Consider the following 1153433-nt stretch of genomic DNA (forward strand, 5'->3'; position numbering starts at 1 on the left):
TGTACTGCGGTGTGTATGACATTCATTACGCCAGAGATTGCATTTGTGTGCAGCAAATGATGGCCACCACATTGAACATCTATTGGCCTGACATGTCGGGACACACTCTATTCCACTCCGTAATTGAAAACGGAAACCACTTGTGGACGTGTACCTCACCCCTCAAGGTAATGTACATGTGCGTCAGTGAAAAAGACCAATAAAAAGGTGTTAGCATGTGGACGTAATGTGCTGTTGCAGTCTCTTCTTTACCTAAGGTCCATCACCGTTCCCTTTGGATCCCTACGTAATTCGGTGCTCTCCGATACACACGATCGAACAGCGGAGGAGTGGTACTCAAGCGTCAACTTTAGGTTACAATATCTCCGGATGTAATTAACATTTTACAATGCAACAAACGGTACTGATTACGTGTTTGTTTATGTGTTCAGATGCGCTAGCAAAACTAACGGGGTTCCATTTAAAAAACGTAGGTCTGTGTTAAAAAACATACTTCCGTGCATTTTTGTATGGTTTGTATTAACCAATTACACTAGCCCCTCTCCTCATGTTCGGTCTGTGGAATCGATTCGTCAGTATTTGACGTGGTTTACGAAATATATCCAGCGGTAATGTTAGGTGACTCACCCTGTATATAAGACAACTAGTGTCTTGCGCAGTTGTTAGATCTGTTACTGCTGCTACAATGGCATGTTATTGAGATTTAAATGTGTTTGAACGTGGTATTATAGACGGCGCACGAGCGATGGGACACAGCGTTTCCAAGGTAGCGATGAAATGGGGATTTTCCCGTACGACCATTACACGAATGTACCGTGAACATCTGGCATCCGGTAAATCATCAAATCTCCGCTACGGCTGGAAAATCATCCTGCAAGAAATGGACCAACGGTGACAGAGGAGACTCATTCAACGTGACAGAAGTGCAACCCTTCCGAAAATTGCTGTAGATTTCAGTGCTGGGCCATCAGCAAGTGTCAGCGTGCGAACCATTCAACGAAACATCCACGATATGGGCTTTTGGAGCCGAAGGCCCACTCGTGCACCTTATGACTGCACGACGCAAAGATTTACGCCTCGCCTGGTCCCGTCAACACCGACACTGGGCGAACGAGTCTCGCTTCAAATTGTTGCGAGCGGATGGACGTGTACGGGTATGGAGAGAACCTCATCGATCCATGGAGCCTGCATGTCACCAGGGGACTGTTCAAGCTGGTGGAGGCTCTGTAATGGTGTGCAGCGTGTGCAATTGGACTGATAGCGGACCACTGTTATGTCTAGATACGACTCTGACAGGTGACACGTCGTAAGCATACTGTCTGATCACTTGCATCCATTCATGTCCATTGAGCATTCCGGCGGACTTGGGCAATTCCAGCAGGACCATGCGACACCTCACAGATCCAGAATTGCTATAGAGTGGCTCTAGGAACACTCTTCTTTGAGTTTGAACTCTTCCGCTGACCACCAATCTCCCGAGACATGAACATATTGAGCAAATCTGAGATGTCTTGCAACTCCACCCTCTTACGGATTGATGGACAGCCCTCTAGGATTCATAGTGTCAGTTCCCTCCAGCAGTACTTCAGACATTAGTCGAGTTGTATTGCCGCCTTTCCATGAAAAGTTTTGTATTTTCTTACTCGTCGAAGCATTTCTTCTTCGGAGTTACCTTTTGTACCTGCTCAACATCTGTGATTGCCCCTTTTAGGGCACTCCTCTTTAACTGAATTGCCTCCTAATGCACTCCTTACCGCAGTATTCACATCCATAGCGAACTTCAAGCTTGTCTCATCATTCATCGTTACTTCAGTATCTCGCTTCCTTAAATATTGATTCTTCCGTGTGATTCTCTTAAATTTCAGTCGACTTGTCATTACCAAATTATGTGCTTAAGGAAACGTATAGAGCTACAATTGTGAAATGGATTGGCCTCCTCAGAGTGCCTTCCTGTCCCCAATTGAACACTTCTGGGAAGTGTTACAATGTCCGCACCACACCCAAGCGTCCAATATCATTAAGTTCTCTGGTTCTGGCTCTTGAGAAAGAATGGGCTGCCAGTCCTCCACAGGTATTGGAACACCTCACTGAAAGTGCTGGCAGCAGAGTTCACGCAGTCACAGAGGCGAAGGCTGGACACACCCCATATTAATGTCCAGTAATAGTTAAGTAAAATAAATGTCGTGTGACTTGGCCCTCCCGTCGGGTAGACCGTTCGACGGGTGCTAGTCTTTCGATCTGACGCCACTTCGGCGACTTGGGCGTCGATAGGGATGATATGATGATTGGGACAACACCCAGACCCCGAGCGGAGAAAATCTCCGACCAAATCCAAATCTAAATCGCTCTGAGCACTATGAGACTTAACTTCTGAGGTCATCAGTCCCCTAGAACTTAGAACTAATTAAACCTAACCAACCTAAGGACATCACACACGTCCATGCCCGAGGCAGGATTCGAACCTGCGACCGTAGCGGTCGCGCTGGTCCAGACTGAAGGGCCTAGAACCGCTCGGCCACAGGGGCCGGCAAAATCTGCGACGCAGCCGGGAATCGTGCCCAGGCCCTTAGGACTGACATTCTGTCGCGCTGACCACTCAGCTACCGGGGGTGGACCCAGTAATAGTTGTCCAGATACTTTTGATGAGTCACCATATCATTTCCGGTTTCGCTGCCTGTCTGTCGGTACATGAGCCACCAACAGTGGACTTGAGAGTTTCTGACCGGTTGAATGTCCCTAATGGATTTGTTGTTGTGGTCTTCAGTCCTCAGACTGGTTTGATGCACCTCTCCATGCTACTCTATCCTGTGCAAACTGCTTCATCTCCCAGTACTTACTGCAGCCTACATCCTTCTGTATCTGCTTAGTGTATTCATCTCTTGATCTCCCTCTACGATTTTTACCCACCACACTGCCCTCCAATGCTAAATTTGTGTTCCATTGATGCCTCAGAACATGTCCTACCAACCGATCCCTTCTTCTTGTCAAGTTGTGCCACAAACTCCTTTTCTCCCCCAATTCTATTCAATACCTGCTCTTAGTGGTCCTTTGCTGTCTCTGACAGAATTACAATGTCATCGGCGAACCTCAAAGTTTTTATTTCTTCTCCATGGATTTTACTACCTACTCCGAATTTTTCTTTTGTTTCCTTTACTGCTTGCTCAATATACGGATTGAATAACATCGCGGAGAGGCTACAAGCTTATCTCACTCCCTTCCCAACCACTGCTTCCCTTTCACGTCCCTCGACTCTTATAACTGCCATCTGGTTTCTGTACAAATTGTAACTAGCCTTTCGCTCCCTGTATTTTACGCCTGCCACCTTCAGAATTTGAAAGAGAGTATTCCAGTCAACATTGTCAAAAGCTTGTCTAAGTCTACAAATGCTAGAAACGTAGGTTTGCCTTTCCTTAATTTTCCTTCTAAGATAAGTCGTAAGATCAGTATTGCCTCACGTGTTCCAACATTTCTACGGAATCCAAACTGATCTTCCCCGAGGTCGGCTTCTACCAGTTTTTCCATTCGTCTGTAAAGAATTCGTGTTAGTATTTAGCAGCCGTGGCTTATTAGACTGATAGTTCGGTAATTTTCACATCTGTCGACACCTGCTTTCTTTGGGATTGGAATTATTATATTCCTCTTGAAGTCTGAGGGTATTTCGCCTGCCTTATACATCTTGCTCACCAGATGGTAGAGTTTTGTCAGGACTGGCTCTCCCAAGGCCTTCAGTAGTTCTACATTTGTTACGTAACTTTAAATGACACGTCCACGTTCGAAGTCACTGAGCTTTCCTGATCGATCCATTCTGCTGTTAGTGTTCCTATACTGACAAACCAAGACTTTTATATTGGTGGGTCTGAAAGGTGGCTTTCATTTGTGACATTTATTTCGCAGATTATTCTGTATATTTGGAGTAAATAAACCCATATAATGGTTAATTAGTCTTATTAGGTGGATTAGAAAGAGAGATACGTGATGATTAGACACATGTCTGAAATAATATGGGCTTTGGTAATGATAATATTTAGTTGCATGCTGTAGGTGTAAGCAAAGTGGATTTGCCAGTGGAGGCGGGGAGGCGAAGGCCGGTGAGCGCCGGAAGAGCATTGTGCAGGTGCCGGGGGTCCCAGAGGATGGGGCCACTGACCTGCAAGCATCAAAAGGAACGCCGCCGGGTGCCAGGTGAGAGAGAGAGAGAGAGAGAGAGGGGAAATGTCGAGCAGACAGAGAGTGTCTAAAGTACGCACTGGCGCCGTCCGGTGGCGCGCTGTTTTAGCGGCAAATGGGCTGAGCTCTGGTTGGGCAGTTCATAAGAAAGTGCGGGAAACTCTGAGGGTCAACGCTCGCTGTTTGGACAGAGAAATGTTTGGATAGGTGGAGAAACTGTATCACTCCGCGAGGGAGATGTGGGAGGCCTTTGCAGCGTCGGTATTGGCTGATTTAGAGTTTGGCGGCAAGATTGTTGCAAGAGCATCGTGCAGAGAGCGACTGGTTAGGGCGTCTTGTGCCGTGAAAGCAGACAGTCGCAAAGTTCGGTAGCTCTGAGATAGGGACTTAGATTATGAATACTGTGTTGTGTATGATCTAGAGTCTGCAGCTACAGTAGGACATCAGCGTCCACGATAGGCATTGCATTGACAACTAGTATAATTGCAGTTAATTCCGCCTTATAGGCTGTCAGTCACTATTGAACGTAGTCAACCAGTGCACAGAGCTATCATACTGGTATTGCACGTTAGTACAAGACACACAGAGCTGCACCTTGAAGGTTGTTGAGCCAGTCTTGAAAATGTTGTATACCATTTAGAGAAAATATAGGGATTGTGGTATTAACAGTTTCTGAGTAATTTATTCTGCTCAAGATATTTGAGAGACTTATCTTAATTCAGCGACTTCGCAGCTGCAGTCGTCGCCCCATCAGTATCGATGGAGCCAGCACGGTGGTAGACGGTATTGTAAAACTTGCAGCAGCGGCAGTAAAGTTCAGAAATAGTTATTGGATCGTGTTCTTGCCATCCACTGAGCATCCGTGCAGTTTTGCTTACGATTCGTTATTGGTTATTTGTCTTCTTGCATGTTGTTTGGTTTGTTTCTTGGTGGTGGTGTCCGAAGTACGTATTATTTCAGACATAAAAGAGATTATAGGACGCAGTCAGATCGCATTTACCATTTGCTTATCCAGGGGCATAATTATATCTAACTTCGCATCAACTTAACATTACACTTACCAGTGTAGTATATCTAAGAACAGTGTACAATTTGTTTAATTTGTTTTCATTCATGATTTGTTCAATATGTTCTAATTTCTATCGTGAGATGATTTACAGTAAATACAAGTTATTTACAATATCGCTTTTGATTCAGTCGTAGGTGGTAGTTAGCCGCCACTGTCACATAATATATTTTATTCTTGTTTAATAACGGCAACTACCCCAAGGGCAAGTCCTACAGGTCTGCTTCTCGTGACATGTAGTGGTCAATTCAGCATTACATACCAGAATACTATTGATCAGACAGCAGAAATATCGATGATTTAAAAAACTGTTTTTACTTTCGGACTCCCTCTCACAAAAACCACGGCTATGAAAGAAACGTTTCTTTCAGCCACCAGCTTTATCATTTTCACCAGCGAATACCGTGGCCGATGTGTCACCGGGAACCTTGCGGGGACTGAGCTCACCTTCCGCAAAGGCTGCAAATTCTCGTCATACGCGCGGCTGGAGGTTTCCCCGTCGCTCGGCGCTGTCGGCGCCCGCCGTACGCGTCCTGGTTGCGGTTCCCCAGGGCCGCCTGTGTCGGAAGGAGGCGCGTTGCGACAGGTGGCCCAGGAGGGGTGAGGCGAGGTGCCAGGCTGTCTGCGGCGGCTCGGCTCGTAAAACGCAGGTCGGCTGGCTGATGCCGTGCGTGCCTGACCGCACGCACTTCTGTCGCAAGCGGTCGGGTGCGTACCGCCGCGGCGGTGCGTAGGCGGCCCGACGCGTCGCTGAGAGAAAGTTGTGTTCCGCTGGCCGCATTTCCTGGAAGGTCCTGTCACAACAAATGCACTCGGGAACGCCTCCGCTACACTGCCTGGCAAAATACGCAATACAGCCAGAAGGGGAAGAAGCAACAAAATGAAATTTCACAGGTTGAGAGGGTACGCGATGGCCTTTCAGTGATTACAAAACCGAGAAAAATTTAGAAAGAATTTTGCAATATGAGCCCACTTATCAGTATGACGTGGCACCCCTGCCAGGCTAGGTGCATACACCGGTTCGGTTAGAAATGAAGTCGTAAAGTCCTATCATAGATACTGCCACTAGCTCAGATACGACACTTGTCCTGGTGACAGACACGGGGATCTGAGGACTGATGCGACAACCTTGAGCCGTGTGTTTGTTTATTCAATGTGTAAGACGTCCTGGTCTCCTGACCTCCATTGCTTACACATTTCGCCCTCACAATCATATTCTGCACATCAAGACGCTTCATTCGAACCCAAACTCGATAAGATAAAGTCAGTGTTGTATGAATTCATGTGAACGATATGCAAATAACTAATAAATCACAAGTGCGCACCGTGGTTGAAATACTCGAGGCTGGCGTACACACATACATTCCAGACACGACGGTCACAGGAGCTATTAGTTCGAATGAGGCAACCGCACGCCAGGAGGCCAGTCCCAACCCATCTAAGTCGGCCGGTGGCCGCCCGTGGAGCGGACAGTGTTCGCCCGAGGGAAAGGAGGAACGATCCCGTGTTTGGCTTAAGAGCAAATTCCGCTACATTGTGTGGGAGTGGCCAGCCTACGCATTCTTTACACATAGCACGCAGTTTCAGAGATTTTCACAGGGAGATAGGAAACGCCAAACGCCTGTGCTACAGGTTTCCGGATTGGTCGCCTTAAACGAAACTCCCGTTTTAGAAGAGCAATGCTAATTGGCAGACAATATTTCTGACGCCTTGAGCTGAAGGAGTAATGGAAGAGACTGAAAGATATACCCCTTCACATCTGGCGTGAAGAGGCGCCATTCCGTTGTCGCTCTTGGAGCGAGGAACAAGTCTCTCCTCAGTACTTCACTCGGAGAGCACCTCTGTCGAGAGCGAATCGAAGTGCGACTCTCTATATTGAATCCTCGCGATTAAGCGTTGTTCACTGTGTTGGCTGACATGCTTATTGTGCGGTGTGAACGGACAGAGTTATAGTTAAACGCCTGCGAGCGAATTTTTGAGTGGCATCACGGTGGACTGGTTATCTGACCGGTGTACCACTTCTGTAGTAGTGTGGGGTGGAAATTGCATCTACCAGGAGCCACAGGGTAAAGGGTAAAGGGTAACTAGGGGCGAATAGGAATCCTTGACATCATCAAGGCATAGGGAGAGTTTGATTGGCAAAGGTCAATCCAGATAGAACGAGAGTTATCTTATTTGTCAGTAGTGAGCGGTGCAGACGGCAGTCGTCGCATCTTACAGTATTGTGCGCTACAGCTATTGCGAGCCCCATATTTCCTCCACAACACTACACTTCATTGCATTCACACGCGATAGCCTCGACCGTACCTAGCAACATTCTAACAGATAATTATTCAAGTTGAGTAGGCGCGGCTCTCAGCCATCCTGCCAAGTCAATAACAATCTTAAACTTTGTATAGAAATTTCATTAGCGAATCCTATCCTTAAGAGGTAACTTCACATTCTGAAAAGAACCCGGAAACAACTTGTTCACTTCATAACTAAAAGTGCCATTGTGATTTCTCAGAATTTTCGCAAAATAAATAATAACTTTCGTTAATTTCATGTTTTTCTTACACAAACTAGCACTCCTCCAGTACCCAAGTATCCCACTAGTTACGTAAGAAATTTTGTTAATTTTTCTGTCATTTCCTTACAGTGGACGACTCCAGAAGATATTTATTGCTGAAAGTTTTTCAGGCATTTCTCTTTAGAACGTTAGGAGCGCCTGTCTGACTTCTGTAGTAGTGTGGGGTGGAAATTGCATCTACCAGGAGCCACAGGGTAAAGGGTACATCTCAGATTAATCCGTTGCGGAGAATAACAGAATCTTAGATCAACCCACACTCACAAATGCGATCTGGGGATCTTACAGGCCATGGGAGTACAGACAGTTCAAAGTCATATTTTCAGTGGGTGGACAGGCATTGTCCCTCGAAAACTGTCCCCACAATACCATCACATCGGAGGTAGCACATAAGGACGCATCATGACAGAGACCTATGGTTGTGGCGTCAGAGTTCCCTCAATCACTGCCAGCCATAATCTGAATTGATACAGTGCAGCTCATCACACCGTGATTCAAGGAGTAAGAGCGTTGTCCCTCTCCAAAGTAGTGCAAGATTGGGACCTCTCACCAGGTTGGGCCATACTCGCTGACGATCGTCACCCGGCCTTGTGCAGAACCACGATTCATTGCTGCACAGAATGTGACATCATTCCCTAGTCGTCCATGCTGCTCGGTCCAGGTGCCACTCCAAATATACCCATTTGCATTGCGTTGTTAGCGGCTGCCTGGGACAGAAATGGCACAGTCTGGCTCCAGCTAGTCTCTGATCAATGGCTTCAAATGTATCCATTTGCACTGCGATGTTAGCGGCTGCCTATGCATGGGACAGAAATGGCACAATCTGGCTCCAGCTAGTCTCCAACCAATGGATTCAAATATAGCCATTTTCATTGCGATGTTAGCGTCTGCCTATGCATGGGACAGAAATGGCACAGTCTGGTTCTAGCTAGTCTCTGACCAGTGGCTCCAAATATAGCCATTTGCATTGCGATGTTAGTGGCTGCCTATGCATGGGACAGAAATGGCACAATCTGACTCCAGCTAGTCTCTGACCAATGGCTTCAAATATAGCCATTTGCATTTCGAAATTAATGGCTGCCTATGCATGGGACAGAAATGGCACAGTCTGGCTCCAGCTAGTCTCCGACCAATGGATTCAAATATAGCCATTTGCATTTCGATGTTAGCGGCTGCCTATGGATGGGACAGAAATGGCACAGTCTGGTTCTAGCTAGTCTCCGACCAGTGGCTCCAAATATAGCCATTTGCATTTCGATGTTAGCGGCTGCCAATGCATGGGACAGAAATGGCACAATCTGGCACCAGCTAATCTCCGACCAATGGCTCCAAATATGGCCATTTGCATTGCGATGTTAGCGGCTGCCTATGCATGGGACAGAAATGGCACAATCTGGCTCCAGCTAGTCTCCGACCAATGGCTTCAAATATAGCCATTTGCATTTCGATGTTAGCATCTGCCTATGCATGGGACAGAAATGGCACAGTCTGGTTCTAGCTAGTCTCTGACCAGTGGCTCCAAATATAGCCATTTGCATTGCGATGTTAGTGGCTGCCAATGCATGGGACAGAAATGGCACAATCTGACTCCAGCTAGTCTCTGACCAATGGCTTCAAATATAGCCATTTGCATTTCGAAATTAATGGCTGCCTATGCATGGGACAGAAATGGCACAGTCTGGCTCCAGCTAGTCTCCGACCAATGGATTCAAATATAGCCATTTGCATTTCGATGTTAGCGGCTGCCTATGGATGGGACAGAAATGGCACAGTCTGGTTCTAGCTAGTCTCCGACCAGTGGCTCCAAATATAGCCATTTGCATTGCAATGTTAGCGGCTGCCAATGCATGGGACAGAAATGGCACAATCTGGCACCAGCTAATCTCCGACCGATGGCTCCAAATATGGCCATTTGCATTGCGATGTTAGCGGCTGCCTATGCATGGGACAGAAATGGCACAATCTGGCTCCAGCTAGTCTCCGACCAATGGCTTAAAATATAGCCATTTGCATTGCGATGTTAGCGGCTGCCTATGCATGGGACAGAAATGGCACAGTCTGGCTCCAGCTAGTCACCGACAAATGGTATGGGACGACAGAGGCCGCTGCAGGGACTACGTTAAGTGGTCTCAGATGGCAAGTGGAGATGTGAGTGGGTTTCAATGTAGTTAGTGCACAATACGGCAGTCCACCTTTCTGATGGTCAGACATGGTTGACCATAACCATGACGATCTTATCTCACACGAGTCTGCGGATTCTCCATGTCCACAGTGATTACACTACATCTGCCGCTGTTCACACCCTTATATGCCCCACTAGGTGGCGTAATGATACTACTCACGAACAACACTAACGTCGTTCTATCTGCCACATAGAGTTGTAGCTCAATTATTTGCTGACATTGTGTGACATCCGGTCATGTCTTCTAGTTATCTGTTTTTTGTCAGGAAAACTGAGATTATAGCAGCAGAAAGGAGAATAAATTGTTGTTTGACATCCAAACTGGAATAAGGCATTAGTGGCAGTGAGCAATATATGTATCTAGAAAGGAAGATCGTAGAGGTTGGTCTAAGCAAGGAAGTTATCAGAAATAGAAGTGCGCAGGACTAGAAAGCATTCTTTAGTAAAACAGCTCTGTTGATATCAGATATTGACATGTAACTGAGAAAGAAGCTCCAGAAAGTTCGGAGGCCAGCACTGAATGAGGCTGTAAATAAAGTAAGGGCAGTGTTGGTAGAATGCAATACTTAACGAATTAAATGAACCGTGGCGACGGCTCCTTATCGATGCTTCTCTGCCTTCCGTAGTCGTATGTTTCTAGGGCGCCACATTTGCCTCTGTGTATCGATTCTCCTTGTGAAGCAACGTCTCTGGGGGTGCATCTAGGAGGCGGGGGAACGCGGAGGGAGGCGGTACGACGGGACGTAATTTTCCTCATTTTGAGATATTTCGTCAGTATGTACCACACCGTTCGATGACTGAGACCGGCCTCTACTAGTCAACAAAGTCGCTGGTCAAAAGAGCCAAACATCAGTAGTACAAGGAATTAAATTTCTTTTCAGAGACAACATTTTTAAATAAGAACAACATATGAAGGCTGTTATTAGCCTAATTAGATTGCTCCTAAACTGACCTTTGCCAAAAACGTCCTATTGACATACGTTTTCTTAGATCGACCCCTTCCATCTCGTCTTGTATACCAGTTTTTTCGTAATGTTTATAAGTTCCAGGAATACATAATTAATGTATACATTTTTATTAGCCACAAAAATGTGGGTTGTATGGCATATTTTATTTTCCCAGATAATACGCTGTTGCTGTAAGGAATACATAGACAAACCAAGGCTTTATTTACTTTAATTAATTTCCTCTCGTTCATCCTTTTGATAGGTCCAAACGATATCAATATATCTTGGTCAACAGGCAACATTTAGATCTTCATTCACTCCAAAATGTTCCCCAAAATTAACTTAATAACCCTTAAGTAAAGTTTTAAATCTTAGTTAAACTATAGGCATGTTGAATCAAACTTGATACCATACTTAATAACGGTATATATTATAGATAAAGTTAAACTGTAAGGCATCCATGAAATTTAATCATGACAATGACTAACAAACACGTCAATAATGGCGTTGCATCTCCCTGGAAAGTCTGGTTAAGTCAAGTACCTATGTAGCTATTTTTAATTCCAAGTTCTCATCAATGAGGAGACTTCTCAATTTGTTCTTCATAAGGTTCATACTTGTACACGATTGTTCGCATGATTATGTAGACCTGCATAATGAAAGAACAGCAGAAGCTAGTTTTTTCAGCAGATTACGAATATCAAAAATACTATTCCAGGTGTTTAAATAAACATGTCTTCCTTCTTCAGGTTCACAAAGCAGACCACTTGAGATTGGACTACGTTGATACTTGTTTTTTCCATTGTTTCTATATAAACACAAAGACGTATGAATTTCAAGCTCCACAATTATTTGCTTTTAAATCCAACAATTGCATTTTAAAGTTGCCAGTGTCAATATTAAAATGAGAAAATTTTGATTCTGTTACAGTGGCAATAAGAGGTATATTCAACAAAAGTTAACGTTGCTTTGCTGTTTATGAATTATTGAGACATATTGTCCTTCACATTTAAAAGTGTTGCTATGAAACAGAAGTTCTTCTAATATCGCCGAAATTGTTTCCTTTCCTTTGCAGTTTCACTATTAAGCTGATTTAGATAAGATGCAATGCCAGTAGTGAAATTAAAATTTGGCTCCACCGATCGTTCGTTACTTCTGGAAAACGAACACCTGTCTCAAGGAGACATGATTTAATTTGTGTTAAGAAAGAAGTGAAACGTTTAAAAACTTTTCCTCTTCATTATTAACGTACCTTGTCATGCAGCGGAAGATCTGTATACTCACTTTCCCTTTCAATTAAAAATTTGCTTAAATTGGCGATGATTAAGAGCTTCGGATATAATAGAATTGATAATCTTAATCACGAATTCCGTAACTTTGCAAATTTCTTCTGGAAATTTCAGGGACAGAATGCTTTTCGATGAATGATCCAATGGTAAATAAGTATCTAGGGGTTAATTTTTGTTTCAAAACAACAAAAAAACGGTTATTGAAATTGGGACATTTTTGTCAGGTGGGCTATGATGTTTTTCAGTGCACTCAGTTGCAGAATTTGCTATGTCCTCTACATATGTTTGACCTTTTAGTGACAATAACCCTAAAAGTTCCTCTTAATGACCCGAGGTAAAACAAATCACACAAAAACCGAAACTTGCACTCCATCATTTATGCCACAAGACTAGTCAAATGCTACCAGTAGAGATGAAACTATTTTAAGTTCTCGACTTAGCAACATTTTTCCTATTCCACCTTTTACTGTTGTCTCAGTCAATGGTAACCTTTAATATTTTTTAGAATATCTGTTTTGTTGTTAAAGTACCAAAATACCTTGATAGTTGTTTGTTTTAGAAAAAACTTTTATATTGTTTGTAGTTATTATTTGTTCTGGTGAAAGACGTATGGAAATGTGTGAAGTTCCATCTCCGACAATAATAGTACTCTAATCGAGAACAAAAAACAGGAACTAATTACTCTTCCTACAAGTCATAAAAAATCAAGTCCAAAGTATCTGACTGCGAATTTTAAAATACTCTGTCTCCTAACAACAATACTGCAATGGTCTTGTATGGAACAGACAACTTACCTCGTCTTGCCGATGCAACCACGTAATCAGCAACATGTGAAAAATAATTCAAAAACAATGCTGTGTTTCATGCAGAGTGCGATACGTACTCACAACTACTGAAGCAACTACTATCATATTTTTTAAATAAACTGAATGATCAGGAGGAGTTTTGTCAACAAGCCTTAAGCGGTGTAAAATATGAAAGAAACAAACAAAATCTTTTAATTACTATATTCACAAAATTGATGATATAAACACTGACAAACTTTACACAGACCTTTCCTTTTGTTCGACCATATGATTAGCAACAACTTTAATCATTGCACAATGTCTATAATCAACAATCACGTCTCTGACCACAACAAAGATACGTATATTACTCTCACTGTATGCACATAAAAATCTGACACAATCCCTCCAGTGTGCAAGCAAGCAACAACTAAGTGCAGCAGCAATGGCAAATTACCAAAAATTATCAATTAATACCAAAGTCTTCTCCGGCGTTGCTAACACTGTCGCAGCAGGCAGCAACCTCTTACGTCGCGCAGGTTCGCTCCACTGCACGCTGCGTCCGACGATTTCCGACTCCTCTCAACCACTGTGTGCTCGCTACTACTCGCGATAATAATATCTCAGACTCAGAGATTACGTATGCACACCAGAGCAGAATCAATGGACATATTTCCAAAGAATAATTAACGTCCAACTTTCATAACTGCCACCCTCACTTTTAAGAATGTTGTGGGGTGATTCTTGCCTAATATGTTGGTTAAGGAGCATACCCAAAACTCTTACATAATAAAATTGAAAAAAAAAGCATCAGATGTCTTAAAAAGTGGTAAAATATATAAACATAAGATTACATATGTTGTGTACATAATAGGAAATTAATAAGCTGTACAATGTAGTCAAGAAAAACACTCTTACCCACTTGACATTGAGTATACTTCATGTGACAGGATAACAAAATGTTATTTATCGTTCTCCAAGACTGTAAAACAAAGTCTTTCAATTGTGTAGATACAAATATTAAAAACAGAACTGCAAACAGTGCAAATGAGAGAAAATATATATACAAGTATCATTGTGCAGGTAAGCACTCATATCTACATTACATTGGCGGTATTTTATTTGAATGGATGACAAAATGTTATTTACAGTTCTACAAACAGTAAAAAATCATCTGGCAGTAGAAAACCAGTTAAAGAAACACATGTTTTAGGTGCAGCAGACTCAGGGACAAATCACACTATGTCCACTGACAACCTCATCGAAATGTTAATATGTTCATTTGACGACACACAATTTTGAAGTATAAGCAGACTAAGGGGCACACTGCATACATAATGTCCACTGACAATCACACAAAAATGTTAATATATTCATTTGACAACACACAAATTTGCGGTGTAAGTAGATTCAGAGACTAGTTAAATATGCTGTGTCCATTGACAATCACATCAAAATGCTTTAGTGTGTCGTTCGTCTTCATATGCAGAGAAACGTACTGTATAGAATCAGTACTGATAGTATAAGGCACAAGTGTACCTTGCTGAGTACAGAAGAATTCACGAAGATCATAAAAGCATTGAAGTTGTATTCCTTTTGAGAAAACAGGTTCTCGCAATTGACATAGATCAACAGTCTCATATACGACACAGTAATAGAAACGAATGATGGTGAATAAATGAATAATACTAAGTTATATACACTTGAATATAAAACCTACATCATGTGGATAAGCTTAATGCTCAGTAAATGACTCTAAATATGTATGACTACAGATAATTACATAAGTGTGACAAGTTTCTCGGAATACAGCTGTAAATACGAAGTCCAGGCCAAACACATAGCGGCAAACTTATTCTATACAAATTCATATTCTGATGGTACAGCACACAGTCTACCGTGAAGTACATGTTTTGATCCAGAACATGCAAAATATGTGACTTACAAAAATCATTGAATGACGTACAGATGTTTCCAAAGATATTATTAGTGAAATATTAAAAACATCGTAAAGTTAATCGTAGATCCCAGAGTTGATATAGACATATTAATAACATTTGATTTAAATTAAGATTTTTTTTTTGGTTCATCTGCCTTCTGATTGGTTTGATGCGGCCCGCCACTAATTCCTTTCTTGTGCAACTTATGTCCTCAATTATTTGCTGGATGTATTCCAATCTCTGTCTTCCTCCACAGTACCATGGAAGTCATTCCCTGATGTCTTAACACATGTCCTACCATCCTGTCCGTTCTCCTTATCAGTGTTTTCCACAGATTCTTTTCGTCTCTAATTCTGTGCAGAACCTCCTCATTCTTTACCTTATCAGTCCTAATTTTCAACATTTTTCTGTAGCACGAAATCTCGAATTTTTCGATTCTCTTCTGTTCCGCTTTTAACCACAGTCGCCGGCCGGGGTGATCTGGCGGTTCTATCCGCTCAGTCCGGAACCGCGCGACTGCTACGGTCGCAGGTTCGAATCCTGCCTCGGACATGGATGTGTGTGATGTCCTTAGGTTGGTTAGGTTTAAGTAGTTCTAAGTTCCAGGGGACTGATGACCACAGATGTTAAGTCCCATAGTGCTCAGAGCCATTTTTTTTTTTTTTACCACAGTCCATGTTTCACTACTGTACAATTCTGTACTCCAGACGTACATTCTGAGCAATTTATTCCTCAAATTAAGGCCTATGTTTGATACCAGTAGCCTTCTCTGGCAAGGAATGCCCTTTTTGCCATTGCTAGTCTGCATTTGATGTCCTCCTTGTTTCTTCCGTCATTGTTTATTTTACTGCCTAGGTAGCAGAATTACGTAACTTCATCTTTATTTCCATCATTGCTTTTTCGATGTACAAACTGAACAGTAGGAGCGAAAGACTACATCCCTGTCTTATGCCCTTTTTAATTAGAGCACTTCGTTCTTGGTGGTCCACTCGTTTTATTCCGTCTTGGTTCTTGTATATATTGTATATTACCTGTCTCTCCCTGTAGCTTCCCGCATTACCATACAAATAGAAAATTAGCATTGCTCGAAGATACATTCACATACACAGTAAAATTAACGGTAAACAATCAAAATATGAAGTTCATATAATTCAACCCCTGTGGTGGTTTCTTAGAAATGTACAGGGTGAGTCACCTAACATTACCGCTGGATATATTTCGTAAACCACATCAAATACTGACGAATCGATTCCACAGACCGAACGTGAGGAGAGGGGCTAGTGTAATTGGTTAATACAAACCATACAAAAATGCACGGAAGTATGTTTTTTAACACAAATCTACGTTTTTTTAAATGGAACCCCGTTAGTTTTGTTAGCACATCTGAACATATAAACAAATACGTAATCAGTGCCGCTTGTTGCATTGTAAAATGTTAATTACATCCGGAGATATTGTAACCTAAAGTGGACGCTTGAGTACCACTCCTCTGCTGTTCGATCGTGTGTATCGGAAACCACCGAATTACGTAGGGATCTAAAGGGAACGGTGATGGACCTTAGGTACAGATGAGACTGGAACAGCACATTACGTCCACATGCTAACACCTTTTTATTGGTCTTTTTCACTGACGCACATGTACAGTCTTAGACATAAAAACTGGCCGCCGGCCGGCCGCCACAGAGACTAAGTCCGAGTAGTTCACTTAAGGTGGCCAATAAAACTGGCCGCCCCTGACAACTCTAAGTCCGGCCATCTGCACAATCTGGCAACACCGTAAGATGCGGAAGTGTTAGGAGGAAGTGTTGTCTACTTCCGATGAGTGCTTGCACTGTGTGAGCCCGTGGTCTAGCGGTAATAGTCGCGCATTCTAAACTAATAGTCGCCTGTTCGCGTCCACGTATATGTATTTTTTTTTCTACATTTCGGCCCTCGTATAAAGTTATGAGTCTGATTGAACATCGAAGATAATTCGCTTGACATTCTACCCACCAGCAATAACAAGTATTCCAGAAACAATTCCGCAGGACAGCTCGTGGCTGCGTCGCGATCATAACAGCTTACACTCGAGCGTTTCCTCGCGCTGCAGCGGCTACCGGCCACCGGCCAGACGCCACCCGCCGCCTGAAATCCGACACCGCCCATGTGAACGCGGCGCGACGCTGTCAGTATATGTTTTAATTGTCATTTTCGAATTTGAAGTTCTAGTTATCATCTTGCAGTTAAGCATTGCATTTTGCATACTTGAAAATCATGAACTACGGTTAAGCATTGTAAAATTGAGTCGCAAGTGGAAGAAGGTGTAACATCTGCAACACTAACGTTTACTTTTGGTATAACAGAGGGGTGAATGCAGAGGAGGCAACTAGAAAGATTTGAACTGTGTGTGGAGCGAGTGCTTTTGGGAAAAATACGCCAGAAAAAGATATTCTTGTTTCAACAAAGATCGTTCTGGCATGAATGATTTTCCACATTAAGGAAGTCTCGACTACTGATACATGATAGATTACCATTTCACCATCATGCGGCATTTGCAATCAACAGGCAAAGTTCAGAAGTCTGGCGTAGGAGTACTGCATGCTCTAATTCGAAACAACAAAAATCATGGAGTGACTGTTGTTGAACGTCATCTGGTCGCTCATTGAGCATTCGTATGCAGTACTGTTGTTGGTGACGTGTTATGATGCCTTTATCGTTAACTTCCTAAGAAGAAATGAAAGGCTGAGCCCCACCAAAAGACGTAAACTCGAGCAAAGAGCAGTGTGAACATAATATTTTACATCTGATAGCTCCAAAAGTGTGTTTTGGGCTACGAATTCTGCCCCACGGGGTGTGTGCAACACAGCTGGAATTTGTTGCCAACAACTAAGACACATTTGGTGGCAGTGTAAGGAAATCGAGCAACAAAACTACATCACCTGTGCTACTGCATGATGACGCACTCTGTTGATTTGAGAAACAAAACTGTCCAGGAGATTGATAGTAAAGTTGTCTCTCAGGCATTTGTATTGATACGGAAGTCCTCTCTCAAGCACAAGTCCCTCTCGTCATATATTCGTAAAAATTTACCTTTCCCGCTCTTGATCGATCAACCGTCAAGGCAATTCATTTCTAGACGAAAATACTCTTAAAACTACACTGGTTTAATGACATCGTTAGAACTAGTGGGTTTCTACGGGCGTAGAATTTGTAAACAACATTAGCATTGTCAGATTGTTTTAGATATCGTGAAAGAAAATTGTGCTCCTGATTAATTTCTCTTTGGCGGTTACTGATACGTTTAGTAAACTAACGGAAAATTTAATTAAAATATTCACTGTACTAATACAAATTAAATTCAGCTTACTACAGTAACAACACGACGGCAGTCTATCTTAATAAAACATTAAGTGTCTATAAGACGATTGATCCTATTTTAACGCGAATTAGTAGGATATTACCGACTTTTGACATCGAAAAGATCTGTATTTACTTCGTGTATCATTCGCAAGTATTATGAAAATGTGTCATTTCATAGATAAAATTATGTATTCACAACAACAAAAAATATGTAGGTAGAAAACAAAAGTGGCATTATGAATTTGGCAGTATCGTAAGGTTTTCGTTCTGAAACTAACAAGGGGAGGCCGCCAATTGTGAAATTCAGATTCGATTCATACTGCGCATAATAAAAGCTCATGGCCAGAGGTGTAATGTGGCAAAGCACCAAGATGCACTTCTCAGCCGTTGTCGAGAAAATCGACAGTTAAAAGAAACCGTTGCGGTGAAATACTCTCTACGATGTATGATTTCCTATAGCGTCGTGGCGCAGCGGTAAGTGCTTGGGTTCGTGAGTCGAAGGTCGCTGGATCGAATATCGCGCCGTGCAATTTTATTTTATTATTTGTTTTTTGTAATTCAAATATATATATATATATATATATATATATATATATATATATATATATATAATGGGGTCTCTAATTCGAACGTTTGACTTACACTATACGTATTCGTTTCGGAATATCGATTCTACGTCTTCCGTTAACTAAACGTGTAAACATTAGGAAGACAATTAATAACATTTGTGAAATACAACTTTGTTTGCAGAAAACATAATCATGTTCGAAGTCGCCAGTTTTTCCACGACAAACGACTTTCAACAACTTATTATATGCATATTTGTTGAAACTGATTGCCGGGAATTTTATATATATATATATATATATATATATATATATATATTACAAATAACAAATACTAAAAAAAAAGATGCATGGCGCGAGATTCTATCCGGCGACCTTCGGATTACTAACCCGAGCGCTTACCGCTGCGCCACGACGCTGTAGGAAGTTACAAATCGTGTAGAGTATTTCACCTCAACGGTTTCTTTTAACTGTCGATTTTCTCGACAACGGCTGAGAAGTGCATCTTAGTGCTTTGCCACATTACACCTCTGGCTATGAGCTTTTATTATGCGCAATATGAATCGAATCTGAATTTCACAATTGGCGGCCTCCCCTTGTAAGGGTTCCTGAAAGTAGCAAGACCAATTTTACTCGAGCGTTGTCTTACGATTCCCTTATTGAGTTTGTATCTGCCTGCTTGTAGCTCTGCTACAAAAGAATTAAAAATCTGGCTTTCAGAGAGTCTCGAAAGGCGAACGAAAGCAGCTTGCACCTGGTAGCCAAGCATGTTACCTCAGAACTGGTTTTTTCCTAAAGTGGGAAGACATCCTTTTGAGGTTCAATTGTTGGCAAATGTCAGTCAGACATGTGCCGTTGGTCTAAACGTTTCGGTGTGTTGAATTTGTACCAATGATTTTTCTACAGGTTTTTTCTGTCCCAAATAGAGAGTTGAAGTCTTCCATTAGTATTTTCACGTCATCTTGGTGAATTTTGATCATAGTATTTGAGAGTGTTCCAGAATTTTTCGACATTTTCGGTGTTTTTCTTATTTTCGATGTGGGTGGGGACATGTGCATTGATGAGTTTATATTTTTTACTGGGGCTCTTAATGGGCATAGTCATAAGTCGGTTGTTGATGGACAGGCCGCGGTGGCCGAGCGGTTCTAGGCGCTTCAGTCCGGAACCGCACGACGGCTACGGTCGCAGGTTCGAATCCTGCTTCGGGCATGGATGTGTGTGATGTCCTTAGGTTAGTTAGGTTTAAGTTCTAGGGGACTGATGACCTCCACTGTTAAGTCCCATAGTGCTCAGAGCCATTTGAACCATTTCATTGTTGATGGGTGTGATTTCTTTGACAGAGTTGATGATAGATCTGTGTTCGAGAAATTCAATGCCAAAGATTGGTACGCCTTTCGCTACCTTTTGTTGTATTTTGCTCTTGAAGATTCAATGGTTTCCGTAATGCAAGGATTCATTGTCAGTTAGTCGTGGTTCTTGAAGAGCAAGGGTGAGAACTTTTTGTCGGTCGATTTCTTATGTGAGATTATTTAGTTTTCGTGATTTGATCAATGTGTCGATGTTTAGTTTTCAAGTGCATGTTTTCTGCTAGTAGGGAAATTTACCAGAGATCTTCGATATTCTCTGCCGTGCTTACCTGGACTCCCCAGAATCCGAAAATCCGACTGCCGCCTGTCGACAGGCGGGTTGTGTACCACCTGGGGTAATGTTGACTTTGCTTGCATAGTTCATGTTTGTTTGTGTCTCATTGGATTGGCCTGGGTGATTCCAGGACCGGGCAGGACCATAGGGTGTTGAAGCCTTTGCAACCAAATATTTTCAGCTGAGCTCATTGAGCTGACAGACGGTGACCAGAGTAGCGGTGATTTTCACTCAGACGTGTCTGGATTTTGGGTTCAACGGATTGAGCAGCCGTTCAGGATTGTGTTAGTATTTGGTTCACCCCAAGTATTTGATTTCCTCGGTACCACCCATATGGGGGAGGGTTGCCCCTATCCGCCGCACTGGATTATTATTATTATTATTATTATTATTATTATTATTATTATTGTCATTATGTAATCAGCAAATCCGATATGGTGTATCTTCGAACCACTGAAATAGATGTGTATTGTTCGATTCAGTATTTCCATCACATAAATATGGGTTATAATTACGTTACATTGGTGCTAGTAGACATATTTCTCACTTTATCTTAGACAGTTGCTACCTGTTACTCCATCATAGGAATTTATGTGCGCAGCATTGTTGCAATACAGTCGTTCAAATTATACGATTTATGTAGTTTCATTTCGATACCAGATCGTTCTAATCGGATTCAGTCAGTCAGTCTTAATGTGGATATTCGACTACGACCCTCATCATATGATAGGCTGGGTAAACCACATTCTTAATCGGACTGTTGAATCTAGATCACTTATCTATGACAGGGTCTGAATTCTTAAACATTGTGGAAAATAATAATCCAATGTGCTTATTACAAACACGTTATTTAAATATAAATATATGAACTAACGAGATAGTTTATTTACAGGAGCAGAGCCCCATCCATCATAGCAGAGCAGTGCGAGATTGGTTTCAGGGCCAAGAGACGATAAAGCTGTTGCCGTTTGTTGCACGATCGCCGAACATCAGCCAGATAGAGAATATGCGGGTAGAAGTAACAAGGTCATTGCCATGTGGACCTACAAATGCAAGCGACCTTTGGACGAATATAGAAATCATATGGTGGGAAGTAAACCATCACGCTACACTGTCGACAACTTAATGAAATCAATGCCCCTACGCCTGCGAGAAATCTTGCGTAATGGCCGTTGGTCGGTTGGTTACTAAAAGTATAGTCCACAAAACCCATGTGGACAATTTTCTGATAATCAGTCAAGCTTTGCTTCGTCGCAGCTCTTTAGCATAAAAGTCCATTTACTTTCAGTCTCCTCCTTACAATTCTTGCAATGCAAGGTAATTGAAAAATCTCATCCACTCGACGCCAACTGAGGAAGTGACTGGTGCATGTGTTGTTCAACACACAGTAGTTGTCACCCTCACTGGAATCAATGACTGTTTGTGCATGTGTGTGTGTGTGTGTGTGTTTTCGTGTTCACGCACAATCTGAATCAATACTACTAACATTAGAGAGACAACCAACAATAAATATTGCATCAAATATGACTGTAAAGTATTTTAATGCGATGAAACTGAATTTTTACCCAACCCACGTCCTGCGTATTACGTTAAGTAAGATGTATTAACTCCATAGTATCGTTAGCAGAGACAGTGCGCTCTTGTTGTCGAGGCTCGCGACAAGTACAGCGATTAGCAGTGCCCAATGCCGCCGCGCTTTGTTTATGCTGGCTGAGCGTGGACACTGCAGCAGACGCTTCGCCATAAACACAAGGAAATCACCTTGGCTCTGACAGCAGTGAGCGGATATCACTGCCTGCGTGTTCTTATAGTAAGCAACGTGAGACTCTACTCACAGGTGCCATGGAGCAATTGCAACGGGTATCATGTCATTAGTCATCAGAATATCAACCAGTGATGAAATGTCCACTCTATTTGAATCCCACGAAAACAGGAACCTTATCAGAAAGGAATGTGAGGTGGTATTAAAATTTATCCAACATACAAAAATTAACTGCAGGGTTTTCATGTATGCAGTAGTAGCACACAAGGAAATATTATGTCTTGGAAGCGTATATTTCATTTCCTCTTCTCATATTAACGCCCTTGTTTTAATATGAAGTGAGAAAATAAACACGAAAAACTAAAGTTCCTGAGAAGTATTTAAGTCATTATCTCTTCTCATATCACAACGTTTGTTTTAGTATGAAGTAAAAAAATAAATAGTTTAGGGTTCTGAAGCATAGTATGACACCAGATTCTTATCGTAGGCGCTATCGGAAACGCAAAAACAGGGAGCTGTCCATCCTTTTGTCCAACAGGCTGTTTCCTTTCATGCCTTACTCTCGCTAGGAGATTCTTATTTAAGGACTTGTGGGCATCAAGTTCTTCAACAGAATAAGCCTTATCTTATTGTGCTAATTACGGTACGGAAAAAAATGCAACAAAGACGAGTTCCCCTGAAGCAGTGAGGATATTTGCACATGTCTGTATTCAGCAATGACTGCCAGCTGCCACAACACTTCACAGAAACCATGCGGCAGGCAACACAACTGTGCGTGCGCTTCAGACTTCATTCAGTAAGCCGTCAGGAGATGGATGGAAACGTCAAATTAACGTCGCTTTCCGAGTCGTACTCAATCCAGAATGAGGTGTTATTAAGGTAGTTGAGCGTTCTAGCAATTACACTTTCAAATTTCCAATATGAGTATCCCGACAGCCAAAAGAACCCGTTAGTGTGAAACCATCGGGAACTGCATTAATAGCAAACTGCAAGAACTTGAGGCAATACGTCGACTCTTTTCTTCGCTGGGTGACCTATTACTGTTATTTAGGATTCTCTGTGTCCTAGTCGTAATGCAAATGGAACTTCAGAGGCGCTTTCCGCTATTCTTGACAAACATCAGCAACTTGTAATCACTGCGAGTTACAACTGCGTGATGATAATGGTTCAGGTTGTCAGTAGTTGTGGTGGTGTTATGCTGTCAAACTGCTTACAGTAACGTTAATGTTGGCGCACATAACTTAGCGCTGACTACCTACTTAAGTAAAGATAGTGTTGTGGCGTCGTCGCTTCTCTTTATTTATCCTCAGCTTGAGTAATACAATTTTACGAACATACTACACCATTCGCGAGCTGCTAATGATACAGTATGACTACAGAGGTCATCGTGCGGGTATTACATTAATTCTGCAATGAATTGCTTAGCAAATATTACCCTCAGCTATGCAGCTGGAATGACTCATTACACAGGTACTCTATGTTGCATTTGGTTAAGTGACCAGTTCGCTGCAATCCTGCTTCTACTGTTCGTAAATACTACTATATACTTAAAAAATGGTTCAAATGGGTCTGAGCACTATGGGACTTAACCTCTGAGGTTATCAGTCCGCTAGAACTTAGAACTACTTAAACCTAACTAACCTAAGGACATCAGACACACCCATGCCCGAGACAGGATTCGAACCTGCGACCGTAGCGGTCACGCGGTTCCAGACTGTAGCGCCTAGAAACACTCGGCCACCCCGGCCGGCATACTTGTATGCTGACCATCCGTTATTTGACTAAATATGAACTACAATCTGATTCGCATATATATGACATGGGTTATCGCCGGCACAAAGTAATGACTAAGGGTTGGATGCCGTTGAAGTCCCGTTACATTGATGGCAAGACAAATGTTCGCAAATCTCCTGTGCTGCCTCAAAAAGCAATTGCATCTTAAGTATCGAAGGACCGACGTCCACACTGTCACAGCGCGTTGAAATACAGCAACGATGGCAGATGAAAATTTGTGACCGACTGGGCTTCGAACCTGGACCTCCTAGTAACTAGACAGACGTGCTGATCACTGCACTAATATTAATTTTTTTTTATAGTTTGGGAAGACTTTCAGCACCAGGTAGGCGGAGGCAAAGAAGGCAGGTGTCGCAGATCCGAGGCCTCGCCACAATGCTTGCCCCATACCTGTCACTGAGCAGCTGCATTAATCCCATGTATTCCATGTTTGCGCCCATATATTCCTTTGAATTGAAGTAGTACTTAAGGTAAAATAAATTACAGTTGCCGCCTCCAATGGCGTGCATTCCTTGTAGAAAATAACTTATAACAGTGAAAAAGGTAATGGAAAAATACATGACAAACATTCATTCTGAAATATATTCAATTTTTAGGTTATTATGCACTGGATGCATATGAAGTCTGTAATGAAGACATATATTTATCAACAAATGAAAAACGTTTCGGAGCCGGATGGGTTTTCCCAAATTAGAACAGTTCTAATTTTAGGACCAACGTAAAAGAATATTCCGCGAATAAAAAAGTGAAAGAATAGTATTCTGCTTCTAATAGAAAACTGTCCCCCTTTTTGTAGCTCACATAAAGCAATAGATAAAAAAATTGATAGCATTCCTTATATTTATTATTCTTCTTCAGCTTAAAATGTTCTTCTGCAATATAAAGCATGTACTCTTCTTAGTTCTAAGTTTTGCTTGTTACGACATAAAACCCAAACGATCCAAGATGTCACGAACAACTGTTATTCTTTGCGGACGGGCAACATTTCCAGTCGGATTGAAAGCTTCAGTTATCGGTATCTGACTTCTTGCTGTTCTGTGCTAATTTCTTCTCAGTCCAGTTCCAAATTCTGATTCTATTTTCACATAAGAACATGAGCGCTACAGTTTCTACCAGCCGACATTTGTGGCAGTATGGAGATGGTCTCAATTTGATTTTCCATAATCGTTCCGCTGTGGGTATGGTTTCGTTTACAACGTCGCATCATACGGCATTGACTCTAGTTGGTAGAATTTTATTGTTGATATTTTTCCTGACGTTCCTCCAGTCTTTTGTAGGTTAATTTACCGTAATTAGTTTGTGAAGACGATGTCTGGTAATATAATAATCATAGACGGTTCCAGTGCTGGTTTGTGCTGGTGAAAGTCTTATACAGCTCCAATCGCCATAGTACTTTCGGACGTAATCTAGGCTGGCATGCTACATTAACAGGAGCGTTCCTATCCCCAGGATCTAACGAGAGGAACATAAGTTTCGTGATGCCTGTCTTAGTGGGATGTATTAGTTTAAAAGTACGTCTTCAATTCCAAGTCCTCCGGTTTGCCTCTGCAATGTCGCCGTGTGGAAGGATACTTTGAAGATATTTTGTTTCCACACATACCAAGAGGCTACAGCTAATATTTTATGTGCAGTGAGCTGCGGTATCGGTAAGACAGCTGCGACATGATACATTTTGCTAAGAATGTATGTATTTATTAACTGAACTTTCTGCAGTCGGTCTAACGATCGCATGTCGCTTTCCTTCAACAAGGTTCCGATGACATTTAGTTTCCGCTCCCAATTGTTCGTGGCCATGCGCTTGGGAATCGCCTTTAAGCACAATCCGAGTTGGAGTCTCTCTTCAGTTACATCTATCCAGGGCGCACCTAATGCAATATTGTAAGAACCGAGATGCAGTATTTTGGATTTACAGTTTTGCAAATTTTTGGTAAGAACTTATGAGACCAAGCTGCTTTAATTCACCGGTCCCTAAGCTTACTCACTACTTAATCTAACTTAAACTATCTTACTCTATGGACAACACACACACCCATGCCAGAGGGAGGACTCGAACCCCCGACGGTGGACACTGTCGGGACACAGCAGCCAACCTCACTGCAGCACCTATCTACACGCGCTCCGCGTCAGACGCAAATTCCCCCGGTCCATTATTCCCCTCTCTCGAGGACACACTGTATTCCCACGAGGTTTCGGAGATGACGGGTGGTTAGCACTGAAAACTTTTGATGACCCGTCGAGACATGAGTAATTATACAGGATGTTTCAGGAAGAATAGATAATCTTGTAGGAGATGGTAGTATAGACAAATTGCAGAAAAATACCATATAGCACGTGTCCAATTTTTATTGCGTACATGTAGCTGGGTTCACTGCATTTTCGTTTCGTATGTTGGTCCTTACAGGACCCAGTTGTCTACACTTCCTTGAAAATGAGCTTTCAGCGTTATTGGAAGTGTTTCATTTGGCTACGAGGATGCGTATGTTCCTCCAGCATGACGGGACTCCTGCACATTCTAGTCGTCAGGTGACACAGTATCCAAACCTAACATTTCCCGGAAGATGGATCAGTAGATATGGGCACTTTTCTTGGCCTTCAAGGTCCCCGGACCTTATCTCTTTGGATTTTTGCTTGCGGGGATGGTTAAAGGCGAAGTCTACAAAGAAAAAGTAAACCCAAGAGCCGATTTCATCGTTCGGATGATGAATAGTGCAGCCCTCATAAAAGAACGCAAAGACGACCTCAGAAGAGCTACGCGTGGTGTTATCAAGAGAACTCAAATGTGCATTGAAGTTGGTGTGGGAATTTTTGAAAATCATCTTTGAACGTCCTCATTTGCCTTTGCTTTGAGTTTGTTAGGGTTACATACTAACAACTGTATCTCTGTACTCAATAAAAAAATGGTTCAAAAGGCTCTGAGCACTATGGGACTCAGCTGCTGTGGTCATTAGTCCCCTAGAACTTAGAACTACTTAAACCTAACTAAGCTAAGGACAGCACACACATCCATGCCCGAGGCAGGATTCCAACCTGCGACCGTAGCAGTCGCACGGTTCCGGACTGCGCGCCTAGAACCGCGAGACCACCGCGGCCAGCTTACTCAATAAAAAGTGGATGCATTTATATGGAATTTTTTATGCAATTCGTCTGCACTACCACCTGCTAAAATATCTACTGTTCCTCCTGAAACACCCTGTATATGGATATATACACTCCTGGAAATGGAAAAAAGAACACATTGACACCGGTGTGTCAGACCCACCATACTTGCTCCGGACACTGCGAGAGGGCTGTACAAGCAATGATCACACGCACGGCACAGCGGACACACCAGGAACCGCGGTGTTGGCCGTCGAATGGCGCTAGCTGCGCAGCATTTGTGCACCGCCGCCGTCAGTGTCAGCCAGTTTGCCGTGGCATACGGAGCTCCATCGCAGTCTTTAACACACGCGACAGCGTGGACGTGAACCGTATGTGCAGTTGACGGACTTTGAGCGAGGGCGTATAGTGGGCATGCGGGAGGCCGGGTGGACGTACCGCCGAATTGCTCAACACGTGGGGCGTGAGGTCTCCACAGTACATCGATGTTGTCGCCAGTGGTCGGCGGGAGGTGCACGTGCCCGTCGACCTGGGACCGGACCGCAGCGACGCACGGATGCACGCCAAGACCGTAGGATCCTACGCAGTGCCGTAGGGGACCGCACCGCCACTTCCCAGCAAATTAGGGACACTGTTGCTCCTGGGGTATCGGCGAGGTCCATTCGCAACCGTCTCCATGAAGCTGGGCTACGGTCCCGCACACCGTTAGGCCGTCTTCCGCTCACGCACCAACATCGTGCAGCCCGCCTCCAGTGGTGTCGCGACAGGCGTGAATGGAGGGACGAATGGAGACGTGTCGTCTTCAGCGATGAGAGTCGCTTCTGCCTTGGTGCCAATGATGGTCGTATGCGTGTTTGGCGCCGTGCAGGTGAGCGCCACAATCAGGACTGCATACGACCGAGGCACACAGGGCCAACACCCGGCATCATGGTGTGGGGAGCGATCTCCTACACTGGCCGTACACCACTGGTGATCGTCGAGGGGACACTGAATCGTGCACGGTACATCCAAACCGTCATCGAACCCATCGTTCTACCATTCCTAGACCGGCAAGGGAACTTGCTGTTCCAACAGGACAATGCACGTCCGCATGTATCCCGTGCCACCCAACGTGCTCTAGAAGGTGTAAGTCAACTACCCTGGCCAGCAAGATCTCCGGATCTGTCCCCCATTGAGCATGTTTGGGACTGGATGAAGCGTCGTCTCACGCGGTCTGCACGTCCAGCACGAACGCTGGTCCAACTGAGGCGCCAGGTGGAAATGGCATGGCAAGCCGTTCCACAGGACTACATCCAGCATCTCTACGATCGTCTCCATGGGAGAATAGCAGCCTGCATTGCTGCGAAAGGTGGATATACACTGTACTAGTGCCGACATTGTGCATGGTCTGTGCCTGTGTCTATGTGCCTGTGGTTCTGTCAGTGTGATCATGTGATGTATCTGACCCCAGGAATGTGTCAATAAAGTTTCCCCTTCCTGGGACAATGAATTCACGGTGTTCTTATTTCAATTTCCAGGAGTGTATATATATGTGTGGTGTCTGTTCTTTCGGACATGTCCGAAAGAAAATGCTTCATGGCATTCTGCCACGACCTTCGATCTAGTTGTAGGGGCTGATAGATATTTCAGAGCTTCTTGGCTGCCTGAATAAAAGTAGATGTTATGATTTTTGTAGGGTCTACTCTAATTCTCCTCCGTGCACATGTTGATAGAAGATACCGTGTAGTACTGTGGCCATATTCCCTAAAGAGATTCTAGGCAGTACACCAGACCTGGTACTTTCATCTGTTTTCGACCTGTCAGTAAACCGCTATATTATGTCTCCTGCACGGTGTTGTGGTTCATTCTTCCACTGCTCCCTGCTTCCAACTATTACACTCCTGGAAATTGAAATAAGAACACCGTGAATTCATTGTCCCAGGAAGGGGAAACTTTATTGACACATTCCTGGGGTCAGATACATCACATGATCACACTGACAGAATCACAGGCACATAGACACAGGCAACAGAGCATGCACAATGTCGGCACTAGTACAGTGTATATCCACCTTTCGCAGCAATGCAGGCTGCTATTCTCCCATGGAGACGATCGTAGAGATGCTGGATGTAGTCCTGTGGAACGGCTTGCCATGCCATTTCCACCTGGCGCCTCAGTTGGACCAGCGTTCGTGCTGGACGTGCAGACCGCGTGAGACGACGCTTCATCCAGTCCCAAACATGCTCAATGGGGGACAGATCCGGAGATCTTGCTGGCCAGGGTAGTTGACTTACACCTTCTAGAGCACGTTGGGTGGCACGGGATACATGCGGACGTGCATTGTCCTGTTGGAACAGCAAGTTCCCTTGCCGGTCTAGGAATGGTAGAACGATGGGTTCGATGACGGTTTGGATGTACCGTGCACGATTCAGTGTCCCCTCGACGATCACCAGTGGTGTACGGCCAGTGTAGGAGATCGCTCCCCACACCATGATGCCGGGTGTTGGCCCTGTGTGCCTCGGTCGTATGCAGTCCTGATTGTGGCGCTCACCTGCACGGCGCCAAACACGCATACGACCATCATTGGCACCAAGGCAGAAGCGACTCTCATCGCTGAAGACGACACGTCTCCATTCGTCTCTCCATTCACGCCTGTCGCGACACCACTGGAGGCGGGCTGCACGATGTTGGTGCGTGAGCGGAAGACGGCCTAACGGTGTGCGGGACCGTAGCCCAGCTTCATGGAGACGGTTGCGAATGGACCTCGCCGATACCCCAGGAGCAACAGTGTCCCTAATTTGCTGGGAAGTGGCGGTGCGGTCCCCTACGGCACTGCGTAGGATCCTACGGTCTTGGCGTGCATCCGTGCGTCGCTGCGGTCCGGTCCCAGGTCGACGGGCACGTGCACCTCCCGCCGACCACTGGCGACAACATCGATGTACTGTGGAGACCTCACGCCCCACGTGTTGAGCAATTCGGCGGTACGTCCACCCGGCCTCCCGCATGCCCACTATACGCCCTCGCTCAAAGTCCGTCAACTGCACATACGGTTCACGTCCACGCTGTCGCGTGTGTTAAAGACTGCGATGGAGCTCCGTATGCCACGGCAAACTGGCTGACACTGACGGCGGCGGTGCACAAATGCTGCGCAGCTAGCGCCATTCGACGGCCAACACCGCGGTTCCTGGTGTGTCCGCTGTGCCGTGCGTGTGATCATTGCTTGTACAGCGCTCTCGCAGTGTCCGGTGCAAGTATGGTGGGTCTGACACACCGGTGTCAATGTGTTCTTTTTTCAATTTCCAGGAGTGTACATGGCAAGATTTATTGAAACAGCTATAAGCTATTGTATACTTAGTCGGCATTTCCCCAGCCATAGCAATACTGATTTGGGATTCCGTATATTCTAACTATATCCAGTTATTTCCAATTTTTAGCCTTTATGTCCCTGCCGCTGCCTCCATTTTAAGCCACAGGTGTATTGGAGGCACGTCTAGCATAATATCCATTTTAAAAGGGCTGCTAATCCCATCTGTTTGTGAAAGCACGGCAGTCTCTGTAGTTTTTCAGACTCCCTAGCAGCCACCTTCTGTTCAACTTTGTTCTTATTGTAGGCCAACAAATTATCATTGGTCTTTTTGCAGAGGTGTATATCCAGTACGTACTGGGTTTAGACCCCAGTTTACCCTACAGCATCTTCTAGTGCTTATACGGTTATCTTTCGCAGTGGAACATATTCTATATGTGAGGTTTCATAATAGTTTTCCATCCAGGGCTACCGCTACATGCACTACAAGTCTCTCTACAGTTTCATCGAGAAACATAATTTCTCAGTATGTGTGCTTGACATGCATCTCCATAAATAATACTACACCAATTTTCGTGGGGCTCGTCTTTAAATACTTTTCCATAATCTTTAGTGCACATAGGTTTAACAGTACTAGCAAATTTTCTGAGTCTTACTGTGAATAAATCGTCTGCTTATTCTTTTCAAGAGTAGTCTCTCGCATTCAGCTCATCTATGAGTTCATTCACCAGTAGCTTCTGCATCTCTAACCACTTACTCGAAGATCGTATTACTAGAACCCCCTCGACATCCACGAAGATACAGAGAGCATCCAGAAAGGGTAGTGCTTTTTCCACCTTCCCAACAAGTTGGTGAAGTGTTACTTCACATGATTTGCTTCGCAAGTATTGTGAAAATGTGGCAGTTCATAGATAAAATTACGTATTCACAACAACAAAAAATATGTCGGCAGAAAACAAGAGTGGCATTATGAGTTTGGCAGTACCGTAAGGTTTTTGCTTTGACACTAAGGTTTACTAAACGTAGCAAGGCGAATTTTGCTAGAGCGTTGTCTTACGATTCCCACACTGAATTTGTATCTGTCTGCTTGTAGTTCTGCTACAAAAGAACTAAAAAATCTGGTTTTCAGCGAAAGGCGAACAAAGGCAGCGTGCACCTGACAGGCAAGCACTTTACCAAGGAGCTAGCGAACAGGTGCGGGCCTTTGCTGTACTTACTGGCTCAGTAGCCGCTATGGCAGATAAATCGCAACATAAGATACGAGAGTAGTTGTATTTCCCGTGTGGAACCACTTTCGTTGACTCAAAAGCATTAACTGATCTCCTTATGTCACATCTCAAGAGAAAATCGCTCACAGTATTCAATTGAAATGACACGATAGTATCAAGTGAATTTAGCAGGATAGTTCTATGCCACCAAGGAAGTAACTCGTCGGTCACAGAGTTGCCAAACATATTCTGCGCTGTTGCCAAGTATCAATTATACTGCCAGGAAGGATACCAGCTGACGTGTTCTGTGAGTGACATCAGAAGTGACTGTAGCTTCGTTTAAAAGTTGCGGGTGGCTAGGGCCGCAAGACCCTCATTATATGTCAATGAGTCTTATTCACATTCTGTAACTAGGTTTTGGAGCTAGAATGCAATTACTTATAATACATCGATGTACTGAATGCAAACTAAATGTCATAAATTAATACTGCGACAATTATTTGTGTTTTGCTGTCTTCATCGGACCGAAACCTTGAAAGCGTATTCACCAGAAGCGATTCACAATTTTGGAGCTTCTCCAGTGGTTGAGTTGGCAATGCCTCTTTGCTGTACAATATTGTTATTGAGATCACTGTCATTGGCACATCCACCAGAAGACAGGCATGGCCTTGTTTATTGTTGTCAGCTTTCCTGGCGGATATTCTGCCTTTGCTCGAAACGTGAAGACTTAAGGTGAATTCGACCATTCCATATGGCGAAAATTTGATGTTTCTATTCTTCCAGTTCTAACATTCAAATAACAGTTACAATTAGCGGCAGAAAAGCGCCTATGAACTAACAGTTAATAATGCAATCATAATTAGTGGAATCTGGCAAATTCCATCTGTCATCTGATAATTGTGAAAAACTACTTTTTCCATCTTCACAGCACCGCAATATGAACTCAAGGGTTTCATAGGATACCTATACTTAATTTCGTTGTGATCGTTTTCAGTGACAAAGGGGAGGAGCAAAACCATCTGACTTGAAACATACTTATCCAGCAGGATTTGAATCTTTGGCTACAGTTGCAGTAGCACGTCCAGTGAGGTATCAAGAATGTGAGCAATCACTCATTGCTATAGTATAGGCTAGGGCAGAAAGAAGCAGGTTTCCGACAAAGTAAACGATGACAGGCACTGTCGCTGTCATTTTTTAAACAGGAATTGTTCAGAAAATTACAACTATATCTAGTGAAATGAGTAGGCTGATGCAGCTCCAGTCCGGCACTATCACTGAATTGCCGAACATTTCGCGAATAGCACTTAAGATAAAAAAGAACAGACACTACGAATCGAAATAGACAGCCTTGTTAAACAATTAAAGATTGAAAGACAGACGTCCAGGCTGTCATGGGCATTAAAATAGAACAACGGCGTCAGATGAAAATTTGTCTCTGACCAGGTTCGAACCCGGATTTGTAGTGTCTTTTCTTTCGGACATGTCCGAAAGAACAGACAACACACATATATCCATATACAGGGTGTTTCAGGAGGAACAATAGATATTTTAGCAGGTGGTAATACAGACGAATTGCATAAAAAATTCCAAATAAATGCGTCCACTTTTTATTGAGTACAGAGATACAGTTGTTAGTACGTAACCCTAACAAACTCAAAGCAAAGGCAAACGAGGACGTTCAGAGTTGATTTTCAAAACTTCCCCCACCAACTTCAATGCACATTTGAGTTCTCTTGATAACACCACGTGTAGTTCATCTGAGGTCGTCTTTGCGTTCTTTTATGAGGACTGCACTATTCTTATCCGAACGATCAAATCGGCTCTTGGGTTTACTTTTTCTTTGTAGACTTCGCATTTAACCATTCCCGCAGGCAAAAATCCAAAGCGATAAGGCCCAGCGACCTTGAAGGCCAAGAAAAGTGCCCATATCTACTGATCCATCTTACAGGAAATATTAGGTTTGGATACTGTGTCACCTGACGACTAGAATGTGCAGGAGCCCCGCCATGTTCAAGGAACATACGCATCCTTGTAGCCAAATTAAACTCTTCCAATAACGAAACGAAACGAAAATGCGTTGAACCCAGCTATATGTACGCAATAAAAATTGGACACATGTTATATGGCTTTTTTCTGCAATTTGTCTATACTACCACCTCCTACAATATTTACTACTCCTCCTGAAACATCCTGTATGATTATTTGGGTCTCGACGGGTAATCGAAAGTTTTCAGTGCTAGACGCCCGTCATCGTCCGAACCATCGCGGGAATACAATGTATCCGCGAGCGAGTGGAGACTCGAACTCGGATTGTGATTAAGGGCGAATCCCAAGCGCATGGCTACGAACAATTGGAAGCGCAAACTTAATGTCATCGGAACCTTGTTGAAGGACAACGACATGCGATCGTTAGACCGACTGCAGAAAGTTCAGTTTATAAATACATACATACTTAGCAAAATATATCATGTCGCAGCAGTCTTACCGATACCGCAGGTCACTGCACATAAATTATTAGCTGTAGCCTCTTGGTATGTGTGGAAACAAAATATCTTCAAAGTATCCTTCCACACGGCGACATTGCAGAGGCAAACCGGAGGACTTGGAACTGAAGACGTGCTTTTAAACTAATACATCCCACTAAGACAGGCATCACGAAACTTATGTTCCTCTCGTTGGATCCTGGGAGTAGGAATGCTCCTGTTAATGTAGCATGCCAGCCTAGATTACGTCCGAAAGTACTATGGCGATTGGAGCTGTATAAGACTTCCACCAGCACAAACCAGCACTGGAACCGTCTATGATTATTATATTACCAGACATCGTCTTCACAAAACCAATTCCGGTATAATAACCTACAACAAACTGGAGGAACGTCAGGAAAAATATCAACAGTAAAATTCTGCCAACTAGTCAGTGCGGTATGGTGCGACGTTGTAAACGAAACCATACCCACAGCGGAACGATTATCGAAAATCAAATTAGACTATCTCCATACTGCCACAAATGTCGGCTTGTAGAAACTGTAGCGCACATCTTCTTATGCTAAAATAGAATCAGAATTTGGAACTGGACTAGGATGAAATTAGCACTATCAACAGAACCGCAGAATGTCATATACCGGTAACGGAAGCTTTACAACCCGACTAGAAATGTTACGAATAGCAGTTATTCGTGGTATCTGGGATCGTTTGGGTTTTACGTCGTAACAACCAAAACTTAGAACTTAGAAGAGTACATGTTTTATGTCGAAGAATAACATTATGAGCTGAAGAAGTAAAGCAAATATAAGGAATGGTATCAAATTTTTTTATCTATTGCTTTATGTGTGCTACAAAAAGAGGGACAGTTTTTTTATTAGAAGCAGAATACTATTCTTTCACTTTTTTATTCCCGGAATATTCTTTTACGTTGGTCCTAAAATTAGAACTGTTCTAATTTGGGAAAACCCATCCGGCTAAGAAATTTCTTTTATTTGTTGAAAATTGTATGGCTTCCTTACAGACCTCATATGCATACAGTGCATAATAACCTAAATTGTGAATATATTGCTGAATGACACATTTGTTAAGTGTTTTTCCGTCACCCTTTTCACTGTGATAGTTATGTTCTACAAGGAATGCACGCCATTGGAGGCGGCAACTGTAATTTATTTTACCTTAAGTACTACTTCAATTTAAAGGAATAAATGGGCGCAAACATGGAATACATGGGATTAATGCAGCTGCTCAGTGACAGGTATGGGGCAAGCATTGTGGCGAGGCCTCGGATCTGCGACACCTGCCTTCTTTGCCTCCGCCTACCTGGTGCTGAAAGTCTTCCCAAACTATAAAAAAAATTAATATTAGTGCAGTGATCAGCACGTCTGTCTAGTTACTAGGAGGTCCAGGTTCGAAGCCCAGTCGGTCACAAAAATTCATCTGCCATCGTTGCTGTATTTCAACGCGCTGTGACAGTGTGGACGTCGGTCCTTCGATACTTAAGATGCAATTGCTTTTTGAGGCAGCACAGGAGATTTGCGAACATTTGTCTTGCCATCAATGTAACGGGACTTCAACGGCATCCAACCCTTAGTCATTACTTTGTGCCGGCGATAACCCATGTCATATATATGCGAATCAGATTGTAGTTCATATTTAGTCAAATAACGGATGGTCAGCATACAAGTATGCCGGCCGGGGTGGCCGAGTGTTTCTAGGCGCTACAGTCTGGAACCGCGTGACCGCTACGGTCGCAGGTTCGAATCCTGTCTCGGGCATGGGTGTGTCTGATGTCCTTAGGTTAGTTAGGTTTAAGTAGTTCTAAGTTCTAGCGCACTGATAACCCCAGAAGTTAAGTCCCATAGTCCTCAGAGCCATTTGAACCATTTTTTAAGTATATACCCTCATGGAAATTGAAATAAGAACACCGTGAATTCATTGTCCCAGGAAGGGGAAACTTTATTGACACATTCCTGGGGTCAGATACATCACATGATCACACTGACAGAACCACAGGCACATAGACACAGGCAACAGAGCATGCACAATGTCGGCACTAGTACAGTGTATATCCACCTTTCGCAGCAATGCAGGCTGCTATTCTCCCATGGAGACGATCGTAGAGATGCTGGATGTAGTCCTGTGGAACGGCTTGCCATGCCATTTCCACCTGGCGCCTCAGTTGGACCAGCGTTCGTGCTGGACGTGCAGACCGCGTGAGACGACGCTTCATCCAGTCCCAAACATGCTCAATGGGGGACAGATCCGGAGATCTTGCTGGCCAGGGTAGTTGACTTACACCTTCTAGAGCACGTTGGGTGGCACGGGATACATGCGGACGTGCATTGTCCTGTTGGAACAGCAAGTTCCCTTGCCGGTCTAGGAATGGTAGAACGATGGGTTCGATGACGGTTTGGATGTACCGTGCACTATTCAGTGTCCCCTCGACGATCACCAGTGGTGTACGGCCAGTGTAGGAGATCGCTCCCCACACCATGATGCCGGGTGTTGGCCCTGTGTGCCTCGGTCGTATGCAGTCCTGATTGTGGCGCTCACCTGCACGGCGCCAAACACGCATACGACCATCATTGGCACCAAGGCAGAAGCGACTCTCATCGCTGAAGACGACACGTCTCCATTCGTCTCTCCATTCACGCCTGTCGCGACACCACTGGAGGCGGGCTGCACGATGTTGGGGCGTGAGCGGAAGACGGCCTAACGGTGTGCGGGACCGTAGCCCAGCTTCATGGAGACGGTTGCGAATGGTCCTCGCCGATACCCCAGGAGCAACAGTGTCCCTAATTAGCTGAGAAGTGGCGGTGCGGTCCCCTACGGCACTGCGTAGGACCCTACGGCACTGCGTAGGATCCTACGGTCTTGGCGTGCATCCGTGCGTCGCTGCGGTCCGGTGCCAGGTCGACGGGCACGTGCACCTTCCGCCGACCACTGGCGACAACATCGATGTACTGTGGAGACCTCACGCCCCACGTGTTGAGCAATTCGGCGGTACTTCCACCCGGCCTCCCGCATGCCCACTATACGCCCTCGCTCAAAGTCCGTCAACTGCACATACGGTTCACGTCCACGCTGTCGCGGCATGCTACCAGTGTTAAAGACTGCGATGGATCTCCGTATGCCACGGCAAACTGGCTGACACTGACGGCGGCGGTGCACAAATGCTGCGCGGCTAGCGCCATTTCGACGGCTAACACCGCGGTTCCTGGTGTGTCCGCTGTGCCGTGCGTGTGATCATTGCTTGTACAGCCCTCTCGCAGTGTCCGGAGCTAGTATGGTGGGTCTGACACACCGGTGTCAATGTGTTCTTTTTTCCATTTCCAGGAGTGTAGTAGTATTTACGAACAGTAGAAGCAGGATTGCAGCGAACTGGTCACTTAACCAAATGCAACATAGAGTACATGTGTAATGAGTCATTCCAGCTGCATAGCTGAGGGTAATATTTGCTAAGCAATTCATTGCAGAATTAATGTAATACCCGCACGATGACCTCTGTAGTCATACTGTATCATTAGCAGCTCGCGAATGGTGTAGTATGTTCGTAAAATTGTATTACTCAAGCTGAGGATAAATAAAGAGAAGCGACGACGCCACAACACTATCTTTACTTAAGTAGGTAGTCAGCGCTAAGTTATGTGCGCCAACATTAACGTTACTGTAAGCAGTTTGACAGCATAACACCACCACAACTACTGACAACCTGAACCATTATCATCACGCAGTTGTAACTCGCAGTGATTACAAGTTGCTGATGTTTGTCAAGAATAGCGGAAAGCGCCTCTGAAGTTCCATTTGCATTACGACTAGGACACAGAGAATCCTAAATAACAGTAATAGGTCACCCAGCGAAGAAAAGAGTCGACGTATTGCCTCAAGTTCTTGCAGTTTGCTATTAATGCAGTTCCCGATGGTTTCACACTAACGGGTTCTTTTGGCTGTCGGGATACTCATATTGGAAATTTGAAAGTGTAATTGCTAGAACGCTCAACTACCTTAATAACACCTCATTCTGGATTGAGTACGACTCGGAAAGCGACGTTAATTTGACGTTTCCATCCATCTCCTGACGGCTTACTGAATGAAGTCTGAAGCGCACGCACAGTTGTGTTGCCTGCCGCATGGTTTCTGTGAAGTGTTGTGGCAGCTGGCAGTCATTGCTGAATACAGACATGTGCAAATATCCTCACTGCTTCAGGGGAACTCGTCTTTGTTGCATTTTTTTCCGTACCGTAATTAGCACAATAAGATAAGGCTTATTCTGTTGAAGAACTTGATGCCCACAAGTCCTTAAATAAGAATCTCCTAGCGAGAGTAAGGCATGAAAGGAAACAGCCTGTTGGACAAAAGGATGGACAGCTCCCTGTTTTTGCGTTTCCGATAGCGCCTACGATAAGAATCTGGTGTCATACTATGCTTCAGAACCCTAAACTATTTATTTTTTTACTTCATACTAAAACAAACGTTGTGATATGAGAAGAGATAATGACTTAAATACTTCTCAGGAACTTTAGTTTTTCGTGTTTATTTTCTCACTTCATATTAAAACAAGGGCGTTAATATGAGAAGAGGAAATGAAATATACGCTTCCAAGACATAATATTTCCTTGTGTGCTACTACTGCATACATGAAAACCCTGCAGTTAATTTTTGTATGTTGGATAAATTTTAATACCACCTCACATTCCTTTCTGATAAGGTTCCTGTTTTCGTGGGATTCAAATAGAGTGGACATTTCATCACTGGTTGATATTCTGATGACTAATGACATGATACCCGTTGCAATTGCTCCATGGCACCTGTGAGTAGAGTCTCACGTTGCTTACTATAAGAACACGCAGGCAGTGATATCCGCTCACTGCTGTCAGAGCCAAGGTGATTTCCTTGTGTTTATGGCGAAGCGTCTGCTGCAGTGTCCACGCTCAGCCAGCATAAACAAAGCGCGGCGGCATTGGGCACTGCTAATCGCTGTACTTGTCGCGAGCCTCGACAACAAGAGCGCACTGTCTCTGCTAACGATACTATGGAGTTAATACATCTTACTTAACGTAATACGCAGGACGTGGGTTGGGTAAAAATTCAGTTTCATCGCATTAAAATACTTTACAGTCATATTTGATGCAATATTTATTGTTGGTTGTCTCTCTAATGTTAGTAGTATTGATTCAGATTGTGCGTGAACACGAAAACACACACACACACACACACATGCACAAACAGTCATTGATTCCAGTGAGGGTGACAACTACTGTGTGTTGAACAACACATGCACCAGTCACTTCCTCAGTTGGCGTCGAGTGGATGAGATTTTTCAATTACCTTGCATTGCAAGAATTGTAAGGAGGAGACTGAAAGTAAATGGACTTTTATGCTAAAGAGCTGCGACGAAGCAAAGCTTGACTGATTATCAGAAAATTGTCCACATGGGTTTTGTGGACTATACTTTTAGTAACCAACCGACCAACGGCCATTACGCAAGATTTCTCGCAGGCGTAGGGGCATTGATTTCATTAAGGTGTCGACAGTGTAGCGTGATGGTTTACTTCCCACCATATGATTTCTATATTCGTCCAAAGGTCGCTTGCATTTGTAGGTCCACATGGCAATGACCTTGTTACTTCTACCCGCATATTCTCTATCTGGCTGATGTTCGGCGATCGTGCAACAAACGGCAACAGCTTTATCGTCTCTTGGCCCTGAAACCAATCTCGCACTGCTCTGCTATGATGGATGGGGCTCTGCTCCTGTAAATAAACTATCTCGTTAGTTCATATATTTATATTTAAATAACGTGTTTGTAATAAGCACATTGGATTATTATTTTCCACAATGTTTAAGAATTCAGACCCCGTCATAGATAAGTGATCTAGATTCAACAGTCCGATTAAGAATGTGGTTTACCCAGCCTATCATATGATGAGGGTCGTAGTCGAATATCCACATTAAGACTGACTGACTGAATCCGATTAGAACGATCTGGTATCGAAATGAAACTACATAAATCGTATAATTTGAACGACTGTATTGCAACAATGCTGCGCACATAAATTCCTATGATGGAGTAACAGGTAGCAACTGTCTAAGATAAAGTGAGAAATATGTCTACTAGCACCAATGTAACGTAATTATAACCCATATTTATGTGATGGAAATACTGAATCGAACAATACACATCTATTTCAGTGGTTCGAAGATACACCATATCGGATTTGCTGATTACATAATGACAATAATAATAATAATAATAATAATAATAATAATAATAATAATAATAATCCAGTGCGGCGGATAGGGGCAACCCTCCCCCATATGGGTGGTACCGAGGAAATCAAATACTTGGGGTGAACCAAATACTAACACAATCCTGAACGGCTGCTCAATCCGTTGAACCCAAAATCCAGACACGTCTGAGTGAAAATCACCGCTACTCTGGTCACCGTCTGTCAGCTCAATGAGCTCAGCTGAAAATATTTGGTTGCAAAGGCTTCAACACCCTATGGTCCTGTCCGGTCCTGGAATCACCCAGGCCAAACCAATGAGACACAAACAAACATGAACTATGCAAGCAAAGTCAACATTACCCCAGGTGGTACACAACCCGCCTGTCGACAGGCGGCAGTCGGATTTTCGGATTCTGGGGAGTCCAGGTTAGCACGGCAGAGAATATCGAAGATCTCTGGTAAATTTCCCTACTAGCAGAAAACATGCACTTGAAAACTAAACATCGACACATTGATCAAATCACGAAAACTAAATAATCTCACATAAGAAATCGACCGACAAAAAGTTCTCACCCTTGCTCTTCAAGAACCACGACTAACTGACAATGAATCCTTGCATTACGGAAACCATTGAATCTTCAAGAGCAAAATACAACAAAAGGTAGCGAAAGGCGTACCAATCTTTGGCATTGAATTTCTCGAACACAGATCTATCATCAACTCTGTCAAAGAAATCACACCCATCAACAATGAAATGGTTCAAATGGCTCTGAGCACTATGGGACTTAACAGTGGAGGTCATCAGTCCCCTAGAACTTAAACCTAACTAACCTAAGGACATCACACACATCCATGCCCGAAGCAGGATTCGAACCTGCGACCGTAGCCGTCGTGCGGTTCCGGACTGAAGCGCCTAGAACCGCTCGGCCACCACGGCCTGTCCATCAACAACCGACTTATGACTATGCCCATTAAGAGCCCCAGTAAAAAATATAAACTCATCAATGCACATGTCCCCACCCACATCGAAAATAAGAAAAACACCGAAAATGTCGAAAAATTCTGGAACACTCTCAAATACTATGATCAAAATTCACCAAGATGACGTGAAAATACTAATGGAAGACTTCAACTCTCTATTTGGGACAGAAAAAACCTGTAGAAAAATCATTGGTACAAATTCAACACACCGAAACGTTTAGACCAACGGCACATGTCTGACTGACATTTGCCAACAATTGAACCTCAAAAGGATGTCTTCCCACTTTAGGAAAAAACCAGTTCTGAGGTAACATGCTTGGCTACCAGGTGCAAGCTGCTTTCGTTCGCCTTTCGAGACTCTCTGAAAGCCAGATTTTTAATTCTTTTGTAGCAGAGCTACAAGCAGGCAGATACAAACTCAATAAGGGAATCGTAAGACAACGCTCGAGTAAAATTGGTCTTGCTACTTTCAGGAACCCTTACAAGGGGAGGCCGCCAATTGTGAAATTCAGATTCGATTCATATTGCGCATAATAAAAGCTCATGGCCAGAGGTGTAATGTGGCAAAGCACTAAGATGCACTTCTCAGCCGTTGTCGAGAAAATCGACAGTTAAAAGAAACCGTTGAGGTGAAATACTCTACACGATTTGTAACTTCCTACAGCGTCGTGGCGCAGCGGTAAGCGCTCGGGTTAGTAATCCGAAGGTCGCCGGATAGAATCTCGCGCCATGCATCTTTTTTTTTAGTATTTGTTATTTGTAATATATATATATATAATTCCCGGCAATCAGTTTCAACAAATATGCATATAATAAGTTGTTGAAAGTCGTTTGTCGTGGAAAAACTGGCGACTTCGAACATGATTATGTTTTCTGCAAACAAAGTTGTATTTCACAAATGTTATTAATTGTCTTCCTAATGTTTACACGTGTTGTTAACGGAAGACGTAGAAACGATATTTCGAAACGAATACGTATAGTGTAAGTCAAACGTTCGAATTAGAGACCCCATTATATATATATATATATATATATATATATATATATATATTTGAATTACAAAAAACAAATAATAAAATAAAATTGCATGGCGCGATATTCGATCCAGCGACCTTCGACTCACGAACCCAAGCACTTACCGCTGCGCCACGACGCTATAGGAAATCATACATCGTAGAGAGTATTTCACCGCAACGGTTTCTATTAACTGTCGATTTTCTCGACAACGGCTGAGAAGTGCATCTTGGTGCTTTGCCACATTACACCTCTGGCCATGAGCTTTTATTATGCGCAGTATGAATCGAATCTGAATTTCACAATTGGCGGCCTCCCCTTGTTAGTGTCAGAACGAAAACCTTACGGTACAGCCAAATTCATAATGCCACTTTTGTTTTCTACCTACATATTTTTTGTTGTTGTGAATACATAATTTTATCTATGAAATGACACATTTTCATAATACTTGCGAATGATACACGAAATGAAGTAAATACAGATCTTTTCGATGTCAAAAGTCGGTAATATCCTACTAATTCGCGTTAAAATAGGATCAATCGTCTTATAGACACTTAATGTTTTATTAAGATAGACTGCCGTCGTGTTGTTACTGTAGTAAGCTGAATTTAATTTGTATTAGTACAGTGAATATTTTAATTAAATTTTCCATTAGTTTACTAAACGCATCAGTAACCGCCAAAGAGAAATTAATCAGGAGCACAATTTTCTTTCACGATATCTAAAACAATCTGACAATGCTAATGTTGTTTACAAATTCTACGCCCGTAGAAACCCACTAGTTCTAACGATGTCATTAAACCAGTGTAGTTTTAAGAGTATTTTCGTTTAGAAATGAATTGCCTTGACGGTTGATCGATCAAGAGCGGGAAAGGTAAATTTTTACGAATATATGACGAGAGGGACTTGTGCTTGAGAGAGGACTTCCCTACCAATACACATGCCTGAGAGACGACTTTACTATCAATCTCCTGGACAGTTTTGTTTCTCAAATCAACAGAGTGCGTCATCATGCAGTAGCACAGGTGATGTAGTTTTGTTGCTCGATTTCCTTACACTGCCACCAAATGTGTCTTAGTTGTTGGCAACAAATTCCAGCTGTGTTGCACACACCCCGTGGGGCAGAATTCGTAGCCCAAAACACACTTTTGGAGTTATCAGATGTAAAATATTATGTTCACACTACTCTTTGCTCAAGTTTACGTCTTTTGGTGGGGCTCAGCCTTTCATTTCTTCTTAGGAAGTTAACGATAAAGGCATCATAACACGTCACCAACAACAGTACTGCATACGAATGCTCAATGAGCGACCAGATGACGTTCAACAACAGTCACTCCATGATTTTTGTTGTTTCGAATTAGAGCATGCAGTACTCCTACGCCAGACTTCTGAACTTTGCCTGTTGATTGCAAATGCCGCATGATGGTGAAATGGTAATCTATCATGTATCAGTAGTCGAGACTTCCTTAATGTGGAAAATCATTCATGCCAGAACGATCTTTGTTGAAACAAGAATATCTTTTTCTGGCGTATTTTTCCCAAAAGCACTCGCTCCACACACAGTTCAAATCTTTCTAGTTGCCTCCTCTGCATTCACCCCTCTGTTATACCAAAAGTAAACGTTAGTGTTGCAGATGTTACACCTTCTTCCACTTGCGACTCAATTTTACAATGCTTAACCGTAGTTCATGATTTTCAAGTATGCAAAATGCAATGCTTAACTGCAAGATGATAACTAGAACTTCAAATTCGAAAATGACAGTTAAAACATATACTGACAGCGTCGCGCCGCGTTCACATGGGCGGTGCCGGATTTCAGGCGGCGGGTGGCGTCTGGCCGGTGGCCGGTAGCCGCTGCAGCGCGAGGAAACGCTCGAGTGTAAGCTGTTATGATCGCGACGCAGCCACGAGCTGTCCTGCGGAATTGTTTCTGGAATACTTGTTATTGCTGGTGGGTAGAATGTCAAGCGAATTATCTTCGATGTTCAATCAGACTCATAACTTTATACGAGGGCCGAAATGTAGAAAAAAAAAAATATATATATATACATATAGGTGGACGCGAACAGGCGACTATCAGTTTAGAATGCGCGACTATTACCGCTAGACCACGGGCTCACACAGTGCGAGCACACATCGGAAGTAGACAACAAATACTTCCTCCTAACACTTCCGCATCTTACGGTGTTGCCAGATTGTGCAGATGGCCGGACTTAGAGTTGTCAGGGGCGGCCAGTTTTATTGGCCACCTTAAGTGAACGACTCGGACTTAGTCTCTGTGGCGGCCGGCCGGCGGCCAGTTTTTATGACTAAGACTGTACATTACCATGAGGGGTGAGGTACACGTTCGACGGGCGTTTCATAGGCCGTGGAGGACGCATAAATTGGCCAGCCCGTTCTCCTGATCTTACACCTCTGGACTTCTTTCTGTGGTGTACGTTAAAGGAGAATGTGTACCGTGATGTGCCTACAACCCCAGAGGATATGAAACAACGTACTGTAGCAGCCTGGGGTGACATTACACCAGATGTACTGCGGCGTGTACGACATTCATTACGCCAGAAATTGCAATTGTGTGCAGCAAATGATGGCCACCACATGGAACATCTATTGGCCTGACATGTCCGGACACACTCTATTCCACTCCGTAATTGAAAACGGAAACCACGTGTGTACGCGTACCTCACCCCTCATTGTAATGTACATGTGCGTCAGTGAAAAAGACCAATAAAAAGGTGTTAGCATGTGGACGTAATGTGCTGTTCCAGTCTCTTCTGTACCTAAGGTCCATCACCGTTCCCTTTGGATCCCTACGTAATTCGGTGGTCTCCGATACACACGATCGAACAGCGGAGGAGTGGTACTCAAGCGTCAACTTTAAGTTACAATATCTCCGGATGTAATTAACATTTTACCATGCAACAAACGGGACTGATTACGTATTTGTTTATATATTCAGATGTGCTAACAAAACTAACGGGGTTCCATTTAAAAAACGTAGATTTGTGTTAAAAAACATACTTCCGTGCATTTTTTTATGGTTTGTATTAACCAATTACACTAGCCCCTCTCCCCAAGTTCGGTCTGTGGAATCGATTCGTCAGTATTTGATGTGGTTTACGAAATATATCCAGCGGTAACGTTAGGTGACTCGCCGTGTATATTTGAGTATACATGCAATTCCTTCTTATACAGTATAAGGGACTTAAGCTCCAGTCAACATAAGATAGTAAAGAATGTCATTTCTTATTACTGTACAGTCAGTTCAGTTCTCATAACTTATCCAGTCATTGAGTATTGGGTCAGTGATTATCACAAGTACTTCCTATTTATTACAACATAATTATTTCAGTTTTTAAAATCATAGTAATATTTACATGATGGTCATCGAATAGAAAATTGCAAGTAGCATCACAAGGTCAATATAGTCGGATGTCAAATGTCAGGCGCAGCAGTCTGGAACCGCAAGACCGCTACGGTAGCAGGTTCGAATCCTGCCTCGGGCATGGATGTGTGTGATGTCCTTAGGTTAGTTAGGTTTAAGTAGTTCTAAGTTTGGGGGACTGATGACCTCAGAAGTTAAGTCCCATAGTGCTCAGAGCCATTTGAACCATTTGTCTAATGTCAACTTATCTATGTGTGGAGTCAGAACTGTATGGCAATATGTAGTTAATCACAACAGCAAAATAAGTACAACATTCAAAAGACATAGCGTATAAAGCAACTAATAATGACATTAATTACTGTACGACGCAACACAAAAAAGTTTTGTCCTCGAACTGTTCAGTATTAGCTGAAAGAAATGATTTATTTACCGAAAATAAAGCAAATAATTTCTTTTGAGCTTCAGTATTGCTTAATGACAAGAAAAATCATCATTTTATAGTCATTGACTTAACATGAGAGAACTGTCACTTCATCACTGCTGTAGCAGAACAATAAGAGAAATTCTGAAAAAATGTATAAATAGAAAGACACTAAAGTACTGAAGTAACTTATTTTGCGCAATTATTTACAACATGTATAAAAATGTAGCAGATCACCTTGCCTCAAGGAGTAAAAAATACTGCAAACTGAAAAGAAAAAAGTTGGCAAAATGCATAACATATTTACAATAAAGTCTTTAACACGACGAGGTACCTCTGGAACGTCTAGTTCTCCGTAGCATACCACTGCTCGCTACGTACGTTACACTTCGATCTGAAAGTATTATTTAGTTCATACAAATGCGTATAGTTTTATGTTCTTTTTAATACTTCTGCAGCAGGGAAAAGTTCAATTATGAACATGTCGCACGCAAAAAAGTACAGCAAATGTAAACAGTAATAAGTGCAGAAACAAAATTTTTCACTGAGGCAGTTTCATTCCTCAACTTCGCGAAGCTACAAAATTCATTTCACACATGCGTCACATAACTCAGCAGTAGAGCAAAAATCTTTGAAAAACCATTCATGTCCCTTACTCGACAGATACATTTACATTTGCACTCTTATCTCCAAATAGGTGAAAAGAAAATGTGTCATCTGCAAGTACTGGTGTTTGTTACGGGTAAAAGTTCAGTGTTTTCCGGAGTTTTCAATGTACATAGCAGAAATGATTGGAATCTCAAACTGTAATTCGGGTTCTTTACATCATCGATAGCTCTTACACGTCATAATACATCTCGTCAGTAGCAACAAAACGTCAGTAGTACTGCCCTCTCAGAAATCTTTCCATGACAAAATAAATCTCTTTTGAAAATATCACTATGAATCTATCTTCGAACAAAGTGTAAACAAACAGAACCTCCTTCCATCTAGTACAGCTGTGAGTTGCTTCGTTTAATGAGTGTACATTCCTTATCTTGTCTTGTTCCATAAATAGCTGCAAAAAAATAATGCTCCCTTCATAAACTGTATTAATGCCTCATGTCTTCCGCAGGAAACATCTTTCATGAACCTTCAACATACTGTCCTATAAATCATAAACAATTTCACATAATGTACAATAATTGCACCATAATGTACCATAGATGCACTAAAGTAAACCACAATAACATCAGAAATCTCACATGGGAATGCTTAAGCAAATTCCTCATCGTATTCCATATCTGTATCGCACAATTCCCTAGCTTCATCATGTGTATGCATACAACTCTGAAATTATCACTCTTGAAGATACTTCCTAAACAGCAGAACAAGCATCAATCAGAAATTTTCCTAGTTAAACTACTGCCCATCAGAAATATCTTTCTCAGTTCAGAGCCACCTATACACAGCCTCATATTAAAAATAAAGTCAGCAGTTATCTATACCTCTAGGATTCATGACCTACATCACAAAATATGTACCTACAGAAAATGCCACTTCACGCAGTATTCTGTCCGGTAAAGGTAAAGCAAAGTGCATTGCTCGAGATACCACAAGACACAAGAAACTTCATTATACGTGTAAACTATCTTCCTGAAGAAAGAAAAAGATTATCTTAGGATTTCAAAACCAAGGCTACTCTGCTACATCTCACAAGAAAAGTTCCAATTTCAGAAAATAAGACAACATGCAACACCATAGCTCTGATACTGTGCTGATTTATTTTGCCTTTTGTTTATTCAAGATTATGTCGTTGAGATTTTCTGATTATTGTTAATTCAATACTGTATGAAACATGTATAATCTTTTCTCAGTTGAAAACTTTGATGTCTTTTAGATTGTAGGAAGTGTAATCTCTGTAATATGCACAATATGAGCAAATGATATGTTTTGTCTTTCTCACATAATCTCATTGGTTATCTTTGAGGTTGAATAATCTTGTTTAAATAATTTTTTTGTAGAAATGTCAGTATGTGCAAATGTTCTGTTTTATTTAATATGTTTGGTTACTGTTATGTAAACTGCTGACCTTCAATTAGGGCCCTTAGTTATTTTGTATGTAAAAGGTGGTGTAGTTCCCCTCGGGAACGGAACTGTGTAGCGCGCCAAATGTGGTTGGCATGGATAGAAAGGTGGAACAAACAGTCAGTCGGGGATGAGCTACTGAATCACCAACAGCTCACGAAAAGGTTGTGAATTGTGCTGGTGCCGAGAGGGGCTTTTTGTACCGTTTTCCAATGTGCTAAAGCCTCGGATGGATGCAGTAACTAGCTGGAATTATGTTGGATTAGATATTTATCATCGCCACCAAGAAATGACAGTCCAGCAATTCTACCTGCAAATCCACCTACCAACATGCACTCGCCACCACATTGCGCAATCACTGTAATGGAACAGAAGAACTGTAGTAATGTACAGTGAAGGATCGGCTTATTGGATGTTACAGTGTGCTCAAATATAAGGTAAACTATACCTGAACTCTTGTACCTACCGTGATTTATCCTCAGTCACATATCCACTTAGGATCCCACCCATACTAAAGTGTTTACCGAGTGTCCTTTTACTGAAAGCATATTAATGTTAAGGCGGCAAAAGAGTGTGCTAAAATGAATATTGTTTGTTGAAAGTAATCTTGCAATCAGAACTGCTTTCCTAAGACTAAAATAAATAATTGAATATAAAGCAATAGAATAGTTCAAACAGGCATTAAAACAATTTAATGTTACTCTTAAAAATTAAAAGTTCTTAAAACTGAGGCTTATAAAGTTTTGCTTAATTAATAACCATGCACTGCCTGTTGTAAATTGCAAAGGGTGAGTCAGTATCTTACAAATACATCAATTTTGTGTCTCACTGCAGTAAAAGTTGAGAAGTGCAATTGTGGAAAGTTTTATAGGCCCTACTCATGTTTGTTAAGTGGTTGTCTCTCTTGTGCTTTGGAAGTGCATATCAATAGTGTAACAGGATCCACAGCTTGTCCATTGTGCTCATGATAGGTAACAGTTAACAGAAAGACCACCATCTACGAAAAGAGTAACTTCTGTTATTCAGGGGACAGTGGGAAATATTTTTCTACCGAATTTTTTCCCATGTCAGTTAGAAAAGTAATTGGTAAAAGAAAGATTAAACCTATGCCAAATTTATAATTTTGCAGTGAACTTTATTGACATATCATGTCAGATAGGAAAGTGTATGAAAAGTGAGACTAAATCTATGCTTAATTGTATATTCCTAAAGCGCACTTTAATAGTAATATTATTGAAACCATTCAGTTTGACCAAGCCTTGAAGGTAAAAGTGTATGTCATTTTCTGTTGTCCTTATGCAAATAGTCTTGTTCCCCTATAACTGTTAGCACTTTCTTTAACGTCAACATCTGCTAGTGACAGAGTTCACTGCACTGTGTCTGTCCATTAAAGTTACACATATCTATTTTCTTGAATAAGAATGTTACTCATTCTTATGCCTAATTAGGCTGGCGACCGTTTTTATTATCATTTGGACACTGTGGATAGGTAAAATTGAAAGGGTACAGTACCGCCCAACATTGAAAATAGGTACGAAATTCTTGTCAGAACAACACATTTTTGTGTAAAAGTAACTCAATTTCAATTAATACAGCGAAGCCGGATACCAGTGTGGGAAAGAATGACAATTTATTTATTTAATTGATCACATGTGCACTCCCTCAAAATAAATCCCTACATCCAGTTTGGTGAGATCTGTGAAATGAATGAATGTATGGTCGTCTGCTAACCACAGATAGTGAATGGGAATATATGATCATCTTTGAGTCGATCCTTTGGCTACCTTTGGTGAGATCAAAGAGATGGAAGTTACCAGAGCTTTGGAGCGTCTGAAATGTGGCTGACCAATAAGGTAGCAAGGTGCTTCTCCCACTTCGACAGAGGTGCGAGAGAACCGGAATACGGCCATGTTTCGGCACTCTGGCGCTGAACCTTCTGCTGTAAAGACCTGTTTTTTTGTTGTGCTCCGTAATGAAAGTGTGGAGGCATGGTATGCATGTGGAATATTTAAGAGTAGTTAGAACTAATCATTTCTCTTTCCCAGGAACTTTTGTGGGGAAAATTACAAAGTGAGGCAGGTAATTTTAAGGGGATTGTAGTAAACCAACGGTCACAATGAGCCCACGTGTAGTTATAAGTTGAGATACTAGCGTGTGTACAATAAGCTGAAATATTTAAGAATTAATAGCGTGTGTACAATAAGCTGAAATATTTAAGAAATATCATTCCGTGTGACGCTAAATTTAAACTCTGAGAGAGAATCAAGGTGAGTCGGCCGTTTTTCCAGCAACGCCACTTGGCTTGCATTGCACAGGAAGACGTGCGTTTATCTCCAGAGTTCACAGTAGGAAAGTAGAATTACAAAGTGGGGCAGTGTCGTGTGAAACTGGGATAGATATTGATTGAAGTGGGAAAGCGGAAAGTGATGATGTTGTAACAGTTCTTTGTGTTGTATCTCATATTGTTGTGTTGTATATGTCATGTAATTTGGGTATGTGTGTTTTGCATGGGGGTAGCAAGGTAGTTTCGAAAGATTTGTGGGTATGCCTGTTCCTTCTGTATCGCTCGATCTGGAGGAAAGTTTCGTGAGGATGATTGTGAGAGACGAAGTGTGAGGTATAATAAAAGATCCACCATCCGATCCAGGGAGTGCACTGTTGCGGTAAATAGATTACGAGACCATAGTATAGAGATTCACTAACGTAAAGCCATGCCCACTGGGCGGAATTTCTCATGTGATTTTGTTGTAGGTTGTAGAATTTGTGTGTTTAGGAATAAATCAGATAGTGAATAGAAAGAGATTGGTGGCCTTTTTCATTAAATTGTATGTTGTCATAATGTCCCGAATTTATATAAAAGCCGTTAAATCAAAGACAAAAAGTAAATGTGGTATTGCCAGTGCGTAGTGTGCAGTCAGAGTTCTATAAATCACTGATAGTCAGATGCGTGTTTCCGTTGCGTATTATTCATGCAGGAGGATAATTTGTAACTAAATAGTAAGATACGAGAATTCATGTTGCTCGATAAATTAAGGAAGAATCCACTCGCTTGGCAAACCACTCATCTTGCAGGCCTGACTGCTTGATGCCACAGTATGAGAAAGGCAAGTGGGTGCCTCTCATAATTTCGACCCTGGCAGGATCATTTTTGTTAGGATATTTTGTTGTTAGGGTTTGCTGTTAAATTTTTTTTATGGAATGTATTGTGATAGCGCTAAGAAGTAAAATTTTTTTCTGTTTGCAATTTCTTTCTGGATTGGTGAGGATCTTTTATTTGTTTTATGTAATTAATTGCGGTATCGCACAAGGCTAGAAGATCGTTTTATAATTTTTTTTTGCGTAATGTCCGTAGTAACTAGGTCGCAGGCTAAAAGTATAGTCACCATGGAGAATAACGATTCTGGCGTGAACGTAGCAGTGCAGCAGGAAGTAGCTGTGGACCATGGGTTAATGAGGGAGAAAGACAAACACTCCGAAGAGGCCGTATTGTTCAGTGGACCGCTGCAAGGGGATCCTTTATGCGGCGGGCTTTGTCCACAAACGCGGGCTTTTCCTGACGACGCGGGCGAGCAGGGACTCGGTCAGGTAGAGAGTGAAAGTGCAGCTACCCTTAGCGAAGCTACGGTCTCTCAGGTGCACGAGGTGAGCGCGTCGAAAGTTGCAAATGACGATATGATGCTACAGTTGTTACAGAGTTTGGTGAGAGATAATAAGGAGAGAGATAGGGAGGCTAAGGAGAGAGATAGGGAGGCTAAGGAAAGAGATAGGGAGGCTAAGGAGAGACATAGGGAGTTGATGGAAATGATGGACGCGATGTGTAAAGATAGTGAGGAAAGTATGGAGGCATTGGATAAGGGAAATAAAGAGGCAATGAGGAAGGTACACTCTGTTACCGATGAGCGTCTGCCCGCAGTTAATAATCGGTTAGATGAGGGGGAGAAGAATCTGGGTGCGTTGAAGCAAGTAGGTGAAGCAGTGAAAGAAAAAGATAATAATTTGGAGGTACAGGTATTTGCAATAGAGAGTGATACTACTGAGCGTAGGGACGTGTTGCCAGGTGAGCGAATCAAAGAGGTAGTGGTCAGAATGAATACGATTAGTGCAGATGCAGAAAAGATCAGTAAAAGAGGCGAGACAGGTTCTGACAGTACGCAGCGAGAGGTTTATGCCGATCAGGAGGAGATACAATCACCATTACAGTTTAAAGAGGCACAATTAGAAATAAGTAGGAAACATAGTGAACTAGCACAGTTGCAATTAGCGTGCAGTAGCGAAGGTGACACACCACCAGGTAGATTGCAGAGGGAGAGTGAGATAAACTCAGAAAGCGAAAATAGGCAGAAAGAGAAAGGCGAATTCACAGAGTCAGAAGAACGGTTGTGTCGGATAAAACAGGTGGCAGACTCAACTGGGTATAGTCCAAGGCTGTCTCAATTTCACGATTCGTTACCTTCATCGTGGGGACTGCTCCGCAAAACGAAGTTTGTGTATAACTATTTGAGGGACGAGGCTAGAGCGAAAATGCAGGAAGACCTTAAAGACTGTAGTAGCTATTTAAATGAATTCAGGCCGAAAAGTAAGCAGGACCAGGTTACGCTAAGCATATTGATGATGCAAAATCGTAACGAAGGTGGCATAAGGGATTCAGTGTCGTGCTGTCAGGAAATGTTCAGACGAAACAGGTATTTGAATGTGACATACGAACCTGGGGAGCTCTTTAGGATCTGTATAACGAAGTTGCCAGTGAAATTGAGCAGAGGTATAGCGATGGCAGGCAGAGGCTTAGACGATTCCGCGTCATTTCAGCACTTGTTACAAGGATTGGGTAATGAGAGCAATATCGTGAACGGAGACACGACTCATAGGTCAGTTAGTGTCGAGGATAGGAACGGCAGAAACTATCATAATGACAGGAGAGCGTGGAATCCAGGCATTTCATTCTTGTCATAATGGATTCAAGACTAGGAGAAACTAATCCAACATATCAGCCCTTAATATCTTGCTCTTAAAACACATGCAGCTGGCACTGGAAATTGTCTATGTAGCAGACAAACTCAACTAATATGTAGGAATGCAAATACCATACTTCTGATCAGAGAATAAAACGCCAGTAATGGAATCTATTAGGCTGGTATCTCAGTAAAATTTGCAAATTTTATTTCGAACAGTAAAGTAAAAGAATTGTTATGTAATAATGCCAATGAGTCCAGTTGAATTAGTGTGATTCGACTATTGTAGATACTAAACAAGGAATGTAAGAGGTAAACATTGTGATCGAAGTTTTTAAATTAGATGCCATCTGATCTATAGTATGTCATTGTCGTGGTGACAGCTATAATGAAGTGCTGTGTATGGTTGTTCGGAATCTGGTGTTAGTGAAAGAGGCCACTAGCACCAAAGTTACTAACACTTGGGCTGCCCAATTCTCCCAGCTTGTATATTCTCTGCACACATTTAATTTTCGTGTAAGCACATATTCCTAACTAGCGAATTCTTTACTGTGTATAGTGGACCATTCAGAGTGAGGCGGATTGTCCATGAAAATGCTGTACTGATTGAGACGATCAAGGGAAAACAATCTCGTGGGTTTCATCACATTTCTAACATCAAATTATGGAAAAGTTAAGGATAGATCTAAGGTAGGCAATTTATGGTAGATACTCAGTGTATTTAATTGTGATGTGTAACGTTGTGCAGGGTCAAATCGAACATAAGAATTTTCAGGCGGGATGTCAGGAAGTGTGACGGAATAGACTGGTCGAATGAGTCATGAACAGGAGTCGACAGAGTGGTGTATGTACGTATTTTTTGTCGTATGAATAAGGATCAAGCAGAAACGACGTGATGATTAATGAGTGAATAAAGATGGTAGATAGAGAAGCGACGTGATAAATAGTAGTGGATAAAGGTGGTATATGAGGAGAAGCGACGTGAAGCAAGGTGATTAATAAAGAGAGATTCGACGTGATGATACAGTGGTAAATAAAGGTGAGTAGAATTAGTAATGTGGAGATGTCTTAGATGTATGTTACAGAGAGGCCTGTGTATGCTGCGATAAAGATTGATGCCAATGGCGAAGGAAGACCAGGAAATGATGGAGTAATGGACGGACGGAGAGCCGAAATACGAATGAAGAGATGAGGACAACTGCACAATGTGAAAGGACGTAAAGGGAGTATGAGACCCAGATGGTGAACGTTGTGGAACACTGACGTAAGATGTAATATAAGTGTAGATCTAGTTCTTAGCATAAAATTTGCGATTTGGGAAAAATAATATTTTTTGTTGTTGTTGAAGCCTGGTACCAGTATAACCAATCAAAACGGTACCAAGAATGTGTGCAGTTATTTTTGCAAGTTGATTAATTTGTGTATTTTTGTTCTTAGATGAAATGTCGCGATTCTAAGTTGATATTTAGCATAAAGTGAATGCCGAGGTAAGCCGATGGAGAGAGGTGCCAGAGTGAAAGGACGAATTCGGAGACTGGAATGCTATCTCCGAAACAGCTTCATGTGTTATGTGGTTGAGTATAAGGGAGCAAAGGTATGGTATGTTGTCGTGAGTGTGGTGGTGTTAAGGTTAGCTGACTTCTAGACCTATTCTGTTAGTGTATTAATGGATTGAATGAGAGGGAAAATGTGATGTCTGGTGAGTGAGAGTCGTAGAGTAGTGTGATCAATGCGCACACTCCTGTAAAGGGGATGCTACCGATTCGTAACCAAAACATTATTATGTATTGTTTGATTTGGATGAACCTCGATGGCAGGTCAGGATCTGACATCATGTGGATGGTTCATACGTGTCCTAGAAATGTTGTTATATATAATAAAATGTAAAATATGTAAAGAGATACTGATTTCAGTCTGTCACAAGCACAAAGGTGCATTGTATGTTGTAGATTTAGAGTCATCAGTTTCTAAAATGTTTGTTGTGTTAGGATGTTAAAGTAGTTTACTATTTAATAACATGGGGTAGGTAATTGTGAGCTTTGTGGATTATTCTTATTTTTTGTTAGAGCACTTTCAAGGGGTATTAATTTCAGTCTGTCACAAGCACAAAAGTTCATTGTATATTGTAGTTTTAGAATAAACAGTTTCGAACACTTTCACTGTGATAGGATGATAGAGTAGCCTACTATTTGATATTGTAATTATGAGCAGTATAGATTGTTTATTATTCCTTTTGTTTTTTTTTTTACACTTTCATGTTTTGTATGAGGGACGACAGGTACAATGAATAGCACGAGTGTGGTCTGTCTATAGAAAAGAGATAAATGTTGATGTTGTATGTGTAGAAAACTAGGGTGTATAATTTTAATGTAAGAATTTCCTTTTGTCTGTAATGTTGCGAGATGCGCGGAAGATCTGGCTAATTGGGTGTCGTAACACCCATACCGCTAACGGGCCGAGCTGACGTCGCCATGGCGACAGGCGACACAGCCGCGGCACTCCCCACTCCACTGTCGGACGAGGTACACTCCACGCGCCCGCTACAGCAGGTCAACGGCCTGGGGCGACACGCACGTATCACAGGCCATTCATGAGTTCCGCCACCCTTACGACTGGGGAAGGTATCCCGCGGAGGCAACAGCGGGTGGTTTCTTCTGCTCAACGGCGCGCGCAGCGGCGCTACTGCAGAATGGACGAGGCGCGGCAGAGCCCGGCGAGCATTTTTTACCAGCAGCTATTAACTTGTACTGGACTGTGGAGCAGTGAAACAAAATGACTGCGACTTTCCATAATGTGGAAAGTGAAGGACTGGTGTTTCCACGTTGTGAGTGGTGGAAAAGATTTTGCCTTTAGCAGACAGGACGATTGTTTTGTTTTGTCTTGACCACTGAACGGTGGGATCCATAAACTTTTGACAGTGACTTGTTAAGTGTGCTTTGTGAATTGCATGTGGGACACTTGGTATACTTAGAGGACAGTTGTCGTTTGGTGAACAATTATTGTATGAAGGCAAGAAACTAGAGTGGGACACTGACATTTGCGTCTGTAGTAGGAGACATTTCTTGAATTGTCGCGGGAATAAGTGCTGTTTGTTGAAACTTACGACTTTTAATTACACCATGAACTGAAAGGACAGAACCGTGGGTAATAGTAGTTGTAGGGCCATTTTTTGGACGAACAGATTCGTGTGGATGGTACTCTGAGAGTGACTATGACATTTGTGTTTAATGAGAGATACAGTTTACTGTTCAGTGCGTGTTCAAAATGCCGAATTGAGTGACTCAAAGACTTTCGTCCGGGTAACCATGGGAGAGCTTTGACACCGAGACAGTGGTTCTAGGAAAACTATCAGCAACCTTTTGACCCCAAGAAAATCACAGAATGAAATGTTTCCGTGTGACTCGCAAGATAGGGAATAACGTATTTGTAATTGTGTAAATGTTTTTTTTTATATGTTTCATTCCTGAAGGGACAGCAAGCGTAATTGTATTTTATTAATATTTGTGTTTAGAATAGTTAGTGTTTTTTTTGTTTGTTCTGGGTTATCAAGTTCACGTAGCATGTTTATTAGAATATTTGGTACAATGATGCTTTAATTATAAGCCAGTGGCGTAATACTAACGTAGCGGTTCATGTAGCATTGATCAGTAAGATTGTCACAGGGGACAAGAGTTTGCATTGCACAACAAATATCGGAATTAACTGATGTATTTTGATGTCGTGCATAGTAATAATCTTGTTGGTGTTTTGACTGAAGCCACTTATTTTTATTATCACAGTGGTGATACTTCACATTAAAGTGTAACGAAGGCTAGTCGAAATGCAAGTTCTTGTCGTCTATATGTGTGACAACAGAGAAATGAACAGTAGAGTAAGATAAGAGAGCTACTGGTAGATTCAAGCACTTATTGCTAACTATTTATTGCGAGTATTGATCAAAGTTGATGGACTGACTAGCTCAGTAGCAGGTATTTGTACTGATGGATATAGGATAAGGTTAAACTCACTGTCGAGTAGCTGTGGCAATTGTTTAGGTGATGATAGTTAATGAGGTATGACATGATGTCTTAGACGAACTATATTACGTAACCAGTATGTAACTTGTGGTATATTTCGTTGTTTTTCTTCTCAGTTTTTATTTCTCTGTAGGTCTGAGGTATATTTTAGAGTAATGGTATGGAGCCTGACATTTTACGTGTAACTAGTGTACGAATTTTTTTTCTTTTGTTGATTTTGTTTTGTATTTAGACTTTGCTGTGTAAGGGTTTTTACAGCGCAATTTATGAATGTCAGATTACTTGCTCTGTGTTTGGACGGTGAGCTACTTAAAATTTCATGAGTACAATTAGTATTTTTTTTATTTTGTTTTAGAATTATTGAAATTTGGATTACCCATAAAAATAACGAAGATCCCAGTAACTAAAGCAAATTTTTATCTCAATATTATTTTTTCATTTCTATGATGTGATGTTTTATTTGTCATGTGGATTGTTATATATTTGTATGTGTACGTTACTCCGGATTGTGGAGAGTACAATAATGCAACAACTGTCAATAATTTGGTCGTCTATTTGAGGTCACCAGGGGCTAAGGTCTCCTCCTGGTTATTTTGATGAATTGCTACGTTTGTTTTAATACAGTTTTCTTAAAAAAATGTTCGGAACTACCCTCGCATTGCAAGGATAGTACCGTGCCATTTTTTTCTGCATGGGTAGCCGGTGGTGAAAGGGTACAGTACCGCCCAACATTGAAAATAGGTACGAAATTCTTGTCAGAACAACACATTTTTGTGTAAAAGTAACTCAATTTCAATTAATACAGCGAAGCCGGATACCAATGTGGGAAAGAATGACAATTTATTTATTTAATTGATCACATGTGCACTCCCTCAAAATAAATCCCTACATCCAGTTTGGTGAGATCTGTGAAATGAATGAATGTATGGTCGTCTGCTAACCACAGATAGTGAATGGGAATATATGATCATCTTTGAGTCGATCCTTTGGCTACCTTTGGTGAGATCAAAGAGATGGAAGTTACCAGAGCTTTGGAGCGTCTGAAATGTGGCTGACCAATAAGGTAGCAAGGTGCTTCTCCCACTTCGACAGAGGTGCGAGAGAACTGGAATACGGCCATGTTTCGGCACTCTGGCGCTGAACCTTCTGCTGTAACGACCTGTTTTTTTGTTGTGCTCCGTAATGAAAGTGTGGAGGTATGGTATGCATGTGGAATATTTAAGAGTAGTTAGAACTAATCATTTCTCTTTCCCAGGAACTTTTGTGGGGAAAATTACAAAGTGAGGCAGGTAATTTTAAGGGGATTGTAGTAAACCAACGGTCACAATGAGCCCACGTGTAGTTATAAGTTGAGATACTAGCGTGTGTACAATAAGCTGAAATATTTAAGAATTAATAGCGTGTGTACAATAAGCTGAAATATTTAAGAAATATCATTCCGTGTGACGCTAAATTTAAACTCTGAGAGAGAATCAAGGTGAGTCGGCCGTTTTTCCAGCAACGCCACTTGGCTTGCATTGCACAGGAAGACGTGCGTTTATCTCCAGAGTTCACAGTAGGAAAGTAGAATTACAAAGTGGGGCAGTGTCGTGTGAAACTGGGATAGATATTGATTGAAGTGGGAAAGCGGAAAGTGATGATGTTGTAACAGTTCTTTGTGTTGTATCTCATATTGTTGTGTTGTATATGTCATGTAATTTGGGTATGTGTGTTTTGCATGGGGGTAGCAAGGTAGTTTCGAAAGATTTGTGGGTATGCCTGTTCCTTCTGTATCGCTCGATCTGGAGGAAAGTTTCGTGAGGATGATTGTGAGAGACGAAGTGTGAGGTGTAATAAAAGATCCACCATCCGATCCAGGGAGTGCACTGTTGCGGTAAATAGATTACGAGACCATAGTATAGAGATTCACTAACGTAAAGCCATGCCCACTGGGCGGAATTTCTCATGTGATTTTGTTGTAGGTTGTAGAATTTGTGTGTTTAGGAATAAATCAGATAGTGAATAGAAAGAGATTGGTGGCCTTTTTCATTAAATTGTATGTTGTCATAATGTCCCGAATTTATATAAAAGCCGTTAAATCAAAGACAAAAAGTAAATGTGGTATTGCCAGTGCGTAGTGTGCAGTCAGAGTTCTATAAATCACTGATAGTCAGATGCGTGTTTCCGTTGCGTATTATTCATGCAGGAGGATAATTTGTAACTAAATAGTAAGATACGAGAATTCATGTTGCTCGATAAATTAAGGAAGAATCCACTCGCTTGGCAAACCACTCATCTTGCAGGCCTGACTGCTTGATGCCACAGTATGAGAAAGGCAAGTGGGTGCCTCTCAAAATATTGTTTGTTAGTGTTTAAATATTTACGTAATTCTGACTTTCATTTCCGATAAACCACTTCCGTTAGGTACATCATGACCAACACAACTAAATTTCTGTCAGAGGGTAACACTGCTCCGTTGCTTTATACCATAATTGCTTTAACAAGATAGTTTTATTTCACGACCTGCCTCCAACTTTAAGGTTATGGTATAGCAGTAGCAGTCGCTAGTGTTATAAACAGTATTATATTTCAATCAGATGCTTCGCCAGCAAACTCAGAATAATGCCAGATGAATACAAATTGTTCGCAGATGGCTTACCGTCCCAGTTGTCATAGTGCAAATATAGATGCAAAAAAAGCCTATTTCTACTGTATTATCCGACTATGTTTAGCAAATTCAAAGTACTTTTACTCACACAACACAAATCATAGATAATCACTATTCATTAAAATTCACTATTAAGTAGATTGACAGTAAGAGATATTTTAACAGATTAGCTGAAGAGTATGAAACAATGCTGAAGGCTAAAGTAAGAAAAGGCACTGCAACAGCTGGGGCACCTACGCTCGCCACTCCATGTGTTTAACAAAGAACAGTAATTATTCTTTGTACACTTTGATGTTCGATACATGATGAAGTCCTCGTGATTTATCTGTGCGTACGGTTTCAAGTTCCACAGCATTTGCATATACAATTCGCCGTATGCGAAAAGAACGTTCATACACCAAGAAAAACTTGCTGTTTAAAGACTTCCCTTTATGTGATAAACGATGCGATTTAGGCAACCTACTCGTGGATTCTGTAGCTCATTCCTTTTCTCTGCAGCTTTCTGTTTTCCAATGCTACTTTCTGTTTTCCAATGCTAAATTAATTATTTCAGGGAAGGCTTCTAATTGCTTTATACGATCTCGCAGTGGATTATTCTTTCAGAAAATTCCTTACGAATTGTTGAAGCAACATGGACCCCGTAATTTGACTGAGAGAAAATGTTAGTAATCAAAACCACGGTTTTTCTAAAAGGATGACTTTTCTCCCACATGTCCTGTAAACATATCACATTCACGAGAGAAGTGAACATTTCCAAAATTAGTGCGTTCATTGGGATTTCCAACGTGATAGTTATTGAAGCTACTGGTATCGTTATCGCGACCAATCCTTTCTCGATATAGGCAACATGTTCCATTATCATTCTCGTCATATTTATTTTGCTAAATAATCGTAATATGTCCCTCTTTAAAACGCTGCAGAGACTGAAATTCTTCGGTATCAGCGAATAGAACTGGCTGAGAGTCATGTGATCTTTTATCTGAATCATCGTTCGTTTGCGTCTTTCTCGGATAATTCTTCCACACGTTTTGCAAGTCATGAACTGATTTAGTGTCTTTGAAATTTCAATGTTAGTCTGTAGCTGTAAGGACTCGAACTTTTGTGCCAGTTCCTCTATTTGTAATTCTTCTTGTGACGTCCGTTGTCTCAACAGTACCAACGTGGTCAAGTCTGGACTCAAGATTATTAGTTTCCGATTTGAATTCCTCACGTATTAATTTCCGATTCGAGTTCCTGACGAGCCTGAATTTTCAACGGTTTTGACATTTCCTCAAATTTACGATTTAAATTGTTCTTAATCTCTTCTCTAGCTTCTTCGATCTCTCCTCAGAGTTCGTCATTGGATTTTCTAGTTTCATTATTGGATTCTGTGATCTCATCAAGTTGAGTTAGTATTTGCCTTCCGAAATACGTGTAAGTTCCCTGCAGTTCATCACGCATGATTGGAAAATAATAGCTTGCACTCAGGTTATTCACAGTGTTGTTCGACAATCCCTGTCTTCATCATCCTGAGAACAAGTTTCTACACTACGTCTCAAATTTTCCGAAACGTAGTTTGGAGCCACCTCTACAGTGTTGTCCGTTCCTGCCTGTGCTCTAGTTTTAATTGACGTTGGAGTAATAAAGCCAATGAGATAAAATGCAAAACTTATATCTTAACACATAACTATTAACTTCACTGTTACAAAATAAATTCTAAATTAGAAAATTGCTGAAATATAAATTTTGAATTAATGCAATGCAGCGCGCAAGCAATAAAATGCTACACAGCAACTACTGACCAACTACTATTGCATACAATTTTGCAAATGCAGTAGCAAGATGAAGCATCTCGAACTGCCAAGTCGTCCAACGGCACGAAATCCTGACAGACAGGTCGATAGGTGAACTTTGTTTCTTTTAGAAAAAAATCTTTATTTTTTGTAAAGAAAAAATCTTTATTTTTTGTAATTATTATCTGTTCTGGTGAAAGACGTATGGAAATATGTGAAGTTCCATCTCTGACAGTAATAGTATTCTGACTGAGAACAAAAAGCAGAAATTAATTACTCTTCCTACGAATCACGAAAAATGAGCTCTCTAGTATCTGACTGCAAGTTTTAAAATATTGTTTAACGTCTCCTAACAACTATACTGCAATGCTGCTGTATGCAACAGACAACTTACCTCGTCTTGCTACTGCAACTGCGTGATCAGTAACATGCTAAAAATAATTCAAAAGCAACACTGCGATCCATGCAGGGTGCATTGTATGGTCACAACTACTGAAACAGCTACTGCCATGTTCTTATTTATGTAAATCAATGATCAGGAGGAGTCTGGTCAACAAGCCTTAAGCGTTGGAAAGCTTTTAATTTACTATATTCATAAAATTGATAATTTAAACACTGATATACTTCAAACAGACCCTTCCTTTTGTTTGACTGTATGATCAGTAACACCTTTAGTTATTTCACAATGTTTGTAATAAATAATCATGTCTCACGCTACAACAAAGGTACCGATATTACTCCCAATGTATGCTTATGTTATAGCGGAAGTGGAAGTTTCAGGGAAAATATACCATCATTTGTGATCGTGCACCTTCACTGGGCCATTTAGTGAAAGTGGATTACTGATTCCAGTTCAGTCAAACAATACACGCTGACTAGCGATAGTGCACTATCGCTAGTGAATGTATACCTTCATAGCCAAGAGGTAAGGAATGTGAACGATGACTGTAATAACAAAACAGCCGTACTTCGAAAGTTGCATTTATCGCCCGTAGTTTGAAAACATAATCATATTATGTAAAATTCATTTATTGCAGCAAGGACGTGCACCCTGGCACTTTGAGTTGCACAACACTTTTTTTTTTTTTTCAAAAGCATCTCCGAGTCTGACATTTTTGCTCGCAGTTGCATTTGAAGAATCCCTGCCCGCTTCCCTCCGACTGAGACGTCGCAACTGTCCTCAGAACAACAGTTTTCTCTGCTGGATCTTCCTCCTATCTGATTATTCTTAGAGGGCAAGTACTGAACTGGGACCTGAAAGAAAATCTTGTAGCAGTAGCCACAGTGGCATATCGTATCGTCCTTTCCATAATTATTTAAAAACAAACAATTTATTACCGTGCGTATTGTTGGCTCAGCACACCATCTCTCATCCCGATTCGGTAGAAGCCGTTGGCCGTTGTCTCGAGGACGACACCCAAGATCGACCTAGCTTCCTCTATCGAAGTCGGGAGCTGGAAATCTCACAGTACAGCCCTTTTCCACTATTGTCAAGCAGCGACGTGAACACTGCCGAATTCTTTGCGCTTGTTCTTCTAAGCACTTGCACGCTTCAGTTCTGTGTTGTTATTAGCCTGAGCTGACTCGTCTAAATCAGTCAGGCAGTAGTGAATATTGTTAGGAATACTTCATTTTTCTCTGTTCCCAACCTCTGTCCCTGTTTGTATGTTAGCCTCCTGTGAAAGAGATTTGCTATGATCCTTATCCTGCAACGTTTCACTCCCTGTCTCAGTGCTAACACTCACTTGACTACTTCTATTTTCAAGGTCATCCTCAGAGTGACGTTCATCAATGGTTCTGGAGGTAAACTTGCTGAAGACGAACCATATTTAGGAGAGCAACCAAACATCGCTTCGTACGGAGATCTTTTAATTCCAAAATGTACAGCACAAGCACAAATCTTGATGCACGTCTCCACTCCGCGGTGTTATGCTCCTACATCCATGTAGTTAGCATATTTTCTATGTCTTGATTTGCTCGCTCTACGCTGCCTTGGCTCTGACAGTGTCCAGGTTTCCCGTGGACAATCTAAAAATTGGGACGTAGTTCAGTTAAGCTGCTCATTATTTTGTTAACGAACTCTTTACCATTGTCAGACTGCAATACTGTGGGAGCGCCTAACAACGTAAAAAAGTCAATAATGTTATCGCATACTCCTTCAACTGTTTTGGACTTTAGTGGCTTCACTACTATTCCTTTTTTCTGACCTTTTTGCTTTTGTAAGCAAGGCTCACACAAACTAAGATAAATTTCGACATCTCTGTATGTAATGTTACAGAACTTTAGCTTCAAGCATTTCATTATTCGCTCGCGCCCACCGTAGCCAATCATTATATGAACATCATGCAGAATATCATACAGTTATTCATCATAAACGTAGTATTTAATCTTACCTTCTTCAGGTACAGGTTGTATTAATTTGGTTACTCCATTCACTTCCAGAACATTATGTTTCTTCAAAAAACTTGTAGTCGTTGTTGTCCATCTTTCGTCCAGATTTTAGTGATTTAGCCTTGCTGGTATTTGATTATAACTTAATTTTTGTAGTTCATGTGTAGCGTCTACACCACCAAAGAATATTGGTAGAAACTTTTAATGAATTGCAAATGTAGTTTGTGTGGACTACCGAACAGTTCTAAATTTCAATGACAGTTTCCATGATGATTTACACCGTTTGTTCTCTTTTGTGTTTGATGTGCATCCGTGTGTTGAACCGGAAATATCATTTTCTTATGTAAGTCGAGTATTTTAAAATGTAGTCGTAGTTATTTAATACCGATTATAAGATATTATATACTGTTTAGTAAGTCTCAACATTTTGTACAATGCAGCCTTGACGGAGTTAAACTACTCGCCTAGCTTGACCCCCCGCCCCCCCCCCCCCCCCCCGTTAAAAGTCGTCATATGGTAGCCCATGTTTTGTTAGCAGTACATGCCGCATGACGAGAGGAAGGGCTGAGGTCACGTATTCAATCTCAGAGTTGCACGAGGCGGAGATAAATGGTAGCCTCTTGCTGTCTTAGCAGTTCATCTTCTTTGCAAGGCAGATAAAATCTACGATAAATGTCTTCCTTGACTTGGTTAGCTCACTCCATTCAAACTTACGAGCATATCTCAAAGGTGTTCAGTACCATGTGTGAAGGCTGCTAGGTCAAAGAGGCACTTACTTCTGCCACAGTGTTGCGCTGGAAGTCCGCGAGGAGCTAACGGTTTCGCTGGGAAGCATGCTGCCAAGGGTATCGTCAGGAGTGCCCCAGAGGACTGTGACAGGACCGCTCTACTTGTCTAAATACATACAGGGTGTTTCAAAAATGACCGGTATATTTGAAACGGCAATAAAAACTAAACGAGCAGCGATAGAAATACACCGTTTGTTGCAATATGCTTGGGACAACAGTACATTTTCAGGCAGAAAAACTTTCGAAATTACAGTAGTTACAATTTTCAACAACAGATGGCGCTGCGGTCTGGGAAACTCTATAGTACGATATTTTCCACATATCCACCCTGCGTAGCAATAATATGGCGTAGTCTCTGAATGAAATTACCCGAAACCTTTGACAACGTGTCTGGCGGAATGGCTTCACATGCAGATGAGATGTACTGCTTCAGCTGTTCAATTGTTTCTGGATTCTGGCGGTACACCTGGTCTTTCAAGTGTCCCCACAGAAAGACGTCACAGGGGTTCATGTCTGGCGAATAGGGAGGCCAATCCACGCCGCCTCCTGTATGTTTCGGATAGCCCAAAGCAATCACACGATCATCGAAATATTCATTCAGGAAATTAAAGACGTCGGCCGTGCGATGTGGCCGGGCACCATCTTGCATAAACCACGAGGTGTTCGCAGTGTCGTCTAAGGCAGTTTGTACCGCCACAAATTCACGAAGAATGTCCAGATAGCGTGATGCAGTAATCGTTTCGGATCTGAAAAATGGGCCAATGATTCCTTTGGAAGACATGGCGGCCCAGACCAGTACTTTTTGAGGATGCAGGGACGATGGGACTGCAACATGGGGCTTTTCGGTTCCCCATATGCGCCAGTTCTGTTTATTGACGAAGCCGTCCAGGTAAAAATAAGCTTCGTCAGTAAACCAAATGCTGCCCAGATGCATATCGCCGTCATCAATCCTGTGCACTATATCGTTAGCGAATGTCTCTCGTGCAGCAATGGTAGCGGCGCTGAGGGGTTGCCGCGTTTGAATTTTGTATGGCGCATGAGACGATACGTGGACGTTGGCGTCATTTGGACCGCAGCTGCAACACGGCGAACGGAAACCCGAGGCCGCTGTTGGATCACCTGCTGCACTAGCTGCGCGTTGCCCTCTGTGGTTGCCGTACGCGGTCGCCCTACCTTTCCAGCACGTTCATCCGTCACGTTCCCAGTCCGTCGAAATTTTTCAAACAGATCCTTTATTGTATCGCTTTTCGGTCCTTTGGTTACATTAAACCTCCGTTGAAAACTTCGTCTTGTTGCAACAACACTGTGTTCTAGGCGGTGTAATTCCAACACCAGAAAAATCCTCTGTTCTAAGGAATAAACCATGTTGTCTACAGCACACTTGCACGTTGTGAACAGCACACGCTTACAGCAGAAAGACGACGTACAGAATGGCGCACCCACAGACTGCGTTGTCTTCTATATCTTTCACATCACTTGCAGCGCCATCTGTTGTTGAAAATTGTAACTACTGTAATTTCGAAAGTTTGTCCGCCTGAAAATGTACTGTTGTCCCAAGCATATTGCAACAAACGGTGTATTTCTATCGCTGCTCGTTTAGTTTTTATTGCCGTTTCAAATATACCGGTCATTTTTGAAACACCCTGTAAAAGAACTGTCTGGCAGGGTGAGCATCAAACTGAGACTGTTTGCTGATGACGTTCTGAAGTATGAGATAGTGTCATAGTTGAGTGGCTGTGGAAGCATACAGAATGACCCGGATAAGATATCTGGTTGATATCGTGAATAGCAGCCTCCTCTAGACGTGGAAGAATGTTAGCTAATGCTGATGAGAAAGAAAGATAGTCCAGTAATATTGGAATACAGTGTTAATGGTGTGCTGCCTGACACAGTCACTTCGATTAAATATCTAAGCATTACGTTACAAAGCGACGTGAAATGGAAGGAGCACGTGAAGGCGGATTTAGGGGGCGCGAGATGTCGACGTCGGTTAACTGGGAGAATTATAGGTAAGTGTAGCTCATCTATAAAGGAGATCGCGCACAGAACACTCGTGAGACGCATTCTTGGGAGCTACTCGAGTGTTTGGGACCCTTACCACGTTGGGTTAAAGAAAAACAACGAAGAAATTCAGAGGCGTACTGCCAGATTTGATACCGGTACGTTCCTTCAGCAAGCGAGTATTGCTGCAACGTTTCTTGAGTATAAATGGGAATCTCTGGAAGGAAAAATATGTTCTTTTCGTGAAACATTATTGATAAAGTTTAGAGAACCGGTATTTGTGAAAAAATTCAGGACGATTCTGCCACCACCAACGTACACCTCGCTGAAGGGCTGCGAAGGCAAGATAAAAGAAATCCGGGCTCGTATGGGAGCTTACGGCAGTAATTTTTCCCTCGCTCCATGGGCGAATGGCTCAGGAAAATGAGTGGCTAGCAGCAGTATAAGGCACCCACCACCATGCGCTGTAAGGTGGCTGTAAGGTAGACGTAGAAGCAATCACACAGACATCCACAAATCATGGCAAAGTAGCCTTCAAAACACCAGAAGCAATATCCAAACATAAGTGTCCTGTGTGTTATAACGAATCTCAAAAGACGAAAACGATGAGTGATGTCATGGTAGTATCGCTTCGCGTGTTGCTAACAGCCTCAAAATGGCATTAAATGATGTTTATATAGTTCCTCGTTAGCTTATGTACATGTAAATCATAGCCTTCAATGTGTGCTGTAGATGTTTACACACAGACACAGAAATTAGCTTTTTAGGAAGTATTGACTAGGTTGGGACCGAAACCTATAATGAAGACATTAAAGCCAAAACGTTTAAATCCATCTTGTCTTTTTTTCTTTTGTTTTAGGCCTCTCTTCCGCAGTCCCTGTTACACAAGCTGTACAGGATGTATACCGCCTCTTACGACTTTAATAAAAGTCTTCTTTGCATTAGACACCCTCAATTTTATTTTAAAGAATCCTCGGTGAACGCTCTAATAATATGATTTTCGTGCAAATGTGTCAAGATCATAAACATTTCTCATGTTTTAAATTATTACTATGAAAAAGTTTTAAATTACTAATATTACTCACATCTTCTTTTGTTTCCTGCCTCATTTCTAACGTTTTTCTACACATGGGGGTTCGATTTTTGTACACCGCAATTCACTGACACGGAATAAATTCGTTTTCGTATTGTAGGGATCCACTCATCCTTGGTGCAGTTCGTTTTAATGTTGCGGAATGTGGTCGCCTCTAGTTGTGTTTTTGTGGATATGGCTGCGTCTGCTCTTCCTGTGTGTATGTGTGTATATTTCTCAATTGGCGTGCGCATTAGGATGACCGCTACATGAATATTCACGGTTTCAGTGGCTATGTGATGTTGTATTTTATTGTATTGTATTTTAACCGGGCGCCTAGAAACGATCGAGAGGCTCTGTCCCCGCCGCAGCCGCAGTGGTCCATAACCCCACGACGATTACCACAGTCCATTTCACCCCTCTGCCGCCTCACATCGAACCCAGGGTTATTGTGCGGTTCGGCCCCTGGTAGACCCCCCAAGGTAACGTCTCACACCAGACAAGTGTAGCCGCTATGTTTGCATGGTAGAGTAATGGTGGTGTACATGTACATGGTGTAGTGTCACGGAATAGTAAAGATTTGGAAACGTGGAATATTGTCAAAGTTTTGTTGCCTATGCCAAGAGCCAGAGGCAGTAGGTTAGCCAAGAGTAAAGAGGATTGCACATGTATCGGAATGTGTCGTCACGCAGGGGCAATGGCCTGGTTACACACAACAGGTGAGAGAGAATTGCTTAGCACGCGGGTTTGTGTTACACGGAGACTTTCGTAGAGTGTAAGACAGAGATATAGCGTCAGCTGTACTGCATTTCACATCTTCACGTAAGCCTGGCGTAACAACATGTAACTCTGTCACAAGAACACCTAAGGGGCAAGTACGACAAATAAATCAGCGGTATAAGTGGAACGAATGCGTTCATTACAAACTAGCATGATGTCAGGACGTCGCTCGTGCTTCCTTTAAATACGCCAGATTTGATAGCAACAAGACACTCGCAGTTAGACTTGCAGTTAGATGTGTACTGGGACGCTGCGTAGCGCTCAGCTCGGTGATCGACATGTTAATCTCTATTAAGGAGATGTTGCAGTAAGGGCGGCCCATCCAGCAGCAGACGTGAGGGAAGAGTACCAGCTCTGGTCCTCCCTGCTGCCGCTGTCAATCATCGACCCAGGATTAGCAGACATCGCGGCAGACTCGCTCGCCGCCAATGCTGACCACATCAGTGAGCCGTCGTCGAGATCGTGCGGGGCCTAGGCCCTGTGCATCCGCAGTCACAACCGGCTGAGCCGACGACGCTGGGGGACTGCAGCCAGTTCCGCCCGTCCACTGCAGACGAGCCACCAGGAGGAGCAGGGAAGAAGACGGGGTGGGATAGGGTACACTCTGCACTACGAGAGCGCCTCTAGTGCCGACAGCGCCAGGACTCCAACCCGGAGCCTCCTAGACGCAGCGGCCTGCTGTCTGCCGCCCAGCCGGCCGGCCAGCCGGGCGCAGCCAACCACACGCGGCCGAAGTAATAAAGGGCATTCCAGCGCTACGTCACAGCACGCGGCGCTGCGCTAGCAAGACTGGTGCGGTACGGAGCTGGTGTCATCGCTCCGAGTCAGCGAGGACTCAGGGAAGGTCGTTGATATCACCAATCTCAGACAGCCTGTGTTACGCGGCCACATTGTACTCACCAGGAATAAAGGTGTCATGAATTAATGATGTTTCTTTGGCGTTTCTGACACCTCCACAGTCATTTCCTAGCATCCTGTCAACTGGAGAGGTCACCGCTCGGCTTCCAGTCCACCATAGGCGACCGGTACCACCGGGGCGCCTACAATGGAGAACTTGTTTGCGCAGCAATCGTCGACATGGTTCAGCTGAGACAGAATAAGGGTAACCAGCCCGCATTCGCCGTGGCAGATGGAAAACCGCCTAAAAACCATCCACAGACTGGCCAGCTCACCGGACCTCGACTCAAGTCTGTCGAGCGGATTCGTGACGGGGACTAGGTGCTCCTTTCCGCCCGGAAAGCCGAGCGTGAGACTGCTCAGCTAACCGGGTGGGCTAAAAGGATGTGATGTCACTTCAGTGATTACAAAATCAAGTCAATTTTGTAAGGAATATGGCAGTGTAAGACCATTCTCAACATGACGTTGCACCGCTTCTGGCCTGGGTGCAGGCACTGATTAAGTTGGGAAGAGTGTCATAAAGCCTTTGTATCCTCTCCTGAGGCAAACTGGCCCACAACTGTTGTATGTGGTCTTTGAAGTCCTGAATACTGGCACTAGGGCGGAGTTGATGTCCAAGTGGTCCCACGTGTATTGTGTTGGAGAGAGATCTAGCAGTCTTGCTGGCCATGAGTACAGCATACCGCATCATCAGGCAGAATGTTCATAGACACACATTCCATGTGCGTGCGAGGAATGACCTATTGAAAAATGGCACTATGATACTATCGTATGAGAGATAACACACGAGGACGAAGCATGTGAGTGTCGTACCATTGTGCCGGCAGACTCACCTAAGCCGACACCAGCCGCGACCTGAAGTTGTACCTGATGCTCCCCTCCACCCTCCCCCCCCCCCCCCCATAGCATGAGGCCAGGAGTATCACTGCCCTGCCTCGCCAAAACAATGGAAGAATGTGACCTCTCACTAGATCGCCGCCAAGTGGGTATTACACGACGATCGGCCGCTAACGGTACTGGTCTATCGCGACTACCATCTAGCGGTAGAACGGGCGAAACTACGAACATTAGGAGACACATTATCCGCACGCTCGAATAGATAGGAATTCTAAACTGGCGTCAATCCACACATGCGAACAAGGCAGCGATAACTCGCGCATGAGCAGAAGGGGGTACCGCAGTGGTTTCGGCCTGGTATATGCTTATTGTTAGGTGCCTAGTGGCTAATCTTAGATTTTTGTGTTGAGGGTTTTCCGCATTTTTTTTCCAGCAAGTATGTTTCATAAATGCAGAAAAAAAACTTTTTTGCCAGTAGACTCTCTTTTATACTAGCTGTTTGTGAAAGAACTTTTTCTAATGATTGCCTCGTATTCTAGAAATGAAATGGACCAAACGGCCTTAAGCGTGTTAATTCAAACATACAGCGAGAAAAGCTGTGTGTATGACCCGCTGTATCATAGTAAAGTATGTCGGCAATCGTTTCTTTCTTTTTAAGTATTGGTTCTTTAAAGTGTTGCAGATTGCAGAGCATATATCCACAATAACTTTTGAAATGCTGGGCTGTGCTATTCTGTGGCTAAAAGCCAGACTTTTGCTTTCCCAGGCGCCAGGAAACGTAATGTTGCAACCAGCTTGCAACGTAACAAGGCATTTACCGGTTAGTACGATCTCAAAACATATAAACATATGATTTCATTCTTACTTTCGAGAGTGTGAGACAGCCTCCCTCATGACTGTGTCATACTTGCTAATTCCACCTTCTATCATGGACAGCAGCTTCTCGAAACAGGCCATGTCCATCCTCACGAAATTCCGAAATTTTGTGGATCTTCAAGCCTCATTTCTTCTATAAGCAGTGACTATAATTCCCTTTCCTTCGTCCCTTCTTTTCAGCCAGGGTCGAAATCAACAACGTCTGGCTTTTTGTTTTCGTCGTCGTTCCACCCTAATCCGAAGATTTACTGTCATTGCCAGGGCGATAGCTCCAAAAACAAGTGGGTCCTCCATGTGCAAAATGCTGCATAAATACATATAACTGGGCAACGAAGTGTCGTAATATAAAACTAACTGTTGAATCTGTAATTAAGGACAGTAGTAACCTATATCTGAGAATAACAATTACTTAATAAATAATGATAAAAAAAATCTCATTGAATAGGAACCTTGAGCTCTCATAAATAATTTGAACGAATGACGTTCCAATACGTCACACGGTCTCCCTTGTGTTTTGCGCGGTAGAACGAACGACTTTACAAGAGATCAGACAGTTCCCTTTGCGCTTCGCGCGCTACCACTGTCTCTACTGCGCATGTGCGCCAGGTATATCCGCGTGAATGGTGTAATAGGTCTACGTGAACCAGCCTGTAGTTACAGATATGCACGCTTGGGGCGCTGGTGCATAGGTGTACGATTTGCGCGTGTCGTGTAACAGAGGCTTTACTTTTCCAACGATGGTCATCCCGGCTTGTGCAGAACCACGGTTCATCGCTGAACACAGTGCGACGCCACGTCGCAGCAGTCCATGCTTGTTGGCCACGGGTCCACTCCAACAGCCTGAGCATGGGACGCAAATTCCCTAGCCCGTCTGATACTAGTCTCAGACCAATGGTGCGGGATGACACAGGAAGTTGCAGCCAGTCCGTTATTTGTTCTCATAACGCAGATGCAGACGTGAATGGGTTAAAACATAGTGACAGTGCATCAGCTCCACCATCGCCATAATTTGCCTTAACTCACTAGACCGGAGAACATTTAAAAAGGGGCACAGGTGCAAAGTGAGCCACCCATTTCTGTAGCAGAATTCAACCAATAGTCTCAAATTCTAACTTAATTACCTATCTGGAACAGAAAGAGTGCCTTGGGAACAAGCACTGATTTCAGAAACGTGGATCATGTGAAATAACACACCGTCTTCGCACACTATTTGCTATTATTGTTTGAGATAACCACATGAATTTGGTGTTTTTAGACCTTCGAAAGTGTTTTCATCCAATACTGCGTAGTGAAAAGGTGAAAGAGCGTTCTCAGCCGCGTGTCTTGCGAACGGGCATTCACTACTCTGCCTCTTGCCCTGACGATGCCTAAGGCAGCGAATTCAACTCGTATTACAGGTGAGATACCACCTTGTCTCCATAATCACAGTGGATAGATTAACCCTAAAAGTGTACACCAGCATCACTCTGACCCTGGAGTTTTTTGTTGCTGTACATGCGCCACTGCACATACAGGGTGTTTCAAAAATGACCGGTATATTTGAAATGGCAATAAAAACTAAACGAGCAGCGATAGAAATACACCGTTTGTTGCAATATGCTTGGGACAAAAGTACATTTTCAGGCGGACAAACTTTCGAAATTACAGTAGTTACAATTTTCAACAACAGATGGCGCTGCTAGTGATGTGAAAGATATAGAAGACAACGCAGTCTGTGGGTGCGCCATTCTGTACGTCGTCTTTCTGCTGTAAGCGTGTGCTGTTCACAACGTGCAAGTGTGCTGTAGACAACATGGTTTATTCCTTAGAACAGAGGATTTTTCTGGTGCTGGAATTACACCGCCTAGAACACAGTGTTGTTGCAACAAGACGAAGTTTTCAACGGAGGTTTAATGTAACCAAAGGACCGAAAAGCGATACAATAAAGGATCTGTTTGAAAAATTTCAACGGACTGGGAACGTGACGGATGAACGTGCTGGAAAGGTAGGGCGACTGCGTACGGCAACCACAGAGGGCAACGCACAGCTAGTGCAGCAGGTGATCCAACAGCGGCCTCGGGTTTCCGTTCGCCGTGTTGCAGCTGCGGTCCAAATGACGCCAACGTCCACGTATCGTCTCATGCGCCAGAGTTTACACCTCTATCCATACAAAATTCAAACGCGGCAACCCCTCAGCGCCGCTACCATTGCTGCACGAGAGACATTCGCTAACGATATAGTGCACAGGATTGATGACGGCGATATGCATGTGGGCAGCATTTGGTTTACTGACGAAGCTTGTTTTTACCTGGACGGCTTCGTCAATAAACAGAACTGGCGCATATGGGGAACCGAAAAGCCCCATGTTGCAGTCCCATCGTCCCTGCATCCTCAAAAAGTACTGGTCTGGGCCGCCATGTCTTCCAAAGGAATCATTGGCCCATTTTTCAGATCCGAAACGAATACTGCATCACGCTATCTGGACATTCGTCGTGAATTTGTGGCGGTACAAACTGCCTTAGACGACACTGCGAACACCTCGTGGTTTATGCAAGATGGTGCCCGGCCACATCGCACGGCTGACGTCTTTAATTTCCTGAATGAATATTTCGTTGATCGTGCCATTGCTTTGGGCTATCCGAAACATACAGGAGGCGGCGTGGATTGGCCTCCCTATTCGCCAGACATGAACCCCTGTGACTTCTTTCTGTGGGGACACTTGAAAGACCAGGTGTACCGCCAGAATCCAGAAACAATTGAACAGCTGAAGCAGTACATCGCATCTGCATGTGAAGCCATTCCGCCAGACACGTTGTCAAAGGTTTCGGGTAATTTCATTCAGAGACTACGCCATATTATTGCTACGCATGGTGGATATGTGGAAAATATCGTACTATAGAGTTTCCCAGACCGCAGCGCCATCTGTTGTTGAAAATTGTAACTACTGTAATTTCGAAAGTTTGTCTGCCTGAAAATGTACTGTTGTCCCAAGCATATTGCAACAAACAGTGTATTTCTATCGCTGCTCGTTTAGTTTTTATTGCCGTTTCAAATATACCGGTCATTTTTGAAACACCCTGTACATAGCCCGCTGCTCCCAGTCTAAACTCAGAATTGAGTGAGACCTAGTAGAGGACGGACGTTCGAAGTTATGAGAAATTGCTGTTTAATTAATTTGACAGAAATATTTCTTGAAGGGTCACTAAGGCCCTGGTGTACTCATTGTGTAACTGTTCCGTAGCTGAGTGTGAAGTTCATTTATGTGGAAATGGCATGCAGGAATGACATTTTACTAACAGAAGATGCAGTATGGGTAACATTGTTAGAAGAACGCAGTCGTGAAAGTGACGTAAGTGACTTTCGTGATGACTGTGAGTCTGAAGCTGTTGCTCCTGCAGCAGTTATGGACAGTGGCGAAACTCATCAGTCTGCTGCATCTTCAGCGATGAAGAAAGTACAGCCGTTCAAGGTAGGAATGGTTACGCTTGGAACACAACTGTCCCTAATAAAAGGGGCCTGCCATTGCCGATAACATTGCGGTTCATATTCTGAGAATGTGAAAATAACGAGTGAACGGATCTATGAGCAATTCAGAACATCTCAGAATATTCGTGTAATATGTACATTCCATTAAATGAATAGTATCTTCATCGAATTAAACTGTAAATAAAGTGTTGAGATCCGGATCATTTTCATCTTTCGTCACTGAAAAATTTCCATCCAAGGTTTTATTTAGCCTAAATTAAGGGTGCATTAATACTAAGATTGACTGAAGAAGTACATGAAAAAGATAAAACAAAATGGGTTTAGTACATGAGAGTCCAATATTATTATAAAATATTCTATTCTCAGGCTATTTCCCCAGAAAATAATTGAGGGTCACTGCGACCTGGTGTGCAATTCGTGAAATAGTCTCAGAGGTGTACGCTATTAGGGTTAAAGGGGGAAGAGGACAGCACAATTGTACTTGGCAACACTACAAAACACAAGCCACAACACATACTCAGAAGTACAAAAACAGACGCAAAACAGCGGTGTGCGTAAAAATGTGCTATGAAAAACATAAGAAATGCATAGTGCTGCAGAATAACTAAAAATTAGACCAAAATTGTCAGAGTCCAATGCAGATAAACAACGATGTCCTAGCAGAGGGCATTTCCCGATGTAAGCGAGAAATCAAGCGAAAACCACCACTAATGATGCTGTACCTCAATAAAGCGAAACGCGTCTGATGAAAAAAAAAAAAGTAGTTGCAACGACGGAACGAAAATACCCTCAAGGCTTGAATAAGAGTCGACCACAGACTCATATAAAAATATGTAGATTTTCGAAAATACCCGTAAATATATTAACAGTTAAGCTCACAGGCTGACGAACGTGAAAAGGAACTGAAATAGGTGGCAAATGTGACTGGATGACAGAAAGGACCTGCAGACAACAGTCACCCAGTCAGAAAAGCAACAAACATAAACACAAAATGAAGAAGTAAACACATGATCGAGGGCGAGCGAAGGAGATACTAATTGTGACACACGCCAGTAATATGCGACATATCATTTCATCAGTAGTGTGGAGGCGTCGATGATTGGGATGCAAACTGAATTACAAGTTACCATCGTAATTCCGCACGATCTGATTGTCGCAACTAGCGAGCAGCTAGATTATTAATTGGACTCTTCAACACAATTAAACATAATTACTCAAGATGCGACGTAGTCGCGAATATAAATAGTGATCCAGGTACTGTTAAATGTTTTTTATTCCAGTCTTTGATCACAATATTAAGTCCTTCAACGATGACCGATTTCAGTCAGTAATGACCATCTTCAGATCTGTTATACTCCTTACCCTAATATGATAAAGCCGTAATGGCATCGTCAAAACATAGGCTGAGTGTATTTCTAAGTATATGAAACTGTTGTGATGATATAACAGACGGCTTCAAACAAGAAACAGGTGGTTTTTTATGTATAATGTAGCTCCAGACAGATGGAGTTTGCAGCATTTTACGTAAATCAACTGCTTTATCAATTCTAAAGTGTTGTTCTAGTGTTTGGGGCATTACCAAGAAGGTAATGGTAAGGGAGAACATAAACACATGCACTCCTAAGCCTACAAGAATATGCATTTAAAACACACTTTTACGTTAGATCATTGCAGTTTCCGACCTATTAGTCATATGGAATGCAACGCTATTACTATCCCAATGTAAGAAATATACATACATTCTCCTTGCAGGTTTCTCTACGATAATCTATGGTGACAAACTGTAACAAGAAAAAGTACTTCCTTAAGACATCGATTACTTGTGATGCATGTACAATATAGCATTCAAAAGGTGTATAGCACCCACTGTTCTCTTCTGATCATGGTTCAGAAATTATACTATGCTCACATCAGTCCTATATAAAATGGTAGTAACAGAGAATGCCTCTTACAAAGAAAGAGACAAATGTACAGCAGCAGTGTTTGTCATGTGAAATTACATATCATAAACAGGACATCAGTCAAGCAGATGTATACATGCGTATTGTAGTACCTCACAAAGGCCTGTCTCTAACTTAGAATCACTGTAGTTATGTAACTGAAGAAAACTGTCAGATGAGCTGCAGCAACATGCCCCTCTCACTCGAGAATGCATCATCAGTCTACCATTAAATCCTACTTCATTACAACTCTACCTCAACCGATCATTCCATTCACTCTCTGTCATCCTTTAACGCATATGCAAGTAAGTTTAGAGGCAGATGGTTCTCTTTTTTCCAGGAAAGCATCAAAGACAGCAGTCAACTCGTGCATATCACTATTACCTCAATAGACATACAGCAGAATGTTGCCTTGATAAAAAATAAAAGACTGTTTCTCCGGTTCCTGGTGCTTCCATCTCAATGTTTTCTCATATTCCTCTTGCTGTTGTATACTCGTTCCCATCTATAACAATTGTTCTGCACGAATCAGAAGACATGCAAGTACTCCCTCAATTTCCCCACTTTGCGCGTTTTTCCCTCAATTTATACATATTTTCCGTCATTTTTCGTAATTTTATCGACTTCATGTCACTTCTATCTATGCAGTCACTACAGCACTTCTCGATCCGTGTTCTAAAATTGTTTGCAAATGTAGTACAGCTGCCAACACCTAGCGCAAATGCACTATTTTTCTGGTTTGTCAGCGTGGTATAGCACTGTAATCGAATGCATCCAGCGACCTCCAACCGCATATTCTACTGTTGCAGCAGGGTTTGCTTTGTTTTCTGTATGTCTGTGTTTGTGCATATGTTACAGAAGGCTTCCATGACATGCTCTTCCCAATGGTGGATCCAACTTCGAACATAGCACTCAAGTCTGGACGTAACGCGTGGTTGGTCCACCTTCGATCCCTATCCCAGATGTGGCATGTTGTGGATCAACATCCCAACATCACTCTGGATATAAGGCTCGGTGGATACACACTCGAACGCTAACTCAGGTCTACTGTGGGTCCTGGGAGTCATCCGCAATACATGCACCAAGAGAGACATACAGAAAACAGAGTAAACATGCTGTAACTGTTGGGAACGTGCCTTATCTGTGGGTGGTCGCCCCTGACCAGGGAGACGGCGTGTGGAGGCAGTGTCGCTATATTTTGGATGAACAAGTTGCACTTGGGGCGGCTGTCCTTTTATCTCCGAGGCGGCCAGCATCCGCAGGGGTATGGCGGAAGGCCGAGTGTGGCCAGCGACTATGAAGGGATGGCTGTTGGTCGCAGAAAAACTACAAGGCTCAAAATGGTTCAAATGGCTCTGAGCACTATGGGACTCAACTTCTGAGGTCATTAGTCCCCTAGAACTTAGAACTAGTTAAACCTAACTAACCTAAGGACATCACAAACATCCATGCCCGAGGCAGGATTCGAACCTGCGACCGTAGCGGTCTTGCGGTTCCAGACTGCAGCTACAAGGCCCTCGGTGGTACAGCTGGCCGTTTGAAAAAGCCTGTGTCCCCCTGCAGGTGGATAGAAGGAGGGAGGGAGTGAGTAAGGGAGGGGAGGCATGAGGGGAGGTGAGAGGGCCTCGATTTTTGGCAGTTTGTGGACGCCTGTCGATGAGAACACACGTTCAAATACCGCCCCCTCTGCAATCTTTTGGGACGACAATTTTCCCCAGTACATGTGTTGCATTATGACTAATTCATTACAAGTGCTGGTTCTTTCATGACAATTTTGAAGTGTAATTAGAAGAGTGATGCATTTTTTTGCGTCTGTTGTGATAGTGTGTGTTGGCTTCGGTTACCTGGGCTACCGGGTGGTTTTTGAGCAGGCGTCTGTAGCGAACTCTGACGTCAAACAACGATAGATACTGTCCCCAGCTGTAGGCTTACAGGTAATACACATTTTAAGATCCTCTCTGTCCAGCACGAGCACCTCGTGAGTTGAGCATATTTGCTGCAAAAAAAGAATAAAGATCGTACCTTACACCACTGTCTTTCTCCCACCAACTTGTTGGCGAAGAATAGAGTTTGAGTGAGTCTATCACTAGTTTCGAGTGGTGTTGCGAAATGTTTTCCCATCAGGAAAAAACCAGTTGTATGGTATCGTCAATTTTTGAGCTGTTATGCTATTTTAGGCATCCTTGTGTAGCGCTAAGCATATAGGTTTGTAATTAGGTCGGATGTTTATGATTAATTACGTAATTAGGACCTATCTTTACTTCATTTTCCCGATCAAAATAAACGAAGTACACTAATCTAACCTATATCTCCTGCATTTAGACAGTTTCCCTGTGATGGTGGGAGCACTTGCGCTTTCCATCCAGTGGAACCAGGTTTTGAGTCTCAGAAAGGGCAACACCACTTTTAATTTCCCACCAAATACTGAGTGGGGGGGGGGGGGGGGGGGTGAGTTGTCAGAATAGGTCTGGGACAAAGAAATTCCCACTAAAATTCGAAATTCCCGCCAATAAAGTAGGCTGTGGGAGGGGGGGGTGGGGGAGGGTGGAGAGGGTGGAGGGGGCTGGGACACACGTGCAGGCTGAGAAAAACACATGACATCATCTGGGGGTGGTGGTGGGTGTGGTTGGCAGTGGCGATGCTCGTGGTCAGGGAAATTAATTGATCAATTTAATGTATCTACATATCAATTTAATATCAAAAGTGTCCTGATGCCGCCACTACCCTACTACTATCGATGTCTTTGTTGGTGTCAATATTGCATAAGTTTTTTGACGTTGGTGGAGCTATAGCCGATGTCAAATTGGAGCTGCAGCAGGTATTTCTGAAGTTGTCGAATTATGAAAGTTTATTTCATAATGGCGTTACTTAACAACTGTTTTGACAATTGAGTCAGCGATGTTACATGGTTACAGCCTGTTCGTTTCTATGGTATTCTGTAGGTCGTATCTTTGTTTGTACCAGCTGTATTATATAGCTTATATTATTCATGTTTATGTGGTTCTACAGTCATATGTAATTTAACCCTACTGCTTTTTGGAATTCGCTACAAACTTAGTATTATATTGGCCCTTATAAAGTGTTATATACACGAATCATATAAACAGTATAACATAGCTGGTAAGAATAGGGATATGACTTACAGAATACTTTAGAAACAAACAGCCTGTAACCATTTGACATTGCTGCCTCAGTTGTCAATACAGTTGTCTAGTAACGTCATTGTGAAAGAAACTTTTATATTTCGACTACCTGAGAAATAACTGCTCAAGCTGAAGTTATCTACTATAGCTCCACCAACATCAAAGGAGCAAACATATGTTGTAGTGACAGCAATAGCGATATCAATGTCAGATGGTTATCAAGACCACCTGATGTACAGTCGTGCTCAAAAGTATCCGAACGACCTGAATTGCATTTTGCCTGATTCGCATGCAACCAGAATAACGCAGCTGCCAAGCAGGTCCTCTAATCGCTCCTTGGTACAGTCGTTTGACTATTGAAAATGGTTCCAACAAGTCACCAGTAGAAAACACTGCTCTGTATCGCAATAACTCAAGATGTAAAGTTATGCCACGATACTACAAATATCAGGGAACACCTTATCATAGATAAGACTGTCCTTAAGACTTGTAAGCTCACATTTATTGCAATAAATGACATACCTGAAATGTTACAGCTCTAATTACGTCAGATAGGTAACGCACGTAGTAAGTTCGTCGTATTCATGATTTCCTCTTCAAAGTAACACATCGTACTTGTTATTTAACACAAAATTACATTAAAAATTTAAGTTATTCACGATCAGTTAGTTGAGAATATGTATGAACTTCAAATGACACGACGAAGCGTCTCGTTCTGCATATGGATTCAAACCCAGGTCATGCAGACTAAGATTTCGCGACTGACGAAAATAACAATCATTCCTGATTAGGCATACAGAGAGTGATATACCTCGATTTTAGAGAGTAGCACTTAGCAAATATCAACTTTAAATTACATAACGTAATCATTTTTAATGGACGCCAACTCCTACCCAGCATGTACTGTCCCTGTTAACGAAGTACAAGAGATGTCAAATATTGCTCATTTACAAGTAACTTACTTGAAAAGCCGTGAGGTAAAGTTTTGTGTTGGACAGGGATTCGAACCCAGAACCTAATCGAATTGTTATCGAAGCACAATCAACTGTGACATATCCGACTTCCTTGGCAGGAGCTAGATTTTTTAACTGAAATAACGAAGGGAAACATTAATTTTCTCCTTCCCAGAACACCAACCCGTCACCTATCGCTGTTATATTCTAGAGAAAACGAACGTTAAATATGGGTTTGTTACACCAGCGGCGATATTTGAGCATGTTTGAACTAGGAATAATATGACGAAGAGTTCAGTGCTGTCTGAAAATCGAACCACACACATATCGTTGTTGACCACACACAAAGAGACATCAGCTACCGAATTTTTCTCCACCAGCAGCTCGAAATAATATCCTTGAACTTACAGTGATCTCTCAAATAGTTCTGTGTCCCACTGGGAGTAAAAAACGTCAGATTTCGTTAGTGTTGACAGCTAATGAAAATGCATTAAACATCAAAATTATTATCTGTGGTGTCACCGCCAGACACCACACTTGCTAGGTGGTAGCTTTAAATCGGCCGCGGTCCATTAGTACATGTCGGACCCGCGTGTCGCCACTGTCAGTGATCGCAGACCGAGCGCCACCACACGGCAGGTCTCGAGATACTTACTAGCACTCGCCCCAGTTGTACGGACGACTTCGCTAGCGATGCACACTGACGAAGCCCCGCTCATTTGCAGAGCAGATAGAATAGCCTTCAGCTAAGTCAATGGCTCCGACCTAGCAAGGCGCCATTATTATTAAATAGCATGTATCTAAAGAGTCTCACTTGTATCGTCAAGAGCGATGTACAACAAGGATGGATTAAAGTATTCCAGAAGCTACGTACTTTTCTTTATAGCATTCATTACGTATCCTATTTCAGACCTCACGCCATCCTTCTTGAGCTTATAGCGTGCATTTCGGTCTCCTCAAACCACACTGTGTCGGCACTTCTGTCGACACATCATTATCCACCAGCAGATTGGTGTTCTCATGCTAGAGCTTGATAATACTAATGAAAACTTTAGTGCCGGGCCAGGATTCGAACGCATTCACGCGCAATATGTAGAGATGTTGAGGAATCTGCAGTTTTGAACAAATAACAAATAGTAGCCGAGCTGTATTGTTACGAACGGATCAAATTCCGCGTTAAGGGCGGTCTGAGTTGCATTCCATGTTGAGAACGAATTTCATCGACATACAAAAGCTCCAATAAAAGATGGAATAAGTGTCCCGTGACCCTACATAGGGTTTGTTTCGTCACTAGAAATAAATAACTAGTATAAGAAAGGTTGCTGGTGATAGAGTTCTCACATTTCGCCACTCCTGACTTTATTGTGGTTCAACCTAACGTCTACTTGGTCGAGAAGGAATATTATGTTTAATGTGAATTTCAGACCGCCATTATATCTTCTTCACTTGGCGTAGCCAGAAGAGTATAGAATCTGTCTCTCCCTATTAAAAATCATAGGCAGAAGTTGGAATCGTAACCAGACCATCAGCATAGCAACCTACCATCAATCTAACAGACGACCAAATCCTCGTCTTTGAGACACACTCGTTGCGGCACACTCGATGAGAATTGTGACACACAGGCTCCCTGTAGTGGTTTGCAGCATGCTCAGTACATTCATTTACTTGGTTAACCGAATCGCCATGAACTAGCTGCCTCGGTTACCCAGTGCATACATTCGACTCTATTTTGTAATCGCCGGAATAAAATTACGTAACTGCCACCTACACAGAACTGCCAACAGTGTAGGATGCAGAAATTTACATATGAAGTGTTCCTTTCCATTTGAGCTACTTTATTGCACTATCTGTTTGTCGAATACGTCATGCAGTGCAAAAAAAAAATGCTGTAACTGTAAGACTCTCAGAAGTATAGATCCGGCCATACGCATGATCTCACAGCACTGTGGAATGCGGAAGTTCTGGAGGAACTGTTGTTAACTTCTGGAGCGACTGTAGCTACATGATAAGTAGTAGTGTAACGGTAAGCGTCACGAGTTCTGTTACATTCGCTGCCACATTTTTTAAAACGCAATTCTGCTGTCTGCTGAAGTTACCAATTTAATGGAACTTTGAACATTATTCCCTTCATTTCTCAACCCAAAATAACCGCATGTGGAAAAAGGGCTAACTTCTGCGACATTTTGTTTTTTCCAGGTTTAATAGACGGCCAGGCAGCAGATGCATCTCGAAGCTTTTGTATTATGTATGGGGAGAGCTCATCGTGCCAAAATAGAAAAGTGTTTTCTACATTAGCTGTCGTCTGGTAGTGGCATCTTATTCTTCTTCAAACCTTGTTTGACAGCTTTAACTCAGAACAAGTTTTCTACATGAATGTAATCAATAAACTGCATGTGCATTGTGAGACTGTTATAGATAACATCAGAGAATTAGCATATATCGTTGATGATTAATTTCTCTCTCATGTTTAGTATTGATTGAACAACACTAAAAGAAACCTTATGAAACTTCTGCACTGTATGATAAGAAATGATATAAAACTACCCACGATAACCTTACGACGAAAGCCGTTTTAATAAAATTGAGTATCTGCACACAAGCGTGCCTCTATCGGCACGAATTCGTAAAATACTACAGACTTAGATTAATTGGTATGCTGTGTCATACTCAATAGGTATGCAAATGTGACATTTCATAAATAAAGTTATGTATTCCTAGAAACCTATTTTTGGATGTCAGCAGCAGAAAGAGGCGTCACCTGTTGTGCAGCATTGTAAGTTTTTCACCATTGCACTATGAGCTTGTAACGTTCCCTGGCAAACTCACGATATTAATAAAATAAAATTTATTTGTACCATATACGCCGCTCTGAGCAATCTGTATATACTGTAATTATTTAACAAAAATATTACTGAATTTTGTGTAAAAGACATTTGTTATTATCGTAATATTTTTTGTAGTAATATTCTTTCTGTATTTAGGATAGTAATTTTTCTATATTTATTATGTGATTGTAAAATGTGTCAGTATCTGCGATAACAGAGATGTGAAATTTAGCCCGAGGAGGATAATATTGTCAAATTACAAAGAAATGTTAATAGTCAGCAGTCGTATAAAAGAACCATGTACAGCGTATTCTTTGGTCTTCCCTGTGTAGATGCGAATGCGATAAGAAGCTGTGTTGAAGCGATTCATGAAAGGGTAGATGTCTTTTGTCTCTGTCTAGACTTAGCCGCCATTAGAGGAGGCGTTACGAATTAATGTGAGTTCAATTATTGTTTGATCTAAATATATCAGAATTTATCAAAAGTGTGTATTATTAATGTAAATTAGCTTGCCCATGTCATCTATATTATTTCTTTAAAGAATTTTCAGCATTTTTAGCGGTGTTGCTGGGCTGTGCCGCGACCGATCGATTTGCAGCGGCGGCACATTTAAAAAATTGTTCCGCTAAAGAAAAAATCAACCAAACCCGTAAATCGGGAACAGATAGATAAAAATTAACAGTGGATTAAGAAATTGTTCTTCTTTTACAGTGATCCTGAGACTGAAGAATTTTTAACCTAATAATACATTTGTGCATTCGTAGACGGAGGATTAACATTGAAATTTAACAATTTAACAATTTTGGCTCTTTCAAATAGCTTAAATGTATAGCGAAGTAGGTTTGATCAGTGATAATTAAATGTCGGCTTGGCAATAATTAACCATTTTCTGCTAATAGAGATAATCTTGTGTTCTATAGTTAACGCCGGGATAGAATTCAGTAATTATTTAACAAAAAATCCACTGCATTTAGAAAATGTGTGCCAAGGCCGAATGATGTAAAGGATTTAATTCTCAGATAAATATTCTTAATCAGTGAACATGAGTTCACGTAATCTTTAAATGTACGTAATTCTTTTGAAAGTGAATTTTTTATTACCACACGTAAATAAGAGAGAGGTTCTACAACAAAGTTCGCACGCAAAGAAAGTAAGGTAAAGGTAAAGAAAATTAACTTAAAAGCAAAATTTATTATTCTTTAACGAAATTTCATTCAGCATCGATTTCGTTAAATTGGCGCCCAGCGTGGGGCCCGATATGCAGTGGCCACTAAATACCCATGAGATAACTAGGGAATTATTATAGTCGAACTTTGTTGGAGAACATTTAATAATTTTTCCATGTATTGTATGTATTGCATAACCAATATTGTGTGGTAATACCTGTATATGATTTTTTGCATGAGAACACTATATACCCAGAGGCAAGCTGAAGAAGAGAGCTCATTATTTCGAAAAATTAATTACCTACCACAATATCAGGGGGCAGCTGCACCCAAGATAGATCACCAAAAGGTAAAGCTACAGTGTAGTTGTCCTGTGGGTAGTAAAGTAGCCTCAGTGCAGTGTTCTCGGATCATTAGTGATGTGCTTGTTGTTAGTGCTTTGTTTTAAAATAACAGGACATTTGAGTAGTTAGTCACTGTAGTATATAATAAGTGTGATTTAACAAATGACCATTTTTTGTGTGATTATGTCAGTGAAACCTGAGTGTTAGGATATTTAGTTCAGATTTTATTTCTTTTGTTTACTATGGTTAGATTGCGTAGTCAGAAGGATATCAACATGGATAATGAACAACAGTTAGTAAGTAGTGATACCGAGTTAGAAAGTGGGACACGAAGTAATGTTAGTGACGTAGTTCAGGAAGTACAATGTGAGAATCTGGGGGCAGAAGGGCAAGAAATGTTGCCACTGCCACCCAGTGATTCAGTTGATAGCAGAAATACTGTGCCACCCGCAAGCACTGGACACGGACCAGAGAGTGGTGAGGTGTCAGAAGTGCAATCATTAAGAGTTATGTTCGAGCGCATGCTCAATTTCCAAGCTGAATTTGTACGTATGCAAGCCGAGCGTGAAAGAGAACGCGATGCTGAACAGGCAGAGCGTGACCAGAGATTGGTAGCTGAATTTGCATGCATGCAAGCAGAGCGTGATAGAGAACGTGATGCTGAACAAGCAAAGCATGACCAGAGATTGGTAGCTGAATTTGCATATATGCAAGCAGAACGCGATAGTGAACGTGATGCTAAACAAGCAGAGCGTGATCGACGCATACATGAGAGAGACTTGCAGTTAATGCAATCTTTAGAAGCTATGCAAAGTGAGATTGTTAGTATGAAGCAAAACTATGAAATCATACCCAAAACGGTGAAAGAACTAAGCGAAAGAGTAGATAGTATCCAAGTGGCTAACGCCAGTATTGTAGAGGAAATCAGTGTACTGACCAACAGGGTGGAACAACTAGAGATTGACACAAAGCAAGTAATTGAGCACAAAGTGTCCGAACAAGTGCACGCCGCGATTGAAGCCAAAGACGCGGGCTCCAACGCGGAAATAAAGGACCTTAAAAAGGCGGTGCACACTGACATTCCGCTATGGCAGCGGAATGTCAACCGTCGTCTTGCCGAGCTAGAAAACAGCTTGCTGCACGGCGACGCGCAGGCGTGTCACGCCAGCCAGGTCCAACAATGATAGGCATATAAATACAGCAGTAAAAAATTGCGACTGCGAGACAGAACAGGCAACCAATGTAAGCGAAACAAATAAATGTCATTCCAAAGTAGTGATTGAAGAAAGTCTGATTAGAAACCGACAGTTTCAGATCTTTACAACGGAGAAGAAATCTGTTCACCCTGTAGTGTTTATCAAGGGATTTAGAAACATTTTGCCTAGCGTTTGGAGTCATACACAGAAAATACAGTTCGTTATGTCTTACATACAAGGAGATGCTGCATTATGGGCAACCGAAGCAGCTGACAGTTGCGATACATATGAGCAATTTGAAAAGGCATTCTTGGCCAAATATTGGTCAACATGCATTCAGGAGAGATTACGGAAGGAGGTATATAATCCAGAGCCGTATTCTCCACGATTAGGCAATTTGCGAAAATATTTTGAGAAGTACATTAATAAGACCCGTTATTGGGACGAGCAGATTTCATCCCGGGATTTGATCAGACTTTTGAAATCACACTTGCCGATACACGTAAAGAAAAAACTTATACACGTGCCCGAAAACGATATGGAACATTTCTTGTCTGTTCTGGACTCAATTGACCTGATTCAGGAGGATGTTAAGGCAGCCTCTGAACAGGCTAGAAGTAACGGAAACGGTTACAGAAATGGACGAAATAACACGCCTCCACCAAGTAATGGAAACGGCGGAGGCAACAATAGGAGACAAGATTATGTACAAAACGGGAATAGAGGTAGAGACCGGAACGGCAATAGTCCGCCGGTGAATAATGACCGGAAAAGGAGGTTCGATGATCGATATGAAACAGGCCCACCAAGAAATAATAGATGGAAAAATGCCAGGGGGCCGTGCAACACTAATACTTATAATGATGCAAACCGAACTTGGCCACAGAACCAGAGGCCCAGTCCGGACCGGCAAAACAGTGAAAGATATGACACCACAAAATGCGCCAATTGCGCAACCGTGGCGGCCGACGCAACACAACTTACACATAGTGGAGGTCAGTGACACAGAGCAGCCACACCCATCCACCAGCAATAATCCAACAAACTAGATTCAGCCGAAATACGCTCTCCATCGTCGGCTGAGGTTTGGAGTGAGAGCAGCCCGACACAAAACAAAACATCGGGAATCTGTATCCTTAGGTATAATGACGGGGTACAGATGGGACATGAATTAATAACTGAACCATCCACGTGCATAAAGGAGCACAAAGACAAAGTACAAGCGATAATAGAGATCAAAATTAACAATATTGACGTGCAAGCAATCGTAGATACAGGTGCTACTGTCAGTGTCATGAGTATGGACTTATTCAGAGTACTGGGGAAAGAAAAGCGTATGCTGACTTTTCCCGTGAATAATTGTAAGGTCTCTGGAGCCATAAGTGCACAGCGACAAATAATTAAACTCCAAGTGCGGGTAGAGATGTATTTAGGGGAAGAAGCCATAGCGTGCTCATTCCTGGTAGTAAAGGGTTTAAAGGTAGCCTGCATTTTGGGGGTAGATTTTTTGAGAGAAAGGGACGCAATAATCGACCTTTCTCGGGGAAAATTAAGTTTGATGAACGCTGGTAGGAGGACAGAATTGTCCATGCTCAGATCTGAAGAGGTACCTGTGCCTAATTGTAATACTATTAACGTAAAATGTAGGAATCAGTGGATACTACATTTAGACAATCATTCTATAGGACAAAATCTCTATTATCCAGATGTACAAAGTGATCAATTAAAAGCAAATGTGGACGCACCTGTGAACAAACTATCACAGTCCGAAAATTTGAATTCAATGCAACAGCAGGATTTGGTACAGTTATTATCTAATTATGCAGATGTGTTTTCAGAACGACCAGGAATTGTTAAGGGATATCAGTACAATATCGAGGTGAAACCTCACAAAACCTACTGTCGAGCCTCATACTCCATCCCTTGGTCCAAGAAGGAAGTAGTAGCTAAAGAAATAAGAAAACTGATCGAGTGGGGAATAATAGAACCGTCTTTGTCCCCTTATAGTAGTTCTTTGGTGCCGGTAGCAAAAGCAGACGGACAGGTACGGTTAGTATTAGATGCGAGAGACATAAACGAAATTATTGTACCTGTCAGGACTCATCCGGAAAACTTAGATGAGCAAATTCAAAAATTCCATGGAGTGCAATATTTGACATCTATTGATATGAAAAGTTCTTTCTGGCAAATCCTGCTCACACCCGAGTCGAGGAAATATACTGCATTTATATTTGGGGGAAGGAGCTACCAATTTAGGGTACTACCTTTCGGCTTAAATGTAAGTGCAGGAGTTTTCATAACAGCCCTCGACGCGGTTTTAGGTCCGGATTTGCTGCAAAGGGTAACAGTGTATGTAGACGATCTGGTGATTGCCACTGCCACCTGGGAGGAGCACGTAGAACTACTGAGTAGAGTCTTAGAAAGGTTTAAGCAAGCGGTAATAACAGAGAATCTTGAGAAATCCAAATTTGGACGTAATCAGATTAAATTTCTAGGTCACATAATAACACCACAAGGCATCAAACCTGACAGCAAAAAACTTGACGCAATTCGTGGGTTTCCTAGTCCGAGAACTAAGAGACAACTCAAAGAGTTTATAGGTCTTGCATCCTTTTTTAGACGGTTTGTTCCAAACCAGTTCATGAATAACGAATCTTTATTGAGCCTGTAGCGTAAAAATGCGCACTGGGTGTGGACAGAAGAATATCAACGCGCATTTGACGCTATAAAAAACGCCTTGGTGAATGCAAACATACTGCGACACCCAGACATGACAAAAGATTTTTGCATAGCGACAGATTCGTGTTCATACGGTCTGGGCGCTTGTTTATTTCAGGGGGACAGGAGCAACGACCCCACAACAATCAATGTAATCGGATTTGCCAGCCGCACACTAAACAGCTGTGAGAGAGCATATTCCGCTACCGAATTAGAGGCTCTTGCAGTGGTTTGGGCGGTAAAAAAATTTAACTATTACATCTATGGTAAAGAAGTCAAAGTATTCAGTGACCACCAGGCTCTGAGCTATTTAATGTCTTGCAAATTATACCATACCCGCTTGCTAAGATGGAGGTTAGCATTGCAGGAATATAAAATTAAGATTATGTACCTAAAAGGACAAGATAATGTTGTAGCTGACGCCTTGTCGAGGCTTCCACTAGGGCAATCCTCAATGTCAGAGATTTTGGAACAATCCGAGGAATATCGAATACTCTTAGTACAAGATAAAGTACATAGGAGGGACTTTTTACATATGTGTAAGAATATGTCTATATTGCAGGAAACTGATCCGATTTGGCGAGATATCATTAGCAAAATTAAAGAAGGAACCAATCTTAAAAGTGTTCAGAATTTCAAAATAGTAGATAATATTCTGTATTATAAAACGGGTGTGTCAAATGACCACGGAGTCGTGTGTATACCGCAACAGGCTATCCCAGCTGTAGTGTGGCACACGCATTTAGCATGGGGTCACGCTGGGATAGGCAAAACAATAAGGATTTTATCCAGATTCTGTTACTTTAAGGGAATAAGCCAGCAGACTCGCACCATTATCAGGACTTGTCCTCTGTGCCAAAAAGCTAAGTTTCAAAATAAGTCTACAAGGTTTGAACTGCATCCTATAGTGCCTCATCGGCCCTTCAGTTAGTATCTATAGACATAGCAGGACCCTACCCACGAGCCAGGGGGGGATTAAAGTACATTTTAGCGGTGTATGACCTTTTCTCTAAATACTTAAAAATATACTGCCTTAAATCAGCCACTGCTCGTGGAATAATTAAATGGTTAGGGAAAGAATATTTTAAACAAGTGGGTAAGCCTGAAGCGATAATATCGGATAATGCTTCCTATTTTACAGGCCATACCTGGAAAAACTATTTACATGAACAAGATATAAAGCACATACTAATATCCCGTTTTCACCCACAAGCAAGTTTAGTAGAGAGAACATTTGGAGAGTTAAATAAATTTTTCAGGTTATACATTGCATATAAGCACACAAGATGGCCAGATCTGATACCTAAGTTTTTGGAAGTTCACAACGCAACCCCGCATGCTTCTACGGGGTATCCACCAAACGAGATTATAATGAATAATAATAGAGTTCTGAATGAGTGGCTGGCACCTTTGCCTAAGGTCCCAGTCATTCCCGAGCCTAAGGAAGAGAAGATAAGAAAAGCAGGGTGCAACCTTACCAGGTGCGCTCAGAAAAATATAATCGACATGTGACGAATAACCAAAAATTTAGTGTTGGGGACTTGGTACTCTTACGCAATCATCCTAAGTCCTCGGCATCCTTGAAACAGAATAGCAAGTGGCAATTGGTGTACAATGGACCTTTTAGAGTAGTAAGTGTGCCACATGAGTGTAGCTATCTCTTAGCAGATTCCCACTCAGGGAGAGTACGGGGACTGTATCCGCGTAAGGATGTAAAAATATTCTTACAGTAAAAGACTAATAGTCCTATGTGGACACCATTCTTTTGTAAATAATGAACATTAATGATGTGTCATCTGTAGAGACAATGTACTAGTGTAGAAGTGTTTAGTTATAAGAATATGATTGACCTTCTCATGTGTTTATGAATATTTGTGTTATGTCTTCTTTTAATTTGTGTTATCTAAAACATGCTCTAAATGTCTGCACAGATAATCTGATTAGTGCAATTATTTGTAGTGTTAAGCTGTGACAGAGTTCAATCAAGAGAAACATTTTAGTAATGATTAGTTAGTGTACTGCATAATTTTCTATATGTGTGTCAAAATTGAAATATTTCTTCGCACAATCCTTTCTATTATGTGTATGTATGTATATATGTGTAGCTGTCAGATTGACAGATTCGAACCCAGAATAATATCAGTAATATGAGACCCTGAGAACTTTATTATCTAACCAATGTTATCAGAGAGAATAATGCACCCAGTAGTGACCCGAGGGCACCATGGGAGGCAAACTTATTGCAAATTTATGTAACGCAAAGTTACGCACAGTGAAGCTTCAATTGAAGCATGTGCAGATTCAATCAGTAAAAAAAAAAAGAGCTAGCCAGATACAGTCCAAGTCAATTTTACCCTACAGAGACTACACTGTAGTTACGTAGGACCTTGCAAGTGAAGTAAGACATAATTTCAAAGGAGTTATTGAACAATATGCCTGAATCCGGCTGGAATGCACAAATAAAATCTACGCGAACACGAATATAGATGATTTTTGGGCAAACTAATACGAAATTTTAATATTTGTTACCATGTACGCAAATATCACACACCTTGGTAAAGAGTTAACGAATGTGCTGTTACAAAAATCGCACAGCGAACATTGTAAATAAAAATAAAGGAACCTAAACAAAAAGTGCAGTATTGTGTGGCAGAGACAGACAGTGACTGTTAAACCTGCAGCAATACGTCACGAAGTTGTTGTGTATAAGCAATAAGAAACTGTATCATCCCCGTGTGTGCAAGTGGACAAGCAACTAGCACGACACGAACAGTGAGCCGATAACGGACGGTGGATCAAGTTAGTGTCAAACTTTAGTTCTTTGTGTGTCAAGGGACGCTAGGAAAGCGCATTGACTACAGAGATACAATTTGTCCTAAAGTGAAAACTTGCGTGTGACTAATGACGAGTCATGACATGGTGAAAAAGATATTGTGTGCCCATAAAACGTGTTACTGTGACAACGAAACATTGTGCAAACCAGACTAGTGAAGGCCTACTGAATAATAACTGCCAATAACTGTGTGCGTTTTTTCCCACAGCAGAAAAAAAATGCCCATAAGGATAGTACACTGTTTGTGAACTTGTTGCATGTTTGCTGGAGCACTGCAAGAAGATGTCACACGGGCGAGCTGATATCCAACGCGCATCCGGCTACATCAGCCATGCAGCGGCCGCAGCAGCCCGTAGCAGACCAGACAGCCACGCCCCTCCGCGCCGTAGCTGTCAACACCGGGGGCGGTGACCTACACGGAGCCGACGCGCCGCGCCGAGTGCCGCTCAACAATCACTCCGCACCGCTCACCAACAGCATTATTGACTTTTTCCAAAATATTTACATAAACTGCATAACATGTCAATGACTCCATCTTTGATAAACATTAAACATTTATTATGTATGTCCGTAAACTGATAAGAGAAAATGAACACTAACAAGTGCAAGAGATGAATTTGTAACACGTAGGTAGTGGAAACATTACGAAAAGTGATCCTGTGACTGTGATATTATGTAACCGTTGGTGACAAACTGCTAAATTAATTCAAATGAATAACTGTTAAAGAGACAATATTAATCATGAACCAACTGGGATGGCTGGGCTCCGGCACAGTTTTGCCCAGGTTTCCTGTCTGCCTTCGCCCAAATGGGGGAGCCATGAACATATATAACCCTGGGACTAATTAAAAGAGCCATTCCATAAAAAAATACAGAATTGTAAAGAACGTTACTGGCACCATTGTGTCAAAGTATAGAAACTCTTTGCCAAATGCTGCCAGGGGGCAATGTAACGTTCCCTGGCAAACTCACGATATTAATAAAATAAAATTTATTTGTACCATATACGCCGCTCTGAGCAATCTGTATATACTGTAATTATTTAACAAAAATATTACTGAATTTTGTGTAAAAGACATTTGTTATTATCGTAATATTTTTTTGTAGTAATATTCTTTCTGTATTTAGGATAGTAATTTTTCTATATTTATTATGTGATTGTAAAATGTGTCAGTATCTGCGATAACAGAGATGTGAAATTTAGCCAGAGGAGGATAATATTATCAAATTACAAAGAAATGTTAATAGTCAGCAGTCGTATAAAAGAACCATGTACAGCGTATTCTTTGGTCTTCCCTGTGTAGATGCGAATGCGATAAGAAGCTGTGTTGAAGCGATTCATGAAAGGGTAGATGTCTTTTGTCTCTGTCTAGACTTAGCCGCCATTAGAGGAGGCGTTACGAATTAATGTGAGTTCAATTATTGTTTGATCTAAATATATCAGAATTTATCAAAAGTGTGTATTATTAATGTAAATTAGCTTGCCCATGTCATCTATATTATTTCTTTAAAGAATTTTCAGCATTTTTAGCGGTGTTGCTGGGCTGTGCCGCGACCGATCGATTTGCAGCGGCGGCACATTTAAAAAATTGTTCCGCTAAAGAAAAAATCAACCAAACCCGTAAATCGGGAACAGATAGATAAAAATTAACAGTGGATTAAGAAATTGTTCTTCTTTTACAGTGATCCTGAGACTGAAGAATTTTTAACCTAATAATACATTTGTGCATTCGTAGACGGATAGTTAATGTTAGTTAACATTGAAAATTTAACAATTTTGGCTCTTTCAAATAGCTTAAATGTATAGCGAAGTAGGTTTGATCAGTGATGATTAAATGTCGGCTTGGCAATAATTAACCATTTTCTGCTAATAGAGATAATCTTGTGTTCTATAGTTAACGCGGGGACAGAATTCAGTAATTATTTAACAAAAAATCCACTGCATTTAGAAAATGTGTGCCAAGGCCGAATGATGTAAAGGATTTAATTCTCAGATAAATATTCTTAATCAGTGAACATGAGTTCACGTAATCTTTAAATGTACGTAATTCTTTTGAAAGTGAATTTTTTATTACCACACGTAAATAAGAGAGAGGTTCTACAACAAAGTTCGCACGCAAAGAAAGTAAGGTAAAGGTAAAGAAAATTAACTTAAAAGCAAAATTTATTATTCTTTAACGAAATTTCATTCAGCATCGATTTCGTTAAAAGCTGAAAGTATTTTCTTGCGATTTCCTTATCGATGTTTGATCTGACTGCTTGTAGCTCTTTCACAGAAGGGATAAAAACGTTACAGTCAGCGAGACAGGAACCCCGAACCATAACAGACGCTTATTCACAGCTCAACACGTCTCCACACAGCTAGCGAAGAGGTATATGTTGTGCCTTCCTCTTACGACGCTAAATGGGACTAGAACTCGTTAACCGCTATTTAAAGGACGAGATTAGTTGCGATTTCCACGTGCCATGGCTTTCCTGGGTTGAAAACCGTAAGTTTACTATCTTTTATTACACCTCAAGCGATAATAAGTCAGATTATTCAATGGAAATGACAGGAAATATCAAGTGAATTTTGAGGCTTAATTCCGTGTACACCAGGAAGTAACTCGTCGATCACAGAGTTGCCAAATATACCTTGCCTTGTTGCCAAATCTCAGTTACAGTACCAGCAGGAAGAAGACGAACCGATGTGATCCTACAGCGGGCTGAGAAGTGACCATAGCTGGAGTCTCAAAGACGTGGTTGCTACGGCCTGGAATACGTAATTCGTCTGATTCGCATTTCTGTAACTAGGTTTAGGGACTGGACCGTAGTTACTAATAATACTCAGAACTGACTGCAAACTAACCACATAAGTCAGTACCTCTCATAGTTGTTTTTTTTATTTTTTTCGTAACTGTACTCAAAACTAAGAAACTCATTCACAGACGATTTCGTGCCTCGCCGATAGTCGATCACACCAAACAAATAAAAAAAAAATGTGTGTGAGAGAGAGGGACAGAGAGATAGAGATAGAGAGAGAGAGAGATAAAAGTAAAAAAGAATGAGAGAGATGGTAAAAAATTGTAAAGTAATTCAATATCTGTGAACGTTGCTGCATAAGACGATTTAAGAAGAAACTAAATTCCTTCAGCTACGCCAATGTTTAAAGAAATCATATCAATATCATATCAATATCTGAAATATAGTGTCAAGAAATGTACTTTCCACAGGTAACCTGAAGACGCATCGTAATAAAAAATGTAGGTTGACAATTATTGATCTCTATGAAAAAACGCTAATTAGTTACAAACTACATCATGTACACACTTCATTCAACATGTAAACGTCACTACAGATCTTCGTATTCAGGATATGACACGTATGCCTGCCATGATTGGCGATGATGTGGTGCAGACGAATAGTAAAATTCTACATCACCCGATGAAGTGTTAGATGCTGTTGATGACCTCCTGAATGGCTGTTTTCAGTTCAGCAATTGTTTTGGGGTTATTGCTGTTCACCTTGTCTTTAATATAGGCCCACATAAAGACGTCACGTGTGTTCAGATCCGGAGAACATGGCTGCCAATCAAGTTCCACGCCAGTGGCCTTTGGGTACCCAAAGCCAGAATGCGGTCCCCAAAGTGCTCCTCCCGGATATCAAACACTCTCCTGCTTCGATGAAGTCCAACTCCGTTTTACACGAACCACATATTGCTGAAATCAATGTCATATTGGATAATGGGGATGAGAGCATCTTCCAAAATCTTAACGTACAGTTTGGTAGTCACCGTGCCATCAAGGAATATCGCACCGATTGTTCCGTGACTGGACATTGCACACCACACAGTCACCTGTTGAGGGTGAAGAGACTTCTCGATCGCGAAAAATGATTCAAATGGCTCTGAGCACTATGAGACACAACAGCTATGGTCATCAGTCCCCTAGAACTTAGAACTACTTAAACCTAACTAACCTAACGACATCACACAACACCCAGTCATCACGAGGCAGAGAAAATCACTGACCCCGCCGGAAATCGAACCCGTGAACCCGGGCGCGGGAAGCGAGAACGCTACCGCACGACCACGAGCTGTGGAGTCGATCGCGAAATGCGGATTCTCAGTCTTTCAAATGCGCCAATTTTGCTTATTGACAAACCCATCCAAATGAAAGTAGGCTTCGTCGCTAAACCAAAACATATTCACATCAAAGTCCTGTTTATCAGTTCTGTGAACAAGAGTGTTGGCGAAACACAATCGCTGTTCCATGGCCATGGGACTTAATGGCTGACGGATTTGAATTTTGTATGGGAAGAGATGTAGGTCTTCAACAACAATCTGCCACAATGTCTCCTGGTTGATTCCAACCTGTTGTGCAGCTCGTCTGATCGACTTCCTGGGGCTGGTTTGAAACACAGCATGTGTCCTCTGGATGTTTTCAGGCGTTTCCATCCTTTTAGGACGACCGTCATTGCCAACACTGTCATCACGAACATTACCCGTTCTCTCAAACTTGGGAATCAAGTTCTTGCTTGTTAGCACACTTGGACCGGTTGTCTTCAGTTTGAACTCGGTCGCAAACTTCCTTTGACCCGCCGTTGTGCTGTTATTGCTCGCGTAGTAGGCCTTGACAAGCGCTATATGCCAGGCGCACTATACCATTTTCACGTGCAAATGGCCAACAGCCACAAGGCGAGTGTGCTTGTACATACTAATTCCTATCATGCCCTGCCGCTACTCATGCAATTTGAACGTTCTAACGCAAACTGTTCAGAAGTTATGATGATTTTCTTTCACATAGTTCAATAATTGTCACTGTTGTAACGTCACCTTAGAAAAATTTATGATTGACTGTGCTGATAAAACTCTTACGCTATTTAGATTTTCAAACAGCTGAGCAAAACTGAACGTACTCACACATTCACTAAAGTGACACACAATATTTTTAGCGCAACGCAATCTGACTTTCAGTAACCCCTACAAAAGAATGGTCCTGACTAACAATAAACTATACCTTTCATGAATTCTTACCTCACAAAAATCTTCGTTACTCGAACTACTGCAATACAGCGAGCGCCACTACTGCCAGCTAAATAAAAGATTCTAACTACTGAAGGCACTAACTACTGATAGGCATAGTTAGCAAATGAAAGATTTTGATAGAGAACAAACAATGTATTTACCTTAATAGTGTTCAAAAGTCATAATATATATATATATATATATATATATATATATATATATATATATATATATATATATATATATATATCAGTTCATGACATCCACTCTTACAAATTTACTGTCTCTGTCCAGATCATCCGCTCTCAAAACTCCGCCATCTCACTCCCCACATCCACCACTGCTGGTGGCTCACCTCCAACCGCGCAACGCTACGCGCTGTTAACAGCCAACTGCCCAACACTACAATAGCATAAACTCCAACAATGCAAACCAACCACAGCCTTCACACAGTACAGTCAGTTATTTTCATATAGAGCGCTACGTGGCGCTACCAACATAAAAACCTAAACAGCCTACTTAACCGTGTATAATCGAACACAGCAGCGTCTTGGTCTCATAGCATAGTATATAATGTCCTTATATGGCGTTGTTGTTGTTGTTGTGGTCTTCAGTCCTGAGACTGGTTTAATGCAGCTCTCCATGCTAACCTATCCTGTGCAAGCTTCTTCATCTCCCAGTACTTACTGCAACCTACATCCTTCTGAATCTGCTTAGTGTATTCAACTCTTGGTCTCCCTCTACGATTTTTACCCTCCACGCTGCCCTCCAATACTAAATTGGTGATCCCTTGATGCCTCAGAACATGTCCTACCAACCGACCCCTTCTTCTAGTCAAGATGTGCCACAAACGTCTCTTCTCCCCAATCTTATTCAATACCTCCTCACTAGTTATATGATCAACCCATCTAATCTTCAACATTCTTCTGTAGCATCACATTTCGAAAGCTTCTATTCTCTTCTTGTCCAAACTAGTTATCGTCCATGTTTCACTTCCATACATGGCTACACTCCACACAAATACTTTCAGAAACGACTTCCTGACACTTAAATCTATACTCGATGTTAACAAATTTCTCTTCTTCACAAACGATTTCCTTGCCATTGCCAGTCAACATTTTATATCCTCTCTACTTCGACCATCATCAGTTATTTTGCTCCCCAAATAGCAAAATTCCTTTACTACTTTAAGTGTCTCATTTCCTAATCTAATCCCCTCAGCATCACCCGATTTAATTTGACTACATTCCATTATCCTCGTTTTGCTTTTGTTGATGTTCATCTTATATCCTCCTTTCAAGACACTATCCATTCCGTTCAACTGCTCTTCCAAGTCCTTTGCTGTCTCTGACAGAATTACAATGTCATCGGCGAACCTCAAAGTTGTTATTTCTTCTCCATGGATTTTAATACCTACTCCGAATTTTTCTTTTGTTTCCTTCACTGCTCGCTCAGTATACAGATTGAATAACATCCCTTCCAAACCACTGCTTCCCTTTCATGTCCCTCGTCTCTCATAACTGCCATCTGGTTTCTGTACAAATTGTAAATAGCCTTTCGCTCCCTGTATTTTACCCCTGCCACCTTGAGAATTTGGAAGAGAGTATTCCAGTCAACATTGTCAAAAGCTTTCTCTAAGTCTACAAATGATAGAAACGTAGGTTTGCCTTTCCTTAATCTACCTTCTAAGATAAGTCGTAGGGTCAGTAGTGCCTCACGTGTTCCTATATTTCTACGGAACCCAAACTGATCTTCCCCGAGATTGGCTTCTACCAGTTTTTCCATTCGTCTGTAAAGAATTCCTGTTAGTATTTTGCACCCGTGACTGATTGTTCGGTAATTTTCACGTCTGTCAGCTCCTGCTTTCTTTGGGATTGGAATAATTATATTCTTCTTGAAGTCTGAGGGTATTTCGCCTGTCTCATACATCTTGCTCACCAGATGGTAGAGTTTTGACAGGACTGGCTCTCCCAAGGTCGTCAGTAGTTCTAATGGAATGTTGTCTACTCCCGGGGCCTTGTTTCGACTTAGGTCTTTCAGTGCTCTGTCAAACTCTTCACGCAGTATCGTATCTCCCATTTCATCTTCTTCTACATCATCTTCCATTTCTATAATATTGTCCTCAAGATCATCGCCTTTGTATAGACCCTCTATATACTCCTTCCACCTTTCTGCTTTCCCTTCTTTGCTTAGAACTGGGTTTCCATCTGAGCTCTTGATATTCGTACAAGTGGTTCTCTTTTCTCCAAAGGTCTCTTTAATTTTCCTGTTGGCAGTATCTATCTTACCACTAGTGAGATAAGACTCTACATTCTTACATTTGTCCTCTAGCCATCCCTGCTTAGTCATTTTGCACTTCCTGTCGGTCTCATTTTTGAGACGTTTGTATTCCTTTTTGCCTGCTTCATTTACTGCATTTTTATATTTTCTCATTTCATCAATTAAATTCAATATTTCTTCTGTTACCCAAGGATTTCTACTAGCCCTCGTCTTTTTACCTACTTGATCCTCTGCTGCCTTCACTACTTCATCTCTCAAAGCTACCCATTCTTCTTCTACTGTATTTCTTTCCCCCATTCCTGTCAATTGTTCCCTTATGCTCTCCCTGAAACTCTGAACAACCTCTGGTTTAGTCAGTTTATCCAGGTCCCATCTCCTTAAATTCCCACCTTTTTGCAGTTTCTTCAGTTTTAATCTACAGTTCATAACCAATAGATTGCGGTCAGAGTCCACATCTGCCCCTGGAAATGTCTTACAATTTAAAACCCGGTTCCTAAATCTCTGTCTTACCATTATATAATCTATCTGAAACCTGTCAGTATTTCCAGGCTTCTTCCATGTATACAACCTTCTTTTATGATTCTTCAAGCAAGTGTTAGCTATGATTAAGTTGTGCTCTGTGCAAAATTCTACCAGGCGGCTTCCTCTTTCATTTCTTAGCCCCAATCCATATTCACCTACTACGTTTCCTTCTCTCCCTTTTCCTACTACCGAATTCCAGTCACCCATGACTATTAAATTTTCGTCTCCCTTCACTATCTGAATAATTTCTTTTCTTTCATCATACATTTCTTCAATTTCTTCGTCATCTGCAGAGCTGGTTGGCATATAAACTTGTACTACTGTAGTAGGCGTGGGCTTCGTGTCTATCTTGGCCACAATAATGCGTTCACTATGCTGTTTGTAGTAGCTTACCCGCACTCCTATTTTTTATTCATTATTAAACCGACTCCTGCATTACCCCTTTTTGATTTTGTATTTATAACCCTGTATTCGCCTGGCCAAAAGTCTTGTTCCTCCTGCCAGCGAACTTCACTAATTCCTACTATATCTAACTTTAACCTATCCATTTCCCTCCTTAAATTTTCTAACCTACCTGCTCGATTAAGGGATCTGACATTCCACGCTCCGATCCATAGAACGCCAGTTTTCTTTCTCCTGATAACGACGTCCTCCTGAGTAGTCCCTGCCCGGAGATCCGAATGGGGGACTATTTTACCTCCGGAATATATTACCCAAGAGGACGCCATCATCATTAAACCATACAGTAAAGCTGCATGCCCTCGGGAAAAATTACGGCTGTAGTTTCCCCTTGCTTTCAGCCGTTCGCAATACCAGCACAGCAAGGCCGTTTTGGTTAGTGTTACAAGGCCAGATCAGTCAATCATCCAGACTGTTGTCCCTGCAACTACTGAAAAGGCTGCTGCCCCTCTTCAGGAACCACACGTTTGTCTGGCCTCTCAACAGATATCCCTCCATTGTGGTTGCACCTACGGTACGGTTATCTGTATCGCTGAGGCACGCAAGCCTCCCCACCAACGGCAAGGTCCATGGGTCTTGGGGGGAATATGGCACTGTAAGTTGGCTATAATTTCGCACTTTACAAGGTCTCATCTATACTTTGCCGTGATTTACAATCGGAATTAGGTATCATTTGATAGGTTGTACATCGTACATATGAATATTTAAAGAATACTGACATTGTCAAGTACACCTTGTAAATTGTTGTTAACACTTCTTGCATGAAAGATGATGGATTGTCTTTATCATCAAAGCGCCTTAATGAATGATTGCCTATACTGGCAGAGGTTGGAATGCCAGTGGAAACGAAATGTGCAGGCGTAACTCAGACCCTGGGTGGAAAAGCCCACACTGGTGTATTGGTCCTGCTTAACACAGGAAGTATCCCAAGACAGACGTTGGGGCAGCTGAGTGCTGAAGCACAATAGAGTGGTGGCCGGCCAATTGTATAGCGGGGCCAGAAAGAAAAACACATAATACTTCGGAAACTCTGAAAATCTTGAACGTGACAGAGAGGAATAGTAAGCGTTACCTCGGAAATCACCCAGGCTCGGTTATTTCCGAGGATTTTTACTCTTAGAAGCCTACCATTGTATGAATTCATAATTACACGGGAATAGGTATTTCCTCGCAAACTTTCCGCGATGGACGACAAAAGACTAAAATATGGTTGGTCGGCGTTCGGAGGAGTGTGTAGAGAGGGAGAATATTCCGTAGTTTCGATAACATGATTCACCTTCTGCTATTATGAGGGAGGGAAGCCGGGCTTTTCTGGGAAGCAAGTGGTGGAGAGAAAGAGGTCTTCCGTTTTGAGCGCCCGTGTCTGACGGTTGCTCAGTATCAACTTTTTTTGGTACAGATGGACTTGCTGTCTTTGCTCTCAGGAGATTTTATAGTTAGTGAACGGTTAGGCACTGTAGTGTTGCGAACTTATACGATTCTGGACTTCTCCTCCAGGTAGGGTGTTATCGTTAAGTAGACAGCGTTCAGTGATTGAGAGCATTTCTTGATGTAGAGACGTTATCTGAATTCCATCCGTGTGGCGTGGAGTTCACGTTTCTCGTCTGTGGAACACAGAGAGCAGAAGACAGTGTTTGATTATACTAGTAAGAGGACCGCCTAGTGTCTGAATGAGGTTTTTTTTTTTTGTGGCTGGAGTTCTTCCATCATCACAGACGTGTACAAGAACCATCACTCCGACGACCGGGCACAGTACATACGGTGATATTGCTAACCGCTTCGGCTTATTAGGGCTACAAAGCTAAACAGCTGTGATCAGGTAACTTTATTTCCACTGAGGTTACACACCACTGTAGATCATCTCTGAAAGTAGTGTTTTCTGGTATTTGGTACCTAGATGATGTCAGTCATCTCGCGTTATTTATATTGGATCGTGTAGCCATGAAAGGGCAGATTTGGGCAATTGATCAGCAATATTAGTAAGGAAATTAATTTGTATTTCTGTATGTCCATTGGAGATAGATATATAAACATCTGGGATATATAAAGGGGTTTTAATCGACAAGAAATGTATAAGCACACGGGGTGGCCGAGCGGTTCTAGGCGCCACAGTCTGGAGCCGCGCGATCGCTACGGTCGCAGGTTCGAATCCTGCCTCGGGCATGAATGTGTGTGATGTCCTTAGGTTAGTTAGGTTTAAGTAGTTCTAAGTTGTAGGGGACTGATGACCTCAGAAGTTAAGTCCAATAGTACTCAGAGCCATTTGAACCATTTGTATAAGCGCAAAAAACATTTATCATTTTGTAGTTACTAGTTCCCTTAGTCATTCATTTATGTTTTATGTTGTAATTTATATGTTAAAGAGTAAGAAGGAGGAAATAATATCACCATTAAGAGATCCTAAGATCTGCTTCAGGGGGTAGTCAGACAGGGCCAAATGTTCAATTTGGCGTTCAGTATTTTCCATTACGCACATTCATTTTTAAACCCACTTGGAGTAGCATCTTGGAGCATATTAGACGCAGCGGGCGCACATAAGTATTAATTTGTCAGGAAGTGTTTTATACAACTATCAGTCTGGAGTGTAGCGTTACACCAAAGTTAAACGTTGACGATAAGGGCAACAAGAGAATAGCAGCTTTTGACACGTGGTGCTGCAGAGGAAAGCTGAAGATTTAATGTGTAGATAGAGTTACCAGTGAGGAGCTACTGAATCAAGTAGGGAAGAAAATAAGTTGTGGCAGAACTTGACTAAAAGAAGGGATCGGTTATAGGACTTATCCTGAAGCAAGGCATGGGGCTAAAAATTGTAGAAAGAGGAAAAGGCAAGAATGCAGGTTCAAATGAATGTAGGTTACACTAGGTGCATCAAGCCAGTCTTCCGATTCAAGACAACAGACCAACCATAAGGAAAAGAAAAGCAAGAAAAAGAAAGAGAAATTTTTCGTACCCAGAGAAAGACGGAATATTCGTTTCTGGTAACTTAGTGCCTTTGTTTTGTTCCTTTCTTCCTTGTTCCATTAGAAACTAAAGAGAGATCGTGCATTCCTCGTCAGAGTTAACCCCAGTTACAGTTGAATCACAAGTGGGATGGCGCCATGACTTCGTCCCAGTGACACACAGGTTAACGAAGTGCAACATATAAGAATAAATCCGACAGGTCCAGCAGGACAGACTGCGCCCTCTGCTCTGCTGTGGCCTAAAATAATGCCTGTGCGCTGCAGAGCTCATCTGTGTCCTCAATGGGGCAGCTGTCTCGTCTAATCTGACCCAAATGTCCCAGTAACACTGCGGTCGTTCTCACAGAGCAAGGTGAATGATCTCTTATCTCCCATTCGCACACGATATTTTACTTTTAATGTTGCTTTTATTGCGATACCTCAGATATATGGCTTCAAATGGTTCAAATGGCTCTGAGCACTATGGGACTTAACATCTGAGGTCATCAGTCCCCTAGAACTTAGAACTACTTAAACCTAACTAACCTAAGGACATCACACACATCCATGCCCGAGGCAGGATTCGAACCTGCGACCGTAGCAGTCGCGCGGTACCAAACTGAAGCGCCTAGAACCGCTCGGCCACCACGGCAGGCATACCTCAGACATACAGGGTGGTCCATTGATAGTGACCGGGCCAATTATCTCACGAAATAAGCATCAAACAAGAAAACTACAAAGAACGAAACTTGTCTAGCTTGAAAGGGGGAAACCAGATGGCGCTATGGTTGGCCCGCTAGATGGCGCTGCGATAGGTCAACGGATATCAACTGCGTTTTTTTAAAAAATATGAACCCCCATTTTTATTAAATATTCATGTAGTAAAGAAATATAAATGTTCTAGTTGGACAACTTTTTTCGCTTTGTGATAGATGGCACTGTAACAGTTACTTACGTAGGCTATAAGTAAGTGGTATCACGTAACATTCCGCCAGTGTGGACGGTATTTGCTTCGTAATACACTCCTGGAAATTGAAATAAGAACACCGTGAATTCATTGTCCCAGGAAGGGGAAACTTTATTGACACATTCCTGGGGTCAGATACATCACATGATCACACTGACAGAACCACAGGCACATAGACACAGGCAACAGAGCATGCACAATGTCGGCACTAGTACAGTGTATATCCACCTTTCGCAGCAATGCAGGCTGCTATTCTCCCATGGAGACGATCGTAGAGATGCTGGATGTAGTCCTGTGGAACGGCTTGCCATGCCATTTCCACCTGGCGCCTCAGTTGGACCAGCGTTCGTGCTGGACGTGCAGACCGCGTGAGACGACGCTTCATCCAGTCCCAAACATGCTCAATGGGGGACAGATCCGGAGATCTTGCTGGCCAGGGTAGTTGACTTACACCTTCTAGAGCACGTTGGGTGGCACGGGATACATGCGGACGTGCATTGTCCTGTTGGAACAGCAAGTTCCCTTGCCGGTCTAGGAATGGTAGAACGATGGGTTCGATGACGGTTTGGATGTACGGTGCACTATTCAGTGTCCCCTCGACGATCACCAGTGGTGTACGGCCAGTGTAGGAGATCGCTCCCCACACCATGATGCCGGGTGTTGGCCCTGTGTGCCTCGGTCGTATGCAGTCCTGATTGTGGCGCTCACCTGCACGGCGCCAAACACGCATACGACCATCATTGGCACCAAGGCAGAAGCGACTCTCATCGCTGAAGACGACACGTCTCCATTCGTCCCTCCATTCACGCCTGTCGCGACACCACTGGAGGCGGGCTGCACGATGTTGGGGCGTGAGCGGAAGACGGCCTAACGGTGTGCGGGACCGTAGCCCAGCTTCATGGAGACGGTTGCGAATGGTCCTCGCCGATACCCCAGGAGCAACAGTGTCCCTAATTTGCTGGGAAGTGGCGGTGCGGTCCCCTACGGCACTGCGTAGGATCCTACGGTCTTGGCGTGCATCCGTGCGTCGCTGCGGTCCGGTCCCAGGTCGACGGGCACGTGCACCTTCCGCCGACCACTGGCGACAACATCGATGTACTGTGGAGACCTCACGCCCCACGTGTTGAGCAATTCGGCGGTACGTCCACCCGGCCTCCCGCATGCCCACTATACGCCCTCGCTCAAAGTCCGTCAACTGCACATACGGTTCACGTCCACGCTGTCGCGGCATGCTACCAGTGTTAAAGACTGCGATGGAGCTCCGTATGCCACGGCAAACTGGCTGACACTGACGGCGGCGGTGCACAAATGCTGCGCAGCTAGCGCCATTCGACGGCCAACACCGCGGTTCCTGGTGTGTCCGCTGTGCCGTGCGTGTGATCATTGCTTGTACAGCCCTCTCGCAGTGTCCGGAGCAAGTATGGTGGGTCTGACACACCGGTGTCAATGTGTTCTTTTTTCCATTTCCAGGAGTGTACATTACCCGTGTATTATGGACCGTTTACCAATTGCGGAAAAGGTCGATGTCGTGTTGATGTATTACTATTGTGGTCAAAATGCCCAGCGGACGTGTGCTATGTATGCTGCTCGGTATCCTGGACGACATCATCCAAGTGTCCGGACCGTTCGCCGGACAGTTACGTTATTTAAGGAAACAGGAAGTGTTCAGCCACGTATGAAGCGTCAACCACGACCTGCAACAAATGATGATGCCCAAGTAGGTGTTTTAGCTGCTGTCGCGGCTAATCCGCACATCAGTAGCAGACAAATTGGGCGTGATTCGGGAATGTCAAAAACGTCGGTGTTGAGAATGCTATATCAAATTCGATTGCACCCTTACCATATTTCTGTGCACCAGGAATTGCATGGCGACGACTTTGAACGTCGTTTACAGTTCTGCCACCGGGCACAAGAGAAATTACGGGACGATGACACATTTTTTTTTGCACGCGTTCTATTTAGCGACGAAGCGTCATTCACCAACAGCGGTACCGTAAAGCGGCATAATATGCGCTATTGGGCAATGGAAAATCCACGATGGCTTCAACAAGTGGAACTTGTTGAAGCCATACATTAACCTTGGCAGGTTAATGTATGGTGCGGCATTATGCGAGGAATGATAATTTGCCCCCTTTTTATCGATGGCAATCTAAATGGTGCAATGTATGCTGATTTCCTACGTAGTGTTCTACCGATGTTACTACAAGATGTTTCACTGCATGACAGTATGGTGATGTACTTCCAACATGATGGATGTCCGGCACATAGCTCGCGTTCGGTTGAAGCGGTACTGAATAGCATATTTTATGACAGGTAGATTGGTCGTCGAAGCACTATACCATGGCTCGCACGTTCACCGGATCTGACGTCCCGGGATTTCTTTCTGTGGGGAAAGTTGAAGGATATTTGCTACCGTGATCCACCGACAACGCCTGACAACATGCGTCAGCGCATTCTCAATGCATGTGCGAACATTACGGAAGGCGAACTACTCGCTGTTGAGAATGTCGTTACACATATTGCCAAATGCATTGAGGTCGACGGACATCATTTTGAGCATTTATTGCATTAATGTGGTATTTACAGGTAATCTCGCTGTAACAGCATGCGTTCTCAGAAATGATAAGTTGACAAAGGTACATGTGTCACATTGGAACAACACCGAGCGAGGTGGCGCAGTGGTTAGCACACTGGACTCGCATTCGGGAGGACGACGGTTCAATCCCGTCTCCAGCCATCCTGATTTAGGTTTTCCGTGATTTCCCTAAAATCGTTTCAGGCAAATGCCGGGATGGTTCCTTTGAAAGGGCACGGCCGATTTCCTTCCCAATCCTTCCCTAACCCGAGCTTGCGCTCCGTCTCTAATGACCTCGTTGTCGACGGGACGTTAAACACTAACCACCACCACCACATTGGAACAACGAAAATAAAATGTTCAAACGTGTCTACGTTCTGTATCCTAATTTAAAAAAACTACCTGTTACTAACTGGTCGTCTAAAATTGTGAGCTATATGTTTGTGACTATTACAGCGCCATCTATCACAAAGCGAAAAAGTGGTCCAACTAAAACATTCATATTTCTTTACGCACTACACGAATATGTAATAAAAATGGAGGTTGCTATTAAAAAAAAAACGCTGTTGATATCCGTTTGACCTATGGTGGCGCCACCTATGGTGGCGCCATCTAGTGGGCCAACCATAGCGCCATCTGGTTTCCCCCTTCATGCTAGGCAAGTTTCGTTATTTGTAGTTTTTCGTTTGACGCTTATTTCGTGAAATATTTGACCCGGTCACTATCGATGGACCACCCTGTATATCTTCAGACATTTCGAAGATACCTGTTCCCTCCATTCTTCTTTAACGTGCAACGGACGCGTAGTTTTGTGATGACTCTGATACAATTCGAAGTACTCCTTATTGCCTTATCTGACAATATATTTATCACGGCTGCTGTTGCGCACAGTCCCGTTCCACCTATAAATGAAGTGTTAAAAAGAGTTCCGATATACTGCAATATCCATCCTGCAAAATAACTCTGCTCTATCGAAATTTGGGGCCCAGTGAGGAAATGTTTGGAATTTGTGAGTGATGCTAATAGTACCTAACTGAAGTGCCGCGACAATGGCCCCATTCCGAAGTTTGCCCGAGTGACACATTTTATCAAGACCAACCTTACTAAGTTCATCATGCCTAGTACAGACGAAGGAAAGGATTCGCTTTACTCATAGCGAAATGGCGCAACTCCGAAACAGCTGTTTTGTCTGCATTTGAGGTGGCATCCGGTCCCCTGCCCATCTCCTGGGAATGGGTCACGGTGAAACCTGGCCCAGGTCGAGGTGAGCCCATAAGATGTCTGCAAGAAAATCATCTGAGTTCGCTCGCTTGCCAGCAATGTCACTGAGGAAGTTACTCTTCCACCCTCGGTGGTCAATTTCACGCATAAACATTTCGACAAAGTGACACTGTCGGTGTTTGGGGAAGGACTAAACTTCGCAACTACACCTAGACTCTTGCCTTTAATTAATTTTACTAGTGTCATTGAAGTAGCTGTTAGACCCCTTCCCAGTGATGTAGGAGAAAAATTAAGGTGTGAAAAGTGTCTCTCGCTTACTGGAGTTCCTCCTCAGAAGGGTGATATTTCCTCCGCGCTATGCAAGCTACACTACTGGCCATTAAAATTGCTACACCGAGAAGAAATGCCCATAATAAACGGGTATTCATTGAACAAATATATTATACTAGAACTGACATGTGATTACATTTTCACGCAATTTGGGTGCATAGAGCCAGGAAAATCAATACCCAGAACAACCACCTCTGCCCGTAATAACGGCCTTGATACGCCTGGGCATTGAGTCAAACAGAGCTTGGATGACGTGTACAGGTACAGCTGCCCATGCAGCTTCAACACGATACCACCGTTCATCAAGAGTAGTGACTGGCGTATTGTGACGAGCCAGTACTCGGCACCATTGACCAGACGTTTTCAATTGGTGAGAGATCTGCAGAATGTGCTGGCCAGGGCAGCAGTCGAACATTTTCTGTATCCAGAAAGGCCCGTACAGGACCTGCAACATGCAGTCGTGCCTTATCCTGCTGAAATGTATGGTTTCGGAGGGATCGAATGATGGGTAGTGTCACGGGTCGGCCGGCCGGGTGGCCCAGCAGTTCTAGGTGCTTCAGTCTGGAACCGCGCGACCGCTACGGTCGCAGTTTCGAATCCTGCCTCGGGCATGGATGTGTGTGATGTCCTTAGGATAGTTAGGTTTAAGTACTTCTAAGTTCCAGGGGACTGATGACCTCAGAAGTTAAGTCCCATAGTGCTCAGAGCCATTTTTTGAACAACGGGTCGTAACACATCTGAAATGAAACGTCCACTGTTCAAACTGCCGCCAATGCGAACAAGAGGTGACCGAGACGTGAAACCAATTGCATCCCATACCATTACGCCGGGTGATTCGCCAGTGTGGCGATGACGAATACACGTTTCCAATGTTCGTTCACCGCGATGTCGCCAAACACGGATGCGACCATCATGATGCTGTAAAAAGAACCTGGATTCATCCTAAAAAATGACGTTTTGCCCATTCGTGCACCCAGGTTCGTCGTTGGGTACACCATCGTAGGCGCTCGTGTCTGTGATGCAGCGTCAAGGGTAACCGCGGCCATAGTCTCCGAGCTGATAGTCCGTGCTGCTGCAAACGTCGTCGAACTGTTCGTGCAGATGGTTGTGTAAGTAGGCTGTTTAGGTTCTTATATTGGTAACGCCACGTAGCGCTCTGTATGAAAATCACTGGGTGTACTGTGTTCAGTCTGTGGCTAGTTTGCATTGTTGTCTGCCATTGTAGTGTTGGGCAGCGGCAGCTGGATGTGAACAGCGCGTAGCGTTGCGCAGTTGGAGGTGAGCCGCCAGCAGTGGTGGATGTGGGGAGAGAAATGGCGGAGTTTTGATATTTGTAAGAATGGATGTTATGAACTCCTATATATATTATTACTTTTGAACACAATTAAGGTAAATACATTGTTTGTCTTCTATCAAAATCTTTCATTTGCTAACTATGCCTATCAGTAGTTAGTGCCTTCGGTAGTTTGAATCTTTTATTTAGCTGGCAGTAGTGGCGCTCGCTGTATTGCAGTAGTTCGAGTAACGAAGATTTTTGTGAGGTAAGTGATTTGTGAAAGGCATAGGTTAATGTTAGTCAGGGCCATTCTTTTGTAGGGATTATTAAAAGTCAGATTGCGTTGCGCTAAAAATATTGTGTATCAGTTTAAGCACAGTCTTGTACAATTGTTCAAAGGGGGACGTTTCATATGTCGACCCTTAGCCGAGGATACCTCACTGGAATCTTCTGATTTTTTTTCTTGTAGTTTGTGTAATTAGTGTACATTTTGTTTATTGCTAGCGCGTAATTGTAGAGAGAATCTCCTTTGTAGTTGCAGTCTTTCATTGTTGTACATTAAAACAGGTGTGGCACGCATGTAAATTTGCGCCAAGTATTTCGCAGCTGCGCTTGCAATTAACTAGATATTATTTTCAGTGCTATGTTAATGTGTTCTCTTATTTTTGCTCTTCAAATTGTATTTTTATGTGTTGTTGTATGAAATATTGTGACAATAATGGCGTCTGAAAAACGTAATACTAGGCTCCAAAGTAAACTGAGAAATGACAGTGAAGACGAAAGCAGTGTGTTAGCGCCACCGTGTAATGAATTAACTAATGTTCAAAGTAGTAATTTGGTAATAGTGCATAGGGAAATGGAGCGGGCGGCAAATAATGGTGTAGACAGTGAAACAAGTAGTGAACAGGGAAGCATTATCGATCGATCGTTCGGCAACAGCTCGCCTCAGGAATCCGAAATGACAGAACACAATATTGCAAATACTGTAGACTCAGGTTTTGGGTCCTCACCGTTTCCTCAAATAAGTCAAGACACATTTTCTGCTTCTCAAAATGTGAATGTTGCCGGTGCAACTTCACTGCCGAAAAGCAATGAGGAACATGTTTCAGACACCAGTGCACTGTTATTACAGTTAATGCAACAAATGGGACAAAGGCTACAAAAGTTAGACACAACGCTTGAACAAAATCAGAAACAAATGGGACAAAATCTTCAAAAGTTAGACACAATGGAACAACACCAGAGACAAACACAGCAACAGTTAGACACGATGGAACAAAATCAGAGACAAACACAGCAACAGCTTCATAAGTTAGACTCATTGGAACAAACTCTTGAACAAACACGTGAAGGTTTAACTACTGAGTTACATAACATTGAATCGAAATGTCAAAAAGCCTGTAATGACGTAAAAACACAAATTTGTGAGCATTTTCAACCTATTTTTTCGCGGCATGAAAATGCATTACAGAATTACGAAGCAGCCATAAAAGAACTGCAAATTATTGTTCATGAAAATCATGAGACCTTGCAAGCTAAAATTGACTCAGTTGCATCTACCGATACGGTTACGCAACTTGCAAAAACACAGGAAAACTTAAAGGACACAGTAGATACGATTTCAACACAAATGGACACTCTGAAACTTGGTTCAGAAAAACACACAGAGGAAATAATTTCACTATCGGATAAAGTAGCCGAACTTTCAGATCAGTTCACTAACTTATCTACAAAGGTAGATGATGATCTGAATGACGCAAGACCTGTAGCCTTCACTGACACTGAAGAGTATGAACAAATTAGAAAATTCAAACAAAATCAAAATCAAATCAATACACAGTACAAAAGAGAAATCCGGGAAGTACAAGATCAGTTGGCACAAGTAATACAAGAATTACATATTTCAGAGGACACTCGCGCTCCAGTATGGGGAGAGGGACATAGAAATACGGAGCAACCATAAAATAATAACACAGGAAACTTCGGAAATTATGAAAGAAATTGGCAAGGCGCATTGAATTTTGAAATGGAACCGCCGAAACGAAGTAACAATGAGCGATGTGCGACTCGCCGACACGGTGATTTTGACTATAAGCTGTTCATTACTACACGTAAATTCAAAACATTTAAGAATTCTGACAACGACATTCATCCACAAGCATGGCTCCATCAATTCTCTCATTGTTTTCCTCCCAACTGGTCGTTAGAACACAGATTAGAATTTATGTGTGGCTACTTAGTGAATGAACCAGCTGTAAGAATGCGATCGGTCATTCACGATTGCCACAGTGAAGGAGAATTTTATCATGCCTTCCTCTCAGCATATTGGTCTCAAGCTACACAAGACCGAGTAAAACATAGCATCATAATGATGAAACATTTCGAACGATCTGAATTCTCCAGTCTTGTGAAATATTTTGAAGACATGTTGCACAAGAATCAGTACCTGTCAAACCCATACAGCCCCTCAGAACTCATCCGCATTTGCTTAATCAAATTACCTGAACATTTACGACACATTATTTTGGAAGGACGTTGCAAAGACGACATTGAAGCTTTTCAGGGACTCTTACAAGAATTAGAAATTGACACTGACAATCGCGGAACGCGAAAACACGAACACAACAATTACAGGTCACATCCGTCGCAATTCCGCGATGAAAGAAATAATAACTGGACACGACAAGGCTATTCTCACAACACGAATCGTGACCAAAACAGACACCACCCGTATGACAACCGTTGGCAGAGTAGTAATAATTACAGGTAAAGATCACCTCTCCGCGGTAGTGACTATCACAGAGACAATCAGAGAAACAGACAATATGGGAACCAAAATAAATATTATCAAGGGAGACAGAATAACTTTAGACGCAACGGATCAGCGTGCAGTTACGATTCAGGGAGAAGTTCTCCACCACGTGACCGACAAGAAAGTAATTATGGAATCTACCGACATGACGACAGACGATATGATCGTAACGACAGACCTGAATTGCATCAGAACTGGCGGGATTCAAACAGAGCAGGGCCTTCTCGAGGAGGTGAATTTGTAGAAGTTAGGTCTCCAAATCCCGATAACGACGCGCGCCAACAAAGGAACAGACAATGACCCGCACCGCAGGCAGCCGCGTGCGCCGGCTGGCTCAGAGAAAAATAACAGACGCTAACCTTGAGAAAAATTCCGGTATTCTTTACCGACGTATACCACATGATAATTGCGTTAAAGTTGAAACTCTGCGTACTAGGAAGAGCAAAGGGTTACACCACATTTCACATGTAAAACCGTTTATTGAAAGATAATCTGCTTTTTAACTTTGTCTTTGCCATATAACTTTTCACTTTACATCACTAGTATGCTTTGTCAGACTTAGAATCTTTTAACATGCAACAATGTTTGAAGTTAAATGTCCAGTCAAGAACCAAGAGAACTTTTTAAACAGAAATTACGAATGCATTGTTATTGTGAACAGACGACACAGTGTTATTGTGTGTGTACATTCTTGCTTGTTAGTTGCACGACTACGTAACGACTATAAGGCTCACATACTTAGAACATATACTGGTACTGCTAATGAGATTTTAATGCAACATTTTGATTTACTTGAAAATACATTCTGGATTTAAAGTACTTTCTGAGAGATACCAGATGACACAGTGGTTAGTTTATGTGACAGCTACACGATTTTATCACGGCGCTAGTAATGAGTGACAATTTACAATGTTGCTTTTGCGGTGTATCTGTTTTATATCTGCACAGTTTTTCTGAATTCTTCTGTAAAGTAAAACATGTTTTAGTAGTAACTTTTGTGCTCTAGCTACAAAGAGACAGCCTTTTCCGTAGGACAACAATACGTTACTGTACAGTACTTTCTTCACCACGCCAATAAGCATAATAACTACGATATCTATACGCAAAGCATTTCACTTTTGTTTATCATGAGGTAAGTACATTGACGTCTGCAGGACTTAGCTTTCGGAGGACGATAACTACGAGACTTCCACAGAGATTATCTTACAACATGACGCACAGTTTAGCGCTACAGTACACGTATTTGAGTGATTAATTTTGTACTTAAAACATTTATTTTTAAAGATATTTGAAGTACAATGATACAAAGGTTTTCTGTGATACATTTCATTCCATTGCTGTAATCTGTAACACCTGAGGGTATAATTACATTAATCCTCAGGGGGTACACGTGTACTTTGTGTACCATGTGTTTGGCAAGCACAAGGAGCCCTAGCTAATATGGTATTTGCTTATACAACTTTACACATCGGTACCATATTTCTCTAACACATAATTACACAGCTAACTGATCATTTAAATAAGAGAGACAAACATTTCTTTTTACTACATCAGTGACATGTTTACGTAATTACACCGTTGTATAACTTCAAACTTACAAAATTGTATTTTGTATGTACTTTGTGAACTGTTCATATTTTTTCAGACCCATTGTGATATTATGAGAGCTTTGAATGATATATTTGGTATGTGATCACGATTTTTAAAGTACGTTTGAGGCAGATGACACTTTTGACATGAGCAGAGAATTTTTTTAATTTTTGGAGGAAGCTACGACGATTTTGAGAGTTGACTGAGGTGTTATGATGTTATTATTACGATGAGTATGTGTATTATGCTGTTGCGGTATGTTTATGATCAATAAGCTGATGCTATATGAGTTATTTGATTATGCTACGTAGCTGCTATGATGAAATATTGAAGAAGTGTCGACGAATAAGGTAAGGAATAATGAGTAGTGTTTAGGGACTCTGGATTGTGAAAAAGGTTGTTGGAAACCAAGAATCGTACTTTAAGAGTTATGAAATGTATGTAAATGCGTGAATGTATTACAGTGCCGACGAAAATTTTTTGGACATTGTTATATCAATAGCATTTTGTTTCTACAGATTTGTAACACAAATTCTTGACCTGTGAAATATTTTTTATATGAGACTGCCACTGTAGCGGAAACTGCTGTCGTAAATATTTCAGTAAGAAAGGTAAGTGACCTTGACGTAATGCGTTTTGGGCGCCCAGCTGAGAGGTAGTCGTCTGACAAAAGAAAGCCATTAGGTGGAGAGAAAAAAAAATAGGGCCATTATCCTCGCTATTGACATTCCTTTGTAGAAAGCATCGCAAATACGACACGCTCATTACTTGGAAAGCTACTTACATCTGCACACCTGATTATGACAAGCGTCTTTCTACGAGAGTTGAGAGAATTTCTACTAACTTATGAAATGTCACATGACTATTGAATGCTATTTTCATGCTTTGGTTTGCGTAATTGCTTATTTCATTTGATATCTGGTTTCCAGCTATGTTGCAGCATTGGTTTTATAAAATAAAATTAAATGCATTTGCTAATGTGAACACTTTCTGTCAACAGATCTATTAAATAATTATTTTATGACCCACATTCTTCGAAAAAGGAGCTCTTGGAATGGAAAGAACAATAAGAAGGGACTAATAACAATAACTGCATATATAATTTTCTTTTCAAGTACTTGGTAATTTTTATGGTAGAGTAAGTTGTGGTGCACCACTTTAATTACATAGATATTAAGATGTGAACAGACATTTCCCTTATCTGCATTGTTGTCTTTAATGTAATATTTTTTCTGCTTGAGCTATGTCATGTTTAGATATACGTTATTTCATTTGCTGCTGCTGTTTGCCAGGCATAATGTTACTGAATTTGACTTTGTATTACGCTGTTAAGCCAGTTTTACTACGCATTTATTTTTCTTGTTTGCTGCACAGTGCCTTATATTAGTTGTAATATTGCAATTGCTTTGCCAATTTGATTTTTTTGTCATTGATGTTTGTGTTAATTGTTTTGTGCTGCTGCATTGCCTCGTCCCTTAGTTTAGCATCTGAACTCAGTAGATTTAAGTTAGCTTAAGATGGGGTAGGCCATATAAGAGAACAAGTTGTGATGAATTGGAAGAAATACATTGAGAAGCTCTAAGAAAATGGTTTGGCCAAAACAGTATTTTGAAAGAGAATATGAACCAAAAAATGTAGCGTTTAGGGACAACAGGTTTAGGTAGGATTTTCTTGGAAATAAATGATGAAGTAAGATAATGGAAAATAAATAATGAGGTAAGAAATATGTGAACATATATATACAGAAAGCATGCTTGAATAGGATTTTTTTGGTGGAAACAAATGTGGAAATAAGACGAAAGATCTATGGAATGAAGTTTTGGGTTGGACTGCAGTACCAAATGTTACACTGAAAACAAACCCTGTCCTTTCCCTTTCTGTTATTCCGCTATGTGTTTGGGTACTCTTGTATATTTGTGTTCTTCCTGTCTTTATGTGTTTATCTGATGAGACTTACATTGTAGAATTTTTCTGATAATATGTTATTTACTTTGTAAAGATGTTTAGACGTTATTTATTCTGTTTTATTGCTCATATGTGAAGGTGATGTTTCAAAAGTTATTCTGATCTTTATGTATGTACTTATGTCATTATTCTTGTAACACTGATGTATATGTTTATTTCTATTCTTTTGTAAAACCTGTGTTACTACAAATGTTATCTGTATTGTTATGTTCTTTAATGATGTATTTTGTACCTTTGTTATTGTATTCTTATGTTATAAAATTGTAATTGACACCAGTTCATCATATTATTAACTTGTAAGTTACATTTCACTGCACACGTTTCTGTTGGTCATAGTATATGGACAATATGTGAGAAGTAGGGACTGTTAGTGTTTGCACGTGTGTTAATAATTCAGCAAGGGACTGGATAACAGCATTGCTGATTCTAAGGACAATTCCAAACACTTTGTTAGTGCACAAGTGGTGCTTATGGACTTGCTCTATTATCCGCAAGACTCTTCAACGGTGATTGTTCACCTGCACAGTCACAACAGATGGCTGCTGGCCATCTCTATAAGGACTACAGTGGGTCTGCATCTTTGATGACCCACCAATACCATTATTTCTACAAGGACTACAGTGGGTCTACACCTTTGCTGACTCACCAGTACCATTATTTCTACAAGGACTACAGTGGGTCTACACCTTTGCTGACTCACCAGTACCATTATTTCTACAAGGACTGCAGTGGGTCTGCACCTCTGGTGGCTCACCAATACCACAATCTCCACCAGGACTACAGTGGGTCTGCACCTCTGGTGGCCCACCAGTACCGTAATCTCTACCAGGACTACAGTGGGTCTGCTCTGTGATGACCTACCTACCAATATTCTTCAACTTCGACTGACTCTGCTGTGGGTTTGCTCTGTTGTGGCCCATTACCTATCTGCATGTCAAGAGTCAGCACTGTCTTTCCGTTAGAAGGACAACACTACTTCTTCAAGACTGCATGGAAATCCACTACTTCCGTGTGCCTTTTCTTTTACTGCTCAGACTTTGAGAAAAACACTGCTATTTTACTGTGATGAACGATCAGGACTGTCTTTATGGACTGTGAGAAAATTTTAGCTTTTGATCAACATTGTATCAATAAGTGTGTGCATTTGATATCTTTGTTATTGTAATTATGAAAATTTTTTCTGTATTGGCCACTGCCCAAAACAATTTGTAAAATTTTTTGTGGGGAGCATGGGGGCTATGTAAGTAGGCTGTTTAGGTTCTTATATTGGTAACGCCACGTAGCGCTCTGTATGAAAATCACTGGGTGTGCTGTGTTCAGTCTGTGGCTAGTTTGCATTGTTGTCTGCCATTGTAGTGTTGGGCAGCGGCAGCTGGATGTGAACAGCGCGTAGCGTTGCGCAGTTGGAGGTGAGCCGCCAGCAGTGGTGGATGTGGGGAGAGAAATGGCGGAGTTTTGATATTTGTAAGAATGGATGTTATGGACTCCTATATATATTATTACTTTTGAACACAATTAAGGTAAATACATTGTTTGTCTGCTATCAAAATCTTTCATTTGCTAACTATGCCTATCAGTAGTTAGTGCCTTCGGTAGTTTGAATCTTTTATTTAGCTGGCAGTAGTGGCGCTCGCTGTATTGCAGTAGTTCGAGTAACGAAGATTTTTGTGAGGTAAGTGATTTGTGAAAGGCATAGGTTAATGTTAGTCAGGGCCATTCTTTTGTAGGGATTATTAAAAGTCAGATTGCGTTGCGCTAAAAATATTGTGTATCAGTTTAAGCACAGTCTTGTATAATTGTTCAAAGGTGGACGTTTCAGTTGTTGTCTTGCAAACGTCCCCCTCTGTTGACTCAGGAATCGAGACGTGGCTGCACGATCCGGTACAGCCATGCGGATAAGATGCCTGTCATCTCGACTGCTAGTGATACGAGGCCGTTGGGATCCAGCATGGCGTTCCGTTCTACCCTCCTGAACCCACCGATTCCATATTCTGCTAACAGTCATTGGATCTCGACTAAGGCGAGCAGCAATGTCGCGATGCGATAAACCGCAATCGCGGTACGCTACAATCCGACCTTTATCAAAGTCGGAAACGTGATGGTACGCATTTCTCCTCCTTACACGAGGCATCACAACAACGTTTCACCAGGCAAGGCTGGTCAACTGCTGTTTATGTATGAGAAATCGGTTGGAAACTTTCCTCATGTCAGCACGTTGTAGGTGTCGCCACCGGCGCCAACCTTGTGTGAATGCTCTGAAAAGCTATTCATTTGCATATCACAGCATCTTCTTCCTGTCGGTTAAATTTCGCGTCTGTAGCACATCATATTCGTGATGTAACAATTTTAATGGCCAGTAGTGTATGAGAAGATCCTCTCCCCGTGGTCCTTCCGGTGGATAAGGGAAACGTCACTGTTTTCTTGCCACATGTTGTCCGTGACCAGAAGACTTACAGCCCGTTCAGTGAACCATCCTGCCGGAAGATTAATAATGAGCATACAGGCAGAATGGAAAAAAAAAAACGCTACCGTTGTCCCATTCATCTTGTTTTCTGTAAGAAGTTGTGAAATGATGAAGACCTCGCAACTCTGTTCCAGTCAGGTTGTGTATTCTTTCAAAAATTCACAAAGAAGTTTTACCATTATGTTCCGTTGTGTACAATATTGACAAACTGACATATGATTTAGCTAGACATCTTGCTTCGTTACTGATACTTCTTGCGTAAAAATTCTTGCATCATTTTTGCAATTCTGCTTCTCTTATTACTAGACTGAGGTCACTGCGACTCACTGAATCGAACTTATTTGAGGATTTGATGACATTTCTCTCTTCACTAGGGTCTGCCTCATGGATTCATTGTCACTCATCGTTAGTAAGTTCAAAACCGATGTCATCACCGCTGTCCCAGCATGTCCTTTCCTCAATTTACACTTCATTCACCAGTGAATATTTTGAACAAATTGACGGTACTGCTGTGGATGTCTTCCCTCGCCTCTGCTAGACACCTTTTTTTACGTAAGACTTTGAGAATGGTGTACTCGATGAGAACGGAACTTAAATTACATGTCTTCTGGCGATAAGTAAATTATACTTTTGTAGTGTGGCCCCACGGTGAAGAAGAGCTGGTACGATTTCTGAATTCACTCCTTTACAATATTAAACTTACAATGCAAGTGGAGAAAGGCGAGTACCAGCCATATCTAGACGTCTCAGTCGTAAAGTGGATGGATCATTGGGGCATTCCGTTTACTGCAAGCGCACACATACTGACCTCCATATCTATGCTGGCATAGTTGCCAACACCCTCCTCAAACTATGTTCTTTGAAGATTAGTACTCTGGGTATATGTCGTGTCTAACAGATAGTTTAGCAAAAGAGTTACAACACTTCAATTTGTGTTCCACCAAGATCCATATTCTGCGCGTCAGGTATGCACAGCTTTTGACGAGGAAGAAATATGACCACTCGTAAGATCGAGAGGAGAAGGAAATTTTCAAGTCTAGGGCATTCCTCCCATATGTCGGCAATATTTCGTCGTACTTGGACAGAACCCTAAAGAAATATTGTGTTAAAATGGTCTTCCCAGTTCTATAAAATATGACCTAGGTTTGTGGAAGGTTCGAGACGACAGAATACAATGCCAGTGTGGCAAAGCCTACATGAGTTAGACCATACGCATAGTACGTGGAAAGTGAGTGGAACATGATGGCCACATTCGCCTTTCGCAGCCCAGTAAGTCAGCCGTACCCGAGTATCATATTTTCAGAGGACATTCAGTGGATTATTCTGGCACGAAACTCTTGGACACGATGCGACTCTTCTGGGATTTAGTTATTAACGAATCTTCGGAACTTTGTTTGGCGTTGGCGATAGATATTATTAATTGTGATGGCGGCTTTGAACTTGATAATGCTTTGCGAAAGAAGCGGTCTGTTTGTCGAATCTCTGGAACAGTTCTGAAGCGAATGCCACGAAGTGGTTCCTTCGTATTCAGAATAAAATCAAAGCCACAAGGACTTAAGTCCGGGGAGTATGGTGGATGGTACAGTACTTCCTATTCCCATCGACCGAACAGAGCAGCCATAACTTGCGCTGTATGCGCCCGCGCAGGTGATGCTCCAAAAACGACCGGCTTTGCGAAAGAAGCGGCGACACTTTCTGCGCAACCGACCCACCATTTTGCACGACAATGCACGGGCGCATACAGCGCATGCTGTGGCTGCTCTGTTCGGTCGATGGGACTGAGAAGTACTGTACTATCTACCATACTCACCGGAGTTAAGTCCCTGTGACTTTGATTTGATTCCGAAGATGAAGGAACCACTTCGTGACATTCGCTTCAGAACTGTTCCAGAGATTCGACAGGCAGTAGACTGCTCCATTCGCACCAACAACAGAACAGGCTCTGCTAACGGTATACTAGGCCTTCCAAATTGCTGGCAACGGGTTCTACACAACGCTGGTGACTACTCTGAAGGACAGTAACAGGTGTAAACATGTAAGACATGTAAGTCTTTTATATCGGGTGTGAAATAATAGTTGCCACTATTTACGTTCCAACCTACGTATTACGGACATAACGCATGTGTCTGCGGGCCTCAGAGCAACATTCTTGATAGGACGCTTAACTCGGAAAAGGGCGGTCACACTGCGGCAGTCTAAATGCGTGCACCTGCAAGCCAATTTTTAACAATAACTTAGCGACGTGCGTCAGCAGCCTCCAGCGGTTAACACTTACCTGATTATGGCTGAATGGTTGCCAGCCGAAATATCGTGACAAAATCTCGACGTCATCCGGTTACAATCCAGAAACCTCGCGGAAAGGAACAACGCATCGTAAAAGTGCATCCACGTACAGAAACTACATATACAAAGAATGGTTATGTGAACGAACATTATACACACATCAATAGAAGTTTTGCATCACCTCGGTTCCGAGACTTCCGGAAACTGTACAGAAAATTGGCAAAGAGATCAACGTAAACATCATTTCCGCCCTTTTTATTGGCGATCCAGATTTCTGTACACACCCGTACCTCTAATACCCTGTAGCACGTCCTCTTACATTGATGCATGCCTGTATTCGTCGTGGCATACTATCCACAAGTTCATCAAGACACTGTTGGTCCAGATTGTTCGGCGTAGATCCCTCAGTGTGGTTGGTGGGTCACTTCGTCCATAAACAGCCCTTTCCAATCTATCCCAGGCATGTTCGATAGAGTTCATGTCTGGAGAACACGCTGGCCACTCTAGTCGAGTGATGTCGTTATCCTGAAGGAAGTCATTCACAAGATGTGCACGATGAGGGCGCGAATTGTCGTCCATGAAGACGAATGCCTCGCCAATATGCTGACGATATGGTTGCACTATCGGTCGGTGGATGGCATTCTCGGATCGTACAGCCGTTACGGCACCTTCCATGACCAGCAGCGGCGTATATCGGCCCCACATAATGCCACCCAAAAACAGCAAGGAACCTCCACCTTGCTGCACTCGCTGGACAATAAAGCGTTCAGCCTGACTGGGTTGCCTCCAAACACGTCACCGACGATTGTCTGGTTGCAGGCATATGCGACACTCATCGGTGAAGCGAACGTGATGCCAATCCTGAGCGGTCCATTCTGCACGTCGTTGGGCCCATCTGTACCGCGCTGCATAGTGTCGTGGTTGCAAAGATGGACATCGCCATGGACGTCGGGAGTGAAGCAGCGCATCATGCAGTCTATTGCACATAGTTTGGTAATAGGACGTCCTGTGGCTGCACGAAAAGCATTATTCAACATGGCGGCGTTGCTGTCAGGGTTCCTCCGGGCCACAGTCCGTAGGTAGCGGTCATCCACTGCAGTAGTAGACCTTGGGCGGCCTTAGCGAGGCATTCATCTACAGTTCCTGGCTCCCTGTATCTCCTCCATGTCAGAACAACATCACTTTGATTCACTCCGAGACGCCTGGACACTTGCGTTGTTGAGAACCCTTCCTGGCACAAAGTAACAATGCGGACACGATCGAACCGCGGTATTGACCGCCTAGCCATGGCTGAATTACAGACAACAAGATTCGTTTACCTCCTTCCCGGTGGAATGACTGGAACTGATCGGCTGTCGGACCCCCTCCGTCTAATAGGCGCTGCTCATGCATGGTTGTTTACGTCTTTGGGCGGGTTTAGTGAGATCCCTGAACAGTCAAAGGGACTGTGTATGTGATACTATATCCACAGTCAACGTCTGTCTTCAGGAGTTCTGGGAACCGTGGTGATGCAAAACTTTTTACGATGTGCGTATTAAAAAAAACTAAGATAGGTCAATAAACAAATCGGCGAGTACAGAATATGATACCACAGGTAGCCAAAATATTTAAATCCACTGATACAGTTATGAACCAAAACGCACGCAGAAGCTTTCCAGCAGAAAAAATTGGTCAGTTTTCTGGTATGGTTCAAATGGCTCTGAGCATTATGGGACTTAACATCTGAGGTCATCAGTCCCTAGAACGTAGAACTACTTAAACCTAACTAATCTAAGGACGTCACACACATCCACGCCCAAGGCGGGATTCGAACCTGCAACCGTAGCAGTCGCACGGTTCCAGACTGAAGCGCATAGAACCGCTCGGCCACCGCGGCCGGCCATCTTCCTTTCTTTTTACGTTTTTATTGGCTGTTTTCTTGACTGTTTGTTGTGTACAAATTTTGTAATTGATTTTAAAGTAAGTTTTCGGTGAACTAGAGGCTTGAAATTTTAAACTTAGCTCAGAACTGGATGACTATGCAATATTCACTCGCTTTCTAGCCGGTCTATTCAGTAGAGGTAGGGCTGGGGGTGAAAATTTGGTAACACCTGACATCTCAGCTGCCCTGGAGGACTAGTGTGTTGTGCAGGTGGCATTGGAATCCGTTCCAGGTTGCATGCGTGTGGCCAGGCACGCCTGAGCAGCTAGAGAGAGTGGATGAGGGGAAGAGCAGATGGACACAGAGAAGAGGAGGAGTTGAGGTGTGTAATATATGTGACATACACTTACATGTACAAAGCCAGGGGGTGAGAAGTGCTATATACATATGTATATGATGTAATCTCGTTAAAATGTTTAAAAATCATTTAAGATACAACAGTTTTAAGTTATGCAAAGTGCAAAATTTTATCTTTATGAACACTTATCAATAGTTGCATCATATCTGGTGAATGAATATTTACTCAACCTTTTACAGAGAGAACTTCATTTTAGGTCCACCACCACATCTGAGTGGTTAATGGTTCAAATGGCTCTGAGCACCATGCGACTTAACTTCTGAGGTCATCAGTCGCCTAGAACTTAGAACTAATTAAACCTAACTAAGCTAAGGACATCACACACATCCATGCCCGAGGCAGGATTCGAACCTGCGACCGTAGCGGTCGCTCGGCTCCAGACTGTAGCGCCTAGAACCGCACGGCCATTCCGGCCGGCCTGAGTGGTTAGCCCATCTGATTCGGGTTCAGTTCCCAGTACTCTCATGGCATTATGTTGGGGGATGGGGGAGGGAGGACTGGTATGAGGTGCAATAAACCTCACATCCTGATTGAGGAGATACCTGAATGAGAAGTAGCGGCTCCAACGTCTTCTAAATTGACAATAATCAGGAGGGCGTTTTGGTGACTTCATTCCTTTCTATGTTGCATCTGCATGAAGTCATTTGAAAAGGATGATACATCGGCTAGTCCCCATCACATGGCTTTTAAGGCCGGCGGGTATGTGGAATTGGAGTTTTTGTTTCACTATAGATAACTGCATCATCTGCAAAAAGTCTGAATCTACAATTAATTTTGTCCTTACCAATGGGCATCTAAGGGCACTCTTTACCAGCTATCATACACAAATATCATCCCCTCCTTTTGATGAGACACCAGTTCAAGTAAAGTTAAACGAATAATGTTTCAACAGAGAACACAGTGAATCGCATACAAGACAGGTGTAAATGCTTCATTTTAACTAAGCACCACCAATAGAGCACAACTGACGGAACCCGTGGGTGGCTTTAAAATTAATGGAATAAAAAAGAATGTTGAATGAGGTCCCAGTCAGCAAGTAATACTGTCAAAAATGGTTTATTTAGTTTCTGTAACTGATCTCGGTCCACTATGTCGATCTTAAGGTTTCTACATTCGTTTTAGTCTGTATCGCAACAGCATGTAGTCGGCTACGGAATTTGGTTTCAGTGAAAAATGGCAGGGGCTGATGACCTCAGATGTTAAGTCCCATAGTGCTCAGAGCCATTTGAACCATTTGAAAAATGGCTCTAAGCACTATGGGACTTAACATTTGAGGTCCTCAGTCCCTTAGACTTAGAACTACTTAAACCTGACCAAACTAAGGACATCACACACATCCATACCCGAGGCAGGATTCGAACCTGCGACCGTAGCAGCAGCGCGGTTCCGGACTGAAGCGCCTAGAACCGCTCGGCCACAGGTTTTAGTGAACGGTACGACAAATTACAGGAAGAGGCGACATGCTACTGGCGATACTACAATTGTTCTTAAACAAGTGTAGCCACCTGAAGATGGGCATAATGACATGAAACCAGTGATGGCATGAAATAAAATTTAGATAGTATTTCTCACTGGTTGTTGTCTCCTTCCAATTTCTTTAATTAAGTGGAAACCATGACATTTAACAAGATCCAGGACGGGTAAAATAAAACGGACAAAATACCGGGTGATCAAAAAGTCAGTATAGATTTGAAAACTTAATAAACCACGGAATAATGTAGATAGAGAGGTAAAAATTGACACACATGCTTGGAATGACATGGGGTTTTATTAGAACAAAAAATAAATAAATAAAGCATTGCTAGACGCGTGAAAGATCTCTTGCGTGCGTCGTTTGGTGATGATCGTGTGCTCAGCCGCCACTTTCGTCATGCTTGGCCTCCCAGGTCCGCAGACCTCAGTCCGTGCGGTTATTGGCTTTGGGTTTACCTGAAGTCGCAAGTGTATCGTGATCGCCCGACATCTCTAGGGATGCTGAAAGACAACATCTGACGTCAATGCCTCACCATAACTCCGGAGATGCTTTACAGTGCTATTCACAACATTATTCCTCAACTACAGCTATTGTTGAGGAATGATGGTAGACATATTGAGAGTTTCCTGTAAAGAACATCATCTTTGCTTTGTTTTACTTTGTTATGCTTTGTTATTGCTATTCTGATCAGATGAAGCGCCATCTGTGGGACATTTTTTGAACGTTTGTATTTTTTTGGTTCTAATAAAACCCCATGTCATTCCAAGCATGTGTGTCAATTTGTACCTCTCTATCTACATTATTGCGTGATTTATTCAGTTTTCAAATTTATACTGAGTTTTTGATCACCCGGTATGTCGGAGTGTTTGCTTCATTCTATTTCTCTCGTTGCTGTATTGTCGTTTCCACTTACGGGTGGCAGCCAGTGCGTTTATTAGAGATCGTGAGGAGTAGGAGTGTACCATTTATTCCACTCTGCAGTGAACGTCAGGTTGCACCTTATTCTGGCGAGTAAAATACCTGCCCCCATCGTGTGGCAGAGCCGCTACTTTGACGAGAAACACGCCGGAGCCGCGGTTGGCTGGATAGAGACGCGCGACCACGCCGTACATCAGGCTTGCCCAAGTACGGGCGCGATATCAATTAGGGGCCGGCAGGTCCTCAGCTACCGCCTCTGAGTGGCGGCGCGGCAGGGCGGGACGTGCGATGAGCGATGAGGCCCTCGCTGGCGGCTTTCGGCTTTCTCCGGCGCCGCGTCGGCTCGCGCTGCGCCACAGCCGAGTTACGACGCCGCTGCTGGCCGACAGTTCAAAGCAGCCGCCGGCACGCCCACCTCCGCTTCGCGTGGGCTGGGGAAACGACGGGGACAACTCGATGCGGGTAAGCAGATGGCTGTAGCCAGCGTACATACTCGCAATGTATTCGCTCCCACTACGGACGGTGCCACGTACTCGGAGAACGCAATAAGTACTGCTCGCCCAAAATAACGAGGCACCTGCAGAAGATTTTGTTCTGAGTTCAAAATGGCTCTGAGCACTATGGGAGTTAACATCTGAGGACATCAGTCCCCTAGAACTTAGAACTACTTAAACCTAACTAACCTAAGGACACCATACACAACCATGCCCGAGGCAGGATTCGAACCTGCGACCGTAGCAGTCGTGCGGTTCCCGACTGTAGCGCCTAGAACTGCTCGGCCACTCCAGCCGGCTTTGTTCTGAGTGCTGGGTCAGTCCACTCCATGGTTGTGAAGGGTCAGCCCGGCAACCAGCGCACATCGTGCGTTGGCGCTGCTGTATCTTTGTTGTGTACATAGTTCCGCGTAGTCAGCGCGTACACAACTTCCCCACTAGAGCGCGCCCTGCTAAGCGCAACAGCGCAGGCGCAGCGCTCGTCTGTCTCCGCACTACGAGATGGCGCTGCCTTAGAGACGGACCAAATTCTGCTTCCGCCGATCCGTGTATTAATATGTAACGCAGCCAGTAAGATTGCTGCCAACGTAGAACCTTTTCTCCTCGCAAATCACACTCGCGCAGTGATACCTAAACGCGCGAGGTATTATAACGAGTGTACAGACCTCCGATTAGTCAGTGTGCATTTGTCTGCACCAGTCTATACCAGTCTGCATTAGTCTGTACCAGTCTATAGTCAAGTTTCAGTCTGCACCTAATAAGATTATAATATTCCTGTAGATAGCCATGAAGATAAATGTGTAGACACTTTGTCAAGTATCAGAGATATGTGAGAATAAGATTAACGTACCAAGACCAAAGGAACTTCAGATTGTCAATTGTAAATAGCATCCAGAACCAAGTTAAGTTATTTTTATGCTGTTTATTATTCTAATAAATGTGTGTGAAAATTAATCAAGTTCTGTTTAAAGTTGGTCACCGCCAATCTGCTACTCTAAACGTGCAAGTGGCATTTCTATCGTCTGACCTAACGGCAGAAGATAAACACGCCACAATAAGACCACGAGACATATTGCTGACACTCGCTTACTTCGTTAGAGCGACAAGTCAAATAATCTGATGGTGTGTGTACCGAAGGTCTTACAGTACGCACACCACAATCTTCAATACATAACACGGCGCCATAGTCACCACACAAATTAGGTGAAGGATGGTGCTTCATAAATAAGCACATGTCATTCTATGCAATCACGTTATACATTGAAGAGCAAAAGAAACTCGTGCACCTGCCTCATATCGTGTAGGGCCCCCACGAGCACGCAGAAGTGCCGCAACGGGACGTGGTATGGACTCGACTAATGTCTGAAGTGGTGCTGGAAGGAACTGCCACCATGAATCCTGCAGGGCTCTCTATAAATCCGTAAGAATATGGGAGGGTGAATATCTCTTCTGAACAGCACGTTGCAAGGCAATCCCAGATATGCTCGATGATGTTCATGCCTTCTGAGTGTTTCTGGAGCCACTCTCTAGCAGTTCTGGACGTGTGAGGTGTCGCATTGTCATGCTGGAACTGCCCAAGTCCATCGGAATGCACAACGGACATGTGTGGATGTAGGTGACGAGACACGATGCTCGCGTACGTGTCACCTATCAGAGTCGTATCTAGACGTATCAGGGGTTCCATATCACTCCAACTGCATACGCCTCACATCATTACAGAGCCTCACCAGGTTGAACAATCCCCTGCTGACATGCAGGGTCCATGGATTCATGAGGTTGTCTGTATACCTGCACAATTCCGTCCCCTCGATACAATTTGAAACGAGACTATGGCAACATGTTTCCAGTCATAATCAGTCGATTGTCGGTGTTGACGGGCCCAAGCAAGGCGTAAAGCTTTGTGTCGTGCAGTTGTCAAAGGTATAACAGAGGGCCTTTGGTTCCACAAGCCAATATCGATGATGTTTCGTTGAATGGTTCGTATGCTGACACTTGCTGATGGTCCATCACTTAAATATGCAGCAATATGCGGAAGTGTTGCACTTTTATCGCGTTCAGTGATTCTCTTCAGTCGTCGTTGGTCCCGTACTTCCAGGCTTTTTCCGGCCTCAGTGATGGAAATCTGATGTTTTTTACCGGATCCCCGGTATTCACGGTAGACTCTCGAAATGGTCGTATGGGAAAATCCACGCTTCATCGCTATCTCCGAGATGCTGTGTCCCATTGCTGGTGCGCCGACTATAGCACAACTTTCAAACTCACTTAAATCTTGATAACTCGCCATTGTAGCAGCATTAACCGGTCTAAAAACTGCGCTAGACACTTGTTGTCTTACGTAGGCATTGCCGATCGCAGCCCCGTGTTCTGCCTGTTTACATATCTCTTTATTTGAATACGCATGCCGATACGAGTTTCTTTGGCGCTTCAGTGTAGTTATGTCAGAAGAGGCAAACGAGGAAGCAAAGATCTCGTTAAAAAGTGTCCTTGGGACGATGATTGCAGGAACCCCTTGTTATTCCTAGTGGCTCAAAAAAGAGAATAGAGAAAGAACAGGAGAACACAGTGCGGTACCTCCCAAAGCATCACTCTCCCGAAAAATATCAACCAAGAGAAGAAAATTTTAATTTTTATAATGTTGCCAAACAGGTTTTCGAGGACCAGACACATGATTTCTATGTTCTTTATTTTACTCTAGAGGCTGCACTGTTTGTACAGATATTTTTTCTTTAATCGAATGTGTATGTTGCTCAAAAACTGCAACATCTTCTAAACTTTTCACACTAGTTAAGATAGTAGAAGTTGGTACTTTCCGAATGCATCTCTGACGAAAACGCAATTTTGATGGCTGGAGTCGGAGGTGTTTGTTAATTCTGTCATTTGAGTTATTCTGGTGATATTTCCCTAGAAATTTCCATCCCCTAACACATACTTCATTAGAAGTCAAATACCAGTTTTCATAGACATGGCTTTAACAATGTTTCAATGTAGAGAAATATTTTCGTAAAGAATGTCACTCCCTATTCCTCCCCTTCAGGGATTAAATGCATTGAGCGAAAATAATAGTGCACTGAGAATGCTTCTAGCCGAACTCTAGATCTGCACAGTAAAATATACAAAGGACGAGTGATCGCTGCAGTATTGGAACACTCTGAATTGTTGCCAGATGCATCCAAGATGGCGGTGATGACGTCATCCAAGATGGCGTCATGTAGACTTGACAACAGCACATGACATCATCCAGCATTGCGGCCATGACGTCAGCTGCTGACTCAAGTACCGTTATCCAAGATGGCGGATATTGGGGGGAATGTGCCACTCTCCCCTACCCCAGAAAACTGGCGGGAAGTTCAAATTCCAACAGCACAATGCATCACACCATGGTTATCTCTACTAAGCAAAGAAAATCGCGGGAAGATAGGCCACTTGGGCAACATCCACTAACATAAGTCTCCCGACTGCCACCTCCACCTACGAACTGGCGCCAAGTTTGAATTTTGGCAGTAAACAAAGGTCACTTGGGCTTCCGCTACCACCCTAAGAAAATTGTGCGAAACAGAGCTCACCTCCACTAACCTAAGTCACTCAGCCGCCACCTCTTCCTAGGGATTGGTGGGAAAAGGACTGGGCTGGTGGAGAGAGGAAAGAATGTACTGTATTTACTTTGGATCAATTTGTTTAGTGATGGAGTATATTTATCACAGTGATACAGAACACACGCTCTGACATGTCCCACAGCATAGAGACCTACAAACTACTCCTAAATAACTCATGTATAATGCTCTACACACACGCCAGCTAATTGTAAACCGTGCCGGCTGGAGTAGTTGAGCGGCTCTAGGCGCTACAGTATGGAGCCGCGCGACCGCTACGCTCGCAGGTTCGAATCCTGCCTCGGGCATAGATATGTGTGATGTCCTTAGGTTAGTTAGGTTTAAGTAGTCCTAAGTTCTAGGGGACTGATGACCTCAGAAGTTAAGACCCATAGTGCTCAGAGCCTTTTTTGAGCCATTGTAAACTGCCTAAACAACGCATTGCACGACCCACAGACATGCAAACCAGTAGTAAATAATGCAATACATTATGTCCAGAGAGCCAAATAATTCCTAAATTCTCAAAATAATAATCCATCTAAAACACTCTGCAAACATGCTTGGTAATCGTCAGCTGTCAAAATAATGCACCAGTCTTTACTTGAACAATTAGAAGCAGCACCACCATCCAGTGTGCTCACCACGAGGTCCACACTCCAACTGACCTAGTACACAGTACAGGCACCAGAGGGCACTATCGTCCAAGATGGTGGCCATGACACCAGGTGATGACGCAAGCATCCATGATGGCAGCAAATTGTGTGTTCACCACAAGGTCTAGTACTGAGTACCACCAGCATATGGCGCTGTCATCCGTGTCGTGATGTAATCGAAGATGTTGGGTGGGGGGTAATGGCGGGAAAACGACCCTGGACACAAGTTTTTATTTTGCAGGAAGTGTCTCCACCACAAGATCTAGTCTCCAACTGACCTAGTGCATAATACTGCCACCAGATGGTGCTGTCATCCCTCATGTGACATAATTCAAGATGGTGGTCTGTAGGGGTGAAATGGCACGAAAATGACTCGGCCTGCTCTGGGCTGCTGGGGAGAGTACGGAAGGAGTGCAGTATATTTATTTTGGAAAATTTTTTTAGGGATGGAGTATATTTATCACAATGATACAAAACACATGATCTGACATGCTTGGGGCAATCTCACACAGCCCACAGACCTGTAAACTATTCTAGATAATGCTCTCCAGATATGCAAACAACTCCTAAATTAACGAAATAATTTCCGTACACACTTGCAGACTCCTCCTAAATAATGCAGCACAGTGATGTGTAGACACACTCAGTACTCGTAAACTGTCCAAGTAACACATAGCACATCCTACAAATGTGTTCGTAAAATAATGCAATCAACATGTGCAAGCACCCTCGCTACCCCCTATCCAGTGGAGCACACAAGAGGTAGCGGCAGCCACTGTGAAGTGACGTGACTGTCCACTGTCAAACCATACACAGGCCCCCACTCGGGTCCCGCAAGCATGAGGAAGTGACATCCCATTCATACTTGGTACCTGAGAAATTCCTATTTAAATGCGTGTTCACATAGTCACCGCGGCCAACGTGAATGGGTGTCAGCACAACGCTCCAGGGGGTGTGAACAGCCACGAGCCACCACTAGACACATCTAAAAGTTGACTCTATTTCCTAGTATACAGTCACAGTTATCCTGATGTCACGGAATTCCAAGGCATGATCACGCCGGTCTCATACGCAGACAACTCTGAGCAGCACTTGTCTTTACCGTTGATGACAGAATCACACAGCTTGCTTTCACCCTAACGGAACATACTAGCTGCATCACTGACACCTCACTGCAAAACGCCTGCGTGGCGACTCGCCATCTAAAATGTTCTCAATGTTATTCTTATGTCATATGCCTTTGTAAAAAGTAACAGCCAACTCAACCTCTCGGGAATTGTATAGTGTCCCAGAAATAGTTAACGCTCGCTTTCTTGATCTATGAGGCTTGTCTGCGCGAAAATTCTTATTATAGCAGAACCTGTTTACGAAAGTAACACCGAATAGCCGAGTCCATCACGTGTTACCCTTCCTGCTCTCATCATACGCAAACGTTCCCTCCGCTATGTAGAGGCTCCTATATCCCAGCACAAAGAATCTGAATGAATCGAGCATTATGATTGGCTCTTATCGAATTTACGCATTGAATTACTGCTACCACCGATGTCGAAGCACTGTCCATTTTTTTTTTTCCTTCTGAAGACGAGATTTTACACAGATCGCCATATTCCACAGACAATTAAATCATACAGACTACCATACATATGGCCAAATATGCAAAGACTCTTACGGTAGGACACACAGTCATTCTCTCTAGTCAGGCCATAACATAAATCACAGTAACTTTACAATGCAATATATGCACATTTTACACAACATAAGTGTTGTGTACATAGTTCCGCGTAGTCAGCGCGTACATAACTTTCCCACTAGACCGCGCCCCGCTAAGCACAACAGCGCAGGCGCAGCGCTCGTCCGTCTCCGCTCTACGAGATGGCGCTGCCATAAAGACAGACCAAATTCTGCTTCCGCCGATCCGCGTATTAATATGTAATGCGGCGAATGAGATTGCTGCTAACATAGACCCTTTTCTCCTCGCGGATCGCACTCGCGCAGTGATACCTGAACGCTCGAGGTATTATAACTAGTGTACAGACTTCCGATTAGTCAGTCTGCATTAGTCTGTAGTCAAGTTTCAGTCTACGCCTAATAAGATTATCATATTCCTGTACATCGCCATGAAGAGAAATGTATAGACACTTTGTCAAGTATCAGAGATATGTGAGAATAAGATTAACATACCAAGACCAAAGGAACTTCAGATTGTCGATTGTAAATAGCATCCAGAACCAAGTTAAGTTATTTTTATGCTTTTTATTATTCTAATAAATGTGTGTGAAAATTAATCAAGTTCTGTTTAAAGTTGGTCACCGCCAATCTGCTACTCTAAACGTGCAAGTGGCGTTTCTATCGTCTGACCTAACGGCAGAAGATAAACACGCCACGATAAGACCACGAGACATATTGCTGACACTCGCCTACTTCGTTAGAGCGACAAGTCAAATAATCTGATGGTGTGTGCACCAAAGGTCTTACAGTACGCACACCACAGTAAGCCACAGTAAAACTACAATACAATATATACACATTTTACACAAACAGTGCAGTTATCTTTATATCAGTACAGCACCCGAAAAAATTATGATACGCCTACACTCACACTGGCTATATGTCACGATGCTCCCCAGTCCTAGGGAACACTGTCTGCACTGACAACTAAACCTCCTAAAGTGCCATACATGTCGTCAGATATGGAAAGATCCTTACTCATTTACACTGCTCTTCCACCGAGGACAGGAGCTTGAATATTAATCCGTGAAACTGATCTCCAACACAGCAATATATCACTGTGAACCGTGTCGATGTAGTAAAGATACAATTCATAGCCTCTGCCATACAAAATCATCCCTTTTACATCAGAGCACCCTCAGCCGACCCAAGTCGCTCTCAGACCTGTTCTACAAATTCGACATCGTCTCCCCTTGCCACAAACACATTACTGTCTCTGATCAGAACCTGTTCTCTTTTCTACAGACATCTCCAGACTCAGAGATTACAAGAACACACATATGTTCGCCATAATATTATACCAGTTTCGCGGTACTTCTCGATATCAAGAACCAGGCAGTACCCTACCGATCGTTAGCACAACATTACTCCCATGATATAGACTGTAAATTATTTCTCTACAAACCCCAAACTTTAGTGAGGTGTAGCATGCTGTAAACCACTGAGTAATTAGAAACAAATAGAGAAGAGTGATATTTCCACTCTCGAAAAAAATGGTTCAAATGGCTCTGAGCACTATGGGACTCAACTGCTGAGGTCATAAGTCCCCTAGAACTTAGAACTACTTAAACCTAACCAACCTAAGGACAACACACACATCCATGCCCGAGGCAGGATTCGAACCTGCGACCGTAGCGGTCGCGCGGTTCCAGACTGTAGCGCCAGAACCGCTCGGTCACCAGTGGCCGGCTCCACTCTCGAATACCGATGTCAATGGTGTAACAGATTCCAATTCATCCCTATAATTTACAAGGGAACTAAAGTCTTCCCCATGTCTAGAGAACAGGCAAATGTGTCTTCCACATGCTAGATGTACACACCACAATCTATCTTCTCTCAACCAAATAATGGAGCCAAATCTGCTGAAGCAGTCAACCGAACAATTTACATGGTAGGCAATAACAGTCCAAACGCACCTCCATACACAACCTTCTCTAATTTCTACTTGATCACGAAAGCCATCCAACCCATTCTATTAGTTCGCTATTCGGTCGTCTAGAGGATGGTTAAGTTAACTCAGATACACTCCTGCACTCGAAAAGGCCTTTGCATTCAGACAGCTGCTGCCGTTAATGGGAAACGTGATTCATTCCCGCCACAGACCATGCATAAACGAAATTATTCCAGAAAACCGGTCACATATATGTTTTATCATTATACTTACAATTAAATGTTACGATCGCCGTCTCAATTGAACGGCATTCATCAATGAGAAAAGTATTGGAAATAGACCCTCTTGACGCCTGTGGAACTGACAATGGACATATCTGTACCATTCTCACGACTGGACATAGTCATTTCCTTTACCCAAACACAAACATTACAAACCTGATGCTCAAATGCGAACATATCACGCACCCACCACTACTACTAAGTATAATACTTCGTCAATAACTGATTGCCTACAATACAAATTAATACTGACCGAAAATCAACGATGGATGTGCATGTCTCTTAGGTTTTTCTTGGAAGTGCTACCACTGTGTCTTAGAAAGAGAGACGTAATCGGCCAGAAGTTAAAGAAAAACCTGATCCCAACAACTACTGCATATTACTGCCACAAGTGTTCTTGGTTCTACAGGTGCACACAAGTATCCAGGTGAAAAGCTATACCTGCTTTACAAATCGCGGTACAACATTACCTCTCAATAAGGTGTTTTTTTTTTCAGACAAATATAGTGATGGTGGTCATAGAAACGTGTATTATCAGCCCATGATGCAACCTCGGGATAAAATTACCTCATTTTGAAAGTGATTCAGTTAAGGAACGTAGTATGTAAGAGGTATTTGCGACTCCCTCACACCGCCCCCAACTAGATAATTCTATAGTTTTTGTAGCGCATTCTATCTCGATACCATATCAGAGGTGCTGCGATATATCCACTGGGCTATAGCCGATGACTGATTGAGAAGGAACACAAACAGTAGTAGCAGATGATGTGCTGATTGAGGTCATAAAAAGAAAAATGTACACTAGCTTCTCAGATCTCTAGCGTTAAACTATCAGCTAGAAATGATGTTCATGATTTGGAATCAGGTGTTTCCATTCCAGCACATACCTGCATACCCACAAGTGAATAACATTTCTGGAAATCTCATATCTCGAAACCAGTCACCTTCCTCGAACCTGTCTGCTACAGTAAAATTACAACCTGGTTTTAGCCACTCCCTATGCATCTTGCAGCCGTGCCCATTTCTGTAGCTTCACACATGTGATCGTCCCATTTTAAGTCAGAACGGAGCAGAAGGTGGAGAAGGACACATCCACCACCTTCTGCAACCTGTGAAGAAACAGAACGATCTGAGTTACTGCAGCAGGAGCATGTTTTGACCATTCGATGGAAATGCGCACATTGTGGTACGTCTTCAGCCTAGATACAGATACTACAGATCCGTGTCCATTCATATCTATCACCCCAACATCCTATCATCGTTATTCTCTACCCCCAACCAGAGAAAAATTACGAACTATAAAAGCTCATCTGATATCGAACTGACCTAGGCACCATTGCTCGAGCGATGCCACAAAGCTGAGGTTTGGTCCAGCGCGGAGAAAGAGATTTCGCAATGTTTCCCCAGAATAGCGCAGTGTGCAGCCCTCCAAGCATTCCTAACCGTATACACCATCCTCCACCGAATTCACACCTCAAACTGCTGCAGCTACTGCTGCCTGTATGGGCAAGATCCTATTAAATATACAGGCAATGCAGAGGCCACTTTAAAGTTTTTATCACCTATACTCTAAGCGAATGATCATATCCCACAGACTATACTAACTCGCAAAAGACATTCCCTCTGGTCGTTAGTTGTTTCAAACACTGTTTTCTAACACGCTTTTTTACAATGCCAAACATTTCCTTCTATGTGACACGACTTCAAGACCTGTGTCAGTTTCTAAACTGAGATTAAGAAGTTCCGATCCACGGCCTTTCGCAGGAAACTGGACGTTGCATGGCATAAATCATTTTCTTACGGGAGATAGCACAACACACAACACATCTGCTGATTTTAAATAAAACACAGTTACAACATATGCAAACTGTAAGAGTTTTACGGCGTTGGTTCTAGGCGCTTCAGTCCGGAACCGCACGACTGCTATGATCGCAGGTTCGAATCCTGCCTCGGGCATCGTTGTGTGTGATGTCCTTAGGTTAGTTAGGTTTAAGTACACTCCTGGAAATTGAAATAAGAACACCGTGAATTCATTGTCCCAGGAAGGGGAAACTTTATTGACACATTCCTGGGGTCAGATAATCACATGATCACACTGACAGAACCACAGGCACATAGACACAGGCAACAGAGCATGCACAATGTCGGCACTAGTACAGTGTATATCCACCTTTCGCAGCAATGCAGGCTGCTATTCTCCCATGGAGACGATCGTAGAGATGCTGGATGTAGTCCTGTGGAACGGCTTGCCATGCCATTTCCACCTGGCGCCTCAGTTGGACCAGCGTTCGTGCTGACGTGCAGACCGCGTGAGACGACGCTTCATCCAGTCCCAAACATGCTCAATGGGGGACAGATCCGGAGATCTTGCTGGCCAGGGTAGTTGACTTACACCTTCTAGAGCACGTTGGGTGGCACGTGGTACATGCGGACGTGCATTGTCCTGTTGGAACAGCAAGTTCCCTTGCCGGTCTAGGAATGGTAGAACGATGGGTTCGATGACGGTTTGGATGTACCGTGTACTATTCAGTGTCCCCTCGACGATCACCAGTGGTGTACGGCCAATGTAGGAGATCGCTCCCCACACCATGATGCCGGGTGTTGGCCCTGTGTGCCTCGGTCGTATGCAGTCCTGATTGTGGCGCTCACCTGCACGGCGCCAAACACGCATACGACCATCATTGGCACCAAGGCAGAAGCGACTCTCATCGCTGAAGACGACACGTCTCCATTCGTCCCTCCATTGACGCCTGTCGCGACACCACTGGAGGCGGGCTGCACGATGTTGGGGCGTGAGCGGAAGACGGCCTAACGGTGTGCGGGACCGTAGCCCAGCTTCATGGAGACGGTTGCGAATGGTCCTCGCCGATACCCCAGGAGCAACAGTGTCCCTAATTTGCTGGGAAGTGGCGGTGCGGTCCCCTACGGCACTGCGTAGGATCCTACGGTCTTGGCGTGCATCCGTGCGTCGCTGCGGTCCGGTCCCAGGTCGACGGGCACGTGCACCTTCCGCCGACCACTGGCGACAACATCGATGTACTGTGGAGACCTCACGCCCCACGTGTTGGGCAATTCGGCGGTACGTCCAGCCGGCCTCCCGCATGCCCACTATACGCCCTCGCTCAAAGTCCGTCAACTGCACATACGGTTCACGTCCACGCTGTCGCGGCATGCTACCAGTGTTAAAGACTGCGATGGAGCTCCGTATGCCACGGCAAACTGGCTGACACTGACGGCGGCGGTGCACAAATGCTGCGCAGCTAGCGCCATTCGACGGCCAACACCACGGTTCCTGGTGTGTCCGCTGTGCCGTGCGTGTGATCATTGCTTGTACAGCCCTCTCGCAGTGTCCGGAGCAAGTATGGTGGGTCTGACACACGGGTGTCAATGTGTTCTTTTTTCCATTTCCAGGAGTGTATAAAAGCTCATCTGATATCAAACTCACCTAGGCACCATTGCTCGAGCGATGCCACAAAGCTGAGGTGTGGTCCAGCGCGGAGAAAGAGATTTCGCAATGTTTCCCCAGAATAGCGCAGTGTGCAGCCCTCCAAGCATTCCTAACCGTATACACCATCCTCCACCGAATTCACACCTCAAACTGCTGCAGCTACTGCTGCCTGTATGGGCAAGATCCTATTAAATATACAGGCAATGCAGAGGCCACTTTAAAGTTTTTATCACCTATACTCTAAGCGAATGATCATATCCCACAGACTATACTAACTCGCAAAAGACATTCCCTCTGGTCGTTAGTTGTTTCAAACACTGTTTTCTAACACGCTTTTTTACAATGCCAAACATTTCCTTCTATGTGACACGACTTCAAGACCTGTGTCAGTTTCTAAACTGAGATTAAGAAGTTCCGATCCACGGCCTTTCGCAGGAAACTGGACGTTGCATGGCATAAATCATTTTCTTACGGGAGATAGCACAACACACAACACATCTGCTGATTTTAAATAAAACACAGTTACAACATATGCAAACTGTAAGAGTTTTACGGCGTTGGTTCTAGGCGCTTCAGTCCGGAACCGCACGACTGCTATGATCGCAGGTTCGAATCCTGCCTCGGGCATGGTTGTGTGTGATGTCCTTTAAGTTCTAGGGGACTGATGACCTCAGATGTTAAGTCCCATAGTGCTCAGAGCCATTTGAACCATTTTTTTACGGCGTTGGCATAGGTTCCAAACTATAGTCTGAAGGTGATTCACGAGCTCCACATTTAGACTCCTCTCTCACACTGACGGAACAGCTGATGGCTCGGCATTCCCTTTCGACTGATTCCTCATATTACACTCATGTACGCGATCACTGTTTCGCTGCTAGAAACCCCGAGAAGTTGTCACCCATAAAGAAAACTCATTTCCCAACTCAAACAAGCGTTGCCAGTCAATCATTATGTGGTAACCAAAAGCACACCAATGCACGGATGGGGTGGAAAAGACACCGCTGATGTACTGTAATAATAAGCAACACAGTTGATAGTGCAAAGAATTTTAGCAGTTTTACAGTAACTCCAAGACCGGCCAATGATATGACAGCACGTCTCCCCCCAGTTTCAGTCTCATAGCTAAATCACCCCTTCTCTACTTTGCGAGTGTCATTGTGAATGTAGATGGACGCCCATTCAGTGTTAATTCTTGAACACATAAATCATCAGAGTATACCAGACAGCGCCCTACATATTTCTAACACCTCGAGCATAATGCTTAATTTACGATCTACCTCTCTGCATATGAGAGTCACAGAGCATTCTCGCTATCTTAGGGTAAAATTAGAGAGTGAAGGACCCTCCTCACACTGTCATTGATCAACCCGCACTGCAGCACCATTACCAAATAAATCTGCAATCGATCGGAAGAAGACCACTACACTCCCCATCCAAGTGCACAAGATTTCTTGAGATGCGACCATGTCGAGGAGATTAGCACTTCTTATCGATGTATAGTAACAGATTTCAAAGTGCCGTGATGTAATTGAAGACAGTTAAGAAGAACAAGAAACGATTGATTTTTATATGCAATTGAGCTCCAGATGGATGGAGGTCGACGCATTTTTATGTAAATCAACCAAGCTATCAACTCTAAAGTGTTGTTCTAGACCTACCTGGAAGGTATTGGTAAGAGAGAACATAAACACATGCACTCCTACAGCTACAACGTTCTGCACTTACACCAGGCCTACAATGTTACGTCGCATGTGTTTCTGAACTATCAGACATATGGAATGTAGCGTTGTTAATATTCCATTGTGAGAAATACATTTCAAGCGCATGACATACACCCTTCTTCCCAGTTTCTTTACGATAAACTTCGTTATCGAACCGTAAAACGAAAAACTAACTGCTTCTGTAAAACACTTGCTCTGCATGATACAAGCACAATATACACTCCTGGAAATGGAAAAAAGAACACATTGACACCGGTGTGTCAGACCCACCATACTTGCTCCGGACACTGCGAGAGGGCTGTACAAGCAATGATCACACGCACGGCACAGCGGACACACCAGGAACCGCGGTGTTGGCCGTCGAATGGCGCTAGCTGCGCAGCATTTGTGCACCGCCGCCGTCAGTGTCAGCCAGTTTGCCGTGGCATACGGAGCTCCATCGCAGTCTTTAACACTGGTAGCATGCCGCGACAGCGTGGACGTGAACCGTATGTGCAGTTGACGGACTTTGAGCGAGGGCGTATAGTGGGCATGCGGGAGGCCGGCTGGACGTACCGCCGAATTGCTCAACACGTGGGGCGTGAGGTCTCCACAGTACATCGATGTTGTCGCCAGTGGTCGGCGGAAGGTGCACGTGCCCGTCGACCTGGGACCGGACCGCAGCGACGCACGGATGCACGCCAAGACCGTAGGATCCTACGCAGTGCCGTAGGGGACCGCACCGCCACTTCCCAGCAAATTAGGGACACTGTTGCTCCTGGGGTATCGGCGAGGACCATTCGCAACCGTCTCCATGAAGCTGGGCTACGGTCCCGCACACCGTTAGGCCGTCTTCCGCTCACGCCCCAACATCGTGCAGCCCGCCTCCAGTGGTGTCGCGACAGGCGTGAATGGAGGGACGAATGGAGACGTGTCGTCTTCAGCGATGAGAGTCGCTTCTGCCTTGGTGCCAATGATAGTCGTATGCGTGTTTGGCGCCGTGCAGGTGAGCGCCACAATCAGGACTGCATACGACCGAGGCACACAGGGCCAACACCCGGCATCATGGTGTGGGGAGCGATCTCCTACATTGGCTGTACACCACTGGTGATCGTCGAGGGGACACTGAATAGTGCACGGTACATCCAAACCGTCATCGAACCCATCGTTCTACCATTCCTAGACCGGCAAGGGAATTTGCTGTTCCAACAGGACAATGCACGTCCGCATGTATCCCGTGCCACCCAACGTGCTCTAGAAGGTGTAAGTCAACTACCCTGGCCAGCAAGATCTCCGGATCTGTCCCCCATTGAGCATGTTTGGGACTGGATGAAGCGTCGTCTCACGCGGTCTGCACGTCCAGCACGAACGCTGGTCCAACTGAGGCGCCAGGTGGAAATGGCATGGCAAGCCGTTCCACAGGACTACATCCAGCATCTCTACGATCGTCTCCATGGGAGAATAGCAGTCTGCATTGCTGCGAAAGGTGGATATACACTGTACTAGTGCCGACATTGTGCATGCTCTGTTGCCTGTGTCTATGTGCCTGTGGTTCTGTCAGTGTGATCATGTGATGTATCTGACCCCAGGAATGTGTCAATAAAGTTTTCCCTTCATGGGACAATGAATTCACGGTGTTCTTATTTCAATTTCCAGGAGTGTAGCTTTCTGGAGACGTATAGTATCCACTGTTCACATCCGATCACGGTTCAGAAATTATACGATGCCTGCATCAGGCCTATCTAAAATGATCGTTGGTAACGGGGGATACATCCCACAAGGAAACAGATAAACGCGTAGGAGCAGCGTCCGACATGTGAAAATTGCAAGTCATTCCGTCACTAACTCTGTAAACAGCACATCCGTTGGGCAAATGTGTACTCGGGTATTGCAGAGCCTCACAAGCTCCTATCACTAACTTAGTTATGACGCTGAAGTCTCGACTTTACACACAAGATGCGATAGAGGGGATCGCATAAATCAAAGTTCATTTAGAGGAATGCGTCAAGTTTCATAATTTCTCAGGTACCAAGTATGAATGGGGTGTTGCCGCCTCATGCTTGCGGGACCCAAGCAGGGGCTGTGTATGGTTTGACAGCTGACGGCCAAATCACTTCACAGGGGCTGCCGCTACCTCCTGTGCATTCTACTGGACTGGGGGTGGCGGAGGGCGCTTGCACGCATTGATGGCATTATTCTGCGAGCACGTCTGTAGGCTGCGCTATGTGTTATTTGGACATTTTACAAGTACTGAGCGTGTCTACACATCACTGTGCTGCATTGTTTAAGAGAAGTCTGCAAGTGTGTACTGAAATTATTTCATTAATTTAGGGGTTGTTTGTATGTCTGGAGAGCATTATTTAGAAGTAGTTTACTGGTCAGTGGGCTGTGTGAGATGGCCCTGAGTATGTCAGATCATGTGTTTTGTATTGGTGTGATAAATATATTCCATCCCTAAATAAATTGTTCCAAATAAATATAGTGTGCTCCTTCCATACTCTCCCCATCAGCCCAGAGCAGGCTGAGTCGTTTTCGCGCCATTTTTCCCCTACAGACCACCATCTTGGATTATGTCACATGAGGGATGACAGCACCATATGATGGCAGTACTGTGTACTAGGTCAGTTGGACTCTAAATCCCATGGTGGAGAGACTGCCTGCAAAATAAAGACTCGTGTCCAGAGTCGTTTTCCCGCCATTTCCCCTGCACCATCTTGGATAACATCACAGGAGGGATGATGGCACTCTCTGGTGGCAGTATTGTGCACTAGGTCAGTTGGAGTCTAGATCTCATGGTGGAGACACTACCTGCAAAATAAAATTTGTGTCCAGGGTCGTTTTCCCGCCATTTCCTCTCGCCCCCCCCCCCTTTACAATCTTGGATCATGACACAAAACGGATCACAGTGCCTCCTGCTGGTGGAACTGAGTACAACACCTCGTGAACACATTGTTTGCTGCCATCATGGATAACTGTACTTGCATCATCACCTGACATCATGGCCATCATCTTGGACGACAGCTCCCTCTGGTGCCTGTACTGTGTACTAGGTCAGTTACAGTGTACACCTCATGGCGAGTACACTGGATGATGGTGTTGCCTCTAATTGTTTAAATAAAGAATGTTGCATTATTTTGACAGCTGACGATTAGCATGTATGTTTGCAGAGTGTTTTAGATGGATTATTATTTTGACAATTCAGGAGCTGTTTGGCTCTCTGGACGTAAATGTATTGCATTATTTACGAGTGGTTTGCATGCCTGTAGGCTGTGCAATGCGTCATTTTGACGGTTTACAATTAGCAGGTGTGTGTGTAGAGCATTATACCTGAGTTATTTAGGAGTAGTTGCAGATCAGTATGCTGTGGGACATGTCAGAGCGTGTGTTCTGTATCACTGTGATAAATATACTCCATCACTAAATATATTTCTCCAAAGTAAATAAAGTAGACTCCTTCCTCTCTCCACCAGCCCAGTGCAGGCTGAGTCCTTTTCCCAGCAATCCCTAGAAAGAGATAGCAGCTAGGTGACTTAGGTTAGTGGGGGTGAGCTCTGTTTCGCACAATTTTCTTACGTTTGTAGCGAAAGCCCAAGTGACTTTTCTTTATTGCCAAAATTCAAACTTGGCGCCAGTTCGTAGGAGGAGGTGGCGATCGGTTGACTGAGGTTAGTATAAGTGTCCTTTCCAGCAGACAGGAAACGTGTCCAGGTGCTACAGTACGGGATGTCCACAATGTGCAACACCATAAGAAGACCGATATCTCACCATCAATGACCGCAGACGTCCAGGGAGTACCACAGGTAGCCTTGCTCTGGACCTTACCGCAGTCACTGGAACGGTTCTCTCCAGACACACAGTCTACCGAGGACTAAACAGACATTGTTTATTCGCCTGGAGACCTACAAGGTGACCCCTGGTCACAGGAGAGCCCGTAAAGCCTGGTGACAAGAACACAGTACATGCTCATTGGAACAGTGCTCCCAGGTTATGTTCACGGACGAATCCAGGTATAGTCTGAACAGTGATTCTCGCCGGGTTTTCATTTGGCGTGAACCAGGAACCAGATACCAACTCCTTAATGTATGGAGGTCGTGGTTCGATGGTGTGGGGTGGGATTATGATTGGTGCACGTACACCCCTATATGTCTTTGACAGAGGAACTGTAACAGATCAGGTGTATTGGGACGTCATTTTGCACCAGTATGTCCGCCTTTCCAGGGTGCAGTGATGCCCACCGTCCTCCTGATGGATGATACCGCACAGCCCCACCGAGCTGCCATCGTGGAGGAGTTCCTTGAAACACAAGGTGTCGGGCGAATGGAGTGGCCCGCGTGTTCTCCAGACCTAAACCCCATCGAGCACGTCTGAGATGCTCTCGGTCGACGTATCGCTGGACGTCTTCAAACCCCTAGGACACTTCAGGAGCTCCGACAGGCAATGATGCAAGAATGGGAGGCTATATCCCAGCATCCGCTCGACCACATGATCCAGAGAATGCCAACCCGTTGTGCGGCTTGTGTATGTGTGCATGGTGATCATATTCCATATTGATGTCGGGGTACATGCATAGGAAACAGTGGCATTTTGTAGCGCATATGTTTCGGGACGGTTTTCTCAATTTATTACCAAAACCGTGGACTTACTGATCTGTGACGTGTGTATTCCCTATGTGCCTATGCTATTAGCGCCAGTTTTGTGTAGTGCCACGTTGTGTGGCACCACATTCTGCAATTATCCTTAATTTATGAGCATGAGTATAATTCAAGAGATAGGGGATAGTTCAAGAGATAGGGGATCCAGTATTAGAAGGGAGCTTTGGAGGACTTAGGATCAAATATGGCAGAAGGAATAGACAACATTCCATCAGAACTTCTAAAGTCATTGGGGAAGTGGGAACAAAACGACTATTCACGTTCATGTGCAGAAGGTGTGATTCTGGCGACGTTCCAACTGACTTTCGGAAAAATATTATCCACACAATTCTGAAGACTGCAAGAGCTGACAAGTGCGAGAATTATCGCACAATCACCTTAGCAGCTCATGCACCCAAGTAGCTGACAAGAATAATATACAGAAGAATGGAAAAGAAAATTGAGGATGTGTTAGAGGACGATCAGTTTGGCTTTAGGAAAGGTAAAGACAACAGAGGCAATTCTGACGTTGCGGCTGATAATGGAAGCACGAAGAAAGAAAAATCAAGACACGTTCATAGGATTTGTCGACTCGGAAAAAGCATTCGACAATGTAAAATGGTGCAAGATGTTCGAAATTTTGAGAAAAATAGGGGTAATATACAATATGTACCAGAGTCAAGAGGGAATAATAATACTGGTCGACCAAGACGAAGTGCTCGGATTAAAAAGGGTGTAAGACTGGATGTTGTTTTTTGCCCCCTACAATTCAATCTGTACATCGAGGAAGCAATGATGGAAATAAAGGAAAGGTTCAGAAGCGGAGCCGGCCGGAGTGGCCGAGCGGTTCTAGGAGCTACAGTTTGGAACCGCGCGACCGCTACGGTCGCAGGTTCGAATCCTGCCTCGGGCATGGATGTGTGTGATGTCCTTAGGTTACTTAGGTTTAAGTAGTTCTAAGTTCTAGGGGACTGATGACCTCAGCAGTTAAGTCCCATAGTGCTCAGTGCCATTTGAACCATTTTGAATCAGAAGCGGAATTAAAATTCAGTGATACGATCCGCAGATGACATTTCTATCCTGAGTGAGAGTGAAGAAGAATTACCTAATCTGCTGAATGAAATGAACAGTCTAATGAGTAAGGAATATGGATTGAGAGTAAATCGAAGAAAAACGAAAGTAATGAGAAGCAGCAGAAATGAGAAAAGTAGAGCGAGTTAAGGAATTCTGCTAGCTAGATAGCAAAATAACTAGTGACGGACAAAGCAAGGAGGACATCAAAAGCGATTAGCACTGGTGAAAAAGGCATTCCTGGCCAAGAGAAGTCTACAAGTATCAAACATAGGCCTTAATTGAAGAAAGAAATATCTGAGAATGTGCGTTTGGAGGACAGCATTGAATGGTAGTGAAACACGGACTGTGGGAAAACTAGAACAGAAGAGAATCGAATCATTTGAGGTTTAGTGCTACAGGCCAATGTTGAGAATTGGGTGGACTGATACGGTAAGGAATGAGGAGGTTCTGCGGAGAATTGGAGAGGAAAAGAGTGTGTGAAAATACTTGCAAGAAGAAGAGAAAGGATGACAGGACATCTGTTAAGACCTCATGGGTCCTACAAGAGGGAGCTGTTGATAGCAGTAACTGTAGACGAAGACAGAGAGTGAATTACATCCAGCAAGTAATTGAGGATGTGGGTTGCAAGTGTGAGTTGAAGAGGTTGGCACAGGACGGGAATTCGTGGCGGGTCCCATCAAACCAGTCAGAAACAAATGACGCCAAAAAAAATTTTTTTAATAATTGTCACCTGGTCCATGTTTCATCGAGTTACGTTACTTGTCCGTGACACATATTGCGAAAGTTACTTTAGTCGTTAGATTTCGCGCGCGCGCAAACAGACGCGTGTGCGCGCGCGCGCACACACACACACACACACACACACACACACACACACACACACACACACACCGGTGTACGAGGTGCGTTACGAAAGTTATCTGGTGAGTACACTACTGGCCATTAAAATTGCTACACCACGAAGATGACGTGCTACAGACGCGAAATTTAACCGGCAGGAAGAAGTTGCTGTAATACGCAAATGATTAGCTTTTCAGAGCATTCACACGAGGTTGGCGCCGGTGGCGACACCTACAACGTGCTAACATGAGGAAATATTCCAACCGATTTCTCATACACAAACAGCAGTTGACCGCCGTTGCCAGGTGAAACGTTGTTGTGATGCCTCGTGTAAGGAGGAGAATTGCGTACCATCACGTTTCCGACTTTGATAAAGGTCGGATTGTTGCCTATCGCTGTTGCGGTTTATCGTATCGCAACATTTCTGCTCGTGTTCGTTGAGATCCAATGACTGTTAGCAGAATATGGAATCGGTGGGTTGAGGAGGGTAATACGGAACGCCGTGTTGCATCCCCAACGGCCTCGTATCACTAGCAGTCGAGATGACAGGCATCTTATCCGCATGGCTGTAAAGGATCGTGCAGCCACGTCTCGACCCCTGAGCCAACAGGTGGGGACATTTCCAAGACAACAACCATCTGCACGAACAGTTCGACGACGTTTGCAGCAGCACGGACTATCAGCTCATAGACCGTGCCTGTGGTTACCCTTGACGCTGCGTCACAGACAGGAGAGCCTGCGATGGTGTTCTCAACGACGAACCTGGGTGCACGAATGGCAAAACGTCATTTTTTCGGATGAATCCAGGTTCTGTTTACAGCGTCATGATGGTCGCATCCGTGTGCCATTGGTTACACGTCTCGGACACCTCTTGTTCGCATTGACGGAACTTTGAACAGTGGGCGTTACATTTCAGATGTGTTACGACCCGTGGCTCTACCCTTCATTCCAACCCTGCCAAACCCTACATTTCAGCAGGATAACTAAAAGGTATCAGATAGATTATATAATGGTAAGACAGAGACTTAGGAACTATGTTTTAAATTGTAAGACATTTCCAGGGGCAGATGTGGACCCTGACCACAATGTATTGGTTATGAACTGTAGATTAAAACTGAAGAAACGGCAGAAAGGTGGGAATTTAAGGAGATGGGACCTGGATAAACTGAAGGAACCAGAGGTTGTACAGAGTTTCAGGGAGAGCATAAGGGAACAATTGACAGGAATGGGGGAAGGAAATACAGTAGAAGAAGAATGGGTAGCTATGAGGAATGAAATAGTGAAGGCAGCAGAGGATCAAGTAGGTAAAAAGACGAGGGCTAATAGAAATCCTTGGGTAACAGAAGAGATACTGAATTTAATTGATGAAAGGAGAAAATACAAAAATGCAGTAAGTGAAGCAGGCAAAAAGGAATACAAACGTCTCAAAAATGAGATCGACGGGTGGTGCAAAATGGCTAAGCAGGGATGGCTAGAGGACAAATGTAAGGATGTAGAGTTATGATACTGTGTGAAGAGTTTGACAGAGCACTGAAAGACCTAAGTCGAAACAAGGCCCCGGGAGTAGACAACATTCCATTAGAACTACTGACGGCCTTGGGAGAGCCAGGCCTAACAAAACTCTACCATCTGGTGAGCAAGATGTATGAGACAAGCGAAATTCCCTCAGACTTCAAGAAGAATATAGTAATTCCAATCCCAAGGAAATCAGGTGTTGACAGATGTGAAAATTACCGAACTATTAGTTTAATAAGTCACAGCTGCAAAATACTAACGCGAATTCTTTACAGACGAATGGAAAAACTGGTAGAAGGCAACCTCGGGGAAGATCAGTTTGGATTCCTTAGAAATTTTGGAACACGTTAGGCAATACTGACCTTACGACTTATCTTGGAAGAAAGATTAAGGAAAGGCAAACCTACGTTTCTAGCATTTGTAGACTTAGAGAAAGCTTTTGACAATGTTGTCTGGAATACTCTCTTTCAAATTCTGAAGGTGGCAGGGGCAAAATACAGGGGGCGAAAGGCTATTTACAATTTGTACAGAAACCAGATGGCAGTTATAAGAGTCGAGGGACATGAAAGGGAAGGAGTGGTTGGGAAGGGAGTGAGACAGGGTTGTAGCCTCTCCCCGATGTTATTCAATCTGTATATTGAGCAAGCAGTAAAGGAAACAAAAGAAAAGTTCGGAGTAGGTATTAAAATCCACGGAGAAGAAATAAAAACTTTGAGGTTCGCCGATGACATTGTAATTCTGTCAGAGACAACAAAGGACTTGGAAGAGCAGTTGAACGGAATGGACAGTGTCTTGAAAGGAGGGTATAAGATGGGCATCAACAAAAGCAAAACGAGGATAATGGAATGTAGTCGAATTAAATCGGGTGATGCTGAGGGAATTAGATTAGGAAATGAGACACTTAAAGTAGTAAAGGAGTTTTGCTATTTGGGGAGCAAAATAACAGATGATTGTTGAAGTAGAGAGGATACAAAATGTAGACTGGCAATGGCAAGGAAAGCGTTTCTGAAGAAGAGAAATTTTTTAACATCGAGTATTTATTTAAGTTCCAGGAAGTCGTTTCTGAAAGTATTTGTATGGAGTGTTGCCATGTATGGAAGTGAAACATGGACGATAAATAGTTGAGACAAGAAGAGAATAGAAGCTTTCGAAATGTGGTGCTACAGAAGAATGCTGAAGATTAGATGGGTAGATCACATAACTAATGAGGAGGTATTGAATAGAATTGGGGAGAAGAGAAGTTTGTGGCACAACTTGACTAGATGAAGGGATCGGTTGGTAGGACATGTTCTGAGTCATCAAGGGCTCACCAATTTGGTACTGGAGGGCAGCGTGGAGGGTAAAAATCGTAGAGGGAAAGCACAAGATGAATACACTAAGCAGATTCAGTAGGATGTAGGCTGCAGTAGGTACTGGGAGATGAAGAAGCTTGCGTAGGATAGAATAGCATGGAGAGCTGCATCAAACCAGTCTCTGGACTGAAGACCACAACAACAAAACAATGCACGACCGCATGTTGCAGGTCCTGTGCGGGCCTTTCTGGATACAGAAAACGTTCGACTGCTGCCCTGGCCAGCACATTCTCCCAACTCTCACCAATTGAAAACGTCTGGTCAATGGTGGCAGAGCAACTGGCTCGTCACAATACGCCAGTCACTACTCTTGATGAACTGTGGTATCGTGTTGAAGCTGCACGGGCATCTGTACCTGTACACGCCATCCAAGCTCTGTTTGACTCAATGCCCAGGCGTATCGAGGCCGTTACTACGGCCAGAGGTGGTTGTTCTGGGTACTGATTTCTCAGAATCTATGCTCCCAAACATGTCAGTTCTAGTATAATATATTTGTCCAATGAATACCCATTTATCGTCTGCATTTCTTCTTGGTGTAGCAATTTTGATGGCCAGTAGTGTAGTTCCGCACATTCAGGCAACACGGCCAGGTCTCACACACACAGCACCGCCTGCTATCGCCGGCAGGGCGCCAGAGCTGAAGGCACGGGCTTCCACAGCGGTCGTCCCCGGCTGGCACCGCGCTGTCTGCGTCGCCGCGTTCCGGCTGGCCTCCTCCCGCATTCCTGCGCCTCCTCCAGGCTGTTGCCGTTCCCAGAAGCTGGGGGACCAGCAGAGCGCGGCGCACACCTCCGTCTCCGTACACGGACTGGACGGCGGTCGCTCGGGCGGTCGGGGTCACGACTCTCGAGAGCCGCGCCTGCGCAAACTTGCCCTTATACAGCGCGGCCGGCGTTTTTTCGCTCCGGGCAGAGTGCAGCCGCCGTGGGTCATTTTCTGGAATGGCCAGATTCCCAAAACGGGCGGACCCCTGCTTTATTAACTGTTTTTCGGCTGCGGCCTCAACCGGGCCGCCGCTACTCGTTTTTCAAATTTCCATATAAAGGAGGCACATATCGCAAATATTGCCGATCAGAATGTATAATTACGGGGCTATTCTTTTTTGTTGTAGGGCTAAAGATCAGGGGTACATTGCAGTACAGTCAAACGTTATAGAGGACACCGATCGAGAATCATTGGGAAAATGACGATATTGATCGAAGCGGCAGCTGAAAGAGCTGCCGAAGGCAGGTAAGCTGCAGAGACAAACACCCGCCTGTGTGATGTGAAAGGAAGCTTTATCAAGATTAAAATTCTTGTCTACGTTACAGTCATTAGAGCAGAAGCGTGTCTGAAAGGGGGGGGGGGAGGGATGAGGTGTTTTCAAGCGATTGTCCCAGTATTCGCTTTAAGCACTGTATGAAAGCTGGAGCTATATTAGTCGGAGGCGACTTCAACCTACCTAGTATAGACTGGGATGTCGTGTGAATTACTTTCGAACACATTATCCGAAAACTGTCTTGAGCAGCTAAATCGACAGCCAACGCGTAATGGCAGTATTTTAGATCTGGTAGCCACGAACAGACCAGACCTCATCGACGGTGTCAGTGTTGAGACAGGGATTAGTGATTATGATGTTGTCACTACGACTATGGTTACGAAAGTTAAAAAGTCGGTCAAGAAGGCTAGCATTCTCACTAGAAAGAGCAGATAAGCAGTTGTTAGCATCACTAAATGAATCGACTTCATTTACTTCCGGTACGATGGACGTGGAAGAATTACGGGCAAATTTTAAACACATTGTAAATCACGCATTGGAGAAGAATGTGCCGAAAAAGTGGGTTAGGGACGGAAAAGACCCACCGTGGTTTAACAGCGCAATTCGGAGAATGCTCAGGAAGCAAAGGCAGTTGCACTCGCGGTACAAGAAAGATCGGGAGAATGAGGACAGACAAAAGTTAGTAGAGATTCGTGCTGCTGTAAAAAGAGCGATGCGCGAAGCATTCACCCACTACCACCGTCATACCTTAGCAAAAGATCTTGCTGAAAACCCAAGGAAATTCTGGTCTTACGTAAAATCGGTAAGCGGGTCGATGGCTTCTATCCAATCACTCACTGGTCTGGCCTGGCAACATAAGACAGCAAAACGAAAGCTGAAATTTTAAACTTAGCATTTGAGAAATCTTTCACGCGGGAGGATCGTACAAACATACCGCCGTTTGAGTTTCGTACAGATTCCCGTGTGGAGGACATAGTGATAGACATCCCTGGGGTTGTGAAGCAGCTGAATGGGTTGAAAATAAATAAATCGCCAGGTCCTGATGTGATTCCAATTCGGTTTTACAGAGAGTACTCTACTGCATTGGCTCCTTACTTAGCTCGCATTTACCGCGAATCTTGTAAGTAGGCTGTTTAGGTTTTCTTATTGGTAACGCCACGTAGCGCTCTGTATGAAAATCACTGGCTGTGCTGTGTGCAGTCTGTGGCTAGTTTTCATTGTTGTCTGCCATTGTAGTGCTGGGCAGCTGGATGTGAACAGCGCGTAGCATTGCGCAGTTGGAGGTGAGCTGCCAGCAGTGGTGGATGTTGGGAAGTGAGATGGCGGATTTTTGAGAGCGGTTGATCTGGACGTGTGTCCATCAGAAACAGTACATTTGTAAGAATGGATGTCATGAACTGCTATATATACTGTATTATCACTTGTGAACACTATTAAGGTAAATACATTGTTTGTTCTCTATCAAAATCTTTCATTTGCTAACTATGCCTATCAGTAGTTAGTGCCTTCAGTAGTTAGAATCTTTTATTTAGCTGGCAGTAGTGGCGCTCGCTGTATTGCAGTAGTTCGAGTAACGAAGATTTTTGTGAGGTAAGTGATTTGTGAAAGGTATAGGTTAATGTTAGTCAGGGCCATTCTTTTGTAGGGATTATTGAAAGTCAGATTGCGTTGCGCTAAAAAATATCGTGTGTCAGTTTAAGCACTGTCATGTACAATTTTCCTAAGGGGACGTTTCATATGTCGACCCTTAGCTGAGGATACCTCACTGGAATCTTCTGATTTTTTCTTGTAGTTTGTGTGATTAGTGTAGCTATTGTTTATTGCTAGCGCGTAATTATAGAGAGAATTTCCTTTGTAGTTCTAGTTTTTCATTGTTGTACAGTAAAACAGTTGTGGCATGCATGTAGATTTGCACCAAGTATTTCGCAGCTGCGCTTGCAATTAAGGAGATATTATTTTCAATGCTATGTTAATGTGTTTTCTTATTTTGCTCTTCAAATTGTGCTTTTCTGTGTTGTCGTGTGAAATATTGTGACAATAATGGTGTGTGAAAAACGTAATACTAGGCTCCAAAGTAAACTGAGAGATGACAGTGAAGACGAAAACAGTGTGTTAGCGCCACCGTGTAATGAATTAACTAATGTTAAAACTAGTAATTTGGTAATTGTGCATATGGAAATGGAGCGGGCTGCAAATAATGGTGTAGACAGTGAAACAATTAGTGAACAGGAAGCATTATCGATCGTTCGGTCGGCAACAGTTCGCCTCAGGAATCCGAAATGACAGGACACAATCTTGCAAATACTGGAGATTCAGGTTTTGCGTCTTCACCGTTTCCTCAAATAAGTCAAGACACATTTTCTGCTCGTCAAAATGCGAATGTTGCCGGTGCAAATGCACTGCCGAAAAGGATAGAGGAACATATTCCAGACACTAATACATTATTATTGCAATTAATGCAACAAATGAAACAAAATCAGAGACAAACACAGCAGCAGTTAGACACAATGGAACAAAATCTTCAACAGTTAGACACAATGGAACAACACCAGAGACAAACACAGCAACAGTTAGACGCAATGAAACAAAATCTTCAAAAGTTAGACACCACGCTTGAACAAACACGTGAAGATTTAACTACTGAGTTACATAAAATCGAATCGAAATGTCAAAAAGTCTGTAATGACGTAAAAACACAAATTTGTGAGCATTTCCAACCTATTATTTCGCGCCATGAAAGTACATTACAGAATCACGAAGCAGCCATAAAGGAACTGCAAACTATTGTTCATGAAAATCACGACATCTTGCAAGCTAAAATTGACTCAGCTGCATCTACCGATTCGGTTATGCAACTTGCAAAAACTCAGGAAAACTTAAAGGACACAGTAGATACGATTTCAACACAAATGGACACTCTGAAACTTGGTTCAGAAAAACACACTGAGGAAATAAGTTCACTATCGGAGAAAGTAGCCAAACTTTCGGATCAGGTCACTAACTTATCTACAAAGGTGGATGATGATCTGAGTGACACAAGACCTGTAGCCTTCACTGACACAGAAGAGTATGAACAAATTAAGAAATTCAAACAAAATCAGAATCAAATTAATACGCAACACAAAAGAGAAATCCGGGAAGTACAAAATCAGCTGACACAGGTAATACAAGAATTACGTATTTCAGAGGACACTCGCGCCCCAATACGGGAAGAGGGACATAGAAATACGGAAAAGTCACAAAATAATAACACAGCGCATTTCGGAAATTATGAAAGAACTTGGCAAGGTGCACCGAATTTTGAAATGGAACCGCCGCAACGACGTAACAATGACCGACATGCGACTCGCCGACACGATGATTTTGACTATAAGCTGTTCATTACTACACGTAAATTCAAAACATTTAAGAATTCCAGCAACGACATTCATCCACAAGCGTGGCTTCATCAATTCTCTGATTGTTTTCGTCCCAACTGGTCATTAGAGCACAGATTAGAATTTATGTGTGGCTATTTAGAGAATGAACCAACTGTAAGAATGTGATCGGTCATTCACGATTGCCACAGTGAAGGAGAATTTTATCATGCCTTCCTCTCAGCATAGTGGTCTCAAGCTACACAAGACCGAGTAAAATATAGCATCATAATGATGAAACATTTCGAACAATCTGAATTTTCCAGTCTTGTGAAATATTTTGAAGACATGTTGCACAAGAATCAGTACCTGTCAAACCCATACAGCCCCTCAGAACTCATCCGCATTTGCTTAATCAAACTACCTGAACATTTACGACATATTATTTTGGCAGGACGTTGCAAAGACGACATTGAAGCTTTTCAGGGACTCTTACAAGAATTAGAAATTGACACTGACAATCGCGGAACGCGAAAACAGGAACACAACAATTACAGGTCACATCCGTCACAATTCCGCGGTGAAAGAAATAATAACTGGACACGACAAGGCTATTCTCACAACACAAATCGTGACCAAAACAGACACCATCCGTATGACAACCGTTGGCAGAGTAGTAATAATTACAGGGAAAGATCGCCTCTCCGCGGTAATGACTATCACAGAGACAATCAGAGAAACAGATAATATGGGAACCAAAATAATTATTATCAAGGAAGATAGAATAACTTCAGACGCAACGGTCCAGCGCGCAGTTACGATTCAGGGAGAAACTCTCCACCACGTGACTGACAAGAAAGAAACTATGGAATCTACCGACATGACGACAGATGATATGATCGTAACGACAGACCTGAATTGCATCAGAACTGGCGGGTTTCAAACAGGGCAGGGCCCTCTCGACAAGGTGAATTTGTAGAAGTTAGGTCTCCAAATTCCAATAACGACATGCGCCAACAAAGAGACAATAGGCAATGACTCATACCGCTGGCAGCCACAAAACGTACTTATGAAACTGACGACGCAGCTGCCGTAGCTAGTAACTACGTAAAAATGGAAGACATTAGGGACATCTTACTCCAGGAACACGACGTAAAACATAACAACATTGTATATCCTGTGATTCACATTACAGTAAATGACGTAAAATTTACGGCAGTACTTGACTCTGGCAGTCCCATTTCAGTAATTAGTGAAACAGCCTTTAGCAAATGCAACAAATCGAACGATTGCCCCATACTTCCGTTACGTAAGATTAAATTACAAGGTGCAATCGTTGGAAAAAGTGTAGATGTACGCCAACAAACAACTTAGAATTCTTTTGTCAACTTTCTTATTGTTCCATTATTGTCGACGGAAATTATATTGGGAGTAGACTTTTTGAATGAATACAAAGCAATCTTAAACTTTCACGATGCTGAAATAAGTTTAGAGAAAGAAGGTAAGTCAATTGCTTTGAAATCTGAAGATTGGCTCTCAAACCATGACGAGGAAATTAATCAGCTTTACCTTCTGTTAGACAACAGTTCGGGATCTTCGACGAAACTTGACACTAACATTCACTCTGCAAGTACTGACAGGGATGATATCGACGGCGTATTTGATACCGATGAGTTAATTCAGAATAAAATTTAATCAATTGAGAACTGTAATGACATTGATAGGCAGGACCTTTTTGAGATTTTACAAGCACATTCCACAGTTTTTACTCACAAAACAGGAACAATCAAGGGATTTCAATACCAATTTCGTGTTCGTGAGCATATTAAATTTTGTGTTAGACCATACGTAATTCCGGCGCATTATAGGGACAGTGTGAGAACAGAAATACAATCAATGCTTGACGAGGGCATTATTGAGCCTGCAGTAAGCTCATAAAACAATCTTTTACATGTTGTTCAGAAGAAAAAAGGATCGATCAGGCTTGTCTTAGATTCGAGACAAATCAATACTATCATCATTCCTGAAACAGACAGGCCGCAAACGTTGGAAGAACTTCTTCAAAATTTTAATGATGTAAAAGTGTTGTCTTCTATTGATCTCAGATCCAGATTTTATCAGATCGAACTCCATCCAGAATGTAGAAAATACACAGCTTTTCTTTGTTTCGGCGTTTGTTATCAATTTCGGAAACTTCCTTTTGGTTTGAACATTCCTTCGGCAGCATTCATTCGCGGACTAAATTCCATATTACCTGATTTCTTAAAACGTCACATCACCATATATGTGGATGATATTCTAATAGCAGAAGCCTCATGGGAACAACATAATCGCATCCTCAACAGTTTGTTACGTATTTTTGCAGAATCTGGAATTACAGTTAACTTGGAAAATTCTGAATTCGGTAGGTCAAAGGTGAGGTTTTTGGGACATATTATTTCTTCTGAAGGCATTCAGCCGGATCCTGAAAAGTTAGAAGCAATCAGAGCCATTCCAGTTCCATCCACAAAAAGACAAGTCCGCAGTTTTCTAGGTCTCGTAAATTTTTACCGTCGTTTTCTGAATATGCAAACTCTAGTTACACCAAAACTTTGTTCTCTCACTGGGAAAAATACTATTTGGAACTGGGACGAACAAGCACAGTTGGAATTCAATTCTTTGAAAGAATCGCTACTTAATGCGCCAATACTAGCTCATCCAGATCTGTCACAAGATTTCTGCCTTAGCACGGATTCTTCTAAAGTCGGTCTTGGTGCCCATTTATTTCAAGAAGCCATAGAAAATGACACTACTGTTCAGAGAACCATTGCTTTTGCTAGCCGAGTGCTAACAAAATCTGAAAAAAATTAGTCCGTTACTGAATTAGAAGCTTTAGCTTTCGTTTGGGCATTTAACAAATTCCGTTTCTTTCTTTCTGGCAAGCACGTAAAAGTATACAGTGATCATCGTGCATTACAATTTCTTATGTCTTCAAAATTAAATCATGACAAGTTAAAACGTTGGGCATTGTTTCTGCAAGAATTCCATTTCACAATAGTCTACATTCCCGGCAAAGATAACATTGTTGCGGACGCACTGTCACGCGCACCGGCTGGGCTTGAGAAAAGTCACACAGAAGGCAACCTCGAGAAAAATTTCAGTATTCTTTACATTCAGAAAGTCGCCTTTGAAAACTTCATTACCACATCTTGAAAGGACATTGCTCATGAACAAGATAAAGATCCGATTTGGAAAGACATCAAAAGCAAATGGCATGAAAAGACACACACACAGATTCGGCATTATTATCTGGTTAGAAACAACATACTCTTCAAACGCTGCACTGTTGATGACAAGCTATGGGTACTTTGCATTCCAGATGATTTTGTTAATAAGCTCATTTGGTACATTCATTTCAGCTATGCACATGTTGGCCCACGAAAATGTTATTATATTCTTCGAACGACTTGTTATTTTAACAATATGGAAAAGAGAATTCGAAGAGTCTTGTCTATTTGTAAACTTTGTCAAAAGGCGAAACCATCTACTATCTCACATCGTGCTCCGTTGTTTCCTATCATTCCTTCTAAATTGAAAGAATTTGCTGCTGTTGATCTCTTGGGACCCCTTGTCGGAACATGGAATGGATTTTCGTACGTTCTAGTCGCTGTTGAAGTTACTTCAAAATTTGTTTCTTTCACTCCATTACGTAAAGCCACTGGACGGTCTGTATCCAAGGCCTTTGTTAATAATTTCTTACGTGAAGTTGGACACGTTAGTAAAGTCATTTCAGATAACGGACCGCAATTCAGATCTGCTGTTTGGTCACGTATGCTCCGGAATCATAAAATCAAACCTGTTTTTATTTCATTGTACTCACCACATTGTAACCCGTCTGAACGGATTATGAAAGAAATCAATAAGCTTTGCAGACTTTATTGTCACAGAAAGCATCAGCATTGGGACAGATATTTACACTTATTTCAAAACGTGCTGAATGAAATGTCTCATGACTCCACTGCTTTACCACCTATTCTTGTACTGAAGAATGAAGAACCACCGAACAGAATCAGAGAGCTTGTACCTTTCCCGAATACACGTAAACTTCGACACAAAGACATAATTGATTTGGCTATTAAAAATATAAATTCTGCAGCAGACAAAAGGAGAAAACTACACGGTAAACCAAATGCAAAGAAATTATATATTGGCCAGAAAGTTCTCATTAAAGCTCATTCATTGTCACATAGAAGAAACACTTGAGTCACAAATTCTTTCTGATTTACAATGGACCTTACAGAATCCGACGTATACCACATGATAATTGCGTTGAAGTCGAAACTCTGCGTACTAGGAAGAGTAAAGGATTGCACCACATTTCGCATGTAAAACCGTTTATTGCGAGATAATCTGCTTTTTAACTTTGTCTTTGCTATACAACTTATCAAAATGGCTCTGAGCACTATGGGACTCAACTGCTGTGGTCATTAGTCCCCTAGAACTTAGAACTACTTAAACCTAACTAACCTAAGGACATCACACACATCCATGCCCGAGGCAGGATTCGAACCTGCGACCGTAGCAGTCGCACGGTTCCGGACTGCGCGCCTAGAACCACGAGACCACCGCGGCCGGCTATAGAACTTATCACTTCACTTTACTAGTATGCTTTGTCAGACTTAGAAACTGTTAACATGCAACAATGTTTGAAATTAAATATCCAATCAAGAACCAAGAGAACTTATTTAAACAAAAATTACGAATGCATTGTTATAGTGAACAGACGACACAGTGTTATTGTGTGTGTACATTCTTGCTTGTTAGTTGCATGATTACGTAACGACCATAAGGCTCACATACTTAGAACATGTACCGGTACTGCTAATGAGATTTTAATGCAACATTTTGGTTCACTTGAAAATACATTCTGGATTTAAAGTACTTTCTGAGAGATATCAGATGACACAGTATTTGGTTTCTTTGACACCTACACGATTATATCACGACACTACTAATGAGTGACACAATTTATATTATTGCTTTTGCGCTGTATCTGTTTTATATCTGCACGGTTTTTCTGAATTCTTCTGGAAAGGAAAACATGTTTTAGTAGTAACTTTTGTGGTATAGCTAAAATGAGACAGCCTTTTCTGTAACACAACAATACGTTACAGTACAGTACTTACTTCATCACGGCAATAAGCGTAACAACTACGATATCTATACGCATAGCAATTTACTTCGTTTATTACAAGGTAAGTACATTGACTTCTACAGAACTTTGCTTACGGACGTCGATAATTATGACACTTGGCACATTTTTTTACCCCCAAGTAATGACAGAGATTATGTTACAACAAGATGGACAATTTAGCGCTGGAGTACACGTATTTGAGTGATTAATTTTGTACTTAAAACATTTATTTTTAAAGATTTTTGAATTACAAAGAAAGTTTTCCGTGATACATTTCATTCCATTGCTGTAATCTGTAACACATGAGGGTATAATTACATTAATCCTCAGGGGGGTACACACCTACTTTGTGTACCATGTGTTTGGCAAACACAAGGAGCCCTAGCTAATATGGTATTTGCTTATACAACTTCACACATCGGTACCATATTTCTCCAACACATAAATTACACAGCTATCTGATCATTTAACTGAGAGAGACAAACTTTTTTTCTTTTACTACATCAGTGACAGATGTTTACGCAATTACACAGTTGGATAACTTCACACTTACGAAGTTGTATTTTGTCTGTACTTTGTGAGCTGTTCATATTTTTTCGGAACCATTGTGATACTATGAGAGCTTTGAATGATGTATTTGGTAAGGGATCATTATTTTTGAAGTACGTTTGAGGTAGATGACTTTATTGAAGGTCTTGAAATTACTAAAAGAAGCTGCAACGATTCTGAGATGTGATTGATCTGTTATGATGTTATTATTACGATGATGATGTGTATTATGCTGTTGAGGTATGTTTATGATCAATAAGCTGAGAATCGTACTTTAAGAGTTATGAAATGTGTGTAAATGCGTGAATGTATCACAATGCAGGCGAAAATTTTTTGTGCACTGTTATATTCATAGGATTTTGTTTCTACACATTTGCAACAAAAATTCTCGACCTGTGAAATTTTTTATATGAGATTGTCACTGTGGTGCAAACTGGTGCCGTAAATATTTCGGTAAGAAAGTTAAGTGACCTTCACGTAATGCGTCGTGGGCACCCAACTGCGCGACAGTCACCTGGAAAAAAAGTCATTAGTGTGTGCCTTTCAGAGGCACAGGTGGAGAAAAAAGGAGACCATTAACCTCTCGCTATTGACATTCAATTGTAGAAAGCATCGTAAATACGACACGCTCATTACTTGGAAACATATCGTACTTTGTGCTACTTACTGAAATGCTTATGAATTGATGGGAAATATTCTTACATCTGCAAACCTGATTATGACAAGTGTCTTTCTACGAGAGTTGAGAGCTACTGACTTACGAAATGCCACATAGCTATTGAATGATGTTTTTATGTTTTGGTTTGCGTAATTGCTTATTTCATTTGATGTCTGTTTTCCAGCCGTGTTGCAGCATTGGTTTTATAAAATAAACTTAAATGCATTTGCTAATGTGAACACTTTCTGTCAACAGACCTATTAAATAATTATTTTATGATCACCATTCTTCGAAAAAGGAGCTCTTGGAATGGAAAGAACAATAAGAAGGGACTAATAGCAGTTACTGCATATATAATTTTCTTTTCAAGTACTTGGTAATTTTTTGTAGAATTAGTTTTTGTGGTGCACCACTTTAATTACGTAAACATTAAGATGTGAATATACATTTCCCTTATCTGCATTGTTGTCTTTAGTCTACTATTTTTTCTGCATGTGGATTTGTCATGTTTAGATATAAGTTAATGCATTTGCTGCTGCTGTTTGCCAGGCATTGTGCTACTGAATTTCGCTTTGTATTACTCTGTTAAGCCAGTTTTACTACTGATTTATTTTTCTTGTTGCTGCACATTGGCTCATATTAGTTGTAATGTTGCATTTGCTCTGTTAATTTAGATTTACTGCTGCTTGCTTTGCCAATTTGCATTTTCTTGTCATTGCTGTTTGCGTTAACTGTTTTGTGCTGCTGCATTGCCTCGTCCCTTAGTTTAGCATCTGAGCTCAGTAGATTTAAGTTAGCTTAAGAGGGGGTGGACTATATAAGAGAATGAGTTGCGATGAATTGGAAGAAATGCATTGAGAAGTTATACGAAAAAAGTACAGAAAGCAGGTATAGACAGGACTTTTTGGAAATAATGAAGAACGAAGGGAGATCTCCGAGAAGTAAAGAAAGTTTTGTTTGCAAAATACTGTAGTAAAACAAACCCTGTCCTTTCCTTGTGTTATCCCACTATGTGTTTGTGTACCCTTGGGTATTTGTGTTCTTCCTGTCATTATGTGTTTATCTGATGAGAGTTACATTGTAGAATTCTTCTGATAATATGTTATTTACTTTGTGAAGATGTTTAAACATTATTTATTCTGTTTTGTTTTAATGCTCATGTGTGAAGGTGATGTTTCTAATTTTATTCTGATCTTTTATGTATTTACTTATGTCATAATTCCTGTAACACTGATGTATACGTTTATTTCTATTCTTTTGTAAAGCCTGTGTTACTACAAATGTTATCTGTGCTGTTATGTTCTTTAATGATGTATTTTGTACCTTTGTAATTGTATTCTTATATTGCAAATTTATAATTGTATTGACACCAGTTCTTCAAATTAAGTATCATTTCACTGCACACGTTTCTGTTGGTCATAATATATGCACAGTATGTGAGAAGTTGGGACTGTTAGTGCTTGCACGTGTGTTGATAATTCAGCAAGGGACTGGATAACAGCATTGCTGGTTCTAAGGACATTTCAAAAAAATTTTTTGTGAGTGCACAATTGTTGGTTTATGGACTTGCTATATTGTCCAAAGACTCTTCGATGGTGATTGTGCACCTGCACACGCGCAACAGATGGTTGCTGGTCGTCTCTACAAGGACTACAGTGGGTCTGCATCTTTGAAGGCCCACCAATACCATAATCTCTACCAGGACTGCAGTGGGTCTGTTCTATGATGACCTACCTACCAATATTCTTCAACACTTCGACTGACTCTGCTGTGGGTTTGCTCTGTTGTGGCCCATTACCTGCCAGCATGTCAAGAGTCAGCACTGTCTTTCCGTTGGAAGGACAACACTACTTCTTCAAGACTGCATGGAAATCCATTACTTCCGTGTGTATTTTCCTTTACTGCTCAGACTTTGAGAAAAAAAAAACACTGCAATTTTACTGTGATGAATGATCAGGACTGTCTTTATGGACTGTGAGAAAATCTTATCTTTTGACCAACATTGTATCAATAAGTGTGTGTATTTGATTTCTTTGTTATTGTAATTATGAAAAATTTTTTCAAATCTGTATTGGCCACTGCATGTGGGGAGCATGGGGGCTATGTAAGTAGGCTGTTTAAGTTTTCTTATTGGTAACGCCACGTAGCGCTCTGTATGAAAATCACTGGCTGTGCTGTGTGCAGTCTGTGGCTAGTTTGCATTGTTGTCTGCCATTGTAGTGTTGGGCAGCTGGATGTGAACAGCACGTAGCGTTGCGCAGTTGGAGGTGAGCTGCCAGCAGTGGTGGATGTGGGGAAGTGAGATGGCGGATTTTTGAGAGCGGTTGATCTGGACGTGTGTCCATCAGAAACAGTACATTTGTAAGAATGGATATCATGAACTGCTATATATATTATGACTTGTGAACACTATTAAGGTAAATACATTGTTTGTTCTCTATCAAAATCTTTCATTTGCTAACTATGCCTATCAGTAGTTAGTGCCTTCAGTAGTTAGAATCTTTTATTTAGCTGGCAGTAGTGGCGCTCTCTGTGTTGCAGTAGTTCGAGTAACCAAGATTTTTGTGAGGTAAGTGATTTGTGAAAGGTATAGGTTAATGTTAGTCAGGGCCATTCTTTTGTAGGGATTATTGAAAGTCAGATTGCGTTGCGCTAAAAAATATTGTGTGTCAGTTTAAGCACAGTCATGTCCAATTTTTCTAAGGGGACGTTTCAATCTGGTGTCCAACGTAAAGTGCCGAGCGACTGGAAAAAAGCGCAGGTGACGCCTGTATATAAGAAGGGTAGAAGATCCTCAAAATTACAGACCAATATCCTTAACATCGGTTTGTTGCAGGATTCTCGAACATATTCTCAGTTCGAATATAATGAATTTCCTTGAGACAGAGAAGTTGCTGTCCATGCATCAGCACGGCTTTAGAAAGCATCGCTCCTGCCAAACGCAACTCGCCCTTTTTTCACATGATATCTTGCGAACCATGGATGAAGGGTATCAGACGGATGCCATATTCCTTGACTTCCGGAAAGCGTTTGACTCGGTGCCCCACTGCAGACTCCTAACTAAGGTACGAGCATATGGGATTGGTTCCGAAGTATGTGAGTGGCTCGAAGACTTCTTCAGTAATAGAACCCAGTACGTTGTCCTCGATGGTGAGTGTTCATCGGAGGTGAGGGTATCATCTGGAGTGCTCCAGGGAAGTGTGGTAGGTCCGCTGTTGTTTTCTATCTACATAAATGATCTTTTGGATAGGGTGGATAGCAACGTGCGGCTGTTTGCTGATGATGCTGTGGTGTACGGGAAGGTGTCATCGTTCAGTGACTGTAGGAGGATACAAGATGACTTCGACAGAATTTGTGATTGGTGTAAAGAATGACAGCTAACTCTAAATATAGATAAATGTAAATTAATGCAGATGAACAGGAAAAAGAATCCCGTAATGTTTGAATACTCCATTAGTAGTGTAGCGCTTGACACAGTCATGTCGATTAAATATTTGGTCGTAACATTGCAGAGCGATATGAAGTGGGACAGGCATGTAATGACAGTTGTCGGAAAGGCGGATAGTCGTCCTCGGTTCATTGGTAGAATTTTGGGAAGATGTGGTTCATCTGTAAAGGAGACCGCTTATAAAACGCTAATACGACCTATTCTTGAGTACTGCTCGAGCGTTTGGGATCCCTATCAGGTCGTATTGAGGGAGGACATGGAAGCAATTCAGAGGCGGGCTGCTAGATTTGTTACTGGTAGGTTTGATCATCACGCGAGTGTTACAGAAATGCTTCAGGAACTCGGGTGGGAGTCCCTGGAGGAATGGAAGCGTTCTTTTCGTGAATCGCTTCTGAGGAAATTGGGAGAACCAGCATTTGAAGCTGACTGCAGTACACTTTTGCTGCCGCCAACTTACGTTTCGCGGAAAGACCACAAAGATAAGATAAGAGGGATTAGGGCTCGTACAGAGGCATATAGGCAGTCATTTTTCCCTGGTTCTGTTTGGGAGTGGAACACGGAGAGAAGATGCTATTTGAGGTACGAGGTACCCTCCGCCACGCACCGTATGGTGCATTGCGGAGTATGTATGTAGATGTAGATGTAGAGAGGAGCCCATGAATGGATGGACTGAACACTTCTTCTGATTGAGAGATATCAGGGGCCGATTTGCTTAATCCCTGTTTCAGAGTAAAGAAAAAAATGGTTCAAATGGATGTAAGCACTATGGGACTTAACATCTGAGGCCATCAGTCCCCTAGACTTAGTATTACAAGGATGAGTCAAATGAAAACCTTAAATTTGTAATAACAAATCGAAATTTCGCCCTTTTATCCTGTAAGTTGGTAAGCGTGCTACAAACAGCGTGCAGAATGGCCTGTAGGTGGCAGCATTTTGCAGATGCACACATACCGTCGCAGTGTCAGTATAAAGATGGCCGCCCCACTTGCGACTTGTACCAGTGAAGAAAAGCGTTCTGTTATTCGGTTTTAGCGTAGTGAAGGTGTGAAACCTATTGAAATTCATCGACGAATGAAGGTTCAGTGCGGTGATGCATGTTTGTCACAGCAGCAGGTCTACGAATGAAGTAGGAAGTTCGCAAATGGTGTGACTTCAGTGGAAGATGCTCCTCGTCCAGGTCAGGCACAACGAGTTGTGACTCCACAGAACATTGCAGCCGTTGAAGCACTAGTGAAGGAAAACCGCCGAGTGACACTGAATGACATTGCAGCATGTTTACAGATTAGTCATGGGTAAGGACACCACATTGTGCATGATGTGCTGCAGTTTTCACAAAGTGTCTGCAAGATGGGTGCCACGGCAGCTGACGCCTGAAATGAGAGAACGACGTGTTGATGCTTGTGAAGAACTTCTTTAGCGCTTTGAACGAGAAGGTGATGGCTTCCTTGCAAGAATCGTTACTGGGAACGAAACCTGAGTTCACTTCCACCAACCGGAGACGAATAGAGCGAGCAAGGAATGGCGCCATTCCTCATCACCAAGTGATTTCCGTATGTTTGGACAACTCAAAGACGCAATGTGAGGAAAGATGTTCCGTTCTGATGACGAGTTACGCCACGCGGAGTATGAGTGGTTGCGCGGACTACCAAATGAAATTCTTTCTAAAGGAATTTATGCACTTTGTATGCGCTGGAGGACTTGCGTTGAGCGTGGGGGAGATTATGTTGAAAATTGATACAGCTTTGTACCACTTCTGCACAACAAATAATATTTTAAAAAATATTTAAGGTTCTCATTTGACTCACGCTCGTACTTAAACCTAACTAACCTAAGGACATCACACACATCCATGCCCGAGGCAGGATTCGAACCTGCGACCATAGCAGCAGCGCGGTTCCGGACTGAAGCGCTTAGAACCGCTCAGCCACAGCGGCCGGCCCTAGTAAAGAAAAAGAATCGTATGGCTCTGTTGCTGGGAGACCCTGAGGGATTGTTCAGCCGGCCAATGCGAAAGTGGTTTCTTCCTCCGTGCACAATGGACTTTGTCATAGGCGCCACTGTCCCCTCCTGGAATCTGAGGTACAGACTTTTTATTCACTGCAGAACTGTAATACATTTCTCCAAATTACTGTACGTGATGGTAGTAATCCGCAGATTTTGCGAGTGACAAGAACAATTTTTAGGTTTCGCGACTGCTACGTAACTTAGGTCTTCCACGCTGACGGGAAATTATGTTGTTTCCTTGGTGCAGTTTCGAATTTGACACTGACTTACAGTCAGAGCCGATGCGAATCTTAACAGAACAGTGTAGAAACAAAATACCCACTTCTTTTCCGCTGTCGTTTCCTTGGAGAGCCCTTAACGAGCGACAGCAAAGGTACCGATCCAACATACTGGCACGGAATGCGTGATCAATTCTCAGTAAGCTTTTCTTTAGAAGAGAAGAAAACAAAGTATGACGGAATGAGAGGCACGCAGGAATCAGTTGCCACCCCATTTGTTTTTATTTCTCTTGCGTATCTAGATTTCGACGGTAATAGTTATCTTCAGTGCATTTGAGTTAACATCCGACAAACTTGCGGCAGCATGTCTCATCATACATTGTGAATGTATTTTTTTCGTGAGATTCACCCCAAAATTACAAGTTTATATTTCATTAAATCCATAACAGCATCCAGTTTTACCGAGTAGTTTTTTTAATCATCCAAATGAGTTGCCGCGAGAAATACACTTTTAAAGTTTGGAGATCGATTTTTGTGTATATAACTTTAAAAGCTTTTGACGAGGTTGACTGGAATACCCTCTTCTAAATTATGAATGTAGCAGGGTTAAAATACAGGGAGGAAAAGGCTATTTACAAAAATGGTTCAAATGGCTCTGAGCACTATGGGACTCAACTGCTGAGGTCATTAGTCCCCTAGAACTTAGAACTAGTTAAACCTAACTAACCTAAGGACACCACAAACATCCATGCCCGAGGCAGGATTCGAACCTGCGACCGTAGCGGTCGTGCGGTTCCAGACTGCAGCGCCTTTAACCGCACGGCCACTTCGGCCGGCAAAAGGCTATTTACAACTTGAACAGAAACTAAGAGTAGATGGCAATTACAACGGAGTCGAGGGGGATGAACGGAAGGCAGTGGTTAAGAAGGGAGGAGGCTATAAGATGAAAACAAGCATAATCGAATGTTGTCGAATTAAATCAGGTAATGCAGAGGGAATTAGGAAACGAAACACTTAAATTAGAAGATGAGTTCTGATATTTGGAAAGCAAAATAACTGATGATGGACAGAGTACAGAGGATTTAAAATGTAGACTGGCAATGACAACAAGTTCCTGAAGAAGAGAAATTTGTTAACATCGAGTATACATTTAAGTGTCAGGAAGTCTTTTCTGAAAGTATTGGTACGGAATGTAGCCATGTATTGAAGTGAGGGTTGGGTTGTTTGGGGGAAGAGACCAAACAGCGAGGTCATCGGTCTCATCGGACTAGGGAAGGACGGGGAAGGAGGTCGGCCGTGGCCTTTTAAAGGAACCATCCCGGCATTTGCCTGGAGCGATTTAGGGAAATCACGGTAAACCTAAATCAGGATGGCCGGACGCGGGATTGAACCGTCGTCCTCCCGAATGCGAGTCCAGTGTGCTAACCACTGCGACACCTCGCACGGTATGGAAGTGAAACATGGTCGATTAACAGCTTAGACAGAAGGAGGGCTCTATGGGACTTAACATCTATGGTCATCAGTCCCCTAGAACTTACAACTACTTAAACCTAACTAATCTAACGACATCACACAACACCCAGTCATCACGAGGCAGAGAAAATCCCTGACCCCGCCGGGAATCGAACCCGGGCGTGGGAAGCGAGAACGCTACCGCACGACCACGAGCTGCGGACACAGAAGGAGAATAGAAGCTTTTGAAATGTGGTGCTACAGAAAAATGCTAAAGATTAGGGGGGTAGTTTGTTTAAGTAATGAAGAGGTACTGAACGGAACTGTGGAGACAAGAATGTTTGTGGCATAAACTGACTAGAAGGGATCGGTTGATAGGACATGTTCTGGGACATCAAGGGATCACCAGGTTAATGCTGGAGGGAAGCGTGGGGGTAAAAATTGTAGAGGGAGACCAAGAGATGAATATGTAAGAAGATTCAGAAGGATGTAGGCTGCAGTAGTTATTCGAAGATGAAGAGGCTAGCACGAGATAGAGTGGCATAGAAAGCTGCAGCATACCAGTCTTAGGACTGAAGACCACAACAACAAAGTTAAAATTCTACAACTTACCGCTAATCTGCTATTGCTGAGCCGTATAATAAACTTTCCACTTCCTCGAAGATCTTATTTTCTAAAACGCGAGTCTCTCTGGCCGCAGTTCAAGCCTCGACGTTGCTGTACAACGTGCGGCCCTCCGTAAGCCTGAGGAGTTTCTCGTCCCTTTTCGTGGCGAATGAGCAAGTCGCGGTGCCGATAACTCCCATGGCTTTCTCCTTATGGATAGTCTTAATTCTATCGTTAAAATGATGCACACCAGATTATTAGCAATTTGGACGAGTTAGACGCTTAAAACACCTCTTTAGGGGCGTAAGATCATATTAATGAGTTCAATGTTTCATTGTGTTTTGCGGATGGGCAAGCAGTCAGATAACTGTACACATCAACAATAGCATCACTAACCCGAATCCTCAGTGATGGCGTACGATCAAAAGCATCCACGCTTACTTTCATCTCAGATCGCTTCAATCTACAGCGACTTTCACAACAGTAATAGTGCTGCGGACTATCACTCCTTTGATATAGTTGTTGTACTTGCCCACAAAGTGCTTTAAGTATATGCTTTTGGCAAAAGTGCGGTGAAAAAGTCGGTTATGGTGTCATTTTATCACCGGAGTTTAACGAATGATATTTTTCTTCTTTTTATTTTAAATAAAATGTGTCAGTCGTTGAACTGTGATGAAATGTCAACATAAGCTGTTTTTTTTTTTCGTTGTAATTGTGTCGAAAGCATATACCTAACGCACCTGCTGGGCAGATAAGACACCTATATCAATATTTTCATTGACCCAGAATGTACACTACCTTTACAGAGAAAGAGGAACCGTTCGGTGACGCAAACGGCCCAAGTGCCTAGAGAGGCTAAGTAGATGCCAGTTTCCTTGACTTCCGGAAGGCGTTCGATGCAATTCCGCACTGTCGCCTGATAAACAAAGTAAGAGCCTACGGAATATCAGACCAGCTGTGTGACTGGATTGAAGAGTTTTTAGCAAACAGAACACAGCATGTTGTTTTCAGTGGAGACGTCTACAGATGTTAAAGTAACCTCTGGCGTACCACAAGGGAGTGTTATGGGACCATTGCTTTTCACAATATATATAAATGACGTATAAGATAGTGTCGGAAGTTCCATGTGGCTTTTCGTGGATGATGCTGTAGTATACAGAGAAGTTGCAGAATTAGAAAACTGCAGCGAAATGAAGGAAGATCTGCAGCGGAGAGGCACTTGGTGCAGGGAGTGGCAACTGATCCTTAACATAGACAAATGTAATGTATTGCGAATACATAGAAAGAAGGATCCTTTATTGTATGATTATATGATAGCAGAAGAAACACTGGTAGCAGTTACTTGTTTAAAATATCTGGGAGTATGCGTACGGAACGATTTGAACTGGAATGATCATATAAAATTAATTGTTGGTAAGGCGGCTGCCAGGTTGAGATTCATTGGGAGTGTCCTTAGAAAATGTAGTCCATCAACAAAGGAGGTGGCTTACAAAACACTCGTTCGACCTATCCTTGAGTATTGCTCGTCGGTGTGGGATCCGTACCAGGTCGGGTTGATAGAGGTAATAGAGAAGGTCCAAGGAAGAGCGGCGTGTTTCGTACAGGGTTAGTTGGTAATCGTGAGAGCGTTACGGAGATGTTTAGCAAACTCAAGTGGCAGACTCTGCAAGAGAGGCGCTCTGCATCGCGGTGTAGCTCGCTGTCCAGGTTTAGAGAGGGTGCGTTTCTGGTTGAGGTATCGAATATATTGCTTCCCCCTACTTATAGCTCCCGAGGAGATCACGAATGTAAAATTAGAGAGATTCGAGGGCGCACGGAGGCTTTCCGGCAGTCGTTCTTCCCGCGAACCATATGCGACTGGAACAGGAAAGGGAGGTTATGACAGTGGCACGTAAAGTGCCCTCCGCCACACACCGTTGGGTGGCTTGCAGAGTATAAATGTAGATGTAGAGTGGACGTACGCGCACTACCACTGAAACGTGGTTTTCAGACGTGACGAATAGCTTCCCAACAAAATAATTTTGATCACATATCCTTAAGACTAAAAGGAGTCAAAATGTGAAGAAAAGAGTTTTTGAAACCTCGACACGGGGAAACTCCCTTCAGATCTTCATCCGGTGTACAGATCACCATTGCCGTTGTCACGTGCCCTCGCTTCATGAGAGACTGCGGAGAACATCGGTACAGGAACCGATCGAGGTGGTGCAGTGGTTAGCACACTGGTCTCCCATGATGGAGGAAGAAGGATGCGGTTGCAGCCATCCAGATTTAGGTTTTCCGTGATTTCCCTAAATCGCTCGAGGCAAATGCCCAATTGCTTCCTTTCAAAGTGTACGGCCGATTTCTTTCCCCATCCTTGACACAATCCGAGCTTCTTCTCCGTCTCTTAACGACCTCGTTGACGCTGGCCGCTTAATAGTAATCTTCCTTCCTTCCTTCCTTCGTTAGCCCAGGATGTTGGTGCGAGCTCTGGTGATCAGGAACTGTACGTCAACACGTCTGCTATGGCGGCCAAATACTGTATATGAAGATTTCATCCACACACCCCGTGTCGAGCGCCACACGCGTGTTAACGACGCAGACTGCGGAAGAAGGTTGTTTTCAAATAAACCACGAGACTGGGAGACGCACTGAATCTGATTGGATAACAAATTTAGTATTTTTGTATTTGAAACATCCCCTCAGAAGAATTATATATTACTGTGCTGGTAAACTTCTATGTTATTTGGTACAGAGAAAGATGAGTAAAACTGAACGTATTCAGACGTTTCTCTCTTTACTTATTCTGATCATCAGTAAAATGACACACAATATTTTTAGCGCAACGCAATCTGACTTTCAATAATCCCTACAAAAGAATGGCCCTAACTAACAACAGCCTATACCTTTCATGACTCACTCACCTCACAAAAATCTTCATTACTCGAACTACTGCAATACAGCGAGCGCCAGTACTGCGAGCTAAATAAAATATTCTAACTACAGAAGGCACTAACTACTGATATGCATATAGTTAGCAAATGAAAGATTTTGATAAAGAACAAACAATGTATTTACCTTAATAATGTTCAAAAGTCATAAAATACACTCCTGGAAATGGAAAGAAGAACACATTGACACCTGTACGGGCCTTTTTGGATACCGAAAATGTTCGACTGCTGCCCTGGCCAGCACATTCTCCAGGTCTCTCACCAATTGAAAACGTCTGGTCAATGGTGGCCGAGCATCTGGCTCGTCACAATACGCCAGTCACTACTCTTGATGAACTGTGGTATCGTGTTGAAGCTGCATGGACAGCTGTACGTGTACACGTCATCCAAACTCTGTTTGACTCAATTCCCAGGCGTATGAAGGCCGTTATTACGGCCAGAGGTGGTTGTTCTGGGTACTGATTTCTCAGGATTTATGCACCCAAATTGCTTGAAAATGTAACCACATGTCAGTTCTAGTATAGTATATCTGTCCAATCAATACCCGTTTATCATCTGCGTTTCTTCTTGGTGTAGCAATTTTAATGGCCAGTAGTGTACAACTGATACGGAGATACAGATACGGCTGTAGATGTTAACCGTCCACCATCAGGCAGCGGTCGGACATCGACTGAAGGTAGTCGCGCATTGTCACCCCCGCCGCCTTACAGCGCATGAGGCGACCGCAGGATTGCACCGCTGGTCGACCTTGGCAGATGGCCGCGTGCAGGTAGAGGCAGGCACGCAGCTATTCAGCGTGGAGCCCCGGGGGCGAAGCCGGCGCCAGTCGAACGCTTCTGCTTCTAGGGGCTGCCTGCTCCCCACACGCGGAGGGGGCAGAGCTGGTATACGCACTTACAGAGGCGTCTAGCGCACTTCAAAAATACGGAAGCACTCAGGACGTAAAACACTCTAGATGTGACGTAAAACAAAAATTAATAGAACCGAGAGTAAAAGTCGTCGCAAAGTAGTGACTTTATTGAATACCCACGTTACATTTCGTAGCAGTATCTTCGTAGTGTGCACTGTGTACTTCGGAACCCCTCACTTTTTTTAGCCTTATTGGAACGTAAACTTTTAGGTTATGTTGAAATTCGAAAGAATACAATCAAGGTAGTGTTGTGTCGGTGCCCTAAGGTCTCGACACAATGAGTGGCTAGGTGCACGCGAAACTAACGCAGACGGGCGTAAATTCTGAAACAGGAGACTGGATGAAAAACTATAAAGAAAAGAAGAGAGATTTTAATATACTTAACTTTAATGTAGTCTTGTTCTTGTTGAAATACATCTCTTGCATAGTAGTAAGCAATTAGCAATGATACACATGGCGCCTTGCTAGGTAGTAGCGATGGACTAGCTGAAGGCTATTTAATCTGTCTCTCGGCAAATGAGAGGAATACTTGGTAGGTCTAGTCGCAAGCTATGTCGTCCGTACAACTGGGGCGAGGTCATGTCCGTGTCTTGTGACCTGCCCTGTGGTGGCGCTACGTTTGCGAATACACAGTGGCGACACGCGGGTCCGACATGTACTACAGGACCGCGGCCGATTTAAGTTACCACCTAGCAAGTGTGGTGTCTAGCGGTGACACCACAGGTAGGATTTAATTTCTTTATTTGTGTGGCCATATTGTCCGTAGTTGCTTTACAATTCTCGACGGTATTTTTGTTCTGTCGTTGCAACTACAATAAATGCCAGACATGTTACGCTTTATTGAGGTAGAGCATCATCAGTGGTGTGTAATTTAAGTTATTAACCTTGTGATTTGATTTAAGATCAAAAACAGTTCGTTAAAAATTTGTTGGTTTGTACGTTAGCGGGGGGGGGGGGGGGGGGAGGACGTCAAATGGGCCGACTTGGAGCAGGAGAGGCACCACAGTACATTTTATTTTCTACTGTCTACACTTTTACAAATAAATTCGTAAAACTTTGTCAGCATGACCAGGAAGGATTCAGGATTCACACTCATAGCAGTGGAAGCGCAAAATAATTTTTTTTTTAGATATGAAATTTCATCATTTTTCCACTTACTGTTGGCTGCATTTGTTGCTACAGGTACATTTTTCTTCACAAGTAAGAGAGATTCTTTGATGAATTTTGTACAGCATACAAACCATACTTACAGGTGTATGAAACTCTAGAACTTTCCAAATGTATTAAAACAGTGGTAAAAATGGAGATAATTAACTACAAAATTTGATTTTTTTTCTAAACATAAAGTTTAAATGTAACAGCTCATTCATTTTTTCATAAATTAAATGGATTCTAGAGTTCCAGACACCTGTAAGTATGGTTCGTATGCTGTGCAAAATTCATCAAACAGTCTCTCTTACTTATGAAGGAAAGTGTACCTATACCAACAAGTGCAGCCAATAGTAAGTGAAAAAATGATGAAATTTCACATGTGAAAAAAATTATTTTGTTATGTTTTTGAACTTCCGCACCTACGAGTGTGAATCCTGAATCCTTCCTGGTCATGCACACAAAGTTTTATGAATTTACTTGTAAAAGTATAGACAGTGGAAATTAAAATGTCCTGTGGAGCCTCTCCTGCTCCAAGTTGATCACCATTAAGGTGATTTGCACTTGATTTCTCACCTACATCGAGAAATGCTGTCTGCTAGCACATCGTTGATATTTTGCTTCTTTAGACACTGATAACTGTAGATTAATTTTTAATTGCTCTACAAAACTATCCATTACACCGCACCGTAATTAAATGGAATTACACACATACAATAAACTAAAGTAGTGGCAATGTTATGTTGGCAACACTACAAAACAAAACCAAAATACACTCCTGGAAATGGAAAAAAGAACACATTGACACCGGTGTGTCAGACCCACCATACTTGCTCCGGACACTGCGAGAGGGCTGTACAAGCAATGATCACACGCACGGCACAGCGGACACACCAGGACCCGCGGTGTTGGCCGTCGAATGGCGCTAGCTGCGCAGCATTTGTGCACCGCCGCCGTCAGTGTCAGCCAGTTTGCCGTGGCATACGGTGCTCCATCGCAGTCTTTAACACTGGTAGCATGCCGCGACAGCGTGGACGTGAACCGTATGTGCAGTTGACGGACTTTGAGCGAGGGCGTATAGTGGGCATGCGGGAGGCCGGGTGGACGTACCGCCGAATTGCTCAACACGTGGGGCGTGAGGTCTCCACAGTACATCGATGTTGTCGCCAGTGGTCGGCGGAAGGTGCACGTGCCCGTCGACCTGGGACCGGACCGCAGCGACGCACGGATGCACGCCAAGACCGTAGGATCCTACGCAGTGCCGTAGGGGACCGCACCGCCACTTCCCAGCAAATTAGGGACACTGTTGCTCCTGGGGTATCGGCGAGGACCATTCGCAACCGTCTCCATGAAGCTGGGCTACGGTCCCGCGCACCGTTAGGCCGTCTTCCGCTCACGCCCCATCGTGCAGCCCGCCTCCAGTGGTGTCGCGACAGGCGTGAATGGAGGGACGAATGGAGACGTGTCGTCTTCAGCGATGAGAGTCGCTTCTGCCTTGGTGCCAATGATGGTCGTATGCGTGTTTGGCGCCGTGCAGGTGAGCGCCACAATCAGGACTGCATACGACCGAGGCACACAGGGCCAACACCCGGCATCATGGTGTGGGGAGCGATCTCCTACACTGGCCGTACACCACTGGTGATCGTCGAGGGGACACTGAATAGTGCACGGTACATCCAAACCGTCATCGAACCCATCGTTCTACCATTCCTAGACCGGCAAGGGAACTTGCTGTTCCAACAGGACAATGCACGTCCGCATGTATCCCGTGCCACCCAACGTGCTCTAGAAGGTGTAAGTCAACTACCCTGGCCAGCAAGATCTCCGGATCTGTCCCCCATTGAGCATGTTTGGGACTGGATGAAGCGTCGTCTCACGCGGTCTGGACGTGCAGCACGAACGCTGGTCCAACTGAGGCGCCAGGTGGAAATGGCATGGCAAGCCGTTCCACAGGACTACATCCAGCATCTCTACGATCGTCTCCATGGGAGAATAGCAGCCTGCATTGCTGCGAAAGGTGGATATACACTGTACTAGTGCCGACATTGTGCATGCTCTGTTGCCTGTGTCTATGTGCCTGTGGTTCTGTCAGTGTGATCATGTGATGTATCTGACCCCAGGAATGTGTCAATAAAGTTTCCCCTTCCTGGGACAATGAATTCACGGTGTTCTTATTTCAATTTCCAGGAGTGTATATATATATATATATATATATATATATATATATATATATATATATCAGTTCATGATATCCAGTCTTACAAATTTCCTCTTTCTGACGGACACACGTCCATATCGTACGCTCTCAAAACTCTGGCATCTCTCTCTCCACATCCACCACTGCTGACAGCTCACCTCCAACTGCCCAACGCTACGCGCTGATCACATCCAACTGCCCAACACTACACAAGCGAATATTCCAACAATGAGTTCAACCAGCCACAGACTGCACACAGCACAGTCAGAGATTTTCATACAGAGCGCTACGTGGCGTTACCAACATAAAAACCTAAACAGCCTACTTACATATTCATCGCCAGACAGTCTTCATAATTAATGTCATGTTTATGATTTCTTTAAACTGTGAACCACTCGCTGTATAAAGTCATTTTCCCATTCCTTCGCTGTAATTAATCAAACTAAGGTCTATGCGTGCAGCACAGCAGCTGTTTTCGTCCTCTACAGCGATTTTGAAGTGAATCCTAGGTAAACATACTACGTCGTTATATGGACATTGCCTCACTGAAATATTGTGTGTGTGTGTGTAATTGATTCAGTACGGAAATGAACTGTTTATTGCTAAATCAGTTTTGGAACAGAACGGGTTGATACATATGTGTTCAAAAGTAAACGTAATTTGGACTTTAAGCACATTTTATGAGGTATTTCCTGAATATATAGTGCTTTCATAAAGACAAAAGCAACGGAAACCATCAATTTTTAAATATGAAGTTCGTGTACTTTTACAATGATACTGTAAACAATGTAATGTAATCAGTCTGTTGCGTCAATATTGTTATTATTACTTTTGTGTACTAATTACAGTAAAGGAAAAACATCACATCATAATAACTATATTGATGATTCTGAGATTGTGTGTGTGTGTGTGTGTGTGTGTGCAACTTTTTTTACATGAGTGTTTCGTCTCAGTTTATTTGAAGATTTCTCAGTGGACTGAAATATATAAACATGTTTACATAATTGCTGATTCACGTGAAAATGTGTGCATATTTCAAGTCACTGATGATGGCTGTAATAAACTGAGGCATCCGCGTCCTCCAATACATGAATTGCATTTCCTTAGTTGCGCTCAGCCGCAAAATCAAAGTAACGTAACAACACTTATGTTCTTGATATAGACAAGATCACATACCCTCTCCTTTCTAAAATAACACAATTGCTGTGTACATGAGCGTATAACTTGTGGTAAGAACACCATCCATAACGCCCGGATAGAAATCTAATAAATCTAAATTAGTAGCGCAGAAACATCTGCTCATTAACAAACAAGTAAACATACAAACCGAGTGAGATGTGGAAATGGTTCAGAGACTGAGCTCAGGGTCGGAAAAAACGAAGTTCAAGGCCCCCTCTCCCTCCCCTCTACAAATCACCATTTAAATTTCTTCCGTTTCCGTGAAACACGTGAGGAGAATCGTTGGATGGTACCTTCAACACGACAGTATTCCTGCGTTCCTCTCAAAGTAATATGATGCTTCGTGTCAACGGGAAAGCAAACTACAGCATTTGTCCGTTTTCATTTGATTGTATTGTGATCAACATGCAGAATGGAAAAACGTTGTAGCAACGCATACCACGAGTCGATTCAATTGACTTTGCTAACTGGATGAACTAGCCGCGTTCCAGAATAAATATCGCTTTCGTAAAGACGAAACCGACCGCAACTGTCCATCTTTAACTACGAAATTTGTGTGTATCAAACTGTTTTGTTAGTGTTATTATAATATTTGATTTCTATTTTTTTTAAGGTTGTATTCTGATTATGAAGCCTTTCATAGTTTTGGCAAATTGTTGCTCGGTACCAGTGTTTAATTCATTCAGATGCGTTTCACACGCCGGTCGGAGTGGCCGTGCGGTTCCAGGCGCTACAGTCCGGAACCGGGTGACCGCTACAGTCGCAGGTTCGAATCCTGCCTCGGGCATGGATGTGTGTGATGTCCTTAGGTTAGTTAGGTTTGATTAGTTCTGTTCTAGGCGACTGATGACCTCAGAAGTTAAGTCGCATAGTGCTCAGAGCCATTTTGCGTTTCACAATTTTAATGACATCTAAGCAAAATTTAAATAAATGTAAGTAACGACTGCTGTCAGTCACATTTCAACTCTTTCCAGTTCGGTTTTGCTGTACTATACACAGAATCACAAAAGGCTTCTGTAGTTCGAACAGGGATAATAGGTTTCCATCAAGCAATCCACTTCAGCTTTCAGATTTTGAGAAAACACAGGCAACACAAAGATAGACGGATGGATAGCAGGAGGTGAAGTCGGCCGTAGTAGAACATTACAGAAAGAACTTCGAGCAGAATCGGATCGGATATGCATGCGCTGTATATTCTAGTCTGAAAAAGGCCCATGTCCAACACGAACGGTATCTGTATATAAGATGCGTTATAAATATGTAATACAGGAATTACTGAAAATACGATGAAACTTGACTTCAAGCACTCCACCAGCAATGATAGTGTTGAATCGCTAGAGCTGTGTCCTCGATGCTGTCTCCAGACACTGTGTTATTATTATTATTTTTTTTAACGAGGGATACTTGTTTACTTCTTGTTCACAGTGGCTTGTATTCAGTACATAAGACACAGTGGCAAACGGGCAATTATTGTGAGCTGCATGTATCTGATAGATGTGAGATGCACTTGGAGTGAAGTTACATCGGTTTAGCATAAATAAAGATGCGCTGCTGGCAATCACCATTTCTGTTTATTTAATTTACCCTAATCCTGAAAATAATTTCCATCGTAAATCATGTTTTTGTTACATTTTGGCGTCTAAAACGTGGTGTGTGTGAATGTCAGTGAAGGCTTAATCTGTAAACATGCTGCAATGTCATTCAGTGTCAATCCGCGGTTTTCCTTCACTATGGCTTCAAATGCTGCAATGTTCTGTGGAGTCACAACTCGTTGTGCCTGACCTGGACGAGGAGCAGCTTCCACTGAAGTCACACTATTTGCGAACTTTCAACTCCATTCGTAGACTTGCTGCTGTGACAAACATGCATCAACATACTGAACCTTCATTCGTCGATGAATTTCAATAAGTTTCACACCTTCACTAGGCAAAAACCGAATAACAAAACGCTGATCTTCCCTGATGCAAGTCGCAAGTGGGGCGGCCAACTTTATACTGTTACTGCGACGGTATGTGTGCATCTGCACTATGCTGCCATCTACATGCCATTCTGCACGCTGTTTGTAGCACGCTTACCGATAACGGCGCGAAATTTCGATTTGTTAATACAAATTTAAGGTTTTCATTTGACTTACCCTCGTACTTGCTACCCTGCAATTAAGTATGAGCTGCGCTGCATAGCGTAAAAGTACACTGCGTGAAGTGTGACGAGTAAGTTCAGTAAATGCTGGGGAATGGTCATATTATAACGAAATGGAATTAACAGAAGACGCGTGCCAGCATTTCAGTAGAATCTGTATTTCAGTGCAGTCTTGGAAGTTCTTCGTCCACCTGGGTCGAAATATTAACTCCTCGCGCTGCTGCTAGTGGCCACAGAGGGAGGAAAACTAGCAATTTACAGCCTGAAGTACTGGTGCTCCTCCTGAATTAAGCCTGGCTCGCACCAGCCAAGCGGCATTCCCAGAATTCGGAGCGCCGCTTTGTTGGCGGCGGAAGAGGAATCCGGGTCGCCCGCTGACAGCTTAATGGTCGTGGCCGTGCAGGTCGGCACTCCATGTAGAGTCGCGGCTGCTGCTGCGTCTCTCACAACCAATTCTGTCCAGGGCGCGCTCCAGCACCTGTTCATCCTGGTCCATATCTCGGCCCTCTTATCTCAGGGTGAAGAGGGAAGCGGACATGGTTTGTAGTGGCTTGGCTGTCTTGCCAAGTCACAACAGTTTGGCGACGAGAATTTTGCGTTCGTATTGATATTGCCCTGATTTACTTGTGTCATGGCTTCGCCACAATCTCCAGATCGCTTACAGAATCAGCAGACGCAGGCCTTATTGGATGCCCTTGGACAGCTCGTCCAGGGTCACCGTGCAATGCAAAACCATGCGGCAGCCGCCGCTCCACCGCTCACGCAGCCACAACACGCAGTTGCACCACCTTTTCGTCCTTTTGATGCAGCACTGGAAAGCTGGACGGAGTGGTCACGCCAATTTGGATTCCATCTCGCCGCCTACAGAATTCAAGGTAATGAGCGGCAGCCTTTTCTCCTTTCCGCCGTAGGCGTCCAAATGTACCGTGTGATAGTGAAATTATTTCCCCGATGCGAAATAGCAACTCTGTCCTACGAAGAAATTTTGTCTGCATTAGATGCATATTTCTAAGAATTAGTCAATGTAGTTGCCGAACGGTATACGTTCTTTTGTACAAAATGTACGGCGGGTCAGACTAATAGAGAGTGGGTTGCAACCTTGCAAGGCCTTACTAGGGATTGTGCTTTTGAGTGTCAATGTGGACTCCCTTATTCAGATACTATGGTACGTGATGCAATTGCACAGAACGTTTCTGATGTTCGTATAAGGGAACAGATTTTGAAACTAGTCAGTCCCTCCCTTCAACAAGTGATAGACATATTGGATCGACAGGACACACTTGACTTTGCTCAGGAATCATTTGAACCTTCGCCAGCCGTGTGTCATGTTAACCGGCCCACTGGGCGAGCTGCACGGAGCCGCAAACAGTCCTCGCGCCCGGCTGCGCCAAAGCCGCCAAGCTCTCAGCCACGTGTGCCGCGCAAGCAAGCAAATGCAGTGAAATCATGCCCGCAGTGTGCTACTAGACATTCGCGTGAGAATTGCCCGTCACGCCAGGCTATTTGCTTTTTCTGTAATAAAAAAGGCCATGTTCAAAGTGTTTGCCAGAAAAAGCTCAGATCGGACACTCACACCCATTCCCGGCTCTTTGCTTCACGCCGGAATCGGAATCGAACCAAGGATACTCAGGCTCGTGAAACTTCTCCTATGGAACTTCATGTAGTTCATTCCACTCCGCCCAGTGCCACTTTCTCTCTCAGTAACTGTGTTCGTCCCACAAAAAGTGTGCGTCGACATCGCCGGAAATCCCATCAAGTCGCATGTGATTCTCTACCAGTGTCGGTTCACGATGCACGAGACAGTCGCTCTTGTCGTCAGCAAGACAATAAACTTTTTGTAGACTTGGACATTAATGGCACAGTGATACCATTCCAGCTCGATACCGGAGCTGCAGTTTCACTGATCAATCAAGACACGTACAAACAGCTGGGCACACCTCTGTTGCGTGCCACAAATGTTAAGCTCAGTAGCTATTCCGGTCAGCATATCCCTGTGTTAGGACAGTGCAGCCTTCTTGCAACATACAAGGGACAAACAAAACTTGTGTCATTGTATGTCCTTCGTTCTTCTTCTGCAGTGAACTTGTTTTGTTTGGATTTATTTCAGTTGTTTAACTTGTCTATAGTCAATCAGGTCCTATTAGTGAACCAGACTGTGCCTTCAGCCAGTGTTTCTCGTCTATGTGACGAATTTGCGGACATTTTTGCACCGGGCCTTGGTTGCGCTAAGAACTATAAAGCACATTTGGAACTGAAAGTAAACGCGCAACCGAAATTTTTCAGAGCGCGCAATGTTCCCCACGCGTTGCGTGATGAGGTCGCAAGAACATTAAACGATTTGGAATCACAAGGTGTAATTGAACGTGTGCAGGCTTCTCTCTGGGCATCACCCTTAGTAATTTTGCAAAAACCTTCCGGAAAATTGAGACTTTGTGTGGACTTCAAGGCAACAGTGAATCCACAACTAGTGATTGCAACTTTTCCTTTACCCTGCCCGGAAGATCTTTTTGACAAACTGTGCCCGGGTAAATATTTTTCGAAGTTGGACCTAGCAGATGCGTACTTGCAAATACCGGTGGACGAAGAATCCCAGCGCGTTTTGGTGGTTAACATGCATCTTGGTTTGTACCGATTTAAAAGACCGCCATTCGGGTGTGCATCCGCTCCTGCATTGTTTCAGCAATATCTGCAAACTGTTTGTGCCTCGGTCCCTACTGAAGCAAACTATCTGGACGATATTGTGATCTCCGGAAAGACGGAGGAAGAACATTTAGCCAATCTCAGAACATTATTTCAGGTCTTGCGACAAAATGGTCTTCGCGTACGGAAGGACAAATGTGTGTTTTTTGGTCGTAACTTACCCTATCTGGGACATGTACTCAATGCCCAAGGCATACATCCTAGTCCCGAGCACCTCCGTGCCATACAAGACTTGCCTTCGCCGCAGAATTTGAAGCAGCTACAGAGTGTGCTGGGAAAAATCAATTATTATCATCGCTATGTGCGTCACGCCTCTTCCCTTTCAGCTCCGCTTCATCGCTTACGCCGTAAAGGTGTTCCGTTCGTCTGGACGACGGAATGCGAACGCGCCTTTCGCCAGCTGAAATCGGCGTTGCTTTCCAATACTTGCCTTACGCCATTCGATCCCCAGAAACCCCTTTTGTTGATTTGTTGATGGTAGATGCATCGGATTTCGGGATCGGTGCTGTGTTTGCGCACAAAGATGGTTCGCACGATCGCCCTATTGCCTATTGCCTTTGCTCTCGTCTGCGCAAAGAAATTATTCACAGATCGAGAAAGAAGCATTGGCTCTCGTATTTGGTGTTACTAAGTTTCATGATTTCTTGTATGGTCGTCACTTTACCATCATCACAGACCACAAACCTTTGACATCGCTTTTTCATCCGAACACGCCTGTACCTGCACGTACAGCGCAGAAATTCATTCGCTGGTCAATTTTCCTCTCGCAGTACCGCTACGATATCTTGTATCGGTCCACTGCTAAGCACGGAAACGTCGATGCGTTGTCCCGTTTGCCTGTTGCTGAGGATAGAGCATTCGATTCTTCCGAACTTGCTTGCATGTTCATTGATTCGGAAACCGATGACGTGGTCGAATCGTTTCAGATTGATTTTCGTCATGTAGCTACAGCCACAGCTGCCGACCCTGTCCTTGCTACCGTTCTGCGTTTTGTTGCTACGCAATGGCCCTTGTCAAAGTCACGGATCGAGGATCCGTTGGTTCGCCGATTTTTTGCTCACAAGGAGAGACTTTCTGTACGACGTGGTGTTTTGCTGTTGCGTTCTGATAATGATCAGTCCAGGGTCGTAGTCCCACGTTCGTTACAGTCCTCTGTCTTAAAGCTTCTCCACCAAGGACATTGGGGTATAGTCAGAACGAAACAACTTGCTCGTCAGCACTGTACTTGGTTCGGAACCGATGCCGCGATTACGAATATGTGCTCTTCTTGCATGGCGTGTGCCCAACAACAATCAGCACCACCGCGGAAATTCTTTGCATGGCCAAAAGCCGTTTCCCCTTGGCAACGCTTACACATCGAGTTTGCTGGTCCATTCTGGAATGCTCGATGGTTGGTTCTGGTCGATTCATTCAGTAATTTTCATTTTGTTGTCCGGATGTCTTCCACGACGTCATCTGAAGTGTTGGCAGAAGAGCCAACACCGTGTTGCTAGAGGAGGCCGAAATGCACGCGTTTAATTACACGCTGACTGGCGTGAGGTCTGGAACAGGCCAATGTCTTGAGAATTGCAAATAAAGTACGTAGATGATGTAATACTTAACTTTAATCCATGATTGGTGTACATTGCTCTTGACGGTACAGGTTTTATAATAAGCTCAATATAACTGGTAATGGCGCCTTGCTAGGTCGTAGCAAATGACGTAGCTGAAGGCTATGCTAGCTATCGTCTCGGCAAATGAGAGCGTAATTGTCAGTGAACCATTCCTATGAACGTCGGCTGTACAACTGGGGCGAGTGCTAGTAAGTCTCTCTAGACCTGCCGTGTGGCGACGCTCAGTCTGCAATCACTGACAGTTGCGACACGCGGGTCCGACGTATACTAACGGACCGCGGCCGATTTAAAGGCTACCACCTAGCAAGTGTGGTGTCTGGCGGTGACACCACATCATCTGCCACCATCAAAGCGTTATCTGCTATCTTTTGCATTGAAGGTCTTCCGCAGACTATTGTTTCCGACAATGGCCCACAATTCATGTCCGCAGAATTTCAGTCATTCTGCAAGGCCAATGGTATTCAACATCTGACGTCCCCGCCGTTTCCGCCACAGTCAAACGGTGCCGCTGAACGATTGGTCAGGACTTTCAAGTCACAGATGTTGAAGTTGAAAGAGTCGCATTCTAGGGAGGACGTGTTATTGCTCTTTTTGTCCTCGTATCGCTCTCAGCCCCTTCGCTTGCGGAAGGACAAATGTGTGTTTTTTGGTCGTAACTTACCCTATCTGGGACATGTACTCAATGCCCAAGGCATACATCCTAGTCCCGAGCACCTCCGTGCCATACAAGACTTGCCTTCGCCGCAGAATTTGAAGCAGCTACAGAGTGTGCTGGGAAAAATCAATTATTATCATCGCTATGTGCGTCACGCCTCTTCCCTTTCAGCTCCGCTTCATCGCTTACGCCGTAAAGGTGTTCCGTTCGTCTGGACGACGGAATGCGAACGCGCCTTTCGCCAGCTGAAATCGGCGTTGCTTTCCAATACTTGCCTTACGCCATTCGATCCCCAGAAACCCCTTTTGTTGATTTGTTGATGGTAGATGCATCGGATTTCGGGATCGGTGCTGTGTTTGCGCACAAAGATGGTTCGCACGATCGCCCTATTGCCTATTGCCTTTGCTCTCGTCTGCGCAAAGAAATTATTCACAGATCGAGAAAGAAGCATTGGCTCTCGTATTTGGTGTTACTAAGTTTCATGATTTCTTGTATGGTCGTCACTTTACCATCATCACAGACCACAAACCTTTGACATCGCTTTTTCATCCGAACACGCCTGTACCTGCACGTACAGCGCAGAAATTCATTCGCTGGTCAATTTTCCTCTCGCAGTACCGCTACGATATCTTGTATCGGTCCACTGCTAAGCACGGAAACGTCGATGCGTTGTCCCGTTTGCCTGTTGCTGAGGATAGAGCATTCGATTCTTCCGAACTTGCTTGCATGTTCATTGATTCGGAAACCGATGACGTGGTCGAATCGTTTCAGATTGATTTTCGTCATGTAGCTACAGCCACAGCTGCCGACCCTGTCCTTGCTACCGTTCTACGCTTTGTTGCTACGCAATGGCCCTTGTCAAAGTCACGGATCGAGGATCCGTTGGTTCGCCGATTTTTTGCTCACAAGGAGAGACTTTCTGTACGACGTGGTGTTTTGCTGTTGCGTTCTGATAATGATCAGTCCAGGGTCGTAGTCCCACGTTCGTTACAGTCCTCTGTCTTAAAGCTTCTCCACCAAGGACATTGGGGTATAGTCAGAACGAAACAACTTGCTCGTCAGCACTGTACTTGGTTCGGAACCGATGCCGCGATTACGAATATGTGCTCTTCTTGCATGGCGTGTGCCCAACAACAATCAGCACCACCGCGGAAATTCTTTGCATGGCCAAAAGCCGTTTCCCCTTGGCAACGCTTACACATCGAGTTTGCTGGTCCATTCTGGAATGCTCGATGGTTGGTTCTGGTCGATTCATTCAGTAATTTTCATTTTGTTGTCCGGATGTCTTCCACGACGTCATCTGAAGTGTTGGCAGAAGAGCCAACACCGTGTTGCTAGAGGAGGCCGAAATGCACGCGTTTAATTACACGCTGACTGGCGTGAGGTCTGGAACAGGCCAATGTCTTGAGAATTGCAAATAAAGTACGTAGATGATGTAATACTTAACTTTAATCCATGATTGGTGTACATTGCTCTTGACGGTACAGGTTTTATAATAAGCTCAATATAACTGGTAATGGCGCCTTGCTAGGTCGTAGCAAATGACGTAGCTGAAGGCTATGCTAGCTATCGTCTCGGCAAATGAGAGCGTAATTGTCAGTGAACCATTCCTATGAACGTCGGCTGTACAACTGGGGCGAGTGCTAGTAAGTCTCTCTAGACCTGCCGTGTGGCGACGCTCAGTCTGCAATCACTGACAGTTGCGACACGCGGGTCCGACGTATACTAACGGACCGCGGCCGATTTAAAGGCTACCACCTAGCAAGTGTGGTGTCTGGCGGTGACACCACATCATCTGCCACCATCAAAGCGTTATCTGCTATCTTTTGCATTGAAGGTCTTCCGCAGACTATTGTTTCCGACAATGGCCCACAATTCATGTCCGCAGAATTTCAGTCATTCTGCAAGGCCAATGGTATTCAACATCTGACGTCCCCGCCGTTTCCGCCACAGTCAAACGGTGCCGCTGAACGATTGGTCAGGACTTTCAAGTCACAGATGTTGAAGTTGAAAGAGTCGCATTCTAGGGAGGACGTGTTATTGCTCTTTTTGTCCTCGTATCGCTCTCAGCCCCTTCGCTTGCGGAAGGACAAATGTGTGTTTTTTGGTCGTAACTTACCCTATCTGGGACATGTACTCAATGCCCAAGGCATACATCCTAGTCCCGAGCACCTCCGTGCCATACAAGACTTGCCTTCGCCGCAGAATTTGAAGCAACTACAGAGTGTGCTGGGAAAAATCAATTATTATCATCGCTATGTGCGTCACGCCTCTTCCCTTTCAGCTCCGCTTCATCGCTTACGCCGTAAAGGTGTTCCGTTCGTCTGGACGACGGAATGCGAACGCGCCTTTCGCCAGCTGAAATCGGCGTTGCTTTCCAATACTTGCCTTACGCCATTCGATCCCCAGAAACCCCTTTTGTTGATTTGTTGATGGTAGATGCATCGGATTTCGGGATCGGTGCTGTGTTTGCGCACAAAGATGGTTCGCACGATCGCCCTATTGCCTATTGCCTTTGCTCTCGTCTGCGCAAAGAAATTATTCACAGATCGAGAAAGAAGCATTGGCTCTCGTATTTGGTGTTACTAAGTTTCATGATTTCTTGTATGGTCGTCACTTTACCATCATCACAGACCACAAACCTTTGACATCGCTTTTTCATCCGAACACGCCTGTACCTGCACGTACAGCGCAGAAATTCATTCGCTGGTCAATTTTCCTCTCGCAGTACCGCTACGATATCTTGTATCGGTCCACTGCTAAGCACGGAAACGTCGATGCGTTGTCCCGTTTGCCTGTTGCTGAGGATAGAGCATTCGATTCTTCCGAACTTGCTTGCATGTTCATTGATTCGGAAACCGATGACGTGGTCGAATCGTTTCAGATTGATTTTCGTCATGTAGCTACAGCCACAGCTGCCGACCCTGTCCTTGCTACCGTTCTGCGCTTTGTTGCTACGCAATGGCCCTTGTCAAAGTCACGGATCGAGGATCCGTTGGTTCGCCGATTTTTTGCTCACAAGGAGAGACTTTCTGTACGACGTGGTGTTTTGCTGTTGCGTTCTGATAATGATCAGTCCAGGGTCGTAGTCCCACGTTCGTTACAGTCCTCTGTCTTATAGCTTCTCCACCAAGGACATTGGGGTATAGTGAGAACGAAACAACTTGCTCGTCAGCACTGTACTTGGTTCGGAACCGATGCCGCGATTACGAATATGTGCTCTTCTTGCATGGCGTGTGCCCAACAACAATCAGCACCACCGCGGAAATTCTTTGCATGGCCAAAAGCCGTTTCCCCTTGGCAACGCTTACACATCGAGTTTGCTGGTCCATTCTGGAATGCTCGATGGTTGGTTCTGGTCGATTCATTCAGTAATTTTCATTTTGTTGTCCGGATGTCTTCCACGACGTCATCTGAAGTGTTGGCAGAAGAGCCAACACCGTGTTGCTAGAGGAGGCCGAAATGCACGCGTTTAATTACACGCTGACTGGCGTGAGGTCTGGAACAGGCCAATGTCTTGAGAATTGCAAATAAAGTACGTAGATGATGTAATACTTAACTTTAATCCATGATTGGTGTACATTGCTCTTGACGGTACAGGTTTTATAATAAGCTCAATATAACTGGTAATGGCGCCTTGCTAGGTCGTAGCAAATGACGTAGCTGAAGGCTATGCTAGCTATCGTCTCGGCAAATGAGAGCGTAATTGTCAGTGAACCATTCCTATGAACGTCGGCTGTACAACTGGGGCGAGTGCTAGTAAGTCTCTCTAGACCTGCCGTGTGGCGACGCTCAGTCTGCAATCACTGACAGTTGCGACACGCGGGTCCGACGTATACTAACGGACCGCGGCCGATTTAAAGGCTACCACCTAGCAAGTGTGGTGTCTGGCGGTGACACCACATCATCTGCCACCATCAAAGCGTTATCTGCTATCTTTTGCATTGAAGGTCTTCCGCAGACTATTGTTTCCGACAATGGCCCACAATTCATGTCCGCAGAATTTCAGTCATTCTGCAAGGCCAATGGTATTCAACATCTGACGTCCCCGCCGTTTCCGCCACAGTCAAACGGTGCCGCTGAACGATTGGTCAGGACTTTCAAGTCACAGATGTTGAAGTTGAAAGAGTCGCATTCTAGGGAGGACGTGTTATTGCTCTTTTTGTCCTCGTATCGCTCTCAGCCCCGAGATGTTCGCTCGCCGGCTGAGTTGCTCCACGGTCGTCCTCATCGAACCTTGATGTCTTTGCTACATCCGCCGCATCAGGTTCCTGTGCAGCGGCAGACACCTGCTTTTGCTCCAGGCGACGTTGTATACTATCGCAACTATCGAGGCTCGCGGGGCGCATTCTTCGCTGCCTCGGCCGCGCTATGTATCTGGTTTTGGGGGCCTCTGGTGAGGTGCGTCGGCATCTCAATCAGCTGCGCCTCTGTCGTCGCACGGGTTCTGCCGCTCCCTGTCTGCTTTCAGCGACGGTGTCGTCCGGTCAGCGCCCTGGGGACCCATCTACTGGCTCGCCTCAGCCCCAGGTGTTACCGACGATGCCTTCCATTTTGCCCCATGGCGACGCGCCGCCGCTGCCGCCGCCTGTTCTCCCGCCGGCGACGCCCGCAGTGGACGCGTCGCTGCAGCCGCCGGGCGCCTCCCTGGGTCACGCGCCGCCGATCGCTTACCGTGACCCGTTGTCCTCCGCCATGGACCTCTTGCCCGCTCCGGACCACATGGCGTCTTCGCCCGTCGGGTGCCCCGACCCGATGGAGGTCGACCCTTCGGCCCCTCCTGTCTCTATACGGGCGCATACACCGCATGTTGGCGTGCACCCTGGAGTAGGTTTTCAGGCGTTTCCTAGCTCCCCTCGGACCGTATGGCAGGGTGCGGGTGGCACAGCCTCGCCTGTTGTTAGGCTCCCCACCTCGTCGCATACGTCAACATGGGGTCCTCCCCACGGCGGGCCGAAGCCTTAATACACAACCGTTCGCCGATTTGCGGGGGAGGAATGTGGTGTCACCGCCAGACACCACACTTGCTAGGTGGTAGCCTTTAAATCGGCCGCGGTCCGCTAGTATACGTCAGACCCGCGTGTCGCCACTATCAGTGATTGCAGACCGAGCGCCGCCACACGGCAAGTCTAGAGAGACTTCCTAGCACTCGCCCCAGTTGTACAGCCGACTTTGCTAGCGATGGTTCACTGACAAATTACGCTCTCATTTGCCGAGACGATAGTTAGCATAGCCTTCAGCTACGTCATTTGCTACGACCTAGCAAGGCGCCTTTATCATTTGCTATTTATCTTGTGATGCATGTACCGTCAAGAGCGATGTTCACCAATTATGGATTAAAGTTAAGTATTCCAGAAGCTACGTACCTTTTTTACTAGTCTCATTTCCGTGTCCTGTTCCAGACCTCACGCCAGCCTGCGTGAGCTGAACGCGTCTCTTTCGGCTATCGGTCATAGTGGATTGGCTGTCTGGCCAGTCCACAAGAGTTTGGATGTCCACCGCATTTGCCAGAGTTGTAACTATAAGTAAGTGAGCACAAACACACTCTTTTGTAGAATGAGTGCCTGAGTTTGTATAAGGATTATTTCTTTATTAAATGGCGACGCGGCGGGCTGCCACAAGCTCTACTACTACCTTGTTACCTTACATTCATGGATATACATGGATATAAACGTTTTGGAGCCTCACTTTTCTGAGGAAAGTTGGGATACGAATCGCAGCCCGAGGGCTAAGTTCGAGTTTTTAAACAATTTCTCTCGGTTGAATATTAAGGGTCTAAAGTAACATTAATTCGCCAGCATAAAATTCGTGACTAGTGACTTAGAATACGCATTTGACTATTGCGCTGTCCCTTCTCTCCTCATCACCGTTGCTATTCACAATATATATAAATGACCTTGTGAATAACTTCGGAAGTTCACTGAGGTTTTTTGCGGATGAAGCTGTAGTATATCGAGAGGTTGTAACAATGGAAAATTGTACTAAAATGCAGGAGGATCTGCAACGAATTGACGCATGGTGCAGGGAATGGCAACTGAATCTCAATGTAGACAAGTGTAATGTGCTGCGAATACATAGAAAGAAAGATCCTTTATCATTTAGGTACAATATAGCAGGTCAGCAACTGGAAGCAGTTAATTCCATAAATTATCTGGGAGTATGCATTAGGAGTGATTTAAAATGGAATGATCATATAAAATTAATCGTCGCTAAAGCAGATACCACACTGAGATTCATTGGAAGAATCCTAAAGAAATGCAGTCCGAAAACAAAGGAAGTAGGTTACAGTACACTTGTTCGCCCACTGCTTGAATACTGCTCAGCAGTGTGGGTTCCGTACCAGATAGGGTTGATAGAAGAGAGAGAGAAGATCCAACGGAGAGCAGCGCGCTTCATTACAAGATCATTTAGTAATCGCGAAAGCGTTACGGAGATGATGGATAAACTCCAGTGGAAGACTGCAAGAGAGACGCTCAGTAGCTCGGTACAGGTTTTTGTTGAAGTTTCGAGAACATATCTTCACCGAGGAGTCAAGCAGTATATTGCTCCCTCCTACGTATATCTCGCGAACAGACCATGAGGATAAAATCAGAGAGATTAGAGCCCACACAGAGGCATACCGAGAATCTTTCTTTCCACGAACAATACGAGACTGGAACAGAAGGGAGAACCGCTAAAGGTACTCAAGGTACCCTCCGCCACACGCCATCAGGTGGCTTGCGGAGTGTGGATGTAGATCAACTACAGGCTCCTGCGACGAATTAATTAGTGGATAAGGACTTTTATTTCTCATGTAGTTGCTGGTGTGACCATGTGTCACCACGCCACAGATGCAAATCGTAGTGTAACCAGGACTGAGAAGAACCGACAGTAACATTCATAACAGTCAAATCTTCTTCTATTTAAATACGATTCTTCTATAGCAGATCCTTCTCACCAACAAGGAGTAGACTCATGGACAATCTGGACGCATAATGTTGAATTACGTTCGTGGGAAAAGTCTGCGATATTGTTAAACAGGGGAAGACTCTATATATCGATGATCCAACAACACGTTCATCTCTGATGTCAGTGTCCTCTTTCATCCTATTTTATAATGACAGTATTTAACAATATGCCTTTTCTTGAGTACATAAGCTTTTAAATAACTCACTTCAGATGGTAGCATTAACTGCAACTCGTCAATACAGTTTAAATATCACTGTTCATGTCAGCTATCAATCGCAGTCAAAGATAATTCCTATTATCAACAAAAGTAAAACAAAGGTAATGGAACGTAGATGAATTAAATCAGTTGATGCTGAGAGAATTACATTAGGAAATGATGCATCAAAAATGCACGATCTGAATGGGTGTTAGTACCTGGGCAGCAGAATGCTGAAAAGACGGAGGTACTGACGATATAAAATGCAGTCTAGCAACGCAGAGAAAAGCTCATATAATAAATTATTATGCCAAGATCGCCACTAATTTCTACAAAAATTAAAATTATTGGGATTAGCACATTAAATGCCTTCTTCAGATGTGACAATAATCCGCAAATACTTCAGTCATTATAAAAATGAATTACAACCATACTGAACATCATGAAAAGTATTGTAAGATATGTCGATTATTTGCACTTGTAAAAATGGCAGTTAATGTGCTTACATCGCTATTGTAAATGTTTCTAGTAATTAGTGACAATCTTGGGCATAACAAGTTACTGTATGAGCATTCATAACGTCGCTTACTTCGAGCTGACAGTATGTTAGTTATTAAAACTGGAGAACAGTATTTCTGAAAAAAACGGATTTGTTAACATCGAGCATAAATTAAAGTGATAAAAAATTGTATTGTGAAGGTATTAGTCTGAAATGTAGCATTGTACGGAAGTGAAAAGTGAACAAAAAACAGTTAAGACAGGAAGGGAACAGAAACTTTTGAAATATGGTGCTACAGAAAAATGATGAAGATTATATTGAAACATCCCCTTAGAAAATTTTATGAATTACTGTGCTGGTAAACCCCTTACGTTATTTGATTTTCAAACAGCTGAGCAAAACTGAACGTAGTCAGACATTTCTCTCTTTACTTATTCTGATCATCACTAAACTGACACACAATATTTTTAGCCCAACGCAATCTGACTTTCAATAATCCCTACAAAAGAATGGCCCTGACTAACAATAACCTATACCTTTCGTGAATCACTTACCTCACAAAAATCTTCGGTACTCGAACTACTGCAATACAGCGAGCGCCAATACTGCCAGCTAAATAAAGGATTCTAACTACTGAAGGCACTATCTACTGATAGGCATAGTTAGCAAATGGGAGATTTTGATATAGAACAAACAATGTATTTACCTTAATAATGTTCAAAAGCCATCATATATATATCAGTTTATGATATGCAGTATTACAAATTTACTCCACTCTCAAAACTCCGCCATCTCTCTCCCCACATCCACCACTGCTGGCGGCTCACCTCCAACTGCGCAACGCTACGCGCTGTTATCCAACTGCCCAACACTACAATAGCGAGCCGGCCGGTGTGGCCGAGCGGTTCTACGCGCTTCAGTCTGGAACCACGCGACCGCTACCGTCGCAGGTTCGAATCCGGTCTCGGGCATGGAAGTGTGTGATGTCCTTAGGTTAGTTAGGTTTAAGTAGTTCAGGGGACTGATGACCTCAGATGTTAAGTCCCATAGAGCTCAGAGCCATTTGAACTACAATAGCGAATATTCCAACAATGCCAACCAGCCACAGACTGCACACAGCGCAGTCAGCGATTTTCATACAGAGTACTACGTGGCGTTACCAACATAAAAACCTAAACAGCCTACTTACAATATTAGTAGATGGGTAGAGCGAATAACTGAGGAGGAGCTGCTGAATCGAATGGGGGGAAAAAGAAATTCATGGCGTAACTTCCGCTCCAGTAAAGGATCGGTGTAGAGCATCAAGGAATCAAGGCCCCAGGCAGAGAAAATCCCCATTCCGGCCAGGAATCGAACCCGGAGGCAGCAACGATAGGCACTAGAGCACGAGATACGGACTTTGGTAATGGAGGGACGTGTGTTGGGGTGGGGGGTGGAGCGGGGATAAAATTTGTAGAGAAACACCAAGAGATGAAACGGCTTTCACAGACTACGGAACTGCTTCAAACTGGAGAGCCTGTATAGGGAGAGCGTGGCCAACCGGACGATACGGCGGCCATTTTTATGCCAAACTGCGGGCGCGACTTTTGAATGGCCAGAGTGGAGTAGTGGAGTACACACTCACCGAATCAAAAGCACAAGACAATATGGCGAAATCATTCGTTAAATACCTTTGTTTATAAGAATAATGTGTTATAATAATTTTCACACAGCCAATTTACAGGTCTGTTTTCAAATTTAACTATGTATATAGCAAGTTGTTTTATATGTAGTAAAAAGCAAAAACGACTTACTGCGCGTAGATAAGAGTACTTGGTTGGTTTCCACAAGGCTCCTGTTTGATTTATGTCAGCCCTGTTGACTGCGACTGCCCACTGCTTTCGTCTTTCGTCATTGCGTGGAAATGCTAACATGCGAAACCCACCTTCGCCTCTATTGGAACAACCAAATGCAGCACAACCTGGCATCGTTTACGAACGTCAGCAGAACTAATTACAGATGCCAAAAACAATACTGTACAATTACTAACGTGTTTACTTCAAACATGTAGGTCTACCGACTTCATCACAAAACGCTTCATTATTTCAACTCGTATTTAAGATCGCAAACGCTAATTACGTACTAAAAACCATATACAACTAAATCGAGCATGCGTGCACAACGCATAACAAGTCTCTCAATAATTCAAATACCTTTTAATCGTTTCCAAAAGTCCTCTGAACTTCAATTCAACTCAATAGCACGGCGAACATAGGACGTTTTGCGCCATTTTTCTGCCAAAGCTAATCAGCCAATCACGGGCAACATCACCTATGGCCACTCTCTCCCTATACCGGCTCTCTAATTCAAACCAGCGTTCGGGCTTGAGATAATAACAACAACAGCGCTTCACACCCGCTACTTGGTGGCGCTTTACCGTCCCGTGACGTAACATTTCGTCAGAGTCCGGTGAAAGGCGGCATTAAATGGGGAAAACAAAAATATGTCTACGCTGGCTGACGTATAATTTGTCAGAAGTCGTCTTTAGGAAAACGGAACCGAGAAGCAAAAAGAAAGTAGCGGAGGACTGGTAGCGGGAAGGGAGGTGTGTGAGAGAGAGACGAGAGATTAATGCGATCAGGCGGCAGCGTGAGGTGGCGGCCCTCGGCTGGTCACCAGCCGGGGGCAGCGGCGGCGGCGGCGGCGGCGGCGGGAGCAGAGTGTCCCCGCGGCAGCCAATGGGAGGCGGTGGCGGGTGGCGCGAGCTGCCGCGGGCCGGCTCTGCACACGCAGCCCCGCAGTCTGGTCCGCGCGCTGCTCCACCGCGCACCTTCTCCCGCCACCTGCAGCTGCGCTGGCGCCGCGACCACCGCTGCTGCTGCACCTGCAGGCACGCGTCACGCCGCCAGCTGTGCTGTCTGCACCTGACGAGTCCGCTAGCGCTCTGCAACTGACGTGTCACGCCTCGGAAACGTCGCTTGAGGACTTTTGACAGGGGTACCGGTTTATTTTATTCAGTCCAAATTCGCACATCGCGTTTCTTCGAATCCGCGTAGAACCAGTAGGTTACCGTGATAGATACGACATTCTCGTACAACTTTTGATAGTTCGGACATTTAGTAATTCGTCCCTTTTTTACAATTTTGCAGAGGTCTGTGCACTCCTTTCAGTCGAAGTAATGACGTAAAATGTGGCGATTTAGTTGAGGTAATTGCTCTATAAGACCAACTAACAGTGAAGTGCTTTGGTTGTAAATATCTGTACCTGAAAGGAAACAACGGATAAGGACTGTCATAGTGGAAGTTTCTGGGTAATTGAGAGTGAGGAAAGAGATCATATCGGTAGTGTTATATAAACTGGCTTCAGTGAGGATTATCTATACATCGTATATATTTAGTCTTACGTCGAACCTTTTCAGCATCTTGTCACAAGCCGACGTAAGTGGAAAAGACTGTGCTTACAGATACTAGGTCGTTTAACACTCTTGTGTCTGTGCTTCATATACCAAGCTGGTGCATTTGTTAGATAGAATAACGCTGAGCGGATGAAAATCAGCGTCGCAATTTTATTATTGCCAATTATGTGTGGACACTTGCTGAAGACGTAGTGGAAGCTGCACCTGATCAGTGTGTAGCTAACAACTCAGGTCTCAGTATCAGTCCCTGAGGAACACCATATTTACATTCTAAGCCCGCTGCTGGATACCTACCGTCATACGACAAGAATTCCCAATCGACTGGGGACACTGCAGAAGTAGCGCAACCACAACATTTATTTAATAACTGAGGCCCCGGCATCAGTCCTGTGGAACACTATATTTGCTCTTTCTCAGCCTGTCATTACAAACTTGTTGTCATGTATTGGCTGTTTTCAGTCGGTTGTGGACACTGACTGCAAAATTGGTGACATTATTGTAATAATAATCTTCACTCAACAGCTCTGGCCGTAGCGTCCATCCCGACAGGACATCGCAATTGCCCTCCCACGCAGCCAGTATAAAATTGGTGTCGTGCTATCGATTGTTGTCAGTCCACTGTCGACAGTAACTACACGACTGGTGATACTGCCCTATTACTAATCTTCAGTCAACAACTGAGGGCCCAACATTGATCCCCGTGGAACACCACAGTTATTCGGTCACTTGACGGCACCCGGCGTGGTCCGCCAGCGTCGACGTACAGACCAAGTGATAACCGTGTGATGCTCGTGTCCAGCACCGCCTGAGGCCATGGCGCAGAGAGCATCACTGCTGGTGTTGACACCGCTGCTGGTGGTGATGGTGGCGCTGTCCCTCGTGGTGCGACTGCCCGCCGCCCACGCACGCCAGCCGTCGCCCCTGGAGCGCTTCATGCACGCGCGCTTCCCGTCCACGACGGAGTCGCCGCTGCAGCGCGACTGGGCCGGTGACGATTACGACTCGGACAGCTTCGACGACGACGACCTCGACGACTACCAGGACAGCACCAGCAGCACGGCGCCGCCGCCGCCGCCGCCGTCGCCCCCCAGACAGCACGCTCCCTCGGTGAGTACAGCCGCTAAACACTGTAATTAACGCCTCGTTCCGGGAGCGCCCGCTCCGGTATTTATTGGACACAGAGACGGTAAATCGCTTCTCCGTCTCTCCGTAAACACAGGGCGTGCCTCCACGACGAGAGGCGTCACGTAAAAACAGTTTACTTTGTGGCTACTGCCTGGGTGCGATGGATTACGCATTGTCCTGTAAAGGGACCGACGACGTATTTCAGACAATCCTGACTGAAGGCACATGCCGGCTGTCTCGTCTTACAGTGATAAAATGACAGAAGTGGTGATTCTCTCACATTAAAGACAGAAATCTAATGACATACGCATTGTCAATTTTGCTCGAATAATCATCAAATCGATCCTAAAACACAGTCTTGAGTTAACGACACAGATCTCAGCACGAGTCCCCATGGAACGCCATAGATGCTGTCTCAGGCCACTGCTTGAAAACCCTTCTCGTATCACAATTGCCTGTCGATTGTGGACGCTGCACAACTAGTGGAAGAAGCGTAACTGCAACAGCGAATTAATAAATTAGGGCTCAGCATTAGTCCCTGTGGAACACTGCATTTTTCTCTTTCTCAGACTGTCGCAATAAAATTAGTAACATATAAATTGTTGCCTATCGAAATCCGACTTTGGGTACTTTACAATCGATACTAATTTGTAAATATTACTGTATGTCTCAAAAATGTAACTTTCAGTCTGCAGCGGAATGTGCACTGTTTTGAAACCCCCAGACGGATTAAAACTGTATTTCGGATTATGCCTAAAACCGGGAAAGCTGTATTTCGTGGATAATGGTTTTAATGACAATAGCTACCTGGACATGACTTGCGACTTGCCTTCATAGCTTCACTTCTGCAACTACTTCTCTACGAGTTTTCTAACTTTACAGAAGCTCTCTTGCATACCCTGCCGGCCAAACACTTCTACATGTCATTTTTACGTGACGTCATATTAATCATCTAATAGTCATTATTAATTATCACGCCTTTCGGTCTCCTGTCGTCGTCCATTTGCGCACATGCAAGCATACACTCCAAACGAACATTAACAATGATTAAGAACTTCCAGTACGCTAGAATAATCGTAGGTCAGCAAGTTTTGTTTATTAGTACAAGGGAAAACCAGCCAGAGTGGCAAATTTCACTTTTTTTTTTAAGTTTACGTGATGTCTAGTCTCGAGCTGGGATCCATTTTCAAATCATCCAGATAGTCAAAATGGTATACCCAAAAACAGAAGAACCATGTCAAAAATATGTACGTATTATGAAGTGCATATATCGCTCTAATTTTTCATTTGCACTTTGTATTTCGTATATATTTTTGACGTGGTTCTTACAGTTTTGGATATACCATGTTGACTATCTGGATGATTCGAAAATGGATCCCAACCGAAAACTAGTTATCAGGTAAGTAAAAAAATAACATTTGCAACTTTGGCTGGTCTACTGTTGTACTCATTACCAATAATTACATTACATTTGCTTGGAACTACACGGTCCTGTTGCTGACAGATATCATAACCCTACACATGGAAGATCGCTGCAGAATCACCAGAATAATGCACTGTAGGTTTAAAAGTCCATCAGAAACTTTCTGTTTCCACTTATATAACTAACAAATCCACATGGCTAGAAAATGAGCTGCGTAGTTAACTTCTAGATAACAAAGACAGTGAACTTACCATGCTTATAGATGACAAATAACATCGACTAACTATGGAAAAAAACATATATATTTAAAAGACATAGGGATTGAAGACTAGCATACGACGTCCTGTTGGAGACAAGGTCGCCAGAGAAGAACCAAAGCTCGAATTGAAGAGAGAAGGGGAATGAAATCGGTCGCGTCTTTTACAAAGGTACTATGCTAGTATTTGGCTTAATCGATTGCCCCACAATGTGGGTCTACACTGAGGTGACAAAAGTCATTGTATATCTGCTTAATATCGTGTTGGAACTGGCCGCTGTGGCCGAGCGGTTCTAGGCTCTTCAGTCTGGAACCACGCGACCGCTACAGTCGCAGGTTCCAATCCTGCCTGGGGCATGGATGTGTGTGATGTCCTCAGGTTAGTTAGGTTTAAGTAGTTCTAAGTTCTAGGGGACTGATGACCTCAGATGTTAAGTCCCATAGAGCTCACAAGGGGAGGCCGCCAATTGTGAAATTCAGATTCGATTCATGCTGCGCATAATAAAAGCTCATGGCCAGAGGTGTAATGTGGCAAAGCACCAAGATGCACTTCTCAGCCGTTGTCGAGAAAATCGACAGTTAAAAGAAACCGTTACGGTGAAATACTCTCTACGATTAACAGTTTTCTACAGCGTCGTGGCGCAGCGGTAAGCGCTCGGGTTCGTAATCCGAAGGTCGCCGGATCGAATCTCGCGCCATGCAATTTTTTTTTATTATTAATTTTATATATATATATATATATATATATATATATATATATATATATATATATATATATATTAATGAATTGCTTATGCATGTTGGTGAAGGCGGATCGCTCTCCAATTGTACCGCCTCCATTTTTCCGTTTGTTTAACAGGGTGTACCAAAGCTCTCACGTCCGCACTGATTTTCGACGATGTTATAAGTTGCGCTAGGGACCGCATCTACCTTCTTTCGAAGTTAGCAGGTTACTACGCTGTTATGCAGCAGCTCGTTTCGGCCCATTCAACATCTTTCCTTCAAGTGTAACGAGCGAGTAACGGAGTTTATATTTCATACCTGCCACAGCAAATTTGTGTTCGTGGGGTCTCTATTCCAATTCGAACGTTTGACATACGCTATACGTATTCGTTTCGGAATATCTTTTCTACCTCTTCCGTTAACTATACGCGTTTAACATTATGAAGACAATTAGTAACATTTGTGAAATACAACTTTGTTTGCGGAAAACATAATGATGTTCGAAGTCGCCAGCTTTTCCACGACAAACGACGTTCAACAACTTATATGCATAATCGTTGCAACTGATTGCCGGGAAATATATATATATATATGTGTGTGTGTGTGTGTGTGTGTGTGTGTGTGTGTGTGTGTGTGTGTGTGTGTATACACATTTGAATTACAAAAAACAAATACTAAAAAAAGGTTGCATGGCGTGAGATTCGATCCGGCGACCTGCGAATAACGAACCCGAGCGCTTACCGCTGCGCCACGACGCTGTAGAAGACTACTAATCGTAGAGAGTATTTCACCGGAACGGTTTCTTTTAACTATCGATTTTCTCGACAACGGCTGAGAAGTGCATCTTGGTGCTTTGCCACATTACACCTCTGGCCATGACCTTTTATTATGCACAGTATGAATCGAATCTGAATTTCACAATTGGCGGCCTCCCCTTGTCAGAGCCATTTGAACCATATCGTGTTGGGCCTTCTTTTTGCTGCCGTTGGAAGTCCCCTGCAGAAACATTGAGCTATGCTCCCAATATAGCCATCCATCACTGCGAAAGTGTCGCCGGTGCATGATTTTGTGCTCGAACCAACCTAACGATTATGTACCATAAATGTTGAATGGGAATCAAGTCGGGCGATCTGGGTGGCTAAATCATTCGCTCGAAATGTCCAGAACGTTCTTCAAAACCAATCGCGAACAATTGTGGCTCGGTGACAGGGCACATTTTCATGCAGAAAAGTTCCATCGTTCGTTGGGAACATGAATCCATGAATGGCTGCTAATAATCTACAAGTAACCGACATAACTATTTCCAGTAAATAGTAGGTTTAGTTGGACCAGAGGACCAAATCCATCCCGTGTAAGGACTGCCCAGACCATTATGGAGGCACCACCAGCTTGCACAGTGCCTTGTTGGCAAGCTGAGTCATTGCTTCGTGGGGTCTGCGCCACGCTCGAACACTACCATTACCCCTAACCAAGTAAAATCGAGACTCATCTGAACAGGCCACGGTTTTCCAGTCGTGTAGAGTCCAACCGATATAGTCACGAGCCCAGTAGAGGAGCTGCAGGCAATGTCGCGCTCTTAGCAAAGACACTCGCGTCGGTCGACTGCTTCCGTATCCCATTAACGCCAAATTTCCCAGCACTGTGCTAATGAATACATTCGTCGTACGTCCCACATTAATTTATGCGGTTATTCCAAGCAGTGTTGCCGGTCTGTTAGCACTGACGACTCTACGCGAATGCCGCTGCTCTAGATCGTTAAGCGAAGGCCTGAAATTTGGTATTCTCGGGCAACTGTTGACGCTGTGGATCTGGGAATAATGGATTCGCTAACGATTTCCTTAATGGAATGTCCCATACGTTCAGCTCCAACGATCATTCTCCGTTCAAAGTCTGTTCACACACGTCATGAGGCCATTATCACGTTAGAAATTTTTTCACATGAATCACTAGAGCACAAACGACAGCTCCGCGAATGCACTGCCGTTTTATAGCTTGTGTACGCGGTCCTACTGCCATCGGTATATGTGCATATGACTTTCCCATGACTTTTGTCACCTCATAGAATACAAGTGTCTCAATCACTGTGCTCTCTTGCTTGGTAAATTAGTTGACAAGGTAAACTTTAATGTTACTGTAAAAGTATTCGGTATATGAATACATGGCTGTGTGTGTGTGTGTGTGTGTGTGTGTGTGTGTGTGTGTGTGTGTGTGTGTGTGTGTGTGTGTGTTTGTACGTGTATGGGAAGGAGGGTGCTCCCCGGAAGACGTAGCATAATATTATAAGCATAGTGATACGAGTTCAGTATACTGCATGCTGTCGTCATGTTGGCATTAATTGTTGAGAACTGCAGCTCAGAATAGCACATGCCTTCACCTGCAGTTTACTCTACGAATCCTGTTGGTTGCTTCACGTTTTACTTGGCTCAAATGGCTCTGAGCACTATGGGACTCAACTGCTGAGGTCATCAGTCCCCTAGAACTTAGAACTAGTGAAACCTAACTAACCTAAGGACATCACAAACATCCATGCCCCAGGCAGGATTCGAACCTGCGACCGTAGCGGTCCTGCGGTTCCAGACTGCAGCGCCTTTAACCGCACGGCCACTTAGGCCGGCCGTTTTACTTGACATTGACCTATAAGGGCGAAAATCGACAGTCGTTGTGAGGAAATAAATTCTAATGTTTGCTCCGTCGAAACCGTGGGTTCAACCCGTAACGAGTTGATAGTTGCTCTGGACTTACATCACTGCTACACTCCAGAATACCTGGACAGATCTCTTACTTTCAAGAGACACTGCTTGAATTGTAAGTTGAAAGCTTCCGCCAGGAACAACCTGTTAAGAAAACTGACCGGATCATAGTGGTGCTGTCAACCTGAAACCATCCGAAACTCTGCACTTGCATTAGCCTATACTGGAGCGGAGTACGCTTGCCCTGTTTGCTATAGTTGATCGCATGCCAAACAGGTAGATGTAGCTCTCAACGACACCTGCTGAATTACACTCCTGGAAATGGAAAAAAGAACACATTGACACCGGTGTGTCAGACCCAACATACTTGCTCCGGACACTGCGAGAGGGCTGTACAAGCAATGATCACACGCACGGCACAGCGGACACACCAGGAACCGCGGTGTTGGCCGTCGAATGGCGCTAGCTGCGCAGCATTTGTGCACCGCCGTCGTCAGTGTCAGCCAGTTTGCCGTGGCATACGGAGCTCCATCGCAGTCTTTAACACTGGTAGCATGCCGCGACAGCGTGGACGTGAACCGTATGTGCAGTTGACGGACTTTGAGCGAGGGCGTATAGTGGGCATGCGGGAGGCCGGGTGGACGTACCGCCGAATTGCTCAACACGTGGGGCGTGAGGTCTCCACAGTACATCGATGTTGTCGCCAGTGGTCGGCGGAAGGTGCACGTGCCCGTCGACCTGGGACCGGACCGCAGCGACGCACGGATGCACGCCAAGACCGTAGGATCCTACGCAGTGCCGTAGGGGACCGCACCGCCACTTCCCAGCAAATTAGGGACACTGTTGCTCCTGGGGTATCGGCGAGGACCATTCGCAACCGTCTCCATGAACCTGGGCTACGGTCCCGCACACCGTTAGGCCGTCTTCCGCTCACGCCCCAACATCGTGCAGCCCGCCTCCAGTGGTGTCGCGACAGGCGTGAATGGAGGGACGAATGGAGACGTGTCGTCTTCAGCGATGAGAGTCGCTTCTGCCTTGGTGCCAATGATGGTCGTATGCGTGTTTGGCGCCGTGCAGGTGAGCGCCACAATCAGGACTGCATACGACCGAGGCACACAGGGCCAACACCCGGCATCATGGTGTGGGGAGCGATCTCCTACACTGGCCGTACACCACTGGTGATCGTCGAGGGGACACTGAATAGTGCACGGTACATCCAAACCGTCATCGAACCCATCGTTCTACCATTCCTAGACCGGCAAGGGAACTTGCTGTTCCAACAGGACAATGCACGTCCGCATGTATCCCGTGCCACCCAACGTGCTCTAGAAGGTGTAAGTCAACTACCCTGGCCAGCAAGGTCTCCGGATCTGTCCCCCATTGAGCATGTTTGGGACTCGATGAAGCGTCGTCTCACGCAGTCTGCACGTCCAGCACGAACGCTGGTCCAACTGAGGCGCCAGGTGGAAATGGCATGGCAAGCCGTTCCACAGGACTACATCCAGCATCTCTACGATCGTCTCCATGGGAGAATAGCAGCCTGCATTGCTGCGAAAGGTGGATATACACTGTACTAGTGCCGACTTTGTGCATGCTCTGTTGCCTGTGTCTATGTGCCTGTGGTTCTGTCAGTGTGATCATGTGATGTATCTGACCCCAGGAATGTGTCAATAAAGTTTCCCCTTCCTGGGACAATGAATTCACGGTGTTCTTATTTCAATTTCCAGGAGTGTATAATAGGTTGTTTGAAATCTACTCCTATCGAATGGTTCAAATGGCTCTGAGCACTATGGGACTTAACATCTGAGGTCATCAGTCCCCTAGAACTTAGAACTACTTAAACCTAACTAACCTAAGGACATCACACAACACCCAGTCAACACGAGGCAGAGAAAATCCCTGACCCCGTGCGGTTTATCGTATCGCGATATTGCTGCTCGCGTTGGTCGAGATCCAATGACTGTTGGCAGAATATGGAATCGGTGGGTTCAGGAGGGTAATACGGATCGCCGTGCTGGATCCCAACGGCCTCGTATAACCAGCAGACGAGATGACAGGCGTCTTATCTACATGGCTGTAACGGATCGTGCAGCCACGTCTCGATACCTGAGTCAAGAGGTGGGGACGTTTGCAAGACAACAACCATCTTCACGAACAGTTCGACGACGTTTGCAGCAGCATGGACTATCAGCTCAGAGACCATGGCTTCGGTTACCCTTGACACTGCATCACAGGCAGGAGCGCCTGCGATGGTGTCCTCAACGACGAACCTGGGTGCACGAATGGCAAAAAGTCATTTTTTCGGATGAATCCAGATTCTGTTTACACTATCATGATGGTCGCATCCGTGTTTGGTGGCATCGCGGTGAACGCACGTTGGAAGCGTGTATTCGTCATCGCCATACTGGCGTATCAACTGGCGTGATTGTATGGGGTGGCATGGGTTACACGTCTCGGTCACCGCTTTGACAGCACCTTGAACAGTGGACGTTACATTTCAGATGTGTTACAACCCGTGGCTCCACCCTTCATTCGATCCCTGCGAAATCCTACATTTCAGCAGGATAATGCGCGACCGCATGTTGCAGTTCCTTTACGGGCCTTTCTGGATACAGAAAATATTCGACTGCTGCCCTGGCTAGCACATTCTCCAGATCTCTCACCATTTGAAAACGTCTGGTCAATGGTGTCCGAGCAACTGGCTCGTCACAATACGCTAGTCACTACTCTTGATGAACTGTGGTATCGTGTTGAAGCTGCATGGGCGTCTGTACCTGTACACGCCATCCAAGCTCTGTTTGATGCAATGCCCAGGCGTATCAAGGCCGTTATTACGGCCAGAGGTGGTTGTTCTGTGTACTGATTTCTCAGGATCTATGCACCCAAATTGCGAGAAAATGAATTCATATGTCAGTTCTAGTATAATATATTTGTCCAATGAATACGCATTTATCATCTGCATTTCTTCTTGGTGTAGCAATTTTAATGGCCAGTAGTGTAAATCACAACAGCCCAGCTAAATAGAACAATATTTCAGCTAAGGACTGTCATTTTTCCACATATTCACCACCAAGCGTTATGCACTTTCGCCAACGATGAACCAGAGCCCGCATGCCGCGTTTGTAAAAATCTGAACCAGTTGCGGCTAACCACTTCCTTATAGGTTTGACGACAGCAACCGAGTCTTGAAAATGTTCGCTCAAATAGACGGAAGTCTGAAAGCGCTAAATCGGGACTGTACAGTGGTTTGGCGAGACAGTCCAGTCGAATTTTGCAATGAGTTGCGTGGTCGCAAAACTGGTATTGGGCCTGGAGTTATCATGTTGCAGGTGAAAGTCGGTCTTCTTCTTTGGCCTTACTCTGGAAATTCACGCTTTCCGCTCAATCAGTGTCGTCTTGTAGCGTGCTGAATTGACAGTTTCCCCAGGCTCCAGAACATCCGAACGAACCACACCCTGGCTATCCCAGAAGACTGTGCACATCACTTTGCCTGCAAACGACTGTGTCTTGAATTTCTTCTTTGACGGAGAATTCGCATGTCGCCATTCCAGGGATTGTCTTTTGGATTCCGGTTCATACTGGTGACGCCAGCTCTCATCCGCAGTGACGATGTTCATTTCATGAGGTTTTTGTTCTTCTGTAAGCATCTGTGGGACCCATCTCGCATATACTTCGCGAATGCCAAGACGTTCCAACATTGCCTCCAAGGCATTACAGCCGACATTCAGCTTTTCACACAATTCGCTGGTCATCATCCGCCGATCAGCACGGATGAGTTGATCAAGATGCTCTTCATTGCGAGGGATGACAGCTGTGCAGGATTGACCCAGCCATGGCTTGTCATGCACACCCTTTTCACCACCTTGAAAATGCCATATCCATCGCCTCACTTTGCTAACGTCTATTGTAACGTCTCTGTACACCTTTAGAAAGCGTCGATGGATTTCAATCGACGCAGTTTCTCCAGCAGTGAGGAACTCAGTCACAATTGCTATTATATAAGGGCGTCCGTATCAGACTCCATTTTCGAATACTCCTCTGCTGGCGCCAACCACCGTAGAACAGCGGAACCACCTGTAAACGAAAGAGGAAGTTTTAGGCATTGGCAATACAAGACCAACATCTGGCGCCACAAAAAAAAAGAGGCGTTACTTTCGGAACGACCCTCGTACTATTCAGTGATCTTCGACTGATAGACATTACTAGAAAAGACAGATCTACAAAGTTATGCATATTTCATTTAATGCATAAATAAAAGTGATGATGTTTTATTCAGCAGGAGAGAGGATGGCAAACCGGCGCTGGCGGGCAATGTGGCCGTTGGAGTTCTCGGGCCAAGAAGATGCTGACATAATGCGGGAAATGCTTTGAGTTATTCTCACTGGAGGGCCTAGTCACCCCTCGAAGTCTAACCTGTTTACTGTGCCTACTCAGAGTTAAGTAATTTTTGTGGATTTTAGTTATAAATGGTTCAAATGGCTCTGAGCACTACGGGACTTAACATCTGAGGTCATCAGTCCCCTAGAACTTAGAACTACTTAAGCCTAACTAACCTATGGACATCACACACACCCATTCCCGAGGCAGGATTCGAACCTGCGACCGTAGCAGCAGCGCGGCTCCGGACTGGAGCGCCTAGGGGACCGATGACCGTCGCAGTCTGGTCCCTTTAATCCCCCAAACCAACCAACCAACCAACCAAAATGGAGCGCCTAGAACCGCACGGCCACCGCGGCCGGCGAAAAATTTTCAAATTTAAGGCCAGAAGAGCAGTGGATTTACTGCTAATTGTGCTTCTTCTGGGCCCACGAACTCTGTACAGGAGTTGAGGAACACAGCTTGACTTTTGTTTGTGAAAAGTGAAAATAATTTAATTAGAATCATGTTTTACAATAAAATATACTTAGCTGTTTGTTAACACAATCATTTGGTCTTTATTTTTTCAGTTTAAAACTAGTGACCACTTTGCCCGTCCTTCTCATTATTCGTTGGCCTAACGCTTTTTCGTTGTGTGTGTGTGTGTGTGTGTGTAATTGTTGGTTGTGTTAGATTTGTGGCGTATATGAATATCTGAGTCATTCACTATGGCGATTCGGTGTTTTATTATTCTATACTACTTTCAGTTCCAAAAAAAGAGAAGCTTACAGTTGTTAAATTTACATTCTATCTTGACAAAAGAATTTACACCTACTCGATGAGAGGTTCTCAGCGAAACTTTAAAGTACGCTGAAACATTTTTTGGATTGTGTTTCACCCGGGCAGGAAAATAAGTCTGGTCTGGTCGAGCACAGCTTAACGGAAAAGCACAATGTGTCGTTTCGAACAGACGTCAGTTATCTCCTCAGCCAGTTGTTTCTCGGACATCTTATTAAGGAAACAATCGAAATACGGGTGTGGACAAAATTTTGTTAATCGAGGTAAGGGTTTTTCCCTTAGCGTAGCCCCGCAAACAGTCCTAGAAGCAATGAGACTGGGGAGGCAGCGATCTGCATCGCGTAGGGCAGCGATGGACGGTAGATTACAGTCGCGTTACAGGTCGCGCGGACACTGTTGAAACTGTTGTGGAACGGCCTTTGCGAGATAATGACTCAGTGATTAAATTCTGTTTTTCGTTCGCTCTTCATTTCCATATAAACGGAGGGTTCTTCTGTCACCACTATCATCCCTCCCACCGCTCCCCCCTCCACCCACCCACCACCTCTGACCCATTCGCGAATGGTGCGCGGGATGAAGTACAGTCGGTAAGCCCACACATGAACTCCAATTTCTGCGGTATTTTCGTTGTGATTTTCGTCATGGTCATTTCGCGAGATGTGCATGAGAAGAAGTGCTAGAATCTGTTAGTCTACTGTTCTTGGTAAGTTCGCTCTCGGAATGTCAACGGTAAACCTCTTCGTAAGGCTCAGTGCCTCTCTCGTAAAAGAGTGCTAACAAGGGAACCTCCCCATCGCACCCCCCTCAGATTTAGTTATAAGTTGGCACAGTGGATAGGCCTTGAAAAACCGAACACAGATCAATCGAGAAAACAGGAAGAAGTTATGTGGAACCGTGAAAAAAAATAGTAAAATATACAAACTGAGTAGTCCATACGCAAGATATGCAACATCAAGGAAAAAGTAAACCCAGCAGCGCCGTGGTCCCGTGGTTAGCGTGAGTAGCTGCAGAACGAAAGGTCCTTGGTTCAAGTCTTCCCTCGACTGAAAATTTTACTTACTTTATTTTCGCAAAGTTATGATCTGTCCGTTCGTTCATTGACGTTTCTGTTCACTGCAATAAGTTTAGTGTCTGTGTTTTGCGACCGCACCGCAAAACCGTGCGATTAGTAAACGAAAGGACGTGCCTCTCCAATGGCAACCGAAAACATTTGATCGCAAGGTCATAGGTTAACCGATTCCTCCACGGGAAAACACGTCTGATACATGCTACACGACACTGGTAACGGCATGTGCGTCACATGACAGGAATATGTTGTCGACCCACGTAACTTGTACACTTAGCGAATGGGTAAAAAGATTCTTCTACCTTGCCCGATTTAGGTTTTCTTATAGATGTGATAATCACTCCCAAAATAGTGATGAAAACGTAAGAGATTGTCACATAAACTGAAAATAAATAATTAAAATTTTCACTCGAAGGAAGACTTGAACCCAGGACCTCCCGTTCCGTAGCTGCTCTCGCTACCCACGGGACCACGGAGTAGTTAGCCTTCCAGTGTCCCTGATGTTGCCTATCTTCGCATGGACTACTCAGTTTGTATATTTTACTAATTTTTTTCATAGTTCCACACAACTTCTTCCTGTTTTCTCGATTGATCTGTGTTCAGTTTTTCAAGGTCTATCCACTGTGCCAACTTATAACTAAATCTTAGGGGGGTGCGATGGGGAGGTTCCCTTGTAAGCAGCACCCAGGCGCCAGTTGAACGAGTGGTTTGTTCCGTCACTTCTCGTAGGAATTATCGCAGTGTCGTCCATTTAACCAGGCGACCCAGAGCGGATGTGTTTCGGTCAGTGATCTCTATACAACCTGCATGTAGAAGTCTGGTCTCTGAGTATAGAACCACAGCATGTCTCCAGATTCATGTGCTATGCATCGTCCGCCATGTTGTAATATCAAATTTCCATCGTCCTGTACGTGACAAAAGAATGCAGACTGATTTGTTGTTTTGAACTTTATGACAACATGTGATATAATATGCTGACGTGGAAGCGGAATCTAAAAGTATTTCCTTTTCGTATTCTAGTGGCATTTCCTAGCAGCGTTCTTGTAGTTTGGCAAGAAACGAAATGTCAGCACCTGTGGTTGCCACGATCAGATAGCTGAAGTTCAACATCCAGGTGGTATAGAGATTACTGGTTTCGGCACATACAGCGCTCAGCGCTTCGTTCCTTGACCGAACAAACGAAAGTCAACTAATGTTGTGATCCGCTTCGCACGCATACCCTCTCGGGGTTTCTCTTGTGAACAAACAGCTTAAGGTTCGAGAAGCCCTCTCTCGTGACGGGACAACACTAAGCTGACGCATTCCGCATTCCATGAAAGCGGCCACTGTGTTGCCTAATGGAGGCCGCTACTCCAGAGGCCGCTGGAAGCCCGCTGAAGTTCTCGTTGGCCTAGATCTGGAGAGCCGCACTTCGGGAAGTAGCACTTGGCGTCCTAGCCGTCGCTAGCGTCTCGTTGCCAACACTTTCATATACGTAATTCGTTTGGGTCCCACTGGACCACACTATGTACACCATATGCTTTTTCAGACTGTTGTTTTAGCTTTCCTTTGAGGCCATTTACTGTCACTCTCTTAGAATCGGCACTTTTCCGCTTATGTGGTTCTGGTCTACTTGTGTTTTCCTGCCAGGCCAACTGTACACTCGTGAATTTTCTGCTCGAAATTTTTTTCTGTGTGGTATAAGATGTGTAATAAATGGTGTCGTAGAAGGAGTTATGAATATTCTGGGCTACGACAGGAACGTCAACATGAAAGAAAAAGCTTCAAAATGGTTCAAATGGCTTTGAGCATAATGGGACTTAACATCTGAGGTCATCAGTCCCCTAGAACTTAAAACTACTTAAACCTAACTAACCTAAGGACATCACACACATCCATGCCCGAGGCAGGATTCGAACCTGCGACCGTAGCGGTCGGCCGATAAAGCTTCCTATGCACGTATGCTCTATTCCGAATAGTATCCAAGATGGAACACATTTTGTGATAAGGTATAGGAGTAGACATGAACTTTAAATCTCCCCCCCCCACCCCCCCACCCCCACCCCTCTGTGATTTCTCCCCAGTACAATCGACCGGCCACCAACGTCGCCAGACTTTACGCCGTTAGATTTTTGTTTATGGGATTGGATGAAGTCTGATGCGTAGGAACGAAAGCATATGCGAGGTTGTCTGTCTTGTCACGCCGGCCGGAGTGGCCGAGCGGTTCTAGGCGCTACAGTCTGGTTCGAATCCTGCCTCGGGCATGGATGTGTGTGATGTCCTTAGGATAGTTAGGTTTAAGTAGTTCTAAGTTCTAGGGGACTGATGACCTCAGATGTTAAGTCCCATAGTGCTGAGAGCAATTTGAACCATTTTTTTGTCTTGTCACGTCGTGGCCGCTGCTGCCCTCAGTAAGGAACACAAAGAGTGCACAAATGCACTGACTTAGATGGTGGTATATTCGAACATCTATTGTGAACTTTTTACAACAGCTGTAACGTGACGTGTGCGGTAATGCTTAGAGATTAATATCTTACGAATATCTGTTTTTCAACTGACAATTTATAAAACCAAAGTTGTAATGTTTACTAACTGTTGTACATGGGTGCATGTGTAAACCTAGCAACGTATTGAATAGTACAGGAAGTAAATAACAATGTAAATTAAATGTGTTCTATCTCGGAAACGATTCGGAATAGGGCATATGTCCATAAGAAGACTTCTTTGATTCAAATGAGCGTTTGTATCATTGACCATCCCTTCTCGTCACCCTGTATGTATGTAGTGGCCTACATTGATTCTGCCTGTGCCCTTTGGTGTTTCTGTCTTAAAAGAGGTATCCACTTTCTTCTGTCCTGTGTTTCTTTCTTAACCTAGTGACAATGTCAATCTTTTAAATGTCATTTAGCGTCCCAGGTCTTCTTCGACGTCTCTCTTTCCTTCAGTTACTTTTAGTTACAGACAATTTCTTTGCAACACGAAACGTCCTTGGGCGTTAAAGCTGTGTGCAAGATTGGCAGTCGAACCCCGGACCTCTGCCTCCCGTGAGCAGGTGGTCTACCAACTAAACTACCCAAGCACGGCTTACGTCCAAGTTTGGGTGTGGCGATCGTCTACCGGATCCTTCGTGGGCCTCAACATTTCTCGGATCCTGTTACCTACCAATCACATGCGAGAGTATTACAAGCAATTGCCTACAGTGCAGCCATCCATCCATAGCAATTTCTTGCTAGAAATCGTCCAATAGCGTCTCAGAATGTGACCTCCCTAGGCACTTAACAAACCAAATAGGCAGTATACAAGGAGAAGCCGTAACGAGAGTCCGTTAGTTCATCACCCTAAAGAGGACGGCTGCAACGTCCGTGAAAACATCGGAATTTTAAACGTTTTAGTGTTTTATAATGACGCTACCTAATACCCACAATGATTTTATTCAAACCGACACAAGACTACGAACTTACATAAGTTAAAAGTGATTAATTTCCGTGACATCTTCAGAATGATATAGCTTTGGTTGGCCGGTTTTGGTCGTTAGAGGGTATCTTCAGACCTGCACTGATCTACTTGAGTACAACACGACGTAAATGTAGCCTTAACCGGCTTCCTTAACCATTAAAACAGAGAGATATGCCTTGTTTACTTAACTTTTGATTAATGTCAGAAGTACATACCTGTCTATTGAGCTTATAAGAAATGGGCCACCTATTATTATGAGCAAGGATGCTGTTATAATTCGTTATCTACATAATTCGTCCAGGAACAAAATCGTTTCCACGATCGCTGCGCTAGCTTGTTCCATTTCTGCTGAGGTTCTGCCTCGTAGTAATTAGTTTCGGGAGCACAACCTTGTAGAAAATGGTTCCTTCGTCGATATACCTTGTCAGTCAATAAAGGCCGAGAGAGCAGTAAACGTCAGAATTATGGCTACCTTTAGGTCTCTGCGTGACAGCTAGCTATTGTTCCGAAAGCTAATATGCTACAAATCTTTCGCGACTGTCACTGACGTTCGCTGCGTAAGATGTCACTCCTTACCTTCTGCTGACACCTTTGCATAGGAAATGTCTATATCTCGCTCGGCAAGAATCTAAGATAACAACAAAAAATTACTGCAGTCGGGAGTGAAAGTCGCGGGTCGTGTTTCCCGACTGAGCTTGAAGGCAAAGGTTCTTCCGCATCAGAGGGCAAATCATTCATTATACGAGGAAGGAGACCCCTGTAGCGGCGGATAGATCGTGCGACTTAGGTTCGTGACCGGTTTGTCCGTTCCAAGCGCGCGGACGTCGACTAATTACACATCTGTGTCTTGGGAAGAATTCAGTGCTCGTATCGGAAAGAGCAAATACTGTAAATTGTAGATACGTTTCTGCAGAGATAACAGTAATACGAGGTGACGTCATTAAGTTTTAATTATCACCTCGACAGAGTCAAGCTGTGACCATATCACTTTGTTCATTCTTCAGTGCGACGTATTTTTTCCAACTATGGGTTACTTAGCGGGTACCTTGTTCTAGACGTCTAGATTTTCATAGTTCAAGAAACGTTCCAGTTCCAAAACCACTTCAACTCGTTCTGAAAGTGTCTCCGACGCAATGTATATTCGTGCTATGGAGGATTTGCTATGTCAGAAGAATACGTGGAGAGGAGGGGGGGGGGGCAAGTAGCATGTGCCACTGTGTCCTATGCAGAATCATGTGGAGGATTAGGGGTTGTTGTGGAGCAATAACGCCTCCGTCTAAGTCTACATCTATACGCCGCAAGTCATTTTACGGTGTGTGTTTGAGGATACTTTGTGTAGCTGTGTCATTTCTCCATTTTCCTGATCCAGTCGCGAATGGTTCGCGGGAAAAACTGTTGCTGGCAAAGCCGCGCGGGGTAGCCGTGCGGTCTTAGGCGTCTTGTCACGGTTGCGTGGCTGCCCCCGTCGGAGGTTCGAGTCCTCCCTCGGGCACGGGTGTGTGTGTTGTCCTTAGCATAAGTTAGTTTAAGTTAGATTAAGTAGTGCGTAAGCCTAGGGACCGATGACCTCAGCAGTTTTGTCCCATAGTTCTTACCACAAATTTCCAAAAAAATTTGTTGCCAGTGAGCACCTGTGTGGGCTCGAATCTCACTAATATTATCTTCCTGCTTTTTTTTCTCGTGATGTACGTAGGATGATGCATTGTACTGGCTGACTTTTCCAGGGACGTACGCAGAACGCCTCTCCTCCAGCGTCCCCCCTGGAGCCTGAACATCTCCGTGTTGGATCTTCTCTGTTTACTCTATCGATTCATTCTGGTACAGATCCCAGACTGACGAGCAATATTCAAGTATTGGTCGAACGATTGTATGCTACTTCCTTTGTTAATGGACTACCTCCGCCTCTGCGGTAACAGGTGACTAAAATCACTTGCCACAGCGAAGTGGAATTCGTCGGAGAACATCACTCTGGACCTACTGTTGCTGACCACCACCCAACATGCTACCTACACCAGCTAATTCTTTTTCGACGATGGCGGTTTTGAAGTGGGACGCATTTAACAGTCTTCTGATCACAGAAAACCAACGTGATTTAATGGCCGCGAAATGCTTCTGGCAGAGACACTTGTATTGGTATCGATTACAAGGCTTGCAGCGATCTGCCCAGGAGTGAGATGTCGGTTCTTTTTCTCCACTATGGCTTACGTATCGATCCTCTCAGGGTGTGTTGTTCAGTCTACGACCACCAGCAAGCTTCCGCATAGCGTTTCCAATTTTAACGGCCTTTTTTTGATCGCGAGATGACACTTTTTTACACACCAGTTATGTGGCCACAATAGTGACATTTTGACCATCTTCGAGCCGAGTGCTCGTCCACGATCGTAATCACTCAAACGATGTCTTGCCGACTTGTTGCCGTCCCACACGCAATGTCACACTAATCTGTTCCACAACAACCTGCATCAAACACCGTACTGCACGAACCGCCGAATACGTACAAAAGACCGACTTCCTCTCCCATCCTTCCCTAATCCGATAGGACCGATGACGTAGCTGTTTGGTCCCCTCCTCCAACCAACCAACCAATAAATGTTGTAAAAGTCTTCCAGTCGAATTTACACAGACAAATTTCAAAAAATCGTATCAAATGAGGAGTTACTGACAAATGCTTGTAAAAGTAACCTTTCTCAAACCGTTTGGAGTATTTTCCTCTAATTTTAATATAATGTTCCATGTTTCATAGGCTGACAAGGTTTCGGATAAGTAAAAGATATTCCTTTCGTAAAATCGATTTATTATTCGCTGCCAGTATGAATAATCTCTTCGTCATCGCCACTGTCTAAATGAAACGATCGTATGGAATTATTCACCAGGAGACCCCCTCTGGAACTGCACGCCCACCTGGTGTAGACCGTTCTGTTTGACGCCACCTTGACGAATTTCGCGTCTTCGTGGTGAAGACGAGATGAAATGTCTAGGATAATGCGAACACCCAGTCTCAGAGTGAAGAAAATTTTGAACCCGACCCTGAATCGAACGTCGGACCCGACAATCCACAGACCACTAGACCGCGAGTTTAGGTCACTTCCGAAATTAGTAATTGCTTCATCATTTATGCTGGCTTTATGCCGGTAGCTACACAGAAATAGTATTCACTCCAGTCATTTCGAAATGTAGTTTCAAAATTTGAAACAATTCGGAAGAGTGAGGATATATATTTTTTTGTTTGTTACCGTAAAATTTAATTTCCAGTTAGATAGGTTCATGGCATTATAATATCCGATGCAGGCTAACACAAAGGTCTAGAACAGTAATCGCACTAAAATAAATAATGCAACCCATATGTAAAATTAAAAATCGCCATTCCAGGAAACGCCTGCTTCCTGTCAAATTTCAAGCCAGACGCTCCGTCTGCTACAAGCCAGACTATGCCTTGTTTGTGTAAGATGCAAATCAGACTCTGTATTCTACATTATTTTGTTTATGTTTCTTTCCTTCTGTCAGTGATGTATCTGACGAATGAGGGGAACCAGCGCATCGGGTGCCTCTGCCTTATCACCGGCAGCTGATTGGAGGAAAGGGGAGAAAATGCCGTATGAAAATAGGGGGAGAGGAAATAGAGCAAGTGAATAACTTCAATTACTTGGGAAGTGTAACAAAGGATGATATGTATTGCTCAACAGAATTTAGGAAAAGAATTGCAATGGCAAAAGAAGGATTCAAGAGGAAACAGAAATTACTTTGTGGACCACTAAACAAATATCTGAGGAAAAGACTTGCCAGACGTTATATCTGGTGCGTTGACTATATGGTGCGGAGACCTGGACATTGAGGAAGGGAGATGGAAGAAGCTTGGAGGCACTAGAGATGTGGATATGGAGAAGCATGGAAAAAGTGAAATGGGAAGACCAAGGAATGAAGAAGTATTAAGAAGAGTTGGAGAGGAAAGAAACATGCTGAAAGTCGTCAGAAAGAGAGAACGGAACCAGACTGGACATTGTTTGAGGAGGGACTGTTTATTGAAGGAAAGAATAGAAGAAATGGTGGAGGGAAAAAGGGGAAGAGGAAAAAGAAGATATCGAATGCTGGACAATATAAAAGGAGACAAATATTCAGAAATGAAAAGACTGGCTATGGACAGACAAAAGTCGAAGAGTCTTAACCCATGACAAGACCTGCCATAAGGCATAATACCATACTACTACTACTGATGTCAAAATTCTCATGTGGACAAATTGCAGAGTTTCTTGCTATGGTTCAAATGGCTCTGAGCACTATGGGACTTAACTTCTAAGGTCATCAGTCCCCTAGAACTTAGAACTACTTAAACCTAACTAACCTAAGGACTTCACACACATCCATGCCCGAGGCAGGATTCGAACCTGCGACCGTAGCGGTCACACGGTTCCAGACTGTAGCGCCTTTAACCGCTTTTTTTTTAAAAAAAAAAAGAAAACAAAGATTCCAATTATACTGGTTTCTCCTTCCTGTAAACAAAAATGAGTCTCCTTCGTCTTGTTGGCGAAGAAGCAATCTTTTGGAACAAAAAAAGTTGTTCAAAGCCAAAATCAAATTTCTTTTTCCTTTAGGAGCAAATTATGAGGAATAAATAAGGAAAAGCTTTTTTTTTTCGTGCGACTTGTAGTTAAAGTCCAGTTCTTACAGGAGCTCCTGAAGTGTATCCGCCTACAGCATGCCACCTCGTCCAAACGTGTCTTCTCATGGCGTAGACGTGGGTTCTGGGTAGCAGATCTATTCAGTTCGGTTCGGTTTATATAGTTTTCAGCTTCTCAGGACTTGGACGCTCCAGCTAGTAGGTGGGTCATCGAAAGTGCTCCATAAGAAATTGGAAAAATATTGTTTATAGCGTGGGTTGCGTATCAGGACGCAGTGTCGTTCGTTGAGATAAGTCCAATATCCTAGCGTAGACTTGTCGCCAGAAGTAAAAAGATAGCGGATCGTGTGGCCACAGATCCAATTCACAGAGTTAGTTTTGGCGGAGGGGTAGAAAGTCTTATCGGGGTACAAAAGCATGTGGACGTCGATCTGAGCCGGTGTCTGGCGAGTAAGAAACGCCCAAATTCGCCGCGCAAGTGTCCAGACGTCTAGCGCTGTGCCACAGTGGAACCGGTGGACATCCGTGTCATCCACTCCACAGTGGGTGCAGAGGGATGAATCGGCGAGATGGATGCGGTGCAGACGATCTCGGTTAACTTGTTTGCCATTCACGGTGATGTACCACGCTGATTGAACGTCTGATTCGAGAAAACGCGCATGGATCGCCTTCCATATGTGTCGCCACACGTACTGTGGATACTTACATTCGATGGGGTTGGACGGGCGGCACTGTTGTAACAATTCGGAGACTGTTTTCGTGAGGTACAAACGTGTAAGTGGTAAGGACCGGTAGATATAACTGAACTCCAGGAAAAATCGTTGGATGTAATAAAAGGGGGTTGGAATGGTCGATACCAGTACTGGGGCGGACAAGGAGGCCGGTGCAAAGTTGTGAAGCAGGAGGCTAGTAAGGCTCTGCGGGCAACGATGCCAGAGTTTCAGTTGGGAGCTGACGTATAGTGTCTTGACACGAGTCGGCACGTGGATGAGTCCCACCCCGCCACGATCTCGTGGCAGTGCAAGGGATTCATACTGCACCTTGAATAACATCCCCGAGCTGACGAAGGAGCCGAAAGCCATCAACAGTCGTCGCGCCAGGAGATTTGGGACTGGTAGTGCTTGAGCCACGAGTGGTATACGGGAAGCATGATACATGTTCACGTATTGCGCGCCTTGGATAACGTCGAGAGCTCGTAGCCGGTGATCTGCGAGATTTGCTCTGATTGTCTGTAGCAAGCGTCTACCATTGATAGTTGCTGAGCGGCGCAGGTCTGCTGTGAAATCAAGTCCAAGACACCGTATGGTGGCGGCGACACTAAGGGAGGCAGCGCATCTCTCCGGCAAGCCCTCACCAATGAGCAGGACCTTGGGTTTTGACACGTTGAGGCAGCTCCCCGACGCTTCGCCGTAAGTCGCCACCCATGTCAGTGCTGCTCGTACTTCATCTTCACTGCGCAGATATAGTACTATGTCGTCTGCGTAGGCTGTACAACAAAAAACGGTGGCCTTGCACAGCCATACCTTCCAAACGTTGGCGCATGCCCTGGAGCAGGGGTTCCAAGGCGAAAGCATACAAAATCGTGGAAAGAGGGCATCCTTGTCGTACAGATCGTCGATGACCAGGGACGGTGTAAGACGACCATTGTACATGATTTTAGGGTTGCACTACTCAACAGGCGCATAACCACTGTGACAATACCGCCAGGAAAACCCGTATGCTGAAGAACTGTCCGTAAATAGAAGTGGTCAACACGGTCGAAAGCCTGGCTAAAGTCCAGTGAAGCCAAGGCGCCAGGGAGACGCTGATGATGCGCTAATGCTATCATGTCTCTGTAACGGCAAAGGGCCGTACGGATGTTGTTGTCGCCTCTTAGGGAAGTCTGGTCGCAGGATGTGATGTAACGTGCGACCTTCTTGAGTCGCGATGCCAGTAGCCGTGTGAATATTTTCATGTCGCTGTTGAGCAAAGTAATTGGTCGATAGTCCTGGACCCTCGATAACCCGCGCGGTTTATGTACGGGGATAATAATTCCTTCTAGAAAGGCGCTCGGGACCACTGTCATCGGTGACATCAGCTCTTGTGCGATAGCCGTCCACGTGGAAGCCAACAAATAGTGAAAACTTTTATAAAATTCGATGGGTATACCGTCAGGTCCAGGAGATCTGTTATCGGAACCCGACTTGATAGCGTGTACCACTTCATCTGTGGTTACGTCGTCTTGGAGGTCATGCACTGCATCCTCCGGAAGAGTGTTCGTAGTAAGCTGAGCGACTTCTGTGATCAATGCTGCAGAATGCGGTACGGAGAGCACGACCGATGCTTTGTTGGGTGTCGTGCGGCGCCCTTCCACATCAGTGAGTACTTGGATCAGAGCTCGTCGTCGTCGTTGTCTTTCCTGAAAGAGGTGGAACATCGACGGACGTACTTGAGGAATTCGGTTGGAAGCTCGAGAACGGACTACAGTGCCTTCCAAGTTACGCCGCATGATTAAGGAGATCTGCGCCTTCGTGCGATGAACCATCGACTGCCGGGCTGGCGAGAAAGGCATCGTCGTACAGTCACGTAGAATGGTGTAGTAGAAGTGCAGGGTATGAGTTTGCCACGCCTTTAATTCCTTCCCATAACTCATCAGAGTCTTCCTGAGGGTCGGCTTTGCACAGGAGAGCCACCATGATAAAGTGGAGTCATAGGCTTCTCGACGATGGTGGCAGCGGGCCCACGCTTCTTCGACCATACGGCGACAGTCTGAGGAGGTTAGGTGAGCGACATTGAGTTTCCACAGACCACGACTATGCCACACTTGCTGTCGGGCGAGAGTGACGTCACAGAGGTACGCATCATGGTCTGAAAAGGCCAAGGGCCAGACTTCCGCATGACGTGAGCCATCAGCAAGGGAGCGGGTAACGTAGATGCGATCTATGCGGCTTGACGAGTGAGAGGTGGAGAATTTATAGCCTGGTTGAATTCCGTGGAGCTCCTTCCATGTGTCAACAAGTCGTAGACGGTCGATGACCACTGAGAGAGATGCACAAGGGGAATGTCGCGGGAGTTGGTCGGCGGGCTCTTGCGTCGAGTTAAAATCCCCACCGAGTACCACATCGTCCTGCGGACCGGTGAAGAGGGGTGTGACGCTTTCGGCAAAAAAAGTTTGTCGGTCATGACGGCGGCCAGCGCCGGACGGAGCGTAGATATTAATAATCGCACGCCGAACAATGTGAGGGCCATACCTCGCGCAGTGGGGAGGTAGACGACGTTCTCTGCAGGGAGTCCGTCGCGTAGCAGGATGGCGACGCCGCTACCGGTATCGGATGCGGGGGAAACATGGGCGTTGTATCCGGTGGGAACTAGGAAGTCAGCCACAAACACCTCTTGTAAGAGTGCTATATCCACATCCGCAGAGTAAATAGTGTCTCTGAACATGGCCAGTTCATGGGGGGCACGAATGGTGGCAAGATTCATCGTGGCGATACGATATTGCTGTGTACGGCCATCCTCAGTATTTGCAGAACGTGCGGTAGAAGCAGCCGGCAGGTGGAGACCCGCCGGTGGTCCCGCAGTGGTGATAATTACTGGCGGGGCGCCAGCCCCAGTGTCGCCGAGGTGGACTCCTGCGCAGACACGCTGGCAGTCTATTCCACTTCTTCTTCAACGTCATCGGCCCAGGAAGCTGACGACGTGGACATGTGACGGTCACGTACTTCCGGAACGGGTGTTGTGGATTCCGCAACATGAGTGGCAGGGGGACAGCCGTCATCATTCGTTGACAACGGCGAGGACACGTCCCTGGCTGGGAGAGTAGGCGTCACAGGAGGGGCGCCTGTTGCTGCCACATCGCGGGACTGGACGCAATGTGGGAGATCACCGTCAGACATCAGGTCGACATCTCGCGGGGCCGTCTGAGAAAGGGCGTCATCGGAAGGCGTTCGTCGTCGTTTCCTGTGTTTGCGTGGCGACCGCTGTTTTCTGATGTGGCCTTCTGAATCAGAATGTGGTCGCCCGTCGTCTGACGCCGAACCCGTCTGGACAAAGGCAGACGTCGGCACGACACCGAGGTCGACGTCCATGGTTCCAACAGGAACATCGGTTCCGGTCTGCAAACCGGACGGTCCTGAAGCGAGCACTGGAGGCGACGCCGTGCTTGTGTCCTCGGCGCGTTGTGCTACGGCGGGTGGCGTTGACGATGCTGCTGGCGCAATCGAGATTGGTACGACGGGGTCCTGTGCAACCTCGGCGTAGGTGATGGGTAAGGACGTGACCTTCGAAGCCTGGGTCTCTTCACGTAACGGCGTCTGTATTAAACGGCGGTGTAAGCATTCGGAACGTACATGTCCCTCCTGGCCACACCCTGTGCACGTTCGTACTGTCCATCGTACATGACGATGGCCATCACACCGCCAATCAGTAGGTACGATGGGACATGTTTCGTCAGTTCAATTTTTATTTGCCGGACGCCATTTAATACGGGGTAGGTCGTAAATGTCTGCCACTTTTCCGCGACGTGACCCAAGACGGTGCCATATGGTTGGAAAGCGGCAATGACCACATCCCGAGGCACCTCGAACGGGAGCTCAAACACCCGCAATGTCCGGAGACCGAATCCAGCATGGGCGACTGTCACAGCACCCATATGTCCATCAGAGTGTTTAAATTTCAGTCCGGTGGCATGACGGTGAATTATGTCATTGCAAATTTCCTCCGTCGACATCTTGATGTAGACAACACTTCCAGTGATGGAAAAATGTATGCCGATTACGTCCTGGGGGTTCAAACGTAGATCCTCACGTATGAACTGTTCGACTTCGAAAGCTCTGGGTCGTGGATGTTCGGCCTGAAACTTTACTTTGATCGTTGCACGGCGGTACGAGTGCGCCATGGTGTACGTTAGTACTGGACTCGATAGACACAAACACCGCGACGCGGAAGTAAACACCGCCGAGAGCGGAGCGTCGGACGGCTCGCGGCGCAGCTCCGCACGCTAGCACGGCTGCGAGCCGACTGAGGCACGCTTGGCCACACCGGCCGGCAGTTTCTTGCTATAACGAAAGGACTCATGTCCCTTTTTTTTATGGGACTCAACTGCTGTGGTTATCAGTCCCCTAGAACTTAGAACTACTTAAACCTAACTAACCTAAGGACATCACACACATCCATGCCCGAGGCAGGATTCGAACCTGCGACCGTAGCAGTCCCACGGTTCCGGACTGCGCGCCTAGAACCGCGAGACCACCGCGGCCGGCACTCATGTCCCTGGCGGGAGCTGTGTAATATTCATTTTTGGAAAATTTTTAGCGCTGTACAGAATTTTTGAAGTCTGGAGGAAAGGAAGGATCAGAAAGTGTATGAAACTATGTAACAAGTAACCATTATGAGGAAAACAAAGACTAGACGACATCGGTGGACAGTATAAATGGCTCCCATTGAAGAACGCCCTAGAGTCAAACCAATACTTGTGGGAAGTCCGGAAGGAATACAGCCGCTTGGTAGAACCAGGAAATGACGGTAGGACGAAACGCTTAAGTTGGGAGCTGAATGAAGCTGGCTGGGAACAGCTCGAGAGCGCAATCACTGGAGGCACATTGTGAGGTTTACCACGATCTTCAAGGTGGAGAAACGCCAGATTAGTAGAATATTTTATCATAAGTATCCGGACATCTGTTAGTGGACAGTAACATTGAGTGTGCCCACTCTTCGTTTTTATGACGGCTTGAACTCCATTGGCGATACTTTCAACAAAGTGTCTGAATGTATGTGTAGGAATGGCGGAGCCGAAATCAGAGTAGTAACGTAGGGCGCTAAGGTCTGGAGTGAAGTCAACGTTCTAACTGATGCCACAGGTGTTTCAAATGGTTCAAATGGCTCTGAGCACTATGGGACTTAACTTCTGAGGTCATCAGTCCCCTAGAACTTAGAACTACTTAAACCTAACTAACCTAAGGACATCACACACATCCAGGCCCGAGGCAGGATTCGAACCTGCGACCGTAGCGGTCGCGCAGTTCCAGACTGTAGCGCCTAGAACCGCTCGGCCACTCCGGCCGACCAAAGGTGTTTCATTGGGTTCACGTCGCAACTCTGGCCCTGGGAATGACAACGGTTGTTGCCAAGTTTGTTCCTCCGGTTCCGACCGACAATCAAAAGGAACGTCGAGTTGAAACATGTCGTGCTTTGAAGCAACAGCGTGAAACTGGTCTACATCTGCATCCATACTCCGCAAGCCACCTGACGGTGTGTGGCGGAGGGTACTTTGAGTACCTCTATCGGTTCTCCTACCTCTATCGGTTCTCCCTTCTATTCCAGTCTCGTATTGTTCTTGGAAAGAAAGATTGTCGGTATGCCTCTGTGTGGGCTCTGATCTCTCTGATTTATCCTCATGGTCTCTTAGCGAGATATACGTAGGTGGGAGCAATATACTGCTTGACTCCTCGGTGAAGGTATGTTCTCGAAACTTCAACAAAACCCCGTACCGAGCTACTAAGCGTCTCTCTTGCAAAGTCTTCCACTGGAGTATATCTATCATCTCCGTAACGCTTTCGCGATTACTAAATGATCCTGTAACGAAGCGCGCTGCTGTCCGTTGGATCTTCTCTATCTCTTCTATCAACCCTATCTGGTACGGATCCCACACCGGTGAGCAGTATTCAAGCAGTGGGCGAACAAGTGTACACTGTAACCTACTTCTTTTGTTTTCGGATTGCATTTCCTTAGGATTCTTCCAATGAATCTCAGTCTGGCATCTGCTTTACCGACGATTAATTGTATATGATGCGTTTTCTATCTAAAGTCATTACAGGTGATGAGTCATGGTGCTTTGGTTACGACACAGAAACAAAGCAACAGTCAAGTCAATGGAAGACGTCACCGTCACGTCGTCCCAAAAAACGTTGTCAAGTGAAATCAAACATCAAAACAATGCTGACTTTTTCCTTTTTTTATGACAAAGGCGTAGCGCATTCATTGTTTCTTCCCCCAGGTAAGACCATCAATCAAACCTCTTATTTGGAAGTTTTAAGGAGATTGCACAACAGTGTTCGTCCAAAAAGACGCGATTTGTGGCGGACAGGATAATGGATCTTCCAGCATGACAACGCACCCAACACGCAGCCATCTCTGTTGGATATATCTTGGCTAAAAATGGAGTGGTTCCACTGCCCCACGTATCGTACTCGCCTAACCTGACTTCGTGCGACTTCCTGTTATTTCCACGAATGAAAAGGGGCATGAGAGGACACCAGTTTGACAACATCGAAGAAGTCAAGGAAAAAAAGGGGGGAGGTGTCAGCCATTACTAAAGGCGACTACAAAAAAATATTCCAAACAGTGGAAGCGTCTGTGGGACAAATACAGGGTGGCGCACGAAATGTGTTACCGTTTTGTTTGTAAATATAAACTTTATTGTCAATACAATCTGAAAGGAACATATACTACAATGAAGAGCCGTCCATGGAGATTTGTTCTAACTTAGCACATGCTCAATATGTCCACCATTTCGTTTCCTAACTTCCTTCAAACGAACACTGAAGTTAGTGATTACCCTACGGCACATGCCTTCCGTAATTTCACTGCAAGCTTGAAGAATAAGTCTTCTGAACTCCATTAAATCACGTGGACGTTTCGGGAAATTTTTTTCCTTTAGTAGGTACCCGCAAAGAAAAACGTCACATGGACTGAGGTCTGGACTATTGGGGGGCCCATTTTGTCCGTCATTGAAGCGACCTGGAAACCTGAGTGAAATGATCCGCATGTCGAAATGCTCGTGTAAAAACTCCAACACAGTGTTTGCAGTATGTGGCCTTGCTCCATCTTGCATGAACCACTGCGTGTTGAAGGGCAAGGCAGTAGCAAGAAGCTGTGGAATGAAGCTATTGCGAAGCATGCTCAAATAACGCTCGCTGTTCACAGTTTCTTCAAAGAAGAAGGGTCCAATAAGTCTGTGACAGGAAATTTCTCCCCACGCTTTAATCCTCGGAGCATAATGTTGTCGTCCATGAAGCACTTGTGGGTTTTCAGTGGCCCAAAAGCGTACATTTTGTTTGTTAACCACACCGTCTAAATGAAAATGCGCCTCGTCTGAAAACCAAACGTTGTTGATAGTTTCTGCCCCATCCTCCGCCCACTGAGCAAACAGTAGTGTCTGCTGCTTGTGTTCTTCAGTGAGCTTCTGTGCACAGGTCATCTTGTATGGGTACATAAGGACGTCAAATTTAAGAATGCGTTGAACGGAGCGTCTGGATATTCCCAGTTGCACTGCTGCCTTTCTATGCGATTTCTCGGGACTTCTCTGTACAGCAACTCGTACCGCTTCAATATTCTCCGGCGAACAAATAGGCTTAGGCCGAGGTGGCTTCGCTTCCAATACTGTTCCTTCCTGTACAAATTTATCGTACACCCTGTGTATGGTCTTCTTGCAAGGGACCCATCGTGTGTTAAACTGTTGTCGAAAACGCCTCTGAGTCACAACAAGGCTTTTCGTTTTATGAAAAAGTAACACAATTGCCGATCGTTGCTGTGTCGTCAGTCTTCCATTGTCGGCCATTGCTGCTTACTAGTGTCCTAGCGGCAGTATCGTGAATTACACGTCATTTCGTAACTCCTTTGTTTTTCCAAGCTCTGCTGGTCCTGCTGTAGAGATCCCAGCGGGATATCTAGTGTGCGTCGTAAATTGAGAAACAAACAATTGGTAACACATTTAATGTGCCATCCTATATATTAGTTGTAAAGGAGAGTGTTTTGAAGGCGATGAGGTTGTTTTGTAAACAATTTGTAAATATACAGCTTGTATGCCAATTTTTTGGCGGGTACCCCGTCGTATAGGTCATTCAGAGCGAGAACGGAGTGTCCCGCTTTCGCAGGCTGCAGCGTCTGGTGGTCAGTGAGCGTGGCGGCGGCGGCGGCGGCGGCGGCGGCGAGTACTTGACAGAAGCACAGTGTTCGCCGTCCTTTGTGTGGCGCTCCGCTTAGTCAGGGTGCTATTCGTGGCCGGCGAGCGCCGACACAGGCGCGACGGATTCCGCCGGCGGCCAGAATAAACGCCGCACCGAGAGACTAGACTGCCAGACTGCCCGTCTCCTGTCCTGCGAACGAATGCCAGCCACTGTGAGCTGGCAGGTCCCAGCGGCTACGTCTGCTCGCCTTGCCCCTGGCTCGCTCATTGAGGAGCCTTTATTCTTGCCGTCCAGTGTCAGCCGACCCTAGTCAAGTCGTTTGGTCATAAATTTTGAGGGAGACAGGCCATTCCACGAAAATTCAGTTTTACTCGATAACTTTAAGTAAGGCTGGGACGTGTTTCTGTAACAGCTACAAGCCAGTAAATCAATTACATACACTGCTGACAAAGAACCCAGAAGACGTGGTCTGATGTCGATGTACACTACTGGCCGTTAAAACTGCTACGCCAAGAAGACATGCAGATGATAAAGGTGTTTGTATTGGACAAATCTCTTATACTAGAACTGATATATGATTACATTTTCACGCAATTTGGGTGTATAGATCCAGAGGAATCAGTACCCAGAACAACCACCTCTGGCCGTAATAACGGCCTTCATACGCCTGGACATTGAGTCAGACAGAGCTTGGATGCCGTGTACAGGTACAGCTGCCCCATGCAGCTTCAACACGATACCACAGTTCATCAAGAGTAGTGACTGGCGTATTCTGACGAACACGTTTCTGGGCCACCATTGACCAGACGTTTTGAATTGGTGAGAGATCTGGTGAATGTGCTGGCCAGGGCAGCGGTCGAACATTTTCTGTTTCCAGAAAGGCCCGTACAGGACCTGCAAACATGCGGTCGCGCATTATCCTGCTGAAATGTAGCGTTTCGCAGGGATCGAATGAAGGGTAGAGCCACGGGCCGTAACACATCTGAAATGTAACGTCCACTGTTCAATGTGGCGTCAATGCGAACAAGAGGTGACCGAGACGTGTAACCAATGGCACCGGATGATGCGCCAATATGGCGATGACGAATACACGCATCCAATATGCGTTCACCGCGATGTCGCCAAAGACGGATGCGACCATCACGATAGTGTAAACAGAACCTGGATTCATCCGAAAAAATGACGTTTGGCCATTTATGCAACCAGGTTCGTCGTTGAGTACACCATCGCAGGCGCTCCTGTCTGTGATGCAGCGTCAATGATAAGCGCAGCCATGGTCTCCGAGCTGATAGTCCATGCTGCTGCAAACGTCGTCGAACTGTTCGTGCAGATGGTTGTTGTATTGAAATGTCCCAGGGATCTAGACGTGGCTGCACGATCCGGTACAGCCACGTGGATAAGATGCCTGTCATCTCAACTGCCCGCTACGGTCGCAGGTTCGAATCCTGCCTCGGGCATGGATGTGTGTGATGTCCTTAGTTTAGTTAGGTTTAATTAGTTCTAGCCGACGGATGACGTCAGAAGTTAAGTCGCATAGTGCTCAGAGTCATTTGAACCATATGAACCATCTCGACTGCCAGTGATACGAGACCGTTGGGATCCAGCACGGTGTTCCGTATTACCCTCCAGAACCCACCGATTCCATATTCTGCTAACAGTTATTGGATGTCGACCAACGCGAGGAGCAATGTCGCGATACGGTAAACCGCAATCGCGATAGGCTACAATTCGACCTTTATCAATGTCGGAAACGTGATGGTACACATTTCTGCTCCTTACACGAGGCATAACAACAACGTTTCACCAGGCAACGCCGGTCAACTGCTGTTTGTGTATGAGAAATCGGTTGGAAACTTCCCTCATGTCAGCATATTGTATGTGTCGCCACCGGCGCTAACCTTGTGTGAATGCTCTGAAAAGCTAATCATTTACATATCACAGCATCTTCTTCCTGTCGGTCAAATTTCGCGTCTGTAGGACGTCAGGTGTAGCAATTTTAATGGCCAGTAGTGTAACTTGTAAACGTACACAACATCTGCGGTATATACACGATTAGAGTTGCAATTCTCTGTGACAGGTGGCATCATCAACAGAATGCATTAATGTTCGACGTGAACAACAGGGTGCATTACTGTTGTTCACAGTTAATAAGAACATCCAGGCTTTTACACCGTGGCCGAATGGATTTCACATCAACACCCACCGTTTCGTCCCCATCTGCAGAGGACATTTTCAAGGGGGATCGTAGCTTCTTTGAGTGTCCGACTCAGCCACTTGCTCGTTACTGACTGCAGCAAAATTCCGTTTACGCGTGCATCCGCATAGTGGCGTGATTTCACTGGTGTCCAAAAAAATGTCGCTATTTCTCCGTCCCATGTCTTCACGATAGAGTCATAAAAACTGTCAACAGATGTTCGTACGATCGTCTTCTGAACAGGAGATGGCATTCCGTTCAAAGGACAACCGCGCCTACAATGACGTTCGGGCGCCTAGAACAAGTTTTTTGCTCGCGTATCATGTCGTTTCTGGAAACCCAGAATCTACTCTGTAGGAAACAACATGGATTCCGGAAACAGCGATCGTGTGAGACCCAACTCGCTTTATTTGTTCATGAGACCCAGAAAATATTAGGTACAGGCTCCCAGGTAGATGCCGTTTTCCTTGACTTCCGGAAGGCGTTCGATACACTTCCGCACTGTCGCCTGATAAACAAAGTAAGAGCCTACGGAATATCAGACCAGCTGTGTGGCTGGATTGAAGAATTTTTAGCAAACAGAAGACAGCATGTTGTTCCGAATGTAGAGACGTCAACAGACGTTAAAGTAACCTCTGCCGTGCCACAGGGGAGTGTTGTGGGACCAATGCTTTTCATAATATACAGGGTGTTACAAAAAGGTACGGCCAAACTTTCAGGAAACATTCCTCACACACAAATAAAGAAAGGATGTTACGTGGACATGTGTCCGGAAACGCTTAATTTCCATGTTAGAGCTCATATTAGTTTCGTCAGTATGTACTGTACTTCCTCGATTCACCGCCATGATTTCATACGGGATGCTCTACCTGTGCTGCTAGAATACGAGCCTTTACAACTACGACACAACATGTGGTTCATGCACGATGGAGCCCCTGCACATTTCAGTCCAAGTGTTCGTACGCTTCTCAACAACAGATTCGGTGACCGATGGATTGGTAGAGGCGGACCAGTTTCATGGCCTCCACGCTCTCCTGACTTCAACCCTTTTGACTTTCATTTATGGGGGCATTTGAAAGCTCTTGACTACGCAACCCCGGTACCAAATGTAGAGACTCTTCGTGCTCGTATTGTGGACGGCTGTGATACAATACGCCATTCTCCAGGGCTGTATCAGCGCATCAGGGATTCCATGCGACGGAGGACATTTTGAACATTTCCTGTAACAAAGTGTTTGAAGTCACGCTGGTACGTTCTGTTGCTGTGTGTTTCCATTCCATGATTAATGTGATTTGAAGAGAAGTAATAAAATGAGCTCTAACATGGAAAGTAAGCTTTTCCGGACACATGTCCACATAACATATTTTCTTTCTTTGTGTGCGAGGAATGTTTCCTGAAAGTTTGGCCGTACCTTTTTGTAACACCCTGTATATAAATGACATAGTAGATAGTGTCGGAAGTTCCATGCGGCTTTTCGCGGATGATGCTGTAGTATACAGAGAAGTTGCATCATTAGAAAATTGCAGCGAAATGCAGGCAGATCTGCAGCGGATAGGCACTTGGTGCAGGGAGTGGCAACTGACCCTTAACATAGACAGATGTAATGTATTGCGAATACATAGAAAGAAGAATCATTTATTGTGTGATTATATGATAGCGGAACAAACACTGGTAGCAAAAATGGCTCTGAGCACTATGGGACTTAACATCTATGGTCATCAGTCCCCTAGAACTTAGAACTACTTAAACCTAACTAACCTAAGGACATCACACAACACCCAGCCATCACGAGGCAGAGAAAATCCCTGACCCCGCCGGGAATCGAACCCGGGAACCCGGGCGTGGGAAGCGAGAACGCTACCGCACGACCACGAGATGCGGGCCACTGGTAGCAGTTACTTCTGTAAAATATCTGGGAGTATGGGTAAGGAACGATTTGAAGTGGAATGATCATATAAAATTAATTGTTGGTAAGACGGGTGCCAGGTTGAGATTCATTGGGAGAGTCCTTAGAAAATGTAGTCCATCAACAAAGGAGGTGGCTTACAAAACACTCGTTCCACCTATACTTGAGTATTGCTCGTCAGTGTGGGATACGCACCAGGTCGGGTTGACAGAGGAGATAGAGAAGATCCTAATAAGAGCGGCGCGTTTCGTCACAGGGTTATTTGGTAAGCGTGACAGCGTTACGGAGATGTTTAGCAAAGTGGCAGACGCTGCAAGAGAGGCGCTCTGCATCGCGGTGTAGATTGCTGTCCAGGTTTCGCGAGGGTGCGTTTCTGGATGAGGTATCGAATATATTGCTTCCCCCTCCTTATAACGCCCGAGGAGATCACGAATGTAAAATTAGAGAGATTCGAGCGCGCACGGAGGCTTTCCGGCAGTCGTTCTTCTCGCGACTGGAACAGAAAAGGGAGGTAATGACAGTGGCACGTAAAGTGCCCTCTGCCACACACTGTTGGGAGGCTTGCGGAGTATAAATGTAGATGTAGATCAAACAGGGTAGTCTTTGGCCAGGTAGTTCGACGTCCACAATCGGTGTGTACACAATCACAGACGGTGCAGTATGTCACAGAGAGAATGCCTACCAGACTCCCTGCCGTGGAGTGCCACAGAAAGAATGGAAGCAGGATGGTCGCAAACTGATGCGGCTCGATGGCTTAATGTGATCCTTTCTGCTGTTTCTTGGATGTGGCGATAGGTTGCAGAGACCGAAACTGTGTCTCACGGACCAGGGCGGGTCCGACCACCTGTGGCATCAGAAAGAGATGACCGTTATCTGGCTGCAAGGGCACGACGGCACCTCCTTAGTATTGCACGGCAACTGGCATCTGACCCCGTAGCACCCACTGGATGTGTTGTATCGAGACAAACGGTGTTCAAATGGTTCAAGCGGCTCTGAGCACTATGGGACGTAACATCTGAGGCCATCAGTCCCCTAGAACGTAGAACTACTTAAACCTAACTAACCTAAGGACATCACACACATCCATGACAGAGGCAGGATTCGAACCTGCGACCGCTGCAGCAGCGCGGTTCCGGACTCAAGCGCTTAGAACCACAGCGGACAAACGGTGTACAGAAAGCAACGGTAGAATGGCCCTTATTCTCGGAGAACTGCTGTATGTGTACCCGTGACACGTCTTCACAGAAGAGAACGCCTAGGGTGTATTATATCTCTTAAAAAAATAATGTAACTATTTATTTAGAGGAAAAACTCTACTAGTAAATTTGTTTGTCCTTTGATTTATCGTGATCTGTTACTGATTTTTAATGAAGTTAGCTCTTACGTTTAGCTTTAAAAAAAAAAGAGATATAATAAGCAAAATAATGAATTTCGTAGGTTGCCAATTACGTATTGTATCTGGTTTTACCGAGCGCCAGGCTCCCTACAAATTACTGTAAATGCAATAGCGTAGTATTACTCAGCTCTGAAATTATTACTATCACAGAAAATAGACAAGTTTTAATAAAATTATTTCGCTGGATTCCTTCGATTAATCTCACTGAATATTTTAACATAATTTCTTCCGCTCCGGCTATCAGATATTGTGCTGTGAAAAAATATTTTTAAATGTACCGCGTAATGGCGGCTAATTGTTAACAGTCAGAGATCACTGTTACTCGCACCGCGGCAGCTGGAAACATGCTAAATAATTTTCATTAAATATTCTTTTCATAAGATAAATGTGGCGTAGGTTCTTGAAATAACACACGGAGATCACTTTATACTAATATATTCTTACTAGGACACAGTTTACACCATTAAATATTTGCGATTACGTTACGACAGAAACAAATGCTAGCGCAGCACAATAGCTTGCGTACCTTATTCCAGCTAACACCAGAACGAACAGAACAAAACAGAGTAGACAGAAGAATGAACATTGCATTGTGTTTTATACTCTTACAAAGATGATAATACTTCTTTTAATTACCTACACATTATACTCTCATACAATAAAAATAATGTCTTTTCTGCATCTATCGATCTATATTGTATATTTTTACAGTTAGTGTTATTACCTTTCGCATATAAATCGATGTTTGCAATTCATTTTGAGTCACATACAGTCATTTTTATTTATGTTTCACCTCGATAATGGTGAATATTGCAAAAGGGACACTACAAGTGGAGTCGTCAACATGCCACCTGGATGGCAGAATAGTGGGCCAGTTCCTTTCACAGAGGAGCGCCCATATGGTCTGGAGAGTGATTCTCGACGGATTCCCATCTGGAGGTGACGTGGAACACGATTTCAGGACCCAAACACTAGGAAGGAGACTGATATCGAGGAGGATCCCTAATAGTGTGGGCAGTGGTCATGTTGACCACTCGAACACCTCTTTATGAAACTGCTCGGGTGTATCCGCAAGGTTCAACTGCTGTCAGGCATCGTGACGAGATCTTGGGATCTCATATGCGCTGTTGCGCGGTGCTGTGGACCCAGACTTCGTATTGATGGACGATAAAGCTCGACCTCATAGAGCACAGGTGGTTCGTGTTTTCTTGAAAACGGAAGATATTACATGCATTGTATGACCTGCTCACTCTCCCGATCTGAATCTAGTAGGGCATTTCTGAGATGCACCAGAGAGACAAATTGCATTACGTCAGCAGCCACCAATCACTCTCTAAGAGTTGCAAGCTGCTCTGCAGGACGAGTGGGCGCTGTTGCCTCAGAATGAGGTTCATTACATCATTCACAGCATGTCGCATCATCGTCAGGCCTGCATTGCTGGCAGAGGTGGTCACATCCCAAACTGAGCGCATTAATCAGTTGTCGGAATGTTTGTACAAACCCATTAAGTTGGATAAAGGAACAGTATTTTTGTCTACCGTTATGCATGTTGCAGTTGCTTACGTTCTGTATTCTTTACATTGTTTATACTTTACTAAAAAAAAAATGGTTCAAATGGCTCTGAGCACTATGGGACTTAACAGCTACGGTCATCAGTCCCCTAGAACTTAGAACTACTTAAACCTAACTAACCTAAGGACAGCACACAACACCCAGCCATCACGAGGCAGAGAAAATCCCTGACCCCGCCGGGAATCGAACCCGGGAACCCGGGCGTGGGAAGCGAGAACGCTACCGCACGACCACGAGATGCGGGCTTATACTTTACTATTAACTGTTTACGCTGTTTTGTGGCAAAATGAGCGTAACCTTGCAAAATTTCCGTATGTTGCTTTAATTTTGGACACCAGCGTAGTTTGAATACCCGAGCACAATTGATATTGTCGACTGCCGTCTTCCGTGGCTCTTATCACCACAGGGTGGAAGACTGGTACACATCTTCTTCAGCACCGGAATCCAGATGTTATTCAATTTCACACCCTCCTCCTTCCTACTGAAACTCCTGGGGTGTATTACATCTCTATGGCGTCCGCAGCTCGTGGTCGTGCAGTAGCGTTCTCGCTTCCCGCTCCCGGGTTCCCGGGTTCGATTCCCGGCGGGGTCAGGGATTTTCTCTGCCTCGTGATGACTGGGTGTTGTGTGATGTCCTTAAGTTAGTTAGGTTTAAGTAGTTCTAAGTTCTAGGGGACTGATGACCATAGATGTTAAGTCCCATAGTGCTCAGAGCCATTTGAACATATCTATGGCCCCTATTCGGACCACAACGCGCAACGAAAGCAAGGCATCATAAAAACGTTGACGGATAGGGCAAGGAACATCTGCGAACCAGAGCTGCTTGCTGCAGGATTAAAACGTCTCACCAATGCATTGCTCAAGAATGGTTATTCATCCGCCGTAGTAAAAAGAACGTACAGACCAACACGCAGAAATCATAGCGACGCAAAAGTGCCTTTCATTCAAGACGTTATCGATAGCATAGGAAAAATATTTTTATAAGAGCAGAACATTGCGGTAATCTACATACCCAACCGGAAGATACCAGATCACCTAAAATTGGGCAAGGATTCTCGCCAACAGCTGGTAAAAGCAAGAATATATAGGTTTCTGTGTAGTTGTGGGGAGATGTACATGGGAACCACAAAAAGTACGGTCAAGAGATGACTAGAAGAGCACAAGGTCAGCTGCAGAAGAGGGGAGATAGACAGAACATCTGTTGCGGAACATGCTTTGCGGTCATGAGACCACCACATTAATTTTGATAGAACTCTAGTACTGTCAGATGCAAGTGGATACCATGAAAGGCTGTACAGAGAGACCAAAGACATTGTAAAACACCCCAGGAATTTCAATAGGAAGGAAGAGGACGTGAAATTGAGTATCTGGATTCCGGTGCTGGAGGACATCTCCTTCAGTCTTCCAATAGCAACAATTGACCAAGGGCTAACTGTACTCGGGTGTTCAAAACATGTGACGTCACGCCACGGCACGAAACCATGCTTAAACGGAATTTTTCTGCAGTCGGTAGCGAGCCAGGATGTGAAACAGACTGTCAAAGAAGCTACGACCCCCCTTGTAAATGTCCTCTGCGGATGGGCGAAACGTTGGTTTGTGATGTGAGGTCCATTCGACCATGGCATAATAGTCCGGAACGTTTAATTAACTGTTAATTTCTGTTCACGGAAGTTTACGTTTTTAATTAGTGTTTTTCCTGTTTCGTGCACTACTGGATAAGTTTGTTAGTTTTTCTACGTGTCTTGCACGGTTTATTCATGTTACGGCAAGTTGAAAAATAGAGAGTGAGGGAGAGAAGTGATATATACGTGCAAATGATAAAGCCCTTCCTTCAAAAATATTTCTCTCCTGAATACCTCGTCTGTGTTACCACACATGACGTGTCATTGATCTCATTTGTACTAAGTGGCATCCCGTATAGACAAACTGATTTAAAATTTAATCATTTCTAAAATAACAGTTGCTGGCATAGAGTTTGTTACAGCCTCAGAATTACGGATTCACGACCTACGTGCTGTTTTCTGCGCAGGGGACAACAACTGTAGAAGACTGCAGGTTGCTGAACTTGCCGGCCGAAGTGCCGAGCGGTTCTAGGCGCTATAGTCTAGAACCGCGCGACCGCTACGGTCGCAGGTTTGAATCCCGCGTCGGGCATGGATGTGTGTGATGTCCTTAGGTTAGTTAGGTTTAAGTAGTTCTAAGTTCTAGGGGACTGATGGCCTCAAGTTAAGTCCCATAGTGCTCAGAGCCACTTGAACATTTTTTTTTTCTAAACTTGTTATTAGAACTTACGCATTCCACTCAGCGCTGTGGAAGCAAATAGGCACCTCGCTTGTACTTCCGAATGCAGCAGCCAATCGCGGAGAAGGACCACAATTTAGGCGGTCTTTCTCACGGTGCCCGTACCGAACGAAACCATCTGTCATCGGTACCTCACACCACATTTCGTCGTCTAGCAACTGCTACCTTCTCAACTGCTCTAAGAAGAGCTTCTTATACCCGAATATGATGGCTGCAAAGCCAGAAATATTACAGCGTGCAGTTACGCAGCACATGAACATAGCATTAGTGGATCAAATGGTTCTGAGGACTATGAGACTTAACATCTAAGGTCATCAGTCCCCTAGAACTTAGAACTACTTAAACATAACTAACCTAAGGACATCACACACATCCATGCCTGAGCCAGGATTCGAACTTGCGAACATAGCAGTCGCACGGTTCCAGACTGAGGCGCCTAAAACCGCTCGGCCACAACGGCTGGCGGTAGGATTAGTGTCTTGATTCCTTGGCAGTACACATGAGTGACTTTATCCAAATAAAAGAACTTTGAAACTGCAACTAGAGGTGATTTTATTCATCGAAATAATCTTGTAGACGTAACTGACCCACTCGGGATGTGGTTTGCGGCTCAGTGAACTGATGACTGGTGACACCACCCCACACGTGACGTGGTAGGCGGCCTATTTACACGCTGGCATGTGACGAGTAACCGACTTTGACCAGGAAGTCGCTCGGGCTTTTAGGTAGCCCAGCCACCAGGGCGGGATTTTTTGTTCCTTGAGCGACTTAGGAAGTGCTTTCTACGGCCGCTTCTCGTGAGTAATGCTTGAGTCGTTGCGCTTGTAGCGGAGCCGACAGCAGGCGGTGCCCGGGGCGTTAACACGCTACGCTGCCGGCGCTTCGCTGCGCCCCGCTCCCAGACGTTAGTTCCGAGCCGCTAGGCAGCGCGCAGGTTCAAGGCCGATCAGCTGACGGCCCGGACTCGGCGGGTGGGGATTAGAATTCAGCGCCTGCTAAACGAGGCGCAGAGGAGCGGACCCCAGCTGTCTGACGGTTACCCAGCGCCTTCAGCACGAGCGTCTTTCGGGTCGGAATCAACTACTGGTTGCTGCGAGTCACGTGATAGCGTGTAAAGGCCAATTCACACGATTCTTTTTCCCGATTCGCTTCCTACGATTCAATCTCACATTGCGAATCGATTCCTACGATTCGTTCACGATTCATTCTAGTCTGCGATGGCACGATTCTTACGGAATGCAAAAAGTGCTACATCTTACTCACAGATGGCAGGACATGTCTGAAATTGTCAATGGGGTTAGAATCGAACTGTGTCATGATATGCCAGAAATAGTTTATTTATGGGTAAACATGCATATGACGTTACAAGTGTGATTCTCGATTTATACGTGTAATGCCTTAATTGATGAAAGGTCACGTTTGATTTGATTGCATCTATTGTTTTATTTCAGTATGCCAGGACAGAGGAGTCGATTTGTGCGAAAGGTGGTGCAAAATTACGTGGTATGCCAGTTTCGTTGTGTGGCTTGAACGTATTTAACTACAGACGTCTGTTTTATGGTAACAAAATCTAGCAGTGAGGCAGACGTGGTTTGGCTCATATCATGCTATGTTTTTCTGTGCTAAGATGTCTTTCCAAGTCCACATCACCCTTGTAATTCATAACGCAGCTGACAGCCCTCCCACACAGCAAATTTAGCTTATCTTTCATTTCTTCTAAATACAAAGCATAGGTATTTTGCTTTTAATTTGTGTGAGAACTTGCCGCTGTCACTATTATTTGCGCGAGAAGATGTACTTCTAAACAGTAGGATTCAATCGTATACAGCGACATTACTTCAGTAAAATTTAATGTGAATCTGAACACGATAACATTCGAAAACTCGAACTTGAAATTATTAATTAAAAAGCTTTTGTTTAAAGACGGTATTACTTCGTTTGTTCGCTCCGAGCTTCCTTTGTTCACACGCATCCTCCACCTGACTGCCATCTGGCGGTCGTAATCATTCGGCACGACTCGGCATGATTCGGAAGTTGCCTTCGAAGCATAGCGTACTAAGAATCGATGAATCGTTGGACTTGGAATCGTCACGACTCGGAAACACGCAATCGTTCTTACGATTCTTTTGAACGACGATTCGTCCGTATCACGATTCGATTCTTACGATTCTTTATTTAGAGTCGTTCAAATGAACGACTCATTCACGAATCGCCACAACTCTAATTCACACTAGACGTCAACGGAGCGTCATGTCACGTCAACGTCAACGTCGGGCAGTATTTATACTGGACGTCGAGTCACGTCACATCACGTCAATTCACCCAGTAGCGAACAGTGAAACTGAGTTTAAGAGATACCATTCGTGAAACAAAAAATAGGAGAACAGTATTGGAATTGAGGAACTAACAACGATAAAGTTTATTAATGGGTAAAGTAAACTTCATATTGAAACGTCTCTGTGAAGTTTCATAAGACGCCTGTCGAATTCGGTACAACTTATTCACTTTACTACCTGATTTTAGCTCAATTCATGATCTCTTCCAGAAAGACTGAGCACTCAAATAAGGCCTGTTGAATATTATATGTGTGTTTAATGCGGGGTTTCGGTTTTGTTTTGTGGGAAACGCTGAGCTGGTCATCGTCTGCTGGGAGCAGACGATGTTGCTTCTCGTTCGAAGGAGAGCACAGGATGACCGACTTAGGTTTCCAATACCTGGACAGAGATGATTACCCATCTTAGTCGAAGGCTGTTGTGTGTGAGGTTGGTAGCTTCCGCTGCACGGGGAGCTAGGTAAGAGAAAGCGGTACTCTTCGCTGAACGCTTGGTGAGTAAGGATCGTAGCTCTTAAGAGGGCTTTCAGGTGATAGGAAGCAGGTTGAGTTAGGACTTCGTTACGTTTAACTGTTGAAATACTTAAGAACTTCAGCTTAACTGAAGCGTGTGAAGCGAGTTATTTTTCCGAATGTGCCATAATTATATTACTTTAAATAGGCGATTTTTGGGTGTTTGAGTTAAATGTATGGAATTTACTTTGTTCATTTTGAATAACGATGAAGTAGAATTTCAAACGGTAAATCTGATTAGGTAAAGCTGGTTAGGTTCACTTCTACCGTGCTTGAGTGTAATACTGTGTCGAAGCGAGTATGATTTTTAATGATCTTTAACCTTATATTCTGTGTAAGTTGCTTTTGTTTTTGTGTGTCGATTTTGTGCCACGTGTTTGGTAATCAATGACCCTTCTGGTCCACCAAGGCACCGCAGTAGGCTTTATTTTCACAGTTTGCTTGTTTAATGAGCTATAATGTCTGCAAGAATATCTGTTCTTTCGTACGCTTTCCACAAAGCGGCACAACAGTTTGATTCGGGATGCACCACGTGCTCTAGTTCGGCCGTTTGCAAGCAGCAGACGCAGTTAGTATGTTGAATAATAATCGCACAACCTCGTGCATTGGTCAAACCTCTGTCCAGAATAGTGCATGCGTAGAATCGTAATGCGAATCCCACTGAAATATTTTTATGGTATGAATGCAAAGGAGATGATAGTATCATTGTCTCCCACCCCCGTTTTCTGTGTTTCTTCTTACTGTAGTTAAATTGTGCTCTGTTACATTCTCACGTAATTCTTACTTAAATATTTCTAGTCAGGCACCAGTTATATGTAGTTAGGATGTGCAACCAAATACTTAGACACAGTAAATAATCTACGTGAAAGATAAATTCTGTGGTGTCGATCTTACCCCCTTACTCCGATTTCCAGTCCTGAATTAATCAAGTTGCTTCATGCACAACATGAAGTGCTATTTATCTGGTTACTTAAAGAAATTTGCATACTTTTAATTAAATTATTAATGTAATTAAACTAATAATTTTCCAGCTCCGTTTTCTTCTAAATGGTTAGGAAAGGCTTGGGCTGGTGGCGGCCCTGAATTTCTGAATTTTTATCATTATTTGTGTGAGAGAAGCAGCTAGAAATGCGAGATAACGTATATGGCTCGATGAGAAACGTCGTAATGATAGTAATACGTTACAATATTAAATATTTTTCACCAATATTTATGGTAAATTGCTGAGAAGTGAAACAAGATTTCAAAACATCGACATTTATTTGCTAAAGAAAATATATACGTACAAACCCATCGAACAATATTTACAAGGAAATACATACGGCCTATTTACCTTATCCATTATGTTCTTGTTTCCTGCGTAACAAATAACGTCGTGAACAACTGTACTTTTCTGCTTCAGTACAGCTGTCATTTTCACTCAATAAAAGGCTTTTTAATGAAATTTGTTTTATAAATTTGAGTTCTGATTTACACGAAGTATAGGTGTCAGCTCTGTTCTGTTAATGTGAAAAATAAATCATTTTTCGCTTTCAGATATCTGGCCTGGCTTACAGAAGAACACTCGATGGAAGAAATAACCAAACCGTCACGGAAAATTTCCAATTTGTAACGAAAACAAAGGAAAATAACGAAATAGAGATCAAGAAGTCACGAAGCACGAAACAGACTACTATAACACATGTGAACTTGTCGAAAATAGGTTAACTTCTGATCCACATCCACATCTACATGGATACTCTGCAAATCACATTTAAGTGCCTGGCAGAGGGTTCATCGAACCACCTTCAGAGTTCTCTATTATTCCCATCTCGTATAGTGCGCGGAAAGAATGAACACCTATATCTTTCCGTACGAGCTCTGATTTCCCTTATTTTATCGTGGTGATCGTTCCTCCCTATGTAGATCGATGCCAACAAAATATTTTCGCATTAGGAGGAGAAAGTTGGTGACTGGAATTTCGTGAGAAGATTCCGTCGCAACGAAGAACGACTTTCTTTTAAAGATTTCCAGCCCAAATCCTGTATCATTTCTGTGACACTCTCGCCCATATTTCGCGATAATACAAAACGTGCTGCCTTTCTTTGAACTTTTTTGATGTACTTCGTCAGTCCTCTCTGGTAAGGATCCCACACCGCGCAGCAGTAGTCTACGAGGTGCATTCAAGTTCTAAGGCCTCCGATTTTTTTCTCCGGCCTGGAAAGAGATAGAAACACGCGCATTGTTTTAAAATGAGGCCGCGTTCATTGTCAATACGTCCCAGAGATGACAGCACCGTACGGCAGATGGAATTTTACCGCCAGCGGCGAGAATGAGAACTGTTTTAAATACTTAAAATGGCGACGTTTTCCTTACTTGAACAGCGTGCAATCATTCGTTTTCTGAATTTGCGTGGTGTGAAACCAATTGAGATTCATCGACAGTTGAAGGAGAGATGTGGTGCTGGAGTTATGGATGTGTCGAAAGTGCATTCGTGGGTGCGACAGTTTAATGAAGGCAGAACATCGTGTGACAACAAACCGAAACAACCTCGAGCTCGCACAAGTCGGTCTGACGACATGATCGAGAAAGTGGAGAGAATTGTTTTGGGGGATCGCCAAATGATTGTTGAACAGATCGCCTCCAGAGTTGGCATTTCTATGGGTTCTGTGCACACAATCCTACATGACGACCTGAAAATGCGAAAAGTGTCATCCAGGTGGGTGCCACGAATGCTGACGGACGACCACACGGCTGCCTGTGTGGCATGTTGCCAAGCAATGTTGACGCGCAACGACAGCACGAATGGGACTTTCTTTTCGTCGGTTGTGACAATGGATGAGACGTGGATGCCATTTTTCAATCCAGAAACAAAGCGCCAGTCAGCTCAATGGAAGCACACAGATTCACCGCCACCAAAAAAAATTCGGGTAACCGCCAGTGCTGAAAAAATGATGGTGTCCATGTTCTGGGGCAGCGAGGGCGTAATCCTTACCCATTGCGTTCCAAAAGGCACTACGGTAACAGGTGCATCCTACGAAAACGTTTTGAAGAACAAATTCCTTCCTGCACTGCAACAAAAACGTCCGGGAAGGGCTGCGCGTGTGCTGTTTCACCAAGACGACGCACCCGCACATCGAGCTAACGTTACGCAACGGTTTCTTCGTGATAACAACTTTGATGTGATTCCTCATGCTCCCTACTCACCTGACCTGGCTCCTAGTGACTTTTGGCTTTTTCCAACAATGAAAGACACTCTCCGTGGCCGCACATTCACCAGCCGTGATGCTATTGCCTCAGCGATTTTCCAGTGGTCAAAACAGACTCCTAAAGAAGCCTTCGCCGCTGCCATGGAATCATGGCGTCAGCGTTGTGAAAAATGTGTACGTCTGCAGGGCGATTACGTCGAGAAGTAACGCCAGTTTCATCGATTTCGGGTGAGTAGTTAATTAGAAAAAAAAATCGGAGGCCTTAGAACTTGAATGCACCTCGTAAAAGAGGACGGACAAGCGTAGTGTAAGCTGTTTCCTTAGTAGAGCTGTTACATTTTCTAAGTGCCCTGCCAATAAAACGCAGTCTTTGATTAGCCTTCCCACAACATTTTCTGTGTTCCTTCCAATTTAAGTTGTTTGTACTTGTGATTCCTAGGTATTTAGTTGAATTTGCGGGCTTTAGATTAGACTGATTTATTACCGTGTAACCGAAGTTTAACGGATTCCTTTTAGCACTCATGTCAATGACCTCACACTTCATTTAGAGTGAATTGTCATTTTTCGCACCATTCAGATATTTTCCTAAATCGTTTTGCAGTTTGTTTTGATCTTCTGATGACTTTATTAGTCGATAAACGACAGCGTCATCTGCAAACAACCGAAGACGGCTGCTCAGGTTGTCTCCCAAATCGTTTATATAGTTAAGGAACAGCAAAGGGCCGATAACACTACCTTGGGGAACGCCTGAAATCACTTCAGTTTTACTCGATGACTTTGCGTAAATTACTACGAACTGTGACCTCTCTGACAGGAAATCGCAAATTCAGTCACATAACTGAGACGATATTCCACAAGCACGCAATTTCACTACGAGCCGCTTGTGTGGTACAGTGTCGTCGAAACTTTCTGAACGCCGACGCGTCGTGACGTGACGTTGATGGCCTGTGTGAATGCCGACATTTGAAATACCCTGTGAAATGTCTTGACGTGACGTGATGTTGGTTGTGATGGCCTTAAGCTAGCCGCCAGTCACATCTGGATGTATCAAAACGGCGTCCACTGAAATTTGCGTCCATGCAAAAATCTGTTGAATTTGCGCCCATTGTTCCCGGAAGTTACCTTCTCACGAACTCACGGCCTGCCTGTACAACGAGAGCCTTTTCCTCCACCGCAAACACTCCCCTTGAATCTCGGTTTGCCTGCACCCCAGTGGGTGGTCGTTTGAACAATCACCATGCGTACAACTTTTAACTCTCTAGTATTCAGTTCGTGCACCTTGTGCATTTGTATGCTTACAGGCTCAAAATGGTTCAAATGGTTCTGAGCACTATGGGACTTAACTTCTGAGGTCATCAGTCCACTAGAACTTAGAACTACTTAAAGCTAACTAACCTAGGGACAGCACACACATTCATGCCCGAGGCAGGATTCGAACCTGCGACCGTAGCGTTCGCGCGGTTCCAGACTGTAGCGCCTAGAACCGCTCGGCCACCACGGCCGGCCTTACAGGTTCGATATGGAAGTTTCAACGATCATCCGCAATAAGCCACGTTGAAACGTTCCCTTAGAAAAATTTTTGAATTACTGTGCTGGTAAACCCCCTTACGTTATTTGATTTTCAAACAGCTGAGCAGAACTGAACGTACTCAGACATTTCGCTCTTTATTTATTCTGATCAACACTAAACTGACACACAATATTTTTAGCGCAACATAGTCTGACTTTCAATAATCCCTACAAAAAATGGCCCTGACTAAACTATATGGCCCTGACTAAACTATACCTTTCATGAATTACTTACCTCACAAAAATCTTCGTTACTCGAACTACTGCAATACAGCGAGCGCCAATACTGCCAGCTAAATAAAAGATTCTAACTACTGAAGGGACTAACTACTGAAAGATTTTGATAAAGAACAAACAACGTATTTACCTTAATAGTGTTCAAAAGTCATTATATATATATATATATATATATATATATATATATATATATATATATATATCAGTTCATGACATCCAGTCTTACAAATTTACTCTTTCTAATGGACACACGTCCAGATCATCCGCTCTCAAAACTCTCCCCACATCCACCACTGCTGGCGGCTCACCTCCAACTGCGCAACGCTACGCGCAGTTCACATCCAACTGCCCAACACAACAATAGCGAATATTCTAACAATGCTAACCAGCCACAGTCTGCACACCGCACATTCAGTGATTTTCATACAGAGCGCTACTTGGCGTTACCAACATAAAAACCTAAACAGCCTAGTTATAATGTAACCACTACGAAGGTTTCTGCTATGTCATAAACGCAACCAAAGTAGGGCTGTAATTTGGCGATGTTCAAAAAAGAAATAAGTGCTCTCTGAGGACTGCTTAAGATCAAAGATTGTACGGTGTCTAGCTCAAACGAACATTAGCGTGAACCTCCGGACTACCCTTGCTTAGAAGAAAGTGACAAAAATTGTTCATTAAACTACGAAAAACTGTCCGAGAGCTTACCGAAGAACTTAGCCTCTCGTGCTGGGCCGCACAAAGCATTTTAACTGATAATTTGCAAATGAGACGAGTGAGCGCAAAAATAGTTCCCATACTTTTGAGTGATGAACAGAAGGAAAATGGCGCGTGAGTTTGTACGGAATGTCCAAAGTTGTAATTGGAGACGAAACTCGGGTCTGTGGGTATGAGACGAAAATTCAGAGTTCTCAACAGAAAACCGGTGAATCTCCTGGCCCTTAAAAGGCACGTCAGTCAAAATCGAATATCAAAGTCATGCTCATTGTTTTTTCGATATTGAAGACATGATGAGATCGGAGTTAGGTACAAACAACTGTAAACGCCGGATTTTACCAGGGCGTTCTGTAACGTTTGCGAAACGATGCACGAAGAAGAGAGCAGAAAAATGGGCCTATGGCTTCCTCCTTCACCACGACAACACACCGTGCCACACCTAGATTTTTATTGATTGTGTTCCTCTCTGTACAACCCCTCCTTACTCGCCAGATTTAGCACCATGCGAGTCCCAGCTGTTCCCAAAAATTAAAACCGTGTTTAAGTGAAAACGTTTTGACGCTGTTCCTGACACCGAGGTAGCCACGGCAGAGCAGTTGAATGCCCTGCCAAAGGAAGTTTTCCAGAAGTGTTTCCAGTCATCGATATAACGTTGGCATAACTGCATTGCCAGCTAAGGACAATACTTTGAACAGGATTAAATCAAAGTCCATGTAAGCTTATTCCTTTGTTTCAATGAAATTATTCACCGTATTTTTTGATCACGCCTCGCACATGGATTCAAAATAATCATCTTGAACCTACACACAACGTTTACATCGATCGTACAAGTTGTTGAAAGAACGCTGGAAGACTGTGTCGGTCACACCACGTTAGATGTCCTCATTGTCCCTGTAAAGTTTAGATTAGATTAGTACTTGTTCCATAGATCATGAATACGACACTTCGTAATGATGTGGAACGTGTCAGGTTAATAAAAGATGTCTATACGAGATATTACATTACACATAATATCACATGGCACTCAATATTTTCAATTTTTTTTGTGGGGGTTGGGGAAATTACCTACCCACTTACTATATCGAAATATTCATCTAATGAGTAGAAGGAGTTGCCATTAAGAAATTCTTTTAATTTCCTTTTAAATGCTATATGGGTATCTGTCAGACTTTTGATGCTATTAGGTAAGTGACCAAAGATTTTGTGGCAGCATTATTTACCCCCTTCTGAGCCAAAGTTAGATTTAACCTTGAGTAGTGAAGATCATCCTTCCTCCTAGTGTTGTAGACATGTACACTGCTATTACTTTTGAATTCGTTCGGATTTTTAATAACAAATTTGGCTACAGTGAAGATCTCTAGCTCTTTAAATAAGTGTCTGCAGGGTGATCTTGGATGAGCTCCAGCAATTATTCTGATTACACGCTTTTCTGTAATGGACACTCTTTTACCCAATGATGAGTTACCACAGGATATGATGCCATACGAAAGCAGAGAATGAAAATAGGCGTGGTAAGCTAATTTACTCAGATGTATACCGCCAAAATTTGCAATGACCCTAATAGCATAAGTAGCTGAACTCAAACGTTTCAGCAGAACCTCAGTGTGTTTTTTCCAGTTCGACCCCTTGTCAATGCATACACCTAGAAATTTTGAATATTCTACCTTAGCTACCGATTTCTGATCGAAGTCTATATTTATTAATGGTGTCATTCCATTTACTGTGTGGAACTGTATATACTGTGTTTTGTCAAAGTTTAACGAGAGCCCATTTGCAGAGAACCACTTAATGATTTTCTGAAAAACATCGTTTACAATTTGACCAGTTAATTCTTGTCTGCTATACTTGTATCATCGGCAAAACCTACCAGCTTTGCATCTTCGTGAATAGAGAATGGCAAGTCATTAATATATATTAAGAACAGCAGAGGACCCAAGACCGAACCTTGCGGCACCCCATTCTTGATTGTTCACCAGTTTGAGAAATCACCAGTTTTTTGCATATTATGTGAACTGTTTATTTCAACTTTCTGCTCTCTTCCAGTTAGGTATGATTTGAACCATTTGAGCATTGTCTCATTCATACCACAGTACTTGAGCTCATGTAGAAGTATTCCATGATTTACACAATCAAAAGCCTTTGATAGATCACAAAAAATCCCAACGGGTGACTTCCGGTTACTCAGAGCATTTAATATTTCATTAGTGAAAGTATATATAGCATTTTCCGTTGAAAAACCCTTCTGGAAACCAAACTGACATTTTGTTAAAACTATTTTTACAAAGGTGTGAATCTACTCTGCAATACATTACTTTTTCAAGAATTTTGGATAAGGCAGTCAGAAGAGAGATTGGGCGGTAGTTGTTGACATCAGACGTATCCCCTTTTTTATGCAGTGGTTTAACAATGGCATACTTCAGTCTATCTGTAAAAATACCCTGCTTCAGAGGGCTATTACGTATGTGGCTAAGAATCCCACTTATTTCTTGGGAACAAGCTTTTTTTATCCTGCTAGAAATGCCATCATTTCCATGTGAGCTTTAATTCTTGAGAGAGTTTATCATCTTCCTAATTTCAGAAGGAGAGGTGGGTGGAATTTCAATTGTATCAAATGGTGTGGGTAAGGCCTTTTCCATTAACTGCCTTGCTTTCGTTCCCCTTTTAAAGTACATTTAATTTTCGTAAATAGAAAAATATCTGCAGTTGCCAAATCAGGCGAATGGAGAGCGTCTTCGAGCGACCGTTCCAGGGGCAGGGCGCAGTGAGTCGGTGCGTTGTCATGCGGAAGAACGTAGCTCTTGCCATGGAACAGATGCGTCTTGGCACAACGCATGCGAATAAAGAGGCGTTGCTTGACTTCTAAGTAGTACTCTTCGGTCACTCCAGAAGCATCGAAAGAAAAACTATTCCCATTGTCTTGATGCGTTATTTCCGCAACGTTTCTTCGACGTCGTTGACAGTCCACATTTACATCCATATACATACTCTGCAAGCCACCTCACGGTGCCTGGCGGAGGGTACCCTGTACCACTACTGGTCATTTCCTTTCTATATCTACATCTATACAGAAACTCCGCAAACCACCGTACAGTGCGTGCCGTAGGGTACCCAATACCACTACCTCGTCTCCTGTTCCATTCGCAAATAGAGCGAGGGAAAAACGACTGTCTGTGTCTCCGTATCTTATTTTCATGGCCCTTACGCGCGATGTATGTTGGCGCCAATAGAATTGTTCGGTAGTCGTCTTCAGATTCCGATTCTCGAATTTTTCTCGAAAACAACGTAGCGTTTCCTCCAGGGATTGTACGCAAGAATAGGTCATACCAGCGTCTTGTATGCGGTCTCCTTTATAGGTGAACCACTCTTCCCTAAAAGTCTCCAAATAAACCTAAGTCGGCCATTTGCCTCCCCTACCACAGTTTTCGCATGCTCGTTCCACCTCATATCGCTTTGCAAAGTTACACCCCCAGATATTGAAACGATTTGACTGTGACAAGCAGGACACTAGTAATACTGTATTCGAACTTTGCAAGTTGGTTCTTCAAACTCATCCGCATTAACTTACATTCTTCGACATTTAGGGCTACCTGCCATTTATCACACCACCTGAAAATTTTGTCTAAGTCGTTTTGAATCTTCCCACAGTCATTCAACTTCGACACCTTACTGTAGACCACAGCATCGTAAGAAAACAACCACAGATTGCTGCCCACCCTGTCCATGAAATAATAATAATGAGCGTATGAGCATTGGTGGCCGGGAGACTTGGGAGTGCATGAGGATGAAAGACACAACACCCAGTCATCTCGAGGCAGAGAAAATCCCTGACCCCGCCGGGAATCAAACCCGGGACCCCGTGCGTGGGAAGCGAGAACGCTACCGCAAGACCACGAGCCGCGGACTCCGTGAAATCATTTGTGTATATAGAGAACAATAGCGGTCCTATCACACTTCCCTGCGGCACTCTTGACGATTCCCTTGTCTCTCATGAACACTCGCCGTCGAGGACAACATAATAGGTTCTATAACTTAAGAAGTCTTCGAGTCTCTCAAACATCTGTGAACTTATTCCATTGCTCGTGCCTTCATTCACTGTGTCAAATGCTTTCCGGAAATCTAGAAATATGGAATCTGCCTGTTGCTCCATAGTTCGCAGTATATCATGTGAGAAAAGGGCAAGATGGGTTTTCTCATGAGCGATGTTTTCTAAAACCGTGCTGATTCGTACACATAAGCTTCTAATTCTCAAGAAAGTTTGCTATATTCGAACTGAGAATATGTTCAAGGATTCTGTAGCAAACAGAAGTTCGGGATATTGGTCTGTAATTTTATGGGTCTGCTCTTCTACCTTTCTTATACACTGGAGCCAACTACGCTTTTTTCCAGTCGCTTGAGACTTTGGGCTGGCGAGAGATTCACGATCAATGCACTTTAAGTAAGGGGCCAATGCCGTAGACTAATCTTTGTAAAACCGAATTGGGTCTACACCCGGACGTGGTGATTTATTTCCTTAAATCTTTAAGATTCTTCTCTACGCCAGGAATGCTTATTTCTGTGTCACGCATACGGGAGTGTATCCAATGGTCGAATGACGGTATGTTCTCCTGTGTGAACAATTCCTTGCACATGAAATTTAAAACTTCGGCTTTAGTTTTACTATATTCAACTGCCACGCCAGACTGGTCAATAAGGGGCTAAGTGGAAGCCTTGGATCCGCTTAGCGTTCTTAGGTAAGACCAGGATTTTCCCGGGTTCGCTGTCAGATATTTGCTAAGGTGTGGCGGTGGTAGTTGTACGCTTCACGCATAGTTCTTTTCACAGACGCACGAATCTCTACTAACCTTTGCTTGTCGTCATTGGAGCATTCTCTTTTGAACCTAGAGCGCAAAAGCTTTTGCTTTCTCAGCTTCCTCCGAATTTCGTTATTAAACCATTGCGGATGTTTTCCATCATTTGTCCACTTGCTGGGCACGTAGCTCTCCAGACCACGACTTACAACCTGCGTAAGCTTTGCCCATAATTCTTTCACTTCCATCTTATTGGAACTAAGTGATGTCAGTTCACAATCTCAATGAGATGCTAACAACTGCTTATTAGCTCTGTCTAGCAGAAACACTCTCCTAGCCTTCTTGACTGATCTATTAACTTTCGTAGCCGTAGTTGCTATAATGACGTCATGATCGTTAATTCCCGTTTCTATACGGACATTGTCGATAAAGCCCGGCCTATTTGTGGCTACAAGGTCTAAGATATTGACGTTGCGTGTGGGCTGCGAGCTAGCTGCTCAAGCGAGTTTTCAGAAAACGTGTTCAAAAGTATTTCTTATGACTGTCCGACTGTGCCCCCCTGCGATGAATCATTAGACCTCCCAGTCTACATTCGGCATGTTAAAGTCGTGTCCACCGAGTATTGCATGATCTTGGCATTTCCGCGACTTTCCATGCCACTTCACACTGAGACGGTTTACCTCTGGGTCGGACTGAAAACACCAGCTATTATCCCCAGTTATAGATCTTTTCAACACATCAGGGTCCCCATCAACTATGGCAGTGAATTTGGTCAACATGCAGCTTGACGGTTTTCTGTCAGTGAATATGGCACTAACCGTGGACAAACCTTTGTCTTGCGCAAATCTTTCTCTGAAGTGGATCTGGTCGTTTCCTTATTGACACCAAGTTCCTCTTCGAACATTCTGAGGTCATCAGTCCCCTAGACTTAGAAATACTTAAACCTAACCTAAAGACATTACACACATCCATGCCCGAGGCAGGATTCGAACCTGCGACCGTAGCAGCATCGCGGCACCCGACTGAAGTGCCTAGAACCGCTCGGTCACAGCTTCCGGCTGCGAATAAAGAATGATGTACGTTTTACAATACCTCCACAGAGAGAAAACCCTACTTTTGCATGGATAAGAATTTAATTAGATGATTTTTTTAATAAAATTATTTCAACAGTGAGGAGGTCAGCTTTATAGAAGGCGAAATTAGTTTTAGCTGTTAATTTTGGCTTACAAATGTTTTCTCGACCCAAAGATTTTCGATGTCTTGAAATGTTGCAGTGACAGTTATCCTCTTCTGCCACTACTCGGGAGTGTGGGGAATTAACGATGCAACCTTCACCAACGATATCTACTAAAAATTTTGGTTTGGATGTTAAAAAACGTTTGGTTCAGTGGTAACGTGTCTACTGATCTAGAGGTCTGATTCTCTATCCCAAGCAGTCCTCCTGGTCTCTCTTTCCACTTATTTAACCTCTGGCTATGTTTGTTGGTGCGAAAAATGCCCAGTCTGACCGTCGTTCGGAATCCACCTGAAACTCTTGGTCCCTCTATAACTGGCTGGATAACCTTTCTCTTGTGCAAATCTTTTTCTGAATTGGATTTGGCCGTTTCCTTATTGACACCAAGTTCCTCTTCCAACCCTCTGGTGGAAATTCGTCCATCACTGGTATCAATTTCGTTGGCTTTTTCCACATTTTCTTCCTCCCGAACAGACACAGAACATCCAAAAGGTAATTGTCTAATGTTTCTCTTCTATTCTCAAACGCTTGTGCACGAGTGATTCACTCACCCCCGTAAACAAACTGCATGTCTCTGATAGTTTCTGATGTATTTCCTAATTTGCAATAAAATTTTATGACATCTCTTTGATTCATGACGCTCAGTTTGACCGCCGCTACTTGCTCAACACTACTTTCATGACAGCTGCGCATGTATTGGCTAAATCACCAACACAATAGAACTATCTACATGTGCAGCACAATCTAGTGGGTGAAATGGTAACCACATTTAGCGTCTTCCTTGATAGAGTTTCTGAAAAAAAAAAGAAAACAGTTTCATTACTTATTTGGCACACCGTGTATCTGCATCTCAAAGAAAAGCAACGGCAGACTACCTCTAGTAGAACGATGCCAAGTACAACACTGTGTTGTTCAAATAAACCACTTGCATCTCTACTTACGTTCATAAACTGTATTATCATTGCTAGTTTCTTAATGCTGTTACTACGTTCCGACTTTTTATACGAAAAACAGTTCCACACAACCCGACTTCCACGTTCAGGTACTAAAGTGCATAGCAGACAGCTCTCACAACACTGAACACACGCAACTTTGGCGCTGACTTATAAACACAAACTGCCATTCTTATCAGGCGAGACTCGGTACAGGAATGATACGTCATGGACACTGCAGAAGACTCCCTTTAGACCAGGGCTTAACAACTGGCCGGTTTTGAGCACGAGTACTCGCGTCTGCTCAGGCATCTGCTCGCGAGCAGCTGCAAGGTCGCGGAGTGGGGGGGAGGGGAGGGAGGGGAAATGCGCGCGCACGTTTGAATAGGGCCGCAGCGTGCCTATTGAATTCGCGCCGACTGTGTAACGTTTAAAGTACTACGATCAGCTCGTAACAGTCACTACGCTGGTTAAGAACCATGTGAAGTCGCCGTTGTGTAACCCCAACCATGCTTTCGCAGTTCAACCCCCATTGGGAGGAATTGTATCTGTTTACTGAAAAAGATGGTGTTGCAAAATGATTAGTATGTCACAAAACGCTGAATTCTTTTACGATATTTAATTTGCAGCGACATTATATGTCGTACCACGCGAAAGACTACGGACGTGGAAAATGTGATTGACCAGATCGTGCACAGGAAGTTATTAAACTTAAAAGGAAGCTATCCGAAGAAGATCTGGACGACGAAGAAAAATCAAATGAGGCAGCTCTCAGAGTGGGTTACAAAATTGCTTTGCTTTTAGCAAAATCCCTGCGCCCCTTAACTGATGGCGATTTAATAAAAGAATGTTTGGTAGCTGCAGCGGAACATTTGTGTCCATCTCAAGTTGAACAGTTTCTGATTGTGCCATTATCTAACATGATCATTATGCGTCGCATACAGGACATTGCAGACGACGTCCAGAGCCAGTTTGCTAATATCTGTAAAGATTTTATGGCGTATTCTCTAGCTCTGGACGAAAGTGTTGATATCACTGGAACAGCGCAGCTTGCCATATTTATTAGAGGTGTTAATAGAGATCTTCAGGTGAGGGAGGAGCTCCTCGATGTAGTAGCCATGAAGAACACTACAACCGGAGGTGATATTTTAAGTAGTGTTGAAGAAAGTGTTGAAAATATAGGATTGTCGTGGAATTCTTTAGTTTCAGTGTCTACAAATGGTAGAGGCATACACTAAGCTAATAAAATTATGAGGCACCTGTACATTCTCCTTTATTTGTTTCATTTGTCGCAGTAATAATTCGTGAGTGATATCCCTGCAGGTGGCCGCGGATTTACATCGACTGGCGGCAGCTGTTGTGTACCCCATGTGACTCTCCCCACCCTCCGCTCTGGTCCGGTAGTGGGGGTAGCGTGCTCGCGCTGCTCCGTGCTCGCGCCTTGCTGCTCACAGCTTGCTCCGCGAGCACGTATGTTGTGGAGCCCTGCTTTAGGCGATTGAGCCGAGAAAATCGGTTGAGTAAAGGGGGCTTTGGGACTGCTGGGTCTATTCGGAATGAGTCGAGCGGTACCACATGCTTCTAGGACACAGTGATAAATCGCCTGTTGTAGTAGCAAGTTCCTTTGGGACCAAACTGCTGAGGTCATCGGACCTTAGGCTTACACACTACTTAATCCAACTTAAGCTAACTTACGCTAATGACGACACATGCAACCAAGCCCGTGGGAGGACTCGAACCTCCGACGGGGGGAGCCGCGCGGACCGTGACAAGGCGCCCTAGACCGCGCGGCAAAAGCGCCTGGGTATTACAAGTATCCGATAAACAGCCCTATCGTTTTATGAAACCCCAAAGAGCGTAATCAAAAAACTTGAGGTCAGGAGAACGTGTAGATCATGGACCTCGTGCTTTCCTACTTACCCATGAGTTATGAGAGGTATATCATCCAGTCTGTCTACTGACGTTACGAACGAATATTTATAAAATGATGGTATAATATGTTTGCAAATTCCAAGCATACTGTTTTGGCATGGTAGGTCTGCAATTGTATGGTATTGAGGAACATTTTGTTTTTATTTTTTATTTTTTTTTAGTTACATGAATCTTCCATGTTCGCTGCAGTGGTTGCCGGTTTCGGACTGAAATGCCCATTCGAAAACTACACACCTTGTTGTTAACCGTAACTAGTCATGCAATATTGTGCTAAAAGGCACGAATAGGCATGTTAGCCCGAAATCAGTTACCACTGCAGCAAAAAGTGTTCATTTACGCAACGGAGATGGACAAAATAAAAAAATAAAAAAACATTGTGTCGAAGTAAGACATGATATGGAGATGGTGAAACAGGCCATGAAAAGTGAAAAATAAAGGAAATTAATTTTTTGGTGACCGAGACAAGTGTAATTGTATCACAGAGAGGTTAACTGTTGGAATTTCGATTGCATATGTTCCAAGAGGAGTCGGGCAACACATTACTTGCAACCACACACAGGGTGACGATTATTGAAGTACAGGTAAACAACGCAAATCAGTTACAAGCTACGGCGTGCACACACTTTATTCAACATGTAAATGTCACTATAGATATTCGGATTTAGGTTATGGCATGTTCGATGGTATTGACGACGACGTGGCGCAGACGAGTAGCGAAATTCTGCATGACCCGCTGAAGTTTCGGAACATCGATGCTGTCGATGACCTCCTCAGTGGCTGTTTTCAGCTCAGCAATGGTTTCGGGGTTATTGCTGTACACCTTGTCTGTAAAATAGCCCCAGAAAGAGGAGTCGCACGTGTTCAGATCCGGAGAATATGGCGGCCAATCGAAGCCCATGCCAGTGGCCTCTGAGTACCCCAGAACCAGGCTGCGGCCCCTAAAGTGCTCTTCCAGGACATCAAACAATCTCCTGCTTCGATGGCGTCGAGCTCCATCTTGCATGAACCACACCATTTCGAAATTAGGGTCACTTTGGATAAGGGAAATGAAAGTCTTCCATAACCTTCATGTACGGTTCGGTAGTCATTCTGCTATCAAGGAATATCACACCGATTATTCCGTGGCTGGACACTGCACACCACACAGTCACCCGTTGAGGGTGAAGAGATTTGTCGGTCGCGAAATGCGGATTCTCGGTCCCCCAAATGTGCCCATTTTGCTTATTGATGGTTCAAATGGCTCTGAGCACTATGGGATTTAACATCTGAGGTCTCGGTCCCCTAGAACTTAGAACTACTTAAACCTAACTAACCTAAGGACATCGCACACATCCATGCCCGAGGCAGGATTCGAACCTGCGACCGTAGCGGTCGCGGGGTCCAGACTGAAGCGCCTAGAACCACTCGGCCACCCCGGCCGGCTTGCTTACTGATGAACCCATCCAAACGAAAGTGGGCTTCTTCGCTAAATCAAACCATGCACGCGCATACTAATGCTTCGCGACCAACCGTGCCCAAGTTAGGACGACTTTATTTCCTACAGTTCAGTAACTGTCACCCTGTACCATTCTCGAAACAAGCTCGACGAGGAATCAAAGATATTACACTACTGGCCATTAAAATTGCTACACCACCAAGGTGACGTGCTACAGACGCGAAATTTAACCGACAGGAAGAAGATGCTGTGATATGCAAATGATTAGCTTTTCAGAGCATTCACACAAGGTTGGCGCCGGTGGGGACACCTGCAACGTACTGACATGAGGAAAGTGTCCAACCGATTTCTCATACACAAACAGCAGTTGACCGGCGTTGCCTGGTGAAACGTCGTTTTGATGCCTCGAGTAAGGAGGAGAAATGCGTACCATTACTTTTCCGTCTTTGATAAAGGTCGGATTGTAGCCTATCGCGATTGCGGTTTATCGTATCGCGACATTGCTGCTCGCGATAGTCAAGATCCAATGACTGTTAGCAGAATATGGAATCAGTGGATTCTGGAGGATAATACGGAACGCCGTGCTGGATCCCAACGGCCTCGTGTCACTAGCAGTCGAGATGACAGGCATCTTATCCGCATGGCTGTAACGGATCGTGCAGTCACGTCTCGATCCCTGAGTCAACAGATGGGGACGTTTGCAAGACAACAACCGTCTGCACGAACAGTTCGACGACGTTTGCAGCAGCATGGAGTATCAGCTCGCAGACCATGGCGCCGGTTACCCTTGACGCTGCATCACAGACAGGAGCGCTTGCGATGTTGTACTCAACGACGAACCTGGGTGCACGAATGGCAAAACGTCATTTTTTCGGATGAATCCAGGTGCTGTTTACAGCATCATGATGGTCGCATCCGTGTTTGGCGACATCGCGGTGAACGCACATTGGAAGCGTGTATTTGTCTTCGCCATACTGGCGTATCACGCGGCGTGATGGTATGGGGTGCCATTGGTTATACGTCTCGGTCACCTCTTGTTCGCATTGACGGAACTTTGAACAGTGGACGTTACATTTAAGATGTGTTACGACCCGTAGCTCTACCCTTCATTCGATCCCTGCGAAAACCTACATTGTAGCAGGATAATGAACGACCGCATGTTGCAGGTCCTGTACGGGCCTTTTTGGATACAGAAAATGTTCGACTGCTTCCCTGGCCAGCATATTCTCCAGATCTCTCACCAATTGAAAACGTCTGGTCAATGGTAGCCGAGCATCTGGCTCGTCACAATACGCCAGTCACTACTCTTGATGAACTGTGGTATCGTGTTGAAGCTGCATGGGCAGCTGTACGTGTACACGTCATCCAAACTCTGTTTGACTCAATTCCCAGACATATTGAAGGCCGTTATTACGGCCAGGGGTGGTTGTTCTGGGTACTGATTTCTCAGGATTTATGCACCCAAATTGCTTGAAAATGCAACCACATGTCAGTTCTAGTATAGTATATCTGTCCAATGAATACCCGTTTATCATCTGCGTTTCTTCTTGGTGTAGCAATTTTAATGGCCAGTAGTGTACACCTGATACGGAGATGCAGATACACATGTAGATGTTAAGCGTCCACCATCAGGTAGCGGTCGGATATCGACTGAAGGCAGTCGCGCATTGTCACCCCCGCCGCCTTACAGCGCATGAGGCGACCGCAGGATTGCACCGCTGGTCGACCTTGGCAGACGGCCGCGTGCAGGTAGAGGCAGGCACGCAGCTATTCAGCGTGGAGCCCCGGGGGCGAAGCCGGCGCCAGTCGAACGCTTCTGCTTCTAGGGGCTGCCTCCTCCTCACACGCGGAGGGGCAGAGCTGGTATACGCACTTACAGAGGCGTCTAGCGCACTTCAAAAATACGGAAGTAGGAAGCACTCAGGACGTAAAACACTCTAGATGTGACGTAAAACAAAAAGTAATAGAACCGAGAGTAAAAGTCGTCGCAAAGTGGTGACTTTATTGAAGACCCACGTTACATTTCGTAGCACTATCTTCGTAGTGTGCACTGTGTACTTCGGAACCCCTCACTTTTTTTTAGCCTTATTGGAACGTAAACTTTTAGGTTATGTTGAAATTCGAAAGAATACAATCAAGGTAGGATTTAATTTCTTTATTTGTGTGGCCATATTGTCCGTAGTTGCTTTACAATTCTCGACGGTATTTTTGTTCTGTCGTTGCAACTACAATAAATGCCAGACATGTTACGCTTTATTGAGGTAGAGCATCATCAGTGGTGTGTAATTAAGTTATTAACCTTGTGATTTGGGGACGTCAAACGGGCCGACTTGGAGCAGGAGAGGCACCACAGTACATTTTATTTTCTACTGTCTACACTTTTACAAATAAATTCGTAAAACTTTGTCAGCATGACCAGGAAGGATTCAGGATTCACACTCATAACAGTGGAAGCGCAAAAACATAACAAAATAAATTTTTTTAGATATGAAATTTCATCATTTTTCCACTTACTGTTGGCTGCATTTGTTGCTACAGGTACATTTTTCTTCACAAGTAAGAGAGATTCTTTGATGAATTTTGCACAGCATACAAACCATACTTACAGGTGTATGAAACTAGAATTTTCCAAATGTATTAAAACAGTGGTAAAAATGGAGATAATTAACTACAAAATTTGATTTTTTTTCTAAACATAAAGTTTAAATGTAACAGCTCATTCATTTTTCCATAAATTAAATAGATTCTAGAGTTTCAGACACCTGTAAGTATGGTTTGTATGCTGTGCAAAATTCATCAAACAGTCTCTCTTACTTATGAAGAAAAGTGTACCTATACCAACAACTTCCGCAGCTACGAGTGTGAATCCTGAATCCTTCCTGGTCATGCACACAAAGTTTTATGAATTTACTTGTAAAAGTATAGACAGTGGAAATTAAAATGTCCTGTGGAGCCTCTCCTGCTCCAAGTCGGCCCGTTGATCACCATTAAGGTGATTTGCACTTGATTTCTCACCTACATCAAGAAATGCTGTCTGCTAGCACATCGTTGATATTTTGCTTCTTTAGACACTGATAACTGTAGACTAATTTTTAATTGCTCTACAAAACTATCCATTACACCGCACCGTAATTAAATGTAATTACACACATACAATAAACTAAAAAAAATGAGTATAGGTCAAAGATAAACTAGTGGCAATGTTATGTTGGCAACACTACAAAACAAAACCAAAATACATACTTAGAAGTATAAAAACAAACAGAAAACATTGGTGTGCGAAAACGTGTGCTGTGTAAAATATAAAAAATGCTTAGTTCTGCAGAAAAACTAAAAATTAGACTACATCTGTCAGTGTCTAAAGAATAAAAACTTCAGCTATGTGGTAGCAGACGGCATTTCCCGATGTAGGCGAGAAACCAATCGGAAATCACCGTAAGTGGAACCCAACATATTGTTAATGAACTGTTTTTCCATCTTAAAGCAAATCAGAATGTAAATAATTTAATTACAGGCGACTGATGATGCTTTATTTCAATAAAGGGAACGCGTCTCGTGAAACAAATCATGCATTTTGTAGTTGCAACGTCAGAACGAAAATGGCCTCATGAAAGATATGGTTTGCTGGTATTCGTCAGCCTTTTACATCTGCCATCTGAGAACACGCCTGGATTCCCTGCAATATTCTGTGTCATCCCGCACCATTGGTTGAAGATAAACAGCAGCCAGACAACAGAATTAGCGACCCTGTGTAGGCTGCCGGTAACACTACCACACTGATGGCTGCATCTGAGTGGTACTATGACTGGAATCTGAGACTGCTGATGAATTGCGTCACATTGCGTTCAGCGACGAATCACTGTTCTGCACTACCCCGAACGACCATCGTGAGCGAATATGACGGCGACGAAAGGAAAGTGTGATACTATATGAATGTGTGGACATGTCCGAAGGAACAGACATGAGGCATTCATGTAATGATATGCCTAGATGGGCAATGTACTCACCTCTTTCAGTGCGGATGCACAAATACACTCCTGGAAATGGAAAAAAGAACACATTGACACCGATGTGTCAGACCCACCATACTTGCTCCGGACACTGCGAGAGGGCTGTACAAGCAATGATCACACGCACGGCACAGCGGACACACCAGGAACCGCGGTGTTGGCCGTCGAATGGCGCTAGCTGCGCAGCATTTGTGCACCGCCGCCGTCAGTGTCAGCCAGTTTGCCGTGGCATACGGAGCTCCATCGCAGTCTTTAACACTGGTAGCATGCCGCGACAGCGTGGACGTGAACCGTATGTGCAGTTGACGGACTTTGAGCGAGGGCGTATAGTGGGCATGCGGGAGGCCGGGTGGACGTACCGCCCAATTGCTCAACACGTGGGGCGTGAGGTCTCCACAGTACATCGATGTTGTCGCCAGTGGTCGGCGGAAGGTGCACGTGCCCGTCGACCTGGGACCGGACCGCAGCGACGCACGGATGCACGCCAAGACCGTAGGATCCTACGCAGTGCCATAGGGGACCGCACCGCCACTTCCCAGCAACTTAGGGACACTGTTGCTCCTGGGGTATCGGCGAGGACCATTCGCAACCGTCTCCATGAAGCTGGGCTACGGTCCCGCACACCGTTAGGCCGTCTTCCGCTCACGCCCCAACATCGTGCAGCCCGCCTCCAGTGGTGTCGCGACAGGCGTGAATGGAGGGACGAATGGAGACGTGTCGTCTTCAGCGATGAGAGTCGCTTCTGCCTTGGTGCCAATGATGGTCGTATGCGTGTTTGGCGCCGTGCAGGTGAGCGCCACAATCAGGACTGCATACGACCGAGGCACACAGGGCCAACACCCGGCATCATGGTGTGGGGAGCGATCTCCTACACTGGCCGTACACCACTGGTGATCGTCGAGGGGACACTGAATAGTGCACGGTACATCCAAACCGTCATCGAACCCATCGTTCTACCATTCCTAGACCGGCAAGGGAACTTGCTGTTCCAACAGGACAATGCACGTCCGCATGTATCCCGTGCCACCCAAAGTGCTCTAGAAGGTGTAAGTCAACTACCCTGGCCAGCAAGATCTCCGGATGTGTCCCCCATTGAGCATGTTTGGGACTGGATGAAGCGTCGTCTCACGCGGTCTGCACGTCCAGCACGAACGCTGGTCCAACTGAGGCGCCAGGTGGAAATGGCATGGCAAGCCGTTCCACAGGACTACATCCAGCATCTCTACGATCGTCTCCATGGGAGAATAGCAGCCTGCATTGCTGCGAAAGGTGGATATACACTGTACTAGTGCCGACATTGTGCATGCTCTGTTGCCTGTGTCTATGTGCCTGTGGTTCTGTCGGTGTGATCATGTGATGTATCTGATCCCAGGAATGTGTCAATAAAGTTTCCCCTTCCTGGGACAATGAATTCACGGTGTTCTTATTTCAATTTCCAGGAGTGTACGTCCGACCTCCTGTGGGAATCTCAGAGCAGCGAAAGGGAGTGAAATGGACAGTGACTGCGGACAGGTAGCGGTCGGTGGGAATCTGGATCGGCTGTGAGGCGTGCCGAGATAATCTGTGCACTTACGATAACGCTGTGTCACGGATGGTGCAGTGGTTACCGCACCTGCTAGTGAGCAGGAGATCCCGTTTTCGAATCCTGGTCTTGTACACGTTTTCACTCGTCGCTGCTCATGCCATATAATGTCCCACTGCAGCTGATAGCAGCATTATGCATATGACGCAATCAGTCGTCATGTGAGGTACAAGTAGCATATGGTACTTTACTCGTTGGAAAGGCCACCAGAAATGCAGAGTACCGGCTGATGCTTTCGGAGGCTGTGCGCCAAAATGCTTATTTTCTTTCATTAATGAACCAGATGGCAGTTATAAGAGTCGAGGGGCAAGAGAGGGAAGCAGTGGTTGGGAAGGGAGTGAGACAGGGTTGTAGCCTCTCCCCGATGTTATTCAATCTGTATATTGAGCAAGCAGTAAAGGAAACAAAAGAAAAATTCGGAGTAGGAATTAAAATCCATGGAGAAGAAATAAAAACTTTGAGGTTCGCCGATGACATTGTAATTCTGTCACAGACAGCAAAGGACCTGGGAGAGCAGCGGAACGGAATGGACAGTGTCTTGAAAGGAGGATATAAGATGAACATCAACAAAAGCAAAACGAGGATAATGGAATGTAGTCGAATTAAATCAGGTGATGCTCAGTGTAGTGGACTGACAAGGCAGCCAGTCCACAGTGACGGGTAACCGAAAGGCACGCGTACACACACGCCGACTGGCGTTAAGTATTTCTCTTGATAATACAAGTGAGACTCTCTCCAGATATGGTTAATGCGCCTTGCTAGGTCGTAGCCATGGACTTAGCTGAAGGCTGTTCTAACTGTCTCTCGGCAATTGAGAGAAAGGCTTCGTACGTGTAGTCGCTAGCAATGTCGTCCATACAACTGGGGCGAGTGCTAGTACGTCTCTCGAGACCTGCCTTGTGGTGGCGCTCGGTCTGCGATCCTGACAGTGGCGACACGCGGGTCCGACATGTACTAATGGACCGCGGCCGATTTAAGCTACCACCTAGCAAGTGTGGTGTCTGGCGGTGACACCACACTCAGGATATTAGATTAGGAAATGAGACGCTTAAAGTAGTAAATGAGTTTTGCTTTTTGGGGAGCAAACTGATGATGATCGAAGTAGACAGGATATAAAATGTAGACTGGCAATGGCAAGGAAAGCGTTTCTGAAGAAGAGAAATTTGTTAACATCGAGTACAGATTTAAGTGTCAGGAATCCGTTTCTGAAAGTATTTGTATGGAGTGTAGCCATGTATGGAAGTGAACCATGGACGATAAATAGTTTGGACAAGAAGAGAATAGAAGCTTTCGAAATGTGGTGCTACGGAAGAATGCTGTCAGCTATCAGCTGACGGTTGATGGCTGGAGAAACAACATTGCAGTTACAGGTAGTCTGCGAGAACCAGTTATAGATGTTGGCCACTGATGATCACGTATATGGTGGGTGTTAGCCCCATACCATCTGCCAAGGCCTGAAGATGATGCACTGAAGCACCGAAACTGATAGCCAATAAATGACGTCATGAGGACAGCTGTAGGTGGTTCATTTTCTTACATAGGTTACAGCAGTAGTGGGCCAGCTTGGCTCATAAGAGGACACGACGACTTTATGACACCCTTCTCAACCAAATTAGTGCGTGCATCCAGGCCAAAGGGGCTGCAACGTCATACTGATACGTGGCCTCATACTGCTAAGTTCTTTGTAAATTTGACTAGATTTTGTAATCACCGGAATAACGCCAGTTACCATCTCAACCCATGAAGTTTCATGTTGTGTGCTTCTCCCCTTCTGGGTGCTTCAGTTCCTTTGTTGGGCAGTGTATCTTGACAGAGGTTCAAAACGGTTCAAGTGGCTCTGAGCACTATGGAACTTAACCTCTGAGGTCATCAGTCCGCTAGAACGTAGAACTACGTAAACCTAACTAACCTAAGGACATTGCACACATCCATGCCCGAGGCAGGATTCAAACCTGCGGCCGTAGCGGCCGCCCGGTTCCAGACTGTAGCGCCTAGAACCGCTCAGCCACCCCGGCCGGCTCTTGACAGAGGCCGCCATCGTACTCTGGGCAACTGTTGTTCCTGTTAAGTGTAAACAGTTGGGTGTAATTATCACCAAAGTTAAACTGAAGATAGACATTTTGCGGTTCTGCCCTCTTTGGCTGTGTGAATAATTTCTGGCATTTATCCTTTGTTTCGAGGTCTGCTGCTTTCATAATCGAGTGATTTTTATGTTTCTTTAACTTTTCGTTGGAAGCCTTTCGTATCGTCGCACACTTGTGAATTCTCCATCTGTGAATAGTGGAAAGTTTGTTCTGTGTGCTATCGAATTTTAACTGTTTCTGCATCGTATTTTCTGAGGAAGAGATAAAGGAGCAGCCCAAAATTTGCGTAAACGAATGGGTAAAATCGACTAAAAACCAGTTTCAAGCTGGCCGCTGTACCAGATTAGCAGCTCACGACGGCTGTTTTAAACATGGTATAAAACAGACTGTAACTCATATTTGCCATCTTAGCTAAAATTATGTATAATATCAGGAAGCACAGATTTCTGGAACGTCCATTAGCAAGATCAGGAGTTTTGCATAATCATGCCAGTGTTTTTAGCACACTTTTTGTGTTCATCGGTTTTATGTGGTAGTTAGGGAATAGTAGTATAGTTGAAACTTCCTGGCAGATTAAAACTGTGTGCCGGACCGAGACACGAATTCGGGACCTTTGCCTTTCGCGGGCAAGTGCTCTACCATCAGCACACACTCCGCTGCAGAGTGAAAATCTCATTCTGGAAACATCCTCCAGGCTGTGGCTAAGTCATGTCTACGCAATATCCATTCTTTCAGGAGTGCTAGTTCTGCAAGGTCGCAGGAGAGCTTCAGTAAAGTCTGGAAGGTAGGAGACGAGGTACTGGCAGAAGTAAAGCTGAGAGGACGGGGCGTGAGTCGTGCTTGGGTAGCTCAGATGGTAGAGCACTTTCCCGCGAAAGGCAAAGGTCCCGAGTTCGAGACTCGGTCCGGCACACATAATCTGCCAGGAAGTTTCATATCAGCACACACTCCGCTGCAGAGTGAAAATCTTATTCTGGAGTATTATAGTTTAACATTTTTGCATATCACAGCGTGGGTAGCTGAGCAAATCCATCTACTGGGAATTACAAATGTACCGTGCGCTAGTCCTAAAAAAATTAAAAATTGAAATGTAAGTTCTTACGTCACTACCAGGACGGTATAAGAAACGTAATGGCGTTGATCCTCCTTGGAGATAATTATGCAGATTGAGTGCCGAGGCACTCGTGCTACAAGGAATGGCGCTGGATGCGCTACGCAGAGGTCTTCAGCATTCAGAATGAAAGTATGGACCGCAGCTTGCAACGAGGGCACAGCGTGTGATAAACAACGCGGACGGTAAACCACATCCCTCAGCCACTGGAGGGCCTGCTGTTTGTCCTCACATTCCAGAGGGGCCGGGAATGAGCACATGTGGCGCTCAAAGCCAGGGTCTGGAGCAGCTCTCAGCTCAAGACTGCACCGCGGAGATGACCAGATGAACGAACAGCTTGCAGACTTCAACCAACATCCGTCACGGAATGTAGAGGATAGCTGGTTGGTAAGGACAGACGTACTGCCTTCGAGAGATGCAACAACAGTCAAAAAGTTGTCTCTCGTTTTTTATCCAGTAGCAGTAGTAGCTGCCAATACTTAGATCTACAAAACTGTTAATGTTTGGAAGAAATAACTGTTAGTTGTTAGGCCAGTATTTTTCAATCCTGAAGCTGTTTTTTTTTTCCTTTTCTAAGTTCTTTTCAATCCAGTTTCTGGACGCACTTTTACTGCTGTTAGTGACTGGAAAGAATTTGATAAGAATTGTTTTATTTTGTCGTAAAGTTTTGTGTGGTCAATTTATAGGTAACAACTCTTGAGACAGTACTGAAAATTCTTGACGTAAGTATCTAGTTCACATATCAGACAAAACCGCCGTAAATAATTCTTGTTGTCGATGTATAGCACTGTAGATGTTGGTCGCGCTCTTTGTGTCTGATTCTGCGCACACTATCTTCTTTGATGGGCCCATGATGATTCTCAGAATGTTCCTTTAGTTCTACATTCCCGAGTTGCCCCTAGTTTTTTTTTTTTTTTCCTTATGGGGCTTAAATGCTAAGGTCATCAGTCCCTAAGCTTACACACTACTTAACCTAAATAATCCTAAGGACAAACACACACACCCTTGCCCAGGGAGGACTCGAGCCTCCGCCGGTATCAGCCGCACAGTCCATGACTGCAGCGCCTTAGACCGCCCCGCTAATCCCCTTGTTGAACACGATGAGGCATACTGGTGCATACGGTATTGAAGGTGTCGCTGTAATCGGGTAGTGTGGAAGTTTTAGGCGAGGGAAAAGTATTTAGATCTCTAAATATTCTTACAAACCTCTTTTTGTAATTTGATGCACTTATTGTTCGTGGCCAACTGTTCGTTGATTATTGGGGATATCTATTGCCCGAGGTATTTCAAGGTCTTAATTTTCTGTATAGTGTAGCGGAACCGTGTCGTGTGCATCTCTGATATTTGTGATATACCCTGTCTTGTTGCAGGCGATTTGAAATCCAGCTTGAGTCCCTTAAACGACTGAGGGGGTGGGGGGGTGCGGGGGGGGGGGGTGTTGGCAGAAGTAAAATCTTTTACACTAGATGCTGAAAGCGCGATATCGTTTGTAAAGATTAAGCAGTTGTCTACTAACTTGTCGGATTTGTAAACAATTTTCAGCTCGCAGTATTCTTCAATTCACGAACAACACGCTGTATGAGGCAGTTAATTAGTGCTGGGGTTCGGGCGCTCCTAGTTTCAGTTCTCCTCTCATTTTTACTTTCGGCGTCGCTTTCACAGACTTCTAGTGACGTGGTCTACTGTAACCAACCAACAGAGGAACAAATTACTGTTGTATGTGTTTATGTTCATTTTTACGTAACTGTCAAAACCGGTCGCAATCCCGATAATCACCTATATCTACTCTCAGATGACTGAAATGAATTACAAATTAAGGTTTTTTCAGTGCAATCTGACAGGAACATCTATTTAAGAATATAATGCCGCCCCTAAATACGTCACAGCTTTGAAACGGATTGATGTAATTTTCTGAAAAAGAGTGTCAAAGGGGATCTTTGTAAGAAAGACGACATACTTCTCGCGAAACTGAGTTGGAAAAATTTAGAAAAACTGTAACATTTCTCACGTAAATATCACGAGCAAAACATAAAAAAGAGTAGTGTCCGTATAGAGGCGTATAGACATTTTTCCCTTGCTCAGCAGGCGAATCAAACAGGAAAGAAAATTTTTACTCTACCAAGGTACCGTAGACCTTGATATTAGACATAAATTTCAATTTGGTACCTCTACCCATTTCTGAAAACAAGGGGTCGTAACAAATGGACAACAAAATGATCCTATAGTAGTTCCGTTAACTGATTGAGATACGGAACCATAATTAAACGCTGTATTAAACATCCTAAAGGCGGTAGTTATTAATACACTCAGTGATTCGATGAAAACGCAGACCAGCATGATGGACCATCAGCTTCGACTGCCAAAATGGCTAAGTAAGAGCGTGCACTTGACGCTTTGTCGTCAGTCTGATCAGATCATCAAGACCAGTGACCGTTCCTACCGTTCGACAAACTTCTTTTCCATCTCCCAACACATCTCCCCACACACACCAAGCTATCTATTCTTCTTTTCTGAACCATTGTTTTTTTCATTAATAAATCGAGATGTTGTTGTTGTGGTCTTCAGTCCTGAGACTGGTTTGATGCAGCTCTCCATGATACTCTATCCTGTGGAAGCTTCTTCATCTCCCAGTACCTACTGCAGCATACATCCTTCTGAATCTGCTTAGTGTATTCATCTCTTGGTCTCCCTCTACGATTTTTACCCTCCACGCAGCCCTCCAATGCTAAATTTGTGATCCCTTGATGCCTCAAAACATGTCCTACCAACCGATCCCTTCTTCAAGTCAAGTTGTGCCACAAACTTCTCTTCTCCCCAATCCTATTCAATACCTCCTCGTTAGTTACGTGATCTACCCACCTTATCTTCAGCATTCTTCTGTAGCACCACATTTCAAAAGCATCTATTCTCTTCTTGTCCAAACTGGTTATCGTCCATGTTTCACTTCCATACATGGCTACACTCCATACAAATACTTTCAGAAACGACTTCCTGACACTTAAATCTATACTCGATGTTAACAAATTTCTCTTCTTCAGAAACGATTTCCTTGCCATTGCCAGTCTACATTTTATATCCTCTCTACTTCGACCATCATCAGTTATTTTGCTCCCTAAATAGCAAAATTCCTTTACTACTTTAAGTGTCTCATTTCCTAATCTAATCCCCTCAGCATCACCCGATTTAATTTGACTACATTCCATCATCCTCGTTTTGCTTTTGTTGATGTTCATCTTATATCCTCCTTTCAAGACACTGTCCATTCCGTTCAACTGCTCTTCCAAGTCCTTTGCTGTCTCTGACAGAATTACAATGTCATCGGCGAACCTCAAAGTTTTTACTTCTTCTCCATGAATTTTAATACCTACTCCGAATTTTTCTTTTGTTTCCTTTACTGCTTGCTCAATATACAGATTGAATAACATCGGGGAGAGGCTACAACCCTGTCTCACTCCTTTCCCAACCACTGCTTCCCTTTCATGCCCCTCGACTCTTATAACTGCCATCTGGTTTCTGTACAAATTGTAAATAGCCTTTCGCTCCCTGTATTTTACCCCTGCCACCTTCAGAATTTGAAGGAGAGTATTCCAGTTAACGTTGTCAAAAGCTTTCCTCTAAGTCTACAAATGCTAGAAACGTAGGTTTGCCCGAGATACTTGCGATAATTTCCGAGATCAGCATGCGAGAACCGTACTGAACCCTTCGTCCACCGTCGTCTCTACGATCTCGGAAGTTATCGCATGTACTTAAACATTTATTGACGATTAAATTACATTTTCGATCGTAGTCTTATATCCAAAGACGGGTCCTGGAGGCCAGTGGCGTCCCTCGTGTTCCATCCTGGTTGGCATTGCACGGGGGTTGTGAAGCTCACGTGCTCTACAGTACCTGCTGTTGTAAACCTGAAAGCAGCCTCCACACCCTGGAATAAACAGCTATTGCTCCCACTGAAGAGCTCACCGAGTCATGCCCACAGTGACAGAACGCCATCTACCGTTTTCTGAAAAAGTTCCCTCACAATCAGTTAATTTTTGACACCTCACACTATCCAGATACTGAATAGTTATTTTGCTGTAAGGTTAAGTGTATTGTTTCAAACATCATAATGTAAAAGCTATACAGGAAAAACCAGTGTTTCGGCGACTGTAACCGTGGCCGAAACGTTGGTTTCCCCGGATTAGTTCTTTGCATTTTGAGCCGGTACGGTACATTGTTTCAGTTTTCAGTGCCTCACTCGAACATCACCGTAATGTTGCTGCAAACTGACGTAGTAAACTACCGGTCTGTCTTGTGTTACTATACAAGTAACTGCTGCGAGCGGCTGTCTTAAAATTGCACATTTCGCATTTTCCTAGTCGATTCTGAGTATATGCACTGACATTCACTGAAATATTCTCTTACTGTTGGCCTTCTTGTCCTTCACACGTTCGTAATTTGAAGTACTTCTACTTTTGCATAGACTATGTGGCAAATTGTGTTATTATTGCACAGTGTAGCAATTATACTGAACGCGACGTCGTGTTGTTGAAGTAGTGGCTCATCAGTTCATAATTCATGAACGAGGCAGTACACAGGAAGATGTGCTTAGCAACATTTTAAACTTCATCAAAATAGTTGAGACATTTTATTTTATCTTGTGTGTATTGAGTTTCCAGATCTATGGAGAAGCATTGAGAGCTAATTGAATTCTAGATCTCTGCCTCACCAACGTAGCGGCCAAGTGACTGAAACATTCCTTGTAAATTTCCTACTTGGAGATGAGGAACACTGCACATACGCCACTGATGCTAACTCGGGATAATCGCAACTTGTTTTCCAAAATGAGGAACGTTATGGTTCCTGTACGACGAGTCCATAGTAAATTATAAGCGCACATCTCTAATGCTGATGTAGCAATGCGTGGAATTCTTTATAGCTCTGTTCATGTGCTTTGACGTTGACTTTTTCATTATACGGGATCTCCTAGATTTATGCGTCCATTGTTTCAGTATTCACTGCAGAAATAAACTTTTTGTTTATAGTCGACTGTCTTTCGAATGCTTTGATGCTGCCGTATAATGTTTTTCTTTTTCTCTCGTGCTGATCTCTTTATCTGCGCACGACTGCAACGTCCACGCTAAATGTTCAGCCTTTGTCATCGCCCTGCCTCCATACACAAATGCTCTAGAATGTCTCAATACACCTTATATCAGTTCCCATCTGTTTCTTATAAACAGCTTCTTTAGACTTCCATTTTATCTTGTGTGATAGCTTCGGCACTAATAACATCGTATCCACAAACACTGCCCGCTTCCTGTAGCGGCATGCTTTTTGTGACTAGCTTCATTTGAGACTTAAACATTTCACGTGAGTGCAGAATTTTGTTGCAAGGAACTTCCGTCAACCAACTCACTTTCCTTCATGTCTCATGTGCCCATTTGCACGTTTCTTTTAGAAAGTTACGTGACTGACGCTTCTTAGAGAAGTGATGGTGGCAGTGAGGATATATATCTATCGACAGAGCAGTTCTTTGAGAGACTTCGTGGCATGGAATCATAGATTAACCGATAACTTCTCGAAAGGAGTAAATGCTTTTCTCATCAGAGTGTCCTGCTACGTTAATTTCTGATTCGCAAGCTGCGGTAGGAATCGATAATTATCCTCGCTCACCCTCAATTATTTCGAAATGAGTATTCATTCTCTAGAAGTTATTTTTCTCCCGCCTTGACGCATACATGATTGATGCATGAATAGTTCACCTCCTATTACATTACTTAGGTCTACTAATTGATGCCTCCTTACCATTCCTTATTGGATACGCTCCACGTTTTCCGTTTTAAATTTTGTAAGTATTTTAATAGCTATCGAAAATTCACAATCACACGTTTTCAGGACTATATGTATAATATTAGGGATCTGTATGGGACTAGGAGAAATTATTTTATTCTTTTCAGTTCGATTAAAAGTCGTGGTATGCTAAAAATTCATTGTTATTTAAATAATTATTGTTCTTGGTATTATACAGGGTGATTCAAAAAGAATACCACAACTTTAGGAATTTAAAACTCTGCAACGACAAAAGGCAGAGCTAAGCACTATCTGTCGGCGAATTAAGGGAGCTATAAAGTTTCATTTAGTTGTACATTTGTTCGCTTGAGGCGCTGTTGACTAGGCGTCAGCGTCAGTTGATGCTAAGATGGCGACCGCTCAACAGAAAGCTTTTTGTGTTATTGAGTACGGCGGAAGTGAATCGACGACAGTTGTTCAGCGTGCATTTCGAACGAAGTATGGTGTTAAACCTCCTGATAGGTGGTGTATTAAACGTTGGTATAAACAGTTTACAGAGAATGGGTGTTTGTGCAAAGGGAAAAGTTCTGGACGGCCGAGAGCGAGTGATGAAAATGTAGCACGCATCCAGCAAGCATTTGTTCGCAGCCCAGGAAAATCGACTCGCAGAGCTAGCAGAGATCTGCAAATTCCACAATCAACTGTATGGAGAGTCCTACGAAAAAGGTTAGTTATGAAACCTTATCGTCTGAAATTGGTTCAAGCACTGTCTGCAGCTGATAAGATTAAAAGAATCGATTTCTGTGATTTTATCCTTGCTCAAATGGAAACAGATGAATCTTTCGTTTCAAAGATTGTGTTTAGTGATGAAGCAACTTTCCACACTAACGGGAAAGTCAACCGTCACAATGTCTATATGGGGCACTGAGAATCCGCGGGAAACAACTCAGTATGAACGTGACTCGCCTAAGGTGAACGTTTTCTGTGCCATTTCAGCCAATAGAGTTTTTGGTCCCTTTTTCTTCGAAGGTGCTACTGTAACTGGACTACAGTATCTGGAGATGTTAGAGAATTGGCTGTTCCCTCAGCTCGAACAAGAAGCACAACAATTCATATTTCAGCAGGATGGAGCGCCACCACATTGGCACTTATCTGTCCGTAACTACCTGAACGTCAACTACCCGAGGCGATGGATGGGCCGCCAGGCAGCCCGTGACAGAGCACTTCATCACTGGCCTCCAAGAAGCCCTGATCTTACCCCCTGCGATTTTTTCTTATGGGGGTATGTTAAGGATATGGTGTTCCGGCCACCTCTCCCAGCCACCATTGATGATTTGAAACGAGAAATAACAGCAGCTATCCAAACTGTTACGCCTGATATGCTACAGAGAGTGTGGAACGAGTTGGAGTATCGGGTTGATATTGCTCGTGTGTCTGGAGGGGGCCACATTGAACATCTCTGAACTTGTTTTTGAGTGAAAAAAAAACTTTTTAAATACTCTTTGTAATGATGTATAACAGAAGGTTATATTATGTTTCTTTCATTAAATACACATTTTTAAAGTTGTGGTATTCTTTTTGAATCACCCTGTATTTCAGAACTCTACCGTTCTTTTCAATTCCTGATCGCTTCATAAGGGGCTAAATGCCCAGTGAAACTGTTATTATGTCTTGCTGTTTAAACAGCTGTCTGAAGTAGACTTGAAGATGTAGGCCTCACGAGCAAACTGAATCGGATGGACCTCTCTAGTAGTGTGTAGCACTCACTTTTGCCCTGATGTCATGGCATGGAATCATCCTGATTCATGAGAGTTCAACCTACATCTCAGGTCAATCTGTGGGAACAGGACCCAAATGAAGAAAGTTGTCCTCTCGGATGCGAGTACAGATACTTACCGCCTCGCATCTCGCTCAACCTGATACAAGGCTCGAAAATCTCGCAGAAGAGCGCCCCAGATGTATTCATAATGAGAAGCAGCTATGCGTCCAGACACGTTTAACGATTATGATATAATTCGAAAATTATACGGAGTTGCATTGTCTTCCTGATGCTTCTAATCGCCTGTGGGACGTTGGCGAACAAACCGACGCACATAATGGGCCAATAAGATTCAGTACTGTTAATCGCAGAGAGACGATGACAGACGTGCGAGGGACTTCATTTTAATTCGTGTAGACCACCATCGCAAGAGAACACCTCCACATTCTGTGGTTGTTTTTTTATGTAATGGTATTTATATGTTATGGAAAGTTGGAGTTAGTGTTATTCTTGCTGCTTCACAACTGGAAAATTATTTTCGTCAGTGACTCAGTTTGAGTACTTCTCGCAGTTGGTTTGCCCAACATTATGTTTTTATATTATAAGACACTTCCAAATGATATACAACGTTGGGGGTGGTAAAATATTCAGTGAAGTTATTGTATTCAAATATGATTCGATATTGGATAAACTGATTACTCCTACTGTTTCAAACGGAAGAATTCTCTTGTATTAATATTTATTTTTATTTGTCAAAATTAGCAAATATTAGATATGTACTACGACTCTGGGCCTGGATATTAATATTTATTTTTATTTGTCAAAATTAGCAAATATTAAGATATGTACTACGACTCTGGGCCGTTATCATTTAGAACAATGGCGCTGACCTCTACACCAATGTTACCCTATGACATTTGCATAAAAACATTGATTTTGCCGCTTCACGAATATAGGAGCTGGTACATATAATATTTTACAACACTTTTAAGTAATATTTGATTATATTTAGGCTTAATATTACATGAAACTTACACGATTTCGTGCCTCGTCACAAAATGGCTTCTTACACTACGAAGAAACAAAAGTGAAGAAACTGATTCTTTTGCAAAATAACAGCGATTGCAGTTACGTTCGCAGATCATATTAATTGATTAAAGAGTCTTTGTGATTTTTCTGTGATAATCTTTACTTCTTTATGACGTCAGTTTTGGCATATTTGCGAAGTCGTTCTATATCATTTTTATCACGTTATGTGGCGTACCGGCACAATGATTCAGCGCTGCCCTGTTCGTAAGTGCATCACCTCATGCGATCATTTCGTATGCTTGGCAGTCCACATCTTCAATATACTCTACCAACGATATGTTCCAAAATAACACTTTTAAACTCTGCGAATATTATGTTTTATTCCTCTGGTGTTTTAGTAGCATTTATAGCATCCCATTTGGTGTCAGTTACAATGCCTGGCACTTGTCCTAACCCCATACAGACAGACCTAAAAACTTGTGTTTGTGCATTTTTAATGGCTATGACGGTACTTGTAAGATTTATAACGAAAAACATGGGAAGCATGCAATACATAATCAGTTCGTGGTGGGTTTACCTATTATCTATGGCGTCTGTTCTACGTTTTTCGTTAAAAACCTTACAAGTTTTATAATAATAGTTTAAAAATTCACAAGCACAAATTTTCAGGGCTATCTGTATCAGGAAAGGAGAAAACATTTTACACTTTTTATTTCGATTTAAAAACGCGTTACATTAAAAATTTACTTTTTTAGAATAATTATTTTCTCCTTTTTTTACTCTCGTGTGTGTGAAATTTCTCAATAAATTTTAAACATTTGGAAGGGGTCTGTTTACTGATTATAAATGCCGGCCGTTGTGACCGAACGGTTCTAGGCGCTTCAGTCTGAAGCCGCGCGACCGCTACGGTCGCAGGTTCGAATCCTGCCTCGGGCATGAATGTGTCTGATGTCCTTAGGTTAGTTAGGTTTAAGTAGTTCTAAGTTCTAGGGAACTGGTGACTTCAGATGTTAAGTCCCATAGTGCTCAGAGCCATTTGAACTGATTGTAACTACTTAAAGGAAACAATAAGTACATCAGATTATTTAATATTTCTTTAACTATCACAACAGCAGTAAGGACGCCTGAATATTAATTACCATCTTCAGAGAACATTAGAAATGGACATGGTACGTTGGTGATTGTGCCGCAAGGAAGACTAGCAAGTCGGAACGAAAGATGTCATTTGTAATGAATTCAGTCAAAATCTACGCGAGCTGACGGAACATAAAAAAACGTTTTCATCACATTGTTACACAAGATAGCATGAGGTGAAATAACATTTCGTCGTCCGCTCATGTATCAAAGAGAAGTGGGCTAGGTGATTTAATGGAATGAAGCTAACTGAAACTCGCGCTTCCATAATTTCCGTCAGGCTTGACAAACTCGGCTCGGGCCTGGCGCGTAATTTAGCGATGCCACGCTTACCTGAGAACAAGAGCCCCGTTCCCTACTTTTCGGATTAGCGCATGACCAAGCGAGCACGTCGCGCCAGCTGTATTACGAAAACAGCTTCTAGTTTTGTAACCGACTTGTTCCCAGGCAGAGAAAACGGGAAGCCGGGTCTCGACGTAGCGTCTCTCACCATCGTGGCGTTGAATCGCCACGTACGCTGCGAAAAGTCGCTGTATTTCTTGAAGGTCAACCCCTCCGGCCTTGCAGGCGTACCCTGCCTTTTGTGAACAAGTGTCAAAAGGGGGCGCCCCGACTGTTTTCAGCTTGGCTGAAAAGACGGAGAGCATCTCCGTAGAGTCGGGACGCGCCCATACGAAAATCCTTCAAGAGGGTGAGAATTATTTACTTTATGAACGTTAACGTGAAAATGAAGAAGAATTACATGATCTGCTGAATTGAACGAACAGTCTAATGAGTACAGAATATGGATTGAGACTAAATCGAAGGAAGGCGGATGTAATGAGACGTAGCAGAAATGAGTACCGCGAGAAACTTATCAGGATTGATGGTCACGAAATAGATGAAGTTAAGGAATTCTACTACCTAGGCAGCAAATGTTTGTCTCGAACATATACTTTGTTAGGTTAGCAGCAAATAGGTAAACGTACCAAAGAAGATGAAACACGTAATGGAGTCGCAATATTTACGTTGTGAAAAACAGTGTACGACGAAATAGTTGTATCGAGTGACAAAAGAACTATAGCCCACTACAAAAAAGAGTGAGAAACATGGTGAACAGTGTGTGGAAGGCGAGAACATAAAGATGTGATTATATGGCAGTGATAAAAGTGATAGTGCGACCTCCAGATCAGATGTGAGGAAACGCAAATCAGCAAATCGTAAGTAATTACTTTTTTTTACAATAAATCGCGAAGTGAACTGTTTAATAATCCAAAATTAACAAACCTGTGTCGTTATAGATCCCACTGATTATGACTTAGAACAGGAGAAGGCGAAGCGCGTATGGGATACAATAAATAAAGTAACTAGCAGCAGGAAAATGCAGTATATATATGCTTGTTGCGGAATATGGCCACACAAACAAACTTGTTGTTGGAAAATCATCTTTTCAAATGTAAAAATATGCCGGCCGGAGTGGCCGAGCGGTTTTAGGCGCTACAGTCTGGAACCGCGCGACCGCTACGGTCGCAGGTTCGAATCCTGCCTCGGGCATGGGATGTGTGTGATGTCCTTAGGTTAGTTAGGTTTAAGTAGTTCTAAGTTCTGGGGGACTGATGACCTCAGAAGTTAAGTCCCATAGTGCTCAGAGCCATTTGAACCATTTTTTGGAAAAATACGCTCTTGCAATTAGTTTTCTACTACTTTAGAAAGAACTTTATTACGGCCAAAAATTTTTATATCCCTGTTTTAGATATGGTTTTTATTTCAAGATGCCTTGCTAACGGTGAAGCACCGCTTTCTCGAAGCTTCTGCGTAATTGTGGAGAAAAGATTATGCGATGGAGTCAGACGTCGTGGATAACGATCCCGATAAAAGCGACGAACAGCTCGGCTTTGACGTACAGAAGGATCATGCATTCTGAAAATGTGTACTAAATGATGTTGCTGTGACGCTCACACACACGTGACGGGCGCAACCAAGTTAGACAGGTAGGACAGACGTTAAAGGACATCAGCCAATCCGACGTAAGCACCTCACACCATGACTACCCTGTTGCGAACCTACCTAGCAAATACGTTTTCAAAAGGCTGTAGTACGGAAACGGTTCGTTTCCTGACATGGGTTCCAATTCAAAATATTGTCTACTCAGTCCCGTTTACGAGTCCTAGAATTTTGTAATTGCAATTTTGGAGTATATTGAATGTGCCCACGTGTATGTAATCCATGATCCCCATTTAGATATATTATTACAGCTGAATGCTATTCATCTGCGCCCCGCTTCCCGTAACGCCCTTCCGTTGCCCTTGAAATACAAAATAGTTGTTTAATTAATTACTTAGTGTAAGGAATGCATTACAAAATTCACCTCATCACTTTCAACCATTATGCTGCATTAATAAACCAAAAGCATATTTTACAGGTTCTAAATTGTACCGGTATATATCGTAAACTTACAGGGATTCATTACAGGCAGCGTCATGGCCGTCTGAAAACATTGTGTTCAAAATGGTTCAAATGGCTCTGAGCACTATGGGACTCAACTGCTGAGGTCATTAGTCCCCTAGAACTTAGAACTAGTTAAACCTAACTAACCTAAAGACATCACAAACATCCATGCCCGAGGCAGGATTCGAACCTGCGACCGTAGCGGTCTTGCGGTTCCAGGCTGCAGCGCCTTTAACCGCACGGCCACTTCGGCCGGCGAAAACATTGTGTTGCCACTTACCTAATTCTCTTCGCCGTGTACACAAAAAGTGAGATAAAAACTGATGTGTCGACCGAAGTGCCGACACAGTGTGGTTTGAGGAGACCGATATGCACGCTATAAGCTCACGCAGGATGGCGTGAGGTCTGAAACAGGATACGTAATGAATGCTATAAAGAAAAGTACGTAGCTTCTGGAATACTTAACTTTGATCCATCATTTGTATACATCGTTCTTGATGAGACATGCTTCATACGATAACTATCAGTTGCTATGGCGCCTTGCTAGGTCGTAGCCATTGACTTAGCTGAAGGCTATTCTAACTATCTGCTCTGCAAATGAGCGAGGCTTCGTCAGTGTGCATCGCTAGCTAAGTCGTCCGTACAACTGGGGCGAGTGCTAGTCCGTCTCTCGAGACCTGCCGTGTGGTGGCGCTCGGTCTGCGATCACTGACAGTGGCGAGACGCGGGTCCGACATGTACTAATGGACCGCGGCCGATTTAAAGCTACCACCTAGCAAATGTGGTGTCTGGCGGTGACACCACAAAAACAACAGCGAAATCAATGTTGTGTTCAGACGATCTTTCCGTCAATATACAGAGCTCGTTGCTCACAATATCGCTCCAAGAAGCTCGTAGTTGAGTCTGACCTCGGTAAATGTTGAACTGTACACGAGGTACAAAATTTATAGTCGTGGTACAACTTTTGAACCGGTACAATATAGCCAGCTCTTTCCTAATCAAGTTTTTATATGTCCGTCCTTTTGACTGGAGGTCTTGGGGACCACGGCCATTCACTATTGTAAGAAAACGAAATACCTACAGCCGTCCTTATGATCTTATTCATTGTGTAGCTACTGGTTTCGTCATTTCAATGCACCATCTTCAAGCCTTAATTGATGCTGAAGGGGTTATCACGATCTATATATACACTGCATCAGTGGCCAACATAACTGGTTTATACAGACTACCTACAGAACTGTAACAGTCATGTCAGCACTCGAACCATCAACTGACAAATCAGTTTGTTCGAGTGCTGACATGACTGTTACAGTTCTGTAGGTAGTGTGCGTCGAACAGTTATGTTGGCCACTGATGCAGTGTATATATGGATCGTGATAAACCCTTCACCATCAATTAAAACCTGAAGATGGTGCATTGAAATGACGAAACCAGTAGCTACACAATGAATAAGATCATAAGGACGGCTGTAGGCATTTCGTTTTCTTACTCTCCTAATCAAGCGTTACAGGGAATGTTTCGAAGCATTTTATCGTCGAATTTGTATTCATAGAACGAGCACAGTTCAATGACGTAGGACTTCTAATGCAACGAAAATATGCAACGCTACATTATGCGCATGGTCGAAAACTTGTAGAATCTTTCTTCTCACACTTGCCTACGAAATGCTATCTTGATTATTACCACAATGAAAGATTGCAATACCTTGCCTTCTTCTTCCGATCTTGGTACGAATTCATCGAGTGTAACGGGTACTGGATACCGCAGTGCACCTTGGCATTTTTTTTTTCATAAAGAAAAAAATACTGTGATCACAGCTGGATGGAACACAGGACAACTAATATTGTACGAGTAGAAGCAGCAGTACCGACCTCTGTTTTAGGACCACCATCATCCCCCACAGCTCCTCCTTATGCTCCCAGTTTTGCCTTTTTCTGCGTCGGACTCTTCTACTACGATAATAAATCTCGTCTTACTAGTACTGTCCCAGAACTTTCCTTCGGGGAGGTCAATTGTTCCAGCCTTAAAGAACACCACAGAAGCTGGAGATTGAGGAAACCTGATTCAGCCTTTGCAGAACATTGCCCTAACAATAACTACAAATACGCAATAGATGTACAAGTACTACACATAGAGGAAAAGGGGGCCAAACTAAACCAATTAGAAATTTTAGAAATTAAAAAACAGATGGGTACATCCCCACACCTGTTATTAATCGAGCAAACCCAATTCAATTATTCACCTCTTTCAGGTGAGATCACAATCCCAGGATAGAACCAAAACTTTGGGCCCCAGTCCATCGTAGTTAAAAATATCTTGGCTGATGTGTTACATTAGTCCGGCCATTGTAGTATAAATGGTGAACGTGAAATAATATATGTAATTTGTTCAAAAATGGTCATTGACGTAATTGTACATTAAGCTATGGATCGATGCCTCAAGAAATTGAAATGATTATCTTTGCCTGAAGTTTATCTGTGCATTACCACCTTTAGAAACCAGTAATGTACTTGAAATGGGCTTATAAGTCGAAAACTAGGTTGTGGAATAACATTATTAATAGATTGTGAATAAGGCTAAAAACAGTGTTTGTTTAGTTAATTTACAATGTTTGACCAAGAACCCACAGTTGATTCAATTAAAATGATTTACTTCTTTCCTTATAATCGCTAGTTTCTGTTATTGACATACCATTATAATTTAAAATTCCACTTATACGTATAAGATGAGGTGGTGTCGACGGAACCACAGTATCATAACAAAGCTCGCCACTAATTTCCACTGAGGGAGCTTACTGTTAAGTAGTTTTCGTAAATTTGGCACATTCTCACTTTAAAGGAAAGAAAGGGCATCAGTAGGTTCCAGCATTGCAATGAATGTACGAATTGAAGATATAATGAGCTCCTCCTTTAAATTCTCTGCTAGAATGGCTACCGCAGTTTAGCGTCTCGAACGATCAGATACACGGCGCCTGTCGCGTTCGATACTGCGCGTACACGTATTAGTCGTGTCACATTCGCCTCACTTCGTGTGAAATGAAGGCGCCCCTCAACGGTGGATAGTTTTCTCAAGCCGTCCTCTCATGGGACGCTGGTATCGTCACAGTGTGGAATTCCTCGTTCCACTACATTTCGAAGCGTGAAATGGACAATCTGGCGTGTCAGATTTTTCCTCGTTGAGAGGAACGTGGCTAATGAGATGCGGCATTGGTTTTACATCAGAGGCAGAACTTAGGGGCTTCCATATTATATGGAGTTCTTACTTGGTGTTTTTTTTTTGTTATTTTTATAGAGTACCTGGTAAGAATAAAAGCTGTTTAAAAGGGACAGCGCATTGAGGACCTGTCGACAACACGTTGGTTTAGGTACAGTTTGCCACAATAAAATGACACGAAATTACATATCGGTAGTTAAAGGCTTTCTGTGGTTGAAGCTTTTAGTACCATAACTTGTTTGCTATGAAAGTACACCGTTTCAATGGAATGGCACAATGGTCATGTATCAAAAGCGCGTCGTTTCTAGTGCAATTTGTCGTAGTCAAATATTAAAAAATGACGTTTCTTAATACATCCGTTAAGCAGTGTATACGGAATAACTGAGGCGCTGTTGCCATGTCGAGTCGGTAGCGTAGTTCATATTGTCATTAATTATAAAAAAAGCTATCAGTTTTGTGTAGAGCTACTTCCAAATTTTTTTGTCTTTTGTTTTGCAAAAGATTCTGGGTCTTTCTCGTTAATTTAATAGGAGTATTATCTGCAACAGTCAATGTTTGTTGCTATAAATAATGCGTTTGTTGCAATTCTTGTTGCATAGGCCAACAATTAGAAGGTTTCCCCATTGTTTAAAATCTTAATGTGACTGCCAGTTTATGTCAAAAACTAAATAATTGTTACATATTGGAAGTTTATGCAGCTATCAGATTGTGTAAAAATACAGGTGTATATCTTGGTTCAGTACATCTACATCTACATGGATACTCTGCAAATCAAATTTAAGTGTTTGGCAGAGGGTTCATCGAGTTTTCTATTATTCCTATCTTGAACAGCGCGCAGCAAGAACGAACACCTATATCTTTCCGTACGAGCTCTGATTTCCCTTGTTTTATCATAGTGATCGTTTCTCCATTTGTCGGTCGGCGTCAACAAAATATTTTCACATTCGGAGGAGAAACTTGGCGATTGGAATTTCGTGAGAAGATTGCTCGGCAACAACAAACGTCTTTGTTTTAATGATGTCCATCCCAAATCCTGTATCATTTCAGTGACACTCTCTCCCCTTTTTTGCGATGATACAAAACGTGCTGCTCTTCTTCGAACTTTTTCGATGTACTCTGTCAATCCTATCTGGTAAGGATCCCACACCGCGCAGCAGTATTCTAAAAGAGGACGCACAAGCGTAATAGATCTGTTACATTTTCTTAGTGCCCTATCAATAAAACGCTGTCTTTGGTTTGACTTCCCCACAACATTTTCTATGTGTTCCTTCCAATTTAAGTTGTTCGTAATTGTAATTCCTAGATTTTAGTTGAATTTACGGCCTTTAGATTTGGTGATTTATCGTGTAACCGAAGTTTAACGGATTCCTTTTAGCACTCATATGGATGACCTCACACTTTTCGTTACTTAGGGTTAATTGCCAGATCTCGCACCATACAGATATCTTTTCTAAATCGTTTCGCAATTTGTTTTGATCTTCTGATGGCTTCACTAGTCGATAAACGACAGCGTTTTCTGCAAACAACCTAAGACGGCTGCTCAGATTGCCTTCCAAATCGTTTATATAGATACGAAACAGCAAAGGGCCTTTGGGAACGCCAGAAATCACTTCTGTCTTACTCGATGACTTTCCGTCAATTACTACGATCTGTTACCTCTCTGACAGGAAATTGCGAAATGGCTCAAATGGCTCTGAGCACTATGGGACTTAACATCGGAGGTCATCAGTCCCCTATAACTTAGGACTACTTAAACCTAACTAACCTAAGGACATCACACACATCCATGGCCGGGGCAGGATTCGAACCTGCGACCGTAGCGGTCGCGCGGTTCCAGACTGTAGCGCCTAGAACCGCTCGGTCACACCAGCGGGCAGGAAATTACGAACCCAGTCACATGGCTGAGACGATATTCCATAAGCACGCAATTTCATTACAAGCTGCTTATGTGGTACAGTGCCGGCCTGTGTGGCCGTGCGGTTCTAGGCGCTTCAGTCTGGAGCCGCGTGACCGCTACGGTCGCAGTTTCGAATCCTGCGTCGGACATGGTTGTGTGTGATGTCCTTAGGTTAGTTAGGTTTAAGTAGTTCTAAGTTCTAGGGGACTGAAGACCACAGATGTTAAGTCCCATAGTGCTCAGAGCCACTTGAACCATTTTTTGTGGTACAGTGTAAAAAGCCTTTCGGAAATCTAGTAATACGGAATCAATCTGAAATCCCTTGTCAATAGCATTCAACACTTCATGCGAGTGAAGAGCTAGTTATGTTTTTATCTTGCAGAATGCAAATTCTTCAGTGATGGTCATCAGCTTAGAAAAAATCTCGTCCTCCATTCGAATGAAATTATTAAATGAATCCCGATCTTGAAGACTATGTGATGAAATTCGTTACTTTATAGTGATGACAGTCAATGGGACATCAAGGATATGAATATTATGTATGCGCAAATTGAAGTTAGACACTGTATTTTATCTTCATTCAGTTTAAAACCGAAAGTGAGGTGAGGATTCAGTTGCGTTAACTAACTTACACTAGTATGTATCACAATCGTCGTACAGCATTACGTAGTGTTCCTTTACCAGCAATTCGTTGTTCAAGTCATCCAAGAGTTCAGAACCTTCTTCGACAATCGTTATCATAGTTAACGTAGCCATATTACGCGTGTTCATTTTCGTAAAGAAATTGCGTGATTTGTGTACCAGATGCAGCAGTGAACTGCCGCTAGAAAGCGCTGCTGTCGCAAATCACGATGAGGAGCTCGTTACTATACGAGCAAACTACAGGGGATAGGCAAAATAATGTGAACCAGTGTACTTACTTGGGAATGGTTTATTAATAAGAGTTCGGACACCCATTTGTCCGTAATACAGCCGCGATTCTCCTTGGAATACTCCATATAACGATTGCATAGTCTCTAGTGGAATGTTATGCGACTCTTCGATCGGTACCTTTTCCAACTCCTGTTGTGACGAGGGAGGCGGAAATCTACTCCTGAGTCTGCACTCCAATACCGTCCACAAAGGTTCGATAATGTTCAAGTCCGGGGACTGTGCTGGCCAGGGAAGACGCGGCAGTTCAGTTGCATGCTCCTTATACCACGATTGTACTGTCCTGGCTGTGTGAATGGGTGCATTATCGTCCTGAAATGTGGCATCATTGTTGGGGATAACATCTGAATCATGGAGTGCATCTGATCACCTAAAATGTTCACATAATTGTTGGTCGTAACACGGTCTTTGAGAGTAATGTGGGACCAGCAGAATACCATGACATGGCTTCCCACACCATCACACTTCCACCTCCATGCTTAACCGTTCGAATCAAGCAATCAGGTTTGTAGGCTTCTTTTGGCGTTCTACAGACGTAAATCCAGTCCGATGTTGGAAATGACGAAAACGTTGACTCGTCAGACCATATCGCGTGGTTCCACTGATCAGCCGTCCAGGATTTATGCTCCTGACGCCATGTTTTACGCTTCTTTGCGTTGGTTGTCGTCACTAATGGTTTCGGTATAGCAGCTCGTCCATGAATATTCGCTTTATGGAGTCGATTGATACGCGGTCTCAAAGATGGTTATTGAGCTCAGCAGTTTTAGCCGCCGTTGTTTTGTGTTCTTTTCACACAATTCATGTTAGCGTACGACGACTTTTGTCATTTAGTTTTGATTTGCGGCCACTATTACGTTTACACGATGATGTCTTTCCGTGTGTGTAGGCTGTCATGACTATTGAAGCAGCTGCTCTTGAAACAGTCAGTAAGTTGGCTGTCTTGGTTACTGATGCTCCAACCAATCGGACACCCATAATCTGCCCTCTTTAAGAACTCTGTTAGGCCTTTCATTGCATGTCGACCTCGGCTTCAGAATGCGAATACGAAATGTGCACTACTCGTAGACAACCTGCACTAATGCCTAGTCCGTTCTGAACACTCACAGTTCAGCGCGAGACCTGCCTTACCTGCGTTGTTGAACATCAGACACAACAATCCCATTACTACCACTGTGCACATTATTTTGCCTACCTCCTGTACGTTGAGACTCGGTGCGATAGTCGCTGGTAGCACTTGTAAATGCATTTCCCATATGCAGTCGCTCCCGTCGACCACCGCGCCGAGTGTCAATTTTGTTTGCGCGAATAATACCGGGTGATCAAAAAGCCAGTATAAATTTGAAAACGTAATAACCCACGGAATAATGTAGATAGAGAGGTAAAAATTGACACACATGCTTGGAATGACATGGGGTTTTATTAGAACATAAAAAAAACAAAGTATTGCTTGACGTGTGAAAGATCTCCTGCGCGCGTCGTTTGGTGATGATCGTGTGCTCAGCCGCCACTTTCGTCATGCTTGGCCTCCCAGGTCCTCAGACGTCAGTCCGTGCGATTATTGGCTTTGGGGTTACCTGAAGTCGCAAGTGTATCGTGATCGACCGACTTCTCTATTGATGCTGAAAGACAACATCCGACGCCAATGCCTCACCATAACTCCGGACATGCTTTACAGTGCTGTTCTCAACATTATTCCTCGGCTACAGCTATTGTTGAGGAATGATGGTGGACATATTGAGCATTTCCTGTAAAGAACATCATCTTTGCTTCGTCTTACTTTGTTATGCTAATTATTGCTATTCTTATGAGATGAAGCGCCATCTGTCGTACATTTTTTGAACGTTTGTATTTTTTTGGTTCTAATAAAACCCCATGTCATTCCAAGCATGTGTATCAGTTTGTACCTCTCTATCTACATTATTCCGTGATTTATTCAGTTTTCAAATTTATTCTGACTTTTTGATCATTCGGTACGTTCCGTGAGATGTAGCAGGTTGTTTCAGAGAGTTCTACGACCACGGGGGACACCAAGTCTGTCGTGAGAAACACGTCCCTCATGAGGAGGGCTTAACTTGCAGGACGTTTGAGGCTGCCGACTGCTGCTGCTGCTGCCTCTAGAAGGGAAGAAAAGCATTCTGTTGCGCCTGACAAATAACGCACCTGCCCCTCCTGCGCCTGTTTACCTTTTTCGCCTTTTTCCGGGCGCCGACGTGGCCCCCAGCAAGTAGCAGAACCCCGGGCGGCCGCTTTTGTCGGCAGGCGGGCTAAACGCCCTCTTAACGGCCGGAAATTTGTGAAACAAGTGGGCCGGCCGTGGCGCCCCCTCATTTGGGGCAGTAAACTCCCGGAACGTATTGGCCACATCACAATGAGCGGCTTACATTAACGCTGAGCCGCCCCGCCGGAGGCTATAAATTTATTCCTTTACGAGGCTTACATTTCCTTTCATTTCGCCCGCCTGGCGTCGGTCAGGTGTTGCCATAAACTGCGATCTTCTGAGGCGGTGTGTGCGACCCCGCCGTTCCGCCGAGCAAAGCTTAAAGCCGTCGGCACACGGAGCGTGCATCCGAACGTTGAGCGTTGAGCGTGCCGAGTTTCTGACGTCATAGCGTGGAATAGCACGTTCGGGAGTCTTTCCGAAAGTGCAGAGCAATATCTGGCATGTCAGATATTCTGAGCGTGCGTCTGAGCGTTGACCAATGAGATGGCACAACGCCACCTACGTCACACGCACGCCGTCTCCCTTCAGTACAGAGTTGTGTGGCGCCATATTGGAATTCATTTCAAGCCTATATGTATATATGCCGTTTCTGAGCACCAGCAAATTGAGAATCACTGGAAAACCCGTTGTTAGTTGTGTGATTCGTTCCAATAAAATAACGAGAAACATCATATTCATGGCAAAAGAATTATTGTAACGAGCTATTATGAGAGTAGGCTATTTGAAGGCAGCGACACACTCAAGATCCACCCAAAACGCTTTGTTCTTCGTACAATTGCTTATAATTAAATTTCAATTAATAACATAACTATCTACGATTACCGTTTTTAGCAATGGGTAACACAATATTTTTATAAATCGACCTGTTGTTGGTTTGGCGTAATAAGTAGCGTATCTGTCCGGTGATGAGTACTTGATGGGGCGGTGGTTCGCGTCCCAACACACCAGCCGGCACGCTAGCTCAGCGTGTTCGGTCAGAGGGTTACGTGCCCTCTGCAAAAAAAAAAAAAAAAAAAAAAAAAAAAAAAAAAAAAAAAAAAAACTGAGTTAATCGATCATCAACGAACTTAAAGGGATGTCTCACGACGTCCGCCCCGAGCAGACAAAACGGACAAAAGCGAACAAAACGAGATTTTAAAAAAAAAAAACACCCAAGTTTTTTTCCCTAACATTCGCGTTCTTATTTAGTTCTGATACTTTGTTATTAGTTTAATATAAGCATATGCTATAATATTTGATGTTATGTAAATATAAGTTCACCTTTTTTTGAGGGGTGACTGTTCGACTGGCTTAATTACAGGACAGCTTGCGCTACTTATATAAAGATATTTTGCTCCTTTTTCTTTTACGATTCGTAATTCACATGTTGCAAAGATTCTGCTACTGGGTAGGAACAGTGATCAAGTAAGACTGACCTTGGGGTTTTACTAAATGTGGGAATGATGAAATAATGTTTATCTTATGCCGAGAATTATTCCAAATTTGTACCGCACTGTTTGTAATGGAACTTTTGTAAGCCTGTGTCCTTATTGATTGGACTTGGTACTTTCCTTTTCGTGGACGATGGAGCAAATGTGTGTTTTAATAGAGCTAACGTGGGAATTTTACGCGCGCCTTTTGAGTAAACAGTGTGATTTACGAACTAGAAACATCCCTCAAACTGCCGTTGGAATGCGTTGCGATCGCGTATATCACGTTGGGGCCCACGTACCGTATGCACAAGTCGCTTCGTTCCTGAGCGTTCAGCAGCACGTTGAACTTGGCACGTTCAACGTTAACGTTCGACAGCACGGTCCGTGTGCCGACGGCTTTATTCTGTTGCTCTTTGTCAACGTCATGAGATCAACACCGTTCCTTCGTCCGTAAAGCGCGTGGTAAATACGCTCTGGAACAAAGCCACGCGCAGATATATTGCACATCAACAGGCTTTCAGTATCACGAAATACTCCTTAAAATGTTTTGGATCATTAAGAAATGTACGAGGGGCATACACATATAATGCAACATCGTTTTTTTCGGTCGATTTGTTATGGGACATTGTGGAATATCGCTGCTTCAGCCCCTATAGTTTCATGAAGTTCATAAAGGCGGCGGTGATTCTGTCTCGAAATGTGGCAGAAAGCCCAAAGAGATTCTGGTCATACATAAAGCACAATGGTTCAAATGGCTCTGAGCACTATGGGACTTAAGTTCTGAGGTCATCAGTCCCCTAGAACTTAGAACTACTTAAACCTAACTAACCTAAGGACATCACACACATCCAGCCTGAGGCAGGAATCGAACCTGCGACCGTAGCGGTCGCGCGGTTCCAGACTGTAGCGCCTAGAACCGCTCGGCTACTCCGGCCGGCCATAAAGCACACCAGTGGCAAGACGCAATCAATACCTTCACTGCGCGATAACAACGGTGGAGTCACTGATGACAGTGCCACTAAAGCTCAGTTATTAAACACGGTTTTCCGAAACTCCTTCACCAAAGAAGACGAAGTAAATATTCGTGAATTCCAATCAAGAACAACTGCCAAGATGAGAAACATAGAAGCAGATATCCTCGGTGTAACAAAGCAGCTTAGATCACTTAATAAAGGCAAGGCCTCCGGTCCAGATTGTATACCAGTCAGGTTCCTCACAGAGTATTCTGATAAAATAGCTCCATATTTAGCAATTATATACAACCGCTAGCTCACAGAAAGATCCGTACCTAAAGACTGGAAAATTGCTCAAGTCACACCAATACCCAAAAAGGGAATTAGGAGTAATCCGCTGAATACTGGCCTATGTCATTAACGTCGATTTGCAGTAGGGTTTTGGAACATATACAGCATTCGAACATTATGAAGTACTTAGAAGAAAACGATTTATTGGCACATATTCAGCACGGGTTCAGAAAATATCGTTCTTGTGAAACACAACTAGCTCTTTATACTCATGAAGTAATAAGTGCTATCAACTGGGGATGTCAAACTGATTCCATATTTTTAGATTTCCAGAAGGCTTTCGACACCGTTCCTCACAAGCGTCTTCTCATCAAACTGCGTGCCTACGGAATATCGCCTCAGTTGTGCGACTAGATTCGTGATTTCCTGTCAGAACGGTGACAGTTCGTAGTAATAGACGGAAAGTCATCGAGTAAAACAGAAGTAATATCCGGCGTTCCCCAAGGAAGTGTTATAGGCCCTCTATTGTTCCTGATCTATATTAACGACATAGGACACAATCTGAGTAGCCGTCTTAGATTGTTTGCAGATGATGCTGTCATTTACCGTCTTGTAAAGTCATCAGATGATCGAAACGACTTGCAAATCGATTTAGATAAGATATCTGTATGGTGCGAAAAGTGGCTATTCAACCTGAATAAGGAAAAGTGTGAAGTTATTCACATGAGTACTAAAAGAAATCAGCTAACTTTCGATTACGCGATAAGTCACACAAATCTAAAGGCTGTAAATTCAACTAAATACTTAGGAATTACGATTACAAATAAGCTAAATTGGAACGATCACATAGATAATATTGTGGGTAGAGCAAACCAAAGAGTGCGATTCATTGGCAGAATACTTAGAAGGTGCAACAGATCTACTAAAGAGACTGCTTACACCACGCTTGTCCGCCCTATTCTGGAGTACTGCTGTGCGGTGTCGGATCCGCATCAGGTGGGACTCACGGATGACATCGAAAAAGTACAGAGAAGGGCAGCTCGTTTTGTATTATCGCGAAATAGGGGAGATAGTGTCACAGACATGATATGAGAATTGGAGTGGCAATCATTAAAACAAAGGCGTTTTTCGTTGCGACGGCATCTTCTCACGAAATTTCAATCACCAGTTTTCTCCTCATATTGCGAAAACATTCTGTTGGCACCCACCTACATAGGGAGAAATGATCATCACGATAAAATAAATCAGGGCTCGCACAGAAAAACTGAAGTGCTCGTTTTTCCCGCGTGCCGTTCGAGAGTGGAACGGTAGAGAGACAGCTTGAAGGTGGTTCATTGAACCCTCTGCCAGGCACTTTATTGTCAATAGCAGAGTAATCACGTAGATGTAGAAAATAGCGTCTGTAACGGACGTGCGTCCCAGGCGGAGAGCTGCCATTGAGTTTTTGTTTGGCGTAAAACCAGAACATCGCAGATACTCACAGCCGCTTGCAGGATGTCTACGGAAACCTGGCAGTGGACAAAAGCACGGTGAGTCGTTGGGCGAGGCGTCTGTCATCATCCAGTGACATATGCAGTTGGATGGAAAGTTTTCTAACAGACAGGGAGCAGTATGTCGTCCTGAACGAGGTAACCTCAACAGAAACAAAAGTAACTTCAGGCGTGCCCCAGGGCAGCGTTATAGGTCCTCTGCTTTTTACGATTTACATAAGCGGTCTGGTTGATGGTATTGACAGCGGCCTTAGACTGTTTGCCGATGATGCTGTAGTCTACAGGAAAGTAGTGTCACACGAAAGTTGTGAACAAATCAATGAGGATTTACAGAAAATAAATGCGCGGTGTAATGACTGGCAATTATGCAATTATCTCTCAATATTAGTAAGTGTAACCTACTGCGTATAACAAGGCGAAAATCCCCACTAATGTAATGTATGAGAGAGAAAAAAAAAAAAAAAAAAAAAAAAAGATCAACAAGCGGTAACATCAGTCAAGCATCTGGGTGTGACTAATCGAAATGATCCTAAACGGAATGATCAGATTACACAAGTAACGAGTAAGGCGAACTGTAGATTGTGGTTTATTGGTAGAATCCTGAAGCGGTGCAGTCCTTAAACAAAGGAAATAGCTTACAATACGTTAGTTCGTTCAGTTTTAGAGTATTGTTCGTCTGTATGGGACCCTTACCAGTTGGGTCTGATTCAATAAATTGAGAAGGTCCAAAGAAAAGCGGCAAGATTCGTGACGTACATTTAGCCATCGCGAGAGCGTGACATATCTGATAGAAAGTTTGAAGTGGGACACACTTGCAGATAGGCGACGCGCTGAACAGAAGGGGCTGCTCTCTAAATTCCGAAATCCAATCTTCACCGAGGATGTAGAGCATATATTAATACCACCACCTTTCAAATCGCGTAATGATCAAAGATGAGGGAAATAAGAGCTCGTACTGAGGCGTTCAGACAGTCGTTTCTCCCTCGTGCGATCCGCGAGTGGAACAGAGGGGGCGCGGATATGACTTTGGCGCGAATTGTGCCCTCTGCCACACACCGCTTGCTGGCTAGCAGAGTATACAGGGTGTTTCAAAAATGACCGGTATATTTGAAACGGCAATAAAAACTAAACGAGCAGCGATAGAAATACACCGTTTGTTGCAATATGCTTGGGACAACAGTACATTTTCGGGCAGACAAACTTTCGAAATTACAGTAGTTACAATTTTCAACAAAGGATGGCGCTGCGGTCTGGGAAACTCTATAGTACGATATTTTCCACATCTCCACCATGCGTAGCAATAATATGGCGTAGTCTCTGAACGAAATTACCCGAAACCTTTGACAGCGTATCTGGTGGAATGGCTTCACATGCAGATGAGGTGTACTGCTTCAGCTGTTCAATTGTTTCTGGATTCTGGCAGTACACCTGGTCTTTCAGGTGTCCCCACAGAAAGAAGTCACAGGGGTTCACGGTTGCACGGTTCCAGACTGTAGCGCCTAGAACCACTCGGCCACCCCGGCCGCTATGCCTCCAAGGTGGCGATTGTCCGTGAGTTGACCTGACTTCATGATGATGTCCTTACAGTCGGGTGGGACGGTGTCTTCTGGACGCATGTGCGACTTATTGGTCGCGAAGCAGGTGGGGCCGTCGGGTTGTGTTAAGTCGTTGCACCCGGTGACCCAGTGCTCGGAGGAGCGGATTTGTGGACTGAGCGGACTTCTTATAGAAAAGCCGTGCAGCCTGGCGGAACCTATCACGGACAGTATGTATGTTGGAGACCTGGTTGAGGTCGGCGGACGGGAAGTCCCGAGGCAGGTGAAGCGCCAGCCGCAGGATCCGTTTCTGGAGCCGTTGTACTCGTCCGACGTGGGTCGCTGCAGCATTGCCCCAAACCACAGCGTCGTAGTCGATGAGAGGGCTTATAAGAGTGAGGTAAAGCGCAACACCCAAGTCAGGTGGTAGCACAGTCGACGGATTTAGGAAGGGGTACAGTTGTTTCATTCTACCCCTGACCTTTCTGACTTCGTCAACATGCTGTCGCCACGTTAGTCCTCTGTCCAGCGTCACACCCAGGTACTTCGCTGTAGGGCCTCAAGGTACAGCAGTTCCCCTGATGGTGATTTGCGGGAGGTCGGCTGGGACATGGTTCTTTCTGATGAGTATAGCTTGCCTCTTAGCCCCATTGAAGCTAAGGCGCCACCTTCCCGCCCGCTGACTAAGTGTATCAGCTGCGGCCTGCTTGCGTCGCTGGAGCAGAGCAGCATTCATACTTCTTGCGTACAGCGCCGTATCATCTGCATGGAGTGCGAGGTGGACCCTGTCCATCCATGGCATGTCCGCAGTGTAGAGGATGTAGAGTACGGGGCCAAGGACGGAGCCTTGGGGAACTCCGGCCCTGACCAGACGGCGCGCCGACAGGTCGTCCGTGCGTACATGGAAGCTTCTGTCGGCGAGGTAGGATTTCAAGAGACGGACATGCGGCAGGGGCACGCCGAGGTCCAGGAGTTTGTAAAGAAGCCCCTCACGCCATACAGAATCGAAAGCGCGCGGTACATCCAGGAGCGGACGAGGCTAGCAGGAGCGACACTTACATTCACTTCTTCCAGGTGTCGCTCTCGGCGCGGCGCGGTCCAATTCCGCCCATCATTGGCCGACGTCTCCTCACCGCCTTCTGTGCTCTTGAGTTCCGCATCTTCGTTCCGGCTCTTGTGGTTACGCCAGAACGCTAAATCTCTTACTTTACTCTACTTACCCACAACCTGAATATGCTGTGGTGGCCACACAATTTTCGGAGAGTCTTCCTCGACAATTGTTTCTGAAAACGTACTGAACCGATCTTCGCAAGGACAACGGCGCCTTTCATCTGAAAACCCTTTTTAAGTGATCTGGTATCACCTTTACACTTCCGTATGTGGTACAGCAAACGTTTCTGAATTCCTTCAAAGAAATGGTGATTAGGTTTTCACGTTCCTTCGACAATGAAGTCGTTATAGAACGAGCACAAACTACGGTGGGGAAAGGGTGCAGGAGAGAAGCAGCCGTAGCAATCTCGACTTTCGCCTAAGCTATTTAGGAAAGTTACTTGGGACTTAATCCGTTTGGCCCAAACTCGTGTTCAGTTTCTTACCATTACGCCAACTCGTTCGGTGATTTCGTTCGATGTCGTGGCTACTTAAGGGGAGATTTACTATCTTTTGATTCAAAAAATCGATTTTTTTAAAAAATTGCATTTTTGGATCCATAAAAGTGTTTAGAATCCACCCCTGAAACAGTTTTTCCGAATGTTGTTGTTGTTGTTGTGGTCTTCAGTCCTGAGAGTGGTTTGATGCAGCTCTCCATGCTACTCTATCCTGTGCAAGCTTTTTCATCTCCCAGTACCTACTGCAACCTACATCCTTCTGAATCTGCTTAGTGTATTCATCTCTTGGCCTCCCTCTACGATTTTTACCCTCCACGCTGCCCTCCAATACTAAATTGGTGATCCCTTGATGCCTCAGAACATGCCCTACCAACCGATCCCTTCTTCTGGTCAAGTTGTGCCACAAACTTCTCTTCTCCCCAATCCTATTCAATACTTCCTCATTAGTTATGTGATCTACCCATCTAATCTTCAGCATTCTCCTGTAACACCACATTTCGAAAGCTTCTATTCTCTTCTTGTCCAAACTGTTTATCGTCCATGTTTCACTTCCATACATGGCTACACTCCATACAAATACTTTCAGAAATGACTTCCTGACACTTAAATCTATAGTCGATGTTAACAAATTTCTTTTCTTCAGAAACGCTTTCCTTGCCATTGCCAGTCTACATTTTATACCCTCTCTACTTCGACCATCATCAGTTATTTTGCTCCCCAAATAGCAAAACTCCTTTACTACTTTAAGTGTCTCATTTCCTAATCTAATTCCCTCAGCATCACCCGACTTCATTAGTCTACATTCCATTATCCTTGTTTTGCTTTTGTTGATGTTCATCTTATATCCTCCTTTCAAGACACTGTCCATTCCATTCAAGTGCTCTTCCAAGTCCTTTGCTGTCTCTGACAGAATTACAATGTCATCGGCGAACCTCAAAGTTTTTATTTCTTCTCCATGGATTTTAATACCTACTCCGAATTTTTCTTTTGTTTCCTTTACTGCTTGCTCAATATACAGATTGAACAACATCGGGGAGAGGCTACAACCCTGTTTTACTCCCTTCCCAACCACTGCTTCCCTTTCATGTCTCTCGACTCTTATAACTGCCATCTGGTTTCTGTACAAATTGTAAGTAGCCTGTGACGTATTAAACTGATAGTTCGGTAATTTTCACATCTGTCAACACCTGCTTTCTTTGGGATTGGAATTATCATATTCTTCTTGAAGTCTGAGGGTATTTCGCCTGTTTCATACATCTTGCTCACCAGATGGTAGAGTTTTGTCAGGACTGGCTCTCCCAAGGCCATCAGTAGTTCCAATGGAATGTTGTCTACTCCGGGGGCCTTGTTTCGACTCAGGTCTTTCAGTGCTCTGTCAAACTCTTCACGCAGTATCATATCTCCCATTTCATCTTCATCTACATCCTCTTCCATTTCCATAATATTGTCCTCAAGTACATCGCCCTTGTATAGACCCTCTATATACTCCTTCCACCTTTCTGCTTTCCCTTCTTTGCTTAGAACTGGGTTGCCATCTGAGCTCTTGATATTCATACAAGTCATTCTCTTATCTCCAAAGGTCTCTTTAATTTTCCTGTAGGCAGTATCTATCTTACCCCTAATGAGATAGGCCTCTACATCCTTACATTTGTCCTCTAGCCATCCCTGCTTAGCCATTTTGCACTTCCTGTCGATCTCATTTTTGAGACGTTTGTATTCCTTTTTGCCTGCTTCATTTACTGCATTTTTATATTTTCTCCTTTCATCAATTAAATTCAATATTTCTTCTGTTACCCAAGGATTTCTACTAGCCCTCGTCTTTTTACCTACTTGATCCTCTGTTGCCTTCGCTACTTCATCCCTGAAAGCTACCCATTCATCTTCTACTGTATTTCTTTCCCCCATTCCTGTCAATTGTTCCCTTATGCTCTCCCTGAAACTCTGTACAACCTCTGGTTCTTTCAGTTTATCCAGGTCCCATCTCCTTAAATTCCCACCTTTTTGCAGTTTCTTCAGTTTCAATCTGCAGTTCATAACCAATAGATTGTGGTCAGAATCCACATCTGCCCCTGGAAATGTCTTACAATTTAAAACCTGGTTCCTAAATCTCTGTCTTACCATTATATAATATATCTGATACCTATTAGTATCTTCAGGATTCTTCCATGTATACAACCTTCTTTTATGATTCTTGAACCAAGTGTTAGCTATGATTAAGTTATGCTCTGTGCAGAATTCTACAAGGCGGCTTCCTATTTCATTTCTTCCCCCCAATCCATATTCACCTACTATGTTTCCTTCTCTCCCTTTTCCTACTGACGAATTCCAGTCACCCATGACTATTAAATTTTCGTCTCCCTTCACAATCTGAATAATTTCTTTTATTTCATCATACATTTCTTCAATTTCTTCGTCATCTGCAGAGCTAGTTGGCATATAAATTTGTAATACTGTAGTAGGTGTGGGCTTCGTATCTATCTTGGCCACAATAATGCGTTCACTATGCTGTTTGTAGTAGCTTACCCGCATTCCTATTTTCCTATTCATTATTAAACCTACTCCTGCATTACCCCTATTTGATTTTGTGTTTATAACCCTGTAGTCACCTGACCACAAGTCTTGTTCCTCCTGCCACCGAACTTCACTAATTCCCACTATATCTAACTTCAACCTATCCATTTCCCTTTTTAAATTTTCTAACCTACCTGCCCGATTAAGGGATCTGACATTCCACGCTCCGATCCGTAGAACACCAGTTTTCTTTCTCCTGATAGTGACATCCTCTTGAGTAGTCCCCGCCCGGAGATCCGAATGGGGGACTATTTTACCTCCGGAATATTTTACCCAAGAGGACGCCATCATCATTTAATCATACAGTAAAGCCGCATGCCCTCGGGAAAAATTACGGCTGTAGTTTCCCCTTGCTTTCAGCCGTTCGCAGTACCAGCACAGCATGGCCGTTTTGGTTAATGTTACAAGGCCAGATCAGTCAATCATCCAGACTGTTGCCCTTGCAACTACTGAAAAGGCTGCTGCCCCTCTTCAGGAACCACACGTTTGTCTGGTCTCTCAACAGATACCCCTCCGTTGTGGTTGCACCTACGGTACGGCTATCTGTATCGCTGAGGCACGCAAGCCTCACCACCAACGGCAAGGTCCATGGTTCATGGTTCCGAATACGGAACGGAAATGTTTGTTAATCACGGTTGTACAAAAAAATGCACCTGCCTGTAATCGGCCTTTTTCACGCACCGTTTCTTTTTCTTTTGGAGGACGAGTTATTGTACCGGTGCTTGGGAGGAAACACACAAAATTCAAATGAAAGTCTGAACGCGGGTGTTTGGAAGTTAGCTTCCAATCATTTGCATTCTGGTGCGAAGACTGTGGAGATTGCGACTTTCCTGGCAGTGAGCAGTTTCAGCGAAGGGTAATCAGCAATTCCGGAGACCATGACAACGATGGACGTCACCCTGGAACTCTATTCGACGCAGTTCGCCAAGCATTCGGACGACCACCGGATTCAAGCGGCCGAAAACCGCTTGTCACCGGCCGTATGAGAGGCTCCGTAGCAGCGCAGGATGGCCTAGATCGAGCCGAACGCCCTCTGTGAGGAAAAAGACTAGTTTATGGACCCGGAATAGCAGATGGAACGTACGTTGCATAATATTGCATTTATATGTAGTCAAAAATTCAAACGCGTTATTCTCGAAATGACTTTTTTTTTATCGCCCGGTAACTTCAAATCTACTGAACTGATTGGCATGATTCTTTGTTTCCGACGAAGCTAACTTAATTGTCTAGGAGTTGTACCACTTTTATTTATACTTTTATTTATTCCGATCCATCAACTATAAATATTTTTACTTGGCCGACGAAGTCGAAAAATCGATGAAAAAGAAACCATTTTTTTTTTCAAATGGCCGCCATTTTGTTTCCTGTGGTCCAAATAACTTAAGCGAGGTACAACTCATAAAGAATCTTATATACTTCGCTAACGCCAACTCCATTTTGATTTCAGACTAGCCGGCTGACCTGTGACATACCGCGCGTGGAGGTCTACAGCGAAGTTTTGTTTCGTTCCGACGGCGTTTCCGCCTTTGCTCTTCGACATTTCCGGTCGAAAAAAATTCTAGTTTGTAGAAGAAATATCAATAACCAGTTTGAGCAAATTTGGCATTGATATCTATAGCACATCCCGAGAAAAAATTCTCAAAGAACATGCTTTTTTCGGGCCAAAAATAGTAAACATCCCCTTAATAAAGACTGTAATGCTGGAAAAGAACTCTGGAATTGTTCACACTAGTGTCCCGTATGCACTTCGCTTTTACTGTGACCGAGATTCGGCGTAATGTAGGGAGCGACCAAAGAACCAGCTAGGAGTCATCAACTGCGGTTCCCCGAGTATGAACAGGAGCACAACAACAAAACTAAAATGGACAAAGGAATCGGCGTGGCAGAATGACGCAGTCCTCTGAGTAATCCATGACCGTAAACCTTACACATAGCACAATCTAAGACCAAACTACCAGTGTGTAATGAGAACAATACGAGAGCTCAGCGAATACACGAGTGAAGGCAGAGCCGCGGCACGAAGATCAGATGGGCCGCCAGCATTAATTGGTCAGCAGGGTGGGCGTGGTCATGCGGCACTGTGCGGTCGGTGCTGCAGAGGAGATACTGGCGCTCACAGGTGTAGCGGTGTCGTCTAGCAGCCGTCATAAGAGTTCCATGACCTCCGGCAGCTTTCAAATCGCCTGGCCAGGATACTTCCCCAGACCTCTCACAACAAATCTGTTTACCATTCCACTTGCCTCCGTCTCATGTACATACTAGACCCACAAATACGAAGCCCATGTGATAGGCCCCAGAAGTCCGTCACTAATGTTTTAATCTGCATCTACATCCATACTCCGCAAGCCACCTGTCGGTGTGTGGCGGAGGGTACCTTGAGTACCTCTGTCGGTTCTCCCTTATATTCGAGTCTCGCATTGTTCGTGGGAAGAAAGATTGTCGGTATGCCTCTGTGTGGCCTCTAATCTCTCTGATTTTATCCTCATGGTCTCTTCGCGAGATATACGTAGGATGGAGCAAAATACTACTTGACTCCTCGGTGAAGTTATGTTCTCAAAACTTCAACAAAAGCCATTACCGAGATACTGAGCGTCTCTCTTACAGAGTCTTCCACTGGAGTTTATCTATCACCTCCGTAACGCTTTCGCGATTACTAAATGATCCTGGAACGAAGCACACTGCTCTCCGTTGTATCTTCTCTACCTCTTCTATCAACCCTATCTGGCACGGATCCCACACCGTTGAGCAGTATTGAAGCAGTGGGCGAACAAGTGTACTGTTACATACTTCCTTTGTTTTCGGACTGCATTTCCTTAGGATTCTTCCAATGAATCTCAGTCTGGCATCTGCTTTACCGACAATTAATTTTAAATGGTCATCCATTTTAAATCACTCCTAATGCCTACTCCCAGGTAATTTATGGAATTAACTGCTTCCAGTTGCTGATCTGCTACATTGTAGCTAAACGATAAAGGATCATTCCTTGTATGTATTCGCAGCACATGACACTTGCCTACATTGAGATTCAATTGCCGGCCGCGGTGGTCTAGCGGTTCTGGCGCTGCAGTCCGGAACCGCGGGACTGCTACGGTCGCAGGTTCGAATCCTGCCTCGGGCATGGGTGTGTGTGATGTCCTTAGGTTAGTTAGGTTTAAGTAGTTCTAAGTTCTAGGGGACTTATGACCTAAGATGTTGAGTCCCATAGTGCTCAGAGCCATTTGAACCATTTTTTTGAGATTCAATTGCCATTCCCTGCACCATGCGTCAATTCGTTGCAGATCCTCCTGTTCAGCACAATTTTCCATTGTTACAACCTCTCGATATACTACAGCATCATCCCCAAAAAGCCTCAGTGAACTTCTGATGTTATCCACAAGGTCATTTATATATACTGTGAATAGCAACGGTCCTACGACACTCCCCTGCGGCACACCTGAAATCACTCTTACTTCGGAAGACTTCTCTCCATTGAGAACGACATGATGCTTTCTGTTATTTAGGATCTCTTCAATCCAATCACACAATTGGTGTGATAGTCCATATGCTCTTACTTTGTTCATTTAACGACTGTGGGGAACTGTATCAAACGGCTTGCGGAAGTCAAGAAACACGACATCTACGTGGTAACCCGTGTCTATGGCCCTCTGAGTCTCGTGGACGAATAGCGCGAACTGGGTTTCACACGATCGTATTTTTCGAAACCCTGTCCCATCCCTCCTGAGTAGATTTCTAGTCTCCAGAAAAGTCATTATACTCGAACATAATACGTGTTCCAAAATTCTACAACTGCACATCTGTTCGACGTCCCTTCTTGAAAACGGGGATGACCTATGCCCTTTTCCAATCTTTTCCAACGCTACGCTCTTCTAGAGACCTGCGGTACACCGCTGCAAGAAGGGGGGCAAGTTCCTTCGCTTACAATAGTACATTGTTACGGATGTTGTTTCGCATTTAACGAGATTTAAAGGTATCTGCCACACATTATATCATGTGGACGTATTGTCCAAGTATTTCTGCATTTTCTTAAGCCTGTCCAACGGACGATACTTTCGAGCAGACATCAGCATCATCATCGGACAATGTTATTGCGCTGTTGATAGTATCGGTTCAATCGTTCCTGTATACTGGAAACATTGCATCACACAGCACGCTCCTTGAGGCACATCGAACGTTCCTTTCGTTTCTGTTGAACATCCGCTAGTCAATGTAATGTACTGCATTCTGTTATTAAACATTCATCGATCTTATCCCACATATGTGGAAGATAGTTAATATTTAAGACTCGAAGAGGTGGTACTGTGTCAAAGGCTTTTCGGAAATGAAAGAAGACATAATCCATCTGTTCGCCTGCCTCCACAATCGCGTGTGAATTAAGTAATCTATGTTTCACGCATGTTAATTTCGTGAACCTGTGCTGAATCTATGAGAGAAATGACAACATGGTCTATTATAAGTTGTATATTAATGTTCTTTATTTAATTTGTGCGGTTCACTAATTTCGAATACGCGACATTTTCAAACACATGGGTGGCATCGTACATCACGTTTTACGTTGTGTAAATATTGGATTCAGCTTACACATACAGGGTAATTCAAACTACCGCTACCGGTTACAGCTGGCCTTCAGTAACTACGCGTGAGATTTTTACATTCTTTCGCTCACTACGCGTAAGCTGTTGGTCCTACGGTAAAAATGAACGGTACCTTTTTAGAGAAAATTTAATGTAGTTAATTTTGATACAGGGATACGTTTTTGCTGGACGCCTCGGTTTTCGAGTTATTCGAGAAAAACGGGGTGGAACTGTTTTTGAAGATTACTTTTGTACGTTTTACTTGAATAACTAGGAAACCACGACCTCTAGCGAAAACGCATCCCAGTGCAAAATTTAACTACATTAAATATCCTACGAAAAATGTCCAGTTCATTTTTTTTCTGAAGGACTAACAGTTTGCACGTAGCGGGCGAGAGAATGTGGAAATCTCGCGCGTGATTACTGAGGGCCAGATGTAACATTGCGGGTTGCATAAAACTACAGCGGTAGGGGCAGCTGAATCACCTCTTATATGGCCACTCACCATAACCCATGAACACATGGGTATATCGTAAAGTAGAGAATCACATGGAAAATAATAGCAGCTGTAACTGCGAGTGAACCATCATGATCTGGAGTCTGCCCACATGTATTTATGTTTTATGGTATGTGCCCATATATATGCGTAAGATTAATCCGACACTTACACAGTATAAAAAATTTACTTACACACTGCACACAAGTTGATGTAGTGCATGTGCTTGAAAATAATATGAAGCTGAAATTAGGTTATCGCCAAAATTAAAACGTGAACGTTGGTATACAGCCAACAAATGACCATGTTATCATCGGTAAAATATTTAGAGGGTGGACTTCAAACGTAACTGTCAATTCAGCTACTCGCTGCAAAATGCACGCCACGTAATATTCGGAAAAGACACCACTTCTCTGTACTCTTTGAAGACTCTCTCTTGCCAGTAATTCGTCAAGTCATTTCTGCACCGCTGAAGATACAGATGACACAAAGAAGCCGAAACCGGCGTGCTCTGATCTAACAAAAAAAAAAAAAAAAAAAAAAGTACTGGATCATATATTTATTGTTCTAATGCACTGCTTCGAGAAAATTACGCTCAGAGAATTTTGCTCAGAGAATAATGCTCAGAGAATGGAAGGTATCGTCATCATTAAGTGGTGCGCGTCGTTTGTAAATACATGTGTGGGTGTTTGTGTGTATGTGTGTGTGTTTATGTGTTGTAACCTCCCCACAAAAATTATTTAAATTAAAATATGAACCAAGTGTAAACTGCCCACGGAAATAATAATTAAATGAATTTTTAAATATTGTTACTTCTGAACAAAATTGGCTCCCATTTATTATCTCCGTGCAGAAATGCATTCACATTTAATGTAACCACAAAATTCTTTTCTCATTTAATGTTAAGTTCGAAACAGAAAAATTCCTAAACACCAAAATAATAAAAAAAATTCAGTAACCTGGTAAATTTTATGACGACAGCAGCGCTGCGCCTCGGCCCTGCATTCTGAATAAAAAAGCAAAAATTCTTACCTCAATAAAAACTGCGAATATATCTGCTCTTATATAAAAAATTTTCGGCACAGCTCCGTGCAATGCTGGCCTATGCTTTGTAATTCATGAAAGGAAAGATAATCCATTGAATAAAATCTTTAAATTGAAATGAATGCTTTTTTTTTAAAAAAAATACTTTATATTATGAAAATTATTATTGGGGCATTTTTTAAAAGAAATTAAATGACAGTTAACATACATTATTAGATATGCGCAAGGCTGCTTCTTTACCTTCTACAATAATACTCATCCTCCAGAGTCCCGACCAGAGCAGCCTGCCGACACGCGCAGACACGCGCCGACAACTGCCGACTCACGCACACTACTCAAGACTACTGCACACTACTGCAGACTACTGTCGACTCACGCAGACTACTGAAGACTACTGCCGACTAGCGACAAGCAACAACTAACTACATACTGCTCTCTGGTCAGAGACTCTCCTAAGTCTTGCCTGTTGCAGGCAGCGCATACATCGCATACCTCTTACATAACCCTCCACTGGGGGGGGGGGAGGCAAAAGTTTGGCAGCGATGGTGTGTCAATTGGACTTGCCATGAGCAACAAATTTTTCCTAATTAACTAAGTTTTCAATCATGGTTCAAATGGCTCTGAGCACTATGGTCATCTATGGTCATCAGTCCACTAGAACTTAGAACTACTTAAACCTAACTAACCTAAGGACAGCACACAACACCCAGCCATCACGAGGCAGAGAAAATCCCTGACCCCGCCGGGAATCGAACCCGGGAACCCGGGCGTGGGAAGCGAGAACGCTAACGCACGACCACGAGATGCGGGCTCAATCACAGAATATGTACATATATATAAGTGCAAAACATGAAATAAAATATAGTGCACATGCACTGAGTACAGAACATATCAAGCAATGATAAAATGTATACACAATGAGTACAAAACATATTAACAAATAGCAAAAGTGCACACGCACTGTAGTACAGAACATATCAGGAAATCACAAAATGTATAGGCAATGAGTACAAATCATATTAACAAATGACATAAATGCACACGCACTGTAGTTCAGAATATATCAGCAAATCACAAAATGTATACGCAATGGATACAAATCATATTAACAAATGACATAAGTGCACACGCACTGTAGTTCAGAATATATCAGCAAATCACAAAATGTATACGCAATGAATACAAATCAAAAGTGCACACGCACTGTAGTACTTTTTTTCCTTTTTTTTACTATTTTACAAGAACTAGGATAGGAAAGGGAAGGATTGCATCATGGTTGTAGCACATTAGGTTGCACGCAGCTGCACTGAAAGTCCATATCTTTCTGCAGAAGCACAACACCAAGTGAGACAACCTGAAGTTCTTTTCCCTGAAGTATTAATCAGTGTAGCCAAGACACTGAAATGTCGTAGTAATATTCCATGTTATCATTTTGGTAGTTCATTAGATACACCAAACAGTGGGACCATAACAACATCTCCATCGCTCAAGGTGGTGAACAGCATGTCGTGTCAACACCACGTTCTTGTAAGGTACACCAACGTAGAATTAGTGCAAAAACCAAATATAGTGCTCCATGAGCATGAGGATAGACAGGACAAACGGATATTGCAGTAATTTTTGGTAATTAGGTCAGAAGGTGAAGGACATTAAGTCTTGTGCCAGTCATCATTGATAATTATACTAGTCTATCAACTGATTTGACTAATTCGTGGCATTCATCGCCCAGTTACTGAACATTTCTGTACCATGTATGAAGTATTTCAGAATAATGTTCATAAGTTAACTGTTTACAGAGAACATTGGCACTCATTGACCAGTTACAAACCATCAGAAGTCATCATTCAAAACAGTAGTTAATGAGTGTAGCACCAAGCTACTGGTATTCATATATATAGCTTGTAAGTGACATAATATAAATTTAAAATATAAGACACAGTGACATTCATTGGTCAGCAAGTATTGAATATTACAACACATTTTTCATAATTCAAGTGACATATGACATATTTAAAAATAATTATTGGCAGTCATTGGTCAGTTACAAATCATCAGAAGACATCAGTCAAAACAGGAGTTAATGAGTGTAGAGCATGCATGCATTATTACAAAATATCATTCACTATTACTCAGAACTCATCATTTAAGTGACATAAGACATAATTAAAATGTAACACTCTGTAACCGTTACTCAAAGTCTGTGACTGGAAAACATCATTCAGTATTGCTCATAACTCTTTTAAACTGGTAGTATTATTTGGGACTGGTAAAACTTTTTTTTGTGCTAGCAATGCATTGCGTTGGGATCAATAATTAATTGCTGGGGCATAATAATATTTGCATTTGACTTATTGCTGCAAATGAAGATGTGTAACGTCATTCGTCATGAGTCAGCTGTAGCAAGGTTATGAAACAAATAGAGTATATGTGATCACATTCATGAATGACATAGGTTTAATTATCAACTGCCTATAGCACATTAATTTCAAGAATAATTTCTCCTGCAAAAAATAAAAAAAATGGATTATTAAGCTGAAAGAAGAAACGCATATTATGCTGAAAAGTAGTGAACTTCGAATTAACAGGTAATGAAATGTGTATTAAATATATATGTTCTCCAGCTGTCCTTTCCAAAACCTTCAGTCATCAAACCATGCGACATAAGACATACTGTCAAAACGAACTGCAACAAATACTTAAATAACTACATAGCATTTCTTAACTAACAGTAAATATATAGACTTCATCATTATTTTCATCTGCAAAGAAAAACTTCATTATCATTACTATCATCAGCTGCAAAGAAAAACTTCATTATCCATATTAGCATATTCTGCATCACTATTCATCACCATTCATTATCATCTGCAAAAAAGTCACTTCATTAACCATTATACAACTATTCATAGTATAGAGTTCCTTATTTATAGCATATTTCATCACTAAAACTAAGATGTGTAGTTCTGTCTGACAGTCTGCATCAAGCGCCTCGTATTCTGAAAGAAAAAATTAATTAAGACTGCTATCATACGATGTGTGTAGTATATTCTTGTTAATGCCTGTTAATTGTGATCCATTTACTCTTCGTGACGAGGTACTGTATCTTCTTTCGTTAATTGCGAAGGTGAAATTCCCATAATTTATTTCTTTTACACGTTATTTCTTTCCGAAAATGATGAACAATAATTAATGTCTTGCATTTAAATCATATACCCATTAAATAAAAGCTGGTTTCTAGTGATATAATTAAGCATACAGCATAGCATGACAGAAAACGTAATATGTCAAAAACATAGACAGTGTACAGGTGCAAAAATGTACACAGAGTATCACAATGTAACAGCAAAAAAAAAAAAAAATAATGTAAAATAGTCACGATGTTGAGATATCATAAGGCAAAATGTCAAAGTCAACTAGTGTTTGTTACATGTTAAATATTTCATAGTGCATACAAACAAAACAGTAAAACAATCATATATACATAAAAAATGGAAAATGTGCACGGTCTGATGTGTAACGACAAGAAGAGCGACCTGCTAACCTTACCTTACCGGGTACTTGCCAAGAAAAAATATGATAATCATCAGTATGTGTCCATGTGAATATAATTGCATAAGTGGTCATAAAAATTAGGAAATGGCATTACAGTGTGATAAATCATAAAGTATGTTCATTCAATAAAGGGTTTGATGTTGGAGATATGGTGATTTCCTTTGGTTTTTCTGGTTCTCAGAGTTTCGACGTGTACTACATTGGGGTGAAGAATGCTGCGAATTCGATATGGATCTGCATATAGAAGCTCAAATTTACTACATCTACTTTTTCCTCTATTAGATAAATAATGTGTGCGTATTAATATCTTCTGTCCAATGTGAAAGTCACGGCGTATACAAACCTGTTTTTGTTGTCTTCTCCGGCGCTCTGCGGCACGTTTGATGTTGTTCAGCGCAATGTCAATTATTTCATGGTGTCGTAGTTGACGAGATGTAGGGAAGGTTACTAATTCTTTAGCTTTGTTAGGTGGTTCAACATTTTTCAGTATAACAGACGGAGATAGCATAGTAGATTCATTTGGTATGGAATTAATTACATCCTGGAATGAGAGTATGTGTGTGTCCCAATCAATATGGTTTTTATGGCAGTATATTCTACACAGTTTACCAATTTCTTTCATTAATCGTTCACAAGGGTTCGAAGAAGCATGATACCTGGATATATAGATCGGAGAAATGTTTCTAGCTCGTAACATACGTGTCCATATAGCAGATCGAAACTGTGATCCATTGTCGGAAATTACTTTCAATACATGCCCTACATGAAATAGAAAATGTTTTACAAATGCTTTCGAAACAGTTTTAGCAGTAGCTTTGCGTAACGGAGTGAAGGTAACAAATTTTGAAGTGAGTTCAACAGCGACAAAGATGTAGCAAAAACCTCATTAGTTCTGGGAATCGGACCAAAAATGTCTACAGCGGCCATGTGTCTCAATTTTACAGGTACAATGGGATGTAATGGAGGAATATGTGAAGTCGTATCTGACTTAGCTTTCTGGCAGATTTTACATGACGCTAAAACTCGTCGAATACGTTTCTCCATGTTGGTAAAATAACAGTTCTGTCTCAGTATAAGAAAACATTTTCTGGCTCCGTAATGTGCTTAACTTAAATGAGTATACCAGATTAATTTGTTAACAAGCTCGTCAGGAACGCATAATAACCAATTGTTGCTGTCAGGGTGAGAGCGGCGAAACAGAATGTCATTGCGTACAGTGTAATGGTTTCTAAAGGTAACATTATTCCTGTCTTGCCAAAGGTGTTTAATTTCTTTCCATACGTTGTCTTTACTCTGCTCTTGTGCTATGCCTTGTAATGACGACGAAATGAAATTCTCAAATGCAACTTGTTGAATGTACATGACGCTGAAATTTGCTTTGCAGAAGTTGGTTGCGATGTCTTGCTGATTGTTGCTGAGAGAACGGGATAGTGCGCCTGCTACAATATTTTGTGTACCGGGAATGTGAGCAATTGTAAAATTAAATTCCTGCAAATAAAGTTTCCATCTACTTAATCTATCGTGTGTAAATTTAGCGGAAAGTAAAAACTGTATCGCTCTATGATCTGTGTAAACGGTCGTACAATATTTTGTGTACCGGGAATGTGAACAATTGTAAAATTAAATTCCTGCAAATAAAGTTTCCATCTACTTAATCTATCGTGTGTAAATTTAGCGGAAAGTAAAAACTGTATCGCTATATGATCTGTGTAAACGGTCGTATGCCTTCCATAAAGAAAATGCCGAAATCTGGTAAATGCCCATACAACACATAATGTTTCAAGTTCTGTAACAGAATAATTGCGTTCAGCAGGTGACAGAATGCGACTCGCAAAGGCTATGTTTTTAATTACTGTAGTGCCATCTTCTTCAACTTCCTGAAAAATATGTACGCCTAAAGCGGTGTTAGAACTATCGGTGGCAATGGAAAAATTTCTAGTAAGATCTGGGTGTGATAAAAGTGGTGCATTCAACAGAGCTTCTTTCAGGTTCATAAATTCAGAATGTGCTTGCTTATCCCAGGACCAAATAGTGTTTTTACCTGTCAATTGACACAATCTAGGTGTGTCTAAAGCAGAGTAATGAATAAATTTACGAAAAATGTTAATTAAACCCAAAATTCTGCGTAGTTGTTTCTTCGTCGTAGGAACAGTAATGTCACGTAAAGCTTGAAGTTTTTCCGGGTCAGGCGTAATGCCTTCTGCTGAAATTACATGTCCAAGAAATTTTATAGAAGTTCTGCCAAAGTGCGATTAACTGAGATTAACTGTGAGTCCTTGTGCACGAAAAGTTCGTAACAGTTGTTCAAGAATTAGATTGTGTTCAGACCAGTTAGCATCTGCAATAACAATGTCGTCTATATACGTTGTGATTCTGTCTTTCATGCAAAAGTGTGTGTCGGATGTCGTCAAAAGTAATAACATTTTCGTGAACAAGATTCTGAGTGTCAAAAGTATTGCTTACGTTACTGGAAGATGCAACCTGTACTGTATCTAGTCAAATTCTATCTGACGTGCTATTATTTTCGGGAGGATGCTGTGGCATTTCAACCATTTGTACTGTTCTGTTATTTCTTCCTGACGTATTACGTTCGGGATGATATCTACTGTCTGGTTCTTTCATGATAATATGTTGTTGCGGATGATTTTGCTGCTGATAAGACCGACTGTTATTAAACGTAAGCTGAAAATTGTGCTCATTACTTTTACGTCTGTCATGATAGTCATTTCTATACAGTGCATTGCGATAGGAATTGAAATAGCATGTCTTCTGTACGTACTGATTCCCTTGTTGCTGTGCGTTACTATTTGTTGGAGCTGATGCTATGCGTGCACGCGGCAAAACATTAAAGCTTGGTTGACCTTGTACATTACATTGTTGGTTAGGTATGCTAACCGGTTGGCTTTGTTGCTGTTGCGGAGAAAAACCTCTATTGTTACCAAAATGCGTTCGCTGTTGCTGATAATTTTACACATACTGATGATTAAATTTTTGTCTGGTATTAAAGTTCTCGTGGTTGTCTTTTCTGGAGCGTCTAATGGTAAATATCACTTTCAGATAAAACTTGTCGTATCAGGTTTTCTTTACTCATTCTTAATTATTGATAGATCGATAGTTGAAGAGCTGTTTTGATAGATATAAAGGATAGTAGAAGAGAAGGCAGCAGTGCAGAAAACTAAAGATGAAACAGCATTACTACGGCTCGGGGCCCTGTGCACGCTACGGCACATATTCATCGAAGCGTAATGAATCCCCTGAGGTTTATTACGCGCTGCAAATAAATTTCAGTTTCTGCGTTACAGGCAATGGCAGTAAAAATTCAAAAGCAAGTTGTTGTATCCAGTCCAATGGTAGGTTCTGCATAACACGAAATGCCAGTGAAAATTCAAAAGCAAATTGTCGTATCCAGTTGAAAGCGTGTACCTGTGCTCTGTCATTTTCAAACACCTTAGATTTTCTTACGAATAAAAATTGCTTATAATTAACGTTATCGTCACTGAATTTGTGAACAGGTTTAGGATTGCATAAGAATCTGTTTGTCTGTGTCACTTGGATTCTAAGTCGCGTGGTCTCTGTAAATTATCTAAGTTACATTGGCTTTGTGAGTGTGTCAAATGTTCGGAATGTGCCGTATGCTGTGACGAGTTATTGACTGAAATATTTTTTATCTCTGTCACCTCTTGCTGTAAAGTCGACAATTTTCTACGTAATGTATTATTGGACGAATCTATCTCACTGATCGTCTGCTGTAAATTTTGGAATTCAGGTGTTTGATTAAACGAAACTGTTGACGTACATCTGATTTGCTGTCATTATTACTTTCAATAACGTCAATACGACTGGCCAATTCATCATATTTTTCAGTCAGTATTTTTACCTGATCATCGTTTTTCGTGTCACAAGCATTAATTTGTTTTTGTATTTTACGTGTGGTTTCGTTCAATTTTTTAACGTCTGCTTTGATGGCATCGGGATCCTGTATTAGTTCTAATTGTTCGAGTCTGTCGGTCACTGTCTGAAAGTCTACTGTGTGTGTATCTGTTTTTGATTTAAGATCGGAAATTTCATCACGCAATTCGGTGTTCAACTGTTTGATAGTATTAATTTAGTCTGATACTGTAGCAATATTGTTGTCTACGTATGTTTTTGCTTTCGTAAACAATTTACGTTTATCTTCCTGTCTCTGTGCGGTAATTGTTTCCATGACTTGTCGTTTTACTTTATTTTGTTCCTGTATGAATTTACGGTAACGCGTTTCACTGTTTTGCAGGTGGTGATTAAAACGTTCGTCAATTTGACTGTTCTGTTGTTCAAATTTCGCGTCTACCTTTGCATCCAGTGTGCGCGAAAGTTCTGCTGACATTAATTTAAACTCGTCGCGTAACTGTGTTGCGTTTTCAGAGCATTGTTTAGCGACTGCACTAATTTCGTCTCTAAGTGATTCTGTTGCAGCTGCTTGCGTATTCCTTAATTCTTGAGCAACGGATCTAATTTCTTCACTACTTTTCCTAGCACAAGGCTTAATTTCCTCGCGTAATTGTTCTTTGGTATCATGACATTGCGCGGCAACGGCTGTATTCTGTTCACTAAGCGGTCTAGAATTGTTGTCTAGTTTTTCATTAAGGTTGTCTTGTTTTTCATTAATTTCATTAATTTGTTGTTTGAGACTTTTACTAAGTTGTTTGTGATTGCTGTCTTGCTTATGATTCGACTGTTTGGAATTGCTGTCAATCTTTTCATTCATTTGTCGCAATAATGCCATAACTTGATCCCAGCCAAAATTATCGGCTCTATTCACTGTGCTATTTGATGGCGTACCTGCAATTGTCACGTTTTGTGTAACCATTTGGTCATTCTGTGATTCTCGAAAAGGTTTGCCCATCGGATGTGCACTATTGGTCGCTAAATCGGAATCAAATAAATCTGACGTACTTTGAGTACATTGTTCATTTTCGTTAGAAACAATTATCTGTTCATTACGTAAATTTTGCAAACCGGGTGTGTCAAGCTGTGCAGCGTTCATTGTAACAGAACGTGCCGCGTCATCAGTTGTCGTTCAATTAACAGACGACACAATTGAATTTGTTTGCACATCACTAGGATCAAAATCAATATTAGTGGTCTGTACGCACTGATTGTCTGTAAATGCAGGATTGTCATCATTACACTGAGTGTCGCAAATATTATCGGTCAAATTATTAGAGTCGGCTATTTCGCTCATTGCACATCACGATGTACTGTTAACAGTTTTTCGCGGCATTTTTCACAAATCAAAATTAAGCACAAATGAAACAAGGACAATGCAAAATGCAACAAACACAATTACAACAAAGAGCAACAAACTGCCGATGATCTGTGAAAGAAAGAGTGACAAATTAGTAAATGCGTTGCGCCAGATGCAAACTACATTTAAGTAAATAAGAGCAGATATATGACTACTTATCAGAAGATTCACAAAGAAATACGATCCTGGCCGGATGTCGCCAAGTGTAACCTCCCCACAAAAATATTTAAAATTAAAATATGAACCAGGTGTAAACTCCCCACGGAAATAATAATTAAATGAATTTTTAAATATTGTTACTTCTGAACAAAATTGGCTCCCATTTATTATCTCCGTGCAGAAATGCATTCACATTTAATGTAACCACAAAATTCTTTTCTCATTTAATTTTAAGTTCGAAACAGAAAAATTCCTAAACACCAAAATAACAAAAAAAAAATTCAGTAACCTGGTAAATTTTATGACGACAGCAGCGCTGCGCCTCGGCCCTGTATTCTGAATAAAAAAAGCAAAAATTCTTACCTCAATAAAAACTGCGAATATATCTGCTCTTATATAAAAAAAATTCGGCACAGCTCCGTGCAATGCTGGCCTATGCTTTGTAATTCATGAAAGGAAAGATAATCCATTGAATAAAATCTTTAAATTGAAATGAATGCTTTTTTTTTAAAAAAAATACTTTATTTTATAAAAATTATTATTGGGGCATTTTTTAAAAGAAATTAAATGACAGTTAACATACATTATTAGATATGCGCAAGGCTGCTTCTTTACCTTCTACAATAATACTCATCCTCCAGAGTCCCAACCAGAGCAGACTGCCGACATGCGCAGACACGCGCAGACTCCTGCTGACTACTGCCGACTCACGCAGACTACTGCGGACTACTACAGACTACCCAAGACTAATGCCGACTAGCGACAAGTAACAACTAACTACATACTGCTCTCTGGTCAGAGACTCTCCTAAGTCTTGCCTGTTGCAGGCAGCGCATACATCGCATACCTCTTACAGTGCGTGTGTGCATGTATGAGCCTTTATATGTACTTTGAGGTATTCTAAGAGGTCTTAAAAGTGTGCGCCGTGCACATCTCGTTAATTTATTTCAGGAAAAGTTGGTCACTTCACTATCCCTGCCTTGTGCATCTTACGAAACGTTTTACACCAGTTATATAAGTTGTATTTATTAAACAACTACGCTATACTTGAGTGTTTGGGCATACCGACGGTTTTCAGCGTAGTCACCCCAGAGTAGCAAGAAACTGAACATCCTCCGTTGTATGGAGTATGACTTCATTGTTTTTGGTCAGCCCAGTCTCTCTCAGTTTCTGTTAAATTAATACTATTTAGAGTATATCTGTGTATGTGAACTATAAACGCAGTTTTTGTTTTGCCAGAAGCGGTTCGCCATAATTTATTGAGATATCGTCAGTGTCCTGAAATACGCATGCATTCTGACTAAAATACAGCAGTTTTATTTTCACTTTTTTAATTATTTGGTGTAGGGATTGAAAAGCAGAAGAGAAAGAGTGCCTAACGAGTGTTTCAATCCAAATACGTCTCTGTCGGCTCCCATTCTTTTTATTGTTTCCTCTTCCCTCTTGGACATGTCTATGAACTGTTTCCCACAGCGTATACCTATTTTACTGAGAATGTCAAATATGCTGCAGCGTTTCACGTTATCGAACGATTTTTCTTCAAGAAATCCGCACAAAGCGTTTTGCCTGTTCGTAACTTGCTTCTCTTGCCTAGCATTGTCCCATAACGCCTTTCTGCTTACCTCAGGTCAGACTCAAATTTACCAAAGTTATTTGGTCCAAGCTACCTTTTTAACCTACTAAATCCCTGACTGAACTGTCACGTGCGTTACGTGTATAAGAATGTGATGCTGCCTACGTTCGGCGGTGCGTAAAAAAGCGGTGCTTGATGAATTACTGTAGTCCAGTGGTTCCCGACCTGGCTGTAAATCCCCCCTGAGGGGTAAAATGAAATTTTCTGAAGGATAAGAACCAAACGATTCGATTCTGTTTCAGTCATAAAACTAAATTATTTTCAGAAGAGCAACACTATTATCACAATTTTGTAAGAGTCTAATATTATATAAATTTTCCATAATTTTTTTTTCTCGATTAGTAGCATTAACGTGATGGAGGTTACAGGTTCCTCACGTAGCCCATCCACTACACACATATGTTGTGCTTTGGTCCGCACATAGCTGGTGATAAAAGTGAGACATATACGGAACAAATGCTAAATATGTCTTTTCCAGTTGTAAATAGTACCTGCAGCAGTCCAGAAATTGTTTCATTACTCGTTTCGCAACAGATAAACTAAGTAATTGACAGCACGACACAACAGTAACTATGTAAGGGGTACTATAGTACTGCACACAGTTTTATTACTGTTATTATTATTAGTATCCAAGGAATAGAAAAGCAACTGAAATCACTCAACAGAGGAAAGTCCACTGGTCCTGACGGGATACCAGTTCGATTCTACACAGAGTACGCGAAAGAACTTGCCCCCTTCTAACAGCCGCGTACCGCAAATTTCTAGAGGAATGGAACGTTCCAAACGATTGGAAAAGACCACAGGTAGTTCCAGTTTCCAAGAAGGGTCGTCGAGCAGATGCGCAAAACTATAAGCCTATATCTCTGACATCGATCTGTTGTAGAATTTTAGAATATGTTTTTTGCTCGCTTATCATGTCATTTCTGGAGCCGGCCGAAGTGGCCGTGCGGTTAAAGGCGCTGCAGTCTGGAACCGCAGGACCGCTACGGTCGCAGGTTCGAATCCTGCCTCGGGCATGGATGTTTGTGATGTCCTTAGGTTAGTTAGGTTTAACTAGTTCTAAGTTCTAGGGGACTAATGACCTCAGCAGTTGAGTCCCATAGTGCTCAGAGCCATTTGAACCATTTTGTCATTTCTGGAAACCCAGAATCTACTCTGTAGGAATCAACATGGATTCCGCGAACAGCGATCGTGTGAGACCCAACTCGCTTTATTTGTTCATGAGACCCAGAAAATATTAGATACAATCTCCCGGGTAGATTCCATTTTCCTTGACTTCCGCCGGCCGAAGTGGCCGTGCGGTTAAAGGCGCTGCAGTCTGGAACCGCAAGACCGCTACGGTCGCAGGTTCGAATCCTGCCTCGGGCATGGATGTTTGTGATGTCCTTAGGTTAGTTAGTTTTAACTAGTTCTAAGTTCTAGGGGACTAATGACCTCAGCAGTTGAGTCCCATCGTGCTCAGAGCCATTTGAACCATTTTTGAACCTTGACTTCCGGAAGGCGTTCGATACAGTTCCGCACTGTCGCCTGAAAAAAAAAAGTAAGAGCCTACGGAATATCAGACCAGCTGTGTGGCTGGATTGAAGAGTTTTTGGCAAACAGAACACAGTATGTTGTTCTCAATGGAGAGACGTCTGCAGACGTTAAAGTAACCTCTGGCGTGTCACAGGGGAGTGTTATGGGACCATTGCTTTTCACAATATATATAAGTGACCTAGTAGATAGTGTCGGAAGTTCCACGCGGCTTTTCGCGGATGATGCTGTTCTATACAGAGAAGTTGCAGCATTATAAAATTTCAGCGAAATGCAGGAAGATCTGCAGCGGATAGGCACTTGGTGCGCTCTGCGTCGCGGTTTAGCTTGCTTTCCAGGTTTCGAGAGGGTGCGTTTCTGGATGAGGTATCGAATATATTGCTTCCCCCTACTTACACCTCCCGAGGAGATCACGAATGTAAAATTAGAGAGATTCGAGCGCGCACGGAGGCTTTCCGGCAGTCGTTCTTCCCGCGAACCATACGCGACTGGAACAGGAAAGGCAGATAATGACAGTGGAACGTGGCGTGCCCTCCGCCACTCACCGTTGGGTGGCTTGCGGAGTATGATTGTAGATGTGGATGTAGATGTAGATGTAGAGTGGTTAGTAACAAAGCATCAACAGCCGGAAGTCGTCCAATTTCTGCCAGTTCAGAAATAGGAAGTCCAGCAATGAAATGATTTACAAACAGAAAGTAAGGGCACGCAACTGAACTTGCTTGATTTTAAATGGTGTTGCAGTGTGCACGTCAAGCAAGTGACGCAGTGGTGAGAGACAATGCAGAGGAAGTATTCTTTGTAACAAGTGTGTACCGTCCCTGTGGATAATTAGCTTTCTCTTCTGAGGAGGAGTTGTGGGCAACACTTCCGATGCACCACGAATTCCTTCGTCATTCATTCTAACACACACAAACCCTCACACACCCACCCACAGATACAAACGCATACACAAACTAAATATCGTTCATCTTTCATCATTTTGAAAATGAAAGTGTTCCAAGAAAAGTCTTTCGATCTACAGTTTAGTTAGGTATTAAAATTGGTGCTAATGTGTGGCAGAGGGGGGGGGGGCAACTGATGACAGCAGGAGGGGGGGGGGAGGGGGTATTAGCTAATGTCCGATTGAACTCATTACGGTCGAAGAAAGGTTGGGAAGCACGGCTGTAGCCAGCCCTAGCTACGCTCTGTCGACACCTGAGTGCAGGGGGCTGGCTAGCTCTGTGGTAACAGCGTGGTGCAGCCGTTTGAGGAAACAGGGCAGCGTGCGGCGTGCGTGCGAGGCGTGGGTGCGCAGACAGCGCGGTCTGGCGTGGGTGAGGTTGGAAACCGGGACACGGCTGTTAGTGCGTCGGTGCCGAAGGCGGACACGGCGGCGCGAAAGCGGCAGCAGCAGCGGCCACTACACTACACTGTGCAGTCGCTCTCTGTCTGTCTGCGCCTCTTCCCCACTCACTCAGCAGGGCGCAAATGCCCGTCTGACAAACACCCTGTCAGGAGACGCCGATGTCCAGATACGTTCTCAGCCAGAGCGCTCCCAAAACGGAGTCCAAGGAAACCTGCGTAGAAAGTGTCGAGGCCACGTCACGAGGAGAGCATTTGTGAAATACTTCAGCTAGCGATCAGCTGGGTGCGATCAGTGGGCAGGCCACAACAACATAGCACTTCAACCGTAAAAAAGATAACTTATTATCAATTTTCTGCAAAGTTCCTATGAATTTCTTTTTGAGGCGTGAAATGGGACATATTCAAGTAAATGCAAGAAAACTGCCGTTGACTCATTAATTTTTGAAAGTTAAATAATTTGCAGTTGAAGTTTGAAAGCACTGAGTTGCGTCATACTACTGCCGAAGTTATTAATGCAAGGCAAAGTGCGAAAATTCAACGATTACTAGAATATGCAGAACATTTTCAGGTAACGCATGTGGCAAAGAAACCTACTTCAGTAGCCAATACAGCTGAGACCTGTAAGACCAGCAGTTCAAACAATCAGAGGGTTACCAAAATGTACGGGCATTATACAGGGTGATTCAAAAAGAATACCACAAATTTAGGAATTTAAAACTCTGCAACGACAAAAGGCAGAGTTAAGCACTATCTGTCGGCGAATTAAGGGAGCTATAAAGTTTCATTTAGTTGTACGTTTGTTCGCTTGAGGCGCTGTTGACTAGGCGTCAGCGTCAGTTGATGCTAAGATGGCGACCGCTCAACAGAAAGCTTTTTGTGTTATTGAGTACGGCAGAAGTGAATCGACGACAGTTGTTCAGCGTGCATTTCGAACGAAGTATGGTGTTAAACCTCCTGATAGGTGGTGTATTAAACGTTGGTATAAACAGTTTACAGAGAATGGGTGTTTGTGCAAAGGGAAAAGTTCTGGACGGCCGAGAACGAGTGATGAAAATGTAGCACGCATTCAGCAAGCATTTGTTCGCAGCCCAGGAAAATCGACTTGCAGAGCTAGCAGAGAGCTGCAAATTCCACAATCAACTGTATGGAGAGTCCTACTAAAAAGGTTAGTTATGAAACCTTATCGTCAACTACCCGAGGCGATGGATCGGCCGCCAGGCAGCCCGTGACAGAGCACTTCATCACTGGCCTCCAAGAAGCCCTGATCTTACCCCCTGCGATTTTTTCTTGTGGGGGTATGTTAAGGATATGGTGTTTCGGCCACCTCTCCCAGCCACCATTGATGATTTGAAACGAGAAATAACAGCAGCTATCCAAACTGTTACGCCTGATATGCTAGAGAGAGTGTGGAACGAGTTGGAGTATCGGGTTGATATTGCTCGAGTGTCTGGAGGGGGCCATATTGAACATCTCTGAACTTGTTTTTGAGTGAAAAAAAACCGTTTTAAATACTCTTTGTAATGATGTATAACAGAAGGTTATATTATGTTTCTTTCATTAAATACACATTTTTAAAGTTGTGGTATTCTTTTTGAATCACCCTGTACTTTCTTTCTTTCTTTCACGCTTGCCTTTGTCCTGCAGGTACGCAGGGTCAGCATGTTTAATCGGATTTGGCAATGTTAGAGTAAGGGGTGGCCAGATGCCCTTCCTGCCGCCACCCCGTAGCCCCCCAGGACGGAATTAGTGTACCCCAACTGTCTGCGACTAGTGTAATCCATGGAATAATGCGAAAGTGGTCAGATGTCTGCGAGCCATTTAACTGAGGCTGGACGTGGGGACCAACCCATTATTCACCTAGGGGATGTGGAAAACCGCCTAAAAACCACATCCACGCTGGCCGGCACACCGAACGTCGTCGTTAATCCGCCGGGCGGATTCGATCCGGGGCCGGTGCGCCTACCCGAGTCCACCAAGCAGCGCATTAGCGCTTTTTTTTTGCCAGGAGTGAGGTTTTTTTAAATTATTATTTTTTTTCTATTAAGGAAGGTAGGAGAAACAGAAACCTTTATTATTCACAAAATATAGTACGTCGTGACAGATGATAACTATCCTGGAAGGAACCTCGCTACTGTCCTACCATGCAGCATGAAATAACAACAAAATTAAAGTGGGGCCACCTCCGGCACCCTAAAGAAAAGTATTTATAGATATGAAAACAAATTTTGAAGTACATCCATTTGTTAACTGTGCAAGCGTTAGTTTTTCCTGGGTCGCATACTCGCATAGTGTCCTTAGCTGATCACTTTACTTGGTCGGTTTCACAACGACAGCACCGCCGCTCATCTTTGCGCACCCGGCACACCCCAAGTATATGGCGGGTCCGCAAAAACCGTTACTAGGAAATTGGTATACAAATCCTTGTACTTTTGTAGCCGAAATAGTTTTGTGTATCCATCTTGCAAGTATTGCCAGTAATCCAGGACGTTCAGTAAGTTCTGACGTGTGTCTCTATAGATGTAATGGACGGTCATACCTGTGATCCACGCCACTGCGTTCGTCTTATAACGCGGAAAAAACGTTTCCTCTGGAAAAAATACTATGTCAGAACAGACTGCTGTATAGATAATGCGCCGCATGAACGCTATTATCTTTCTTGCGAGAGTCCAGACAGCCAGTGCCTCGCCGCAGACCAGCCGATGGTCGTCTGTATCCAGCACGCCGCATTGCTGACACAAGGGCGAATCCGCCAAATTTATTGCGTACTTTTTATCATTCGTAGGGTATTTTCGGTTCACGACAATGTACCATGTTGATCTGACTGATGTAGGTAGGTGGGGGTGGTGGGCCGTGCGCCACACCACGTGCCGATTAACAGGTGGATGTTTCCGTTCCACCCTATTCCGGGCGATCTGTCGAAGAAGCAGATGGTACACGTCCTTCGAGACGTGGAGACCAGCCAGGTATTCACCTAGGGGGATGTGGAAAACCGCCTAAAAACCACATCCAGGCTGGCCGGCATACCGACCGTCGTTGTTAATCCGCCGAGGGGATTCGATCCGGGGCCGGCGCGCCTATCCGAGACCACGAAGCAGCGCATTATCGCTCTCGGCTAACGTGGCGGGTACGTACGGGCATTATACTGTATACGTATATGTGCGCTTCATTGGTTGGTTGGTCTGTTGGTTGATTTGGGAGAGGGGACCAAACAGCGAGGTCATTGGTCCCATTGGGTTAGGGAAAGATGGGGAAGGAAGTCGGCCGTACCCTTTCACAGACATCATCACGGCATTTAACTGTAACGATTTAGGGAAGTCACGGAAAACCTAAATCAGGATGGCTGGTCACGGGTTTGAACCGTCGTCCTCCCGAATGCGAGTCCACTGTGCTGACCACTTCACCGCGCTCGGTCACATATGTGTGCTGTGTGCTCTGTCTGATATACACTGATAAGCCAAAACATTAGGACCACTGCCCACCGCGACTTTGGACGCCGTTTGGTGGCGTTGCGGTCACGTGACACGGTAACAAAACTGTGTAACCGGAGCAGACACGGATGGGGAATCACCCTAGCGGAGAAAGCCATTGAGATAGGCAACTTTGACAAAGGTCAGTTTATTATTACGCAGAACGAGTATCTCTAAAACAGGGAATTTGGTTGAATTTTCAGTGTCGAGAGCGTCTGAGGGAAGAGGCAGGACAGTGAAACTACCACTAGGCGCTAAGTGGTCGGACGCCCACGACTCTTCAGAAAACGTGGGGTTCGGAGGCTTGTCTGATCCGTAAAGTAGCATAAATGGTGATCTATGGCATCTCTGGAGAACGAGCACAATGCTGGTGCACTCACAAGTGTTTTGGAGCCCACTGTTCATCGAACGGGAGCTCTGTAGCAGACTACCTCTATGTTCACATGTTGACCGAACTACGATTGCAGTGGGCATCGGACCATCGGAGTATGACCGTCGATCAATGGAAACGTGCGGGCTCTTCGGGTGAATCACGTTTTTGCTACACTAGGTCGTTGGTCGTCTCCACAAACGCCGTCATCGAGGAGAATGGCGGCTCGAAACGCGCAGAGCATAACGGACGTAGGCTGGTGGGAGCAGTATTATGCTATGGGAGACATTCTCCTGCGCTTGCATGGGACCTGTGGTAGTAATCGAAGACACTGACAGCTGGGAACCACCTGCATCCCTTCATGCATGTGTCTTCCCGACGGTGACGCCATCTTTCAGCAGTGTCTCGGGGCCAGAACCGTGCTACAGTGATTTGGGGAGCATCATATTGAACTCACGTTGATGTCTCGGCGACCAAATTTGCCTTATGTAAATCTTATGGAACTCACCTGGGTCACTGTCAGGTGCCATCAGTGCCCAAATCAGCGGATCGCTGTTTAAGCGAATTACATGACCCGTGCGTAGACATCCAATGCCACAAACCTACCAAAAAAACTGTCGGATTCTTGATACGGCAGGCACTACTGGTGTCACAAAGCCAGTCCATCGGGCGCCAATAAATGCACTTTGCCCGTGCATTCCGTAGCCATAAAAAAAAGAAAGAATTAAGTTCCGGTACCGTCACCCATCAAATCTGAGCTCCACGCTTCTCTGGCGGATACGTTGATAGAATAGCGCCACCCGCTCGCTCGAAACATACCTGTTGCTCACAGCGTCCATGTCCCACATAACTGCCGGCAGTTGCCATTGGACTGCCATCCTCCAGCTGTCGGTGATAAACGACTGATGGCGACCTGATTCTGGGCGCCATTAAGTGAGCATGGCAGAGAGAGCACTTGCTCCCTGACGAGATGCGAAGCAGGTGGTTGCTTAGCTACATGCGGATAAGTTACATCGCGCTTTTGATTACACATCGAAACAGCCATTGGTCAATTTCGTCCTCAAGCCCGAGCCACACTGCATAATATTTTTTGTAAGTTAACTCTGTCTTAGATGAAATTAATTATACACATATTCCGAAAATAAATTGTCAAAATCTGTTTCCGTTGATGGTCAATTTGTCCCATGAACCTAATTTGGTTAGTGTTCTCTTTGGAAACTAGGACTTCCAAAGTTAAGTTTTTGTCTGGAGGGAGACCTTATCAGGTTCGTAAATATGAGAAAAGTTTAACAATAAGTACCAAAACCTATTTATTCCCGTGCCAATGAATAAACGTGAAATATCACATAGAAACGTCCAACATAAAACTTGAAGGTTGGCTGGCTCTGAGCACTATGGGACTCAACTGCTATGGTTATCAGTCCCCTAGAACTTAGAACTACTTAAACCTAACTAACCTAAGGACATCACACACATCCATGCCCGAGGCAGGATTCGAACCTGCGACCGTAGCAGTCCCACGGTTCCGGACTGCGCGCCTAGAACCGCGAGACCACCGCGGCCGGCAAATTTGAAGGGGGCTTTGACGTATGACATATCAATGATTTTCTTTTTTACGTTTCACGCTTGGACATCTATATCCCATTACCTACAAATGCATGAAGCAGCGGAGCCACATCTACATCTACGTTAGTACCCCGCAAGCAATCTGACAGTGTGTGGTGCAGGATACTTTCCATTGCCGAATTTCGTGGCATCTAAAACTTGTCTGTTTTATTGCTGGCGATTTACAGTTTTCTTCCTTGCATTCCGGTAAGAAGTTAATTAACATAATTAATGATTAAATAATGAAGTAAGTGCTCGTAACTAAGCACATACTTCCTGGATTAGTCTCCATTAAAAAAATCGGTGTGATTTCGGTGAACAAAAATATTTCATCTGAACGACGTGGTACTTTTCTAGCCCGGTTACCTCCGCGAGCGGCTAACAAATAAATACCACATTGGATCAACCTTCGGTAGAAACAGTTGGCCGTTTCTGAGACCGGGATTCAGCATACGCAGAGGTCTGCGCGGATAAGAGAAATGCTATCCGCTTCCGTAAACCTCTTATACGCATCCGCAAGTCATTTTTCGGCATCCAAACTTTGATCCGTTCTGTACGCTAGACCTCTGACAGGTCGCTTACGCCTAGCCTGAGTTTTCGTCTGCTGAAGTCGGACCTCGCAATTTACACCACTGCCGTCATTTTCGTTACTAGAGCTTTCGCCCCCAAATGTAAATTTAGACTTTATTTCACCGTTTAAGTTGAACGCAGGGTGCCATAATTAAAGTTCCAGTTTGAAAATGCTGCGGAAAGAGAACTAGTAATGACGTCAAATTTGAACAACATATTATCGACGCAGGGGAAACGTCACAGGAAAAAAATTAACGAAAATTTTGCCAATAGATAGCGCTATAAGCGTCTTAATGTGAATGGAGTCGGCTACAAATGATACGTGCGTCGCAATGCGACGGCTATGGTTTGAGTTGCACATCATACCAGCCGTACTGTTCAATGTGCATAAATGCACAAGATCGGCTGTCAACAGTTGTGACAATGTTAGTTAGATAAGCCATTCCCCACTGCAAGGTGGAACCACATCGAACGGGAAAAATAGATTTTTAACTGTCAAAAACCGTATACAAATAAAAATCACATCGGTTTTTAATTTTCTTGGGGCAAAATACCGCATAAAAAGCAAAATGACATCGGTTTCTAACTGTCATGAGACTGACGCAAGACATGTTCAACACGCTGTCCACCGTTTTCTGCCATAAGGTGAAATCGAGGAACAGCATGTTCGACAACAGATAGGAGTGTCTCGGTGGCCACACTCACAAGGGAACCTCCCCATCGCACCCCCCTCAGATTTAGTTATGTTGGCACAGTGGATAGGCCTTGAAAAACTGAACACAGATCAATCGAGAAAACAGGAAGAAGTTGTGTGGAAATGCGAAAAAATAAGCAAAATATACAAACTGAGTAGTCCATGCGCAAGATAGGTAACATCAAGGCTGATCTCAGTTCAGGATCACCGTGGTCCTGTGGTTAGCGGGAGCAGCTGCGGAACGAGAGGTCCTTGGTTCAAGTCTTCCCTCCAATGAAAAGTTTAATTTTTTATTTTCAGTTTATGTGACAAACTCTTATGTTTTCATCACTTTTTTGGGAGTGATTATCACATCCACAAGAAAAACGAAATCGAGTGAGGTAGAAGAATCTTTTTACCCATTCGCCAAGTGTACAAGTTAGGTGGGTCGACAACATATTCCTGTCATATGACGCACATGCCGTCACCAGTGTCGTACAGAATATATCAGACGCGTTTTCCTGTGGAGGAATCGGTTGACCTATGACCTTGCGATCAAATGTTTTCGGTTCCCATTGGAGAGGCAGGTCCTTTCGTCTACTAATCGCTCTGTTTACCGGTGCGGTCACAAAACACAGACACTAAACTTATTACAGTGAACAGAGACGTCAATGAACTAACGGACAGATCATAACTTTGCGAAAATAAAGATATTAAAGTTTTCACTGGAGGGAAGACTTGAACCAAGGACCTCTCGTACCGCAGCTGCTCACGCTAACCACGGGACCACGGCGCTCCTGAACTCACGTTAGCCTTGATGTTGCCTATCTTACGCATGGACTACTCAGTTTGTATATTTTTGCTTATTTTTTCATAGTTCCACACAACTTCTTCCTGTTTTCTCGATTGATCTGTGTTCAGTTTTTCAAGGCCTATCCAGTGTGCCAACTTATATCTAAATCTGAGGGGGGTGCGATGGGGAGGTTCCCTTGTCAGAATGCGTTGCCCAATGCGTGCCTTCAATTCAGCCACGTTCTTAATTGGAGCACTGCACACATCTTCCAGGTAACCACACAGCCATAAATCACACCGAAACTTTGTGTTTATTTTTATAATAACTATTTTTGATAAATTTATAATCATCTTCAAATCTAAAAATAAAACAAAGTAAAAAGTTAAGAATCTACTTTCAATTACTTCACAGTAGATAGTATATACGAGTGTTGTTCGGAAATGGAAACCACAGTGAAAATCAGAACTGTTTTCTTTGCACATTTAGCTACACCTTCCCGGTACTTCTCTACATAGTCGCCGCTCCGACTTAGACATTTGTTGGAGTATTATACCAAATTTCCAACACCATCCTTATAGAAGGCAGCTGCCCGTGTTTTTTGATAATTCTCTACGCTGGTTTATAACGCGTAGCCTGCGCCCAAGTGTTGTCTTGGTATCCAGCGTGTCACGTGAACAGAGATGAGACTCAGGACGAGCCAATTGGGGCTGTGTCGTGGGTGATCGAACACTTCCCATCGAAAAGGCTGCGTCTTCACTGCCCCTTCAGAGTGCGGCTGAGAATTGCCATGAAGAAGGAAGTGCGTGGCAGTTGTGTTAGGTGGGCTGCATCCATTAAGGCGAAGCCTCTCAGCGGGCCCTCCTACTCGTCGGAAGACATCGTTGTTCTAGGCACCTCTACTCGCTCACAGTGCGCTCACAACTGAAAAGAGCGTCTTGATGCGATTGACAGGTATACTAGAGACACTGGCCAAAACATCTGTGAAAAGCCTCGTCGTATTTTCACAGTGGTATCCATGTCGTCTTCCCCCCATGAACCATGGACCTTGCTGTTGGTGGTGAGGCTTGCGTGCCTCAGCGATAAAGATAGCCGTACCGTAGGTACAACCACAAAGGAGGCGTATCTGTTGAGAGGCCAGACAAACGTGTGGTTCCTGAAGAGGGGCAGCAGCCTTTTCAGTAGTTGCAAGGGCAACAGTCTGGATCATTGACTGATCTGGCCCTGTAACAATAACCAAAACGGCCTTGCTGTGCTGGTACTGCGAACGGCTGAAAGCAAGGGGAAACTACGGCCGTAATTTTTCCCGAGGGCATGCAGCTTTACTGTATGATTAAATGATGATGGCGTCCTCTTGGGTAAAATATTCCAGAGGTAAAATAGTCCCCCATTCGGATCTCCGGGCGGGGACTACTCAAGAGGATGTCGTTATCAGGAGAAAGAAAACTGGCGTTCTACGGATCGGAGCGTGGAATGTCAGATCCCTTAATCAGGCAGGTAGGTTAGAAAATTTAAAAAGGGAAATGGATAGATTATAGTTAGATATAGTGGGAATTAGTGAAGTTCGGTGGCAGGAGGAACAAGACTTCTGGTCAGGTGACTACAGGGTTATCAACACAAAGTCAAATAGGCGTAATGCAGGAGTAGGCTTAATAATGAATAGGAAAATAGGAATGCGGGTAAGCTACTACAAACAGCATAGTGAACGCATTATTGTGGCCAAGATAGATACGAAGCCCACACCTACTACAGTAGTACAAGTTTATATGCCAACTAGCTCTGCAGATGACGAAGAAATTGAAGAAATGTATGATGAAATAAAAGAAATTATTCAGATAGTGAAGGGAGACGAAAATTTAATAGTCATGGGTGACTGGAATTCGAGTGTAGGAAAAGGGAGAGAAGGAAACGTAGTAGGTGAATATGGATTGGGGCTAAGAAATGAAAGAGGAAGCCGCCTGGTAGAATTTTGCACAGAGCACAACTTAATCATAGCTAACACTTGGTTTAAGAATCATGATAGAAGGTTGTATACATGGAAGAACCCTGGAGATACTAAAAGGTATCAGATAGATTATATAATGGTAAGACAGAGATTTAGGAACCTGGTTTTAAATTGTAAGACATTTCCAGGGGCAGATGTGGACTCTGACCACAATCTATTGGTTATGACCTGTAGATTAAAACTGAAGAAACTGCAAAAAGTTGGGAATTTAAGGAGATGGGACCTGGATAAACTGAAAGAACCAGAGGTTGTACAGAGTTTCAGGGAGAGCATAAGGGAACAATTGACAGGAATGGGGGAAAGAAATACAGTAGAAGAGGAATGGGTAGCTTTGAGGGATGAAGTAGTGAAGGCAGCAGAGGATCAAATAGGTAAAAAGACGAGGGCTAGTAGAAATCCTTGGGTAACAGAAGAAATATTGAATTTAATTGATGAAAGGAGAAAATATAAAAATGCAGTAAATGAAGCAGGCAAAAAGGAATACAAACGTCTCAAAAATGAGATCGACAGGAAGTGCAAAATGGCTAAGCAGGGATGGCTAGAGGACAAATGTAAGGATGTAGAGGCTTTTCTCACTAGGGGTAAGATAGATACTGCCCACAGGAAAATTAAAGAGACCTTTGGAGAAAAGAGAACCACTTGTATGAATATCAAGAGCTCAGGTGGAGACCCAGTTCTAAGCAAAGAAGGGAAAGCAGAAAGCTGAAAGTAGTATATAGAGGGTCTATACAAGGGTGATGTACTTGAGGGCAATATTATGGAAATGGAAGAGGATGTAGATGAAGATGAAATGGGAGATACGATAATGCGTAAAGAGTTTGACAGAGCACTGAAAGACCTGAGTCGAAACAAGGCCCCCGGAGTAGACAACATTCCATTGGAACTACTGACGGCCTTGGGAGAGCCAGTCCTGACAAAACTCTACCATCTAGTGAGCAAGATGTATGAAACAGGTGAAATACCCTCAGACTTCAAGAAGAATATAATAATTCCAATCCCAAAGAAAGCAGGTGTTGACAGATGTGAAAATTACCGGACAATCAGTATAATAAGCCACAGCTGCAAAATACTAACACGAATTCTTTACAGACGAATGGAAAAACTAGTAGAAGCCGGCCTCGGGGAAGATCAGTTTGGATTCCGTAGAAATACTGGAACACGTGAGGCAATACTGACCTTACGACTTATCTTAGAAGAAAGATTAAGGAAAGGCAAACCTACGTTTCTAGCATTTGTAGACTTAGAGGAAGCTTTTGACAATGTTGACTGGAATACTGTCTTTCAAATTCTAAAGGTGGCAGGGGTAAAATACAGGGAGCGAAAGGCTATTTACAATTTGTACAGAAACCAGATGGCAGTTGTAAGAGTCGAGGGGCATGAAAGGGAAGCAGTGGTTGGGAAGGGAGTAAGACAGGGTTGTAGCCTCTCCCCGATGTTATTCAATCTGTATATTGAGCAAGCAGTAAAGGAAACAAAAGAAAAATTCGGAGTAGGTTTTAAAATCCATGGAGAAGAAATAAAAACGCTGAGGTTCGCCGATGACATTGTAATTCTGTCAGAGACAGTAAAGGACTTGGAAGAGCAGTTGAACGGAATGGATGGTGTCTTGAAGGGAGGATATAAGATGAACATCAACAAAAGAAAAACGAAGATAATGGAATGTAGTCGAATTAAGTCGGGTGATGTTGAGGGTATTAGATTAGGAAATGAGACACTTAAAGTAGTAAAGGAGTTTTGCTATTTGGGGAGCAAAATAACTGATGATGGTCGAAGTAGAGAGGATATAAAATGTAGACTGGCAATGGCAAGGAAATCGTTTCTGAAGAAGAGAAATTTGTTAACATCGAGTATAGATTTAAGTGTCAGGAAGTCATTTCTGAAAGTATTTGTATGGAGTGTAGCCATGTATGGAAGTGAAACATGGACGGTAAATAGTTTGGACAAGAAGAGAATAGAAGCTTTCGAAATGTGGTGCTACAGAAGAATGCTGAAGATTAGATGGGTAGATCACATAACTGATGAGGAAGTATTGAATAGGATTGGGGAGAAGAGAAGTTTGTGGCAAAACTTGACCAGAAGAAGGGATCGGTTGGTAGGACATGTTCTGAGGCATCAAGGGATCACCAATTTAGTATTGGAGGGCATCGTGGAGGGTAAAAATCGTAGGGGGAGACCAAGAGATGAATACACTAAGCATATTCAGAAGGATGTAGGTTGCAGTAGGTACTGGGAGATGAAGAAGCTTGCACAGGATAGAGTAGCATGGAGAGCTGCATCAAACCAGTCTCAGGACTGAAGACCACAACAACAACAACATACATGTTTCGACACCAATGTGCCATCTTCTGTGGGTTAAATTTTTATTTTCTGTGAAGTACAATATCACATTTGTAATAATTTAACTACTGTAGGTCTAAGAACATCAAGGGATCACAAATTTAGCATTGGACTGCAGCGTGGAGGGTAAAAGTCGTAGAGGGAGACCAAGTGATGAATACACTAAGCAGATTCAGAAAGATGTAGGTTGCAGGAGGTACTGGAAGATGAAGAAGCGTGCACAGTAGCATGGAGAGCTGCATCAAACCAGTCTCAGGACTGAAGACAACAACAACGACAACAACATCCATGTCGTGACCGATCGTTCCACATTTTCTGAACAGTCGTCGTAGTACATACTTACATACACAGCCAGCAGTCGAAATAAAGTTAACGCAAATGCCTGCTGTAATAACTTATAGTTTTCACAGAATATACACATGACTCCTGCCTGCATGCATCAATGCAAGTAATGATGCTCTCTTTACTGCACTGTGCAGCCAAATGCGGTAAACTTTGTGCGGAGTATAAAGACTAAACCATTGTAAAATGCTCTTGAACTTCGTCCATTGATATTTTATTTATTTTTTATTTGCTGTTTTCTTTTAGTCTGTCATCTACATAAAACAATTGACCAAATGTTGCACATGAATTGGCATGAATAAGGCACATAATATTTTAAACTAATTTCTAATGGATAGTAATAACTAAGCATTATGCTATTTAAGAGGGAAAATGTACATACAATAACTACATTAAAACAATAATAATAATAACTATAAAAAGTTTGCATACTGCCATTTGGCCACCTGAATCCAGAATGCACAAGCTACTGATGTATTACACTACGCGACATTGGTAGCTCACAAATTTTGTAATTTATAATTCTGGACTGCACTACTACAGCACTATACTACGCAGCACTACACTTTCTACTACTACACTTGGTATCGGAACGAAGCTGGACCTCTCATTTATCTGAATGGTTAACCCCCGGTGCGCTGAGGTGCAACTTAGTATTCACAGGGGCTGTACTGCTGTGTCGCGCAAGGTGTGGAGAATATTCAACGTTGTTGGTGAGGGAGACGAAATTTTGGTGCTCTTGCTAAAAAGAATGGGCTTCCTGTGTTTCTTTGTATTCATGTTTACAGCCGTATACAGTGATGTTGTGAGGACCTTATCTGCTTACCTGCTTTTGCTATCTTTTGGGACTGTGTGGATAATACTTTTGCGAAGGTCTTAGAGGACCACCCCAAAACGTGCGAAGAGCCTTCCTCGCAACAAAGAGCCTAACAGTTGACGGAGCCTATCTGGAGGAGAGCCGTCGACTAAACGTATTTACAGTAAATCTTGCTTTGATTCTCACGGGCTTCAGAGAGGGAGTGGTCTCTTCCGTGACCAAGTGGTGCACTAACAGTTTCAACCAGATGGACTTAGTTCTTTCTCCGTCTAGTCAGTGTGCTGCGGTACGCGACAGATTGTGCCGCGAATTTGTAAGTCCATTCTTTGTACGTTTGTTGATGGAGTCGAAAACTGTGACGAGCATTGCAACCAGCTCGTAGACGATTCTCTGCGTAATTTGAAAAAAGGGGCATGGAAGTTTAAACGTCCGGTTGACGGCTATATCGTCTAGAGACAGAGCAAAGACGAAACAAAGCTAAGAGGAAAAAGTTGTTTATTATAAAGTCTGCAGGAGAAATAAGACTTCTGCCCAGGTAGCAGGATTACTCCAGATGATTGTTGCCGGGAGGGTATAGGGAAGTGAATGGCACAGGTGGAGCAGGCTCCATCATTATAAATAAAATACTATTACCTTTTATATTGACGTCTAATTGAGGAATAAGTTCCAGAAAAGGTATGTCTCAAGCACCACGTCTGAAAGTAAAATGAAACATTCCTACATTCGCCTGAAGTGATGGTGGAACTATGGAAACCCAAGTCTGGGCATAGGACAGCTATATCAAGTTCAATTCTCCAAAAAGGGGCTCCATTGGCTTGACCACTACCTCATGCAGCTCAACGGCTGCCTCCTTAGACCTCGTCCACTACCTATAGGTCTCACGCAGTCCAGTGACGGACTGCGCGCGTTTACTCGAGAGAATGCATACTGAAGCTCTCCCTCTGTACAGCGAAAATACGGTCACCCTGTTCTCCAACACCTACAGCCATCTTCAATCTGTGGTTGGGTGAAGTCACGTCACATGACATTTCTATCCATACTGGGCTGGGTGTCGTATAGGACGTGTTAGATGTTTTGGAATGTTCCCAGTGAAATAACGCAACAGTGCTGTGTTTTCGGCTATACTTTTCAAAGTACAAGGGTACGAAATTTTAAAAGTGTTCTTGGTGAAGGAAGAGATGCGACAAGGAGAGTTTTTATGCATTAATGAAATCATTTTAAGATTTAAGATTCGTCAGTGGATACTTTATGTAATAAAGGTCTGCAGTGTTTTAACTTGAACGAATTTCTATGTTAATATGAAGTTAAATCCTGGACGTATCGATCCTATTTATTTGTCTGCAGATGGACGAAACCCTCAAGTAAAGATGTAATATGACTGAATCAGAACATCTGACTGTGTTTCATTTACTTTCGTAGTTAAAGTTACAGTCTTCGAGCCTGATGTATTCCCTACTCATTTACTCAGTTGCGTTTAAGCTATCATTACGTCAAACAAAGAAATAAAAGAAGATACGAAGAACAAAAACGACATGCATTTCTATGTTAGATTAACGAATCTCAAACGCAAATACTAGTTACAATAAGTTTACCAATGTTTGTTGCATACTACTGCAGTAAGTTCAACATGGGAAAGAAACACCTTATAAAGAAGAAAGAGATACGGTTCAAAAAATGGTTCAGAAAATGAGTGGTTCGATTGTTTCCAAAATCTGTGAACAGGTGATAAAGAGAAGGTGAAAACTGCAGTTAGTGACTAGCATGTTTTAAAACATCTAAAAACAGAAAATCGTAAGAGGAAGACACCCTAAATGTGGAATTTTTTGAATGTGCTTCCGAATCACTACTCACAAAACTATACTTGTTGCAAATATAGCAACATGCTAGAGGACGGGCAAACAGCAGTTGTTATTGCATTATTTACAAAATGAGATCGCAGAAAATGTGCCAATGATCAACGTATTACTCTTCTGAACTCTGGGTACAAGATATATGCCAAACTAATAACAAATAGACTTAAGATACTTTCGGAAACGTTTCTTACTGAAGAACGGAATCAATTTCGGATGGGACAATCTTGCTTACGCAGTGTTTTCCGGTCTGCCAAATTACTGGAAAACGTAGAGTATACTATCATCTCACGTACATAGGCTATATTGACTATGAGAAAGCTTTTGATAAAGTTATAGGAAATTTTAGGAAAGAATGATATAGCCCAGCATCTAATAAGTGTAATTCAAAGTATGTATACACACAATAAAATCAACGTACAAAAAGGATCTCCGTTTGCGAGAAACATCCGTTAAGGAGTGCGACAAGGGTGACCTTTATCTTCCACATATTTATAACAGACGACGTCGTAAAGATATGGCAGAATAAATTTGTACAACATTATAAGCTTAATAATAAAGTTATTAATACATTGTTCGCAAGTGATCAAATAATCTTAGTGGACTCAGAAGATAAATTACAGAGAGCAGTTTAGTTCTGGCACACGGTAGCAAATGATTATAATATGAATTATAGTATGACAATATCTAAAAGTAAAACTAAGATAAAGGGATTCCATGGTAGGGAGCATTTACGAGCAAAAATAATAATTGGTGATACGCTACTGGAACAAATAAATACTTTTAAATACCTGGGTGTGAGGTCTATATATCACACACAATGGTTAAGGATACAAACTGCAAAAATTACAGCAGTTGGTAGGTACTATAAATCGCAGTCTCCTCAAAAGGGTTAGAAAAAAGACAGTACTAAAATCTTGTAAAGTGATGGCCGTACAGTTCTAATTTATGAATCAGAGACTTCGGCTCTAACCGCCAGTCAAAGAAGGAGCACTGAGGCAGCAAAGATGAGACTCCTAAGACCTCTAGCTGGTTACAAACTCATGGATCGTGAAATAAGGAATGAACAGGGTGACAAAAGCATACCTCAGGAAGTAGAGGAGTACAGAAAGAAATGAGATGAACACATTCAAAAAAGGATGCCAGAAGAACGAATAGCTAAAATAATACACCTCAGGGGGTAAAGGAATGTAGGGCGTTCTAAGAAAAGATGGAAAGATCAGCTGCAATCTGCTTGAAATTGGAAGAGGCAAGGATGCCTAAGCCAAAACTAGTCGAGAACATACCTTCACTGAGAAATCAAGCAGTATATTGCTCCCTCCTAAGTATATCTCGCGAAGAGACCATGAGGATAAAATCAGAGAGATTAGAGCCCACACAGAGGCATACCGACAATCCTTCTTTCCACGAACAATACGAGACTGGAATAGAAGGGAGAACCGATAGAGGTACAAAAGGTACCCCCCGCCACACACCGTCAGGTGGCTTGCGGAGTATGGATGTAGATGTAGATGTAGGTACAAGTTCACGGCTACCGCGCTGGAGGTACCGTGTTCGAATCCTGGTCGTGTACTTCCTCCTTTTTTTTTCAAAATCGACCGAATTTTTCAATTTTATTTCAAAGAATATCAACAGTGTAAGGTGTGCTAAATTATAAAGCTATATTCAGTCATTAATTTTTTCTGTCATACAATACTACGACATCTTATTTCTCATCGTCCACATTGCTTGATGTGCCAGAACAATATTGTGAGTTACACTTATCATGGAAACAACCGAAGCACAAATTTTCGCAGCACCACGGACGTTTTATGAAAGCAACCGTCTTGCAGGCGCACTGTTTCTTCATGAGCGATACCGGGAAACACAATTCTTTTGCATTCAAAAAGATTGCTCTTTCATCCACTAATATCTATGAGAACCATGCGTATCTAATCGTGCTTTCAAAATTAGGTGCGCTGAATTGATGTAGGATTAGCGAATGTAATTTTATCGAGTCGTCCCTAGAAGCGATCTCTCTATTGTCTTTCATCAAGTTGGGAGCATTCGGAATAATTTTCGTGAACATTTTCACCTGTCGGTAAAAATAAACATGGCAGTGCTGACAATAAGGAGTGCACTTTGGTGGGACCCTTTTAGGGCGCAGGTGCTCGCTTTCCTTTCATCAGTGAACAGACGATCGTATAAAGTGAAATCGGTTTGTCCTCCCCATGAATCGATAATGCAGAAAAAAAATTTCTGTCCCACTTGCGAAAGAATTACAGAATCCAAAAATTCTTCGTTCACCAGTTTCGTGAACTTCCAGGATTTCGTGCAGAACACGACTTCATTTCTGTATTTCCCATTTAATTCGTCTACTCGCTTTTGAACTTTAGGACCAAATTTTCCGGACGGTTCTTGCATACATAAAAAAATATGGAGGAGCAGGGTTCGAACACGGTACTTCCCACGCGGTAGCAGTGAACCTTTACCGCTGCGCTACGCTGACTTGGTCGGACTAAACATAATGTTACAGGTATACAAAGTATACACTGTTGATATTCTTTGAAATAAAATTGAAAAATTCGGTCGATTTTGAAAAAAAAGAAAAAAAAGGAGGAAGTACACGAGCAGGATTCGAACACGGTACCTCCTGCACGGTAGCCGTGAACTTGTACCTACATCTACATCTACATCCATACTGCGCAAGCCACCTGACGGTGTGTGGCGGAGGGTACCTTGTGTACCTCTTTTGGTTCTCCCTTCTATTCCAGTCTCGATTGTTCGAGGAAAAAAAGATTGTCGGTATGCCTCTGTGTGGGCTCTAATCTCTCTGATTTTATCCTCATGGTCTCTTCGCGAGATATACGTAGGAGGGAGCAATATACTGCTTGACTCCTCAGTGAAGGTATGTTCTCGAAACTTCAACAAAGCCCGCACCGAGCTACTGAGCGTCTCTCCTGCAGAGTCTTCCACTGGAGTTTATCTATCATCTCCGTAACGCTTTCGCGATTATTAAATGATCCTGTAACGAAGCGCGCTGCTCTCCGTTGGGTCTTCTGTATCTCTTCTATGAACCCTATCTGGTACGGATCCCGCACTGCTGAGCAGTATTCAAGCAGTGGGCGAACAAGCGTACTGTAACCTACTTCCAATGAATCTCAGTCTGGCATCTGCTTTACCGACGATCAACTTTATATGATCATTCCATTTTAAGTCACTCCTAATGCGTACTCCCAGATAATTTATGGAATTAACTGCTTCCAGTTGCTGACCTGCTATATTGTAGCTAAATGATAAGGGATCTTTCTATGTACTCGCAGCATATTACACTTGTCTACATTGAGATTGAGTTGCCATTCCCTGTACCATGCGTCAATTCGCTGCAGATCCTCCTGCATTTCAGCACAATTTTCCATTGTTACAACCTCTCGATATACCACAGCATCATCTGCAAAGTAAGTGCCCCTACAACATATTTGAAGCCCATCAAAATCCGTGATTTACAGTATGGAGGGTCCCCTGGTGAGATGAAAAGGCTGGTAAAGGAGAGGAATTCGTGTTGGGCCGCATCAAACCAGTCAGAAGACTGATGACTGTGTCGCCATCACTTTTAATAAATGATAGCAACGTGCAAACTAGTGTTTATCTTCGACACAAACACATACTTTATGGCATATGTTTCTATCTCGTGTTCTTTAACTACCTTTAGGATACAGGCATTACTTTTGAAGCTACTGCTCTTCCTAAGCAGTGCGCGAGGCCGTGGAGCACATTCCTTCAATAGAAACGACTAAATCCGTTGAAACGCGATGGGTGGAGAATGGCAGGCGCCGGCGAACTGGCCACGCTTTCGCTGTGCAGGGTTACAGTGCGGACCACCCCGTGTCGCGGACCACTTGTCCTGCGTGCTGCGTCGCGCCGCCCACGCTATCACAAGTGCCGCCCACACTCTCTGGCGCCGGCCTATCTCAAGTAGCTTTCCATGGCGGGCGGTCCCCTCTGGTTATGGAAGCATGTCGAGTGGAGGCAGGCGGAGGCGTACGTGCGTGCCTCCACCAAAGAGGTAGCTGCATGTCTTATATCTCTGAAGAGATCACAGGGGAACATTCAGAACCTAAGCGACGCAGGCAGGATCAAGTAAAACGCGCATTTTAAGACTTTTGGCTGGTTTGATGTGGCCCGCCACGATTTCCTCCCTCTGCTGTGTCACTCTCTTCCCTTCACTGTAGCACCTACATCCAATGTTCTCAATTATTTGTTGTGTATATTCTTGTGAGTGATCTTTTGCATTCAAAAAGATTGCTCCTTCATCCACTAATATCTATGCGAACCGTGCGTATCTAGTCGTGCTTTCAAAATTGGGTGCGCAGAACTGATGTAGGATTAGCGAATGTAATTTTATAGAGTCTTCCCTAGAAGCGATCTCTCTATTGTCTTTCATCAAGAAGGGAGCATTCGGAATAATTTTCGTGAACATTTTCACCTATCCTTAAAAATAAACATCGCTGGGCTGGTGAAAGGTGGCTATACTGAGCCACAGCGCCAGAGATCGCGCTAGAGAGTATTGTTCCGCCGCCTCCACTGGCAGTGATTATTGAGAACTCGTAGTGGGCAGTGCTTTGGGAGAACTCGTTGTAGTCAGTGCTGAGATGTCGTAGTGAGGAGTGTTTGTTGAGATGAGCTAGTAGGCAGTGCTTGCTGAGATGTGATACTGAAAAGTTCTTGTTGAGATGTGATAGTAGCGAGTCGGTGTGGAGAGATTGTAATGTCTAGAGTGCTTCTCATCAATATAAATTAAGGTAACAAACTATTTTTCTTTTCTTTCTCATTATTTCAATGTCCTGAATAATGCGTCATTACAGGTTCAGTCAACAAAGCATCTGGCTTGTGTTCTTGTATTAGAGTGTAATTCTGGTTTTCTTGAGTAATTATGGTATTTCTATTTTCTTTAATTAATTCAGTATAAATGATATTTAAAATTTCTTGTGTTGTTGAAGAAGAACCGTGCCAGATGCGTACGTTGAGTCATACTTCCACACACAGAACAGTTACACTTGTGCTTTGGTTGTGTAGGTTTTATAGTTGCTGGGGACTTAATTAATTAATTGTGTTAATGAAAATTTCCATTTCATTCTTTGTTGTTGTTCTATGCAGTCAGATTGCGTAATAATACTAGTCAGGTCCAAGCGTTACGAGACTTCGTAATCGGACAGACAGCCACTAAATAAAAAAAAATTAAAATTATTTGCATTTTATTATTTTAATTAAGCCTCCATGCACGTGGCGACCGCTGCTTCGGATCGTCCCTTGGAATTCTTCTGATTGTAAAAAATAGTAGACAGTAGTTTTGTTGTAGTAATTTGTAATTTAGTAATTGTAGTCTATATTGCATGTGTAGATTTGGTAATTGGCATTTTTCTAATGGTATTTTTTAAAAATTTAATTTTTGTTGTCTTGTCTATGGGTTTGACAATTTAGTGCAATTATTTCAATTGTTCGATGATCGTGATTGAGGGAAGCATTTCGTGTGAATGATATTGTTGGAGATATAGTGTCATTGTGTGTAATTTTTTTATAGTGACGAGTTTTGTATATTTTGTAAATGATCACGCGATCAATGAAAAAGGCAAAAATAATGGATAGTGAGAATGACGAAATTGTTAACATGGCGAACTCGCCAACAGAGGAAAACAGTGTGATGAATAATGAAGTGGAAAACAATGTAATAAGTCGGGAAAATAGTCCGAAACCATTTCAAAATTTTTCTCGATCAGAAAATTTACAGAATACGAGATTAACGATAGAAGATTCTGAAATAGTATCGAACACAGATAGCTTTACAGCTATGACAAAAGAAGTTGGTTTCGCGGGAAATGTTAGGGGCGAAAAGAATTTCGAACCGGCTATTATGGAGCAGTTGATGAGTGCTATATTAAATTTGGGAGCACGAATGGAAACACGGTTAGACTCACAACGATCTGAATTTAAAACAGAGATGGGAACTTTGGCAACACGGTTAGACTCACAAATGGAAACACGGATGGGAACAATGGAAACACGGTTAGGATCTGATTTAAAAACAGAGATGGGAACTTTGGAAACACGGTTAGATTCACGAATAGGGACATGTTTCAAAAATATGAAAGATGAATTGAAGAAAGAAATCAGAGAAGAAGTACAACCGATTTTGAATTCTCACAATAATAGATTAATTGCAGTAGAGATTAGACAAAGGGAACAAGATAGAGAACAGGAAGAAAGAGATCGCGTGATAGTACAAAAATTTTCAGAGTTAAATTTACAACGTGCACACGATAAGGAAGAAATATTTGAGAGAATCGAGGAATCCGTACCAAATGACAGATTAAATAACCTAACACAACAATATGAACAGTTAACTACCAAATGTGTCAACACTGAAACCCGAGTCGCGACACTTACGGAAGACGTAGGTACACAGAAAGAAAAAATAGGTGACTTATCGGAAAGAGTTGAGGAGATTTCAGATAAATTGACAAGTCTTAGTTTACATGGGGGCAGAGATTCGGATGATACAGCTCCATTACCATTTGCAGAAACCGAAGAGTACCAGAACATAAATAAGCATGTTGAAAATCAGGGAAAATTTAATGAACATGTTAAAAGGGAAGTTGAGGCATTACGAAAGCAAGTCAAACAAATTGAAGGGGAAACTGTAGGAAAAGACAGCAAAAGAAATTTGGAATCACAGATAGCAGAAGGGTTTGAAGAAAATAATTTGTTTCATTTACGGGATGCAACAAGGGAGCGCCAGGCGCGCGAACTTCACAATAATCAACATTGGGACTGGGACAGACGCGGTAGGTCTTTGTCGCCACGAGGCGAAAACTTTGACTATAAACACTTTTTGACTGTTCGGAAATTTAAGATCTTCCGCAATTCTAAGAATGACATACATCCATGTGCATGGTTAGATCAATTTATGTACGCACTCCCACCAAATTTGCCATTAAGTCACAAACTGAAATTTATGTGCAGCTATTAAAGTCCTCAGGGGATTCACTATACTAAGTGAATATGTGCCGTAGCGCTCACAGGGCCCCGAGCTGTAGTGGTGCTATTTCCCTTTTTAGTTTTCTGCACCGCTGCCTACTCTTTCACTATTCTTTGCATCTATAAAAAACAATTCTACTATCCATCTATCTAGACAATAGGTAAAGAATAACCGAATTTGACTGCTTTACCCAAAAGTGACTTTGGAAATTACCGTTTGGACTTATTATATTTCCTGCAGCATTCATTCGTAGTTTAAACGAAATTTTACCTGTTTATCTTCGTGACGATATTACTTCATATGTTGACGATATTCGTATTGCTAAACATTCTTGGAGTGAGCACAACAAAATTTGGATTCATTATTACGTATTTTTGCAAGGGTTGGCATTACAGTGAACTTGGAAAAATCTGAATTTGGTCGTTCTCAGGTGAAATTTCTCGGTCACATTATTTCTACAGACGGTATTCTTCCTGATCCAGAGAAACTAGACGCTATTCGTAATTATGCTGTTCCTTCCACAAAACGTGCTGTTCGTAGTTTCCTTGGTGTCTGTAATTTTCTTAGACGCTTTGTTAGATTGGATGATTTGGCCACACCTCGTTTACGCATTTCAGTTATGCACACTTTGGTCCCAGAAAATGCTTTCATAAATTGCGAGAAAATTGCTACTTCAGTAATATGAAAAAACGTATTCGATATGTTCTTGCCAAATGCAAATTATGTCAAAAGGCTAAGCCGCCAACTGTTTCTCACAGAGCACCGTTGTTTCCTATCATTCCAGCGAAATTAAAGGAGATGGCTGCAGTCGATTTGTTCGGTCCAGTGGTTCGTTCTACTAATGGTTTTGCGTACATTTTCGTAGCAGTAGAATTGACATCAAAATATGTGTGTTTTACACCTTTACGCAAAGCAACAGCTCGTTCAGTATCCAACGCTTTCATCAAACATTTTCTTAAAGAAGTGGGTCATGTTGATAAGGTTATATCAGATAATGGATCACAGCTTCGCTCTAAAATTTGGCTTCGTACTCTACGGCGTCGTAAGATTAAACCAATTTTTATTTCACTTTTTCACCTTCAATCTAATGCTTCAGAGAGATGGATGAAGGAAATCAATAAATTGTGCCGTCTTTATTGTCATCAGAATCACAGAACTTGGGATCAGTATCTTCATATTTTTCAAAACATTCTGAATGAACTTCCTAATGACTCAACTTCTTTAGCGCCTCTATTGATATTAAAAAATAAAGTACCAACAAATCGCATTTCTGAAATCGTTCCTTTTCCGCCTTCACGGAAACTGCGGCATTCTGAAGTTGTCAACCTGGCTCTACGAAATATTGCGTCTGCGGCTGCAAGAAGAGAGAAATCAGCTAAACGTCCTGGTCGTTTAAAAATTTTGTCAGTTGGTCAAAAGGTGTTAATTAAGTCTCATCATTTGTCTCATAAAGGAAAAGGCTTGTGTCGCAAATTTTTTCTGCTTTATAACGGTCCATATAGAATTCGCAAAATTATCCATGATAACACTGTTGAAGTAGAAACTCTTAAATCTCGACGCTCTAAGGGAATACATCACATATCTAATGTTAAAATTTTTGTGGAATGACATACTTTTGAGAAACCAACAGTTATACGTAAACACGCAGAGAATGCAAGGATACCGCGCCGTGTTCCGGCGGCGGCACATACTCAAAGCAACAGTCAAGTCTGCGCGGCGCACAAGGCTGTCGTTGACCGCAAACAATCACTTCCTACGTCACGCGCCTACAGCTGATCGAGCGGTCAGTGCGAATGCACTGACAGACGTAAACAAATACACAGTCTAATTTCTCCGACTAAATTCTGTATAAAGCTATGGTGACTTTATAAATTATGTTATTAACGTTCAGTATTTTTCAGGATACGGTTGTATAAAATATTTAAGACCTTCAGGTAAATTCTGTGTGTGTCCGACGTTAAGAGGACTTGCTATGGAGAAAATTTCAGGAAGAATGTAATTTCAAAAAAAAAAAAAAGAAGTAAAAAACCAAAAAGGTAACGATTAATTGAGTTTATTTTTCAGGTAACATATTTCCACTTAGGTACGTACTTAGGACGTAATTTGCTGCTCGCGATTACGTGATTTATACTTTGTGCTAAATTTTATGTTCTATGAATTTACTAGTGAAGCGACGTGCTTGCGTACATTTGCTGATTTTGACAATTATTGATTAATGAACAGTGTTATTACTTATGTATATATTATGCATCGCTTGGCTGCACTGCTTTTTCACTGATGTCATATTTTTCTATTATGTGCCTGCTGTGCTTATTTATTTAAATTATAATTGTCACCTGATTAATTGTGCTGACTGTAGTTAGGTATGTAGGTTACACTTTGTGATTTATCTGCTTGCGCCTTCATGTTTACTTATTAAGATTACATATGAACATTTATTTGCTTATGCTGAATGATGCTAATGACTTGTTTATTACGTAAGATATATGTTTGCTGCTGTGCGTATGGATTGCATATTTACACACTTCTGTTTTGTTGTCATAACTACTCTTCAATTTAGAATATAGAAATGCTGATATACTGTGTACGAACATAGAGTTTAGGTTACACTGTGGTATTAATTATAGATTGTTTGCTTGGCAGAGCCTCGTTGTAGGGATTGTGCTGCATCCACTTGTTGACATTCTGTTCTCTACTGGTATATTTACTCGCTATTGCATGTTTTGCTTACGCTCAGTGCCTGATATTTTTAAGATAAGAAAATGAACTGCTATAATTCGACGAACGACATTAGTACGAGAAACTTCATAGAAGTCACATGAGCTGGAGGTTTTATGGAAGCTGTATAAAATTATGCTAATAGGAAGGAAGCTAACGACATGACATACCAACACTAGGTTTAGACCATTGACAGTTATTACGCTGCATTCTTCGTGAGCAATTGAAATGGGAAGTGACACGTGACACAAGAAATACTCCACATGTTTGCTTCTGTTTGCCATAATTTTTGAAGTGGTGTACACACTGAAATATCACGATCATTAACACTTCGTAATCGTACTTAATTACTGAGAGTTATTCGAACTAAGTCTGTTAGAGGTCATGTATGCATTTCTTTTATTTAATGATGGACAAGGAACCAAAATGTATCTTATAATTTATAATGAGTAGAAAATTTGGGTCAGATGGATTACACAGAGGTTGTGTGTGGACACTGTGTCTTCGGATTGTATGGGATGATGAACTGAAGTTTGCACTAGGATTTTGTCTGTACTTGTTCGAGGAGACTGACTAGAGGGAAGAGTTGTTATGGAAGTGAAATGATATTGGTGCTGAGGTTTATATGTATCAACGTATTGAAGAGGTATTATAGAGGTATTGAGATTATGTGAAGTTGATGATTATTGGAGTTTTCGTGGACAAGAGGTAAGGTAAATGATATTGATGATAAGGTTTATATGTATCGACGTATTGAAGATGTATTATTGAAGTATTGAGATTATGTGATACTGATGATTATTGGAGTTTTGGTGGATAAGAGGTAAAGTAAGTGAGGAGCATATTTTTTTTGTTGGTCTATATGGAACAAGGAGGATGAAGATGGCAGACTAGAACACTCAAGTAGAAAGAAAATTGTCTACACACACACTTTGTTAAATCACTAAGCAGTATATACTTTTTTTTGAAGAGAGGAAGCATTTGCATATCTTGGCACACTGACAGTTGTTCAGCAACCGTACATTTGATTTGGCTTGGTAAACATTGGTCTTGACATGATGACTATGACGTTGACTAACTATTATTGACTGTTATACATTGCTGCCACTACTACTTGATACACATGATGAACATAAAATTTTGACAGAATTGCATTTACACAGTTAACACTATTCAATTACACAGTAGCACTAATGTGGATGAAAGATGAGTGAGTGTGTTTTGTGTGTTTTCCTTTTATAATCCCAGAGAAGTGATCCCAACCTATCTCCTAAATATTATTTTACTTGTTGTTGTGGCTTGCACTGACACCCATAAAAATTATAGGTTTACTGATATTTGTGTATTTGTAATATTTAATATGACAATTATCTGATATCATTTGTGTGTTTATTATGATTTGTATGTTTAGTGTAAAAGCATTGTATGTGTATTCAAACTATTGTTCATGCCTGAACTGTCTGATTAGTGATGGTGCTGCACTTTTCAACATGATGTGTGACATTTGGTCATGTTTAATTTCTGCTGATGAACAGTGTGATTAGTGAAAGTGAATATTATGGACTGCGGTCTGCACCTGCTCAACATTGCTGGGTGCCACTGATGGACTGCTTCTACTGAAATGATGTCACTTGTTGGTGTCTGCACCTGCTCAACATTGCTGGTGCCACTAATGGAACTGCTTATACTGAAATGGTGTTACTTGTTGATGTCTGCACCTGCTCAACATTGCTGGGTGCCACTGATGGACTGCTTCTACTGAAAAGATGTCACCTGTTGATATCTGCACCTATTCAACATTGCTGGTGCCACTAATGGAACTGCTTATACTGAAATGGTGTTACTTGTTGGTGTCTGCACCTGCTCAACATTGCTGGGTGCCACTGATGGACTGCTTCTACTGAAAAGATGTCACCTGTTGATGTCTGCACCTGCTCAACATTGCTGGTGCCACTAATGGAACTGCTTATACTGAAATGGTGTTACTTGTTGATGTCTGCACCTGCTCAACATTGCTGGGTGCCACTGATGGACTGCTTCTACTGAAAAGATGTCACCTGTTGATATCTGCACCTGCTCAACATTGCTGGTGCCACTAATGGAACTGCTTATACTGAAATGGTGTTACTTGTTGGTGTCTGCACCTGCTCAACATTGCTGGGTGCCACTGATGGACTGCTTCTACTGAAAAGATGTCACCTGTTGATGTCTGCACCTGCTCAACATTGCTGGTGCCACTAATGGAACTGCTTATACTGAAATGGTGTTACTTGTTGATGTCTGCACCTGCTCAACATTGCTGGGTGCCACTGATGGACTGCTTCTACTGAAAAGATGTCACCTGTTGATGTCTGCACCTGCTCAACATTGCTGGGCGCCACTGATGGACTGCTTCTACTGAAATGGTGTTACTTGTTGGTGTCTGCACCTATTCAACATTGCTGGGTGCCACTGATGGACTGCTTCTACTGAAAAGATGTCACCTGTTGGTGTCTGCACCTGCTCAACATTGCTGGGTGCCACTGATGGACTGCTTCTACCGAAATGATGTCACTTGTTGGTGTCGGCACCTGCTCAACATTGCTGGGTGCCACTGATGGACTGCTTCTACTGAAAAGATGTCACCTGTTGCTGTGTGCACCTGCTCAACATTGCTGGTGCCACTAATGGAACTGCTTATACTGAAATGGTGTTACTTGTTGGTGTCTGCGCCTATTCAACATTAGTGGGTGCCACTGATGGACTGTTTCTACTGAAAAAATGTCACTTGTTGGTATTTGCACCTGTTGACCATTGCTGGGTGCTACTGCTGGAACTGTCAACTACTTGTTTCTTGGGCTATGGAAAGCGTTTATGTGAATATTTGTATAAACTGATTTTTTGTGTATTACTGTTTGTGAAAAGTTATGAGACTCTTACCTGCACATATTCGTCATTGCTGACGCTATTGATTGAACTGTTTAACCACATAATACTTGTGTAAACTATTATGTAAAGGCACATGTATGAAAGAATTTGTATTGCTTACTGTATTTTATATATTAGGTTATTGAAAGGTCAGTGCAAAGCCAAAATTTTATCTAGTTATATGATATTTACGCATTAATATTATCTTTTATTTTTGTCTGTATTTTTTTTGACGAATTTGGTGGTATTTTCACCACCAATGCTGGCAAAAATACCATCAAATTCTAGACCGTGGAGGAAGGGCATATGAAAGGTGGCTACACTGAGCCACAGCGCCAGAGATCGCGCTAGAGAGTATTGTTCCGCCGCCTCCACTGGCAGTGATTATTGAGATCTCGTAGTGGGCAGTGCTTTGGGAGAACTCGTTGTAGTCAGTGCTGAGATGTCGTAGTGAGGAGTGTTTGTTGAGATGAGCTAGTAGGCAGTGCTTGCTGAGATGTGATACTGAAAAGTTCTTGTTGAGATGTGATAGTAGCGAGTCGGTGTGGAGAGATTGTAATGTCTAGAGTGCTTTTCATCAATATAAATTAAGGTAACAAACTACTTTTCTTTTCTTTCTCATTATTTCAATGTCCTGAATAATGCGTCATTACAGGTTCAGTCAACAAAGCATCTGGCTTGTGTTCTTGTATTAGAGTGTAATTCTGGTTTTCTTGAGTAATTATGGTATTTCTATTTTCTTTAATTAATTCAGTATAAATGATATTTAAAATTTCTTGTGTTGTTGAAGAAGAACCGTGCCAGATGCGTACGTTGAGTCATACTTCCACACACAGAACAGTTACACTTGTGCTATGGTTTCGTAGGTTTTATAGTTGCTGGGGACTTAATTAATTAATTGTGTTAATGAAAATTTCCATTTCATTCTTTGTTGTTGTTCTATGCAGTCAGATTGCGTAATAATACTAGTCAGGGCCAACCGTTACGAGACTTCGTAATCGGACAGACAGCTACTAAATAAAAAAAAATTAAAATTATTTGCATTTTATTTTAATTAAGCCACCATGCACTGGCAATAAGGAGTGCACTTTGGTGGGACCACTTTTAGGGTGCAGGCGGTCGCTTTACTTTCATCAGTGAGCAGACGATCGTATAAAGTGGAATCGGTTTGCCCTCCCCATGAATCGATAATGCAGAAAAAAAATTTCTGTCCCATGCGCGAAAGAATTACAGAATGCAAAAATTCTTCGTACACCAGTTTCGTGAACTTCCAGGATTTCGTGCAGAACACGACTTCATTTCTGTATTTCCAAGTTAATTCGTCTATTCGTTTTTGAACGTTAGGACCAAATTTTCCGGACGGTTCTTGCATACATAGAAAAATATGGAGGAGCAGGGTTCGAACACGGTACCTCCTACGCGGTAGCAGTGAACCTATACCGCTGCGCTACGCTGACTTGCTCGGAATAAACATAATGTTACAGGTATACAAAGCGCGCAATGAACTTCAGAATCGATTTCCTCAAAAACCAAGGCCCGTCGCTAAAAAACCGGATAGCCAGGTACTCAGAGTAAGTGCCTCTACAACATATTTGAAGCGCATCAAAATCCGTGATTTACAGTATGGAGGGTCCCCTTGTCAGAGTAGCACATGCAACCTACGTCCTCTTCCTGGGTGAGTTCCGATCTCTGTCTTCCTCTACAGTTTTTACCTTTTACTACTCCCTCTAGTACCATGGAAGTTATTCCCTGATGTTTTAACAGTTGTCCTACCATCCTGTCACTTCTTCTTGTCAGTATTTTCCATACATTCTTTTCCTCGCCGCTTCTGCGGAGAACCTCCTCATTCCTTATCCTATCAGTCCACCTAATTTTCAACATTCGTCTGTAGCACCACATCTCAAATGGTTCAAAAATGGCTCTGAGCACTATGGGACTCAACTGCTGTGGTCATAAGCCCCCTAGAACTTAGAACTACTTAAACCTAACTAACCTAAGGACATCACACACATCCATGCCCGAGGCAGGATTCGAACCTGCGACCGTAGCGGTCGCGCGGTTCCATACTGTAGCGCCTTTAACCGCACGGCCACTCCGGCCGGCACATCTCAAATGCTTGGATTCTCTTCTGTCCCGGTTTTCCGAGAGACCATGTGCTCTAAACGCACAGTCTCAGAAATTTTTTCCTCAAATTAAGGCCTATGTTTGATGGTAGTAGACTTCTCTTGGCCAGGAATGCCCTTTTTGCCAGGGCTAGTCTATTTTTATGTCCTCCTGGATGTTCTTCACTACTTTCCCTGCTGGATAGAGACTAAAGGGCACTCAGGGAGTCGAAACCTACGAAGATATTAGCAGGAGCGACACATCTCATCTGCTCCAGCCCGTCGAGATTGCGTATGATTCGGCACCGAACACAGAGAAGTCTTGAGGCCAGCGAATCTTGAGCAAACGACAGGAACATTACATTCTAAATTTCCTTTCTTCCTTCCAAGACTAATTTGGCCTGTAGAAGAGTGTGATGTCGCGTGTCTTCCGGACAGATCTAGCATTCACTGGAGCGCAGCTGCGCCTCTAGCTAAGGGCCCTTTTAAACTCGTGTTGTTACGGCCCCCCCACTCGGCTGACAGATCGCTGGTGTGTGCAGATGGAAGCGACGCCAGGAGTGGCTTTACCGGACGCAATGCGCGTGCAGTCGTCCAGATGCTATCTGCCACAAAAGAAAAGGGGCCGACACGGCGTCCGGACAAGTCCGCAGGGACACTGGCCGTGTACCTCTTGACGTCCCTGATGGCATCCAAGGTCTCCGCGTGGGCAACCTCGACCCGTCAGGCTGCACAACGCAGATTCGTCTTGGATGTGGTGCCTCTGACGGAGGCCCCTGTGTCTGAACAGAGCAGACGTTACAGTCGAATAAGGGATTTGTATCTCCACCACAAAGAAGATATCTGGTGCTTCTCGTCGCTGATGCTTGTTCAGACAGTAGGTAAGCTCATGAGACAAAAGTATGCCACCAGGCCAGTAATAACTTCGGAAGGATGTACCATAACTGTTATTAATACTGACAAGGGTAAAATCATACAGTAATAGAAGAGGAAACATTTTAGTAATCATGGAGACGCAAACGAGTCGTGCAAATGTGTGGTTACGAGCTGGCTGTGACTTCTATATTAGTTGGTGTCCTAATTAGTACAAATTGTTTTGGATGTAAGCTTTTCAATTTATTCCCCACCTTGCGAGGTGCCGGGGTGGAGAAGAGTTTGTACCTCTTTAATTCTGACGAATTTTGCATGAGAACGAGACATTCACTCGAACCCCTCCTTACCTACCACCTAATTAATTATGCGCACAACGGTGAGGAGGGGAAATGATGGTGGACCCTGCTAGTTGGTAGAATAAGGAGTGCACACTCACAATAATTTAGTAAACTTCGTAATCTACTCACAGAGAGAAAAAAAAGGAGAACTTCATCATAGTAAACAACAAGAAATGGGATACTGCATATATCTACGAAATGATATGCGCCTTAAATATTACAATGAGATTTATTATACATCAGAACATAAAGGCACATGATTATCGACACAAACAGTAGGTTAAAGGATAGGATATTCTGAACTATTATGCGAATAAGAGTTGGCTTGAGAACAAGGGCTCCTACTTTCTGTGATGCAATAGCTTGACGAAAATGACCGGAGGTCCTAATCAATCAAATATTACTCCCTCGACTATATTGCAGTGTCGCGATTAGTAGTGAGAGCTCACCTGGGATCACATGGAGAAACAAGCAAGGTGGACTTGTGGCTAAACGAGCACGCGTGCTGCTGAGGACTTCAGTATAAAATTGATAGGTCCTACAATTCCGAGCCGCAAAATACTTTACCAATCCTGAAATTTGTAGCAGGTCGTCGGTAGACAGGTTTCTGATGATGTAGGCGCCGACTTCTGGTGTGCAGCAACTGTGTTTCAACCCCTGGCCTCGAAGGCTCTCCGAGAATTCTAACTTCTGCCGAAAAAAGTGCGACTAAGTCACAAGACCGTCCTACTCCGACGAAGATCAGATCCTGAAAACTCCAGCGCCGGAGCAACGCAAGAGCGAAGACAACATTGCTCAACTCCCTACTCTCCTCGAAAACCGCGAATCAGCATTCAGTGCTGATTCCAAAATTCCCCCAGAAATGCAGTGTGCCGCGTCCTCCGACGCTTGCCTTGAACAGGCCACTCAGGGAAGTAACCCAACATGCAAAGTAATCAAGGGAAAAGTATTTTTGAGCTCTCAGTACAAATACTCTCATTACAATAAACTTGTTCGGTCTGTTACCGCCGTGCAATCACATAGAACATTAGAGGCAACATGCAAAAGAGGGCATGGAACCTCACAAACTGTTCAATGAAATTTCAGGATTGCAGCCGGATTACGTGCACTTCAGACATCTTCAGGTGAGTGTTTTGCGCTGAAGAGTGTGTGGTGTCTAGGAATCCTGCGTACTCGGTTCGCTAGACAAACAATCAAATAGTCGTTTTATTAAAAAATGAAATTTGTAATACACTCCTGGAAATTGAAATAAGAACACCGTGAATTCATTTTCCCAGGAAGGGGAAACTTTATTGACACATTCCTGGGGTCAGATACATCACATGATCACACCGACAGAACCACAGGCACATAGACACAGGCAACAGAGCATGCACAATGTCGGCACTAGTACAGTGTATATCCACCTTTCGCAGCAATGCAGGCTGCTATTCTCCCATGGAGACGATCGTAGAGATGCTGGATGTAGTCCTGTGGAACGGCTTGCCATGCCATTTACACCTGGCGCCTCAGTTGGACCAGCGTTCGTGCTGGACATGCAGACCGCGTGAGACGACGCTTCATCCAGTCCCAAACATGCTCAATGGGGGACAGATCCGGAGATCTTGCTGGCCAGGGTAGTTGACTTACACCTTCTAGAGCACGTTGGGTGGCACGGGATACATGCGGACGTGCATTGTCCTGTTGGAACAGCAAGTTCCCTTGCCGGTCTAGGAATGGTAGAACGATGGGTTCGATGACGGTTTGGATGTACCGTGCACTATTCAGTGTCCCCTCGACGATCACCAGTGGTGTACGGCCAGTGTAGGAGATCGCTCCCCACACCATGATGCCGGGTGTTGGCCCTGTGTGCCTCGGTCGTATGCAGTCCTGATTGTGGCGCTCACCTGCACGGCGCCAAACACGCATACGACCATCATTGGCACCATGGCAGAAGCGACTCTCATCGCTGAAGACGACACGTCTCCATTCGTCCCTCCATTCACGCCTGTCGCGACACCACTGGAGGCGGGCTGCACGATGTTGGGGCGTGAGCGGAAGACGGCCTAACGGTGTGCGGGACCGTAGCCCAGCTTCATGGAGACGGTTGCGAATGGTCCTCGCCGATACCCCAGGAGCAACAGTGTCCCTAATTTGCTGGGAAGTGGCGGTGCGGTCCCCTACGGCACTGCGTAGGATCCTACGGTCTTGGCGTGCATCCGTGCGTCGCTGCGGTCCGGTCCCAGGTCGACGGGCACGTGCACCTTCCGCCGACCACTGGCGACAACATCGATGTACTGTGGAGACCGCACGCCCCACGTGTTGAGCAATTCGGCGGTACGTCCACCCGGCCTCCCGCATGCCCACTATACGCCCTCGCTCAAAGTCCGTCAACTGCACATACGGTTCACGTCCACGCTGTCGCGGCATGCTACCAGTGTTAAAGACTGCGATGGAGCTCCGTATCCCACGGCAAACTGGCTGACACTGACGGCGGCGGTGCACAAATGCTGCGCAGCTAGCGCCATTCGACGGCCAACACCGCGGTTCCTGGTGTGTCCGCTGTGCCGTGCGTGTGATCATTGCTTGTACAGCCCTCTCGCAGTGTCCGGAGCAAGTATGGTGGGTCTGACACACCGGTGTCAATGTGTTCTTTTTTCCATTTCCAGGAGTGTACTTTTGCAATTACACAGATCTGTTGCAAGCAAAGGGCGACGTACGAAATAAGAAATCTTCTTCAGTATAAACAATCATAAGTCTGTGCTACATAGACAGCACAAGCGAACTAACTAGTGTTCACGCTGCTACACAAGTGCCTAATCTCGGAGCTGCTATTCAACTGGACGTCGCCAGTCAGTCGCGGCGCTTATGTCCCCTTCACATAGAGGCCGCTGATGTCGCGTTGTCGTCCTGGAGAGAGGTCCGATCAGCGTGCGATTGGCTGACGTCTTCTCACAGCCATCTCTGGTCTATCGTTCCCGACTGGAGCGCCAGCACTTGACTTTACGCCGCCACGCAGAGTAGCCGCGAGGTCTAAGGCACCTTGTACGGTTCGCAGTGCTCCCTCTCCCCTGCCCCCCCTTCCCCGTCGGAGGTTCGAGTCCTCTCTCAGGAATGGGTGTGTGCGTTGTCCTCAGCGTAAATTAGTTTAAGTTGGATTAAGTAGTGTGCAGGCCTAGAGACCGATGACCTCAGCAGTTTGGTCCCATAGGAACTTACCACCACCATCACTTTATGCTGTAACAGATTGCCAGTTCACATAGCTAACTTTTCAACAAAAATTGGCGCGGTGAGGCATGCGTCAAACCAGCTGCTACATCAGAGAGATCTGTCGAGTTTGGCCCCTCTTACAACATTCCCCATCTAAGATGGTTTCCGAGGGCATTCGACGTCTCGTGGAGTACATGATAAGATGTGTCGTCACCGATAACGGGTGGTAAGTAGGTGCTACCCGTTACTATGCAGGTGTATTCAACTTACCGTATCGTAAGTGCGAGATTTTCCAAACTGATCTTCACAACTTTGCTCAGGTATATTTTAGAAATACGGATAAGTACAAAGGTTTGGTTTCCGGCATAATGTTTACACGCACCTAAAGTTTTATTAGTCGGTTAACAGAGGTCAGTGTGTGCGCCATCTGTTGCACGCAGGATATCTAAGCGACACTGCGGTTCTTCCCATGTCCGACCTAGTACATCCTCACTGATGTGTGTAATTGCTGCTCTGGAGCCAACCAGCAGTTCCTTCAGGTCCACATCGGCGTCTGGTAGGCAGCATCCTTCACAAAGCCCCAAAGTAAACAACGGGATTAAGTCTGAAGCCCTCAGGGACGAGGAAATGGGTTCTCCTATGCCAAACCAGCGACCTGGAAATGTGTTCAAATGGTTCAAATGGCTCTGAGCACTATGGGACTTAACATCTATGGTCATCAGTCCCCTAGAACTTAGAACTACTTAAACCTAACTAACCTAAGGACATCACACAACACCCAGTCATCACGAGGCAGAGAAAATCCCTGACCCCGCCGGGAATCGAACCCGGGGACCCGGGCGTGGGAAGCGAGAACGCTACAGCACGACCACGAGCTGCGGACATGAAATGTGTCGTCGGAAGCCTTCCTAACGATCGAGGTGCAGTGAGGATGGGACCAGACTGCTGTAGCATGTCAGGTTACAGTTCTTGGACGTGTCGAAACGAAGACTTTTCCAGCATGTCCAGATAAACGCCTCTGTAAAGAAAAACTCTCCAACTACATGGTCGTGAGGCAGACAACACCATAATTTTACTTCTGGAAATGTCGCAGCTAGTTTCCAGGCTAAAGTGGGGGTTCTCAGAGCCCCAGATCCTTAAATTGTGCCGGTTGAAAGCAAACTTCGTCCTTGAAAAATCACCTTTCTCAGGTAGTCTAGGCCATCGTCTTAAATGCAAACGCTTTGCGCTTTAGAGTGTCATCAGGCTGTAGATCTTGTGTCTGCTGCATCTTGCAGGCCTGAAGCTTCAGTTTCTTGTGCGACACCCCGTGCACTGTTGTTGGTCGTTGGTAGTAACTGCAACTGTCAAGATGCTTGGTGGATTTATTCAGTTGGGCTTCAGATAATTGCCTGTTGCACCCGTTCTATATCTGCTTCCCTCGTGCACCATCACCCGGAACTCGTCCTCTTCACAATACTTGCGGATTCTTTGAACATCGACAGGACGTTATGGTGGTGTGCTTCTGTAACTTATGTGGGAGTTCCGTTGTACCTGTGTGACAGATTTTCTCTCTATCATCTCAACCATTCTAAAATCTGCTAGGGTGGGATTCGGGGAGAGGGGGGCGGGCGCGGCAGAGAGGAGATCGTAAAGATCGTTTTGGAACACTCTGTATATATACCTTACTGCCCAGTCACTATAGAAGAGACACCGTATGAAATTTTTCTGGCTTTACATCTTGAAATCTGAATAAACACTAAAGCCACCAAACGAACTGGTATAGGCATCCGTATTCAAATACAGAGATGTGTAAACAGACAGAATATGGCGCTGCGATCAGCAACGCGTATATATGACAACAAGTGTCTGGCGCAGTTGTTAGATTGATTACTGCTACTACAATGGCATGTTATCAAGGTTTAAGTGAGTTTGGGCGTGGTGTTATAGTCGGCGTACGAGCGATAGGACACAGCATCTGCGAGGTAGCGATGAAATGAGGATTTTTCCGGACGACCATTTGAAGAGTGTGCCGTGAATATCAGGAATCCGGGAAAACATCAGAACTCCGACATCGCTGCGGCCGGTAAAAGATGCTGCAAGAAGGGGACGAAAGACGACTGAAGAGAATCGTTCAACGTGACAGAAGTGCAACCCTTCCGCAGATTGCTGCAGATTTCAATGCTGGGGCATCAACAAGTGTCAGCGTGCCAATCATTTAACGAAACATCATCGATATTGGCTTTCGAAGCCGAAGGCCCACTCGTGTGCCCTTCATGACTGCACGACACAAAGGTTTACGCCGCCTGGGCCTGTCAATACCGTCATTGGACTGTTGATGACTGGAAACATGTTGTCTGGTCGGACGAGTCTCGTTTCAAATTGTATCGAGTGGATGGACGTGTACGGGTATGAATCCATGGACCCTGCATGTCAGCAGGGGACTTTTCAAGCTGATGGAGGCTCTGTAATGGTGTGGGGTGTGTACAGTTGGAGTGATACGGGCGCCCTGGTACGTCTAAATACGACTCTGACAGGTGACACGTACGTAAGCATCCTGTCTGATCACCTGCGTCCATTCATGTCCATTGTGCATTCCGACGGGCTTGGGCAATTCCAGCAGGACAATGCGACACCCCACACGTCCAGAACTGCTACAGAGCGGCTCCAGGAACACTCTTCTGAGTTTAGACACTTCCGCTGTCCACCAGACTGCCCAGACGTGAACATTATTGAGCATATCTGGAATACCCTCCAGCACTACTTCAGACATTAGTCGAGTCCATACAGAGTCGAAATGCGGTACTTCTGCGTGCTCGTGGGGCCCTACACGATATGAGGCAGGTATACCAGCGTCTTTGGTTCTTCAGTGTGAAACGCCCGCTAAACCCGCTGAGCAGAACAGGTGATCAGGATTGTGGAAAGGGCCAAATAAAGTGGCGCTGAGTTTCACTTCAAAATTGTAATTTAATGACACAATTAAGCCAAAACGACACGTAGCCGAACCTTTACAGCTACGAGTTTCAAAATCCAATTCTTTCACGGCTGAAGGCCCTCGAAACTTTAACATTCACTTAGATGAGGCAGGTGGTGGGCCCAACTACACTTGATCCGTCGGTAACCCAACTAAGAGACAGTCAAGGACCGACAGACCAAACGACTTGCTAGCCACCAATCGGTACATGAACTCAATGACCAAATTTACGGACGTGATTATCCACAATGAAATATGTATTAAGCTGTCAAAACTACACACCATGTTGGACAGCGACAACAGGTGAGGAAAAGACACTGCCTGAAATTACGTTAGTGGCCAGGGCAGGTAACCGGAACACTAACAGCCACAAGGCAGATAATTCCGCTGGTTCTCTTGAATTTGAAATAAGGTAATATAGTTAACTCCACCAAAAAAGAACACTGTCTGAATTTACGTCAGTGGCCATAGCGGGTAACCAGAACACTAAGGCAAGGCAGAAAATTCCGCTGGTGCACTTGAATTGCAGTCAACCAATATAGTTAATTTCACCGCACAGCGGCTCGATTTCACCACTACAACCACTCGGTGTTGCTCACAGAAAAAGCTCGCCAACAGCGAACCACCGAAACGAACGACACAACATGAACGGACGTGGCTTGAGTACTTAAGACACCACTCAACTTTGCCGTCCTGGGTCGGTGAGCCACGAAGCTCGTAGCAATCGGACAGCTCCACACACACTCCGACACTGCTCAGGGACCGGCAGCGGACCCAGTGGATCGCGCCGCACGGAGATATCCTCCCTGCTCCGCACCAACCGACCGACTCCCCTCAGAATGCCGAAAACAGTGGAAATAACGCCAACTACACAGACAACCTGACAAACACTTGAACGAATACCTCAACAATACCCAACAGTAACTAAGCACGCACACACACACAGCCACTCATGGACTATAAGCGAGCCAGAACTCGTCGCCCGGTAGGACGACCGACCGACGATCCACCAAGACCGTGGCCCGGCTCAAGTGATGCATGACGGCAATGGTCGGGCGAGACATGTCGACGCAGACCTCACTGCTCCAACCCGACTGTACTAGTGCCGCATTTCAACTCCCCGACTGGCAGGTCCGTACTGCGCTCCAGACGCGTTCCAACTGATTGGCAGCCCGAACTCTCGACCCGAACTAGCTTACGACAGACAACGACCGGGAAGTAATAGGAGTCGAGATACTACGAGAGGGGATCTATTGATACGCGCTCCTAGCGCAGCTCACGGTCAGGCAAAGTAGCAACTCAGTGACACCATTAATTTAAATTAACGTAGTGAGGTGGTTCAAATGGCTCTGAGCACTATGGGACTTAACTTCTGAGGTCATCAGTCCCCTAGAACTTAGAACTACTTAAACCTAACTAACCTAAGGACATCACACGCATCCATGCCCAAGACAGGATTCGAATGTGCGACCGTAGCGGTCGCGCGGTTCCAGACTGTAGTGAGGTGGAAGTACGTTAAAAACCGGGTGTAAAATACATGATGGTGGGAACATGAGCCACGCGCGTAGCGGTCGCGCGGTTCCAGACTGTAGTGAGGTGGAAGTACGTTAAAAACCGGGTGTAAAATACATGATGGTGGGAACATGAGCCACGCGCGGTTCACAATGTCTGTTGTCAGTCCGTCCATGTTCATTTCAAGTCAATAATGTAACTACGTAAGCCTCTAGTTTTTATCTGAACCAGGATTATGATGACCGCTAACGCCGAAACACGTAAAAAAGGGCTAATAAATGAAGAAATACTGCTTTTTAACTTTATCTGCATTATAATTCCTTCATCTGCGACCAATTCAGCAAACTGCAAAATACGGTAATTACTCACCACGGTCGCCTCCCTCCTGGGTGCCTTTATGACACACCTCTGTTATTTGCATGTTTGTTTATTGTGTTTTGCACTGAAGCCCGTGGCCTTGGTGCTACCTGTTCAGCGACTGCGGGGGCCGCAGCCTTTCTCATTCTACGCACTACGGAGACAATGGAATGCGAACAACTTAACGACCTTCAGGCACTGTGTGGGCATCTGTGCTTTGTGCTGTTCCCGTGCCCTGAGTGAATATCTCGCTGACGTCAGTTAACCAGGTGCAGCCGTTACCGTATCGAGCAGGATTAACCCTCAGAACCGGGTGGAGTGGTGGGTCTTAAGGGTAAGGTGCGGATGCGTTGTTAGGAGCGGAGTAATGTCTTCCTTGTCGATATCGTACATCCACCAGGAGCCACTTTTTGTCCGCGGACGAAACCACCGTAACTGATGCCGAGGCTGGATCTACCGGCCATGTATTAAAATCTCTACTTCACTGAAATTTCTTCCTGTGAGATGTGACCTTCACAAGTTCCTGGGTAATTCTTTGGACGCCAAAATATCTGAACGAATTCGGAATGAAGTGTGCCAATGTAATTTTCGTTCCGATCACTATCTTCTTAGATTTATATTCACTATTCTTTGCTTGAGCTTAACTTTCCGTTGTGTCTGCTCTATGGATGTAAGAAAATTTATCTGATGTGCAACGCTTGGGTGTTTATTCTAAATTACCAGTTCTTAACTTAATGACTGTGACTGTTTAAGAAGATTATGAAAGAGTTATCTTTACTTACTTATTGTTTAAAAGAAGTTTTGTTAGAATTTCTTTTCATTTGTTTCTGGCACAGATTGCTTGGGGTAGCACGAACTGAAAGTTTAGTTCTGTCAATCTGTGGTTAAAACTTAAAAGGGCTTATTTTCATTTAACAACCCCTTATGTTCAGAGATATTTGGTTATTATTGTGTTTTATTTTGTGCCATCACGTGTGTTGCAAATAAATGTAAACATTTTTTAGTGTGGCTGAGCAACAGTCATACAATAAGTTTTAAATGAACAAACCGTCATTTGGCTGTATTGCTGTTTATTGAATTACGATCCAGGTTTCAACCTTTTGTGCCATTTTCAAGTAATTGAATTTATGTCATATACAGGGTGGTCCGTTGATAGTGACCGGGCCAAATACAGGGTGATTCAAAAAGAATACCACAACTTTAAAAATGTGTATTTAATGAAAGAAACATAATATAACCTTCTGTTATACATCATTACAAAGAGTATTTAAAAAGTTTTTTTTTCACTCAAAAACAAGTTCAGAGATGTTCAATATGGCCCCCTCCAGACACTCGAGCAATATCAACCCGATACTCCAACTCGTTCCACACTCTCTGTAGCATATCAGGCGTAACAGTTTGGATAGCTGCTGTTATTTCTCGTTTCAAATCATCAATGGTGGCTGGGAGAGGTGGCCGAAACACCATATCCTTAACATACCCCCATAAGAAAAAATCGCAGGGGTAAGATCAGGGCTTCTTGGAGGCCAGTGATGAAGTGCTCTGTCACGGGCTGCCTGGCGGCCGATCCATCGCCTCGGGTAGTTGACGTTCAGGTAGTTACGGACAGATAAGCTGAGGGAACAGCCAATTCTCTAACATCTCCAGATACTGTAGTCCAGTTACAGTAGCACCTTCGAAGAAAAAGGGACCAAAAACTTTATTGGCTGAAATGGCACAGAAAACGTTCACCTTAGGCGAGTCACGTTCATACTGAGTTGTTTCCCGCGGATTCTCAGTGCCCCATATACAGACATTGTGACGGTTGACTTTCCCGTTAGCGTGGAAAGTTGCTTCATCACTAAACACAATCTTTGAAACGAAAGATTCATCTATTTCCATTTGAGCAAGGATAAAATCACAGAAATCGATTCTTTTAATCTTATCAGCTGCAGACAGTGCTTGAACCAATTTCAGACGATAAGGTTTCATAACTAACCTTTTTCGTAGGACTCTCCATACAGTTGATTGTGGAATTTGCAGCTCTCTGCTAGCTCTGCGAGTCGATTTTCCTGGGCTGCGAACAAATGCTTGCTGGATGCGTGCTGCATTTTCATCACTCGTTCTCGGCCGTCCAGAACTTTTCCCTTTGCACAAACACCCATTCTCTGTAAACTGTTTATACCAACGTTTAATACACCACCTATCAGGAGGTTTAACACCATACTTCGTTCGAAATGCACGCTGAACAACTGTCGTCGATTCACTTCTGCCGTACTCAAGAACACAAAAAGCTTTCTGATGAGCGGTCGCCATCTTAGCATCAACTGACGCTGACGCCTAGTCAACAGCGCCTCAAGCGAACAAATGTACAACTAAATGAAACTTTATAGCTCCCTTAATTCGCCGACAGATAGTGCTTAGCTCTGCCTTTTGTCGTTGCAGAGTTTTAAATTCCTAAAGTTGTGGTATTCTTTTTGAATCACCCTGTATATCACGAAATAAGCGTCAAACGAAAAAACTACAAAGATCGAAACTTGTCTAGCTTGAAGGGGGAAACCAGATGGCGCTATGGTTGGCCCGATAGATGGCGCTGCCATAGGTCAAACGGATATCAACTGCGTTTTTTTAAAAATAGGAATCCCCATTTTTTATTACATATTCGTGTAGTACGTAAAGAAATATGAATGTTTTAGTTGGACCACTTTTTTCGCTTCGTGATAGATGGCGCTGTAATAGTCACAAACGTGCAAGTACGTGGTATCACGTAACATTCCACCAGTGCGGACCGTATTTGCTTCGTGATACATTATCCGTGTTAAAATGGACCGTTTATCAATTGTGAAAAAGGTCGATATCGTGCTGATGTATGGCTATTGTGATCAAAATGCACAACGGGCGTGTGCTATGTATGTTGCTCGGTATTCTGGACGACATCATCCAAGTGTCCGGACCGTTCGCCGGATAGTTAACGTTATTTAAGGAAACAGGAAGTTTTAACCACATGTGAAACGTCAACCACGACCTGTAACAAATGATGATGCCCAGGTAGGTGTTTTAGCTTCTGTCGCGGCTATCCGCACATCAGTAGCAGACAAATTGCGCGAGCATCGGGAATCTCAAAAACGTCGGTGCTGAGAATGATACATCATCATCAACTGCACCCGTACCATATTTCTGTGCACCACGAATTGCATGGCGACGACTTTGAACGTCGTGTACAGTTCTGCCACTGGGCACAAGAGAAATTACGGTACGATGACAGATTTTTTGCACACGTTCTATTTAGGGACGAAGCATCATTCACGAACAGCAGTAATGTAAACCGGCATAATATGCGCTATTGTGCCACGAAAAATCCACGATGGCTGCGACAAGAGGAATATCAGCGACCTTGGCAGGTTAATGTATGGTGCGGTATTACGGGAGGAAGGATAATTGGCCCCCATTTTATCGATGGCAATCTAAATGGTGAAATGTATGCTGATTTCCTACGTTATGTTCTACCGATGTTACTACAAGATATTTCACTGCATGACAGAATGGCGATGTACTTCCAACATGCTGGCGGTGCGGCACATAGCTGGCATGCGGTTGAAGCGGTATTGAATAGCATATTTCATGACAGGTGGATTGGTCGTCGAAGCACCATACTATGGCCCGCACGTTCACCGGATCTGACGTCCCCAGATTTCTTTCTGTGGGGAAAGTTGAAGGATATTTGCTATCGTGATCCACTGACAACGCCTGACAACATGCGTCAGCGCATTGTCAATGCATGTGCGAACATTACGGAAGGCGAACTACTCGCTGTTCAGAGGAATGTCGTTACACGTATTGCCAAATGCATTGAGGGTGACGGACATCATTTTGAGCATTTATTGCATTAATGTGGTATTTACAGGTAATCACGCTGTAACAGCATGCGTTCTCAGAAATGATAATTTCAAAAAGGTACATGTATCACATTTGAACAACCGAAATAAAATGTTCAATCGTACCTACGTTCCGTATTTTAATTTAAAAAAACCTACCTGTTACCAACTGTTCGCCTAAAATTGTGAGCCATATGTTTGTGACTATTACAGCGCCATCTATCACAAAGCGATGAAAGTGGTCCAACTAAAACATTCATATTTCCTTACGTACTACACGAATACGTAATAAAAATGGGGGTTCCTATTTAAAAAAAACGCAGTTGATATCCGTTTGACCTATGGCAGCGCCATCTATCGGGCCAACCACAGCGCCATCTGGTTTTCCCCTTCAACTTAGACAAATTTCGTTCTTTGTAGTTTTTTCGTTTGACTCTTATTTCGTGAGATATTTGGCCCGGTCACTATCAATGGACCACCCTGTATATGCAATGTCATACATAAGCATTATATGTTAATGACATAAAATCAGTTACTTGAAAATGCCATAAAAGACCGAAACCTGTGTTGTAATTAAGTAGAAAAAACAATACAGTCTAATGGCGGTGTGTTCATTTTAAAAAATAGTAAATAAATGTGATCGTTCAAAAGATAAATGATGCAAGAATTGCGGACTCACCCTTGCATGTGATTCTTTTCCTATCCCAGCCTGTATCTAGAGGTTTCAGTATCCAACATCAGTTGTCCGTCAAAGTAAAACGCCGCTAAGAGACAGTAATTCATTGACTAACACAGCCGGATGCAAGGATTCCTGGTGGGTGGGAGGCAGCTAAACAAATTATACTACAGTGATCCACTGGCAAGGTGAAAATACCTGAAAAATTCTTAAGGTACTCCCCTGTCCTTCCTTCTCACCACGCCACTTCCTACTCCATCTTACCTCCTATTGTCTTAGGTTTCTTGTACAGCTTCCTTTCAAGTTTGGCTCTAAAAAATTTCTTAAGTTTTAACTATATTTAAGAAAGTATCAAAATTCACCACAAACTTTTTTATTATATGAAGTTTTTAAATACAAATTTTGGAAGAAATAATTTTCGAATTTTAAAGTTTTTGAGATTTATTTAGGGGTCACTGTCGGCAAATCTGTTTCTTTGCCGTAATATAACCATCCGGTGGTCGTCTTTTACGTTATCAAACGCCCTTGGTTCGTGAGTTTCTTTTAGGTTACCGTAACTTACAGGCAATATTAATGAAAATGAATGTGAACTTTTTGAACTTGGGTATCCCAATATTCCTTATTCTCATTAACCATTCATCCGCCCCCGGTAGCTGAGTGGTCAGCACTACAGAATGTCAATCCAAAGGGCCCGGATTCGATTCCCGGCTGGGTCGGAGATTTTCTCCGCTCAGGGACTGGATGTTGTGTTGTGCTAATCATCATCATTTCATCCCCCTCGACGCCGAAGTCGCCGAAGTGGCGTCAAATCGAAAGACTTGTACCCGGCCAACGGTCTACCCGACGGGAGGCCCTAGTCACACGACATTTTTTTTTATTAACCATTCGCGCGTTCTCCCAAAGAATCACCGATCATTAGGTTGTGTCCGCGCGGCATCAGCGCATGCGCAAGCTGTTTACTGGTAATCTGTTAACTTTCATACCGTCAGTAGTACGAGGGCTATTCCGAAAGTAAGGTCCGATCGGTCACGAAATGGAAACGACTATGAAAATCCGATAAAGCTTTGCAGAGATGTGTTGGGTAGTGTCTCTAGTATAACCCCAGTTAGCATCACGTCGCTCTTCTCATTTCTGAGCTCGCAGTGAGTGCGTAAAGATGTCTAGAAAATAGTGTCTGCCGCCAAGTACGAGGGCCTGGTGAGAAATTTCCCCTGAAGCTATGCAGCTAACATTACATAACTGTCGTGCTGTTTCGTCTTCAAGACAATTCTCAGCCGCATTCTGCAGGGGCAAGAAGATGCTCCTGCATCGTTTGCAAATGGAAATGTGAGATTACCCACAATACAGCCCGTAATTGTCTCCCTCTGAGTTTCAGCTCTGGTCACATGAACCGCTGTCTTTGAAGACAACATTTCGGCACAACACAACGAGCCGTAGGCGAGCGTAGAGAATTGGCGGAGAGCACTGGCGGCTGCCTTCTATAGCGAGGGTATTGGAAAGTAGGTACAACGCTACGATACACGTCTAAGTCGGGTCGGCGACTATGGCGATAAGTAGCTGCAAGGTGTATCTAACTGTTGCAAATAAAACATTTTTGATTTCTACCGTGGTTTCCATTTCGCGACCTATCGGACCTTACTTTCGGAATAGCCCTCGTAGAAAGAACTTTGTCGCATCCCCTGTTTCGGGATTGCGTACTATTTACTTTACGGATTTTGTCCACATTACTTAGAATATCCCTCCATTTTCCTGCAACCACCCCTTGATATTCTAAGCTAGCCGCGTATTAGGTCTTAACAGTTTTTCATATATTTTCCGCTTACAAATGAATCACTATGGTATAATTTGTTTAGGCCCCATCCACTGTAATGGATTAGAAGGCATATATTCGGTTGATTTATTCAAAATTGTTCAAACGGCTCTGAACACTATGGGACTTAACATCTGAGGTCATCAGAACTTAGAACTGCTTAAACCTAACTAACCTAAGGACATCACACACATCCATGCCCAAGGCAGGATTTGAACCTGCGACCGTAGCGGTTTTGCCAATCAAATTCCGAGCTTCTTACTTCTAATGTTTTAGTTATGTGAGTAAAAGGCTTTCTGTCGAATTGTCTCTTAAATTGTTTGTATCGACTAGAAACAGAAGTAGCAGAAATCAGAAAAGCCAGAAATTTAGCATCAGGATCGATAGTCACGAAGTAGATGAAGTTAAGGAACGCTACTACCTAGGCAGCAAAATAACCAATAACGGATGGAGCAACGAGGACCTAATAAGCAGACTAGCACTGGCTAAAACGGCATTTCTTACCACATAATTGTATGGCAGTGAAACATGGACTGTGGGAAAACCGGAACAGAAGAGAATCCAAGCATTTCAGATCTGGAGCAACAGTAAAAAGTTGAAAAGTGAGTGGACTGATAAGGGAAGGAATGATGAGGTTCTGCCCAGAATTGGAGAGGAAAGAAATATATGGAAAACACTGACAAGGAGAGGGAAATAATGACACGACATCTGTTAGTACATCAGGGAATGACTCCATGGTACTAATGGGGGTCGCAGACGGAAAAAGCTGCAGAGGAAGAGTATGGGATACATCCAGAAGATAATTCAGAAAACGTAGGTTGTAAGTGCTTCTGAAGACTGATGACTAAAACATAAAAAAATTTAAAAACAGATGAGGAACTGCAAGACGGTTGGGGAAACCCAGACATACTTTGCCGTCACTAGAATTCTGAAATATTTACTGAATGTTCTGTGCTCTGTGGTGAAGGAGTTTCGCAAGACTGGGTTTAGTAGCTCTGCTTTAATAGCGATGTCATCGGTAACATTACCATCGCTATCGCACAGCGAAAAGATTGATTGGACCTTGCCGCTGATATGCTTCACATATTACCAGATTCTATTCGAATTTTCTGCCAGATTTCGAGACAGAGCTTCTTTTACCCAATCGTGGAGGTTTAGCGTTCTTCTAAATCTGGCGTGCTGTTTTTGTTCCTACTGTAACTTGTTTGGTGTACCACTGGGGGATATGTTCCGTCAACCAGTTTCACCGTTACACTACGCCGTCTTCAGCTATTCTGAGTGGCTTTTAGGAAGAATCCCACCTCCTGTACAGTCGAAATAGACGCCAGCATACACTCACTGAGATCCGTAGACCCTTTAAAAACGCGAGAGTTTCGATCATCACTTGCAGACTGTTCAAAACTGCAAAAATAAAATAAAATTGGAAATATGGACGTCTAAAGTGTTTTGATTTCACATTTTATATTGTACAGCCGAGGTCCCCCGCTATAAACCTTACTTTAAACATTACAGAAAATTCTCAATTGCCGCCAATGCGATTTCTTGCATTCAAGCGACGTAATAAAAACTTATGTAGTAACAACTTTTGACGTGGCAATGCTTAACAATTTGTCATATTAGGACGGAGTATAAAAGGAAATAGGAGTATAAAGCCAAAATTTTTGGTATCGGAATTTATCTTCTGTCGGTGTCAATCACAAAATTTTTACTTGTGGCTAGATATTCAAAAATTACAATGGAAAACAAATAAATAAAATTACTTCTACTTGGAGAAGCTTATCTTCAAATAACATGAGGTCTATATTAGTGGATCAGCATGCAGTTCACGTAATTTACGTGGTACATTGTCATCCTACCTAAAAGGCCAGGATGTTGCTCGTACTATACAGATGACATAAGCTGTACACATCTTCTCCTCACGCAGATAGTGCTTCACGCGCACTTCCTCTGCGTCTGACTTCAAAACACAAAAACAATTTTCTTTATAAATACACTGAAGAGCCAAAGAAACTGGTACACCTGCCAAATATCGTGTAGGCTGCCCGGGAGCACGCACAAGTGCCGCAGTACGACGTGGCATGGAGTCGACTAATGTCTGAAGTGGTGCTGGAGGGAACTGACACCATGAATCCTGCAGGGCTGTCTATAAATCCGTAAGAGTGCGAGGGGATGGAGATCTCATCTGAGCAGCACGTCCCAAGGCAACCCATATACGCTCAGTAATGTCCATGTCTGGGGAGTTTGGAGGCCAGCGGAAGTGTTTAAACTCAGAGGTGTGTTCCTGGAGCCACTCTGTAGCAATTCTGGATGTGTGGGTTGTCGCATTGTCCTGCTGGAATTGCCCAAGTCCGTCGGAATGCGCAACGGATATGAATGGCTGCAGGTGATCAGAAAGGATGTTTACGTACGTGTCACCTGTCAGAGTCGTATCTAGATGTATCGGGGGTCCCGTACAACTCCAACTGCACACGCCACGCACCATTACAGAGCCACCATTAACTTGAACAGTCCCCTGCTGACATGCAGGGTCCAATGATTCATGAGGTTGTCACCATACCCGTACACGTCCATCCACTCGATATCATTTGAAACGAGACTCGTCCGACCAGGGAACATGTTTCCAGTTATCAACTGTCCAATGTCGGTGTTGACGGCCCCAGACAACGAGTAAGGCTTTGTGTCGTGCAGTCATCAAGGGTACATGAGTGGGTTTTTGGCTCCGAAAGCCCATATCGATGACGTATCGTTGAATGGTTTGCACTTCATGGCGCAGCACTGAAATCTGCAGCAATTTGCGGAAGGCATGCACTTCCGTCGCAATGAGGGGATTCTCTTCAGTCGTCGTTGGTCCCATTCTTGCAGGATCTTTTTCCGGCCGCAGCAATGCCGGAGATTTGATGTTTCACCGGATTATTGTTATTCACGGTACACTGGAGAAATTGTCTTACGGGCAAATCCCCACTTCCTCGCTACCTCGGAATGCTGTGTCCCATCGCTCGTGCACCGACAATAACACCACGTTCAGACTCACGTAAATGTTGATAACCTGCCATTGTAGCAGCAGTAAGCGATCCAACAACTGCGCCAGACACTTGTTGTCTTATATAGGCGTTGCCGACCGCAGCTCTGTATTCTGCCTCTTTACATATCTCTGTATTTGAACATGCATTCCTACACCAGTTTCTTTCGCCCTTCAGTGTATGATTCTGTACGTCATTGTCATTACTGCTAAGTGGAAGATGTGTTGTTGTCATGGTCTTCAGTCCAGAGACTGGTTTGATGCAGCTCTCCATGCTACTCTTTCCTGTGCAAGCTTCTTCATCTCCCAGTACCTACTGCAGCCTACGTCCTTCTGAATCTGTTTAGTTTACTCATCTGTTGGTCTCCCTCTACGATTTTTACCCTCCATACAGCCCTCCAATACTAAATTGGTGATCCCTTGATGCCTCAGAATATGCCCTACCAACGATCCCTTCTTCGAATCAAGTTCTGCCACAAATTTCTCTTCTCTCCAATTCTATTCAATACCTCCTCATCAGTTATGTGATCTACCCATCTAATCTTCAGCATTCTTCTGTAGCACCACATTTCGAAAGCTTCTATTTTCTTCTTGTCTAAACTATTTGTCCTCCACGTTTCACTTCCATACATGGCTACACTCCATACAAATACTTTCAGAAACGACTTCCTGACGCTTAAATCTATACTCGATGTTAACAAATTTCTCTTCTTCAGAAACGCTTTCCTTGCCATTGCCAATCTACATTTTATATCGTCTCTACTTCGACCATCATCAGTTATTTTGCTCCCCAAATAGCAAAACTCATTTACTACTTTAAGCGTCTCATTTCCTAATCTAATTCCCGCAGCATCACCCGATTTAATTCGACTATATTCCATTATCCTCGTTTTGCTTTTGTTGATGTTCAACTTATACCCTCCTTTCAAGACACTGTTCATTCCGTTCGACTGCTCTGCCAGGTCCTTTGCTGTCTCTGACAGAATTACAGTGTCATCGGCGAACCTCAAAGTCTTTATTTCTCCTCCTACTCTGAATTTTTCTTTTGTTTCCTTTACTGCTTGCTCAGTATAGAGATTGAATAACATCGGGGATAGGCTTCAACCCCGTGTCACTCTCTTGCCAACCACTGCTTCCCTTTCATGCCCCTCGACTCTTATAACTGCCATCTGGTTTCTGCACAAATTGTAAATAGCCTTTCGCTCCCTGTAGAAGATATATGAGCGTTATAAAATTGTACATTACATGAACCATACTGTAGAAGGACAAAATTTACTTCATGTAAACTGACTACCGTTTCTGAAACATAGTTGGCTTGGTGGGTACGTCCTATTTTCAAAAAATTTTCGGCTAATATGTGTGGAGTGACGTAATCACAGGGGGGGGGGGGAGATGTTCTTAGACTGTCTATCTCTAATGTTCAGTCGAAGAGAAGCAGCCATTTTGCTGACAAAATCAGGAACAGGAACCGACGCCATTTGCGTAAAACAACTGCCGATCAGAAAACCGATGTTTTATCGCTCTAGCGAAACTGTTACCCACCCTAATATGCAAACACGACAGCGAGAAACAGTTTCTAAAATTCGGTTTTGGTCTTCCAGAAGTTATATCACACGTGAACGTATTGCTGGCGCGGTAAAGTGGACTGCTGTCGGAATGACGGGCAGGCAGTAGCCGCGGGAACACGGCTGGGTCCCATGGGAGCGGTCCTCCGCTTATGCCGTCCGCCGATGAGCGATGCGCCACGCACCAGTGGATAATGTCGCCCCTCTAGGCAGCGACCATCCGTCACCAGCCGTCCCTCATCCTTCTTTCGTTCTTGCACCAACAGCTACAGCGCGAGAGTCACTCACCACCGACATCACTTGGGAAGGAACACCGTGTTATTTTCCGATTTTCCGATCGCGTCCGTCAGTTTACTGAGGAAGGAATCATCGCTACGCGAATCTTCTTCGTAAATACGGAGGGATCCTCCTCTTACTTGCGCCAAGTCCAAAAAGCACGTCGCTGTCGTGGTTCGCACGCTCCAAGCCTCTGAGAAACATCAGCGAAGAGACTTCTACATCTTCATCTAGACCCACGTCTACTTCTACACAGATACTCCGCAACCCAATGTACGGTGCCTGGCGGAGGGTACCCTGTACACTACTTGTCATTCCCCCTCCGTTTCACGCGCAAATAGAGCGAGGGGAAAACGACGGTCTGTATGCCTCTGTGTGAGCCCTAATTTCTCGTATCTTATCTTCGTGGTCATTACGCGCAATATACATTACTGGCCATTAAAATTGCTACAACAAGACAAAATCTAGATGATAAACCAGTATTCATTGGACAAATATATTATACTAGAACTGACATGTGATTAAATTTTCACGCAATTTGGGTGCATAGATCCTGAGAAATCAGTACTCAGAACAACCACCTCTGGCCGTAATAACGGCCTTGATACGCCTCGGCACCGAGTCAAACAGAGCTTGGATGGCGTGTACAGGTACAGCTGCCCGTGCAGGTTCAACACGATACCACGGTTCATCAAGAGTAGTGACTAGCGTATTGTGACGAGCCAGTTGCTCGGCCACTATTGACCAGACGTTTTCAGTTGGTAAGAGATCTGGAGAATGTGCTGGCCAGGGCAGCAGTCGAACATTGTCTGTAGCCAGAAAGGCCCGTACAGGACCTGTAACATGCGGTCGTGCATTATCCTACTGAAATGTAGGGTTTCGCAGGGATCGAATGAAGGGTAGAGCCACGGGTCGTAACACATCTGAAATGTAACGTCCACTGTTGAAAGTGCCGTCAGTGCAAACAAGAGATGACCGAGACGTGTAACCAATGTCACCCCATACCACGCTGGGTGGTACGCCAGTATGGCGATGACGAATACACGCTTACAATGTGCGTTCACCGCGATGTCGCCAAACACGGATGTGACCATCATGATGCTGTAAACAGTACCTGGATTCATGGGAAAAAGGACGTTTAGCCATTCGTGCCTCCAGGTTCGTCGTTGAGTACACCATCGCAGGCGCTCCTGTCTGTGATGCAGCTTCAAGGGTAACCGCAGCCATGGTCTCCGACCTCATAGTCCATGCTGCTGCAAACGTCGTCAAACTGTTCGTGCAGTTGGTTGTTGTCTTGCAAACGTCCCCATCTGTTGAGTCATGGATCGAGACGTGGCTGCACGATCCGTTACAGCCATGTGAATAAGATGCCTCTCATCTCGACTACTAGTGATACGAAGCCGTTGGGATCCAGCACGGCGTTTCGTATTACCCTCCTGACCCACCTATTCCATATTCTGATAACAGTCATTGGATCTCGACCAACTCGAGCAGCAATGTCGCGATACGATAAACCGCAATCGTGATAGGCTACAATCCTACCTTTATCAAAGTCGGAAACGTGTTGGTACGCATTTCTCCTCCCTACACGAGGCATCACAACAACGTTTCACCATGCAACGCCGGTCAACTGCTGTTTGTGTATGAGAAATGGGTTGGAAACTTTCCTCATGTTAGCATGTTGTAGGTGTCGCCACCGGCGCCAATCTTGTATGAATGCTTTGATAAGCTAATCATTTTCATATCACAGCATCTTCTTTCTGTCGGTTAAATTTCGCGTCTGCAGCACGTCATCTTCGTGGTGTAGCAATTTTAATGGCCAGTAGTTTATGAGGTATCACATCGGTGTGCAGTATACTTCGCTACCACTTAAAGGGTTGGTTCTACCAATCCCAAAGAAGAAACTTCTAAGGCCATACCCTAAATGTTATGTTTCATTATCAATGAGTGACAAATTTGAGGAGTAACTTAAGCTAAACATTTATGGAAATATCTTTACTAATTGATGAGTTCGAAAATTTGTATCTTCTCCTTCATTTCCCCGGTATTATGTCGTATCTTCACGGTATCGGCATGTTATCCCGGATTTGGCAATGTTAGTGGTAGAGGGTGAACAGATGCAGTGCTGTCACCACTGTTTGAAACACTGACAACGTAATCGAAATGTTTCCGAACTGAAGGGGGACGTGGGCGCCAGCCTTGAATTCACCTAGCCGGAAATGCCACCTCCAGGCTCGTCGCTACTCTGCCGGGTGGATTCTATTCGAGGCCGGTTTGTCTCCCTGAATTCCGGGGGCAGTTTAGGAGCCATGTCTGTAAAAGTTTATTTGAATGCTGCAGTCTCATGAACTTATGGTTTTCAACGAGAAATCGGGCTAATCACCTTACTACTCGCCACTTGCTATAACTCGTTAGCTGAATTAACGATGATAGCTAGAAAGTTCTACCATAACTGAGCGACGATGCCATCTGTACCACCCCCAAGGTAACGCTAACTTTCTTCTGCCATTATGTCGTTACTTGATGATATTTCTCCCGCTCGCCTAGTTATATAGTGTCTTTATTTCTTGTGTTTTGTATCCTCCAATTAACCGGACAATGACCGCTAAATTATGTTCATGCGGAATAACTTAAGACACTCCTTGCTACCTACTTCAGTGTCCTTATATTTGTGAAACTACGAGCTTCTTTGTGTTAGTAATAAGAGATTTCTATACACCTGTTTTTTTAAATCTGTATACGACTCTTACATGTGTAGTGCTGCAAGCTCCATACATGTCTATTTCTAATAGTAGCTTTAACCATGCTAACTGTGATTAAGCAAAAAATGGTTTCAGTTGCGTCTGCTAACAGAAATCGAAAGCTGATGCCCAGGTCGCTGTAATGTCAGCACATCTGTTAGTCTGGTTCTCAATTTAGCAGCGGAGAGAATACTGGCCTTTAGTGACCGGCTGATTAACATTGATTCTCTGAACATTTTTGTTTATTAATGTTCTCGACATGTTACTTTGGTGGCATTTTATACTGCTATAGTTTTTGACAACTTGTATCTTCTTAACTACAAAATATGCATTTGATCCACGGATACCAATTCTATGCAAATGTCCAGCAAGGCAATCCTGAGATGTAATTAGTAATGTGGTTGTGATTGTTTTGTTTCGTGGATATTCTGGAAAGCTGTGTGATCGCTATCCAGCTCCATAATCGTTAATGAACATATCACTACTTTGTAGGAAGATAGTATAAGACTCCCTTGAAGACTATACAGGACCTTATCTTATCCATTCCGAAATGATCGTAAGATGATTTGAATACCAATAGTTTTCCCACACTGCATTAGGAAATGGTAAAGCGTTCTGTTTTTGGTGTTTTCTTATTTTTGTCCTCGCCGTGTATACAGGGTGGTCCATTGATAGTGATCGGAACAAATATCTCACGAAATAAGCATCAAACAAAAAAACTACAAAGAACGAAACCCGTCTAGCTTGAAGGGGGAAACCAGATGGCGCTATGGTTGGCCCGCTAGATGGCGCTGCCATAGGTCAAACGGATATCAACTGCGTTTTTTTTTAAATAGGAACCCCCATTTTTTATTACATATTCGTGTAGTACGTAAAGAAATATGAATGTTTTAGTTGGACCACTTTTTTCGCTTTGTGATATATGGCGCTGTAATAGGCACAAACATTTGGGTAATAATTTTAGACGAACAGTTGGTATTAGGTAGGTTTTTTAAATTAAAATACAGAACGTCGGTACGTTTGCACATTTTATTTCGTTTGTTCCAATGTGATACATGTACCTTTGTGAACTTATCATCTCTGAGAACGCATGCTGTTACAGCGTGATTACCTGTAAATACCACATAAATGCAGTAAGTGCTCAAAATGATGTCCATCAACCTCAATGCATTTGGCAATACGTGTAACGACATTCCTCTCAACAGCGAGTAGTTCGCCTTCCGTAATGTTCGCACATGCATTGACAATGCGCTGACGCATGTTGTCAGGCGTTGTCAGTGGATCACGATAACAAATATCCTTCAACTTTCCCCACAGAAAGAAATCTGGGGACGTCAGATCCGGTGAACGTGCGGGCCATGGTATGGTGCTTCGACGACCAATCCACCTGTCATGAAATATGCTATTCAATACTGCTTCAACCGCGTGCCAGCTATGTGCCGCACAGCCGGCATGTTGGAAGTACATCGCCATTCTGTCATGCAGTGAAACATCTTGTAGTAAATCGGTAGAACATTACGTAGGAAATAAGCATACATTGCATCATTTAGATTGCCATCGATAAAATGGGGGCCAATTATCCTTCGTCCCATAATGCCGCACCATACATTAACCTGCCGAGGTCGCTGATATTCCTCTTGTCGCAGCCATCGTGGATTTTTCGTTGCACAATAGTGCATATTACGCCGGTTTACATTACTGCTGTTGGTGAATGACTCTTCGTCCCTAAATAGAACGTGTGCAAAAAATCTGTCATCGTACCGTAATTTCTCTTGTGCCCAGTGGCAGAACTGTACACGACGTTCAAAGTCGTCGCCATGCTATTCCTGGTGCATAGAAATATGGTACGGGTGCAATCGATGATGATGTAGCATTCTCAGCACCGACGTTTTTGAGATTTCCGATTCTCGCGCAATTTGTCTCCTACTGATGTGCGGATAGCTGCGACAGAAGCTAAAACATCTACTTGGGCATCATCATTTGTTGCAGGCCGTGGTTGACGTTTCCATGTGGCTGAACACTTCTTGTTTCCTTAAATAACGTAACTATTCGGCGAACGGTTCGGACACTTGGATGATGTCGTCCAGGATACCGAGCAGCATACATAGCACACGCCCGTTGGGCATTTTGATCACAATAGCCATACATCAACACGATATCGACCTTTTCCGCAACTGGTAAACGGTCCATTTTAACACGGTTAATGTATCACGAAGCAAATACCGTCCGCACTGGTGGAATGTTACGTGATACCACGTACTTATACGTTTGTGACTATTACAGTGCCATCTATCACAAAGCAAAAAAAGTGGTCTAACTAAAACATTCATATTTCTTTACGTACTACACGAAATGGGGGTTCCTATTTCAAAAAAACGCAGTTGATATCCGTTTGACCTATGACAGCGCCATCTAGCGGGCCAGCCATAGCCCCTTCAAGCTAGACGAGTTTCGTACTTTGTAGGTTTTTCGTTTGATGCTTATTTCGTTAGATATTTGGCCCGGTCACTATCAATGGACCACCGTGTTTATTGCCACCGATAATGATAATGGTAGTTTGAAACCGGTACGGTGTTGTTGACCTAAATAAATGATAAAGCGGTGACAAGTTGCTGCTCATTTCGTAAATTTCGGAAAAATATAGTGGTAGTGAACTTAGTTCTAGCGCACATATCGTGTCACAATCGTCGCCGTGCGTTCGAAGTTTTCGTATTGTTATAAAGAGATATGTGCAGTCGAGCCACGGAGCCATGCGGTCACGGGTGCATATTGCCAGCTCATTAGCTGGACTACTCGACATTTTTTTTCAGTTCCAGGCAACAGCGGAGTTTGCCGTGCGAGTTAGAAGGCCCACTGGGGCAGAAGTAGAGGACCGGTTCCGCGCTACTGCTGTCCTTATGACGGAGGTGGCTGGCAGTGCCTACTTTCGCCCAACACGGCCCGATCGCAAAGTCGCGTGACAAACGAACTGGAATACCGGCCTTTGTGATTTCACAGCTGATACCAACGAAGTTTAATGAAAAGCTCCGTCAAAATATCTTTAAAGAGAAAAACATAAATGCCAAATTTCCCCTAATAACGTGTAATTCCTTCACGAGCCTGTTTGGAAGCTGCGATTCGCTCTGGCAGGAACTGCACAAATTTCTGGATGTAAAAGGTGTCAGTTGTCTGCAATACCTGGAACAACTACCAGGGAGTTACGGCTGGCTCTGCATCTGCCTCTGTACCCTGCACCGCTCTTTTGGGGTGTATGTCGGAGGGTACTCGGTGTACCACTACCAGGTGCATCAAAAAATCAAACTTAATATATTATTACACTACTGGCCATTAAAATTGCTACAACAAGAGGAAATGCAGATGATAAACGGATATTCATTGGACAAATATATTATAGTAGAACTGACATGTGATTACAACTTCACGCAATTTGGGTGCATAGATCCTGAGAAATCAGTACCTAGAACAACCACCTATGGCCGTAATAACGGCCTTGATACACCTGGGCATTGAGTCAAACAGAGCTTGGATGGCGTGTACAGGTACAGTTGCCCATGCAGCTTCAACACGATACCACATTTCATCAAGAGTAGTGAGTGACTGGCGTATTGTGACGAGCCAGTTGCTCGGCCACCGTTGACCAGACGTTTTCAATTGGTGAGAAATCGGTTGGAAACTTTCCTGATTTCAGTACGTTGTAGGTGTCGCCACCGGCACCAACTTTGTGTGGATACCCTGAAAAGCTAATCATTTTCATATCACAGCATCTGCTTCCTGTCGGTTAAATCTCGCGTCTGTAGCACCTCAGCCTCGTGGTGTAGCAATTTTAATGGCCAGTAGTGTATTAATTTGGTATTTAGAATTAGCGTACCTTCTTCGTTTAACACAACGATATTGTTTTAAATATATCTGGAAAGTGAGATTAAGTGCCTAATGCATAGATAAATCTTTAGAGGAACTGCTGTCACTGTAGCAGCTTTCTAGAAAACAATCGAGTAGCTCTGTTTACATACAAAAAACACTATAGTGGGTTTAATTCATTTTCTTTGCGCTACTGGATTTCGATGTTTCTTTCATTTGTTAATTGCTTCTGAGAGTAGTATTTAATAAAGTCATTTTTTTCTTTACAGGTAAGAGGTCACACCTAATGGCGAAACTTTCGCTTGATTTCTTCCTCTGCCTTCGTACGTAAGTAGATCTGAATTGTTTTATAAAGTCGAAGTACAGAGAGGGTGAAGAAAACAAACAAAAATAATTTACTGTTTCCGAAGATCTGTGCCGTCCCAAATAATGTACGGAGTGACTGCCAGGAAGACCCCTTCCGAGCGCGAATTCATCCTATTTCATCGTCATGTTTTTTTTTTTTTTCCTATGTAACAAAAAGCAATGCGTTCTTCTTTCCATACTGGACCTTACGCTGTCGAAATTTTAACCTTAAATCTACATCTATACTCTGCAAACTACCTTGAAAACCATGGCAAAGGGTACTTCCCACTATACCCGCTATAAGGATTCTTTTCCCTTTCCATTCACGTACGGAGTGTAGGGAAAAGGACCATTTAACTGCTTGTGTGAGTGCTGTAATTAATCTAATCTTGTCCTCACGATCTCTATGGGAACGATATGTATGTTCCTTGAATCATAACTTAAAACTTGTTCTCGAAACTTTGTAAGTAGGCTTTCTCGGGATAGTTTATATCTATATTCAGCTGTCTGGCAGATCAGTCTGTTCAAAAGCTCTGTGACATTTTCCCACGGGTCAGAGTAATCTGTGGTAATTCGTGCTGCTCATCTCTGTATACTTTCAATATCTCCTGGTAGTCCTATTTCGTACGTCCTCGAGATATAGTCTAGGATGGATCCACGAACGATTTGTAAGCTATCTCCTTCGTAGACTGGGCCGGGCGGTGTGGCCGAGCGGTTCTAGACGCTTCAGTCTGGAACCGCGCGACCGCTACGGTCGCAGGTTCGAATCCTGCCTCGGACATGGATGTGTGTGACGTCCTTAGGTTAGTTAGGTTTAAGTAGTTCTAAGTTCTAGGGGACTGATGACCTCAGATGTTAAGTCCCATAGTGCTCAGAGCCATTTGAACCATTCGTAGACTGGTTGCATTTCCCTAACATTCTACCAATAAACCAAAGTCTACCGCCCGCTTTATCCACAACTGAGACTATGTAATCGTTCCAACTCATGTCCTTGCAAAGTGTTACACATGGGCATTACCGATTCCAGTTGTGACTCGTCGATACTACAGTCATACTACGTTTTTCCGTTTCGCGAAGGGAACAATTTTAGCTTTTGAGCATTCAAAGGATTTGCCAATCATAGCACCACTTTGATATATCATCAAGATCCGACTAAATATTTGTGCAGATCCTTTCAGATTTTACTTCATCGTAGATAACTCCATCATCTGAAGGATTCTGAGGGTAATATTAATGTTGTTCGTAAGATTATTACTCTAGAACGTGAACAGCAAGGGACCTAATACACTGCCCTAGGGTACACCCGAAGTTATGTCTAAGTATCGCGATGTCTCTTCATCCAAGATAACTCGCAGCGTCCTCCCTACCAAGAAATGCTAAATGCAGTCGCAAATTTCGCTTGGTGCCCCATAGGATTTTACTTTTGATAGTAAGTGTGGTGCTAAATCAAGCGCTTTTTTCGGAAATCGAGGAATACTGCACCTACCTACCTGCCTTGGTCCATGGCTTTCAGGACATCAAGTGGATTGTGTTTTACATGACCGATGTTTTCGAAATTCGTTTTGATTGGCATGGAGGAGATCATTCTGTTCGAAAGACTTCGTTACGTTTCAGCTTAGACTATGTTCTACGATTCTACAACAAACTGATGTCACGGGTATTGGACTGTAGTTTTGTGGATCACTTGGGTCCTTACAGACGGGTGTGACCTGTGCTTCTTCCCAACTGCTAGCCAAGGTTAAATTGGTTCAAATGGCTCTGAGCACTATGGGACTTAACATCTGAGGTCATCAGTCCCCTAGATTTAGAACTGCCTAAACCTAACTAACCTAAGGACATCACACACATCCATGCCGGAGGCAGGATTCGAACCTGCGACCGTAGCAGCAGTGCGGTTCCTGACTGAAGCGCCTAGAATCGCTCGGCCACAGCGGCCGGCTAGCCAAGGTTAATTTACGATAGATTATAATTAACAGAGGGGTATAAAATCCGATAAGGATTCTATTGGGCCCTGGGGCTTTGTTCAGTTTTATTGCACAATGCTTCTCATAGCCTTTGCCACTGGTGTTTGTTGAACATTTCCGTTACTCTTGCACTTACTAAAGGACTGTGAGATGAAATGAACTGCACTTAATTGCATCTCTTCTATTAATCCTGCCTGAACAATTTCAGACTAGCTCAGGAATAGATCAAACGATGGGTTTTGTAAATTACATCCGTCGTGAGTGAATTACGTTGCCTTACGATTCTTCCGTGAACCTCAGGCTGACGCCTAGCATTCGTATAATTAGTTTTATACGGTGTTTCCAATTTAAATTACTTTTAGTAAAGCGACTTATAGCACTCTGGTTATCCTAATTCATGATCATTATACTTAAGCCTAAATTTCAGATCTGATCTGCTTGTAGGCCAGGACTGGTAGTATCCCGCGATTCGGCTATGAATTTCACCACTTGCTTTACAGAATGACCTATGTTACTTCCGATGCGAATCGCTACTTTCTGCTATTAGCGGTCGATATAGAGCAGTGGAACACATTGGACTCATATTAGGATGGACGAAGCCTCAAATCCCAACCCGACAATCCAAATGTAATTTAAGTTTGCTGTTTCTTTCTTTCCAAATTGCTTAAGGTATATGTCGGGATGGGTCCCTCGGAAAAGGCACGGCCGACATCCTTTTCCAATCTTCACCAATACGACTTTATGCTCCGTCTCTAATGAGCTCCTCGCCGACGATAAATTCAGCTCATACTGTTCCGCCAGTGATCCGTACCAATGTCGTGGATGCTCTTGCAAGCGCCCTTTAAGTGCTAAGAAACCCTTGTGGTTAACTGTTCCGTGTCCTAGACATTCCCGTGTATTCTGAAAGAGCTTCACCCAGATTAGTCACTTATACGCATTTTCAACTTTTCGCGGTGTAACGAATAGTCCATTACTTTTCGGTCATGCAGCCGCGTAAATAAAATTTCCTCCACTGACATTTCAGAGTAAGTCTTGCGACATATTCTGAAGATGGCCAGACAATACGCGGAAGAAATATCAGCTGATGCATACACGAAATATAATGGACTGGTCACTTATACTTTACAGTTCTGTGCACATTGATTTACTAGCGACGGGGGCAGAGTGTTGACAGACCATTATTGGAGTTACATGACCCACGGCGGTTACGCTAGGTTCCATTTATGATTGCCAGAATTGGACAGTCTGTGATTCAGTCTTGAACTGGCTGAATAATTTTTTTTTTCAAAATAATTACACTATGAAAATATTTTAGAGTTTGTGCCATTTTTGACATGGCATTGTTACATGAGTGCGTATGTATTTTTCCTATAATCAGTCACTTTGTATTCACCTGAACGTATTAGAGCTATTTGTGTTAAATTGCCAACAGTACCTTTACTTTTTTTTTAACGTTGCATTTCTGGTGTGTGTGAATACTGACATGTATGTTAATCTAAATTCACACAAACAACTCTACGATTATTTATACTGTCCTGGTGATGGAGTAAAAAAAAAATGGTTCAAATAGCTCTGAGCACTATGGGACTTAACTACTGTGGTCATGAGTCCCCTAGAACTTAGAACTACTTAAACCTAACTAACCTAATGACATCACACACATCCATGCCCGAGGCAGGATTCGAACCTGCGACCGTAGGGGTCACGCGGCTCCGGACTGTAGCGCCTAGAACCGCACGGCCACTCCGGCCGGCGGTGATGGAGTCCCTATTGGAGAATACGGGGATTGGGATATAAATCGACTTCCAGTTGCATCTGCTGGTTGTTTAGCTGTGAGTTGTGCAGCTCAGCTAGATGTATCTCGTTGTGTGTTGAGCTGGACAACATAGCCTGTGTGAGACGCGTGCAGGCAGATTTGCATCAGTTGTAATGGCTCACTAGTGGTGTGATACACTTTTAAGCTCTGATGTTAGGTCCCATAGTTCTCAGAGCCATTTGAACCATTTGAACAGCATTCCAGGGGGTGTTTTCCAGTAGGATAATGCTTCAAATAGCTCAGAGCCATTTGAACAGCATTCCAGGGACTGTTTTCCAACAGGATAATGGTTTAAATGGTTCAAATGGCTTTGAGCACTATGGGACGTAACTTCTGAGGTCATCAGTCGCCTAGAACTTAGAACTAATTGAACCTAACTAACTTATGGACATCACACACATCCATGCCCGAGGGAGGATTCGAACCTGCGACCGTAGCGGTCGCACGGTTCCAGACTGTAACGCCTAGAACCGCTCGGCCAATCCGGTTGGCAATGCTGTTCATGAATGACAACTGGTCGAATCACCAGACTGACGTACAGTTTTGCAGTCAGAGCACTTCGGATAACCACGAACGTGCTTCTACGTACGAAATCGCACCCCAGACCACAACTCCAGGTGTAGATCCAGTGTGTGTGTAGCACGCACACACGTTGGTAGCCTCAATAGGCCTTCTGATCAACACAAGGTCATCAGTAGCACCGCAGCAGAACCAGTTTTTATCAGAAGACACAACAGACCTCCACCCTGTCTCCCCAATGAGGTCTCGCTTGAGACCACTACTGAGTGTTGTGTGCTGTCCTTAGGTTAGTTAGGTTTAAGTAGTTCTAAGTTCTAGGGGACTGATGACCTCAGATGTTAAGTCACATAGTGCTCAGAGCCATTTCAACCATTTGACACCACTGATGTCGCAAATGGCGGTGGTTTGGCTCAGTGGAATGCACGTTACAGAGCAACTGGCTCGGACTTACCGAAGTGTAACAGTTCGTTGCGTCATCGTGGTGCCAACTGCTGCTGATATTGCTGCTGCAGTTGCAGTACGATGCACCAGAGCCACACGCTGAACACGATGGTCCACCCTCACGGTAGTGCCACCTGGCAGTCCAAAGCCCGATATTCCTGCGACCTCAGATTCTCGTGACCACCGCTGCCAGCATTCACGTACAGTGGCTGCAGTGCTGCCAAGTCTTTCTTCAATATCGCAGAAGGAACATCCAGCTTCTTGTAGCCCTACGAGGCGCATTCGAGGTCTAAGGCCTCCGATTTTTTTTCTAATTAACTACTCACCCGAAATCGATGAAACTGGCGTTACTTCTCGACGTAATCGCCCTGCAGACGTACACATTTTTCACAACGCTGACGCCATGATTCCATGGCAGCGGCGAAGGCTTCTTTAGGAGTCTGTTTTGACCACTGGAAAATCGCTGAGGCAATAGCGGCACGGCTGGTGAATGTGCGGTCACAGAGAGTCTCTTTCATTGTTGGAAAAAGCCAAAAGTCACTAGGAGCCAGGTCAGGTGAGTAGGGAGCATGAGGAATCACTTCAAAGTTGTTATCACGAAGAAAATGTTGCGTAACGTTAGCTCGATGTGCGGGTGCGTTGTCTTGGTGAAACAGCACACGCGCAGCCCTTCCCGGACGTTTTTGTTGCAGTGCAGGAAGGAATTTGTTCTTCAAAACATTTTCGTAGGATGCACCTGTTACCGTAGTGCCCTTTGGAACGCAATGGGTAAGGATTACGCCTTCGCTGTCCCAGAACATGGACACCATCATTTTTTCAGCACTGGCGATTACCCAAAATTTTTGGTGGCGGTGAATCTGTGTGCTTCCATTGAGCTGACTGCCGCTTTGTTTCTGGATTGAAAAATGGCATTCACGTCTCATCCATTGTCACAACCGACGAAAATAAAGTCCCATTCCTGCTGTCGTTGCGCATCAACATTGCTTGGCAACATGCCACACGGGCAGCCGTGTGGTCGTCCGTCAGCATTCGTGGCACCCACCTGGATGACAATTTTCAATTTTCGCATTTTCAGGTCGTCATGCAGGATTGTGTGTACAGAACCCACAGAAATGCCAACTCTGGAGGCGATCTGTTCAACAGTCATTCGGCGATCCCCCAAAACAATTCTCTCCACTTTCTCGATCATGTCGTCAGACCGGCTTGTGCGAGCCAGAGGTTGTTTTGGTTTGTTGCCATATGATGTTCTGCCTTCATTAAACTGTCGCACACATGAACGCACTTTCGACACATCCATAACTCCATCACCACATGTCTCCTTCAACTGTTGATGAATTTCAATTGGTTTCACACCATGCAAATTCAGTAAACGAATGATTGGACACTGTTCAAGTAAGGAAAACGTCGCCATTTTAAGTATTTAAAACAGTTCTCATTCTCGCCGCTGGCGGTAAAATTCCATCTGCCATACGGTGCTGCCATCTCTGGGACGTATTGACAATGAACACAGCCTCATTTTAAAACAATGCGCATGTTTCTATCTCTTTCCAGTCTGGAGAAAAAAAAAATCGGAGGCCTTAGAACTTGAATGCACCTCGTATTACAGGTCCTCGTTTAAACTTAGTGAGGTGTCGTAATGGCGTCTTTGTCGTCTTAAAGGCATTGTTGACTGACATTAACTCATCCCGTCCAGAGGTAATTAATGCTTACGGCCGTTAGAGCGTGTATTTAAAGCATATGTCATCTGCATCCTCACAGTAGCAAAATGGTTCAAATGGCTCTAAGCACTATGGGACATCTGAGGTCATGAGTCCCCTAGGCTTACAACTACTTATACCTAACTAACCTAAGGACATCACACACAGCCATGCCCGAAGCAGGATTCGAACCTGCGACCAAAGCGCCTAGAACCGCTCGGTCACAGCGGCCGGCTATCCTCACAGTAGGTCTACTAGCGCCACTCTTATGCGTCTGACCCGAAAACTGAATAGACGTCAGCTTTCAGATGTAGAAACTCGGTTACAATCTTTCGATTTGCTGCTCACTCTTCACATTGCGGTCTTTTTATGTCAGTGTACGAGGGGGGACCCAAAAGTAACCGGAATCATACTGCTGCACATCGTGTACTTATAGTAGCAGGTTGTGCCGTCAGAGGGTTGTAGTAGGACCTCTGCTGAGACATTCTGCAACGCGGCGTCATCCAACAGTGAGAAGTGTGGTTTCTTTGGCAGTGCTTTGAGTGTGCGTACAGTGCAGACGTGACACGAGGAAATGGCTAGTTCTTACGAACAACGTGCGGTAGTGAAGTTTTGTTTCTTGCTCGGCAAGAACGCAGCAGAAACTGTATCAATGGTTCTGACATCCTACAAAGACCATGCTCTTAGTAAAACGCAAGTGTACGAATGGTTTTCTCGGTTTAAAAAGCGAGAAATGGTGGTTGGAGATCAGCCCCGTTATGGTCGACCGTCAACTGCTTGAAGCGAAGACAACATCGACAAAATCCGTGTTCTCAGCAGTGAAGATCGACGCAGGACAATCGACCAACTAGAGAACTTGTCTGGGTTCTCCTGGAGCCCAATTCAGCGCATCTTGACCATCGATTTGGGGATGCGAAGAGTGGCAGCAAAATTCGTGCCGAAGCTTCTTAATGGAGATCAAAGGGATCGTCGCGTTCAAGCCTGTCTCGAAATGGGTACCATCCAAAAGTAAACAAGTCATCACAACGGAAGTCACCTGGCTCACCTCGACCAAAAAAAGCTCAACAAGTGAAATCGAATGTGAATGCGACGTTAATCTGTTTTTTTGACATCAAAGAGATCGTACACTCTGAATTTGTCCCTGAAAACCAGACAGTAAACTAACAATTCTATTTGGAGGTTATGAAACGGCTTCGCAGAAGTTTGTCACGAAAACGTCCGGCTTTGTGGGATTCTAGCGAGTGGTTTCTGCGCTGTGCTTCGAACAATGGAATGAACGTTTGGACAAGTGTATTAATGCTAATGGATAGTACTTCGAAGGAGATTAAGGTTGTATTTGAAACCAATAAAGTATGTGCTTTCTAGAAAGAAATTCCGGTAATTTTTTGTTCCCCCCTCGTATTTGAAAGCAATTGCGCATTTTTCTAGACGCAATTCCACATCTCGAAACTTCCATGAAATCGTAATGCCTAAAACAAATTATAGTCCTATCATGACAAGCAAAAATGTTTTTTTTCCTTTATTGTTATTTAAACACCTTACATAAGGTGGGCTGGCAGCAGCATATTACGCTGCTCTTCAGCCTCAAGTTGACAAAGAAAATACACTGTAGACACAGAAGATACAGAACAAAGTGAGGCTTTTTAAACAGGAGACACAGAAACAAATAGCACGAAGCCATTCACACTCGACGAAATAACACTAAAAACTGCTGGCACTGCACACAAACACCGACGACTGAGACGGTACAGGTGAACGAAGGAGCGTGACGACGAAAACACTAAACCACAAACACGATGGCACATACACGAGAAACCGATGGCGATGATCTCTGGCGCACTAATGTCCACTGAGCGTGTGCGAGTCTGGGGACCTGCCAAGAGGGGAGGAAGGTGGTGGGGATGGGAGAAGGGAGAGCAGGGATGCCAATGGCAGGAGGGGTGGGGTGAGGAATGAAGGGAGGAGGGGGTAGGGGAAGCCTAGGGGAGGAAGGGAGGATGGAGGGAAAGGAGAGAGAAGGGAGAGAGGGTGCCCTGAGGAAAACACACAGGAAGTGGGAGGGGAGGATCAAAGTTGGTAGGAGGGGTAGATGGTGGGGAGGAGGGCATCATCAGGGAGGGGGGGCTGGCAGAAGCCACCTCGGGAGAGGGTAAGGAGGGTGGAGAGATGGAGAGCAGGTGGGACTTGGAAATACAGGCGTGGCAGCAGACGGGGGTGGGAGAGGATGTGAGAGACAAGTAGGTGAGGGGGATCTAGTGGCAGCAGACGGGGGTGGGAGAGGATGTGAGAGACAAGTAGGTGAGGGGGATCTAGTTTACGGGAGGTGTATAGGATCTGTATCCGTTCGAGGAAAAGGAGGAGCTGGGGCAATGGAATAAGATCGTACACGGTCCGCACGGGGGAGGGGAGACGGATACGATAGGCGAGGCAGAGAGCATGGCGGACAAGGATTTGAAGGGATTTTTAAAAGGTGGGAGGGGCGGAGATCCAGGCAGGATGGGCGCAAAAATGGGCCGAAACTAATAAATTTGTATCAAAAGTACACAGTGCCCCAGAGCTTTCATCTGGAAACCACTCATAAAACAAGTACAACAAACTCAATTTAACGTTAGAGTAACTTTAGATATACTTACTTTCTCTGTCAATGATCTCCTAAAAAAAAAAACCATATGTCGCGATCTCGTATAATCTCCGCGCCGACTGTTGCTTTGGACATTGTAAGTGACAGCTACGATGCACTGCATTCGTAGAAGTACCTCAGTGAACCACTAGATGTCTCTGCCTTACAATAGCATTGGTAGTTTTACGCGAAAGGCACTGGTACTTAAAATAATAATAATAATAATAATAATAATAATAGAACAGTGGCTTCAGGCAGAAACAACTGATACTCAAATGGTTAACAGGTTAGTTGTTCACTTACTTCGTGGTTCCATTGCATCACTCACATTCTATTTCCTTCTGTTACACTGGCAATACTGTTGAGTAATATGAGTCAATACTACTTCTACTCAGCGCCTCATTAATAAGTTTTGGATGTAATTACTGACCCTCCTGATCCTCACCCCCCCCTCCTTTCCTGTCCTTTCCCGGGCTCCCTCTTCCCTCCCTTTCGTCCTGTTTTCTCCCCACCTAACCTCTCTCTGCCTCCCCCCCCCGCCCCCCCCCCCCGAGTCCTTTTGTATACCTGTCCTCTGCCATTCCCCACTCCCTGTCGCGTCTGAGCAGCACCCCCTCTCCCCCTCTTATGGGTCCTCGTCCTCCATCGGCTCCTTTCCCTCCTCCCACCCCACAACTTCGTTTTTTCCCTCCATCCGCCCCTTTCCTTTCCCGTCATCTTTCCAGGTTCCCCCCATCTGCCCTCGGCTGTGGTATATTTGTGCCAATTTTTTACTGCAGTGTTCAAGTGAATGTTTAGCGTTGTTCGTCTTTCCAAAGTGTTGCGAACAGAAACCGTGCTGTCGCTGGGTGTAAATTTTATATCTCTTGCGAACAGAAACCAGACTGTCGCCGTGTTCTTTTTATTGTATGTCTATTCTTTTACCTGTCTGCTTCATATGTATTTTATTAGCATCATCAACCCTTTGTTTTATGTTTTAAGTTCCACGATTTTCCACCATTTTACCATTTTACGTCACCGATTTTATCGCCTGCTTTTATTATTTATTATATTCATCTATTTTAAACAAATTCTGTAGGCTGAAGAGCAGCGTACTAAGCTGCTGCCAGTCCACCCCCTTCTGGGGAATTCGAAACTCAATAAAGAAAAAAAAATACTGGCCCTTTGTCATGCAGTCCGGCTGGATTTCCATTTCAGCGGCCATGAGTTCTGCATACGCTCTTTCTCACGCACAAAGTGCCTGGCATCTAGTGTTTCCCTGCCAGGATTCACCTGTTGCCGCCCAGTCGCACGCTGCCCGCAGCTGTCCAGCAGCTACCGACAAGTATGCGCCGGCGTCTCCCGCGCTCAGCGCTCCAGGTGTTGACCTGAGGTGCGGAGGCAATAGGGCGGCAAGTGATGCAGTGGGACGGCCTTCGTGGTACGCCCTGACGCCTACAGCAGCGGCTCGTGTTTCCGTCACTAGCAGCTCGTGTCTCCGTCACTTCGCAGCAGGCGCGTCCCCAGGAAGAGCGGTGGCCGCTCCCGTCCTAACTCCTGTTTCCTCCTTGCCTCGGGCATGGATGTGTGTGATGTCCTTAGGTTAGTTAGGTTTAAGCAGTTCTAAGTCGAGGGACTGATGACCTCAGATGTTAAGTCCCATAGTGTTTAGAGCCATTTGAACCAATTTAACCTTGGCTAGCAGTTAGAAAATAGCACAGGTTACACCCATCTATAAGAACCCAAGTGATTCACAAAACTACAGTCCAGTATCCTTGACATCAATTTGTTGTAGAATCATAGAACATAATCTAAACCGAAACATAACGAAGTATTTCTAACAGGATAACCTCCTCCATGCCAACCAAAACGAATTTCGAAAACATCGGTCATGTAAAACCCAACCCACTTGACGTCCTGAAAGCCATGGACCAAGGCAGGCAGGTAGGTGCAGTATTCCTCGATTTCCGAAAAAAGCACTTAAATAGTACCACGCGCACTATCAAAAAAACGATCCTGTGGGGAACCAAGCGAAATTGGTGACTGCATTTAGGAGTTCTTGGTAGGGAGGACGCTGTGAGTTTTCTTGGATGAAGAGACATCGCCAGACGTAGACATAACTTCAGGTGTCCCCCAGGGCAGTGTGTTAGGTCCCTTGCTGTTCACTTTGTATGGTAATGATCTTACGAACAACATTAATATTAACTTCAGAATTCCTTAGGTGATGCAGTTATCTACGATGAAGTAAAATCTGAAAGAATCTGCACAAATATTTAGTCGGATCTTGATGATATTTCAAAGTGGTGCTATAATTGGCAAATCCTTTAAATGTTCAATTACTGCTTGTCTCAACTCTCAAGACTGTCATTAGTGGAGGAGTGCTGCAAGTACAAGCTGCTTGCTGGAAAGACTGAGGCACAAGAGAACTCTCTGTGTGTACATCGTACACCACACGCTGCTGTTCAGCGTATGGCGGAGAGTACATTGTGTGTAATAAATTGTTGGAGACGTCTTGGTCACAGACAAATTTATTTATTCTTCAGAAAACTGTGGCAATAATAGGCAGTAAAAAAGTTATAAATATAACATGCTAGGATATGTTGTTGTTGTTGTTGTTTGGTCTTCAGTCCTGAAACTGGTTTGATGCATCTGTCCATGCTACTCTATCCTGTGCAAGCTTCTTCATCTCCCAGTACGTACTGCAACCTACATCCTTCTGAATCTGCTTAGTGTATTCATCTATTTGCTCCCTCTACGAGTTTTACCCTCCACGCTGCCCTGCAATACTAAATTGGTGATCCCTTGATGCCTCAGAACATGTCCTACCAACCGATCCCTTCTTCTAGTCAAGTTGTGCCACAAACTCCTCTTCTCCCCAATTCTATTCAATACCTCTTCATTAGTTATGTGATCTACCCATCTAATCTTCAGCATTCTCCTGTAGCACCACATTTCGAAAGTTTCTATTCTCTTCTTGTCCAAACTATTTATCGTCAATTTTTCACTTCCATACATGGCTACACTCCATACAAATACTTTCAGAAACGACTTCCTGACACTTAAATTGAAAAGGGACCGTCGCTGGGGGCATATTACGTGGAACAGATTCTGGCAGAAGTTGCCTTCATTAAAAGTTATCTGTTTGTGGGGAAATGATCTATTCTTAGTTATAAGTATGTTTAGGGATATTTTACTTTTTATGTCATAGTTTCTCAGAAACCTCCTTCATCTGTATTACAGCCCTCTATGGGTGTGGATATTGAACACGAATAATGCGTAACGGATTCTTTTGGAGGGATCAATGAAGGAGTTTTCCGTCATAGAACGCAGCATACCTATTGGCAGTCTGTGCCATTAATAGTTGTAATTGTTGAAGGGGTATCGGGTTTGTTCAAGCATAGCATACTGAAGTTATTCTGAATAAATTTGCTTTATTTCTTTCATAATTTAATATAATGTTAAGTGAAGGTGAAGCCTCTTATTACTTTGCACAACTGCACGCAACGCGCACGCTATTTCTGGGAGAGGTGGAATTCTTAACAGGCGGGATTGCATCTCATCAGCCACTAGTAATTTTCCCGCTACTTTAATATTAAAACACATAGGACAGGATAGACAAGAGCTCACATTTGCACCTAGTGCACAGATTGAATACTAGCGTGCAATGGGGTGAGGACAGAGATCGGCTTGGCATTAGACGATAAAGCTTTCTTTTCTATACTCCTATTCTGTACTGTATAGCAACTTCAGTTATAATTTAGCCAGTATCAAAGAATACTGCATGTGCACGTGGTGGCTATGGCCACGTGCGTTCAAAGTGGCTTTCCACATGCTTACAAGATTTTAATCAAACGGTTGAAACTGTGTAAGTGCCTGTACCGTGGGGCGGTAGCAGTTTATTTAAATAATCTATTGCTTCTACTTGAGTTGCTCTATAGGCGAGCGTAGCTGCCTTGTTACTAGTTCGTCACACGTGGAGCACGTGGCCCCTATTTGTACACAGAAAACACACATTAAAAATCAATAAACCATTCCAAAATTCCGAAAACAAATAAACTGAAAGTCACACGGTTTGTTACCTAACTCTATTGTATAGTTGGACAATTTCACTATCCAAGCCTAACGTTGCCTACCCCGTGGCGTGAACACAAAGACATACATATATCAGTCTCAATACACAAAAATCATACAACAGAAAATAATCAAAATAACCATGAGCGGAATCATTGGTTTCCCTATTCAATGCTGGGCTGAAAAAGAGTGGGTTACTCACAAATATCTAGTATTCCATTACGTTTTTCCATTTCCAATCGAGACGGACATGCTGAAGGCACGTCCACTTGCTTACCCTTGCTTCGCAGAACAGCCCCTTACCATGGCGGAGCTCCTGAGAGCCTCTGGTATTCGGTGGAGGGGGTAGCCTAACCAACCTCTCCCCGCTAAACACATTCTCTTTGACAAAGTTTTGCCTGTGGTCGATCTCTGCCACTCAAGCCCAAGGAAACAAAGTTGGCACTACTACAGTCTACCAAGAGTTGTCTGCTTCCAAACTAATGGCTGACATCGCTTCAGGTAGGATGGGAAAAGGTTATAAAGGATATTTCACGTGCGTGAACTTATTAACATTAAATAAATATTCTACACCATAATAAATATTCTACAACAGGATAAATCAACGTTCCATCCTACATCGTGGGAGTTTCGTAGCGCCCGCGGTGGGTCCGGGTTACGAGAGAGAGAGAAAAACGGCAAGTGGCCGCACCCGTGAATATTTATCGATTATGCTGTCCTTTTAAGAAGGTACGATTGCAAAACATTGTATTTAATCATGGAACGGTACATACAGTACCGTTTCAAAATCTATACTCGATGTTAACAAATTTCTCTTCTTCAGAAACGCTTTCCTTGCCATTGCCAGTCTACATTTTACATCCTCTCTACTTCGACCACCATCAGTTATTTTGCTCCCCAAATAGCAAAACTCATCTAGTACTTTAAGTGTCTCATTTCCTAATCTAATACCCTCTGCATCGCCCGATGCTAGGACATATGATAAAGAAAAGTCAAGTAGCAGCAAGAACGAAACTCATGCTGAAAAGTAGGTGCTCATAAATTGGCCAAAAATGCTCACAGTAGCAATTAGTACACGTAAAATATAGACTTTATGCGAGATGTACACGTTAAACGCAATTTGAAAAGCAGTTCGCCATGAGACGCTGCATGCCAAATTGTAGTTGGCAGCAACCTCGTGATCGTGGTAAACTCAAGAGGGTAGCAGACAGTGTTGATATCAAACACGGAAGACATAGCTTCTCGCCATAATAAAATTTACAGTTTTTCAAATACACTCCTGGAAATTGAAATAAGAACACCGTGAATTCATTGTCCCAGGAAGGGGAAACTTTACTGACACATTCCTGGGGTCAGATACATCACATGATCACACTGACAGAACCACAGGCACATAGACACAGGCAACAGAGCATGCACAATGTCGGCACTAGTACAGTGTATATCCACCTTTCGCAGCAATGCAGGCTGCTATTCTCCATTGGGAACGATCGTAGAGATGCTGGATGTAGTCCTGTGGAACGGCTTGCCATGCCATTTCCACCTGGCGCCTCAGTTGGACCAGCGTTCGTGCTGGACGTGCAGACCGCGTGAGACGACGCTTCATCCAGTCCCAAACATGCTCAATGGGGGACAGATCCGGAGATCTTGCTGGCCAGGGTAGTTGACTTACACCTTCTAGAGCACGTTGGGTGGCACGGGATACATGCGGACGTGCATTGTCCTGTTGGAACAGCAAGTTCCCTTGCCGGTCTAGGAATGGTAGAACGATGGGTTCGATGACGGTTTGGATGTACCGTGCACTATTCAGTGTCCCCTCGACGATCACCAGTGGTGTACGGCCAGTGTAGGAGATCGCTCCCCACACCATGATGCCGGGTGTTGGCCCTGTGTGCCTCGGTCGTATGCAGTCCTGATTGTGGCGCTCACCTGCACGGCGCCAAACACGCATACGACCACCATTGGCACCAAGGCAGGATCGACTCTCATCGCTGAAGACGACACGTCTCCATTCGTCCCTCCATTCACGCCTGTCGCGACACCACTGGAGGCGGGCTGCACGATGTTGGGGCGTGAGCGGAAGACGGCCTAACGGTGTGCGGGACCGTAGCCCAGCTTCATGGAGACGGTTGCGAATGGTCCTCGCCGATACCCCAGGAGCAACAGTGTCCCTAATTTGCTGGGAAGTGGCGGTGCGGTCCCCTACGGCACTGCGTAGCATCCTACGGTCTTGGTGTGCATCCGTGCGTCGCTGCGGTCCGGTCCCAGGTCGACGGGCACGTGCACCTTCCGCCGACCACTGGCGGCAACATCGATGTACTGTGGAGACCTCACGCCCCACGTGTTGAGCAATTCGGCGGTACGTCCACCCGGCCTCCCGCATGCCCACTATACGCCCTCGCTCAAAGTCCGTCAACTGCACATACGGTTCACGTCCACGCTGTCGCGGCATGCTACCAGTGTTAAAGACTTCGATGGAGCTCCGTATGCCACGGCAAACTGGCTGACACTGACGGCGGCGGTGCACAAATGCTGCGCAGCTAGCGCCATTCGACGGCCAACACCGCGGTTCCTGGTGTGTCCGCTGTGCCTTGCGTGTGATCATTGCTTGTACAGCCCTCTCGCAGTGTCCGGAGCAAGTATGGTGGGTCTGACACACCGGTGTCAATGTGTTCTTTTTTCCATTTCCAGGAGTGTATAATCTTAAAAACCATTTTTAGTGTTACATCAATCATATCTCACCAATAGAATCTTACTAAGCCATACAGAAACCGCAACTTGTAAGCAATGACGAAGCCCGCCCGGCTAGCCGCGCGGCCTAACGCACTGCTCCCCGAGCGGGAAGGCGTGCCGGTCCCCGGCACAAATCCGCCCGGCGGATTAGTGTCGAGGTCCGGTGTTCTGGCCAGCCTGTGAATCGTTTTGAAGGCGGTTTTGCAACTGCCTCGGCGAATGCGGGCTGGTTCCCCTTTTCCGCCTCAGTTACACTATGTCGGCGATTGCTGCGCAAACACTGTCCCCACGTACGCGTACACTATAATTACTCTACCACGCAAACATTTGTGGTTACATTCGACTGCTAACAGACGTTCCCGGGGGGAGGAGGGGTTCCACGGGGGGCAGAACCGCACAATAACCCTGGGTTCGGTGTGGGGTGGCGGTGGGGTGGGTGGACTGGTGTGGCCTGTTGTGGGGTTGTGAACCACTGAGGGCTACGACGGGACGAAGCCTCTCCGTCGTTTCTAGGTCCCCGGTTTTATACACAATACACATACAGGGTGTTTCAAAAATGACCGGTATATTTGAAACGGCAATAAAAACTAAACGAGCAGCGATAGAAATACACCGTTTGTTGCAATATGCTTGGGACAACAGTACATTTTCAGGCGGACAAACTTTGGAAATTACAGTAGTTACAATTTTCAACAACAGATGGCGCTGCAAGTGATGTGAAAGATATAGACGACAACGCAGTCTGTGGGTGCGCCATTCTGTACGTCGTCTTTCTGCTGTAAGCGTGTGCTGTTCACAACGTGCAAGTGTGCTGTGGACAACATGGTTTATTCCTTAGAACAGAGGATTTTTCTGGTGTTGGAATTCCACCGCCTAGAACACAGTGTTGTTGCAACAAGACGAAGTTTTCAACGGAGGTTTAACGTAACCAAAGGACCGAAAAGCGATACAATAAAGGATCTGTTTGAAAAATTTCAACAGACTGGGAACGTGACGGATGAACGTGCTGGAAAGGTAGGGCGACCGCGTACGGCAACCACAGAGGGCAATGCGCAGCTAGTGCAGCAGGTGATCCAACAGCGGCCTCGGGTTTCCGTTCGCCGTGTTGCAGCTGCGGTCCAAATGACGCCAACGTCCACGTATCGTCTCATGCACCAGAGTTTACACCTCTATCCATACAAAATTCAAACGCGGCAACCGCTCAGCGCCGCTACCATTGCTGCACGAGAGACATTCGCTAACGATATAGTGCACAGGATTGATGACGGCGACATGCATGTGGGCAGCATTTGGTTTACTGACGAAGCTTATCTTTACCTGGACGGCTTCGTCAATAAACAGAACTGGCGCATATGGGGAACCGAAAAGCCCCATGTTGCAGTCCCATCGTCCCTGCATCCTCAAAAAGTACTGGTCTGGGCCGCCATTTCTTCCAAAGGAATCATTGGCCCATTTTTCAGATCCGAAACGATTACTGCATCACGCTATCTGGACATTGTTCGTGAATTTGTGGCGGTACAAACTGCCTTAGACGACACTGCGAACACCTCGTGGTTTATGCAAGATGGTGCCCGGCCACATCGCACGGCCGACGTCTTTAATTTCCTGAATGAATATTGCGATGATCGTGTGATTGCTTTGGGCTATCCGAAACATACAGGAGGCGGCGTGGATTGGCCTCCCTATTCGCCAGACATGCACCCCTGTGACTTCTTTCTGTGGGGACACTTGAAGGACCAGGTGTACCGCCAGAATCCAGAAACAATTGAACAGCTGAAGCAGTACATCTCATCTGCATGTGAAGCCATTCCGCCAGACACGTTGTCAAAGGTTTCGGGTAATTTCATTCAGAGACTACGCCATATTATTGCTACGCATGGTGGATATGTGGAAAATATCGTACTATAGAGTTTCCCAGACCGCAGCGCCATCTGTTGTTGACAATTGTAGCTACTGTAATTTCGAAAGTTTGTCTGCCTGAAAATGTACTGTTGTCCCAAGCATATTGCAACAAACGGTGTATTTCTGTCGCTGCTCGTTTAGTTTGTATTGCCGTTTCAAATATACCGGTCATTTTTGAAACACCCTGTACAATGGCATGGAAGATCACAGTTCGTGAAAAATAATCGTTTGTTTTTCTTGTTCACTGTTACACCAGTTTATAAGTAAACTGAAGATTGTAATCGCCCCCTCCTTCCTTCTTGCATCTATTGTCTACATTAAACAATGTCCAGTAATTAATGAGCGACGTCTTATATGAAGATTTGTGTGCAGCGGAGATTACAATAAACTTTCAAGTTCACTTAGCTACTCATGTTGAGATGGCCCCAGTTCTTCTTGTCTGATTGTTGAAGCTCAAAAACTAACATCACAGTCTCACGGCTGGTTTGCATTAAATAAATTGGAACATTGCTGTTGCAGAATTTTTTACGTAAATATATTTTTCACTGATTTTCTCACATTTTAGTATGTCATACAGTATTTTGATTTTTCACTTTAACAAAGCCGAAATTACATTGTTCCCACAGAAATACAAAAATACGTGCGATCACATCAGAGACAAGCTTACGACTCCCACACTATGAGGAAATAACAATATTCCAAAGGGTTTACAATTTTTCTTAGCAAATGAATGCCTACTAGTTTTCTTCACATTATGAATTTCGATTATTATTTCATAAATGAATCCAGAAGTAAACATAGTAACCATTACAGGATAGCGTAATTAATGACAGAAATTACGTGTGTGCAAATAATTCGGAATTTCAAAATATGTTTCTAAAAAACATTAACGGTGGATTCAGAACTGGTACTTACCGATTATAACATTGAAACATGTATAAATTAATTCCTTTTCATAAATTTTAGCTTGAAATAAAACCTCCTGTGTATAGAATTATATGGAAGTTTTCAGAAAAGCGACTGAGGTAATATTGACCTGTTTACATTCGAAAAATTATACTGGTATCGACAACTACTGTTGAGGAAAAGCAATGCTAAAGAGGAGTACCGTTATATAAGATTGGGCGGGGGCTGGGGGGGGGGGGGGTAAGGAAAGGATTTCTGACGTCGGCTCCATGTGGCCATTATGCGGAATCTGCGGCCGCGAGTAAAAGTGTGGACTGGGCCGGGAATCGAACCCGTGATCGACTGCTTAATAGGCAGGGGCGGTAACCACTGCGCCATCTTGGCCACAGTGTTGGGGCACCCGCGCAAACTATCTTGACACGCCTTACGGCCGATCCACAACCCACTGAGCGCCACCTATCTGCAGTCTTTGTCCATTTGCTCCATGCTCGCCACTGTGAGATTCCCGCTTGAGCTCAAACGTACTTCTGCATCCGCACTGAAAAAGGTGTATCCATTGCCCATTCAAGCGAATCAATTTTATGAATGCATAGGGTCTGTTTTCGGACATGTCCGAGGAACAGACACCACGAATTCAGATAATTACCCCAGTTTTTTACAAACATCGTAACATGCGTCATGAATATACCATGTTATGGCACAGGCACCATAACGCGTAAAATTACTATGAACATGACATCAAAATATTCAATGAAATATCGTAATTTATACTGAAGACCAACAATCTAGAGGAAACCAAATTGCAAGAAAATTGTGATCATTTCATAAAAATGAGCAAATGTTAACCGATTTTATGTACAAATGGGCTATGCCAAGGATAAAACAAACAAAACCTTATTATGGATGACAGACACCACAATGTTAAATATACCATAAGCAATGAAATATAAATAGTTCATTGGAACATATCGCGAAATATATGCAGTCAGACGTCATCCTTGCGAAAACCGACTACTAATTGAATTGTAACGTGAAGACAAACCTATTGTCTAGACAATGTATCAAAAAGAACCGAACTAAGAATTTTTTTAATTACATCGTAAAGTATACAAACTAAAAGTCCAAAAATAAACTATTTCTGTTTCGTTGTTTACAGTACCTTTATATGTTTGTCGTGACTGTCATCCATAATAAAATTTTGTTAGTTTTATTCCTGACACAGCCTATTTATACCTAAAGCCCATTAATAATTGCGGTTTTTCATGAGATAATTCCAGTTTTCTTGCAATTTGATTTTCTTTAGATTGTTGGCCGTTAGTATATATTCCGATATTTCATTGAGTGCTTTGATACCGTGTTTACAGTATTTTTACACGTTACGGTGCCATCTTAAGCTTTATGCGTGACCTACGTTACGATATTTGTAAAAAGTGCTGTAACATTAAAAAAAAATTACGACTATATTTCACAAACTGTGAACTTCTCTGTCACTACTTACACGTTACTGTGTCTGTATGCCATAATAAGTTTCTATTCGTGACGTACGTTATGCTATTTGTAAAAATTGATGTGACATTGAAAAGGGTTTTCACTATTATACTTTATAAACTGTAAACTTTATTGTGTGTCGGTATTTCATGTTTTCGGTCTTGAATTTACCACGTTCACGAGATAGTTGCCAACGGCACTTTGGTAAGCGACGCCTCATGGTTAACAACTTTTGAAATTGCACTTAACGTGTGTATCACATGACAATCAATATTTTACTTGTACTGCTTGCTAGTGAGAGCATTGTTGACCAATCTGTAGGAACTTACTTTTCAAAATGAGTTTCGTACTTGCTGCTGCTTGATTTTTCTTTCTCATATATTCTAGAAAGTTATATTTATGACTTTTGTATTGTCTTTTATTGCCACAGTTCTCCGAAAACGATGCATCGAAACGCGTCATATTAAATAAATTTGTCGGCGACAAAGTTGTCTCCAAGAATTTATTATACGCCAAGTCTGAATGCTAGCGTACTTTAAACATGGATGAATTCGTCAGTGAAATCGGAGAAAAAGGAGAGTACTTCGTACAGCAGTTAGCGACTTTGTGCCCAATTACGATCTGAGCGAGGGAGAAATAAAAATCTACAGTACCAATGCCTGCTCCCTAAAACGATTTGGGATGCAATCTAAAGAGCCAACTTAGGTGATGTCGTTTACCAAATGGCTCAAATGGCTCTGAGCACTATGGGACTTAACATCTGTGGTCATCAGTCCAAAAATGGTTCGAATGTCTCTGAGCACTATGGGACTTAACATCTGTGGTCATCAGTCCCCTAGAACTTAGAACTACTTAAACCTAACTAACCTAAGGGCATCACACACATCCATGCCCGAGGCAGGATTCGAACCTGCGACCGTAGCAGTCACGCGGTTCCAGACTGAAGCGTCTAGAACCGCACGGCCACACCGGCCGGCGTCGTTTACCATCTACTGAAGTCATCAGAAGATCAAAACAAGTTGCTAACTGGTTTAGACAAGAGATCGGTACGGTGCAAAAAATGGCAATTGGACCTAAACAGCAAAAAGTATGAGGTCCTTCTTATCGGTACTCGTACTAAAGAAAATCTGTTAAATTTCGGTTAAACGATAAATCACACGAATTTAAGGGCTGTCGATTCAACTAAATACCTAGGGATTACATATACAAACAAATTGAATTGGAAGGTTTATGCTGAAAATGTTGGGGGGAATACGAAGAAAAGACAGTGTTTCATTGATAGAACACTTAGAAGCTGCGCCATGTGGAATACTTATCATATAAGATTGATGGAGGATATCGAAAAAGTACAAAGAAGGAGAGCTTATTTCGAATTATAGCGAAGGTGGAAAAAGAATGTCATCGATATGATAAACGAGCTGAGGTGGGCAAAACCGAGAAAGGGCGTTTTTCGTTGCAGCGAGATATTTCAAAATAATTCCAATCACCAACTTGCTCCTCTAAGTTCTAACATATTTTGTTGACTTCCATCAACGTAGGGAGTGTTGTGTCTAGCTCATACAGCATAGACACAATGAGGTAGCTAGGTGCACGCTAAACTAACGCAGACGGGCTTGAAGTTCTTGAACATGAGACTTATTAATGAATAAGAAGAAAAGTACGTAGATGTTACTTAACTTTTATTCTCTTGTTGGAATACATCTCTTGAATAGTAGTAAGCTATAAGCACTGATACAAATGGCGCCTTGCTAGGTCGTAGCTATGGACTAAGCTGAAGGCTATTCTATCTGTCTCTCGGCAAATGAGAGGAAGACTTGGTAGGTCTAGTCGCAAGCAATGTCGTCCGTACAACTGGGGCGAGGTCTAGTCCGTGTCTTGTGACCTGCCATGTGGTGGCGCTAGGTTTGCGATTACACAGTGGCGACACGCGGGTCCGACATGTACTAAGGACCGCGGCCGATTTAAGTTACCACCTAGCAAGTGTGGTGTCTAGCGGTGACACCACAGGGAGAAATGAGCATTGTAATAAAATAAGAGAAGTCAGAGCTCTTACGAATGATTTAGTTGTTCATTTTTGCATCGTGCTATTCGGGAGTTGCACGATCGAGGATAGCCCTCTGCTAAGTATTTAAGTGTGATTTACAGTGTAGTCATGCAGATGAAAATGTAGATGTGTCTTGGATAAGCAAATGATTTTTAAAAACCGTAATAGATAATGAGTGGTTCCATTCACTTTGGGGTGTAGTTTAAAACATCTGCCAACATTGACGGACAGGTACAATCAGTTCTTCCAAGTTTGTGACAACTGTGCGGACTGACATTTATGCGGAGTGGAATGTGTTGACACTCGCGCGCAGCCGACGATACTTCACGTGGGGGACCTCGGAACACACTGTTCCAGAAGTAGCATAGACCTTCCTGTCCACCGCTGCCGGTGACGTACTGCTGGTGGAATTTCAGTGGAAGGCGCCATAGCCATAACAAGGTCTCTGATGCATGAAACCCAAGGGAAAAGTCGGAGCGTTCATAATTAAACTTTCGCTACTTGAGCCAGCGCAAATGGACAACTATTTACCGTATGGGTACTCACCTTTATAGGAACAATGTTCTGACTGTGCGTTGCAGGATTTGTATTTTAGTTGTGTTAGTGTCATGACTTGCCTTTAGATGTCAGTGCTGGGTCGATGACAAAATAGGACTGAATCACAGTCATGACTCCGCGTTACAGACTGTCAACTTGGCCCTGGACAAGATGAGCAATACTTCACTCGTACAGCTGTTTTATCGAAACAATAGCAACATTTCTGCAGCTCTACGTGAATATGGACGCATTAAAGGAATACAGAGAGGTCGTCTTTCAGCATGAGGGTTGAAGAATATGAGTCGGAAGTTCGAATCAACAGACGATTTGGGAACTGCTCCTGGAAGAGGCCGACGGCCATGTCCTCGACTGATTTTTCAAGAAGTTACTGTTGCCATGGCTGAGACGCAACTTGCGATCTTCAAGCAGTGCATGAGCTGTGTGACAACAGCTGACCGTTCCATGGTCCACTGTTTGAAAAGTGCTGCGAACTATCGTGAAATGGTGTATCTAGTGCGCTTGCAGGCTATTGTGGATGCAGATGGTCGTCACACTGAGCAGCGCTTTTAACCTTGGACGTAAACATGGTATGCAACAAATGCATGGTATGTAACAAATGTTACCGTCTCATGTCGACATTAAAGTTTGTTTCTTTCAATGGGTTATTCGTTATTTCCCTTTCGCATGTCCTTACAAATGTTTGCATCAAATTTCATTGTCCTACAACCACAACTTTTTCATCGGTGCCCTATTACGTAGGGAAAGTCAAATTATAACCACACTGTACATCGATTTCAAGAGATCATCTACATGTTTACTCTTTAGTAAAACACATTCGCGAAGAGGTAGAGCAGCAGGACCACTAGCTTGATACATTTGTTTTAAATTTCCATGAGGAAAGAAGGAAGGCATCAGAGATTAAGACTGACGTCACTATTGCAAGATTCCAAGTTGACGGCAACTTAAAGACATTTCCGACTTGTTTGTCCGGCGCACAAATTACAGTGAAAAAGAAAATGTGACAAACATTACAAATTATGTAAACACTGATGCACGTCATACTCATTGGCATTCAACGCGAACTGTGGATGAAGCCCGACCAACAGGCATTACATGCATTGATCAAAAATGATAGTGCATTGAAAATAGCTTGTTTCTAGCTGAAATCTAGATCTGGCAATAAAATTTCAAAAGGACGACTGATAGCTGAAATCTATTATTTACAAATACTCATTGGTAACCTTGCGAATAAACTACTTTCTCGCCGGCCAGAGTGGCCGTGCGGTTCTAGGTGCTACAGTCTGGAGCCGAGCGACCGCTACGGTCGCAGGTTCGAATCCTGCCTCGGGCATGGATGTGTGTGATGTCCTTAGGATATTGATTGGCGACTCCATGTTGTCTTGTGCACTACGACCAGATAACAGGTATACTTGAAAAAAGAGACAGCATTGATCGTATATTTTTTACTATTGCAAAATCGATTTTCTGTCACTGAGTGACCATCTTCAGTGCTAGAAGTTAAAAATTGTTTCACATTACGATCAGAGAGTACAACATAGAAAATCACAATTACATCTGCATATGAACATAACACTTGTTAGAAACAAACCTATATTGTATAACTTAAATTGGGATGCACTGTTGTCACTAAGCTTACGGCAATCACATAGACTGAGGTCGCTGTTTACCTGCACTTGTTCAGCAGACCTCGGTGTGACGGGGCTTGACACGCCCTCTATGTGACATGTGTCACGTGAAGACATAGTATTATTGATTTTGCGAATTATTAACACTAAATACTCTTGTACTTTTGTGAATGGTGTAGTAATTCAAATTTAAAATGTACGTACAACACATAGCAGACACAGGAGAATATCTAAAATACATTGGCATATTGTTTTTTATACACTATAAAACATAAAATAGATCGATGATAAGTTGTTAGAGTGCAGAACATATAAAAAGCAAAAGATAATTCTTCTAGCACTGAAGATGGTCACTCAGTGACAGAAAATCGATTTTGCAATAGTAAAAAATATACGACCAATGCTGTCTCTTTTTTCAAGTCCTTAGGATAGTTAGGTTTAATTAGTGCTAAGTTCTAGGCGACTGATGACCTCAGAAGTTAAGTCACATAGTGCTCAGAGCCATTCGAACCATTTTTGAAACTACTTTCTCACCGTGTTCCCTGGAAAAGTACAGACTCGACTAAATGTCTCTTGCAATTTGTAAAATATTCGCTTACGAAGATCGACAAGCGTATCTCAAAGGCCTTGCCATTTCTAAGGAATCATCGCGTCATTCCCCTCGAGACATTCTTAGAATTCGAATCTGTATTATAGACGTACACTGAAAACCAAATAGTCGCAGCGGAAACGCAAGCAAATGAAATGTAACCAAATTCATTCATTCTCCTTTTCTACATACCTCTTGTCCTAACAAATATAACGCACTAATTAAACCTTATATTATCCGTGTAGGGTGCTAGAACTCCCTGAATGTTGATGTAATGAAAGATTTAAAACTGCGATCAATCATTTTTCATGATAATTTGTCTCTGCAAAACTGATGTACTTATACATGTACATACGTAACCGTCCTCTAAAATGGGAAAAGTAGCATGAAGTTGGTAAAGACGAAGTAAATGATCGTAAGCAAATTCTGGTCGCAATTTTTTTATCTTTTGAACGTATTTCAGACGGAAAGCGAATAGGTTCCCCTTGTCCAAAATTTTGGATTTTGAGTTGTAATTTTTATGATCAGCATTAAATTTCTATCTCTCAATTTGAGTCAGTAATGACAGGTTGAATATTTGTGATGTAAACGAGGTGTTTTGAGATAATGGGTTTTAAAGTTTCCTTTATTGCCATTGTTTAACCGGACATTTTAATAAATAAATCCTGCGTATATATTACCATTAAAATGTCCTTTTTAAGTTAGCGTTACATAATATATGTTTAACCGCTTCAGTTCGATAGCTCATTCTAGTGTACATAAATTTCAAACAACAAATAAATTGGCTCCAGATTGAGAGAAATTAGTGAATGCTGTACTGATCTCTATTGGAAAAGTGTTGGCATTTTTTAATCTATGTTATAGCCAATTGCAGTTTGCCAACATCTGCAAGCATTTAGACAGTTGTCTTGATTCGCACTATTGTAATTACAAAATGTGCTTCCTTTATACAAAACTACTCTGAGCCCCTTAAAATTCTACTAAAATTTTGGAGGTGTTATTTTGTGAAGCACTGCACACACATCTGCGTGATTTTGAATAGGGACCTTTCTCCGAAGCAAGTTATTTCTCCATAGCGACTAGAGATTCGTTTACTGAAAAATCGATTGCACTTAACGATATTATTGACTCCTGTTGGAATCAAACAACTTTCAATGAGCATGGACATATATGAGTCGAAGGGCATGAAGGGGAAGCAGTGGCTGAGAAGGGAGTAAGACGGGGTTGTAGCCTATCCCCGATGTTATACAATAGGTATACTGTGCAAGCAGTAGAGGATACTACAGAAAAATTTGGAGCAGGAATAAAAACTCTTACGTTTGCGAACGACATTGTAACTCTTATCAGAGAGAGCAAAGGATTTGGAAATGCAGTTGAACGGAACGGACAGGGTCTTGAAAGAAAGATACAAGATGAACATCAACCAAAGAGAAACAACGATAATGGAATGTAATCTTATTTAATCAGGTGACGTTGAAGGAATTAGATTAGGAAACGAGAGACGTAATGAAGTCGACGAGTTTCGTTATTTGGACAGAAAAATAAACAATGATAGCCGAAGTAGAGTGGGTATAAAATGTAGACTGGGAATGGCAAGAAAAGCGTTTCTGATGAAGAGAAGTTTGTTAGCAGCGATCATAGATTTAAGTGCTAGGAAGTCTTTTCTGAGCTTATATTCGTGTGGAGTGTATCCATGTCTGTAAGTGAAACACGGGCGATAAACAGTTTAGACCAGAAGAGAGCAGAAGCTTTTGAAATGTGGTGCTACAGAATAATTCTGAAGATTAGGTGGGTAGATCATGTAACGAAATAGAATTGAGTAGAAAAGAAGTTTGTGGCACAACGCGACTAGAAGAAGGGATCGTTTGGTAGGACACATTCTTCGACATCAAGAGGTTAACAATTTAGTATTGGACGGAAGTGTGTCTGTGAGGGTGAAGGGGGGGGGGGGGGGTAAAAAAATTGTAGAGGGAGTCCAAGAGATGAATACAGTAAGCAGATTCAGAAGAACGTAGGTTGCTGTAGTTATTCGGAGATAAAGAGGCTTACACAGAACAGGGTAGCATGGAGAGCTTCACCAAACCAGTCTTCGGATTGAAGATCACAACAAAAACAACATGAGCATGTACAAAATGAATTAAATTAAAATAATACACAAAAAACAAAAATGGGTGTTTTAGGTACTACCGAAAGTGTTTGCTTCTACTGAAAATTTTACTAGTCTGACAAGAGGTCCCTTTTTCCGTCTCACATGTATTAAAACTAATTAGTGCAGTAGACTGTGGCAAGCAGCACTGCGCGGCTATACCGGAAACAAATTCTTAGGGTGTCTGTGGATTACCTGCGAAAAACCTCTTATGCCAGCGAGAGCCGCAAGATCAGTATAATGTGTCTCCGAAGAAGGTTCACTCCGTACAAGTGTTCCAGTTCCTATTCTTCCACATGGAACACCATTTCGACTGACTTGAGGAAGGTCTTTACAAAATTTAGTTGCTATTCCTCTGTGTTTCGATTGAATGTGTACTCGAAACGCAGACATCTGCTTTTTCGGAGTAGTGCCTTCATAGTTGCTTCCCGAAAACAGCAGCTGCCTACGAGGAACTCCTTGAATGGGACGTGGCAAAAGGCTTGTGAAGTTTACGGGATTCGACGCCCCACATATTGTCTACCAATCTGCCACAATATTGGCAGCTAATGGCAACAAGGGGGGGAGGGGGCGGCTACGGAGCGTAGTTTAACTTCTATTCGACGAGTAATTCACGACAGTGCTATTGGTGTCGATACGTAGCAGAGCAGAGGCAATGATAAACAAAGCAAACATTGCATCGTATGTACAACAACAGTTGCTGAATTTGCTAGAAAGACACCTAAGGAATTTCGCACAGTGAGAAAGATGGGGGGAGACCGTGCGAACAATTTACACGAGGAGTACACTGATGACGGTGCGTGCTTAACAAGTAAACGTGATAAAGAAACAGGTGTCGAGCTATGTAGTTCCTCATCCTCGTCGAACAGGGAGCCACAAATCCTGTCTCCGGCCAGACGTAGTAAAGGACAATCGCTGCCCAAGGAGTGAGTACTAAACATAATTACGTACATGGAAGATCATCAACAGCATAGTAAAAAAATAACTATGAACAGACTATGAATAATTCCGCAACGATATGACCGTGTGGTGCAAGAGAAAAACAACGGATATTCAAGGGAGGACAGGCTTCACTTGTTACAGGAAAACTTGGATTTGAGCGTTGCAGGCATGCGGAATTTACAGGATGCATGATAGTGACTTACTACGTTATGCGCATCGAATTACAGTAATTTCAGTGGAAACAGTGGACGGCTGCATAGCTTCAAACAATACTACAGAATTGAAAGACTTCAAAACGAAACTTCAAACGAAGCGTCAACATGACGATGCACAGTAAAATGCAGAAACGGCCAGAAAATTTGTAGATGAGATGAACAAACTTATCCCATCGCTCAGTAAGGAATTTGTTTTCAACTACAATCAGTCGGGATTTGAAGAGGCAATGCATATGAAAGAAAACCCTAAAATTAGAGGTATCAAGAGACCACTATCAGGATTAACTAACATCAATGCCTTAACACATTCGTATACAATTGTGCCGACTGAATCTGGATGGTGAATTGGCCGGTAATTTATTTCTTCCTCTGCCACCTACGAAACTTTTTCGTGTGCCTGAGCTTAACAAGGCCATTAAGGAATGTTTACATGACAGCCAGAAAGGGAAGGAAAATGGACGTAAGAGACTACAATTATGATGTGAGCACTGCTTTTGGCCAACTGATGCTCAAAATAACTTGATTGTTCAAAAAAATGGTTCAAATGGCTCTGAGCACTATGCGACTTAACTTCTGAGGTCACCAGTCGCCTGGAACTTAGAACTAATTAAACCTAATTAACCTAAGGACATCACACACATCCATGCCCGAGGCAGGATTCGAACCTGCGACCGTAGCACCAATATGATACTGCACTGAAGCGCCATGAAACCGGTATAGGCAAGCGTATTCAGAGATATGTAAACAGGCTGAATACGGCGTTGCGGTCGAAAACGCTTATATTAGACAACAGGTGTATGGCGCAGTTGATGGTCAGTTACCGCTGCTATAATGGCAAGGTATCAAGATCTGAGTTTGGTGTTACAGCGGCGATGAGACATAGCATCTCCGAGCTTGCGATGAATTGGGGATTTTCCGGACGATCATTTCGCTAGTGTACCTTGAATATCAGGAATCCGGTAGAACATCAAATAGCAGACATCACTGCGGCCGGAAAAAGATCCTGCAAGAACGTGACCGACGACGACTGAAGAGTATCGTTCAGCGTGACAGGAATGCAACCCTCCCGCAAATTGCTGCAGTTTCAGTGCTGGGTCATCAACACGTGTCACCGTGCGAACAATTCAACGAACCATCATCGCTATGGGCTTTCGGAGCCGAAGGCCCACTCGTGTACCCTTGATGACTGCACGACACAAAGCTTTACGCCTCGCCTGGCCCCGTCAACACCGACATTGGACTGTTGATGACTGCAAACATGTTGCCTGGTCGGACGAGTCTCTTTTTCAAATTGTACCGAGCGGATGAACGTGTACGGGTATGGAGACAGCATCATGAATCCATGCAGTCTGCATGTCGGCAGGGGACTGCTCAAGCTGGTGGAGACCCTGTGATAGTATGGGGCGCGTGCAGTTGGAGTGATATGGTTCAAATGGTTCAAATGGCTCTGAGCACTATGGGACTCAACATCTTAGGTCATAAGTCCCCTAGAACTTAGAACTACTTAAACCTAACTAACCTAAGGACATCACACACACCCATGCCCGAGGCAGGATTCGAACCTGCGACCGTAGCAGTCCCGCGGTTCCGGACTGCAGCGCCAGAACCGCTAGACCACCGCGGCCGGCGGAGTGATATGGGATCCCAGATACGTCTAGATAGATTCTGACGGGTGACCCGTACGTAAGCATCCTGTCTGATCACCTGCAGCCGTTCATACCCATTGCGCATTCCGACAGACTTGGGCAATTCCAGCAGGACAATGCGACAACCACAAGTCGAGAATTGCTACAGAGTGGCTCCAGGAACACTCTTTTGTGTTTAAACACTTCCTGTGGCCACCAAACTCCCCATAATTGAGCATATGTGGGATGCCTAGCAACGTGCTGTTCAGAAGAGAACTCCACTCTTTTGTACTCTTACGTGTTTATGGACAGTCCTGCAGGATTCATATTGTCAATTCCCTCCAGTACTACTTCAGACATTAGTCGAGTCCATGACACGTCGTGTTGCGGCACTTTTGCAAGCTCGCGGGGGCCCTACACGATATTAGGCAGTTTCTTTGGCTCTTCAGTGTGTATGCATTCTTTAGAAGAGTAGATACCTAGCTGAACGTCCTGCAACATCTGTAACTCCCAAGGAGTTTGTCTTTGATGTGAATGGTGCGACCTTTGTGATCACTGTGGACCGCCATTTTTCATTCGGTGTTCATGGCGCAAGTTAATGATTTGTTTTGAACACGTCTCGAATGTCGACGATGTCCATTTTGTGAAGCACAATACATGCGTCCAACAGGAGGTTGACCTCTGCACTTCCCGGACAGTCATGTTTGTCGCCCTCCTGATGCACATGGTGGGTCATTAGCTTCTAATATTTTTCAGGTCGTAATTGTTAAGAAAACACTTCCAAATGAGTCCCACTGAATTGAACTTGCCACATCGCACTCTACGGCTTCCTTGTCAGAGGTAGATTGAGCCGTGCTCCTGCCGACCAGCGGTGCTCGGCTGCGGCGCTGACGGCGACCGCCGTAAAGCGGCAGGTGTCTGGCAGCGTGCCCTGCCCCGTCCTCTGGTTTGTCTCGGGTTTCCACGGCGGGATGCGCCGCGCTTTGGTGTCTGCAAGGGCGCCGACACTAATCGCTCCTGATCCCGCCTTTACGCGTCTCTCCCTACAAAGTTGCCGACGTCACTCCAGACGCGGGCGTCCGTCTGTGAAAGACGGCTCCAGCTGCGCCGGAGAGACGCGCTCGCCTCACGTCGCTGGAGGCTTCACGCGGTGTGGTGTGCAGTAGAAAGCTCCCCCGAAATTTCTCCGGCACTTACAAATGGCTTTCGATGGACAGAGAAGAGTGTAGCAGCATTACATTTCCCGTGATTTAGACTTAACGCACAATGTCCTGCACGTTCAAGTGCTAAGTTAACGACATACAGCGTCATCGATGTAAAGTTCTGCCGATATACACTCTAATGCAAAGAAAATAATAATAATAATAATAATAATAATAATGCGTCGCGAAGGAATTATCGAACTGGGATGTAAATCTGTAGATGTGATGTACATGTACAGACAAACAAATGATTTCAATTTCAAAAAAAGTTATGTAAGCTGTTGGAGAGAAAGAGCTTCACAAATTCAGCAAGTCAGTAACGCATTGGTTGACCTCTGACCCTTATGCAAGCAGTTATTCGGCTTCACAATGATATAGTTGTAAGACTCCCTCCTGAGGAATATAGTGCCGAATTCTGTCTAAATGGCGCGTTAGATCGTTAAAAATCCCGAGCTCCTTGGAGAGTCCTACCCGTAATGCTCCAAACGTTCTCAGATGGGGTGACATCCGGCGACGTTGAAGGCCAACATAGGGTTTGGCAAGCGCAAAGACAATCAGTAGAAACTCTCGCCTTGTGCGGGCGGGCATTAACTTGCTGAAATGTAGGCCCAGGATGGCTTGCCACGAAGGGTAACAAAACGGGTCGTACACTATACAGGGTGGTCAATTGATCGTGACTGGGCCAAATATCTCGCGAAATAAGCGTCAAACGTAAAAACAACAAACAACGAAACTTGTCTACCTTGAAGGGGGAAACCAGATGGCGCTATGGGTGGCCCGCTAGATGGCGCTGGCATAGGTCAAACGAATAACAACTGCGTTTTTTAAAATAGGAACACCCATTTTATATTACATATTCGTGTAGTACGCAAAGAAATGTGAATGTTTTAGTTGGACCATTTTTTTCTCTTTGTGATAGATGGCGCGGTAATAGTCACAAACATATGGCTCACAATTTTAGACGAACAGTTGGTAACAGGTAGGTTTTTTAAATTAAAATACAGAACGTACATACGTTTGAACATTTTATTTCGGTTGTTCCAATGTGATACACGTACCTCTGTGAACTGATCATTTCTGAGAACGTATGCTGTTACAGCGTGATTACCTGTAAATACCACATTAATGCAATAAATGCTCAAAATGATGTCCGTCAACCTCAATGCATTTGGCAATACGTGTAACGACATTCCTCTCAACAGCAGGTAGTTAGCTTTCCGAAACGTTCGCACATGCATTGACAATGCGCTGACGAATGTTGTTAGGCGTTGTCGGTGGATCACGATAGCAAATATCCTTCAACTTTCCCCACAGAAAGAAATCCGGGGACGTCAGATCTGGTGAACGTGCAGGCCATGGTATGGTTCAAATGGTTCAAATGGCTCTGAGCACTATGGGACTTAACTTCTGAGGTCATCAGTCCCCTCATGGTATGGTGCTTCAACGACCAATCCACCTGTCATAAAATATGCTATTCAATACCACTTCAACCGCAAGCGAGCTATGTGCCGGACATCCATCATGTTGGAAGTACATCGCCATTCTGTCATGCAGGGAAACATCTTGTAGTAACATCGGTAGAACATTACGTAGGAAATCAGCAGACATTGAAGCATTTAGACTGCCATCGATAGAATGTGGGCCAATTATCCTTCCCCCATCGTTCAGCACCATACATTAAACCCGCCAAGGTCGCTGTTGTTCCACTTGTCGCAGCCATCGTGGATTTTCCGTTGCCCAATAGTGCATATTATGCCGGTTTTACCTCGTCTCCTACCTTCAAAACTTCACAGAAGCTCTCCTGCGAACCTTGCAGAACTAGCACTTCTCAGAACTAGCTCACATGGTTGGTTGGCCTCTGTAATAAAAAAACTGAGTGGAAGGGTCAACAACCGAACCTGAACGGATTTCACGTGACGTCCGCAACGTCCAAACACAACGATCAACAACAAAAAAAAAAAAAAAAAAAAAAAAAAATGGTACAGCACTTGCCAGCGAAAGGCAAAGGTCGTGAGTTCGACTCTCGGTCCGGCACACAGTTTTAATCTGCCAGGAAGTATCATATCAGCGCACACTCCGCTGCAGAGCGAAAATCTCATTCTGGAAATTATATGCTTTCTGTAGCGTTAAAACCATAGTTTATTCAGAGTTCTTCCAGAGAGTTACAGCAACAAGTTATAATTTCTTAAATAGAACGTTATTTTGTTCCTATAATGTAACTGACGGGTTTCAGCCAACTGCGTTCGAGCCAATTTAAATCAAATTTCTATCAATTTCAGTTCAAACTTTTGCCATACGTAAATGACTGTGTTCAGATGGACGATCTATCCGCGGAATTTTCATGGCTGTCAGGTGTTCAAGCGCGTGCATATGTTTCTGAATATAGAACTCAGTGCATTTTCTAAACGACCTGCTTACGAGATGAAAAGCTCCTGGCGAGAACACTTCAGGTTTGATGATGAAGAAGGAGACAATTGTTTTTCGTTTATGTACGCAACTTGAACGAAATTCTAAGTTCAAAACAACTGTTAAAAATGCCCTCTTCCATAGTTTCTTCCCTCACTCCCCCTAATTTTCTACGCAGGCATCATATTTCGCAAAAAGTACTGTTGTACTTGTTCGAACTATTCGCCAGCGCTGTTCCAACGAAGTTATTTACGGCGACATCCTTGCTGAGAGATCTTTTCGAGGCTTGGTACACAAGACGTTTCATATGACAATACAAGGAACCAGAGAGTTAAACCAGGTAAACAAATTGCCCACGAAGCAGGATCTTTCTCTGTTCACCTTAGAGTTACCATCTGACACAGGTGACGATGAGGAAGACGTATAAATTGACCCGCTGCTTGATTGCATTGGAACTACACAACTGGCCATTACAATTGCTACACCAAGAAGAAATGCAGATGATAAACGGGTATTCATTGGACAAATATATTGTACTGGAACTGACATGTGATTACATTTTCACGCAATTTGGGTGCATAGCTCCTGAGAAATCAGTACCCAGAACAACAACCTATGACCGTAATAACGGCCTTGATACGCCTGGGCATTGAGTCAAACAGAGCTTGGATGGCGTGTACAGGTACAGCTGCCCATGCACCTTCAACACGATACCACAGTTCATCAAGACTAGTGACTGGCGTATTGTGACGAGCCAGTTGCTCGGCCACCATTGACCAGACGTTTTCAATTGGTGAGAGACCTGGAGAATGTGCTGGCCGGGGTAGCAGTCGAACATTTTCTGTATCCAGAAAGGCCCGTACAGGACCAGCAACATGCGGTCGTGCATTATCCTGCTGAAATGTAATGTTTCGCAGAGATCGAATGAAGGGTAGAGCCAGGGGTCGTAATACATCTGAAATGTAACGTCCACTGTTCAAAGTGCCGGCAATGCGAACAAGAGGTGACCGAGTTGTGTAACCAATGGCATCCCATACCATCACGCCGGGTGATACGCCAGTATGACGATGACGAATACACGCTTCCAATGTGCGTTCACAGCGATTCCGAAAAAATGACGTTTTGCCATTCGTGCACCCAGGTTCGTCGTTGAGTACACCATCGCAGGCGCTCCTGTCTGTGATGCACCGAGCTGATAGCCCATGCTTCTGCAAACGTCGTCGAACTGTTTGTGCAGATGGTTGTTGTCTTGCAAACGTCCCCATCTGTTGACTCAGGGATAGAGACGTGGCTGCACGATCCGTGACAGCCATGTGGATAAGATGCCTGTCATCTCGACTGCTAGTGATACGAGGCCGTTGGGATCCAGTACGGCATTCCGTATTACCCTCCTGAACCCACGATTCCATATTCTGCTAACAGTCATTGGATCTCGACCAACGCGAGCAGCAATATCGCGATACGATAAACCGCAATCGCGATAGGCTACAATCCGACCTTCATCAAAGTCGGAAACGTGATGGTACGCATTTCTCCTCCTTACACGAGGCATGACAACAACGTTTCACCAGGCGAGGCCGGTCAAATGCTGTTTGTGTATGAGAAATCGGTTGGAAACTTTCCTCATGTCAGCACGTTGTAGGTGTCGCCACTGGCGCCAACCCTGTGTGAATAAAAAGCTAATCATTTGCATATCACAGCATCTTCTTCCTGTCGGTTAAGTTTCGCGGCTGTAGCACGTCATCTTCGTGGTGTAACAATTTTAATGGCCAGTAGTGTACACATTTCCAGCAACACGGCAGTATGTCTTTCAGAAACACAGCGTACGGTTGTGGTGTTAAGCAGACACTGAGATATCAACCAGTTGTTGACTGTATCCACCGACAAGTTTACTGCCGGCTGCGGTGGCCAAGCGGTTCTAGGCGCTTGAGTCAGGAACCGCGCTACCGCTACGGTCGTAGGTTCGATTCCTGCCTCAGGCGTGGATGTGTGTGATGTCCTTAGGTTAGTTAGGTTTAAGTAGTTCTAAGTTCTAGGGGACTGATGACCATAGATGTTAAGTCCCATAGTGCTCAGAGCCATTTGAACCATTTGATTTGACAAGTTCACTGCAAGTCAAAAAAATGGTTCAAATGGCTCTGAGCACTATGGGACTTAACATATAAGGTCATCAGTCCCCTAGAACTTAGAACTACTTAAACGTAACTAACCTAAGGACATCACACAACACCCAGTCATCACGAGGGAAGCTCTCCACAACTGTTTCGTATGGCTTCTCGGTAGTCTGTGTATGATTACTGCGACTACCGAGAGTTCTGTCTCTGAAACAGGCTTTATGAGAGAGAAGCTCTTTCACAGGAAATGAGAATCCACCAGATTACGCTGCAGCACCTATTGCTTAGACACAACATTCAGCATGAAGTCGGCGTTATTAGTTTTAACCTGCTGTAAGCTTTCCGTTGGGTAATCGTGGTGTCTTCACGGTAGTTTGTAGTCGAAAGTTACTTCAGTTTATTTTCGTGTATGGCGAATACTTTAGGACGGCTCTAATTATACCGTGGACAAACACAGAGTTCGTAGCCCTACCTGACGGCATAGTTTCGACGCCTCACAACAGGGCGGTGTGTTATCCAGATGCCCGTGTTGACAGATTCTTCGCTACTTCCGTGGATTCGCGTCTTTTGTCGGTCGGTACCTGCGCGCCGCTTCTTTCGACGCGACATAAACAGGGCCTTCAGCACCATTTTAGAAGAGGTGCTCAGTCAAAACATCGCGAAGTTTCCGCGACGCCGTCCCGTGTTACGTCCGAGAGCCTCTGCAGTATTTGGTACATCAGGAGAACACTAAACAGGGCATCCTAAAACTGGAAGAGGTCGATGCCACTGGAAGAGGCTGCTGAATGGGTTACTGACTGCAAGAATTTCCTGAACCGAATAGACCTGAAATTGTTCCAACTGACTGAGAGAAATCCCTTTTCCAGGCCAACTAATCTTACAGTACACGACCATGTTTTTTGTATGTGGTGTCGTCCCGTGTACTGTAAAATTCGAAAAATAATAACTCCAGAAATTAAAATGAAATTTAATTATCAGAAAGAGTTTATATATAGATACTAAAATCATGTGCTGCTGGGTGGTATATTTGCCGCAGTGTTGTGGCAGCCATCTTCTGCGGAAAATAAAAAAAAAAAACCTTCCAGCGCTGAGGTAAATCATAACAGAGAAGTGATATGCATGTGCCAGTCGGTTATATGGAGTCAGTGCAGTAAGAAGGTTAGACATGGAGCCGTGAGAGAATGGCGGGTTTGTGCTGTCGAGTATGGACGTGTCCACGACCACTCATTGTTGATGTACCAATGCGGACCGTCAGCGTGACTGCAAGTAAAGGTGTACCACGTGCAGCCCCGCAACGCGACGTAAGAACAAAAGTCGTAAAAAGATTATAACCGACAGGGACCAGAGACGAGTTTCACACTTGTCAACGACTGCCGGTTTCAAACCTAAAAGCAGTTGTAGATCTTATAATTAAATTTTTCTCAAGACATTTGAGTCTCGTCTTTATCTACAATAATGGTCGGAGCCGAAGAAAAGATTCAAAATTTGGGCCACAACCGGGACTTGAACCTTGGTCGCGTTGTTTACAGGCAGGAATGCTAGGCGCTAACCAACGTAGCACTGCATGATGCGTAGAAGACACAAATCCAATGGTATCCGCTAGACAAACTTCAATTCACATATCCTGCTGCCGTGATGTAATGGTTAGCATTCCTGCCTTATAAGCAAGGAGACGCGGGTTCAAGTCCTGACCGCGGCACAAATTTTTATTCATTCCTTTAACTTCTATCATTATCACAGATAAAGACGAGACACAAATGTCTCAATGTAAATTTAATTACAAGACATATACATCACGTACATCAGGGGTATAGGATATTTCCATTATGTCTAATGCTGAAGAGCCTCGGAAATAGTGAAGACCTAAGAAGGGGAAGGCATGCAGAATATATGAACTGAAGTTGGTGTTGGGGAGGGCACTGGAATTCGATAGTCTGTGCGGAAATATTAGATACAGTGCTATGGTGGTGTAACGGATAGCATTACTGCCTAATAAGCAACGAGGCCTGGGTTGAAGTTGTAACCACCCCTCCCTCATCTGTTGACTGTCACTGACTTGTAATAAACTCTTTTAATAAGCTTCGAGAGGAGTAAGATTTACAATAAACTTTTATACTTATCTTCCTTTCTCGTAGTTGGCTCCAGTTCTTCACGTCTAGGGGTTGATTCTTGAACCAGAAATTTTTGATGTCGTAGGATCTCATGGTTTCAATTGACGTAATGTCTTCTGAAGAATTGCCTGGGTAGTTAACTTTTGCCGGCTGGAGTGGCCGAGCGGTTCTAGGCGCTTCAGTCTGGAACCGCGCGACCGCCATGGTCGCAGGTTCGAATCCTGCCTCGGGCATGGATGCGAGTGGTGTCCTTAGGTCAGTTAGGTTTAAGTAGTTCTAAGTTATAGGGGACGGATGATCTCAGCTGTTAAGTCCCATAGTGCTCAGAGCCATTTGAACCATTTTTGAGTTAATTTTATTCCCTCACAGTTTTCTATATCACAACGTCTTAACTGTTTCCACTTCAAAGCCAGAAATAAGAACACGTCCGATCACATCAGAGGCACGCCCTCCACTAATCCATTGTGCGGTACTAACAATATTCCAAAGAGTTTACAAATTTTCTTGACAAATGACTCTCCACCAACTTATACTATTATTTCAGAAATGAATGCAGAAGTAAATATAACAAATATCGTCAGATTGCGCTATTAATAATAGGAATTTTATGTATGCCAGATATTTCATAATTTCAAATATTTTAAAAAAAAAGCAATTTTAACAGTACACGCAGAGCTAGTGCTTATCGATTGTAACAAGGAAAATAAAGTAATTTCTTTTTATACGTTTTAGCCTGAAATACCTGTATAAAACATCGTGTACAAAATCACATGCAGTTCTTTTAGAAAAACACTTGAGATAACATTAACCTTTTTAAAAACTCGTAAATTTTTTTGGTACCGCTTTCTTCTGCCGAGGAAAAGTAGTGCTAGAGGAGGGTGTCCCTTACCAAATTCCTGGCTGTGGCACAAATTTTAATTCATTTATTCAGCTTTCGTCACTAAAAGAATTGCTGCCGTTAATGATTGAGCATCCACTTAAACGTGATTATTAAAAAACCATCTTGATCGCAAATTTCTTTTAGTCGGAGTGACCGGTTTCAATCCTTAAGCATCATCTTTAGACTCCAGAATGGCAGGTGGATTTCCATGGAGCAAGCTGCGCCGACGCACAACGCTGAAATGACCTAAATCCTAAGGAAACATTTGTACGCAGCAGATAGGAAAATTACAAATCAAAAGTCAGATTCACAGCCTTGCTGTACAGCACTAAAATACCAATGAACAACGCTAGGTAGACAATAACTTTCAAGTAGCACCTTCGAAATGTATTTGCTAAAGTCAAAACGAAATATAACAGTCTTCAAGAACTTTCTGCTAACCTCATGGGGAGCTAACGTTCGTATTTCAAGATCCACAGCCTTGCTCCCATCATACTTCGTTGGTGAATACTGCTGTTCCAGCTGTATGATTAGTGTTCACATTAAGAAGACAGAAGAACAATTCATTCAGGCACTGCAAATAATCAGGGATGTATTCGAAATAGGAACAGCCTATGACTTTCTGTTCTCAGCAATTTACCACCACCAGCTCTAAGAAGATCGGGAGCTCTCGTGAAGGTTTAGAACAACTTGCAGAAAAGTCCCCAGTTACTCATACGTCGAGACATTGGACGAGTAGAACATTAAAGCTTAAAATCAAGGAAAACCGCCGTGCTGCGCGGCAAACGACTTTTTTGGGTTCTGTTTCAACCATTTATGGAAAACCCATTGGCAGCAGCCACCAGCAGCCGACAAACATCTAGTTGAGAACCCTTCCACGCAGATAGGATTCGTTCTCCCCAGACGTCTGTGGAGGAACATGAACCGTATTCGGTTCGGACTAGGCAGATGTGGTTGTCTACTGCACAAGTGGGGTTGGGCTACTGTGACGTACAGTCCGTCCACGATATCGTTGCTGACTGTCCTGTGTTTAAAAGGAACGATAATAGGCATTCACCACGCATCGGATGAAGCAGTCGAATGGGTCAGGGAACTAGCCCTAGGGAAATAAAATTGTAGGGGTTTTTGATTTTACAGATTTGTCCACAGATGTATACTGCATCTGTTTACATCATACGATAAATAATAGAAACATGAGAAAAAATAACTGTTACCGAAATAAGCGTTAACGACGATAGCTGATATCGGAAAGTAGCTGTCTAGCCCATTCCTAGTCAGCATCGTAGTTGCTGGATGCCTGTGATAGTCTGATTAATTCTTCGCCCTCTACAGCTAATAACAATCTCACTGTCGAATTATCGCGGAGTCATCACTAGAAAAACCCGTTAATGTCACGGGGAGCACTGTGAACACTCCGAGCTGTGAAATCATTCCTGAGCTCCACGCTACAGCGCGCTGGATTAGCCGAGCGGTCTTAGGCGCTGCAGTCATGGACTGTGCGGCTGGTCCCGGCCGAGGTTCGAGTCCTCCCTCGGGCGTGGGTGTGTGTGTTTGTCCTTAGGATAATTTAGGTTAAGTAGTGTGTAAGCTTAGAGACTGATGACCTCAGCAGTTAAGTTCCATAAGATTTCACACACATTTGAACATTTTTGAGCTACAGCGCGGTTAGGGAAAATGCCCGTTCCCTCGAGCCACTGGCAAAGGAAATCTTCCAACCGATGTGTTTTTGGGAACGCCTTTCGAAAGTTTCGCTGAGACTCACGCCCGTCTGAACTACAGCGTTTTTTAGCTGCTTACTTTAAGCGCGTGAAGTTACATTTCACGGATTGCAATGTGTGACTATGTCTACCATCTTTACCTTTTAGGTATTTTAGTAATATAGTACAGAGAGTAGATAACTCAAAATCCTTTGATGCAACGAGTATGTAACACCTCCGTCCGCTACGGATATACCATAACCTCTAAGCTGGAGGCAGTTCGTATAATGAAATTATTTTTATTAAAGCAATTGCAGTATAAAGAAGCAGAGCTGTGTTACCCTCTGAAAGGGAATTTTGCTGTGCAGACTGTGCTGTACCTAACGGAGGTGGCTTATCGGAAGTGAAAGTCAGAATTACGTAAATAATTAAACAGTAATAAACAATATTTAACCTATCCACACTGTCCAAAGAATAAAGAAAACAGTCGCCAGCCTAATTAGGCATAAGAATGAGTAACATTTATGTTCAAGAAACTAAAAATAAGTAACTTCAATGGGCAAACACAGCCTATACTTTGTCACGCGAGAGTGCAATGAACTCTGGCACCTGCGTATGTTAAGGTTGGAGCTGAGATAGCAGAACAAACTATTTGCATAAATATAACAGATAACGATACACAATATTACCTTCAGGGCTTAGTCAAACTGGATGGTCTCGATAATATTACTATTAATATTCACTGTAGAATCATAATTTGGACATAGATTCAGTATTACTTTTCAAACATTTTCCTATCTGACAAAAATTTTTTAAATGCAATTCACTGGAAAATTATGAACTGGGCATAGGTTAAGTCTCTCTCAGCTAAATACTTTTCTATTTAGAATGAAAGTTAAATGTATTTCACCAACAAACTCTTTGCCACTGGCCTTTGAATAAAAGAAGTTACTGTTTTCATAGATAGTGGTCTTTCTTTTAATTGTTATCTATCATGAGCATAAAGGATAAACTGTGGATCCTGTTCCACTATTAATATACACTTTCAATACACACGAGTAACAAGTGCTTAGCAAGCATGAGTATATAACTTTCCACAATTGCAGTTTTCAAATTTTACTGCAGTGAGACACAAAATTGACATATTTGTAAGATACTGGCTCACCTTTTGCGATTTACAACAGGCAGCAATGTGACATTTACTAAGCAAAACTTTATATGCCTCAGTTTTAAGAACTTTTTAATTTCGAAGTTGACAGCAAACTGTTATAATACCTGTTTGTACTACTTTATTACTTTAAATTCTATTTTTCACTTTAGTTTTTAAGCAAGCCCACAAACTTTTAATAGGCAGTTTTAATTGCAAAATTACTTTTAGCAAACATTATTTACTTTAGCTAACTCTTTTGCCACATTAACTTTAACTTTCTTTTTACTATGTTGAAGAGGCATTAATTAGTAAAAGCCTTGGTCTTTAATATCATTTCAATAAGGACACTCGGTAATCACTTTAACATGGGAAGGACCCTAAGTGGAAATGTGACAGAGGATAGATCAAGGTAATTTTTCATAAATAGTCTTTTGGTTTACCTTATAATTGAAAACAAATAAATCATCCACATGAACTGATCCTTCACTATACATTTCTACAATCCCTTGGTTCCTTTTCAGTGATTGCGCAAAGTGGTGGCGAGTGCATGTTGGTGGGTAGATTTGCTGGCTGTAATGTTGGACTCTGTCATTTCTTGGTGGCGATGATAGATACCAATTCCAGAATAGTTCCAGCTCTTTATCCATCCATCCGAGACGTTGAAAAGCGGCACGAAAAGCCTCTCTCGCCACCAGCACAATATACAACTTGTACATGGGCAGTTGACTGTTTGGTAGCTCGTCCCCGACTAACTCTCCCTTCCGCCTTTCTATCCACGCCAACCACGTTATGCGCGCGATACAAAGTTCCGTTCCCGAGGGGAACCACACCACCTTTACATACATAATAACTAAAAGCCCTTAGTGAGGATCAGTCTTTACGTAGCAGCAAGTAGTTACTTTAAACAAAACATATCGTTTGCACATATTGGTATTTCTATAAAAAATTATTTAAACAAAATTACAATTATATACATTAAGTTTTGTTCCCTCAAAATGAGGCAAAGAATTTAACTAATAAAGACAATACATTGCACAGTATTTTATCGAGACATCAGAGTTTTTACAAAGAAAGAAGTATACAATTTTTTGTTATTTATTCAAAGCAACAACATTTACAGAAACTCAGCGATATAATATTGAATAAACATAAAGCCAAAAAATAAAAAATAAATCAGTAAACAGTTAGGTAGGGTCTGAGTTGTGGTGTTACAAGTTTTAAGCGCTTTTCATAAAATTTTGTTACTGGGACATGGAATTTTTGAAACATACTGCCAAAATTATCCCAGTCACTCAAGAAGATTCGTCCGAATTCGCAGTACTATATTCTCTACATGAATGAAGGTATAAACTTGGGATGAATTTCAACTTAAGCACAGGATTACAAGGGTTTTTATTCTTAGAAGAACTATTCGGTTTTCCAAGAGTATATCTATTACACCCAGGGGTACATTTTTACAGTTACGTTTAGGATCTTTCGCAAACATTCAACACATTTCCTCCATCGGATGCACTACAGACATCCAGTACGATGTGAAAGACGAACGTCGCTTCAAAAAAGAGGCGTGAAGATGTTTAGCGCTTGGCTGGCACGACGAGTACACTTCTATGAACTACATGCAAAACTACTAATTTCCCCTTACATAGAGGTGTGAAATGCTTGGACATTTGTAAGTTGGGGCAAATGGCCATGATAAATGCCTGGGCAAATGCCCAAAATTGCTAAATACCCGCGAATTTATGGATTTTAAAGATTAGTTGATCCACAGAACTTATAAAAAGTTAAGCTGATATTTTGTATTGGAAAAGGTGTTTTGCAACACAGTTTCTTTAGTGGTTGGAAAACACACTTAAAAAGCTGCTTTTTACATTTTTATTTCGATCAATTTTATCTTCACTGCATTGCAGTCATACGGAAGTAGACAAAGAAAGAAGCAGAAACAGAAAACTATAGTCTGATTCTAATGTCGCTACATCTGACAATAAACATCAGACATCGTGAGAGAGCAGAATGGGGCGCTCAGCGGAACTCACCTACTTCGAGCGTGATAAGGTGATTTGGTGTTACTTGTGTCACACGTCTGTAGGCGAGATTTCCACACTCCTAAACATCCCTAGGTCCACTGTTTCAAATGTGATAGTCAAGTGGATACGTGAAGGGACACGTACAGCACAAAAGCGTACAGGTCGACGTCGTCCGTTGACTGACAGAGACCGCCGACAGTTGAAGAGGGTCGTAATGTGTAATAGGCAGACATATATCCAGAGTGCATCAGGATCCACTGCCACTACTATGACAGTTAGGCGGGAGCTGCTGCGGCTGCTCGTAAGTCACACGTCACGCGGTAAATACCAAACGACGCCTCGCTTGGCGTAAGGAGCGTAAATATTGGACGACTCAACAGTGCAAAAACGTTGTGTTGAGTGACGAATCACGGCACACAATGTATTGATCCGATTGCAGGGTATGCGTATGGCGAATTCCCGGTGAAAGTCATCTGCCAGCGTGCGTAGTGCCAGCAGTAAAATTGGGAGGCGGTGGTGTTGTGGTGTGGTCGTGGTTTTCGTGAAGGCGGCTTGCACCCCTTAGTATTTTGCGTGGCACTATCACAGCACTATCACGGCACCTTCTTGCTTCCCACTGTTGAAGAGGAATTCGGGGATGGCGATTGCATCTTTCAACACGATCGAGCACCTGTTCACAATGCACGGCCTGTGGGGGAGTGGTTACACGCCAATAACTTCCCTGTAATGGACTGGCCTGTACAGAGTCCTGACCTGAGTCCTATAGAACACGTTTGGGATGTTTTGGAATGCCGACTTCGTGCCAGGCCTCACGGACCGATATCGATACCTCTCCTCAGTGCAGCACTGCTTGAGGAATGGGCTGCCATTCCTCAAGCAACCTTCCAGCACCTTGTTGAACGTATGAAAGCGAGAGTGGAAGCTGTCATCAAGGCTAAGGGTGGGCCAACACCATATTGAATTCCAGCATTACCGATGGAGGGCGCCACGAATTTGTAAGCCATTTACAGCCAGGTGTCGGGATACTTTTGATCACATAGTGTATCGGTGCATGAGAAGCGGTGTGCTCTTGTTTCGAATTCGAAGTTTTCGACCACACATGGAGCACTCGCTCCTTCAACATGACAATGCCTGACAACACACTAGCGCTGCTACATCTGCAACAGACCGACGCCTTCCGTTCACTGTCATCGGTCATCCTCCATACTGTCCCGACCAGCAGCATCCGATTTTCATCTTTTGCAAAACTGAAAGTACATCTTAAAGCGCTTCACTTTGATAGGTACGAATATCTGCAAGGGGAGGTGAGGTTGTGGCTCCGTCGGCCGGTATGGTCGAGCGGTGCTAGACGCTTCAATCTGGAACCGCGCGACCGCTACGGTCGCAGGTTCGAATCCTGCCTCGGGCGTGGATGTGTGTGATGTCGTTAGGTTAGCTAGGTTTAAGAAATTCGAAGTTATAGGGGACTGATGAGCTCAGTTATTAAGTCCTAAAGTGCTCAGAGCGATTTGTGGCTCCGTCAACAAAGTCAAACATTCTACATGACGGTGTAAACAAACTGGCTCTCGTTGGGAGGAATGTGTTCGTCGCCAGGATTACTATGTTGAGAAAATAAATGTGTATACATGAAGAATAAAGATGTAGAATGTTAATAGCATGTGTTTTATTTTTAAAAAAAGTTTGATGAGCTTTTACATAAAAAAATCAGAGGCATTACTTTTCAGCGCGCCGTCGTACGTTGATCACAGCTTCACTGCATTGTGCCACTGGACGGATAACCGATTATTAGTGTTCCTGTATGGTAGTTGCGGCGTTCTTCCACGAAAGCTCACTTCCCCACCACGAGCGCTTCTTGCTCTTGAGCTTACAGACATTCTGTATCGGCTACCAACACCGCCGTTAAAAAGTCAAAGGCTAAATGCTGTGTGGCGCATGCCAACGTGCCACACGGAAGGGCCCCGTTAAGTGATGCGACGTGAGAAGAATTATTGCTTTCAGGGCCTCGGAGTTTGCATAGCCGCCTTGTCACAGAGAGATAGCGGGTCCCCGCCGTCCTGCCCATACAGTGCGGTTGTTGTGGCGAAGTGCCGTGTCAACAGACACAGCCGGCAGTTTCCCTGCAGAGAGGCTCCTTGACGCGAATCGTGGGTAGGCTGTCTGTCGCTGCTTCAGCGGAGGTGCGAGGCGGGGGGAGCGAGCTCCCGGCTGCCAGGTGCACACAGACACACACAGCGCGCCTACCCCAACAAGTGGCACACGCAAACCGCAACTGGAACCGGTTACCACCAGGGCGTGGCACGGGAAGTGCAGTGGGCGGGCTTCCCACAGCCAACACAGCGCTTCTTATCCTCTGCTGTGGCCGGGGAACGCCGCAGGCGCAACACCTGCATCATTACCCATCCCTCAACACGTTTTTTTAAAATTTGATTGCGACTATCTTCTTAGTATCTGCGACTAAATGACAGGCTCCGCATTTGTCTGACAACACGCTGTGTGGCCTCTAGTACACACACACACACACACACACACACAGTCACACACATACACACTATCCTTAATTCACATTTGAAAACAGAAACTTTTATAATGAGGAGTAGTTTTGTCAGTAACTGAGACTGTGAGGGTTCCGTCGTTGTATTACAAACTACACTGAAGAGCCAAAGAAACTGGTACACGTATGCGTATTCAAATACAGGAATATACACGACTGACCATTAAAATTGCTACACCAAGAAGAAATGCAGATGATAAACGGGTATTCATTGGAAAAATATATTATACTAGAACTGAAATGGGGCCGGTCGAAGTGGCCGTGCGGTTAAAGGCGCTGCAGTCTGGAACCGCAAGGCCGCTACGGTCGCAGGTTCGAATCCTGCCTCGGGCATGGATGTTTGTGATGTCCTTAGGTTAGTTAGGTTTAACTAGTTCTAAGTTCTAGGGGACTAATGACCTCAGAAGTTGAGTCCCATAGTGCTCAGAGCCATTTTTTTTAGAACTGAAATGTGATTACATTTTCACGCAGTTTTCGTGCATAGATCCTGAGAAATCAGTACCCAGAACAACCACCTCTGGCCGTAATAACGGCCTTGATACGCCTGGGCATTGAGTCAATAGAGCTTGGATAGCGTGTACAGGTACAGCTGCCCATGCAGCTTCAACACGATACCACAGTTCATCACGAGTAGTGACTGGTGTATTGTGACGAGCCAGTTGCTCGGCCACCATTCACCGGACGTTTTCAATTGCTGAGAGATCTGAAGAATGTGATGGCCAGGGCAGCAGTCGAACATTTTCCGTATCGAGAAAGGCCCGTACAGGACCTGCAACATGCGCTCATGCATTATCCTGCTGAATGCAGGGTTTCGCAGGGATCGAATGAGGGGAGAGTCACGGGTCGTAACACATCTGAAATGTAACGTCCACTGTTCAAAGTGCCGTCAGTACGAACAAGAGGTGACCAAGACGTATAACAAATGGCACCCCGTACCATACGCCGGGTGATACGCCAGTATAGCGATGACGAATACACGCCTCTAATATGTGTTCACCGCGATGTCGCCAAACACGGATGCGACCATCATGATTTGTAAACCGAACCTGAATTCATCTGAAAAAATGACGTTTTGCCATTCGTGCACCCAGGGTCGTTGTTGAGTACACCATCGCAGGCGTTTCTGTCTGTGATGCAGCGACAATGGTAACCGCAGCCATGGTCTCCGAGCCGATTTCCCATGCTGCTGCAAACGTCGTCGAAGTGTTCGTGCAGATGGTTGTTGTCTTGCAAACGTCCCCATCTGTTGACACAGGGAACGAGACTTGCACGATCCGTTAAAGCCATGCGGATAAGATGCCTGTCACCTCGACTGCTAGTGATACGAGGCCGTTGGGATGCAGAACGGCGTTCCGTACTATCCTCCTGAACCCACCGATTCCATATTCTGCTAACAGTCATTGGATCTCGACCAACGCGAGCAGCAATGTCGCGATACGATAAACCGCAATCATCGTTTCACCAGGCAACGCCGGTCAACTGATGTTTTTGTATGATAAATCGGTTGGTCGCCGGCCGCTGTGGCCGAACGGTCAGATGTTAAGTCCCATAGTGCTCAGAGCCATCTGAAATCGGTTGGAAACTTTCCTCATGTCAGCACGTTGTAGGTGTCGCCACCGGCGCCAACCTTGTGTGAATGCTCTGGAAAGCTAATCATTTGCATATCACAGCATCTTCTTCCTGTCGGTTAAATTTCGCGTTTGTCGCACGTCATCTTCGTGGTGTAGCAATTTTAATGGCCAGTAGTGTAAACAGGCAGAATACGCCGCTGTAGTCGGCAATGCCTATATAAAAAACGTGAAACGATCGTACAGGAGAATGCCCACTTCATCGCTACCTCGCAAATGTTGTGTCCCATCGCTCGTGCACTCTTAAACACCACGTTCACACTCACTTAAATCTTGATAACCTGCCATTGTAGCAGCAGTAACCGATCTAACAACTGCGCCAGACACTTGTCTTATGCAGGCGTCGCCGACCGCAACGCCGTATTCCAGCTCTTTACATATCTCTGCATTTGAATAAGCACGCCTATACCAGTTTCTTTGGCGTGCCAATGTATTTCCGTCATTCGAATCGATTGCTTAACCGTTATCGTCAATAACACCAAAAAAATATTTCCCTCTTCTTTTCTGACGCCGTACAACTTAAATAATAACTTCATCTTAATCAGAATCCACTTTGGAATGTTGACAACTTGCCCTCCAGATTTACTCGTGTGTTACCATCTTCTGCTGCACGCATCCTTCTTGGTACTGCCTGTTTTCTAGTGCTTTGTACTCACTTTCCATTGCGTCATCTCTTCCCGCTTTCCCTATGTTTTGCAACCTGGTGAATGTCCATCCTCCATCTACACACCGTACCTTACGGATAGGCGATCATCATAATGCACATTTTCGGGTCAGATATCTTTGCCTGTTCCGGAACTACGCAATTTAAAACTGATCACATCATCTTCTTCGTCGTTCTCCTATCCTTCTTCTACCCTTGGGTCCTTTCTTTCATCTTGTATCTTCTCTATTGCTATTAGAAAATGAAGCTTCTCTCTTATCTCACTGTTCCTCGTATGATATTCTAATTTGTGTCCTGACAAAAAGCTTAGAAGTCTCACCTCTGCCGCTTCACTTTTCCGTAATTGTCTGCTTGTTGAAGGTTGAAGTCCATATTCTGGATCCACAGCACAGTGAACGTAGAGTCACATTATTATTGAACTTAGGCACGTTCTCTTTTCTGATTTTATTCATGAGCGTTTTCCTTATCGTATCTAATACACTATGTGAATACACTATGTGATCGAAAGTGTCCGGACACCTGGCTGAAAATTACTTAAAAGTTCGTGGTGTCCTCCATCGGTAATGCTGGAATTCAAGATGGTGTTGCCCCACCCTTAGCCTTGATGACGGCTTCCACTCTTGCGGGCATACGTTCAATCAGATGCTGGAAGGTTTCTTGGGGAATGGCAGCCCATAATTCACGGAGTGCTGCACTGAGGAGGCCTAGCACGAAATTGGCGTTCCAAACCATTCCAAAGGTGTCCTGTAGGGTTCAAGTCAGGACTCTGTACAGGTCGGTCCATTACAGGGATGTTAATGTCGCGTAACCACTTCGCCACAGGCTGTCCATTACGAAATGTTGCTCGATCGTGTTGAAAGATGCAATCGCCATCCCCGAACTGCTCTTCAATAGTGGGAAGCAAGAAGGTTCTTAAAACACCAATGTAGGCCTGTGCTGTGATAGTACTCCGCAAAACAACAAGAGGTGCAAGTCCCCTCCATGAGAAACACGAACACATCATGACACCACCGCCTCCGAATTTTACTGTTGGCATTACACACGATGTCGGACGACGTTCACCGGGCATTCGCTATACCCACACCCTGCTATGGGATCCATACATTGTGTACCGTGATTCGTAACTCCACACAACGTTTTTCTATAGTTGAATCGTCCAGTGTTTACGCTCCTTACACCAAGCGAGGTCTCGTTTGGCATTTATCGGCGTGATGTGTGGCTTATGAGCAACCACTCGACCATGAAATCCAAGTTTTCTGAGCCCTCGCCTAACTTTCATAATTCATGCAGTTGATCCAGAAGCAGTTTGGAATTCCTGTGTGATGGTCTGGATACATCTCTGCCTATTACACATTACGAACCTCTTCAACTGTCAGCGGTCTCTGTCAGTCAACAGACGAGGTCGGCCTGCACGCTTCTGTGCTGTATGTGTCCCTTCACGTTTCCAATTCACTATCACATCTGAAACAGTGGACCTAGGGAAGTTTAGGAGTGTGGAAATTTCGCGTATAGACGTATGACACAAGTGACACCCAATCTCCTGATCACGTTCGAAGTCCGTGAGTCCCGCGGAGCGCCCCATTCTGCTCTCTCACCATGTCTAATGATTACTGAGGTCGCTGATATGGAGTATCTGGTAGTATGTGGCAGCACAACGCACCTATATGAAAAACGTATGTTTTTCGGTGTATCCGGATACTTTTCATCACACAATGTATTGGTAAACACCTTTTTTCATTTCTTTTTCAGGATCATTATCATAAGCAGAAGAGACGTAATAGCAAAGGTAGTGAATGAAACGGACTTGTTAAAAGATGTTATTGTCGATGATGATTTTCCATTACTGGACATTAAAATTGCTACACCACGAAGATGACGTGCTACAGGCGCGAAATTTAACCGACAGGAAGAAGATGCCGTGATATGCGAATGATTATCTTTTCAGAGCATTCACACAAGGTTGACGCCGGTGGAGACACCTACAACGTGCTGACATGAGGAAAGTGTCCAACCGATTTCTCATACACAAACAGCAGTTGACCGGCCTTGCCTGGTGAAACGGTGTTGTGATGCCTCGTGTAAGGAGGAGAAATGCGTACCATCACGTTTCCGACTTTGATAAAGTTCGGATTGTAGCCTATCACCATTACGGTTTATAGTATCGCGACATTGCTGCTCGCATTGGTGGACATCCAATGACTGTTAACGAGATATGGAATCGGTGGGTTCAGGAGGATAACACGAAACGCCGTTCTGCATCCCAACGGCCTCGTATCACTAGCAGTCGAGATGACGGGCATCTTATCCGCATGGCTGTAACGGATCGTGCAAGTCTCGTTCCCTGTGTCAACAGATGGGGACGTTTGCAAGACAACAACCATCTGCACGAACACTTCGACGACGTTTGCAGCAGCATGGACTATCAGCTCGGAGACCATGGCTGCGGTTACCATTGTCGCTGCATCACAGACAGAAACGCCTGCGATGGTGTACTCAACGACGACCCTGGGTGCACGAATGGCAAAACGTAATTTTTTCGGATGAATTCAGGTTCTGTTTACAAATCATGATGGTCGCATCCGTGTTTCGCGACATCGCGGTGAACACATATTGGAAGCGTGTATTCGTCATCGCTATACTGGCGTATCACCCGGCGTATGGTACGGGGTGCCATTTGTTATACGTCTCGGTCACCTCTTGTTCGCACTGACGGCACTTTGAACAGTGGACGTTACATTTCAGATGTGTTACGACCCGTAGCTCTCCCCTCATTCGATCCCTGCGAAACCTGCATTTCAGCAGGATAACGCATGAGCGCATGTTGCAGGTCCTGTACTGGCCTTTCTCGATACGGAAAATGTTCGACTGCTGCCCTGGCCATCACATTCTCCAGTTCTCTCAGCAATTGAAAACGTCTGGTCAATGGTGGCCGAGCAACTGGCTCGTCACAATACACCAGTCACTACTCTTGATGAACTGTGGTATCATGTTGAAGCTGCATGGGTAGCAGTACCTGTACACGCTATCCAAGCTCTGTTGACTCAATGCCCAGGCGTATCATGGCCGTTATTACGGCCAGAGGTGGTTGTTCTGGGTACTGATTTCTCAGGATCTATGCACGAAACCTGCGTGAAAATGTAATCACATGTCAGGCCTAGTATAATATATTTGTCCAATGAATACCCGTTTATCATGTGCATTTCTTCTTGGTGTAGCAATTTTAATGGCCAGTAGTGTAGCTATAAGGTTATGTTTTCCACAAGAGACCGTAACTCTAGTTCACAAATGTTCAAATATGTGTGAAATCTTATGGGACTTAACTGCTAAGGTTATCAGTCCCTAAGCTTACATACTGCTTAACCTAAATTATCCTAAGGACAAACACTCACAGCCATGCCCGAGGAAGGACTCGAATCCCCGCCGGGATCAGCGGCATAGCTCTAGTTATCTTTGTGTATGTATAGCTGTGCCATTATACACTGACGGAAAAAATCGCATCGCCATGAATGAGTTGTGTGACATAAATGAAATTTAGTAGGCGTGTCTCTGCATCTGAAGATACTGTTTCCTCAAACTTCGCGCCAGTCATATTAGAATGGCGCCAGTATCGCCACTAAGAGAATGAAACTCACGTTCGCTTTAAATACACACAGTAACGATCGTAAGCGTGTAATTTTACCTCCTATGTATGTAATTATGTAGTTCTCAATTCGCTCGAGCAATCAATTATTCATAATAGGAAACACAGTCATAGCTCAGTCACTCAAAATGATTCAGAAATTTTACTTGTTAGAATGAAATCAGGCGATGATTCTTCTTCTCTGCAGGCTCGTGCTTTGCGGCTTCTGCTAATCTGCACAAATAAAGTGCCTCGTAATTTTGGGAGCGTTGTATAATCAGTCGGGAAACCTCAGACCAAGCGGATATTTGGCTTTGATGAAGTTTAACCTTCCGCAGAAGAAATGGAGCTCTTGGATTATTAAATGCAGGTTCGTATCCAGTCTTTCAGAAGTTCCCTTCTGATTAACAACTATGCAATATATCGATGAATATAATTATTTCTCCAATGTCAAATAATGTAGATTGGTGCACAGCTTTTAATCGTACAATTTCGTATCAGTTGCCTTTTGTCGTAAATCTCAATATTCAGATTACAATTCTTCAAACAATGCTGAGCCTAATCGGCACGAAGATCATCTCGGAAGCTTTTTTCTAACAAGCACCAGAGAGAGTACTACAAAGAATAATTATGCGCTCATGGCATAGCTATTGTATGACACTACTTTGCGCATGGATTCTGCGAGTATGGAGATAGAAAATTAGTAAACGTCATTCAAGGGTACAATTGTATCAGAATAATTCATCGAATATAAAGAGATAGTACAAGCGTTAGTTATCTCTCTAGTTAGGTTGATGCTAGTCAGGAATTCCGTCACGGTGACCAATACGCCATTATCAACATCTCACTGAATTTCAACGATGTTGTCTCATAGGGATACGAGAAACTAGATGTTCCTTCCGCGATATTACAGAAAGACTTGGTAGAAATGGAGCCACTGTACGTGATTCCTGGCAGTCTTGGTGACGAGAATGTAGGGTCGCAAGATGATTGAGCTCCGGGCGGCTACGTGGCGCTTCTGAGAGAGAAGACCATCGTCCTCGGTGTATGGCTCTGCCGCATCATACTGCCTCTACAGCAATAGTCTGAACAGCTGTTGGCACCACTGTTACAAATGCGTTATTTCGAGGATGGGTGCGAAACAAAAGTACTGTAGCGTGATTTTGAGCATCCCTAAACCATCTCCATTTGCGACTTCAGCAGCGTCAAGCGAGATCTCATTGGACGGCAGGATGAAGATCTGTTGTGTTTTTTGATGAGAGCTGGATGTGCCTCGGTGCCAGTGATAGCCATGTGGCTGTTAGAAAGGAGCCAGCTGAGGGCCTGGGGTGGTCTGCGGTGCAATTTCGTATGAGAGCAAGAGCAGTCTCGTGGTTGTCTCACGCACCCTCACTGCGAACTTCTACGTCGTTGTTGTTGTTGTGGTCTTCAGTCCTGAGACTGGTTTGATGCAGCTCTCCATGCTACTCTATTCTGTGCAAGCTTCTTCATCTCCCAGTACGTACTGCAACCTACATCCTTCTGAATCTGCTTGGTGTATTCATCTCTTTGTCTCCCTCTACGATTTTTACCCTCCACGCTGCCCTCCAGTACTAAACTATTTATCGCCCACGTTTCACTTCCATACATGGCTTCACTCCATACAAATACTTTCAGAAATGACTTCATGACACTTAAATCTATACTCCATGTTAACAAATTTCTCTTCTTCATAAACGCTTTCCTTACAATTGCTAGTCTACATTTTATATCCTCTCTACTTCGACCATCGTCAGTTATTTTGCTCCCCAAATAGCAAAACTCCATTACTACTTTAAGTGTCTCATTTCCTAATCTAATTCCCTCAGCATCACCCGACCTAATTCGACTACATTCCATTATCCTCGTTTTGCTTTTGTTGATGTTCATCTTATATCCTCCTTTCAAGACATTGCCCATTCCGTTCAACTGCTCTTCCAAGTCCTTTGCTGTCTCTGACAGAATTACAATGTCATCGGCGAACCTCAAAGTTTTTATTTCTTCTCCATGGATTTTAATTCCTACTCTGAATTTTTCTTTTGTTTCCTTCACTGATTGCTCAATATACAGATTGAATAACATCGGGGAGAGGCTACAACCCTGTCTCACTCCCTTCCTAACCACTACTTCCCTTTCATGCCCCTCGACTCTTATAACTGCCATCTGGTTTCTGTACAAATTGTAAATAGCTTTTCACTCGCTGTATTTTACCACTGCCACCTTTAGAGTTTGAAAGAGAGTATTCCAGTCAACATTGTCAAAAGCTTTCTCTAAGTCTACAAATGCTAGAAGCATAGGTTTGTCTTTCCTTAATCTAGCTTCCAAGATAAGTCGTAGGGTCAGTATTGCCTCACGTGTTCCGATATTTCTGCGGAATCCAAACTGATCTTCCCCGAGGGAGGCTTCTACTAGTTTTTCCATTCGTCTGTAAAGAATTCGCATTAGTATTTTGCAGCCGTGACTTATTAAACTGATAGTTCGGTAATTTTCACATCTGTCAACACCTGCTTTCTTTGGGATTAGAATTATTACATTCTTCTTGAAGTCTGAGGGTATTTCGCCTGTCTCATACATTTTGCTCACCAGATAGTAGAGTTTTGTCAGGACTGGCTCTCCCAAGGCTGTCAGCATTTCTAATGGAATGTTGTCTACTCCAGGGGCCTTGTTTCGACTCAGGTCTTCTACGTCAGTCTGGTTACTGGACCAGTTGTGCTGCAATTCATGAAGAGCACTCTATGGGATGTTTTCCAACAGGATAACGCTGGCCCAAATACCGCAGCTGTAACCCAACATGCTTTACAGAGGATCAACGTGTTGCTTGGCCTACTTGTTAACCACATCTGTATCCAATGAGGCACATATGACGCATCATCGGACGACATCTCTAGAGACATCCACAAACAGTATTAACCATCCTTGTAGTGAGCGATCAAGTGCACGTTTGCATGCTGGTATTCAAGATACTGGCGGTCGCATCTGTTATTAATGTACCAGGTTTGCACATTTGCAATTGGTTATCTCGTGCTTACACGAACCCATGAGCTTGCAATGTTAATCATTTACATATGTTACCTATACAAACGTGTTCTCAATATTTCATTACTCTACAGTAATTATTTTTTGGTGATTTAATTTTTTTATTTGTCGGTGTATGTAAGCAGAATAAACATCGTTGAAGTTTGCCTTCCGCATCGGCAAGTATAACCCAATCGTTTACAAAAAGGAGTGAAACTACATCTTGGTTGGTAGGACTATTCATTTTCTTTTGCAATTTTTCGACGTCGTTTATTCAGGGTGATTTTTTGCACCATGTACAAACTCTAGGGACTGGTCTATGAGAGAATACGTAACAAAAATATTCTAATGAACTTCCGTCCGGAAATGCATGGTTTTCATGCAAGATACCATTTATTCAATCATACTTTGTTACAGAGACATGCAGCCGCAGTTACGGCATGCATAGTTTCCTCCTAGAGGGTGGTACTGTTTCTCATATGTAGTGCCATAGCGCCCTCTCCTGCCATAGTTATTGGTAATGTTGCGTCCGTTTCACTTCTCTTGCTGACTTACCTTGTAATGGATGTGATACAGCGTTGTACACTATGGTTCCGCATTCGAATCGAAAGCTTGTCGGCATGGTGTTTATTTACGGAAAGGCAAATGGCAATTGGCGGCGGGTAGCAAAGTTATATATATCTATCTCCACCGACAACAACCACAGCACTCAATGTTTGCAACAGTGTTTCTCCATTTGTCTGCACCAGGGTCGTTTCAGGAAGCAGGAAATCATAAAGAACGTACCCGAAATATTCGGCCACCAGACTTGGAGGAAAATGTGATTAGCACTGTGGAAGGAGACCGCCGTGTCAGCACCAGGCAGTCGACCAGCCAGTAGGGGGTAAACCAGACGACCGTGTGGAACAATTGCCATGACAATTGTTACTTCCCTTATTACTAACAGCGTGCGCAGGGCTTACTAGCGACGTACTTTCCACATCGGAAGCAGCTTTGTCACTGGTTTCTTCACCAGGGAACTACGATTCTGGGACTTGTGTCATCCGTCCTATTCACAGATGAGGCCACGTTGACGCGGAGTAAACGAGACAGAAATTCCATCTTTCTGCAAATTACTGCAGTATTAAATGCTGGGCCGTCAGCAAGAGTCAACATGCGAACCATTCATCAAAACATCATCGGTACGGGCTTTTGGAGTCGAAAACCCACTCGTGTGATCTTGATGACATCTACATCTACTCTGCAATTCACATTTAAGTGCCTGGCAGAGGGTTCATCGTGCGATTTTCACACTACTTCTCTACCATTCCGCCGGCCGGTGTGGCAGAGCGCTTCTAGGCGCTTCAGTCTGGAACCGCGTGACCGCTACGGTCGCAGGTTCGAATCCTGCCTCGGGCATGGATGAGTGTGATGCCCTTAGGTTATTTTGGTTTAAGTAGTTCTAAGTTCTAGGGGACTGATGAACTCAGATGTTAAGTCCCATAGTGCTCAGAGCCATTTGAACCATTTTTCTACCATTCCACTCTCGAATGGCGCGTGGGAAAAGGAACACCTAAATCTTTCCGTTCGAGCTCTGATTTCTCTTATTTTCTTATGATTATCATTTCTCCCTACGTAGGTGGGTGTCAACAAAATATTTTCGCATTCGGAAGAGAAAGTTGGTGATTGAAATTTTGTAAATAGATCACTCCGCAAAGAAAACCGCCTTTTTTTCAGTGACAGCCACCCCAACTCGCGTATCATATCAGTGACACACTCACCCCTATTGCGCGATAACACGAAACGAGCTGACTTCTTTGCACTTTTTCGATGCCAAAAAAAAAAAAAAAAAGGTTCAAATGGCTCTGAGCACTATGGGACTGGACCACACAAAGCTTTACGCATCCCCTGGGCCCGTGAACACCGACAGTCGACTGTTGATGACTGAAAATATGTTGCCTGATCGAACGAGTCTCGTTTCAAATTATATCGAGCGGATGGACGTGTAAGCCGGCCGCGGTGGCCAAGCGGTTCTCGGCGCTTCAGTCCGGAACCGCGCGACCGCTACGGCCGCAGGTTCGAATCCTGCCTCGGGCATGGATGTGTGTGATGTCCTTAGGTTAGTTAGGTTTTAGTAGCTCTAAGTTCTAGGGGACTGATGACCTCAGATGTTAAGTCCCATAGTGCTCAGAGCCATTTGAAGCATTTTGGACGTGTATGAAGACAACCTCATGAATCCATGGACCCTGCATGTCAGCAGGGGACTGTTCAAGCCGGTGGAGCCTCTGTAATGCTGTGGGGCGTGTGCAGTTGGAGTGATATGGGAACCCTGATACATCTAGATACGACGCTGACAGGTGACACGTACGTAAGCGTCCTGTCTGATCACCTGCATCCATTCGTGTCCACTGTTCGCTCGTACGGACTTGGGCAACTGCAGTAGAACAGTGTGACATCCCACACGTCCATAATTGCCACAGAATGGCTCCAGGAACACTCTTCTGAGTTTAAACTTCTCCGCTGACCATCAAAGTCCCCAGACATGAACATTATCGAGCATATCAGGGATGCACTGCAACGTGCTGTTCAGAAGAGATCTGCACCCCCTCGTACTCTTACGGATTTATGGACAGCCCTGCAGGATTCATGGCGTCAGTTCCCTCCTGCACTTCAGACATTAGTCGGGTCCATGCCGCATCGTATTGCTGCACTTCTGCGTGCTCGCGGGTATCCTATACGATATTAGGCAGGTGTATCAGTGTATTTGAGTCTTCAGTGTAAGTAAGGGTGCACCATAAATGTGGATTCTGCTCTTTTTGGCCTTGTTTCATCTCCTCAGGAAGCGAGATCTTGATTTACAATTTGGCGAGCTACGCAGTAGATTCTACGAGATTCTGGTCAGTTCAAAGCCAGTGTGAAAATAAGCATCCTTGTCGCACTGGTGTTAGCCACCGCGAAACAGAAACGACGTTTTGCTCAAACCGTATGCCACGTCAGACGCCCGGACGTTACGACAGACGTCAGAAGACTTTTGTTTCTTGGAGCACTCCGTCTGTGACAGCAGGCTGACGGGTAGGATGTCGTGCTGAGGTTTCGGCGCCTGTCTGACGTCATAGCAGCGGCAACAGGTATTCAGTCCGGGAAACTGGGTTGGCGCGCGGCCAGCCAGGACCATTCAGAGTCTCGGCGGGGGTCGCCCAGGTCGGAAAACACGCCACGCTGCCTGCGGGTTAGACAAACTGGCGCTGGAATCCGCCATTGTCTGCTGCAGACCGGACGACTGCCACTGGCGCAGCCAACATCACTTGCCACCGAGAATAAACCAGGTAGGAACCAAAATCGCTCAAAAGAGGAAAGGCCGCTGGACCTGATGGGATACCAGTTCGATTTTACACAGAGTACGCGAAGGAACTTGCCCCCCTTCTTGCAGCGGTGTACCGTAGGTCTCTAGAAGAGCGTAGCATTCCAAAGGATTGGAAAAGGGCACAGGTCATCCCCGTTTTCAAGAAGGGACGTCGAACAGATGTGCAGAACTGTAGGCCTATATCTCTAACGTCGATCAGTTGTAGAATTTTGGAACACGTATCATGTTCGAGTATAATGACTTTTCTGGAGACTAGAAATCTACTCTGTAGGAATCAGCATGGGTTTCGAAAAAGACGGTCGTGTGAAACCCAGCTCGCGCTATTCGTCCACGAGACTCAGAGGGCCATAGATACGGGTTCACAGGTAGATGCCGTGTTTCTTGACTTCCGCAAGGCGTTCGATACAGTTCCCCACAGTCGTTTAATGAACAAAGCAAGAGCATATGGACTATCAGACCAATTGTGTGATGGATCGAAGAGTTCCTAGATAACAGAACGCAGAGTGTCATTCTCAATGGAGAGAAGTCTTCCGAAGTAAGAGTGATTTCAGGTGTGCCGCAGGGTAGTGTCGTAAAAGGACCGTTGCTATTCACAATATACATAAATGACCTTGTGGATGACATCGGAAGTTCACTGAGGCTTTTTGCAGATGATGCTGTGATATATCGAGAGGTTGTAACAATGGAAAATTGTACTGAAATGCAGGAGGATCTGCAGCGAATTGACGCATGGTGCAGGGAATGGCAATTGAATCTCAGTGTAGACAAGTTTAATGTGCTGCGAATACATAGAAAGATAGATCCCTTATCATTTGGCCACAAAATAGCAGGTCAGCAACTGGAAGCAGTTAATTCCATAAATTATCTGGGAGTAGGTATTAGGAGTGATTTAAAATGGAATGACCTTACAAAATTAATCGTCGGTAAAGCAGATGCCAGACTGTGATTCATTGGAAGAATCCTAAGGAAATGCAATCCGAAAACAAAGGAAGTAGGTTACAGTACGCTTGTTCGCCCACTGCTTGAATACTGCTCAGCAGTGTGGGATCCGTACCAGATAGGGTTGATAGAAGAGATAGAGAAGATCCAATGGAGAGCAGCGCGCTTCGTTACAGGATCATTTAGTAATCGCGAAAGCGTTACGGAGATGATAGATAAACTCCAGTGGAAGACTCTGCAGTAGAGACGCTCAGTAGCTCGGTACGGGCTTTTGTTAAAGTTTCGAGAACATACCTTCACCGAACAGTCGAGCAGTATATTGCTGCCTCCTACGTATATCTCGCGAAGAGACCGTGAGGATAAAATCAGAGAGATTAGAGCCCACACAGAAGCATGCCGACAATCCTTCTTTCCACGAACAATACGAGACTGGAATAGAAGGGAGAACCAATAGAGGTACTCAGCATACCCTCCGCCACACACCGTCAGGTGGCTTGCGGAGTATGGATGTAGATGTAGATGCAGATTTAGATGTAGAGGTAGCTCTCATTCTGATACTGCTATAAACAGTTACCTCTTGGACAGGCACCTTAAAATCTTAAATTTTGGGAAATATAGACATGTAGGTTTTTCTGCTGGTTTGATGCCATTCTCGACCTCATCCTACCTTGGCTAAATATGTTTATCTCTTCTTCATATCTATTACACCCAGTCCATAAGACCATCTGTTCCATGTCTTCTAGCACATACCAGTGTCCGCCCCAAGGAGCTGAGTTGTTAGCTCGACAGACTGTCAATCCTAGGGGCCCGGGTTCGATTCCCGGCTGGGTCAGAGACTTTCTCCATTCAGCGACTGGGCGTTATGTTGTCCTAATCATCATCATTTCATCCCCATCGACGCGCAAGTCGTCGAAGTGGCGTCAAATCGAAAGACTTGCACCCAGCAAACTTTCTACCTGACGGGAGGCACTAGTCACACGACACTTATTTACTTAGGACATACCAGTAACCTCGCCCTTATTCTCGTAGATTTCAGTTCTAAAATGGTTCAAATGGCTCTGAGCACTGTGGGACTTAACTTCTGAGGTCATCAGTCCCCTAGAACTTAGAACTACTTAAACCTAACTAACCTAAGGACATCACACACATCCATGCCCATCACACACATCCATGCCCGAGGCAGGATTCGAATCTGCGACAGTAGCGGTCGCGTGGTTCCAGACTGAAGCGCCTAGAACCGCTCGGCCACTTTGGCCGGCTAGATTTCAGTCTTTGACTCGCCCTTCCTGTAGCTCTTCGATTCGTAATCTAAGTCACACATAATTTTACAATCATTCGCTTCAAATAAAACGTCTGTGGATAAAAATTCTACATCAAAATCGCAAATTTTTTTTATTGCTTACCGGTTTCGTCTCATTGGCGAGCCATTCTCAGACAAATCTAAAATATTATTGATTGTGTGACAGTCATTAAATATATTCTTAAGAAACAACACGACAGTATGTAATGATTGTGACACACAGGACAACATTTGTGGATGGCTCACCACAGACGGAAACCGTTAATCAATAAAGAAAAGCCGAGCGATTCTAGGCGTTAGTCTGGAACCGAGCGACCGCTACGGTCGCAGATTCGAATCCTGCCTCAGGCATGGATGTGTGTGATGTCCTCAGGTTAGTTAGGTTTAAGTAGTTCTAAGTTCCAGGGGACTGATGACCTCAGAAGTAAAGTCCCATAGTGCTCAGAGCCATTTGAACCATTTTGAATAAAGAAAAATTGCGACCGTGACTAAGAATTTTTATTCACGAATATTTTAAATCAACAGATGGCGTATGTCCCCACTGACAATGTCAAACAATTACTTTTCATATAAACTAGGGTGCAGATTTTCAGGTTTGATTATTATCCGTGCACAATTCGGGGATCCTTCAAAAAATAAAAATAAAGCGAAGTCTGAAATATTCTGTTGTAATCGGGATAAATATTTTCATTTAGAATGAAAAGTACCGATTGAGAAGACGTAAGTGACGAAGATTTCCGCGAGTAATGAAATTGTTACGACTATGTTACAGGATTTGAGCAGATAAGTGATTTCGATGTGATGAAAAAAGTGTGTTCGGTGGAGAAAGAGAGTTTAAAGGAGTCGATCGAGTATCCTGTCATAACGGAAACCGAGACAGTTAAATGCATGTGGCGGTAGAGTATACAGGACATAATTCGTTGGGTGTATCTACTTTTTGACCCTTCAGAAAATGAGAAACGTCGTCAGAAAAGAAAGTGAATGGGAAGCAAAAGCATAAAAAATTGACGACCGTTGCCCGAAAATGAAATGCAAGCAAGTGATTCGAAATATAGTGCTTCTTAAATGTTACTATGTAAATAAGTTGTCAGTTTCCGGCAAGTAATATGTAATTAATGCAGCAAATTTTCAAATGAAACATATGGCATTTTTAGCAAATGCAGTAAATAACAATCTTCCGTATCTTGGATATACGGATCCGTTCAGCTTCTAATCCTCATTAACCCGGATAATTGGGAGCTGTTTGTGTTTTATGTTTCTGTTAACCAATTGCACTATTCAGTGCGGTTCAATTGATCGTCCGAACATACAGATTTGGGTTTCTCGTGATTTCCCTGTTGTATTACAATGGGCACGGTCGATTTTCGTCCCCATCGTACCCCAAATGAGTTTGTGGTCTGCCTCTAATGACCTAGTCGTCGATGCGGCGTTAAGCTCTTATCTTCCTTCCGTCCTATTGAATGCTGTACTCCGAATGTACTGTTTCAGAACATTGTCATCAGACCCGTTCGTTCACAAGCAGAACTGTTTTGCTGAAGAAACTTAATCTAACTCTCTCAGATAAGATGGTTATATGTGCTATGCTGCCGGCCGCGGTGTTCTCGCGGTTCTCGGCGCGCAGTCCGGAACCGTGCGACTGCTATGGTCGCAGGTTCGAATCCTGCCTCGGGCATGGATGTGTGTGATGTCCTTAGATTAGTTAGGTTTAAGTAGTTCTAAGTTCTAGGGGACTGATGACAACAGCAGTTGAGTCCCATAGTGCTCAGACCCATTTGAACCATTTTGTGCTATGCTACAAGACTTATACCACTTTACTTAAGTGAAATGACACCGTTTTATTAATATTTCTTCAAAGAATCGAAGTACAGTCAACAGATACTTATTATCTCTGTCAGTTCCTTTTCGACAACACACTGGGAAGGAATTGCTGTATACCCATCCAAGCGAACTATATATTTTTCCCATGTTAGCAAAGTACTAATTATGAAAAAACTATCAAATTCGAATTCTTCATACAAGTGTGCATTAGCAACTCAGTTCGACTGGGACAGCCTATTTAGCAACACAAGCACCCACCTCAGTCATCCACGCAATTGTCGAACGCCTCCGTGCTCATACTTTCATCGGCTCTGGTAGGAGACAGATTCCTCGCATGTTTATGTAGAGCTGCCATTAATCAGGCTGTAGGTGCGAATACCTCATGCAGCACCGCACTGTGTCCTTTACTTTGTCCGACCCGAGGATTTTCATTTTCACTACTGGCCATTAAAATTGCTACACCAAGAAGAAATGCAGACGATAAACGGGTATTCATTGGACAAATATATTATACTAGAACTGACATGTGATTACATTTTCACGCAACGTGGGTGCATAGATCCTGAGAAATCAGTACCCAGAACAACCACCTCTGGCCGTAATAACGGCCTTGATACGCCTGGGCATTGATTCAAACAGAGCTTGGATGACGTGTACAGGTACAGCTGCCAATGCAGCTTCAGCACGATACCACAGTTCATCAAGAGTAGTGACTGGCGTTTTGTGACGAGCCAGTTGCTCGGCCACCATTGGTCAGACGTTTTCAGGTGGTGAGAGATCTGGAGAATGTGCTGGGCACGGCAGGTGTGAGAAAGCTTCGAAAAGGTTTAAAATTATCCGCAAAAATTGTTGCAAGTGAGTAAGTGCTCCCATGCTCAGATATTAAACAAATATAGTCTGGGGATTTGCGCGCGATGTGTTACTCTACTTCCATAAATATACGCAGTTAAATGCAATATTGTCTTACTGTGCTTAGGTATAACGTAATATTATAGTTCTTAATGAGTAAAGTATGACAGCATTTTAAATTTTTTAAATTCGGTCAATAGTTATAGGAAACGCTTGAAATCAATTTTTTTTACACCTGGGAGCCATTAGACAGTCAATTTGCAAGTAGATCTGAGAACTAAGAAACTTGTTATCCGTTTAGTAATCTATACTGACGGTAAAATCATACCAACATCAAAAAATAATTAATGCAGAACAATGAATTTTTGGGAATACATTTGTCTGGGTGACATATTTAAGTTTTTAACATTGCAAGACTACAGGTTAATGTAAGCGAGAGATAAACCATTGCAAATGCGAAATTCTGGCAAATTAATAACAGGTGTAACATACAGGATGTTAAATGCAACATGTAAACATGCATGCATTGTGTTGTACAGGTGCCGGATTTCAGTATGTGGAATGGAGTTTCAGCCCATTGCACTTGGTCGGTCAATACTCGTACAGGGCGGTTTAATGCTGTTTGTGGGTGAAACTGGAGTTGTTTTGCGATGATGAGTCATATGTGCTCCACTGGAGACAGACCAAGCCGTGCCGGCCGGAGTGCCCGAGCGTTTCTAGGCGCTATAGTCTGGAGCCACGCGACCGCTACGGTCGCAGGTTCGAATCCTACCTCGGGCATGGATGTGTGTGATGTCCTTAGGTTAGTTAGGTTTAAGTAGTTCTAAGTTCTAGGGGACTGATGACCTCAGAAGTTAAGTCCCATAGTGCTCAGAGCCATTTGAATTTGAACCAAGCCGTCATGTCGACACTCCGTAGGGCATGTTGGGGTACAACAACAGTATGTGGGGGACCGCTATCCTGTTAGAAAACACACCCTGGAATGCTGCACAACAGGTCGAATCAATAAACTGACGTACTAATTTCTTGCAGGTTGCGTGGGATAGCCACGAAAGTACTACTGCTGTCATTGGAAATCGAATCCCGGACCATAACTGTACGCAGGTTCGTTGCAGGCCTTCAGTTTGCCTCCTAACCAACACTCGGCCATCACTGGCACCGAGGTAGAACCAGCTTTCGTCGGAAAAGACAACATACCTCCACCCTGCCTTCTAATGAGATCTCGTTTGACATCATTGAAGTCGCAGATGGCGGTGGTTTGGGGTCAGTGGAACGCACACTCCGGGGCGTCTCGTTCAGAGCTGTGCTTGAAGTAACCGATTTTAACAGTACGTTGTGTCACTGAGATGCCAACAGTTGCTCAAGTTGCTGCTGCAGATGCAGTTCCATGCTACAGAGCCATACTCCGAGCAAAATGGTTTTCCCTCTCGGTAGTGCCACGTGCCATTCCAGAGCCCGGTCTTCTTCCGAGCGTACATTCTGATGACACCGCTACCAGAAATCATGTACAGTGGCTGGCTACATTCCTATCTAATCTTTCTGATATATCACAGAAGGAACATCCAGCCTGTAGTAGCCCTATTACACGACTTCGTCAAAACTAAGTGAGGAGTTGATAATGACGTATTTTTCACCGTAAAGACGTTATTCACTGACATCAGCTCACCACATCCAATCCCACAAGTAGCTAACGCTCACGACCATTACAGCGTGTATTTAAAGGAAACTTGATTCTCATCCTCTTACGCCGCTGGTGCGAAATCTGAATAGACGTCATCCTTCAGATGAACTTTCGTTTATGTCGCACAACTCCGTCTTGGTGCTTCGACTTTTTTCTACGCCAGTGTATATTGTCTACCGTGAGGGTGTGCTGAGGCACTCATACATGGCAACCTGGTTTTCAGGAGTCGAAAACATTGTCTCCATTATCTGTGCAGCTGCGTGAAACACCATTGCATCTCCAGTCAGTGTAGCAATGATGTTTTCTATTTCGAAAAAGCTTTTCCAGAGATTAAGTTTTCTTTGAATTACCAGCAGGTGCACAGAACCAAAATAGCTCTCGGTTAATACGCTTACATGTACCGACAGACAGACCGGGATGTTCCCTACGCTCACCACGGACTCTTCGAGGAGTCTTTGGCCGAGACCCCTTTGTTTTGCAGCCTCAAGAACAGTTTTAGGAGGATAAGACCTGACAGCACACGTGCCTGTCCCAGGACAACCCCAGCGCCACACGACGCCAAGTTAGGTGGGAACTCGCGACTTACTGGTCGGACCAGTTCAGAGCATTTAATCAGCTTCACTGTCAAAACTCCAGGAGCCGCAATCCATCACTCCTCGCGACCAGAAGAACCGGTGAAACAGAGCGAGAGAGAGGGCGCTGAAATAAAAAAGCAGCGTGGCGGTACTGTTATTTGTATGAGGCACATTCAATAATTAAGGAGACAAATGGATGTAGAAATGCAGCAGTTTGTAATAGGACTTTTGTAATCTCATGACTTTAGGTTGACACCACTGGGATGAGCTCGAAACAGCAGACGGATGAAAACTGTTTTGTTTGTAACCTCAATATTGCATTTAATGATGGCTTATCTTCTTGAAGTTTCCACATTAGTTGAACAATATTCATTGATCCTTGTTTTCCTTTCTGAAGGTGAAAAAAACCGGCTAATATCTTTTCTCGAATGAGTGTACAGTGCGGTGAAAATTGTATGGACGACGGAAATTTTTATGGTTGGGTAGGACAGTTCAGAAAAAGGCCGAACCTGTTCGTCACGATCCGGGCAAACATATTCACCAGCGCACGATGAGGTGGAGTGTCTGAACGCCTCCCCGAACGCAACCGATGCAGTTAGTGCTCCATACAACTTGACAGGAAGATTTTGAATTGTTTTGAACGCAGGGATCAACCCTTCGCGTGTTCCATACTTATTATTTGCACTTCGTCCTCCCCCCCCCCTCCCCCCGCAAAAAAAGAAGAAGACGAGGTACTAGACGTTGGAGAATGTCCAAGTATCCAATCCGACACAACGATTTTCCATTTTGAAATTCGCAGTTTAACAGTCTACCAAGCTAAAGTCGGAACCCAGAGATGTGACCAAATGGCCCTCATGAAATGGAATTGACTGTCCAGAGATTGGTCTAAAATCGGAGGAAAGGCTCTAGGTCCATTCACAACGTCAGCTGGCGGCCAAATGACTCACTTCCACAACAGGTAGATAATTCCCGTACATGTTGTATCGTAACGACTGAAACACAATTCTTACACACACATTATAGGGTATAGTGGGATACGTTAACAAGTGATAAACGGGATCGGGAACTACACCACACTTATATCACAGAAGATCCAGGTAAGGTACTACAGTATTTGACGGCAATATAAAAATAGGATATGGGTGCTAATCAGCCGTCGATGACGAGTCATTTGAGGCAGAACACAAACTCGGATTGGGAAAGGATGGGGAAGGTAACTGGCTGTCCTCTTTTAGACAAACCATCCTGGCATTCGGAAAGAGTTTAACGACCCATAGACAACTATGTCATTAAAGACGGAGCAGAAGAATGGTAAGTTCCAAGGATGGGAAGGAAATCGGCTGTGCGCTTTCAAAGGAACAATCCCGGCATTTTCCTGGAGTGCTTTAAATAAATCACGGAAAACCTAAGTCTGGATGGCCGGACGCGGATTTGAACCGTTCTCGTCCCGAATGCGATTCCACTGTGCTGGCCACTCCGCTACGTCACTTAATCGTGACATTCGGCTTAACCGATCTAGCGAAACCAATGATGAAGATAAATCTGAGCTTCTGAAAATTGTTCAAATGGTTCTGAGCACTATGGGACTTAACATCTGAGGTCATCAGTCCCCTAGAACTTAGAACTACTTAAACCTAACTAATCTAAGGACATCACACACATCCATGCCCGAGGCAGGAGTCGAACCTGCGACCGTAGCGGTCCGCGCGGTTCCAGACTGAAGTGTCTAGAACCGCTCGGCCACTCCGGCCGGGTCTGAACAGGGGTTTGAACTGCAATCCGCCTTCACCTTCTTCCAAACACCGCACTCCCTCGCTCTGTAAAATGCGTACAGACGGGGGGGGGGGGGGGGGGGGGGGGGGGAGAACACAGGCATAAGAGGAAGGCGGTTCTAAAAATTGCTGGGGTGTTTGTGAAAGACATCATCGCCACCATTGAGTGTTAAAAAACTTTGTATTCATAAAGTCGCCTACTGCAATTCTTCTGTTTGCTCATTTTCAAGTGTTTTAAATGGAACATTTTGTGCTTTGGCACAAAAAAAAAATTAAAAAAAAAGTGACATGTATGCCATAATAAAATTCATAGAGTGAGTATTTCATACCACCGTTCTATAAATAAAATTAAATCACAACAAATGTTTAACGTAACTGGATATACTTGTCATAGGGAGTTACCTATGAGCCTTTTTTACAGAAATGAACATTTTCTGTATGTCAATAGCGGTTCTAGGCGCTGCAGTGTGGAACCGCGTGACCGCTTCGGTCACAGGTTCGAATCCTGCCTCGGGCATGGATGTGTGTGATGTCCTTAGGTTAGTTATGTTTAAGTAGTTCTACGTTCTAGGGGACTGATGACCTCAGGTGTTGAGTTCTATAGTGCTCAGAGCCATTTGAACCATTTGAACTAAGGATCGCGGGAAACTACACCACATAAACAAGGACTATCGACACACGCTACGGAACTCTACGAACAGCTCGTCCACTCCGACCGGCTCCCTTCTGTGTGCTTCACTCGTTTTGTCGGGTGGTGTAGTATAAGGAGACCTTCACTGTAGCGACTTTGTATGTATACCAAGTGGGTGAATGTGTTTACCGAGGAGACGGTGTGGTAGTATTCCTAGTTACACAAGCGGTGTTAACGGCCTCGCAGAAATTTCCCCGCGTCTGGAGAGTTGTTTCCGCAGTTCTTTGCATGACGGATCCTCCTCGCCAGCACAAAGAACGATTATCCAATTTCTTTGCGCAGAGGTTGCTCCACGCAATTATCGCAAGACGAAAGAGGTGTACGGAGAGCACTGTCTCGCACGGTGGACCATATTCCATTGGTGCCAACCTTATTAGGCGGGATGTGTGATCAAGAATGCCCTCGACCCCGTTCGAGAACGATTAGAATTGTATTGATACCTTCAGCTGCTGACGGGCGTTGATAGACACCAACGGGGACAGGTGAAAATTTGTGCCCCGACGGGGACTCGAACCCGGAACTCCTGCTTACATGGCAGACGCTCTATCCAGCTGAGCCACCGAGGGCGCAGAGGATAGTGCGACTGCAGGGACTATCTCGTGCGCGCCTCCCTGCCATGTAAGCAGGAGATCCCGGGTTCGATTTCCGGTCAGGGCACACATTTTCACCTGCCCCCGTTGATATACACTCCTGGAAATGGAAAAAAGAACACATTGACACCGGTGTGTCAGACCCACCATACTTGCTCCGGACACTGCGAGAGGGCTGTACAAGCAATGATCACACGCACGGCACAGCGGACACACCAGGAACCGCGGTGTTGGCCGTCGAATGGCGCTAGCTGCGCAGCATTTGTGCACCGCCGCCGTCAGTGTCAGCCAGTTTGCCGTGGCATACGGAGCTCCATCGCAGTCTTTAACACTGGTAGCATGCCGCGACAGCGTGGACGTGAACCGGACTTTGAGCGAGGGCGTATAGTGGGCATGCGGGAGGCCGGGTGGACGTACCGCCGAATTGCTCAACACGTGGGGCGTGAGGTCTCCACAGTACATCGATGTTGTCGCCAGTGGTCGGCGGAAGGTGCACGTGCCCGTCGACCTGGGACCGGACCGCAGCGACGCACGGATGCACGCCAAGACCGTAGGATCCTACGCAGTGCCGTAGGGGACCGCACCGCCACTTCCCAGCAAATTAGGGACACTGTTGCTCCTGGGGTATCGGCGAGGACCATTCGCAACCGTCTCCATGACGCTGGGCTACGGTCCCGCACACCGTTAGGCCGTCTTCCGCTCACGCCCCAACATCGTGCAGCCCGCCTCCAGTGGTGTCGCGACAGGCGTGAATGGAGGGACGAATGGAGACGTGTCGTCTTCAGCGATGAGAGTCGCTTCTGCCTTGGTGCCAATGATGGTCGTATGCGTGTTTGGCGCCGTGCAGGTGAGCGCCACAATCAGGACTGCATACGACCGAGGCACACAGGGCCAACACCCGGCATCATGGTGTGGGGAGCGATCTCCTACACTGGCCGTACACCACTGGTGATCGTCGAGGGGACACTGAATAGTGCACGGTACATCCAAACCGTCATCGAACCCATCGTTCTACCATTCCTAGACCGGCAAGGGAACTTGCTGTTCCAACAGGACAATGCACGTCCGCATGTATCCCGTGCCACCCAACGTTCTCTAGAAGGTGTAAGTCAACTACCCTGGCCAGCAAGATCTCTGGATCTGTCCCCCATTGAGCATGTTTGGGACTGGATGAAGCGTCGTCTCACGCGGTCTGCACGTCCAGCACGAACGCTGGTCCAACTGAGGCGCCAGGTGGAAAAGGCATGGCAAGCCGTTCCACAGGACTACATCCAGCATCTCTACGATCGTCTCCATGGGAGAATAGCAGCCTGCATTGCTGCGAAAGGTGGATATACACTGTACTAGTGCCGACATTGTGCATGCTCTGTTGCCTGTGTCTATGTGCCTGTGGTTCTGTCAGTGTGATCATGTGATGTATCTGACCCCAGGAATGTGTCAATAAAGTTTCCCCTTCCTGGGACAATGAATTCACGGTGTTCTTATTTCAATTTCCAGGAGTGTATATCAACTCCCGTCAGCAGCTGAAGGTATTAATAGACGGCTGCAGGTCATCAATGGTGTCTGTTCTTTCGGGCATGTTCGAAAGAACAGACACCATATCCATATAAGTATACCGTTCGAGAATGTCGATGGGAAGTCCTCGAACATCCTCCTTACAGCCCCTACATCTCCCCATCTGACTCGCTTATCTTCCGGCCCTTCCGCAATCTCTCAGGTCAGAGGTTCACCTTCGATAGGGAAGTGGAAAACTGGATCCGTGTGCAAACCCGTAGTTCCTACACTTAAGCGATCCCCTCCCTTCATGTGCACCTGGACCGGTGTGTCAGTGGGAAATTACGTGTTACATACATACGAGAATCATTGGCATTTGCATTGGTGACAATGAAAATTTGTGCCGGGCTGCTTGACACGATTGGTCGCCTTGATCGCTACTGTCACCCGGGCACGCTCCCCAGACCGACCCAGACTCCCATACGTCACCGCTCTCGTCTGCATCCTGTACTCGCACGCCTACTGTGAGCCTCTTGCAGGAACGGAGACGTACGACTAAAATCGAAGTCCAGTTCTACTGATCCACATGCCCTATAATTATAATACTATTATTAAAATTTACTTACGTACTACTGCAGTCTCCTTTACATCTGGGCACACCTTAAACAGGGTGTTTCAGTAGAAACGTGTAAAACTTTAACAGGACATAGAGCTCCAGTGAACAATTTTAGGTAAGGAACCTGGGGCCAAAGAAGCCAGCCTAAGGAGATAATACGAATAAAATCAATTACTGTGTACTTTTTTATTTGTATTAGTTAGCTACAAACACCATCATTGACATAATGAAAGAAACATTTCTGCAGTGTCTTGCAAAATGTGTTGAAACTGATGGTCATCAACTTCAATGCAAGCGTGCCTTTGTCTAACAAGATTCTGTCGCACCCTGACAAATAGCCCTGGTGTGTTCCGAATCTCATCACAGGCAGCCACAGATCTGGCAACCAATTCCATGTCCTCATCCACTGGGGTCTCATACACAAGTGAATTTAGATACCCTCAAAGGAAATAACCAGACCAGGTCAGGTCACCTCGCAGACCATGGAATAGGACCTCCCCTTTCAATCCAGCGACCACGAAATACCGTACCGGTACTGGTCCATCGTAGTGTACTGTGCGTCACTGAATAGGACTGAGTAATGAATAGATATGTCGTTGATTCATAGCACATTCTGTCATGGGACAATATAATTACAACGGAGGCACAAGTAAAGTAAGCTGGCTGGGTGGCCGAGCGGTTCTAGGCGCTACAGTCTGGAACCGCGCGACCGCTACGGTCGCAGGTTCGAATCCTGCCACGGGCATGGATGTGTATGATGTCCTTAGGTTAGTTAGGTTTAAGTAGTTCTAAGTTCTAGGGGACTGATGACCTTAGAAGTTACGTCCCATAGTGCTCAGAGCCATTTTTTTTTTTTTGAACTAGTAAAGTAAACAAAACCTGCATCATGACTTCCTGGTAATTAGGCTCGTCCTAGTTTCCTTGCAGAAAAAAATAGTACATGTAAATAAACAGGTTGAAAGTAGTAATGCTAGACAAAGTTGTAGACAAGTTAACTTCCACATCTCCTTAAGCTGGCTTCTCCGAGCCCAGGTTGCCTACCTCAAACTGATTAGTGGAGCATTCTCTATGTACTGTTACGTTTTGGCGGGCACCCAGTATATACACAAATCTCTCTCTTTGTGTGTGTGTGTGTGCGTGTGTGTATGTGTGTGTGTATGCGTGTGTCCTTGAAGAAAGGCTTAACTCTTTGTAATTTACATCAAAAACATTCCATAGGAAAAGGAAAACAATTCGACTGTTAGAAAAACCAATTTCAAAACACTTGGTTGTAGCAAAAGAAAATTAAGCCCGGCACCCCTCGCGATTCTTTAAACAATGATACTCCCATGTACAAAACAGCTAGATTTTTCGTGCACCCCAGTGTTTATGACTATGTGTCGTACAGTGATACAATTTTACAGATACATTCAGTAGTGTGTGTGAATACTGTCTCCAAAATGCCTTGTGAATAGAGTTAGTGGTAGAGAAGTAGTAAATTAAAACGCCATTGCTGGTGCTGAAGTTTTACTGCACGAACTGCTAATATGTAGTAAGCGATGAACTTCTGCCCTTTCTGTAAGATGTAACATCGTCATCTCTTTCATTATTTTTCTGAAGGATGTCAGTGAAAAAAAGTTTTGAAAAGATCTGAGAATATGTGTAAAGTTTGTTGAAGACCGCCAAGTTCTGTCGTCCTCAGATACTGAACGAATACAGTCTGGGGACGCAAACAACCTTGCAGGTAGGGCAACAACAACTCTGAGTAGTCATCTTGGGTATTAATAAACCGCTTCAGATGTATTTCGTCCTTTGTTATTGGATAACTACTGAAAACCACATCTTCAGGTGAACATCTCTATAAAAATAAATCCTGAAGGAATAACAGCCCTGAGATATATACTGGTATGGTAAATTACTTTAAGATTTTAAAAATTAAAAAAATTAAGAACTTTTACATCAGAATATCAGGAAGTTAGTACTGACATGACTAAAACATTAGAGCCGGAAAGCTCGGAACCTTTTTACCCAACATTCGTTGTCCGTCAGAACAAAGAAACCGCTAAAAGGCGGTATGTCATAGAATAAAACAGCCGGATTCCGATATAGTGGATGGGTCATACACGAATCATAGCATAGTGATCCATTGATAAGGAGAAAATAAATGAAAACTATTAAGGACTAATAATTTTGGGCCAGAATGAAAAACCAAGAAGTCTGGATAATTTCCGCGCCATGCGTTACGCTGCTTCAAAGTACATACATAGTTTCTGACTTCGGTGTCCATACTGAAAATCAAATTTCTGTTGTCCCTATAATGCTTCATAGAGGCAAAAACAGTAATATCAGAAATTGAGTCCGCCTTAATGCAAAACACCTTGTTATTCGTGTATTTCTTTATTCTCCCAAACTAGTTTCGGCGACAAATATGTTCGCTGAGTAATAAACGGCAACAGAAAAGAAGCGCACAGAAAATATGTCGTAAACAGCGATAATAATTCTTAAAACATGCTGCAATATACACTAAATAAGGTAGTTAAGTATCCATAGAAAACTATATTTCAAAAAGCGAATAGTAAAAATGTAATAATGTGCTGCTGTGTTTGCATAACCACACTATTTGCTGCATGTTTTAGGTTAAAAAAAAACCACTGATGATGGTGATATTTGTCGCCGAGACTAGTTTGGGAGAATAAAGAAATAAACGAATAACAAGATGTTTTGCATCAAAACGAACTCAGTTTCTGATATTACTGTTTTTCTATTCAAACACGGACCAAATGGAAGAATTCCAAAATAAAATTATTGTTCATATAGGCACCCTGCAAATGTAAACTGGTGACAGGATGACATTTCTAGACACTCAATAGTACAGATGTCGGAAAAGATTTCCTAAGTAATAGAACCCAGTACGTTGTCCTCGATGGTGAGTGTTCATCGGAGGTGAGGGTATCATCTGGAGTGCCCCAGGCCCACTGTAGTTTTCTATCTGCACAAATGATCTTTTGGGTAGGGTGGATAGCAATGTGATGCTGTGGTGTACGGGAAGCTATCGTCGTTGAGTGACTGAAGGAGGATACAAGATGACTTGGACAGGATTTGTGATTGGTGTAATGAATGGCAGCTAACTCTAAATATAGATAAATGTAAATTAATGCAGATGAATAGGATAAAGAATCCCGTAATGTTTGAATACTCCATTAGTAGTGTAGCGCTTGACACAGTCACGTCGATTACATATTTGGGCGTAACATTGCAGAGCGATATGAAGTGGGACAAGCATGTAATGGCAGTTGTGGGGAAGGCGGATAGTCGTCTTCGGTTCATTGGTAGAATTTTGGGAAGGTGTGGTTCATCTGTATAGGAGACCGCTTATAAAACACTAATACGACCTATTCTTGAGTACTGCTCGAGCATTTGGGATCCCTATCAGGTCGGATTGAGGGAGGACATAGAAGCAATTCAGAGGCGGGCTGCTAGATTTGTTACTGGTAGGTTTGATCATCACGCGAGTGTTACGGGAATGCTTCAGGTGCTCGGGTGGGAGTCTCTAGAGGAAAGGAGGCGTTCTTTTCGTGAATCGCTACTGAGAAAATTTAGAGAACCAACATTTGAGGCTGACTGCAGTACAGTTTTACTGCCGCCAACTTATATTTCGCGGAAAGACCACAAAGATAAGATAAGAGAGATTAGGGCTCGTACAGAGGCATATAGGCAGTCATTTTTCCCTAGTTCTGTTTGGGAGTGGAACAGGGAGAGAAGATGCTAGTTGTGGTACGAGGTACCGTCCGCCACGCACCGTATGGTGAATTGCGGAGTATGTATGTAGATGAAAACCATGCGTGCACAGGAAGACACTATAATGCTAAGTCCTTATTATGACGTCCTAAATGCGATATTGATGCACAAGAAAGGAAGTATTCACAATATTAAAAACTACCGTCCTGTCAGCTTGCTCTCAACTTTGTACAAAATTTTCACAAAGATCTTGTTAAACCGAATTAGTTCCACCCTAGACCCAGCCCAACCTATAGAACAAGCAGGATTCCGAAGCAATTTTAGCACTATTGACCACATTCTGACCGTTAGTGAAGTGATAAGCAGAGCGAATGAATACCAACTGCCTCTCTGCATTGCCTTTGTTGACTTTGAAAAGGCATTTGACTCCGTTAGCCATGTAGCTGTCCTCCAAGCTTTGAGTGAGCAAGGATTGGGAGCAGCACACATTGAAGTGCTCAGGAAAATCTACGAGAATTCTTCAGCTTATGTTAACATCGGCGAATCAACTCAAGAATTCCGCATCATGAGGGGTGTCAAGCAAGGCGATCCCATCTCCCCAAAACTGTTCCCTGGTGTATTGGAAATGGCTATGTCAAAGCTGAGCTGGGAAGGTAAGGGAATTAGAATTAGTGGAAGATGGCTTACCAACTTGAGATTTGCTGATGATATTGTCTTACTGGCCAAAGACTTCGCAGAGCTCCAAAACTTTGTTACAGATCTTGCATCGGAATGTCAGCTGGTTGGCTTGAACATGAACCTTTCCAAAACAAAAGTAATATCCAAGAAATGGGTCCCAGCTGGAGATGTGAAAGTCAAGGACAGTCTACTAGAAGAGGTCAGTGAATATGTCTACCTTGGCCAGATTATTAATATGAAGGGAGACATAAGGCCAGAAATCTATCGACGCATCAAGCTTGGCTGGCAAGCATTTGGGAAGAATTCAAAAGTATTCAGATCAAAAATGCCAGTAAATCTGAAGAAAGCAGTATTTGATCAATGCATTCTTCCTGTGATGACGTTTGGCTGCGAGACATGGACACTGAACTCATTTACAAAAGGAAAACTTAGGACAGCACAGAGAGCCATGGAGAGATCAATGCTGGGCTATACAAGAAAGGACAGGAAAAGGGCAGATGACATCTGGTCTGTGACGAAGGTTAATGACATCTTAGAGAGAGTAGGTTCCTTGAAATGGCAGTGGGTTGGCCACGTCGCAAGAAGAAAAGACAAAAAAATGGCTCTGAGCACTATGGGACTTAACTTCTAAGGTCATCAGTCCCCTAGAACTTAGAACTACTTAAACCTATCTAACCTAAGGACATCACACACATCCATGCCCACGGCAGGATTCGAACCTGCGACCGTAGCGGTCGCGCGGTTCCAGACTGTAGCGCCTCTAACCGCTTGGCCACCACGGCCGACAAGAAAAGACAACAGATGGACGAAGCTAGTACTGGAGTGGAGTCCGAGAGAGCACCGGAGGCCTAGAGGAAGACCACCAGACAGATGGGACAAAGACATCAAGAAGATCGCTGGTAACACCTGGCAGAGACCTGCCCAAGACCGTCCCACTTGGAGAAGACTTCTGAAAGCCTACTTGAATCCACAACTCGAAGAGGCCACATCATCTAATGATTGAATTGGTTGATGATGATGATGAAATGCGATATCTGAACACGAAGCTTTCGAGACGTGTCAAGTGGTAAGCACTTACGAAGCAGACATGTAACAGAGTTGATAAATTGCATGCAACAGCGGTGCCATATGCCCAACAAGTAACACTCCATTCTATCCAGCTAAACACTGGCGCATGAGATCCGCCCAATACACATTTCGAGATCTTTTCCTTTTACAACAACCCTAGTACTTCAACATTAAAGAACGCTCGAGTACATTTTACACCATTAAAATCGTCATATCAAATATCATACTTTGCATTATTCGACTGGATAACAACAGCTGTTAATAAGACTTACGCCACCTCCCGGTCCTGTGAATTCGTTAGGCGCTGGTGGGGCTGCACGCCACACGTTGACGCCCCACCTGGAAGAACTGATAGCAGCCGCGTCATGGAGATTCCAGGAGGGGCGTTGTGCTGGAGCGGCCACGTGTGACCGGCGGTGATACGTCACACGCCGGCGCCCTCCGCGCTCCGCCGGCTGGAAGTGGAGGGCGTGTCCTCTCCAGAACAAGATGCCGCTGGAAGTCCAGACTCCCATAAATCGTCGGCAGTCGCATGTTAACAAGATATTCGGCAGTAGTTCCTCTCTGAAATTAGTCCAGTTGGGAAACTATGCCAGTAAAGTAATGTTAAGTAGGCCCGCCCGGTTGGCCGTGCGGTCTAAACGTCGAAACGTTCACTTAATGTCATATCTTCCAAGGACTCTTCCGATTCTTGACGACATGGCACCAAAATACGGCAGAAAGGTTGAACCCCTGAAGATGTCTGACAGTTGCACCTAGGAGATAATGTGGAATTTGCACATTCGGCGGCAAACCGGTGAAGACTTTTTACAACATATCGACCGGGAAACTGTGGCCGAGCGGTTCTAGGCGCTTCAGTCCGGAACCGCGCGACCGCTACGGTCGCAGGTTCGAATCCTGCCTCGGGCATGGATGTGTGTGATGTCCTTAGGTTAGTTAGGTTTAAGTAGTTCTAAGTCTAGGGGACTGATGACCTCAGATGTTAAGTCCCATAGTGCTCGGAGCCATTTGAACCATCCACCGTGTAAGGTGTCAGGCAAATCCAACACCTTCCATGAAAACCCTGACATGATAAGCAAATCCAGTAGTATGTCACATAGCTCCGAATAAATGGTGACATTAAATTAACCAAAGTAATACGAGTAACGAGTGAGCAAATGGAATACCACAGACTAACACAAGAATGCCTAAATGCATGTCATACCTTCCCACCGTGAGACAGACGCAGTTCCGAGGGGAGAAACGAGAACAGAAGCCGAGAGCAGTAGCGAGAAGGCCCTACGATAAGGGACGGACACCCACGTCGCCAGCTAACCGCTTCGACGACACCACCCGCAAGTTTTAGCGTGAGACTCTTTCGCGTCTCTGTTACGTTAGGACCACCCCCCAGCCCATGTTAAAAGATAGAGCCCTCCAGAAGAACAGTATAGATCTTACGATAACGCTAAAAGGACCACACCAGCTGCAAGTTTTAGCGTGAGACTTTTTCGCTTCTCTGTTACGTTGCAAACTTTAAAAACATTGCCCCACCACGAAAAGTATAACGTTTCTCATTGGATAGACAGAATTTTTGTAGGCGGAGCTTAAGGTTAACATTGAGACCCTGATTGGTCAGATGAAAACACAGCCAGATACTTTTTTTTTAAACCAACTTCGGTAAATAGTAGTAAGGAGAAGTTAGAAGAGAGTTGCTTCCGAGAGGGCGAGCTGGACGGAGCTGCGCCGACCGCCGCCCCCTGACGAACACCGACAAGGTAATGAACGCACGCGATGCCGCATTTTTGAGCGCGTAAGGTTTCACTCAGAACTGCAGAAGTCTCATCCGTTACATCCCCCTTACGTAATACTAGTGTCGATTGTCAATTAAAGCTCATGGTGTTCACATTTGCCACTTGAAGTAAAAATCTGAAACTCGATGATTTTTCTGTTATATAGTTATTGAGAAGCCACATCAGCCACTGTAATTTACGACAAGTTAGATAAGTAATTAAAGATAATTGAGGGTCACTGTAGACCATTTTGATATTTTTCTCTCTTGTGAAACTTAATTTAAACCTAGATTATAGATGTGATATGGCATAGGTCATCCTTCAATCCATTGCAGAACTTGGAAACCCATTCAGGGAATATTCGTTCACATTTTTGTTGAACGCAGTTGGTTTTTACCATCCTGTATTAAAACATTTCCTTTTATAAATAGTGCAATTTATAAACGATGTTTTGTGAGTAGAATAAAATTTCCAATGGTAAACTTAACTGCTTTTTCGACGTTATTTTTACCAGCTAACTAAAAATAGGAAAGCCTTGAACCCCTTCCACTAAATTTAGTTAGTATTAAGATTCCTTTACAGGGAGTGCAGTGGAGCTGACGCTGAAATCATTAAGTATTTGGTTATATCATCGCTAGTCTCACTGAACTCTTCTGAATTCTACATGTCATGTGTGGTCTGGCGTCTCCTTACCAGCAACAGGTCCCAGGTTCAAACTAGTCAATTCCCTAAAAAACACGCTCAGAGCGTCGTTGCGCGAAAGTGGTAGGGAGATACGATATAGAACAAACAGACACCACGCAAAATGTTTAGAAGCGTCCGCAGCTCGTGGTCGTACGGTAGCGTTCTCGCTTCCCGCGCCCGGGTTCCCGGGTTCGATTCCTGGCGGGGTCAGGGATTTTCTCTGCCTCGTGGTGACTGGGTGTTGTGTGATGTCCTTAGGTTAGTTAGGTTTAAGTAGTTCTAAGTTCTAGGGGACTGATGACCATAGATGTTAAGTCCCATAGTGCTCAGAGCCATTTGAAACATTTTTTGAACTATCCGCCGGGAAAGCTTGAAGAGTCACAATCTAGATGCTGTCATAACCTGTTCATTAAGAAGAGTAATCTTACGTAATAGTTTTACACAATAAGTCAAATAGCAAAGTCAGAAACTATTTATGTGTCTGGTGGCCGTGTAACACACGGTTCGTACATTACCTACGCTATATCGACCGTTATTTGAGAATGAGGACATTTGGCGACTTCCAACAAACTTTCGTGAACTAAAAGGAGAATTCCTGGAGGGAACACACTTTCGTTTCACGAGACACTGTTGCTATAATGTAGGGAACCGCCATTCATCTGAGGCCGACTGCAGAAAGATTCTACTGCCGCCAACGCACATATCGCTTAAGTACCACGAAGATAAGGGAAATAACGGCTCATAGAAAGGCACATAGTCGTTTTTATATCGCCTCATTCGCGAGTGAAACAGAAAACGAAATGGCTAGTAGTCGTACGAGGTACGCACCCCCTCCCGCTCCCCCACACGATAATGAAAGGAAAAAAGTTTGTCGCTTACTACGTTTTCACTATTCGTGCAGTAAAACTTCTGCATCAGCATGGACGCTCTAATATATTACTTCTTTACTACTACCTATTTTCTCAACACATTTTGGAGACAATATCAACATACACCGTTGAATGTATGTGAAAAATTATATCATCGTACAGCATATTTGAGTACTTCTGGCGATATGACCTCGTAAACGTTGAGATGGAAGTTCGATACTTTCAAGAATGGTGGGTGAGGAGAATGAAGTTCTAATTATGTAATATTATTTCTAAGCTCGCGCTAATCTTCTGTAATTACAGGTTTGCATTAAAGTTTACTTACAACATCTTCGAAATTTTGGAGAAGAAAATACACTTCCTTGTTCAGTCTGTAGGGACGGAAGTTCATAGTTCCCCAAGGAGGATCATCTTATTGGCTTTGTAAGAATAATCTAAAATGCGGGTCATTTTCAGTGTTGTCCAATGCGTGTTTATTGTTGGCTAGATGAGAGGCGAATGTTGACTTGGGTAGACTGTGGATCCTACTTGCACATCTGCGCTCTTTTATACATTGTTTGTGCTCTGTTATAACTTGTTTAGATATATCTCCTAGTTTTCCGCAAGTAATGTTGTGAGCAATTACTACAAGTTAACTTATTAATTCCTGTTTTTTAAGATGTGGATCTACAATCCTGCCACTGTGTCCATCAGACTCTTTTCAAGGTTAGTCTGGCGAAACGATTTTGCAGTTTTGGTAAATTTGTTGCCAATAAAAGGGAGAGAGTTCTTGAAATATTGTTTAGGGACAGGTGAGGAGGATGTGGCATCATCAGTAGAGGTCTAAGATCGGGAACGACATAATTAACATACATACTACGAAGGGCATTTGAAAAGTCCGTGCAAAAATAAAAACTACTTACGGGTTTGGGGTAAACCTTTTTTTTTTTTTTTTGAGATAGTCTCCTTTTAGACTTATACACTTCATCCAACGCTGTTCTAATTTGTTGATCCCTTCCGAATAATATGAATTGTCCAAGTCTGCAAAATAACTATTAGTTGCTGCAATCACCTCCTCGTTTGAATAAAATCTTTGTCCCGCCAGCCATTTCATCAAATTGGGGAACAAATAGTAATCCGAGGGAGCCAGGTCTAGAGAACAGGGGGGGGGGGGGGCGGGGGATGTGAAAGGAGTTGGAATCCTATTTACAATAATTTTGCGACCACAACTGCTGAGGTGTGTGCTGGTGCATTGTCGTTATGGAAAAGGACGTTTTTCCGGTCCAAAGGCCGGGGTTTTTCTTGCTGCTCTGTTTTCAAACGGTCCAATAACGATGAATAATATGCAGCTGTAATAGTTTTGCCCTTTTCCGGATAGTCGATGAGGATTATCCCTTGCGAACCCCAAAAGACAGTCGCCATAATCTTTCCGGCCGAAGGAATGGCCTTCGTCTTTTTTGGTGCAGATTCTCCCTTGGTAACCCATTGTTTAGATTGTTGTTTGGTCTCAGGAGTAGCAATGTATGCATGTTTCATCCACAGTGACGAAACGACGCTTAATGTCCTGCGGATTCTTCCTGAACAGCTGCAAACCATCGTTGCAGCACTTCACACGATTCCGTTTCTGGTCAAGCGTGAGCAATCGGGGAACCCATCTTGCAGATAGCTTTCTCATGTCCAAATGTTTACGCAAAATATTGTGTACCCGTTCATTCGATATGCCCACAGCACTAGCAATCTCACGCACCTTAACTCTTCTGTCATCCATCACCATATCATGGATTTTATCACAGGGCGTCCAAACCGTTCAGCATCACTTGTGCCCATATGGCCACACGGAAAATTTTGAAAGCAGTTACAAACTGTTCTGATCGAAGGTGCAGAGTCACGGTAATATTTATCAATGTTCTCCTTAGTCTCCTGAGGAGTTTTGACTTTCATAAAGTAATGTTTAATCACAACACGAAATTATTTTTCGTCCATTTTTTGACAATCACTAGACTTCCTTGATTCACACGACTGCCAAACACAAAGAAATAGACCAATATGGCTGAAGCTTGGTTTGCGTTCTTTCCAAAGATGCTACTAATTAAACATGACCTCGATACGCGCCGGTGGTGCCATTTCTCGGACTTTGCACGGACTTTTCAAACGCCCCTCGTATAAGAAATCCGCATAATTTGTGCTTTATTGTAGCAAGGGATCTGCCAAGAGATTGGAACACAGCGCCGGGGAAAGTGTCTAAGTTCTAGACTTTGGGTTCAGAACATCCATGAGCAGGGCAGCTGCCATACGAACGACGCGAGTTATTATAACGGTGGGACAAAAAAAAAAAAAAAAAAAAAAAAATGGTAGCATTCATTCCGACGCCGACACAGCAGTATGTCCGTCCAGAGCAGGGACGGAGGAGAACAAGGCGGATGGACCATTTGTCAGAGCACAGAGGTGTTCTCGCGTTGATGCTATCATTGTGGGGCGAGAGCGCTATTACGGTGCTGTTACGCCGACAGGGTTTCAAGGACATCTCCCAGAGTACATTCCCTTCAACGAGATCACAGTTTGCTTGAGCTCTCGTGTCCATCCCGGATTGGTCCTCAATCTCTAACCAACTCTAAATTGATGGCAACAAGTAGTAACAAGTCCATCAGCTTTGAGTCGTTGTTAAACTTCATCTGATTAAAATCGTTAGTTTAGTTTATATCCCATTAGCAAGATGGAAAATATTGGGTCTGAGTTTCTGATGAGAATCATTCATATAGTTCTAGGTTTCCTGATATGTTTTGAAGACGGATTATCTATAAAAATAAGTGCGAAACATGCCCTGAATTATAAATTCCCTATCGAATACAATGTTTAGACCCATAAATAATAGAAAGAGGGATCCTTTATTGTATGATTATATGATAGAACAAACACTGGTAGCAGTTACTTCTATAAAATATCTGGGAGTATGCGTGCGGAACGATTTGAAGTGGAATGATCATATAAAATTAATTGTTGGTAAGGCGGGTACCAGGTTGAGATTCATTGGGAGAGTCCTTAGAAAATGTAGTCCATCAACAAAGGAGGTGGCTTACAAAACACTCGTTCGACCTATACTTGAGTATTGCTCATCAGTGTGGGATCCGTACCAGATCGGGGTGGTGGAGGAGATAGAGAAGATCCAAAGAAGAGCGGCGCGTTCCGTCACAGGGTTATTTGGTAAGCGTGATAGCGTTACGGAGATGTTTCATAAACTCAAGTGGCAGACTCTGCAAGAGAGGCGCTCTGCATCGCGGTGTAGCTTGCTGTCCAGGTTTCGAGAGGGTGCGTTTCTGGATGGGGTATCGAATATATTGCTTCCCTCTACTTATACCTCCCGAGGAGATCACGAATGTAAAATTAGAGAGATTCGAGCGCGCACGGAGGCTTTCAGACAGTCGTTCTTCCCGCGAACAATACACGACTGGAAGACGAAAGGGAGGTAATGACTGTGGCACGTAAAGTGCCCTCCGCCACACACCGTTGGGTGGCTTGCGGAGTATAAATGTAGATGTAGATGTAGAAATTTAATCAGTAACTTGATCCGACTGCAAAATTTATAGACTATTACCTGGACGGGAAAGGAATAATTTACGCAACGATTTTAACGGGCACTGAAAAAGAAAATTGACTTACGGGAACCCGATTTTGTCTATAGAACATCTGACTTCGCACGGGAAACAACTAAGCAACGGTACTTATAGCTCCACCGCGTGCCGTGGGGTATGTGGACCACGTTGCTATTATAGCTCACAAGTACAAGACATAAAAAAAGCACACTTTATCGAATGAAGAACTGTGACCCTGCCAGAGCATCGAACCCCGTATTCTACATCTTGTACTCAAAATTCATGCATAGAAAAGCGAAGTACAATGCTCCTCGTGACTGATTGCAGTTTTGAGACTAATCAAAGTAAGGATTCTAGAAAATTACTACCACTTCTGATGGCAAGTAGCAATTTTTCTTCTTCCCTTTGTACGCCCTCTGAAATCGGTAAAAACATTGGAGAGGAGCCAGCAATAGTCTCCTGCGTAAAATTCTGTTATAAATATTACATCTGCGTCGAGCGTTATTGTGATGGCTGCACAGGGCAACTCCAAGTAAACTCATGTGAACAAGAAAGTGGTGACAAGGAAAATTAATTGATTTGAAAAGTATTTCAACATAAAACCATTTAATTGTCTCCACAAAGTAGATGAGCGGCGAGACCATGTGTAGTATGGGTGCTCAGAAACACACTGTATTCAAAGTTTCAACACCCATAAGAATAGACAAAGTTCTCCCGAATAGGCTTTAAGTCTCAACGGCACCGACTGACCGCATTGTCATACTCAGGCTATTGGCGTCACCGGATGCGGATATGACAGGGGGGGGGGGGGGGGGAGAGGGGGCACGTGATCAGGATACGGTTCGCCCGGTCGTTCTCAGTTTACGAGATCCAAGTCGCTACTTCAGCTAAGTAGCGCTTCGGTTGGCCTCACAAGGGCTGAGCGCATCCCACTTGCCAACAGTGCTAGGAAGACCCGGACGATCACTCCACCCACGTATTAGCCAAGACAAATAGCGCTTAACTTCGGTGATGTGAGGGGAACCGGTGTTATAACTGTCGCAAGGCCGCTGGCGAAGTGAAACAAATGGAAATATACGAGGGCTATTAATAATGTAACCTCCGTTTATTTCTTTTTAATGTGAGTGAAATGACAGAATTCATTTCACAATATCGTAAAAGTGCGCCCTCTAATGTATTTTTGCACATAATTTCCATCCACATTGAGACAGTTGACGTAACGTTTGATGAGCTTTGAAATTTGTCAATGTTAGAATTCTGCCGCTTTCACTCATCTACCATTATATTTACGGTAGCCGAAATTTACCGTAATTCCTTTGTATAGAAGAGTACCACTGATTTGTGGAAAATGAACAAAAAGCTCCGTGATGGTGAATCTGCGGTTTTCTCTAACCCTTTCCTCAGTTAAACGAATCAAATCTCCGCTCACGAGAGTTGGTCGATCGCTTTACTCTTCGTCATGGAAATTGGTTCGACCATTTTTTAACATACGGCATCATTGTCTTGCACTATCTTCACTCATTACCCAAGATTTCGGCTACCGAAAATTTAATATAGAGAAAACAGAGATACTGTACCACTGGTGGAGTATGGACTACCAGGCATGGAAGAGGTAAGAGCGACCATAAAACTGCTGAAGAGGGGGAAGCCACCAGGAATAGATGGCATACCTGCAGACATGCTGAAGGAGGGAAGAGATATTCTACAAGCGAGTCTATATCACTTAATCTGCTTAATTTGTAAGAAGAAAAGGATCCCAGAAGCATGGAAGGAGCCTGTCATCGGCCCTATACTAAAGAAAGGAGACCCAATGAGATGTACAGCTTATAAGATCTTGAGCATGTCGTTACTGAAGCGACTAATACCACATGTCGGGAAAGGCCGGCCGGAGTGGCCGAGCGGTTCTAGGCGCTTCAGTCTGGAACCGTGCGACCGCTACGGTCGCAGGTTCGAATCCCGCCTTGGGCATGGATGTGGTGATGTCCTTAGGTTAGTTAGGTTTAAGTAGTTCTAAGTTCTAGGGGACTGATGACCTCAGAAGTTAAGTCCCATAGTGCTCAGAGCCATTTGAACCATTTGCCGAGAAAGTGCTGGGATTCCAACAAGCAGGTTTCAAGAAGGGAAAGTCGACTGTAGACCATTTACACACAATACGGCAAGTGGTAGCAAAGAGCTGGGAATTCCGCAAAAATGTTCACTGCCTTTTTGTGGACTTTCAAAAAGCATATGATAGTGTGAATAGACAAGCAATATGGCAAGAACTCGAAAGGGCTCCAGTTCCCAGAAAACTCATAAAACTGACACAGATATGCACCCAGGAGACAACATGCATGGTGAAAGTAAATGGAAACATATCAAAGAAGTTCAAGGTGAGGACTGGAGCGCGACAAGGAGACTGCCTGTCCCCTCTTCCGTTTAACCTGGTACTGGAGAGAGCCCTAAGAAAGGTAGCAAGCCTAGAGACAGGAATACAGTTGGGAAGAAGGATCAAGACCCTGGCGTAAGCGAATGATGTAGTTTTAATAGCTGAGAAAGAGCAAGACGTCGTTCAGATGACAAGAACATTAATGGAAGAGGCAATGAGAGCAGGCCTGAATTTGAATATGGATAAGACAAAATACCTCACAGTTAGCAGAGAAAATGATGACAGACCCCTGAAGGTGGAGGACAAAGTCTTTGAAAGAGTAAAAGACTTTAAATATCTTGGGGCTTTACTCAATAAAAGGAACGAGATAGATCAGGAAATTACCTCACGAATACAAGCAGGGAACAGGTCAAGGTTTGCTCTGGGAAAGCTGTTAAAGACCCGGCTTATATCGAGATCCTCAAAGACCAAGATCTACAAGACAATAATACAACCTGTAATCTTATATGGAGCAGAGACCTGGACCATCACCCAAAAGATGGAAAGAAAGCTTCTGACATTTGAGAAAGCCACCCTCAGACAGATTTTTGGGCCATTGAAGGATGGAGATGAATGGAAGAAAAGGAAGAACTGTGAATTGCAGGCCCTATACAAGTCGATGGACATCGTGGCAGTGATCAAAGAAAGAAGACTGAAGTGGTATGGACACGTAATGCGTCGAGAAGGCCAGGTCATCGGGCAGGTAGTGGAGGAAGATATTAGAGGCAAAGGACCACGGGTAAGACCACGACTCCGATGGATCGATGTCAGAGAGGATGTGAGTACGCTGGGGCTGTCTGAAGAAGAATTCATGGACCGAGGACGCTGGAGGAGACTGATTGATGAGGCCAAAGACCGACTGCGGTTTGTGTGATCAACGCAGTAAGTAAGTAAGTAAGAAATTTAATGTCAGATGGCTTCAGGCGGCAGAATTCTGCCATTGTGGAATTTCTCAGCTCGTCAAACGCTACAGCAAATGTCTCAGTATGGCTGCAAACAATGCGGAAAAATTTACTTTCTCTGCATTATAAAACAAGTTCTTTAATTTCAATTTTTTTTTTTAAATAAACGGAGATTACTTTCTGGATAGTCTTCGTATGTATAGTGGAAAACACAAACACTGAATAAAGCTCATTGGGAGAGAGTTTGACGACCTTTAAAGTTCCACGATTTGGATGAATTAAGAGCTAACATATTCTGTACCTATTCATAAAGGCGCAAAGAACAGATACCACGTGGAAGACAGGTTTTAAAGTTGCGGAAGTTTCAGAGAAATTCTGTGCCTTAAGTTTCACTATGCGAATCAAGAAAATAATTACGCGTGATCTACATGATCTATGTGAATGATGATAAACTCGTATTTCAAGTATGTTTATCCTGCAGACAGCCAGACTCCACCTCACAACACCGTCAAGTGTCAAACACCGAACCGCGCTTTAGACAGCCAAAATTTTCCTTCTTGTTGCCACTGCTACGTCTATGGACAGTACTGCAAGATTGTCGGTAAAGCTAAAAACTGAATTCTTTTTCTACAAGTGATCTGCATAAGGCCATTTAGTCCATTGTTTCTGAGTTCTTTCCATTCTCGGATATTTTCAGCAACACAGTTAAACAAAATAGACGATAGATCACCGGAAGCTTCAGATATCTCTCCCAAAAATAGTTTACCTTAATTTTCGTTATCTCCTTTTTTCGCCCTCTGCAGTCGGTTGCATATTTTTGGCAGGAACCAGCAAGAGTCTTTGCGTACAACTCTGTTGCATGTATTACATGTGTGATCTTTTTGTATCTCAGAAACAGTCACTGCTCCTAATCGATTTAGAGAAACCACGGGAAACCCCTATCTGGCTGTCCGGAGATCATATCCCAGGAAACTCCTACCTTTGTTTGCCGCAGACTTCAAGTCCAGTCTTGCCGAGTGCGACAATGCTTTCCGTTTCATTCTCTCGTCTTACTGTTAGACGACAACTTAATGGAGTTCTTGAGTCACAGACCGCCGCGGCCGAAGTCTGCACCGTGTGTTTGTGAAGTTTTTGGCTCGGGGCCACGTGTTCTACGCTTTTAGCGACAGGAGCATCACGTGACACAGGCCGCTAGTGTTAAAATCCTCTCAGAACTCCAATCCTACAGCTAGTGTTTATCGTTGAACAAAGTCTTCTGTCTCTGCTGAGAATAAGAACCCTTGTCTTAGTGAAAAGGGTTTCGCAGGCGGGATACTGCACTCAAATGATCGGATTCTTCAAAGGTGTTGATCTGGGTATCGAACACATGCGAGGCGAAGTAGACAAACACATTGTGATGAATCTAAATATATATTTGATGTTGCAGTGACTTTTGAATAGCTGTAAATAACGACAAATAAGCACTTACTTATTTCCCAATTGTTTAACATAGTTTATCAACCAAGAATGATGAAGTTTGCAGGACTTTAGAACTGTTAGGTCTGTGAGGTTGACGATGAATGCAAAGATTGTGTGTTTGTGGCATATGCAATAGCTTAATACTGACAGACCACAGCTATAGCAAGGCAACAGATGATAACGGTTGACATTACAAGTATGTTTTTGACATTTCGCTAATGTGATGATCATCAGACAACACAAACAAGTCACATGCACTGCTGAGTCATCGAAAGAGAAACTGAAATGTTATCTTGTAAGAAAAGAATCAAAGTAAACCACTGGTAATGGAACATCTCGAGAAGTAGCGTGAATAAGTAAATTAAAGTCGACGAAAATGCTGTGTAATTGTATTATAAATTAATATTGTTTTTTGTGGATATGGATCAATGACGACCAGGGCAACAGTGAGTGTAAATTTCATAGGTTACAATTAAATTTCTTGTTCGTCTACTTCAGACATACACACTATGTGATCAAAAGTATCGGGACAGCTGGCTGAAATAGACTTAAAAGTTCGTGGCAACCTCCATCGATAATGCTGTAATTCAGTATGGTGTCGGCCCACCCTTAGCCTTGATGACAGCTTCCACTCTCGCAGGCATACGTTCAATCAGGTGCTGGAAGGTTTCTTGGGGAACAGCAGCACATTCTTCACGGTGCTGCCCTGAGGAGAGGTAACGATGTCAGTCAGTGAGGCCTGGCACGAAGTCGGCGTTCCAAACATCCCAATGGTGTTCTATAGGATTCAGGTCAGTACTCTGTGCAGGCCAGTCCATTACAGGGATGTTATTGTCGTGTAACCACTCCGCCACAGGCAGTGCATTATGAACAGGTGCTCGATCGTGTTGAAAGATGCAATCGCCATCCCCGAATTGCTCAACAGTGGGAAGCAAGAAGGTGCTTAAAACATCAATGTAGGCCTGCGCTGTGATAGTGCCACGCAAAACAACAAGGGGTGCAAGCCCCCTTCATGAGAAACACGACCACACCAAAACAACACCACCTCCGATATTTACTGCTGCCACTACACACGCTGGCAGATGACGTTCACCGGGCATTTGCCATATCGACATCCTGGCATCGGATCGCTACATTGTGTACCGTGATTCGCTACTCCACACAACGTTTTTCCACTGCTCAATCATCCAATGTTTACGCTCCTTACACCAATCGAGGCGTCGTTTAGCATTTACCGGCGTGACGTGTGGCTTATGAGCAGCCGCTCAACCATGAAATCCAAGTTTTCTCAGCTCCCGCATAACTGTCATAGTACTTGCAGTGGATCCCGATGCAGTCTGGATATATGTCTGCCTATTACACATTACAACCCTCTTCAACTGTCGGCGGCCTGTCAGTCAACAGACGAGGTCGGCCTGTACGCTTTTGTGCTGTACGTGTCCCTTCACGTTTCCACTTCACAATCACATCGGAAACAGTGGACCTAGGGATGTGGAAATCTCGCGTGCAGACGTATGACGCGTGACACCCAATCACCTGACTACGTTCGTAATCCGTGAGTTCCACGCACCGCCCCATTCTGCTCTCTCACGGTGTCTAATGACTACTGAGATCGGTGCTATGGAGTACCTGGCAGTAAGTGGCAGCACAATGCACTTAATATGAAAAACGTATGTTTTTGGTGGTGTCCGGATACTTTGGATCACATAGTGTATATTTATTGGCTCTACTATATTCTTGCATGTTAATTGTCCACAAATCTCAATTTGGAAAGAAAGAGAGAGATAGAGAGAAATTTATGATTAGTTACTATTCCGGTAGCTGCGTTTTTAACCCGAAAGTCGTGCATAGTTCAGAATAATCTGACGCGTGCTAGAGGGGTACACACATTTAAACTACAGTTTACTCGACGCAAGTGCATCGCAGATTGGTAGCTAGTGAGAAAGTACCGACGGAACTATGAAAATTGCTGACAGTTTTATAATTTAAATTAGCTACTAGTTCTTCAGGACGTATGTTGCTACCGTAACTGCAGCGATCCACGGCCACGATGCTAATTTTATACTGTGTGTAACTGCCGTAAATGTGCTGAAAGACTGAAATGGTAGCAGCTTTGAAGTATTCTTAATGAGATGACCATAGCAGGTTTGGCGGTAACGGAACTATGAATATTCTTGGGCACTGTAAATGTTGGGGTTAATCTTTCCCCAACTGTCACTTCCTTCCCTACTCTTAGATAAACAAGTTCTTACGTCCAGAGAAATTCTCCTGTCACTATGACCGTGGAAGCATCGGATTTCCCAGCGTTCTACAGTTGTTCGTGGAGACACTGAACCTTATTTTGCAAGTTCTAAGTTTTGGTGAGAGTACTATGAAAATTTTTTAACTTTTTAATTTTACATCTACTGTTGCTAAATGCAGTGTACAAATGCCTGCCGCTGTATGTTCCTTTGATCTTAATTACAATTCTCGTGACTGCACCATCCGAAACGCGGTATAAGTAAAGAAATATGTTAAGCATCTGAACGGTTTTATCCACAGGACACTCACAATGATCGCAGTATTTCATTCTCTTTATTAATAAGTCATTTCACTGTATTCTATAACACAAATGAAAGTTGAGGAAGCCGTTGCGTTACGGGAAACAGTAATCCACAAGGCCAGATTATTAGTGGAAATAGCGCACTTAACAAATGGCAAGATATCTGAACTGAAAATGTGTGAAAGCGACACAAGCTAGCACAGTCCAGTCCGTGGCATGTTCGAATTTCAAATGGATCCGCGGGAAAAGCCTACAGAGAGATAATGAAAAATGTCAACTAGCTAACAGAGTTCTAAAGATTCGTTGCAAGGGCTGGCATACATCGTAACGCTTACCAGGTTATCGACAACACGTAGGTGCGCGCGGGTCCGCGTGTAATAGGTGCCCCGTAAGGAACTTCCGACGTCACATTACCGGCCTTGCCCGACATACAGGGGCTGAGAAAAATAATGTGAACGGTGTTAGTAATGGGATCATTGTGTCTGACGGTCAGCAACGCAGGTAAGGCACGTGTCGCGCTGGACTGTGCGTTGTTCTACATCTACATCTACATTTATACTCCGCAAGCCACCCAACGGTGTGTGGTGGAGGGCACTTTACGTGCCACAGTCATTACCTCCCTTTCCTGTTCCAGTCGCGTATGGTTCGCGGGAAGAACGACTGCCGGAAACCCTCCGTGCGCGCTCGAATCTCTCTAATTTTACATTCGTGATCTCCTCGGGAGGTATAATTAGGGGGAAGCAATATATTCGATACCTTATCCAGAAACGCACCCTCTCGAAACCTGGACAGCAAGCTACACCGCGATGCAGAGCGCCTCTCTTCCAGAGTCTGCCACTTGAGTTTGCTAAACATCTCCGCAACGCTGTCACGCTTACCAAATAACCCTGTGACGAAACGCGCCGCTCTTCTTTGGATCTTCAGTGTGTCCTAGGCATCAGTGCAGGCTGTTTACGAGTATTGCACATCTCGTATTTGCATTCAGAGGCTGAAGTCGACGTGCAATGAAAGACCCAACAAAGTTCCAAAGAGGGCAGATTGTGGGGGCCCGATTAGCTGGAGCTTCAGTAACCAAGAAAACCAACTTGTTGAATGTTTCAAGAGCAACTGTTTCAACTGTTATGACAGCCTACACAAATCATGGAAAGACATCATAGTGTAAACGTAGTAGTGGGCGCAAATCAAAACTAAATGACTGAGATCGTTGTACGACTTGTGTCAAAACAACACAAAACTACGGCGGCTAAAGTGACTGCAGAACTCAATAGCCGTCTTCGAGACCCCGTATCTGTCGACACTGTCCGCCGAGAACTCCATAAAGCGAATATTCGTGGACGAGCTGCTGTACCGAAACCATTAGTGACGACAACCAACGCAAAGAAGCGTAAAATATGGCGTCAGGAGCATAAATCCTGGATTATTGATCAGTTGAAACACGTCATATGGTCCGACGAGTGAACGCTTTTGTTATTTCCAACATCGGACGGCGTTTACCTTTGGAGAACGCCAAAAGAAGCTTACAATCCTGATTGCTCGATTCCAACGGTGGAAGTGTGATGGTGTGGGCAGCCATATCATGGCATTCTGCTGGACCCATCATTACTGTCAGAGGCCGTGTTTAAAGCCAACGATTGTGTGACATTTTAGGTGATCAGGTGCACCCCATGAAACAAATGTTGTTCCCCAACAATGATGACTTATTTCAGGACCATAATGCACCCATTCACACAGCCAGGACTGTACAATCGTGGTTTGAGGAGCAAGCAAGTGAACTGCACCGTTTTTCCTGACCAGCATAGTCCCCGGACTTGAGCATTATCGAACATTATCGAACCCTTGTGGGCGGTATTGGAGCGCAGACTCCGGAGCAGATTTCCGCCTCCCTCGTCACTACAGGAGTTTGAAGAGGTTCTCATCGAAGAGTGGCATAAAATTCCATTGGAGACTATACAATCGTTTCATACAAGTATTCAAGAAGAATCACAGCCGTACTGTGGGCACATGAGGGTCCAACTACTTATTAATAAACCATTGCCAACTAAGTTCATGTGTTCACACTATTTTGCCTATCCTTTGTACACCGCGAACGCTCGGCTCCGTCCGGGGCCCACGGGATATCAGTACGCCCACTAGAAGGTACCTACTACAGGTTATAGCCTTGTCATCTGTCATGTGTCATCACAGGAGCTTGCATGTATTTAAATGAGCAGTTGAAAATTATTAAATTCGTCTGAAATAGTAACTCGTTCCCCGCCCAGAGACCGCCGCTACAACTCGTGAAACCTGCTTAGCCACAGCCTGGGAGATGTTTGCATGCCTAAGCCATGTCTCCGTAATATCCTTTCTTTCGTGGACTGGCAAGACAGCCAATCCACTAGGTCGGGAGGCCGAAGGGCACGCGTTTAAGCTCACGCAGGCTGGCGTGAGGTCTGGAAAATGACAAGGATTTGAGACTAGCAAAAAAGGTACGTAGCTTCTGGAATACTTAACTTTAATCCATAATTGGTAAACATCGGACTGACGGTACATGCATCACAAGATAAAGAGCAAATGATAATGGCGCCTGCTAGGTCGTAGCAAATGACGTAGCTGAAGGCTATGCTAACTATCGTCTCGGCAAATGAGAGCGTAATTTGTCAGTGAACCATCGCTAGCAAAGTCGGCTGTACAACTGGGGCGAGTGCTAGGAAGTCTCTCTAGACCTGCCGTGTGGCGGCGCTCGGTCTGCAATCACTGACAGTGGCGACACGCGGGTCCGACGTATACTAAAGGACCGCGGCCGATTTAAAGGCTACCACCTAGCAAGTGTGGTGTCTGGCGGTGACACCACACTTTCTTTCAGGAGTGCTAGTTCTGCAAGGTCCGCAGAAGAGCTTCTGTAAAGTTTGGTAGGTAGGAGACGCGGTACTGGCAGAAGTAAAGTTGTGAGGAGGGGGCGTGAGTCGTGCTTGGGTAGCTCAGTCAGTAGAGCACTTTCCCGCGAAAGGCAAAGGGCTCGAGTTCGAGTCTCAGTCCGGCACACAGTTTTAATCTGCCAGGAAGTTTCATATCAGCGCACACTCGGCTGCAGAGTTAAAATCTCATTCTGGATTTCACGAAGTTCTTTCGACATCGGAAGCCGTATGGGTCCCACGGCTGCACATGTGCGTTTGCGGTAGCCTACGTTGTCTCACTCTGCTCTTTTCCTAATTTTTCACATCTTCCACAGCTGCTGTAAACGAGTAAGGAAAAAGACCGGCGGGAAAGACGAGTATTTCTTTTTTGAGTAGCGTGTAATTTACGTCTGCGGCGAGAAATACGCCGTGTTGTGGGACATTCCTCCCCACCTTCTCTGTCGCCGGTGTCAGGGCCGAAAATTCCGTCGCGGCGGTAGCCAACTCGGAACCTCTTGGCGGCCATAAAACTCTTTCTCCCGCGGCAGAAGTTTGGGCAACATCTGCTCGCCGGCTCCCTTAAATTGGGTCCAGAGACAAAGTGCAGCCAGTGGCCGTTAGTGGCCTCTTGAGAGATGGCGTGGCGGCGTGTTTGTGTCGCATGTCGCATGGCGGCTCGCGACCCGGACAAGGGAGGTGGGAGAGGCTAGCCCGTGCCTCTCGCCTCCAGCTGTCCGCGCTACACAGCCGCTACCTGTCCAGAGCGCACCTGCCCAGGTGTTTTACCCCCTGGCCGAGGATTACGTTCTGTAACACAGCCATCTGTAATAACAGTGTAAAGGACAACGGCATCCTTTTGTAACATGTGTTCTGCTGTACCATTTACGGGCATCGGACCAAGGAGCGGAAAGATAACTCACTTCTGTATCGTTTCTAAAGTCCTGCAGTTGGGTAACTCATTCAGGCTGAGTCAACGCGGAAGTGAGGCGACAAAATGCGTGGCGTAGCGGCTGAGCAGCAGCCTATTTATTTATTTATGCATTTATTTTACCTGGCAAGATTAGGGCCTTCAGGCCCTCTCTTACACCTAACCAGGCATACTCAGATTGAACGAATTTCAGTTTCTACAGAACATTAAGGACATATGACGCGTTATACAGTATTAATGTTAAAGAAAAAAATAGAGATTATAACAGTAGTACAATGATAATTATAACAATCAAAAAATAATTATAACAATCAAGAATAATAATAATATTAATAATAATAGTAATGACTATGTATATGAAAGTAAACATATTTTTCTTTTATGAATGTCAGTCCTATTGCTAGTTGGGAATTTTCTCGTTATGTTCTTGCAGTTTGTGAGTTATTCTCATCGAGCAGAGAGATAAGACAATAGAATAGGGTGAAAGAGATATAGAAGAGGTAGAAAGGTTAGAGGAAGAGAAATAAAATGGTAAAATTCGAAGCTATGATGGAGAGGAGAAAGAAAGAGATGAGAGGGGCACAACAGTGGTGGCTATACCGTCCCTAATATGTAAGTTTTGAGTTCCCTCTTGAATGTTGAGTGGTTCTGGATAAGACGCAGATCACTGGGGAGCGCGTTCCATAGTCGTATGGCTGAGATGCAGAATGACACGGAGAAAGATTTTGTGTTATGTAAAGGTACAGCCAAGATGCTAGACGTATCCGATCTGGTATTGCGGTTGTGGAATGATGATAGGTGTTTAATGTGAGAGGATAAGTATTGGGGGCACCAGTGGCTAAGAAATCGATGAAGTAAGCACATCGTGTGGAGATCGCGTGCCTTATGTGGGCGTATCCAACCTAGCTGGGAGTATGGAGGACTGATATGATCATACAACCGTATATTGCATACGTATCTAACGCAAGCATTCATCACTAGCTCGAGGCATCTCGAATTTTCACTATTTGTGCCGTGTTGAACTACATCACAGTAGTAAAGATTAGGCAAGACTAGTGTTTGGACTAATTTTTGTTTAACATGGGTTGGAAATATTTTTTCTAAATTTTTGAATTGCATGTAGGGAGGAGAGCGATTTCCGGCAAGCTATGACTGTTTGTTCTTCCCAGGTTAGGTGTTCATCCAAGATTATTCCAAGGTCTTTTACTGTTTTTTGGTATGGTAGTTGAGTACCATTGAGGAGTATTTGAGGGAATGATTAACTTTGGATGAGATATATGCACGACCTGGAATTTCTTGGGGTTCAGTTTCAGACCTAGGTTCTGTGCCCATCGAGAAACAGAGCAAAGATCTGCGTTCATACTCGCTACTGCGTCAGCAATGTTCTTGGGGCCTGCACTTATGTACAGTTGGATGTCGTCGGCATATAGATGGTAGTTGCAGGAGTGGATCACTGAAGAAATATCATTAATGTACAGTGAGAAGAGTAATGGACCAAGGACGGAGCCTTGGGGAACTCCAGAGCGCACGTTTTTCCGTGATGACTTTTCCAACCCACAAATGACTTGTTGACTTTTGTTTTTGAGGTAGCTGTCGAACCAGTGTATTGCGCTGTTTGAGAAATTCAGCTGTTTCATTTTAATTAGTAATATATCCAAGTCAACTGCATCAAAAGCCTTGCTAAAGTCAGGCAGTGTTAGGATGGTAGCTTCACGTCTGTCCATAGCATCTTTAATGTCATCAGTTACTTTGATTAATGCAGATGCTGTGCTATGGTACTTTCGAAAGCCTGACTGATATTTGTCATGGATGCTATGAGTTTTGAGGTAATCCGTCAGCTGTTCATGGACGATGTATTCTAGGGCTTTAGATATTGCAGGTAGTATTTACACTGGAGAAGAAATGAAGAATTCGTAGGACGAGAAAATTGGGGAAGAAAAAAGGAAACTGACAAAGGATAACAAAATTTCTTCTTCCACTTGGCCTGCGCAACTCTAGTACTTTGTCATTACTAATTAGTCTCTGCCTCGGGGCAGCTTTGGTGTGATAAATGTGCCTACACCTACATCATTACTCTGAAGCTGACACTCGCGTGTTTCGCCGGAGCGCCGTGGTACCACTGTCAGACTGTTTCTCTTCCGTCCTACTATCGAATAGCACGTGGGAAAGATGAACACCTGAATCTTCCTGGGCATACTCTTATTTGTCTTAGTTTTTCACGACGGTCATTTCGCCGTAAGTAGGTGGAAGCGGACAAGATATTCTCGCTCTGACAGGAGAAAATTGGCGGGTACAATTTAGTAAAAATATCTCGACCAAACGAAAAACGGCCTTGTTTTGATGAGTGCCACCCATACTCGCTTATAACAACCGTGACCCTCCCTCTCCCCTATTACGCGATAATACTTAACGATTCGCTCTTCTTTGACCTTTTATGGAACCCATAGTGTGAAGACGGACTTACTTAGCTTGCATTTATCGCGAATCTTGCGTCCAGCAAAACGCCTGAAGCGACTGGAAAAAAGCGCACGTCACTCCTCTATCTAAGAAGAGTAAAGGAACGGACCCACAAAATTACTGGCCAATATCTTTAATATCGGTTTGTTGCAGAATTTTAGAATACACTCCTGGAAATTGAAATAAGAACACCGTGAATTCATTGTCCCAGGAAGGGGAAACTTTATTGACACATTCCTGGGGTCAGATACATCACATGATCACACTGACAGAACCACAGGCACATAGACACAGGCAACAGAGCATGCACAATGTCGGCACTAGTACAGTGTATATCCACCTTTCGCAGCAATGCAGGCTGCTATTCTCCCATGGAGACGATCGTAGAGATGCTGGATGTAGTCCTGTGGAACGGCTTGCCATGCCATTTCCACCTGGCGCCTCAGTTGGACCAGCGTTCGTGCTGGACGTGCAGACCGCGTGAGACGACGCTTCATCCAGTCCCAAACATGCTCAATGGGGGACAGATCCGGAGATCTTGCTGGCCAGGGTAGTTGACTTACACCTTCTAGAGCACGTTGGGTGGCACGGGATACATGCGGACGTGCATTGTCCTGTTGGAACAGCAAGTTCCCTTGCCGGTCTAGGAATGGTAGAACGATGGGTTCGATGACGGTTTGGTTGTACCGTGCACTATTCAGTGTCCCCTCGACGATCACCAGTGGTGTACGGCCAGTGTAGGAGATCGCTCCCCACACCATGATGCCGGGTTTGGCCCTGTGTGCCTCGGTCGTATGCAGTCCTGATTGTGGCGCTCACCTGCACGGCGCCAAACACGCATACTACCATCATTGGCACCAAGGCAGAAGCGACTCTCATCGCTGAAGACGACACGTCTCCATTCGTCCCTCCATTCACGCCTGTCGCGACACCACTGGAGGCGGGCTGCACGATGTTGGGGCGTGAGCGGAAGACGGCCTAACGGTGTGCGTGACCGTAGCCCAGCTTCATGGAGACGGTTGCGAATGCTCCTCGCCGATACCCCAGGAGCACCAGTGTCCCTAATTTGCTGGGAAGTGGCGGTGCGGTCCCCTACGGCACTGCGTAGGATCCTACGGTCTTGGCGTGCATCCGTGCGTCGCTGCGGTCCGGTCCCAGGTCGACGGGCACGTGCACCTTCCGCCGACCACTGGCGACAACATCGATGTACTGTGGAGACCTCACGCCCCACGTGTTGAGCAATTCGGCGGTACGTCCACCCGGCCTCCCGCATGCCCACTATACGCCCTCGCTCAAAGTCCGTCAACTGCACATACGGTTCACGTCCACGCTGTCGCGGCATGCTACCAGTATTAAAGACTGCGATGGAGCTCCGTATGCCACGGCAAACTGGCTGACACTGACGGCGGCGGTACACAAATGCTGCGCAGCTAGCGCCATTCGACGGCCAACACCGCGGTTCCTGGTGTGTCCGCTGTGCCGTGCGTGTGATCATTGCTTGTACAGCCCTCTCGCAGTGTCCGGAGCAAGTATGGTGGGTCTGACACACCGGTGTCAATGTGTTCTTTTTTCCATTTCCAGGAGTGTATATTCTGAGTTCGAATATAATAATTTTCCTGGCGACTGAAAAGGTTATGCCCACGAGTCAGCACGGTTTTAGAACGCATCGCTCGTGTGAAACTCATCTCGTCCTTTTCTGACATGACATACTGCGAACTATCGATGAAGGGCAGCAGGTGGATACCATATTCATAGATTTCCGATACGTATTTGACACGATGCACCACGGCAGACTGTTAACGAAGGTACGAGTATGTGGAGTAGGTTCCCAGATATGTCTCGAAGATTTCTTAAGTTACAGGACCCAGTATGTTGTCCTCCACGGCGTGTATTCAATCAGAGACAAGACGTCCTCAGGGGTGCCCCAGGGAAGCGTGAAGGACCGCTCACATTTCCCATGAACATAAACGATCTGGCGGACAGGGCAGGCACCGATGTGAGGTTGTTTTTCCTCATGAAGCTGTGGAGTATGGGAAGATGTCGAAGATAAGTGAATGTAGGATGATACAAAATGACTTAGACAAGATTTCTAGCCGTTGTGATGAATGGAAGCTGGTTGTACAAGTAGAAAAATGTAAGTTAATTAGGGTGAGTAGAAAAAACAAATTTGTCATGTTCGGATACACCATTAGTACTGTCCTACTGGACACAGTCAAATTGTTTGAATAAAGAGGGGCCCAAAAAAATATATCCACTGTTTAAAATTCCATAACTGGCAAACTAATTGATGGAGTTGTCTCATCATTGGTAGTTTAATAGTTTGTAGTTCCGGCAATCGCCACAAAAGCATTGTATTGCGTTGTTTTGTTTTGTCAGATGACAGTCGCCAGATAGTCAGTGTTCCGTTCTTAGTTGCACCTAGTTACTCGAATAAACATGGCTGGCGCAAGGCTTACATTCGATTAAATGAAGTCAGTTTTGCAGTGGTATTTTAAGTACGAAAACATTAATGAGGTTCAACGGCAATGGCGAAATGAGTATCAAACAGAGCCACCGACACGTTTAACGATTCGTCGCATTCGAGACAAATTAGAAGCCGAAGGCTGTGTTAAAGATGTACGCAGACAACAATCTGGACGACCCGTAACAGTAACAAGTCCAGGTAACTCACGTCGTGTGTTACAACAATTCACTCGCTTGCCACAGAAGTCTGTGGGACAGTGTGCCGGTGAAACTGGAGTGAGCCACTCAAGTGTTCGGCGAATTTTAAAGACAGCAAAGTGGAAGTGCTACATCCCACGACTGCTACACGCAGTGAACGAGGACGACCCAGATCGTAGAGTGGAGTACTGCGAGTGGTTTACTAACATGGTGCGCAACGATGAAGAGTTTGCAGAAATGATTGTGTGGTCTGATGAGGCACAGTTCAAACTCAGTGGTACAGTGAATCGCCACAATTGCATCTACTGGGCCGCCGAAAATCCGAACGTCCATGTAGACACAGCCGTGAGTATACCAGGAGTAAATGTGTGGTGTGGGTTGCGTTATCGGGGCTTGATTGGGCCATTCTTCTTTGACGGCACTGATACCAGTGAGGTGTACCTTCAGAAGCTTCGGACATCTATTTTACCTGCCATCCGAGACTTGTATGGAGGCGGAAGAGGTTACTTTCAACAAGATGGTGCCCCAGCCAGCTACCAAAATCATGTTAGAGCGTATCTCGACGAAAATCTAACAGGAAGAGGTATAGGCCGTAAAGATGCTGTGGAGTATCCACCACGTTCCCCAGACCTAACTCCTCTGGACTTTTACCTGTGGGGAACACTAAAGGACGTCGTTTATCGACAAAAGCCACGCACATTGGATAAACTTCGAGAATCCATCGTACATTCATGTGCAAATATCCAACTGAACACGTTACAGTCAGTAGTTCGTGTTGCAGTTCGGCGGCATCGTTTGTGTGTGGATGTTAATGGTGACCATTTCGAACACTTACAGTGATATCTTCAAGTTGAACTTTAAGCTACACTTTCACCAAAAATGAGACAACTCCGTCAATTAGTTTGCAAGTTATGGATTTTTAAACAGTGGATACATTTTTTTGGACCCCTCTGTATTTGAGCGTAAGGTTACAAAGCGTAATGAAATGAAACGAGCATGTGGGGATTGAGGTAGGCAAGACGAATGGTCTTCTTCAGTTTATTTGGAGAAAATTGGGATTTGTGGTTCGTCTGTATAAGAAGCTAATGCGAAATATTCTGCTCGAGTGTTTGGTATCCGCACCAGGTGGGATTAAAGGAAGTCAACGAAGAAATTCAGAGGCGGGCTGCTACATTTATTAGCGGTAGATTTGAACAACACACAAGTGACACGGAGATGCTTCGGGAAGTCAAATGGGGAGCCCTGGAGAAGAAAGGCGACGTTCTTTTCGAGGGACACTGTTGAGAAAATTTAGGAACGGGCTGCTAAAGCTGACTGTAGAATGATTCTACTATCGACAACATACATTGTGCACAAGGACTAAGAATATAGGGTACGAGCAATGAGGGCTCATATGTAGGCATATGGATAACCGTTTTCCTCTCGCTTTATCTACGAGTGGAACAGGAAAGGAAACGACTTATGGAGTATGCATGTTCCATGCGGCTTTTCGCGGATGATGCTGTAGTATACAGAGAAGTTGCAGCATTAGAAAATTGTAGCGAAATGCAGGAAGATCAGCAGCGGATAGGCACTTGGTGCAGGGAGTGGCAACTGTCCCTTAACGTAGACAAATGTAATGTATTGCGAATACATAGAAAGAAGGATCCTTTATTGTATGATTATATGATAGCGGAACAAACACTGGTAGCAGTTACTTCTGTAAAATATCTGGGAGTATGCGTGCGGAACGATTTGAAGTAGAATGATTATATAAAATTAATTGTTGGTAAGGCGGGTACCAGGTTGAGATTCATTGGGAGAGTGCTTAGAAAATGTAGTCCATCAACAAGGGAGGTGGCTTCCAAAACACTCGTTCGACCTATAATTGAGTATTGCTCATCAGTGTGGGATCCGTGCCAGGTCGGGTTGACGGAGGAGATAGAGAAGATCCAAAGAAGAGCGGCGCGTTTCGTCACAGGGTTATTTGGTAACCGTGATAGCGTTACGGAGATGTTTCATAAACTCAAGTGGCAGACTCTGCAAGAGAGGCGCTCTGCATCGCGGTGTAGCTTGCTCGCCAGGTTTCGAGAGGGTGCGTTTCTGGATGAGGTATCGAATATATTGCTTCCCTCTACTTATACCTCCCGAGGAGATCACGAATGTAAAATTAGAGAGATAAGAGCGCGCACGGAGGCTTTCAGACAGTCGTTCTTCCCACGAACCATACGCGACTGGAACAGGAAAGGGAGGTAATGACAGTGGCACGTAAAGTGCCCTCCGCCACACACTGTTGGGTGGCTTGCGGAGTATAAATGTAGATGTAGATGCAGATGTAGATGAAGATGCAGTGCAAGCAGTTCTCCTAGTAGAAATATTGCACCTTCTTTCTGAAATAAAAAGCCGTCTTTGGTGTGGTTTCGTCGCGACATTTTCAGTGTGGTGGTTCCAGTTTAAGTTTTTCGTATTTGTAATCCATGGTCATTTATTTGAAGCTACATCATTTAAATTCATAATCATCTTAACGGTCGTCATCAAGGATTAGGGCTTTCGACCAAGTTCATTTCATAAGTGCTCACGCTATCTCTTTAAGAAACCTCCAACTGTTCTCTTTCTTACTGGATTATTTAGTATTGAAGCTTATCTATCCTATCATTTGACGTACGTTTGACATGGTCTTTCCAGTTTGTTTTCTCAATCACGTTTGTAATGACTCCTGCATTTAGTTCTTGTCTAAATAATGTTTCCTTTATGGTTCAATAATAAAAATCCATGTACAAAGCGGAGAAACTTTATTCTGATGGTTCGATTGGTCGAAATTGATCCGATGTTTGGGTCCAGCATTCGCTACCACACAGCATCAACGGCAAGGCTTCTACTTCGTAAAGTTGACTTAACTTTCCTTTTAGCACATTATGTTTTAACATATGTTAAATGGTTCCCCAGAAATGTCAGACTGTGAGCAATTTCAGCTCTACGTCGTCTGACTTGGGAAATTTAAAGTTGCACTCTAAATATTTCAACTTTTTTACTTATTCAGTTATTTGACCTTCTATAATATCTTGGCTCTTAGCGGTTCCATTCCTAGAAATGTCGTCTGCCTGAAGGCAGAGTAGCTGGTTGTGACGAAATAATAGTCAAACTTATTCAAGAATAAAGCAGCCTACGTGGAAGACTTTTACGCTTTTCAAGATTTTCCTTGTGTGTGGAACATAGCGAATAGAAATTAATTGAAGAGAGAAAGAAAGAAGAAAAGGGTAGAATATATTGTCAAGCTACTGTCTGTTTTTGTAGTTTCGTGATTCATCGTTCATGTGGTCATTTAGGGGATGCCTTTTTTGCGACTTTCCTGTTGACTACATCTATTCCACGACTGTGATTCTTGAGTTTCTCCCGGCGTATTTGATAATCAAAATATCCACGGGTGTGCTGCCGGTCTATAGTGTCCAACGGGCACAATATTTCGGCGATCATACATGTCGCCATCATCAGGTGAACTGACGGTTTTGCTCGAGCAAACGTATAGTCGTGACGACCACGGCGGACAGAGCCATCACACCGACGTCATCTCAGACGCCGTCGCAATCTGTTCCACCGCGCGACCGTGGCGCGGGGCGCGGACGGCGGAGGGAGCGCGCCGCGGGCGGAGGGTATTTAAATCGGCCGCCGCCGCGACCGAACCCAATTCCCTCTGAGCAGCCATAGCGTACGGATCTCCGTGCCGGCACGTTCACAGGAGCTCAGTCCGTCAGTTCACCTGATGATGGCGACATGTATGATCGCCGAAATATTGTGCCCGTTGGACACTATAGACCGGCAGCACACCCGTGGATATTTTGATTATTCCACGACTGTTCGTCTACGTAATTTGAACTTTTTTTGCTAGCCATGATGACAGGCAGCAATGAAGCGGATGTTGATCAAAGATATCTGAAGTGATTCAGACGGCGTGTGATGAGTCAGCACTGAGTCGGTCAACAGTTTTAACGTCGGGAGACAATGAAGGACCTCGAACGATATGGTAGGCTGCCTACAAATCGAACTGAGACAATAGGATCCCTATTGCTCTTTTTGTTTAAGAGGACCAGAAAGTGATGCATGGGAACATAAAAGAGACGCTAAATATCTCTCAGAATACTGGATTTGCTGATTCAGATAAGGAGGCAGTAGTATTTATCGTATACAGTATTTATATACAGGGTGTTTCAAAAATGACCGGTATATTTGAAACGGCAATAAAAACTAAACGAGCAGCGATAGAAATACACCGTTTGTTGCAATATGCTTGGGACAACAGTACATTTTCAGGCGGACAAACTTTCGAAATTACAGTAGTTACAATTTTCAACAACAGATGGCGCTGCAAGTGATGTGAAAGATATAGAAGACAACGCAGTCTGTGGGTGCGCCATTCTGTACGTCGTCTTTCTGCTGTAAGCGTGTGCTGTTCACAACGTGCAAGTGCGTTGTAGACAACATGGTTTATTCCTTAGAACAGAGGATTTTTCTGGTTTTGGAATTCCACCGCCTAGAACACAGTGTTGTTGCAACAAGACGAAGTTTTCAACGGAGGTTTAATGTAACCAAAGGACCGAAAAGCGATACAATAAAGGATCTGTTTAAAAAATTTCAACGGACTGGGAACGTGACGGATGAACGTGCTGGAAAGGTAGGGCGACCGCGTACGGCAACCACAGAGGGCAACGCGCAGCTAGTGCAGCAGGTGATCCAACAGCGGCCTCGGGTTTCCGTTCGCCGTGTTGCAGCTGCGGTCCAAATGACGCCAACGTCCACGTATCGTCTCATGCGCCAGAGTTTACACCTCTATCCATACAAAATTCAAACGCGGCAACCCCTCAGCGCCGCTACCATTGCTGCACGAGAGACATTCGCTAACGATATAGTGCACAGGATTGATGACGGCGATATGCATGTGGGCAGCATTTGGTTTACTGACGAAGCTTATTTTTACCTGGACGGCTTCGTCAATAAACAGAACTGGCGCATATGGGGAACCGAAAAGCCCCATGTTGCAGTCCCATCGTCCCTGCATCCTCAAAAAGTACTGGTCTGGGCCGCCATTTCTTCCAAAGGAATCATTGGCCCATTTTTCAGATCCGAAACGATTACTGCATCACGCTATCTGGACATTCTTCGTGAATTTGTGGCGGTACAAACTGCCTTAGACGACACTGCGAACACCTCGTGGTTTATGCAAGATGGTGCCCGGCCACATCGCACGGCCGACGTCTTTAATTTCCTGAATGAATATTTCGATGATCGTGTGATTGCTTTGGGCTATCCGAAACATACAGGAGGCGGCTTGGATTGGCCTCCCTATTCGCCAGACATGAACCCCTGTGACTTCTTTCTGTGGGGACACTTGAAAGACCAGGTGTACCGCCAGAATCCAGAAACAATTGAACAGCTGAAGCAGTACATCTCATCTGCATGTGAAGCCATTCCGCCAGACACGTTGTCAAAGGTTTCGGGTAATTTCATTCAGAGACTACGCCATATTATTGCTACGCATGGTGGATATGTGGAAAATATCGTACTATAGAGTTTCCCAGACCGCAGCGCCATCTGTTGTTGAAAACTGTAACTACTGTAATTTCGAAAGTTTGTCTACCTGAAAATGTACTGTTGTCCCAAGCATATTGCAACAAACGGTGTATTTCTATCGCTGCTAGTTTAGTTTTTATTGCCGTTTCAAATATACCGGTCATTTTTGAAACACCCTGTAGAATATAGTGACTAAATGTTTAATTAATATCTATACTGAACACTGAAGCTTCCTGAAGGATTAGGACTATCTTCGGGAACGTAAAAGGTATTTAGAACTTGCGTTTCGCGGGCAGTTCATTTACTAAATGGGCTAATCAGGCACGACTCACAGCGTTAGTACCTCTCCGTTACTTTCCCAACTTAACCGAACTACTGCTGGGTAACCAGTTGGACTAGCACACTTTTTTTTTTTTTCAGGCACAGTGCGTAGGGGAGACACTAAAAATAAAATGAGGAGAAACACGTATAAAATTTAACTGATTTTATTTGGTTAAACATTAACATAACCTGAAAATCATTAGTGTAGTACTACTAGTAATAGGTGATTGACAGGTCGCAAAAATAAAAAGTTTTCTTCTACTTAATGTTCTTGTTTGATTGCTGATGGCCGATAAATACTGGAATGTCTACACGACAGAGCTAAAGCCTCGAGGCTGGCGGAGAGGGAGTTAAATTCATCGGTCTCCTGTACGAGGTGGAAAGATCTAAAAATTGTGAGACAACCCTTAAATATCCATCGCGTATCACCTTTACACGAAATTGACTCTTTGAAACGAAAAATAAATAAATAAAAGTTTTCCCACTGATAAAAGCATCAAAGCAAGTTTCATTAATTTACTCAACGTGTAACACGCCCGGGAGTACGAATGGGTGGGCTACTTTAAACTGACTTCTCGTTTCGTGACCGTGCGCCCTGTCCACACCACGTACCTGGTAATCCCGCGGCGGTCGTACTGTTCTGCTCCACAATGCTGTTGGCTTGCCTGAAATTATCGATCGAAATATGCAGGCGGGTTTAGGGGAGCCACTCAACCTTAAAACACAACACCGTCCTATGTCTGGTATGAACATCTATATTCTGAGACGATATGGAAACCACAGGTTGCACTGTTTACACTCGAAATCGTAAATGTTTATCCCAATTAACAATATTGATGATTAACAGTCCAGGAAGATCATTCGGACGAGCGTATGCGTAACCGACACGACGCGGGTGATTGTTGATGATGCGGAAGCCGAATGATTTAAAGAAAGTTCTTACGCTCGTTGTACATACAGATACCTGGTAATGGTCCTCCTTGTCACTAGTAATGATATAACACTGTTCGTAAAGCTAATTTTTCAATTCTCAGTTCTCAGTTGTACGAGCGTGCGCGTATCCGTCGCGGCGCGGCTGATTGTTGATAATGCGGAAACGTCATGATCGAACGCACGTCCTCACGCTCACTACAAGACACTGACACTTGACTGCACTCTTTTATGGTAACTAATTTTACTGATTCACATCAGTTCACTCTGGGAGACCGAACACGGCGCGGATGACTGATACTGTGCGACACGCAACGAGAGGATAGACAAAATACGCTATCGGCGGCAGTGCCCATTTTTAATTACATTGACGCACTTTCCTATGAATTACTTCCATAGTTAATCACTTTACTGTAGTAGCACTTGTAGCAACACTTCAACCTGAATAGTAACAATGCTTCTAACATGCAGAGCTACACACTACACAACAGTTTCGTGTCCCGTGCTCGACTCACTACAGACGCGGCTGCCCGCAAAGATACTCCACAACTAAGCCAGCGATATGACAACACGCTTACAAACGGTATAATGACACAGCAACAAAAAATTGGAAGGAAATAACACTCTATACGTTATGTCTGCTGTTTGAATAGAGAGGGCGTTTTTACGAAATTTCATCCCTAAAAACAATATTTGCTGCTTGCATTGGTAATTATTGCAGTACCATAGTGCCGATACACTGATCATTCAGGACATTTTGTCCGCCTACCTTATAGCAGGTATGTACAGCTTTGCAGGGATAACAGCGGCGATGTGTCGTGGCATGGAGACAGTGAGGCCTTCGTAGGTCGCTGGACGCATTTGGCACCACGTCTACACGCACTGATGACTTAAGTCTTGTTAATTCTGGGGAAGGCGGCGATGAGCTTTGACGCCACCTTAATCACTTCCCAGATGTGTTCGATTGGGTTCAGATATGGCAAGATGGGGGCCAGCACATCACTTGGAACTCGTCATTGTGTTCCTCAAACCACTCCATCACACTCTTGGCCTTGTGACATGGTGCGTTATCTTGTTTAAAAAGACCACTGCCGTCGGAAAACACGATCGTCATGAAGATATGTACGAGGTCTGCAACTAGCGTACGCTGCTGCTTGGCCGTCATGGTGCCTTGCACGAGCTCCACTGGATCCATGAGTATCCACGTGAATGCTCCCAGAGCATAATGGAGCCGCCGCCTGTTTGTCTCCATCCCGCAGTGTAGGAGCTGTCCCACTGGAAGACGACGTGATGTAGAAGGTATCGGAATTCGTAAGTTCTTCAATGGCTGCCATTGCGCCAACGTCCAGTGCCGATGATCTCGTGACCATTTCAGTCGCAGTTGCCTATGTCGTGGTTTTAACATTGGCACGTTCATGGTTCGTCGGCTGTGGAGGGTACTCTGCCCAGCATTAAAGTCTGATGTTAGTGCCGCCACAGTTCGCCGCCTGTCGTGTTTGCCCAGCCTACGAGGTCCGACATCTGTAATGAGGCGTCGCCGCCCATCCCCACGACGTTTGGACGTGGCTTCATCTTCGTTTCGCCACGTGTTGAAGACACTCAACACAGAACTCGTGGAACACTCGACATGCCGTGCAATTTCCGAAATGCTCTGCCGAGCCTCCGGGCCATTACAATCTGCCCTCTGTCAAGCTCAGCCGGCCGGAGTGGCCGTGCGGTTCTAGGCGCTACAGTTTGGAGCCCAGCGACCGTTACGGTCGCAGCTTCGAATCCAGCCTCGGGCATGGATGTGTGTGATGTCCTTGGGTTAGTTAGGTTTAATTAGTTCTAAGTTCTAGGCGACTGATGATCTCAGAAGTTAAGTCGCATAGTGCTCAGAGCCATTTGAACCATTTGTCAAGCTCAGATGGATCGCGCGCTTCCTCATTCTACACACGGACAGCACGATTGCTGACACTACATGCATAGTGCGGTGTCTGACTAGCGGTCATTCTCCAGCCGGTGACGCCACTGTCGCCTGGACGGGTTTGTGTCGATCGTAGGTCGGTGCTCATAATTTTCTGGGCGATCAGTGTAACCGACATAATGTCACTACTTACTACATCACGTGAGGACACTGATTTGGATACTGTATTCCCATTTATCTGTAGCCATCGAGATTCCAGTTTTCCACGGTTTCCCCAAATCGCGTAAGACCAATGCCGGAATTTATATTGCGAATAATATCGTCCTCTTCGGTTAATGAATTATTCCGTTATTTACGACGTTATGGCATGTACCACGTAAACAGTCCACTAGAAAAATTGGTTGAAATTGCTCTGAGCACTATAGGACTTAACATCTGAGGTCATCAGTCCCCTAGACTTAGAACTACTTAAACCTAACTAACCAAAGGACATCAGAGGATTCGAACCTGCGACCGTATCGGTCGCGCGGTTCCAGACTGAAGCGCCTAGAACCGCTCGGCCACTGCGGCCGGCAGACCATTACAAGATACAGAGACTAATATTCACATATTTTCTTCATGAAGGCGGACTCATTTCACCAAATGATTCCTTTCATTAATACAATCCGAGGATGGTTTGGAGTGACAGTAATCTTTTGATTAGTCACCACAGAGATGGACGTCCGATACTGAGGCAATGTTATATATTTTTTTGAAGACAGTGACATGAGCGAGGAGGCGTGGCATAAATTTTGCTACACACGCATCTTGATGGCTTGTTGGGCGGGAAGTTTGTACACTACTGACCATTAAAATTGCTACACCATGAAGATGATGTCCTACAGACTCGAAATTTAACCGACAGGAAGAAGATGCTGTGATATGCAAATGATTAGCTTTTCAGAGCATTCACACAAGGTTGGCGCCGGTGGCGACACCTACAACGTGCTGACATGAGGAAAGTTTCCAACCGATTTCTCATACACAAACACCAGTTGACCGGCGTTGCCTGGTGAAACGGTGTTGTGACGCCTCGTGTAAGGAGGAGAAATGCGTACCATCACGTTTCCGACTTTGATAAAGGTCGGATTGTAGCCTATCGCGATTGTGGTTTATCGTATCGAGACATTGCTGCTCGCGTTGGTCGAGATCCAATGACTGTTAGCCGAATATGGAATCGGTGAGTACAGGAGGGTAATACGGAACGCCATGTTGGATCCCAACGGCCTCGTATTACTAGCAGTCGAGATGACAGACATCTTATCCGCATGACTGTAACGGATCGTGCAGCCACGTCTCCATCCCTGAGTCAACAAATGGGGACGTTTGCACGACAACCACCATCTGCACGAACAGTTCGACGACGTTTGCAGCAGCATGGACTATCAGCTCGGAGACCATGGCTGCGGTTACCCTTGACGCTGCATCACAGACAGGAGCGCCTGCGATGGTGTACTCAACGACTAACCTTGGTGAAGGAATGGCAAAACGTCATTTTTTCGGACGAATCCAGGTTATGTTTACATCGTCATGATGGACGCATCCGTGTTTGGTGACATCGCGGGCACATTGGAAGCGTGTAATCGTCGTCGCCATACTGGCGTATCCCCCGGAGTGATGGTATGGGGTACCATTGGTTACACGTCTCGGTCACCTCTTGTTCTCATTGACGGCACTTTGAACAGTGGACGTTACAATTCAGATGTGTTACGACCCGTGGCTCTGCACTTCATTCGATCCCTGCGAAACCCTACATTTCAGCAGGATAAAGCACGGCTGCTTGTTGTAGGTCCTGTACGGACCTTTCTGAATACAGAAAATGTTCGACTGCTGCCCTGGTCAGCATATTCTCCAGATCTCTCACAAATTGAAAACGTCTGGTAAATGGTGGCCGAGCAACTGGCTCGTCACAATACGCCAGTCACTACTCTTGATGAACTGTGGTATCGTGTTGAAGCTGCATGGGCAGCTGTAGCTGTACACGCCACCCAAGCTCTGTTTGACTCAATGCCCAGGCGTATCAATGCCGTTATTACGCCCAGAGGTGGTTGTTCTGGATACTGATTTCTCGGGATCTATGCACCCAAATTGCGTGAAAATGTAATCACGTGTCAGTTCTAGTATAATATATTCGTCCAATGAATACACGTTTATCATCTGCATTTCTTCTTGGTGTGGCAATTTTAATGGCCAGTAGTGTACATTGGCCAGGCGGCTGTTGTGACCTAGCGGTTCTAGGCGCTTCAGTCCGGATCCGGGCTGCTGCTAAGATCGCAGGTTCGAATCTCGCCTCGGGCGCGGATGTGTGTGATGTCCTTAGGTTAGCTAGGCTTAAGTAGTTCTAAGTCTAGAGGACTGATGACCTCAGATGTTAAGTCCCATAATTCTCAGACCCATTTGAACCATTTTTGTACATTGGCCGCTTCTTGTGGAGGAAGTGAGAGCGAGGCCGTTGAAACTCAGCGGAGAAGGTGGAAACAATGTCAGCCAAAGGTCTCATGCAAAAGAAACCTTAGTCTCATATTTAACTGTCAAAGATATTTATAGAAGCAGGAACTGCACTATAACTTCTATCAAACCTTAGCTGAGAAGCACTGCGTTGTCTGGGTATTTATTTATTCCAGACTGCTATTAGGCCAGTTCCTCCACCCTCCTCTTTCCATCTCTTCATCTCCTCTCTGTCTATCGTCTATATCCTCCTCGCCGTCCTCCCCCTCCCAATCTGCCCATCTGCTCCTCCTCTATCTCCTCCTCCTTCCCTTTATCTCCCTGTCCCTCTCCGCTCTGTCCATCCCTCTGTCTCTGTGCATATGTTGCTCTCTTCCTTTCTCTGTCGATTTTCTCTGTCCTCCTCTCGCTGTCTTTCTCCTCTCTCTCAATATCCATATCCTCCTCTCTCTGTCAGCGGTGGCCATCCTCTGGTATACCACCTGCAAAGCAGTCTGATACTACCCACACAACACGCCGGTCTTGCAGGAAATCCAGGCAGTTCTTTCAAATGGGCAAATGGCTCTGAGCACTATGGGACTAAACTGCTGTGGTCATCAGTCCCCTAGAACTTAGAACTACTTAAACCTAACCAACCTAAGGACATCACACACATCCACGCCCGAGGCAGGATTCGAACCTGCGACCGTAGCAGTCGCGCGGTTCCGGACTGAAGCGCCTAGAACCGCTCGGCCACCGCGGCCGGCAGGCAGTTATTTGGTACTTTACATTAAGGAAGAACTATGGAAGGAAATTTCTTCTGAAGCCAAGAACGCTAAATATTATTTATTTCACATGGCCGGTTTCGATAGCTTCTTGTCATCATCTGATCATTGGAAATTTAAAGTGCATAGTTACAAATCACATAGTTAGAACACATTCCATTGATAATAGAGCGTAGGCACATTGGTTTGTCACTAATAATAAGATGAAGAGATACAATACACATTGTCTTCGCCTTCCCAAGAAGTGACCAATGTACAAAATTCCCCCTGACCACCATCAAGACACGTGTATTGTACGTCTTTATCTTCTTATTTTTGACAAACCAATGTGACTACGCTGTGTTATCAGTGGAATGTGCTCCCACTATGTGGTTGGTAAGTATGCACTTTAAATTTCCGAAGATCAGATTACGATAACAAGCTCCTGTGGAAGCTGATTATCATGAAATATTTGGCTTGGCTTCAGAAGAAATTTCATTGCATTAAATCGGCAGATCGCTCCCCTCACATTAACATGTGTAACCTAAGGAATGACTATTTTTCACCCCTATCTCCACCCCTACTCGAGGTAGGTGTCCTTACCCCCATATCCCCTCTTTCCAGACATAATGTGATGAGTGTACCAAGTTTGATTGAAATCGATTCTGTGATTTGGAGAAGAGGTGGAACGTACAGGCATTGATACATATGTAAACACAAACATCAATGGTTGATGGAGAAGGATAAATGTATCAATTTGAAGTCAGAGACCCTGGTCCGGAAGCGACAGATTGGAAAGTTGTAAGCGAAAATCTTTGTAATGCCTCTGACACATTCCTGCCGAAAGTTCTTTGCTTTCCATATTTTGGGAGGAGGTAGTATAGGCCAAAACAAAAAGAAATTTACAGTAAACATGGACTCTAAATTGCATCTCTTTTTCGTCTTTGGTGCTGTGGAACACATCTCTTCTACTGAACAAATGGTCATAACGCATTTCTACTGAACAAATGCTCATAACGCATTTCAGAGCGAAAATTTACTGGACCATTTGTTCTTGTTTTGATCCATACTACCTCTTCCCACAATATGGACAGAAAAGAGCTTGTAGTAGAAAAGGTCCACTGTCAGGGTGTCAGTGATTTTCGCTTCCAGCTTTCGACTCTGTCGTTTCCGGACCAGTTTCCCTTGCCTCAGATTAATACGCTTATCATTCCCTATCATCCCTGAAATTTGTAACATCATCACGCAGTCATCCTATATAGAGATATGATAGAAGTACTTCAGTACACCGTCAAAGATTTTATATACCTTTTACAAACTATATTTGATGAAGTCTGATACCTCACAACTAGAGTTGGGACAACTTTAAGGAAAAACACATAAAGGTGGACCCGGATATTTCGTCATACACTTTATTGCTTGGCAAAAATATTATAACTACAACTTTAAAAACTTTGTTAAAAGAATATCAACGCCGACAATCATTTTAAAAACTTAAATACGCTCAATTTATGAATAACAAACTTTAACAATTTATATTATTAAGAGCAGGGCTTGAATCCAGGAGTGTAGAGTTTCCAAGTGCAAGAAAGAAGTCACGCCAACTCTGTATGACTGCAAGCGGGTTCAAGAAACAATTTTATCAGTAAAATTAATTGCAATGACAGGCACTAAATGTACTAATAATTTCCAGGCATGGGGAACACAAGTGCACAACGATCATACAAAAAAAAAGTGGCTCTGAGCACTATGGGACTTAACATCTATGGTCATCAGTCCCCTAGAACTTAGAACTACTTAAACCTAACTAACCTAAGGACATCACACAACACCCAGTCATCACGAGGCAGAGAAAATCCCTGACCCCGCCGGGAATCGAACCCGGGAACCCGGGCGTGGGAAGCGAAAACGCTACCGCACGACCACGAGCTGCGGACTCCAAAATACAGAAAGCCTAACAAGTCACGTACTGATTGTGGCTATTGGAAAGCCCATAACAATGTATAAACCTTAATAAAAATCCCTTAAGCAATTAAATACACAATCCCCCAAAATATAGGCAAGGCTTGGAAGGTATACAATTTAAATGTGACTAACAACTGGTACACACCAGCAGAAATATTGATAATGACCCTTAATAAAAATACAATTGACCAAATACAAGGTAAGCTGGGAGGACATGCAATTTAAATGTGACTCCCAACTCGTACACAACAGCAGAAAAGTTGACAATGACCTTAGTAAAAATACAATTGCCCAAAATACAAGATAAGTTGTGACGACATGTAATTTAAATGTGACTCCCAACTGGTACACACCAGCGGAAATGTTCGTAACTACCCTTAATATAAATCAAATTGCCCAAAATACAAGATAAGTTCGGAGGACATGTAATTTAATTGTGACTCCCAACTGGTACACACCAACAGAAACATTGACAATGACCTTTAATAAATATACAATCGGGAAAAATACAAGGTAAGCTGAGAAGTACGGCAGACGATTATCACAGCCAACAAGGAACAAGCAGGCAAGTTCCACAGTGAGTGGAGTTAGCTAATGACTGTAGATGAAAGGACAGGTTCAACAGTTTATATTGATAAGTGAAAGACCTTAAAAGTTAACGCTAAGTAGGAATACGGCTGCAAGGTTTAAACGAGTAGTTAAAGAGGAGGTATAGCTAGGAGCAACTTCGGGCTTGCAGAACACGCTTTAAAACTCACGAACTTACTGAATTCACCAAAAAGGACAGATTAATGCTTCCTGATTAATCAGCGGCACTCTGCCGTGGTACGTATCAAGCGATGAACTTAACTTGAGCCACGACGATGCGGCTGTTAGGGGGACCGGATTTCGGGCCAACCCAGACGTCTTGCGACAACGGTTGTACCGCCGCAGCAGAAAGCAAACACGTCTCTGCTCCGGGCCCAGGGAAAAGGAACGTGTCGTCCGTTGCCAACAGTCATCTGAAGGGAACAGTAATCTGTGCAAATGAGGCTACAAACGAGAATGCCAAAGATTTAAGAAATCTCAACTTATCCCGAAAGCAACTACACATCGAAGTTACAATCTTAATACACCTTAAAATTACTTTTAAGTTAGAAGGTGAAATACCAGCGCCTGTTGTTGCAATGATTAAGACGTACTCATCTACAAAGGGTGCTTTGCCTTCGACACAGATTATGTTACAAATTTAATTTCGTTGATTCAGTTTGTAACAGGATACTCATACACTTGCAAAGAATATGGCCTTGAACAACAAATTTCGATAAGTTACACTGACCGAAGATACACACAATCACTAGGAGGCGCGTTAATATACACTACTGGCCATTAAAATCGCTACACCACGAAGATGACGTGCTACAGACGTGAAATTTAACCGACAGTAAGAAGATGCTGTGATATGCAAATGATTAGCTTTTCAGAGCACTCACACAAGGTTGGCGCCGGTAGCGACGCCTACAACGTGCCGACATGAAGAAAGTTTCCAACCGATTTCTCATACACAAACACCAGTTGACCGGCGTTGCCTGCTGAAACGTTGTGATGCCTCGTGTAAGGAGGAGTCATGCGTACCATCACGTTTCCGACTTTAATAAAGGGCAGATTTTAGCCTATCGCGATTGCGGTTTATCGTATCGCGACATTGGTGCTCGTGTTGGTCGAGATCCAATGACTGTTAGCAGAATATGGAATCGGTGGGTTCAGGAGGGTAATACGGAACGCCGTGCTGGATCCCAACGGCCTCGTATCACTAGCAGTCGAGATGACAGGCATCTTATCCGCATGGCTGTAATGGATCGTGCAGGCACGTCTCGTTCCCTGAGTCAACAGATAGGGACGTCTGTAAGACAACAACCATCTGCACGAACAGTTCGACGACGTTTGTAGCAGCATGGACTATCAGCTCGGAGACCATGGCTGCGGTTGCCCTTGACGCTGCATCACAGACAGGAGCGCCTGCGATGGTCTATCCAACGGCGAACCTGGGTGCACGAATGGCAAAACGTCATTTTTTCGGATGACTCCAGGTTCTGTTTACAGCATCATGATGGTCGCATCCGTGTTTGGCGACATCGCGGTGAACGCACATTGGAAGCGTGTATTCGTCATAGCCATACTGGCGTATCACCCGGCGTGATGGTATAGGGGGCCATTGGCTACACGTCTCGGTCACCTCTTGTTCGCACTGACGGCACTTTGAACAGTGCACGTAACATTTCAGATGTGTTACGACCCGTGGCTCTACCCTTCATTCGATCCCTACGAAACCCTACATTTCAGCAGGATAATGCACGACCGCATGTTGCAGGTCCTGTAAGGGCCTTTCTGGATACAGAAAATGTTCTACTGCTGCCCTGGCCAGCACATTCTCCAGATCTCTCACCAATTGAAAACGTCTTGTCAATGGTGGCCGAGCAACTGGCTCGTCACAATACGCCAGTCACTTCTCTTGATGAACTGTGGTATCCTGTTGAAGCTGCATGGGCAGCTGTACCTTTACACGCCACCCAAGCTCTGTTTGACTCAATGCCCAGGCGTATCAAGGCCGTTATTACGGCCAGAAGTGGTTGTTCTTGGTACTGATTTGTCAGGATCTATGCACCCAAACTGCGTGAAAATGTGATCGCATGTCAGTTCTAGTATAATATATTTGTCCGATGAACACCCGTTTATCATCTGCATTGCTTCTTGGTGTAGCAATTTTAATGGCCAGTAGTGTAACAGGTCGAATTTCATACTAACATAGACGTGGACTTGCAATATCAAGTACCCAAAAAATAACTCCTCTCAGATTTGATGGAGCGGTTGCTTCTAGCATTCCAAGACGGGGTGTTTTTGCCTCTAATCTGGGCCGGGAATTTTCTCACCAAATTGCACGCAACGGTGGCTGCTCTTCTCGCAAATCGCCGCTGCCAGTCCTTAGGCGAGGCGACAAGACTTGCCTCCGACCGATTTAAACACTCGCGACCTCTCGATGCACTTACCGGACTTGCCTAGGCCTCCAAAAGCTACAACTTGCCAGCCGACTGCCCTCCAGCCAACTGACTGTACCAGGGCAAACGCCACGACCAAAGACCCTAACTCGCGACATATGATCTGATATCAGCAACCCAAGTAGTTAATGGCCTCAGCGGAGTCCCATGGCTCAAAGTTATTCGCAGAGTAATTCGGGTGTCCAGGAAACGTAGGAGAGAAAAATTTCTCCTGTCGTTCCTGTGGGACGAGTATGGATTTAAGACCAATTGGGATCCAAGATGGAAGGTGATTCTCTGAAACCTTCGTTTCTGCGTCAGGGGTGTACTGCTCGTTATTCTAAATCACAAATTGTGACTTAATGTCAATAATAATAATATATGCTATTTTTGTGTTTATATAGACTTTTGCATGACCATCCCAACTAAAAGATTGTGTTGCTGTCGCCATCCAATTTGAAACTCTGGGATCGATAATCAGTGACAATATTGCTGTTCAGTCCTACAGATGGGATCGAACCAGTGCCATTTGATCCACATCATTTGTGCGATTAATGTGCGTAACTGCTGCTTCAGAGCAGTGGATTGAGTGACACTGACCTGGCGCCGACGTTTCATTCAGTTATTTTAGCTACCCAGCTAGGCACATTCGGACGAAGTAATCAATGATCCGCTTAAAATTAGTTAAGATCAGGCGACAGAGGGGTTCTGCAACAAGATAATTCTAAAAGAGCCTGGCCGATTTCTTTAATCAGCCTTCTCGAATGGGACAGTATACTTTGTCACTAATGACATCGATTTCCCATCTGTTCGCTGACGTTTATCATTTTAAAGTGGCGTTATCTTGTCTGATGACGTGACAGAAGAAGAAACAAAAGTCGATAGAGAAGAGACAGGAGATCCATTATTAGAACCAGTATTTAGAAGAGCGTTGGGAATCTTAAAATAAGATAAGGCAGGAGGGATATGATGTGGTCTACCAACTCACGTACAAGGATAGCGTACCAATAGGGACAAGAAAGGAGGCATGAAGGGCGCCAAAACAGAAATAACAATCATCCATTTATTGCACCATTACACACGTACGATATATGAGACCTTATAATTCCCGTACTCAATAAAGAATATGTATCACAAAGGGCACACAATGGAGTTTAATAAATTACAATGGCACATCAACTCCGCTATGACAAACAGTGTGCATAATGAAGGCCGAACAATTTTACCAATGTAAGAAATAAAATAAAAATACTAGCATAAAATTAACTAAAAGCCTTGAAGGAAATGTTTATGAGATGTACACGACGGGTCCGCAAGGGAGGAGGCGACACAATACTAAACTCAGGTGCACCAAAACAAACAACGGACACCAGGCCGCGCCGACAACGGACACGTAAGGGACGCAACTACTCTCTCCGTTGCGGTTCCGCGCGTTCCACCCAAGTAATAGCTACCTGAAACATTTTAATACTTGGAACAGTACACCAGTGATCAGCAAATCAACAAAAAACAATAACATTATATAAAAATACAATAATTGAAGAAAATCACATCATATGACTGTGAGATTAAGGTCTTCCGGTTATTAACAGATTAAATTTCTCAGTACCCAAGTTGCAATTAACGCAACAAGAATTAAATCATTTAAGTGATAATGTTATTTTAAAATAATATACGGCAGAGGACCAAGAATGGCCCGATCAGTACTCCCCAGTGAAGCAGTTCACACAAATGGTACTCCACGGCTCCGAGCACACAGCCCCATACAAAATGCAACACAACCACAGCGACCCGGCGTACAACCAGAACCACCAGGCAGCAAACCAAAATCGTACTAAGCCAAAACAAGGACCGACTTTTAAAATAACGAGACCTAGCCCGGGCCGGACAACAGGCCAAATCCCGGGAAATCCATAAGAAACCTCAGCCAACTTAATACCAAAACAACAATTTATGAACACTATGCAAAACACAAGACCTCTCAGTCCAAAGGCTTCCGTTTAGTCGCGGAGGTGGCTCCGACCCGCCTGCTGAGGTGCCAAGCGTCGTACGGAGTGCCGAATCAAGCTTAACCTTCGTTGACGGAAAGAGGAAGCACCACAAGACAAAATAAACTCCAATCTAACTGTGCGAGGCAAATTCTAAGAAGGCTATGCACTTTAAGATCGAACATAAAGCACCCAAACTAACGTGCCGCTGAACGACGCACTTCCATCACCAGCATCTAGTAGAGTACGGAGAGCAGCGTAGCCCATCGATATACATCCATGGGACGGTAAACGAGGATAGCAATCCCAGCGACGGAGAGACAGGAGGACGAAATGACATCCCGCCTCACATAGAAGGTATTTCAAACTCAGTCTCGACAAACTACAACAGGCGAGATTTTGCTCTCCTTGCAAATCAAGTTAAAGGGCACACCACGCCGCTATCCACACTATTCGCCGTAAAATCACGGTCCGGTCTTCCCATCGGGCCCCACTCGGCGTCCAGACGCAAACAACCCCAGCCGAGCCGAACTGTCTCCAAGTCAAGTCAGCCACCTCTTTCCTCCTCACACGCCTCCAGCTAAGCCCCGGCCAGCAATCACACACGGAAACAACCGCCTAACGCCAAAGCGCCATTTGAGTGAAAACTCAGCACTAGGATCGATACGGACTTGGAAATAAGCGAGCACCGTAACAGGATAGATAATATTCCATTGGAATTTCTAAAATCATTGGGGGCAAGCGGAAAAAAAACGATAATGATGTTTGTGTATAGATTGTATTAGACCGGCGATACACTATGAGACTTACGGAAAAACATTATCCACACAATTCCCAAGACCGCAAGAGCCGACAAGAGTGAGAATTACAGCACAATCAGCTTAACAATTCATACATCCAATTTACTGACAAGAATAACACACAGAAGAAAGGGAAAGACAATTGAATATCTGTCAGATGACGAACAGTTTGGCTATAGGAAAGGTGAAGGCGCCAGAGAGGCAATTCTGACGTTCCGGTTGATAATGGAAGACTGAATGAAAACCAAGACGCGTTCATCGGCTTTGTCGACCTAGGAACAGCGTTCGACAACGTAAAATGGTGCAAGACGCTGGAAAGCCTGAGAAAAATAGGGGCAAGCCGTAGGGAAGGACGTAGTATAGAATCAAGAGGTCAAATTGCTCGGAATAAAAAGGGTATAAGACAGGGATGTAGTCTTTCTCCCTTACTGTTCAATCTGTACATCGAGGAAGCAATAATGCAAATAAAAGAAAGCTTCAAGAGTGGGATTAAAATCCAGGGTGAAGAGATATCAATGATAAGATTCGCTGATGACATTGCTATCCTCAGCGAAAGTGAAGAAGAATTACAGGATCTGTTGGAATGAACAGCCTAATGAACAAAGAATACGAATTGAACGTAAATCGAAGAAAAACGAAAGTAATGAGACGTAGCAGAAATAAGAAAAGCGAGAAGCTTTACATCAGGATTTATCATCACGTAGTAGATGAAGTTAAGGAAATCTGCTACCTAGGCAGCAAAATAACCAATGACGGATGGTGCAGGGAGGACATCTAAGGCAGACGAGCACTGGAAAAAATGGCATTTCTGCTCAAGGGAAGTCTACTAGTATCAAACATAGGCCTTAATTTTAAGAACAAATTTGTGAGAATATATGTTTGGAGCACAGCGTTGTATGGCAGTGGGACATGGACTGTGAGAAAAATGGAAGAGGAAAGAATCGAAGCCCTTGAGATGTGAGGCTTCAGAAGAATGTTGAAAATTATGTGGATTGATAAGGTAAGGGATGTGAAGGTTCTCCGGAGAATCGGCGAGGAAAGGGATATGTGGAAGACACTGACAAGGAGAAGGGACAGGATGGGAGGACATCAGGGAATAACTTCCAGCCGGCCAGTATGGCCGAGCGGTTCTAGGCGCTTCAGTCTGGAACCACACGACCGCTACCGTCGCAGGTTCGAATCCTGCCTCGGGCATGGATGTGTGTGATGTCCTTAGGTTAGTTTGGTTTAAGTAGTTCTAAGTTCTAGGGAATTGATGACCACAGATTTAAGTCCCATTGTGTTCAGAGCCATTTGAACCATTTTTGAATAACTTCCATGGTACTAGAGGGAACTGTAGAGGGCAAAAACTGTAGAGGAAGACAGATATTGGAATACATCCAGCAAATAATAGAGGACGCAGGTTGCAAGTGCTACTCTGAGCTGGGGAGTATCTCGTTAAAATTTCCGCCGCTTTCGCTGAGGATGTCAATATCGGTAGCGAATCTAATCATCGATATCTTTTGTCCCAGAATTTCAATCCCACTGCTGAACCTTTCATTTCCGTCATTGCTTCTATGATGTACGGTTTGAGCAGGAGCTAAGGACTAATTCGAGAAATTTCTTGTTTGCCGTCCACTCCGTCTTGTGCGTATTGTATACCAGCCCTCATCTCTATAGCCAGGTATTTTTCTCAGAATTTGGAGCATTTTTCACTGCCTTATGCGTTTCCTAGGTCGAGAATTGTATGAATGTGTCATGACTTTTCTTATGCCTGTATTACGCTGGTTATCGCACTACGGCACCCGACTGCCGAAGTCGTGTTGTTGGTGTGGGTGTCAATCGCTCGGCGCGTTGCTTTGCCTGCAAGTGAAACACAGAGCAACAATTGGACCCTGTAGTTCCCTGGGATCGGCGGACGGGCTGGCGCATGCCCGCGACACGGTGGGAATCAATTTCCGGCAAATTAGGAGGCGGCTCCTCCGTGGCGAGGCAGAGCAGGTGACGTTGGAGTCCCGCGCCCTCTATTAACCCCGTCGGCCTCTTCCTTCCTTGTGTCCCAGGCCCGGCCGCACCCGGCTCCTCTGCGCTCGTGTGGAGACCTCACCAGGCGCCGACACAAATTTCGCAGGTTTATCTCGGTTCCTAAAGGCTGCGTCGATCAAATTACACCGGTAGGGTCCCAAACTCAGCAAGTACACTACTTGACATTCAAATTGCTACACCAAGAAGAAATGCAGATGATAAACGGGTATTCATTGGACAAATATATTATACTAGAACTGATATGTTGATTACATTTTCACGCAATTTGGGTGCATAGATCCTGAGAAATCAGTACCCAGCACAACCACCTCTCGCCATAATAACGGGTTTGATACGCCTGGGCATTGAGTCAAACAGAGCTTGGTACAGCTGCCCATGCAGCTTCAACACTATACCACAATTCATCAAGAGTAGTGACTGGCGTATTGTGACGAGCCAGTTGCTCGGCCACCATTGACCAGACGTTTTCAATTGGTGAGAGATCTGGAGAATGTGCTGGCCAGAGCAGCAGTCGAACGTTTTCTGTATTCAGAAAGGCCCGTACAGGGCCTGCAACATGCGATCGTGCATAATTCTGGTGAAATGTAGGGTTTCGCAGGGATCGAATGAAGGGTAGAGCCACGGGTCATAACACATCTGAAATGTAACGTCCACTGTTCAAACTGCCGTCAATGCGAGCAAGATGTGACCGAGACGTGTAACCGATGGCACCCCATACCATCACGCCGGATGATACGCCAGTATAACAATGACGAATACACGCTTCCAATGTGCGTTCACCGCGATGTCGCCAAACACGGATGCGACCATCATGATGCTGTAAACAGAACCTGGATTCATCCGAAAAAATGCCGTTTCCCCATTCGTGCACCCAGGTTCGTCGTTGAGTACACCATCGCAGGCGCTCCTGTCTGTGATGCAGCGTCAAGAGTAACCGCAGCCATGGTGTCCGAGCTGATAGTCATGCTGCTGCAAACGTCGTCGAACTGTTCGTCCAGATGGTTGTTGTCTTGCAAACGTTCCCATCTGTTGACTCAGGGATCGAGACGTGGCTGCACGATCCGTTACAGCCACGCGGATAAGACGCCTGTCATCTCGACTGCTAATGATACGAGGCCGTTGGGATCCAGCACGGCGTTCCGTATTACCCTCCTGAACCCAACGATTCCATATTCCGCTAACAGTCATTAGATCTCGACCAACGCGAGCAGCAATGTCGCGATACGATAAACTGCAATCGCGATAGGTTACAATCCGACCTTTATCAAAGTCGGAAACGTGATGGTACGCATTTCTCCTCCTTACACGAGGCATCACAACAACGTTTCACCTGGCAACGCCGGTCAACAGCTGTTTCTATATGAGAAATCGGTTGGAAACTTTCCTCGTGCCAGGATGTTGTAAGTGACGCCACCGGCGCCCTTGTGTGAATGCTCTGAAAAGCTAATCATTTGCATATCAGAGCATCTTCTTCCTGTCGGTTAAATTTCGCGTTTTTAGCACGGCATCTTCGTGATGTAGCAATTTTAATGGCCAGTAGTGTAGGTATTGTGGTGACAAAAGCCATATCTCAAAATGTCGTGTCGGACCTCATTTTACCCGGTTAAGTGCACCAACTCGACTTGGCATGGTCTCAAGAAGTCGCTAGAAGTCCCATGGAGAAATATTGAGACATGCTGCTTCTACAGCCGTCCGCAATCGGAAAGCATTACCAGTGTAGAGTGTTGGCCACGAACCGGCCTCTCGATTAAGTCGCATAAATGTTCGATGGGATTCCCGTCGGGCGGTCTGGATGGCCAAACCATTCGTTGGAACAGTCCAGATTGTTCTTCAAACCAATCGCAAACAGGTGTGGCCAGGTGACACAGCGCACTGTCATCCGCAAAACTTCCATGTTTGTTTGCTGGAAGTGGTCTCCAAGTAGCCGAACATAGCCATTGCCAGTCAATAATCGCTTCATTTGGACCAGAAGACCCAGTCCATTCCATGTAAACAAAACCCACACCATTATGGAGCCACTACCAGCTTGCACAGTGCCTTATTGACAAATTGAGTCCACGATTCCCTGGGCTCTGCGTCACACTCGAGCCCTATCATCAGCTCTTACCAACTGGAATCTTGACCTGACTAGGCCTCGATTTGCCAGTCGGCTAGAGTCCAGCGGATATGGCCACGAGCCGAAGACAGACACTGTAGGTGATATCGTGCTGTTAGCAAAGGCACTCGCGTCGATCATCCGCTGCCATAGCACACTAACAACACATTTCGCCGCACTGTCCTAAACGGTACGTTCGTCGTAGATCTCACATTGATTTATGCGGTTATTTCTCGCAGTTCTGCTTGTCTGTTAGCACTGACAGCTCTACGCAAACGCCGCTGCTCTCGGTTGTTAAGTGAAGGCGGTCGGCCACTGCGTTGTCCGTAGTGAGAGGTTTACGCATGAAATTTGGCAGTCTCGGCACTGTGAGGCTCGGAATATTGAATTCACTAACGATTTTCGAAATGGAATGTCCCATGTGTCTAGAGCTCCAACTACCATTCTCCATTCAAAGTTTGTTAACTCCCATAGTGAGTCCACTGTCACGTCGGAAACCTTTTAACATGAATCACTTAAGGGGCTCCGGAAAGGCTCAAAATCATGAAAAGTTCAATTTTTACTTTTTTGCGTTTTCTGAATCTGCAGATATATAATTTATTCAATTCCGAAGACTACAACTATTTTTAAATTTTTTTTTGAAATGTGTTCTACATGGGCGTGACCCACTGTGGCGCTGTTAAACTGCTGTCAAATGGTGTTATTATTAACGTCCGTGTTCATCAGGTACATTTTAGTGATGTGAGATAAAGTATGTGTTGTGGCTAACCTGTGATGGTTCAATATATATCGCTGGTGTGATTGTCGACTGTTTCATGTTTATTTACTCTGTCGTTATCTCGAAAATATTCGTAATTAATTCTGTTTCTTGAGTCTCTGTTTTGTTGAAGTATAATAATGAGTAAAAGTATTGTTATTAGAAATCCTCTGAAGGCTTTTAAGAAAAGGAGAAATGTTGGAAAGCCAAAGGTATGTGTTATTACTGTAAACAATAAAGACGATGAAAATCCCCAACATAGCTTGTGTCCCAAAGAAGAAGACAGTTGGTGTAAATATAACAAAGGATTGCTAACTGGTGAAGTGTACACTCATAAGCACAGTCGGCCTCATGCAATAATGGAGGTGATAAAACCTATTTTCAGAGACTTAGCAGCACCTGAACTGTTGAAAAACTGTATTCACGGAAAAACTCAAAACCCCAATGAAAGTGTAAATAGTGTTATATGGTCGAGAATCCCCAAGACTGTATTTGTTGGAATAGAAACACTTCACTTTGGTGTGTATGATGCTGTTGCGACTTTCAATGATGGCAACATTGTAAGGTGCAAGGTATTTAGAAATATGGGAATGAAGATAGGTTCTAACATGGTACGAGCGATGCTTGCTTTAGACAAGGAACGCCTTCGGGCTGCAGACAGGGCTGTAAAGAGTCTAGAAATACAAGCAAGAGTAAACAGGAGGAGGAACAAGAGGAAACTGGAGGAGGAGTTTGCAGAGGATGAAGATAATCCATCCTATGGACCTGGAATGCACTAAAAAGTTAATCCAATCTTTGTCGCTCGATTTCCAAAACTTTTATTTTCTCATACTAATTACATGTTTTCTAAGGATCTTCCAAACATATTTGTTTCAAACTTTTAGTAATGTTACACAGTACCTTCTGCATAATTTAACACAGCCTTTTTCCAAAAAACTGTATATTTTTGAATATATAAATAAAAAATTGCAAAAAATGTTGTGAATTTTCATTACAATTGAAAAAAAATCATCTTTAATAACTGAACTAAAATTTTGTAAAATCCCTGTGTTAAGTTGCAGCCCATATTCCAATAAATAATCTGTAAAAAGTTCAACTTCCTACCTCAAATACTTTGTGAGGAAAGATGTAATTTATAAGCGTTATTTTAACATTGCAAGTATAGGGCGTTCCGGAGCCCCTTAAGTACGAATGACAACTCAGCGAATGCCCTGCCCTCTTATAACTAGTGTAAGCGTTACTACCGCCATATGTATATGTGCATATCGCTATTCTATGGTTTTGTCACCTGGTGTGCAATGACTCGTCCCAGTTTGGCATGGATAGCACTAAGTAGCACTGCAGACGACGTAACTTGAGGGTGAAAATAGCTTTAGCATTTTGTGTCACTATCAACAAACATAGCTCGATGAACCTTGGACCGCACACAGAAATATCTGCTACAGTGCAGAAGGTAACTGAAAGAATACGGTCGCGCGGGGTAGCCGTGCGGTCCAGGGCATCTTGCCACGGTTCGCGCGGCTCCCTCCGTCGGAGGTTCGAGTCCTCCCTCGGGCATGGGTGTGCGATTTGTCCTTGGCGTAAGTTAGTTTGAGTTAGAGTAAGAACTGTGTACGGCTAGGGAGCGATGACCTCAGCAGTTTGGTCCCATAAGACCTTACTACAAATTTCAAATTTCAATTTAACTTAGCCTCCATCTCTCAGCATTGCGAGGAGGCGCCAGAAACAGAAAGTAGTTCGCATTCGGACCCATTTCCCCTGTTGGATAAGACTTCGGCCAGGCTATTGACCTACACGAAATTATTAATATTCTACATCTACATCTACATTCATACTCCGCAAGCCACCCAACGGTGTGTGGCGGAGGGCACCTTACGTGCCACTGTCATTACCTCCCTTTCCTGTTCCAGTCGCGTATGGTTCGCGGGAAGAACGACTGTCTGAAAGCCTCCGTGCGCGCTCTAATCTCTCTAATTTTACATTCGTGATCTCCTCGGGAGGTATAAGTAGGGGGAAGCAATATACTCGATACCTCATCCAGAAACGCACCCTCTCGAAACCTGGCGAGCAAGCTACACCGTGATGCAGAGCGCCTCTCTTGCAGAGTCTGCCACTTGAGCTTGCTAAACATCTCCGTAACGCTATCACGCTTACCAAATAACCCTGTGACGGAACGCGCCGCTCTTCTTTGGATCTTCTCTATCTCCTCCACCACCCCGATCTGGTACGGATCCCACACTGAGGAGCAATACTCAAGTATAGGTCGAACGAGTGTTTTGTAAGCCACCTCCTTTGTTGACGGACTACATTTTCTAAGGACTCTCCCAATGAATCTCAACCTGGTACCCGCCTTACCAACAATTAATTTTATATGATCATTCCACTTCAAATCGTTCCGCACGCATACTCCCAGATATTTTACAGAAGTAACTGCTACCAGTGTTTGTTCCACTATCATATAATCATACAATAAAGGATCCTTCTTTCTATGTATTCGCAATACATTACATTTGTCTATGTTAAGGGACAGTTGCCACTCCCTGCACCAAGTGCATATCCGCTGCAGATCTTCCTGCATTTCGCTACAATTTTCTAATGCTGCAACTTCTCTGTATACTACAGCATCATCCGCGAAAAGCCGCATGGAACTTCCGACCCTATCTACTAGGTCATTTATATATATTGTGAAAAGCAATGGTCCCATAACACTCCCCTGTGGCACGCCAGAGGTTACCTTAACGTCTGTAGACGTCTCTCCATTGATAACAACATGCTGTGTTCTGTTTGCTAAAAACTCTTCAATCCAGCCACACAGCTGGTCTGATATTCCGTAGGCTCTTACTTTGTTTATCAGGCGACAGTGCGGAACTGTATCGAACGCCTTCCGGAAGTCAAGAAAAATAGCATCTACCTGGGAGCCTGTATCTAATATTTTCTGGGTCTCATGAACAAATAACGCGAGTTGGGTCTCACACGATCGCTGTTTCCGGAATCCATGTTGATTCCTACATAGTAGATTATGGGTTTCCAAAAACGACATGATACTCGAGCAAAAAACATGTTCTAAAATTCTACAACAGATCGACGTCAGAGATATAGGTCTATAGTTTTGCGCATCTGCTCGACGACCCTTCTTGAAGACTGGGACTACCTGTGTTTTCCAATCATTTGGAACCTTCCGTTCCTCTAGAGACTTGCGGTACACGGCTGTTAGAAGAGGGGCAAGTTCTTTCGCGTACTCTGTGTAGAATCGAATTGGTATCCCGTCAGGTCCAGTGGACTTTCCTCTGTTGAGTGATTCCAGTTGCTTTTCTATTCCTTGGACACTTATTTCGATGTCAGCCATTTTTTCGTTTGTGCGAGGATTTAGAGAAGGAACTGCAGTGCGGTCTTCCTCTGTGAAACAGCTTTGGAAAAAGGTGTTTAGTATTTCAGCTTTACGCGTGTCATCCTCTGTTTCAATGCCATCATCATCCCGGAGTATCTGGATATGCTGTTTCGAGCCACTTACTGATTTAACGTAAGACCAGAACTTCCTAGGATTTTCTGTCAAGTCTGTACATAGAATTTTACTTTCGAATTCACTGAACGCTTCTCGCATAGCCCTCCTTACGCTAACTTTGACATCGCTTAGCTTCTGTTTGTCTGAGAGGTTTTGGCTGCGTTTAAACTTGGAGTGAAGCTCTCTTTGCTTTCGCAGTAGTTTCCTAACTTTGTTGTTGTACCACGGTGGGTTTTTCCCGTCCCTCACAGTTTTACTCGGCACGTACCTGTGTAAAACGCATTTTACGATTGCCTTGAACTTTTTCCATAAACACTCAACATTGTCAGTGTCGGAACAGAAATTTTCGTTTTGATCTGTTAGGTAGTCTGAAATCTACCTTCTATTACTCTTGCTAAACAGATAAACCTTCCTCCATTTTTTTATATTCCTATTAACTTCCATATTCAGGGATGCTACAACGGCCTTATGATCACTGATTCCCTGTTCTGCACTTACAGAGTCGAAAAGTTCGGGTCTGCTTGTTATCAGTAGGTCCAAGATGTTATCTCCACGAGTCGGTTCTCTGTTTAATTGCTCGAGGTAATTTTCGGATCGTGCACTCAGTATAATGTCACTCGATGCTCTGTCCCTACCACCCGTCCTAAACATCTGAGTGTCCCAGTCTATATCTGGTAAATTGAAATCTCCACCTAAGACTATAACATGCTGAGGAAATTTATGTGAAATGTATTCCAAATTTTCTCTCAGTTGTTCTGCCACTAACGCTGCTGAGTCGGGAGGTCGGTAAAAGGAGCCAATTATTAACCCAGCTCGGTTGTTGAGTGTAACCTGAACCCATAATAATTCACAGGAACTATCCACTTCTACTTCACTACAGGATAAACTACTACTAACAGCGACGAACACTCCACCGGTTGCATGCAATCTATCCTTCCTAAACACCATCTGTACCTTTGTAAAAATTTCGGCAGAATTTATCTCTGGCTTAAGCCAGCTCTCTGTACCTATAACGATTTCAGCTTCGGTGCTTTCTATCAGCGCTTGAAGTTCCGGTACTTTACCAACGCAGCTTCGACAGTTTACAATTACAATACCGATTGCTGCCTGGTCCCCGCATGTCCTGACTTTGCTCCGCACCCTTTGAGGCTGTTGCCCTTTCTGTACTTGCCCGAGGCCATCTAACCTAAAAAACCGCCCAGTCCACGACCACCCTATGGCGCAAGTCGAGGAATCTGCAGCCCACATGGTCGCAGAACCGTCTCAGCCTCTGATTCAGACCCTCCACTCGGCTCTGTACCAAAGGTCCGCAGTCAGTCCTGTCGACGATGCTGCAGATGGTGAGCTCTGCTTTCATCCCGCTAGCGAGACTGGCAGTCTTCACCAAATCAGATAGCCGCCGGAAGCCAGAGAGGATTTCCTCCGATCCATAGCGACACACATCATTGGTGCCGACATGAGCGACCACCTGCAGATGGGTGCACCCTGTACCCTTCATGGCATCCGGAAGGACCCTTTCCACATCTGGAATGACTCCCCCCGGTATGCACACGGAGTGCACATTGGTTTTCTTCCCCTCTCTTGCTGCCATTTCCCTAAGGGGCCCCATTACGCGCCTGACGTTGGAGCTCCCAACTAGCAGTAAGCCCACCCTCTGCGACCGCCCGGATCTTGCAGACTGAGGGGCAACCTCTGGAACAGGACAAGCAGCCATGTCAGGCCGAAGATCAGTATCGGCCTGAGACAGAGCCTGAAACCGGTTCGTCAGACAAACTGGAGAGGCCTTCCGTTCAGCCCTCCGGAATGTCTTTCGCCCCCTGCCACACCTTTAGACGACCTCCCACTCTACCACAGGTGAGGGATCAGCCTCAATGCGGGCAGTATCCCGGGCAACCACAGTCTTAGTCCGATCGGGGGATGCGTGGGACAAGCTGGCCGTCCCCAACAAACCCCCATCCGGACCCCCACAGTGATGCCCATTGGCAACAGCCTCAAGCTGTGTGACCGAAGCCAACACTGCCTGAAGCTGGGAGCGAAGGGATGCCAACTCAGCCTGCATCCGAACACAGCAGTTGCAGTCCCTATCCATGCTAAAAACTGTTTTGCAAAGAACGTCTGAACTAATCTACAGAGAGCGCAAACAAATCGACAAAATTTAAACGGTTATTAAAATACAAGATTGCCTAGTAAATGCAGTAATGCTGCTACTTGCGCACTGCTGACACACTGCTCGGCGGCGGAAGGAGACTACGCGATTTTACACTATTCAGGTACTATAACGCGATGCTAAAACTCTCAAATACTATAATACGCCCGAAATTTATGTATCAAACAATGCAAGTACCAAAAACACTCAAAGAAATTAAGAATTAAACTATGTAACAAATGAGTGAGCTAGGAGTATACGACTTGCTGCTGCAGCTGCTTATCCAACGGCGGCCTGTAAGTACACAGGCTGCTGGACGTGAATTTCTTTACCTCCAGAAGACGTTTTCAGTTTAAATTTCCGTCCACCTGTTCAATTCAGTGACGCACGGCATTGAATATACAGCAGCAACAAGAGACTATATGAGAAAAAAAAATGCCCTTATGAAATTACTGAACATTTACTCCGCTTTCGTTGATTCTAGTACTTGTGTTACTTACAAGACCCCCTAGTTCCCCTGGAACAAACGTCTAGGAAATATTGGTGGACCAAACATGGAACCTTGTGGACCCAATAATAACTCTGCTCTCCATCCATCCTATCTGTCACCGATTAGTTGATTTTTTTTAGTACAGATTCCGCATGTATTTGCTGAACTTTGAGTTTCGTAGACTGTGTTGCCCTAGTAAGCACACAGCTGAGAGCGGCCATGTTGCTGTTGTTGCAGGAGCCGATGTCGCCGCACAGCCAGCAGAAGTGGTCGCTCATGGGATCGCGGGCGGCCGTCGACGCCTTCCGGCACTCGCGGCTCAAGCTCACCGGCACCGGCTCCAGGACCTCTGCCGAGAGTAAGTACTCTCCAAACTCAGTCCAAAAAACAGCCAACTCTGCCCTTGCAACATCCATTTTTTTAAAGTTGAATTTCACTCCAAACATTTGCTAATGTTATGTACGTTATTTTTAGATTACCACTGTGTGCAGTTCAGTCAATGCAGTTTAAATTTTATCATTTACTCACTTTCCCATTGAGGACGGAGAAATCAACGTCATTAATTAATTTACTGTCCAATAGCGAGTAGGTGCATCACACAGCAATAAACTGTATAATAAACTATGTGATCAAAAGTATTCCGACACCTTACTGAAAATGACTTACAAGTTCGTAGCGCCCTCCATCGGTAACGCTGGAATTCAAAATGGTGTTGGCCCACCCTTGTCTTGATGACAGCTTCCACTCTCGCAGGCATACGTTCAATCAGATGCTGGAACATTTCTTCGGGAATGGCAGCCCGTTCTTCACGGAGTGCTGCACCGAGGAGTGGTATCGATGTCGGTTGGTGAGGCCTGGCACGAAGTGGGCGTTCCAAAACATCCCAAAGGTGTTCTATAGGATTCAGGCCAGGATCTGTGCAGGTCAGTCTATTACAGGGATGTTACTGTCGAGTAACCACTCCGCCACAGGCCGTGTACTATGAACAGGTGCTATCTTGTTGAAAGATGCAATCGCCATCCCCCAATTGCTCTTCAACAGCTTCCCAAAGCAAGAAGGTGCTTAAAACATCAACGTGGACCTGTGCTGTGATAGTGCCACGCAAAACAGCAATAGGTGCAAGCCCCCTCCATGAAAAACACGACCACACCATAATACCACCCTCTCCGAATTTTACTCTTGGCGCTACACAAGCTGGCAAATGACGTTCGCCGGGTATTCGCCATAGCCACACCCTGCCATCGGATCGCCACATTTTGTACCGTGATTCGTCACTCCACACAACGTTTTTCCACTGCTCAATCATCCAATGTTTACGCTCCTTACACCAGGCTAGGCGTCGTTTGGAATTTAGCGGCGTAATGTGTGGCTTATGAGCAGCCGCTCGACCATGAAATCCAAGTTTTCTCACCTCCTGCCTAACTGTCATAGTACTTTCAGTGGATCCTGTGGCAGTTTGGAATTCCTGTGTGATAGTCTGGGTAGACGTCTACCTATTACACATTACAACCCTCTTCAACTGTCGGCGGTCTCAGTCAGCAGACAAGGTCGGCCTGTACGTTCTTGTGCTGTACGTGTCCCATCACGTTTCCACTTCACTATCACATCGGAAACAATGGACCTAGGAAAGGTTTAGGAGTGTGTAAACCTCGCGTGCACACGTATGACACAAGTAAAACCCAGTCACTTGGCCGGCCGGCTCATGGATGTGTGTGGTGTCCTTGGGTTAGTTAGGTTTAAATAGTTCTATGTTCTAGGGGACTGATGACCTCAGAAGTTAAGTCCCATAGAGATCAGAGTCATTTTGAACCCAGTCACTTGACTACGATCGAAGTCCGTGAGTTCCGCGGAGCGCCCCATTCTGCTCTCTAGCGATGTCTAATGACTACTGAGATCGGTGATATGGAGTACCTGGCAGTAGGTGACAGCACAATGCACCTAATATGAAAAACGCATGTTTTTGGGGGTGTCCGGATACTTTTGATCACATATTGTAAGTACTTCAAACATGCAAGTCTTACTGTGACATAGAATTGTCATCAAAATATCTGGTTCGTAACATAAAACTCACAACACACTACATAGTTATTATAGAACAGTATCGAGATTAAGATCCATTATCTCATGATTTACGTGTTTCTGCTTCGGTACTTATTCATTAAAAAGTGTTTTTGGGCTTATTAGTTCATCTGCAGATAACGCGTGACTAGAATCCTCGAAGTTGCTACTGTTAAAGAAAATCAAACCTAGAAAGCTGCAGATATTAACTGCTTGTCGTATTCACAGAACAGGCAGGTAAACTTCAAACCATGTGTCTGACATGTTACAACTAACTTTCTTAAACTCTTAGAGGCGTTTACTTACTGCAATTTGGTAAGTATGTAAATGCAAGGTGTTTCGAGTGCATATAAACAATATTTCACGAGGGAAACATGAGCTAAAATGTTCAGTACACGAAGCGCATGAGCTCTGAAATACGTCACAAACGATATATGGGTAAAAATTTTGATCCCAAATGGTGCACAGGTAATAGTTTGGTAACAGAGAATGATGGTAATCTAATGGGTATAAAAGTAGCACAATAATGAATAAATACAGTACTAAAATTCTCAGAATCTAAGAACACTAAATTGTAGAATGAAGAACGCAAGGTAATATAAATACCAGAATTAATAAACTGCTGCTGCGCCTTCGTTTTTGATTTATACAATTTCGTTTTCGATGTGTTGGTTCTACATTAATTTCTACAGTAACTGAGTCATGATTTTCAGTCATTCTTTCATACTTCCTGTATCAAGTTCTCCAGTTGTGTTGTTTATATTTTGCAGAGGCAAACAGTACAGTGACATATACTGTATCACAGTGTAAAACTACTCTTGACACTCTTTTGGTGTCGCTGAGAATGTAAATTGTAGATTGATATCCGTAGACCCTTACACTGTCTTTCGGTCACCCACAGTCTGCGTAATTGTGTGTTACGTGTATCTCTCTTGTTATGTATCCATAAATGCTTTGTGTTAAATTTAGAGCTCATGTGATATTTTTCAAAAAAAATGGTTCAAATGGCTCTGAGCACTATGGGACTCAACTGCTGAGGTCATAAGTCCCCTAGAACTTAGAACTACTTAAACCCAACTAACCTAAGGACATCACACACATCCATGCCCGAGGCAGGATTCGAACCTGCGACCGTAGCAGTCGTGCGGCACCGGACTGAGCGCCTAGAACCGCTAAACCACCGCGGCCGGCTGATATTTTTCTCATTGAAAACTAGTATCTATTTGTCTCTCAGACAGGAACTGTTATTTACATTTAAAAACGAAAAGCACAGAAATGTGGATGTTCTATATTATATTACAGAAGTACAGAGTTGTTCTGTCACAACAGAAGAATTAATTAACGTATTATTTAAATCCAACCTTAGTCATATCTACGTGTTTGTGCCAAACTTTTCTGAAGAGATGCAACTCATTATTGACCAGATTCCTTGTTAAATATTTGACGCACAACATTAATTAAGGAATCTCAATACTACATTTCCAGACAATGCTATGATTAAAGACTGTTGACATATAAAAACTTTAGCTTTCGATATTTGGTTTTGTTTGATCCTAGTCCGTTGTCGTACTTTGATTAACAAGGTGAAAATCGGTGTGAAATTCGTTGCAAATAAATAACCACTACAACAAAACACGAGTGTTTGTTATCAAAACGGAAACCGGGTTTAGTATTTATCGTTACGACAATGTGAATACTCAGATGCAGCTGAAAGAAACAGCCACCTTGCTATCAGACTACTGTCGTGTGATTAAACAAATGGCAAGACATAATACGAATTGTCAGAAAAGCAGTAGAACTTCAGTGTTTCCCCAATGCGGCACTTCGTTGCCTGAAACACAAAATAGAAACAAAAAGGAGAAGAGGAAGAGAGAGAGATAAAAACACACGAGAGTTGCCCCAGTGATGTTGAAAACAGTTGGAATCGCTAAAACTGAAGAAAACTCGATGGCCCGATGGAATTCCTATCAGATTCTATATCGAATTTGTGGCTGAGTTAGCACCTCTTAACAATAATCTACCATAGATGTCTCTAGTAAAATTCGTGTCCAATATAATGGAAGGTAGCACAAGTCTCACCTCTGCACTAAAAGGGTAGCATAAGTGATCCACAAATTACTCTACAATGTCCTAGAAATCTATTTGTTGTAGAATCACAGAACATATTCTGAGCGCAAACGTAATGAGGTATCTCGAACAGAATGACCTTCTCCATGCCAGCCAGCATGGATTCCAGAAACATCGAACGTGTGTAACTCACTTCGCACTTTCTCGCATGACATGCTGAAAGCCGTGGATCGCGTCACGTACAGGCAGTACCTCACAATTTCCGGAAAATATTTGTTTCAGTACCACACCATCGCTTCAACCTGTACTCCATTGAAACCGTTGTGACCACCGGCTGAGATGTAGTCCAAACAGGAAGGAAGTCAGCAAGAGGCGTCTAAACGCACATGTTAGTACACAACCTTAGCATAGCTACGTGTTAGCTATGTACATGCTAAGCTCGTGTAATAAAATGGGCGTTAAGAGATCTACTCGGTTTATGTGACTCACTTCATGTGCAGTGATGATTGCCGTACTGTAAATCAGGGCTTCACAACATACGTGCTCGCGGGGCAAGCTGTGAGCAGCAAGGCGCGAGCACGGAGCAGCGCGAGCACGCTACCCCCACTACCGGACCAGAGCGGAGAGTGGGGAGGGTCACGTGGGGCACACAACAGCTGCCGCCAGTCAATGTAAATCCACGGCCACCTGCAGGGATATCACTCACGAATTATTACTGCGACAAATGAAACAAATAAAGGAGAATCTACAAGTGCCACATAATTTTATTAGCTTAGTGTATGCCTCTACCTTCTGTAGATACTGAAACTAAAGAATTCCACGACAATCCTATATTTTCAACACTTTATTCAACACTACTTAAAATATCACCTCCGGTTGTAGTGTTCTTCATGGCTACTACATCGAGGAGCTCCTCCCTCACCTGAAGATCTCTATTAACACCTCTAATAAATATGGCAAGCTGCGCTGTTCCAGTGATATCAACACTTTCGTCCAGAGCTAGAGAATACGCCATAAAATCTTTACAGATATTTGCAAGCTGGCTCTGGACGTCGTCTGCCATGTCCTGTATGCGACACATAATGGTCATGTTAGATAATGGCACAATCCGAAACTGTTCAACTTGAGATGGACACAAATGTTCCGCTGCAACTACCAAACATTCCTTTATTAAATCACCATCAGTTAAGGGGCGCAGGGATTTTGCTAAAAGCAAAGCAATTTTGTAACCCACTCTGAGAGCTGCCTCAGTTGATTTTTCTTCGTCGTCCAGATCTTCTTCGGATAGCTTCCTTTAAGTTTAATAACTTCCTGTGCACGATCTGGTCAATCACATTTTCCATGTCCGTAGTCTTTCGCATGGTACGACATATAATGTCGCTGCAAATTAAATTTCGTAAAAGAATTCAGCGTTTTGTGACATACTAAACATTTTGCAACACCATCTTTTCCTGTAAACAGATACAATTCTCCCTAATGGGGGTTGAACTGCGAAAGCATGGTTGGGGTTACACAACGGCGACTTCACATGATTCTTAACCAGCGAAGTGACTGTTAAGAGCTGATCGTAGTACTTTAAACGTTACACAGTCGGCGCGAATTCAATAGGCACGCTGCGGCCCTATTCAAACGTGCGCGCGCATTTCCCCTCCCTCCCCTCCCACCCTCCAACGCGACCATGCAGCTGCTCGCGAGCACTTGCCTGAGCAGACGCGAGTACTCGCGCTCAAAACCGGCCAGTTGTTAAGCCCTGCTGTAAATGAAATCAAGATCTGCAATAAAATACAGATTAAATCGCGACTGATTGTTGACTTCCTTCCTGTTTAAACACCTAAGCTTATTGTCGAAAGTACGATCGTATGGGCGGGAGGGGGTATAATGCGAAGCCTATGATTGGAATGACGATTTCGTGGTAGGGAGGACGTAGCATCTCATGTTGCATGGACTGTCATGGACAGATGTACAAACAAATTCGGGCGTGCTGAAGTGAAGTGTGTTAGGATCCTCGCTATTCGTGTCTATTAATGACCTAACAGACAATATTAATAGTGACATCAGACTTTTCTCAGTTGATTTCGTTATCTGAAATAAGGTACAGTCCGAAAAAGCTGCACAAACATTCAGTCGGATTTTGATAAGATCTCAAAGTGGGGGAAAGATTGGCAACTTGCTTTAAATGTTCAGAAATGTAAAATTATGCACCTCTCGAAGCCAAAAGACATCGCCTCCCTGCGAAGTTTCAAACACCAGCATTAAGTGATGAATTTAAGAATATACTGCAACCCTACTTATTGCTCCCACACAAATCGCAAAGACAAGATTAGACTGTCTACAGCACACGCGCAGGCGCTTAAGGAATCATTCTTCCCGTGCTCATCAGTGAATGGAACAGGAGGAAACCGTAATGACTGGCAGAATGGGAAGTATCCTCTGCCATACACTTCACAGTGATTTGCAGAGTATAGATGCAGGTGTAGATGTACGTAGCGGCGAAAAATGAGACAGAGTGGGGTAGGGTGTGGGGAGGAAAAGAAGTGGAGAGAGAGATTAATTGCATTTGATAGAACAGTCGTGTAATTGTCGTCAAGTTTGGCAAAACAAACTTCCGAAAGTCAGCGTTCTGAAACCTTGAGGAAGTACAACGAGTTCTCGTTCTCGTGAGAAGTAAGTCATGATACAAAGCACTTTAATTTTAAAGTGCATATTTAGTATGCATCTAAGCAGAACTTCTGTCAGTCGTATAGATGAATAATACTGAAATCTCAAATGTCAGCTACCAGACTGCTGGTAGGAATAGCTTGCGCGTCCGACTAGCCGTGAGTAGTTGAAGGAAGCACTAAGAGATGTCGCCATGTGTCCGACTGCTCGCCAGTTGGCAGCAATTGAAGGTGTGAACGCTGTCCAATGCACTTTGTGTAGCCTTAACTACTGGCTGACAGATGGACTCACATGTCCCTCTTTCTGTTCCATAACATTCTTTTAAATGTATATCCAATCAAGGAACCATAATGTTTTATATAACTGCCAACAAACTTCTCTCTTTTTTCTAGATTGTATAAGTCATCTGTAAACTTTTCATCTTTTAATCACATTCGCTTTTGTTCCATAATTACTAATATTTTTAAAAGCTTTTTACTGAAGAGGGGCTGTTGGTACTGCTGAGAGCCCACCTTCCGCCCATATGCGCTGAGAGGAATGATGTCCATTGCTAAACGACGAGACAAAACAGCAATAGAGATAAAATGATCAGAAACGTGTAGACGATTTACTTCACACACGAGAATAATATGAACACATTGCCCCGTTGTATTGCAAAATGACTAACAATGAAAAGACACGTCTCTGCATCGAAGTCAGTGCTTGTACCAATGTAGGTCTAAAATGAAAAAAAAAATATAGTCACCAATTAAACACTTTTGCAACCCTGGAGCTCATCCAGGACATTAGTAAAACACCAGGAATCTCCGGGATAATCTCGGATTAAAATAAGCCTACCTATTGGGTATTACCGGCCAAGTTGTTTACGTCAAACTAGTAAGACATAGGAACTTATGTGGTGTGGCGGAATGTTACAGGAACACGTTCTTTGTACACAGAGGCAATTACAGCTGAGTGGCATACAGGTAACCTCGCAAAATATTAATGCGAAGGTGGATTTTTTTCTAGATTACGAGAAGGAGTCCTACGCATTGCGGAAAGCGAATAACAGTGAACTAAGATCGGTATATTAGGATTAGCAGAGACTGATTGGAAAGGTACTGGACACTTCAAAACAACTAACAGCAATACAATATATTTTTCTGGTAGATAACTCCATCAATGGTGTTACCTTGTTAGTATACCAAGTATGGAATGCCAGAGTGATTGAGTACAAGACTGTCAGTGACCGAATAATACTAGTGAAATTCAACACTAGAGCTTGCAAGCTAAATGTAATACAGGCACACGCACCAATTTCGACAGCTAATGATGAAGAGTTAGAAAAATTTTATGAGTCTGTTTCCAGTTGCCTACATTCAGTGCCTAAAAAGGAAGTTACCATAGAGCAAGATTTTAATGCCAAGGTTGGGAAGTGGGACTCATCAAATGAACTGGGCGATCATGCATTAGACAAACGAAATGATTGGGGAGACCGACTGATGCGTCTCTGTCAGGAAAATAAGTTTGTTATAAAAAAATATCTATCCACGAACACTTTGCACATGGACCGCACCAGGTGAAACATACCATAATCAGAAAGACTATTCACTGATTGGCTTAAGATGGAGATTATCAGTTAAAAATATTAAGACTCTGTCTGGTGCCGACTGTGGTTCTGACCATCAGCTTCTGTGTCTTGAACTGAGAATGCAACTGTAAAAATGTAAAGCGACACCCCCAAAAGCAAGAAGGTTAGAGCAAAAAGCTGAAACTGAAATGTTTAAGAATTGAGTACAAGTAACACTTTCCACCAGTCAGTCAGATAACAAGATATCTGCAGAGAAATGGAATTTGCTGAAGCAGGCATTATTTAAAATAGCTGATGAGGTAGTCAAGGATAGCAAAAACGTGATGAATAAAAGCAATTGGCTTACTAACGAAATCATACAACTAAGTTAGGCTAGGATAGTACTGAAGATGGGATTGTTGCAGAGAACTCAGCAGTACCACAAGTTATCGGCGCTAATACAGAGAAGCATTTGAAGAGACAAAAATATTTACATCAATGAAAGATGTGAAAGAATCGAGAACCTCTGGGGCTGCAATGAGAGCAGGTGCATTTTCGGTGAAATAAAGAAACTGAAAAGACCCTTCAAACCGAGGACACAGGTTATAGAAGACATACATGACACACCTCTAACCAGCACAGAACTTGTTTCTGATCAGTGGAGAACATACTGCAACAACTTGTACATGCATGAAAACGGAAAACTTGTCGTACCAGCATTCTAGTAGAAAAGGAACCTAATACCGTAAAAGAAGATGTCCGAAAAGCTATAGCTAAACTGAAAAATGACAAAGCACCTGGACCTGAACTTGTTACTGCCGAAATGATCAATGTGGTTGTTGTTGTGGTCTTCAGAGCTGAGACTGGTTTGATGCAGCTCTCCATGCTACCCTATCCTGTGCAAGCTTCTTCATCTCCCAGTACCTACTGCAACCTACATCCTTCTGAATCTGCTTAGTGTATTCATCTATTGGTCTCCCTCTACGGTTTTTACCCTCCACGCTGACCTCCAATACTAAATTGGTGATCTCTTGATGCCTCAGAACATGTCCTACCAACCGATCCCTTCTTCTGGTCAAGTTGTGCCACAAACTCCTCTTCTCCCCAATCCTATTCAATACCTCCTCATTAGTTATGTGATCTACCCATCTAATTTTCAGCGTTCTTCTGTAGCACCACATTTGAAAGCTTCTATTTTCTTCTTGTCTAAACTATTTATCGTCCATGTTTCACTTCCATACATGCCTACACTCCACACAAATACTTTCAGAAATAACTTCCTGACACTTAAATCAACACTCGTTGTTAAGAAATTTCTCTTTTTCAGAAACGCTTTCCTTGCCATTGCCAGTCTACATTTGATATCCTCTCTACTTCGACCATCATCAGTTATTTTGCTCCCCAAATAGCAAAACTCCTTTACTACTTTAAGTGTCTCATTTCCTAATCTAATTCCCTCAGCATCACCCGACTTAATTCGACTACATTCCATTATCCACGTTTTGCTGTTGTTGATGTTCATCTTATACCCTCCTTTCAAGACACCGTCCATTCCGTTCAACTGCTCTTGCAAGTCTTTTGCTGACTCTGACAGAATTACAATGTCATCGGCGAACCTCAAGGTTTTTATTTCTTCTCCATGGATTTTAATACCTACTCCGAATTTTTCTTTTGTTTCCTTCAGTGCTTGCTCAATATACAGATTGAATAGCATCGGGGAGAGGCTACAACCCTGTCTAACTCCCTTCCCAACCACTGCTTCCCTGCTCTTATAACTGCCATCTGCTTTCTGTACAAAAATAGTAAATAGCCTTTCGCTCCCTGTGTTTTACCTCCGCCACCTTCAGAATTTGAAAGAGACTATTCCAGTCAACATTGTCAAAAGCTGTCTCCAAGTCTACAAATGCTAGAAACGTAGGTTTTCCTTTCCTTAATCTATTTTCTATGATAACTAGTAGGGTCAGTATTGCCTCACATGTTCCAATATTTCTACGGAATCCAAACTGATCTTCCCCGAGGTCAGCTTCTACCAGTTTTTCCATTCGTCTGTAAAGAATTCGTGTTAGTATTTTGCAGCCGCTGGTTATTAAACTGATAGTTCGGTAATTTTCGCATCTGTCAACACTTGCTTTCTTTGAGAGTGGAATTATTATATTCTTCTTGAAGTCTGAGGGTATTTCGCCTGTCTCATACATCTTGCTCACCAGATGGTAGAGTTTTGTCGGGACTGGCTCCCCCAAGGCCGTTAGTAGTTCTAATGGAATGTTGTCTACTCCCGGGGCCTTGTTTCGACTCAGGTCTTTCAGTGCTCTGTCAAACTCTTCGCGCAGTATCATATCTCCAATTTCATCTTCATCTACCTCCTCTTCCATTTCCATACTATTGTCCTCAAGAACATCACCCCTGTATAGACCCCCTATATACGCCTTCCACCTTTCTGCTTTCCCTTCTTTGCTTAGAACTGGGTTTCCATCTGAGCTCTTGATCTTCATAAAAGTGGTTCTGTTTTCTCCAAAGGTCTCTTTAATTTTCCTGTAGGCAGTATCTATCTTACCCCTAGTGAGATAAGCCTCTACATCCTTACATTTGTCCTCTAGCCATCCCTGCTTAGCCACTTTGCACTTCCTATCGATCTCATTTTTGAGACGTTTGTATTCCTTTTTGCCTGCTTCATTTACTTGGTTTTTATATTTTCTCCTTTCATCAATTAAATTCAATGTTTCTTCTGTTACCCAAGGGGTTCTACTAGCCCTCGTCTTTTTACCTACTTGATCCTCTGCTGCCTTCACTATTTCATCCCTCAAAGCTACCCATTCTTCTTCTACTGTATTTCTTTCCCCGATTCCTGTCAATTGTTCGCTTATGCACTCCCTGAAACTCTGTACAACCTCTGGTTCTTTCAGTTTATCCAGATCCCATCGCCTTAAATTCCCACATTTTTGCAGTTTCTTCAGTTTTAATCTACAGTTCATAACCAATAGATTGTGGTCAGAGTCCACATCTGCCCCTGGAAATGTGTAACAATTTAAAACCTGGTTCCTAAATCTCTGTCTTACCATAATACAATCTATCTGATACCTTCTAGTACCTCCAGGGTTCTTCCATGTATACAGCCTTCTTTCATGATTCTTGAACCAAGTGTTAGCTATGATTAAGTTACGCTCTGTGCAAAATTCTACCAGGCGGCTTCCTCTTTCATTTCTTAGCCCCAATCCATATTCTCCTACTACGTTTCCTTCTCTTCCTTTTCCTACTGTTGAATTCCAGTCACCCATGATTATTAAATTTTCGTCTCCCTTCACTACTCGAATAATTTCTTTTATCTCATCATACATTTCATCAATTTCTTCATCATCTGCAGAGCTAGTTGGCATATAAACTTGTACGACTGGGTAGGCGTGGGCTTCGTGTCTATCTTGGCCACAATAATGCTTTCACTATGCTGTTTGTAGTAGCTTACCCGCACTCCTATTTTCCTATTCGTTATTAAACCTACTCCTGCATTACCCCTATTTGATTTTGTATTTATAACCCTGTATTCACCTGACCAAAAGTCTTGTTCCTCCTGCCACCGAACTTCACTAATTCCCACTATATCTAACTTTAACCTATCCATTTCCCTTTTTAAATTTTCTAACCTACCTGCCCGATTAAGGGATCTGACATTCCACGCTCCGATCGGTAGAACGCCAGTTTTCTTTCTCCTGATAACGACGTCCTCTTGAGTAGACCCCGCCCGGAGATCCGATTGGGGGACTATTTTACCTACGGAATATTTTACCCAAGAGGACGCCATCATCATTTAACCATACAATTAAGCTGCATGCCCTCGGGAAAAATTACGTCTGTAGTTTCTCTTTGCTTTCAGCCGTTCGCAGTACCAGCACAGCAAGGCCTTTTTGGTTAGTGTTACAAGGCCAGGTCAGTCAATCATCCAGACTGTTGGCCCTGCTACAACTGAAAAGGCTGCTGCCCCTCTTCAGGAACCACACGTTTGTCTGGCCTCTCAACAGATACCCCTCCGTTGTGGTTGCACCTACGGTAGGGCTATCTGTATCGCTGAGGCACGCAAGCCTCACCAGCAACGGCAGGGTCCATGGTTCATGGGGGGGGGGGGGGGATGATCAAAGTATCTGGAGATTTTGGTTTGAAAATCATCCATGAAATATGTAACAGCATATGGAGTACCAGAACATGGATACACGACTGGACCATATCCGTAATAATACCGCTTCATAAGAAATGAAATGCAGAGCGTTGTGGAAACTACAGAACCATGTCATTAAACTGACATTCAAGCAAAATGCTTCTCAATGTTATCCATTAACGCCTGAGAACCAGCAAGCTGGGTTAGTACAAAATAAAGGAACACGAGAGCAGATTCTCAATGTCAGACAGCTAGCTGGAAAATGTGGGCAATTGAATACCCCATTATTTCTTTGTTTCTTAGACCATAGTAAGGCGTTCGACTGTGATCGATGGAAAGAACTGTGGAACGTTCTACCAGAAATGGGCGTTCCTGATCACCCTACTTACCCTTATCAGAAATCTCTGCTCTGATACTAAGGCAATAATCAGACTAGATAAATCTGAAGTCCTTTTGCACGATGTATTTAACAGGAGAAAAAGTTCATGGCTGGGCTGATGTGATCTGTATTGGAGGAGGAAGAATCAATAATTTAAGATCTGCTGATGGCACCGAACTGTGCCCAGAACCGCAAGTGAAAATGAAGGAACTCCTGGATAGAGGGTTAAGCGAGAAAGCGGGAAACTTGGATTGTCAGTTAATAAGAGAAAGACCAGGATTATGATTATTGACAGCGATCTCTGCCAGCTACTGGTGTACTATCAGGATATGGAGAAGTGGATCACTTTGTCTACCTGTCTCAGTGGTTCAGAGGGAAGCGAACTGTACACGGGAAATACGACGTAGGATTGTTCTGGGTAGGGATCTGTCATAGAATGTGATGGTGATTTCGAAAGACCGAGGCCTAACCAGCCATATTAAGTTGAGAGTGCTGAAATCTCTAGTGTTTCCTGTTTTCCTTTACGGCGCTGAGTCATGAACAATAACTGAAGGGAACCGCTAAAGAATTGACGCTTTTCAGATATGGACTTATAGGAGAACTGAGTCTTTCAAGAACTGAGAGTGGAGAAGAGGTTTTCAGTATCTGTTTCCAGCGAATCCAGGAGTTCTTTGGTCACGTAATTCGAGGGCAGGAGGATAACTTGGAAAATATGATCATCCAAGGCAAAGCCGAAGGGGGGTCCGCAGCTCGTGGTCGTGCGGTAGCGTTCTCGCTTCCCGCGCCCGGGTTCCCGGGTTCGATTCCCGGCGGGGTCAGGGATTTTCTCTGCCTAATGATGACTGGGTGTTGTGTGATGTTGGTTAGGTTTAAGTAGTTCTAAGTGCTAGGGGACTGATGACCATAGATGTTAAGTTCCATAGTGCTCAGAGCCAACTCCAAGATGCAGAGGACCGGGAAAAATTGAGACAGACTGTTAAAAGGATTGTCTGATGGGTCACTACTTTCAACTATGAAAGACGGAGTGTTGTTGTTATTGATGATGGTGATGAAGATGATAATGATGTATTGTGATTTGAGAGAATTCCTGAAAAATAAAAGGCATTCGTGGCATTACTTGAGCACACGCTGCACACATTCACTGCCGTTTACTTGCTTAATGATATCTGGCTTTCTGTGATTCTGGCCGTATTTTAACCTTAATGCAAAACAAATGGATTTAGACGTTAATTTCAGTATCTCGAGTTTAAAAAAAAAACATAATAATAACCCGAAATGAATGAAATAATTTAAGGAAAACTCACCACAAGTCGTATTACGGCATCTCAACTGGGTAGGAATCTGCGCGTAAAACTCGCTCTGAGTAAGAACAAGCTGTCTAAATCTCAGTTTCTCACAGTGAACATTTAACAGTAAAGTAAGGGCGCCTCCAGCTACAAGGAGCTACCTAGCAAAGACAGAGGTGTGCCTGTTGGTACTCAGTTTTTCAGCCGAATCCCCCTCCTGTTTGGTCTGAAACGCAGGTTAATTGTGCTAGGGCGTTAAGCAGTGAGTCCCGTTCCGTAAGACGCACGTTGATCACCCGATCACGTGACGGACGAGGTCGTGGTTAATTGTCACGTCTCCAGTTGTAGCTTGTTGCTTGAAAATGCTGTGAGTGTGTTTTCAAGTAATGTGGCGCATGCTTTGAAAGAAATGGTGAGTGTAGTTGATATTTACAACCGCAATGTTTCACTCACGAAGACTCGTGAAAGTTTTCCTAAATAATTCCCAAACTCGACTAGAGGCCTACTTGCAAAAGCTGGTGTACAGTAGATGATCACATAATGGCGGTCTGGAGCAGATGACCTGAAAATACGTTCGCTTCAGCCATAAAATTTGCAAGTTGCTGACAGAAAGTCCTGCGCTATTGCCTGGCAACATTACCTACCACACGAATTGCTGCCCCAAGTTTGGCAACATTACCTGCCGCTGTTGCCTGGCATTTAAGGCAGCATTTTTTTTTTTTTTTCCGGGCCGCAAGAGATTTACGCACGCATGACCCGGTGACCATGAAACATACGAAAGCAAGCTAGCGTAGGTGAGTGCGTCGCTGCTGCTTTTGCATTCCACAATGAGAAAAGTTAGCATGAAAAGGAGAAATCGGGCTCCTTGAATGCGTTCTTTTTTTAAGCAAGCGAACTGCTTTCGAAACTTTAACTCCTGAAATGAGGCTGTATGCGAACCACGCTAAAATCAGATTTTTCGTGAGAACTACTGAAACCAATACGAGTACGAATTACTTTATACCGGTCACAACTAGACTCACGATCACAGTACAGTTCTGACTTCTGGAGATATGTTTGATGTACCTCTGTAACGCGTAGGCCAACTTCTAATCAGTATGCCTCTTGGTACTAGACATTTGCAACGCTGTGGTTGAAGGATTCAAGAAATTCATTGAAACAGTTTAAAATAACAATCAAATTCTTATGTTAATATTTAGTATTTTACCATGGTTCACCGGTACAGTGATAGAATTAAGAATTTCATAAATGCTTTGCGTCTACGAACAATATTAGGGGCGTGAAAAGTAATGTATACAAAGACCGTAATAAAACATCGGTGAACTGTGAATAGGGTTCGCATTGTGAGGGTTCCGTACAAACGTATGTATATAGATGATGATGATAATAATAATAATAATAAATCCTGTGGCTGAATGGCCCGGCGTAAGTCTTTGTGTTGGGCGCCATTTCGGCGACTTACTCCAGTTATCCAACTGGGGAAAGGGGACCTACAGTTTAAAATGGAATCCGAAGTTCGTGTTGCTTCTAGCGACTCCTCACATAATTGAGAAGCGAGGCTATGTTAAAATGATGACTAAAATATCCGTAGACCGACTGAGCTTCGACACCGTGACCTCTCCGTTTCCAACCATGCCCTTTACCACTAGACCACTCATTTCCGATGATGCTACTCTTTTTTATTTCTTTTTGAGAGCCTCCTTCCCTTCCCTTATAGCCCTTCCATTCGCTCAACTTCTCGGCCTGTCTGCTGTGCCTTTTAACGTGGTTTTTAAAACATAATAATTCTCCTAGAAAACGGAAGAAATTAATTAAAGTAAATATTCCGTTTGATGAGAAAACTTATTTATTTTTCTTATTTATTTAAATTAAATTTCTTCTTAATTGTGAATCAGATAAGGAAATTATTCATTCATTCATTCATTCCTTCTAAAAATGAAATGTATGCTCCTTTACAAGTGGGCAAGATTCTGATATTTTGCCTGAATCCTATTGCTTGTCATCAGTAGAAACTGAGACGTTTTTGCCTCCCACGAGTCAGTCATATTTAAATTTCTAACCATGTATTCGAGTTCCACGCATCTGTTGAAATTTGACTTTTCATCTTTCTTTCTGATAATAGTGTTAAAATCACCACTAAATACGACTCTGCCCCATGACATTGGTAAAACAGACAGAATTTCCTGATTGAAAAACTCGGTCCTCGCCTCTCTACGACTGCTTCCAGACAAAGCACACACATTTAAAAAGGTTGTATTTTCTATTTGTGCTGATACTCTCCTACAGTTTAATATCCTCCCTGTTTCAGTCACTGAATGCCGTATTTTGTTAGTATCGCCGTACCTGCACTTTCATACCTGTTGATAATTACGCTGTATCCTTCAATTTCATGTAGACTGCTAGTTTCAACTTCCTGCAGTAATGGCCATAGCGATTTCAGCCGCGTGTAAGAACCACGGGAAACAGGTCAATTTGAACTTAGTTGATATTCTGCTAATATTTAAACCACAAGTTTTATAATTTTGATAGGTCATGAATGTCTTTTGTGTTGTGTATTAATTTTTTTTAGTTCCTGTGTCGAATCCTGCTCGAGTAATAGGGTTGGATTTTTGATTGAGAATGAGATTACTTGTTTCACATCTCTTTTCCTATATTTCCGCTTGGTTCTGCTTGACCTCACGATCTACAGCTTCTGTAATTTCTTTCCTCCCTTACGATTCTCCGCTGACAGCTGATGTGGCCGAGCGGTTCTAGACGCTTCAGTCTGGAACCGCGCGACCGCTACGGTCGCAGGTTCTAATCCTGCCTCGGGCATGGATGTGTGTGACGTCCTTAGGTTAGTTAGGTTTAAGTAGTTCTAAGTTAAAGAGAGCCACTTGTATGAATATCAAGAGCTCAGATGGAAACCAAGTTCTAAGCAAAGAAGGGAAAGCAGAAAGGTGGAAGGAGTATATAGAGGGTCTATACAAGGGCGATGTACTTGAGGACAATATTATGGAAATGGAAGAGGATGTAGATGAAGATGAAATGGGAGATACGATACTGCGTGAAGAGTTTGACAGAGCACTGAAAGACCTGAGTCGAAACAAGGCCCCGGGAGTAGACAACATTCCACTGAAACTACTGACGGCCTTGGGAGAGCCAGTCCTGACAAAACTCTACCATCTGGTGAGCAAGATGTATGAGACAGGCGAAATACCCTCTGACTTCAAGAAGAATATAATAATTCCAATCCCAAAGAAAGCAGGTGTTGACAGATGTGAAAATTACCGAACTATCAGTTTAATAAGTCACAGCTACAAAATACTAACGCGAATTCTTTACAGACGAATGGAAAAACTGGTGGAAGCCGACCTCGCCGAAGATCAGTCTGGATTCCGCAGAAATGTTGGAACACGTGAGGCAATACTGACCCTACGACTTATCTTAGAAGAAAGACTAAGGAAAGGCAAACCTACGTTTCTAGCATTTGTAGACTTAGAGAAAGCTTTTGGCAATGTTTACTGGAATACTCTCTTTCAAATTCTGAAGGTGGCAGGGGTAAAATACAGGGAGCGAAAGGCTATTTACAATTTGTACAGAAACCAGATGGCAGTTGTAAGAGTCGAGGGGCATGAAAGGGAAGCAGTGTTTGGGAAGGGAGTGTGACAGGCTTGTAGCTTATCCCCGATGTTATTCAATCTGTATATTGAGCAAGCAGTAAAGGAAATAAAAGAAAAATTCGGAGTACGCACTAAAATCCACGGAGAAGAAATAAAAACTTTGAGGTTTGCCAATGACATTGTAATTCTGTCAGAGACAGCAAAGGACTTGGAAGAGCAGTTGAACGGAATGGACAGTGTCTTGAAAGGAGGATATAAGATGAACATCAACAAAAGCAAAACGAGGATAATGGAATGTAGTCGAATTAAGTCGGATGATGCTGAGGGAATTAGATGAGGAAATGAGACACTTAAAGTAGTAAAAGAGTTTTGCTATTTGGGGAGCAAAATAAGTGATGATGGGCGAAGTAGAGAAGATATAAAATGTAGACTGGCAATGGCAAGGAAAGCGTTTCTGAAGAAGATAAATTTGTTAACATCGAGTATAGATTTAAGTGTCAGGAAGTCATTTCTGTATGGAGTGTAGCCGTGTATGGAAGTGAAACATTGACGATAAATAGTTTGGACAAGAAGAGAATAGAAGCTTTCGAAATGTGGTGCTACAGAAGAATGCTGAAGATTAGATGGGTAGATCACATAACTAATGAGGAGGTATTGAATAGAACTGGGGAGAAGAGGAGTTTGTGGCAGAACTTGACTAGAAGAAGGGACCAGTTGGTAGGACATGTTCTGAGTCATCAAGGGATCACAAATTTAGCATTGGAGGTCAGCGTGGAGGGTAAAAATCGTAGAGGGAGACCAAGAGATGAATACACTAAGCAGATTCAGAAGGATGTAGGTTGCAGTAAGTACTGGGAGATGAAGAAGCTTGCACAGGATAGAGTATCATGGAGAGCTGCATCAAACCAGTCTCAGGACTGAAGACAACAACAACAACAACAGTTCTAAGTTCTAGGGGACTGATGACCTCAGGTCATACGTGCTGTCGACACGAGCAGCAGAGTACACCTTCATGCTTTTGGACGTGCGTGTCAGGCCTATGCTGTCAGTTTACAAAGCAGGGTGTTGGGGTAAGAGCCCTTTGCTTTGACAGTGGTTTTGATACGTTGCGGGGCGAACCACGGTTGCACGGAAATCCCGCTCACACCGTACGACGATTCCACAATGGTTCTTCGTGTCTCAAATGAAAGCCACGTGCCTGGGTCTTCAGGGAATTGGTGGTTAGAGGAGGACGAAGGGAAATAGGATGCTACACGGGGTTACCGCACTGTTTCTAGCATTCGCTGTCTAAATGTGGTACTGACTTTTACGTGAACCTAATTAAAAACTGCGATACACGAGAGAGACTGATACTTTGGTGTAGTGCTCGCGGAACTTCTTACACTGTGGTCGATTTTCGTTGATAGCTACTATCTGATAATTCCTTGAGAGGATTTTCTGTAAGGGTGTGCAAGTCTTGCGAGAGCAGATGACGAAAACGTTTACATTGAGCATCGTGTCTGTGTCTGCGAGATTTTTATGTGGTATTTCTCTCCGTGAAGTAAAAATTTACGGTGCGAGAGCGTCCGGCTGTAGCTGTACTTTCAATATTTTTTGTGACACGTGACAAAGAAAAGATGTAAATGCCAGTGCCAAGAGAGCGGAATAGGTAACAGGATAATTTTGGAGCATGCAAGAAACTCATTTTACGCGAATGACTGCGGTGGAGATGGAAGAAATACTCCTTATAATTGGACCCAAAATTCCTAATCCGGATACTGCTATACGTACCCAAACATTTATAGCATCAGCTATATTTATTCTGTTTAATATTTGGTAAACTAACGACGAAATAAGGTTACATCAATTTCACTGTGATACCCAAGGATGTTCAAGTGGCAACAAGGGCGTATATCCGATAAATGAAGCATTTACGGACATGCGTTGATTAAGGAATCACTCATAAATTCCTGGAGGCCTTTTCTTCAACACTCAATATAATAATTTCATCAGTAAATAAGTTACATGGAAATTTTCCAAGCTTCAAAATGGTTACTTTCAAAAATAACTTCATTTGTTTCTCTATGCTAATTAGTCTATGTTTGAAGACTACTTTTCCTGATTCATTGAATTTTGTATATTCTGATACATTTCTTGTGTAGGTGTTAAAAACTGAAGCTATTTCAGCCAACAACCTGTACAGTGAATACGGTATGCATTCCATAACACTGGTTTTTCACAGTGAAAAATAATTAAATGCACAACTTCGTCCTCACTAAGCTTCCTGGAAGCTTTCTTCATTTTGTTAAATATAAAACATCGCTGACATTCACTCACAGTGCTTATTCATGACGACAGTAGTCTTAGCTGTCCAGAGGGTATCAGTAAACGTTCAACGAGCAGTTCGCTGATGTGGCGCAGTTGGTACCGCGCTAGTTTCACATTCATCTTTCTCAAACTAATGTGAAACAGAAACTCGTCAATGACGATTTATTTATTTTCGTTTGTTTATTCTATTTAACATGGTATATGATGTTTTTATGGTATTTGTAGCGTAGAACTGTTTAAGTCTAGAACTTTCGAAATTGTAACTGCTCCTACTGTTCGTTTAGGAGATAAAAAACAGGGGATTTCTTCGCTCAGAAACATGACACGGCCACGTATTATAGCTCAAAGCATACATTTTCGTGAGTACTTTTCTCCAATGTGTGCATGAGTACGGCGAAATATATTACCGAGGTTTGGTAAAGTACGAACTCTGAAATACGGCACAGATCTGGGAAGCAATATGGCCGCTGAGCGCTCTGCGAGTACTTTTAGCTCTCCCAGCAATGTGGGTATAGTTGTTCTTATCTTAGAGCTACGGAGGGCAGAGATGGAGGTTGCCGTCCACACGAGAGGTCTAAATTCGCGGAGGGTGACTATCCGGATGTCAACCGTATTGAACGAGAGTTACGTCTCACTTCTCTCCGTCAATTAATTTCCGATATTTTATTCTCGTAGGCAGTGTTGTTTACAATCTTTTGTCTACCAGGGTTTCAGATTCATTTTAAGGTAGAGCCTGAAGAATCGACAGGTAGTGCTTTATTTCATCGTAGAGGTATTCCTTTTACTGATACTGACGTTCTCGATTCTGGCCACGAGTTTGGTTGTGTTTTTGAACTTACGCTAGTTCCGCTTTATGCACCGCCTGGCACGGTCTCTGCTGGCGCGCTCGAAATTTTACGGCGGAGTTCCCTTATGTTTTGTGTAAGAATCCTCGGAACCTTCTGCTGGGTGGTGACTTCAACTGCGTCTTGCGTCTCGTTGATCAGTGCCCACATTTTAATTATAGTCGTCACCTCCATGAATTGGTTCGTACGATGCGTTTGAGGGCTGTTTGGGAGCACAAATTTTCGATTTTGGCGAAATTCACGTTTTTTACTGCGACGTCTAGTAGCAGACTTGACTGGTTTTACTTATACATTGTTTTGTATTATCAGATTCTTATAGCCGACGTCATTCCTGCGCCTTTTCAATGATCACTGTGCTGGTGCAGCAACTAACAAGCTCGTTCGACAACCATTGAAATATTGTCGTGCTCAGCGGATGCTCAACCATCTCCATCTGATGGCTCCTTTGCTGCCGTGATTCGTTCAAATGGTTCGGAGCACTATGGGACTTAACATCTGAGGTCACCAGTCCCCTAGAACTTCGAACTACTTAAACCTAACTAACCTAAGGACATCACACACATCCATGCCCGAGGCAGGATTCGAACCTGCGACCGTAGCGGTCGCGCGGTTCCAGACTGAAGCGCCTAGAACCGCATGGCCACACCGGCCGGCTGCCGTGATTGGTGCTGAGTGGCAGTTTTGCCTCCTGTAGGTAAAGTGTTACTCATCCTTATTGGGATGATGGTTTGAGTATGCAAAGCCACGAATCAGAAAAACGCTGTGGGTTTTGGAACAACATTTGTGAAGTCATTACACGTTTTTTTTCTACCGAGGATGTGCTTTTTCATAAGCTATTGACTTTACTTCTCCTCAGCTCCTCACTTAATAACTTAATAAACCACTGTTTCACAATGCTCTAGCAATTTTTTCTGCATCAGATCTTGGAGAGGTGAAACAGTGTAAACTCTGGTGTGTTTTGACAAAAGAAGCAAATTTTGACACGGCAACCAGAGAAATGTGTAGGGTTTACTCAAAATTTGCCACTCATGACACTTCTCTGAAAGAAACGGTTAACAAACCAGGCGAAAATAAATCGCTGCATTTTTAGCGGAGTTCTTTTTAGATTCTAACGAAAGCAGAGGTGAAAGTAGATCTATTTGAATGGCCATCATGCAAGTGTTGGCATGGAGGGGCCCCACTTAATATTTACAAAAACGCTGTTATGTGCTGCACGGGCGAGGGACCTTTGGAACTCGTATGAGCTCCAGTACACCGTTCTTGGGGAATTATATGCACGAGCTACGGCGAGCAGCTCTCGAGAGATAGAGGTTGTCGTTTTCACGACAGGTCTAAACTGGCAGTGGGTGACTACAGGGTGTTACAAAAATGTACGGCCAAACTTTCAGGAAACATTCCTCACACACAAATAAAGAAAAGATGTTATGTGGACATGTGTCCGGAAACGCTTAATTTCCATGTTAGAGCTCAATTTACTTTCGTCAGTATGTACTGTACTTCCTCGATTCACCGCCATGATTTCATACGGGATACTCTACCTCTGATGCTAGAACATGTGCCTTTACAAGTACGACACACCATGTGGTTCATGCACGATGGAGCTGCTGCACATTTCAGTCGAAGTGTTCGTACGCTTCTCAACAACAGATTCTGTGACCGATGGATTGGTAGAGGCGGACCAATTCCATGGCCTCCACGCTCTCCTGACCTCAACCCTCTTGACTTTCATTTAGGGGGGCACTTGAAAGCTCTTGTCTACGCAACCCCGGTACCAAATGTAGAGACTCTTCGTGCTCGTATTGTTGACGGCTGTGATACAATACGCATCAGCGCATCAGGGATTCCAGGGTGGATGCATGTATCCTCGCTAACAGAGGACATTTTGAACATTTCCGGTAACAAAGTGTTTGAAGTCACGCTGGTACGTTCTGTTGCTGTGTGTTTCCATTCCATGATTAATGTGATTTGAAGAGAAGTAATAAAATGAGCTCTAACATGGAAAGTAAGCGTTTCCGGACTCATGTCCACATAACATATTTTCTTTCTTTGTGTGTGAGGAATGTTTCCTGAAAGTTTGGCCGTACCTTTTTGTAACACCCTGTGTATGAGATCTTGCCCCAATCTCGGGAAATTCCGGCAAGCTGCGTCTCGGCGCCGTTTACACGATGCCTATTACTCGGGAAAGCTCTCTGAGAGTAAAAAGCTATCACGTGTGTACGTGGCGCAAAGGAGACAACTTTTGAACTTGAATCGCATTGTTTCATTATACACACTTAGGTGGATGTCATGCGAAGAGGTCAGACGGCCAGCAGAGTGGTTCAGGGCGGCGCTGGCAGACAAAGCACTCTAGGGACACGCGGTGGGCGGGCGGAGGCGTCGCGTGCGAGCGGTGGGGTGAAGGACCGCGGTTCGAATTCCGCGCAGGTCACGCTAGCGCGCCGCCCGATCGCTTCCGCGCGCCTCGCGTAGCCCGGACCGGCCGGCCTGTGTTACGAAACGAAACCCGCACCCTCTGCCGGGGAAAGGGGGGAGCCGGCTGCGTCCGCCAGCTGGCGACACACTGGCTCACAGCCACGCGCTGTGCGTTCGGAACGTTCCCTCGACCCCACAACCCAAAAGGGAATCCCTCTGCACTAGCGGTCGTACAGCAGTGTGGGGCCACAGCACAGAATACAGTGTAGAAAGCACATGACTTACAGTGCGCGCAAAATGCCATGGCCGCTAGATACGTAGTCGGCTGGGGAAGCGTGAGGAGAACAGCAGTGGTGGGGGATAGCTCAGAGCGCTGTAGGGGAAGGGACGAGAGCTGGAGGGGAAGTGCCCATCTAAAGTGAAGCCTACACTCCCATTTTTTGTAAATACACTACTGGCCATTAAAATTGCTACACCAAGAAGAAATGCAGATGATAAACGGGTATTCATTAGACAAATATACTATAACTGACATTTTCACGCAATTTGGGTGCATTGATCCTGAGAAATCAGTACCCAGAACAATCACCTCTGGCCGTAATAACGGCCTTGTTACGCCTGAGCATTGAGTCAAACAGAGCTTGGATGGTGTGTACAGGTACAGCTGCCCATGCAGCTTCAACACGATACCACAGTTTGTCAAGAGTAGCGACTGCCGTATTGTCACGAGCCAGTTGCTCCGTCACCATTGACCAGACGTTTTCAATTGGTGAGAGATCTGGAGAATGTGCTGGTCAGGGCAGCAGTCGAACATTTTCTGTATCCAGAAAGGCCCGTCAGGACCTGCAACATGCGGTCGTGCATTATCCTGCTGAAATGTAGTGTTTCGCAGGGATCGAATGAAGGGTAGAGCCTCAGGTCGCAACACATCTGAAATGTAATGTCCACTGTTCAAAGTGCCGTCAATGCCAACAAGAGGTGACCGAGACGTGTAACCAATGGCACCCCATACCATCACGCCGGGTGATACTCCAGGGTGGCGATGACGAATACACGCTTCCAATGTGCGTGCACCGCGATGTCGCCAAACACGGATGTGACCATCATGATGCTGTAAACAGAACCTGGATTCATCCGAGAAAGTGTCGTCTTGCCATTCGTGCACTCATGTTCGTCGTTGAGTACAACATCGCAGGCGCCCCTGTCTGTGATGCAGCGTCAAGGGTAACCGCAGCCATGGTCTACGAGCTGATAGTCCATGCTGCTGCAAACGTCGTTGAACTGTTCGTGCAGATGGTTGTTGTCTTGCAAACGTCCCCATCTGTTGACTCAGGGATCGAGATGTGGCTCCACGATCCGTTACAACCATGCGGATAAGATGCCTGTCATCTCGACTGCTTGTGATACGAGGCCGTTGGGATCCAGCACGGCGTTCCGTATTACCCTCCTGAACCCACCGATTCCATATTGTGCTAACAGTCATTGGATCTCACCCAACGCGAGCGGCAATGTCGCGATACGATAAACCGCGACCGCGACAGGCTACAATCCGACCTTTATCAAAGTCGGAAATGTGATGGTACGCATTTCTCCTCCTTACACGAGGCATCACAACAACGTTTCACCAGGAAAAGCCGGTCAACTGCTGTTTGTGTACGAGAAATCGGTTGGAAACTTTCCTTATGTCAGCACGTTGTAGGTGTCGCCACCGGCGCCAACCTTGTGTGAATGCTCTGAAAAGCTAATCATTTGCATATCACAGCATCTTCTTCCTGACGGTAAATTTCGCGTCTGTAGCACGTCATCTTCGTGGTGTAGCAATTTTAATGGCCAGTAGTGTATTAAGTGGGGCCCCTCCATGCCAACACTTGCATGGAGGCCATTCAAATAGATCTACTTTCACCTCTGCTTTCGTTAGAATCTAAAAAGTACTCCGCCGAAAATGCAGCGATTTATTTTCGCCTGGTTTGTTAACGATTTCTAAGTTTCAGAGAAGCGTCATCAGTGGCGAATTTTGAGTAAACCCTGCGCATTTCTCAGGTTGCCACGTCAAAATTTGCTTCTTTTGTCAAAGCACACCAGAGTTTAAACTGTCCCACCTCTCCAAGATGTAGTGCAGAAAAAATTGCAAGAGAATTCTGAAACAGTGGTTTATTAAGTTTAATACGTGAGGAGCTGAGGAGAAGTAAAGTCAGTAGGTTATGAAAAAGCACATCCTCTGTAGAAAAAAAAAGTGTAATATCGTCACAAATGTTGTTCCAAAACCCACAGAATTTCTCGTTCATTAGCTATCGATCTTTTGACAATGTTGACTGTAATACTCTCTTTCAAATTTTGAAGGTGGCAGGGGTAAAATACAGGGAGCGAAAGGGTATTTACAATTTTTACAGAAACCAGATGGCAGTTATAAGAGTCGAGGGGCATGAAAGGGGAGCAGTGGTTGGGGAGGAAGTGAGACAGGGTTGTAGCTTCTCCCCGATGCTATTCACTCTGTATATTGAGCAAGCAGTAAAGACAAAAGAAAAATTCGGAGTATGAATTAAAATCCATGGAGAAGAAAAAAAAAAAACTTTGAGGTTCGCCGATGACATTGTAATTCTGTCAGAGACAGCAAAGGACCTGCAAGAGCAGTTGAACGGAATGGACAGTTTCTTGAAAGGAGGGTATAAGATGAACATCAACAAAAGCAAAATGAGGATAATGGAATGTAGTAGAATTAAATCGGGTGATGTTGAGGGCATTAGATTAGGAAATGAGACGCTTAAAGTAGTAAATGAGTTTTGCTATTTGGGGAGCAAAATAACTGATGATGGTCGAAGGAGAGAGGATATAAAATGTAGACTGTAAAAGGCAAGGAAACCGTTTCTCAAGAAGAGAAATTTGTTAACATCGAGTATAGATTTAAGTGTCAGGAAGTCGTTTCTGAAAGTATTTGTATCGAGTGTAGCCATGTATGGAAGTGAAACGTGGACGATAAATAGTTAAGACAGGAAGAGAATAGAAGCTTTCGAAATGTGGTGCTACAGAAGAATGCTGAAGATTTGATGGGTAGATCACATAACTAATGAGGAGGTATTGAATAGAATTGGGGAGAAGAGAAATTTGTGGCACAACTTGACTAAAAGAAGGCATCAGTTGGTAGGACACATTCTGAGGCATCAAGGTGTCACTAATTTAGTACTGGAGGGCAGCGTGGAGGGGGACCAAGAGATGAATACACTAAACAGATTCAGTAGGTACTGGGAGATGATGAAGCTTGCACAGGATAGAGTAGCATGGAGAGCTGCATGAAACCAGTCTCTGGACTGAAGACCACAACACAACATAGGTATCGATGGCCCTTAAAAATTACATTTTTTCACCGAGAAAGTTTGTAGCTATTGGAATGACAAGTAGATAACGAAGTTTTACAAAGTAACTATATGGTAAAATACTCTCCTCTCTGTGTGCTTCATTTGCCAAAAGCTCACTTCGATATCCGAAACCGTTTATGGAATATGAGGAATGTTGTGGATATTTTACTTTGGCTTTATCGCTGGCGTGGCGCGATCGCAAATGAGTGTGCTACATCAGATAAGTTTTCTCGAGATTGGGGACAGATAGAAACCTCTACCCAACTCTAAAGAAAAATTCTGTATGTTAGCTAAATTTCGTAAGCACCAAACGCAAAATAATCAGTGTACAGCTTTCCGAATTTCGCGCACTGTCTTACTTGCACAATAACTATGACCATTAACGAAATGATGGGTAAATCACGAATCTGACATATAAAGCTATAAATAAAGCAATAATGAATTTTCTTTTTGCTGAATAGTTTCTGGGAAATCGTTTGAGAAAGATCGTAGGGTGTGCATCTCGATTCTGTCATCGCTGACCGGCCGAGAGGTGGAAAACATCTATCGGCCTCCCCTCCCGAACAAAGAGATGAACTCACCCAACGCTTTGGACGAAAACTGGTCACTGCGCATTGGCCACCTTATCCCACGTGAGCTACTGTACCTTCTGCAGCAGCGGTATTTAAACTTCTGTCCGATTCGAGTGTTCGTGCAGCCCCCAAGTCTCAGACGTATTTTACAGTAATTTGCTTCTCGCGACTAACAGCAGATTCGAAACACTTCCACTAACATCAACAGCTTCTTAAGAGCGCATTTTTCCTGCTGAATAACAAGAGACTGATAGTTTAAGATGTGCCTAATGTTTATCACCATTGGGAGTAACAAGCAAAGTATACTTACACAGAAAGTGATAGTTTAAGATGAGATTAATGTTTATCACCATTGGGAATTCGGCCGTGAGAAGGGACATGCTCGTGAAAATGACCAAAAATTTGAAAAAAATTTTCTTGGTCTATAGAAAAGAGCATTTAATACCGATTTCAAAAATGTGTAGTTTATGGGCATTATCATTTTCCGTTCGTTCTAAAATTGAGGTTGAACATAATGTTTCGTAGAGGCCACTCCATCCAATGCATCAGAATACATGATGCATTTTTTGTTCTTCCGTTTTTTCCGTCGTTAGTTACGGATCGTTAACAAAGGTGTATTCTAGAAGGCACTGACTCCCTGAAACAAAATACAGGTATGTCTAGAAGGCTATGATTCAAATGTAAACAAAGATCTGAGAATATATGATTTCGGAATTTCATATGCTTGTGGCTTTGTAGCTATTGTGTGTTGCTTTGTTTCTGTGTGTGTGTGTGTGTGTGTGTGTGTGTGTGTGTGTGTGTGTGTGTGTTACAAATGCCGAGAGTAAACAAATTTAGCCCCAAACGAAAGTTCCAAACACAACCGAATAATACACATCAGTTGCTTCAAAAGTCGCCCATGGAAACTGTGTCTACAGGCAGTGCTTCTAGATGTATACTTTCGCTTTCTGAATGTAATAAGAACAACCGTAGTCGTATTGTGAGCAGCAATAACGGCCGAGATGTTATTGTGAACCTAAATATGCTCTCAAGACTTTTGAAGAGTGCTGTGAAATGTAAATACTGCAATTGTGAAGATGGTATTGAAGTTTCTGAGACATTTCAGCAAGGAAGGGTCTTTCAAGTCGGTTAGTGGTTGTCTGTAACTCGTGTAATGTGCACAGTGATACAATTACATCGCCAGTAACTGATAGTCGACATTACAGTGTAAATATTCAGCTTGCTTATGCAATGCGATGTATTGGAAGGGGAAGGAGAGCTGCCCAGACTATTTGTGCAGTGATGGATTTGCCTCCACCTCCACTGAAGTTTGACAGATACAATAAATTAATACATAATGCTTTATGTGGTGTAAGTGAACATTCAATGAAAAGAGTAGCAGAAGAAGCAGTAGCCTTGTCTGAGAATACAGACATTGTAGCAGCATTTGATGAATCTTCTCTGAATGGGGCTGTAACCGCTACAAACCGCTACATTTACTGAAACTGGTAAGATATTAGATTGTGAATGTCTAACAAAGCACTGCCAGGTTGTTGAAGTAAATTTACTGGCACCCATGTTTGTGTAAAGAACATTGATGGCCCAAGTGGAATCATGGAAACGAAAGGAGTTCTAAACATTTTTAGAAGATCAGAGGTCAGTCGTGGTATGAGGTATGTAGACTACCTTGGGGATGGAGATTGTAGAGGATACACTACTGTTGTTAATGACAGACCATATGGGGACACTCTGATAGAAAAGGTTGAATGTGTTGGGCATGTACAAAAAAGAATGGGAGCTCGGCTGAGAAAATTATGTAAAGACTTAAGTGGAAAAAAAAACTGTCGGACAGAAAACACATGGTTGGTCCAAGTCGTCTTACAAAAAGTGAAATTGACTCAATATTATGGTCAAGCAATAAGGAGAAATGTAGGAGATTTGAAGAACATGAGACGAGCTGTTTCGGCGACTTGGTTTCACAGTTTGTGCCGGCCGAAGTGGCCGTGCGGTTAAAGGCGCTGCAGTCTGGAACCGCAAGACCGCTACGGTCGCAGGTTCGAATCCTGCCTCGGGCATGGATGTTTGTGATGTCCTTAGGTTAGTTAGGTTTAACTAGTTCTAAGTTCTAGGGGACTAATGACCTCAGCAGTTGAGTCCCATAGTGCTCAGAGCCATTTTGAGCCATTTGAACCATTTTTTTTCACAGTTTGTCAACAGATGTAACTCCAACAGGGGAAGATACGTGGTGCAAGTACTAGTTGAGCAATGCTACAGGCGTACAATATACCCACAAATATTCCTTATCACTTGCTGTAATGGAGGCAATTAGGCCTATATACAGGGATCTGGCAAATAAAAATCTACTTAGGAAATGTATGCATGGTCTCTCTCAGAATGCAAATGAAAGCTTCAACAGCTGTATATGGGAGAGAATACCCAAAACTGTATTTGTTTCTGAAGACTGTTGTAATGGATTCAATAATAACATTCAATGATGGTGCAATTTCAAGGATCAATGTTATGAAGAAATTGAACATCCAGACGGTAAGGAATATGGTTTCACCTCTAACTGCTATTGATAAGCGGCAGGTAACCGAACAGAGACAGCTCCAGACGCTGATACCAAGGAGTCAAGGATAAATAAAGAGTAATGAGGATAAGAAAACAGGAGGACAATTGGAGTATGCAGCTGGAATGTTCTAAACGAGCATAGTTGTAAGTTACTAAATCTGTAAATCTTCTTTTGCGATTTACCGAAAACTTGAATTTTCATCATTCAGGTACACATTTCTCCTAAATGACTGAAGTTAAACTCACAAAAATTGGTGCAGATGTTTAGAATGACCTCCCCTACCTCCCTTGCCTACTATTTCCTGAAAAATTTATAACATGATATTTGAGCTACATTTTTAAATATTTTTGTTGTGGTAAAATAAATTACTTGTCATTTTCACAGATCAGCATTAGGGAAGGAAATTGGAGGCATAAAACCCGTTTGTAGCAAATAATATGAAATGAAATGAAAGCTGATATAATACAACACAATGAGTAAAAGAAAGTGACATTAGTAAACATTTCTGATGGTTCCAGAATGAGATTTTCACTCTGCAGCGGAGTGTACACTGATAAGGAGGTTCGCAGGAGAGCTTCTGTAAAGTTTGGAAGGTAGGAGACGAGGTACTGGCAGAAGTAAAGCTGTGAGTACCGGGCGTGAGTCGTGCTTCGGTAGCTCAGTTGGTAGAGCACTTGCCCGCGAAAGGCAAAGGTCCCGAGTTCGAGTCTCGGTCGGGCACACAGTTTTAATCTGCCAGGAAGTTTCATTTATGATGGTGTTTCAATTTGCAATTACTGCTATTAATTAATAGAACTACTAATTTATGTAGGTCACCAATTTATACTAAGATCGGTAGGGGAAGATGTGTGGTAAAGTCGTCAGGACAGGAGAAATTGGCACACCGTATTTTTTTTCTCTTTTTTCCATGAACACTGCTGCTGCCTATCGAGAAATGGTTAGACTAGTTATAATACACATCGTCAATGTTGTAAGTGAGACAGATAAAGGACGTTTGTCACGTTATTTTTTAGTAAAAGCCTTTAAGATTTTGAGTCGATGAAAGGTAAGTCATTTATATTGTTTTTGTTACCTTTTTGGGTTTAAACAACGTCTTTTGGCCTACAAATGTGATTTCCTTCAGCTTGTTGGTGTCTTCTGCTGATCACTAATGCCAGTCGGGTAAAGTGGTCACACTACTCGTCGGGAAAAGTGGCAAAGGTATCTACCCAAATAAGAGTTACCGTGTTTCACGGACTGTAAGATATTTTTACCATTTTTATCATTATAATGCAAAGCCAGACTAAAAGCATTCTCTTCATGAAACCAAACTCACCTATGAAACCTCTGAAAATCATCAACTGAGCTTTCTTCTTCTTTTGCTTCTTCTCCTTCTTTTTCCTCTTCGTCGTCATCGTTGTCATCTTCATATACACTGAAGAGCCAAAGAAACTGGCACACCTGCGTAATATCGTGTAGGGCCCCCGCAGGCACGCAGAAGTACGAGGTGCATTCAAGTTCTAAGGCCTCTGATTTTTTTTCTCCAGACTGGAAAGAAATAGAAACATGCGCATTGTTTTAAAATGAGGCCGCGTTCATTGTCAATACGTCCCAGAGATGGCAGCACCATACGGCAGATGGAATTTTACCGCCAGCGGCGAGAATGAGAACTGTTTTAAATACTTAAAATGGCGACGTTTTCCTTACTTGAACAGCGTGCAATCATTCGTTTTCTGAATTTGCGTGGTGTCAAACCAATTGAAATTCATCGACAGTTGAAGGAGACATGTGGTGATGGAGTTATGGATGTGTCGAAAGTGCGTTCGTGGGTGCGACAGTTTAATGAAGGCAGAACATCGTGTGACAACAAACCGAAACAACCTCGGGCTCGCACAAGCCGGTCTGACGACATGATCGAGAAAGTGGAGAGAATTGTTTTGGGGGATCGCCGAATGACTGTTGAACAGATCGCCTCCAGAGTTGGCATTTCTGTGGGTTCTGTGCACACAATCCTGCATGACGCCCTGAAAATGCGAAAAGTGTCATCCAGGTGGGTGCCACGAATGCTGACGGACGACCACACGGCTGCCCGTGTGGCATGTTGCCAAGCAATGTTGATGCGCAACGACAGCATGAATGGGACTTTCTTTTCGTCGGTTGTGACAATGGATGAGACGTGGATGCCATTTTTCAATCCAGAAACAAAGCGCCAGTCAGCTCAATGGAAGCACACAGATTCACCACCACCAAAAAAATTTCGGGTAACCACCAGTGCTGAAAAAATGATGGTGTCCATGTTCTGGGACAGCGAGGGCGTAATCCTTACCCATTGCGTTCCAAAGGGCACTACGGTAACAGGTGCATCCTCGAAAATGTTTTGAAGAACAAATTCCTTCCTGCACTGCAACAAAAACGTCCGGGGAGGGCTGCGCGTGTGCTGTTTCACCAAGACAACGCACCCGCACATCGAGCTAACGTTACGCAACAGTTTCATCGTGATAACAACTTTGAAGTGATTCCTCATGCTCCCTACTCACCTGACCTGGCTCCTAGTGACTTTTGGCTTTTTCCAACAATGAAAGACACTCTCCGTGGCCGCACATTCACCAGCCGTGCTGCTATTGCCTCAGCGATTTTCCAGTGGTCAAAACAGACTCCTAAAGAAGCTTTCGCCGCAGCCATGGAATCATGGCGTCAGCGTTGTGAAAAATGCGTACGTCTGCAGGGCGATTACGTCGAGAAGTAACGCCAGTTTCATCGATTTCGGGTGAGTAGTTAATTAGAAAAAAAATCGGAGGCCTTAGAACTTGAATGCACTTCGTACCGCAACACCACGTGGCATGGACTCGATTAACGTCTGAGGTAGTGCTGGTGGGAACTGACACCGTGAATCCTGCAGGGCTGTCCATAAATACGTAAGCGTACGACTGGGTGGAGATCTCTTCTGAACAGCACTTTGCAAAGCATCTCAGACATGCTCAGTAATATTCGTTTCTGGAGGGTTTAGTGGCTAGAGGAGGTGTTTAAACACAGAAGAGTGCTCCTGGAGTCACTCTATAGCATTTCTGGACGCGTGGGATGTCGCACTGACCTGCTGGAATTGCCGAAATCCGTCGAAATGCACAATGGGCATGAATGGATGCAGGTGATGAGACAGGATTCTTACGTACGTGTCAGCCGTCAGAGTCGTATCTATATGTATCAGGGGTCCCATAACACTCCAAATACACATGCCCCACATCATTATAGAGCATCCGCCAGCTTAAACAGTCCTCCGCTGACATGCAGGGTCCATGGATGCGTGAGGTAGTCTCCATGGGTATGGAGACTACGTCCATCGACTCTTCCTATGAGGCGTGTTTCCAGTCATCAACAGTCCAACGTCTGTGTTGACGGGCCGAGGCGAGGCGTAAAGCTTTGTATCGTGCAGTCATCATTGGTACACGAGTGGATCTTCGGCTCCGAAAGCCCATATCGACGATGTTTCGTTGAATGGTTCGCACACTGACACTTGTTGATGGCCCAACAATTTGTGGAAAGGTTGCACTTCAGTCACGTTGAACGATTATCTTCAGTCGTCGTTGGTCCCGCTCTTGCAGGGTCTTTTCCCGGCCGCAGCGATGTCCGAGATTTAATGGTTTGTCGGATTCCTGATATTCACTGTACAGTCGTGGTTCAAATGGTTCAAATGGCTCTGAGCACTATGGGACTCAACTGCTGAGGTCATTAGTCCCCTAGAACTTAGAACTAGTTAAACCTAACTAACCTAAGGACATCACAAACATCCATGCCCGAGGCAGGATTCGAACCTGCGACCGTAGCGTGTACAGTCGTGAAATGGTCTTACGGGAATACCCCACTTCATCGATAAAATGGTTCAAACGGCTCTGAGCACTATGGGAATTAACTTCTGAGGTCATCAGTCCCCTAGAACTTAGAACTACTTAAACCTAACTAACCTAAGGACATCACACACTTCCATGCCGGAGGCAGGATTCGAACCTGCGACCGTAGCGGTCGCTCCATTCCGGACTGAAGCGCCTAGAACCGCTCGGCCACCGCGACCGGCACTTCATCGATACCTCGGAGACTCTGTGTCCTATCACTTGTGTGCCGACTGCATCACGGCGTCCAAAATCACTTAGATCATGATAACCTAACAATGTAGCAGCAGTAACCGACCTAAAAACTGTTCCAGACACTTGTTGTCTTACATAGACGTTGCCGACTGCAGCGCCGTATTCTGCCTGTTTGCATATCTCTGTATTTGAGAACGCATGCCTGTACCAGTTTCCTTATCACTTCTGTGCATAAGATTGTCTTCATTGTCATCCAGAACGTTAGTTATGCCTCACTTCTTGATAACAATAATGTCTTTTTTCACTCTACACCACGGCTGTTTCATCCACCGACACACTTGTTTGATTGTAGGTCGTTTTAAAGCACCCTTTGGTGTGAATTAATGTTGGGTTTCATCCATCATTCATTTATTCCATTCCTCTCTCATGTACACTTTAAATGGTTTATGTATTGGGACATCAGGAGGTTGCAATTATGATGCACGTCCGACTAGAATAACAGCAAGCTCTGTATTTCTCTGTCTCAGTTTGTTTTTTGATAGAATTTTTCAAATGACTGGTAAACTGATCTAACACAAGAAGAGAACTGTTGCCCAGTAAAGCAGCTTTTCTTCTCTCCCGCACTCTGTTAATCCATAATTTCTGAACAGCTTCGTCATGCATGCCTTGTCATGTACGTAAACAACAACACCTGACGGTATTTCGCTTGAAAATGATCACTGGATTAAGTTTAGTACTGTCAGCAAAACATGAAAGGACAACAGTGTAAGGCATTTTTTCACGCCCACTTGTTTTTGTAGTTTCGGTTTTAGCACCTTTCTTGGCAACAGTTCTGTTACTCGGCACATCAAATGTCAGAGGAGTTTCGTCCATATTCACTATCTGGCTTAGCTCCACACTAGTTTTCTTTCGACGTTAAATAATAAAGCTATTTCAAGATAATATTTTCTCTTCTTACTCGTGTGGCATTTCCTGAGATATTTTGGTTTTGGTTCACATGCAAAGTCCACGACGCTTCATAAACCTGTAGCACCGATCAACGCCACCGTTAAAGTCTGTCAGGTTCCTCTGTAGTGTTAGCTTACGAGCGTGTATTTGAATCATTTTTGTATTAATTCCAATGTCATTCTGACGGTGTCCTTGAACCCATTTCAATATGTCGTCTTTTAGTTTTAACCATTTCGGATTCAGTCCTCTATTTGCACATTAAGCTTCATAATTTTTTTAGTTCTTCTTTACTAGCCCGCCAATCGCGAAAGGCTTTTTCTGTTGGTGGAGGGCCGACACGCCGGTCAGCTGCTCTGTTTCCACGTTATTGTGCGTATGCTATTACTTTCAATTTATGGTCTGCATCATACGAATACCTTTCACTTTCTTCCATTACAAAACTAGTTGCTAACAAAAATATCATACTGTTGCCAATAACAAAAATAACTTTCAATTCAGGTACACTGGCACCGTAGACTACAATGACGCATCATAGCCTAGACAGTGTTCTGGGTTTGTGACTACGGGGCGGGAGATAGGCAGTGTTAGCAGACTTGTGAATCCCCGAAACTTGTTTTCGTAACATCGGTGCATTGCTGCTGCCAGTTGAATCTAGTGTTGCCATATGGAGATGGGTTTCCCGAGGCACCAAATATGGTATATAGCCATTTTTAAGACTGGTGGGAAGTTTAAATCAAATACCGGACATTTTTATATTATGAAACTTCCTGGCAGATTAAAACTGTGTGCCCGACCGAGACTCGAACTCGGGACCTTTGCCTTTCGCGGGCAAGTGCTCTACCAACTGAGCTACCGAAGCACGACTCACGCCCGGCCCTCACAGCTTTACTTCTGCCAGTATCTCGAGTTCGAGTCTCGGTCGGGCACACAGTTTTAATCTGCCAGGAAGTTTCATATCAGCGCACACTCCGCTGCAGAGTGAAAACCTCATTCTGGATTTTTATATTAATTTCGAGTTTAAGACGCACCCCATTTGTAGAGGCAATTTTCCGAATAAAAAAGTGCGCCTTACAGTCCGTAAAATACGGTAGTTATTTACAAAAAAACACTTTTATAGCTTTTATAAGCTATCATCCGACATTCTATCCCTTCATGACAATTTTGAATTAATTATCTTATATTACTTAACACAGTTTCTGTTCTGTTATACGGTAATGGAAGTCAGTATAAAGGCACGGATATCTGGAGGGGAGCTTGGAATAGTTGCGCACAGTATACAGGGTGATTCAAAAAGATTACCATAACTTTAAAAATGTGTATTTAATGAAAGAAACATAATATAACCTTCTGTTATACATCATTACAAAGAGTATTTAAAAAGGTTTTTTTTTCACTCAAAAACAAGTTCAGAGATGTTCAATATGGCCCCCTCCAGACACTCGAGCAATATCAACCCGATACTCCAACTCGTTCCACACTCTCTGTAGCATATCAGGCATAACAGTTTGGATAGCTGCTGTTATTTCTCGTTTCAAATCATCAATGGTGGCTGGGAGAGGTGGCCGAAACACCATATCCTTAACATACCCCCATAAGAAAAAATCGCAGGGGGTAAGATCAGGGCTTCTTGGAGGCCAGTGATGAAGTGCTCTGTCACGGGCTGCCTGGCGGCCGATCCATCGCCTCGGGTAGTTGACGATAAGGTTTCATAACTAACCTTTTTCGTAGGACTCTCCATACAGTTGATTGTGGAATTTGCAGCTCTCTGCTAGCTCTGCGAGTCGATTTTCCTGGGCTGCGAAGAAATGCTTGCTGGATGCGTGCTACATTTTCATCACTCGTTCTCGGCCGTCCAGAACTTTTCCCTTTGCACAAACACCCATCCTCTGTAAACTGTTTATACCAACGTTTAATACACCACCTATCAGGAGGTTTAACACCATACTTCGTTCGAAATGCACGCTGAACAACTGTCGTCGATTCACTTCTGCCGTACTCAATAACACAAAAAGCTTTCTGTTGAGCGGTCGCCATCTTAGCATCAACTGACGCTGACGCCTAGTCAACAGCGCCTCAAGCGAACAAATGTACAACTAAATGAAACTGTATAGCTCCCTTAATTCGCCGACAGATAGTGCTTAGCTCTGCCTTTTGTCGTTGCAGAGTTTTAAATTCCTAAAGTTGTGGTATTCTTTTTGAATCACCCTGTATTATGAAATCCAGTATACCGACAAATGCAGTAAAATGGTATCGCCTTTGATGTCAGTAGGACAGTGTATAACAAGACATCAACGATTCAAGTGGTTGAGGGTGGAACTCGGTATAAAGGCAGTCGGCACTGTGGGGTGTTAGTGACTGCGAACTTGCCTTTACTGCAGGTAGGAAACAGACATCATTAGTGACAGGATATGCTGGGTACATAAGCCGCTATGGTGTCAGTTATCATGTGATGAAAAAGCAAAAATCGGAACTTACAATGAAAAGGGACTCCCTAGTCGTCAACTGCCAAGAAGATGAACTGTTCAAGAACAGTGATGTATAATTCCGTCGGATGGGACGCACGATGTGGACAGAACGGAAAATATATACAAAGTAGAAAATTATCTGAAGAATAGAAACAGTTACATTTGCGAAAAGCAAAGGCCACAAACCATTGCTCTCCTCAAAAAGTTGCTGATTTACAGTTGCCAGTATGTGCCAGACGTCAACGACAAATTTTGTCATTTAACAAACAACTCGCATCCAGCTGCAGAAACCTGCATTAACACCCAAACATAAAGCTGCTAGATTGGAGTTTGCTGAAAAAACATATGACATCGTCTTCAGGATGGAATAAAATGACCTTCAGTGACGAGAAGAAGTTTAATTTAGACAGGGAGGACGGATTTCAGTATTACTGGCACGATCTACGATCTCAGCACAGTGCAGCATGTAATAATGAGGAAAAATTTTGGTAGTGAAAGTGCTATGATTAGAGCAGCCTTAATGCGCTAAAGGTAAATCACCCATTGATTGGCTGAACACTAGAATGAAGTCTAAGATGGCCACTGAGTTGCTGGAGATAGAACTGATCAGAATGTTTGAGGACCTAGGGGACAAAAGCCTAATGTTTAACAAGGTAATGCATCTGTGTGTGGTTCTGCTAGAAGCAAAAAATGGTTTGAAGATAAACATACCGATGCCTTACCCTGGTCTGCACGTAGCCTGGATTCGAACCCCATGTAAACATTTGTCGAATACTTGCAAGGTGTGTTTAACGCGATAGAAGGCTATTTGACACCCTATGAGAGCTGAAAAGAGCGACACGAGAAGAGAGGGCAACAATTTAAACTGGAGGAACTGAAACCCTAAAAATCAATGTCGTAGAGAATTTTTGAGGTGATTAGGGAGAATGGAGATTGGACGAAGTGCTAACAATGTAACAACACAAAAGGAACGTGAGTGTCTTTGTACCACTTTCCATTCAGGAAATGCAAACGCCATATTTTCTTACTTGTATTATGAAAAAAGTGTGTAATTCCGTCATAACTGTTTATTCTGCATACAGTATGTGATCAAAAGTATCCGGACACCTGGCTGAAAATGAATTACAAGTTCTTGGCACCCACCATCGGTAATGCCGGAATTCAGTATGCTGTTGGCCCACTCTTAGCCCTGATGACAGCTTCCACTCTCACAAGCATACGTTCAATCAGGTGCTGGGAGGTTTCTTGGGGAATGGCAGGCCCTTCTTCACGGAGTGCTGCAGTTAGGAGAGGTATCGATATCGGCCGGTGAGGCCCGGCACGAAGTCGGCTTTCCAAAACATCCCAAAGGTTTTCTGTAGCATTCAGGTCAGGACTCTGCGCAGGCCAGTCCATTATAGGGATGTGTAACCACTCCGCCACAGGTCGTGCATTATGAACGGGTGCTCGAAGGTGTTGAAAGATGCAATCGCCATCCCCGAATTGCTCTTCAACAGTGGGAAGCAAGAAGGTGCTTAAAACGTCAATGTAGGCCTGTGCTGTGATAGTGCCACGCAAAACAACATGGGGTACAAGCCCCCTCCATGAAAAACACTACCACACCATAACTCCACCGCCTCCGAATTTTACTGTTGGCACTACACACGCTGGCAGATGACGTTCACCGGGCATTCGCCATAACCACACCCTGCCATCGCATCGATACATTGTGTACCGTGATTCTTCACTCCACACAACGTTTTTCCACTGTTCAATCGTTCAACGTTTACGCTCTTTACACCAAGCGAGGCGTCGTTTGGCATTTACCGGAGTGGTGTGTGGCTTATGAGCAGCCACTCGACCATGAAATCCAAGTTTTTTCTCCTACCACCTAACAGTCATAGTACTTGTAGTGAATTCTGATGCAGGTTTGAATTCTTGCGTGATGGTCTGGATACATGTCTGTCTAGTACACATTACGACCCTCTTCAACTGTCGGCGGTCTCTGTCAGTCAACAGACGAGGTCGGCCTGTGCGCTTTTGGGCTGTACGTGTCCCTTCACGTTTCCACTTCACTATCACATCGGAAACAGTGGACCCAAGGATGTTCAGGAGTGTGGAAATCTCGCGTACAGACGTGTGACACAAGTGACACCCTATCACCCGACCACGTTCGAAGTTCGTGAGTTTCGCGGAGCTCCCCATTCTGCTCTGTCACAATGTCTAATGACTACTGAGGTCGCTGATATGGAGTACCTGGCAGTAGGTGGTAGCAAAATGCAAGTAATATGAAGATCGTATGTTTTTGGTGGTTTCCGGATGCTTTTGATCGCATGGTGTATGTCACCACATTTATGCTTCAGACACCGTACTATTACTTTCGTGGAATACGAGGTGTGGCTGGAAAAAAACCGGACTAGTACTGGTGAAAGAATAAAACGAATGCAATAAGGCTGAAAGTCGCGTGGCCTGTCACGTGACTCTCGCTCCGCCTACTGCTCGAGTTTCATCTGCCTCCTGCACTCAGTCTGCCCGTGGCGTCTGTTTTAAGAAGTTGACGTTTTGTCTGTGCGTCGGAAAATGTTGAGTGTACAGAAAGAACAGCGTGTTAACATCAAATTTTGTTTCAAACTAGGAAAATCTGCAAGTGAAACGTTTGTAATGTTACAACAAGTGTACGGCGATGATTGTTTATCGCGAACACAAGTGTTTGAGTGGTTTAAACGATTTAAAGATGGCCGCGAAGACACCAGTGATGACACTCGCACTGGCAGACCATTGTCAGCAAAAACTGATGCAAACATTGAAAAAATCGGTAAACTTGTTCGACACTTTCCTTGTCAACTCCTGTTAACTCAGACACTGCTCTGATTGTTAAACGGCGATCTTGTCGCCACGCAACTTTCAGCCTCATTGCATTCGTTTTATTGTTTCACCAGTACTAGTCCGGTTTTTTTCTAGCCACACCTCGTATACTGATTGCCACTATTTTATTTGACCTAATACAAAAGATCGATTGACAACGATCTGCTGCAGGCGCTTTGTATTTTTTCGGATACTGGGACCTGATGATAGCTGGAAAATATGCCCGGAAACCAGAAAAACAAATATGGGATCTTGTTGCGATGGCACTGGCCACATTATCCGCTTGGGTACGGAAATGTGATCACTATAAAATCCTTAGAAATATGCTTATTTCATATACATGATTTCGTTTCTCGCTTCAAATGCATATGGGGCCCGTGGTGTCGCCCCATACCGTAAGTATTGGTTCTTGAGCAAAAGTGTTTGACGATAACTGCTCTACAGTGTTTCCCATTAAGCTTAGAAAACTATTGGTAGTCGATTTGACGAAGAAGTTTCCCTTCAAGAAGCCTCCCCCCCCCTCCCGCCCTTTTTGTGGACGAGAGGGGCGCGCTGACCTCGCAATAGCACCTGGCGCCGGCGGAAGTGACCTAAGCTGCCCGTCGATCAGGTAAACTACACTCCTGGAAATGGAAAAAAGAACACATTGACACCGGTGCGTCAGACCCACCATACTTGCTCCGGACACTGCGAGAGGGCTGTACAAGCAATGATCACACGCACGGCACAGCGGACACACCAGGAACCGCGGTGTTGGTCGTCGAATGGCGCTAGCTGCGCAGCATTTGTGCACCGCCGCCGTCAGTGTCAGCCAGTTTGCCGTGGCATACGGAGCTCCATCGCAGTCTTTAACACTGGTAGCATGCCGTGACAGCGTGGACGTGAACCGTATGTGCAGCTGACGGACTTTGAGCGAGGGCGTATAGTGGGCATGCGGGAGGCCGGGTGGACGTACCGCCGAATTGCTCAACACGTGGGGCGTGAGGTCTCCACAGTACATCGATGTTGTCGCCAGTGGTCGGCGGAAGGTGCACGTTCCCGTCGACCTGGGACCGGACCGCAGCGACGCACGGATGCACGCCAAGACCGTAGGATCCTACGCAGTGCCGTAGGGGACCGCACCGCCACTTCCCAGCAAATTAGGGACACTGTTGCTCCTGGGGTATCGGCGAGGACCATTCGCAACCGTCTCCATGAAGCTGGGCTACGGTCCCGCACACCGTTAGGCCGTCTTCCGCTCACGCCCCAACATCGTGCAGCCCGCCTCCAGTGGTGTCGCGACAGGCGTGAATGGAGGGACGAATGGAGACGTGTCGTCTTCAGCGATGAGAGTCGCTTCTGCCTTGGTGCCAATGATGGTCGTATGCGTGTTTGGCGCCGTGCAGGTGAGCGCCACAATCAGGACTGCATACGACCGAGGCACACAGGGCCAACACCCGGCATCATGGTGTGGGGAGCGATCTCCTACACTGGCCGTACACCACTGGTGATCGTCGAGGGGACACTGAATAGTGCACGGTACATCCAAACCGTCATCGAACCCATCGTTCTACCATTCCTAGACCGGCAAGGGAACTTGCTGTTCCAACAGGACAATGCACGTCCGCATGTATCCCGTGCCACCCAACGTGCTCTAGAAGGTGTAAGTCAACTACCCTGGCCAGCAAGATCTCCGGATCTGTCCCCCATTGAGCATGTTTGGGACTGGATGAAGCGTCGTCTCACGTGGTCTGCACGTCCAGCACGAACGCTGGTCTAACTGAGGCGCCAGGTGGAAATGGCATGGCAAGCCGTTCCACAGGACTACATCCAGCATCTCTACGATCGTCTCCATGGGAGAATAGCAGCCTGCATTGCTGCGAAAGGTGGATATACACTGTACTAGTGCCGACATTGTGCATGCTCTGTTGCCTGTGTCTATGTGCCTGTGGTTCTGTCAGTGTGATCATGTGATGTATCTGACCCCAGGAATGTGTCAATAAAGTTTCCCCTTCCTGGGACAATGAATTCACGGTGTTCTTATTTCAATTTCCAGGAGTGTATATTTAATCGCGAAGTTACGGCGTCGAATCGACTAAGGTGTAGGTGTCCACGTAAACGTTGATTCCTAGAAACGACTAACTTGTAGCATTCACGAACAAAATGGACTCGTCGATACGACGACCGTTCAGTAATGAGCGTTCAAGAAGCAGTAGCTATCGGATTGGATTTTGTTGTAAAGAACGTCTTCGTTTCAAGTGGGCTGTGGACCTATTCCATAACTTTCATTTTCGTTTTAGGTCCTGACGAATTACCCAAAACTGAGATTTATCGGTGCAGTGCAATCTGATGTTGACATATCATTACCTGATGACTGAGACGAAGGCTACAACATCGAAGAAGACATCGTTTCCGATGACACTGTCGACTCTGCATCATGAAGAAACACTCGACGCAACGGTGACCCAAACTGAGAAGGAAGCGTCTGCTGGGAAAAACAAAAAGAAGGCAAAACGGTCAACTATTCGTCCCAAAAATCCTGGCCTGAAAAATGTGCAAGGAAGAAGAGTTCCTCAGCAGATTACCAGTCATTAGCCTTAATTTTGTTCTGTGGAGACGACTTGCAACACGTCTTGGTGCCATCCAAACGCGAGCTAATGTCTAAGACAGGAATGGCCTGTCTCCGTTGATTTTCACTTTCTCCTTTGCAGATGCTATGTCGCACGAATGGTTCACCTGAAGAAAAGACGGTGTAAGGCAACATCGGCACGTGAAACAGAGAATAGAAACGTGTTGAGTTTATAAACATCTTTGGACGGTGACCAAAGCAAACGTAAGAGGAACACCACCCCTCCTCCATCAATTCGCAACACAGGTCAGAGACCCGCATTCCAACTCAGCCACTTATTTGATGCGGCCAGCCACGAATTTCTCTTCTGTGCCTTCCTCTTCATCTCAGAGTAGCATTTGGAACCTACGTCCTCAATTATCTGCTGGATGTATTCCAATCTCTGTCTTCCTCTACAGTTTTTGCCCTCTACTGCTACCTCTAGTACCATGGAAATCAGTCCCTAATGTCTTAGCGGATGTACTATCAGTCTGTCCCTTCTCCTTGTCAGCGTCTTCTAAATGTTCCTTTCCTATCCGATTCTGCGCAGAACCTCCACATTCCTTACGTTATCAGTCCACCTAATTTTCAACATTCGCCAGTAGCACCATATCTCAAATCGTTCGATTCTCTTCTGTACTTTTTTACCCACATTCCATTTTTCACTACCATAGAATGCTGTCCTCGAAATGTGTGTTCTCAGAAATTTCTTCCTCCTCTACCCTTTTTGCCATTGCTAGTCTGCTTTTGATGTCGTCCTTGCTCCGTCCGTCACTGGTTATTTTGCTGCCTAGGTAGTAGAATTCCTTAACTTCATCTACTTCAAGACCGTCAATCCTGATCTTAAGTTTCTCGCTATTCTCATTTCTGCTACTTCTCATTACTCTCGTCTTTCTTCGATTTACTCTCAGTCCACATTCTGTACTCATTAAACTGTTCATTACATTTATCACATCATGTAATTCTTTTTCACTTTCGTTCACGGTAGCAATGTCATCAGCGAATCCTCATTGATATCCTTTCACCTTGAATTTCAATTTCACTCCTGAATATTTCTTTTATTTCCATTATTGCTACTTCGATGTTCAGATTGAATAGTAGGGGCGAAAGAGTGCATCCCTCTCTTACACACTTTTTGATCCGAGCACTTCGTTTTTGGTCTTGCACTCTTATTATTCCCTCTTGACTCTTGTACATATTGTATATTACCCGCCTTTCTCTGTATCTTACCCATATTTTTCTCAGAATTTCGAGCATCTTGCACCATTTTACTTTGCCTAACAGTTTTACCACGTTGACAAATCCTATAAATGTGTCTTGAGTTTTCTTGGGTCTTGCTTCCATGATCAACCGCAACGTCAGAATTGACACTCTGCTGCCTTTACATTTCCTAAAGCCAAACTGATCGGCATCTAACACATCCTCATTTTTTTTTCAATTCTTCTGTATATTATTGTTGTCAGCAACATGGATGCATGAGCTGTTAAGCTGATTGTGCAGTAATTCTCGCACTTGCCAGCTCTTGTGCTCTTGGGGATTGCATGGATAATGTTTCCCGAAAGTCAGATGGTATGTCGCCACACCCACACATTCTACTACACGCCAACGTTGATAGTCGTTTTGTTGTCACTTCCCCCAATGACTTTTGAAATTCTGATGGAATTCTGTCTATCCCTTTTGCCGTACTTGATCTTAAGTCCTCCAAAGCTTTCTTAAGTTCTGATTCTAATACTGGATCCCCTATCTCTTCTAAATCGACTCCTGTTTCTTCTTCTTTCACATGAGGCAAATCTTCCCCCTCATAGGGGCCTTCAATGTACTCTTTCCACCTATCCGCTCTCTCCGCAGCATTTAACAGTGGAATTCCCGTTGCAGTCTTAATGTTACCACCCATGCTTTTAATTTCACCGAACTTTGTTTTCACTTCCATATATGCTGAGCCAGTCCTTCCGACAATCGTTTCTTTTACTATTTCTTCCCATTTTTCATGGAGCCATGTTATTGTGTAAAATGTAGCATATCATACACAGGTTCGTCAAAAATAAAACATTTACGATCAAAAAGCACTACGTGCACATGGCCATGTCTGTATAGACTATGTAGCGCTCACAGATGATTGTTGAGTCATTAAAAACACTTCACAATAAAATGCACTGTAGCACATCTGCTTACGATAGGTGGATCTGTGCTACTCATTAGATGAGGTGGCGTGAGGCTCCATATCCAAATGAACACGTTTTATAACAAAAATTTTAACGATCTGAAGATGACAACTAAGTCTGTCAAAACCCGTGTTGTAAATAATGAAATAATTATGCGAGCTTGGCTTTAGGGAATTTTTAGAATGACGATGATGCGTGAGAAATGTGTAGAACGTGCTTCACAGCAGAGCAGTCCAACGCCCTCGGTATACAGTTGGGTCTGTACAGCACGGGCAACGTAGTCTCGCCTTATCTTTTTGAAAGAAAATGTCACGGATTGCTCGAAATAGGAAGACACTCATCGGCCTTAACATATCAGAAAAGTAACGGCTACTGTCCAAATGAACGGTTGTGCGAACCAGAGCTGGTCATCCTATATACCCAATGGCACACTGTACCATCACGGCAGCTGCCACGCCTGTGTGACGATGACGAACGCACTCTAAAGTTCGTACTCCTTGGAGCCTTCACACATGGATACATCCATTGTGATGCAGTACGCAGAACTGGCAATCGTCTGAAAAGGGGACGCTGCTCGTGTGTCCATTGTTCTCGCCGGGTGTCTCTCAATGCTGGCGTGTCAAGGAAAGGCGCAACAACGGTGTTTCCCGTCTGCAGGACTTCAGGAGTCGCCGCACTGCTTTTACGGTTACTGTGGTATTGTCCAGAGATCGCGCTGCCATACCGAGGACCGCAATGCTTATAGATGCCACAGACGTTAGCGAAGGCTCGCTGCAATCCAGCGGGAGGCACACCAGAGGACCACGACTCCCTCTCACAAGGGAACCTCCCCATCGCACCCCCCTCAGATTTAGTTATAAGTTGGCACAGTGGATAGACCTTGAAAAACTGAACACAGATCAATCGAGAAAACAGGAAGAAGTTGTATGGAACTATGAAAAAAATTAGTAAAATATACAAATAGTCCATGCGAAGATAGGTAACATCAAGGACACTGGGATTCAAGGTGCGTCGTGGTCCCATGGTTAGCGAGAGCAACTACGGAACGAGAGATCCTAGGTTCAAGTCTTCCTTCGAGTGAAAAGTTTAATTTTTTATTTTCAGTTTATGTGACAAACTCTTATGTTTTCATCGCTATTTTGGGAGTGATTATCACATCTAAAAGAAAACCTAAATCGGGCAAGGTAGAAGAATCTTTTTACCAATTCGCTAAGTGTACAAGTTAGGTGGGTCGACAACATATTCCTGTCATGTGACGCACATGCCGTCACCAGTGTCGTATAGAATATACCAGACGTGTTTTCCCGTGGAGGAATCGGTTGACTTATGACCTTGCGATCAAATGTTTTCGGTTCCCATTGGAGAGGTACGTCCTTTCGTCTACTAATCGCACGGTTTTGCGGTGCGGTCGCAAAACACACACTAAACTTATTGCAGTGAACAGAAACGTCAATGAACGAACGGTCAGATCATAACTTTGCGAAAATAAAGAAAGTAAAATTTTCAGTCGAGGGAAGACTTGAACCAAGGACCTCTTGTTCTGCAGCTACTCACGCTAACCACGGGACCACGGCGCTGCTGAGCTCGCATGCTCCTTGATGTTGCCTATCTTGCATAAGGACTACTCCGTTTGTATATTTTACAAATTTTTTCACGGTTCTATACAACTTCTTCCTGTTTTCTCGATTGATCTGTGTTCAGTTTTTCAAGGTCTATCCACTGTGCCAACTTATAACTAAATCTGAGGGGGGTGCGATGGGGAGGTTCCCTTGTCAGTACAGCAGCGCAATCGCACTGAGGTCAACATAGTGTCGAGCATGCACAGGCTCTGCCCGGAATTCGTGATGTCGTCTGAACGAGTCGGTATTGTAGTGTGGGAACCAACGAGTGATTCAAAGTTCCAGTTGTATTTCCGTAAACGTTGCATTTTATACTGCAAGAGAACAGTTTGTTAATCTGTTCATCAAGTGATGCTTTGATAGTCAGTGATAGTCGTAAACTATCAAGCAGTCCTGTGGCAGAAATCTGTGTCAACGTTAAGTGAACCTTTTATTGATTTATGTAATAAGGTGTACTAATATTTCGTGTGTTCCACTCGTATGTGCCACTTCACTGAGCAATCAAAGAAGCCATAGTTATGGCTATGCGAAAGTAGTTTCGTTTGGTCACAACTGTTTCTCGTCCTGCTGCAGACAAGACCATTTCCTGACTCAATGTACACGGCGGGGCTTTATGAGCCAAGTGAACAATATGTTTATCCTCTCGGGTGCCAGTCATGTGGGATATCAGAGATGTTTATTGGCGTTGAGTATGGGTCCCCTGAATCCCGTTACATATTCCCTGAATGAGACACAGTCGTAGGATCAGTACGAGTGCGAGTAGCAATATTACAGAACGATAGGCTGTGATCCTGCCGCTATCGACTGCTGCGTTGTTCCAGTAGACGTTTCCCCATCTTACATGAGGTGGAACTCTATCCCACCACAAACATCCGCCATTCAAAAGCTGTTTCTGTGTAGTATTTACTTACATATATAATGTATAAGACGCTACTCTCTTCTTTTTTGTCTGGTTGCGCTGAAAAGCTGACCATTTGCGTGTCCAAGTATGTAATATATTTCCAGGAAGGGATTCTAATACACATTCAGGACACGGAACACTCCTTTGATAACATAGAGGATAATCTAATAATGCTTCACAAAATAAACAAAGACTACAAACTCAGATTTTCTGAAGAACTGGAAATTTTCATTCACAATAGAAAACATGGACAGAAGTCACTAAATGAAAAAGGTGAGACAGCGATAATGAGCTTCATTAAGAGCTTTGCAGATATACTAGATAATACACTGTAACTCTTTCCTCCTTCTACTTCCTGAGTGACCTTAATACAAGATAATTCCCAAAACACTGTACAGAAACAAAATTAGATTATCTTGATACTAAGTCTGAAAGTTTTGTATTTTTTATGCTTTTTATTTTATATTTATTTCTGTCTTTACTGTCATGTGTTAGCAATAGTAGCACTTTTAACAAATTTTTGTAAAGAGTGAAATAATTTTATAAATATTATATGCATTTGTGGTTCAAGTTAATTATGAAAATGGTTCAAATGGCTCTGAGCACTATGGGACTTAACATCTATGGTCATCAGTCCCCTAGAACTACTTAAACCTAACTAACCTAAGGACATCACACAATACCCAGTCATCACGAGGCAGAGAAAATCCCTGACCCCGCCGGGAATCGAAGCCGGGAATCCGGGCGCGGGAAGCGAGAACGCCAGCGCACGACCACGAGCTGCGGACAGTTAATTATAATCTTTGTTTTGTTTATGTAACTGTTTTGTGTTCTGTGAGAAAAATTATGTTAGAAATGTATATTTATCACGAACCGCATGGTTCTGCGCACTGGAACAGATTGTAAATATTTCGATCACCGTTTAAAATTTATAATCTTAGCGCCATATTACGCTAACTAGAGCCAGTTATACGTTCTTGTAGCAAACTGAAACCACAACAAACAAGTGGCTGCATCCAACTAGCTAAACCGTAATATAATATCATTGTTCCACCTGGAGATGAGAGTGTAAGCTCTCGGAACCCTTCGTGGGATGAAATGAAATGAAATAACCCGTTCCCCCCCTCTCACTCCCTCCACCCTTCCTAGAACCGAGTACTGGATTCGCGCCAGCCAGTGCCGACTTCTTATTGGTCCTGTCATCCTTTCCAGAGGCGTAACTATCGCCAACTTACTGGTTTCTACCGCCGAGGCTAACTTTTGCGAGGATCGAGTCGAGAAACTGGTTCTCAAAGTGCAACAGGTGCATCGAATTCCAAGATAAGCCAGCTGACTAAATAAACCGATGTTTTTACCGATTCACAAGTCTATTACGAACAGGACAAAAACGTAAAGCAGGTGTTCTGCACACCTCTTGAATGTCTTGTCTTTTCACGTCTCACGCTTAAGTTGTATGCTCAGATAGGAATCTCATAAAATCTGTCTCTCGCCGACCTGCGGCTGCGCAAGCGTTTCCATGTGCAGTTTGCAAGTCTCAGCATCTGGCAGGCTGGCGGTGAGAACGCAAAAAATGGTTCAAATGGCTCTGAGCACTATGGGACTCAACTGCTGTGGTCATAAGTCCCCTAGAACTTAGAACTACTTAAACCTAACTAACCTAAGGACAGCACACAACACCCAGCCATCACGAGGCAGAGAAAATCCCTGACCCCGCCGGGAATCGAACCCGGGAACCCGGGCGTGGGAAGCGAGAACGCTACCGCACGACCACGAGATGCGGGCGGTGAGAACGCAGTCACCACGTTTGGGGCGTCGTGTACAAACATGCCTATCTGCCCCGTGGCTACTTCTGCGTTGGTGTGTCCACCAGTGCCGTAATATGGGTAATCGCGACTTTTTTTCTGTTCTTTATTATCGTGGACGGTCACATAACGGTAAATCGTCATTAACCACACCAGACATACCAAGTCTGTATACTACGTATATCTTTGTGCGCTCTACCGGCTACATTATCTGACAAATTATTTCAGTGTCTTGACAAGTATCAGCCATGCTGTGAGCGATGCGAAAGACCCGCTGTGGTTAGACAGAGGTTTTAGTTAGAAAGGAAGGAAGGAAGGAAGATTGGGTTTGTCGTCCCGTCGACATTGAGATCAATAGAGACGGTGCACAAGCTCTAATTGTGGTAAGGATGTGGAAGGAAATCGACCGTGCTCTTTCAAAGGAACCATACCGGCATTTCCTGGAGCGATTTAAGGAAACCACGAAAAACCTAAATCTGGCTGGGTGGACGCGCGTTTGAACCGCGGTATTTCCGAATACGAGTCCAGAGTGTTAACTAAGCGCGGTGATTTAGTTAGAAAGTTGCTCTGAAACTAAAGAGAGCTCCACTGCGAATTTAAACGTAGCCAAATCCTCGCAGACATACAAAAACTGAACGAAAACCGAAATTAGTGTAAGAAGGACCAGACATGAAGCATTCAACGAATGCGATTTAGAATTCTGTCTTCCGATCGGAGAGAAAATTCTAAGAAGTTTTGGCTTACGTCAGATCAGTAAACGGATCAAAATCATCTGTCCAGACGCTCCGTGACCACGATGGCATCGACACGGGCAGAGAGGAGGTATAAATACTATTTTTCCAAAGCTACTTCACTGACAAAGATCGTCAGTGAAACCCCCAGAAGATTTTCAGAATGAGAGATTTGAAAGAGAGTGACCACGGAACAGAGATTCGATTGAAATCGCTCAACAAAGGCAACTACACCTGAGGGGATACGTATAAGATTCGACGTGGGGTTTGCGAAAGAACTTGCTCTTCTTCTAGCAGCGGTCGACCTTATGTCGCTGGACGAACAAGTTATAAGCTCTCGTGTTATAACATTTCTGGAGACCAGAAACCTCCTTCATAGGTATCAACATGGAGTTCACAAACAACGGTCGTTTGAAACATGGACACCGGCGCCCAGTTTGATGTCGTGGTTGGCTAAAATGGCTCTGAGCACTATAGGACTTAACCTCTAAGGTCATCAGTCCCCTAGAACTTAGACCTACTTAAACCTAACTAACCTAAGGACATCAAACACATCCATGCCCGAGGCACGATTCGAACCTGCGACCGTAGCGGATGTCGTGGTTGGGTTGGGTCGTTTGGGGGAGAAGACCAGACAGCGAAGTCATCGGTCTCATCGGGTTAGGGAAGGACGGGGAAGGAAGTCGGACGTGCCCTTTCAAAGGAGCCATCCAGGCATTTTCCTGGAGCGATTTATGGAAATCACGGAAAATGTAAATCAGGATGGTCGGACGCGGGATTGAACCGTCGCCCTCCCGAATTCGAGTCCAGTATGTTAACCATTGCACCACCTCGCTCGGTGATGTCGTGGTGTTTCTTGACTTCACAACGGGCGTTTGATACAGTATCGCATGAACCCAATGCACAAAATACGAGCGTACGGTAACACGGCATAGATAACCTCGGTCTTCTGGAAAAAAAAACTACATTCCATTTGTGGAGACGGTGATTGACTTATTGTAAGATATTATTTTTTATTTTTGACACAATCTGTTTTGTAAGACACAATCATTAACAGTTTCGACCTTCGCAGGCCATCTTAATATTCCACAACAGAATAGAGAAAAGCTTAAATCAAGATCTTAAACCAGTGTAATTATTTTTACTAGGTCTATTTGTGAGCTAAGTCAAGTGCATAGAAGAATGGAGATTAGCGTCACGAAATGGAAAGAATCGAATAAGCTCCTAAATAAATAAAGTAAATGTAGAAATAAAGTATGTTTTAATATTTACGAGGATTTACCTTGCTGAGTTAGTCGCTGCTTCCTGCATACATGCTCCAACAGATCATTGGCCGCCTTATGAACGACTGCCGCACTGTGCTGTCCGGGCCGTGTCTGCTCCTACTAACATCCACCCAGCTAACACAAATAACTCGCAGCCGGAAGCTGCAGAGAGGATGATGATGATGATGATATTTGGTTTGTGCGGCGCTCAACTGCTCGATCATCAGCGCCCGTACGAATTCCCAATTTCTACACAGTCCAAATTTTTTACACAGTCCAAGCGAGCCACTGTCACGAATGATGATTACGATGATGAAATAGTGAGGACAACACAAACACCCAATCCCCGGGCAGACGAAGTCCCAAACTCGGCCGGGAATCGAACCCGGGACCCCATGGCTGGAGGCAGCAACGCTAACACTAGACCGCGAACTGCGGACCTCCATCGAGGAGCTCCCCTGGTCGTCCATAATGTGTCATCTCTCCTAAGCTTATGTGTAGTGGAGTATACATCTAGCAGCCTGAAGTGAAACGCCACCGGGTATCGAAGAATATACCATTAGGATTGGTCCTAGCTCTCTTTCATTGTGAAGGCCTCACTTCGTTCTATATATGTTTTACTGTTTTCTCGACCTGTATTTGCTTTCATATTTGATCAATAATTGATTGAAATATTATTATAATAATTCTAATACTTCACGGTTTTTACCGTTGAAGATTGTCTCTCAGAGTACGCGCGCAGCTGGTGCAAAGAATAGGCAAGGAAAAGTACACATCGTTATATTTGCATAGAATTCCATGCTTTACGATTTTATGTTTAGTTGACAACGCGTGAACACTTGTTAATCAAATGCCGCCCATAGGTATGAACCGTATGTATGTTACCAGAGCACTAAAGTCACAAATAGATTTAGTCAAAATAATTTTAGTTATTTCAGGTCTTAATTTAAGCTTCTTTGTTGTAGAACCTGAAGATGATCTTTGAAGGCCGAAACCGATAGTGATTGTAAGACAAAAAAGGGATTCTATCAAAAATAAAAATAAAAGAAAGTAATGCCTAACCTCGGTCTGGCACAGTGATTCAGGGCGGAAAGAATCTTCTGCACTGTACTTAAGCCATTTCTGCACAATATCGTGAAGTGCTAGTCCTGGCCGGCCGGAGTGGCCGAGCGGTTCTAGGCGCTACAGTCTGGAGCCGCGCGACCGCTACGGTCGCAGGTTCGAATCCTGCCTCGGGCATGGATGTGTGTGATGTCCTTAGGTTACTTAGGTTTAAGTAGTTCTAAGTTCTAGGGGACTGATGACCTCAGATGTTAAGTCCCATAATGCTCAGAGCCATTTGAACTATTTTTTTGCTAGTCCTGTGAGGTACGTAGGAGAGCGTTTGTGGAGATTGGGTGGTGGAAGACAAATACTGGTAGAGGTATAGCCGTGGAGGCGGTTCGTTAGGTGTGAAACTGAAGTTCAAGGTTCGAGTCCGGGATCGGCACACAATTTTAACCTTCCAGCATGTTTAGAAACAGCGCGCACTCGTATACAGAGTGAACGGTTCATACTGGAAATTCAATACCTGGTGGATACAGTGGCTCGTGCAGTAGTAATGAGAGAGGAGGTGCAGTGGTTAGCACACTGGACTCGCGTTCGGGAGGACCGCGTCCCGCCATCCAGATTCAGGTTTTCCGTGGTTTCCCTAAATCGCTCCAGGCAAATGCCGCGGTGGTTCGTTTGAAAGGGCACGATCGATTTCCGTCCCCATCCTTGGGCTTATCTCTAATGACGTCGACGTCGACGGGACGTTAAACGCAATCTTCCTTAACTCTGCATCTTCCTTCGTAAAGTAGTAGCCCAATGTAAGTAACCTCGGCTGGGCAGAGCAATGCTGAAACAGGTGGCAGTGTGGGAAGTTCGAGAGGTAAAGCGCCTGCTGTGTGGTGGCGTAGGCAACGGTTCCTCTCTCATATCGAAAGGCTGTAAGCTCGGAACTGCACTCCATTCCGTGTGTTTCGCCGTCCACGAGACTCAGAGGGCCATAGACACAGGTTCACAGGTAGATGCCGTGTTTCTTGACTTCCGCAAGGCGTTCGATACAGTTCCCCACAGTCGTTTAATGAACAAAGTAAGAGCATATGGACTATCAGACCAATTGTGTGATTGGATTGAAGAGTTCCTAGATAACAGAACGCAGCATGTCATTCTCAATGGACAGAAGTCTTCCGAAGTAAGAGTGATTGCAGGTGTGCCGCAGGGGAGTGTCGTAGGACCGTTGCTACTCACAATATACATAAATGACCTTGTGGATGACATCGGAAGTTCACTGAGGCTTTTTGTAGATGATGCAGTATTGTATCGAGAGGTTGTAACAATGGAAAATTGTACTGAAATGCAGGAGGATCTGCAGCGAATTGACGCATGGTGCAGGGAATGGCAATTGAATCTCAATGTAGACAAGCGTAATGTGCTGCGAATACACAGAAAGATAGATCCCTTATCATTTAGCTACAAAATATCAGGTCAGCAACTGGAAGCAGTTAATTCCATAAATTATCTGGAAGTATGCATTAGGAGTGATTTAAAATGGAAAGATCATACAAAGTTGATCGTTGGTAAAGCAGATGCCAGACTGAGATTCATTGGAAGAATCCTAAGAAAATGCAATCCGAAAACAAAGGAAGTAGGTTACAGTACGCTTATTCGCCCACTGCTTGAATACTGCTCAGCAGTGTGGGATCCATACCAGATAGGGTTGATAGAAGACATAGAGAAGATCCAACGGAGAGCAGCGCGCTTCGTTGCAGGATCATTTAGTAATCGCGAAAGCGTTACGGAGATGATAGATAAACTCCAGTGGAAGACTCTGCAGGAGAGACGCTCAGTAGCTCGGTACGGGCTTTTGTTAAAGTTTCGAGAACATACCTTCACCGAAGAGTCAAGCAGTATATTACTCCCTCCTACGTATATCTCGCGAAGAGACCGTGAGGATAAAATCAGAGAGATTAGAGCCCACACAGAAGCATACCGATAATCCTTCTTTCCACGAACAATAAGCGTCTGGAATAGAAGGGAGAACCGACAGAGGTACTCAAGGTACGCCACACACCGTCAGGTGGCTTGCGGAGTATGGCTGTAGATGTTGATGTAGACGCCGGCCGGGAGCCCCACGTCGGCTTCAGCACCTCGCAGCTGGAGAGAAGACCCTTGCCTCAGCTACGGCGGCCCGACCGCGTGTTAACTGGGAGTAATTGCGTGGCAGGTCGTAACGAGCCACCTGTGCCGACGTAATTGCGCTGACGAGTGCCGGCGCCACATTCCTGGCCGTACGCGCCGTTGCGTACACCAGGACCGTGGCGAGGAACCACGGGGTCCACTCTCCCTTAATTGCACGCAACGTCCCACTGGCGCCCGGCTAATTGCTTATTTACACGTCTCGTTATCCAGAGTAAATATCGACAGTCTAAAACCAGAGGCGACGCCGAGGCAGAAGCGCCTCGTTTGGTATTACAATTGGAGTTAATTAACAGAAAAGAAGTAAAGAACCTCAACTGCTGATGGCCGGAATCAGGAGTACCGGAAGTGGGAGTTATCGAGCGAGGCTAAGTGGTGCCAGCGTTGCCAACCGAACAGCTCAAGTGACGTGATGCACATCTTTCCAACCAGCTGTAGCCAGCGTAACAGGACAGCTATGTACTACGGCTGTTGATAAAATATCGGTTTATCGACAATTTTACGAAAGAATATCTACGAGGGTGAGTCAAATCAAAACCTTAAATTTGTGATAACAAATCGAAATTTCGCTCCGTTGTCCTGTAAGTTCGTAAGCGTGCTACAAACAGCGTGAAGAATGGCCTGTAGGTGGCAGCATTGTGCAGATGCACACATTCCGTCGCAGTATCAGTATAAAGATGGCCGCCCCACTTGCGACTTGCACCAGGGAAGAACAGCGTTCTCCCATTCGGTTTTTGCGTAGTGAAGGCGTGAAACCTATTGAAATTCATCGACGAATGAAGGTTCAGTACGGTGATGCACGTTTGTCACAGTAGCAAGTCTACGAATGGAGTAGGAAGTTCGCAAATGGTGTGACTTCAGTGGAAGATGCTCCTCGTCCAGGTCAGGCACAACGAGTTGTGACTCCACAGAACATTGCAGCAGTTGAAGCCATAGTGAAGGAAAACCGCCGAGTGACAGTGAATGACATTGCAGCATGTTTACAGATTAGTCATGGGTCAGCACACCGCATTGTGCATGATGTGCTCCAGTTTCACAAAGTGTCTGCAAGATGGGTGCCACGGCAGCTGACTCCTGAAATGAGAGAACGACGTGTTGGTGCTTGTGAAGAACTTCTTCGGCGCTTTGAACGAGAAGGTGATGGCTTCCTCGCAAGAATCGTTACTGGCGACGAAACGTGGGCTCACTTCCACCAACCGGCAACGAAGAGAGCGAGCAAGGAATGGCGCCATTCCTCATCACCAAAACCAAAGAAGGTTCAAAATGGCTCTGAGCACTGTGGGACTTAACTTCTGAGGTCATCAGTCCCCTAGAACTTAGAACTACTTAAACCTAACTAACCTAAGGACATCACAGACATCCATGCCCGAGGCAGGATTCGAACCTGCGACCGTAGCGGTCGGGCGGTTCCAGACTGTAGCGCCTAGAACCGCTCGGCCACTACGGCAGGCAAAAACAAAGAAGTTTCGAACAGAACCATCAGCAGGGAAGGTTATGCTGCCTCTCTTTTGGGACAAAAAAGGCGTCATTTTGGAGTATTACATGCTTGGAGGGACCACTGTCACCAGTGCATCATACACAGATTTCCCAAAAAATCATCTGCGACCTGTAATCGCATGAAAGCGACGTGGATTGCTGTCAGCAGGTGTCCTTTTGCAACATGACGATGCAAGACCCCACACTGTCCGTACAACAGTTGCAACAATCACAGACCTGTATTTTGAGTGTCTTCCTCATCCACCTTGCCCCAAGTGATTTCCATATGTTTGGACCACTCAGTGACGCAATGGGAGGAAAGAAGTTCCGTTCTGATGAAGAGGTACGCCACGCGGTGCGTGAGTGGTTGCGCGGACTACCAAAACAATTTTTTTTGTAAAGGAATTTATACACTTTGTAAACGCTGGAGGACTTGCATTGAGCGTGGGGGAGATTATGTTGGAAAGTGATACAGCTTTGTACCACTTCTGCACAATAAATAATGTTTAAGAAAATGTTTAAGGTTTCCATTTGACCTCGCCCTCGTATATATTTCGGCGATATTTTTCCCCAATATGTCCATATCAGAAAGGAAATATCGAGTATCGGCATTTTTACTTTATGCTGTATTTTTCACAGTTTTCGGAAAACATTTGAAATTGATCTTTTGAAATTGTAGTACGACATAACTTTACTTTCACTGAGTGAAGGAGTCTTACTACTTATTGAGCTTTCATCATGCCCAATCTTTCTCTTTGACTGTACGGGGCAGTTACATGTGGCACAAAAGCAGAACTCCGACTGCACTGTGGGGGCGGCGGCGTCAATGGAGTAACAAGATTTCCGATGCGAAGAAACAGCACACCAGCTGCGTCAAAAAACCCTTTTTTAACGCACTTAGTGTGGTATTTCTTCACATCGACATTCTTGAAAAACAGTTGCTGGAACTGATGAACAAAAATCCAAACGACAAGATTGTTCTTTGCGGTGGGCGGAGACGTGTGAGGGGAAATGATGACGTAATCGAAGCTCGGTGCTGCCAACAGAAACTGCAACATTTAGCTTCACCACGCAGTTTTGACACTACAAGTGCAAGGTCGCTGCCGTTGGCAGAAATGAAGAAAACAAGGAAGTCGACATGAAGTGTTCCGGGCAAATCCGATATATGACGCAACCGAACGACGGACCCATCAGAAACCTTTTTAGCAAAGTGGATATCGCCAAGCTTGAACGTGCGTCGTTTTCCTTTCCGTCCTTGCTCTAAGGGGGATACACAGGCTGCTAGTTTGTTAATTTACAGAATATCTAATAATAAATCAGAACTTAAATATACAGCTCTAAAAGTGGTGGTATATTTACAATGAGCAGCCCATATTTTTATAGGCAGTTACCTCGATATTTTTCCGCCGATGTATGGATACTTTTCTTCGTTTCATCCAGTGCCGACAATGACATTTTTACAAATATCGATAAATCGGATTACGATAATTTTAAAAGCATCAGCAGTCGTGGTGTGCACTGTCGTACTTATTATGACAAGGCGCAGTATGTTCAGTGATCGAATGAGTGGCACAATTTGGAGAAAAAAAAATACGTTGTACGCTTCGTTTTCAAAACGGGTGCTAGAGGCTGCAGCGGCCATCCACTGTTTGAAAAGATGCTGGGTGAATATTGAAATTAGTAGGAGATTGCCACCTGGAGAAACGAATGGATGTCGTATGGCGAGTCTCTTCATGAGAAAAATTATTTAAAATACCTTATATTTTGTTACTTATAATCTGTATTGATTGCAAAATGTTTGTTCATATGACCGGTTTCGGATCTTCTGCGACACACGTGAAACTTGCTGTTTTTGGACGGGTACTCCTATAACCGAAATATCAGACCTGAAGATGGTCCTAGTGGAACCGAAACCGGTCATACGAATAAACATTTTACAATCAAGACAGATTATAAGTAACATTGTAAAATCACTGATTGCGGCTATCCTATCAGACATTATGTCTGTTTTTGCAAAGCTTATATTTGTAGTGAGAAACTGTAATAGGTCATTTAAACATAATACTAGTAAATTGCCAGAGTCACCGCACTAAATTATGTCCCACTTACGCTTTCATCCCATTAAGTGTCGTGTAAGGTGACCGCATCCTCGGAGAGCTCAGATGTCACCTCACATTTTTATTAATGCTCAGATGATTAAAATTCTTCACATGTAAATGAATGTATAAATTCGCCGATGAACTGATTGTCCTTGGGATGCAGCTATATGAGAGTTTCGGGTGATTGTCTAAAACTACTGGTTCATTTTGACGACGACTAATTTAAAAATAAAATAGAAGTTAAGACATTATGTATTTATTTGGTAAACACAAAAACAGTCACTCTTCCTTACACGGCTGATATGTTGCGTGTCTAAGAAAACTGAAAAGTTTTCAATCGGGCTGCAATAAGAGCGAAACGCCAACTACCCTTCTTTCCGAAGGTATCTTTACAGACAGCGCAACAGACACATAATTTCTAGGAATGAATGTTGAGTGCTGTCAGTTGGTAAAGCCTCGTCTTTTCAATAGCAGGCCAACATCATTATCGTTCTTTTAACTGAGAGACAGCGACGATTACATAGAGACTGGACTTACCTGATGACAGTGTACTATGTCATCTGTGTTTTCATGTTATCTACGCCATCTAAAAAGCCACTGATGAGCCCTCTGATACACTCACGTGCTTCCACTTCTTTATGGTCCACTCAACAACGTATACAAGTGAGTCATACCCGCTACAGTCTGGTTGGTGTCCTGATCGGATGTATGCATTATTATCGTGTCAGACACAACATAAGCTCCGTATATTGCTTACTTAATTATGACTTCGTTGGTCTGCATTGATGTGTGATCCTTTCGAATTTCGCTGGACATCGTCCGAAATTGGTGTCCTTCGACGTCGCATCCACCTGCTCCGTTACTACGAAATCAGTCTGTTCCCAAGAACTGAGACCGGAGTGAATTTAGAATAAAATCGTTTTGGAGGCCCTGACGCTGTGTATATTAGATACGAGCTCCAAAACAAACACCTGCAAGTCGTTCGAAACGTTGAATTTGTTTTAATTAATTATATCTAATTTACAGACTGAAGCGAATTAATCCCCAAAAGAATGTTACTCAAACTGACATTTGCAGCCATTATCCTCGTACTTATATAACACCACAGAATTTACCGAGCGGGGTGGCGCAGTGGTTAGACACTGGACTCGCATTCGGGAGGACGACGGTTCAATCCCGCGTTCGGCCATCCTGATTTAGGTTTTCCGTGATTTCCCTAAATCACTCCAGTCAAATGCCGGGATGGTTCAAATGAAAGGGCACGGCCGACTTCCTTCCCCATCCTTCCCTAATCCGATGAGACCGATGACCTCGCTGTCTGGTCTCCTTCCCCAAATAACCCAACCCAACCACAGAATTTGGCGAAAATTGTCTAAAGAAGAATATATTTGGCAGTGCCGCTTAATCGTGGACGTGGCAAGACTTTTCCTGTCACTGTTTCTTCTCTTGATGCTGTAAAGCACGGTATTAAATTTTCGGTGATTGGAAATACAACATACAGAGTGACCAGGTGTACGTTTCTGTACCTGCTGCATTCCACGCGCCTTTTCTGCGCTGTCCTCTCTTAACAATGGCTGGTGAGTCAATTAGTTTGCGCGGAATCGGTACCAAACGGAACAAAACGACATTGGACATGGAGTCCATTAATACATCTACGACGCTAGAGAAGAGATTCCAAAAGTCATAGAGGTAACATGTTCTTGGACATCTGATACTTGGCGAAACAATATAGGATTGTATATCTGACAGCAACTCCTTCCGCCCTTTGAAGTTTTGCCAATACAGAGTCTTTTGTTTCTCACAACAGACAATTACTAATTATCCTGATTCCTTCCGCAGTTGCTCCTTGCCTGTATTTCACTGGTTTAATGGACAACTGTTCATGAAGGTCAACATTCGTCTATCAGTACGTTCCCTGAATATAAAGCTGGTTGTGAATAGCTGTCTCATTACATGTTCATGTACAAGAATGATGTTCCCACTTAACATTGTGATGTTCTTGAAAAATTCCGCCATGTTCTCTGTCACATGTCGATATTAAGTGGTTAAAGGCCCCGAATGTAGGGAAGTCCATCTATACAGTAATTGTTAATACTTTTCTTTCAGCTCGATTGCGTTGTTCAAGTTTGAAAGATTCGGGTCACTGAAAAATACTATTTCGTATTGGCAATGACTGATTCAAAAATAAAAAAGTTAGGACATTATGTATTTCTTTTGTAAACACAAAAAGCAACACTTTTCTTTACATGGCAGATATTTGGCGAATATAAAGTAGCTACAAGGTTTTGTAGCAGGCTGCAATAAATGCGCAATGCAGACAAATCTGTAACCGTTCGAACTGCCCTTCTCTGTATACGAAAATGGTTCAAATGGTTGTAAAAGCACTGTGGGACTTAACATCTGAGGTCATCAGTCCCCTAGACTTAGAACTTCTTAAACCCAACTAACTTAACGACATCACACACAGCCATGCCCGAGGCAGGATTCGAACCTGCGACCGTAGCAGCAGCGCGGTTCCGCTCGGCCACAGCGGCCGGCTATCTGTATACGTTCAATGTCTCCTGCTAGTCCTGTCTGGACAGGTCCTACAAACTTGAGAAATATTGTAGTATGTCGGAGGAGTAATTTGTAATCAATATCCTTTGTTGAGTGATTGCATTGCCCTAGTATTCTACCAGTCAACCGAAGTCTGCTATCTGCCGTACCCAGGACTGAGCCAGGTATTTGTATGAGTTTAACGATTCCAACTGTTACTCAGTGGCATTATATTTATAGGCTACTATGTTTCTTTCATTTTGTGAAGTGCAAAATTTCACATTTCTGAACATTTAAAGTAAGTTGCCAATCTTACACACAGCACTGTGTGCCATTCTAAGGCGAAATGCGATACCCAAGTCCATTTGCCAATACCACAGCGTGCTGTTCACATCACAGGTTGTTAAGTCACTTCCCGTTGGATCTAATTCCTTTTTCTTTCCCGTTCAGTTCTGACACTGTCATTTCCAGTAGAGCAGAGAGAGAGATGGGGTCACCTTGTTGATGTATTACGTCAGTATGATGATATTTATGATGTTTACTGAGGATTTTATCTTTGCATCAAACTTCTACCGGAGGTAGATATCGACAAGGGGCTCGACATTTTTTGCAGACAAAATGTTCGCTGAGGTTTGCCAGGGACTGGTTATGGCCGTGAGAGTCGATTTGCATCTGAAATGTGTGTTGCCTATAATCAAGTGTTCTGCTGTGTATCGTCTACTGTGTATGAAAGGGGGTAGGCCCACAAAACTAAAATTACGATTAGCTTCTAGAACATGTTTCTGCACTTACACACACACACACACACACACACACACACACACATTATTATTAGTGTTACTGGCTCCTGCTGGTTCGGTGAAATCTCGTCGTCCCACGGTCGGCGTATACTAAAGGATGCCTAGCGCCCCCAAGAAGTATCAGCGAACATACTTCTCTGTCAGCAGATGTTCCACATGAAGTGTTACACACCTACAAGGATGTCTTCAGTAGCTGAATATCAACTAGCAAGGAAGTCACATTTTTTCAACGTGTGTTAGTCTGAGACCACCGTCAGGTTGTAAACTGTGACCCACAAGCGCTGCGTCGGAAGTCCTTCATTACGTTATTCCATAATGGAATATTCCAGCTACACGACCGCATTTCTTGTTCTGGTCAGCACTGTTTATTTTCTCTCGTTTCAGAACTTGATACCGAGAGTACAGGGCGCTCCGTGGCACATTGTTCGTTTCCTCGAAAAACGAGGCTGTGGCTTGAAGTCCCACTGACATAACTGAAGGTTTTCTTTGTGGATCCTACGTATGTATTGCAGTGTAACTCATTAACTACGTTGACTTCGAATTTCACGTGGTAGATGGAATTCGAGTCGAAAATCTACTGCCGAGTACCTCAATCATGAGCAATCAGGAACTCGTATCAGAGTGCGTGTAAGAAATAAACTGTCAAAGATATTTAACGACATTTCCAATTTCTTGGTTCTGAGCTAGCTTTTCGGTGCGTTTCTCTTGGTTCTAATGCAAAAGCCAGTACTGATGACCCCCTCCCACTGAATCATTCCCATTTGGGAACCGTTGAGCCTTAGTATCAATTCGCCTGGTATTTGACTGGAAACGAATCTCGAACAACCAGCTCGCGGTAGAGACTGGACAACCGACAGATTTTTAACAGTCTACTGGTAAGTCGTGTTTTCGTTCATCTACTTTTTTTCAGTCGAATAAAACAATCGAATGAAATTGCTCTCTTTCGCCACGTCTATTACCTTGTATGAATATTCTTCACTCATTCCCCAAACTTCAGTGGTGTCGCTCAAGGTGACGCAGGCGACTGACACAGGTCTAAGGTACTTACATGAAAGTCTTCAATCAAGCTCCGAGTGTGACCAGTACTTAGTCTGCATACTTTTTCATGAACTGTGACAAGCGTTGCGGACCTCTTAGACGCAAATAACGCTCATTATATCAAGGACATGAAACATTTTTCAAATTTATGTATTTATTTACTTAAATACGAATTTGTCGCGCTTCTGTAACTAAATATAGATTTTTAGTAGATTTTAAAGGAGAGGAATTCGTGGCGGGCTCCATCAAACCAGTCAGAAGACTGATGAGTCAAAAAAAAAATTAGGTAACTCGTGCTATGTTGTAAATTTATGTTCCAATAAATGGACAATTACTTTTTCATTTAAATTTAGCGGGTTTTCAACTCTCTCTTCCCGGTGGTTTCCATCTATCACCGATAATTCTCTTTCGGCAGATGCTGAATTGTCGTTAACAGTAAGCAATTGGGATACTTTTTTCTCATTGTTTGGTAACTTAATCACTTGATTTTAAGCGTGCGCGGTCACTTGCGGACAACATTTTTTCACGAGAAGTATTTTCTCATCATTCGAATTTCCTCAATTAATACAATTCCAGGATATGAATCGTCATTGTATATACTGTATAACGCATTGAATTTATCTTGAGGATATTTTTTATGGCTTCATCTGATTTCTCCCATTCCTCAGCCACTGAATCTGTCGGTATTTTGATCCCGACACAAAGATGACTATTAAGTAAACGCACTGTTCACAAACATGGGCGAAAACCTGAATAAAAAATCTATTTACTGGCACTAAATAGAAAGAAAATGGCACGTATTATCGGAACGACAAAAAGAGTGACGACAGGCGATAGCAAGAGTGCAATCAACAATAATGATTTAACAGCATCAGAACTATCGATTGTTTACGCTCCCAATTGGACGCGGCGGGGATCAGGTGAGTCGAAATGTCTTTCCTAGCGATCCAGAAGCCTGTGAACTCGGTAACGGAGTGACGACAGTGTTGGCTACAAACAGGTTTAACTGCGAAATTCAAGTACCAATGTATGAATGTGAACAGCAGCTCTTCACATCCGTCAAATGCTATACCTGTTCGTTTTGTGAAGGCTGCGAAACGCAAACAGGTTCGTGTGCACGGGCGTGATTTCCACATACATAGCTGCTGACATAATTTACGTTTCAGACAGATGAATGGCTGCATACTTAACCAGCGAGATCTCGCTCCTTAAAATTTATGCGATCGAGCATTTTGCTCACATTTAACAGGCAATCTGAAATGTGTTTAATATGTATAAATTAATGTGTTTTTTGTTATTTTATAATAAAACACTCGTATTTTACTATTTAAAATATTTATTAGCAGTTCAAAATAATCAATATATCTATATTGTCGGTAATAATATTAGGACGGTTAAAACCGCCAGTCTTCTAAGACACTTACAAAAAATTGAAAAGAAAACGAGCATTTCTTGTTATTTAACTTCTGTGAGTCAATCTTCGACATATATCTGAGCTTTGTACATATCACATAATGTTGCAGCATGTTTATTACACAAATATTTTTGACAATAAATACATGCCTGTTTTGTCTTCCGATTTTTGCACCTTGGACAGGTACGAGATATACCTCTTGGTTTTTCAGCATCTGAAGCTTCAGTTCCATTCGTAAAACGTTTTGTAACTTACTGTAGAGGATACGACAGATTTTTCACTGACTCCCATCCATAGTTTGTGGTTTATCTCCAGGGCCAGCGTTTCCATATATTGCCTCCTAATAATTATCACATTTGTATTTTCTTTATGTAGTATTTGACATTGTATGCCATGATATTTAAAGTGGAAAAAAAATCTCAATAGCCAGCTACATGCTACTCGAGCCACGACATATTCTTTTTCAGACGATTCACCACATCAACACCTGCTTTTGCCAGGTTATAATAAGTGACGATTAATGGTTGTAAGTATTTCCTATCAGTCGGATCAAATTGGTTATTATCATGGATTGTATTAATCATAAGCACATGTTTTTTCTTTTTTTCTTTGGTACGTGGGAAACCAGAACCTCTTTCACATGAAAACCGAAGATAATACTGCTTTTTGTCCTGTTTTTAGTGTCTAGGAAGATCAGCGTACTGAGAGCACCAAAACCTGTTCGTTCACTTAGCCACTGGAATCGAAGTTAAATAATTATCAGCCTTTGTAGTTCTACCTATATATAGTATATATTGCGACAAACGATTCACGACAGCAGATGCCGTGTTATCAAGTTTGTAAGGTGGGCTATATGGTTACTTGCCTGGATAAGTTTCTACATTACTTGTGTAAAAAGAATCTGAATCACATAAAGCGTACATCTTGATTTCTTACTTGGCCGGTTTAGTTGCTAAGTTCATACGGAATTTAAAGCGACCTCGAAATGCTTCCAACATTTCATCGAGTGTTACATTTTCTCCGCCGGCCGTTGTGGCCGAGCGGTTCTAGGCGCTTCAGTCCGGAACCGCGCTGCTGCTACGGTCGCAGGTTCGAATCCTGCCTCGGGCATGGATGTGTGTGATGCCCTCAGGTTAGTTAGGTTTAAGTAGTTCTAAGTGTAGGGGACTGATGACCTCAGATGTTAAGTCCCATAGTGCTCAGAGCCATTTGAACAATTTTTTTTTTTTTACATTTTCTCCAACCTGATAATTCGATGGACACTTTCCGGCAAATGAATTAAATGTTTCACGAATCGGTGCGTGAGTGTCATATTTAAACCACTCTGAGAGCGTCTGAATATCATCAAACCTTATAATTCTCATGAGAAAAATAAATCTAGTGCTGCTTGCAAAATATCAAGAGCTGTGCCGTCCTTGCCTCACATTTCCTGCACGCTCAAATGACATTTTTTTAATGTCAGTCATGTATAAAATGTCAGTAAACGCATTAAGTTCTACAATGTCAGTCTCCTTACAGTCTCTTACTCTTGAAAATCGTTCCTAGATTGTTCTAATATGAATATTCGTGTATGTAACTATGTCATTCGGTAATTCTTCACTTATAGAAAGAAGAAAACAGTCCACAATATGAAGTTAAAATATTCTGGATTATTAGGCCCCGTCATATTTCCTCTTAAATAATCGACGTTTCGACCCCTCTGCTGGGATCTTCCTCCGGATCTACCGGTGTCCACAACTGATAGAACACTGTCAGAGACCAGTGTCGCGTTCTCTTATAAAGGGGACTTTCCCCACGTTTGTGCTGGAGAAGTGATAGTATTGGTATTTTTATGGCTACCATTGGTGAAGCATCGTCATAGGCTAATATTCCCGCACTGATGCAGAAGAAGGGGCGTTATTGGCTAAACTCTTTTGGATACTGTTTGTGGCCAATCGTCATTGGATAGAAAGGCTCTATTCCACACTTACGCTGGAGAAGGGTCATTGGTTGAAATTCCTCCTACTGCTATTGGTTGGCCGTCATCACTGACTAGATGCGAAACGGGCAGAGCAAGAAGGGGAATGTTTACCCAAAATAATATTCTCCGCCGAGGTGACTCGCAGCGCATTGTTTATATTGCTAGCATACCACGGCCTCATATTCACTTCCTTGATGGCGGGGAGCCACGATGCCGGAAGCCTATAGCCGTCCTCTCTACTAAAATTAGATGCATTCTTGGAAATTTCAACCGCTTCTCGGACCTTTCTCTTGTAAATGTTTTCTCAGCGAGTACAAATACGTTATTAAAACCGATGTCAGAGCCACAGTTTTCATGATGTTCGGCTACTGCCGATTTTACACTTTGTTTTAGCCGCGTGTGCCGTTCGTGTTCTTAATGTGTTCTTTAACAGTTCTTCCCGTTTTGTAAGGTGGGCTATATGGTTACTTGCCTGGATAAGTTTCTACATTACTTGTGTAAAAAGAATCTGAATCACATAAAGCGTACATCTTGATTTCTTACTTGGCCGGTTTAGTTGCTAAGTTCATACGGAATTTAAAGCGACCTCGAAATGCTTCCAACATTTCATCGAGTGTTACATTTTCTCCGCCGGCCGTTGTGGCCGAGCGGTTCTAGGCGCTTCAGTCCGGAACCGCAGTCCGGAACACTTTGCCGCAGCTTGTCACTTGATAGACGCCTGCATTGTGGAGGCCAGCAAGTGCATCCGTTTTTCGTCGGAAAAAAACTTTTATTTTATTTTGGCTAAAGAAAAAGTCTTAATATCATTTTTCTTTAGAATTCTGCTTAATGCGGTCAGTGACTCAGAAACGAACGGTAACCTAACGGAGTGAGAAGGCGGTTCCTCGTCATTCTTATTAGTGTGATTAATATTCCGCCTAAAAGCACTGTCGATTGAACAATTATCACAGCCATTTGCCATCAATGTCCTCTTTAAAAAATTCAACTCCGATTCCAAGTTGTCGTCATCGCTGGAGGCCCAAGTAGGGGTAGAGGGGTCGAAACCGATTATTTTAGAGGAAACTTCAGTTACAATGGCCATGAAAGTCTGCAGACTTACATAGTCCACAATATCTTCGTATCTTATTTACCCCTTGTCCACCAGTAACAATATTATGAGATCGAGGACTCACATTTGAACGACCTGGATTGTAACCCCATTTCGTTGGTTCGTCTTTGCCTAAGTAAAATAACTGACCTAGCGCTTCGATGGATGACATCTCACTTCCATCTTCATCTGATGACTGTTCCGATCAAAATGGTTCAAATGGCTCTGAGCACAAAGGGACTTAACGTCTGAGGTCATCAGTCCCCTAGATCTTAGAACTACTTAAGCCTAACTAACTAAGGACATCACACACATCCATGCCCGAGGCAGGATTGGAACCTGCGACCGCAGCGGTCGCGCGGTTGCAGACTGAAGCGCCTAGAACCGCTCGGGCACCCCGGCCGGCCGACTGTTCCATCTCGGTATAGTGGTCGCCGTGTTCATTATCTTGGTCACTTCCAGTATTATCGGCTGTAGCAGATGATAATTCAACATCTTCTAGCTCGTCTTTTTCCAGTCACGCCAAAATTGTTTTTTTCTTGTCTATCCATCTATAAAAATACAAAATTATGTTAGTTTACTCCTTTCATATACAGGGTGGCTTTTTCGACCGTGTATAAACTCTAAGGACTGATCGATGACAGCCGGCCGCAGTGGCCGAGCGGTCCTAGGCGCTTCATTCTGGAACCGAGCGACCGTTACGGTCGCAGGTTCGAGTCCTGTCTCGGGCATGGATGTGTGTGATATCCTTAGGTTAGTTAGGTTTAAGTAGTTCTAAGTTCTAGGGGACAGATGACCACAGATGTTAATTCCCATAGTGCTCAGAGCCATTTGAACCATTTTGATCGATGACAGGATATGGAGCAAATAAGGTCTACTGAACATACGTCCGGAAATGCATGGTTTCTGTGGTAGAGACCATTGTTACTGAGACTGCGGTGTACCATGCAGCTACAGTTACAGTATGTGCTGAAAATGGTTTCCATGTGCCTCGACGCACGCGTGTACGCGCCACTGGATGTTCCGTCTAATACGTTTACATCAGCCGGGCTGGAGCCGAACAGTGTCAAAGGCGGCACGACTACGCTGCTCCTGTGTCTCCACATCTGGAATGGGCTCTGCATACACGATACTTTTGAGATGGCCCCCTAAAGAGAAGTCACACGGATTGAGATCCGATGAACGAGCAGACCACGCAACTGGACCCCCTCGTCCGTTCCATCGACCAGGAAAGACACGATTGAGATGCGTCCGGACGTTAACGGCGAAGTGAGCTGGATCACCATCATGTAGCAGCCACATAGCCCATCGAATCTTCCAGCAGGGGAGGCAAAGTCACCCGCGAGAAACGCCGATACTTCCGGCCCGTTAGGCGACGTGGAACGAAGACTGATCCCAAAATACGGTCCGCTTTCTAATAAATGGTTCAAATGGCTCTGAGCACTATGGGACTTAACTTCTGAGGTCGTCAGTCCCCTAGAACTTAGAACTACTTAAACCTAACTAACCTAAGGACATCACACACATCCATGCCCGAGGCAGGATTCGAACCTGCGACCGTAGCTGTCGCGCGGTTCCAGACTGTAGCGCCTAGAACCGCTCGGCCACTCTGGGCGGCCGTTCGCTAATTATCCCGGCGCACACATTCCCGCTGCACCGATGCTGACGATTCACTGTCACCATAGCATTGGGTTTTGCATACTATCCCACAGATGACTGTTATGAAAGTTGAAGACACCACTCAGGATAAAGGTGGCCTCATTTGCGAATAGAATGGGTGACACAAATCCCGAAATCGTGGTTGCTCGGTGAAGAAACCAGTAACAAAACTGCTCCCGATGTGGAAAGTCTGTTGCTAGTAAGCTCTGCACATGCTGTAAGTAATGAAGATAGTAACAGTTATCATGAAGAATGTTCCACACGATCGTCTGGCTTATCCTGTACTGGCGGGCCAACTGTCAGATACTGACACGGCGGTTGTCTTCCTCAGTGTTAATCACCTTTTCCCTTAAAACCTGGAGTCCGAACATTTCTAGCACGTCCTTCTTGATTTCCTACTTCCTGAAACTACCTGATCTGGCCGGTGTGGCCGAGCGATTCTAGGCGCTTCAGTCTGTAACCGCGCGACCGCTACGGTCGCAGGTTCGAATCCTGCCCTAGGATGTCCTTAGGTTAGTTAGGTTTAAGTAGTTCTGAGTTCTAGGGGACTGATGACCTCAGATGTTAAGTTCCCTAGTGCTCAGAGCCATTTGAACCAGTTGAAACGACCTTATCCCAGGTAACCGGTGAAATACTGTTCCAAACATTAATTGCTGTAGTTGTCAGTGGGGATATGTCTCCTGATACAACCTTGCTGCCCGCCACCCGTTGCCATTTGTCTTTCCGTAATCAAACTTCACATCGGCGAGCTCTGGATTCGAATACGGAACCATTGTGTAGAACGCTGTATCATATGCACTACAAAGTGAGTGAGCAAGAAACGTTCTGCATACTGGTACTGTGGCCGCATGATATAGCGCGTATGAGACCGCAGTTTCTGTAGCGAAGTATGATTGAATTAATGGTCTCTTCGCATGGAAACCATGCATTTCCGGACGTAAGTTCATCAGGCCTGTTTTGTTCCGTATCGTCTCATCGATCAAACCCTTGAGTTTTTACACGGTGGCAAAACAATCTCCCAGTATACTTAGTCATTGTAAGTAATAAAAAAAACACAATAAAACATTCGCAATATACATAAAGTAATATTTTAAATAATATGCATAGCGAAACAGTTTGCGCGGGTCGGGGGAAGTGTAAAACCCAGCTACTAAGCGAACGAGAACCCACTAGGTAATGTTGATAAAATGCCGAGTGTTTTAAAATTTCTGTGAGCAAAATTCTCATGCGCGAGTACTCGCGGGTTAAGGCTGTGGTCGTCCAACTTTCTTTGCTGAAGAGCCAATACTGACGTTGTAGGATGGCACGTCGCGTTGCATATGTGCCGATCTTATTATCAATTGGTAACCTATATAAATTAGTATGTTACGGGCCCTCAGTAGACTAGCTGCAGTAAGGCGCGATAAGTTTGCCGCCGACATCCAAGTACTGACCGTCGGCAGCACTTCGGAACACTTCGTGTGCTCTGTTTCAGGTTGATACCACCCTCAATGACTTCAGTGTAGTGGCACTGTAGTTTTGTGACGAAGTGTTGTTGTGTTGTCCGAGTGAGCGGGTGAGCGGGTGACTGATTAATTAAGATCAGTAAGTGTACTTATATTTAAATGGGTTATGCAGTATGAGACAGGGTAGAAAATGTATACCAGATGTTTGAATTTTATTTTTCTTCTTACAACAGTCTTAATTTAATTTTATGTTCCTTGCTACAAATAAGTATCACATTTCAAGATGATTGTCTCTATAATGCTCATTCACGAATACATGTCACTTCCGGTAGATACGCATGCATAGTAGGTGATTCGTTCGAGACATACAAGCTCGTGAGTTGTCAGCACTGGCTGACAAACAAGAAAACGTTTCGCCCATCATGTCCCCTCATCCCGCAACGACAAATGTATCTAGCTCTGCACTCATCTTCGTCCCTTACAAGGGAAACTCCGCATCGCAAACCCCTCGGATTTAGTGATGAGATTTCGCTGTGGACAGCCCGTCAAAACCTGAACACAGATCGAGCATGAAAACAGGAAGAAGGTGTACTGAACTGTGAAAAGAGAAGAAAAATACACAGTGGACGGTCTAAACGCAAGATGTGCTACATTTAGCAAAGTTGAATGGCCGTGCAGTTGTGGTTATGTGGTCACGATGTTGGGCTGTGCAGGGGAAGAACATTGTTCAAATATCCCCTTGGCCCACATATAAGAGGGTTATCGGAGAGTAAGGAATGATCGGTCGCGAAATGGAAAATACAGTGAAAATCTGATGAAGATTTGCACAGATGCATTGAACACAGTGTCTAGTACGGCCGTCGATCGCAACATATCGCTCTTTTCAGTTCTGAGCTCACAGTGAGAACGTACAGATGGCTAGAAATTAGCGTCGCCCGCCAAGTATGAGGGCCTGGCGAAAGATTTCGCCTGAAGCTATGCAATCCACATAACATAACTGTCATGCGGTTCGTTCTACACGACAATTATTGGCCGCACTCTGCAGGGGCAATGCAGATGCTCCTGCAGCCTTTTCGTTGGGAAGTGTTTGGTCATCCATAATAGAGCCCGTAATTGACTGCCCCTGAGGTTCATCTTTGCTGAAATGAACCGCTGGGTATGAAAACAATATTTTGACATAGACAACGAGCTGCAGTCCAGAGTAGAAAACTGTCGAAAAGCATTGGCGGCTGTCTTCTATAACGACGGAATTGAAAAGTTGGTACAACGCTACGACAGATGTCTAAGTCTGAGTGGCGACTGTGTAGAGAAGTAGCTGGAAGGTGTAGCTAACTGTCGCAAATAAAACAGTTCTGATTTTCACTGTGGTTTCCATTTCGCGACCTATCGTTCCTTACTTCCCGAATAGCCCTCGTATATACGTGTCTGTTCGTTGTATTCAAATCTGTTTCTGTATCGTGGTGTAACACTCGATTGCAACAGCGAGGTGGAGGGAAGAGATCTCCAAATGTACATACATCCTATTTATTCTACACAAGTACTACGTTTTATAACTCTTGTGTTCCCTTTGGAAGGTTTTGACTCTTGAATTCCTTTGTTGTAACGTAGTTCGCGCTCGTTTATTTGTCACTTTTATTTCCTTGAGAGGTCTATGCAGCATCTCGCCTGCTCTCACAATTCGTCGCATTTACTTGCGACGGGACTGACCACGTGACCCATACGCTATAGCCAATGCACGCTGGAAGTATGACAATTGCCAAGAATGCAGAAGGAGAACGAATACGCAAATGACCGGACGGGATGTTCATGAAGAAAAAGAGGCAGGAGATACGCTCTGCAGTCCAACACAACTGACACACAACCACGACGCCGCGGTTCTTGCAGTTCACTCCGTGCTGCACATCTTTAGCTCGGACCGTTCACTGTTTTTATTTCGCTTCTTTTTCCACAGTTCATTACACCTTCTTCCGGTTTTCATGTCTGATCTGTGTTCAGTTTTTGACGGGCTATCCCGTGGGCCGTTTTACCACTAAATCTGTGGGGGTGTGCGATGGGGAGTTTCCCTTGTTAGCTAAGCGGCCAACTTTAGTTGGCTCACGGTCGAATTTGCCAGCGTCGGTTTAAAACTAAGCAAATTTTACGTTTACTACTGAGCAGGGAAACTACGTTCTTAAGAAGCTATTGCTTTTATTGACTTTTTTGAATGGCTGTTAGTTGCTAGATGCATACCACGCTATTGTAAAATTTGCCTGAGAACAGCGGGCAGCACGAATACTTGATTCTCTGTATGTCCATCTTTTTAGCAATTTTTGTGGGACTCGGATGTTCGATAGAGGATGTCAAATTAAACACATATCAGCCGTCAGTTTTCAACATTATTTTACTGGGCAACCAGTTTCAGCGTTTTAACAGGCCATCTTCAGGCCCCTGATAGACGTGTAGGAATAATCTACCTCGCTTGTGAACAGTCGGCAGTTGATGGTTGAAGCGGTCACTGTGAAAGATTACCGTCCAACCTCCTTGCCTCGGGACGCCAGATGAAAGTTGATGTCGTCAAGCCCTGAATGAAAATTGCGCAATGGATAACTGGGGAGGGGAGCTTGAGAGCGCTACCTAGAGAGCGTGTCCTGTCTGTACTGTACTAGGCAAGGGGCTGGGGGGCTCACACGCTGATGTGTGGCTCCCTGAATTCTATATCTTTTATTTTAAATGAATTCCTTTAACTTGACTCCTTTGTGATTTTTAGGGCATGTTTATAGATTGATGACAATTGATTATTTGTTTTAAACATTATCACTCGACTTTACAGCGATTGCAGCAATTGTTCCAGTTTACAGATACTACAATTTTACAACTTATACCTCGGGTATATTATGTACTAATCTGCACGCACATTTCTACGGGCAAGACGGAATTGCGTTGGCCAAAGGTATACCGCCAAAGTCTCCCAATATTTTACATGGGGCATCCACTATGTGAGGAGGATAACGGGCAAACTGGGGACCAGATACATTAACACATGGGGCCAAATTTCCTAAATTAAACGAGAACATTCATTTCCTTACACAATCCGAAGCTGGAAATAAAAGAAATTTGTGCAAATATGCTAATACCTCTTTTCCACGCGTGAACATCGAGACAGACGCACCGAGGATACGTCTGCTCAATTACCCCTCTTCTGTAACACTCCCAGAATATCTCAGGCACCCGGAGGTCTTCCTGGGCGCCGGTGGAGGGGATGGTCGAACCACTTGGCCGTGACCAACCTCTCCACCCCAAATCTTGTGACACTGGAATGTCTCTGACTTTTACCTGCCTGTGCTGTCTTTCTGATCTCCTATCCAGGAGTAAGGTTGGCACTACTATACTACAGAACTAATTCCCAACTAAGATTTGGCCTTTATAGAAAGGTGTGAGGAGGATTAGGAAAGTTTAAGTGCAGATTCACATTCACGTACAAGAAATCCATAATACACGACACATATAAATACGTATTATGAATCCTGACACATTTCTTTCCACCCGTCCACATGAGTTTTGTTGCACCCGCAGACGGCCGCGTCGCCTCCGTTTGTATTTCCCGGTGCGAGCGAGCAGCGAAACCTGCTGCTTATGGAGCGGAAACTACTGTACCGTTTCAACTGTAACAAATATCTACTGATACCCGTATTGCTGGGCCCTGTTTTGATGACAAGCGAGGTAGATTATTTCTACACGTCTTTCAGGGGCCTGAAGATGGCGTAGTAAAACGCTGAAACTGGTTACCCAATAAAATAAGGTTTAAAATTGACGGCTTTAGGTGTTTATTTTGACTTCCTCTAATACTTGATTCGGTCCGCAAGCGACCGGCGGGCTGCAGTTTCACGACCACAGATTTAAGGGTTATGATTATTATGATTTATTTATAAGCACTATGAGACCTTTCAGTAAAATTTGGCAATGTTTCTTTCTTTTGAATACATATTTAACTGATATTTTGCACACAGTTGCAGAGAGTAAGGTCTCTGGACTTACATTTGCTTGTAGACATTAGAGATGGGCAAACTCGTTCATCCTTGGTTACTTGTTCACCGCTGATCGTTCTTTTTTGGGAACCGTTCGTTTTTACTCGTTCACCGTTCATTTGTGCTTGGTATATGGTTCTTGTAAAAAACTGAAAACTGGTAGTGTAGGTGACTGAAAGATGGAGGGCACCAAGAGGGGGCACTTGCCTCCCCCCTGGAGTACAGAGTTTTTATTCATTACAGAATTCTTATACACTTTTAGAAGTATTTCTGTGATTTTGCAGAACCTCTCGTTTAGCCAACCGTAGCCTTGTGTGGCTGATCGCAGGGAAATAATATAGGGTGGCGCACGGAAAACCGGCCCCGAGTACAGACTGCTCGCCAATTACGGACGATGTGTTGCCCGTTACGAGCAGATACAACAGGCAAACATGTAATAATTAGTCAGTGAAGAAATAACAAGCTAATGCAAGCAACAATTGCGAAACAATCGATGACGATGTGTAGAGAGCTGGAGAAGAGAACATGAAAATCTCACGCGACGCGCATGGGCTATAGCCCATGTAGTCTTGTAAACCTGTTGGTGGCTGTTTCCCAACTTAATACACCACAAATGTCTTGTATAAAATTCTTCGTTTCGACTTCCACTACATAGCTATGCTACGTTGTGAACAATAATCGTTTACACCCTATATATATTTCACGTTGTCTCTGAGTTCGTAGGCGAAGTAGAGACTTTGGTTCAAATGGCTCTGAGCACTATGGGACTCAACTTCTGAGGTCATAAGTCCCCTAGAACTTAGAACTACTGAAACCTAACTAACCTAAGGCCATCAAATACATCCATGCCCGAGGCAGGATTCGAACCTGCGACCGTAGCAGTCGCGCGGTTCCGGACTGAGCGCCTAGAACCGCTAGACCACCGCGGCCGGCGAAGTAGAGACTTTATGGAAGCATAAAATAAAATGTGGTTTTCTCATACTTGCGTCACACGCTTAGTAAAAATTAGGTTTTTATGTTGTATTATTAAAGTTAATGCAGAAATAATAATAATAATAATTAAGTTCGCAGTAATAAAGTTTTTGTTTTGAAAGCTCCTTCTGAACAAATGTTTTTGGAAACAACCAAACTTGAAAATAATTGGAGCCTTCCTACGTGTGATGTTTTGTATATGAAATATACACGAATATCGTTTTATATGAATTTTCTTACACTAAAAATTAAGCAAATTATTGAAAGTTAGCTGCTAAATCAAGTCGATGAAACCAAAAAAAATATGAATAACAAAAAAAAAAAAAAAACTTGCCTTGTTATACGTCTGTCTTCTACTGTTCATCGATATAATGAAGTGAGCTGATATGCCCTTTTGTTCCTGAAAAGACGTACCTATTATATACAACGTAATTTTTATGAAATTTACGTAACTATAAAATCCTTTTTGATTACCGGTCGTGGACGCTGAATAGCCAGAACCAAGTGCAAGAACAGTTTGGAACACATGTAAAATAGGCGAGCGCAGTGAACGAAACGAACAACTGGGTGCTGAACTAACTAGGAGCAGTCGGCAGTGGAACTGAGACAGGTGGTCATGCGAAGTACGACGAGTGCGGCCGAGGGAGACCGAGACTGAGACGAGCACGCGACCGAGGCTGGAACGAGAACTGCCGTAGTGACCGCCGCGACCGAAGCGAACTAGTGAACTATGAACCGTTCCCGGGAACTATAAGTAGACCGCCGCGACCGAAGTGAACTATGAACCGATCGTTCCTTGGAATTAGTTCCTCGGTCCTTTCGTTCATCTTGGTGAACCGTTCCTTTGCACCCGTTCGTTCGCGAACTACCCATCTCTAGTAGACATATAGATAGAGTCTTCCCACGTGTGGAGAAAGGCCGAAGACAATCAGTGTGTTTTAGAGTCGCTTTTTAAAATACCACAGACAGAAAACCAGACACATTTAGCACGAAGGCGCAGTTTGTTTCGCTGGCGGAGACGAGTCCATTTAACACTGGAGCCGCCAGTCAGCTGAGCGCGACGCTGGCGAGACAGCAGTGGCGAGGCGCCGCCGAGGGAATTAGCGGTGAGTGATGGAGGGTGCTCCCGCGCTAATTGGGCTCTCGGCGGCAGGTGCTCCTGAGACACTGCCCCTGGCGCGGGCCGCCGCTCCAGTTTGCCGAGATGAAAGGCGCGCCGCGAAGAACAGCAGCCACTGTAGTCGCCGGCGCCTGTCCGCGAAGAAAAACACGCCGGGAGTCCCGCGACCGGTACCGTTAGCTCAGCACGGTGGCACAGAAAACGGAGCATGCGGCTACCGCTGTACAGTTGGCGGAAGATGCAGAAGTACGAGGTGCATTCAAGTTTTAAGGCCTCCGATCTTTTTTTCTAATTAACTACTCACCCGAAATCGATGAAACTGGCGTTACTTCTCGACGTAATCGCCCTGCAGACGTACACATTTTTCACAATGCTGACGCCATGATTCCATGGCAGCGGCGAAGGCTTCTTTAGGAGTCTGTTTTGGCCACTGGAAAATCGCTGAGGCAATAGCAGCACGGCTGGTGAATGTGCGGCCACGAAGAGTGTCTTTCATTGTTGGAAAAAGCCAAAAGTCACTAGGAGCAAGGTCAGGTGAGTAGGGTGCATGAGGAATCACTTCAAAGTTGTTATCACGAAGAAACTGTTGCGTAACGTTAGCTCGATGTGCGGGTGCGTTGTCTTGGTGAAACAGCACACGCGCAGCCCTTACCGGACGTTTTTGTAGCAGTGCAGGAAGGAATTTGTTTTTCAAAACATTTTCGTAGAATGCACCTGTTACCGTAGTGCCCTTTGGAATGCAATGGGTAAGGATTACGCCCTCGCTGTCCCAGAACATGGACACCATGATTTTTTCAGCACTGGCGGTTACCCGAAATTTTTTTGGTGGTGGTGAATCTGTGTGCTTCCATTGAGCTGACTGGCGCTTTGTTTCTGGATTGAAAAATGGCATCCACGTCTCATCCATTGTCACAACCGACGAAAAGAAAGTCCCATTCGTGCTGTCGTTGCGCGTCAACATTGCTTGGCAACATGCCACACGGGCAGCCATGTGGTCGTCCGTCAGCATTCGTGGCGCCCACCTGGATGACACTTTTCGCATTTTCAGGTCGTTATGCAGGATTGTGTGCACAGAACCCACAGAAATGCCAACTCTGGAGGCGATCTGTTCAACAGTCATTCGGCGATCCCCCAAAACAATTCTCTCCACTTTCTCGATCATGTCGTCAGACCGGCTTGTGCGAGCCCGAGGTTGTTTCGGTTTGTTGTCACACGATGTTCTGCCTTCATTAAACTGTCGCACCCAGGAACGCACTTTCGACACATCCATAACTCCATCACCACATGTCTCCTTCAACTGTCGATGAATTTCAATTGGTTTGACACCACGCAAATTCAGAAAACGAATGATTGCACGCTGTTCAAGTAAGGAAAACGTCGCCATTTTAAGTATTTAAAACAGTTCTCATTCTCGCCGCTGGCGGTAAGATTCCATCGGCCGTACGGTGCTGCCATCTCGGGGACGTATTGACAATGAACGCGGCCTCATTTTAAAACAATGCGCATGTTTCTATCTCTTTCCAGTCCGGAGAAAAAAAATCGGAGGCCTTAGAACTTGAATGCACCTCGTATGGCTTACCAGTCGGAAGCTTTCTGGCGGCTATAATGCACAACGTGTGCACAGATGTCCAGTCAATTCCAAGGCTATTCATGCACGTCAGAGGTGGTCAGCTGAGCTCCCGTTTGCCCTGGTCCAGCGCAGCTGCGTAGGTCTGATGTAAATACGGGCATTTTACCACCAAACATACGTCGCAGTGCAGAGAGACGAAGCAGGAGGACGTATCATACCTAGAAAGGTGTTTAGTGACAACAGTTTGAATCTAATACTGTTCTACTGTTTACAGTGTGTTAGAAAAAATTGGGAAATTTGTGGTAAGTTTCTATGGGACAAAACTGCTGATGTCATCAGTCCCTAGGCTTACGCACTACGTAATCTAACTTTAACTTACGCGGTGACGGCCAATAAACTTCGGTTGGTGAAGTCAACAACTCGGCCGTGGCGTACCTTCTGTCGGGTGCTCAGGCGGGAAAAAGTGACCCTCACGCGTCTTCAGATTGCGCACGGTCCTCTCACACGTAGTTTTCTATTACGGCGGAAGGATCCCCCGATTTGTGATGCTTGTGGTGTGCACATCTCTGTCCGGCACATTTTAACAGACTGCATTTTATACCGTGATGCAAGGGCAGAAGCACAAGTTGATGGAGATCTGCCCTGTGTTTTAGCTAATGATGAGACGTGTGTGTCTAGGGTTTTAAAGTTTTGTGATGTGTCTGGACTCTGGCCTAAACTTGTAGGCTGGAGGTTTCAGTGTACTGCAAAGTGACTGGCTCGTCCCTTTTTCCTTGCGGTCAGTCAGCCACTACCATCTGCTATATTGCTTTAGCTCCCTCTACCACTTTCTTCCTCGGTTGTCCATGTTTTACTGCTGGCGGCATGCTTCGTCCCACGCTTCGGTGTGGGTAGGCACATATTTTTCCAAGCTAGTTTCCTGTGTCTTACGTTCTGTTTTATCTTATTGTTCTGAGTGTTTTCTTGACACCCATCTCAATCTGTTACTGAGCGGGCGACCTCCGACGGGAGAAGCCGCGCGAACCATGACAAGACGCCTTAAACCGCACGGCTACCCCGCGCGGCTACAACGTGTTATCATTACATACAAAAATGTAGGCATTTTTAATTTTCATTTTTGTATCTGCAGACAGTCTTATAAGTAGGGCAACCACTGCTAGGAGTAGTCATCTTTCGTGTTAATAAAACGCTTCAGCTGTATTTAGTCCTTTATTTTTAGATCACTACTGGTTTCATGCACTAAAAGCCACATCTTCACGTGAGCATCTGCATAACAATAAATCAAGAAGGAATAACAACCATGAGAGTCAACTGATTTGATTTCTAAAAAATTTTTAATTTTTTTAAAAGCTATTATAAGTTTTTACACGAGAATATTAAAATATTTATACTCTCATAACTAAAACGTTAGAGCTGAAAACCTCGGAACGTTGTACCACACACGGGTTGTCCGTCAGAGCAAAACACCGGTAGGAGGCGGTATGTCATTGAATAAAATAGCCGGATCCATGAGTTCCAATGCGATATGGTGGAAGGGGCCTAAGCAAATTACACTACAATGATCCAATAGTGTGGTGAAGATACATGAAAGACTATTAAGACCTAATTTGCCGCTAGCATGGAAAACCAAGAAATGGTTGCAACAAAACGGAGAGATGTTTTACCTGGACCAAACACGTCAATTAAATAGGTACTGACGGGAAAGTAGAACCTGAAAACCACAATTACCGCTTCTCCAGTCTATTCGCAATCGCGAACAGTGGACGCGCCCTCGAGTTGTGTCTTAATGAAGGCAAGAAAGTAAACAAAATTTCCTTCTAGAATAATCGACGTTTCGACACCTCTGCTGGGGTCTTCTTTTGGTTGTTCCAGCGTCCACTGTTGCTATTGCTAGCAGCAGTGGACACCGAAACATCCTGAAGAAGATCGCAACACAGGGGTCAAAACCTCGATTAAATTAGAAGGAAATATAAAGCGGGCTAACAACACAGAAAATTTTAATTTTAGTGAGAACGGCCACGAAAGCCTGCAGACTTCCGTAAGAAAGTAAACAGCTTGCCTATAGACGACTTGTGCATGCGCTGATGACGCGCGGGTTAGACAGAATGATCGGTGATCTTTTGGCGGAACGCACGAATGGTTAATGATGACAAGGAATATTGAGGTAACATTTGCCAAAACTTTTTAAAAAACGATCGTAAAATGTTATAGTGACAACTGACATTTACACAAACCTAAAGGAACTCTTTAACGTCTAATGACTTAAAAGAGGAACGTTAGATGCATATATTACGACAACGAAACAAATCTGCCGACAGTTCCCACTGAATAAACTATAATACTTTCAAAAAACTTTAAAATTCTAAAAATTACTATTTTGTAAAAATGTTTTAAAAATTGCTTATGTTTTCTTACAGCTAAAAGGTTCCAAAGCTGTAGAGAATTTTGAGACCTATTTAAGTGTACGTACAACTTGAGAAAATTTTTGAAAACGTACTTGACAGGGAGAAGTGCAAAACCCAAGACAATAAGGGGTAGCAACAAAGGGGAACTAAGTAAAGGAAGTACATAGTATTACTTTAATTGACTTAGGCAGTCGAAATTTGCCAAAAGGCTCGGTGCGTCAACTCCGTTTGTCCATTCAGTGTTTGGTGTGCAAAACGATTATTGCATCTCATAATTTCGACCTCCTCCAAAATACTTTAAGTGTGGGCGTTATTTTCTCGATGAACTCGTAAAATTCTTAAGTTACTAGGGAAATAGTTGGCGGAATGCCTCTGCTCACGAAGGTTGGTACTCAAAGCAGATTTTGAGCTAGAAACCATGACATGTTCTTTAAACCTGGTACTACAGATCCTGCCAGTTTGTCCAATGTACCGCCTGGGGAAAAGATTGTGATACAGTACACACCGAATGCATTATATTTAGAACAGGTGGCATGTTCTCTGTGCCTGAACTTTGTGCCAACGTTACCGGGTATGAAGAAAGGAGGTTCAATATTTTTGAGCGTAATTGTCTGCCGATCTTTCCGGAAATATTGCCGAAATATGATACTTTATGATATACGGTGCCAGCGTCTTTCTGACTAACGGCATTGGTAAGGGTGCTAAACGCTGGGTTAGCTATCGTTCTTATCTTTCTTAGGATATCCTGAGTAATACCATTGATGAACTCACTACCATAAGCATTTTTGTTGGTAAAATTTGAAACTCTCCGTCGAAGGCTTCCTTCGACCACGGGACACTATGGAGACCTGTATAGAAACAACCTGAATGCTGAATGCCGATATCTTGTAACAGATAGGGTGAGTTGGAGGACCTATGAATCTCTATATAAGTGGTGATTGCCTTTCTGTACGTATCGAATCCGATTTTGGTATCGCATAAGTTAATCTTAAGATCCAGATATATTTCTCATGTTTTGCTGTGAGCGAGACAATGCCTGGACAAATGCTGCTAGTGGCGTGCAGACGAAGAACATACGATCTTCAGCGCTGAATAGCAGATTCGAGAGGTAATGGATTCTCTGGAATCTCATGTCAGTGATATAAACTGGCGAAGACGTATTTAGTGCTGTAGAACACGGTCTTGACAATAAGGATCCGTTCTGGATTAAGCTGATTCCGACGCCGCTGATGGCGTCCAAATATGTCCGCTGTAGTGTGGGATTTGTGAGACTTGTAAAAAGATGACAGAAACTTTACTCAGTGCATTGTGTGATTCATCAAGAGTAACTTCGTGCCAAGGTTGCAATTTGAAATGATTGTGATTGTTAGGACTTGAAATTTCATATGATCTTCAGGATTGAATCACAGATTTGAGAATTAATGGATTCACTGGTATCTGAGTTCGGAGACATACCTTTTTTTTTGTCAGGTAAGATGGCTAAGCAGGGCTAAAAAAAACCTTAAACGTTTCTTACTCGTGTTTCACGAAGTATAGCTTTTTAAGGATATGAGAAGATTTGTTCCTGAGCTATCCAGTCCTCAATGTATTGTTAACCTAACATTTGTTATTGGCATAACGAGTAATTTGAATAGTCTCAATGCTCTTTGCAGGGAAAAGATCACTTAATTGTATCTCTGTCCGCCCCGATAGCTGAGTAGTCAGCGCGACGGAATGCCATGCAAACGGGCCCGAGTTCGATTCCCGGCTGGGTCGGGGATTTTCTCCGCTCAGGGACTGGGTGTTTTGTTGTTGTCATCATCATCTAGCCACATGACATTTCATTTCATTGTACCTCTATTTTCTAAAATTCACGCGAGGGAAATGAAATTGTAGATATGGATAAATCAGTTTCGAGACCGTAACTTCACGCATTTTGCGGTTGTGATGAATTCCCAGTCAACATGAATAACGACCTTCTTGTGTCACTTATTCTGTCTCTCATTAATTTATAGATAGCATTCGCGAAAAGATTCGAGGATTTGAGGTCACGTGAGCCGAATTTTGATATCTTCATGTCACCATGTTCGGCTGACGTCAGAACTGTGTCTGCAAGGTATAATTGGGAGTCATAGCTCTGTAACGTGACCGCTTTATTAAGGAGAAATTTAGAATAGCGAATGTCATCATTCAGGTTTATTCTTACGTTCGACGAGCTGGAATTTCCTCAACTACGTGCGAAAGCGGGAGCTGTAGCGTGCATGTTTCGTTTTACATATTTACATGAAAATCGAAACATTAATAACAAATGACTGTCAGCAATGAAATGAAATGTCGTGTGGCTAGGGCCTCCCGTCGGCTAGACGGGTCGCCTGGTGCAAGTCTTTTTAGTTGACGCCACTTTGGCGACCTGCATGTCGACGGGGATGAGATGATGATGACAACAACAAAACACCCAGTCCCTGAGCGGAGAAAATCCCCGACCCAGCCGGGAATCGAACTCGGGCCCGTTTGCATGGCATTCCGTCGCGCTGACTACTTAGCTATCAGGGCGGACAGAGATATAATTATCTTTTCCCTGCAAAGAGCATTGAGAGTATTCAAACGACTCGTTATGCCAGTAACAAATGTCGGAAGGCTCAGGAACAAATCTTCTTTTCATATCCTTAAAAAGCTTTACTTGGTGGAACACGAGTAAGAAACGTTTAATGTTTTTTCACCCCTGCTTAGCCATCTTACGTGACAAAAATAAGGTACACAACTGAACTCAGATCCCAGTGAATAAATTAATTCTCAAATCTGTGATTCAATCCTGAGGATCATATGAAATTTCCAATCCTAATACTCACAATCATGTCAAATTGCAACCTTGGCACGAAGTTGTTCTTGATGAATCACACAATGCACTGAGCAAAGTTTCTGTCATCTTTTTACAAGTCTCACAAATCCCACACTACAGCCGGCCATATTTGGGCGCCACCAGCGGCGTCGGGAATCAGCTTAATCCAGAACGGATTCTTACTTACTCTCCAGTGCGTGTTCAACAGCACTAAATATATCTTCGCTAGTTTATGTCACTGAAATCAGATTCCAGAGAATCCATTAACTCTCGAATCTGCGGTTCAGCGCTGAAGATTTTATGTTATTTATAATCCTAACAAAAACATTCACAACTACGTCAAAGTGCATATTCTTGGCACAAAGTGTCCCTTGATGAATCACACTATGCACTGGCTGAAATTTCTGTCCTGGGTTCACCTTAGTTTTTAGAAGACCATATTTGGCGACCATCAATGGCGAGGTAAACCAGCTTATTCCAGGGCAAATTCATACTCTCAAGAGCGTGTTCAACAGGGCGAAATATATCTTCACCAGTTCGTGTATCTCCCATAGCGATTAAATCCAGAAGCGTTTCCGTGATATTCAGGTCTCTATCCACTCTTCGGACGAAAATACCCAGCCGTGTTGTATCAGTAACGTCGATACTTTGATCGAGGGTCATAGAACGTGCAATGAATTCTCCCTCTGAATGTTCGTAGTGGTTCAGCATGTAGTGGTTCAGCATGTGCAGTAACTTCTTCTATACGGCGTGCAATTGTGTGAGGAGACAGACAAATTGCGTTAAATTGTGTTTTACTTACATGACATACAGATACACTGGCAATGTCGAGGCATTTTTTTGCTAGTGGTCCAGTGGAGAATGGTCAAAGTTCCCGAACAACTACGTGTGCTGTTTTAATGCTCGTCCTCACTGCAACATCGTTTGTATTCCAAAATTCCAAGAAATAAAATTGTCGGATAAGTGGAGACGTAACATAACCGTAATAATATTAATAGTTGATGTCAAGTAACGTGAAATAAAAGAGTTTACCTCATTGCCGACATATTCTTCTAACTTTGCAGTTAGTTGCAAATGCTCGTCTCCCTGAGCAGCTTTATACGTATCACAATGTTTTTGACTTAAGTGTTGTAACGCAACGTCCACATAAAAACATTTAACACGATCTCCAATTTGCACAAATTCCCACTGGGAGTTTTGTTGCACGCTATTTGGACTAGAACGTGCTCTCATCTCAGCCGAATTCACATTCATAGACACAGCTGTCTCTTCAGGGAGGCAGTAGGTTTGTTTACACAGCCAAGACTGGTAACAAACATTTAAGAAATTTCGTGGAAGATTAAAACTGCGTGCCGGACCGGCACTCGAACAAAGGACCTTTGCTCCGCGATGGCAAGTGGTCTATCGACTGAGTCACCCAAGCAGGACACGAGACCCGTCCTCAAACCTTAACTTCCGCCAGTCTGGAAGGCATCGTCCCCCGTGAAGTGAGCGGGCGCCCCTATGGAAATGTCTGGTTAGAGCAAGCGCAGACGCATAGGACACAGCAATGGTAGCTCAAAGTTCGAGTTTTTCGGGGGCAGCAGACAAACTTACACAGAAATTTTAGTTTTGTAAATAAAACAGTCTTCTGTTTCTGCACTGTCATTTATTTTAAGGCATCTTCAGTGGGATCTAGAACGATATAGTTTTGTTTTGATATTTGTTATTTTTCGATTATTAAACAGTTCAAGCTGCCTTTTTTCTGTAATGAATGATTACTGACAGTTTGTTGTCATCTGCGTTTCCTCTTATCTAGTGTGAAGGTCGCACTACCACTTCATTTGCGAAACATAAGCGCACTATTGTATTCCAAACGTTTTCTTCACACTGTTGTTGTGGCGCACTATACGTTTGTGAAACTTACATAGACTTGGACCAGGCTCTACCTCTACTACGACGGTAAACAGCTAAAATCAGACCCCTGCAAGAGCAGTTCTTCGCTTTCGACCTGAATAACACAGAAGCGTCGTGACATCTCTGTAGGACGTGGCGAGGCCAACGGCTTCAGCACCGCACCGCACCAACCGAAATACTCATATCTGGGCGTGACGAAGCGTCACACGCTGACATTTAAACAGCCCTGCATGAACACTGAAGCGGTAGTTCTAGCCTGGAACAACACTGTCGTATCACTGACGAGCAGAACAAGACATGTCGTGTTGCAGACGTCCGTTGTGTCACTGTATGTGTGTATGCAGCCGGGTACGCTGCTCCTTTATAGAGCGCACCTGCACATGACGAAGAAAGTAGGAATCGCAGTGAACGAGTCAGTGCGGAGTGCAGAGGAATGTCTCAAGCAAACAGCAGTACACAGAAACTCTACCCTGTCACTGGCACCGCAGACCAATTGCCAACTGCACCGAGAAATTTGGCCGGATATGGAGAGGATGGAATGTGGTTCCTGTTTTAAGATTTGTCTAATGTCTGACCTACAAAGGTAGTTAGGTATAAGATGTTAACGTGTTTTCACGTTGGATGGTTCATTATATATTTTTTCCCCAGAGATCAGTAAGTCACAGTTTCCTGTTACAGTATTTTAGCTATTGTGTAGTTACAGTCTATTTTAACTCTAGCTTTTACAAAATGAGTCGTATGTGCTCTTTTCTTCTGTGTGAACGTTTTGATGCCAGTGAGTGAGATTTATATTTCATATTTTGGCTTTCCGTAGTTAATACATTTTAGCCACAGTGGTCTTCAACCAGTTTAGTACAGCTCTCGTCAATCACACTGTTGAGCGCCGAGCAACTAACAACCTACCAACGACGACTGGAATTGGCTCCCTTCACGCAATGCATGGATCGCACCCCCTTCCAGAAGCGTTGATTGAAAATACTTGCAGCCTGTTCTCGAATCTGATTGGCTGGAAAACTTAAAATGTCAAATAATTTCCTTGAGCTAGGAGAATCGAAACACCTAGCCTGTGTGACTGAACGGACCACAGTTTTTTCGGATGGAATACACATATAAACGATAACTACACTGCTTGTCTGAAATGTGTATGTGTTGCAGTGTAAATTTACTGTGGTCATTGTTCCGACATGTGCAAAGAAAATGAGTTGGGTGGGACTATGTCCAGGTGTAATGGAGGTATAGATTTGACGTGGAAAATTGCGATTCAAGGCATCGATAGCTGTAGGGAGTATGAAAGATTTTATGTGGAAAATTATGTTCACTCATACGGACAATATAGATTTACGTGGAAAATGATATTTCCAAAGCCACAGTCGTCATGGGGAAGAGTTTCTGATGCTTCGCTCATTGTCATATGTCACCAGATTGGCGCTGTAATCGTTATATTTAAATGTAATTACACTGATAAATACGTCCTGGTTTTGTAGAACGACTCTGCTTGGCGTCTGGACACGTGGCGGCGGTATTTGGTGCCCGGAACGAATGAACATTTCCCGTTTCAGGGTACAGGATACTTATAAAGGGTGGAAAAATCGAAATGTTTTTATGACTTTATTAAATTCTATGATCTTTCCTGATTACATTGATATACACATTACAGGGTTTCAAATGAAAAATGACCTTATATACCAAATTTTAAAGATACGGTTATGTACTATAGCCTCGCCCCCTTTTTTTCTGTTAGAAAAACTAGTATTTATTCGAAAAGAACTGTGAACTTTCTGTTTCAGGCGATTATACATGTGATACATTGTATATGTTGGTAACAGAACAGGTTTCTAGTGTCTGCAAATGATTATCTTTGCTAGTATTTACGTTTGTTTCGCTGAAGCAGTTTGTTCACGTGTTACTGAATGTTTGTTGCCCAACTGCTGCATATATTTGTAGAAGTACATATCCTTTAGTCTGCAATAAATACGAACTATGCCATGCACCAGGACATTCAATAAAAGGAAATTCCGTGGTAACCAGTTCAGAAACAAAGCAAACCACACTGTTGAAAGTAACCTATGCATCAGTTCTTCAGGGCCGGAGGTTGTGGCCGAGCTGTTCTAGCCGCTTCAGTCTGGAACCGCGCGACCACTATGGTCGCAGGTTCGAATCCTGCCTTGGGCACGGATGTGTCTGATGTCCTTAGGTTAGTTAGGTTTAAGTAGTTCTAAGTTATAGGGAACTGATGACCTCAGAAGTTAAGTCCCACAGTACTCAGAGCCATTTGAACCATTTTTGAGTTCTTCAAAATGGTTCAAAATGGTTCAAATGGCTCTGAGCACTATGGGACTTAACTTTTGAGGTCATCAGCCCCCTAGAATAAATGGTTCAAATGGCTCTGAGCACTATGGGACTTAGCATCTTAGGTCATCAGTCCCCTAGAACTTAGAACTACTTAAACCTAACTAACCTAAGGACATTACACACATCCATGCCCGAGGCAGGATTCGAACCTGCGACCGTAGCAGTCCCGCGGTTCCAGACTGCAGCGCCAATAACCGCACGGCCACCGCGGCCGGCTTCAGTCCCCTAGAACTTAGAACTACTTAAACCTAACTAACCTAAGGACATCACACACATCCATGCCCGAGGCAGGATTCGAACCTGCGACCGTATCGGTGGCGCGGTTCCAGACTGTAGCGCCTAGAACCGCTCGGCCACTTCGGCCGGCTTGAGTACTTCAGGGAAGGAACTCCCACATGGCACACCTCCTGGTGATTCAAATTTTTGTGTTAACAATGACGCTGTTTGTAGTGGATTTGTTGTTGTTGATGTGGGCATCTTATCTTCTTTGATAAAGGAAGTGGTGAAATGTAAACACTGTGATGGTGTAGGCTGTCTGGAAATAACTGCACAACAATGTAGCAGGAAGGATTTAGCGTCAAAATTAGTTTTCTGTGTAGATCCTCCAATTAATCGTCCTCGAAAATGACTTTGAACATTGTGCATAATTCATATGATGTGAATTTGAAGTTAGTGTATGCAATGCGTGCAATAGGAAAAGAAAAAAATGCTGTTTAAACGTTTTGTGGTTTGATGGACCTTCCTCCTCCTCTCAGTAGTTTCAGCAAGTACATAAAAATACTTTTAGGTGCCTTGACGGTTGTGTCTAAAGCATCTATGAAACGTGCAGTAGAAGAAACTGTGGATATTAGTGGAACCAGGGACATTGCTGTGGCACTTGATGGGACATAGCAACGTCGAGGACATTTTTCCTTGAATGGTGTAGTAAGTGCTACTTCTCTGGAGAATGGAAAAGTTGTTGATGTTGAGTGCTTATCTAAGTACTGCCACACCTGCCATGGTAACACTGAAGGACATATTGAACATCAGTGTTCTAAGAATTATGTTGGTTACAGTGGATGTATGGAGTGTGATGGGGGTCTAAAAATATTTCAGAGGTCGGTGCCCGTTTATAACATTAGATATACGAAGTACCTAGGCGATGGGGACTCTAAAGCTTTCAATAACATTAATGAGTTCAATGTTTATGGTGATACCTTTGTAACAAAACTGAGGTGTTGTGGACATGTGAAAATGAGGATGGGTGCTAGATTGAGGAAGCTACGAAGAGAAATGAAAGGAAACTTGCTATCTGATGGAAAATCTCTGTCTGGCAGAGGCAGATTGACAGAAACTGAAATAGACCTTCTTCAGAGTTATTATTGGACTGGCCAGAAGATGAACTGCACCTCTGAATGATGTTACAGCAATGAGAAAAGCTGTAAGGGCAACCTACTTTTACAAGCTGTCCACAGATGACTACTCTGTTCACGGACTTTGCCCTAAAGGAGCAGGTTCTTGGTGTGAATACCAAAAAGAAAGAGAAAGTGGTCAAATATACCATCATAAGCATTCTTATAGAGAGCTGAGTGGCCGTGTTTTGCTTCGTAAATCTCTTCAAGCGGACACTCAGAATACAAACGAAAGTTTCAACCATTGCATATGGAAAGAATGTTTTTGTAGGACTAAATACATTGAAAGTTGGTATACTAGGTGCAGTGATATGTTTCAATGATGGTGTGATAGGAAGGTTGGAAGTCCCGAGGAATGTAGGGATAAAATGTGGCTCTAATATGGAAGAACAATTGCTTGCGTGTGACTGACAATGGGTGCATGAAGCTGAAAGATTCGCTCTTCAAGTTACCAAAGAAGCAAGAAGTGCTAAAAGGAATGCCAAGAGGGAGCCTGAAGATGAAGAAATGCTGCAAGATGAAGACTATGCTCCAGGAATGTTCTGAGGCACAGTTTAATTGGACTCAGATCTTCATTCGCAATTTCCCGCAAGTTGTATTTTTCAGAATTCAGGTACAAATATTTCCTAAAGTTTCTAAAGCATTGGTCTAATTTTTTTCTGTAACTTGTAATAGTCCATAGTAGATCCAAGCTTTATTGCAGAATCAACTACATTATAGAAAAAACAACATTTTTATTAGGAAAAAATTATAAAAATTAAAATGTAAAATGTGATGTTTTTATCCTTGTAAGTTGAATCAAATAGGTCTAGTACCTCAGGCATCATATCATGGATATCTGGTAAAAATTTGGTCTCCTTCAAATGTATAACATTGGATTAAATGGTACCTCAATTTGAAGAAGCATTTTGGGAAAAAATTGCTTCAATTACTTTGTAATTTTTTTGATAACCCTAACCAGGTTCAAAAATATTCAAAACACTTCTAATTTGTTTAGAAAGTGTGCTGCATTACCTGATATGAACAAAAAATTTGTAAAACGTATATGTTATAAACCGTGCCTGAAAGAATTAGGTGTTGCTTTTTACATAATATTGTGCCGGAAAAGTACCCTGTATCGTTAAGACGCAAGACGCCACTGAGCTTCTTGAAGCGGACAGGTGGGGTACGAGGGTGTAGCTGACCTAACCATATCGCCCTCCGGGCAGGTGAATAGCGCACTGATATTCAGTACGTGTTGGACAGCCTTTACAATCGTGCATGTTGCGAGTATTCTCCGACTGTTATGAAGAAATTTGAGAGGATTCAATATGGCGACTATTTCCAACCGAGAGCTCTCTCTTTGTCCTCTGTATTAACTATTAGAAACACAGTATTCTAAGGAGGAATGAAAACCTCCATACGCATGTTTGGAGATGTTCGTTCCTGCACAGACTCTAGAGAGAGTGAATGCGGTTTGCCAGGTATGAAATGCCAATTATCGCTAGACTGTGCAGGTGGCGACGCACAAGGCGCCCTCGGGATTTGTGAATAGCGAAATGACGTTCAGTATGTGTTTGGATCCCTTTGTGATTGGGTGGGTTATGGCCAACACGTGGAGGAGGGTGCTTGTGTTCTCAAACGTCTCTGCATACAAGACCCCCAACATATTTCAAGTGTTTTGGATATTTAATTAATTAGTTTTCCTTTGTCTGTCTATACATGTGGGGATGGAACACGTTACTCTTCGTGATGTGATCTCCAGCCAGTAGTTTCCAACAACGTCGCTTGGGGTACTAGTTGCTCGTGTGTCTGGGTCCAAGGATTCCGAACATGGTGGGAGGCAGATATATTCTCGCAACGGTCTCAACGAAGTGCTGTGCATCTGCCCGGAACAATTAGCGGGCGCCTTTTTATCGTCTATTTTCGGTATATGTGCTAGGTTTTTTTCTGGTGATGAAGGCTGTCCTTGTATAATGTATAATCAAGTGTGGATGCATACAAGACCTTTGGTATATGACAAGGATGTCCTTGTATAATGTATAATCAAGTGTCGATGCATACAAGACACAAGAGTTTTTGCCGCAAGTTACAATATTCCACACAGTCAATCAATTTAATGAGACATTTCCCATCAAATATGCAAGCAATCACTTAAAAGTGCCTCAATATTTCTATGGAACCACCGCGCGGTCTCAGGTGCCTTGTCACGGTCTGCGCGGCTCCCTCGGGCATGGGTGTGTGTTGTCCTTAGCGTAAGTTATTTTAAATTAAATTAGGTAGTGCATAAGCTTAGGGACTGATGACCTAAGCAGTTTGGTCCCATAAAACTTTCTCACAAGTTTCAAAAATTTTTTCTAGGAAACCGATGGGTTGTAGGATTGACACAGTAAGAATTTTCACGTAACTGTAGCAGTATCTACCAATAGAATGTGAGGCGAAAGTACCACAATTGAATTATTTTCCACTAGGGAGGAGCCTTGTCTCCTGAAAACTGAGCAAATAAGGAATATAGATCAATATATTATTGAATTTCGGGTCGTGAGGTCCTTGCTCACCGAAACAGACCGAGTCTTTTCCTGCAATTTTCCGGGCGGTTTGGGGAGGGAGGGGCGGATTGGAGAGGGGAGAGTGGCGAGGGCGAATTTTCAAGGAGGGTAACAGTGGCACCAAACTGAAAAAGAGTCCGTTTTCCCAGTGGGGTGGGCAGATGAGGTGGAGGTGTGGGGGTTTCTCAGGTTAACTTACTATTCCCAAGGGGTTATAAAGCACTTGGCAGAACATTAGGTTAAGGGAGATTATAAAGCACTTGGTAGAACATTAGGTTAAGGGACCCCTGAGTCGCGAAGGGGTGGGAATTACATGAAAAAACTTTAGTAGAAAAACAGGTTAAGTTTATCAATCACCTGTCACAGTTTAAATAATTTGTGGTGGTTTAGGACCCGCTTTACCCTGCTGTTACGAACATATGTCCTGTCCCGAATAGTTACCAAGGTAGAACATTTAATATAACTTTTGAACGAGAATGAGATTTTTCAGTCTGCAGCGGAGTGTGCGCTGATATGAAACTTCCTGCCAGGTTAAAACTGTGTGCCGGACCCAGAATCGAACTCGGGACCTGCCAGGAAGTTTCATGTCAGCGCCCGCTCCGCTTCAGAGTGAAAATCTCATTCTGGAAACATTTACCAGGCTAAGCCATGTCTCCTCAATTTCCTTTCTTCCAGGAGTGCTAGTTCTGCAAGGTTCGCAGAAGAGCTTCTGTGAAGTTTGGAAGGTAGGAGATGAGGTACTGGCAGAACTGAAGCTGTGGGGACGGGTCGTGAGTCGTGCTTGGGTATCTCAGATGGTAGAGCACTTGGCCGCGAAAGGCAAAGCTACCGAGTTCGATTCTGGGTCCGGAACAAAGTATTAATCTATTAAAAAACTAAAAACCCGCCTCGATTGCGAAAAAAGCATCTAGTGGTAAGTGTTAACCCAGGTTTCGGCGTAGATAACTACACCTTCTTTAGAACAACAATAAAACCCACAAGTGCCTAAGAAGACCTTTGTCAATGATTAAAAGAACACCATAGCTATACATTTATAAACGAAAAAGAAAAGGAAAACACAAACAGTACATATGTACAAAGTCAAACCACTACTTAACTTAATGGTGTACGCTCCACCTCTCACTGGCCCATGTTCGATGGGCCATTACCCGCCATAAACTGCAGCTACAAACGGTCGCTCACTTACAAGCGTGACCCGCTATCTATGCACATGCGCAAGACAAGGGAAGTTACTTGAATGCGCATGCGCATACGAATACGAGAAAGTTTATACATGGGGCAGGGCTAAATAGCCCATATATTCCCAACTGTGGATCAACATACATCAAAGAATGAAATGGATAGAACAAGAGACGAGCTAAATAGGAGATGAAACCTAAAAATAACCACACACTGTTGCTTATGCTGGTAAAGAAACTTATATATGAAGCTACCTATGACAACAGGAGGAACTCTTAAAAACTATACCTGAAGCCAGTAGTTAGCCTGGGGGGGGGGGGGGGGGGGGGGGCTGAGGGGACGTAATCTAAAGACGTCGTGGTAATAAAGATATAGGGATAAAACGTGAGGTGTTCAACGGGCTAAAATCAACTTCATCGTAAAGTGGTGAAAATGAGGATAAAAAGGAAGAAGATGAACAGCTTGACCAACCGCGCTCGCCAATCAGCGCGCGCTTGTGATAATCCCCAGATCATCAGATTTACAAGTATGAAGAACAAAGTAAAGGCGCGAAACATTCAGAACTCGCCCCGTTTTCCCGATGTAAAATTTTGGACAATTCCCGCATGTAATTTTATATACTCCTGATTGGGAAAGTTTATCGCTCTTACTCTGCATGGAGTGAATTAAATTATTAGTAGAATAGGCGGCTCTGAAATTATGGGCTCTTAGTAAACGCCCTAATTTGTAAGTTATATTGCCTATGTAAGGGATAGATATCGTTGCCCCCCCCTCCCCCCAGGCTAACTACTGGCTTCACATATATTTTTTAAGAGTTCCTCCTGTTGTCATAGGTAGCTTCATATATAAGTTTCTTTACTAGAATAAGCAACAGTGTGTGGTTATTTTTAGGTTTCATCTCCTATTTAGCTCGTCTCTTGTTCTATCCATTTCATTCTTTGATATATGTTGATCCACGGTTAGGAATATATGGGCTATTTAGCCCCGACCCATGCATAAACTTTCTCGTATTCGTATGCGCATTCGCATTCAAGTTCCCTTGTCTTGCGCATGTGCATAGATAGCGGGTGAGGCTTGTAAGTGAGCGACCGTTTGTAGCTGCAATTTATGGCGGGTCATGGCCCATCGAACATAGGCCGTGTGAGGTGGAGCGTACACTATTAAGTTAAGCAGTGGTTTTGACTTTGTACATACAGTATGTACTGTTCGTATTTTCCTTTTCTTTTTCTTTTATAAATGTATAGCTATGGTGTTCTTTTAATCATTGACAAAGGTCTTCTTAGGCCCTTGTGGGTTTATATTGTTGGTCTGAAGAAGGTGTAGTTATCTACGCCAAAACCTGGGTTAACACTTACCGCTAGGTGCTTTTTTCGCAATCGAGGCGGGTTTTTAGTTTTTTAATATATTAACCAACGATTTGCTGACACGCTGCTATGTTGAAGGTTCTTAAGTTTTAATCTGTCAGGAAGTTTCAACTTTTGAACGTTTTTCTTGAATAACTCGAAAACTGCACCCTCAAAAACGTGTCATAGTACAAAGATTAAACTATATAAAACCTCCTACGGAAAATGCCCTATTCATTTATTTCTCTATCGCTGTTAGTTTGCGCGAAGAGAGCGCGAGTATATTGGAAACCTCGCTGAACGTTCATGCACTGTAGCTTAGTTAGTTTTTGTAGACGAATGTCAGGTAGTTACCCAAGTTAATGGACCACAAGTTACCTCTATCATATTCTTCGTCTCATCTTGCACTCCTGTACCGTGGTACGTTGTAAACAACGGCAGTCTTTGAAACATACAGGAAATAAATAACTATATACATTGATCGTTTCCTGTAACCCAAAAACACAATGATTTCACATGAAAGACCCCAATATAAAGAAGTGACAAAACTCATGGTGTAGTTCCTAATATCGTGGCGGACCTCCTCTTATCAGGCGTGGTGCAGCAGCTCGACATGGCGTGGAATCAACAAGTCCTAAGAAGTCCCCTGTAGAAGCACTGAGGCATGCTGCCCCTATAGCCGACCATAATTCCGAAAGTGTTGCGGGTGCAGAATTTTATGCACGAACTGACATCTCGATTATGACCTACAGATGTTCAACGCGATTCATGCTGGGCTTTCTGGGTAGCTAAATTATTCGCTCGAATTGTCCAGAATGTTCTTCAGACGAATCGCTAACAACTGTGGCTCGGTGACACGGCCCATTGTCATACATAAGAACCCCATCTTTGTTTGGGAACATGAAGTTCATGTTGTTGTTGTTGTGGTCTTCAGTCCTGAGACTGGTTTGATGCAGCTCTCCATGCTACTCTATCCTGTGCAAGCTTCTTCATCTCCCATTACCTACTGCAACCTACATCCTTCTGAATCTGTTTGGTGTATTCATCTCTTGGTCTCCATCTACGATTTCTACCCCCCACGCTGCCCTCCAATACTAAATTGGTGATCCCTTTGTTGTGACTTGGCAAGACAGCCAAGCCCCTATGAGACAACCGAAAGGCACGCGTTTAAGCTCACGCAGGCTGGCGTGAGGTCTGGAACAGTTAAAGGAGTTTAGTCTAGTAAAAAAAAAGTACGTAGCTTCTGGAATACTTAACTTTAATCCATAATGGGTGAACATCGGTCTGACGGTACATGCATCACAAGATAAATAGCAAATGATAATGGCGCCTTGCTAGGTCGTAGCAAATGACGTAGCTGAAGGCTATGCTAACTATCGTATCGGCAAATGAGAGCGTAATTTGTCAGTGAACCATCGCTAGCAAATTCGGCTGTACAACTGGGGCGAGTGCTAGGAAGTCTCTCTAGACCTGCCGTGTGGCGGCGCTCGGTCTGCAATCACTGATAGTGGCGACACGCGGGTCCGACGTATACTACCGGACCGCGGCCGATTTAAAGGCTACCACCTAGCAAGTGTGGTGTCTGGCGGTGACACCACACCCTTGATGCCTCAGAACATGTCCTACCAAGCGATCCCTTCTTCTAGTCAAGCTGTGCCACAAACTCCTCTTCTCCCCATTTCTATTCAATACCTCCTCATTAGCTATCTGATCTAACCATCTAATCTTCAGCATTCTTCTGTAGCACCACATTTCGAAAGCTTCTATTCTCTTCTTATACAAACTATTTATCGTCCATGTTTCACTTGCATACATGGCTAAACTCCATACAAATACTTTCAGAAACGACTTCTTGATACTTAAATCTATTCTCGATGTTAACAACTTTCTCTTCTTCAGAAACGCTTTCCTTGCCATAGCCAGTCTACATTTTATATCCTCTCTACTTCGACCATCATCTGTTATTTTGCTCCCCAAACAGCAAAACTCGTCTACTACCTAAAGTATCTCATTTCCTAATCTAATTCCCTCAGCATCACCCGATTTAATTCGACTACATTCCATTATCCTCACTTTGCTTTTGTTGATGTTCATCTTCTATCCTCCTTTCAAGACACTGTCCATTCCGTTCAACTGCTCTTCCAAGTCCTTTGCTGTCTCTGACAGAATTACAATGTCATCGGCGAAACTGAAAGGTCTTATTTCTTCTCCATGGATTTTAATACCTACTCCGAATTTTTCTTTTGTTTCCTTTACTGCTTGCTCAATATACAGATTGAATAACATCGGGGAGAGGCTACAACTCTGCCTCACTCCTTTCCCAACCGCTGCTTCCCTTTCATGCCCCTCGACTCTTATACCTGCCATCTGGTTTCTGTATAAATTGTAAGTCGCCTTTCGCTCCCTGTATTTTACCCCTGACACCTTCAGAATTTGAAAGAGAGGATTCCAGTCAACATTGTCAAAAGCTTTCTCTAAGTCTACAAATACTAGAAATGTAGGTTTGCCTTTCCTTAATGTATTTTCTAAGATAAGTCGTAGGGTCAGTATTGCTTCACGTGTTCCAATATTTCTGCGGAATCCAGACTGATTTTCAAATGGTTCAAATGGCTCTGAGCACTATGGGACTTAACTTCTGAGGTCATGAGTCCCCTAGAACTTAGAACTACTTAAACCTAACTAACCTAAGGACATCACACACATCCATGCCCGAGGCAGGATTCGAACCTGCGACCGTAGCGGGCACGCGGTTCCAGACTGATCTTCGCCGAGGTCGGCTTCTACCAGTTTTTCCATTCGTCTGTAAAGAATTCGCGTTAGTATTTTGCAGCTGTGACTTATTAAACTGATAGTTCGGTAATTTTCACATCTGTCAACACCTGCTTTCTTTGGGACTGGAATTATTATATTCTCCTTGAAGTCAGAGGGTATTTCGCCTGTCTCATACATCTTGCTCACCAGATGGTAGAGTTTTGTCAGGACTGGCTCTCCGAAGGCCGTCAGTAGTTCCAATGGAATGTTGTCTACTCCCGGGGCCTTGTTTCGACTCAGGTCTTTCAGTGCTCTTTCAAACTCTTCACGCAGTCTCGTATCTCCCATTTCATCTTCATCTACATCCTCTTCCATTTCCATAATATTGTCCTCAAGTACATCGTCCTTGTATAAACCCTCTATATACTCCTTCCACGTTTCTGCTTTCCCTTCTTTGCTTAGAACTGGGTTTCCATCTGAGCTCTTGATGTTCATACAAGTGGTTCTCTTTTCTCCAAAGATCTCTTTAATTTTCCTGTAGGCAGTATCTATCTTACCCCTAGTGAGATAAGCCTCTACATCCTTACATTCGTTCTCTAGCCATGCCTGCTTAGCCATTTTGCACTTCCTGTCGAACTCATTTTTGAGACGTTTGTATTCCTTTTTGCCTGTTTCATTTACTGCATTTTCATATTTTCTTTCATCAATTAAATTCAACATTTCTTCTGTCACCCAAGGATTCCTACTAGCCCTCGTCTTTTTACCTACTTGCCGGCCGCGGTGGTCTAGCGGTTCTAGGCGCTCAGTCCGGAACCGCGCGACTGCTACGGTCGCAGGTTCGAATCCTGCCTCGGGCATGGATGTGTGTGATGTCCGTAGGTTAGTTAGGTTTAAGTAGTTCTAAGTTCTAGGGGACTGATGACCACAGATGTTAATTCCCATAGTGCTCAGAGCCATTTGAACCATTTTTTTTTTTACCTACTTGATCCTCTGCTTCCTTCACTACTTCATCCCTCAAAGGTACCCATTCTTCTTCCACTGTATTTCTTTGCCCCATTCTTGTCAATTGTTCCCTTATGCTTTCCCTGAAACTCTGTACAACCTCTGGTTTAGTCAGTTTATCCGGATCCCATCTCCTTAAATTCCCACCTTTTTGCAGTTTCTAAAGTTTTAATCTACAGTTCATAACCAATAGATGGTGGTTAGAATCCACATCTGCCCCTGGAAATGTCTTACAATTTAAAACCTGGTTCCTAAATCTCTGTCTTACCATTATATAATGTATCTGAAACCTGTCAGTATCTCCAAGCTTCTTCCATGTATACATGTATGTGAAGTTCATGAATGACTGCAAATGCTCGCCAAGTTTCCGAACATTATCTTTCCAGACAATGATCGGTTCAGTTGGACCAGGGGACCCAGTCTATTCCACGTAAACATAAACCACACCAATATGGAGCCACCACCAGCTTGCACAGTGCCTTGTTGCCAACTTGGATCCATGGCTTCGTGGGGTACGAACCACACTCAAACCCTACCATCAGCTCTTAACAACTGAAATCGGGAGTAATCTAACCGGGCCACGGTTTTCCAGTCGTCAAGGATTCAACAGATATGGTCACAATCCCAGGAGGCGCGCTGCATACTATGTTGTGCTGTTAGCCAAGGCACTCACGTCGGTCGTCTGCTAACATAGTCCATTACCGCCAGATTACGCTGCACTTTCCTAACGGATACGTTCGGCGTACGTCCCATATTGATTTCTGCAATTATTTCACGCAGAGTGGCTTGTCTGTTATCACTGACAACTCTACGCATACGCCGTTGCTCTCGGTCGCTAAGCGAAGGGCTTCGGCCACTGTTTTGTCCGTGGTGAGAGGTAATGCCTGAAAATTGCTATCCTTGACACTCTCTTGACGCTGTGGATCTCGGAATACTGAATCCTGTAACGATTTACGAAATGGAATGTTCCATGCGTCTTGCTCCAACTAACATTCCTGGTTAAAATTCTTTTAATCCCCATCGAGGGGCTATAATCACGTCGGAAGCCTTTTCACATGAAACACACGAGTACAAATGAGAACCGTTCTAATGCGTTGCCCTTTTATACCTTGCGTAAGCAATGCTGTATCTGTGCATATCGCTATCCCGTGACTTTTGTCACCTGAATGTAGCCGGCAGCTGTGACCGAGCGACTTCGAAATGCTTCCAACATTTCATCGAGTGTGAGATTTTCTCCGCCGGCCGTTGTGGCCAAGCGGTTCTAGGCGCTTCAGTCCGGAACCGCGCTGCTGCTACGGTCGCAGATTCGAATCCTGCCTCGGGCATGGATGTGTGTGATGTCTTTAGGTTAGTTAGGTTTAAGTAGTTCTAAGTTCTAGAGGACTGATGACCTCAGCTGTTAAGTCCCATAGTGCTCAGAGCCATTTGAACCATTTGAATCTGAATGTAAATATTATGAGGACCACGTGGCGGCTATCTCAAGGTAAAACAAAGACTTTGCTCACAAAATATTGATGAAATGACAGCTCCGCTAATGCACTGCCCTTTTTAAACCTTGTGTACACAATACTGCCCGAATTTGTATATTCCCATGACTTTTGTAACCTGAATGTAAATATTACGAAAACCACGTGGCGGCTATACCCAGGTAAAGTCAACACTTTGCTCACAAAATACTGACTGATCTCACGAAAATGTAACGAATCGTTAGGTAAATGGTGAACAGATTTTATACAGCTCGGTTACAAAGCAAATACACGCTAATGGAAACTGCATGTTTTCTATACCATTCACAGTGGCCCAGTACAGCCACGGATCCTCTGTGTCGGTATGGCGCGCGAAGTTTCGCACTTGCAGCAAATATTACCTTTTCTTCCGGCGTTCGTGCCCAGAGAAATGCAGCTCTCAATTGTCACCGTAAATTTTCGCATACAAACCCAGAGCGTCTTCAAACACTTTCTTTCTCTTTCAGTGTATATCAGAGCAGGCATACTTCCTCTTTATAATCACACTGCATCACAGACAAGAAAGAAACAGTGCTCCCTAGACCCTTAGTTCCTAATTCAAAAATTCTTTCGCTGGCGGGTTGAAATTCTTACTGGCTGAACCGTCGCTTGTCCGAAAGAGAGTCGCCAGAGAATCCACCGCAGCTGAGCGAGGAGTGGTTACTCCAAAGACATCGCCTAGTGGGCCCAGGTTATCGCAGCACAAATTGCTTGTGAGTTCATAGACGCATTTCCCTGGGAAACGATGTGGGTTGTTTTTGAGAAAGTGGTATGTAGTAATTTAGAAGTTGCTGAAAGCCAGGGTTTCCAAAGATGTAGTGTGGCGTTAGAAGTTTATTGCAGATTTGCACAGGTAAAAATGTTCAAAGTCTTTGGCGAACTGAGGGAGTTATGAGTTAATAAAAGACACACGTGAGAAAACAAGGAGGCAAGGAGGGATGCATATCATTCATGGATTTGTCAGGAGAGGTAAAATTGGAGAGGAACAGAGACCCATGCAATATTTACTTGGGTGAGGGTGGGACAGTTAAGAGACATGAATGTGAAGGTGATGGTTTTGGGAGTTGGTCCTGTATTCCATTTGTTATAACTATTTTTTCATTGTGTGCTCTCTTATGTATGGTAGGCAGGTAGGCAGGTGGGGATTACAAGTTCTTCATCGAGATTTAAATAGAGACCATAGATGTGATAAGCTCTTTTGTTTATCTGTAGCAATTGCGGGGGATTCTTTGTGGTTAATGAAGAAGAAACAGTGATCGCATGAGGTAGTATACCCTTCGGTTGAAACTGAAAGAGTCATGGAATGAATGAATGGCTGAATGGACGATGACGAAAAAAATATAGAAAACTCGTTGGAATAGACTGAGTGGTTAGTAGAAGGTAGCAGCGACCGCACAGCTCCTTGGTATACGTCTGAGGCGAGGTAGCTTCATGTTTATGTTTGATAATCAGTAGTTAATTGCATGAATAGGTGGATGCAGTTTATTGGAAATACATATTGGTGGAGTTTGAATAGAGCGCCAACAATAGTACGCATTATCAGTTTGTTGATAAGTGGCAAAAGACGGCTGGCAGTGTTACGTTATTGGCACGAAAACGGATGGCCCAGAAGTTGATCAGCTACAGATAAATTGGGACGACAACCATGGGAAGGTCTAGTTCAACGTGTTTGTGAATTCATTTGCCGATGGTAGTTACAGGAACCTTGCTGAGAACAGATGTTAGGCGCCACAGTCGTGGCGGGAAACATTTTCTTCACTCTGATGGGTAAACATCCTACGCAATCGATTCGTAACTCTGTCAATCAATATGGGTTACTATCATAGTCTTAAAAATGATAATATCCAGTTGGAATCCTTCAGCATACCGAAGAAAATACTAATATCGAATTGGAATCGTTCAGAACGCCAATTGGAGTCTGTTAGAACGCCATGGGAGTCTGCGTGTATCCTCGATGCACTCCCTAATACGTGACATACGAGTGCAAGTAGCTGTTGGTAAGGTTGTGGTGTCACCGACAGACACCACACTTGCTAGGTGGTAGCCTTTAAATCGGCCGCGGTCCATTAGTATACGCCGGACCCGCGTGTCGCCACTGTCAGTAATTGCAGACCGAGCGCCACCACAGGGCAGGTCTAGAGAGACGTCCTGGCACTCGCCCCAGTTGTACAGCCGACGTTCATAGCAATGGTTCACTGACAACTACGCTCTCATTTGCCGAGACGATAGTTAGCATAGCCTTCAGCTACATTTGCTACGACCTAGCAAGGCGACGTATTCAATTGATATTGAGAGTCTATTAATGTATCATCAAGAGCGATGTTCTACAAATGTGGATTAAAGTTAAGTATTCCAGAAGCTACGTACTTTTCTTTATAGCATTCATTACGTATCCCGTTTCAGACCTCACGCCAGCCTGCGTGAGTTTAAGCGCGTGCCTTTCGGCTTCCTCTCAAGGTGTCTAGGCTGTCTTGCCTAGACACAACAAAGATGATCTCAGTCCACGCTCTCTGGAAACCATATTGGCGCAGGAATTTCACAAGCACCAATAAAACAGAGTGGTAAGTGTAAACCAAGTATCGTAGCACCTTCTTTGTCGCCGAGTCCATCTGGCAGGTGGTAAATAGTACAGGCGTAATAATATAAAGGGCGGTTTCCACGTAGGGCACCGTGTCCCGACTGCGCTCCTGCAATTCGCGCCGCGTGCATTCCCACATAACATTCCGTATACAAGGTGAGGAAGCCATTGTTGTCCGGAGAGTGCTTTCCGAAATATTTGTTAAAGGATGGGACTTTGTGTAAACAAGTAGGTAAACACGGAGAGCCGAGAATTTGTGTCCCTGTTGAGTTAGTTCCCTCCGTCTTTCATTATTTCCTTAACTCTTTGGTGGGTGATCGTTTAGGCCTTTACAAAATCTTGACGAAGTGGGAATCCATGATAGTAGTGACCTCCTGAAAACAACAAAAAGTATTAATATAGTACTTCAAGGAATGACAAATGTATTAGTACAGTAACTCAAGGGAACGATAAATAACGTCAAAGCTGTTCAAAATGGTTCAAATGGCTCTGAGCACCATAGGACTAGAACTTAGAACTACTTAAACCTAACTAACCTAAGGACATCACACACATCCATGCCCGAGGCAGGATTCGAACCTGCGACCGTAGCAGTCGCGCGGTTCCGGACTGAAGCGCCTAGAACCGCTCGGCTACCAACGGCCGGCGGCAAAGCTGTGTTCAGTCACCAACAGTGCAAATAGATGAGGACATTGTTGTGGTTCTCTTGAGGAGAAATGATCAGCTAAAGAACAAGATATTTAATAGACTAGCTGATGACCCTGTGAAATTCTTAAGTATCTATAACTTCTATTGACTTCAAGGTTTTTTGCACGCCCTACTTCCTGACGTTCGGAAAAAGCACGCGAGATGGAGAAAGTGTATTTCAGCTGAGGAAAGACTGGCTATACAGTAACGTAAAAAGTTCCAGTTGTACTTGCCATTAATTTCCTTTTTTTCGATTCTTCAACGGTTCAGTTTTCTTATTTTTATTTTTTAACGATGTTTAATACCTCTTATTTTATTTCTGCAGTATCGAGATCGGAAGACGACATCTTTGTATCTGCTGTATTTTCGAAAAATACCGTTAACTTTTTGTTCTCTGGCACATGGGTCGATAGCCGATGCTCACTACTGGTTCACATAAAATCATTCAATGCAGTTTCCAGATAGTTATCAGTGCTTCCATGCGACACCGAAGCCCGTTGGCTTCTGTTTATCTGGACAGCACGTGTTAATGTTGTACAACTTCCTGCGATCCATTGACGATGGACCTCCCTTGACATGCTCGTTTCCTTCTCAATTTACGTCGTCTAGGGAACTTTGAAATTTGATGAAAGTCTCATGATTTCTTCCTTCGCAACCTGACCTGGGTTTGCGTCTAGCATGAACTGGAATAAAATACGACCTCAGCAGCGTCCATTTGCTTCTGCATCACTTAGAAGTAAGCAAAATTATGCCTGAATGTGGAGAATGGTATTACTGTCACATTAAGCAAGTACAATAAAAGGTACCACGAAGAGGAGAAACAAAATCTATACTTAATACAGTTGTTTCCCACCGATGTCCTTCCACATATCATCTGTGAGAAGAGTATGTCGTAACCTTTATGCTACAAATCGTAGAGCATTCAAATCGTAGAGCATCCAAATCGTAGAGTTTCGGATGCCTCTGAACAAATAGTACAAGCTCCTCTTCCATGTTAACGAAAAATACACAGAGCCTTGTGTGAGGTCAGACAGGGCACGTGAGTTCAAGAGATATTCGTAGAATTTCGGGCAAAGCCGGACACCAAGCGACCGCCAACAAACGGCTTACCGGCTCCTTAACGTAGTTTCCACATGACGTACTGTGTTCCCTCTGCACACCTGTCATCTGTCGTTGAATCACTCTCGCGGCGGATAGCTTACAGCACGACGGGCGCACGGCGTGAACTCAGCAGCGACACAGCAGGCGGTGTGGAAACGAGATACTTGACGCCTATGCAAAGTGAACAGGACTTCAGTCACGATCCCTTGCTTCATGACAGTCGGAGCACAGTCGAAACGTAATCTGAACACAGTATGCTATGTGGAAAGTGGCCCTTAAGAGTGTTGAGCGTAGCTGCGTCCACTAGCGACGATGTTACCTATTATCCTCCGGTTTACTACGGAGTTTGTGCCTTGACGGGTGTGCCTCCAAGCCGTGTTAGCTCTTCTTAAGAGGTGTGTTTGAAAAGTTGGTGCGAAGTCCGAGAGATGGCACCATCGGCGCGTATCGAGGTCATGCTTCGTTAGTACCATCTTTGGAAAGAACACACACCACGCTTCCACCATATTGGTCTATTTCTTTGTATTTGGCATTCGTGTGAATCAAGGAAGTCGAATGATTGTCAAAAAATGGATGAAAAAGAATTTCGTGTGGTGATTAAACATTACTTTATGAAAGGCAAAACGCCACAGGAGACTAAACAGAAGCTTGATAAACATTACGGTGACTCTCCACTTTTGATTAGAACAGTTTATAAGTGGTTCCAAAATTTTCGGAGCTGGACGTTCTGGACGCCCTCTGGAGGTTACGACTCCAGAAATCATTGATAAAATCCATGATATGGTGGTGGATGACAGAAGAGTTAAGGTGCGTGAGATTGCTAGTGCTGTGGGCAAATCGAATGAACGGGTACATAATATTTTGCATAAACATTTGGACATGAGAAAGCTATCTGCAAGATGGGTTCCGCGATTGCTCAAGCTTGACCAAAAACGGAATCGTGTGCAGTGCTACAACGATGGTTTGCAGCTGTTCAGGAAGAATCCGAAGAACTTTAAGCGTCGTTTCGTCACTGTGGATGAAACATAGATATATTACTACACTCCTGAGACCAAACAACAATCTAAACAATGGGTTACCAAGGGAGAATCTGCACCAAAAAAGACGAACACCATTCCTTCGGCCGGAAAGGTTATGGCAACTGTCTTTTGGGATTCGCAAGGTATAATCCTCATCGACTATCTGGAAAAGGGTAAAACCATTACAGGTGAATATTATATACTGCCGAAAAGCGAGATGCAAGAAAAACGCCGGCGATTGGACCGCAAAAATGTCCTTTTCCATCACGACAATCCACCAACACACACCTCAGAAGTTGTGGTCGCAAAATTAATGGAAACAGGATTCCAACTCGTTTCACATCCCCCCCCCCCCGCCCCCGCCACCCTATTCTCCAGACTTGGCTCCCTCGGACTACTATTTGTTCCCCAATTTGAAGAAATGGCTGGCGCGACAAAGATTTTATTCAAACGAGGAGGTAATTGCAGCAACTAATAGCTGTTTTGCAGACTTGGACAATTATTATTATTCTGAAAGGATCAACAAATTAGAACAGCGTTGGACGAAGTGTGTAAGTCTAAAAGGAGACTATGTCGAAAAATAATAAAGGTTTACCCCAAACACGTAACTAGTTTTTACTTTTGCACGGACTTTTCGAACGCCCCTCGTAGGTACTGCCTCGTGGTTTGGTTCTTCTGCTCGTGACCATTTATTTCATCAGAGCTGCCGAAACTTCAATTTCGGAACAAGTGGGGTGAAATTGTGTCTGCTGTAGTATTCCTGCCCCCTCCTCCCTTCCTCTTCCCTCCCCCCCTCTCTCTCTCCCTCCCTCTCTCTCTCTCTCTGTCTGTCTCTCTCTCTCTCTCTCTCTCTCTCTCTCTCTCTCTGTGTGTGTGTGTTTATCTCAGGCACGAGGCTACAGGTCACACTCACGGAACACAGCCTGGTCTTTGACGGCGTCTCTTGTGCGGCGAGTGCTGCCCCCTGGCGAGGAGAAAACCCGCAGCTGCATAGCTACCCCTGGCAAGTTTGCATCAATAGCGCTGCCGGGTACTACATTAATAATCAGCGATTCCATTTTTTTTAATGGCGTACCCTCTTATATTAGGCAGTGCTGTTCCGCTTAAGAAATAAACCTTTGCTGCACCTAGTGAGAAGACGTAATAAAGCCCGGCAGGTTTGGTAGCTGGACTGATGCTACAGCTACCGACGTGGAGAGACCTGTTGCACTGGCCGGCCTTGTTGTACTCCCGCTGCGGTCAACTGGACACCGGTACCAGTGTTGCCAACAGTCAAAGCGAGCTCCTCACCAGTTTCAAGTGCAAAAACCGCTAACAAAAACGTCCCTATTCTCATAATCGCTAAACTTTCCACTAAAATTGTTTTAATTATTATGAAAGAAAAGAAAAAGTACGTCACTAACTAGTTTTCTTTATTATTAAGTAATAAAGTATTCACAATCATTAAATGAACATACGATTAATAAATCAGCAAGTCAAGGTCAGGAACACATAAATAGTTTTATAGCAACAGCTAATTATTTAAACGAATTTGTCTTCTTCAGATGAATCATTTCTGTCTGCATCATTATTGTCGGTTTCATATTGGTACCATTCTTTGGTACCGATTTGTTTTACAACGTTAATTGGAATTTCATTTTCGTTGCAGCAGTTTCCTTCCTACCTCAAACCACAGCGCATTCTTAATATAGCAGTCAAAAGATTTAACTTCATTCTATTCCTGTGCTTGTTTTTTATTACATTCATGCCGCTAAATAGTCTCTCAGCATCGGAATTGGAATAAGGCAGTATTAGGAGAGTACTCGCAAACGTCACTAATTCCCCAAATCTCGATTCCCCTTGAGCGTCTTTTAAATGCAATACATCATTCGAAATTTTTTTTCTATCCTTGGTCTAGTTCCAGTTCAACAAATGAATTTGTCGCCACTGATGATTCACTCTTGCTACAAATTCTACAATTTTATTGAACTGAGCCATTATATCAATAAAGATTTTGTATGTTGTAATTAAGTTCTTGTTCACCATTTATTCTGGAAATTTCTTCATCAACGTCATATTTTCCTGTAACCTGTTTTTTATTTCTTCAATCAGACTTACTATAAATGTTATGCACCAATTATGCAACATTTCTTTGCCTTACCGTGTTAGTACTTTTTCTCTCATTTCAGGCGAGTGCTTTTCAAAGCGGAATCCCAGATAACATCTTCGATCGAAGGAATCACGAATATTTTGAGTAAAAATATTGACTTTATTTGCAGATAACGTAACTTTGCTGACAAGCATATCTATCAGGTTGGTGAATTCATCAAGGAGTTTGGTGTGATCTGTATCTTTCAACCCAAACATTTTATTGACACTGTTTATTTCAATTAATAATGGATATAAAAATGAAATATAGCGTACTTATTCTCGTTGGCATACACAGAGTGCAATAATTCTGCTATGTAACACCTTTTGAGCACTTTAGCTACGGAAAAATGTCTTTTCAGCTCTGAGCATTGCGCGTGTATATTCTTGATACAACGGATGGTATTGATGGGACTAGATCCTTCATATGCCTCTTCAATTAAAAACTCCAAATTTCTCGGTAAAAATTCTTTTGCAGCCGCTGAAATAGCCAGTTGCAAGGAATGGCACAGCAAACATACTGAAATCAGGTGTGGTACTTCAATTTCGTAACTACTCAACCATGACAGAGGCATTATCTGTACCATTGGCCATTAAATTTTCAATTTGCAGATCGAACCGTTGAAGTGTCTTCTCTGTACCAGAGACTATACTTTCAGCATTACACTCGTCCAGTTCAGCATGGCCATCGTATATAGACACTATTTTTGGTGTAATTTACTGTAATAAACTAGAATCAGTCCATAGCGTTTATGTACAGTAAGCCGGCCAGGGTGGCCGAGCCGTTTTAGGCGCTACAGTCTGGAACCGCGCGAACGCTACGGTCGCAGGTTCGAATCCTGCCTCGGGCATGGATGTGTGTGTTGTCTTTAGGTTAGTTAGGTTTCAGTAGTTCTAAGTTCTAGTAGACTTATGATCTCAGAAGTTAAATCCCATAGTGCTCAGAGCCATTTGAACCATTTTATGTATAGTAATATTAGTAGATGCGTCAGTTAATAAGCTAAATAGTTGGCCTTTGCAATCTTGTTTTAGAACGTCAGTGAAATGCAATGCTAACACGTTTTTTTTAATAACTGAGGTACACTTAGTTCGGTGCAGCTGAACGTTTTCGATATCTTTTTCATGACTCTGACTAATTACTTCTCAAAATGTTCGACTACACGTATACAAGCATACATGACTGTGAATAACTCAAGTCTGGCTTCTTCCATTTTTTATTCCCAATGGTCTCTGACTTAAAAGCAATTTTAGGCTGCGTAGTTACAACCTGCAACAATTTACTCAGTCAAAGACTGGTCAAAGATGTAAAACCGATCAATGAATGATTAACCAATTTAAAAAAAAAAAGGTTGCTTACCTTTCTACTTTGTAGATGCTTCTTTGACATCCCACAAGACTTCAAATCTCCATAGTGACTCCTTAAAACTGTACCAAAAAATTTGCACTTCCTTACCTAATCCGTAGAACTTTCAATAACTTGAAGCAAATATTTTAAATGTGTGTCTTGAAGCCAAGAGTCCCTGAACTTCTGCATATATTGTGGTTTCTGCATAGTTATACACGTATGAAGTCGTGAAATAATACCATAGACTGAGAAACACAACTGTATAGTGCACACCACGAACGACGACAGTCGAGTTACTTTTTCTGCGCATCTGACGTGACGCACCCTGCCTGAGCCAGCAAGCGCTCAGTGGTTATTCCAAGAGACAATGAGATAAGTGAACAGAACACCCATTGTTTGAAACCGGTTGCTGCACTCCCAACAATACCGCAAGTCTCCTTCGCTCCTGAAATGAACTGTAACTACGTGCTATTAAGTACTGTTCATCCTACGGGGAATCCCCGCATGAAGTCTATCGAGTGTGATTGTTTGATGTCACATCGTATTGTATCAGTGCTGTCTTCGCAGCGAAAGTTAAACGGTGTGCGGACATCTGCCACGCCGGACATTAGCCACGATTTTACCTGCTCCGAAGGGTTGGGTCCCTTGTCTCCCTCTCCTCCCCCTCCTATATTACGTTTGCAGCGGTTCTCATTTCGAATTCAAGAATATGTACCTCGTCGTTTTTGGTGAAGGAATTTCGAAAAACTGCATTTAGTAACTCCACTTCAGTGGCACTGTCATCAGTAACATTACCGTCGCTGTCGCGCAGCAGTAAAGGTACTTGCTGAGCCTTTCCGCTGGTTTTCTTAACATAGGACCAGAATCTCTATGGGTTTTCCGCCACATTTCTAGAGAGACTTTCGTTGTGGAAACTGTTAAATGCATCTCGCATTGAAATCCGCACCAAATTTCGAGCCAGAGTAAACCTTTGCCAATCTTGGAGATTTTGCGCTCGTCTAAATTATACGTGCCTTTTTCGGTGCTCCTGCAGCAGATTTCTGTCATGTTTTGTGTACCATTGGGGATCAGTTCCATCTGTTATTAATTTATTTGGTATGAATCTCTCGAGTGCTGTTGATACTATTTCTTTGAACTTAAGCCACATATGGTCTTCACTTACATTTGGAAGAATTGGAGACTGTGTCTTAGAAAGACGTCAACCGAATTTTTAGCTGCTTTTATAAATATATATATTTCGCGTTTAGTTTTGGTGAATTTCTTTGTTACGGAATTGAGCCTCGCTACGACTGTGTGTTCACCAATTCCTGTACCCGTCGTGATGCTCAGGAATATTTGTGGCTAAGAGGTTAAGTGTATTTTCGTAAGAATTTACAATTTCAATGGCCTCGTGAACTAATTGTTCAAAATAATTTTATAAAAAAGCATTTAGAACAATTATGGAAGTTGTTTTTTATCTACAGCAGGGCCTGAAAATGTATTTTTGTCGCCGGCCGGAGTGGCCGTGCGGTTCTAGGCGCTACAGTCTAGAGCCGGGCGACCGCTACGGTCGCAGGTTCGAATCCTGCCTCGGGCATGGATGTTTGTGATGTCCTTAGGTTAGTTAGGCTTAACTAGTTCTAAGTTCTAGGGGACTAATGACCTCAGCAGTTGAGTCCCATAGTGCTCAGAGCCATTTGAACCATTTTTTTTTCAAACATTCGCGTACCCATTTCTTCTTTCCTTATTGTCTTTTGGGCATTCAGTTGTAGTAATTAAAGTAGGCACAAATGCAGTGATAAAAAAGAAATGATTAGCGTACATTCGCATTCTGTTTACAGCGTTCCTTTCTTGTTGCTCCCATGGCGATGGACTGTTTCTATCGCCATCAGTAAGCGTGAAAGGAAGCTACCGTACAGACAGAGGGATCTATATTTATACTTGGCAGAACTAATTACATACTGACATAATCGTCGGTATTGCTTTCGTTTCCCAAAAGTTACAAATATTTCGATTTCGAAAAAGAAGCTCTGTATTTCGCCAAGATGTCGAAGAAGAAGGTCCCTTACGAACTGGTTGTATCGAGTAAGATGTGGAGACGGCAGTTTGAAAGCGGACAGAAGAAGTACGAGGAAGGGCGTCCCTTATCTGAGGGATCGCTACCTGGCGAAGGGGCAAGTGTGGCAAATGTCCGGCGTGGCAAATGTCCGGCATTCATTTAAACACTCCTGAAATCAAATAAAGTAGAAGTAACATATTACGAAACTGTAAATAGCTTAGTGGTTGAGACCTCGCATTTTCAGTAACTGAAATTGAATTCTTCTAAACGACTATAAAATCCACGAGCCACTACAAGCAGTATTTCGCCACTAAAAGGAGGGTAGAAACCACCAGTTTTAGTGGAAAATCCGCTAAGTTGGCAACACTAACCAAGTTCAGGAGGACCGGCTGCGCACCAGACCGCGAGATAGCGGCGCGTGCTCAGCGCGCATGCGCCAGCGCCGGCACCCGCTGTGTGCAGTCGGCTGCGATGTGGGGCGCCAGAGCCGCCGCCATAAATCTGTGCATCTTTATGACCTGGCAGCGCTCTGCGGGCGGCCCTAGCGGGGCGAGGCGATCACTGGCGGAGACCGCACCAGCCACTGCCGCCACCCAGCAATGGGTTCCAAGTGCCAGTTGCAAACAAGGGATATCATAAAGGTTTAAGTGTTGTTGTTGTTGTGGTCTTCAGTCCTGAGACTGGTTTGATGCGGCTCTCCATGCTACTCTATCCTGTGCGAGCTTCTTCATCTCCCAGTACTTACTGCAACCTGCGTCCTTCTGAATCTGCGTAGTGTGTTCATCTCTTGGTCTCCCTCTGCGGTTTTTACCCTCCACGCTGCCCTCCAATACTAAATTGGTGATCCTTCGATGTTTCAGAACATGTCCTACCAAGCCATCCCTTCTTCTAGTCAAGTTGTGCCACAAACTCCTCTTCTCACCAATTCTATTCAATACCTCCTCATTAGTTACGTGATCTACCCATCTAATCTTCAGCATTCTTCTGTAGCACCACATTTCGAAAGCTTCTATTCTCTTCTTGTCTAAACTATTTATCGTCCACGTTTCACTTCCATACATGGCTACACTCCATACAAATACTTTCAGAAACGACTTCCTGTCACTTAAATCTATACTCGATGTTAACAAATTTCTCTTCTTCAGAAACGCTCTCCTTCCCATTGCCAGTCTACATTTTATATCCTCTCTCCTACGACCATCATCAGTTATTTTGCTCCCCAAATAGCAAAACTCCTTTACTACTTTAAGTGTCTCATTTCCTAATCTAATTCCCTCAGCATCACCCGACTTAATGCGACTACATTCCATTATACTCGTTTTGCTTTTGTTGATGTTCATCTTATATCCTACTTTCAAGACACTGTCCATTGCGTTCAACTGCTCTTCCAAGTCCTTTACTGTCTCTGACAGAATGACAGTGTCATCGGCGAACCTCGAAGTTTTTATTTCTTCTCCATGGATTTTAATACCTACTTTATTTGTTTCCTTTTTCTGTTTCCTTTATTGCTTGCTCAATACACAGATTGAATAACATCGGGGAGAGGTTACAACCCCGTCTCACTCCCTTCCCAACCACTGCTTCCCTTTCGTGCCCCTCGACTCTTATAACTGCCATCTGCTTTCTGTACAAATTGTAAATAGCCTTTCCCTCCCTGTATTTTACCCCTGCCACCTTCAGAATTTGAAAGAGAGTATTCCAGTCAACATCGTCAAAAGCTTTCTCTAAGTCTACAAATGCTAGAAACGTTGGCTCTCCCAAGGCTGTCAGTAGTTCTAATGAAATGTTGTCTACTTTGGGGGCCTTGTTTCGACTCAGGTCTTTCAGTGCTCTGTCAAACTCTTCACGCAGTATCATATCTCCCATTTCATCTTCATCTACATCCTCTTCCATTTCCATAATATTGTCCTCAAGAACATCGCCCTTGTATAGACCCTCTATACTCCTTCCACCTTTCTGCTTTCCCTTCTTTGCTTAGAACTGGGTTTCCATCAAAGCTCTTGATATTCATGCAAGTGGTTCTCCCTTCTGCAAAGGTCTCTTTAATTTTCCTGTAGGCAGTATCTATCTTACCCCTAGTGAGATAAGCCTCTACATACTTACATTTATCCTCTATCCATCCCTGCTTAGCCATTTTGCACTTCCTGTCGATATCATAATTTTGAGACGTTTGTATTCCTTTTTGCCTGTTTCATTTACTGCATTTTTATATTTTCTCCTTTCATCAATTAAATTCAATAAAAAGGTTGAAGTATCACACCGGAAAAAAAGTAACGGTGCGACCGTGAAACTTGATGCTGGTCCTGATATTCACCATTCGAAGCGGCACACTTTTCGCAACGATGGATGACCTGTCACAGTTCTCGGTTGTAGAAGTCTCCGTTTCGGCCGTTCAGGAAATGTTCCAGCTCGAAAGTCATCTCTTCGTCGTTCGATAAATGCCTGCCACGTAACGGTTCCTTCACGACCGTGGGTGACAAGTCATGAGAATGCGGAGGTGAGGCTGTTGTGGCGTAACAAGACAGCCACGCCACTCGGAAGTAGCCGAAAGGCACGCGTTAACTCAAGCAGGCTAGTAGATAGGTCTGAAACAGGATACGTAATGAATGCTATAAAGAAAAGTACGTAGCTCCTGGAATACTTAACTTTAATCCATCCTTGTGGTACATCGCTCTTGATGATACAAGTGAGACTCTTTAGATACAAGCTATGTAATGCTAATGGCGCCTTGCTAGGTCGTAGCCATTGACTTAGCTGAAGGCTATTCTATCTGCTCTGCAAATGAGCGAGGCTTCGTCAGTGTGCATCGCTAGCTACGTCGTCCGTACAACTGGGGCGAGTGCTAGTCCGTCTCTCGAGACCTGCCGTGTGGTGGCGCTCGGTCTGCGATCGCTGCCAGTGGCGACCCGCGGGTCCGACATGTACTAATGGACCGCGGCCGATTTAAAGCTACCACTTAGCAAGTGTGGTGTCTGGCGGTGACACCACAGAGGCAGCGTTTACTTCGAAGAAGCAGCAGTACTGTGCAGAAGCTACGGAAACGTTGCTAGCCGTAACCTTGTCGGTAGATGCCGGTAGTGTGCTCCTAGATTTGCCCAGTACGAGCATAATCTGTTAGCGCCACACCGTGGCAGTCCCAAAAAAACACCCAGCATCACCTTGCCCGATGGCTGTTGGGAATTCACCTTTTTCGGCGATCGTGAATCGGCATTTCCCCGGCTTGTGTTGCTCTTTTTTGTGTCGACATCACTTTAAATCGTTTCGGACTCCTTTTTGGGGTTCCGTCTCTCGATCGTTAAAAACGACCCATATAGGACGAGTTCGCTGTCTGCGTGTTGTCCGATTCTTAAGATTCCTTTTTCTCAGGAATGGGCAGAGATATAAACTTCAAATTTATGTCAAACGCGGAGCTTTGGCGGTGTAAAAGAATTAAGCTTCCAAGTCAATGCAGTGAAAAGGTACGACCATTTATGGAACGTATTTTGATACTCATGAAGACGTATCGATGAGTTATCAACATACGTGAGTGGTTTGTGCGGAACCCTCAGAACGCGACCCCTGCTCACACTTTTCTGGTTTCCTATTTATTTCTATGAGTCGTAAACAAATACAGTGCATGATTGTTGTTGTTGTTGTTGTGGTCTTCAGTCCTGAGACTGGTTTGATGCAGCTCTCCATGCTACTCTATCCTATGCAAGCTTCTTCATCTCCCAGTACTTACTGCAACCTACATCCCTCTGAATCTACTTAGTGTATTCATCTCTTGGTCTCCCTCTACGATTTTTACCCTCCACGCTGCCCTCCACTGCTAAATTTGTGATCCCTTGATGCCTCAGAACATGTCCTACCAACCGGTCCCTTCTTCCCTTCTTCTTGTCAAGTTGTGCCACAAACTCCTCTTCTCCCCAATTCTGTTCAATACCTCCTCATTAGTTATGTGATCTATCCGTCTAATCTTCAGCATTCTTCTGTAGCACCACATTTCGAAAGCTTCAGTTCTCTTCTTGTCCATACTATTTATCGTCCATGTTTCACTTCCATACATGGCTACACTCCATACAAATACTTTCAGAAACGACTTCCTGACACTTAAATCTATACTCGATGTTAACAAATTTCTCTTCTTCAGAAACGCTTTCCTTCCCATTGCCAGTGTACATTTTACATCCTCTCTACTTCGACCATCATCAGTTATTTTCCTCCCCAAATAGCAAAACTCCTTTACTACTTTAAGTGTCTCATTTCCTAATCAAATTGCCTCAGCATAACCCGACTTAATTCGACCACATTCCATTATCCTCGTTTTGCTTTTGTTGATGTTCATCTTATATCCTCCTTTCAAGACACTGTCCATTCGGTTCAACTGCTCTTCCAAGTCCTTTGCTGTCTCTGACAGAATTACAATGTCATCGGCGAACCTCAAAGTTCTTATTTCTTCTCCATGGATTTTAATACCTACTCCGAATTTTTCTTTTGTTTCCTTTACTGCTTGCTCAATATACAGATTGAATAACATCGGGGAGAGGCTACAACCCTGTCTCACTCCCTTCCCAACCACTGCTTCCCTTTCATGCCCCTCGACTCTTATAACTGCCGTCTGGTTTCTGTACAAATTGTAAATAGCCTTTCGCTCCCTATAGTTTACCCCTGCCACCTTTAGAATTTGAAAGAGTGTATTCCAGTGCATGATTATTACCATTAAAACCAAAAGAAAGGAAACAATAAGCAAGTTACACTACAGTTGATCAAAGTCTTGGAATTTCAATTGGGCTCAGAATCACAACAAGAAGATCGTCTTCTGGGCAAGACGCAGGGCGTAGCTGACAGTCGGGTAGGCGCTCCATGATCGGTGGTTCTCCGTAGTCACAGCCGGGAACATCCTTAGGGATGTGCCATTTTTAGAGGTTACTCCGGGATATCCAGAGCGAAGACCGTTAAGCGAATTACGCACGCAGCGATTCCGTTCAGGCCGAGGTGAGAGGGCAGGTACAGCTATTAAAATCGAGAAATCCACGTTTTGTTGCTGTATCTGCTGTTACTGGACTGGTCTTGAGCAAACTTTTTCTGTGCCTCAACCCTGGAACTGCTGCGAAGTGCCCAGTTAAAAGATCCCGATGAGCCTCATTTGTTCTCTCCACTTTTACAGCCATTTCACGAAGAAAATCTTAGTGTAATAGACAGTCAGCTTTCTCTATGCATCCGTCAGGTGCTTCAACAGCTTAGATAGATGTCCCTTGACTTTCCAGGTGATCGGCTTAAAGGGAACTCCTCGTGTTCTCCGCAAGTACAAGGGTAATCCCAAAAGTAAGGTCTCCTATTTTTTTATAAGCACATAGACCAGTTTATTTCGAAATGGTTTACATCAGTTTACAGCTTGAACATTTAGCTATTTTTCGACATAATCACCATTTCTGTCGATGCATTTTTGTACACGCTGTGGCAGTTTTTGTACACCCAAGTCATACCAGCACGCAGCCATGCTGTTCAGAAAGTTATGAACCTCTTCTCTCACCTCGTCGTCGGAGCTGAATCGCTGGGACCACAATTAACATTGACAGGTACTGTGAGACTCTAAAAAAACTCGAACGGGTAATTTAGAACCGGTGACGTGGCTCTCCTGCAACAGTTTCATTGGAACATAATCACCCACCCACCCTATAGTCCTGACTTGTCGCCCAGTGACTGTCACTTGTTCCCTAGGTTAAAAGAACATTTGGCCAGAAAGCGATGTGTGGGCGAGCGTTGTCATGGAGAATGTGTACGCCCTTGCTCAACATTCCTCTTCTCCGGTTCTGAATTGCCCGTTTGAGTTTTTTCAGAGTCTCACAGTACTTGTCAGCGTTAATTGAGGTCCCAGCGATTCAGCTCCGACGACGAGGTGAAAGAAGAGGTTCAGAAATTTCTGAACAGCATGGCGTCGAGCTGATATGACATGGGCATACAAAAACTGCCACAGCGTGTACAAAAATGCATCGACAGAAATGGTGATTATGTCGAAAAATAGCTAAATGTTCAAGCTGTAAACTGATGTAAACTATTGTAGAAATAAACAGTTCTATGTACTTATAAAAAAATAGGAGACCTTACTTTTGGGATTACCCTCGTAGTTGACCATTGGTGTAAATGTCACACCACATTGGTGAAAGAATATCTGCTTGTGGTAACCAATTTCTTTGGCATCTCCATCGACTGTGCTTACACTGGAAATATACATAAGATCTAATGTTTTAAGGTAAACTTCCAAAACGTTTGATGAAATCACAATCTTTAGTTATCCTGTAGATCTTTTGTGACAATGCGCGGTGACTGTCAGTGTGACCAGCAGCCGTCAGGTCGATAAAAGCTACTCCTCTAATTTTCCAGGTCTCAAAGCTATCCACAACACATTGCATAGGATGGAGGACCTTCGATAAAATTTCCTTGTTCTTATATTAGAACTGTCTCTTCAATATGAATCAACCGATTTGGCAACATTCGGTCGAAGATTTTGAGCAGGTGGCACAACAAAGGTACAGGCCTGAAGTTTTTGGGCTCAGATAGGAGATAACATTCCAGCAGAATTTAAAAAATCATTGGGAAAAGTGGCAACAAAACGGCTATTCACTTTGGTGTGTAGAATGTCTGAGTCTGGCTACATACCATCTGACTTTCGGAAAAATATCAGCCACACAATTCCGAAGACTGCAAGAGCTGAGAAGTGCGAGAATTACTGCAGAATCAACTTAACGGGTCGTGCATCCAAGTTGCTGACAAGAATAATATTCAGAAGAATGGGAAAGGAAACTGAGGATGGGTTAGATGACGATCAGTTTGGCTTTAGGAAAGTTAAAGGCAACAGAGGGGCAATCCTGACGTTGCGGTTGATAATGGAAGCAAGACTCAAGAAGAATCAAGACTCGTTCAGAGGATCTGTCGACCTGGAAGAAGCTTTCTACAAAGTAAAATGGTGCAAGATGTTCGAAATTCTGAGAAAAACTGGGATGAGCTATAGGGAGAGACGGCTAACATACAATATGTACAAGGTCCAAGAGGGAATAACAAGGATGGACGACCAAGAAATAAGTGGTCAGATTAAAAAGGGTGTAGAACAGGGATGTACTCTTTCTCCCCTACTGTTCAATCTGTACATCGAAGAAGCAACGATGGAAATAACGGAAAAGTTCAGGAGTGGAGTAAGAATTCACCGTTAAAAAATATCAATGATTCGGTTCTCTGATCTCCTTGCTAACCTGAGTGAAATGAAGACGAATTACATGATCTGCTGAATGGAATGAACAGTGTTATTAGTACAGAATATGGATTGAGAGTAAATCGAAGAAAAACGAAAGTGATGAGAAATATCAGAAATGAGAACAGCGAGAGACTTAACATCAGGATTGATGGTCAGGAAGTAGATGAAGTTAAGGAAATCTGCTACCTGGGCAGCAAAATAACCAATGGCGAAGAAACAAGGAGGACATCAAAAGAAGACTAGCACTGGCAAAAAGGGCATTCCTGCCCAAGAAGAGTCTACTAGTAGCAAACACAGGCCTTAATTTGAGGAAGAAATTTCTGAGGGTGTACCTTTGCAGCACAGCATTGTATGGTAGTGAAACATGGACTGTGGGAAAACAGGAAAAGAAGAGAACAGAAGCATTTGAGATGTGGTGCTACAGACAAATGTTGAAAATTAGGTGGACTGATAATGTAAGGAATAAGTAGGTTCTGAGCAGAATCGTAGAGGAAAGGAATACGTGGAAAGCACTGGCAAAGAGAAGGGACAGGATGATAGGATATCTATTAAGACATCGGGGAATGACTTCCATGGTAGAGGAAGCTGTAGAAGGCAAAAACTATAGGGGAAGACAGAGATTGGAATGCATCCAGCAAATAATTGAGGACGTAGGTTGCAAGTGCTACTCTGAGATAAAGAGATTGGCACAAAGAGGAATTTGTGGTGGGCCGCATAAAACCAGTCAAAAGACTGATTTCCTCCAGACTCCTTGATATTCTTTACGGTTGTTGACTAATAGCCATTTGTGTATTCGAACAATACTGAGTTCTTGGGCCCACGGATACGAAACGCTTTCCATTTGTCGATGGGCTATACCGAGCGTGTCTTCTTAGAAAGTATACGATGCTTTAGTGTTGTTAAAACGTCTCAAGTTTCTTTCGAAAAGCCGAATATCGTCGATAGCTTTACATATTCACCAGACGCGACACTTTGCAGACGCTGCATTGACAGCGCCCACATGCGTATGGAAGGACATCTGCCGTCAGTCCATCTGTGAAATATCTTACGGAATGGCCAATTTCTATGAGGATATCCAAGGTCATTCTTAAGTGCTTTGAAAAACACATCGCTGTGGTCAGTTTCTACTTACGAACAAAGTCTGGTTTTCGTTTTGCGTACCACAACAAGCCGGAGACATTTAGTAGGGATTTGGCGATCACTGTCGTATTGGGATAGGGTTGCAGCTTGCAAAGCCGATGCCGCTAGGTCGAAATCTGCTTAGGCATGAGTGTGATTTTGTAATTTGCGCCTACGGTATATCCGTACACAAACATAAGTGAAAAAGAAGTTTAGGATACCTTTAAAGTGAGTTCCTGTCTCAATCATTCGGAAAAATGAAGCTGTGTGTACGAGGAAGGAGGTAAATTGAACTAATGAGAGTAGAGAACCAATTATACAGCGTCTCTAGTCATTTTAATATCCGTATTCTAAGAAACATGTTAATAGAGAATAATTCTAGCAGAAACAGCAGCTGAATGACTATTTTTATCGTAAAAAAGAACAAAGGCAAATCATGCCTTGGCAAATTGTGGCATTTTCATTACAAATTATAAATCACGTCGAAAAATTCTCCAACGTTGCAGTGTAAATTGTTTCTTATCTTCGCATGCTCGAAGAGTAAGAAAACCACTGGCATCATCCACGTAATTTCAACACAAAAGTCAAGAAAATACATTATTGGCATATCCCCGTGCCCATCAGTCTTCTGACCAGCTGCACGTGACTCAACTGTGCCACCATGTCAAGCTGTTCATCTCAGATGAACCACTTACCTAAACCATTTGTTGCATATATTACAATTTCAGTTTTCCTCTTCAACTTTTGCTCTCTACAGCTCCCTCTACTACTACTGAAGCTACTCTCTGATGTGCAATCATCATAGCCTTCCTTATAGTTAGCGCTTCCCATATCCGTGAATTTAACAACCAATACAACCTGAATTGGTTAACAACCGTTATTTCAAAATATCAGTGAGGTTAGACAACGAAAACGTTAACTAGCTGTATAATCAATCACTCTTATTTCAGAACTATGAATGGAGTTTACTTTTGTTTGATTGGTGTTGGCATAACCAGTCGATTGGCCCCTTTGATTGGTAACAACAAATGGGCAGAGTAACAAGTAATGGATTACTGTAACAGAGGGAACGCAACAGAATTAAAAACAGTATTTAGACCGTTAAAACTTCAATTTAAACACAAATCAGACTAGGCCAATCAAAGCTTGGAAGGTGCCCAAACATACTTGTCTAGACCATCAAAAGATTTGATATTACAGCAGAATATAAAGAAGATAATTATGGTTAAGAGTTGTAAACTGCGTTCTGTTTTGGGACTTCCGAAGTAAACATATCTGAAAAACAACAGACAGTAACTGTGTCCAAACAAGATTCCACAGTTCAAATAATAATAATAAAAGGGATAGACAGCATACAACCGTTGTCATACAATTCAGAGGAACATCAGTTCGTGTTATAACTCTGAATAAATGACACTAGTGAACAGAAACACGAAATGTGCGCCACTGCAGACAGAAATAGTTGAAGTTCAACGTCAATCTCCGGTAAGATAAGAACAATGTTTAACATAAGGTCCTCACGAAACTAACTTTCCTCTGTGATCGTTCTGGAACAACGATTTCATAGCCGTCGGTGTCGTGTACTAGTGTTTATGCATTTGGACTCCCTTCTTAAGGCGCAGTCCAGCAAGAACCTAAGGGTAACGCACCAGAAACGAAGACCTAAGCAGAAGTCTCTTCTCGGCCACAACAGGGAGCGACATGCCCAAGTTGCACATCTAGCCCGTGAGCGGAGACAAACCTCCTCCAACACAGGTCTGCCTCGGCGACCCGAACGCTCCGCTGAAGTTGGCATACGCCGGTTGCTCCGTCTGGACATGGCAGGTAAACACGTGCCCCAAGTCTAGCAAAGATATGGTCACACAAACATTTCGATCCCACGCAGTAATATGGATCACATATTTTCCTTCGCTCACGGGTTCTACGATGAAGTCACTCATTTCTTATATTACCAGAAACGCCTACCATGTCAGATTCTCTAAAAAACAGAATCGCTCCGTTTTTAAGACAAGCAAATTTTTCATACCTCTCGATGTTTACGATAGAATATCTCCTGAACTATGGTTCGTAAAGCGATATAATTTTGCAGGTACATTAAGTAGCATGTATGAATACTGTGTGCAAAATTTATTGAAAATAGAGTTAATAGTAAAGAAGTAATAAATTAAAACGTCATATCTGATACCGAAACTGTAAGAAGAGATAAGCTTTTTGCCTTTCATTATTTTGTGTGGGGGGAGCGAGGGGGAGGGGGGGGGGGCATCAATGAGACAAGTGTTTCGAAAGTTTTGACATTATGTGTGAAGTTTGTGCTTTCATTCTCAAGTACTGGATGAATATAGTGCAGGTAATTCGGACGCCGTGAGTTAACGCTGCTTCTAAACATATGAAGGGCTTATTTCAATAGTGGTACAAGTCCTTTTTTGTTCATATTGAGATATAGAGTCCTAAAGTTAAATGAGCGCTGAAAAATCTGCAGTTGAGATACCAGAAATATTCAAATATGTGGCTTCTTGCTAGAGATGAACCGTTCTTTCTGTTTGTTTAGCTCATTAATTTCAGAAGCATTATAGACAGAAAAGTGGAGGTAATGGAATTGTACCACTATTGAAATAAGCCCTTCATATACACTTTAATACTTGCCTCGTTGTGTTAAAGCTGTAAAGCAAGATTATACCTCTTAATGAGTAGATTATGAGTGCATTTCAAATTTTTAATTTCGGCCAGCAACGTGTATAATATTGAAAATCAAATTTTTGTAGCCCATCGACCTTCAGCTGAGACCGGGCGACTCTTTCGGCAGTTTAATGATATATGTTGGCTTACTTAATTTTCTGCAGCCTGCTTTAACACCACATTGATAACAATTCGATTTTTTTCTTTTCCGGTTGTCTCACAGCCCATGATTCATTTCCATATGACGCTTTGCTCCAAACGAACGTTCTCAGAAATATTTTCTTCAAACTAAGGCCTCTGTATAATACTAGCAGACTTCTTGTAGCGGAGGATGTCTTGTTTGCTTGCACTACTCTGCTGCTTTTGTCGTCCTTGATTCGTCCAGTACGAAATTAATTCACATTTGTATACCTATTAATCCGTTGCAGTGAAAGTGGTCAGTCTCTATTTGATTCATTTGGCAGAATTAGTTAGTTCCCTGCTCATGTAAAAGTGAACTGAAGCTTGTTGTTATCTCATTCTACTAAGGAACCCACTTGTACCAAGTTTGCCATTTCCCCCTAACCTTTCAGCAGTATGTCGTGTCTCAGGGACCGGCCGAGGTGTTGGTTACAGCACTGGACTCGCGTTTGCGAGGAACTGTGTTGAATTCTTGGCGCGGACATCTACAATTATGATTTCCTTATTTTCCTAAAATCTCTTAAGGAAAATGTGAGGGTGGTTCCCTTGGAAGGGAAACAGCCAATTTCCTTTCTCAATTCGTGTGTGTTCTTCCCTCCGTCTGCAATTATCACGTCGCCGCTGGGACGTTAAATACTAATCTTCCTTCCTTTCCGCTAATTTTCAGAAGAGAAACATCTCCGAAAAATAGTTATCAGGGCAAGAGCTGTCAGTTACACAGAGAAAAACCTCAGCTGTTTTCATAGAAACATTACAGTTTTTCAACAAAGCAAACGAAGACACGTTCTTCCTTTGACCAAAGAGTTATTTACTTCAGTGTTAATTCTAAAATTTATATATGCACACATGCTACGAAATCGACAGACCAGATCGTCACAATAATATGAACTGTTGATATTTTAAAAAATATCGGGTACCCGATAAATCTATGTCTAAAAATTATCATCAGCGCTCCATACAACGAGAAAAATTATCGATTTAACGATCTGTCGAAGGAAAAGATGTCGACGTGCCAGCCAAAAGAATATCGGTTTCACGTTGTAGATATACTGCCAGTTATAGAGCTGTACGCTTAAGTAATAATTTTATTGTTAGATATTCTATACATCAACAAGCTAGCAGCCTGCTTATATCCCTCAGAGCAACAATTGAAAGAGAAACGATGCACGGTCACGTTTGGGGATAACCACTTTGCTAACAATGGTAACTGGAGGTAAGTGGCACAATAAAAGGTATCCGATGGCTCCGTTGTTCGATTTCGTCACATAGCGGATTTGTCTGGAACACTTAATGTCGACTTCCCTGTTTTTTTATTTATTATTTTTTTACTTCTGCAAACGCCAGCCACCTAGCGGTTGTAGGTCAAAATTGCGTGGTGAAGTTAAACGTTGCAGCTTCTGTTGGTAGTGCCGAGCCCCGATTACGTCAGCATTTCCCCTCACACGTCTCCGCCAACAGCAAAGACCGATCTTGTCATTTAGATTTGTGCTCGTCAGTTTCAGAAACTGTTTTTGAAGCATGCTGATTTGAAGAAATAGCACACCAGATGCGTTAACAATTATTTTTTAACGCAACTGGTGTGCTATTTCCTCACGTCGGATATCTTCCATTCACCCCCCCCCCCCCCCCCCAAAAGTTGATAGGACTATTTCTTTGTGCCATCTACAGTTAGTTCTACAGTCAAAGAGAAAGACTGGACGTGGTGGAAGCTCGAAAAGTAGTAAGATTCCTTCACACAATGAAAGTAAAATTATGTTTTCAAAGTAACAACTTGAAATATTTATCGAAAACTGCGAACAAAGTATACTATAAAATAAAAATATCGGCACTTGATACTGCCATTTCGGTATCAATATCCCGGGTAAAGAAATATCACCGTAATATATTTATATTTTTTGGAGAAAATATCAATATGTCGATATTTTATCAACAGTCCTAGCGTGCAGCCTGTATCGTCCGTCACATTGTAATCCCTGACGTGAAATATTTAAAACCAGGCAACGTTGACGAATGTGTGATGTAGCATACGAATTGTACGAGGTGCATTCAAGTTCTAAGGCCTCCGATTTTTTTTCTAATTAACTACTCACCCGAAATCGATGAAACTGGCGTTACTTCTCGACGTAATCGCCCTGCAGACGGACACATTTTTCACAACGCTGACGCCATGATTCCATGGCAGCGGGAAGGCTTCTTTAGGAGTCTGTTTTGACCACTGGAAAATCGCTGTGGCAATAGCAGCACGGCTGGTGACTGTGCGGCCACGGAGAGTGTCTTTCATTGCTGGAAAAAGCCAAAAGTCACTAGGAGCCAGGTCAGGTGAGTAGGGAGCATGAGGAATCACTTCAAAGTTGTTATCACGAAGAAACTGTTGCGTAACGTTAGCTCGATGTGCGGGTGCGTTGTCTTGGTGAAACAGCACACGCGCAGGCCTTCCCGGACGTTTTTGTTGCAGTGCAGGAAGGAATTTGTTCTTCAAAACATTTTCGTAGCATGCACCTGTTACCGTAGTGCCCTTTGGAACGCAATGGGTAAGGATTACGCCCTCGCTCTCCCAGAACATGGACACCATCATTTTTTCAGCACTGGCGGTTACCCGAAATTTTTTTGGTGGCGGTGAGTCTGTGTGCTTCCATTGAGCTGACTGGCGCTTTGTTTCTGGATTGAAAACTGGCATCCACGTCTCATCCATTGTCCCAGCCGACGAAAAGAAAGTCCCATTCATGCTGTCATTGCGCGTCAACATTGCTTGGCAACATGCCACTCGGGCAGCCATGTGGTCGTCCGTCAGCATTAGTGGCGCCCACCTGGATGACACTTTTCGCATTTTCAGGTCGTCATGCAGGATTGTGTGCACAGAACCCACAGAAATACCAATTCTGGGGGCGATCTGTTCAACAGTCATTCGGCGATCCCCCAAAACAATTCTCTCCACTTTCTCGATCATGTCGTCAGACCGGCTTGTGCGAGCCCGAGGTTGTTTCGGTTTGTTGTCACACGATGTTCTGCCTTCATTAAACTGTCGCACCCACGAACGCACTTTCGACACATCCATAACTCCATCACCACATGTCTCCTTCAACTGTCGATGAATTTCAATTGGTTTCACACCACGCAAATTCAGAAAACGAATGATGGCACGCTGTTCAAGTAAGGAAAACGTCGTCATTTTAAGTATTTAAAACAGTTCTCATTCTCGCCGCTGGCGGTAAAATTCCATCTGCCGTACGGTCCTGCCATCTGTCGGACGTATTGACAATGAACGCGGCCTCATTTTAAAACAATGCGCATATTTCTATCGCTTTCCAGTCTGGAGGAAAAAAATCGGAGGCCTTAGAACTTGAATGCACCTCGTAGGTGATGGCTAAAAAATTTCATTGTGTAATATACCATTCCCATATTAGGCAGTACAATTGTATGAACGTTGTTCTCAGCAACATCGAAGAATGAGGGCAATCACATTATGAGCTCAATTGAAACGTACCTACGCAATAAATTTAGATACACTCTGCGAGTGTTTAGTGTTTTCCTTCCTCTTTGCTGGCGGCAGCGTGTGCGTTACGACTTGTCATCAACAGAAAGTAGGTCAGCATTCCCTATCCCGGCAGTTGGCGACCCAGTCTCATACATTCCCATCTGGCGAGACTGTATTTTGTTCTAGTTTACTGTCCGCTTGGTTAGAGGTTACGGTGCTTTCTAACGAAGCACATTTCACGTCACACAGCGCTTGAACGAGGCTGGTCCAGGGTCAAGGCGGACGTACACAACGGTAAAGCTACAGTTGCGGCACTTGCCTGCTGTTTAAAGCTCAGCACGCGCAATGCACGGGTCAATTGGGGTAGCACTCGAAGAATGCCCTGAATTGCTTCATGTGTATTACATCACGCAGCGCTATCCTCCTCTGACAACACTGATGTTTAAGCGTCAGTGACAATCTTAACTGATTACGCGAACGTCTTTCCACATATTTATGTTTAGAAACAGCTTCCTCCGTCACGGTATTGAATGAATATCCTGAAAAGTAGTACAGTTAAAATCAGTGGATAACGAAGCCAATGTCAGTCTGCTATGAGTGAATGGCTACTATTATTTCAAAACACACAAATATTGCTTTGATATTCTGGTGCATTGTACTGGGCACGGTCCTGACACGAAAAATGACGATATTGTTTTCAAATTTTTTGTAGTATTCTTCGTATACGTTAAACTGTTGGATTTGGGCTGCGAGGCTGTGAATCGCATTATTAGTCTCTTCCGATCTGCCCGCAGCTCGTGGTCTAGTGACAGCCGGCACGGTAGCTCAGCGTGTTCGATCAGAGAGCTGTCTGGTCTCTGTAGTAAAGCACTGAGTGAAGGGATCAACAACGAACTTCAACGGATGTCATGCGACGTCCGCAACGACCAAATACAACGAACAATAACGAACAAAATGCAAAGAAAAGTGGCTAGCGTTGCTGCATCTGGATCACTGGATCCCGGGTTCGATTCCCGGCCGGGTTGCGGATTTTCATTGCCCCGGGACTGGGAGCTTGTGTTGTCCTCATCATTTCATCATCATTCGTGGACGTGGCGAGATTGGACTGTGTAAAGATTTGGACATGGTACGGGCACTGATAACTGCGGAATTGAGCGCCCCACAGATCAAACATCATCATCATCATCTCTTCCGATCTAGCGATTCGTACGTTCGAACTAGGCTGAATGTACTGATTACGTAGACGATTTCACAAAATGAGAGAAAAGTTGGTTTGCCTCCTACGTTCTAAAATTCGATCCCTCAATTTATTCAGGAACACTATTCGACTCAGCATAACTTTTCTCGAACAAGCGTTGCCACAGGTGCAAAACCTGAAAGGAAGGAATGATGAAATTAGACATCTCTGTCACCGTCTGTGTCATTGGAGACGGACCGCAAGCGCTAGGTTGAAACACACGCGCAAGAGATGAAACAAATTGCTACAGTAATTTGTAACGAGCAGTCCCGTTATGGTATATTGGTGTTTAAGGAATGCGCTTGAATGAGTGAGCCCAAGCCGTGGCTTGGAGTACACTCTCAAAATGCCAAAGAACCACCTCTGGCCAGAACTACAGCCCCAACACGCTACGCGTTAAGCGCTTCATTGGCCCGCCGTCAGGTTCGACGCTTCGCATCATTTTGGAATGAGTGAAAATCACAACCATCCGACCACACTTACTTTATTGTTTGGCCTACTGGAGACGTGCGGCTATTGTGCATAATGCCTGCCCACACCATAACGACTAAGCCTTACGGATGACGTTCATAAACATTCTGTGATGTGTGACGTGTTCCCCTCGGTCTTCACACTAACTGGTGGCCAAAATCACTTGCTACAGGGAAGGAGGATTCGTTGGAGAACATCAGTCTGTTGTTTATCCCAACCAATGAGCTTCCTACATCAACGAATGAAGCAGTGTACATGGCTTCGACTGTTACACCGGCAGTTGCAGAAACGATGTGCAGTCTGCGTAGGTACACCAGTAAGTTGGGCTACTTTCATCATGGTGTGGGCATGAACACGTCCACACACCGTAGCTCATTTCTGAAATTGTGTCGCATCGATGTCATCCCGTCTTACTATACTAATTCTATACAAGCAAATGACACAAACCACGTCACCGCCATGACTTGCATAGCGGTAGATAGACATGTGACTACCTGCCAACAGCCGGCCGAAGTGGCCGTGCGGTTAAAGGCGCTGCAGTCTGGAACCGCAAGACCGCTACGGTCGCAGGTTCGAATCCTGCCTCGGGCATGGATGTGTGTGATGTCCTTAGGTTAGTTAGGTTTACCTAGTTCTAAGTTCTAGGGGACTAATGACCTCAGCAGTTGAGTCCCATAGTGCTCAGAGCCATTTGAACCATTTTTGAACCTGCCAACAATTATGCACCATGTACAGTCCTGCAAAGCGACCAGTGTGCCTTTTTAGGGGGGGTCTTCTATTGTGTCCGCCGAGATTACAAGTTGTCAACTGCAGTGATTTTTGTTATGGATGTTCAGGTTGGCAGAATGAATTCCACAAGCTAGCCAATCAGAATAATGTGGATCGCAGATAATAATCATTCTCTTTGGGATGAGACAGTGATTCGAACGTTTCTTAGGTGATGAACTTGTGATGGTCAGACATTTACTTTTACGCACTTCTGCTTGAATGTGATTGAGATTTTTTTCTCAGAAATTTTGCTGGATCACCGTCCGTGGTGGAAAACGCGCTTCGCATGTAACAGGAGAAACGACTAAGGGTGCCGATGGCATGGGTTGCGTTACTCGCGAACCGATATGCACAACATACAGCACTGCATGTCACATTTGAGATGTGCTGGAAACTACGTCGAGCTGACGACGGAGATCGTGCCGCACAGTAGTAAAGAACCTCTGTCTCAGACTTAGTGTATGTAAATATTTGATTATATACTGATGTTGTATTCAGTGTGTGGTAAATGGGCTCCCACTAGCAAATAATGAAAATCACAAGGTTATTCAACAACTGTCATGTTCACGTGTTACCAGGGGAATCCTACTTAGCACTACGCACGAAGCATGAGGAAGTTCATCTGCAATTGTACACTCCTGGAAATTGAAATAAGAACACCGTGAATTCATTGTCCCAGGAAGGGGAAACTTTATTGACACATTCCTGGGGTCAGATACATCACATGATCACACTGACAGAACCACAGGCACATAGACACAGGCAACAGAGCATGCACAATGTCGGCACTAGTACAGTGTATATCCACCTTTCGCAGCAATGCAGGCTGCTATTCTCCCATGGAGACGATCGTAGAGATGCTGGATGTAGTCCTGTGGAACGGCTTGCCATGCCATTTCCACCTGGCGCCTCAGTTGGACCAGCGTTCGTGCTGGACGTGCAGACCGCGTGAGACGACGCTTCATCCAGTCCCAAACATGCTCAATGGGGGACAGATCCGGAGATCTTGCTGGCCAGGGTAGTTGACTTACACCTTCTAGAGCACGTTGGGTGGCACGGGATACATGCGGACGTGCATTGTCCTGTTGGAACAGCAAGTTCCCTTGCCGGTCTAGGAATGGTAGAACGATGGGTTCGATGGCGGTTTGGATGTACCGTGCACTATTCAGTGTCCCCTCGACGATCACCAGTGGTGTATGGCCAGTGTAGGAGATCGCTCCCCACACCATGATGCCGGGTGTTGGCCCTGTGTGCCTCGGTCGTATGCAGTCCTGATTGTGGCGCTCACCTGCACGGCGCCAAACACGCATACGACCATCATTGGCACCAAGGCAGAAGCGACTCTCATCGCTGAAGACGACACGTCTCCATACGTCCCTCCATTCACGCCTGTCGCGACACCACTGGAGGCGGGCTGCACGATGTTGGGGCGTGAGCGGAAGACGGCCTAACGGTGTGCGGGACCGTAGCCCAGCTTCACGGTGACGGTTGCGAATGGTCCTCGCCGATACCCCAGGAGCAACAGTGTCCCTAATTTGCTGGGAAGTGGCGGTGCGGTCCCCTACGGCACTGCGTAGGATCCTACGGTCTTGGCGTGCATCCGTGCGTCGCTGCGGTCCGGTCCCAGGTCGACGGGCACGTGCACCTTCCGCCGACCACTGTCGACAACATCGATGTACTGTGGAGACCTCGCGCCCCACGTGTTGAGCAATTCGGCGGTACGTCCACCCGGCCTCCCGCATGCCCACTATACGCCCTCGCTCAAAGTCCGTCAACTGCACATACGGTTCACGTCCACGCTGTCGCGGCATGCTACCAGTGTTAAAGACTGCGATGGAGCTCCGTATGCCACGGCAAACTGGCTGACACTGACGGCGGCGGTGCACAAATGCTGCGCAGCTAGCGCCATTCGACGGCCAACACCGCGGTTCCTGGTGTGTCCGCTGTGCCGTGCGTGTGATCATTGCTTGTACAGCCCTCTCGCAGTGTCCGGAGCAAGTATGGTGGGTCTGACACACCGGTGTCAATGTGTTCTTTTTTCCATTTCCAGGAGTGTATATGTACATGTAGACTCGCGGTTAATGTCCATACATATTCGTGCAAATATTAACTTGGATCTTCTGGGGTCTTCTCGGCTCTGAGAGAGCTAATGTAAAATTCAGCATATTCGAGCCTGAATCGGATACAAGCACTTCTCAGTCCGCTGTAAGACGACACAGATTATGTACGGTGCGTGTACACAGTTCGTCGAGTAGTGGATAACAGCTGACAGAAATTGTGTTGTAATTAAATGAAAGTTCAAAGCAGATAACATTGTCTTTCACGGGAAATGCTTAAGCGACTGAAAGCCTTTAAATGGTTAAGCGATTGAAAGTCCTGTCTGTCATCCAGATAATCGCGGGCTTTGCGACTTCACCACCAGCTGATATATCTAAAGCAGTATATTGATTACATGATGAAGACACATTTTACAAATTGTATTCCTGAGAATAGTATAACAGGTTCCCAGTAGGCCTACGTTTATAGTAACTTCAGTGACAATTCTGTTCGTATACATACTCTTTTCTACAGTGCCACAAATTAATATAAGTTGGCGCCATGAATTCTACAGATGATATTTTACACATTAACCAACATCGATAATGCTAAAGTTGAAGTCCATATATCCCTGGTTTTTCGCATAACATCGTTTTCCGTAGAATAGCAGCATGCAGCGCTCTGCTCTCGCAGTAACGTTACGAGACGTTGTTTGTTGTTGTGGTCTTCAGTCCAGAGATTGGTTTGATGCAGCTCTCCATGCTTCTCTCTCCTGTGCAAGCTTCTTCATCTCCAAGTACCTACTGCGACCTACATGCTTCTGAATCTGCCTAGTGTATTCATCTCTTGGTCTCCCTGTACAGTTTCTACCCTCCACGCTGCCCTCCATAACGAAACTGGTGATCCCTTGATGCCTCAGAACGTGTCCTAGCAACCGACCCCTTTATCTAGTCAAGTTGTGCCACAAATTCCTCTTCCCCCCAATTCTATTCAGTACCTCCTCATTAGTTACGTGATCTACCCATCTAATCTCCAGCATTCTTCTGTAGCACCACGTTTCGAAAGTGTCTTTCTCTTCTTGTCCAAACTATTTATCGTCCATGTTTCACTTCCATACACGGGTAAGCTTCATACAAATACTTTCAGAAACGACTTCCTGACACTTAAAACTATACTCGATGTCAACAATTTTCTCTTCTTCAGAAACGCTTTCCTTGCCATTGCCAGTCCACATTTTATATCCTCTCTACTTCGAGCATCATCAGTACGTTGCCGAGTAACAGAATATAATGGCTGGCGCATCCCGTACTCTCGTTATTGCTGGGTGAAAAGCACAAAAAAAATGGCTCTGAGCACTATGGGACTTAAGGGGCTCCGGAAAGGCTCAAAATCATGAAAAGTTCAATTTTTACTTTTTGCGTTTTCTGAATCTGCAGACTATTACCTTTTAATAGATGTATAATTCATTCAATTCCGAAGGCTACAACTATTTTTAAATTTTTTTTGAAATGTGTTCTACATGGGCGTGACCCACTGTGGCGCTGTTAAACTGCTGTCAAATGGTGTTATTATTAACGTCCGTGTTCATCAGGTACATTTTAGTGATGTGAGATAAAGTATGTGTTGTGGCTAACCTGTGATAGTTAAATATATATCGCTGGTGTGATTGTCGATTGTTTCATGTTTATTTACTCTGTCGTTATCTCGAAAATATTCGTAATTAATTCTGTTTCTTGAGTCTCTGTTTTGTTGAAGTATAATAATGAGTAAAAGTAAAGTTATTAGAAATCCTCTGAAGGCTTTTAAGAAAAGGAGAAATGTTGGAAAGCCAAAGGTATGTGTTATTACTGTAAACAATAAAGACGATGAAAATCCCCAACATAGCTTGTGTCCCAAAGAAGAAGACAGTTGGTGTAAATATAACAAAGGATTGCTAACTGGTGAAGTGTACACTCATAAGCATAGTCTGCCTCATGCAATAATGGAGGTGATAAAACCTATTTTCAGAGACTTAGCAGCACCTGAACTGTTGAAAAAGTGTATTCACGGAAAAACTCAAAACCCCAATGAAAGTGTAAATAGTGTTATATGGTCGAGAATCCCCAAGACTGTATTTGTTGGATTAGAAACACTTCACTTTGGTGTGTATGATGCTGTTGCGACTTTCAATGATGGCAACATTGTAAGGTGCAAGGTATTTAGAAATATGGGAATTAAGATAGGTTCTAACATGGTACGAGCGATGCTTGCTTTAGACAAGGAACGCCTTCGGGCTGCAGACAGGGCTGTAAAGAGTCTAGAAATACAAGCAAGAGTAAACAGGAGGAGGAACAAGAGGAAGCTGGAGGAGGAGTTTGCAGAGGATGAAGTTAATCCATCCTATGGACCTGGAATGCACTAAAAAGTTAATCCAATCTTTGTCGCTCGATTCCCAAAACTTTTATTTTCTCATACTAATTACATGTTTTCTAAGGATCCTCCAAACATATTTGTTTCAAACTTTCATTAAATGTTACACAGTACCTTCTGCATAATTTAACACAGCCTTTTTCCAAAAAACTGTATATTTTTGAATATATAAATAAAAAATTGCAAAAAAAATGATGTGAATTTTCATTACAATTGAAAAAAAAATCATCTTTAATAACTGAACTAAAATTTTGTAAAATCCCTGTGTTACGTTGTAGCCCATATTCCAATAAATAATCTGTAAAAAGTTCAACTTCCTACCTCAAATACTTTGTGAGGAAAGTTGTAATTTATAAGCGTTATTTTAACATTGCAAGTATAGGGCGTTCCGGAGCCCCTTAACTTCTGAGGTCATCAGTCCCCTAGAACTTAGAACTACCTAAACCTAACACACATCCATGCCCGAGGCAGGATTCGAGCCTGCTACCGTAGCGGTCGCGCGGTTCCGGACTTAAGCGCCTAGAATCGCTCGGCCACTAAGGCCGGCTGAAAAGCACACGTCCACAGAAAAACGACAGCGCACAATTATGTGCGACTGGTGCACATCAAAAGCTGCTTTATCCAGCAATGCGCGTTAGTTTTATTATGCTGCCTTGTGTTGCACTGCAGACGAGGCTCTGCATGCAGTAAGCAATACACCGTGGATAGACTTGTAGCACGAGGTGTGGGTGCCGGCAGCATGGCGCCGCACGCCAGCGCCGAATACCCCATATACTACACTACTCACCATTAAAATTGCTACACCAAGAAGAAATGCAGATGATAAACGGGTACTCATTGGACAAATATGTTATACTAGAACTAACATGTGATTACATTTTCACGGAATTTGGGTGCGTAGATCCTGAGAAATCAGTACCCAGAACAACCACCTCTGGCCGTAATAACGGCCTTGATACGCCTGGGAATTGAGTCAAACAGAGCTTGGATGGCGTGTACAGGTACAGCTGCCTATGCAGCTTCAATACGATACCACAGTTCATCAAGAGTAGTGACTGGCGTATTGTGACGAGCCGGTTTCTCGGCCACCATTGACCAGACGTTTTCAATTGGTGAGAAATCTGGAGAATGTGCTGGCCAGGGCAGCAGTTGAACGTTTTCTGTATCCAGAAAGGCCCGTATAGGACCTGCAAATGCGCTCGTGCATTATCCTGCTGAAATGTAGGGTTTCCCAGTGATCGAATGAAGGGTATAGCCACTCGTCGTAACACATCTGAAAATGTAACGTCCACTGTTCAATGTGCCGTCAGTGCGAACAAGAGGTGACGGAGACGTGTAACCAATGGCGCTCCATACCATCACGCCGCGTGATACGCCGGTATGGCGATGACGAATACACGCTTACAATGTGCGTTCACCGCTATGTCGCCAAACACGGATGCGACCACCATGATGCTGTAAAGAGAACCTGGATTCATCCGAAAAAATGACGTTTTGCCATTCGTGCACCCAGGTTCGTCGTCGAGTACACCATCGCAGGCGCTGGTGTCTGTGATGCAGCGTCAAGGGTAACCGCAGCCATGGTCTCCGAGCTGATAGTCCATGCTCCTGTAAACGTCGTCGAACTGTTCGTGCAGATGGTTGTTGTCTTGCAAACGTCTCCATCTGCTGACTCAGGGATAGAGACGTGGCTGCACGATCCGTTACAGCCATGTCGATGCCTGTCATCTCGACTGCTAGTGATACGAGGCCGTTGGGATCCAGCACGGCATTTAGTTTTACCCTGCTGAACCCATTGATACCATATTCTGCTAACAGTCATCGGATCTCGACCAACGCGAGCAGCAATGTCGCGATACGATAAACCGCAATCGCGATAGGCTACAATCCGACCTTTATCAAAGTCGGTAACGTGATGGTACGCATTTCTCCCCCTTACACGAGGTATCACAACAACGTTTCACCAGGCAACGCCGGTCAACTGCTGTTTGTGTATGAGAAATCGGTTGGAAACTTTTCTCATGTCAGCACGTTGTAGGTGTCGCCACTGGCGCCAACTTTGTGTGAATGCTCTGAAAAGCTAATCATTTGCATATCACAGCATCTTCTTCCTGTCGGTTAAATTTCGCGTCTGCAGCACGTCATCTTCGTGGTGCAGCAATTGTAATGGCCAGTAGCGTATATTTGGTGCGCCGCACAGTGCGCGTGTCAGGCGTGTGACGTGGCTCGGCGCTGTGTTGCAGACGAGGTCCAGCTGGCGGTGGAGAACGCGCTGCGGGTGAACCGCGAGCACGAGTGCCGCGTGCCGGCGGCGCGGCTGGTGCGCGTCAATGACGAGTACCCGCACCCCAACAAGCGCTACATCCCGCACTGCGCCACGCTGCACCGCTGCGGGGACGACGCGGGCTGCTGCCACTCCGACACGCTCACCTGCGTTGCCGCCAAGGCGCACCCCGTCACCCTCTACTTCTACGTGAGTACCGCGGCCTGCTCGTCGAGCACTCGCCCCGCATTCTGGATGGCCAACCCGTGTCATTCAGTGACGCCAGCGGATTAGCGGGCAACAAGTCTCGAGTAGAACTTGCTCCCCTTCTAACAGCCGCGTACCGCAAGTCTCTAGAGGAACGGAAGGTTCCAAATGATTGGAAAAGAGCACAGGTAGTCCCAGTCTTCAACAAGGGTCGTCGAGCAGATGCGCAAAACTATAGACCTATATCTCTGACGTCGATCTGTTGTAGAATTTTAGAACAGGTTTTTTGCTCGCGTATCATGTCATTTTTGGAAACCCAGAATCTACTGTGTAGGAGTCAACATGGATTCCGGAAACAGCGATCGTGTGAGGCCCAACTCGCTTTTTTTGTTCATGAGACCCAGAAAATATTAGATACAGATGCCAGGTAGATGCCATTTTCCTTGACTACCGGAAGGCGTTCGATACAGTTCCGCACTGTCGCCTGATAAACAAAGTAAGAGCCTAGGGAATATCAGACCAGCTGTGTGGCTGGATTGAAGAATTTTTAGCAAACAGAAGACAGCATGTTGTTCCCAATGGAGAGACGTCAACAGACGTTAAACTAACCTCTGGCGTGCCACAGGGGAGTGTTATGGGACCATCGCTTTTCACAATATATATAAATGACCTAGTAGATAGTGTCGGAAGTTCCATGCGGCTTTTCGAGGATGATGCTGTAGTATACAGAGAAGTTGCAGCATTAGAAAATTGTAGCGAAATGCAGGAATATCTACAGCGGATAGGCACTTGGTGCAGGGAGTGGCAACTGACCCTTAACATAGACAAATGTAATGTATTGCGAATACATAGAAAGAAGGATCCTTTATTGTATGATTATATGATAGCGGAACAAACACTGGTAGCAGTTACTTCTGTAAAATATCTGGGAGTATGCGTACGGAACGATTCGAAGTGGAATGATCATATAAAATTAATTGTTGGTAAGGCGGGTACCAGGTTGAGATCCGTTGGGAGAGTCCTTAGAAAATGTAGTCCATCAACAAAGGAGGTGGCTTACAAAACACTCGTTCGACCTATACTTGAGTATTGCTCATCAGTGTGGGATCCGTACCAGATCGGGTTGACGGAGGAGATAGAGAAGATCCAAAGAAGAGCGGCGCGTTTCGCCACAGGGTTATTTGGTAACCGTGATAGCGTTACGGAGATGTTTAGCAAACTCAAGTGGCAGACTCCGCAAGACAGGCGCTCTGCGTCGCGGTGTAGCTTACTGTCCAGGTTTCGAGAGAGTGCGTTTTTGGATGATGTATCGAATATATTGCTTCCCCCTACTTATACCTCCCGAGGAGATCACGAATGTAAAATTAGAGAGATTCGAGCGCGCACGTAGGCTTTCCGACAGTCGTTCTTCCCGCGAACCATACGCGACTGGAACAGAAAAGGGAGGTAATCACAGTGGCACGTAAAGTACCCTCCGCCACACACCGTTGGGAGGATTGCGGAGTATAAATGTAGATGTAGATGTAGATGTAGATGTACCGCATAGAGACCACACGTAGTCCTCGCGGTACCACCGTGACGGAATTTTTCCTTACTGGAAGGAATCGAAGTATGTGTGTCCTAGTGAGGACAACAGAAGGTCCAGTTGAAGAACAAGTAGCGCCTCTACGTTGAGATAGTTGGCATAAACTGTGGTGTCACCGCCAGACACCACACTTGCTAAGTGATAGCCTTTAAATCGGCCGCGGTCCGTTAGTATACGTCGGACCCGCGTATCGCCACTATCAGTGATTGCAGACCGAGCGCCGGCACACGGCAGGTCTAGTCTAGAGAGACTCCCTAGCACTCGCCCCAGTTGTACAGCCGACTTGGCTAGCGATGGTTCACTGTCTACATACGGTCTCATTTGCAGAGACGACAGTTCAGCATAGCCTTCAGCTACGTCATTTGCTACGACCTAGCAAGGCGCCATATTCAGTTACTATAATAACTTCAAGAATGTATTCTGAACAGATAATATTGTGAATCATGTACCGTCAAGAGCGACGTTCATCATTAATGGATTAAAGTTAAGTATCAAACTAATTACGTCCGCTTTCTGAATTCTCATTCCTTGTCATGTTCCAGACCTCACGTCAGTATAGTTCTTCCCTCCTCACGCCAGCCTGCGTGAGCTAAAACGCGTGCATTTCGGCCTCCACTTGTAACACGGTGTCGGCTCTTCTGTCAACACAATATTAACAATAATATTATCTAGGAACTCTTCTATTTGGTCCGTGTTTGGATAGAAAAACAGTAATATCACAAATTGAGTCCGCCTTGATGCAAAACACCTTGTTATTCGTTTATTTCTTTACTATCCCAAACTAGTTTCGGCGACAAATATCACCATCATCAGTGTTTTTTTTAATTTTTTTAATCTCAAACTTGCAGAAAATGGTATGGTTGTACAAACACAGTAAAACATTATTAAATTTTTGCAAATCGTCTTTTGAAATATAGTTTTATATTGATACTTTCATAGTACCTTATTTATTGTATGCTACAGCATGTTTTAAGCAATTATTGACGCTGTTTGTGACATATTTTCTGTGCTCTTTTTTTCATAGCCTTTCTCGCCACTTCCGATACGCCTCTCGCGACACACGCGAACAGCAAGATGGCGAAATATTCTAGAACAGAAGCAAAGTGCAAAAGTTTTGTTTTTCTGTGTAAAAAACAGCCACACACCATGCAACGAACGTGAGTACACGAATAGCTAAGCAACAGCTAAATACACACCAAAATAACTGGTTTCCACAACACTACCACAACACCAAGTATATACTGCTGACATACGAAGTTCACCTTTGAGTATTTGTTTACTAACAGCTGCTCACATGGTTGCAAAAAATGGTTCAAATGGCTCTGAGCACTATGGGACTTAACTGCTGTTGTCATCAGTCCCCTAGAACTTAGAACTACTTAAACCTAACTAACCTAAGGACATCACACACATCCATGCCCGAGGCAGGATTCGAACCTGCGACCGTAGCGGTCGCGCGGTTCCGGACTGTAGCGCCTAGAACCGCTCGGCCACTCTGGCCGGCTCACATGGTTGCAGATGACATGATGTTCGCTAAGTAAAGAGACGGCAACAGAAAAAAGAGCACAGAAAATATGTCACAAACAGCGCCAATAATTGCTTAAAACATGCTGCAGCATACAATAAATAAGGTAGTATGAAAGTATCAATATAAAACCATATTTCAAAAGACGATCTGTAAAAATGTAATAATGTTTTACTGTGTTTGTACAACCATACCACTTTCTGCATGTTTTATATTTAAAAAAAAAATAAATAAAAAAACACACTGATGATGGTGATATTTGTCGCCGAAACTAGTTTGGGATGATAAAGAAATAAACGAATAACAAGGTGTTTTCCATCAAGGTGGACTCAATTTGTGATATTACTGTTTGACATCAACAGTTGGGAGAGTTCTGTACCAACCACATGCCATTCATGCTGATGCTGGGTGTGTGTATGTGAGGAGGGGGGGGGGGGGCAGGGGGGTGCATGGGACAGCGGTCTGTCAGTACGGCCCTGTCGTAGGGATGATTGGAGAGTAACATACACGGTGATTTTTCCACCATATAGAAACTCTGGGGATTGATCGATAGGAGGATACGGAACAATAAAGGTGTAATGAACTGATGTCCAGATATGAATGGTTTCCACGCTAGAGATCATTTATTCAGTCATACATTGTTACAGACATTGTGGTCTAATACGCGCTGTACCATGCAGCACATTTACAGTATGCTCCCTCCTAGAGGGTGATACTGTTCCTCATACATCATGCCCTAGCGCCCCCACCTGCCATGTAGGTGGTAACGTGTCCGATTCTTTCGCTGATTCACCTTGTAGTGGATGTGGTTAAGCGACCAGGCAGTTGGCCAGCCAATACAGGGCAACCCAGACGACCGTGTGTATGCAGAACCCCCATAGTATGGTGACATCAGATCACCAGCATCGGTGCAGCCGGAATTTGTGCGCCAGGATAATTGGCGACCGTATTTTGGGACCAGTCTTGCTTCCACGTCGCCCAACAGGCTGGCCGGAACTATCGGCGTTTCTTGCGGGTGATTTTGCCTCCCCTGCTGGAAGATGTGCCATTGACGATACGAAGGGTTATGTGGCTGCCACATGATGGTGCTCCAGCCCTTTTCGCCGTTAACGTACGGACGCATCTCAGTCGTGTCTTCCTTGGTCGACGGATCGGACGAGGGCGTCCATCTGCGTGACCTGCTCCTTCACCGGATCTCAAACCGTGTGGTTTCTTGTTATGGGGCCATCTCAGAAGTATCGTGCATGCAGAGCCCATTCTAGAAGTGGAGACATTGGAGCAGCGTATTCATGCTGCCTTTGACTCTGGTCGGATGCAGCCTGGCTGCTGTGAACGAGTGACACAGAATCTGCTACGGTGCGTACACGGATGCGTCGAGGCACATGGAAACCATTTTCAACACATACTGTGACTGTGGCTGCGTGCTACAGCACGTATTACACCCCATTCTCTATAAAAATGTATGATTCAATAAATGGTCTCTAGCATGGAAACCAAGCATTTCCGGACAAGTTCATTAGACCTTTTTTGTTCTGTATCCTCTCATACATCAATCCCTATAGTTCGTACATAGCGGAAGAAACCACCCTTTATTTATTATAACTGGGCTCTGGAAGGCTGAAGAACATTGGGAACTCTATTAATAGTATGAAACGACTGAAAAATGACTGACCTCGCTCTAGGAAGTTCGCCACCAGAATAACTCTCATGAAGGAACAATCAGGTTTATAATACTACTCTGATAGCCTTTTGGTTGAAAGTTTTCCAGCTAATGAGAACAACTGACGTACACTGAAGCAGTTCTCTCTTCTAGCAGCATCGTATTACATCAAAATATATCGTTTCATACAGACGTAAGAGCACTAATCACCCTCTTATTTATTTGTGTGTGTGTGTGTGTGTGTGTGTGTGTGTGTGTGTGTGTGTGTGTGTGTGTGTGTGTGCGAGGTGCGAGGTGTAAGGTATGGGCAGGTAAGGAAGAATATTGTTACAAAACAAATATGTGCTCCATCCAAAGATGGCAGGGAGAGCTCAACGAACTATTACGATTAAAGCCTGACACGGAAACTTCCAGATTAAGACTGCTATAACGTGAGCTGACTGTCCTCCATGTTTTCCCCAAAGTACAGGATATTAATATTCGTACTTGTTTACATACGAGTCACGATACGGGTGGAGGTTTATTGTTAAAGGTATTGAAGATTTCGTCGTAAATATCGGTGGCTGCTCAGCTGTGAACTGCACTAACTATTGTATAAGTGGTTTCCACATGTTTAGATTTCTTAGTTACCCTGAACGAAGAAAAAAGTGGACCATAGAATACCAGAGAGACAATTGGGAACCACCTGGCGCTCAGTTGTGTTTTGGAAACAAACGCTAATAAAAGTAGAAACAGTTGTATGCAATTCCGTTTCTTCCTAGTCGAAAATTGTACTGAAGCAGCTCGTCTCAAAATTTTTCGATTCTTGAGATATTTTCGCAATTGTAAAAGTGGAAAGGAATATTTTTTATGTACTTATATGTCTTATCATAAACATACAAACACGAACTGAATAACTCTTAACCCCATTTCTTATATAGGCACGGTAGAACGAGTGATAATTCAGATACTTTTATAGCGGATTGGTCATTGTGAGGGAACCTGCACAAGTAACATAACCTTTAAAGAATAAAGTTTTTATCACAACTCACCAAGCGATAAACCTATCACGAAGTACACAAAATGAATACTGGTTAAATGATAGATGAAACTATTAATAAAAATTCGTTTCACTGTAGAATGAAATTATACTTTACCCCACCTCTGTACAATAAAAATGCGGCATTTCTTAAAATACATCCTTTTGAGTTAAATACAAACACCTCTTTTACAAGTGGTTGTATAAAGGCAAAACTAATAACAGCCACAGGCTGTTACTGCGTAACACCCCTATTTGAAGAGATTGGTACCGAATACGTAACTCATTACATTTAATATCTAGAAGTTATCACGCAAGTTCCGAGTCTACATTTCTATAGCTGTGTAATATTACATTTAAATTTTTCTGTTGTATGAAAATGGCATTCTAAACATACCTATAAACATCAATTACTGATTGGTTCACTTCATACATGCGATGTCAAATATTTTGTAGGAATACTGTAAAAAATTGCGTGGATAGGTTAATCACCCACAAGGTAAATACTGCTGAAGCCTCAGAAATGGGGAAAACATGGCGGACGATTCAGCCTGTTATATAGGAGCTCTACTCTAGATGTCAGACGGTCAGATCGGTACCAAGTGTTGTACATCGATGGAGTACCATTCAACACCGATATAATTAGTGCTATGCGCTATCGTCCAGGAAAATGTACGTAAATTGTAAATAGTAAGTACCATATGATCTACAAAGCAAAGGAAGAGCATAACTGTGATCGTCTGTCGTGTGGCACTCTAGTCGGGAATTGGGTAGTGCGTTAGTTCGTCGTGGCAAGGGCCCCCGGTTTGCGCCCTGGTCACTCCAGTTTTTGTAGTTATATAGGACAATATGTTCCTGATGTAAAAGGACTGCTCGGAGTTTATAGATGACATCCAGCAGTTAGTTATTATTGTTATTATTATTACTGTTAACACTTTCGCATGTGCGACGCAAATGTTTCTTTATTCTTCTGTTCCGATTGTTTGTATTTATTCTGAGAAACTGCAAATGTACTCTATAAGTTTACTACTTTCAAATACACGAAACGAAAGCGGACTGCCCATAGAAAACTGCTGTTAAGTCCGAGCAGTCCTTTCACATGTCAGCAACATACGAGTATTGTCCCATATAACAGTTTCACACTTAGTACAGTAGAGAAATTGGCAAAATTGCAGAGAGAGAGAGACCAGTTTTAATACAGCAGGAAAGTGGCATAAATTTCTTTTGCGGTAGCTGTGTGGAGACGAAGGTACTTGAACAGGGTAGAGTAGCGTTGTTAGCTGCAAAAAGCGGTCTTTGGACTGAAGATCACAACAGCCATGACCATATTGATTAACTCGTCTAGCTTAGTGGAAGGAATCATAAAAAACATGCTCTGAGCATGTTTTGATGCACCCTTGGGCTAAGAACTATTCAAGGGGTATTGAATATGGTAAGTAGGATCCGGTCAACCACGAATTATGTTATGCGAGTACTTGCCTGCAATAAACTTTATTGTTATAAGTAAGCTGTATGACAGAGTAAATATTTCGTAGGGGTGTTTAACTGAGGCAAGCAGATCCTATACAGACTTCGCTCCAGAGAGTTACAAACGCACAAATACTCTACTAGTTTCGCATCTTTCAAAAACAATGCAAGATGTACCTTAAGCAACTTCTCCTTCGCCATTGTCCTCACACACATACAGATACATACACACACACACACACACACACACACACACACACACACTGCTTACATACGCACAAAGACGTCAGCAGTATTACAGAGAGCAAGCAGCACAGAGAATAATTTATGTAAAGTTGGCCTCGGATTGACCCGTCTCTGTGGGTGACAAGCCCTGGGGCTTGTGTGCCCTCGACGGATATCTGGCATCTTTACGGTCGGCTCGGTACCTGATCAGCATGCCGAGGGACTGACGTCCGGCCAAACACACCATTAATTAGATCTTATCGCGCCAACTTCCTCCGCCCGACACCAATTTGTGAAGCGCCTCAGACCCGTTAACTGAAAACAGATTTTAGGAGCCGGCATGAGGAATGCGCGTGCTTTGCAGTGGTTTGTACGCCACTCCGATCGGAGGGTAAATACGTTTCCGGGCTTGTCGACCCGTCTTATCTGATTCGCTTTGTCTCGGGCCCTGTTAACACGGCAGAATGTTTCGGACTGCGTCTGTCCCGTCTGTCGGAAGAAAGTTGTAGACTTAATGAAATAATTACGTCCGTGGATTTGCTTGGAGCTGTATGCATAAATTAAAGTCATTCGTATGTTTTACTTTTCTACGAGGGTTGCCCAGAAAGTAATGCACCGCAATGTTTCATCAACAGTTCTGTATTGATCATAACGAGAACTACACACACGAAAGAATGGTGTTTTATCTACACACCCTATTTTTGCACGTAATCTGCATTCCATTCTATGGCCTCCCTCCAGCGTGAAACAGGAGCGTTATGCCCGAAGGTACCAATCCTTGTCATGTTGGCGGAACCAGTGCTTCACTGTGTGAATCATCTCCTCATCGTCCTCAAAAATGTCTTCCACGAATGGCATCCTTTAATGGCACAAACAAGTTGAAGTCCATGGGGGCTAGGTTACGAGCGTCAGGTGTGACTGCCGTGGATTGTCCCCCCGACCGCTGCGATCGTGGGTCTCCGCCGAACTGCCTTCTGATGACCTCACCCTCTGTTGTCCAGCGACTGACTGTACTTCTGTCGACAGCAGACGCCCCATAGACTTTGCACAAGCGTTTGTGAATATTCCCCAAAGTTTCTTTCTCTGCAGTGAGAATTTCAGTGACGACACGTTGTTTGTAATGTGCATCACCTACAGATGGCATTTTGAACCTGTCCAGCAGCTACGCTACCTGTCGCAAGTGACGGAAACTTGGCGCGCCCACTCAGAAGACTTCAAATAATACATACAGTACGTAACGTTTCGCATTCGTAGCACTGTTTTCGGCTGATAAAAAAAAATGCGATGCGTTACTTTATGAGCAGCCCTCGCAGAAATTAGTTACAAAGGTTTATTTGTAGCACTTCTGGAACATCAAATTCTGAAAACGTGAATCGTGACAGTAAAATCCTGATTTCACATACTCATTTACAGTCATTAATCTTTAAAGTGTCGGGAAGGGAAAAATAACACGGCCACACAATCACCTACAGAGCTACTGTACGAGGTGTAAGGGGCGTTTGGTATTGTTAGTATTGTTCCAGAGAAAGAAGCCAAGTACCGATCTCTGGTCGCTGCAGGGTCAGCATATCTCTCTAGCCCCGGTTCAATGTTTATGAAGTAATCTCCTGAACTATGTGCCGTACAATGGTATAATTTTGTAGTTACATTCAGCGCCATATGTGGATATTGTCTGCGAAATGTGTTACCAATAGATTCAGTAGCAAAGAAGTAATAAATTTAAACATCATGTATGAACATCAACAAAAGCAAAACGAGGATAAAGGAAGGAATTCGAGTTAAGTCGGGTGATGCTGAGGGAATTAGATTAGGAAACGAGACACTTAAAGTAGTAAAGGAGTATTGCTATTTGGGGAGCAAAATAACCGATGATGGTCGAAGTAGAGAGGATATAAAATGTAGACTGGCAATGACAAGGAAAGCGTTTCTGAAGAAGAAAAATTTGTTAACATCGAGTATAGATTTAAGTGTCAGGAAGTTGTTTCTGAAAGTATTTGTATGGAGTGTAGCCATGTATGGAAGTGAAACACGGACGATAAATAGTTTGGACAAGAAAAGAATAGAAGCTTTCGAAATGTGGTGCTACAGAAGAATGCTGAAGATAAGGTGGGTAGATCACATAACTAATGAGGAGATATTGAATAGGATTCGGGAGAAGAGGAGTTTGTGGCAAAACTTGATTAGAAGAAGGGATCGGTTGGTAGGACATGTTCTGAGGCATCAAGGGATCACCAATTTAGTATTGGAGGGCACCGTGGAGGGTAAAAATCGTAGAGGGAGACCAAGAGATGAATACACTAAGCAGATTCAGTAGGACGTAGATTGCAGTAGGTACTGGGAGGTGAAGAAGTTTGCACAGGATTGAGTAGTATGGAGAGCTGCATCAAACCAGTCTCAGGACTGAACACCACAACAACAACAACATGTATGATGGGCAGTATTCCACGCATCTCAGTGTTTATGACATCGTATTTCCTGAACTATCTGTTGTACAATGATGTACTTGTGCATTCATGTTCAGTGGTGTATGTGAATAATGTCTGGAAAAATCGTCGCGAATACAGTTAGTAGTAAAGAAGTAATAAAAACGTGATGCAAGATGCGGCAGTTCTACTGCATGAACAGCAAAAATCTTGTAAGCGATAAACTGTTTGCCAACTGCCTTGCCACAGCGGTAATACAGGTTCCCATTAGATCACCGAAGTTAAGCGCTGTTGGGCTGGGCTAGCACTTCCATGGGTGACCATCCGGTCTACCGAGCGCTATCGGCAAGCGGGGTACTGTCAGCCCTTGTGAGGCTAATTGAGGAACTGCTTGGTTGGAAAGTAGCGGCTCCGGTCACGAAAACTGACAACGGCCGAGAGAGTGGTGTGCTGACCACATGCCCCTCCGTAACCTCATCAAGTGGCACCTGTGGGCTGAGGATGACACGGCGGCCGGTCGGTACCGTTGAGCCTTCATGGTCTGTTCGGGTGGAGTTTAGTTTCTTAGTTTTTGATAAGCTTTTTAAACGGTTCAAAAGGCTCTGACCACTATGCGACTTAACTTCTGAGGTCATCAGTCGCCTAGAACTTAGAACTAATTAAACCTAACTAACCTAAGGACATCTCACACATCCATGCCCGAGGCAGGATTCGAACCTGCGACCGTAGCGGTCGTGCGGTTCCAGACTGTAGCGCCTAGAACCGCACGGCCACTCCGGCCGGCTAAGCTTTTTACCTTTCGTCATTTTGTGAGGGTTGTCAGCGAGAAAAAGTTACCTAAATGTTTAAAATTATGTGTAAAGTTTGCTGGAAAACACTAAGTGCTCTCATTCTCAAATACTGGGTGAATAAAGTCTGGTGTTCGCGCGTCGTGGGCTACTCTTCCTTTACACTCCCACTCTTTGATAGGTAGAACGATTCTTTCCGGACAGTAAGTCATATGTATACCAAGTCTGATAGAAGTTCATCAAACGATGTAGGAGCAGGTGTGGAAGATATACGGGGTGGTCCATTGATAGTGACCGGGCCAAATATCTCACGAAATAAGCATCGAACGAAAAAACTACAAAGAACGAAACTCGTCTACCTTGAAGGGGGAAACCAGATGACGCTATGGTTGGCCCGCCAGATGGCGCTGCCATAGGTCAAACGGATATCAACTGCTTTTTTAAAAGTAGGAACCCCCATTTTTTCGCATATTCGTGTAGTACGTAAAGAAATATGAATGTTTTAGTTGGACCACTTTTTTCGCTTTGTGATAGATGGCGCTGTAATAGTGACAAACGTATAAGTATGTGGTATCACGTAACAGTACAATTTTGGCGAAGGTTTTGGAATTTTAGTATTTCCTCGAGTTGTTCACAATACGGCAGCAATTATTGCCTACGAACACATTCATCCACATCGTCAGTGGAATATTTATCGCGTGTATTTTGCTTCTTCTCCTTATGAAATAGACACGCGGATCCCAATCAGGACGGAATCGTGTCCCAACTTCCGTAATTTGTCTGCCATCCGCTTACAGAGCTCTAACATTTTCTTGTACGTCCTGTTTTCATCTCCGCTAGCACAATCTCGTCCCGTCGCAATTTAATTTAATGACGTTAATAGCACGCAGACGCACATTCCCGAGAAGGCCGTTTTCCACAATCAACATCCGTGTTTACACTGTGAGATAATAATGGTCACCAGTAGGGGATCGCCGCTGTGTCTGCATAATCATGGGACCAAGTCAGTCACCGCCACGGGACCCTCTACGCTAAGGTTCCATTTGTCGTGTATTACCTGTCCTCCCCCCCCCCCCCTTTCCCCTTCCCCAGACAACATTACATTTTGTCAACACACTTAACTTCGCTCGTAGGGTAACAGCTGCAAGAAACTCTAAAGACTTTCATCTCCAGAAAGAGCCGGCGTCTTAAGTCATAGGCTCGTTGAGTTACTTTCTCCCAGAGATAATGGATTACACACGCACACAACTAGGAATATTTCAGCCAGGCTTGTTGACCTGAATGAACAAAGAAGGTGCGCGGACCTACACAGTGGCACGTGAAAGCGCATTCCTAACTCAAACCGACAATTCATATCAGCGGCCTCGTCTGGCCACGTCGGCAACCTGTGCGGATGTTTCTTCGATTTCTCCGAGCCATTAGGAAAGAAACTTTGGAGTTGCAATAAGTGATTTTCATTGCTTTTCCCAGTAAGCTGGTACATGCATTTCACAGAAATCTTTGTCCTGTAACGAAGGGTTCTCTGCATTGAACAATACACGCTAATTTTTCATTTTTGTACAGACGAAATTAAGTGTCACATATGCAGTTGTTACATCTCACGAATGGCTTCCCTGTACTGGCGACAGTATTTATGTCTTGGAGGATATCTCATATGAAAACATTTTTTCCCTTTTATGTTATTTAATATACCTAAGGGATCAAACACCTATACACGTTCTATTTTTCTTCAATGCCCACGTAACTCACGAGTGTGGGTGCAATTTATTATTGTTCCTTTTTATCCAGCACAGGGACTTATAGCAGTTTATTAACAAAGGCAATAAATTTCTTAAAATGGTTCAAATAGCTCGAGCACTATTGGACTTAACATCTGAGGTCATCAGTCCCCTAGACTTAGAACTACTTAAACCTAATTAACCTAAGGAAATCACAAACATCCATGCCCAAGGCAGGATTCGAACCTGCGACCATAGCAGCAGCGCGGTTACGGACTGAAGCGCCTAGAACCGCTCGGCCACAGCGGCCGGCTAATAAATTTCTTGAACGAGACTGCAAACATTGTGATATCTTGCGAATAATACCATTTCTGCTTTCCCTTCTTTGCTTAGAACTGGGTTTACATCTGAGCTCTTGATATTCATGCAAGTGGTTCTCTTTTCTCCAAAGGTCTCTTTAATTTTCCTGTAGGCAGTATCTATCTTACCCTTCGTGAGATAAGCCTCTACATCCTCACATTTGTCCTCTAGCCATCCCTGCTTAGCCATTTTGTACTTCCTGTCGATCTCATTTTGGAGACGTTGTTGACAGATGTGAAAATTACCGAACTATCAGTTTAATAAGTCACAGCTCCAAAATACTATCGCGAATTCTTTACAGACGAATGGAAAAACTGGTACAAGCCGAAATCGGGGAAGATCAGTTTGGATTCCGTAGAAATGTTGGGACACGTGAGGCAATACTGACGCTACGACTTATCTTAGAAGAAAGATTAAGGAAAGGCAAACCTACGTTTCTAGCATTTGTAGACTTAGAGAAAGCTTTTGAAAATGTTGACTAGAATACTCTCTTTCAAATTCTGAAAGTTGCAGGGGTAAAATACAGGGAGCGAAAGGCTATTTACAATTTGTACAGAAACCAAATGGCAGTTATAAGAGTCGAGGGACATGAAAGGGAAGTAGTGGTGGGAAGGGATGAGACAGGGTTGTAGCCTCTCCCCGATGCTATTCAATCTGTATATTGAGCAAGCAGTAAAGGAAACAAAAGAAAAATTCGGAGTAGGTATTAAAATCCATGGAGAAGAAATTAAAACTTTGAGGTTCGCCGATGAAATAGTAATTCTGTCAGAGACAGCAAAGGAGCAGCTGAACGGAATGGACAGAGTCTTGAAAGGAGGGTATAAGATGAACATCAACCAAAGCAAAACGAGGATAATGGAATGTAGTCGAATTAAGTCGGGTGATGCTGAGGGAATTAGATTAGGAAATGAGACACTTAAAGTAGTAAAGGACTTTTGCTATTTGGGGAGGATAAATTTGTTAACATCGAGTATAGATTTAAATGTCAGGAAGTCGTTTCTGAAAGTATTTGTATGGAATGTAGCTACGTGTGGAAGTGAAACATGGACGATAAATAGTTTAGACAAGAAGATAATAGACACTTTAGAAATGTGGTGCTACAGAAGAATGCTGAAGATTAGATGGGTAGATCACATAACTAATGAGGAGGTATTGAATAGAATTGGTGAGAAGAGGAGTTTGTGGCACAACTTGACAAGAAGAAGGGACCTGTTGTAGGACATGTTCTAAGGCATCAAGGGATCACAAATTAGCATCACCAATTTGGTATTGGAGGGCAGCGTGGAGGGTAAAAATCGTAGAGGGAGACCAAGAGACTAATACACTAAGCAGATTCAGAAGGATGTAGGCTGCTGTAGGTACTGGGAGATGAAGAATCTTGCACAGGATAGAGTAGCATGGAGAGCTGCATCAAACCAGTCTCAGGACTGAAGACCACAATAACAACAACAACCATCTAGATCTCTTAATGTATTCTCACGTTTTACATATTTGGCAACTGTCATCATCAGATTACGTAATTAAGATCAAAGCCACGGAAGAATGAGAACTGTTATACAGGATGCTTCACAATTCTTGTGACGGGCTTCTAGCGGCTGTAGAGGGGTCTAGCAGGTAAAATCTTGATAAGGAACCCATGTCCGGAAATGTACCGATCGGAAATAAAGTAAGTTTGAAGATCGGATCACATCTCCAAGGAGTTGATCCACCTCGACCTATATACCTTTCACCGTATGCTTGGTCGACATGTTTGTGTACGCCACGTGCCAGATGCACGGGTGCGTCATTACACTACAGTCAGATTTCTTACAGTTTTTAATGACAACTATTGCTGTTAATAACCCTCAATTCCGCAGTTGTTCCTACACACAAATCAGGAGTTTATGAAATCACTTGTTGTACGTGTCCTGATATAGGACAAGCTAAAAGATCTTTTGGTGTCATGTACAAGGAACATTTATTGGGAAAAAGAGATGTACATAATTCCACTTTTGCTGATCATCTGTTAATTTGCGGACACGAACCGAAAAGTGTTGAAGAAATTTCCATTTTACACAGGGAGAAGAAAGGTCACAGGCTCGACGTATGTGAAGAGCTGGAGATTTTTCAAGCACATGCTACGACCGGTGGCCTCGTCCTTATCGAATATTTATACTTACGTAACAAATTTTGTTTCGATGGCTTCAATCCACTACTCGCCTATTTTTGATACCTTTATTTTTTACTGTGCTTTACTACCTCTAATTCCGAAATATCTCTTTCTTCAAATCTCATGTACGTAGATATGTACTATTGAAGTTTCCTTCCTGCAAATGTTTTTGAACTGTGCAGCTGTTTGTGTAAATATTGTATAGTATTCTACACTTTACGTAATGAGCATTTCAGCTCTTAGTTGTACCTCACTTACTTGGTATTTTCAAAAACACATTAAGCTCTCATCTTTTGAATCTTGTTTCTTTATAATTAAGTGTTGTTTAATTCGATTATTTGTTGTAATGTTTCAAATGGACATATGTCACTGTCCGCGCCCGATAGGAGGCGCAACTTGGGTCGTAATTTCGTAGCAGCAGTGGAAGCCACTGACCGCTCAGTCTGATGTTGCTCCTTGCAAGGTGTACGTACCAAAGACTGGAACGTTTTTAACTTTTAATTTTTGACTTGAGCATGTCTGCTCTAACCTTTGACTATTGCCTTCTTCCAACGTAACCTTACATAAGTAACCTTACTATGTTATGACTGTTTTCTTCTTGTTTAATATTTCTGTCAAACGTACTTTTCTATGTATTATTGTATAGGGCTTTTAAATTTTCATTCTGACGAAGACATCCCTAGTGGTGTCGGAACGTCGGTCAATGTACTAAACAATTAATTGCAACCAGTAGGTTGTGTTGTTTCTCCTTTGAGACAATTAGATTTGGAGGCGGAGTGACAGCGGTAAATCGTCCAGCATTTGAGTCAGTGCCTCTTTTGTTCTTACCATGAAGCGAAAGATTTGAAAGTCCGCCTAATCGGATGGAACTCGTTTCGTGCCACACGAAGTCGATGGCCGAGTCTCGATACGCAGCCATTCAGACGAATCGCGCTGCGCATGCAGGCCGCTGCGAGCGGTATTGTGCTGTCGGTAACGTTCACGTCAGATTCCACGGGTCGTGTGGCAGTAATCGAAAGCACCATGACAGCTGTACACCGCGCTGCTTAAGATGGACGAACAGACGCCCAAAATGTCGGAAGCCGGGATCTTGGCTTCGTCGCATAGGAAACGTTGCACTTCCAAAGCCTTTTTTCGGGTGTAATCATTACAAAAGACGAATCGTAGTGCGGATTTTGGAAAACGGTTGGCCATGGCTGTAGTACAAGTAAGTGACACGGAAGTGAAGAAGGCCTCTAAAGGTAAACAACAGCGAGGCCGAAACACACGGCACGCCCGCACTACAAGGCTGTCAAAAAATGGTTCAAATGGCTCTGAGCACTATGGGACTTAACTTAGAACTACTTAAACCTAACTAACCTAAGGACATTACACACATCCATGCCCGAGGCAGGATTCGAACCTGCGACCGTAGCGGTCGCGCGGTTCCAGACAGTAGTGCCTAGAACCGCTCGGCCACTCTGGCCAGCTACGAGGCTGTCCAAGCCGGACAATCCATTCGGATACGACCTGGCGATAATGGCCTAGTAAGTATTAGTGCCATTCTGGGAACCTCTCGAATATAGTACGATTGTGGGTGTTGATTGTAGATGTTGGCATCGAGCAGTGGTAGCCAGCCTGGTTCTTACCGCCCACAAGTGGGCTTTCCAGCTTTCTTGGTGAGGGGTTTTAAAGGCATTATATAAGGTTTTCATAAATTTTTGATGTAAAGTGTTTGGTAAGTAACTATGGTGTTAACTTACAGCAACTTTGCTTTATACATTTTATGAAGCAAGTTACTTCCCTACTTTGTGAATCATCATTGGGTGGTTTGGAAATACGTATTAGTACTAACGGACATGCAAAAATGGGCGGTAGGCGAGAAACGTTGCCTACCCTTGGTAAAGAGCATGCGCGATTAAGGAGAAGTACAGAGAAGTTAGTCAAAAATTTTTGGATGTCAGTATTCGTTGGATGATAAGTACATTCGGGCACCCATTTGATTTGTATATGGATATTATTCCTTCATCAAGATGCTGGCCATGTTCCATTCAAAGAAACCATCGCTGTAGTTTCCTGTGATAAATAGGACATCGTGGCAAAGCTAAATGATTTTCAGCGTAAAGAGATTTGAGCACAGCTTCTCTCGAAAACGACTCATGTAATAACCGCTGTTTCGCGTCTGCATGAATCATACACTGAAGAGCCAAAGAAACTGGCACACCTACCTAATATCGTGTAGGGCCCGGCGAGACGGAGAAGCGCCGCAACACGACGTGGCATGGACTCTAATAATGTCCGTACTAGTGCAGGAGGGGAAATGACACCACGAATCCTGCAGGGCTGTCCATAAATTCGTATGAGTAAGAGGGTGTGGAGATCTCTTCTGACCAGCACGTTGCAAGGCATCCCAGATATGTTCATGTCTGGGGAGTTTGGAGAGCGGAAGTGCTTAAACTCAGAAGAGTGTTCCTGGAGCCAGTCTGTAGCATTTCTGGATACGTGGGATGTCGCATTGTCCTGCTGGAATTACCCAAATCCGTCGGAATCCACAATGGGCAAGAATGGATGCAGGTGATCAGACTGGAAGCTTACGTACCTGTCACTCGTCCGAGTCGTATCTAGATGTATCAGGGGTCCCTATCACTCCAAATGCACACGCCCCACATCATTATAGAGCCTCCGCCAGCTTGAACAGTCCCCTGCTGACATGCAGGGTCCATGGGTTCTTGAGCTTGTCTCCATACCCGTGCACGTCCATCCGCTCGATACAATTTGAAACGAGACTTGTCCGATCAGGCAACATGTTTCCAGTCATCAACAGTCCAATGTCGGTGTTGACGGGACCAGGCGAGGCGTAAAGCTTTGTCTCGTGCAGTCATGAAGGCTACACGAGTGGGTCTTCGGTTCCGAAAGCCCATATCGATGATGTTTCGTTGACTGGTTCGCACACTGACACTTGTTGATGTCCCAGCACTGAAATCTGCAGCAATTTGCGGAAGGGCTGCACTTCTGTCACGTTGAACGATTTTCTTCAGTCGGCGATGGTCCCGTTTTCGGAGGATCTTTTTCCGGTCGTTGCGAGGTCGGAGATTTGGTATTTTACCGCATTAATGATATTCATTGTACAGTCGTGAAATCGTCGTACGGGAGAACCACCACTTCACCGCTACCTCGGAGATGCTGTGTCCCATCGCTCGTGCGCCGACTACAACTCACTTAAGTATTGGTAAGCTGCCATTATAGCAGCAGTAACCGATCGAACAACTGCGCCAGACACTTGTTGTCTTATATAGCCGTTGCCGAACGCAGAGCGCCGGCCGGAGTGGCCGTGCGGTTCTAGGCGCTAGAGTCTGGAGCCGAGCGACTGCTACGGTCGCAGGTTCGAATCCTGCCTCGGGCATGGATGTGTGTGATGTCCTTAGGTTAGTTAGGTTTAATTAGTTCTAAGTTCTAGGCGACTGATGACCTCAGAAGTTAAGTCGCATAGTGCTCAGAGCCATTTGAACTGAACGCAGAGCCGTATTCTGCCTGTTTACATACAGAATCTCTGTATTTGAATACGTATGCTATACAAGTTTCTTTGGCGCTTCAGCGTGTATCAGGACATGCTGAATGGTATCTGGATACCGCTTACATGTTTTCTATGATTTTTCTTCCCTGCACAGGAAATTTTAAAAGTTTTTTTTTTGCCATCAACAATATATGGTTTCATACTCGAAGGACGAAGGAAGGAAAATTTATTGTTTCACGTCCTGTCAACAATGAGGTCAGTAGTGACGGAACACAAGCTTCGATTAGAGGAGGACAGAAAAAAAAATCGGCAGTGTCGTTGTCAAAGGAAACATCCCACCATCTGCCTTAAGCGATTTTCGAAAATCACGGAAAATCTAAAACCGGGTGGTCGGACGCGGATTTGAACCGTCATCAGTCAGGCTGGAGCAGCCGGGCGAGACACGAGCAGGAAAAGGGAAGTGACGGTTTTTGTGACATTTTACGAATGCCTAACCAGGAACAAAACGTGTAGTTTCATCTGTGCGCTTCGGTAGTTCAGTTTTTTGAGTTTCTGCGTGTTAATTTAACAGACCAGTTCTTGCGTTTTGGTTTGCTTCGGAAAGTAAACCGGTTTTAGGACATATTACAAGTTACTAATCAAGAGCAAATTATTTAGTCTCACCTGAGTGCTTTGGTGGTTCAGGTTTTGAATGTCTGCATGTTAATCTAATTTATTAGACACAGTTATTGCGTTTTCCTCTGCGTCTACGTAGAGTTCCGTAGCGCGTGTCGATGGTCCTTGTTTGTGTACTGTAGTTTTCCGCGGTCTTTAGTATGGATTGGGGCTGTGACTGCAGTGTGCAGATGCTAGCCAAGTTGATGGGACTTCGCCTACAAAGCTTGAAACTGCAGTGGACTGGCATCACTGTTGTGGGCCGACCGTGGGGATACAACGAACGCCCAACACGTCTGAGTCCGCCGATCGGTTCGCACTGGCGCCCTGCCCAGTTAGTGCTCGCACTGATGTTGAACACTCACCCGTGGAGGAGTGGGAGGTGGCAGGAGGCGAAAGATTTCCCAGAGGGCAGCAGGTAAGGCCACCCCGGTTAGTCTGACGAACAGGTACCAGGTGCTGTCTGTGGCTGAGACTGCCCCTCAGCCAGATGCAGTCCCTTGCCCTGTTACAGAGGACACTTCTCAAACTGCAAGATCCGGACAATTACAGAAGGATGGATTATTGGTACTTGGGAGTGTGGTGTCACCGCCAGACACCACACTTGCTAGGTGGTAGCCTTTAAATCGGCCGCGGTCCGGTAGTATACGTCGGACCCGCGTGTCACCACTATCAGTGATTGCAGACCGAGCGCCGCCACACGGCAGGTCTAGAGAGACTTCCTAGCACTCGCCCCAGTTGTACAACCGACTTTGCTAGCGATGGTTCACTGACAAAAAAAGTTCTCATTGCCGAGACGATAGTTGGCATAGCCTTCAGCTACGTCGTTTGCTACGACCTAGCAAGGCGCCATTATCAGTTGCTATTGATATTGTAAAGAATGTACAGACAAGAGCTACGTTCAACATTAATGGATTAAAGTTACGTATTCCACCAAGTACCACCTTTTTTCTGAAGTCTAAATTCCTTGTCCTCTTCCAGACCTCACGCCAGCCTGCGTGAGCTTAAACGCGTGCCTTCCGGCTTCCTCCAAACTCCGTGGGTTGGCTCCTGCCAATCCACAACAGGGAGCTCCAATTTAAGGCTCAATATGGGGTCCCCTAGGGTCATGGCTGCCAAGTAGGGGAAGAAAGCCAATGTGCACTCCATGTGCATACAGGGCGGGGGGGGGGGATATTCCAGGTGTGGATCAGGTTCTTCAGGATGCCATGAGGAGCACAGTGTCCAATCAACTGCAGGTGGTGGCTCACGTCAGTGTCCGTTGGATCGGAACAGATTCTCTCTGGTTTCGAGCGGTTAACAGAAGTAGTTAAGGCTCCCAATCTCTCTTGCGAGATAAAAGCAAAGCTCAAAATTTGCAGCGTAGCAGACAGGACCGATTGCAGTCGAGTGGAGGGTCTGAATCAGAGGCTCAGATGCTTCTGCGGCGGTGTAGGCTGCAGATTCCTCGATTTGCGCCATAGGGTGGTTGGGTTTCGGGTTCCTCTGAGTATGTCAGAAGTCCATCACACGCAGGAGGCGGCTATACGGATTGCAGGAGCTGTGTGGCGTGGACTGGGCGGTTTATTAGGTAAGAGAGTCACGGGGAAACGAAAAAAGGGCTTCAATCTGGCAAAGAGCAGGTCGAACGCAGGAAGAACGTAGATACAGGAACCATCGGTGTAACAGTTGTAAATTGTTGTAGCTGTGTTGGGAAAGTATCAGAGCGCCAAGCACTAATAGGAAGCGCTGATGCTCAAATCGTTATAGGCATTGAAAGCTGGCTAAAGCCGGAGATAAATTCTGCCGAAATTTTTGCGAAGAATCTAACTGTGTTCCGAAGGGATAGGCTAAACGCAGATAGCGGTGAAGTGTATGTTGCTGTTAGGAGTAGTTTATCTTATAGCGATATTGAAGTGCATAGTTCCTGTGAATTGATATGGGCAGAGGTCATTGTTGGCAACCGGAATAAAATAGTAATTGGATCCTTTTACCGACTTCCCAACTGAGATGACCCAACTGCTGAAAGGTAAAAAAAAAAAATAGTGAATTTAATTTCAAACAGGTGCCCGACACATACAAGTATAGTTGGTGGTGACTTTAATTTACCCTCGATATGTGGCGAAAATACATGTTTAATTCCGGAGGTATGCATAAAATATCATCCGAAATAGTGCTAAATGGATTCTCTGAAAATTATTTCGAGTAGTTAGTTCATGAGCCCACGCGAATAGTAAACGGTTGTGAAAAAAATACTTGACCTATTAGCAACAAATAATTCTGAGCTAATGTCGAACATCAAAATGGATTCGGGGATTAGTGGACACGGGGCTGTCTTACTGAGGTTGAATATTACAACCTCAAATCCTCCAAAACTAAACAAAAATACAACTATTCAAAAAAAGCAGATAAAATTTCACTTGACGCTTTCCTGAGACATAATCTCCATTCCTTTCAGATTAACAATGTAAGTGTAGACCAGATCTGGAATTGAGAGAAATGGTATCGACGGCAATTGAGAGATATGTACCAAATAAATTAACAAACGAAGAAAGCGATTCCCTATGGTACACAAAACGTGTCAGAACACTGTTGCAGAAACAACGAAGAAAGAATAGCAAATTTAAAGGAATGCAAAATCTCCAAGATTGGCGATCATTTACAGAAGCTCGAAATTTAACGCGGACTTCAACGTAAGATGCTTATAGTACACACATCAAAAAAAGTTTTGCATCGCCTCGATTCCGAGAGTTCCGGAACCTTTACAGGAAATTGGAATAGAGTTCACCACAATCATCATTTCTGCCATTTTTATTGCTCATGAAAACCACACATTGCACGTTATACCACCATACAGAGAGATCTTCAGAGGTGGTTGTCCAGATTGCTGTACACACCGGTACCTCTAATACTCAGCAACACGTCCTCTTGCATTGATGCGTGACTGTATTCGTCTTAGCATACTATCCACAAGTTAATCAAGGCACTGTTGGTCCAGATTGTCCCACTCCTCAACGGCGATTCGGCGTAGATCCCTCAGAGTGGTTGGTGGGTCACGTCGTCCATAAACATCCCTTTTAAATCTATCCCAGGCATGTTCGATAGGGTTCATGTCTGGAGAACGTGCTGGCCACTCTAGTCGAGCGATGTCGTTATCCTGAAGGAAGTCATTCTCATGATGTGGATGATGGGGGCTTCAATTTTCGTCCATGAAGACGAATGCTTCATCAGTATGCTGGCAATATAGTTGTACTATCGGTGAGAGGATGGCATTCACGTATCGTACAACCGACACGGCGCCTTACACGACCACCAGTGGCGCACGTCGGCCCCACGTAATGCCACCCCAAAACAGCACGGAACCTCCAACCTTGCTGCATTCGCTGGACCGTATGTCTAAGGCGTTTAGCCTGACCGGGTTGCCTCCAAACACGTCTCCGACGATTGTGTGGTTGAAGGTATATACGACACTCATCCGTGAAGAGAATGTGATGCCAATCCTGAGCAATCTATTCGGCGTGTTGTTGGGTCCATCTGTACAGCGCTGCATGGAGTCGTGGTTGCAGAGATGGACCTCGCCGTGGACGTCGGGAGTGAAGTTGCGCACCATGCAGTCTACTGCGCACAGTTTGAGTCGTAACACGACATCCTGCGGCTGCACGAAAAGCATTATTCAACATGGTGGCGTTGCTGTCAGGGTTCCTGCGAGCCATAATCCGTAGGTAGCGGTCATCCACTGCAGTAGTAGCCCTTGTGCAGCCTGAGCGATGTATGTCATCGACAGTTCCTGTCTCTCAATATTCCTCCATGTCCCTACAACACCGCTTGGGTTCACTACGAGACGCATAGACACTTCTCTTGTTGAGAGCCCTTCCTGGCACAAAGTAACCATGCGGACGCGATAGAACCGCGGTACTGACCGTATAAGCATGGTTGAACTACGGACAACACTAGCCGTGTGCTTCCTTCCTGGTGAAATGGCTGAAACTGATCGGCTGTCGGACCCCCTCCGTCTAATAAGCGCTACTCACGCAAGGTTTAGTGAGATCTCTGAACAGTCAAAGGGACTGTGCCTGTGATACAATATCCACAGTCAACGTCCATCTTCAGGAGTTCTGGGAACCTGGATGATGCAAAACTTCTTTTTGATGTGTGATATTTGCACAACGAAATTTTGTCTCGCAAGCTGGCAGAAAATCCAAAGAGATTCTAGTGGTATGGGAAGTATGCAAGCTGCAAGACACAATCAATGCCTCCTCTGCGCGATAGCAACTTAAATAATATCGATGACAGTGTTGCCTAAGCAGAGTTACTAAACACAGCCTTCCGAAGTTCCTTCAAAGAAGACGAAGTAAATATTTCAGAATTCGAATCGAGTAGAGCTACCAATATGAGTAACTTAGAAGTAAATATCTTCGGTGTATTGAAGCAACTTAAATCACTTAAGAAAAACAAGTCTTCCAGTCGAGACTGTACACCAATTAGGTTCCTTTCAGAGTATGCTAATGCAATAGCTCCGTACTTAACAATCATATACATCTGTACTCAATGACTATAAAGTTGCTCACCAACTTTGAAGAAAGGTAGAAGGAACATTATGGATTACCTCGAAGAGAACGGTCTACAGACGCACAGTCAACACAGATTTAGAAAACATCGTTCTTGTGAAGCACAACTAGCTCTTTACATACACAAGGTGTAGAGTGCTACTGACAAGGGATTTAAAATTGATTCCGTATTTCTAGATTTCCAGAAGGCTTTTGACACTGTACCACACAAGCGGCTAGAAGTGAAAATGAGTGCTTATGGAACATCGTCTCAATTATGTGACTGAATTTGTGATTTCCTGTCAGAGAGGCCACAGTTCGTAGCAATTGACGGAAAGTCATCGAGTAAAACAGACGTAACTTCTGGCGTTCCCCAAAGTAGTCTTATAGGCCTTTTGCTGTTCCTTATCATGTAAATGATTTAGCAGACAATCTGAGCAGTGGTCTTATGTTGTTTGCAGATGACGTTGTCGTTTATCGTTCACTAAAGCCATCATAAAATTGCAAAACGATTTAGAAAAGATACCTCTATGGTGAGAAAATTGGCATTTGACCCTAAATAATGAAAAATGTGAAGTCATCCGCATAAGTGCTAAAAGAAATCCGTTAAACTTCGGTTACATGATAAATCGGTAGTGAGATCCAAAGGCCGTAAATTCAACTAAATACCAAAGAATTAGAATTACGAACAACTTACATTGGAAAGAATGCATACAAAATGTTGTGGGGGAAGGCAAATCAAAGACTGCATTTTATCGGCAGAACACTTATAAAATGTAACAGATCTACTACGCTTGTCAGTCCCCTTTTGGAGTACTGCTGCGAGATCTGGGATTCTTACCCCATGGGATTAACGGCGTACATCGAGGAAGCTCAAAGAAGGGCAGGGGAGATAATGTTTCTGACAAGGTACAGGATTTGGGATGGACATGATTAAAACAAAGGCGTTTTTGGTTGCTGCGGGATTTTCTCACGAAATTTCGATCACCAACATTCTCAACGAACCCGAAAGTATTTTGTTGACGTCGACCTACACAGGAAGAAACGATCCTCATAATAAATTAGGGAAAAATCTGAACTCGCGCGGGAATACACTCCTGGAAATGGAAAAAAGAACACATTGACACCGGTGTGTCAGACCCACCATACTTGCTCCGGACACTGCGAGAGGGCTGTACAAGCAATGATCACACGCACGGCACAGCGGACACACCAGGAACCGCGGTGTTGGCCGTCGAATGGCGCTAGCTGCGCAGCATTTGTGCACCGCCGCCGTCAGTGTCAGCCAGTTTGCCGTGGCATACGGAGCTCCATCGCAGTCTTTAACACTGGTAGCATGCCGCGACAGCGTGGACGTGAACCGTATGTGCAGTTGACGGACTTTGAGCGAGGGCGTATAGTGGGCATGCGGGAGGCCGGGTGGACGTACCGCCGAATTGCTCAACACGTGGGGCGTGAGGTCTCCACAGTACATCGATGTTGTCGCCAGTGGTCGGCGGAAGGTGCACGTGCCGGTCGACCTGGGACCGGACCGCAGCGACGCACGGATGCACGCCAAGACCGTAGGATCCTACGCAGTGCCGTAGGGGACCGCACCGCCACTTCCCAGCAAATTAGGGACACTGTTGCTCCTGGGGTATCGGCGAGGACCATTCGCAACCGTCTCCATGAAGCTGGGCTACGGTCCCGCACACCGTTAGGCCGTCTTCCGCTCACGCCCCAACATCGTGCAGCCCGCCTCCAGTGGTGTCGCGACAGGCGTGAATGGAGGGACGAATGGAGACGTGTCGTCTTCAACGATGAGAGTCGCTTCTGCCTTGGTGCCAATGATGGTCGTATGCGTGTTTGGCGCCGTGCAGGTGAGCGCCACAATCAGGACTGCATACGACCGAGGCACACAGGGCCAACACCCGGCATCATGGTGTGGGGAGCGATCTCCTACACTGGCCGTACACCACTGGTGATCGTCGAGGGGACACTGAATAGTGCACCGTACATCCAAACCGTCATCGAACCCATCGTTCTACCATTCCTAGACCGGCAAGGGAACTTTACTGTTCCAACAGGACAATGCACGTCCGCATGTATCCCGTGCCACCCAACGTGCTCTAGAAGGTGTAAGTCAACTACCCTGGCCAGCAAGATCTCCGGATCTGTCCCCCATTGAGCATGTTTGGAACTGGATGAAGCGTCGTCTCACGCGGTCTGCACGTCCAGCACGAACGCTGGTCCAACCGAGGCGCCAGGTGGAAATGGCATGGCAAGCCGTTCCACAGGACTACATCCAGCATCTCTACGATCGTCTCCATGGGAGAATAGCAGCCTGCATTGCTGCGAAAGGTGGATATACACTGTACTAGTGCCGACATTGTGCATGCTCTGTTGCCTGTGTCTATGTGCCTGTGGTTCTGTCAGTGTGATCATGTGATGTATCTGACCCCAGGAATGTGTCAATAAAGTTTCCCCTTCCTGGGACAATGAATTCACGGTGTTCTTATTTCAATTTCCAGGCGTGTATATAGGTGTTCGTTTTTTCCGCGCGATGTTCGAGACTGGAATAATAGAGAATTAGTGTGAATTTCTAAAATCATTGGGGGAAGTGGCAACAAAATCACTATTCACGTTGGTGTGTAGAATATATGAGTCTGGCGACATACCATCTGACTTTCGGAAAAGCATCATCCACACAATTCCGAAGACGGCAAGAGCTGACAAGTGCGAGAATTATCGCACAATCAGCTTAACAGCTCATGCATCGAAGCTGCTTACAAGAATAATATACAGAAGAATGGAAAAGAAAATTGAGAATGCGCTAGGTGACGATCAGTTTGGCTTAAGGAAAAGTAAAGGGACGACAGAGGCAATTCTGACGTTACGGCTAATAATGGAAGCAAGGCTAAAGAAATATATAAAATGGTGCAAGCTGTTCGAGATTCTGAAAAAAGTAGGAGTAAGCTATAGGGAGAGACGGGTCATATACAATATGTACAACAACCAAGAGGGAATAATAAGAGTGGACGATCAAGAACGAAGTGCTCGTATTAAGAAGGGTGTAAGACAAGGCTGTAGCCTTTCGCCCCTACTCTTCAATCTGTACATCGAGGAAGCAATGATGGAAATAAAAGAAAGGTTCAGGAGCGGAATTAAAATACAAGGTGAAAGGATATCAATGATACGATTCGCTGATGACATTGCTATCCTGAGTGAAAGTGAAGAAGAATTAAATGATCTCTGCTGAACGGAATGAACAGTCTAATGAGTACACAGTATGGTTTGAGAGTAATTCGAAGAAAGACGAAGGTAATGAGGAGTAGTAGAAATGAGAACAGCGAGAAACTTAACATCAGGATTGATGGTCACGAAGTCAATGAAGTTAAGGAATTCTGCTACCTAGGCAGTAAAATAACCAAAGACGGACGGAGCAAGGAGGGCATCAAAAGCAGACTCGCTATGGCAAAAAAGGCATTTCTGGCCAAGAGAAGTCTACTAATATCAAATACCGGCCTTAATTTGAGGAAGAAATTTCTGAGGATGTACGTCTGGAGTAAAGCATTGTATGGTAGTGAAACATGGACTGTGGGAAAACCGGAACAGAAGAGAATCGAAGCATTTGAGATGTGGTGCTATAGACGAATGTTGAAAATTTGGTGGACTGATAAGGTAAGGAATGAGGAGGTTCTACGCAGAATCGGAGAGGAAAGGAATATGTGGAAAACACTGATAAGGAGAAGGGACAGGATGATAGGACATCTGCTAAGACATGAGGGAATGACTTCCATGGTACTAGACAGAGCTGTAGAGGGCAAAAACTGTAGAGGAAGACAGAGATTGGAATACGTCAAGCAAATAATTGAGGACGTAGGTTGCAAATGCTACTCTGAGATGAAGAGGTTAGCACAGGAGAGGAATTCGTGGCGGGCCGCATCAAACCAGTCAGTAGACTGATGACCAAAAAAACAAGTGTGAAGGTGGTTCGACGAACCCTCTGTGAGGCACTTAAGTGTGATTTGCGGAGCATCCATGTACATGTAGATCCTGCCGAATAGAAGTGCAGCCTTCTAACCTCTGTGCCGCCTCGCTCGTTTTGATAAATGTCTCATTTTTATACCATGAATAGTGAACCCTTTTACACCTCCCTAACGAAAGGTTTTCGGATCCATGTTTATACGAATTTTTTGTAATGGTTTCGTGTCAAGAATAAATCTCTAAAGCTTCTAACACACGCTTTTATACATTCTGTATTTACACACAGATTAAACTACACAGCCGCAAGCTCTATCGATTGCACTAGTCGTAACCTACTAACCCATTATAAATGCCAGCTCTGTCGGCAGGAAATGTTACACCCTTCGGCTCTGTTTCATTGACTAGTCCCTCGGCTGCCGGGACATTAAGATAACTTCTCTTACAACACTGTTCATTTCCATATCTAAAGTAATTAACGAAGTCGTAATGGAGGTAAGAATCCGAACACTTCCGGTGTAAGCTCTGTGTCGTAAATTTTGTCTGCCCATTAACGTCGAGAGCGGCATTCTCAACAGTGAGACACTTCTCTCTCTCTTTTTTTCTTTTTTAGAGTTACTCACTTTCTACACATCTGATCCATGATTTAACCACGTGAGTGCAGCGCTTGTACTTTGCTGTCCCTCTCCATAGGGGGGCCAAGGGAACTCGTTACCTCTTCAGATGTCTGGTAATAACCGGCATTTCTGGCTCGTACGTCCACTTCCCCAAGGGGGCCTGCCAGCCTTTACAGTCGTTATCGCTGCACGAGGAACACTGTTTAGCTGCAATTTCGTATTGTCAACATTTACACTGTATGAACAACGCTCGAAATAAACGGTTTTCATTAGTGTCCTTTGCTTATGTTTCTAAATTAATTGTCAGCTATTTTCGTAAGTTATTTGTCGTCGCCTTATTGCTACCTGTTACTTTACACACGTAAATGAAACGCGTTATTTGCGGATCACAATAGCTACCATTGCACATCAGTATGTTTAAGTTCATCGGTTCCTTCGTGCATTTATTTATAATGATATACAGGTCATAAAATCCCGTCTGAGGCTTGCGATAATTTTTATGTTAATAATTGGCAACCAATGCTGTACAACTGCAATAAAGTCATGAGATGCTCAGTTGACTTTTATTAGAAAATGTTACGCGTTTCGGTGTCTTCAATTGACTCTTTTATTAGAACATGTTAACGCGTTTCAGGATTACACCCATCTTCAGGCATCACAAACTTCAACTCCTTCCTAACCAACCAGGCGTACAGCCTTGACAACACAATGAAAGTGTCCAACAACATATGACTGTAGCTGCGACACAAGCAGTCTTGAAGCAGAGCATATACTGGCTGGTTAGGAAGGAGTAGAAGTTTGTGATGTCTGAAGATGGGTGTAATTACGAAACGCGTAACATGTTCTAATAAAAGAGTCAATTGAACATCTCATGACTGAACTGCGATTGTGAGGTATTTATTTATTTATTGTTCCGTGAGACCAAATTAAGGAGAAGTCTCCATGGTCATGGAACGAGTCAATACATGAAATTATAACAGGATAGTAGAAACAGATAACATGAAATACAAGAAACGTATTCAGGCGACAATTCGTAAGTTTAAATAAAGAAAATCAACAATGTAACACTGGAATTTGCTTAATTTTTCAGTTCTTCCAGGAGCTCCTCGACAGAATAGAAGGAGTGAGCCATGAGGAAACTCTTCAGTTTGGACTTAAAAGCGTTTGGGCTACTGCTAAGATTTTTGAGTTCTTGTGGTAGCTTATTGAAAATGGATGCAGCGGAATAGTGCACTCCTTTCTGCACAAGAGTCAAGGAAGTACATTCCACATGTAGATTTGATTTCTGCCTAGTATTAACTGAGTGAAAGCTGCTAACTCTTGGGAATAAGCTAATATTGCTAACAACAAACGACATTAATGAAAATATATACTGTGAGGGCAATACCAAAATTCCCAGACTATTGAATAGGGGTCAACAAGAGGTTCTCGAACTTACACCACATATAGCTCGAACAGCCCGTTTTTGAGCCAAAAATACCCTTTTTGAATCGGAAGAATTACCCCAAAAAATAATACCATATGACATAAGCGTATGAAAATATGCGAAGTAGACTACTTTTCGTGTTGAAGTGTCACTTATTTCAGATATGTTCTAATGGTAAATAAAGCAGCATTTAGTTTCTGAACAAGATCCTGGACACAACAGCTTACTATCTATCCGAACGCCTAGGAACTTGAACTGTTTCGTCTCGCTTATAATATGCCCATTCTGTCTGATCAAAATATCAGTTCTTGTTGAATTGTGAGATAGAAACTGTAAAAACTGAGTCTTACTGTGATTTAGCATCAAATTATTTTCCACAAGCCACGAACTTATTTCATGAACTACATTATTTGATAATGTTTCAATATTACACACAAGATCCTTCACCACCAAGCTGGTGTCATCAGCAAACAGTTGGTTGCCAATTATTTATTTATAGCTGGACCGTCGAATACGGCAGCAGAAACAGGACCATTATCATCAACCAATTAAAAAAAAATCCTTCGCACTGTGAATGAATTATCTGAATGGGAAGCAAATCGGTAGGCGTAGGGACAAAGATATGATGACAATTTCAGAAGACTTAGGTGATTCATTCAAGAGAAAGAGCTTCAAAAATGTAGCGTTGGTCCATCTACGTCCCTTATGCAAGCATTTATCGGCTTAGCATTGACCGACAGAGTTGTTGTATGTCCTCGTGACGGATACCGTGCTATATTCTGTCCAATTGGCGCGTTAGATCGTCAAGATCCCGAGCTGGTTTGAGAGTCCATATGTTCTGAGATGGGAAGAGATCCGGTGACCTTGCTGGTCAAGGCACGATTTGGAAAGAACGAAAACGAGCAATAGACAATCTCCCCGTTGTGCTGGCTGACATTATCTTTCTGAGATGTAAGCCCAGGATGGCTTGCCATGAGGGGCAACAAAACAGATCGTAGCCCAGATGCCTGCTGCTATGGGCAACGGGTGCAGGCTGTTCATCTTCCCATCAGCCGCCAGACACGAATGTTCATATATGCTGATGATGCAGCAGTGGCCACACAGGATAAAACCTTTGAACAAGTGGAGGAGAATCTCACAGGAGCCTTAACAGAACTTGCTACCTATTACGACGGCAACAATCTCAAACCAAACCCTAGTAAATCTCAAGTATCCGCCTTCCATCTTAGGAACAAACAAGCCAAACGGAAACTCCGAGTCATGTGGCAAGGGGAAGAGCTGAAACATACAAACAGCCCAAAATACCTGGGAGTAACATTGGACAGAGCACTTACTTATAAGCAGCACTGTCACAACACTAAAAAAAAGGTCTGTGCCAGGAACAACATACTGCGGAAGCTAACAGGTTCATCATGGGGAGCTCAACCACATGTTTTGCGCACCACGGGTCTGGTGCTGAGTATCTCAGCAGCGGAATATGCGGCGCCAGTTTGGAGGAACTCTGCTCACACTAAGCAAGTTGACGTCACCGTAAACGAAACTGTACGTATTGCCACAGGATGCCTCAAACCAACTCCCACAGACATCATTTACCCCATCATAGGCATAGCACCACCCACTATCCGCAGACAAGTAGCCGCCGAGATCGAAAGATCAAAACAAAAGAATGATCCTCGACACCCGATGCATATGCACCGAAAACAACGTGTCCGGCTGAAATCCCGCAGGAGTTTCATTGAAACTACTGAAGAGCTCGCCACCAAGCCCGCCGCAAGGTGGCTATCTCTCTGGGAAGAAATGGTGCCACACTCCACAATGGAACTACTTGAGGAGGGATCTGCAGGATTTCAACTACCTTTTACAACTTGGAGGTCATTAAACCGGCTGCGCACTGGAGTAACTGGGTGCAAATCAAACCTATTTAAATGGGGTTACAGTGATGGCGACAGGTGTGAATGCGGAGCAATACAGGACTTGGACCACCTACTGATCTGCCCAGAATGTGTATGACATGCACTAAAGATGATACTTTGAAAGTCAATGACAAAGCAATCTACGTTGCTAATTTCTGGGAAGGGAAGATATAATTGGTGCATCCGGACACGGAAGAAGAAAAATCTCCCATCTTCTCACTACGGTGTACGGAGTACAGGGCTTGGCTAATTGCTGTGCCTGTCACATTCCGATAACTGTGCATGCTCAAGTGATGGGATCATGTTGGCATGGTGCTCAACTATGGTTACAACAGCTACAACATCAGGAATCGTTGGAGTGTAGTTACTGTCTGCCTGTCGTAGTTCACTATGTTTTCTGTTGTGGTCGGAGCTATTTAGTCTGTTTTTTTGGTCTTTCCTGCTGTGTGCTGCTACTGCAGTATGACATGTATGTGTGGTTCACCAGTATTGGAGTGACGTTGTTTTGCAGTCATTGTCACTGATTAGTTTTTGAGTGCGGTTCTTGCAAACATTGTGGATCATCAGCATATAAGCGATGTTATTTTTAGTTTTCGTTGTGGTTTATTACGGCTTTGTCGTTTAGTTGTGTCGTTTCCGTTATGTTGTGTTGTACATTGCGAGAATATACTGTTGCCTACTAGCATGAACTCATGCCTTGTTATACTGTATATGTTAGTCTACTGATCTGTAGTGTTGGACAGGGCTTGGTTTTGGATGCCATGATTCCTCCTCAACTGCATATATTAGTGTATTTGTCTGTACTCTTAGTGGGGGCTTTGTTTTGCATCCCTAGGGTTTTCCTCAGCTGTGTATGTTTGTATATTGGTCTGTAGTATAAATGAAGGTTTTTTTTTTTTTTTTTTTTTTTTTTTTTTGGATGCCAAGATTCTTCTCCTTCGTCACTTAAGTTTGCATGTTATTGACTACATATGTTGTAGCTGTGGTCTTTTGAGCAATTTCTTGTTCGATTAAAAGTTTAATTTACGAAGGTTGCCACCATTTCCTGGTTTCTAATATTTACAGTGCCAGGATTGTACGGCAGTTGGTGGTACGGTTCAAATGGCTCTGAGCACTATGGGACTTAACATCTGAGGTCATCAGTCCCCTAGAACTTAGAACTACTTAAACCAAACTAACCTAAGGACATCGCACACCTCCATGCCCGAGGCATGATTCGAACCTGTGCCGGCCGTTGTGGCCGAGCGGTTCTAGACGCTTCAGTCTGGAACCGTGCGACCGGTACGATCGCAGGTTCGAATCCTGCCTCGGGCATGGGAGTGTGTGATGTCCTTAGGTTAGTTTGGTTTAAGTAGTTCTAAGTTCTAGGGGACTGATGACCTCAGATGTTAAGTCCCATAGTGCTCAGAGCCATTTGAACCATTTGATTTGAACTTGCGACCGTAGCGGTCGCGCGGTTCCTGACTGAAGCACCTAGAACCGCTCGGCCAGGTTGGTGGTATACATTACGTGAGTGCTACTGATGCGAGGTCGTATCCATGTAACCGCGTTAAGGTTTAGTATACTAGTGTCGCTAAGGCCACGTGAATGTTTCAACATACAAGGGCTATTCAGAGAGTAAGGTCCGATTGGTCTCGAAACATAAACCACCGTGAAAATCAAAAATGGTTTATTTGCGACAGTTACCTACTCATTCCAGATACTTCTATACATAGTCGCTGCTCGGACTTGGACAAATATCATAGCGTTGTACCAACCTTCAAATACCCTCGTCATGCTTTCCCCCAAACCTCTACGGTGATATGCGGGTCGTTGTCGGTGCCGTAATCTTGTCTTCATAGACAGAGGTTCATGTGAACAGACCCAAGTCCGGACTATATGGTGGGTGACCAAAGACTTCCCATCGAAAATGGAGCAGGAGGGTCCCCATAGCCCCTGCAGTGTGCTGCAGTGAACTGTAATGAAGAAGGAAGTGCATGATGGGTACTTTATGTGGGCTGCATGAAATCAGGCCAAATCTCACGGCAGGCACCCATGCTTGGCGGGAGACACTGTTTTCTTGGCATGTTCACTTGCTCACTGTGCATTCAGACCCGAAAAGAGCGACGTGACACGATCGACGGGCGTACTGGAGCCACTGCCCAACACACCTGTGCAAAACTTCATCTGATTTTCACTATGGTTCCATTTCGCACCCAGTCGTACCTTACTTTCCGAATAGCCCTCGTATGTGGAGCCAGTTGACATATGTTTCCTATCTACACTCCTGGAAATTGAAATAAGAACACCGTGAATTCATTGTCCCAGGAAGGGGAAACTTTATTGACACATTCCTGGGGTCAGATACATCACATGATCACACTGACAGAACCACAGGCACATAGACACAGGCAACAGAGCATGCACAATGTCGGCACTGGTACAGTGTATATCCACCAAAATGGCTCTGAGCACTATGGGACTCAACTGCTGAGGTCATTAGTCCCCTAGAACTTAGAACTAGTTAAACCTAACTAACCTAAGGACATCACAAACATCCATGCCCGAGGCAGGATTCGAACCTGCGACCGTAGCGGTCTTGCGGTTCCAGACTGCAGCGCCTTTAACCGCACGGCCACTTCGGCCGGCGGTATATCCACCTTTCGCAGCAATGCAGGCTGCTATTCTCCCATGGAGACGATCGTAGAGATGCTGGATGTAGTCCTGTGGAACGGCTTGCCATGCCATTTCCACCTGGCGCCTCAGTTGGACCAGCGTTCGTGCTGGACGTGCAGACCGCGTGAGACGACGCTTCATCTAGTCCCAAACATGCTCAATGGGGGACAGATCCGGAGATCTTGCTGGCCAGGGTAGTTGACTTACACCTTCTAGAGCACGTTGGGTGGCACGGGATACATGCGGACGTGCATTGTCCTGTTGGAACAGCAAGTTCCCTTGCCGGTCTAGGAATGGTAGAACGATAGGTTCGATGACGGTTTGGATGTACCGTGCACTATTCAGTGTCCCCTCGACGATCACCAGTGGTGTACGGCCAGTGTAGGAGATCGCTCCCCACACCATGATGCCTGGTGTTGGCCCTGTGTGCCTCGGTCGTATGCAGTCCTGATTGTGGCGCTCACCTGCACGGCGCCAAACACGCATACGACCATCATTGGCACCAAGGCAGAAGCGACTCTCATCGCTGAAGACGACACGTCTCCATTCGTCCCTCCATTCACGCCTGTCGCGACACCACTGGAGGCGGGCTGCACGATGTCGGGGCGTGAGCGGAAGACGGCCTAACGGTGTGCGGGACCGTAGCCCAGCTTCATGGAGACGGTTGCGAATGGTCCTCGCCGATACCCCAGGAGCAACAGTGTCCCTAATTTGCTGGGAAGTGGCGGTGCGGTCCCCTACGGCACTGCGTAGGATCCTACGGTCTTGGCGTGCATCCGTGCGTCGCTGCGGTCCGGTCCCAGGTCGACGGGCACGTGCACCTTCCGCCGACCACTGGCGACAACATCGATGTACTGTGGAGACCTCACGCCCCACGTGTTGAGCAATTCGGCGGTACGTCCACCCGGCCTCCCGCATGCCCACTATACGCCCTCGCTCAAAGTCCGTCAACTGCACATACGGTTCACGTCCACGCTGTCGCGGCATGCTACCAGTGTTAAAGACTGCGATGGAGCTCCGTATGCCACGGCAAACTGGCTGACACTGACGGCGGCGGTGCACAAATGCTGCGCAGCTAGCGCCATTCGACGGCCAACACCGCGGTTCCTGGTGTGTCCGCTGTGCCGTGCGTGTGATCATTGCTTGTACAGCCCTCTCGCAGTGTCCGGAGCAAGTATGGTGGGTCTGACACACCGGTGTCAATGTGTTCTTTTTTCCATTTCCAGGAGTGTATCTCATTAGAGTTGTATGTCAGAGAGTGGTTTTAATAGAAATCTTGATCTATCTTGTAAATGTTTCTAGTGAGTTGCAAGACGAAAGATATGTTTTCCTTTTCTTATACATGGCGAATGTGACAAGGGTTCGAATGGCTCGAAGCACTTTGGGACCTAACATCTGAGGTCATCAGTCCCCTAGAGTTAAACCTAACTAACCTAAAGACAACCCACACATCCATGCCCGAGGCAGGATTCGAACCTGCGACCGTAGCAGCAGTGCGATTCCTGCCTGTAGCTCCTAGAACCGCTCGACCACAGTGGCCGGCCGCATGTGACAATATGTAGACTGATCTTAAACTGTGTTATGATCAACTATTGTGTAATTGATATTACGGTGGTGTGTTATATGTTATTGTTTATCAATAAATGGTGACTTGAAATTTACGTCCAGTAAAACCACCAGCACATCCCATTTCACACGCCAGAGTCCTACCAAATCACTTGCATCTGCGTTGCAGTGATTTGCATGTCTGTCAAAGCGTTGTAACATAGGTATAAGGTACTACAGTGGACAATGCCTACCTCTAAACCACCCATTGTAAAGCAAACGGAGGTTGGCGGGCTGGCAAGTCGTTAGTGCGACAGGCGTGGATGCGCTTGACTCAAAGAGAGAATGAGAGAGAGAGAGAGAGAATACATTGTTTAGTGTTCATTGTGTTGCTGCGCCTTTCCTAGCTGCCGTAGTCTGTGTAATCATTCTGCAGCTATCTTGCAAGCGAGAGAATTATCTTTCGTTTAGTGACGTACACCACTGCTGAGTTATTTTGCCCGACAAAAAAAGTTAAGCACTCAGAAGACACAGTTTGATGACAGTGTTACTTTGAAGAGGTACATATGGTGGGTATGTAAATGATTCGAACTGCGATTCTCTGAGGCAGGTGGAACGCTCATGAAAGTCAATTAGTGTTGTTCGTGTAGGTATTCTGATCAGGGCTGGTAGGTTGTATAATGGGCCTGAACAGCGTCAGATGTTAGTGATCACCGTGAATGACGTGAAGATGCCATGTACTTACATGCTCTCATATGTAAGACAGCATTATCATTGTAGGTCTTCATCTACCTTTACAACAATGTGACCCTAATACTATGTCTCTTATGTCCTCCAGAATTAGAGCCACTTCTTCATATATCACGTCAGCAGTGGGTTCCCGCACGTAGTGTATAGTGCTGTACCTAGAAGATAACGTATCTACGAACACATGATACGTTTTGGTCTGGACGTCAGTCTAGTGATTGGTGTTGGAATCGCATGAAGGAATGCGCACTAGAGACATCGGTACGGAGTTCCGGCTATTTTCTTCTTTTTTTTGTTGGTACCAGACATGAGGTTGTGCTTCGTGCAGCCTTTGGAAATATTTCGAGTGCTACACATTTAATTACTGTACAATGTATTAAAACTATTTGGAATATGGTCCTAATTCTCCAGTTACTAAATTTTATAGCAAATAAAACTTTATATATTTTTAAAACTAGCTATGTAAAGCGTGGATTGTAAAGCAATATTTCATCAATCATCCACCATTTTGTAGCTTGAAAATGATGATGATGATATTTGGTTTATGGAGTGCTCAAATGCGTAGTTATCAGCGCCGGTACAAATCCCCAATGTTTTCGCAATCCAATCATGCAACTTTTCTCGAATGATGATGAAATGATGAGGACAACACAAAAACTCAGCCTCCGGGGTGCCCTGAAAAAGAAGACGTTGTTTTACCATGGAACATGGGATACTAGCAAGTTAATTGAGTTTCGTTAGCATCTTAACAATTTTACCTGTCTTGAAGATAGAAATTTCTATTAGTTTCCGATAGCTTCAATTTCAAAATGTGCTTAACTTCTAGATAGATTTTGATTATAATTCAACTTAAATTGATTTCACTTACTGATTGTTGGTGTGCACTACAGTAATAATGTCTATGACCATGTATGACCATTTTGTACCTCGAAACATTCTTTCGATTTGGAAAAACCTTAATTTTCCGGAGTCAATTTTGTAATTAGAGAAAAAGACTGTGCATATTAAGACTTAATGCCAACATTCAAAATTGGAATAAGAAATTGTATTAAAATGTTTACAGATGGCAGTACTATCGCATACGCAAGGTATGAAAGGGAAGCTCATTGCGGGGCTGTCATTTGTATTCAGGTGTTTCATGTGAAAGGCTTTCCAACGCGATTATGGCGGGAATTAACATATTTTGAACGTGGAATGGTAGTTGGAGCTAGACCCATGGGATATTCCACCTCGGAAATCGTTGGGAAATTGAGTATTCGGATAGCCACAGTGTCCAGAGTGTGCCGAGAATACCAAATTTCAGGCATTACCTCTCACCACAGACAAATCTGTGGCCAACGACCTTCACTTAACGTCTGAGACCAGCGGCGTTTCTGTAGAGTAGCTGTCAGTGTTAAAAGGCAAGCAGCACTGCGTGAAATAACAGCAGAAATCAAAGTGGGACGTACGACGAACGCATCCGTTAGGACAATGCAGCTGAATTAGGCGTTAACGGGCTACGGCACCAGACGAACGACGCGAGTACCTTTGCCAATAGCTCGACCTGCAGCGCCTCTCCTGGGCTCTGACCATATTGGTTGGACTCTACTGCACTGTAAAGCCGTAGTCCGGTCAGATGAGTCCAGATTTCAGTTGGTAAGAGTTGATGTTATGGTTCGAGTGTGGCGCAGACCCCATGAAGCCATGGACCCTAGTTGTGAACAAGGCACTGTGCAATCTGGTGGTGTCTCCATGGTGACTTGGGCTATGTTTATGGACTGGGTCCTCTTGTCCAACTGAACCTATAATTGACTGGAACGGGCTACATTCGGCTACTTGGAGACTATTTGCAACCACTCATGGGCTTCATGTTCCCAAACGTTGGAATTTTTATGGTTGACAGTGCGCCACGTCAGAACATTCTGGACAATTCGAGCGAATGATTTGGCCATCCAGATCAACCGACACGAATCCCAGCGAACATTTATGGGACTTAATCTAGAGATCAGTTCGTGCACAAAATCCTGCACTGGCAACACATCCGCAGTTCTTGATGCCTATAGAGGCAGCATTGCTCAATATGTCTGCGGGGGAGGGCTTTCAACGACTTGTTGAATCCAAGACGCGTCGAGTTGCTTCGCTACGCTGGACAAAGGAGGACTGACACGACATTGGGAGGTATCCCTCGAGTTTTGTCTCCTCCGTCTATTTGTCTGTCCAGTCTCTGTGGCTGTCCTTTTTAGGGATCATTCCTCTTCAGCTCAACTGCCTATTGTCTAGCTGAACCCTTTACGAGAATTTGAGACCCTCCTGCGTATTATAATGAGTGAAAATTTCGATATAGGAATAAGCTGAGTAATGCACAGGCTGTGCCTCTAATACCAATATATTTGGATAAATACACCAGACTACCTAAGTTCAGGCTAATTCCACAATTTGTAAACTAAGAATTATTTATTGAATTATAGACGGAATTTTACTGAGTGTCTACCTGTGTGGGTCTAAGTTATCCACAGGGTCCAACAACAGTAAACAACGTAAGAAAGGGAGAAAAAGTGATATTCTGGCTGATGATGTACATAATAACAGTATGTGATAGCTTCATCTAGTTTCATAGAGACTACAGTCAAGATTCACATGGTTGTCGACTAGTGATGCTGAACAAACACCTTTCGTGACTCAAGATTCATGTGTGTCTGTGTGTTAATAGTAAGAACAACTGCTTGCTGCCATTCAGGAGAGGAATAGACACGACCAAAACAGGGCAGATAACTTGATCAGCAACTACTTTGACCTCTATTCGGTGGACGTTAACGAAAGATGGGAGAGGAAACGGGCTATTCGCTTTTACATTATTACATGCAAGGTTTAGGTAACATGTAAGTCGTTTATTTACTCCATATTACAATCGTGGCAGTGATGGTGTATTCGGCCATTGGTTCTGAGCACTATGGGACTTAACATCCGAGGTCATCAGTCCCCTAGAACTTAGAACTACTTAAACCTAACTAACCTAAGGACATCACACACATCCATGCCCGAGGCAGGATTCGAACCTGCGACCGTTGCGGTCGCGTGGTTCCAGACTGTAGCGCCTAGAACCGCTTGGCCCTCTGGCCGGCGACTCAACAGAGGAAAGTCCAGTGGACGTGACGGGATACCAATTCGATTCTACACAGAGTATACGAAAGAACTTGCCTCCCTTCTAACAGCTGCGTACCGCAAGTCTCTAGAGGAACGGAGGGTTCCAAATGATTGGAAAAGAGCGCAGGTAGTTCCAGTTTTCAAGAATGGTCGTCGAGCAGATGCGCAAAACTATAGGCCTATATCTCTGACATCGATCTGTTGTAGAATTTTAGAACTTGTTTTTTCCTCGCGTATCATGTCATTTCTGGAAACCCTGAATATACTCTGTAGGAATGGATTCCGGAAACAGCGATCGTGTGAGACCCAACTCGCTTTATTTGTTCATGAAACCCAGAGAATATTAGATACAGGTTCCCAGGTAGATGCCATTTTCCTTGACTATCGGAAGGCGTTCGATACAGTTCCGCACTGTCGCCTAATAAACAAAGTAAGAGCCTACGGAATATCAGACCAACTGTGTGGCTGGATTGAAGAGCTTTTAGCAAACAGAACACAGCATGTTGTTCTAAATGGAGAGACGTCTACAGACGTTAAAGTAACCTCTGGCGTGCCACAGAGGAGTATTATGGGACCATTGCTTTTCACAGTATATATAAAGGACCTATAGTGTCGGAAGTTCCATGCGGCATTTCGCTGAAGATGCTGTAGTATACAGAGAAGTTGTAGCATTAGAAAATTACAGCGAAATGCAGGAATATCTGCAGCGGATAGGCACTTGGTGCAGGGAGTGGCAACTGACCCTTAACATAGACAAATGCAATGTATTGCGAATACATAGAAAGAAAGATCCTTTATTGTATGACTATATGATAGCGAAACAAACACTGGTAGCAGTTACTTCTGTAAAATATCTGGGAGTATGCGTACGGAACGATTTGAAGTGGAATGATCATATAAAATTAATTGTTGGTAAGGCGGGTGCAGGGTTGAGATTCATTGGGAGAGTCCTTAGAAAATGTAGTCCATCAACAAAGGAGGTGGCTTACAAAACACTCGTTCGACCAATGAGTATTGCTCATCAGCGTGGGATCCGTACCAGGTCGGGTTGACGGAGGAGATAGAGAGGGCCCAAAGAAGAGCGTCGCGTTTCGTCACAGGGTTATTTGGAAAGCGTGATAGCGTTATGGAGATGTTTAGCAAACTCAAGTGGCAGACTCTGCAAGAGAGGCGCTCTGCATCGCTGTGTAGCTTGCTGTCCAGGTTTCGAGAGGATGCGTTTCTGGATGAGGTATCGAATATATTGCTTCCCCCTACTTATACCTCCCGAGGAGACCACGAATGTAAAATTAGTGATATTCGAGCGCGCACGGAGGCTTTCCGGCAGTCGTTCTTCCCGCGAACCATACGCGACTGGAACAGGAAAGGGAGGTAATGCAGTGGCACGTAAAGTGCCCTCCACCACACACCGTTGGGTGGCTTGCGGAGTATAAATGTAGATGTAGATGAACGGAAATAAAAGACAGAAGTTTAAAGAAAGACATTAAATCACGCTTTTTTTGAAGAGATATGGACATAAAATCCGCTTCTCCAGAATCTTCATACCAAGATATTTCTTCGATACCACCCTGCTCTTACTCGAACGTAAAAAGTGAACTTACGGTGTCGGCAGCATTTCCGTAATGTGCAGCAGATAACAGCCCGATGAATCACAGGATATGAAATCGACCAATCGTGAGTTAGATGTTGACAGTCGAGGCGAACGACGTTCTTCATTTCTTTCACTCCCTAAATATAGTTAGCTGGTATTTTGTTTCTCTCGCAGGAATTTAAAATTTAAGGTTTGGTATTATTAGTATGCATGGTAATGAAAATCTGCAAAATGGTGACGTGTTTGTCGTGAAATTACACTTCCAGTGTGAGAACCTTTCTCGCGGCATGATAATTTGCGACACAGCAAGTGCCCTTCTACTCAAATATTGCTACTCGCTTCACTCCCACCATAAGCTGAGGGCTGAGGCTCCTGCCTAACCACGCTACCAGAAATATCAGCTTACTTTATGTACGAAGCGAAAGAAATGATGAAAGACATTCTCACTTGCTATCTACAATTGACTCATGATTGGTCGTTTTTATGTCTCGCGATTCGTCGGCAGCGGCACATCACATAAATATTGCCGACGCCGGAAGTGTACTCCAACCTTATTCGAATTTGTTCCATGTGATCGCGGGATGCAAAGATGCTACTGCAATACGAAGATTAATCTGTCGCCCGCCTCTGCGGTGGCTCAAAGATAAACGTACCACCTTTGACTTCATCCGTCACGTTGGGTGTGCGCGACAAACATCTGCGGAGTTATGAAACGAGGGATGCGGAAACAGCAGCCAGGTTTCAAGCTGCCACACAGACCTAGCACGCGCCAGGGCGTATTCGACAATCGGCCCCTTGTCGTAACAAACTGTTCAGTCGTGCCAATAGTGATGTTCTCAGTGACAACAATATATGGTAAGTCGAATTCATGTATTAATGAAATTGCGTCCTATAATTTTATGTTATTCGCATATTACCAAAGGAAAAGTTTTATTTTGTTTCACGAGCGGCGCAGCCAGAAACTGGCAGAGACGGTAGTCTTCACGTTGCAGAAAGCAGTTAATGCCACCGGATATATTCGCCACCAAATCGGCGGCCAGAGGAATGAAGAAGATGCCAAGAGCTTCACATTCTTGCTATGTCCATTTTTTGTAACGATGAAAAGGAAAGAAAGATATAAACTGTATTGAAAAAAAAGTTGTCAGTCGTTCTTGAGATCTTGAAAGATCAAGATTTGTATTTTGACCTTATGAAGTTACACGACTCTGTTCGTATTCTGAGCAAATAAAACTTTTGGAAAATTGTTGAAATTAACTGGGAGATATCGGTGTCTTGATTTATTTTGGAAATGTTGTGAAAAGTATTTTTTTGAACAAGTGATAATGGAAAAAGTTACTGCATCCTTACAGAAGCCCATAATTAAATAAAAGATTGGCTTAGATAAAAGCTATCTTTGGATTCAAACAATTTACAAACTTAGCAAGTGGACTTTCTTAATCTGTTCAGTGATATTAAAGTAGTTCAAAGTCTTCATCAATACAGAAACATTCATTAATTAGGAATTCATAGGTAGGTCAATGAAGTGAATATTGGAATTTAACTAAATCTGCATTTTGTTTGAAAAAAGGATATTTCCAACCAGAAAGCATTTCTTTCAGCCTTGCGGAACTAAGGATAATGTCTGACAAAAAAAAAAAAATCCGCAAATTATAACTAAAAAGTGCAAATGCATGAAATATGAAATTTATGAGATTATATCTCTCACCTATAATTGAAGATTATTTAACATTCAAGGGTCAATATTTACAAAGAAACGAACGATACTCTGAGTGTATTCAAAGATAATGCAACTATCCGAACCAGTGGACCGTGAAAATGAGAGCAGTTGAACGTAATCTATGGGTCGGTATGGCAACAGGAAAGTCAACTAATCCGGTTATAACTGATTTCAGAATTGGTTTGCAGAAATAACAGTATTTAATTGGTATGTTACAGATTTATGACCACATTGGGGAAGTGAAAGTGTACAACAAACTGTCAAAAATAAATTATCTTTGGATGTATGTGAATACGATCTCTGTGGTTGTAGCTTTCGGGCTGTCGAAGAATAGGTACGTCGCCTTTGATACAGGGGGTGGACAAAGTAACATGAACACCATGCAATGTAATACATCTTGTTGAAAGTTGGCGCCATTGTGTACACGTAAATACTGCGAAACGGCTACAGTGCACTTCTGATGTGCCAAGTCTTCGAGGTTATCGTTCAGTGTATAAAGTCTAGTTTTACACGCGACACTAGGTTGCAGGCAACTCCGCTACCGGCCACTGCGCATGCGCGCCGCGCGTTTGCGCAACTCGTCGGTGAAACTGAACAGTTTCGGCGTGTTCCAACTTTGGCGACATGAGTTTTGAGGTTATGTGTGTTCGTAGAGTGTAGACAACTTGATATATGAAGTGGGGAACGGAGAATAATGTTCGCTTTTTGGAAATCTATGCATTGCATAGGTATTTGTGGGAATTCAGTGATGCTGATTACAAAAATAAGCAACATATTTGCTGCTCCTGAGACCGTCACGTGCGATCAGAACATAGTTTGACAATATCTGAGCTGCAGAGCAAAATTTATTGAATTTGGAGCACATATACACTGAATTAAGAAAAATACAAGCTAATGTAATTCTAGCTGTAGAAATGCTCTTGCCTACAAGACTAAAATCCCATCGTTCGAGTTGCCTCTTTTTTTTAAGGAATATTATTGACAGGAGGGAAAGCTACACTTATTCAATATTCATCTATTTAAAACGTTGTAGTAGTGCTCTCCATTCACATATGTTTGAATTTTGAAATATTGCCACGGTGCAGATCTATCTTCAAGAGAGTAGTTTGCAAACCATTCTCTTCTCAATGCGGCCTGCTTCGAACAATTACTGCTGTTAATGTTAATAATTATTACTGTTAATAATTATTGGTGTTAATGAAAAAGCGTCATCACCAACTAAAACCGCATCTTATAGCGCACCGAATGTTCTCGATTGCAATGCATGCAATGTGATGTGTAATTTCAGTTCTGGCGACAGTACTACATGCTTTACAATCTCCTTATTCCTTATCGCATAATTAACTCTATTTAGAAGAAACGTTAACAGTTCTGGTGACATTCTAAGATAGTTAAAAGAACTTCTTGGGACTCCATTACAAATTATTTCAGCAAGGATGCTGAGCAACCGAGCTGACGTCTTTTCTTCATCCAGTCACGAATCGAAACACGTTTCTTATTTTTTTTTCTTACGCAGCGGTTCCACGCAACAAGATTTAAATCCATCACAACTCGTGCGACATGCAGCTGCCAAAACTTTCATTTCAGACACTACTCAGGAACCCACAAGACGACAAAACTGAAGTCTATACTGGTTTCGCCGTGTCTACAGTCCAATATGAAACCATTTGCGTGCAACTCATTCCACGCAACGAGTGGCGCAACCCATTGTCGTCGTGTACACTAGGCTTTATAAGCTTTGTTCTGCGAGGGTTAAGGCAAGCGATGGGTGAAATGTGTGATCTCTCAGACTTCCAAAAATTCAATTCGTTGCTGCGCGGTTAGCGGGAGCATCCATGATGAAAACAGATGAACTGTTTAATGTTTCACGTGCGACAGTGTCCACGGTAAGGACAGTATACGCAAAACGTGGTTCAACGTCGTCGCCGAAAACGAATAGTGGGCGAGAGCCGAAGTCAACTGACAGAGACAAACGAGAATTAAAAAAGATTGTGGTTCAAAATGGTTCAAATGGCTCTGAGCACTATGGGACTTAACATTTATGGTCATCAGTCCCATAGAACGTAGAACTACTTAAACCTAACTAACCTAAGGAAATCACACACATCCACGCCCGATGCAGGATTCGAACCTGTGACCGTAGCGGTCGCGCGGTTTCAGACTGAAGCGCCTAGAACCGCACGGCCACACCGGCCGGCAAGATTGTGGTCAGACAACAAAAAACTATCGCGGTAAAAGTGACTGCAGAACTCAACACTCAGGTGAATAGTGTCGTATTGACAAAAACATTACGGCGGAATCTTCACAAGGCTAACAGTTATGGAAGAGCTACAATTTCGAAACCGTTAATAACGGAAGCCAACGCAGATCTGCAAAAGAAGTGATGCAATGGTAATAAAAGTTGCACACTTGATGACTGGAAGAATCTGGTACGGTCCGACAAACAGCCGGGTTTACGCATGGAGAAACATAAGAGAGTCCTATGATACAGCCTGCCTCTTTCCTATAATCAAGCAAGGGGAAGGTTTCGTTATGATTGGGGCGACTTACATCTGATATTCAGCTGGTCCTATCATTACCCTCTCCAGCCGCATTACTGCGAATGAATGTATCGACAGCTTCGCTAGTGAACTGCTTATTACGACTGCTATGTTGCGGGCAAACATTGCCATATTCCTAGATAATAATTCACCTATACACAGAGCCAGAAGAGATCAGGTGTAATTTGTGGAGCATTAGAACATCATCAGACATCTTCCCTGGCCAGCACAATCGCCAGACCTCAACATCACTGGACCGTTGTGGGGTGTTATAGAGCAGAGAGTGAGGAGCAGATTTCCGGCTCGAACGTCGTCGAATCAATTGGCGGATGTTTCTGGCACAAGAATGGGAGAACATTCTGTTGGGAACTATTCAGATTCTCCAAGAATCTACTCCACGAAGAATTGCAGCTGCTCTCAAAGCCCGTGGTAGCCCAACTCCTTATTAATAAATGAATACTGTGTATACATCAGTTGTTCATATTTTCTTGTCCGTCCCTTGTACGTACTGCTGGCTGTATTACGAGATTATCCCATACGAGTATTAAGAAGATGGATGTGTGGATGGAGAGAGTTGTATGGAAGCACGAGGGCGAGGTCTTCAGAGAACGCTCAGTAACAGATTGAGACGGGTGTCAAGAAAGTATCCAGAACATGAAGATAAAACAGAACGTAAAACACAGGTTACAAAGGTTGGAAAACTATGTGCCTACCCACACCGAAGCGTGGGACGAAGCATGCCGTCAGCAGTAAAACGTGGAAAACACAGGAAGAAAGTGGTAGAGGATTCTAAAACAATATAGCAGATGGAAATGGCTGGCTGACCGCAATGAAAAAAGAGAGGAGCCAGCCACTTTGCAATACACTAAAACCTCCAGCCTAAAGGTTTAGGCCAGAGTCCAGACACATCACAAATCTTTAAAACCCTCGACACACACGTCTCATCATTAGCTAAAACACAGGGCAGATCCCCATCAACTTGTGCTTCTGCCGGCCGGGATGGCCGAGCGTTTCTAGGCGCTACAGTCTGGAACCGCACCACAGCTACGGTCGCAGGTTCGAATCCTGCCTCGGGCATGGATGTGTGTGATGTCCTTAGGTTAGATGTGTTCTAATTTCTAGGGGACTGATGATCTTAGAAGTTAAGTCCCATAGTGCTCTGGGCCATTTGAACCAACTTGTGCTTGTGCCCTTGCATCACGGTATAAAACGCAGTCTGTTAAAATGTGCTGGACAGAGATGTGCACACCACAAGCATCACAAATCGGGGGATCCTCCCGCCGTAATAGAAAGCTATGTGTGAAACGACAGTGCCCAATCCGAAGACGCGTGAGGGTCACTTTTTCCCGCCTGAGCAACAGGCCGACTTGTTGACTTCACCAACCGCAGTTTATTGGCCGTCACCGCCAGCCATTCTTCCTGCCACAACTCCATGCACTTCTTGTGGAGTGCAGAAACGACAGACTGCAAGGGAATAGGACACTGGACCACATCCTGCTCTCTGCAGGCTTCCTTGGCAGCATGATCGGCCTGTTCATTGCCCATATTCCTACATGACCAGACACCCAGCAGAAGGACACCTCCTTACCCAGCCGTTGTAGCAAGTACAGTTGTTCATACAGGGTGTTACAAAAAGGTACGGCCAAACTTTCAGGAAACATTCCTCACACACAAATAAAAAAAAAGATGTTATGTGAACATGTGTCCGGAAACGCTTAATTTCCATGTTAGAGCTCATTTTAGTTTCGTCAGTATGTACTGTACTTCCTCGATTCAGCGCCAGTTGGCCCAATTGAAGGAAGGTAATGTTGACTTCGGTGCTAGTGTTGACATGCGACTCATTGCTCTACAGTACTAGCATCAAGCACATCAGTACGTAGCATCAACAGGTTAGTGTTCATCACGAACGTGGTTTTGCAGTCAGTGCAATGTTTACAAATGCGGAGTGGGCAGATGCCCATTTGATGTACGGATTAGCACGGGGCAATAGCCGTGGCGCGGTACGTTTGTATCGAGACAGATTCCCAGAAAGAAAGTGTCCCGACAGGAAGACGTTCGAAGCAATTGATCGGCGTCTTTGGGAGCACGGAACATTCCCGCCTATGACTCGCGACTGGGGAAGATCTAGAACGACAAGGACACCTGCAATGGACGAGGCAATTCTTCGTGCAGTTAACGATAACCCTAATGTCAGCGTCAGAGAAGTTGCTGCTGTACAAGGTAACGTTGACCACGTCCCTGTATGGAGAGTGCTACGGGAGAACCAGTTGTTTCCGTACCACGTACAGCGTGTGCAGGCACTATCAGCAGCTGATTGGCCTCCACGGGTACACTTGTGCGAATGGTTCATCCAACAATGTGTCAATCCTCGTTTCAGTGCAAATGTTCTCTTTACGGATGAGGCTTCATTCCAACGTGATCAAATTGTAAATTTTCACAATCAACATATGTGGGCTGACGAGAGTCCGCACGCAATTGTGCAATCACGTCATCAACACAGATTTTCTGTGAACGTTGGGGCAGGCATTGTTGGTGGTGTCTTGATTGGGCCCCATGTTCTTCCACCTACGCTCAATGGAGCACGTTATCATGATTTCATACGGGATACTCTATCTGTGCTGCTAGAACATGTGCCTTTACAAGTACGACACAACATGGAGCGCCTGCACATTTCATTCGAAGTGTTCGTACGCTTCTCAACGACAGATTCGGTGACCGATGGATTGGTAGAGGCGGACTAATTCCATGGCCTCCACGCTCTCCTGACCTCAACCCTCTTGATTTTCATTTATGGGGGCATTTGGAAGTTCTTGTCTACGCAACCCCGGTACCAAATGTAGAGACTCTTCGTGCTCGTATTGTGGACGGCTGTGATACAATACGCCATTCTCCAGGGCTGCATCAGCGCATCAGGGATTCCATGCGACGGAGGGTGGATGCATGCATGTATCCTCGCTAAGGGAGGACATTTTGAACATTTCCTCTAACAGAGTGTTTGATGTCACGCTGGTACGTTCTGTTGCTGTGTGTTTCCATTCCATGATTAATGTGATTTGAAGAGAAGTAATAAAATGAGCTCTAACATGGAAAGTAAGCGTTTCCGGACACATGTCCACATATCATATTTTCTTTCTTTGTGTGTGAGGAATGTTTTTTGAAAGTTTGACCGTACCTTTTTGTAACACCCTGTATATCAGCTGGACCATCTCCTCAGTTGGGTACAGATTCTGCAATGATTGCAAGGCACTAAGAGAATCGGAGCTGAAGAGAAATCGATCGCCCCGAACACGATTCATCTGCTCCAGTGCCTTCAGGATCGCGTGGAGCTCCGCTGCGAAAACGATATTTTCATCAGGGAAGCTAATCCGGGTAACATGATCAGGGAACACTACAGAACAGCCAAGGAAATTCTCCTGTTTGGAGGCATCAGTGTAAACGACGGTAAAACCGTGATGCACATCTAAAATGTTAAAAAACAGGAGATTGGAATGTAAAATCTGGTGTACTATCTTTCTTAAAATTAGTCAAATCTAAAATAAGTCTGGGTCTCCGCAGGAGCCGAAGGTCGTACCACTGCAGCCTACCTTTGGGGAGACAGGTTACGGCAAGAAAGGAAGAATGAATTGATTGTTGGTGTTAATAACGATCATTCTTCTTTACCTGCTCTGCATTACTGCAGATGACGTGTTACTGAGCACATTTGTTCTGTGCATGCAGTACACGTGAGGCGCCTAGTTGTTTCCACAGCAAAGTGTGGTATACGAAGGTTCTGTTATAGTTCACTAACCTGCTGACTTCAAGTTGATGTCCCCAGTGCAGAAAACAACGCGCAGGTCGTAGGTTCTGTATCTTGAGGCTGAAACTGACATTTAGCGAGGTTCTGTTCTGAAACAATGTATCACTTCTTTGGGATGTTAATCGCGTATTTTAATATAGCCACACGAGAAGGCTACATGATCTTAATAAAATACCTTCTGATACAGCAGAGTACACGATCAAACACAATGTTTACGAAAATGTATCTTTACACTATATGTGGCACGTGTCTGTACTTCATGACTGCCGGAGTGAATCTTTTAATACTGAATACTGGCAAAGACAGCCTGCCACAGACAACATGACTGTACAGCTCAACTGCCTAATCCAGAGCGACGAACAGGAACTTACATAAAAATTGGAAACACATCCTACAACAGACAACATGTCTGTTCTCCTCAGCTGCGTAATCCAGAGTGACGAACAGCTCGAAACAGTTCGCGCGCCATACCAGAAAAGGCGTGACCCGAACGCTTCCGAAGTGCTTCGTCTGCAATTTCGTCAGTCTTTTGTTTTTTATTTAAATTATTTTTAATAATTCTAAAATGACTGATTGATAGTCAGCTGTTGTGAGATATTTATATTAAAAAGTGAAGTCATTCCAATGAGTAGTTTAACTAATAATAATAACTATACGTCAACGTTTTGGCGCCCTTGCTCCGAACACAGCAGCCAATCACAGATCAGTAGCATTATGGAGGCGGCCTTTCTCACGGGAATGGTACCGAATCTAAAATCTGTCACAGGTACCTCACGCCACATTTCGTCATCTATAAACTTCTTGCATCTCCACTGCTCTGGGAACAGCTTCTTGGAGCCTAATTGATGGCTGACTAAGGCAGAAATATTACAAGGTTCCTGCGGCGTGCCGAACATACCACCTGGATCCTAGTGGGAACTTCCTGTAATACGGTAATAATAAAAAATGGTTCAAATGGCTCTGAGCAGTATGGGACTTAACATCTTAGGTCATCAGTCCCCTAGAACTTAGAACTACTTAAACCTAACTAACCTAAGGACATCACACACATCCATGCCCGAGGCAAGATTCGAACCTGCGACCGTAGCAGTCCCGCAGTTCCGGACTGAAGCGCCTAGAACCGCACGGCCACCGCGGCCGGCACGGTAATAATACCTCAAGTCGCAACAGGGGTCGACGACCCCCCTTGCCCACAGCGTTGTGACGAGGACGACGACGACATTTAATCCCCCCGACTGGGCGACCTGTCCGTCAACAATGACTTGGCCGCTTCTGATAAGAGGCCGTACCGTGTTCTGCCGACAGCGACCGATAAGCCGTCTCCGGTCGGTCGGTCGGTCAAATTAGGAGCGGACGCGCGCCGCCTGACGGGATATCCAATCACCGGGAATTACGCAGCAGGTCCTCTTAAAATTCATCGGGCGAGCCGGCGCGGAACGGAACGGTCCAGCTTTTTGTGGCCGCACTGTAAACACTGCGCTCGGCGTCCCATCCGTGCCTGTGTTCCGCTCCGCGGGGAAATTGAATATAATGCCGAGCTAATGCCTCGCAGGAGGCTCCGCCGGCATAGCGCCCCGTTTAAGACCCCGGCAGCAACAATGTACGGCGCCTGCTGGTCTGTTTTTATCGGCAGACGAGCCCTTCCCTTTCGCCCGTAATCAGTATCCTTTCAGCGCGTAACAAGGAAGCTGAAAATTCGACATTTTTTCTGGCTTCCGGCCACGCGCGTCTGTCGGGGGAAGTAGTGGGCTTTAACGGTACTTTGGAAGGCGGCTGGGGGGGGGGGGGGGGGCACTTATCGCTTTACTCGTACATAAAAGACAAGTACCCGCAGAAAAGATGAGATCCTAAGCTACTTCTCTGGTCAAGCAGAGACGCTGGTGAGCGTGGATGTGGTATTTAGCTGTTTCTTACAAGGGAACCTCCCCATCGCACCCCCCTCAGATTTAGTTATAAGTTGGCCCAGTGGATAGGCCTTGAAAAACTGAACACAGATCAATCGAGAAAACAGGAAGAAGTTGTGTGGAACTATGAAAAAACTAAGCAAAATATACAAACTGAGTAGTCCATGTCCAAGATTGGCAACATCTAGGAGAGTCCGAGTTCAGGAGCGCCCTGGTCCCGTGGTTAGCGTGAGCAACTGCGGAACGAGAGGTACTTGGTTCAAATCTTCCCTAGAGTGAAGAGTTTACTTTCTTTATTTTTGCAAAGTTATGATCTGTCCGTTCGTTCATTGACGTCTCTGTTCAGTGTAATAAATTTAGTAGTGTCTGTGTTTTGCGACCGCACCGCAAAACCGTGCGATTAGTAGCCGAAAGGACGTGCCTGTCCAATGGAAACCGGAAACATTTGATTGCAAGGTCATAGGTCAACCGATTCCTCCACAGAAAAACACGTCTGATATATTCTATATGACACTGCTGACGGCATGTGCGTCACATGACAGGAATATGTTGTCGACCCACCTAACTTGTACACTTGGTGAATGGGTAAAAAGATTCTTCTACCTTGCCCAATTTAGGTTTTCTTGTGAATGTGATAATCACTCCCAAAAAAGTGTGAAAACATAAGAGTTTGTCACATAAACTGCAACAAATGAATGCAACAGTTTCACAGTCGCTCAGATTTCCCTGTGCTCTGTCAAAACATATGTTTTTAACGTTTTCAAATTTTTCCGTGTGTAGACCGTCAAATCCTGCAAATGTCCAAGCAAATCTGAACATGTCCTGGAATTTTGGAGAGCGAAGTTGATTATATGTGAGTGCCTGAACTTTGATAATTGTCTGAAAATAAAAAATTAAAATTTTCTCCCGAGGGTAGACTTGAACCATGGACCCATCGTTCTACAACTGCATACGCTAACCACGGGACCACGGCGCTCATGGGTTTACAATCACCAGGATGTTGCTTATCTTACACATGGACTACTCAGTTTGTATATTTTGCTTATTTTTTCATAGTTCCACATAACTTCTTCCTGTTTTCTCGATTGATCTGTGTTCAGTTTTTCAAGGCATATCCACTGTACCAACTTATAACTAATTCTGAGGGGGGTGCGATGGGGAGGTTCCCTTGTTAGCTTTGAATCAGGAGATGTTTTGTGAAAGTTGTCCTCGATGGTGAGTGTTCATCGGAGGTAAGGGTATCATCTGGAGTGCCCCAGGGAAGTGTGGTAGGTCCGCTGTTGTTTTCTATCTACACAAATGATCTTTTGGATAGTGTGGATAGCAATGTGCAGCTGTTTGCTGATGATGCTGTGGTGTACGGGAAGGTTTCGTCGTTGAGTGACTGTAGGAGGGTACAAGATGACTTGGACAGGATTTGTGATTGGTGTAAAGAATGGCAGCTAACTCTAAATGTAGATAAATGTAAATTAATGCAGATGAATAGGAAAAAGAATCCTGTAACGTTTGAATACTCCATTAGTAGTGTAGCGCTTGACAGAGTCACGTCGATTAAATATTTGGGCGTAACACTGCAGAGCGATATGAAGTGGAACAAGCATGTAATGGCAGTTGTGGGGAAGACGGATAGTCGTCTTCGGTTCGTTGGTAGAATTTTGGGAAGATGTGGTTCATCTGTAAAGGAGACCGCTTATAAAACACTAATACGACCTATTCTTGAGTACTGCTCGAGCGTTTGGGATCCCTCTCAGGTCGGATTGAGGGAGGACATAGAAGCAATTCAGAGGCGGGCTGCAAAATTTGTTGCTGGTAGGTTTGATCATCACGCGAGTGTTACGGAAATGCTTCAGAACTCTGGTGGAAGTCTCTAGAGGAAAGGAGGCGTTCTTTCGTGAATCGCTACTGAGGAAATTTAGAGGACCACTATTTGAGGTTGACTGCAGTACAATTTTACTGCCGCCAACTAACATTTCGCGGAAAGACCACAAAGATAAGATAAGAGAGATTAGGGCTCGTACAGAGGCATATAGGCAGTCATTTTTCCCTCGTTCTGTTTGGGAGTGGAACAGGGAGAGAAGATGCTAGTTGTGGTACGAGGTACCCTCCGCCACGCACCGTATGGTGGATTGCCGAGTATGTATGTAGATGTAGGTGTAGGTGAAAGTACAAATCTTTTGACGACGTGCCCATATTCTGTACATGGGCAGCAATCGGAAAAGGTCATCCACATGAGTGCTAAAAGGAACTCGTTAAACGTCGGTTACACGATAAATCAGTCTAATCTAAAAGCTGTAAATTCAACTAAATACCTAGGTATTACAATTAAGATCAACTTAAATTGGAAAGAACACATAGAAAATGTTGTGGGGAAGGTTAACCGAAGACTGCGTATTATTGGCAGGACACTTAGAAAATATAACAGTCCTACTAAGGAGACTGCCTACACTACGCTTGTCCGTTCTCTCTTAGAATACTGCTGCGCTGTGTGGGAACCTTACCAGATAGGACTGACGGAGTACATCGAAAAAGTTCAAAGAAAGGCAGCACGTTTTATATTATCGCGAAATATGGGAGAGAGTGTCACAGAAGTGATACACGATTTGGGCTGGAAATCATTAAAAGAAAGGCGTTTTTCGTTGCCATGGAACCTTCTCGCGAAATCCAATCACCAACTTCCTCCTCCGAATGTGAAAATATTTTGTTCACACCGACCTACATAGGGAGGAACGATCACCGCTATAAAATAAGGGAAATCAGGGCTCGTACGGAAAGATACAGGTGTTTATTCTTTCCGCGCGCTATACGAGATTGGAATAATAAAGAATTGTGAAAGTGGTTCGATGAACTCTCTGCCAGGCACTTAAATGTGATTTGCAGAGTATCCATGTAGATGTAGATGGTTCACTAACATACATACATACGTAAGTGCATATAAAGGGTGTTAACAATAATTTGTAACAACGTAACGCAGCGGTGTAGGGAAACCGGGGACGAATATTTTTACGCAATATACTTTTGGTACTTCAAGCTGGGAGAACAACTCAAACTGGCATACAAAAAACAAATAAGTTGCAGCGAATGCGCACCGCATGAGATTTTTAATATCTTCTAGCCCTCTTATGCCGCCGGCTTTTTTAACATTTGTGAGTTGACTTTTCCTGTGAGGGTAATGAACAGGTTACGCAAAAATTACGTTTCTAATTCAGTATAAACTGGACCCTTCAAGCAGAGTTCTCTCTTTGTAAGAAGGCCAGAGAAACAAAACCATTTTAGTGTTAACTTTACTCTGTTATAATTCACAAAATTGAGAGGTAAAATTTACACAAACGTCAATTTTACAATGTGTAAGTGCACGACTAACACTATGGCATAAAAGGAAGAAAGGAGATTGAAAATCTTGTGCAGTGCACGTATGCTGCAGCTTAACTGGATGTAGGTAAAAAGACGAAGGCTAATAGAAATCCTTGGGTAACAGAAGAAATATTGAATTTAATTGATGAAAGGAGAAAATATAAAAATGCAGTAAATGAAGCAGGCAAAAAGGAATACAAACGTCTCAAAAATGAAATCGACAGGAAGTGCAAAATGGCTAAGCAGGGATGGCTAGAGGACAAATGTAAGGATGTAGAGGCTTGTCTCACTAGGGGTAAGATAGATACTGCCTACAGGAAAATTAAAGAGACCTTTGGAGAGAAGAGAACCACTTGTATGAATATCAAGATCTCAGATGGAAACCCAGTTCTAAGCAAAGAAGGGAAGGCAGAAAGGTGGAAGGAGTATATAGAGGGTTTATACAAGGGAGATGTACTCGAGGACAATATTATGGAAATGGAAGAGGATGTAGATGAAGACGAAATGGGAGATAAGATACTGCGTGAAGAGTTTGACAGAGCACTGAAAGACCTGAGTCGAAACAAGGCCCCGGGAGTAGACAACATTCCACTAGAACTACTGATGGCCTCGGGAGAGCCAGTCATGACAAAACTCTACCATCTAGTGAGCACGATGTATGAGACAGGTGAAATACCCTCAGACTTCAAGAAGAATATAATAATTCCAATCCCAAAGAAAGCAGGTGTTGACAGATGTGAAAATTACCGAACTATCAGTTTAATAAGTCACAGCTGCAAAATACTAACGCGAATTCTTTACAGACGAATGGAAAAACTGGTAGAAGCCGACCTCGGGGAAGATCAGTTTGGATTCCGTAGAAATGTTGGAACACGTGAGGCAATACTGACCTTACGACTTATCTTGGAAGAAAGATTAAGAAAAGGCAAACCTACGTTTCTAGCATTTGTAGACTTAGAGAAAGCTTTTGACAATGTTGACTGGAATACTCTCTTTCAAATTCTGAAGGTGGCAGGGGTAAAATACAGGGAGCGAAAGGCTATTTACAATTTGTACAGAAACCAGATGGCAGTTATAAGAGTCGAGGGGCATGAAAGGGAAGCAGTGGTTGGGAAAGGAGTGAGACAGGGTTGTAGCCTCTCCCCGATGTTATTCAATCTGTATATTGAGCAAGCAGTAAAGGAAACAAAAGAAAAGTTCGGAGTAGGTATTAAAATTCATGGAGAAGAAGTAAAAACTTTGAGGTTCGCCGATGACATTGTAATTCTGGCAGAGACAGCAAAGGACTTGGAACAGCAGTTGAACGGAATGGACAATGTCTTGAAAGGAGGATATAAGATGAACATCAACAAAAGCAAAACGAGGATAATGGAATGTAGTCAAATTAAGTCGGGTGATGCTGAGGGAATTAGATTAGGAAATGAGACACTTAAAGTAGTAAAGGAGTTTTGCTATTTAGGGAGTAAAATAACCGATGATGGTCGAAGTAGAGAGGATATAAAATGTAGACTGGCAATGGCAAGGAAAGCGTTTCTCAAGAAGAGAAATTTGTTAACATCGAGTATAGATTTAGGTGTCAGGAAGTCGTTTCTGAAAGTATTTGTATGGAGTGTAGCCATGTATGGAAGTGAGACATGGACGATAACTAGTTTGGACAAGAAGAGAATAGAAGCTTTCGAAATGTGGTGCTACAGAAGAATGCTGAAGATAAGGTGGATAGATCACGTAACTAATGAGGAGGTATTGAATAGGATTGGGGAGAAGAGAAGTTTGTGGCACAACTTGACTAAAAGAAGGGATCGGTTGGTAGGACATGTTTTGAGGCATCAAGGGATCACAACTTTAGCATTGGAGGGCAGCGTGGAGGGTAAAAATCGTAGAGGGAGACCAAGAGATCAATACACTAAGCAGATTCAGAAGGATGTAGGTTGCAGTAGGTACCGGGAGATGAAGAAGCTTGCACAGGATAGAGTAGCATGGAGAGCTGCATCAAACCAGTCTCAGGACTGAAGACCACAACAACAACTGGATGTTGTAGGTAAGTCTGAGGCTGTTTTCCGGCTCGATAGACCACAAGTGTCTTACATAAAATTCTTCGTCTTGACTTCTCCTACACCACTTGATACTTTGTGAAAACACTGACGGAAAAATAAATCGCCCGACCAAGAAGGAGTTGTGCAGCATAAACGTAAGTTGGTAGGCGTGCGTCTACATCTCAAAGATGATGTCTATTCAAAATTTTGCGCCAGTCGCATACGAGTTGCACTATGAGGATGGAACTGATTTCAAATACGTGCTGTAACGGTCTTGGCCGTTAGCCATCTTTGAGATTGGACTTGGTGGGCTGATGTTAGTCAAGAATGGCTTTGCTGTGACAAATACGCCATTATCAACACCTGACTGAGTTTGAACGAGATAGTGTACTACAAGCTGGATGTTCCTAAGGCCGGTATTACACTAGCAAATGTCTTTGTCAAAGATTTGATCAAAGATGTGATCAAATATTCCGTCAAATATATTTGACAAAGATATTTGACGTAGCGCAAGAGAGGGTATTACACTATCATCATATTTTTCGTCAAATTTCAAGATGGCTGACAACAACAACAACTTGTTATTACCCACAGCAAAAATGGCTCTGAGGACTATGGAACTTTACATCTGAGGTCATCAGTCCCCTAGAACTTAGAACTACGTAAACCCAACTAACCTAAGGACATCACACACATCCATGCCCACGGCAGGATTCGAATCTGCGACCGTAGCGGTCGTGCGGTTCCAGACTGAAGCGCCTAGAAGCGCTCGGCCACTCTGGCCGGCTTTACCCACAGCAGTTGCATGTACCACAATTGCACTGTGTGCATATGCGGATGAGAAGCGGGGGAAAAAAAAGGAAACATACCTGGGTGAAGCCGTGGGTTTTACGACGACAAGATAAAAACATTCAAAAAGACTTGTTACGTGAGCTTATAGTGGAGGACGTCAAGTCTTACATCAATTACTTAAGAATGGATGAGCATACATTTCTGTATGTGCTCAGTGAAGTGTGTCCTCATATCACAAAGCACAATATTCATTTAAGAACTACTACATTTGCAGAAGTCAGGCTCACTGTAACACTCCGATTCCTTGCTACAGGAGAGGGTTAGGTTAGGTCAGGTTAGGTTAGGTTAGGTCAGGTCAGGTCTCCAATCTTCTTAATCTGTTCTTGTATTCAGGGTGCCTCACGTTGTTAAGCACCTCATCAGCTTCATACATCTCTATTAATTTTGTAGTTGTCGGCACACACCAATTATATTTACCAGCAATGTATGTAAAAACACTACAGACGACAGAACGCTGCAGCGATGCTAGCGCTCCATGTGGTTACAAGCCACATTGCACTGAACAGAAGACAAGCGACTTCTTTGATCAAATCTACAGTGAGGTCCTAGATTTGATCAAATATTTGACGACATTTGATAAAGTTCCCTATTACACCATCAAATATCTTTGACAAAGATTTTTGACATAGATACTTGACAAAGAAATTTGATGTGTAATACCGACCTAAGCGATATTTCAGAGAGACCTGGCGCAAATATAGCGATTTTACATGTTTGCTCCAGCAGCGGTCACCAGAATGTACGGTTCCAAGAAGACCGTGCTCCGGACGCCCATATGGCACTACGGAGAGGGAAGACCATTGTGTTTGCCGTATTGCTCTGGCGCATCCCACTGCATCTGCAGCAGCAATCTGAGCAGCGGTTGGCACCGCAGTGACACAATGAACTGTTACAAACCAGTTACACTCCTGGAAATGGAAAAAAGAACACATTGACACCGGTGTGTCAGACCCACCATACTTGCTCCGGACACTGCGAGAGGGCTGTACAAGCAATGATCACACGCACGGCACAGCGGACACACCAGGAACCGCGGTGTTGGCCGTCGAATGGCGCTAGCTGCGCAGCATTTGTGCACCGCCGCCGTCAGTGTCAGCCAGTTTGCCGTGGCATACGGAGCTCCATCGCAGTCTTTAACACTCGTAGCATGCCGCGACAGCGTGGACGTGAACCGTATGTGCAGTTGACGGACTTTGAGCGAGGGCGTATAGTGGGCATGCGGGAGGCCGGGTGGACGTACCGCCGAATTGCTCAACACGTGGGGCGTGAGGTCTCCACAGTACGTCGATGTTGTCGCCAGTGGTCGGCGGAAGGTGCACGTGCCCGTCGACCTGGGACCGGACCGCAGCGACGCACGGATGCACGCCAAGACCGTAGGATCCTACGCAGTGCCGTAGGGGACCGCACCGCCACTTCCCAGCAAATTAGGGACACTGTTGCTCCTGGGGTATCGGCGAGGACCATTCGCAACCGTCTCCATGAAGCTGGGCTACGGTCCCGCACACCGTTAGGCCGTCTTCCGCTCACGCCCCAACATCGTGCAGCCCGCCTCCAGTGGTGTCGCGACAGGCGTGAATGGAGGGACGAATGGAGACGTGTCGTCTTCAGCGATGAGAGTTGCTTCTGCCTTGGTGCCAATGATGGTCGTATGCGTGTTTGGCGCCGTGCAGGTGAGCGCCACAATCAGGACTGCATACGACCGAGGCACACAGGGCCAACACCCGGCATCATGGTGTGGGGAGCGATCTCCTACACTGGCCGTACACCACTGGTGATCGTCGAGGGGACACTGAATAGTGCACGGTACATCCAAACCGTCATCGAACCCATCGTTCTACCATTCCTAGACCGGCAAGGGAACTTGCTGTTCCAACAGGACAATGCACGTCCGCATGTATCCCGTGCCACCCAACGTGCTCTAGAAGGTGTAAGTCAACTACCCTGGCCAGCAAGATCTCCGGATCTGTCCCCCATTGAGCATGTTTGGGACTGGATGAAGCGTCGTCTCACGCGGTCTGCACGTCCGGCACGAACGCTGGTCCAACTGAGGCGCCAGGTGGAAATGGCATGGCAAGCCGTTCCACAGGACTACATCCAGCATCTCTACGATCGTCTCCATGGGAGAATAGCAGCCTGCATTGTTGCGAAAGGTGGATATACACTGTACTAGTGCCGACATTGTGCATGCTCTGTTGCCTGTGTCTATGTGCCTGTGGTTCTGTCAGTGTGATCATGTGATGTATCTGACCCCAGGAATGTGTCAATAAAGTTTCCCCTTCCTGGGACAATGAATTCACGGTGTTCTTATTTCAATTTCCAGGAGTGTATTTCCAGGACAGCTCCGAGCCAGGCGCCCTGTAGCATGCGTTTCACTGATCCCACACCACCGCCATTTGCGACTTCGGTGTCAAGCGAGAGCTCAGTGGAGAGCAAATTGGAGGTCTGTTGTGTTTTCTGATGAAAGCTGCTTCTGTCTCGGTGCCAGTGATGGCCGCGTGTTGGTTAGAAAGAGGCCACTCGAGAGCAGCAGTCAGTCTGTCTGCATGCTAGACGTACTGCTCCCACACTTGGAGTTAAGGTCTGGGGTGCGATTTCGTATGACACCAGGAGCGCTCTCGTGGTTATCCCACGCACCCTGACTTTAATACTGTACGTCAGTATGGTAATTGGACCTGTTGTGCTGACATTCCTGAAGAGTTATCCATCATTTTGATTTGCAGCTCCTTGTATTGGCCATGGTTGCAGTTAAAATCGTTGGATGTGAGGTCCGCCAGTTACGCAAAACACCGTTTTTTCTCAGTACCCAAATATGTTTCGGCACCACAGTGCCATCATCAGTGGGCTTTCGTTTTTATTTATTCTGCAATGTGAACATTTTTGTTAAATGATTATAATAGGTTTGTTTATAAATAAATAAATCTTCTGCTACCAGTCACGATTTTTCTTTATTTTACTATTCGCACGACGCGTTTCGAGAAATAATTCTCATTTTCAAGTGCGTTTTTTCATGTGTGTTAAGCCATTTCTTTTGATGTTGTCAGTGTGTGTGAGTCTGCTTCAACATCAAAAGAAATGGCTTAACACACATCAAAAAACGCACTTGAAAATGAGAATTATTTCTCGAAACGCGTCGTGCGAGTAGTAAAATAAAGAAAAATCGTGACTGGTAGCAGAAGATTTATTTATTTATAAACAAACCTATTGTATCTACAGTCGCAGGCTTTCAGAAACCATTTATAATGGATCAAATCAAATGATTATAAAATTGTGTGCATTTTTATTTCAAACAACAGATCTTTTCTTTTTGTAAATACCTTTAGATTTGGTGTGCATGAATTTTCTGGATCACTTGTGAGTTAGTTACTACAGGTAGCTTGTCATCTACAACCAAACGAGGTTGATGAGAAAGTTCTTTGCTGGGAGTTAACATTCTAGAAGACTGGTTAACTCCCAGCAAAAAACTTTCTCATCAACATCGTTTGGTTGCATATGACAAGCTACCTGTAGTAATTAACACACATGTGCGGCTGATCCCGGCGGAGGTTCGAGTCCTCCCTCGGGCACGGGTGTGTGTGTTCGTCCTTAGGATAATTTAGGTTAAGTAGTGTGTAAGCTTAGGGACTGATGACCTTAGCAGGTACGTCCCATAAGATTTCACACACATTTGAACATCTGAATTAACACACAAGTGATCCAGAAAATTCATACGCACAAAATGTAAAGGTATTTACAAAAAGAAACGATCTGTTGTTTGAACTAAAAATGCAGACAATTTTATAATCATTTAAAAAAAATGTTCACATTGCAGAATAAATAAAAACGAAAACCCACTGATGATGGCACAGTGGTGCCGAAACCTGTTTGGGTACTGAGAAAAACGGTGTTTTGCACAACTGGCGGACCTCGCATCCAACGATTCCTGAAGAGCACTACAGGGTATGTTTCCCAACAGGATTACACTCGATCACATACCGTTATTGTAAGCCAACATGCTATACTGAGCGTCGACATGTTGCCTTGGTCTGTTCGGTCACGTTTGCATGCTTGCATTCAACATTCCCCTATCGAAGAGTGCTTGTTCTGCAAGGTTCGCAGAAGAGCTCCTGTCAGGTTTGGGAGGTAGGAGACGAGGTACTGGTAGAACTGAAACTGTGAGGATGGGTCTCAACTCGTGCTTGGGTAGCTCAGGTGGTAGAGCGCTTGCCCACTAAAGGCAAACGTCCCGAATTCGAGTCTAGGCCTGACACACAGTTTTAATCTGCCACGAAGTCTCATATCAGCGCACACTCCGCTGCAGAGTGAAAATTTCGTTCTGGGAACATTCCGGAAGTTGTTGTTGTTGTTGTTGTGGTCTTCAGTCCTGAGACTGGTTTGATGCAGCTCTCCATGCTACTCTATCCTGTGCAAGCTTCTTCATCTCCCAGTACCTACTGCAACCTACATTCTTCTGAATCTGCTTCGTGTATTCATCTCTTGGTCTCCCTCTACGATTTTTATCCTCCTCGCCGCCCTCCAATACTAAATTTGTCATCCCTTGATGCCTCAGAACATGTCCTACCAACTGGTCCCTTCTTCTTGTCAAGTTGTGCCACAAACTCCTCTTCTCCCCAATTCTATTCAATACCTCCTCACTAGTTGTGTGATCTACCCATCTAATCTTCAGCATTCTTCTGTAGCAACACATTTCGAAAGCTTCAAATCTCTTCTTGTCCAAACTATTTATCGTCCATGTTTCACTTCCATACATGGCTACACTCCATACAAATACTTTCAGAAACGACTTCCTGACATTTAAATCTATACTCGATGTTAACAAATTTCTCTTCTTCAGAAACGCTTTCCTTGCTATTGCCAGTCTACATTATATATCCTCTCTACTTCGACCATCATGAGTTATTTTGCTCCCCAAATAGCAAAACTCCTTTACTACTTTAAGTGTCTCATTTCCTAATCTAATTCCCTCAGCATCACCAGACTTAATTCGACTACATTCCATTATCCTCGTTTTGCTGTTGTTGATGTTTATCTTATATCCTCCTTTCAAGACACTGCCCATTCCGTTCAACTGCTCTTCCAAGTCCTTTGCTGTCTAATCTGCCACGAAGTTTCATATCGGCGCACATTCCGCTGCAGAGTGTAAATTTCATTCTGGGAACATTCTGGAACTTACACCCGTTATTAATGTACCAGCAGATCGAATTTGTGATGGATTATCTCGCGCTTACATCAACCTGTGATGTACTGGCACCTACGAATATTCTCTTCGTTTCCCAAAAGCTAGCACATCGCACGCACGTTTGTTAAATGGATGCGCATGCAGCACCGAAACGGAGAGATGTCTTTCCTGCTGTGAGAAACAGCTTAGGTCTCTTCTTCTCGCAGTTGAACCCCTTATGTTCGGTTATTCTTGTCTTGTTCACCTATAAATCACGATTGTCAACCATTCTAGCATATCATGTAGATGAATGTGTTCCCAAAATGTTAGTTCCCTACATTAATCATGCTTTGGGGTTGCGATATTGTCCGTGTAGTTACTGCTCTCGCACAGCGTACGTGTGAGAAAGCATACATACCAGGAATATCCTGAATGTGGATACTGCACTTACATGTCCGAAATGATTCGCCGTGGTCGACTCGCGGAACGCTTTTCACATGTCAGTGCGGATTCAATAAATCTATAAATATTCGAAATATCAAGTCATTAAATTTTGGGCATGCAGTCATTGCTAAGGAAGAGGAGGAGAGGGGGTGGGGGTGGGAAGAAACGGAGTGGAAATTGTCAGGAAAACTGATAATTGTTTAACACACAGTTACCAAATTTTTAGCCATAAGATAACAGACAACCTTTTTAAAATTACTGAAGGAAATTCCAAAATGATAAGAGGGAACGCAGAAGGCATTTTAATACACAGTTACAAAGAATTTTGCATAAAAGGTCGTGAGACAATCTTTAAAAATTACTGAAGAAAATTCAGCAAGGGGTAACTGCATTCGCAGAAGGCGATCAGGAACCAGGGGGCAGTGCAATGCTATCACTATCTGGCACGTTTGCGCAAAAGGCGACGTATTGCATTTAGAGAATGATGCACTTATAAAATTTATAGCGCCAGTGCATCCATAATAACAAAACAGTTTAACAAACACGCAACCAAGTTAAAAGAAAATACAATGACTGATCCTCTGAAGGCTTTTAATTAAATGGAAGGTACTGTTATTCAGTTTCAGTTATGCAGTGTACCCTTTTTTTTAAATAAATATATATGCAAGGGTGTTTCGCTGAAGTGTGACATTATTCGACTTACATTATAAACACAAGGAATAAAAGAGAAATACCATAGCTAGTGAAACATCAAGTGTCAGCGAACTGAATGTTAAATGCGTTACATGGACAAGGGCAACCAGAAAAAATTAATTTTATTTTACCTGCAAGTCCTTTCTAAATTTAGTCAACATAGATTGCTTTCGCTTGTTGGTGACAATGCAAAGATTACAGTGATCTTCCTAACTCCCATCCAGTAGCCTTTCACGCGCTCATCGGCCCTAGTACCATCAGGTTAACTGGGGTTGAATGGCCGACCAGTAAAAGCCTCAAAACCACAATAATTACACGTCAGACAACAGTGACCAGTATTACAACAGATAAAGCATGCATTTAAACGCAGGCTTACGATATATACACTACTGGCCATTAAAATTGCTACACCAAGACGAAATGCAGATGATAAACGGGTATTCATTGGTCAAATATATTATACTAGAACTGACATGTGGTTAAATTTTCACGCAATTTGGGTGCATAGATCCTGAGAAATCAGTACCCAGATCAACCACCTCTGGCCGTAATAACGGCCTTGATACGCCTAGGCATTGAGTCAAACAGAGCTTGGATGGCGTGTACAGGTACAGCTGCCCATGCAGCTTCAACACGATACCATAGTTCATGAGGAGTAGTGACTGGCTTATTGTGACTAGCCAGTTGCTCGGCCACCATTGACCAGACGTTTTCAATTGGTGAGAGATCTGGAGAATGTGCTGGCCAGGGCTGCAATGGAACATTTTCTGTATCCAGAAAGGCCCATACAGGACCTGCAACATGGCGTCTTGCATTATCCTGCTGAAATGTAGGGTTTCGCAGGGATCGAATGAAGGGTAGAGCCACGGGTTGTAACACATCTGAAATGTAACGTCCACTGTTCAAAGTGCCGTCAATGCGAACAAGAGGCGACCGAGACGTGTAATCAATGGCACCTCATACCATCACGCTGGGTGATACGCCAGTATGGCGATAACGAATACACGCTTCCAATGTGTGTTCACCGTGATGTCGCCTCACACGGATGCGACCATCATGTTGCTGTAAACAGAACCTGGATTCATCCGAAAAAATGACGTTTTTTGCCATTCGTGCAGCCAGGTTCGTCGTTGAGTACACCATCGCAGGCGCTCTTGTCTGTGATACAGCGTCAAGGGTAACCTCAGCCATGGTCTCCGAGCTGATTGTCCATGCTGCTGCAATCGTCGTCGAACTGTTCGTGCAGATGGTTGTTATCTTGCAAATGTCACCATCTGTTGACTCAGGGATCGCGACGGGCTACACGATCCGTTACAGCCATGCGGATAAGATGCCTGTCATCTCGACTGCTAGTGATACGAGGCACTCGCGATAGGCTACAATCCGACCTTTATCAAAGTCGGAAATGTGATGGTACACATTTCTCCTCCTTACTCTAGGCATCACAACAACGTTTCACCAGGCAACGCCGGTCAACTGCTGTTTGTGTATGAGAAATCGGTTGGAAACTTACGTCAGCAGGTTGTAGGTGTCGCCACCGGCTCTGAAAAGCTAATCATTTGCGTATCAGAGCATCTTCTTCCTGTCGGTTAAATTTCGCGTTTGTGGCACGCCATCTTCGTGGTGTAGCAATTTTAATGGCCAGTAGTGTACTACTAAAGTCTGTAGAATTAAAACGACGAATTCGGGGAAGTACATATATCCAGTTAGTATGTCTTACTAACTCGACCCAGAAGAAAACAGTAGTGTCTAGATAGTCGAACTGCAGTATTAATTTTTGCTTTAACAGATTGTCCATACGATATTGAAGGTGAATCAACTATATTCCGGTGACATTATAAAGGTCCACAAATTGCTCACCATGCAATCTTTTCTTGACGACAACCAGTTAACATTCGTTACAGAAGCTGACTAGCATTCATAAGTCCAGGCTGTCTTCCTTTGTCAGAGACAGTTCCATGTAACCAGTGCCGCTTGAAAACAAAGATCAATGCAGATCCAAGTCCGCCGCGCAGCCTCACACACATTCACAGGCCAATTTGACTCCCGGTGTTATGACCACCCAACAGAGGAGGACTGTCCATAGTCACTGCAGTCGGCATCTACATTCTCCTCACCGGCGGAGCCGCTTAAATCGCCTTCCCCGGCCACCCCCTCTCTTGGCCGGCGAGTGAGCTTATAGAATACTCTGAGCGAAGACGCGAGGTAATAACTATGGATACACGCACTCGCACAGACCAACCACCATTAAAAATGACAAAGTATAAGCGCCCGATACATATCGATTTCTAGTCTCACTGCTTTGCCTCACAAGGACAAGGGGGTGGTGACATCTTTGCCTCTTTAGTCAATCGAGTGTAACATGTTTTAAAAATTCTGCAGTTATACGATGAAAAGACAGTATGGCACGGGATATCATGAATCGTGCTAACCAATTTCGTTATTATTCGGGGGTCATTTGTGCCTACTCATCTAGTGATTCAACACTCGTGTCTGCCTAAATTGATAAACTTTTTTGTAAGTATTTGTTTTGAAGCCTCCAAGGATTTCCAGGTATAAGCTTTGTTAGTTTTGCATTGTAAAGCTAACGAATGCTCAGAGTAGATTTTTATTACAGGCTTTCGGTGCCTGAACTTTAGTTTCATCTTCATAATTTGGGCTGAGTGTGTCCGTATTGACCTAAGACTTGCTTGATATTCTCAAATTATTGGTTCTGTAGTTATGCACTCCATTAATAAGATTACCGCTTGTTAATACTATTAGACATTCTCAAAATTATTTTTGGAACGTTGCAGCGTAATCTCAATCAAATTTTTCCGACAAGATCAGCTAGCATTCAATTTACATAGCACATTACACGCAAAAATTTGTGTAGAATATCATGAACTGTGGATTCTCCAGTGTTACCTCAACACTTCCATGTCATTCTGGGATCATTAGCGACTTCAGTGCCTTGTGATTCAGTACGTCGTTTCTTCTGAAACAGATCGTCTCTGTGTGAGCACCGTAAATTCACTGCCCGCGAGCGATTTCATTTCGATTAATCACTATAGATACTGATTATTCTCTTCAACGGGAAAGATTCTGTGGTGTCACCGCCAGACACCATACTCGCTAGGTGGTAGCCTTTAAATCGGCCGCAGTCCGTTAGTATACGTCGGACCCGCGTGTCGCCACTATCAGTGATTGCAGACCGAGCGCCGCCACACGGCAGGTCTAGAGAGACTTCCTAGCACTCGCCCCAGTTGTACAGCCGACTTTGCTAGCGATGGTTCACTGACAAAATACGTTCTCATTTGCCGAGACGATAGTTAGCATAGCCTTCAGCTACGTCATTTGCTACGACCTAGCAAGGCGCCATTATCAGTTGCTATTGATATTGTGAAGAATGTACAGACAAGAGCTACGTTCAACATTGATGGATTAAAGTTAAGTATTCCACCATCTGCGTCCGTTTTTCTGGGTTCTGATTTCCTTGTCCTGTTCCAGACCTCACGCCAGCCTGCGTGAGCTTAAACGCGTGCCTTTCGGCTTCCTCCAAACTCCGTGGGTTGGCTCCTGCCAATCCACAACAGATTCACACTGTGACTCATTGAATGGAAAGCCGCATTCCGTGTTATTCTTCTGCGAATGTGCGAATGTCGCGTTACTGTCAATAATTAATAAGAAAACTAGCGAGATCCTCTTCTGTGATATATAAATCTCCATCAGAGAGCCTAGTAAACTGCGTCCACAATAAAACTTGTCTGACCTGTTCCCGCATTTTGTGGCAACGTAATTCTTGTAGTCATCAAATTGACTTGGCGTCAAACACTAAAATCTGGCAGGATGTTGCTGTTACGACGTGGCTACTTGCGTCTAGTAAGTGTACAGCCTCCTCATAGGGCCAAATAGGGTTAGGCAACTCTAAAGGTACAATGGTGGCAACATACATTAGCAACAAATTACAATAACTTATTAACAGAGACTTTCAGCCTGCTTAGCAGGGTGGTAACGTGCTTGCCTCCCATGCAATGGGCCTGGGTTCGATTCCTGGCTGGTTTGTAAATCTTCTCCTCTCGGGGACTGGGTATTGTGTTGTCTTCATCACCATTTCATTGTCATCATCGGCTGCAGGTTGCCCAATGTGGCGCCGACGGAAATAAAACTTTCACTTGGCTGCCGAACCCAAATGGGACATCCCAGCCAACAATGCCATACGATGATTTCAACAGAGACTTAATAGGAGACTACTGTGGTATGTAGACAATATGTGCCAAAGGTTCAAAGTTCTCCTGCACTGATCTTTCTTTAATAATGATGACAATAGAAAGACTAGTTGGGCTGTTCTTGGCGGCGACTGTACCTGCGTCCTGATGCTGTCTTGAACTGTCTGTGATGTGCGATACTGAGTGTAGCCAAGTGTTAACTTATAGCCGCATTTGGTGGATGTAAATCCCTTGGTAATTATTTGGCGGAAGCAAAAGATAGGTGTTGCCTTAAGTGCCTTCTGCTGAAGGATAGCCTTAACTTAGTTGCGCCTGACTATTAGGCAACTCGGCACTCTTCTGTGTATGGCCGTGTTCCGTGTCTTCTATAGGACACAGCAGTAATTGAGACAGCGAAGTGATATTAGAAATCGGGAAAAGACAAGGAGAGCTTCATCGCGTACCGGACGTTCAACCTCGGCAAGAACCTTGGGGCGTTCGGCGAGGGGTAGCTAACAAACGCAGTAAAAATCTCCCGGCTCCTAACTTCACCTAAGCTCTCTCATTACGGTTTTCAGCGCCGGATTACGCTGAAACATCATGCGTGTTCAAGCAATCGTGAGATAATGAAAGAGCTACAGTAAATATGTTAAACGCTTTTGTGACATCTCAGAACTGGTACACACCACCCACGGTGGGAAAAATTGCGCGCAGAGCTAATTTTTTATTTTTTATTTTATTTTATTTTATTTTATTTTTTTGAGTCATCAGCCTTCTGACTGGTTTGATTCGGCCCGCCAACCTCTTCATCTCAGAGAAGCACTTGCAACTTAACGTTTTCAATTATCTGCTGCATGTATTCCAACCTCTGTCTTCCTATACAGTTTTTGCCTTCTACAGCTCCCTCTAGTACCATGGAAATCATTACCTGATGTTTTGACAGATATCCTATCATCCTATCCCTTCTTTTTGTCATTGTTTCCCCTATACTCCTTTCAAATGGCTCTTAGCACTATGAGACTTAACTTCTGAGGTCATCAGTCCCCTACAACTTAGAACTACTTAAACCTAACTAACCTAAGGACATCACACAGATCCATGCCCACGGCAGGATTAGAACCTGCGACCGTAGCGGTCGTGCGGTTCCACACTGTATCGCCTAGAACCGCTCGGCCGGCTACATTTCTTTCCTCGCCTATTCTGCGGAGAACATCGTCATTCCTTACCTTATCAGTCCACCTAATTTTCAACATTCCTCTGTAACACCACATCTAAAATGCTTCGATTCTCTTCTGTTCCGATTCTCTCACAGTCCATGTTTCACTACCATTCAGTGCTGTGCTCCAAACGAACATTCTCAGAAATTTCTTCCTCAAATTATCTCACATCCTATTAAGAAAATGTTCCACCTTTTATAATGTCGAGGGGACCGTCATGAATCGCAGTGATTTCAGTGTATCTATTGTCTTTGAATAAAACTGTTATTACTGCTCTTCTCCCTCCGTATTTCTTTCACTTACTTTCTAAGGCAGCAGTTCTTTATACGCATTGTCCAAGTTTCATGTTCCTCGGAAGCGACACATCATCCTTTCCACATCAGTGTATCGTTATAACTAGGGCGGATATTATCATTTTTTCATTTCGAATGCGGTTTTGTAATTGTGAAGATGAATACGTAAATATCCGTGAGTAATTAAATAGCGATGCCTTTGATTCGGTGTTTGCAGCTACGTGACGTGGAAGTGAACAAAGTGTGTTCGGTATAGGAAGGGAGCGAATACGAGGTGCTGAAATGCGTTGTCCTGTTCTTACAGTAAGCAGGACGCAATTCGTCAGGCTGTACCGATGTTTTGACTCCGGAACCGCCATCAGGAAGAAAAACTGAATGAAAACCACTAACCGCCCAAAAAACTGGACGATTGTATCCCGAATATCATTGGAAGCTGGTGGTACGGAATAGAGTGTGTTTTAAGTGTAATTTTGTAGGTAAGGTATCAGGTCCCGGTGAGTAAGGTGTGAAACATGCAGTGGGATTTCAAATGTGGCATGTATCATTCTTTGTAAATACAATCACATATTCCGCTAAAATCTTGTGTATTTGTATTATGGCGTAGTCTCGGGTCCGCATTAATCTGGATAATAGCTGGCCGCACTCGAGCAGATTTTAGTGACGGGCCACGGGTATTTCCGACGGAATCTGAAAAATCTGCAGACTCTAACCATGCGTTGGTAGAGGAATGATGTGAAAGCCGTTACCTGCAATTCGCAGAACCGACAATCCCGCTTCCTCAGATGAACACACCCGAGCGGATTTCTGCGACTGGCCACGTTCAGGAAGTCCATAAATTTTCCTGCGGTTTTCATGTTGCAGAAATTTTTAGTTCTCGCTGTTCTCATTTCTGCTACTTGTCATTACTTTCGTCTTTCTTCGGTCTACCCTCAGTCCGTATTCTGTATTCATTAGACTGTTTATTCCATTCAGCAGATCATGTAATTCTTCTTCACCTTAACTCAGGATAGCGATATCATCTGGTAATCGTTATCATTGATATCCTTTCACCATGAATTTTAATCCCACTCTTGAACCATTCTTTTGTTTTCGTCATTGCATCTTCGATGTGTAGATTGAGCAGTACAGACGAATAACTACATCCCTGTCACACACCATTTTTAATTCGTGCACTTCATTCTTGGTCTTCAGTCTTATTGTCCCACCTTGGTTCTTGTACATAGACCCTATTGTATATTACCCGTCTTTCGCTATAGCTTACTCCTATTATTCTCAGAATTTCGCACATCTTACACAATTTTACATTGTTAAACACTTTCTCCAGGTCTACAAATCCTATGAAAGTGTCCTGACTTTCCTTCAGTCTCCTTCCATTATCAACGGCGACAGAACTGCCTCTCTGATGCCTTTACTTCCCCTAAAACTGTTGGTCATCTAACAGATCCGCTATTTTCTCTTCCATTATTCTTGCCAATAACCTGGATACATGAGCTGGTAAGTTGATGGTGCAAAAATTCTCACACTTGTCAGCTCTTGCAACCTTCGGAATTGTGTGGATGATGGTTTTCCAAAAGTCAATCGCCAGGCTCATACATGCTACACACAGACGTGAATAATCGTTTTGTTGCCATTCCACATTCCGGTGGAATGTTATCAATCCCTGCTGTCTTATTTGATCTTCAGTCTTCCAAAACCCTTTGAAATTACAACACTGGATCACTCAATCTCTTCCTTATCAGAGGCTCTTTTAAATTCTGATTCTAATATTGGAGGTTAGATTAGATTAGATTAGATTAATACTTGTTCCATAGATCATGAATACGACACTTCGTAATGATGTGGAACGTGTCAGGTTAATAAAAGATGTCTGTACAAGATATTACATTACACAAAATATTGCATGACATTAATGTTTAAGTTGTTTTTTTTATTTTTTATTTTTATTTTTTTTTTATCACGTCGTCAGACAACTCCTCCCCCCCTCATACAGGCTTTCAATGTACTCTTTACACCTAGCCGCTCTCTCCTCTACATTCAGCAGTGAAATTCCCATTGCCCTCTTAAATGTCACCGTCCCTGCTTATAATTTCACCGAAGGCTGTTCTGACTTTTCTACGTATATGCTGAGTCATTTATTTCGACAATCATTTATTTTTTCAATTTCCTCACAATTTTCATGTAACCATTTCGCCTTAGCTTGTCTGCATTTTCTAGTTATTTAGTTTCTAAGTGACTTGTATTCCTGCATTCCTGAATCTCTATGAACATTTTTGTACCTCCTTTTTTCGTCGATCAGTTGAAGTATTTCTTTTGTTACCCATGATTTCTTCGCAGTTACCTTCATTGTAGCTGTGAGTTTTTTTTCCAACTTCCGTGACTGACGCTGTTAGAGATGTCCACTCCTCTTCAACTGAAAGGTCTGCTGAGTTGTTCAACCGCAGTATCTATAGCCTCAGAGAAATTCACGTGTATCTCTTCATTGCGCATTGATTTTTCCTGACTACTCTTTTAAACCTCAGCCTACTCTTCATCATTACTAAATTGTGATCTGTCTGTATCTGCTCCTGGGTACGCCTTACTATCCAGTATCTGATTTTGGAGTCTCTGCCTGACCATGATGTAATCTAACTGAAATCTTCCGGCACCTCCCAGCCTCTGCCTATTATACCCCCTCCTCTTGTGATTCTTGAACAGAGTATTCGCTGTTATTAGCTGATATTTATTACAAAATCCATTTAGCCCTTCTTATTTCTCATTCCTAGTACCAAACCCATTTTCTCCGGTAACCCTACTCCTTCCCCTACAACTGTATTCCAGTCCCCCATGACTATTAAGATTTTCATCTCCCTTTACCTACAGAATTACCTGTTCAGTATCCTCATATACTTTCCCTGTCTCTTCATGTTCTGTTTGTGACGTCGACAGGTGTACCTGAATTATTGTTGTTGGTGTTGGTTTGTTGTCGATTCTGATGAGAACAATCCTATCACTGGCCTGTACAGAGTAACTCACTCTCCGTCCTACCTTCGTGTTCATAATGACTACTACTTTCGTTGTACCATTTTCTGCTGCTGCTCATATTTCGCTATACTGGTCTGACCAGAAATCCTTGTCTTTTTTCCATTTTACTTCAGTTACCCCTCTTTAGCTAGAATGAGCCATAGAATTTCCTTTTTCAGATGTTCTAGGTTCCCTATGACGTTCAAACTTCTGACCTTCAACGCCCGAAAGTAGGATTTTATTCTTTGGTTGATTATTCAATCTCTTTCTCATGGTCACCTCCCCCTTGGCAGTCCCCTCCCTGAGATCCGAACTGAGGACTATTCCGAAATCTTTTGCCAATGGAGGGATCATCATGACACTTTCTGTTCCGACACTGACAATGTTGACTGTTTATGCAAAAAGTTCAGGGCAATCGTAAAATGCGTTTTAGACAGTAAAACTGTGAGGGACGGGAAAAACCTACCGTGGTTCAACAACAAAGTTAGGAAACTACTGCGAGAGCAAAGACAGCTTCACTGAAAAAACCCCTCAGACAAACAGAAGCTAAACGATGTCAAAGTTAGCGTAAGGAGGGCTATGCGTGAAGCGTTCAGTGAATTCGAAAGTAAAATTCTATGTACCGACTTGACAGAAAATCCTAGGAAGTTCTGGTCTTACGGTAAAACAGTAAGTGGATCGAAACAGCATATCCACACACTCTGGGATGATAATGGCATTGAAACAAAGGATGACACGCGTAAAGCTGAAATACTAAACACCTATTTCCAAAGCTGTTTCACAGAGGAAGAGCGCACTGCAGTTCCTTCTCTAAATCCTCGCACGAACGAAAAAATGGCTGACATCGAAATAAGTGTCCAAGGAATAGAAAAGCACCTGAAATCACTCAACACAGGAAAGTCCACTGGACCTGGCGGCATACCAATTCGATTCTACACAGAGTACGCGAAAGAACTTGCCCCCCTTCTAACAGCCGTGTACCGCAAGTCTCTAGAGGAACGGAAGGTTCCAAATGATGGGAAAAGAGCACAGGTAGTTCCAGTTTTCAGAAAGGGTCGTCGAGGAGATGCGCAAAACTATAGACCTATATCTCTGACATCTATCTGTTGTAGAATTTTAGAACATTTTTTTTGCTCGCGTATCATGTCATTTCTGTAAACCCAGAATGTACTCTGTAGCAATCAACATGGATTCCAGAAACAGCGATCTTGTGAGACCCAACTCGCTTTATTTGTTCCTGAGACCCAGAAAATATTAGATACAGGCTCCCAGGTAGATGCCATTCTCCTTGTCTTCCGGAAGGCGTTCGATACAGTTCCGCACTGCCGCCTGATAAACAAAGTAAGAGCCTACGGAATATCAGACCAGCTGTGTGGCTGGATTGAAGAGTTTTTAGCAAACAGAACACAGCATGTTGTTCTCAATGGAGAGACGTCTACAGACGTTAGAGTAACCTCTGGCATGCCACAGGGGAGTGTTATGGGACCATTGCTTTTCACAATATATATATAAATGACCTAGTAGATAGTGTCGGAAGTTCCATGCGGCTTTTCGCGGATGATGCTGTAGTATAAAGAGAAGTTGCAGCATTAGAAAATTGCAGCGAAATGCAGGAAGATCTGCAGCGGATAGGCACTTGGTGCAGGGAGTGGCGACTGACCCTTAACATAGACAAATGTAATGTATTGCGAATACATAGAAAGAAGGATACTTTATTGTATGATTATATGATAGCGGAACAAACACTGGTAGCAGTTACTTCTGTAAAATATCTGGGAGTATGCGTACGGAACGATTTGAAGTGGAATGATCATATAAAATTAATTGTTGGTAAGGCGGGTGCCAGGTTGAGATTCATTGGGAGAGTCCTTAGAAAATGTAGTCTATCAACAAAGGAGGTGGCTTACAAAACATTCGTTCGACCTGTACTTGAGTATTGCTCATCAGTCTGGGATCCGTGCCAGGTCGGGTTGACGGAGGAGATAGAGAAGATACAAAGAAGAGCGTCGCGTTACGTCACAGGGTTATTTGGTAAGCGTGATAGCGTTACGGAGATGTTTAACAAACTCAAGTGGCAGACTCTACAAGAGAGTTGCTCTGCGTCGCGGTGTAGCTTGCTATCCAGGTTTCGAGAGGTTGCGTTTCTGGATGAGGTATCGAATGTATTACTTCCCCCTACTTATACCTCCAGAGGAGATCACGAACGTAAAATTAGAGAGATTCGAACGCGCACGAAGGCTTTCCGGCAGTCGTTCTTCCCGCGAACCATACGCGACTGGAACAGGAAAGGGAGGTAATGACAGTGGCACATAAGGTGCCCTCCGCCACGCACCGTTGGGTGGCTTGCGGAGTGTAAATGTAGGTGTAGATGTAGATGTTCTCAACTGCAGGCCACATGTCCTGTCATACACATTGTGTGTCTAATGCAGTTGTTTCCATTGCCTTGTGCATCTTCATGCCGTTGATTAGTGATGATTCTTCCGCCTTTTAGGGGCAGGTTCACACACCAAGGGCAAGAGAGTGCCCTGAACCTTCGCCTGCTCCTCTTCCCTCTTTGAAAAGGCCGTCGGCAGAATGAGAGTAACTTCTTACGCTGGAACTCTCCGCCACCGTAGCAATGATTTTTATTCAGAATTTAAGCAGTTGTGGTTTTGGAACCGGGGACCGAATGTGCTTTGATTAGTACTCAAAGATGTTACCGCCAGAGCACATGTGCACCTAAGTGAGTGTTAGTAACTGTAAAAACTGAGTCTTATTGTGATTTAGCATCGATTAATTTTCCATAAGGTACGAAGTGGTGTTGGTCTACACTATCTGATACATTGCCTCTTTGTTGCACTCAATATCATTCGCTACCAGACTAGTGTCATCAGCAAACATAAATATTTTAGAATCATGTCATTATCAAACTGAAATATTTTAGAATCATCTGTCGTATTAGAAGGCACGTCACTTACGTATACAAGGAGATTCAAAAGTCATGTCACAATTTGGGGGGGGAGTTGGATTGGGTTGTCTGGGGAAGGAGACAAGACAGCGAGGTCATCGGTCTCATCGGATTAGGTAAGGTTGGGGAAGGAAGTCAGCCGTGCCCTTTCAAAGGAACCATGCCGGCATTTGCCTGGAGCGATTTAGGGAAATCACGGAAAACCTAAATCAGGATGGCCGGACGCGGGATTGAACCGTCGTCCTCCCGAATGCGAGTCCAGTGTCTAACCACTGCACCACCTCGCTCGGCCTTCACAATTGGGACGAACCAAATTTACATCCACAAACTTTCAGAGGTGGAAGTATGGACGAAAATAAGAAAGAAGTGCGTAGTAAAATAGCCTCTAAAGTGCATACCACATGAGCTACGAACGAGCTTCGACACTGTGGAACAAAGTTCTTCTACTGCAATCGCTTTGTTTTCTATATATTGAGAGGTGGTAGTTTGGACCAAAACATTAAATAAGGGCTCTAAAATGTATATCTTTGAGAGCTGTGAGCACTTGTTTATTAGATGAGATATGATTCATAGTAGCGAAAAAGAACAAGTTCCCGTAGGTTTTAAACTATGCGCTTCGGAGCCCATATTTGCTAGACCTTTTTTTCTTGTTTTGGTCTATACTACCATATCTTAAAGTTGGTCGGTGGAGCTTCGGTTCACCATATTTGCTTCTATGGGAACTGATTTTTGAATGATCCCGGATAAGAAACAGTTGTGGTCCCAGCACTGACTCCTAAGGCACTCCCCACTTAAACGTCCCTTAATCGGACGCCGCCTCTTGGCTGTTCTCATTACTAGTACGCATTACTTCTGGTTACTGTTCTTAAAGTATGAGAGGAAGCAGTTTTGAGCTGCTAATTTTATTCCACAGCTGTGCAAGTTTTGTAGTGTTACTTTGCTACCCATACCATCAAAAACGCCTTAGTTAAATCATAGAAGATTTCTAGTGTTCGAAATTTTGGTTTAATCCGTACAGTTCGTCTCCGAGGAAAGGAAACGTGTCGTTTTCAGTCACTTTTACGAGAGAAAGGTCAGAAGCAGAAATTGTGACACTGTGTCCCAATGTTGGCAGCTGTGTGGAACAGCTGTGGTCTGAGAGAAAGAGAGAGAGAGCAAACCGGCAGCGACTAGAGTCCTCCCTCCTTGCCTCTGTGGACAGAACACACAGCGCAGCAGCATCTCTGGCTGGCGAGCACTCTGGCGGACAACACTTGGCCAGCGGGGCAACAGCTGAGTGTGACCCGGTGGCCGCATTCGAGTAACGGCTGGGTACACAAACAAACAATCAGGCCGGCCATTACTGCTGAGCACCCAATTAGACCAGCCGCCGCCTGCCACGCGTCGGCAAGTGGCTGCTAGTGCGGCGTCTGTGGTGGTCCTCCGGATCGCCGCCTCATGGCAATCTGCTCGCCACTCTGCTGTAGAAGAGTCGAGTGCTGCGGCAAACACAGGCTGGAGAGACGCTGTTGCGTCACACACCGAGTGGCGCAATCACGAGAACGTCGTGTCTGAGCAAGGTGTCCTTTCCTACCCGTAATACTCGTCACTGCGCTGAGGTGTCGTCGCTGAAACTTAATCACCTGCCTCCATTAGGGATGGGTAAAACTGTCCTCTTCATAGATCGGATCATTACTGGTCACTCACCGGAACGAACTACAGTAGCTCTCTTTCATGACTCAACACTCGCTCGCAAAATAAGTAAAAGGAAGCACATTGTCTTTTTAATTCAAGTCACTAAGCCTGTATTTTTATCTGATTCTGTCCTGTTTTGAAAGAACATATAGAGAAGAAGAATAATTTTCTGTTTTAAATATCGTCTGCTGTAAAAATTATAAATATTACAATAAAATTCTAAATATTTTTCATCAAGTGGAAAAACTGTAAGATTGAACGCTGATTATTGTTATATTTTGATACTTTTATTGGAAAAAATTCAATGTACCACTTACAGCATAACTGTAATTAAATTGTATCTGCAGTCGTTATCTGCAGTTACCATTGCCATACTGACATTGTAATTCTGTCAGAGACAGCAAAGGACTTGGAAGAGCAGTTGAACGGAATGGATAGTGTCTTCAAAGGAGGATATAAGATGAACATCAACAAAAGCAAAACGATGATAATGGAATGTAGTCGAATTAAGTCGGGTCATGCTGAAGGAGTTAGATTAGGAAATGAGACACTTAAAGTAGTAAAGGAGTTTCGCTATTTGGGGAGCAAATTAACTGATGATGCTCGAAGTAGAGAGAATATAAAATGTAGACTGGCAATGGCAAGGAAAGCATTTCTGAAGAAGACAAATTTGTTAACATCGAGTATAGATTTAAGTGTCAGGAAGTCGTTTCTGAAAGTATTTGTATGGAGTGTAGCCATGTATGGAAGTGAAACATGGACGATAAGTAGTTTAGACAAGAAGAGAATTGAAGCTTTCGAAATGTGGTGCTACAGAAGAATGCTGAAGATTAGATGGGTAAATCAAGTAACTAATGAGGAGGTATTGAATAGAACTGGGGAGAAGAGGAGCTTGTGGCACAACTTGACTAGAAGAAGGGATCGGTTGCTAGGACATGTTCTGACGCATCAAGGGATCACCAATTTGGTGTTGGAGGGCAGCGTGGAGGGTAAAAATCGTAGAGGGAGAACAAGAGATGAACACACTATGCAGATTCAGAAGGATGTAGGCTGCAGTACGTACTGGGAGATGAAGCAATTTGCACAGGATAGAGTAGCATGGAGAGTTGCATCAAACCAGTCTCAGGACTGAAGACAACAACAACAACAATATTGCCACATGAAGACAATATGCAAAATAATGTGAACACGTGTACTTACTTGGGAATCGTTTATTAATAAGGGGTTTGACCCCCATTTGAACGTAATAGCTGTGATTCTTCTTGGAATATTGGCTTATAATGATTGTATAGTCTCCAGCGGAATGTTATGCCACTCTTCGATCATTACCAGCCGGCCGCGGTGGTCTAGCGGTTCTGGCGCTGCAGTCCGGAACCGCGGGACTGCTACGGTCGCAGGTTCGAATCCTGCCTCGGGCATGGGTGTGTGTGATGTCCTTAGGTTAGTTAGGTTTAAGTAGTTCTAAGTTCTAGGGGACTTATGACCTAAGATGTTGAGTCCCATAGTGCTCAGAGCCATTTTCGATCATTACCTCCTCTAACTCCTGTAGTGACCAGGAAGGCGGAAATCTGCTCCGGAGTCTGCGCTCCAATACCGACTACGAGGGTTCGATAATGTTCAAGTCCGGGGACTGTGCTGCCTAGGAAAGACGCTGCAGTTCAGTTGCATGCTCCTCATACCACGATTGTACTGTCCTGGCTGTGTGAATGGGTGCATTAAAGTCCTGAAATATGGCATCAGTGTTGGGGAACATCATTTGAATCATGGGGTGCATCTGATCACCTAAAAAGTTCACATACTCGTTTGCTGTAACACGATCTTTTAGAGTAATGATGGGACCAGCAGATTACCATGATATGGCTGCCCACATCACACTTTCACCTCCATGCTTAACCGTTCGAATCAAGAAATCAGGATTGTAGGCTTCCTTTGTCGTTCTCCAGGCGTAAACCCCGCCCGATGTTGGAAGTAACGAAAACGTTGACTCGTCGGACCATAATATGGTTCCAGAAGAACAATAACATAACTGTCAAAATGAATAGTTTACAGGAGAGGCAGAAAACCAAACGACATTTTTTTAAAAACTTCATAAAACAACGGTAAAATTATCTATGGAATTGAAAGTTGGCCTAACTGTGGTACTAAGTATTCTCTACAAAATACAAAAATTATTTCCTTCGAACAGCATCATATTCACCCCCTTACAACCCTTTAAGTAAATGTGTCACTGTTCATCCGACATAGTTTTCATAATTTAACAAATACGACTAAAGGTGTGTGGGAAGAAAAGAAATATATCTCTAAACCATAATTTTTTGTTCACTCTTACAGTTTCATTGTTTTATTATTTTTATTATATGCATCTTATAACTGACATAAAACAATATACTAAGTGAAATCAAGAACTTCCAAATGCCACAAAAGCAACAAATTGCATTTATGTGGAAAGAGAATCATAGAAGGCCATGTAATATTTAGGAATGATGCTGCTGTTAACCAAATTGTTTAAATCTTGAATTTTGTTTTCTGAGAGGGTCATTTTTGTAGTATAAGCAGGTTTCAGATCCGAACTACTCCCATCTACATTCCGTGTTAAATGCCTCTTTCTCCCTTTCAACTGAACTTGTCTCCACTCCAACTGTTTGTAACTGTTCTTATACTGAAACACATCACTTCCCTTTTCACATCGAAATAATTTGATTTCGGACACTTTGAAAATACTCCGGTCAATGTCCTTGGTCATGTAAAGAGCCATCTCATCATGCAAAGCTTTAATGTCATTGAAATCTGAAAAACCCATTTCTCTAACAATAAGATGGAGCGGAATTCCCTTCTTTTTTGCATTTCTGATGACTGATATGTTCTGATCGGGTACATAAATTGGTTCTGACTTCTTAGCACTCTTAACTACTCTCTCATTGATGCTGTGATCTGCGTCTCCCTCGTTCTGGGTGCGACCACGAATCAAATACTTGTGCGTAATGGACTCAATATCCAGCCTTTATACTGCATACAAATCCATTGCAATCACGTATCTGAAACAGAGGAAAATGAACATTTTAATCAATGTGATTTTTACAACAGAAACATTTTGTTACATGATTTCTGCGAATCACAGTCTGAATTTACGGTACTTACTTGTTCTTCTGTTGCCCTCCACAATTGTCGGAGTAAAATACGAGATCCACCCCAGGAAGGTTCTTGGATAACTCTTCAAGATATTGTAAGATACGAGTTGCTATTTCTACCACGCCTCTGTTTCCAATGAAAAAAGGTACTTTTGTCGTTTCCAATCTCAGTGACCTGCAACGAAGAACAAAAATAAGTAGAACAGACTTCAAGATTAATAATACATAGTGAAAAAAAGGTATGTATGGACACTTACTGTGAAATTGTAACAGTTGAGTCTCGACTTGTAGGTAAAACAGCTTGTAAATCATAAACAGCTAGTTGTATCTCCTTATTTTGAGCCAGCTCCTTATCGAAGTTTTTTTCTATGCGGCTCAATTCTTTTTCTTATTGATGTCCTTGATATGCTTCTTGCAACTTTGCCTTGTCTTCATCTGTAGCGTTTTTGTAAGCTTCACATTGGTCGCACTGATCCTTCTTTGGAACAAAAAATCCGATGTTAAATTCGGTGTTGAATATATGCGTGTAGGCGTCATAATTTGCAGCTGGCAGGTTAGCGCAAGATCGCTCTGAAGAGTAATTTCTGTACATTTCTGCTATGGGTAAGCAACCATCGATGACTACTCTTGTTGTGCACTTCTTACATAGTGACTCTCAATATGGGGAACTGAGTTTATGTGATTCCTAACTGACTCCAAGATTTCTGGGTCAGTCTTACGGTGTTTTCCATGTTGTCCCCTTTTGTCCACAGGTGCCATTCCAGTCCCAACCCTTTTCGCTTCGATAACAGTACGGATTTGCCTTTCAGTTATTCCCAAAGTGTTTATCAGAAATGTTTTGCACACACGAATCTTCTGCTCATCTTTCACCAAGTAGAAAACGCAATCCGGCTTTCTATGTTCTTGGGCAGTAATTCGACGATATTTGAGAACGAGCGTTTCAATGCATGTATTTAGAAAATCCCGTTGTCTTTGTAACGATCCCAGTGCCCAGTAATTCGTGAACAGCTATCTATAGTCCTCTGTTACTTTCTTTGTACAAGAGAGGATACATTTATCAGTACACGTAGCACCCATTTTTCGAGCCTTGACAATTTTACCCGAATGTGATGTATAACTTTCCCCACTGTTTCTCAATGTTTTGGCTTTTACTCTGTCCCAGTCGCAAAAATTTCGAACTCTTTTTTAGGCTTTTTGGCTCTGAGCACTATGGGACTTAACATCTTAGGTCATCAGTCCCCTAGAACTTAGAACTAGTTAAACGTAACTAAACTAAGGACATCACACACATCCATGCCCGAGGCAGGATTCGAACCTGCGACCGTAGCAGTCGCGCGGTTCCGGACTGCGCGCCTAGAACCGCGAGACCACCGCGGCCGGCTTAGGCTTTTTAGAGTTTTCCTTAAGGACGACTGATTTTTCACTTGAATTAAACGATTCATCACTGCTTGATGGATGATAATTGTCACTTGAGCCAGAGGACAAATCTGAACTGCTATCTGAAGTGCTGCTCGGCAAAGGGAATGTTACTGGCATCATCTTCAGAACTGATTTTGTCGCGCTTGCCCTTACAACCACATTCACATTTGAAGCTTCCGGGAATTGTGTTACCTTGGATTTATGTTTTGATGATGATGCCTGTGGCTCCACCTTGCTCACGGGCTTGTCTGTTGTTTCACAGTGTGGGCTTGGTAGTTGTTGCTCTATACTGCTCACCCGTGCTTGTAATTCACTTATGATGGAACAGTTTATTTCCCATGTCTCTTTGTCATCCTCCGCTAACCCTTGAAGAGCAAGTCGCATAATCTTCTTTGCTCGGTCACTCATTTTTACCCCTATAAAACGGAAATGAAATTGACCTACATGTATTAAAAAGCCGATTTGTTCACATCAACAATGACGCGAAGAACAGTTATGACTAAAAAGTTATTTGAAAGTTGAGGAAACAATGATGCTGTGAACACTCACCAAACTGAAACACACAACTGACAATTACGACAATGTTCTTCCCAAACTAAGTCACAACAATCGATATTTCCACAAAGACGCAGCTACCCTCTAGCGGCACCATGTATAACTACAGTTCTGACGATCTTTCACTGCATGCATTATCTTTTTCTGAGATGTTGTTGTTGTTGTGGTCTTCAGTCCTGAGACTGGTTTGATGCAGCTCTCCATGCTACTCTATCCTGTGCAAACTTCTTCATCTCCCAGTACCTACTGCAACCTAAATCCTTCTGAATCTGCTTAGTGTATTGATCTCTTGGTCTCCCTCTACGATTTTTACCCTCCCCGCTGCCCTCCAATGCTAAATTTGTGATGCCTTGATGCCTCAAAACATGTCCTACCAACCGATCTCTTCTTCTAGTCAAGTTCTGCCACAAACTCCTCTTCGCCCCAATTCTATTCAATACCTCCTCATTAGTTATGTGATCTACCCATCTAATCTTCAGCATTCTTCTGTAGCACCACATTTCGAAAGCTTCTATTCTCTTCTTGTCCAAACTGGTTATCGTCCATGTTTCACTTCCATACGTGGCTACACTCCATACAAGTACTTTCAGAAACGACTTCCTGACACTTAAATCTATACTCGATGTTAACAAATTTCTCTTCTTCAGAAACGATTTCCTTGCCATTGCCAGTCTATACATTTTATATCCTCTCTACTTCGACAATCATCAGTTATTTTACTCCCTAAATAGCAAAACTCCTTTACTACTTTCAGTGTCTCATTTCCTAATCTAATACCCTCAGCATCACCCGATTTAATTTGACTACATTCCATTATCCTCGTTTTGCTTTTGTTGGTGTTCATCTTATATCCTCCTTTCAAGACACTGTCCATTCCGTTCAACTGCTCTTCCAAGTCCTTTGCTGTCTCTGACAGAATTACAATGTCATCGGCGAACCTCAAAGTTTTTACTTCTTCTCCATGAATTTTAATACCTACTCTGAATTTTTCTTTTGTTTCCTTTACTGCTTGCTCAATATACAGATTGAATAACATCGGGGAGAGGCTACAGCCCTGTCTCACTCCTTTCCCAACCACTGCTTCCCTTTCATGCCCCTCGACTCTTATAACTGCCATCTGGTTTCTGTACAAATTGTAAATAGCCTTTCGCTCCCTGTATTTTACCCCTGCCACCTTCAGAATTTGAAAGAGAGTATTCCAGTTAACGTTGTCAAAAGCTTTCTCTAATGACTGGTGCAATAATCTCGATTTGGTGAATTTTGCAGTTGTGTCATTGTTCTTCCGGAACAGCGATATGACGTGATTCCACTGGTCAGCTGTCCAGGATTTATGCTCCTGATACCATGTTTTACGCTTCTTTGCGTTAGTTGCCGTCGCTAATGGTTTCGGTATAGCAGCTCGGCCATGAATATTCGCTTCATGGGGTTCTCGGCGGACAGTGTCGATAGATACAGGGTCTCCAGATGACTCTTGAGCTGTGCAGTCACTTTAGCCGCCGTAATTTGTGTTGTCTTGACACAATTCGTGTTGGCCTACGGCGATTTCTGTCATTTAGTTTTGATTTGCGCCCACTATTGCGTTTACACGATGATGTTTTCTCATGTTTTGTGTAGGTGTCTTGACTGTTAAAACAGGTGCTCTTGAAACATTCAATAAGATGGCTGCCTTGGTTACTGATACTCCAGCTAATGTAAACCGCAAAAAGCCAAAGTTCCAGATTTCATATTTTCTGGAGCTAGGAGAAGCGGTTTCCTTAATGTCCCAGATACGCTAGACATAACACCAGAGGCGATTTCCACTGTTCTCTTTGTTTTAGCGTCTTTGAGGTGGAAGTCCTTATGGAACGATCTCTGTTAAATGGATATTACACACATCAAAAAAAGTTTTGCATCACCCCGGTTCCCTGAACTCGTGAAGATAGACGTTGAATGTGGATATTGCATCACAGACGCAGTCCCTTTGACTGTTCAGACATGTCACTAAACCCGCCCAAAGATGTTAACAACCATACATAAGCAGCACCTATTAGACGGAGGGGGTCTGACAGCCGATCAAATGGTTCAAATGGCTCTGAGCACTATGGGACTTAACATCTGTGGTCATCAGTCCCCTAGAACTTAGAACTACTTAAACCTAACTAACCTAAGGACATCACACACATCCATGCCCGAGGCAGGATTCGAACCTGCGACCGTAGCAGTCGCGCGGTTCCGGACTGAGCGCCTAGAACCGCTAGACCACCGCAGCCGGCGACAGCCGATCAGTTCCAGTCATTCCACCAGGAAGGAGGCACTCGACCCGTGTTGTCTGTAGTTCAACCATGCCTAGACGGTCAGTACCGCAGTTCCATCGCGTCCGCATTGTTACTTAGTACCAGGAATGGCTCTCAACAAGGGAAGTGTCCATGCGTCTCGTAGTGAACCAAAGCGATGTTGTTCGGACATGGAGGAGATACAGAGAGACAGTAACTGTCGATGACATGCCTCGCTCAGGACGCCCAAGGACTACTACTGCAGTGGATGACCGCTACCTACAGATTATGGTTCGGAGGAAGTGTGACAGAAATGCCACCATGTAGAATAAAGCTTTTCGTGCAGCCACAGGACGTCATGTTACGACTCAAACTGTGCGCAATATGTTGCGTGATGCGCAATTACACTCCCTACGTCCTTGGTGAGGTCCATCTTTGCAACTACGACACCATGCTGGGCGGTACAGATGGGCCCAACAACATGCCGAATGGTCCGCTCAGGACTGGCATCACGTTCTCTTCACCGATGAGTGTCGCATATGCCTTCAACCAGACAATCGTCAGAGACGGGTTTGGAGGCAACCCGGTCAGGGTGAACGCCTTAGACACACTGTCCAGCGAGTGCAGCAAGGTGGCGGTTCCCTGCTGTTTTGGGGTGTAATTATGTGGGGCCGATGTACGCCGCTGGTGGTCACGAAATGCGCCGTAATGGCTGTACGATACGTGAATGCCATCCTCCGACCGATAGTACAACTATATTGGCAGCATACTGGTGAAGCATTCGTCTTCATGGACGAAAATTCGCGTACCCATCGTGCACATCTTGTGAATGACTTCCTTCAGGATAACGACATTGCTCGACTAGAGTGGCCAGCATGTTCTCCAGACATGAACCCTATCGAACATGCCTGAGATATTTCCCGAATAAGATTTCCACTCCTCAGCGGAGTGTGCGCTGATATGAAACTTCCTGGCAGATTAAAACAGTGTGCCGGACCGAGACTCGAACTCGGGACCATTGCCTTTCGCGGGCAAGTGCTCTACCAACTTTTTTTTTTATTTTTTTTTGCGTGCCTTTTTTTTTGCCTTTCGCGGGCAAGTGCTCTACCAACTTTTTTTTTGTGTGTGTGTGTAACAATAACAAACATAAACTGCTTCTAGCACTTTTCCTGTAAATATATAAGACGATGACTTTATAAAATAAAATTTTTTTTTCTGGGAAACGTAAATAAGTGGACTTTTTTTTACATAATAGTGAAAAAAAAATAAAATAAAATATCCTGCTTCTGTCAGTACAAAACAATAACGTTCGACGTTCCTCTTTTAGGCGCGTACCTCGCTAATCCCGTCATACCTCGCGTTGGTGTCGGGTACGTCTTCACGTGTGTTTGTGGATCCTCTCCACTGTCCTGGTCCTTTCTTGTTCTGCTACTTATAGACAATAATTACATTCTCCTACCCGGGACACCCCAAATGGGTGGGGGATCAAGCAAGGCACTCCCTAAAAAATTTGCGTAATATGATCGATATCTCGGATGTCTCATAAGCTGTGAGTGGTGTTCCTGTAGTAAGGCCCAAAAGTCAAGCACATTCTTACTGCCGTCTCGGAAAAGATAACGCACAGTCAAACCTCGAATCCAAGTCACTGCGTTTGTCTTCGTTCGGGGATAATACGTCCTATCTGGGAGAAGTAGTGTGCGTGGTTCTATTGTTTGCGGCCCCACCCGAAGGAGGAAGGCGATCATTTTTTTGACCAAACACCATACGTCCGCCGAAGGACCGCATATCAGGCGATGCTCCTCGGTGTCTATAACATTGCACTGCGGACACAGTGGCTCGTCCGCCATATGAATTGTATGCAACCTGGAACGAGTCACGTATTTCCCATTGACCACCTGATACCACAGTGCGCGCGTTCCCGTATCAAGGTGTGGGTGGTGCACTGTACGCCATACCACTGACCACGTAACCGTTGGTTGGCGGCGCTCTACGGCATTATTCGGCCGTCGTCGAGTCAAGATGTGATATGTATCACGTGCCGTTGCCGTCCTGGTAGTTGGTAGTTCCATATGTACATAACTGTGTTCCACAAAGAAGGTTCGCATATGGGCAAGCGATGGTGAGATGTGAGCCACCGCTACCGGAGCCGAACGAGAAGGTGGAGCGAGTTCGTCTATCAAGCTGCCCGTCAGACTTGTCTGGTGTCGTGTCCACATCTTTATCATTGTGGTTACATAAATAGCCACTGCTCGGTCGCGTACGTGGACTAGTCCAAGACCTCCACGACTACGAGGAAGGGTGACGGTTGCGTATCCTACCTTAAAAAGCAGACCTGTGCTCACAAAATATCCTAGTGCCGCCAGGATTCGGCGGGCCAACACCACACTGAGCTACCCAAGCACGACTCACGCCCCGTCCTCACAGTTTTACTTCTGCCATTACCTCGTATCCTACCTTCCAAACTTTACAGAAGCTTTCCTGCGAACCCTGCAGAACTAGCACTCCTGAAAGAAAGAATATTGCGGAGACATGGCTTAGCCACAGCCTGGGGGATGTTTCCAGAATCAGATTTTCACTCTGCAGCGGAGTGTGCGATGATATGAAACTTCCTGGCAGATTAAAACTGTGTGCCGGACCGAGACTCTAACTCGGGATCATTGCCTTTCGCGGCCAAGTGCTCTACCAACTGAGCTACCCAAGCACAACTCGCACCCCCTCCTCACAGCTGCCAGGAAATTTCATGCCTGAGATAGATTGAAAAGGGCTGTTTACGAACGACGAGACCCACTAACCCCTCTGAGGGATCTACGCTGAATCGTCGTTGAGGAGTGGGATAATCTGGACCAACAGTGCCTTGATGAATTTGTGGATAGTATTCCACGACGAATATAGGCATGAATCAATTCAAGAGGACGTGGTACTGGGTATTAGAGGTACTGGTGTGTACAGCAATCTGGACCACCACCTGTGAAGGTCTCGCTGTGTGGTGGTACAACATGCAATGTATGGCTTTCATGAGCAATAAAAAGGGCGTAAATGATGTTTATGTTGGTCTGTATTCCAGTTTTCTGTATAGGTTCCAGAACTCTCGGAACCGAGGTGATGAAAAACTTTTACTGATGTGTGTATTTCATAGAATCAGGTTCTAAAGGAAAACCATTGTCAGCTACAATCATATGTTGCACGCATTATTTTTGTTTTTGGGAGACACGTCTTTTCGAGGCTTGCTGCTGCAGTTTCAATGGCATGTGCGACATAGACGGCTCTTGAAACTCCCATCTGACACTCTGTCATGTTACAAATTACGGAATTTGTAGGCGGCATCAGTAACTGCCATTAAGACTCGAATTTGTTGCCAACACAAATTGCCAGTATGCTGATGTGTACGAGGTGTGTTATAGAAATGAAAAACTGAAGGAAAACTGAAGATCAGACGATGAGAAGTTTCGCTTTAGCAAAGGTAAAGGCAGTCCTCACGCTGCGGCTGATAATGGAAGCAACAGTGAAGAAAAATCACGACACAGTCATAGTATTTGTTGACCTGGAAAATCCATTCGACAATGTAAAATAGTTCGGATCATCGAAATTATGAGAAAACGTACGAGTAAACTATAGGGAAATATGAATAATATACAACTCGTGGAAGAATCAAGAGAGAATAATAACTTTGGAAGAACAAGACTGAAGTACTCCGATTAAAAAGGGCGTACGACAGGTACAGTTTTTTGACCCTACCGTTCAATCTATACATCAGAGAAGTAATGACGGAAATAAAAGAAATGTTCAAGAATGGGGTTCAAATTCTGGGTGAAAGGATATCAGTGATCAAATTCGCTGATGACATTGCTATCCTTAATGCAGGCGAAGAAGAATTACAGGCTCTGTTGAATGGAATGAACAGTGTAATGAGTGCAGAATATGGACTGAAGGTAGACCGAAGGAAAGCTAAACTTATGAGAAGTAACAGAAATCAGAATAGTGAGAAACTTAACGTCAAAATTGGAGATCACGAAGTAAACAGAGGTAAGGCGTTCTCCTCCCTTGCCGGCCTGTGTGGCCGAGCGGTTCTAGGCACTTCAGTCTGGAACCGCGCGACCGCTGCGGTCGTAAGTTCGAATCCTGCCTCGGGCATGGATGTGTGTGATGTCCTTAGGTCAGTTAGGTTTAAGTAGTTCTAAGTTCTAGGGGACTGATGACCTCAGATGTTAAGTCCCATAGTGCTCAGAGCCATTTTTTTCTCCTCCCTTGGATGCAAAATGGCCAAGGGGAGTCTAATAGTATCAAACATAGGCCTTAATTTGAGAAAATGGGAATGTTCATTTGGAGCACAGCATTGTATGATACTGAAACACGGACTGTGGGAAAACAAGAACAGAAGAAAATCGATGCATGCGAAGTGTTGTGCTGCAGAAGATCTTGGAAATTAGATGGACTGATACACTACGGAAGGAAGAGATTCTCTGCAGAATCGGCGAAGCAAGGAACACATGGAAAACACTTAGATGAGGAAGAGACAGGTCGATAGGAAATGCGTTAAGACCTCAGGGAACAGCGTCCACTTTAGTAGAGGTAACTGTAGAGGGTAAAAATTGCAAAGGAAGACAGAGACTGGATTACATCCAACAAATAATTGAGAGCATAGGGGTACAAGTGCTACTCTTGAGATGAAGAGGTTGGCACAGGAGAGTAATTTGTGGCGAGGCGCATCAAACCATTCGGGAGAGTTAGAAACTGGTTCAAATGGCTCTAAGCACTATGGGACTCAACAGCTGAGGTCATCAGTCCCCTAGACGTAGAACTACTTAAATCTAACTAACCTAAGGGCAGGATTCGAACCTGCGACCGTAGCAGCAGCGCGGTTCCGGACTGAAGCACCTAGAACCGCTCGGCCACAGCGGCCGGCTCGGAAGAGTGACAAACTCATTAAAAAAACCACGGTATTGGAAGTAAGGTGGGTTTACTGAGACAGAGGTACGCTAGTGACGTTTATTACATGTTGTTTCGTACTTGCTCTCACATTTCTGTCTTCTTCACTTGGCCGATTACCATTGTTCCACTCGAACCACTTTAGTTACGCAGCGCCGATGCGGCCGAGTTTTCATTGCGAGTATCGCGACGCGGACTGCCTTATTTCAGCACGCTATTATTTGTCAGTACTGTTTAGTGTGACACAAGCCGAACTTCAGTTGGTGCAGTCTCTGGCCGGCTAAAGAGCGCGCCGCTCGCATCATAAGTGAAGTGTTCCGCCTGGAGCCACTCATGCAGACGGAGCCGTTACCGAAACACTTTTGCGTGAGCGATAAGCGCTATTGCTGGCCACTTTCCCGGCGACACCGGATACGCTGGTGCAGTTTTATACGAGTCAGATCGCTTCTGCTCAGCTTCATGCCTGCAAGGGTCCACGCCTACCAGGCACAACAGCGCAATGGCCGTAAATAACATTGCCCTTACGGCCAGGGCCCACTCGTTAAATGCCTAGCCCATCGATAAGTCATTAGGCGAATACATAAAATGGCAGTGATGTTTTAACGCTTATGCTAATGTGTGACATATCACACCACTTGAAGCGCGGTAAGTACCCCGTATTTCACGCGGATAATGGGTGAACATTAACATGCCCCTGCCACGTGCTGACATCTTGTACTGACTCATCCCAGATGGTTTGTGATTCAAACTCGCACTGCTAACGTCAGAAGTAGATAAAGGATTGGAAAAAATATGCAAACACCAAACACAGGATTCATTATGTAGGACGGTGTAAGAAACCCGTTGGCCTTCAAAACGCCTTCTACTCATCTCAGCATAAATAAATACAGTTCCTGTTTGGTTTCCAAGAGACTCTTACACGATTCTTCCTGCAAAATACAGGCAAGTTCACTTGGATAAGAATATCTCCAAAGTAGACCGCAAAAGCTCAAAATATTGAGACCTGGCATCCTCGTTTTCTAAAAAGCTGTCCTGGACGACTCGAGCTCTCTGAACAGAGGCAGTATCTTCTTCGAACACATCATGACCTTTCAGGAACGAACACTGTACTATGGGATGGACCTGTAGAGCCAAAATTGTCACATAATCGTTATCAGTAAAGTGACTTTGAGGAGCAACATGGAACCGATGGACTACCATGATATGGCAGCCAAAATCATCATCGAACTCCCGCCATGTTTCACTCCCGAGATGTTAAGATGGCCAGAGTTTGGAAACAGCCTGAAACAAGAGTCATCGGCCCAAATGACTTTCTTTCGTAGCCCAGGTTTTAGGGCTTACACAGACCGATTTTCCGTTATTGGCATTTATATCACTCAATTTAAGATCGCCCTGCAATTTCTTGATTGTGGAATTCCCTTCGAGTTGTTTCTGTGAGTGTGACATTCAGGTCTGCAATGACTTTTGCAGCTGTCGTCCACTTACACTGAAGCGCCAAAGAAACTGGTATACGCATGCGTATTCAAATGCAGGGATACGTAGACAGGCAGAATACGGCGCTGCGGTCGGCACCGCCTATATAAGACAACTGTCCGGCGCAGATTTTAGATCAGCTACTGCTACAATGGCAGGTCATCAAGATTTGAGTGAGTTTGAACTTGGTGTTGTAGTCTGCGCACGAGCGATGAAGTCATTTTCCCGTACGGCCATGTGCAAAAAAATGAAAAAAAAAAGGTTCAAATGGCTCTGAGCACTATGGGACTTAACATCTATGGTTATCAGTCCCCTAGAACTTAGAACTACTTAAACCTAACTAACCTAAGGACATCACACACAACACCCACAACACCCAGCCATCACGAGGCAGAGAAAATCCCTGACCCCGCCTGGAATCGAACTCGGGAACCCGGGCGTGGGAAGCGAGAACGCTACCGCACGACCACGAGATGCGGACTCTCCGACATCGCTGCGGCCGAAAGAAGATACTGCAAGAATGGGACCAACGAGAACTGACTAGAATCATTCAGTGTGACGGAAGTATAACCCTTCCGCCAATTGCTGCACATTTCAATGTGGGGCCTTTAACAAGTGTAAGCGTGCGAACCATTCAACGAAGCATCATCGATATGGGCTTTCGGAGCCGAAGTCCCACTCGTGTACCCTTGATGACTGCACGACACAAAACTTTACGCTTCGCCTTGGCCCGTCAACACTGACATTGGACTGTTGGTGACTGGAAACATGTTTCAAATTGCGTCGAGCGGATGGACGTGTACGGATATGGAGACAATAGCATAAACCATGGACCCTGCATGTCAGCAGGGCACAGTTCAAGCTGGTGGAAGCTCCGTAATGGTGTGGGGCGTGTGCAGTTGGAGCAATATGGGCCCGCTGATACGTCTAGATACGACTCTGACAGGTGACACGTACGTAAGCATCCTGTCTGATCACCTGCATCCATTCATGTGCGTTGTGCTTTCCGATGGACTTGGGCAATTCCTGCAGGACATTGCGACACCTCACACGTCCAGAATTGCTACAGACTAACTCCAGGAACACTCTTCTGAGATTAAACACTTCCGCTGGCCACCAAACGCCCCAGACATGAACATTATTGAGTATATCTGAGATACCGTGCAACAGGCTGTTCAGAAGAGATCTCCACCACTTTGTATTCTTACGGATTTATGGACAGCCAAGCAGGATTCATGGTGCCATTTCCCTCCAGCACTACTTGAGGCATTAGTCGAGTCCATGCCACGTCGTGTTGCGGCCCTTATGCGTGCTCGCGGGGGCCCTACGCGATATTAGGCAGGTGTAATAATTTCTTTGGCTCTTCAATGTATTTTTCATCACAATCCTCTTCAATGACCGTCTGTCGCGATTATTCAGCATACCCTTTCGTTCGCGTTGTGACATAGCAGAAGATGTCTTTCCGCTTTCACTGTATGCGGTGCAAATCTTCGATACAGAGCCTTTTGAGTCTCAAAACACTTTGGCTCCCTTGGTTACGGAGGTACCCACCATATCACCACCAACAATCTTCCCAGTTGGAATTCACTCAGCTCCGACAGAATGCACTTACAACAACACAGAACACTGTTCTGACCTTCACAGTCTTGAGGACACTACACATTTGCGTTCGTGGTCAAATACAACACCACAACCTGCATGTTTGGCTCGCATCTGCGTTTATGTTCAAACACGTATTTCTCGCGGTATTTCCGTATTCTTGGCCAAGCCCCGTACCTTGACTGGCTTCAAATTGTCATTCAGTTCTTTGTACAGTCAGTGACTACAACTACTTGAAATAGGAACAGACTGAAAGTCCCTTTCGAATACGAGGAAATTTGAAAGGAGGATCGTAACATGAAAGATTAACTTTCTTCTTATATGTTTATACTCTGAAAGTCAATGTACAGTATAAATTGCCGTGGGAACTCCGTTTTAGCCAGCTTTTTTCCTTACGGGTGCAACAGCTACACATTTCTTAAAAGACTATCCTCAATGCAGGAAAAGATAGATTGCTACTTACCGTAAAGAAGACACGATTAAGTTGCATACAGGCACAATTGAAGGACACCTAGTCAAAGCTTTCGCCCACAACCTTCATCAACAAAGGGAAACAGAGAAACACACACCATTCATACACACAAGCAACCACACCTCACGCACACATGACCGCCAACTCCGTTAGCTCAGAGGGCAGAGGATATTTCCTGTTGTAGCTTTTATTAGGACTTCTTCCAGTTCCATTCAGATATGGAGCGTGGGACAAATGACTGTTCAAATGCATCTGTGCGTGCTGTTATTATTCTAATATTGGCCTCACGAACCGTACGAGAACGATGCGTAGGGGGAGGGGGGGGGGGGGAGCGATTGTAGAATCATCATTTAAACCCGGTTCTTGAAACTTCATGAGTAGACTTTCTAGGAATAGCTTTCGTCTGTACTCAATAAGCAAAATGCCCTATGCCATTTTCTGCAGCTGCCGAAACGTCAGTATATATCGACAGTCTGGTCACATGCCCTGAAGAATTTTATTCACATTGACAACGACCGCGGAAGTCTACGCTTATATAAACTTGTGACCATTCCTACTGTCCCATCTGTATCGCTCAGTATCCCCTGTTAGTCGTATTTGGTACGAGGTTCAAATGGTTCAAATGGCTCTGAGCACTATGGGACTCAACTGCTGTGGTTATCAGTCCCCTAGAACTTAGAACTACTTAAACCTAACTAACCTAAGGACATCACACACATCCATGCCCGAGGCAGGATTCGAACCTGCGACCGTAGCAGTCGCACGGTTCCGGACTGCGCGCCTAGAACCGCGAGACCACCGCGGCCGGCCTTGGTACGAGGCCCACACACTTGAGAAGTATACTAAGTGCAAATGGATCCTGTGTTTATTCTTATTTCGCACGCCGTTCGTTACGTAGACGCTGCATACGCCATTTGCATACATTTCAACTACTTCGTCAAGTCAGATATTTACACCAGTAGTCGATGTGCCAAATTTAATTGTCTTCATGTACTTTTGCTTATTTAGCGTTGTAATTGTAATTCGATATTTCTAATAATTACTATTTTCGTCTTGAGGTTCCTCCTGCTTTTAGATATGCTCTTTTCAGAAAACGAAGGGAAATGATCAAATCCGAAATACTTTCAGAGGTTTTTGACCACGGTTATTTTCATGTTCGTAGTGCGAATGTCTATGCGGATGACACTATGAATGAATATTCTTCTGACCCTAAGGACGATCCCTAAGAAAACGGGAAGAGGCAGCGTTTTCAAATAATTTCGACAATAACGATGAAGGTGACCTCTTCTTGTGAATGATTCGTTGTGTCATAATGTTAACCCTTCCGAGGAGGCGACCGAATCCTACTCGGGCATTGGCTTGTGCTAGGATGGAACGAACGATTTACTTGTAGGCAACCGTTGTTTTCAGAGGACTTCCGGAGCGGTCGGACTGTGTCACTCACATGGAGAGGACTGCGAACGTTTTTGTATCGTTCGAAATAATATTTCCTTCCGAATTCAAGATTCACTTTATACAGGGTGATTTTTTTCTACCGTGTACAAAATGAAGCGATTGATCGATGTGAGGATACGGGACAAAAAAGGTCTAATGAACTTATGACCGGAAATACATGTTTCCATGCTGGAGACCATCTATTGGATCATACATTGTTACAGAGACTGCGGTGCAATACACGCTGTAACATGTAGCCACAGTTACAGTATGCATGTTTTCTCCGATTCAGTTCTCTTGCAGACTCGCCTTGTAGAAGACAGCATTGCAATGGTTCCGTATTCGAATGGAGAGCTTGCTGAAACGGTGTTTACTTACGGAAAGGCAAATGGTAAAGGGCGCCCGCATCTCGTCGTCGTGCGGTAGCGTTCTCGCTTCCCCCGCCCGGGTTCCCGGGTTCGATTCCCGGCGGGGTCAGGGATTTTCTCTGCCTCGTGATGGCTGGGTGTTGTGTGATGTCCTTAGGTTAGTTAGGTTTAAGTAGTTCTAAGTTCTAGGCGACTTATGACCACAGCAGTTGAGTCCCATAGTGCTCAGAGCCATTTGAACCATTTTTTTTTTTTTTTTTTTTTTGGTAAAGGGCGGCGGGGAGCAAGGTTGTATCAGGAGACCTGTCCCCGCCGACAACAACCACAGCATGCAATGTTTGCAACAGTCTTTCGCCGTTTGCCTGAGACAGGATCGTTTCAGCAAGCAGGAAATCACGAACGACGTACCCGAAATGTTCGAACATCAGACCTGCTGGAAAATGTGATTAACACTGTGGAAGGCGACCGCCGTGTCAGTACCAGGCAGTTTGCCAGGCAGTAGATGATAAGCCAGACGGCCGTGTGGAACTTTTCCCGTGACAATTGAAGGCACTGCTGCAAGAACAAAATAACTCACGTTTACATACTTTCGACTAAAACCCAAAAAGACTGTCCAGAAATTTGAAAACTCTAATAATCGGTCTAGTCTTTTCCTAACTTTCATTTAGGTCACCAAAACACCGTAATAGCTCATTACATAACCAAACTATTGTAGGATTTATTATGATCTTTACTAAATTTTAAAACATTGGACTTGTCTCGCCCTTACATCAAACAACTGTATTTGTTGAAAAATGGTTCAAATGGCTCTGACCACTATGAGACTTAACTTCTGAGGTCATCAGTCCCCTAGAACTTAGAACTACTTAAACCTAACTAAACTAAGGACAGCACACACATCCATGCCCGAGGCAGGATTCGAACCTGCGACCACAGCGGTCGCGCGGTTCCAGACTGTAGCGCCTAGAACCGCTCGGCCAGTATTTGTTGAAAATGACGTAAAAAATAAACAAGTAACTAAAGACTCAAGAACTATTAGCCGTTTACAGTTTACTGAATATGATTAGGAGTCAAAGAAGTAAAACAAAGTAATACTCTAATAAAAATTATAAGTGTTAAAAATTAATAAGAAGTTCGTTGTTCTTCTCCTTCTGATGAACTGTATGGAGCATCTGTAGAAGTCTGTAACTGTAACAGAACATCTTACTATAAAATTCCATGTCTGAAGTGCCACACAATTCTTGGTAAGTTTAGTAACATCTTTATATTTCTGAGGTTTCATTCTTGGAGGCTTTTCATAAAGTTTTTTCCCCTCAGATGAAATCAATGTAAATCACGCTTTCTGAATGACGATCTCATGATAGATAAGTTGTAATAACGATTCACTTCAGTGAACAACATGCTTGTGTGCTGTGGAGTGCCGGTCGAAGTGGCCGTGCGGTTAAAGGCGCTGCAGTCTGGAACCGCAAGACCGCTACGGTCGCAGGTTCGAATCCTGCCTCGGGCATGGATGTTTGTGATGTCCTTAGGTTAGTTAGGTTTAACTAGTTCTAAGTTCTAGGGGACTAATGACCTCAGCAGTTGAGTCCCATAGTGCTCAGAGCCATTTGAACCATTTGCTGTGGAGTACTCAGAGAAATTGTACTTTGAAACAGTTAACTTCTCAGAAATGTTAATGTTAAACGGAACAGTTTTTTTGGTGGAACAAAAAATCAAAAAATAGATCTTGTGTAACATCAACCACAGTGAACTTTTTGGATGTATTTCACATGCCAGAAAGTGGCAACTGTTTGGTGTAATGACAAAGCAAGCCCTGGATATGCCTGGTTTTTTCGCAAAACACCTGACTTCTTCAAGCTGATTTCATACATTATTCTCAAGTACTTCCATGGACAGGCCTCGTTCTTCCACCACACAAAAGAGCAGTTTTCAAACTATGGAATGAGTGTAAAGTCTCATTTTCGGCCAAAAATGGACATATCTGGTTACTGCGCCAGTGCCTAAAATTGTTACTGCCTTTATAACTTAACAGCGTGTGCAAGGCTCACACAGACTTCCCACATTGGGAGCAGTTTTGTCACTGCTTCCTTCACGGGGCAACCACGATTGCAGGGTTTGTGTCACCCACGCTATTCACAGATGAGGCCACCTCTACGTGGAGTGGCATCTTCAACTTTCTTAACAGTCATACAGAACGCCCATGGTACGGTGACAGCAAATCATTAGCATCGATGTGGCCGGAATGTGTGGGCCGGAACAATTGGCCACATTTTGGGACCAGTCTCCAATTGCTTCGCCTAACAGACCGTAACTATTGGTGTTCCTTGCAGGTGACTTTGCCTTCACTGCTGGAAGAAGTGCCATTGATGATTCGAAGGGTTATATGGCTGCTACAGGGTGTTTCAAAAATGACCGGTATATTTGAAACGGCAATAAAAACTAAACGAGCAGCGATAGAAATACACCGTTTGTTGCAATATGCTTGGGACAACAGTACATTTTCAGGCGGACAAACTTTCGAAATTACAGTAGTTACAATTTTCAACAACAGATGGCGCTGCAAATGATGTGAATGATATAGAAGACAACGCAGTCTGTGGGTGCGCCATTCTGTACGTCGTCTTTCTGCTGTAAGCGTGTGCTGTTCACAACGTGCAAGTGTGCTGTAGACAACATGGTTTATTCCTTAGAACAGAGGATTTTTCTGGTGTTGGAATTCCACCGCCTAGAACACAGTGTTGTTGCAACAAGACGAAGTTTGTAACGGAGGTTTAATGTAACCAAAGGACCGAAAAGCGATACAATAAAGGATCTGTTTGAAAAATTTCAACGGACTGGGAACGTGACGGATGAACGTGCTGGAAAGGTACGGCAACCGCGTACGGCAACCACAGAGGGCAACGCGCAGCTAGTGCAGCAGGTGATCCAACAGCGGCCTCGGGTTTCCGTTCGCCGTGTTGCAGCTGCGGTCCAAATGACGCCAACGTCCACGTATCGTCTCATGCGCCAGAGTTTACACCTCTATCCATACAAAATTCAAACGCGGCAACCCCTCAGCGCCGCTACCATTGCTGCACGAGAGACATTCGCTAACGATATAGTGCACAGGAATGATGACGGCGATATGCATGTGGGCAGCATTTGGTTTACTGACGAAGCTTATTTTTACCTGGACGGCTTCGTCAATAAACAGAACTGGCGCATATGGGGAACCGAAAAGCCCCATGTTGCAGTCCCATCGTCCCTGCATCCTCAAAAAGTACTGGTCTGGGCCGCCATGTCTTCCAAAGGAATCATTGGCCCATTTTTCAGATCCGAAACGATTACTGCATCACGCTATCTGGACATTCTTCGTGAATTTGTGGCGGTACAAACTGCCTTAGACGACACTGCGAACACCTCGTGGTTTATGCAAGATGGTGCCCGGCCACATCGCACGGCCGACGTCTTTAATTTCCTGAATGAATATTTCGATGATCGTGTGATTGCTTTGGGCTATCCGAAACATACAGGAGGCGGCGTGGATTGGCCTCCCTATTCGCCAGACATGAACCCCTGTGACTTCTTTCTGTGGGGACACTTGAAAGACCAGGTGTACCGCCAGAATCCAGAAACAATTGAACAGCTGAAGCAGTACATCTCATCTGCATGTGAAGCCATTCCGCCAGACACGTTGTCAAAGGTTTCGGGTAATTTCATTCAGAGACTACGCCATATTATTGCTACGCATGGTGGATATGTGGAAAATATCGTACTATAGAGTTTCCCAGACCGCAGCGCCATCTGTTGTTGAAAATTGTAACTACTGTAATTTCGAAAGTTTGTCTGCCTGAAAATGTACTGTTGTCCCAAGCATATTGCAACAAACGGTGTATTTCTATCGCTGCTCGTTTAGTTTTTATTGCCGTTTCAAATATACCCTTCATTTTTGAAACACCCTGTACATGATGGTGCTCCAGCCCACTTCGCCGTGAAAGTGCGGACGCATCTCAGTCGTGTCTTCCGTGGTCGATGGATCGGCCGAGGTGGTCCAGTTGCATGGCCTGCTCGTTCACCGGATATCATCCCGGTGATTCCTGCTTGTGGGGCCATCTCAAACGTATCGTGTATACAGAGCCCATTCCAGATGTGGGGACACTAGAGCAACGTATTTGTGCTGCGTTTTGACGCCGTTGGGATGCAGCCTGACCGGCTGCGTTGGCCGAGCGGTTCTAGGCGCTTCAGTCCGGAAGCGCGCGACTGCTTCGGTCGCAGGTTCGAATCCTGCCTCGGGCATGGATGTGTGTGATGTCCTTAGGTTCGTTAGGTTTGAGTAGTTCTAAGTTCTAGGTGACTGATGGCCTCAGAAGTTAAGTCCCATAGTGCTCAGAGCCATTTGAACCGTTTGATGCAGCCTGGCCGATGTGAGCGCGTGAGACAGGACATGCCACGGCGCGTACACGCGTGCGGTAAAGCACATGGAAACCATTTTCATCACATTCTGTAACTGTGGCTGTTCGGTACAGTTCGTATTAGACTGCTGTCTCTGTAACAATGTTGATTAAATAAGTGGTCTATAGCATGGAAACCATGCATTCCATATCCTCTCGTCGATCAATCCCTAGAGATTGTACACGGTGGAAGAAATTACCCTGTATATCAGTCAGTCTGTTTATTGGGTAGTATTGAATGCTTTGTTATTTCATGGTTGGGCAGAGTAAAATTACCCAACGGCACTCACAAAGTTGTGCGAGAAGACGCAGGATGCGCTAGGGAGGTTGCCGCCTGTCTAGGTTTTCAGAAACATGACCCTCCTCCCTGCGGTTAAGGCGCTCTGTCTCGCACTCAAGCCTGGAGAACACTAGGCGGTCGCCGAGCCACTCCCCCCACTGTATCACACGCGGAGTTGTTAGACATAGGGAAAAAGTTTTGGCCACCGTGATACTCTCCAGATACGGACGGGCACGGTGGAAAGTGCTTTCGTTCTCGTCGTTTCTAGGCGCTATAATAGATGTACGACATGTCTACTAATCTCATTATCAGAATGCCACGCGGGGTTAAAACTGTCTGCCGGACTGGAATTCGAACCCGAACTCTTTGCATTTCGAGGGCAAATGGGAAGTACGACGGACGTTCAATAAGTAATTGAACGCATTACCTTTATGGAAGCACATTGGTTTTATTCACGATTCCAATACTCCATATTATTCTCCACTCTTTTAGCTACAAAGCCCAGTTTTCCAATGCAAACTGCGTTCAATGTGCCAGACTTTCTGGAAGGGCCTGTATGCACGCAACGTACCACTTTACTGGTCGACGTCGGAGCCACGGTCTTTCTGCATGAATAACCTCCCAATCATCCGCTTACTGCTTGCCGCGTAGTGGGCTAGACAGCCGGAAGCCGGAAGGTACGATATCCGGGCTGTAGTGTGGATGAGGAAGAAAAGTACAAATAAGTTTTACATCTACATCTACATTTATACTCCGCAAGGCACCCAACGGGGTGTGGTGAAGGGCACTTTACGTGCCCCTGTCATTACCTCCCTTTCCTGCTCCAGTCGCGTTTGGTTCGCGGCAAGAACGACTGCCGGAAAGCCTCCGTGCGCGCTCGAATCTCTCTAATTTTACATTCGTGATCTCCTCGGGAGGTTAGGGGGAAACAATAAATTCGATACCTCATCCAGAAACGCACGCTCTCGAATCCTGGACAGCAACTACACCGCGATGCAGAGCGCCTCTCTTGCAGAGTCTGCCACTTGAGTTTGCTAAACATCTCCGTAACGCTATCACGCTTACCAAATAACCCTGTCACGAAACGCGCCGCTCTTCTTTGGATCTTCTCTATCTCCTCTGTCAACCCAACCTGGTACGGATCCCACACTGATGAGCAATACTCAAGTATAGGTCGAACGAGTGTTTTGTAAGCCACCTCCTTTGTTGATGGACTACATTTTCTAAGGACTCTCCCAATGAATCTAAACCTGGCACCCGTCTTACCAGCAATTAATTTTATACGATCATTCCACTTCAAATCGTTCCGCACGCGTACTGCCAGATATTTTACAGAAGTAACTGCTACCAGTGTCTGTTCGGCTATCATATAATCATGCTTCTTTCTATGTATTTGCAATACATTACATTTGTCTATGTTAAGGGTCAGTTGCCACTCCCTGCACCAAGTGCCTATCCGCTGCAGATCTATTTCGCTGCAATTTTCTAATGCTGCATCTTCTCTGTATACTACAGCATCATGGACACAATGCTGCATGGAACTTCCGACACTATCTACTAGCTCATTTATATGTATTATGAAAAACAATGGTCCCATAACACTCCGCTGTGGCACGCCAGAGGATACTTTAACGTCTGTAGACGTCTCTCCATTGAGAACAACATGCTGTGTTCTGTTTGCTAAAAACTCTTCAATCCAGTCACGCAGATGGACTGATATTCTGTAGGCTCTTACTTTGTGTATCAGGCGACAGTGCGGAACTGTATGGAACGCCTTCCGGAAGTCAAGGAAAATTGCATCTACCTGGGAGCCTGTATCTAATATTTTCTGGGTCTCATAAACAAATAAAGCGAGTTGCGTCTCACACGATCGCTGTTTCCGGAATCCATGTTGATTCCTACAGAGTACATTCTGGGTTTACAGAAATGGCATGATACGCGAGCAAAAAACATGTTCTAAAATTCTACAACAGATCGATGTCAGAGATATAGGTCTATAGTTTTGCGCATCTGCTCGACGACCCTTCTTGAAGACTGGGACTACCTGTGCTCTTTTCCAATCATTTGGAACCTTCCCTTCCTCTAGAGACTTGCGGTACACGGCTGTTAGAAGGAGGGCAAGTTCTTTCGCGTACTCTGTGTAGAATCGAATTGGTATCCCGTCAGGTCCAGTGGACTTTCCTCTGTTGAGTGATTCCAGTTGCTTTTCTATTCCTTTGACACTTATTTCGATGTCAGCCATTTTTTCGGTTGTGCGAGGATTTAGAGAAGAAACTGCAGTGCGGTCTTCCTCTGTGAAACAGCTTTGGAAAAAGGTGTTTAGTATTTCAGTTTTACGCGTGTCTTCCTCTGTTTCAATGCCATCATCATCCCGGAGTGTCTGGATATGCTGTTTCGAGGCACTTACTGATTTAACGTAAGACCAGAACTTCCTAGGATTTTCTGTGAAGTCGATACATAGAATTTTACTTTCGAATTCACTGAACGCTTCACGCATAGCCCTCCTTACGCTAACTTTGACATCGTTTAGCTTCTGTTTGTCTGAGAGGTTTTGGTTCCGTTTAAACTTGCAGTGAAGCTCTCTTTGCTTTCGTAATAGTTTCCTAACTTCGTTGTTGTACCACGGTGGGTTTTTCCCATCCCTCACAGTTTTACTCGGCAGGTACCTGTCTGAAACGCATTTTACAATTGCCTTAAACTTTTTCCATAAACACTCAACATTGTCAGTGTCGGAACAGAAATTTTCGTTTTGATTTGTTAGGTAGTCTGAAATCTGCCTTCTATTACTCTTGCTAAACAGATAAACCTTCCTCCCTTTTTTATATTCCTATTTACTTCCTTGTTCAAGGATGCTGCAACGGCCTTATGATCACTGATTCCCTGTTCTGCACTTACAGAATCGAAAAGTTCGTGTCTGTTTGTTATCAGTAGGTCCAAGATGTTATCTCCACGAGTCGGTTCTCTGTTTAATTGCTCGAGGTAATTTTCGGATAGTGCACTCATTACAATGTCACTCGATGCTCTGTCCGTACTACCCGTCCTAAACATCTGAGTGTCCCAGTCTATATCTGGTAAATTGAAATCTCCACCTAAGACTATGCCCGCATCTCGTGGTCGTGCGGTAGCGTTCTCGCTTCCCACGCCCGGGTTCCCGGGTTCGATTCCCGGCGGGGTCAGGGATTTTCTCTGCCTCGTGATGGCTGGGTGTTGTGTGCTGTCCTTAGGTTAGTTAGGTTTAAGTAGTTCTAAGTTCTAGGGGACTGATGACCATAGATGTTAAGTCCCATAGTGCTCAGAGCCATTTTGAACCTAAGACTATACTATGCTGAGAAGTCAAGGAAAATGGAAGTCAAGGAAAATGGCATCTACCTGGGAGCCTGTATCTAATATTTTCTGGGTCTCATGAACAAATAAAGCGAGTTGCGTCTCACACGATCGCTGTTTCCGGAATCCATGTTGATTCCTACAGAGTACATTCTGGGTTTCCAGAAATGACATGATACGCGAGCAAAAAACATGTTCTAAGATTCTACAACAGATCGATGTCAGAGATATAGGTCTATAGTTTTGCGCATCTGCTCGACGACCCTTCTTGAAGGCTGGGACTACCAGTGCCCTTTTCCAATCATTTGGAACCTTCCGTTCCTCTAGAGACTTGCGGTACACGGCTGTTAGAAGGGGGACAAGTTCTTTCGCGTACTGTGTGTAGAGTATGATTCCTCTCTGGTGCGCAGACTTGTGTCGCAGAGAAGTTCGTCTGCATTTTTGTGGCGACGAACACACTGCAGTCGTTTCTTCAATTTCTGGAGTGTTGCACAATGCACTACAAGGTGATAATTCCACCATGAGAGAACGCATCAAGGAGAATAACCCTTTCAGTGTCGCAGGAGGCCGTCACCATGACTTTTTCTTCAGAGGAGGGATGGTGTGGCGTCACTCCATGGATTTCCGTGTTATTTCCGGTCGAAGTGAGGTCATGTTACACTCGAAGTGAGCCCATGTTACATCGCCTGTGATGATGCTCGAGAGAAATTGTCACGATCGGCCTCGTAAGGCGCAAGCAGCTCGGCATTGATGATCCTCCGTTGCCCTTTGTGGTCTTCAGTTAGGCACGATGAGTCCAGCAGGCACATAGTACTCCCACCTGGTGGACGAGTGTGTCAGCATTACCAACAGAAATTGTGCGTTAAGCAGCGAGGAGTTTCATTGGAATCTTTCGATTACCTCGAATGAGAGTGTACGCACGTTCCAGCACTGCAGGACTCACAGCCGAGTGCGGCCGGCAAGCACGCAGGAGATTGGACAGGTTTGCGCGGCCTTGTTGTATTGTTGACTCAGGCCCCCACAACCGCACAAGTGGTCGACTGTGAAGAGCGGACAAATTGAATAGCTGGCCGGCGGCCATTCGAGTGGTCAACTGACGCGCCGAGTTCGAATGTTTATACATCGCTTTTGGCTATAAAATGCCTTCCCTTGAGTTAGGTCACAAACATAATGCCTCATTTAAATACGTTACTACAATATACTTCTTAATTTATGAACAAACAGCAACTAGTCACTGTTTAAGAATTTATCTTACGTACTACATGGAATCTGCCGTAGCTAAAAGTTATGTACTGGACCCCTAGCAGTTTTCGTAGTTCATTTACGATAGATGTACGCAAAATGCATCAAAATACTCTAAGATTTGCCCACTATATTAATAGATATTTTCTGACTCTACCTTGCTTTAGATTTTATGACGAGAAGTGCGTTATATATGGCATAGTGCTTTGGCAACTCACGACCAAATTATCAAGTTTCAACCTAATCTAGACCATGAAAACACTACCGATCAGCCAACTTTCTTCAAAATGATCAGAACATATAAAATGGTATTCTGTCGGTCGGAAATCTTGCCTTCTGACAGCGTGTAACCATTTTTGTAACAGCTGTGGTTTTGAGAAAGGAAATCTGCAAATAGATGCACAGACATTATGCTAATACCGTCTTACAAAATCATTTACTAAGTAAGTGCACTGACATACAAAACAACTTAAAATATTCACATATCTGTGAAATGTAATATTCGTTCCTTTCTCGAATTTATTTGTACAATTAATCGCTGCACAACTCTTCACCATTGTACTTCTTTTGATTGGAACGTACAGACAGTAGAATTACGAGTAACAAATACTGTATGTACGCCCCAACAAATATACAACGTTGAATCAGGGTCTTCATGAACAACAATACTACACAACACATCAGACTACAACCACTATAATGGCGTCCAGTCGAAGGTTCAAATTATCCCGCGACTGCAGCGCCATCAGTGAGTCTAGTTATTTTTTACAAGGTCTTTGTGTTGACTGAAGCCTCGGCCAACGATTCACGTTGCTTTTGTTCACTGCCAGGTCTCCGTAGCCATTCTGCAAGCGCCTATGATTATCTGCGATCCTCTGGTATTCCGCCAAAACGAACTCAGTCACAGCTCTATGTCTGGAACGCATCCTCCGTTACAAACGTCATTTTGAAGGCTACGGAAGGCTGTCCGAACTTCATGGAAGTGTAGAGGCCGAAGTGGGAATATTCCATTATGCCCAACAGCAAATTACACGTTTTATAAATTGGCCGAGAAAAAAAATATATTGCATTACTTACTGAACTCCCCTCGCAGGATAGAGGGGACTGATGACGTCAGATGTTAAGTCCCATAGTGATCAGAGCCATTTGCACCATTTTGTATGAGACAATTGCCCTTATTATCATTCACAGACGTTAATTCTTAGCTAAGTTCCACACATTTTAGGCACTGTTAACCTTAACGTATGGCCTTTTCTTTTTAAAATGTTCCTTTACTCTATATAATGTCATTTGCTTCCCATAGAACTGTAACCTCAGTTACTAAGGTTTATTTGCCAGTAACATTTCTATCGGTTGTAACAAAGTTATCAACGTTTATTCATTTTTATGTACAGTACACTTTTTATATGTCGTTTGCCTTTTATGGAACGATAACTTTAGTGACTTATGGTTTTAATGCCATTAATAGCCCGAACTATTGTAATAAACTATTTTCCATAATAATCTCAGTTAAGATTTACTGGTTTTACGTTTGTATTACTCCGCAAGCGCATGCGCGCAACCACCAGCTGAGCTGCCCGCCATTCCAAGTTACGACTCAGCGCCCGCGGCCCACGTGTCTGGCCCGTTGGTGTGGCCTAACGGCAAAACATTAGTAGAAGTCACCCATTCTTATGAGTATGTACTGTAGTATTAACATTTTAAGTTTGACAAGGCCAGTATCTGGCATGTTTTAATTTAATTCTATATCGTAACATTTCTGAAGAAGGCTATATTATTATAGCCGAAACCTAGGTAAAGTTTCTTTGCTTATGCAGCTGGAGGCTTAAATGTAATATAATTACATTTTACAGTTGCTGACTCTGCTGCACCATGTTAAAAATATTCAAGCTTTACGATCCATCTGTGCATACACATTGGAGTGACTAATTCTTTTGTCTGGTGAACATGGGTTTAGAAAACATCGTTGCTGTTAAAAACAACTATCTCTTTATTCACATGAAGTGTTGAGTGCTATTGACAGGGGATTTCAGATCGATTCCGTATTTCTGGATTTCCGGAAGGCTTTTGACACTGCACCACACAAGCGGCTCGCAGTGAAACTGCGTGCTTATGGAATATCGTCTCAGTTATGTGACTGGATATGTGATTTCCTGTCAGAGAGGTCACAGTTCGTAGTAATTGACGGAAAGTCATCGAGTAAAACAGAAGTGATTTCTGCCGTTCCCCAAGGTAGTGATATAGGCCCTTTCCTGTTCCTTATCTATTTTTTAACGATTTTGGAGACAATCTGAGCAGCCGTCTTCGGTTATTTGCAGATGACGCTGTCGTTTTATCGAGTAATAAAGTCATCAGAAGACCAGAACAAACTGCAAAACGATTTAGAAGAAATATCGGAATGGTGAGAAAAGTGGCAGTTGACCCTAAATAAAGAAAAGTGTGAGGTCATCCACACGACTGCTAAAAGGAACTCGTTAAAGTTCGGTTACACAATAAATCAGTCTAATCTAAAAGCTGTAAATTCAACTAAATACCTAGACATTACAATTACGAACAACTTAAATTGGAAGGAACACATAGAAAATGTTGTAGGGAAGGCCAACCTAAGACTGCGTTTTATTGGCAGGACACCTAGAAAAAGTAACAGACCTACTAAGGAGACTGCCTACACTACGCTTGTCCGTCCTCTTTTAGAACACTGCTGCGCGGTGTGGTATCCTTACCAGATAGGACTGACGGAGTACATCGAAAAAGTTCAAAGAAAGGCAGCACATTTTTTATTATCGCGAAATATGGGAGAGAGTGTCACAGAAATGATACAGGATTTGGGCTGGACATCATTAAAAGAAAGGCGTTTTTCGTTGCGACGCAGTCTTCTCACGAAATTCCAATCACCAACTTTCTCCTCCGAATGCGAAAATATTTTGTTGACACCGACCTACATAGGGAGGAACGATCACCAAGATGAATTAAGGGAAATCAGAGCTCGTACGGAAAAATATAGGTGTTCATTCTTTCCGCGCGATATACGAGAGTGGAATAATAGAGAATTGTAAAGGTGTTTCGATGAACCCTAGGCCTGGCACTTAAATGTGATTTGCAGAGTATCCATGTAGATGTAGAACTTCTTTTATGCCAACGGCGTTGCCGCAGTGGTAACACCGGTTCCCGTCAGATCACTGAAGTTAAGCGCTGTCGAGCTTGTTTAGCACTTTGATGGGTAACCATCCGGTTCCCAGAGCGGTGTTGGCAAGCAGAGTGCACTCAGCCCTCGTGAGGCAGGCTGAGGCGTTACTTCATTGAGAAGTAGCGACCCCGGCCACGAAAACTGACAACGGCCGGGAGAGTGGTGCGTAGCCTCACGCCCCTCCATATCAGCATCCAGTGATGCCTGTAGGGTGAGGATGACACGGCGGTCGGTCGGTACCGTTGGGTATTCCGCGACCTGTGGGACCCAGTTTAGTTTGGAGCTTATTTTATAAAATCCTTCTTCATCGCACATCCCTAGTTGGGACCTCTGACTCCTATTTCTAAGTGGTCGTTCTGAAATGTATTTCCTCGCACAAAAATCTGCGGTTGTTTACTTCTGTGTATAATGACCAAAATACTGATGGCTATGCGTGCCTCGCACAATGGTCTGGCGTGCCGTGGGATAGTTACCGCTGATATTTTAAGCGTTTCTGCTACAAAATGCCGGACCCTCTTATTGGGAAGCTGATTCATTCTAATGCGAAGTTCCTGTGTTCCCCAAATCTGTATAATATTTCCCGAGTCACGCACGAATTCCTACGAACCTGTGGCGAACTCGAGCAGATTTCTGTGATGCTGCCGCAGATCCGTGACACCGCATTCGGAGCACGTATTCTAGCTTTGGTAACAAGAAACGGAGTCACAGTAGCCCTCGCCAGTTAAGGGGACAAAGAGGAGCCGGGGGAATAAGGCGAGAAGATTTTGCTTCCACACGATTTTCCGTACAGCAAATTACGTAGCTATGATTGTTTTGTAAATGAAAAACACCTTCTCTCGCTGCACTCTTCTTCTTCTTCTGCTTTTACGGCCTCATTGGACCACTTCAGTCAATCATTTCTGGTCCTCTTCTTTGGTATTTTCCCCTTCCGAGTGGCCCAGTATCTCTTCATTCGTTCCGATGCTTTTCGTCGTTCCTTATCTGTAAATACCCTTTTCATTGTATGTCGTTTGTCAATTTTTGGTTTAAATCTTATTTCTGTGTCCCTCAACTTCTTTAAATTTGGCGTTTTGTTCTGCAAATCATCCAGAGTTATTTCCAGTTCTTCCATATCCTCTCTTATTTCCTTAAGCCATCCTCCTTGTTGTTTCAAATTCCAGAGTTTCTCAATAATTTTCCTTGATAATCTGGTTTCTGGTGTCTTCAGAATGTGACCACAAAAAGAGATCCTTATCTTTCGTATAGTATCAGTGATGGGCTCCAGTTCTCTGTATACCACTTCATTTGGAACTATCCGCCATTGCCCAGCTTTTTGATATTTCTTATTTATGCATGTTCTAGCAATTCTTCTCTCTACTTTTAAAATTTTGTCAATTCTGTTTTTCTGGGTGACTTTAAAAAGAGTTTCACTTCCGTATGTAACCTCTGGTTGAACCACCGTCTTGTAATGTTTTAATTTTGTTTTAATTGATAGACATTTTTTATTGTACGTAGACCATGTTAGTTTTTGTGCTTTTATCATTTTATTAGTTCTTGCTCGCCATGCAGGTTTCTCGTCTAATTTATGTGTTATAATTTCACCCAGGTATTTAAATTGTTTCACTATTTTATTCTCTTTCGCTTTTTATGTAAAACAGTTCTCCACATTTTTAGTTGGCATCTGTGTTTCATCTCATCAGGTCGCATGGAAGTAGCACTATCTCTCTAAGAAACATAAGCATATTTTTGTGTTTAGAACATTTTTCTTCCCACTTTGATTTTGTTTGCCTTGTTGATGTGATGCACTATCAATCTTCTGTCACTATTTTATAATTTACGAATAATAAATATCGAAACAAAAGTGTATCATAACTGTATCATTATAGATGCCTTAAAGCGAAACAAGGGAAACGCGCATGGGAAAATAAGGAGAAGGCGTTTTTTTCTACTAAAGAAATATTTCTGCTCTTGCTGCGGAGGATGACCACGAAAACAAACTCGTTAAATTACCTAGCTAATCCACGAATGGGTTTATCACAATTAATAGCGAAAGATAACCAGGGAGAAAGTATGCGATGATAGACCCTATAATATAAACAAAAAGAAAAAAAAGTTCCAACAAACATAAACTGACATGAGTGGTTCCTAACTTACAGAATTACGAAATCAGTCGATCTCGTATGTCGCGTATTGTGATAAAGAATGAGGTAGTCCCATAAGCAGTGAATATCAAAGCATTAAGTACGAGACTTCTAACCCCAGAACGAAACTGAAAACACAATATGACCTGCAATAGTTAACAGAAGCGGCCCCTCCCGCCGGAGGTTCGAGTCCTCCCTCGGGCATTGGTGTGTGTGTTGTTCTTAGCATAAGTTAAAGTTAATTTAAGTAGCATATAAGTCTAGGGACCGATGACCTCTGCAGTCTGGTCCCTTAGGAATTCACACACATTTCAACATTTGAGATAACAGAATAAGCAAACTCACACACACACACACACACACACACACACACACACACACAGACACACATAATTTGAGCTCAAATGGAAACGGGGTTTGCATAGCTATCATTTGAACATTGAGCAATAAGTAACGAGTCATCAAGAAACTTATCAAAAATTAAATAAGTGTTTGCTTTCTGCGTATAGTGTCCACTTAGTGCTCATGAGGATGTCCCATTAAGCACGTAGTTCGTCAATATCAACGTGGATGTATAAACTGAACCATCAAAATCAACACATAACTTATGAATACCGTTTCCATGTAACATACCAGTAACGTGGCAAACCACTCCACAGCACATTTGTTAAAAACCGATCGCCGTTATTGCAGTCGTATTCTTACCTTTCTGCACATTAAAAAAAATTCAAGTTAAGAGAGAATACTTATTTCTCATGCTTTGCACTTGAAAAATTAATACAGTGAGTGGCCTCTGATGTATAAGAATATTCAGGAGCCGTGATTAGAATCAACGAGTTACAGCGGTGTAGCAGCATGGTACTTGAACTGGTATAAAGGGAAATAATCAATAAACAAGTTTATATGTATCTCTATTGTTTTGGTGACAATATACAGGCTGAAGGAAAACTGCCGCACTTGGCGGTCGGCATGCGATTCCTCATCCAGACTCGAGACTCAAAGCGAAAGGCGTTCAATGAATTCGAAAGTAAAGTTCTATGTACTGACTTGGCAGAAAATCCTAAGAAATTTTGGTCTTATGTTAAAGCGGTAGGTGGATCAAAACAAAATGTCCAGACACTCTGTGACCAAAATGGTACTGAAACAGAGGATGAAAGACTAAAGGCCGAAATACTAAATGTCTTTTTCCAAAGCTGTTTCACAGAGGAAGACTGCACTGTAGTTCCTTCTCTTGATTGTCGTACAGATGACAAAATGGTAGATATCGAAATAGACGACAGAGGGATAGAGAAACAATTAAAATCGCTCAAAAGAGGAAAGGCCGCTGGACCTGATGGGATACCAGTTCGATTTTACACAGAGTATGCGAAGGAACTTGCCCCCCTTCTTGCAGCGGTGTACCGTAGGTCTCTAGAAGAGCGTAGCGTTCCAAAGGATTGGAAAAGGGCACAGGTCATCCCCGTTTTCAAGAAGGGACGTCTAACAGATGTGCAGAACTATAGACCTATATCTCTAACGTCGATCAGTTATAGAATTTAGGAACACGTATTATGTTCGAGTATAATCACTTTTCTGGAGACTAGAAATCTACTCTGTAGGAATCAGCATGGGTTTCGAAAAAGACGGTCGTGTGAAACCCAGCTCGCGCTATTCGTCCACGAGACTCAGAGGGCCATAGACACGGGTTCACAGGTAGATGCCGTGTTTCTTGACTTCAGCAAGGTGTTCCCCACAGTCGTTTAATGAGCAAAGTAAGAGCATATGGACTATCAGACCAATTGTGTGATTGGATTGAAGAGTTCCTAGATAACAGAACGCAGCATGTCATTCTAAATGGAGAGAAGTCTTCCGAAGTAAGAGTGATTTCAGGTGTGCCGCAGGGGACTGTCATAGGACCGTTGCTGTTCACAATATACACTCCTGGAAATGGAAAAAAGAACACATTGACACCGGTGTGTCAGACCCACCATACTTGCTCCGGACACTGCGAGAGGGCTGTACAAGCAATGATCACACGCACGGCACAGCGGACACACCAGGAACCGCGGTGTTGGCCGTCGAATGGCGCTAGCTGCGCAGCATTTGTGCACCGCCGCCGTCAGTGTCAGCCAGTTTGCCGTGGCATACGGAGCTCCATCGCAGTCTTTAACACTGGTAGCATGCCGGGACAGCGTGGACGTGAACCGTATGTGCAGTTGACGGACTTTGAGCGAGCTCGTATAGTGGGCATGCGGGAGGCCGGGTGGACGTACCGCCGAATTGCTCAACACGTGGGGCGTGAGGTCTCCACAGTACATCGATGTTGTCGCCAGTGGTCGGCGGAAGGTGCACGTGCCCGTCGACCTGGGACCGGACCGCAGCGACGCACGGATGCACGCCAAGACCGTAGGATCCTACGCAGTGCCGTAGGGGACCGCACCGCCACTTCCCAGCAAATTAGGGACACTGTTGCTCCTGGGGTATCGGCGAGGACCATTCGCAACCGTCTCCATGAAGCTGGGCTACGGTCCCGCACACCGTTAGGCCGTCTTCCGCTCACGTCCCAACATCGTGCAGCCCGCCTCCAGTGGTGTCGCGTCAGGCGTGAATGGAGGGACGAATGGAGACGTGTCGTCTACAGCGATGAGAGTCGCTTCTGCCTTGGTGCCAATGATGGTCGTACGCGTGTTTGGCGCCGTGCAGGTGAGCGCCACAATCAGGACTGCATACGACCGAGGCACACAGGGCCAACACCCGGCATCATGGTGTGGGGAGCGATCTCCTACACTGGCCGTACACCACTGGTGATCGTCGAGGGGACACTGAATAGTGCACGGTACATCCAAACCGTCATCGAACCCATCGTTCTACCATTCCTAGACCGGCAAGGGAACTTGCTGTTCCAACAGGACAATGCACGTCCGCATGTATCCCGTGCCACCCAACGTGCTCTAGAAGGTGTAAGTCAACTACCCTGGCCAGCAAGATCTCCGGATCTGTCCCCCATTGAGCATGTTTGGGACTGGATGAAGCGTCGTCTCACGCGGTCTGCACGTCCAGCACGAACGCTGGTCCAACTGAGGCGCCAGGTGGAAATGGCATGGCAAGCCGTTCCACAGGACTACATCCAGCATCTCTACGATCGTCTCCATGGGAGAATAGCAGCCTGCATTGCTGCGAAAGGTGGATATACACTGTACCAGTGCCGACATTGTGCATGCTCTGTTGCCTGTGTCTATGTGCCTGTGGTTCTGTCAGTGTGATCATGTGATGTATCTGACCCCAGGAATGTGTCAATAAAGTTTCCCCTTCCTGGGACAATGAATTCACGGTGTTCTTATTTCAGTTTCCAGGAGTGTACATAAATGACCTTGTGGATGACATCGGAAGTTCACTGAGGCTTTTTGCGGATGATACTGTGGTGTATCGAGAGGTTGTAACAATGGAAAATTGTACTGAAATGCAGGAGGATATGCAGCGAATTGACGCATGGTGCAGGGAATGGCAATTGAATCTCAATGTAGACAAGTGTAATGTGCTACGAATAGATAGAAAGATAGATCCTTTGTCATTTAGCTACAAAATAGCAGGTCAGCAACTGGAAGCAGTTAATTCCATAAATTATCTGGGAGTACGAATTAGGAGTGATTTAAAATGGAATGATCATATAAAGTTGATTGTCGGTAAAGCAGATGCCAGACTGAGATTCATTGGAAGAATGCTAAGGAAATGCAGTCCGAAAACAAAGGAAGTAGGTCACAGTACGCTTGTTCGCCCACTGCTTGAATACTGCTCAGCAGTGTGGGATCCGTACCGGATAGGGTTGAAAGAAGAGATGGAGAAGATGCAACGGAGAGCAGCGCGCTTCGTTACAGGATCATTTAGTACTCGCGAAAGCGTTACGGAGATGATAGATAAACTCCTGTGGAAGACTCTGCAGGAGAGACGCTCAGTAGCTCGGTACGGGCTTTTGTTAAAATTTCGAGAACATACCTTCACCGAAGAGTCAAGCAGTATATTGCTCCCTCCTACGTATATCTCGCGAAGAGACCATGAGGATAAAATCAGAGATATTAAGAGGCCACACAGAAGCATACCGACAATCCTTCTTTCCACGAACAATACGAGACTGGAATAGAAGGGAGAACTGATAGAGGTACTCAGGGTACCCTCCGCCACACACCGTCAGGTGGCTTGCGGAGTATGGATGTAGATGTAGATGCAGATGTAGACGTAAGTTCATCTATCAAAATTATATAGTGTGCATATTGAAACAACATGTACGAAAATAAGCATCTGGGGACACTGTCACATCGTGCAGCGCATCGGAATATGCAGAGGAACGTGTATCACCCCTCACCAATGTACCAGCCGCGCGCGTATGCCGACGATCTTATGATGCTTCCTCGTACACTTGACGATATACCGATGATCAGGGACGTGTTGGACGCACTTTCTCGCCTTACGGGAGCAAAGATTAACGATCGAAAATGTCGATTATTCAGTCTGAGGCAGTTGATATTCCCCGGGCTGTGGCGGTCGCCCGCCATCGATCGCTGGGCGTTATAATTGATCGTTGTCCCATAAAGATGACTGCGTTAAGTTGGAAGTGCATAACTGACAGGATTCAAGGAGTGATCCTTCAACGCAAGCGTCGCTCCCTCTCGTTACTTCATAACGTTCGTATCTTGGAAACTTATGTGTTGAGCAAAGCCTGTTTTGTTGCCCAAATTTTTCTCTTGCCTACGATGAAGTCCCGAAAGCTATAACGATTATCGGGGAAAGTTTATCTGGCGAAACTATGTCTCAGGCTATGTGGAGATCCCGGCTGATGGGCGGCAGTTAGGGCCTCTTTCATTTTCGGGGCAAAGCTTCTGCTGTATTTCCTCTACGCACTGTTTTAAAGTGCCTTTGCGTCCCCCAGTCACTTACAGCTCAATTTTTTTGCCTGTCTCCGACCTGTAAGCTTAACCCATCCAATAGATGTTGGTAGGATAAATAATAATTTAAGGCATATTTGTGACTGTTTTCTTGATGTCAGTTATTTGGGGATTGATATTCTTTCCCAGCAACATCTCTTTCTCAGAATGCTGTTATGTCGCTGGACGTTTGCAAATCACGCTTCCTCTGTGGAGTCCCTAGCGCCAGAGAGAAACTGGAAGATTGTTTGGTCCAGCGTCAGCCTGCCTGTTTTTCCGACTGAAGTGCCGTACCCGTGGTACCAAGCCGTTCGTAACCTTCTCCCCACCAACGTTTGGCTTTTTCGCTTTGACCTTACTGAGATAGACCTATGCAGTCGTCGCCATGCAATTGATACATTACTTTATTGGTTGGGCGCCTGCGGACACATTAGAGTAGTCTCCGCCGACAATTGTTCTTCAAAATGGTTCAAATGGCTCCAAGCACAGTGGGACTTAACATCTCAGGTCATCAGTCCCCTAGAATAATCACTACTTAAAACTAACTAACCAAAGGACATCACACACATCCATGCCCGAGGCAGGATCCGAACCTGCGACCGTATCAGTCGCGCGGTTCCGGACTGAAGCGTCTAGAACCGCTCGGTCACAACGGCCGGCCAATTGGTCTTCCTTGCCAGGACGACGGAGGCTGTACTCTTCAGTGAGATTCTCCTGCGTCACGATTTTACCTTCTTTTCCAGAACGAAGAACAGTACGGTTATGTGGCTTATCGGGCGATATGTTCACTGCCTGGTGGGGAGCGGGTATGACCCGGACCCTTGTGCTTTTCACCAGTATGTGGTTACGGCCCAGAGGACTTGACAAAGGATGCCACGCATCCGCGAGCTTTTTGTGAATATGCAGCATCTGGTATCTGAATGAAATGTAGAATCCCATTTCTGTAAGCCTGTTTCATTCCTGTCACCTTTTCGTGGTCCTCTTGGTATTTCCATCATGACCCCGTCATAGCCTCTTTGCAGGTGTGGTGGTGGTGGTTAGTGTTTAACGTCCCGTCGACAACGAGGTCATTAGAGACGGAGCGCAAGCTCGGGTTACGGAAGGATTGGGAAGGAAATCGGCCGTGCCCTTTCAAAGGAACCATCCCGGCATTTGCCTGAAACGATTTAGGGAAATCACGGAAAACCTAAATCAGGATGGCCGGAGACGGGATTGAACCGTTGTCCTCCCGAATGCGAGTCCAGTGTGCTAACCACTGCGCCACCTCGCTCGGTCTCTTTGCAGGTGTATTGCTAGAGATTTTTATTAATTTTTGTGGCCCTGTTTGTCTTTTTTGTTTAATTAATAAAAATCTACAAAATCAAAGCCAAGATTCGAAATGACACTACACTATGTGATCAAAAGTATCTGAACTCGTGAAATGATCGTACGGTAAAATCCCCACCTCATTGCTACCACTGAGATGTTGTGTATCATCGCTCGTGCGGCGACTATAACACCACGTTCAAACTCACTTAAATCATGATAACCTGCCATTGTAGCAGCAGTAATCGATCTGATAGCTGCGCTAGACGCTTGTTGTCTTATACAGGGTGTTACAAAAAGGTACGGCCAAACTTTCAGGAAACATTCCTCACAAACAAAGAAAGATAATATGTTATGTGGACATGTGTCCGGAAACGATTACTTTCCTTGTTAGAGCTCATTTTATTACTTCTCTTCACATTAATCATGGAATGGAAACACACAGCAACAGAACGTACCAGCGTGACTTCAAACACTCTGTTACAGGAAATGTTCAAAATGTCCTCCGTTAGCGAGGAAATATGCATCCACCCTCCGTCGCATGGAATCCCTGATGCGCTGATGCAGCCCTGGAGAATGGCGTATTGTATCACAGCCGTCCACAATACGAGCACGAAGAGTCTCTACATTTGGTACCGGGGTTGCGTAAACTAGAGCTTCCAAATGCCCCCATAAATGAAAGTCAAGAGGGTTGAGGTCAGGAGAGCGTGGAGGCCATGGAATTGGTCCGCCTCTACCAATCCATCGGTCACCGAATCTGTTGTTGAGAAGCGTACGAACACTTCGACTGAAATGTGCAGGAGCTCCATCGTGCATGAGCCACATGTTGTGTCGTACTTGTAAAGGCACATGTTCTAGCATCACAGGTAGAGTATCCCGTATGAAATCATGATAACGTGCTCCATTGAGCGTAGGTGGAAGAACATGGGGCCCAATCAAGACATCACCAACAATGCCTACCCAAACGTTCACAGAAAATCTGTGTTGATGACGTGATTGCACAATTGCGTGCGGATTCTCGGCAGCCCACACATGTTTATTGTGAAAATTTACAATTTGATCACGTTGGAATGAAGCCTCATCCGTATAGAGAACATTTGCACTGAAATGAGGATTGACACATTGTTGGATGAACCTGTAATTTCCCCACGGAAAATTACCCTCTACCACGCACTAATTAATAGTGATCAATCAAATCATCCACATTTATTTACGTTTGAAAAGTATCTGATCAGATTTTCTAGTAAGATATGCGCCGACAGCTCGTCGACGCCAAGGTAATTTTCTAGTACGTTTATTCTTTGGAACAACAGAGGTACAAATATGTATGCTCCATGGTTATTATAGTATAGAGAAAGAGAGAGAAGGGAACAGTTTCGGAAATATCGGTGGGAGGATTTTTGGATTCCTAAAGAAGTTTAGGTACTCTTCTTCGCACTAAAGCGAACAAGGGAAATTTGTGCCGATAGCGGGATAGATAAAGAAATGATAAACCTGTAAAAAGGTTAATTTCCTGAGACTTAAAATACACGGAAACGGAACCTGTAATTAACAAGGATTCAATATACATCTTTCATCAGAAATAAGGTTTGTGACCATTTTATTACAGAGTGAATGAAGAATGAGTTCTCTGTATGAATTATTGATGATTGTCTAGGCCTGTAATTAATTGGGAAGTTTCAGCTGTGACGAAGAGAACCTGCAATCTATGAGTTTTATAAATCGTCCAAAAAGGCTTCGTCCACATCTGAAATATTAGGTCTGTCGTAAACTGAACGAATTGTTCAAACGATCGATTTTCCCAACTGAATGCAGCGCTTAATAATAATAACAAATGTAAAGATTTTTTCTAGCAAGACCGCCGCTGAATAGTAAGACTGAGGGCTGTACCAGAGATTCGACCAGGCTGATCTCAAGTAATTTATATTTGCATTGTACACAGATAAATTAGAGAGAGAGAGAGAGAGAGAGAGAGTGAATGTAATTTATAGAAATTACTTAGAATCCTCCAGTAGTATAATTGTTTGTCTGTCCTTTTACGGATCAGCCAATCATAATACACGAAGCCCTGACTTTACTGTACTGATTCAGGTGTGAGAGTGAAGGAACGATAAAGACGACAGATACACTTCTGTACAGACAAACATTACACCAAGTTAGCGGCAAGCTGCATTCACACACAAAGACTTTCATCAGAAACAAAACCACAAAACAAAGGAGTAATCACAGAATTCATTACAATGGCCAATCCGTGACAGGACACGTTTTTGGACGTTGTTAAAATAATTTTGTTCTTTGTTTCATGTGAACGACGACGAGACAACCTAACTTGAAAAAAAAAAAAAAAAAAAAAAAAAAAGAGAAGAAATACTCGCAGTCGAATTACTTGGATCCACAGATATACAGTACGCAGGGCGCAGACAAAAGGCCAGATCTATAATATTTTAATTAAAGCTTGCTAGTATTCTGGAAGTAAACGTAGATTTGAACATTTACTAATTGTGTTCATACAAGACGTAGTTTGATTGAACTGCCCTAGTTGCATTTAACTGTATAAGTACTATACGAAAGTATTCTTGTGTGAAGGGAGATATATATAAATCTGGACTGTAGAACATTTATATGGTTTTAACTAGGGCAATGTTTAAGATGAGTCAAGCAGAGCAGAGCAACATGTAACAGCCTTCAGCTGTGAGCACCGATGATAATGATGTAGTAAGAAGTGTTGTAGAGCCGATAGCTACAGATAGCGCAATAGAATGCCCGGGAGACACGGCTGGAGATGTAACAGTAGGGATGCAACATGGATTAGATCCATTAGTAATTATAATGAGGCAGATGCAAATGTTACTGAGACCATGAATAATATGAACACAAAATTAGCCTCAGTTACGGAAGGGCAGGAAAATTTGAAAACCGACCTTAACGCGAAATTAGCCTCAGTTACTGAAGGGCAAAACCATTTGAATACAAAATTAGCTTCAGTCACTGAAGGGCAGGAAAATTTGAAAACCGACATTAACAGGAAATTAGCCTCAGTTACTGAAGGGCAGGAAAATTTGAAAGCTGAGATTAAGCAGCAGTTACATGAAAGTTTTTCCGAATTAGAGCAGCGGATAGAGGAAAAGACAAAGGAACTAAAAGATCAGGCCGAAGAGACGGAACGAAAATTAACTGCACAAATCGAATTGGTTAAAGCTCAATGTGAGGAATCTACTCAACGCGTTCGTGTAGAAATGAAGGAGTATGTGGCTATTAAGATAGATACAGTACGCGAACAGGTGGAAATGGTTCCGCAGTTAGTACAAAAGCAAGATGCCATGTTATGTGCAATTGCGCAACTCCCTGAATTGGCACGTACGCAGACGAACCTAAAGGAAAGTGTGGAACATCTGACAGAACGTCAAGACGTTATTGACCACCAGATTAATGTATTAACGGGTAAATTATCCGAAATCACATTAGAAAACAAAAGGCTAATGTGTGAAAACGTTGAGCAAAATGTTAAAGCAGCATTCCAGAGTCTATGCGGCAAACAGGAAGAGAATTTGTTTGCGAAAGGACTTGAGGAAGTGCGACAGCAGTTAGGCGCTGATTTCGAGCAATGGAAACAAACGATCGAAGAGTCGATACGCGTTTCACAACAAGGCTCAGAACAAATGAATACAGGCCGACAGCAGAAGTTGTCAGCGACTATAGACCCCGTTACTGCACATTCGCACACAATACCGACATGTGTAAGTAACTCGAATATCAAATGGCCACGAGCTAGTTGTTCGCGTGACGTTTTAGCGGATGGAGATTATGAAAGCCTTTGTCATGCCGAAGAAAAAATGATAAAGCATCGGCAATTTCAGATTTTTAACACTGACAAAAGGGGGGTCCATCCGATTGTTTTTATTCGAAGTTTTAGAGGAGTGCTACCCAGAAATTGGTCGGAGTGGCAGAAGATCAGTTTCGTTACTGGGTATATACAAGGTTCGGGGGCGATCTGGGCCTCGGACATGACTTCTGTTTGCTCGACCTATGAAGATTTTGAAAAAGCGTTTTTAGCAAAATTCTGGTCAGAAGGGGTACAGGAACGCCTAAGGCAGGAGGTGCTCTACCCAGAGCCTTTCTCTTTTTCGAAAGGAAGCCTTAGGAAGTATTTTGAAAAATATATAAATAAAACAAGATATTGGGACAGACCTATGCCTTTGCCAGACATAATAAACATACTTAAGGCAAGATTACCAACTAGCATCCGGAATCAATTAATTTACGGCAACGATAAAGACCTGGAGTCGTTCCTCACGACGTTAGATCATATAGACATTATAGAAGAGAACAGCCAGAAAGCACGTAATAACAGATTCCAGTATAGGGAGATAGAACTTCCGGCAAATGGTAGGCAAGGGAACGCACAGAGATCGATAAATAGTGGAGAAACCCCTCAAAATCTCAACAATAATACCGGCAATAGTCTTGCGAGGGGCTATCCAAGGAATAACAGGAATGGGAAACGATACAATCCCGTATGGGGGAACGAAAGGAATTTTAGACCGCAAGCTTGGAATAATAACGGTAATAGAAAGTGGAACCAACCGGGGGGAATAAACTCCAATAACCAACATCAGTGGGGACGGACATCTACGAATCAACCGGTAATTACCGAAGTAACGGACGATGTCAACCACCAGGCGAATCAAAATCCAACAAACTTGTAAGGACCCACTCGTGCCCCGGAGGAGCGGTCAACAATAGGTTGAGGGGCAACAGGATATGTGTACCAATGCTAACGTATAATGATGGACGATTACTGGCAGATGAATTGACCGAAGACTTAGAACCCAAAGATGAAGATAAGGAACAGGTGGCAGTAGCCGAAGTGCAAGTCATTTTGGAGACTGTACCTATAACGGCGGTTTTAGACACAGCTGCAACCACGAATGTTATTTCGGAGGCTCTATTCAACAAGATCAGAAATATAAGACGAGTACCAATTTTTCCAGTTCAAAATTGCAGAATAATAGGCGCCGTTGGGGCTCGATCGGCGAATGTAAAAGTGCAGTCACTACTTAGTGTAGAAGTAGGAAATGTAGCAATATTAAGCACATTCCTTGTTGTGAAAAATTTGGTGGTAGACTGCATTATCGGAGTCGACAGCCTACGTCAATACGGATGCAGAATAGATTTTAAAACAGGAAAAATTTGGTTAAATATAAATAAACAAGAAATTGAGTTGGACTTGTTGAAAAAGGAAGGCCTTACCAGAAAATATAATAGTGGGATCAGTGTGCAAGTAATCAGGACTGCACAGAATTCTAAACAGCACGCAAATAATGAGTTCCAAGTCAAAGGAGATTTCGGTCAATTAGTGTATGAGAAGTTAAATGAATCCGACTGCATCACTGAAGATCAGAAGAAGCAGCTCAAAGAATTATTATTAGTTTATGAAAACGTGTTTGATGAAAGGCCAGGAGTGATTAAAAGGATACATATGCCATCTCTACGTTAAGCCGCACGAAACATATTGTCGAACTTTCTATCCTGTTCCCTGGAGGTTAAAGGCTCAAGTTCAAAAAGAAATAGATCGCATGTTGAAATGGGGTTTGATCGAACCCTCTACAAGCCCATACTGCTCCCCATTGTTGGTCGTGCCAAAAGCATACACGGGATTGAACAAAATAGAAGGGTTATTTCCTCATAACGACTTAAAAAGATATAATGAAGAATAGGAGATAGGGAGGAATGGTGTTCCGAGTGACAGAGGTGAACGCTCGTAAAAAATATAACAATGAACTGTGTGTGTGTAGTGTTAAAAACCTTTAAAGTGAAGTAGTTAATCAATGACATAGAATATAGAAATAGTGACTAATTATTACTATTGAGTGTTGTAAAAAGGATAGTGGAGATAGGCTTCACCTGTGGTTTGAGTGAACATAGAACTTTAGCTTTGCTAATGTGATCAAGATGTATAAAGTATCTGACTGACCTGCGAGAAGAATGAAATGTTTCCCGCAAATGACGCTGAATAATCAAAAAAAGGTTTAAAGTGAATATTCATATATAATCTCATGTGAACGCTTAGATGGGTAAACGTGTGAAGGGATGTGTTGTGGTAGTGAATCGTGAGTGACGGTTAACGCCGCAAAGACAATTTCCCGCGCAAAACAGTTGACGTCGGCGCGAGAATTAAAATCGATAGAGACGACACAGATATGCTTTATAAGAGACTCGCACCAAACGCGAGGATAAATTGATTCATGTTGAACTTTAAAAGGAATAGGTGTTATAATTAGAAGTTAAGAGTTTTTAATTTATTAATGAATAATTAAAAAAAAAGTAATATTCATAGAATTAATAGTTGCTTAATGGTTTGTGTTCGTTTGGGAATTATGTTTGAAAAATCCATTTCCATAGATGAGCATGGATGAACGTAGTATGAATCAGAGAGTAAATGAAAGAAGCGAATCCGCATTCCTCAATGCTAATAACTTTTACATTTCAGCACTAAAGCGAAGAAATATATGTGTTTAAAATAAAAAGTTTTGAGGATAGCTAAATTATATGACTTATTAAGGGAATATGGATGATGTCTGGGTATAAAATGAACTACACTTTCCATTATTCGATGATTTGAATCCAAAATCTATAGTAAGTTACATGAATCCTTTAAATTACGAAGAACAAATCAGTCATAGAAAATCTATTAAAGCGTTTGGACTTCTAAGTACAAGTGGGGAGGCAAAGTAAAAAGGAGTATTCAAACGAGAGTAAATCGGATGATGCTTTTGGCAACATCATTAATTAAGAGTGGAATTCATTGAAGTACGTCGTAACAAAAAGGATCCATGAAGCCATAAGGATTTTGCTTTCAAAAAGGAGAATCTTGGATGGTGCAACCTAATCAGTTCTCTTGCAGGAAGAGTCTTCCTTTTGGTCATTGCTAATTCGTTTGGAATGAATGTTGCATGTGAATTCGAGTATCCCTGTTCCTTCTACTCTTCCCATTGTGGGCCGCGTAGAAGATCAACGACAAAGGGGGCCGCGTAGAAGACCGACTACAAATGTGGACGTCGGGGACATGCAAGACCCGGGGGAGTTTAGCACCGCAAGATATTGTACTAGGAGCAAGATTGTAAAACGCAAATTCACGTTATTTATTGTAAAAAGTTTTTTTTGCTAGAGGCACAAACTACCCTTTTCCAAATCGTGATACAAATTGATCCCTATCTTTTCTTTAGAGATAAATTTCAAAATTATTTTTGTTCTTCTATAGGCGTTCCTATCTTCTATGTACCGTAGGCTGGGGGTCTAAGCTTAAGAGGTTTTCCAAGGTTTCCCTGCTTAAGAAAGTTCCCGAATGGGTAGACCCTGACAACAGTTCATGAAAGATCATCTTCCTTGGTTGTGCACAGCAAACATAACACCGAGATGCACGTAAAAGCAATACAGTCGCGGTACCTGTCTCTTCATTTCTTCTGTTTTCCACATTTCTTTTCTTCGTCTGTCTCAAACAGAATATTCTTTTTCAGTCGGAGGACTGACAATCATCACTTCCGGGTTATCCACGCTAATAGATAGCTCGCGAAGTGTGTTCGGTGAATCAAAATTGAGCTCACAAACTTCGCTCGCTGCGAGGGGCATTGTAATATCCCCACGGAAAATTACCCTCTACCACGCACTAATTAATAGTGATCAATCAAATCATCCACATTTATTTACGTTTGAAAAGTATCTGATCAGATTTTCTAGTAAGATATGCGCCGACAGCTCGTCGACGCCAAGGTAATTTTCTAGTTCGTTTATTCTTTGGAACAACAGAGGTACAAATATGTATGCTCCATGGTTATTATAGTATAGAGAAAGAGAGAGAAGGGAACAGTTTCGGAAATATCGGTGGGAGGATTTTTGGATTCCTAAAGAAGTTTAGGTACTCTTCTTCGCACTAAAGCGAACAAGGGAAATTTGTGCCGATAGCGGGATAGATAAAGAAATGATAAACCTGTAAAAAGGTTAATTTCCTGAGACTTAAAATACACGGAAACGGAACCTGTAATTAACAAGGATTCAATATACATCTTTCATCAGAAATAAGGTTTGTGACCATTTTATTACAGAGTGAATGAAGAATGAGTTCTCTGTATGAATTATTGATGATTGTCTAGGCCTGTAATTAATTGGGAAGTTTCAGCTGTGACGAAGAGAACCTGCAATCTATGAGTTTTATAAATCGTCCAAAAAGGCTTCGTCCACATCTGAAATATTAGGTCTGTCGTAAACTGAACGAATTGTTCAAACGATCGATTTTCCCAACTGAATGCAGCGCTTAATAATAATAACAAATGTAAAGATTTTTTCTAGCAAGACCGCCGCTGAATAGTAAGACTGAGGGCTGTACCAGAGATTCGACCAGGCTGATCTCAAGTAATTTATATTTGCATTGTACACAGATAAATTAGAGAGAGAGAGAGAGAGAGAGAGAGTGAATGTAATTTATAGAAATTACTTAGAATCCTCCAGTAGTATAATTGTTTGTCTGTCCTTTTACGGATCAGCCAATCATAATACACGAAGCCCTGACTTTACTGTACTGATTCAGGTGTGAGAGTGAAGGAACGATAAAGACGACAGATACACTTCTGTACAGACAAACATTACACCAAGTTAGCGGCAAGCTGCATTCACACACAAAGACTTTCATCAGAAACAAAACCACAAAACAAAGGAGTAATCACAGAATTCATTACAAACCATTCGCAGAAGTGTACCCGTGGAGGCCAATCAGCTGCTTATAGTGCCTGCACACGCTGTACATGGTACGGAAACAACTGGTTCTCCCGTAGCACTCTCCATACAGTGACGTGGTCAACGTTACCTTGTACAACACAACTTCTCTGACGCTGACATTAGGGTTATTGTCAACTGCACGAAGAATTGCCTCGTCCATTGCAGGTGTCCTCGTCGTTCTAGGTCTTCCCCAGTCGCGAGTCGTAGGCTGGAATGTTCCGTGCTCCCTAAGACGCCGATCAATTGCTTCGAACGTCTTCCTGTCGGGACACCTTCGTTCTGAAAATCTGTCTCGATACAAACGTACCGCGCCACGGCTATTGCCCCGTGCTAATCCATACATCAAATGGGCATCTGCCAACTCCGCATTTGTAAACATTGCACTGACTGCAAAACCACGTTCGTGATGAACACTAACCTGTTGATGCTTCGTACTGATGTGCTTGATGCTAGTACTGTAGAGCAATTAGTCGCATGTCAACACAAGCACCGGAGTCAACATTACCTCCCTCCAATTGCGCCAACTGGCGGTGAATCGGGGAAGTACAGTACATACTGACGAAACTAAAATGAGCTCTAACATGGAAATTAAGCGTTTCCGGACACATGTCCACATAACATCTTTTCTTTATTTGTGTGTGAGGAATGTTTCCTGAAAGTTTGGCCGTACCTTTTTGTAACACCCTGTATAGATGTTGCCGACCGCATCGCCGTATTCTACCTGTTTACATATCTCTGTATTTGAATACGCATGCCTCTACCAGTTTCTTTGGCGTTTCAATGTGTATCTACGAAGAAATCGTCGATTTGTTCAGTGACGCTCTAACGCGAATGCATCACAGGAGATTTGTGGCACGTGTGGTGCATTAGTTACTGTGATCTGTTGCAGCTTTGTGCCTCGTGCACTGCGGCACGCTAATGGCTTGCTACGTGAGGTGTGCTCGCTCACTGAATGGACGGAGCTAATGCCCGCTAATTACTCGCTGGCTCTGCTCGGCCCAGCCAGTAGGGGGCGTGGCGAGAGGTCGCATTGTAACTCTGCCGCGCTGCGCTCCTACCTTCCTCTCGGTCCGGGCCGTCAGCTTTTGGAGCGCTAAGGTGGAGGCAGTCCTACCTCAGAAAGGACTGCTGCCCGTACCTTCTGCATGTTGTTGGTCGGACTGGTTTCACCAGGCTTAGCCATCGAATTTATTGAAAAAATTAATAACGTAGTCGCCACATTTCGAGATCCTGGTCGCATGCCTAAGGAATGAGCATATTTTAAAAAAAGTCGCTAGAAACAGATTTGTAAATTTTAGGGGAGTCAGTGCTTTGAATGCAGGTTACAGAAGAGGTGGTGTCACCGCCAGACACCACACTTGCTAGGTGGTAGCCTTTAAATCGGCCGCGGTTCGTTAGTATACGTCGGACCCGCGTGTCGCCACTGTCAGTGATTGCAGACCGAGCGCCGCCACACGGCAGGTCTAGAGAGACTCCCTAGCACTCGCCCCAGTTGGACAGCCGTCTTTGCTAGCGATGGTTCATTGTCTCTCATTTGCCGAGACGACAGTTTAGCATAGGCTTCAGCTACGTCATTTGCTACGACCTAGCAAGGCGCCATATTCAGTTACTATGTATCCTGAACAGATAATATTGTGACTCATGTACCGTCAAGAGCGACGTTCATCATTAATGGATTAAAGTTAAGTATCAAACTAATTACGTCCGCTTTCTGAATTCTCATTCCTTGTCATGTTGCAGACCTCACGTCAGTATAGTTCTTCCCTCCTCACGCCAGCCCGCGTGAGCTACAACGCGTGCATTTCGTCCTCTTCTAGTAACACGGTGTTGGTTCTTCTGCCAACACTACAGAAGACATGCAAGAATATTAAGTAAAAGTGTGCGAGCCATCACAGATTTTTCTTATTAGAGGAACGAAACCGTTTTAGAAAGGGACGCTCCTTTATAGATACCACTTCCACAGTTAAGCAGATAACACAAAATGGAAAGGAATATAGCTTCGAAACTCATACAGCTTTTATAAATTACGAAAAAGCATTTGACCTGGTAAGCGGAGAAAAATTGGGAAATCATCACTCAAAGAAAATATCCGAATCACCCATTTAAAATATTAAAATATAAATTTGAAGGCACAAGAATCAGCGTGCGTGTCGGAAACAGAAGGTATAGTAAAACGACACATACAAACCAAGGTGAAAAACAGGACTATAGCTTGTCGTCTAATTTGTTTACAGTTTATTTAGACGATCTGATTACAGAATGGATGTGTAAAGTTAACAGATATTTGTATTGCAGCAAATTTTACGCTTAAGACAATGCTATTTGCTGTTGGTGAAGCAAAAGAGAAGACGTCCTGCAAAGATCATTATACATGTTACAGAAATTACGTGAAAATTATAGTTTTGAACTTTTTCATAAAGAAAACGAAAACAATGGTCTTCAAAGTAAATATACCAATCAAAATTGTTATCATTAACACTGTATTAGAACAAATTACGGGTTTGAATTACTCAGGAATATATGCCTGTTATAAATATGAAAAAAGTATTGTAAAAACATATTTACCGTGTTCCAGAAAACACGTAGTACAAAAAATAGAATCAAACTAGAAAATAAACACGAATGAAGTACTACAACGTGATAGTTGTGCCTGATTCTCTTGATGGATCTGAAACATCAAAGTTGAGGAAAGTTGATACAAACAAGATACAAAGATGTAAGCTCCCTTTGTGAGATTCTTGGAGACGATGAAAGAATGTACTATTTCAGATAAAATTGCAAATATAAAAACAAGGGAAGAACTTGTAATCAACTCTTTAGATGAAAAAAAAAGAAATGGTTCAAATGCCTCTGAGCACTATGGGACTTAACATCTGAGGTCATCATTTCCCTAGAACTTAGAACTACTTAAACCTAACTAACCTAAGGTCATCACACACATCCATGCCCGAGGCAGGATTCGAACCTGCGACCGTAGCGGTCACGCGGTTCCAAACTGAGGCGCCTAGAACCGCTCGGCCACACGGGCCGGCAAGAAAAAAGTGAGAGTCTGTTCTTTTGGACATATATTATTCAGTCTCGAACTCTTAAGGGTATCGGCGAAATGTCGCGAGTAATGTAGATGATTGGTAAGGGGCACTACGGTAGTAATGTGCGGATAAGCTGAGAATTTCGGTCCGCGCAGTTACGATGACCACTGTGTCCGAATGGCTTAGTGGTGAGAGCATTTGCCTAGTAAGAAGAAGCCCCAGCTTTGAATGCTGGTCCTGCACAAATTTTCAACTTTTCTTATTGATTTAACTCAATGCCCAGTCGCAGTCAATGTCTGTAATGCCTTTGCGTCTTAACTATTGAAATGACTGAAGACAGCTTGTTGTTGGAACACCAAAGGAGAGGATCCCAAGTACATATTATAATATAGGGATAAGGGAAGAAGATGACCGAGAAGACCAGGGAAACGATGGTCAGATATTTCCTGAAGCCGGAACAGGCAACTTTGCCTAATCCATCGATTGCAGAAGAAGTGAAGATTAATAACAACATCGAGACCGCACCATTCTTTATGTCTATGCACAGTCATCTACTCAGTTAATTATACCAAAATATATAGTAGAAATCGACTGAATTGTAGCCAGTTTACTCTTGTGCAAACGATCGAGCACAAATCATATATTTTTTGGGAATATTTCCAGCAGGTGCTGCAGCATAGCTTGCAAACATATCCTAGCGCCATCAGCAACTACGGAGACATTGACTATGGCTACTAGTTTAGTTTGTTACAAATCATCATCAGACACCTTGGATTAGGGATGTTCGGTGATCATCGATACACAGGATAAACAAAAATTCACGCAGTCGAATGGAGGTAGCCACGCGATTCCTTACATACTAACTCTACAAAAAATGTCTGCAACAAAATTTCGTACAGTGAATATTTTCAATACAAAATGGACAACAAAATAAACGCAGTTTCGCAGCACTCTAACAATACGTACAGCTATGTGTAGTCAAGGCGATGGAATCCTCGAGTCTGAGAGTTCGGTTCTCTGTCTTGGTGTCTTTCTTTTATTATTTTGTAATTTTAAACTGTGTGACAGGGTATCTTCTTTGTTTATCGTTATACAGCAGTTAGGGGACGTCTTACACAAAACACGTGTAATTACGTAATACTGACATGGAATTGACAGCACTACATCCCTCCAAGATTTCCTGTCAATAGTTACTAATGTTTCCCTTTACGTCATAGTAGGTATTTTTAACATCAGCACATTGATAAGATTTGTAGCTCTTTTTGTTCTATGAGAAATAATTAATTTTGTAACACAGTGCGAATATTTGACACATCTGATCAACAACTTTTAGGTTCAACACAAGAAAAATAAAACAGACGCAGAATGTACCTCACGAACCCGAGTATCCTAACGCAAAACTCATCCACTGCACAACAGCTCAGCACAACAAACAAGAACAATGAAGTCCTGCAACGACGTTAACATCGACATTAAATATGAACAGGCGACTTTCGATTTTGACAGAAAATCGCCAATTGCTTTTTCGTCGCTTAAACTTGTCGTTCTGTGAAGATGTCTCGTAACGACACTAGTGTAACTGTTAGCGTGTCTTCAAACGTGGACATGGTGCGAGAGGGGGTGGGAGGGGGATGGAGTTGTCTTAGTCTGATAAGCGGGGTGGCTGTCTACGTCTTCTCGGCGATCGACGATTCTAAACACGAGATGTGTTGGCATGCATATATTCTCATTATCAGAACTATTCAAAGGCGAAGTTACTTCAGGTAACAAACAGAACGACTGATTCCTTAAGGAGCCACTGGAGATCTAGGGTACCTGACACAAAAAAACACAACACAGTTTAGCGTATGGAAATTTATCGATAGAATTTGACCTTTTCTCTCAGTATAATTCATGTTGTTGTTGTGGTCTTCAGTCCTGAGACTGGTTTGATGCAGCTCTCTATGCTACTCTATCCTGTGCAAGCTTCTTCATCTCCCAGTACCTACTGCAACCTACATCCTTCTGAATCTGCTTAGTGTATTGATCTCTTGGTCTCCCTCTACGATTTTTACCCTCCACGCTGCCCTCCAATGCTAAATTTGTGATCCCTTGATGCCTCAAAACATGTCCTACCAACCGATCCCTTCTTCTAGTCAAGTTGTGCCACAAACTTCTCTTCTCCCCAATCCTATTCAATACCTCCTCATTAGTTACGTGATCTACCCACCTTATCTTCAGCATTCTTCTGTAGCACCACATTTCGAAAGCTTCTATTCTCTTCTTGTCCAAACTGGTTATCGTCCATGTTTCACTTCCACACATGGCTACACTCCATACAAATACTTTCAGAAACGACTTCCTGACACTTAAATCTATACTCGATGTTAACAAATTTCTCTTCTTCAGAAACGATTTCCTTGCCATTGCCAGTCTACATTTTATATCCTCTCTACTTCTACCGTCATCAGTTATTTTACTCCCTAAATAGCAAAACTCCTTTACTACTTTAAGTGTCTCATTTCCTAATCTAATCCCCTCAGCATCACCCGATTTAATTTGACTACATTCCATTATCCTCGTTTTGCTTTTGTTGATGTTCATCTTATATCCTCCTTTCAAGACAATGTCCATTCCGTTCAACTGCTCTTCCAAGTCCTTTGCTGTCTCTGACAGAATTACAACGTCATCGGCGAACCTCAAAGTTTTAACTTCTTCTCCATGAATTTTAATACCTACTCCGAATTTTTCTTTTGTTTCCTTTACTGCTTGCTCAATATACAGATTGAATAACATCGGGGAGAGGCTACAACCCTGTCTCACTCCTTTCCCAACCACTGCTTCCCTTTCATGCCCCTCGACTCTTATAACTGCCATCTGGTTTCTGTACAAATTGTAAATAGCCTTTCGCTCCCTGTATTTTACCCCTACCACCTTCAGAATTTGAAAGAGAGTATTCCAGTTAACGTTGTCAAAAGCTTTCTCTAAGTCTACAAATGCTAGAAACGTAGGTTTGCCTTTTCTTAATCTTTCTTCTAAGATAAGTCGTAAGGTTAGTATTGCCTCACGTGTTCCAACATTTCTACGGAATCCATACTGATCTTCCCCGACGTCCGCTTCTACCAGTTTTTCCATTCGTCTGTAAAGAATTCGCGTTAGTATTTTGCAGCTGTGACTTATTAAACTGATAGTTCGTTAATTTTCACATCTGTCAACACCTGCCTTCTTTGGGATTGGAATTATTATATTCTTCTTGAAGTCTGTGGGTATTTCGCCTGTCTCATACATCTTGCTCACCAGATGGTAGAGTTTTGTCATGACTGGCTCTCCCAAGGCCATCAGTAGTTCTAATGGAATGTTGTCTACTCCCGGGGCCTTGTTTCGACTCAGGTCTTTCAGTGCTCTGTCAAACTCTCCACGCAGTATCTTATCTCCCATTTCATCTTCATCTACATCCTCTTCCATTTCCATAATATTGTCCTCAAGTACATCGCCCTTGTATAAACCCTCTGTATACTCCTTCCACCTTTCTGCCTTCCCTTCTTTGCTTAGAACTGGGTTGCCATCTGAGCTCTTGATATTCATACAAGTGGTTTTCTTCTCTCCAAAGGTCTCTTTAATTTTCCTGTAGGCAGTATCTATCTTACCCCTAGTGAGACAAGCCTCTACATCCTTACATTTGTCCTCTAGCCATCCCTGCTTAGCCATTTTGCACTTTCTGTCGATCTCATTTTTGAGACGTTTGTATTCCATTTTGCCTGCTTCATTTACTGCATTTTTATATTTTCTCCTTTCATCAATTAAATTCAATATTTCTTCTGTTACCCAAGGATTTCTATTAGCCCTCGTCTTTTTACCTACTTGATCGTCTGCTGCCTTCACTACTTCATCCCTCAGAGCTACCCATTCTTCTTCTACTGTATTTCTTTCCCCCATTCCTGTCAATTGTTCCCTTATGCTCTCCCTGAAACTCTCTACAACCTCTCGTTCTTTCAGTTTATCCAGGTCCCATCTCCTTAAATTCCCACCTTTTTGCAGTTTCTTCAGTTTCAATCTGCAGTTCATAACCAATAGATTGTGGTCAGAATCCACACCTGCCCCTGGAAATGTCTTACAATTTAAAACCTGGTTCCTAAATCTCTGTCTTACCATTATATAATCTATCTGATACCTATTAGTATCTCCAGGATTCTTCCATGTATACAAGCTTCTTTTATGATTCTTGAACCAAGTGTTAGCTACGATTAAGTTATGCTCTGTGCAAAATTCTACAAGGCGGCTTCCTCTTTCATTTCTTCCCCCCAATCCATATTCACCTACTATGTTTCCTTCTCTCCCTTTTCCTACTGACGAATTCCAGTCACCCATGACTATTAAATTTTCGTCTCCCTTCACTACCTGAATAATTTCTTTTATCTCGTAATACATTTCATCAATTTCTTCATCATCTGCAGAGCTAGGTGGCATATAAACTTGTACTACTGTAGTAGGCATGGGCTTTGTGTCTATCTTGGCCACAATAATGTGTTCACTATGCTGTTTGTAGTAGCTAACCCGCACTCCTATTTTTTTATTCATTATTAAACCTACTCCTGCATTACCCCTATTTGATTTTGTATTTATAACCCTGTAATCACCTGACCAAAAGTCTTGTTCCTCCTGCCACCGAACTTCACTAATTCCCACTATATCTAACTTTAACCTATCCATTTCCCTTTTTAAATTTTCTAACCTACCTGCCCGATTAAGGGATCTGACATTCCACGCTCCGATCCGTATAATTCATGCGTCCATGTATTATCTTATTCAAATTCAAAGGCACACTTCACCAATTCCAAAATTTTTTTTTTTAAATTGTGCTCACACTTTGCACGCTTATTATAAAATGGGGGTGTGTAAATATTAACCATATCAGTGATGCTAGAATGAAGAACGTACACGTTCAAGATTCTTTAGCGTGTTGGAGGGCAATCAAAACCATCATGTGTTTGCTTGTAGCTGTTAAAGCGACTGTCTGAGAGGATGGGCAACGCGTTGATACCTTAAAGCAAGACAAAGAAAAGCCGGCCGAAGTGGCCGTGCGGTTAAAGGCGCTGCAGTCTGGAACCGCGAGACCGCTACGGTCGCAGGTTCGAATCCTGCCTCGGGCATGGATGTTTGTGATGTCCTTAGGTTAGTTAGGTTTCACTAGTTCTAAGTTTTAGGGGACTAATGACCTCAGCAGTTGAGTCCCATAGTGCTCAGAGCCATTTGAACCATTTGAACCAAGACAAAGAAACAAATTTAGTTTTGTGGAGCGAATGTTATCAAATAGCACATAAGAAGAATATATTGCGAACTGGAACAGGAACAGTCCTAGTAACACAGTACAGTTAGTATCTAAAAATTCGTCTTGCACATATTAAGCATGAGTCATTCAATGTATGGAATGATGTACCTATCCGAAACTAAAAAAAGACTGTACTTAAATACTTGAGCTATATAACCACATCGGCAGGTTCTGAAATACTGTTCTCAAAAGCAGGATGCGGAAAATTGGAAATTTGTGGTAAGAACTATGGGACCAAACTGCTGAGGTCATCGGTCCCTAGGCTCACACACTAAGTAAACTAACTTACGCTAAAGACAACACGCACACCCATGCCCGAGGGAGGACTCGAACCCCCGACGGGAGGGCCGCACGAACCGTGACAACACGCCTCAGACCGAGCAGGGTATGCTCCCTGTCAGCAATGTAATACACCTCTCAGAAGTGTTATCTGTAACCCGTAGGCAAAAGGTTGCGGGATATTCAGTGCTAATTATTGATGTGTTTATTGGTTGGTGTCATCATCATCGTCTTCATTTTATGGATTAGGCCTCTTACAGAATCCGTCTTGTCCTCGGAAATCCGACACTCACCTGCCCATTAGGCTTGCAGTTCATGGCGGTTCTAGGCAGACCATCTTACAGTATTCCTTCTAAATGGTTACGTCATTTGACTCTTCTTATTTCTGTGATTTGTAATTTGTCCATCATTATATAACTTTTGATTTTCCTACAAAAAGCCGACGCTCCACGAAGGAATTTTCCGAATGAGATGGAAGTCGGTAGATGTGATGTAAAATTACAGACAAACACAAGATTATACTTTCAGAAAAGTTGGATTATATCTTCAAGAGAAAGAGGTTCACAAATTGAGCAAGTCAATAACGCGTTGGTTCACCTCTGGCCATGATTCAGACTGTTTCTAGGCTTGGTATTGACTGGTAGAACTGTTACATGTCCTTCTGAGGGATATAATGACAAATTCTATCCAATTGGGGCTTTACATAGCAAAACTCTTGAGCTGGTTGGACGACACTGCCCATAATGCTCCAACCATTCTCAATTGTGGAGAGATACGGTGAGTTTTCTGGCCGAGGAAGGGTTTGGTAAGCACAAAGACTGCATAGATACTGTCACCATGTGCGGGAATGGACTATCTAGCTGAAATTTATGGAATTAGAAAGGCCGGTCGTGGAGAACGATGGCGGTGCCTGAGCGATGTAGTATAAGGTAAAAGCAAAATATTATTGTTCTTTATTGCCGCGGGCATATGTTAACTGCTACAACTGATTTTTGTACTATTGTTATATCAAAGTGCCATGTAAATGTTTTCAACAAATCTTTCAGTAATAATCTTTCTTATAAAGATAACGTTTTACAGTCATTCATCTGAATTTAAAGTTTTTACTAATTTCTCCAATCCATAGCCATGCCGATTATCGTAAAGAAAATCAGTTGTTTTTCATACGTAACAAAATATAGTGGCCAGCACTGCACTGGGCTGTACCAGAAAAATTTCTTATAGGAGCAGATATATACGCGTTATCCGGCGACATCACTGAGGTAAGAATTTTCAGTTTATTCATAATGATTTTTCAGGGCCATGACACAGCACTGCTGACGTCCAAATTTACAAGTTTAGGTACACAGTCAGTTAATTATTGAAAAGTTACATAACGAGATTTCTTTTGAAATGTTATATATGAGGCACATTTTTATTGAGAGGTTAGTCACCTTTTTATTGCGAGGTTACGGAATTTATCTGTTGGGAGGTTATACATGGCGTACGGAATTTATTTGTTGGGAGGTTACATGTTCTATGACTTATTGTACATAATGGTATGTGTTAAAATTTGCTACGTTCTCCATGTCGTGATCTATTGTTGGGGATGTTTCTCATCCAAGACAGTTAAGGACAGATACCTGCTCCAAATCTCATTTTGTCCACTTGTCATTATCTCAGTTTTGGATCATATTATGTTTCATCCAGAAATACGTTTACTTATGATTTATGCCTAGATATTATCAGTCCACATTCCACTGATAAATTTCCTTTGTAACTTATCTCTCTCTGTTGCACAACGACATCATTGTATGCATACAAAACACCGCCTTACGTATACTGCTGCCAGAGCATTGTCTCACGCCTGAAAACTTGTTTCCATTTTACGCTGGCTTCGTCGACGAAGATATAAAAAAAAAAGTTGGAAAGAGACAACAACCTCCACTAATCACTTTATTAGTTTTTACTGTTGCTGTTAGTTGCTTCCCATGTCAATAAACAAATATTTTGATATATAGTTCTGTTCGCTTTTACTAGATTATCTCATAAATTTTTTCTAATCAAACTTTCTCTTTCCAGGCTGACAAATGACATTGAAAATCAGTGACAGCAGCTTGAGTTTCCAAACTGAATTGCTTTGTTTACTCTGTGCTCAGTAGACAATGTAAAATGTACTCACATCCTTCCGCATTCAGCGTTAAGACCAACAAGGGAACCACAGTGTAACCACGTAGAACAACCTGTTAACAACATGTTACCACAACACCACCTTCTCCGTACTTCACTGTTCGGACTACACATAATTGCAGGTACTGTTCTCCAGGCATTCGCCAAGCTAAACCCTGAGCACTATGGGACTTAACATCTGTGGTCATCAGTCCCCTAGAACTTAGAACTACTTAAACCTAAATAACCTAAGGACATCACACACATCCATGCCCGAGGCATGATTCGAACCTGCGACCGTAGCAGTCGCGCGGTTCCGGACTGAGCGCCTAGAACCGCTAGACCACCGCGGCCGGCCTTCCTCAGTGCTGACTTCCTATTGCTAGACCGTGGAACGAAAGAATTTACAGGCAGCCAACACTGCCGGCCGCTGGCTTGGCCGCAATGGAAAAATGAAGTTACCTCTGGGAGCTAATGAAATAAATTAAAATTTTCCTACCGACTGGCTCATCCTTTACAACCCTTCCATCGGATTGCCACAGGGTAAAGCATGGTTCGTCATTCCAAACCACTCGTTTCCAGTCGTCCACTGTCCACTAGTGTCGCTCTTTAGTCCAGCCAAAACACCTCTCAGCACTGACTACAGAAATTTGTGGCTTATGAGAAAAAGCTCGACCATTGTACACCCCTCTCTTTAACTCACTACGCACAAGCTGGTAGTACTTTGGAACTCACAAGTAATGCTTCTGCTGATTTTATGCGATTGCTTACAACCGCAATCCGCAGCAGTCGATGATCTGTCTCTGTAAGTACAAGAGGCCTTGCTTCTTCTGTCGTTGTTACTCCCACATCACAATTACACCAGGAACAGTCGACTTGGGCGGGCTTAGAAGGGTTGAAATGTCCCTGACGGGTTTGTCACTCAGGTGAGATGCAGTGACTAATCCAACTTCGAAGTCAGTGGACTCCCTGACCGACCCATTCTGCCGTTCTTGCTTCTGTGCTGACGATACAATACTGCCTGCCTCCTTTAATACCGCAGGGCCCCCATCCTGTGACAGTTACTGCTGAGTTCACCGTTACGTAGGGTTTTAAGATTTTGACTTCTCTTCTGTAGTCTGCCGCCGACTATGCGTTTGAGGCCTGATTGCGTTCCGGCACGATAGGTTTTAAATTTTAAATAAATCGCACCAAGCAGCCAACGTCGACGTTACAGTCGTCATGAAGTTCCTGACAATACAGAGCCGGCCGCGGTGGCCGTGCGGTTCTAGGCGCTCCGGTCCGGAGCCGCGCTGCTGCTACGGTCGCAGGTTCGAATCCTGCCTCGGGCATGGGTGTGTGTGATGTCCTTAGGTTAGTTAGGTTTAAGTAGTTCTAAGTTCTAGGGGACTAATGACCACAGCAGTTGAGTCACATAGTGCTCAGAGCCATTTGAACCATTTTGAACCTGACAATACAGACACATGGTAAAGCATGTGTGTTTTAACTTCCTCGTTTTATAGTTTGACTGGCCGAGGCCGGCCGGTGTGGCGGAGCGGTTCTAGGCGCTTCAGTTCGGAACCGTGCGACTGCTACGGTCGCAGGTTCGAATCCTGCCTCGGGCATGGATGTGTGTGATGTGCTTAGGTTAGTTAGGCTTAAGTAGTTCTAAGTTCTAGGGTACTAATGACCTCAGATGTTAAGTCCCATAGCGCTCAGAGCCATTTGAACCCATAGTTTGATTCATGTGAATGGGTCAAAAATGGTTCAAATGGCTCTGAGCACTATGGGACTCAACTGCTGAGGTCATTAGTCCCCTAGAACTTAGAACTAGTTAAACCTAACTAACCTAAGGATATCACAAACATCCATGCCCGAGGCAGGATTCGAACCTGCGACCGCAGCGGTCTTGCGGTTCCAGACTGCAGCGCCTTTAAACGCACGGCCACTTCGGCCGGCAATGGATCTGTCCACTTTTAGCGGATCCTCTCTCATGCTCGAGTAACTGTGGAATCGCGGGACATGATCTCGCCGTTTAGTCCCATAACACCCAATCAATCCATCAATCAGTTAGCACATGGTTAAGATAAACCACGCCAAAGAACCAGCTTTTTGCATGGATTCATTACATTAAATCGTGGGATTCTGTTACATACATAAACTAGTAGGTATTCCGTAGTTTGAGGTATCGCGTAGTTTGCTGCAATGATACCGTTAGTGTGCAGTTCAGTGAAATAATGCTCGTATCACAAGCGTGTACAACGAACCAGCTCTAAAAATAGTTGTAAGGAGTGTTCAAATGAAATGTTACGAAACGTCATAACATCAAAACCAGTTGCCGCTTTGGAACGACGTAGTGAGACATCTAGGGACAGCATGCAATGGAACCTCCGTCTAAAACACTAAAAAAGCTGTGACCTCAGCAGGTAAGGTGTTGCAAACCGTCCTTTTCGACGTCTGAGGTCCGATACTCGTCGAATCGCTCGAGCACGCAAAATCCATTCACAGTGTGCCGTGTAATGTGAGAGACAATACGTAGCCTACGCAAGTCCATCTAGACGCAGTGGTTGCCAGCCTAGGAATAGTTACCCCTGAGGGGTAAAATGAAATTTTCTGAGGGGGTAAAAACTAATCGATTCGATTCTGCTTCAGTCACAAAACTAAACTGTTTTCAAACGATCATTGCTATTATCACAATTTTATAGGACTGATTATGTAAGTTATCAATAATTACTTTTTCTCAATTAGTATCATTAATCTGTTGGAAGTTACACGTTCCTCACATAGTCGAAACACTACACACACATATGTTGTGCTTTGTACCGTGCATTGCTGATGTTAAAAGTGAGATACACACGGAAAAAGTGTTACATATCTCAAGAAATTGTCTTCTCTAAGTTGTAGATAGTGTCAGCAGTCCTCCGGAAATTGCTTCATTTCTCGCTTCGAAACAGATAAATGAACTATTTGACAGCACAACACGACAGTGGCTAACTGGCTAAGGCTGTACATATTACTGTTATTATTATTAGACCGATTAGACACAAAGCATTAACAGCCTGAAGTCGTCCAATTTGTGCCAGTTCAGAAGTAAGGAGTCGAGCAGTGAAGTGATTCACAAACACTAAGTATAGTGCACACACATTAACTTGTTTGATTTTAAATGGGGTTGCGGTGTCCAGGTCAAGAAAGTTCAGTAACAGAGACGAGGAATGCAGGGTAAGTATCTTCTGTAACAAGCGTCTGACCTCACCGTGGATTGTTAACTTTCTTTTCCGAGAAGACTGTGAGTTGCGCTAGCGATGCACCACGAATTCCTTCACCATTCATTAATTCACACAAACACACACACACACACACACACACACACACACAAACTAAGTACCATTCATATTAGCTACTTCATTTTAAAAATAGAAGTGTTCCACGAAAAGTCTTTCATGCTACCGTTCAGTTAGGTGCGTTGATGATAATATGTCGAACTGGGGGGGGGGGGGGGGGGGGGAGGACAAATGGCAAGGGGGTAGCGGGATGGCGGCCCTAAGGTCTGACTGCTCTCAGGCCTGATGGTGTAAGAAAAGTTCGGAACCACAGATCTACAAATGCTAGAAACGTAGGTTTGCCTTTCCTTAAGATAAGTCGTAGGGTCCGTATTGCCTCACGTGTTCCAATATTTCTACGGAATCCATACTGATCTTCCCCGAGGTCGGGTTCTACTAGTTTTTCCATTCGTCTGTAAAGAATTCGCGTTAGTATTTTGCAGCCGTGACTTATTAAACTGATAGTTCGGTAATTTTCACATCTGTCAACACCTGCTTTCCTTGGGAATGGAAATATTATATTCTTCTTGAAGTCTGAGGGTATTTCGCCTGTCTCATACATCTTGCTCACCAGATGATAGAGTTTAGTCAGGACTGGCTCTCCCAAGGCTGTCAGTAGTTCTAATGGGACGTTATCTACTCCCGGGGCCTTGTTTCGATTCAGGTCTTTCAGTGCTCTGTCAGACTCTTCACGCAGTATCGTATCTCCCATTTCATCTTCATCTACATCCTCTTCCATTTCCATAATATTGTCCTCAAGTACATCGCCCTTATATAGACCCTCCATATACTCCTTCCACCTTTCTGCTTTCCCTTCTTTGCTTAGAACTGGGTTTCCATCTGAGCTCTTGATATTCATACAAGTCGTTCTCTTTTCTCCAAAGGTCTCTTTAATTTTCCTGTAGGCAGCATCTATCTTACCCCTAGTGATATGTGCCTCTACATCCTTACATTTGTCGTCTAGCCATCCCCGCTTAGCCATTTTGCACTTCCTGTCGATCTCAGTTTTGAGACGTTTGTATTCCTTTTTGCCTGCTTCATTTACTGCATTTTTATATTTTCTCCTTTCACCAATTAAATTCAATATTTCTTCTGTTACCCAAGGATTTCTACTAGCCCTCGTCTTTTTACCTACTTGATCCTCTGCTGCCTTCACTACTTCATCCCTCAAAGCTGCCCATTCTTCTTCTACTGTATTTCTTTCCCCTATTCCTGTCAATCCATGAAGCTCTGTACAACCTCTGGTTTAGTCAGTTTATCCAGGTCCCATCTACTTAAATTCCCACCTTTTTGCAGTTTATTCAGTTTTAATCTACAGTTCATAACCAATAGATTGTGGTCAGAGTCCACATCTGCCCCTGGAAATGTCTTAGAATTTAAAACCTGGTTCCTAAATCTCTGTCTTACCATTATATAATCTATCTGAAACCTATCTCCAGGCTTCATATCATATCATATCATATCAGAGGGAAACGTTTGAACTCGGAATACGAACTGAAGGAGACAGTGGAGGACTGGTTCCTGTCACAGTCACAGAAATTCTGGGGACAGGGAATCCTTCGGCTCCAGAAACAGATGTGTCGAGATCTCTTGTGATGACTTTTGAATAAAGACTTCAGTTATACACGCAGTGGTGTTCCGTACCTTTTCTTTTGGACACCGCTCATGTCAGAAAAGCCCCGGAAATTACTTGCTCCTTTCAAAAATGTATTCGGACTACTGCATCATGCTATCACTTTTTTCATTTATACCGAGTGAGTTGGAGCCGTTTTAGTGTTTTATTTTTATCTAGAGCCTCTGGCAAAATTACACCGCTAACCGTGGAGTAACGGAAAGAATATCTCGGCACGCACCACATTTCATTCTGATTTACGCAGTGCATCGCGCGTTGCGTGCTTGTAACAAGGTGTCCGCATTCACTTACTTTATGAGTGGTGCTTCCTTTGTGGGGCGGAACCTGTTCGCAGATCGGCGGCCGCTTTGCGCATGCGCTAACAGGGCGGCCTGCGTCCCCGATTTACATTAGCGGACTCTGCCTGCTCTGGCAGACTGCGTCTGCCCCGGATGTGCCGGTCGCTGGGGACTCCCCGTCCCGTTTTCATTGTGTGTGCTTTCTGCCGCACCGAACTGCATCGCTCTCCAGTGTCTTACCACAGTGCACGACATGAACTTAACAGAATTATTCAATTAGATCAGATCCTTCGGTACCATCCGCTGACTTTGACTAATTACGTCATAAGAACTCCTAAAACGCAACACAACATTATTTAAAAATGGTGACAAATGATATTACCCGTTCCCATGGTGTCGAAATATAAACATCAAATACAGAATCTTACGAATGATCAATAATGAATGTTGAAGCTAACAAGACAACCATGAGAAATTAGGAACCTTAGGCGGAGAGCAATGGCAAGGAAAGCGTTTCTGAAGAAGAGAAATTTGTTAACATCGAGTATAGATTTAAGTGTCAGGAAGTCGTTCTCAAAGTATTTATATGGAGTGTGGCCATGTGTGGAAGTGAAACGTCGACTATAAATAGTTTGGACAAGAAGAGAATAGAAGCTTTCGAAATGTGGTGCTACAGAAGAATGCCGAAGATTAGATGGGTAGATCACATAACTAATGAGGAGGTATTGAATAGAATTAGGGAGAAGAGAAATTTATGGCACTCCTTGACTGGAAGAAGGAATCGGTTGGTAGGACATGTTCTGAGGCATCAAAGCATCACGAGTTTAGTACTTGAGGGCAGCATGATGGGTAAAAATCGTAGAGGGACACCAAGAGATGAATACAGTAAGCAGATTCAGAAGGATGTAGGTTGCAGTAGGTACTGGGAGATGAAGAAGCTTGCACAGGATAGAGCAGCATGGAGAGCTGCATCAAACCAGTCTCAGGACTGAAGACCACAGCTGGCCGGAGTGGCCGAGCGGTTCTAGGCGCTACAGTCTGGAACCGCGCGATCGCTACGGTCGCAGGTTCGAATCTTGCCTCGGTCATGGATGTGTGTGATATCCTTAGGTTAGTTAGGTTTAAGTAGTTCTAAGTTCTAGGGGACTGATGACCTCAGATGTTAAGTCCCATAGTGCTCAGAGCCATTTGAACCAAACTGGAGGAACAACCGCAAAATCACGACAACACCAAAATGTATAGAACGGAACAACCAGAGAAACAGAATGCTATGTTTTGTTTCAAAGACCCAAAAACACACAATAAGCGCAAACCAGTTTTCATTGGCATCGAAAACATGACCCACACAAACAGCCACAAACCGACAGCAATACAGAACAATATAGATAGAAAAAAATCACGGCAATTAACTATACGCGATATGAAAATAATCACTCGACTTGTATAGCTCATCTTAAATGCTGATATCAACACAAAGAGCTAGAAACCGACAGCATGAGAAAAGAAAGCCAAAAGGCGATACCAGTATATGTAGAAATAAAAGAAATACGTTAATATCACCATAACACAAAAAAGGAACGTAGATCTTTCAAGGTAAATAGCATGACGAGAAATAATTTTAATTTAGAAAAAAAAAATGTATTCAAAAATTGCCCCACGTTCACGAAAATTGTGATAATTGTTTCCATCCGTAACTAGGACAACAAAAAATGAATAATCTCTCACTGATGAATGACTACTATAAGTGTATAGTGTCGGGTACATGAGACACTCTTGTTTATGAATTCAGAAGTCACAGGGATACACGAAACACAGTGAGGTGTCCCGCTAAAGTCTGAGCCAACGGCGTCCCACCAGTAAAATACTGAGGTAACAGCAGTCATGCGATAAGCACGATACAGATGACTGTAGTATCGCGTACACAAGGTATGAAAGGGAAGTGCATTGGCGGGGCTGTCATTTCTACTCGGGTGATTGGTGTGAAAACGTTTCCAACGTGGTTGTGGCCGCACGATGAGACTTAAGACTTTGAACTCGGAATGGCAGTTGGAGTTAGACACATGGGACATTACATTTCCGATATCGTTAGGATCGCACAGTGCCAAGAGAGTATTAAGGCTATCGAATTTCAGGAATTACCTCTTATCATGGCCGTCAGCTTTCACTTAATGACCAAGAGTAGCGGCGTTCGCGTAGTCAGTGCCAATAGACAAGCGATACTGCGTGAAATAACTTTTGTATCCCGCCTGGAAGGCGCTGCGTGGGTCTGCTCCTGAAAAAGGTTGGCCGAATGAAGGAAGCGAGTAGGAGCAGGTGAGTAAAACACGTCGGTACTGCAAGTAATTAAAAGTGGTTTACTGGTGCATGAATATACAGGGTGAGTCACCTAACATTACCGCTGGATATATTTCGTAAACCACATCAAATACTGACGAATCGATTCCACAGACCGAACGTGAGGAGAGGGGTTAGTGTAATTGGTTAATACAAACCATAAAAAAATGCACGGAAGTATGTTTTTTTAACACAAACCTACGTTTTTTCTAAAATGGAACCCCGTTAGTTTTGTTAGCACATCTGAACATATAAACAAATACGTAATCAGTGCCGTTTGTTGCATTGTAAAATGTTAATTACATCCGGAGATATTGTAACCTAAAGTTGACGCTTGAGTACCACTCTTCCGTTGTTCGATCGTGTGTATCGGAGAGCACCGAATTACGTAGGGATCCAAAGGGAACGGTGATGGACCTTAGGTAAAGAAGAGACTGGAACAGCACATTACGTCCACATGCTAACACCTTTTTATTGGTCTTTTTCACTGACGCACATGTACATTACCATGAGGGGTGAGGTACACGTACACACGTGGTTTCCGTTTTCAATTACGGAGTGGAATAGAGTGCGATCCGACATGTCAGGCCAATAGCTGTTCAATGTGGTGGCCATCATTTACTGCACACAATTGCAATCTCTGGCGTAGTGAATGTCGTACACGCCGCAGTACATCTGGTGTAATGTCGCCGCAGGCTGCCACAATACGTTGTTTCATATCCTCTGGGGTTGTAGGCACACCACGGTACACATTCTCCTTTAACACACCCCACAGAAAGAAGTCCAGAGGTGTAAGGTCAGGAGAACGGGCTGGCCATTTTTTGCGTCCTCCACGTCCTATGAAACGCCCGTCGAACATCCTGTCAAGGGTCAGCCTAGTGTTAATTGCGGAATGTGCAGGTGCACCATCATGCTGATACCACATACGTCGACGCGTTTCCAGTGGGACATTTTCGAGCAACGTTGGCAGATCATTCTGTAGAAACGCGATGTATGTTGCAGCTGTTTGGGCCCCTGCAATGAAGTGAGGACCAATGAGGTGGTCGCCAATGATTCCGCACCATACATTTACAGTCCACGGTCGCTGTCGCTCTACCTGTCTGAGCCAGCGAGGATTGTCCACGGACCAGTAATGCATGTTCCGTAGATTCACTGCCCCGTGGTTTGTGAAACCCGCTTCATCGGTAAACAGGTAGAACTGCAACGCATTCTCTGTTAATGCCCATTGACAGAATTGCACTCGATGATTGAAGTCATGACCATGTAATTGGTGATGTAGCGACACATGAAACGGGTGAAAGCGGTGACGATGCAGTATGCGCATGACACTACTTTGACTTAGTCCACCGACTCTCGAAATGTCCCGTGTACTCATGTGTGGGTTCATGGCAATAGCAGCTAACACACCAACTGCACCCGCTTCTCCTGTGACGGGCCTGTTACGGACCCGTTTGCGTGCTACGACCATAGCTGTTGCATACAGTTGGCGGTAGATGTTTTGCAATGTGCGGCACGTTGGATGCTCTCTGTCCGGGTATCTTTCTGCATACACCCTGCAGGCTTCAGCTGCATTTCGTCGACACTCGCCATAGATGAGTATCATCTCCGCCTTTTCAGAGTTCGAATACACCATGGTCACAGTTCCTACAACACTACACTATCACAGACGTCTGGTAACACGGTGTACTACAGTTGGTCTGCGTGCGGAGACGAATGCAGAATAACAATAGCAGCAAGCGCTACATGCGGACACTGCGACAGCTAGACCAAACCACAACAGTGCACTACATACTCGTAAACACGGTCGTCATCGTAAAATGTCCCTGCAGATGCTGCTCGACGACCGTGGCCCGTGTTTGTTACAACACGCAACTAAACGTCGGAGGTTTCAAGCGTCAAGTTTAGGTTAAAATATCTCCGGATGTAATTAACATTTTACAATGCAACAAACGGCACTGATTACGTATTTGTTTATATGTTCAGATGTACTAAGAAAACTAACGTGGTTCCATTTAAAAAAACGTAGGTTTGTGTTAAAAAACATACTTCCGTGCATTTTTGTATGGTTTGTATTAAACAATTACACTAGCCCCTCTCCTCACGTTCGGTCTGTGGAATCGGTTCGTCAGTATTTGATGTGGTTTACGAAATATATCCAGCGGTAACGTTAGGTGACTCACCCTGTATACAGAGGCATACGTAACTTTGTACAGATGAGCACCTATGTGCGAAGCCTTAGACCCGTCGTAAATAGTGCAAAGTCTCTATACCAAGCGAAGCTGGAGCATAGTGTCCCGGCCGTCTGCTCTTGAAGAACTGCTGAAAGTGGAGCGGCGCTCGTAGAGATGCACAGCGTGGGCTAGAGGGCGCTGTGGTCGGCGAAGATATACCGCTCTCGTAGTGCCATCCTAAGAACGGGCACCTACGCCGTGGCATCGTAGCTATCGATACCACAATCACCGCGGGAAACAACGTCGGGCGTGCGACGAACTTATCCGTTAGGACACTGCGGCGCAATTTGGCGTTAACGGGCTGTGGCTGTGGACGACCAACGCGAGTCCCGTTGATAACAGCACGATACCGTCTGCAGCGCCTCTGCTGGGCTCGAGTCCATGTTGGGTGGACCCCAGACGACTGTAGAACCGTGGCCTGGTCGGATGCGACCCGATTTGAATTGGTAAGAGCTGATGGTACGGCGCAAACTACACGAACCCATGGGCCCAGGTTGGCAACAGGGCACTGTGCAAGCTGGTGGTGGCTCTGTAATGGTGTGGGCTTTGTTTACGTGGAATGGGCTGGGTTCACTGGTCCAACTGAACCGATCATTCACTGGAAATGGGTTCGGCTACTTGGAGACCTTTTGCATCCATTCATGGACATCATGTTCCCCAACAACGTCGGAATTTTTATGGATGACAATGCGCCATTTCACTGGGCCACAATTTTTGCTATTGATCTGAAGAACATTTTGGACAGTTGGAGCGCCCGACATGAATCCTACACAACATTAATGGGACATAATCGAGAAGTACGTTCGTGCTCAAAATCCTGCACCGGCAACACTTTCGCAATTATGGAGGGCTGTAGTGGCAGCATGGCTCAATATTTCTCGCAGGGGACTTCCAACGACTTGTTTAGTCCATGTCGCGTATTGGTGCTGCACTACACCGAGCAAAAGGAGATCCGACAGGACACTAGGTGTCCCATTACTATTTGACATCTCAGTGTAGGATACGTGAAACTACGACGTCATTGAGCCGTTTAACACCTGATATGGGTACGAATACCGGGTACCTAACGTGGTAATGAGAGCTGTTGGATATCGCATGTGTCCGTTACTATAGTCGAAGCACCGTTTCGTTAGTACGTTAAAGATTTCGTAACTTATACATTTTCTTTCTAGCACGCAATCCGTGCCTGTTTCGGTCCGAGTCGGTAGTCTTCATGTTCCTCCAGTGCGTTATTCTCAGCGGCGTCCGAATAAGTATAGCTTTCATGACTGTAGAGAGAGCCGTAGATGGCTGTGCAGGAAGACTGAACAAACAATCGACAGGATTGTGTGTTACGGAGGTGGAACAAGCTGATGGCAGGCTGCATGAAATTATCCACAAGGCAGATACTGATAGCAAAAAAATAATGCTCAGTCCTTATATATTGACTTCCGTGGTATAGGTGACGCCTGTATTCAAACGTCTGCTTAGTCAGGATCTTCAGTATTTGCCTGAGACTCTCCCATGAACCACACAAACCTGTGAGCTGTCGTGCTTGCGTGTATAAGTTCTGTATCTCCTGTTATTCCTATCTAGTGTGGCTTCCGCAACTGGAGCAACATTTTCAGATGTAAACAGTCGCCTATATTGCCTGACTTCATTTGACCAGTATGTCAACAATGAAGGAAGACTGCCACGTACTTTACCTACGTGTCAGCCTACGAGATCGTTTCATTTCATATCAGTACTAATTATGGAGTCTAGGAATATGTGAGTCATTGCTATTCTAGGCGTAGGGTGCAAAGTTTCTGCGTTTTGTTGAGTGCACAGTTTCAGATGTCTGAGAATCTGAACCATGTTGCCAGTCTTTGCGCTGCCTTGAAATCTTATCAAGATCCGATAGGGAACTATTTTCAGATACTGCTTAATTGTAAGTAACACGATCATATGAAAAAAAAATCTGAGGTCACTAGTAGTAATATTTCAAACTCTCAAAGCTTTGTTTTTATGTGGTGCTGGGAAGTTAGTTCTAAAATCCACCGACAGGGGCGCCATGTACCCTACTTGCTGAAAATGGCAGAGAAAGCATTTTCTTTGTTAGAGTTAGTCCGTTATCGATCGGTAGTGAGTGTGCAAAGAACTTACCATAGAAAATTGCACAATACACCACTAGTTTGAAGCAGCACAGTGAAATTATAGAAGAAATACGACGATGATGGCCGTTTGTACGATGCAAAACGTTCGGACCGAAAAGCATGTCAGACCAGACAATGGGCCGAATGAAGTACGAGATTTTGCGAAGTTCAATAACCGAGTCCCCTTCAGCCAACAGTGTGGAAAATCCTTCGTAAGCAATCAGGAGAGAAACCTTACAAATTGCACGTCCTTTGAGCCATAAGACATTGCAATAAATGTCGGAGTTTGCAGTGCATTCATATGCAAAACACACTGAAAACTACAACTTTGCCAACCAATTAATCTTCAGTGGCGTCTCTCTTGCAGAATCTTCCACTGGAGATTATCTATCATCTCCGTAACGCTTTCGCGATTACTAAATGACCCTGTAACGAAGCGCGCTGCTCTCCGTTGGATCTTCTCTATCTCTTCTATCAACCCTATCTGGTACGGATTCCACACCGGTGAGCAGTATTGAAGCAGTGGACGAACAAGTGTACTGTAACTTACTTCCTTTGTTTTCGGACTGCATTTCCTTAGGATTATTCCAATGAATCTCAGTCTGACATATGCTTTACCGACAATTAATTTTATATGGTCATTCCATTTTAAATCACTCCTAATGCCTACTCCCTGATAATTTATGGAATTAACTGCTCCCAGTTGCTGACCTGGTATATTGTAGCTAAATGATAAAGTATCTTTCTTTCTATGTATTCGCAGCACATTAAACTTGTCTACATTGAGATTCGATTGCCATTCCCTGCACCATACGTCAATTGGTTGCAGATCCTCCTACATTTCAGTACAATTTTTTATTGTTACAACCTCTCGATATACTACAGCATCATACGCAAAAAGCCTCAGTGAACTTCCGATGTCATCCACAAGGTCATTTATGTATATTGTGAATAGCAACGGTCCTACGACACTCCCCTGCGGCACACCTGAAACCACTCTTACTTCGGAAGACTTCTCTCCACTGAGAATGACATGCTGCGTTCTGTTATCTATCACACAATTGGTCTGACAGTCCATATGCTCTTACTTTGTTCATTAAATGACTGTGGGGAACTGCATCAAACGCCTTGCGGAAGTCAAGAAACCCGGCATCCACCTGGGAACCCGTGTCTATGGCCCTCTGAGTGTCATGGGCGAATAGCGCAAGCTGGGATTCAAACGATCGTCTTTTCCGAAACCCTTGCTGATTCCTACAGAGTAGATTTCTAGTCTCCAGAAAAGTCATTATAATCGAACATAGCAATTAGGCCTCATGTCACAACTTGAAACTAATAAGGGGGATTTTGCCTTTCAGTTAGATGATGTTCCACCACATTTTTCACAGTTGTGTACGAGACTACCGGAACGAGACGCAGATTACCTGAACGAGACATTGCGACCCCGCTGGACGGGTTTTGTTGCGGTTAATTGACCTGGCGCTCTTCTAGTGGCGAACACAGTAGCCGCACCTGACGCTTTGCGATTTCTTCTTGTGGGATTTCATCAAGGACAGCGTTCATGTTTCACATCTACCTGTCAACCTCTGTGACTCGTGACACTGTATCGCAGCAGCTCTTCTTACTGTCATTCTTGATATGCTAGATCAGTTATGGGCAGAATTGGATTACCGATTACATGTGTGACGTGTGAAGAAAGCTGGACACATAGAACATTTATAAATTTGTAAATAGTAGATTTCAGCTATCAGTCGTCTTTTGGAATATTTATTAGCAGATCTAGATTTCAGCTAGCAAGTTGCCATTCTCAATGCTAAGAATACAATAGGTACATAGTTAGATGATGTCATAAAAAAGTTGCACTTAATGGCTTAACTCATATGGTTTGTATATTACACACCACTATCCTGGTTTGGTCAATGCATGTAATGCCTGTTGGTCTCGCTTTGTACACACTTCATGGAATACTAATTTTTGCGGAAGGCGGGCTGTGTGGAGAACACATCGGTTGGTTATATGGCGCCATGTATGTGAACTACATATAAACCTCAATGGAAGTAAACTACTTCAAATTTAATTACATGAAATGGAACATAAGTAAAATTCTTACATTGTCGTCCGACTTATTTCATCTTTATCGTCAAGTAATAAAATTTCCATGTTCACTCCTTGTGAGTCCGTTGGTAAAACTTTTTTTAATTTAAAAAATAAAACTTTTTTTAAATTTATAAAAACACTAGAGGACACGTGCTGTATACATCTATTGGTTGATATGGCTTAGATATATTTATTTTTATATTATATCTCCCTTTATTAAATCCTAATAAGTGTATTGTTCGTTGTATTTACTAAATAGTTCATAGATGGCGCCAAACATCAGTCAGATGCATGGTTATTGCAGTTTGGCTACTCCGCTATAGATTTAGAGGGTGCTAACCTCTTTCTTCCTTAAAGCCGATTTTCGTTGTAAATGTAAAACAACCAATACATGAAATTGCTGTTAATTATGCTGTTTATGCATCTGACATAACATATCATGGAAGAAGTTCTATTGGTTCAGAATTATACTCATCGTACTCGTATAGTATACTGCAAATGGTTGCTACATATTGGTAAGACTGGAGGTGTTTATATATTCCCTCCGCAGGTCCCACCTGGCAGTTTTATTCTTCGTCCTGTGTGCTCCAAGTGGGTTGTAAGTGTGTTGTTCCGAAGTGTTTTTACTACTGTGGCGGACTTTTAACCTGTGCCTGCGCATTTAGTGTCTTCTCTGTGTTTTAAGAATCACCAACTGTGTTTTTTTTAACTTTCTGGTGACTTTTTTAACTGTCCCCGATGAACGTCTCCATGTCAGTGCATATTTTACCTCCATTTTCTCCCCTTACTCTGTTTTATGTTCCCCTTTTTTATCTCCATATGTATGTATCATTTTATTCTTGTTTTAGTTGTAGTGTCACTCGGCTGAAGAGCGGCGGATTGTGCCGCTGACAGCCCTCCCCTGCCCATATGGGGCAGGGGAATGAAATCACAATAAATAAAAAAAAAGGTGAAAAGGTGTTTATTTCCCTCCTTGTTTTTTCCCCTCCTCCAGGTGCCCCCCCCCCCCCCCCATCTGCCTTTGGCGCGGGAGTGTCATATTTGTGCCGTCATTTTCGTGCAGTGTTTTACAGTGAGTGTTTATACAGTGAGTGTTCCGTGTTGTGTCTTTTGGGAAGTGTAGCGAACAGCCATCATACTGTCGCTGGGTATGATTTTTTATCTCTCGCAAACAGAAACCAGACTGTCGCCATGTTTTTTAATTGTGTGTCTACTATGTTACTTGTCTGATTCCTGTGTACTTTATCAACATTGCCAACCCCTTTTGCTTTCTGTTTTAACTTTCCGCATTTTTCCGCCATTTTACACTTTAAGTCGCCGTTTTATCGCCTGTTTTTCTTGATTCTTTCTTCTTCCTTTTTTTAATAAAAAGTCTGTAGGCTGTAGAGCAGCGTACTAAGCTGCTGCCAGCTCGCCCCCTTCGGGGGGAATTGAAAATCAATAAAGAAATTAAAAAAAGGTGTTTATAAATATTGTAAAAAACTTTGCCTTTCACTTACTGAACCCATTGTTATGCTGTTGTTGACCGTTTATCGATACTGAGTTTTTTGAAATATTTCATGGACTTAAAAATAACCCCATGAACTGTTGAGCCCATTTTCTCACCATTTCTGTCTTTTCCGGTTCCTTCTCTTACCCTGTGTCATACGAAGTGCGTGATTGCTACCCATTCCTCTCCGATTCCATTTCTGGGCCACAACACTGGACACTTTGCACGAGCGAGCCACCCTGCCGCGGTGCTATTTCGGTGCCATTGAGCTCAGCTGTCAGCGCCCCGGGCAGCCAGAACAGGACGCCGCGACAAAGGGCCGCAGCTAGAGAAGCCTGACGAGGCGTGGGTCACGCAGAGCGGGCCGCTGAAACGCTTCCGCATCCTAAAAATATTCGCCGTCACGCGCTCTCTCGGCAGTCGGCTTTGGCGGGAAGTGACGGCGCGCTTTTCCGATACGTGGTGCTCCGGACGCGCCGCGAAAAAACGCTCAGGGGAGTTTAATTCAGCGCTGACGTAGGTAATGGCGACCCTGCTGCGTCAGGCTCCGAGGAGGTTCGCTCCAACAGGCTGGGTGGGGATCATGCAGTGTCTGAAGGATACGATCAAAGGATGGCAGCCGACCCTCAACACAACGAAACATGTCATCATCTTCATGATCATCATCATTATATCCATCGCCGTTCCATTTTATCTGATGGATCGATGGAGAAAGTTTCTCCTTCGATTATAGTCTACATCTAATTCATACTCCGGAATCCACCTAATGTTGTGTGGCGAAGGGTACTTTCTGTACCCCTATTTGATCCCTCCAACCCTGTTCCACTCTCGAATAGTGCATGGTAAGAACGATCGTCGGTAAGCATCTGTATTGGCTCTAATTACTCGAATTTTCTCCTCGTGGTCAATACGCGAGACGTATATGGGGTGAAGTACACTTCTGGCCATTAAAATTGCTACACCAAGAAGAAATGCAGATGATAACGGGTATTCATTGGACAATAAATATTATACTACAACTGACATGTCACTACATTTTCACTCTTTTTGGATGCATAGATACTGAGAAATCAGTACCCATAACAAATACCTCTGGCCGTAATAAAGGCCTTGATACGCCTGGGCATTGAGTCAAACGGAGCTTGTATGGCGTGTACAGATACAGCTGCCCATGCAGCTTCAACACGATACCACAGTTCATCAAGAGTAGTGACTGGCGTATTGTGACGAGCCAGTTGCTCGGCCGCCATTGACCAGACGTTTTCAATTCGTGAGAGATGTGGAGAATGTACTGCCCAGGCCAGCAGTCAAACATTTTCTGTATCAAGAAAGGCCCGTACAGGACCTGCAACATGCGGTCGTGTATTATCCTGCTGAAATGTAGGGTTTCGCACGGATCGAATGAAGGGTAGAGCCATGGGTCGTAACACATCTGAAATATAACGCCCACTGTTCAAAGTGCCGTCAATGCGAACAAGAGGGTGACCGAGACGTGTAGCCAATGGCACCCCATACCATCACGACGGGTGATACGCCAGTACGGCACTGACGAATACACGCTTCCAATGTGCGTTCACCGCGATGTCGCCAAACACGGATGCGACCATTATGATGCTGTAAACAGAACCTAGATTAATCCGAAAAAATGACGTTTTGCCATTCATGCACCCAGGTTCGTCGTTGGGTACACCACCGCAGGCACCCCTGTCTGTGATGCAGCTTCATGGGTAACCGCAGCCATGGTCGCCGAGCAGATAGTCCATGCTGCTGCAAACGTCGTCGAACTGTTCGTGCAGATGGTTGATGTCTTGCAAACGTCCCCATCTGTTGACTCAGGGATCGAGACGTGGCTGCACGATCCGTTACAGTCATGCGGATAAGATGCCTGTCATCTCGACTGCTAGTGATACAAGGCCGTTGGGATACAGCACGGCGTTCCGTATTACCCTCCTGAACACACCAATTCCCTATTCTGCTGACAGTCATTGGATCTCGACCAACGCGAGCAGCATTGTCACGATACGATAAACTGCAATCGCGATAGGTTACAATCCGACCTTTATCAAAGTCAGAAACGTGATGGTACGCATTTCTTCACCTTACACGAGGCATCACAACAACGTTTCACCAGGCGAGGCCTGTCAACTGCTGTTTGTGTATGAGAAATCTGCTGGAAACTTTCCTCATGTCAGCACGTTGTAGCTCTCGCCACCGGCGCCATCCTTGTGTAAATGCTCTGAAAAGCTAATCATTTGCATATCACAGGATCTTCTTCCTGTCGGTAAAATTTCGCGTCTGTAGCACGTGATCTTCGTGGTGTAGTAATTTTTACTGGCCAGTAGTGTAATATGTTGTCCGACTTCTCCTGAAAAGTGCTGTCCGAAATTTCAATAGTAAATGTCTCCGTGATGCACTACGCCTCTCTTGTTACGTCTGCTAGTGGAGTTTTTTTTTTAGCATCTCCGTAACGCTCTCTCGCCAGCTAAACGATCCCGTAACAAAACGTGACGCTCTTCGTTGGATCTTATCTCCTCTATGAGTCCTACCTGTTAGGGATCCCAGACAGATGAACAGTACTCAAGAACCGGCCGAACAAGCGCCTTATAAGCCACTTCTTTCGTGGATGAGTTACATGTCCTTAAGATTCTTACGATGAATTTGAGTCTGGTGTCTGCTTTTCCCATTATCTGTTTTATATGGTCATTCCACTTAGGGTCGCTCTTGATACTCCTAGATATTTTACGGCAGACGCTGTCTCCAACTGTTCGCCATCAATAGCGTAGATGTACAGTAGTGGATTTCTATTCCTATGTATGCGCAATATGTCAAATTTATTTACATTTATTGTCCACCATTCATCAATTCTCTGCAGGTCGTTCTGCAAATAGTTACTATCTCCTTTCGTTGCTACTTTGGTATAGACACCTGCATCAGCTACGAATAGCCTTAAAGGGCATCCAACGCTTTCTACTAGATCATTTACATCTATTGTAAACAGCAACGGTCCTATCACACTTTCCTGTCGTGCTCCGGATATTACCTTTCCATTTGTCGATTTAGTTCCGTTAAGAGCGATGTCTTAAGTTCTATCTGCAAGTAAGTCTTGAATCCAATCGCCAGTCTGCTCCGACACTCCGTAAGCTCGTATTTTTTTCATTAAACGGCAATGCGGGACGATGTCAAATGCCTTATTGAAATCAAGGAACACGACATCAACCTGAGCGTCGTTGCCCATTGCGCTGTGGATCTCATGGAGGAACAGAGCGAGCTGAGTTTCAGAGGATCTCTGTTGATTTTTGTAGGGGAGATGTTCATTTTCTAAAAACGTCATACTTCTACAACAGATTGACGTCAGTGATATAGATCTATAATTGTGTCCTTACACTTAGTTTCCTGTTCGATGCTGCCGAACGTATGTCCTGTCTGCTCGACGTCGTGTTTCATCACATTATTGTATCTGGATCTTGGTCGTCATCTTGGTCTTTAGTCTCTGGCGTTCAAATCAAACATTAGGCTTGGTGGCCTAGTAGCAGCCATGCGTCGCTAAAGTCCATACCATCTCGATCGCTGCTAGGTTATTTTGTTTTGTAGTGTTTCAACTTGAGTCTGTTTTCGGATTTCCTCATTTCCATCCCTCTGTCTTTTCGACAACGCTACGAACAAACCTAAGCTGCCTGACTCTTGCTATTTAGTTAGTTAGTTGCATGTTGTATGAATCTTTTTGTACGATAAATCCTAATCATATGAAATGAGTCATTTTACGTTCACATCCAAATTTAATTTGGAAACATGGCTAAATGCTGAACATTTATAAGCTTTCTTCGTTTCTTTTTGTAAATATACAGATATGAGTTAGTAATTCCCACCCACCATCTTTTACACATTACTATAGATATTCTGCTACGGAGTAGAAGGAGATGTCAAGGCTAAACTCTTTCAGGCGAAACTCTTTCAGATATACACTCCTGGAAATGGAAAAAAGAACACATTGACACCGGTGTGTCAGACCCACCATACTTGCTCCGGACACTGCGAGAGGGCTGTACAAGCAATGATCACACGCACGGCACAGCGGACACACCAGGACCCGCGGTGTTGGCCGTCGAATGGCGCTAGCTGCGCAGCATTTGTACACCGCCGCCGTCAGTGTCAGCCAGTTTGCCGTGGCATACGGAGCTCCATCGCAGTCTTTAACACTGGTAGCATGCCGCGACAGCGTGGACGTGAACCGTATGTGCAGTTGACGGACTTTGAGCGAGGGCGTATAGTGGGCATGCGGGAGGCCGGGTGGACGTACCGCCGAATTGCTCAACACGTGGGGCGTGAGGTCTCCACAGTACATCGATGTTGTCGCCAGTGGTCGGCGGAAGGTGCACGTGCCCGTCGACCTGGGACCGGACCGCAGCGACGCACGGATGCACGCCAAGACCGTAGGATCCTACGCAGTGCCGTAGGGGACCGCACCGCCACTTCCCAGCAAATTAGGGACACTGTTGCTCCTGGGGTATCGGCGAGGACCATTCGCAACCGTCTCCATGAAGCTGGGCTACGGTTCCGCACACCGTTAGGCCGTCTTCCGCTCACGCCCCAACATCGTGCAGCCCGCCTCCAGTAGTGTCGCGACAGGCGTGAATGGAGGGACGAATGGAGACGTGTCGTCTTCAGCGATGAGAGTCGCTTCTGCCTTGGTGCCAATGATGGTCGTATGCGTGTTTGGCGCCGTGCAGGTGAGCGCCACAATCAGGACTGCATACGACCGAGGCACACAGGGCCAACACCCGGCATCATGGTGTGGGGAGCGATCTCCTACACTGGCCGTACACCACTGGTGATCGTCGAGGGGACACTGAATAGTGCACGGTACATCCAAACCGTCATCGAACCCATCGTTCTACCATTCCTAGACCGGCAAGGGAACTTGCTGTTCCAACAGGACAATGCACGTCCGCATGTATCCCGTGCCACCCAACGTGCTCTAGAAGGTGTAAGTCAACTACCCTGGCCAGCAAGATCTCCGGATCTGTCCCCCATTGAGCATGTTTGGGACTGGATGAAGCGTCGTCTCACGCGGTCTGCACGTCCAGCACGAACGCTGGTCCAACTGAGGCGCCAGGTGGAAATGGCATGGCAAGCCGTTCCACAGGACTACATCCAGCATCTCTACGATCGTCTCCATGGGAAAATAGCAGCCTGCATTGCTGCGAAAGGTGGATATACACTGTACTAGTGCCGACATTGTGCATGCTCTGTTGCCTGTGTCTATTTGCCTGTGGTTCTGTCAGTGTGATCATGTGATGTATCTGACCCCAGGAATGTGTCAATAAAGTTTCCCCTTCCTGGGACAATGAATTCACGGTGTTCTTATTTCAATTTCCAGGAGTGTATTATATACACGGTAAGTGATCAAAAATTTTTGCTGCAGCATTGTGTATCGCTTTTTGTGCGAAAGACAAGCTTAACGTGGACTAATGAATGTCGTATTTCGCTCTGGTATTGTTATGATGTACATCATTGTTCCTTTTGAACTGTAGTGAATTATTCGTGTGGGAAAAATTATACTGTGGAGCAGTAGTCAGAAGGCCCAACTCCTTAAACGGGTGTCTACAAAATCATCGTGTGTGAGCGCTACATATTATTATCACAGCACGTTTCTGAGCAATGAAGACTTTCTTTCTTAAATTGAGTTACCCCAGAACTTTATTCCATAAGACACGATTGAATGAAAATATCCAAGAGTGTCAACTTACTCATTTGTCTCTCCCCAAGATTTGCAATGATTGAAAGTGCAAATGTGGCTGCACTAAGTTGCTTTAGGAGCTCCAAAATGTGCTTTCATAATTTAAGTTCTCATCAATATGGACACCTAAGAATTTTGAAGTTTCCACACTACTTATTATTTTCTCACCATGTGCTACAATTATCACTGGTGTAGTAACTTTAGATGTGCAGAACTGAAAGTGTTGCGTCTTTTAAAGTTGAGGGCGAGGCCATTCGCAGAAAACCAATCAATGATAACTTTTAAGGACAGTGTTTACCATCTATTCTGTTTCTGTATGTATGGTTGGACTAATTACAATACTATACAGATTAAAACTGCGTGCCGGACCGAGACTCGAACTCGGGACCTTTGCCTATTGCGGGCAAGTGCTCTATCGACTGAGCTACCCAAGCACGACTCACGCCCCGTCCTCACAGCTTTAATTCGGCCAGTACCTCGTCTCCTACCTTCCAAACTTCACAGAAGCTCTCCAGCTATAGAATGAAAAATTTCATTCTAGAAACATCCCCCAGGCTGTGGCTAAGCAATGTCTCCGCAATATCCTTTCTTCCAGGAGTGCTAGTTCTGAAAGGTTCGCAGAGTCGTGCTTGGGTAGCTCAGTCGGTAGAGCACACGCCCGCGATAGGCAAAAGTCCCTGGAAGTTTCCAGTAAGTATTTTCTCCCCAGTCATAATTATGTCCGCGGCCTATGTTTGTCGAATTACTGGGTACAACTTTCTGCGTTCTTTTGGTTAGATTTGACATTATCCACTGGTTGGTTATACCATTAACCTCATAATACGTAAACAGAAAATATCAACCGGTGCTATTTTATTATTTAATGCTTGTAAAATATGGTGAATGAATATGTAAACAGCGTTCTCGGTAGAGCAGCTCTTCTGAAACTCAAACTGTGATATGCTGAGGATATTATTGTTGCTAGAGTGAGATACTATTCTAAAATATGTCATCTTGGCAAAGTTTTACAGAAGTTCGAAATGTAGCGCGTACTTCAATGCGAGATATTTTTAATAATTTCTACAAAGAAAATTCTGTGTCGAAATCTCGCAGAAAACCCAAAGATATTCTGGTCATACATAAATCAATACCTTCGCTGCGCGATAACAACGATGAAGTCACTGAGGACAGTGCCACTAAAGCAGAGTTATTAAACACGGTTTTCCGAAACTCCTTTCCAAAGAAGACGAAGTAAGTATTCCTGAATTCCAATCAAGAACAACTGCCAAGATGTGAAACATAGAAGTAGATATCTTCGGTGTAACAAAGCAAGGCAAGGCCTCCGGTCCAGATTGTATACCAGTCAGGTTCCTCTCAGAGTAAGCTGATAAAATAGCTCCATATTTAGCAGTTATATACAACCGCTAGCTCACAGAAAGATCCGCACCTAAAGACTGGAAAATTGCTCAAGTCACACCAATACCCAAAAAGGGAAGTAGGAGTAATCCGCTGAATTACAGGCCTATATCACTAACGTCGATTTGCAGTAGGGTTTTGGAACAAATACTGTATTCGAACATTATGAAGTACCTCGAAGAAAACAATTTATTGACACATAGTCAGCACGGATTCAGAAAATATTGTTCTTGTGCAACACAAATAGCTCTTTATACTCATGAAGTAGCAAGTGCTATCGACAGGGAATGTCGAATTGATTCCACATTTTTAGATTTCCAGAAGGCTTTCGACACAGTTCCTCACAAGCGTCTTCTAACCAAACTGTGTGCATGCGACTGGATTTCCTGTCAGAAAAGTCACAGTTCGTATTAATAGACGGAAAATCATCGAGTAAAACAGAAGTAATATCCGGCGTTCCCCAAGAAAGTGTTATAGGCCCTCTATTGTTCCTGATCTATATTAACGATATAGGAGACAATCTGAGTAATCGTCTTAAATTGTTTGCAGATGATGCTCTCATTTACCGTCTTGTAAAGTCATCAGATGATCAAAACGACTTGCAAACTGGTTTAGATAAGCTATCTGTATGGTGCGAAAAGTGGCAATTGACCCTGAATAAAGAAAAGTGTGAGGTTATTCACATGAATACTAAAAAAATCCGCTAAATTTCGATTACGCGATAAGTCACACAAATCTGAAGGCTGTAAATTCAGCTAAATACTTAGGGATTACAATTACAAATAACCTAAATTGGAACGATCACATAGATAATATTGTGGGTATAGCAAACCAAAGACTGCGATTCAATGCAGAACACTTAGAAGGTGCAACAAGTCCACTAAAGAGACTGCTTACACCACGCTTGTCCGCCCTATTCTGGAGTAGTGGTCAAGGCGACCGTTCACGGCAAGCAGAAAATCCGGCTCCGTTCCCCGGTTCGGCACAAATATTTACCTGTTATCTTTGGATTTATTTCAGAGTTAGAATGCAGCTGATATCATTGGTGTCCCTCAATTCAAACATGTCCATCTGAAATTTGTGCTGGGTTGTCTCCGCGTGCAGTGTACGGAACAGTCATGCGAAATAACAGTACGCCGGAAATGAATTGGTCACTTGCGGCGGTGTTTGTCACTGGTGAATCACGAATCTTGCCGTATGCAGCAATGTCGCTGCTAAAAACTTCAGTACACTGTATTTATTGAACCTTGACAAAATCTAGCTAGCAGAAAAAAATACCACTGCTCAGAGTTTTGTAAGGGAGAGTTTTTAGATGCAAATTAAAAGCCAGTCCGGATCACGACAGAGACAGTGAAGCGTGGCCATGGGCGCTGTAAAAAGAACAGAAAACGATCCAAACAGTAAACCGAAAGTGCAGACGCAAAACGTACTGCCGTAACCCAGGCTTGCCACCGTTATGGCGTGGCGAACGTGCGCTGTGTCGTGAGCTGGCCTCGTCGTGGTCAGCTGATTTGTCCACGTGACTTCTCGTGCTCGCGGCCTGCTATTGGCCACGGTGTGATGCGAGGACTTCAGAGCGTGTAGTGCCATAGTCGTTACTCTGCCCCGGACAGAAAACAGAAAAGTCTACCGAAGCTTAACTCACGGTAGTTTGTCTCACCATCTGGTACTTGTTTCATCTAATAACCACTTCTACAACCTCTTTCTGAAAAACAGCGATTCTGCAACTTTCCACGGCTATTCTTTGCGCAAACGCTTGACTAAACAATGAATCTACGTTATTGTTGTTGTTGAAGTGGTCTTCAATAGGAAGAATGACTTGGTGCGACTATCCACATTAGTCTATAACTAAGCTATAACTAATACAACCTATAGAGGTCGGACAAAAATATGTAAACACAACACATTACGGTGCCTTATACGGCTTAGGAAACCCGTTGGCGTTCGAAACAGCTTCCGGTCATCTCGGGATGGAGAAATACAGGTCCTGTATCGTTTTCATGGAATCATATAGCATTCTCCCCGGAAAACGGTGGCAAGTTAAGATGATGATGATGATTGGTTTGTGGGGCGCTCAACTGCGCGGGTATCAGCGCCCGTACAAATTCCCAATCTTTACACAGTCCAATCTGCCCCTTTCATGAATGATGATGAAATGATGAGGACAACACAAACACCCAGTCATCTCGACGCAGGTGAAAATCCCTGACCCCACCGGGAATCGAACCCGGGAAGCCAGAACGCAACCGCGAGACCACGAGCTGTGTACGTGGCACGTGAAGGTAACGACGGTGGAAGTGGGTAGCGATACGCGCTCTTCTCTCCAAACTGGACAGCAAGAGCTCAATAATATTGAAACCTGGCGACTATGGTGGCCAGGGGAGATGTAACAATTTATCAACGTGCTAATGAAACCACCGCTGCACGGTGCGAGCTGTGTGAACAGCAGCCCCGCCGTGTTGAAAGGCACCACCATTTGGCAACAGACATTGTACAGTGGAATAATTCGACCCTGGAATGCCACAAAATGGCTGCCAAAATCATCGCCGAACGCCGTCATGTTTTACTCTTGGGACGTAAACTCAGCAAGAAGTTCGAAAAAGTGTGAAAAAAGACTCATCTCACCCAATGAAATTCTGCTGTTGCTACAAAGACCAGGTTTTGTGGCTTCGACTCAACGTTTTCCTATAATGGACATTTACATCACTGATGAATTGTTTTGGAATTACAACTCACCCTGCAATTATTCCCCCTCCCTCCCCTCCGCCCATCCTTGTTGCAGTGACTTTTACAGCGGTCGTCATATTTCTCGTCACAATCCTCTTCAATGACTATCTGTGACGATCACTCAACCCACAATTTCGTCCGCGTTGTGACTTAGCAGATGGTAAAGAGATTCGAGCCCGGTTGTAATTCGCGGAAAGTCACTGACAAACAGAAGTGATTTCTGGCATTCCTCAAAGTAGTACTATAGGTCCTCTGCTGTTCATTACTTATATAAACGATTTAGGAGACATCTGAATAGTCGTCTTAGGTTATTTGCAGATGATGCTGTCGTTTATCATCTAGTAAAGTCATCAGAAGATCAAAACAAATTGCAAAACGATTTAGAAAAGATATCTGTATGGTGGCAAAATTGGCAATTGACCCTAAATAACGAAGTGAGGCGATGTATATAAGTACTAAAAGGAACCCGTTAAACTTCGGTTAAACGTTAAACCATTCAACTCTAAAGGCCGTACATTCAGCTAAACACCTAGGAATTACGCTTACAAACAACTTACATTGGAAAGAACACATAGAAAATGTTCTGAGGAAAGTGAAGTAAAGACTTCGTGTTACTGGCAGAACAGAAGATGCAACAGATCTACTAAGGAGACTGCCTACACTACGCTTGTCCTTCCTCATTTGGAGTGCTGCTGGTTGATGTGGGATCCTTAACAGATAGGATTAACGGAGTATACTGAGAAAGTTCAAAAAAGAGCAGCACGTTTTGTATTATCGAGAAATAGGAGAGAGATTGTCATGGACATGACACTGCATTTGGGGTGGACATCATTAAAAGAAAGGCGTCTCTCGCGGCGGGGCATTCTCACCAAATTTAAATCGCCGACTCTCTTCAGGCATTGCGAAAATATTTTGTTGACGGCAACCGTCAGAGGGAGAAACGAACATCATAAAAAGGAAATTACTTTTAAGTGATCGCTGTCTCAAAAATCTAGCAGCCTTCGAATGCTGGCCCCTATTTCGACTGGACCAAAGGTGGGAATCTTCCTATACGTCGGTAAGTGGGTCTGAATATGGTGTAGTACATCACAGAAATTGGTAACCAAATAAAATAACTAATTGGAAATTTAGACGGCTGGAAAGTGATTGATTTGACATTCTGTACCGAACAGCCGAGGTCCCGCAACCACATGTGAAAATACGGACATACAGAGACCCGCTCAATAGGATTTCGCGGAAATTACGTCCTCTTCCCTCCTGCAATCTCATCTGATTTTAAGGATCAGTTCCGTAATACTCGCCTGTTGATCGGACAAATCTAGCAGCACGTCTCTCAATTGCTCCGACACGTTTCCTTAAGCCGACTCGCTGCGCATGATGAACACTCTAGTAGCTATTAAGAATGGGTCGCGCAAGTGTTGTGTCCGCGCTCTCCTTTACTGTTCAGCCTAGAAGGCTCCCAATAAACCGAAGTCGTCTATTAGACTTACTGACAACCGACCTGATGTAGTCCTTCCATTTAATGTCGCTTGGAAATGTTGCGCCTGGACACTTAATTGCTGTGATTGTGTCAGAATCAAGAAGCATACCACAAGCTGCCACTGATCACACCAAAAAAGGAATTCTGTCCAACTGATCAGTTGTTGTTGTTGTTGTTGTTGTCTTCAGTCCTGAGACTGGTTTGATGCAGCTCTCCATGCTACTCTCTCCTGTGCAAGCTTCTTCATCTCCCAGTACTTCCTGCAACCTACATCCTTCTGAATCTGCTTAGTGTATTCATCTCTTGGTCTCCCTCTACGAATTTTACCCTCCACGCTTCCCTCCAATACTAAATTTGTGATCCCTTGATGCCTCTGAACATGTCCCACCAACCGGTCCCTTCTTCTTGTCAAGTTGTGCCACAAACTCCTCTTCTCCCCAATTCTATTCAATACCTCTTCATTAGTTATGTGATCTACCCATCTAATCTTCAGCATTCTTCTGTAGTACCACATTTCCAAAGCTTATATTCTTGTCCAAACTATTTATCGTCCATGTTTCACTTCCATACATGGCTACACTCCATAAAAATACTTTCAGAAACGACTTCCTGACACTTAAATCTATGCTCTATGTTAACAAATTTCTCTTCCTCAGAAACGCTTTCCTTGCTATTGCCAGTCTAAATTTTATATCCTCTCTACCTCGGCCATCATCAGTTATTTTACTTCCCAAATAGCAAAACTCCTTTACTACTTTAAGTGTCTCATTTCCTAATCAAATTGCCTCAGTATAACCCGACTTAATTCGACCACATTCCATTATCCTCGTTTTGCTTTTGTTGATGTTCATCTTATATCCTCCTTTCAAGACACTGTCCATTCCGTTCAACTGCTCTTCCAAGTCCTTTGCTGTCTCTGACAGAATTACAATGTCATCGGCGAACCTCAAAGTTTTTATTTCTTCTCCATGGATTTTAATACCTACTCCGAATTTTTCTTTTGTTTCCTTTACTGTTTGCTCAATATACAGATTGAATAACATCGGGGAGAGGCCACAACCCTGTCTCACTCCCTTCACAATCACTGCTCCCTTTCATGCCCCTCGACTCTTATTGTAGTGTCGGCAGACTTGCCAACACTACGCACACTAATTGAAAGAGGCGGCCAAGATGCACGCGCTAACTCACGAAGGATGGGATGAGGTCTGAAACAGGATACGTAATGAATGCTATAAAGAAAAGTACGTAGCTTCTTGAATACTTAACTTTTAATCCATGCTTTGTATACATCGTTCTTGATGAGACATCTGGAGATTGTGGCGATACAAGTGAGACTCTTTAGATACAAGCTATCTAACGCTAATGGCGCCTTGCTAGGTCGTAGACATGGACTTAGCTGAAGGCTATTCTAACTGTCTCTCGGCAAATGAGAGAAAGGCTTCGTCAGTGTAGTCACTAGCAACGTCGTCGTACAACTGGGGCGAGTGCTAGTCCGTCTCTCGAGACCTGCCGTGTGGTGGCGATGACTGACAGTGGCGACACGCGGGTCCGACATGTACTAATGGACCGCGGCCGATTTAAAGCTACCACCTAGCAAGTGTGGTGTCTGGCGGTGACACCACACTTATAACTGCCATCTGGTTTCTATACAAATTGTTAATAGCCTGATCAGTATAGTCAGTAAAAGACGACACTTTCATGTCCACTACAGCGTAATCTGCAAACTGCTGTACACTGCCGCTCACCCTATCCGTCAGATCGTTTGTGCACACAGGACGAACCAGAAATCCACAGGTATACCTCCTGTGTATTTTGGTTTTAAGGGATCCATGAACTCCGGAGGCTGGTTACAGGGCAATAACGATTTGTTAGGCCGGCCGGCATGGCCGAGCGGTTCTAGGCGCTTCAGTCTGGAACCGTGCGACCGCTACGGTCGCAGGTTCGAATCCTGCCTCGGGCATGGATGTGTGTGATGTCCTTAGGTTATTTAGGTTTAAGTAGTTCTAAGTTGTAGGAGACTGGTGACCTCAGATGTTAAGTCGCATAGTGTTCAGAGCCGTTTGAACCATTTTCGATTTGTTAGGTTTGCTACCGCTGTCACTCTTGTTTCTGTAAAAATACCTTCAGTAGAGTGAAGAAGCCTCTAATACGCGATAAGTGAAACTTACAACTCACAACAAAGAGTAACGCAACAACCCGAGGCTAAACACCGTGCTATGGTGTGGTTGCCGTCGCCGCGGGAACAATTCAGCAAACCTGTCCTCCGTTGATATGTATCAACGCCCGTCAGCAGCTGAAGGTATTAAAAGAATTCTAATTTAATTCACCAAAGGGTCGTTGTGGCAGCCTTCCACTGCACTCAGTGAACCCATACACTGCATGAATATCGGCCAACTCTTCAGCTGCAAAACTTAGTGTCCAGCGTCCCGTCAACAAGGAGGTTATAAGAGACACGGAAACAACTCCATAGTACTGCTATTTATCACAAACGCACAACAAAACCGTAGGCAGAACCGAGCATTACAGAGTTACAATTTGAGAGCAGCGCGTTAAAGAGGACATTACGTTTGTCAACGACAGGTATCGCGGCCGAATGGAAGCAAGACACGCAGCGCATACCGTCGACATTTGAACTGTTGTGTACCACAAGGCTAGTGTGATTGGGACGAGAATCCAAACGGAATGCGTTGACTTTGCAACGAGGTGCCAGACACGGTGCACCCCATACATTAATATACTCATAACTTAACTCCATGCAAACAGGTCATGAAGATCCAACGGCACCGACCGACCGCCGTGTGAACCTCAGCCCACAGGCGGCACTCGATAAGGATATGGAGGGGCGTGTGGTCAGCACACCACTGTACCAGCAATTTTCAACTTTCGTGACTGGAGTCGCTACTTCCCAGTCAACCGACCGACCGCCGTGTCATCCTCAGACCACAGACGGCACTGGATGAGGATATGGAGGGGCGTGTGGTCAGCACACCATTGTACCAGCAATTGTCAACTTTCGTGACTGGAGTCGCTACTTCCCAGTCAACCGACCGACCGCCGTGTCATCGTCAGACCACAGGCGGCACTGGACGAGGATATGGAGGGGCGTGTGGTCAGCACACCACTGTACCAGCAATTTTCAACTTTCGTGACTGGAGTCGCTACTTCCCAGTCAACCGACCGACCGCCGTGTCATCCTCAGACCACAGGCGGCACTGGATGAGGATATGGAGGCGCGTGTGGTCAGCACACCATTGTACCAGCAATTGTCAATTTTCGTGACTGGAGTCGCTACTTCCCAGTCAACCGACCGACCGCCGTGTCATCCTCAGACCACAGGCGGCACTGGATGAGGATATGGAGGGGCGTGTGGTCAGCACACCATTGTACCAGCAATTGTCAACTTTCGTGACTGGAGTCGCTACTTCCCAGTCAACCGACCGACCGCCGTGTCATCCTCAGACCACAGGCGGCACTGGATGAGGATATGGAGGCGCGTGTGGTCAGCACACCATTGTACCAGCAATTGTCAACTTTCGTGACTGGAGTCGCTACTTCCCAGTCAACCGACCGACCGCCGTGTCATCGTCAGACCACAGGCGGCACTGGATGAGGATATGGAGGGGCGTGTGGTCAGCACACCATTGTACCAGCAATTGTCAACTTTCGTGACTGGAGTCGCTACTTCCCAGTCAACCGACCGACCGCCGTGTCATCGTCAGACCACAGGCGGCACTGGACGAGAATATGGAGGGGCGTGTGGTCAGCACACCATTGTACCAGCAATTGTCAACTTTCGTGACTGGAGTCGCTACTTCCCAGTCAACCGACCGACCGCCGTGTCATCCTCAGACCACAGGCGGCACTGGACGAGGATATGGAGGGGCGTGTGGTCAGCACACCACTGTACCAGCAATTTTCAACATTCGTGACTGGAGTCGCTACTTCCCAGTCAACCGACCGACCGCCGTGTCATCCTCAGACCACAGGCGGCACTGGACGAGGATATGGAGGGGCGTGTGGTCAGCACACCACTGTACCAGCAATTTTCAACTTTCGTGACTGGAGTCGCTACTTCCCAGTCAACCGACCGACCGCCGTGTCATCCTCAGACCACAGGCGGCACTGGACGAGGATATGGAGGGGCGTGTGGTCAGCACACCACTGTACCAGCAATTGTCAACTTTCGTGACTGGAGTCGCTACTTCCCAGTCAAGTAGCTCCTTAATTGGTCTCACAAGGGATGAGTGCATGCCGGTTGCCAACAATGCTCAGCAGCCCGGACGGTCACCCGACCCGACAGCGTTTAATGTTGGTGATCTGATGGGAACTGGTGTTACCACTGCGGCAAGGTATGCCGATAGCACCACTGAAAGCTTCTGGTTCAACCTGTATAGAGAACAAGAACAATTCTACCACTCTTCCCTCCAACAGTCGTATGTCTCCGATTTATCATCTGCGACAACATACTTAAAAAATCGTTTAGCCACTCAAGTATCTGAGAACCTGTTCTGTTTGCTGTACTGTAGTTAAGTCTGCAGGGTGGCACCGTGTCAGACATCAGACATGTTGTATCGTCCAAAGATCGCGGTGGCACACCAAAGTAGGCAGCGCACATCAACATGACAGATGTTAGCGAGGTATCGCTGCAATCCACAACGATGAATAACAGTCGCTCCAGAAGACCACACCCTCTTAGCACTGCAGTGCGATCGCCCAGAGGTCGATATAGGGCTGAGCATGGAGCGCTCTCCCCTCAGTTTGTGACATCAGCTGAAGCAGGGGAACGTCACTAGCTAGGACTAAACAGTTATTCAAGTAACAACTGGAAGTATCCTTTTGTAAATGTTGAACGTTGTACTTCGAGAGAAGAGTTTGCGATTGTAGGCAACAAGAGATGCTTTAATAGTTAATGGTAGTTGTAGGTATTCAAAAATTACTGTGGAAAGGGACTAAATAAGTTAAGTAAATCATTTTACTGATTCACGTAATTAAGTGAATTAATATTTCAAAAAAATGGTTCAAATGGCTCTGAGCACTATCAGACTTAACTTCTGAGGTCATCAGTACCCTAGAACTTAGAACTGCTTAAACCTAACTAACCTAAGGACATCACACACATCCATGCCCGAGGCAGGATTCGAACCAGCAACCGCAGCGGTCGCGCGGTTCCAGACCGTAGCGCCTAGAACCACTCGGCCATCCCGGCCGGCAATTAATATTTCACATGTTGCAAATTCTAAAGGAGGCAGGGCTGAAATACAGGGAGCGAAAGGCTATTTACAATTTGTACAGAATCCAGGTGGTGGTTACAAGAGTCAAGGGGCACAAAATGGAGTCAGTGATTGAGAAGGGAGTGAGACAGGGGTTGCAACTTGTCCCTGATGTTATTCAATCTGTATATTGAGGAAGCTGTAAAGGAAACAAAAGAAAAATTTGGAGTAGCAATTAAACTCCCTTGAGAAGAAATAAAAATTTTGAGGTTAGCTGATGATATTGTACTTCCGTCAGAGACAGCAAAGGGCCTGGAAGAGCAGCTGAACGGAATGGGCAGTGTCTTGGAAGAAGGATATATGATGATCATGAACTAAAGCAAAGCTAGGATAATGGAATGTAATCGAGTTAATTCAGGTGATGCTGAGGGAATTAGATTAGTAAATGGTTCAAATGGCTCTGAGCACTATGGGACTCAACTGCTGTGGTCATAAGTCCCCTAGAACTTAGAACAACTTAAACCTAACTAACCTAAGGACAGCACACAACACCCAGCCATCACGAGGCAGAGAAAATCCCTGACCCCGCCGGGAATCGAACCCGGGAACCCGGGCGTGGGAAGCGAGAACGCTACCGCACGACCACGAGATGCGGGCTTTAGTAAATGGGACACGTAAAGTAGTAGATGAGTTTTGCTATTTGGGAAGCAGAATTTGTTAACATCGATTATAGATTTAAGTGTCAGGAAGTCCTTTCTGAAAGTATTTGTAGGATGTGTAGCCATGTATGGAAGTGAAACATGGACGATAAATAGCTTAGACAAGAAGAGAGTAGAAGCTTCAAAAATGGCCCTAAGCACTATGGGACTTAACATCTGAGGTCATCAGTCCCCTAGACTTAGAACTAGTTAAACCTAACCAACCTAAGGACATCACACACATCTATGACCGAGGCAGGATTCGAACCTGCGACCGTAGCAGCAGCGCGGTTCCGGTTTGAAGCGCCTAGAACCGCTCGGTCACAACGGCCAGCAGAGTAGAAGCTTTCGAAATGTGCTGTTACAGAAGAATGCTGAAGATTAGATGGGTAGATCACTTAACAAAATACTACTGGAAATAATTAGTGAGGAGAGGAATTTGTGGCACAACTTGACTAGAAGAAGGGATCGGCTGCTAGGACACGTTCTGAGACATCAACGGATCAGCAACTTAGTATTAGAGTGAAGCGTGGAGGGTAAAAATCGTAGAGGGAGACCAAGAGATGAAACACTGAGCAAAGGACGTAGGTTGTAGTAGTTACTCGGAGATGAAGAGGGTTGCACAGGTAGAGTAGCACGGAGAGCTGCACCAATGCAGTCTCCAGACTGAAGATCACACAACAACAACACAGGCGGCCGGTGTGGCCGTGCGGTTCTAGGCGCTTCAGTCTGAAACTGCGTGACCGCTACGGTCGCAGGTTCGAATCCTGCCTCGGGCATGGATGTGTGTGATGTCCTTAGGTTAGTTAGCTTTAAGGAGTTCTAAGTCTAGGGGACTGATGACCACAGATGTGAAGTCCCATAGTGCTTCGAGCCCTTTTTTTTTTTTTTTTTTTAGATAATACCTTCAGGAATTTGCATGTGGTTCCTTAATCAATACAAGTAAAAATGTAGATGTGAAGTCCCATAGTGATTCGAGAATTTTTTTTTTTTTAGATAATACCTTCAGGAATTTACATGTGGTTCCTTAATCAATACAAGGAAAAATGTACGTCCGGAAATGCTTCATTCATCAGATATCCGCCCCATTTGCCTTTGGAACGTCTATGAGTATCACGATGAAATTGGTGTAATGTTATTTCGTCATTACTTTACCAAAAATGAAAGATAATAAACATAGCTGATGCTAGAAATGCTAGTGTCGCAAGTATGTGTGTGATGTCCTTAGGTTAGTTAGGTTTAAGTAGTTCTAAGTCTAGGGGACTGATGACCACAGATGTTAAGTCCCATAGTGCTCAGAGCCATTTTGAACCATTTTGAACAACAACAACAACATATTATAATTCCAGTGGGCCATCTCCAAGAACTCACAGTTATGTAGTATCGTCTAGCCATAACAGAAAGCCGTTCAAAAATCTAGGAACATGAAACCTACTTATTTCCATTTTTCGTGGTTCACTGTATAAAATGGTTCAAATGGCTCTGAGCACTATGGGACTCAACTGTTGTGGTCATAAGTCCCCTAGAACTTAGAACTACTTAAACCTAACTAACCTAAAGACATCACACACATCCATGCCCGAGGCAGGATTCGAACCTGCGACCGTAGCGGTCGTGCGGTTCCAGACTGTAGCGCCTGTAACCGCTCGGCCACTCCGGCCGGCTTCACTGTATATAGTGATGAAAAAGGGCAAGCTGTTTCCGCTGAACGCCAACACAGCGCTGGCGTAGTACGTTAAACGCTCTGTCGCTTCAGAAAAATTGTGCATCTCATCCTGTACAACAAGTGGCAGTACGACCAGAATCGCCATTTTCGTTCTCCGGCTGGGGTGGCTGGGACCCTCCGGGCCATCATTACTACCACACTGCAACAATAACAACAGCAGTAAGAGCAGCAACAACAACAGCGTAGCGTGAATCACGGCGGCGCCTGGAGTTACGCGCAGCGCTGGAGCGCGTCCGGATCAGGTTGCGGCGTGGGGCTCCCCACATGGAAACAGCGCCGCCAAATAAGGCCGTACCAATTAAAGCGGCGGCCGGCGGCCGGCGGCGCCGCTGACGCTGCAAATAATTCGGACAGCGTGCAGGCGGCGCCGACTCGCGTGTCTCGCCCGGACAGTTACGGCGCCGTAAAAATAAGAAACTGCCGCTTCGGCGCACACGCGGCCGCGGTCACCTCCAGCGCAGTTCCCGACTCTGCCCTGCAGTCTGCTGCCGGCCCCTTCTCTTTCTCTCTGTCCAGCTGTCGTCTTCTTACGCTCTCCTGCTCAACTTGTCGGGCTATTGCCAAACACTTTGTCTCACGACTTCACCACGAAGCTGGCCGTCACGCTGATGGACAAACTGTCATCAGATGCAACAGGGCTGTGTGCGGATTAAGGGGGGTAGGACGTCAAACGGGCCGACTTGGAGCAGGAGAGGCACCACAGGACATTTTATTTTCTACTGTCTTTACTTTTACAAATAAATTCATAAAACTTTGTCAGCATGACCAGGAAGGATTCAGGATTCACAATCATAGCAGTGGAAGTGCAAAAACATAACAAAATAATTTTTTTACGATATGAAATTTCATCATTTTTTCACTTACTGTTGGCTACATTTGTTGCTATAGGTACATTTTTCTTCGCAAGTAAGAGAGATTCTTTGATGAATTTTGCACAGCATACAAACCATACTTACAGGTGTATGAAACTCTAGAATTTTCCAAATCTATTAAAAACTGTGGTAAAAATTGATATCATTAACTACAAATTTTGATTTTTTTCTAAACATAAAGTTTAAAACGTAACAGCTCATTCATTTTCTCATAAATTAAATAGATTCTAGAGTTTCACACACCTGTAAGTATGGTTTGTATGCTGTGCAAAATTCATCGTACAGTCTCTCTTACTTATGAAGAAAAGTGTACCTATAGCAACAAATGCAGCCAATAGTAAGTGAAAAAATGATGAAATTGCAGATGTAAAAAAAAAATTATTTTGTTATGTTTTTGAACTTCCGCTGCTACGAGTGTGAATCCTGAATCCTTCCTGGTCATGCTGACAAAGTTTTATGAATTTACTTGTAAAAGTATATACAGTGGAATTAAAATGTCCTGTGATGCCTCTCCTGCTCCAAGTCGGACCGTTTGACGTCCTATCCCCCTTAAGGAAGGTGAACTGTGTGTATATCTGTCAGCGATCACTCCCTGAGTAATCTCACGTTTATTTTTTAACAACACTTACAGTATCACATGGAAATTCATCACCATCATCATCATCTCCAGTTCTCTGCTCTATTAGCAGGTCCTTTTCGACTCCATTTCTTGCCATTGTTTGATTCCTCCTTAATGATACTTTCCGTGATGCCGTACAGAAAATCGTCCGGGAATGAACACTCTTCCACCTCCACCTCCTCTTCTCTTCCATGAACCCTTCTAAACAAGGAGAAGTGCCCAGCGGTGTTATGGACTTTTTGAAATTACACTACTGGCACTTAAAATTGCTACACTAAGAAGATGACGTGCTACAGACGCGAAATTTAACAGACAGGAAGAAGATCCTGTGATATGCAAATGATTAGCTTTTCAGAGCATTCACACAAGGTTGGCGCCGGTGGCGACACCTACAACGTACTGATATGAGGAAAGTTTCCAACAGATTTCTCATACACAAACGGTAGTTGACCGGCGTCATCTGGTGAAACGTTGTTGTGATGCCTCGTGTAAGCAGGAGAAATGCGTACCATCACATTTCCGACTTTGATAAAGGTCGGATTGTAGCCTATCGCGTTTGCGGTTTGTCGTATCGCGACATTGCTGCTCGCGTTGGTCGAGATCCAATGACTGTTAGCAGAATATGGAATCGGTGGGTTCAGGAGGGTAATACGGAACGCCGTGCTGGATCCCAACGGCCTCATATCACTAGCAGTCGAGATGACAGGCATCTTATCCGCATGGCTGTAACGGATCGTGCAGCCACGTCTCGATCCCTGAGTCAACAGATGGGGACGTTTGCAAGAAAACAACCATCTGCACGAACAGTTCGACGACGTTTGGAGCAGCATGGACTATCAGCTCGGAGACCATAGCTGCAGTTACCCTTGACACACACAGACAGGAGCGCCTACGATGGTGTACTCGACGACGAACCTGGGTGCACGAATGGCAAAACGTCATTTTTTCGGATGAATCCAGATTCTGTTTACAGCATCATGATGGTCGCATCCATGTTTGGCGACATCGCGGTGAACGTACATTGGAAGCGTGTATTCGTCATCGCCATACTGGCGCATTACCCGGAGTGATGGTATGGGGTGCCATTGGTTACTCGTCTCGGTCACCTCTTGTTCGTATTGACGGCACTTTGAACAGTGGACGTTACATTTCAGATGTGTTACGACCCGTGGCTTTACCCTTCATTCGATCCCTGCGAAACCCTACATTTCAGCAGGATAATGCACGACCGCATGTTGCAGGTCCTGTTCAAAATGGTTCAAATGGCTCTGACCACTATCGGACTTAACACCTGAGGTCATCAGTCCGCTAGAACTTAGAACTACTTAAACCTAACTAACCTAAGGACATCACACACAGCCATGCCCCAGGCAGGATTCGAACCTGCGACCGTAGTGGTCACGCGGTTCCAGACTGAAGCGCCTAGAACCACAGGTCCTGTACGGGCCTTTCTGGATACAGAAAATGTTCGACTGTTGCCCTGGCCAGCACATTCTCCAGATCTCTCACCAACTGAAAACGTCTGGTCAATGGTGGCCGAGCAACTGGCACGTCACAATACGCCAGTCACTACTCTTGATGAACTGTGGTATCGTGTTGAAGCTGCATGGGCAGCTGTACCTGTACAAGCCACCCAAGCTCTTTTTGACTCAATACCCAGGCGTATCGAGGTCGTTTTACGGCCGGAGGTGGTTGTTCTGGGTACTGATTTCTCACGATCTATGCACCCAAATTGCGTGAAAATGTAATCACATATCAATTCTAGTATAATGAATTTGTCAAATGAATACCCGTTTATCATTTGCATTTCTTCTTGGTGTAGCAATTTTAATGGTCAGTAGTGTATGTATATGGTGATGTACGTTATAAAACCAGGTATCACGCACCGCATACATTTATCCTGGTGGGCACTCGTTTGCGAGTCATTGACGAAAAAAAATTCGGAATTTTGTGTGATACCGAGCAGCGTTAAAACAGGTGGATTTGGTTGTGGCGTACAATGCGGGAGGTTGTGAGTTCGAATCTCATCAGATGCAGTAAATTTCTTTATTTATTTAGAAATCTTTATCGAAATGACTTTGATCATTTCTATTCAGTTAACTGGGTTTAATGTAATGTTTCCGTTCCTTTGTTACATCATTTTAATCACCGTATGAACTTTTTCATTTATTTCATTTTTTCTTTATACATTCTTGAGCCGCGCTGCGGTTCGCATTGGTGCTGTGTGTAGGTGTCTGCCTGACCGTATCGAATGTTTGACATGGTTGCGTTGTTGGTCTTCTTCTCGTGTTCACTGGTGCCACTCGTTTTCGTAAGCGTTGACTGTCCGCTAGTGGCAGCAGCGGCGCTTATCTATATGTAAAGTGCGCGTCATATATCTTGGCGGCCGAGTTTAGGTTCGTTCTGCGCATCTGACGTCACAAAACACAGTCAGCCAATGAACAGAGAACGACGTTGCCAGATCTCGACTGCAGTGCAGAGCACGGACGAGTGTCTTCAGTTTTAGAAACGTTCAGTCATAATGAAAGTAATAGAACAAAAGCAATGTCTTGATAGCAGACTTTGTTTTTTGAAAGTTTGGAAAAAGCGTTCTTTATACCAATTGCTTCATATTCTATTAATTAATTAAACCAAACAAGCAATAAGACTCCTAATTCAGGCGATAGCAAGGAAAGGTGTTTGTTTCAATTTCACGAACTGCTTTTTCGCAATAAAGAACAGCGGTAATTGTTTATTTCCTATTGTACTTCGACGAAGCGTGAGTAATTCATAGTCATACCAACAGTATTTATAATTAGTTGCGTTAGGTGTTAGAGTCCTTATGGAGTTACACTATTTGATGAGCTGAGGTAGCGGAATGGTTAAGGTGTTGGGCTGCCTAGTGAAATGTTATGAGTTCAAACCTTGTGCGGTGCTTCATATTTTCTTTATTTAAAAACAATATTGGAGTGCCTTACTTCACGAATTTTATTCGTTTGAATGAAATTTCTAGTGCTTTGCCTCTTCATTAATTTTTTCGCTGCTGCAGACACGTGCTCCCCGCATTCCGCGCTGTGCGCGATTTTGTCATCACTGCACTTCTCGCCTGTGCAGACACATGGTGTTTCCACTGCTTTGACACACTTATCATTCGATTTCACAAAAACTATTTGGCCAAAAAATTTGATTTAGACACGTCTTCTTGACTGATACCTTCCCCCCATAAATGACTTAATTTTGTTTTGATGTGCAGCATTAAATGTAGTAAACCATTGCACGAAATTTTGAAGAGTTTGCAGAGGTAAAAGTCCATAGCGTATACTTTCCGTATGGTCGATTTTAGTTGCCACAATGTTGAGAATGAAATGTGGACAAGATACCTAAATTTCATATAATATTTACTGTATAACAATAGCTCATTTAATTTAAGTACCACATTGGTGTCGTATGTAATATTGAGAAATATTCCGTCTTTCGCGACTGTAATAAAAGTTTTATTTACACAGGGCGCGTTTGGCTTTATTTTAAAGCACTTCCATCGGTGAAAGGTATGGCACATACACAATGGTATTCATGTTCTATTTCTCGTTTTTGTTCCACAGTCGCAGTTTTAGCAATGGTATTGAAATATATCCCTCTTCTGCAACTGTAATAAGCGACTTATTTAGACCAGACGCGTTTCTCTCTTTTGTAGCATCATAAGAGGACTGTATTTTGTGTCGTCCATTGCCAAGTCACCTTTCGTAGTTTTGTGCTGCGGTAGCACAATATTCAACGTTTGTGTTGGCTCATCAGTGTTTTAGTAAATAAATGCTTTTTGTGTGTGCCACACACAAAATTATATTTGACATAGCTCTGAGCACTTCACTGACAGACGGTATATTCAAGTCCTAATGTTTTTGTAAGTCCACAGTTTTGTTTAACGTATTTGGTCTACTTCCTTTTGATTGATTGAAGTGCTTTAAAATAAAGCCAAACGTGCCCAGTGTAAGTAAAACTTTTGTTACAGTCGCAAAAGGTGGAATATTTCTCAATATTACATACGACACTTATGTGGTACTTAAATTAAATGAAATATATAGGTATCTTGTCCACATTTCATTCTCAATATTGTGGCAACTAAAATCGACCATCCGGAAAGTATACTCTATGGACTTTACCTCTGCAAACTCTTCAAAATTTCGTGCAATGGTTTACTATATTTAATGCTGCATAATAACTGCGTTGAACATAGAAACAAAATTAAGTCATTTATGGGGGGAAGGTATCAGTCAAGAAGATAGGTAAAAATCTCATTTTTGAGCCAAATAGTTTTTGTGGAATCGAAAGATGAAGAGTGTCAAAGCAGTCGGAACACAATGTGTCTGCACAGGCGAGCAGTGCGGTGACAAAGTCGCCCACAGCGCGGAATGCAGGGAGCACGTCTTTGTAGCAGCGAAAGGGTTAATGCGGCCATGGTGGCTTTACTTCATGCACTGCGCGCTCCCCCCTAAACGTAAGCTTGCGAACTATGCTATACTATGGCGCTGCTTCTCTTGGCGCGTGCGTCGTGTGCAACTGGCAACGCAGCAATCTCCCGCTTCTAGGCGGACATGCGCGAGCCGCCAAGATAAAAGAATTGAACTATAGTAACTGCTGCCCTGTCTTTGGAGCGACGTTGTGCTATTTCCGTGTGGTGAGTGTAGCAGTTCGGTAGGGGACGCAGGAGCAGCGAGATTCCCGCAGAGCGACAACACGCAGGGACCGCTGGCGGCGTGTATAGACTGCCGGATCGAAGGGCTGTGGTCACGGATTCTGCAAGTTTGAGTGATTTACAATTTGCGTAGAGAAACCTCCAGCATTGTGAAATCTCGCGATTCTGCAGTGACTTGGGTTGGAGTTGCTGCTTGTAGCGTCGCCGAGGCGAAAGGCAGCGAGTGGAGTACTTGGGGAAGGCAGATCTGATTAACCTTCCTGAGATTCTTATTACTATTTACTATCTTCAGGTTGCCACATTGTTAAGTTCAACCAGCGGTATTTTTCTGCCTTGTGGCCGCTAGCACTCTAGTTACCTGCCCTGAGGTTTGGTGCACGTAACGGCAGTGTACGTTTCCTCGCTTTGCCGCCGCTGTCCGGTGAGGCGTGTAAGTTTGACAGCTTTTGAGTGTAGGTTGGTTGGCGATTCTCCTACCTTGGTGATAGTCATTCCTTCTTGTTCCAGGTTGCCCTAAGCACAGTATTCTGTGGGCGGAGTCCAGACCGCCGGTTCCGGATTTGGCAGGTTTTTACATCTTTGCATATGTTTTATTGGACGTCAGGTAGGCTCACCAGCATTATCATTAGACTGCCACTCGTCCGAGTTACCATCTTGTGATCTGAATGGAACTCTTGGCTGAATTTCTCATCGCTAGCGAAAGTGCTTTTGGTGTGACCTACTCAGAGGTCGATTCCTGGAGCACCGTCTGGCACTGGCCCTTGTGCCTATTATCGTGTTATTATTTTATTATTGTATTATCAAGTTACCATCCTTTGTCTCACCCTTTTGGTGATTTGTTGACTGTCTTTTAAATTAACTTTGCCATTCCACCCGCCGTTTGGCAGTATGTTCGTTAAATTTTCTAATAATTGCCATTTTTGGCGTTAAGGGCTTTCAGCCATGGCTGAGATTATTTGCTTTAAAATTCTGATTGCGGCCACGTTTACTTGTTTTCTAAAATTATTCACTGTCTGTATTTTATCTATGTTTGTTAAATTTTTAATAATTGCCATTTTCGGCTTTAAGGGCCTTCAGCAGTGACTATGGTTATTTGCTTTACAATTCTGATTGCGACCACATCGACTTGTTTCCCAAAATTATTCACTGCCTGTATTTTATGTATGTTTGTTAATTTTTTTTTATAATTGCCATTTTGGGCGTTAAGGGCCTTCAGCCATGACTGTGGTTATTTGCTTTAAAATTCTGATTGCAACCACATTGACTCGTTTTCCACAATTACTCACTGCATGTATTTTATCTACGTTTGTTAATTTTTTTTAATAACTGCCAGCCTTGTCGTTAACGGCCTTCAGCTGTGATTGTGATTACTTGCTTTAAAATTCTCATTGCGACCACGCTGGTTTGTTTCCAAAAATTATTTATTTAAAATAAATAAATGGGTGAAATTGCAAAACCAAACCAACAGTAATCGATTCAGGCCCCGTCCTCAATCCTGCCTTCCTTTACTACCAGGTATCAATTGTTTCCCCAATTAGAACTTTTGTGAATATGAATTTAGTCATGTTTATCTATTGCAATATTCAGTTATTTGAATATTCCGATCTATCAGTTAAAAAACAAGAAATGAAATAATGTATTTATATTTGCGCAATAGTGTAAAAATGTATTTTTGTTATCAGATGTGCAATTTTTTTCACAGTAATCGTCATAATAACATTTAAATCATAACCTAAATAATTGCGCTATGGACAAAATAACGCTGATGTAATTTTAAATGAAAGACTGATTCATAAGTAAAACAAAATTCAAGCAAAATGAGAAACAGACATAATGAACGGAATAATGCGGAAGAAACAACTAGGTGATAAAACAGAAATGAAATCGAAATTAATACATAAAATTAATTAAAACACATGAACAAAGGTTTCAAGTGGAGACAGAATGATAGGAAGCAAAATGAGAACAAATGAAGAAGCAGACATTACAATTAAAATTATGTGACAAGGGAATGGAACTAAAAATTATATTTCAATAAATTAATTTAATAAAAACGATAAAACAGAAATGAAATCGAAATTAATACATAAAATTAATTAAAACACATGAACAAAGGTTTCAAGTGGAGATAGAATGATAGGAAGCAAAATGAGAGCAAATGAAGAAGCAGACATTACGATTAAAATTATGTGACAAGGGAATGGAACTAAAAAATTATATTTCAATAAATTAATTTAATAAAAACCATGATCAAAGTCATTTAGAAAGATTAAAAAATCTTGCAACACCTGACAAGATTCAAATCCACAACCTCTCACACGTTAATCCGCTATTCTGTCCATTTCACCACACAAACTTTTTTAACTCTATTGTAACACAAAATTCCGAGTTTTTTTCCGCCAATTACTCGCAAGGGAGGGCCCACCAGGTGATTGGCTGCAGTGTGTAATACCTGGCACCTTAAGCTTACTCCCGTATAGATAGTGTCGAAAAGTCAGTCTCACCGCTGGGGACCTCTCTTTGTAAGGCTGAAGATGTTTGATAATGCGTCAGTCTGAGGACGATCTGAAAGTTACATTAATCTTGAAGGATCAAGAGTCATAGTAATAAAAATAAATGCTGGCGATACTGGCTAAGTTGATTCTTCAAGAATAATATGACATTCTAAGATTGTTTTTATAATTCCTTCCTTCATTCTTAATAGCATACGTCCTGTCCAGTTTCGTTTCAGCGGTTAACAGTCTAACAGATTTGTAATCGTAACTCAAGTCAAAGATCTGTAGGCCTGCTTTTAGATATAACGCTGATACATCAGTGCAACGTTAACTCTTACCTGATGTAACTGTACGAGTTATGTTAATTTGAAATTATACAAATAACGTTTTAAATTAACCTTTACTAATGTTAAATAAATATTTATCTTCAAATTTGAAATTTACAATCGGGTACGGAAGAATAAGAGCGAAAAACGTTTATATAGGCTGCAAAAAAGAATGATACGACTGACAAAGAATCATTATTCAACACCTTAAAGGAGTTTGGAGCTCACAACAAAACAGTTGAAATAATAAAAAACACTTTAATATATACGAAATGGAAAATAAATTTTTAGGTAAAACATCCAAGGCTTTTGAGATCAAAACTGATGGAGGATGACGATATGGATTGTCCCCACTGCTGTTCAGTTGTGTACCAGAAAAGATAATTAGGGAATAGAAGAAAAGAAAAGAAGATGGAGTTTAAAACAATTATAACTGGGAGAAAATCGGATAATCTGAGGATTGATTGTTTGCCTTTCGCAAACGCCTTTGTCATCTTAGCTGAATTGTATAGAAGGTGCAACAGTACAGATAATACTTCTCTAAGAGGCAGCTTTAAAAGGGGATACTTAGAAAATTTATTGCTTGGCTTTTGCAGACGATTTTGTCATCGTAGTTGTAGAGCCTATAGAAGAGGGAACAATGTACATAATACTGCAACGAGAGACAGCTTCAAAAGCAGGCGGAGGTAAAGCTTTTGAAAAACAGGTTAATGCGAAGGATGCAGAGAAAAATAAAAAGACACAAAATTTAAATATATAGGTGAAATAATACAACCAACTACATTGAACAAAAAATCAAACTGAGCAAGGTCAAGGAAAGTGGACCTGGATTTTCTAGTAACAAAAATCCTGTACAACAGGAAATCAATTTCCATAAATTCAAAACTCTTAACACCACAACATTGTCATTAATCCAGAATTCCTTTATCCTTCAGAACGCCTGCTGTTAAATACAGCCAAAGAATGAGGTGAAATTGAAGGGAAAGAAAAAATAATAAGGAAAATCTTGGGACCAAAATATGATAATGAGAAATGGAAATTAAGAAGTAATAAAACAGCTTAGGGGAGAATGCAACCGATGTTAGACACAATAAGGAAGGGAAGAGTTGTACTCTATGGACACACAAAAATGCTACATAAAAAAAAAATAACGAAAAGTATTGTCTACTTTCATGACAGAAATGAATTTTTAACTTTCTTGACAGAAACCCTAAAACTGAAACGTCCCCTTAGAAAAATTATAAATGACTGTGCTTAAACTGACACAATATTTTTAGCGCAACGCAAACTGACTTTCAAAAATCCCCACAAAAGAATGGCCCTGACTAACAGTAACCTATACCTTTCACGAATCACTTACCTCACATCACAAAAATCTTCGTTACTCGAACTACTGCAATACAGCGAGCGCCACTACTGCCAGCTAAATAAAAGATTCTAACTACTGAAGGGACTAATTACTGATAGCCATAGTTAGCAAATGAAAGATTTTGATAAAGAACAAACAATACATTTATCTTAATAGTATATATATATATATATATATATATATATATATATATATATATATATATATATATATATCAGTTCATGACATCCAGTCTTACAAATTTACTGTCTCTGATGGACACACGTCCAGATCATCCGCTCTCAAAACTCCGCCATCTCTCTCCCCACATCCACCACTGCTGACGGCTCACCTCCAACTGCGCAACGCTACGCGCTGTTAACAGCCAACTGCCCAACACTACAATAGAGGGTATTTCAACAGTGCCAACCAGCCACAGACTGCACACAGCACAGTCAGTGATTTTCATGCAGAGCGCTACGTGGCGTTACCAATATAAAAACATAAACAGCATACTTACAAAACAATGACGTCCATGAAAGAAGTTAAAACTGACCTGCGCAAAATAGAAATAACGTGGGAAGAAATACTAGAAAGAGAAAAGTTCACAGCAAAAGGAAAAAGTTTCAAGGGCTTCAGGGAGAAAATAAAGGAAAAGACAGGCGCAGTATGGGCCGAAGAAAGAGGAGGAAAACATGGGGAAAGAAAGAAAAACTTGTCCTCAGTAGGCCCAGTAAAGCAAAACAAAAAATAAAATAAAAATAAAATAATATAATATAAAAAAAAATTTTAAAAAATAAAAAAATAAAAAAAATCTTTGTGGTCGCAGGTATCTTCCTCACCCACTGAATGGCCTCGGAAACTTATTTTTCCTGAACATCACTTCAGACGCCATTCTATTAAACTTTCAGTAATTAGGCACTCATTTAATGGCCTTGGCTGCGAGTGTGCTGCCACAGGCGTCGGACGCGTAACTCTCGGGAACATTCGTCGACTAATGTGGAGGCTTACATGCTAATGGTGCGTGCTAATGCTCGCTAAGGGGGCGATTACGATGCCCTGTAATTGCGGCCCGCGTGACAAATTAACACGCGGCGATGGCCACATCCTTTGTTATGCGGGCCGCGGGCGCCACAACCTCTGTTTGCCGGCCGCGTGCGCGAGATGCAGCAGATATAAGCCCAACCCCGCGCCGGCTGCCATTGTCTTTGCTCCTGCTGCGGGGCGTGTCGCTAGCGCGCTTGCTCCGGCCAGATAAGATCCCGTATCTCTCTGATTGTCCGGCGAGGAATCGCTGAGGAGGCTTCTCAGAAATATGAACGCCGACGCGCGAGACAAGTCCGTCCACGTGTGTGTATACCGAAGGCCGGATGGGGGCTTCGTTTTTGTTTGATAGCTATTCCGGTCCAACGATAGTTTTCATAACAGCAACCGATCGACCAGTTCCGATAAAAAAGGCGTTTGCTGATGGTTGTGAATATTACCGCACCATCAGTTTAGTAAGCCATGAATTCCGATTTCTCAAACGAATTATTTACAGAAAATGGAAAAACTGGTATATGCTGACCTGAAAGAAGAGCAGTTCGCGTCTGAAGAAACGAAAGAGCACGTGTACTGATGGTACAATTTATTTTACAGTATAAGCTAAAGAAAGAGAAACCTATTCTGTAGACTTAGAGAAAGTTTTTGAAATTCTGAAGGTAGTAGGTTCGAAATTCATAAGGTAGCACGTGTAAAATAGAGGGAGAAAATAATTTGCAACTTACATGAAACCAGACCACAGTTACCATTTGGAACTTAATGTGGAAAACCAAACCGCAGTTATAAGAGTCGACGTACATGAAAGGGAAGCCATAAATGTAACGCGTAATGTAACCTGCTGACAATGGGGCAGTCATGAGCATCAAAACTCAGAAAAGGTCAAGAAAGGGTTCACCGTTCTCGCAACCTAAATTTCGTAGCTTGGCCTTCAAGTAGCAGAGCGCGTACATGTATTTTGGCAGACAAGTCCTCTGGCCTTTGTACGACAGCAAATAAGTATGAGATTTTCCATTCTCGTTTTAACTGTTGGGCTGAGTTGGTTCCCCATGAGCTTACAGCTTCGTGAGTAGCTTGAGGAGAGTACAAAGAGACTCGTTCGGGTAAATCTTATCGGCTCTGGATCCGTACTAAAAACTGACAACAGATCAAAGGAAAGAGAAGAATAAAATTGAATGGTGAGAAGGACAGATCGCACTTATTGAAGTGTGTTTGTTCCAAGATTAAGTGTTATAATTAGCTCAAAAAATCTTGTGATTAAAAGTACTTGGAACTGAAGCTCGTTATTACATAGTTTCATTTCTTTAAACACTTTTTCGTCATGTTTCTATCAGTTAGGGTATCGGAAATAGTAATTAACACGTAAGAGTAGTCACTAGCTTAACATTGACTTCTTTATTGTTTATTTATTTATTTGATTCACCAGACCTGTGCCAACCTCTTCGTCTGAGAGTAGCACTTGCAGTTTGCTCAGTTGCTCCGTTATTTTGCTGGATATATGGCAATCTCTGTTTCCTGTGCAGTTTTTACCCTCTACATCTCCCTCTGTACTATTGAAGTGGATGTCTTAAACAGATGTTCTATCATCCTGATCCTTCTTCTTGTCAGTGTTTTCCATATATTCCTTTCTTCCCAGATTCTGCAGAGAACCTCCTCATTCGTTACAGTATTAGTCCACCTAACATTGCCCCACCACCCACAATTCTCTAAAGGATCGAAGTCCCACGGCTAAAACTGAAAGTTTTTCACGCATCTCAATGTTTATGACACACCTCCTGAAATACGATCGTACAATTATGTAATTTTGCACGCACATGCAGAGTTATATGTGAATTCTGTCTGAAAAATGTGTTGCTAATAGAGATACTAGTAACGAAGTAATGAGAGCTGGAGTTTTACACCACGAAAAGCGATAATGTCATAAGCGATAAAGTTCTTCCGTTTTGTTGTTTTGCGAGGGAGCAACACTGATGAAAATTTTCGAAAAAGCTTCAGAATTATGTGTTAAGATCGCTGGAAGTCGCTAATGCTCTGTCTCAAATACGGGATGACTATAGTACGGACAATTTCCGCGCTGTGAAGTACGCTTACTCTAGACATATACACAGTTCCTGAGTTCAATTCGTGTCTCATTGTCTTAAACCTTTAACGTGACATTATACTTCTTAATGAGTAGATCGTGGCAGCATTTTTAAATCTGTAAATTCGGATAATATTTACACTGGACTACACTCAAAAGCTACCCCAGTCCATAATAGTTAATTTCTATTCATTTCGACGAGGAATAAACGAATGCAATGTTTAAATCTTTACTTATTACGATGTTTAAACGCGTACTTATCTCTCTCTCATTCCCTTGAAAAAACAGGAATAATTTTTATGATGGAGCGAAATGTTGCGATGTTGGTAATATTTTATTATTAAAAATAAAGGCCCTCAACAATGAGTACGCCGTATTTTGTTCCTAGAAAAGTCTACCTGTTTAAAAATTTCCTTTGTTGTGCTTAGAGAATCTGTGCTCTTCTTTCTGAGCAATTCTCTGTGGTTGAAGTAAAGTTTTCACAGGTAAATAAGAAATCAAGTGCAAGTCTTTATTTTCATGAGTGCAAAACACACAATCATCATCTAAATTTCTTCAAGTAAATTTGTTTTGTTTACGTTTCAGATTAATTAAACTGGAGAATTTTCATTGATTCGTCTAAGTTTGAAAGCTGTCTTACTTCACAACGGAAAACCATTGTCGTCTGCTCGTACAGTTCATGCGGTACGTATGAAGGAAAACTATAAAAATGTAATATTGCTTTTCGAAAAATTAAATTCAATGCCCAGCAGTGGCAGGTATGTGGTGATCTGAAGGTTATTACTACCATAGTCAGAAGACAGTTAGGACGTGCAGAGATCTGATGGTTCCTTTGCGAGTGGGAGAGTTGCGACAGGAAATCACACTACACACGAAAAATCTCATAAAACATTGGGCAGTCGCAGTTGCAAAATGGTTTATTATCTATTTCATTTGTGATGGGTTTCACTCTCACAGGAGCATCATCAGACGTCTGGGGAAAAACAAGTTTCCTCAGTACAAATTTATGAGCCAGGAATCAGCTGTAAAGCTGCATTGTTAATTAAATAAGGCAACTGGGAAAGCACGACTCGAGTTTTGAAAAGAGCGCAAGCAAAGACACCCTCACCAGGTAAAAACACCAGAGGACCACTGGCAAGTGTACAGAAAGTCCCGCAGTCACCAAAGGCGAAGAGCAGTAAGAGGACCAAACATAAAGATGGAGATAAAGGAACAAATATTGAGAGCTAAGACACCTTGGCTCACAGAGTATGTGAGTAATATAAGGAAGAGTCACAAGTTACCTGTGTTCACACGTACTCGCTTTTAACACAACGCCGTACATGTTTACAACACAGGCCATGTGTACAAAGCGTCCTTACGGCCCACGTTTACGGCTTCTACTGCAGATCTATGAATCAAAATGACCCACACCGTTCTGGATGGTGCCGCCAGACGAGAAAACAGAGAATGTGTTTACAGAGTAATGATAAACTTACAAGGGGAAGCCGCCAATTGTGAAATTCAGATTCAATTCATACTGCGCATAATAAAAGCTCGTGGCCAGAGGTGTAATGTGGCAAAGCACCAAGATGCACTTCTCAGCCGTTGTCGAGTAAATCGACAGTTAAAATAAAGGGTTGCGGTTAAATACTCTCTACGATTAAGGATTTTTCTACATCGTCGTCGCGCAGCGGTAAGCGCTCGGGTTCGTAATCCGAAGGTCACCGGATCGAATCTCGCGCCATGCAACTTTTTTTGTTTTTTGTTTTTGTTTTTTGTAATTCAAATGTGTGTATACACACACACACACACACACACACACACACATATATATATATATATATATATATATATATATATATATATATATATATATATATACAATTCCCGGCAATCAGTTGCAACAATTATGCATATAATAAGTTGTTGAAATTCGTTTGTCGTGGAAAAACTGGCGATTTCGAACATCATTATGTTTTCCGCAAACAAAGTTGTATTTCACAAATGTGATTAATTGTCTTCATAATGTTAACCACGTATAGTTAACGGAAGACGTAGAAACGATATTCCGAAACGAATACGTATAGCGTAAGTCAAACGTTCGAATTAGAATAGAAACCCCACGAACACAAATTTGCTGTGGCAGGTATGAAATATAAACTCCGTTACTCGCTCGTTACACTTGAAGGACAGATGTTGAATGGGCCGAAACGAGCCGCCGCATAACAGCGTAGTTCCCTGCTAACTTCGGAAGAAGGTAGATGCGGTCCCTAGCGCAAGTTATAACATCGTCGAAAATCAGTGCGGACGTGAGAGCTTTGGTACACTGTTAAACAAACGGAAAAATGGAGGCGGTACAATTGGAGAGCGATCCGCCTTCACCAACATGCATAAGCAATTCATTAATAGTGTATATATATATATATATATATATATATATATATATATATATATATATATGGTGCATGGCGCGAGATTCGATCCGGCGACCTACGGATTACGAACCCGAGCACTTACCGCTGCGCCACGACGCTGGAGAAGATTATTAATCGTAGAGAGTATTTCACCGCAACGATTTATTTTTAACTGTCGATTTTCTCGACAACGGCAGAGAAGTGCATCTTGGTGCTTTGCCACATTACACCTCTGGCCACGAGCTTTTATTATGCGCAGTATGAATCGAATCTGAATTTCACAATTGGCGGCCTCCCCATGTTAGATCTGTTTTATAAGATAAAAACAAGGAAACACAACAAAACAATATCAGTGTGTAAACCAAAGCCCCGTGTGCATAGACATTTCTGCAAAATCTGGCCTGAAAGGAAAATGACGGAGCTTAGAATAAAGAATATGCGGTACACTTAGTTGCCCTGTATAAAATCTTGTTGCCACTTTTACAAATAGAGCTGGGACTTGCGATGAACTTAGTGAGAGAGATAAATCAAAAAGGAGAAGCTTTCAAGAACTGGAAGACAAAATTCACACATCTCAGTGATGGTAACTCCAAGAGGGCATCTTCGCAGGACAACAAATTCGAGTACTGTTTAAGGATGGGACACTTAATAGGGTCACTGAAGAAAATAGAAAGTAGCTTGGGAAGCCTTCGAAAACGTTGTTAACAATTTCTTGGGAAATAAAAGAGCTGAAAATCACAGTTAGCTGTTAAGGAACTTCTGACAACATACCAAGAGCTAGTTGTCATATGTCGCACAAGATCCACTTTTTGGACTCACATCTAGACTTCTTTCCAACCAATCGGGCACCATGAGTGGTGAGCACGGACAACGATTCCATCAAGATATTTCAGCAATGGGAATAAGATATCAGGGTAAGTGGAACTTATCTACGCTTGCAGACTATTGTTGGAACATCATGACCGTTATCTCAGAAGTAGATTATCACCGAAAAAGAGGTTGAAATGAATAATTAGATAAGAGACCAAAGGGAGAAGCTCCAAACATACACATTATTATTATTATTATTATTATTATTATTATTATTATTATTACTATCGCTAATTCCCTCTTAAGGAGCTGCGCAGGGTAGCCGTTCGGTCTAAGGCGCCTAGTCACGGCTCGCGCGGCTACCCCCGTCGGAGATTCGAGCCCTCCCTCGGTCATGGGTGTGTGTGTTGTCCTTAGCGTAAGTTAGTTTAAGTTACATTAAGTAGTATGTAAGCCTAGGGACCGACGACCTCAGCAGTTTGGTCCCATAGGAACTTACCACAAATTTCCAAATTTTCCTCTTAATGAGGGCGCTAAGACACAATAAACTTTCATGGCTTTTTTGCCTCTTTTCTCCCAAAAAAACCTCTCACATATTTACTGTTTCTTCTTACTGTCTTCTCTGTCTTCTTTCTTGTTTTCTTCTCTTTGGGCGTTTACAGAATTTTCTCTTTTCCGATTTTTTTCTCTGTATCTCTCCCTGTTTGTCATGTCTTCAGTGGATATGTTCAATTTCTTCATGTCTTCCATGTTTTGCTTTACCCAGTTGGTTTCCACTATGTTAATTGTCACTATGTTAAAAATCTTCTTGGTCAGTCTGTTTCGTTCATCCTATGTGTGTATATCCAAAGAAATATGTCTTTCTTCTCTTGATATATTTTGTGATTTTCTCTGTCTGTTCGTACAGTTCTTTTGACGCTTTCTTTATGCAGATCCCCTTTTTCTGAACCGACCTTTAGATATTTATCAGTATTTTCCTCTCTTATCTTTCCATTTCCCTGATTTTCGTTCTTCCCTTTATTACTGTTGTTCCTGAGGCATACAAGGCCGCTGGTAAGACTACTGTACTACAGTGTCTTAATTTGCCATTGATGAAAATACTTCTTTCGTTGTAATGATTCCATGTAAGTCTGTATGCATTTGTAATTTTGCGATCCTTTCTTCATTGGATGTCGAGTTCAGTCCTGTTTTCTGTATAATCTCTCCCGGGTATTTGAAACTTTATACGTGTGCTACATTTCCATCCTTCATTACCAGTGGATGTCTGTGAATTTTGTGTCAATATTCGGTGTATATATATAAGGTTCAAATGGCTCTGAGCACTATGGGACTGAACATCGATGGTTATCAGTCCCCTAGAACTTAGAACTACTTAAACCTAACTAACCTAACGACAGCACACAACATCTAGTCATCACGAGGCAGAGAAAATACCTGACCCCGCCGGGAATCGAACCCGGGAACCCGGGCGTGGGAAGCGAGAACGCTACCGCACGACCACGAGCTGCGGACTATATATATATATATATATATATATATATATATATATATATATATATACTCCTGGAAATGGAAAAAAGAACACATTGACACCGGTGTGTCAGACCCACCATACTTGCTCCGGACACTGCGAGAGGGCTGTACAAGCAATGATCACACGCACGGCACAGCGGACACACCAGGAACCGCGGTGTTGGCCGTCGAATGGCGCTAGCTGCGCAGCATTTGTGCACCGCCGCCGTCAGTGTCAGCCAGTTTGCCGTGGCATACGGAGCTCCATCGCAGTCTTTAACACGGGTAGCATGCCGCGACAGCGTGGACGTGAACCGTATGTGCAGTTGACGGACTTTGAACGAGGGCGTATAGTGGGCATGCGGGAGGCCGGGTGGACGTACCGCCGAATTGCTCAACACGTGGGGCGTGAGGTCTCCACAGTACATCGATGTTGTCGCCAGTGGTCGGCGGAAGGTGCACGTGCCCGTCGACCTGGGACCGGACCGCAGCGACGCACGGATGCACGCCAAGACCGTAGGATCCTACGCAGTGCCGTAGGGGACCGCACCGCCACTTCCCAGCAAATTAGGGACACTGTTGCTCCTGGGGTATCGGCGAGGACCATTCGCAACCGTCTCCATGAAGCTGGGCTACGGTCCCGCACACCGTTAGGCCGTCTTCCGCTCACGCCCCAACATCGTGCAGCCCGCCTCCAGTGGTGTCGCGACAGGCGTGAATGGATGGACGAATGGAGACGTGTCGTCTTCAGCGATGAGAGTCGCTTCTGCCTTGGTGACAATGATGGTCGTATGCGTGTTTGGCGCCGTGCAGGTGAGCGCCACAATCAGGACTGCATACGACCGAGGCACACAGGGCCAACACCCGGCATCATGGTGTGGGGAGCGATCTCCTACACTGGCCGTACACCACTGGTGATCGTCGAGGGGACACTGAATAGTGCACGGTACATCCAAACCGTCATCGAACCCATCGTTCTACCATTCCTAGACCGGCAAGGGAACTTGCTGTTCCAACAGGACAATGCACGACCGCATGTATCCCGTGCCACCCAACGTGCTCTAGAAGGTGTAAGTCAACTACCCTGGCCAGCAAGATCTCCGGATCTGTCACCCATTGAGCATGTTTGGGACTGGATGAAGCGTCGTCTCACGCGGTCTGCACGTCCAGCACGAACACTGGTCCAACTGAGGCGCCAGGTGGAAATGGCATGGCAAGCCGTTCCACAGGACTACATCCAGCATCTCTACGATCGTCTCCATGGGAGAATAGCAGCCTGCATTGCTGCGAAAGGTGGATATACACTGTACTAGTGCCGACATTGTGCATGCTCTGTTGCCTGTGTCTATGTGCCTGTGGTTCTGTCAGTGTGATCATGTGATGTATCTGACCCCAGGAATGTGTCAATAAAGTTTCCCCTTCCTGGAACAATGAATTCACGGTGTTCTTATTTCAATTTCCAGGAGTGTATATATGCGGAAGTCGGACCTAGAAATCGCGGACTTTCTGTGAATCGCGAAAGTCGCGTCTCGGCAACTTTATTGAGCTACCCGGAAGGGGGACAGGGTCAAGAACAGAACTAGTGGCCATCTGAACTTGGTCTCGACCAGCACGTCCAGTTCTTCTCCGTAGCGCCATACAGAGTGCGAGGTCACGACATCAGGAGGTACCGTTGGCTTTGAGCGAGCCATCCGCAATGATTCAGGAGCGCATTAATCTGCGCGGCTCGCGCCCTGGCAGAAGTGATTTGCTTCAGAAGCCACGGGCGCGCCGGCGGGGAGATAAATCGCCGTGTGATTATACACGCCTGTCTGGGGCATTAGCGCGGCTCCGTGAGGCCGCTCCGTTCGGGAACAGCACAGCGCAGCTCGCGGGCGTGGGCGGAATTCCCTGTGGTCGCGACGGCAATGACCGCCGCTGGAAGGAGGGCGTGGTCGCCAGCGGGCGCCAGGCATTTCGGCACTAGGCGGCCCCTGTGACCGCAAGTACCAACCGCTTCACAGGGAGCGGGGTCGCAGGGGCCGAAAATGTAACTGGAGCACCGCGTACCGCAGCAAACCGACAACCACGCCGGCCCCCGTGTCTCGTAAAATGGAGGTCGTGAGGTCGACCCCTATTCCGGACACGTGTGTGGGATTTAAAACTAACATTACTGTGTGGCTGTACCCTTTCGGTACCGAAGCAATGAGAGAAATGATCATAAGCAGGGTGTTCGGAAATTCCCGTTACAAACTTCTAGGACATTTAGAGGGGAGTGCGTACATAATATTTTGAATATGAACCCATAACTGGAAACGTACCATTTTCGTGCTATTGTGGTTCAGTGTTAAACTCCTCCACTTCTGCGTGAGGAACTGAATTGGGCTTGAGGAAGCACAGTTATTGGGCAACAGTTCTAAAGGAAACCTAGAGAAACATACACTCATCAGTTAAGCACATTCGTTTGGATTACCACTTAAACATTACGTATTTACATTATTCCAAAACAAAATAGAATCCAGCATACTGTACGTACAGAACAGTACTGATGCATTACGACATCCGCTCGATGTGGTGACCACCAACGTTGTTTCAGACATTTTACCTAGGAAGCATGTTCTGTAGATCTTCCTCTCTCTCTACAGGAGTCTTGTAAATTAAACTTCACATCCGTCCCCACAACACATAGTACACGTCATCCTGTCTACCCAATTGCATACCAGGACAAGCAACTCTGAGTTTTCTCTGTCCCTCAGCAGACGTGGACGCATTACACATATGAAATGAAACCGTCATAAAACGGAAAAGGCAGGTTTTCTGGACGTGGGTTTCTAGCTCGCTCTGAGCACTATGGGACTTAACATCTATGGTTATCAGTCCCCTAGAACTTAGAACTACTTAAACCTAACTAACCTAAGGACATCACCCAGTCATCACGAGGCAGAGAAAATGCCTGACCCCGCCGGGAATCGAACCCGGGAACCCGGGCGCGGGAAGCGACATGGGTTTCTTCTAGAAGATTATAACGGGAATTTCCGAACACCCTTTATGTGCTGTATTGACTGTAGTGTTACGAAATTGTCGTTGACACTCCCTACCTGTAATCCCGGAAACAGTGTGTATAGGGCAAGGTGGGGTAATGTGGTCAGGGCGGGAAAAGTGGCCATTGCGAATTGTTTTCTTGCACTGTGCCCCCGCCCTTCAAAAAGTGACCCAACTGGTTCTGATATAAACCATAATTTTTGTGAATGAATATGACAGAGGAATCTTGTTCCGTCATTGTTTAGTTAACAGTTTTTTTATTTTCATTCGTCTGATCTAAAGTAAGTCATTTATGTAATTTTTCTTACACTGCTTCTACAGGGTATTTCCCTAAGGGGGTGCAAAAATTTAACAGGCGATAGACGATGCTCCACTTAGCAGTTTGAGGTGTCGGAGAAGCCTGCTTAAGGAGATAACAGGAATGAAGTCCCATTCCTGTGTACTTTTTTTATTTACGTTTGTTTGAGTTAACTGCAAAAAACATCACCGACACAATGAAAGTACCGTTTGTACTATATCTTAGTAATTGTGCTGAAACTGACGGCTGTCATCCTCAATGAAAGTATAACATCAGCGAACAAGATTCTGATGCATCCTGATAAATATCCGTGGTTTATTTCGAATCACATCACAGGCATCTACAATTCTGGCAATTAATTCCGTATCCACTGGTGTCTCATGCATAAGTGACTTCAGATATCCCAATAGGAAATAATCAACGGGATTCAAGTCACGTGACCTCGCATGCCATGGAATAGGACCCCCTCTTCCAATCCAGCGACCAGGAAATACAGCATAGAAATTTGGAAATTTGTGGTAAGGTCCTGCCGGACCAAACTGCTAACAAGGGAATCTCCCCATCGCACCCCCCTCAGATTTAGTTATAAATTGACACAGTGAATAGGCCTTGAAAAACTGAACACAGATCAATCGAGAAAACAGGAAGAAGTTGTGTGGAACTATGAAAAAATAAGCAAAATATACAAACTGAGTAGTCCAAGTGTAAGATATGCAACATCAAGGACTACATAAGCTGAAGAGCGCTGTGGTCCCGTGGTTAGAGTGAGTAACTGCAGAACGAGGGGTCCTAGGTTCGAGTCTTCCCCCGAGTAAAAATTTTACTTACTTTATTTTCGCAAAGTTACGATCTGACCGTTCGTTCATTGACGCCTCTGTTCACTCTAATAAGTTTAGTGTCTGTGTTTTGCGACCGCACCGCAAAACCGTGCGATTAGTAGGCGAAAGGACGTGCCTCTCCAATGGGAACCGAAAACATTTGATCGCAAATTCATAGGTCAACCGATTCCTCCACAGGAAAACACGTCTGAAATATTCTATACAACACTGGTGACGGCATGTGCGTCACATTACAGGAATATGTTGTCGACCCACCTAACTTGCACACTTGGTGAATGGGTAAAAAGATTCTTCTACCTTGCCCGATTTAGGTTTTCTTGTGGATGTGATAATCACTCCAGTTTGTCACATAACGGCAACAAATGAATGCAACAGTTTCACAGTCGCACAGTTTTCCCTGTGCTCTGTCAAAACATACGTTTTTAACGTTTTCAAGTTTTTCCGTGTGTAGACCGTCAAATCCTGCATGTGTCCAAGCAAATCTGAACATGTCCTGGAATTTTGGAGAGCGAAGTTGATCATGTCTGCGTGCATGAACTTTGATAATTGTCTGAATATAAAAAATTAAAACTCTTCACTCGAGGGAGGATTGAACCAGGGACCTTCCATTCCGCAGCTGCTCACGGTAACCACGGGACCACGGTGCTCCTCAGTGTACACGTACCTTGATGTGGCTTATCTTGCACACGGACTACTCAGTTTGTATATTTTGCTTATTTTTTTCATAGTTCCATACAACTTCTTCCTGTTTTCTCGATTGATCTGTGTTCAGTTTTTCATGGCCTATCCCCGTGCCAACTTATAACTAAATCTGAGGGGGGTGCGATGGGGAGGTTCCCTTGTGAGGTCATCGGTCCCTAGGCTTACACACTGCTTAATCTAACTTAAACTAAGAATACAGCATAGAAATTGTTGCGGAAGTGAGGCGGTGCACCGTCACGTTGCATCCACATCCTCTCACGGACAGCCAAGGGTAAGTTCTCCAGGAACTCAGAACTCTTTACAAAAACCTCAAGTACAGGCAGACATTCAGACGGCCAGGTAGAAGACATGGTCCAATGAGATTGTCGCCTACGTGTCTGAATAGCACTGAGCAATGAATGGGTCTGTCGTTCTGTCATGGGGCATTGTAGATACAACAGAGCTACTTCATGGACAAGAAAAGTAAAGAAAGCCTCCATCATGACTTCGTACTAATCGGGCTTGTTTACTTGCAGAAAATAAAGAATGTACTTGTAAATAAACAGCACAGTACGCGTAAACTTGTACGGATGTTAAGGGGCTCCGGAAAGGCTCAAAATCATGAAAAGTTCAATTTTTACTTTTTTGCGTTTTCTGAATCTGCAGACAATTACCTTTTAATAGATATATAATTTATTCAATTCCGAAGACTACAACTATTTTTAAATTTTTTTTGTAATGTGTTCTACATGGGCGTGACTCACTGTGGCGCTGTTAAACTGCTGTCAAATGGTGTTATTATTAACGTCCGTGTTCATCAGGTACATTTTAGTGATGTGAGATAAAGTATGTGTTGTGGCTAACCTGTGATGGTTCAATATATATCGCTGGTGTGATTGTCGATTGTTTCATGTTTATTTACTCTGTCGTTATCTCGAAAATATTCGTAATTAATTCTGTTTCTTGAGTCTCTGTTTTGTTGAAGTATAATAATGAGTAAAAGTAAAGTTATTAGAAATCCTCTGAAGGCTTTTAAGAAAAGGAGAAATGTTTGAAAGCCAAAGGTATTTAGAAATATGGGAATGAAGATAGGTTCTAACATGGTACGAGCGATGCTTGCTTTAGACAAGGAACGCCTTCGGGCTGCAGACAGGGCTGTAAAGAGTCTAGAAATACAAGCAAGAGTAAACAGGAGGAGGAAGCTGGAGGAGGAGTTTGCAGAGGATGAAGATAATCCATCCTATGGACCTGGAATGCACTAAAAAGTTAATCCAACCTTTGTCGCTCGATTCCCAAAACTTTTATTTTCTCATACTAATTAGATGTTTTCTAAGGATCTTCCAAACATATTTGTTTCAAACTTTCAGTAAATGTTACACAGTACCTTCTGCATAATTTAACACAGCCTTTTTCCAAAAAACTGTATATTTTTGAATATATAAATAAAAAATTGCAAAAAAATGTTGTGAATTTTCATTACAATTGAAAAAAATCATCTTTAATAACTGAACTAAAATTTTGTAAAATCCCTGTGTTAAGTTGCAGCCCATATTCCAATAAATAATCTGTAAAAAGTTCAACTTCCTACCTCAAATACTTTGTGAGGAAAGATGTAATTTATAAGCGTTATTTTAACATTGCAAGTATAGGGCGTTCCGGAGCCCCTTAATTGTAAATAAGCCGGAAAACAGCAATGCTACACAAAGCGATAGACAAGTTTACTTCCATATCTGCTTAAATTGGCTTTTCCGACTCCAGGTTCTCTATTCGAAATTGTTCAGTGGAGAATTCTCTATATCCTGTTACATTTTTGCACACTCTTACGGAGACGCTCTGTATATAAAGTAATAGTTTCTTACAGTGTCAATGTTCAAATAACGCCGTTTGGCCTACAAATGTAGTTCCTTCTTGTTTCTTTCGGTTTTATAGTTTCACCTGTGCATCACTAACGCCGACATGGCATCCGATTGGGAAAAGTGGCCTCTGTACTCTCTACTCGTCAGGGAAGCTGGCTACTGTGTTTACCCCAAACTTTATTCCAGATGTCATCGATAATAGTAGATATCAGATAGAGATCTAAACCCTTTTATTCGCAAAACTATCATCCATCACTCTGTCCCTCTCTGACTATTTTGAATTAGTTGATGTATATTATTTACAGTTGCCTCTGTTCTGTTATATTCTGTCTGATTGTAATCGGACACCTGCGGCTGCTTAATATTGTTTCAGACATCAAGACGCTTAGAAAATATTTCCAGAAATCATTGCCAAAGAAATGTGTTCCTTTTGTAAATTCACTGGCCACATTGCCCCCTTTGGTACGGAGAAGTGGTCACTATATAAACTTCAATAAAGCCTACATAATTCCTACACATTTTTTTCTTCCACACTTAAAAGTATTTGGTGTGATGCGTTACAGTATGTAGATTCGAGGTGTGTAGGCGTCAACTTCTATCTGTAACCATGGTTTGGTGAAAATTAAATTTCCGTTTGAATGGCCACTTTACCCGTTCCTCCATTACAACAGTTTTGCAAGTTGTTTTCTATGTTAAAACATGTGTCTGTTATTTGACAACAGCAATTATATTTTTCTGTTTCCTAGTAACGGGATATCTGATCACAAGCCGTAACGTGCCGAAGGCCATCGTCCCTCAGAGGATTACATATTGAACATACTCCTTTGCGGGAAGACTTCTGTGGTAACTGTTGTAACTTGAGGAAAATGGAATTAGTTTGGAGTGGGGTCCTTTTGTCAGCTAGACTCGTACATGCTAGTGTACAAAGCTTATAAGAACAATTGATATTTATAGAAGCCGAAAAGCTAAAGAACAAAGTGCTCAGGTCTGGCCTACACTGAATTTTGTGAAGGAGACGGCAATCAGTTTTTTCTGAAGAACAAATTATGATTTTCTTTATACGATGTAGTCTGGAGAGGTATTTTTGGCTTGTACAACGAATATTTAGAGAGTTATTTAGGGATTTGATGACAACATTAAGATAGGAGAACTTTTCTTATTATTTTTGAGTCTATATAGAAGTTCTGTGTTGCTCAGCGGCGATGAATGCTGTTGAGACAGATGCAGTACATATTACAATCTTCGTTTGTATGTACCCTATTATGTTTCCCTTCTCACGCTCTATAAAGCTGAAACTGGAAATTAATGTTATCAGTCAATGAAGAATTGTAGTACACAACAGGAAATACAGAACTCTGAGTGAAACTGTTTGTTGCCGGAGGGTTACGAGGTCTTCTAGAAACTTGGAGGAGGTGGAAGATAATAAGTTAAAATTACGGCCACCCACGACACTCCACATATAGCAACGTAACAGGGGTCTTTGTGTCTCCGTCGTCCTATTATGTTATAGACCTGTAAGGTCAACGCGGTCTGGCAGAGCAGACGTACTCGCTCACTGATTATGTTTCAGTTGCCAAGGATAACCCTCGTCAGGTACACTTTACACGCCGAGAATGTCATCCAATTAATTCAGTATGCACATGACCAAATAAAGATTCACATCGACTAGTCTCAACATATTTTTTTTATTGTGGCACATATCATCCCAGATTATGTTACAAATAGTTCAATGCCCTGATTGTCGTTTTTGGAATAGTTTACTCGGTTGCCAAGTAAAGACAGGAACTGGTAAAGCCCTACCATCTATTACTAGCTGGAAACCTTCTGACCTACTACAACTTGCCTGGTAATTGACTGAACAGAACCGCCACTCCGTAATGGACCAGATCTGAAACAACCCGCTCTGCTCTTTGCAGTGGGGAATCAAAAGAGAAAAATAAAGAAAGAAATATCTGTATGACACAGGCACACATTTTTGGTTATTGGCTGTACAGTGGACAAGTTATTGCAGAAATACAATAAAAGTAGCTCCATTCTCCCGTCTCCGAGCAGGGTTTCCGGTTGTTTTGCACTCCCCTTAAGGAAAATACTGTTCCTGGTAATCCACCCCATTTATATCTCCCACTACTATCGGAGCGTGGAATGTCAGATCCCTTAATCGGGTAGGTAGGTTAGAAAATTTAAAAAGGGAAATGGATAGGTTAAAGTTAGATATAGTGGGAACTGGTGAAGTTCGGTGGCAGGAGGAACAAGACTTTTGGTCAGGTGATTACAGGGTTATAAATACAAAATCAAATAGGGGTAATGCAGGAGTAGGTTTAATAATGAATAAAAAAAATAGGAGTGCGGGTTAGCTACTACAAACAGCATAGTGAACGCATTATTGTGGCCAAGATAGACACAAAGCCCATGCCTACTACAGTAGTACAAGTTTATATGCCAACTAGCTCTGCAGATGATGAAGAAATAGATGAAATGTATGATGAGATAAAAGAAATTATTCAGGTGGTGAAGGGAGACGAAAATTTAATAGTCATGGGTGACTGGAATTCGTCAGTAGGAAAAGGGAGGGAAGGAAACATAGTAGGTGAATATGGATTGGGGGGAAGGAATGAGAGAGGAAGCCGCCTTGTAGAATTTTGCACAGAGCATAACTTAATCATAGCTAACACTTGGTTCAAGAATCATAAAAGAAGGTTGTATACCTGGAAGAATCCTGGAGATACTAAAAGGTATCAGATAGATTATATAATGGTAAGACAGAGATTTAGGAACCAGGTTTTAAATTGTAAGACATTTCCTGGGGCAGATGTGGATTCTGACCACAATCTATTGGTTATGAACTGCAGATTGAAACTGAAGAAACTGCAAAAAGGTGGGAATTTAAGGAGATGGGACCTGGATAAACTGAAAGAACCAGCGGTTGTGGAGAGTTTCAGGGAGAGCATAAGGGAACAATTGACAGGAATGGGGGAAAGAAATACAGTAGAAGAAGAATGGGTAGCTCTGAGGGATGAAGTAGTGAAGGCAGCAGACGATCAAGTAGGTAAAAAGACGAGGGCTAATAGAAATCCTTGGGTAACAGAAGAAATATTGAATTTAATTGATGAAAGGAGAAAATATAAAAATGCAGTAAATGAAGCAGGCAAAAAGGAATACAAACGTCTCAAAAATGATATCGACAGGAAGTGCAAATTGGCTAAGCAGGGATGGCTAGAGGACAAATGTAAGGATGTAGAGGCTTGTCTCACTAGGGATAAGATAGATACTGCCTACAGTAAATTAAAGAGACCTTTGCAGAGAAGAGAACCACTTGTATGAATATCAAGAGCTCAGATGGCAACCCAGTTCTGAGCAAAGAAGGGAAAGCAGAAAGGTGGAAGGAGTATATACAGGGTTTATACAAGGGCGATGTAATTGAGGACAATATTATGGAAATGGAAGAGGATGTAGATGAAGACGAAACGGGAGATAAGATACTGCGTGAAGAGTTTGACAGAGCACTGAAAGACCTGAGTCGAAACAAGGCCCCGGGAGTAGACAACATTCCATTAGAACTACTGATGGCCTCGGGAGAGCCAGTCATGACAAAACTCTACCATCTGGTGAGCACGATGTATGAGACAGGCGAAATACCCTCAGACTTCAAGAAGAATATAATAATTCCAATCCCAAAGAAAGCAGGTGTTGACAGATGTGAAAATTACCGAACTATCAGTTTAATAAGTCACAGCTGCAAAATACTAACGCGAATTCTTTACAGACGAATGGAAAAACTGGTAGAAGCCGACCTCGGGGAAGATCAGTTTGGATTCCGTAGAAATGTTGGAAAGCGTGAGGCAATACTGACCTTACGATTTATCTTAGAAGAAAGATTAAGGAAAGGCAAACCTACGTTTCTAGCATTTGTAGACTTAGAGAAAGCTTTTGACAATGTTAACTGGAATACTCTCTTTCAAATTCTAAAGGTGCCAGGGGTAAAATACAGGGAGCGAGAGGATATTTACAATTTGTACAGAAACCAGATGGCAGTTATAAGAGTCGAGGGGCATGAAAGGGAAGCAGTGGTCGGGAAAGGAGTGAGACAGGGTTGTAGCCTCTCCCCGATGTTATTCAATATGTATATTGAGCAAGCAGTAAAGGAAACAAAAGAAAAATTCGGAGTAGGTATTAAAATTCACGGAGAAGAAGTAAAAACTTTGAGGTTCGCCGATGACATTGTAATTCTGTCAGAGACAGCAAAGGACTTGGAAGAGCAGTTGAACGGAATGGACAGTGTCTTGAAAGGAGGATATAAGATGAACATCAACAAAAGCAAAACGAGGATAATGGAATGTAGTCAAATTAAGTCGGGTGATGCTGAGGGAATTAGATTAGGAAATGAGACACTTAAAGTAGTAAAGGAGTTTTGCTATTTAGGGAGTAAAGTAACCGATGATGGTCGAAGTAGAGAGGATATAAAATGTAGACTGGCAATGGCAAGGAAAGCGTTTCTGAAGAAGAGAAATTTGTTAACATCGAGTATAGATTTAAGTGTCAGGAAGTCGTTTCTGAAAGTAATTGTATGGAGTGTAGCCATGTATGGAAGTGAAACATGGACGATAAATAGTTTGGACAAGAAGAGAATAGAAGCTTTCGAAATGTGGTGGGTAGATCACGTAACTAATGAGGAGGTATTGAATAGGATTGGGGAGAAGAGAAGTTTGTGGCACAACTTGACTAGAAGAAGGGATCGGTTGGTAGGACATGTTTTGAGGCATCAAGGGATCACAAATTTAGCATTGGAGGGGACCGTGGAGGGTAAAAATCGTAGAGGGAGACCAAGAGATCAATACACTAAGCAGATTCAGGAGGATGTAGGTTGCAGTAGGTACTGGGAGATGAAGAAGCTTGCACAGGATAGAGTAGCATGGAGAGCAGCATCAAACCAGTCTCAGGACTGAAGACCACAACAACAACAACTACTTGCTCGCTCGCCTCGTGCCTATAGGGTGTTCACTGTTATAGGTTGAAAAGTAAGGACTATTAGACATAGGTCTGGAAACAGATGGTTATTACGATTTAATACATGAACACCTTATAACATGATTTTTATCTTGGTGAAAGGATGCATACGTGGTACATGGATGATGGTGCACCGGAACACTTTCATGTGGCTAATCGAGAATATGTAACGTAGCACGAATCTGCGACAAGTATATGAATCTTGGCTTGCATCAGTCATGGATCGCAAATATCAAGGCCTCCAGTGTCCCCCAAGTTGAACCTGTTGTTGTATTTTTGTGTGTGTGTGCATCTTCAGCGTATTCAAGTCCTGGTGAGAGTGTGAACGAACTCTGGGAAGATGTTGTAGACAGCTGTCAATGTATTCGGAACATGCGTGAAATTTTGGAAACTGTACGGGCATCGCAGACGTTCATAGCAGCGTTGACTACGATGAACACTTGTTATAACGTGTTTCTCCCCCAAGTGAATGTCTGCAGTTTGGATCCTCGGCGAGTCTGTTGTACTCACTCGTAGTACGTCGTATCGGGGAACGCATTGGTTTCTGGGTTTCTGTTTTATCACGGTTATTTGCTTGATCCATTGTCCCCGACTCGTCCCCTTCGTTTGTACTTACGTATATTAGTCAGACACGATGTGTGATGGGCTGGTCGTCCAACATCTCGCGCTACCCCTAGAACTACAATCAGCAAATAAATTAATATATTTGAACTGAATATCAAGTCTGACTAATCTGAAGCTAATTTGTCGATCGGACTCATTTAATTCCAGCGCAAGCAACATTTTGTGTAAAATGAGGAACAAGACATAGTTTTGCGTTGACGTGGGATGCACGCACATGTGCAGTCTCTGCAACCTTTCTTTCAGAAACAGAATTAAAAATGCATTTAGAAACACAGTTGAAAAAGCGATTCACGAATATTCTAGCAGATCTGTACTTCACAAACCACAATACAATGCGTGCCGCAGGGTACTAACATCACTTCACTCTTTTACTCTTCCATTCGCGTCTGGCCAATATTCGTGTGAGCTTTAATTTCTATGATTTTCTTGTCGTGGTCGCTTGGCGAGGCGTATGTGGAGCAAGTGAAATGTTTTCTGACTTCCTGTAAGGACCGCTTTCGGAATGTAAACAGAAAACGTCTCAGTAATCGCCTCTCTTATAGCATTTGTCACATCGGTTAGTTTAGAATTTTTCTAGCACTCTGCCGCTTACTAAAAGATCGCGTGACGAATTGCGCCCCTCTTCGTCGGACTTTCTCTTTTTCTTCTATTTTTGCTACTGAATAAGAGTCAAAGACTGACAAGCAATACACAATGAAACCCTCTTTTTTAGTGGATCCATTACAGTTCCTTAAAATTATTCCAATGAATCTCAGCCTGGCATCTGTTTCTCTTACATTTACATTCATGTGTTAATTCCACGTCAGCTCGCTCCGGACGGCTCTTCCCAGGCATTATAGGTTTGTTACTGTGTGAAGTGGCTTATTGCCAATAGGGCAATCGAACAGTAATTGGCGTTTTCCCCTATTCATGCCTTCCGGAAGTTAACGAAGTCGGCAACAAACTGGGCGCCATATCTAAGGTCTTCGGCACGCTGTTGACGAACGCAGTGCGATGTTTCACATCTATGAGTTTGGAGCACATGTTGGGGAGTTCTTAGTTTTCTAAAAACGCCATAATGCGCGAGCATAAAAGGTGTTCCATAATACTTCTTGGCTGTAGGTCTGTAATAATATATTGTCCGACAACCTTTCATGGAAATGTGAATGATTCTCACATACTTCCAATTATTTCGAACCTTTCTCTGTGCCAGCTACCTACAATTGTTTGCTGCTACGAGGTGGTGACCAAAAATTCCCGAAATCACAGTCATTACGAGTGCACGGAAATACCACTAAAGTCTCCCCACACGTCCATCTTGAATCAGTGTGGGAAGTGGCTGCGAGCTGAGTACTTTGGTTTTGCTTTGGCTAATCAAAGAACAGCGTCCAGTATGAAATTTTCGCTCTGCAGCGGAGTGTGCGCTGACACGAAGCTCCCTGGCAGATTAAAACTGTGTGGCAGACCGAGACTCGAACTCGGGGCCTTTGCCTTTCGCGGACAAGTGCTCTACCAACTGAGCTACCCAAGCACGACCCACGACCCCCCTCCCCCCTTCACAGCTTCACTTCAGGCAGTACCTCATCTCCTACCTTCCAAACTCCACAGAAACTTTCCTGCGAGCGTTGCAAGACTAGCAATTCTGCAAGAAGATGAGGTATTGGCTGAAGTGAAGCTGTGAGGGCGGGTCGTGAGTCGTGCCTGGGTAGCTCAGCTGGTACAGCACTTTCCCGTGAAAGGCAAAGCTCCCGAGTTCGAGTCTCGTTCTGGCACACAGTTTCAATCTGCCAGGAAGTTTCAAAGAATAGCGTGTCTGTATAAAGCACTGCTTTAAATTTCCTAAAAGCACTGCCAAGTATATAAACAAGCTTTTGAAAACAACTCTTCAGATCAGACATATGATTTGTATAAGCGTTTCAAAAATGGGCAAACGTCCCTCTAGTTCAGTTATCGAAACATTCGTAATACCTGCCTGTTGCGGGAACCTACCTGTAACAAACCTAGCGGCCCGCCTCTGAATTGCTTCGATGCCTTCCTTTAATCCGATCTGGTGCGGATTCCAAATCCTCGAACAGTATTCGACAATGGGTCACACTAGTGTCGTATCACAGATGAAGCTCTCTTCCCTAAAATTCTCCCAATACACCGAAGTCGACCATTCGTTTTCCCTACTACTACCCTTATAAGCCAATTCCATTTTATATCGCTTTGCAGCGTTACTCCTAAGTATTTAATCGATGTGACTGTGTGAAGCAGCACACTATTGCTGCATTCGCCTGAAGACCTCCCGAAAACTTAGTTTAGAGTGGTGGACTGGAACTATGGCGCTGCAGTGTGACCAGGGTATTTTTTTAATTCAAATGTTTCTGAGCACTATGGGACTTAACTTCTGAGGTCATCTGTCCCCTAGAACGTAGAACTACTTATACCTAACTAACCTAAGGACATCACACACATCCATGCCCGAGGTAGGATTCGAACCTGTGACCGTAGCGGTCGCGCAGTTCCAGACTGTACTGCCTAGAACCGTTCGGTCACTCCGGCCAGCTTGTTTTAAGTGACTGACTACTTTTGTCAGGTGTACTAAAATCATAAATGGCAAGAGTGGCGTACAAAATTCGACTAAAGATGGACTAGAAGAAAGGTGAGAAAAGTTGGCTCTTTCTCTGCCGCTGTTGAGGACGTCCGGCTTTGAATCAGCACTGGTGGCGGAGATAATCTGCGTAGAGATTAGTATTGCGACTGTATGTGTGATAGCCTTGTCTTCTGATTGGTTATTCCGCCTGCCTGGGATGAGTCAACGGAATGAAAAAGCTTTCTTCCACTGGAGCAGTTGATGCACGGCGCGATACGCGAAGCGTTCTTGCACGAATTGTGTGTCTCATGTAACACAATGCAGCTCGCGGCTCATGCCTTTGTGCGAGGGGAACGCCGCGTGGAGCTACAGTACGCGGCACGTGGCTCGTGCCGCTCAGAATCAGAACCGCTCGCCGATCCCGGTGAACGCCACGGATGAGGAGCGGGAGAGTATCTGATGGCGGGCTGGGAGGCTCTGCCTGCCTGTGGGACGGGCGGGCAGCGCGTGCCGGTGCTCGCATTTCGGCTAATGGCCGCTCATTACGGGACGGCGCTGCGGGCACCCTCCCACAAATTGGAGCGAGCAGAGATTAGGCTCTAATAACGGCACGGCGCCGGGGAAAACAAACAAGGTACACTCGCAGCGTGGTAAAGCCACAGCGCGCCCAACGTCCCCCCGCGGTTATGTCGGCTACGAGAGGCTTGGACGCGGCTGCAACTACGCTTGTACGTCCTCCTTTGCTCTCCTAGATTTTTACATCGAAGGCCACCGGATAAAACGTTAATCACACTGTAAGACGTCGTGGTCTCGTGACCTTCATTGCTTGCATATTCCGCCCTCACAATCATATTCTGCACATCAAGATGCTTCATTCGAACCCCAACTCCAAAGATAAAGTCAATGTTGTATGAATTCATGTAAACGGGGTTGAAATATTCGAGGCTGGCGTACGCACACACATTCAATACCCGACGGTCACAAGAGCTTTTAGTTTGGGAGAGGCGGACCGCACGCCAAGAGGCCGGTCCCTTCAGAGGGCGATTCAGGCTATCTACGTCGGATGGTGACCGCCCGTGGAGCGGACAGTGTTTGCCCGAGTGAAAGGGGAGAACGACCCCGTGTTCGGCTTAAAAGCAAATTCCGCTACATTGTGTGGGAGCGCCCAGCCTACGCATTCTTTACAAACATAGCACGCAGTTTCAGAGGTTTTCACAGGGAGACAGTAAACGCCAAACGCCGATGCTACAGATTTCCGGATTGGTCGCCTTAAACGAAACGTCATTCTCCCGTGCCGGCCGGTGTGGTCGTGCGGTTCTAGGTATTGGTCGCGAGCCCAGGAGAGTCGCTCCACGCTTTCTCGTGCTGTCAGCAAAGACACTCCTCGCGTCGGTCGTCTGCTGTCGTAGCCCATTAACGCCACTGCACCGCTCTGTCATAACTGACACGTCCGTCTTTTTTTTTTTGCTGGAAAACTCTATTTTCCAACGCAATCTCAGTCAATGCGACGGTCTTATGCCGCTTTACTATGAGGGGTTGTTGGCCGCCTGGTACCATTCTACTGGTCGACGTCGGAGCCAACGCCTTGCTGGATCAATAACCTCGGCATCATCCACGTTCTGCTTCGTGTGAAGTGCATCCTTCTGTCTGTATGACTTCGTACACAATGGAAACGTGGGGAGGCTATAGAATGGTGCGGCAACTGTCGTCATAGGAATGCTGAACACTAGCAGAAACGATTAGTGAACAAGTTAACACAGTGTGCAAAGACTCATTATAGATAATGCAGCCAGAAATACAGTGCAATTATCAATGTCAACAAGAAAGAGGCTCATTGTACTAAGCACGAATGATGGTGTTATCGCGAAGAGACTCCAACTGCAAGTAGGCTGAGTGGCTGCCGCTGGCCATCCTATGTTGCGGCGGCAGAGGTCGCTCGTGGTACGGAACTGCTGAAGTCGTGGCTCAGCAGACACGCACCATTGGGTCCACTGGATCCCTCATGACTGTTATAGGTGTCTGACGAAACATGCAGTTCCACTGCAAACTAAAGACGCCAGTAGGGTGGCAACGAAATGCGCCTTTGGTCCAGACAGATGAAAATCAGAAGGTGCGAGATCCGGGCTATAGAGTGGATGAGGAAGAACAGTCCAAAGAAGTTTAGTGACCTCCTTTAGGATTCGCAGACTATTGTGAGGCCTTGTATCGTCATGGAGAACAAGTTCGTTTGTATTTTTGTGGCTACAAACAAGCAGAAGTCGTCTCTTCCATTTCGTGAGGGTAGTACAATACACTGCTGTGTTGATCGTTGCACCACGAGGCAGGATGTCAAACAGAATAACCCCTTCAGAGTCCTAGATGACAGTCGCCATTACTTTAGTGGCTGAGGGTGCAGCTTTGAACTTTTTCTTCGGAGGAGAGGTGGCGTGGCGACGCTCCATGGATTGCCGTTTCGTTTCCCGTTCGAAGTGATGAACACGTGTTTCATCACCTGCGGCGACGTTCCACGAAAAATTGTCACGATCAGCCATATAATGCTCAAGAAATTTTCCACACGTGGTCCGAAAAATTGCTCTTTTTGTTCCTCTGTTAGGCGGCGAGGAACACTGCGGTCATACACTTTTGAGCACCCCAAGTGGTGGACGAGGATGTCGGCACTACGGACGGAGACGTCCAGTTGTGCAACGTACTGTTTGAATGTGATCCGTCGATCGCCTCGAACGGTAGTGAGCGCACTTCCCAACACGGTAGGTTCAAAAAATGGTTCAAATGGCTCTGAGAACTATGGGACTTGACTTCTGAGGTCATCAGTCCCCTAGAACTTAGAACTATTTAAACCTAACTAACCTACGGACATCACACACATCCATGCCCGAGGCAGGATTCGAACCTGCGACCGTAGTGATCGCGCGGTTCCAGACTGTAAACACGGTAGGAATCACAGCTATGTGTGGCCGGCCGGTACTGCGGGAGATTGGACACGTTTGCGCGACGTTTTTGCGATGATGGCATAAGACTTGCCCAACGACTCCCCGCGCTTTTGTTCACTCCCATCTCTCCGTAGAAATTCTGCAATATGTACGATGGTCTGGTTTTCCCCACTGTGCTTGGAAAGAACCTCAGTTACAGATGCGATTTTGAAGTCTGTATTTAGAGCCGCCACCCATCAGAACTTCATGAATTTATAGGGACTGAATCAGAAATATTCCATGATGCCCCATAACAAATTCCGCATTTTTTTCAACTGAAACCGGCCGAGAAAAAGGAATGTGTCGCATTGCATATTGAACGCCCCTGATAATTACTCGATTTGTAGGCCCAGCGGGTCTACAAGCATTAGTGTTGCACTCGCAGCCGTGTACAAAGGCGTATGGACAGCGGTCGTAGAAACACTCTAAACAATAGGGCCAAGAGAAGAGAGCGACGTCTTGTCATTGTTGAGAGTCATAATGGAACCCTTCGCGTCAACAAAATTATTAAAATGTTTGTTATTACAGTACACAACCGTCTTTAGTGTGACTGTGATCACCCGTTTCGTTCAGTTACGGAACGTCTTCAGGTCAATCGTAGTTGCAGAACACCCAGTCAGGTTCAATGTCGCTGACTTACGGACGCCCGGTACACCTCTAAATTGTTGCTCTGCAGCTATGGTCGGTCTGAAAATGTTCCGTAAGTAAACGAAGCAGGTGATCATTGTGAAAAAAAAAACTGCCATGGTCGATTGAAACATATTCGGTTACATAAGAACACGTCAGTTACGCTCGGTTGTTATTGACGGCCGTAATTAATTTTACACATGCAACAGTGACCGATTATAATTTCAGCAAAGCAGTAAAAAAAAAGGGGAAATAATAAACAGAGGCTCGAGTCATACTCGTTGCAATTAACGACTTTGGATCCCTGATGGTATTTTTAGTGTGGTTACGACTGGCTCAAACGGCGGAGCGAGCGCCTTCCAGTTCTGCAACCCGCAGACACGATTCCAGTAGCTTTTAGCCGGCTATTCCGAACACGTACGCGCGTGGCTTTAGTTTTCGTATTCCCGTTTATTGTGCATGCAGTGGTGTTGCTTAAACAGTTCATCTTAGCATTCGACGTGATAATGTAACACTCTCGTTGTTACATAGTTACAAATAAGTACAGAACGAGGCAGTTAAAGCCCCTGACTCGTACTAGAGCAGGGGGGGGGGGGGGGGGTGTTCAAATCCGCGTATGGCTATCCACTTCTTTTAAATCACTCAAGGTGAATGCTTGAGTGTTTCCTTTCAAAAGAGCACCACAGGTTTCCTTTTCAGTCCTTGTCCATTCCGAGCTTGAGCACCGATACTAATGACCTGGTCGTAAACGGTCGGTAAACCGTAATCTTCCTGCAAGTTAATCACTTCTTCGTCCCCTCCGCGATACGACAACAGGAGGGAAAAAAACCCACTGGCAAGATCGTTTCGAGCAAAACTGCGCCATTATAGCGATTATGGTGACACCTCGTGCATCGAATCCGTAATGAGAAGCGCCGCTTCTGGCGTAACACAGGACTTCGGGTCTTGCGGTTGTGTTGGAGCTGAAATCTGACTACCGCGAGAAGTCGTGACTCTCGCCCGACAAAAGCGGTATCCGTGTTAGCCTCATTAAGACTGGCTAGACATCTAGTGTTTCAGCAACGAGACAACTTGTCTCAGACAGGCGCACCACAGTGTGTTGTTTCTTCTTACCATGAAACTATTTTCCAGATAATGAAAAATGAAGGGGTCGCATCCCGTGCCAGTTATCAACAGTTTAGCACACCCTTTAAGACTCGAAAACGGCTTTGTTAATAGGACGACCTGACACAATGAAAGACTCTTAGAAGACTGTGATCGTGCGTTCCTTGCAGCAACAATTAATGACACTAAAAGTTATTAAATTCTATACAATTTTGGATCTTCCATACTATTATATTTATCTAAGTGTGCCCAGGTAACGCTATAACTGAACTCTTAAACATTCATGACTGCGTCGTACATATGAAGCACTCCTTTCCGCTATCGCGTATTCCCGGCATACCGTCAGTTGGCAACACAGTCAGAAAAAATTATTTGGAGCCGCACTTCCATTCTATCTACCACAATTTTTGGTACCGAGTAACATCATCAGGCTGTCCCCTGGTTCGCAGTCGTCAGTCTCGCTTAGGTGTGTCATATATGAGAGTATACGACACAGCTACGTGGGTAAGCGGCTGAGTGAGCTAACCGTCGGTCAGTGGGACTATAGATTAAAGCAAATAAGTTGTTTCTTCCTCATAATTTCATAAGCTTTAAGAACTGTCCACTTCATTAATTAACACGGTAATCGGCGCTCTCACATCATCTTCAAATGAGGCCCACCCTGCGAGCCACAGATTTTGACGATCCTCACATACTACACTCCTGGAAATTGAAATAAGAACACCGTGAATTCATTGTCCCAGGAAGGGGAAACTTTATTGACACATTCCTGGGGTCAGATACATCACATGATCACACTGACAGAACCACAGGCACATAGACACAAGCAACAGAGCATGCACAATGTCGGCACTAGTACAGTGTATATCCACCTTTCGCAGCAATGCAGGCTGCTATTCTCCCATGGAGACGATCGTAGAGATGCTGGATGTAGTCCTGTGGAACGGCTTGCCATGCCATTTCCACCTGGCGCCTCAGTTGGACCAGCGTTCGTGCTGGACGTGCAGACCGCGTGAGACGACGCTTCATCCAGTCCCAAACATGCTCAATGGGGGACAGATCCGGAGATCTTGCTGGCCAGGGTAGTTGACTTACACCTTCTAGAGCACGTTGGGTGGCACGGGATACATGCGGACGTGCATTGTCCTGTTGGAACAGCAAGTTCCCTTGCCGGTCTACGAATGGTAGAACGATGGGTTCGATGACGGTTTGGATGTACCGTGCACTATTCAGTGTCCCCTCGACGATCACCAGTGGTGTACGGCCAGTGTAGGAGATCGCTCCCCACACCATGATGCCGGGTGTTGGCCCTGTGTGCCTCGGTCGTATGCAGTCCTGATTGTGGCGCTCACCTGCACGGCGCCAAACACGCATACGACCATCATTGGCACCAAGGCAGAAGCGACTCTCATCGCTGAAGACGACACGTCTCCATTCGTCCCTCCATTCACGCCTGTCGCGACACCACTGGAGGCGGGCTGCACGATGTTGGGGCGTGAGCGGAAGACGGCCTAACGGTGTGCGGGACCGTAGCCCAGCTTCATGGAGACGGTTGCGAATGGTCCTCGCCGATACCCCAGGAGCAATAGTGTCCCTAATTTGCTGGGAAGTGGCGGTGCGGTCCCCTATGGCACTGCGTAGGATCCTACGGTCTTGGCGTGCATCCGTGCGTCGCTGCGGTCCGGTCCCAGGTCGACGGGCACGTGCACCTTCCGCCGACCACTGGCGACAACATCGATGTACTGTGGAGACCTCACGCCCCACGTGTTGAGCAATTCGGCGGTACGTCCACCCGGCCTCCCGCATGCCCACTATACGCCCTCGCTCAAAGTCCGTCAACTGCACATACGGTTCACGTCCACGCTGTCGCGGCATGCTACCAGTGTTAAAGACTGCGATGGAGCTCCGTATGCCACGGCAAACTGGCTGACACTGACGGCGGCGGTGCACAAATGCTGCGCAGCTAGCGTCATTCGACGGCCAACACCGCGGTTCCTGGTGTGTCCGCTGTGCCGTGCGTGTGATCATTGCTTGTACAGCCCTCTCGCAGTGTCCGGAGCAAGTATGGTGGGTCTGACACACCGTTGTCAATGTGTTCTTTTTTCCATTTCCAGGAGTGTATAAGTCTTTCATTGAGTCATGTCGTCGTGAAAGAGCTTAGGACAATACAGATCCATTTTAGAGAAAATAAAAGTCGAAGGTCTTGGCGCTACTTCCGTATTGGATTCGGTGAAAACTCAAAAAAGCACAGGATAATAAACAAATTTTATCCGTATGAGGCCCACACTCTTTTAACCCCAGTGGAGGTTTCTGGAGATTCTTCTTGGTTATAAGGCGAATATTGGAGCTGTTCCCTTAGGCCGCTACAAATAAATTCCTAATTAGGAATCCCTCACACCAAATGAACAGGGCCACAGCACGGCACTGTAGATAGGCAGTGGCCTGCCCAACCCAACAGAGCCGGGAATTAAAAGTTAAAAAGTCCTAATGTTTCTGAGAAATCCAGCAAATACGATAGATCGTAAGTGGTACGCTGTTTGCGTGATGCAAAACCTGCGTTTATTTTACAATTACATTCTGTGCATGTGGGTTCCAGTCATACTTCTTGCAATATCTTTTACTCTTCGGCAGGTCAATGGAAGGTCTCGCAATATTTCATATTCTAATTGAAATGCTATTATGAACAAAATAAAAAAGTAAGCAGTGAGCGTGCGTCCCAACTTCGTATTTGATTCTCGGTGCAGACTACATTTTAGTTCCGTTTTCCGTACTTTTTCTCAGAAAATATGTATTTATCCTTTATTTGGGAATATGGGGGACAAAAGAAAAATCCTAAAGTGTTTACGGAATTTTCTCTGCCTCGTGATGACTGGGTGTTGTGTGATGTCCTTAGGTTAGTTAGGGTTAAGTAGTTCTACGTTACAGGGGACTGATGACCATAGATGTTAAGTCCCATAGTGCTCAGAGCCATTTGAACCATTTGTTTACGGAATTATTGCTGGAAACTTTCACTTTTACTCTCGCTCTCTGTTTCTCGAAGACGCATTTCATTTCATCCTGTCGCGGTAAGCCACCACAGTGCTTGGGAACATGGGCGTAGAGAACTGAGAGAAATCCTGTGTACAAAGCACGTTGGATGGTAGATATTTACCTACAACAAGATATTTTCCGCGGAACATGTCATAGGGGGCAAAATTTGTGTACGTTTATGGACGTTGATGGTTAATTTAAACATGTACCATGCATACTGTCATTTTGTGGAATTTTGCGGCTTACAAATGATTATGCACAAAGTTGTGGATCTTTATGTTAAAAAAGAGTTGAAATAACTGCGGATAACACCGAGAAACAAGTTGACTTTGATCTGAATGCACAGCTTATAACACTTCATCACCGTAGTTGGTACAAGGCTTTTTCTCCTTAACTATCTGATACGGGCTGATATCACAAACAATTCCATTTCCCGGAGAAAGGTTGCGAAACTGTTATGCTTAAATGAAGTTTCTGGGCGAAATTAATAAAATTTTCTTGGGATATCAGCAGAGAGGCATCGTCGTCAACGAGTTTTCTACTCGTTATCTTCACTGAGGAACGCCAAATAGGACTTCTTACTCTACGACTTTCCGTCAATTACTACGAACTGTGACCTTTCTGACGGGAGATTACGAATCCAGTCGCACAACTGAGACTTGCTTCATAGGAACGCGATTTGATTAAGAGTCGTTTGCGAGGAACGTTGTCAAAAGCCATCTGGAAATCTAGAAAAGTGGAGTCAATTTGATGAGATCCCCTGTCGATAGCAATCGTTACTTCGTGAACAAAGAACAGTTTCCGTTTTATACCCAAACACGATATTTCCTGATCAGCATGTAATTTTTTTTTTTGCTTATTCTAGAATGGAGAACAACTGTGTGTGGTGAAATGATAATTTTAATGTCGCAATATTTCTCACCAAATTACATCTTTTCACACTGTTTTCAACTCGCCAACATAAAAACAGCGCAATGGATAACACATCTTGCCAACATCAAAAAGTGAAATAAGTTTATACACAACAATTTTAAATATTAACTCTCCGAAAGTACATTAATCTTAAGCACAATGTTATGAAAGTTTAATTGGAAGTTTCTTTACATTAATTGTATGCACAATAATATGAAAGTTTAATTGGACGTTTCTTTACAAAATTGCTCATACACATATGCTATGATGTTTGTCAGTACTACGAAAATCGTCCGACTACTATTTAGGATGACAATCAAGTCTACGGTGGATGGTTAGTCAAGAGACAAATTTGAGCGCAAGATTACCCAAGGCCGCTCGAGTTTACAGTGGTCGCAAGCTGGTGAACCAACAAAGTTAACGCCTCTGCTCGCGGTATTTACCTTAAGCTGCGACGTGCTGCTGTCTGCAAGGCCGCTCTCTCCCACTGAAATTCCTACAAAACTAATCTGGCCTTTGCTGAACTTTCCGGCAGAAACTTTCCCTATGTTTCTCGTTATGCGAGAAAACATGTACTCAGCCCTAGTCTTATTATGTGGCGATATAGACGCGCATGGTTGGAGCATCGTGCATATTATAGTGTCCTCTCAGTTCTCGCAAGAACAATTAACTAATTTGGCTGGTTCGTTTCTCCACAGTTGGACCTAAACGTTGCTACAGCGAATTTTAGCTGGAGTGCAGCCGCTGTGAACGCAGTGTCCACACCAATTTCTTCTCTGCGTCGTAAGGAGCGTTAAGCGCTCCTTTCTGCACTTGATGCCAGTTCGCAGTCTCACCTACATGAAATTTCTCTCTTGTCCTCCTCATGGCAGAACTGCCTCCCTCCACTTGGGTTCCTTTTTCACGTCGCGGCATTTTTCGACCAATAGGAGCGTTCCTCTCATTTTGTAGAAACACCCTCTACCAATGGCAACGTCCCTTCTATCAAACCGCGTCGACACTTCAGTAGTTTTCTCCTTCCCAGTGAGTTTCCGCCAATCGGACGTTTTGTGCCCCTTCTAGACGCCTAAAGTAAATTGACCTTTCCGTGTGTCGCACTCGCTGGATGAAAATGCGTCACTTGCTTTTGTTCGTCTCCTGTTGGATTTTCGAAACACAGTTTTCTAAAGCGTCTTGTCTGCCCTTGTACCGATGCCCTCGCTACAGGCTGCCCTCCAGCTTGAATCACCTGGCCTGGGCTCACTGTCCTCTTTCCTGCCAAGCCTTTAAGTGGTCTCGCCGGCGTAACTTCCACAGCGCGGTTTCGCTACGCCGTTGTGGAGCTGGCTTTTCAAAACTGAAAGCGACTCAACTCGCGTTCCCTGTTCTACCTTCTGCTCAAAGATATGCATTGTATAGGAATAGTGTATTAATTACCGTTGTTGTGTCGATTCCCTAAGGTCTCGACACAATGAGTGGCTAGGTGCACGCGAAACTAACGCAGACGGGCGTAAATTCTGAAACAGGAGACTGGATGAAAAACTATAAAGAAAAGAACGTATTGGGTAGATTACTTAACTTTTAATGTAGTCTTGTTCTTGTTGAAATACATCTCTTGCATAGTAGTAAGCAATTAGCAATGATACACATGGCGCCTTTCTAGGTAGTAGCGATGGACTAGCTGAAGGCTATTTAATCTGTCTCTCGGCAATTGAGAGGAATACTTGGTAGGTCTAGTCGCAAGCTATGTCGTCCGTACAACTGGGGCGAGGTCATGTCCGTGTCTTGTGACCTGCCATGTGGTGGCGCTAGGTTTGCGAATACACAGTGGCGACACGCGGGTCCGACATGTACTACAGGACCGCGGCCGATTTAAGTTACCACCTAGCAAGTGTGGTGTCTAGCGGTGACACCACATTCCTCCCCCGCAAATCGGCGAACGGTCGTGAGATAAGGCTTCCGCCCGCCGTGGGGAGGACCCCATGTTGACGTATGCGATGAGGTGGGGAGCCTAACAACAGGCGAGGCTGTGCCACCCGCACCCGGCCATTCGGTCCGAGGGGAGCTAGGAAACGCCTGCAAACCTAGTCCAGGGTGCACGTCAACATGAGGTGTTTGCGCACGTAATGATATAAGAGGAGCCGCGGGGTCGACCTCCATGTGGTCGGAGCACCCGACGGGCGAAGACGACATCTGGTCCGGAGCGGGCAAGAAGTCCATGGCGGAGGACGGCTGGTCACGGGAAGCAAGCGGCGGCGCGTGACCCAGGGAGGCGCGAGGCGGCTGCAGCGAAGCGTCCGCTGCTGGCGGCGCCGGCGGCGGCTGCGGCGGCGCGACGCCATGAGGCAAAATGGAAGGCATCGTCGGTAACACCTGGGGATGAGGCGAGCCAGTAGATGGGTCCCCAGGGCGCTGACCCGACGGCTCCGTCGCTGAAAGCAGACGGGGAGCGGCAGAACCCAGGCGACGACAGAGGCGCAGCTGATTGAGATGCCGACGCACCTCACCAGAGGCCCCCAAAACCAAATACATCGCGCGGCCGAGGCAGCGAAGAATGCGCCCTGCGAGCCAACGCCGTGAACCGCGATAGGTGCGATAATAGACAACGTCGCCAGGAGCAAAAGCAGGAGTCTGCCGCTGCACAGGAACCTGATGTGGCGGATGCAGCAAAGACATCAAAGTTCGATGAGGACGACCATGGAGCAACTCAGCCGGCGAGCGACCATCGCGGGGCTGAGAGCGATATGAGGACAAAAAGAGCAACAAAGCGTCCTCCCGAGAATGCGACTCTTTCAATTTCAACATCTGGGACTTGAAAGTCCGGACCAATCGTTCAGCGGCACCGTTTGACTGAGGCGAAAACGGCGCGGATGTCAGATGTTGAATACCATTGGCCTTGCAGAACGACTGAAATTCTGCGGACATGAATTGTGGGCCATTGTCGGAAACAATAGTCTGCGGAAGACCTTCAATGCAAAAGATAGCAGACAAGGCTTGGATGGTGGCAGAAGACGTCGTGGAAGACATCCGGACAACAAAAGGAAAATTACTGAAAACATCGACCACAACCAACCATCGAGCATTCCAGAACGGCCCAGCAAAATCGATGTGCAAGCGTTGCCAAGGGGAAGTGGCTTTCGGCCATGCAAAGAATTTCCGCGGCGGTGCGGATTGTTGTTCGGCACACGCCACGCAAGAGGAGCACATATTCGCAATCGCAGCATCGATTCCGAACCAAGTACAGTGCTGTCGAGCAAGTTGTTTCGTTCGCACTATACCCCAATGTCCTTGGTGAAGAAGCCGTAAGACAGAGGACTGTAACGAACGTGGGACCACGACTCGGGACTGATCATTATCGGAACGCAACAACAAAACACCACGTCGTACAAAAAGTCTCTCCTTGTGAGCAAAAAAACGGCGAACCAAAGGATCCTCGATCCGTGACTTTGACAAGGGCCATTGCGTAGCAACAAAACGCAAAACAGTAGCAAGGACAGGGTCAGCAGCTGTGGCAGTAGCTACACGACGAAAATCAATCGGAAACGATGCGACCACGTCATCGGCTTCCGAATCAATGAACAGGCAAGCAAGTTCGGAAGAATCGAATGCTTTATCCTCAGCAACAGGCAAACGGGACAACGCATCAGCGTTTCCGTGCTTAGCAGTGGACCGATACAAGATATCGTAGCGGTACTGCGAGAGAAAAAGAGACCAGCGAATGAATTTCTGCGCTGTACGTGGAGGTACAGGGTTGTTCGGATGAAAAAGCGATGTCAAAGGTTTGTGGTCCGTGATGATTGTAAAGTGACGACCATACAAGAAGTCATGGAACTTGGTAACACCAAACACTAGAGCTAAAGCTTCTTTCTCTATTTGTGAATAATTTCTTTGCGCAGATGAGAGCAATTTGGACGCAAAGGCAATAGGGCGATCATGCGAGCCATCCTTGTGCGCAAGCACAGCACCGATCCCGAAATCCGATGCATCTACCATCAACAAAAGGGGTTTTCGGGGATCGAATGGCGTAAGGCAAGTATTGGAAAGTAACGCCGATTTCAACTGGCGAAAGGCGCGTTCGCATTCCGTCGTCCAGACGAACGGAACACCTTTACGGCGTAAGCGATGAAGCGGAGCTGAAATGGAAGAAGCATTGCGCACAAATCGGTGATAATAATTTACCTTACCCAGCACACTCTGTAGCTGTGTTAAGTTCTGCGGTGACGGCAAGTCCTGAATGGCACGAAGGTGCTCTGGACTCGGATGTATACCTTGGGCATTTATGACATGCCCCAGGTACGGTAAGTCACGAGCAAAAAACACACATTTGTCCTTCCTCAAGCGAAGACCATTCTGACGCAATACCTGAAATAATGTTCGGAGATTTTGCAAATGTTCTGCTTCTGTCTTTCCCGAGATTACAATATCGTCCAGATAGTTCGCAGCAGTAGGGACCGACGCACAAATAGTTTGTAAATATTGCTGAAATAAAGCAGGGGCGGATGCACACCCGAATGGCAGTCTTTTGAAGCGATACAAGCCAAGATGCGTGTTAACCACTAAGACGCGCTGGGATTCTTCGTCCACAGGTATCTGCAAGTACGCATCTGCTAGGTCCAATTTTGAAAAATATTTTCCCGGGCACAGTTTGTCAAAAAGATCTTCCGGGCGGGGCAAAGGAAAAGTAGCAGTCACAAGTTGCGGATTCACAGTTGCCTTGAAGTCCACGCAAAGTCTCAGTTTTCCGGAAGGTTTCGGCAAAATGACTAAGGGTGAGGCCCAGAGAGAAGCCTGCACACGTTCAATTACACCTTGAGATTCTAATTCGGCTAATGTTCTTGCGACCTCATCACGCAATGCGTGGGGAACATTGCGCGCTCTGAAAAATTTCGGTTGCGCGTTGTCTTTCAGTTCCAAATGCGCTTCATAGTTCTTAGCGCAACCAAGGCCCGGTGCAAAAAGGTCTGCAAATTCTTCACAAAGACTAGAAACACTGGCGGACGGCACAGTCTGATTCACTGATAGGACCTGATTTACTATAGACATATTAAACAATTGAAACAAATCTAAACCAAACAAGTTCACTGCACTAGAGGAACGAAGAACATAAAATGACACAAGTTTTGTCTGTCCCTTGTATGTTGCAATAAGGCTGCACTGTCCTAACACAGGTATATGCTGTCCTGAGTAACTAGTTAACTTAACATTTGCGGCACGCAATGGCGGTTGGCCCAGTTGTTTGTACGTGTCGTGATTGAGCAATGAAACAGCAGCTCCGGTATCGAGCTGGAACGGTATCACTTGTCCAGCAAAGTCTAAGTCCACAAAAAGTTTATTGTCTTGTTGACGACAAGAGCGACTGTCTCGTGCAATTTGAACTGAGACAGGTACAGAAGCACTTGCAACTTTACGGGATTTCCGGCGACGCCGACGCACACGTTGGGTGGGACGAACACAGTCACTGTTAGCTAAAGTGTCACTGGACGGGTGGGAATGAACTACATGAATGTCCATGGGCGAAGGTCCACGAGCCTGATTGTCCTGGGTTCGATTCCGGCGCGAAGCAAAGGGCCTGGAATTTGTGTGATTGTCTGATCTTAACTTTTTCTGGCAAACACTTTGTACATGTCCTTTCTTTTGGCAGTAAAAGCAAATAGCTTGGCGTGACGGGCAATTTTCACGCGAATGTCTAGTTGCACACCGCGGGCATGATTTCACTGCATTTGCTTGCGTACGCGGCGCACGTGGTTGCAACCTAGGCGGCCGCAGCGAAGTCGGGCGCGAGGGCCGCTTAGCGTCCCGTGCAGCGGGCCCGGCGGGCCGATTAACGTGACACACTGCTGGCGAAGTTTCAAATGATTCCTGAGCAAAGTCCAGTGTGTCTTGCCTGTCCAAAATGTCTATCACTTGTTGCAGGGAGGGATTAACGAGTTTCAAAATCTGTTCCCTTATGCGAACATCAGAAACGTTCTGTGCAATTGCATCACGCACCATAGTATCTGAATATGAGAGGCCACATTCACAGGCAAACGCACAGTCTCTAGTAAGTCCTTGCAAAGTTGCTACCCACTCCCTATTAGTCTGACCGGCCGTACGTTTTGTACGAAAAAACGTATACCGTTTTGCAACAACATTAACTGTTTCTTTGAAATAGGCATCTAAAGCCGACAAAATTTCCTCGTAGGTCAGAGTTGCTACGTCGCGTCGGGGAAACAATTTCACTATCACACGGTAGGTAGACACACCGACACAAGAAAGCAAAAACGGCTGCCGCTCTTTACCTTGAATTCCATAAGCAGTGAGGTGGAAGTTGAACTGATCGGCCCACTCAGTCCAGCTTTCGGTTGTGGCCTCGAAGGGCCTAAATGGCGGTGCGACAGCGTTGTGTGGCTGCGGTAGCGAAGAAGCGGCTGCCGCCGCATCGGTTTGCAGCGCACGTTGACCCTGGACGAGCTGTCCAAGGGCTTCCAATAACGCCTGCGTCTGCTGATTCTGCAAGCGAAAAAATTCGGACAGTACATCTGGAGAATGCGGCGAAGCCATGACACAAACAAATTAGAGCAAGTATAACACAAAGACTGCAACGTGGGCGCGGCACCACTCCTCGGCGCCAAAATATTGTTGTGTAGATTCCCTAAGGTCTCGACACAATGAGTGGCTAGGTGCACGCGAAACTAACGCAGACGGGCGTAAATTCTGAAACAGGAGACTGGATGAAAAACTATAAAGAAAAGAACGTATTGGGTAGATTACTTAACTTTTAATGTAGTCTTGTTCTTGTTGAAATACATCTCTTGCATAGTAGTAAGCAATTAGCAATGATACACATGGCGCCTTTCTAGGTAGTAGCGATGGACTAGCTGAAGGCTATTTAATCTGTCTCTCGGCAATTGAGAGGAATACTTGGTAGGTCTAGTCGCAAGCTATGTCGTCCGTACAACTGGGGCGAGGTCATGTCCGTGTCTTGTGACCTGCCATGTGGTGGCGCTAGGTTTGCGAATACACAGTGGCGACACGCGGGTCCGACATGTACTACAGGACCGCGGCCGATTTAAGTTACCACCTAGCAAGTGTGGTGTCTAGCGGTGACACCACAACCGTCGATTGACTGTCATCCCATTTTGCATTACATATTGATTGGCAAATGTTCTCATAACTTTCGATTTACGTTAGGTGTCATCTTCACCTTCTCATTGCGATTTGTAAAGGTCTCATGTAAGGTGCAAATCTGACCATTTATTCTGCCGCCCACAGCACCCCCTGTCCTCATTTACGGAACGGGTAAGCCTCCGACATCCACAGTCTATGATGCGTCGTGGATCCCAGTGTCTCGTCACCAGCTCATGGTTTCAGCGTCCTTCAACCACTTTCGACAGAAGCTCATGACAGTGGCACGTGAACGTTCGACCAGCTTCGCTGTTTCTGAGTTACATAATGATGTTCCTTCGTCGTGTCGTTTATGCCAATAGATTTCCCCACTTGTGGTTCCTAGAATGATTCCTCATCTGTGTCTGTTCCGCTTGCACACTTTCCTTCAAATGGTTCAAATGGCTCTGAGCACTATGGGACTTAACAAATCAAATGGTTCACATGGCTCTAAGCACTATATGACTTAACATCTGAGGTCATCAGTCCCCTAGACTTAGAACTACTTAAACCTGACTAACCTAAGGACTTCACACACATCCATGCCTGAGGCAGGATTCGAACCTGCGACCGTAGTGGTCGCGCGGTTCCAGACTGAAGCGCCTAGAACAGCTCGGCCACACAATTTCTTTCTCTCGTCTTGCTTCCACAGCGCCACCAGAGGGAGCTCCGTCTCGCGACGGGCAGTGATTATAGCGTTCTGGGGCATCATGTCCGTGGTTGCTGAAGTTATTGCGACAGTTGGTGCGAGGTCGCTGACCCCGCGCAGTGGCGCGGTGGTCCGCCAGAAGCGACGGCAATTAGCGCGACACGACGACAGTACAGGCCTGGCTCGTTAGCGACAGGTGTGCCGCAGATCGCCGCCATTGTCTCGGCACGCATTGGCAGCCGCACTCACGCACACGCCGACGCGCGAACAGACCAGCCTCGCGGAACAATGAGCGCCGCCTGCCGAATGCTGATGCTGCACTGGCACCGGCAGCCGCTAGGGGGCGGCACGCGGGACCGGGCGTATGCGTGCGTCACCCGGGAACCCGCTAGCGGTACCACCGCCAAACCGTGACGTCACTGCTATTACGACCAGCGAAGGTCGTAATAGACGCATTACAGCATTCCATCGTTGATGGTGCTGTAGGGGGCGCAGGCGCTTGCATAATTAGGGAAATCCGCTTGAGACAGAGAAGCTGCTGTCCATGCATCAGCATGGCTTTAGAAAGCATCGCTGCTGCGAAACGCAACTCGCCCTTTTTTCACATGATATCATGCGAACCATGGATGAAGGTTATCAGCCGGATGCCATATTCCTTGACTTCCGGAAAGCGTTTGACTCGGTGCCCCACTGCAGACTCCCAACTAAGTAACGAGCATATGGGATTGGTTCACAAGTATGTGAGTGGCTCGAAGACTTCTTAAGTAATAGAACCCAGTACGTTGTCCTCGATGGTGAGTGTTCATCGGAGGTGAGGGTATCATCTGGAGTGCCCCAGGGAAGTGTGGTAGGTCCGCTGTTGTTTTCTATCTACATAAATTATCTTTTGGATAGAATGGATAGCAATGTGCGGCTGTTTGCTGATGATGCTGTGGTGTACGGGAAGGTGTCGTCGTTGAGTGTCTGTAGGAGGATACAAGATAACTTGGACAGGATTTGTGGTTGGTGTAAAGAATGGCAGCTAACTCTAAATATAGATAAATGTAAATTAATGCGGATGAATAGGAAAAATAATCCCGTAATGTTTGAATACTCCATTAGTAGTGTAGCACTTGACACAGTCACGTCGATTAAATATTTAGGTGTAACATTGCAGAGCGATATTAAGTGAGACAAGCATGTAATAGCAGTTGTGGGGAAGGCGGATAGTCGTCTTCGGTTCATTGGTAGAATTTTGCGAAGATGTGGTTCATCTGTAAAGGAGACCGCTTACAAAACAGTAATACGACATATTCTTGAGTACTGATTCTTGAGTACTGCTCGAGCATTTGGGATCCCTATCAGGTCGGATTGAGGGAGGTCATAGAAGCAATTCAGAGGCGGCCTGCTAGATTTGTTACTGGTAGGTTTGATCATCACGCGAGTGTTACGGAAATGGTTCAGGAACTCGGGTGGGAGTCTCTAGAGGAAAGGAGCCGTTCTTTTCGTGAATCGTTACTAAGGAAATTTAGAGAACCAGCATTTGAGGCTGAGTGCAGTACAATTTTACTGCCGCCGACTTACATTTCGCGGAAAGACCACAAAAGATAAGAGAGATTAGGGCTCGTACAGAGGCATATAGGCAGTCATTTTTCCCTCGTTCTGTTAGGGAGTGGAACAGGGAGAGAAGATGCTAGTTGTGGTACGATGTACCCTCCGCCACGCACCGTATGGTGGATTGCGGAGTACATATGTAGATGTAGATGCAGAAATGAAACTTCGCCTGAGACTGGACGACCGCATAGTTGCAGTCTGACGCAAAGTTTCTTTACCCTAATGAGCAATGCCAAGTTTGCCAGTATTTGTCTGAAGGCGGTCTGTCAGGCAGAACCACCCAGAGTGCTCGTACCACATTCGATGTGAATAGATCTCTGCAGCGCAGTGGAGAAGTCAAAGACCAGAGGCTTGACGAAGTGTTCCCGTGCCAGTCGCAGAATTGCCGGAGCTGCCTGCTTCTCTATCTCTCCACCTCCTCTTCCTCCTCCTCCTCCCCCACTAACCCCCCCCCCCCCCCGTCCACACACCCCACTTCTCCGCAGATCTTGCAACTTTTCCCTCGCAGTTGTAACACATTTTATGATTTTGTAACTAGGCTTAAAAAAATTAAAAGAAATACTACTTAAATGAACTTTAGAGGCGAAATATCGCACACAGCAAATTAAATGTATTACTGTGAAAGCATTTCTAAGATAGACTGAGGGTAAATCAAATGTGTATCTTATTGTTAATGGGAGCTGCTGTGCATTGGTATTAGCTTAGATTTTATTTGCCCGTCAGAATTGTTAACAGTGCATAATTTATCAAATGCAATTAAAACAATCAGGGATGTAATTATAGCTGAGAAAATATCTCTCTCCAGGAATTGTGATTTATGGTAATTCACTCAGCATTTTATTACTTTCTGTGAAGCAAATGTGGGCCGTTGTGGCCGAGCGGTTCTAGGCGCTTAAGTCCGGAACCGCGCTGCTGCTACGGTCGCAGGTTCGAATCCTGCCTCGGGCATGGCTGTGTGTGATGTCCATAGGTTACTTAGGTTTAAGTAATTCTAACTCTAGGGGACTGATGACCTCAGATGTTAAGTCCCATAGTGCTTAGAGCCATTTGAACCATTTGTGAAGCAAATTCATTGACCCATTGAAGTCAACTTTAGCTGCTGTGTCGTATGCTATCGAGAATGTGGCTGAATTCTGCAGTCTCCTTGAATCCGCACCCGAATTCAAATCGTAATAATAGTAATAATAACAATATGGTAAGTGAAGAAAACTTCCCAAGTCAAGATCCCTAAAAAAGCATTTTGTTGGATTACCTGTTTCGACAAAGCTGTGCTGTCGTAACAATTCCAATAATAATAATAATAACAATAATACTAAGTTCATGAAACTGCGTTCACAAGGTGCTGTTCTCATTGGCGTTGTAATAAATACCCTCAAAGCTATTTCAATGTTTCATTAAGAATCTCTTAACACACATGTTGAAGAAAAAAAAAAAAAAAAAACTGAGCATAAACGGAAAGCCATGCCAATGTTTTTCATCAGCTCTTTGGTCCTGGAACTTTAACTAGATCCGCTCCGCTCTATCGCTTGCTTCTGCTGTATTTTATATCAAAATTAGCTGCTCAAGACTACAGAGCTTTCTTTTAAGTCGTTTCTTGCTAGAAAATTAAAGTCAGATGAAATGGTATGATTATATGAGAACCGTTCCCATTTTCCGTTGTTATTCTATCAAATACTCTGAAACTCTCTAGTTTGTCTCAGTTCAGTACACAGTCGGCAGAAGTTGGCGAATATCGGAAGCTGTCGGTCAGATAGCATACTTTCTTAAGCACTCTGACACCGACTTTTGAAATCCTGCAGTACAGTAACGCGGAAGTTTCCCCCCCCCCCCCCCCAAAAAAAAAATGCTTCAAATGGCTCTGAACACTATGGGACTTAACAGCTATGGTCATCAGTCCCCTAGAACTTAGAACTACTTAAACCTAACTAACCTAAGGTCATCACACACATCCATGCCCGAGGCAGGATTCGAACCTGCGAGCTTAGCGGTCGTTCGGTTCCAGACTGAAGCGCCTTGAACCACTCGGCCACACCGGCCGGCGAATCTGTTCCCTGACATCAATAATTAGTGATTTGAACATGAGAAGTAATTATCTTCGACACAATACTCAGCAACTTGTCCTAGAACAATCAAGACACTGTAACGCTAGCTGCTGAATGGAACAACCAGCTGCTGTTACTGATGATGCTTCCAAATTGTATAGAAACATATAAGTGTTGACTGCGTCCTAATTATTCCAAACAATAATTTGTCATGGCCCTTACATTAAAAGCTACCCTGCGCAACGAAGATCTGCTCTGCTCTGCAATAGTACCTGTAATGTATCACTCTGCTGCATGTTAAACTGAAATAAATCACTCTGCATTTTCTTTGCAATGCGCTGCCATGGAATGGCTGTTAAATAAATCACATTGACTGCAGTGCGTGCATAAGAATCTAACCACCCGACTGCGCACTGCGTGTTCGGAAAGTACATGCTAGGTTAGTTTCTAGCCATCGAAAGGAAATTTAAAAGGAAAACATTTTTATAGTCATGATGTGAATACATTCAAGTTTATTCTTTACCAGTTTCGATTTATATAACAATCATCGCTGACAGAGGTTGAAAATATCGCTTCAGTTGTAAGGTTCTTTTTATCCAAAACACGACCGTTTCGGGCTCATATATGCCCATCATCAGGCGTTATAACTTTGTGCTGTGACCCCAAGCGCCACGGTGGACGAGTACAGGACGCGATGTATCACCAGCCCCACCGCAGTACTCGGGAACACAGCATAAAGTTATAACACCTGATGATGGGTATATAAGAGCTCGAATCCTGTCGTACTTTGAATAAAAAGAACCATACTACTGAAGCGGTATTTTCAACCACTGCTATAATGTTCAGCTGTGGATTTTTCTCCGACAGTGTTTGCATCACTGCTGGAAGACAAGTAGAACAATAGGGGGTCAAAAATACATACTATTCACACAGGACTCATTAGTATACGAATGGTATGAAAGAAAGCATGATTTGGCGGATGTCATGAATCACACAGACAGTTTGCCTACATACTACTGACAGCTGACAGCAGGTGGCCGGGTTGAATGATGGTGAGGGAAAAAAACTTTCATCATTAGTATTTTGCCGGCAAGGGGAGAAGAGCTAATGACGTGAAGCTCTTGACCTCCATACTTAGCGTCAGTATCCTATGCTAAGATTCCGCCCTCCACACAGTGACTTGTGGAGCGAAAGCGTGTCACACTGTTGCTGGTGATCCGACCGTCAGCTTTTTTTTTTTTTTTTTTTCGTTGTTGATCGTTGTGTTTGGTCGTTGCGGAAATCACATGACATCCGTCAAAGTTCGTTTGTTGATCCTTCCACTCAGTTTTTTTATTGCAGAGGCTAACCAGCTCTCTGACCGAACACGCTGAGCTACCGTGCCGGCAAAACCTATATCTGGAGGGCCTGCCACGGGTACTTTGGAAGTCAAGCGCGGCGCTATTCGGGCGGAGCAGGTCGTGTTTCGTGCATCGGGTTTCAGCCTTTCCTCTCATCTTCATACATCACAAATCACCACACACACGTCCATTACAGTAACGTAGACCCAACAGACACGCCTAATGCATAACACTCACACACCACATGGAAAGGTGCCAGTGTCTCTAGAGCGAGGAAACACATTGTCATCAGACGGTTCGCAGCCAACAACGCCATAAGACGATTTCATTTTATTTTTTAATTTTTTTTATTTGTAACGAAAACCAGCTTGAATTGTAATCATTGGTAAACATTGCCTTGAACACACGCAGAAAATTTGAGTGCTGTTTCTCAAGGTGTCACCACCAGTGTCGACGTGGCAGGCATTTGTTGTGAAGCGTAAGCGATGTACAAATACACGTATTGACTAACATGCGCTGCCGATTCAAGACGACTTACGACCGGAAATATTTATTTCTGACCATTGGTTCCTTATCTCGAAGTACACTGAAACGTCAAAGAAACTGATATAGGCATACGTATTCAAATACAGAGATATATAAACAGGCAAAATACGGCTCTGTGGTCGGCAACGCTTGTATAAGACAACAAGTGTTTGGCGCAGTTGTTAGATCGGTTACTGCTGCTACAATGGCAGGATATCAAGATTTAAGTGATTTTGAACGTTTTGTTATAGTCGGCGCGCGAGCGATGGGATACAGCATCTCCGAGGTAGCGATGAAGTGGGCATTTTACCGTACGACCACTTCACGAGTGTACAGTCAATATCAGGAACCCGGTGAAGAATCAAATCTCCGACATCGCTGCTTCCGGAAAAAAGATGCTGTAACAACGGGAGCAACGAATACGTGACAGAAGTTCAACTCTTCCGCAAATTTCTGCAGATTTCAATGCTGGGCCATTAACAAGTGTCAGCGTGTGAACCATTCAACGAAACATCATCGATATTGGCCTTCGGAGCCGAAAGCCCACTCGTGTACCCTTCATGACTGCGCGACAGAAAGCATTACGCCTCGCCTGGGCGACATTGACATTGAACTGTCCATGACTGGAAACATGTTGCCTGGTCGGACGAGTCTCGTTTCAAAGTGTATTGAGTGGATGGACGTTTACAGGTACGGGAACAACTTCACGAATCTGTGGACCCTGCATGTTAGCATGGAAGTGTTCAATCTGGTGCAGGCTCTGTAATGGTGTGGGGCGTGGGCAGTTGGAATGATGTGGGACCCCTGGTACTTCTAGATACTACTGTGATAGGTGACACGTACGTAAGCATCTTGTCTGATCACCTGCATCGATCCATGTCAATTGACGAAGGTGGGCAATTCCAGCAGGACAATACGACACCACACACGTCCAGAATTGCTACGGAGCGGCTCCAGGAATACTGTGTTTAAATGCTTCCGCTGTCCGCCACACTCGCCATACTTTAGCATTGTCGAGCATATCTGGGATACCTTGCAACGTGCTGTTCAGAAGAGATCTCCACCCTCTCGTACTATTACGGATTTATGGACAGCCCTGCAGGATTCATGGTATCAGTTCTCTGACAGACGTTAGTCGAGGCCATGCAACGTCTATGTGCGGCACTTCTGCGTGCTCTCGGGAGCCCTACAGAGTATTAGGCAGGTATACCAATTTCTTTGGCTCTTCGCTGTTGTTCATTATCTGCTATCCCCTTTATAATTCTGACACTAAATGTGCCCTTAGCAGCTGTCAAACAGCGTACTAATACGCCTAATGTTGCGGGTGTAAAATTAAATCGCATAACATCGCAGTAGCACACTTTCGCCGCGTAACATGTCTCTCAGCACTACGAAAGAAACATTATCGGGGATGGTCATGTATTTCAAATCTATAACGACATCACTTCTACTGGAGACACTCCCTGTCCTTAGGCCTTAATAGTCAACTGGAAGTAGCAGCTACATCAAGCGCAGGTCACGAAAAATCAACTTCTCATCAGTGCGCAGCAATTTCTGGCGTGTCCCGTTGTATCGACATCTCTCCGTGCCCAACGGCGTGCTCTGGGCCTCGCTTAAGTGCTAATCGTGACTCGTTCGGCGCTTGTCCCTAGTTGGGATACCGCTGCACGTGAGTGTTCGATGGTTCTTAATTGTCTGGCGGTGTGGGATCGGATTTCTTAGATAGTGCCGGGTGCAAGACGTAGCATTAGGTTACGTTCCACAATGTAATTAATTGTAGGCCTTTCAAATAATTTTTATGTACCAATAATGTAATGTTACTTCGGTGACAACGTCTATTAACTCAACACTGTTGTTTCTATTAATGCTATTTCTCTTCTGACGTAACACTTAAAACAGAAAGAAACTGGCGGTGAGGGAACCGATTACACGGGCGCTGGATGAAGTTAAAAGCGGTGTCTTGTTTCTTTTAAGTATTTTTCTGTGGGAACTGTGGAAAGATTCCTGAACAAATAAATTTAATGAATAGGCGATAGTTATTTAATCCTATTCAGGATAAGACAACCAACTTTCACCACATGAATTGGAATTCGGAAGGGAAGACATTGATTTAATTGTAAGCGGTTCCGAAAGTACAATTGTCCCAGCGGTTCTACGATAACAAACTCAGCTCCACCAAAGAAAGAGCGAGATCCGAACGACCTCATAGAGATGGACTAAGCAACGCATTTATTAATCAATTCATTAATTTGCTAGTCGTAATGGTTAATGGCTGCTTACAAGCTGTACTTACGTGGGAAGGGAGTTCTATGGAGCTGATGAATGCAGATAGACATTAGTATGACATCTTTATTACAAAAAGAGCATAAACGAGATCTTGCATAAATACATTACTGGCCGTTAAAATTACTAGACCAAGAAGAAATGCAGATGATAAAACGGGTATTCATTGGACAAATATATTATACTACAACTGACATGTCATTACATTTTCACACAATTTGGGTGCATAGATCCTGAGAAATCAGTACCCAAAACAACCACGTCTGGCCGTAATAACGGCCTTGATACGCCTGGGCATTGAGTCAAACAGAGCTTGGATCGCGTGTACACGTACAGCTGCCCATGCAGCTTCAACACGATACCACAGTTCATCAAGAGTAGTGACTTGAGTATTTGTGACGAGCCAGTTGCTCGGCCACCATCGACCAGACGTTTTCAATTGGTGAGAGATCTGGAGAATGTGCTGGCCAGGGCAGCAGTCGAACATTTTCTGTATCCAGAAAGGCCCGTACAGGACCTGCAATATGCGGTCGTGCATTATCCTGCTGAAATGTAGGGTTTCGCAGGGATCGAATGAAGGGTAGAGCCACGGGTCGTAACACATCTGAAATGTAACGTCCACTGTTCAAAGTGCCGTCAAAGCGAACAAGAGGTGACCGAGACGTGTAACCAATGGCACCCCATATCATGACGCCGGGTGATACGCCAGTATGGCGATGACGAATACACGCTTCCAATGTGCGTTCACCGCGACGTCGCCAGACACTGATGCGACCATCATCATGCTGTAAACAGATGCTGGAGTCATCCGAAAAAATGACGTTATGCTATTAGTGCACCCGGGTTCGTCGTTGAGTACACCATCGCAGGCGCTCCTGTCTGTGATGCAGCGTCAGGGGTAACCGCAGCCATGGTCTCTGAGCTGATAGTGCATGCTGCTACAAACGTCGTCGAACTGTTCGTGCAGATGGTTGTTGTCTTGCAAACGTCCCCATCTGTTGACTCAGGGATCGAGACGTGGCTGCACGATCCGTTACAGCCCTGCGTATAAGCTGCCTGTCATCTCGACTGCTAGTGATACGAGGCCGTTGGGATCCAGATTGGCGTTCTGTGTTACCCTCCTGAACCCACCGATTCCATATTCTGCTAACAGTCATTGGATCTCGACCAACGCGAGCAGCAATGTCGCGATACGATAAACCGCAATTGCGATAGGCTACAATCCTACCTTTATCAAAGACGTAAACGTGATGGTACGCATTTCTCCTCCTTACACGAGGCATCACAACAACGTTTCACCAGGCAACGCCGTTCAACGGCTGTTTGTGTATGGAGAAATCGGTTGGAAACTTTCCTAATGTCAGCATGTTGTAGGTGTCGCCACCGGCGCCAACCTTGTATGTATGCTCTGAAAGCTAATCATTTGCATATCACAGCGTCTTCTTCCTGTCGCTTAAATTTCACGTCTGTAGCACATCATCTTCGTGGTGTAGCAATTTTAATGGCCAGTAGTGTACAAAGAGAGAAGAAGGTCGTTATTTGCACTCATTCAGTTATTATTGAACATAACTTTGCGGGGGGGCGGGGCGGGGGAAGGAAAGATCCATTCAGTAGTCTGCCCTCTCCACAATGGCGAAGAACAAAACAAGTCGCGGGAAGAGGACTAAGGAGTCTGATCGTTGTGACTAAATAGTTACGCTACCATTTTTCGGAGAGAATGGAATTACCGTCATGCACTCGGCACTACCGTAGAGCAAACAGAGTAAGGGGTAAATGTCAGAATAAGAATGTGTCAAAGTGGCCTCAACGAAAATCAAGTAACTCACGTGAATATCCATCGTAGCAACACTCGTTTAAGCGAAGAAAATAAAATCACTGCAAGGTTAAGAAGTTGCTATGGAATTAGCAGTACGCAAGACCAACGACTCGCAACCTGCTCGCGTGTTCTAGCACAGCGGACCGTGGGTCCATTTTGGGACGTTACAATCTGGAAACTTAACTCCACACGCGTATCACAAGAAAACGTCTAAAGAAGAGATGCTGCAACTTCGAGGACAAGAATCTTTTCTCTGATATAACCCCAGCTGTACTCGAGCTCGTGACGGGCAAAGGTCGGACACCAAATAAAACATTATAAATCATCGAATTTACGAAACAAAATTTATGCGAAAATAAAATAGTGCTTTCTCACTAACCAATCCCTAGTGCTGTAAGTGCATTATAACCAACTTAGCTGGCTTACCGATATCAGCATCGCGAACTCACGCCTCCAGTAGGGAGCAGGAACCAAGGTTCCATGTCTCCAGAGGGTATCTGGGATCGTTGAATCGCGAGAATTTTTGCGCCCCTAACCCGGCAGGTCAGAGGACACATGACCGCCGCGGAACACGATGCCATTCTGGCTAGCCGCCCGAACACCGGAAAACGGCTCGTCATTCTTCAGAAGACGGTCACAGTCAGGGAGGCTACTTTGCAGCGGTAGAGCGAGAAGTTAAGCTTCAGGGTTGTGTACTACAAGTTGTGGGACTAGGGAGAGGACAACGTTGACCACTACACAACATTCAAACTGGTCCCACATGCTCCCTACAGCATCGACCAGCGAAGGAAAAGGGAAGCCATCATGGCTACTACTACAGGGAGACTGCTAAACTGGGTTTATAAATAATGTAAAATGTCCTGCGCCCATCCTCTCCCACTGACCAACGTATTATTTCCGTAGAAAATTGTCTAGCCGTACAGGCATCCCACTGCAGTTGTAAAATGATGAAAGAATTGCGAAAAGAATAAAACATGAAAGGTGTGCCTAGTGAATGAGAATAAAATGCACGTCTTTCAAAATGTTGAAAATGTATATAATTTGTCCCCAATGATCTTCAATATGTATTCTGAAAAAATATCAGACAAGGCGTCAGTATAGACTGAAAGCAGAACAGGAAGAGGAAAAAGAATAACGACAGTTAAGTGTGCAGTTAATCAAACTGTGATGGCTGGCTCAGAGGAAGGACTAGAACTTGAGATGGTAGGGGTCGTGAAAGTAAGGGAAGAGTATACTGTATGTGGTTAAATGTTGGAAAGATCAAAGTGGGAAGAGACAGCCAATATGAAATTTCCGTCGAAATATGGTCGAGAGGAGTAAACTTGGCACATAAATAAATTTTAAGTTTCTAAGATGTTTGGTAAGACAATACTGAACGTCTGCAGAAGAAATATGGTGTAGAGTACCTTTGGGTAAAATAGCCTTTGAAAATGAGGAAGGTCTGTTGTCAATAAAAAGAAACCTGATAGGTCTAAGAAAGAAATTCGCCAAATAATTTGTCTGGAGTGCGGTATTGTAAGGCATTGAATTGTGGACAGTCAAAAAGAAAGAGGATGAGGGGGAAAAAACTTAAAGTAAAATGAACTGACAGAATGACGAATGAAATAGTATGTCATAAGAGTAGCAGAGAAAGAAAAGTAGTGGGAATTATAAGAGTGGTGAAAATATCTTGGTTCAGATATTTATTGCGGTTAAATGTTTTGCAACTAAAGCTGATCAAAGGAAAGTACAAAGGAGAACATCGACCACATCAGTTTCGGCTGCCCACTGCTACACCCCGCGACAACCGAATTGCTGCATTGCTTGGCACTTAGTGGACAACATCTTCCTACCTGTGTGAAGTCACTACTCGCAACATGATGGAGAGGGTGAGAATTATTGAACTATATGGAATAAATGTAAATTAGTTACAGAGTACGGCGTGAACACACTTTATTCAACATGTAAACGTCACTACAGATATCCGGATTTAGGTTATGACGTGTTCGATATGCCTGCCATCATTGGCGATGATGTGGCGCAGACGAATAGCGAAATTCTACATGACCCCCGTAAGTGTCGGAACATCGATGCTGTCGATGACCTCCTGAACGGCTGTTTTCAGCACATCAGTGGTAGGGAGTTATTTCTTTTGACCTCGTCTTTAATATAGCCCCACAAAAAGAAGTTACAGTTGCTCAGATGGCAACCAATCCAGACTCATGCCAGTGACCTATGGGTATCCCAGAGCCAGAATGCGATCCCCAAAGTGCTCCTCCAGCACATCAAACACTCTCCTGCTGCGATGGAGTCAAGATCCGCCTTGCATGAGCCATATCTTGTCGAAATCTGGATCACTCTGGATAAAGGTGATGAAATCATCTTCCGAAACCTCCACATACCGTTCGATAGTCACCGTGCCATGAAGGAACATTGCACCGATTATTCCGTGACTGGACATTGCACACCACACAGTCACCCATTGAGGGTGAAGAGATTTCCCGATCGCGAATGTGGATTTTCGGTCCTCAAAATACGCCAATTTTGCTTATTGACAAACCCTTCCAAATGAAAGTGGGCTTCGTCGCTAAACCAAAGCATGCATGCGCATGCGCATTCTCATCAAGTCCCGCGATCAACCGTGCAGCGTGAACGTCCTAACGCAAACCGTTCAGAAGTTATGACGATTTTATTTCATGTATTTCAATAATTGTCACCCTGTATCATTTTGTAGAGATACATATCACGTTTAGCAAGCTGAACGCACCATGATTTTATTATTCTGTAAAAACCGATCTTTTCTTTCTTCCTTCTTTCTTTTGCTACTGCCTTTATCCCGTATTGGGAGCAGGGTCGACACGGTTAAGTACTGGTTTGGCACGGTCAATTTTAAGCGGTGGCCGGATGCCCTTCCTGCCGCCACCCCATACCCCCTGGGAGTGTACCCCAGCTGTCTGCGTCTAGTGTAAATAGTGAAATAGTGTGAATGTGGTTCAAATGTCTGCGAGTCGTGTAACTGAGGAGGCACGTGGGTACCAGCCCGGTATTCACCTAGTAGGATGTGGAAAACCGCCTAAAAGCCACATCCAGGCTGGCCGGCACACCGGCCGTCGTCGTTAATCCGCCGGGCGTATTCGATGCTGGGCCGGCGCGCCTACCTGAGTCCAGGAAGCAGCGCGTTAGCGCTCTCGGCTATCCTGGCAGGTTGTTCTGTAAAAACCAATGTAAAGTATTAAATATGAGTCTTGGCTATGTATATGTGTGATGGATATGATTGGATGTACCCTTTAAATTGCAACACATCATGTATTGAAGGAATGGATAATGTCCGATGGCCATATTGAAGTAAATAAATAAAACCAAGAACTCCACTGGAAGACAGCAGAAAAAAAAAAAAGTCGTGATTAATGAACGGCATTGATGTACAAATTCCGAGACCTCACACCCACCAATTCGGCTCATGAAGCGTATCATGTCATGGTGACAACCAGCCTCGAATGAAAGAGGGAGGCAAAATGATTCTGGTGTACCACAGAAAACTGTCTTGCGGAGCACAGATATAGGCGTAGATAATTCGCAGAATGTTGTCTTAGCTCAGCGTTTTATTACTGACCTCGGACAACCCTCTAAATTTTCAGTGTGTTGTTGGGAAGGCACACGGCGCTCCATGACGTAACAGCTGAGGCAGTATAGAACAGCGATCAGTTTCGCTGCTTCCGCTCGTAATCCATTACCTTGACGGAAGGACGAGTTACGGCCGGCGCGCAGGTACTGCCGCCGTCGTAGTAAACTCGCAGTTCTTCATGGGCGAAAATGACCGGTTGTTTCCCTGTCGATCGTTAATGCGTTCAATGGAACGAGACGTGCTTCGGTTTCACTTTATCGCAGCTGCCGCGTATACTGTCTGCAGCACTGCATCATTACCTCCTCCGCTGTTGCGCCTTGGGTTTCGGTTAGAGGCGGCCGTGAAATCTTGAGAAGTGCTTTAGTGTTTACAGGAGTGTTTACAGCAGAGTTCCAACAGAAGTATATCATTACTCTTCATAAAGCGGAGGTAGGCAGAGAACGGGTCGTAATTGTGGTTCCAGGTGGCAGACGACACCGTATAGACAGCTAAATCATTTATTTCCTTTTACCTTTCGCGAGGTTCATTTTGCGACCAACAAGCCAGCGTTGCAGCAGTTGATATTCATGAGGGTGCTGTTAGAATAATGGACTGTACGCCTCATTCCTTCCAACCACAGATGGAGACATATAAAATCGTGACCAGCCGAGTTAGACACGTCAGTTTAGTAACGCTCAGTGCCCCATGTCTCCTGAAGACGATGTCTACGCATCACGGGGTAGATTCCGCGAAGCGCTGAAGGTAGAGAGGGCCATTACTGTACTCCTCGACAACACTACCGCCGCCCACAACTCACGGCAATTAGTCGGAGTTTGGTAGAAGACACGTACTGCTCCAGATATCGTCTTAACCTCAACAGGATTGACGGGAGATGACATGGAAATCACCATCTGTTTTTGAGGTTTCTCAAACTGTTTTCTCGTCTTGTTACTGGTTTGTTGCAGCCCCCATACCATTCTCACCTGTATCAGACTCACTCTCAATATAGAGACGACACCCAACCTAAGTTCACTGCCTCTAGTACCATGAAAGTTATTCTCTGCTGTCTGAACACCAGAGGCGGATACAGAAAAACCTCTAGGAGGGGGCGCTAAAGATATCTTGAACTATCTTTACCTTTACTGAGAAATTACTATGAATTATTGTTATTAATACTTCACAATCAACTGATCATTCTCACTGTTGACTAATCTTCACACTTGCACTTGCTACAACTAGGACTTTTTAGTTATTTATTCCTCAGTCTTAATATTTCTGTTTCTGAATGTAAACTAGCTTTGTATTCGGTGAACAGTCCGTATTTATAGCGCTGTGTATCGAAGGTTCTCTGTACAAGAAAACAGTAGAATATTCGCGACTTTTCTCGAACAAATGCCAGGCAGAATAACTTATCGAGATCACCAGAATGGCCGCGACTATTCTCGTGGGTATCTGTTAGTTACCTATGTGCCAGACAGAAACGTATAAAATACGATGACGCGGACGCGCGTGCTACATAGGAAAGTACAACTACTCGATAGCTCGATTCCGTCGAGTCGACTGACGAAAGAAACCAACGAATAGTGTTGAATGGCGGGGGCGGTGCGGGTGGCAATGCGGACGGCCCCGTAAGGGGGGGGGGGAGCACTCCCCCCATATGTATCCGCCACTGCTTAGTACGTCCCATCAACCTGGTCCATTTTCTTGTCATATATTTCCTATAGCGCCATCACTCAGATTCTTCGATTCTCCTCTTTTCCATTCCCTCAGACCATGAGTCATTCATGAGTCATTTCCAAACAATACTGTTATACGATATTCTAAGAAACACCGTGCACGTGTGAGCGGAGTTAAATGAATCAGAATTAATCGCGATGCGGGCACACCGTTTACGCCAGTGTTGGAATGAACGTACGCAACGGAATGATTAATGCTATGGAAGATCATGGCCCTAGCAGTGACACTAAATGGGAAGCACTAGCACTCCGTCTCCAAGCCACAAGTGGCCCATCAGGACCATCCGACCGCCGTGTCATCCTCAGCTCAGGATGCGGATAGGAGGCGCGCGTGGTCAGCACACCGCTCTCCCGGTCGTTATGATGGTTTTCTTTGACCAGAGCTGCTGCTGTTCTGTCGAGTAGCTCCTCAATTGGCATCACGAGGCTGAGTTCACCCCGAAAAATGGCGACAGCGCATGGAGGCCCGGACGGTCACTCATCCAAATGCCGGCCACGCCCGATAGCGCTTAACTTCGGTGGTCTGATGGGAACCTGTTTATCCACTGCGGCAAGGTCGTTGCCCACTTAATGGGAAGAATACGCATTTTATCACTGAAAAATATGAAATACGGTCTTGGTGGAAACACCTACTCGAATCCAAGATATGACTTCAGTGAGCTTTCTATTACAAAAACGCGTGTAAATAAGTAATTGAATCTCGTAAATTACAACCATAGAGTACTGACTGTGAGAAGCAGATAAGTCAACTATCGGTTGGCAAAATTACTTGGAGGGAATCGGAATTAGCTCATAACCTGAGTTTGTGAAATTTAACTTGATCTACCCCCGCATCAGTTACAGTAATTGTTTGTCTGATTGGAAAAACGAAGAAGACCATGCAACTGAGAATGTACAGACGAATTTGGGAAAGGGAATGCTAATACGATTCTCTAGTTCGTGACGGTCCTAACGTGCCGAAGCTGCAAGGTATGCTCGCTATTATCGTCGATCCGATAACAGAACGGTGACACCATTTCTCGCTGTCATCAGGTACTGCAGAGGAAAATCAGCCTCCACTCTGACAATATACGAGTTCCTCAGCGTGAGTTCTTTCAGTAATCTAGTCGAGTACTCATGCGCCAACAATCTCGTCGAACAGCCCTCTTCTTCTTGTAACAAAATCCCACCAGCATAGGTGAAACGTTGAAAACCAATAATCTCGATTTCCTCCCAACTATTGCCAAAAACTTCACACTATGTGTTACGTCCTCTTGACGTCACAGCAGTGTCATCAATCAGTGCCCTCTCAAGCAGCAGCTAGCCTCACATCACACAGCCTGCGAAAAGCTTAAAAACTGTGCTCGATGTTTTCCGTCGACTCTGCGACATCTTCTGAACCTGTAACACGTCAGAGCTGTTCTGACACGTAGTTTGGACCACTGAGAGATGTTTATCAGCTGAATGTATTTTTCTTAGCACAGCCCTAACACCCATGTCCTTCCAGACAGAGATCCGTCATCTGGAATGAATGCTTTCAGCTCAGCTGTCCAAAGTGGATCTGTGCAATAAAGTGTACAATAGGCCAGGTGCGAGTATGATGCTAGCAGAGGCGACTTTCCCCACGACAACGTGAGGGCAGCTTCTACCTGTTGATCCCTCCGCTAGCAATTCTGCGAACGATGTCATTCCTTGGCCCACAATGGGTCGGTTTCAGGGAGCAATTCATGCGATTGTCCTGACCCGTATCTTCGGTCTATCTCACTTATAAAGCTTATCCAATATAGCTGTCGAAATAGCTGCCGCAACGTTAAATTTCAAAATGCCAATAAAGCAGCTGAAATCAGCACGTACAGCCGCTGTAATCGCATTAGATGCTGTTTAACTGAAATATGAATGAATTATAAGGCTGATGTTTGATACAAGTAGTCTTGTTTTTGGTAGAAATTTCCTATTTGCCTGTACTGTTAGGGTTTTTTATGTCCTTTGTGCTTCGTCACATGTTATTTTGCTCTAAGGTAGCAGAATTTTGATTTTTTTTTATCGCTAATCTCATTTCCACAAATCCTCATTTCTTTCGTCTTTCTCCGGTTTACTTTCAGTCCGTAGTGCACACCTGTTAGACTATTCCATTCAACAGGTCCTGTAATACTGTAGAAATTTTATAATATTATACTGTAGTATGAGGATTGTGCATGGCATTAGTTAAGTTTTCTATTGCACTGAACTGTCTTTAATCTAGTACTGAATGTAGTGAACGACTACTATGATCATTTGTAGAACGTCGCCGGCCGCGGTAGCCGAGCTGTTCTAGGCGCTTCAGTCCGGGACCGCGCGACTGCTACGGTCTCAGGTCCGAATCGTGCCTCGGGCATGGATGTGTGTGGTGTCCTTAGGTTAGTTATGTTTAAGTAGTTCTAAGTTCTAGGGGACTGATGACCTCAGATGCTAAGTCCCATAGTGCTAAAAGCCATTTGAACGATGTTTTTTTTTTTTTTTTTTTTTTTTTTTTTTTTTTTTTTTTTTTTTTTTTTTTTTTTTTTTTTTTTTAGAACGTCCAGTTTGGGTCTTCTTGGTGACGGCTGTAGACATGTTCCTGATGCTGAGGTACTGTTGAGGTAGTGCGATTCTTTGTTAATGTTGCGCGGGTACTTTCAGAGTGGTGTCGTGCGAATGCTTATGTGGGTGTGTTGGACACTATTTGCGTGACATAAGGCAAGAGCATAAAATAGAGTGCCATCTGTTGGTGACCTGAGTACTAGGCAACTCCCCACTCCTCTATGTATGACGGTACTCCGTATATCCTAAAGAACACAGTATAGCCTCAGTTTCAATGTGGATAGTAATTCGATTTGCGAATCTTACCAATGACATCCTTTCACTCTCAGTTATAACTTCACTCTTGAACCTTCCTTTCAGTTCCGCCACTGCTTCTTCAACAGGGGGGGATAGACTATTTCTGCTTTAATTTAGTACGTAAAGAGAGATGAAAATCTAATGGTCATGGGGGATTGGAAGACGATTGTATGTGAAAGATCAGAGGAAAAGGGTTACGGGAGAATATGGGTTTGGTACTGGGAATCAGAGAGGAGAAAGAATAATTGAGTTCTGTAGTACATTTCAGTTAGTAGTAGCGAATACTCTGTTCAAGAGGAGGAGGTACGTCTGGAGAAGGCCGGGAGAAACTGGAAGATTTCAGTTAGATTACATAATGGTCCTGGCAGAGATTCCGAAATCAGATATTGGATTGAAGGACGTACTCAAGAGCAGATGTAGACTTGGATCACAATTTAGTAGTGATGAAGATCAGGCTGAAGTTGAAGAGACTAGTTACGAAGAATCCGTGCTCAAAGAAGTGGGTTGCGAAGTACTAAGAGATGAAGAGATTCGCTTGAAGTTCTCTTTGGCTATAGACACTGCGATAAGGAATAGCACAGCAGGCAGTTTCAGAGGAAAAGGAAATCTCTGAAAAGGGAAATCACTGAAGTTGGATAGAGAAACATAGGTACAAAGAAGGTAACTGCGAAGAAACCATGGGTAACAGAAGAAATACTTCAGCTGATCGATGAAAGAAGGAAGTGCAGGAAATTAAGAAATACAGAAATAAGTCCCTTAGGGATGAGATAAACAGCGTGTGCAGGGCAGGGAAGCTAAGGCGATGTGACTCCATGAAAAAACGTGAAGAAATTGAAAAAGAAATGACTGACGGAAAGACTGACACAGTATATAGGAAAGTCAAAACAACATTCTGTGAAATTAATAGCAAGAGTGGTAACATTAAGAGTGTTAAATGCAGAGGAGGAAAGAGTATTTTGAAGGACTTGTGAGGGGGAGGACTTGTCTGATAACGTGGCAGAAGAAGACCCGGAAGTCGATATAGAAGAGACAGGGCATCTAGCATTAAAGTCAGAATTTGGAGAATCTTTGGAAGACTTAAGATCGAGTAAGGCAAAAGGGATAGATAAAATTCCATCAAAATTTCTAAAATCAGTGGGGGATGTGGCAACAAAACGACGATTTACAAGGTGTATCTATTAGTATCAAACATATGCCTTAATTTGAGGAAGAAATTTCTGAAATTTAAGTTTGTAGCACGGCATTGTATGGTAATGTAACATGGACTTTTGAGAAACCTGAAGAGAATAGTATCGACGCATTAGAGATGGGGTGCTACAGAAGGATGTTGAAACTTAAGTAGACTGATAAGGTAAGACACGAGGAAATTCTCCGCAGAATCGTTGAGGAAAGGAATATACGGAAGGCACTGACAAGGAGACGGGATGGGGTGACAGGACATCTGTTAAGGCATCACGGAGTAAATTGCTTGATACTACAGGGGCTGTAGAGGGTACAAACTGTAAGGAGAAATAGAGACTGGAAAACATCCAGCAAATAATTGAGGACGTAGGTTGTAAGTGATAGTCTGAGATGAAGAGGTTGGCACAGGACAGAAGGCTCAAAAACGTGTTTTTTTGGTCTTCTTCGTAAACAAAATATCCACAAAACTTTGTTCCAAAATAGGTTTTCTTTATTTATTTATTATCTTTTGCGTCTATTAACATAAATAAATGGACCTAACGATGGAAGTACCAAATAGTGATGGTAAGGTATAGTAACTGTGACAGCTTACATTTACTTGTACTTCTGACTGGTATGAAAATATAGTTTGCCGCCGATTAGTAATCTGAAAGTAAAAGTAAAAACAATTACAAATTTGCTATTATAGGCTAGTATTTGCCACTTACATGTCTAATATGCAAGCGAAATTTTTCTGGCATGTAACTCGTAAGCAGCGCAGGCCGAAGCGTTCCGATCGTTACGGGTACAAGCGTATGCTATTTACGGAACAGGACACGTCGTTGCTGCCACGCTTTTTGCCCCTTTAATTGTGTCCAGTAGTCGCAGCAGATACGACGACGCGCCCGACAAGACAGCGGAGAACATGTCAGAAGTATCTAATTGAGAAAATGATATCAGAGACAAGGCTTAATTAACTTGATTAATGGACGAACGACAGAGGGACTCCGCGAACTCTGGCGGCGGCGCGCATGCCAGTTACGCAAACAGCGATCACGCGAGACCGCTCCCGATGACGCCCGGCGGCGTTCGAAACGATCTGTAAGCAGCTATTCCTGCGGGCCCCACATGCCTACTGCATGCCATTCCAGGGGCCCTCTGCCGGCTGCAGGCTCCATCTCAGAAGTGAACTGACGCGTTTGGCTCTTTGATTCTCTGGCGAGACGGAGTTTGTAATTTATATTCTGCTATTAAGCCTTTGCTTTCTTTCAGTTTTCTGTTTCCCTGGTCTTGATGTACAGCTTCTGCAATGAATAAATGTACATATTAAATAGTAAGAAAATGATGTTACATTTCCTGATCACGAAAATAAAAGTAACTTGGATACCAGAATGAGGTTGCGACATGCAGTGTAATCGTAATTTGACAGATCTGCTCTGAAATTGCCGGCCCAGCTTGCCGCGCGGTCTGAGGCGCTGCTTCCCGAGCAGAAAGGCCTTCCGGTCCCCGGCACGAATCCCCCCAGCGGATTAGTGTCGAGGTCCGGTGTGCCGGCCTGCCTGTGAATGGTTTTTAGGGCGGTTTTCCATCTGCCTCGGCGAGTGCGGGCTGGTTTCCCTTTATTCCGCCTCAGTTACACTATGTCGGCGATTGCTGCGCAAACATTGTCTCCACGTACGCGTACACCGTAATTACTCTACCACGCAAACATTGGGGTTACAGTCGTCTGGTATGAGACGTCCCTGTGGGGGGTCCACTGGGGGCCGAACCGTACAATAACCCTGGGTTCGGTGTGGGGCGGCGGTGGGGTGAGTGGACTGCTGTGGCCACCTCTCCGTCGTTTCTAGGTCCCCAATTCAACACACGATACACGCACTCTGAAATTTATACCTATTATAATGGAACTGGCTGAGGTCTGCGAATCTAGCACGAAATTTACAAAACTACTCAAATTTTCTTCATCCACATTATTTTTCAGTAACTCTTTGGTACAACGTATTTTGGCTGCATGATGAAATCTGTAGTTGCCTAAGTGTAGTTTTGACTGTCATGTCCACTTGGTATGTAAATTTCATTTATGTCGTTCTGTGGAAGCCGGCCTGGGTGGCCGAGCGGTTCTACGCGCTACAGTCTGGAACCGCGCGATCACTACGGTCGCGGGTTCGAATCCTGCCTCGGGCATGGATGTGTGTGATGTCCTTAGGTTAGTTAGGTTTAAGTAGTTCCAAATTCTAGGGGACTGATGACCTCAGAAGTGAAGTCCCATAGTGCTCAGAGCCATTTGCCAAATTTTTTCGTTCTGTGGTTTTATGATGTATACATAACGAGAGAAATTTCCGGCTCACTACATCAAGGACACGAGCAGCACCGTTGCTTCTATTCCTTGCTAGAGTATTTACACTGGAGTGGGTGAGGCTAGTCGAAGATTTTTATGCTATTTCACTGAGAGGATCTTCTGCTCGAGACAGTTTTAATGTCAGCAAATGTACAAGAACACACTGTAAGATGCATTATTTTCTACGTAAATCTCATTACCCTGTGACAGTTAATAATTAGCATTAGCTGGAGTAGATCCGGAACGTAGTGATTTCTGGTAATCATTCATTTGCGTGTTCAATCAGCATTTGCAGAAAGAAGCAACTACACTGAAGAGGCAAAGAAGCTGGTATGTTGTTGTTGTTGTGGTCTTCAGTCCTGAGACTGGTTTGATGCAGCTCTCCATGCTACTCTATCCTGTGCAAGCTTCTTCATCTCCCAGTACCTACTGCAACCTACATCCTTCTGAATCTGCTTAGTGTATTCATCTCTTGCTCTCCCTCTACGATTTTTACCCTCCACACTGCCCTCCAATGCTAAATTTGTGATCCCTTGATGCCTCAAAACATGTCCTACCAACCGATCCCTTCTTCTAGTCAAGTTGTGCCACAAACTCCTCTTCTCCCCAATTCTATTCAATACCTCCACATTAGTTACGTGATCTACCCACCTTATCTTCAGCATTCTTCTGTAGCACCACATTTCGAATGCTTCTATTCTCTTCTTGTCCAAACTGGTTGTCGTAAATGTTTCACTTCCATACATGGCTACACTCCATACAAATACTTTCAGAAACGACTTCCTGACACTTAAATCTATACTCGATGTTAACAAATTTCTCTTCTTCAGAAACGCTTTCCTTGCTATTGCCAGTCTAAATTTTATATCCTCTCTACTTCGACCATCATCAGTTATTTTGCTCCCCAAATAGCAAAACTCCTTTACTACTTTGTGTCTCATTTCCTAATCTAATACCCTCAGCATTACCGGATTTAATTTGACTACATTCCATTATCCTCGTTTTGTTTTTGTTGATGTTCATCTTATATCCTCCTTTCAAGACACTGGCCATTCCGTTCAACTGCTCTTCCAAGTCCTTTGTTGTCTATGACAGAATTACAATGTCATCGGCGAACCTCAAAGTTTTTACTTTTTCTCCATGAATTTTAATACCTACTCCGAATACTCCTGGTATACCCTCCTAATATCGTGTAGGGCCACCACGAGCACGCAAAACTGCCGCAACACTGCAACACGATATGGCATGGACTCGACTAACGTCTGAAGTAGTACTGGAGGGAATTGACACCTTGAATCCGGGAGGTCTGTCTATAAATCCGCGAGAGTAAGAGGTGGGTGGAGATCTCTTCCGAGCAGCACGTCGCAAGGCATCCCGGATATGCTCAATAATGTTCAAGTCTGGGGTGTTTGGAAGCCAGCGGAAGTGTTTAAACTCATAAGCCCTTCTGTAGCATTTTTGCACGTCTGTGGTGTCGCATTGTCCTGCTGGAGCTGCCCAAGTCCGTCAGAATGCACAGTGGAGGTGAACGGATGCGGGTGATCAGTCACCTATCAGACTCGTATCTACACTCCTGGAAATGGAAAAAAGAACACATTGACACCGGTGTGTCAGACCCACCATACTTGCTCCGGACACTGCGAGAGGGCTGTACAAGCAATGATCACACGCACGGCACAGCGGACACACCAGGAACCGCGGTGTTGGCCGTCGAATGGCGCTAGCTGCGCAGCATTTGTGCACCGCCGCCGTCAGTGTCAGCCAGTTTGCCGTGGCATACGGAGCTCCATCGCAGTCTTTAACACTGGTAGCATGCCGCGACAGCGTGGACGTGAACCGTATGTGCAGTTGACGGACTTTGAGCGAGGGCGTATAGTGGGCATGCGGGAGGCCGGGTGGACGTACCGCCGAATTGCTCAACACGTGGGGCGTGAGGTCTCCACAGTACATCGATGTTGTCGCCAGTGGTCGGCGGAAGGTGCACGTGCCCGTCGACCTGGGACCGGACCGCAGCGACGCACGGATGCACGCCAAGACCGTAGGATCCTACGCAGTGCCGTAGGGGACCGCACCGCCACTTCCCAGCAAATTAGGGACACTGTTGCTCCTGGGGTATCGGCGAGGACCATTCGCAACCGTCTCCATGAAGCTGGGCTACGGTCCCGCACACCGTTAGGCCGTCTTCCGCTCACGCCCCAACATCGTGCAGCCCGCCTCCAGTGGTGTCGCGACAGGCGTGAATGGAGGGACGAATGGAGACGTGTCGTCTTCAGCGATGTGAGTCGCTTCTGCCTTGGTGCCAATGATGGTCGTATGCGTGTTTGGCGCCGTGTAGGTGAGCGCCACAATCAGGACTGCATACGACCTAGGCACACAGGGCCAACACCCGGCATCATGGTGTGGGGAGCGATCTCCTACACTGGCCGTACACCACTGGTGATCGTCGAGGGGACACTGAATAGTGCACGGTACATCCAAACCGTCATCGAACCCATCACTCTACCATTCCTAGACCGGCAAGGGAACTTGCTGTTCCAACAGGACAATGCACGTCCGCATGTATCCCGTGCCACCCAACGTGCTCTAGAAGGTGTAAGTCAACTATCCTGGCCAGCAAGATCTCTGGATCTGTCCCCCATTGAGCGTGTTTGGGACTGGATGAAGCGTCGTCTCACGCGGTCTGCACGTCCAGCACGAACGCTGGTCCAACTGAGGCGCCAGGTGGAAATGGCATGGCAAGCCGTTCCACAGGACTACATCCATCATCTCTACGATCGTCTCCATGGGAGAATAGCAGCCTGCATTGCTGCGAAAGGTGGATATACACTGTACGAGTGCCGACATTGTGCATTCTCTGTTGCCTGTGTCTATGTGCCTGTGGTTCTGTCAGTGTGATCATGTGATGTATCTGACCCCAGGAATGTGTCAATAAAGTTTCCCCTTCCTGGGACAATGAATTCACAGTGTTCTTATTTCAATTTCCAGGAGTGTAGATGTATCAGGGGTCCCATATCACTCCAACTGCCCACGCCACACACCATTACAGAGCCTCCACCAGCTTGAACAGTCCCTTGTTGACATGGACGATCCAAGGATTCATAAGGTTGTCTCCATACCCAAACGCGTCCATCCGCTCGTTACCATTTGCAACGAGATTCGTCCGACCAGGCAACATGTTTCCAGCCGCAACAGTCCAATGCCAGTGTTGACGGTCCCAGGCGAGGCGTAAAACTTTTGTGTCGTGCAGGCATCAAGGGCACACGAGTGGGCCTTCGTCTCCGAAAGCCCATATCGATGATGATTCGTTGAATGGTTCGCACGCTGACACTTGTTGATGGCCCAACATGGAAATCTGCAGCAATATGGCGAAGGATTGCACTTCTCTCACGTTGAACGACTCTCTTCAAACGATTGGTCCCCTTCTTGCAGGATCCTTTTCCGGCGTCAGTGATGTCGGAGATTTGATGTTTCACCGGATTCCTGATATTCGTGGTACACTAGTGAAATGATCGTACTCTAAAATCCCCATTTCATCGCTACCTCGGAGATACTGTGTCCCATCTTGATAATCTGCCATTGTAGCAGCAGTAACCGATCAACAACTGCGCCAGTCACTTGTTGTCTTATAAAGGCGTTCCGACCACTGCATCGTATTCTGCCTGTTTACATATCTCTGTATTTGAATACGCACGCCTATACCAGTTTCTTTGGCGCTTCAGTGTATGATGGTGTTATTTGCGTCGATGAAATCAGTGTTGTGCAAAGTTGTTCTAGAGGAGCAAGTGGTCCGGATCTTGTGTTCTTTCGCACTCGCAGGACACGTCCCCATTGGCTTCAAGGACGGTCCATTTCTTGCATGATAGTTATTCAGTGCGAGACGCCCATATTAAGACAATTGAATGACCAGAGTAGGGCAGATCGTTTCCTGGGTCTAGCTCCTCCTTTGTAGATAGGTGTGGGGGAGAGATTAAATGCTGATTGCTTGTAACTGAGCAGTGTTCTGTGTGTGTATAGGAACTGGTCAGAACTTCGCTATGTTAATGTTTGCCTTAGGAGAGAGTAGGTTGCGCCTCGTTTCCTTATTTGCACATTTGTTGGATAATTACCGAACACCACTAGTGGGCTATAGCAGTTGTTTTTTGGACACCAATGACCATCGGAAGTGCTCTTCCACAATTCTATACATGGCTTTGAAAACTCATGAAGTATCGATGCTGCTTCGTAATGAAAAACTGATTTAAAATACATAGATATTAGAATTTAGATACAAAACCATTATGCAAGGAGCAAATTCTGTTTCATATCTTTAAGACAATTCGTATAATAAAAGTACAATCCAGCTAAGCAACACCTGCAACGTGACAATTCAGTAGGGAGCGGATTGATTGCATAGTACACAACGAAAAATCAAATGACATCTAATTCAGTGCCAAAAGAACACGCACCTGCAAAACTTAGGGGATCGAGAATTGACAGATATGAAGCACAGTTAGAAGGCGAGTAGTGGTTTTATAATGTGTGCTTATCAGGCTGAATTCAATCGGTACACACAGCAGCGCACACCACTTAATAACATCTGCAGACCTCCAGTCCTGTCTAGTAACACACACACCCACACAGTCAATTCCGCTGTCTTAAGATTCAGCTTCGCCAACAGCCAGCCATATAGCCCTGAAACAAACTGCGCCCAGTCTCATCGTATCGCAAGTTTCCGGACAATACCCTCTTCCTTGTTGTTGCCGTCCGCCACGGCAGCCACGGAGTACAGTTAAATCCAACGGCCGCTTCCACAACTGACAACTGGAACCCCCCTATCGCACCCTCTGGAGGTTTATTGGTAAGAGGGCACAGTGAATAGCCCGTCAAAAACTGAACACAGATCAAGCATGAAAACAGAACAAGATGTATTAAACTGTGAAAAAAGCAAAATAGAAACAGTTAACGGTCCAGACACAAGAAGTGAAACCGTCACGTGATTGGCTTGCTAAGCGGACGAGCTGTGTTCAGAACTCCCTTGTGCCATTTATTTTTCTTTTTTTCACAACATTGTGTACTGTCTGTGCGGTCACTGAGACGTTTGCTGACTTGCTGTAGTTTTGGCAGTTGTCATACTATCACGCACTGTTCGTAGTATATAAGTCATATAGAAAGAATACATTACCGTCGCAAGTAAAAGTGAGAGCAGGCGAGATACCACATAGACGTCTCACAGAAATGCAAAGAACAAATAAATGGGTGTGAACTATGTTACAAAAAAGGAATTCAAGAGTCAAAACTTCCAAAACAGAACGCAACCTCAAAACCGTTAAAAAAACATGTGTTCTGACTGCACACAGAGAAACTGTGTGATTGTGAAACTGTAGTGTTCATTTGTTGCAGCTTATGTGACAAACTATTATGCTTTCATCATGTACTTCGGAGTGATCACATTCGCATTCACACGGACGCCTAGATCCGGCAAGGAGGCATATCTCACTCACTCACGAGGCGTACAAATTAGGTGCGTCGGTCAGAGATTCCTATCATGTGACACACGCACTGTCATAATGCCATGTATGACACACCAGACGTGTTTTCCGGCGGAGGATTCGGCTGGCTTGTCGCCTTGTTATCAAACGTTTGCCGTTCCTATTCGAAAGCCACTTAGTTTCGGCTGCTAACAGAGTAGCCGTGCTGCCAAAGCAGAGTTACTAAACACAGTCTTCCAAAATGCCTTCACGAAAGAAGACGAAGTAAACATTCCAGAATTCGAATCAAGAACACCTGCCAACATGAGTAAAGTAGAATTAAATATCCTCGGAGTACTGAAGCAACTTAAATCACTTAATAAAAGCAAGTCTTCTGGTCCAGACTGTATACCAGTTAGGTTCCTTTTGGAGTATGCTGATGCATTAGTTCCATACTTAACAATCATATACAACCGTTCGCTCGACGAAAGATCCGTACCCGAAGATTGGAAAGTTGCACAGGTCACACCAATATTCAAGAAAGGTAGTATGAGTAATCCACTAAATTACAGGCCCATATCGTTAACGTCGATATGTAGCAGGATTTTAGAACGTATATTGTGTTAGAACATTATGAATTATCTTGAAGAAAACGGTCTATTGACAGAGTCAACACGGGTTTAGAAAACATCATTCCTGTGAAATACAACAAGCTCTTTATTCACATGAAGTGTTGAATGCTATTGACATGGGATTTCATATCGATTCCGTATTTCTAGGTTTCCGGAAGGCTTTTGACAGTGTTCCACACAAGCGGCTCGTAGTGAAATTGCGTGCTTATGGAATATCGTCTCATTTGTGTGACTGGATTTGTGATTTCCTGTCAGAGAGGTCACAGTTCGTAGAAATTGACGGAAAGCCATCGAGTAAGACAGAAGTGATTTCTGGCGTTCCCTTAGGTAGTGTTATAGGCCCTTTGCTGTTCGTCATCTATATAAACGATTTGGGAGACAATCTGAGCAGCCGCCTTCGGTTGTTTGCAGATGACTTTGCCGTTTATCGACTAATAAAGTCATTAGAAGATCAAAACAAACTGCAAGACGATTTAGAAAAGATATCTGAATGGTGCGAAAAGTGGCAGTTGACCCTGAATAACGAAAAGTGTGAGGTTATCCACATGAGGGCTAAAAGGAACTCGTTAAAATTCGGTTACACGATAAATAAGTCTAATCTAAAAGGCGAAAATTCAACTAAATATCTAGGTATTACAATTACGAACAACTGAAATTGGAAGGAACACATAGAAATTGTTGTGGGGAAGGCTAACCAAAGACTGCGTTTTATTGGCAGGACACTAAAAAAATGTAACAGATCTACTAAGGAGACTGCCTACACTACGTTTGTCCGTCCTCTTTTAGAATACTGCTGTGCGGTGTGGGATCCTTACCAGATATGACTGACGGAGTACATCGAAAAAGTTCAAAGAAAGGCAGCACGTTTTGTATTATCGCGAAATATGGGAGAGAGTGTCACAGAAATGATACAGGACTTGGGCTGGAAATGGTTAAAAGAAAGACGTTTTTCGTTGCGACGGAATCTTCTCACGAAATTCCAATCACGAACTTTCTCCTCCGAATGCGAAAATATTTTGTTGACAAGGACCTACGTAGGGAGGAACGATCACCAGGATAAAATAAGGGAAATCAGAGCTTGTACGGAAAGATATAGGTGTTCATTCTTTCCGCGCGCTATACGAGATTGGAATAATAGAGAATTGTGAAGGTGGTTCGATGAACCCTCTGCCAGGCACTTAAATGTGATTTGCAGATTATCCATGTAGATGTAGAATCAACTTGCATTATACGTACTATCCTATCTGTTGCAAACGGATGTTACACCACGACACAGACACAAATAGATTAGAACAGCGGAACAGAGCGAACAGCGAAAAAAGTAAAAAGTTGGCATGAGGGAGCTTCGACCGTGGCTCGCCCGCTTAGCAGTCCAACAGCGTGACCACTTCTCCATGACGCTGTGGTGGTTGCAAACGTCTCTATGTTTGAATTTCTGTGCTTGGACCGTTCACTATTTTGCTTGTTTTTTTTTCACATTTTAGTACACCTTCTTCCTGTGTTCATGCTCGATACGGTTCCAGTTTCACTATGAGTGGTGTTCAATGGGGAGTTTCCCTTGTGACCTCTGGCACTGGTAGATACTCGCCGCTGTCCGAATGGTTCAAATGGCTCTGAGCACTATGGGACTCAACTGCTGAGGTCATTAGTCCCCTAGAACTTAGAACTACTTAAACCTAACTAACCTAAGGACATCACACACATCCATGCCCGAGGCAGGATTCGAACCTGCGACCGTAGCGGTCTTGCGGTTCCAGACTGCAGCGTCTTTAACCGCACGGCCACTTCGGCCGGCCCGCTGTCCGAAACTAGACTCCTCGTACCGTCAACCGTTCTGTGAAAGTTTACTGTGTGGCGCCTCTGTCGCGATGCACGCGGCGCAGCGCTGCTACGGAGCTGCTCAATCGTGTATGTCGCGCAATGGCGCGGATTTGGGCGTATGGCGGCTGCGTGGCGACTTGTGACGGCACACAGTGTTTTCGTCATAACGTCGACAGTTTTCTGATAAGTAGACTCGCAAATCTAGAACAAAATTATTTTAGAAGGAGAAAGATATTGAAATTTCGTGAAAACATCTCGCCGCAACGAAAAACGACTTCGTGAGATTTAAAACTTTCCCGGCGTACACATTGTTCCACAAAATTTCGGGCTAACTGCCGGATGTTTGCAACTTCCTGCCCCAATATTTCGGAGCAGAGTCTTCTGGCCGTTTCAGGTGATACTGGCGAAAACTCCTTTTTTTTTTCTTTTTTCCCTTTATTGTACTTCAATTCCCCATCGGGGCGGGCTGGCAGCAGCATATGCGCTGCTCTTCAGCCGAAAGACATAGAACAAACAATAGAAGACAGTGAAAAATATACAAAGGAGAGAATATGGTGAACATAGATATAAAAAAGCGGGAACATCATGAAAGGCAATAGAAAAAAAAGGGCGACTGTAAAAGGGACATAAAAACTGTTTAAAAGTGGCGCACACAAAAAGCCACACACTGTGACAATTAAAAGAACACAAGGCACAGTATGACTGGAGCATAAGAAGTATCGATGGATGGCATAGCACATAACAAACACTGACAGCGAACCTCAAGGCAGTACACAATTAAAATCACACCTCTTGACGCACAGGAGAAACAGCACTAAACACTGATGTGGCACACTGACGACGATCAAGATGGAGAATCTGCCAGGCGCAAGGAGATGAACGAGAGCGGAAGTAGGGAGGGAGGGGAAGAGAGAGGAGAGAGATGGGTGGGGGGCACGCTGAAGAGGGCCAGGTAGGAGGGATGTGGGAAGGAAAGAGGCAAGGATGGGGTGCAGGGTCTCAGGGGTGGGGGGGAGGAAGGAGGAAAATTTGCCCTGGGAGAACGAGGGGAGAGGAAAAAGGGGGCACTGGGGATGGGGGTGGGGGGGGGGGAAAGGCCAGGTTATAGTTGGAAGGAAGGGTAGATGTCACGGCGAAGTTCATCATCTGGGAGGGGGAGGCGCTGGAAATTTCCCTGATGAAGGAGGATGTGGAGGTGGAGAGAGGGAGGGATACAGCAATAGAGGCGTAGCAATGGGTGGGGGATGGAGAGGAAGGAGGAAACCAGAGGGTGGGGGGTATCAAGCCTGCAGGGGATGTAAAGGATGTGGAGATGTTGGAGGAACAGGAGGAGGTGGGGGAGGGGGATCAGGTCATACAGGAGCCGTGTGGGGGGAGGAAGGTGGATACGGAAGGCAAGGCAGAGCGCATGGCGTTCAAGGATTTGGAGGACCTTGTAAAAGCGGGTGGGTGCGGAGATCCAGGCAACGCTGGCATAACAGAGGACGGATGAGGGATTTGTAGGTGTGGAGGATGGTAGAAGGATGCAATCCCCACGTCCGGCCAGACAGGAGTTTCAGAAGGCAGAGGCTGGAATGGGCTTTCTGCTGGATGGTCTGGAGATGAGGGGTCCAGGTGAGTTGTCAGTCGAGGGCGAGGCCAAGCGAAAACTCCCTGACCTCTGGTTTTTAAGTCCCCTCCGTCAAATGCGTGGTGGATTACCTTGGCGTTGCGCGTGCGCTACTTGAGAGCGTTCGATTCTGCTGCGCCGCGCGCCCTCCGTGGTGAAAACTCGCCGCATTGATATTAATTCGATTTTCTTCCTGCGGTTCCATCACAGACCTACACCGGCTTCGGAGGACACGAAGTTTTTCGACAATTGTATTCCATGCCGAATTCAATTGGTAACCGCCGTCACGATTAATAAGAGACTCATTGTCAGACAGCCGTATTTCCACGGATTCGTTAATAATACAGCTCCAAATGTTAGACGTATGGGCCACAATTTTTGTCTCACTGTAATTCATGGCATGACCAGTGGAAATACAGTGTTCGGCGATGGTAGACTTACAAGGCTGAAGAAGGCGAGTATGCCGCTGATGTTCTACAATGCGATCCTGCACAGTACGTGTCGTTTGCCCTATATAAGATTTGCTCGCATTCACACGGAATCCTGTAAACACCTACCTTGCGCAGCTCTAGGTCGTCTTTGACAGATCCCAACAGCGACGAAATTTTTCCAAGAGGGCGAAAGATTGCCTTCACTTTATATTTTCTTAGTATTCTGCGTATTTGCGCTGAAATACTACTAATATATGGTAAATAGGCAGTCGTTTTAAAAGCCTCTTCCTCTTCTTTGTTTCGTCGTTTACAGGTGTGCAGCGCTCTCTCCGCTTGCTGGGACGAGTACCCACTCTTCAGATATAAAGTCTGCAGGTGCTCCAGTTCCGTTTGCAAACTATCGATTTCAGAGATTATGTGGGCTCGGTGAATCAATGTCTTCAAAACACCCATCGTTTGTGCCGGATGGGGGCACTAGCGGCTTTCAAGTAAAGGTCTGTGTAAATGGGCTTTCTACGTATATACCGAATGACCAAGTGTGCCATCGTTCTTACGTCGCACCAATACGTCTAAAAACGTTTTCGCCATTATCACCTGAAGATGGCCAGAAGACTCAGCGCAGAAATATTGTGGCAGGAAGTTGCAAACATCCAGCAGTTCGCCCGAAATTTTGTGGAACAAAAACGCCTATGTTTTAATGATCGCTACATCCCTCGTTTCATATCCGTGACACTCTCGTTCGTATTTCTTCATTATACAAAACGAGCTGCCCTTCTTCTTTTTCGATGTCTTCGTGAATCCTGTCTGGTAAGGATCCCACACCGCGCAGGAATACTCTAGATGAGGACAACTCAGTGTATGTAGACTCTTAAGAAGATTCGTCGCATTTTCTTTCTTCTAATAAAAGGCAGTGTCTGGTCAGCCTTTCCCACGACATTTTTATCTGATGGTTCCTATTTAAGCTGTTTGTAACTGTAATCCCTAGCGATTTAATTAAGTCTACAAACTTCAGAATTGTATAAATTACTGTGTTACCAAAATTTAACGGAATTTGCTCATTGTGAGAATACTGAGCGATCTGTCAAAAACCATTCAAAAGGCAAGACAGCACAAAATAATTTTTTTTTATTCAAGACAACCGGTTCCAACACAGCTGTCATCTTCAGGTCTTAAACATTTTTTTGTAGTACAAAAAGTTCATTTACGCTTTTACTTGACATCTTGTGCATGAGGTCATCGTAAAAGGAACATGTATTACTACAAAAAAAGTTTAAGACCTGAAGATGACAGCTAAGACTGTTGAAATCGTTTGTCTTGAATAAAAAAATATTTTGTGCGATCTTGGCTTTGGAATGGTTTTTAACAATTGAAACTTAACGGATTTCAGTAATCATCTGGAGGATCTCAACCCTTTTTATTATTGAGAGTCAAGTGGCGCTCATGTTCGCCCCCGTAGCAAAGTGATTAACGTAGATGGCTGATATGCGAAGGACCCGTATTCGATACCCAGTGCTGCCAAGCATTTTACCTAGATAGGACGACTGGCATGACATGCGTTCAGCCTCGTGATGCAAATTGCGGAGCTTCTTTCCCGAGCAGTAGCGGCCACGTGGTCAGGAAATCTGCAAAACGGCCATTAAAGCGTTGTGCTGCCCCTCCATACTTCATCCACATGGCGCCGCAAGGCAGAGGATGTCACTGCGGCCAGTGGACACCCCCTTGCGTCTTTAAGACCTGGCGAGGAGCTCGTTTTGAACTGCCACTTTTCACACCGCATAGGTATCTTATCTAAATCATTTTGCAATACTCTGATGACTTTGCTACAAGGTAAACGGCAGAGTCACCTTCAATCTAAATCGTTTATACAGGGTGAACGTTAGTAAAACCGACAAACTGCAGGAACGGTTTGCTGACTGGACATGGAGAAAAGGTCGTATGAACACGCGCCAATGGGCGGTGTGCGTGCAACGACAACAAATCGTCCCGGAACTCAGTACAGAGCTGCTTCGCATCTATGTCACAACAGGTGTTCATAGTGGCCCCCATGGGACATAATGCACACGGGGCGTAAGACGTATCATGGATTGCCGCAATCTTTCGCACGTGTCGGCCCCTCTCCGAATAACGTCACAGGTGTCGTGAACACGCTGTTATAGCGTATGAACATCAAAAACTGGTTTAGCACTCACAAAGCTTTCCAGATGCGCCCAAGGGTTTTAGCAAGCCATATTACAGATTCTCCGCGTCATATTCAGCGTCCGGCGAAGATGTTGTTGAGGTGACAGCGAATTGTAATGCGGAAATGGCGTGGCGCTCCGTGATGAAGAAACCACGTAGCCTGTCGTATTGACAAAGGCACATTCTCAAGCAGCACAGATAAAGTATTCGGCAAAACGTCCACATACATTCCTCCGACGAGGCGTTGTGGAATAATAATCTGTCCAAGTATGTGGTCGCCAAGAATAGCTGCCTATACATTGATGCTGAACCGATGCTGACTAGACGCCTCAAGCTCTCCCGAGGCTTGTCTGTAGCCCACAATGACGATTATGCAGATTCAAATGGTTCAAATGGCTCTGAGCACTATGGGACGTAACAAATGGTTCAAATGGCTGTGAGCACTATGGGACTTAACATCTGACGTCATCAGTCCCCTAGACTTAGAACTACTTAAACCTAACTAACCTAAGCACATCACACGCATCCATGCCCGAGGCTGGATTCGAACCTGCGACCGTAGCAGCAGCGCGGTTCCGGAATGAAGCGCCTAGAACCGCTCGGTCACACCGGCCGGCTATGCAGATTGATGATGCCAGTTTTGGTAAAGGTTGCTTCGTCGTTAAAGAGAGCTGATGATAGAAATCTCATAATTGGTCTGGTGCAAAAACCATCGACAGAATCTTTCCCTTAGAGAAGTCTGCGGCTGATAATCCTTGCACTCATTGCAGGTGATTGGGATACTAGCCGCTGTCTTGCAGGATAACAGAATCGTATTTTGGTTACACCATCTTGCAAGGCCACTTGCCTGGAGCTTGTGCTACGGCTAGTCTCAATGTGCTGTACAATCTGGTCCTCTAAATATGGTGTGCTCACAGTTCAAATGGTTCAAATGGCTCTGAGCACTATGGAACTTAACATCAGAGGTCATCAGTCCCCTAGAACTTAGAACTACCTAAACCTAACTAACCTAAGGACATCACACACATGCATGCCCGAGGCAGGATTCGAACCTGCGACCGTAGCGGTCGTACGGTTCCAGACTGAAGCACCTGGAACCGCTCGGCCACAGTGGCCGGCTGCTCACAGTTCCCTGTCTCCCTGTACGACCGACTGTCTGAAAGGACCCATGATCACACAAATGCCGAAAAAGGGCTTGTATATAGTGTGATGTGCTTGGTGTCTGTGAGGGCATTGTTTTGGTAAAGCGTGCCATCTGCTTGGCCGTTACACGAACACCATCTCGGCTTGTTGCCGACATGAATACTGTATGATTTAGCTGTTTACATCGCGCTGCGTCAATCACGCAGCCTGCAACACACAAGGAACACACCGCACGTGGTCAGAGGAACTTTCATTCGTCAGGGTCATCTACCGCGGCAACGATGCATTTCTGCGCACATGTCCACGGGACCTTTTTTCTTCTATTCCCACTCAGGAATCCGTCCGTGCAGTTTGTCGATTTCATTAACGTCCACCCTGTATGGACGAGGAAGAGCAGCGTGCCTGTAACACTTCCTTGTGGAACTCCAGATATTTCTCTTTCACTGGATGACTTCCCGTAAATCACTGAAAAGTGTGACTTTTCTGAAATAAATTCACGAATCTAGTCGCGGAACTGCGACGATACTCCACAGATCCGCAATTGGATTAGAAGCCACTTCTTAGGAACGGTGTCGAAAGCTTTCTGGAGATCTAGAAATTTCTTTCTTTCTTTCACTGGTGCCATGTCCCGCGCTGACGCAGGGTCGGCATTGTTAGGAACGGATTTGGCAAGTTTAGTGGAAAGGGGTGGCCGGATTCCCTTCCTGCCACCACCCCGTACCCCCCCCCTCCCCCCTCACGGGACGGAATTAGTGTACCCCTGCTGTCTGCGACTAGTGTAATTCATGGAATAGTGCGAACGTGTTGCTGGCCGGAGTGGCCGTGCGGTTCTAGGCGCTACAGTCTGGAGCAGAGCGACCGCTACGGTCGCAGGTTCGAATCCTGCCTCGGGCATGGATGTGTGTGATGTCCTTAGGTTAGTTAAATTTAATTAGTTCTAAGTTCTAGGCGACTGATAACCTCAGAAGTTAATTCGCAGAATGCTCAGAGCCATTTGAACCATTTTTTGCGAACGTGTTCAGATGTCTGCGAGTCGTGTAACTGAGGCGGAACGTGGGGACCAGCCCGGTATTCACCTAGCGGGATGTGGAAAACCGCCTAAAAACCACACCGGCCGACGTCGGTAATCCGCCGGGCGGATTCGAACCGGGGCCGGCGCACCTACCCGTCTGGAGATCTAGAAATACGAAATCAATTTGAGATTCCCTGCCGATAGAACTCATTATTTCGAGCGATAGAAGGGCCGATAGTGTTTCACTAGAAGGAGGGTCCCCGCACCAGCATTAAACGTCTACTAAAAGCATGAAGAACACAACCGTAGTCTAGGGAGTTAGCACTCGGCCATAACATAAAGGCAAACCCTGGCGCGAAGCCATCCTCGTGACGATACGCGGGCTGTTAAGCCTGTCTCACACGGAGCAAGGTTCGCCGCAAGTTTGCGAAATGGCGTGCATGCCTGCCGGCTTGCAGGGAAAGGAGCCGGCTACCTTCCATGCCGAAGCTCTCCCACGGTGCAAGAATGCCAGCTAGTTGTGCTGTGATCAGCTGCATGTTCTATCGAACGAAGATGGCTGCTTCAGGTACAGATGTTCAAAGCAAACGCGTTATTAGCTGTTTTGGTGCTAAACGATGCAGAAATGCATGCTAATGAGAGAAGAAGAAAGAAAGAATGGGCGAAAAACTGGATTAAGAGGAGAAACGCTGGAAAAGGTGTGCTCTCCATGCTTCATAAAGAGTTGAGGTTAGTTCGCATAACACCTACTTTTGTTTGAAAAGTATCACCATTTCATTACTGTTTGGCTTTATAAATATACCGATAATGACATATACGACTTTATTTTATAGGATAGAGGATCGTACGTCCTTTTCAAATTTTATACGAATGGATGTATATGGTCGAACAAGACACAAGGCACTTGCAACTCTTTCGAGAGCTTCTGCACGCAATGGTTTATTATAATAGTTTGCGCTTTTCACGACGTACAGACACTGTTCTTCCCTGTAAGGACATATCAATGCTACAATCGCTTCCTTGGACCACTGCGGTGCCATTATTTAATAACTATAAGAACTTCCTACAGCACCTCACAACAGCAGAAGAGCGACTATCAACTAAGGCTGCCCGCCGAAACTTTCCGCGTTTGACGTCACAAACGAAACGTCTCATGATTGGCCAACGCAGGTAGCACGCAGGGAACCTTACAAGAAAAATAGCACCGGACCTATCCTGGAAATCTTACGAGGTTCCCAGCGAGGTAGCCCGCTAGCAGACGACGGAGCCCGCAAGGTAGCCGTCGCGCGAGCCAGCAAGGAAACTTACAGCGAATCTCGCTCCGTGTGAGACGGGCTTTAGTCCATTGTCACAGGCTCTGTGACCCGGGAGGCTAAGGTCGGTGCGCTTCCAACGCGAACTTGGGAGCTTGCGATCTGCGCGAAACGCCCTGCATGTTTCTCTAGGGTGTAAGACGTGACTGCACTTGCATCACGTCGGTGCTCGCAGCGGACGCCGGTTGCGGGTGGAGACACACGTGTGTCAGCCGCCCCGGCGCGTGATTGGCCGAAATCGAGGGGCCAGCAGTTCAAGGGCCGCGCTGCGCCGTGACGCGGCGCTTCCAGCCGCCTCAGCACGTGCACTGATTCACAGCAGCGGCACCGGCGGCGGCCACGTGGCCTCGGCCTGGCGAACACGCCTTCCTTCGTCGTGGTTTACCATCACGCAGTCATCAACGAGAAAACTTCGTGCGCTAGTCTATACGGCATAAATATTCTGCATAACTTCTAAAATCCACATCCATTTTAACCTGCTTACTGCCTTCAAACCTTGGTTCTACAATTTATACCCCCATCTCCCTCCTGAAACCACTTCTCTCCACTACCGTACACGCAGTTCCGTGGTGCCTCAAGATGTATCCTATGAATCAAATCTTTCTTGTGTATTAAATGCCTTTCTTCCCTAATTTGATTCAGTACCTCCTCATCACTTGTCCAATTTACCCATCTAGTCTTAACCATTTGAAAGGACTCTGTTGGATTCCTTTCACGTTAATTTCTTAAATCTGTTGTCATTTACGGCATAAATTCCACTTCTAAATTTACTGTGGTGTTTCTGACTCTATCTGGGAGGAGACTGAGCAGTGGAACATGTTACCTTTACACACAAACAAGAACGATCTGTCACACTACTACACTTTAAAACACAGTTTATATGTAATTCATGTCACACAGTCTCATATGGAACCTACACGCACTTTCTTTTATATAGTGTATATGATAAGATACTGTCATCCCCCTTCCCTTCTGTGTGAAAGGATGAATGAGCAAATATATTTCTAGTTGCGTGCTTGATGGTAGCAGACAAGCCTGTCTGCTAGAGAACAGTAGGACCAACGTCGGAACAGGTAGCTACGCTTACTAAAAGCAAAGAGGTTTCTATTTTTAGTATGGTCCTGTCCATCCCTTGTTATGTTGGTATAGGAAGCTGCCTCTCTGGTCACTTCCGTTTGTATCTGTGAAACACCCTCGGTAGGGGCCCACGGCAGTCTGTCCGTGGCGAGCGTCTGAAGTGGTAACATCTCCGGCTAAGCGCGTCTCTGCTAAGTCCTAGGACAATAGATTTCTTAAGTTTAGCCTAACTGGAAATTTAATCACCTTTGTTTCAGGTTTAGATCTAAAATATCTTATGTTATCTTAAATTGCAACGCAGTGTAATTCGAGTGTGAAGTTCAGAATATCTTCCAGTAGTTGCTTAGTCACTACTTTGTGAGCAAAGTGGAACCACGTGTTGATGATCCGTAACTCTAACTAAGATCATCAATCTTAAATGCGAATGTGCGTGAGATTATAACGTCTCGTCTTGACAATATTCTTTAATATAGCAACTTCTCTTTATGTTCAACCCACGTGGAGTGTACTTTGTGAGACCAGTACCACGTGCTTATATAATTGATTGACACATTAGGTTAATAGTATGATGATAGTAACCAGTTCGAGGTTTTTCTTTTCGATGTAATTTATTGTAATTCTCAACATTATTGTGGAGTTACACTCTTTGTGTAAACCAAGTTGACCACGTGAAGCATGTGGTATAATCTTCAAAGTAGCCCTCAGCTATTCTTTTCGGGAAGATTTCACAGAGAGTTAGTATGAATTTAGTATACCAGTGTGTGGTAATTACATGACGGTCAGGATTGCGCTACGGCCATATCTTCTTTGGGTGAAAATTGAATCGGTTGGTTGTGGTTAATTTCCTCTTGCATATGTTTCAACGTTCTTCGTGTGTTATTTTATAAATGCTGTGTTGTATGCAGTCTCCCAATCTTGGCTCCATAGTTGATGTGTTCCGTAAGATTACAAACTCACATTTTCACAATCCTAAATATGGCACCAGTTTACTTGTGAATCAAGTTTAATATGCTGAATATTTAACGGTACAGTGATCAATGTTAAAGTAAATGTCTAAATATAAACTAATTTATTTCTTTTTATTTAAATCCTGGAAATGGAAAAAAGAACACATTGACACCGGTGTGTCAGACCCACCATACTTGCTCCGGACACTGCGAGAGGGCTGTACAAGCAATGATCACACGCACGGCACAGCGGACACACCAGGAACCGCGGTGTTGGCCGTCGAATGGCGCTAGCTGCGCAGCATTTGTGCACCGCCGCCGTCAGTGTCAGCCAGTTTGCCGTGGCATACGGAGCTCCATCGCAGTCTTTAACACTGGTAGCATGCCGCGACAGCGTGGACGTGAACCGTATGTGCAGTTCACGGACTTTGAGCGAGGGCGTATAGAGTGGGCATGTGGGAGGCCGGGTGGACGTATCGCCGAATTGCTCAACACGTGGGGCGTGAGGTCTCCACAGTACATCGATGTTGTCGCCAGTGGTCGGCGGAAGGTGCACGTGCCCGTCGACCTGGGACCGGACCGAAGCGACGCACGGATGCACGCCAAGACCGTAGGATCCTACGCAGTGCCGTAGGGGACCGCACCGCCACTTCCCAGCAAATTAGGGACACTGTTGCTCCTGGGGTATCGGCGAGGACCATTCGCAACCGTCTCCATGAAGCTGGGCTACGGTCCCGCACACCGTTAGGCCGTCTTCCGCTCACGCCCCAACATCGTGCAGCCCGCCTCCAGTGGTGTCGCGACAGGCGTGAATGGAGGGACGAATGGAGACGTGTCGTCTTCGGCGATGAGAGTCGCTTCCGCCTTGGTGCCAATGATGGTCGTATGCGTGTTTGGCGCCGTGCAGGTGAGCGCCACAATCAGGACTGCATACGACCGAGGCACACAGGGCCAACACCCGGCATCATGGTGTGGGGAGCGATCTCCTACACTGGCCGTACACCACTGGTGATCGTCGAGGGGACACTGAATAGTGCACGGTACATCCAAACCGTCATCGAACCCATCGTTCTACCATTCCTAGACCGGCAAGGGAACTTGCTGTTCCAACAGGACAATGCACGTCCGCATGTATCCCGTGCCACCCAACGTGCTCTAGAAGGTGTAAGTCAACTACCCTGGCCAGCAAGATCTCCGGATCTGTCCCCCATTGAGCATGTTTGGGACTGGATGAAGCGTCGTCTCACGCGGTCTGCACGTCCAGCACGAACGCTGGTCCAACTGAGGCGCCAGGTGGAAATGGCATGGCAAGCCGTTCCACAGGACTACATCCAGCATCTCTACGATCGTCTCCATGGGAGAATAGCAGCCTGCATTGCTGCGAAAGGTGGATATACACTGTACTAGTGCCGACATTGTGCATGCTCTGTTGCCTGTGTCTATGTGCCTGTGGTTCTGTCAGTGTGATCATGTGATGTATCTGACCCCAGGAATGTGTCAATAAAGTTTCCCCTTCCTGGGACAATGAATTCACGGTGTTCTTATTTCCATTTCCAGGAGTGTATATATCCCCAGTTGTCATAAGATGACTATTAAAAGATTATAATTAATGTTAGTCTGGTCAGCAATTTGGTAAACTAGACTAGATACCTGGTGAAACAGTTGCTCAGTAATGCAAGGATAACTTCCCCAGATAGCTCACAGCTTTTAACCCACTTTTATTGTCTTGAATATCAGCACCGCTTTCAGAACAACTTAATGCATCAACATTACACATTTTCCTGTTGCACACTATGTCCAAAGCTTCCATTTAATTTCTTCTTTTTACTTGCGTCCACAGTCCTGCAATATTCTAGCAGTGAAATTTTCTTCCTGGATTGTCATGAGTATAAAAGTCCAAGCAGAAAATGTTGTCACTTTAACTTCTTATCTCTATTGTTTATCATCCACGTTTCACTAAACTCCGTGAAAATATCCCCTTAAGCGGCTTACTGATATTTAAAAATATCTTTTTCCTGACCTTTATCCCATATCCTGCCCTCGCAGTCGCCGCCCCTCCCCCGCCTCCAACCCCCCGCACCCCTCCCCTGGACAGAAGTTGTGTATCCCATGTCTACCTCTAGTGTTATCCCATGTGAAAATGTGCGAACGCTTTTCGAGATAACAAATCTATATTCGATGTTAAAACCTTTATCTTCTTCAGAAATGCTGGTCTGGATATTACTTGTATGCGTTTTATGTGCTCTCCTTAATTCCACCATGGTAACTTATTTCGCTGATCAAATAACAAAATTCATTTGCTGCTCTTAGTTCCTAACTGCCCCCCCCCCCCCCCAAATCCCCAATCGCTTGGCTTAATACGACATCATTGTTTTACTTACTTGTTGTACTTACAGCTATATCTGAAGACATACATATATGTATACCTGTAGAGTATAGTTGTGAGTAACGGATACGTGTGTAGTGTAGTGTTACATGAGCATGATTCATTGCCCCCTGGCAGGCGTATGGCGGCAGCAGGGGAGGATGGCAGATTAGCAGCGTCGTAGCACCAGTTCCCACAGGGTGGACTCAGTGCAAGAGGTGGCTGCCCCAACACGGTCTTGAACCAATGGCTGCAGCTGGGGGTGCCCAGTCGTCTGGTTTTCTAGTATAGTCCTGTCGTCATGGTACTGCTGGCGCTGCTGGACTTCGAATGAATCTACATCAAAAGTCACACTATGTCCCGTTCATTTTTTTCCCGCTTTTACGGAAACACGCTAAATGTATATATTTGTAGGAGCGTGCCAAAATACAGGGTGATTCAAAAAGAATACCACAACTTTAAAAATGTGTATTTAATGAAAGAAACATAATATAACCTTCTGTTATACATCATTACAAACAGTATTTAAAAAGGTTTTTTTTCACTCAAAAACAAGTTCAGAGATGTTCAATATGGCCCCCTCCAGACACTCGAGCAATATCAACCCGATACTACAACTCGTTCCACACTCTCTGTAGCATATCAGGCGTAACAGTTTGGATAGCTGCTGTTATTTCTCGTTTCAAATCATCAATGGTGGCTGGGAGAGTTGGCCGAAACACCATATCCTTAACATACCCCCATAAGAAAAAATCGCAGGGGGTAAGATCAGGGCTTCTTGGAGGCCAGTGATGAAGTGCTCTGTCACGGACTGCCTGGCGGCCGATCCATCGCCTCGGGTAGTTGAAGTTCAGGTAGTTACGGACAGATAAGTGCCAATGTGGTGGCGCTCCATCCCGCTGAAATATGAATTGTTGTGCTTCTTGTTCGAACTGAGGGAACAGCCAATTCTCTAACATCTCCAGATACTGTAGTCCAGTTACAGTAGCACCTTCGAAGAAAAAGGGACCAAAAACTTTATTGGCTGAAATGGCACAGAAAACGTTCACCTTAGGCGAGTCACGTTCATACTGAGTTGTTTCCCGCGGATTCTCAGTGCCCCATATACAGACATTGTGACGGTTGACTTTCCCGTTAGTGTGGAAAGTTGCTTCATCACTAAACACAATCTTTGAAACGAAAGATTCATCTGTTTCCATTTGAGCAAGGATAAAATCACAGAAATCGATTCTTTTAATCTTATCAGCTGCAGACAGTGCTTGAACCAATTTCAGACGATAAGGTTTCATAACTAACCTTTTTCGTAGGACTCTCCATACAGTTGATTGTGGAATTTGCAGCTCTCTGCTAGCTCTGCGAGTCGATTATCCTGGGCTGCGAACAAATGCTTGCTGGATGCGTGCTACATTTTCATCAGTCGTTCTCGGCCGTCCAGAACTATTCCCTTTGCACAAACACCCATTCTCTGTAAACTGTTTACACCAACGTTTAATACACCACCTATCAGGATGTTTAACACCATACTTCGTTCGAAATGCACGCTGAACAACTGTCGTCGATTCACTTCTGCCGTACTCAATAACACAAAAAGCTTTCTGTTGAGCGGTCGCCACCTTAGCATCAACTGACTCTGCCGCCTAGTCAACAGCGCCTCAAGCGAACAAATGTACAACTAAATGAAACTTTATAGCTCCCTTAATTCGCCGACAGATAGTGCTTAGCTCTGCTTTTTGTCGTTGCAGAGTTTTAAATTCCTAAAGTTGTTGTATTCTTTTTGAATCACCCTGTATAACAGGACATAGAGGATGCTCCACTGAACAATTTGATGTAGGGAACCTGGGGTAAGAGAAGCCAGCATAAGGAAATAACAGGAATAAAATCACATTCCTGAGTACTTTTTCATTTAAATTAGTAAACTGGAAAAACCATCACCTACAAAACGAAAGTACCATTTGTAATGTATCCTACAAAATGTGCTGAAACTGGAAAAAACGACATTTTGTGTATGGAGTGCGTGATTGATTCTCTTGTAAAATTTTTTTGTTTATTTATAGACACAATCACATGTTTATGACACAGTCATAACCGGTTTCGGCCATACAATGACCATCTTCACATGTCAAAGTTTGACAACGCATGAACCTGTGTTCAGTGTATGCCGGCTTTAGCATCTGAAGATGCTCATTGTATGGCCGAAACCGGTTATGACTGTGTCATAAACATGTGCTGAAACTGACGGGCATCGACCTAAATGCAAGCATGACATCAGCGAACAAGGTTCTGACGCACCATAACAAATATCATTGGTGTTTTTCGAATCACATCACAGGCAGTTACAATTTTGGTAACTACTTCCATCTCCGTATCCAGTGGGGTCTCAAACGAAGATGACTAGAGATTTTCATAGGAAATAATCAAGGGGATTCAGGTTAAGTGACCTCGCAGGCCATGTATTAGGACTTTCCCTTCCAATCCATCGACCAGTGCCTGTACTGCTCCATCGGACTGTACTGTACGTCTCTGAATAGCAGTGAGTAATAAATCGGCCTGTCGTTCATTCATAGCACGTTTTGTCATGGGACAATCTTAATACAATATAACAGAGCCATCTTATGGACAAATAAAGTAAACAAAACCTGCATCAAGAGTTTCTGGTAATCAGGTTCGTCCTCCTCGTTTTACTTACAGAAGATAAATGATGCACATGTAAATAAACAGCACAGTACGTGTAAATTTATACGAATGTTAGTTGTAAATAAGCTGGAGTGCTAGACAAAGCGGTAGATAAGTTTACTTCCGCATCTCCTTAAGCTGGCTTCTCCGACCTCAGGTTCCCTACCTCAGTTTGTCCAGTACAGAATTCTCAACGTCCTGTTAAATTTTTGCACGTTATTACGGAAACACCCCGTATACAGAGCTCTGGGATGCATTTGTTGCACTATTACCAGGCCCAAGATCACGTAGCGCACAAGATGGTACTTGCCCTGGTGTAGTGACGCTGTCTTGTCCGCTCCGGCTATTACTACCATGCAGTGCACGTTTTGCCGTCTACAGCTATCCCGTCTCGCAATCGGTTTTCGTACATACTGCTGTAGGCTACATATCGCCACAGTGCGCTCACCGGCTCACATTCGAGGTGTGGCTAGAAAAAAACCGGACTAGTACTGGTGAAACAATAAAACGAATGCAATAAGGCTGAAAGTCGCGTGGCCTGTCACGTGTCTCTCGCTCCGCCTACTGCTCGAGTTTCATCTGCCTCCTGCACTCAGTCTGCCGGTGGCGTCTGTTTTAAGTAGTTGACGTTTTGTCTGTGCGTCGGAAAATGTTGAGTGTACAGAAAGAACAGCGTGTTAACATCAAGTTTTGTTTGAAACTAGGAAAATCTGCAAGTGAAACGTTTGTAATGTTACAACAAGTGTACGGCGATGATTGTTTATCGCGAACACAAGTGTTTGAGTCGTTTAAACGATTTAAAGATGGCCGCGAAGACACCAGTGATGACACTCGCACTGACAGACCATTGTCAGCAAAAACTGATGCAAACATTGAAAAAATCGGTAAACTTGTTCGACACTTTCCTTGTCAACTCCTGTTAACTCAGACACTGCTCTGATTGTTAAACGGCGATCTTGTCGAACAAGTTTACCGATTTTTTCAATGTTTGCATCAGTTTTTGCTGACAATGGTCTGCCAGTGCGAGTGTCATCACTGGTGTCTTCGCGGCCATCTTTAAATCGTTTAAACCACTCAAACACTCGTGTTCGCGATAAACAATCATCGCCGTACACTTGTTGTAACATTACAAACGTTTCACTTGCAGATTTTCCTAGTTTCAAACAAAATTTGATGTTAACACGCTGTTCTTTCTGTACACTCAACATTTTCCGACGCACAGACAAAACGTCAACTACTTAAAACAGACGCCACGGGCAGACTGAGTGCAGGAGGCAGATGAAACTCGAGCAGTAGGCGGAGCGAGAGTCACGTGACAGGCCACGCGACTTTCAGCCTTATTGCATTCGTTTTATTGTTTCACCAGTACTAGTCCGGTTTTTTTCTAGCCACACCTCGTAATGCAATGCTCCACGGCAGCTATCTTACAAATTCCTACAAGTTCTACCTAAAACAAGGAAGCGACACTACAGTTAGTTCCTGATCTGCTCAGTGGAGTGGTGCAGTGTCGGTTTGTATCCCCATCCAACCACAGAGACCAATGTTTACAGTGATATCCCTGAATCGCACAAGGAGAATGATTGGACGTGTGTTTTGAAAATTACACGACCCATTACCGTCTCCATCCTCTCCCACTCTGTGCTTGTATTGTAATGACCTCGCCATGGGCAGGATGTTAAATTAATTTCCTCTTTTTTCCTTCAATTCCTTATCGCAAGTTAGTAGCTTTATAATTTTATTCAGTACATCTGTGTAAGTACTGGTATCTTCAGGACTCTCAATGTGTCTGCTTCGTCTTTCACACAACTTGATCTGATGTGTATTTGAAACAAGCATTTTATAGGCCGCGTTATTGCCGAAAGCACGCCTCCGCCGGCTAAGATTTCCGGAGTGGCCGACAGGCTAGCAGGTGGCTGTGTACGAGTTCTCACAGGCCCTAAGCAGGCGCTTGTTGTGTAATCGAAGCTGCCACGCCCCACGTCGGTGCCGATGGGAGCCAATCGGCGGTCCATCTGTGGAGCCTTGTGAGTTCTCTTTCTATTTCCCGCTCGTCATTCCGGGGTGCATTCAGTTGCTGTATGCCGGGACCTGTGAATACGATAGGGACGCCGTCTGTATTGTTATTCTGAAGCAGACGGTAGTGTCAGCTAGTTGAAGCCATAGACTCTCCTTTGGAGAAGAAGAAACATAATAACTGTGACGACGTCAGTAGCCTGCAGTAACAGCATTCATTTGAAGAGTTTTAAAGTTCTATCGATATAAAGGAAAATGCAAAATAAACTTCAGTTTAGCGAGCAAAGCAACTGTCACAGATCGCAACATTAGTTGTCCTGATATGCTACGTCTCACTCTTGTAGCTAAACACGTTAGTCAACTTATTTTTCAAAGTCGAATTACCCGTGTACTTGTGTATTGACTTTAACTCGTATGCAATGTTTTTTAAATCTCTTAATTAAGAAATTATGTAACTTTTCGAGGTAACATAACGGATACAGTGAATTTAATTCACTGTTGGGCACCTATACTGTCACTCCGTTCTTTGCGAAAGCCAAAAAATTTCGCTAATTATGAATTTAGCCAATTCTAAATTTAGAAAATTATTCTTCATTGACATTAAATTTGGTTACCCATTGAGATAAAATGATTTCAAACACTCAAAACTTCAATAGCATGTCGCTCCTCATTCTTGATGTAAAAATAAAGAAATTGCGGAACGTAAAAATGTGTCAGTTGTCAAGTTTCTTAACAACACTGGTACCACCTCTTCGCCAGTCATATTAAGTAAGTTTCTTGCGCACGCCGAGTAGTCGCCGACATCAGATTTCATCACTGCAAATTTAAAAATAATTAGAATGTAGAAAGTAAGAGTGAAATAATTTTGGAATGTTTTAAAATACTTTGGAGTAGATGTTGTTTAAAAAAATGGTTCAAATGGCTCTGAGCACTATGGGACTCAACTGCTGAGGTCATTAGTCCCCTAGAACTTAGAACTAGTTAAACCTAACTAACCTAAGGACATCACAAACATCCATGCCCGAGGCAGGATTCGAACCTGCGACCGTAGCGGTCTTGCGGTTCCAGACTGCAGCGCCTTTAACCGCACGGCCACTTCGGCCGGCTAGTTGTTTAAAATGTACCAGGAAGACTGAAACGACGGATAACGAGAGTGTGTTAAGTGTGAAATGGATTTGGAAGTGGAGGACTGAATAATGGTTATACATATAACTCCAGATTTATCAACAAACAAGCTAACCTTCAACTTAAAATTGGAAGATACATAATCTACACCTATGAGAGTTGCTTTTCTTATGAGCCTCTGGTTTGGTTGTGATTAAAATGAAGCTGATAATTTCCAGCTGAAGGTGATGCAACTAACACTCTCTTGTTTTAATTATTGTCGAAACTTTCCAGCATCCAGCCCAGCTATACATAGCGTGAATGCGTGCCACTTACAGTAGATGCCCTCTCAGCATAGAATGTGTTGTCTCCTGCATACTCGTCAAATACGGGGTGCCCAGGAAATCTGTTTTATCGGATCACTACACAACAATTCAAGAAAATCGTGTTAATGAATTTTATGTACAGAAAATAAATGACAATACTTCAAGAAATACAGATGTGTCGCAGGCATTTGAGACTAATAATTTGATCAGGACAGCTTCGTCCTGGACGAAAGCCTCCTTGATATTCGCCTGGTTCACCATCAAGTTGTTCATGAATTTTGAAATACAGAGCCTTGGAAAAAATTTTATAAGTAATATCCAGCAGTGATATACTCCTATAATTATTTGGATCCAATCTATCTCCTTTTTTGTGTAGTGCATGGGGGCTTAATTATAATATAATGCAAATAATTTTAATTTTTTGATTTAGTAGCTGTCTGTCCGATTACGAAGTCTCGTAACGGTTGGCCCTGACTAGTATTATTACGCTATCTGACTGCATAGAACAACAACAAAGAATGAAATGAAAATTTTCGTTAATACAATTAATTAATTAAGTCCCCAGAAACTATAAAACCTACGAAACCAAAGCACAAGTATAACTGTTATGTGTGTGGAAGTATGACTCAACGTACGCATCTGGCACGGTTCTTCTTCAACAACACAAAAAATTTTAAATATCATTTATACTGAATTAATTAAAGGAAATAGAAATACCATAATTACTCAAGAAAACCAGAATTACACTCTAATCCAAGAACACATGCCAGATGCTTTGTTGACTGAACCTGTAATGAAGCATTATTTACGACATTAAATAATGAAAAATAAATCGAGTTTCGTTACCTTCATATATTGACCAAAATCACTCTAATCATTACAATATATCTCCACACCGACTCGCTATTACCACATCTCAACAAGAACTTTTCAGTATCACATCTCAGCAAGTACTCCCTACTAGCACATCTCAACAAACACTCTCTGCCACGAGCTCTCCCCAAGCACTGACTACTACGAGTTCTCAATAATCACTGCCCACTACGACATCTCAATAATCACTGACTACTACGAGTTCTAAACAAGCACTGCCCACTACGATATCTCAATAATCACTGCCAGTGGAGGCGGCGGAACAATACTCTCTAGCGCGATCTCTGGCGCTGTGGCTCAGTGTAGCCACCTTTCAGTAGTGGATGGATTATTGCAACATTCCATTCCTCTGGTAACTTCTCAGTATTCCAAATGTCAGTAAGATGTTTGTGTGAGTTCAGAATAATTTGTACATCTGCATATTTCCAAAGTTCTACCACTAGTTGGTTCTCACCTGCTGCTTTGTAATTTTATTTTTCTCGCTTCATCTTCTGGTGGCAGAGGAAGAGTTTGATCGTATCTAGAAGTCGTGCGACGTCCTGGCTGATGGCGGTGTTTTGCGGTGTTTGCAGACGACCACGGCGGGGTCGCGCGCCGTGGTGGAGAAGCTGACGTTTGAGAACCACACGGAGTGCCGATGCGAGGACAAGCTGGACGCCGTGATGCCGCGCGACATGCCAGACACCCAGCGGCCTCTGAGGGGGCCCCACCACCACCACGAGCCGCAACAGCACCACAGCAGGTGAGCACCAGCACCACGCCTGGCGAAGCCGCCGGCGCAACGGGTCCACCGCTCGGTGTCACGCTGAGCGTGACTAGCTTCTCAAGCGGAGGTCCTGGTTTCCATTCGCAGTGCCTAATTCGACTGTTTCTCTCGGTACTGATCAGAATTGTTCCCATTCACGTGATCACTGCATTAGAATTAATTATACCCCCCGGCATGGCAGCCGAAATTAAATAGAGACATGTGATTAGCTGGGAAGGTAGATGTGAAAGGCTTATTTCAATAGTGGTACAAGTCTATTTTTGTTCATCTTGAGATACAGGGTCCTAAAGTTAAATGAGCGCTGAAAAATCTGCAGTTGAGATACCAGAAATATTGAAGCATATGGCTTCTTGCTAGAGATGAACCTTTCTTTCTGTCTGTTTGGCTCATTAATTTCAGAAGCATTATAGACAGAAAAGTGGAGGTAATGGACTTTTACCACTATTGATTTACCCTCTCATTTGATGAGAGGGTAAAAAATATTTTTTCTGGCTTTATCTTCATTTTGAGCTATGACAAAAGTATCACTAATGTTTTTGATGTTGGTACCAGGTCTACCTGTACGCAACACTTACATATACACAAATTTAAGGACATTTAAACATGAAATCTGTGCAGTGATGAGATAGTAGATGATAGTAGGCGGACAGACACGCAATCTTGTTTCATCGTTAACAATATTTTGCGTCAACCAAAGAAACAAGATGTGTACAACGGAAATTCTGGATTCAGTGATGGACCTAACAAGAGCACTAATGGACTGCGGTCGACTATCAGTTTTTGTGAAAAGTTCCAAATGTGCCCCGTTTCAAAAGCTTTCGATTGCCGTTAAATAGTGAGTTCTTCCATTACAAAAATAAGTGTGCCAGGATTCCGGTTGATAGGAGACGATTAACTTTACAATAAACTACGTGCGTCTTTGCCTACTATTATTCCCGAAAACCTCATTTCGAGATCTTGAAAAAACAAATAGTATTACGACTTACTGAAACACACGCTGTAGTTATAAACGGTAGGTGTGGGAGTGGAAACATGACAAATACACTCCTGGAAATGGAAAAAAGAACACATTGACACCGGTGTGTCAGACCCACCATACTTGCTCCGGACACTGCGAGAGGGCTGTACAAGCAATGATCACACGCACGGCACAGCGGACACACCAGGAACCGCGGTGTTGGCCGTCGAATGGCGCTAGCTGCGCAGCATTTGTGCACCGGCGCCGTCAGTGTCAGCCAGTTTGCCGTGGCATACGGAGCTCCAACGCAGTCTTTAACACTGGTAGCATGCCGCGACAGCGTGGACGTGAACCGTATGTGCAGTTGACGGACTTTGAGCGAGGGCGTATAGTGGGCATGCGGGAGGCCGGGTGGACGTACCGCCGAATTGCTCAACACGTGGGGCGTGAGGTCTCCACAGTACATCGATGTTGTCGCCAGTGGTCGGCGGAAGGTGCACGTGCCCGTCGACCTGGGACCGGACCGCAGCGACGCACGGATGCACGCCAAGACCGTAGGATCCTACGCAGTGCCGTAGGGGACCGCACCGCCACTTCCCAGCAAATTAGGGACACTGTTGCTCCTGGGGTATCGGCGAGGACCATTCGCAACCGTCTCCATGAAGCTGGGCTACGGTCCCGCACACCGTTAGGCCGTCTTCCGCTCACGCCCCAACATCGTGCAGCCCGCCTCCAGTGGTGTCGCGACAGGCGTGAATGGAGGGACGAATGGAGACGTGTCGTCTTCAGCGATGAGAGTCGCTTCTGCCTTGGTGCCAATGATGGTCGTATGCGTGTTTGGCGCCGTGCAGGTGAGCGCCACAATCAGGACTGCATACGACCGAGGCACACAGGGCCAACACCCGGCATCATGGTGTGGGGAGCGATCTCCTACACTGGCCGTACACCACTGGTGATCGTCGAGGGGACACTGAATAGTGCACGGTACATCCAAACCGTCATCGAACCCATCGTTCTACCATTTCTAGACCGGCAAGGGAACTTGCTGTTCCAACAGGACAATGCACGTCCGCATGTATCCCGTGCCACCCAACGTGCTCTAGAAGGTGTAAGTCAACTACCCTGGCCAGCAAGATCTCCGGATCTGTCCCCCATTGAGCATGTTTGGGACTGGATGAAGCGTCGTCTCACGCGGTCTGCACGTCCAACACGAACGCTGGTTCAAATGGTTCAAATGGCTCTGAGCACTATGGGACCCAACCGCTGAGGTCATTAGTCCCCTAGAACTTAGAACTAGTTAAACCTAACTAACCTAAGGACATCACAAACATCCATGCCCGAGGCAGGATTCGAACCTGCGACCGTAGCGATCTTGCGGTTCCAGACTGCAGCGCCTTTAACCGCACGGCCACTTCGGCCGGCGAACGCTGGTCCAACTGAGGCGCCAGGTGGAAATGGCATGGCAAGCCGTTCCACAGGACTACATCCAGCATCTCTACGATCGTCTCCATGGGAGAATAGCAGCCTGCATTGCTGTGAAAGGTGGATATACACTGTACTAGTGCCGACATTGTGCATGGTCTGTTGCCTGTGTCTATGTGCCTGTGGTTCTGTCAGTGTGATCATGTGATGTATCTGACCCCAGGAATGTGTCAATAAAGTTTCCCCTTCCTGGGACAATGAATTCACGGTGTTCGTATTTCAATTTCCAGGAGTGTACATTACCATGCCTAATACTGTTTATGATAATCGTTGCCATTCAAAACAGCTTCCAGTCGTCTCGGAATGGATAAATACAGCTTCCGTGTGGATTTAAAGAGAATTTTTTACCATTCTTCCTGCGTAATAAAGGTTCTTTCAGGGAACGATGAGCAAGTGGATAGTGATCTCGCACCATTTTCTCCAAAACGGACCGCAGAGGCAGCATAATATTGAAATCTAGAGACTGTGGTGGCCTGGAGATATACGACAGTTCATCGTCGCGCTCACAAAACCTGTCTTGAACGATGAGAGCTGTGAGAACAGGGACTCTGCCGTCTCGGAACAGAGCATAGCCGTTGCGGAACAAAACATGGTACCGTGAGATGAGCCTGCACAGCCAAAGTAGTCACATAACCCTTGGCTGTAATGTGACATTGTTCAGTAACCATGGAATACCTCGATATGGCTGCGCAACTCATCACGGAACCCCCGCCATATTTCACTCTTGGAAAGTGAACTAGGCCAGAAGTTGGGAACAGTGCGAAACAAGACTCATCCTACCAAACGATACTCTCCCATTGCTTCATACCCCTGTTTTTATGGCTTCGGCACCACGTTTTTCTGTTATGGGCATTTGCATAACAGATGTCTGGTTTTGAAATTACCTACTTCAGGAATGCTCCTCATTTTGTTTTGGTGCTGACAGGGCTCGCGAATGAGACAGTCATTTCTGCAGTGACTTTGCAGTTGACATCTTATTTTTCGTCACACTCCTCTTCAGTAACCGTCTGTCACGATTACTCAGCACACACTTTCGTTCGCGTTGTGACTTGGTTGACAATGTATTTCCTCTTTCTCTGTTGTTGTTGTTGTGGTCTTCAGTCCTGGGACTGGTTTGATGCAGCGCTCCATGCTACTCTATCCTGTGGAAGCTTCTTCATCTCCCAATACCTACTGCAGCCTACATCCTTCTGAATCTGCTTAGTGTATTCATCTCTTGGTCTCCCTCTACGATTTTTACCCTCCACGCTGTCCTCCAGTATTAAATTGGTGATCCCTTGATGCCTCAGAACACGTTCTACCAACCGATCCCTTCTTCTAGTCAAGTTGTGCCACAAACTCCTCTTCTCCCCAATTCTATTCAGTACCTCCTGATTAGTTATGTGATCGACCCATCTAATCCTCAGCATTCTTCTGTAGCACCACATTTCAAAAGCTTCTATTCTCTTCTTGTCTAAACTATTTATCGTCCATGTTTCACTTCCATGCATGGCTACACTCCATAGAAATACTTTCTGAAACGACGTCCTGACACTTAAATCAATACTCGTTGTTAACAAATTTCTCTTCTTCAGAAACGCTTTCCTAGCCATTGCCAGTCTACGTTTTATAACCTCTCTACTTCGACCATCATCAGTTATTTTGCTCACCAAATAGCAAAACTCCTTTACTACTTTAAGTGTTTCATTTCCTAATCTAATTCCCTCAGCATCACCCGATTTAATTCGACTTCATTCCATTATCCTAGTTTTGCTTTTGCTTTCAAGACGCTGTCCATTCCGTTCAACTGCTCTTCCAAGTCCTTTGCTGTCTCTGACAGAATTACAATGTCATCGGCGAACCTCAAAGTTTTTATTTCTTCTCCATGGATTTTAATGCCTACTCCATTCTTTTTTTTCCTTTACTGCTTGTTCAATATACAAATTGAATAACATCGGGGAGATGTTGCAACCCTGTCTCACCCCCTTTCCAACCACTGCTTCCGACTCGACTCGTATAACTGCCATCTGCTTTCTGTAGCCCGCATCTCGTGGTCGTGCGGTAGCGTTCTCGCTTCCCACGCCCGGGTTCCCGGGTTCGATTCCCGGCGGGGTCAGGGATTTTCTCTGCCTCGTGATGGCTGGGTGTTGTGTGCTTTCCTTAGGTTAGTTAGGTTTAAGTAGTTCTAAGTTCTAGGGGACTTATGACCACAGTAGTTAAGTCCCATAGTGCTCAGAGCCATTTGAACCATTTTGCTTTCTGTACAAACTGTAAATAGCCTTTCGCTCCCTGTATTTTACCCCTGCCACCTTCAGAATTTGAAAGAGAGTATTCCAGTCAACATTGTCAAAAGCTTTCTCTAAGTCTACAAATGCTAGGAACGTAGGTTTGCCTTTCCTTAATCTATTTTCTAAGATAAGTCGTAGGGTCAGTATTGCCTCACGTGTTCCAACATTTCTACGGAATCCAAACTGATCTTCTCTGCATGTGGTATAAATCTTCGGTACGTTTTCTCCTGAAACACAAACACTTCCGCCATCTTGGAAGCACCCATCATACGAGCACCAACAATTTGACCAGACCAGAATTTACTTAGCTCAGATATAATGCATTCACAACTTACTACACAGAACACTGTTGTGACCACGAGTGACACTTGCACCATATTGAAGCCATTTCGTGGTGAAATACAACATTGCAACATCCAAGCATGGCTATCACCTGCATTTATGTACAAGCATGCAGTTCTCGCGATGTTTCCATATTTTTTGCAACCCCTATACAAGGACACACAAAAAAACCGATTCTTCGTAGGAACCGATCTTCCATATGTGAAACGGCTTCAAACTTCTGATCAATCTGTTAAGGGGCTCCGGAACGCCCTATACTTGCAATGTTAAAATAACGCTTATAAATTACATCTTTCCTCACAAAGTATTTGAGGTAGGAAGTTGAACTTTTTACTGATTATTTATTGGAATATGGGCTACAACTTAACACAGGGATTTTACAAAATTTTAGTTCAGTTATTAAAGATGATTTTTTTTCAATTGTAATGAAAATTCACAACATTTTTTGCAATTTTTTATTTATATATTCAAAAATATGCAGTTTTTTGGAAAAAGGCTGTGTTAAATTATGCAGAAGGTACTGTGTAACATTTACTGAAAGTTTGAAACAAATATGTTTGGAAGATCCTTAGAAAACATGTAATTAGTATGAGAAAATAAAAGTTTTGGGAATCGAGCGACAAAGATTGGATTAACATTTTAGTGCATTCCAGGTCCATAGGATGGATTTCCATCCTCTGCAAACTCCTCCTCCAGCTTCCTCTTGTTCCTCCTCCTGTTTACTCTTGCTTGTATTTCTAGACTCTTTACAGCCCTGTCTGCAGCCCGAAGGCGTTCCTTGTCTAAAGCAAGCATCGCTCGTACCATGTTAGAACCTATCTTCATTCCCATATTTCTAAATACCTTACACCTTACAATGTTGCCTTCATTGAAAGTCGCAACAGCATCATACACACCAAAGTGAAATGTTTCTATTCCAACAAATACAGTCTTGGGGATTCTCGACCATAAAACACTATTTACACTTTCATTGGGGTTTTGAGTTTTTCCGTGAATACACTTTTTCAACAGTTCAGGTGCTGCTAAGTCTCTGAAAATAGGTTTTGTCACCTCCATTATTGCATGAGGCAGACTATGCTTATGAGTGTACACTTCACCAGTTAGCAATCCTTCGTTATATTTACACCAACTGTCTTCTTCTTTGGGACACAAGCTATGTTGGGGATTTTCATCGTCTTTATTGTTTACAGTAATAACACATACCTTTGGCTTTCCAACATTTCTCCTTTTCTTAAAAGCCTTCAGAGGATTTCTAATAACTTTACTTTTACTCATTATTATACTTCAACAAAACAGAGACTCAAGAAAGAGAATTAATTACGAATATTTTCGAGATAACGACAGAGTAAATAAACATGAAACAATCGAAAATCACACCAGCGATATATATTGAACCATCACAGGTTAGCCACAACACATACTTTATCTCACATCACTAAAATGTACGTGATGAACACGGACGTTAATAATAACACCATTTGACAGCAGTTTAACAGCGCCACAGTGGGTCACGCCCATGTAGAACACATTTCAAAAAAAATTTAAAAATAGTTGTAGTCTTCGGAATTGAATAAATTATATATCTATTAAAAGGTAATAGTCTGCAGATTCAGAAAACGCAAAAAAGTAAAAATAGAACTTTTCATGATTTTGAGCCTTTCCGGAGCCCCTTAAGTATTTGAAGCTAGAAAATTTTCACGAATTGTTTGAAGTTGTGTTTAAAGTTGGTTGAAAGTCACTAAAGGCTGTCATTCTCAAACAGTGGATGAGTGTAGTGTGGGTAATTTGCTATATTTCAACAAAAGCGACTTTTCAAGAAATTAAATGATGATGTCACGCATCATGAACTATGTCTCGTACAGTGATATAGTTTTGCAAACATCTTCGTTGTATATGCGGATACAGTCTGCAAAATGTGTTGAGAATAGACACATTAGTAAAGAAATAATAAATTAAGACGTCATGCCTGATGTCGCAATTTTAGTGCGTGAACAGTGTCAGTGTAGTAAGTGATAACCGTTTTTAATCATTCTGAAGGGGGAGGGAGGTGTGGGGATTCAGAGAGATAAGGTTTCGTAAAGGTTTGAAATTATGGCTAAACTTTGTTGCAGGTCTGTAAGTGCTCTTACTGTCAATTAGTGGATGTATTTGAACTTGGCGAATAAAGCTGCCTCACGATATTATGTAAAACCTCGTCGCCAATTTTGTAAAGTCGTCGTCGCTACTGCTATGGAGTAGCGAGTTGCCACCATCGTTTCGGAGTAGCAGGTGTAACGGTATCTACATTCTGTAATTAATATTTCAAAGATGGGTTCTCCTTCAGAAATCGCATGTGAATGGAATTCGTATTTTCAGGAGCACCAAACTCAACACCACTATTAGCATTTCAGCAGCATCACGCGACTAGCATCCGACCAAATACATGGTCATGGGCTCTGGAGAGACTAACACTGCTCCACTAAGCCAGTCACTACGACTGAAGAGACCTGGGATACATTGGAGTTTTCGTTCTTGTATGTCTTCATCCTCTGCGACAAGTCTTCTCATTGTTAAGCGTACATTTTGGAGCCAGGTAGTCATAGGGCGTCCTATTCTCTTCTTTCTCTCTGGCTCCCATTCCAGGATCAATTTCGGAATTCTGGCTTCCCCCATTCTTCTTACATGGCCGTACCATTGTAATTTCTTTCTATCCACCGCGTAATGTATTCTTTCTCTTACTTCCATTCTCTTTATTATTTCGTCGTTTCTTACGCTCTCTTTTCTAGAAATTCTTGCTGATCTTATCCAGAATTCTGTTTCTACTGCTTGCACTTTTTTTAGGTGTTTCAGATTTGTAGTCCAAGTCTCCACTCCATACATAAAACTACGCTCTCTGGTATCGATCTGCATATGATTTTTTTTTGTACGGTTTATTACATTTCTGCTCCATAACCTTGAGTTGAACATCCCAATGACCTTCCTTCCACTGTTAATTGTTTTACTAATTTCTACCTCTGATTTTCCCCGCAACTCTAAAATGGATCCCAAATAATAGAAGGTATTGACCTTCTTAATTTTCTTTCCGTCTGTGTATAAGTCATCTGGATCATTAGTGAGGTATTCTGTTTTCTGGTAATTAATCTTCAATCCTCGGTTTCTATATTCCATTGCTAATTGGTTACACATATCATTTGCATCCTCCCCCTCTTATACTATAACTACCTGATCATCAGAAAATAGCAGGTGATGTAAATAAACTCCACTTTAATTTCTAGCCCCATCCCATTCCATTTACGATACCAAATCTTTAGACCAATATCTATAGATTTTAAATAATGTTGGTGACGTGGGGCAACCTTGTAACAGACCCTTGCTTATTCTAAATTTTTCTGAAAGTGTACTACCAATTTTCACTTGACATATCTTATCTTTATACATTCCCTGTATTATTTTGATTAAAGGAACATTTTGTTTGCCACATGTAATGATCTCCAAAGTAGTTTTCTATGGACAGTATCATTTGCTTTTTCTAAATCTATAAAAATTAATCCTATGTTTTTTGGTTTTTCCCTATGTTTTCTAAGATCTGTCGTAATGTGAAAATATGGTCTTCGCATGATCGATCAGCTGCGAAGCCACATTCTTCGTCCTGTTTTTAAAGTTTATGTCCAGCTTATTTTTAATCATTTTCCCAAAAATTGTCATTAATGTGTTTATAACACAAACTCCTCGATAGTTCGACAAGTTTTTGCGATCCCCTTTCTTAAATATATTATTAATATAGCCCAGCTTCATTTCCTAGGATACTGAATCTCAGTGTAATATTTTATTTAATAACCGTGTTATTAGCTTCACCATTTTGTCACCACCATATTTTAAGAGCTGCAGATTGATGTTGCCTGGTCCAGGTGATTTACCATTCTTCCCTTTTCTTACTACCTTCCTAACATCGCTTTCTAAAACTTGGATCTCCTCCCCTTCCTGCTCCTCTTCTTTCACTGTTCCTTCCTCTAGATACTCTTATCCACCCTCATTTAATAATTTCCGAAAATATTCTTCCCATTCTTTTGGTGTTATCAGTTGAAGATTGGTTTTGGCTTTTGTCTCTTGTCGAAGTCATTTTAATACTGACCACGCTTGTTTCGCTCTCCCAAATGGTTCAAATGGCTCTGAGCCATTGCTGAGGTCACCAGTCCCCTAGAACTTAGAACTACTTAAACCTAACTAACCTATGGACGTCACACACATCCATGTCCGAGGCAGGATTCGAACCTGTGACCGTAGTGGTCGCGTGGTTCCAGACGGAAGCGCGTAGAACCGCTCGGCCACAGCGGCCGGCCTCTCCTAAATCCTAATTTGCTATTGACATTGGCACATGTCCTTTCCCTTGCTTCATTCTTTGCTATTCTTATTTTTTTCCTTGTAGACTGTTCTTGTTACTTCCGATTTATCATTCAACCACCGGCTGGATGCCTTCCACTATTCTTTAACTGCCACTTCTATTGCCTCCAACCACCATTCTGGTGTACGGTTGTGGCTGTTTCCCCTTTTGCCCAGCACCTTTGTTGCAATACTTGGATTTTATGTAATCCTACATTTCTTCTGCACTTTCTTCAAATGATTCTTCCAATGATTTTTTCCATCATGGCAGCAAAGAATGTTCGTGTAGCTTCATCTTCTAGGCTGTCAATATTGAAGTATATAGTTTGAGATTTCTCAGCACAGTTCGTATTAATGTTGTTAGAATCATTCTTTGCATTCTTCCATTGCCAAAAACTCTTCATTTTTACTAAATAACGGTCTGATCCACACTGGGCTTCTCTATAAGATCTAACATCTGCTGCCCTGAAACTACTTGTCTGTCTAATGATAATGTAATCTGTTATAGAATGAAGTTCTCTGGTATTCTGCTGCCATGTATATTTATGAATATCCTTATGTTTAAAAAAATGTTTTGATAAATTTCATATCAAACTGTTCGCAAATTTCAATCAGTCGTTCTTCATTGTCATTACATTATGTCTCCCCATGTTTTTCCACTATCAGACATGGTTCTCTAATTCCTACTCTTCCGTTCATATCCCCCATGATAACCAGTTCCTTCCTCCTTCGGATTTTTTCTGTAGTCTCCCTGAAGATTGTCCAGAAAGTATCTTTCTCCTGGTCTCTTGCATCATTCGTGGGTGTATATACACCAATAATTACAACTTCTCAGACAAATAGTCTTTTCTTTCACACTAATACATTCATTAATAAATTTCCAGTCCGTCGTTCTCTTTTTCCATGCTTTTTGTTTATCGTGATGGAGACTCCTGCTTTGGCTCTTACCTCTTTGGAAACTACACTCTAAATATGTACATAATTAACAAGTTGTTCTTCTCCTTTGCCTTTCCTCTTCGTCTCACAGAGAGCACGATAACATCCATTTTAAAACTGTCAAGGTCTTCGCGTGATCTACCAGCTGCGAAGCCACATTCTTCATCCTCGTTTTTAAAATTTATGTCCAGCTTTTTTTAATAATTTTCCCAAAAATTGTCATTAATGTGTTTATAACACAAACTCCCCGATAGTTCGAGCAGCTTTTGCGATCCCCTTTCTTAAATATATTATTAATATAGCCCAGCTGTTGGTAATATATTCAGTTTTATGGAGATACCTTGCACATTCCAGGATCCAAATGTCATTTTCATTTTTCCTTCGCCATTTCATTACTTGCACACGCGGATATAGATGTTCTCAGTGACATTTAAGTCCAAATTAATTCGAATATATCGCAAAGAACGCAGTAGACCTTTCCATTAACCTTTAGAAACAAGTAAAACCATACAGAATTATCTGTAAGGACAAAAACGAAACGAGAAATCATTTCCCTCGCGCCTGCTTGTACAAAAAATGTTAAAAATGTGTGTCATGGCGACGCTGCATAATTAATCACGTAAGATCTGAAGATGGTCTACTATAAGATCATCTAAAAATTAAAAATAAAAACAAATGCGATCACGACTGTGTTTATCAAAATAAACAATAAATACTGTTAACATCACAGAAAAACATTTGCCCATAAGTCTTCGTAACAAAAGACATACTACAAAGCTCTTCCGAAGACGACTGCATACTGATTGATATCGCGACCATTCAGTTCTGCATAACAATTTATACTTTTGCAAAATGCTCCCGAAGCTATTTGTTCGAAATTGTGACCACCATAACATCGGATTTTTACAGAGAGGAAGAGTGTGGACAAACTTTTGTCAATTTTATACATACAAAAATCTGAGTATAGCTGTAGTAATGAGTATTCGATATTCTTGTAAAATAAAATTGTAAAATTTTAAAGAAATGCCATGTGATAAGGTCTGCTTACATCGACATTTCGTATCATAATAAACCGTTTTTACAGAAACTGAATACGTTTTACAAAAAGATAATAATAATTCTTTCAAAGTTTCATTTATCGTCACATAAATTAAATTTGGAAAATAATAAAGTCCAGACGGCATTAGATATGAATGATATAAAACAAAAAGAAATGACAATTTTTGTAGGGACAAAATTTGTTTGTAAAGTGAAATCTACAGCATGCCCACGTTTCTGTACTATAACGTGTTCACGCTATAGTTCGCAAAAAAGTTTAATAATATTATAGACGAATTTGGAAAAGAGTATAATTTCGGTAATAACTGAGAGCATAGTGTACTTGCGTAAAGACCATGAATTTCGTACTTAACTACCGAAACCACAACAAATATTGCCAAACCCAATAATCTTTGTTTATTATAGAGCGGAAGCGGATCACATAAGGGCCTGGAAGTTGCAATATCACTTTATTCACTTACGTGTTATTTCACTGAATAGACAACTGCATCTGTGTCAATTATTCAAAAACAGTCTTAATCGCATTTATTTTTATTATACCGCCAACCGGCTTCAACCCGACGTAGGGGTCGTCTTCTGGGCGTTTACACTGTGAAATTATAGATATCCCTCAGGAAGACTCCATTTACAACAGCTAAAATTACGTAAATTTAAAATATGTTACCCATTCGTCGACTGCTGGTGGTGTCACTCCTGTCTACATAACGGCAGGAAACTATGCGAGACTAACTGCTCGTATCGGTTTAAATAGCGTGCTGAGATCACGTGAATAGACGGCAACACCCCCAGCGGCGACCAACGGAATTTAATACGGTTTATTATACGTAATTACTAGTCACCTTGGTGTAAAATAAATTTAAGTGACAGTAAATAACAGAAAACGGAACCATTCCATTTAAAAAGAGTTACAATTATAGTGCTAATTATAAAATAATAACAAATGTTCCCTAGTGAACTAGTAAAATTCGTAAAAGTATATTACATTACGTGCAATAATATAAAGTAAAACAATTTGTGACACACAAAAACTGCTGTCGTCTTGTATTATAATATATCTATTCGTAAATTTACGTAGAAAACATTTGAGTCAATTTACTGATATTCGCTTTATAATCCATGGCAACGGCGTCCTCACCACAAGGAGTAGAGGGCGTTGTAGTCCTTCCATATTAGCCATTTTAGTAAAATGACTCAAATGTTTTCTACGTAAATGTACGAATAGATATATTATAATACAAGACGACAGCAGTTTTGTGTGTCACAAATTGTTTTACTTTATATTATTGCACGTAATGTAATATACTTTTACGAATTTTACGAGTTTACTACGGAACATTTGTTATTATTTTATAATTAACACTATAATTGTAACTCTTTTTAAATGGAATGGTTCCGTTTTCTGTTATTTACTGTCACTTAAATTTATGTTAAACCAAGGTCACTAGTAATTACATATAATAAACTGTATTAAATTCCGTCGATCGCCGCTGAGGGTTGTTGCCGTCTATTCACGTGATCTCAGCACGCTGTTTAAACCCACACGAAGAGGTAGTCTTGCATAGTTTCCTGCCGTTATGTACACAGGAGTGACACCACCAGCAGTCGACCAATGGGTAACATATTTTAAATTTACGTAATTTTAGCTGTTGTATAATGGAGTCTTTCTGACGGATATCTACAATGTCACAGTGTAAACGACCAGAAGATGACCCCTACGTTGGGTTGAAACCGGTTGGCGGTATCTACATCTACATCTACATGATTACTCTGAAATTCAAATTTAAGTGCTTGGCAGAGGGTTCATCGAACCACAATCATACTGTCTCTCTACCATTCCACTCCCGAACAGCGCGTGGGAAAAACGAACACCTAAACCTTTCTGTTCGAGCTCTGATTTCTCTTATTTTATTTTGATGATCATTCCTACCTATGTAGGTTGGGCTCAACAAAATATTTTCGCATTCGGAAGAGAAAGTTGGTGACTGAAATTTGGTAAATAGATCTCGCCGCGACGAAAAACGTCTTTGCTTTAATGACTTCCATTCCAACTCGCGTATCATATCTGCCACACTCTCTCCCCTATTACGTGATAATACAAAACGAGCTGCTCTTTTTTTTTTGCACCCTTTCGATGTCCTCCGTCAATCCCACCTGGTATGGATCCCACACCGCGCAGGAATATTCTAACAGAGAACGAACGAGTGTAGTGTAAGCTGTCTCTTTAGTGGACTTGTTGCATCTTCTAAGTGTACTGCCAATGAAACGCAACCTTTGGTCTTTCCAACTGAAGTTGTTCGTAATTTTAACACCCAGGTAGTTGAATTGACAGCCTTGAGAATTGTACTATTTATTGAGTAATCGAACTCCAACGGATTTCCTTGGATCTCATGTGGATCACCTCACACTTTTCGTTATTTAGCGTCAACTGCCACCTGCCACACCATACAGCAATCTTTTCTAAATCGCTTTGCAACTGATACTGGTCTTCGGATGACCTTACTAGACGATAAATTACAGCATCATCTGCGAACAACCTAAGACAACTGCTCAGATTGTCAGCCAGGTTATTTATATAGATCAGAAACAGCAGAGATCCCAGGACGCTTCCCTGGGGAACACCTAATATCACTTCAGGTTTACTCGATGATTTGCCGTCTATTACTACGAACTTTGACCTTCCTGACAAGAATAATAAATGCGATTAAGACTGCTTTCGAATAATTGATTAATCATACTAATCGCTGCTTCGTCTCCACAACTATCTTGTCCAAAAATCTATGCACCTGTGTGACTTGCGACCGGTGTGGCGCCGTGTTGCAGCCACGCGGCCGGCTGCCGGTGCCCCAGCGCCTTCTCCGCGCGCCGTCTGCATGGTGGCGCCAGCTGCCGCTGCGAGTGCTTCGGCCACCACGCCGGCTGCGCCCGCCTGCGCCGCGGCAAGGACTACTTCTCCACCAGGGACAAGTAGTGAGTACCCGCCACTAGTGACTCGGACCTCAAGTAGACAGTCATCGAGGATCAGGTCTGGGACCCAGAAAGAGTGTACAGGAGAGTGTAGCATGTTTTGAAACTTCCTCACTGATTAAAAGAATGGACGGTATCGAGTCTCAAATCCACAACCTTGCCCTTTGGGGGCACTTCTTTTTCCGACTGAGTCATCCAGCCACGATTTGCGAATCGTCCTCGGCGGTACCTCTCTCCTACTGTCCAAGCTTCGAAAGCTAATGTTCCAGGTTCGGGTCTCGGACTCATCTTATTTGGTCACGACTTACTCAACAACATGGACAAGTACTACCTGGCGTAGAGTATCTGGCGTTAAATTTATTTAATGCCTTCACAATTTTCCCTGCCTTGAAAGTGGAAATTTGTGTAGTTTGCCAATAGCTTCGATTTCAGAAGGTTTTTAGCGTGTAACGGTTTTTTTTAATAATACTTCTCGTTAATTTGATTTTTGTTACTGATTCTTCACACTTAATAAAGTAATAATGCGCAAAGACTATTAAATACATTATAGACAAGATTTACTCGACTGAAAAACCTTTACATTTGAATACAATATTTGTTACTATGTCCGTGGTCATTGCGTACCTTGGAACACTTTTTCACATTTGGAAGAACCTTACTTTTCGGGAGTAAATTTTGTAATTTCAGAAAAAAAACCGTAAGACATAAAGTAAATGCTGTGATTAGAAATATGTTTTAAACTTGTATTAGAGTGCTGGCTGGCTACAGATGAAAGCCTGAAAAAGTGTTTCACGGTACAATACTCTCCCTTACACTGCGAGTAATGGGTGTAAATGCAGGCCGTTCTGTTGGTGATGGAGGACCGTGTACTGAACACCGTCACATCAGTGTCTACTTCTTTTGCAGCCCAATCATTATGACTGACAAGAGCAAACTGTTAATACTTATTTTCCCTTGTGCAGGAAGTCAGGTACTGAAGTGGAAATGGGTAGGTGCAAAAAGGATTATACTGCGTCGTTCACGTCGCGGTCCAGTTAAAAAAAAAAAAATGGCTCTGAGCACTATGGGACTCAACTGCTGAGGTCATTAGTCCCCTAGAACTTAGAACTAGTTAAACCTAACTAACCTAAAGACATCACAAACATCCATGCCCGAGGCAGGATTCGAACCTGCGACCGGAGCGGTCTTGCGGCTCCAGACTGCAGCGCCTTTAACCGCACGGCCACTTCGGCCGGCGGTCCAGTTAAGTTTGTGAAGTTTGTAATGTGTCGGTGGGAAGACTGTTCGACACAGAGAAAAAGCAAGCAAACACTGATGTGTGTACATGTCAAGGTACCGTATATAAAAATACCTGCACTTGTACGCCCGCATCTCGTGGTCGTGCGGTAGCGTTCTCGCTTCCCACGCCCGGGTTCCCGGGTTCGATTCCCGGCGGGGTCAGGGATTTTCTCTGCCTCGTGATGGCTGGGTGTTGTGTTATGTCCTTAGGTTAGTTAGGTTTAAGTAGTTCTAAGTTCTAGGGTACTGATGACCATAGATGTTAAGTCCCATAGTGCTCAGAGCCATTTGAACCATTTTTTTTTTGCACTTGTACTCGTTACTCGCTCTATACACGGTGTTCCATCTGAAGTTTCGGATGAGATTATCTCGAAAACAATACATCGGGTAAAAAAAGTGGGTAATACAAGTTCGTAGCTCAAAGAGGGACATCAAAGGATACTACAAGTGTTCCCCAGCTCCTGCCCCCTTGGGTGGGGAAGGGGCCAACTTTTAATCTTAAATGGGAACCTCCATTTTGTATTGCAGATTCGGATTCTCGATAAAAAATAATCAAGCTTTGTCTGAAACATTTTTTTAAACCACTGACAGATGGCGCTGAAATCGAGAAAACTTGAAATTGGGGAAGAACTCCGATTTATTTAGAATGATCCGAGAAGGACGCATCAAATCGATACAAAATGTGCACCAGTTCTTTCATTACGCGAAATTAAGCTATTTTCTTACAAACTATATCCTACCCGCCACAGTTTTTGATGGAGTGAGGTGGAATGGTGTTAAAATCTCGTTAGGGAACTCTTCACAATTGCGTTACTCGCCCGACCGTGGCCAAACTGCGAACTATGGCTCGGTATAAAGGTCGGTGCAATGCAATCAGACGTCACTTCACTTTCAGATTGTGAACCGTAAACATCAGCTGACGAAAGCAAATTATTCTTTAACGAAACATGGCTCACTATCCTGCTACAAAGATTGTAGATACGATGTTAATTTTAGGTGAATGCCATAACAATTACGCTGCAGCTGCGCAATTGTATGCGGATCGTTTCCCAAACAGATTACATACAAGCGAAAACATTAATCGAAATTGCGCTCAATGAGCTCGAAATGGATACATGCACTGTCCACCTCGTCATCGCGTATACAATGAAAATGTCGCTCGTACCCTTACCGTTCTCGCCTGTCTTCAACTGGATCCAGAAATTAGTAGCCGTCCAATTCAGAGACAAACTGGAATACCGAAATCAACTGTTTTGAGGATTTTGAAGGCACTTAAATATCATGCGTATCATATCACACTGACACAGGCATTAACGCCGAAACATATCCAAATACTCGTGCATTTCTGGGAATGGGCCTCGGAAATGATAAGAGGTTACAATCATTTTTTTAGATACGTTATGTTCACCGATGAAGCCACATTCAAAAACAATGGCGAATTGAATCGTCATGATTGTCATTATTAGTCCCCTGTCAATCCACACTGGCACAGGCCCGTTGACAATCAACATAAATGGTCGTTAATGTTCTGGTGTGGAATTTTAAACGGTTACTTGATAGGACCGTATATTTTGACCGAAATGTTACTGGGGAATCTTATTTACAACTTCTCCGCGATGATTTGTTGGAGCTAATGGAAGATGTTGATTTAGAATCTAGGCAACGAATGTGGTTCCAACATGACGGAGCAGTTCCCCATTATGCTTTAATGTGCGGAGCCTTTTAAATTTTCGGTACCCTGGTCGGTGAATAGGACGCGGCGGACCAATTCAGTGGCCTCCACGTTCACCAGACCTAACATCTCCTGATTTTTTTGTGGGGTTATTTAAAAAATATTGTTTATGAAAGACAGCCCACAACCCAAAACGATATGGAGCAACGCATTCGAAGAGCTTGCGCAGTCATACCGCCGGATGTGCTCATCAAAACTGCGGACAACTTTCGCAGACGATCGCCTTTATGCATTGAAGCAAATGGGGGTAATTTTGAACAATTTCTTCGTGGCTAATTTAATTAATTAACAACCCCAAATTGTGAGAGGCAAGGGGATTCACACTACTAAAGCGCCCCAACATGTGAGAGGCAAGGGGACTCTCACTAATGAAGCACCCCATGGCAACATCATTCTACTACGTCCATGTCGTTGCTCCTGGGCAACGCTAAAAGTAGGATTCAGTATATTTTGTACAAAAATAGCTTAATTTGGCGTAGCGAAGGAATTGGTGCACATTTTATATCGATTTGATGCGTCTTTCTCGCATAATTCTAAAGAAATCAGAGTTCTTCCCAACCGGCCGTTGTGGCCGAGCGGTTCTAGGCGCTTCAGTCCGGAACCGCGCTGCTGCTACGGTTGCAGGTTCGAATCCTGTCTCGGGCATGGATGCGTGATATCCTTAGGTTAGTTAGGTTTACGTTGTTCTAAATCTAGGGTACTGATGACCTCAGATGTTAAGTCCCATAGTGCCTAGAGCCATTTGAATCATTTTTGAGAGTTCGTACCCAGTTTCACTTTTTTCCGATTTTAGCGCCATCTGTCATACAACAATCTCTGGAGTAGGATAGTGAGCCATATTTCGCTGAAGAATAATTTACTTGTCCTCCCTCGGGCATGGGTGTGTGTGTGTTTGTCCTTAGGATAATGTAGGTTAAGTAGTGTGTAAGCTTAGGGACTGATGACCTTAGCAGTTAAGTCCCGTAAGATTTCACACACATCTGAACATCAATAATTTACTTTCGTCAGTTGATGTTTACGGTTCACAATCTGAAAGTGAACTGACGTCTGATCGCATTGCACCGACATTTATACTGAGCCATAGTTCGCAGTTTGGCCACAGTAGTGCCACAGTCGGGTGAGTAATGCAATTGTGAAGAGTTCCCTAACAAGATTTTAACACCATTCTAACTCCCTCCATCAAAAACTGTGGCGGGAAGGATATATTTTGTAAAAAAAGGTTAAGTTTGCGTAATGAAAGAATTGGTGCACATTTTGTACCTATTTGATGCGTCCTTCTTGGATCATTCTAAATAAATCGGAGTTCTTCCCCAATTTCAATTTTTCTCGATTTCAGCGCCATCTGCCAGTGGTTTAAAAAAATGTTTCAGACAAAACTTGATTACTTTTTTATGGAGAATCCGAATGTGCAATAAAAAAAATGGGTGTTTCCATTTAGGACTTAAAAGTTGCCACCCGCCCCACCCAAGGGGGCGGGGGCTGGAGGTCACGTGTAGTATAATTTGATGCCCCCCTTTGAGCTTACGAACTTATCTTACGCACTACTTTTACCCGATGTATAGTTTTCGAGATAATCTCATCCGAAACTTCAGATGGACCACCCTGTATATTTCTGGATCCTGGTGGAGTAAACTAGTAATAATGAAATATCTAAACAGACGCGTGCGTTGTTTCAGTTGTATCCAGAGTGGAGAGTGCGCTCACCCTGACTGCGAGTACGGGCCTTACATCCGCAAGGCGGGCCGCTGTCCGCGCAAGAGGGAGCGGCTGTCTGCGTGGGACAAGGCGAGGCACTGAGCGGCCTGCTGAAGATGGGTCCAGGCGGAGGCACCGAAACGTCGCGTCGCAGCCACGGCACGACACCAGCGGTGGTCAACTCCCAGCTCAGCTGTTGCCGGCCAGCGGTGGTCCACGAGACCTAGAAGTACCACGCTGCCATCAGCGACCACTCTCCAAAACTACACTAACCACGCCGTACCGCTTCCTCCCGTCTTTAGCCTGCCGCTCACTCTCGTGATAAGGGTCGCGTAATTGTGATTCCGACTCTGTGCAGAGTAACTTGTGTCCTATTACGGTTGATGAGTTGCTGTCACAGTCGGTCAGTGTGTTCTGAGGGAACCAGTCCTGCGTTTCAGGGAGTAGATGTATTTATCGGGATACATGCCATCAGTAAATGACAACAACGATCATATCGAACGATTCAGTGCCAGATTTCTGGTAGGAAACTACGTAGGTAGCTGTGAGTAATTAAAAAGTATGTTCGTGGTGAGCAATGGACGCATCACGTCATAAAGGAAACTCACAAAAATCATCTTACTGCCTTCACTGGTTACACTCACAAGGGAACCTCCCCATCGCACCCCCCTCAGATTTAGTTATAAGTTGGCACAGTGGATAGGCCTTGAAAAACTGAACACAGATCAATCGAGAAAACAGGAAGAAGTTGTGTGGAACTATGAAAAAAGTAATCAAAATATACAAACTGAGTAGTCCATGCGCAAGACAAGCAACATCAAGGAGAGTGTGAGCTCGGGAGCGCCGTGGTCGCGTGGTTAGCGTGAGCAGCTGCGGAACGAGATGTCCTTGGTTCAAGTCTTCCCTCGAGTGAGTAGTTTAATTTTTTATTTTCAGACAATCATCACCACACGTACTGTTTATCAACAAATGTAGGAAATAATCATACAAATGTTCGACAATCGTTCGGTCTGCCTTACAGTTCGGAAAATATTTGTTGACATTGTTATTGAAGACGCGAGCTATATTTGCTGGATTCATATTGGCCACGGAATGCATCTCACATATTTAATACACTCTCGTCCAAAGTAGCGAACAGCCAACTGCCAGCCAGGGAGTCTCGTTAGCAGGAATACTCTCTCTTCCGTGCGCTGTAGTCGACTGACGTCATGTGCTTCGATGTTTGTTTAGCTGTAGCGTCGTCATACTTCGGCGCAGTTACCTCGCATCGGACGGACGGACGGACAGATAATAATTGTCTGAAAATAAAAAATTAAACTTTTCACTCGAGGGAAGACTTGAACCAAGGACATCTCGTTCCGCAACTGCTCACGCTAACCACGGGATCACGGCGCTCCTGAGCTCACCCTATCCTTTATGCTGCCTATCTTGCACATGGACTACTCAGTTTGTATATTTTGCTTATTTTTTTCATAGTTCCACACAACTTCTTCCTGTTTTATCGATTGATCTGTGTTCAGTTTTTCAAGGGCTATACGCTGTGCTAACTTATAACTAAATCTGAGGGGGGTGCGATGGGGATGTTCCCTTGTCAGTATGTTTTAGAGTGATGTCTTCTTGTTTCCACTTCCATCTTACTGTACTCGTGCCAGCAGCTAGTAGGTGCATCAGCTGGTTGCGGCGCTACAGTCTGAACTACCGATATTGCCTCCAACTTAACAGTGTAAAGACTTGTCTGCCACAGTATCTTCGCTACTCTTATTGCGCGTGGGGTCAAGGCACTTTCCTCCTACCATGCCTCAAGGCCATCTCCCAACTGACATCCCGTGGTGCCTATTCTTAGGAGACTGTTGGTGGACAGCTTTCTCTACATAGAAAAGTGTTTGGAAATATAATAATTACGGTGGAAGGGAACTACGTTCAAGAAGTGTCTCCTAAATATCTATTTCAGCTCTACCTGGAGATGTCACAGTTGTTCATACATTTATACTGGACAAATCAGTGACGTAAGAAAGAAATGTAATCAGAGTTTTTGAGAAATTCAATAAAAGTGTCAATAACGTAGACAAGTTTCATAGCTAAAAGATTCTTCATATTAGAAAGTTAAAGTTCCCCGAGTGAAACGAAAGTTTTGCTTTTTTTGCTAGCAGGGAGGGAAAATTCAGTTGTTTCTTTTCTTTAATGTTACGCTCGCCGCAAAATGATGACCGAAGAACAGTACCATAAAAGTAGACGTTATTAAGTCGATGTTTTCTGAGATGCTGCACGTCGTTCAATGCTGTGATGGCGTCGTAAACTGCAAGATGTGTTCTTCGTCACTCGTGTACAGCAATTGCTTCTCTTTTACTTTTTACGGGGTCGATGTGAGAATGTTGACAACACCTTCCGTCAGGGAGTTCGACTTCTCTGAGGAAGTCGATTAATGTGCCATCCAAAGCCTCAACACAGGGTGCCGTTATAAGATGTCAATAAAGCAATATTTGACGTCACCTCCTCCAGCCAACACTGCCATTTTACTGAGAACAATTTTTATTCATTAACATAGTTTCTAAGAAAAGTGTGTAGGTTATAACGAAAGTAAGCCAATGTATATAAGAGTAAATGATCATGTGTGCTGTGTATGAGTAGACTTTATAGTATCAAATGTAAAGTTTTATAATGCTCTTGAATGGTGAACATGACATTAAAAAATTTTAGTTTTAAGACACACTATGTGAACAATTATTTTTCTTCATGTGATTTCAAAGTTCAAGAATTCGCAAAACTGTGCAGTTGGCGTGCCCATATTTTTCTTGTATCATCCATATTTATGTGTCTTCCACATTAATCTTAAGGCATATCGTTCCGCAAATAAATATTTGACTATAAATTTGATACAACTGTACTAAATAGAACAGTCTTTGTAACCAGTTCAGAGTAGCCGGCCGCGGTGGTCTCGCGGTTCTGGGCGCGCAGTCCAGAACCGTGCGACTGCTACGGTCGCAGGTTCGAATCCTGCCTCGGGCATGGATGTGTGTGATGTCCTTAGGTTAGTTAGGTTTAAGTAGTTCTAAGTTCTAGGGGACTGATGACCACAGCAGTTGAGTCCCATAGTGCTCAGAGCCAGAGCCAGTTCAGAGTACACCGCCCACCTACCGAAACTGTCCGGGGTTTGGAGAACCGTAGACCATCTATTTCCTTTTCCTTTTATCACCTCTTTTTGGTCACTGCTATTCCTTCGTGTAGGACTCGCCGGATCACATTCTACACATGCCTCTGCAGACACTAAGCTGGAGGGCGGCTTTTTAGCTTATTGTGCTTTATTAGTAGGGAACAAAGCTTTCCGGCATTGGGCTGACTGGGAGACGAGGGAAATGCATGAGAAGAGTCTTCCCTGAACTGATAAAAGGAGGTTTTAGTGATAAGACAATTTTTATAATTTGCAGTTCTTGTTTTATTTTCTCTTTCTCCTTCGTCTATAACCTGTTTCCTACGTTAGTACGGCATTTTACCTCACACTCCTTTACTACACTATGTGATCAAAAGTATCCGGACACCTGGCTGAAAATGAGAAGTTCGTGGCGTCCTCCATCGGCAGTGCTCGAATGCAATATGATGGTGGTCTAGCGGTTCTAGGCGCTCAGTCCGGAACCGCGCGACTGCTACGGTCGCAGGTTCGAATCCTGCCTCGGGCATGGATGTGTAGTTCTAAGTTCTAGGGGACTGATGACCACAGATGTTAAGTCCCATAGTGCTCAGAGCCATTTGAAACTTTTTTTTTTTTTTTTGCAATATGATGTTGGCCCAGCTTCCACTCTCGCAGGCATACGTTCAATCAGGTGCTGGAAGGTTTTTTGGGGAATGGCAGCCCATTCTTCACGGAGTGCTGCACTGAGGAGAGGTATCGATGTTGGTCGGTGAGGCCTGGCACGAAGTCGGCGTTCGAAAACATCACAAAGGTGTTCTATAGGATTCAGGTCAGGACTCTGTGCAGGCCAGTTCATTATAGGGATATTACTGTCGTGTTACCACTCCGCCACAGGCCGTGCATTATGAACAGGTCCTCGATCGTGTTGAAAGATGCAGTTTTTCCCATCCTCGAACTGCTCTTCAACAGTGGGAAGCAAGAAGGTGCTTAAAACATTAATGTAGGCCTGTGCTGTGACAGTGCCACGCAAAACAACAAGGGGTGCAAGCCCCCTCCATGAAAAACACGACCACACCATAACACCACCGCTTCCCAATTTTACTGTTGGCACTACACACGCTGAGATGACGTTCACACCCTGCCATCGGATCGCCACATTGTGTGCCGTGATTCGTCACTCCACATAACGTTTTTCCACTGTTCAATCGTCCACTGTTTACGCTCCTTACACGAAGCGAGGCGTCGTTTGTCATTTGCCGGCGTAATGTGTGGCGTATGAGCAGCCGCACGACCATGAAATCCAAGTTTTCTCACCTCCCGCCTAACTGTCACAGTACTTGCAGTGGATCCTGATGCAGTTTGGAATTCCTGTGTGATGGTCTGGACAGATGTCTGCCTATTACACATTACGACCCTCTACAACTGTCGGCGGTCTCTGTCAGTCAACAGACTAGGTCGGCCTGTATGCTTTTGTGCTGTACGTGTCCCTTCAGGTTTCCACTTCACTATCACATCCGAAGTAGTCGACCTAGGGATGTTTAGGAGTGTGGAAATCTCGCATACAGACGTATGACACAAGTTACACCCAATCACCTGACCACGTTCGAAGACCGTGAGTTCCGCGGAACGCCGCATTCTGCTCTCTCACGGTGTCTGACTACTGAGGTCGCTGATATGGAGTACCTGGCAGTAGGTGGCAGCACAGTGCACTTAATATGAAAGAAGTATATTTTTGGGGGTGTCCGGATACTTTTGATCACATAGTGTATCTTAGATGTTGTTGTTGTGGTCTTCAGTCCTGAGACTGTTTTGATGCAGCTCTCCATGCTACTCTATCCTGTGCACTCTTCTTCATCTCCCAGTAACTACTGCAACATAAATCCTTCTGAATCTGCTTAGAGTATTCATCTCTTGGTCTCCCTCTACGATTTTTACCCTCCACGCTGCCCTTCAGTACTAAATTGGTGATCCCTTGATGCCTCAGAATATGTCCTACCAAAAGATCCCTTCTTCTAGTCAAGTTGTGCCACAAATTTCTCTTCTCCCCAGTCCTATTCAATACCTCCTCATTAGTTATGTGATCTACCCATCTAATCTTCAGCATTCTTCTGTAGCACGACATTTGAAAAGCTTCTATTCTCTTCTTGTCCAAACTATTTATCGTCGATGTTTCACTTCCATACATGGCTCACCCCCATACAAATACTTTCAGAAACGACTTCCTGACACTTAAATCTATACTCGATGTTAACAAATTTCTCTTCTTCAGAAACGCTTTCCTTGCCATTGCCAGTCTACATTTTATATCCTCTCTACTTCGACCATCATCAGTTATTTTACTGCCAAATAGCAAAACTCCTTTACTACTTTAAGTGTCTCATTTCCTAATCTAATTCCCTCAGCATCTCCCGACTTAATTCACTTCATTCCATTATCCTCGTTTTGCTTTTGTTAATGTTCATCTTATATCCTCCCTTCAAGACACTATCCATTCCGTTCAACTGCTCTTCCAAGTCCTTTGCTGTCTCTGACAGAATTACAATGTCATCGGCGAACCTCAAAGTTTTTATTTCTTGTCCATGGATTTTAATACCTACTCCGAATTTTTCTTTTGTTTCCTTCACTGCTTGCTCAATATACAGATTGAATAGCATCGGGGAGAGGCTACAAACCTGTCTCAGTCCCTTCCCAACCACTGTTTCCCTTTCGTGTCCCTCGACTCTTATAACTGCCATCTGATTTCTGTACAAATTGTAAATAGCCTTTCGCTCCCTGTATTTTACCCCTGCCACCTTCAGAATTTGAAAGAGAGTATTCCAGTCAACATTGTCAAAAGATTTCTCTAAGTCTACAAATGCTAGAAACGTCGGTTTGCCTTTTCTTAATCTTTCTTCTAAGATAAGTCGTAGAGTCAGTATTGCCTCACGTGTTCCAATATTTCTACGGAATCCAACCTGATCTTCCCCGAGGTCGGCTTCTACTAGTTTTTCCACTCGTCTCTAAAGAATTCGCGTTAGTATTTTGCAGCTATGACTTATTAAACAGATAGTTCGGTAATTTTCGCATCTATCAACACCTGCTTTCTTTGGGATTGGAATTATTATATTCTTCTTGAAGTCTGAGGGCATTCCGCCTGTCTCACCAGATGGTAGAGTTTTGTCAGGACTGGCTCTCCCAAGGCTGTCAGTAGTTCTAATGGAATGTTGTCTACTCCCGGGGCCTTGTTTCGACTCAGGTCTTTCAGTGCTCTGTCAAACTCTTCACGCAGTATCTTATCTCCCAATTCATCTTCATCTGCATCCTCTTCCATTTCCATAATACTGTCCTCAAGTACATCGCCCTTGTATAGACCCTCTATATACTCCGTCCACCTTTCTGCTTTCCCTTCTTTGCTTAGGACTGGGTTTCCATCTGAGCTCTTGATATTCATACAAGTGGTTCTCTTTTCTCCAAAGGTCTCTTTAATTTTCCTGTAGGCAGTATCTATCTTACCCCTGGTGAGACAAGCCTCTACATCCTTACATTTGTCCTCTAGCCATCCCTGCTTAGCCATTTTGCACTTCCTGTCGATCTCATTTTTGAGACGTTTGTATTCCTTTTTGCCTGCTTCATTTACTGCATTTATATATTTTCTCCTTTCATCAATTAAATTCAATATTTCTTCTGTTACCCAAGGATTTCTAGCAGCCCTCGTCTTTTTACCTATTTCATCCTCTGCTGCCTTCACTACTTCATCCCTCAAAGCTACCCATTCTTCTTCTATTGTATTTCTTTCCCCCATTCCTGTCAATTGTTCCCTTATGCTCTCCTTGAAACTCTGTACAACCTCTGGTTCTTTCAGTTTTTCCAGGTGCCATCTCCTTAAATTCTCACCTTTTTGCACTTTCTTCAGTTTTAATCTGCAGTTCATAACCAATAGATTGTGGTCAGAATCCACAACTGCCCCTGGAAATGTCTTACAATTTAAAACCTGGTTCCTAAATCTCTGTCTTACCGTAACATAATCTATCTGAAAGCTGCCAGTATCTCCAGGCTTCTTCCATGTAGACAGCCTCCTTTTATGATTCTTGAAACAAGTGTTAGTTATGATTAAGTTATGCTCTGTGCAAAATTCTACCAGGCGGCTTCCTCTTTCATTTCTTACCCCCAATCCATATTCACCTACTACGTTTCCTTCTCTCCCTTTTCCTACTACCGAATTCCAGTCACCCATGACTATTAAATTTTCGTCTCCCTTCACTATCTGAATAATTTCTTTTATTTCATCATACATTTCTTCAATTTCTTTGTCATCTGCAGAGCTAGTTGGCATATAAACTTGTACTACTGTAGTAGGCGTGGGCTTCGTGTCTATCTTGGCCACAATAATGCGTTCACTATGCTGTTTGTAGTAGCTTACCCGCACTCCTATTTTTTTTATTCATTATTAAACCTACTCCTGCATTACCCCTATTTGATTTTGTATTTATAACCCTGTATTCACCTGACCAAAAGTCTTGGTCCTCCTGCCACCGAACTTCACTAATTCCCACTATATCTAACTTTAACCTATCCATTTCCCTTTTTAAATTTTCTAACTTTCCTGCCAGATTAAGGGATCTGACATTCCACGCTCCGATCCGTAGAACACCAGTTTTCTTTCTCCTGATAACGACATCCTCTTGAGTAGTCCCCGCCCGGAGATGCGAATGGGGGACTATTTTACCTCCGGAATATTTTACCCAAGAGGACGCCATCATCATTTAACCATACAGTTAAGCTGCATGCCGTCGGGAAAAATTACGGCCGTAGTTTCCCCTTGCTTTCAGCCGTTCGCAGTACCAGCACAGCAAGGCCGTTTTGGTTACAAGGCCAGATCAGTCAATCATCCAGACTGTTGCCCCTGCAACTACTGAAAAGGCTGCTGCCCGTCTTCAGGAACCACACGTTTGTCTGGCCTCTCAACAGATACCCCTCCGTTGTGGTTGCACCTACGGTACGGCCGTCTGTATCGCTGAGGCAAGCAAGCCTCCCCACCAACGCCAAGGTCCATGGTTCATGGGGGTATCTTAGATATGTAATGCAATATGTGTGACTATGTATACCCTACACATCGACAAGTATCTGTATACTTGTAACTGATTATTTAACCTACGGATATTTCAGCTCACTATATTATTCCATCTTCCTACATCACAATGGTACTGTTATATTATTTTAAGAGCCAGAATATTGTTTTCATAGAGATGGTCATTCGACGCTTGCTCTCCAGCATTAGACTGATTACGTTTCGTTGGGTGTCTTCGGCTCACAATAAGCGTCTGTTTAGCAGCGCGTCCATGGCGATGAGACCTAGGAAGTCGTTTTTTTTTTCTTTCTTTCTGCAACCCTTGTCTGCATTAAGCAATCATTTGCAGTGAGTTACGAACAGTTGTTAATAAATACTATTTTCCTTTCTCCGTTTTATTTTTAGTCGCTATCACAATAGTTTTTATAAAGAGACAAATTTATGACAATCCCTTGTATTAATTTGCAAGGTCACTCACATTTGGTTTGATGAAAACAAAACAAGTTAGAATGAAGTAAACTACCGTCAATATTGTGTCTGTGTGACGTAGCAACAGTTTTATCCGAAGATAAAAGGGTAATGCCCTATACCTGTCGCCATCGTGCGTATTTCAAGGGGGTATAATTATCTCGGAATCTGGCGGCGTGGACATTTAGAGCAAAACAGTTCGTATAAAAATGTCCTGTTAAACCATTTCAATGTTAATCAGAAATGAAATCTGGCAGAAATAGGATGTGAATGTCTTATTGGTACGTTTCTTCGCACTTAAATATGCAAATGATCTCCAACAGTTTATAACATATATGAAAACAGAGACACCAGTGATTTCATTGCAGTTTTCAGTTTCCTTCGGAGTAGTAATATCATAATTGAGAATGGAATTACCACCCAGCCGTTGCAGTGGTGTTACGTGGGCTTGGCAAGTGTGTACGTGTGCGACACAGCAGTCACACCAACGAACTCTGCATGTAAGGTATTCGTTCCGGCCCGAGTCTGTTCCTATAAAACTCTTCTGTTGCAGACCGCGCCGTATTGTGAAATGAGCCAAAGTTTCGAGCAGTAGTGCCAATTACCTTTACCTGGAGGTACTGGAAGGATAAGCATAATGTCAGTGTCAGTTTTAAAGAGCATGACCGACCCAGACAATATATATAGGTCACCAACCATCAAATTGGAAAAAAAGCTGTGATGGCTGTCGTTCTCAAAAAAATACACTTATTTCTGTTTTCCACACAGTCACACAATACACAAAATCATTGCCGGATACAGCCATGTCGCCAAATGCTGCTTATGACGTATACTATCTGAAGATAGTCAAGGTACTGCCGAAACCGCTTATGATTTTTATTACATTATGTGACTGTATAAAAAGGAAGAGAATGTTACTGCAATTCGAGCACTCTGATCTGTAGACAGGGGGTTATCTTTAACAATACAAGGAAAAAGATATATGCACTTTCCAGGAAGACCATTTAATATGAGCTGCATAAAGGGAAGAAAAGGAATATGTCCGCTACTTAGAAAACACTAACAAAAAGAAAAATATTTCCACAGACACTATGTGGTGTCACCGCCAGACACCACACTTGCTAGGTGGTAGCCTTTAAATCGGCCGCGGTCCGTTAGTATACGTCGGACCCGCGTGTCGCCAGTATCAGAGATTGCAGTCCGAGCGCCGCCACACGGCAGGTCTAGAGAGACTTCGTAGCACTCGCCCCAGTTGTAGAGCCGACTTTGCTAGCGATGGTTCACTGACAAAATACGCTCTCATTTGCCGAGACGATAGTTAGCATAGCTTCAGCTACGTCATTTGCTACGACCTAGCAAGGCGCCATGTTCAGTTACTATTGATATTGTAAATAATGTACAGACAAGAGATACGTTCAACATTAATGGATTAAAGTTAAGTATCCCACCATCTGCGTCCGTTTTTCTAAGTTCTAATTTCCTTGTCCTGTTCCAGACCTCACGCCAGCCTGCGTGAGCTAAAACGCTTGCCTTTCGGCTTCCTCTAAATTTAGTGGGTTGGTCTCCTGCCAATCCAATGTATCTTAAAGCATAAAAAAACTGGAGAAGTCGAACACACTCTCGCTCACACATAGGTGAACATTACAAGAGTGGCAACACCAACACACGACATCGCTTCACCCCGACGTTCCCATTCCTCCGCCATCCTGTAAACATAACTTCCCGAAATTCTGTCATTTACCACAGGAACAAGGTTGGAGTACAGTGTAGCGCAATATACCACTGTGGAAACGTATACTGGAAACAAAATTTACATCACTTCGAGTCCAAAAAAGTAACAAACAGTACACCAATTGGACATGTGTGGAGGATTCGAGCGATAAAAGTAAGTACACCTTATGCGTAAATATTGAGAGTTCTCATCTAATCAAGGCTATGGATTGCTACCTAAATAATCTATACCAATGCAAAACAAATAAGCAAATAATCCTAGTAATCGTTTGTGTTGCAGCTGCGTAAAAATTTTTATTAAGAAAGAATATAAATTACTGTTGGAAGACTTTAGTAATAGTTATCGTTATGTACAGCATAAACACCATTAATCTAGTAGCTGAGAAAGAATGGGGACAAATACTATCACTGTGGAATTTTATGACAGCGTGGTATGCCAGTTCATCCATATGTATGAGACACACACTACGTGGATAACCTAAAAAGTTGTGTAACCAAAACTGTCAAGTTCATCCTTGATTAACGGCACAACATGTAACAACAGAACAACAACAACATTTCATTCGTATTAATACCACCTTTACTCAGCCTAACTTTGAATATAGATAAAGATAAAAAATCTCTGTTACATCTGACATACAGGGTGTTTCAAAATGAATATACGGGTTTTAAGGCTTTATAGCACATATTACATTCACCTTACAATTATATATAATACACCAAATGAAAGAGAAACACAGTTTTTCTTACAATTATTCAGTGTGAACACCGATCACACATCGAGTCGATAGGCGAGTTGTTCCGAAACCTTGATCAATGTGTCAGGAGTAACTGTTGCAATAATACTGTTTCTAAGGTTGGATAGATCAGCTGGTATCGGAGGCAAAACACGTGATCGCGTCAGATCGTGTGTGGACGTGGAGATCATGCCTAAAATGCTGTATCAACAGCCCCTTGCGCCCAATCCACCTGTCGGATACAAACGTCGTTTAACCAGTCGCGTACTGAGTTACGCCAATGTGGTGGCGCAACATCTTGCTCCGAAATAGAGATATGTTGTTCAGCTTCTTCCCATTGAGGCATGGGCCATAGCTGTAGCAAATCAAGATGAGAAACATCAGTTACAGTTGATTCACCGAAAAAGAAAGGTCCATAAACTTTCCGCTGGGATATTTCTAAGCTTGAAAGACTCGCCCTCGTTCAACACGGTTCTCAGTCACTCTTTGTCATTACATACTCTTCCCATTGTGCAAAGGTATACAAACAAAACTGTTTTAGTTGCTCTTTCATTTGGTGTATTATTTACAATTGTAAATTGAACGTAATAAATGCTACAACGCTTTAAAACCGGTATGTTCATTTTGAAACACCCTGTATATTTACCCATAAGCTACATTGGCGTATTAAGCTGCAACTGCCACTGTGCAAAATCACAGAAGACAGTAGATTGGGTAACCATTAATCGCACCCTCTCCCATCCCCCTTCCCACCCCCACACGACCGTAGTATTAAAGAAGTGTGGATGAGTATAGTTTGGGCAATTTACGTTTCGTTTTAAGAGAACCTAGGTTTCGACGCATCTCAGTGTTTACGGCGGCATAATATCCTGTAGTACGCGCCGTACAGTGATAAATACGCAGGTGTACCCAGTGGTGTACGTGGATACTGCCGCAAATGTGTTACGGGTAGAGTTGGTAGTAAAGACGTAATAATCTGAAATGTCATGCGTAATGCAGAAGTTGTAGCTTGTTTCAAAAAGGTTTGTTGTTGTTTATTATAAACTAAACTGAACTGGTTTCCTATTCTTAAGATTTGTGTGTGTTCCGTTGTAACTCTGAACGATGCAAATTGTATAATTACGAAACCGCTATCTGATAAAAATAGTCGCTAAGCTATCTGAAACTGCATAGCTGTATTTTAATTAACCTTCACCAAAATAATTAGAAAACATTCAACTCTAAAGGCGTTATCCTATGAAATTCTGTATTGTGCAGCGTAGTGACCAGTGCCATAGTGTGTGACGTCACAGTACGTGACTTCCAGTTCCAACTAACAGAACAAAAATTCTCTATAAAATTAGAAATCAAATTTTGAAAGAATAAACTGTCCAAACTGCTTCTATTACTGATAAAATTCCCTGTAAATTTTCTTACGGAGACTGACTGAGTAAAATTACAAACACTAAATGATGCACACCTGAATGCAATACTACAATGGAAGAATCAGACTGTCTGCATAAGAAATGAAATCTGAACCGATTTTCATCTAAAACCTTACTGTTCTGCCGGTGATGTAAAACTGGCTGTAACAAATTTGTATGGTTACTTGTGGCAACGGAATATCAGTGCTGTTCGAAAGTGATTAACATTGAAACAGATCAGCTAAAGGAAAGAAAGCCTTTCACAGTGCCATGCAAGTACATGCCACTATTCTCGACGCATTAAGCTTTAGTTTTACTTTTGAACAGGTGGCAACACACAACTGGAACAAAATTTTCATGAGGAGACTGCAGGAAAATTTTAACTTGTTGAATCACTGAAAAGAGACTAGCATTCAAAAGTTATGCTGAAACTCTGACTGCTTAACAATTGCCATCATTCTTACAAAAATCACTTGCACAAAAATTATATATTATTCTGCCACGAGTTAGCTACTGAAATGGTAAAGAATGGGTGTGCCTACAACTCTGAGTGCAAGCCACATGAACAAATAATTTTACTTGATCTCGTCTCAACAGTCAGAGTAACTGATCTTAACCAACAAAGAAAAATCGACGAAAATCTACCTTTAACAAACTCGTAAACTGCACTTGTAGCAACAACATTATCCTTGAGCAGGGCTTAACAACTGGCCGGTTTTGAGCGCGAGTACTCGCGTCTGCTCAGGCACGTGCTCGTGAGCAGGTGCAAGGTCGCGGAGTAGGGAGGGAGGGGAAATGCGCGCGCACGTTTGAATGTGATCTCGCGTTCTTAGCAGATTTAACTAGCCATCTGAATGCTTTGAACATTTTACTACAAGGTAAAGATCTGCTAATTACTCATTTCACAGATCGAATACGAGCTTTTAAAATGAAATTGACACTTTGGGTGAGTCAGCTGGAAACAGGAAACCTAGCTCATTTTCCTAAATTATCATCCATGCAAGATGTTCAAAAAGACTGTGAACGTTATTCACATAGTTTAGTTGATCAGCGCTTTCAAGACCTGACAGCACTAGACAGTGATTTTGATCTGTTCTCTCCATATTCAGCGAATATTTAAGAGATTCGTCCTGAGCTGCAGCAAGAAATTATTGACCTGCAGTGTGACAGAGAATACAGAGACAAATTTCAGAACAAGAAAAACATTTTGGAATTCTACAGACACTTCCCTCAGGATAGATTTCCTCGTTTGCACAAACTGGCGGCTACAATAATATCAATGTTCGGTTCCACGTATGTTTGCGAACAACTGTTCTCTGCAATGAAATGTAACAAGACGCGCCTGAGAAACGCATTGTCTGATCGAAATTTAAACTGCACACTGCACCTAAAATGCACAAGAACAATTACTCCGAACATAGACACAATTGTAAAGGGCAAAAAGTACAAGATAACCGAGAATCCACACTTCAGTGACACCTTTTGTTGTGTAACAGATCACAAATTAATGCGAGTTTAGAGGCATACACTAAGCTAATAAAATTATGTGGCATGTGTACATTCTCCTTTATTTGTTTCATTTGTCGCAGTAATAATTCGTGAGTGATATCCCGGCAGGTGGCCGCGGATTTACATTGACTGGCGGCAGCTGTTGTGTGCCCCATGTGACTTTCCCCACTCTCCGCTCTGGTCCGGTAGTGGGGGTAGCGTGCTCGCGCTGCTCAATGCTCGCGCCTTGCTGCTCACAGCTTGCTCCGCGAGCACGTATGTTGTGAAGCCCTGTCCTAGAGTCTTCGCACTTCTCAAATCAAGCTTTAATAATCATATTTTCAGATCACAGAATTCCTTTGCATATATATCTCTGTGGTCTATTTCCAGATAGCTTAGTAGTGTAACCAGTACCGATTCTCACACTCACTTTGCACTAGAGGCTACTGACAACGACAGTACCACTGACAACCAAAGACCACATTCCTTGTACTCGGAACATCTGTGGCGTAACATACCAACTATTAAAGACTTTTCTTTGAAAAATATCGAGTGTGCAAATATTAAGTATAACACATTTAATAAAACTAGGCCGCGCGGGATAGCCGCTCGGTCTGTTGCGCCTTGCCATGATTCGCGTGGCTTTCCCCATCGGAGGTTCGAGTCCTCTCTCGGGCATGTGTGTGTGTGTGTGTTGTTTTTAGCGTGAGTTAGTTTAAGTTAGATTAAGTAGTGTGTAAGCCTAGGGACCGATGACTTCAGCAGTTTGGTGCCACAGGAACTTACAAAAATTTCCAAATAAAAATACAGCTCACAACATTTTCATTGTACACCAAAAATAAGCTAGAAATGTTACAAAGTTTTAGTGCATGATTAGAGAATATGTAGTAAGTGATAAAATTCTTAAATTTATTTTGCGTGGGTGTTACCAAAATAAAATTTCGAATAGGCTTAAAATTACGTGTGAAGTTTATTGGAAGTCGCTACGTGTAATCATTCTAAAATACTTCATGAACATAATCTGCGCGCCATGTGTTCCACTGCCATAAGACGAATATATAGTTCTCAACTTTAATAACGCAAGTTATACGTCTCAATTATATAATTATAACAATATTTTAAATCTGGTCAATAATTATATAAAATATCTAAAGTCAAACTTTTGTTGTCCCTGAAACCCATTAGATAGGCAAGTTGCAACTGAGACCAGCAATAATATACACTACTGGCCATTAAAATTGCTACATCAAGAAGAAATGCAGATGATAAACGGGTATTCATTGGACAAATATATTACACTAGAACTGACATGTGATTACATTTTCACGCAATTTGGGTGCATAGATACTGAGAAATCAGTATCCAGAACAACCAACCCTGGCCGTAATACCGGCCTTGATACGCCTGGGCATTGAGTCAAACAGAGCTTGGATGGCGTGTACAGGTACAGCTGTCCATGCAGCTTCCACACGATACGACAGTTCATGAAGAGTAGTGACTGGCGTATTGTGACGAGCCAGTTGCTCGACCACCATTGACCAGACGTTTTCAATTGGTGAGAAATCTGCAGAACGTGTTGGCCAGGGCAGCAGTCGAACATTTTCTGTATCAAAGGCTCGTACAGGACCTGCAGCATGCGGTCGTGCATTATCCTGCGAAATGTAGGGTTTCGCAGGGATCGAATAAAGGGTAGATCCACGAGTCGTAACACATCTGAAATGTAACGTCCACTGCTCAAAGTGCCGTCAACGCGAACAAGAGGTGACCGAGACGTGTAACCAATGGCACCCCATACCATCACGCCGGGTGATACGCCAGTATGGCGATAACTAATACACGCTTCGAATGTGCGTTCACCGACATGTCGCCAAACACGGATACGACTATCCTGATGCTGTAAACATAACCTGAATTTATGCGAGAAAATGACATTTTGCCATTCGTACACCCAGGTTCGTCGTTGAGTACACCATCGCAGGCGCTCCTGTCTGTGATGCAGCGTCAAGGGTAACCGCAGCCATGGTCTCCGAGCTGCTAGTCCATGCTGCTACAAACGTCGTCGAACTGTTCGTGCAGATGGTTGTTGTCTTGCAAACGTCCTCATCTGTTGACTAAGGGATCGACACGTGGCTGCACGATCCGTTACAGCCATGCGGAGAAGATGCCTGTCATCTCGACTGCTAGTGATACGAGGCCGTTGGGATCCAGCACGGCGTTCCGTATTACCCTCCTGAACCCACTGATTCCATATTCCGCTAACAGTCATTGGATCTCGACCAACGCGAGCAGCAATGTCGCGATGCGATAAACCGCAGTCGCGATAGGCTACAATCCAACCTTTATCAAAGTCGGAAACGTGATGGTACGCATTTCTCCTCCTTACACGAGGCATCACAACAACGTTTCACCAGGAAACGCCGGTCAACTGCTGTTTGCGTATGAGAAATCGGTTTGAAACTTTCCTCGTATCAGCACGCTGTAGGTGTCGCCACCGGCGCCAAATTTGTGTGAATGCTCTGAAAAGCTAATCATTTGCATATCACAGCATCTTCTTCCTGTCGGTTAAATTTCGCGTCTGTAGCACGTCATCTTCGTGGTGTAGCAGTTTTAATGGCCAGTAGTGTAGATCGTTTCCATATTTCTTAACGGTTTTAGTAGATAATTTATTTCCAGAATTGTCGTTTATTGTAGCTGTGGGAAAGAGCGCGCAATTATAAAAATGCGTAACGAAATATATACGTCACAGATCTGGCAGCCGTTTAAAATGCTGGTTATTCTCCGCTTCCTTTTGTTTGCCTAAGTAATTATTCTCAGGATCTCATCATGTTATTTAGAGTCCGTGTTCACTAAAGGCGTCTTCCAGACTTTTCCACATACCACTCTGATCAGCACAGCAGTTGACCCAGTACTGAAGTCTAGTACTGTCTGAGGCAGTTCATGAGGGAAATCAATGTGTAATTGAGGGGTTGGGAGTACAAGACGCTCAAGTCCTTGGTGAATCAAAATCAGTAAATGACTGCCAAAACTGAATGGCTATTTATGAATTATGCGTCTAACTATCTGAAACATAAGATTTTTCTTTCTAATGATCAGTTAGCACAGCTGTAGGTATTATTCGAGATTGTAGTGCTTCTGCATTATGTTTTATAATATTGTATATCAAAATTGCTTATACTCCTTGAACCTTAGAACTTTTTAGATAAAACAGTTACAAACGCAAAAACTGTGCTTTTTTCTGAAGGGTTCTTTGGTACACCACACATAATACTCATAGTATAATACATGTTCATTATAAATCTAGAATATGCGCGTAATTAATGTAACAAGCTATAAACAATACGTAAATCGCAAATAAAATGAAAATAGTAAAAGTAAAATATATTGGTGTGATTCCGAAACATACAGTATGAGAAATTGTTCATGGTAACTTACTCAAAGTCAGTGCCCTAGTATAGAATGCGAATCATTTCCTGCTGTGGTATCTCTTGAAAAATGTCCTTCCTGGGACAACTCATGCTGTAGGATTTTGCATTTTCAGCCTTCCTTCTTCCCTTCGTTGACCACGTCCTCTTCTTTCTTCACTCTCTCTCCTTAAACCTGTAATAACTGCTGTCATGGATTGGATATGTATTGTTATAAAACTCATGGTATATTGGAGTTCCACTTCTCAAATTTTGTGTCATTCTCATCTTCATGCAGTAGCAGCAGAAGAAGTATTGTTGGGTGACCAATATTCTGCCTCCTAAAATCTACTTCAATAAACCCAAGATGACATTGTAGTGAATAATTGAACTGCAAGTTAGAGAATTTTCTTTGCTAATTTCGATCCTACTAATATTTCTCCATCGTACTTTATTCCCTTGAGTGTCTTTAACAACTTTGTCCTTTGCGTTAATTGAATAAATATTTCCTGTTTTCATTCCAACTATAGAAAACATTCCTCCTGGGGCAACACCCATGCTGTAGCATTGTGTTGTCCATTTTGACCCTTCCTTGTCCTCTGGTTTATTATGTCCTTTTCTTTCTCTACTCTCTCTTCTTACACCCATAGTTAATTGTCTTCCATCCTGTCTTAAAGAGCAAACACATATTTCAAGTGTTTCTCTGTATTACCACATTCGATGTACATATGGCCTTGTTCAAGGAACCTGAGGTCTGTAATATTAATATCGTGATTTTTGCCTTAAGATGAACATGCATTATTTCGAAACGTGGCCTGTTTATACATGCATTAAATATCAGTATAAGTAATCTTAAAACTATACACGTTAGGCTATTGCATTAGTTTCAAAGATGCGTATCTGAAGCTTCATTAAAGGTAGCAGTAATTCTTCCTTCATCCGCCATTTCACTTGCACTAGTTGTATTCTAAATGCAATCCAGGCATTGGCTAAAAGCCTAAACTTTGTCATCACAGGGTGCAGAACCGTGCAGGAAATCACTCATATTTCTTTTACTGTGAAGAGATCCACACTTCAGCTTAACAAATGTGCGCTTAGATTATTTTCTTATGAAATTTCAAATGTATCACCTGTACTCTCAGCGCCTCAGTTAATTTCTCCATTCTTGTGTGCATGAACTATTAAACTGTCCGATAAGTTACAAGGTGTGGGTACATCTGGAACCCTTCGGCTTGAAAACTTTCCCACCAGCGATTTGTTGGGCACAAACTGACCCTTTTTACACAGACCCTACCTCAGCCACCCCCCTCCCCCCCCCCCCCCCCATTCAATTCGCAGACAGTGCGCTTCCAGTTGTGCCAGCCAAGCATGACTAGGCAGACTGTCTCGAAGTTTGGGCGCAGCACAAGTTCGTCTTCATTACGATATCCATTCAACGGTGGTGGACGGTGTCGTGGACAAAGAGCTGCCCTTCCCCGGAAGTCCTTGGGGCCGCCTCGGCTGGCGTGGAGGCCGCTGGACGGTGGTTAGGCCCTCCGTTGTGGGCGGTCACCTTGAAGCAGCCAGCGGCTCCAGGCTTGGGACAGGTCCGGTCCTGAGACCGCAGATACCGCAGCAGACCTCGACTGTCCCATACCGCACACCTCAGCAACAACAACCGGCGGAAGCAACCCGAGCCCCAAATAAACACTCTCTGACGTCACGAATGTGTTCTCGTTACTTACCTCTCGTGGCTTTCTTTTTTACCCTCACGATAATTTTTTGTCTAAGCGCGAAAGTCGGCCGTTAAGGTCACCTTTCATGTATCGCTGGAGAGCTCCATGCTCATGGCAAATAACTGTTTTGATCACAGACGTTCAGTCGCGAGACACCTCTTTCTGCTAGCACAGTGTATCGCCGCCGTAAAGTACAGAAATGCAGCGCTATTTTAGCGCGATCTATGGACTTTTACAGGCCTCAGTGAGAATGTGACACTGTAGATTCATTTTGTTCCCGGCTCGTCTCGCGATAGGAAGCTTACTTCTCTCGTGAATGTCGTCTGCGCTGGAGTTTTCGATGTCTCAAATGTGGTGCTACATAGGAATACTGAAGATTAGATGGATACATTACATAACTAATGAGGAGGTATTGAATAGAATTGGAGTGAAGAGAAATTTGTGGCACCACTTGACTAGAAGAAGGGATCGGTTTGTAGGTCACATTCTGAGACGTCAAAATATCACCAATTTAGTATTGGAGGGAAGCGTGGAGGGTAAAAATCGTAGAGGGACAACAAGAGATGAATACACTAAACAGATTTAGAAGGATGTAGGTTGCAGTAGGTACTGGGAGATGAAGAAGCTTGCACAGGATAGAGTAGCATGGAGAGCTGCATCAAACCAGTCTCTGGGCTGAAGACCACAACAACAACAACAGGTAGTGTTGCAAAAACTGTAGCTTAAATACGAGGGTATTTGATCAGCAAGCGTTGGAACTTTAGTTCACTCATGATGAGCTCGAGGGGGCGATCTGTAGTGATTACTTAGGATGAGAAGAACTTCTTAGCTATAAAGATTATATAGTGATTATAAAATAAATAAAATAAAATAAAATAAAATATTAATTATGTATATTAGTGATAGTGATTGGTTGTAATAAATGTTTGCTTATCTGGAGCGTGGACTTTTAATTATTCGGTATCAGACGCTTGACAATGGCTTTTTCGTAAATTTAATGTTATTCGTAGTTGACCGTGAAATAAGACTCAAATAATCGGACGATGCACCAATTACGCACTTCACATTTTCAGTTTTTTGCTAAATATAGCTCACCTAAATGTTCGTAGTTACTTATCAAAGAAATCGTTCATCGCGTTTACAAAGGTACGATGCATGATGAATGTCATTAACAGTTTCTTTCACATAGGTTTCTGCGTAGTTTGCAGACTTAGTAATGTACGTTAATGTCCGTGAACAATCGTTCACTATGCAATTTTTTTTTCACCTTTTGGCACTCATTATGATTCAAATTCTCACATAGTAACAGTTACACTATACATCATTTTTAAAAAAAACATAAGTAATCATACATATATACGTCACATATTTTCTTAGCACAAACATAATACAGTTACACATAAACATGTTTACATCATCTTTACATAGCTATAAATTATTACATTGTGTCACATTTGATTACATGGATTGCAGATATTTACGTCCTCTTTAACGGTTTTGCTGGGATTTTATCGATGTTTTTTGTGATGTCATCTGAAATTAAGATAGGTTAGATACAACATTCATTACATCAGTAGCCAGACCAGGCGTTTTCACTACTCAATAAATATTCAAAATAATAAGAGACGGAAAACTGTTCGATTCCTCGCGTTTTGTGCGTGTGTGTATAGTGTCTGTGTGGCCTTGGCTACTGGTAGATGCTTTTCTTGCTGAGAGATGTGCGTCTAATCTATTTCTCGAAGTAAAAGATCGCTTCACAGATGACGTCTGTCGGTTCGTCAGGCGTCATACCAAGTCAGTGGTACCTACAGTCACAAATGTTCCGTGAAAAATTAATATATCATTCACTGCTACGAAATCATAAATTTTACTTTAATATTCAGTCTTCTCGGTGGTACCGCGGCGTTGAAAGAAAAGTTCTTCTGTCTTCAACTGCGTCACTGGAACCGCTGAAATGAAAATTTCTATACTACTTATTATCTATGTTGTGATTGTTTTAGTTCTTGCCACACAGCAGGTCGTTGAGATAACGGTACGTTATATGTCTTGTGGTAGAAGATCTTGTGAGGCTTAACTTCAATCTTGTACACATACGTGTTGATAACACCTAATCGTTTGGTAAAAACTTGTAAATATTTGGATAACACTTCCTGTAGTTTTATACGTTCATGTACACTGAGAGCTGTAGCTTCATTTATCTTATGATCAAGCAATGTTTTCAAGTCCATTAGCTCTGTGTCAGATGAGTGTGTGTGCGTGTCTTGAATGTCATTGTCAAGTACTAACTGAACCTTGTACCCTGTACAGTGTTTGTCATGCTTTAGAGTTCTCCTGTCCAAATCAATAATAATTACACTGCCTTTCTCATTTAAAATACATTTACCTTTGGAGAAGTCTATAATGCAGTCCTTCTCGCTCATAATATCTATTCCTAATATGCAATTTGTCACAAGGTTTTGTACAACCAGAAATGGCCATTGTACGGTTCCATTCCCTATTTTAATGTTTACAAAAACTTGCTTCGTAACCCTACATGACTTATTACCTAGAGCAGTAGTTATTTTACAGTTTTGAGCAGGAAACTCAGGCACAGGCTCCAATTCACACATCTTTTTATAGAAATTAAAAGACAAAACGCTCACAGCTGCACCTGTATCTAAGATAATAGTAGTTGGAATCCCACCTATTACACCAGTAGTAGATGCTAAAACAATTTCATTTGTGTTTGAACGACATTGTGTACTGTCTTGCAAAAGTTCATCTGATATATTGTCATTGTGGTTGTATCTTATAAATAAAACAGGTAGTTTTTGTTTAGAATTATTAGGCATATCATTATTTTGTTGTTCAATTGTGGTGTCAAATAACTGATTAACATTGAAGTCGCCCCCCAAGAATTCTTCAGCCACGACCCGGGGCATAGAAGTGACTGTTTCTAGTTTGTTGGATTAGCATTTGTATTAGGTACTGACACAGATTGAGGTTGTGTATCAGGTGTCATTTCTATTATATTCACATTCGGATATTGCCTGTTGTGATCTCCAAACTTTTGCGGTTGTTGTTGCTGTTGCGCATTATAACTTACCTGTCGGTCGTAAGGTATGCTCCAATTTTGTCCTGGTGGCTGCTGTGGTAAAGCAGTGTTTGAATGAAAGTATTGATCGCTACGAGTCCAGCCTTGATGCTGTCTTGGCTCGTAGTTATTATTATTTCTATTTCTGTTTGTGTTTTTGTTGTTACATTTGTATCCGCTGTTACCGTTGTTGTTATTACCGCGGTGCCTTTTGTATGGATTGCCGCATGGAGTGTTATTACTGTTGTGACTGTTGTTTGTATTGGAATACGCGTGTTGATTTTGATTTCCGTATTGAGACGGCATGTGAGTTTGCTGTTTTTGCTGTACCGCGTATCCAACTGTGGGCGCGCCAGAATTGAGTTGGCAAGCCTGCATGTTTTGCATACCACTAGTATAAACATTGTGGCTGCTGTTTTGCCGCGCGAAGCGCTGATCTTCTAGTAGCATGTCAACCGAATCTAAAGCTGTTAAAAAATAATCTGGATCGTCATCCGGAATATGTAAGAGTTTTTCTTTAATGTTGAAAGGCAATTTGGCCTTCAACGCACGGAGTATATCACGTGTTGCGACTGGTTCGTCCAAAAAATGTCCCATGTTCAAGTATTTTTCAAAATATCTGCGTAAGTTACCATTTTTACTGTTAAAAGTTTCAGGTTCTAAAATTTGTCTTCTGAGTCGCTCCTGGACGGATTGCGACCAGAATTTGTTCAGAAAGGCACGCTCAAACTCACTGTACGTGGTACATACGTCAGCTTGACTGTATGCCCAGACAGCTGCATCGCCTTGGATGTAACCGACAATATATGAAATCTTTTTCCGGTCACTCCAAGTGCGTGGAAATGCGTTACTAAAAGATTTAAGAAAAATCACCGGATGAATGGTTCGTTTTTCTGGGATAAAAGCCTGAAATTGCCTGTGTTTTATTAAGCTTTCTTCTTCCTTTGCATTATGATATGGATTTGTTCCACTGTAATTACTGCAATGTTCAGCTGGCGAGTAATTATGATAATGTTGCTGTGGTTTACCATGATAATAGCTTGTGTTTGTGGTTGCACGTCGTGGTGTGTGTTGTAGTCGTGGTGTGTTTTGTTCTTGTGTGTTTGTCGTGTGCGGTATGTGTGCGTCATACTCGAATGTATATTGGTTTCTGAACTGTACATTTTGACTGATATTTTCGTTACATTCAGACTGTGGTTGATCGGTGAATTGTCTCATGGGTGCAGTGACGGATTGTACTGCGTCACTAATCAGCTGTTTGTTATTACTGATGTATTCCGCTACGGAGTCGTGCACAATTGTTGGTAAATTTTCACGTATGCATCTATCAAAATGTTTGTCTTTGTTCTCTACCCAATCATGAAATTCTTTATTAATATTTTGAAAATGAGCTGTGGCATCAGATTGTAAGATGTCAGTCAGGTGTTGTTCAACATCGTCAAATTTATTCTGCACGTCAGTAATTGGTTTTTCAAGGTTGTCGTGTACTAAAGGATATGTTTGAATTTGTTCAGTAAGAGCTTCACACGTGACATTAAGGTTTTTTACTTGTGTCTGTAAAAGTGCTACGTCATTTGTAGTCTTTTCTTGTCTCGTATTAAGCTTGGAAAATTTCGTACTGAGTTCAGTCATCTGTTTGGTCAGTGTGGCGTCTATAAGTTCCACACGTTTACACAAAGTGTCACTACCTGTCTTGAGTGCTATGAGGTCAGATTTAATTTCGTCATTTTGTGTCTTTAACTGTTCATTTTGTGTCTTTAAGGTTGCCATGTTTTCCGCGTTCTGCATCCTTAAGGTTGCCATGTTTTCCGCGTTCTGCATCCTTAAGGTTGCCATGTTTTCCGCGTTCTGCATCCTTAAGGTTGCCATATTTTCTGCGTTTTGTTTCATTAGCATTTGTAACATGTTGGCAATGTTTACTGTTTGCAAGGTCTCTGCCCCCGCCGCGTCATTAGACGTGACGTCATGTATTAACATGGGCTCTGACTGAGACTTTGAAATTTTTGTGGTGGACGGCCTATTGTCAAAATTTCCGTTAACACTTGCGTCAATATTTGATGAATCGTCACTACCGGTTGCTGTCGTAAAGTCATTTTCTAACATTTGTCTCTCGTCCGAGTCGGATTGCGTCTGAATAGTATGTCTTTGCTGTTCCATCCTTGCGTATTGTTTTCTAGTTATGACCATGCCACACGTGATATATGTTTCAAGAAAATAATGTTTGACACTGGTTTTAAAATAAAATGCAGTTGAGCATGAATCGCTCGTAGCAACAATGGCTGTTTGTTAATTTAAAAATGTAGACTGAATATCGGATTATTCTTAATGGCTGCTGGCCATGTTACAACGTATCGTACAGAAGTCGGCCATATTGTACACTCGTGTATTGGTATTGTTGCAGAAGTTATTGTTTGAGGAAAAGTACTGAGAATGAAATTTATCACTGAAAACTGCTACGCGCGAAAGAAATACTACAGAATCTACTGAAGAGCTAATACACTGAATTATGCGTCTGGTCAAGCCTGCCAATGCAAAGATGCTGCGTCTTACCTTATTTTGCTGGAAGCTTCATTGCGTCTTCCCGCAAAATTTTATAATTGGCAAATATCTTCAGATTTTTGTTATTTCTCATATAGTCAAGTCCAGGTCCAGAAAGTTGATTTTTCACATGAAACAAAGAGAACAATGTAACAAATGACAAAATAACAAGTCCGACACGCAGTCGCCAATATAAAATAAATAAAATAAAATAAAATAAAATATTAATTATGTATATTAGTGATAGTGATTGGTTGTAATAAATGTTTGCTTATCTGGAGCGTGGACTTTTAATTATTCGGTATCAGACGCTTGACAATGGCTTTTTCGTAAATTTAATGTTATTCGTAGTTGACCGTGAAATAAGACTCAAATAATCGGACTTCGTATTTAAATCGTTTCCAAAGACTGCTGCGGTAGGTGCGGACTCAAATCTAAATCTCAATATTAGAATAATTTGCCAGCCATGTCAATACGTCGTACAGAGGTGACTGTCTACTAAACATAAAAAGTTTACACAGTTAGTTAAATCAGATATATTCAACGAATATAGCCTACAGTTAAATAATTCTACTTACTTTCATAAATATAAATTCTTTACAGAAACGAGTGCCTAGTGAGATTGCAACTCGCAGTGTTCTTATACAACATCAAATATGGCGGTGTGCCAGTCAATAAAATATACGTGCTTCCCGCACCACTTATCCAAGACCTCTCCTTCTTAATCAAACATAAGAGTATCGTAATTCCTTTTTTGTTTTATCAGCGACATAGCGCTGCAGTTCTGTGCCATAGGCTTTATTTAATTAAGATTTCGCGTTTCCGAGGAAACTCACGCACGGCATGCAAATGTGCCTTTATATGATCTCGGCTGAGAAGCTCTTCTCCTAAGCAATGGAAGTTTGTTAAGAACGCAGCCTGTCGCACGCCTTCCATTCCCGTTCAATTAATAGCGAACTATATCGTACCGTTTTCGTGAGCTTTCGTGTGCAAATCTCACATGGAGTATATAGTGTCTTTTTTCAAATTCTGTTTGATGCACAACACGTGGTTAGCTGTATCCTTCTCTCGAAAAGGTATCGGTAAACTCAAATGGTTTATCCTCATTTGCTAATTTTCAGACGATTTATAATATTACGTACTTTTTTGTGAATTCGAAATGATGGTGCGGAGATATTGCTACTCGATGCTGATCCATCGCAACTCTGACAAAAACTCTGTACTTTGCCTACTGGAAAGTTGTTTGGTGTGCTTCTTGCATTCAGATCTCATAGATTCATTAAGCAATATTTTTTCCTCTACTACCAATATCAATCACGTGAATTTGCACCATCACGCTCTTTCATGCGGTGATATGTTTCTTGCTTATACCTGAACCTGTATTCGGGATTACGTACCCTGTTTCTGGCAAGGTATTTGAAGGATACAAGCAACTGCCTCTCCACCAATGCCAATTCTCACTAAAAAAAGTTCGAAAATAAAGTATGAATAAAAATCACTAAGTAAAATCATAAAAATTTTGAAATATCGTTATTGAATTTAGGGCAGTCATATAATGTTATTAATCAGTTCATGATAACATATAAAGCTCGGAAGTAGTACACCAATACCCATATGAGTAGTGTTATCTTCATCGTAGCTACAGGTGTAGTATCTTCGTACCTTCGTAGTCCTTGATATCTGAACTGTTTACTGTGAGTTCTGACCCTTTAATGCCAGTGTGTGTCTATTGTTCGTACTCTAGAGTTGGTTGCACTGCACACAGGTTATCGTACTTGCTACATTCTAAATGAACGATATTTTTAGCTCTGACATGTAACAACAGCTGCAGATTAATTTTTCGACATAAGTCATTTTTCTGTTGTTACTTTAGAAATATTCTTGTGACCTCGTAGGTCATTTCCTTTCTGCATTTTGATATCAGTTTTGTTTTGTATTTCGTCCAGGACCGTGAAAATGGTTTATGGCCGAAACTGGTCGGAATAAAATATAAATAAAGTCAGCACCTCATGGAATATTTCAAAGCTGTTTACTGCCGTAACAAGACGTTTATATCTGAATAGCTTTGCTGTCTCTTGGCAGTCTGTGATACTGCCACTACAACTGAGTGCAGTGCTCCAGACAGTCGTGGCAGTCCAGTTACTCCGCAGATAGCAATTGCTAGGTGGGAAGGTAGTCTTCAGAGCGCTGTAATGAGCTGACTGCACCCACTGAGCTTAAATGTCTAACTGCTGGTGCGCAAGTTTGCTACCCATTATAGGAAGGACATCCATTTCCACCCATACAATGTGGAATCAATGTAGTCTGTGGTTGACAGCATCCCATATGACAGCTATCCAGGCAGACGGCGGGCGAAAATGACGTGCTGTAAGAACTGACGCGTAACGCGGAAGAGAGCTACTGCCCAGAACCGAGAAACACGAGGTTGTCCCCGTGAGGCAGTGACTGGCGACCGCCGGCGGGTTTTATAGTGTACCTCTTGCTTGGTACTCAATACTTGCAATATCACAAGACAGCTGCGCTGCTTACAAGAGATATTGTAACTTGCTAAGGTTTCCCGAAAAACTCGAAAGTGAAAAGTGTGGTGTCAACGTTCGATACCACGCTTGTCAGGGGTTGCAGATATCGACCGCGGTCCGTAATAGATATCGCTGGATCCGCGAGTCGCGACTAGCGCCGCTCCGCGGCTTGTGACAAGTCTCTAGCGAGCTCTCGTCCACTCTTGCTCGGGACGTCAACTGGGAATGTAGCATAGCTTTCAGCTGATAGGAAGCAACCTTTGACAAGGCGCTTAGTCAACTATGGCATAAGTAACGCATCTCTAGATATCTGTTTGTAATTATATGTATGCAGCATATGAAGAAGCCTGTAACACCAGTTAAGTACAATATACACTCCTGGAAATGGAAAAAAGAACACATTGACACCGGTGTGTCAGACCCACCATACTTGCTCCGGACACTGCGAGAGGGCTGTACAAGCAATGATCACACGCACGGCACAGCGGACACACCAGGAACCGCGGTGTTGGCCGTCGAATGGCGCTAGCTGCGCAGCATTTGTGCACCGCCGCCGTCAGTGTCAGCCAGTTTGCCGTGGCATACGGAGCTCCATCGCAGGCTTTAACACTGGTAGCATGCCGCGACAGCGTGGACGTGAACCGTATGTGCAGTTGACGGACTTTGAGCGAGGGCGTATAGTGGGCATGCGGGAGGCCGGGTGGACGTACCGCCGAATTGCTCAACACGTGGGGCGTGAGGTCTCCACAGTACATCGATGTTGTCGCCAGTGGTCGGCGGAAGGTGCACGTGCCCGTCGACCTGGGACCGGACCGCAGCGACGCACGGATGCACGCCAAGACCGTAGGATCCTACGCAGTGCCGTAGGGGACCGCACCGCCACTTCCCAGCAAATTATGGACACTGTTGCTCCTGGGGTATCGGCGAGAACCATTCGCAACCGTCTCCATGAAGCTGGGCTACGGTCCCGCACACCGTTAGGCCGTCTTCCGCTCACGCCCCAACATCGTGCAGCCCGCCTCCAGTGGTGTCGCGACAGGCGTGAATGGAGGGACAACAGGACAATGCACGTCCGCATGTATCCCGTGCCACCCAACGTGCTCTAGAAGGTGTTAGTCAACTACCCTGGCCAGCAAGATCTCCGGATCTGTCCCCCATTGAGCATGTTTGGGACTGGATGAAGCGTCGTCTCACGCGGTCTGCACATCCGGCACGAACGCTGGTCCAATTGAGGCGCCAGGTAGAAATGGCATGGCAAGCCGTTCCACAGGACTACATCCAGCATCTCTACGATCGTCTCCATGGGAGAATAGCAGCCTGCATTGCTGCGAAAGGTGGATATACACTGTACTAGTGCCGACATTGTGCATGCTCTGTTGCCTGTGTCTATGTGCCTGTGGTTCTGTCAGTGTGATCATGTGATGTATCTGACCCCAGGAATGTGTCAATAAAGTTTCCCCTTCCTGGGACAATGAATTCACGGTGTTCTTATTTCAATTTCCAGGAGTGTATATTATTTTTTACCCACGACTACTTATTATTTCAGTCGCTGCAGATACAGACTACGCAGCCAGCTCCTTACCGACTTCACTGCCAGACCTGCAATACGAGGTGCGACAATAATGAGCCTGATGTGAAAAGAAATGTTGTTTACCGTTTTAGTCAATTTTAGTGTTGTCTCCTCCAAAGTAGTTCCCTTCTGATTGCACACACTTTTTCCAGCACTTCTGCCATTGATGGTAACATTTCCGGAACTCATCTTCTCTAATATCCTCCAAGAACCTCGTCACAGCTTTTTGGACAACTTGTGTTGTTTGAAAACGGTGTCCCTTGAGCACCGTTTTGACTCTTGGAAATAGAAAAAAGTCACATGGAGCGATATCTGGTGAATAAGGTGGCTATGGTAGTACTGAAATTTGTTTTGAGGTAAAAAATTGCTGTACTGACAGAGCAGTATGGAATGTCCCATTGTCGTCATGCAGAATCCAATTATCACCAATGTTAGCACGGACACAAAGAACTTTTTTACGAAGTCTTTCTAAAATTTCTTTGGAGCAATATTGGTTAACTGTTTGTCCAGGAGGCACCCACTCTTTATGAACAATTCCCTTGGAATCAAAGAAGCACACAAGCATGCATTTCACTCTTGACTTTGACATGCGAGCTCTTCATCTTCCATATTCCTTCTGCCTTCATTAAACATTTTATGCCAACGAAAAACTTGAGCTCTTAATATAACCTCCTCTCCAAGAGCCTTCTGAAGCTTACCGTAAGTTGTCGTCTCGTTTTCACCCAATTTAACGCAAAAAGAAATGGCGTACTATTGCGCAATATTATGCGGTTCCATTTTCGTGACGAGAGACACAAACATGTGTTAACTTATTTCACCACAACTCACGACTGAGCCAGCTGCATCGATGTGCCGCTTGGACTAGAAGCAGCTTATAGACCAAGGTCAAAGATATTGTGCCTACTCAAGCCTGCAGGGTTGCCACATCTTGCAAAGAAAATCAGTCTAATTACTTTATTGTTGAACCTGGTATATGTTTCTATTTAGCATTGGCCACCTGTCATCATAACAACTGACGATGAGAATCATAACAAAAAGTATTAGTTTTAATTTTTAACAGCGACGCGTTTTCATATCGGTGCTCAACAACTTTAATTTTATTTCCAGTTGTGAAGCATTCCTTCATCTCACCCTCAAAGATGTGGTAGAGTCGCATGAGATGCTCCCTGCCGTTACTAATCGTGATACTATCTTCCATCGTTTATGTACTCTCTTCTTAAATACAGTCTTCACAATTGAAAGCCTCTCTGTCTTCAATTACTCACAGAAACATGCAGGTATATTAAGGGTGCGCCAAACATTGTACCCTTGCCAATATTTAAATAAAATTTCTCAAAATATTTTTCTGATAATATGAATAAGTATAAATGACCATGTTTATCGGGCGGACTACACCTCACACGAAAATAGACACAAGGGAATTAAAGACATTAATTGCCAGTAGCCACCGATTTATGTCAATGGGGCAAGTTGAAAATTTGTGGCACACTGGGATTCGAACCTGGATCCCCTGCTTATTGGGCGGATGTCCTGGCCACTATGACATCTCAGCACAGTGGTCACAATCGAAGATATTACGCTAGCACGTCTCCTGTAGGAGCCAAATTCTCAACTTTTACCACACACTAGAGGTATAGTGTTTCTGCGCATTACCCTCATTACTAGCGGCATCTCACCTATTCCAGTTCGAGCTTGGTGTGCATCTGCACTGAAGAGACTGAGGGGATCATTGGCCGTCAGCGGCGTAACTGTATTTGTGGTGTCCGTTCTTTCGTACACGTCCATAACACTTCGTTTATTTACAGAATGTTAATGTTTTTGAGTGATATAACCCGTGCCAAACTTAATTCAGGAAATTTTTACTGTTGGGAGAACCCTTCACCGTATATTTCGTCGAGCAGCGATTTACTAAAATTAACTTCTAAATTGGTTTCATCGGTCACCACCAAATTAAAATAGAAGACCTATACTTCGAATAGACATTAGTCAGACACGTTGTAGAATTTTCTTGTAAGATATCTAACTTCAGTAACGTTAACATTCGGTTTACTTTATAAATTTTGATAACATGCAATGGTCATACAACTTCAAGACCTTATATGGAACTGATACATTCTTATACATTCATTTCAAACAGCAGTTTTTAAGAAGGTGCAGAGATGATGCTGACAATGGTTCCCCGACGTTCACGCAGATCGTAGGTTTTCTCATGGTACTGACTCGCATAGCTGATTTGTTGCATCGGTGGAACATTAATGAATCAGTTGTCAAGACCTCCTCAATGCAACATGAAACAAACAGAACACCAACATTTCAGCACCCAAATCATTGACATAAAGTTGCTTTTTTTGTGTCATCAGGTTTCTGACCAGTTTGATGTGGCCTGCCACGAGTTCCTCTCGTGTACCAACCTCTTCACCTCAGAGTAGCACTTGCAACCAACGTCCTCAATTATTTGCTGGATGTATTCCAGTCTCTGTCTTCCTCTACAGTTTTTACCCTCTACATCTCCCTCTAGTACCACGGAAATCATTTCCTGGTGTCTTAACAGATGTCCTGTCATCCTGACTCTTCTTCTTGTCAATATTTTCCACATATTCCTTTCGTCTCTGATTCTGCGCAGAACCTCCTCATTCCTTACCTTATCAGTCCATATAATTTTCAACATTCGTCTCAAATATTTAAGACTTTAGTTATGACAGTGCGTTAGTGTAGATGAGTTGGTTGACAGTTGCCAATTGTTGAGTAGCTCCAGAATGTACGTTAACAGATTTGATTTACAGCGTAGTTACGTATTTCCCTTTTGTAAAGAATCCGAGATTTCTTAACACAGGTACACGTAATTTGATGAATTTGTCTTTATACTTTCTTAGTGGGCTTAGATAATATTTACTGTATAAATCTCATTGTCTGTGACTTACGAGTATTTAGTACAAAGGACGTAATTTTTCTGCGCAATGTAATTGTCACATGTTTTGGAACTCCAAACTTCGAATACAATTTCACTATTGAAAACGTCAGTGTTAGTAATTCACCGAATGCAGTAGCGCCTCCCTGTGCAACATCATATGTTTTTCAAAGACATTATATATTCCTTAAATGTTTTCATTTATGAGGCAAAAGAATTTCATATACATTTCAAAGTAATACGGTCAGTATTGCAGATGACAGACCAGAATATATCGCGATCCACCGTTGGTGCTTTAGAGGTAAGACAATTTTATTTATTTATTATGTGCACAGGGACCAAAGTTATCACTTCTAAACAGGGCCAGAGCATTCAGTACCTAAGGGGCTGAATTTATTTTGCAGTGACTGTATTTCTCTATTAGTATTAGGAATTGCATTGAGCAGTCACTTCGTATAAAGTTTTTTCTAACAACACAGAGTAAGTACACCACTTCCAGTTACAACACGCTACAAGATAACCCCAGTTTTGTAAGCATTCCCAGTTCAGGCATTCATTCAATGTAATAAAAACAAGATATTTTAAAGAAAGTTACAATTTTTTAAAGAACGTTACAGTCTGTAGCATCACATCTCAAATGCTTCGAGTTTCGTCTGTTCGGGTTTCCCCACAGTTCATGTTTCACTACAATACAATGTTGTGCTCCAACCGTACATTCACAAAAATTTCTTCCTAAAATTAAGGCCTTTTTTTGATACTAGTAGCCTTCTCTCGGCAGGAATGCCATTTTTGCCAGTGCTAGTTTGCTTTCGATATCCTCCTTCCTCCTTCTATTATCCGTCTCTCCTTATTCCATACCCCTATTTTTCTCAGAATTTCGAACATGTTGCGCCATTTTATATCGTCGAACGCTTTTTCCAGGTCTACAGATCCTATGAACGTGTCCTTATATTTCTTTACTCTTGCTTCTCTTATCTACCGCAACGTCAGCATTGCCTCTCTGGTACCTTCATCTTTCCTAAAGCCAAACTGATCGTAATCTAATACATCCTCAGTTTTCTTTTCCATTCTTCTATATGTCATTCTAGTTAGCAACTTGGATGCATCAGCTGTTAAGCTGATTATGCGATAATTCTCGCACTTGTCATCTGTTGCAATCTTCGGAATTGTGGTGTGGAAGACATTTTTCCGGAAGTCAGATGGTATGTCGTCAGACTCATACATTCTACACACCAACGTGAAATTGTTGCCACTTCCCCCAATGATGTTAGAAATTCTAATGGAATGTTATCTATCCCTTTTGCCTTACTTGATCTTAAGTCCTCCAAAGCTCTGTTAAATTCTGTTTCTCATACTGCATCCCCAATCTATTCTGAATCGACTCCTGTTTCTTCTTCTATCATATCAGACAACTCTCCCCCGTCATAGAGGCCTTCATTGTAATCTTTCCACCTATCTGCTCACTCCTCTGCATTTAACAGTGGAATTACCGTTGCCCTTTTAGTGTTACCACCCTTGCCTTTAATTTCACCGAAGGTTGTTTCGACTTTCCTATATGCTGAGCCAGTCCTTCGGACAATCATTTCTTTTTCTATCTCTTCACATTTTTGATTCTGCCATTTCGTTTTAGCTGCACTGCACTTCCTACTATTTCATTTCTCATTGACTCGTACTTCTGTATTCCTGAGTTTCCCTGACCATTTTTGCACTTCCCTCTTTCATCGATCAACTGAAGTACTTCTTCTGTTACCCATGGTATCTTCGCTGTTAACTTCTTTGTACCTATGTTTTTATTTCCAGGTTCTGTGATTGCCTGTTTTAGAGATACCCATTCCTCTACAACTGTACTGTCTAGTGACCTATTCCATGTTGCTGTATCTATAGCCTTAGAGAACTTCAAGTGTAACTCGTCATTCGTTAGGATTTCTGTATTCCAGTTCTTTCCATATTGACGCTTCCTGACTAATCTCTTCACCCTACTCCTCATCACTACTGCCTTGTAACCTGAGTCTATATCTGCTCCTGGGTACATCTTACAATCCAGCTTCTGGTTTCGGAAACTGTCTGACCATGATGTACTCTAACTGAAATCTTCGCATATCACCCGGCCAATTCCAAGTATACCTCCTCCTCTTGTGGCTCTTGAACGGAGTATTCGCTATTACTAGCTGAAATTTATTGTAGAACTCAATTAATCTTTCTCCTTTCAAATTCCTTGTCCCAAGGCCCTACTCTCCTGTAACCATTTCTTCTGCTCCTTCCCCTACAACTGCATTCCAGTCCGCCGTGACTATTAGATTTTCATCTCCATTTACGTACTATATTATCCTTTTAATATCTTCATACATTTTCTCTATCTCTTCATCTCCAGCTTGCGACGTCGGGATGTATACTGTCGGTGTTGGTTTGCTGTCGATTCTGATAGGAACAACCCTATCACTCAACTGTTCACAGTGAGACACTCTCTCCCCTATCTTCCTATTCATAACGAATCCTACTCCCTTTATACCATTTTCTGCTGCTGTTGATATTACCCTGTACTCATCTGACCAGAAATTCTTGTCTTCTTTCCATTTCACTTCACTGAACCCTACTACGTCTATGTTGAGCCTTTGCATTTCCCTAGCTTCTCTACCACATTCCAGCTTCTGACATTCCCTGCCCCCCCCCCCCCCCCCTCCCTCCCGGCTCGTAGAACGTTATCCTTTCTTTGGTTCTAAGGAACTATTCCGGAATCTTTTGCCGATGAAGAGATCATCATGACTATTCCGGAATCGTTTGCCGATGGAGAGATCATCACGTCACTTTTTCAACTACACGCCAAGTATCCTGTGGATTCACTTAACGTGTCTTTAACGCAGTGGTTATCATTGCCTTCTGCATCCTCATGCCGTTGATCATTGCTGAGTCTTCCACCTTTAGGGGCAGTTTCCCACCCCTAGGGCAAGAGAGTGCCCTGAAGCTTTGTCTGCTCCTTCGTCCTCTTAGACAAGGCCGTTGGCAGAACGAGGGTGACTTCTTATAGCGGAAGCCTTCGGCTGCCAACGCTGATTATTAATCGAAATTAAATCTGTGACGGGTTTCGAAACCAGCACCGAGTTCGTTTTGATTACTAATCAAAGACGTTATCCCTAGACCACGGGTCCGACAAAAAGTTATGTAATGAAACCATATACGTACTAGTATGACTTATCTGATGTCGATCAAGCGGAAAATAAGGACAGTGCTGCTCACCAGTTTAGAGCACTAGATATACTTACCTAGAGCTGAGAGACTTCTGGCTACATTTTATAGAGTTTACAAGCTCATCTTTAAACCTTAAATACATATATCTTTTGTTACACTCCCAGAACTCTTTTTTATACTCTTTGTTATTTAGCACTTTTGTTTAGATGAATCTAATCCATGAATGCCAAGAACTGGCGATTTGTCGAATACAATACTAAATGCACTTAATATTGATTATCATCCTACTTCCAACTCCTATTCACCAGTTATATTCCATCTCCTATTCACCAGTTATTTAACTTTATAGGCCTTATGATTTTGCATAAAAACTGCAACATGTTACATAAATATGTGTATGATGTATTTCATGCTCTAGCGTACTTGAGTTAGGCTCTGCTTACAAATTAGTTATTTCCCATGACTTGGACAAGATAGAATGTTAGCGCAGAGAGTGGGAAATGGCTTTATTGATTCCTGCAAGAGAGATCCAGTGCGTAGCTGGAAAACTGGCAGGGTTTGATCTACCCAAGAGAGTGTGGGCTGCGCTAAATAGCATAGGAACAAACCATGGAAGATAGGCGGACTCCTGAGTGTAACGACCCGAAACTTCTTCGAGGGATGCCTATCAGAAAGTATCATGGCCAGACTGCAGATTTACTGAACACAACTGAAGGGGCCATCGATTACATTATGAATCTGGACGTACGAGTATGATGTGCATCTTATTTTGTTACACTTTGGTGTCTCTATATGTGTATTTGTATCTTTATTTATAGTTACTTTTATATTTTTATCTGCACATATGAGATCTGTATATTTTTATTTGTTATCTTCTTGCGAATTTATGAATGTATGTACTTCACTGGTGTCCTTCATGGACTGTGATTTGTGCGGTACACTACATAAATTAGCTTTTAATACTCAAAATTTCTTGGTCTAGTGTCTATACCTCATCAACATTGTTTTTATCATACTATGTTTTGGAAGGACACTGCCTTCATAAACGTCTTATTGTTAACATCTTCCACAATTTCTTCTGTCTATTTGGATTTCTGTACCAACATACCCGAACCTATCATGTTAGTGGGCTAATGCCACTGCTTATATTGCCAAGGGTTTTGTAGGAACTATGTTAACATTTCTTTTCTTTTTTTATTTTTTCCCCCAAGCTCACTTTTTAATTTTCCCTTAATACTAGAAATCATCCATCTTGGGATACTTAAAATTAACTACTTTGATGAGTGATGGAGCTATAAGTGACAGTTTGTCATCTATGGCTGATTTTTCTCAGCACCAGTTATATTGATAGTAATTTCATCTACACTCCTGGAAATTGAAATAAGAACACCGTGAATTCATTGTCCCAGGAAGGGGAAACTTTATTGACACATTCCTGGGGTCAGATACATCACATGATCACACTGACAGAACCACAGGCACATAGACACAGGCAACAGAGCATGCACAATGTCGGCACTAGTACAGTGTATATCCACCTTCCGCAGCAATGCAGGCTGCTATTCTCCCATGGAGACGGTCGTAGAGATGCTGGATGTAGTCCTGTGGAACGGCTTGCCATGCCATTTCCACCTGGCGCCTCAGTTGGACCAGCGTTCGTGCTGGACGTGCAGACCGCGTGAGACGACGCTTCATCCAGTCCCAAACATGCTCAATGGGGGACAGATCCGGAGATCTTGCTGGCCAGGGTAGTTGACTTACACCTTCTAGAGCACGTTGGGTGGCACGGGATACATGCGGACGTGCATTGTCCTGTTGGAACAGCAAGTTCCCTTGCCGGTCTAGGAATGGTAGAACGATGGGTTCGATGACGGTTTGGATGTACCGTGCACTATTCAGTGTCCCCTCGACGATCACCAGTGGTGTACGGCCAGTGTAGGAGATCGCTCCCCACACCATGATGCCGGGTGTTGGCCCTGTGTGCCTCGGTCGTATGCAGTCCTGATTGTGGCGCTCACCTGCACGGCGCCAAACACGCATACGACCACCATTGGCACCAAGGCAGAAGCGACTCTCATCGCTGAAGACGACACGTCTCCATTCGTCCCTCCATTCACGCCTGTCGCGACACCACTGGAGGCGGGCTGCACGATGTTGGGGCGTGAGCGGAAGACGGCCTAACGGTGTGCGGGACCGTAGCCCAGCTTCATGGAGACGGTTGCGAATGGTCCTCGCCGATACCCCAGGAGCAACAGTGTCCCTAATTTGCTGGGAAGTGGCGGTGCGGTCCCCTACGGCACTGCGTAGGATCCTACGGTCTTGGCGTGCATCCGTGCGTCGCTGCGGTCCGGTCCCAGGTCGACGGGCACGTGCACCTTCCGCCGACCACTGGCGACAACATCGATGTACTGTGGACACCTCACGCCCCACGTGTTGAGCAATTCGGCGGTACGTCCACCCGGCCTCCCGCATGGCCACTATACGCCCTCGCTCAAAGTCCGTCAACTGCACATACGGTTCACGTCCACGCTGTAGCGGCATGCTACCAGTGTTAAAGACTGCGATGGAGCTCCGTATGCCACGGCAAACTGGCTGACACTGACGGCGGCGGTGCACAAATGCTGCGCAGCTAGCGCCATTCGACGGCCAACACCGCGGTTCCTGGTGTGTCCGCTGTGCCGTGCGTGTGATCATTGCTTGTACAGCCCTCTCGCAGTGTCCGGAGCAAGTATGGTGGGTCTGACACACCGGTGTCAATGTGTTCTTTTTTCCATTTCCAGAAGTGTATGTATTTTCGACATTTTAATCTAGAATGTATCTGAAAAACCCTTAACGATGCATCCCATGATTGAACATTCTGGGTTCGATGACTTTTACTATTTCTAGCGAATATTGTTTAGAGGTACTGACTAATCTTTTGTCTCTGGCTAAATTCCTTTATGATATCGATCCTAGTAGTATAAGTGACTTAAATGTGGCCTTACTTACCGTCTTACTTTGCTATACCAGTCCTAACAAGCACGTTTGATCCTTATTTGAATTAGCATTACTGTTTTCCTAAACGACCAGTCGCAGTCCGTATGGCAGTATTAATCTTAAGGCAAGGTCGCTGTGAAAATTTCTCCCATGCAACACTCTGTGAGTACTGAGACACAGATAAATAGGAACTACCTTAGTAGAGATGACTGGTTATCCATATAATATAGTGTGGCAAAATGCGCTCCAATGTGTAAATAATTTCCGCTAATAAACTATATCCACAACATAGAATTACACTGACACTTTTTTAATTACTTTCGTAACAATCAGTGACTGATGACAATAACCTCCTCTTTTACTCTCACACATTTTCCTGTCTATAATCTATTCGGTCTTATTTAATCTAACTTTCACATTTATTATTGTTAACCATAGATGTCATATCCTCTCACTTCCTCCTCAGTGTTAAACTGTGCTGGTGGTGGAGCATAGTAATATTTCTGAGAATTCAGTGCTTTCCGTTTTTTACTTTGCTGTCTGTGTGGCGTATATTTTAGTTTCCTGCTACCATACCTAGATTAGCAGGTAAGACGAGTCACTTAGCCTGCTATGTAGTTGTGTACAGTTAGATTATACTGACAGAAATTAGCAATAAGGACATTAGAGTGAAAAGAGTGCTTACAAACCGGTTTCTGCACACATTGGCAGAGAAAGAACCAATTGAAAGTAGATTCAGAATCGTTGGAATTGAAGAATAAAATGATAGCTCCCCCAAGACAGATAACCCTACCCTACCCACTGCCCTACGAAGCCCCTCGGTGAATAGGACTTGCCCTGATGACCTGGAGGAGTGATGTTCATCTTCCTACAGAAGTATCGTAAGTCTTTGCTACCACAGTCCTGACATATTAGATCCTGCTAGTCACTGCTTGGACTCCATTATGTTTTATTTATATACATTTTATCCCTAAACACTCTATGCACTACATACCTGCACCCACGCCTTTTGTTACCTTAACAATAACCAAAATCTTAAATGTATCCTTCAGTACTACAGCTCAGTAATGACCAAAAAGAATTTGTGTGTTATATTTCTTTATATTGTTTTGCAAATACACCACTTTCGATTTACTCCTCAGGATACTTCCATACACATGATGCATTGTATAGTCCTCTGACTGACTCATGGGATCATATAAAAGTAAGGCAATTGGGTGCACTATACCTATCACCTCCCAAGATCTTTGGAATAAATGAAAAAGTCCTTACTTCTTCATGAAGTTAGTAGCTTGCAGCATGCATTTGTACCATGACCTTGTATTCAATGTGAAACGTTGGAATCATAGCTGTTTCATTACATCTTTTAAGTCATTGTTGACCACTATCGTTCAGCTTAACCTCAACCTCATCTGGATTAATATTCACAGGTTGATTATCATCTTCAAGCCATTTTAGTAATGCTAATACAGGTTCTCTGAAAATTTCTTTACTTACAACTTCCAATGGTAACATAACCATGTCAATATGAAATCATTCATTTATGATGGTTTCAAATTCAAAGAGCATGTCTATCCATTTTCAGTTTTTTTTTTCTGAACAATATGTGCGACAAAGGTGACCCAACTCTTTTATTGTCTCCCCAGTGGGGTTACTTTGAGGGCAGTATTTCAATATTTCGAAATTAGTATCTGCTGAATATGATCCTAAGTTAGTACATTCTTAAAGTATTTAGTAATGAAAAGACTACCATTGTATGACAACAGGCAGCTTGGAACTGCAACATTAATTAAATAATCTCATTCTTTGAGCATTTCCTACCTTTAGTGGGTATAATCATACATATTTCAACCAACATTCTACCTCTAGAAATGTGTACTAACATTCATCCCTTCCTTTGGGTAGTTGACCATAGAGGTGGAGTGCCATGAGATCCCAAAGTTTCTTAGTTATTATAGGCTACATTTTATATTTACCCAAACCACCAGTTCCTTTCACCTTTTGACATAACTGGAAAGCACAAATTACATTTCTTATTGTTCTACTCACATTCCTAAAATAACAATTCTTGACAACATGATTTAAGCATTTTTAAACTCCAAAATGACCAAGACCTTGGTGTATATATTCAGTTAAAGGCAGAGATACACAAGCAGGTATAAAAATCCTCTACCTTCTTCTGTTCGCCCCATTACTCCAATATGGTATTCCACTATGTATTGACCAATTTCCTTTTTCGTCTTGGTTAGGAATACCCAACCACATATCTTTAATAATTTTATTTAATGCAATATCTAAATCGTTTTCCAGCACTATCATTTAGGCCAGCTTTCTCACACTTTTATGTACTATTATCATAAAATGAATTCAAAATTTGATATTTGGCTCGGATACTCCCTGATTCTCTTCAAGCCCTATGGGAAATCTTGTTAATGTATCTAGTGTTATATTTTTCGGTGCTTCATTGTATCTCACTTCAGAATCATGTTCTTGAAGGAGCAGTACTCATCTTTTTTTGTTTGTGATGTTGGCAATTGACTTACTGCAAAATATTTTTTTCTGATTTTGATATAGTCACTTTTTATAATACAATCATAACCATTTTCAGGTTTGAAAGGCCATCTTAAGATCCTATGGACAACATTTGATGAATAAGTTTTCACACATTGCATGCATTGACAACAACTTTTTGTGTTCAACCCAAATTGTTGAAACAATATGAAATCATTAAGAAATGCTACAATATTTTGTAATAATTCATTACCCAAAGAGTGATCTTGTAGCCTCAGAAATACACGCACCAACACATTAAGACCAAATGGCAAAACTTTGAATTTCATAGACCAACACTCAAAGACAAATGCTGTCTCTATAAGGCTCTACCTGTTCATGAAGGGACACACACCAGTATCCAGTCATAAGATCCATGCTGCTAATATATCTGGCAACATTTAACTTCATCTGTTATTAAAGGTCTATTTCTTTCTATCCATATGATTGTTTGACTTAACCATTGCCATAAAATTTAGGAGGGGGGAGGGTATTTTATGTTTACATTTTCAAAATATGGTGAGTTTCTTATCACTTTTAAATTTTGAAAAACTACTGTTATTAATGAATTTCTCTACCACAGTCCACATCTGTTTTAAATTTTTCATTTAAACTTAAACCAAAAATTTAAGTCACTGTAGTAGATGTTACTTTTCCCAGTGAATGTCATATTCAATATTTCCAGGTTCAAGTTCTTACTTCCACACAGCAATATATTTTTAAAAATATTTTCACAGCAAAAGTCAAGAACAATTAACGAAATTTGCAGTTTTAAATGTTTTTTGTGGCTGTCATAAAGTTTGTAGTACACATTACTGGAAGTGCATTGATATTGCTAAGAGTGTGCAAGGCAGTATTCCTATTTACAGGACAGTACCTCTTTAGGAAATATGCAGTTAGTATAAGCCAACAACAATTAATGAATTTTTTAAAATTTTCTTTAGGGTGGGCATAAAATACTCTGCCCTCCCCCCCCCCCCCCCCACCCAATTGGTAATGGGCATTATAGAATATGTCTTCGTATTCCCAGTGTTAAAGTTCTAGAATATAAAAGTAAGTACACCTCAACATAGAGTTTTTCACTATCAAAAGAGAATTATTATATCGAGTCTTGGAATTTTCCGTGATACCCAGGTCTATCATTCTTTTAAATTTCAATGTACAATTAGCACCTGATTAACTAGCATTGGAATAGGATAGGAGTTTAAAGAATGGTTTACTGTCCTTGTTGATTAGTTTACCATCATAGCCTTCAATGCATTCTGGTTTATCTGAAGATATATTTCTATATCAGCTTAATAATTCAAGCAACTCGTCCTTTTCCTTTGTAGTGAGTTGATTATTTTCACTTAGTTTTGTAGTAAATTTATCTCCTTCTACTGTTTACTTATTGACTGTGTGATCCTGTTTATCCCATCCTATTTGTGAGGTAATACCTACGTATAACTGTTCTTCTGGTTTTTTTCCCCACAGTTGGATTTACAAAAGTAATAAATGCACCTGGTTTAACCCTTGACACAGCATAATCTGCCTTTTGAAATCATAAGTGATTCTGTCATGAGTTAGTCAATCTTAATCCTGACAACAAGGGGAAGTTCATATAAATATGAACAAAGAGTGATCTACAACACATATGTAGCTTGCTGAAGTGACAATAATGTGAATTTTCCCACAGACTGTTCCTGGTAGTTGGGCCTGGGATTCCAATTTATTGGTGCAGCCCTTGTCGAAAGACTTTTGTCGTTTCCTGTGTGTGCAATGATCACTGTACCAATTGAACCAGTCATTTTAGAAACAGTATAGATCCATAAACGCTAGTTTACAGGAAATATAAAAAAACTACTTCTAAAACAAAGTTTAACACATATCAAGAGTTTCTTTGTTCTTTTTAAAGAGTATAGTTAGGTGAGCAATTTAACATACAACATAATCCCCAGATCCTAATAGAGCCAGCCAAAACAGTGATCAAAGTTATTGGGGTTACGTATATCCTAAAATTAACTCAAATGCCTGTGAAAATTCATGTCTTAAATGTGCTATTGTTGCCAACTTAATAATAATTCCACTTTCAAAAGCTAAGAAACATAAATAATAATTCCACTTTCAAAAGCTAAGAAACATATAAAAACTGATTTATGTAGCAAACATACACAAATGCATTGCCTTTAACATTAATATTACAGAGATATATCATTTTTTTAAATTACACAATTAAAAAATCTTATAGTTTTATGAATTGGCAATGACAGTGCAAGACTGAAAATAAATACTTCAAATCATTGACGAATTTCCAAATTTCAAGGTATTAATTGCTGATATTCTTCAGCAATATACTGCAAGAACTTCTTCGGGTCAGCATGTTTAGCTTCAGTGATTGACAGCTGAAACACGCATTTTGCTTCCCAGTACCAAGGAATATGAATTTTGTTCCACTGCTGTAATGATGAATGGTGATGCGACTACTGCCCCTGTATGCCGAGATGAGTTCTTGAGATGCGTTACTGTTGATATCTAGAATGCAGTACTCTAGTCTCTTGAAAGCAGTTCGCTTTCCAGTGAATTTACTCTCCTCTTATATGGAGGATGCCATCAATCCTTGAAGTTAATCACATCTTCAATGGCTACCCCAATAACCATGAACTTCCCAGGGATTGTTGACTTTAGTATTATCTCACATAATTCTTTTGAAAGACACGTGCTTTGAAAAAATCCTCTTCACAACACAAAAATCATGGTCAATGGGGAGAACAGAATGTCCTGTCCAGAAAAAGAGCTGAATTTTATCAAAACGCTCTGTTTCTACAAGAGCCATTAAATACCTTACAATGGTGTGATTTCTGTTTTGATCACCAGAGCAATCATGGAAGTAGTGCAGTTCCTTCACATCCTTTGGAATGCAATTATATATGTAGTGCAGAAGAAAAGAAGCTATTTAATTTTATCTTTTGTTACCCTGGGTTGGATCATAGAGCTAAAAATGACCAATTTTGCATTATGAATTTCAAGAACGTTGAGGGTTAACTGTCATAGATAAAATAACTCCAGTACCGAAAAATTAGTCAGTGAAATATTCTGCACGTAGTGAAATGTACTAACAGCCGGATCCTCCCTTTCTTTGCACAGATTCGTTAAAGCTTGAAGAGTATTGTAAAAATTTTTAGTTCTTCTTTTGTGGATCAGTAATTCTGTTTCAGCAACCTTCTTTGCCTTCTCGTTATGGAATGGGGAGTTCAGTTTCTGTTCCAAAATTTCACATGTACAGTATGTATCTGTCTGAGGCCGCCAAAAAATGAGGTGAAAATGGAAGTATTTTGCATAGTACTTGTTGTGGACTGACAAGACAGCCAGTCCACAGTGACGGGTAACCGAAAGGCACGCTATAAGCTCACGCAGGATGGCGTGAGGTCTGAAACAGGATACGTAATGAATGCTATAAAGAAAAGTACGTAGCTTCTGGAATACTTAACTTTAATCCACAATTGGTGAACATTGGTCTTGTTACTGTACATGCTTCATTAGATACATAGCAAAGGATAATTGGCGCCTTGCTAGGTCGTAGCAATTGACTTAGCTGAAGGCTATGCTAACTATCGTCTCGGCAAAAGAGAACGTAATTCTCAGTGAACCTTTCATAGCAACGTCGGCTGTACAACTGGGACGAGTGCTAGTCAGTCTCTCTAGACCTGCCGTGTGGCGGCGCTCGGTCTGCAATCACTGATAGTGGCGACACGCGGGTCCGTCGTATACTAGCGGACCGCGGCCGATTTAAAAGCTACCACCTAGCAAGTGTGGTGTCTGGCGGTGACACCACAGTACTCATATGTAATGTCTTCGTCAAGATGTTTTTTCCTTAACGTCTGAAACATGATTTTCACATTTTACTTTGCATCAAGGTAATTTTTCACCGTGGAGGCATAGTACGTCTGTTTCCTCGGAAGAGACTCAATATTTTGATGAATGGGCATCTTAATTTCGTTATTCTTTGAATAGGTGTGGGACTTTTTCCTCTTAAATCAACTGGAGACTTACCGGCTATCAACAATTCTCTTAGATGATGGATTCTACTCTCACCATTAAGACCATGGAAAGCTACAAATTCCTTCTGGTAGACCTCATTCTTTTTATCATTGAGTATGACGAAGTACAGGACTTAAAACTGTGACTGTTCTTAACAGATGACACATTTTTAGGCGGACGAGGTCCTTGTTCGTTGTTACAGGCGGCGAAACCTTGTACGTATTTGTTCTTGAAATTATTAAATCTATCTAACAGAGATATCTGATGAAACATATTAACATTAGCAAAACGTGCTTTCTTACAATCGCATTTCTCACTTGCTTTTCTTTCCAGAATTGTTTTTCCTACATAAATTATACAGGGTGTCCCAGCTATATTGTCCACCCAAAATATCTCTGGAACAATAACAGCTATTGGGAAACGACTTTCACCGGTATCAATGTAGGGCTGGGGCCCATGAATGTACATATTTGGAAACATTCTAAAACGAAAGCATATGTGTTTTTTAACACAAACTTATGTTTTTTTTAAATGGACCTCCTATATTTTTTCTTCAGCAATCCATAGCATGACAAAGCACATACACAATGGCGTTGATTGCATCGCAATATTCCCATTACATCCCGAGATATTGAGACGCGAAGTTGACGCTTGAAACACCAGACATGCGCTGCTAGCGCACGTCCTGAGGCTCAGGCGTGAACCCCATGCTGCCCGTAATCGCGATGTGATTGACATGCGTAATCACACTTCCATACTTATCAAGAGGTCCGAAACGAATAATACGGTCTGCTGCCATCCTGCTGCGATTACGGGCAGCATGGGGTTCACGCCTGAGCCTCAGGACGTGCGCTAGCAGCGCATGTCGGGTGTTTCAAGTGTCAACTTCGCGTCTCAACAACTCGGGATGTAATGGGAATATTGCGATGCAATCAACGCCATTGTGTATGTGCTTTGTCATGCTATGGATTGCTGAAGAAAAAATATAGGAGGTCCATTTAAAAAAACATAAGCTTGTGTTAAAAAACACATATGCTTTCGTTTTAGAATGTTTCCAAATATGTACATTCATGGGCCCCAGCCCTACATTGATACCGGTGAAAGTCGTTTTCCAATGGCTGTTATTGTTCCAGAGATATTTTGGGTGGACAAGATAGCTGGGACACCCTGTATACTCACTGCCTTGAACACGTCCTCTTTTAATTACGTCACTCTTATATTCAGCATCATTCCTCACACCCTTCTTTCGTTTTGTGGAGTTTTCATAATCACAGAACTGTAAAATAAAACTGCTATCGACCTGCACCTTGTAATCACATAACAAAATCAATAGTGTTTCGACGTTAAGATTAGAAGCACCAGAATTCCAGGACTTACGTTGTTTGTAAACCTAAGACAAACTGAACAGACACAAAACCGTACACAGGTGGAAATTCCGTCGTTTCTATGCAGAACGCTGCGGCTGCCCTTCAAGAAGGCCTGGATATAAATAACTCATTTTGGATAAAATTTCCAGTTACAGTGTTACTAAAATGACCGATTCAGTTGCCCAGAATCGAGTTAATCTGTACACTGTGTAACCTCCCGTTAAATATTTTCTGCATCTCATTAAAGTCATTTTGTCTCTTAAGTTAATAATACTGACTAGTTCTGATTTTTCCTTCACTTTTGCGGTCTTCATTGCCTCTTTTCAAATGATTTTGCCAAATCAACATTTCTCATCATTTCGCCGCGCGGGGTAGACGCGCTGTCTATAGGGGGGGGGGGGGGGGGGGCATTTCACGGTTGGCGCCGCTCCACCTGTCAGTGGTTCGTGTCCTCCCTCGGGCATGGGTGTGTGTGTTTAGTCCTTAGCGTACGTTAGTTTAAGTTAGATTAAGTAGTGTGTAAACTTAGGGACCGATGACCTCAGCAGTTTGGTCCCACAGGATCTTAACACAAATTTTCAAATTTTTCCATCATCTCTAGTTTTGTTTACAATTTCGAATTCTCCTACCTAATTTAGTATGGTGCTAATCTTACTGCAAACTCTACCATTATCTCTCGAACTTAAGCTGATATATGGATAATCAATATCCTAATTAAATTGTTCTCACTTCTAGAATAATCTAAAATTTTATTCTGGTTCGATACCATTCAAAGTACTTTCTATAACTTCCCCATCTTCTATCGTAAGGGTTTGGATCTAGCAGTTTCAACGTTGACATCTTGGGTTGTCGGGTGTTCTGCCGGATATCAGCGTCGTACTTGCACGATATTTCGGTCACGTAGCTCGTAACCTTCATCAGGTGCGACCTGAGACTGGTCCTCGAGTGGACCTGGTCCAGTATTTATGCCTACACCAACGGCTGCAGGCGCTTCCTCTGTGGTCCGCGCCCCGCCGTGGAGGGGGAAGGCCATAGGCATAAATACTGGACCAGGTCCACTCGAGGAGCAGTCTCAGGTCGCACCTGATGAAGGTTACGAGCTACGTGACCGAAATATCGTGCAAGTACGACGCTGATATCCGGCAGAACACCCGACAACCCAAGATGTCATTAGATCGCCGGGAAAGCCTGAAGAGTTACAGTTTCAACGTTAATTTTTATTGTCCACCTTCAGACCAATATTTTTTCTTTAAACTGCCTGCTGAAGTCTTCACAATTCTGGAAATCGTTGGTATGAAGAGCTCCACATTCCAACGCTTCATCCTCTAAATGTCCTATGGCGAAACTTACTTTGTATCCATTTTCACATAATGACAGTAATGCACCTTCAAAAATTCTCAGGAAAGTGAGGACGTGTACTGTTCCCTCATGTTTATATGCCGTACGGACCCTAGAATCCATCCTGCTGTCTAGCAGATGTCGGTACCAATTTCAAATTCTACAACCCTTATTTAATTCCACAGTTTGCAACTGACCTCCCTCTGGTTGATTAGCATGATCTCATCGTTGTTATCTACCTCCAGGTCCATGTTGCCCGTGTTGCCCGGCAGCCTCGCCAGCGGCTAAGTCCGCTTCAAGATCAGCCGCCTAGCGTGCAACCAAGACCGGCACGGCCACCAAAACAAAAAGTGAATACATTTTTTTCAATAAAAAAGGGATGGATATAAGGAAAAGAGATAAGGAAAGGACAGAAGAGACTTTATTGTCTATAATAAATCGTACAATCGCCATTGATCTTTATTTTACAATTGCCATTTCCGACTTTGGCCCATATAAACAGGTACTCATCAGCATTTAATTTCTTCTTCCTTCTCGTACTCAAAGCAAATGGCATGCTTGGAACAAGAGTACCATAAGGCTGTTTAGCCAAAAGTCCTGTAGTCTCAGCAATACTCCATGTCTTCCAAGCCAATATGTTAGCATCTGGAAATGCTTCAAGGCCACCATAATCTGCTTGATTGCCCCATACAACAGCAAGTGTCAGCCACGTACTACCTCCAAACACTGCTCGTACATCACAGGTAAAGTTCAAATGCAGTCCACGAAAAACATTTGGACCTCCAATCATACAATCACCATTGATCTTTGTTTTACAATTGCCATTTCCGACTTTGGCCCATATAAACAGGTACTCATCAGCATTTAATTTCTTGTTCCTTCTCGTACTCAAAACAAATGGCATGCTTGGAACAAGAGTACCATAAGGCTGTTTAGCCAAAAGTCCTGTAGTCTCAGCAATACTCCATGTCTTCCAAGCCAATATGTTAGCATCTGGAAATGCTTCAAGGCCACCATAATCTGCTTGATTGCCCCATACAACAGCAAGTGTCAGCCACGTACTACCTCCAAACACTGCTTGTACATCACAGGTAAAGTTCAAATGCAGTCCACGAAAAACATGTGGACCTCCAATCAATTGCTGTTTATTAAACTGCACAGCCAAGTCAATATCAATCGCCTTCAAACTGCGATACACTGGTACACTGCGCCGCCAGCGACGACGCCATGCACGTCGCAGGGGCATTGCTGTGGCACGTTAACACAAGTGAACGTAGCAACCCAACGCCCAGCGAGACACACAGTGCTATGCGTCCGCACTCCTCGACGTTCGCAGAGCGAATGACGCTCCGTGCTGCGGCGCAGCTGGACCGCAGTAGCGCTTATCGCAGCACAACCTCCGGCCGCCTCGCGCTCCGCGCCTTATCGGCCAGACCGGAAGTTAATTCTTCTGCAACACGGGCCTAGTAATACTAGGGCCCGTGTTGCCCGGCAGCCTCGCCAGCGGCTAAGTCAGTGGTGATTGTATGATTGGAGGTCCAAATGTTTTTCGTGGACTGCATTTGAACTTTACCTGTAATGTACAAGCAGTGTTTGGAGGTAGTACGTGGCTGACACTTGCTGTTGTATGGGGCAATCAAGCAGATTATGGTGGCCTTGAAGCATTTCCAGATGCTAACATATTGGCTTGGAAGACATGGAGTATTGCTGAGACTACAGGACTTTTGGCTAAACAACCTTATGGTACTCTTGTTCCAAGCATGCCATTTGTTTTGAGCACGAGAAGGAAGAAGAAATTAAATGCTGATGAGTACCTGTTTATATGGGCCAAAGTCGGCAATGGCAATTGTAAAACAAAGATCAATGGTGATTGTATGATTGGAGGTCCAAATGTTTTTCGTGGACTGCATTTGAACTTTACCTGTGATGTACGAGCAGTGTTTGGAGGTAGTACGTGGCTGACACTCGCTGTTGTATGGGGCAATCAAGCAGATTATGGTGGCCTTGAAGCATTTCCAGATGCTAACATATTGGCTTGGAAGACATGGAGTATTGCTGAGACTACAGGACTTTTGGCTAAACAGCCTTATGGTACTCTTGTTCCAAGCATGCCATTTGTTTTGAGCACGAGAAGGAAGAAGAAATTAAATGCTGATGAGTACCTGTTTATATGGGAAAAAGTGGGCAATGGCAATTGTAAAATAAAGATCAATGGTGACCTTGTTTTTAACTCATCAATTATTCTAGAATGTATTTCTATCCGCCTCTTTATCTCATCTTTATCTACCAATCTCTGTCTTTAAGCCAGACTACTCTTCTTCTTGTTACATATCTACGGAAAGTTTTATTTCTTTAACAGTTTCTATAGATTCTTTTCTAGTTACATCAATATTAGCACTTACTTTGCTACACAAGTCATCTTTATTCTTTTCGAAATTCTCGAACAAATTTACTTTTACACTAGAAAAAAATCTCCGTTAATTTCTTTATTTCATTTGGTAATTGTTCTTTCTCAACTCGAGATCCATTAATTCGAATCTGGAGTTCAGCACTATCTTCAGATATTTTCTCTGTGATCTCTAACTTTAATGCTAAATTATTATTATTATTTATTTTCTCTGAGAGTTGCTATGGTATTTGCTCTGCATGAGCCTTATTATTACTGGGTGGCTGCTCAAAAAATGACTAGACGTTTGCTCAGGGAACTGGTTAGACATTTTCTCAGAGAGTTGATTATTTAGAGTCTGAGTATTCTTAGTTATTGCCTGAAAGAGCTGATTAGGTATTTGCGCAGTAATAGCATGATTATTAACAGTTATTTTTTCAGAGAGCTGATTAGTTATTTGCTCCTTAAGTTCCTTTCCCCAGTCTATGTTTTCTTCTCACATCTCTCTCCGATCCTTCTCTATCTGCTCTCTTGTTTCTTTAAACAGTCGAACTATATAAGATTCCATTCAGTTACTGATTACATACAAGTAACAAATAGTATAATTATCGTGCTCAAATGTTTCCACTAATTATCGATACCCACAAAATAAAATTTCACAATAAACATTGTTTGCTCTTCAGTAGGAAACATGTTTATGCACATGTAACTGTCATTTTGAAAACAACACGCCAATGACTGTTGCCGTTGAATTGACACTACAATGCTGATTCCTGCTGCGCTGTGTTGGTGCCAGAGAGATTTCCGACAGCTGCTCTGGGTCGGCTGCCTGCACCAACGTACTCTTAGGTGTTGCTCCATCGACTACACATACAGACTCCTAAACTGCAACTGGACAAACTTAATATCAGTGGGAAACCGAGACACTTCTCGTCCTCCGCAGACTTTCCAGTTAAATCTTCACACAAGGATGACCAATCAATATTTGCCAGTCCCCTTCTCTTCTAGTGACGTCTGTCACGGTCGCCAAGAAGAGATTTCACCGCAGTAGGAACCTGGGCAGGTAGAGGATAAACTGTAAGTGGGAGAGTTAAGTAGTGATTTGAGGAGTGGGTTGGTACAGGAACTGAGAGAATGATATGTGGGCATGTGTAGTTTTGGAATATAGAGCGGCAGAAGCATTGAATCTGGGATAGGGCTAAGTAGGCTGAAGGCGAGGCAATGGTTATACCGTCACGTGAGAAAGAATAGGGAGCAAAGGATCTGACTTGCGGATGTACTTCATTGTTGGAAGTGGATTGTGAAAGATGGCATGGAGTATACATACGTGTTCTGTTGTTATGTTGGTTTTCGGTCAGGAGCAGACCAGGAAATGATCAGGTTGACTGTGTAAGATGTATGGAGAGGTTGAATGTACGCGAAGAAGAAGAGTGGCGAGGTCGCGTAGTGTAAGCGAAAGGCTAAGCTTGATGGAGGTTATGGCATTCGAGGATTTGGAGTGACTGACAGTGCAGTGTAGTCGATAGTCGCCACTGCAGAGATGCTGGTTACAGTGAGGAAGAAGGTGTAAGACACGCCTCCTGTAGTTATGAGGCTCCAGCGCTACGCCAGGCTCTTAAAATACCGCCGCAAAAGACAAGAGGGACTTCTTTCCGAGTACAGTCCGAGTGAACGAAAATATCAGCAGTTTCGTCACTGTTACGGACACGCTACGTCCACTGCCGAAAAAAAGCAGTGCGCCCGGAAAGACGACGTTGATTTTAATCCCATGACAGAATATGCCACATGGGGGAAAGTAGATGATCTGACAATGGTTTCAGCGTCGTCCGCCAATAGATACTATAGAGGCATAGCTACCAGATATAACACTCCCTGTCTGCTATTGCTACACCATAACCTTAAAGCAGGAGTCAGTTTGCAAACCAGGATTATTTTGTTATAGCAATTATGGTATAAAGCAACAGAGCAGTGTTACCCTCTGAGAGGAATTTTGTTGTGTTGACAGTGTTGTACCTAACAGAGGTGGCTTATCGGAAATGAAAGTCAGAATTACGTAATTGTTTGAACAGTAACAAATAAAATTTTGTTTATCTGCACTGTTTAACTGATAATGGAAAACGGTCGCCAGCCTAGCTAGGCAAAAGAATGATTAACATCCTCGTTCAAGAAAATAGTTATTAGTAACTTTAATGGATGAACACAACCTATACTTGGCCACACGCGAGTGCAATGAACTCTGACACACTCATATGTTTACGGTAAGATTGAATCTAACAGTTGGAGCAGCACAAACTATTTGCAAAATTACAACAGGTACAGAAAAACACTATCACTTTCAGGGCTTACACAAACTGAGTAGTCTTTATACTGTTAATAAGCACACAAGAGAGACAAACACTTAGTAGTCATGAACGTATAATTTCCTACTATGCAGTTTTCCACTTTTACTACCGTGAGACATAAAATTTACATTTATGTAAGATACTAACTCACTTTCTGCGATTTACAACAGGCAGTAATGTGATCATTTACTAAGCAAAACTTTATAAGCCTCAGTCTTATGAACTTTTAATTTGAAGTTGGCAACAACACATTAATAAGCAGTTTTACTAGGAAAATTATTTTGAGCAAGCATCATTAACTTTAACTCACTCTCTAGACACATTAACTTTAACTTTCTTTTTATTAAGTTCAAGAAACATTAATTAGCATAACATTTGTCATAAAAGTTCTTTCAATAGGGACACTCGGTAATTACTTTAGTTCAAACGGAAAGGAACCTGACAGGTGTTATGATGAGGAGAAAAATCAAGGTTGATACATAAATTCAGATATAAATTACCTTATATTTGAGCACAATAACACATCCATTAAGCCGATCCTTCACTGTACATCATTATAGTATTACGTTACAGTGATTGCGCAACGTGGTGGCAACTGCATGTTGGTAGGTGTATTTGCAGGCAGAATTGCTGGACTCTGTCATTTCTTGGTGGCGATGATAGATACAAATTCCAGAATAGTTCCAGCTATTTATCCATCCATCCGAGGCCTTAGAAAGAAGCAGGAAAAGCCTCTCTCGGAACCGGCACCATATGCGTCTTTTACATGGCAGTGCACAGACTCGTAGCTCATCCCCAACTGCTGGCTCGTCCCCAACTCGTAGCTCGCCTCCGACTCATTGCTCGTCCCCGACTGGTTGCTCGTCCCCGACTGACTATCAGTTCCACCTTTTCTACCTAGGCCAACCACAATTTGCGCGCGCTACACAGTTCCGTTCCCGAGGGGAACCACTACACCTTTTATACACAAAATTACTAAGATTCCTAAGTGAGGATCAGCAGTTTACATAACAGTAAACAATCATTTTAAACAAAACAGAACATTTGCACATATCGACATTTCTACCAAAAATTATTCACACAAAATTACAATCATATACAGTAAGTTTTGTTCCCTCCAAATGGGACAAATAATATAAATCGCAGATATGCTACACAGCATACAATCAAATCATGATATCAAAGTTCGTACAAAGAAAGGAGTATACAATTTTATGTTATCGATTCAAACAAACACATTTACAGAAGCTCAATGATGTAACATTAAATGAAACAAAAACAAAATAAATCAGTACAGCATTAGAGCTATGGTGTTACACAGAGCGCCATTTGTGTATACCTTTTGAAAGAGACTACTCACAACCAGAACCATCAGTGTGGTCCAGATGGTGCAGAGGTGTGAAGCAAACAGGTAACAATGCCATGCCGGCGCAGTCGCGTTTCTTACGGCCAAATGAGTGAGATTGAAAGGGGCCAAACTGTGGCCTTTATTGGGAGGATGATTCTCTCAGAGAATTGCCACACAGGTTGGACATGCTGCTACAGTTGCGCAGCGATGCTGATACCAGTGGTCACGTGAACATTCCCACACCCGAAGGCGAAGTTCGGGAGGTCCCCACAACACAAACGCCTGCCAGGATAGGCAGAGCAGCAGTGGAAGGTCGTACAGGTAGCACAGCACGGAAAAGTGGGCTTGTGAGCCCAAATGTGTCAAAACGATCTATTCGAACTACTAGCATGCATACCTGTAGCCCGTCTTCCACTCACGCCACAGCATTGACGTCCACGGCTTCACTGGTGCCGTCAGAGGATCATTGAAAACGGAATGGCGCGCTGTGGTCTTTAGCAATGAAAGCAGATTCTGCCTGTACACAAGTGATGGCCGTTTGCGCGTACAACATAAACCTGGTAAGTCCTGTCTGGTAGAGCGCCTTCGTCCAAGACAGTGGTTCCCGATAGGTGGTCCGCGGAACCCCAGGGATCCGCGACCAACGACAGAGGGGTCCGCAAAATGCTATTAGAATAAAAAATATATTAAATATATTTCGTATGATAACAGACTTTTTGTTTTGGCCGCTTCCTGCATGAGCAGAGCTTTAGCGAAAGCTAACTTCTGCGTCTAGCCTCTTCCTGGAGCCAACAGACACTAGCACACTCTAGCGCAAAACTAGAATTGGATAGAGGCAAATAGTTCTGCTGTATGCCGTTAGACTGCTAGACTGCGCTCGCTGCCTCTTTGCAGCTGACAACTGACAGTCACTTTACACAGAAACTAGCATTTTAGACGACAATCGGCCATTGTTAACTTGTTGCTAGTACTTTCAAAGACCGTGTTGTTTACTTATTCAATATTCTCTACTAAAGCAGTAGTGTTTGTAAAGCGTTGTTTTACGCGGAAGCTTCAGTTCGTGTAATTAAAAAGGACCGTTCGTTAAAAAGTGGTTCGTTAAAACGAGAAAGGATTACAGATGAAGAGGAAAATAGTGTATTTGATGTTCAAGCAAGTAAGTCAGTCAGTTTTAATTTTTTCCTGTCATTTTCAGTTCATACTCAATTTTTAATTTTTTAAGGAGTTTGTTATACTAAACACCCAGATTTTAAGACAAAGATTTTGAGCAATAATCAAAAATTTAACAATAACAATGATGGCTAAATTGAAAAAAGTTTTAAGCTCAGTATTTTTTCTATAGGGTGATTCAAAAAGAATACCACAACTTTAAAAATGTGTATTTAATGAAAGAAACATAATATAACCTTCTGCTATACATCATTACAAAGAGTATTTAAAAAGTTTTTTTTTCACTCAAAAACAAGTTCAGAGATGTTCAATATGGCCCCCTCCAGACACACGAGCAATATCAACCCGATACTCCAACTCGTTCCACACTCTCTGTAGCATATCAGGCGTAACAGTTTGGATAGCTGCTGTTATTTCTCATTTCAAATCATCAATGGTGGCTGGGAGAGGTGGCCGAAACACCATATCCTTAACATACCCCCATAAGAAAAAATCGCAGGGGGTAAGATCAGGGCTTCTTGGAGGCCAGTGATGAAGTGCTCTGTCACGGGCTGCCTGGCGGCCGATCCATCGCCTCGGGTAGTTGACGTTCAGGTTTCATAACTAACCTTTTTCGTAGGACTCTCCATACAGTTGATTGTGGAATTTGCAGCTCTCTGCTAGCTCTGCGAGTCGATTTTCCTGGGCTGCGAACAAATGCTTGCTGGATGCGTGCTACATTTTCATTACTCGTTCTCGGCCGTCCAGAACTTTTCCCTTTGCACAAACACCCAATCTCTGTAAACTGTTTAGACCAACGTTTAATACACCACCTATCAGGAGGTTTAACACCATACTTCGTTCGAAATGCACGCTGAACAACTGTCGTCGATTCACTTCTGCCGTACTCAATAACACAAAAAGCTTTCTGTTGAGCGGTCGCCATCTTAGCATCAACTGACGCTGACGCCTAGTTAACAGCGCCTCAAGCGAACAAATGTACAACTAAATGAAACTTTATAGCTCCCTTAATTCGCCGACAGATATTGCTTAGCTCTGCCTTTTGTCGTTGCAGAGTTCTAAATTCCTAAAGTTGTGGTATTCTTTTTGAATCACCCTGTATAATGAATATCTCAATGGTTTTTCTAAGTACCAAAAATAGAAAACGTTTAAAATGACTTAATTTGGCTTTTTTAGCTACTTGATACTGTGATATGACAAGGTACCTATCATGCTCGATGAGGGGGACCTCTAGAAAATTTTGTTGAGAACCCCTGGTCCAAGACACACTGCTCCCCCTCCCCCAGCGCCCCCTCCCCCCCCCCCCCGCCCCCCAGCCCCCAGGCCTTATGATCTGGGATGCGGCAAGCTGCAACTCTCGTTCCCCTTTGGTGTTTCTGTACGGGACTTGATGCATGCAAAATGTTTTTAAGTCCGTTCTTTTGCCGTTCTTGCAACAAGCAGGTGATGTGTTGTTCCAACAGAATAATGCTCGCCCATACACTGCCCGTGAAACTCAATGAGTTCAGCAAGACGTGCAGATACTCACCAAGCCAGCACGATCTCCGGACTTGTTTCCAATCGAGCACATGTAGCATCCCAGAACAGTATTCACCAACTGTACGATTGACTGGATATCAGAGTCAGTTCCTGCATTTCCTCCCGTCGAAGGAACACTACGTAGTAATATGACGCCCTCCCACTATTATTTACTGATCTTTTTACAAGAGCCGGCCGTTGTGGCCGAGCGTGTCTAGGCGCTTCATTCCGGAACCGCGCGACCGCTACAGTCGTAGGTTCGCATCCTGCCTGGGGCATGGATGTTGTGATGTCCTTAGGTTAGTCAGGTTTAAGTAGTTCTAAATTCTAGGGGACTGATGACCTCAGATGTTAAGTCCCATAGTGCTTAGAGCCATCTGAACCATTTTTTACAAGATATCGTGGGGAGCGAATATTTTTCTTAATTTACGACCAATTTTGGCATTCATGTCCTGAAATATATGTTAATGACATAAACTAAATCACTTGAAAATGGCATAAAAGGCCGAAACCTGGGTCGTAATGAAATAACAATACAGTCAAATGGCGGTTTGTTCATTTAAAAATGATACGGATGTTTCGGCATGGTTCAATACTTGATACCCAGAACAGCCTGTGCTACTGATACGTAAATGTGATACTTTCATGAATTCCATATGCTCTGTTAAAACAATAAATTTCGAGTGAATTAATACCGTGTAATGTAATAAAATAAAAATAGTTGTGACTCTTTTTTATTTACTATCAGTGTAATGTAATAGAATGAATATGAGCCCTGACTTCTATAAAAAAGAAACACACGCTAATGCAATGGCTCAGCGTAAAAGAGAAATAACTAATGTAGGAATATTATTAACCGTGTAATATGTTGTTTAATTTAGCCCGACGCGTATAAGCACTCAGTAAACTAGCTCAGTTCTCAGGGGTTACGGAATTGTAAATACTCATTTTTTTAACTATTAAAACACTACAGACATTCGTCAATATATGCCTAGTTAACGTCAAGTTAAAAGTCGTGTGCTTATAGCACCAGAGAATATTTCACCAATCCGTTCACTGCACAAAGAAAATATTATACCAGAAAATATTATACCAGAACTAGAATCCTGTGATCAGGCCTTCCTGCCTGGGATGTTATCTCGCAACATTGAGAAAATCTGAAAGTGAATCTTATTAAACTATTTGCAGCGACCGCCAGGCTCGTAGAATCTGAAAGAAGGGTTTAGTTTTCTAACCGGCGGAACATGTCTACGATGAGCTAAAAGAAAGTTCTTAATTATTAAGATGGCGCCTAACAATGAAGAATTTCTGTTAAGGCCCATGTCTACTCTAGACAAGCAAGGTTACAAATGATTTCAACACGGTCACAATTTTTATGTCACAAACAACTTTATTTTCAGTTTTGTTAATAACTTACATTGACTGATACAGCAAGACGAACCTTCGTTAAACGCTCCTTACGGTTCGCGTCCAGACCATATGCCAAGAAGAAGAACAGTAATGACAAAAGAGGTCAGCGTTCAAACACAGCATCTCAGTTCATGGAATAGGATATACATTGTAGCATAATACACTCCTGGAAATTGAAATAAGAACACCGTGAATTTATTGTCCCAGGAATGATCACACTGACAGAACCACAGGCACATAGACACAGGCAACAGAGCATGCGCAATGTCGGCACTAGTACAGTGTATATCCACCTTTCGCAGCAATGCAGGCTGCTATTCTCCCATGGAGACGATCGTAGAGATGCTGGATGTAGTCCTGTGGAACGGCTTGCCATGCCATTTCCACCTGGCGCCTCAGTTGGACCAGCGTTCGTGCTGGACGTGCAGACCGCGTGAGACGACGCTTCATCCAGTCCCAGACATGCTCAATGGGGGACAGATCCGGAGATCTTGCTGGCCAGGGTAGTTGACTTACACCTTCTAGAGCACGTTGGGTGGCACGGGATACATGCGGACGTGCATTGTCCTGTTGGAACAGCAAGGTCCCTTGCCGGTCTAGGAATGGTAGAACGATGGGTTCGATGACGGTTTGGATGTACCGTGCACTATTCAGTGTCCCCTCGACGATCACCAGTGGTGTACGGCCAGTGTAGGAGATCGCTCCCCACACCATGATGCCGGGTGTTGGCCCTGTGTGCCTCGGTCGTATGCAGTCCTGATTGTGGCGCTCACCTGCACGGCGCCAAACACGCATACGACCATCATTGGCACCAAGGCAGAAGCGACTCTCATCGCTGAAGACGACACGTCGCCATTCGTCCCTCCTTTCACGCCTGTCGCGACACCACTGGAGGCGGGCTGCACGATGTTGGGGCGTGAGCGGAAGACGGCCTAACGGTGTGCGGGACCGTAGCCCAGCTTCATGGAGACGGTTGCGAATGGTTCTCGCCGATACCCCAGGAGCAACAGTGTCCATAATTTGCTGGGAAGTGGCGGTGCGGTCCCCTACGGCACTGCGTAGGATCCTACGGTCTTGGCGTGCATCCGTGCGTCGCTGCGGTCCGGTCCCAGGTCGACGGGCACGTGCACCTTCCGCCGACCACTGGCGACAACATCGATGTACTGTGGAGACCTCACGCCCCACGTGTTGAGCAATTCGGCGGTACGTCCACCCGGCCTCCCGCATGCCCACTATACGCCCTCGCTCAAAGTCCGTCAACTGCACATACGGTTCACGTCCACGCTGTCGCGGCATGCTACCAGTGTTAAAGCCTGCGATGGAGCTCCGTATGCCACGGCAAACTGGCTGACACTGACGGCGGCGGTGCACAAATGCTGCGCAGCTAGCGCCATTCGACGGCCAACACCGCGGTTCCTGGTGTGTCCGCTGTGCCGTGCGTGTGATCATTGCTTGTACAGCCCTCTCGCAGTGTCCGGAGCAAGTATGGTGGGTCTGACACACCGGTGTCAATGTGTTCTTTTTTCCATTTCCAGGAGTGTATATTGTTCCTTGGTAAAATTCACAAGTTACTCATAGAATACTTATCGTAAAAACATGTAATCCATACATTTCACGTTTATGTCCACGCGGGAGAATCAGTACAACCGCTCTTTTTTCGGCCGTGTAGTTTCATATGTGTCTGTAGAAGACAATGTCGGCATACATAACTCAGTCAAATACTGGCCTTGCTTACATCGGTGGAGTACTGCGTCCCACCAACGAACACGTATTTGTCACGACTGCAGGAAAACGTTTGCAGAATTGCACCGTATGCAAGTCAGTGACTTCTACGACTCTTGTGTATCTGAACTTCTGTTGATTACACGTGTGCTCTCACTGCCATAGCAGTGAGAATCGAAAGTTAAGTGATGGTTTCTGTATTAACAAAGTGTTCTGTTTATTGAGTGGTCGCATAATTAGTTATATGAGTGTCCAAAGTAGGACATAACACACAGCAACTGGGTTCTGCGAAAATCCATATCCATTGGACATCAGGGCTATGCAGAAGATGATGGAAGGTTCACGATTCCTTTCCGGCCGCTTGGTTGTTTCAGTAGTTACCCATCCTAGGCTTTCTGTCGGATGGGGTTCGTCGGCAAGGTATCCACGATGTTTTGTAAGGTGCGGCGATCGATATGGTTGAAGAAGAACACACTTCGTACACCGCTATCGCAGTGTAGGAACTTTTATTGTTCCAAGGCGACCAGCTCCAGCCCAGCAATCTTATGCTCCCATCATCTGGTCCAAGGGGAAGACATACAGATAATAAGGGGGGGGGGGGCACTACAACTTATATCACCGATTACATAAAATTTACAAAAGTAAAGTTGATAAGATGCATACAGTTGATAGAATACCGGGTGATAAAAAGTCAGTATAAATTTGAAAACTTAATAAACCACGGAATAATGTAGATAGAGAGGTAAAAATTGTCGCAGATGCTTGGAATGACACGGGGTTTTATTAGAACCAAAAATAAAAAACAAAGTACTGCTAGACGCGTGAAAGACCTCTTGTGCGCGTAGTTTGGTGATGATTGTGTGCTCAGCCGCCACTTTCGTCATGCTTGGCCTCCCAGGTCCCCAGACCTCAGTCCGTGCGATTATTGGCTTTGGGGTTACCTGAAGTCACAAGTGTATCGTGATCGACCGACATCTCTAGGGATGCTGAAAGACAACATCCGACGCCAGTGCCTCACCATAACTCCGGACATGGTTTACAGTGCTGTTCACAACATTATTCCTCGACTACAGCTATTGTTGAGGAATGATGGTGGACATATTGAGCATTTCCTGTAAAGAACATCATCTTTGCTTTGTCTTACTTTGTTATGCTAATTATTGCTAATCTGATCAGATGAAGCGCCATCTGTCGGACATTTTGTGAACTTTTGTATTTTTTTGGTCCTAATAGAAACCCCATGTCATTCCAAGCATGTGTATCAATTTGTACCTCTCTATCTACATTATTCCGTGATTTATTCAGTTTTAAAATTTATACTGACTTCTTGATCACCCGGTACATACACAAAATAAAATGCACACAGATGATGAAATCCTCGTATCGCCCACGCATGTCGATAGCGAACATGATTCTCACAAAATTTCGGGCGTGCAGCCGCATAAATTCGGCTTATTGTTCTAATATTCCGGCTGAATACCGTCGAACCATCGTCAGAGTGAGCCGAGGTGACTGACTTTCCAGCACTTACTTCGTCCTTTTAAACCTGCGCATCTCGTGGTCGTGCGGTAGCGTTCTCGCTTCCCACGCCCGGGTTCCCGGGTTCGATTCCCGGCGGGGTCAGGGATTTTCTCTGCCTCGTGATGGCTGGGTGTTGTGTGCTGTCCTTAGGTTAGTTAGGTTTAAGTAGTTCTAAGTTCTAGGGGACTGATGACCATAGCTGTTAAGTCCCATAGTGCTCAGAGCCATTTGAACCATTTTTTTGAAACCTGCGCACCGCATCACTGCCTATCTGGCCACAGATACACAAGGCGGCGGCAAAGAGATATGCATTGAATTAGATGTATGGCTGCGCGGTCGATCCACACGATGATATCGGTGTATTACTGAAAGCTGCACCGTCGCGAAGTCTTTGTGAGTTTATTACAGAAATTGCCGGATTCGATGATTTCATACATCGGACAGACGACATGTACAGTCCAAGAGATATGCACAGAACGCCGCAGGTACACCCGGCTATTACAACCTAATAAATCTGCGGTTGCAGAGCATTTTATTGACACTGGGCAATAACGTCGAAATTTTAGCCTCGACTTCATCTTTCTGGGAGTTAGCAATGAAAGAAGCAATTGAAATGGCGACGTATTTAATTAACGCTCTTTGCATCTCTCTTGGGCTGTTTCTATCGTCTGTCCGATGTATGAGATCATGGTATCCGGCAATTTCTGTAATAAACTAACGAATACGTCGCGACGGTGCAGCACGCAGTGATACGTCGATATCATTCTGTGGATTGACCGTGCTGCCATAGATCTAATTCCATGCATATGTTGTACCTCTTTGCCGCCGATCAACGTCTCTGGCGCCTTGTGTATCTGTGGCAGCATGCGCAGTCGTGCGGTCCACGGGTTTAAAAGGACGGAGCAAGTGCTGGAACATCAGTTTCTGAAGAGGGTCGGACGGTATACAGTCGAAACATTAGAAGAAGAAGTCGAATTTATGCGGCTACACGCTGGCGGCGTGTTAACATACAGGCGCCAGACCCGCTACTTGCAAGTTGGTTGGGTAAAAAGGCCACAGTCTTTATTATATCTGGGAAGCGAAACATTTGAGCTCTTTTGCAGTACTTTGATGGATAGTGGGGACATTCCGGAGGTTAAGGTCCACCGTTATACTCCTGGCGTGGCTTAGCAAGCTGCGGCAATCGCTGGAGGCAGTGGTTGTGCGTAAGCTGAGCACGGCTGCGGTCGGAGGAGGACCACCTGGCAGGGACGGACGCCGCCTCGGGTGACCTCCAGGAAGCGGCAGCGGCGGCGTGGGTGGGGGCGAGGGCGAGAGAGGGCATCCAGCAACCGCCCACGTCCGGCCGGCGGCGTCTCTTACCCATACTCTCCAGGAAACCTGTATCCAAACCCGACACGACGCTAATTAAGTCATAAAGGAAATGGGTCCCGGGAAGTTCATGACCATGGAACCTCTCTGTCAACTGTTCAACTTGTCCAAAGAAATGCAATGGACATGCTGGCAGAACGTTATCAGTAGGGTTCAAAAAACACTAAAGCCACAAATTCCATTTTTGGCAATCACCTTCTATCATGCAAACATCATATGACTAGTACAACTCAAGAAGACATGCTCCTGAATGTCCCTGCAGTGATCAAAGTTCACATCTTCTCGAAGAAACGAATTGAGAGTACGCTAAACGAACAGGAAGCTTGCTAACCAGCGGAAGCGTTTAAACTCATAAGAGTGTTCCTGGAATCACTCTTTAGCAATTATGAAAGTGTGGGATGTCGCATTGGCCTGTTGGAATTGCTCAAATCCGCCATAATTCATAATGGACATGAATGGATGCAGGTGGACAGACAGGATGCTTATGTACGTGTCACCTGTCAGAGTCGTATCTAGACATATCAGGGGTTTCATAGCACTCCAACTGCATACCCCCCCACACCATTACAGAGCCTCCGCCAGATTCAACAGTGCCTTGCTGACATGCAGGAACCATGGATTCATGAGGATGTCTCCATACCCTACTCGTTCATCCGCTCGATACAATTTGAAACGAGACTCGTGCGACCACGCAACATGTTTCCAGTTATCGACAGTCCAATGTCGGTGTTGACGGTCCCAGGTAGGCTTAAAGCTTTGTGTCGTGCAGTCATCAAGGATACACGAGTGGGCCTTCAGCTCCGAAAGCCCATATCGATGATGTTTCGTTGAATAGTTCGCACGTTAACACTTGTTGATGGACCATCATGGAAGCCTGCAGCAATTTGCAAAAGGGTTGCACTTTTGTCATGTTGAATCATTCTCTTCAGTTTTTCAATGTTAACAAACTTTACGAACAATGTGCAGTAAGTTGTAATTCTTAGGTTCGCTACCATTGTTTGTTGTTCCAGTTGGATGAAAGTAATGTTGACAAGTGACTCACTACATTGCTCTGCTGCCATCAAGCACCCAGCATCAACTGTTTAGCGTTCATCACGGACAGTGCAAGAACGTAAAATCAGTCGTTTAGTGATCATCGCGGCCTTAAGGGGCTTCGGAAAGGCTCAAAATCATGAAAAGTTCAATTTTTACTTTTTTGCGTTTTCTGAATCTGCAGACTATTACCTTTTAATAGATATATAATTTATTCAATTCCGAAGACTACAACTATTTTTAAATTTTTTTTGAAATGTGTTCTACATGGGCGTGACCCACTGTGGCGCTGTTAAACTGCTGTCAAATGGTGTTATTATTAACGTCCGTGTTCATCAGGTACATTTTAGTGATGTGAGATAAAGTATGTGTTGTGGCTAACCTGTGATGGTTCAATATATATCGCTGGTGTGATTGTCGATTGTTTCATGTTTATTTACTCTGTCGTTATCTCGAAAATATTCGTAATTAATTCTGTTTCTTGAGTCTCTGTTTTGTTGAAGTATAATAATGAGTAAAAGTAAAGTTACTAGAAATCCTCTGAAGGCTTTTAAGAAAAGGAGAAATGTTGGAAAGCCAAAGGTATGTGTTATTACTGTAAACAATAAAGACGATGAAAATCCCCAACATAGCTTGTGTCTCAAAGAAGAAGACAGTTGGTGTAAATATAACAAAGGATTGCTAACTGGTGAAGTGTACACTCATAAGCATAGTCTGCCTCATGCAATAATGGAGGTGATAAAACCTATTTTCAGAGACTTAGCAGCACCTGAACTGTTGAAAAAGTGTATTCACGGAAAAACTCAAAACCCCAATGAAAGTGTAAATAGTGTTATATGGTCGAGAATCCCCAAGACTGTATTTGTTGGAATAGAAACACTTCACTTTGGTGTGTATGATGCTGTTGCGACTTTCAATGATGGCAACATTGTAAGGTGCAAGGTATTTAGAAATATGGGAATGAAGATAGGTTCTAACATGGTACGAACGATGCTTGCTTTAGACAAGGAACGCCTTCGGGCTGCAGACAGGGCTGTAAAGAGTCTAGAAATACAAGCAAGAGTAAACAGGAGGAGGAACAAGAGGAAGCTGGAGGAGGAGTTTGCAGAGGATGAAGATAATCCATCCCATGGACCTGGAATGCACTAAAATGTTAATCCAATCTTTGTCGCTCGATTCCCAAAACTTTTATTTTCTCATACTAATTACATGTTTTCTAAGGATCTTCCAAACATATTTGTTTCAAACTTTCAGTAAATGTTACACAGTACCTTCTGCATAATTTAACACAGCCTTTTTCCAAAAAACTGTATATTTTTGAATATATAAATAAAAAATTGCAAAAAAATGTTGTGAATTTTCATTACAATTGAAAAAAATCATCTTTAATAACTGAACTAAAATTTTGTAAAATCCCTGTGTTAAGTTGTAGCCCATATTCCAGTAAATAATCTGTAAAAAGTTCAACTTCCTACCTCAAATACTTTGTGAGGAAAGATGTAATTTATAAGCGTTATTTTAACATTGCAAGTATAGGGCGTTCCGGAGCCCCTTAACTTCGGGTACAGTGCAATGCAAGTATACTCAAATGCGGAGTTGTCATAGCCCCATTTCCTGTACGGGTTTACACATGGTAGCGGTTGTGGCGCTCAACGCTTACATCGGGAGAAGTTTCCAGAACGACAGTGCCCCGAAAGGTGGACGTTTGAAGCAAATGATCGTCGTCTTAGGGATCATGGAACGTTCAAGACAACCACTGGCGTCAGGGGAGCCCTAGAACGATGAGTACATCTCAACTCGTGCGGCTGACGACAACTTAGTGCCAGTGTAAGAAAATCAGCTGCAAGTTACGTTGATCAGATGGCTGCCTGGAGAGCGCTGTACGAGGACTTGCTGTACCTGTACCACGTAGAGCTTGTACAGGCACTATCTGCAGCTGATTTTCCTGCACCTGTACAATTTTACGATAGATTCAGTCAACAATGTGTCAACCCTCAGTTTAGAGCAAATCTGCTGTTTGCGGATGAGTTTTCGTTTCGAAGTACGTGGTTAATGCATTGAAGAGTTTTGGAAACTGAGCTCTTACATGGAAATAAAGCGTCGCGGGAGTCATGTGTATGTAACATATTTTCTTCCTCTACGTGTTATGGAAGATTCCTGAAAGTTTGGTCACACATTTTTGTTACACTCTGTATAGTTCAGGGTGATTCAAAAAGAATACCACAACTTTAGGAATTTAAAACTCTGCAACGACAAAAGGCGGAGCTAAGCACTATCTGTCGGCGAATTAAGGGAGCTATAAAGTTTCATTAAGTTGTACATTTGTTCGCTTGAGGCGCTGTTGACTAGGCGTCAGCGTCAGTTGATGCTAAGATGGCGACCGCTCAACAGAAAGCTAGCAGAGAGCTGCAAATTCCACAATCAACTTTATGGAGAGTCCTACGAAAAAGGTTAGTTATGAAACCTTATCGTCTGAAATTGGTTCAAGCACTGTCTGCAGCTGATAAGATTAAAAGAATCGATTTCTGTGATTTTATCCTTGCTCAAATGGAAACAGATGAATCTTTCGTTTCAAAGATTGTGTTTAGTGATGAAGCAACTTTCCACACTAACGGGAAAGTCAACCGCCACAATGTCTGTATATGGGCCACTGAGAATCCGCGGGAAACAACTCAGTATGAACGTGACTCGCCTAAGGTGAACGTTTTCTGTGCCTTTTCAGCCAATAAAGTTTTTGGTCCCTTTTTCTTCGAAGGTGCTACTGTAACTGGACTACAGTATCTGGAGATGTTAGAGAATTGGCTGTTCCCTCAGCTCGAACAAGAAGCACAACAATTCATATTTCAGGAGGATGGAGCGCCACCACATGGGCACTTATCTGTCCGTAACTACCTGAACGTCAACTACCCGAGGCGATGGATCGGCCGCCAGGCAGCCCGTGACAGAGCACTTCATCACTGGCCTCCAAGAAGCTCTGATCTTACCCCCTGCGATTTTTTCTTATGGGGGTATGTTAAGGATATGGTGTTTCGGCCACCTCTCCCAGCCACCATTGATGATTTGAAACGAGAAATAACAGCAGCTATCCAAACTGTTACGCCTGATATGCTACAGAGAGTGTGGAACGAGTTGGAGTATCGGGTTGATATTGCTCGAGTGTCTGGAGGGGGCCATATTGAACATCTCTGATGTTGTTTTTGAGTGAAAAAAATCTTTTTAAATATTCTTTGTAATGATGTATAACAGAAGGTTATATTATGTTTCTTTCATGAAATACACATTTTTAAAGTTGTGGTATTCTTTTTGAATCACCCTGTACTATACAAATTAATTTTGAAATTTCTATTGAAAATTACCTTGACATGTAACCAAATAAAGATCGTGTTAAAGTGACGCTAAACTCCCTCAGAATTAAATATCTTGCGTTATTGCCACTACTTATGTATAGAAAATTCCGAATATTGCAGAACAGCGACACACATTTGATTCTATGTCTTACGTAGAAAGTTAATTGTTGCATACAATCAAGCATCCTAGACTGGTTGTGGGCCTCACTTCATCACTATCCATATAAAATTATACTTTCCAAAAGAATATTTCACACAAAACATATAAAACAAAGAACACAAAATGAGATTTTCATTCTGCAGCTGAGTGTGCGCTGATATGAAACTTCCTGTGTGCCGGACTGAGACTCGAATTCGGGACCTTTGCCTTTTGCGGGCAAGTGCACTACAGACTGAGCTACCCAAGCACGACTCACGCCCCCTCCTCACGGCTTTACTTCTGTCAGTACCTCGTCTCCTACCTTGCAAACTTTACAGAAGCTCCCCTGCGAACCTCGCAGAAGTATCACTCCTGAAAGAAAGGATATTGCGGAGACATGGCTCAGCCAAGAGCCTGGGGGATGTTTCCAGAATGAGATTTTCACTCAGCAGCGGAGTGTGCGCTGATATGAAACTTCCTGGCAGATTAAAACTGTGAGCCGGACCGAGACTCGAACTCGGGACCTTTGCCTTTTGCGGGCAACGTCCAATCTCCTGTGTTTCGAGTTCTGAAGTGAAGGCCTGTACACTCTGTCGTGATATGTCACACATAACTGATAGCTGTGTCTGTGTTACCCGACGATTTCCTCCGATGAGCCGCGCGGTGTACCCGCACGGTTTTAGGCGTCTTGTCACGGTTCGCACCCCCCCTCACCCCCCCCCCCCTCGTCCGAGGCTCTATTCCTCCCTCGGGCATGGGTGTGTGTGTGTTGTCCTTAGCGTAAGTTAGTTTAAGTTCGGTTAAGTATTGTGTAAGCTTAGGGACCGATGACCTAAGCAGTTTAATCCCATAAGATCTTACCACAAATTTCCAAAAAGTTTTCCTCTGATTAATTCATCACCCCGATTCCGACGAGTCTCGTCATTTGCCGTAGGCGGTCGTCCCTATCGATTTCCGTCACACACGTTCAGATTGGCACCACCGTTTCCTTCATTATGAGCATGAACGTCTCAACGTGGCACGTTATTAATGTCGATACAATCAGCACCATACATTATTCTACGAATTCTAATTAGTAGCACGTTTTCTGCGGTTATAAAGGCGATTACAGCACGTTCTTTGTCACGCACCTACAAAGTTACGTTACACACCGCCAATTCGCACCCCTTAGGCCGTCGGCACACGAACCGTGCATCCGAACGTTGAGCGATGAGCGTGCCGAGTTTCTGACGTCATAGCGTGGAATTGCACGTTCGGGAGTCTTTTCGAACGTGCAGAGCAATATCTGGCATGTCAGATATTCTCAGCGTGCGTCTGGCCGTTGACCAATCATATGGCACACCGCCACCTACGTCACACACACGCCATCTCCCTTCAGTACAGAGTTGTCAGGCGCCATATTGGCATTCATTTCAAACTTATATGTATATATATGCCGTTTCTGAGCACCAGCGAAGTGAGAATAACTGGGAACCCCGTTGTTAACTGTGTGATTCGTTCCAATAAAATAATGAGAAACATCATATTCGTGAGAAAAGAATTATTGTAACTTGCGTGTTATGAGAGTAGGCTATTTGAAGGCAGCGACACACTAAAGATCCACCCAAAACGCATTGTTCTTGGTACAATTTGTTATAGTTAAATTTCAATTAATAACATAATTATCTACGATTAACGATTTTAGCAATGGGTAACACAATATGAATAAGCACAGGGAGCCTGTTTTTGGTTTAGCGTAACGAGTAGCGTCGCTATCCAGTAAAGAAAAAATGGCTCTGAGCGCTATGGGACTTAACAACTGATGTCATCTGTCCCCTAGAACTACTTAAACCTAACTAACCTAAGGACATCACACACATCCATGCCTGAGGCAGGATTCGAACCTGCGACCGTAGCGGTCGCGCGGTTCCAGACTGAAGGGCCTAGAACCGCTCGGCCACACCGGTCGGCCTATCCAGTAAAGAGTTTTTGCTGGGGCGGTGGTTCGCGTCGTAACACTTCCAATTTTTTTTCCTAACATTCACGTTTTTGTTATGTTCTGATACTTTATTATTAGTTTAATATATTTGCTATAATATTTGATGTTATGTAAATATAACTCACCATTTTTTGAGAGGTGACTGTTCGATTGGCTTAATCTACAGGACAGCTTGCGCTACTTGTATAAAGACATTTTGCTCCTTTTTCTTTTACGCTTCGTAATTCACATGTTGCAAAAATTCTGCTACTGGGTAGGAACAGTGATCAAGTAAGACTGACCTTGGGGCTTTACTAAAATGTGGAAATGATGAAATGATGAAATAATGTTTACCATATGCGGAGAAGTATTTCAAAATTGTACCGCACTGTTTGTAATGGAACTTTTATAAGCCTGTGTCCTTATTGATTGGAAATGGTACTTTCCTTTTCATGGACGATGGAGGAAATGTGCGTTTTAATAGAGCTAACGTGGGAATATTACGCGCGCCCGTTGAATAAACAGTGTGATTTACGAACTGCAAACATCCCTCAACTGCCGCTGAGTGCGTTGCGATCGCGTATACAACGTTGGGGCCCACGTACCGTATTCACAAGTCGCATAGTTCCTGAGCGTTCAGCAGCACATTGAACTTGGCACGCTCAACGTTAACGTTCGATAGCACGGTCCGTGTGCCGACGGCTCTAGCCGCAAAGGGTTGCATCTTGCGTCAGCGAAGCGCGAACGTTGATCGAGTAAAGTGCACGACATGTAATATCTTAACTGATACCGGCAACAAAATTCAAAGTTCAGAGCCGTTACCTTTCAGCACGCCCTCGTACATAGTCGTCTGTGAATGTGCAGCACGCACTCATGGAAAGCAGGAATACGATGTGTCGTGGCGATGATTTACGGCAAGCTAACAGGCTGCTTGCCGGGAAGTGCGCGGACAGTGCGGCAGAGGACCGCACGTGCTGCTAGGTGGCTGGCACGTGTCCTTGGCCCTCAGCTGCCCCCCTGCGGGATGCAAGAGGCGTTGCACTTGTAGCGCCGTGCTCCCACAGCGTGACGTCATGACGTCACCGCTGCGTTCCTCGGAGCCAGCCGCTTCGACCATGTAATGTCTGCACCGGCCAGAGCGACGCATCACCAGCAGGCGATGCAGAGCAGCCTGCGTTCTGTCTCGCGTGGAGCGTGTATCGTACTGCGCTCTGCAGGTAAACCATCAGTTCACCAAAGGTTATTAATCACAATTAATACACAAAATGTAAAGTGGAAGCAGGTGCCAAGGAATAACTAGTGAAATTACACACAATTTTCAGTAACACTCTTTATTGAAATCTGGTGCAAGACTTTAAGATATTTAAAAAAAACCAACAATCATTTAACGAATAAGTCACAATTTACGATAGGAAAGTACTTCTAAATTATCAAATTATTATAAAAAAATTTCACGCCAGTAAAAGGCAAGTACACGCAAGCAATTTAACGTATACAACGCGACGCTGTACAATATTTCAAGCTTAGCGAAATTACAGGTGAATTTCACTCCATTAATAAATGAATACAATTTGAATATATGATTTCACTTTTGGGCAGACAAATTTCCCATTTGGTTACAACAGCCGTAGCTACGGCCGCCCACAACAGCCTCACTCAGGCTCATTAAATGGCGCAGAATCTAACTTGTCTGCAACATATAAAGACAATCCTGTTTACAAAAGTTCTCAAACACTCACACTCACAGTTAATAACATTAACATTTCCAAATATATATATATATATATATATATATATATATATATATATATATATATATATATAAACAAATTTTACAACTTTCTGCCAGTTAACTTACGGCAAACACACCCGCTCGCAAGGTAGGACTTGTGAACTTTTACAACATTCTCCTTTCAAGGCAACAACTTCTACCCGTAATGAAATGGCAAACTTTTGCATGGCAAGAAAACACACAATTAACCAACTACCTGTATAAAACACATAAGCACGTTGAGTAAAAGCCTTAAAATGTACTGAATTGGAACAAACACACAACAGTTTTTGCTGAATAGAAACAATTTAAAGATTCCACTACGGCGTACATTAACAACCTTGCTTGATTATAGCCTCAGACCTTCACAGACATGGCAGAGACTAACAGTCGAATCACCTTAGGTAAGCTGGGTGGGAAAAGAAGCAATCCGAACCACAGATTTACGCTGACTCCCCCCCCCCCTTTCGTCCTCAAAAGGGGACTAACGTACCATCCTTTCTAATATAACCACCTTCCCGCGGGTGGGCAGACGAGAATGAATGGCGGGAAACACCCAAAATATACGGCTGGTATAAATAGGAAGAATAAATAAACAGAATTCAATGAAACTTCATAAAATCTGTTAACAATCAATACTCAACTTCTGGTGCGTTACGGCTCCCAGGACTGAACCAATGCAGCACCTCCAAATGCTCTGCCGAGCCGCCCGCTGCCAGCCATTTCAACGGACGCAGGAAGGCGCGCCGATTTTCAGAATCTCCTCGCCGGTCGACAGCATACGGCCGAACTGCAAATTAGGCCCCTTGCGGACCCACGCTCAGGAAGATTCCTTTCGCGACGAGCAGTTAACGCCCCATACCACGGAGCTGCTGCTCGCGTCGCTTAAAGCCGTCGGCACACAGACCGTGCATCCGAACGTTGAGCGTTGAGCGTGCCCAGTTTCTGACGTCATAGCGTGGAATAGCACGCTCGGGAGTCTTTCCGAACGTGCAGAGCAATATCTAGCATGTCAGATATTCTGAGCGTGCGTCTGAGCGTTGACCAATGAGATGGCACAACGCCACTTACGTCACACGCACGCCGTCTCCCTTCAGCACAGAGTTGTGAGGCGCCATATTGGCATTCATTTCGAGTCTATACATGTATATGCCGTTTCTGAGCACCAGCGAAGTGAGAATAACTGGGAACCCCGTTGTTAACTGTGTGATTCGTTCCAATAAAATAATGAGAAACATTATAGTCGTGGCAAAAGAATTATTGTAACGAGCGTTTTATGAGAGTAGGCTATTTGAAGGCAGCAACACACTGAACATCCATCCAAAACGTATTGTTCTTCGTACAATTTGTTATAATTAAATTTCAATTTGTAACATAATTATCTACTATTAACGTTTCTGGCATCGCGTAATCCAATATGATGAAGAAAGAGGATTGTGTTGTATGTTTAGCGTAGTGAGTAGCGTCTGTGTCCAGTATAGAACAGTTGTTGAGGCGGTGGTTCGCGTCTGAGCAGTTCCAAATTTTGTTTCCCAACATTCGCGTTTTTATTAGGTTCTGATACTTTATTATTAGTTTAATATAAGAATATGCTACAATATTTGATGTTATGTAAATATAAGTTCACCTTTTTATGAGGGGTGACTTTGTTGGATTGGCTTAATCTACAGGACAGCTTGCACTACTTGTATAAAGATATTTTGCTCCTTTTTCTTTTACGCTTCGTAATTCACATGTTGCAGAGATTCTGCTGCTGGGTAGGAACAGTGATCAAGTAAGACTGACCTTGGGGTTTTACTAAAATGTGGGAATGATGAAATAATGTTTATATTATTCGGAGAAGTATTCTAAATTTGTACCGCACTGTTTGTAATGGAACTTTTATAACCCTGTGTCCTTATTGATTGGACATGGCACTTTCCTTTTCGTGGACGATAGAGGAAATGTGCGTTTTAATAGAGCTAACGTGGGAATTTTACGCGCGCCCGTTGAGTAAACAGTGTGATTTACGAACTAGAAACATCCCTCAAACTGCCGCTGGAGTGCGTTGCGATCGCGTATACCACGTTGGGGCCCACGTACCCCATGCACAAGTCCCATCGTTCCTAAGCGTTCAGCAGCACGTTGAACTTGGCACGCTCAACGTTAATGTTCGACAGCACGGTCCGTGTGCCGACGGCTTACACGGTCTGCGTGCTGTCCCTCTAGCACCGGCAGAGAAGTTGCTTCTTGATGCCCCGACTGCCAACTCTCCACGAGAGCCCATACAGCCCCTTCTTAAACCCACGCGAACAGCCCACATTTCCCCTTTCCCACTAGAGGGAGTCACCGAAGCCTTCAATTGCGACAACGGCGCCACCGCCAGGAAACGGAGGGCGACTGCTTCACGCTACGCGCTGCGGCGCGCTTTTGAAAGCTAACCTAACTACGGCTCAGCCTGCATCTGGTAAATTTTACGCTGATCACTCTACGACAGCTCCTAAGAAACAATAGTTTTTCATCAAACAATGAGGTTGTAAGACAGACCGATGAAACGTAATAACGCAGAGTCTCGCCGTGGTAACACTGAATAAAAGTTATCGTTTTTGCAGCCGCGTCAGGTGATTTAAAGTTACCCGAGCTTTCGATCAAGCACTCCTTGGCTATTGTTAACTGGTACGACTGCCACGGGACTCCTGGTGCGCCCATTATGTACACTAACTGGCGGTTGTTAAGTCACTGGGGCTTGCGGCATCGCCACATACGGGCATACGTTGACACGGTGTTCAATGTACTCGCTTCAACCGCACGATCACTTGATCCCACGCCTTCCTGAGCTGCAGATCACCGTCTCTATTTACTGTGTCATGTGTTATTTTCACTGCAATGGACTCCTTATTACACAATCACAGAAGCTGCTAGTGCGATCCACGACAAATGTTTCTTCGAAGTTTACGCGTTTTTTAATGCACGCTCAGCTAAAACAGATTTATCGGGATAGCGCAGGCGATAGAACGTCTCATGCTCCTTTCTGCGTTGTTCCACTGTGCTTACTGTTTGTGCGACATAAGACTGGCCCCACTCGCAAGGCTTTTTGTGGACCCTGGGTGTTCTGAGACTTCTTGCGTCTTAAACTGGTCTCTGTAATTGACGGATTGTCAAAGGCCTGAAGATCGATTTGATCTTTTCCTCCATTGCTAACAAATTGGATGCCTTGCCCTCAGCTTCTAAATGATCTTTTGGATAGGGTGGATAGAAATGTGCGGCTGTTTGTTGATGATGCTGTGGTGTACGGGAAGGTGTCGTCTTTGAGTGACTGTAAGAGAATACAAGATGACTTGGACAGGATTTGTGATTGGTGTAAAGAATGGCAGCTAACTCTAAATATAGATAAATGTAAATGAATGCAGATGAATAGGAAAAAGAATCCTGAAATATTTGAATACTCCATTAGTAGTGTAGCGCTTGACACAGTCACGTCGATTAAATATTTGGGTGTGACACTGCATTCTCTTTCAAATTCTGAAGGTGGCAGGGGTAAGATACAGGGAGCGAAAGGCTATTTACAATTTGTACAGAAACCAGATGGCAGTTATAAGAGTCGAGGGACATGAAAGGGAAGCAGTGGTTGGGAAAGGAGTGAGACAGGGTTGTAGCCTCTCCCCGATGTTATTCAATCTGTATATTGAGCAAGCAGTAAAGGAAACAAAAGAAAAATTCGGAGTAGGTATTAAAATTCATGGAGAAGAAGTAAAAACTTTGAGGTTCGCCGATGACATTGTAATTCTGTCAGAGACAGCAAAGGACTTGGAAGAGCAGTTGAACGGAATGGACAGTGTCTTGAAAGGAGGATATAAGATGAACATCAAGAAATGCAAAACGAGGATAATGGAATGTAGTCAAATTAAATCGGGTGATGCTGAGGGGATTAGATTAGGAAATGAGACACTTAAAGTAGTAAAGGAGTTTTGCTATTTAGGGAGTAAAATAACTGACGATGGTCGAAGTAGAGAGGATATAAAATGTAGACTGGCAATGGCAAGGAAATGGTTTCTGAAGAAGAGATATTTGTTAACATCGAGTATAGATTTAAGTGTCAGGAAGTCGTTTCTGAAAGTATTTGTATGGAGTGTAGCCATGTATGGAAGTGAAACATGGACGATAACCAGTTTGGACAAGAAGAGAATAGAAGCTTTTGAAATGTGGTGCTACAGAAGAATGCTGAAGATAAGGTGGGTAGATCAGGTAACTAATGAGGAGGTATTGAATAGGATTGGGGAGAAGAGAAGTTTGTGGCACAACTTGACTAGAAGAAGGGATCGGTTGGTAGGACATGTTTTGAGGCATCAAGGGATCACAAATTTAGCATTGGAGGGCAGTTTGGAGGGTAAAAATCGTAGAGGGAGACCAAGAGATCAATACACTAAGCAGATTCAGAAGGATGTAGGTTGCAGTAGGTATTGGGAGATGAAGAAACTTGCACAGGATAGAGTAGCATGGAGAGCTGCATCAAACCAGTCTCAGGACTGAAGACCACAACAACAACAACAACAACAACTGCAGAGCGATATGAAGTGGGTCAAGCATGTAATGGCAGTTGTGGGGAAGGCGGTTAGCCGTCTTCGGTTCATTGGTAGAATTTAGGGAGAAGATCTGTAAGGAGACCGCTTATAAAACACTAATACGACCTATTCTTGAGTACTGCTCGAACGTTTGGGATCCCTATCAGGTCGGATTGAGGGAGGACATAGAAGCAATTCAGAGGCGGGCTGGTAGATTTGTTACTGGTAGGTTTGATCATCACGCGAGTGTTACGGAAATGCTTCAGGAACTCGGGTGGGAGTCTCTGGAAGAGAGGAGGCGTTCTTTTCGTGAATCGCTACTGAGGAAATTTAGAGAACCAGCATTTGAGGCTGACTGCAGTACAATTTTACTGCCGCCAACTTACATTTCGCGGAAAGGCCACAAAGATAAGATAAGAGAGATTAGGGCTCGTACAGAGGCATATAGGCAGTCATTTTTCCCTCGTTCTGTTAGGGAGTGGAACAGGGAGAGAAGATACTAGTTGTGGTACGAGGTACCCTCCGCCACGCACCGTATGGTGGATTGCGGAGTATGTATGTAGATGTAGATGTACAGAAAACCCACCCACACCGATTTGTACACGCACGCCATCACCCGTCACAGAAGTGCATTATTTTACAAACATTGGTGCATCTTCCAAGAATGATATCAGACGCCGATAAGCTGCCCCATGAGCTCAGCCCCCTATGTAAGGTCTTCAGGGTAACCACTATGACGGTCATCAGATAAATGATTTCAAGCAGGAGTCACAATAAAGCCACCGACGAAGGGCGGAAAGCAAACCTGCTCTCTTGCCATTCTGTGGATCCGTACCGGGCAAGATGAACAGGCTACTGGAAAGACACAAGATCGTATCGATCTTCAAGCCTCCGACAAAAATACGTCAATTACTGACACCAGCTAAAGACGCAACAGGTTTCAGGACACCTGGGATCTCAAGAACCTTGCGAATGTGGCCAGTGTTATGTGAGACAAACAGTACGCACTGTGGAGCAACGCAGGAGGGAGCGTGAGAGGTTTTATCGCCTGTGCTACACCGAGAAACAAGTTTTCGCTGAGTATGCTTTAGAGATAGGACACCGGATAAAGTTTGACGAAACATCTGTCGTGGCTCACACTGACGGCTTCTGGCATTGTGTAATTACATAAGCGATTGAAATAAATATCACCGATAACACTCTAAATAGAGACTGCCGTGCAGCTCAGCACTGCGTGGGGTCCGGCGATCGCACGTTTGAAACGCTGAGTCAACTTTGCCCATATACGGTAACGCCACGAGCACCAGTGACGTCACAGCCGGCAGCTAGTGTACATATGGGGCGTGCCAGCAGCCCACTGGCAGTCATACCACTTGAAAATGGCCAAGGAGTACTTGGCGGAAGGTCGTGTAATTTTAATCACTTGACGCGCCTGGAAACGCAACAAATTTTATGCAGACCGATGAAACGTTGTAACATAAAGTTTTTCAAAAATGGTTCAAATGGCTCTGAGCACTATGGGACTTAACATCTGAGGTCATCAGTCCCCTAGAACTTAGAACTACTTAAACCTAACTAACCTAAGGACATCACACACATCCATGCCCGAGGCAGGATTCGAAACTGCGACCGTAGCAGCAGAGCGGTTCCAGACTGAAGCGCCAAGAACCGCTCGGTCACAGCGGACGGCGAAAGTTTTTTGAAAGTCATAATACAGAATTGTATTTATATAAGAACAACCATCAGTCACAGTCATGTTGACACATTCAAAAGAATTTGCACGCCGGGACACCTATACGACGAATTAAGCAGCAGGATTTCCGAAAAAAGGAATGTGCCGAAGAATTTAAAACAGATCGGTGACTAAATAAAAGTAGACCGAAGAAGAAGGATGAAAACGGTGAAGAGCACCGTTTCGCTCACTTTTAGTTTAATAGGTACCTGATCAGACTGGTGGGAATTTACATATTATCGGATCAGTTTTTAAACTAACGTAGAATGCGACTGAAGATCACAAATCTGTAAAACATAAACGACCACCTCTGCCACCAAGCGGAATATACTATAAAATGGCTCTGAGCACTATGGGACTTACCTGCAGAGGTCATCAGTCCCCTAGAACTTAGAACTAATGAAACCTAACTAACCTAAGGACATCACATACATCCATGCGCGAGGCAGGATTCGAACCAGCGACCGTAGCGGTCGCGCGGTTCCAGACTGAAGCCCCTAGAACCGCTCGGCCACACAGGCCGGCGAATATACTATATTCCTTGAACAAATAGTAATATCTGCACTGGGACTACAAAGACGAGCGTGAATACAATTCAGAAGGAACACAGAAGGCTTCGCTGACTAGGGAAAGTAGCAAAATCAGCCGTAACATTGCATATTGTTCGGGCCGGAAACAAGGAAAGAAACAGACATCGAGAGTGTAACCCACACTACCATCCCCCTCACCACAGAAGTAACACAGGCGCCACAACCTCTGTCACAAAACATAAACACAAATGCCACTCCTAACAACACACCGATACCCGCACAAGCGGCCGCTAACTTCACAACAGCACCTCAGGCTGCCACACCCAACACCAACACATCACCTGGGGGAATACTGGAAACACTATTCCCTTGACACACGACCGATCAAATCCTTACCAAGGTACTGACGGCCGTCACTACACTCATCACCCAGCTCATGAGCGCCGAACCCGGGCAATACTGGGCTGTCATACACACTGCCATCACAACACTCTTTCACACCCTTACATGAATAATATACCACACCCGGCCCATAACGCAAACCCGCACACACTATCACAGATCCTGTTCTGGAATGCAGACTCGATCCACAACAAAAGGGCAGAATTTGCCGCGTTCATGGAGCGCAAGGGAATCCTTGTCGCGCTACTGAGCGAGACTAAGCTTAAACGGCACAAACAATTAAACTTTCCTGGCTACTGCGTCTATCGTACCGACCGACCGGGCGACGCCGTGGCAGGTGGAACTGCAATCGTCATACACAAAGACATTGAGCACACAAACATAGAGCTCCCTAAACTGGAAAAAATCGAGGCTACGGCCGTCAGAGTCAAGTTCAACGGAGCCTACACCACACTGATATCGGTATACAACAGCCCTGTAGGCATCTCAACACGCGATATCAGTACATTCCTCAACATTTCACCGCGAGTAATAGTCGCTGGAGATCTGAACGCAAAACACCCAGAATGGAATTCACGCATACGAAATCCCAACGGCAAAAAAGTGTACGAACATTCACTAGGCAGAAACTACATTATACTAGCGTCGACTGAACCGACGCACATTCCCTATCAGAGAGGACACAGGCCAGACGTGATAGACATGGCCCTCATCAACGGCATTACATCGACAGTCAACGTTGCCGTTGAAAACGATCTGCCCTCAAACCACCAACCTGTAATACTATACATTGAGGAAACACTGCAGCACATGGAACAACGCAAGATGTTGGACTACGGGCGTGCGAACTGGACATTGTTCAAGCAAACGCTCGATAGCCACATCCCACCTATACACGAAATTAATGAAACAGCACAAATTGACGAGGCAGCAGAAACCCTCACTAACGCCGTCCAGGACGCAATGGCAGGCACCATACCTGATCGCACCTCACAACAACACAGTGCGGCCCTATCCCAGGAAATCCTGGGCTACAGGGCATCATACACGATAAAATACAAGCACATAGAACACAGCGGTGGAACCAAAAACTCGAAGGGCTGGACACCGCACCACCTGGCGTGTGGAAACTAGCCCGACACTTCACCAGGGAGAAAATATACACCCCAACGCTTCAAGGGCCTGACGGACCTGCATACTCAGCGGAAGAGAAAGCAGAACTAATGGCCCGCACTCTCGCAGCGTCATTCACACCGAACCTGGTACCATCAGATCCAGTGTTCACGCTTGCTACTGACCAAGAGGTTACACGCATTCTAGCCCAACCATCGCGCGACGACATTCGACATGCTAGCACAGACGAAGTCTCCTGGGCTATAACGCATTCCGCTGCTAGGAAAGCCCCTGGTCACGATGGCATTCAAAACCGTGTCCTCCAGGAGTTCACGGATAAAGCTACTGAGTACCTAACACACATAACGAATGCCATACTAAAACACCAACACTTCCCCGCCTTTTGGAAGACGGCCAAGGTCCTGATGTTCAGGAAGCCGGGGAAAGACCACAGCCTCCCAGAAAATTAACGACCCATCAGCCTTCTGAGCTCGCTCAGTAAGATTGTTGAGAAGGTGATTCTCAAACGCATCACTAGGCACTGCATAACAAATGACATCCTGAGACCGGAGCAAATCGGCTTCACGAATCACCACTCAACAACACAACTCTTACGGGTCGTTGAACATATAACACATGGCTTCAACATAAACAAAGCTACAGGGGTGGTGTTCCTGAACATCGAAAAGGCTTTCGACCGTCTATGGCACAACGGCCTCATTCGCAAACTCAGTGACGCGGGATTCCCCAACGGGCTGGTGCGTCTGATACACTCATACCTCACAGACAGGAGTTTCAACACTGACGTGCAGGGAAAACAATCAACACGACACGGTATACACGCGGGAGTACCCCAGGGAAGCATCCTAGGGCCCCTACTGTTTAACCTCTACATAAACCATCTCCCAACCACACACAACACAACGATCGCAATCTACGCGGATGACACAGCCATCCTCGCGCAAGACTGGAAACCATCAGACATTACGTCACGCCTACAGACTGCACTCAGAGTGGCTGAGCCTTGGTTGGAGAAATGGCGTGTTAGAGTAAACGTCGACAAGTGCGAAGCCGTTCTGTTCACTAGAAGACCGAAGCAACTGCGCAAACACCAATACTGCAGACCAATAACTACATGCACGCCCAATACGTTTCCTTGAGAAAGTCATATACCTCTGTGTCTGGCTGGACCGGATATTACTCTGGGGGGACCACATACAACACATGACCAACCGAGCTAGCGCGAGGCTCAAACAGCTCCATCCTATGCTCAACAGGCGTAGCACACTGAACAGAAGGGTGTCGAGGTCCATGTATATGACACTTATTCGACCCCTGATGACGTACGCAGCTCCTGTCTGGGGATACGCTGTGCCTACACGTCTGCGCCATCTGCAGCTCATACAAAACAAAGTACTCAAAATCATAAGCAATGCTCCACGATACACACGCAACGCGGACCTTCACCGGGAATACCGACTTGAGACTCTCGCGGAGGTAATCCACAAACTTACCACAAGACTATACAGAAACTCCAGACATTCGCAGAACCCGTTTATTCTGAATCTGGGGAACTACGACCACAACCATAGATGGAAACATAAAAGACCAAAATACATACTTCTAAGGACCTAACATCTATGGCCAAGCACACGCAAACACAACGGTACATGTGAGCCCCTGTTAATCAGACACCATTACTGGATATCCAGCTGGAATACACTGCCGAATAACTGGCACCACGCAGGGAAGCCGTACCGTACACTGCATGCAGACAAGCTCCACACATCCCCCCCACAGTGAGATGATCTATGGGCGATCTCCCACTACTGAATAACGATCTTGATTGTTCCAGGATTGTAGCGGCTGCAGCAACTGCGATACATCGCCATCGCTTGCCACGGAAATGATGCATGATACCTATACTAACAAATCCAACCTTGCATGAACTATCGCAGCTAGTAAGCCACTACTGCTCTTACTACACATCCCACTGTCGCAGAGGTTTTTTTTCCCACGGCACGAGCCTTGGCGCTTTTCTCCCTCTGCTCTTCAAATCGCTACCCTCACTCGCGTTTCGTCCAGTATCTATCACCTGATGGACCGTGTTAATGCGTACTCTTACCCAGACGCACGGACAACATCACAGCCCAGCATCCTGTGATCCACTTGCTAGATAACTAACATGTTGACGGAGGTGACAGTAGAACTTTTGGTTTGGTCACCACGTTGGTGCGGGCGTGGAGGGGCCCCAGCTCTCAATTAAAGGAATGAAGTTTTCTTAAACCAACAATTTAGCTACAACTGCGAACTATTATGCACAGCTATATAGAGAATCCTTAGAAATACAGACGGGCATATTTTAATAAGAAGAAAACACCGTAGATATCATTAAATGTGATTTTTTTAAATCTTTTTCTCTACATAGTTCTCATTGTTTTTCAAACATTTACCACACCGCTCAACACGTTCTTGAACTCCGACTTGAAAGGTATCTACTGCCTGTGAAGAAATTTCAATCCATGACTGCATTTTGACTACTTAGTCGTCGTTGAACTGTTGACCACCAATGAACTGCTTAAAGTACGGAAACAACTGAAAATCTCTGGATGAAAGGTACGTGCTGTGAGTTGCTCCCATCCCAAAGACATGACGATGCCTTGTGTTTGTGCAGAAACATGTGGCCATGCATCGTCATGGAGTCTCATCACACCGGAAGACAGTAGACCATGCTGTTTGTTTTGCGCGGCAGGCCGGAGTCTCTTGCATTCAAGAATCGAATTATAGGTCGTATTTCGGAGTTGGTGAGCGACTGAGTTTCTTAAACATTATAAAATTCTACGGCTCAGCATCTAGACAGACGGAATGACTCCAATGGCGTCTCAAGGAGCATAAAACATGCTGCGAGCAGACGCACGTACGCACTTCGGCGATGGCTCGTCATTCTCCCCTCATTCACAAACGGACATTATTCAAAAAATACTTTCCGTATAAATATGGCGATAGTCTTAACAGAAGAGAAGAAGGTATGAAACATAGTGATATGGTGTTGATAGATAAGGTCTTTGGTAGACGATAGTTAAGTTGTTTCTTTGACAAGAACTGTCTCTGCTGATCGCTTGTAAACTTCTACGGCGACCCCTATTGACAGTACTTATGTCGCTCTTCAACGTGTGACCCCTCAGCCGACAAGATTTAGCGGAACCGGGAGCACCTCTAAAGACGTCTGGACGATACGTCGGCACAGACAAAGTTTTATGCGGCAAAACCATATAACAGCAGCAACCACTGGTTCTATAGTTTCTTTAATGTGTTGTCAAAACCACACACTCACTGTCAGATTACTCTTATAACTTGCAGATAATAAATTATATTCACACTAGTGGCCACTAAAATTGCTGCACCACGAAGATGACGTGCTATAGACGCTAAATTTAACCGACAGTAAGAGGATGCTGTGATATGCAAATGATTAACTTTTCAGAGCATTCACACTAGGTTGGCACCGGTGGAGACACCTACAACGTGCTGACACGAGGAAAGTTTCCGACAGATTTCTCATACACAAACAGCAGCTGACAGGCATTGCCTGGTGAAACGTTGTTGTGATGCCTCGTGTAAGGAGGAGAAATGCGTACTATCACGTTTCCGACTTTGATAAAGGTTGGATTGTAGCCTATCGCGATTGCGGTTTATCGTATCGCGACATTGCTGCTCGCGTTGGTCGAGACCCAATGACTTTTAGCAGAATATGGAATCGGTGGGTTCAGGAGGGTAATACGGAACGCCGTGCTGGATCCCAACGGCCTCGTATCACTAGCAGTCGAGATGACAGGCATCTTAACGTCATGGTTGTAACGAATCGTGCAGCCACGTCTCGATCCATGTTAACAGATAGGGACGTTTGCAAGACGACAACCATCTGCACGAACAGTTCGACGACGTTTGCAGCAGTAGGGACTATCAACTCGGAGACCATGGCTGCGGTTACCCTTGACGCTGCATCATAGACAGGAGCACCTGCGATGGTGTACTCAACGACGAACCTGGGTGCACGAATGGCAAAACGTCATTTTTTCGGATGAATCCAGGTTCTGTTTACAGCATCATGATGGTCGCATCCGTGTTTGGGGACATCGCGGTGAACGCACATTGGAAGCGTGTATTCATCATCGCCATACTGGTGTATGACCCGGCGTTATGGTATGGGGTGCCATTGGTTACACATCTCGGTCACCTCTTGTTCGCATTGACGGCACTTTGAATAGTGGACGTTACATTTCAGATGTGTTCCGACCCGTGGCTCTACCCTTCATTCGATCCCTGCGAAACCCTACATTTCAGCAGATAATGCACGGCCGCATGTTGTAGGTCCTGTACGGGCCTTTCTGGATACAGAAAGTGTTCGACTGCTGCCCTGGCCAGCACATTCTCCAGATCTCTCACCAATTGAAAACGTCTGGTCAATGGTGGCCGAGCAACTGGCTCGTCACAATACGCCAGTCACTACTCTTGATGAACTGTGGTATCGTGTTGAAGCTGCATGGGCAGCTGTACCCTTACACGCCACGCCCAGGCGTATCAAGGCCATTATTACGGCCAGAGGTGGTTGTTCTGGGTACTAATTTCTCAGGATCTATGCAACCAAATTGCGTGAAAATGTAATCACATGTCAGTTCTAGTATAATTGATTTGTCCAATGAATACCCGTTTATCATTTGCATTTCTTCTTGGTGTAGCAATTTTAATCGCCATTAGTGTAACTTATTGTGTATAAACTTATATGAAATTTTCCAGAAAAACGGCTGAGATAATATTGACCTGTTCAAAATTCGAAAAATATGTCTGATATCGAGTACCAATGTTGAGGAAAAGTAATGCTAGAACAGTATGTCCCTTTACAAGACGACGTTGTACTGTATTCGTTCACTTTCCCGACATTCGACTTGACGCGTACGTGAATGCTTCGTAAAGTGAAATTGCATGTCACAGCGTCACAGAAATCATCCTACTGTGGAGGAAATGCTCGTTTCATTAAACAAGGACGGTAAACTTCAGTCATTTATGACAGGGTCATACTCCAAGTCAATGTGTGTTACTGCGTAAAGTCGAGCGCCGGCACGCGAGTCGGGAACGATAGAGCAGAGATGGCTGTGAGAAGACGTCAGCCAATCGCACGCTGACCAACCCCTCTCCAGGACGACAACGCAACAGCAGCGGCCCATATGTGAAGGGGACATAAGTGTCGTGACCGACTGGCGACGTTCCAGTTGAAGAGCAGCTTCAAGGCCAGCAACTTGGAATAGAAGCGTCAACTGTAATCAGTTGCATGCACTGTCTATGTAACACGGGCATGGGAATTGTTATACTGAAGAGATTTCTTATTTTGTCTGTCATCCTTTACTTGCGACAAATCTGTGTAACACGAAGTTAAGTATTGCCTTCTTTCATTTTATAATAAAACTCATTAATAAAGGGAGCGAAAGGCTATTTAAAATTTGTACAGAAACCAGATGGCAGTTATAAGAGTCGAGGGACATGAAAGGGAAATAGTGGTTGGGAAGGGAGTGAGACAGGGTTGCAGCCTCTCCCCGATGTTATTCAATCTGTATTTTGAGCAAGCAGTAAAGGAAACAAAAGAAAAACTCGGAGTAGGTATTAAAATCCATGGAGAAGAAATAAAAACTTTAAGGTTCGACGCTGACATAGTAATTCTGTCAGATACAGCAAAGGACTTGGAAGAGCAGTTGAACGGAATGAACAATGTCTTGAAAAGAGGGTATCAGATGAACATCAACAAAAGCAAAACGCGGATAATGAATACATTCGAATTACATCTGAGGAAATTAGAAAAAGACAAATTAGTAGATGAGTTTTGCTATTTGCGAAGCAAAATGACTGATGATGGTCGAAGTAGGGGGGATATAAAACCTATATTGGCAATGGCAAGGAAAGTGTTTCTAAGGACGAAAAATTTGTTAACATCGGGTATAGATTTAAATGTCAGGAAATCGTTTCTGAAAGTATTTCTATGGTGTGTAGCCATGTATGGAAGTGAAACATGGACGATAAATAGTTTGGACAAGAAGAGAATAGAAGCTTTCGAAATATGGTGCTACAGAAGAATGCTGATGATTAGATGGGTAGATCACATAACTAATCAGGAGGGATTGAATAGGATTGGGGAGAAGAGGAGTTTGTGGCACAACTTGACTAGAAGAAGGGATCGGTTGGTATGACATGTTCTGAGGCATCAAGGGATTACCAATTTAGTATTGGAGGGCAGCGTGGAGGGTAAAAATTGTAGAGGGAGACCAAGAGATGAATACACTAAGCAAATTCAGAAGGATGCAGGCTGCAGTAGGTACTGGGAGATGAAGAAGCTTGCAAAGGATAGAGTAGCATGGAGAGCTGCATCAAACCAGTCTCAGGACTGAAGACAACAACAACAACAATACGATTTGTTTGAAAGTTGTCTAGCGATCCGAGAAAGCAGGTTTCCTAGACACCCCGCATTTGACGGCTTGGCTGGATTTAACAGTGTGAATTTCTCCATTGTTAAGTGCATCTTCCGGTTACGTGATTTGCAGTGTTAAGTTCCTGCGAACAAAATCATATTGTCGTAGTAGTGATATTTTAATAATTGTGCTATTGCTGAAAATTCCTCGGTCGTTGCGTCGTATAGTGTAGTTTAAAGTCCACAACATTTCAAACAGGCAGCTGCCCGTCACCTTTAGGTTTGACCAGTGTGTCTAATTTCGTCTTCACAGTTCTTTTTTTATCATCATTATTCCAACCGGTCTGATTCCCCTCCAGTGCCAACCTTGAACCCCATAGTACTTCTTCCAACTTACGTCCTCAGTTATTTGCTGGATGTATTCCAATTTCTGTCTATCTCTTCAGCTACAGTTCTTACCCTCTAAAACTCCCTCTATTACCATGGTTCTCTGATGAAACTTCCTGGCAGATTAAAACTGTGTGCCGAATCGAGACTCGAACTCGGGACCTTTGCCTTTTGCGGGGCGAAGGTCCCGAGTTCGAGTCTCGGTTCGGCACACAGTTTTAATCTGCCAGGAAGTTTCATATCAGCGTACACTCCGCTGCAGAGTGAAAATCTCATTATGGTTCTCTGATGTCTTAAGAGGTATCCTGTTATCCTGTCCCTTTTCTTGTCGGTTTTTTTGTATATTCCTTCCTCACTGATTCTGCGGAGAGCCTCCTTATTCCTTACGTTATCAGCCCACCTGATATTCAACATTCATCTGCAGCACCACATCTCAAACGCTTCGATGCTCTTCTGTTCCGGTTTCCTTGGGGTCCATGTTTCACTACCATACAATTCTGTGCTTCAAGCGAAGATTCCTAGAAATTTCTTCCTGAAATTAAGGCCTTCAAAATGGTGCAAATGGCCCTGAGCATTATGGGACTTAACATCTGAGGTCATCAGTCCCCTAGAACTTAGAACTACCTAAACCTAACTAACCTAAGGACACCACACACATCCATGCCCGAGGCAGGATTCGAAATTGTGACCGTAGCGGTCGCACGGTTCTAGACTGAAGAGCCTAGAACCGCTTGGTCACAGCGGCCGGCGAAATTAAGGCCTATGTCTGAGACTAGTATACTTGTCTAGGGCCAGGAATACCCTTTCTGCCAGTACTAGTCTTCTTCTTATGTCCTCCTTGCTGCTTCCATCGTGGGTTAGTATAGTGTCTACGCAGCAGAATTCTTTAACTTCGACTACTGATGTTAAATTTCTCGCTGTTCTCATTTTTGCTGGTTCAGTGCTTTTTATGATAGTGAGCCCCCGGTAGCTGAGTGGTCAGCGCGACAAAATGTCAATCCTAAGGGCCCGGATTCGATTCCCGGCTGGGTCGGGGATGTTATCCGTTCAGGGACGGGGTGTTGTGTTGCCCTAATCATTATCATTTCATCCCCATCGACCCGCAAGTCGCCGAAGTGGCGTCAAATCGAAAGACTTGCACTCGGCGAACGGTCTACGCGACGGGAGATCCTACTCACACGACATTTTTTTTTAATGATAGTGGGCGTATTTCAGACTACGAATGCATTCAATTGTGCTTCCTTAAGCAACAAAGGAAATACAGATGGAGTACTCCACTGAAGTAGGCGCCAACACTCTTTGTCTCGCGCTTCCTCACGAATCATATATGGTCATCGGAGCATCCTCCTAAATAAACTTCTCTCTAGACAGTTGCGGGGGTTGTCCGGTGTCTGAAGAGAGGTGCACTGTTCCCTGTGAGGAGACGCCCTTCCTCTGATGGTGACGACCTGTGGGCGGCGAGTTCGGCTGCAGTCCTAGAAACAATATCCAGCCGCCACCTCCACGTGGGCTCCGTGTTCTCTGCAGGCGCCTGTCCGCCTCCTCACTTGGAAAGCAGTCCGCCATCCCACAACAGGTAGCACGGGCACGTGTCTCCGGATACGTGGGCTACTACTAGGACCCTGCCTGCAAAGGCTGGCGTCACCACATCTTCCGGTGATCAGGGCCAGGACACATCTCAGTCTTTGTATCGAAACCTAACTATAGCGGGACGTTATTATGTATGTCGTGTGGCTTCAGTACCGATTTGAAACCCAGTTAGCCGCTGTCGTGTCACTGGTGCTATTTATTCTCTCAAGGAGTTTCCCACTTGGCCTCACGAGGTCATCCTTCCACCGCAGAATAATCTGGATCGCCTCGTAATATCCAGTTTGAAATGGTAAGGATTCGGAGAGCCGAGGATGGCAACTGACTGAGCCCACACTTTTACGTTATTTCACTCCATCAAATCACAAGGCACACGCTGATGACTTCAACACTCTTGATTATAGAGTTAATCACATGTAAGTTCTTACTGAATTGTTTAAGAGCGCTACTAAATAGATCAGTTACTGCGATCATCAAAATAGTTTTAAAGTTGCCAGTGAGCTAAACAGACAATATAATCATCCTAAAACTTTTCTTTAAAAGGGTATCTGTCACTTAAACACAATAACTGACAGAATTCCAACAGAAAAAGTTAAATTACAACCCACAACTCATTTACAGTTCCAAAAGTCGAATCTAATAGCCGTCAAAGGACGTCAAGGAAATTGATAAAGGCATTATTCACTACTGGCCATTAAAAACTGCTACACCAAGAAGAAATGCAGATGATGAACGGGTATTCATTGAACAAATATATTATACTAGAACTGACATGTGATTACATTTCACACAGTTTGGGTGCATAGATCCTGAGAAATCAGTACCCACAACAACCACCTCTTGCCGTAATAACGGCCTTGACACGCCTGCGCATTGAGTCAAACAGAACTTGAATGGCGTGTACAGGTACAGCTACCCATGCGGCTTCAACACGATACCACAGTTCATCAAGAATAATGACTGGCGTATTGTGACGATCCAGTTGCTCGGTCACCATTGACCAGACGTTTTCAATTGGTGAGAAATATGGAGAATGTGCTGGCCAGGGCAGCAGTCGAACATTTTCTGTATCTAGAAAGGCCCGTACAGGGCCTGCAACATACGGTCGTGCATTATCCTGCTGAAATGTAGGGTTTCGCAGGGATCGAATGAAGGGTAGAGCCACGGGTCGGAACACATCTGAAATGTAACGTCCACTGTTCAAAGTGCCGTCAATGCGAACAAGAGGTAACCGAGACGTGTAACCAATGGCACCCCATACCATCACGCCGGGTGATACGCCAGTATGGCGATGACGAATACACGCTTCCAATGTGCGTTCACCGCGATGTCCCCAAACACGGATGCGACCATCATGATGCTGTAAACAGAACCTGGATTCATCCGAAAAAATGACGTTTTGCCATTCGAGCACCCAGGTTCGTCGTTGAGTACACTATCGCAGGCTCTCCTGTCTGTGATACTGCGTCAAGGGTAACCGCAGCCATGGTCTCCGAGCTGATAGTCCATGCTGCTGCAAACGTCGTCGAACTGTTCGTGGAGATGGTTGTTGTCTTTCAAAGGTCCCCATCTGTTGACTCAGGGATCGAGACGTGGCTGCAGGATCCGTTACAGCCATGCGGATAAGATGCCTATCTCGACTGCTAGTGATACGAGGCCGTTCGGATTTAGCACGGCGTTCCGTATTGCCCTCCTGAACCCACCGACTCCATATTCTGCTAACAGTCATTGGATCTCGACCAACGCGAGCAGCAATGTCGCGATACGATAAACTGCAATCGCGATAGGCTACAATCCTCCTTACACGAGGCATCACAACAACGTTTCACCAGGAAACGCCAGTCAACTGGTGTTTGTGTATGAGAAATCGGTTGTAAACTTTCCTCATGTCGGCACGTTGTAGGTGTCTTCACCGGCGCCAACCTTGTGTGAATGCTCTGAAAAGCTAATCATTTGCATATCACAGCATCTTCTTCCTGTCGGTTAAATTTCGCGTCTGTAGCACGTCATCTTCGTGGTGTAGCAATTTTAATGGCCAGTTGTGTATATTCGGCACAGGTCCCACAAGACACAAAAACGTATAATAAAAAATTTAGGTTTTAGAGCCCTAAATCAACCGTACTCCACATGCCATAACATCTTGAAACTATTACGTATAAAACAAGGGAAAGTGCCAGAGTTTTAAAGTTTTGAACATGGCTTCATGTTCAGCGACCATTTACAAAGTAAAATTAACAGCAATAGCAGCCCTCGGTCGCAAAAGAGAAGTCTTTTGACCCAGGTTTCGGCACTGCTATGAGTGCCTGCATCAGAAATGAAACTCTCGAATTGGCCTCTCGAGTGTTACAAAAATATAATAATAATAATAAATCAAGAAATAAAGCTTCGGTCACAAAATTTGTAAAACGAAATACATAAAAGACAAGCCACTATAGGCTGCTCACATTCGTCGAGCTACGGTAGCATCAGAGTAGCACGTTTTCCATATCACAACAGTATACATCAAATTAACAAAAGTAGATGAAGTCTGCCTCAAGATCCCACCCAGAGGGCGGTGTTCACGGAGTAAATTATCTGACAGGAGCACGCAAATTATTATTAGCACTCCCTTTGAATCCTAAAGTAAAAGGAACACATAAAGCCTAACATATTGCACCACAGTGCTTGGCATCTGATATCTTAACACAGAACCAATCTTCGGTGACACGTGGATGATGGGACAGCTGACAGTACGCACAAGTACTGTGAAATATTTCCCAAGTAAATCCTTCAGGTGCTAACTTAGGTACGATTAAACATCATTACTACGGCCAAAAGAAGTTAATTAAGAAATTAAGTCGGTCAACAAAAGCCCAACTTCCGTCAAATGCTGGAAATGACAGTTGCAGTGATTTCACAGCAGGTGCATCTCCGTGACATACATTCGGGACAATGTCAGAACCTGTATCAACCGGAGTGCTGCAGAGTGAAAATCTCATTCTGGAAACATTCCCCAGGTTCTGGCTAAGCCATGTCTCCGCAACATCCTTTCTTTCAGGAGTGCTAGTTCTGCAAGGTTCGCAGGAGAGATTCTGTAAAGTCTGGAAGGTACGAGACGAGATACTGGCAGAAGTAAAGCTGTGAGGACTGGGCTTGAGTCGTGCTTGGGTAGCTCAGTTGGTAGAGCACTTGCCCACGAAAGGTAAAGGTCCCGAGGTCGAGTCTCGGTCCGGCACACAGTTTTAATCTGGCAGGAAGTTTCATATCAGCGTACACTCGGCTGCAGAGTGAAAATCTCATTCTGGAACCAGATGGAACTTTTTTTCAATTTACTGGCTTTCGGGACGTGCCCTTTCTGAGTAGTGGAGTGTCAGTTATGACGATACGAATGTGAGAACAACACAACACTCTTTCCAAAGACGGAGAAAGTGTCCTACCCGGCCAGGAACCGAACCCGATTCCTTCGATTAGCAATCCCCTGCGATGACCGCGCAGCTAGCGAGACGGGGAATGGAAATCTTCCAGACCAGCAACAGAAGGCCACAAAGAAACCTAAGAGTTTGTACGTGGCTACAGATCTCACAGCCAGCTCCAAACCGACAAAATCGTCGCCTTTCCAAGTTGGCGATTGACAGTAAGTGTGGGCAACGTTCACACGTACGCCGCTGCCAGAAGACTCCCTGCTCGATGTCCTGCCAGATACCCATCCTCTGTCTCACGCTACGGACGCTGTCAAAACCGGCGCATGCGGAACTCACGACCTCATGCTACGCGCTGAGGAAACTCCTGACACTAAGGTATCACATTTAAGCTGGCCGCTGTGAGAAAGCATGGTAAAATGAAGCTATCTGGGAAAATTCAGTGGAGGAAATATTTGTTTCGTTTGAGAACGACAGTAAACTTTCATCATTTCTGATAGTGTCAGGCTCCAAGACAGTGCGAACTTTTCTATTGTCAGCTTTTATTCATGTTACGCGGATTGCAATGATAAGTCGGAACGTAACAAAACTATACACTGAACCACCAACGAAACTATTACAGGCATGCGTATTCAAATACACAGAGCCGGCCGCTGGTGGCCGAGCGGTTCTAGGCGCTTCAGTCTGGAACCGCGCGACCGCTACGGTCGCAGGTTCGAATCCTGCTTCGGGCATGGATGTGTGTGATGTCCTTAGGTTAGTTAGGTTTAAGTAGTTCTAAGTTCTAGGGGACTGATGACCTGAGATGTTAAGTCCCATAGTGCTCAGAGCCAAATTTCAAATACAGAGATATGTAAACAGGCAGAATACGGTGCTGCGGTCGGCAACGTCTATATAAGACGACGTCTCTCGCAGTTGTTAAATCTGTTACTGATGCTACAATCACAGGTTATCAAGATTTAAGTGAGTTTGAACCAGGTGTAATAGTCAGCCCACGAGTGATGGGACACAGCATCTCCGAGGAAGCGATGAAGTGGGGATTTTCCCGTTCGACTGTTTCACGAGTGTACCGTGAATATCTCGAATCCGGTAAAACATCAAATCTCCGACATCGCTGCGGCCGGAAAAGGCAAAAATGGGACCTATGACGACTGAAGAGAATCGTTCATCGTGACAGAGGTGCAACCCTTTCACAAATTGCTGCAGATTGCAGTGCTGGGCCATCAACAAGTGTCAGCTCGCAAACCATTCATCGAAATATTTTCGATATGGGGTCTCGGAGCCGAAGGCCCACTCGTGTACCATTGATGACTACACGACACAAAGCTATATGCCTCGCCTGGACCCGTCAACGCCGACTGACATTGGACTGTTGTTGATTGGAAACATGTTGCCTGGTCGGACGAGTCTAGTTTCTTATTGTATCGAGCGAATGGACGCGTACGTGTATGGAGACAATCTCAGGAATCCAGAGACCCTGCATGTCAGCGGGGACTGTTCAATCTGTTGGAGGCTCTGTAATGGTGTGGGGAGTGTGCAGTTGGAGTAATATGGGACCCCTGATATGTCTAGATAGGTGATACGTACATAAGTATCGTGTCTGACCACCTGCATCCATTCATGTCCATCACCCATTCCGACGGACTTTGGCAATTCCAACAGGACAATACGACGACCCATACGTCCAGAATTGCTACAGAGTGGCTCCAGAAACATCTTCTGAGGGACCGATGACCTTTGCAGTCTGGTCCTATCAAACCCCACAAACCAACCAACCAACATCTTCTGAGTTTAAACACTTCCGCTGGCCACCAGACTCCCCAAATATGAACATTATGGAACATATCTGGGATGCCTTGAAACGTGCTTGTCAGCAGAGATCTCCACCCCCTTCGTACTCTTATGGATTTATGAACAGCCCTGAAGGATTCATGATGTCAGATCCCTCCAGCACTATTTCAGTCATTAGTCGAGTCCATGCGACGTCGTGTCGGGCACCTCTGCGTGCTCGCAGGGGCCCTACGTGATATTAGACAGGTATACTAATTTCTTTGGCTCTTCAGTGTATTTTGGTGGTTGTGGTATTTTATTGAGAAGGCTATTGCTGAAAAATTTTTTGGGCGTTGCGAGCCAGCCGACCGTCTTCTTTAGGTGTGACTGTGGCAAATTTATTCTCCACAGATTGTTTTTTTTTTTTTCTTTATTTGAGTAATCAGTTTTCCAACTGCTTTGATGATACGGCCCACCACGAATTGCTCTCCTGTGCCTATCATTTCATAGCAGCAACGGAAACCTACGACTTCATTTATTTGCTGGGTGTATTCCAATCTCTGTCATCCTCTACAGATCTACCCTCTACAGCTCCATTTAATACCATGCAAGTTATTCCCTAATGTCTTAACAGATGTCCTATTATCTTGTCCCTGCTTCTTGTCATTGTTTCCATATATCCTTTCTGTCCGATTCTGCGCAGAACCTCCTTATTTCGTACCTTGTCAGTGCTTTTCTTCTATTCAACACATACGGTAATTATTGTTCACTTTCACTCAGATCACTGATATCCTTTTACCATGAATTTTAATCTCACTCTGAAGCCTGTCTTTTATTTCTGTCACTGCTTCTTCGATATATAAATAGAACAGTAGAAACGAAGGATTACTTCTGCTGTTGTATGTCGTTCCTTCTGATTGGAAGTTTGAGGGACTTCGGCCGTTCACTTGTGTAATAAAATGGAACACCTACAGTCGTTCTGATGATGTTATTTATTAAATGGCTACCAGTTTCAGCTGTGTCTTACAGCCTTCTTAATCCGAGCACTTGGTTCTTGATCTTCCAGTCCCATTTTTCCCTCGTGGTTCTAGTACATATTGTATATTATCCGTTTTTCCCTAAAGCTTACCTCTATCTTCCTCAGAATTTCGAATACCTTGCACCGTTTTGCACTGTCGAACGCTTTTTCCACGTCCACAAATCCTATGAGAGCGTTTCGATTTTTCTTCAGTCTTGTTTCGATTATCAACTGCAACGTTAGAAATGCCTTTCTGGTTCCTTTATCTTTTCTAAAGTCAGAGCGCTCGATTAATTCTCTTTTCAATTTTTCTGCATAACATTATCGTCAGCAACTTGAATGCATGATCTGTTGAGTTTACTGTGCGATAATTCTCTCACTTGTTGGCTCTTGGTATATTCGGAATTGAACGGATAATATTACTCTGAAAGTCTGATGGTACAGCACAAGTCTCGTGTATTCTACACACCAACGTGAGTAGTCGATTTGTTATCACTTCTCAATGATTTTAGAAATTCTGATGAAATGTTCCATTCCCTTTTGCCTTATTCAATATCAAGTCTTCCAAAGCACCTTTAAATTCTGATTCTAATGCTGTTTCCATGTTTCTTCTATACCGATGGTGTTGTGATGAAAATATGATCACAGACGGAGAAGTGGAAGCAAATGTCAAAAGCCAGTTTTAGCTGAAGCGGAAACCGAAGCGGGTGCGGGGGTGTATATATTAAAAAAAATAATAATTCTTTATGAAACACAACTTTTATTGTATTAACGATACGACATTACAATCCTTGAGCTTTGAAAATCGTTCTATCGCACAGAAAGTGCTATTCCAAATTAACATACAGGATTTTTATAAAAACCAAATAACAACACTTACATTAAAGATATACCATAAAATTAAAATTCGTTTTTATGTATTTAGCAGTATTTACAGTCTTGGGAAATCCCGAATGACAGATAAAGCGGGTTGATTAAGGCATTCCCGTTGAATTTTTGCCAGTTCGGTTTCATCTAAACCTACATCATAGTCCGCAATCACGAGAAGATTGAAGATTGACTGTCGTTAAGCCTCTGTATTGGCTTTAATTTCTCGAATGTTTTCCTCGTGATCGATACGCGAGATGTATGTAGGTGGGGGAGGGGGGTGGGGGGTGGGGGGAAGTAATATGTTGTCTGACTCCTCCTGAAAAGTGCTGTCGCGAAATTTCAGTAGTAAATCTCTCCGTGATGCACAACGCCTCTCTTGTAATGTCTGCCAGTGGAGTTTGTTTAGCATCTCCGTAACGCTCTCTCGCCAGCTGAACGATCCCGTGACGAAACTCGCCGCTCCTCGTTGGATCTCCTCTATCAGTCCTACCTGATAGGGATCCCAGATAGATGAACAACACTCACGAATCGCGCGAAAAAGTGCCTTACAAGCCACTTCTTTCGTGGATGAGTTACTTTTCCTTAAGATTCTTCCCATGAACCTGAGTCTGGTGTCTGCTTTTCCCACTGTTTTATATAGTCATTCCACTTAAGGTCGCTCTGGATAGTTATGCCCAGATATTCTACGGCAGACGCTGTCTCCAGCTGTTTGTCATCAATAGTGTAGCTATACAGTAGTTGATTTATTTTCCTATGTATACGCAATATGCTACATTTATTTAAGTTCAGGGTCAATTCCCAGTGTCTGCACCATTCATCAATTCTCCGCAGGTCATTCCGCAAAGTCTTACGATCTTCTGGTATTGCTACTTTGGTATAAACTACTGCATCATCTGCGAATGGCCTTAGAGAGCATGCGACGCTTTCTGCTAGATCATTTATGTATAGGGTGGTCCATTGATAGTGACCGGGCCAAATATCTCACGAAATAAGCATCAAACGAAAAAACTACAAAGAACGAAACTTGTCTAGCTTGAAGGGGGAAACCAGATGGCGCTATGGTTGGCCCGCTAGATGGCGCTGCCACGTGTCAAAAGGGTATCAACTGCGGTTTTTATTACATATTCGTGTAGTACGTAAAGAAATATGAATGTTTAGTTGGACCACTTTTTTCGCATTGTGACAGATGGCGCTGTCACAAACGTATAAGTACGTGGTATCACGTAACATTCCGCCAGTGCGGACGGAATTTGTTTCGTGATACATTACCCGTGTTAAAATGGACCCTTTACCAATTGCGGAAAAGGTCGATGTCGTGTTGATGTATGGCTATTATGATCAAAATGCTCAACGGGCGTGTGATATGTATGCTGCTCGGTATCCTGGACGACATCATCCAAGTGTCCGGACCGTTCGCCGGATAGTTACGTTATTTAAGGAAACAGAAAGTGTTCAGCCACGTGTGAAACGTCAACCACGACCTGCAACAAACGATGAAACGATGATGGCCAAGTAGGTGTTTTAACTGCTGTCGCGGCTAATCCGCACATCAGTAGCAGACAAATTGCGCGAGAATCGGGTATCTCAAAAACGTCGGTGTTGAGAACGCTACATCAACATTGATTGCACCCGTACCATATTTCTGTACACCAGGAATTGCATGGCGACGACTTTGAACGCCGTGTACAGTTCCGCCACTGGGCAAAAGAGAAATTACGGGACGATGACAGATTTTTTGCACGCGTTCTATTTAGCGACAAAGCGTCATTCACCTACAGCGGTAACGTAAACCGGCATAATATGCACTATTTGGCAATGGAAAATCCACGATGGTTGCGACAAGTGGAACATCAGCGACCTTGGCTTGTTAATGTATGGTGCGGTATTATGGGAGGATGGATAATTGGCCCCCATTTTCTCGATGGCAATCTAAATGGTACAATGCATGCTGATTTCCTACGTAATGTCCTACCGATGTTACTACAAGATGTTTCACTGCATGACAGAATGGCGATGTACTTCCATCATGGTGGATGACCGGCACATAGTTCGCGTGCGGTTGATGCGGTATTAAATAGCATATTTCATGACAGGTGGATTGGTCGTCGAAGCACCATACCATGGCCCGCACGTTCACCGGATCTGACGTCCCAGGATTTCTTTCTGTGGGAAATATTGAAGGATATTTGCTATCGTGATTTACCGACAACGCCTGACACCATGCGTCAGCGCAATGTCAATGCATGTACGAACATTACGGAAGGCGAACTACTCGCTGTTGAGAGGAATGTCGTTACACGTATTGCCAAATGCACTGAAGTTGACGGACTTCATTTTGAGCGTTTATTGCATTAATGTGATATTTACAGGTAATCACGCTGTAACAGCATGCGTTCTTAAAAATGATAAGTTCAGAAAGGTACTTGTATCATATTGGAACAATCGAAATAAAATGTTCAAACGTACGTACGTTCTGTATTTTAATTTTAAAAACCTACCTATTACCAACTGTTCGTCCAAAATTGTGAGTCATATGTTTGTGACTATTACAGCGCCATCTATGACAAAGCGAAAAACGTGGGCCAACTAAAACATTCATATTTCTTTACGTACTTCACGAATATGTAATAAGAAATGGGGTTTCCTATTTTAAAAAACGCAGTTGATATCCAATTGACCTATGGCAGCGCCATCTAGCGGGCCAACCATAGCGCCATCTGGTGTCCCCCTTCAAGGTAGTCAAGTTTCTTTCTTTGTAGCTCTTTTCGTTTGACGCTTATTTCGTGAGATATTTGGTCCGGTCACGATGAATTGAGTACATTGCGTATTGTGAACAGCAACGGTTCTATCACACTTCCCTGTGGAACTCCGTATATTACCTTTACATCTGTCGATTTAGTTCCGTTAAGAGCGACGTGTTGAGTTTCTACTGCAAGAATGTCTTGAATCCAATCGCAGGTCTGCTCTGATACTCCGTAAGAGCGTATTTTTTTTTCATTAAACGGCAATGTGGGACGGTGTCAAATTCCTTACTGAAGTCGGGGAACACTGCATCTACCTGAGCGCCGTTGTCCACTGCGCTGTGGATCTCATGGAGGAACAGAGCGAACTGAGTTCGCAGGATCTCTTTTTGTGGAATCTTTCATTTTCCAAGAAAGTTATAATTCTTGAGCATAAAACATAATCCTCAATTCTACAACAGACTGTCGTCAACGATATAAATCTACAGGGTGTTTCAAAAATGACCGGTATATTTGAAACGGCTATAAAAACTAAACGAGCAGCGATAGAAATACACCGTTTGTTGCAATATGCTTGGGACAACAGTACATTTTCAGGCGGACAACTTTCGAAATTACAGTAGTTACAATTTTTAACAACAGATGGCGCTGCAAGTGATGTGAAAGATATAGACGACAACGCAGTCTGTGGGTGCGCCATTCTGTACGTCGTCTTTCTGCTGTAAGCGTGTGCTGTTCACAACGTGCAAGTGTGCTGTAGACAACATGGTTTATTCCTGAGAACAGAGGATTTTTCTGGTGTTGGAATTCCACCGCCTAGAACACAGTGTTGTTGCAACAAGACGAAGTTTTCAACGGAGGTTTAATGTAACCAAAGGACCGAAAAGCGATACAATAAAGGATCTGTTTGAAAAATTTCAACGGACTGGGAACGTGATGGATGAACGTGCTGGAAAGGTAGGGCGACCGCGTACGGCAACCACAGAGGGCAACGCGCAGCTAGTGCAGCAGGTGATCCAACAGCGGCCTCGGGTTTCCGTTCGCCGTGTTGCAGCTGCGGTCCAAATGACGCCAACGTCCACGTATCGTCTCATGCGCCAGAGTTTACACCTCTATCCATACAAAATTCAAACGCGACAACCCCTCAGCGCCGCTACCATTGCTGCACGATAGACATTCGCTAACGATATAGTGCACAGGATTGATGACGGCGATATGCATGTGGGCAGCATTTGGTTTACTGACGAAGCTTATTTTTACCTGGACGGCTTCGTCAATAAACAGAACTGGCGCATATGGGGAACCGAAAAGCCCCATGTTGCAGTCCCATCGTCCCTGCATCCTCAAAACGTACTGGTCTGGGCCGCCATTTCTTCCAAAGGAATCATTGGCCCATTTTTCAGATCCGAAACGATTACTGCATCACGCTATCTGGACATTCTTCGTGAATTTGTGGCGGTACAAACTGCCTTAGACGACACTGCGAACACCTCGTGGTTTATGCAAGATGGTGCCCGGCCTCATCGCACGGCCGACGTCTTTAATTTCCTGAATGAATATTTCGATGATCGTGTGATTGCTTTGGGCTATCCGAAACATACAGGAGGCGGCGTGGATTGGCCTCCCTATTCGCCAGACATGAACCCCTGTGACTTCTTTCTGTGGGGACACTTGAAAGACCAGGTGTACCGCCAGAATCCAGAAACAATTGAACAGCTGAAGCAGTACATCTCATCTGCATGTGAAGCCATTCCGCCAGACACGTTGTCAAAGGTTTCGGGTAATTTCATTCAGAGACTACGCCATATTATTGCTACGCATGGTGGATATGTGGAAAATATCGTACTATAGAGTTTCCCAGACCGCAGCGCCATCTGTTGTTGACAATTGTAACTACTGTAATTTCGAAAGTTTGTCTGCCTGAAAATGTACCGTTGTCCCAAGCATATTGCAACAAACGGTGTATTTCTATCGCTGCTCGTTTAGTTTTTATTACCGTTTCAAATATAACGGTCATTTTTGAAACACCCTGTATAATTGTGTGGATCTGTTTTACGGCCTATCTTAAAAACGGGAAGACCTGCGCTTTTTTCCAGTCGTTAGGTACATTTAGTTGCTCAAGATCTACGATAAATTACGGCTAGAAGGGGAGCAAGTTCTTTCACATAATCTGTATAGAATCTTACAGGTATCTCATCTCGTCCTTAAACCTTTCCACTTCTAAGCGATTGTAGCTACTTTTCGGTTCCGCGATCGGTTATCTCAATGTCTGCCATTTCAACGTTCGCACGACGATTGAAAAGAAGGAAAGTGCTACGACCTTCCGCAGTGAAACAACTTCGGAAGACAGAATTCGGTATTTCGGCCTTCATTCTGTTATGATACGTTTCGGTGTCGGTGTGGTCGGTGAGAGAATAAATAGATGATTTTGACCCATTTACTGATTTTACATACGACCAAAATCTCTTAGGATTTTTACTCAGGTCAGTTGACAACGTCTTACTTTCAAAATCATTGAACGCTTCTCTCATTGCTCTCCTTACGATCATTTTCGCTTCTTTCAGCTTTTGTTTGTCAGCTAGGTTTTTACTCCTCTTGAATCTGAGCTGAAGTGCTATTTGTTTACGTATCGCTTTCCTAACGCGGCTGTTACACCCTTAAAACCTTACTCGGAATACACTTGTCTATGTCATAGTGAACGATGCCTCTGATTTTTTTCCATTTGTTCTCCACATCTTCGTCCTCATCACCGAATATTTGATGCTAACTGCTGAGATATTATGAAATTTGTGTCCTCTCACCCTTGTTGAGCAAATATATCTTCCTACCTTTCTTAACATTCCTCGTAGGACCCGTCGTCATAGATGCTGCCACAGCCTTATGATCACTGATACCTTCCTCTACCTTAACTGATTCGATAAGTTCAAGTCTGTTTGTTGCCGGAAGGTCTAAGACGTTAACCTCACGAGTTGGTTCTCTATCTGCTCAAGGTAATTTGCGGACAAGACATCCAGAACAATGCCACACGATTCCCTGTCTCTGGCACCAGTTTTGATGGCATAACACTCCCAATCTATACCTGGCAAGTTGAAGTCATCCCCTATTACAATTAAATGATCAGAAAATTACTAATGATATTCTGCCAGTTCTGTCTGAAGCTCTCTGCAACTATAGAACCAGGTGATTCTTGACTCTAGTGGTCTTTAAAAGCATCCGATCACCATTTTTGACCGTTCTTTGATACTCAATTTCACACAGATTAATTCACACTCGGAATCCGTGATAGCCTCGCTAGATTTTATCGAATTTTTTACTGCCATAAACACGCCGCCACCATTGGCGACTAACCTATCCTTACGATAAACATTTGAGTCAGAACTTCGGATTTCGTTGTCATTGACGTCTGGTTCAACCAGCTTTCTGTTCCCAATGTGTGCATTATAACCTTCAATAAGCGATACTAATTCTGGGACCTTTCCTTGGATGCTCGTCCAGTTTACTAAAATCATATTAATGTTTTCTATCTCTGATCTGCGAGGAAGAAGATCCCCTGAGGTCGCTGTGGCTGATTTAACAGGCAAATCGCCTTTGCTCCCAAGGTAGGGGTCCTCTGACCTAAAAAAGCCCCATGTGCACGCCACACGTACTCCGCTACCCTAGTAGCCGCTTCCTGCGTATAGTGCACACGTGACCTATTAAGGGGAACCCTACAATTCTGCACCCTATAGCGGAGGTCGAGAAATTCGCATCCGATATCGTCGCAGAGCCGTCTGAGCCTCCGGTTTAGACCTTCCACTCTGCTTCAAACCAGAGGACCACCATCAACCCTGGGTACGATGCTACAAATGGACAGCTTAGCCTGCACCCCACGTGCGTTGATAGTCGCCTTCACCAAATCAACCAGCCACCGAAACGAGCCGAGGATGGCCTCAGAATTCAAGTGGCAGGCGTCATTCGTGCCGACATGTGCCACTACATGCAGCCGGTTGCACCCAGTGCGCTCGATAGCCGCCGGCAGGGCCTCTTCCCCATCACGGATGAGACATCACGGCAAACATACCGAATGCACACTGGAATTCTTTCCCGCCTTGCCTGCTAACTCCCAAAGAGCTCCTTCACCTGCCTAACACTGGAGCTCCCAATGACTAGCATACCCACCCTCTGTACTTGTCTGGACTGGGCAGGAAGATCGACCGCTGGCCAAACAGGAGAGGCATCCCGCGCTGGTTCAGAGTTATCAACACTGGAAAGTGCCCCTCTGCTGGGATCTTCTCCAGCATAAGAGTAGAATAGTGCCTTTCTACCCAATGACGATGGGCCGCCAGTGGTATCCACAGGAGATGAGCTACCAACGACCCTTCTTCTGCATCAGAACGGGAATACTGGCCATATGAATTTTAACCAATACTATCACATCTCCAGCACGAACGCATGAAAACTCCCCATTTATAAGAGGACGCGACACTCGTCTGTGACAGTGTTCTATCAGTAGCGGACACTAGAAGATCCTGAGGAAGCTCCTAGCAGAGGGGTCCAAACGTCGATCATTTTAGAAGAAACATGACACGGCCTAATAACCCAGAAGATTCTAACTTCAGTGACAACGGCCACGAAAGCCTGCAGACTTACTAATGCTGTAGGTAGATAATAAATATAACAAATTTAGTAAAATTTAAACAAATTTACATAAAATTTAAAGAGCTTTAATGAAATTTAAGCAAATTTAAACAAATTTGTAAAAATTATATTCCAATTGAATGAGCAGCCGCTAGTGGGGGCGACACCGTACTAACTCTCCTCAGCTGAAGGAGTAAACTCTTAGAGCAACATTCACATCCATTTTCCAAGAGGATGTCGAGCACACTTGATGGTGGTACTTGTTATAATTGTTTAAATAAATACTCATGTCCATCTCCTAGGAAGAGGTAACTTTGGTTAGTGGAGGTAGCCCAAGTGCCCTTTGTTTCCTGCCATTTTCTTAGGTTAGTAGAAGTAGTCCAATTGACCTATCTTCCTCCATTTTGGATAACGGCACTTGCATCATTAGCTGACATCACCTGACGCCACGTACTTGCACCACGGCCGCCATCTGGGATAATGGTACTTTGGGATGACGCGGCCCCTGGGGTGACGACGCCATTTTGGAAAACGGTACTTTGGGGTGACGCCGGCCTAGACGTACTACCGTTATCACCGGAGGTTTTCCAGACAGATGGCCTGCATAACCATTTTATCTGAATCTATGTGACTTTTGGCTCTGGGGATACTTAAAAGAACGCGTTTACCAGGGACCCGTTGGACACTACCTGATCTGAAGGTCAGTAAACAGGATCGCGTTGCTCATATTCCACCGGAACCACTGTGAGCAAGTATTGTTCACCGGATGCACCGTGTCTTCGCAATTTCCTGTGCTCTTGTTGAACGAATTGTGTAAGCAGTGGTTAATAATAAAACCAACAGTATGCTTTCCTCATTTGTTTGACCTTTTCTGCCCATGACCAGTTACTAATCCATTACATCTGGAAACATTTCCATACGTCTTTCTTGTATTCACAGCACCAGATTTGCATCTGGTGGCCAAAATTGGAATCAATTTCTTTTTTCTACCTTAGATCGGTTCCGCATTAACGCATTACAATAGCTTCCAAGTTTCGCTATCCTACAATAATTACAGCCCACAATGGACCTCTCTGAGATCAGTCCTATAATAATAACCACCCGCTATCTCACTCGACTTTAGCTACAGCTTACATATACTTTTGTGAGAATTTCAAACATCTTGCGCCACTTTTCACTATCGAACCCATTTACTATGTCAAGAAGTCCTTTCAGTATGGCTGGATTACTCCTGCGCTCATTATCAACCGTAACGACAGAACTGCCTCTCTGGTAACTTTGCTTTTCTTTTAACCTGCTTCCGTAGTTGAGGTCTTTAACACATCCCTGTGAGGTGACGTTGGACTCAGAAGTAAGCCGATTCGAATCGTGGTGGCAGATGAAACTTCCACTGCCCATATTTAGCCGGATAGCGGCGGAGAGCTGGTGACGTAAGGCTCCTGATTACCAATCTTTATGCCAGTATCCTAGATTCAATTCAAAATCTGTCGACTGCGTCTAAAAGTGACTGCATGTCGCACTCTTAATGGCATTCCTTCCGTCGGATGTGGACGTTCAGCTTGGGGGGCCCATAGGCGCCATTCGAGGGAAGTATGGTGTGTGGCAGTACCGGGTTTCACGGCCATCCTTCTTTCATCATCATCATATAAATAAACATAGCACTACACTACATATGCATCAATTACATACACCTGTTTGTTGTTGCGGTCTTCATCCCAAAGACTGGTTTGATGCAGCTTTCCATGCTGCTCTGTCCTGTGCAAGCGTCTTCATCTCCGGGTATCTATTGCAACCTACATCCTTCTGAATCTGCTTACTGATCTCCCTCTACGATTTTTACCCCCACGCTTCCCTTCAGTACTAAACTGGTTATCCCTGATGCCTCAGAATGTGTCCTAGTAACCGGTATCTTCTAGTAAGGTTGTGTCACAAATTTCTTTTCTCCCAAATTCTGTTCAGTAGCTCCTCTTTAGTTACTTGACCCACCCATCTACTCTACAGCATTCTTCGGTAGCACCACATTCCAAAAGCTTCTACTCCCTTTTTGTTTTAACTGTTTATCGTCCAAGTTTCACTTCCATTCATGGCTACACTCCTTACAAATACTTTCAGAGAAGACATCCAGAAACTTATTTATAATCGATGATAACAAATGTTTCGTCCTTAGAAACGCTTTTCTTGCCATTGCCAGTATACATTTTATATCCTCCCTACTTCGACCATCATCAGTCATTTTGCTTCGCAAATAGCAAAACTCATCTACTAAGAGTAGTTTGTCTTTTTCTAATTTCCTCAGATTTAATTCGCATATATCCATTATCCTCGTTTGCTTTTGTTGATGTTCATCTGATACCCTCTTTTCAAGACACTGTTCATTCCGTTCAACTGCTCTTCCAAGTCCTTTGCTTCTGTGACAGAATTACGACGTAAACTTCAAACCACGAAGTTTTTATTTATTCTCCCTGGACTTTAATTCCTACTCCAAATTTTTCTTTTGTTTCCTTTACACACACCTACCAAAAAAAAAAAAAAAAAAAAAAAAAAGACATCAGACACAATTCTCGCAATCCTGCAAGGAAAGGGGTCATAACAACATAATTTCTGACAGACGGCTGAACCCACTCCTTGGGTATCCCAGCGAACAGTGCTACACGACATGCATCGTGTTAGACTTTGCTAAGGCCAAACTGAAGACCACCTAACACACCGTTCAAATGGTTCAAATGGCTCTGAGCACTATGGGACTTCTGTGGTCATCAGTCACCTAGAACTTAGAACTACTTAAACCTAACCTAAAGACATCACACACACATCCATACCCGAGGCAGGATTCGAACCTGCGACCGTAGCAGTCCCGCGGTTCCGGACTGCGCGCCTAGAACCACTAGACCACCGCGGCCGGCAAACACGCCGTTCATTTTTTTAAATCTTTCTTCTATGTATTAAACTGGTCTGTAACTTGGATGCATCAGCTGTGAAGCTGATTGTGCGATAATTCTCCCAATAATGACCTTCTGTTATCTCAGTGACTGTGTGTTTCCAGATTGTATACACTAATCTGAATAATCGTTTGTTTGTCACTACACCACGCTTTTAGAATCTCCGGCGGAGGTGAGGGGGAGGGGACGTTAAGCATCGCTCTGTCTTGTACTCGACGAATCGTATCTGACGCAAACAGTGTGGTCTTGTTGTTAAAATCTAACTAATCTACCGTTTCCAAATTAAATGTAACGATGCAGCTGTAACAGTATCAATGAAAAGAGCAACGTTGTTGAAAGAGACATTAATAGATGAGATTTTTCGATGAAACATAGGTTGCGATACTGGAGATGATTTACAAACGAGGTAATTAATCTCGTAAATTACATTTCATAAACAGATAGATACAGAAGTTAATACTCAAATGTTATTTTCAGAGGCAGCTAAAAAGTTCTTTTATGACCGAAGGGTGCAAGGCGCGCCTAGAACCACTAGACGACCGCGGCCGGCAAACACGCCGTTAATTTTTTAAAATCTTTCTTCTATCTATTAAACTGGTCTGTAACTTGGATGCATCAGCTGTGAAGCTGATTGTGCGATAATTCTCCCAATAGTCACCTTCTGTTATCTCAGTGACTGTGTGTTTCCAGATTGTATACACTAATCTCAATAATCGTTTGTTTGTCACTACACCACGCTTTTAGAATCTCCGGCGGAGGTGAGGGGGAGGGGACGTTAAGCATCGCTCTGTCTTGTACTCGACGAATAGTATCTGACGCAAACAGTGTGGTCTTGAAACTTCCTGGCAGATTAAAACTGTGTGCCCGACCGAGACTCGAACTCGGGACCTTTGCCTTTCGCGGGCAAGTGCTCTACCATCTGAGCTACCGAAGCACGACTCACGCCCGGTACTCACAGCTTTACTTATGCCAGTATCTCGTTCGAGTCTCGGTCGGGCACACAGTTTTAATCTGCCAGGAAGTTTCATATCAGCGCATACTCCGCTGCAGAGTGAAAATCTCACCCAGTGTGGTCTTGTTGTTAAAATCTAACTAATCTACCGTTTCCAAATTAAATGTAAAGATACAACTGTAACAGTATCAATGAATTGAGCAACGTTGTTGAAAGAGACATTAATAGATGAGATTTTTCGATGAAAATCTCACCCAGTGTGGTCTTGTTGTTAAAATGTAACTAATCTACCGTTTCCAAATTAAATGTAAAGATACAACTGTAACAGTATCAATGAATTGAGCAAAGTTGTTGAAAGAGACATTAATAGATGAGATTTTTCGATGAAACATAGGTTACGATACTGGAGATGATTTCACAAACGAGGTAATTAATCTCGTAAATTACATTTCATAAACAGATAGATACAGAAGCTGATGCTCAAATGTTATTTTCAGAGGCAGCTAATAAGTTCTTGTATGACCGAAGGGTGCAAGTAATACTATTTTTTTTTCCAGAAACAAGTTTGGAATATAGACTCTCGGTTCCCGGAGCAGATGATGACGTCAAATTTAGCTTTTACTTGTTTGTCAGACTTTCGACGAAGTATTTGTTGCCGTGAAATCAAGTAACTGTGGGTTTCTCGGAATGAGTATGTAAGGCATCGCTGATCAGCTGCAGCTAATTACAATTCCATGTACGGCGGAGAACTGCTGGCACTGGAAGCGGCCGTGTGAGATCACTCACGGTCTGCGCCAGGTGCTGCCTGCTCTGGGAAGCCATTGGAGGTGCCCGCTTTCTCTACTTGAGACCAGATTTCATGAAACTGTTCTCAATGTTTTTCGAGGTATCGTTGCTAACTAGGAAGGGGAGGTCAAGGAGACTGATATGGGAAGTGGGCTGGGTTTTAAATGTGGCGTTACTTTGTGTTAGACGTATTTCCACACTGACATGTAACCCGTAAGGAAATGCACAAATGCCCGGTCAGATCCTCATAAGATTTCAAAGTGGTACAAAGACTGACAATCGTTTTAAATTTTCAGAAACGCAAAATTGTGCACTTCACAAAACGTAGAAGAGTAGCAGCGTATGAGTACAACGTGAATGAGTCACAGTTGGAACCAATAAATTCGTAAAAATACGCGATTATAACAATTTCTGGAGATATCAAATAGAAAGGTCACAAAGGCTGAATCGTAAGGCAGATGGCGCACTTAGGGTCATTGTTAGGATACAGGGAAAATGCAGTCAGCCTACAAGGGATACCGTTTATGAAACACTCAATAAACAAATGGTTCAAATGGCTCTAAGCACATCGGAGGTCATCAGTGCAATAGACTTAGAACTACTTAAACCTAACACACATCCATGCCCGTGGCAGGATTCGAACCTGCGACCGCAGCAGCAGCACGATTCAGGACTGAAGCGTCTAGAACCGCTCGGCCACAGCGGCCGGCTCAACAAACAATATTACGCAGATGCGTGGGCTCGTACCAAATAGATTAACGGGGGATACTGAATGTATACGAAGAAGGGCAGCTAGAATGCTCACTGGTTTGCTTGACTCAAGAGAGAAAGTCACGTAGTTGCTGAAAAATTTGAATTAGACATGCCGATTATCCCACAGTCCGCAACTCGTGGTCGTGCGGTAGCGTTCTCGCTTCCCACGCCCGGGTTCCCGGGTTCGATTCCCGGCGGGGTTAGGGATTTTCTCTGCCTCGTGATGACTGGGTGTTGTGTGATGTCCTTAGGTTAGTTAGGTTTAAGTAGTTCTAAGTTCTAGGGGACTGATGACCTCAGATGTTAAGTCCAATAGTGCTCCTAATAGAAGGCCTCAAACTGTATTAAAATCAGGCCTTATACTCTCGATTTGTGCGGGAAAAACGTTTTTGTCAACAGCTGTCTAGACTATTTAATAAACTGAAAACACATATTGGAGTTTCAAGCTCTGTTCCCGCGCTACCAGACAAATTTTAATGAATTAAAGAAGATCCAAGTTCTTACGAGCACACTATTATTGCTTTGTATGCATTTCAGGAACAATAAAAAAAAATACTGAAGAAGCATGTTTCGGTACTAAAGCGAAACTATAATTGTGTACTTTCAAAAGGGCAGGCACTCTTTAATTCGTTATGCAAATACAGAACTTACGTGGTGTACGTAATAATTTGCGATGCCGGCGTCTCCATTGCCACATAGCTCGAAGAACTGTATTAGCAATGCCTTGCCCGCTTTGCCGAACATTTCTTGAGGGAAATGAATGCAGATATTGCAAACATGTGCAGCACAGCCGACGAGTGATGTTAGTTGGTTGGTTGACTTGGAGGAGGGGACCAGACAGAGAGGTCATCGGTCCTATCGGATTAGGGAAGGGTGGGGAAGGAAGGTGACTGTGCTCTTTCAAAGGAAGTATCCCGGCATTTGCCCGAAGCGATTTAGGGAAATCACGGAAAACCTAAATGAGGATGGCCGGCCGTGGGTTTGAAACGTCGTCTTGCCGCATGCGAGTTCAGGGTGAATGAAGTATATTTTGCATGAAACAAACATTAAACATTCAAACATAGAGGTAATGTACACGTGGTAGAATTTTTGAAGAAAAGATAAGTGCAGGGCTACGAATTCGCGGACCAAATATACGAAAAATCCGGTATAATGCTGAATAAATCTGATATACAGAGTATCGAATCATTTAGAATCTGTTGAAAAATAGGCCGGCCAATGTGGCCGAGCGGTTCTAGGCGCTACAGTCTGGAACCGCGCGACCGCTACGGTCGCAGGTTCGAATCCTGCCTCGGGCATGGATGTGTGTGATGTCCTTAGGTTAGTTAGGTTTAAATAGTTCTAAATTCTAGGGGACTGATGACCTCAGAAATTAAGTCCCATAGTGCTCAGAGCCATTTGAACCATTTGTTGAAAAATAGCCTTGCGAGTGATGCCTCTGAGCACTATGGGACTTAACTTCTGAGGTCATCAGTCCCCTAGAACTTAGAACTACTTAAACCTAACTAACTTAAGGACATCACACACATCCGTGCCCGAGGCAGGATTCGAACCTGCGACCATAGCGGTAGCGCGGTTGCAGACTGCACCGCCTAGAACCGCTCGGCCACATTGGCCGGCTGGGAGTGATGGAATCTCTTTGTAAGTCACTGGGTTTTACAGATGGTTAACTTACAGACAGATACCGACCTTCACATTTTCTGACGCAACGGGAAACTAGAAAAAATTCGCAACACTGTCTACGGCAAGTCCAAGTGCGAACTGTCACGGGAAAAAAACACAATTTTAAATTTCAGCGCTTTCGCTGATTCTAACCATGTGAATAAAGCCAAATGCTTGCAGCTTGCTGCGATCTAACTTTTATGTTGAAGTTTATATGTCGTAAGCACCCGTATCAGATACACTAGACAAGTGACAGAATTGCATAACTTGAGTGTGTCGGGAGAGGGGAGACAAGTGCTTTTGTGTTACAACCAGCATAAGACCTGCTCCAGACTCATGTTGACTGCCTAGAACTGTGGTACAGACTGATGCTTGGGTTTCAACCCTAAGTCGTCGAACCACTACCGGCGCCTAACAGCAAGTCGTATCACTAACACTACTAACAACGCAAATCCTGCAACGAACGGCGTGAATACTATTCCTAGTAGGTTGGTTATCTGTACGGTAAACAGTTTTTAATCTACGTTACCGCGCGGGATTAGCCGAGCGGCCTAGGGCGCTGCAGTCCCGGACTGTGCGGCTGGTCCCGGCGGAGGTTCGATTCCTCCCTCGGGCATGGGTGTGTGTGTTTGTCCTTAGGGTAATTTAGGTTAAGTAGTGTGTAAGCTTAGGGACTGATGACCTTAGCAGTTAAGTCCCATAAGATTTCACACACAACTGAATATTTGAATGTACGCTGGCTCAAGTAGCGAAAGTGTAATAATAACGATACTGTACTTAGGATGACTGTCAGTTAGATTTAAGAATGTTTGACTGGTGAAGGAGGAATTAAGAATTAGCGGGATCCGTAGTTCATTTTTCATACCAAACAACTTGTATTATTAACGATGGCACTTTCTCTGAAAATCCTCTTAAACACACTGTTATGACTTTCTTTGAGCGAATCATCCTAATGAGTGGCGAGCCCTCCTACGCCGAGATTAACAGCGAATAATATCTTTTCCTTTAAGCACATAACGTCTGATAGGTATTTTAGTCTTTTAAATTGATCATGCCATTTCAATAAATATTCTCCAAGAGGTGGAAACTGGCCTCGCCGAATCCCTCCTTTCCCCTGCATGAAACGTTTTTAGCATTCCTGCTTGCCTTTCTGCTTCGGGGTTGGTTCAGCGTTGGCGGAAGAATTCCTAAAGTTATCTCTTCATACATTTTTTCAAAAAACGTTCTACTGTCTCAGTAACCTGCTTGTTTTCTGCGAGAGTCAAAGCCTTCCTTGGAGTCATATTCACAACTGATTTATGTACTTTCTGCATTTCTGTGTAAACAAAGGAGTATCGCGGAAGGTAATGACGAAAGAAGTACAGAAGCAATTGATGAAACAATTCGAGCTACCGACTGTTCGACAGACGCTAACTTCCGAGTAGACAGTGGTTGCGGACGGCCTTTCCAGACAATTGCTTCGATTAATCGAGTGTTCCAAATACATATTATGAACTGTTTGATTTATTGAGGAATATGCTCTGTGTGCTCTCTGCTGGCCTGTACAGGCGCGTCGCAGTAATAGCACTTCGACGAGACTCAACAAAAGTAGCTCTACATCTACATTTGTCCATTGCAAATCAGAGTGGAGCGCATGGCAGAGGATACATCGTTCCATTGTAGCAGTTGTTAGGGTTTCTTCCCGTTCCATTCACGTGTAGAGGGCGGGAAGAATGTTGCTTAACTCACTTTTTGTGAGCTATAATTAATTTTATTTTGTCGTTATAATTCGTATGTAAGCGATAAGCAGGGCGTTGTAAAATATTTCTAGAATCATCATTTAAAACTGATTGTTGAAACTTTGTAAGTAGTTCTTGGTATAGTTTGTGTCTGTCTTCATTGATATGGCGCCAAACGAGGTGGCCCACTAGTTACCACATTGGTCTCTCATTCGGGAGGACGACGGTTCAAACTCCAACCGACAATAATGATTTAGGTTTTCCGTGATTTCCCGAAATCGCTGAGACTGATAACCCTGTATTTTGGTCCCTTTATTCCCCAAACCAACCAAACAACCTAAACCGCTTCAGGCAAATGCCGAGATGGTTCCTTTGAAAGGGCACAGCCCGCTTTCTTCCCCATCCTTCCCTAACCCGATGGAACCGGTGACCTCGGTATTTGGACCACTCCCCCAAATCAACCAACCAACCAGTCAATGGAATGCCATTTCAGTCTCCTCTGCATCCCTGTGAACTCTTCCACGGATCAAACAAACCTGTGACCGTTTGTGCTGCCCTTCTCTGTACACGTTGAACATCTCTTAGTCCTGTATAGCACAGGTCTCACGCACTTGTGCAGTATTCTAGGATGGGTCGCAAGAGTGATTTGTAGGAAGTCTCCTTGTAGACTGATTGCATTTCCCACGTATTCTACCGATAAACAGAACTCCGCTACCTGCTTTACCCACTACTGAGCCTGCAGTTTATGATCGTCCCCACTTCACGTCCCGACTAAGTGTTACACACAAGTGTCTGTAACAGTTGGTCGATTCCAACTGTGGCTCATTGATATTATAATCATAGGGTACTTTATTTTTCCGCATTGCGAAGTGCACTGTTTTACATTTCTGAATATTTAAAGCAAGTTGCCAATCTTTGCACCATTTTAGAATCTTACCGAGATCAGAGTAAACATTTAAGGAGCTTATTTCAGACGACACTGTAGATAATCGCGTCATCTGCAAAAAAAGTCTGAGTTTGTTATCAATATTATCCGCAAGGTCATTAATATACAACATGAACAGCAAGGGTCCCAACACACTTCCCTGGGGCACATCCGAAGTTACTCCTACATCTGACGACGACGATCCATCCAAGACAATATGCTGAGTCCTCCCTTTAAAAAAAAAGTCCTGTCCAGTCACAAATTTCGCCTGGTCTTACCTGAAGATTATGGCCAAGTGCACTGTCGAAATATCATATCGACTTGAAGATCCGGGTGTAAACGGGAAAAGTATCACAATGGTCCACTGTGCATATGAAATGCATTTGTCATGGACACTTAGGCCGTCCGCACACCGACGACTGAAAAGAGAACGCAGCAGGTAGGCGATCTTTATCGACAACTGACTGCCGACCGGCTTGCAGAGCTGTAACGCACACTGCACAGTTCTGAAATGAGAAACTGTAGTTGCTGTGTGCGAACGTGTGGGAGAAGAAGTATTGTTTGTTGCACCCTTGTATTTTACTCTTGGCTTGCCGGTACAGATTCAAGCTCAGAGGAAGATGAGAAAACAAAAAAAAGTACTGGATTCATCCGTACATACAGAGAAACATAAATTGCAGGCTGCAACAGCGAAGGAACTTTAACATACAGTTCCGAAATTAATAGATTCTTATAGAAAGAGCAAAGAGTGTTACAATGACTTGGCACAACTGATTTCTTCCTGGCTGGCCGCTGTGACCGAGCGGCTCTAGGCGCTTCAGTCCCGAACCGCGCTGCTGCTACGGTCGCAGGTTCGAATCCTGCCTCGGGCATGGATGTGTGTGACGTCCTTAGGTTCGTTAGGTTGGAGTAGTTCTAAGTCTAGGGGACTGGTGACCTCCGATGTTAAGTCCCATAGCGCTTCCAGCCATCTGAACCATTGATTTCTTCCTGCATAACTGTTACTTTAATTTTGAAACCCCCGATCTCGTGAGATCTATACACACGGAAATCTGATGGTTGTTTGTGCACCTTAAATCATTTTGTTTACGCGTACCGGTACTGGAGATTCGCGGCTTCTGTATCGTTTTCATTCCGTTCTCACGGTCCATTTGCACACGAAGATGTAATTTTACAGAACGAAACAGGCGCTGTTATGTCACACAAAAGAACACTCCCGGTGTGATGTACTTCTTTTTCGTACGTTTACTCCCACTGACGTACCAGTCATTCACTTTAAACGATAGTACCTGTCATATGAACACGTTTTCACACTTTAAACTAGGCTTTCTCTGACAAATGCCACCTACAGTAGCTTGGGAGCTTGTACAAGTTGTGATGTTCTGTCCCCTGACTGTACAAAGCTAATGTTCACGATTTACTAGTTCATTTTCGAATCAAACGAGTAAGAGCTATAGTCGAGGACGCGACGCAGCTCAGATCGCTTGCCAACGCGGACATCGAATCGCTGGCAAGTTGCTGGTAACACTTTGCAAGTGATTTACTGGTGTGTCGCCCCGTCTGCGGAGCCATATTTAACCAGGCAGGAAGTCATTCACAGGCTTCCAACTCACCTCGGCAGTCGGTAGATGTTATGTTCATGTCCAGACAAACAAATGACAGGCAGTGAAAGGCGCTGAAGAGGACCGCAATAAGTCGGTCGAAATGTCTGAAGTTTAGCTGTTTTAATAGTTACAATGACGCGGCCTAATATCCAAAATTATTTTCTCCAAAACAAATCTGAAGAATCCTTTATAAGCAAGCCAAGACCGCTAAAAAAACCATTTTATTCCATGACCGGTGTCGACAGAACTATGCTGTCATCATCGGATATTACGCTTTACAACTTTTACACCGTATTGTCCATCAGTGCTGCAAGTCGCTTGATACTGCATATGCTCTTTCAAAATGGCTCTGAGCACTATGGGACTCAACATCTGAGGTCATCAGTCCCATAGACTTACAACTACTTAAACCTAAGGACATCACACACATCCATGCCCGAGGCAGGATTCGAACCTGCGACCGCAGCAGCAGCGCGGGGAACAATCAGTAGAAACTCTCACAGTCTGCGGGCATTATCTTGCTGAAATCTGCGCCTAGGATGTCTTGCCACGAAGGGCAACAAAAGGGGGCGCAGAACATCGTCGATGTTCCGCGTTGCTGTCAGAATGCCGAGGATGACAACCAAAGGGCTCCTGCTATGAAAAGGAATGGTTCAAATGGCTCTGAGCACTATGGGACTTAACATCTGAGCTTGGAACTACTTAAACCTAACTAACCTAAGGACATCACACACATCCATGCCCGAGGCAGGATTCGAATCTGCGACCGTAGCAGTCGCGCGGGTCCAGACTGAAGCGCTTAGAAGTGCTCGGCTACACTGGCCAGCTGAAAAGGAATGGCATCCCAGACCATCACTTTTGGTTGTCGGACCGTACGGCGGTCGACACTCAGGTTCGTGTTTTGGAAATTTGCGGTAAGATCCTATGGGGCCAAACTGCTGAGGTCATCGGTCCCTAAGATTACACACTACTTAATCTAACTTAAACTGACTTTCGCTAAGGACAACACACACACCCATGCTCGAGGGAGTACTCGAACCTCAGACAGGAGTAGCCACGCGAACCATGACAAGGCGCCTAAAACCGCGCGGCTACAGCGCGCGGCCATGTTGGTGTCCTACCGCCGTCCAGGGCGCCTCCAGACACATCTGCGCTGATCATCGGGGTTCATTTCGAAGCGAGACTCTTCACTGAAGACAACTCTATTCAGTGAGACTCCAGGTCGAATACGTGTCTGGAGATCCTCCTTCCTCTCCGTCCGGACAGCTGTGTGGTACCGGAGGCCCAATTAAAAAGACTAGACATTCCCACCGACGTCTCAGCGCTATGGTATCAACAATTTAATACCCACTAATCATCGTCTGGCGGCCATCCGCCTACGGCCATCGGCTGCTTGCGGCCGATGTGGTGACGTAGACACCAGAGAGCTTCGTCTCTTATGCCCTCACGTCACAGAAGTGTGGAACCTTGCACGTGAGCTATTAGCGCTGATCGGTGGGACGACACCAGACAATGTGCAAATCGACTGGTTCCTTACCCCTGATATTCAGTCCAACCCCCGAACACGACGTAACGCAATGGTGTGGCTCTTGGGCCACACCATTTTCACGATCTATGACCTTTCTTTCCCTCACCGATGCTGTCTCTTTCATGGACTATCTGTGGAGCCAGCATCGGCTGGCGGAATCTGACCAGAAATATACCATTACCTTTGCACGATTTTTGAAAGTTGCAATGGTTCATGGTTATCAAAAGGTGTTCCGGGTTGACTAAGGCACCTCGTCCAGGAATTGCCTGAGTTTACCCCTGGATCTTTGTTGCTCGGACTTTCAAACCACCCTAAACTTGACAATACCCAAGATTTGACGTTGGCCTTCTAGGCATCACTAGAGCAGACTGTTCTATGATACTGATAATATGGCAATTGGTAACATAAGAATTGTGTGAACCTTGTACGAAACACTATTGGAAAAAAAAAACCGTAATATATCTTAGAGGATTATTACTTCGTTAATTCTATGGACGATGGGATTATCTCGCCAGTGCGTTTTCATTTTGTGTGCTGCCGTCCCTGTTTTTAATTTGCCTTCATTTCTGTCTTTATTTATTTCTTCCTTTTTAGTTTCTAAACTCATCACTACTTCACACCTGCACAGAAAGGTGTATTCGGGGTAGTGTGTCGTCGCCCCCTGAGGCATAGCAGAGTATGCCTCCGCTTTTATTTTTGGTTTATGGCAATAAGTCTTGCTACTAACAGCACCCTGCTTTACGTGCTGCGTCGACACTAGAGGATGGCGGCAATTTTGGAGAGGAAAAGGAAGAGCTATAGGGGAGGAAGGAGGCCCAATTAAAAAGACTAGACATTAGTGATGGGCTAAACTGCGATTTTCCGATATCAGTGGTTTCTGTGAATGCTACTTTTCAGTATCTGTTATTCTTAACTGTGATTTGTCGCAGTTAAGAATCGCAGTTAAGGAATCCAGCTCTTAACTGTGATTTGTCGCAGTTAAGAATCGCAGTTAAGGAATCCAGCTCTTAACTGTGATTTGTCGCAGTTAAGAATCGCAGTTAAGGAATCCAGCTCTTGTATCCCTCCGCACTCTACCACAGCGATATCTGCTACTTCTGAAAAAAGAAATAAAAGAAAAAGAAAAAAAAAAGAAGAAGAAAAAACCTGAGTGTCGCCCGCCATGCGACCCGACTACCAGGAGTGTCGGTCTGGGGCTTTGTGCCTCAGATCTATGAGTCGAGAGAGTCGCTCGGGAGCAGTCTTCCGGTAAACTCCTATGCTTAACTGGCGTGTGTCACGCGGATTACGCGACATTATGGCGAGCATTTCTTCACAAGAAGCCTACTGAACGACTGACTGTGTTAACTCGCAACGAGTCGTGGCTCAGTGACTGTTTAGGACTTCGAAAATATCGGGTCGGACTGAATATCTTCTGGCTGCTTCCGGGTGTGAACTTGTAACAAAGACAGGCAGTAATATTGCAGAGTTGATGTCGGGATATTAAATACGGACTTGATAGCCAAAATCGTGTTTTAAAGAGAATAGACCGACTTAAAGGAAATTTTAGACCTTTCTTCAAACGAGTCATGCAAGAACCCCGAACGCTCGATATTTTAACTCTCAGCTACTGTCAGCGGACTGGTAGGTATTTAGCCTAGTTTTCGCCAGCGCTGCTTTTTTCGGCGAAACCAGCATTTACCACAGCAGAGTGAAGGGCAGACAATCTGAAACATCTCCATGTAGGTGGACTCATAGTTTAAAGGATAGTGAGGGACCAACCCGCCCTCACAGCAGTCCTTATTCTTCCGTGCTCATCTTTATACACGGCATGTACACTCCCGGAAATTGAAATAAGAACACAGTGAATTCATTGTCCCAGGAAGGGGAAACTTTATTGACACATTCCTGGGGTCAGATACATCACATGATCACACTGACAGAACCACAGGCACATAGACACAGGCAACAGAGCATGCACAATGTCGCCACTAGTACAGTGTATATCCACCTTTCGCAGCAATGCAGGCTGCTATTCTCCCATGGAGACGATCGTAGAGATGCTGGATGTAGTCCTGTGGAACGGCTTGCCATGCCATTTCCACCTGGCGCCTCAGTTGGACCAGCGTTCGTGCTGGACGTGCAGACCGCGTGAGACGACGCTTCATCCAGTCCCAAACATGCTCAATGGGGGACAGATCCGGAGATCTTGCTGGCCAGGGTAGTTGACGTACACCTTCTAGAGCACGTTGGGTGGAACGGGATACATGCGGACGTGCATTGTCCTGTTGGAACAGCAAGTTCCCTTGCCGGTCTAGGAATGGTAGAACGATGGGTTCGATGACGGTTTGGATGTACCGTGCACTATTCAGTGTCCCCTCGACGATCACCAGTGGTGTACGGCCAGTGTAGGAGATCGCTCCCCACACCATGATGCCGGGTGTTGGCCCTGTGTGCCTCGGTCGTATGCAGTCCTGATTGTGGCGCTCACCTGCACGGCGCCAAACACGCATACGACCATCATTGGCACCAAGGCAGAAGCGACTCTCATCGCTGAAGACGACACGTCTCCATTCGTCCCTCCATTCACGCCTGTCGCGACACCACTGGAGGCGGGCTGCACGATGTTGGGGCGTGAGCGGAAGACGGCCTAACGATCGTGCGGGACCGTAGCCCAGCTTCATGGAGACGGTTGCGAATGGTCCTCGCCGATACCCCAGGAGCAACAGTGTCCCTAATTTGCTGGGAAGTGGCGGTGCGGTCCCCTACGGCACTGCGTAGGATCCTACGGTCTTGGCGTGCATCCGTGCGTCGCTGCGGTCCGGTCCCAGGTCGACGGGCACGTGCACCTTCCGCCGACCACTGGCGACAACATCGATGTACTGTGGAGACCTCACGTGTTGAGCAATTCGGCGGTACGTCCACCCGGCCTCCCGCATGCCCACTATACGCCCTCGCTCAAAGTCCGTCAACTGCACATACGGTTCACGTCCACGCTGTCGCGGCATGCTACCAGTGTTAAAGACTGCGATGGAGCTCCGTATGCCACGGCAAACTGGCTGACACTGACGGCGGCGGTGCACAAATGCTGCGCAGCTAGCGCCATTCGACGGCCAACACCGCGGGTCCTGGTGTGTCCGCTGTGCCGTGCGTGTGATCATTGCTTGTACAGCCCTCTCGCAGTGTCCGGAGCAAGTATGGTGGGTCTGACACACCGGTGTCAATGTGTTCTTTTTTCCATTTCCAGGAGTGTAGTTATTGATGCCGTCCAAGATGTATTCCGAGAAGTCCTACCTCTGGTTGCATACAGCTAGCTGTTTTAGTAGAGCGCCACTGAACCGCTCCGTCACTGCTCAGACTGCTGCAAAACAGCGGCAGTTCTAGGTGCACTTCGAATTTAATAAATCTTCTAAAAATCATTTTCTCCAAAATAAAGCTACGGGAGACAAACTCAACGGCAAGAAGTGTTGTAATCAGTCCATTGAAAATTTCAGGATGGGATTCAGATGAGGTGTATTTGTGGGAAACACACACTCTTTATGGCAACAGCTCACTCTCACAGTCTATATAATTGATAGATGAAATGCATTTTTGTTCCAAAATTTCAGTTTTGCAGAACATGCACTATGCCCTCACAAACAGCCAAACACCTCTAAAGTGTCCGTTTCCTACGAACGTCCAAACAACTGTCACTGAATCCTATAAACAGTTCGTTCATTTGATACAGTTCGTCCGCACCACACAGCCCACACACTATTTCTACTTTGCCGATAAATGTCGTTCTATTTGTACCTGCATTTTCGGTTACATTGTTCTTTCTTCTTCTTACGCTAAGTAGTTTTTAATCAGAGTTCAAGTAGGCACTCTGAATCTTGAAATGCTACTTAGTTGCTCGGGATTTCTTCTCAATCTTCATCAGACAAATAATTCCGCTCCTTCCTCTGTCTTGCAATCGGTTGCTCCCTTTTCTTTACACGACTCAAGAGTATTGGAATAAGGTATACATAAGCGGTGTCTCAGCTCACACTTCGTCTACTCGTACAAACATGATGCCTTTCCTATCGGCAACAACAGTCTCCATTACGTCTTCAGTGTTACCAAAACAGCTCCACTGCAACTTGTTCTTGGTACAATATCCTTTTCAACACTCTTATTCACACATCAGAAACTAAACCTTGTCTCAAAACACGTCTATTTCCCCATTACACAAACTGCTCCTCCACTATCGTAGTGTCACGACCTCACACCATCTTTCCACTCACAATTATCTTCTCTTCATAGATAATAATCACAAATCAATCAGCATAGTACTTCACTGGATAAGCCTCAAAAGATGATATATTATTATTACACAAAAGAGATGCATTTACAATAAAATTTCATTAATAGGGTGTAATGTGTGCATCAAAACAAGAGTAAAATGTTAGACAAAGTTTTGTCTGAAATTTGGGTAGAGCAGGGATCAAAAGTGCACCACAGACAACACAAAATTAATTCTTGGTAATTCAGAAGTAACTGTACACACTTCGTGGGTGTAATATATGAATCAAAATAAGCATAAAATGTTAAAAGAAGTGTTGTCTTAAATTCCTGCATTTCAGCGTTATTCATTAGCGTAGGGATCACAAGTGCGACACAAGCAACACAAAATTAATTACATGAAACTACATGGCTCCAGAAGCCTTTTTAGGTCCCAAGAATCTATAATGTATTTGACAAGACTGAAGCGACGAATGAAAAATCGTCGTTCGAGTTCGGGGTAAATACTAAGTGGGCTGAGGTGTGAATGGAAATCTGGATTGAGGAGGGAGGCTGTGAAGTGGGGTGGTTATGGTTGTAGTAGTTCACACCCCTGAGATGCACAATTACAGTCTCCTTGACCGGAATCTGAGTAAAGCTCCCTATGCAATCACGCGAATTTACTTTTAAAAGCCAGTGAAACGAATTCCACGACGGAGAGTGTCTTATCAAGTCTGAATTTAACAGTGGTAGGGCCGACCTTTAAAACAGCGTGAAACAGAGAGGCCACCCATCACATGACAGCACCTTTTAGTTAGGGAGTATCTAACTATTAATTGAAAATGCACGCTTATAAATGATGCTATTTATTTCCCTTAACGATCATTCAGGTGGGAAAACCTTCAACAACATAGCAGTGAACGCAAAGATAGATAACAATTATTTTAAATACGATCTTGGTACCAATTTTAGGATTGCGTAATGTATATTTCCAATGGTCAAGCGAAGAGCATATCAGAAAATGCTAACGAAAAGTGAACTCGGAAGAACAAACATCGTCCACAGATGCAAAATGCATCCTGCAAATCAGACAACTAAGAGCTTCATCAGTTACCGAAACTACTAGCTCTGCGAGGTTGACAACTACTGCGTCCCCTGAACTACCGCACAAAAAGCATTGCTGGCCGAATCTCACCAAATAAACTTCCAGTACTTTGCTGTGAGCGGCAGTTAATAGCGTACTTGCGCTATCTTCGCGTGTGCGGCCTTTGAGGTGCTGCAAGACCGTCGTTCACGGTGGCAGAAAGTAGAGCGAGTCAAAACAGAAATTCTAAATTCTCTCTCGAGTTTTGGAAAAGCTCCAAGACTCCACCAATGACGGTAATGATTCTGAGCGCCGTCTAATCCCTAGCCAAGTTTTGCCGAGACCGCGACCACTGCGCTAATGAAATTTCAGGATTTAGACAGAGTGCCAGAAAGAGTGAGACTCTTTGTTTATTTTATGGACAGGGGCACTGGCAGAAGCTAACCGCCTTTCTAACCATGTTCCAGTGCACACACTGACACATGTGTCTTGCGGTTCCCAAGGAAAACTTCCAGCTGATACTTTCTGAAAGTAAAGGATACATTCCTCCACGTAGGCATCGTGCCTTTGATTGAGCACTTTATAGCCGCCCAGCGCTTTACCTTCCTTTGGATTAACGTGGCTAGCCTCGACTCCGGGGAACCAGTGAGGATGGAGGCAACATCGTCCCTGAAGTTCCCTTAAAGCTACACTTTTATGGCTTGGGCAAAGGTCGGATGCTTGCGTCCCTCCGCCGTCTCTCTCTGTTAGGCTGTTGTGCCGAACAAACGGAAAAATGCAGCTTCTCACAAACCTAAGTGAACAGTAAATTCAGTACCTGCCTTGACTGTAATTAATTGAGCCGTGTATCGACTCGTGCTACACCTTGTGTTTAGATTGCATTGGTTTTCCTTTTCTTCCCCTGACATGTTTGTTTTATATGTTGTCTGTCATTAAGTGGCTGCTTGGTTGTCTTTGCCCTCGGCTATCGATATCTGCGTTCTTGCTTCCGGGAAACTGCTATGGAGGAAGTGAGATCTTTGACCGGTGGTTAACTTCCTGTGGTGGCGTGGGAGTAGGGGCGTGCGCTCAGAGTCTGGGGGACACGGGAGCGCAGTGTGACTCGCCAGCGCGGACCAGCGTGGTCGGTTGTACTAATTCGCCAGGTGACGTATGTCGGTTGTGTGTAACGAGCGGGTGAAGTTGACGGAAGAGCTCCCCGCGTGTTGGTTGTGTACAGAATCGCTCCACGAGTAGTTGCTGTTCATTTCACCTTGGTGGGACGTTAACAAGCTTCTTTAAGTCCTCCGTTTCAACACTGGAGTTTAAAAACGAGACACCTAACGTGAAGGAGCGGTCACTATCCGTCAACGTTGCAGAGAAGACGTGAACTCCGGTGACAGAGCGTGTTGTCGCGTGACCGTGGCGTGTTGGAAAGCACCTCGCCCATCTTGCCAGCTGCACTAGATTCACAGAGCACCCCGGACCACTTCGAGGGATGCAGTTTGCTGGCATAGTTCGCGTTCGCGCTGTCAAAGGGCTCGTTGGTCTAGGGGTATGATTCCTGCTTAGGGTGCAGGTGTTCCCGGGTTCAAATCCCGGATGAGCCCTAGCGTTTTGTGCAAACAGGTCGCACGTCGGCGGCTGAGTCAGCGCAAATAGCTGGTCGTCAATATAATGTAAATTTCATATTTGCTGTGACCAACTGACCCTCTCGTCCAACGTATGAAGGTGATTACGAAGGTTTCGGTACATATCGTAGCAAATGCTTGTCCGTATGTCTTGTTTAAAGTGATGAAAAAGTGTTTCCGCCCGGAATCGAACCGCGGACCTTCTGCGTGTTAGGCAGACGTGATAACCGCTACACCACGGAAACTACTGCTGTGGTACTTGCTTCACAGAGAACTTGTAACAAGGTTGCCATCGTAACTTGAAACTTCAATAAATGCGGCACTCCTATAACGAAGGTATATGCAGCAGGACCACACATGACGTGGCTCACTGGAGTAGTATGCGACATAGGCAGGAAAACACTGTTCTCGCCCGGGATCGAACCGTGGACCTTCTGCGTGTGAAGCAGACGTGATAACCGCTACACTACGGAAACGACGGACTCGCCGTGTCCATCATTGTACACTCGAATACGCCTCAACCTTTCTCTCGTGCGCGCATGCACACACCATAGTTCTTTTGACAGCCTGAAACCCATCACAGCCGAGGGCTCAAGAAGTCTTCGGGGTGCTCTAGAGGGTGTCTGCCGTAGCATCCCGAACGAGATAGCGGCGTTTCGCGCAGTCGTTATTGCAAGTCATATCGACAAAAACAATCACCTTCTTAACAGCAGACAGTGCGAGCCCAGCGAGCTGTTCAAGCTTAACTGCATAACCAGTGCCTCTTCTGCCTTGCAGCCTCCGGCGATCGGGCTTTCCGCCCCCGGCACCGGTGTAATTGAAGACAGTGATCCTCCCCACTCCCCTTGCCACTGCCCGATGGGAGGTGCAGTTTCGGTAGTTTAATAGTTTCGCCATTCTGTCGTGTGTTATGAGTAAATTCATGCTTCTTGTTGGTTGATCATGTGGTCGCTCATTCAGGACTGTGTGGTGTAACGTTTCCTTGCACGATGTTAGCTCTAATTCCGTCAGCAAGTTAAGCCATCTTATTGCAAGTTTACGTTCTAATGATATTCCAGGACACTTTTGTTTAAAAACTCTTTTAAATTCCTCCATTCCTTTATTGCCATTAATCGTGTGTTTGCTGAGACCTTTGATTTTTTTAAAAAATGGCGGTGTTGGTAGCTTCACTACCTCACCATACTTTATTAACAAAGTTATGTATTTACTTTAGTAGCCGGTTTACTAATGTTCTTTAAATTTTTTAAACTGTTGCATTGCTATAAATTACTTGAATGCCGTTAGCGGCGTGTTTTGAAAGGTTGTTTATTGCCATACTGTTACCTCTATTTTTTTAAAAAATGAAATATTTTTAAATTTTTGTATTGCTATAAATTACTTGATTGCCGTTAGCGGCGTGTTTAAAAGGCTGTTTATTGTCGTACTGCTAGTTTCTGTAAGATATTAATAAAACATTTGTGTGTGAAAATCTCAACTCGACAGCAAACTACTAGAAATTTGGCCCTGTTTCTCAACTTGTGGTGTGGCTTGTAGTAACCGTTATCACTGTGTGTGTCAGTAATATGTGGAATTTCATATGCCTTTTGCAAGTAGTTCAAATGATTCAAATGGCTCTGAGCACTATGCGACTTAACTTCTGAGGTCATCAGTCGCCTAGAACTTAGAACTAATTAAACCTAACTAACCTAAGGACATCACACACATCCATGCCCGAGGCAGGATTCGAACCTGCGACCGTAGCGGTCGCTCGGTTCCGGACTGTAGCGCCTAGAACCGCTCGGCCACTCCGACCGGCTTGCAAGTAGTAATACAAATTTTGTAAGGAACAACTCGGTTACCAATTCGTTTGTTAACAGGCCCAGGGAGTACTACTATTAGAGCATTGAAATATGAATAAAATGTGTGAGGTGCTGCTTCATGAATAATCAAGCATCCTCACAAAACTGCTGGAAAAGGCAATGCAGTTTTGCAAACCCACTGTGCATGGGTTGCGTAGTGGTCATCACGACTGCCTGTTCAGCAGGAGACCCGAGTTTGAGTCCCAGCATTGGCACAAATTTTCATTTTTTGCTTCGGCCTGCGTATATACCTGGTACACGGTACACGGTACACGGTCTCTGGAACCATATACGAGGTTTTATTTGATTAAAGCACCCATTCCTGGGTTTAAGGCAGGATCTCCCATTTCGTTTGATGCTGAGATGCTATTCCAACTCATTTGGGGAGCCTCTGCAATACTGTTCGAGTTGAGGGAATATCAAGTGGGCTCAGGCATTAATAGGAATTTGGGTTGGGGAGGGTTTCAGGCTAGGGTAACCCTTGTAATTATGTAAAGCAACTGTGCCAGAGTGGAATAGTGGATAGCGCATCTGCCTAGTTAGCAGGAGACCTGGGTTCGAATCCCTGCCCGCTGTATTGCTACAAATTGTCATTCGTTGCTTTAGTCTGCATGTTCCCCGGAAACACATAGTCTCATTTCATTAAGGCACGCATGTCTGGGTTACAGGCAGAATCCCCTGTTTCCGTTTGAAGATGAGGTGCTCATTCAGTACAGTTGGAAAGAACCTTCAACATCGCAGCGCGTCAGCAATCGTTGGTTAATATATTAAGAATCTAAAAACCCGCCTAGATTGCGAAAAAAGCACCTAGTGTTAAGTCTTAACCCAGGTTTCGGCTGTGGTGTCACCGCCAGACACCACACTTGCTAAGTGGTAGCTTTAAATCGGCCGCAGTCCATTAGTACATGTCGGACCCGCGTGTCGCCACTGTCAGTGATCGCAGACCGAGCGCCACCACACGGCAGGTCTCGAGAGACTTACTAGCACTCGCCCCAGTTGTACGGACGACGTAGCTAGCGATGCACACTGACGAAGCCTCGCTCATTTGCAGAGCCGATAGTTAGAATAGGCTTCAGCTAAGTCAATGGCTACGACCTAGCAAGGCGCCATTAGCATTACATAGCTTGTATCTAAAGAGTCTCACTTGTATCGTCAAGAGCGATGTACCACAAGGATGGATTAAAGTTAAGTATTCCAGGAGCTACGTACTTTTCTTTATAGCATTCATTACGTATCCTGTTTCAGACCTATCCACTGGCCTGCGTGAGTTAACGCGTGCCTTTCGGCTACTTCCGAGTCGCGTGGCTGTCTTGTTACGCCACAACATCGGCGTAGATAACTACACCTTCTTCAGAACGGGAATAAAACCCACAAGTGCCTAAGAAGACCTTTGTCAATGATTAAAAGAACACCATAGCTATACAAATATAAACGAAAAAGAAAAGGAAAACACAAACAGTACATATGTACAAAGTCAAAACCACTACTTAACCGGGCCGGCCGCGGTGGTCTAGCGGTTCTAGGCGCTTCAGTCCGGAACCGCGCGACTGCTACGGTCGCAGGTTCGAATTCTGCCTCGGGCATGGATGTGTGTGATGTCCTTAGGTTAGTTATGTTTAAGTAGTTCTAAGTTCTAGGGGACTGATGACCACAGATGTTAAGTCCCATAGTGCTCAGACTCATTTTCAACCACTACTTAACCCGTGTGAGGTGGAGCGTACACCTGGATTAACACTTAAAACTAGGTGCTTTTTCCGCAATCGAGGCGTGTTTTTAGTTTTTTTATTACAGTTGGGAAAGCCGCAGATGTTAATGGAATTCGAGAGGGCTGAAATGTGAACTAGAATTTGGATCGAGGAATGAGGTGTGCTAGGGTGTGCTGGAATTTGAATTGAGGAATGAGGTGTGCTAGGGTAGTTCGTGCAGTTGTGCAAAATGAATGTGCCAGGGTGGTGTAGTGATTGGCGCATTTACCTACTGATTAGGAGACCCGGCTTCGAATCCCAGCTTTTGTACAAATTTTCATTCGTCGCTTCAGTCTGCATACATACAAAATTAATTCCTCCCAGAAAGCAACTACATGAATAGACCCAAAATTCAAAATAATTACTTACTCTCCATTTACCCCATGACATGTTCAAAATACACTACCGGCCATTAAAATTACTACACCACGAAGATGACGTGATACAGACGCGAAATTTAACCAACAGGAAGAAGATGCTGTGATATGCAAACGATTAGCTTTTCAGAGCATTCACAAAAGGTTGGCGACGCTGGCGACACCTACAACGTGCTGACACGAGTAAAGTTTCCAACCGATTTCTCATACAAAAACAGCAGTTGACCGGCGTTGCCTGGTGAAACGCTGTTGTGATGCTTCGTGTAAGGAGGAAAAATGCGTACCATTACGTTTCCGTCTTTGATAAAGGTCGGATTGTAGCCTATCGCGATTGCAGTTTATCGTATCGCGACATTGCTGCTCGCGTTGGTCGAGATCCAATGAGTGTTAGCAGAATATGGAATCGGTGGGTTCAGGAGGGTTATACGGAACGCAGTGCTTGATCCCAACGGCCTCGTATCACTAGCAGTGGAGATGACAGGATTTCTTATCCGCATGGCTGTAACGGATAGTGCAGCCACGTCTCGAACCCTGAGTCAACAGATGGGGACGTTTGCAAGACAACAACCATCTGCACGAACAGTTCGACGAAGTTTGCAGCAGCGTGGAGTAGCAGCTCGGAGACCATGGCTGCGGTTACCCATGACGCTGCATCACAGACAGGAGCGCCTGCGGTGGTGTACTCAACGACAAACGTGGGTGCACGAATGGCAAAACGAAATTTTTTCGGATGAATCTAGGTTCTGTTTACAGCATCATGATGGTCGCATCCGCATTGGAACCGTGTATTCGTCATCGCCATACTGGCGTACCACCCGGCGTGATGTATGGGGTGCCATTGGTTACACGTCTCGGTCACCTCTTGTTCGCATTGACGGCACTCCGAACAGTGGACGTTACATTTCAGATGTGTTACGACCCGTGGCTCTACCCTGCATTCGATCCCTGCGAAACCCTCCATTTCAGCAGGATAATGCGCGACCGCATGTTGCAGGTCCTGTACGGGCCTTTCTGAATACAGAAAATGTTCGACTGCTGCCCTACCCAGCACAGTCTCCAGATCTCTCACCAATTGAAAACGTGTGGTCAATGGCGGGCGAGCAACTGGCTCGTCACAATACGCCAGTCGCTACTGTTGATGAATTGTGGTATCGTGTTGAAGCTGCATGGGCAGCTGTACCTGTACTCGCCATCCAAGCTCTGTTTGACTCAATGCCCATGCGGATCAAGGCCGTAATTACGGCCAGAGGTGGTTTTTCTGTGTAGTGATTTCTCAGTATCTATGCACCCAAATTGCGTGAAAATGTAATCACATGTCAGTTCTAGTACAATATATTTGTCCAATGAAAACCTGTTTATCATCTGCATTTCTTCTGGGTGTAGCAATTTTAATAGCCAGTAGTGTACTATCCACGTAGACAAAGGCAGTGACGTACTCGATGGCTCACCCCTCTCGGAATGTCGCAAGTTCCGTTTGTCTCATTCTGCACTGCTATGGCACGCGCCCCTAACCTGTGATCTTGTTCAGAGCGCGCACTGTAATCGGTTACAGTTCGCTGTCCTGGTGCGGGTGGCGCTCCGGTAGCGATTTGCCATGACGTCGCTGGCGTGCGTTTGCGGTGGCCGGCGGAAAGTGAGAGGGTAGTTGTTTTTCCGGGGACTGGACGGAACGTGAAGTTCGCTCTACCTCACCGGTAGTGACTAGCGCTAAGGTGATTGTGCCTCGCAATATGAACAGAGTGGTCTCTGTGCTGGCCATGCGATGGTGATTAATTGGAGTCGGCGTACTTGTTCTTCCTGCCTGTCCGGTGGGGTCCTGTGATACTCGGGCCCGGAGACAACTAGTTGCTGAATTTTGGAGTCGTCTACCAGGTTAGGGTGTGGGCTCGGTTGGGTCTTCAGATTTTCCCATGGAAGCTCCAGCAGCGGTTTCTGAACTTTTCTCATGTGGGACGGTGTTGTTGGAACTTTTCGCTGTGTGTGTGGCTCGTTACGATATTTGTTGGTACTAATTTATTTGAAATGATAATTAAATGGACACCCTAGCTCAGGGGTTAACAACTGGCCGGTTTTGAGCACGAGTACTCGCGTCTGCTCAGGCACCTGCTCGCGAGCAGCTGCAAGGTCGCGGAGTGGGGAGGGAGGGGAAATGCGCGCGCACGTTTGAATAGGGCCGCAGCGTGCCTATTGAATTCGCGCCGACTGTGTAACGTTTAAAGTACTACGATCAGCTCGTAACAGTCACTTCGCTGGTTAAGAATCATGTGAAGTCGCTGTTGTGTAACCCCAACCATGCTTTCGCAGTTCAACCCCATTGGGAGGAATTGTATCTGTTTACTGAAAAAGATGGTGTTGCAAAATGATTAGTATGTCACAAAACGCTGAATTCTTTTACGAAATTTAATTTGCAGCGACATTATATGTCGTACCACGCGAAAGACTACGGATGTGGAAAATGTGATTGACCAGATCGTGCATAGGAAGTTATTAAACTTAAAAGGAAGCTATCCGAAGAAGATCTGGACGACGAAGAAAAATCAACTGAGGCAGCTCTCAGAGTGAGTTACAAAATTGCTTTATTTTTAGCAAAATCCCTGCGCCCCTTCACTGATGGCGATTTAATAAAAGATGATTTTGTAGTTGCAGCGGAACATTTGTGTCTATCTCAAGCTGAACAGTTTCGGATTGTGCCATTATCTGACATGACCATTATGCGTCGCATACAGGACATGGCAGACGACGTCCAGAGCCAGTTTGCAAATATCTGTAAAGATTTTATGGCGTATTCTCTAGCTCTAGACGAAAGTGTTGATATCACTGGAACAGCGCAGCTTGCCATATTTATTAGAGGTGTTAACAGAGACCTTCAGGTGAGGGAGGAGCTCCTCGATGTAGTAGCCATGAAGAACACTACAACCGGAGGTGATATTTTAAGTAGTGTTGAAGAAAGTGTTGAAAATATAGGATTGTCGTGGAATTCTTTAGTTTCAGTGTCTACAGATGGTCGAGACATACACTAAGCTAATAAAATTATGAGGCACGTGTACATTCTCCTTTATTTGTTTCATTTGTCGCAGTAATAATTCGTGAGTGATATCCCTGCAGGTGGCCGCGGATTTACATCGACTGGCGGCAGCTGTTGTGTACCCCACGTGACTCTCCCCACTCTCCGCTCTGGTCCGATAGTGGGGGTAGCGTGCTCGCTCTGCTCCGTGCTCGCGCCTTGCTGCTCACAGCTTGCTCCGCGAGCACGTATGTTGTGAAGCCCTGCCCTAGCTGCAAGCAGGCGTTGATACACTTCATTGGGGACATGTTGAAAATGTGTGCCCCGACCGGGACTCGAACCCGGGATCTCCTGCTTACATGGCAGACGCTCTATCCATCTGAGCCACCGCGGGCACAGAGGATAGTGCGTCTGTAGCCCGCGGTGGCTCAGATGGATAGAGCGTCTGCCATGTAAGCAGGAGATCCCGTGTTCGAGTCCCGGTCGGGGCACACATTCTCAACATGTCCCCAATGAAGTGTATCAACGCCTGCTTGCAGCTAGGGTGTCCATTTAATTATCATTTCATTTCTAGCAAAGCTGCATGGTCATCCACGGTAACTGTTCTTTCGGGAACAGATACTACCGTCATATATATAGTTACTAATTTATTTGCTCAACTGGAGTCCTGCCCGGAGTTGCGTTCATGTGTGGTACATTTGGCAGTCGGTGTGTTAGGTAAAGTGTGTCTAAGAAGGGCTGTTTTGTACAGTATATACATAGTGAATTACTGCTGCTTGGTGTATGTCGTCTTCTAAAACCTGAACAACACGATCTAGTCAATTTGGTTGTGTAAAAGCATTTAGTGGTATGTTCTGTATTTTTTTATTGTGTTATTATTAACTTGGTGGAACAGTGGCGTTGGTGTCGTTGAGGCACTTCTAAGACTGTGGTTTGACTATTCATGTGCGCTTGGCTTTTATTGTTTCGTTTTAAGAAGCGAGAATTGTTTGAGATTTGTGTGTGTTGGCTTCCGGCACTTATTAAGAGCGCCCGAGTTAACGGCGCCGTGGTTATCATGTGCTGCCGGGATTTTATATTGTATTTTTGAATATTATCTTGTGTTGATATTCTCTGTCGTGTGTTACAGAACATAACCAAGGTGCGTAAGTGATGGGCAGTTGTGGGAGGCATGTCGGGGAGCTCTCAGCGGTTTATTTCGGGGACCGTGTCTAGTGGGAAGGCTCCGAAGTGTTGAGAGCTCGCTCTTCTGTGATGGCGTTGGGAGTTGCCCTCGCCCTTTGGTTGTATCAAATTATTTTGTTATTGTATTCATTGGTTGCGTGTTGCGTTTCTTTCATTTTATGGTGCGAAGCGCCATTATCTTAAAGTTTTTTGTATAAATCATTTTAAATTGTAATGCCAAGTTAATTTATTATTGGATTTTGTTCAAAATGGTTCAAATGGCTCAGGTCATCAGTCCCCTAGAACTTAGAACTACTTTAAGTTAACTAACCTAAGGACATCACACACAGCCATGCCCGAGGCAGGATTCGAACCTGCGACCGTAGCAGTCCCGCGGTTCCGGACTGCAGCGCCAGAACCGCACGGCCACCGCGGCCGGCTTGGATTTTGTCTTTTGGATAAACTCTAAAAGCACTATTGTAAACGGTTCCTGATTTATGGTGGCAAGCTGCCGTTATTGATTTTTAAAGCTCACTCTTTAACCATTTGTTAAGTTTTGTAAGTTATATGAATTTGTTGTTATTTAAAGGAGTTTATTATTGGTAATTTAATAACTTGTGTACAGAGTCTGCTGTTTGCATATTTTTGGTGGAACTCCTTGGATAGTTGTCCTATAAGAATGCACATTTCATGCACTGCTACACAGTCATTTTCAATTTCCCTTCTGTAGTTGTGCTACATTCTCAATTGCAACAACATTCACTAGCTCCTTGCAAAGACCACTAATGAAGAAGTCAAGGGAGTTAAGATCTAGCGGGCCAAGCAACTGGTCCTGAGCGACCTATCCATTTATTGGGATGAGCAACAATGAGGTAACCCATTTCCTCTTGCTTCAAATGTGCAGGGCCACCGTCGTGCATAAACTATAAATTGGTTCGTGTAGAGGGTGGGACATCATGAAGGAAGCCACCCAGTTCTTGTTCCAACTGTCAATACCCTCCGCAGTCAGGTGCTGTGGAATAACATGCGGTCAGAGTAACTGGTTGTCCACTGTACCACACCAAATGCTCATTTGCAAAACGATGTTGATATCTTCGTACTGTATTAATGCGAGAATTCTCATACGCCAACATATGTAAGTTTTAAGCGTTCACAATTCTCTCACTGGCAAAGAGACTCTCATCTGTAAACAGTAATGGACGACTGAACAGTGGATGAGCAGCATGGCGCTCCATTAACGACCGACAGAAATTCTCACCTCTACGATAGTCTACAGCTTTCAGCTGCAATACCTTCTTAAATGGGTGGAATTGCTGTCTCTGAAGCAGTCGTCATACTGTTCATTGAGGAACCGCTAGTGGCACTTCACGGCCAAAACATAAGGTCGAATCTTTATCTATCATTTCTTGGACGTTCTTGACATTTACTCTATCCAGTTGAGGCTGGCCTAACTGTTTGCATCACGAATGCGATATTCCTTAAACGCCGATCTATAGCTGTGGAAGTATGATGGTCTGGTGTTCTTCTGTTCGGAGACATTTAAATTAACATCGCTTTGATGTTCGTGTGTTGCCATTTTCTGCGCCGTTAAGGATGATGCTCATCAGAGTATTCACTGTACCAGTACACAACGACTGCAGTCTATGAACTACTGGCTGAATGAATGTACAAAGGGCGCTCAAAAAGCTTTGCACTGTCGTCTCTAATTTTTTAATTTTTTTGCAGGAGGAGAATGAAATTTTTTGTGAACATTCTTGGAACATTTAACTATACATTGATCCAACTCAATGTAGCCTCCATCAGCTGTGACGCATCTGGCCCAACGTTCTTTCCATGATGTAAATGCACTTTGGTAAAATTGACTTTTACACCATAGCTTGACACAGGAAATAAGGTCTTTCTCACTATAAAATGTTTTACCGCGCAGGTGGGCCTTTAGAAGACGAAAGAGGTAAAAATCAGACGGAGCCAACTACGGGCTGTAGGGAGGATGAGGAACAATTTTCCAACCCATTTTCCTGGTTTTCTCCTGCATCATAAGGTTCAAATGGTTCAAATGGCTCTGAACACTACGGGACTTTGCATCTGTGGTCATCAGTACCCTAGAACTTAAAACTACTTAAACCTAACTAACCTAAGGACACCACACACATCCATGCCCGAGGCAGGATTCGGACCTGCGACCGTAGCGGTGCATCATAAGGGATGTATGGGGTTTGGCGTAGTCATGGTGTAGTCTGATGTGCTGACCCTGAAGCTGTGGTCTGTGGGTCTTGATGGCACGTCGCAGTTTGTCCAGCGACAAACAGTAACTGTCCCGGTTAATTATGGAGCCAAATTCCAAAACTTCAAAGCAAATGACACCACACTGATCCCAGAAGACGGAGGCCATCACCTTCCGGCCTCCTGTACGTGAAAGTCTTGGTTTCTTCTTCGGAGGGGAACCCGGATGATGCCACTCCATGGATTAGGTTCGGACAAAAACAACCATGTTTCATCCAGGGTAATGACGCCGTCAAAACACTGTTTCCACTCTTCGCTAAAGGTCTACATGAGACCTTCGTACACATTCTTTCTCATCGTTTTAATTTCTCTTGTCAATAATCTAGGCACCCAACGTGCACAGATTTTTCTCCACCCTAGTGACTGTACCAGGGATACCACACTACCCAATGACAAACGAGTCATTTCGGCAAGCTGTCGTGTCGTCACACGTCTGTCATTTTGGATGATTTGATCAATGGTCTCCTTATTCACGTCACTGATTGCCGTCGATGGTCTACCGCATCGTAGATTGTCCAGTAGAGAGAAATCACTATCTTTAGACCTCTGCAACCACCGCTGCATACTGCTGCGATCCGCTGTTTCGTCCTCAGGGAGCAACTTCCTGTGAATCGATGTGGCAGAGTCGTCGCCGGTCTTGAAGAGGAACTCCATCACCGACCGTTGTCACAACCTGATATCTACTTCACGGTCCATTATGGCTCACCTGTAAATAAAAGAAACCAACTTACAGCTAAATGTTCCAAGTATGTTCACAAAAAATTTCATTCCCCTCCTGCAACAAATAAAAAAATTAGAGACGACTGTGCAAAACTATTTGAACGCCCTTTGTACATAGTACATATGGTGCCGCTACACTACAATAGCGCTGTAGAATACAACGGACGACATCGTAGTCAAGTAAGCAAAGGTATTTTGTGCCAGAATCAACCGAGCAGCGTAGTGGGTATCGCAAAAAACGTCAGTCGTTGTGCAAGCGACCACGACACGCTAAATGCTTGTACTAACCATGATGTAATACCTACCACAAATGACATATGCATCGAAACTCAAAAAATAAAGCAATTTCAGAAAAAACTTTATTTAACATTTTACACTTACACCCACGAAGTGTGTACAGTTACTGATGTGTTGGTGAATGCGCCAACACCTTGTAGATAGAGGAGGCCGAAATGCACGCTATCTAACGCAGACGGGCGTGAATTCTGGAACAGGATAAGTAGTGAATTCTAATAAGAAAAGTATGCAGCTCCTCTAATACTTAACTTTTATTTATCCTTGTTGTGAATACAGCATTCTTGATGAGACATTTCATACGATAACTATCAAACTATGTAAGGCTAATGGCGCCTTGCTAAGTCGTAGCCATTAACTTAGCTGAAAGCTATTCTGTCTCTCGGCAAATGAGAGCAAAGGCTTCGTCCGTATAGGCGCTAGCAACGTCGTCGTACAACTGGGCTGAGTTCTAGTACGTCTCTCGAGACCTGCCGTGTGGTGGCGCTCGGTCTGCGATCACACAGTGGCGACACGCGGGTCCGACATGTACTAATGGACCGCGGCCGATTTAAGCTACCACCTAGCAAGTGACCGTCCAACAACAATGTGACCAGACATAACCGTTGACCATCATGCGGGAGCGCGCTCCGTGGACCAGTCGAAGGACCACCTGTGCAGACTCCGGAGAGAGGCCCATGTGTTGCAAAACTGCGCGTAAGAAGCCGTGGTCGACGCGGTCGAATGCGTGGTCAAAATGTACGGCGACAAGGGCGCCTCGTATTTTGCAGACCGCCGTCAAAGCAATTACGTCGCGGTATGCTCCTAACGCCGTATGAATGTTGCTGACACCACCTAAACATGTCTGATCGGTGTGGATGGGTTTCCCGATAGCGGTGTGGAGACGCGCGCGGAGGATACGGGCGAAGATCTTGTAGTCGTTGTTGAGGAGTGTGAGTGGGCGAAAATCCTGCCACCTACAACCACCATTCGGTTTCGGAACTGGGATCAAGATGCCTTCTGTGAATTCTGTGGGGACTGTGAAATCATGGCAGATCAGGTCTTGAAACATTTGGAGCCACTTGTCACCTATAAGGTGGTAAAAAGTGCGGTAGAATTCCAGGGATAAACCGTCCGGTCCAGGCGACTTGTTCGCTGCTCCACGTGCCAAGGCCGATGTCAGCTCGTCGGGTGTAATGGGCAACAGCAGACTATCATCGGGTGCCACGTCCCGAGGGGCGGGAAAATCGTGCAACAGCTCGTCATAATCACGTACATTTCGCGGATCTTCCATGTAAAAGGTCCCATAGTGTCTGGCGAACGTGTGCGCGATGTCCGTTTGTGTCACTGCGCGCCCGCCGTCCTCCGTGTTTACCGCCGTAATGAGCTGACGTTTGCGGTGGCGCCTCTCGCGCACAATGTGATACACTGACGCTGTTTCGTTCGGGATACAGTCTTGCACTCGCGCACGGATGCGGACACCTTCTAGCTGCTCTGTCCTGATGCGAAGCAGACGAGCTTTGATGCGTTGTACGGACATCCGACGTTCGGGAGACGGCGGTTGCGTCGCCAGCTCACGTAACGCTGTATAGTAAAATTCCGATGTTGCCCTTTGCCAGTTCGATCTGTCACGCCCGTAGACCATCAAGGTCTTTCGGAGTGCAGGTTTGACACATCCCAGCCACCACAGCAACGTGGAAGCATACATACGCAGGCGCCTGATACATCGACGCCACGTGTCAGCGACTGCTCGCCGACACGCTTCCTCGCGAAGGAGGGAGACGTTCAGCGTCCACGGGCCTCTGCTGCGTCTTGTGAGTTGTCGGGGCAAGGTGACAGTGCAGATGTACGCGAGATGGTCCGTGAAGGCCGTCGGCCAGAGTTCTGCATCAGGGTTGCTGTGCGGAGGGCACGCGAGACGTATATCCGGTCCAGACGACTGGCAGAATGGCTGGTAAAGTGCGTATATCCACTCCGGGTCCCATGATGTAAGAGCCATGTGTCGTGGAGCGCGAGGTCACGTATCAGTGCTTGTAGAGCCAGGCATGGGACGTAATGCGGTATCTGGTCCTCGGGCCGCAGAACACTGTTAAAATCGCCGCCCACTATGTAATGGTCCATATTTCCTAGCAAAAGTGGGGCTACCTCCTCCGAATAGAAGACATGCCTGTCACCACGGTGCGAATTACCGGAGGGAGCGTAGACGTTAATGAGGCGGACTGCGCCAAGTGTGAGTGCCATGCCTCGCCCGTTCGGCAAGTACGCCGCGTCCGTCGCGTCTATGCCATCTCGGAGAAGGATGGCCGTTCCTCCTGCGCCATCACCTACGGGTAGGCTGTACGTGGTGTAGCCATATAGGTCTAAACACAGCTCGGGACGGACCTCCTGGAGAAGAGCAATGTCCAAGTCTGCCGCTCTGATCATGTCGTGTAACATGCGGGTCTTGACAGTGGAGTGCACACCATTTACATTGACTGTTCCCACACGGTATGACTGAGACATATCAAGTGGCGGAGGCAGTGTGTCGGTGCAATCCCACAGTGATCTCACACACCACACACCACACAGCCATCCATCTGCATGCTGTGCATTACTGTGCCGTAGGAGTCCCTGACTGGCAGAGCCCTCCGGGCTCAATGTCAGCCATGGGCTCTGGTGGAGATATCGATGTTTGCTGTGCATCATCTGCCTCCATATTGTCTGCCCAATCACCAAGAGACGATTGTGATGTCATTGGGGGCTGGTCGCTTTCACAGGAGCCCACATTTTGGGAGTCGACGCAGTGCGCCTCGTTTTCTGGGCCACCAGATGTAGGAGAGTGTTCCATGTCTTCAGGCACCTTCTGGTGAATGATGCCACTGGAGTCCGTTGCAATTGTGGGCGAGTCAACGAAGTCGATGTCTTCCGCCGGCTTCAAATCCCTGTCCTGTTCTTCAGCTGACAATCGCCTCTTCTTGTGTCGCTTGGGTGATTTTTGCTTTCGGGTCCGAGATTCGACATCCACTGGAGGGCGGGGCTCGACACAGTCTCGGTCGCTAGGAACCCCTGTGTCCGATCCCGACAGTGACGGTGGCTGGGTGCCCACGACGCTGCGGTGGGCAGAGGCTGTAGGAACCTCTGCACCGTTGGGCTGCGGCGTCGTCGACGGCGCTGACTCTCCAATGGAGCTGGCAGCGGCTTGAGGAGGTAGCAGGTCTTGATCATCCATCACATCATGTCGTGCCGCCTCCACATATGTTAGCGGGAGAGAGGTCATAGTGGATCGTTGGGGAAGTTCATTGCGGGGCACCTGAACGAGGCGGCGCTGCAGACATTCAGTTCTAACATGGCCCTCCTGGTCGCAGCCCGAGCAGGTCCTCGGTTGTCCATCATATATAACAATTGCGCGGCAGCCACCGACGAAAACATATGATGGAACGTGCTTCTTAAGTTCTATGCGCACTTGTCGTACCCCGTTAAGGACAGGGTACGTTTAGAATGTGTTCCATTTCTCCTCCGTGTGGCTCAGAACTGTGCCGTATGGCCGCAGCGCATCAGCGACTAGGTTGGCAGGAACTTCGAACGGTAGTTCAAAGATGCGCACGGTACGCACCCCCAGACCAGCATGGTCAACTCCTACCACGCTCACGTTACCGTCTGCGTGACAGAAGCGAAAGCCGTTTGCAGATCGTTGGAGTAATCTGTCGCAGGCCGCTTCGTCAATCAGTTCGAGGTACACTGTGCTGGTTACAATAGACAGATGAATTCCTATCAGTTGTTGTGGTTCGATGTGCATGATGTCTCGTAGAAACCGTTCAATTTCGTGGGCCTTCGGTCTCGTGTACGATGCGTTGAACGTTAGTTTGATTGTAGCTTTTCGATATGAGAACGCCATGTCGGGTCGGTACAGGTACTATACGGCAATACAACGACGCGACCGCGCGCTAGCGGGTAAACAACAACTGCTGCGGAGCACTGCCCGGCGCGCCGAGCCCGTCCGCACGGTAACACGGCTGAAAGCCGACTGCTCAATGTTGAAGAAACACTAAAAGTGAATAAAAATAATGCTGCAGTGGATGTAGGCAAAGAATTGGGTTTTAGTGGCGATTTCATAGACGGTATGCTGCAAGACTGGCATAATATCAACTTCATTAGGTGGAATAACACTACTAACACTGTTCGATTTTGGATTGCAGTATAAAAATGCCGCAGGGGAGAATCCTTTTTCATTGATTTCACAGCTAGCAATGACTGTTCTATGCCTACCGCATTGAAATGCAGAAGTGGAAAGAATATTCAGTTCTATGGGCGTTATAAAAACTAAACAACGTAACAGATTATCGTTAAAGACAATTAATAATTTGGTCATGTTGAGAGACCAGCTGAAGAAACAAAATAAAGATTGTGCATCTTTTGACATACCTTCAGACGTATTGGAGCTTATTGGAACGAACAAAAGTTATTTTTTTGCGACAAAACCAGTCGAACTTCAACATCATCTTTTGAGCGACATTCAACCCTTTACATCAACTACAGTTACGTTAGAGCGTGAAACAGAAGTTATTCGATCTTCTGAGTGACGACGATGAATACCTCACATACCGGTATGTATATACACTCCTGGAAATGGAAAAAAGAACACATTGACACCGGTGTGTCAGACCCACCATACTTGCTCCGGACACTGCGAGAGGGCTTTACAAGCAATGATCACACGCACGGCACAGCGGACACACCAGGAACCGCGGTGTTGGCCGTCGAATGGCGCTAGCTGCGCAGCATTTGTGCACCGCCGCCGTCAGTGTCAGCCAGTTTGCCGTGGCATACGGAGCTCCATCGCAGTCTTTAACACTGGTAGCATGCCGCGACAGCGTGGACGTGAACCGTATGTGCAGTTGACGGACTTTGAGCGAGGGCGTATAGTGGGCATGCGGGAGGCCGGGTGGACGTACCGCCGAATTGCTCAACACGTGGGGCGTGAGGTCTCCACAGTACATCGATGTTGTCGCCAGTGGTCGGCGGAAGGTGCACGTGCCCGTCGACTTGGGACCGGACCGCAGCGACGCACGGATGCACGCCAAGACCGTAGGATCCTACGCAGTGCCGTAGGGGACCGCACCGCCACTTCCCAGCAAATTAGGGACACTGTTGCTCCTGGGGTATCGGCGAGGACCATTCGCAACCGTCTCCATGAAGCTGGGCTACGGTCCCGCACACCGTTAGGCCGTCTTCCGCTCACGCCCCAACATCGTGCAGCCCGCCTCCAGTGGTGTCGCGACAGGCGTGAATGGAGGGACGAATGGAGACGTGTCGTCTTCAGCGATGAGAGTCGCTTCTGCCTTGGTGCCAATGATGGTCGTATGCGTGTTTGGCGCCGTGCAGGTGAGCGCCACAATCAGGACTGCATACGACCGAGGCACACAGGGCCAACACCCGGCATCATGGTGTGGGGAGCGATCTCCTACACTGGCCGTACACCACTGGTGATCGTCGAGGGGACACTGAATAGTGCACGGTACATCCAAACCGTCATCGAACCCATCGTTCTACCATTCCTAGACCGGCAAGGGAACTTGCTGTTCCAACAGGACAATGCACGTCCGCATGTATCCCGTGCCACCCAACGTGCTCTAGAAGGTGTAAGTCAACTACCCTGGCCAGCAAGATCTCCGGATCTGTCCCCCATTGAGCATGTTTGGGACTGGATGAAGCGTCGTCTCACGCGGTCTGCACGTCCAGCACGAACGCTGGTCCAACTGAGGTGCCAGGTGGAATTGGCATGGCAAGCCGTTCCACAGGACTACATCCAGCATCTCTACGATCGTCTCCATGGGAGAATAGCAGCCTGCATTGCTGCGAAAGGTGGATATACACTGTACTAGTGCCGACATTGTGCATGCTCTGTTGCCTGTGTCTATGTGCCTGTGGTTCTGTCAGTGTGATCATGTGATGTATCTGACCCCAGGAATGTGTCAATAAAGTTTCCCCTTCCTGGGACAATGAATTCACGGTGTTCTTATTTCAATTTCCAGGAGTGTATTTTGTAACCTAATTTGAATTCTTGCTTTCTTTTGTTACAAATATAGTTGTATATTTCCATTATATATGACTACTGTGATTGAAACAGCAATTTATGTGTTGCGTCAATTATGATAACATGTTTAATTAAACGTTAGCGTATTTTATATGTATGTTGTTGCAAGCGATGCGTAATTTAATTGAGACAATATAGCAATTACGTATGAGACAATTTTTATTAATATTTTATTACCCTCCCCCCCCCCCCCCCCACACACACTGGCTTATTGCACCATTCACTGAAAGAAATTTTCAGTAAACCCCTAGTAATATCAGTTTTAGCGACTTTTGATACTGAATCTAGCGACTCGGGTTTTTTAGAGTTGGCAACACTGGGCGCTCAGTCTTGGCTTGGCAGCCGTTGAGAATGGAGCTCCAGTTGGATGTTACCGCCAAGTGCGAAATGCGCGCAGTTATTCGGTTTTTGAACGCAAAGGGCACTGCGCCGATTGAAATCCATCACCAATTGACGGAAGTGTATGGTGAGTCGTGCATGGATGTGAAAAATGTTCGTAAGTGGTGTAGAGCGTTTGCAGCTGTCCGGACCGAAATTCACGCCGAACAAAGGATCGGGAGACCATCAATTTCTGAGGAAACAGTGTTGAAGGTTGAGTAAAGCATATGTGAAGATCGGCGGATCACCCTGGATGATCTCTGCACGTTGGTTCCTGAGGTTTCCCTGAGATTGTAAGACTAACGTCCGTTTAGGTGCGACAGGCAGCCTGTTCAACGACTTCTTAATCTGAAGGCAACCCAACCGACAGACAGCCGACCAACCAATCAACAAAATCAGTTCCGCTCCACGCAACCAATAAAACGACCACAAGATTTCAATACAACGACACGCAGAATATTGGCGCCCACAACGACCAACAACACCTCAGCTGTCGAACTACACGCCGCGCTGGACAGCAACAACACGACGAGGAAAATTGAACCACCGGAGGGTACGCGCAAGATGGGTGCCACGCAATCTGACTGATGACCACATGCGGCAACGAGTTGATGCTTCCCGCGCATTTCTTCACCACCTTGCAACCGAACAGGACAACTTTCTGGACTCAATTGTCACAGGTGTCGAAACCTGGGCATATCACTTCACACCTGAGACCAAGCAACAATCAGGCCAGTTCATAACTTTCTGGCGGCGAGCTGGTATGACATGGGCATACAAAAACTGCCACAGCGTCTACAAAACTGCATCGATGGAAATGCTGATTATCTCGAAAAATATCTAAATGTTCAAGCTGTAAACTCATGTAAACCATTGTAGAAATAAACAGATCTCTGTACTTATAAAAAATAGGAGACCTTACTTTTGGGATTACCCTCATATAATAGTTACCAAGACTACAGAAGGAGAACAGGCACATCAGTGACCTGGCGGAAAGTTCTTAATTTTCTGAAAAAAAAATCCCAAGGTTAACGAGGGAGATCTGTGTTCAGATCTCCCACTTTGTAGCTCAACACCGTGACCGCACAATCACATTTTTGCAGTTCACTCGATGCTGCACATCTTGAGCTTGGACAGTTCATTGTTTCTATTTTGCTGCTTTTTTCACAGCTCAGTACACCTTCTTCCACTTTTCATGCTTGATCTGCGTTCATTTTTTGACAGGCTACTCACTGTGCCATTTACCACTAAATCTGACGGGGATGCGATGGGGAGTTGCCTTTGTAGGAAGGCAAGACGTAGCGCTCCTGTGTCAGACGCTGCCAGCAGCATTCTCGATACTCGTGATTTTGTACCACCGGGACAAGTAATTTTCAAGGCCATATAACACTGTAGCGGTGTGATGACAGTTATACGAAGGTATCTAGGTCACGTAAATGAATATACATGGGAGGCGGCGGTGTCTTAAGCCGTCGCGTGCCGTGGACAGACACCACATTTGAATACAATTATCCTTTGTGTATGTGTGTGTGTGTGTGTGTGTGAATGAGAGAGAAGACGAGAGAACTGTTGTTCTCGCTCGGCGCGCACGTGCTCCGGAGTAGGCAGCTGGGGGTAGACACGTGTTGATTCGGTTCTCCCGGCCGACACATTGACGTCTGGCGCAAAGCTGATCCGCCTCCGGATCGACAACCGCGGCAGCTGGAGGCCGTGTGGCGCGCTTTGATCGCAGCGTGGGGTTTCAGTGTGGTGTGGGCCGCAGAGCGCTACCTGCGGCGGCTTGTCTGTCGTCTGGTCCGACGAACAGCTCCCCACAAGACTCGTCACTTTTCCTCCCGCGTTTCGGTGAGTCACTCACGCAGTGTTGACTAGACGTGTGATCTCTTTCTGTTTCCATATCTCTTTCTGTTTCCGTATCTCGGTTTCACACGCTCTTTGAGGGAATGTAGCGTTGCAGAGTATTTGGTAACGGGGTTCCTGAGATACTCTGGACTCTGGGTCTCCATGACTTGATCACAGTGTTCCGAAAATACACTACTGGTCATTAAAATTGCTACACCACGAACATCACGTGCTACAGGCGCGAAATTTAACCGACAGAAAGAAGATGCTGTGATACGCAAATGATCCGCTTTTCAGAGCATTCACACAAGCTTGGCGCCGGTGGCGACACCTACAACTTGATGACATGAGGACCAAACACTGGCTTTACATTTTAAGGTTATTTCATTTCTTCTGCATAAACTAAGTCAATTATTTCATTTTGCAGTCGATATTATGGTCACTACAAACGAATGGACGAAAATAGGTGATTCAAAACAAAAACTACGATGCCATGGTTTAGAAACACCATAGAAGACCTCCAGATACTACATATCAAACCTGAAGACGCTTTTGACAGAGTTCTTTTTCTAAAGAAGATAGTGACAAACGGAATAACCCGAGACGTGCAACCGAAAAGAAGACACGGTGTCCTTAGGACAGAAGAGCGCAAGCAGATACACTCGCAATGAATGACGGAAATCTGGGCTCGGAAAAAAGCCAAGCTCAGTGCTGAGTGCAACAAGACTTAACGTGGTCCTAGATGCGACCAACGAATAAATAATAAAAATCATTGAATTTAAAAATTCAGATGGATTCCAGAGATTTATCTTCAACCATTTTACTAAAACAGAAAAGGTTTAATAAAAAGAGATGAAGCGCTTGAAAGTAGAAGATGTACCAACTATTGAATGAACGTGCAAGCAGAAGTCGAAAAGTAGAAATACAAAACGCAGTGGGACGATAACCTTAATAATTTCATTATTTCCCACATTGCTGTACAGTTTTTGTGTAACGGAGCACCTTCACATAATTTTATTTTTGAGTGAGGAATCTCTAAAGTTTTATTTTGTTGAAACAGAGTAAATTTGGAATTCAGCCCACTGTAAACAATCTTCGTTGCTGAATATTACCAACTGGTCCCCTGCAGAAGGTTTTTGAGTTATTTTGCCTTCTAGTGAAATGTGTACTTGGTTAAAATATTGATATATTGGACGAAAATTACGTTCTGTGTTTATGTAAATACACTACTGGCCATTAAAATTGCTTCACCACGAAGATGACGTGCAACAGACGCGAAATTTAACCAACAGCAAGAAGATGCTGTGATATGCAAATGATTAGCTTTTCAGAGCATTCGCATAAGGTTGGCGCCGGTTGCGACACCTACAACGTGCTGACATGAGGAATGTTTCCAACCGATTTCTCTTACACTTACAGCAGTTGACCGGTGTTGCCTGGTGAAACGTTGTTGTGATGCCTCGTGTAAGGAGGAGAAATGCATACCATCACGTTTCAGACTTTGATAAAGGTCGGATTGTACCCTATCGCGATTGCGGTTTATCCTATCGCGACTTTGCTGCTCGCGTTGGTCGGGATCCAATGGCTGTTAGCAGAATATGGAATCGGTGGGTTCACGAGGGTAATACGGACCGCCGTGATGGATCCAACGGCCTCGTATCACTAGCAGTTGAGATGACAGGCATCTTATCCGCATAGCTGTAACGGATCTGCACGAACAGTTCGACGACGTTTGCAGCAGCATGGACTATCAGCTCGGAGAGCATGGCTGCGGTTACCCTGACGCTGCATCACAGACATGAGCGCCTGCGATGGTGTACTCAAGGACGAACGCGGGTGCACGAATGGCAAAAAGGCATTTTTTCGGATGAATCCAGGTTCTGTTTACAGCATCATGATTGTCGCATCCGTGTTTGGTGACATCGCGGTGAACGGACATTGGACGCGTGTATTCGTCATCGCTATACTGGCGTATCACCCGACATGATGGTATGGGGTACTATTGGTTACACCTCTCGAACACCTCTTGTTCGCATTGACAGCACTTTGAACAGTGGACGTTATATTTCAAATGTGTTACGACCCGTGGCTCTACCCTTCATTCTATCCCTGCGAAACCCTACATTTCAGCAGGATAATATATTTTTCCAATGAATACCCGTTTATCATCTGCATTTCTTCTTGGTGTAGCAATTTTAATGGCCAGTAGTGTAACAGTATCTGAGAGAGTGAGAACCTCAACAGTTTCCACGCACAAGTTCCTCTCACACTAACTTCTCCATTATCCTGCAGACGACGTCTTGCTAAAGTCGTACGGCAGCCTTGCCCTTAACACCAATGCTCGAGAGCCCCATACCTTACTTTCTGTAGTCTTCTCCTACTGAGTCTCCCTGTGGCTTTGTAATTTTACATTATTTGTCAATATATATTATAGGTCATTCTTTCAATATGATTTTGCCAATTTACCTGCTACACTATAATTTCTTCTAGTACAAATTATAGAAATCAACGTCTTACTCGCATATTAATTTCTTAAAATTCATGCCCGGTTTCGGCTAAGTAGCCGTCATCAGAACCATCGAGCTCAGGAGTGACACGCTGGAGGGTAGTTAATACCTGTCTTCCACTATACTCTTTACACCTGATCACAGTCTCATATCTTCATTTTGGATGGCATCCGAAAATCGAGAGCCGAAACCTTATTTCTCATGCCTAGGTTATTGTTATTATTATTATTACTTCCTGTCAGAGAGTTCTACGTTTCTGTAAAATATTATCACAGACCGAACACTGGCTTTACATTTTAAGGTTATTAAATTCCTTCTGCATAAACTAAGTCAATTATTTAATTTTGCAGTCGATATTATGGTACTACAAACGAATGGACGGAAATACGTTAATCAAATATATATATATTTGATTCAAAACAAAAACTACGATCTCATGGTTTAAAAACACCACAGAAGACGTCCAGATACTACATGTCAAACCCGGAGGTGCTTTTGGCAGAGTTCTCTTTTCCGAAAGAAAACAGTGACAAACGGAATAACCCGAGACGAGCAACCGAAAAGAAGACACGGTTTCCTTAGGACAGAAGAGCGCAAGCAGGCCCACACACAACGAATGAAGGAAATCTGGGCTCAGAAAAAAAGCCAAGCTCAGTGCTAAGAGCAACAAGACTTAACGTAGTCCTAGATGGGCCCAACGAATAAATAATAAAAATCAACGCATTTAAAAATTCTGATGGATTCCAGAGATTTATCTTCAACCATTTTATTAAAACAGAAAACGTTTGATAAAAAGAGATGAAGCGCTTGAAAGTAGATGTACCAACTATTGTATGAACGTGTAAACAGAAGTCGAAAAGTAGAAATACAAAACACAGTGGGAAGATAACCTTAATGATTTCACTATTTCCCACATTGTTGTACAGTTTTTGTTTAACGAAGCACCTTCTTATAATTTTATTTTTGAGTGCGAAATCTCTAAAGTTTTATTTGGCTGAAACAGAGTAGATTTGGAATTCTGCCACCTGCAAACAATCTTCGTTGCTCAATATTACTAACAGGTCGCCCCCAAAAGGTTTTTGAGTTATTTTGCCCTCTAGTGAAATGTGTACTTGGTTAAAATATTGATATATTGGACTAAAATTTAATTCTGTGTTTATGTAAATAGTACTGATGATAAAATGCGTCCCTGTCTTAAGCTTGAAGGTATGTTCTCGAAACTTCAACAAAAGACCGTACCGAGCTACTGAGCGTCTGTCTTGCAGAGTCTTCTACTGAAATTTATCTATTATCTCCGTAACGTTTTCGCGATTAATAAAATCCTGTAACGAAGCGCGCTGCTCTCCGTTGTATCTTCTCTATCTCTTCTATCAACCCTATCTGGTACGGATCCCATACCAGTGAGCAGTATTCAAGCAGTGGGTGAACAAGTGTACTGTAACCTACTTCTCTTGTTTTCGGATTGCATTTCCTTAGGATTCTTCCAATGAATCTCATTCTGGCATCTGCTTTACCGACGATTAATTTTATATGATCATTCTATTTTGAATCACTCCTAATGCCTACTCCCAGATAATTTATGGAATTAACTGCTTCCAACTGCTGACCTGCTATATTGTAGCTTGTCTATATTGAGATTCAATCGCCATTCCCTCCACCATGCGTCAATTTGTTGCAGATCCTCCTGCATTTCAGTACAATCTTCCATTGTTACAACCTCTCGATATACTACAGCATCCGCAAAAAGGCTCAGTGAACTTTCGATGTTATCCACAAGGTCATTCATGTATATTGTGAATAGCAACGGTCCTACGACACTCCGCTGCGGCACACCTGAAATTACTCTTACTTCGGAAGACTTCTCTACATTGAGAATGACATGCTGCGTTCTGTTATCAAGAAATTCTTCAATCCAATCACACATTTGGTCTGATAGTCCATATGCTCTTTGTTCATTAAACGACTGTGGGGAACTGTTCAAATGCCTTGCCTTCTTATTGTCAGTGTTTTTGCGGACAATCACCTCATTTCTTATGTTACCGGTACATCTAATTTTCAGCATTCTTCTGTAGTATCACATCGTAAATGCTTCGATGCTCTTCTTTCTCGTTTTCCAACAGTCTGTTTTTCATGAGCATAAGTGCTGTGCTCCAAACGTACATTCTCAGAAATTATTTCACCAAATCAAGGCCTGTATTTGATACCAGTAGACTTCTCTTGGCCAGGAATGCCCTGTTTGCCAGTGCTGATCTGCTTTTTCATGTCCTCTTTGCCCCATTTATCACGAGTTATTTTGCTGTCTAGGTAGCAGAATTCATTAACTTCATCTACTTCGTGATCTCCAATTTTGATGATACGTTTCTCGCTGTTTTCATTTCTGCTACTTGTCATTAGTTTCTGTCTTCGATTTACTCTCAAAGATAATTCTGTGCTAATTAGACTGGTCGTTCCATTCAATAGATCCTGCAGTTCTTCTTTACTTTCACTGAGGATAGAATCGTCATCATCGAATCTTATCATTGATATCCTTTCACGTTTAATTTCACCCTTGAATCTTCTTTTATTTCCATAATTGCTTCTTCGATTTATAGAGTGAACAGCATGGGTGAAAGAGTACATCTCATTCTTATACCCATTCTACTTCGAGCACTTCGTTCTTGATTTTCGGGTTTCATTTTTCCCCTCTTGTTTCTTGCACATACTCTATAGTTTACCCATAGATTCGTATGAATTTCAAACATGTTCCACCATTTGACAATGTCGAACGCTTTTTCTAGATCGACAAACCCTATGAACGTGTCTGTATTTTTCTTCAGTCTTTTCTCCGTTATAAACTGCAACGAAGAACTGCCTCTCTGGTGCTTTTACTTCTGAAGCCAAACCAATCGTCATTTAACAGGACTCAATTTCTTTTTCGTTCTTCCTATAGAGAAAGTTAATCTGGCAAGAGAAGGCATTGCCTGCAGGGGAACAGCGGCTGTTGAAATTAAGTTTATGAGGACTTGTTACTATTTTGATAAACTTCATTGTAAAATAAAACGTTTTCTACTATTTTTACTAAAAAATCTCTTTCATAAACGAAATAAAAATAATATTGTGAATGAAAATTAGAAAATAAGTCACGCTAAAACTTTACGAAACAATGTCGATGGCAATATTCGAATAAGTAAGTGTATAAAAAATCTCAAGTGTTACACATGCACAGTGCCAAGGTGCGCCTTGCTGAGCTCTGATACCCAGTACACACACAGCACGGTAAGATAAGCACAGGAATGATGAATGAGCAGAATTAGGAATATTTTCAGTAAACGAAGAAAGAAACAATCCTTGACATAACTCTAAAGAACAAGTAATCAGGTGGAAGACTGACAGAGTAACAAACATTGTAGCCAACTATAAACTGTTAGCATTAAGTAACATAGTATGATCGGAAGCAGCATGGACGGCTGTATAAAAAGGCTTTTATTTATGTTTATTTATTTAACCTTATCACAGTAGGCTGTCTTACACAGATCATGATTTATAGACGTAAACGTTTTCATCATGGCTTAGTAAAATAATGAAAAAGATTGTATTATTATCTACATCTACATCTACATCCATACTCCGCAAGCCACCTGACGGTGTGTGGCGGAGGGTATCTTGAGTACCTCTATCGATTCTCCCTTCTATTCCAGTCTCGTATTGTTCGTGTAAAGGATTGTCAGTATGCCTCTGTGTGGGCTCTAATCTCTCTGACTTTATCCTCATGGTCTCTTCGCGAGATATACGTAGGAGGGATTAATATACTGCTTGACTCCTCGGTGAAGGTATGTTCTCGAAACTTCAACAAAAGCCCGTACCGAGCTACTGACCGTCTCTCCTGCAGAGTCTTCCACTGGAATTTATCTATCATCTCCGTAACGCTTTCGCGATTACTAAATGATCCTGTAACGAAGCGCGCTGCTCTCCGTTGGATCTTCTCTGTCTCTTCTATCAACCCTATCTGGTACGGATCCCACACTGTTGAGCAGTATTCAAGCAGCGGGCGAACAAGCGTACTGTTACCTACTTCCTTTGTTATCGGATTGCATTTCCTTAGGATTCTTCCAATGAATCTCAGTCTGGCATCTGCTTTACCGACGATCAACTTTATATGATCATTCCATTTTAAATCACTCCTAATGCGTACTCCCAGATAATTTATGGAATTAACTGCTTCCAGTTTGCTTCCAATGATAACTCCAACGATAGAAGTGTAAGGACGATATGAACGACTGGAATAACAATTCTTATTGAAACAAGTATTAATAGCAATATTGACACTACTAATTTTAAGTAGCTATTATTATGATTTGGAATGACCATCATTGCCATGTTCCTTAAAATAATTTTTGGTCTCAGACACACCACATTTGAGTTTTCTGATTGACAATTTCAGATGACTCAACACCTGGTGCAACTAATTAGCATATTTATATGAAGATGGCTATATGATGTGATTGAAACCATATATCTGCAAGCATAAATATGGTAAATTATTTTAAGGACTTTCAGACTTTAATAATAACAGTAAAAAAGTTTACGTTCTACGCATAAGATAAGACAAAATTTGAAACGTCACAGCGATATGGTGTAATGTCTCTTGCAGCGGTCTCTTCGCGATATTTTCAGAAATTTTACAAATTATATAACTCAGTACATATCTCGAAATATCTCTTCTTACCGATTCCTAAACTTTAAGATACGATGATTATCAATGCAAAGTAGTTTCAAGCCCTATTATTCCTTGGAGTGTCCATTTACTCCATGGAATAGCTTCTCTGCTATCCATATTTTCTCTTATGAAAAGAATGAAGGAGACCTTGCCGATTAACCGTGAAAGGAGGAGGATGTATATGTATGTATTGTTGAGCTAGTCGCCATCTTGATGAGGTTCTGTATGAGAAGGAATTTAATACATGAACTAAACTAAAGTAAGTGTGTTCGCGTATTATTTAACTGATTATTATTGACAGTGTCTGCTTACTACGCTGTGTTGCACGGGATCAGTGGGGAACGTCTGATTTACACTGGACGAACCTGCCGTTTTGTATGCTCAAGATATCCAGTTACTTCAAATAAATAGGCTAACACGGTCTTACCAGCAGATCTCCGGTCTTCCCCATGTGATCACCGAAAGTTAATAATTATTACAAATGTTTTCAGGAGATCGACTGACAATTATCGTCGCACCGAGACTTCGAAATTGCTTCACTGCCTTATGGAATTTAAGTTAAGCTCAGTTTAATCAGGATAGAACAGTATTGAACTGTGTGAATGTGATAAGCCTGCTTTGTGAATGAAAATTCCCTTAACATACGCATGTTTTTACTATCCTGATCAGTGAAGCTAAATCAGGCCGGTGTGAGAGAGGTTTTTAATTTTTTTTAATACCACAAAAAAATATTAAAATGCTATTTCGCTGAGCATACTCATTTCACAAAGGTAAGGTTGCGTACTCTGTTAAGTTGAGGAAAAGAATAAATTGTGGTAGAAGACATCCTAAATACACTCCTGGAAATTGAAATAAGAACACCGTGAATTCATTGTCCCAGGAAGGGGAAACTTTATTGACACATTCCTGGGGTCAGATACATCACATGATCACACTGACAGAACCACAGGCACATAGACACAGGCAACAGAGCATGCACAATGTCGGCACTAGTACAGTGTATATCCACCTTTCGCAGCAATGCAGGCTGCTATTCTCCCATGGAGACGATCGTAGAGATGCTGGATGTAGTCCTGTGGAACGGCTTGCCATGCCATTTCCACCTGGCGCCCCAGTTGGACCAGCGTTCGTGCTGGACGTGTAGACCGCGTGAGACGACGCTTCATCCAGTCCCAAACATGCTCAATGGGGGACAGATCCGGAGATCTTGCTGGCCAGGGTAGTTGACTTACACCTTCTAGAGCACGTTGGGTGGCACGGGATACATGCGGACGTGCATTGTCCTGTTGGAACAGCAAGTTCCCTTGCCGGTCTAGGAATGGTAGAACGATGGGTTCGATGACGGTTTGGATGTACCGTGCACTATTCAGTGTCCCCTCGACGATCACCAGTGGTGTACGGCCAGTGTAGGAGATCGCTCCCCACACCATGATGCCGGGTGTTGGCCCTGTGTGCCTCGGTCGTATGCAGTCCTGATTGTGGCGCTCACCTGCACGGCGCCAAACACGCATACGACCATCATTGGCACCAAGGCAGAAGCGACTCTCATCGCTGAAGACGACACGTCTCCATTCGTCCCTCCATTCACGCCTGTCGCGACACCACTGGAGGCGGGCTGCACGATGTTGGGGCGTGAGCGGAAGACGGCCTAACGGTGTGCGGGACCGTAGCCCAGCTTCATGGAGACGGTTGCGAATGGTCCTCGCCGATACCCCAGGAGCAACAGTGTCCCTAATTTGCTGGGAAGTGGCGGTGCGGTCCCCTACGGCACTGCGTAGGATCCTACGGTCTTGGCGTGCATCCGTGCGTCGCTGCGGTCCGGTCCCAGGTCGACGGGCACGTGCACCTTCCGCCGACCACTGGCAATTCGGCGGTACGTCCACCCGGCCTGCCGCATGCCCACTATACGCCCTCGCTCAAAGTCCGTCAACTGCACATACGGTTCACGTCCACGCTGTCGCGGCATGCTACCAGTGTTAAAGACTGCGATGGAGCTCCGTATGCCACGGCAAACTGGCTGACACTGACGGCGGCGGTGCACAAATGCTGCGCAGCTAGCGCCATTCGACGGCCAACACCGCGGTTCCTGGTGTGTCCGCTGTGCCGTGCGTGTTATCATTGCTTGTACAGCCCTCTCGCAGTGTCCGGAGCAAGTATGGTGGGTCTGACACACCGGTGTCAATGTGTTCTTTTTTCCATTTCCAGGAGTGTATATGTGTTTTACAAGTGACTGCTGACGAACGATTGAAAATCTGCTGTTTCGTTCATGTGTTATGTGAATTTTGCGTATTGCCGACTGTGTATCTGAGGATTACGCTGTGTATCGAAACTGGTAGTCAAAAGGCAACATAAAACATGGCGACTATAGGTTAAGTTACGTATTTCTTCCATGTGAATTTTGATGGAGTAGAGCATCAGAATTCGGGGCGGTGCATAGCAGCTATATTCGATCTTTTGTATGAAAATGAAACACCTACAGTCGTTCTTATGATCTTATTTATTGTGCAGCTACCAGTTTCGGCGCTTCAATGCGCCATCTTCAGGCCGTAGTTGATGCTGAAGGGGTTAACACAATCCGTATACACACCGTATCAATGGCCAACACAACTGGTTTACGCAGACTATCTGTAAACTTTGGTGTCACCACTCCAACCATCAACTGCCTCGTGACTGTTGGAGTGCTGACACCAAAGTTACTGTTGCAGAAAATGGTGAATTAAATAATTCTTATTCGCGGTTTGTATTATTTCATGGTTTTCTTGATTTTACTAATTATGTTAGTAGTTTTTACCAGAACTGCACTCAACAAGAAAGTCACGTCTTAACTGGGTTGGAGTTCTACACGTGTAACTTCAGTTCTCTGGCGTATCTTCTCACTCATGACAAACACTCTCCTCATCGTGTAGCAGGAACTTCCAAACAATTTCGTCGCTAATTCTTATCGAGCCGTTTCTAAACGAATAACTTGCAGGAAACGGCCAGCAGGAGCAGAATTTCAAGGAAGATATCCTTAATAACGTATTTAACCTTGTCCGTTTATATTTGTGTACCGATTTTTTTAACAGATAAATGAAAAGCATAAAAACATCAAATGTTTCTATGGAAACGAACTACCTTTAGCCGCAGCTTGGCGGAATAACAAATGCACGCGACCTTGCTGTACAGATACTTATATGGATGTGGTATCTCTTCTTTCGGACATGTACGAAAGAACTGATACCACATCCACATAAGTTTATAGTTCTGGCAATACCGGCCATGACCTTCCTCTCCTGTGCGGATGCACACATATTCCCCGAACTCTTACGGGACTTGGTAAGAATGTCTTCCACGAGTAATGAGTTTGTTGGGGTGGGACACTACGAATGTAGTGTGTGGACATACAAGATAAGAATGTGGGTATCGCGGTGCGTGCGCGAGATAGTCCCTGCAGACGCACTGTCCTCTGTGCCCTCGGTGGCTCAGGTGGATAGAGCGTTTGCCGTATAAGCAGGAGATCTCGGGTTCGAGTCCCGGTCGGGACACACATTTTCACTTCTCCCCGTTGATATATGTCAATGCCAGTCAGCAGCTGAAGCTATTAATATAATTCTAATTTTGCTCTGCAGAGTACCTATCTGACTGACGCTTCCTGCAACTCGGTCCAGGTCATTACCGCTGGAATCTCTAAAAATCCTACTTAAAATTCTTGGTCTGCACCCGTTATGACGTTTCACTTCAACTGCTGGCACAATTTTGAGTTAAAAGAGCGGTTGACTGGCCAGCAAATAAGTAACCAACGTCTAATGTAAAAACAGACTATATTATCGAGAACCTGCGTCCTATAATTAAGTTGGTGCAGTCAAATCAAGGACAAATGTGCAGCGCACCACATTCACTGAGCTTTCACGAAGCCACTTCTTCCCAGTAATCATTCACGCAACGCAACTTTGACGAACTAACGAACCCAGAGGAAAAACAAAATACATGTACGCTTGCTCATATGCAAAACACTGCGATAGTTCTGTTACTGCTTAGCACTTAGGCACAATGACTCTCACTACTATTAAAATTCCACACCCAAACGGTACCAGCAGACCGTCTGTTAGGTCATCAGTTTTGTCCTACTGGAAATACCACATTTATACTGATGACTTCCACTTGATCTAAGTGCAAAACCAATAAACCTGTATATATCTATGAAGAATCTCAATACCGACCTGTGTGCACTATCAAAATGGGTGCCGAATGTAGAGTTAAAGCTCGACACATTCATAACCCAATCGGTACTGGTTGGTCATTGTAGCTTATGAGGCCGAAATATCCAGAATCCCTTCCATCTTCAACGTTAAATGGGACAAATATCAACTTCTCTTCTTCAAGAAAGGGTCTAGGTGTAATAACAGAGGAAAATAAAAATTGGACCCATCACTTAACTGAAATGTGGAAGAAAGCTTCAGTATGCCTATCCAGGCCCTACAAAAATGCTCTTCCCTTTTGACCTGGAAATGAAACTTCTACAAACACTTATACTTTCAATTATTGATTACAGTGATGTTATGCTGCAAGGCCTTCCTTAGGAAAGCTTACGGCGCCTGGAACTGGTTACGAATGCCTGTGTTGGTTATATCTGTGATGTTCGACTCCTTGATCATATTTTTCCATCATATGCACAGCCATCCTAGTTGCCCGCTTACAAGCCCTGGGATTTCCATACAATCGAACGCTGTCCCTCATATATCTTTTCGACCTTAACGCACTTATCTGAACAACCAGGCAAAAACACGCGTTCGCAGCACAGAAAAGTCCTTTCTGTTCCACTCCATCGTTCAGCCACTTCCTCGAAGTCCTTCTCAGTAACAGAACATGGCGCACTATATTAGAGAACTGAATAACATCTCCAGCTTCAAAAGGAGTTAATTACATAACTATTAAAGGATCAATAAGAATTATCATTGTCTCTGTACGCACACTTTACCCTTGTACAACCTTCTTTTCAACCAGAACATTCCCCTTTTACCACTATTCTTAGCTGTTACATTCTCTTTAACTTCTGTTTTCTCCGAACTCACTATATCGGAGAACACACCTTCCCGTACACGTATAAATTCTTTTTATACATGCCGCTGTCAGTAATGTTATTATCATTATTCCTGTCATTATTACGATTACCACCATTTGTGGCAGCAGCTGCATTAGTACAAGTACTGCCAATATTAACTTTATTACTTTATAGTCAGCATTATTTACTCATACTGCCACTTCAGACACTCAAATTATCTTAATACTAGTTGTCATATTAAAATTGTTATTTTTTAGGAAATTACGATGTAAAAAATACTGCATCTGTGAATCCCTGAGCCGATTTAGGAGAAGATGTTAAAAGGTTAAATAAATAAATAAGATAAAGAAATAAATCGGCGATTATCTTAGACAACACTGAGTATATAAATATAATAACCGTAATTCTACTTACCTGTACCAATGTGAGAGATAACATAATAGCATGATATGAACTTTGTTCATTTCGTCTAACCACGTCCAAAGCTGTAGTTATTCTTACAGTAAAATATGTAACTTTAAAACACCAATCAAATTCACGTCTCTTTATATTTCTACTTCTCTAGCATCAAGTGAACTAACAAAAAGCTTATTATGTAGCTGAAGTTTAGCCGGCATCAAATACAGGTCTGTCCTCACCCAACACGTGTCGCAATGTGCCGGGAACTTGGAGATGTGATCCCTGTTTGTAACTTTTTAGCAGACCACGGTATCGAAATGTCACTTTCCCTAATACGCCTAATTCTGATACTTTGATGCTGCGTACTTCACTCGTAGACTCACTTGTAACCTTTCTTTGTAACAATTTAGTGATTGCTCTGTCTACTACAAAACGTGCTTTTATGGGAGGACTGACCACTCTGTTCCTCTCACCCTTCACGGCCGCGACGAATCCATCCAGCTGGTAACGGAAGTACACCTATGCCAAACTTTCTGAATATTCGAGACGCTTCACTTTTTCCTCTCCTCGGGAACTTGCTTCAGTCCACCTGGGTGAAGCTTGTGGCAGAGAGAAGTCTGTACTTCTCTGGGCATTGTATATAACTGTATTGACTTTCGCGGGCTAAGACTTCGCGGTAAGTCGCTTAGCGGTTCTCATCTTCGGATTACGTCAACCTGACTGGACGGACATTGGCAATGGTTCTCCACAGTGAAGAGAAATTCTTTATGCGCAAACGCAAAGGAAGAGCCTAAAATATGTTACACGGGAAAGACATACACCATACAGAGACATAAAGCTCGGAAGAAGATATCACAACCACGAATCCAGTATTATGTACAATACTGGGTTCGGGTTCGATTCCCGGCTGGGTCGGAGATTTTTCTCCACTCAAGGACTGGGTGTTGTGTTGTCCTAATCATCATTTCATCCCCATCGAGGCGCAAGTCGCCGAAGTGGCGTCAAATCGAAAGACTTGCACCAGGCGAACGGTCTACCCGACGGGAGGCCCTCGTCACACGACACGACAATGAAAATATGGCGAGCTTGTTTACAGCAGCCCTAAACTTTACGTAGCAAGCAAAATGTAATTTTGTGTTATTTACATTCACACTGATCTGAATCGAATGTCATAAAATTTATATGGGTTTATATGAATCATTCTGTTGCTGTATTGCCGGCCGGTGTGGCCGAGCGGTTCTAGGCTCTTCAGTCTGTAACCCCGCGACCGCTACGGCCGCAGGTTCGAATCCTGCCTCGGGCACGGATGTGTGTGATGTCCTCAGGTTAGTTAGGTTTAAGTAGTTCTAGGTTCTAGGGGACTGATGACCTCAGATGTTAAGTCCCATAGTGCTCAGAGCCATTTTTGTTGCTGTATTATTACACAAATCTCCCAAAGAGAACACGTCACTCCACTGTGCCGTGGGCGCGGGGCAAGTTGGCCTTTACACTTCCTCGGCATTCGTGTGCATATGAGTCTGGAAACGAGGTTTGTGTTTGCAAAAATGCGTGTATTATATATTGTGTATGTTTGTTGTAACAATATTCTACATATACAGTTCGTTGGTGGCCAAACGGAGACTAACGCACGAAATAGCAGTGGGGTAGCCCCTGGTCGTCTCAGAAACGAGAGCTGTAACAACACTGCAGAGTAGCTGGCCACCGCTCGATCTCGCCGAAGGCTGACGATAATAATGAAATCAGTGACAGAAGTAGAGATGGCTCTACGTGTTTGTTCACAACGAGGGTTCAAAAATGTTTCAAATGGCTCTGAGCACTATGGGACTTAACATCCATGGTCATCAGTCCCCTAGAACTAAGAACTAGTTAAACCTAACTAACCTAAGGACATCACACAATACCCAGTCATCACGAGGCAGAGAAATTCCCTGACGCCGCCGGGAATCGAACCCGGGAGCCCGGGCGCTGGAAGCGAGAACGCTACCGCACGACCACGAGCTGCGGACAACGAGGGTCCCAAATGACTTTTACTTGAGAAGGCTAGGCAGTCCACGTATGAGATTCGTAGGAGTCACATCGTCAAAAGACGGCAGATCATAGTCCGTTTTCGTTGAGGTCTGAGTTGTGGTCTAATGGGGCCAGACTTTCTGACCAGAAAGACGAGTGGACAAATTTCATTTAAGGAACTGTGGCGGGTCGCGAATCGTCGCCTAAAAAGACAGAGATTTGTTGAACTGTGTAAGTTTGATGGACCAAAGAGGCGTTGGCACACAGGACTTTCGTTTCTTTCTTTTTGCGTTTCCTAGCCGTTTGTGGAGAGAATTTCTAGTTTGGTTGCTGGCAGTCGCACAGAGGCTACACTACTGGCCATTAAAATTGCTACACCTCGAATATGACGTGCTACAGACACGAAATTTAACCGACAGGAAGAAGATGCTGTTATATGCAAATGATTAGCTTTTCACAGCTTTCACACAAGGTTGGCGCCCGTGGTGACACCTACAACGGGCTGACTTGAGGAAAGTTTCCAACCGATTTCTCATACACAGACAGCAGTTGACCGCCATAACCTGGTGAAACTTTGTTGTGATGCCTCGTGTAAGGAGGAGAAATGCGTACCATCACGTTTCCGACTTTGATGAAGGTCGGATTGTAGCCTACCGCGATTGCGGTTTATCGTACGACGACATTGCTGCTCGCGTTGGTCGAGATCCAATGACTGTTAGCAGAATGTGGAATCGGTGGGTTCAGGAGGGTAATACGGAACGCCGTGCTGGATACCAACGGCCTCGTATCACTAGCAGTCGAGATGACAGGCATCTTATCCACATGGCTGTAACGGATCGAGCAGCCACGTCTCGGTCCCTGAGTCAACAGATGGGGACGTTTGGAAGACAACAACCATCTGCATGAACAGTTCGACGACGTTTGCAGCAGCATGGACTATCAGCTCGGAAGCTATGGCTGCGGTTACCCTTGACGCTGCATCACAGGAGCGCCTGCGATGGTGTAGGGGGCCTACTCAACGACGAACCTGGGTGTACAAATGGCAAACCGTCATTTTTTTGGATGAATCCAGGTTCTGTTTACAGCATCATTCATGATGGTCGCACCCGTGTTGGCGACATCGCGGTGAAAGCACATTGGAAGTGTGTATTCGTCGTCGTCATACTGGCGTATCACCCGACGTGATGGTATGGGGTGCCATTGGTTACACGTCTCGGTCACCCCTTGTTCGCATTGACGGCACATTGAACAGTGGACGCTACATTTCAGATGTTTTACGACCCGTGGCTCTACCCTTCATTCGTTCCCTTCGAAACCCTACATTCCAGCAGGATAATGCACAACCGCATTTTGCAGGTCCTGTACGGGCCTTTCTGGATACATTAAATGTTCTACTGCTGCCCTGGCCAGCTCATTCTCCAGGTCTCTCACCAAATGAAAACGTCTGGTCAATGGTGGCCGGGCAACTGGCTCGTCACAATACGCCAGTCACTTCTCTTGATGAACTGTTGTATCCTGTTGAAGCTGCATGGACAGCTGTACCTGTACTCGCCATCCAAGCTCTGTTTTACTCAATGCCGAGGCGTATGAAGGCCAGAGGTGGTTGTTCTGGGTACTTATTTCTCAAGATCTATGCACCCAAATTGCGTGAAAATGCAATCACATGTCAGTTCTAGTATAATATATTTGTCCAATCAATACCCGTTTATCATCTGCATTCCTTCTTGGTGTAGCAGTTTTAATGGACAGTAGTGTACTTTTAACTTTATTGAAATATGTAAAGTTCAAAGAAAATTAAACTAAAATAAAGAATTGGTACTAATTGTTCACTCCAGTAGACAGTGAATTTCTGGTCTCTGATCGAAATGTTTTGATATGGCTATTACTGATGAGGTAATTTCATCAATGGTGGAGAAAAGCTATATGGAAAATAACTGACTACAACTGGTTGATGCTAAGGGAAGAGTATTGATACCTTTCGAGGGGGAAATGTAATTGGGTCGTGTATACTGAAAGCAGGGAGGAAAATATAGTTACTTACTCAACGATTAACTGAAAAAGAAAACAAAAGTTAGAGAAAAAGAACTGAAATCATTTGAGTTTTCTTTTAGAAAGCAAATATTTGTTCACGTGATTCTTTTCCGTGGTTATTGAAAGCGATTTCAGATAATCAGGTGCTGCGTTATTGCTGCGATCCATTAAATGGAGGAGGAGAAGGAGGAGATTAATGTTTTATGTCCGTCGACCAAGATGTCATTAGACCACAAGCTCGGATTAGGGAAGGATTGAGAAGGAAAGTGGCTGCACCCTTTCTAAGGAACCATCCTAGCGTTTGCCTTAAGCGATTTAGGGAATCACGGTAAAGTTAAATCATGATGGCGGGACGCACTTTTGAACCGTCGTCCTTCCGAACCCGAGTTCGGTGCGCTTATCACCACGCAACCCCACTCGGTGATATATTACGACCAGCTAACAAATTAACAGATATTCCGAATTAAGGACAAAAATTTTCCAATAAAAGAAAATATTTCCGTACGATCTTAGTTCCATCGTATGATAAAGAAAGAGAAATCAATTTTTCTCACACCAGTATTAAGAGAAAAACTAGTCTCATCGAACAAATCGCCAATACTCTTGTACTGGCCTGTTTTGACGTTTTATCCTCGCAAATGTGCAGTAGCTCAAACGTTTCGTGCAGTGGCAGTTTCTAGGCTAACACGCGTTTCACAACAATTCGCGCAAACGTGACGTCATTTTGGCGTCACACACAATATCGACGACCGCACGATCGACTATCGACTTACGTTAACAGTCGATACGGATCTCTCACAAGATTTAATGTGCGCGTACCTGAGATTTACAAAAAAAAGTCATTTTTGGAATGATCCTTTATAATTATTATTGCCATAACGTTATGACAATGCAATGATATATCGATGGTGAATGCCTTCATATTGGAGTGCTCTCTTAGAAGTGAATTATTATGGTTAATAATTTACAAATTAAGAATTCAACACTCTTGTTTTGTAACATGCAGTATGCCGTTTCTCGCGTCCGTCGGCCGTCGTTATTTAATTTATTATTTACTACAGAAATTGATGGGTAATGTTGATTGTTGCCTACTTACTTGGTGGGCCTTAATCAAAATGATATTTCATTCAATTTTGATTTACAATTAAATGCTTTTGTGATGATCCCTTTTTTAACAACATTAACCTTCAGTGGAATTAGACTCGCTGAATCTTAAAACATGAGTATATAAGTTGAAGAATTGAATAAACTTTTCAGATTAATTTCCTCGGCTAGTCAGCTCACTTTAAAGCAAATAATCTTTAGTTATTAATTACAATTGCGGTCAACATACGAGCGAGAGTATTTTTTCTTACTTCCGTTAACCATTGCATTGTAGTCGGAGTCCTGGCTCTGGCTCTCGGCTGTTGTACTGAAAATAAGAATCTTAAAACTACGTATTTTCTGCAGCGTCGGGTGGCTATGGAAAAAAATGTATATTATGTTAATAGCGGGCGAGTTTTTCGCTTCTGCTAATTTTTATAAGTGAATATCGCCACGTAATGGCGTCGTGGCTGCATCGGCCGCTGCGATTGTTGCACTGTAAATTACTCGAATGCAGGTTAATTCAAGGAAGGCGGACATGAAATCGGGATCACCTCTTACAAATTAAAAGTGAACAACAATATTATAGCAATATATTATCTGCGTAATTAGTACAAATATGCTTACATTTGCCAGCACTCGCATGATGTCCGTCTACGCGCAACCAAGACAAGAGAAGAAGTGAAGACGACTAAAAAATTAACAAAACAGCGTATCTTGTCGTCTCTTTAGATCATTTTGTTATATTTCTTTGCCCTTGAAACTTACACAGAGAAATTATTATAACACGGTTGCATGAGAAAAATGTATATTATTCAATTTTTAAATGTCTCTTCTTTATAAATACTGTTTTTTTAAGTCTTTTCTTGTTATTTCACTGGGGACGCTATACGTTTCAATGTAACGGAGCACTGAAAATTCATCACAAACACATCACCATTATCATCAAATGTTATTCAATAACGCGTCAGCGATGCAAGTCTTCAAGATAGAATATGATAACCAAGACCGCAGTTAAAATCGCATGATTAAATGCTAGCTTAATGAATAACGTACAGGTTTTTGGAGTCGAAAGTTGTTGGTTCGCATCCCGTTACATTTTTTTAAAAATGTTAGCGTTGTTAACATTTTCTGTGCTGTCTTGTATATGTAATATAAGTATGTTCTCCAATACTGGCTGTTATTTACATTCAGTCTGATCTGAGAACGAAGATGAAATAAATAGTTAGCGATTTCCGAGTATGTGGTTAGGCAGGAAGCTAAGAGGAGAGCTTAAATTTCTTCGACTGAAACGAACAACGGTAAAATTCATATGCTTCCTTCCCACAAATATTTGGCTCTTCATTTCCGAATATGTGCCGCCTTTCGGGTGCGTGATTAGGTAGAAACCTAAGACAACGGTTTAAATTACTGCGAGTGAATCGAGGAGCATTAACATTCATATTCTTCCTTGTCAAAAATATATCGTTGTTTATTTCCGAATATGTGGCGATTTCTGAGTGTGCGTGCCCGCAGCTCGTGGTCGCGCGGTAGTGTTCTCGCTTCCCACGCCCGGGTTCCCGGGTTCGATTCCCGGCGGGGTCAGGGATTTTCTCTGCCTCGTGATGGCTGGGTGTTGTGTGATGTCCTTAGGTTAGTTAGGTTTAAGTAGTTCTAAGTTCTAGGGGACTGATGACCATAGATGTTAAGTCCCATAGTGCTCAGAGCCATTTGAACTGAGTGTGCGGTTAGGCTGGAACCTAAAAGTACAGCTTTAAATGCTGCCACTAAAACAAGCTGCAATGAAATTAGTATTTTTTCTTTTTACAAATATTTGTCTCCTTATTTGCGAATATGTAGCGACTTTCAAGTATGTGGTTAAGCAGGAACCTAAGAGACAGCTTAAATTACTGCGAGTGAATCGAAGAAGAATAATATTCATATTCTCCCTTGTCACAAAGTCGATAGCCGGTCAGCCGGCCGAAGTGGCCGTGCGGTTCTAGGCGCTGCAGTCTGGAACCGCGAGACCGCTACGGTCGCAGGTTCGAATCCTGCCTCGGGCATGGATGTGAGTGATGTCCTTAGGTTAGTTAGGTTTAACTAGTTCTAAGTTCTAGGGGACTAATGACCTCAGAAGTTGAGTCCCATAGTGCTCAGAGCCATTTGAACCATTTTTGATAGCCGGTCAGTCCGGAACCGCGCGACTGCTAGCAGGTTCGAATCCTGCCTCGGGCATGGATGTGTGTAATGTCCTTAGGTTAGTTAGATTTGCGTAGTTCTAAGTCTAGGGGACTGATGACCTTAGATATTAAGTCCCGTAGTGCTCAGAGCCATTTGAACCATTTGACAGAAGGTCATGCGGTAATCGACATTGCGCGTGGCGTCGAAATGATGTCACGTTTGCGGAAATTGTTGTGAAACGAGCGCTACCCTGAAACTGTCACTGTTCAGTACGTTTATGCGCCATTGTACATCAGCGAGGACAAAACGTCAGAACAAGTCACTACATAACTCCCGCTTTAGTGCTTACGGTAGCACACAGCGAGTTTAACATGCCGTCCAACCCTCGTAACTGTTTCTGTTTTGAAACCGGGTGGTGCGCCGCGTGAGTCAGTGGTTCTAACAGGGATCGGTGCAGTGCTCCTCGATGTCGGTCTCGGTGCACCTTAGTCCTCGTGGGGTACAGGAGCTGATCCTGTTGCTCATTCATCAGCCTAATTCTTGCGTTCCGTGGTCGTTGTAATGTCTGCTGCATTCAGAAACGCTGGTTTCATCAGATCCAATACGACTGTGGTGGGTGTTCCATTGATCATTATGCGGGAAGTATTGCTTCCCGTATTGACCATCGGATACGGTCCGTCGTTAGTTGGTTGCGATGGCTTACGCGCTGAATTGTTATGTAAGAACTCATGCGTGCACTTGTCTACCTCCGCAAAAACGAACCAGTGTCTTTGTAACTGGTTCCTAGGCATTGTCCATCTGAGCTGGAGCATATGTTCTCTTAATCGGGTGGTGAAGTCTGAAGCCGTGATTGTGTCATCTGCTAGGCTGCGCGAAAACTAAAAATGGTTCAAATGGCTCTGAGCACTATGGGACTTAACTGCTACGGTCATCAGTCCCCTAGAACTTAGAACTACTTAAACCTAACTAACCTAAGGACAGCACACAACACCCAGCCATCACGAGGCAGAGAAAAAAACCCCGACCCCACCGGGAATCGAACCCGGGAACCCGGGCGTGGGAAGCGAGAACGCTACCGCACGACCACGATATGCGGGCTGCGCGAAAACTCTCCAGGTAGGTTAACATTTATCCATATACAAGTTCCGCTGCTGTGCTCTTCAGATCACCCTTAAATGACGTTCGTGGATCTAAAAGCACAACGGGCGGTGTCTCTGTCCCCACGGGTGTAGCGTGAGACGCCAGTGCTGCTTTCAGCTGCCGATGAAGACTCTCAACTATGCCGTTTGAAGCGGGGTGGTATGTCGTGGTGCGTATGCGCTTCGCACCTAATAACGTCGTCAGTGCTCTGAAGACGTAGGTTCCAAATTGCCATCCTTGATCAGTTTTCAGAGGGACTCAGAACCACACCCACGGAAAACGCCACACTGTCGTAAGTAAGCAGCGAAATGTTTGTGTTAATGCTACTCGTTTCAGTCGCAATTATTTAAACTTTTCTCTTAGGTTCCTGCCTAACCACACAGCCGGAAATCTCAAAATAGTTAATTCATCCTTCGTTCTCAGATCAGACCATGTGAATAACATCCAGTATAGCAGAACATACTTGTATTACGTTCATAATCAAGTAACACAAAGTGTCAAGAATGCTAACATGAAGAAAATGTTACTAGATGAATACCAACATCTTTCGACTCCAGAAAACACGACGTCATTCATTACGCTAGTACTTTACCATACTATGTTCTAAGAGGTCCGAGCAGATGTAATTTCGATGTATTGCTCATGCGCTGCCTGCGATATGCAAGGTCTCTGACCAGAGAGCAGTGTTGACTGCAGTAGGAACTGTGTAGCTGTAGCAGTAAGTTGTTGCTAGTCGGGAGTCTGCTCTGGTCTGGTATGGTGTATCGTGTTGGCTGGCCCGGTCGCGGTGTTGTGAGGTTACGCTAAATGTGAATGAATTTTGAGCTTAGATTAAATCAGAAAGAATTTTGTGGGTAGATTAAATGTAAATGAATTTTGTGGGGAGGTTAAACTGTGAAAGACTTTTGTTTTGAGGTTACACTAAATTAGAATCTTATTCATATTAATTATTTTAAATTTTTGGGGAGGTTACACTTGGCGACCCTGCCAGGATCGTATTTCTTTGTGAATCTCTGAGAAGTAGTCATATATCTGCTCTTATTTACTTAAATGTTGTTTGCATCTGGCGCAACGCATTTACTAATTTGTCACTCTTTCTTTCACAGATCATCGGCAATTTATTGCTCTTTGTTGTAATTGTGTTTGTTCCATTTTTGCTTTGTCTTTGTTTCATTTTGTCCTTAATTTTTATTTATGACAAATGCCGCGAAAAACTGTTAACAGTACATCGCTATGTGCAATGAGTGAAATAGCCGAGTCGAATAATTTGACCGATAATACTTGCGACACTCAGTGTAATAGCGATAATCCTCTAATTAGAGATAACCAGTGCCTGCCGATCACTAGTATTGAGTTAAATCCTAATGATGAACAAACAAATTCAATTATGTCCTCAGTAAATGTAACAATTGATGACATGGCACGTTCCGTTACAATGAACGCTGTCCAGTTTGACATGCCTAATTTGCAAAATTTACGTAGCGAACAGATAATTGTTTCAAACGAAGGTGAACAATATACACAAAATATGTCAGATTTATTTGATTCCGGTGTAGTGACCAACAGTGCACATCCAATTGGCGAACCTTTTTGTGAATCAGAAAATGACCAAATGATTACACAAAACGTGACAAATGTAGATACACCAACACACAACATAGAAAATAGAGTCGCTAATTTTGGGTTGGATCAAATTGTAGCATTATTACTACAATTCAATGAAAAACAAGATAACAACTACAAACAAATCAATGAAAATCTCAAACAGTCTAAGAAAGAACAAGACGACAATTTCAAACAACTTAATGAAAAACAAGGCAACCTTGACGAAAATCTTAAACAGTTGAATGAAAAACACGACAACCTAAATGAACAGAACAAACAACTTAATGAACAGAACAAACAACTTAGTGAACAGATTACAGCCGTTGCCGTGCAATGTCATGGTACTAAGGAACAACTACGTGAGGAAATTAAGGCTTGTGCTAGGAGCAGTAGTGAAGAAATTAGATCTGTGGCTCAAGAATTAAGTATTACACATGCAGCCACAACTAAATTACTTAGAGATGAAATTAATGCAGTCACTAAACAATGTTCCGAAAACGCAACACAGTTACGCGACGAGTTTAAATTAATGTCAGAAGAACTTTCACGCACGCTGGATGCGAAAGTAGACGCGAAATTTGACCAACAGAACAGACAAATTGACGAACGTTTTAATTACCACCTACAAAGCAGTGAAACGCGTTACAGTAAATTTATACAGGAACAGAATAAAGTCATGGAAACAATTACTGTACAGAGACAGGAAGATAAGTGTAAATTGTTTACGAAAGCAAAAACATACGTAGACAACAATATTGCTACAGTATCGGACGAAATCAAACAGTTGAACTCCGAATTGCATGATGAAATCTCCGATCTTAAAACAAAAACCGACACACACACATTAGACTCTCAGACAATGACCAACAGACTTGAAAAGTTGGAATTAATACAGGATCCCGATGCCATTAAAGCAGACGTTAAGAAATTGAACAAAACCACACGTAAAATACAAAAACAAATTAATGCTTGTGATACTAAAAACGATGATCAGGTAAAAGTACTGACTGAAAAATATGATGAATTGGCCAGTCGTATTGAAGTTATCGAAAGTAATAATGACACCAAATCAGACGATACTTCACCAGTTTCGTTTAATCAAACACCCGAATTCTAAAATTTACAGCAGATGATCAGTGAGATAGGTTCGTCCACTAATACATTACGTAGAAAATTGTCATCTTTACAGCAAGAAGTGACGGAGATGAAAAATATTTCAGCCTTTAACACATCACAGCATATGCTACTTTCCGAACATTTGTCAGACTCACACAGCCAGTATAATTTAGGTAATTTACAGAGAGTACGTGACTTAGATTCCAAACAGTCACAGACAAACAGATCAACATACAATCCTGAACCTGTTCAGACATTCAAAGATGAAAATTTTGATTATAAGCACTTTCTAACCGTGAGAAAATTTAAGGTATTTAAAAATGACAGAACACAGATTCACCCTTTTGACTGGATACGACAGTTTATTTTTGTACTTTCACCAGCTTGAGCTGTAATGCAAAAACTAGCATTGGACTGGATACAACAATTTGTTTTTGAATTTTCACCGGCATTGTCTGTAATGCAGAAACTAAAATTTATTTGCAGCACGTAAGAGACCTCAGGGGATTCATTACACTTCAATGAATATGTGCCGTAGCGTGCACAGGGCCCCGAGCCGTAGTAGTGCTATTTCATTTTTAGTTTTCTGCACTGCTGCCTTCTCTTTTACTATCCTTTATATCTATCAAAACAGCTCTTTAACTATCGATCTATCTAGGATTAAGAAATGTGTAAAGAAAACGTGATATGACAAGTTTTTTTCTCAAAGTGACAATTTTCATTAGACACTCCAGAACTACCAGCGTTATTTTAATAACAGGCAAAATTTTAATAATCGGTATGTACTAAATTTTCAGCAGTCGCAAACACATTTTGGTAACAATAGAGGTTTTTCCCCGCAACAGCATCAAAGCCAGCCGGTTAGCATACCTAACCAACAATGTAATGTGCAAGGTCAACCAAGCTTTAATGTTTCGCCGCTTACACGTACAGCGTCGGCTCCGCCCAATAGTAACGCACAGCAACAAGGAAGTCACTACGTACAGAAGACACATCATTTCACTTCCTATCGCAATGCACCGTATAGAAATGACTATCATGACAGACGTAAAAGTAATGAGCACAATTTTCAGCGTACGTTTAATAACAGTCGGTCTTACCAGCAGCAAAATCATCCGCAACAACAGATTATCATGGACGAACCAGACAGTCGGTATCATCCCGAATCTAATGCGTCAGGACGAAATAACAGAACAGTACAAATAGTCGAAATGCCACAGCATCCTCCCGCAAATAATAGCACGTCAGATAGAATTTGACTAGATACAGTACAGGTTGCATCTTCCAGCAACGCAAGCAATACTTTTGACACAGAGAATCTTGTTCACGAAAATATTATTACTTTTGACGACATCCGAGACACTTTTGCAGGAACAACCAGTTATTCAAAAAACCGTTTCCCACCCTGTCATTGAAGTAAAGATTGGATCATCCAAATTTTCAGCAGTAATCGATTCTGGATCACCTACGTCAGTTATAAATGAAGAAACCTTCAACAAATGCAACAAAGAGAATACCTATCCCACGTTACCATTAGGCAAAACTAAAGTAAAAGGAGCAGTATCTGGTAAAGGAGTAGACGTAAAATTACAGACACACTTATCATTTTGTATTGGAGGTCATACGTTTCACTCAAATTTTTGGATTGTTCCCTTATTGACAACAGGCGTTATTTTAGGTACGAATTTTCTGGTACAATAAGGCTCTGAGCACTATGGGACTCAACTGCTGTGGTCATAAGTCCCCTAGAACTTAGAACTACTTAAACCTAACTAACATAAGGACAGCACACAACACCCAGCCATCACGAGGCAGAGAAAATCCCTGACCCCGCCGGGAATCGAACCCGGGAACCCGGGCGTGGGAAGCGAGAACGCTACCGCACGACCACGAGATGCGGGCTCTGGTACAACAGGACGCAATTATTGACTTTCAAAATTCCTATTTAATGTTAAAGGATGAAAATGTACAACCGGCATTAGAATTTCAGCACTCTTTATCTGCAGAAGAACAAACAATTAGTCGTACAGAGGTCATTTCTATATCGCGTTACATAAACTGTCATTTGACATTGTTCATAGATACGTACGTACACAACTATAATACTCCAGATGAAACCGACTATGACGTTATACAGACGATTTCTGATAAAGTTAAACAGAGCAGTGCAAATACAGACGATGAACGTTCAGAGCTACGCAATATTCTTTTACATCAAGCTCCAGTTTTTGACAACGTCCCTGGTACTATGTCCAATTTTATGTATGAATTTCAAGTTAAACAGCACGATACATTTAAAGCCAAACATTATCCCATTCCGTATATTCACAGAGAACAAGTTAAGAAAGAATTGCAAGCTACGCTTGACCAAGGAATTATTGAACCGGCAGTTAGCCCGTACATAAACCCGCTCCATATTGTTAAGAAAAAGGATGGTTCACTTCGCCTCGTACTTGATTCGCGTCACATCAATGACATTATTATTAATGAAACAGATCGCCCACAGACACTAGAAGAACTTCTACAGAAATTTCATGGTACTGCTATTTATTCCACATTAGATTTGAAATCGGGATTTTGGCAAATTCAGCTCCATCCGAACTGCAGAAAGTACACAGCTTTTCTCTGTTTTGGTGACTGTTATCAATTTTGTAAATTACCGTTCGGTTTAACTATTTCTTCAGCAGCATTTATTCGCGGTTTGAATACTATACTTCCGACAGAATTAAAAGACAGAATCACAGCGTATGTAGACGACATTCTTATTGCAGAAGCTAACTGGTTTGAACACAATTTGATTCTTGAACAACTGTTACGAACTTTTCGTGCACAAGGACTCACAGTTAATCTCAGTAAATCGCACTTTGGCAAAACTTCTATAAAATTTCTTGGACACGTAATTTCAGCAGAAGGCATTGCGCCTGACCCGGAAAAACTTCAAGCTTTACGTGACATTACTGTTCCTACGACGAAGAAACAACTACGCAGCTTTTTGGGTTTAATTAACTTTTTTCGTAAATTTATTCATTACTCTGCTTTAGACACCCCTAGATTATGTCAATTGACGGGTAAAAACACTATTTGGTTCTGGGATAGCCAAGCGCAGTCTGAATTTGTCAATCTGAAACAAGCTTTGTTGAATGCACCACTTTTATCACATCCAGATCTTACTAGAAAATTTTCCATTGCCACCGACAGTTCTAACACCGCTTTAGGCGTACACATTTTTCAGGAAATTGAAGAAGACGGTACTACAGTAATTAAAAACATCGCCTTTGCGAGTCGCATTCTGTCACCTGCTGAACGCAATTATTCTGTTACAGAACTTGAAACATTATGTGTTGTATTGGCATTTACGAGATTTCGGCATTTTCTTTATGGAAGACACACTACCGTTTACACAGACCATAGAGCTATCCAGTTTTTATTTTCAGCAAAATTTACACATGACAGATGGAAACTTTATTTACAGGAATTTAATTTTACAATTGTTCACATTCCCGGTACACAAAATGTTGTAGCAGACGCGCTATCCCGTTCCCTCAGCAACAATCAGCAAGACATCGCAACCAACTTCTGCCAAGCAAATTTTAGCGTCATGTATATTCAACAAGTTGCATTTGAAAATTTCATTTCGTCGTCATTACGAGATATAGCACAGGAGCAGAGCAAAGACAACGTATGGAAAGAAATTAAACACCTTTGGCAAGATAGGAATAATATTACCATTAGAAACCATTACACAGTACGCAATAATATTCTGTTTCGCCGCTCTCACCCTGACAGCAACAATTGGTTACTATGTATTCCTGACGATCTTGTTAACAAATTAATTTGGTATACTCATGTAAGTTACGCACATTATGGAGCCAGAAAATGTTTTCTTATACTGAGACAGAACTGTTATTTTGCCAACATGGAGAAACGTATTCGACGGGTTTTAGCGTCACGTAAAATCTGCCAGAAAGCTAAGTTAGACACGACTTCCTCCGTTACATCCCATTGTACCTGTTAGACTGAGACACATGGCCGCTGTAGACATTTTTGGTCCGATTCCCAGATCTAATAGAGGTTTTTGTTACATCTTTGTCGCTGTTGAACTCACTTCGAAATTTGTTACCTTCACTCCGTTACGCAAAGCTACTGCTAAATCTATTTCGAAAGCATTTGTAAAACATTTTCTATTTCATGTAGGACATGTATTGAAAGTAATTTCCGACAATGGACCACAGTTTTGATCTGCTATATGGACACGTATGTTACGAGCAAGAAACTTTTCTCCGGTCTATATATACAGGTATCACGCTTCTTCGAACCCTTGTGAACGTCTAATGAAAGAAATTGGTAAACTATGTAGAATATACTGCCATAAAAACATATTGATTGGGATACACACATACTGTCATTCCAGGATGTAATTAACTCCGTACCAAATGAATCTATTATGTTATCTCCAACTGTTATACTGAAAAATGTTGAACCACCTAACAAAATTAAAGAATTAGTATCCTTTCCTACATCTCGTCGACTACGACACCATGAAATAATTGACATTGCGCTGAACAACATCAAACGTGCCGCAGAGCGCCGGAGAAGACAGCAAAAACAGGTTTGTACACGCCGTGACTTTCACATAGGACAGAAGATATTAGTACGTACACACCATTTATCCAACAGAGGAAAGAGTAGATGCAGTAAATTTGAGCTTCTGTACGCAGGTCCATATCGAATTCGCAGCATTCCTCACCCCAATGTAGTACACGTCGAAACTTTGATAACCAGAAAAAGTAAAGGCAGTCACCATGTCTCCAATATTAAACCCTTTATTAAATGAATATACTTTATGATTTATCACACTGTAATGCTATTTTCTGATTTTTATATGACCAATGATGCAATTATATTTATGTGACTACATACTGATGATTATTATATTTTTTCTTGGCAAGTGCCCGGCAAGGTAAGGTTAGCAGGTCGCGTTTCTTGTCGTTATACATCAGGCCGTGCACATTTTCCATTTTTCGTGTATGTATGATTGTTTTCCTGTTTTATTTGTATGCACTACGAAATCTTTAAGATATAACAAACACCAGTTGACTTTAACATTTTCCTTATGATATCTCAATATCTTGACTATTCTACACTTTTGGCTACTGCATTATGAGACTGTTTGTACATTTTTGCACCTGAACACTCTCTATGTTTTTGACATAATACGTTTTCTGTCATGCTATGCTGTATGCTTAATTATATCAGTAGAAACAAGTTTTTATTTAATGGGTATATGATTTAAATGCAAGATATTAATCCTTATTCATCATTTTCAGAAAGCAATAACGCGTAAAAGAAACAACATAAACAAACCGCAGTGGATTACTATGAAATGGGATTTTAACCTTCGGAATGAACGAAAGAAAATGGAATACCTTGTGATGAAGAGTAAATGGTTCAGAATTAACAAGCATTAACAAGAATCTACTATACACATCGTATGATAGCAGTCTTAACAAATTTTTTTTTTTTTCAGAATACGAGGCGATTGATGCAGGCTGTCAGACAGAACTACACACCTTAGTTTTAGTGATGAAATATGCTAGAAATAAGAAACTTTATACTATGAATAGTTGTATGAAGTAAATGGTAATATGAATAATGAATAATGAAGTGTCTTTTTGCAGATGATAATGAATGATGATGAATAGTTATATGAAGAATATGCTAATATGAATAATGAGGTTTTTCTTTGCAGCTGCTGATAGTGATGAAGTTATGGTAATATGAATAATGAAGGTTTTCTTTGCAGATGAGGATAATGATGAAGTTTATATATTTACTGTTAGTTAAGAAATGCTATGTAGTTATTTAAGTATTTGTTGCAGTTCGTTTTGACAGTATGTCTTATATCGCATGGTATAATGACTGAATGTTTTGGAAAGGACAGCTAGAGTACATACATATTGAGTACACGTTTCATTGCCTGTTAATTCGAAGTTCACTACTTTTCAGCATAATATGCGTTTCTTCTTTCAGCTTAATAATCCATTTTGTATTTTTTCCAGGAGAAGCTATTCATGAAATTAATGTGCTATAAGTAGTTAGTTATTAAACCTGTTCAAGTACTTGCATTTTTTTACCCATTTGTGTGTGTCATTCATGAATGTGATCACATATACTCTACTTGTTTCATAACCTTGCTACAGCTGACTCATGACGAATGACGTTACTAATCCTTATTTGCAGCAATAAGTCAAAAGCAAATATTTTCATGCCCCAGCAATTAATTATCGATCCCAACGCAATGCATTGTTGGCACAAAAAAATGTATTACCAGTCCCAAATAATGCTACTAGTTTAAGAGATATTTCTAGTAGTAGATATAATGCAAATTTCTCAGATGTATTAAATCCATTATATCTATGTATTATTGAACCACAGACCTTGAGTAATAGTTATAGTGTGTTACATTTTAAATATGTCTTATGTCACTTGAATGATGAGTTCTGAGTAATACTGAATTATGTTTTGTAATAATGCATTAATGCTATGCCAATAATTTCTGTAAATAATATTTTTGTTATACTCTATAAATGCTATGCCAATAATTAACTCTCATTTTGAATGATGACTTCTGAATAATACTGAATAATGTTTTATAAAACTATATGAATACTTTGTAACTGGGCAATGAGTGCCACTGTTTCTTATATTTTAAATTTGTCTTATGTCACTTACATGCTATTATATATGAATACCAGTAGCTTGATGCTACACTCATTAACTCTTGTTTTGAATGATGACTTCTGAATAATGCATAAAAATGGTTTGTAACTGGCCAATGAATGCTAATGATTACTATAATTAGATGAATTATGTTAATGCTATGCCATTAATTAACTCTTGTTTTGAATGATGACTTCTGAACAATGCATAAATATGGTTTGTAACTGGCCAGTGAGTGCCAATATTTAGTGTAATCAGATGACTTATGAATGATGTTCTGTAATACTTCGTACATAGTACAGAAATGTTTAGTAACTAGGCAATGAGTGCCAACAATTACTCAAATCGGTTGATAGACTAGTGTAATTCTCTATGATGACTAGCATAAGACTCAATGTCCTTCACATTCTGACCTAATTACCAGAAATTACTGCAATATTCGTTTGTCCTGTCTATCCTCATGATCGTGGAGCACTATATTTGGTTTTTACACTAATTCTACGTTGGTGTACCTTACAAGAATGTGGTGTTGACACATCATGCTGTCCACCACCTTGAACGATGGAGATGTTATTATGGTCCCACTGTTTGGTGTACCTAATGTACTACCAAAATGATAACATTGAATATTAATACGAAATTTCAGTGTCTTGGCTACACTGTTTAATACTTCAGGGAAGAGAACTTCAGATTGTCTCACTTGGTGTTGTGCTTCTGTAGAAAGATATGGACTTTCAGTGCAGCTACATGCAACCTACTGTGCTACAACCATGATGCAATCCTTCCCTTTCCTTTCCTAGTTCTTATAAAATGGTAAAAAAAAATATATATAGTGCGTGTGCACTTTATGTCATTTGATAATATGTTTTGTACTCATTGCGTATCCTAGTTCTTGTAAAATGGTAGAGATATACACAGTGGGTGTGCACTTTATGTCATTTGTTAATATGTTTTGTACTCATTGCATGTACATTTTGTCATTGCTTGATATGTTCTGTACTCAGTGAATGTGCACTCTATTTCATTTCATGTTCTGCACTTATATGTATATACTCTGTGACTGTAAACTTAGTTAATTAAGTAGATTTTACAAAAATTTGTTGCTCATGGCAAGTCCAAATTTTTGCCCCCCCCCCCCCAGTGGAGGGTTATGTAAGAGGTCCGAGCAGATGTAATTTCGATGTATTGCTCATGCGCTGCCTGCGATATGCAAGGTCTCTGACCAGAGAGCAGTGTTGACTGCAGTAGGAACTGTGTAGCTGTAGCAGTAAGTTGTTGCTAGTCTGGAGTCTGCTCTGGTCTTGTATGGTGCATCGTGTTGGCTGGCCCGGTCGCGGTGCAGCGATGCCGGAGCCTGAGTATTACTGCATAAGGTAAAAAGCAGCATCGCGTATATGTAGTAATGTTATCTCAAGTCGCATGTCAATGTTTTAAAACTCTCGTAATAATAATCTTCCTCATAAAAAGTAACTTTTAACAACCATTCATTTCAATTTAAAGAATTTACTAATTTCTCCCATCCATGATCATCCCGATTATTGCAATACAATAATCAGTTGCTCCCTTTCATAAATGACAGATAGGTCGGCCAGCATTGCACAGAGCTGTGCCGGAAAAATTTATTGTAAGAGCAGATATATCCGGCGACTTCATTGAGGTAAGAATTTTTCCTTTTTTTATTCAGAATGATCTTTCAGGGTCATGACGCAGCACTGCTGTCGTCCAAAATTTACCAGGTTAAATACACAGTGAATTATTGAAAAGTCATAAGTGAGCGACAATTTAATTGAGAGGTTAGTTACATTGTATTGTTACCAGGTTACGGAATTTATTTTTTTTATTTGGATGTTGCACTGAATGTGAACGACATAATTATAATTATTTACTGTTGAGAGATTTAGGAATTTTTCTGTTGTGAGATTACGCTAAATGTGAATGAATTTTGAGCTTAGATTAAATCAGAAAGAATTTTGTGGGTAGATTAAATGTAAATGAATTTTGTGGGGAGGTTAATCTGTGAAAGAATTTTGTTTTGTGGTTACACTAAATTAGAATCTTATTCATATTAATTATTTTAAATTTTGTGGGGAGCTTACAATGTTTAATTCCGGCCTTGGTTATAATATTCTAACTTGAAGGTTTGCACCGTTGATGCGTTATTAAGTGGCATTTTATTATAATGGTGGTGTGTTCGTGATAAATTTTCAATGCTCCGTTACACTGAAACGGCTTGCTGCATATTAAAAAACAGGAATGTTTCTTTCTTAGTTTGTAAATTATTGACGATAATAACTCACACCTAAGAGAGCACTCTTATGCGAAGTTATGGCAATAACTATAATAAATCATTCTAAGAACGAAGTGTTTTGTAAATCTCCAGCACGCGCGCATGAAATCTTTTGAGAGGTCGTTATCGAATGCTAACGAAAGCCGAGAGGCCAATCATGCGGTCGTCGACATTGTGTGTGATTTCAAAATGATTTGCTTTACTTTTTATTAGTTATTCCATGCTTTACATGGTGCACACATTCATGTTTATATAACTGTAAGCTACTATCGAATATATGTGAGAATAAATATCTTATTTTCTCCGTTACCCAAACTCTGTGGCAGATGAGAATTATCTGAGACTAAACGCAAAATATATAATTTATCAAACGTCGTGACAGATTAAAACTGGGTGCCGGATCGAGACTCGAACTCGGGACCTTTGCCTTTCGCGGGCAAATACTCTACCATCTGAGCTCCCTAAGCACGACTCACGACCCGTATTCACAGCTTCAGTTCTGCCAGTTCCTTTCAAACTTCACAGAAGCTCTTCTGCGAAACTAGCAGAACCAGCACTCCTCAAAGAAAGCATACTGCGGAGACATGGCTTAGCCACAGCCTAGGGGATGTTTCCAGAATGAATTTTGGTATATAATTTATTTGCCCCGGTTGAATTTATCTCTATAAACAAGAAAGAGCCCATTTTCACGTATTTCGTTCGGAATATTGTTATCGAAGTTTTTGCTAGTAAGTAAATGTTTCCTTATAAAGGTGTTTCCTGTTAATATTAGTCCGAGCTGAGCCGATTTGTTAATTGTTTATTAGTCTCGAGTAGGATCTGTGATAACTGAGTTGTTGATGTAAGTCGTTTAAGACACCCTTGCGTATTGTAAGGTACAGCGTGTACCTAAGTTTGCCTTCTTTAAAGGAAACAAAATACATAGGCATTAAAAGTGAGTTTTACGTATTATTTCACTTTTCATTAAGAAACTAGAAACTGTTAGGGTTCTCAACAATCCTGGAATCTAACATGAAAAATCAGGCGTAACGATTTAAGAAATCTTGTATTATAATCACTGTAATACTGGACAGTAGATGTACCGGAGTAATGGTGCAACAGAAAGCTAGTTAAACACAGTGTGACGGCTTGTACAGTGGCTCGCACTGTTGTGAAATTTTAAACGTAAATAGGACTCTGATTTATACGCCGACGTAGTACACCACCCCTAGAGCGGGATGCTGCATCGAGTCTGGGAACAACCTCCTCACAACCTCCTCGAGACCAATTAGCATCTCCTTAGGGCACAAGAAGGAATTATTTGCTTCCTCACAAGTCTTCCGTTGAAATATATCCAAGCAACCGACGTGCAAAAGTCCGTACATATCGTATAGTACCTGGCGGTAGTAAAATGCTGAACGGGTTTTAGATGTTCTGGTTTAGATGGGTCATAATATTTACGACCCACACCTTCAATGAATCTTACCAAAGCATAAAACACACTACAGGGCGAAACCACCTGCGTACACAGATTTGATGCCTTATCTGGAAGACCCTTCTCGAGCCCCAGCAGGCGTGTAAGGGGCGCCCTGCATCCTCCGTGATAATCAGACAAAGGCGGTGCAAGGTACTCCGGGCCCCGTGGTTTGCCGGGAAGAGACAGCGGCGCTGAAGACGACGCCCTCGACGCGGCCCCCAGACAGAGCCGGAGGGAGGAACGTCGGCCGCAGAACGCAGCTTTACGGCTCAATCGACCGCAGTAAAAACCGCCGACCAAAACTCCGCCCCCCCCCCCCCCCCAGAATAACTATCGGTAAATCTGCGGTGCATCGGTTTTTTACTGTGTGCAGATAATGTCCGGCGGGAAGGCGAGGCCGTGTACTTTGGTGGGAGGCGTAATCGCTGGGGTGTCTGGCCAGCGGTGAACAGCGGCAGACAATGGGCTCGCTCCTCGTACACCAGTGGCTGCTAACGTGCTGTAGGCGCAGCACCATCCTTCTGGCTTTCTCGGAGAAATGGACTGCTTACTAGTTTCTGGATTTGAAGCCAAATTTTCACTTGTCTCGTAACACTATCTTTCGACGACGTCGCTAGTCGCTTTATCAAGGTGTCGATATCAGATTTGTTACTTGCTGTTTGGACCTGCAACCGAATGTCAATGCGACTCTCTGTGCGCCGCCCTAGTGACTGTTTCGAAACACCGTTAAACAATGAAACAGTCAGTAGGAAAATGATATCAACAAAACATCCATGTCAAAACTTGAAAAAGTAATTTAAAAAGCTTAACAAAAGGCTCCACTTACGTAGCTCCACATAACTCACTGTCATATAGTGTATTAAAGTTCAGATTGCTGCTATAGTAGTTTAATGAAGTATTTACCGTGATGGATCTATTTCGGATAGACTGTTATCTTCACGCCATCTGCGAAAATTATAGAACTCTATTGTCTCATTTACCTTGTTGTTGTTGTTGTTGTTGTGGTCTTCAGTCCTGAGACTGGTTTGATGCAGCTCTCCATGCTACTCTATCCTGTGCAAGCTTCTTCATCTCCCAGTACTTACTGCAACCTACGTCCTTCTGAATCTGCTTAGGTCATTCATCTCTTGGTCTCCCTCTACGATTTTTACCCTCCAAGCTGCCCTCCAATGCTAAATTTGTGATCCCTTGATGCCTCAGAACATGTCCTACCAACCGGTCCCTTCTTCTTGTCAAGCTGTGCCACAAACTCCTCTTCTCCCCAATCCTATTCAATACCTCCTCATTAGTTACGTGATCTACCCATCTAATCTTCAGCATTCTTCTGTAGCACCACATTTCGAAAGCTTCTATTCTCTTCTTGTCCAAACTATTTATCGTCCATATTTCAGTTCAATACATGGCTACACTCCATACAAATACTTTCAGAAACGACTTCCTGACGAATCTATACTCGATGTTAACAAATTTCTCTTCTTCAGAAACGCTTTCCTTGCCACAGCCGTATAAATTTTCTATCCTCTCTACTTCGACCATCATCAGTTATTTTGCTCTCAAAATAGAAAAACTCATTTACTACCTCAAGTGTTTCGTTTCCTAATCTAATACTCTCAGCATCAAGTGATTTAATTAGACTACATTCCATTATCCTCGTTTTGCTTATGTTGGTGTTCATCTTATATTCTCCTTTCAAAACACTGTCCATTCCCTTCAGCTGCTCACCCAGGTCCTTTACTGTCTCTGACAAAATTACAATGTCGTCGGCAAACCTCAAAGTTTTTATTTCATCTCCATGGTTTTTTACAATTCTTTTGTTTCCTGTACTGCTTGGTCAATACACAGATTGAATAACATCGGCGATAGGCTGCAACCCTGTCTCACTCCCTTCTCAACCACTTCTTCCCCGTCATGCCCCTCAACGATGCCCCTCGGACTGTCATGTCCCTAGACCCATTATGAAACGTCCCCTTAGAAAAATTATAAATTACTGTGCTGACAAACCTCTTACGTTATTTGATTTTCAAACAGCTGAGCAAAACTGTACGTACTCAGACATTTCTCTCTTTACTTATTCTGATCATCAAGAAACTGAACACAACTTTTTTTTTTTTTTTAGCGCAACGCAATCTGACTGTCAGTAATCGCTACAAAATAATGTCCCTGACTAACAATAACCTATATCTTTCATGAATCACTTACCTCACAAAAATCTTCGTTACTCGAACTACTGCAATACAGCGAGCGCCAATACTAATGAAATCCTAAATGAAGGATTCTAAGTACTGAAGGCAATAACTACGGGTAGGCATAGTTAGCAAATGAAAGATTTTGATAGAGAACAAACTATGTATTTACTTTAATAGTGTTCAAAAGTCATAATATATATGTCAGTTCCTGACATGCAGTCTTACAAATTTTCTCTTTCTGACGGACACACGTCCATATCGTACGCTCTCAAAACTCCGCCATCTCTCTCCCCACGTCCACCACTGCTGGCGGCTCACCTCCAACTGCACAATGCTACGCGCTGTTCACATCCAACTGCCCAACACTACACTGGCGAATATTCCTACAATGCCAACCAGCCACAGACTGCACGCAGCACAGTCAGTGATTTTCATACAGAGCACTACGTGGCGTTACCAACATAAAAACCTAAACAGCCTACTTACACCATTTACCTTACCGGTAAAAAATTGGAAGTGGTACACAGTGAGGTGACACAAGTCATAGGGTAGCTCCTAGTATCGTGTCGGACATACTTTCGTCCTTTGTAATGCAGCAACGAGGATAATGGAATGTAGTCAAATTAAATCGGGTGATGCTGAGGGGATTAGATTAGGAAATGAGACACTTAAAGTAGTAAAGGAGTTTTGCTATTTAGGGAGCAAAATAACTGATGATGGTCGAAGTAGAGAGGATATAAAATGTAGACTGGCAATGGCAAGGAAATCGTTTCTGAAGAAGAGAAATTTGTTAACACCGAGTATAGATTTAAGTGTCAGGAAGTCGTTCTTGAAAGTATTTGTATGGAGTGTAGCCATGTATGGAAGTGAAACATGGACGATAACCAGTTTGGACAAGAAGAGAATAGAAGCTTTCGAAATGTGGTGCTACAGAAGAATGCTGAAGATAAGGTGGGTAGATCACGTAACTAATGAGGAGGTATTGAATAGAATGGGGGAGAAAAGACGTTTATGGCACAAGTTGACAAGAAGAAGGGACCGGTTGGTAGGACGTGTTCTGAGGCATCAAGGGATCACAAATTTAGCATTGGATGGCAGCGTGGAGGGTAAAAATCGTAGTGGGAGTCCAAGAGATCAATACACTAAGCAGATTCAGAGGGATGTAGGTTGCAGTAAGTACTGGGAGATGAAGAAGCTTGCACAGGATAGAGTAGCATGGAGAGCTGCATCAAACCCGTCTCAGGACTGAAGACCACAACAACAACAAATGCAGCAACTCGACGTTGCAGGGGGCCCAATAAGTCGTTGGAAATCACCTGCAGAAATATTGAGATATGCTGCCTCTATAGCCGTCCATAATCGTGAGCGTATTGACAGAGCAGGATTTTGTGCACGAACGGACCTCTCGATTATGCCCCATAATTGTTCGACGTGATTCATGTCGGGCTACCTGGTTAGCCAAATAATTCGCCAAATAATTCGCTCTTCAAACCAATCGCGAACCATTGCCATCCACAAAAATTCCATCGTTGTTTGGGAAAATGAAGTCCATGAATGGCTGCAAATCGTCTCCAAGTAGCTGAACATAAACAGGGCCCAGTCCATTCCATGTAAACACAGCCCCCACCATTATGGAGCCGGTCGGGGTGGCCGAGCGGTTCTAGGCGCTACAGTCTGGAACCGCACGACCGCTACGTTCGCAGGTTTGAATCCTGCCTCAGGCATGGATGTGTTTGATGGCCTTAGGTTAGTTACGTTTAAGTAGTTCTAAGTTCTAGGGGACTTATGACCTCAGAAGTTAAGTCCCATAGTGCCCAGAGCCATTTGAACCATTTTTGAACCTTTATGGGGCCACCACCGGCTTGCAAAATGGCTCTGGGCACTATGGGACTGAACTGCTGAGGTCATCAGTCCCCTAGAACTTAGAACTACTTAAACCTAACTAACCTAAGGACATCACACACATCCGTGCCTGAGGCAGGATTCGAACCTGCGGTCGTGCGGTTCCAGACTGTAGCGCCTAGAACCGCTCGGCCACTTGGGCCGGAACCGGCTTGCACAGTGCCTTGTTGACAGCTTGGGTCAATGATCGGTTCAGCTGAACCAGAGGTCCCTGCCCATTCCGTGTAAACACATCTTGCATAGCGCCTTGTTGACGACTCCATGGCTTCGTGGCATCTGCGCTGAACTAGAAGCCTACCATCAACTCTTATCAACTGAAATCGGAACTCATCTGACCCGGCCACGGTTTTTCAGTCGCCTAGCATCCAACCGACAAGGTCACGAACCCACAAGAAGTGCTGCAGGCGATGTCGTGCTGTTACTTATGGCACTCAGGTAGGTCGTCTGCTGCCGTAGACAATTATAGTCAAATTTCGTCTCACTATCCTAATGGATACTTGTGTCATACGTCCCACATTTATTTCTGCCGTTATTTCACGCCGTTTTGCTTTCCTATTAGCACTGACAGCTCTACACGGACACCGCTGCCCTCAATCGTTAAGTAAAGGCCGTCGGCCACTGTGTTGTACGTGATGAGAGATCATACCCAATATTTGGTATTCTGGGCACAGTTTTGACATTGTGTATCTCGGAATGTTGAGGTCCCTAATGATTTCCGAAATGGAATGCCCCATGCATCTAGCTCCAACTACCAATTTCCGTCGTAGGAAACATAATCACGTCGGAAAACTTTTCACATGAATCGGTAGAGTTCAAACGACAGCTCCGCCTATGCACTGCCCTTTCTTACCTTGGGTACGCCATACTGCCGCCGTCTGTGTATGCGCATATCACTATTCGATGACTTACGAGTGTCAAATCAAACACCTTCCAGCTGTCTAAATGTCCAAATTGTTATTTATTGGAGTGCCAGTTTCGGCGATATGTTATGCCATCTTCAGGCCCCCTGACTAACTTGTAGGGAGATTCCCACCTTTGGTCCAGTTAAAGTAGGGACCAGCATTCAATGGCTGGTATCTGTAGACTTTTGAGACAGCGATCATTTCAAACATCACCTGCCGACTGGAACAAAGGTGGGAATTTCCTACACGTTGGTCAGAGGCCTGAAGATGGCGTAATATATCGCTGAAACTGGTAGCCCAATAAAATTTCGAAATTTAGACGGCTGAAAGGTATTTGATTTGACGTTCTATACAGAACAGACAAGAACCATGCGTGACAAGATGGACATACGGAGATTCCATGACTTCTGTCACCTTACTACTACATTCACTATAAAAGCTCTCGTATAGTAGTACAAAAATATAGGACATCAAAATTCCACCTAATGGCCAACTAGTATGCTTTGATATTATCAGTCTGTATTCGCCGGCCGCAGCAACCGAGCGGTTCTAGGCGCTTCCGTCAGGAACCGCGTGACTGCTACGCTCGCAGGTTCGAATCCTGCCTCGGGCATGGATGTGTGTGATGTCCTTAGGTTAGTTGGGTTTAAGAGTTCTAAGTTCTAGGGGACTGATGACCTCAGATGTTAAGTCCCATAGTGCTCAGAGCCGTTTGAACCAGTCTGTATACAAATATACCATCCAAGAAGTAAATTTGATCATACAGAGTAACCTGTCACAATATATAAAAATTTCGATCGCAGGCATTCAAGAAAGAATGGCCCTACTTCGTTTAGTTACAACACAAATTTACTTTGAATTCAACAGTAATACAACTGCGAATTAGGGGGAGCAGCCATGGATAACAGTACTGCCAACAACTTACAGGATTTCTTCTTGAATACGTATGATGCAAAATTTTTGCACCCACAAATTCCCCAAACAAGAAAATTATTTTAGATATGTGGATGACACGCTTGCTCTTATAGATGGAGATGAACTTGACAGCCAACATATCCATCAAGCAGTAAATAACCTACATCCTAAAATGCAATTCACCGTGGAAACAAAAACGAACAAATCTATTAATTTCTTCGGCCTCACAATCACTAACAACAATAATTCTCACATGTTCGAAATTTATAGAAAGCACAACAACTGACAACATCATACATGGTAATTCATGCCACCTAAAGATACAAAAGCGCGCATACTTTCAAGCCATGACCAACAGAATACAAATCTGCCACTAAACCAAGCTGCCATACAAAAAGAACTCGACACTTTGCGATGTATAGCAAACCATGATTCCTACCCAGACATAGTAATGCAGAAATACAAAAGAAAAGTATATTTACGCAACCAAAATTTCGCAGAGACATAAAATTTTCTGGAGAAACACCAGAAAATACTAAATCAATCTATGTATCTATAAAATTTTTAGGTACAATATCAAACGAATTAAACGCACTAATGAAGAACACATGTATCCAATTCGTCTACAGAACTATCAACTTTATCCGGCATTGAGTCCACTCAAGAAAAACAAAATTACCAATACACATAAACTGAGGCATATACAAAATCCAGTGTTAGAATTGCAACGTATTTTACATAGGACAGACAGGGTGGAACTTCAGTATAAGATATAGAGAGTTAGTGAAAATAATCGATCTACATTTTCCAACTACACAACGCAGAACGAATGGAGTTATTAGTGAAAATTTTACTCACATTACCTAAAGGTTTAACAATGAACTTACTTGAAGAAATAGAAATCTACATACCCACTATACAACACCCTAATGACATTTTAAATGAACAAATGTATTTAAAACAAACGTGTGATACAAAATTTTATTCAATTTTTAAACAGAAATAACGTATATACACAAACCCCAAACCACAACCCACAGACACAGGTTGCAAAGGTCATATATACAGACTGAAACGACAACATGAACACACCATAACAAGTGTAACGGTATAGCATCTTTAGTCAACGGTTACAACTGTCTGTCCATCAAATTATAAAATATTACAAGAGAGGACCGTTAACAACAGGAACAAATCACAAAAGAACCTATAGCGTAAGAGTCCTAAACTTATATCCAAGTTATGATACGATACAGACTGACAGCGACCACTGATGGCACATAAACATACATACCAAATTTGCATATCCGGAAACATGATTACCAACATTACATAAAATAAAAACGTTAGACAACGGTCGCAGATGGTTTGAAGATTGCCACCTAGCCGAAATGGATCCATCACAATAAGTACATAATTATAACACGAGGCCTATTTGGAAAGTAGTGTCCGATTGGTCTCAAAATGGAAACCACCTTGAAAACCAAAAATGTTTCATTTGCAACATTTAGCTGAACATTCCAGCTACTGCTCTACATAGTCGCCACTCCGATTTACACATTCGTCATAGCGTTGTACAAACTTTCCAATACTCCCGTCATAGAAGGAAGCCGCCTGTGCTTCCTGCCAGTTCTCTGCACTGGTCTACAGCTCCTTGTCTCTGCCAGAACGTTGTCTTAATAACTAGCGGTTCATATGAGCAGAGATGAAACTCAAGGAGAATCAATTATGTGTTCTATTGTGGGTGGTCAAACACTTCCCATTGAAAATGCTTCAGAGTGCGGTCGACAATGGTCATGCCGAAGGAAACGTATGACAGATATGTCGTGTGGGCTGCATGACACCAGGCGCTATCTTACACCAGGCCCTTGTACCTGGCGGAAGACACTACTGTTCTAAACATCTTGACCCACTCACTGTGCGCTCAGAACTGAAAAGAGCGACGTGACGCGATGGACGGGCATACTAGAGACATTGCCCAACACATCTATACAAAGCTTCACTGGTTTTGTAAAATGGCAAGAACTATGCCCTTTACATGAAGTCATTAAAGATCACTGAACTCACGTTCAGAGAACAGTAGGGCTGAACAAAAATGACTGACAAGGCACAATGAATCTTGTAGAGGGTATAGTATGGACATATTGGAATAATTAATGTTGGGTGATGGTTTTAAAGTAATTCACGCAACATGAAAACTTTGTGGAAACACGTCGATTTACTGGAGGCTAGTTTATCCCAGGGAAGTATCCAGAGTTGACCACAGCCGGGTGGAAGCGTGCGGCTGGGGAGCGGCGAAGAGAAGCGACAATAGGCAGCTTAGGGCCGGTCAAACTCTGAGAAAGCGGTAACGGGGCATGGCCTTCAGCTGCTTTAAGATGAGTGACAGTGAGGGGGTGGTTGACCCCAAGCTGGTGTACCGGGAAGGAGCCGGAGAACTTGTACGCCTGTTGATAAATGTCCGTCATCCTGTTTTCAGTGAAACATGCAAGAAACCCGCGCAAAGCTACGGTGGAGTGGTCAACAGAGGCCGAAATATGCGTGTTTGGGACAATAGCAACTTCACGCTGAATTCAAGCAACTTCATGCTGAATTCACAGTCGGCAGAGTGTGAAGTAAATCAGGCGAAGAGCGACAGAATGAAATACGCCGGCTTCCGATGGGAATGTAGGACCAAGGAATTTGAAGTACTCTCCTGGGAGTCAGAATTTCGGAAAAATTGGTGTTTTATGCAGATGCTAACCTTGATGGGTGGCCTGGGAGGAGCTAAATAGCAGAAGTTGAGAGGAAGGGAAATTTTGTGGGAATTTGTTCACTTCCCAGAGCATTCATTGGTCGGTGGTGAGAAGCAACGCATAATTAACGGGACTTGTGGTGCAATTGGCGTAAATGATTTTGCTGGAGGGGAAACCGAGGTGAAGAGTGGACTGGCAGAAGTCTCCGTAGAGGTCTTCTGTTCCCAGCTTGCCTAGAGTGCTGACGTGGCGTTCTTTACTCAACTTGCCTGAGAGAGGTGAGGATCTCTGCAGTTTATGAAGTACCAAACGGAACGATTGAGCTTGGAGATAGAAAGTTTTCATTCAGTTATGTACAGAGCAGGATAGATAGGAGTGAACAGACGAGCACAGCCTTGCAGCACCACAAGGCCGGCCGACGTCCGCACAATGACGACGCCCCACCACGCTGAATTCGGTGATATTGCGCCAGCTCCAGCTTGAATTAGGCCACTGATTAATTTGTTGGATCATGTCGGCAAAGTTTCCACAAGGGTTTCATGGGCCATGTATTGTAGAATTCTTCTCGCACTTCGCATTACGCCTGGGTCAGTCGATAGGAATTAATTTTGATTTATCGAGCTTTACTGCATGTAAACGCAATTTATTCCCACTGCCTGTTAGGAGAGTCATGTAATGCTATGATTGAAGGTCGTGAGTTAAAATAACTTTTTGCTAATCGACTGCATCTGTTTTCAATCAAGTAGTTGAAATCCCAAGTCACTTTCTTAATTAATTTTATGTTCAACATTTGCATCTGGTGTTCAATAGCTGAATATAACATCAATGTGCACACCTTTTTAATAAAAAATGGTTCAATTCTGAATCAATTAATATCAACACTGCCACCGCAGTTCAATCAGGAGTCACAGGGCCTTATTACTTTCTTTGCGTTATCCAATATTGTGGCAGTTTTGCACTCTCTATTGACCTGTTAGTCAATTAGCTGGGGTGAACACACCCCAAAACCAGATAAGTGATGGGTGGGGTGTTACAGTTTTTCACTGTGGTTTCCATTTCGCACCCTGTCGGACCTTACATTCCGAATAGCCCTCATACTACAGCAACTGTATGGATTTTATTCCATTATGTCTCTAAGAGCTACCTACGTTGCGGGTCCAACGGATCGTAAATCATTATCGTATGTATATGATGATTGCAGAACAGTCACTGGAAGTAGTCATGTCTATTGAATTTCTGGGAATGTACCAACTGAACGTTTTAAAGTGGAACAGCCATATAAAACTAATCACAAGTAAGGAAGGTATCAGACTACGATTCAGTGGAAGGAACCTCACGGAGGGGAAATGAATGGTAGTGCTACAAGCTCGGTGACTTTGAACGTAGACTAGTCACTGAATGTCAACTGAGTAACAGATCCCTCAGGGACATCTAAACCTACCTAAAGCTACCCAAGTCGATAGTTGCTGATATGAATGTGGAGTGGAAACAAGAAGGAACATCCACTGCTAAACCACAACCAGGAAGACCTCATCTACTGACGGACAGGACCGTCGACGTTTCATGAGGGTGGCTGTAACAGAGCTCATCAACCAGCGTAAGGTTTGACACATGAGCAGTCGAACTAGCACAAAGATTATGCATGGTGAGTTAAAAAGAATGGGATGTGATGGTCGAGCAGATCCTTACATTCCTGCAGCCTATGCTAAGCGACAATTTAAATGGCTTGAAGATGCGTGACACCGGACAGTCGATGACTATAAACGGGTGATTTTGAGTGATGAATCGTGCTATAGCCTTTGGCAAACCCGAAGGAAGGGTTTCCCTTTCCCGAATGCCTGGATAACATTACCTCCCGTCATGTGTAGCGCCAACAGTAAAGTGCGGAAGAGTATGACTCACTGTATGTGGGTGTTCTTTGTGATTACCGTGTGGTCCTCTTATTGTAATTAAAAGAAGTATATGGACAAATTTTCCACTATTGTTTACTATGTACAAAGAAAAGTAGTTCGGAGACGATGACTGTAAGAGCATGAAAGTGCAATCTGCCCATACAGCAACATCTCCGACGTTATGGTTTGTGGACTACAGCTTTCCGGAAATGTCCTCACCTGGTCACAGCCTCACGACCTGAACCCAATGAAACACCTTTGGGATGAGGCAGACTGTCGAGTTTGCTCCTCCAGACATCAGCGTCCAATATCACTACCTGTCCTGATTTCCGCTGTTGTGAAGACTAGGCCGCCTATCTTCAACAGGCATTCAAAAAATGGCTCTGAGTACTATGGGACTTAACATCTATGGTCATCAGTCCCCTAGAACTTAGAACTACTTAAACCTAACTAACCTAAGGACATCACACAACACCCAGTCATCACGAGGCAGAGAAAAACTCTGACCCCGCCGGGAATCGAACCCGTGAACCCGTGTGCGGGAAGCAAGAACGCTACCGCACCACCACGAGCTGCGGACACAGGCATTCAGACTTCTCATTGATAGGGTATATAATGTCAAATGTATACGCACTTTACGTAATAAAACAGACAACGTACTCTGGATTAAAATGGGACCATCATTCAGAAGTTACACTGAACCTTAGGCCCATACAAGAAGAAAGCAAGAAAACATGTTTATGTACCGGTGCAGGCACTCTACATGGTTTGATAAATACCAAGAACGCGACACTGTGAGCATAGGAAGGACAGTCTATTGTGGAAGTTGCGGCAAATTATGTTTGGGGTGTGTAAGACATATTGTTAAACACACTGATCCAGTACATATCATAAAGTGAAAAAGAATAACAAAAACCAGTGGGTGGGGTTTCACTTACAGGTATCGTTGTGAACGTACATGACCAATAAAAAATATAAAAAAAAACTCCCGAGCAGGCCATGAAGGTCCAACGGTACCAACCGGCCACCGTGTCATCCTCAGCCCATAGGTATCACTGGATGCGGATGTGGAGGGGCATGTGGTCATCACACCGCTCTCCCGGCCGTATGTCAGTTTACGAGACCGGAGCCGCTAATTCCCAGCCAAGTAGCTCCTCAGTTTGTCCGCAAGGGCTGAATGACCCCGCTTGCCATCAGCGCTCGGCAGATGGGATCGTCACCCATCCAAGTGCTAGCACAGCCCTAAAGCGCTTAACTTCTGTGATCTGACGGGAACCGGTGCTACCACTGCAGCAAGTACGTGACCAATAGCTGTAGGCAAACGATACGTGACCATGTCGTACTTGATTACAAACCATGCAAAACTGTACATTAATCGTAGTTGCAGAAAGCACTGGTGAATCACATGGCAAGACAAGAGGCAAACTTCAGATTCTGCGATCATCAACGAAGTACGATCCCGCAATTACAATTCGGCCAAATTATGGCTTTAACTTCAATTCAAAATTAGCACAAAGCACAAAGAATAAACACATCAAATGAATTCGCAATTGCTAATAAGGTCTACCGTCAGCTGTAGAATGGAGTGGTGGCAATGTAAATTTGCGCAGGACTGGGCCTCGAACCCGGATTTTCCTCTAATTGGGGGCGGTCGCCTAACCATTCTTTTTTTTACTAATTATTAATCAAAATTTAACCGGTGGTGAGTTTCGAACCTGGGAACGAGGTCGTTTTGATTATGAATCGAAGACCCTAGCCCTTTTTTTCTGCTTACTTTTTTTACTTTTGTTATTCGGCTTTTTTTCGTTTTTTAATTTGTTTTTCTTTATTTTTTTTAAGGGATAGTGGACCGATGGGGGCTCAGGGGACAAAGTGGGCAGGGGTCAAAACCCGAGACCTGGCCACAGTGTCCTCCCGACCACCACCTAGCCTGTGGAGCACAGAAAAGTGTGAGACACAGGAATCAACAGAAGTGGAAGACGTCGTTGTTGTTATTTATTTGCATTTTGTTTTTGTAATATTCACTTTTATTCTGAAATCATGTGGAACATACGTCAGCGACAGAGAAAAAATATAAATTCTGGGTAAAGGAAAAGAAGAAAGGAAAAGGAAAAAATAAATAAAATCCGCGCATTCTACGACGCACTCTCCCAACCGCGGAGGTCGGACGTAGAATCGATCATAGGCGGCTTAAACTCAGACACCGCCGGCGGGAGATGGGTATGTGCCCTCAGCTCCAGGCATCACCCAACTTAGTGGTGGTATAGCAAAGACCCCTCGAAGATAGTTAGCAAATATACCATTTGGCTACCTGTGCACAACTCACGGCAAGACAGAAACTTCCATTTATCGTCAACCATGGGTCTGCGACCTCTACTCGTACGTCCATTACGTATATCCTCGTACAGGTGAGACGTTGTACTTGAAAGTCGCTCTCCCTGTATCGGCAGACAAATACGATATTGCATGCCTGAGTTATTCTGATTACGATACCAAGTTCCTTTGGACACGTATGCATGCAAGCAATCAGAATGAGGCAGGCACTGAAATTTCCTGCTTCGTCATCCATTCTACAGCTGACGGAGTCCTTATTCGCAATTGCGAATTCATTTGATGTGCTTCGTAACCGCTGTGGTCGCCGCAGTGCCTGCACTTTTGGACATGCATGATTGTCCAAAGAAACTTCGCGTCGTAGTCAGAATAACACAGGCACTGTGTAACACAACTAGCTCTTTATACTCATGAAGTAATAAGTGCTATCGACAGGGGATGTCAAATTGATTCCATATTTTTAGATTTCCAGAAGGCTTTCGACACCGTTCCTCACAAGCGTCTTCTAACCAAACTGCGTGCCTACGGAGTATCGCCTCAGTTGTGCGACTGGATTCGTGATTTCCCGTCAGAAAGGTCACAGTTCGTAGTAATAGACGGAAAGTCGCCGAGTAAAACAGAAGGAATACCCGGCGTTCCCCAAGAAAGTGTTATAGGCCCTCTATTGTTCCTGATCTATATTAACGACGTAGGAGACAATCTGAGTAGCCGTCTTAGATTTTTTGCAGATGATGCTGTCATTTACCGTCTTGTAAAGTCATCAGATGATCAAGCCGACTTGCAAAATGATTTAGACAAGATATCTGTGTGGTGCGAAGCCGGCCGGAGTGGCCGTGCGGTTCTAGGCGCTACAGTCTGGAGCCGAGCGACCGCTACGGTCGCAGGTTCGAATCCTGCCTCGGGCATGGATGTGTGTGATGTCCTTAGGTTAGTTAGGTTTAATTAGTTCTAAGTTCTAGGCGACTGATGAGCTCAGGAGTTAAGTCGCATAGTGCTCAGAGCCATTTGAACCATTTGTGTGGTGCGAAAATGTCAGTTGACCCTGAATAGAGAAAAGTGTGAAGTTATTCACATGAGTACTAAAAGAAATCTGCTGAATTTCGATTACGCGATATGTCACACAAATCTGTAGGCTGTAAATACTTAGGGGTTACAGTTACAAATAACCTAAATTTGAACGATCACATAGATGATGTTGTGGGTGTAGCAAATCAAAGACTGCTATTCATTGGCAGAATACTTAGAAGGTGCAACAGGTCTGCTAAAGAGACTGCTTACACCACGCTTGTCCGACCTATTCTGGAGCTTACTGTGCAGTGTGCGGTTCTCATCAGGTGGGACTGACGGATAACATCGAAAAAATGATCATCACGATAAAATAAGGGAAATCAGGGCTCGCACAGAATAATTTAAGTGCTTGTTTTTCCCGCGCACTGTTCGAGAGTGGATCGGTAGCAAGACAGCTTGAACGTGGTTCGTTGAAACCTCTGCCAGGCACTTTATTGTGAATAGCAGTCACGTAGATGTAGATGTAGACCTGTGTTTCCGCCAACGGTAACTGACGTTAGTTTTCCAGACGAACAACACCGATTGTCTAAAGTACACATGGGCTGTGGATAAGGGTTTTCCTGTTTAAGGTGTGCCGATAGTACAAGGATATCTCTGTTTTAACCTACTTAGTTTGTCTGCTGAAGTAGTAAGAGCAGAGTGATAAAAGTTTATTACTCTAGGTGTGAACAGCAGCCTTTCAAGCAGATAATTCTTTGTGCGACGGATCGCACGGGAACCAAGCAGTTGACCTTCTGTTCTGCACTGGCCTCCGACGCCTCTGCTGATGAGAACGACCTTTACCACCTCTCGCATCACTTCGCTGGGAGGAGTCTTCGCGTGCTCGGAGCTGCGACCTAATTACGCCACAAATTAACTACAGTGGCGCCACGAAGGCGGGGCGGCGCCGACACGCACTGCACAGTCCTGCAGTGGGGCCTAATTGCAGCCGCCATCATTACGCGTCCACACGTCGTCTGCCAAGCTCCCCTCTTTCTCTCTCACCCTCTTCTCCACTTGTCACCATCCTTCTTGTTTGTCTTTTGCCGCTCCGACTTCTTTCGACTGTTGTGGCCTCTTCTCCCTGCAGCTACTCCCAGCTTTCGAGGAGAACGCTTCGTTTTGGGAGCCACGACTCGACTGTAGAATACAGGCAACTCATTGAGACGCAAGTCGTGCTGCTCCTTTTTACTGGTCATTCGGGGGCCGTGTCTCTTCATTACGACGTACTTCAAGAGACGCCCTTCATTTCGCACCTGATGCGCTGTAATTGGATTTAAATGACTCGTCCTTTTGTAATGCTCTCGCAGCCTTTCTTCTCTTTTTCTTCCCTCTCCCTGCCTTTTTAATCCATTTGTACTCCGTCGTGCACTCGTCTGTCCCGTGCGAAGCCGTGTTTTGAACAGTTGTTCTTCCTCCCCCCGTAATTGTTGTTATCACTTCAACAACAAGCGACTTCTGTCTTTACTACCGATCTCATGATTTATACGATCGTTCTTGTTATGATGTCTAGATTGCTACACATTCATTATATATGGTCGCAAGGTGTACATATTAAGAGAAACAGTTATTGAAGACGTGTACACATAAAGAGAAATGGTTATAAAAGGCGTATATACCAGGAGAAATGGTTATGAAACAGGCGTATGTCGTGACAAATATCATTTTTTGGTATATTTGACAGTTTATTTAGAATTTTTACCACTTTGACCTGCTTTGTACATCAAACACACGAGTGATATGCATTCTTTGCCAAACAGAGGTTGTAGTATCATTGTGTAGAACTCAGTGGAACGAAGGAGCCAAGTCGTGGACGGAGAGAGAGAGAGAGAGAGAGAGAGAGTGGGAGAGAGAGTTGTGTCATGGCAGGCTCAGAACCCTGGATGGCGGATGTGCCACAGACAGAATGAATTTGTTATTTGAGATGATGTAACTGAGGATTAAGGGTAAACCATGTCTTTTAGAGAGGATTTTGTAGAGAGACAGTTCATTTGGGAAAAGATAATTGCATTGAGTTTATTTTGCTGCTAACATTAGGTCAGTAATTATCTATGAGTTCGTATCCAGGTAGAATTATCAGTCATGTCTTGAATATTCTAATTAGTTACCCCAATTAAGATTAACTTAAAGATTTTTCGTTAGAAACCTAAGAGTGTAAAATTTTACCAGATGTAAAAGGGTGTATGTTAGAAGTACTCAGTATGGTGTATAACAACGCTGATGAAAACACCGTCCACAAAGAGTAATAGTTCATGTTAGTTCCACTTTTTTCTGTGGTGTTAAAAGCTTTCAGTCTAACAGCAAAATACCCTCATACTTGAAACTTCCTGGCAGATTAAAACTGTGTGTCGGACCGAGACTCGAACTCGGGAACTTTGCCTGTCGCGGGCAAGTGCTCTACCAACTGAGCTACCCAAGAACGACTGACACTCCGTCCTCATAGCTTTACTTCCGCCAGGCAAAGGTTTCGAGTTTGAGTCTCGGTCCGGCACACAGTTTTAATCTGCCAGGAAGGTTTATATCAGCGCACACTTCGCTGCAGAGTGAAAATCTCATTCTGAATACCCTCATACTTATTTACAAAACATTTCACTAAAGTTTACTCACACAGTTTATGGTTCAAATGGCTCTAAGCACTACAGGACTTAACATCAGAAGTCATCAGTCCCCTAGACTTAGAACTACTTAAACCTAACTAACCTAAAGACATCACACACATCCATGCCCGAGGCAGCATGCGAACCTGCGACCGTAGCAGCCGCGTGGTTACGGACTGAAACGCCTAGAACCTTTCGGCCACAACGGCCGGCCGCACAGTTTAAATGAAATACACTCCTGGAAATTGAAATAAGAACACAGTGAATTCATTGTCCCAGGAAGGGGAAACTTTATTGACACATTCCTGGGGTCAGATACATCACATGATCACACTGACAGAACCACAGGCACATAGACACAGGCAACAGAGCATGCACAATGTCGGCACTAGTACAGTGTATATCCACCTTTCGCAGCAATGCAGGCTGCTATTCTCCCATGGAGACGATCGTAGAGATGCTGGATGTAGTCCTGTGGAACGGCTTGCCATGCCATTTCCACCTGGCGCCTCAGTTGGACCAGCGTTCGTGCTGGACGTGCAGACCGCGTGAGACGACGCTTCATCCAGTCCCAAACATGCTCAATGGGGGACAGATCCGGAGATCTTGCTGCCCAGGGTAGTTGACTTACACCTTCTAGAGCACGTTGGGTGGCACGGGATACATGCGGACGTGCATTGTCCTGTTGGAACAGCAAGTTCCCTTGCCGGTCTAGGAATGGTAGAACGATGGGTTCGATGACGGTTTGGATGTACCGTGCACTATTCAGTGTCCCCTCGACGATCACCAGTGGTGTACGGCCAGTGTAGGAGATAGCTCCCCACACCATGATGCCGGGTGTTGGCCCTGTGTGCCTCGGTCGTATGCAGTCCTAATTGTGGCGCTCACCTGCACGGCGCCAAACACGCATACGACCATCATTGGCACCAAGGCAGAAGCGACTCTCATCGCTGAAGACGACACGTCTCCATTCGTCCCTCCATTCACGCCTGTCGCGACACCACTGGAGGCGGGCTGCACGATGTTGGGGCGTGAGCGGAAGACGGCCTAACGGTGTGCGGGACCGTAGTCCAGCTTCATGGAGACGGTTGCGAATGGTCCTCGCCGATACCCCAGGAGCAACAGTGTCCCTAATTTGCTGGGAAGTGGCGGTGCGGTCCCCTACGGCACTGCGTAGGATCCTACGGTCTTGGCGTGCATCCGTGCGTCGCTGCGGTCCGGTCCCAGGTCGACGGGCACGTGCACCTTCCGCCGACCACTGGCGACAACATCGATGTACTGTGGAGACCTCACGCCCCATGTGTTGAGCAATTCGGCGGTACGTCCACCCGGCCTCCCGCATGCCCACTATACGCCCTCGCTCAAAGTCCGTCAACTGCACATACGGTTCACGTCCACGCTGTCGCGGCATGCTACCAGTGTTAAAGACTGCGATGGAGCTCCGTATGCCACGGCAAACTGGCTGACACTGACGGCGGCGGTGCACAAATGCTGCGCAGCTAGCGCCATTCGACGGCCAACACCGCGGTTCCTGGTGTGTCCGCTGTGCCGTGCGTGTGATCATTGCTTGTACAGCCCTCTCGCAGTGTCCGGAGCAAGTATGGTGGGTCTGACACACCGGTGTCAATGTGTTCTTTTTTCCATTTCCAGGAGTGTATATTTTTGGTAAAAACTGCAGTGCCACGCCTTCCATTATTGTGTGAAAAGTTGCTAGTGTTTTTGAATCAGAACCAGAAAATGTCTTTTGCTAAAATAGCACAATTAAAAATATAAGGTAAAGTTCGTCGCAGTGATTTATTACAGGTCATCATTCGGTTCATCATTCTTGCAGTGCAGGAAAAACATAGCCGATTTATTCAACTCCGTAGCCAAGGTAAGAAAAAATTGTTGGGCCTAAACGAAGCTTTGGGAGAATATTAGAAGCTGCTTTCATGTACAAAATTTCGTATAAATTCAACAGACGCGTTTTCCTATCAGAGCACAGTTTTCGTTGGGTAACAGATAACCATTGTGTGTGAACATTTCATGAGAAAGAATTATTCAAAACATGGTTCAAATGACTCTGTGCACTATGGGACTTAACTTCTGAGGTCATCAGTCCCCTAGAACTTAGAACTACTTAAACCTAACTAACCTAAGGACATCACACACATCCATGCCCGAGGCAGGATTCGAACCTGCGATCGTAGCGGTCGCGCCGTTCCAGACTATAGCGCCTAGAACCGCTCGGCCGGCCGGGCCGGCAAGAATTATTGATAATCAGTCTTTATATACATTAACAGATAGTCAGATGCTGTTTAGCTTAACTATACGACACACATCAAAAGTTATTTTCACGGTTTTGTTTCTGTTTAAAAGTAGGGTAGCAAAGGCGATTCTGGATACAAACTTTAACCGGAATTCAAAAGAACTTGCTTTCACAGTACTGACGAAAAGTTTTGTCACACTCAGTTTTCAATTACTATAAGTAAAAGTTTTTAATTACTTTCAAGGTGACTGGTTTCAATGGAAATTTGCGGTCTTCTGCAGGAATCATTGCAAAATAGCAGGGAAAGGTCAGTAAGTAAAACATATAAGATATAAGATACACAATGTATTATACAATTGTTAGCTCAGCAACAATATTAAGCTACAAACTGTCACAGTAAATGTTATGAAAACAACATATTAATACAAGTTTTTGCACCTGCAGTGTTCTGTGCAGGGGTGAGAAGATTACAATCACTATTACAGAAATATTCAACAAACAGCAAACGATAAAAGCAAAACCAATCATTGAAGTACAGGTCACATCAATTCTTAAAGAAATATTGCCTTAAATCAGTTGCAAGACAATAAAGTCATGAAACAACATTAGGATAATGCAAGCATAGATACAACGGCAGTTCAGTGAATGACGACCAGAATTTTTTTTCCCAGCCGTTAATAGACGTAGAAAAGCGTTGAGTTACGTACTTAAAAAGTGATGTTTGTTCTGCGAAATTTGAAGCAATTCTGACAGATGTCTGAGACACAGTGAACCATCAAAAGGGCGCCTATGCAAGACATTCGTTCTAGAAACTTAGTGTAGTTGAATTCTTGGTGAACGTCCATAAACGTTTGTATGCAATGAATGTTACTGGCGCTGTTGTTAGGAGTACTGATGGACGATGGGTCAGGAGAGTTAAGGCATCAGGAAGGGTACAAAGTGAGCTCCATGATGGGCCACATTCGGTACGTCCTATGGCAGCCACTGCTGATCACAGGCTGAGTCGTACGGATGCCGTTATTCGAGTAGGTGAACTCGAGGACTGCTCAAAAGGTGTCGAAGAACATTTGAAGAACGTGTGTAATGACTGAGACATTCAAAGGTGTGCTCAAGATGGGTTCAACGACTGCTCGTAACACACCGCAAGGTTCAAAGGAAAGCCAGTTCATCCGAACTACTGGAGCACTTGGAGGACAGCATAGAGACCACTCTGTCAAGAATCATTATAGGTAACGAAATGTAGGTGCATCGCTTTGAGCCAGAAACAAAAATGAAATCTCTGGAGTGACTCCCATCTTCTGGATGACTTATGGATTCTCTTTGTTGGACGCAGTTTGAAGACGAGAGCATGATTCATGCAGTGGAAACGTGGCTACGAGCATAGGATCAGATTTATTACCAATAGGGAATACATATCCTTACACGACGCTGGCATAAGTCCTTAGAATTTTGACTGACCTAGTCGTCCAATTCTAACTCTTAAGAGTAAAAATGTTCTGCGAAAAAAATTGGATGGCATGTGTATTGAATGACCTTTGTAGTACTGCTGCTAAACAGTTAAGTTCATGAGAAGGTGCCAAAGGTATACAGGGTATTTCCGTAAGAGCATGCAGAAATTTAACGGGACGCAGAGGATGCTCCACTGAACAATTTGAGGTAGGGAACCAGGGGTTGGAGAAGCCAGCTTAAGGATATATGAAAGTAAACTTGTCTACCGCTGTGCCTAGCTTTGTCTTATGTACAACTAAAATCCGTACAAGTTTACACGTACTGAGCTGTTGATTGGGATGGACATTCTTTATTTCCTGTAAGGAAACAAGGACAGACTCATTTGGCCATATCTCCTAACGAGCCGCCTGAATGGTCATCTGTACTTGAGGTTTATGCAAAGAGTTCTACCTGAGTTGTTGGAAAACGTACCCTTGGCTGTTGGTGAGAAGACGTGGGTGCGACATGACGGTGCACCGCCTCACTTCAGTGTGTATGTCCGCAACCATCTCAGTGCTGCATTTCCTGGTCGCTGGATTCGAAAGGGAAGTCCTATTCCACGGCCTGCGAGGTCACCTGACCTGAATCCCCTTCATTGTTTCCTGTGGGGACCCCTAAAGTCGTGTATGAGACACCAGTGGATACAGAGATGGAATTACACTCCTGGAAATTGAAATAAGAACACCGTGAATTCATTGTCCCAGGAAGGGGAAACTTTATTGACACATTCCTGGGGTCAGATACATCACATGATCACACTGACAGAACCACAGGCACATAGACACAGTCAACAGAGCTTGCACAATGTCGGCACTAGTACAGTGTATATCCACCTTTCGCAGCAATCCAGGCTGCTATTCTCCCATGGAGACGATCGTAGAGATGCTGGATGTAGTCCTGTGGAACGGCTTGCCATGCCATTTCCACCTGGCGCCTCAGTTGGACCAGCGATCGTAATGGACGTGCAGACCGCGTGAGACGACGCTTCATCCAGTCCCAAACATGCTCAATGGGGGACAGATCCGGAGATCTTGCTGGCCAGGGTAGTTGACTTACACCTTCTAGAGCACGTTGGGTGGCACGGGATACATGCGGACGTGCATTGTCCTGTTGGAACAGCAAGTTCCCTTGCCGGTCTAGGAATGGTAGAACGATGGGTTCGATGACGGTTTTGTACCGTGCACTATTCAGTGTCCCCTCGACGATCACCAGTGGTGTACGGCCAGTGTAGGAGATCGCTCCCCACACCATGATGCCGGGTGTTGGCCCTGTGTGCCTCGGTCGTATGCAGTCCTGATTGTGGCGCTCACCTGCACGGCGCCAAACACGCATACGACCATCATTGGCACCAAGGCAGAAGCGACTCTCATCGCTGAAGACGACACGTCTCCATTCGTCCCTCCATTCACGCCTGTCGCGACACCACCGGAGGCGGGCTGCACGATGTTGGGGCGTGAGCGGAAGACGGCCTAACGGTGTGCGGGACCGTAGCCCAGCTTCATGGAGACGGTTGCGAATGGTCCTCGCCGATACCCCAGGAGCAACAGTGTCCCTAATTTGCTGGGAAGTGGCGGTGCGGTCCCCTACGGCACTGCGTAGGATCCTACGGTCTTGGCGTGCATCCGTGCGTCGCTGCGGTCCGGTCCCAGGTCGACGGGCACGTGCACCTTCCGCCGACCACTGGCGACAACATCGATGTACTGTGGAGACCTCACGCCCCACGTGTTGAGCAATTCGGCGGTACGTCCACCCGGCCTCCCGCATCCCCACTATACGCCCTCGCTCAAAGTCCGTCAACTGCACATACGGTTCACGTCCACGCGGTCGCGGCATGCTACCAGTGTTAAAGACTGCGATGGAGCTCCGTATGCCACGGCAAACTGGCTGACACTGACGGCGGCGGTGCACAAATGCTGCGCAGCTAGCGCCATTCGACGGCCAACACCGCGGTTCCTGGTGTGTCCGCTGTGCCGTGCGTGTGATCATTGCTTGTACAGCCCTCTCGCAGTGTCCGGAGCAAGTATGGTGGGTCTGACACACCGGTGTCAATGTGTTCTTTTTTTCCGTTTCCAGGAGTGTAGTTGGCACAATTGTAGCTGCCTGTGATATGATTTGAAACACACAAAGGATATTTGTCAGGGTGAGTCAGAATCTTGTTCGCCGATGTCACGCTTGCATTGAGGTTGATGGTCCTCACTTACTGCACAGTTTGTAAGATACAGGACAAACAGTACGTTCACTGTATCAACGATGGTATAGGCAGTTAACTGTAACTGACTAATTTAAATGAAAAAGTACACAGTAATCTGATTTTATTTCTATTACCTCCTTAAGCTGGCTTCTCCGGCCCGAATTCCCCACCTCAAATTGATCAGTGGAGCATGCTCTATGTCCTGTTAAATTTTTTCACGCTCTTACGGAAATACCCCGTATGAACTAAAACGACAAATAACAAAAGTCGTATAATGGTAAATGGCGCCAAGCAGATGTGTCGACTGGCACGTCAACAAAAGCGACAGAGGCCTCCCGTGCCAACCGGAACAGAAAGCTGGCTAAAGCCTGAAATAAGTTCTGCAGAAATTTTTACGAAGTGTCAAACGGTGTTCAGGAAAGATAGATTAGGCAGAATTGGTGGTGGAGTGTTTGTGTCTGTCAGTAGTGGTTTATCTTGTAGTGAAGTCGAAGTAGATACTCCGTGCGAATTGGTATGGGTGGAGGTTATACTTAAAAGCCGAAATAAGTTAATAATTGGCTCCTTCTACCGACCCCCAGACTCCGATGATATAGTTGCTGAACAGTTCGGAGAAAATTGTGTCATAACAAATAAGTACCCCACTCATACGGTTATAGTTGGTGGGGTCTTCAACCTTCCCTCGATATGTTGGAATAAATACTTGTTCAAAACCGGTGGTAGGCAGAAAACATCTTCCGAGATCGTCCTAAATGCTTTCTCCGAAAATTATTTCAAGCAGTTAGTCCACGAACCCACGCGAATTATAAATGGTTGCGAAAACACACTTGACCTCTTAGCCACAAACAATCCAGAGCTGATAGAGAGCATCATGACTGATACAGGGATTAGTGATCACAAGGACGTTGTAGCTAGGCTCAATACCGTTTCTTCCAAATCCACCAGAAAGAAACGCAAAATAATTTTATTTAAAAAAGCGGATAAAGTGTCACTAGAAGCCTTCCTTAGAGACAATCTCCATTCCTTCCGAACTGGCTATGCAAATGTAGACGAGATGTGGCTCAAATTCAAAGATGTAGTAGCAACAGCAAATGAAAGATTCATACCTCATAAATTGATAAGAGATGGAACTGATCCCCCGTGGTACACGAAACAGGTCCGAACGCTGTTGCAGAGGCAACGGAAAAAGCATGCGAAGTTCAGAAGAACGCGAAATCCCGAAGATTGGCTATAATTCACAGACGCGCGAAATTTGGCACGGACTTCAATGCGAGATGCCTTTAATAGGTTCCACAATGAAACATTGTCTCGAAATTTGGTAGAAAATCCGAAGATATTCTGGTCGTATGTAAAGTACACAAGCGGCAAGACGCAGTCAATACCTTCGCTGCGCAGTGCCGATGGTACTGTTACCGACGACTGTGCCGCTGAAGCGGAGTTATTGAACGCAGTTTTCCGAAATTTCTTCACCAGGGAAGACGAATGGAATATTCCAAAATTTGAAACACGAACAGCTGCTAGCATGAGTTTCTTAGAAGTAGATACCTTAGGGGTTGCGAAACAACTCAAATCGCTTGATACGGGCAAGTCTTCAGGTCCAGATTGTATACCGATTAGGTTCCTTTCAGATTACGCTGATACAATAGCTCCCTACTTAGCAATCATATACAACCGCTTGCTCACCGATAGATCTGTACCTACAGATTGGAAAATTGCGCAGGTCGCACCAGTGTTTAAGAACGGTATTAGGAGTAATCCATCGAACTACAGACCTATATCATTGACGTCGGTTTGCAGTAGGGTTTTGGAGCATATACTGTATTCAAACATTATGAATCACCTCGAAGGGAACGATCTATTGATACGTAATCAGCATGGTTTCAGAATACATCGTTCTTGTGCAATGCAGCTAGCTCTTTATTCGCACGAAGTAATGGCCGCTATCGACAGGGGATCTCAAGTTGACTCCGTATTTCTAGATTTCCGGAAAGCTTTTGACACCGTTCCTCACAAGTGACTTCTAATCAAGCTGCGGGCCTATAGGGTATCGTCTCAGTTGTGCGACTGGATTCGTGATTTCCTGTCAGGAAGGTCGCAGTTCGTAGTAATAGACGGCAAATCATCGAGTAAAACTGAAGTGATATCAGGTGTTCCCCAGGGAAGCGTCCTGGGACCTTTGCTGTTTCTTTTTTTTTTTTTTGGTCATCAGTCTACTGACTGGTTTGATGCCGCCCGCCACGAATTCCTTTCCTGTGCTAACCTCTTCATCTCAGAGTAGCACTTGCAACCTACGTCCTCAATTATTTGCATGACGTATTCCAATCTCTGTCTTCCTCTACAGTTTTTGCCCTCTACAGCTCCCTCTAGTACCATGGAAGTCATTCCCTCATGTCTTAGCAGATGTCCTATCAACCTGTCCCTTCTCCTTATCAGTGTTTTCCACATATTCCTTTCCTCTCCGATTCTGCATAGAACCTCCTCATTCCTTACCTTATCAGTCCACCTAAATTTCAACATTCGTCTATAGCACAACATCTCAAATGATTCGATTGTCTTCTGTTCCGGTTTTCCCACAGTCCATGTTTCACTACCATACAATGCTGTACTCCAGGCGTACATCCTCAGAAATTTCTTCCTCAAATTAAGGCCGGTATTTGATATTAGTAGACTTCTCTTGGCCAGAAATGCCTTTTTTGCCATAGCGAGTCTGCTTTTGATGTCCTCCTTGCTCCGTCCGTCATTGGTTATTTTACTGCCTAGGTAGCAGAATTCCTTAACTTCATTGACTTCGTGACCATCAATCCTGATGTTAAGTTTCTCGCTGTTCTCATTTCTACTACTTCTCATTACCTTCGTCTTTCTCCGATTTACTCTCAAACCATACTGTGTACTCATTAGACTGTTCATTCCGTTCAGCAGATCATTTAATTCTTCTTCACTTTCACTCAGGACAGCAATGTCATCAGCGAATCGTATCATTGATATCCTTTCACCTTGTATTTTAATTCCACTCCTGAACCTTTCTTTTATTTCCATCATTGCTTCCTCGATGTACAGATTGAAGAGTAGGGGCGAAAGGCTACAGCCTTGTCTTACACCCTTCTTAATACGAGCACTTCGTTCTTGATCGTCCACTCTTATTATTCCCTCTTGGTTGTTGTACATATTGCATATGACCCGTCTCTCCCTATAGCTTACCCCTACTTTTTTCAGAATCTCGAACAGCTTGCACCATTTTATATTGTTGAACGCTTTTTCCAGGTCGACAAATCCTTTGAAAGTTTCTTGACTTTTCTTTAGCCTTGCTTCCATTATTAGCCGTAACGTCAGAATTGCCTCTCTCGTCCCTTTACTTTTCCTAAAGCCAAACTGATCGTCACCTAGCGCCTTCTCAATTTTCTTTTCCATTCTTCTGTATATTATTCTTGTAAGCAGCTTCGATGCATGAGCTGTTAAGCTGATTGTGCGATAATTCTCGCACTTGTCAGCTCTTGCCGTCTTCGGAATTGTGTGGATGATGCTTTTCCGAAAGTCAGATGGTATGTCGCCAGACTCATATATTCTACACACCAACGTGAATAGTCGTTTTATTGCCACTTCCCCCAATGATTTTAGAAATTCTGATTGAATGTTATCTACCCCTTCTGCCTTATTTGACCGTAAGACCTCCAAAGCTCTTTTAAATTCCGATTCTAATACTGGATCCCCTATCTCTTCTAAATCGACTCCTGTTTCTTCTTCTATCAGATCAGACAAATCTTCACCCTCATAGAGGCTTTCAATGTATTCTTTCCACCTATCTGCTCTCTCCTCTGCATTTAACAGTGGAATTCCCGTTGTACTCTTAATGTTACCACCGTTGCTTTTAAAAATGGTTCAAATGGCTCTGAGCACTATGGGACTCAACTGCTGAGGACATTAGTCCCCTAGAACTTAGAACTAGTTAAACCTAACTAACCTAAGGACATCACAAACATCCATGCCCGAGGCAGGATTCGAACCTGCGACCGTAGCGGTCTTGCGGTTCCAGACTGCAGCGCCTTTAACCGCACGGCCACTTCGGCCGGCGTTGCTTTTAATGTCACCAAAGGTTGTTTTGACTTTCCTGTATGCTGAGTCTGTCCTTCCGACAATCATATCTTTTTCGATGTCTTCACATTTTTCCTACAGCTATTTCGTATTAGTTTCCCTGCACTTCCTATTTATTTCATTCCTCAAATGGCTCTGAGCACTATGGGACTCAACTGCTGTGGTCATAAGTCCCCTAGAACTTAGAACTACTTAAACCTAACTAACCTAAGGACATCACACACATCCATGCCCGAGGCAGGATTCGAACCTGCGACCGTAGCAGTCGCATGGTTCCGGACTGCGCGCCTAGAACCGCGAGACCACCGCGGCCGGCTTCATTCCTCAGCGACTTGTATTTCTGTATTCCTGATTTTCCCGGAACATGTTTGTACTTCCTCCTTTCATCAATCAACTGAAGTATTTCTTCTGTTACCCATGGTTTCTTCGCAGCTATCTTCTTTGTACCTATGTCTTCCTTCCCAACTTCTGTGATGGCCCTTTTTAGAGATGTCCATTCCTCTTCAACTGTACTGCCTACTGCGCTATTTCTTATTGCTGTATCTATAGCGTTAGAGAACTTCAAACGTACCTCGTATCCCACTTCTTTGCGTATTGATTCTTCCTGACTAATGTCTTGAACTTCAGCCTACTCTTCATCACTACTATATTGTGATCTGAGTCTATATCTGCTCCTGGGTACGCCTTACAGTCCAGTATATGATTTCGGAATCTCTGTCTGACCATGATGTAATCTAATTGAAATCTTCCCGTATCTCCCGGTCTTTTCCAAGTATACCTCCTCCTCTTGTGATTCTTGAACAGGGTACTCGCTATTACTAGCTGAAACTTGTTACAGAACTCAATTAGTCTTTCTCCTGTTTCATTTCTTGTCCCAAGCCCATATTCTACTGTAACCTTTTCTTCTACTCCTTCCCCTACAACTGCATTCCAGTCGCCCATGACTATTAGATTTTCGTCCCCCTTTACATACTGCATTACCCTTTCAATATCCTCATACACTTTCTCTATCTGTTCGTCTTCAGCTTGCGACGTCGGCATGTATACTTGAACTATCGTTGTCGGTGTTGGTCTGCTGTCGATTCTGATTAGAACACCCCGGTCACTGAACTGTTCACAGTAACACACCCTCTGCCCTACCTTCCTATTCATAACGAACCCTACACCTGTTATACAATTTTCTGCTGCTGTTGATATTACCCGATACTCATCTGACCAGAAATCCTTGTCTTCCTTCTACTTCACTTCACTGACCCCTACTATATCTCGATTGAGCCTTTGCATTTCCCTTTTCAGATTTTCTAGTTTCCCTACCACGTTCAAGCTTCTGACATTCCACGCCCCGACTCGTAGAACGTTATCCTTTCGTTGATTATTCAATCTTTTTCTCATGGTAACCTCCCCCTTGGCAGTCCCCTCCCAGAGAACCGAATGGGGGACTATTCCGGAATCTTTTGCCAATGGAGAGATCATCATGACACTTCTTCAATTACAGGCCACATTTCCTGTGGATACACGTTACATGTCTTTAATGCAGTGGTTTCCATTGCCTTCTGCATCCTCATGTCGTTGATCATTGCTGATTCTTCCGCCTTTAGGGGCAATTTCCCACGCCTAGGACAAGAGAGTGCCCTGAACCTCTATCCGCTCCTTCGCCCTCTTTGACAAGGCCGTTGGCAGAATGAGGCTGACTTCTTATGCCGGAAGTCTTCGGCCGCCAATGCTGATTATTTATCAAAATTTAGGCAGTGGCGGGGATCGAACCCGGGACCGAAGACATTTTCATTATGAATCAAAGACGCTACCTCTTGACCAAAGGCAATGCCTCTGCTGTTCCTGATCTATATAAATGACCTGGGTGACAATCTGAGCAGTTCTCTTAGGTTGTTCGCAGATGTTGCTGTAATTTCCCGTCTAGTAAGGTCATCTGAAGACCAGTATCAGTTGCAAAGCGATTTAGAAAAGATTGCTGTATGGTGTGGCAGGTGGCAGTTGACGCTAAATAACGAAAAGTGTGAGGTGATCCACATGAGTTCCAAAAGAAATCCGTTGGAATTCGATTACTCGATAAATAGTACAATTCTCAAGGCTGTCAATTTAACTAAGTACCTGGGTGTTAAAATTACGAACAACTTCAGTTGGAAAGACCATATAGATAATATTGTGGGGAAGGCGAGCCAAAGGTTGCGTTTCATTGGCAGGACACTTAGAAGACGCAACAAGTCCACTAAAGAGACAGCGTACACTACACTCGTTCGTCCTCTGTTAGAATATTGTTGCTCGGTGTGGGATCCTTACCAGGTGAGACTGACGGAGAAAATCGAAAGGGTGCAAAAAAGGGCAGCTCGTTTTGTATTATCACGTAATAGGGGAGAGAGTGTGGCAGATATGATACGCGAGTTGGGATGGAAGTCATTAAAGCAAAGACGTTTTTCGTCGCGGCGAGATCTATTTACGAAATTTCAGTCACCAACTTTCTCTTCCGAATGCGAAAATATTTTGTTGAGCCCAACCTACATAGGTAGGAATGATCATCAAAATAAAATAAGAGAAATCAGAGCTCGAACAGAAAGGTTTAGGTGTTCGTTTTTCCCGCGCGCTGTTCGGGATTGGAATGGTAGAGAGATAGTGTGATTGTGGTTCGATGAACCCTCTGCCAAGCACTTACATGTGAACTGTAGAGTAGTCATGTAGATGTAGATATGCTTTCAGCTTCGCTCCGTTCATAAGACACGGCCACTCGACAAGCACTGCAGGGAGCAAGCATATCTGCGCCAACGCACCCACTTACGGCTACAAGCGTGAGGCAGTCTTCGAGGAAATACGAACGTTCTCCGCCACCCTTATCTCTGGAATCCGGCTCTTCCACGTAAATGGCTGGAGATTGTTATTTGCAACACTGATTTGATAAGGATAACCTCTTCAGATAAGTCGCCAGGTCCGGACGGATTCCGAGTTCGTTTGTACGGAGAGTACTCTATGCCACTGGCTCCTTACTTAGATTGTATTTATCGCGAACATCGCCCAGCGCAATGTCCCAAGATACTGTAAATAAGCGCAGATGACTCTTGTGTGTAAGAAGGACAAAACAATGGACCTGCAAAATTACAGACCCTTTGTTCTTGACCATGTTCTAAGTTCGAATGTAATAAATTTCCTTGAGACAGGAAATCTTCACAAATCAGCACGGATTTACAGAGGATCCCTCTTGCGTGACTCAGGTTGCTCTATTCCAGTACGATATCCTGCAAACGAAAGTTAACCCGCAGATCCCATATTCCCAGATTTCTGGAAAGGGATTGACACGACCCCCTATGCAGGCTACTGCTGACCGTTGCGAGCCTCTGGAATAGATATGTGATTAGATGTGTGAGTAGTTCGAATGCTCCTTATGTAACAGAACACAGTAAGCTGTCCTCGACGGCGGTGTTTACCCGACACAAGGGTGTTGTGAGGAGCGCTCCAGAGAAGATTCACAAGACTTCATTATTCTCCATATACATAAATCATCTGGTGGACAGGGTGAGCAGCAGTCTGCATCTGTTCGCTGATGGTGCTGTAGTTTACTGAAAAGTGTCTTTATTGACTGACTGTAGGAAGATATACACTACTGGCCATTAAAATTGCTACACCAAGAAGAAATGCAAATTATAAACAGGTATTCATTGGACAAATATATTATACTAGAACTGACATGTGATTACATTTTCATGCAGTTGGGGTGCATAGATCCTGAGAAATCAGTACCCAGAACAACCACCTCTGGCCGTAATAATGGCCTTGATACGCCTGGACATTGAGTCAAACAGAGCTTGCATAGCGTGTACAGGTACAACTGCCCATGTACCTTCAACACGATACCAAAGTTCATCAAGAGTAGTGACTGCCGTATTGTGACGAGCCAGTTGCTCGGCCACCATTGACCAGACGTTTTCATTTGGCGAGAGATCTGAAGAATGTGCTGGCCAGGGCAGCAGTCGAACATTTTCTGTATCCAGAAAGGCCCGTACAGGGCCTGCAACATACGGTCGTGCATTATCCTGCTGAAATGTAGGGTTTCGCAGGGATCCAATGAAGGGTAGAGCCACGGGTCGTAACACATCTGAAATGTAACGTTCACTGTTCAAAGTGCCGTCAATGGGAACAAGAGGTGACCGAGACGTGTAACCAGTGGCACCCCATACCATCACGCCGGGTGATACGCCAGTACGGCGATGACGAATACACGCTTCCAATGTGCGTTCACCGCGATGTTGCCAAACACGGATGCGACCGTCACGATGCTGTAAAAAGAACCTGGATTCATCCGAAAATATGACATTTTGCCATTCGTGCACCCAGGTTCGTCGTTGAGTACACCGTCCCAAGCGCAACTGTCTGTGATGCAGCGTCAAGTGTAAACTCAGCCATGGCCTCCGAGCTGATAGTCCATGCTGCTGCAAACGTTGTCTAACTGTTCGTGCGGGTGGTTGTTGTCTTGCAAACGTCCCCATCTGTTGACTCAGGGATCGAGACGTGGCTGCACGATCCGTTATAGCCATGCGGACAAGATGCCTGTCATCTCGACTGTTGGTGATACGAGGCCGTTGGGATCCAGCACGGCGTTCCGTATTACCCTCCTGAACCCACCGATTCCGTATTCTGCCAACAGTCATTGGATCTCGACCAACGCGAGCAGCAATGTTGCGATACGATAAACCGCAATCGCGATAGGCTACAATCCGACCTTTATCAAAGTCGGAAACGTGATGGTACACATTTCTCCTCCTTACACGAGGCATCATAGCAACGTTTCACCAGGCAACGCCGGTCAACTGCTGTTTGTGTATGAGAAATCGGTTGGAAACTTTGCTCATGTCAGCACGTTGTAGGTGTCGCCACTGGCGCCAACCTTGTGTGAATGCTCTGAAAAGCTAATCATTTTCATATCACAGCATCTTCTTCCTGTCGGTTAAATTTCCCGTCTGTAGCACGTCATTTTCGTGGTGTAGCAATTTTAATGTCCAGTAGTGTAGGATGCCATAGAGTAAGTTTCTATTTGGTGTTGAATGGCACCTTGCTCTGACATAGAAACATGTAAGTTAGTGCAGATGAGTAGGAAAAGCAGTGCTGTAATGTTCGGCTATAGCGTTAGTAGTGTCCTGCTTGACACAGTCACATCGATTAAATATCTGGGCGTGTCGTTGCAAAGCGATATGAAATAGAACGAGCATGTGAGAACTGTGGCAAGGAATTAATTGGGGGGCTTTTAGGAATGTGTAGCTCATCTGCTAAGGTTCAAAATGGTTCAAATGGCTCTGAGCACTATGGGACTCAACTGCTGAGGTCAGTAGTCCCCTAGAACTTAGAACTAGTTAAACCTAACTAACCTAAGGACATCACAAACATCCATGCCCGAGGCAGGATTCGAACCTGCGACCGTAGCGGTCTTGCGGTTCCAGACTGCAGCGCCTTTAACCGCACGGCCACTTCGGCCGGCATCTGCTAAGGAGACAGGGTACACAACACTTGTGTGATCCATCCTTGAATGCTCCTCGAGTGTTTGGGATCCCCGTCATGTAGGGTTGAAGGAAGGTATGGAAGCAAGGTAATAGATTTGTCACCTGTAGATTCAATCAAGACGCGTGTGTTTTGGAGATGCTTCGTAAATTCTAATGTGAAGGCCTGGACGAAAGACGAAGTCCTTTTTGCGAAACACTAGTGAGGAAATTTAGAGAACTGGCATTTGCAGCTGAACGATTCTACTGCAGAACGATTCCACTGCCGCTAATCTACATTTCGCGTAAGGGCCACGAAGACAAGAGAAATTCGGAACCATACGGAGGCATGTAAACAGTCGTTTTTCACTTGCTCCATCTACAAAAAAAAAAAAGAAATAACTGTAGCTGAAGTCACGAACGATGGCGGTTGAGTTTATGCTTGTTCGTGCACCTACGTCACCCATACTCCGACAGCCAATGAGTGTTCAGTAGCGTTCCGAGCGCTCTACTCTGAATGTCGTAGCTAATGCGAACATTAAACGTGATTGTAGCGAGTTGTTTAGTGAATTTATATTTCATTTGTTGCGAGTTGTCATTGCTGACGGTGGTGGTAAGTGATAAATACTGCATAAGGAAGCTAGAGACATAATTTGCAAGATATACGCTTCCTTCAAGCGGAAAGCATGCGCATGCGTCTACCTTAACTGTCGCTTGGAATCATCAACAATGCCATTCCTGTCCGTACCCCAGCATGCGTGAACCGCCGCCAACACACCCACCATGGACCCTATGGTAACTTCCGGAGTGCCGCGCGGGTTTGGCCGAACGGTCTGGGGCGCTGTGCGGCTGGTCCCGGCGGAGGTTCGAGTCCTCCCTCGGGCATGGGTGTGTTTGTTTGTCCTTAGGATAATTTAGGTTAAGTAGTGTGTATGCTTAGGGACTGATGACCTTAGCAGTTAATTCCCATAAGATTTCACACACATTTGAACATTTTTTTAACTTTCGGAGTATTTATGTAAATGTTTTCTACAGGGTTGCATAATTAATGCTTTAGAAAGAGAACCACCACTCAGAATGACGTCAGATTTGAACAGCATATTATTGACGCCGGGAGAAACGCCCTGGGACAAAGAAATACATATAAAATAAAAAAGTTGCCAGAATATGCACACCAACAGACGCATGGCACACGGACAGACACACGGCTATTACTCGGATTGTGTCCGAGAAGCCCAACATGACTGTCACCGTGAACGATCGCTCGCTGCTGTAAAGCTATTCCACGGGAGCTGTGACTGTGCGCCAGCAGCCCTGGAGAAGTTTTGGAAACTTAAGGGCATGACAAAGGCATTGGCCCGATGTCTGCAAAGGGTCTGGAGAAAATGATTAGAAAATTTGAAAAGACATGTTCTTTTGGAGTGCAATGTGGCAGAGGGAGGAATGTAGCTGGTCCGACGTCTGTCGAAGATGTCGCCACAAGCACTGCAGGAGGGGTCGAGTGGTGGTGTGCAGACACGCAGTGCCCTAAGGAATTCCACGGACGTTGGCTACGCCTGCGAGCACGGTGCATAAAATCCTACGAAACATCCTGCATTGCTATCCTTACAGAATCACCCATGTTCAAAGAGTTGCTTTCTATTGACCTTCCAGCAAGACAAACGTTCACTCTAGCTTTCTTGCTCGCATGGAAGTGGACAATGAATGGGCCTGGGAAATTCTGTGAACAGACGAAGCCCATTCGCATCTCCAAGAACATGTCAGCACGCAGAATTGCAGAATATGGGCAACGGAAAATCCGCTCCCACATCAACTATGTAACGTTGTTATGTGTAAAGTTGTTGCATTAATTTATTATGAAAGCGGTGCTGATAGACAATAAAAGCGGGTTAAAAGCTGTGAGCTGTCTGGGGAAGTTAACCTTGCATTACTGAGCAACTGTTTCACCAGGTATCCAGTCTAGCTTACCAAATTCCCAACCAGACTAACATTAATTATAATCTTTTAATCGTCATACGACAACCGGTGATATATATACACTCCTGGAAATGGAAAAAAGAACACATTGACACCGGTGTGTCAGACCCACCATACTTGCTCCGGACACTGCGAGAGGGCTGTACAAGCAATGATCACACGCACGGCACAGCGGACACACCAGGAACCGCGGTGTTGGCCGTCGAATGGCGCTAGCTGCGCAGCATTTGTGCACCGCCGCCGTCAGTGTCAGCCAGTTTGCCGTGGCATACGGAGCTCCATCGCAGTCTTTAACACTGGTAGCATGCCGCGACCGCGTGGACGTGAACCGTATGTGCAGTTGACGGACTTTGAGCGAGGGCGTATAGTGGGGATGCGGGAGGCCGGGTGGACGTACCGCCGAATTGCTCAACACGTGGCGCGTGAGGTCTCCACAGTACATCGATGTTGTCGCCAGTGGTCGGCGGAAGGTGCACGTGCCCGTCGACCTGGGACCGGACCGCAGCGACGCACGGATGCACGCCAAGACCGTAGGATCCTACGCAGTGCCGTAGGGGACCGCACCGCCACTTCCCAGCAAATTAGGGACACTGTTGCTCCTGGGGTATCGGCGAGGACCATTCGCAACCGTCTCCATGAAGCTGGGCTACGGTCCCGCACACCGTTAGGCCGTCTTCCGCTCACGCCCCAACATCGTGCAGCCCGCCTCCGGTGGTGTCGCGACAGGCGTGAATGGAGGGACGAATGGAGACGTGTCGTCTTCAGCGATGAGAGTCGCTTCTGCCTTGGTGCCAATGATGGTCGTATGCGTGTTTGGCGCCGTGCAGGTGAGCGCCACAATCAGGACTGCATACGACCGAGGCACACAGGGCCAACACCCGGCATCATGGTGTGGGGAGCGATCTCCTACACTGGCCGTACACCACTGGTGATCGTCGAGGGGACACTGAATAGTGCACGGTACAAAACCGTCATCGAACCCATCGTTCTACCATTCCTAGACCGGCAAGGGAACTTGCTGTTCCAACAGGACAATGCACGTCCGCATGTATCCCGTGCCACCCAACGTGCTCTAGAAGGTGTAAGTCAACTACCCTGGCCAGCAAGATCTCCGGATCTGTCCCCCATTGAGCATGTTTGGGACTGGATGAAGCGTCGTCTCACGCGGTCTGCACGTCCATTACGATCGCTGGTCCAACTGAGGCGCCAGGTGGAAATGGCATGGCAAGCCGTTCCACAGGACTACATCCAGCATCTCTACGATCGTCTCCATGGGAGAATAGCAGCCTGCATTGCTGCGAAAGGTGGATATACACTGTACTAGTGCCGACATTGTGCATGCTCTGTTGCCTGTGTCTATGTGCCTGTGGTTCTGTCAGTGTGATCATGTGATGTATCTGACCCCAGGAATGTGTCAATAAAGTTTCCCCTTCCTGGGACAATGAATTCACGGTGTTCTTATTTCAATTTCCAGGAGTATATATATATATATATATATATATATATATATATATATATATATATATAAAGAGAATTTAAATAAAAAGAAATAAATCAGTTTATATTTGGAAATTTATTTTAACATTGATCACTGAAATTTCAGCATATGAAACTTGATTCATAACTAAACTGGTGCCTTATTTAGGATTGTGAAAATGTGAGTTTGTAATCTTACAGAACACATCAAATATGGAGCCAAGATTGGGCGACTGCATACAACACTGCATTGATAAAATTACACACGAAGAACGTTGAAACATATGCAAGAGGAAATTAACCACTACCAACCGATTCAATTTTCACCCAAAGAAGTTACGTTCGTAGCGCAATCCTGTCCGTCATGTAATTATCACACACTGGTATACTAAATTCATACTAACTCTCTGTGAAATCTTCCCGAAAAGAATAGCTGAGGGCTACTTTGATGATTACACCACATGCTTCACGTGGTCAACTTGGTTTACACAAAGAGAGTAACTCCACAATAATTTTGATAATTAAAATAAATTAGATCGAAAAGCAATTTACAAAAGAAAAACCACGAACTGGTTACTAACGTCTTACTATTAACCTGATGGGTCAAACAATTGTATAAGCACGTGGTACTGGTCTCACAAAGTGCACCCCACGTGGGTTGAACATAAATATGCTTTATTGAAAAGTATTGTCAAGACGAGACGTTATAATCTCACGCACATTCGCATTTAAGATTGATGATCTTAGTTAGAGTTACTGATCAACACGTGGTTCCACTTTACTCACAAAGTAGTGACAAAGCAACTACTGGAAGATATTCTGAACTTCACACTCGAAATACACTGCGTTGCAATTTAAGATAACATTAGATATTTTAGAGCTAAACCTGAAATAAAGGTGATTAAATTTTCAGTTAGGCTGAACTTAAGAAATCCATTGTCCTACGGACTTAGCAGAGACGCGCTTAGCCGGAGATCTTACCACTTCAGACGCTCGCCGCGGACAGACTGACCTGGGCCGCTACCGAGCGTACTTAACAGATAAAAAACGGAAGTGACCAGAGAGGCCGCTTCCTATACCAACATCACAAGGGACAGATAGGACCATACTAAGCGTAGAAACCTCTCTGCTTTTAGAAAGCGTAGCTACCTGTTCCGACGTTGGTCCTACTGTTCTCTAGCAGACAGGCTTGTCTGCTACCATCCAGCATGCAACTAGAAATACATTTGCTCATGCATCCTCTCACATAGAAGAGAAGGGGGATGACAGTATCTTATCATATACAGTATATAAAAGAAAGCGGATGTAGGTTCCGTATGAGACTGTGTGACATGAATTACATATAAACTGTATTTTAAAGTGTAGTAGTGTGACAGATCGTTCTTGCTTATGTGTAAAAGTAACACGTTTCACTGCTCAGTCTCCTCCCAGATAGTCAGAAACACCAGAGTAAATTTAAAAGAGGAATTTATGCCGTAAATGACAACAGATTTAAGAAATTAACATGAAAGGAATCCAACAGAGACCTTTCAACTGGTATACTTCATTCTGCAAAGGTAACTGTGTAGTGCCCGTTGATGGCATCGTTTTTTGTAGGGCCGTATTTTTTCGAGGGGATGAATACCGCGCATTCCATTACCTCTACTGCCACCTGTAACCGCTGTGAGAGTCTTTTGCGCATCAGCGTCGTTCCAACCCTTCAACAGCGTGGATGTGTGGTTAGGATCATTTTAACCAAGATGGCTCTCCTCCTCACATTGCAGAGCCACTGAAGCGGCTGCTACAGAGGTATTTCGGAAATTCTAGAATTATCAGCTCTCATTTCTTTACTGCCCGGGCGTGCAGATCACCTGAACTTAATCCATGTGACTTCTGGCTGTCGGTTCATCCGAAGCATGTTGCGTTCAGTACTGCAATTACAAACGCAGTTGAATTAAAGGGTTGCATTACGCAACGCATTCTGAACCTGACCCCAGAGACAATTAGAAGCCGATGAAATTTTGATTTTTATGCGGTTTTTGGCTCCAGGACAATTAAAAATCGGAGTTATTTTGCTTTTTATCCTGTTTCTGGCTTCAGGACAATTACAAACCGATGTTTCCCATCCGATGTGGTACGACCTTGACGTCTTCGCCAGGCTTAAAAGAAACAGTGTCACAAATGTTGACTGCCGAAGTTGGGCAGTTATGCACATTGAACAGTACGGATGGGGTAATGTGCAACTCAAACCATAGCCGTCATTTTGCGATTAATCTGTCATTTGCAGCCGACCCCATTCACGTTGACACGCTTACAGTACCATCGGTTGGCTTTTTTTTTATGACGTGTCCCAGAAATAGGTAGGGCAGAAAGAGAGTTACTGTGAATAGTTCAGTCATAGGGCTTTCCTCATCAGAATCGACAGCAAACCAACAACGATATTGCAGGTACATATACCGGCGTCGCATGACGAAGATGACGGGATAGAGAAACAATATGAGAGTAGTGAACACGTCAGTCAGTATGTAAAGCGAAATGAAAAAGTCAAGTAGGTTTGGAATGTGGGTGCAGGGGAAGGAGTCGAAGAAAGGGGTACAGTAGAATATGGGCTTGGTAGTAGGAACGAGAGAGCAGAAAGACTATTTGAGTTCTGCAATAAATTTCAGCGAGAAATAGCCAATACTTTGTTCACGAATCACAAGAGGTGGCGATATATTTGAAAAAGGCTAGGAGATGGAAAGCAGACTAGCACTGCCAAAGAAGGGCATTCCTAGCCAAGAGACATATAGTAGTCTCAGTCATAGGTCTTAATTTCGTGAAGAAATTTATGACAATATACTTTCGGAGCACATCATTGTATAGTAGTGAAACATGGACTGTGGAAAAATGGATTGGGACAGCATCGAAGCATTTGAGACGTGGTGCTACAGAAGAATGAATTAGACTGATAATGTATGAGGAGGTTCTCCGCAGAATCGGCGGGGAAAGAAATACATAAAAAACACTGAGAAGAAGAAGAGACAGAATGACAGGACATATATTACGACAGCGGTGCACGACCTCCTTGCATTAGAGGGAGCTCTAGACGGTGAAAACTGTACAGGAAGACAGAGACTGGAATACATCTAGCAAATACTTGAGGACTTAGGGTGCAAGAGCTATTTTGAGATGAAAAGGTTGACACAGGAGAAGAATTCGTGGTGAGCAGGATCAAATTAAAAAAAAAAAAATCCTCCCGTGTCAATAATTTGCTGTTCAATTTTGACGCCATTCTACACTGTTTTGATGGAACCCTGTATGTTAATATGATATTGCAATGACTCTATTTTTCAGATGTTCTATGTAAAGTTCCTGCGGACATCTATTGCGAGACACGTGGTTGACAATTTATGGAAGCTTGGGACTGGCGGTGTCGTACTCGGATGGCCTAAAGGTAAGGCGACCGCTCATGATAAGCGAGATATCCGGGTTGGTGTGCAGGTCCGGTACAAATTTTCACTGTCGTCATTCTATTATACAGCTGATGGTCGTCGATATTCACAAATTCGAGTACACTTACTGTATGTAAATAACAGAGGTGCTAAACATCTTCAGTGAAAATAAACGTTGTAAGACTACAATTTCAGAATATATTCAAATTTCTGCAATTGGCGCACGCAACCCAATTATTTATTACTGTTCTGTAAAGTTCACATTAAGTTGGAGTTGAAGCATAATTTGCAGATAAAACCATGACTAAATGCAAGGCCGTCACTAGATAAGTGACGACCAACCTGACGCCTAAGAAAATCCATCACTACAATACACCTATGTATGTGAATCCTAGAAATACACTGAACGTTTCGTTATTTTTCGTGTTTTTTCGTTACGTGTTTAGTGCGATTTCTTTTACGATTTTTGGGTCGATTATCTGCTATTTCCTGTTCTGACGTTTCTGTGTTCTATATGTATTACGCTTCATTTGATTTTGATTTTGCTCTGTTAGATTTTAGTTTGTCCCCACTGAAAACCCCCCTTTCCCGCGCTAATTCCGTTAGAGCAAGAGCCTGTTCGTTAGTAAGAAGTGCAGCGATTCCTTAATGTCATGAGTTTATAATGCGGAGTATTGTATTGGAATTTAAAGTCTGTCTCTGGCTGTTTCAGTTACTAACGTAAACTATGATTATAATTTACTTGAAGTATGTATATTTCCTTTTCTTTGTGAGGTAATTTTCCCTCTTTTTCTGTTTATCGCATTTTGTTTGCAGTATAATTCATGGTTAAATAGTTATTCGCGTGTACTATTGTTGGAATTACATTGTGACTCATGGTATGTATGTGTATTACCTTTCGTTTCTGTGGTAGATTCGTTTGTTTACGGATAATCGTCGTTGTTTTGAAATCTTGTGTGTGTGTGTGTGTGTGTGTGTGTGTGTGTCTGTGTGTGCATATTTTAAGATCTTTGGGTCCGGTATGAGATCACAGGGTCAGAAATGACGGGCGGAATCGCAAGCTAGAATTTATCCGCCTTTTCCTTGATTAAAGATGTGAGCTACCTCACACAGGTATAGCACAAGCTTCAGCCTGAACTGTGACTCGGATTCAATCAATCACGAACAGCAGAAGGCGGCGAGTGACATCGCAGAAGATGGCCAAAAACTTTCCATACTCACAAGGGAACCTCCCCATCGCACCCCCCTCAGATTTAGTTATAAGTCGGCACAGTGGATAGGCCTTGAAAAACTAAACACAGATCAATCGAGAAAACAGGAAGAAGTTGTGTGGAACTATGAAAAAATAAGCAAAATATACCACCTGAATAGTCCATACGTATGATATGCAACAAGAAGGCTCGTCTGAGCCCCGGAGCGCCGTGGTCCCGTGGTTAGCGTGAGCAGCTGCGGACCGAGAGGTCCTTGGTTCAAACCTACCCTCGGGTGAAAAGTTTAACTTATTATTTCCAGTTTATGTAACAAACGCTTATATTTTCATCAATTTTTGGGAGTGATTATCAAATCCAGAAGAAAATCTAAATCGGGCAAGGTAGAAGAATCTTTTTAGCCATTCGCCAAGTGTACAAGTTAGGGGGTAGACAACAAATTCCTGTCATGTGACACACGTGCCGTCACCAGTGCCGTATAGAATATATCAGACGTGTTTTCCTGTGGAGGAATCGGTTGACCTATAACCTTGCGATCAAATGTTTTCGGTTCCCATTGGAGAGGCACGTCTTTTCGTCTATTAATCGCACGGTTTTGCGGTACGGTCGCAAAACACAGACACAAAACTTATTACAGTTAACAGAGACGTCAGTGAACGAACGGACAGATCATAACTTAGCGAAAATAAAGATACTAAAATTTTCAGTCGAGGGAAGACTTGAACCTACGACCTCTCATCTCGCAGCTACTCACGCTAACCACGGGACCACGGCGCTCCTTGAGTTCTATAGTCATTTATGTTGCATATCTTCGCATGGACTACTCAGTTTGTATATTTTACTAATTTTTTCATAGTTCCACACAACTTCTTCCTGTTTTCTCGATTGATCTGTGTTTAGTTTTTCAAGGCCTATCCACTGTGCCAACTTATAACTAAATCTGAGGGGGGCGCGATGGGAAGGTTCCCTTGTCAGAGCTTTTCGAGTAGCGGTCACAGTTTGGTGTACGTAAGTCAACGAAGGAGCGACCGTAGCGGCCAGTCGAGTGAAGCCTGGGGCACCGGGCGAAGCAAGAAACCTGTGGCAGCGAGGCGTGAAGACTGGGTCAGCGCGGTGGAGGACGCTTCTCTCCTCGGGGCCCATCCTGCAGGCGAGCGGGCACGGGGCAGCCAGGTGGACGTCGGGTCTGGAAGAGGACAACAAAGTGATCGTGGAGCCGACTGGCCTCAAACAGTGCCCCTAGGTTTCGCTTCCTGGTGCCAGCAAAAGTCACTTGTGTGGTAGTGCTTCGATACTGCCGATAGCTGTTGATTTCCTCTTGGCCGGCCGGAGTGGCCGAGCGGTTCTAGGCGCTACAGTCTGGAACCGAGTGACCGCTACGGCCGCAGGTTCGAGTCCTGCCTCGGGTATGGATGTGTGTGATGTCCTCAGGTTATTTAGGTTTAAGTAGTTCTAAGTTCTAGGGAACTGATGACCTCAGCAGTTAAGTCCCATAGTGCTCAGAGCCATTTGAACCATTTTTTTTAATTCCTCTTTGTTAGCGACCACCGTCATAATGGAATTATTGTCACCATTGGACTGTTGGTTTTTGTTTATTTACTTACTGTCACCATTTCGGTTGACGAGCCATTTTCAAGTCCAAAGATGGACACTTGAACCAGTACGCTACGGTCGCAGGTTCGAATCCTGCCTCGGGCATGGATGTGTGTGATGTCCTTAGGTTAGTTAGGTTTAATTAGTTCTAAGTTCTAGGCGACTGATGACCTCAGACGTTAAGTCGCATAGTGCTCAGAGCCATTTGAACCAGTAAAACGTATGGATAACAGTACGGTGTATTCTGTTTTTTTTCATCGCGTGCACGTGCATTTGTGTATGTGTGTGTGTGTGTGTGTGTGTGTGTGCGTAGTGCACGTGTCCTCGCTTTTAGAAGTGAAAGTACACATGCTTTGTGGGCGGCGCTTCCGTTTTCTGCTACAGTTGGTAACTGTTTGGCTGTGAAGGATGGACAGTCAACGAAAGATGAATCGGCTGATTAGACAAGATGGCGGAACGAATGAGAAAAGCCCGCATCTCGTGGTCGTGCGGTAGCGTTCTCGCTTCCCACGCCCGGGTTCCCGGGTTCGATTCCCGGCGGGGTCAGGGATTTTCTCTGCCTCGTGATGGCTGGGTGTTGTGTGCTGTCCTTAGGTTAGTTAGGTTTAAGTAGTTCTAAGTTCTAGGGGACTGATGACCCCAGCAGTTGAGTCCCATAGTGCTCAGAGCCATTTTTGAATGAGAAAATAGTGTTCTATGAACGTCGTCAGTACCAAACTTCGTGGCAACATAATGGAATATGCACTGATCAGTCAGAACATTATGACCAACCATCTAAGAGCCGGTATGCTCAACTTTAGCACGGATAACAGCGGTGACGCAGCGTGGCATGGAAGCAATGAGGCCTTGGTACGTCGCTAGAGGGAGTTGGCACCACATCTGCACACACAAGAGACCTAAGTCCCGTAAATTCCGGAGAGGAATGCGTTCAGCTCAGACGCTACGTTGAATCACATCGCAGATGTGTTCCGTCGGGTTCAGATGTGGCGATTTGGGGGGCCAGTACATCAATTGGAGCTCGTCACTGTTATCCACGATCCACTCCATCACACTCTTGGCCTTGTGACATAGCCCATTATCTTGCTGAAAAATGCCACTGCCTTCGAGAAACATGATCGTCATGAAGGGGTTTGGGTGGTCTGCAACCAGTGTACAATTACTCCTTGGTCGTTATGGTGCCTTTCACGAACTTCACTCGAGCCGTGGATGGCCACGTGAATGTTCCCCAGAACGTAATGGAGCTGCCGCCAGCTTGCATCCGTCGCCTTGGTTTCAGCACGTGTCGAAGACCCTCACCACTCACCACAGCACACCTGCGGGCCACCAGAATCTGCCCTCGGTCGAAATCAAAGAGATCACGCGCCTTCCCCATTCCACACACCGACACCACGCTCACTGATACATGCACCGTGCACGCTGCTGTCGCCTGGACGGGTTTGTTTAGACAGTAGGTCGTTGGCCATAATGTTATGGCTGATCAGTGTATTGTGCAGAAAGTGGTCAGATAAAACGAAGTATTCTGTAAAACTTTAACTGTACTCTTAGTTCCCCGCATAACCATAAGCAACGGAAATCGAGACATTTCGAAAATACACCACAAAATTTTCGAAAATGTTGCTTGGTTACGCCACAGATCAGTCCATCACAACAGCCATTTTTCGTCCAGTCACATTCGTCCGTTTCACCAACTCGCAGCCAAACTTAAACACTGGAATGTGAAACAGTATCCCAAGATATCTTGTCATAGTCCTAGAAACATACAACACAAGAAATGCATACGAAAACCAATAAGCAACTATATACTCTAAAATAGCCACATCAGCAATATTCAGTCTGGCTCTATCCATGTCGAAAACAGAAGTAATCAATTCGTATGTTCCGGAGAAACAACTCATTAGATTAGGCGACTCTCATTGGTTACTGTATACTACACTCCTGGAAATGGAAAAAAGAACACATTGACACCAGTGTGTCAGACCCACCATACTTGCTGCGGACACTGCGAGAGGGCTGTACAAGCAATGATCACACGCACGGCACAGCGGACACACCAGGAACCGCGGTGTTGGCCGTCGAATGGCGCTAGCTGCGCAGCATTCGTGCACCGCCGCCGTCAGTGTCAGCCAGTTTGCCGTGGCATACGGAGCTCCATCGCAGTCTTTAACACTGGTAGCATGCCGCGACAGCGTGGACGTGAACCGTATGTGCAGTTGACGGACTTTGAGCGAGGGCGTATAGTGGGCATGCGGGAGGCCGGGTGGACGTACCGCCGAATTGCTCAACACGTGGGGCGTGAGGTCTCCACAGCACATCGATGTTGTCGCCAGTGGTCGGCGGAAGGTGCACGTGCCCGTCGACCTGGGACCGGACCGCAGCGACGCACGGATGCACGCCAAGACCGTAGGATCCTACGCAGTGCCGTAGGGGACCGCACCGCCACTTCCCAGCAAATTAGGGACACTGTTGCTCCTGGGGTATCGGCGAGGACCATTCGCAACCGTCTCCATGAAGCTGGGCTACGGTCCCGCACACCGTTAGGCCGTCTTTCGCTCACGCCCCAACATCGTGCAGCCCGCCTCCAGTGGTGTCGCGACAGGCGTGAATGGAGGGACGAATGGAGACGTGTCGTCTTCAGCGATGAGAGTCGCTTCTGCCTTGGTGCCAATGATGGTCGTATGCGTGTTTGGCGCCGTGCAGGTGAGCGCCACAATCAGGACTGCATACGACCGAGGCACACAGGGCCAACACCCGGCATCATGGTGTGGGGAGCGATCTCCTACACTGGCCGTACACCACTGGTGATCGTCGAGGGGACACTGAATAGTGCACGGTACATCCAAACCGTCATCGAACCCATCGTTCTACCATTCCTAGACCGGCAAGGGAACTTGCTGTTCCAACAGGACAATGCACGTCCGCATGTATCCCGTGCCACCCAACGTGCTCTAGAAGGTGTAAGTCAACTACCCTGGCCAGCAAGATCTCCGGATCTGTCCCCCATTGAGCATGTTTGGGACTGGATGAAGCGTCGTCTCACGCGGTCTGCACGTCCAGCACGAACGCTGGTCCAACTGAGGCGCCAGGTGGAAATGGCATGGCAAGCCGTTCCACAGGACTACATCCAGCATCTCTACGATCGTCTCCATGGGAGAATAGCAGCCTGCATTGCTGCGAAATGTGGATATACACTGTACTAGTGCCGACATTGTGCATGCTCTGTTGCCTGTGTCTATGTGCTTGTGGTTCTGTCAGTGTGATCATGTAATGTATCTGACCCCAGGAATGTGTCAATAAAGTTTCCCCTTCCTGGGACAATGAATTCACGGTGTTCTTATTTCAATTTCCAGGAGTGTATAAGCCGATTAGCTGCCACAAACGGAAAAGAAATGCCAACAGCAGCATGCAGTTGCAACAGGCGCCGACACTGCAAGTGCAGCATTTTATTTGTGCATACTGTTTAGGTACCGAGCTTTGTTTATTTTATATATGCTTACTACAGCTCTGTGTTGGCTAGAATTATCACAACTAACTACGTTGAAGTGTGTCTGTCAACTGTAATATTAACTGCAATTCCTGTTGTTAATTCGCACTCCTATCTTATGACGAGGCGAGTGGTATTTATTATAAGTTCCCCACCACGTGTTTCTGTATGAAATTTAGCCCAAATTTACTTTCCACTCGACACAAAGTCTATGTATTATCAGAACTATGTACCCACAAGCAGTTAGCCAACTTACGCTCCTATGCTCACCTTTGAACTAAACAGAACCTAGTTTGAACTGATCTGAATGCAACTTGTCCCTATATTAAATGCTCAACTCAAGTAAAAAAATTATCTGACCCTGATCAAAATTTCCGCTTACCTTGCGTCTTGACAACATTGTTGCAAAGAAATGGTTCAAATGGATCTAAGCAGTATGGGACTTAACATCTGGCGTCATCAGTTCCCTAGACTTAGAACCACTTTAACGTAACTAACATAAGGACATCACACACAACCATTCGCGAGGCAGGATTCGAACCTGCGACCGTAGCAGCAGCGCGGTTCCGGACTGAAGCGCCTAGAACCGCTCGGTCACAAAGGCAGGCAACATTGTTGCAGATTTCTCGAAAGCACAACAGCAAATGGCGAGCAGGTAGCGGCTAAGTTAGATTTCTATTTCTAAATAAAATTTCCAAACTATATTCAAACTGTTGCATACCGTATGATGCAAAGTGGTAATCGGTAATTATAAACCTCCTTTAAACAGTGGGATGTAGAAATTAACCACTCTTATGAAAAGAAATACCAGGACAACGATTTTTGCCTGTAGTATCTCCTCAAAGAGACAGAGAACAGCTGGCCGTGGTGGCCGAGAGGTTCTAGGCGCTTCAGTCCGGAACCGCGGGACTGCTACGGTCGCAGGCTCAAATCCTGCTTCGCGCTTGGATGTGTGTGATGTCCTTAGGTTAGTTAGGGTTAAGTAGTTCTAAGTTCTAGTGGAGTGATGACCTCAGGTGTTAAGTCCCATAGTGCTCAGAGCCATTGGACAGAGAACAACTTCGTGTGACTTTCACACATGGCATTGGTCTAAACAGACCAATGCTTAAAAAGGGTACGATGTTAACAGAGAATTTCTATAAAAACCACACGGCGTAATCAGTTGACGTATTTACACATGCCTCAGGGAAGTGTGGTGGGCCTTCTCTCAGCTCTGAGCAAAAGAATATTTTTTTAAAGTTATTATAAATATTCTTTTCGCCTTTCAATGCATGCATCATATTTATCCTTGCTGTCATTTACAATAAATCTTTCTTCATCAAACAGATACAATCACACGTCAACACAGCACAACTGAATACGTCCGTCTCCTACGACACTTCAACTATGAATGTATCAGGCTGCGCGGAGGCGAAGACTGTGTCCGAAAAGACCAAAGATTCTTTAACAATAACATAACTTGCTCTCTCCCTAACGTGCACATCGACAACTTACAAAAATCAAAATGACATGCCTACCTTACAATATGTCAACATTCGTTCTGTAATATTTCGAGACGACATATCATTCAGATACGACCGCGCGGTGTGGCCACGCGGTTTGAGGCGTCATGTCATGAACTGCGCGGCCCCTCTCGCCGGAGGTTCGGGCACGGTGTGTGTGTGTGTTGTTCTTAGCATAAGGTAGTTTAAGTTAGTTTAAGTAGAATGAGATTTTCACTCTGCAGCGGAGTGTGCGCTGATATGAAACTTCCTGGCAGATTAAAACTGTGTGCCCGACCGAGACTCGAACTCGGGACCTTTGCCTTTCGCGGGCAAGTGCTCTACCAACTGAGCTACCGAAGCACGACTCACGCCCGGTACTCACAGCCTTACTTCTGCCAGTACCTCGTCTCCTAACTTCCAAACTTTACAGAAGCTCTCCTGCGAACCTTGCAGAACTAGCACTCCTGAAAGAAAGGAGTTTGTAAGTCTAGGGACCGATGACCTAAGCAGTTTGGTCTCTTAGGACTTCACACACATTTGAACATTTTGAACATTTAGATATGTTTGATATTTACTGACTTTTTAAGTAATATCCATCAAAATTGTCTTTATCAAATCTTATCGCATTATACGATACTGCTGTGCCTGTGTTATTCCGAGTTACGACGCAGTGTTCCTTAAGAGCTGCATGCATGTCCAAAGAAAAAGGCACTGCGGTGACTACAGCCATAATAAAATTCATTAAACGTATTTGCAATCGCAAATATGAACAACCATCAGCTGTAGAATGGAACGACGACAGCGAAAATTTGTGCCGGATGGGACTTGAACCCGTATTTCTCGTTTCTCGTGAGCGGTCGCTTTACCATTTGACGAATTCCATATGTCGTCAAACCTATGTCTACAAGCTGTTCTCGCTTCTCGTACATTCATTGTGTATATTCCCGTAATGCGAGACACTTTGCTTGAAAGTCGCATGCCCGGTGTTGGCGGACAAATACGATACTGCAGCGCAGTGCTATTCCGAATAACAACGATGCGTGGTCCTTTGGACGTGCATGGATGGTCGTGAGTCGTGCACGTCATTCTGAGGAGTGGTTCTCTTTATACAGTGTTTCGATGGACACCTTGTATCTTAAGATGATGTTGCAGTGTCTGTGATCGCGCGACATGTGGTTGACAATATGTGGAAGAATGAGTCGAGCTGTAAGTAGTGCTCGAGTAGCCTAAAGGTAAGGGGACCGCTCACAATCAGCGAGGTAACCGGTTTGGAGCGCAGGTCCGGCACAAAATTTTCATTCCATTTATAGCTAATGGTTGTCCGTATCCGCAATTGCGAATGCATTTCCTGTGCTCCATAACGGCTGTAGTAGCAGCAATGTCTGTTCCTTTGGAGTAACACAAGCACTGCAATATCGTGTTTATCAGCGAAAACCGGGCATGCGACTTTGAGGCAAAGTGTCTCACCTGTACGAGAATATACATAATGGATGTACGAGTACAGGTTGTGGACGCATGGTTGGCGACAGTGGAAGTTTGGGTCTGGTCGTGCGTCGTGCACGCATAATTAAATGTAAGGCGAAAGCTCGCGATAAGCGGAAAACCCGGGTTCGAGTACTGGTCCAGAACAAATTTTATTTGTCATTTCATTATACAGCCGATGGTTGTCCATATTCGTAATTGCCAATACATTTAATGTATTATCGCATTATGCCTAGCACTTTGTGATCCATACGTTTCATTGGCTTTAGTTCTCATCTTTCACTAGACAACGATACTACAGGCGAAATCGTGGTAGAGAAGTATATGAATAATAAAATGTACATTCAAAATGGCACTGATTTCATTCACAAAGTGCTAATAATGTTGTAGTTATGGAGCGCCCAAATGAGTCTTACGTTCTTGCGGATATCGCTCCGCATTAAAACTTCACTTCTATTGCTCATTTGCAGGTCTATCTTTCTTTTCCAACAAAATCGTAAAAACCACCGAAGGTGCTCATAAGTTTGGTTTCATTAACTAATGACTAATTTCGGAACTTTTTCAGCTCATTTTCTACTCATCCAATTTTTTTCAAGTTAATATTTCAATGCAGATTGTAGAAACGTTAGGTCTGCAACCTTGATATAGCCTCATCTCATATGAGCGACAAGAATATTGGTTATTATAAATGGCACATATTTGTAAATTTTGAGTGTATTGGTTAAAGATAGTTGTAGTTGTCATTTCTTTCATACATGAGGGTGTTTTTCATCCGTCGTTGCAACTACAAAAATGCGTGATTTTTTTCACCACAAGCGTTTCGCTTTATTGAGGTAAAGCATCATCAGTGGTCAGTAATTAAGTCTTTTTACGTTTTGATTTGCTTTTTAGATCGAAAAACAGTTCGTTAAGAATGGATTGGTTTGTACTTACGGTGATTATTCTGCTGACTTCTCGCTTACATCGGGAAATGCCGTCTCCTTAGCACATCGTTTTTCTGTGTTAGACACAAATTTTCGACTACTTTTTACGTGTTCTGCAGCACTATGCATTTTTGGAACACAACCTACGACCAGCTTAGAGACAGAAGTGATGACACTTTCTGCAAGTCCAGGCCATCATTTTGGAGGGCAATGATCAAGCACGTACAGTGCAAGCTATTACTGATTTGTTTGACTGATGGGGCTGCTAAGTCCTATACCACCTACTGCACTCCCCTGAGTTAAGCCCTCATGAGTTCAACTCTATTTTTAATCTGAAGGAAACACTTCACGGTGTTCGCTTCAGAACTGCTAGAAATTCGTCGGGCATTAGACCGCGCCTCTTGAACTGTTAACAGAACTGGCACTACTAAGAGTATCCTACGACTTCCACATCGCTGTCAACGGGTTATACACAATGCTAGTGACTAGTTTGAAGGTCAGTAAGATTTCGAAACACGTATCTATTTTGTACGAAATGTAAATAAATAGTTGCCACTATTAAAGTTGACTCCATCACACTGCTATATACTTATGTCTCATATCCACTCATCTCGTTTCCCCCCCCCCCCAAAAAAAAAACACATCGCTATTCTTTCACTACTCTTACACAGTACATAAATACACAGAAACATACTTAAATAGAAATACACACATACAATAATCTAATTTAAAAAAGAATATTTGTAGGTCAAAGACAAAGTAGTGGAAAGGTTATGTTCGCAACACTACAAAACACAAACAGCAACACATACTTGAAGTACAAAAACAAACAGAATACAGTGGTGTGCATAAAAGTGTGTTGTTAGAAATTAATAGCGCTGCGGAACATCTAAAAAGTAGACGAAAATTAGTGTCAAACACAGAAAAACGATGTGCTAAGCAGACGGCATTTCCCGATGTAAGAGCGAAAAATCAGCCGAAAAATCACCGTAAGTACAAACCAACCCATTCTTAACGAACTGCTTTTCGATCTGAAAAGCAAATCAACATTTAAAGAAACTTAATTACAGACCACTGATGATGCTTTACGTTAATAAAGCGAAACGCGTGTGGTGAAAAAATCACGCATTTTTGTAGTTGCAACGACGGATGAAAAGTACCTTCATGAAGTATAAAGCAAATACGGACACTATGGCCACACAAATGGAGAAATTAGTTGTCATTTTTATATGATCATCAGTATAATTACGTGGTTAAAGACAGTAAAAATAACGTCACGGTTACTAGCCAACTTCAGTTCGCTTACATCGTTTATGTTGTTGTTGTTGCGGTCTTCAGTCCTGAGACTGGTTTGATGCAGTTCTCCATGCTACTCTATCCTGTGCAAGCTTCTTCATCTCCCAGTACCTACTGCAACCTACATCCTTCTGAATCTGCTTAGTGTATTCATCTCTTGGTCTCCCTCTACGATTTTTACCCTCCACGCTGGCCTCCAATACTAAACTGGTGATCCCTTGATGCCTCAGAAAATGTCCTACCAACCGATCTCTTCTTCTAGTCAAGATGTGCCACAAACTCCTCTTCTTCCCAATCCTATTCAATACCTCCTCATTAGTAATATGATCTACCCATCTAATCTTCAGCAGTCTCCTGTAGCACCACATTTCGAAAGCTTCTATCCTCTTCTTGTCCAAACTAGTTATCGTCCATGTTTCACCTCCATACATGGTTACACTCCATACAAATACTTTCAGAAACGATTTCCTGACACTTAAATCTATACTCGATGTTAACAAATTTCTGTTCTTCAGAAACGCTTTCCTTGCCATTGCCAGTCTACATTTTATATCCTCTCTACTTCGACCATAATCAGTTATTTTGCTCCCCAAATAGTAGAACTCCTTTACTACTTTAATGTCTCATTTCCTAATCTAAGTCCTTCAGCATCACCAGACTTAATTCGACTTCATTCCATTATCCTCGTTTTGCTTTTGTTGATGTTCATCTTATATCCTCCTTTCAAGACACTATCCAATCCGTTCAACTGCTCTTCTAAGTCCTTTGCTGTCTCTGACAGAATTACAACGACATCGGCGAACCTCAAAGTTTTTATTTCTTCTCCATTGATTTTAATACCTACTCCGAATTTTTCTTTTGTTTCCTTCACCGCTTGCTCAATATAGCATCGGGGAGAGGCTACACCCGTGTCTCACTCCCTTCCCAACCACTGCTTCCCTTTCATGTCCCTCGACTCTCATAACTGCCATTTGGTTTCTGTACAAATTGTAAATAGCCTCTCGCTCCCTGTATTGTACCCCTGCCATGTTCAGAATTGTATTCCAGTCAACATTGTCATAAGCTTTCTCTAAGTCTACAAATGCTAGAAACGTAGGTTTGCATTTCCTTAATCTAGCTTCTAAGATAAGTCGTAGAGTCAGTATTGCCTCACGTGTTTATGTTAGGTTATTTAAAACTCCATTTCCATTTGGCAGTGTCCAACAACTTTGTGTGAAGAGTTACATGTTAATAAAATTACTCACTTCAGCTGTGTAATAGAAACGTCCTTGCAGAACCTGTCGTAACGGAGGCACGGTTCGCGCTGCCAGACTCTTTCCCTCCTTGCTTCCTCCGTCCTGTCCTCCCCCGCCGCCCACCCGCACCAGCCAACACCCCCGCAGCTGCCTACACAGGCAGTCAGCACCCGCAGCCAGCTGCAGGGCGGGCGTAAATCACAGAGTCTGCTGACAGAGGGGAGTGAGTAAGCGCCGGCGTGTTTACCGCCCCTGGGGTGCCAGGCTGCGAGGCCGCGTCGTAAACCGCAATCAGCGAGCACGCCAAACTCTGCGCGAGCCTCACCTTCCGCTTAATCACGCCGAGCCTCAATTCGTGTCTTCCGGCAGCAGCACTTTATGCGGCCGCCGACGATACTGCTCCAGCTCGGGGGCTCACGAGCGCCCTGTATGTGACCGCTCTGTGTGATGCACATCCGGGGAATGCAGCTGAAAAATACACAAAATAACAGATATTCAGATACGAAAACAAGCCACTACTTACGTCGCTTGCGTGAGTGGTGATCTGAATGGTGTCAGTTCGTTGACAATCTATGAATTCTGTGTGCAAGGTGATATTGTCCTGTCAATGTTTTCTTTCATTCAGTGAGTGCACACTGTTAACGTACACTAAGCTGGAGAGTCAACTCTAATAACTAATCAAGCAATAATCACTTGCGAATATACAGGGTGGTCGGAAATTCCCGTTACAGTCTTCTAGGACATATAGAGGGTAGTGAGTACAGACAGGGCCGGCCAGAGTGACCGTGCGGTTCTAGGCGCTATAATCTGTAGCCACGCGACCGATACGGTCGCAGGTTCGAATCCTGCATCGGGCATGGGTGTGTTCGATGTCCCTAGGTTAGTTGGGTTTAAGTAGTTCTAAGTTCTAGGGGACTGATGACCTCAGAAGTTGAGTCTCATAGTGCTCAGAGCCATTTGAACCATTTTTGAAGTACAGACAGGTAGATAGATAGATATTCAGCGATCACGGGCCCTGCAGATCACGCGCTGCTTCCACAAACTGCCTCCATTCCTTTCTGTTTTGTGCCCGGTTCCTCCAGGTGTCTTCAATTCCCAGGGGTGTTAGGTCCTTCGCCAGGTCGTCCGTCCAGCGCTGCCTTCGTCGTCCAATGGGGCGTTTGGGCCGCCCGTAGTGGCCGAGCGGTTCTAGGCGCTACAGTCTGCAACCGCGCGACCGCTACGGTCGCAGGTTCGAACCCTGCCTCGGTCATGGATGTGTGTGATGTCCTTAGGTTAGTTAGGTTTAAGTAGTTCTAACAAGGGAACCTCCCCATCGCACCCCCCTCAGATTTAGTTATAAGTTGGCACAGTGGATAGACCTTGAAAAACTGAACACGGATCAATCGAGAAAACAGGAAGTAGTGGTGTGGAACTATGAAAAAAATAAGCAAAATATACAAACTTAGTAGTACATGCACAAGATATGCAACATCAAGGATAGAATGAGCTCAGGAGCGCCGTGGTCCCGTGGTTAGCGTGAGCAGCTGAAGAAGCAGAGGTCCTTTTACTTTCTTTATTTTCCAAAGTTATGATCTGTCCGTTCATTCATTGACCTCTTTCTTCACTGTAATAAGTTTAGTCTCTGTGTTTTGCGACCGCAACGCAAAACCGTGCGATTAGTAGACGAAAGGACGTGCCTCTCCAATGGGAACCGAAAACATTTCATCGCAAGGACATAGGTCAACCGACTCCTCCACAGGAAAACACGTATGATATATTCTATACGACACTGGTGACGGCATGTGCGTCACATTACAGGAATATGTTGTCGGCCCACCTAACTTGTACACTTGGCGAATGGGTAAAAAGATTCTTCTACCTTGCCCGATTTAGGTTTTCTTGTGGATATGATAATCTCTCCCAAAAAGGTGATCAAAACATAAAGAGTTTGTCACATAAACTGAAAATAAAAAATTAAACTTTTCACTCAATGGGAGACTTGAACCGAGGACCTTCCATTCCGCAGCTGCTCACGCTAACCACGGGACCACGGCGCTCCTGTGCTCGCGCTATCCTAGATGTTATATATCTTGCGCATGGACTACTCAGTTTGGATATTTTGCTTATTTTTTCATAGTTCCACACAACTTCTTCCTGTTTTCTCGATTGATCTGTGTTCAGTTTTCAAGGCCTATCCACTGTGCCAACTTATAAGTAAATCTGAGGGGGGTGCGATGGGGAGGTTCCCTTTAAGTTCTAGGGGACTGATGACATCAGCAGTTAAGTCCCATAGTGCTCAGAGCCATTTGAACCATTTTTGGGGCGTTTGGTGTTTGGTTTCCCCTCTAGTGCCATTTCCGCCTGTCTTCCATCTGGCATACGGACTACATGGCCCACCCATTGTATTCTTTTGCTCTTTATCTTCTGTAGGATAGTTGGTTATCGCATCAGAAGGTAGATTTCCTCGTTTTTCCTCCTCCTCCATTCTCCGTTATCTAAAACTGGTCCCCACATCTTCAATACTCTACTTTCAAATATTAATAGCTTTTCCCTTTCTCGCTTAGTCATGCTCCACGTTCCTGAACCGTACGTTACTGCTGGGCATATCACTGTGTTGTGGATTTTCATCTCAGTGTTCACTGAGATCGATTTAGAGCCAAGCGTCTCTCTGAGGGAATGCATGCATTTCGTTCCCACTGCTATTCTTTCCTTGATGTCCATTTTTATGTTGTTGTCCGTAGTAAACCAAGATCCCAAGTATTTCCTCCTGCCATCTACCTCAAGAAATTCTTAGTAAGTACAGAACATCTTGAATAGGAACCCATGTCCAGAATCGTATCGTTTCCGTTCTACGACAGTTTCAGTTCATATGTGTACCTCGTCAACGTCTGCTTAGGGCAAGAGAAGCGCCTCATAGTTCCCTGTCCTGGTATGCAACAGGGTAGACACGATGACTTGTACTACGTCAAACGATCCCCAGATGTCACTTATTGTCCGCTTTGCTGTGAGACCGAGTCAATACCTGTGCATCACCGATAGAGGAAACGTGGTGCAGTACACATTTGCGGAATACACAGACATGCTCCTTGCGTATGGTGAAGCTGGAGGTAACGGAAGAGCTGCTAGTCGGCTGTATCACGAACGTTTGCCACACCGTCACACTCCATCGCACAAACTGCTTGCCCAAGTTACACAACGGCTACGAGAAACGGGTACCTTCACCGTGAAGAGGCAGGACTGTGGTACTCCACGGCGACGCCGCACTCCCGAATTTGAAGAAGGTGTACTGCGTCGCACTGAAGGTAGCCCATCAACACGAGTTCGTGAACAATTGCGCTTGCAATGTCAGTTAGTTACAGTACCGTCTTGGACGTCCTGCATGAGTAACAATTACATCTGTACCACTTACAAAGGGTACACTCTTAGGGCCCAGCAGACTTTCCACAACGCGTCGCCTTCTGCACACGGTTCCTGCACCGTTGCATCGACGCGCCCCAGTTTCCACGTCGAGTTCTCTTCACAGATGAATGTAGGTTCACAAGGATTCAAATGGCTCTGAGCACTATGGGACTTAACTTCTGAGGTCATCAGTCCCCTAGGACTTAGAACTACTCAAACCTAACTAACCTAAGGACATCACACACATCCATTCCCGAGGCAGGATTCGAACCTGCGACCATAGCGGTCGCGCGGTTCCAGGCTGTAGCGCCTAGAACCGCTCGGCCACCCAGGCCGGCGGTAACCCAGGCCGGCGGTAAACCTAACTAACCTAAGGACATCACACACATCCATGCCCGAGGCAGGATTCAAACCTGCGACCATAGTGGTCGCGCGGTTCCAGAGTGTAGCGCCTAGAGCCGCTCGGCCACCGAGGCCGGCGGTTCACAAGGGATTGTGTTCTGAATGTTCGAGATAGACATGTCTGGGCGGACGAAAATCCTCATGCCACGATTGTTCAGGGATTTCAAGACAGGTTTGGAATTAAAATGTGGGCAGGTATTCTGGACGGTCATGCGATTGGACCATACCTCCTTAGACCCAAGATCACGCGTCCTGCATATTTAGTCTTCATACGACACGTAATGGACCTGTTGTTGGAAGTTGTGCCATTGAATGTCCATCGGGAAATGTGGTTTCAGCATGATGGAGCACCGCCTGACTTTTCACTGGCTGTTCGGAATCATCTCAACAGACGGTATGGTGAAAGATGGATAGGCCGTGGTGGTCCAATCGCGTGGCCGCCACCATTGCTGGATTTGACGCCGGTGGACTACTTCTTGTGGGGTCGTATGAAGAACATAATTTATGAGACACCTGTAGAGACAGAACAAGATCTTTTCGTGAAATCTTCTCGGGTGATCAGCCGAGTGAAGGCGTCGTCTTCTCGCAACGTTTCGAAGGGTTTCGTACCCATCATCTTCAAGCGAAGTGTCGAGATGCTGTGTTGCGCGGTCCTATAAAGGCTCCTGGACCAGTGACTGATTCCGGGCGCCGACAAATCAGGTACCTGCGGAATCGGCCGCCGCGCCAGTGGTGGGGGGTTCGCGGCGCGGAACGGGCGTCGAGTCCCTGCCGGTTCCTAATACGTCTGTGGCCGCTACCGTCTTCGTGCCGGAGCGTTCTCTTCTAATTTTAGTTATTGCGGGATTCCAAGCTGTACTAAGTTGGAAACCAGTGTCTCGATTGATCAGGTTGCTGTTCAACCGAATTTCTACAGCCTCTTTGAAAACTGAGTCCCAAAATCCTTTAGCGTCACACAGCTTCTTCGTACCCTCAAAGAGGAAGGTGTGTCCTTCGTTAAGGCTATGTTCCGCTACCGCCGATTTTTCTGTCTGACCAAGGCGTACATTTCTAATGTGTTCCGCGCGCCTCTGCGTGATGCAGCGCTGCGTTTGTCCGATGTATTTCGTACCACATTCACATTCAGTACTGTATACGCCCGGAGTCTGCAGTCCTAGGTGGTCTTTGACTGAGCCAAGTATGTCCTTAATTTTACTTGGGGCATGAAAAATTGTCTTGATGTTGTGTTTCTCCAGAATGCGGGCAATCTTGGCTGTTGGCGGTCCCGCGTATGGTAGAAATGCCAGGCATCTGGTCTCATCTTCTTCTTCTGGTGTGTCTACCTTCCTGCTCTTGTGTAGGGCGCGCGAGATTTGCGTCTCATTATAACCGTTGCTGCGGAAGGTCTTCCTTAGGTGTTGTAACTCTGCAGGTAGGCTGTCATCATCACAGATAGACTTGGCCCTGTGCACAAGTGTGTTAAGCACTGAGTTGCGTTGTGCTGGGTGGTGGCAACTCTGTGCATGAAGGTATAAATCCGTATGTGTCTTCTTCCTATACACAGCGTGACCCAAGGTGCCATCAGGGTGCCTCTTGATTAGAATGTCAAGGAAGGGCAAGCTTCCGTTTTCTTCCACCTCCATGGTGAATTGTATGTTGCTGTGTATGCTGTTGAGATGTCGCAGGAAGTCTTGCAGGTTCTCTCTGCCATGTGGCCACACGACAAAAGTGTCATCCACATATCTGTAAAAGGCTTTAGGTTTCAATGGGGCGGTGTCCAGGGCTATGTCTTCAAAGTGCTCCATGTAAAGATTAGCGATGCCTGGAGCTAAGGGGGACCCCATGGCTACACCATCCACTTGTTCATAAAATTTGCCTCCACACTTGAAGTAGGTGTTTGTTAACACATGCCGGAACAGCTTTATTGTGTCCTCACTAAAGCGTGTTTCGAGCAGCGCTAGGGAGTCTTCCAGCGGTACTCGTGTGAAGAGTGAGGTGACGTCAAAGCTGACAAGAAGATCTTCTTTATCCAGGCGAAAGCCTTGTAGTACCTTCACAAACTCCGCCGAGTTCTTGACATGGTGCTCACAGTGACCCACGATCGGTTTGAGCAGTTGTGCTAGGTACTTGGCTAAACCATATGTCGGTGAGTTGATGGTGCTCACTATGGGTCGCAATGGAACTCCGTCTTTGTGGATCTTAGGGAGCCCATATAGCCGTGGTGGTGCCGGTGCTCCGGGGTACAGCTTCCTGATGACGTCCTTTTCCAGTCCAGAGTCATTGAGCAAGGCGATGGTCTTGCGAGTCACGGAAGCTGTCGTGTCCTTGTCCAGTTGCTTGTAGGCAGTATCTTGTAGCAGTGAGTTTATCTTCTGCCAATAATCTTCTTTCCTCAGTATCACCGTGGCATTGCCTTTGTCAGCAGCTAGAACGACAGTGTCCTCATCCTCACGTAGGGCCTTAAGAGCCTTCCATTCAGCAGACGTTATGTTGTTCTTGGGCATTTTTGCCTTCTCCAGGACCCTGCACGTCTCTCTCCTAACTTCCTCAGCTGCCTCCGTAGGGAGGCCGCGCACGGCTTGCTCGATGCTGCTGATAATGTCTCGCTTAGGTAGTGTCCTGGGTACTGGAGCAAAGTTAAGTCCTCTCGACAGCACTGATATTGTGGTCTCGTCCAGTTCTTTGCCTGCCAGATTGATGACAGTCTTGGCATTGGTTGTGTGGTCGGCATGTTGCCGGGCTCCAGACAGTCTGGTGAACTTGCCACATTGTTTTTCCGTGGCTTTTCTCTTGTGGATCTCACTGCTTGCATATGTGTTTCCGTCGATCCACTCCCATGTGTGTGGTGGGAGATAGGATGCCAATCGAAGGTGTTGAGTAAGCAGCATCCTTGCGTTCTTATCTAACTCCTGCCTGGTGACCCGTATGTGTTCGCGCACCAGGGCCGCACCGGCTCGTTGTAGTATGCGTCTGGATCTTGTCGTGCTAACAGGGTGCCGCAAGTTGGCAAATTTCGGCAACACTTCTTTATCTCGACACCGTTGTAAGAAGGCCAGTCTGCTAAGCAGCTTGCCTGTCTTGAGTCGTAGTTTCTGTAGCATCTGGTAGCTGCGATGGATATCCTCCCCGTAGAGGTATGTTAAATGTGATTTGAGACTTTCTCGGCGTATTCCATTCGTGAAAACTTCTCGGGTGATTTGACGCCTGTGGACTACTTCTTGTGGGGTCGTATGAAGAGCCTAATTTATGAGACACCTGTAGAGACAGAACAAGATCTGCTGGCACGAGTTCTGGCCGCTGCACAAGACATTGAAGAGACACCAGGTGGGATGGAGAGAGTGTACCAGAACATTCTTCGGAAGTACAGTGTGTGCAACAACGTTGGTGGTCGCCACATCGAGCCGCTGTTGTAATGCATCGGTACGTTGCGGCTGGTGCCGTAGATGCTGGGTTCTTGTTGTTGTCGACTAATGTAAACCATAAGGTGTAAGTTGTAATGCAGATGCGTAAGTAATAACGGAACGAGTCAGTATTCTTTTCAAATGGATTGCAACAACAGTACTGGGTCACGCCTAAGTACATTCCTCACGTGGGTGTGGATGAGGTAATCATCTGCATTGAAACTGTCGTAGAACGGATACGATACGTATATGATGTACTCACTACCCTCTAAATGTCCTAGAAGTTTGTAACGGGAATTTACGACTACCCTGTATATCACATAACTATCATCGATCTAGTAATGAATTTCAGTCAACCACGGAAATCAACTGGCTTTTGCAGTGAATGTACACGGTCAAGTCAATATAGTCACTTTAATGGAACAACGGTCTATGTTCGACGTCAACATCCAATAACCACTCACAGGCGGCAGTTGACAGCAGTAACACTGGAGAGTATGTGGGAAAGTTTTGCAATACGACGCAATATTAAGTTGCAAGAGGTTGATTATTGCTGTGTTCTCAGATTACTTCATACTTGCATTGTAGCCGTTGAGACAAAACTGTGGACGTAATCTTTCACTAACAGGGTTAGTTTGAAGTCCTTGCTATGGCACCGTGGTCACGAAGTGAGATTCGGGCAGTTTGCGGTACAACTTCTAGCGTGGTTGAAGTATAGACCAGTGCTTTGAAGAAAATGATGCTTTCACTCCGTGATGTGTTTCTACACCGTACAGCTATATTCAGGTGGTGTAGAGAATTCCAAAGAGGACATTTCATTCTGGAGGACGCTGAGAGGAGGGGAAGGCTACGATCCTCAGTCACGGAGGAAAACATTGATGCTATGAAGAAACTGTTACACGAAGAGAGGCGAGAGACCTATTAGCAGTAAGGCAAAAAGGAAGTAAAGGTACTTTATGGTCTCTGGGTGCTGATTAGACTGACGAAACAGGAGATGACACAACGTGTGACTTGGTGCCGGTAGTTATTAAATAAGTTTTATAAGGGATTTTCTCAGTATTTGAATGACATCGTGACATGAGACGAGACTTTGCTGTAATATTATGACGTGCCGACTAAGACTCTAAACAAAGTTTAGGTCTTTGAAAACGACGAGAAGCCCTTAGCTGTCAGAAAATTCCGATCAGTAAAGAAGAAAGTGAAAGTCGTTTTTTCCCAAATCGAATGGAATTGTAGAGGGTGTTGTATTGGACATACAGAAAACAGTGACAGCTAAGTGGTACACTGAGGAGGCCTGCCCAAAGTCATCCAATCTTTGGAGAACCTGTGACCAAAGTCAAGAATGGACACTCGGTTCCTCCATCACGACAACGCTCCGGCTCACCGTGCCAAAGCATGCACCGAATATTTGCGGGGTACAAGACTGAAATTTCTTGAGCACTCTCCTTACACTCCAGAGCCTGCTGCTTGTGGCTTTGCACTGTTCACGCATGTGAAAATGAAGCCGAAAGGAGTGCAGTGTTCAAGTGATGAGGACCTCCTGAGGGCTTCGGACAAGGAGTGCGTTTTACTCCCTACAGGAATTTGGTATAACTGGTTCAGGGATTGGTGTGGGAGGATGAAGAAGTGTATTCAATATCGCAGAAACTACTTTGAAAAAATGGAATAAATAAAGCTGTATTGCAAAACCTCCCTAGTACACTTTGTGTAAAGCGTGTTGGGTCGATGCGGAGAACAGTGCAGTCGTTGTCATAATGTGGAAACGGAGTGATTTATATGACCCATAAAAGGCCATGATCACTGGCTTTCGGGCCAACGGTGGAAGCCTTTTCGAAACGGCTAAGATTCTAAACTGTTCGCGTGCTACCTAAGTGAATGTATACCGTGCATAGCAAAATGGCACTCTCTAAAACCTGTGCTGCTTCAGCTGTGGAGCACCACGGGCGACAGATATGACAGGGGTGAACGGCGGCTGCACAGATGTGTACATGCGAACAGACTTGCAACTGTTGAGAAACTTATCACTCAGATGAACTAAGGACCTACCAATAGTGTATGATTAAATGATGATGGTGTCCTCTTGGGTAAATTATTCCGGATGTAAAATTGTCCCCCATTCGGATCTCTGGGCGGGGACTACTCTAGAGGACGTCGTTATCAGGAGAAAGAAAACTGGCGTTCTACGGATCGGAGCGTGGAATGTCAGATCCCTTAATCGGGCAGGTAGGTTAGAAAATTTAAAAAGGGAAATGGATAGGTTAAAGTTAGATATAGTGGGAATTAGTGAAGTTCGGTGGCAGGAGGAACAAGACTTTTGGTCAGGTGAATA

At 43.9% G+C, this 1153433-nt stretch overlaps 1 protein-coding gene and 5 non-coding genes across 6 annotated transcripts; 2 read left to right on the forward strand and 4 right to left on the reverse strand.

Annotated features, from left to right (window-relative positions):
- Window positions 1–193016: 193016 nt before the first annotated feature.
- Window positions 193017–920062, forward strand: LOC126195296 (uncharacterized). Its single transcript, XM_049933847.1, has 6 exons — window positions 193017–194715; window positions 496951–497071; window positions 630194–630423; window positions 898031–898200; window positions 912448–912594; window positions 917278–920062. Exons 1-6 carry the CDS (start codon window positions 194422–194424, stop codon window positions 917396–917398), a joined length of 1083 nt encoding a protein of 360 aa, XP_049789804.1. The 5' UTR covers window positions 193017–194421; the 3' UTR covers window positions 917399–920062.
- On the reverse strand, window positions 757523–757606 carry Trnap-ugg (transfer RNA proline (anticodon UGG)). The gene has a single exon. It is a non-coding gene; the product is annotated as a tRNA-Pro (tRNA).
- A 118276-nt stretch (window positions 920063–1038338) lies between the features above and the next one.
- Window positions 1038339–1038410, forward strand: Trnap-agg (transfer RNA proline (anticodon AGG)). Its single transcript has one exon. It is a non-coding gene; the product is annotated as a tRNA-Pro (tRNA).
- Window positions 1038411–1038603: 193 nt separating this feature from the next.
- Trnav-aac (transfer RNA valine (anticodon AAC)) lies at window positions 1038604–1038676 on the reverse strand. Its single transcript has one exon. It is a non-coding gene; the product is annotated as a tRNA-Val (tRNA).
- Window positions 1038677–1038834: 158 nt separating this feature from the next.
- On the reverse strand, window positions 1038835–1038907 carry Trnav-cac (transfer RNA valine (anticodon CAC)). The gene has a single exon. It is a non-coding gene; the product is annotated as a tRNA-Val (tRNA).
- Window positions 1038908–1045715: 6808 nt separating this feature from the next.
- Trnat-ugu (transfer RNA threonine (anticodon UGU)) lies at window positions 1045716–1045790 on the reverse strand. The gene has a single exon. It is a non-coding gene; the product is annotated as a tRNA-Thr (tRNA).
- Between the last annotated feature and the right edge of the window lie 107643 nt (window positions 1045791–1153433).

This window comes from Schistocerca nitens, chromosome 7 (genome assembly GCF_023898315.1).
Source record: "Schistocerca nitens isolate TAMUIC-IGC-003100 chromosome 7, iqSchNite1.1, whole genome shotgun sequence".
In the NCBI taxonomy this organism is placed as follows: domain Eukaryota; kingdom Metazoa; phylum Arthropoda; class Insecta; order Orthoptera; family Acrididae; genus Schistocerca; species Schistocerca nitens.

What these genes read in the sequence shown, in the direction of transcription:
- LOC126195296 (XM_049933847.1), top strand. Translation starts at nt 194,422, where the DNA reads ATGGCGCAGAGAGCATCACTGCTGGTGTTGACACCGCTGCTGGTGGTG. An exon ending in CCGTCACCCTCTACTTCTAC is followed by an intron (nt 630,424 to 898,030) that starts GTGAGTACCGCG and finishes CGGTGTTTGCAG; the next exon opens with ACGACCACGGCGGGGTCGCG. An exon ending in CCGCAACAGCACCACAGCAG is followed by an intron (nt 898,201 to 912,447) that starts GTGAGCACCAGC and finishes GCCGTGTTGCAG; the next exon opens with CCACGCGGCCGGCTGCCGGT.